The sequence below is a fragment of the Nipponia nippon genome, unplaced genomic scaffold, assembly GCF_047370975.1.
Source record: "Nipponia nippon isolate SJK-2023a ecotype South Korea unplaced genomic scaffold, ASM4737097v1 scaffold_6, whole genome shotgun sequence".
In the NCBI taxonomy this organism is placed as follows: Eukaryota; Metazoa; Chordata; class Aves; order Pelecaniformes; family Threskiornithidae; genus Nipponia; species Nipponia nippon.
The window spans coordinates 4,256,224-5,409,656 of record NW_028262380.1 but is presented as its reverse complement, the minus strand read 5'-3'; the positions used below and the strand labels follow the sequence as shown (position 1 = coordinate 5,409,656).

Here is a 1,153,433-nt window from a genome sequence, read left to right as displayed (position 1 = left end):
TGTCCCCATTAAAGTAACTGAATTTCATTTTTCTCTGTTTATTCGGATCTGTAAAAATTACTTTGAATTCTAAGCCTGTCCTCCAAATTATATTTCCTGTGTCTATGTCATTGGTAGATTTAACAAAAACATTGAAAAAGACTGACCTAGAAGAGGCTATTGCAGAACCTTCTTCAGTGTCTCTTTTCATGTCTCTATACCTTGGGTGCAGTTACTCAATTTTTTTTGTACCTGGAACTTTTACCTAGACCTAGTTTGTTTATGAGAGTTCCATGTCAGACCATGTCAAAAGCCATTCTAAAGCCAAGATACATGACATCCACTGCTTCTCTCTATCCACAAAGTCTGTTACCTTGTCACAGAGGGAGTTTAGATTGGTTTGACATGATTTGTTCATGACAAATCTTTCTTGGTTGCTACTCATCTCCTACTCATCACTCTGCTACAGAAGCAGAGATAATAATCTGTGTTGTTTCAGTATTGGTTTTGTCTGCGTCAAAAATAGTCTCACATTTAATGCAAAATTTCTCCATTAATCCAGTTTCCTTCATAATCAGGTGAATTAAGGTAAAGTATATAAAAATACTTTCTGAGCACTCAAATAAAACTACGTTGGGGTTTTTTTTTGGTTGGTTAGTTGGGAGGTTTTGTGTGGGTTTTTTACCGTGTCAATACAATGAGAAGGGTATGCTGGGTTTTCTTTTTCAAATACAAAAAGTGAAATTGAGAGCTAACTGTAAAATTCAACCAATTGTAATTATGGATCTCTTAAAGCTGCTTCTTTAATAAATATGCATATATACATTGTTTAAATGTCTGTGAAGCTTTTGCAAAAATATAGATTTCATCATATTTTCTGAAGTGTCTGTTACTCGGGGAAGATATTGGACATGCAAATTACATTCAAATTTAGGTAGCATAAGGGAAGATTTTCTTGCCAACATGTTTCAACCTTGTTGTGGCAGGGTGAGAGGACAGCTCAGTCTCTGCAGGCCACTCGGTCCTTGGTTTCTCTGCTGAGATTGTTAACAAAGATGCCAGTTCGCACCAGCTGTAATACAGATACCTGTTCATGAGACTCTGGATGGAGACCAATAGCCATTTCGAATAGGTCACTGGGCAGCCATCTGTCATTAGTGATCTGCAGTCACTACTGACATGTGCTGGACCTCATCCAGCCCTGGTGAGTGGAAGACTCCTTTTCCTCTTACCAAGCAACTTCTTTTTTCCATCCATGGAAAGATTTTAAAGTAGGTTTTACATCCCCTTTTCACATTGCTGTCCTTATCCTGCTGTCAGGAGCTAAAATGTGCAGTGACATTCACCATCTCTGGTGTCCCAATCTGACAGGGAGCAAGAGAGAGAGAAAAATATGTCTGAAGTGTTCAGGGTGCAATCAAAACCCACTGCTGTTGTAGCAAGTGAGGTCAGGATGTGACAGCCCTGCAGATGGGTCCTACATCAACCATATACACTCTCCATTAAGGCTTGGAGATTCTCATTCAGATAAGTTTAAATCACGGCAATTTATTACCAGAGTGGTGACAGCATTTCTCCACAACACTGTGAGGAATCTGTCCTTTGTCACACTGAGGCACACTGATATAGTCATGTTATGGTTTAACCCCAGCCAGCAACTAAGCACTACACAGCCGGTTGCTCACTCCCCCCCAGTGGGATGGGGGAGAGAATCGAAAGGGTAAAAGTGAGAAAACTCGTGGATTGCGATAAAGACAGTTTAATAGGTAAAGCAAAAGCCGCACATGCAAGCAAAGCAAAGCAAGGAGTTCCTTCACTACTTCCCATCGGCAGGCAGGTGTTCAGTCACCTCCAGGAAAGCAGGGCTCCATCATGCCTAACGATTACTTGGGAAGACAAATGCCATCACTCCGAACGTCCCCCCCTTCCTTCTTCTTCCCCCAGCCTTATATGCTGAGCATGATTTCATATGGTATGGAACAGCCCTTTGGTCAGTTGGGGTCAGCTGTCCCAGCTGTGTCCTCTCCCAGCTTCTTGTGCACCCCCAGCCTCCTCACTGGTGGGGTGAGGTAAGAAGCAGAAAAGGCCTTGGCTCTGTGTGAGCACTGCTCAGCAGTAACTAAAACACCCCTGTATCATCAACACTGTTTTCAGCACAAATCCAAAACATAGCCCCATAGTAGCTACTATGAAGAAAATTAACTCTATCCCAGCCAAAACCAGAACAATTCAATTTCCTCTTGAGTCTGTGAGCTATCAGGGAAGTCCAAAACAAGTCTGCGCCTTAGAGACCATATGTTGTCTATAATATTTCCTCCTCTTATCACAAATAACGTACAAATGGCTGTACGTGGGTCTTTATGGCTGTAATTTAATAAAGTACAGTGTACAGTCTTATCAAAGGGTGATAATAAAGGGTGAGGATGGGCATGAGAAAATATTTTAATAAAAATAATAACAATAGTGTTTTCCTATATCTCTCAAAGGCTCTCTCCTTCTCTATTTAAACGTATATGTATATATACAAAAAAGTTTATATTTCCTTCTGTTAGTAAAAAGAATAAGGCAATGCAAATACTAATGAAAGGTATATAGAAAAGTTCTAAATACAAATGAACATGCTTGTTTTTAGGGAGTAGCAATAAGCAGAGGCAGTAGCTTACTTTAAGGTGTTAACATCTTTTTAAAGCATTTCTGTGCTGGATGCCTGTGATAGCATGGGATGACTCACTCAGGAGGTCCTTTGCAGCACTATGGTACTTAGTCACTCTAGACCAGTGACAGTTCCTGGGAGCATGGCAGGAATCGTTGAGGTGCTTGGCCAGCTGGAAGGACACTGTCAGTAGAGCTAGCTGAAAAACTTCAAGAGCAGAGATATAGATATTAACCTATGTGCAAGATGTAGAATCTATTACTAAAGTCTGTGAAGTCACTGGAGTTCTGACAGTCAAAAGGTTTTAGAGGACTGTTCAGATCAGTAAATGCTACAGCTTTTAACTTCTTAGACCCTTTGGAAAGGACCTAAAAAGCATATTTCCAAACTTTTAATCTAAAAATTATCTCTTTCAATCTTTTAAATACTTTTGTTAGCCTTTTCTGCCTTCTTCTTCTCAATTTATCTTGCCTCCCTCCTCTTCTCTATGTCCTTTTGCTTCTGAGTATACTTTCATTCTATTTAATCTGGTTTTCTTTTAGATGCTTTTCATTGTGGAGGGAAAACATATTTTAGTAATAAACAACCACTCCAGGAAGTGATATTCAAATATTATTTTTTTCCATATCTTTTTATATTGTATACCTTACTTTTTGGATGGCCAGTCTGTGACATCAAAAATCTGTGACATCAGAGGTAACTGAATTTTGAGTGGACAGCATCAGTGTCAAATGATGCCAATATGCTTGCTTCCAACAGCTAGTATAAATACTTTACTAATGATGTTGTTACCTGTTTGAGACTATGATACACTAACACAAATCTGGCTAGAAAACCTCATGCTGAACTCAATCTATTCATACTCCTTAGTGGACCATTATGATTTATGAACATAACTTGCGTCTTTAAAATCTAATACAGAAGACATCAAATTTTAAGCAAAAAAATGCTGAGTTAACAACGTCAAAACTTTTCACAAATGTATCTCTATATTGCCATTTCTGCTGGGAAAAAAAAGCAAGAAAAAAAAATTCCTAAAGACCTTAAAATGTTCCAGTCTGAATTTTTCAAAATTAAATATTTTGAGTGCTCAACATTTGTATTGGAAAACTTCCTCAGTTTTTATTTTTTAAATTAATAAAAAAATAAATAAAAAGCTTTAAACATTAGTTTCATTTACAGAGAATTAAAAAAAAAAAATTCCTTGTTGCAGGTAAATCCCATATCCATGCTTCTAAATTCTCTCTGTTTGACTGAGGTGGAACAGGAATGGCAGGAACATTGACCTTGCCTGCCTTGCACTTTCTTTGCTTAACTGGAGTGTATCAGTTTGGTTTTGCTTCTGTGTCTGTCTCTGGCTTCAGTGAGGGACCTGACCCAGTTTCTCCTGAATTGTCCCTTCACCTATTAGCTCATGTTAATACTAGTTCTAGCGCCTACTTATTTCATGAACTAAAGATGTGGCTTCATTCAGTACCTTATGCCCCAAACTTGATTCATGACCAGATTTAGCATTTAGGATTTTTTTTTTTCCAGGTATGAGAATGGAAAGCAGAAAGCAAGAAAGCACTGGTACAGTTGATTAGCTACTAGCCACCAAGTAGCCCAAGACCAAAGATCACAAGTTTGGTGTCTTTTTATAAGCATTTTATTACTCATGCTAATTGTGTCACATTCTATTATTATATTCTTCCAGGTTTTTATCGTACTTGCTTAAATTCCTCTTCCACACACTAAGCATGAATATAAATGTCTGTCTCTATTAAACATCATGCACTCAATGCATATATTAGGACTTCTGTAAAGTTATAGAACATATATGGGCACTTACTAGTCTGTTCCTTCTTACTGTGCAGTTCCCTTTCCATTGCTGGCATAGGCAGGACCAAAAGCACCCAGGTTTGATTAGATCAGGTTCAGATGGCCACATGCTCAAATTATCCATCCTTCCATCACTGAGCATTAACCACACAGGCTACAAAGCTCTTTTTCCAGTAAGCTGCGCCATCACACAAAGTCATCAGTCTTGTTGATATTAGCTGACAGCTGTAATGATTTTAATTCCTTTTTTTCAAGACACCATAAGTAGCCTTGACTTTTGTCACCCTGCTTGACCTTGGCCAAGCACTGGACTACAGAGGGAGCCATCATTTAGCTGTAAGTAAACTGAAAGATGTGTAAGTGAGGCAATAGGATTTGTCACCTGTTAACTCTCTGAGGATTTTCCATGTCCCTTTCTCACTGCCAGTCTGAGAAAGTCCACATTCAAAGCATTACACGTTCATTAGGTGTCTCTGGTTTGCTATATATACAATTCTGCTGCTCAGAGAAGAGTGTGCAGTTGCATCATGCGTTGCTAATGCTGCCTTGGGAAATCTTGATTTGCACACCAGTATCTCTTCAAACAATGGCAGGATTTTTACTTGTAAATAGATAACTAAACATGCAACTCTCTTACAGTTTTCAGTGTTATGTATGTCTCTGTCTGGTGTCACATCAACCTGAAGGATCTTGTTTAATGACACTGGTTATACAGTTCCTTGGTATGACCTGCCTCCATCACAGTAAAATCTGGGAAATTCAGGTGCATCTACTGAAATGTGAAAATATTCAATTTTATTTAACAAAGTTAAACAACTTAGTTAAACTAAATAAGTTAAACGAGCTTTGTTAAACAAAGTTTAATGCTTTCTGATTGCATACAGAAAGGTTTTTATCCTGTTGTTTCTCTGTTGTATGCTGTGGCTGTAGATATGCCCAATATGCCATGTTTCAAACAGAAAACCCCGTATTAGCAAACACCGGGTTGACATTCAGGGAAAGGAAAGATATTGGAATTATAAGACAGATACAGACGATTTCTAAATGCCTTTATGAACTTCTTCCAGTAACTAGCTGATCTATGAACTTCTTCCAGTAACTAGCTTATCTCGTCTTTGGCTGTAACTGCACTGAAAACAGTGCAAATGTAAAAGATACTCATGGAGGCACAGTTGTGGAGGCAACCTCTTCATCAGACTTCTTGATTTTCCTAATTCCAACCAACAGATGCCTTCCACTGCACATCCTCTTCAGACAACATCCGTCTTCTTGTCTTTTTCCATTTCATTGACTCTCCTTCTATTTTCAGACCTCATCTGAAAAACATTCTTTTCTCCCCCACCATTTTTCTCCCTCATAGTTGTTATAATTTGAAATATAAGCTTTGTATCTTTTAATAGGGAAAAGTGTTTATGTGAGAAACTCATTCATGCAAACAATAAACATTGTGATGACACTTCCCTGAGGCCAGGAACTTGTAGATGCACTTATTTATTAAAATCCATTGTTTTGTTTAATTAACAGTTTGAAGAGAGCAAATTCCTGCTCAAGATCATGTCTTTGTGAACTCAGAAAAAAAAATGTTTTCTCCATTGCAGTAATTAAGTGCTAAACAGCTTTCCAAACTCAAGTCATTTGTAAGAAAGAAAAAAAGAACAACCAACAAAAAGTATTTGTTTTTATTTTAAGAAAAGCATTTACATTGTAGACATTAAAATGCATGGTTACAAAACTATATTGTCTAGTTAACTGACAGATGAATCCCACTGCAGCAGTAGTCGTGGCAGATTCAGTGGTAGCAGCCACCTATCAGGAGAAGTTGAAAGCGGGTAGGAGGGTTCCTTTCTTCAGAAGAGGTGTTGCGTTCTTCAGAAGAAGGGTTTTTATGCTGTCCTTCAGTACGGTGAAAAAGACTGACAGGAATCAAGGAAATCATCTCAACCTTCTGTTGATATCTTCTGAAAGACAAAGATGCTGCCCATGCCCTGCTGGGACCCTGTTTGTGCACACAATGGCAGACGGGAAGCACCATGAGAAACACTGAGGGTCCCTGTCCATATGACAGAGTCTTTGGCTTTCTCCTTGGAAAAGGAAAATTTCAGTTTCATGTAAAAGACAAGGTTGGTTTTCCTTCTACCTGTATTCAGCCTTGCCACTGATTCTTTCAACTACAAGCATTATCAAAGAAAGGAAATCATATAATTACCTCCTGTTCCTCAAAAGATTTTGTAATTGACATACACCACCGAACCTTTCAACCTTTTTTGAATGTCTGTGCAGCAAAGATGATAATATTCAACCAATTTACAAAAATGTAATGAAAAGTAGTTAGATTTTGTCTTTTTTTCAGGCTCACCTATGGCATATGCTTTTTTTATAAATTAAATCTACAAATTGGGTCAGTGGCAGATTTCAGTATCTTATCATATCATGCAGAGGGTATACATAATATTGCTTCCTACATTACCAAGCACACATCGGAACTCACATGAGACTGTTAGAAATTGTTAGAATGATGAAAAATGTTTCTCTAAACATGTAGACTGGCCAAACAATATAATTTAAAATATTTTCTCCACTGGAAAAATAAGGTCTTACTGAAATATTTGCATGGGAAACATAAAACCAAGAATTCATTTCAAGTCAATATGCAATTTTTTTCTTCTACCTGAGTTCTTCCATATTTTGTGAAAATTATAATTCTGGAGTTTTCACAATTTACACTTTGACTTCTGTTCCCCTACTTCACAACGCTTTGCCTGATAAACTGCTGTTTCTCCCTTTTATAATGTTGTTAGACCCTGGGATATAGCCAAACAATTTTTATCTTATTCTCTGAAAAGAAAAAGTTTTAAGATAAAAACAGCTGTCAAAGGAATAGAACTTCCTACAGAAGATCCATTTTTCCATTGGCTTTACTACCCACAGAAAATTCTGCAATATTCTTCCATCCCAACCTCCCCTGCCTGCTCCAGGCCACCTAATATTACATCATGCGTCAGTTCTCCTAGCACTTTGATTTTATTCCACCAGTGAAGTTAACTTTTTAAAATTGTGATGTTCTGAAAATGTCAGAAATATCTTTAATGTTTTCAAGAAAAATCATGCTCCAGAACTGAGTTTATTGTTACTAGTTTTGATTCACTTGGAAGTTGGTCTTGCTGTGTTACGCTTTTCAACATCCAAGCCTGTACTGTGTTACATGAACAGTTGCTACACCTAATGGAAAGATATGACAAAGCATATATACAGAAGAAATAAAAATTCAGTGAATGGTGGTAAGAGACCTCTATAATAAGATATGCTGATCTTTGGGGAGTGATTGATGTTCTTCTGGGTAACATCCTACAATGACTAGGAACTGGAAAATAAATTGACTTACAGTTAAGGACACTGCATGTAGATATTTGCACTACTTTATTAGAAGTTTAGGATTCGTCCTAAGGAATCAATGAAGAGACAGAGGAACATTGAGAGCGCCATGGAGTGTGCTTGGTTAGAAACCTAAACCCTGCCTGTGGACTATGAATGGCCCTTGGAAAACACCAGCACCAGGGTTAATTTGACCAAATACATTTGACAAACACATATGTATAAACTGTAGGTTTATACATCTGTACCTGCAATAGTCACTGTGTACCCTTATTACAAACTCTTGAGAGAAATAGGTACTTGATCTCACACTAAAAGAATCAGCTAGAACAGATCAGATAAATCACACTATATCATTGACTTTTTCTCTCTATGGACTATAAAGACAATAAATAGTTGCAGATATCTCCATAGGGCCAGCTTAATTACTCTCCCTTTTTCGCATTACGCCTTTTCCCATAAAAGAAGACACTGGTTGCTGACTTAATCCCCTGTTTAGTACCAAACCTTTTGTGTTGCAAAGTGGTGTAGAGCACATCAAGGTCAGTCTTCTTTATGCCACTTGCAGCCATGCAAGTAGTTGTGTTGGTGAGTACAGAGGCCATCAATATTCTACTCTACAATACAGTGTACAGATATGTTCAATGTCGTCTTGAATCAACAAGTGTCATCCTAAGAGGATGTCTTTAATTCCACTTGAAAAGACTTTTCTTGGAAATCAGGTTGAGGTGGCAGTAATATTGAACATAGTGTAGCTGCAGCATTGAAAGGGAACCTGCTGGTAGAAACAAATACAAGTATCTGTACCTTTAGTAGTAACTGAAGCTGCTTTATGGAAACAGTCAAGGTCAATAAATGAAATAAGCATTGTAATTTGTTAAACATCTATTCTTCCTCTCTTCATCTATATCTGGCTACAGTCAGTAAGAGAGGCAAACTGACGGATAGGTGCAGTTATCCTGTGCCTGCAACCTGACAAGGAGATTTAAGCTACCTCAATTCATGTAATTGCAGACCTTCGGCAATAAAGGTGAAACTGCAAAAAATATGCCATAAATGCCCTTTTCAGATGGTATTCTTACTCTTAGTTTCACTGGCATACTTTGCGTAGATGGATATTAACCCATGTCTTCTACAGTTACAGGTTCAGAACCATACAAGGTACACTAATGTTAGTTCCAAATAAGGGCAAATAGGCTCCTTAGTCAGTGCTTTCTGAATGAAACAAAGTTTTGCCATTGAATTAATAGATGCTGGACTATATCTAAATCTGCAGTGACTCTGGCCATAGAAACTCTACCGGTGTCAAAGATCTTTGGGGAAAGTTCAGAAGTCTGAAGTAGTAAATTAATCTATAACATCACCTGAACCTTAGAGTCTGCTGGAGTGGTGGCCAAGATTATTCAAACACTTATATCTTCCTAAAACTGCAGTTCTGATGAACTCAAAACTATCTTCAAATTTGAAACTGAATTTGCTAAATGGTTTAAGCCAAAAAGAGCTAAAAATCCTTAATCAAGTTCACCAAACTGGGAAGGCAAATATTTGCTACACTGTCAGAGGAAAACTAAACCAGAATGCAGGAAAGTTGTGTTTAAATCCTTTTTCAGGACAGTTTTTTTATGTACATCTTCCAAAAGAAGATTACAGTTTATTCTAGCTCATCCTAGTGAGCTCCCATAATATGCATACTGTATAAATGTTTAAGTATTAACTGGGACCAGGAAAGAACTATTAGGATGTCTCTGCAGTCTGCTCATTATCAGCCCTTTCTTGGTGACCAAAAGGGAAGATTGAGTGTGGGGAGTTGTTTTGGTTTTCTTTGTTTTTCAGGTTTTTTTTTTTTTCTGCTGCCATGAAGTGTGATAATTCCAGAAAGTTAATTCCAGAAATTCCAGATAGTTGCAGGATTGCTGCTTGGCTTAGTCAGAAGTAAAACAACAGCAGACAACACCACAAAAGAGACTATTTCTGGTTCTAGACTTCTCTAAACAGAGAAGATGGCATCGCTTTCTGCTTTTCTGAACTTGTTGACATACAGGCATTCTCTATCGTTTATTGGCAGAGACAGGATACAAGGACAGATTGGAGCTTTAACCTGAGAGGGAATGATTGGTTTTAATCATCTTCAGAGAATACATGTTGTCCCATAAACTGTCTCAAAATCCAGATTTAGTAAATAAACAGTAGCATGTATGTGCATGCACAGAAACTCACTCAGATCAACCTGGTGGCATATAAATTTGAAATTATTCTGTACTTACTGGATCTTAGACTTCTTGCTTGAAGAAAAAGGCCTAGAGCAGATCCCTATGGCTGTATAAAACAGTTTACCTTTTCACCCTTTCTTTGGAAGCTGAAATGTCCATTAGTAATTTTTTATTCTCTATGGATTCAGTGACTTAAATATTATTCTAAATTCAAGTATTAACCTTAGCACTTTTCTTCCTGTTCTGATTTCTGTGTGGCTCTGATAAAGTGTTGAAAGAACCTTCCAAAAATGTTAAAAGTTTTTTCAGGCTTTGGTGGTTACAACTATTCCTAGTTTAGAGATTTCCATTTCACCTTGAAAGTCATGGAAAAACTCTGGCTGAAATGCAGACATAACTTGCTGTCTCCCAGACAGATCATTAGCAGCAGAAAAGGGACTTTGACCACTGCATCTGAAACCATCAGTCTCCACTCTTTTGTCTTAAAAGCTTGAAGTCTGTTACCTAAAGCTCTAGCAGATTCTTCTTCAACCGCTCTCTGTGAGCAATCAACCACGAGAGGGAGATGGTGCATCACCCAGGGTAGGGGTGGTTGTGCAATCGGGCCTGGAGCTACTGCAACACTGTGGGTTTGCAAGGGGGGAAATACCAGTTTCACAGCAGGAATTCATTTGCAGCCTTCAATACTCCGTAAAAATGGCAAAGTTTTTGACAAGAAAGCTGCTTTGCAAACATCATCTCATCTAATTCTTAAAACACTCGAGACAAGGCTGTAGAGAAGTAATACTAGTAACTTAAATATTTCACTAAATAAAGTCAGCAATAAGGCCTACAAGCAGAAACTCGGTCTTAATCCTATATGTCCTTATTTTCCTTTTTGCCCCTTTTTTAGTTTTCTTTTCTTGCCACATGATATTCATTTGATGTTAGAAAAAGAAGACATTACGGAGCTGCCCATGTTTCTGAATAAAGTAATTCAGAAAGACAAGTGACTGATTACAACCGCACAGTGCCCTGAACCTTTACTGGGATTAAGACCTGAGGGAAATTCTGCCCCTCTCCACTTTGTATTGAATTCGTTGGCTGTGTTAAAAGTCTCTCATTTCCTTCTGACACAAGTGTGAGAAGCCGAGGGCAATACAGAATAGGTGATGGCATTTATTGAAAAGATGCAAGGAGTATGCAAACTACTTGCTGGTGTTCGAATTACCAGCAATTTAACACATCTTTCTAGCAAATCATCAAACAGTCTGAAATAATTCACTCGCAGCATTGGAGAAAGAAACCTTTAATCAAATGTGCTACTCAGCAAATGACTACGACCTTGTTTGTGGTTAAAGTTTGTTTAAAACATAGAGAGGAGAAGGAAATCTTTGCCATTTGTTGTGTTTTGATTGCTGCTGTGTATATAAGTACTTATGTACTGAAGTATTGTTTTTGAGAGTATTTTCTTCCCAGGGATTCATTAAAAACTCCTTGTTAAAATGTTCCCCATGTTTGACGTGTTATAGCAGCTAAATACAGTATGCAGTCACATTAAAAGCCGTACACCCTGGGAGACAACTTCAATTTTGCAAAAGGCAGGGCCAAGGAACAAAAAGGTTCAACGAAGGGTAAAAGCGAGAAGTTAACATACATAATTAATTAATTTCTGCAATCTGCTTATTATATCTACTCAAACACACTAAAGCAATTGTAGGAGGTGAAGATTTTAAAGGAAAAGGGAGAGACATTTATCACCTCCTTTGTTAGCAAAGCAGAAAGTCCTCAATTAATGTCATCTGAATAATGGAGGAGCTGCATTTTAGCACACACTCCTGGGCTAGGCTGAGAGAATGAGTCACTTCTGAGAATGGACAAACAGAAGAGAGGCTTCTGGCATTTGGCTACGGGTCTGGTTTTAATTGTGTTAGAAAAGTCTTCAGTGATACTGTAGGAAGCCACATTTAATAAGCTTTTATTATTAGGCTGTTTCTTCCAAGTTTTAAGATTCTCTGGATCAGATTTGCATCATATTTTTTCTAACGGAGAGCTAAAGTCACTTTCCAGCAGAAGCGTATTGTATAAAAACCAAAACCAAGGCAGAGATAAATGACTTCCCTTATTTCATGTATCCAGGACCAGAGATGGTAACAAGCCTGACATATTTATCTATTCAGGCAGTGTCACATTTCCATGAACCGTGTTAAATTATTTTATATAGGGAGAGACACAGTCTGACTATACACTGTTACCATAATACTACCTGGAATCAGCCATGGACTGGGAATCCAATGTTTTACACACAGCACAAATGTAAAACAAGAAGTTGATCCCTGTATCTAAGATTTCACATGCTCATTAAATACTCATCTGAATCAGCTGCATTTTACTTTGGTCAGATGTCATGTGAGAGGTCAACTGTCTTTTCTTTTTCTCCTGTCCTGAAGGGAAATATCATATATTAAAGGGCAATATATACACCAATATAAAGCATTCATGAACTTTATCTTTCATGAAAAATCAAAAATCTTTTACCTTTTCTTTCCTCCTGAAACACCTGATTTAAAAGTTCTCTCTTGCACTTTTAGCGTCTGTAGCACTGTTGCAGGCATTCATGTTCTCTGGGGAGCAAGGATGAAGGGTTGACTTGTGGGTCACAGGTGCTACTGAGCCTGCACGCAGACCCAGGCACCGTGCGCATGCGCTGGGGCAAGTACCTTTAGCCCCCTCTTCCCTGTGGATCTGGGAGGTAGAAATGATGGGAAATGTTTCCAGGTCTCCTTGCTCTTGTAAGTGTTCTGCAGAGGGATCTGGGCTGGCTGGAATACCAGGAGCAGAAACGTGCATAGCAGAGCATGGGCTAATTTATACCACCTCTCCAGTAAATGTAATCAGCTAAAATATCACTGATAAAACCCATTTGTTTGAAGCTAGCTTATTATTTTTCCATTACTCTAAAGTGTAATCATACTCTGTAGATGGAAATCATCCATCCCACACAAATGCAAGCGCCTAGCATAAGCGCCTAGTTTAAACACTGGCTGTAGTCAAAGGACAGCAACACACATTTGCAGAAGGCAGTTCATCCTAACTGAGTTGAAAGTCTAAAATAGTTGGGATGAGGACTTAAATGACTGTCTTTGAGTGGACATCTTACTTTTATATAAATTTTATTAAATGAGATTACTTCTACTCTAAGTGCCAGCCCTGAGAGATTGGTGAACTTTTGCATCAGGCAAGGCCAGTTCTAATACTGCTGACCGCAGCTGTTTCCAAGTTATCTGCTTAGCTTAAATATTGCAATACTAAAAAGAGACAGTAAAAACATGGAAGGACAACATTTATTGAAGTAGTTTATGGAAAGCAGGAAACTTCTTATATTTTCTGTGTTTTTCAAGATTTAGTGTTCATGGTTTTTACTTTTCCTAGAAGCTTCGAAATCTAGAATTCATCTAGCTTTCGAGCTATCTATTTATAGATGTAGTTACAGAAGAAAGGCAGAGAAGCTTGTATATTAACATGACTCTAGATTCCAGGGTATTAAGGAAAAATACTAGGATATCTACTGGATTTTGAGCAAGGATAATATTGCAGTATATAATGAGAGGGATGTGGAGAATGACCTCAGACATTCTTGTTTTCTGTGTTAAAACAAAACCGATCAATGACCCGCCCATAGACACAGAATATGTGTCAAGCTATTCATTCCAGCTGTGTTGTCTATTACAGAATTATTCAAAAGGTCCTGATCCTGCCAACAAACTTCCTTTCACAGATATCTGCATTCATGCAAAATTTCTGCCAAATTCAGAGGCTCTCAGCAGGCACAAAGGGAGTTGACCTTGCACATTGAACAGAACTGAAGGTTAGACGGGTGAGGAACACTGCCAGCCTATCTCCTGTCCTAGCAATGAGTTGTAAAAGATGTTTTTTACTGCATATAGTATTATTTGTTATAAAGTGAAACACTTCACTTCTTTTTTAAATGTTTTTTGCATGGAGGACATCCTGCAACAAGCACCACTGTGAAACCATTTGCAGCTATAAGCTGAATATCCAGTTTTGTGTAGGCAATAGGCATGATACTGTTAGCTGAAACAGGTAGGCTAAAGAGCCATTCTACTAAGGCCTTTACTCATTGCAGCCAAAAAACATTACAGCTATTATGACTATGTCAGGAGAAAGGGGACTATTAGGTTACCTCTCCGCCATTGCTATATTTTCCCTGAAGCTTGATATATTTTCCACCTTCGCCCAGCTTCAATTTAACTCTCCAACATGATGGGACTCATTCTACTTGCTTTCTCACCGCTGTAACAGTTTCCTTGGAAAGCCACTGCATAAGTCAAGCAGAACTTTTGCTGTCAGGTTGATGTGACCTTCAAATACAAAAATGCCAGAGTTTTATTGTACTTGACTCACGCCATTTCTTTTCTTTCCTCCAAGGATTAGGTGTTGAAGCTGCTTTTAGGAAGAAGGATTTAGGTCTTGATCTAAAGGAAAGGTGGCCATAGACTTTAACAGACACTGTATTAAGTCGTCATCTTGTACCTGTTCCTTTTTGTTGCCTGCCAGTTAAAGTTGATGTGAAATAACCTGGTGAGGCAAAGCTTGTAGGAAAGAGCAAATCAGCCTCTCTTTAGGTCTGAAACAAGAATATATATTGTAACAGAACAGGGAAAAGACAGAGGTGATGGAATTGAGATTTTCTTTACTACAAGATTGATGCTACAGAGATTCACCTAAAGGTAAATAGGACCTTGTGTGTATGCTTGCTTTCATTTTTCCACTGAACCATGAGGAACAAACAATAGGAAAAAAGTGAAGGGAAAAGCCTAAGGACTAGCAGGGAAGGGAACATATCTGTCATGAGGATAGCTGAGGCTGGGTTTCTGCTGTGTTTTGCAGTCACTGGGGCAGGTAGGTGAGGTGACAGTCCCCAGTGTTCACCTCACAGATAGCTCAACTCTGACATGATGGATAGCTGGACCATTCAGCAAGGTTAAAAGACATTTCCATAGCACAGATGGGAAAAATGCTGAGAGACTGCTTCATTGCAAAACTTTTTTTTTTTTTTAAAGCCGCACAGGGGAAAAGAATGATTTATCCAGGCGGGATGTATTTCTGCAGCATGATTTCTTATATCTGGCTTGAGCTGTGTTGCTAACCTTTCAAAGCAATAGAAAAGGAAAGGCTATGCCTGAAGCATACACTCTCTAAGGACTGGGTCCTAAACACCTTTGTGCTTGGCAATATATTACAATTGGCTGGAAGCTCACTAAAGCCAAAGGGACATCAGGACCAAGACATTAGTCGTATGTTTGACCTTTTCTGCTCATGCTGTCTTCCTCAGGCAAATTGTAGGCTTTGAGGTTCGAAGACTTTTGTCCTCATGGCATTTGGCTTGTTATAGTGCCTGAGGAGACAGATAATGGTCAGACTGCGTGGCAGAGGAGAGAATGATGGAGAGGAAAGAGAAATGGCATGGGGAAGGTTCCTACTGAATCGCTGGGTTTTAAGAAACGCTCCCTGGGCCTCTTTTCCCAAGATGAGTCCTTCACTTTCAGGTGGTTCACATACTACCGTTACACAGGTTCCTATGATGGTAGGAAGCTAGACATGGTTGCCTATCCCTTCCTATTTCCTATCTAAGAAGAAAGCTTTCCCTCCAGTCATCAAGTCAATATAGCCAGAGTAGGGGAGCTATGTCAAATTAATTGTGTGTGCAAGAAAAGAGAATACAGGATCGGTTTGGATTTATAGCTGAAACTCTCTCCTCACCCTCTGGAAGTAAGACATAAAGACACATCACTTTAAAAATGGTTAAAGAAGATCAGAATGATCACAGTCATGTAGACAACCACTCCAGGAGGCAGGAAACGCAAAATAACTTTGGGGTTTAGTTCTTCCATTGTTTCAAACAAAAGGGTGCATGGGGCAAATTATATACACAATTGCAATTATCCCTAGCCTCCTTTCCCCACTTTCCATAAAGTGTGAAAGTGTATTTTCAGCTCTCTAGTACTCTACAACAGGTAACACACGGAAGCCATAGTGAGCTATTGTTCTTCTAGGTCAGCCATGGAGCAAGCAGAAAGGAGAAGATATGAGACACACTGAAAGCATAAATAATTTATGTGTGTATGGATAAATATTAATTCCACATGATGATTTTAAGTAGGGATCCCTCTTGCAAAGAACAACAACACATAAGATCCCACAGTATTTTTGTATCATACTAAGTTATATCTCTAAGCTTATATTTAAATACCTAAATGACCACCTGACCTTCAAAAATACTCAGGACTCAGTGGCTATTAATAGTACTCACTTCTTTTGGTCTTTCTGTGGAATCTTTCAACATTAAAAAAAAAAAAAATCCCATACAAATGAACAAATGAAAAATGAAGCGTGTTACCATAGTACTACCATGATTCGCTCCTATTTTCTGAACTCTTATTCTCTCACTTGCTTCCTTCAGAGTACCTCCCAATTTCCAACATATGTTCCTGAAAGTTATTCTTAAAAAATGCTTTCAGGGTCAGAGACTGGGGTCATGCTGTGTCTGTGGTAGTTATCAAGTCAATTAAAAACAATATACTCTGTCCCACTAAAAAAGGAAGAACATAAAAAAAAAAGCCCCACATTTCTATATGAAAAAAAAGGAAGAGATTAAATAGCAGTTTGCAGACTATGGTTCCAGCTGGTCTCTGCAGTCTGTTTTTTAGTTTCAGATGTTTGCCCTAGGCCTGCGACAGTCACATCTTATTATGTACTCTCTGACCATCAGGGGCAGAGAGCACCCAAGCAATTCTGGTCGTTGGCTAATTATTGCCACAAGGAACACCCGGTTCTTGTGCCCTCTCCCACTTGTGCATGATTTAGCTTTCTGTAGATGCACACAAAAGACCTTGAGAAGGATGAGAAAAAGTTTGTTCATATTTTTCAAGAAGAAAAAGTTTTCAAAGCGTGGGGCTAGATCCCAGAAAACAATGGGTTCAGTGGGGCTCTGGCAAAGTCAGGGTATGGTTGTCAGAGGTACTGAAATATCCTGAAGTTCTTTTATTGCTAGGGGAAAACTACAAGATGGTATTTACGCCTCTACTCCCAGTTTTCCTTAGTGCTATTGCTTCTTCACCATAACAGCCACAAGAGACTGGATGTCTAGACAGTGAAAAAGGTTTACAGGATCTCTTCCGAGTTCCCATGTTGTTTTGCTGAGCAAAGTCAAGCAAGTCACAATTAACTTCCTGATTATAAAGTAGGTGTTGTCATACCAGCCCTGCAGGGGCAATGTCCAAAACAATTGGCATTAGAAAAGACCATCAGGATCCTTGGAAGAAGGCTATAATTTTTCTGCCAAGTGTTGGTGAGAATAGTAACAGAAGGGAGCCTGAATCATTGTGTGCAAAGCCACATGTATTTGACAATACAGCAAAGCAAAGTTCAGGGGAGTTCAGAGCTGGAGTTTTGGACCAGCTCACCTCTGTGTGGAACAAGACAATTACAAAATGTGTTTTCTAGGTTTCATTCATTTCCCGCCCCCCCCGTCTCTTCTCTTTCTTTCCTTCTATATCACCAGTTCATCTTCTCTTCTCCCAGTTAAGCTCTATGAACATCGCCATGTTCAGACTCATATCTGATGCTATTTAATCCATGGCTCATAAGATTCAAAAATTATAAATTTGTTGAATGAGGTGTCCACAATGATGAGGAAAGAGCTGCTGTTCTACACAGCTGGTTTTGTACATTGTTTCTGAGACTGTCTATTGTGTCAATGAAAGAATAAAAGAAAAAAAGTAGGAAAAAATTGTCCTTTTTTTTTTCCCCCTATAAACTAAGGCAGGCTCATGTAGTGAGATGAGAAGCTGACTAGCTGAAAATGAAAAAAAGGTAACAACATGGCATTTTGGTCATCCTGTGGAATTTCTTGTCATGGTGATATGAAAAAGTCACATAGACTTAAGAAGCTAATGGACCCATCAATGCAAGAAAAATCTGTTCCTGGCTGTGACAGCTCTTCTGAGTCACAAAATCCCTGATATGCAGATGCCTGAAACTTGGGAACATATTCTGGCAAAGTATTACTACACTTGTTCTGTACTTTTAGTCTATTTTCGGCATCCACTAACGGCCATGGTCACAGACAGGATGCTGAGCTCCACGGAGAGGTGAATTGATCCAATACAGCTATTCTTAGGGGAAAAATCTCACTGTTTTGAATAGGACAGATGCTTTCTAGGGAAGAAAGAAGGCATATTATAGATAGCTGTGATCTCTCTTAGACAGCTATCCACTACCATTTCCCAGGCCCAGGGTGGAACTTTTATATATGCTGTGCAAATCTCTGGGTTTGTTTTTTGCTTGCAAACACAGTGAAAACTTATTTAAGAAAAAAGTTAATTTTCCAACTATTCTTCAGGTATTTCAAGTTGTTCTAAAAAAGAAATTCTGAAATAAAATGTTATTCTGAGTTAGAAAAAAGTGGAAGTTCTTTTTATTCTGCCCAAATTTTTATTACAATATATAGATTTGAACTGGTAGGTTTGATTGGTTTTATATTCTATTCTTTTAGCTTGATTTACCACCAAGGTGGTATTAGTCAACCTCAATTTGCGGTTTTCAGTGTGACAAAGGCTAAAGCAAAATAATAATTAAAACCAAATATATCTCCAGCTGTTGTACAGATCCAAGGACTCTGCCTGAACTGCCAATAGTGATGATTGTGTTCTGTAGGGAAAAATCTCGCTTCATCAAGTGGGAATCTTGCTCCATCATTTTGCTGGTCTCTTGTCTTTCTGATGTGATGCAATAACACTGCTCTGGCCTCTGTGCTTGTTTTAAAATAATGGTGCTCCCCAAAACCATGGAAGTAACTATCCCTGAAGCCATGTAAGTCTGTCTAGATTTACTTCTGTAGCTTCAATGAGACACAACATTCCTCAATTCCTGAATAAAATAGGGGAAAAAAATCAAACCTGGTAGTGAGGCATGGCAAAAATCAGTAGGTAGCCTGTAGGTTTTACCTGCAGCTATAAAAAAGGGCCTGCTTTGTGTAGTGAATAAAACCCATAAGCCAATAATAATTCTCACCCACTTGGAACAGAGGAATGGCACGTATCAAAACCCACAGTAATCTTGGGTTTAAATTCTGTATATTCAACAGCCTCTAATATGTCCTAGTTTGCTGACACAGGACAATATGCCAAAGGCATCAGTGGATTGTAATCACACAAGGAAAGTGATGAAAGAAGAGAAAACACAGCTGGGGAGAGACATGTCCCTTTGCAAGTAAAAAGGTAGTGACAGCCATGAAAAGTAAGAACAAGAAAAAGAGAGAGAAAAGCCTATCTTGTCTAGGTACAAAAGGATATGCAAGAAAAAAAAACTAACACAAAAATCCAAGTAACTGTGGCATCGTTCCAGCTCTCAACAGGATAACAATTCAGAAAGCATCATTGTCAAGAAAAACACATGTAACTTAGAGCAATTTTTTTTAAGTGTGTATGGGTATAGTTCTAAATACAGGAATAACAGCATGCTGCTATTCATGCAAAAAGCATATCTGACTCAAGTTTGCTTCCTAACACTTTTTTTTTACAAGATGAGTTTAAAAAAGTAAAATGAAATAGATTTTAAACTACATTACAATTGAGAAAGAAGCACATAGGCAATACAAGCTTACATCTGTGGCACTCCAAGGATTGCCACCAGCTGTGGTGCTTCAAATGTAGGGATGTGAGAGGTCAAAATCTGCCAAAGGCCAGAAGCTGTGCCACCTGATGGAAAGCCAAATAGCCTCCATCTATAGGACTGAGATAAAAATCTGTTTTATTTCTATGTTTCTTGTGTCTCTAGTGGCTGGAACATCTCTTCTCTGTTTTGTTTTTCACACATAATATAGCATATAATATCTCCATGTTTCTGTGTGCTGTTTGTCATAAATTGAAATAAGTTTTCAACTTCTACTGCTCTGGTGGGACTACTACTGTCACCAAGGAACACAACGTTAGGCAAAATGGTCCTTGCCTGGAACAACACTCTACCATGACTGCTACAGGTCAGTTATCTGAGCCTGGGATTCAGGAACCTCTTATTTCTAATACTAAATCAAACAAAATAACCTCACTCCTTCAGATGCTTGGCTTTTTCTTATGCCTTATGCACCAAAGGCAGGTAAGCCAAGAAACAGAGAGAAAGTGCTTCTTTAGAGCTTGGTTGTTGGAGCGGTAAATAAACTGTGGATGTTGGACTGGTAGCACTTGCTACCAAGCTGTCATCTTCAAAATAATTTCCATGGAGAAATAATTAGATTTCTAGCATGATAAAGACAGAATTATTCTTATTTTGCAATCACATATGCCTGATAATGTCTCATTTTTGCTTTTTTTTTATTTCCATTCAAAAATGCTTTATTGAATTATCTTTCAAAAGAGACGCATTAACTTTGATATATAAGAAACTGAAAGTGTTTCCAAGGCTAGGGCAGAGAGTCCATTAGGAATGACTACAGTGTCGTCCTGAACATCGTGCAGTCTGGAGAATTTCATCCTTATCTAAACTGTTTGCAAATTGACAAGGGTATCTTGAAATTTCATGTAAGGACCTGGCCACAGACTAGATAATGACTGCTGCATTACTTTCTTTTTTAATTGAAATTTAATTGAATACTGTGCTGATAAAGCACCCAACTGATTATTTGCTTCTTGCTTTTGTGCCATGGGTACACGTGCTCTGAGATTCTCTGGATCGCTAAGCAGTTCTCCTGGCCAACAGAGCCAGTGGGACATTTTCCTTAACCCTTTTTTTATCCCTTTGAATGGCTTCTCCAGAAGCCTGTGCATGATTTATAGTCTGCTTCTTTGTGTGTGTGTGTGTGTGTGTTTGTTTATTTCTTCTTGTTTTCCAATATTGTAAGTAGGAAAAGAGTGTAGCTATGGCCACTTTGTCAGGGAGGCAGTGAGAACTTAAGGATCTGTGCTTCATTTTCTGCATGATCTGAATCAGTCATTTAGGGCCAGGAACAGAAAGGGACTCATCTACAGTGATGGACTTGTAGGCATCTAGCCCCTAAACGAAGCCACAGTCTTTAGTGAACTGGCAAAGATCCCCTACGAGAAACACAGCTAGAGAGACAGGCCTCTCAGAAGTGTTTTTCAGGAGTTCAGACAATGACACATGCATGATTTACATGTCATACATATTCACCATGGCCGAATTATTTGTTTACCCGGGTGGTCCGAATAAGATACAGAGAAAGGCAATAAAATGGCTGGAGGTATATAGTTGCTTTCCGAGATAAGAAATTAAATAGACTAGGGCACCTCAGCCTGAAAAAAGAGACTTGAAGGAGAAGTTTATAAAACTATGAACAACATGAAAGAAAGTGAATAGGGAAATATATATTCATTTACACAGATGAGTGCCCAAAGACATTAACAAGCAGCAAGTTTTAAATAAATTAACACTAAAAATGTAGAAATAATTGCCACAGAATGGTACAGAGGCCAAAAATATAGATGGAATTTTAAAAAAGAATAGCAAAATACACGGAAGGAAGGTCCTTCAGGGCCTATTAAGCATGAATATTTGGAGTCAACATCTGTCTCAGAAAAACAGAAATCTGTCTACAGATTGCCAAAATCTATGAGTCCTTACGCAGGGGGTATAGTGTGGAGAATATCCCTGGATATAAGCTTTTTTTCTTTTTAACTCCTTCCTAAATATTTTTCAGAATGGGACTTGGCTTGCAAAGTGAGACACTAAAATGTACATGCTGACATACATGTCTGCACTTCCATTATATCCAGCGCAAATGCAGTCAATACAATCACTGAAATGTGGAAGTGGATTCAGCTCCCACATCATAGACGCTTTCATTGGATGAGCTAAACAATTCCCTAAACTCTGGAGGGTGCAATTCAGTCATCTAAACATAGGTTAGTGCTGTCTTAGATGTCCTATGAGTATTGGCTGCCTTCTAGTTGATCCTTTAGGAGGGCATGGGTGTCCAACAGATCCTGTGTCATGTCCACCAATACCATGCAGATCATCTAGGACCTATAAATTGAATGTCCTTGTGTTTAGACACCTAATTGTAAGTGTCTCTGCCTTAAATTAATCTTACTGGCCATTGTGAGAAACAAGGTAGTGGAATGAATGAACCTTTGGTTTCATTCACTATGACCATTCCTATGTTTTCTTCTGTCTCCATACCTATAAAGTGGACAATAATATCATTTTTCTACGTTTTGTGTACTATGCTATTTGGGCCCAAATCTGCAATGTAAGCAATAAAGCCCTGACCCATACAAGTATTTAAGTCTTCCCAACATCAAGAGTTAATCACCTAAATGTCCTAGTAGATGTCACCCCACTTATGGCTATCAGGAATATACCCTATATCATATACTTATTTAGCAGTTTAGATGTTGAATTCCTTTCTTTGCCAGGACCCTCAGCATCAAAAGCTGGTAATCTGTCTCCTTGCAAACAACGAGATATGGGAACACAAGGCAATTCTGGTGGAGATGTTTCTTAAGATCTCAGTAGGGTGCTAGTTTCTATAATATTCCTGCTTATTATGAGAGCAAACACAAGTTAAACATACAGTTTTAAAGATGGCTCCTGGTTATTTGTTGGTTTTTATGCAAATGTATTATGAGGCTTTTTCTTTTTTGTTGCTTGTTGCTTCTGTCACATTCATCTCATAAACTCACTCTAAAACCAGAATAACTTGTCATGGGAGGATCATTTAGCATGTGGGGTCTCACAAGAATATTTTGCTGCCATCCTCTGTCCTATGAGTATCCACGTACCCACATTTCCTGGCACACTACATAAGTGGCTAGGAAACTAGTGAACACCAGCTGCAGCATAAATCCTCTGGAGGCACTGGCATTCATCAAAATCAGAGAAAGTCTTTAATTTTTCTCTAAATCAAGCTCTAACTTATTATCTGATGAGTAAAAAAAAAGATGGTTCTGAGTCACATCATTGAATCAAGTAGCATCCCACCTCCTGAGTAGCATAGAGGTAGAAATCAAAGGCTTTTATCTCAGCATATTACACAAACCAACATATAAATCCAGATCTTCTCATCCTTATTTTGTTCCTAGGTGTTTTCTACTTTTCTAATTATGTTTCTCTCCCATCCTAGTAAAGTGTACTTTATTTAACCACAGTATGAATATATATCTCTTCAATTGCTTTCCTGTATGATAGAGTGAATCTTAAAGATTTTCAGTAAAAGAAACATGGAGGAGGGCAACAACATAAGAAAAGAATGCAGCTAATAGGCCAGACCCTAATTTATTTGTAAGTCTCTGTAGTTTTGTTGACTGTAGGTAGCACTTCCCTGATTGATACCAGCTGATAATTTTGCTCTTTCCATTTAGAGATTAAAGGAGGTAATGGAAATACTGAACTCAAAGCCTGATCAGATAGTGGAACAATTTGCTTAATGAGATAATTATGGCCTTACTGTGACCTTCCTGGAAAGCTGAGCTGTGTTTACAATTAAATGAATGCACAGACCTGTTCTGATCAGTGCAATGAACTGAACTAAATAGCTCAGGAGTTCCAGCTCTGTGGTGCCTAAATGCTGCCACGTGTGCTACATGTGCATGTGTGTCTCTGTGTGTGTGTGTGTGTGTGTGTGTGTACACATATGCACGCGTGTGCTCTCCATCAGCACTGTCTCATCAGACGCCTTGTTTCTACAACCAATAGAAGTGCTGCAGTAATCTCCATCCCCATACTGCCTACGTTTCACTACATCCCTCTCTGCAAGCAGCAGGGAATAATTGGACTTAGTAGTTGCCATGAAAACAATTTTTGCTTCTTTTCAACTAGATCCAGGTTCCTGTATGGTTTCTCATTTGGATGCTTTGGCTCATTCAGGAGAGGTATGGTATTTATTCTCCACGGAAGTACTACTACATGCAGCTTATAGTTGAGGCACTCCAAAACACATCTCAGGAGTTTCCAGGTTTGTAGCTAGCCCCTGTTTAGTATTTGTGATATGTGTTGGATGTGTTGACTTCTGTACCTGTATACTTCTTGATTATTTCACTCAGTGCTTGTATGAGGAAGGAGGCTAACTTTGAAATTATTTTCCTTTCTATTGCACAGTGAATGCAAACCATGCTGCAAAGGAGAAGTGGGAAAGGATACTAAAAATGAAAAAGACATCTGGGTATATGCACTGTGGACAAACATTTTAAAAAAAAGAAATCTGACATTTTATTGGTTGCACACTCTAGTGACTTGCACTCTTTCCTGATCTGATTTTTTTGGAATTGGGTTGTTACAAAGGTTCTGAGAAGTTGAAGCCAAAGGGATCTTATTAATGCAGAGCAGTTTTATTTTAATATCAAGAGCAACCATAAACTTAGATGCAGTCTATAGTTATATTTGTGACACAGTTGTTTTCTATCATCTCATTAGTCCAGAATGACTGGGTTTTATTTCCTTTTATTTAACAGTTTGTATATACACGTCTTGTCTAAGAGTTTGTATGCAACCCTGTGAGGTAGACTGTGTGTCACAGACGCTGTATGGAGCACAGTTTGGGAACTCGTACTTTATAGAGATCTAAAAGTAAGAACCCAAGTATACCAGAATAACAGGATTCAACTCATGAAGAAGCTGAGAATATTAAGGAGAAGGAGGAAATTACTAATTTTAAAAAATGACAGCTGGCTTAAACAACAGTCTCTTTTTCAGTGTGGTTTGTTTGCTGTGTTTAGCATTTCTTATGGCTTCATGACTATAAACCATTGACTGCAAATATATGTCAGTTAGGGAAGTTCTTAGGTTCAAGTTCACTCAGGCATAATTCCTCAGAGATCTGTCCTTTTATTAAAAAAAGGGTTCATGCCTATACCAAAAGTGACTACAGCCAAAATAAATATGTTATGTTCTGATGATTGATGATGTCATGTTATATGCTTATATATGTACATATACAGATATATACACTCTTCAAAATACCTTACATATAATAAAATCAAGAAAAATTTTTTTTTCAAACTTTTTCTAAAGCAATACAATCCTGTTGATATGTGTTAAAGTTTTAAGTTTCTTTTCAATTTTTGTTCTTTTTTCTTCTGTTCTTGTCAAGGTAACATCATGTGTGACATTCAGAAGACAACTGAAATACCTTCTGGCAGTGCTCACCTCACTGAGTGTGTGACCTCAAAGGAAAATAAATCCTTAGTAAAGGACAATGCTCTTCCAGGGCTGATTCAGTGATCTGATTCAGGTCACTCAGCTATATGATTCTTGATAATCTTGACTAGTTTAACTATCAGGTTCCAACAGACCTGATAACTCCTTTGGCTTCTGTAACCAATGCAGACCTAGGGCTTGGAAGTTTTGCAGTAACACATGGTCTGATCAAGTTTGCCTGTGACACCTAAGCAGACATCTGAAGCTGGAGGAGAGCATGAAAGATGACCTTCCACAGATGGTCCCATATCACTGTAGAATAGCCAGCAACCGCCTCAGGCTGTAGTCCTTTCTCCATCCCATGGTTTAGCATTTCATGTGTGATTCAGAGTGTTGGCTTCCCCTTCTCCCCTCCATTCCGCACACAGAGCCTAAAATACTGGGTGCAAGGTCTACTCCGTTCTAAGCTCAGGGTCCCAGCATTTTACTCCTTTCAATGGACAAATATGAAATGTTCTTGAGGCAAATCTCTCAGCCCCTTTTTCCATGCTGGGAGAGCCGTTGGACTGAAGCAGAAAGTTCAGGATGGCAGGTAACAACCGGGTGACACTGCAGACTGCCACAGGCATGTTGGCGTTATGAAGTTGTGAGGCCAGCAGACAACAGCAAACCTGTCTGTCACCAGCTGTTTGGGCACACATCTAAGAGGGAGGAGAACTGCAGCTGGGACTATTCTTTTGTTTCACACCCAATAGCCAGTGGTATTCCAAGCAGGAAAGATTTAGGATTTTTGCTCCTAGTTGAATTCCCGAAACACGCATCTGTGGGGCCTGACTTCTTCCCCTATCTCTATTGCAGTTACTATTTTTATAAGATATGCCTTCCCTAAGTGTCTTCTGATTAAACAAACAAACACAAATCTGAAAAGCTTAGCTGTTCTGATCTAGGCAGCTGCTCTGAGTGGAAGCTGATGTGCTCCAGAGTTCTTCCCCCTAACCCAGGCAGCTACCTGAAATGCCCAAGTTAGGAGTCAAGTTCCCCCAAGACCTCTGTATAAGCACTGATGAGAAACAGCAGGTCTACTGGTGACTCAGCACAGACACTAGGCTGAATTGATTCTTAGTAAATACTTTCTTGACTCTTCAAGGACCCTGGACCAGCTTAGCTTTTAACTTTGTTCCTTCTGCTAAACACCTGCCGTTAGCAGGGATGAATCCAGCTTTGTATGTACAGATTTATGGCCTCAAGAGGGGTGAGAGCTCAAACACATCCTTCTGCTTGGCATTTCCCACTGCGTAGGTCGCTCCCGACTCAGTGACAGAGGCATAGCATCACACTTGAGAGGTGCTGAGCATGGATTATGTAGGGAGCCTTGGTACCTTGGTGACATACACGCCGTTCAAGTGGGGAGTTGTTTGTGGAGCTCTAATGCCTTTTTCAGGGATCTGAATTAAATGTTCTGAATCTGTCTGTGAACCTCTTCGAAAGCTGGGGGGGAACACAGACACAATGCACCTTGCGTCTTGCCAGCATGAGATTTGGTGCAAGCACAACCTGAAAAAGAAAAATCAAAGGCTGTGAAAATTACTCCATTATTATAATATAGGAGTTGCAGTTGATAAAAGTTATGTTGCCCTGTTACTATGACAACTACATTTAAACCTTCCTATTACTAGTTGGATGGTGTAAAAAAACCTGAAATATAGAAAGGAGTTCACCATTAATTCTCTCTTTTTTTAATCTATGGAAATTATGCAAAGTGTTATAAATATTTATAAGTATTTTACTTAAGCAGCAATGCCTATGAAACTAATTATTCTATTAGCAGGAGCATTCAGGTACAGGGCCTGAATGGGAAGATTCATTCTGTGAACAAGGGTGGGACAAGAAGAGTATGGAGGAAGGAGAAATACTTCTTTCACTGTTTCCACAGTGATAACTGATGTTTGGCTTAATAACTTAAAATCCAGAAGTCTTTCCTTCTACAAGTAAAGCAATTTCCCTACTGTTATTTTCCTTTTGTTGTACTGTGTAGGCGTCCTCTCTAGATTGCCTTGAAATGTTGGTGGGTTTGCTGTTAGAAAGAATGAACATAATTGGAAAAGAAGGAGAGTATTTGCAAACAATCTGCTAGGAAAAAAAGAAAAAAAGAATATGAATATGTTCTATTATATTTCAGCAAGTTTAAAAATGAAAACAGGGCATCCAAAATTCAGCATGATGTAAATGAATGAGATTTCATACCTTTGCAGAACGCCAAAGCTTAGGTAGAAGTTACGTAATGATTGTGTGCCATCCATCTGCCCAGATATGTATTTAAGACATCGTAATGTGCAAAATTTACACCATAATACCAATTCGTTACGTGGTTACACATAATCATGGTAACTACAGCCTGATCAGGACTTGACCTATGGCCATGTTAGTCAGTGGACAGACTCCCAACAAACTATGAGAGCAAAAATGGATAGTTTCACCATGTCAGATTTTCTGAAGGATGTGGGTCAAAAGCAGTGCTCACTATTGCTGTTATATATTTCCAGATTTCTTATTACTTTTTTCTTTAAATATGTAACTGAAGGCTGAATTTTTATATCTGTCAAGCCTCATCTGAGACTTGCAGTATCTCTTCTAGTCATTTGATAAATACTTGACTTATTCGATAAATACCCTAGTCATTTGATAAGTACCCTCTGGTGCTTATCCTAGCCTCAGGAACCGGCTGTTTCTATCCCTGCTCCTTTGCACAGGGTTTCATTTTATCCATGCATAAAAGACTTCTTCACCCACTTATGACAGATAACTCATTTGTTCACAGAATGCCATAAAATCTTTGCAACTTGAGTCACATCTGGGCAACAACCCAGCTTTTCCTTACATTTCCCTTTCCAGGTCACTCCGATACAGTTGTCCTATTATTTGCTGTTCCCCTTCTTAATGGAATCTGTGATCAACTCTGTCTCCAAAGCCCAGGAGGAGCAGATAGGACAGTCAGTCCTGTACCTGAAGTGCCGTAGTTTTTGGAAGGTTCCTGGACTCTCTGCAGCTCTGGAGTGTATTAAGGCCCCTATTTCAATAAAATATAATGCTGTTCAGAAGTAGTTAATTCTGTTTATGAATTTCAGCGAATTAATCTGCTAAATAAAGTATAAAAACCAAGCCAATCATGTTAAAAGGATTAATTTCAAATGAAAAATAATTTCCACATCAAAGATTTCTCTTAATACAAAACTCTATTTAAAATAGATCTAAGTGTAGCTAGTTGTTTATAGTTCATTGTACTGCAAAGACTTTATATGCAGCCTATCAAGTAGACGCTCTGGCTGCAAATATGTATATATAATTGATACTGTGCTTGAAGAGGTACAAAAATGATAAGAGAGTTTAATACATGTCATCTGCACTCTCAAGTGTATTGTCCATGTTTATTAGACGGCATATATTTTTCAGTTGACTTCCATAGTGAAATGCAGCTGTTGGTTTGTGTCAAATCAATAAAGACTTAATTACAGTAAATGTAAAAGAATTATGAATAAATGTAGTACAAAGTAAGGGTTTGTTAAAAGTGCCTAAGCTCTAGAATTGAACAAGGAAAACTCCAGGGGGATGGGGGCAGATGGGGGACAATCCAAAAATACAAATTCCTCCCAAAACATCCCAAGAAACCTTCTTTTCAAATTCTTTCTTATGATGAAAGCCCTTTGCTTGTTTACTGTTTCTCTGTAATGATCATTTTACATTTGTAGAAATAGAAGGGAGTAGATCCTCATCTGGTTTAAACTGATGCTAATCCATTGACCTTGATGGAGCTCTACCAGGTTCTGTTGTGAAACATCCCAGAATAAGCCCAGAGCATAGGAAATCCCATACAGTTCATGATGATGTTTTGCAAGGAAATTTTCTAGTATAGTTTAGTCCCCGTGTAGGAAGGCGTGGGGCTTTTTTAAATTACTTTCTTTTTTTGCCTTGTTAACATTTAACAGCCCAAAAATTTTCAAAATGAGACATTATAGAGAATGTATCTTCTTTGGCCTTCATCTTGAAATTGGATCTGAATGAGGCACTCTGTCCTCAGGTCTGTATTAGTAAAATAAGCAGCACTAAAACACAGGCTAGAACATCAGGCCGATGAGCACCCAGACTTCTTTAACTGTTGCCATTCTCCTGCAAAGAATTGTCATTTGGACCAAATGGTGCTTTCCCTTGCATACAGTTCAAAGGATAGCATCATGGATGGACTGCTCTGAACAGGAGGAGTGGGAAAGGACACCTTCATCTTGGTGGCTGCCAGTTTAGCCATACTAGCCTTTGCCCTCAGATACTAGCTTGTTTTATTTCATAGTATAGGCATCCTATTCTTAGAGAACCCCATTAACTGGCATGAATTTCAATGTGATTTTCAAGCTTAGTATAAAACTTCCCTTGTACAAAGGGGAGATGTGCCTTATACATAGCTTATAATTGTAATGTTTTATAAGAATGATTTAAAAAAGACAGCATCAACCTGGTCATCACTTCTCTTAGGGAAAAAGATGTGTCTGCTGTTGTCACTATAGAACTGAATTAACTTGCAGAGAATGAGATTCCTGTCTGCTTCCAGCTGCTTTCCTGCATGCATTTGACAGCATGCTGTGTGTAGCCATGACACTCTGTCTATACTTTCCAGAACGAGTCTGACATCCAAAGTGCTTTCCATATCTGATATTCACATATTGTTGCTGAATTCTTCAGTTGGGACCTGATACTATGCTGAGGCTGCCTAAAAGTTCATCACCCCTCATAGATGCCAGAACAACATCACAGGAATGGCTGAGGTTGGAAGGGACTTTTGGGGGTTGTCTAGTCTAAATATCCCTGCTCAAAGCAGGGACGGCTAGACCTTATTGCTCAGGGCTGTGTCCAGTTGCATTTTGAGTACCTGCAAGGATGGGGACACCACAACCACTCTGGGCAACCTACTGCAGTATTTGATGATCCTCACAGTAAAAAAGATTCTTCTTATGTCTAAATGGAATTTCCTGCATTTCAAACTGTGCCTGCCCATTGCCTCTTTTTTTGGCTCTGGGCACCACTGAGAAGAGTCTGACTCTGTCTTGTTTATTCTGCTCTCATCAGGTGCTGTTAAGATCCCTCTGAGCTCTCTCTTCTTCAGGCTGAACAGTCCCAGCTCTCTCAGTCCCTCCTCATATGAGAGATGCTCCAAGTCCTTACTCATCTTTGCAGCTCCTCAAGAAATGCAGTGTTACTTACCACATGGCATTTTCATGAGGTCAGTGTGTAGACAGAAGAGACAGGGGTGTCCACAGGGGACAACATCCACCAGCTTTGCAAGTAAGCATTACCTCGAGGCATGGGCTACCCTGAGGTTCTCCAAATCCCAAGGAAAGGAGCACGTGAGCCAACCCAGTGAGAATGCTCCAGCAGCCAAGTGCTGTGGACAGGCGATAAGTTTGGCCAAAGCCCTTTCCTAAGGATCTTCCGGTACAGCAATAAGAAGGCAGCTTTTGTCACCAATTCTTGCTCTGTCATATTCCTTATCATGCCTCAGGCTTTTCATAAAACCAATGTGTATACTTGGGAGAATCTTAGTTCTCACTTCTAAAGGGACAGAAGATAAAATCTAGCATGGCATCCTTTGAATAAGGGAATATAGTCTTTCACTTTAGGCTCATAACTCTGTGTGTGTAAAGGATGACCCTACATAGCTACAGTAGGTGCCTAAGTGCTCTTTATTGTCAAGGGAAGGTACAGAAGGTAACACCATCTGCCAAAGCCAGTCGCACTGGATCAAGGCTTCAGTTTACAGCTATAGATGCTGCGAAGTTTGCAAATACGAGAAAGTGTACCCTAGGGTACAGAATGCCTCTAAATGGCAGTATTGTGTTGGGTTTAGTTTCTCCACTGCACAGTGCACATTTCCCTGGGCTCTGCAACAGGAAAGCCAACAAAAAGCAGCAGTCATTGAAAGGACAGGTCCCAGATAGGAGTGCTTCCAGACAAAGTAGCTATGGCTGTACAGCTAATTGCCAGTGTTTCTCCCCTATGCCTAATAATGCTTTTAGTCATTAACAAGAAATTATATGCTAAATGTCTGTGTGTGTATGTATATAATGGACTCTATCTGTTATTTTGTTATTTTTAAAAAAACTGAAAGCAATTCCAGATATTCTATGGAAAAAGGACTACAGGAAAAATGAACACAGAAATATTCAGTTACAACTCACTTATGCCAATAGTGTTCTTTTTTATATCAGTGGCATGTAATAAAAGACTGAAAAGATAATCACATGCCTGGATTTCAGATGCAAAGGAATACATAAGAAAACAGCAAAATCACGTGATTGGTCTTAAGCAGAGATACAGTTCTGGGTAGATTCAGCCATTTCCTCTTCTTTTTTCCTTTGATGTGGAAGACGTTTCTCCTTACTGAAGTTCAGGTAGATCACTAAACCACAAATGACACACATGGATGCCAGAGGCATGGATTTCAGTGAGACTATGCATATGCATACAGTTAAAAGCACAGGTCAGCTCTGATTTGACCGAAGGGTTACAAGCTAGAAGGGGAAAGCAAAAGGAGCTCTTTCATACGATATTTCTTAAGGTCAGCTTCTTGCACATTCTTAACATCCACTTTTGATAACTGCTTTTCCTTTAAATATGCACATCTAAATTCTTACCTATGATCCTTTCACACAAGCACTTTGATCCTCCCTGCCCTCCCTGGAAAACAGACCATCTTCCCTCTCCTGTTACTTGGCAACGTGAGGTAGCAGCTTTAAGGACCAGATCCTGCATTTATTCTCCCCCATGTAGCCACATAGTTTTCAAATAATAGGCAACATTCATGTAAAGAAAAGCTCGGGGAACAAAGACACAGAGTATGAGGTTTAAAGCTAACAGAGAAACAACAGGAGGAATTGTACAGCCATGTATTAAAAAGCTTCAGAAACTTGCAGGTTTGAGGAGGTGGCACCACCCCCATGATTCTCTTATCAGCTCTCCTTTTAAGTGAGAGCTGCAAATCTCCTGAGTACATTGTTTTCTTTTGGGTATGTTGGATTTCTTTTCACGTGTTTAGCTTATCAGCTGGCCTTCTTCTGGCAAGCAGCTAACAAATAAATGCATGATCAATAAACAGACAGGAGAAACAGTAAGTCTTAGCTGGTGGCTGGAATGTAGGACAACGGGGTTTTCTCCCCGGCTCTGTCAGAATTGTTGTATGTCTTTGAACAAGGAGCTTAACTTCTTTTCAGTTAATACTGCTTTACAAAGGGTGGTTAGTCCAGGAAGTGACTTAGGGGTCACGTACACGAAAGACAATTTTGATGCCTGAAGTGTGCGATTGCACCTTTTAGGTACCTGGCATGGACTCCAAATCCCTGAAGGACTGTCTGAGCATGCACCCTCTGAACGGGGAGACATATAAAACCCGCAAATACAAATGTTAAACACAGATGAAAACATGCTTTCCTCCACCTCTTAGGCACCAGTCAAGATTTAAGGGGGATGCCTCGCTCATGCAAAGCCAGGAATCCCCTCTGAGGACAGGCAAACATGACCGCTTGTTCTGTTTTGTTTGACAGTCTTCAGCAGAGCTGTGATACTGGAGGTGGTGTCACTAGCTAGCTTTGATGGAACAGAAAGTTCAACCAGCATGCTGAAGGCACACTCCTTTCCTTAGCCTCAGGGAATTGCCAGGAAAGTACTGTAAATATCAGGCTGGCAGCCACGATAAGAGGATGAAGAACTTACTTTTTTGCTTAATAGTTTCAACAGAGATAAAAATCTTATGATTTTTTTTTCTTTTAGGTCCAATAGTCCGATCTTTATATTATGTAGAAAGGAAGAACCCTGGAAAGAAGTCATCCAAAGCCTCCCCATCCAACCAGGCAAAGACTCTGTGCATAAGGCAACAAAGCTGTGTTAATTTTTTTTCATACTGTATCTCTCCCTTCTCCTGAAAAATGTTTTGTAGAAAACAGTGCAGCTTCACTAGGAAACATGGATCATGTTTCCAGCCCAGGCCCTAGACCTTAAGATCACACACTGAAAAAGTATTTTCTCAAGAGCAGTTATTTCACCTCAGGAAAAAAAAAAAAAAAAGCAACAAAAAAAAGGTCCTTTGAATTGAATATTTCCAACTACTGTGGATACCTCTACCCTTTAATTAGGCTGCTTTTGTGGAACAACTTACAAAAGTATCTCTTCATTCCTTCTAATAAAAACAGAGCAGATGAGAGACACATCTGGTTTGCTTAAATCTTCTTTGAATGATGGATGTTGAGTAAAGGTCTCATCTAGAACAAACTTCCAAATGAGCACTGCACTATCTAAAAGCATTACTTCAGAGCAACATTTTTTAACTAAAGGCATAGCTTCAGAATGATAATTACAACCACATATTTAAACATATTCAGCACTGGAACACAATGTTTGACATTTTTATACACCTAGGTATACACATAGCTCTTTTTAAAGATAGAAATAGTTCTCTCATCTGTTTTTTCCTTCAACATCTTTCATTTTGAAATCATATTGTGAGGCATCCCCATAATATCAGAAAGATATTTGAAAAAAAAAAAAAAACCAAACATGAAAGGACTGTGTAATTGTGCTGTTCAGTCAACAGCAGTGGTTTATGAAGTTTGGAAGTATTTTAACTTTGCAGCAGAAAGGAAGGTCCTTCATCTCCATTGCTTATATTACAGAGAAACACTGTTCTAAGCACAGGAAAAATACATCGAGAAGCAGCCCCTACAGCAGAAAATACTACAATCTACTTATTCAAGAGAAAGAAACAAGGGGCAAGAAAGATAATATGCCCATATTAAGCTGAGACATGGGAAAATGAAATGATATGGCTGAGGTCTCAAGAGGAATCCCTTTGTAGTCTATGGAGAGAAACCACATATTTCATATCATGTCACCCTAACACAAACATTTAAAATAGGGCAGAAGTGCCCATTTCTCCTAAATACCTATAAAGAGTCAAGGTGACTCATCTGTTGATATTCACATTATAGCAAAATAAAACTAGGTGAAATGTTTCTTAATCCTGAAGCCAGCTTGATGGCCTGTGTCTCAAGGTGCCCTCTTCCTGAAAACTACTGCTTCTTCTGCTGCATTTAAGGAGAGTCTGAGCCAGGAAAGAGAGGTTTTCCTGTACTGCAACTGTGTCAAAAGACCTGCATTTCAAAATTCTGCATTCATCCTGAAAAAGCAGAAGAGAAGTCTCAAGTTACATTATTCTAGACTTTTTTTTCAAAATTATTTTAAGGACTGCCAAGCATTCTCACAGACACCAACATCAATGTGAACTCTCAAGCCACAGCAGCAGCAGCTCATATCATTTAACTTACCTAAGATGTCTTAACTGAAAACCTAGACTTTCTACATCATCATTGGGGCACATAGAGAATAACTGGGCACACCTAAATTAAGTATTAATAATTCTTCACTGCCCACATAAGGGCTGTAGTTTCCTAATTTCTAACTGAGGTTTAGCAGTTAGATGCCTGTAAGTACACTGTGTCAATACCCCACCTCATTTCTACTGGGAGAAAAGAAGCAGAATTCTGAAAAAGACAACTCTGTTTCCTCTTCCCTTATTAAATCTTTGGTGCTGCTGAAATGAGAACAAAGTTCAATTCTAAAATTTCAAGATGGAATTGGAAGGAAGGAAAAAATCTTTGATTAAGAAAAGTACCTGTCCTGATCCAATGTCGAGGGAGGTTTCGATACAATCCCAAGGACGAGATTAAGACACTGAAATCGGTCAGATGTCGTACAACCTTTTACTTTTATTTGAGGGGGGGAAGAGAATGGAGGGATGAGGGAGGGCAAGGGAAGAGAGGACAGGGAGAAGGGCAGAGGGGGAAGAGAGAAGAGGGAGTCTTTCGCCACCTTCCCAAGTCCAAGGATCTTCCACTGGTTCTTCGGTGGCCTCAGGCTTCGTCGGGGACCAAGCGGGAGCCTGAAGGCAGAGGAATGGAAGGAGTGGTCGCACACACTGCTGCGGGCCACGTGTGCTCCTTACATAGGGGCTCTCGCGCATGCGCAGATGGCAAATGTGTACATGCGGTTTGTCAGGGCCGTGCTGCCCCCGCCTCGGCTCTTTTCGCGCCTTTAGTCCCTGCGCAGGCGCACGAGGTTGTTTTCCTCAAAACTGTGGAGAAGAGGGTTTTCTCGAAGCGTGACGTTGGATGGCGCTACAGCGGCAATGTCGAGACAAAACCACATTTTCTATCGGTCCTTTACAGTACCAAAGAACTACAAAGTACATCATCAATTTTACTTCTTCTATAGAAGCTAAATATTTCCAAGGGCACAATGTTGTTCCTTCTCCTTTGCCAAGTGAAAGGGTATAATGGCAGTCAAAGGAGTTACTCTATTCATCACTCCCCTTTACTAAATGTTCCAGTTTTCATGTGAATGTATAGCATTTGTGCCATGCCAAAACAAATGAAGAATGAATACATATTATCAAGAGGCAGTTGCATAGTAAGAAAGAAAGTGGAGATAGTGGAGAAAGTATTCAAGAAAACAAACCAAGTCATGTGGGCATCCAGCCTCCTCATTTAGACCATGGCTTTCATAATCTTGATGTTGTGTGGAGTGTTTAGAAGAATTGATTCCTTGTAACCTGTTGTGGTTTAACCCAGTAGGCAGAGAAGCACCTCACAGCCCTTGCTCGCTTCCCCCAGTAGAATAGGAGAGAGAATCAGAAGGGTAAAAGGGAGAAAACACATGGGATGAGATAAAGACAGTTTAATAAGTAAAAGAAACAAATAAACAAACAAACAAACAAACAAACAAACAAACAAAACTTGCTGAGCATGACATCATATGGTATGGAATAGCCCTTTGGTCAGTTGGGGTCAGCTGTCCCAGCCATGTCCCCTCCCACCTTCTTGTGCACCCCCCAGCCTCCTTGCTGGTGGGGTGGGGTGAAGAGCAGAAAAGGCCTTGACTCTGTGAAAGTTCTGCTAAACAATAACTACTATATCCCTACATTATCCACACTATTTTGGTCACGTATCCAAACCACAGCACCATACGGGTTACCATGAAGAAAATTAACTCCGTCCCAGCCAAAACCAGTACCCCTGTGCACAGAGCTCCTGTGGACTGCATTCTTCAAAGAAGCGGGCTTTGATTAAGGGCAAATAGCCAACTCACTGTTTCTTCTTCCCAAACAATATGATATCCCCCTTGACAAGGAGTATGAAGATAATACTTTTCATGATCTCTATGAAAAATAAGATATATAAATGGTACATTAACTAGTCTATCCAAACCAGCCACCCCTCTCCTGAAACAGGAATTTCCTCTCTATTTTCCTTTCCAAATAAGGGGGAAAGCTCCTTCAGTTTGAAGGTAATGATAAGACATTTGGAACATTTTCACTTGAAGTTTAAATGTGATTTTGAAGAAAATGTTTAAGATAAATGATTCTTTAGAGCACAGCTATTTAAACAGCAGTTTGTTTAGGCACAATACAGTAAGGCTGTAATCATAACGAAAATATTCAGCCATTTGAATATACTTATATTATAAAGGGAATTATTTATAGAGAGCTGATTATAAAACTTAACAAGGAATCCCAAAGAAACAAATGATCTCTTCAAGAATTGGTAAGCAAGAAGGTCAATGCTTTAAAAAACAATATCTAAGCTACTCACAATTAAGCTTAAAAGTATGCTTTAAAACTAATATATATATATAAAAAGGCAAGCACACTTGGACATCTAAGAAACAGTCTTAACTCCTGCCAGTTTGTTATACTTAAAGAAATCTCAGAACATGTTCATAACACAAGAAAGAGTAAAATCTCTGAATTTTAAAGATGTTCCAGGGCTTCCTTTCACAAGAATAAAGATGGCTATCGCATAGTGGCACTTGCATTAATAAATTTCTTAAGCTAATGAGGCTACCAACACCACCTGTAAAGGAGTTATGCCAGTTAAAAGATGAAAACAGGTAATACTTTTTTCTTCTTTTCAGACTCGAAAGGAAAGTTCCATCTCCAAACTTCAGTATTATTCTCATCATTTCTTAGTCTATTCATGCCCTCGGCTTTTTTAAGGAAGGAAGCAGTGACCAGGATACAAAGAATGAAGGATCCTCAAAGTGGCACCAAAAAGAAAGACCCAAAGAGCAGACTGCCATTTTTTCCAATATTTTGTCATCACTAAAACTTCAGTATCAAAGACAAGTGAGGCAAAGGTATGAGGATTTTCCCCCTCAAAAAAGCTTCCCAAATTAATTCAATTTTGTTTGATTTTAATGGGATCCTGAGAAGATATTTCTAGCCTTAAACAGAAACAGCTTCTCTTGTTAAATACCAAACTGGTTTTGAATATATATTCCCACAGAAAAAAAATATATTAAACCTGGTTAAATGAGAAATGTTTACATTCTTATTATTCAATATAATATGTGTCTCAAGGTAGCTTTTTTCAAGACTTCTCTGTAGCAAATGAATTTATACGCTTTGTTTGATTTCATGATACTTATCTAAATACGTACTTTTTCCCCATTTTTAACTGTTTAGGTCATCTCTGATTAAAAACCAGGACATATCTAGACATGATCCATCTAGCTATTTCCACAAATGTATGCAGTATGAATTATCTGTGATGGCCCAAAATTGAATTTTTTTCACTTTGAATATGACATCTTTAGCTTTAATTAGAAAACAGTATTCATACTAGTAGGGAACTAAATATGAAGAGTGTGTGTGTTTGAGAGAGAAGGACATGAAAATATGGCAACTGATGAAAACCACTTTCATATTTAGCTTCAGTTTTGTTTTCTCATTTTATTTTGTCCTTACTAAGACAAGGATTTAGTAGTGTTGTGATTGTTCTGCTTCCCCTTCATTATACTGCTGTTTGTCATAGGGTGAAGAACCCATATTGAAAGAACAGTCTCTTAGGCAACATCAAACACTGCTTCTTGCATGTTTTCCAGTCATGTAGTTGCCTCATGAAAAGGCCCTGCTTTATCAAATTTTCAAGGTAATATCCATGGTTTCTTTGATTTGACCTTTAAAGCGTCGTTCTGTCCTTTAGTTCCATCATTTATTTACATCAAGGCTGACTCAGTCAACCAAGCCATTGCAGAAGTGACCTTGCTTTCACAGCTCAAAGTACCTGGCAATGCAAATTAACCACAAAAGTAAAAAAAAAAAACAATGCTATTCTCTTAAAACCACATTGAACTGCATACCAGGAGTAATGATCTTACTTGGGATTTTGCCTGTAAAAATTTTTATTATTCAAAAGCTCTTACTTCTGCTTTTGCAATCCCTCCTGAGAAAATGGAATATAAAAAAAGAAAAGAAGTCTGGGAAGATTTGTTACTGATTATCTGAATAGTCCTTTCCCTGTGTGGGTATCATAAATAATAGACTTTGAAGTAAGGCTCAAGCTAGTTCCTCTGAAGGGGTCTAACAGTCATCACATATTGGCCTTACCAATTACTACTGGAAATTTTCTTCCAAGCTCAGTGCTTTGCTAAAAAACCAGGAGCTCACACAGGACATCATTATACTGCACTGCTGTCGGGTTCAGAGATGCTGAAAAGACTGCAGGAAGCCAGGCAGTGCAGTGGGCCTGGAAAGCAAAATGAGCTCGGGTGGAGGTTAGGGCAGCCAACGAGGCAGCTGGAGAAAAGCTTAGCCTGAGTGCTGCCCTTAAAAACAGGGTGCAAAATCTCTGAGACTTTACACTGACATGAGCCTTCAAAACTGAAGAACTTAGCCAAAGTGGAACAGCAAAGGAGTACTAAGAATATGTACTCCCTGGAGAGTCTTTGCCTGAACCTGCCCTCTTTTTGATGGAGTTTTGTCCAAGTCACCCAGTTGCATTATTACGCTAATACCAAGCCACGCAATCTCAAATTACAGCTCGCTGCAGTTCTGCAATATCTTTGATTGTTAAGGATCCTGACTGACAAAGCTTTTCTTACAAAGTTTATATAGAAATGACATCAATCCCCTTTGAAATGCAAAAGGCTAAGTTTGAAACGTGTTTCTGAAAACAACATGCAAAACCTTTAATCTACCTAAAAACCCAAAAAAATTCCTACCAAAGACTGTCCTCTCTTATATACTTATTCTGTTGGTATCTAATGATAATTTTTAATTCATAAAATAATATTTAATTCATACACTTACATTTAACTGAAGACTGTTTATGTGGAACAAAGTGTCTGGGATCTATTATACCATCAGAATGATAATGTAGAAGAGAGAGTTCATAGTCCACAACTAAGTCTAATATCTCATGTGCTTTTAAATGACTGAGAGACAACTCTTCATGCGGTAATAGTGACTGCAGTGGAAAGAGTCCTTTAGCAGTTCAATCTGTTCTCTCCAAAAAGCTTAGCTGTTGCATCTTTCAGAACGAGACAGGTTTTTTTCTTGAAATAGCAAAGATAGCAATTATTTCTGTAAAACCTCCTGTACTTTATGCACACACATTTTTTCAGTTACTCGAAATGGACTGTCAGACGTAACAAAGTACACAAATGGAATGGATCATAAAATGATTCTAGTATTTCTAAGAACAAAACTCCCTGTTTCTGTTGCTAAGCAAATTAAAAAAAAGAACAGGGTGGCTGTTGCAAAAGCAATAAGAAGTTACTATCGTACTGTTCATAGTCATGCTTGTACATCACTTGATAATTACAAAAAATGTAAGCAGTATTTTTTCCCTAGATTAACCTGTTGTTAAAATGGTGCATTTTGTAAATAGAAAAAAGCTTTGTATAATTCCTCTATTTTAACTTCTCTTTCAGCTGTGAAAACATTGAAAGTTTTCCTTTACAGATACATTTCTGATGTCTCAAATTACAGAAATATCAAAATATTCCCCGTAGTTTTTCACTTCTACACACTTAAGGTGGGAATAATCTACTTTCTGCTTCATTATTTTTAAGACAGCAGTGAGCTTACACAAGGAAATTTTGGAAAATAGGAAAAAAAAACAACTGTTGTCAATATATCAACATTCATAGCTAGTAAAAATAAAAAGCTGGTGGCTAATAAAAAAAAAAAGCTAATAAACCCCAAACTTTAAGACACCCTTCTGGCTACAAAATTTTTAAAAAGTGGAATAAAACAAAGATACAAAAGCAACATAAATAATTATCATTTTATCTTGAAGGTAACATAAATTTTTCATTCTTTGTATTTGCTAAAATAGTAATAGAATTCATAAAGCTTGAATAATGCAAACATTGAGGTGTGCCATTACAAACTGTTTATTTTGACAGCTTAAGCACTAAGGAACATAACTGTTCAGGTGCTAAAAATTATTTTGTGCAGTAGGATTTTCCTGTTGTTCTTTTTAAAGCTGACAAAATTTACAGGCTGCGATTGGTATTGTGTGTCTTTCACAGTATACTGAAACTTAGTAATATAATCTTAATATTAGAACAATTTCACTTACATTGGCTGAAGAAGTCAAGGTACCTTCGTTTAAGAGTAAGGTCATAAATGGCCGGAGATGCAAATCTTATCTAAAAAGAGATCATCTCACAGGAGGAAAATGGAAGGGACTGGGAGGAGACTTAAGTACTCTCAAGTAGATGACTTGACAAGTTTTGTAAAGTATGTGACTGTTTACAAATTAGATTATAGTAAACTGAGTCACCACTTTCAAGAAAAGTAAATTGCCTTTACAGGACAGGATTAATTTATTGAGCAGTCTAACATGACCAAACGCTTGAATATACACCGGTAGCGCGAGAGACTGAGATTTAATACTTACAGAATTTACTGTGCCATTGCAATTTCAAATGCAACAGTAGAAAAAATATGCTTATGCTATAAAAAAACCAAACCAGATTGTAGAATGATGCTACATACTGATAGTCCCTAGGCTGAAACCCAAAATAAAGTTAATTCTTCCTGTGCCTTTGAAAGGTTTTATGAAATTGCTAAGAAAAAGTGTAATGAAACACATTACAGTGGACAACCATTACCATTTAAACAATGTGTTAAAGGTTGTAACAATGCTGATACAGTAAGAAAAATGTTATGTCTCTGCAATGACTCTCAAAATAAGATGTTATCCTTTTTTTTTCCTATGGTTGCCTTCTTATTCACCCAAAAGACAGAGAGAACTGCCAGTGATCTCAGATGCTGGGATGCTCCTCCTAACAAGGCTTAACATATTGTAAAGAACATGCTCTATCTTCTTCTCAGGCATCTCTGCACTCCTGCAACATGGAAAAAAAAAAGTGAGAGACCTTCAAGATGGCCTAAAATAGAGAAAATTATGTCCCTGAAAGGACATTACATTAAACGAAATGAATTATTTTCTGTTCATCTAAACATTTTTTGTTTACTTTTGTGTAAGGCTACCTGAATTCAATATGTAACAGATCTTATGAAGTACTATTTCTATAGTTATAAACAAAAACATGGTTAGGAAGGCTTTCAGTCACTAATGCCATCTGACAAGGAGCAGTCTGCACAATAATAATGTAAATTTAAGTGCTGCATCCAAACTGCCTACTGAAAATGGTCTTCATTCCATGCTGAGGGATGAGATGACCATCAGCGGTGTTTTCTGTGAACTTCTCTATTCTGCCTCAAAAGTCCCTGAAACTTCAGTCTAGCCTTGCTTCCCTTTAAACACGCTCTGTAACTTAAAAATGGATGTTGTTTTTCCTCTCAAACAAATAATATTTAAACATTCTAGAAAACTACATGTTTTTGCATGGCAGTGACAACTCCCTCTTCCATCCCTGGCTCAGCTTTTTGAATAGAAAATAGGTTTGCAAAAATCATGGTCTTCATGTGAAATCTGTAATTCCAGCCTTGCATTGCTTACCTACAGCGGGTGGTCATTCATGGTTAGAAAACATTAGAATGGAAACTGCATGCCTGGAGTTTTGAACAAAATAGGTGGCTGTCTCTTGGATTTGGTGCTTACACACATTTTTTACAGATATACACTCCTGCACGCAGGCAGATACTTTGATCCATCAGGCTTCAGTCTTTGATTAAAAGCTTTGGGAATTTGCAGGTGTTCAATTAGTCACCAGAGGGAGCCCATATTATTTCACAAACACAGTAACAACACTAAAAAGTAGAAGAGGGAAGATAACTTTTAGGGTGATAGAGTGAGAGAATCACTGTGTTTCACACAAACACCCATGTTCCCCCCCACTCCTTGACAATCAGACATCAATAGTTTGCTATACAGTGCAGGGTGAATTTTTCAGCAACAAAAATATAAAGTAAATTTTGAGGAGGATGAGTGCAAGCCCTCTTCTTAGGCTATAAATGATCTTTTTGTTTGATGATGTATTAAAGGATGCTGGCAAGGGATCCAAGTTACTAATATACAATAATAAAGTTCAGATGCTGGTACAGCAAAATCCCAATTATCACAGAGCCACTTGGGTGACACCAAATATGTCTGGATAATAAAAGACAATAGAAAGGAATATGAGATTAGACAGCTTGCCTATTAATCTGTTATAAGAGGATGTTGGGATAGTGCAGGATTTTATAAAAGGGGTTTTCGCTGGGATTTTTCTCATGGCAATACCCCCTGTCATCTGGGAAACCTAGCCTTCTGTGAATTGTAAGTAGGCTTTTGTTTCTTTCTATACTAACCATTAACTCTCTCACCCCCCAGCTTCTGATTTCCTTCCTCACCTTATCAGCAAAAAAAATATTTTAGTAAAAGTGGTATTTTTTGTGAGTGTGCTATATCTCTAACGACTCACTGATTCTATTTGGATATCTTCCTTAGTTATTTCCGAGGGAAATGGCCTCAAATGTATCACATTTCACTTAGCAGTATTTGCTGTTAGTATTCTCTGTGGAGAATTCTCTGTTTTGCCAATAAAGTGAAGGGAAAAAAAGAAAGCTAATTTAGTAGATTTCTAAGTCTCATTTATAGAATTGCAATGGTAAAATAACTACGCTTTGGAATTCACTGGAAATTTTTATATTAAGACCTTGTCTGCTTCGTATGGTATGGTAGACATTCAAGTCAGCCTTTGAGGGAATGCTGTCATTGTTATAGCCTATATGAATTTTCCTGTTTTCACATATTAATTCTCCTGCAGACATCTACAAATGATCACAGCATTTCAGAAGTCTTTGTTTTTTAAGAGTGAATCATTGGTAGTGGAGCTGTCTTCCTGCCGAATAGAAGCTATCACCCTATCTGTGCCTTCACCCTTTAATTGCAAGGCAATTAAATTCCCTATCATTTGCAATATCTGTGTCCAGAATGAGTCATCTCATCACATCACCCTTTTTTTTCCTTGCTTTTGCTATGTGCTTAGCAAGCTGTAGCTTAATATTTCTCTGTCCCCATGGAGCTGGAGCTTTCTTCCTTAATTGTTATTTTTCTAAGCTTTACACCTTAGCTGCTCAGAGCTTTCTTGCATCATTGCATGAAAAATAATAAAATAACATGTTTGTTTCTCAGCACAACACTATAATTTTGGGATGTATCCAATGACACCACATGTAAAGGATAAAGTATGCCTGTGACTGATAAGCACAGATTTTAAGAAAAAATATTCCATCTCCCACAAGGCTGGTACAGAATATCCAGCATTTAATTTTAGATAGGATCTTAAGCATTTGAAGAAACATTATTGCATACCAAGAAGGAAATGGTCTGAAATGATTTGGGTGTGATATATAACCAGATATATACAGATGCCGTCACAATGACTATAAACTGACTTTATCAAAGTGGGCTTTATAGTACAGCTACGGTGAAGCTCCATGCTTTATTTGCCAGCATGAACTTTGTTTATGGTACTGATGATGTCTTTGCAATTTGATCAGTTTCTACTGTGCTTTGACACCAGTGTTTGCTGATAGACCTGATGCCAGAAGTATCAGCAGGATGACCAAGCGAACAAACAGGTTTCCTCTTGTGCTCTGCACTCTGTGTCCTTACATTAGAGATGCGGCACAAATATGTAGCAACTTGCGTTGCCCTTATCCAAGCCAGGGTCTTTCCTTAGCGTTCAGTGAAAAGACAATTCCCTTTTCTCAGACTGAAGTGGCTGGATTCAAATATAAAAGTATCAAAGTGGGGCAGGGGGAGAAAAGGAGCTTCTCTTTTTCAGACCAGCCATTTGCCAACAGCAAGCTTACCAGGTTAGGACAATGTAGAGAAAGCAGATTGCAGGACAGTTCTGTATTCCCCCTCTTTCAGACTTTGGGAAGGTTTGACATTAACTATGTCAAGCGTAATATTTACAGCTTTAGTAACTTGCACATAGTTTCTCTGGCTTCTGGGCCACCAAGTTTACTTCACTTTGAAAACCCATTTCCCAAATCCCCACATTGTACAGTCTATTGTGTTAGGATGAAGAGTTTTTCTGGTGAGTCTCCTGCCCAATTTCCTCTGCAATGAGATGCTCAGTGCAGAATTAGATGTACTTTCTTCAAATCTTCTGGCTTACTAGAGTTTGTGACCTACCTGTGATATCTCCTTTTTTCTTCCGTTTTCCTGCAACTATGATGCACAGGCTTATTGTTGTTAAAAGAATAAGTCCTGTACAGGGGCCTTCACGTTTGCTTCAGTTTTATATAACCTTTGTGTTAAAGTATTTGTTTGAAAGCTAAACATTCCTGGCCACCATGTTTGTAGATGTATGTGAATATTTTGTTGTTGTTTTCCTTTTTCTTTAAAGTATCTCATTAAACCTCCACACTTCTTTGGAAGGGTAATGTTGACTTAAGAGGCATATAATTAATCTGGGAGTTAAACAAACTTATTCTTATTATAGACACATAGTAGATCAGATACTGATAACTTTATTAATAACAAACAACAATCAGCTATGTTGATAGAGCCACTGTGTTAGGAGGACCACTTGCAGTGTACGGTATTACTCAAAATAAGTTATCAGCATCATTTATCACACAGTGTATTCTAGTATGACAGGTTTTGTTATGGTTAATAATATATCAGTCACTACAACAATAATAATAATGGTGTTATAATGAACGGTTGGTCTCATGCAGTTTGAAAATGTTTCAGAAGGTGTAAAATCACAGGCAATACCCAGAACTTCCACTATATACTGCAAATATATTTTGAGAAGAGCTGTTTGCGAAAGCAGTCAGACAAAGTGACATGTTAATAGTGATATGGAAGTTCAGTGGCAGAGGCAAAAACAAAATCTAGATTTCCTTTTCTTGATTGTCTCTGCATTGGGTCATATCACCTTTTCTGAGAGATCTCTGACCCCTGAAATGTTTGCTTTTCCTAAGCTTTTCTTATATTTCTCTCTCTAAATTTTGCAAAAATAAAGACATATTGATTTCTCTGAAAACAGTTCAAAAAAATTATCAAGCCTCTTTTTGATTCCTACTCCAATGTATCACCAGATCCTAAGCGGTCCCCTCCTCCCACTAAAGCTAAGGAGGGGTGTGGGGGGAGAGAGAGAGAGAGAGAGAGGGAATTGTTGAATACATTATTTTTTCTTCAATCTCATAATTAATAGAGTTTGTATATTAAAAACTCAGCCAGGCTTACACTCCACAATCCCATCAGTTAACGTAGTTTATGTATCTCCATTAGCATGCTTGCTCACTCAGCAACCTTCTACCATATTTCCCTTAGTATCAAGTATATTGCTAACCTTTGCCAGGATACTACTGAATTAAGGTTATTAGCTGCCCTTGCTGTTTTTTCTAAAGTTCTTTGGCTTTAGAGTCTCCTAATCAAATGTTTAAAAGTTATTTCATTGCAGTCTTCTGTAATGATATTTGCTTCTTTTAAATACACTTTTTCTTTCCTGAATAGTCAGCACATCTCCATCTCATGGCAATATATACTCTAAAGAGTGCTAGTGGCCAAACTTTGCAACACTTTTGAGGGCTCCACGAGACGATAAATTGAATATAACAGAGTATGTGAACTCCTGCAACTCCTGGCTATATATATTATAATGAAGTGAGAGATGTGCTGATTATCACATAATACAGATGCATTATGTACAAAATAGGCATCAAGAGGAAAGAACGTGCTTTGGTTTTATCACCCACTATAATGAGAACGAAAGGACCCAGGTATGCATAATTGTAAACTGCAAATGTCATGCCTCCTCCCCCTCCTTCCATCATTCAGAAAAAACAGTACATTAAGAAAAGAAGCAATGCCCTGGGTCTTGCTTATTAGCCACATAAAATCAGAGAACAAAAAGCTCACAAATACTGTCAGCAGTAAAAGAGCTTTTATATCTGAGGAGTTAAATTCTGATTTTAGTTCTCATGGGACTCAAGAAAAGAAGAAACATAATTAGCTAGTAAAGGATGAATATCCACTAGTGGTCAACAGCAGCTGCTTCAAAAGGAAATGCAAGAAATGCAAAACAAAGTTTAAGAGACTGAATCAAGCAAAGCATCTTTCTTGACATTGATAAGAAATCCTCAGATTTCAATTAAACCACCTCTAACTAGCCCCAAAAGCTATAAACCTCATAATTTTCCATCCCATTTCTGTTTCCTTCCTTTAGCATCTCTTTCCACATCTCTAAAATAAAGAAATGGTGATTTCCAGAGATGATGACCATACAGAGAGATCACTGACTTAGTCTGAGAAAAATCTCCAAACACTGTACTCTGAGCTCACTCTCCAGCCCTGAATGCCGTCTTTTACAGACAGGATCCTTGTGAGGTGTGTGCTTTTCTTATTCTACTGCTCTATTTATTTCTGTTGGTTTCCAAAAGCAGGTGGAAATCCAGTGTCTGCGCAGCTGTCTTGATGATAATCTCCTAGTAAAGATGTTGTTCACTTGCTTACTCATTTTCAGCTACTTACACTGCCATGCTTTGTTTTCTCCTTCAATTTCTGAATATTTTCTTTCCTATTTTTGTTTTCTAACATATTTAAAGAACCCCTTATGTTTATCTTAATATTCTTCAGCAGTACTGCTTCATTATTCCCATTTGTACTTTCAATGCCGTCTTTATAGTCCCTCTGTTTCTTTACATAAAATTCTAACAATACTGCAGATCTTTTCTTTCCTATAATTTTTAAAACTCTGTTTTGCTTTCACTTAAGTTAAAAGACATATCAGTCATCCGCACTGAAGTTTAATGCTTGGTTTTACATAATGGCATATTCTCCTTCTAGGCTTGCTCTACCACCTCCTAAAACTTTAGTTAATTTTGTCAACATTATCTATTTCTAATAAGCACTGCCTGTTTATATCACTTATTACATGGTTAATGGTATTAAATGTAACTGTTTAAAAGTTTAATTAACCTGAATTTCTATTCAGAATGCCATCCAACAAATGAAATTTGAAACTGTATTCAATAACAACAAGAACAAAACAACAACAACAAAAATAATAATAAATAATAATAATAATAATTTTTTCTTAAATAATCTCTAAGAGTCACTTCCTTTATCACAGCTTGTTTATTTGACATTACAGATGTTATCTACTTTTTGGTATCCCTTGAACATAGTGGCTTTCCTCCTTTTATCCCTTGATCCTTAGATGTAACAATTCATTTGCAGTAAATTTAAGTCCTCAATTGTTACTGTGATTTTAGATCTTTGAGAACACCTTGCCACCCTGGATTGAAGGACGATGAATATTTTCTGTGATGTTACTCAATATCCAATAAATCAGCTCAAACCCTCTCTTAAAATTCTCTAACAGAGCTCCAGAAACTATGCTTCATTTACCTTTCTCTTTTCCTTCTCCTTATTGCCCTAGAGAATGTAAGGAAAATTGAATGTTGATTAAGGTACAACAAACCCAACAAAACAGGTATTTCTAACAGAAATTATCAAAGACCTCAGATCTCAACAGGCAAAAATCAGCATAATTTCACAGAAGCAGTATTGATAAATAGATTTACACTGGCTGAGGATGCAGTTCCAAGTTTGTAGTGTGGTCTGTAAGCAATGAAACAAATTGCATTGCAGACATGCATTTCTGCGTGTCTGGCTTATTTCTTCAGTCACTTTTGAACCTGTTGACCAATTCCACCCAAATTTAACAGACAGGGTAGAGTTTGCAAATAAAATGACATACTATAAATTCTTTTTTTTTTTTTTTTTGGAGTAGAACTACCCTATTGATTCCTTCAGTAAGGATGAAGTTGAGCTCAATCCTTATTAGACAACAGAGCATGGACTTTCACATGTGACATTATGCCCAGCAAAAGGAAGCTTTAGCTGGAATTTGAAGCTTACTGGGCAGCACAGACACAAAGCAATATGAAACCAGGCTTTATTAGTCTCATGCTCCGGATACAATTTGCATAATTTAAGTGTCATGTAATTGTAGTACCCCCTCTCTTTGAGTATGCAATGATTAAAATTCTTAAATGTATATTTCCTGGGCTTCACACAGCTACAGCTGCCAATGAATCTGTGAGTGCTCAGGTTCCCTGAATTCAGGCCCCAAGGACCTTGAATTGGGTGCTCACAAAATGAGCATAAATAATTACAAGGTGCATTTTTGTCCTATTTTGACTGGAAAATTATTTGCATATTTCATAACACATTTTCAACCAAGCTCTTCTGTAGCAATGTACAAAATTATTTTTCCACACTTAGGGCGTTTACAGTACTAATAAAGAAGAAAGTGTATTTGATGACAGAGCTTTGCAAAGAGTCATTGAGCACTCATCTCCAATTTGTGTTTTTGATGCTTTCTCACAGTGTTAGCAGAGGCCCTTGACCAAACTCTCAGAAAAAATAAATTATTATAACTTCATTCAACTGAAATATGACAACTCACACAAGCTCCCTTCTGCGCAGTATACATGCCAGTGAAAGAAGAACAGGAATAGAATTGGAGCTCCAAGAACACCAGCAGAGGGGAAATGATACATACATTGCAAACGTGGTGGTTTTTTTTCAAGAGACATTAATTAAAACCTGTAAAACTTAGACTTTCGTGTCATGGGAAAAGTTGTTGTGTGGAAAATCTCTGTTCTAAATTAGGATGAAATGTTTTGTAGGACTTCTGCTTATTTTATACTATTTCATGCGATACAGTTCTAATCACATATCCTTTGCTATGATGTAGCATGACAAGGTATTTTGCAGCAGTATGACATCGCGTTAGGGTATGTTAATCATGTAACGTTGACTCCAAGCTAAAATAGTGATAGTTTTCCTCTCAGTAGTACATTGTTAATCAGAACACTTAAGGGAGGAGGGGTTGTTTTTCATAAAGCTTTGGCAGAGAGAGCAGGACAAGGAAAATGAGTATTTGTCCTGACTACAGGGTGCCCAACGTCTTGTGTGAGTAACTCATCTGGGATAATAAACATAACAGTAACAGCAATGGCAAGAGAAAGCAGGAGGATGCAGATAGTACCATTTCACAATGCCTTGAGTCCAGAGCCTTCACTATGTGGTAGTTCCCCTTAATCACTGTAAAGGTTCTACGAAACCATATGAAGTAAAACAAAAAATCATAAACAGACCTTTTTCAATAATTACATTAAGACTAGCAACTACATTAAGACTAGAAAATGAGGATAGGTATATAAATATTCTCTCAGAATTATTTAGTTCAACTTAGCACACATGTTCGTTGTTCTGCCAATACTTCCACTTTTGGTGGTATATTACTGTTTTCAGCAGTAAAATACTGCCTTAGCACAAGAGGTGACGTTTTCCATCTTTTTCAGACATCCAACAGCTTGTGGTCGTGGATTTTTGGGAAAATGCTTCCTTCAAGTGTTCACATTTACCACCTGAAGAATCTGATATCAGACCTGCTAATGTTGGATGAACCCTGTATAATTGCAGGATTCTGGGCTCAGCAATACAGACAATAGGAGGTAATGCAGTCACACAGATGAGGGACCAGACTGTTGTACTGGAATTAGCTCTTTTGTATTAGCACAGGTGGTAGAAAAAGGTCCCAGACTTAGGTGTTTCATTGCTATCTGGCTGGTAATTCCAGATTTACTTTCTTCCATATGCTATGTAGTGCACAAAATGGTATAGAGTGCACCTAGAGATTGTCTTGTTGCATTCAGTGCAACAGCTTGCACCAGTACTGAGTAGCTAAACTTTCTGTAGCTCCCTACTTAAGGGGGCTGGGGAGGGAGAAAAGCAAAACAAAGCATTACAGCTCACTGTATTTTCTGGTGTAATGGTGCTTGAAAAAATATCTTGACTTCTATTTTTTTTTTCTTTTTTGGTATTACATTCTGGACGTTTCATTTGTATCTTGCCTAGTAAACAGAATTATTACTATATAAGTGCAAGGTATTATTACTACTCATGCAGCAGCCTGTACACAGTGTGTTGGTTTCATTAAAATTCAGGCCTAGATGGCTGCTGAGTGTTGGAAAGTACATTACCAATATAACTGAATTGATTTTGTTGAACCCATTGAAGGTGAAAGCATTGGGCATAATTTGTCTAGATTTGAGAAAAAAAAAATTGATACTTTACCACACAACAGATCCATTTATAAAGCCAGACAGTGTAATACAGACAGAGTAAACAATGTCCTGAAAAATAGACACAAAGGTTAGGTAAAGGAAAACACGCAGAACCAAATCTGATTACATGCAGGTTGCTGTAAAATGCAGTATTAGAGTCATTCCTAGTTTTGTCTTTTTAAGGACTATTCCAAAGCTTATTAATCTCAGTATGGCATGCTTAGTTCTCCCCACTTTACCAAAGATCAGATGATGGATCTATACCCTAACTTTTCAAGGTTGGTTCTGGGAGTGTACTTCCTAGAAAATATGAAAGATGCATTATTTTGACCCACTACGTACATTCATCAGGATTACCAGAACACAGTTTATTCCATCTTGTCATTACTTGGCACAGAGAAAAGAGAATGGATGAAATAAAATCTTTCCCCAGAATTTTTCAGAATCGCATAGTAAACCAGTATCTGTTGGTGAGGTGCAAACCCAATGGGGTAGCTACCCAACAGATATCCACAAAACACATCTCTGTGCATTTTTGGATCAGCTGCAAGCAGAACTGCTCAAGGTACAGATGACTGGTAGGAATATTTTCTGCCTAGTTTCATGACTATCTAGAGTAATTTGTGAACACACTAATGATGTCTTATTAAGAAAGATTGTTGGAGACAAAATATATGTTAACTATTAAAAAAAATTAATATCTTAGGAAGTAGGTAAAAAAGTGTTATTTCATATTTTTGGGTTGTGAACTGTGAATAAAGATCAGCCATGCTTGACCTACATGGCTGATGAAAAACTAAGTGAGAGGATGAATTCTGATAGAAAGATAAGATGCTGAGAAAAGAAAGGAATAGATTGAATTAATGTGTCTGGGATTGTAACTAATTCAGAAATAAGACATGGACTGAAGTGTAACCAAGGACTAGAATATAAATAGTTTGAACAGAACCACGGGAGTCTGGAGTGAAAGCAAAGTGACAGGGTCAGTAATGGAAGGAAATGCAAATGAACTCCGAAGCAGGATAAATGGATGGATAAGAGGTAATTTCAGGGGTATTACAGATCTGTGGAAATATAATAATGAGAAATACAGCATCAACACTAGGAAAATGCAATTGTTCTGGCCAACATTTTGTTGTGACCAGAAATTACTTTAAAGTCAGATTTTGATCCATCCATACAGGATCTTATGGACAACTTGAGTGCCTTATGGCAAGGGATTATATTAACTATTTGTTTCATCTCTATATTCATCTATTTTTCATCTCCTTCTGACCTTCTTATTTTCCAGTTTTTTAAATGCTGGACTGTTGTGACACATCCTAAAGAGACTTTTGGTCCTGTTGTTCCGTTAGAACAATTTGGACTTGAGGTGACGCAGCAGAAAGCTCTGCAGACATGATCTAGAAGTCTTCATCATGATGTGGGGGTTATATGCTTATATAAGCATACCTTTAGTCAGCCCAGCTACTTCTTTCCAATCTGTTTTTAAAAATTTCTAAGCCACCTTTGATGACACTGTAAAGCACATCAGTGGGTATATGATTGTGTCAGATGATGCTCTGACACACCGTGAGGATATCAGGACTGAGGTCTACATTTCAGCTGCCTGTACCTTCATTAAAAACCCAGACTATGACGTGTTCTCATTCTGTCAGAATAGTTTTCTGGCAAATGTAGGAAACTGAGGCACAAAAGGGCAAAATAATTTATTCTGTGTTTTTCAAGTACTCTGTATTAGGAGCTGGATCCAGAATGCATGGCCCTTGGATCTCAGCCAAGTGTGGAATACTTTCAGGGAAAAAGCACCATGAAATCTATTATATGTCCTGCCATTACATTAATAATCTCCTTTCATTATGCAGAAAGACTCAATGAAATTTGTTATGAAATGTGTAATTTAACTTTAGAAAATTAAATAAAGTTCAGAATAAAATTCTGAATGGCACAAGCAAGTTTCTTGTCTACTTGGAATATTCTGTTCTCACCAAATTTTTTCTACCTTTCTATTCCCTAAAACCTGACAGGTTGGAGGTCTTCAAGAAGAAATAACAAGCTGCTGTACTCTCAAGTTTACATATGCCTTGCATAGAAAATCACATTCTTTTGCAAAGAATAAAGCAATTAGGATAATATCTTAAATCTTTCCCCTTGAGTGCCAGCACTGTCTTTACCTTTCGTTTTGTAACATTTATGAAGAGCTTTGTAAGTTCACTCCACATTACAAACGGTATGTCCATATCCCATATGTGCTAATCACACACTGCGATATGTCCATACCACAACAAAGCATCTCCCCTTAGTCCCAGGATGTGGGGAGAAAGTCAGATACTTTCACTTTTGGAATGCTTTAAAAGCACACCAGGCTTAAGAGTGGAGAGAAATGGTGTGGTTCATAGTGTGGTTCAGAGTAGCATGACTTTTATTAGTCAAGCTCCACAGCAGTTTGTAGTGCTCCTTAAACAAAACCTTCAGGTTCAGACTGGGATGCTCAGGAGAGATGGGGACTGGAAAGATCCCACACATTGTAAGGTTTGTATCATGACACACTAGGAAAAGACAAAGGAAATAAAAGATCTCTCTTCTCCTTGGAGAGGTAGGAGACTGGACATGTTATGAAATGTCATCAATGAAATGGAACCAGACAGGATGGGCAAAGGGGAGTCTTAGGTTGCAGGAATACATACAAAACAGAAAGAGTTGTCAGACTTTCGAACTTTACTACACTTTCCCTTACCCCTCCAGGTTTTGTTACACCACCTGATGTTTCAGCCTTCACAGAAAAGCTGTTTTAACAAGATGTATGTATTTGTCATCTGTTTTAGTGAAGACTGATAACCTAGTTTAAATGCCCAGTGAAGGTGAGTTTAAGCTAACCTGCTTGACTTTGTGCTGAATCACACATGCAGGCTGTTCTGACACCTCTGCTGGGAGGCAACAGCCTGCAGCAAGAGAGGAGCAGGCAGTCAGGGAAGCCAATCTCTTCAGAGGCTCCAAGCAGATCTCTCAGAGCTTCCCTGACCATACTCCTACCCACTTCAGGGAACACAACTGAAATAAGGATCAAGGGCAAAACAAGAAGAAAAACAATAACAGTTTGATAACATTTGTTCTCATTTTATAGATTGCTCATGATCCATAGATCTAGCACATCAAATCTGGAATGGATTTGTGTTTGTAAACCTGTTAACCAAATTAATAATAATTAAAAAAAGATATATATAGCCTTTTGAAGATTTTCTCTTTAACATGGGATAGACTTTTAAGCCCTGAAGTAGCAAGCGCACCACCCTTATTTTTATAAGGGTAAGAAGCTTCACATAGTTGATTCACACAGATGATGTACATTGTTGTAAAGCAATCTTCTATGGACCCCATTGGCAATATTGCCCACCAAATATTACTGTCTTTCTCAGAACTTTCTGGAAATTCATCAAGTGTGGGAAACTGCTGCTTTTCAGAAGAATAATCCCTTGGCAACATGACTTAGAGTGGAGGTTTTTCACTGTGTGAAAGTTTTTCCCCGAGGCTTTTTGAGTGTTTATCTGAACAAGCATACAAATAGAATGAAGATGTTACTGGAACAGTATCTTAATTCGTGATCCCTACCTCCCTCATTTTCTAGGACTGTATAGATACAGCACCATCCACCTTCCACATACATTAAAAAGAAGAATTCAGTTTGCAGTCAATATGTGTGAATAAATAAAAATGTTTATTACTGTGATCAGGCAGGTGTTCAAGAGATTTCACAAAAATTACCAAGAGATGGAAGCCCAGTTCCTAAAGTGAAGAATCAGAGAAGCACTTCTGTAACCATTCTACCGTAACCTTCCTATGTGCTTGTCTCAATGTTTTACCTTGTAGCAGGGATTTTTATTGCAGAATTAGCATGATTTTAATTAATTTTTGCAGCCATATGCAAGCTCCTAATTAAAGGCATTACCTCCTATCCATATGCTCTTAGTTTTTATTATGTTTGTTTTGCACATTGCCAAGAGAGAGGAAGGTTAAACTATGCTCTGAGAAGAAGCAAGTGCAGTCAACTTTCTGTTAGCCACGGGTGGGTTATCCAGCTGGCACTAAGAGTACACTGCAAACACATGGAAGCCAGCTGAAGTCTGGCAAAGCTTATTAGCTCTGATGTAGACATGGCCTAACTGGTTCCAGACCTAACTTGAATGTCTCTATACCATGCTCTCAGGAATGGAAGGGATTTGTTAACCTCATCTAATGCTGACCCTGACAGACCTGAGCCGGCTTCGCACAGATCCGCGAGTTTTTTTCTTCATACTGAATACCCAGCTCTTGGTACGCTAAAGATTTATTACTGCTGCATTAATGTGACTGAGCTATTTCTTGACCTGAGCTGTCACTATGAGTTATGGGACCCAAGCGGCGGGAGATTTATTCCTTGTGTTTTATTGGATGTTTGATGTTTTGGAAAGGGAGGATTTCCGCTGCCCCACTCTGAAGGGACTTTATGTTCACTTGCCTGGAGCCAACTGTTGTAATTTGATGTAGTTTCATTGAAGTCAGTGGAGTTATGTCAGGAAATCAGGTTACAAGGGAGAAGATTAAATGCCGAATACTTATTTCATATTACTCTTGATCTTTTGTTAACATCTTATATGCTATGTCTACATTTGCTTTTCTAAGAAGACATATTCCAACCATTTCTTTGGACGAAAAAATGAAGAAAAGAGTGATACCTACAAATATATATGAAATCATTTATTTTATACGATTTCATTTTGAATAAACTGTAACAAAGAATAAAACAAATGGCACGGAATTCAATTATTGTTACATGGGTTTCCTCCCTTATTTCTTTTAAAACTCAAACATCTGTTTTAATAAAATGTTCCTGCTAAACAAAATACTAAACATAGTATTTTTAATTTGGTAAGGTATTGACTTATAGAGACTGTTAGTTTTCCAAGGAAATAATCCATTTATATTTTTGGCATAATATGCCTGTCCTATACTGCTTTTTTAAAGCTGCAATACTAAATTAATACGTTTTTAGTAAAATGGTTTTGATCCACTATACACTTCAGCTGAGGGAAAAATGAACAAACATTGAACCAATAAACTAAAATAAACTTTTAAAATTCCTCTTGTAATTACCACTGTTAGCCACAGAAAAGAAATATACTGAAGCATGCAATTTGGCAGTTCTCCTTCCACACTAACCATTAAGAAAAAATTGTTTCAAAAAGTCAATGTAAACATAAAACAAAGGAAAGAATTTTCTGTTGAAAACATTGGATTTCTCTGTGGTCTACAAAAGCCCAACCCATCAGTAGTGTAAAAGACCAATTTACACACTACATATAATACTGAGGTGTAAGATATAAATAAATAAGCAATTACTCTGTTATCCCTAAAACAAGTGATTGAGAACAGGGCAAGGAAAGAGGAAACAAATGGACGAGGCATTTGATATTAGCTTGACCTTCCATTCTGTTGTGCAGTGTAAATTAACTGAAAGATAGGCTCATCTTTTAATGCTGTCATTCTCAAAGTTGTATGTTTTGTGCACACACAGAGCTGAGACAGAGGAAGCAATGTCTGACAGTGTGCTGCTAATAGAGACTTAGTGACAAGCTCCTGTTCAGAGTAGCAATGGTGGATCTATGAAATAACTGTCTGAAGCACCGTGGTTCTTAGGGAGATATTGTCTGAACACATTGGTGTTTCATAAAATGCATGTTCAAGCAGTCAACCAAGAGAAATAACAATTGGAGAAGACAAAAAGCAGACATTTCTGGTATATCACCATATTAATGGGTACAGGAGTGATGTCTCCTTCAGGCTGAACTTAGGGTAGACAGAAGCAAGCATCAGTACAAAGAAGAGATGATTATTAATTTTGAACTTCTCCAAAAGAAAAGGGAACACAATACTGACCTGCAATGAAGACTAACTCACAGATGTAACAGTTACACATTAATATTCTTAATATGTTTTAAACATCATTCAGCCTTCTATTCATCAATGCTCAAAAGTAATAAAGATTGCAACTCATCCAACGCTTTAATATCATGTAGACAATCTGACTATAACAAGGACTTCAGCACCAAAGGACCTAAAAGATGGATAAAAATCGAGTGCTGCTACCAGTATACACCAGAAGGTTAACTTTATAATGCTTAATAGCATCCCCAATTGGAATTGTGTCAGAGAGAAGGGAGAGCAAGAAGAACCGAACCTCTGGGAATTCATGAACTGATTGCCCCTTGTAGTTGAGGGAAATCTATTTGCAGAAACAAATTGACCTTGCCAGCTAGATAGAGACACAGATGCTAAATGATGTAACCAGGCTCCAAAACTGCTGAATCACATGTAGCTCTTGCAGCAGTGAAGAAAATGGTGAAGGCTATTTTTACTAGGGAAAGGACATTTTTGATGAAATAGAAGTGTCTCTATTGAATCCTGAACAGATATCTGATGTAAATAATGGGCATATTAAAAGTCTATTGTTTAGTCCCATTATATTTTATAACTTTATTAGCTTATCTGTTCCCAATGTCATGTTGACATGTTTGTATTAAAATATATACATCTTCACTTCTCAAGGTATCGAAAGAACAATTACAGCTGTTGACCCTTACAAGTTAAAAAGTAGCAGAAAAAGCAGAAATAGCCCCACCTGTAGAAAGCATGTAACATGCAAAACACAGACCTAATCTATTTTTCAGCTTTTCATGTTTTTAGAGGACTTTTTTCCAAAATGAATAATTCTATATAAAACCTCAAATTTCCCCACAGTTGCAACAAAACCCATTTTGCAGGAGAAATTAGCTCAAATTACCTAATGAATGTCTAATATTTTTAGTGAACTAAGGCTGCTGTGGATTGTAAAGGTTTAGATGAGCTCAAGGCAAGTCTGGACCAGTTCATGGAAGAGAAATCCATTGACAATTGTTAAATGCAAAGCCAGTGGTGATTTCTATGCAAGTACCTGGGGTTGGAAGGATATTCATAGAAAGCTTAGTATAAACTGGTCCTGTTCTATCACTCTTCCCTAGGCATCTGGTTTTAGCCATTACTGCAAACAGGGTTCTGGTTTAGATGGGCTTTTGGTCTGGGCCAAGAGAAATTCATGTGGTTTTGTGACATCCAGACTCAGGAAATATCAGTTTTCACACAGTGGTTTATGCTGATCTAGAGAAAAGGGTATTCCATTAATGTGATGCATTTTAAAAGTCAAACCTAGAGTTTAATATTCCACGTATCCAAAGCATTAATATGTATATCTTGTTCACTGCTGCAGTGTGTCCTAGAACTTTGCAAATAAGGACTTGCTCAATATATTCCTTGTCTGAAGGTACCTTTATTCAATATTTCTTTCTGTTTCAGTACCAGAGACTGGCTTTGACTAAATGTAGAAGGGCAAAGCAAAACTCAACTGAATCACACATCTGGCTGCCTGCTACAGCATCCCAGTTTCTCACTGATTTTATGGAAGGTCCAAAATTAGGTCAGAAAAACAGCTTGGTTTAGGTAGAGTCTGAAGAAGAAAGTAACAGCTATGTCCACTTGGATCATCTTCCACTGATTAAGCCTTAAGGTTTATAAACTGCATTAGTGTTTGCATTCTGATATTGGTTGAAGGAATTACTTTAAGTTCCAAGTTATTAATACCATCAAGAAACATAATAATTCCATATACCTGAAGACACAAACCAAATGTCATTGCTGGTAATACAGTCACAGCGATGCCTTCAAAGCAAACTCCCCGCAAATTAGCTAGCTTGGGTACAGATATCAGCGTAGCTTGAGCTGTATGCAAATCAATTTTGATTTCAAAACCCACCCAAGAAACTTCATAAACATGCAGAGGGTTGTTTTATCTTGGCCTACACTCGTATCTTACCTACACTGTTACCCTCATCCAAACTAGCTAGTTTAAGCGGCTGCAGAGCAGATGTAACCTAAGACAGAATTGGATAAAACAGACAAACAACACAAGAAAACAATCAAACAGTCCTTATTAGTGCCAAATAATGAAATCAGGACAGACACTATTTAACTACTGCTGCATATCTTTGAGGACTTTGTTGAAAAGTGTTCAAGTGGATTTGAAAGACAACTATGTGTAGGTAAATATTGGTACAACCTCTGATAAGCTTCTACCGAATTCTCTAGATATCGTAAAAATCAAAAGTGACCAAATCTCAGGCAGATTTCTCTCTTTCTGGGAAGCCAATTAAATAGATGCAACCCCCCATTCTCCTTACAACTCATTGCCTCAAATATTTTAATATTACATTTCTAAAAGGAAAATGGAAAATTACAAAAGCATGTCAATAATATAATGAGTTATATTTATAAGCCTCCTTTTTGCCAAGTGACTCAGGGCACTATACAGACAATTAAAGTCAAATTATAATCACACAAATTGTTATGAATGCATGTTATTAGCTAATTAGAGAAAAAAATCTAAGCACCAAAATTAGACTAAAAATAAACAAATGTGGCATTATTAAAAGCAAACAGTAGAGCAAAACAACAAGTTGTTTGTCTTAGTGCTGTTTCAGGGAGTTTAAAGATATTTTTAATAATTTTTGTGATTTGTTTAACTTGCATTTTGTTGGAATTTTTACCTTAAAACACATGAGGCAGGATTTTCAGACATCTCAAATTCTCATGAAATATTTATATGCCTGAAATTTATCCATGGATGGAATAGAGAACACTGACCCTAGGCAGCTGGGCTTTCTGCAACATGTGCCAAAGAATAGCTTGAAAAATCCCTCCTGTTCACTAGGTAACAACTTAAAGTTACCAACAAGAAGGACACATTCCCTTCCAGAATTTGTGTGTGAAAATCAGGGCTGCCAGCAGTTACCTCTCTCCCTTCAAGACTGACATCCTGAAATTTTCTCCTCCATTCGTTTTCCAAAAAAATGCAGTCAGACTTCATTGCTGCAATGTGCAGACTCTGTAAATATTGAAATTTTTGCTATGGAGGTAATTTACTCTGCTTTCTGGTGAGTTCTCTTCTGCAAAAAGATTGATCTATGTTTGGACCTTTTCCAGAAAAAGGCAAGAATCCAACCAAATCTTCTGTTCATTTTTACAGATGGCCACGCTATTCAAGTGATGTTATTTGAAAAGAAAATGTCTAGCATTTCATATTGGGAAGAGCTTTGCATTTCTGATTTGTGTTAGATAGATTCTGAGAATGTTTACTGAAGTCAGGCCTCAGGGATTTAGGCAGGGTGGGAGATGCATTTCAGCTAAATTTAGACATTGACAGCATCAATATCTAACTCTAAGCTAGTCACCTGGGATCTTTCCATTGTCAGGGGGAAGAAGTAAGAACTTTGAGTGCTCATTTCATCTGATCTACTTAAGTTTCAGGTGCTTCTCTTCATTGAAAAAAACGAACCTACTTCAGTTCCTTTCTGAAAGGGACACCCTGTTTATAAGGTGGTTTACCAGGCCCAATAAAACCTAATTCATTCATGAAATCCGTGGTCACTTGTAGAGTATTAAGCAATAAATATAAAAATAACAATGAAGGCAGCATCAGGTGGTTATCTACTATGTCTTTGACTCAAACCCAAGTCAACTAAACATTTACTATTTCTAACCAATATTTTTCTACCCTGGCCTTAAAGGTTTACAGTGATGGAAATTATGTAATTGTTTCAGGTGATCTATTAACCATTTCATTATCCTTACCACGAGCCACTAGAACAGTTTTCCACTAGTTCAACATAAATCTTCACAGATGGAATTTAAATGTATTGGTTTTTAACTTATCTATGGTCAAGGAGAAGAGTTAATTTCCTGGTCTGCAGCAACCCTTCTGTATATTTTAATACTGCTACCATGTCTTCATTTGATCTTGTTTGTCACTTTATAACTGGAGACTTTCTTGTTAGCAACCACAATTCAAAATATTTTGACTTTGTTAAAAACATGAAAAGGAAGGAGAATATACTTGAAATGCTTTCACTGCCTTTAAATACTGAGGCTTTCAAAAGTTTTGTCTGTTTTTTTTTCCCTTCAGCTGAACAGATTTTATTAATGTCAGTTTGACAGTCTTCAAATACTTTACCTGTTCTTATTTGAGAGAATAAAGAGTCAGTTTAGATGGTCTGTAGAACAGTTGTTCATAGCAAAGTTTTATTTTGTTTTCTTTAAATTAAAGCAGAAACACACAAACATGTGGGGCAGCAATAAAGAAGAAAGATTTTAAAGACATTTCTATCATCTGTGGTATTGTCTTTCACATGAATGCGACAGTTTGGGTAAAGTGGGTTTTTTTGTCTTTTTTTATGGCTGCTGCACATTGAAAGTTCTCAGAAATTATTGTTCAGCAGTGATACCATAATTTTCAAATACCAGATCCCAAATATCCCCATGAGATGGGAAGAGGAAGAGAATCAGCCATATATTGCCTGATGACTCTCAAACCGTACTGGTTTTGGCTGGGACAGAATTAATTTTCTTCACAGTAGTTCCTATAGCACTATGTATGAGCAGTGCTTACACAGCGTCAAGGCATTTTCTGCTTCTCACATTGCTCTGCCAGCAAGTAGGCTGGGGATCCACAAGAGGCTGGGAGGGGACACAGCTGGGACAGCTGACCCCAACTGACCAAAGGGATATTCCCTACCATATTACATCATGCTCCGCAATAAAAGCTGGGGGAAGAAGAAGGAATGGGGGGGATGTTTGGAGTGATAGCATCTTCCCAAGTAACCATTACGGGTGATGAAGCTCTGCTTTCCTGGAACAGGAAACTAAACACCTGCCTGATGATGGAAATTGGTCAATGAATTCCTTATTTTGCTTTGCTTGTGCATGCAACTTTTGCTTTACCTATTAAACTGTCTTTATCTCAACCCACGATTTTTTGCACTTTTACCCTTCTCATTATCTCCCCCACCCCATGAGGGGGAGTGAGTGAGCAGCTGGGTAGGGCTAAGCTGCCTATTGGGGTTAACCCCCAACACAAACACAAAGTAACTACTGAGGGGTGACAGTATCATTGCACTACAGGCAGAAGACAGTGCACTGACTGCAGTGATGCACATTTGATCCCATGGTCAGGAACAATGTCATTTCAAATTGACCTTTGCTAGGAATCATGAAGATTCTCCATCATATTTTTATGTATCCCTACCTTAATGAATACAGCTCTAGATGAAAAAAAAAAAAAAATATATCAGTGTCTGTTTGGTAATGTGGCTTAAGTTAATGTTTTCTTTCACAACTGGGGCAGCCTAAGAGCATGCACAGGATCAATAACAGTGGTCAAAGTAACAACTTGAGTGCTTTTGAAAGTGTGCCCATTCCTTGGTAATCTTTCAAAATACATTTGTTTAATGCCATTTACCACCATTAGAATCACCATTAATGTAAATCTGTTTCTAGCATATAATTTCTTCCATCTGATTTATCCTGGGGTTCAAAAGAATGTATGAAGACATGAAGATAAGGGGGAGGAAAGATGACAGCTCCCTTTTAAATGCAACTCATTTCAGGTAAACTACTTGTGCTTTCACCATTTCAACGTTAAACATATACTTCCCTTTAACAAGCAATCAGGCCCGAACAGGGAGAAGTAACTAAAGCTAAAAGAGACAGAAAGAAAACATTTCAGTAGTAGTTCTTTTTCTTTTCCATTTTTTCTGCCTTTCTGCCTGGATGAAACCAATTTCATTTTCTGAGCCTGAAATTACATTGTAATCTCAAAGCCATTTCTATTCTTTGTGCTGGAACACAGAGATTGCTGGTTACACCTGTTCTATTTTTTTCACCTTCTGTAAAACAGAAGGCTTGCAGGAGTACTCTTTTGACAAAGACTAAAAAGAAAGCAAGAGACAGAGTCAGTATACAAGTGCTTTAAAATCTTGTGTGTGGTGTATGAAAATTGTATTACAGCATAGTCATCTGACTGGAAAGAAAACATGAGTACTGTCTCTGTGTTAAGCTTCCCTTCAAAATAAGGAGTCAAACTAACTGCAGTAGAGCCTTGAAGCACAAAGGATTTGAGTCTGAATTTTGGGGGGAATGAAAAACATTTTCACAAACATGATACAAAGATGGCGGCATGAAGACCTTGGTCTCAGGAATTACTTTCGAGGCAGCTGTCATGGGTTGCGTAAACGAGATCACTACTGTATATCAGTCAGATTCAAAATTAAGCATAGGTGAAAATGGAAAACAAATCAAAGGTATTTAGTTGTCCATTAAGAACCCTAAAGTAAATGCCAATGGTGAACTTCACAGTAAAGTCAGTGGTAGGGAGGGCCATAGACTAAGACTTAGTACTGGAAAAAAACACAATCTCTCTGTTTTTCCTTTTGCGTAGTTCATTATTTTATTGTAGGTCCTGAATAGTGAGGACCATCTAGTCTTCTTGTCCCATCATTATGAACAGAAATGGTTTTGGCTGTGCCTGCCCTTACCTACTGGCATGAGACAGAGCCCTAGTCTAACAACCATTCACACTTGCATGGGGTGAGAGAAGGTCCTGTTTGGAGGAATACCTCTTCTATTGTGTATCTAAATTTCACCTGATAAACTCTCAGACATGACTATGATACAAATCTGGACAGCAATTCTTAGCATCTTTCCATAATATAGATGTAACCTGCAGGTATGCCTCTGTGCTCAAAACAGGCTTGCTGTCCCAGAGAGAAATAGGCACCTTCAGAAGACGAGTCAGCTTTTCCTAAAAAGAGACAGACTTTTCAAAAGTTGACCTAGACAACTACTTTTAGGAAGAATAAAAAAATATCATGAATCATCACACTGAGCTCTCTCTCTTTTTCCATCTCTTCACCCACTCTTTATCACAGAGGGCACTAAGAAAACTGGCTTAGATCAACCCTCCTCCTTTTATACAATTGCATATGAACACAGAGAATCCCAATACTTGGCTGGAAAGCTCCCTCTGTAGCATTTTGGAGTCTACAATTATGAATATACCCAGCAGTTTAGAGAACAAGTGGACATGTGGAGGCGTGCCCAGGGTGACATACTGCTTCCTGGGACTCTTTTTTGTTCCACTGGTGAAATAATTTGGTCAGCTCTAAACCCATTTCCTTAATTCTGGACATGAACTCATCTGTCCAGGCTAGTGTGGTAACCATCCATCAAATCAATCTATAGATTCTGCCCTAGGAATATCAAAATCTGCAGTATGAATGACCGGCACTATAAAGACAATGTTTTATATTAGATAACTTTCCTATAATGTGGCATGATGTATGGCATACATTTTGCATTTTCTGAACAAATCCACTGATGTCAATGAATCCAATCATGTGAGAAAGACTGCAGAGTTGGGATCACCCCTTTGAAACTGAATAGAGAATTAGAGACTCTCAGAGCCTCCTTAAAGAGTTTAATAGAGAATGATATGCTCATTTTAACAATTTATAGGATGGTTAAAAAAGCAATTTTAGAAAGTATCTCATTCTCTATTAAATTCTATAGGTTTTTTAGAGTCATTTCTATGGAACTTGGTATTTCCATTTCTATAATTTATGTACCGTTCTGTAAAAGTTCCTTGTTTTATTCTTACTAAATCCACCAGGCTTCTCCAGAAGGATCTGTAGCTTCCTATTTTCAATGCATTTAATTTTGGAAGAGCTGGTGGTTTTGTTTGTTTGTTTTAAAAACGCACCCAAAAAAATCTGCTGTCATAAAATTCAAAACGATCAGTAAAGAGTTAAAAATTATTCATAGGCTTACTCACTCCCACATTGCTGGCAAGCAGCTTCTGATTCAGCTGTTGGTAGACTTTCAGCAGCAATGTATACACAGAAATTAATAGTACTACTTATAAAATAAGAAGAAAAAAGAATAGGTCTCCATTATACTTGATACACCTGGGACAGCACAAGGTAAGCTGTGCATAGGACATTGTGCATCATGCCTCTTATCCTAGATGAATAGCCAAAGCCTCTGGAAAGCATATGGCTTAAGCAAATTAAGAGAGTCTGGAGCTGCTTACTAATGAGGAAAAACCAAGCAAACAAAAACAAATGTATTAGTCCATCACTAAGTAAAGGGCACTGTATGACAGCAACAAAATAAACAGATAAATCAGTAAAATCCAGTAATCCTGCCAGATAAATCATAGGCTCAGTGACAATTAAATGTAGCCTACTTTGACTCATAAATAGCATCACGTCCTTCCAGGCTAAAAAAAGACTTGTAAAATCTTCCATGCAATCATGTTAGTTTAAATCACCTGAATTAGCAAACAATAGATGGCATTTAATGTGAGAGGGAGAAGCAACTTGGCAGAAAGATCAAGGATTGTTAAGGTTTGTTGCTTTCTCATACTTTTTTAAAAGACTAAGGCCAGGAAAGACCGTTGTAAGCATGTGGTCAAGGGTCCTCATAGATTATTAAGCCCAGGAGTGAAGTAAGCATCTGTACAAGGAGCAGACTGACATTTCTTCAACACAGCCAGGCATTGGTCTGAGCTCTTCAGTGGATTCCTGTCAACATCTCCACAATAAATCACCTCTTATTTAGACTGTCCACCAAGTTCTAACACTAAGACTTATGGTGAGGAACATGAAAGTGTTATGTTTTAGGAATAAAAGTTTCATAATAGTACTAAAAGTAAATTGGGAGTCAAACCAAGCTCTGATGCCCTAAGGTAGTCAAACAGATATGTTTGACATTATGTTACATCATCTTCTGTCTGCAGGGCAGCATATGGGTTTATGCAAGCTAAGTACATTTCTTCAAAAGCCTTCTGGTTAATAAAACACTTGATTTTCTTGGACCAAGTGTCATAAGAAAATTTAAATCTTCAGAATATACCTTATTCTCATATTCAAAGTGGAGCCATCCAATCCAGTCAGAGTTCAGAAAACCAGTAAAAATATTATACCTCCATGTTTTGCCTAAGACAGCTTTTTACTATAGATGTGACTGAAAGCATATTGTGAATGTGCTATTAATACATTTTTCTGGTATATGCTCTAATGTTTGCGGGGGGAAAAAAAGACTGATATTACTATGCATAAGCTTGGAAATATGTCTTTATTGTCTGAGGTGCTTACTTGTTTACCTTCAGCTACCAGCTTTGAACTGTGTAGTAGCAAGGCGAGAGAAGAGTGCAGCTTTGTTTTCATTAAAGTACAGAAATTTCTGTCAGTTTGGAACACAGCAGTCTTACTGGCTTATCCCATCCACCACAATATATTTCACATAGATTCTTTCAGAAATGAAAGTATGCCAGATTATAGCTATCCTTCTACAGCACTGAAGTTGTTTCCTGAGATATGAGGTAGCAGATTTAGAAAGTACTATTGTTTTGATTTTTCAAAAAGTTGAAAAAAATAATTGATCAGAAATTGTGGCATTAATTTCTGAAGGGCTATCTTGTTGGACATAGCTCTATGGAACAATAATAAGGTCAGATTTCTTGCCAAGACTTCATTCCCAACTGAGATAAACATGGTGAAGACATTCTGGGAGGAAAGGAAGAGTGCTTAAGAAAAATGAATTGATGGATACTTCTAGAATGCAGTTCTATTTCTAAATAAACATGCTAAGTCTGTGTCAAATAATACACCTTCAGAGTCCTAAGCAGACTCTGATATTTTTAATTGATTTAGTGAGATGTTAGAAAGACATGGACTTCTTTGCTGTAGTAAACCTTTTGTAACCACAAGCAGTGGGAAATGAAATCTGAAGTCGTGTTTAACCCGAGAGCCACAGAGTCCCTACCCTACATTAAAATTACTGTACTGGTAATACTGCCCATTAAAAAGAGAGAAAAATAAAAACGAAACAAACTAATGAAAAGCACACAGAAATTCTTCTTTCCTTACAGAAAAAAGTGGTATGGGTGAATTTTTATGAGGGAGTGAGTTCAAAAGAAAATTAGCTAGAATTACTCATGCATGGAGATGCTGACACAGAAAAAGGAAATCTAGGAAGCAGATGATCGACCCTAAACTAAAGTTTAACACCAAATTTAGAAAAAACTGTTGGTTATGAATGATGTCTTCTCATCTAGAGTGTGGGATTTCCAGCAACGCTTCAGTTCAAAAAGCAGAAACTAATGTTCTGATTTCTGATAGCTTAGGAGTTAGTGCCAGGTCTCAATACGTGACTCCAAAGTTTTTCAAAGAGTTGGGAGCCTGGGTTAGCAATCTCCCTCTTTTGTGTTGCACCCAGACCCTACTTAGCTTGTGAGACCTAGTGGGAGAACGACATAAGATTTCAGACTGCATCTTTACGTAATGCCTTTCTGGGAAAAGAAGTTTACTGTTGCTTTTAGCTATTGTTCTACTGCCTCAGAACTCTAAAGAGAGATAATTATTTGGACACTGCTGAATTACTCAGAATGCATACATTGCTGAGCAAAACCCAACTTGACTCTTTCCTTTTGGAAAGCTTGGTGAGAATAATTATCTAATTTACAGACACTGCAGAAAATGACTATAATAAATGATGGTCCCTGTTCAGAACAGAATGCATCATACAGCTAGATTAAAATACAGTTAATTGTACAGAATGAGGAGGGTGTAGGGGGACAGAAATAGGATGCAATTTACAAAAGAGAAAACATGCTTTAGAGAGGCATCTCTAAAATACATCTCTAAATATAGAGTGATGATAGACAAGAAAACTAAACCCACAGATTTGAACATCTTTGTGGCTTGAAATCCATGTCCAAACTATACAGCTGGTGCTCATCTCTAACAGGAAATGTCATCTGTAAACTTTTAGGACCATCTGATTTTAAGGGCCAACTCATCACAACTGAATTATAATGAAGTTTGTAACATTTATTTCACTATCTTTTATTAAGATTACTAGTTCAGGATAATAAAGGGTAGAAAAATAGGGGGAAATAAAGAAGTAGTCAAACAGGAACCTCATACTTATAGAAAATGGATTGTACAGAATACAAACATTTGATCTTCACGAGACTTCCATACTCTATACCTAGGACAAATATCCATCTGTCTGAATATTCTTCAGACTTACTGTCAATTAGTATTTTGCCCAGGTTCTGCAAAACTGAAAGATGTAATAAAGTGTCTAAAGCTGTGAACTATTTCAATACCAGTGTCAGGCTTCCTAAGTGATAATGTTCTTGTGATTCTGGTCATGAGAATAATAACATAACATAACATAACATAACATAACATAACATAACATAACATAACATAACATAACATAAATTCACAACATCGAAAGTTTCAATCTGCTGTCAGCAGAAATTTAAGATTCCTAGAGTAACTATACAAGGATTTTAAATATAAAAAGTAAACAGCTGCTTCAGGCCCCCAAGATAATACAGCATATTTTCATTAAGGCCATCACAGAAACACCACTGTCCTGGATAATGAGGTGAAAACTTATCTGGAGCGATCAGAGGTAAAGGTCAGCTAATGCAACAAGAAATCAAAGGATTTAGCCACAGCTCTGAATACAACTCTCAGTGAACCGGAGGACTGCTCATAAGATCACCAATTTTTTAATAATAAACCAAGAGTACCAAATGACCAACTCAGTGCAGTATCGACTTTGGAAAGGGATTCTATACGTAGAAGGAAATTTCACATCCAACTTTCACACACCTTCTCTGTAATCTGGCTTCAGAGTCTGTGAGCACTAGCACAATTACAGTCTGCACACTTCACAACTATTCCTGAATGAAGCTTGAAAGACAAAAAACGAAAAGACAGTGCATCTTCTAAGGACAAGTACCCTCACATTACTTGACTTATACTTAATTTCACACCATTTAAATATCTTTCTTATGAATTAGGATTGGTGACAAACAAAATGAGGGGGGAGAACAGGAGGAGAGAAGAATTGGTTGGATTTTCAAGGAAGTGTTCCAAGAGTTCATGGTTCTGACCAAAATAATTTAAAAAAGGATGCTTCAGCTTACTCTATACTATTCTTCTTGCTGAAGTATAACTAAACAATGCAATCAGATTCTTTACCATTCCTCCTGTAAGTCAGATGCTATCTGAACTTTGCAGCTGCCCATCAACTGATATGGGTTTGAACAGAAGTCTTCAAAACAAATGTCTGGAATAAAAAGTAGATTAATGCTACTGCTAACATTGGCTGTACTGTGTTGGAGTGTAGAATAACCAAATGCATGTATATATTTGGTACATCATAGCTAGTCTTCACATAGCTGAATATGCACTTGGAAAAAACATGCACAAGGAGAGACGGAAGTCACAGTTCCCAGTGATGGAAACAGGAAAGCTATCAAGCTCCCAAAGGGCCAGTGGGAAGTAGATGAATGCATTCTGATTGCACTAAGTGAAAAACTTGGACATGTCTTGAAATGAGGCCTATGTTGTTGACAGACATCTTGTGCTAGAAGTAGCACAGGACAAATACGATGAAGACTTGGTACTGAAGAGAGACCAGAATTTAAAGACTCAGGCAACAGAAAAGTTACAAGAAGGGAAATTCTAATTGGACATAAGGGAAAAAAGTCTTTGTTGTGATGGTGGTTAAGGATTAAATTATCCCAAGAGGCTGTGGAATCTCTATCCTTGAAGATTTTCAGAATTTGACTGGATAAGGCCCTGAGCAAATTGATATAACTTCGTTAGCCCTTCTCTGAAAAGGTAGTTCACTGGAAGTCTCTTTTACTTACATCTTTCTATGATTCTATTCTATTAGCCCCCCCAGATTGGAATAGGCATGCTGACCCCAAAAAACACAGGCTCCTTTTGTGTGTTTGCCTGCACAGAAGGCAAATTCTCTGAAAATAGACTGATTTTCTAATACAGGGAATATTTTTCCTGAAGAGAAAAACACCTGAAATTATTGCCATAAAGTGTCTATTTCTCTCCATTGACTATAGAAGTTACTAGCTTTCTTGCAGACATCTCATTCTGGATGTGTAAAATCAGATGAAATAAATCCCACTCCCTGTACATCCATGAACTCAGCACTTATTTCTGCAAATTGCCACTTGCAAAGGATCATACTATACTCTTTCATCCTGTAAGATCAGTATTTTTCAAGTGCTTTTCTCTTCAATTCTGTCATAAAAATGAGAGGAAAACAGCAGTTCACTTTAATGACCAGCATAACATTATACTGTTTTGAATCCAAAAGCACGTCTTTCATTTAATCATCATCCATAAAGATATTTTTTCTTACTTCATCTAGAAGAGTTAGGGAATTTTTAGGTTTTACTGTAAGTCCCCCTGCACCACATTTCCTAAGAATAACATTCATTCCGGCACTTTTATTTGGATTAAGCAAAGATATTCTGATAAAACCTCTAAGGATGTGTCATAGCTGTCCTAATTTGGGCCGTATTTAAGTTCCTCCATGTTCAAATACCACTTTCTGAAAGTGAAACATCACAAATTAATGCACATCTATGGATCTTACTTTGCCATACGTCTTATGGTATGATTACAATTGTTTTTCTTCTCCTCTAAATTTGAAACAAATGAAAATGCAGAGTAAATATAGCTATTTTTGTAGTCGGGAAGACAAACTACATTGTGAATGAATGATATTGCAAGTTCTGCAAACACAACAGCCGCGATACAACATATCTTGAAGAGAAGAAGTGGACAAGGACTTTGTGCGATGCCCACACACCTCATAGACACAGAAAATTACAGAATATTAATTCTTGGAATGCTGATGGAGAGAGATCAACTACAGACACATTGAATTATGAGCCTCTCACTTCTCAAAGAAGTCATAGAGAAGACTGTTTAAACAGTGCAAACTGCAATTTCCTTAGACTTGAATTTACATCATCAGTGATGCTCACTACACATTCGCTAAACTGAAAACTCTTCAATGAGTAGACAATGAATAGTTAAATAGAAAGATTGCAAGTCACCACTTTTCATTTGTGCTGTGGTTTCTCTCACAGATTCAGGTGGGGTGTATTATGCTCCTTAGTCATCTTTTTTGCTAACTCTTCTTTGCTCCAAGTTGTCCAGATATTCTGATTCCCAATCTTTTATCTCTTTAGCTAAATGCTTATCCAGCTACTTTTTGATATTAGGGAGAATAGGGAAACATACTTTCAGACAGACTGCTGCATCTCCAGCCTTTCCGAAGATACTAAAGCATAAGTGGTAAGATCTTGCTTTTGTAGAAGAAGGAGCTGTCATCTTCTCTCATTTTTTTAGATCAAAATATTTGAGAGGTGATCTGAGTATTCTTCTGATACAATAGCAACAGTGACTATCTCATCCCTTCCGTTTCACAGTTTTAGTAAAGAACAGTAAAGATTCATTTTATTTCCAACACTAACCATCAGATATGTTCAAAGAGAACAGAGATGAACATTCAAACAATGAACATTCAAAAGAATTACCACAGATTTTACTGATTTTCAGGAGTGCTATGCTGATGGGTCAACAATGTGGGCACAGTCAAACACTAAGGCCAGAAGTTGAGATGGACATGATTTTTATTCCTTGTAGGAAGATATACCAATAATGACCCATAGTCTTCTGCAAATGTTAAATAACAGTAGTAAAGTATCTGAATTATGTTTATAGTTGCTAACCACTGGTAGAAAGAACATGTATGTTACCTTACATTTTCCAAAACTAAAGGACAGAAAAAAAGCATATGATCAGGGCACAGAAGTAAGCTATAGGTGCTAATAGTCCTTCTGGGTAAGAATTTTGGTGTAGTCTACAATCACAATTTTTTGGTTAAAACAACAATCTCCATTTTCCTTTTTTGTGTGATAACCCTCAGAAACATGAATTTACTATAGCAGGTGTAGATATGAGATTCTCTGGGAGGGATAAGCTACTCCATTTAGCTCAAGAACATTTTCCTGAGGTATTTCATGCTAATAACTTAAGTATCAGTATTTGAATGACTGCAATATGAGAAAAAGGTCACATATGAGCATTTCCTGAGAGCATTATTTCCTTCTAACGCTAAAGTTTAGTAGCATATAAGAGTTGCTATTGCATTTTATCCACAGCCAGAACAAAACTTAGCCCTTTGAAGCCTTTTAGCATCCTTGGTCACACCATAAATCAGATGGACTATATCATCATGTCAAGAACATCTGCATAATTCTTCTACTAGCCTGCATTTAATTTGTTGATTTTTAAAGATACAGATTGATGAAGCGTGCTACTGCCTTCTGAACTGTCTCAGCTGGCCTTGTGCATGGTCCATATGTTTATACTGAGTTATTTTTTAAAGTTTCAGAAAGACAAGCAACATGAACTGGATAGTCACAGAGAAGGTGTAGTGAATGTTTGGTTTGTTTTTTTTTTTTTTTTCTTAAATTATGTATCTTTGATACAATAGTCAGGCAAAGAAAACAAGATATATTAGTTCTTCAGCTTGATCCACTGATTTTACTCCAAAGGACAGATTAATTGTCCTTAACACAGTTTATAATCCCTTACAATATTACTTGCTTGAGTTTAAATAAATGTAAGCAAGAGCAAAAGAATATCTAGAAAATATAGCATATGTAATACATATCTAATGCAAAGGTTCAGGGAAGGAAGCTTTCTGAAGAGAAACGGATCACTTCAGAATCTCCTTTATGATCAGCACAAGGTATCATAATGCTCGTACTGCCATCTAGTCCAAGAACTCCATAGACACCAGGACTCACCTGGCTATATATCTTCACCACACAGACATCTACACCTGAGCTAATCCGTGTTAAACGGCTAACCTTGACACCCTCCAGAAGCCTCCTGAATTGCTTGCATCCCTCCACACAACTCTTTCAGAAAGTGGCAGGACAGAATCTCCAGTCCGATAGGAACAAAATGATCTGGAGATTTCATCCAGTACTTTACCCTGACCAGGTAGTTTGTAACATCCCCTGCACATTGTCACCCTCGCTGGCCTCTCCTCTGATCCTGACCTAAAAGCACTCAATCAGTGTGTTGTCTACTCTATAGAAAAGCTCCACACATCTGAGCAGCTCTTTCTCGTAGAGGGTAACACCCTGCTTTTTGTCTTCCTTGCCTGTCTTTCCTGAAGAGCTTGTATCTATCCATCCTCACAGAGCTCCAGTCATACAAGCCATCCTGCTCTATCCTGACAATTCTAATGGCACTGCAGTTCTGCATCCAGACACAGGAGATCTAGCACCTCCTTCTTATTTCCCAGGGTGTATGCATTTCTGTACAGACATTGTTGTGCCCTCTTTTGACCAGTTTTAGCCTTCAAAAGACTTTTATTACTCTGCCTCATGCAATTATCACCCCTGCCGTTGTTTGTTTCATCTTGTCATAAGATGTTAATGCCAACCCCGAACATACATATTTTAAAATTTCATCTGTTTGACAACTCTGTTGGTGAAAGTACTCTTATATAGTTTGTGGATGGAATCTGTCTCTTGCTCTGTTTTTCAAAGAAGGACCCATGGTTACAAAAGCCAAGAGGCTGCCTGCAACACCAGCCACACAGCCAGTTACTAACTCACACAATGCATCCATTTCTACTGGAGTTTGTCCCTTATAGCAAGTCCAACTCAGGACTACAGAGAACCCACCGGGGCTCCTGCAGTATCTTTTGATTTGCTCCAGGCCTCCCTTGGTACCGGTGCTAATGCAGACAGTACTGGTGCAGATGAACAAAGCGCAGTACTACTGCAAGGATTGGACAAGACTCAGCTGTCCCTCTGCAGTTTCCCAGATCCAGACCCCTAGCAAGCAACAAACCTTCTGTGACAGCATGTTCCTTCCCTCAGGGACAATATTGTAAAAGTAGCATCACATAATACCAGCAGAAAGAAACGGGGGGAAAATATACATTTACTCAAATATATGTAATATAAAATACCTATATTTGTGTGTATCAGAAATTACCTGATGATGAGATCCCATTCTCAGTTTGCAAGTAGCTAATGAAATATATTCTTAGATGTGGGAGGCAAAGACTATCCTGCAGCATGGTCAAAAAGCTAAGGTGCTGAGTAACAAACTGCATACTATCTGCTAACAACACAGAATAGGAAAAGAAAAATAAATAAAGAAAGGTAAAATAAGCAACTCTTCTGCTTGTGAGGGACTTCCTCTATAAGCTTGTGTTTCCTGGGAGAAAAGAAGTTTTCAGGTTCTTTTTTTCTCCAGTGTTCAATATGATTCCAGAACATTCATAAACTTAGGGCAGAAGACATTAGCAAGTTGAGGGGTAATCAGTTGCCCAAGTTAATGCTATAACAGTAAAAGGCCAAAAAAAAAAAAAAAAAAAAAAAAAGTGATACCTAGGAAGTGGGGCATTTTTGTCCCTGGGAAGAACAGTAATCGAATAGATGTTAGGAAATAGAGTGTTATTTCACCTGGCAAAGTTCTGAGTCAAATTTATCCTTCACAGCTGCAGTGTTTCCAAAATTTTCTAGAAAAATAAAGATATATATCAGTTATAGTGAATCTATAAGGCCAGAATAGAATATATACTGTCACAGAGTAACACTGGAAACAATATAAATTGAGAGAGGAGAGGCTGCAGAGCAGCCCTGCAGTAAGAGATCTGGGGGTGCTGGTCAACAGTGGGCTTCTTATGAGTCAGCAGTGTGCCCTGGCAGCCAGGAGGGCAAACTGCATCCTGGGGTGCACCAAACACAGCATAACCAGCTGGTCAAAAGAGGGGATTATCCTGCTGTATTCAGTGTTGGTGCGGCCTCACCTCAAGCACTGTGTGCAGTTCTGTGCCTCACAATTTAAGAAGGATGCTAAGGTCCTTGAATGTATCTAGAGGAGGGCAAAAAAGCTGGTGAAAGGGCTGGAAGGAATGTCCTATGAGGAGCCGCTAAGGACTTTGGGTTTGTCTAGTTTGGAGAAAAGGAGGCTGAGGAGTGACTTCATTGCTATTTACAGCTTCCTGAGGAGGGGAAGTGGAGAGGGAGGTGCTGATCTCTTCTCCCTGGGATCCACTGACAGGACACATGGGAATGGTTCAAAGCTGCGTCAGGGGAGGTTTAGACTGGACATTAGGAAACATTTCTTTACCAAGAGGATGGTCAGACACTGGAACAGGCTTCCTAGAGAGGTGGTCGATGCCCCATGCCTGTCAGTATTTAAGAGGCATTTGGACAATGCCCTTAAAAATATGCTTTCAATTTGGTCATCCCTGAAGTGGTCAGGCAGTTAGACTAGATGATTGTTGCAGGTCCCTCCCAACTGAAATAGTCTATTCTATTCTATTAGATCCTAGGACTGCCAGGTCTTTGATGCAAGACTGACTAGAACCTTTCTTCTTAAAAGGTACATAAAAATCCCCACGAGCAGACTTTTTTTTAAAGAAAAAAAAAAAAGAAGCAGATTTTGAGAGCAAAAACAAGTATAAGACATTCTGAAGTGGAAGAAACTCAAGAAGAAGCAGAACAGAAATAAAACCCATTAATTCTGCCTGCACACTGTCTTTGCAGGTGCAAATTTTTTTCATTTAAGCTTGGCTCTCAGTCCAAACTCTTTTCAGTGGAATCTTGAATTGCAATAAAAGTCACCTCTGGTCACTAGGAAAAAATATTTTTTATTACACAAGGCCTGGTTATGTGTCAGTTCCACCTTTCTCAGAGTTTTCTGGTCTCTTCTGTGCTATAGGTTATGTATCTCCTGCTGTTCTCCTCTGCACTCCACAAACCTCCTTCATGTGTAGCTCGTTGCTTCCTGGGAAGAGGCAGTCTCAGCCTTCCTCCAGAGGGTTCCCCCCACTGGGAAGCACTCTAACAAGCAGAATGGAAATGGTCAAACTGTCACCCTGGCACTCAGCCATACCCATTTAAGAGGGCACGGTATGCATACAGTAACTGCGAACAAGAAAAGAATCAGAATTTTATTATGTTATACCTTTCCCTGTCACACTTAGTAAGCATATATGTCTGTGTGGAGGACTCCCAAAAATCCCTTATCCATTACAGTATCATTGCAAAGCTTCTTGCTTTTAATGGGATTCCAACTGTGTAAGCCTGAGGCTTACCCTGCCACTAACATGGATTTACACTATTACAATGGATAAGAATTTGCCTTGAGAATCTATTTAAAAGAATAAATGCATTTAATTCTATATTTAATAAAAAGAATATGTTGATTTGACAGAAATAGAGCAATAGTGAAGGAGTGGAAAAAAGCAGCAGCAAGGACCTCCTAGATCAATTAGTCCTTTTTTAAAAAATAATAAAAATACATAGCTAAGTTCATAGCTTAGTTCCTGGCTAAGCAATACAGCATCCTATTTCTCTTCAAAACCCTAAGGTCCTGGCCTGAAAAACTTTGAGGATTGTACCCTGAACAGTACAGATAAGCCCTTAGCAGATAAGTACTTATCATCTAAAATCATCGGAACGTATGGATAGTCTCTCTTTCTAGAGGAGAAAGTTGCAACTTCACATGGAAACTGTATACAACTAAACCCGATTTAAATATACATCCCAAGAAAATAATGCTGATGGAGACACCTGTGTACCTTCAGCATAGCCATAACCACATGGAGGTAGATGCACCTTTCAGGGGAATTACTCTCCAATTCCACTTTCTGGTGTTTTCAGATCTGACACATAGGATGCTCATCTTGTTCCTTAGACAAGTATTTTGAGATACAGATCTTCACTGAGCTGTTTCTACTGCAAGTAGAAAGTTCTAAAGGTAGTATGTGTCTTGTCAAGGATATATCACTAACCTTTCCACTACAACCACCTGTCTGCAACCATCTTTTCCTGCATCTCTTCTGTTTCTCACTTTTTCCTCTGTGATGTCCAGAAATAGTTATTCAGGATAGATGAGGTATTTGAATAAGGTTCTTGAGCATTTCCTCCGTGAAACTGAATCAGAAATAAGGACAACTTATGGAAATATCAGCTAAATCAATGCAACGTATTTTTCCACAGCATTCTTGAATGGTGTTTTTATTTAAATCACAACTGTCCCAGGAAGTATGGAGGCATTTAAAGCAGGTCCATTCTAGCACCCCATTCTGCCTGTCAGTCACAACTACACTAAGTTTTATCAGACAGACCCCATTCTGATAAGATTTCTTGCTATTTTTCACGTAAGTCTGAGTAGTTTCAGAAATGTTACACCAATATACACAGACCAGATTCACTGAAGCAACACCTGTGTTAAGAAACTACCAAAGCAAGATAACCAATAGCAACGCAATAAAATCCTATAATTTAGAAATATTCACCAAGCTCCCTTGGTGAAAGGAACACCATTTTAGGCAAGCAGATGCAAGAAAAAAAGGAAGAGCTGCACACACTGATGCATAATTTCAAATCTTTCAGAAAGAGCAACGAACACTTAGAATTCAACTGTTTCACACAGCCAGGGATCTGTTTCTACACATCTCTTGCCATAGTCATTCATATAGCAGCTGTTACAAAACTTTCCTAATAAGCCTCATGGCTTCACCCAAAACTACTCACAGTTCAGAACCATCTTTTCATAATTAAGCTCATACTTCAGATTTTCCCCAGCTAACTAGGCTATCATTTTAAAAGCCAAACACACTTAAGACTAGAAGCTCTTAGGAAAAAACAGCGGCTATTAAAAAAACTATAGGAAAGGTGAGACAATATACTGCTACCTGAATTCCACTCCCATCAAAAAATACATCATCTTTCAAAAAATCTACCAGCATTATTTCCTATATCACTAGTCTAAAAATGCTTCATCAACCAAGGACAACAAAACCTAAAAAGCCTATCTTATTTCATCAGTCCTTCCTAAAGGATGAAATCTGTAACACTGATGTCTTTAAACAGTGCTGCCAGAGCCCTGAGTACCCCAACAGGCTCTAATTGCCCTGAGCAGCCTCAGCGGGGACCTCCACCCATCCACAAGTTCTCTTTGGCCGGGCACTGCATTTAAGCTCAGGCACTTGATTTCAGTGTTTGCTTGAGCTGTACTGTATGTGTGTTATGCTTGATTCTGTGCTGATTTTAGCTTACTTGCCTTACTGATTTGATCTCAGATCTGCATTATGACTGGGAACTTACTTTTTGATCACTAGCTTGTTGGCAAGCCCTGATTGTTGTCAGTGGATCTGCTCCTCTTGTTCAGGAACTCAAGTGATATATAAATTTGGCTTTTGATAGGATAGATATGCACAGTACATAGAAAGAACATCATTGATATCTCCTATCTGGTGCTGTTTTAGATATTCCAGATTCTCTGTGCTATGCATCTCTTCCACAGAGTTGTTGCAGAACTGTGATCACCTGCATTGTAAAGCGTTTTGTGTTGCTGAATTCCTGCAAGACCTACTGGATAGAAAAAAAAGTGTGGAAACCTATTATTTGGCTCATTTTTTACAACTGATACGAGGAATCTGGAGGAGATAAACCAGGCTCTCTTGTTGTAAATTTCAGTGTTATAATTGTTTTTTTCTATACTTATTCCTAAATGAGGATGCAGATGCTCAAGATCCTCTGACCTTACTTTCATAGAGCCATAAGTGCTATTAGGCCTACAAGTTCCAAGCAGTTTACTGCAGTAAAGTACAGATGCTTAAATAAAAGTTAAAATACATCTGCTTAAATACATATTTGAAGAGTGAAGCTTGTGTGTGAAGAGTGAAGCAGTGTAGTGCTGAAACCATTTAGAGTTCCATAATCTATAGTTACATTAAGCTAGCCAAAGGTTAAAGGTAAATATACTTGAACATGTCTTTAATTCAAACATCTCAAAACACTAATCATTGGTGTTATAGTTCATTAAAATCACACAGAACCAAAGCATATTTTTAACTACAAAAGCATCTGCTAGGTAAAAACAGCTAAAAAAAGGCTCAGTAAACAAAGCTCTGTATTGTGTTTTTCCTTCCAGGTTTACTCTCTGTTCAGTAGCTTGCTTTGGAGGGGTAGAGGAGGGGTCAGGGGGAAGGAGGCAACAAATTGTTCACAGTTCCTTTTGGGACCTAGAAAAGTTTTTTTTACTTTTCATTGTTTATTAGACTCTAATGTGAATCTGAGGTTTGCTGGTCTCAGTCTCTGCTGTGTTAGTAGTGGGTAGACAATAGCATCCCAATTTGACACCACTTTTTTTGACAAAATGTGCTCCAACTTGGAGACTGAGACTGTTCTGAACAAATGAGCTTTGGTTACACTTGGAAACTTTGCTCCTAGGTTTATAAACTGAAAATATTGATGGACGGTGAGCGGAAAGTTATGAAAATATTCTGCATAAACTTTAACTTAACTGTAAGAGTGAGAAAGAAGGAAAAAAAAGAGCTCTCAGTGAAAACTGATTGAGGAAAAAAATAAGGTCTTTCTTTGGATTTCAAATCTGTGCTTTTAAGAACTTTGTTTTTCAATTGTGCTTAATAAATTTTGAGTTCATGTTCTTGCAAAATGCACCAAGGTATGGTCTTCAGGCTGAACTATAATCTCCAGTGTGTATAAGTAATTACAACTCCCAGTCACTTTTCATTTAAAAAAAAAAAAATGGGGTGAATACTATCTAAATGACAGATGATTAAGGACAGACTTTAGATGTCCTGGCTCCTATCCTGTGGTAACCGATCACATGCCAAACAACCTAAAGGTTTTTTCTAGTTCCATACTTGACTCCTCTGTTGGCTCGGATCATATGGGGTTTGGGCTCATGATCCATGCACAAACTATTAATGGTATCTGTCATTTATCTGTCTTGCAATAAGCCAGTCTCAATATCATAGCTCTGAGTCTCAGCTTAATGGAACCCAAATCAAATGGACTGCAAGGCATGTAAAAACATTACAATTTCATTACAATTTCACTACAATGGACAATAATGGCTTTTTCTTATCTTTCTGATGCTTCCTTCTGTGTTATTATTTCTTCATCTATTATCTTGCTGTCCTAATGAAAACAGTCCTCAGAGCCGTGAGGGATGCCCCTGTAACACCAAGAAAGAAAAACTAGTTATCAATGTGGCAGTAATTCACCCTGGATCAAGTAGAAATAGCTAAATAGGTAAAAGATGCAACAATACCAGAAGGGTTTTCTTCCACTATACCTGTTTATAACTTATACAGCTGTTATGTAACAGCTTGATAAAATATATAAATCAGCTTTAAAAGGGGCAAACATGATGAATTTTGTACTAATACACTTACAGATTTGAGACACTGGATATCAGGGCAGGAATATACCTTATAGCAAATGATGTATTTGTTTCTCCAGAGAAATGAGCAATGTCCATCATAATAATAAAATATCAAAAGAGTGTGGGCTATAGATATTCTTCCCCTTGGAGCAGGGCATGGCAAACTCGGATGACTAGGAGCATAAAATAAGAAAATGCATATTTGTTGGATAAAGACACTGAATCCTAAAAACTCAAGTCAGGAATTGCATAAATTCCTGCTTTGACTGAGTATCACTTTAAGCATCTTTTGTGGTCGTTTCTGTGATGCAATTAATTGTTCACTGTTGTCAGTAGCCTGTTATGAAGGTGCTTAAATGTCTACTAAATTGTGTGGAGGGTGGGGGTGGGTGATGGTGGTGGAATCCCGGTATGGATCAGAATATTCAAATCAATCTATTTACTTATTTTCTGAATTCCTCATATTTGAATGCTGTGTTCACTAAGAAGGAGTGGAAAATAAATACTTATGAAAAAGCAAGGCTTTCAAGAAAGCTATTTTCTTGAGAAATTAGTTTTGCTTCTTGTGCAAAAGTTTTGATTCTTTTAATGATTCATTCAGCAGGAACTCAATACAGACTATTGCATCCAAGCTTACACAATGGTATTTGGTACACAGAAATAATTGGCTATGAGAGTTATTTCAGTACCCATGATCTAATTATCGGTGCTTCTGTGACTTCCTTTGTCCCTAAGTGTCTTTACACTCACAGCATTTTACTTTAATTTTGCTCTTCCTTGAATCTTTTGATATCATGCTAACAATTGTGTTAGTGCTGTTCCATGTAACTGAACTAAGGATAATGTCTGAACATTTATATGTGATCACCTGAAATTTCTCAAGCAACTGCTGAGACAACTCTTCCATGAGGTTGCATTTCTGGTGTACAAGTTAAGTGATATCCAAGAAGTGGATTAAAGCTTCTTAAAGAAGTGGGATTGAGTTCTTTCTCTATTAAAAGTATAAGCGAGGGCTTATTGCCAGAGTTCTGGATGTCTTCAAACATTTAGTATGAGATTGTGACTATCCCCTCCCAGGTCCCCATTTCCACAAGACTACTCTGCTCCCTTAACAAAGAAGGGAAATGATGACCTATGATATCATAATTATGGAGTGATTGGCTACCAACAAACCTAACAAAAGCAACAAGTGTTCAGCTGGGACTTGTCAAACAATCAGTCAAGAAAATCACTGTTAGTGCTCCTCTCAATTTAACACCTTATCAGGTCTTTGGTAACCCAAAAAAAGGAAAGGCTACAAAATGACAGCTAATTGCAGTGCAGTAAAATAGAAAATGAGCTTTTGATCCCCTCTGTGCTGTACCTCATTTCTTACAGTCCATCTGTCAACACAAATAACATATTTAAGAAAAGACGTCTGATATCTGTTTATATCTCCTGTAGGAGTACCTTCCAACATTGACAGCACCTTTAGTAAGAGGGTTCATTTATTTGGGAGGGTTTTGGTAATCATGTGTTTCCTCTTTTGCACGCACTCTTTGTAGCAGTTCACACAAATCCAGTTTCCAGGTCTATAGTTTTTTAGGTGTTCAGGGGTAATCTTCTCATTGTTTGGCAGGTTTCATGTGCTTTTAGTAGCACATCCATCTTGAACTTTTATTTCCAGTAATATGTCATTTACCAAATGACAAGCGAAATAGAAAACACATCAAATTAAGAGTTGATGACAAATTGGGAGTACTATATTCCACCTGTTAAAAAAAAAAATGTAAAAGAGAAAATTACTTGTCCATCTATTGTACAGGTCATGGTGATTCAGTTGCTCTCTGGAGTACTTATAAATTTTTGTAGCTAAAAACCAGAATTGGACAAAGCTCCATCCAGACACATTTTCCTGTTCTTCTCTCCAAGACCCAGTTCTAGAATTCAGAAGTTTCTTCGGCTAAAGTTCCCAATTGCTAGGCAACTTACACAGGGTACAGGGCCACATGACTGATAGACTTTATGTTTGAGATAGATAAACTCAGAAAATCTCATATAAAGCAGTGCAGAAATTTTTTAACAGCCTAGTCAGTTCATTGAGGAAGAAGACTCAGAAGTGACACCAAGCTGCTGGTAGCGCTACCAGGAAACTCAGGACAAGTTGAACAAAGGTACCTACTTGTCTGCAATGTCAGGGGAAGACTCAGAAGTCATGACAGTAATAGAAATCTTATGTGAGAAAATAGTAAGATGCACATAAATGATACAGGTTATAGAATGACTCAAGAGTGGCTCTGAATGTAATAATGGGTGCTAAGGACAAGCCATAAGGATCCATGATTGCTGTAGGAAGATCCTTGAGCAGCAGCTATGACAATCAGAGACGAGTTTAAAAAACATGCTCTCACCTGCCAGTAAAAACCTTTCCCATTGGACTCAGGAATAAGCGATCACAGGACAGGCAGAGATAACAGAGGAAATGAATGAATTTGTCCTGGAATTGTGAGACTTATTCTATCAAAGAAGGGGTAAACTTGACAGTAATGACCTTTCCATTCAGGCTTAGATGAGCTTGGAGGTGCAATCCATAACATCTGTAACAGTTTTCTCACTGGTTTCTTGAAGAAATCTATTGTTCTTGACAATGGGGCACAAAGCAATTACTCCTTTATGAATAAGGTTTCTCTTTACCATATCAAAAAATAGTAGAGCCAACACTTGACCATTCCATCTCTGTCAATGTCAGTGGGAAATCACCAGTGGCACAGCTCTTCTGTGGAAAATTAATTCATTCTCTTTTTAGCTATTATGAATGTTTTTCGCCTAATGATCCCGGTTCAGATTTGTCATTGTCTTTTGTCATCAGATTATTCTCTATAACTGCATCCTACCCTTGCAGGAAAGGATCAGAAATAAATATTACTTGCTAATTACAGTTCCAAGTACTTTTGTCTTGAATTGAGTGATTGCTAGACTTTAGGTAAACTCTTCAGATTATTTCTGATTTACTTGGTACACATTTGCTTTCTTCATTTACTAAGCAAGCTGGTACCTATGTTCTGTAGACCAAACCTTCTGCAGTACCTTCTGAGCAAGCATGTGGACAATAGGATTTTTGTCTTAGTCCTCTCCCTCAGCTAAGCTTGTTGGGCTGCAGGGAATGGCATTCATGATATAGAAAGTATTTAAAGAAAATGGGAAGAGATAGGTGGATGAATAGCATTGGCTTTAATTTTAAGACTATTAACATGGGAGGCTATTCAACTAGTCAATGACTTCCAGAGTATCATCTGTATATAATGGACAGCTCCTATTCAAAGTAGATTCATTCAAAGTTAATACTAATGTATGCATTAGACCTGACAAATGAAAAACCTCCACATCTTCTTTCAGGGATATGAGTGGGTTTATACACTCACCAACAAATGATTTTTGAGTATTTCTCAGCTGCCTGTCCTTCAATTCTCAAGAATCCTCTTGAATTCTCAAGTCTAAAAAAAAAAAAAAAAAAAAAAAAAGAGAAAAAAAGTTCTGCCTCAGTTGCTGTGGCTGTCATGACAGGTCAGAACAGGACTATTTCACACTAAAATTAGAATTCTTCAAAGCTATTGGCTTCTACTTCAAAATGGAAGGAGGATACACTTTGCAAGTGATTACCTATGGTAAATAGTATATCCCAATTCAACTGAAGATGGGGACAGAGTACCATTAGCCAAGCTAGCAGAAAAGGGATTTCATAGCCTCTGAGATGGTTCTAAGAATTTGTGAAAATCAAAGTCAGTCAAGCCCTAAACAGAACAGCTTGGGCTTATACTGCCAAGCACACATACATGCAGGGTTTATGCAGATTAATGTGTCATTTCTAGAATCCATGTTCCATGGGTGCTATAATGCTTCTCTACTCAGTAAGCACTGTGCAGTTTTTAATCAAGTTTGTAATCAATTCAACACCAAAAAAATGATTGGTTAAGATCTGTGATTTTAAAATCCTTCCTCATAAAATAAGTTGTGTTGTATAATGTAGATCTAATCCATTTCAGCTTTACTGAAGATATTTGCTTAAGCCAGGAAGAGCCATGATTAAACTTCAGGAGTCCCTGTTGTCTAATGACTGACTGGAACCAACACCAGAACACATGTAATCTCTACAGGAACAGCACTGGCCTTAGAAAAAGAAGCTGCAGATAGCTGCGTCCAGTATTACTATAGGACACAAATATTGAAAGTGAAGATAAAGGTTTTCTCTTCCTAAATTGTCTTGTCTGTCACAGCTTCAAGGGGATTGAGAAAGATACATTCCATCTCCCATTTGGATTACTCTCACACATTTGATTTCTCGTCATTTATAATCCGAGATATAATTTAATGCATTGAATAGGTGTCTGGTAATATAAATCCATTATGGCTGGCCATCATGAGCTATGGTCCAGTATATAGTACTGAACACCTGAAGAAGTGAAAGAAAGAAATGGATTTCACAACTTATGTTCTATTTTGTGTTCCTTACTGCATTTTTCTTCTCCAGCTTTTTAAGAAATAGAATTTATTACCAAAGAAGAATGAGATCTTTTTCATTAGATTCCTGCATAGTCAGCCATCTTGGGTACTTTAGGAGAAGATTAGCTAACTCAAGATGACTTATTTTTTCCTCCTGTACTTCATAGAATTTCAACTTTTTGTAGGTATCAGCTGGAAGTGAAAATTCTGAAAAACTCAAAGGAAGCATTATTCATGATTTCATCTTTTGCCAAGTCAATCACTGTGGGGAGGAGGACCAACAACTTGGTGACTGTGAGGTTTTAGTGAAGCTGGGCATCTAGATGGTTTCTCTAAGACATCTGTGGATATGTCTTACACATCCAGAGCATAGGCTTGATGAGGTGGCATGTATGTTTGACATGTACATGAAAAGATTTGAATCAGGAAACTAATTAAAGCTCAATGAACTTGTGTGGGAAACCTTTCCCTAGGTTTTTATCCCTTTTATCTCCTTTTTATTGGAGGGACAGTGTCTGCAGCATACTGAAGTTAGTGAGACTTCCATCACCCATTAATACGAAGTTACTACTGAGTTATTCATAGCACAACTGACAATTTGTGATAATAACAGGTATGATTTCCCTGGTTTTCCCCTAAACTCTTTTGCAGCTAGTCTACCATCTCCAGCAAAGTTTTTCTTACACAGCCAAACACCATTTCTGTAAATTCAGAAACATGACAATTATTATCTTTCTTGGATGTAGCCTCCTCTTCCCAAAGTTTAAAATAGTCAGGAAAGGTATTTCTCATTGGAAACCTTGGCTAGTAGAAGTCTTTGATTGAGTTCCTTTATCAAGGTCTGTAAAGCTGATTGATAGAATCATTTGTGGGACTTTGTAGGAAAGTTTGTGAGAATTTTACTGTTCATCAGCAAATAAATAGATTACAGCAATAAAAATTCTAATTTGTTATGTCAGAGTCCATCTTAAAAAAAGCATTTTGTGAATATATTCTGGCTTTTCAGAGGTCAAAAATATCAGGTTTTGATTACTTCTTATCAATTTCTTACATTGTCTGCTATAAAAAACATGGATTAAAAAAACCCCTTGAGATCTTAAAACAGGTATTCTCACAGATTATGTTTGACTTAAAAATAAGAAATGAAAATCTTTTCTCTAACACTGGTATTAAGAATGAAGAATGTCTGGAGAAGCATATACCATTTCTATGGTGTCATCTCAAAGATATCTCAAGTCCATCTGAAAATATAGCCCTACTGTGTGAAATCTGAGCATAAGATTATATAATTAAATCATTACTTGACTTAAAAGGTTTAAAGACTGTGGAAAATGACAGTCACATTTCACAGAACCATTCTTTCAGGTAACCTGTAGACAGCAGCACACATTTTTCATGGCTCTTTTTGCTTATTCACTTTCCTCTTCAACTTACATGGGCTGGAAAAAGAAATACTTTTTCTTTAAAAAAGCAGACTATGAATGGATCCCTTTTTTCATAATCTTGTTCTTCCTCTGAAGGTGTTTTTGTGACCTCTCATAGTGGAGAAACACAACTGAAAGACAAGATGAAAGTCCATGCCATGCTTATCTGAGGTAAGAAATATGGAGCAGACATGTTGAGATTTTCCATCAGTGAAAATTCAGGTTGTGTAATGAGCTTTCCAGATGGTCACTACATTTATTAATAATGGGGATAAACAGCCTCTGCCATGGACTTCAGTGCACTGGCTTTGTTAAGCCTGGCCACATATGTTTATATGCACTGACTCAGTGTCAAATTTCCCCTATACAAGAATTATTCATGTCATGGAATGGGTAGAACACACATTTGAGAAACTGTGGTACTTGTGCCATCTGTACTTTTTGCTCTTCTGTTTGATAACATCCAGAGTTACACAGGTTACAGGCATCACAAAATCAAAGAGGAAATAGAGAAGGTACTCCCTCCACATTTTATAATCCTCATGGAATGTGAGTTTTCTTGATATCTTCCAAACAGCAGTTTGTTGCATTGAGTTACTTCAGGGATGCAATAAATTTTTACACAAGAGAAAAATTAAGTGCTAATTTTTGCAAAGTGCAGAACATTGCTCCAGGATGTTTTTAAGCTGTTTATGAAGCATGTCACCAAGGGAATTCTGATCTGATGGCAGAGATCTCGAACAAAGGGCAGAACTGTGTGGACAAACACACAAATAAATACTGAAGTGTTCAGCACTTGGATGTCTTCTGTGACATTTCATCCTGAGGGCTGGTCTATAGCTCAGATGAGTCCCCTCATACTGATGTGGGAAAAGGTTGGATATAGTTCACAAATGCAATTTAGATAATGTGGAACAACTTCTGGGCTGTTGTGCATGAGCCAAATCCCAGACGAAAATTTCTTATTGAGAGCCCTGCTTCCAAACGTTCCACAGAAATCACTCTCATTTCAGCATCTTCACTGAATGTTTAGACTTCCCACCCATCTGCCCAGAGCTTCCTAGAAAAAGTGTATAACATTATGCTATTTTTTTGCCATAAAACCTTATTTTGAAATCTTTGCTTTTTCGTGTCAGGAACCATTTACTGAAATAAGGACAATCATTTTCCTTTCAAGAAGAGCCAAAGTCCTACAAATTCAAGAAAAAATGTTTATATGATTTACATATAAGCAAGGGCATGCAGCAGTAATACTGGCATTGAATATGCAATGATATTGTCCTAAAACTAGCCTTTTCTGGCATGATGTGTAGTGTATAGAGACTCTGATTTCTCCTTTATGTTGGGGTTAAACTTCCCTTCTCTAAGGAAAAAAAAAGGAAAAAAAAAAAAGAGAATGTGCAATTTTGACTTTGCACAGCTAAAGTTCATCTGACCTGTTAATAATATATCAAATCAGGAAGATGATCTTCTAGAAGTGTTTCGGTGAAGGCACAGTTAAATGTAACTAAAAGGCCTTCATGAAAAATTAGGAGCTGAGAACAAACTGAAGAAATCGAGGAGAGTAAGCAGACATGAGGAAAGGAAAAAGTTATTAGTATGGGCCTGAGTTTATAGCTATCCACAGTAAAAGGAAGTTTATGAAGGTGGTATCATCTTTCATAGGCCTAGTTTAATAAATTAAGTGGTAAGAAGATGGGTAAGATTTGGAGATTATGATTTCTTAGTGATATGGTTTGTAGTATTGCTTCATACTGTATTTTTTTGGATAGTGAATTCTGAAGCACTTGTGTAATCAGCCCCTGTAAAATGCAAGACAGACATACGAAGAACAAATCTTATGAGCTGTTACGTACTTCCCCTTTTCATACTTGCTGCATGGGCAAAGCAAGATGAATACACTGTTTTTTCTTTATATTAAGATACTGTTGTTCAGAATGTTTACTTTATGACGATGCACAGCAAACACTGATGTCTATCCGCTACCATCTGAAACCATCATGTTCATCAAGAAACTCTGAAAAGACTTCCCTTGCCCTCACTTTAAAGTTCCTACTCTGCTGATATTGATGTATTCATTAGCAGTAGAGTTAGTTTGCATTTTCCAGAATCATGTGAAGTTCTACTTTCTCTTCTACCATGTCTATAGAAAATGGGTAGAAGAAAGGACAGAAATGTGCTGTAAATGTTCCTGACAGGAATATCTATATTGTATTCTTAATACCCAAAGGGGTGTACAGGCATTTCTTTTTTTTTTTTTCCACTAAGAAAGCATCATTAAGAATCTTACTGAACTCTGAAGACCCGAAATAGAAAGAGCTTTCTTTCCTTTCCTAAAAAAAGTTTTCAGTGGTTACTTTTCAAGTAGTTTGCAGAGTTGATTGAGGAGGAGATTATTCTGCACTAACAATGATATAAAGTCTAATTTCCCCATGAGCTGTCTGATTGCATCCTAAAGTCACAGCATATGTCAAGTTTTATTAAAGCCATAGGAACACTAGCAAGTGCAACTTCATAGTATCTTGCCTAGAAGAATTCAGTCATCTAGAAATTTGCTGTGAAAAGACTGAGAATAGGGAGGAAGGTTGGCAGGTTGGACCTCAAACAGCTCCTTATTGCAGGCGTACAGTCCCCTGTAGTACTGTCTAGCATGCTAGCCTTCCAGAAAGATGTCTCACCTTATTTCTGTCATCCTTGACAGACAGTGCTTGCACATGGGCACCAGTATCTTTCAGTTACACATTGGAAAGAGTCCTCTACTTTTAATGGAGTTAATAAAAATAAAGTCTCTCCAGCACAATTAAAGTGGGAGTTTTATTATTGCTTTACCCTTAGAAAACCATCAGTTCAGAAGACCTGTAAGTGTTCAAAAGCCATCCTTGAATGGCTTTGAGGAAAAAGGAGGCATATCTTCAGCTGGTATGAGAATGTAACTCCACTGAAGACTGACTAGGAATTCACCACAATGTGATCCAAGAAATACACCAGAAGCAACTGAGGAAAAATAAAACTCTGCTTTCAGAATATTGATCTATTTTGAAAAGGATTAGCTGGGCATTTTCTGAAGCTCTCTTCTGCCGTAACATGTGGTTTTCATAGGTGAGATGTTGACTGATTTTTGGTCCTTTGTACATAATGACAATACCTATTTTACTGTGATGGCTCTGGAGCTAAAGAGAGAAAAACATATTTATTTGCTTTAAATAATCTAATCGCCAAGACTGATGTGTTTTCAGAAAAGCTAATAATAATATAAGAAATTTATTCCATATGGTCAAAATGAATGGTATTTCTGTATGAATAACAAAATACTGAACCTAAAGCAGAGAACAGTCTTACGACATGGAAGACGGAACATAGTAGCAGATTTGTGCAAGATCATTCAGCAAGCCAGTGTAGAAACTCAAAATTTTGTGACTGTTCTTCACATGCAGCCAAGATCCAGTATTTACAATATCTACCTGAGTGGTCTGCTTTCATTGACAACCTAATCTACTCAGTTGAATTGAGTGAATCTTAATTAATGATGTTCTAGGATCTAAATAAAGCAAACTACTATACAGTCAGTCAATTTAGATAGTACACAATATTTGTAATTTTCAAAGCACAGTACAGATGATAAAGGCTAGACTGGGACACTCACGTCAAACTGAAAAGTGAACGTGGAGTCACAATAAAAGTCTGTGCCTCAAGCAGTCATAACGCTTTTTCATGGAGATCCCAAGAGAGGAATGGAGTATGTAGGCTCCATTCTTTGGTTCATTTTTTAAATATCACTGGGTTCTGTGGCTTTAATGAGAATCATTGCATATTTGTACAAGCAACTCAGCCATGCCACTCAATAAATCTTTTTTAATTCCTTAATGTATGGTCCTGGTTATTTAGCTCTTCAGTTCACTTTTCTTCCACTTTTATTTCCATTTTGTGACTACTTCAAATCATTGCTATCTATAACATAGATGTGAAGTGTCTCCACTCTGCTAAGAGATGCTATAAAAAATGATTTATCTATGGAAATATCCCTGTCTTCCTCTGAAGATCTCTTTGCTACATGTACATTCATCAGAGCCATGTTTTTAATTCTGATTTATGGTGAGTGCAAAAGGATCTCACAGCACTAGGACTGCACAAGAGACAAATCAGTCTGGTTTGGTCATAGGGGTGCTAGGATCGTATTCAGTTCTCATATTGTCTCTCAGAATCTACCTGGTTTTTTGCTTCTCATCACTGCTGCTCCCTGTCCCAGAGGCCTGCTTTGCTGAACTTGCAGTTCTTTCTGGCTCCCTGCCCCAAACTTCATCTTCTGTTTCTCAGGTGCTTCCTTTCTCTTCTTACTCTTTAAGCTTAGTAGACCCAGAAATCCTCACCCTTAAGCCTCTCTGGGAGGTGTGACAACTCCAGACTTTGGAATACCTCTATTCCTGCAATTCATAAACCTAAAAATAGTTACTGCTCAAAGAACAACTGTATCATATCAATAGAAAATATCTAGTCTAACCTTTTGCATGGTATCATCCCGAAAATTCTACTTATGGATTCCTGAACATACCACAAGCACTGAAATTTGAAATATAGGGCATCGTTTATGAAGCTAGTGAAAGCTAAACACAATTAGGTAAAATTATTAACATAGGCCTTGGGTTTGTTGTCAAGTAAACTCCTTATTTAATAAATAAATAAATACATTTCTATTTTGAACTTGTCTACCAAATATATTAATATATTTATTTTTTGATTGTATCTCTTGCTAAAATGACAACTAAAGGATATTTTTGGTCCAAAATTTCAAGCCAGCATAGAATAATTTAGCAATTAGGTTTAAGTGAAAAATTACAGGACACAAAGAAGCTTATTTTCCTCTACTCCAAACTATGGGAAAACAGGAAAGCCAAGACTGGCAATAAAACTGTCCTACAATACTGAATCCTAATCCTTTTCCTGTTTCATTCTGCAGATCTTTTTTCCCACTGGATTAAAAAGGAAAGACAATCAATTCAAACAAATCTCAGAATGGTTGGCCATATTTAACTTTCACACATTATTTTCAATGCATTAATTTCACGGATGTTACTAAACCAAAGTGTCTCTTTTTTTTCTTTTTTTTTTTTTTAATAGACAAGAAAACAGAAAGGGCAGGAAACAGAATTATTTGCTCAAAGTCATACATACTATTAGTGATAGATCCAGGAATAAAATCCAGGTCTCCCAACTGTTATTCTAATGTACTAGTGATTGGATTATGCCATTTCATCTCTTCTTAGTGGAGATGCTGTTCTGCAGACTGACCTCTGGAGCCAATACAGGCACAAGTGTGACATTTGTTAATCCAAAGACTCTCAAGAGAGTAAGAAAATGTGAGGGCAGGTATTAGATAGAGGGTAGGCAAACACACCACAAATAAGGATCCAGGCTTTATGTGGAGTTACAGTAGCTATTTTTAAGTGAATCTGGCTGGTCATTAACTTCATTAGTCACACAAAAAAGTCCAAACTTCAAACTGAAAGAATTTGGAGAATATGCCTCCCTTGAGGAGGTGTTCCTTCAGATCTCCCATGTTCTCTAATATACATTTTATTTACCGTAAACAGGGAAGACTAGTGCAGCAAAAGCAGAGGACTGTGACACTTACAAATTAAAAATACACTAATCAGGATACAACAAATGTTAGCTTGCCTTGAACCCAAATATATGCATACTAAAATAATGTAACCAACAACACAGAACTTTTTTGTAACACTGTTAGAGCATCAGAGCAATGTAATGACTAAAGGTGGAAAAACTGAAGACACCCAAATGATAAAAAAGGTGCCAAACAAAGAACAAGATAAGCACAAGGTACTGCAAATGGCCAGGACATCCTGCCTAATGCACCTGAAAGAACGACTGGCAAAATCAAAAGTAAGGGAAGCACTATGAGGAGCAGATGAGATCCCCCTTTTCTGGCTCAGTAGATTGGGAGGGGCAAGTAGCATAAAACAAGAAATATGGAAAGGAAACACAAAATATCTACCACAGAAAAAAAACCTCTAAATATAACCCAACAGGAAATGGTTCGATTATGATCCAAAAAGTTTTAGGCAGCATAAAATGTGAACACAGATTTCTTTGCCACATGAGGTCTCAAAAAATCTGTTGAAACTATGCTTTATTTGGATGCCCAACTATGAAATACAATGATGTCCTTCATTAAGCCAGGTGATGTTTTCAGATGTGTCTTGCTGAGCTTCTGTTTTATAAATCCTTCTGATCATTAATGCAAACGTTACCAGGCAGTCACTCCAAGAGTGTATGACTCAGCATCAGATTTCCCGCTGAGTCGATCTAGAGGATACTGCTTAACTGTCCATATAGCTGAATCTCATAAATAATGTATTTTTCTTTTTCTTTAGAAGAGCTAAAAGAATTGTGCTAAGTGGGTTTGTATATATGTAGTCATCATATAAGATTTCTAGAAGTCTTCAAGTGATGAATGAGAGGTTCACAACAGGTTTATTAGCTGGGAACATCAATCTTATCACCAGCACATGTGCTTATTTCAGTAAGCTGTTCCTTGTTGTATAGGGACTGTCTGCAAATCCCTGTGCTGCACTTATCTCTTTCTAGTCATTTTATGATCCTGTGGTCTGAGTTACTAGTGTTTGAAGATGCATTTCTGCTCAAAGAGATGAGGGAGTTCTGTTACAAAATTAGTAGTGACTGGTAAAGTACTAGACCAAGCTTAAGGTACATTTTTTCTATGCATTTTAGGTTTCTTTCCCCTCTCTATATAGTAAACAGTATAATATCATTTTATCTGTGGATCTTTTTCAAAGTTAGCTGAAGCCAATCAAAATCTTCTCTTTTGAATTCCACAGCCTTAGGGTCAATCTTTATACAGGAATAAATCCATGCCACCTTACAAGGGAGGGTAAAAATTATTTGGATCATGAAAATGGATGAGCCTTTTGACTTTGTACCTGATGGGAAAGTATATTTTCTTTATTTAAAATTTCCAGTTTCATTGTTTCTTGTTTCTTTTGTTCATTCTCCACACAGACAAAACACGTACTCATCACCTGTGGTTATCAACTGGCAAAACTGTACTTTCTTTTAGTGCATTAATCATGGTCTCTGAGGCCAAGTACTTTTATGAATATACATTAACACAAGTGTTTATCATCTGCTTTATGCACCGTTTACTTATCTGTAAAGATACTGTTCCTTTAATAATATCTGCAACCTATGTTTTATTTTAAAATATATAACAAAAGTCTGAAATTAACATACCAGTGCAATAGAAAAGACATCCATTTATCTTTGGGTCATTGTCCATCTTTCAATTTGACCAGCTAATTTGATCAGTGATACCTCTTTTTCATATTCTTATCTTGGACTCACCGTGCAATTTCTCTTTGTAGAAGTCTGCTCCAGACTCCAGAGGAGTTTTAATGGTTTAGAAGCTCAATGTCTTGATTTACAAAGAAGGCTTAAGGTTTCCACTGAGTAGCCAGCAGAATTTACAGAAGTGGCTTAATAAATTGTATGTTAAACTCGTACTGAGAATCAGCAAACTTCCTGGAGAGACAATGCTGATCACGTGAAATCTGGGGGAAAAAAACCTGAAATCCATCCATTCAGAAATGGGACAAGTCAGTGCAATTTTTGTCGTTATTGCAAGTGCTCATTCTACCTGTCCATGTCCCCAGTGATGTGCAATTGACATGCATTTGCACACATTGATGGAAGCAGCTTATGGCTACATGTTCTTGTTTTATTAAATTTCTTTATGAGGGAATGATATTATGTATTGTATGCAATGTTTCTGAGTATATAAAGGGGAAAACATAATGTATTTTCCTTGGAGAACAGGATTTATGCGCTGCAAATGTCTGATATGAAGTAATGGTTTTGTGAGGGATTACTGTCAATACTGCCTGTTTATGAATCAAAACCTATTCAGCAATCATAAGCAGCTGGAAGCTGAACATCTGGGGCAAGAGTCAGCAGAAAATTTTGCTACCTCTAGATATTGTCTTTGTAGGGGACCAGTTTATCTAGGTTGAAATATGGGCTGGCTGTGAAAAGCCCAATTGAGAAATAAACCTCACTCAATGGAGCGAGGACAGCAAAGCTGACACAAATGTAAGTGTAGAATCTGCTCCTCAAGAACTATTCCCTTTCCTTAAATAATATGCATAGGTAGACAGAGAGAAAAGAATTTTGCATACACCCTCTATGGCATACACCAGTGCACTATGGGCAAGAAGAAATAAGGGAGAAATGGAAAATAATCTTCTCAGGCAATAGTCTATAGCTATGGGTTTAGATCCTTCCCTAGTGCAGATTCAAAACTGGGATTTTAGGAAACTGTAACTCACGTCACTGATACCCTTGAGGAGACATCCAGCTTTGCTTGCTAAATGGGTATGTGACTAAATGGGATTGGTCAGGAGAAGATATTTTAGCAGAAATACAAAGTAATTTCTCCCCTAATTGTTAATGTCTGCTAAGGAGTTCAGTGTTCTCTCCAGGCTGTACAGGGACATGCCTCTCTTCTTTCTCTAAAAATGTGCAACAAAGTAATTTCAAGCTTTTCTGTTGAATTTGATGTGCTTTCAATTAGAGCTTTTAAAAAGTGTGTAACAGAGCTCTTAGCCAGTAATTAATTCTTCTTTTCACCATTAACAAATGAATGCTACAAAAGGCTACAATTTTAATGACTACTGAACACTCTGTAGGGAAATGAGATTTCTCCAGGTCCATTACTAACTTCTGCAATCTGACCTGTTCCCCACTATCATAACCATGGTATTATCAAGGTTACCTACTAAACCCAAGATCTTAATTTTGGACACATGGAACTTCGGTTGACAAACCTAAAACACTCAAACTGATGTTTTTGCATGCTAAATGTCCACATAGGGCTAAAAGCATTTTGGAAGTTTTCAGCCAAAACGGTCCTGTGTTTCTAAAGATGACACAAGGGGAAAATACATTTCTTTTGTTAAGAAAGGAATCATAGCTGGGGAGTTTTAAATCACAACTAGGGATTTCCTTTAAATCCTAGTTGCAGAAAAATTCAGAAATTATCTCATCTTACCACTAATAATTTGAAAGCTAAATATCTGGTCTAAAATTTTTTTAAGGTTTCTTAGCTCAATGAAGAGAGAGAAACACTACCAAAGCATACTTCATCCTGAGGATATTGGGCAGAGAATAACTAACTCTATGGAAACTTATAGTAGATGGAGATCAACAGGCCACTTTATAATAGACGCTTAAATTTAACAGGGCTACACTTAGATAAGATGAATCCTACACTGTCTGAGAATTGGGGGACACTCAGAAAGACTGCTTCAGAAGAAAGGGGCTTGGAGGAAATAGGAAAATTGAACTGATTGGGTGAAAAAGATAGTATTGGATTTTCATGTTCTTGTCATTCAGGAAGAAGGGAAGTCAGTGAGCTAAATGGTTTGAGAGTGGGAGGAGAAAAGATTTTTCTTTTCTCTGCCAAAGATTCCAGAAGTTGGCGGTGGAAACAGACACAGGTGAGCAAGGAGTTTGAGACAGTCACTGGGCAAAAGCAATACTTATCTAAGTCAAGGAACTGATAGACATAAAGAAACAGTAGAGGTTGATTATGAATTAAGGCTGTATGAAGGTTAAGTACTTAAAGGCAAAGGTAAGAAAGAGAGTTAGAAGAAGCAATGAAGACAATTGATCAAAGTGACTGGAAACTAGATCATGGGATGTGTGAAGGAGAAAGAAGGATGACATATTTAGAGAGAGCATTAGTGGCCCTGGGTAGGGAATCTGAAGGAAAGGAGAAGCTAGGACTTTTTGAGCTAAATGACTAACTGGCCAAAGGAATAGCAAAGACTTGGTTATTCAGTGTAAAGAGTGAGCCTAAAATGAGCAGTTGCTCATGAGAAAGAGGCAACCCTGTATCAGGGACTAGTCTGAAGGTTCAGGCTTGAGATAGGATACAGCATGCTCTAGAAAACACTCCTTCAAGGCTCAATGATGGCCCTAGGCACGTTGCTCTACACAGTGGAGGTAAAGCTTCTAGCCCTACTGACTACTCCTGAGGGCATTAGTGTTTCTCCACACAATGCAATTTTTATTTTCAGTTTACTTAGTGGAAAACAGCTCTAGGAAAAATACAGGAACAAAACTTGAGACTATGTTAATTCTAATATTCCCTAGCTTTCGTGCACTCAGCTTTGCAACCTTATTTCAGGAAATTAATGGAATTGTTCTTCAATGTAATTATTTATTTGTAATAAGGTTGTGTAAGAGTTTATAAATTATAAAGTTAGTAAACAAAACTTACGTTCCCTGGCCTGGGAAAAACAGGCTTTTATATTAACAGCTAGCGTTGCAACTTTTTGTTATGTCTTCATGTTCATTAAGTCATTTTTCTTTACAGCTACTGCAACAGCAAATGGTTCTGTCATTAAGCTCTTCATAGAAATTTACTATGATTTTATTGAAATGGAAAAGAGGCAATGCTTTGAGACTTTAAAGAATTTCTTAAAGCACTTCACTAATTTCTGCTTTATTTGAAAACTGCTCTTCATTATTAACGCAGCTTCCCCTGCCTAAAATAATTCCTGTTATTGCCATCTCCATATTCCCAGCCATATAATGGGTCTGCTGGCTTGTCAGATTTGATTTCTAAAAAGCAGCGAAGTTATCAAAATCTGTCAAAAACATATGTGCATTAACATCTGATTTAGCCCACGAAGGGAAGGAATGGAGTGTGAAGAGTATGGCTGAATAGACTAATGAAATTTTAATGGAACTTCAGTTCTATTTATTGGATCTGTATTTGTCACAAAGTTTATTTCTTTTGTTGTTTCAAAAATTGTCAGTGTTTAACAGAATTCTGACTGTCTGCCATACTACCTAGAGCAGTTCAACTAAATAACCCACAGCCTCTGCAATTTTGACATTCTCCAAAGGAAAAAAAAAAGCCTGCCACATAATATGTGATGAGAGGAAAAACACAGAATTGTAAAGCCTACTAATACTGGAATTGTATGTTCTGGGAGGAGACTGGGAAGACCACAGTGAAGGTAACAAATTTGTTAATGTGGTTAATCTCTTTTTGTTACCCTGACTCATTTCTATTTGTATTTCAGTTACATAGAAGGTTTCCAGCCATGGCTTACTATCTTATCCCAGGCCTGGAATTTTCTGCCTCAACTAACTTCCAGTCTAAGACAATGAGGAGCTGATAAGAAAGGGAATAAAAATTATAAGCAGAAGGCACAGAATATCAGCAGGTAACAATCAAAAGAGTCTAGATTAGGTTATGTACCAGACCACAGGAGGAAAACATTCCTGTACCAAGAAGCTAACAAAGCTCTGAGTTCAGTGCCTTGAATAAGATAGATGAGATCAACATCAATGCCTATACTGAATCATTAAGAATTGTTCTAGATATGTGTTTTCTCAAAACTAGAGCCTAAATAGTCACCTGCTTTGTTTCATAGTTTACAGCATCTTTACAATGCAATAACCTCATCTCTGTGTTTAAATTCACAAATAAAGAGCAGAAAGACTGAGATTTTGCATCATTTCATGTAAGCAGAAACAGAAACTAATACCTTTTTGTATTGACCCAAATTCTTGAAATTGAAAATTTGGCTTTAGTATTTTCTTGAAAACAGGAAAAAGAACAAAACCTGAAGATTTCTTAGCATCTTGCCACCTATGTCTACCTAGAAATATCAATATTGAAATATTATAATGCTTCTGACCCTAGTCCTGATTTGGAGTACGTTTTCAAATGTATTTCTAAATGACTCTACAAACTCTGTGACACACACTTGCATACACACAGTCACGTCCTACGTATCTTTGTATTTCAGGGCCTTCTGCCATCCTCTGATCTTAGTTTAGTGAAGAAAAAAAAAAGAAAAAGAAAAAAAAGAAAGATTATTTGGATGCTTTGTTCTTACAACTTCTGTCCCATATTCCACTTTCCTTTTAGTTGTTTTTATTCTCTCTTATAAAAGCAAACAATTTAAAAGAAAATAAAAAAAAGGTTCAAAGAACAGAGATTCAAATAAAAAAAAAAATACAATTTTCACACTGCCCAGAATCTATTCCAAGTGAACAGAAGTTGAAAGAAGGGATGACGTCATCAGGTGTGAAAGAGAGGAGAGATTCAGGTGTCTCTTCACTGAAATGGGTTTTGGATCAGACCACTGTAATTAGTACTCTTACCGCCTGAGTAATTGCTTAGTTCTTAGTACAGAAAAAAAATCATAGAAGTTCAATAATCAATGCCAAAAAATAGCAATTAAATAAATAGAAAGAGAGTAATGACAATGGTTAAAGAAAGCTTCTGTGACAAAAATTACATAGGATTTCCCTCCTGTTGCTGAACCTGGAGGGTTGCATCGGTTGTTTCAAGAAAGCATTTTCTGCTGGCACTCCCTGAAATATACATCAGCAGCTTCCATGTCCATGGGATAATTATGACTGTTTGGAGACGGAAAAATAATTGTTGTTGCTCCAACCACACTTGTGCATGATTTTCATCCATGACTGGAGGAATCTGAGGTGCTTTTTCTAAAGACAAGGGCACATCCAGATGGGACAGACCAGAGTTCTTAACACGATTTATTTTCTGAGAATAGGAATGTATATCCAACAAATAGCTGAGCCATAGGACCTCTAAAATTCTTTGACTTCCAGTGACAGTGCTTCCCTCAGCTTTCTGGCCCTGGCCTCACCTTGGTACCCCACTTCTAACACTGCTAAGTATGAAGAACAAAGTACAAATTGGCTTGCTTGAAGTTTCATTTCCTCTTAGGCAGTCTCAGAAATAACACATGAAAATGTGTGCAGAGGTTTCAGGAACACATAATATATAAAACTATGTTACATGAAAAACCAGCAGATTTGAGGGAAGCCAAGGTTTGCTCTGCTATTTCCTTGATTTCCTCACACAACTGGGTTGGGTAAGCAAATAACCCAAGATTGCCCAATTCTATTCTACCCTCTCACAAACCCTGTAGATTCATTTGAGCAGCTATAAGGGAGAGAGGCTGAGTGACTTTTCTTAAACCTCCAAAAGAAATTACTTCAAGCTTTTATAAAATAAGAGCTGTCTTCCAGTCTCAGAAGAATCAGGGTTCCACCCCTCCTGTCTGGAATCAGATGAGTTCAAGGAGATGCAGTATTTTGGCATGATTTATGTATTCAGCACAGACATACATCCGAGAAAGACTTTTCCAAATCATCTTTGGACATTCTCCAAAGCCAGCTCCAGCAGAGGGCAAGGTCTGATGAATCCCAGAGCTTGTGGCTTAGAGACAATTATTAGAAAAGCATGGGGTCCAGGGACAAATAGGTAAGGAGTGTGCTCATGGTCAGTGCCCTTTATTGCTTTCACCAGGCCAGCTGCCTCAGTCCTTGGGCAGACAGCAATGCCAAAATTGGACAAAAAACTGGGTAGGATTCTTTCTTGACTAAGGACAAGTATTGAGAGGGGCACAGTAATTTGGAAGTTAAGAAAAAAGATTTCTTTTGGCACTGCCTGTCTTTCAGACAGTATTTTGTCTCAGGGTGCTGGCAGCCTACTTGTGGCTCCTTGCTAACTATTCTGCAAAGCAGCAGGGGACAAGAGTCCTTTCTGTAAAGACTTTTAGATGACCACAGACCGCTGAGCCCAGCATGCTCGTCTTTATCGGTGGATTGAGACAGGCTTTTTCTTTGCCTATAAGGTTTGTGGGAAAGGCCAGTAAACCAATATTTTTCTTTATATCAATAAAACATCAGGACTCCTTCCAGTTAGATCAGTGCCTGCCACCTGGTGATTTGAGCCTTGTTTCCTGACTCATTGCTCTCTGTCCTGGTTTCCATACTCTTCCCCAGCTCCAAATAAGATGCTGAGACAACTTGCAGTTCTGGGTGCTGGGGAAAAAATGATCGTTTTGGGCACACTTACATGTTCATTACAGGACAAAAACACCTGGATCCAGTCATTTTCTAGGGAAATGATGAAAGACATTAAATTGCTCTGTTCTGCTCTATGGAGGAGGCTGAGCCAGGGGAATCAGGTTCTCACTGCCCTTCCTTAAACAAGCTACGAGGTACGGACACTGATGATTTGATGTAGAAGTCTGTTCCTGGGGGACTTCAAATCTGCCTCAGTTTTCACATGCTTTCCCCATTGCTTTTACTGTGCAGCACTAGCAGATAATGAACTAACCCAGGCCTCTTTGGAGGGTTACTGCTGCAGGCAGAATGATCTCAAGTCATGGAATTTTACTTAATTTATTGCTAATCAACACAAACATCTGATCACTGATGCTGGTATTGAGAAAAAGAAGGACACACGCTTTTAAAGAAAAACTAAGATTGACACATATCCTTGCAACTCCTGAATTTCAGATTTCCTTAGTTTTGCTGCAAGTTACACTCAGTTCATCCAAATTCCTCCAGTGAGGCGAGTGATACATGAAGCGGAGGACATGTATGACCCTCTCTTTGAGCCACTCTGTGCCACTTACCGGTTTTCTACCATGCACTGCTTACTGGTTTTCCCCTTCCACTGCTCCTTAGCATCCACGCCCCAGCGCATGACACCCACGTCCGCAGCCCCTCAGATGCTGTCCCTGCGTGGATCACCCACAGCTGCTGTCCATCAGGGATGTTCCTGCCCCAGCAGTTGTGACCAGCACAAGGCAGTTCATGGCTTTCTCCCACACAGAGCACCACTGCAGCCCCCATAAAATTAACCTTGTCACTTGTGCCCATGGCAGACACGTCACCTGGAGAAAGCTGAGGTGTTTGTCCATAATGGCTGACAGCAGAGATGCCCTGACTGAATAGGTCCCGCTTTTATGACCCTCAGATACAGGAATTAATCAGACCTACAGGACTTCCACAAAATTACAAAAAGGGCTCATAACAGACAAACTCACATTTTCCAAGTCCAGCATTAGTCCCATATTTTTCTCACATTATACATCTGCTCCCTGCAGAGAAGTCTAAGCAAACATTTTTGCTCTGTTTGATTTTGCCCCTCTTATTTATTAATAAGATCAAACTTAACTTCTGAGGAGGTGGCATTTAAATATCATGTAATTTCAGTACGTTTTCTGCTCTCAAGTTGTGATGCAGTGGTATCGCTGTTGTGAATATTAACCCCCATATATATTATTATAGTTATATGTTTTAATAGTCCAGACAACAGAAGCACAGAAAGCTATCTAGGTGCTATAAATTGAACAGATTAGCTGTAATGTTTTGTTATATTTAGTATTGCATAAAATAGATGTGCTTTATAGATTTAAACACAAATAGCTACTTCACTGATGCAAGGAACATTTTCTCTGTTTACTGGATAACAAATCATCAGCTTAGCAGTGTGCTTTGTGTTCCTAAAGTCTTTTTTTGTTTGTTTTGGGGGTTTTTTTTGGTTTTTTTGTAACTAGTTCTTCTGTTATGGACTCCTCTTGTTGCAGATATCACATGTTCTCTTGTGGCAAGCTAACCACGGTTAAGGGCCAAATTCCCATCCAGCTGCTCACTTATGCCCCCCTCCTCAGCAGGACAGGGGAGAAAATAAGATGAGAAAGCTCATGGGTTGAGATAAATAGAGGGACATCACTTATCACTTAGTGTCATGGGCGATACAGGCTCAACTTGGGGAAAGTTAATTTAATTTCTTGCCAGTTAAACTAGATTTGGGTAGAGAGAAACAAAACCAAATATTAAACCATCACCTTTCCTCTCCCAAGCTCAACTTCACTCCAGTCAGTCCATAACAGCTCCTCTCGTCCTTTCACACTTTTCTCCTGCTCCAGCACAGACTATCCCCAGACTGCAGTCTTGCAGGAAAAGATCTGGTCCAGCACAGGCTCTCCATGGGCAGCAGTTCCTTCAGGAAGTATCCATCTGCTCCAGCATGGGCTCTCCCACAGGCTGCAGGGGAAATATCTGCTCCACCATGGAGCACCTCTTCCACCTTCCCCGACCTTGGTTCCTTCTGTTATTCCTCAGTCTTTTCCCTCCTCCTCTGCCTGTCCAGCATTTTCTGCCCTTTCTTAGGTGTGTTTTCCCAGAGGCATGACCACCTTCGCTGACAGACTCAGCAGTGTCCTGTTGTGGATCCACTGTGGAACTAACTGTGTCTAGCATGAGGCAGCCCCTGAGCTCCCCTCATAGAGGCTTCCCTGCAAAACACCCTCCTCCCCCCCAAAAAAAAAAAACCCAAACCAACCAAACAAACCAAAAAACCAAACAAACAACCCTGCCACAGCCACCCAATACAGGTACCCAACCATCTGCTGCTGTTGTTCAAACGATAGCTGCATAACTTATTACATCTACCTCAGCATCTTTAGAGTGCTGCAGTCACATCCATACAGCATTTTAGTATAGCAGGACAAGCTGCTCTACTTCTCCCTGTGCTTCACCATTGCCTGCCTTTGTAGACCACATGCTTTGTGGGTGGGAGGTTGCTTCACACCTGGTGACCGCCTCAGTGTAATCACTGAAAGGAGCCCACCTGCAGAAATGCTGCAGTGTCAGTTCAGAGGTTGCTGCATAATCATGTTGCTTGCTGCTGCCTCCAACCCTAGTGTTTTGTTTATTAATTAGTGGTTTGGGAGAGCACTGGGACTCTGGCAGCTCTAAAGAAGCCATTTTGCAACCAGCTACTATTTCTGGAATTTCTTGTTCTCTGCCTGGTAAGTGATAACATTTATTCATTTTATTGAGTGTCCCAAATAACATTATGTTACATATGAAAAATATCACACTGGATTGTATGAAAGCGGCTTGGGCATAAATGGCAGTGGTTTGGTAGGAGGGACCTGCGAGTGCCTGGTGTGGGAGGAGGCCACGAACTGCCCTCTGTGCCAGTCACAGCTGGTTCCAGCCACCTCTGAGAGAGATGGCAACACCCACTCTCACTCCAAAACTGTACAGGAGTGTATGGTGTTGCTGCTCAGGTGTACGTAAGAAAGGGAAGTAATTGCTACAGGGAGGAGATGTGTGAAAAGTCATGGGTTTGGGGGGTGTGCTCCATACCAGAGGAGGGGCCTCCCTCTGAGAGGACTGTGGCCTGCAGGTGGCTTACCTCAGGGTAGGGATCCTGTGAGGGACTGTGGCCCTGGGGGACCTCCAGCCTTGAGGTAGGGGTGTCCCTGAGGGACTGTGGCCTGCAGGGGACTGACTCAGGCTGGGTGAGGGACACTGAGGCACTGTGGCCTGTGCTGGAGGAGGAAGAGGCAAGGAACATGGTGGCAAGGAGTAAGAAGCAAGGAGCAGCAAGTAGAAGTGGTTATTTGCTGACCCCAATGTCCTGCGGCGCCTGTTGCCTCACAGAAGAGATGGACTGAGTGCAACTCCCAGTGAAAACAAGGCAAGTTAAGGGTAGAAGTGGGGAGGAGAGGTGTTGGACTGGGATTGAGCCTGGGGAAGGGGGAGGAAGGGTTTTTCCTTAGGTGTTTGTTTGGTTTTTTTTCCCTTAAAAAAAATAAGTAAGTAAGTTAAGTGAAATGCCCTGAGTCGAGACTGTGTTGCCCACTGATGGAGTGTATGGGCAGCACTGGGACCAGGCACGGCCTGGGGCTGGAGTTTGCTGGTTTGCTAGGTGCAAACTGTGTAAACAGGTGACAAACAGTTTTCCTGTGTTTATATTAAGGTTGTGATGATATTGAAAGTAGAGCTTGTAATGGTTGTATATTCAAACAGTTCTTAAATATATGCTCATGGAGGCAAGGGGTGGAATGTTTTGGGCGTAAATTTCAGGGTTTCAGTAGCAGGGGGAGGTGGGCTGACCTGTGTGGGAGAAGGCCATGAACTGCCCTGTGCTGCCCACAGCCACTTCCAGCACTCCCCATGGGGTGCCAAAGCACACAGCAGGATGAACCCTCTTCATCAAACGTAGAGAGCTAGTGGAATTCTCTATATGAGATACCACAGGCAGGGCTGACCATAAATTCTAATTTCTGAGATGTATCCATGGAGTCTGGTGTGGTTTATTTGTTTTTGTGGGGTTTGTAGTATGTGCAGTGTGTTGTGTTCTGTGGGTTTTGGTTTGTTGTTTGTTTCAGGGGGTTTTTGTGGATTTTTTTTGTTTGTTTTGTTTTTGTTTTTTTAAATCTGTTTGCACAGTTGCTGCCACTGACCAATTTACGAGGGGCCTCTATTGTAAAAGTGGACAGCTGACTCGCTATCCCTATACTTCTTCAGCAGTGGCTTAGATGAGATAATTTTGGACTGATAAGTGGAACCCTGAAAATTGGTGGATGTCACACCAGCTGACCTGACTGTTCTCTCCTTATTTAGGATCTTTGCTGTTACACGAAACGGAAAAAGTTATTTTGGTTGTGAAGTCTGACATGGTCATTTGTGACGTGGGGCTGTATTAGCATGATTTGATTATTCAGTCTGACATGGTCATTTGAGATTAAACACTGAATTAGTGTTGGGTTTTTAAAACTGGGGAGAAACATTGCTAGACTGTTAAATTTAACATACTGATAGCCTTATTCTTAAAGCCTTCTTATTGGGTAGCCTGCATTAAATTATTATTTCTTCCTTCAAGACTTTTCATACCTTATTGAGTGAATTATTTTCCAGGTGCGAAAGTAACCAGTGTGGGATATAATAAAGCTCCCAGATTGTCATTCTGATCAGTGCAAAAGTCATTTATAATTTACACTAGACAGAAGAGGTTCAAAGAGGTTATTAGTAATACATTGGAACTTGCTATATGTCATGCTAAATCCTTGTCCCCTCCTGTGTAATACCTAAAACAATTTGGCCCTTGAGGTTCTGTGCTTAGGGACTGTATCTGTGCTGGGTCATGTAGCAATTTGTGCATTTGCAAAATTTTGTACAGTGTTATCTTTCTATCATTGTATGAAAGCCATTTTCCACCAACAAGGTAATGAAATCTCTTGCCTGGTATATAGAGTCAGATGGTAGCCAGGGAAAAAAATTTTCTCTCATAATTCTGAATATAAAATATGGAAGTTAAGTTGTGTGTTATTTTATAAAGTCTGTATTTACTGAAAGGCACAAGGATGACTTTTAATTTTTTCTTTTTGCTTTCTTTTTCTCTTTCAATTTCATATATATACATATACTGGAAGTAATTCTTAATTTTTTGAAAGCTAAAGACTGTTAGGAGATGAGGAAAAAGTAGTAGTATAAAAGAAACAACCTTAGTGCAACAACTTTTACATCTGGCTCAAATGGAAATAAAAGAACTTGACAGCTTACATGAAAAACTAAGGGTTTTGTTGCCACTCAGTTTCACGGAAATACAGCATGGCAGTAGTCTTTGGCCTCACAACTCCATTGATTTGTTAGAAAATACATTATTGTTCAGCTCTGGATTCCAGAACAGATCCAGACTACGAGTAGTTATGTACCATTATAAAACTTGTTTTGTAACATTTTCATCCTTGGCTTGGGACAGGGAGAGGATAACTGGAAAAAACTTTTCTTGTAAAATGCAGAATCCTTTTCAAACTTACTAGGTTCATGTCCTGGCAAGACATTCAACTAGTAGAAAACTGAACCAAACCTGTTGTGTGCCTTGTTAGAGTTTCATAACAGTTACTACCTGATACTTACCTTTATGGCTTCAAAAGCAATGAGGGGTTTGTTAGCTGACTGAGTAACCAGTAATCTGAATTTTGAGAAATAATGCAACAGAAAGGGCAGATTTCTTGAGCTGACTTCCAAAACCTCTGGAGGATGAGGAAAATAATGCATATATGTCAAATCTTCTGCTGTGGTAGTTAAAACTAAGGATGGATCAAATGCATTGTCTTTCTTGTGACAAATGTTTATTACAATGCTATTTAGGGTAAAGAGCCTTTTGCTTGTGGAAATCTATGGAAAAGAAAGGGTACGCATAGTTTTCCCTGAAGTAGGACATTTTAAATATTTTTAACTTAAATATTTTTAATTTAAACAGATGTATGAAATATGTATTATCCATCTGTAATCATAAATATGCTCTATAACTATACTTAACACAAAAGTTCCACTACTTACTGTTACTATCTATATGGGACAAATGTTGCAAAGAGATCTCTGATTTCTACACCCACTGCCTCGATTTTATTTTTATGGATACTTGGAACCTGATGTTTTAACATAGCTTAATAGACTGGCATCTTTGCATACACTCTGAATAAATGTCTTCCTCATCACCAAAAATGATGTACAGCAGGCATGTTTATTCAACAAACATTCTTATTGCAGAAGATTAAATCCTGCTACAAATCTCTTCTCTGAATGCTGTCAAACAGCTGTGCAGTTTTGCATATCCTTCACCTTTGTTCTATGTCCATATAAAAACTATTGTGGATTGATTAGAGAAGTTTTGGGGTTTTGTTTAAAATCTGGAATATGGTCAGGACATTGTGGAGGCTATCTTTGAAAATTTAAGCAAACATTCTGCCTAAATGGTGTAGGAGATGCTGGCCTTCTGCTCATTCTGAAGTCGTGCTTAGCTGCAGAGTCAGTTGGGGTTTTTTGTGCGTGTATACATGCAAGGATGCAGAGTACGTATTCCTGGAGGGAAAGGAAAGGAGTTTTTTTTGCTCTGACCTGCAGTAGTTCCCACTGCCTTGCTGTGCTGCTGTCACCTGCATAGTCTTAAACTCAACCCCACAGTGAGTCTCCAGTTATGACAAGTCCCTGTGCGAGATTTAGGTTGCTGACTGATGTCCTGTACTACGAACAGGGGAGGTGGTTGGTGGTGTGGCAGAAGCATGGGGGTAGGAGGTGATAAGAAACTAAAAGATCTGCTTTGGTAGTTCAGAGGTCCTACAACTGTCTTCTCATCTAATGTGTTCCCTAGCATGTGACTCGACATGCAGGTGCAGTCTATAAGATTACCTATATGAAGGGGCAAGGGGAAGTCTGAGCCATTCTCATTCAGATCAGTCCTGTGCTATCTCTGTGAGTACCTGCAAAACACAGAAATATTAAGGTTATACTTTGATTCATTAACAGTGATTTAGATTCAAGCAGAAGAGTTACTCGTAAGTCTCATTGTTAGCCAATAATCAGGATGATATTTTTGTAGTTGTTTCACAGCTTGCTCTGTTCAACCTCTTGCTTCTGTTGGAGTTGGGGAGCTGGATAGTTCTGATTCATCTGTGGCTTTGTTAGGGTGGTATTTTTTTTTTTTGATACAACCTCATTCCTTCAAAACTACCGCATTTCATAAGCAGCCAAAACCTGCCATGTATTTGGATATTCAAATCCCATTTCCAAAGCTAGTGTGTTGTGGTTTGAGGCATTCTTTGCTCTCAGAGATGATATATTGTCAGCATAGTTACTAGAGTGACTGAAAGCTACAGCGCAATGATATGAATATAATGTTTCTACAGGCATGAAACTTAATAGAGTGCTAACTGGAAAAAGCATTAGCATAAAGTTGAAGAGCAGCAGTTACGAGTTGAAAGTTTGAGGTTCAGATTCAGCTACATGCTTCATGAGCTAAAGTTTCTGCTTTAGGCTTTTATACAAGATAATGCAGTATTGTTGAATTGCTTATGTTCAAAATGTATATGTGGAGGGGCTTATAATTTGTCCTCTATACTTCTGACTGATAAAAATCTCTCAAGGGGAAAAAAATTGGAGCTGAAGATTTCAGTGAGGAAACCTAAATACAATAAGACTTTGGACTTAGTATCCATTGAAGTTAATATTGTCTTTATTAGTGGGTGTGGAATTACTGGTGTACACTCTTACCTCAGCAAATTTAGCATTGATGTTATGCATCAGTATGTATGGGTCAGATTTAGCCCAGATTTAATAAGTTGCAGTTCTTTGTGGTGGAAAACAGTGGTTCATATGTACCACAGCTGGTTTCTTAAACAAACATTGGTCATTTCACCTACTTGTTGATTTAAATTTTTTTTTTAATCCTGCAGAAGACTGTATTTCTGTACAGATTTCAGATTTTTTTATTTTTTTTTTTACTAATGTTGCTATAATCCTAAGGTCATGAAGTCGATAAATGCTTGTTTTCCTAGTAAGGAGCAGCTCAGCATTACGTTTTTCTGAATGTTAAATCTTTTTTACTTTTTTTCTGATAATTTTTTTATTTTATTTTTCAATACAAGACTCCGTCTTGTTTGTACAGGGCAGATTGGGGGCGAGAGATGGGGAAGCAGCTTGAGCCAAGCAGTTACTGGAACGTTTTGGCAAGACAGAATGTATTTTTCTCTGATAATATTGTGGTCTTCTTTCTAGAACTGACAAAGCAAAAAATGCGTATGTATGTTCTACCTGTTAAAATATAAATAGGAGAAGGGAATCTTCTTAAACTGTTGTATTGTTTTTTTAATACTAAATTGTGGCACTCATAAACGTCAGGCCTTGTATCTATTCCTGGCTGTGGTAGAGGGACTGTCTTATTGTCTAACTTTATTAGACCATTTCACTACTACTTTTTTTTTATTTTGCCTTGGGGAAAAACTCAGTCTTCCACCTTTTAGATAGGTTATCAGAGCAGAAAATGTCTGTTTGCTATTTTATGTGTGCAATTGATATATCTAAGAGAACTGGGCTAAAATCTCAGATGAAGTCTTGGATCCCAGCTAATCCCCTGGGTTTTTTAGAACGCATGTGCTTTTCATAAAGGCCTTGGATTTTTTTTCAGAATTCTTCAGATTCTTTCCATCTGTTTTTGGCAGGTATGGGTATAAAATCTTGTTCTGCATTAGCATATGTTTTACTTCTTGGATGTTTGTTTATAGAAAACATTAATGTGCCATGTAACTTGGAATAGAATTTTACGCTACTATTGCGGTGGTTTTTGTAAAATACTACTTCTACTAAAATATGAATGCTTGTCTCGTAATAATGCTGTTTGTCACATAAAAATATGGCATACTCTGTCACTGAAGCATCTTGCTCTGCTGATGGGCAGGTTGCAGTGAAACCTAGTTTGAAACTTGCCAACAGGGCAAGCTTTAGAGTTATATTGCTGTTCAAGAATGTGCACGGATCAGCATGGGCACTCTTAGAAGCCTTCGACTATGGTAAGCTCTATTAAATGCTTCATGACATCATCTCAATTATTGACTTGCTATTTCTTGTCACCTAACTTTTGGTGCCTAGGAGTTTTATTAGATCTACTAGTTTACTCTCCAGGGAGTCATAAACAGCAAATTCCTTTTGGAATGAGTGCTGTGTGCCCAAGACTACTGACCGGTGCCATCAGGAGCGTCAGCAGACCTATAACCAGGGAGTTTATTTAACTTGTGAATGAATATAAAGGTACTCAGACCTCCAGTTCTCCTGTATACAGCATATAGTTAACTTACCCTGTTGCTATGAGGATGACCAGCAAACGTTTACGCTGATCTAGAGATGATCACTGATCTAGCAACCATGTTTATAGAATGGAAAACTAGCAGTAATTCTGGCCAGCATGAAGTGCCAGCCTCAAGATGCCTGCAATCCAATACAACACAAGCAAGCAGATCAAGACCAACGCTGAGCTCTGGGAAGGAGGGACAGAAAAGCCGAAGTCCTGACTTCACCTTACCAGTGTGTGCTGTAATTACTTATTTTCTTAACAATAGCTCTGTCATGGCTGATGGATTAGGATTGACAGGCTCTCAAACAATCTGTGCACCTTTATGCCCTTAATACTAGAGTGTCTGAGCCTAGTCCATTAAAAAAGCAATGTCCATGTTCTCTCTCCCTCACTCCTTACTGTATCCAAAGAAACAGGCTGGGGGATTGCTCTGCTCTTTCTAAATGAAAGGATTTGAGGGAAATGCTGAACTTGCAGGAAATCTTGATCAGGCTTTTCATTTGGCTCTTAATGATGTGAGCTCAGTGGTTGCTTTTATTCCTTCTGGCTCAGAAATTCTTGTTTGATCCATTTACTACAGAAATTCTCACTCCCGCCATCATGACCTGCCCTACACCAGGCAGCAATACCATAATTTCAGGAAAGCCCAGCTTCCCAGCAAAGTAGGCAGAATTGTTTGGTTTTTTTTTAAAAAAGTTCTGAAAATCAGACCAGGATTCTGGCCAAGGTTCAATAAGGAAGTAGCCGCACAGAACAGCATCACGTACACCTGGTTGTCTGTGTTCCAAACTTTTGTCTAGATAGATAACGTGGAGCTACTGAAAGGATTTGAAAGTGGCTACAGTGGTCTTTGCTCTACATGGAGAGGAATGACATCTGGGTATAAGAGCTGTCTGGTAAAGAGACAGAAGAGCACTAAGCTTAGTGTTAGAAATAAGGCATTTATAACCAAATTAGAGAAAGATGAGCTAAAGGATAGATGGAGGTGACAAAAGTCAGCAGAACTGTGCAATGGGGAGATACCTTGACCTGACATAATAACTTGTGGAGGATTCAGAACACATATGTCGCTGTGGTTCGTGGAGATGTTATGAGTTCAGATTTCTGAAAGATTTTGGGACAGAATGTAAATTACGGAGGCCTAAAAGGGGTTACACTAACCTGTTTTACTTCCACATACTTAAATTATGAGAACCAAAAGGAACGCATGAAGTCCCTAGAATAAACTGAAGGTAGTTGAATTCTTAGAGTTTGAAGGTACATTTCTATTCTTAAAGTGAACTTTATTGTAGTTAAATAGTTCTTAACATTCCTTCTTGTAAAATGCCTTCTGTCACTGGTGAATGACAGTTAAACCAAAAATGGATGGTGCGATCAAAGACGAACCACAGTAGTGAAGCAGTGCTTTTCTTGCCTGTCTGGGCCTTGTCTGGGTGTTTGAGGTTCAGCCACAGCTCTTAAACAATTAGAAGAAAAGCAAAGACAATACCAGTATAGCAACTAAAGTCTTCAGAAATTATCTGATGCACTGCAAAATGAGCAGAAAAACTTAATATTGCATTCAGCTATATGTCTGAAGTGTCACTGTAATAACTAAATATAAAAAAATGATAAAAAATAAAAACCTAAGAATCTTTAGCTGCAAGGATTTACTGTTCCTGATGTTCAGCGTAAGCAGTTGGCATTGCTGCCTGTCATCAGTCAACCTTTTGATGGGCTAAACGTGGGTAACAAATTAGTTGCTCATTGCTTATTTGGCTGATGTTTTCCTGCTGTGTCAGACTTTACTTGGATATTTAAACTACAGTCTTTTTCCAGGTTACTAGATCTTTCTCTCTGGATAATGCTGTTAATAGAACGCTCCTTTTGTTATGTGCCATTTTCATAATTGCCGCAAGCTCATAGTATATAGTTATACTTGCCTCATTTGGGTTTTGCCTTGTCTGGCTGGAACATCTTTAATATGGAATTTGTGGTTCAGTGCAAGCACAAACCGAATTATCAAGTTACCTAGAGAACACCAGCATCTTAATCTCTTAGAATTTGATATAAAATGAGGTATAGACCATGCACTTAGGAGTGTGAAATCTAAAGAGACAAGATGAGACATGGATGCTCAGAGCAGTAGTGACTGGACTGAGAATAGAACAGAGATAGTACAGTTACTGACCTTTCTGTAAAAGGAGAAAGTAGATGAAAGCTGCCTCTATGAGACCTGTTTTTCTTTTTAAAAAAAAAAAAAAAGTGCTGTAAGTGAGGGGTACTTGCATGTATGTGAATGGACAGGGTGTCATTGGGTGGCTCTAAGGAATATAGTTTTCTTAGTGGGTTTTTAGCACCAATAATTCTTACACCATGTTTTATTCATGAAATGACAAAGGCACTCAAGGAATAGGCTTTTGCTACTGTAGGTATCAGCAAGGGGTTTACTCCTCTCTTCCTTCATTCTCTGAATGCAGAAAGTTTTAGTGTTGTGTGTACGTGTCTCCTGGATACATTAAAGGGTTGTGTTTGGTTTTTGTTTTTTTGTTTTGTTTTGTTTTGTTTTTTTCGAAAGGGCCTGCAAAATACTTCATTTCAGCACATACATTCTAGTAGCTACATAAAAATCTGAGGAAAGTTATGATAAGAAAGACGGGAATACATTGTGCAATATAACAGACTGACCTCTTTCAATTCATCTAGATCCATCTCCAGGGCCAAATCACTTCTTCCAGGTGCAAAGTTCTCCCACTGGCACTTTACAAGTGACAGGAATGCATTTGCTCAGGGAGGAAATCTGTGTTTTTGGAGACTAAAAATGGAAAATATCCATACAAGCCTAGTGTCTCCCACCGTGTTTCTCTTCTTCTCCACCCCTGCCCCTTTAAAAGTCTTTATTTAAAGTAACTTCTGGGTTAGTTTTGGTTTTTTAGGTGGTCAGATCTTTGGAACTCAGCCCTGTATTCAGGATATTCAGCATCAGTATTGTGTTGCTGGCATTGGTGTATAGTTATGGAGTAGGTTAGTAATGAATTTGCAATGGATCACATATGTGATAAAGCCGTGAGCTGAGCTGCAAAGGAGGGAAGAGTAGCATGCATAGCTGACTGAAAGGCAGCCCTGTATTTGAGGGCTACAGAGTTTCCCAGTAGCTCGGTTAGTTGTGCAGCAGAAAGAATTCCACGTTGTGACAGACTTCAGGGTTTGAAAGCTTGTCTGCATACCTATTAGAAGTAATCTGCCAGCATGAAGTCTGTATGAGAGTGTCTTTTTTTTTTCAGATGGGGAAAAAGAAATTATTTGGGATTGATCGGAACATTATGGTAGGGGTAGGTGGGGGGGAATCTAAGTATCCCTCTTTATACTGTAATCCTAACAATCAGAAATAAAAGAAATAAATAAAATCAAAACAAAAATTGAGGTGTTTCACTTCTGGGAATTTGAAATGGTCCATTCCAATGCATTTAAATGTTACCTGGTTTTATTTTAAAACAAACTTTTGCTGAAATTGGCACTGATTTGCGAAGTCCATGTTTTTCAGAGCTTTATGACAAAAAAGTGATTCACTCATTTCTTTTTTTTTTTTTCTTAACCAGCTTTACATGGAAATTTATTGATGTTGGATGAGGTCTAAATAACCTTTTAGAGAGTTTACAGAATATATGAAAACTGTGATAACACCTAATGGCTGTATTTCAACTGTAATGTAGTAGAAGATATATAAGTGAAACAGAACAAGGGCGGGACTATCCCAAGAGCTTGCATTCAAGAGAATGTAAGAGTCGTGAGCATGGTGAAATGATGTCTGATACCAGAATAGTCACAGCTACTGACTTGTGAACCTTGCTCATGTATACTGTTTGCAGAAGTAAGCTGGGGTTGGTTTGTTTGTTTGTTTGTTTGTTTGTTTGTTTGTTTGTTTGTTTGTTTGTTTGTTTTGTGGTTTTGTTGGGTTTTTTCAGTAGAGCAAGATCAGAACAGAAAGAAAATCCATCCAAATTGCATGGTTCTACAGCCTCCAATCCCCCTTTAAAAAAATCAACCAAACAACAAAAAAAAACTTTAGGTGACTTCTGACTTTCCTTTTGTTAAAAAAGCCACAGCTGTGACCATGTGCAATTTGTAGAATTATTTAAATGGCAGCTCAACTTCATGAAATGAACATAGATGTAAATACCATTATTTAATTATACTAAATGTTAAAGATGCCTTTTGTGTTTAAAAAAACCATGTTACTTTCAACCTATTGAAAAGGAAAGGTTGACCACTAACTTTCAGCAATAGAAGTCCCTGGTTTATGTAAGCAAGACCTAGTAAAGCAATGCTGAACATTACTATATCTAACTTTTATTCACCTGTCTCTCAAGTGAGATTTACAATGCATATTCACTTCAGTGGGAAATTCTTGCGTACCATAAATGAGCTTTACAACACCACAGCAAAATGAGTAGAACTGGAAATAGAGCAGTGTAATTTCTTCAGTGAGAGATAGAAGACAGTGTGTTAAATATTAAAAACATGAGTAAGTATGAAATTGTACATGAGGTATATGTGTGTTTAAAAAAAACCAAACCAAACAAACCAAAGAGACTTAGGTGCTTCCCAAAGCTAGAAATTTAAATAATCCTGTTTGTTAGTTGCATCTAACTGGTACAGCTCTTTAAGGTGCCCGTGTGGAGCAGAAAATATTAGTTGTCCTGCTCATCTCTTGAATAGTAGTTGGCTAGTTTAAATAGCTGACAGGGAGGTGGGAGAGTAGCATGTTAGAGAACACATTGGTTGGAAATACTCTCCACAGTGGATCACTGTGCAGCCAACAGTGCAAGGATCATGGTGCCATAAAACTACCAAAAAGTAGGACAATGATCCTGTGGTATAGGAGTTAAATTGTTCACTTGTGAGTGTGACAGTGTGCTATCTAGCATCTGTTCTAGTGTAATCTAAAGGCTGTCTAACATAACTGTTGAATGCCCTGGGGAAGGAAAACCTGAGATTTGAAACCTGTTACATTTTTCTTCTAAGGGAAATATATGAACCAAAGAGAAGCACAGAACTGCTGAGGTTGGCAGACACCTCTTGAGATTGCATAGTCCCACCCTCCTGCTCAATGCAAGGTCATGTAGAGCAAGTTGCTCAGGGTCATGTCAAGCTGCACTTTGAGTATCTCAAAGGATGGAGACTCTACGGAGTCTCTGAACAAGAATGTTCCAGTGTTTAGTCACCCTCACAGCAGAAAGTGTGTTGTGGGGTTTTTTTTTTCTTGTTTGAACCCTCAACCAACTAAGTCTTCCAGTGAAGGATACAGAAACTGTATTTTGCATTGACATTAAAAGCCAAAAATCTTCCTTGTGACAATACTCAGAAATGAGTATTCCTTCCTCTTGTACACCATGTTATACAGACCTGTATAACCCTGTACCAACTGTACTGTGGATATATTAGTAAGATTGTCTACTCATTACAGTGACTAATGCAAACTGAGCAATTAGTCAAGATGTGAGTCAGGCCTTTCTCATTGCTAAATTAATCAATCACTACATCTGGGCTGAACTTTTCAGCTGAAAATGCTATGCAGAAAACACAAATTCAAATTGATGAAGAAATAACACAGCTTCAATGTCAGTGCTGACAAGTAATTTCAATTAGAAAATATGACCTTAAGAAAATCTGAGATAAATTGAAGTTTTTAATTTAATCTCATATCAACTGCAAGTTTTTCAGCTTTATTCATCTAACTTTTTAATGATATAAAGCCTCTCATTTGGTCATCAAAGTTCTAATAAATATTAGCACAATGGAATAATCAGGTATTTTTGCAACTACATGAACTATTTTTTACTTTCATTGTAAAAGATCTATGTTATTTGCCTTAAGGTCCTGTTATAATACTGGTCAATTTGAAGAATTAATTGGTATTTTTGGCGAAGTAGTCAATATCATTGGTCAGTATTGTGGCAATGTCTGTTAGTCCCCAGTAATGGAATTGGACTCTGTTATGCTAGACATTGTTCGTTCACAGAAAAATAAAAGAACAGAGCCTGTTGCACCAAAGATCTGACAGTCTGTAACAGTGTTCTTTGATAGGATGATAGAAATGTCTGTAATGACATTAAAAAAAAAAAAAAGCAAGCATGGCCTTCACTGAATGTTGCAATCTAATGAATAATAATTTTAGATAGTAGGGATATTAAGATGTTCTGTGCAAAAATGATTTGGCTTATTTCAATATTTTGTAGGTATTTGCTAAGATTATGGCCAGAGCTAAAGATTAGGAAGCTGGGGCACTCGGCAGTAACTACAGAGAGTAAAGCAGGCCTTCAAAAATAGTGATTGTTTTCTTGTGAATAAAACAAAAATATGGAAGGAATGGGGCTAGGTTTTAGGACCATGGCTTGGAAGTTAAGTTGATTAAATGCAACTAAAGGGAAAGTAAAATCTCTTTTATGTTTCTACATTTGTGTTATTGCTTCCCCAAACGACTGTGGTCATTATGAGTAAATAGCTGGTGCTTACCCTTGGCACTGGAGTTACGTAAAGGGACTTAGTTGAAGTGCCTCGTAATAGACCTCATTTTGATGCACAGAAAACCGAAATAAAGAAGGGGTCTGGTTCTCTACTTATGTTATGCAGAGGCATTATATTTCATAGGAGAAGCCCAGAAACACAAATGTGATGTGAACTTTGTGCCTGACTAGTTGAATCAAAAGAAGTTTTAGTGGCTGCTGTACACTTTATACATCCTTACTGTCCTGCACAATGAGATCTGTATCTAAATCGACTCTCTTGCTAACATCAGTAGCAAGCATTAGTGTCATGGAAAAATTATTAGAGGCAGTTTAGCTACCAAGGGATAAACTTACTGATTTTAGTTCTGGCACTGCTACATTGTTCTCACTACGGTCTAAATACTGTCCCATCATGGCTTTTTTGACCTGTGGTAAGTTGCCTGTTTTTGCATCTATACTGTTGCTGTCTCCTGGAGTAGCTATTTAAAAGCTATGTCTTGGTTGTGACTGAAGCACAACTTCACATGTACTTAACTGTATTGAGAGTGTATATTGTGTATGTAGGGTATAGCTGGTGAATTTCTGTTTATTAAACCATGGCCTTGATCCTTTAGATTTAAATGGAAACCCCACTGTGCATTGAAACAAGAACATTTAAATGACCAGGAAATTTCCCTGGAAAAGTGTCTATCCGGTAATGTAGCCAGAATGCAAGGACTGTTAATCAAACTAACTGACAGCTTTCTCTCCTGGCTCTTTTTTGAAACTGATTGCTGTGTTTCCATCCCCGTCTATTGTTTGAGCTGTCATCCTTCCTCTGAGGTGATCTTATCTCCACTGGTGGCTGACCTGGCTTTCTTGCAAGTGCCAATGTGCTTGCCTGAAGAAAAAGCCCCGGGGGGGGGGGGGTGTGTGTGTGGTGTGTGGGTGTAAGCTGACCAAGAGAGTTTTGAGATATGTGGCTGAGCCTCTGATGCGCTCTTGCTGTCAGACTGCCTGCTGGGATGCCCTCCTTTCTGAAGGAGTGTGCATGAGGTAGCAGAATCAAAATCAGCAGGACTGAGGTAGAAAGAAAAATGTGCAGCTAACCTGGACTTTCCATCTTCCTTGCAGTCATCTCCTCTGCATCTGTCCATGCAGTTCAATCCTGTTTTAGCTATTTGTGGATTAGCCAGAAGCTGCAATTACCAGAATTTCTGAACAAATGGAATTAGTTTGTTTACCCTGCTTAGACTACCTTAATTTCCTGATCAATTTTTGTGACTCAGGACTCATCCTTTCTTTGGCACCTGGCTCATTAGCAAAACATAGCATCTCACTGTAGGCTTAAAAGAAATATTACAATCCCTATTGCTAACTGCAACTTTCACCGCCCAAGCTATTTCTCCCATGTTGGTTCCTGCAGGTATCTTTTAACAACCTGTACTCCTGTAGAAAAATTCTAAATGGATATTACCCAGGATCTTCACTTTCTGTCTGTACAGGCATTCCCTGCTTATGGTCTGCTGTTAAGTGACCCCTGACATCTGATATAGCCATCGGCATTCTGCTTTTTGATACACAAAACTTGCCATTTGGTAATAAAATCAGAAAGTCTCCTATGAAATAGCTGTCCCTGAGATAGATGAGTATAAGCTGCTTTCACAAGGAGGTACAAGAAAACCTTTGGGAAGATACTATCAAATGACCTGTTCACAGAGGGGTTTTCTGCTAAATCCCCATTAAAATTAGCTTAAGCCCAAAAGCGTGTCAGTTTATAATCTTCTTAGAACTCCTGTCATCTCTTTTCAATATTTATAACTCTGGGCATTTAAATGGATAACAGGAATACTCAATCGTTTTTTAATCCAGTTAAACCTAACAATATCTTGTGGCAAAGAGTTCCACAGCTGAGCATTCTAGTACAAACTATTCACTTTTAATTGATTCTGAAATTGCCCATATGAGAGCTTTGCTTTTTGTTTGCAAAGGTTTGGACTAAAGATGAACCTAGAGAAAAGCCTGACATCAGAAAAAAAATGAGCAAGTTGAGTCCTGAATCAAGACCTGGAATGCTGTGGCTACTCTTTTTTGCATAAACATTTGGTCTTTTTGAATGCTTGCTTCAGCTGATGTTTTCAGTCTCTCTTAGCTCATTCATCACCAAGAAAAACCTTCCAAGAGCAAAAAAGAAGGGCGGGGGGTGAGGGGAATGCTCAAAGGGAACTTACAAATGGGCAAGAGGCGAGAGAGGTTAAAAGGCATCCACCCATTTCTTGCTATGAAAAGAAAAGGTTGAACAGAAGAAGATATCTTGTTTTGTCTGTTTATACCTGTCTTGTTCCTCAGGGTGTTGCTATCTTGTAATGCTCTCTCCTCTGAGCTACAAAAGCAGTAGGTAACCATAGTTAATGTGCTAAACTCTAGCTGAAGATTATGAAAGAAGCTGCACATTTCAATAGTGTCAGGAATCTTTGGAAAATGCAGAAGGGAGCAAGAGCAGTAGAGGCAGTGCATCCTGTTTTGTTAGTGTTGAGCATAATCCTGCAGAGGAAAAGCAGTGTCAGAACAAAGACCACTGGGTTCTCCACAGAGATAGGAGTGTGTGCTATTTTCCTTAGGCCAGTGTTACACTTGCTTCAGTATTTCAGTGAGGATATACTGGGTGTGATACCTTTCTTGCTGGTACTACATTATTGCATACTTGAATGCAAATACTTAATTTTTTAATTTAAAGCTGTATTGGGTTTGCATGGCAAGGTTTTGGTAGTGGGGGGGGGGGGCTACAGGGGTGGCTTCTGTCAGAAGCTGCTAGAAGCTTCCCCTATGTCTGATAGAGCCAATGCCAGCTGACTCCAAGACGGGTCTGCCACTGGCCAAGGCTGAGCCCATCAGCGACGGCGGTAGCACCTCTGGGATGATGTATTTAAAGGGGGGGGGGGGGGGGGGGGGGGGAACCCTGTGCAACTGCAGCCGGAGAGAGGAGTGAGAATATATGAGATGAACAACTCTTCAGACACCAAGGGTCAGTGAAGAACGAGGGGGAAGAGGTGCTTCAGGTGCCAGAGCAGAGATTCCCCTGCAGCCCATGGTGAAGACCGTGGTGAGGCAGGCTGTCCCTCTGTAGCCCATGGAGGTAACGGTGGAGCAGATATCTACCTGCAGCCCGGGGAGGACCCCACGCCAGAGCAGGTGGATGCCTGGAAGGAGGCTGTGACCCTGTGGGAAGCCCATGCTGGAGCAGGCTCCTGGCAGGACCTGTGGACCTGGGGAGAGAGGAGCCCATGCTGGGGCAGGTTTGCTGGCAGGACTTGTGACCCCATGGGGGACCCACGCTGGAGCAGTCTGTTCCTGAAGGACTGCGCCCTGTGGAAGGGACCCACGCTGGAGCAGTTCGTGGAGGACTGTCTCCCGTGGGAGGGACCCCAGGCTGGAGCCGGGGAAGAGTGTGAGGAGTCCTCCTCTGAGGAGGAAGGAGCAGCAGAAACAACGTGTGGTGAACTGACTGCAATCCCTGTTCCCTGTCCCCCTGCTTTGCTCGGGGGGAAGAGGTAGAGAAAGTCAGGAGTGAAGTTAAGCCTGGGAAGAAGGGAGGGGTGGGGGGAAGGTGTCTTAAGATTTAGTTTTATTTCTCATTATCCTACTCTGATTTGATTGGTAATAAATTAAACTAATTTCCCCAAGTCGAGTCTGTTTTGCCTATGACAGTCATTGGTGAATGAACTCTCCCTGTCTTTATCTTGACCCATGAGCCTTTTATTATATTTCCTCTCCTCTGTCCAGTTGAGGAGAGGAGTGATAGAGAGGCTTTGGTGGGCACCTGGCATCCAGCCAGAGTCAACCCACCACAAAAGCTACGTCTCTGCCTGTTGTTCTGTGTATCCACACTTCTTAGAGTCCACATTTTGATTGGCTCTTCTGTTAGCTTTCATCTAATGTCCATAGGATGTATTTCCTAAATATGGAGTTAATTGACCTTGTTTGATTGAGTTCCTGACGAAGATGCTCTGATATATAGATGCCTTCCCTGGAGGAAGGGTGTCGCAGAGGGATGGGTGGGTGTGATGTGTATAGGTAGATATGTAAAATATGTATGAATAGGGTGAATTTTTTAGGTATGCTATAATGCCATCCCTATTTGAAATGAAGTCATGACATAGTTACTGGATGATTGTGTAAAGTCTAGTTCTTCATGTGTGAAAGGATAATAGGAACTTTGAAGGCATTTTCTGCTGCATAACTAAGAGTAATGGGTGAAAATCATGAGTTTTAAGCTTGAGTTTTCTTTGTGTAAGTTCCCCTAGTATGCTGATACCTCTTGTATCGAAGTCCTTTATCATAGCTTAAGCAATGTAATTGACATTGTACACCTGTTTTCGTTCCTTCTCTTATGAAGAAAAGTACTTGAAATGGAGTATCATGTTTTGCTATAGTTTTAAGTATGCAGTTTTAATTATATACATCTGTACCTGGAGCAGAAAGTGGTGAGAACTGAGTGATTATTGGATGTCTGCAGACTGGCTTGGGATAATACGTGTTCTGTTGGTTTAAGTTGACATGGGAAATGGTCCTAGGAGCACTAGGTAGTAATTGTAAGGTGTTTTGGCCTTGCGAAATAGGTGGAACAGTGACTACAGATGACAAGTAAAAAAATCTATCAATCAAAATGGTTAAAGCAGTGTGAATTATTTCCCTTGAGTAATGCAAAATAAATGGAGAGAGGTAAAAAAAACTATAGGCTACAACCACTTACACAGAAACTACAAGTTATCAGAGAATGTCCCTGTGTGCGTTTTGAACAAGTGACATTAACAACCAAGCACAAAGACTTCCAATCCTTCATGCCTGGTGCACGTTGTACAAACATATCGCTGTTTCCCAGGCTGGAAGGAGTCATAGGTCTATGTCCCTGCAACCTCACGTTTGTTCAGTGTTCATGTGTTTTTACAAGTCTTCTGCTGATCTCTCTGCACTGATATGATTAGTTTCATCCTTCTAAGGGCTACCCTTTTACTTTGCTTCTGTCTTCCTTTGGCAAACCAGTTATTAATTCTTACCGTTTTCATCGTGTCGCTAATTAATTCTTTTCCTCAAAGACCATTCAAGCATACTGTAGTATGGTATAGCACTTTCATATCTGCTTTTTCTGGATTGCCTCTTCCCTGGGGTATGTATCCTATTTATTTTTTTTTAAATATCCAAACTACTCCATTTTATGAATCTGTTTATGATGAGATAGTTTTGCATTTGTGTGTGTTATGAATATTGAAAGAATATAAAACCAAAATGAAAAGAATTTTTTTTTTTAATCCTGTGTTTTCCCCACTCTACTGTTATCAGTGTAAATAAACAGTGAGTGAAATAATAGTAGTCCTGTACCCATGAAGGAATTCAGGTTAGGGAAGAGCAGAGTAGCACAGAAATAGTTGTCCTTAAGACCTTCCAAGATATGTTTACTTAAGTCTGTCATATAAGCAGAATACGTGATTGTGGTAGGCAAATTGAAAAGTAGGGTAGCTAGATTGCATTATGAGAGCAAGAGGTGGAAGCAATTTTAAATTAGTACTCCTAAGTTCTGGAAATTACTTACTTGATTATATTCTATTGCTGGTTATGGTACAATCTGTTTATTAAATACTATAAAGTGCAAAGGGTTCTGCCATTATCCAGGTGTTTTCAGAACTCAAGGTGGTTAGTATTCAAGTTTGCTCATTGATTTCCAGGGTCAAGTCTAAAAACCCTCTGGGCTATTTTCAATGTCTGTTTGTATTTTAATGTTCAGTTAATAGAACCTATTTTAAGGTTTACAGCAGAATTTATATCTGGCTTGTTCCCAGTTCCAGATCTTTAAAGATTGTCCTAAGCAACAGTCGTTGTATTCATCAAGAGCAGAATGAAGGGAACCTGGTTTATACTCAGTTGTTCATGAAGACTTTTGCTTTTGTTCTCTGTAAAGGCATGTGCTCATACCTCTTTTTCTATGAGAGCATTAATAAGGTCTCTTTCTTACACCATCTCTTCCAGAAACTTCTACAACTTTTTTCTTTTGAGAATTAACCCCTTTGATAAATATAGGTGAAAATGAGCAACATGATAAGAATTTACTAAGGAGATGGAGTTAATGGTGACAAGCTTTTTCTTGGAGAAGACATGGAAGGAGACATTGTGGGGTATGCAGCTGGAGACACAGTCTTGGAAGGAGACACTCCATGCTGGAGCAGGGATACCTTGGATGGCAACTGTGGACTATGGAGGACCCATGCTGTAGCAATAAGAACCCTGAGGGACTATGGCCTGCGGGTGACTTACACTAGAGTAGAAGAAAATAATTGAAAGAGCAGTGGAGGAAAACAAGTCAGAAGCAAGGAGCAGCAGAAAGCAACCATTATGCACTGACCCCAACCGCCTGAACTGCCCTGTGCCACGCTGAAGGGATTAGGGCAGGACTGAGTGTAACACACGGGAAAAACAATGAGGCGCAGACTGAGAAGGGAGGAGTAGAAGTGGTGGTGTGGAGTCTGAGGGGAAGGTCTTTTCCTACGTCTCTGTAATTGTAGGTTTTGGGGTTTTTTCCCCTCGATACCAGACTCAGTAATCAAAAGTCTGTGTTGGTTGGCAATAAATCAAGTTAAGTAAAACTCCCTAGTCGAGACTGTCTTGCTTGTGACAAATGTGTAAGGAGTGTCTGCACCTTCCTTTAGATTTAACTATTAACTCCAGGCTTTTTGTGTAATTGCGGGACAAGCTTGAATCCCAAAGCACTGATATCTTGCAGACATTTCTCTTTCTTCACTGTGTCCAGGGATGTCTTTTGGAGATAAGTTACACATATCTCTGTATTTTCCTGTTTCTTATTTGTGATACAACAGGAAAACTTCCAATGGATCCAGTTTTTGAATCCTGTTTCCAAAAAGTTACAGTTAGGAATAGATGGATTAGTCCTCTTCACAGTTTTCCAGGCCTAGAAAATAGCATTTGAAGTTAATATCACCTTGCCGTCAGCCAGATAATAATAACCCTTCTGAGATGGAATAAAAGAAGCTCTTTTTCCCTTCAGTGTAGGAGGATAGGTGTGGATATAGGAGGGTGTGTGGACTTCTAAAGGGATACTTCAGTTGCACAGGAATCTGAAAGAATTTCACTGTGCTATGGGATGGCTCTCTTCCCCTTAAACTATTGATTGGTTTGTTTGCTTGCCTTGAATGCCAAAAGGGAGAACTCAGAACTGATGCAGAATTGCGGAGTTTTTATCATGAAACACTGCAAGCTAAATAAATAACAACCTTGTGTATTTGCTAGCTGCTTCTGCAGTAAAACCCCATAACCTACATCTAGTTAGCGATGTTGACCTTGGGCCTGCAATAGCACCTAATAACTTTCAGTTGACTAGTGAAAAATGCAAGACTGGAATGTTTGGTCTTGGACTTTGAGAAATGATATTTCTTGAAACAAATAACACTTCTAAGCTTTTGAATCTTTGCCATATTCCATTGTACTTTCTTCTGTGTAGCCCTGATTCTAAGTGTGGCTTTAAATATCTGGTCTGCAGTCTTTTGTTGCATATACCTCCTATACAGTTGGCATGAAGAAATTTTTTAAAAGCTGACTTTAATTTACTGACGCTGCATTGCCCAGATCAATGTTATTGCATTTGGAAAGGCTATCCTGCCATTAGATTTACCAGCCAGAAAATGGGGACCACTAAAAGGCTTGACTTCAGTTCATATTTCTAATAAATCTTCTACAAATGTAGATTATGATGCAGCATTTTTTTGTTGTTTTGAAGTAGTAAAGAGACTCTTCAGTTTTTCACAAAGGCCACTGTATCATTTCTGTATATGATCTTAACAGGGTGGGATTAAGTAATTGTGTGTGTGTGTGTTGCACTGGTTTAGAGCCAAATGCTTTCTGCTTTACTCATGCAACCAAATCTAAGAGGTGTAATGGAACTGCTCAGGAATGAAGCAAGCAGAACCTGGCCTGTAACATCTATTTACATAGTTTGCTTTCTTCTCTGTTTTATACTTCATTGTCTGAATACCATTAGCCAGTAAATATGTTAAGGAAATGGCCATACTCTATTTATATGTTCAAATCCGTCACTTCAGTCACAGAGGGTAAATTCCCTGTTATTACTCAATATTACTGATTGAATTCAAATGAGCAGTTGCCAGAACTGCCTCTGATTTTCATTTCCATTAAGCCAGGATAACTATTTTTCTTTACCTGCTTTCTCAGGTCACGTTCCCCTTTGGGATGTCCTCTTTTGTTAGTTTCCTTTGACTGTAAACTCACTAAACTTAACTCAATGAAAGAGGACTGAGAGGAGAAAACTATGCAAGCTTTGATATGTTGCACCTCTGTTACCATAGTGATAACTTTGACTACTCTTCACTATAAAGATTTGTATATGATGAACAAGCAGATTGTGCTGCTGTATAACAAAGTGATGGAGTCATTTCTCCCCTTAATAAAAACACTTTTGTCTTGAAGTTACACTAGCCAGCAAATGTTTTAAAGTTACATGAAAGCTTTTCACAATAATTTTGTGGATACATCTCGTAACAAGCAGAAATTGATTTTTATGCTGGTAGCTAGCAATTTGCTATGCTTAATATACTTGTATTTGTAATGAATACCTTGAGTCCTATTTTTTCCTTTTATTGGCTTCTAAATATGGGGGGTTTTTTTGATGGAGGAGGCAGATAATACTTAATGATCAATTTCTAAGTATCAAAGCATGACTGTGAAATGCTAACTTCTAATGCATATTCCACATCTGCAGAACTAAAAGGAATTAGCAAGCTATAAAGAGCAAATCTTTGCTGCCTTCTAATCCAGCTACCATCTATCTGGTGGTGCCTTTAAATCTATACCCTGGAGTTTCCCAATAAATCTGTAAATGTCTATATACATTCAGCAAACATAAATACATAGCTCTGAGGTCAAGGGAATATCATTCTTAATGATGCCCTTTAGAGCAGTTATCACTTCCTTCCAAGAATTATTGGACTCCAGGTCTTTCTATGCCATATGGATATATATGTTCCCTTCATTTAGGGACATGGTTTAGTGGTGGACTTGACAGTGCTAGGTTAATGGTTGAACTTGATGATCTTAAAGGTCTCTTCCAACCTAAACGATTCTATGATTCATTATGAAAATTCCAATATAAATACCACCGCCTTCTTTTCTTTGGACCTTTTGGCCTGGAAGTTTTAGATACTCTGTAAGATATTAAATTGCATATCAATAAAATGGCTTGCAAACTTTCTCATTGCATGAATGGGTTAATTCTGCTGCTAGGCCTGCTTTCCATTTAACTGGAACTGTTTTTCAAATTTATGAATTATTCCAGTGACATAGTAGAATATTAATCTCATTAAAATGATTAATACTTTATTTTGTGTAGTTTTTTTGTTGTTTGTTTGTTTTGTTTTGTTTTTTTACCTGGAATCTCAGTCTATAAAAGTTCAGTAATGACAAACTTCAGCTGGCTCAGAAAAGGTGGTGCTTGGGACTTGCGATGTTCCCTTCTTTGCAGTCAGTATTTCGCTACCTGCCATGGAGATTCACAAATTGCAGCGATTGATAGAAGGGATAAATTACAGGTTCTTTACCACTATACTACATAAATTTGTTTTCATAGTTTTTGGCAGACGTGCATCTAGAACTTTTAACTCTATCTAGAAAAGATACCGGAAAAGATGGTATCATTCATGTAAAATACTTGCTTCTAATTAGGAAGGTGTTCAGTGTAGCAGCATGAAGACTGACGTCTTGGCTTCTCGTTCTTAGGATGGTTATTCAAAATACAAGGTCTGCTACAGACTCCTCTTGGTTCCTTCCGCTTCTCCGTTTTGCCTGTCTGTCTAGACCTGCTGCAGATCACTCCACAGTCTTGCATCTAAATCACAGAATCATAGAATGCTTTGGGATGGAAGGGACCTTTAAAGCTTATCTAGTCCATCCCCCCTGCAATTGGCAGGGACATCTACAACTTGATCAGGTTGCTCAGAGCCCCGTCCAACCTGACCTTGAATGTTTCCAGGGATGGGGCATCTACCATCTCTCTGGGCAACCTGTGCCAGTGTTTCACCACCCTCATTGTAAAAAAATTTCTTCCTTATACCCAGTCTGAATCTACCCTCTTTTAGTTTAAAACCATTACCCCTTGTCCTATCGCTACTGGCCCTGTTAAAAAGTCTGTCCCCATCTTTCTTATAAGCCCCCTTTAAGTACTGAAAGGCCGCGATAAGGTCTCCCCAGAGCCTTCTTTCTCCAGGCTGAACAACCCCAGCTTTCTCAGCCTTTCCTCATAGCAGAGGTGCTCCATCCCTCTGATCACTTTTGTGGCCCTTCTCTGGACCCTCTCCAACAAGTCCATGTCCTTCTTGTACTGAGGACCCCAGAGCTGGACGCATTGCTCCAGGTAGGGTCTCACCAGAGCAGAGTAGAGGGGCAGAATCACATCCCTCAACCTGCTGACATAGACTTATATACATTCAGGTTCCTTAGGTGGTCACGAACCTGATCTTGTCTTACAGTGGGAGGACCTCTGCCCTCCCAGTCCCCATCAAATGGCCTGTTAACTCGGGAGGTGTGAAGAGAGAGGTTGCCAGTGAAGACTGAGGCAAAAAAGTTGTTGAGTACCTCAGCCTTCTCCTCGTCTGTTGTTATCAGCTCGCCACTGCTGCTCATCAGAGGGGGTACGCTTTCCTTAACCTTTTTCTGGTTATTGTACCTGTGGAAGCCCTTCTTATTATTCTTCTTATCCCTTGCTAGGTTCAGCTCCAGCTGAGCCTTAGCCTTCCTGATCACATCCTTACACAACGGGGCAGCGTCCCTGTACTCTTCCCAGGATACCAGTCCCTCCTTCCACTGCCTGTGCAATCTCTTCTTGGCCTTTAGTTTGACGCCCAGGTCATGGCTCAGCCGTGCCAGCCTCTTCCTTTCCTTGCCTGATTTCCTGCACCTGGGGATCGAGAGCTCTTGTACCCTATGGAAAGCATCCTTGAAGGCCTGCCAGCTCTGTTCTGCTCCCTTGTCCCTGAGGGCCATTTCCCAGGGAGTGCTGTTCAATAACTCCTTGAAGAGCTGGAATTTTGCTTTCCTAAACTTCAGGGTCCTGACTGTACTCTTCACTCAGACCCTTACCTCTCTGGACTGAACTCTACCAGTGTGTGATCGCTGCAGCTGAGGCTGCCTCCAATCCTGACATGACCAATGAGCTCGCTTACATTGGTGACCACCAGATCCAGTACTGTGTCCCCCTCTGGCAGGGCTATCTATTACCTGGCTTAGGAAGTTGTCATCTGTGCACTCCAGGAGTCTCCTAGATTGCCTACCGCCTGCTGTGCTACTTTCCCAGCAGATAATGTACCGTCACTTTCTATAAAGTCATCTGAGCATGAGTGGTGGAATGCATCTCATGGAGTAGCCTGTCTGGAAGATAATTATCAGTTTCCATGTTAGTTATTTAGCCTCCCTCTTTAGTCATCAGCTCTCACTGAGATGTGTGTGAACAGGTGAGTGTGTAGCTCATTTCAAAGTCATGTTAGTTATACAGCCAAGTCCTGAAAGTTCTGGGACCAGCCAGAGTTAAAAATATATGTAGCCAAGCAAGCCAAATGATTGCTTGGGTCCTCATGCTCCTGGGGCTCCTGTCAAGAATAGCTCTCTTCTCCAACAAATTACCTTGCATCAGCTGATTTGTGGTAACTGATGCTTGCATATTCTTACCTGCTGTGTGTAATTTAGGACCTTTCGCTTAATCTTTCTTGGAGTGCTATAATACAGAGTACTGACTTTGCTTTACATTTGATTGGTACAAGAAGCCTAGGGAGCCACTCTGTCAGATACCAGTTCTTCCTGAACGCTAGCAAAAGTGATTAAACACTGAACTATTCTTTGCCTGTATATGATCTATGTGTTTCATGCTTGATACTTTTTTAATTCAGTCCTGATGAATTAGGTTTGATCTTTTTTATTGTCCTTTTTATTTATTTGTTTCTGAAAGATGGTCTACTTGTTGTGTCTGGTTTAAAATGAGGACATAAAACTCCTTTAACTTTATTGTAAAATTCCATTATAGGAACATCTAGATTTTTTTAATACATACCACTGTTCTCTTTTGAATTGTTTAAATGTGTGTTATTGGTCCACTAATAAAGGGTTGTGGCTTTGTCCATAAAGAGGATCTCTGTCAGCAGAAGTCATAGAGACAGTGGAAGCAATGGACTGTGGCTTTTGCCTTTTTAAGACTTAAAATGTAGTGATGGTCAGGATGATAACCACTCGCTCCTAGGTTAGACAGCAAGTACTATTTCTATTTTTGTTTACTTCTCAGTCCCTAGTAACTTTTATCTGTGTTTCTTTTTTTCTTGTCTAGCAAGTTTTCAAGATTCCCATCCATAAGTCACTGCAGGAAGGGCATGCTGATTGAAAATTTGATAAATTATTTCTTCTAATATGATTTAGCTTTCCAAATGTTCTTCGTTCCACAAGCATTTTTCTCCTCACTTGCTCCATATGTTCACTTTCTGTCATCAACAGCTGTAAGAAATGTTTTTGGCTCTTGACTCCAAGATATGTCCACTTACAAGCACTGTCTTCTAGGCTGCACGTTTGTTAAAATACAATCTTCATTTTTACTTTTTCTTTGCCAGTCTTGCTGTTCCTTTACCTGTGTGGCTCTGTAGCTGAATGTTCCACTCTGCTGTTTCTGAGATAGGAATAAAGTCTTCAATAATCTCAGACTTGATTTAGAAAGGGCACGTTTGCTTTAGTAAATCTTTTTCCTATCTCTGTTTTTTTTTTTTTTTTGGGGGGGGGGGCGGGGTGGTTTGCTGGTGTGTTGGGGTTTTTTGGTGTGGGTTTTTTGTTGGTTTTTGTTGTTTGGTGTTTTTTTTTTCAATCTTGCCTTCCTTCTGGTCTTGGACACTACCAAGGAAAGACTCTAAGAGAGCTCAGCTTACTGTTGTGTAGCTTAGTCTGGTGATATGCCACTAGTTAGGATACGTACATGTCAAAGGATTTGGAAAGCTCCTAGTGACTATGAAAGAACGGAGTAATTAATGGCAGTAATTAATGTACTTCAAACAACTAATGTCATGGTTCTCAGGGCTGGATGAAGTTATATGCCTTTTCTTGGCCTCTACTTTCTTAACATACTGACTCGGTCCACTTGATACCTGAAACAGAGAAGATAAAAAGGAAATCTAACAGTTAACACTCACATTAAACACTAAAAATCATTCCACTTCTCTATAATAATTTCTGATCCCTGTTAAGTCCAGTATATACTTTTCTCTGATGAGCAGATATCCTGCTAATGTGAATTACTGTTTTAGAACTGAGTATCGTCCTAACCTCAGAATTAAACTTAAAACACAGATTCTAAAATGTCCAGATTTGAGTAGAAGTTCTTTCTTCCTCCTGTTGGGAATCATTCAAGCACCAAAATGTTAACTGCTCTGGAGTCTTTGGAAAAAGCTAAGTAAGAGAAACAAGGTTCCTCTCCATCTAGGAAATAATATCTCAATGACACTTCTCTGTATAAAAATGAGTGTTTCCTCAAAGTACTTGGCTTCTTAAGACTCTTGCCCTGTGCTCTCTCATCTCTATTGCAGAGGTGGGTGCATTCCAATGTTATCATATAACTGGTTTGACAAATGCTTTGAGCTGAACAGAATGGCAGAATTACCACACAATTAATCTGCATGTTGTGAATGAAGACTCCTATCAATTTCAATCAGTGTTCCTCCTATGAAACAAATGCAGGGTATGGAACAGCATCCAGCACTGAGCATTAGTAACGTTCAAGAGGGCTGGGTTTTTTGTCACTATCAGCTTATCTTAGAAATAATACAGGGCTTGCTTATATGAAGAGATTATCACATAAGTGCTGAGACTACATGGGTTTATATTTTGTCCAAGTTTGAGAGCGCCTTGTTGGAGACACTTCTACATGGTTCAATAACACATATGTATGTGTTATTGCAACTTATGTCTAAGAATCTGAAACAGGCTTTTGGATTCCTCTGCATAAAGAGGAGAGTTTTTTTCTCTGGGTACACTGCAAGCAAAGGGAATAATGATAAACAATAGAAAGAGGCTGCCTATGAGAATGGCAAAAGAGAGGGGACTGAAAAGGAAAGGAAGAAATAAAACAAAGCTATTCAAAAAGTACTGATGGACTAAAAAAAGGTGGTGGCAAGGAAAAGAGAAATAAGTTTTAATTTTTAGATGCTCATGGAATAAAAGTCAACTCTTCAGTAGAAATTTTTGAATCCTGAAGACTTAAGGCAGTTAGTCACCCACAAGTGCTTTTGTCATTTTTTTGTTATTAAAAAAAAAAGCCTATACGTTTATTTCCTTTTTTCCCAATATGCTGTAAATACTTCATCTGATGTTATTATGAAAAAATGTGTAAAGTAACTATTACCTTTTAAATCATTTTTTTTGGCAAATGGAAGGAAATTAGATCTTTCTTTTGTCACGGTACTGCAACAGGTGAGTGATGAACCACTGGTTCTTCAGTGTCTCTTGCTTAACATTACCTTACAGGGATTTTCCAGATCCCAGCCTAAAGGTATCATAAAGTAGGTTCTTGGCTCTCTTACTACTATATAGTTCCTAGCAGTTCAAATGTTACTAGCTTGTGTATGCTCTTGTGAGCACAATTCTAGGCAGGAAAACATGGAGAAGTTGTGTAATTCAAGTATTACAGCTATGAGGTTTTTTTAATATACGCTGTCAAGATGATTTGATGCAGAGCAAGAGGCAAAGAAACGTATTTCATCTTTGGAAATCAAAGAAATGGACTAGTACCATCTCTTCAGAGTGGAGAGGCACGCTTCTCTATCCATCAGCTATTCAGTAGATGCTGCCATCGTAGCCAAGCGGCTATGGGCATTTTATCTGTATGTGTCTTTATGTATCTACATATATTTGAAAATCTTGCAGTGAATTGTATTTTTTCCAAAAACTGAGGGGTGGAGAGGTGGAGCAAACTGCAAGATTATTCAGATGAAGGAAAAGAGGGATATTAAGTATTGGAATAAAAAGCTGGTTTGAAATGCAGATATTTGCTTAGACTGGGGAGAGATAGGCTGAAGACCCTTCTGTAGCTGATTTGGACCAGAGACTATATATTCAATTTTGAAAACCCAATGAGTGTCCTTATCACTAAGCTATTGAGTGCTCTGAAATATAAGCCATAAATGGAACAAGTGTAAATGTTCCTTCAGACAGCTTCAGATAAATAGCTGAATTGAACGACTTTCTTCTTGTTTTGACAAGAAATTCCACTCTCAAATACTTCCCATCTCTGCTATTAAGGGTATTCTGTACATGCCATGAAAGATTTGCTGGTGTGCCAGTGGTTACAGCACTCACCTGGGATAGGGGAGGCTAGTTCAAGCCTCTGCAGTAAATGAGGACAAGAATGGGCATTAATGTCCCCCACATTGTGGAAAATGCTTTAAGTGCCTCTTCTGAAATAGGCATTTATTTCAACCTTAGAAGACATTAAATTTATCTCTCTGAAGTCTTAAGAAAATGTTCACAGCCTAGGAAAATGATTCATCACCTGACTAGACATCTGAACAGTCTGCCTCTCTGTTCTGACTAGAAAAATATGATCTGAATAGTTGCTGTGGGTTGGAATTTCCAAGCACGGTGAACAAGGTTAATCCAAATGCCTTAACCTTTCAGTTTAGGAACTTACTACTCTTTGTCTGGCGGGAGTCCAGCTAACCCTGCTCCTTTTGAATATATTGTGTTAGTATTATTGATTCAGCTGAGTATGGTTTGTGTCACAGGTGCCATCTTGCTTCTCATAAGTGAACTTGGAACACACAAATTCAAGGGAGTGAGTTCTTCTGCTAGAAAGAATAATTACTTACTGTTGAATTTATACCCGTTCATAAGAGAAATTTTCCAGAAGTAGGATCAAAACAGGAAAGGATTTTCAGGTTGGCAAGAAGCAAACAACTAAATAGCAAGCTAATTCTTTTAGCCATTTCTGCAAAGTTTATTTTTCTTCAGTGCTGACTATGTCAAGTGGCAGGCTCTCTCCAGCTTCCATTAACTGGTTTTAAATGGTGTCATTAGCAGAAGGGGAGGTCAAGAAAAAAAAACACAAGTGAAAGATATCTTAGCTCAAAGCTCTAGGTAAAAGCATGTTGCAGGTGAGAAACTCTCTATATAGTATCCCCAGATTACTGAGCAAAGCAGTAAGCCGGGACAGAAGGGAACAGCCTGGCTGTTCTGTTAAGCAAAGTTCAGTTTTAGTAACCAAATCTCCTTTCTTCATGTCTGTGTCTAATGGCTGAGTACACTGCCATTGTTAAAATGTCAGAAGGATGATAAACCCAGTTTTTTAAGGGAGAATCAAATTTGTTAAACACTGGCAAGGATGCTGACATTCTTTTAATTACAGCAAGTAGGCAAAGAGTCAGGTAACTAGGGGAAGAAAAAACTGTTGGCTTCTAAGGAACATTCACTAAAGCTGTGTGGCATTTTCTGAAAATAACTCATAACGATGAACATCTTGTGGTACTGGATAGCTGGAACTTTCCGAAGAGATGTGCCAATTTCAATGGAAGCCTCCCTAGATAACCTCTCATTTCAGATTCATACTAGAACAACCCATTTTGCAGTTGTTACGGCACTCACCAGGGATTTAGCAGATGCAGATTTGCCAAGAGTTAAGTGTAAGGACAGATAAATTCCAAAGATTATAAACTTGTCCAAACTAAATGAATTGGAGGGAACTGGAGTCCAAAACAATTGTGTAAATATAGTCATATATAATAATATTTTAAGGTATAGAAATATCTTTAAGAGCATGACCTAATCTGCAAACTATCAGGATGATGTATATTGAAATAAATAATTAAAGAAATGTATTTGTTCATGCATGTACTAGAGTACTGTGTAGTAGCCAACGTCTGATTGTTCAAGGCATAATGAGAATGTTTCTCGTGCCAAAAATAATATTAACGAAGTTGAAAAATTAAGTCTTGCAAACAAATTTGTTTTCATTTTACACATGGGAAATGAGTTGGGGATTAAATTACTTCCCCAAAATTATGCAAGAGTAGCATTGATGCTAATTGAACTAAAATGTGAAAGCACCAACTCTGAAGCAGGATCACCCTTGGATCAGTAGCTTTCTAAACCAGCAAGTGATAAGAAACAGTGCTCCCATCCCATGCTTGTTTGTTTAATGTATTTCTTGGGGGGCGGGGGGGGGAAATCTGTTTCACACCTTTGCAAGTCAGCAAATTGGGGGGGGGGGGGAAGTATTTCAGATTAACCTTTCCTATAAAAAGTTTCAAAAAGCATTCAGTATTGATCTCCATTTCTTAGCGTTATTTCAAAACTGCAAACTGAAAATACTTCCTTTTCATCCCTCTTTGAAAATAGCTGAAATGGAAAATACTCAGCAGGTTTGGGACTCTTTTTTTTTTTTTTTTTAGTCAATTTCTTAAATGAATTAGTCAATACTGACATCCAATAATTTCAGTTCTGCTGAGAATTTTTGGGGGAATGGGCGCAGAAGGAAATAGCGTTTATCAAGCTGTTGGTATGCATGTCCTGTTCAAACAATTTGTAATAATAAATCTTAGTCTGAGAGAAAATTTTTCCTCATCCTGTATAGTCAACTGATGTATTGTAACCTTCCCAGTTTTATATACAACCAGCAAAATCAAAGCTTTACTATTATATATCCTTTATTTCAGGAGTAAGGGTAAAAGATGTTCAGCATGATCCCATTAATCTCTTGGTAAGTGTTGAGCTCTAGAAGTTTAAGACTGAAAGTCTTAAGCACTAAAAATCAGAAACAACCATATAATAAATATGTATTTAAGACAATCTAAAATCCTTAAATCTCTTCCAGACACTGTTAAAGCTACTAGAATTTTTTCCAGTGAGAGGCATCCAGATGGTAACCTAAAGAAAGACTAGTTTAGATTCCAGAACTTTACTTCAAGATGTCAGAATTTAATACATAAAACATAGAGTAGGAACTGAAAAGCTTCATTTATGAATGCACTTTGTAAGCATCTCTATCAAAATGGTTTTCTGGAATTTTGCGAGGGGAGTAAGCGTTAGCCATGCTCCAGTTGAAGTAATTGAGTTAGTTGAATTACTTACTGACAAAAGAGATGCAGGATGGAAACTGTCTTATTAATTGGATGGATTAGAACGTAAAAGTACTAGTCTTCAAAGGACAGAACAAATAAAACCTAAAACCAATGGGGACTTAAATTAAAAGTGCTTTCATACTTGTCATGTTATTCAGTTGAAATCCGGCAAAATCAGGCCCTTAATGATGTAATAAGAAGTAAATATTAATGTATGTTTTCTAGATCAAAACATTTTAAAATGGAAGATCAGTAGACAACTAAGTCAAAGCTGCTTTTTAAATCAATCTAAATCCAATTAAGTTTGACTGGATTAGTGAGGGGAAAAAGAAATCCCTATTGATGTATTGCTAAGTGAATGCAGATATGTTACTTTCTAGTTCAGTGTTTTTAAACCAGAAAAGATTTTTGACAATAACTTAATGTTCTGACATGTTCCAGAGTTGCTGGCTTGCATTTTACATTAGATTATTGGTTCTGCTTTTGTGTGTTGTGTGTGTGAATGTACTGTCTGCCTGTATACCCAGCTTCCTTCTCCTTGTCTATTGCTTCTGAGCTTGTTGGCTTATTTCTGCCAACGGTGGGAGTGTGAGAATTAACAAAATAAATACTAATAAAAAAATCTATATACCCTCTTAAAAGTAAAAAAAAAAAAAAAAAAATTCTGAATAAATAGTGGGGATCACTCAGATCTATATTACGGTACCTGACACTTTCCCCTTTCTATTAGTAAAGAACCTACACTGCGGGGAGGGGGGGAAGGGGAGTGAGGAAAGGATCTGGACAGAGATATGGTGAGCGTACCAACAGCATGCAGAATTGCCATCAGGTCTTGCACAGGGATAATTCACTAATGACTCATTCACGGGCAAAGGAAGAAAGGCTTAATCATTTTCACAGGTTGTGAACTTTCTTCTGTGGTGACATGAGGTGGAAGTGTGTTATCTTCAGAAGGCATCTTCCCTCATTTCTATGCTCTCCACTTAGCTTAATCCCAATCATTTGAGAGTTAGAGCTTCTACAAAGCATTTCTTCTGGGGTTCAGTTCAAGGGATGCTACAATGAATGCCTTAAAATATTTTCCCATTGTTTATTTAGCACTTACCTGCCACTGCATGCTGGGCAGTAATTAATCGTGTATTTTCCCAATGATTTTCATGTGTGTCATTGCAACATAGCTGTGTATATGGCATAAATTCTGGTTCTTAATGAGCAATAAATGGGGAGATAACCTAGAGAGAGAGAGAGCAGGAAGAGAAGAATTTTCTCTTTTTAGAGCTAATGTGCAGTTTATCCTTACTATTTTTATACACTGCTTATGTAAATAGGAAATGTCTATTAAGATTGCAAAGACAAGAATTAAAGGTTGTGACAATATGGGTAGAATAAAGCCCTGCTGTTTAAGATGGGCCTGTGGCTTTCTTGCTGTGCAAGAAAAGCTGCGCCATCTGATGTATATTTTGAAGCCCTATCCCTAATAATCTGCTCCACTGCAGTTACCACAGGAAAAAAAAAATCCACCACCAAATCAACACCTCTTTATCTATTAGTTTGCACTGCAGCAAGTTAGTAGAAGAGCTTGCCGTGTGGGTTTTGGTGGGGGAGTGTTTAAAAGAGCAAGGATTCTTTTTTGTTCTTTTTGTGGATGTGAGGAGACATGAAAAGTGAATGAGATGTTTTAATTATTCTCATCATAAACATGTTCCTGTAAAAGTTAGGAGCCTGTTGGGTAGAAAATTTGTGTTTGCACTGTATTTTAAAGTGCAGTGAATTTTCTCATTGTATCAGTCCAACTTGAGATGTAAAGTTTCTGAAAATGCTTGAGACGTGGGAAGAAAATTATTTTTATTGATTTTAGTGTTCCTGTTCTATCAGGACAAGAATGGGAATTCGGAGAAAAAGGAAGTTATGCAGGAACTGCTTGCTTATTGACACAACAGTATATGTATTTCAATAATGAGAAAAGTTATTAAATAATAAATAAAATAATTCCATAGTAAAACTTTCACTTAGCACACAGAATGTTCTGCCTGGGTATTTTTATGAAACAAGCATAAAGTCTTCCCATCTTATGGTTAACCAGTTACCCGGCACTGAAGATGATCTTTGCTATATACTGCAGCTAATTCACGTGGGGTGTTTTGTTTGATTTCCTGAAGGAACAAGACATACCTATATGCTTCCTGTAATAATAACTTTGGATTCTACCTATTTTGACCAAATTTAGTAGAGGTGTTAAAGACAACATGTTCCTACAGGCTTTATGTAACTAGGCAACCATGCAGCAGACAGAGACCATTCTCATGGCCTTCACTTCACTACAAGAAAGGTTTTATGATGATCTTAATTACTTTATTAGAAATCAGGAAATATGCTGGTGAAAAAGAAGTTATTACTGTCCCAATCATGAGAAGATCTTAAATTAGATCTTACAGATTATTAATCATATGAAAATCCAATGCTGGAATACAAAATTAGGAAAACAAGCTTCACAAATACTCCTTGATGTTAATGTATTTGAAAGAATGGGAAAAGTATTGAAAATAGTGTCAACATTGGTGGCTTAAAAAGAAGGTTATCGCATGGAGCCAAGAAGTGATCTGCAAGAGATTAAGTGTTATAGTGTAGGTGCTTAAAAAAGCTGTGTTTTCAGAGGAAAAGAGAAGCTTGAAAGATGTGTGGTATTTGGATACCTACCTCAGCATCATGTTTCAGCCAAAAATAGGTGTTTCAGGAAAAGTGAAGGAATAATGCTATCATATATAGTGCTCCCAAATGCTGTCCCTGCTTGCAGCCATTTTTAAAGTCAAGTTTTTCCAAGGACATAGTGGTTTCTGTGTTTGTAGCAATCCTCACCAAACTTTTTGTTTAAAACCTTGTACAGTCTCTGTTGGAGCCTTTGTAATCTGCTAATATCTATAGCCGACTTTAGAAGGGATTCCCCAGCTCAGGTAAATACACAAAAGGCATCCTTCTGTTTGTTTTTTTTCTTCTTCCTGTTAACTTTGGTTAATCTGTGGCCATTAGTTTTTCCATGGAAGGAGCCAACTTCAGTCTTTCCCTATTCATCTTCTCCGTGTCACTCATGATTTTATACCTTTTTTTCATTTACTTCCTCAGTTATCTTTTTCCAATATAAGATGGTGTAACACCATACCTCTCATACATCCTCACTGTTATTCTTTGCCCCTTTCCCAATCATCTGGTATTGTTCCTGGGATGGCAGACCATACCCATGTAGTTTTTGAGATAAAAGTAAGCTCTGGATTTGCATAATGGCATAATGCTGTTCCCTAGTCCTTTTCTGATTATTCTGTACTTAATTTTTTGTGGACACTAATAACACTCTAAGCTTAAGTCCAACAGTTCATTCTTCACCTAGAAAAAATATTTTTGTATCAAAGTTAATTTTGATTTTCACTAAAATTTACTTTATTTCAATACTATTTGAAGCTATGGGAGGGAGAGAGGAAGGGATGGGGAATATTTTTGGCCTCCAAAGGGACATTTACTACCAATGTAGTAACTGTGGCTTAAAAAAACCCAAAACTAAATAAACCAATTGTTCTGACGATGTCAAGATTTTTTAAAGATTCTAATAGAATATTAAATGTCTAAGTTCTATATCTCATTCTGTAGAAGAAACCTGGGAATAGAATCAAAATGAATTTAAAGAGTAAGGTCTGAAAATTATTTCCCCCACCTCAAGGTATCAGAATTTAAAAAAGAAAAAAAAAAATCTGTTTTAGCTTTTATTTTCAAACTGAAATATCAAAAACTTGTTTTTATTTTGATTTTTTTTTTTAATTTTGCAAAGCAATTTCTGGCTAGATATGTGATCTTACTCTGTAGAACTGGGCACAAAGAAATCTGTAACAAATACGCCAGTATATTGCATGTATACGTGCACAGTCATCTTGGAGAAGTGGCAGGAGAAGGCATAAAAATTTGTTCAATACCTGATGAGAAAAGGCAAAGCACAAAAAGAGACACGGTCACCAAGGGATATCAAGAGTAACAAGTAGATGAGTGCTAATAGAAAGCCCAGTAAAATATCTAGCTAATATTCAGAAGAGGGGCAAGAGAGCAGATTGATATGCTGGTATGGCTGCAGTATTTTCCCCTTTTTTCTTCATTCATCTTAAGTCTAGGAGCCAAAAAACCCCAACACATCATTGGGCTGTTATACATAGCCAGCCACTGAGAAACACACAAGCCCTCAGCACAGAATACATTAAGACTTTCTAATGGTAATTTTAAACATCTGTGCCCAGTAAATTCATTCTAGGTACTTGAGCAGTGACAGTGATCTTTGAAGCAGTTAAGGTTTGGGGCATAGATGATGTACCAGAGCATTGGTAAAAGGAGAATTTGGTGTTGATCTTTAAAAAGAGAGGGGGAGGGGAGGAAATCTTGGGAGTTGCAGATTGATCAACTTCAGGTTACTTCTCAAAAAAAAAAACCAGTAGAAAAATAAGCTATTCATATCGCTAACAGGAAAACAAGGAGATGAATAACAGTTACAGATTTAGGTCAATTAATCCAGTTTCCTTCTACAACACACTAACAAGTGCTGTAGACAAAGGAGAGTTTCTGAAACAGCAGTTATATTAGCAGCAGTTTTCACCTTTTAGTAAGTAATGATAACAATTTTAGCAAGTCTTTTCACCTGACACTCTCATAAGCAGCTCAGGCATCCATATCCATAATTTGAAATATGCCAAGATGGATACAAAACTGTCTTGAAAAAACATATGGAGAGTAGTTATCAGAGATTTATTATCAAACCAGAAGAATATATTAACAGAAGTTCCCTGGAGTTCTTGGGTTTGATATCAGTCAATACTGTAGTCAATTTTTTAGAAAGATAGATCATAGCCTATGGTATTAGATTTTCATAGCTGCAGGTACATTAAAAGAAAGAACACAAGTCCAAATGATTTTTGCCAATTTTAAGATCCAGTCTGAAAAAGTTTAAGGATGCCATTCACTACAGAAAAATGCAAGGTTTTACTTTGACACACAAATAATGAGTCAAAAAATCTGAGAGAGGGAACAGCCAGCAAACCGGTAAGACTTAATCCTGTGCGACAGCAGTCTGGTTTGCGGTGTTGTATTTTCTTGCCTAGAAAGGTTGAACCAGGTGATCCGTGAGGTCTCTCCCAACCTGGTATTCTATGATTCTATGGTTGTATTTCAAGAAGGACATAGAACACTTGAGTCTGGGGAAGACTAGGGGTCTGGAAACCATTAACTATGAGGAAGGACAGAGTGACCTGAGGTGGTTGTAATTAAAACGTGATAGACAATATAAAATCATTAGTAGTACAGAAAAGGTGATTATGGGATGATTATTCAACTTTCTCTTTCCATGTAATAAATAACTAAACTGCAGAACTTTCACAGGGTGTTGTGCAAGCCAAAAGCATGAACAGTTTTTTTAAAAAAAATAAAAATCATGAAAGTAATGTCAGGAAGCTCTGGACTGTGGTTGCTGAAATTCTGGGGAATAACACAAGGAAGATGTCTGAAATGAAAGCATTATCCAGTTTTTACAGGATTTTCTAACCCATGTGTCACTGACTGCTATTGGAAAGAAAATATGGTAGTTGGCTGTTCGGTCTGATGCAGTCTGGTCATGTAGATGTTTCTATGCTCTAAAAAGAGGTAATGGAGTGGAGTGCAATAAGTATAATATCTTCTATATATGGCCGTATAGAAGAATGTTTTCCCTGTTCATCAGGTGTTGATTGCAAAGCAGTGACTTAACTTGGTGACTAGGAAAACTCATATTAGGCAATTGCAGGGAGAGGAACTGCTAAAAATGAAGGGCTAATATAATGAACTGCTAGGAAATATGCAGCCTTGCCACCAACTTTGGAGACTTTTGAGAAAAGGTCAGAAAAATATCTGTCATGAAGAATTGCAGGTAGAGCTGATTCTGCTTTGCAGGAGGATAAACAGCAAGATTTCTTGAGTCCCTTCAATCCCATCAATCGATGATGAATCTCTCAGTCTCGGAGAGAACAGATCACGGATAGTGTAATCAAGACCTCAATATTTAGGGGATTTTCAGTGATATGATAACTGAGTGATGACTCTTGTCAAATCTGTCTCTGGTCAGCGTGCCAGTTGGCAATAGTATTGGCAAAGAGCTCAGTTCCCCTTTTGACACCAAAATGGATAGCTGGATTTTTCCAAAGTGTGGAGTTGTTTGATACATAGCGCTGATTAGTTTCAGGATTAGAAGTGTTTGGGACTAGGCAATTTTACAGTCGGATGTGAAGTAGTATAACTAGCTGATGTATAATATCTTTCTATTCTCCTTGAAATGTAAAAAGGAGTGTTAAGTTCTGTGTTCTCTCTCTTATATTGGAGTAATACAGGTAGTAAGATTCTGCTCATAAATTCCCATTTTCTTCCAAAATGTGCATTACATAGAGATTAAATATTTAAAAAGAACCCCAATTAAATTTCTCTCCCTTTTCCTGAGGATTTCCTTTCTGCCTATACTTACACTTCAACTGAGCCAAAGGCAAATGATAAGTCGAGGATGGATGTCAGCGGTACATACCTGTGTTAACAGCTAGAGTACAAAAATATGCACTTTAGTGCATTATAGAATCTCACAGCATAGGAGTGTCAGCAGGAGAATACTTCAGATTAGTTCTGTAGGTTCTTAATGGTGCAAATGTGAGTTTGGTGTTTGCTTTGAATTTTAATAGCCTGGAAAGATTAAATAATATTTTTACCTTTTGGAAGGCAGAGGTTTTATTATAAAACCTGCAGGGGAAATAAACTTAGAAATATTCACCTGGGGCCTGGTCTAATTCACGTGACAGTTGAGACAAAAGCGTTTGTCTCTGCTAAAAGTTGGCTTATTGCATATAGTTTAGTAATTTTCTTAGTCAATTAGAGTTGGACTACTATGACCCCAAGGGGGGCTCATCATAAAGATGCAGTTCAGGAAAATGTCTCCCTGTTGGATTTCCACTCGCTCTGCAGAGTTTGGCTGTGTGGAACAGCTACTGATGTAGCCACCTTCATTTTTCTCATGTCGTGTTTTACATCTGTCCTAAATCATGCTTTATCATTTGCTTGCATTTATTTAAAATTTTATGAACGTGAATCTTGCCTACTACTTATAATACCAGCATAGACTAGAAGGATATCAAGGTTGCTTAGTTTGTTGCAAGACATCTATTGCTGGATCTGTGATTAAAACAAACAAACCAACCCACAAAAAAACCCACAAAACCAAACAAGACCCCACCCCCCAAACAAACAAATAAAACCCCACCATTGTGTGCATCTCTCTATACTACTTGCAAATATTTAGATATCTCATGCTTGATCCACCTATGTATCTGAAGTTTTGGAATGAATGTACTCATACAACAAATCCAGCATGTCCTCCTCTTTCTGCCACTACATGTTAAGGAATTCTTAAGCAAAAAGTAGTAGTGACTTTGGAAAACTTTGTAGTGGGGATAATCCTGTATGTACTACATAATTAGTTTGATATTTGGAAAGCATGCTTATTCCATTATTATAATGTATTATCTTAAGTGGTATATTTATCCCACAGGTTACTCAGTACCAGATCACAGTCATATCTCAGGTAATAGTTACACTACGTGATCGCTGCCTCATTCTCTAACAGACTGCACCGTGCTTTGTAGCGCAGTGTAACAGAAAGTGCTGTTTCATTTAGGATCAAAGCTGACAATCACATCTCTGTACTACACAGGTGTAGTTACCAAGTACAGGCCCTTATTGCTGACCAGAGTAATTAGGACTGGCCACTTTATTGTGAACACTGTAAAAAGTAATGTTTCAAGGAGGTATGTAGGTGTATAGCAAACTCAGCAGAAAGTATCCTGATGTTGAAATTGAAATACAGATGTAATCTGTAAAATTATATGACAGGAAAAATATTTGAGTAGAAAATGTTGTAACACTACAGAAAGTTAATAGCTGACCTACCTCTCAGTAGAAAATTTCATAAGTTTCTGAATTTCTCACATCTTCAAACAGCTAGATTGAAATGTTCCTCTGCTAAAAAGATCTTTCTGTACAATATTAAAAATACTTGGGTAAAGTTTTGCAAAAGCAGAGAATGGATTTCAAGAAATACCTGCATTTCTTTTGTTTCCTCAAAAAATTGAATTCTGCAGGGCTTCAAATCTTCATATGCCCTTGTCTGATGAGAGGGGCAAGCATGTTTAGCTCACTAATGTGAATTACACTGCATATGGAGGTTGTAGGTGGTTTTCTGTTACTAAGTTAACCTGAAGTAATAAAATGCATGCTAGATTGCCCACAGGTGCTCGCTGTTTCCTTATCTGAGCCTTGTAAATGTCAGCTCTTCAGTGGCCAAGGAGAGAGACAAGGACACTTAGCATACAATTACCAAGGGAATTTATTCTTCTATATTTTAGCTATGCACATAGCGGTGCCCCAGCCTAATGCATGGAGGACCCGGATACAGAGGAAAGCAGGGTTTATATATGTTACAATACAGTTTTGTAGACCAATCAAATTACTCATGTTAAGGGGTGGGCTAATCAGTTACGATTGCTCATGCAATCTGTATATACTTATCCTATGCAGGATCAGTACAGCTTGTCCTGTGCAGGTTGTATGGATGTATGGCCAGTGGTGTGTTAATCTTCATGGTTCTAAATCCATGTCCTGTGAAAGTGGGGGGGTTTATCCTGGATTCTGGTTGTTTGTGGTTCTGGCTGTGGTTCTATGCCTGGTTTCATTAAAGGGTAAATCTTCTGTTGTTTTGCCATTTGTATGGGCTGTTCTCAGCTGGTAAGAACTGGCTTAGTATGGGTCTTCGGGTTGTATTGACACCAAGGTAAAAACTCATAGTCTCGGGTAGCATTTGTTTTTCTAAGCAAGTAGTATTGCAGTTGAGCTTCTAGCTGAAGACCACACCACCATGACCCACCCCACATTCCCCCCCCCCCCCCCAAAAAAAAAACCCAAAACCCAAAACAAAATCCAAAAATCAAAACAAACCAAGCCCACCACCAAAAAACATTCCAGTGCATAGGCCCTGTTTGGGAGCGATGATGGGCAAGAACCCTTCAGGTAGTCTACAAATCTAATTTTTCTACTAGCCTTGATAAATACATAAGAAAATAGTAAAAATCTTCAAATTTTTCAAAGGGCTTTTGGAGAGTCTTGCCTACCAGACAGAAGATGCATGATAAACATCCTCTGAGTAGAGTTCAGAAACAATCCTGACAGAATATAGGCTTAAGCTTTTTTTTCACGTTTTATCGAAACTACAAATAAAATTTTAGAAGCCTGTGAGGAATGTTGGAATAAATCTTTGCACATCAAAATCTGAGTTTTCTAGTCTGAAAAGGCCTGAGTTCATCTAAAATCTGTTCCCGTGTATGACAGAGACACTGTCCCTGTAACAGGCGACAACTAGCTTTCAAGTTAGTGAATGCTTCACTACAAGAGGAACACACCAACCATTCCTCTCTTATTTCAAAACCTTTGCCAAGGTTTTTAGTTTAATAGTATTCTGAGGTTTAACTCCTGCAGGAACTTTTGGTGAAATGGCCACATTTGCCTGGGATGTATGAGAATTGGATTCTTACAGCTTTATTCTTTCTGACATACAGAGGTAAAGTCGTATTTTAAACTAAAAATGTAAGTGGTGACTTGATCCTGGGTCTCCTGTTTCTCTGCTGTCACCTCATCCACTAAACTTGAGGTGGGTACAATTCTCAGCTAGTGTCAGACACTCTGTAGAAATCTACATTGGAGTAGTGCCTATAAGTGCCATTTACATTAAATGACAGAAATGGGCCTTCCTATGCTCTTGTAAGACAGAGTGACTTGTACCCCTAAAGTACCTCTTTTTCCCCTTGAATAAAAGGAGAACCAAGAAAGGTTACCTCAAAGTAAACCAACTACTTGGGTCAAATTAATCCTACTAAATTTGTCTGCTAAAAATACATTTCTACCTCTACTTCTGGCATGACCTCCAGTGAATGTAGCTGTACAATGAATGGTGCTGAAGCCATATAGAATTTCTCACTTTCAGCATCAGATGCTGGTGGCACTTGTCTACCGTTTAACCAATACCCACACTACCTATAATATGTATAATTATCTTAAATGTTGTCAGAAAGCCCAAGCTAATGAATGTTTGTATGCTATGGCCATGGCAGTTTGTGCCAAATACCTAATGAATCTTTTGTTTCTCCTGCAGTATATATTCTCCAAGGTATTTGGGTGACAATCTCAAAGGTGTGTATCAAATGTACGTTTATCTTAGTTCCTTGCATGTACAGCTCTGGTAACTGGGTAAACATTTGCACTGAAAGAAGATACATAGTACCAGAGTTCTTAACAGGAAAAGTAACCAATTTGTTGACTTGAACCTGAGGCTAGAAAAGTCAAGTGAGAAAAAGAGACTTTTTAAGATAGTTTTACATTTAAAGAAAACCAATGACAAAGTAATATTGCAGTATTTTACCAAATGTTTGTCTAGCTCACTGCAACTGACCAATAAACCCCTACAATGGAAGAAGGCTCCGAGGAGAGATGGGCAAGGGTGATGTGCCTGTGAAGCTCAGGGAATAATGCAGGATGGGACTGACCACAGCTGTTGCAAATAAGCTGACTTTATCTCAACACAAAGGGGTCTGGAGGGTGGCCTTTAGTTTAGATAAACAGCTATTAACAGCTGAGTGGATCAACTGGTGGTATAAATATTTCTCCTGGATCTCATTAAGAGTATGAATGTCTCCCTGAGTTAGCCAGACCAGCATGCAGGGAATGAATATGTGGCTCAGCCCAACATAAAGTATAAAAACTGAACAACTAACAAAAGAATTTTGAAGAGAGCGCTGTGCTTGCGGTGACTTCAACCCACATATTCCGTCCCACTGATTAGGGATGCCCAGCATTGTGATGGTGAGCATATTCTAGAGATCACTGATAGGAACCACCTTGGTATCATGATTGAACTGTGTATTACACTTAGCAATATATAGCAATTGCAACTTAATTTTTGTTGTGGTTTTGGTATGTTTTGTATCAATGTGCTAAATCAGATATCTCATGTAACATCAACTGTTTTCAAATAAGTAAATTTTATATTAAACATTACATCCTCCACATGTGGAATATCTAAAAGAACCTGGTCAGAGTATTGGACTCTTAACCTTGCTAACAGTGAGAGTTATCAGGAGAGTCTAGTTTGTTTCCACAAAATGCATGCTCTCAGTTAACCATAGGTAATTTAGCTTTATGTAAGGATTATATTGTTGAGTTCCTGTGGCTTGTGTTGGAGGTCATAGATTAAATAAGAAAGGACTTTTTTTTTTTTTTTAAAAACAGTCACCAGTAGTCTTTGTAAATAGGTCTTCTTAAAAATAAAGGTTATATAGTCTATGTATGCTTATGTCTCCACTATTACTCGCTGAATACTTTAGAGTTGTTTTTTGTTTGTCCTTGCAGTATCATTCATCTAAAGAAAAAAAATAATTCTTTGTATGTATTAGCATCTTAAGCACAGAGTGGCTATGTCCAAATGTGTAGGATATACCTGAGCTTCTTCAGGTGTTAGAAGCAGTATAACCTCATTAACAAGGTACTCTGATCTGTCACTACTCTGCTACGATACAGGGTTTGAATTGTCAGTGTACAGCAATATGTTTTATCATATCTGAGCTAGTTCAGTATTTTTGCAAAATGCTGCAGAGGGTCATGTTGGCATTCATCATATGACTTGCCAGAGATACCAGTGGATACCTGTAGTGCGGGAGAAATCTGAATACAGGTCCCTCCAGCCCTAAGCTCTCCTTCCTCTTCCACCAGACATTCTGCTGTCATTTAATAGACAGTAATTTGAGGTGCAAACACTTTTTTCTTTTCAGAGCATTTTCTTGAAGGAACCAAGTTTCTGATGGGAATGAGTAATGATGGCAATTTGGAGGCAGTTATATAATTGCTTTTTTTGAAATATTTTCACATTGGTTTTTGTGAGCCTAGAATTACTATTGGCATATTTTCTGCTTAATAAGTAATTCTTCAAGACATTGCCTAACCAATTAGACAACCAGTTATGCATCTCCTGAGAGCAATAACAGTATAAGTAATGGAAACCACCAGGTATGATGCTGAAAATGGATTGCTAACCATTCCTTACTGCTCCTTCAAAATTGCTCGAGGTGGTGGAATGGATGTCTTTTTCCTTGCTAACAGAAGGACAAAATTATTTGGTTTATTATTATTCTTCTCTAAGCATAACTAGTGAGCATTCTTGTGCAGGAACATAATGGTTTAGAGACATTATTGTGGTATTGTAACCACCTATTGTGTTCATCTCCACCTGTTTTATACAGCTCTAACAATTTATTTCTGGTTTGTGTGCAAAATTTTCTTATTTTTAAGTTTCAGTCTAATGCAAAAGGCTAACTGGATATACAATTTCCTTTGGTAATATAAAATAAGGACAGAAAGTTTGCCTCGTGATGTCAGATTGGAATTTTGACCTTAAATATTCATGAAAATGGGTACCTGCTTGCCTGGTTCCAGTCCCTACTGCCATATGTGGGGATATTATGTGAATGGACAAAGGAAAGTCAGAGAACTAATCATTGTCTAGGGTAGTTAAAAAGAACAGTTGATGTGTTTCTAGAATACCACAGAGTCTAGAAAGCATTCATCTGTGCAACTGCTGAATCAGTGGTTTACATCTGCTGGCAATAATTATTGTAGACGCTAACACCACTTTGCCAGAAGAATGACTACCGGCCGGAGAGATTCAGAACCTAAATTCATAATGTTATAAAGGGGTTATGTTAGTCTGTGGGAGCTTTTTCTTATGAATGATCACCTCTTAAACCCTCCCTAATTATGACCCATCAAAATCGGTCCTCATTTGAATGAGGAGTTGGACCAGATGGCCTCCAGAGGTCCCTTTAAACCAACACTTTTTTAATCTTTTATGATTTCTACATGTATGTGTATGCATAAAATACTTGCAGATTTTACAAGTAAAGAGTAAGTCGATTTCTGGGCTGAAAGTTTACAGGAGGAGAAAATACCTACAGTACCTTATGTGAGACAACGTGGAGGGGGTTTACTGGTGAGGAACAAGTTCGATAGTGGTTTCTGTCAGAAAGGCACTTGACAAAATAATTACAGGTGAGGATCTGGAAAGTGCTTGAAGAAGAGGAAGGTATGAATAGATAATGCATAGGTACAAGGCAACTTTCTATTCTAAGGACAGAAGTAATCTTGCCACACAATAGAGTAGCTTTCTAAAGGTTAAAATACTAAGTTTGTTTTCTGGACTCCCTCTTCAGTCAATGGACAGATAATATTTTAGAGGACAAATTGTCCTGTGTTAAAACGGGGATAAGTTGGGATAGTCACTGATAATAAGATTTGTTAGCATCACAGTAATATTTTCAGTTACAAACTTTTTTCTTCACGGTGATATCCATGCCAAGTGTTGCATTTAATTTAAAATATTTTATAATGTTAACCTGATTTCAGTTTAAATGCATTTAAGAATCCCATTAATCTAAGTTGTAGAAACAACTTATCATTTAATGACAGATTTAAAGCTGGAAACTTTTGGAAGAATTCTAATAGATAAGCAAGTCTAATGTTTCTTAGTTTATCTCTTGTTCAGATAATATTTGGAAGAGAAGAGAAATTCAAGTACAGTAGTACATTATGTAAAATAAATCACAGAGCAGTTGAGGTTGGAAGGGACCTCTGGAGGTCATCTGGTCCAACCCTCCAGCTCGAGCAGGGCCGCTCAGAGCCAGTTGCCCAGGACCGTGTCCAGATGGCTTTTGAGCAACTCTAATGAGGGGCACTGCACAACCTGCCTGGGCAAGCTGTGCCAGTGCTTGGTCACCCTCACAGTCAAGAAGTGTTTCCTGATGTTCAGAGGGACCCTCCTGTGTTTCAGTTTGTCCCCATTGCCACTGGTCCCGTCACTGGGCACCCCTAGAAAGAGCCTGGCTCTGTCCTCTTTGCTCCCTGCCTTCAGATATTTATGTACATTAATAAGACACACATACACACCCACCCCGAGCCTTCTCTTCTCTAGACTGAACAGTCCCAGCTCTCTCAGCCTTTCCTCATAGGAGAGATGCTTCAGTCCCTTCATTATCTTTGTGGCCCATCGTTGGACTCTTTCCAGTATGTCCATCTCTCTCTTGTACTGGGGAGCCCAGAAGTGGACACAGTGCTCCAGGTATGACCTCGCCAGTGCTGAGTAGAGGGGAAAGGATGACCTCCCTCAACCTGCTGACAAATGTGATGGAAGCTTTCGGTATTGCTAGCGACATTCTAACCTTTGTCAAAGGTTGTTTTCCATGAGCAACACATTGTTTAGTCATTCACCAGCAGCACAATGTGTGCAAATATGTTTTTGTTTACACAGAAGTAATCAATCTTAGGGGAGCAATTGGTTTGATCTGGTCACTTTTTGTGCATAGTTCCTCTCTTCTGTAAAAGAAAAAAAAAATGCATTAGCAATATTAAGGGTGAAAGTAATATTTTAGTTCTATGAAAAATGTGTTAAGGTTTCAAAACTTTTGCATTTCAGTGAAACCGTTGCTGTTCATGTTTTCATGGCCAGATGGTGACTAGGGGAGCAGCCTTGCTTGTGTGAGAATCGGATTCAGTTCTTTGTGATGGTTGATTCAGAGAAGAGGCTTTTACCTGGCTCCTTAGCATAACACCTGAATCTGATAACGTGGGGTTAATGACTATCCTATTCCTGACCATTTCCGTCTTAGAACAGAAATTTTGTGGGCTAAAAACATTCTCCAATCAAAAGGGTTTTTTTATAGCTCTTGTTATATGAACTAAATCCCGATGGAAGCTTTAATCTTTTTTTCCCAATGACCTGAACAATGGTAAGAAAGGAACTGAAGCTAAACCTTAACCATCAAGCACTGACTCATCTTCCTTCTACAAATGGCTCTTGTTTGCTTCATAAGCGTGTAAGTTCTGTTGAAGTGTGAGAAGCTGATCAAAGTTACAGGTAGTGCCATGAGGAATGGATGGATCTCTTAATTAAGGGAGAGTTTCGAGAGAAACAGCCAAACTTTAGGCAGTTAAATGGGAATTGTAAGGGACTGGTACCAAGATAACTATATCTGTAATACCATTTAATGCCAAGATCACCTAGGTAAACACATCAGAAATTTGAGTATGGATGTAACAAAACTAGGACTGATGGGAGAGAACTGATTACGGCAGACTGGCTTATTTGGGAGGACAGAGGGGCAGAGAAGGCTGGATAGAAGTACGGGCATGGGAAAATGGAGAGTGGTCAGGTAGAAGGTGTTGGTTGCATGTAAGCAAGCTGCTGGTCACTATGCTTTTCTGGCTGAGACCTATGCCTGGTCACCACAGTCTGCCCTATCTGCTTATTAAAGTAATAATTATTCCTAAGTATTCTTGGTGCGAGTATGGCTTTAATTTTTTTTGTGTCTTTTATGTGCCTGATGTGCTAAGTCAACTTCAGGTTGGACTAACCAGGGAGTAGGGTGAGATCTGGATGCCCAGCAACTGAGTGCACTGTGGTCTGAGTGCCACTGTACAGATCACACGTGAGACTGGCTGCTGGAGAGACCTGGGGCGGGTGTGTGTGTTTATGTTCCGATACCAAACTTCAAGCTGGTCTAGCCGTTGAGGAGACCTCACTGGAAAGACCTGAGGTCTGAGATGGTAACTGGGAAAGGGGCCTGGATCCATGCCTCCCTGGTCCGTGGGATTGTGGATAGACTTAAACGTCCATGCTGGTGTTCTGGGCACCCATGAACATGAGTGTGTATGCTCTGCTAGCAAGCTGCAGTCTTGGTCAGCTGGAGAGGAGGAACAGGGTCAGGCTGTGTTGCTCATGTGTGTGTGACAGTGCCCTGTGGTAAAGTGAGTGCCAGTAAAAGCACTGTTCTTGGTCTGTGTTAATCTGTGCCGTTGGCCATGTGTATTTTATGCGCGTGGTTTAGCATCTTTGGAGCATGGGCTCGGCTTTGCTCGCTAGACCTGAAAATGCAAACCACAGGAGCCTCATCCGCCAGATGGATGGGAGGAATCCCCTGGCCTTCAAGCTCCACCAGTCTGGCTCTAGCAGCCTGGGAAGGACACCTCTCCTGAGTCAGATTTGTCTATCCACAACAAAGACTGATAGGTTTGTGGTCATTTTAATTACACATAAAAACTCTTCAGTGGCACTTACATCTTCTCTCTTGGAAGGCAGACATAAAAACAATGGGGCAGTGAATAGAAACTGAATGAAAACAAACTCGGCAAATAATCTATTAATTACGAACAAGACAATTAGTCTGAAAGTTAGTTATGTGAATTTCAACTTCATAGTATTTCTTAAATTCAAGTTTTATAGTTTCTAAACATGCTTGTATTCTACTCTGGATGCAAGTATGCAATAATGTGCTTTTGTTAATGGATTAGAAAAGCTGAATGTGGTAGTTTTTCTGGATATGTAATATAGCTATATTATTTACATGTAAAAAGAAGTATTTTCCTTTTTCAGTATGAATTGTATGCCACTTGAAGAAAACTGTATTATTACAAAATATTGTCTAAAATATTCAAATTTCATTCATTTGTTAAGTAAAATGTGTAATTTGTTTTCATTTAAAGTTGAATCATTTTGACTTGCACAGCTTTCATTAAAACACATCTGATGATTATCTTGCAGCTAAAGATTCTGATGATGGACAAACTATTAAATCCACGAAGTAATGAGTGCTGAACGTTAAAACAGGTGCATTACAGATACTACCATATGCTTTGAACTGAACTTTGCTGGGAATTCCTGTAAATTTCTTCTGGTATTAAAAAGTAAACTGTCTCTCATCTGTAACAATCTGACATGTACAGATAACAGATGGCTTGGAAGGCCTTACAGGTTCTTTTTCCTCCATAAAGAAGTGTTAAAAATGAAGCATATCATCTATTATTTTCCTGTGCCCTTTTTATCACTTTCTGACTAAACAGAAAAGTGATATATTACAGGGCAGTTGCCCACACTGTGACATTTCAGATGTGATTATCAAAATGCAGCACATGGGTTGTTGAGGTTTTTTAAATGAATGTGACAGGAGTTAGCATTTCACAAGTGCACACTCTGTAATCTCAACACTGCGGTAATTCATTGGGTTGTCCTGCATGCCACAGTGGGAGTTCCCACAATGCTGTGGCACAAATTTTAAATTTCTTCATCTATACCAGTTTACAGGCTGCTATTGGGGATTTTTCTCAAATTATTCTTGGAAAGTATCTTTTAAAGGTAGCATACTTGGCAGACTGAAACTTTGATCTAAGCTGAAGTTCAACCAGTTTGCCATATCTAGTGTCTCCCAGCAGCTGCTCTGTCCCTCAAGGACAGTGTCTTTAAATTATCCAAACTGCACAGAAGAAAGCACATTAGTAATCAAAAGCTGGATAACTTTTATTAATCTCCATTTTGGTATTGATGAGACACAGCGACATGGCAAAGGAAATTGTGTTGACTATCAAGAGAAAAGACTGGAGAGAGCAGAAAGTAATAGGGTCACTGAAAATCGCTCCGACTCGTACCCCAGGAAGTAGAAAAAGTCACTAGTTCAGAGCACTGCTCAGAAGAAACTTCCAATACTGTCACTTCCTATCACTTTCATCTTTCTTCAGGAAAGTTAAGACCAAAAACTTCAGGGGGAGAAAATTCCTTGCTTCTCGGATTATTCCTCTGTATATTGGTATCTGACTGCCAGGTTATACAAACATTCCTAATGCAGATACCATGCATCAGTAATAAAAAATAAAAGGAGTATCTTGTGTGCTTATACAAGTTAGCTGCTTACAAGGCACGCCCACAAACCATAGACTGTCTGTATGCATTCTTCCACAGCATCGGTATGAATCATGTATTGACCTGCATGCAGAGACCTGTATCTCTGTGATTTTGCCAATGATAGAAGCGTCACGTCTATGACTCTGTTGGAGCTATTACTGATCTCTCCCCCCTCCCCCCCCCTCATTTTTAAGGTTTTTTTTTCTCAAACTCTATATGTTGCTTGGCCTTCCCAAGTAACTATTTTACAGCTGCTTTGTATCAGAGGCATGGGGGTAGAGGGAGGTGACCAGCAAACTTCTGTGCAGGTTTTCAGCGTTCTAGTTTATATCTCTTTATAATCCTTTTATACACAGGTTTTTTTGTATTCACTGGGGAGCGCTATTCAAACACAAATCTTTTTGCATGAACTTACTCAGTTTGAGGTTTTTTGCATCCTCAAAGATGGATTTTATTCTATTTTACTATATTCAAGGAAGCTTTTTCAGGCATATTATGGGATGGAGTATTTAGTGCTGTTTAATGTAATGGAGGTATTAGAACACACAGGTGATGGAAGTACCAAAAAACTACCGAAGATCAGCTGTGACAGTAAGTTACAGTCATCTGTAGGCTATTTAAATCTTTTGTTTGTCTTCATTTGTTTCTTACTGGATGAAGGCTTTTGCACTGCACTAACAATGATTTTTTTTTTTTTTTTAATTGGTTTTGTCAGCAGAGTAGCTCATTCTAAGGAGAGTCAGACACGAGTTGGTGCCAATTTCTTGTCAAACTAAGTAGCACTTTTTATGCTTTGATTAAAATATGAAAGTATATAAGTTGTTCCACCATTTTAAGTTAGATATGAGTGAAGACATATCTAAAGGCTGTCCATCGCTTCCAGGTGTCTTCAGTATTATTCCATTTTTAAAAAGTGATTTCAGATCTCTTCTGCTGTTTGGGTTGTTTACTTCTAGGAATAAACCAAACTTTCTGATATCCAAAGAAGTCAGAGAAACACATTTTGTTATTACTAAACTAGCTGTAGAAAAAGTAATGCTATAGATTTATATTTAAATGGGAATATCTTCCCCCCCCCCCCCCCAGTGGTGCATAAAATCTGTAAATAATGCATGAAAAGACCACAATAGAACCATTCAAAGTCACATGAAAACGTGGTTGTAAAACATGGAGGAGGGGAAACCGGTGATCTGAGTCCTCTGTGAATATTCAGCTGTATTACACGTAACAGAGTTTTCTATTAATGTTGCAAGCCAACAAGAGTTTTATGGGATCACTAAAGCTTTCTGATAATGATTTAGACAAACTAATCTGTGACATTGAGGAAATCCTGAGAATAACCAAAATATTTGAGGAAGATGTTGATCTGCTGAAAGCATAAAATAAGGGTAAGACAAGACAAATTGGTCACGTGTCCTCCCTTACCTTGTAGGAACAACTGAGGCACCTAATCCATTTTCTGTTTTTTAACAGCCTGAGGAAATATCGTCTTTAACCTTATATTTTATTCTTGATGCACTCTGTACTCTGCAGCTACTTTGACAATAAAATTATAGTTCTGCATAGATGATGAAGTCTTATGGAAATAGAAATTTTTTCAACTCTTCAACATAAACGTTACCTCCGGAAAGGGAATTATGGAGGGTGTATATGCTGTTGAAAGGTTTGAAAGGAATTGAGACTTTTACTGAGAGAGAGAGGGGCATTAAGGGATCTTTCCTGCCCCACCTCCTTTTCTCCTTCCATAATACTTTCAGTTCACTATATCCCAAACATCTGTGAAATGTCTTTTCCAAAACCAGTAGTTTAAAAAGAATTTGTGGGGTTTTTTTGTTTGGTGGTGGTGGTTGTTGTTGTTGTTTTTTAAGAAAAGTGTTGTGGTAAAGAATTCAACATTTTGCAGCATTTAGAAAAAAATCTTTAACAACCTTAGTATTTAGATATAATAGCATAATGTATTATTTAACTCTACTAAAATGTAATAAGATTCTGCAGTACCCATAAAAATCCAAATTTTGATATCTCTGATTTTTCATACACACATCATAATCTATTTGATTTCACAGTTCAGCAAACTGAGAACATCCCTTCTACCCCACTGCAAGAAACACATAAGCAGCTAGGGAATCCAGAATCAAAACATGGAGTGGTGTAAATTATTAAAGGAGGGTTGTTTGTCCTGCTAACCCATTGATTGTGCATAGCGATGGGTTGGCATGGTGCGCTTGAACCCATGCGTCAGCAAGTACTGTCAAAATGAGTTATTCATGAATAGTAGGCTGATATCTGCCTGGAATCCTTATTTCCTCTGGAATCCTATGGTAAGCAAAATTATTTCCACTGTCACTATACCATTAAACTATGGATTTTAGACTGCATCATATTTTCTGTGTGTGTGAAAATTAATTTCTCTAGTAGACAATCTTTCCTTTACATGTTATAATAGTTCTGCACCAACATGGAAAACAGATAATCATTAATTTCGTGTTGGTTCATGAGGATTTTTGTACCTCTTGTGTTGATTCCCAGTTTCACATTTTGATTTGAATGATGACAGTATGCATGCCATCAACTGATAACTTAGCTTCTGTTCTTATGTTATTATTCAGATGGATGCTTCGGTATTTCCAACATCAGGCTGTGCATTTACAATGCACTGCTTTACAGTGTCCCATTGCAGGCACCAGTGTCATCCTAGTAATTGGGTACACTTATATGATTTTATGTGCTTTGACATTTTTACAATTTTTTTAAAAAAATTATGATCTTTCTTAGTAATGGAAAGGGCATGAGATGTATTTATTGCAGTTTTTCCATTTTTTTTCAGTTCTCTTATTGGACCTCTATGTCATAAACATCTTTTTGCAAAATCTTTACTGTTGTATGGAGGGCAAAAAAAAAACCTGAAAATGCAATGTTACGTAGCTTTCTGGTTTTTAGTATACCTTCAGAAGAAAGTACAATCACTGCGATCATAACTAGTGTTGGTGCTGTTCACTGCATTGCAACAGGGTAAAGGCACTAAGTGACAATGCTATATGTGCAGCATATGAATTGGAACTGAGGCACGGATCAGAATTTGCTTTGCAGATTGACATCTAATAGTAAGCATCTACAATGTGGTATCAAAGCTTACATTATAGCCACCAGAGGTCAAGTCAACGATGTCAGTAAGCATAATTCAGAGTACAAAACCTAAAGTGATCAATTGACCCATAGCTGGTTGAGTATCTCACTAAACTATGATAGCCCTGCTCACTCACAAGATCTGATGATAATGGCAGCTTTGACACTGCATTGTATATTACTGAATTTAAGTGAATTTCATCGATAGTCTATAACAAGGGGAATAAAGTCTTACTCTGCATCCACCTGAAAGCTGGTGCCTCTCGTTATGCCACCTTTTTTGTTGGGTTTTGGTGGACGGGGAAAGGGAGAGGAGTTATGGGGAAAACTCATGCCAAAGGGAAGAGCCAGACTGAAGGACCATGTGGCAAGGTGAGTAAACAAAACCCTTTAAAAGGTAAAAATTATCCAGTGCCCCGATGGCATTTCCTTTCATCTTGTGCAAAATTTAAGTCCTAGGGGACAACCTGCAGTGCAGAATACACAGAAGTTATACTGAAGGCTCGGGAGGTGAGATAGAATTTGCACTAATATAATGTTTGTTTTGTCTGTCCTTATTCTTTTGTTATATGGCATTCCCTCACTATAATTCTCTCACATCATTCAGTGAAATGATCCATTGTAGTGGGAACTGAAAAATGCACATTAGAGAAGTGAACATGCAAGCAGGTTACTTTATGCAGTTAATTATTCAAGGGAATGTGAGGCAGAAAACCCAACCTAGTAAAACAATCAGGTAGATAAGCAATTTGTTTCCTGAGAGAAGAAGATTTAAAGTTTGTGTCTAAGCAAGTAAGCAGCTCTTCTCACAGCAGCAGAGAGTAAGGAATGTTGTGCCTTCTGCTAATAAGTCTGTGAATAAAAAAGCAGAAGTTAATGCATGGAAGCTAGTGTACATCATAGAGTGGTTTATTATATGCTTCTTTATTGCTGTAAATTAATATTAAAATATGAATGGGGTAGAGGGAAGAGGAACTGAAATGTAGATGTGACCTGTCATTTTCATCTCTGCAAGAAGGGGAATTTCTTCTGTAATGCTTTTGCCCTCATTAGAAAACACAGTTTTAAGTGCATAAATACATATATATATATGTGTATGATTTTCTCTTGTGAAACTGTTTATAAATGACCAAAGCCGTGCACTGTGGGGGAAGAGTCATAAACATTAGTAATGGAGAATACAAATGCCTACTGGTACAATTGCGTGTTCCTTCCCACGCTGCAGAACTGTTCCCTGCAGTGGAGCTGTCAGTGGTTTGCTGGCAATGTTCTTGTTCCCTCTCAACATGCAGAAGCACAAGCCCATTGTCAGCACAGCTTCCAGAGAGGATCGGTTGCCAAAATTACCCCTTTCTTTTGTTTTTGATAGACAGCTGAACATAGGTTGAGCTTCCTCTTTACTTGTGGAGTTCAGCATTTTTGTATGAATGGTATCCTCCTCTGGCAAAGGCTATGAAAAATCCTTTAAAGTGTGGATTACAGAGTTTTCCTGCCTCTGCTGTAGAAAGAACTAGCAGGATTCAGTCCCGAAGGGCATGTTATCTATAACTGTCATGTATTAAGATGAAAGAAGGAAAGAAGCTTCTGGATAACACTGCGAGGGAAACTGGTCTCTTCACCCTAATGCTGGCTTAAATCAGGTGAAGTTTGATGTTATGAAATAGTTGTTTCGGGTTACTAGTATTGCTCTATTTCAAAGGATTTAAACTTAGTCATATTACTCACAAACCTAAGCTGTGTTACCTGTGAAAGTCTTGTTTCAGAGTTAACATTGTGTAGGCAACAAGCAGCACAGAAGTCCCATGAGTCCAAACCCTAAGGCCCATAGAATCTTTTTCTCTCACTTTCCCACTTCTGTGTCTAGGATAACTAAACTGTGAAGTCCAGCTTAATGCTAAAATCGTCTTTTGTGCCCAGTAGCAGGGAATTAGCCCTGTGATCATGACAGCTGAACCCAAATCTCTGGACAGTGCAGCAACAGTCTCTTGCGTTGTATGACACTAGATTGAAAAGTGCCAAAGCAAATGTGAGACAATGTCAAATCCTGTTAGGTCAAATTGTGATGAAGGTTTTGCTGGATGGTGTCATGTTCTGTTTGACAAAATGGTATCTAGCTGAACAGCTACCTCAATTACTTTGTGAGTCGTCCTGCTTAGCCTACGTCAGGCCCTTAGCTAAGCAGTATAAACAGCAATGTCAGACATTGTTGTTACTCCCAAAAAAGCTGCTGGTAACTTGGATGAACTCAGAATAAGTTCCATTTTTAGTTTTGTTCTGAAGGAACCTGGATTCTTTTTATATAGTTATTTGTGCCTTATGTGACGTTCAGCAATCCTACTCTAACTGGAAGACTGGATTTGCTGACGCTGCAAATACATCCTCTTCCCATCTTAAAAGAGCTGCCAAATGTCTGAATGCCTAGTCTGTGTGCTATTCCTTGCTATTTTTGTGGCAAAATAAATAAATAAAAATAAATTCAATGAAATGCCTAAACTTCTTTTCAATTATATTTACTAGCATCACTTTCTGTCTCATGTCTGGCTACCAAACTTAGAATAATAGCTTCAGACTGATGTCTTGTTGTCCAGACCCATCCAAGAAAAGGCATCAGGAACAAGGCAAACCAAGCAGGTTTGGCAACCAGAGCTTGCTATTGGGTCTCTGAAACATGATATTTTGCATGTGGGATGATTTAAAGTAATAAATATGTTCTGGGGAGAGGCAGAAGCTAGCAGCTTACAGTGCTTTCTGGGAGGTTAACATTACATTGCAACTAGCACTGGGATGGTTCAGCTGCAGAAGTGATCCTTCTCAAAGGGAGAATCTGTAGACTTCATTAGAATTATCACATTACTTTACAGATGTCTTCCAACCCTGATGCAATGGAATATCAAGTGTGTGTGGAAAAGGAAGTGGAAAACTGATGACATAATATTTGGAGTGTTCCAAAGTTACATGAAAGGACAGACAAATAGAGGTCAACTCCTGGGAGTAGTCTCTGGCCTTAAACTTGAAAAAGACTAATATTTTCATATTTCAAAGGAATTAAAAAGCGGGGAGGGGGTTGAACGGCTCAAGGTTACCCCTTAGTTAAATTTGTTCCATCTCACTGGGATCACATAAGTGAAAATTCATAGCAGATACTGCCTTTTTCATTGTAATGCTAGGGCTGTATTGATTAGCTCCTCACAGTTTAATAGCTGACCTGACATTGAGCCAACAGCTGCAAAGAATATTTTGTCACTGTGTATTTTCTGTTCACCTGTTGTGAACATTTTAATAAATGTGAATTGAATCCCACATAAAAAGCCACAATTTGAAGAGGAAAAATGAGAAAACAGTGTTTGAAGACTTGCCCTCCTGGATCAGATCAGAGTTACCAGCAACCTTAACAGTGTAATCTCCTGTTTCTCACAATGGTCAACATTCCTACTCAGGGAGGGAACATGAGAAAAAGCACAAGCATGGTATAACCACAACATGCTGTTCAGCAGTGAGTAAGGTAGGGATTTCTAAGTTGGAGACTGTCTGGATTCTTATGCTTCTTATCTACAGGTAGCAATTTCTTCAATCCACTTATTTTATTAGCTACAGGAGTTGCTTCTTTAGCTTGATTGGTAGGCATCTCCCAGAGAGCATTGAGGTGCTTGAGTGTGTCCAAAGAAGAGCAATGAAGCTGGTGAAGGATCTAGAGCACAAGTCTTAGGAGGAGCAGCTGAGGGACCTGGGGTGGTTTAGTTTGGAGAAGAGGAGGCTGAGGGGAGACCTTGTTGCTCTCTACAACTACCTGAAAGGAGGCTGTAGCCAGGTGGGAGTCGGTCTCTTCTCAAAAAAAACCAAGCAATCGGACAAGAGGAAATGGCCTCAAGTTGTGCTGGGGCAGGTTTAGGTTGGATATTATGAAAAACTTATTTGCTGAAAGGCTAGTCAGGCACTGGCACAGGCTGCCCAGGGAAGTGGTTGAGTCCCCATCCCTGGAAGTATTTAAAAGACAGATAGACGTGGTGCTTAGGGACATGGTTTAGTGGTGGACTTGGCAATGTTGGGTTTACAGTTGGACTCGATGATCTTAAGGGTCTTTTCTAACCTAAATGGTTCTGTGATTCTATTCAGTGTTCGTTGACAATGCCTGAAGGAAGTCTTAGTGCCTGCAAATCTGGGGATTACCCCGACTTCGTCTGGGGTTTTGCTTGTGAAGTGATTGTTCATTCTTTCAGTTGCCACCAGTAAGAAATCTCAATAACAATCTTGTCTGCAAACCCACTTTTTTTCCTTTACTTTATTTTTCCCTCTTCCCACCACCCACCAGTAAAAAATAAGGCTTGACTACCCCTGACTAACAAAATTAAGAAAGTGACTGCTACTTAATGCTTTTATAAATGATTGCCTACCACTGTCATAAGTAATTATCACTTTTGTGCTTTAATGCAATTGATTATATATGTCAACTTAAACAAGTGCACTTCCACAGCTATGAGTTGAAAAGCAGTAGCAGTTAGAAGGGCAGGGGTGCCAGGTCCTTTTCCTATCACTTATGGATTGCATGTGCAAATTTGAATACATTGATGGTACACACCTCTGTTTTCCTGAAACAGCTTTCTCCTTATATGTGTCTGAATGTAAAAAAAATCCTCTTCACAACATCTAGAGCCACTTAATATAAAAAAACCTCAATGCTGACAATGTTACTTACCTGAAGTGTTTGCAAATCCTCCTTTTTTCTTTTTTTTTTTTTTTTTTTTTTTTTTCCCCTCCTGTCAAAATCAGAAGTCTAAATGCACTGTGTGAACAGACTAGCCCTGGCTCTCTGGTTTAGGAAAGTAAGGTTAGTAATTGCAGTCATTGGGAAACTGGACTATTTTTGTGGTTCCTAGGTTCCTAGGGAGTATTTTGCTTCTACTAGTGGAGAAAACCTATAAAATATGGCCAGGTTCTACATGAATAGTGGGTGATTTAGATACCTTCAAAATCATGAGATAATCACATAGAAGGACATGGTATTGTCAATGTTTAGGGTATTTAACATCAAATGCTCATAAACCTAGTAAAATTTAAACTGCATCCCTAATTACCAAATACATCTCATCAGTTTCTGTCACTCACTGCACAAACGTGAAAAGTTGCAGAGTTAGATCACCTTACTACTCTGTTTACTGAAGGGCAATCTTTATGAATTTACCTCTGGAGGGTAAGACTTTTGACTTTTTCAGTGCTACATCAGCTTCTCTGTCTTCTCTTGCATGCAAACACTTTTCCTGATGCTTCATTATGAAGTGAACTGCTTTAGAAGCTGCCATCACTTTTATATGGGTAACAGTGCTGAATGATTAAATCCTATTGTCTGCACTTTCTATAAAAGTCATTAAAGTGGAAAAGAGCTACCTCTAAATTGAAATTCTGCCTTCAAGGTCATTATCATTTTACCTCTTCTGCCTTGTCTGACACATACTGGTGTATACTCTAAGAGCAGAAAAATATACCCAATTTCCAATTAAAAAAACAAAGCAATACAGTTTCTGTCAAGTCAGAAAATGGGAAAATATGCATCAGCACATTGCTCTCACAGCCTTTAGTTTTCATGTCAATGACCCATAAAGCTATTCTCAAAGCTGTCCATTCCCCTCTCTTTTTCCCTACATTATTGCTTGTTCATCATCTGATTCTTATAGCTGTCATGGTGAAGATCAGTATGATTCTGTGTCATTCAACAAAATAACCCCAAAAACATAATTTGAAATGCAGGGAGGCATATGTACCTTAAGCTGTAATTGTTCACCTGTTCCTTACACTCATTGCTAATCCCAAATGCTGATTATAGTGATATCAGTGAGATTTCAATAGTTTTGCTGGGTAATATCTGATTCAACAACTCAAATAGGAATGATCCTGTGTATTAGCTGGCATGCACCAGCAGCTGGGATTTTCTAGTATTAAATATGGGTTTAAAAAAGTGAAGAAAAACAAAGTATACCAATGCTCTCATACACAAACTCTGTTTCTGCAGAAAATTACTGGAGCATGTTCAGTGGAATAGGTCTGTCTGAAGGTTAGAAATACCCTTTGTCAGTCTATCGAAGTAGTCAGTCAAGAACTGTAGTAGCCTGTGCAGATTCTCCATACCACAGCACTAGCTAAATGTAATTGGATAAAACATAGCCAGTTTGCTCATACCTAAAGGAACAACCTGAGGGAACTCACTGTTACAAAACCCTTATCATCTTATCCTAACTCTATAAAATCAAAGAAATGTCACAAGGAGAAGCTGAATTATCCAGCTGGTAGGGCATTGGATTAGGACCCTGGGAAGCTGGGGCTAAATTAATCTTTTGCAAAGGGGAATCTAAACATTAGATGTCTCTGAAGTAATTGCCCTAAGTACTTCAAAGGGACAGTTCATTTGACCAAAGACATCTACTTCAGATGTGATTTGCTTCTCTCTACCTATTGATTATAAAGGTAGTAGCTTTGAATTTAAACTGTATTTTTAGGTAGTAAAGTGAAAGTGGGGAAGTCCCGCTTATCTGCTCTCACCAGCATTTTGCAAATCTCCACGTTTCCTCTCCACCTTTTACTTGTCTTCATTTAGATTTGAAGCTCATCCAGGGCAGAGGAGATTGACTTTCTTTAAAAAGGCCTGTTGCAATGGGATTGGAATCTCTTTATGGATGCTTAGTGGCTACTGTAATACAAATTGCAATAAAAGCCTGTCTTTATCTCAAGAGTTAGTGTGTATATGTGCACTCATTCACACACCTGTATATTTGTTTAATGGAATAACATCCTTTATACTAGCTAAGGTCAATGTTTGCTGCAAAGTAAAAGTCTGACCTTTAGTATCTCAACCTGCATGCAAGAAGGCATAACTCTTGGAGTGAATTACAACTGTTGTAAAAGATAATTGGTGAACAGCAAACAGTGCCAGAGTGCATGGGAGACATACCTAAGATCTCTGAACATTTGAGAAAATAAAAAACAGAATTACTGCTGGTGTAACTCTCCTGCCTTAGTGTGACTCCCTTTATTCTTCAAATCACTGGCTACAGGTGATCAAGCTCTTCCTGTAAATGACAAAATGTTCTTACCTGCATGGTTATATGATTAAACAATGATCCACAAAATGATAAAAAGCTTAGTAAAGTATTTTTAGTAGGGGTACTTTCAAACATGCACAGTGTTTGACCTACCTTTCCTCTATCAAAATTATTTGGAATTTTGCTGTGATTTCAGTGGCAAAGATCTTATACTTGTTGTTAAAAGGAAGGAGAAACAGAACAGTACTGATAACTCAGAAATACTCCACTCCTGAATTCATGTGCATTTCTACGCAACCAAATTTCTAAATCAGTATATGGAAGTCATGGCCCGTATTGGCCAGTGTATGGAAGCCATGGTCCACGGTAATTGTTGCAGCCTATGCCCATGTCCTCTCCGCCTTTCTGAGCACCCTTGGGTGTGATCAGGTCATGAACAGTGGAACAGGTGAATTTTTCCTGAAATCCAGTCCTTTCTGCTTTGCATATCAGGGCCACAGTAAGGAAATATGTGGCTTGCCTTAGTAAAAGAGGTTTCTAATTTCTTCTCCAGCCATAGTTTATCTTTCACTATCAGTCTTTGTGAATTTAATCATCTGGAATGGACTTAGTGTTAGGAAGAATGCTTGAATTTAAATCACTCCACTCTCATCTCTATGAATAGTTTGACAGCAGGAAGGATAATTTCACCTCTGGCTGTATGTGTTGGTTCCCCTAATCTACCCAAAAAAACAGTAATGCTAATGCATCCCTCAGAGACATTGGTTGGCTTACAAGAATAAGTTTTTAGGAGGTTTATTCAGCGCAGATTTCATGAGACAGTAGCTACAGTGGTAGTTGAGGGTTTTATTTATTCTTGAATTTGAATCTTGGGTGACATGCATATGTGAGAAGATGAAACTTGACTTTATAAGACAACTTCCTAAACTTCAGTGTTTGATTCAGATTTACGTGACTGTTTCTAATGGGTTGTATTGTTTTTTGTTTTTTTGTTTGTTTGTTTTTTCTCTCGGAAGCGATTCGTTCATCTCTCTTATGAGCAGGATTCAACATTTTTTTGTTGGAATGTGGAGATGGTTGGGTTGTGACAGTTTTTTATTTGGATTTCTTCTGTAAGGTATGTTACTTTTAATATTCTATGAAAAAATTGTACACAGCAAATTTGCTGCAATATTCAAAATATAGTAAGGACTTACAACAGTTTTAACCAGCTGGTCTTATAGCATGTAATTTTATATTCAGCTACCATGGTCAAACCAGAAAATGAACAGGGTTAGATCTGGGGTGGCTGCGGAGCAGCTGAGATCACACCTGGCCCAATCTGCAAAGAAGTCTTAATATTCCCAGATACCAGCCACCTGTGGCTTCTTTCTGGCATTATGGCTTCTCACAGAGACACTGCTCATAGCAGGACCTGTTTCTGTTTAAATCAAGACCTGGCTTACCTGTTTACGGTGTTGAATTTGAACCATTGTAATTTTCACGAGATACTTAAGTTCTTTGAAGTCTGTGCATATGCAAAGATTTTTTCCTTCCTTTTCTTTCCAGTCGAGTATATTGGTACTTGTTTATTATCAGATTTATCTTTAGATTTTTACAGTCTCCTTTCCCAATTGCATGCTATTATCACCTCTTTATGCTAATGCTCTCCCTAGCTGCCTGTATTATCACCCCTCCATTTATCTTCTTATCGTGTGTGATCTACAGTACTCATTAGGTTCCTATTCTCAGATCACTTTTTGCCTTCTCAGCATGCCAGATGACCCTTTTATCACTCAGCCATGTTTCACAATCAGCCCAGATAATGCTTCATACTTCCTTACTGTTCCCTTAGCTTTTTATTTTTGTGCTGCTTATTACTTCTTGCCATTCTTTTCTCTCCAATAAGGCTTGTTTTAATGCTTAATCAATTAGACCAGGTTTTCACTAGTACTCTATCAGTTGTCTTCATTGCCAGGGTAGTAATCAAATTATTGATTTCCATGGTTCAATATATCAGAGTATATAATTCCTAGCAAATTTCTTTCTCCATCAAGTTTATTTAATCCACCCTCTTCCCGGTCTCCTCTTCAGAGCAGACTTCATGTTCATGAGGCCAACAGTACATTAACTGCTTAACTTATTGATTCTTACACCTTACAAAGTGCTTCATCCATAATCTTACACATTCTGCCTGAATTCAGCCAAGTTGCAATTCTTGCTCTGGATATGGCTACTTAAAGCACTTGTTTAATGTGTATTATAGACAATTTATATGCCTGAGTTGATACTTTTGCGGCCACTGCATAAAATGTTTTCAGCTCATTGGCTCCAAGGTACTTGTATTTCCCAAAGCTCCCCTCAAGTTTTACGATTGCTCATGTTAAGTGATGAACTTTAAAAAAAAAAAAAAAAAAGAGTAGGGTGGTTGTTGTTGTTGTTTCTTTATCCCAAAGATCTTTTCATTAACAGCATGACTTTTGGGGGGCTGGGAAATTTATAGACTTTTATATGTGAATCCTTTTCAAAAAGAAGGTTTCCTTGGTCTTATGTAAAACCCCCTCAGTCTCACAGAGGTTTTGATAAGGTAACTACTCAGGTATCCATAAATCTAATCTTCCTTATAAAGGTCCAATTGCCATGTGCAAAAAAATCTGGATATTGCATAAAATGCCATAAACTATGTAATATGATGACAGAACAAAATGGAAAAGAAGATAAATTAAAGACATTTGTGGATAAGCAAATCAATTATTGAGCCTAGACCAAGATTTACATACTTCATGGGTTGTAGGGCTATAAGGAGCAATCCCAGGAATGGATAGTGTGGCTTTAATTTTCCTGTTATTTTAGAAGATTCCCAAAGTAGTGGAACTTTTCCCAGTTCTGAATTGTGCAAGAATGTAATAATTAGCACAGACTTCTGAAGTGTCGGGACCTTATATTTGGATAGCTATCCTAAAATGTACTTTGAATCTTTCTGTTTTAAGAGTTTTCTCAGGTTTGATCAACCTCCTGGATTTAGCAAAAAACTGTGACTATAGAAATGACATGGTTGAGCCAATTCAGAATTTTGCTGAGTTCTGCAGCAAAAGAAAGTCCAACAGTGGAAAAAGTATTGACTAAATGGCTCAACGTTGAAGATAATTTCTTTCCATTTCAAACTTATGACTCTATGCACATACAAAACAGTCCAGCCACAAATCAATATGTCTCATTCCTCTCAGAATACAATCGGAATAGATGTAAAGTTTTTTGCTACAAAGCATATATGAGGCTAAATCCTGCATAGTTATGATTGGACTATCTGATTAGAGATATTTTTATAGTGTCCTATATTCTATACTGTGCTTTATGCAGAAGCAGACTGACAGGGGACAAGAGGGTGGTGTGTGAGTTTAATAGTCATTCGTTCATCATCTCTTCCTGTCAGACAGGCAACACATGGGGTTTTCTGGTCATCTTCATCGTTAATCACCTAGAATATGTTCCAGTGGTAAGCAGAGAAGTATTTAATTCTCTGATTATGATGTTAGGAGGAGAGGTTGTAAAAAGCTTAATTCATCAAAAGGGAAAAATAGTTTGAGAGCCTTGCTTTGCTGTCAATAAGGAAGCCTAGCCAAGATGACTGCAGACCACAGTTGCAATCGAGAGATATATTACCATTGGGGAAACAGCATCTTTCAAAATTCTTTAAATATTGTATTGACTTTGTGCTTAGAAGCACTCTATTGGCACTCTTACAGGAGGTATCTACAGGCTACCCTCAGACACAAGTGGTAGAGGCTAGAGACCAGTCTAATCTTGAGGCTATTCTAGTTCCAAGTTAGATTCTTGTTCTAGGGACTCCTACTTCAGGGTAACAAGGAGGTAAATTAAACCTGCTTTTGAAATTGGCAGTATTTTTAGCATCCAAGGAGGCAACCCCCTACATCTGAAGGAGACAGCTAAATCATATTAGTCATTAGGCTTCTTACTGCCATTATAGCTGAGGTGATCTTCAAACCATCGCAGATGACCTCATGACTATGCTGTCCAAAGGAAGGATAGAAACCAAGGTCATGTTCTTCAGGTGGCGGCTGCTTTCCCTATCAGAGATGTCAAGAAAGGTCTGTGGTGGTATGCCAGAACCTTACTGATTTTCTTCCCAGAAGGACGAACATCTGCAGAGAAGATGCATTCACATACGCATCACACTGTATTCTAGTGGAAACTTATGGTATTTCCTTCCTTTATCCATCTGGTGATGAGTAGCAGCAGTACAGTCTATTTGGTCAGGAAGTTAACTGCACAACTTAAAATCTAACATAGATCTGTTATCAATTTCTCATTGCTTTCCCTATGCCATAGAAAATGTAAAAGAGGACATCTGCTATTTTTTCGAGAATTATATTGCAGTTTTCTTTTTCTTTAATGTAAATCTGTGATTTTCCCATCAGCCATAGTCTTTCTGAAAGAAAAAGTGAAAGCTGCAGAAGGGAGGTGCTTTGCATAAATTGGGTTTTCCTTCCCCCCATGAAATAAATGCAGGGAGTGGCTAATGAAGTGCCTATTTGTATATGGCTGAAAATCACTGTAAATTCCCATTTCACTCATACAAATTATTTGATTTCTTAAATTTTTCATGGATAAGTAAGTTCCAGGGGGGCTGCTCTAGTAGACAAAGGTTCATAAATCAAATCAGAAATTCAAATGTGTTTTGGTCTCTATTGTTTCTCCCAGTACATACATATATTTCCTTCAGAAGGTGACACATGTACAACAGCATTAAAGAATTTCAGGTGACATTACATATTTGAACACCAAATGTGTGAATAACAGGTCTACTTCTTATCACCATGTAAAATATATAAAGGATCAGATGGAAATCATTGGAAATTGATCGTAAGAGAAACTTTTATTTTTTATACAGTTAATTGTAATGAAGACAACTTTTTACCTGAAGGGATCTATGGAATAATTCACAGGCTAATGTAGTAGTAGAACCTGCTCCAGCTTTGCTGTCAAGAAAGGAGTTAAATATTGTTTTTCTTAGATACTGAGATTCCCAGCTCAGTTAAAGGACTTGTATTATATAGGTTTCCCCATACAGCTCTGACAACATATATTAAGGGAGTGGGAAAAAAATAGCTCATTCTATATGTCCCATTCAGCCCTTGACCTCTTTTGAACTTTCTAACTTAAAGTTCATCACTTCATACCTGTTGCCATGCTGTTCTTATTGATAGGAATCAATCCTCTTGGTGTAGATGTAGGCCACAACTAGCGTTTTGTGGAGAACTCGATGGGGTGAGACGAGGCAGCATTTTGTCCTCCTCTGTCATCCGTTACTGTGTTCTCTGCTTGCCCTGTTCCTTGATGCTAATTGTACTGGTAGAGATGCACAGAGAGATGCTGGAGCTCATTGTCTCACCTATGAGCAGTGCTCAGACATGGAGGCAAATGAGCAGTTATGTGCCGTATCAGTGCCACTATCAAAAGCAGATAAAATGAAACTATTTGCTTCCAAACACATTGGTATGAAGATGAATTACCACTATACAAAAAGCTTCTCAAAATGGTGTTGCAACACTAGCCTACCTGTATGATTTGAATCTTTTTCCTGTCTTTTTTTTCTGCAGACTTGCCTAGACCTTTTTTTCCCTCAGGTTATATGACTGGTGACCCTGTTGTACGTGGAGGTTATATAATGCATGCTGTACACCTGTACACAAGATAAATTCATTTGGTATGTGACAAAGATTGTAGAACAGCCCCTAACTGGAGTGGAATTTTTCCAGTGTGCTCTTCTGTATTTTAACTCTGCTTGTGGAAGCGTGGGGAAGGTTTGCCTTTAGCATTAGAGAGGCTAGAAGAGTTAACAGCAAGTGAGTTGTTTTAATAATTAAGCAGCTGATTTTTCCACATGTTCTAAATTCAGTTTAGACTGCTATGTGGAGGTCAAGAGAAAATGTATGAACAACGATTAGCCTTAAAGAAGGGTACTGATTAAGAAAATCACAAGCTAAGTGTGCATGAATACATCTTTCAAGCTAAGTTTTTAAAGTAGAACATTGTGTAATGGTGCAACATGTGAATAAAATCAAACCACTTCATTACACCCACGTTTTTTTCATTAAATAAATCAGTGCTCTATTTGAAAAGTCGATATATCACAACTAAGCACACACAAATTAGGTTCTTTTATGCCATATAATACCTCTTATTTAGGCCTTTGCACAAGAGGTAATTCATACAACATCCCAGGGACGCAGAGAAATATTCTTATACCTTTCCTACAGAAAACCGGCTGAGGTGTGGAACAGGCAGGGGTGAACTCTGAAGTGCTCTAACAGAAAGTCCAGACCTGCAAACTGGGTGTGTTGGCTGTTTAGCTTCAAGGACGTTTACCATTTCCTAGGACTGAAAATTCAAATAACAAGTAAAGGTTTTCTATTTGTTTCCAAAACTGCCTGTCCTGAGCAGTTAGTTGACAATTCTCACTAGATTTCTAAGTGAGACGACACCTAAGTCCTATGAGGTATCGGCACAGCTTTACACACCATCATGGCAAACTCTCTTATAAAAGGGAGGGCTGTCCTGGCAGCCATCACTGAGACATATAAAAGCAAAAAAGGGTCCCACTGTGCTCAGCTTTTCCTGTTGGTTATTTCTGGCAGACTTCTTGCAACTGTTAGAATATTGTTTAATTTTTATTTCTGAAGGGACTGATTCTTCTCACACAATTTTGAGAGTGTTGTGGCCCTGAAGTCTGCTTGCTTGGTTATCTCTTTCATCTGGAAGCAAATTCCTGAAATGTAGATGTTAATACACATAACAGATGTAAAATGTATCTAGCCCTATGAGACTCCCCATGATGTACACAAGAAATCTGTGGCAAAGGAGGAAGGTGAGCTTTAGTCATTTCTCCCTGACTATCCTGTTTCTTCTCTTCTCCATACCAGGGAGGCCTCCGAACATACTTCCTCCAAGTGACCAGGAAGCGCCTTCAATGCCCCATATTAAATAAATGCCCTTCAGCTTACCATGAAGAGAAGCACAGTAGAGCTATGTCGGATGTAAATAGATTTAGAGAGTATGGCTGTGTTTCACAGAAGTACAGCAGGTGCAAGCATGTTTTGCTACCTTTAAGTTTTCCAAGTACCCCTGTGCTCTGGGCAGTTGACCGCATATAGCTCTTTAAAATAAACCTCCTTGCCCTTCCTCTGATAAGCTTGATTTGTGTTTCAGAAAGAGTATTCACCTGTTGTTATTTCATTCACACCATCTGGCAGCCGTCAGGTGATAAAGGACTTCTGACTACTATTGACCCAGACATCCTTTGAACTGACAGCTAGAGGTTAAAGGTTTCTTATCCTACTAGCAGTCCCTCTCCATTAGCATGATTGATTGTAATACAATCAGCAGGGATTAACTAATACCAGTGCCTCTGTTGAGGCCTGGGCACACACACACAGAACAATAAGAATTTAGTAGTGAGTGCATACAGGGGTGAAAATAACTGAAATCCTGTTGACACTGCTCACTTATTTGACCCTTTAAGCTAACAGGCATTTAGTTTCACTGGGACTTCAAAATTGGCATTGAATGGGATTCCCAGTGAGTTTTACATTCCTTGGCAGGTAACCAGATGATACACTATATGTCTAGTAAACCCATTTCCACACTACATTAGGAATTTATCAAAGCAAGTCGAATCACTTCTCTACAAAAATGAAGGAATCTTGAGAGAATTTTGTGTCTGCGCCTTTAGTTCTTCGTCTGTCGCTGGTTATGATTTATAATTTGGCAGTGTATTTCCTTGAGCTGATATTGAATTCACAGTGTGACTTTCTTCCATAGTAAAAAAAAATGTTTCCTTTTTTTTGTGAAACAATGACTGTAGAATCACTGTACCATATAGCTCAACTAAATTGAAGCACTAAATTGCCATATATGTAATTCAAAGCTGTATGCCATATCTCTGAAAACTAATCTGAAACTACTTCCAGATCATTGTTTGTCAGAAACAGTACTTTATGTCTTTACATTTTCTTCTGAAAGCAGTGCTATTCTGTATTACAAGAAATGGTGACAAAGTAAGATTTATTATTCATATCTTAATAGATTTTATGATTTTTCAAAGTCAAGTAAATTATATTACTTTAACATAGTAATGTACAAAAGAAAGGAAAAAAGAGATAACCTACACAGGAGTTAGTGAATGAGCTTTTAAAATGCTGGGTTTGCTAGTATTCCTTGCAATTTCAAGTATTTAACTTGACCGTTTCCATAGTATTTTGCTGACTAGAGAATTCATACATTCATTTTATTGAGAAGTATGTCTTGAAATCTTGCTTGAAAAAGGTGTTTCTGCCTTACCATTTGTTAAGTTTCAGAATTCTCCAGAGAATGAGCAAATATTTCAAGTAGTGTTTTTTTTCTTTTTTTCTTTTTTTTACTCTGTGTGTGTGTATGAGCATATGTTTGTGTGTGAAGCTGTATGTTTTGTTGTATTTTTGAGAGAAACAGTCTTGTGAGACTAGACAAGGAGGAATTTGATCTTTGAGTCACTCATAGTAAAATTATCAAAACCAGTGCAAGTGTCCTCTAAATCTCCAGTAGAGTAGCAATATTTTCTTATTTCTTATTGCTGTGGGAAGGGAGAAGGGGAATGAAAGGGTAAATGAAGGACTGGAAAGGGAACGGGGAGAGAGTTAGAAGATAGAACTTGTAGATCCCAGCGTTGCCAGGAATCCTTCAGATTTGTGATTGCCTCACCCCATCCTGCCCTGCCCGAGTAGTAACTCCCAATCCACACATTCCCACCTTTCCTTAGTGGTTTAGGTTTTTTTAAGGTTCAGAAATAGCTACATAGATGTGCCGTGTTTGCATTGCTACCCTAAGAAATTGCTTATTTTATGTAATGCTTGATAATGTTTTATAAGGAGTTTCTAAACAGTTAATACATAATGAAAAGATTAGAAAAGTTTGCTAAATGAATTATTACAATCTCAGCAGGAAGACGCATGCACTCTGGATTGTGCTCCATAGCAATTAATGGATGTAATTTATTAGAGGAGACTATTCCCTAATTAACCTCATATCAATTATATGAAATTATAAAATATGTATGAATATATGAAAAAGTGTATATTACACTGTGGTTTGAACTATAGTGGTGTACATATCACGAAGTAGAGGGTACTGACAAAACCACTTTGTGGTAAGGAAACGATCAGCAGTGCTTTGAAATGTACTGAAACTTAGAGCATTAATTCTTCCATCTTTTTACACCTTTTTTTTCTGGCTTTGACAATCTGTCCCATACTTCAGGCAAAGATCAGATTCATGGTAGAATCAAATGCTCTATTATGAACTGCTGGAGGATTTGCCTTTTCTGTCTTAAAGTATCAAATCAGGCTCTTTTGGTTTTTCTAAATCTTTACAGTTCCAAAGTCTGTTCTGTTTTACTTTGTTCTGGAGGCAGGTTTTTGCTGCCTTTATTCAGCTTTAAGCTGGGTTTTACCTATTTTCTTCTTTTGAGCTGTACCTCTTTTTTTTTTTTTTTTTTTTCTTTTTCATTCTCTAGCTTGTCTTCTTGCCTTAGTGGCTCTGTTCTGTGGCTTAAACCTTCTTAGTGACATTGCTTTGTAACTCAGATTTCTCTGAAAAGGCTGATTGGTCAATGGCAGACCTAAAACATGTTCAGTCCTCAGCTTTAAAAAAACAAATCGTGGGCTTCCGAGAAGACAACCATGATTTTGAGTCAGTAATGCTGACAAGTACTTCTTCTATGCGCGCTTTTTCAATTGACAACTCTTACCCTGATGCAAGTGATTTAAAAGTAAAAATTACACTGCACAGCGCAATTCTTTGCTTCTTTCAACATTACTTGGACAGATACGAGACCTTAAAAACTATGGAAGCTTCAGAGGCTATTGCAGTGGAATCTACCTCCTTGTTATGATCATCTCTAAGGAAGGAGACTCCACAACCTCCATCATATAGTTGGATATTTCATATAATATGGATCCTTACTTAATGACTACCACATGAGATCTTTTAAATATGTATACATTTCGAGTATATCACAAAACAAACAATAAATCTTTTTATTAAACATTACTGATTTGAAATATTTCTCCAGTGTTTTCTTCTTAGTACTCTGTAGAGGAGTCCTTCAAATTCATATACTTCAAGTGCAGCATTTGTTATTGTAAGCACATTTTTCAGATTTTAATTTAGTTCTGATTTATCCTGTCTGTTGTTTGTTTTCTCTGTTGCCCAGGATATTGCCTGTACAAGTAAATGTCTTCAGTATACTTCATCATTGCTGAGAATCTGTGATGAGATACTAAAAACGTCCTTTCCAGACTGACTGCTAGACGGATTAGGTATTGAATATATTGTGACTTATTCTTTCAAAACTAATGAGCAAGCTATTCTTCCTTTTGTATGTAATGTAGATCATAGAATCATAAAACAGTTTGGGTTGGGAGCGACCTTAAAGATCATCTGGTTCCAACCCCCCTGCCATGGGCAGGGACACCTTCCAATAGATCAGGTTGCTCAAAGCCCCATCCAACCTGGCCTTGGACACTTCCAGGGAGGGGGCATCCACAACTTCTCCAGGCAACCTGGTCCAGTACATCACCACCCTCGTGGTGAATAATTTCTTCCTTATATCTAATCTAAATGTACTCTCTTTCATTTTAAAGCCAATAATTTAAAGCTAATTAATAGGGTACTTTTTATTAACCTTTGTTTCCTGTGGAAAAGTATCTATATGTTCTTTTAATTTGGAAAAAATCCTGCCTTTCGAAAGCTGCTTTGACTCTCTGTTCTGCTTGGCAGCACAGGTTCTCAAAAGGCCTCCATTTTAACCCTCGTCTCTGCAAAACAGGTTAAGATTTTCTTTTTACATCAAGATACTCCAGATTCCTAGAGGAGACCAGGCATTGTTGTGTATTACCTCAGCTAGTTAGCTGACATCAGCGCTGTCACCTTTCTTGATCTCCTGCCTTTAAATTCATCAGGGTTAAGAAATGTCTTACCTCCTTTAAGGATTTACCTCAGAGTAGGTATCACAGTGGAGGCAAACGTTTTTAGAAAGCAGTTTTATTGTGAAGAACAGGGCAGGGTTCTTAAGTTTTGTCATTTATTATCTTTTCTTGTTTCTTATATGCTCCTTCAACCTGAAGCTTTTTACACTCATACTCTTTCAGTAAACATTTAGTTCTCTTCTGCCTCTCTTTACATAACTCTTTCTTCCATTCTTAATTATTACTTACTAGCTCTCAAAAGCTGCATCCCAAACTGGAGATCTGATGTTTGAGATGAGGAAAATAAAGTCTTATTTCATAGGAAGTAAGTTTTCTTTCCCTTTTTTCCTAGTTTAAACCCATCTGGATAGTACAGACTGAAGATTTAACTCAGTCTTTAATGCTGGGTTTCTGCTCTGTAGAACAGAGCTATAAATAATGGAGCAACCAAGAAGGAAGGAGAGAAAAAAAAATCCTTCCAACATTTTTGCAGATATATCACTATAGTATCTTTTGTCTAAATGAAGAAGTATTATTAATACTATATTAACAAAGAGAAATCCAAGAGAGATCAAGAATTCATTGAATTGAGTTCTGTGCCAGGGAGAAAAGAAGGGAAGGAAAAGAAAAAGAGGGGAAGGAAAGAGAACGTACCCCCTTATCACTGAATCCACCTAGCCTGTACGTCCTCCAGCAAAACTTCCAGACCTGGGGGCTCGAAGTCTGCAAATTTTGCTGCTGTCATCAAGTCCTTTTAAGCAAAGGAAGTCTGCCAGCACCAGTCCCTACTGCTGGTCCTCCAGCCTTTTGCTCCTCTAGAGTGCTTACAGCATCAGAGAAGCCTAGAAAGAAATCATTTCCAGACTGTTTCCTTCGAGGACTCTCCATCACAAAGAGGCAGTTTTCATAGCTTTATCAAGTGTTTTAAAGCCAAATATAAAAGGGGATGAACTGCATTACAGATTCCAACTTATTCAAAGGGACCTTAAAGTCACTCCTAAGTCACTTTATGCACATGTTTGAACTTGAATCCCTCTTAACAGACCGTTAATGTCAACAGTTTCTACTAATTAATTACAGAAAAACGTTACCTTTCAGCACCATTGTCTTAAAAGATCGTTTCACTCTAGATTAAAAAAAAAAATTAGCACTTAAAAAAAAAAAAATCTAAGGTAGCAGATTGTGATTAAATATTGAGCCCACAAGAGCAACCTTCCTCTTGAGCCTACAAGAACAACAACAATCCTTCCTCTTCTTTGTACTGCCCTGCTCAAGCATTTGCCTTTCCAAGCAGGGCAGAATCAGGCAAAGATGTAACTTCTGTACTTAGACTTACTAACACTGTTATTCCTATAGTTTGTGGGAGTAAAATGTGTGTGCATATAACTTAGAAAATAATCTCACATTGTCTTTTTTTTTAAATGTGGTCTGGTGATGTTATAGTTCTAGAAAAAGCAGTGTTTTCACACAGTATTTCTTCTAATTTACCAGCCAGGATATCTTCCAAGAAGAGTGTTTGGAGGACTTTGCTTTTAGATCATTTGCTAGCTTTCTAGTTTACTAAGGAGAAGCCACTTGAACAGTTTGTCAGGCGAAGAAAGCAGCAGTCGGAAGTCTGTGCCTGTAGAGGCATACTAATGAAAGGTGAACAGCTGTCAATTAATTTTGTATTTTGTAGTTCATTTCACTTGGAGTAAATAGTGTCCTGCTCATTTGGGGCTGTTGCCTTCAGGATCTCAGAAGGCACTGTAGTGATTCTCCACTCAGTCCAGAATTCAAAACTATTAGCAAGCTTAGCAAAACCTTAACGACATAAGTGCTCTAACTGAAAATAACATGGTGGTTTGCACAATCTCATCCTAAAGCATTTTTGTTTCTGTCCACTGAAGCATGTGGAGTTCAGATGGAACTGGATTGGACTATAACATCTGTTTTGAAACCACCTATTATTGCTGCTACCCTCATACTGTCATCTCTGAGAAGATAAAAACATATTGCACTGTCCAGACTTTCTTGCATTACTTCCTCTGCATACAAGTCTTAAATGTCCAGTTGTGTTTTATGAAATCTTACTTAAGGGCTTCATTTTGTATTCCTGAAAAGAACTTAATTTTATCACCTGTTTAAGAGGACCAGTGAAGAGATGACAGAGAATAACATTTTATTCTCTCCTTTCCTGCAAAGTTGCTCCCTAGTCATGGCCTTCTCATTTGTGTTGCTCATAACTATCTGAAACTGGTCATCTGAATATGAGTCAGTTTTTAATGCTTTTTTTTCCCTCCTACTAGAATGGCAATAAAGGGATATGGAGCAGGCTAAAAAGTACTGGGTATTGACTCTTTTAAATATGAATATCCATAGAAGACTGTGTATTTATTTAATAGTACTGTTGCTGCTATCGCAGTAATAAAGGCTATGCAAGATGTTTCTAGGAGGTCATTTGGTTTGTTCATCCTTTTACATTGCTTCAGAATGACACAGATTTTCCTCCCCAACCCATTTTGCAAGAGGTATTTAAATGGCTTCAAGCATATTCCAGTAGAATCACTGATGCTTTAATTTTTATGTCCTTGATTTATCCTTTAGAATTCCCTGTGACCACTGGGATGTGACAATTTGTATTTTTCTTTTTAGCCCTGATAATGAGCTTCTGTTATTCAGTAGAACTAATGGTAAATTTTTGCCCTTTATCGTCATCTTCCATCAAGTCTACCTTCTGTGCTGTATGTGATGCTGTGTTATGAATTTAATCATGTGACAAGAGAAACAAAGATATATATGTGTGTGTGTGTGTATAAAAATATATACGAAAAAACTAAACAGACTCATCTGATTCTGTTCCTACATGTCTCGATTCAGGTCAGAAGTGACTTTTTTGCCATCTAGATACAAAAGCATGGATCCTCATTACTCTGGAATCAGGGTGCTTTCAAAATTCAGCTCTGAGTTGTATGGTTTGGACCTATCAGTTGTTTATCTCAGGTTTTAGCCTTTTTTCTTCCTTTGCAGACACACAATTGAAATAAATCACAGGCTTCAAAGACAGAGTAAAAGGTGTAGTGCTGTTACACTATTTCTCATTTATAGAAGCTGACCAATTGCTTGCCAGTACTTGCGTTTGTTTGGATTTCCTGTGATTAAATTTATTTTTAATTTTACAGACCTATGTAATTCATTGCTTGCCAGTACTTGGATCTGTTTGGACTTCTTGTGATGAAATTTATTTTTAATTTTAAAGTCACATTCTTCTACAGGAAGGGCAAAAAGGGGCACTGTGTGTAACTCCATGATGTCTTATACCTCCATGCATCTTTTATAGAGATGCAAAACAAGGTAGGATACTTCTGTTCTCAACTTTTGTGGTTTCACTCCCTCTGTAAAGATGCAGAATCACCTTCAGAATAAAAGTCATCTGGCAGCTCAGACCCATACTGAGTTAACCAGAAAATATATATCATTCCTTGCAAAGCTCAGAAGTTTGTGTTTGGCTCCACAAGGACAAGTTTTATCAAAACAAAAGCCATATTGTTGTAGCTTGAAGTGAATATTCCATTAACAATAAATGTATTCTGCCTTCTTAAGTTCCCTGCATAATAAATGGAGATGCACTTACCCTGTTTAACATGATTTGTGTTTGCAAGCAGTTCAAATATTCATCGTGCTTTGGTTTGCTAGCACTTGTGATATGAATAGCCAGTATCAAAATTGACAGTGAGCTTTTCATGCCGTTCTTCCATTGTCTGTGAGACACCCCTTTAACTGCCACTGCAGATGGAACTGAAATGTGTTATTCAATAATAAAACCTTGGCTCTTCTTTACATCTTGAATTAAATCAGCTCTAAAAAGTAATGCTGAGATCTAACTAAAATCGTTGCTCAAGTGCAGAGGAAATAGCTTTCTGCTGTACATTATTTATCTCACTTAGGGTGAAAGTCACTCTGCAGAGAAGCAGCAGAGTGGATCTGGGCTGACTATAGCCCCTAGAAGAAGGCCACAGATGGGCTAAAATAATTTCTTACTCTTGTTTTGGCCGCTAGCACACAGATGGATGTAATTGTTGTCCTGTGTAACAACTGCGTAAACAGGTACACTGCAGTCCTTTGACATGTCTTCTCAGGTCTTTTTTATCCCTCCTATTTTTCATCATTACTGTCTCACTATCCTTTTGCAAGCAGTAGGCATAAGAAAAAGTGGAATGTCTTTCTCTAAGAGAAATGAGATAGTCATGTAAGAGGTCTTAAAGGAATGAAGTGAAACTTCGTGAGATAAAGAAGTCCACTGAACAGGTCTTAGGAACCCAAATCTTCAGTCTGATTTCTATATACCTGTGCAAAGATTTAAAATGAAAATATCAATTCACTTAATCTCAGTTTTTTCTTGGAAGGCGCCATGCACAAATAAAATTAGTGGGAATTCACCTTTTATTTCAGTGAATGCTGGAGTAGGTTTCATAAGTATAAACAGTTTGCTGTTTGAAGTACCCAGTGACTCAAATTCCTTTAGGGCTGGACTTTATCTTTCCTCTCTTCTACTTTTGTATGGACCAGCTGCACTTAAACTAATCAAGGCAAATTGGCCTTTGGTCTGTGCTGTAGATACCTCTGTCCTTTAGGGAAGGAAGTGGCAGATGGGGATGAATACAACTCTTTGTCTAATGTATGGTTTCTTGTTTCGCTCAGGCATGTAGCCCCATATCTGCAAACTAGAGAATAAATCAAGTAATTCTTTAAATATGTCAAAAAGCTGCATGAAAGGAGAGAAACTGTTCTGAGTACTTTCATTGTTCTTGCTTCCATTTGCAATCTAAAGCCTAGTACTTAAATCTGTCTTAATTAAGGATGTTTCCACTGAGGTGGAGAATGCATTTCATCTGTATATCCATTAATCACATCCTCATTAACTTAACTGTTACAAGGATGTTTGCCTCAAACACATTACTGGAATTTTTATCCTACTGTCTGCAATCATTAAAAGGGGATTGTTTCCCCTACCCATAGTGGGTAAACCACTAAGTGTGGAAGCATTAACGAATAGAAAGGGTATATGGGATAAGCTGTTACCTCTTTAGAAATTTTTAAAGCATTTTACATGCTGTCAGAGACCAAGGGCCAGGAAGCAGTTTGATAAATGAACATGACGAATGGAAAAGGCAAATAAACAAAATAAAAAATAATAAATAGAATTAATAGATTATTAAACCAGTTAGAGCCATTGTGACATCCTGCATAACACAGGCCATAGGACTTCTCCTGAAATAATTCCTTTGTCTTGGCAATTAGGTACAACTGAAATTGGCTATTATTTTATATTTCCCGTGTTCAGTCTTATTTTAAAAATTGTTTAAAATGGATGGAGAATCAACCATAGCACTGATCAAGTGTTTCAGTTGTTCACTGCTTAATTATCTTCCCTATTAAAAATACAAATTTTATTGCCTAAATGAAATTAGCCACAACTTTCATTCATTAAACCTTATCACAGGAAATGCCTGGAAAGAGATTTGAAGAGATTGTCTCGTCCATCCTTCTGCTTTTTGGCAGAATCAAATACAAGTTTCCTTTGCCTCAGGGCAGGATCAACTCTGTCTAAACAATTCTTAACTAGAGGTTGTCTAAACTGTTCTTGAAACAGTCAAATGATTCTATGATTCATAATCTCTTCATAATCTAATTCATAAATCTATTGCAGTACTTAACTGTACTTACCTTTAGAAAGCTTTTTCCTGAGGTCTAACTTAAATCTCTATTTCAGAAATATAAGCCTCTTATTACTTGTTCTATCCATTGTGAAGAAGGAAAACAGATTAGTTCTTTTTTCTTCCAGCAATCTCATATAGTTGAAGACTATGCACCTGCTCTTCCCCCTACAATGATCAGTTCTTATGTGGTAGAGTTACATTTCCTGCACTATAAACTTTTTGTCAACTTCTTAATTCTGTAATCATGATTCTGGTCGTCTTTGGAATCTCTCCATATTTCCAATGTTAGTGGTAAGTCAGCAGACTTGATCCTATTATCTGTAAATGAATATGGCTCTCATTCTTACTTTTTTTTTTAACATATTCAGTGCTAACATTAGCCTTTTGAATTATAGTACAGTGCTTAAATTGACTTTGTTAGCCAAAGAGACAAAGTCCCCTGTCCTATAAATATTATTTGTGTTCATTGGATGGAGATAAAATCTAGTTTTCAAAAGACTGAATTCAGTTTTACTTCCTTTAAGAGAGGGACGTACTCTACTGTTTTGTCTTAGGGCACTTATGGAAAGAAGCAAGATTCAGGTTCTCAGGGAACTATTTTGCTGATGATCTTGCAGGTCTGAAACTTACTTCTTCCCCTACAGTATAAGAAAAGCTTATACCAAGTTGCCATCAACTTTTTAGAAACGAGTGCTACATTCTTCACTAAAAGCAACATGCAGGTAGGCTTATAGTGGCTTAGAAGTGCCATAGATAATTATCTGATACTTTAAATAGTGCTGTAAGAGGTGAAGGAGGGGCAGAGAAAGCTTTGGAAGTTCCTTCTTTAGAACAGTCGCAATTTGTGAAGGTGTCTTCAGATGTTCTTGCAAGATTGTGGTCACGATCAAGGCTTAGATTGAAGGTAGGGTCATAGAAGGAGCAGGAATAGCAGGAAAAAAGAGTGTCTGAAGCCATTTGAATAAGGTAGAAGTATTTTTAAGGAGGTATTCCAGTGAAGCAAGATATGAAGCTTAGGAAGGAAAATGAAGTGTCTGTTACATGAAGTGTCTGCATCAAGAACAAGGATAGATGTGATATTTGGAAGTTGCTATGGAAAAGAGCACTCATATCATCCACAAAAGTTGGTATCTATGTAACACCTCCAGAAAGAGCTATACAAATGTTTCTTCTACCTTCCCCATTCTACCTCAAAGAGATACGCTTATCTCAGGCCGTCAAATGTCTTTCCCTTCCCATATAACCTATGACAAACTTAAAACCAGTAGCACAGTATGCTAAAGTCTCAGAAACTTAAATGCTACCTGAGAGGAGATCAAGAGAAATCAAGGGCAGCTCAGGCTCCTGTGGTAGCAGGAAATTTGTTAGACGAAAATGCACAAGTGAAACGTGTCTATTGGTGGGAACACCCCATTTCAGGGGCAGGACCTCCAATGCCATGTTTTCAGTCTGCTCATTGTTTCATCTCCTCCTACATCTAAAAACTTTTACCTAAACTTCTTCCACTTAGCTGCAGGCCTTTTCTTCCAGTACTCAGTTTGAGACTGAATAATTCCCTCCTTTCATTTATATCCTTACCTTGAAGATATTTATAGACTGAGATCATGTTGCCCCTGAGCTTTTGCTCTTCCAGACTCCATAAATTTAGCTTCCTTACTCTCTCACCTCATGTCTTATGATCTTCTAGTTCTTATATCAGTTTTGTTTCCTCATTTTCTGTTTCCCCACATTTATTCTGTTCTTCCCAAACAGTGGGGAAATATGTTCCCAAACTATTGTTCTGATGTTTTTTCTGTTATTATGGTTTTTTTCATTCTTTAATCCAAATTATTATAAGTAATTAATATGCTCTTCCTCTTTAAAAATCAGTAAATAGCTAATGACAAATTTATCAAAGCTGTCTTATAATTGTACAAGAGGACAACATATTTTAATGTGTATGAAACAAAACTCTTCAAAGCTCCTTTTTTTTTCCATCTGGTCACCTATAATGAAGTTCTCAGTTATGAAGTCTCTTGAAATCTCTGTGGCGATAGCTGCTTCCAGCAAAACAACTCTACAGCTCCTTTCCAGTTCATGTTTCTGTATTCATGTCACGAAGACTTCTGAAAAGGTAGATAAATACAAGTTATTAGGATCTTTGCAAGGGTAATCAGATACAAATGTTTCATCTTTATTACACAGAAAACTACATCCATTTATTTAATGGTCTCTTCTGGCTTTAAATTCAGTGAATGGTATCAAATCCCTTGTATGGACACTCCCATAGTGAATTTAACAGTTTAGGCATAATTTTTCAGCTTCAAAGGTTATGATAGAAAGGGTTGGTCTTCCTCTCGCTTGTTTAGTGGCTAGTGAGAAATTGATGAGTCTCTGGCAGCTACCACTTCGAGGTCTTAAACATTTAGCTCAAACAGTAATATTTCATTTTTATAATATTGTTTACCTGTGACTGAAATCTTACCGTCAGCCCAAGAAAAATCAACTTGCTACAAGAATTGGGAGGTTTTTCAATCAAATAAAGAAAGAAAACCTTGATTAAAAGAAATGTAATATCGAGAATGCATATTATTAGCATTACTGTTAAAAGCTTTGGTTTTAAAAATATTCTTTGGAAACAATAAATTTGGAAAAGAAAGTTTGTAAATTCTTATTTATGAGATACAATGGGATTCCAACCTGAGATTAAAACTCTTTTGATTAGACTACAATTTCATGTTTCTTTTACTTTCTGTGACTTCTGGCTGGCCGTGAACAACCCAAGTGTTTACATTAAAGGATTGTCTTCCCTGCTGGTAAAGATGATTGCTTAGTGATAAATGTTGTTAGGCTGAGATCTAAAATATACGAAACACCACCTCATAAGGGCTACATAAGGGTAATGCATAATGCCATGAGAAATGTCCCACCCTATGTAAGGAACACTCCAGCAGGTCCCACAGTCCTCTAATACTGATAAAATCAATTTGGAGACTCTTTCTGTGCATTAACAGATTAAAATGAAGACGATTTTAAAGCATAATGCAAAGAGTAGAGTGGATAGGTGAAAAAGTAGTGCATGGGAGACTTGGGTTCTCTTGTTACCACTTTGTGTCAGGAATCTTTGGGAGATGTCTGTGTCATTTTAACTCAGTTTACTGTAAGCTAAAAGACTCATGTTGACCTTTACAAAACCCTTAACAGTTTATTAGAGCTGGGAGTTAATTTATTAGAGCCGGGAAGCACCATTATCACTATTTGTTCATGTAGAACTGAGATTGTTTAACTAGAACAAATAATAGCCAAGAAGTTCACTTATACTTTTCTTTCAGGAAGTGCTTTAAGTCTGGTAGATAGACTTAAACAGAAAAAACAGTTGAGGTCATTGCCCAGGAACTTAATACCATGCTTTGGGGTCGATCTTAGACCTCTTTGGCCCTGCAAGGAATATCCAATATTAGTATTGATGGGAGCAACACAGCAATGTGGAATAAGGAGTATAAAGAAAACACTGAGTGTCTGGTTGAATACAGAACACTGCCAATAGGATTAAACCAGTCATTTGTTTATGGGATTTAGTTTTATTTGTATGGTAAATTCTGACAGATGGCCTGTCACGTTGGTAAGGTTATTTTTGTAACTTTATTTTACCCATAGTGTATTCCAGCAGTTTGGAATATGATTGAGAACCTCAAAGTGTAAACCCCTTGGAAGACAGTGAAAGCACCTGGAAAGGTGTAAGTTGTTTCATGGGTGAAACCCAGGCTGGGGACTCAAGAGACCTGATGCACTTCTGATTCTGCTACAGTTCTCCTTCATGACTCTCAGAATGACACTTCAGTTATCTGTGCTTCAAGTATCCATTTGCAAATGGAAATAATAATCCTCAAATCAGTCAAATCCGTCTCCCTTTCCTTTTCATATTACAAAAACATTAGAGCAGGACTATGTTTCAAGGAGTGTTTGTACCTCACCTATCACAGAGAGTCCTTCAAACACTTCTGTAATGCAAGTACAAATTAATAAATACATCCACCACAGTTTTCTGGAAGTTATCTTAATTACAACATTTTTCAGAAACCTCAGTATTTTTCATTGGTGTGAGTATAATAAAGCCTTTAGAGCAGGAAAAGAGAAAGAAAACATGGACGCTTTAGAAAAAGACGTTGAAAACCGTAAGTGGTGTTAGATGAAGGCAGCTTTACACGGGAAACTCGAGTGAAAAGAAGCTTTGTGACAAGAAAAGGACTTTAACAGGATACTTTGATTTCTTTTTCCTTATTTGGTAGCACTTTTTCTTGAGAGTTTAATTACCAGGTTGATTAGAAGGAAGGAATTTGTGTTCATAAATGGCACTTATAAAAATCATCTTTTCCTTCTTGGTCTCTGAATGAGAGATGGTCGCTGATGTCAACTATGAATAATTGAATAAAAGAGCGAAGTATGCTACCTGGAAATGGAATCATTATAGTCTACAGAACACATGAAAAATTAGCTTAAATGTATTTCTTATGCTCAGCAGAACCAAAGTTTTTATAAATTATAACTTTGTACATACACAGTTAGAAAACTTTCTATTAATTATGAAAATGGCATATTTATACTTTGTATAGCAGTGTTATAGTCAACGCTCAGGAGTCAACAACAGTGTGCAGTTACTCTTTAGTAATATGCAGTCTTCTGTAAGGGACTCTCTAGGGGAGTTTCATTCTTAAGAAGCAGCTTTCAATATGCAAATAGATAAAGTTCCCTCTACATCAGATGGGATGCGCTTACTGCTGATAGTTACATACAATTTTTTCCTGCATTAAACCAAGGCAGACAGATCAGGAAACAGCTGGGCTACTGAGGTAGGGAGCAGAGATGCCTCCTTACCCAGGACACTTACAATATGGTCAGCAGTCTTGGAACAAACTCTGGGGTTTTGAGATAACAGTGACTCAGCCAGAGCAGCCCAGGTCATTGAAAATTCCTAAAAGTGAGGAAAACAGAATCATGTAGCCTTTTCTATATTATCTCTACACTCAGCTTAAGGGACTAAGGAGAACACATTCCTTTTCCTCTCTGCTATGCAACTCACAGCTACTTTTTCTTTAAAAGACTAAGTGATCATTGACCAGAGGAGACAGTCATGACAATTTCAGAGAAATCTATGAAAATCACAAAATCCGAGTCCAAAGTATAGTTTGGATTGGTAGACTGACTTTTATTTTGCTTTATGGTTCATGCTTTCTCATTACCTTACTGTTTTCTTCCACTGAATGAGTTTGGTGAGTCAGTGGTTTTCCCTGTTTGGCACAATGAGGTTTTGTTAGAGCCTTTGATCTCTTTTGTCTTCAGCCTCTCATTTCTCTGCTTTCTGATTGCCTCTTCTTCGTATACACTGCTGATTTTTCTCCCTTTTCTCTCTTCATTGTCTTTGCCTTGGATATTGTCTTTTTCTGCATATTTCCTCATCTTTCTCTTGCCCCTTCTCATCTTTAAACTGTGTCTGTAATGCTCTTCAGTTGTTACCCTGTTCCCCACTGTGCCAAAATTTCCACTTCTTAAGAAAACAATGGCCCCCTTCTGCAGGCAACAATTGATTTCATGTACGCAGAAGAGAAACTCCACTTTCTGCACAGTACAGAAGCTGTCTTTCTACCACTGTGGGACAGCTGCTGTAATATTATGTTAGATAGCACAATGCTGCCTGAGTCTGCCCAGTGGTGGGCACCGAACAGAAGTTTTTATTTCATTCTTTGGAGGAGTCCCCAGGCAACTCTACCAGCTAAAGCAGGACAAGAATAAGAATGTGGACTGCCCAGGGAGCGTTCCTCCTCTGCTTTCACTTATGAGGAAGTGTCGTGTCTCTTGCCCGGTCTTGTTTCTGAGTCTGCAGGTTGGTGAGATGAAGACTCGCAGTAGTGGTTCACTGACAGTAACAGTTCAGGGAAAATATGAGTCCCTTGATGGGTGGGAGAGACAATCCTGTGATTCACAATGTGGGAAAGCCAGAAATTAAATACTTTTTTGGCTTGGTTCTTACTGGCAAAGCCTGCTCCAAGATGTCTCTGCATACCAACAAGATTTGGAAAAGGAAAAGGGCAGCCAGCAGCGAGAGAGCAGATTAGAGACTGACGGGAAGGTTGGCCAATGTCATTGAGAGAAAGCTGTCCCGCATTTATGAAAAAACATAGCAGTCAGAGAAGGAGAAAATGTTAATGTTGCACCCATTTTATTTAAAAAGTCAAGAATGAAACGTGAAAGAGAAGAAGCTAACTGAAAACAGTAACATTTTCCAAGGACAGCTCAGGCTTGGCTAACCTGATCTTCTGTGATGAAATGACTGGCTATATGGACAAGGATCTTCATGTCGTATTTATGTGCATGCATGTGCATGTGTTTTATCACTGTATTTGTAGTCCTGTACAGCTTAGATGAGATGACTGTGAAGTCACATGCTGGAAAAAAGGTTTTATTTAGGTTACCTTTGAAGGCTTATTTGCTTTGGTATATTTATTTTGCTTGTTGTTGCCATAGGCCTATCTGGAGCTTTGATTAGTAAGTTTACTTCTATAAAGGCTTTGCTAAAACATTAATCGAAGTATACCTCATGGAAATAGTGACCAACAGTTGAACAGGTTGAGTATATTAATGAAGCAAGGAGAGCGGTATCACAGCTAGAGGGAGAGAATAAGGGATATATATTCATGGGACATCAGGTGCTGCTGTGTCCATGAGAAGGATCTTTGTGAACTTTCCAGCTCAATTACAGGTGTAATATTAATACAGAATTGTACTGATCACTCTATATAAGTGAATTCAGAAATTTCATATATTCCAAATTGACCTAGCAGGCATAGTTTTCTGCCAGTGAGTTCTTACACGTGTGTACAGGTACATTAACATTTTGTAAATCACTGAAACACATCAGTTAATACAGAATGAGTTCAGAATTTGTTTCTTTGGCAACAAGCATAATGAAATTCCCTTTAAGTTTATAAAAAAAAAAGTATTCAAAAGTGAGTAGAATAGCATTCACCTGCGGGATCCCTTATTACAGCGTAGCCAGGTGTTCTCAGTTGTGTCCCCTAAGCCATGCCCTTGTCAAATCCTTTAAAAGCAGAATGTCACATTGTTGTCATGGTACTACAGGGTAATATCCAGAAGCATGACTGAATGAAGAAATGCAAATCTGGTTGTTCATGCAAGACTGAGTTACACGTTGCTGCAGCTTGTTACTGAGTTAAATCAGTTGCTAATTTAGCAAGGGAAGTGCTATAGGTGGTGGTTCTGCTCGGTGTGTTACGAATTATGGATTGACATTTCTTACAAAGTCTCATCCTTGACCATGTTTTTATTTAACTGGAATTACCCATAGGTGTGACTGCAGTCAGTGTAGCCTGTGGGACCATGCTGAAGTGCAAAATTTAATCAGTACTTAATGTGACCGTGTTACAAGTTTCTACATCTGTCAAACAGCTTGTTTCCTTCCTTATGGCTTCTGTGATTTTAAGCTTTCTATATGGCTTTTGCTTTGCTGCAGAATATATTCAAGATTTCTATATCCTTAGCAAAGAAAATAGGTAACATTTCATTGACATCAGCAGCAAAACTGGCCTATATGATGCAGTGGCACTTAGTATTTACATAATAATTTCTTTAAGAGACCTTGCTGTACTTTGTGTAGGAAATAAGTATCATAATCCTTAATTAATGGCTGGTGAAAATGAGGTTCCCAAAGTCTGGTAGCATTTGTTCATAGTAAAAAAATAAAACCCACCTCATTTCTCTTGAACCTTGATACCTGCTCTACTGGGATGTACTGCATATACTGTAATTATTTTAAACCATGCTATATAGTGCAGGGTACTAATACACTAGAGCCGTATGCATTAATAAACATATTTTTATTCTCTGTTTATCATGTCCCCGTTCATTACAAATACAGTCATGGGAGTTTTCTTTACACAGATGTCTAACTGGTTACATTATTGTATAGGCGCCCTATAGTATTGGGACATTATAGTAAGACAGTGCAAAGTATCATCTGGCGATAAGGGTTCTTCTATTTCTGTCTCATCACAATCCTCTATAACAGATGTTATATCGTCATTAATTTTACACAAGTTTTTGATGTACAAGTTAGATATCTAATTCGTAAGAAAGCAGTCAGGGCTCTTTTTATAGCTGTCTCTAGAGATGGGATTATTTGGATTGATAGGGTGAATTAATTCCATTCTAAATATATAAAGTAGGTAGCTAGATCATTTGATGGCTGAAGCTTGTTGACTTTGATATTATAATCATGTATATATGGACCTGATCACTAGCATAGACAACATACCTAACTTATAGAGGGTAAAAGCCCATAGAGAAGAATCCTATCCTCATATTAAACTGGGGTGAATTTCCCACTGGAAGAGCATGTATTTTTCTCTGGATTGTAGAATGAGCCTGAGAATGTAGATAAAATCAAATATTTAAAATGGTCAGACGTGAACACCACCCTGAATATCTACTATGAAAAGGAAGACTCTGGAGTAAGGAGATCATATGAAATATTTTCTCACTGTCTTTATGTGTATGATTTATTGCATCCTGAGGGTCATATTAAATCTTTTTACACAGGTCTCATCTCACTTTCACTCTTACTTAGAATTTCCTCAGATATATTCTGTTTTACCTTCACAGTTCTGGCCAAGGCAGAATTTATGGGTTTTGTACATATTCTGGGATTTCTGGACAATAACACCATCAGACACTGTGATCAGGCTGCAGGAACTCTGGAAAGCATTGATCTAGCTGCTGCATATGTAGCAATCAACCCAAAAGACAGAGCGAATCTCCAAACGTTCCATATCAAAGGTTAGCTCAACTGGAAGTGCTGTAGGATTTTGAACTACCCTTGTTCTTTCTGCAGAAAGGTGGGAACTGGCTAAAAGCAGGTCTGTTGTAGATCCAGTCTAACATGCACTTACTTTTTGCTGCTCCTGCAGGAGGCAAGCTGGGGGCATGTCAGAGCAAACCTGTTCCTTTGTTTCTTTCAGCTATACAACAGAGACTACCTCCCCAATCACCTCCTCCATCATTAAAAAATCTCCCTCCATACAAGCTTATTAATACCCAGATTAATACTCTAGGTGCCCATGAAAACTGCCTACCCTGATCCTCCCACCATAGGTCTTTGAGAGTCCTCTGCCGTAAGAAGATCCTTGGATACTCAGAGCTGTTTATGCCTGTAGTTCTGATTGGGGATATCTGATCAGAAGTGCGATATCCCCACCTGCCTTGCTAACATCATTTACTATTTCACAAATTTCTTCTTTTATTTTTTTTTCCTGTGTTTCTTTTGCTTCCTCTTTATCTGTCTGTTCATTATTACAGCTATTGGATTTGATTCTATCTCCTGTGCTTGACTGAACAGAAGCAGTTTGTGAGGTATTCCCCGGGGGTCAATCTGCATGTTGTTCTTCAAAGTTTGCATTGTCAGAGCCCTCTTCACCTTCTGTTTCTGAGTTGTCAGAGTTTCTGTTGGGAATTTTGGGTCACAGTGACAACACGGCAGCTGCCTTCAGAGTCTGTGAAAAGATTCCTAGCCAAAATGTTTGAGGCAATCACATTGCTTCCAGGCAGATGATGCATCACAGGCAAACAGTCCCCATTTTTGTTGGCTTTATCTTTTGTGGGCTATTCACAGAGATAAAATAACAACAAGCAATATATAGATGGAAAGAGAAAAATGGAAGTGTCATCTTATATGAATGCATCTCCTCTTGGGTTTTGTCTGTCAGTAGTTACAATACCAGTGATCAATGTAGGTAAACTAGCGCTGGCCTAAGGCTATGTAATGTATATCTGGTTAAGCCTGTATGATTGCTTTTATCTCAGAAGCAGCCTTACCTGAACAAAGTTTAGAATATAGGGCTCTTCTCTTTCTATTCACATACTGGATTATTTGATTAATGTAGAATTTAGCCAAGAACGGCTTCTCTGTGGCCTAGAGCCAATTTCCCAGGTTCTTCATTCCTAAAACTTGTTCCTTCTTGAAGGATTATCACAGCTACATTGAGGAAGCTTACTCTATACAATGGGAGCAGAGACATTCAAATCCCTAATCGTATGTTAACCTAAGACTAGGTGGCATCAGCAGGCACAATGTGGATATGTCTAAGCTTCTGTGAAATCTCTGTATTTGCAACATTATACCAGATTCAACAGAGACACTAAGTGCCAAATACAGTATCATGTTAATGTGGCTAATAGATGCCAGACCTAAATTGCCTGTCGCAGCTGCATACTTGGTGAAAATACCAGATTCAGCATTTGGAAGCTTGGGATTTTCTCTATCGTGCAATGTAGAAATGCCTTTCGATACTTAGCATTTCACTTGACATGAATATTGCATCTTCTGAATGCATGGGGGTTCCTTTAGAAGCTGCCTTCTTGCATGATGTGTGACATTCTACCAGGAGTCTAAGATTAGGCTTTTGTGAGAGAAATTTTCTGGTCCAAGTGGTAGTTTTAACTTATAATACAGGTCCAAAACAGTCTTGCTTAGGGAATCTGTTGGATGGAGGAATGAATGTGTTTTTTCACTTACCTGGCCAAAACCTTCTTGGCCAATATTTAGAGGGCAATTCTACCCGATTCCAATTCCTCTCCCTCTTTATATGCAACATTACATAGCACCACTGTATCTACTTTTTCAGAAGTCTTTATGGTTCTGCAGATCCACTGGAGACCCCAAGTAACAAATGAATAACAACACATAGAGCATAAGTAGATTGAAATACTCTTTGCATTTACGTGAATGATGGAAAAATATCAGTGATGGTGAAGTAACATGCTGCTTTTTCTTTTATGTTGTGGTATCTCTTGTTGTATTTCAAGTTGCAACCATAAAAGCAAATGATACCATGATATCATCACTTTAATATCCGAAGTTAAATTGTTAATTGTAGAAATAGCCACTTTTACTGGCATCATATTCATATAAATATGGAGTGGAGCATCCTAAGAAACATTGGTTCTCAACTAGTTGAAAACACTAATGCAAAGTGCTGTCAGCGAATTCAAGTGGGCTGTGGTACTGAATTCTGCTCAATGAAATATGTTTGAATATGTATTCCTTTCTCAGTACTAAGTCCAAAGTCTTTTGTAAAATGAAGCAGTGCTCCAGAGAGAGTTTCTTGGCTAAATTCCAGTTTTTCATGGCATATTCTTGCTCTCCAGATCTAACTGTGGATGGTTAAAACTGATGAACACTTAGTGTCCTCAGTCTCTTCATGGTTGCTTTGATGTGCAGAGTGCTGAAAAAAACCTGACTGCACCAGCAGCAACCTCTCTGTGCAGCTTCTAACAAAGGTGAAAGGAGGAAGACAAGGAAAAAAAAAACCAACCAACCAACCAAAAAAACGCAGAAAGCCAACTGTCCTATGTCATTTCATGCTTACTTATCTTAGCAATATGAAAAGGTACAGCTTGAGTCATGCAGGAAACTGAAGATGTCAAGAAAATTTCTGAATCTTCAATATCTGTTAATACAGAAAAAGCCCCACAGTTTTCCTTAAATGGTTCCAGAGGTAGGAAAGACATTGATTTTATAGGAATAGCAGAAGAAGCAATGCCATGAAATAAGCCAGTTTTCTATGCACAAAGTCTCATGGCCAAAACAGTGAGTGAACAAAAACCTCAATGACTGCTGAAGTTGGTACTGTGAAGTCCCTTTATTTTCCTTGTTACATACAGCAACAGCAGCAGGACTAGAAACCTTGTACTACATTTGAAATTGAGATTAATTTTTCAAGAGAAAGTCTGTTGATTATAGTTTTTCCTACTGTGAAAAAATGTTGTTCTGTTGGTAAGTTGTCTTTGCTTGTTGAGATTTTTGGTATATCAGTCACCTTTATTATTAATGACGTTACTTTTCTGTCATTGTATCTGATAGATAGAATGAAAATTTTAAATGGAAAGTATATTCAGGTTAAAAGTGAAGATGTTTAAATCTTGGAAGAAGCTACCAAGTTAAACAGCAGATTCTCTATGTGCTGATAGTCTTTCTATTCAAATTTCATTGCATTCAGGGATACATTTTAGACACACCCAAGCAATGTTTCTTCATTGAGTTCAATACAGGCACAAGGGTGAAGCACAGGTGTTTGTAACATATAAGTAATCAAAATGAATTATAAAATTATTTCCTATGGCCTGTGTATTCCTGGAGGCACAAAAACTACTAACAGTATCTGTATGCCTGTTCCAAATACTTTCATACAGAATAAATTCCATCTATTTGTGGTTATAAATTTGTAAGTAAAACATTCTGCTCTCTTGTTGGTTTCTTTTCCATAATTCAACTTCATGCTCTGATTCTTTGTCATTCTCCACAGAACTTCCTTTCGTAATAAACAAAGTATTAAAAGCTTAATTCTGAAGTATAAGATATTTTAAATGTATTTTAATATTTATTTCATCACATACTCCTGTTAGTATTTGTCACACATAGTAACACATTTCCACATTTCATCAGTGTACTCAAGAATGTGTTGAACATTAAACTCTCAAAGAGACCCAAAATGGATGAGCATGAACTTGAATTTCACGCAGAATCAGGGTCATAATCATGTTTACATTAAATGAAATTATGCTCTCACCTTTTCTGCTGTATAGGCATTAATCGTCCGTGAAATCTTTCCATTTTCCTCAGAATATACTTCCATATACTTCCATTCTTGCATCAATTCATAGGATGTTGTTTGCACTGCTTACTCATAAATTCAAGGTAATTTCTTTGATCAGTAATAGCTTCTTTATACAGTTTCTGTCTTCGATTTAACCAAGATTGATTGTATTTGCAAAGGGTCTGCTTGACTGACCAATTTCTTTTCATACCATTTACAGTCTTTTCATGTTTTTAAACTTGATGGGTTCATCCTTATCACTCATCTGAATTTACAAATTTTCATCTGATGTATGCTATATAATTTCTGGCTGGAAAATGGCACCACAACAATTCCAGCTTGTATGCATAAAGCATAAATATGTGTTAATATTTAAAATTTTTCCACATATTTGATAACTAAGGGATTATAACTTGGTTTTTAGAAATTTCTCTAGTCTAAAATGTCTTCTTTGGTGGTTCACACGAGAAGCATATTGTTTTGGGGAAGCAGTTGAACAGTGCTTCTCTGGACATCTGTCTCTCAAGTATTAATTCCTACACACGTCATCAAGAGAAGGCATTTAGACAAATGCATAAATTGGGTGGAATATTCCTTTTCCATAAGTATCATAACTCCCAAGTGCCTCCTTGATAGAGTTATTTATAGAGAGCTCCCTACCACTTCTACTTCTGCGTGAACAGAAGAAAAAATAGAAATTAGTAATCACCCTCTTTAACGTGAGGTTAAGAGTTAGCTCAGAGAACATGATTTCTAACAAAATCTCTTTGACTGTAAGTCAAAAGGAATAGAATTTGATGTTATAGTTTAAAAATTACTACAAGCCTTCTTACTTTCTGTTTCTCATACAAGATGCCCTCATTAACTTCACTGTCACAAAGATACATAGCATACAATTCATATCTCTGTAGCTATATGAAAGAAATAAATGTCATCTTCTCTTCCTCCCCTATTTTAGTTTAAGGTACTTAGCTAATCACCTATGTATCTGTGCGTATGTGTCTATCACAGTGCTCCTCCTAGCACAGTTTTGAGGAGGTTTGAAACTGAAAGGATGGCTCCAGTCCTATTCCAGTAGTTGTGATCAGCCAGTAATGTGGCTATAGCACCCTCAGCACATCTTTCCTGGTGCCTGATAACTGACTTCTTTCTCTGTCTCCCATTTCCCTCCTGAGGCAGCTCTCAGGAAGATCACTGTAAAATATTCAGTGCCATGTATGAGCAACACAGGATTTATTCTAACCACAGTGCTAAGACACAGAAATCACTCACATACCACACTGATAACTGAAGCATCCAAAAGATTGCAGAGAAATATAAAAAGTTGACAAAGCTGGATATACTAGGGCTCTAATCTCTTCTAGATTATAGGTATCAAATATAAAAGCTGTCTTTGAACACAAAAATGGAAATTCAGTTCACAAAAACACCACCTAGCATCCCTACAAAGATTCAACATCAAAGTTCAGCTTTGAAAGTTTAACTCCAGTCACAGAGCCCAAGACTCCTAGTATGTCCATAGTCTAATTCCAAATATGATGATTTCAAACAGGCTAAACCTTTAACAAAAGAGGTCCAGCCAGGAGTGCAGCTGAAACAGAAGTGTTAGAGTCTCTTACCAGACATGGCAGGCAAGTGGACCTGTCTGACCTTACGTTTGCCATTACTAAAAGAGCAGAGATGTTAAATGGTTACGTTTTAGTATTTTGTCACACATGGCGTGACCACAACTCATTAAGCTGAACATATTTACGGAATTCTAAAGAGGATGAAAGTACTGATTGACGTAGGATAAGAAAATGCTAACGTGCTGTATTCAATCAGTGTTTGGGAAAATGAGGACTGGATGTGTGCCAGGGCACTACACTGATCCTGTTGCCTTGGGTAATAGCAAGGTAATTAACTATTTGGTTTCCGTTATCTATGGTTTGTATTCATTTCCTGATATTTTAATGAAATCCCTCATTTTAATTTACTGTTACATTATTCATTGTTTGAAACTTTATTCCCTGAAAGAAGTAGAACTGAATGGCGTTGATTTCAATCAATTTTACTGAATAGTTTGATGCTTGAACCTGTGTTTGCATACAATAGAGGATTAAGTCAGGACTGGCTTCCATGATGGTCTCTAGAACTATTGAGGCAACAAACAGCCATTTGGCATATTTAGAGATTCCTACATCTTTTCTTTATGTGATATTTCTCTGCTTTGTATTAAAATTTGTCATTTGTTGCTGTTTTTATTTTGACTGACTTGTATGAGCTCCATGGCCACTTTTCACTTGACTCAAGGACTGGCAGCATATTTTTCTTATTATGATAAAGGATATATATCCAGATAGTTACTGCTGTGAGGTTCCCTATATACTGAAATTGTGTCTTTCCGGATTTTATAGATTCATTTATTCAGTACTACTACTGTGACCACCTCAGTGAGCTAATGAGTCCTCTTCACACCACTTGCAGACATGGATTGTGATACGTCAGCAATGTAAACAACAGGCACAGTAAGAAACGGTACAGTCTGTTTTCCTTAACTCTACTGAACTACTTTAAAGTAAATTGAGAGACAGTCTAACCATGGAGCTGAAAGTCAGAAACTATTAATACTGTTCTAAGTGTTTCTATTATTGATTACTCATTGCATAGCCTCAGACAAATTCATTTGACCTGTTTGCGTCTCAGTTTGTCTTTCTGCATAACTGTTAACAAAATTTAACTAATACATAGGAGTGTTAAAAAATAGTTACTGGTTATTTCCCAAGATTTGTGAAAATATACAGAACTATGAAAATGAAAACTAGCCATCTTCATAATAAATCAAAACAGCAAAAATTATTGTGTAAGGTTTCACCCAAGAAACAGGAAAAGATGAGAACAGTGATGAGAAACCAAGCGAAAGATAAATGAATGGCCAAAAAGATAGCCATCGCATATATCATGAGAAAACTTCACCAAGCAGAAACAGTAACGATTACAGATCTTTCTGGGAAACTCTGTATCTGGAGGCACACCATATACACATCTGAAATATGAAGTTATAGGGTGTTTAAAATCAGGCTTATAGTAATTATTAATATCTCGCTGTCTGGTGTCTTATTATAGAAACACTGACCTATGTGTGGATTTTTGGTGGTCTAACAACAAACTGTCCTGTAATTGTAATTAGTGTGTTGGATCCACTCCACACATTTAGGTATAATTTTTATTTGCATTTTAACTTTCAGTTGGGAACAGAATTTGGGTGACATTAATGGATGTTTTCAGAGACACTTACATATTCATGTTTCTTTTGAAACCCTTGGGATTGGAGAGACACTTTTAGATACTTTTTAACTTGAGTTGAAACAATAACAAGCACAAAAAAGAGTGGAGGGTGGTTTTGAGGTTGTTAAGTTCAGTGAATTTTTACTAGAAACCAAGTTCTTCCTTTGGCAGAAAGCAGCATTGGTTTAAATAGGGGTTCAGGAGTTCTTAAGTCAGCTCATACTTTTCATACAGATGTCTGCAATTTCCTTAGTAAATTTAACTATTCTGTGCCTAAATATCCCTCTATAAAATGTATTTTGGTTATACTCTATGCATGTATGCATGTACTATTTACAAACATAAATGGAATATATATATTTATGTATACAAATGCATATGCACCTATGTGCAAATCACAAGTTGCAGCACAAGCATGGGAATTCAGTGACTGAATGCATGTTGCTGTGTATTTTTGCAACATGTTGCATGTTTCTGTGTGTTGCAAAACACATGCTGGAACAAGGGAAATTCTTGTTTGACAGGGAGGAAAAAATTCTTCACCTTGAAGAATTAACAATGGCAAAGGGCCCCAGAAACTCACAGCTTACAGTTTTTGGATTCGAACTCAGACATTTCTTCTCCAACTGTATAATTGGTTCCACTTTGGTGTAGAACTAGTGTTGTACCTGCGTTTAAAATAATCTTGTTCTGATTAATGAAAATTCTCTGGTTCACAATCCTTAAAGTAAGCTTACTCTTCCATGGACACAGGACAGTACAAAGGAGAGAGAGTTAGTGAACCACAAATTCAGGATCAGAGGTCTTGGAGATTTACAGTATACTGCACCAAAATGTCTATGTAGCAAAGATTAAATAGGGGTGCTCAAGCTAATGCAAACAAACACTGTGGACAATGGAAATGTGACATTTTATTCAATGAAGTATTTTAATTTGGTTTGAAAAGGTAGATTACATTTTAACATGTACTTATATTTTAAAAGGTGGGGGAAAACAAACTTTAAGAGTGTGCATGTGATGGAAGGAGCTAAAAAAACCCATCCCATTTGTTTGATACCGTATAAGAGTTTGTATTAGTCTAAGTATATAAATGATGTTTCGGTTCAACAACATTTTTTTTTTAAATACGTTTGGTCAATAAACTGAAAAATGAGTCCCCATCCACACTGTCTAATCTGATGTCTTCACCATGCAAGGACTATTTCTACAGTACATCACTGCAATTTTTAGCTCTTTGCTGTGTTGTAACTAGATCATCACCTGGTAGTGATTGTTACAGGTTTGCATGTCACAGGCATTTAAAATCTTGGCTCACATTCTAGAAGTTGAACGAGCTGCCTGTGCTAATCAATAGTGAAACATTTCAAATACTTGTTTCTGCTCAATGTAATAGCCATGGTAGTTGTAGGAAGAAAGTCAGTCCTGACCTTTTTAATAGATTACTCACAGTAACAGAAGGAATAAGACAACCTGTAAGTGAGTGACCATAGATTTCACATTTACACAATTTCACTAAAATATATGGATTCATTAACTGAAGGGGAAAATGTGGGGATTTAAAAGCAATAACATATATTTAAAGAACTTTTCAATTTCATCTAAATCCTGGCCAAATTACTTTGGAAGTCTGGTCTTTCATAGTAAAAATTTCATATGCTGCTACCCAAATGCAAAATGTGATGGTAAGGTAAAAATTAAGTGAACTCATACAAGACTGTAATACTAAATAATGTGCACTATAATATTTAAATCTGTAAGTCTTCATGCTTGCATACTATTTGTGCTGGAGATGGTTTGATACTCTCATGGTGGAAATAAAGTAGTACAAAACATAAGCATTTTGAATATAATTGCTAACAAGGCAACAGCAGAACTTTAGGAGAAATATTTTGGAGTGTAACATCTGGGGAAACACATATTCAGAAAGATGTAGATATAAATGCAAGTTTCAATATCATACTCGCTGCATCTTGGAGAAAATCATGCTGATAATACTGGAGATAGTGGATTATGTGGGAGAATTACTCCAGGATGAGATACTAAACAAATTGGAACAACATATTTAAGCAGAAATATTCTAATTGCTTACTGCCATTTTATGTTATTGGAAAGAGTCTGGTCATTTTAGCACCAGACCTAACACATAAAATTTTATTACAGCTGGTGTTAAAAAGGGAGAGAATTTATTGAAACCAATGAAGTATACTCCTCTGGATGTTTGGGGTTTTTTTACCTCATACACACCAGTTTTACATCATCGCAATTCCACATATGTCAGTGGGGTTACTCTTGATTTCCACTAGGATAAAAGAAGGAAGAATCATGCCCCTTTCCTTCCTGTCTGTATTTTTATATAGCTACAGAAGTTTTGCTATTTAAAAGCCACAATGGAGAAGAACAGTGCAAGGATTTTTGTTTATTTCTTTATCTTTTTATTCTCACATTAAAAAAAAAAAAAAGCAATTACTGGGTTTTTTTTGGGGGGTGGGGGGGTAAAATCTAAACCAGCCAATCTTCCTGTTTGGCTTCTGGGGTTTTGTCCCATTTTAGCCCTGAACAGAAAAGAGGCCTTCCTAGAGTAAGAAAAAATTTTAATGTACATGTCTTAGCACAGTGCTAAAAATGCAGGACATGTCTCCCAAGCTGCAGATGGTTTAGTCACTTGGAAATAACTGTTATATATTTAACTGATTTAATTTACTTGTGTCTTAGTATCAAGCTGTGATATGGATGTAATACTTAACAAGCAGCATTTAGAAGCTTTGTTGGATGCCCTCTGTTAAACACCTTTATATCCTCACGTTACCCATTGATTGTTGAATATTCTCCAAGAATAGGATAAAACAAGACTGCAAGATTACAAGAACATCTGAACTATCCTAGCCAAGTCAGCATCCATGCTGCTTGCACCAGTTCTGGTAAATGTCTAAATCTTGAAAGCATCAAAGGACAGAGGTTCCACACCTTTTTGACTATCGTACCAGTGCTTCACTCTACTTACCAGTGGATTTAAGTAAAGATGAAAAGTGTATGACATCTTGTTCTATCCACAGTGGATACGGGGAATAATTTTATTCCTTTCATCTTTGCAGCTCTTCTTTGCATGTTTGTTGTATCTGAAAACCAATGGTATGTGTCCTGAAAGTCTTCTTTTCTTTAGGGATTCCATAAAAGCTTTCCTAGGTCATGTTTTCTAGTTCTTCAGTTGTTCTTGTTGAGGCTCTGAATTGTCCGCCATTCTGGAAGTACAGTCAGTCAGCAGAACTGAACATCTTACCCCTTGAGAGATTTTAGCAGTTCTTGAAGTCCGGAAGGGACATTCACCTTTCATGCAAATATTCGTGATCGTAAAACCGAAGACAATGTTTCTCTTTCTAGCAGCAGACTCACACCATTGTTTTATATTCAGTTTCTAATCAACTAGAATGCCCACTTCCTAACGTGCTATTCTCTATCTTCTATTTCTCGCAGATACCTATCTTTTTGTACCCATCCCAATGAAAGTCTGAGGAGTATACTTGCTGGTTAGACTAGTGGTAAGAATTCATGACTTTTTTCTTGAGTTATGGCAACTACTTTCTTGATTTTTAGAACTCCTGATTTAGTTGTTTTTTCCCAAGATGTTGTCAAAAGTGCATGCAATATATTACTGCTACTGATAGAGCATACTACATCTTGCTCATGTGAGAATATATAAGTGCACTTTCATCTGGGACAGTTTGCAGAGACAGTGCATATGGAGGACCCCAGAGATAAATAAAGAGAAAACATTGAAAAAATAAATTGGTTTGTTACAGTATTTGTTACCATGGGGTTTTTTTGGGGTGGGTCCAGAAATGGTCACAACCTTTTCCACTTTTTTTTCCTATCAGTATTTACAAATAGTCATTCAACTATAACCATCACTAATAAAACAGCACAAACGCACCATAACATCATTTCATTCAAAGTGTTTTACAGACATTAATTCCTTTACTGATGAGTTGGGTTTTTTTTTTCAAAAGTTGTCCACATTAAAGGAATAGGGACTTTTTGTGTATTCGTTTTTTCAAAGAGTTCAGGATTTATTTTGGCAGATTTTGTAGAGGAAAACTGATTGAGTGATTAAACTTCTATACAAGTGTCATAATTTATCTGCAGATAATGGCTATACAAGTGTCATAATTTATCTGCAGATAATGGCTAAATAGGTGGGTTGGAATCAAGGTAACAGCACGTGTCGGGCAATTGCTTGGCTCTGTTCCACTGATCTTGAAACTGTCACTGTTGTCCAGTAAAGGGACTGTCTAGCTCCAGTGAAGAAAGGGAAATGGTAGAATGTGCTGAGGTCTTTCTTCTCCTTGCCCTCCCCGCTCCACCCCCCAGTTCTTCAGGATTCATTGTATTTGGGCCAGGAACAGGGACAATGTTCCAGCCAATATACTGCTGGCCAAGGTCTTGTCCCTTATACCCTTTTCCTCTGCTCTTCCAACACACTTTTCTAGCCACTAGACTAGAAACTATTATGGGAAAGGAATTACTTTGTCCCCCATGTCTCTGATGCTTTATCACTGAACAAGAAGAGCTATATGGCCAGAAACAACGTATATAATGCCTGAAAGAAAAAATGCCTGATCAGCTGCAATCATCTGTGACTCCCCTTCCCCTTCCCCTACCCCTTCCCTTCCCTTTTCCACAAGTAGAAAAATGTTCTCATTGATTTTAGGTACTTTAGGTGCAGAATTTACATGGGATCCATTATGAAGAGATGTGCCTTTTGCTGAGAAGGTAGAGCCAAGCAGTTAGGGGACTTGGTTTCAAGTCCAGACTGTTCCACAGCCTGTGCGAGGTAATTTTCTCTGTGTTCCCCAGCAACGTTTGAAGAGGGGTAGTTCTGAACTAAATTTTTGAATCTGTAGCTCCCTGCTCAACCATTGTATTCCCTACTGCTTCTCCTACCCAAACATCTGATGGAGGTGAAAAGTCCTCTCATCCTGCTCTGAACTAAAAACTGAAGGATGACTGACATAGAAAGAATTATCACTGCCCTGAGTGACTGCTTCCCTATCAAGCATCTTCCCGTGTCAGCGTCTTACCAAGAAGATGTTCTGTGCTGAATTCGATATGTACAATTATTCTTCATAGATGGCCACACTAGTATTTCTTCAGATAGATGAAATTTCTTAAAACATCTGTGTTTATTTTGACCCCACATTCCTGTGGCACTGATTTCCCTGCAATGACTGGCAAAAATGACGTTCGCATTCCAGCCCTGCAAAGGACAAACAAATGTCTTTTTGCTGTGCTCCTTGTGCAATACAGCCTCCCCACCATTTCCTGAATAATAGGTGAAGCTGTGCAAATTCAGTGAGACTGCAAAGAAGCAATGACTGGTGTGTTGTACATCAAAACTACAACTAGGACTAGCTTCCCTGTCTGAATGTGGCTCCAGACTTTATCTCCACTTTGTTTATAGTTATGAAAGACCCAGCATTCAAATGCTGAATTCTCAGTACCCAGGCAAAGACAACATTTATTTCATTTTTCTCCCCTCTGCTCACACAATGTCATGCAAAAGAATAGTGGTATCAATTTGCATTTATACACACTTCTGCAATAGCAAATTATCACATTCGTCAGATTAATGTTCCATATTTATAGATCTATCAAGGAAACTTCTTAATCAACAGTGGGGAAGCCCAAACCTCACAATACTGCGGGCTGCATTAGCATTTTGCCAGAGCCTAAGGCCTGCACAAAATTTGCATATCATATTTACATAATATGTTCAATCAAAATGAACATGCATAACTATGATATTTGCTTCTACTTTCTCCTTACCTGACAGCTGAATGGTAACTATTAGGGTTTCCCAGTTTTTCTCCTCCCCTCCCCTGCTTTGCATGTACAAGCTCTCAAAACCAAAGGTACAGTTTGAAAGATGGGAGCAGGCAAATGCTGATGTTCAGAGCACTGGCTGAGACAGAAACCTTAGGTCCTATTTCTCAGTGTAAACCTCATTTCATGACTTTGACAATTCACCTGACCTACCTGTAAGAATGTGAAGGACATTTCTTTCACGTGGCTATCTTGAGCCAAATTGACCCAACAATGCGCGTAGTTTTCAAATGAGATGTACTGATTAAAATGGCAAATTGTGGTGAGTTTGCTACTACTAGATTTTGTGTCTCCTCATGTTGTCTAATTAATTTCTGCCTTTAATTTTCCTGCTATCCTCAATGAATTTGCCACCCTTCAAGATGTAATATGACACTGAAATGGAGCTTTAAGTAACAATGTTTGAAAGGAGGAAAAGTGGAATCCAAGAGCAATTAATCTTATCTACTCTGGACACCCACGTTCAGAGTGGATAAATCGTTCTCTGGAGATGTCTGTCTTTCTTCACCATAGATATAAAGCTGGTTTAGAATATTAGATTAGACAGATGGTTTAGATTTACTAGTGCATAGAAACCACTTCTGACTCAGGAAGTCTCTGAGCTAGAAGCGGTTGGCACCTGACAGGACACAGCAAATTGGTATATTTTCTTACAGTGATTCTTACTAGGAATCCATTTTTGGCCATTGACGAGAGACAAGTTGCTGAGCTAGGCAGACCATCTCGAGTCCTTATTAAGTTGTAGATGGCAGAAATTTGCTGATATAATTTGGACATTTAGCTGGAAATACCACAGAAATGAACTGAAGCTTCAGCCAAACTAGTTCTACCAGGAACCTGTCCTTTTTCTTGATCAATGTGAGTTTCACTGGAATGGTTTGGATATGAATAGAAAAATAACATTTAAGACTTGTCTGCCAAAAGGCTTGTACTCGCTAGGTTCGAGTCTACTTGGAAGTGATCTGCATCTCAATCAAATTTTTCTTATGTACTGAGTGTGAAGGAAATATAGTAAGTGTACTATGTATAAGAACTCTTGTGTGACTGCATTTGTATTGGACATTGAAATGGCAATCCCCAACTGCTATTCTATAAAATTTCCATGTTTTCCAGGGAAATTTCCATCTTTAACCAGTCTTTTTTTTACTCAAGTGACTTTCCTTACTCTCACATTTAAATAACCAGAAACCATCTTGCTAATTACAAGCTGCTACATGTCCAAAAGTCATCTGTTTATGATGACATAATTCACAAGCCAGCATCACTGCACTACATTGTGGTGCTGCTTGTTATGATGTTGCACTGCACTTTGAACACCTACCTACATCATGCCTGTCTTCTATGAAGAGGAAAATATTTCATGAGATGTGCTCCTGATCATGTTGCCTGACCAAATTTAATCACAGCCATGACCCCATGGTCCTCCTCCTGCCTCCCATTAGCATGTCCTCATTTCAGACTGCCGGGACCTATTCTCAGTAATGACCTTCCTTGAAAGGTGTATGGTATGCAACATTATTATCTCAACAATAATATCGTGTTTTTTCTGTAACATGGCCAACTGCATGCAAGTATTTGCCCATTTATTTCTCTTCATCACTATGTCTACCATTAGCAACAACCTTTCTTCTTCCATGGGCTTAGGATAGTGAGTACTTCCCCCTGCCCTCCATTACATAGTATTAATCCCTGCTGGCATGGCAATGAATGCTTAAAATTTAACTTTTGAATGCTTTGTGTGTAAATATATCCATATTCTCTGTTGCTCTGCCTACAAAACATCAGCTTCCACTCCTTCATCCCAGTGTCCTGCAGTCACGAGCAGTAAACAGAACAAAAATGCAAATGTGGCTTCTGCGGTGCATTTGTATTTGTACACTGCACTGGTCTGCGGAGCTGGGAGCTGATGGAAAAATCTGGCTGGCTGGGTCTGAACAAAACTCTCAGCTGTGGTCAATACCTGTGGATTTTCATGAACTAGTTACCTATGCTAGTCAAGGGCATTTTTAGAGGAGTTTGTGGGGGAAAAAGAAGAGTTTCACACAATGGGTAAGATCAGAAGTGCAGTTAGTTACCATTGCAGTGTATTGAGGCCTGAGGATCTCAGCAATAATAGCAGGAAGGAGGCTATTGAACAATCCTGTTTTTTTCTCCTCACATGCAAATATACTTAAAAGGAGATACCTTTTAAGATGTATAGATTATAGTGTCATCTTTGTCAAGCACAGCACAAGCAGGAATGCTACATGAGAGGGGACAAGCCAAGAGTGACCACATCCCAGGCAGTGCTTTCACCAACCAAGGTGCAGTCCCACAGCATCTGAACGCAGCCGGCAGGGCAGGGTGCTGATAGCAAGGTCTGCTGACAGTCTCAGAAAGACGAGCTGAGTAACCAGGTTGCAGGTCCATCTGGGGATTACCCCACTCAGGAGCAGCAGGAGATGGGGCCAAAGACAGAACTGGACATAGGGCTACAACATAGATCTGAGCGGTCCATATAGGAGGCAGTGTCAGAGACATGACTGGAGACGGATACACTTAACAAGATACAGCCCAGGTCCATCCAGGAGACAGAAACAAGAGTGATTACACTTACAATACAGATCAGACAAGGGTTGAAGGCCCAGGATGGAGCTTAAATGTAGCTCCTGAGCCCATGGGCAAAGGGTGGGGGTAGGGGCACCAGGTGGGGCTGGTCAGGAAAATTAAGACCCAATTTATGTCACTGATACAGTTACTGCTAACTCCCTGGAACATAGAAATGCAAAGAACAGACCTCAACCAATTTGCTTTTCATCATTTTGCTCTCTTCTGGCCTTAGGACATCTAAGTCAACTCCTTAGTTTTTATACTCTGGAAGATGTAGCTAATCTAGACACTAGATTGCTCCCACCGCTGTAATGCTCCATTAGCATAACACTGTTGTCTTCAGGTTTCTGATTCTCTGTAAGACCGTGATAAGGACTCCAGTACATGTGACACTGTTCTCCTCTTCACCTCAATGAGCGTTATATAAGCAGATTGCTTTTGGCAACATGTTAGCCTGTTTTCTAGTGCAAAACTAATAACAGCTTTTCACATAAATCTAGGGAAACCTTTTCTTTCTTTGACCCATATTTAGTATTTTGTGTCAGAGTCATTCCCTATTCTAAAACATTGGTGATGGATGTAGGTATTAAAGAGTTCTCCCTCTTTTTTTGCCTATTCCCTTTAACTGTCAACATGTAGGAGATGAGAATAAACGATTTCAGCCATTGGTATGTTTGTATTAGAGCAAAGCACTTGTGTAGACAAGGCAAACCAAATTCTGTCTTAATGGAACTTGTTCTTGCTTAAAAATATTAGGTCTATCAGCCTGAATCATCTCAAAGGCTAACCAAGCTGCAAACACACTGGTAGCTGAAATGCAAATGAGATCAAAGCCTAAGAACTGTGTCCATTATCAACTGCTGTTTTGTCATCTTAATTTCAGCGAGGTGTACTGAATAATTTGTCTTGCCTCTTTCTTTGTTTACTACTACAGAACAGTGTATGTTCTGTGTTGTCTCCTTCACTTCTGGTCCCTGAGGGCATACTTTGCCTGTTCTGATACTTTGCTGAGACAAGACCAGATTATCGACCATTTTACAAGGCAGCTTAATTTATTTCGGAAGGAATTGCAGTTATACAGTCAAGAAGGGAATTTCTGTATTGTCCCTGTGTGGACTATTAGGGCACTGGAACTCTTGTGATACCCAAAAAAACTCAACACCCGAGTATAGATTTGATCTTTTCCTTCCCAAAGCAAAAGAAGAATTCTCTTGCAATTGATTGGTGTATTTTTTCTGTTTTACATCTATGATGCTATATTTGATCAAAGGTACAATCAGAGAAGCCTGTCCTGCATAAGAACTGGGAAAAAAGTAAAGTTTAATGGAGTGTGGAAGCTGTAACCCTTAATTTTAAAAGTCACATATATGCCTGCAAAACTGCATTTTCAGAAAACAAGCTTCATTTCATTGATGTACAACTCCATTGTGGCTGAGGTCAGGAGCTCCTGACTGTTGTCTTTTGGCACCAGCTAAAGTTTAATTTTGTTCTAAGTTTATCTGAAGTTCTCACTAATGAATGTCTCTTGGACAGTTCCTTGCTACACACGGAATACTTACTTATGTTTTATTTCCTTACTTCAACAGCAAATCTAGTTTGTTAATAGGACCGCAAAACAATTATCAAGGCATTGTCTTCATTGTCGAATCATTGTCAATCATTTTGCAGTAGCTGAGAATCAAGTTCTGGTGAATTCACCTTCCGTTTCTCTATCAACATTAAACAAATCTACAAACCAAGTAAGTTTTTTATAACCTTTCTGAAGGAGAAATATTCCAAGACACATACTCATATTTTCCTCATCTTTTAAAATACTATCTCACAGTGAAGTTTAAATGTCTGTAACTTGTTTATGGACAAAAGTAATATATACTCAATGCATAAAGTGGGATAAATTTGCTATTCAAATGGCTGCTGCAATCAATATATCTCCCTGGATATCAAGCCTGACACATCAGCCTGATCTGAATTTTATGTCAGACTCGCTATTAGTAATTGAGTAACTTAGTTTATGAAAAATTAAAACGTTGGAAAGACAGAAGGTATTCTTCTGTGGTTTTTATAAAAAGTCAGATTTGTCATGTCATTGCATTGTGTCTTTTGTCGTGTTTTTCACATGTGTAAAAGGAAAACAGGTTAAGCAGCAGTAGTTTGTCATACTTTTAAAAATGACAAAAACGGTGCAATGCAATAGACAGTCAACTTCCAAATGCACATTGAAGTAACCTGGTGATGTATCCCTGGGATCATGCAGGCAAATTAGATGCTAGTAGTTTTACTACTTGAAATAGTCATCAGTTTCTGTCCTTAGCCCCCCTAGGTCTTCCCTTTCCCACTTTTCTAAGCTTAGTGTCTCCCCCTCCCTTTCACCCCTCTCTTTAACACGTGCAGCTTCTGTAAAGCCTTTTAGCATTTCTGCCAGCCCTGGAGCTATGCTGGAGCCAGGTCAATTTATACCAGCTGGGGATTTGTTCTAGTGGCCCTTTTGGGACTTTCCTCACCCTTACTACCAGACCTCATACTCAGGGCTATGACTGACTGCCTGGCTATGTTCTTGAGTTGTTGCAGTGAGCTCAGCTGTCTTTGTTCCACCACATTAACCATTCAGTCAATTTGACTGGGATAAAATTGCTTAACACTGAGTGTTAGCTATCTTCTTGCCTTCAAATGCCCAGATCCTCTTTCATTCCCTGATAGTGCCAGGGGACACTCCATTGTATTCAGAGAGAAAGTCAAGCCAACAGGACTAAAATGCTGTAACCAGATGAAGAGCCACAATTCTGGTGGGTTAAAAGCAAAATGCGCAATGTTCTGCTTTCCTCAGGGGCAAACACCATGGATATGAAGAACTCACGTTGCTAGAAGATGGACTCTCAATAAATATCAAACACCTAGTTCTGCTGCTGTCCCTGGCATAGCACAATAAACTGACTTATCCAGTCCTAACCAGGAGAAGCCAGTGAAAACCCAGAGAATCCACAAGATAAAACCTCAGGATGCAGGAATTTTAAAAGAATCCAAGAAACAACAACAAAAACTTTTGTGAAGTTCTAAATATCAATGGTGCATACGGTAGATACTTCAAGTGCACTCAATTATAACACATCCGTGAATTGGCAATGGAAAAATCCGATTCCAGCAACAGAGATGACTTGCAGCTGCAGCTAATAGAGTGAGGGATGTGAATACAGAGAGCACTTATATGATGAAGGCAAGACCGGCAATCAGTTGTATGCTTCAGAGCAATAAACGACAATCAATCTGACAACAGGGCCACATTGTTAACTGTGGTTTTCTGTTGAAAGGAGTTGCACAATGGAAGGGCCCTGTAAAAGAGCAGCCTTGCCCCCAAGCCCTATCACATTCTTCTCTACGTTGCTTTTTTTTCCTTTACCCTTTTTTCGCCTTCACTTTGTAGCTGAGATTTCCTCATTAGGGGGCAATTCTTCAGCGTGGTTAAAATGTTGTAAGTTTCTTTACCTTGCTTATATTTTGTTCTGCCTTCATATCAGTAGTTCAGGTCACAGAAATGTCTCACTGCAAGCTATGGCTGGTAGCCAATAATGCAGGTGCAACTCAATAACATGCAACAGCATAATGCTGTTTGGGGACACTATGTAGTGGCCAGACCAGCATGCAATGAAGCAGAAGACGCAAGTGTACTTTTCGTAGGTTTTGGTATGTATGAGTTGAACAATGCAAAGATCACTGTTCAGTTATATTAAGAAGAAAATGTTCTTTTTTTCTTCCCCCAGCAGCAATTTTTCCATCAAAACTCTCATTCCTCCTCGCCCCCTCGTGGACAAACTAATGTTAACATTCCTGGGGACACCTAGCTCTTTTCAGCTGAGCTAGCTCTTCAGAACAGTACAATCGTTTCCCTAATCATTCTATAATTCTCAGTTTCTAAAGCCTTTGAAATGTACCTTTTCTTTTTCAGAAAGACCCATCATTTGGAAGTTTCTTAGAGCTACACTGGCTTTTAAGTAGTCTCCTGTCCCGAGCAACAATGGCTACCTGACTGATACCAGCCTTCTTTTATGAAAAGCCTTGACAGTTTTCCATTAGTCCTGATTCCATTTTTGCAGCACATAGAGGCATCCCAAACATTTACAGAGAAATAATAATTAACTGCTAGCCCCTGAACTGAGCATGTCACTGTAAAATTTAAACATGGATAGCAATACAAAGAAAGACTTGACAGGGAAAGAAAGAGCACCTAACAACCAGGGAAGTGGTTACAAGAAGTTGAAATCACGAAGACACGATCATGGTCCTTATTACATGGTCCGTGCAGTAACTTAAATTGTGGTTCTGCGCTCACTGAAATCAATGGCAAAAATCCACAGTCTTTAATTGCAGCAGGGTGCAATGTGAAAAAAAGAGGGTATATGAAAAAGGCAGTGCACCTGTGAAAAAAAAGGATATATGAAAAAGGCAGGTACTACCATTCTGATTTGATAAACTTTGACATCTGCTTTAGACTCAGTCATCTTGTGGTGTCACCGGTAGCTACACTGAATGCAAAGTAAGTGAGAATTAGCTATTCACTGTTACAGCAAGAACCTGAAGGCGTATGTCTCTCTGGAGATGAGAAAGGGGGATTCAGTTTCGCTTTGCATTTCAGGAGCCTACAGAATTCTAAAAGTCTTCATGCACCTGCCATGAAAATCCATCCTTTAATAAGCAAGAAAAGTGAGGTGCAGCTAGCTGTAGAGGTACCCTGTTTGTTGTAAAATGCCCCACAAGCTCTGAAGCAGAAAGTTGCTTTGTTCGATGCATTGTGGTAATCAAGCAGCTTATTTTCTGACCTTCAGAGATCTGGCTTCATATGAAAATGAAATTAAAAGCAATATAAATCTGTGTAAGGAGGTGGTTTCACTGAATTCTGTATGTCATGGTGCAGAAGTACTAGAAGTCATGCAGGCCCAAAGGAAGGATGGATCAAAAATAGCAGTGTTCATACCCATATATGTATCCATGTATATCTCAAAACTCATCCAACTGGGCACAAAACGGTGTCCTAAATTAAAGCAACAGATGACTGATAATCTCTCTTTAGAATGAATAGTAAAAAATGTAAAGCAAAATTAAATCTTTTTATTAAAACGTTAGATTAAAAGCAAAATCTGGGAGGATACACAAGGAGATATCTCTGTATGTGTCCTGTTTTATACTCTGTCCCTAGACATCTGCTATTTGTCACTGGATACGAGGGAAACGGACATTTGTTTTGACCTGGTACAACCATCCTCAGTTCCATATTTAGATTTATATCAGAATTGTTTGTTTGTATCATAACTGAAAATTAGGAATTTCAATTACAGTGATTTCAATCACTCTGTTCTGTGTGCCATTACAAGGACCAGACTTCAGAAATCTCTATTTATTGGCTGAACATAGAAGGACTTTGATGCATTCATATTGAACAGAAGAATTGCGTTGGGCATAAAAGGAGAAAAAAAAAAAAAAGTCTTTTCAGTTAGAAATGTTTTACTCTAACCTTTAATCCATATATTAATATTTCGTCTTTTTTTTCTTGCAAACCATATCTAATTTTTTTTTTTCCTTGCAATTACTATTTTGAACTGTCAGAGAAAACTTGAATCTCTTTTGTTCAACTAAGTGGGATTATGCTAAGTAAAATCACGGAATCCTCAAAGTAAATACCATATGCCTTTGGTATCTTGCATACATTATTTCACCAACTGGGCAGTTTGCATTACTCTTCTTGTAATGTGAACCTGAACATGGTTTGTATGGATTGAAAGAAAATTGAAATTCTGCAGGAATGATTGGTGCACCATAGATCAGTTAGAGGTCATCATGTTATTTAGTATTTTATGGTGAATAAATCAGATGCTCACTTCAAAATCCCTCTTTTATATGAGCTGTAATACATCGAGTTCTTTATGGCAAAGGAGTGAATTTTTATGAACTGAAACTGAACCACATTATCCAGTAAAATAATGGGGCAGCTATACATATAATGAGTAGGACATCGCTCACTTTTTTTGTATTTTCTACATCATGCTGGGAGTACAAAAAGTCTGAACCAAGTAGATTGCTTCTCCCTGTGTACAAACAACAAGGCACTTGAGGCAGTGAGGGTGGGAGTCTTCGTATCTAGTTTAAACATCTAGTTTAAGACAATTGTTTAGGTTCTCCATAAAAGAAGTATCTCCACAACCTTCTGTAGAAAAACCGATCTAGTAATAAAGCAAGATACCACCAAAAATGTACACTGAGCCATCTTTCCAAAGAGACAGGAAGGTGAAATAGCTATTTAGAGGTGCTCAGGCAAGTTTCTTATGAATGAGTATTGAGATGGTGAAATCTTGGTCTTCAGAGCACATGAACAAGAACCTTTGAACCTGGCACTTGATTTACAGCTCAAGCTTTCGTGTTACATTGTGAACCTAATACCCTTTGCTTTTGATTGGTGCAACTGTAAAAATATTCTATGAATGTAATATATTCCAGACCAATTATAAATGACTCACAAAAGCAAAGGAGTCACATCATACAGCTTGATTCATCATACACTTCAGCTACTACAGGTATGCATCCACAACCATTAGCTAAATGCAGAGCAGCCTGTGGATTATAAAAAGTTTGTGTAAAATTATTTACTTGTTTCTTAGAATTTATCTCATAATTTTCCAGCTGAAATAGGTAAGAAATGTGAGAAGAATTTTCTTAATAACTGAGGATAGCTTCTTACCCCAGTTTTTTTTTATTTTTGCTTTTGCTTTATGATAAGAGGAAAAATTATTAATGAATAGATTTAATTTTTATGAGTAAAATAACATCACATAGGGCCAGGGATCATTTGTTCTCTATTGCCTGAGATTTAGAGCTTTTTTTTTTTACTGATTCTTAAATAATTTTTGGTACGTGTTTTAAGGAGCTTCTAAATGACTTGATTAATTTTCATGTGCCCATTCCAGCCTCTTATCCTTGAAGAGAATGAACATGCAATTACCTTCATTAGCAATATAACAGCTGATTGTTGCTTCAAACATGCATTTTGTTGACATTTCTTTTCCCTGAATTTGCAGATCTGAAGTGACATGAAATCCATGGTACAAATTGTTCTGATGAAAAACTTTCATTTTCTAGGTTGGTCAGAAAATTTTCCAGCCCTGCTCCTTTCACAATCAAAGAAGGAAGATCTAAGGCATGATCTTTTTCATAGCTTAGTGTAACAGCAGCTAAGGGTGCAGACTAAGGGGGTGATTCATTTATCTTAAAATTCAGGTATCTGAAATTTAGGTGTCTCATCTAAAGTAACTGTCTAGGTATCCTGTCAAGGGAATGGAAACAGATAAACAACTCCAGAAGGCAATACATCTTATCTGTGCTGAATAACATCTTAGAATGGGCCTATTTCTCACTCCACTCACTCAAGGTGCCAAGGCATCCAGTTAGACTTTGTGTTTAACTGGTCTTCAAAGAAAGTTACATTATTTTAGAAACCTGTAAATCTTTCAGTTTCAAGCATTTAGCAGGTAATACCTAAGGAACCATGTCGGGGAAAAAAATGTGGCTGCTGCGAGATTTATCACTTAGCTTTTCAACTTTAATACTATGTCAATGCTGGGGTTTAAAACTAACTAAAAAAAAGATATTTTATAGATCAAATATTACTTTCATGATAGGCCTTAACTTGAGGTACTGCGAAAAGCAGATGAGAAACAAACGTTTTGGTCTTCTTTTATTACCTAAATTTAAAATAAGGTGTTAATGTTATTTCAGCTTTGAATAGACTTAAATACTATCAGTGTAGAGAAGGCATTGCATGGGACCTTTAAATGAAAGTTTTTAGATTTAAAAAGTCTTACTTGTTTTTTCCATTGCTCTTTTTATTGTCCCGCTGGCTGTGTTTTAAGAAACCATCTATTAATAATGTCTGTTCTTCCTTTCCACCCTATGGGAGATAGCAGGAAATAATCACATTTTGTCAGAATCTTAGAGAAAATAGAAGCATCAAAGGGCTAAAGATTTATTTCAGAGGAACAGTACACTCAATATAAATTCATTGCTGTGTTTTTTTTTTAAAAAAAATAGTGATTTGTGTTTTTATTATTAGGACTCCTGCACCTGTTCTGCTTGTAACTGTTTATGAGCTAATGTTTCAGATGTCATCTCTGCTCATTCCCAAATCAATCAAAAACCTGAGCATAAAAAAACTCAATCAATGAATATAAATATTATAAAAGCAAATCAGTCAAAACAAGAAAGCCACAAATATATTTTTCTTAACTGGTTACTAGTATTTTTCCGTAGTGGATTTTCCTTGTTTTCTTATTTGAGGGCATCAGTCATGTGGCTCAGCATAAATATTGAGTCCTGATTTACAGGTCTTAGTGTCTTTTAATCTCTTCAGTCTAGGTATAAGTATAGACTGTAGGATATAGGTATTGATACAGCTTCCTACCTTAGAAATACCTGTACAAAACAGGTGGGAAGCATTGCCATTCAGATAGTATTCATGACCTCCCCAAGATACAATTACAAGAAAGGAACTAATGAGCAGCTGGCCCTGTAACAGAGAATATATTTGAACCTGATTTACCAATAGCATAAACTATTTTAAAAAATGTCTGAAGACTACCACAAAGAGAGGTCATCGACTGTCTCTGGCAGATATGTTGAAGTCCCTGAAAAGGCATAAAAAAATATTTTCGACTAACAGGAGCTTAAAAAAGGGTGACTCATGGGCTGGTGAGCAGGGGAGAGAAGACTGGAAAATAATTTTCAGCCTAACATGAGTAAAGACAGCACAAATACACAAGGACCACCAGAACCCGAACTCTCCTATGGAGATCCATAAGATCGGATTAAAACTCTCTTAACTGTAACTTAGCTCATTTGTAAAAGGTGTAGAGATAATTTGACATATCCTGTAGGCTTTGATAATAAAGTCACACCTTAGATGATACAATCTGTCACAGTATTTGTGCTTTGAAGTGGTGTGGTAATCTGTAATAGTCCCTATAAAAGAGATTCTCCTGCCTACCTCCTTTGAGGACCAGATGGTAAGTGGACTAAATGTTTTCCCTTCACTAACTGAGCCCAACTTGTGAATGTTACTGGCCCTCAGCTGGTTGCAATGTAGACACCAATCACACTTTGCAGTCATTTTCGGTATATTTTCTTGGTCACCTCTATCTATGACCGTTCAACTGGGTCACCTCTACAGCAGCTACAAGTGCTTAACCCGCCAAGCTCCAGCTACTTCAGCAGCCTGACTTTTGCTGTAGTTCAACTCTGCCAAGGCAGATTTGCTAAAGGATTACATGTAATTGACAGAATCTATGGTAAACAAGAACAGAATGTGGTCCTTTTTCCAGTAGCACAAGAAAGAGCATTTTTAAAACCTGACTGCAATGGGTTTCACTATTTGGTGAACACTGTTATGGGAGTCCCTGCTAAAATCTGTTAGAGCCAAATCAGGTCCCCATCAAATTCATTGACTTGAGATAGTGAGGATAGGTGATGAAAAACATAAAAATCAATTTTCAGTCAGGTCCCTAAAAGGATCAAAGATACTTAGTAAATTATTTCATAGTCAGAGTACGAGCTGCTTATGAAAAAAATTAACTCTCTTCCAGCCAAAACCAATCCTCCCCTGTTTTGACAAACCTTTCTGCCTAAGTGAGTAACAAGCCCTTGGTTTAAGATTCTGTGTTTGGTTTTAAGATTTTGTTTGTGTTTTAGAGGATCATTCTGATTTAACAAACCTCATCTGTCAGTCTTCATGCAACCTTGAAAATTTCAGTCTAACAGAACATCTGAGAAGAAACAGAGCTATACATTGAAAATAGTGTTGGCAGATTGATAGAGGCACATACAGAGAGATCTTTATTTCATGAGTAGCCTAAGGGAGCACAAGTTGGTATAACTTCTGTTTTAATGGGGCCTGGAGGAAGTGCAAATGGCAGCAACTTAGATCCCTCTGATGTTACCCGCTGTGTCTAGATATAGTTCCAGCCCTTGAATATAGTGATGCGTGTTTCATGCAGCGTTGTGAGTGCTAATTGTCTGACACAATATCCAAAGATAACACTGAGCAAACATCTGTGGTGCTGTAACAGTGCTCTGATACACACTGCCAGGCTGGTTTTCTGTGTTCACAGGTAGACAGCTACTGACCTCAGCAGCTGTAATGAAGGATCGTATCTGAAGCATGAATGTTTGAAATGGAAGTGTAGCAAATCTTGGATCACTGTGGTTTATATAATTTAGAGTCCTGGGATACAATTTCATAGGTAGCTTTGTCTTTCTAATAGTTGCTTCTACGATACGAGAGGGATGTCTCCCGTTCCGTTGATTTCCATAGTTCTGCTTCTCTCTAACTCACTGCAGTCCTCCCAGTCCTATCTCCTGCCTTGCTTCAACTCCAGTGCTTGTTGGATCCTTCCACGAAGTCACTAGCATGCAAGAAAACAATACAGCTTTTTTTTCCTGGATTTCGTTTCTGCTAAATTAGTGACATAAAGCGGCTTATAGAAGGGTTCAATGTGTACCAATACCTGCTGGGAGCAGGAGGGGCTGGGGAGAGGGATGGACAAGAAGTAACTTCCAGTTATGGTGACGGAGTTACTACGTTGGCTCGCCATGTTGCATGGAATGACATTCTTAATGCCATCCACCTTTTGCAGTATATATTACTCAAGCTGTAAGTTGTGGTTTATAGCATGCTTTTTCTAGGAAGGACAGACTCTTTCCAGCTTCTGGCTGAGGATGACAGCTAGTGCTGATAACCACTCCAGGCAACAAAATGCAAACACAAGCCAGAACCCACAGAACTGTTGGCCCTGGAGGAGTGAAACACCTGAGCTCGATGCTACCTGGGTAGGTTAAATTTATCAATTTAGTTACAGCAGCACAGGTTTTAGTTCAGTTTACAAAACACTTCTGAAGTCCAGGGTGGCTTAGTAGAGGCTGATCACCAAATAACACCCACACTGTTATGTGGGTGTGAGCTACTTGTTAGAACCTGGATTGGTTGTCTCTGCTTTTCACTGCAGGGCTTTCTCTGAACATGTTAAAGACATCTCCTTTGAAATGTTAGGCCAAAACTCAAGAAAAGACTTAGAATTTAAACTGCATTTCACTTTAGGTACCTTACTCAAGGTTATGAATCCTGCTTTTAAACCAGTGCTTAACTTTCATACACTTTACGACTCATAACCCAGCCAGGAACCTTGAGCTCAGCTTTTGGGATAGGTATTTTGCCCTGCTACTCTTAAAAGATGGATTTTTTTTTTTTTTTTTTAAAGGGATAAGCTCTAGAAACAATGCTTAAATTTAATAGCTAGAGTTGGAAATAATTGCATATTTTGGCTTTCAAACACCTGCCAACAGAGAATTGCTCTCTATGGTATATTATATTTTTAACTGTCAACATCAGACTCAGTGTCAGTGCCAGACAAACTGTGACACTAACTAGTCTCTAAGTATGAACTGGAATCCAACCTAGGAAATTCTAAGATGAGGCTTCAAACTCACATCATAGCTCTATCCATTCATTTATTATTTAGAAAAAACAGTCTGTAATGTTTTATTTCAGTAAATGGAACTGATAGCTTTCAGCACTTCTGGAATAAATCCATACAGGGCTCAGTTCCCAGTCAGGCACAAAAGGTTTGTTTGATTAACATTTCCAAAGTTCTTGGTCCACCTCTTGTATTATTTAAGAACCATTCTTAAGCTAATGATGTTGGGAGAAGCTTTTAAGCAGGCTGCTCCTGCAGGTTGATGGACATATTCACTTTCTTCTTACATTGTCATGCCTTGAGGAATCTGGCAACATAACTATAGTAAGAAAAGATGAAGAACAGCTTGTAAACTAGTGAGGAGTGCTTTCATTAGGGAAACCAGGGTGCATCTTTCACTCTTCTTTACACATTTTGAGCTGCTTTTATCCCCATCTTTATCTATTCGCACAGGCAACAGTCAAGCCAGATAAAGTATATGGGAGGATCTTGGTTACTTTACTTACACTTTACTGCAAAAGAAGTTTCAAAACTTCTAGATAACTCTTTCAAAACAGGAAGACAAAATAAAATCCTGCTTTTTCAAGCCTTGAAAAAATGACACCTCTGTCTAGTTCTTAATACTGTTCTTGGTAATACACCACATTTCATTGGCTTCTTTAGCTGCCTTTGCACACTGATCCACTTGTTTTAGAAAACTTCAGTTTGGTATCATGTACGTATGGTTTACATTATTGTTCTGTAGATGCATTACTTTACCTCTGCATAAAAGCAATTCTGCCACTTTTTCCTGATTCACTCAGTTTTATGAGGCCTTTTTGTAGTTTCTGACCCTCAGTGTGGCTTTTGGGTACCAGAAAGAGATTAGAAGCATCTACAGATGTAAATATTTCATTTTCTATACAATCCTCTTGATCAGCGAGTTTGTTTAGTTGAACAAAACTAGCTTCAGCACTGTTTCCTGTGGGACACCTTCTGTGCCTTTTGGCTTTCCCTCATTCCTAGTTTAAATATTTTTCTATCACCTTGCATGGGTCCATTTGGATCGAACATAACTCTTCCTTCTGGTACAGGTTCTTAAAATCCCAGAAAGTTCCCCAGTTCATAGTAAATTTAAGTGTTTTCTACACCACCATCTCATTGCTGCATTGAGACTCTGGATCTCTGCCTGCCTTTGAGGCTTCGTGTTTGACAGCATTGTGGCGAATTCTAGCGTGGAGGTCATAGCAGCTTGAATATAGCTCCAAGAACTGCCCTCATCTGCTTTCCTGCTATTGGTGTGAACACAGACCTCAGACACTGGCTCCTACAGTGCATATCTGTACAATGTCTCTTGTGAGGTCTGAGATTCCACCTTTTCCATCCAACGGCAGGTAAATTACTATGCAGTCCTCTCACGTGCCACAAATGCAGCTATCTCTGCACCTAATAACTGAATCTCATTCTTACTGCCTGCTGCTTCCTATCCCTGAAAATCCACAGCAGCAACATCCTAGGTGCAAGAGGGCACTCTGACATCAGCATGTCTCTTCTCAGATACTACATCCCCCTTTTTCAGCTGAATGCCCTCATTCCCTGAGACGTAATGGGCTGTTGCTTTCAAGTTTCACCGGGTAATAGCTATGGGACAAATTTTACAACAGCACACCTTTTTCTTCAGCAGATAATGTTTCAATTATCAGTTGCCTGTGATGTGCTGCTAATACTGTATAAGTGATATCTTGCAAGATCAATTCATCTTTCTCCGACAGATTGCATAGATTGCAGAAGAGATTTTTGTCTGTCTCTATTTTAGGAAGTGTACAGCTTGCTTTAGGTACTACCCCAAAATAGTATTTGCTCATATGCATATGTTTACCTGTCTACCTAGTGTTTTCCATTTCTATGCGGGCTGTATGTGTTGTGCCGGAGCTATGGTACTTAAAATAATGCAGGTAAAGCTGATGTCTGGGGGATTAACTAATTCTTCACATAATTGCTTTCATAGATATAAGGTGAAAAAAATTTCAGCGCTAAGCAGCAAGAATTACAATTAGCTCTATTGGTGGAAAGCTCGTTATATGAACTTCTGTAGCATCCAGTGTACTCTTTGGTTTTGTGTTATTTTTCTGACCAATTGTAAGGAATAATAAAAGAGCTTTGAAGATTTCCGAACTGAGAAAATAAGTCTTACATATGAAAAAACAGATTTTATTTTCAGTGTATCAGTTCTAAATCTATTGCTTATGCATAGATTTCATATCACTTGTGAGTTTTGTGTGTTAGGTACTGGGTATACGCAAGACAAAGAGATGATCACTTAGTGTACAATTTGAATATGATGTCAAGAGTCCAAGAGAGTCTGACCTGATCCATTTGCACGATATACTTGTAGCCTCTTCTATAGCTGACGGAGAGAAATAGGCATGTATATGATGTAATTAATCCTCCTGCTCCCATCCAGACATGGAATTGCACCACCTAGATATAAAGCATAGGTAGAAATCACATGCTAAAATAATACTAGCAGGATCATATGTTATTTTGTATATGCGGTAAACGTGGTATGTACTTGATTCATGTACGTTCATGTACGTAGTTTTCATTTGGATTGTTGGATGATTTTTGCTAAGTTAATTTCCACTGGTTATAATTAGCTTTTTACTACAAATGATACAGTGGGATCAAATATACCGTGCAGTCTTGTCCTACAGATAAAAATTTAAGCTCCTAGTGAGTTCTATAATATTGACTTTGGATGTGGTGTAATGTAAAAGAAAAGTAATTTGCATAGTCAACAGGTTTGGATGTAAAAGATGTGTTCCTCATCCCAGCATAGTTACAGTAAGAGTAACTAACTTTGTCATTGTATCTCACACCTCTCCTAGTGCCAAAAAACCCTCCAAACCACGCCACAAAACTGTATGGACTGTTGAGTTCAGATCTCTGTGCTCTCACATAGAGGAGGGTCCAAAAGAAACTGTGAACATAGCTTTGTAATCCTGAACCGCACTGTTTATGAAGACTGGGAAGAACCCAAAGTGATGTAAAAGCCCGTTAGTAACCAAGAGCAAGGTTATGCTACCTACAGTGGGCAAGGGCATATAGAGAGCTGTGACTTAGTTCCAGATTATTTAGTATTTCCACATGGCAGTGCAGGACCAAGTAGGGACAAAAGAGATCTGTGAAGACCCATATTAATATACTTCTTATAGTTTTAAACTGGATTGATTGCTGGTCCAGTCCATGTTATCAATATACAATGATAGTGATATGCCCCGTGACCATTCACTGTTAAGGGTAGGTATTACTGATAAAGCTGATTGTTGAAAAAAAGGTTTTAGAATAATTTCTAAGTAAATTTCCACCTCTTGGAAGTCTGAGGTTCTTCACTTTGTAGCAGGACAGAGTAACCTTCAAACTCATTAGTAGCAAGAAAATCTCCCAATATAAAAATATCCCCTGTTGTGCTGGGTAGGTTTTCCATACATGCACAGTATGCTTTCATATGGAGAAACAATTATAGATTAAGAGAATGAAAATACAGAAAAGAACAAAAGTTAAATGCTCAGACACAGGGTACACCTAAATTCAAACAAAATGGCAATGGAAATGGTCCTTATAAAAACTAATCAAACAATTATACTTACTGGAAGTCTTAATTGTCTCTGTGCGTCTTTTAAAATTATAAACCTTATCTCTTATGCTGTCTTCCTCTATTTAAATTTTTGTAGTGGGTGACTGAGGAAAAATGTTATGCATGGCATTTACTCTCTATTCAATTTTTAAAGCCATGTTTTACTAAAAAGATTATTTTGATTTCTCTTTGAAAAAGGGAAAAAAGCAACAAAATTACCATCCTGAGTTGGAACAAATCATAATTAATACTGTGTGGATGAAATCAGGCTTTGCTAATCCAATGAAAGGTTTCTTTAATGGAGATTTAAAACAGAAGAAAGAAAAGCCACTCTCTCCTTCTTAATATGTCCTCTGAAAAAATATTTAAGCCCTTTATACAAGGTTAAACTTTTAAGAATCTGGACTCCTTCAGGCTTATAAATATCTTTATATGAAAATACATTCTAGTGGAAAATGTGTGGAACCTGATTGGAAGAAGTGTCAAAATACAAATCTAGTAATTCCCATTCTGTCACTACTAGTTGTCAGTCCAAGACAGTTCACCATCGAAGATATGGATATTATCAAATCCTGTGCTCTGATTGTTTTTTCCTTAGTCAAAGCCTTAAAATACAGATGAACACAAACCATTTACAGCCCTGACATTGGCTTTTGCTCTCTGATCACAGTACATCCGTCTTCCTATCTCATCCTGGGGGATCCAAAGAGGGTACAGCAAAGAACTTTCCTTCTCTGAGGGAAGAAACCGTATCAATTCCTATGTTTTGGGAATGTTCATTGTCATTAGAAATACCTTTAATAGGAATGGAAATACACTATCAAACTGTGGCTACATCATATCCTCTGCTAAGCAGCCAGTGCATCTGTATGTAGAAGAAGAACCATTCGGTACCTATTTCAGAAAAGCCTACTGCACTTGCAAGAAACTAATTCAGGCCTTGAGGACCAGTAGGCCAATTGGATGGCATGGACAAAAGCACATGAACATATGTACTGTAGTACAGGTACAAGAAGCCCTACACTTTCTATGTGGATGTGATTAGAGATAACTGATGTGTGTGCTATAGATGACACAGCAATTTTGTCAGATCTCACTGGACAAAATTTCCAACTCCTGTGGACACGTATTTTTGGAAGTGAAAGAAGACATGTATTGGAAAAGCTTGAGTTCGAACTAGCCTTACCAATTGCTCTTTTTCTACAGTTGTTCCGGTCATACACAGGAGGATCATCATGGATTGGATTCAGTCTGTAGATTAAAACACATACAGTTAGGTGTCTATATGTAGGTGTCTACATGTGATGTAGACTTCTAAGTTCCCATTGCAGTCAAATGGAGTTAAGTCACTAGATCCTTAGAGTCCCTTGATCACATCTCCTCTGACTCTAATGGGAGCATAGACAAGTATTTCACATGTAGCCACTTAGATGAAAATGCCTAATTTGAGATGGTTTAATCTTTAAACAATATCACCCACCATACTGAGACTTAGATTCCTCATTCCAGATGAAAATATGATAAATATGCATTCCTGTTGACTGATGATCAATACTTCTAAATATCAGGCTATTTTGTTAATGTTCAGGAACACAGTTCTTAATGAATTCAGTGAATTCCACATCCATAATTTTGTAAAGGGCTCCTGTGCATATGCAAATGAGTATCTACAGGCAAATAGATGAAAGTGATATCTCTTGAATATTTAATAGCTGTGTCTGTACTAGTGTCTAAACTGGCCAGTGTGTGGTTTTAAACATTGACATGTTGTACAAACTGTTTAATTATTAATAATCTCTCTGACATAGTTTTGGCTTATTCTCAGTCTCCCAAACTGCACATAGTCACAGTCTGGTGGGTAGCACGGACCTGCTGTCAAGTAGCCAATGTAGCTGAAGCAACCTGTTCTGGAGGGAAAGATTGTTCAGCTATGCGAATGCCATGACTCTTCTGTTAGGGCCAGAGAAAGGGTAGAAAAGCCACTGTCGTGTTTTAGTTACTAATATAGATGTAGCTAATAAATATTGGACCTCACTTTTTCTCCCCCTTTTCACCCAAGATCTTTCAGACTAGGTGTAGTGTTCATAGCGGGTCTAAATTTCTATGGTGTCAGAGAAAGCAAGCAATCGGCTATAGACCGCCTATATTCTATGTGTTAAATGTTTAAAGAACAATGCTATGTACCTTAAGTCATTAAAGCTACAGTATATGTTGGTTCTGAGACTGAACAGTGTCTGAAGCAACTTTAGAACAAGAGGCAGATCACCACTATCCCCAAACGAGTGCATTATCTATTGTGGAGCCCATCTGCATGTCAGATGTCCCCAGCTGCACCATGCTGATAAGCCTGAAGAAGTCCAAAAAAAATGAGGGAGCCTGCTGCTGTTGTCTTTGCTTTTTAATACAGTTAATTTAGAGACCATTTTTGACAGTTTTTGATCAGAAGTATAAACCCTTGATGATATGACGTTTATCAATATGAATATACTTCTCTCTACAATGTCAGCGTCTTTTAGAGGGGAAAAGTACATGGTTAATGCATTCAGGGTACGCTTCATTTTTACACAAATGTGAAGACATACAGAGCACGCATGGAAATTGTTTAGCCTCTATATCAAAAACTTACTAAATATAGACATACTGGAGTTGTTCTTAACCCAAGCTAATGGAGAAAAATGTATTTAGAATGATTCCTATTAAATATAAGTTAAATACTTAACCTTAAGCATGCTTGATATTGCATTAATGTTTTAAAGATTGGCATTTTCAGACTGTCAGTCAAGAAGCAGAGGAGAAGGTGGATAATCTCTGTGGTTGAAAAGGTTAAGGAGAGAAATGCTTGCAAATCTTTTCCTGTGTATATTCTTTATTTCTGCTTTAAAATAGCACAAATGAATAAATAAACACAAAGCCACTAAAAAGTAAATTTCTGAGGAACAGGCTTCCAGGCTATGTTATTAAGGCCAAAAGATTAGCAGTGTCCTAGAAAAGTAACCGTTATAGCTGTCAGCAAAAAGATATTTCAGGGGTATGAAAGCCTCATTCTTTCTGGTGTAAACTGACCACCAAGAGCTAGGAGGAAGAGGAGTTATGCCTTTATATACTTATTCCATAATAATTAATAGTAATTAAAAAATTTTTCTGAACTTATCTTTGGATTTGAACTTGATGGGCCAAATCTGAGTTCAGAGTGCTAGTCTTATATACTATCACCTCTAAAGGTATCTGGTATAACTTTTGATTTGGTTATCACCGTGTATTAAGATAGACCATCATCCTCAGCACTGTAAGAAATATCAATTTGAAAAGGATTCCTTTTTTTGAAGGGTATGTTCTACAAATAATGTATATTATCCTAGTCTTCTTATCCAAGCAGTCCATGAGCCTTCTCCCAGTGACTGGAAAGGACCATGCACATCAAAATGATCAGGCATGCCAGTGTTAATCTTTGCATATTCAGAAGATTCATGCCTTCAGGAAGCATGAGATTAACTGTACATGCTCAGACTGTCTGATCATAATCATGGTAGGTCTATACACACCCCTGTCTGCGCAAAAAGTTTCCAGGAATGATAACAAGCAAGGGAGACTGCTGCTAGCAGAGCTGGTCGCTCAACCCACTCTCAGTCCCCCCTTTTCTGGATGTTTCTCAGACTGAGGGAACCAGATGATTCTGACTGCACCAGCCTTCTCCTGATTGCTCGCTCTCCCAAAAGCTTTTCTGTCCTCTGTACCTGACGATGTGAAGTAATATTTTTTTTATCCTCTTTTATCCTTTGCAAAACAGTGGCAGCTATTGCCCTGCCACCAAGATGTTATGTTAGAGGCTGACTCTTGAGGATTCCAAGGAGGAATGGCCACTTGGATTGTGCCATGGGTCAGTTGATCTACTTTCAGGCCTCTCATGGACCTCAGGCTGTAAGTTAAGGAAGGTCCCTGCACTACTGGTGTCTCTTTGGCTTACTGACACTTTAGGGACTACTAGTATTTTAAATATCCTGGCTCTCTACTTAACACTGCAGTATTTATTTGCTCACCTACACTTCTACTCACAGAACTGGACTGTTGATATTGTAAAATTGTCAATTTTATTTTTTGGCTCTGGCCAGTGAGTATTTTTCCAAACGCTTTCTGGTAGAGTTTGGTCGTTAGAAGGGGCCAGAGATTGCTTTCAGTGGGCAGCTGGGATGCAGGCACTTTGTTTTGGAGTCCAAAGAGTTCACTAACACAGACATGAACCATACCATGACTGTTGCTCTGAATAACCAAAGAACGGTCCCAAGGATGTTTAATGTTCTGTTACAGATGTAGCCATTGTGCATCACTGATCAAACAGAACAGAACAGGAAAAATTGCCTACCAGCTTGAAGCTAAATTATCAAAGCCATGACTCTTTTTTTTAATATGTTTTAATCACTGCCTTATGCAATGTATCATGCATCTTCTAATGGTTTTCATCTTCTATCGCACAGTTTTTAAGCAGTTAATTATTCTACCTATATAATCAGCATGCACACAAATTCCAGGCTGTAGTATCCATATCTATACAGTTCATGGTTTTTTAATGGCTGGACTCAATGATCTCAGAGGTCCTTTCCAACCTTAATGATTCTATGATTCTATATTTTAGTGACATATTTGGGCTTTTTCCAGTTTGTGTGTCCTTTTCTACTGAATGCCACATATATCTTTTCTATCCAGTACCTTGTACATCTTACAAAGACCTTCACAAGTTCTTTGATGCATTACAGACATCCACCTTGTCAGTCTAATATGCAGCTCCTTCCCAGTTACTGTGTTAAGCTCATTATTTCAGTTGCACAGCTATGACAATTAAACTTCTCATCTGTTAAGTTTGCATGGTACTTATTTCTCCTATGTGCCTTTCCTGTTCTCTGTCTCCATCATCTACTTAAAAAAGTTGGAGTGATTTTTAGTCTGCTTTTGCACTGTGCCTTGTTGACTGGAGCTCTCTTTCTGTTTGAGCTGTATACCATATTGTAAACTATACCCACAAAATAGCTGAGAGTGATGTTTTATAATTATAACATTTCAAACAAAACAGAATTTACCAGTATTCAGGTCTTAATTGTTCTCTGTACATTAACACTGCCCACTGTCATTTATACTGCCCCAAAGACTTCACTGCTAATACTATTATCCATTTCTTCTGGACCATGGACCAAAGAACTGCACATCCCAGCTATACAAAGAATTATGTGTTTAAATTTTCTTGTATCAGAAGCTATGCAGTTGACTTATTTTACAGCACTGAGTTGTAAGACAGACAAGCAAATGACAAGGGAACAATGTACAAGAAACTCATGTTCGGTTTAGTCCTCAAGCGTGAGATTATCCTACAGACATTACCAAAGAGAAATTGTGTAATGAATGTCCTGAAACAAACTTCCTGTGTCTCTGTACCCACTCACATATAACGTTACTACATAATCTTGTTAATAAGTACATGAAGCTTCCTTTTAAAATATTTACATTTTTCAATCAAATACTTCTGCTGTGGGACTTTTCTGGAAACTCATAGCTTCAATGACTAGAGAGGTTTTTGTTTCAAAGTAAATGCAGTCATGGTAAGTTTATTAATTTCTGTGCCAACACTGTTGTTTAACTTCTTTCCATAGTTTTTACAGTTTGTGGTTTTGTGAACTGAGTTTTACAGAAAGACTGTGTTTTACTAAAGTAAAGAAAGCAAATTCTGGTTATATCTCAGACTCTATTCCATGATCATTCTAGCTGTTCTTGTCTGCATTTGTCTCAGTGGACAGATCTATGATGTCAAGTAATAGGTGGGGGAAAATTTTGCAATAATCAAGATAGGAGCTGCTATTAAACTGGTTGAGAACAATAGAAAATTATAAGTGGAGTTGATAAGGGGATAATAACACCCAGAGTACAGGCCCGATGATAAAATGATTGTGATGATATAGGGGGAGAATACAAAAGCTAATAGGATAATATTTCAGTTGTTTTAGCAAATACAGGAAGTCAGTGTCAAGGAAGAAAAAGAGGGAGACATAGCCAAAATCCTGCAAATACTGAAAATAGGAGAAAGAAGAAATAGAGGATCTACTGACAGAAGAGAGCTATGCTGAGGGAACTAGAGCAAAAATCGTAGTACAAGCAGTAATATCAAAAGAAGCAGGAAGAAGAGTATGTATTGTCAGTATAAGTCAGATAAAAATTTATATTATTATTCACATAAATTTTCCATATCTGTATATGAGGGATTAAGAAATGGCTCTCTGAGATTTTATGGGGAGAAGAGTATAAAAGCCTGTGCAAGGTAGTGCAGAATCAAAGTAAATTCCCTCCCCCCAGCTCTGAAATAAAACACTAGCAAAGTAAATACATTCAATAGCAAATACAGGTGTCTGGCTCTGTGCAAACTGCACTTTGCACTAGACAGTAAATTAGTTCCCAACCAGCACAAGACCAGAGCTAATACAAAATAAACACAGCAACATCCTTTTTTTTTTTTTTTTAACTCTGAGCAAAGCACTAAAAATTCAGAGCAACGCTGAGTGATAAACATCACTCCCTCTATAAATGACGGGCCCGTTGCTAATGGCAACAGCTCTGTTCCTAAAGTTAGCTGAGCTCTTACAGTGGCAAATTCAGTGTCCTCACGTAGCTTGCAGGATTTAACTCATCAGTTTTGCCAGCTCCTGCAGCCATACAACTGCATTTAAGCATAAACTTTTCCTTTCTCTTTGCATGATATTTATCAAAGAAAAATACAGTTAAAGCTAGAGCCTGATTTATAGTATCCTGAATAGGTAAATGAATTCAATATTTAGTCTTGCCATTGTGTGATGCCATTTTATCCCAAATGAACGCTTCTTCTGTTTTAAATAATTTCCTACAATACTGTAGGACAGATCCTTTAATTCCAGATACAGATGGATGGATATAATTCATCCAAGTTATGGGACACCACTAAAAGGGGACTTAGGACTAAACCATGTGTTGCTTAGGGTTTCAAACTGTGGTAAGCAAGTGTTTGCTGGGATGATGTGATGTGAGAGGCAAACATTGCATTAGTTTATGGCTGCAGTTTTGCAACTAGATACACACTATATCCAGTCTCTGGGGTAAATGAGATGATAAAAATAATCCCTTGTACTGATTTCATGAGCCTTCCTTTTGGTTTCAGAGACGCTTTCATCAAAGTCAATTAGGAGAACAAAAGTGTTTACAAAAGAACCTTTTGTGGTCAATTTGGAATCAGTTTTGGAAATGTCTTATATTGTTTGGACTTTGGTTTTGAATTTGAATTTGAATTTAGAAAATTGTGAGTTATAAATGGGATGTCTAAATTGTTGTATTAAACAATGCTTAATATTTCCTTTAAAAATTTCATTTCAAATTTCATTTTGATTTTTTTAAAAAATAAAAAAATGCATTTCAAACAAGAATTTTTCCCTCATAATTACAAAATTGTGAAAACAATTCATTTTCAGCCATGTGTTGGTGACAAAAAAGATAGATGGGGAAAATGTCTAAGTATCAGTTCAAAACCTTTACATTATTGCACTTGGAACTTCAGAAAGGAAAGAGAGAAAATACAAATTATTATTTTTCCTCTTTTATAGCTTTTCAAAGGAAGGCATAATTATCTAAAGTCAACACTGACTGTCCCACAATTAAAATTACTACAGTCACAACCTGAAGCCCCAAAGAAAATCAGGAGCTGGTAGCATAATGCACTGTAAAAACACAGTACATTAGGGGTATCTACTCAGAGCTGCGTATCACCGAAACGGATTTCAGGAAAAAAACAAATCAATGAGCTTGATAACTTTAGGTTGGACCCGTCTATTCCATTCTGTGCAGTTTTATATCATAGTCATTGCAACAGTGTCTGGGACTCAGTTTTGTAATGATATTTAGGCACCCACTTCCAGTTGCTTTTTCTGAGTGTTAGACACATAGATGAGGGCTGGGAGGAAGGTGAAAAAAAAAGGACATACTTTTTTTCACTGATTTGCTGTTAACAAGGGATGATGAGTTTTCATGCTGCTTTTACACAGGCTGAGATGTCAGCACCAAGAGCCAAAAGGGCTGATGAATCAAGTCATGGATGCTACCAAAAATATCTTTAAGCTTCACAAACTTTATGGCTCTTTTCTCTGAAACACTTTGTGGTTGTTACTGCATGTGCAGCACACTTCCCTGCCAGGTAAATAGAAATCTGCTTCCTGTAATGCTTTACAAGCATTATTTGCTGCCATAAAATATAAATAAAACCATAAAATATTGAGGAAGATATAATTCTATAGTACATTAAAAATAAAAAAAACCCAAAATTAGCAAGCATGACAGGTTAACATTTTACAAGCATCAAAGCAGTAGGTGAATTATGGCATTATCGGCAGCAGAACAAGCTATCTCGCGATTAGCCCTGGCGTACTTTATTTTTCCAGGCCGTTTCTAATTAGAGTCTTGAAATGAGATCCTGTTAGCAAAGCCCTAAATTACAGGCAGCAAAATGGGGATTCAATCCAAATATTTCTGGTGTAGTACATGACTGTGAGCCCCACACGCTATGTTCTGCATACAAAGCATTGAAGCTGTACATGTACAGAATGATTATATGGAAAACTTGGGGAGGGGGGAGAATTAAAAAAAGCAAAAGAGAAAGTAACAACTCCCCATGCAGGTGGCCTTTGTGGGTACATTTGCCAATGGAGAAATTGCCATGTTGTTTAAAGGGCCAAGAATACTCAAAGGTATTTTGCAGAAAAAATGGTGAATTTCCACATCAGCATACTTAAGAACTTAGGTGTTCAAGATCAAGAACAGAAAAATCACAGTCTGAAGTAGGAAAGGGAAAGGGAAAGGAAAAGAGAAAGGGAAAAGGGAAAGGGGAAAGGGAAAGGGGAAAGACTGACTAAGACGGAAAAAAAGCCAAAAACTTTCATGTGTCTACAAGCATGCAGTAAAAGCCATGAAGCCTCCCTTTGATAAAATATAATATGGAGCAATGTACCATTGCAAGCAAAAGGCAGTATATCTTGGATGAATCTTTCTTTTTACTGACATATCACACAGGGTGTAAAGGTGTATATGTATGCATATGAGGAAAAAAGAAAACGTCTTTAGATTATGTTAAAGTAAACATTACTACAGATTCATGATACCTATTAGATATATATGACTGAACTATATGCTTTTTGAGTTTAAAATAATCTAAAAATCTAAAATTAATTATATAAATAATCTAAAATATAAAATGAACTAATTATATAAAAAATCTAAAATATAAAATGAACTAAGAGATCAAAGTAGGCTTCTAGTTAGGCTGTGGCCTAAGGTTTGTTTTAGCATTTTTATTCTCCAGCCAAAAACATCCAAAGTGTGTGTGTTTCTCCTTGAAGTTAAACCAGTCTCTTGAGTTGTCACTGAATGAACAGTAAAGGAATCACTGAGTGAACAGTAGAGGTAAAGGAATCGATTAGACACTTCCTGAAACTATATCCTTTGCGGACAGTAAATGTATAAATAAACAAACAGAGGCTCTGATCCAGGGTAATTACTTTAGGAACCTAAGGTAGATATGGACGTGATTAAATATTAGTTTCTTAGTAGAGGACACAGGAAGGAAACCAGTCATCTGAAATCAGCAGCACAGGTTGCCGTGTGGTTAGTGAAGTGAGGTAGGTGCTTCTGTAGGTTTCCAGGGGTTTCTTTGCTTTAACTAATGACCTAATATCTTTACAGTCAATGAAATTACTGGTGCCTGTAAGAATATGTAGTGTGAGTAGTACTGGAAAGAAATGGTGACTTTCAAGATAATTTTTTTGAAATGTTAGAGATATTTTTCTACTATGAAAAAAATTAAAGAGGACAAGAAATTTTGGAGAAAAAAAAAGGAAAAGGAAAATATGTTATTGAAAAGCTAGAGTATATCAAATGGGGATGATATAATAGGTATGGAGCTCATGAAGGACAAGTCAAGGACCATGCCTTTTGCCTTACACCATCAGAGAAACAAAATAAATAATAGACCCTAAGAGCAACCAGAAACATGAGAATATAAATCAAGGGAAAACTGAGGGGAAAGTTCCATTAAAATTTTGTTAACAAAGTGGTCATTTCAGTAATGGAACAGAGATGGGAAATGGCTCTTGGAGCAATTTGATTTTGATATTTCAGGCATCTGGCCTTGCTGAATCCAGACAGAAGGTAGAGTAAGGTTTCTACATTAAGAGGGAACAGCCCAATAATAGCAGATTTTGCTGTTTGTCAGAATTGTTCTTACAGTGATAAGCTATATGCTCTGAAACTGCCAGAGACAGAAACAAATTGCAGCAAAGAAAAGCTTTTGATGTTCATTTCATAGGCAGAAATGATAAAATGTATGAAAGGGTCAAATATAAAAGGAGGTACCAGGACCAAGAGGAAGCAGCTTTTATTACCCTGGTCAGTCTAACTGAACATTGCAAATGTGAAATGCTAAAAGGAGACCTAGTAAGGAGGAGGGTAATTGCTGGTATCAGAGACCCTGGTCTATTAGCACAATGTCAGTTACATCTAGATCTCACTCTGGTAGAAGCTCCAGCATAAAAAAATCAAAAAGTAGTGATATGACTCCTTTTTTTAGTGGCAGAAAGGGAGATCATCTCAGACAATATTGATTGAATAAAGAATGAAGACACAAATAAGAAGGTTGTATTGAACTTACTACACTAAGAATTGAAAGGCCAAAAAATTTCAGTAGGGAAGGGAGATGGATAATCTGTGGAAGATGTAGTAAAGCAGAAACTACAGCTGACAACTGTGTTTAGCAGAAGAAAGAGGATTTAATTCACACCAGAAGGCGGAGCATTGTACAGCAACATGTCAGTTTCCCAGAATAATAAAAATCATCCAAGGAATTTTAGCTTTAGGTAGCAGTGAATCCATATTTCTGTTATAACAGAAAAAAAATGCATGAACCTAAAATGCTGAAATTGTTAACCAAATTTGGTCATGATAATTTCAATAATAATAATTTAGAGTTGATCTAATAATGGATATCTGTAAAGGCAAATGAAAACATATACCGGATTAGTTGCATGGGATGCAACATAGGATGTTTGTAGTCAGTATTCAGGTGGACTGGAGAAAAATACAGTTCTTGGAAAAATATAATGCAAAGACTGATGCTTACCTACTAGGTGGTCAGCAAAACAAGGTCAAGGATGCATCAGTATCAAAAAGACAAATTACTGAAGAGATGTAGCCACATGTATTTATGGGAATAGAAGAGTTGCCAAGAGAATATAAAATCAAACTTGTGACATCAGCAGTTCTAACAACAGTCTCTGATCTCTGTATTTCTTGCTTGAGGAAGTAAGAAAAGAATAAAAGAGAATGAAAGGTATGGAAGAGAAGGCTCCGGAGACACCTTATTGTAGCCTTTCAGTACTTAAAGGGGGCTTATAAGAAAGATGGGGACAGACTTTTTAGCAGGGCCAGTAGCGATAGGACAAGGGGTAATGGTTTTAAACTAAAAGAGGGGAGATTCAGACTAGATATAAGGACAAAATTTTTTACAGTGAGGGTGGTGAAACACTGGCACAGTTTGCCCAGAGCAGTGGTAGAAGCCCCATCCCTGGAAACATTCAAGGTCAGGTTGGACGGGGCTCTGAGCAACCTGATCAAGTTGTAGATGTCCCTGCCAATTGCAGGGGGGTTGGACTAAGTGACCTTTAAAGGTTCCTTCCATCCCAAAGCATTCTATGATTCTATATGAGAGGCATTTGGCAAACATAAGTACTTAAGGACTCGTATGCAATGAAAGTCCCAAAGCTCAGCAAAAAATTAGCATACATATGTGGAGAAAAAAAACAAGCTTCTTATATTAGCTTGTTTACCATAAGCCAAATATTCTCAAAGTTATATACTTTGAAAGTCCTCTTGGCCTTTCTCCTCCATGGCTTTTTCATGAAAGAATCTAAGCATTAACAGTATTCATCATTATATTTGGAAGGTACTGTGTCAGCTGGCTTCCAGTCAGCATCACTCTAGCAACAGAAAATTTCTGAAAAAGAAATCTCAGATGGTGCCAGGGTTGCTTGGCATCCTTTACCATGCAGAAGATGTGCTGGTTTATGACAGAAATAAAACCGAGCATGATGAATTTTGAGATACTTTCAACAAGCTGGCCTTGCTCTGAACGAGGCTACTACCTGTGAAAAGGAGCACATAAAATGTGTGCTGTTTAATATTAAGAAATAGGAAGTGCTGGTGAACCGTCATATTTCTGCAGTTCCAGAAAAAGCCCAGCAAAGTCTGTGAATGCAGCAATGTTGCAATGGTCAGAAAGACCAGATTTTGGAAAGCAAGTAACAAAGCCATTTAACAAAATTAAAGAAGTATTGATACATCCACCTCTTCGGCACAATATTCGGTATTGTGCCTGTCAACCAGAGGTCAAGACAAGGGATGCATAGTTGTTTGGTACATATATATCTCTCTCCACCAAAGAAAACCTGTCTGGAGACAAAAAAACATGCGCTGTTGTATTCATATCAAAGAGTTACAGAGAAGTCAAAAAATTGTATGCTCCAGTGTATAGGCTGCTCAGAAAGCCACAGGCACTTGCAAAAGGCCCAGTCTTTACATATTTGGCTAGTCTGATAACACCAAAACAGATCGTAGCATCTCAGCCATTATTGGATCCATATTCAACAAATGACCTTTCCTTTTAGATTCAAAGACTCTGATTGGAAATGGTGCTTTCTTTTAATCTTTGATAGCGGCAAATATTCTTATGGAAAGTCGTCTTTGTTAGGCAGAAACTCATGTAAAAGAACAGACTTTTGAGGAAGATGCCCAAGTAGATACATTGGTAATATTGACCTGACAGTAATGGTACTCTGACAATTAATAGAAATAAAATTTATTAATTTTTAATTCATTATTTATTCAGTATAAATCAAATGTATTTTTTGCTGCCAGAGGAAAGAGTCAAAGGGATGAAATTCCAACAAGACCAGTTGCCACAGTAGTAAACACAAGCTGACTTTCAGATATCTGACATTGGGATTATGGAAGGAAAGTATTTTTAGTCCTCTGAGACTTCAGAATAGCTTCTCCAAAATCCTGGAGAGGCAAGAGTACAAACAAGGGCATAGCATGAGTACAGCAGTTTGTAGGTTTTGACTAGGACAGTTCAAACCTAAGTAACAGCTGTAAAGAATATAAAATGGGAGGGAAAATAAGCAAACAAGAATATCCAGACAACCCCCCCCTAGGAAGGAGTTGCTAATATCATTAATCTCCACAAAGCTGCCTGACAGACCTGGGCAGCAGACAGCAACAGCTTTTTTCTCTTTTTTTTTGGAGAGGACACACGTACATTCTTGTAGTTGATTACTTCTCCATATATACCAACCTGGCTGTACTTTCACAGATGTGAGCTGCACATGTCATCCAAAGACTAAAGCCAGTACTTGCAAGATGTGAAATTCCTAAGCTCTTCATAGAAGGCTGTGGGATTAACACCTCTGATGCACGTCTTGTATTTGCTGAATATGTTGATTTGTTTTTTAACAGTCATATCAGAAGTCATGTTACCTCCTCAGCAAAGAGGAGGTAGACTGGTGCAAACTTAAAAAAATAAGGGTAAAAGTCATAAGAAAATGTGTGTGTACGACAATTATGACATATTGATCACTTGCGGCTGGATTCTCTCCAGTAGAACTGTTGATGGGAAGCATATTAACAATGACTCTACCTGGAGCACTCATTAATCTTAAACCTCAGAAGCCCAACCAGAAGGAACTGCTAGAGCAAAATCCTAACATTTAAACTTGGCAACCATAATGATCCAGTGTACAAAAAAGGGGAAACCACTCCTAGAACAAAAGGATCATTTTTTTTGCCTTAAAAATCTTCTGGTGCTCTTTGTCAGAGCTCCTGCTTGTGATAATTGCAAAAGCATTTCTTCAAAGGAATGAAGTGCTACATTAATATTTCTACTGCAGTAAAGAGAAAACAGGTAACTTATAATGGTGACATGAGTTAAAAGCAAAGAGGAATGTCATCCTCCCAGTCCCTCTCCCAGGCGCAAGGAGCTGCACGTAAAAGCATCAGGAGAACTGATCCAACCTAATCCGAATTCAGAATTCAGAATTCAGAATTCAGAATTCAGAATTCAGTTCAGATTTAATTCTGTGGACTGGGTGAGAAGATATATCAGTGGAGACAGCTTTGAGTCGTTTGAAAATGCTTCAAAGTCTTGATTTAAAGAGACAGGACACATTTTAACATGGTGGGAAAAAAATTTCTCAATTTACCTCATGAGTGTGTCAGTTAATATTATCAGTGAGTTGTACCAGCCATTAACTCATTTATAAATGAAATTGCTTAAGCTTTTTCTTTTAATGATGAGATATAAAATAACTGTTCAAAAAACCTGTCGTCTTCTGAAGTAAATAGAACAGTATGCATTTGAATTTAGAACAGCATACAAATTGTCAATCATTGAAATTAGAGATACGTCGCATTCAAAATTTTATGCATGAAAAGAAACAGTTCTGAAGCTGTGGATGATATAAAATCTTCCCCTGCATAGTCATACAGAAAGATTTTTGTGATTTAAATATAGTGTTTCATCTTTGTCTCTATATTTTGTTTAAGTATCATATTCAGACTCATTCTTATGTATTCAAATGTTTAGTTCTGCACTGGTTTATTAATATCGCTGTTCTGCTTCTTGGGAATTTCCTCACAAAAGCTGATACAAAATATACCTGCTCTCTGAATATACTCATTTCTATTCTTTTTTATACAAGAAATTTTATTTTATATTGTTTCCTTTAGCTTTTAGAGTGTGTAGGCGTAACTTTGCACTGCTCCAGGGAATTGAAGTGTATTTCCTTTGTAAATTTTGTAACTGTTGGTTTTGTCTCTTTGGGAGCAAGAAGAAGCTAGAGATTTTTTCCAGAGAAGAAAGTTCTATTATAAATGTTTGACACAGAGAGAGATTGATTTGCGAAACCATTTGCTTGTTTGTTAAAAAGATGCATATCTCTGTATTTTTTACTTGCATTCCACTAGCACCTGCAAATCCCAGTCCTGAAACAAGACCCAGCTATGTTTGGCAGTAGGGAGGATCCTTTTTGCTGTCTTTTGGGGAACTGGTGTGAAGCATATTTAGTTATCATGCTCCATGACAATTCTGACATTTGCCAACTAACATTTTGCCAGCGAGTGCCCTCTCATGGCTTGTGTAATAGCCTGCCCTTAGCACCTGTTATGGGTGAAGCCACCAAGAAGAAGAAAATATAGCTATATACATCCATCCATCCTGTGTTACTTTCCCTGAAGGCCAAAGCAGGGACCTTGGCTCCTGCTCTTCACTGTACAGACAGACCCTGAGATCCCGCAGTTCTTGGGCAATTGCATATTTTAGCTGAGTGTAGAGCCAGCTTTATTCTCCACTGAGCTCTCATTGCAGCTCCCTACCTCAAATACACAAAATCTGGCTGAGACCGGTACTTCAGACCGTAAAGAAGAGTAAATTGGGCTAACGTGGCACAGGACAGAGGCTCATACTCTGACACGGCGTGTAGCTGATGCATTTCAGAGAAAAGCGGAGCTTGGGTGGCCTGGCTGTCCCCCAGCACACCAGAGATCACCTGTACACAACCTGGTGCTTCACATGTCCTTTGGTCAAATGTTTGCTTTATGCATAGTCACTGTATCATATTTACTTTTCATAATCTTAAGCTTTTATGTATTTTGAAGCGCTCAGCCGAGGGTTACTCTGCTTAGCTGGATTTTTTTACACCTAATGAACACTTCTGCTATTTCTGTCTCCCTTTATAAAGCCAGGGGCTAAAGTGCTGCTGCCCCTGAATTTTCAACAAGCTGACCATCCTCCTGGTCTGAGTGCATTATATGCCTGCTGGTATCAATTCAGGGTACTCACAGTATCAGGTCTTGCAGTTTTTCTCTCTAAAGTAGTGATAGACTAAGTGAAACTGGGTAGGTACTACTCAAAACTGCAAATGCCAGGTTGCTGAAGAAAAAATTCTCTAGCTTCCTAAAGCTCCTCTATTTTGCTGTAATTTGGTTTCTATGTTTTGCTATTTGCATAAGTATGTTCTCTATGCTTTCAACATTCGGTGTCTCATAGGTAGTGTTAGGGAGGAATGAGTGTGAGTTGTTTTCCTAATATGGAAGGGGAAGGATTTTTTTTTTCTTGACCTTGTTAGTTTAAAAGATTTATAACCAGAAGACTAGATGAATAATTCCTCTGAACAATGTCCTATAACTCTGGGGAAAAAAAAAATTCTTACTTAAATTAATTACATTTTGGAGCTCAACTTTTTTTTTTTAAATTTTATTTTACCTGAAGCAATCCAATTGAAATTTAATTGGAGCATTGTTTAATTAAAAGTGGAGAAATGGAACAACCACAGAAATTGTTCCATTCTCAAAAAATATATAAATATATTCATTTTGTCCCGACAAAGCCAGTGAGAGGGAGTTTCAAAAAACATCCATCTCACATGGCTATTTCCTCTGTGCAACTAAATGGAATAATTCACAATCAGAATTTATTCATGTCTTTGAAACTGCATCTCATTTTTCACATCAGGTGTCTGTGTCAGAAAGGAGTGCCAACAACAAGACACCAACAGCTGCACAATGTTATCACACATGAAACCTGATTTTCACATGCCTGCCCATTAAATACAGGCTGCCACCTATATTGGTTGGCAGGTATAAATGGGGACACTGGAATGTATAAACTTCTGGGGACTCACAATTCCTTTTATAAGTACATATGCATTTGCTATAAGAGGCAGCTTATGACACAGTTCTTGCCATTTTAAAGTGCAGTTAAACCTTATCCTCAGAAATTTGGGTTCTCCTGGCAGGATCCACAGCTTTGGACCTTTATTTTCTTTAGAACTTATTAGGCCTCTGCTGTTGTAACATTGAAGCACATAATGGTTTTAATGCAGTTTTCCTCATCACACCCTGTAAAGCAGTGTAATACTAATGGCCTCAATTTATGGTTCTAACCTATGGTGGGAGAGTAGTTTTGTGTTTATCTTCCAGTGAAATTTATCTAGGCACCACAGCTTGAACTTACTACGAGTAAACGCTTCAGACATCTCCTATGGAAGCTGTGCAGGTGTGTGTCACTCTTCAAAAAGTCAACTACAGAAGGAGGGAACAGCATCAGATATTAATCCCTTTTCCTCAGGAAGACCAAAACTAGAGGTGTTCTAGGTTTGAGTCCTCCCATTGGAGATCATTTGAATCCTTTCATCGTTCAAGCACATTCATTGGCAGAAGTGGAAGGAATAACCTCTTTCCTTTCTGGTGAATTTGTTCCACTTTTTTAGGAAGTAATTTAAAATTAATTTTAAAGAAAAAAAACCAAACACCATCATAGAAAATTAGTATTTGATGCGGAAGGCATGTGTGGATTAGATGGGACACCTGAGTACAAGTCTCCACTACCCATAATTCTTAAGGACAAATGGAGCCATTGGACATTTTCATCTTTCTGGCAAATATCTTTTAATTATTCTTTTCTTCTTTCCTACTTATTTACTTTGTCATGCTTTGCTGTCACCTTTGCAGCTTCTGCAGTGATTTGTCAAAAAGGTCTCATCTGCTAGTCCACACAGAATACTGATTGTGCGTTTAACTTGCTGGGTGAATCGTGCAGGGCAGAAGTTTGTGTGCCTCTTGCATGATAACTGACCTTATGCTGAGCTTATGATTCCTGCTGAACAGCCCTCAGGGGACAGATTGCTGAGGGACATAAAATCCTGAAAAGGGAAAAAAGAGATTGATGTTGCTATATTGTATAAAGAAGAAACTAATTAGAAAACAGGAGGCTATGAAGAGGTACTGAGAGGGGAGATTAGCATAGAAGTCATGGAGGAAGCACTTTGACTTCAAAAGAAGTAGGGCAATTGGGGAATTATTTGAATCCTATATAGAAAACAATGACATTGAGGGTGCTTATCTTTGTGGTGGTCAGAGGATCCAAGGGTTATCTGGAGGAAGAGGACAGCTCAATTTTCTTCTTCCAAGAGAAAATTAAACTTTCACAAAAAAGAAAGTCTTAGTGGCATATGCTACAGAGATTTGTTGCCTCTTTTAGGTTTGCCATAGATAGATGCTTTTGATGCTTTTGGAAGCCAGAGAATGTCTCGTCATCAGATGCTGAGATTATTTTATACCTAAAATAATAGGTATGAAAATAGCACCTGATACAGTACAGACATCTTTTTCACTCCAAAAAGGTGGGGAAGAAGCAATATCATGACTCCAGCCATAATGTGACTGCTCCCAAAAGCTCAAACACATTCAGCCTGCACTGCAGAGCTACTCAGCTCCATCAGTGTGACTCAGATTTTAAATTATAAGGGCTGCAATTTGCACTTGCAATGTTCAAGTGGGCATTTTAAAGTCAAACCAAGCTTGTAAAATGTCCAAATTTGTATATTTAGAGCTGTCTTGTATCATGTACTTTCTGCTATCTTCAATTACACTAATAAAATTTTCATTTAAGGAAAGATGTTGGATAAAAACTGGATAAATTCTTTGAGTTCTTTTTTCTTTTTAGATTATTTATTAGCGATAACAACTAATGTACTGCTTAAGGGTAATGAATCTTATTAAATGCACTTTCGATTATCTCCTAAATTAATACAAGAGTGCAGTTCCAGTGCTAAAGACCCACAGAATAAAACTGGCAGAAGAACTAATATTTGCTTCTTATGAAAGACTCCGTATTGCCTCCAGCTAAGTGATGTATATCCAATCAAGTTCTTGTCCCTAATAAAGATGCAACATATGTAAGCAGATTAAAACATTATGTGCTACTTACAGGAGATATCTATAGATTTCATTCAGAGAGTATGCCCACTTCATGCAAAGGCTATATGGTAACTTATTCATTGTTTCTGCCTATTTCTCAGCACATTTAGCAGATGTTCTTGGTAAACTCAACAATTACCTAGTCCATGATATAGCTCAGTGTCATCATGCTACATCAGTACGAGTGAAGGGATTTTGTCTTCAGGGATAGAATTACTCCCTTAAGATGCAAGATTATTTTGGAGGTGAAAGTCAGCTTTCTAAAATGCAAGGAGTGTGCACACAGAGCTGCCTCAAGAAAATGCGACTTTGTGTATTCCCCAACTTCTGCAGCCAGTTCAGCGTGGTACCTGGCTAATTGTCAGCTCCTGCTACCTTACCTTCTTTTCTCCTACCCCTGCTCTCATGAGCTTGGCTTTGGCTCTAGGGAAATATTAAATGTGACTGTAATAAGAGAATACTCGATGGGAATGGTTATTTGCATTCCTTTCAGCCTGGATAGCCTATTAATATTCTGTCTCTCAAACACAATGCCAAGTTTGAATTTAAATGTATCTCTGTGGCTCCTGTGCACTATCAGAGATGAGCTACTACAAAAAGTCAATCTTATTTTGGCTCCTGAACACGAGAGAGAGAGATTTAAGGAAGGATTATTAGTAAAGAACACTGAGGAAAAAGTCTGGAATAGGATGAGATTAGCTGTCGGTATTTATAGTCAGGAAATTCTTCCTTTCCATAATTCTGGAGTGAATAATTTCCTTGATCTCATCTCCCACCACATGCAGCTGACATGTTTGACCACTGGAAGCAATGGCTGCTAAATGAAAATTTTTAGCCAGCATCCCAGCAGCATGGAGGTTTCCCATTCCTCCTCTGACCAGAGTCAGGATATGCCTGCTGCCCATGCATGCTGCTTGGTCTCTGACACTGAAAAAAATTATCAGGTACTGCAAAGAAAAGGCCAACAAAATTGTTGAACACAAACAAAGCTAACAAAAACTACATCAGCTGCAAAAAGATCCTAGAATTTTCATTTCTTCAGAGACCAGAATGGTCCAAAACTTTGGCATAATATGAAATTTTTATACCAACTTCAAAAATAAACTGGTATCTTAGCCATAAAATGCACATGTTAGCAATTCACTGAACCCATTTCAGTATTGGAATCATTTGTTTATTTCTTATTAACTCCCTGGAAAATGAATTGACTACATCTTCGAAAAGAAAGTTGGTTTTGTTTTCTTCAGCTGCTTTGCATAGAGTTAAAGCTAAATTCTGAATTTGACTGTTACTTCATTTTTAATTTCATGTTCTTGACCTTCTGTATCATTTGTATTCTTTTTTGACGATTTAAACAAATTTTTCCCTTGAAGATTTCAGAAATGGGCTATTACCAACATTTCTTGGAAATAGATTTAGGTTTTTTGAACAATAATAAAGCTTGCTTTCTTTTCTTTAAAGTTTTCTTTAAATATTCTTTAACATTTTCACCTTCTTGTTTTCAGGTGATGTCATATTCAAACCTGTCTCTCTTCTGAACATCACCGGCATCAGCAGCCAATGTATTGGCCTGTTGTTTTTTTCCCTGTCATAATTAGTGCACATGGAAATATATATGTATCTCGAGCTGTATAGCAGTATTTATTTAGAACACACTATTTAGAAATACATATGCAAAGTGACTGGTAACCAGAGCTGTTACCAGCTGATTCCTTACCTGAGAACTCCTGTTTTCCCTTTGTATGATATATTTTGTACCAAATTAACAAGCCTGTGAGCACTTACTGTAACTACTCTGGCGCACTGCTTCTTCAGCTGTCACATCTGGTCAGACACAACTATACCTCTCAATTTTCATGGATTCTTGGTATTCTTGACTGCCTGCCATATACAATTTTGTCACATAGCTGCCTACTGTTAAAGGCTGTTACAGAAGAACAGTGACTAAGGCCAGAGAAGATCATTAGATGATCTAGAATGGCCTTTCTATAATAGAGAACAGAGTTATACCCAGCAATTCCACTGCAGGGCTCAGCTCTTCAGAGCTCCCTCTCACACTTCTGCAGAACCTGAACTAATAAACAAGTAAACAAGGACTCACTCAGTGATTTGTGGAGATGACGGCAATCTCGTTTCTGCTGATTTCCAGCCGGAGTTGTCCATGTTCTGCTGTTCTGAGAATCCGGTGTTATTTAATAGAATTACTCTCATGCAGAAGTAGATTTCCATGCACAAAGAAATCATCAAAAGTCTGTGAAAAGAGATAGATGGTTTTTATAAAACATTTTTTGTGTAAAGCAAGATAACATCTATCCACACAAAAAGTGCCAAATGAATTTGATGTCAGCATCATCAGGATATAAGAAGTTCTTTCATTTGTTACCTGCATACCCTTGCACTGATGGGTGCATAGATGATTTTGTTTTATATTAGTGTTATGATGCAGTTGGAGTAATACTGATTTATTAAGAGTATCCCTTAACTAATCTAATATGTATTAGAAAAGAAAAAGATATCCCAGATAAAGATGTGTAAACATGTACCATAGGATTCCCCCCCTCTTAATGGTACAAAGGCCATGACCTCTCATAATGATTTTATCAATAATATATCAATTAATAATTAAAGCTACATAAATTATAAACTGGAGACTCAATTAGGTCTTTCTACAGAGTATAATGACACCTTGGCAATGAAAGGAATTCTAGATGAGAATAATGCTTAATCAAATTGCTGAAATTGTGGAAGTGGATTAGAACAAGAAAACAAGACATGGCATGATTGCAAGGGACTCGTCTTGTAAACTGTCACCTAGCCTTTATGTCTTGAGCTGGAAATAGTAAGAATAATTGATGTGGTTTTAGTTCTTCCTCAATAAGGAGGTTTCTGATAAAAAAACCACTTGACACTTTTTTTCTATGCCATAGTTTTTAACTCCCTTGCTACTGTGGACCCAATATTTACAATATGCTTTTATTGCAAATTTGCATATGAAATGCCAAGTGATGACTGGGAGGTTTTTAGTGCGGACAATCAAATGAATTTATTTTGATTAAATAGTAGAAGGGTTATCTTTAAATACCAAGTTTGGGAATATAAAATGATTACCAACAGATAGCAGTAAAAAAGCAGGTAGGCAGGCAGGCAGGTAGGTAGGTAGACAGATAGACAGACAGATAGACAGACAGATAGACAGACAGGCAGACTGATTTATTTCTTACCAGGGATAGCATCCCACATACCATATTATCAAGTTGTTTACCTGTGTCTAATTCATCAGAGGCAATGTTGCATTGCATGAACCACTGTTAACTTCCACTAAGGCAATTCATAGACTCCTCTAGCAAACATCACTGATTTTATGGATGTTTACTAATCAGAGTTTGGAGAGCGGGTAAGATGATGCAGAGGAAAACTGAATTATATCTCTCCATGTAAGTTTTATATAGCAGTTGTTTACACTTGTGGATCTTAAGCAGGATTGCAGTGAGACACAAAGATAATTCTGAGTCAAGATGCCTCATCTGACTGAAATAGATAATGCCATGCAAGTTTTTGTATTCAAGGAGTAAGTAGCTGTCTGGAGGATCAGATGCCCTTTTGTAGCTTCATCAGCTGGAGTAGTGCTCAGTGGTCAGCAACAAGGGCTGAACTTTTGTCTGGACAAATACATTGGCTGAACATAATTTTGCACTGGTAGATCAGCTAGCCACTTGTGATAATGAATTATTACTGTATTAGCTCTGCACGCAGCATATTTCTCACTCTTTGTGGACCGTGGAGAGAGCCTCAACCATTAGCTGAGACTAGATGTCTAATGCTAATGGTGATGGATAAAGAGATGAAACCCTTATGGAGCACCACTGGTTGAGGAGGTTTTAGTTTTTCTTTGCTATGGCTCACACTGGACTTAAGCAAAAGAGGGTCTCCAGTTCAGTGAATAGTTTTCAAAATCCTAGCCTTTCTTAGAAATGGGTAGATAACAGTATTTGCCAAACTTATAGGAATGCTTTGAGCATCTTGCAGAAGACTTTAAACACAGAATATAAGGCTGTAAGTATATTCTAAGGCTCCACTACCTCTGTATTTACAAGCGATAACAGCATTGTACATATACAGTGCCCTACAGGTTTTTCTCCCTTTATGAATTTAGGCAGTTTTTCAAACAAAGCATGTATTATGTATGCAGCAAGGGAAATGTCTGCTTCAGAGAAGCTGGTGTCTCAAAGGTAAACATGTATAAATGTTTATACATTTTTTAACACATATTATTTACCCAGAAGAGCACAACAGCTGCTTCAGAGTTGTTCTGGTCTCGGTGGTAAATAGGTATTTTGGCAGTTGCTTGAAACAGAAATGACTCTTTGGTTCCATTCCATTCTAGCCTCTCCACTTGTTATTATAATGATTATTCCAAAGGAATCAGGTGTCAGAGTAGATTGATTTCACTTCACATGAGGATTCTCACAGATTAGACTGGTACCTCTACGAAAAGCCCTGAGTAGAGGGCATCTTTTATTTTTCATTCTCTGAGTCATAATTTAGTCTCTACTCCTCCCTTGACCTTGTGATTTGCATGGCCTTCAAATAGAGATGAATTCTTTCCTATTCAGTGTCACCTAGGAGTATGTGTACACTTTAATGTGTGTAGGTGTTCACTGACTAACCTCATCCCAGCTAGCAGTAGCAATCCAATTGCAATGGCATGGTACTGTCAAGGTCTGATTACTTGCCCTAGTCACTATCCAGAACACCAGATGAGCTTGAAAGACATCTCGTTGCTACTGTCAACACTGAGAGAGAGAGCAAATGCTCTCGCACATGCTGCAGTGACTTTACTGATGGCTGGATAGACAAAAGTTGGCTAGACACATAGGAGACATAACTAGATACTTCTGCAGCCTACAAGAAAGCAGGAACTTGCCCCCTCCAACCTGCCTCTCCCAGTATTGGTATCCACAGCTCTAGCAGTCTCCCCAGTGGGTAGTTCACAGGTTTATTTTCACATTCAGGCCTGCAGCCAGTCACTAATTAAGCCCCAAGTGCACATATCATGTGCATCACTAATGCTTCTATGTGTTATATTTTGTAATTCTCCTGGCTATGCTAATTTGTTATAATATCAGCTCACTCTCTTAACTAAAATCCTCTGCAGTACTAGAGATGGTTGTTAGCTATGATTAGTCCTGTTGTCATGTATGCCCTGAAGTTTATCACCGCGATCTCTCTGGTCTGTGGTAGCTGTTCCAGTTGTTTTCCCACATCCTTGTGGCTCTAAATGAACCGTTTGAACTAATGGGAAGGAAGAGATCATGCTACCTCTGTTGCCCTGTGTGTTTATCTGTGCCAAATACATTTTTTATTTTTTTTAATAGAAGAGTGGTTATCTGACAGTTTGCTCCACTTCACAGAGCACCACATCAGTGCAAACTCATTTTCACTGTGATTATAAGTTCAGCTACTGAACAATTAAATGCAGCAGCACATACATTGAGATGTATTCTCTTAGACTATGCTAAGGGTGTGATAAACTCCAATAGACAGGTGCACAGGGAGCTGAGGACTCTTACGTGTTTAGCTGCCACAGAAGATTCTCCAGAGCTCATCTGGAGAGCTCATCTCTGAGAATAAACATGATTCATTAAATCAAACACCAGAGTAAATGTTATGAGATGATCTATTACAGTAAAGTTGCTTTCTTACATATCAGGACATAGAAGAAACAGAAATGTGACTGAATATATTAGAAAAGCACTTTATTGCTATTTATTCATGAGACATCTCAACGTTCAGTGCAGATTTGAATTCTGTTAGAATTTTTTTTGAGTATCATACTGGATATGGCAAATAATTCTTGCAAAAACATTCATAACGTTAAAAGATTAGATGGCTCACAGAGTTGGTGATGGGATGAAGGAGTAATCACTGAAATTACAGATTGAACAGGAAGTCATTAAGGATATGCTTAAGCCAACTACAGTTTCAGTATATAGTTTATGTTAGTTCTGTAGATTTTCACGGGAGTCAATGAAGAGCACTAGTCACCTCCAGAAAGTATTTCATCTCACCCATCATAGATATTGGGAATGGATGAATTTTGTCCCAGGAGGTGAATGCCACCCTGAAATTAGTTTTCCTATCTTACGGTTATTCAGTAGTCAACTGATATGAATTTAGTGTCTTCAATGTGAGTTCATGCAGTATTCTGTATTCACAAACCAACACAACATTTGCTGACAGCCTAAGATTAGACGAAAAGACAGGGCAAAGTGAACAAATGAAATATTTCACCTCTGCTAGAAGATATAGGCCAGGAGAGATTAGTTCCTCTTGCTCTTAAAAGAAAGCTGTAGTCCTGTATGCAGTTCTTGACAGGGTAACGTAGGTAGTTCAATCAACGTTCATGTTAGCTGGAGAGATGAATTTATTAGTGTTGTAATTTCCCCTGCACCAGCATCACATTTACCCACAAAACAAAGTCTGAAGGACTTTATTTAACAGAGTAGTTATTGGAAGTTGGCAAACAAGGGCAATGCTCATCCAATGTAAAAGTGCATGTGGATACCTAATGACTAAACTGCATTTGAGAGAGGAATATGCACTTTACAAATACTGTATGTATCTGGAGTCAAGTGATAAAAATCCATCTAGGTGATGATTTTTAGACAGGAGGTGAAGGAGTTGAGGATGTTTAGGTGGGAGATGCAGTAAAGTATCTGCACTATATTGTCAGCATCAGTCATATAGAGATGTTGTTTATCCTGCTTATGAGCATCTTTAATTGAGATTTTATTGCCTTTACTGTCTTGTCTTAGCTTTAAATGTCTTCAGAAACTTTCTGATACATTCAGATGTTTTAAATTGGAGTTCTCTTGATGCTGTCTGTGCGTCTTAGTTTCTTATGAAACCCTAAAACCCATTTATTTTATGGATTTCCATCCACATCCAAAAGAAAACTCCAACTATTGCAGCCTCGGTCTACTCAAGCTTGCCACACCTGACTCCTGCAGGTCTCCTATCTCGATACATTTCTGTTCTTGTCTACGTCAAATATCTATGCTTCCTATGGCTATGAGGGGATCACAACTTCCTCACCAAACCCCAATCTTTTTTACAATTTTCTTTTTGTATATCAGATCAGCAAAATGGTTGGACCTAATGCAGCATATTAGCTTATGTGTCTTCAGTCATTAATTTTCAGCTATGATTCTTTTCTTCCATGTCTGTACAGTTGGGATTACCAGGTGTTTTCCTAGGCAAACACTGGGTGGGACCAGTACTCTCTTTTCAGGAGCAGGCACCATTAGGTACATTCAGTCTCCAGCACTTAAAAACCTTTTCACTTTACCTGACTCCAGTATGTTACAGACAACTGATCCTTTTTCCTAATAACTTCTGGTCAGCTACCTTGTACCGGTTTTATTTATCAGCCTCTCCGTGAATTCATTAATCCTAAAGCTCCCTCAAAATATCTAATCTCTTCTTCTGAATTGCTTTCTAATGTTCTGGGATCATGCTCACTGAAAGATTTACTATGGACCTCTGACTTCTGAGTTCTTCATCCCTTCCCACACAGCCCTTTTTCTCATGTGTCACCCATTTCAGCCCATTCTGACTCCAAGTCCCATCTTCTTTGGACCTTCTGGCATGGCATTAAAAATGTTTTCATTCTTTAAATATTCCATTTCCTCATTTTTCCATAAAAGATAGAAAGCAATCAAACCTTTCCTCTTTTAGAAAATTTCAAAGGAAAAAATTGGTAGTCTGTAGCTCAAGCCTAATATCTGACTGCTGATCATTGCAAATTAGTTGAATTGTGAGTTTGTGGGCAAATTTCCCAGTAGTGGAAGAGAAGGATGGGGTATGGATCTCTCTAGACTTTATCTTAATTCATCCCATTCATTTAATACTTAGTACTTGAATCTGGCTTTTATCCTCATAGACTTTTATAAACGTTCATCACACAACTTCCCTGAAATAGAACTAGACTATTTCTGCTTCACAGGAAAGGATTCATCAGAGAAGTTAAATGAATGGACCAAGATAAGATCAAGATGAAAAAATCAGGTTGACCATGATTTCCAGTCTCTCTCATTATCTAGCTATTTCTATTCTAGCTTTATGGCCAGGACAGACACTCCTCTGAATCCTATCATGCATCTGGTAGCTGCATTGGAAGAAAATTTAGATCTTAGCACACCTACTGTTTCATAGTGGCTTCTGCTACTTATGTCATCGAAGAGTTGCTTTTGAACCTTTTCCTGACACAATGTTCATTTTATTACTTCTGTCGCTGTGCACAAAGGTCTTCCTCTGCATGCTGAGAACCTGAGCAATGATCGAGGCTGAGTAGACCAAGTCCATGGTAACTGACTGTGTTGACACATGATCACCTCATAGAAGAGTCAGATCTATCAAAATGCGTCATCCTACTCGGAAATCTGGCCTTTCTCATGGTCTTACTGCACCTTCTCTTTTTCCTCCAGACTGAGTGAGTGAAAGAAGTGATGGACCTAAATGGAAGAGAAGGCACTTCACATGCTGAGGGGTAGCAAGCAAGGAATTGCTTATGGATTGAAGAAATTATATCAACTTCTGTATGATAGGCTTCTGTTATTTGCAACAGCTTGACACGACATGCCATGGCACTAGATTTCAGTCTTAGAACAATAATTTTCTAAAGTTGGAGAAGACTATTTTGGTCCTCACTATTAACCTTCTGTATAATATTGATCTTCCTCTGCTCCGCTTCAACAACATGCTATCAAATGTCTGGCTTCCATTTTATGTGTGTAAGTTGCTTGACTTAAGCCTGGTCTTTGTTGGAGTATCCTACTTGACCCAGTGTTGTCTATGATAAATGCAGCTAAACTGCAGTAGTAAGTAAGGTATCACACTGGGATCTCCAGGGACTATTTTATATGTGGAGAAGAATCAATAACTTTTGAGTTTAAGACTTGCTTTTGCTCACGTGTTCTTGAACAAATCAGTTCGCCTTTGGGGAAGCATACTTCAAAGTTACAGAGCTAGCGGTACAGTTAGGGCTTTTGTAGGAGTTAAGCATGGCTGTGAGCAAAAATACCAGGTTTATTTCCTTTCCTTTGTTTCCTTGGTATGAGTTTCTCATTGGTTGATTGGGCTTTAAACTGTCATTCCTTCTTTTATCATTCACTCTTCTTTGGTCTTTCCAAACATACAGGAAGCTACAGAGGACCCTGCCTAGGGGCCTAGAAAAGGACAGTTGGAGATGAGTGTCAAAAATGCTGATTCTTTTTGACTCCTACCTCCCCTCAGCCCACACACCTCCCTAGTTACTTCTTTGGAAAGAACCAGTCAGAAAATATTTTTGTTTTATGGTCTCGTTAAGACCTTGTACAACTTACTTTTTTCATTCAATCTTTTATATCTAGCAAGTCTCTTTTTTAAGGAACGTGCTGTTGCTACGCAACTGTGAGTGAACCATATAGAGAAAGGGAGCAGGGAAAGATGAAGGCGAGAGGGAGGTAAAAAAAGAAAGATGTTCTTCGGAAAAAAGAGGGAAGTCATAGACTATGATTTGAAAATCAAAGGTGGGAAAAGCTTTAGGTGTCTGAAGGCAAGAGGCAGAAATGGAGGAAATCTCCTCCCTTGCCCTCCACTCCTTTTCTTCACCTCTAGCTTGTAGTGCATGGCCAGATGATTGAACAAGTTGAGAAACAGGGGTCTGACTGGGATTCAGGAGGTCTGTCAGGTGTTCCCCGCTCACCAGTTGTTTTTCTGGGTCACCTAAGGCAAACTGTTTAATCTTCTGTCCAAATTTCATTCCTCTAAAATAGAGATAATGCCTCTGATTTCTGCCTTGTCAGTTTAGACTACAAAAGCTTCTTAATAAGCACTGACTCAACATCCCAGTGAGGTCTCAGGGTCTCTTTGCTTTAATGATAGCATAGAAAATAGTGGTAAAATAAGGATCACCACACCTTGCTCACCTTCCTACTCTGATGGTCCAAAGCATCTTACAGCTCTTGATGCTGAGCTATAGCACATTCCCATTCTGTCTCATCCCTCACACTTTAGGGCTATGCTTCAAATGCAGGAGGACCTAACTTCACCCCGTCTAACTCCAGGCCTGCACAACGAAGTATTTATGTTCCTTGAAACCCAGGCCCCTTCTGTATTCAGTGGATGTACCTCTAGATCCAATTCACACTTCAGAAATGCCCATTTTGCTTTCTTTTCAACATCTTCTAGCAAAAGTCTAGGGTAAATAGGTGCCAAACATGAGTGCCTGAGTTAATTCTCTAAAGTTGAATAAGATGTATTCAGGCCAATGTGTTTTTCATCTCCTTTTTGTATGTGTTTTACTGTGTGGTGTTTTCACACAGTGGAAATCTTCTTTTCTCTCCTGAAAGGAAATTTCCAAATGGAGTAAGAAAAACAGCAGAAGGTAGAACTGAGCCCTGAGAGAGAACTGGCAGGACGATGCTGCCTCATTTAGAATTAATTTGTTTGTGCAGTCTTGTTAAAGTAAAAGTGGCGTTTTACTTGCTCTGATGAAGACAGAATTAATTTCGCTATGATTAGCATTTCTGCTTCTTAGAGATATTCACTGGTGTTCAGCTTTTTTGCCTGTGATAGAGGACCATTTAAAAACACAATTAAGAGTAAAAGCCCCACTATTTGTACTCACATGACAGCGCTTCCAAATATTGAGTTCTTATCTGCTGCTTTGAATTTTTTTTTGCGTTTTGTTTTAATAACTGGTGTGGCTGATGTGCTAGTCGCTGTCCTTTCAAAATGAGGAGCAGTCATCATTGGCCATGAAGGAAGCTATGGATAGTGTCGGTGAAGATTTCTCCTCACTGTACCTTGCAGTGTATCTTCATGGGGCAAGTCAACTCTTTCTTGCATACCTTCAATATCCTTTGTCTATCTTATCTATTCAAATACCAAAATCTTTCGTGGAAGAGCTCAGCCCTTGGGCAAAGGATTTAATAGTGGAACATCTAAGGCATCTTAGAGCAGGGGTTTAAGATTTGTTTCACATTATCCATCTATAAGTGGGTCCTGGCTAGGATGCTGGTAAACCTTAATCATGCTAGCTAGTGAAACACTTCAGCTCTGGACAGATTTTTGATTAAATTGATCTTCACTGTGTGTTTTCACTTCCTCTGTCTTAATGGAGGAGTTTCACTTCCTCAGTCATAACTATTGCTGAGCAGCTATGATCAGTGACAGCTGTGGAGCTGTTTCAGTGGCCCACTCAGCTAATCCAATCAACTAGCAAAACCCTGTAACTTTCAGCCACCACTGATGTAGATGAACTTTATTCTACTATAGCTTAAGAAAATGCTCTGTAGCCTCTCAACATTGCCAGGCGCCAGAATTAAATTGGAAATGTGGTATTTGCACATGTGTACTGACTATTTTCTAAAATTGTTGATGCGTTCCTTTTATTTTGTTTGTTTGTTTGTTTATTTTAGTAATACCAGCAATGAACTTCTCTTAATCTTAGCTGTTCCTACAGTTTTTCACTGTAACCTTTCCTGTACCCATGACTGTAGTCCTCAGGTCTTGGACCAGGACTTTTGGGTCTGTCCAGTGCAATGAGTCAGTAGCACAGAAGTGCTTCTCCATGCTGAGTTCTGATACTGATTCCAAAGCAGTCATGTTTGTTGAGTAATACACATTGCTGAATGCCTGGTGGAGCGGGAGTTTGATCTGATTAAACATGCCTTCCTTCTGACCTTCTAATGGCCAGTGTGAAACAAATAGGAAGGTTCCTCAGTTTAACTTGTAAGGAGATATAATTAATTTTAAAGTAGTAAATAATTTTGCGTCTAGAAAGCCTGATTCTTTTAGGTCATTAGCAGAGGTGGAGCATCAGCAATAAGCAAGTCATTTTAATGCAAGCTTCAGGTAGCTGACGTTAAATTTTGTATTAACTTTCAGCAATAATTAAGTGTGGTCAACAGCCTTTGACTAAACAGTGTGAGTCTCTGGAGACTATAGAACCGTGATTCCCAGTTTACATACTGTATTTTCTGCATCATGATGAGATTTTAACAAAAATTCAAGATTAGCTGTCAAATGTACCTTGTACCTTGAAAGCACGTGATACCTCATGGGATAAGAAAAGAGAATAAAAACCCAAACTCTTTGTCCTAAATTTGAATTTCCAGTTGCTTCTGTTGGGCAGTGGCATGACCATAGAATGCATTTTTTAGATATACATTATATGTTTTTTAAAGATATACATGTTTTTTTAAAGAAACTGAAACCCTTCTCATAAGCACAGTGAAGTGTTTCATGTATCTTATGTGATGGAAGGAAGATTGACTTGCTGCCACACTGTTGTTTAAATAGCTGCCACCAGCCATGTCTGATGAATGTATTGCTATAAATGTTCTCTACTTTTCACATCCTTCTGCAAAGACCTTGTTAGACAAAGAGTTAGCTAGTCCCCAATACTGCAAAGATTTTAGCGATATCCTAGTCACATATTATACTGAATCATAAAAAAAAAAGTTCAATACACTATATATTTAGCTTTTACAAAGTGAGGGACTAAGAAAATTCCGCAGTAGGTAAAATAATGTCTACTTTTGATATGAAAAAGTAACTTTGATATTTAAAAAAAAAAGACTTAAAACTCGGCCTGTATGCCAACTATACATTTATACTGTTGGATGAAGAAGGAAAGATCGCAAGCAAAAAATCACTGATATCACTGTTGTTTTTAAATCTGGACTGCTAAAAATTAAAATGCTCTTTGTTACTAACTGGATATTCTGAGAGCAATTTTAAGCAAGATGATTGTCTAAAGTTCTTTGCAAACTGACGTTCAGACTGTAGGGGAGAACTCGGTTTACATACATCAGAGCTGCAATAGTCCTGGCATAAGCAAGTGCTTAACAGTGCAAAGTTGTACTTCTTATGAAGTTAGAGAATTGTGGTGGTGTCTCTTCTGTTAGTTGTTTTAATCCTTCATTGGAGAAGAACTTCTAGTTTATAATTTGTTGGGTGTTTAAAGTTAAATTTATCTCCTGTTTTGTGAGGCGTTTTCAAAGCCATTTATAGATATTTATTTTTATGCAGAATTAATGTGAATATTACTTTCAAAGTTCTGGCATTAAAATTAAACAGTGCCTGCAAGATACCTCATTATTCAAAGTAAATATTTGAAACATTTTTAAGACTGATGTTAGATGAAGACCTCAATAGTGATGCAAACAAAACAAAACAAAAGATCTTGTGAGAAAGTGTAATAAGTTACCTCCTTATATCATTGCAGACTTCAGTAAATTCAACAGATCCTGCAAAAATGGGACTGCAGATGTAGACAATTATTGGGTCAATAGTCAAATAGGCAGCAAAACTGTGTTATCCAAAACCAGTACTTCTTCTATGAGACACTGGTTTGGTGTGAATATCAAGAGTTGCTGGATATATATGTTCTTCCAAAAGAAATAAAAATAGTAAAAATGAAGAAAGGGGACTTGCAGAGGTTGCTGTAAAACCTGCCAAGTAATAAGCAGGGCTTTCTTGAATTTTCACAAATAAAAGTTTCTACCTTCAACCCCATCAAAATATACAAGTGACATTATTATTGAAAGTACTTTCCTTTACAGTCCAAATATTGGTCCCTACCATCATGTCTGATATAATATATACTTCCCTGCTAATAATGTGAGTCTGCATGTGGGAATATTCATCTCACCTGTTATGGTGAGGACTGCGTCTGTAACTCTATAAACACCCAAAAGTCTTGGAAGTTCAACTTACTGATTCAGAAGTTCCACACAAGAATGTTACCAGACTCACATTTTCTCTGTAGTGTACAGTGTCTGGTGTTTCTTGAACATTTGAGTTTAAAAACTTTTTTTTTATATAAAATTTAATCACAATTACATACTTATATCATTATACAATAATAATATCTTCCCAACACTTTCTTATGTGAAAAGTGATCTGGCTTATGCACTGTCCAGGAAGGTCACTTGAACAATAATATAATATAAAAAGCTCTCTAAGTATTTAAGGTATGACTATTAATTGAAGAAATGTGTCTGGAAGCACATTATCACTAACTTCATCAGAGTCAGAGGCTGTGTCTATACTAGTAAATTAAACAGTGACAGAGAATATTTCTGTGCACTGGGATTTGAATCTTTCTACCCTTAAAATTTTAGGACATGTCTACTAGAACTTTTCCAAAGAGAAAAAATTCTGCAGTTAGAGCAAAGGAAAGAGACCTTTCCCTTACAATATGCCATTTGGATATATATATATCTGCTTTGGTCTAAAGACAAGGAGTTTTATTTTTTTTTTTCCTCTCCTTAGTTTAAAGACTTTAAGAAGTGAATGTTGGGGAAAAAAACCACTATTTAAGGGGCAAAAGGTTTTTTATAAAAAAGAAAGGTTGTTTGGAATTCTTTGAAAGGGATTTGAACCCAGTAGACACTGATGAAACCAGAATTTTGTTTCATCCATGGAAATGAATGCAAGAATAATTTGAAAGAGGATATAGTAGCCTAGAAGAGTGGTGGAGTTTCCAAAGGAGCACCTTGGAACTGATTTTATTTAGTTACTAATCCAAAGGACAGGTGAGCAATAAGTGAAATAAAATTAAAAAGAACAAAGTGCAATGTCTTGCTTTTGGGACAGAATTAACGTCGTATAACTTTTGCCATCCAGGAGCGAGGGGTGGGATTCAGATGCACTGCAGTGTAGTGACTAGCTTGTACAAAGACATCTGGATCATACCGCTAATGCGTTTTATCATCCTGAGGGAGGTGGGTAAAATAGGTCAGATGAGTCACTCCTCCAAACTTCATGTTCCTCATGGGAATGGGGATAGCTGCTAAAAGCAGGTATTAACACCATTGCTCAAAGGACCAGTGAGGCCTCATTTAGAGTCTTGTCTTCTCCCTGCCCTGAAGAATTCAGACTAGAAGTGATCCAGAGGCTGGCCACTAAGCTTCTGGAAGGGATGGCAAGACAGTTTACTAGAGGAAATTGTATAGCTGCCTTGCTTAGCCCCACAAAAATAAGCTGATCAATGATGGCATGTCTAGAAACAGCACTGGCATAAATTCCTATGAATAGGAAAAAACTATTTAGGCTGAAAGACAAGGCTGATACAAGAAAACAACACATGAGAGAAGACTGCTTTTAACCATCAGGGTGGTTAGAGTCTGGAGCAGCTTTCCAACAAGAGTAGCAGAAGTAAAAAGTTTAACTACTTTAAGGAAGAAATAGATCTGGTTACCGCACTTGAGGATGAGATTGTCCATGTTAGAAAGAACCTGATGACCCAAGAGATTTCTTCTATTCGTAGCTTCCTTAAAACACAACCTTTAAAAATACACTCAAAATTTCCTGCCCTGAGAACAAGGGTAATCTGCATATACATTAAACAAGCTACATATTCATGAGCAGAAAGTGTTACAAATATTGAGAAGGTAGAGAGACAGTAAAAAGTTATTAAGATATCATTTCAAACCCAGTCAAGAATGCCTCAGGTGGCCTTGTCTGTTTCCATAAGGTTATAGAAGGAAGGGAGTAGAAATCATGGGAATTAAGCAAAAGGCATTTTTGCTTAGCAGCTATATGTCTTTGGTATGTTTTACTGCCATTATCTTGGCTGCATCTGCCACTTCTGTCAAGCATGGAAGAGAGAATTTGCCTCCTACCTCTTCTTCTTTGATCCATGCCTTCAAGTTGTAGCCTTTCATTCTGATTTTCTTATGAAAGACAGCTATTTCTCTTCATGAAATTTTCTCCCCTTGATATGAGCAACTGGCATGGATTAGCATATACCTTCTGCATCTAATGTTCAGCAAATGACCTTTCACGGCACTATAATGCGTTCTGATGCTGATAGCTTTTGAATGCTTCAATATATTGCCTGTCTAGCAGGTGCAGCATATGCAGCACTGTACTTAAGGGGAATGTAGGGCAATGGTAATTTCCCAAGCCTCAGTTCACAAATCTTCATAAAGTCTTAGACCTCTAAAAGCCTGTAGTATGTGAGCCAATGTGAGAGAAAGGTGAGTATTGTGTGGCACAGGCTCATGTAGATGGTTGAGAGAACAGACATACCTTTTTCAACGTGATGGCCCTCTGAGATGGACTCCTCTCCTTGAAAATCATTCTCCAAGACTAATAATTTAACCCATTTGTATGTGCTGTGTAATTTATAGTTTATATATTTTGCTGCAGGGATCTAACGTAAATGCGAATGAGGATCTGGGCCGTAGTTCCACATTTTTTAACTAAATAATTAAGAAAGTTGCTTCAGTGCATGCTTAATCACCTAAATAACTGTTAAAAGTTTCAGAGATTGTGAACACTTACCTCTTCCATTAATTAAACAGCACATGTTCTTGAACAGGCCTTCTGAAAATCAGAACACTCAAGTGTATAAATTTGGAAACCAAATATGACTGATATGTTGTAAGCTATTTATGTCTTAACTCATCTCTTAATTTATAATAAATAAATAAAAATAAATGTAGTCACTAATCTGTTATGATGCCTTCATGACAGATATGACTAACCATGTGATTTTACTCCTGTCCTTCCTTAGCAAAACTTGCCACTGTCCTATTTATTTGCTCAGTTCATTATGTTATGCCTGATATTAACCTGAAAATTATTTAGTACAAGCAAGTCCAAGCATACATTTGGGTCCTGTGAAATACTAGTAATTGCTAATGCAGTGCTAATAACAGAAGTAGGGTGCTGTGAAGCTCAGTGAATTACTTAATGTTTATAAATTATTTTTGAATACTGAAATGAAATAATAATAATAATAATAATGTTTCTTGCAGTTATGCTATTTTTAGATACCAGTGCTCTCAAAACAATGTGATAAACTAGGAGAGGAAACTCTTATTTCTTTAAAGGCAACTGAGTGAGATTACTCTTGTCAGTTACATAACATTGAGGGTCAAAAAGATCCACAGAATATGGTATTCAAGAAGAAGGAACCCTATTTCAGATGCAGCTGTTGTACTCAAAGACAGATCCTGCCTCCAAAAGATGGTAGACATGTATAGCACCAGTCAAACTCACCATTGGCCTTATGGTGCAGACACTGAAACATTACCAACTCACATTCCTGTTTCAGGTTTGTTCAAAATTTTTGAAAAGGTAAATTTGATCTAGATGACATTATGTGAGACTGTGTTTCTCTTCCCTACTGGTCTACCTTTACACCAAATACAGCTGTCTGCCCATGGTCAGCATAAAAGTCATATTGTGTGCCCTGGATAGAAATGCAATCATGTGGATCATCAGTTCAGATCAGATCTGTGCTGTGGATAATCCAATATAGCACTACAGCTTTAGTAAGACATAATTATGAGCATAAAAAGTATGTTTTTTAATTTGTGGATGATTTAGCTAAATGCAGTGGGACACAAATTATAAGCTGACTGACTTTACGAGCTAATCAGGATTAATATAGCATCATCTGTGAGCTCAGTGAAGTTCCTCACGTTTTTGATGAGTATAAAACTTTGTCCATCTTTTAGAACTACTAATTTGAGCATGGTGTAATTTCTTTTGCATCACCTATTATGTAGAAAGAAAGACTCCATTCCAGGTATTGTAGCATAATATACGTCATTCACTTTACTCTGTGAAACAGTGACTGGAAGCATTGAGCTGCAAAATGTGTATTGTTAATCATTGGGTCATTAACCTTAACAATGTCAATGCATTCCCCTATCTGATTCAACTAAATGACTGCCTGAGGTAATAGTTAAGAGAACATTTCACACAGATGAACATATTAATGCTTTATTTGGTTCTAAATGCAGTGTGAAGGATTTAGGTAGGAGCTAATATATGTGAAGAGGAAAAAGAAAGATGAAGTACAATGGAAAAAAGAAAGTTAAAACTTCCCAAAAGAAAGCGAGTAGTCCCCAGTTTTCTGCAGCTGAGAACTGCATACCTATCTGACTTTATTTTTAGTTGTAATCATTCAGATAAAAAAAACCTATGCTATTTTGAGGAGAACTTAAATCAAAGGCCTGAGGTTTCATTAGAAGCCAGAGACTTTTTTAACATCTCATCTCCAATTTCTATAACTCATGTGAGTTCTCTGATCTGGTGTTTCCACAGTAAAAAGCGGATGATAAGATTTTCTTTATTTGGCTACAACCTGAACTGTGCTCTGCCTACATCTGGCAAAGCAGGTCTCATACATCCCTCTGATGTGAGAAGATGCCACTACTAACCACAAAATTGTTTCTATTGCACACGTCCAGTACAGTTTACCATACATGCATAAATCAAACACTGCACAAAACCTGTGTTCACTGTTCTCTTTGTATCAGGGAAGAGCCTGAAAAGATGTCATCCAGCAACAGACTTCTGCCAGAGTGACTTATTTTGCAAGCTGGCCTTTGGAAACCTCTGTCCAAGGCACATTCCTCAGACCTAGGCTAGAACTGGGTGTCAGGCTAGATTAATTTTCCTGGTTCTGCTCCTGGATACCATCTTTTCCAGGGACCTGGAGGAAGCCTTTAGTCATTTCCTCTGGGTCATTTCCACATGAACATCTATCATCTTGTGGGGCAGCTCAGAAAGGCGGTGGCACAGAATAGCCTGTTGCCATTGCCTGAAAAATTCACATAATCAGCAGCCATCTCCCATGTTGCACTCAGGAAAAAGGCTATAATAATGCGCTGGAAATTGGATGATTGATCCTTCTGGTCTGCAAATGGCCTGGAGGATGTATAGAAAGACATTCAAATTGGAGGCCTTTTAAAACAACTGCACCAAGCTTTTTCGCTGTGAGTCCTTTCAAAAAGCCTCAGTTTTGGGGCTTTCACACTTCACTTGGAATGTTAAATACACAGAATGACATATTTCAAAGTCAGTTCCTATCTGTTAGATAGCCTAATAACTTGCTTCTGTAAACATGTAGTACTGAGCCACATTTGCTATTGAAACTAGTCCATTAACATTGCTTCACTTAGCAATGAACAAGGAAGAGATGGTGCTCTATAAATATCTGACGAGTGTTATCAAAAAACAGAGATAGGAATTAATTAGGGGCTCTCAAAATAGGAAGTGTGATATCGGCTAGTGGGTGTTTAGAGGATCAGGCCACTGATTATTCTAGTTTTAACTTCATTCCCTTACTTTCAGTTATTCTCCCCAGAAGGACCTAAAATTTCACTCTCCTGTTATAATACCCTTTGCAGACTGTTACCATGTTCTCTTAGTCGCCGCTTAGCAAAATTACACTATTTGAAATGGCTACTGAAGTTGAAAAGTGGTAAAGATTATTACACAAAGGATTCTTTATTGTTAATATTATGCAAAAGTTCACCTGGTAGTTTTGTTGTTTCTCTTACATGCATGAATATAAATCAATTGTAATTCCTAGTGAACAAACATGGATAATTCTGCAATAGTTGGGCCTTTCTGGTTGTGTGGGCTTGGAAGGAAAAATTTGGTAGTGTGTTAATTCTAAGGAAGCATTTTAATGTCCTGTTCCTTTTTTGGGATTAAGGATTTGGATGTTGATGAGGGGGAGTGAGCTTTTGTCGTCAATTTTAGTGAGACATTTATAATCGCTCGTGATTGTATTTAGGTTTTTTTATTGTTGCTATTTTTTTTTATTTCACTCATTCAAGCAGTCACTCTATGAAAGCTTTTTTTTAAGTACTCCAAATCTATTCTGGTAATGAAGAAATGAAATGTCAAGCAAAGCAATTTTTTCTAAATTTACAACTAATTCTCTTAGACAAGATCAAAACTGACACAAAGAAAATATCCTTTACATCTAAAAAAAAGACCAAGCTGAAGCTCCTGTTACATTCAATGGCATTCTTAGCCATTAACAATTTCCACAACTAATCCCAGTTATTGCATGTCGCATTTGTTTACCTAAAAATGAGAAAGCATCAGTAATAATATTTTATAGGAATGAAGCTTCTGCAGCTGTTGTTAGGACCAACAAGATTTGAGTTCTATTTCTGTACATGTTCTTAGCCTCCCATCCCACTCTCCCTCTCCAGGTAACTGGAATTTGGCCCAATGAAGCTAAAAGAAATGAAAAACAACTAAGATAGTAAGATGCAAGCCAAGAGTCTGAAAGGATAAAGATATTGCAACAGAACTAGCTGGGTATCAAACTGGTATTGTATTCTTAATATTGATGTGGACCACTGACATAAGATTTGTCCTATCTGGGACAAACTCTACATTCTCTTCTCTTTCAGCATAGTTTTGATTTTTCATTGTCATTTTATTTTCCAGAATAGTTCTGACTTTTGTCAGCCTGACAGCATTGTCGAAACAGTGTAACCTAGCTTTTATAGTAGACTTGAACAAACACTAGGGTATGCAAGGCAAATCTTTGCCCTGCTAGACACATTTTCCTCTCTTTTTGCAAGAAGGTACTCAAAGTGCCTATAAATTCCACTTGCATTCTGGAAGCTATCATGCTCTAGAAGTGTAGTAATAACCAGGACTGACTGTTTTGGGATGAGAGCAGCCTGATCTGGGAGTACTTCGTTTTTCTTCTGTGCTGCTGTTTATCCCACAGTGGAAACAAGCAAGCTGTTGCAGTAGATTTAAGCTTGCAATCCTACTTAGTCTTATGGATAAATCATTAGAGCCTTATTCCAAATCTGGTTTTGCTGCTGAAAATCATCTGTCTGCATGCATGGCAAGTCTAACTCTTAAAGATGTTCTCAGATGTGCTCCACATGGAGTATAGACACACTCAAGCAGCATAATAAATTAGGTTGTGCCTGGCAAACAAGTATGTGATGCTGAGTAAAACAAGCAGCTATAGCTATATCTACACCATGCTACAGAAAATGAGCCAGATATAGCCAAGATAATGCTTATAGGCTGATGTAGAAATATAGCTGCATCTGCATACTGTTGGCATTATTTTAATGGATGCTGAGAAACAGAGGTTTTACCTCAGACACAGGTTGGCCTTTAGTGCTTTGGGATGTTGATTAGTATCTCCTCATGATACTGTGTTGTACTGTGTCAGCCAACCATCTTAAGTCATCCATAGCTTCAGGGTCCTTACATTTTAACTTATTCTGTAGCATAAGCATGTCCTGCATATTCATAACTGGGAAAATCGAAATGCCTACAATTGTGTCCTCATACAGACATTGCTTTCCCCATGGTGAAAGTATAAAATAGATTTTAACTATGTGGTAGTTAAGCCATTAAAATGTCTGTCTAAAATGCAAAGATTTTCATCAGCATTTACATAACTTGTGCATACAGCAAGTTGGGCGGGAGTGTTGATCTGCTGCAGGGTAGGAAGGCTCTACAGAGGGATCTGGACAGGCTGGATCGATGGGCTGAGGACAACTGTATGAGGTTCAACAAGGCTGAGTGCTGGGTCCTACACTTGGGTCACAACAACCCCAGGCAATGCTACAGGCTTGGGGAGGAGTGGCTGGAGCCAGCAGTGTGCTTAGGTGGCCAAGAAAGCCAATAGCATCCTGGCTTGTATCAGGAATAGTGTGGCCAGCAGGACCAGGGAGGTGATGGTGCCCCTGTACTGGGAACTGGTGAGGCCACACCTCGAGTCCTGTGTTCAGGGTTGGGCCCCTCACTACAAGAAGGACATGGAGGTGCTGGAGCGTGGCCAGAGGAGGGCAACGAAGCTGGTGAAGGGCCTAGAGCAGCTGAGGGAGCTGGGGTTGTTTAGTTTGGAGAAGAAGAGGCTGAGGGGAGACCTTATCACTCTCTACAACTGCCTGAAAGGAGGCTGTAGCGAGGTGGGGATTGGTCTCTTCTCCCAAGTAACAAGCGATAGGACAAGAGGAAACAGCCTCAAGCTGCGCCAGGGCAGGTTTAGGTTGGATATTAGGAAAATCTTCTTCACCAAAAGGGTAGTCAGGCCCTGGCACAGGCTGCCCGGGGGAGTGGTTGAGTCCCCATCCCTGGAGGTATTTAAAAGATGTGTAGATGTGGTGCTTGAGGACATGGTTTAGTGGTGGGCTTGGCAGTGCTGGGTTAACAGTTGGACTCGATGATCTTAAGGGTCTTTTCCAACCTAAATGATTCTATCATTCTGTGATTCTATACTTACAACTATCCTTTTTCATTGATGACACTTTGTCCCTATTTTTTCTAGTAATCAAACAATTCTGATTATACAGTTTTGCTTTCTCTGTATGAATATTTATATAGATAATGCTCGAGGAATTACACTGTAATACTTAGCTGTTAATCTGATGTGCTGTTGATTAGTTCCAACTGCTTGAGAATATCTGGGCTGACAAATTCATACTCTAGATAGGTAGTTATTTTATTAATTTCCTTAACCTTAATTATACATTATTCAACCTTCTTTCTAAACAACGAGTACAGCATCCAGGAAAATAAGTTGGTAAATCAAGAAATACTATTCCAGTGTTTCTATAATTATGAAAGAAACAACAAAGTTCTATGCCACACAACCAGGGTGAAAGTGTCCATGCTGTTTTTTTCAAAATATTCCTTCTATATATACTTACTTTCCTCTTGCAATAACGCTCCAAAAATACAGGCATTTCATTTTCTTTTGCTTAAGTTAGCACTTTTCTCATTGAAGGCCCTCAAGGGAAGTGGAAACTCTGAAATATGAAATGCGATTTATGCTTGCCTTGTAAAATGCCAAGGAAACTGCTTTAAGACCATAATAACCCTTGCTGCTCATTCCATGAACATGCCTATAGAAAATGTTAATTTAATCAACAAATTATAGCTTAACACAAAGCAAGAAGTGTGGAAATACTGGCAGAGGAGGAGGAAAGGTCTCTCATCATTTTTATGATTAATCATGAATTTGAGACTCTCTATTATTCTTGCATAAATGAAGAACTTCTCCTAAATGGATTATGTTGCACTTCCCATTCATTTTATTTCCTGATTCACATCTACATACATGTGACATCAAAATTTACAAGAACCCACTTATGCTGACATGAATGCATTTTAGTGAAACTGTTGATTGGGTTGGGTTTTTTTTTTGCTTGTCAGAGATGTTGTTTGAGAGGGAGATCAAACAGAGAGCTAGTACTTTCAGAGGGAACCGTGCAGTTTTCACACTGGTTTCTACCAGCATTTTTAGCCCATGGATACTGATCACGGGATGCTTCACACAGTCTAAGTATTCCCTGCTAAATGTTGAAGCAATGAAGTTAGAAATAGGAATATTGGAATAAAAAGGAACGGAAATAGATTTCTACAAGTCAGCTTAAATATCCATTTAAAGTAGGGCAATATTACATTTTTCAAAGGCATATATTAACTGATTAGATCACCTACAAATGGAGTGTTAATTAATAATATTCATAATACAATGCAATACAATTACATTAGCAGGAAAAGCTGTCAGATCTATTGTAGCTATGTCATTCAGGCATTAATCCTAAAGATAATGGACAAAATTCTGCTCTGTTTTTTTTTTTTTCAACTTATATATGGAGTAACTCCAATGCCACAGCCTGGCTGTACCTTGATGTGGCTGAATAGAGAATTTGTCCCGTTATGCTTTAAGGAAAAGCTTTCTCAAAATACCTGTCAGTGAGGCATACTTGGCAAGCAATCTTTTTGGTTGGTAATAACTCAAAAGACAAAATACTGCGTCTCAGCTCTGCAGTTTGAGATGTACATGGAGGAAGGCCATGGAGGGAAAGATGGTGACTTAAAGTCAGTTTTATATGCCCCTAATGCTAAACTCAAGTAATGCTTACTTCGCTCTAACTAATGTCCACCTACAGAAAATCTCAAGGTAATAAATTTGCACCTGCAGTAGGTGTAATTCCAAGGACCAAAAGCACAAAGTTTAAATCTTACAGATTAAATCAGTTTAGGAATCCTTAAGTATCAAAACAGCTTGTGCTTTAGCTGGACTCTCTCTCCAGCACAGCAAAAAGAATTGTATGAAATGTTGTTCTGGCCCTTTGCTTTTATATTTACACCTTTTCCTCTTCCTATCAAGCTGTCTGAAGAAATGCCTTTGATTGTTGTGTTTGCACATCCTGTGATCTGGGTATCTTACCACTTCATGCAATGGACATTGCTGACTCACTATGAAAATAATAACAGTTGAAAAAGTAATTGGCGTCATTATCATCCTGCCTTTAAAACGTATGGATTTTAACTTAGCAGCTGGAGGGGAAAAAAAAAAAAGCATCGTTTCTAATAATTAATTTAATTTTCAAAAATGCATTAAGAAATTATCAGCCAAACTAGACAATTATTGAGATGAGATGAAACTGAAAAATTGATATTCTGATTGCAAACAAACCGTTTTCCCTGTTCAGGGATGTACTGTCTACAGTCAGCAGAGAATTATCTAGTTCTTGTGGAAAAGGAATTTCAATTCATATACTAAAGCTGGTCAGGTCAAAGTCCATCTGCCTCCTTTGATACGTGAGCTGCCACCTTGATTGACAAAATGAGAATATAACTAGGCATATTTTGAATAAAAAACATGATTTACTGCAACTGGAGTTTTTTGTTGGGATTGTAAAGAACTTGTGCTCTCTATAATTGGTATAGCAATAGTTCCAATATAAGAAGAGGATCCTGTTGCAAAGTCCATGTCTGTTATACAAAAGGATACAGAACCAGATGCTCAAACTTCTACTATGCTTAGCATTTAGGCTAAAGGGCTGGGAGAAAAGGGAAGATGAAATAAATCAATAAATACAGTTAGGTTCCAAAAAGAAATGTGTTTAGATGAAAATAGATATATACCCTGCCTCACTCAAGAAAAGGAACCTGCAACACTGTCGGAAGGGTAGGAAAGGGTCAGAGGAGCAATGGGGCCAAGCGTGAGGAGGCAAGTGATAAAGTGACTGAGGGAGCAATGTCTAGTGGGCATAAATGTATAGCTTTGCACAGTCAATAGAAGATATTGATTTAGTGTACTCCGGAGGCTGTTGATGGCAGAAACACTCTAGTGCAAGACAGCATTACACACTGGAAATTCTTGGTCATCAAATATTTATTCAAATACTGTTCAAGGTGTATAGCCAACAGCACTAGTAATTAGTAGTTTTCCTATTTCTAAATTTTCATTACAGCCAATGCTAATTCATTTTTGTAATGCATATTGAGATTAATTGTCTGTCTTATGAATCCTCTTTATTAGCATCATGCTGAAGGGACAGAACGGACCTGTGCTTTGCAATGCAAAGTTAGACTCTCTCTCCTCAACAGTTTACAGACAGAGGCCAGACTGGCTTGGGATGATAAAGCAAGTAAAGTAAAGTAAACAGTCTCCTGTCGGCCAACGTCCTATTTGGTGACAAAAGAGGATGGAGAAATGGGAATAGAAGAGAGAGGGAATAGGAGTGGAAATTACGTGAAGGGTACAAAGGCAGGACATGGAGAACTGGAAAGGAACGATCCCAAGGTGAAAATACTGGGAAGGACAGAGCAGGAAGGATCAGGAAAAACAGCTGTTCGGCACAGAACACGGAAAATCTCAAATGTAGGCAGTTCTATGAAGAGTCGGAGGTCCCAGCTTTGTCTGTTACCCTCCTGCTCTCTGCTGGGCTACACTCACATTAAATTTTCTGTGTAGCTCCTCCCCAACAAAGAACGGTGTGGAATATCTCGTGTTATCTGTGAAAATATTTAATTGGGAAAAAATTATAGTTCTTTATCCTGAAAGAAATGCAAACGAATGCATTCGCCACTCTAATTTAGCTAATTAAAATGTGCTGTAATCTGATGGCTGTTGTAAGCAACCTGATCTAGTTGTAGATGTCCCTGCCAGTTGCAGGGGGGATGGACTAGATGCCCTTTAAAGGTCCCTTCCATCCCAAAGCATTGTATGGTTCTATGATTTTCTTATGACAAAGCAGTTTCACTACTTGTAATACAAGCCTTGAGTGCACACACAGTATTTCTGTGTAGGACAAACATTTATGAATTATGTATTTCAGGTGTTCATATCCAAAAAGGTGTGAGAATACAGAATGGGATAGTTTGCTTTGGTTTTCAGGGGACTTTGTAGCTCCAGGTGTCCTTGGTGCTACAGTTAACTTGTGACCAATATTAATTTAAAGGTAACTCAGGTGCACCTATAGTGTACTGAAGACACAGTCAGCATTGTGTTTTAGACATATCCTTAGTTTCTTTAAATAACAAGCTCTGTGGTGAACTACTAGAATTACTCTAATAATTTCCATATCAATACCATTAGTTTGGGAATTCTCTTTCTTCAGCGATCTTTTACTCCTGCTTCTCATCCCATTTTTGCTCCATGGAGTATGTAGTTGATGAAAGGTGTAGGGGAAATGTGATTTTGTTTACTCTATGCTGAATTTTTTAATTTAAGCAGGCAGGTTGGAAGTGCCCTGAAGCAGCTCAAGATAAGCCTAAGAAAGTGAGTACTGCATTGTGCTAACAATGCCTGTATTGAACAGGCACTTTTTAACCCTTTTGCTGTCTAAAGAGATTTATCTGTGTTCCTCCCTCTTTTTTCCCCCAGAAAGAAGGAAATTTTTCCATCTCAAAAAGGAAAATAAAACAAATAAGTAAGATAAAAGTATGTACTTTTCCTATAGAACAATTAAAGAAACTCAGTAACCACATATATGCTCCGACACTAATAACTGGGATGTAACATGAGGTATTTGCCTGAGGAATTTGCATGAATCCCGAATGACCAGCTGGCAGTTGTCTCTGGTCTGGCTTCAGTTGCCTGGAATCTGCAATTGTTTTGCATTTGCTTAACTTATGGAAGGAAACATATATTTTCCCTCACATGAAAGGAACAGCAATCTTTTGTTATTTGACAAACACGTCCCACGGATCTGAATGTGACTCTGCTTCTGAAGTAATTTTTGATCCACACATCTTCAGAAAGCTTCCCCAGTGCTTTTCCTTATGTACCTATCTATTTCTTTATTTATTGTCTCAAGCAAATAACCCAAACCTTTCTGTTATATGTCCCCCAGCTTCACCAGGGGATTCCATGACAGTTCCCATTACTACCAGGATGCTTTTCAACGACAGTTCTCAGCTTGCTTTAGTCCATTTCTTCTTTTCTTCTTTCACTTGCCATTTTTTGTCATACCCTGCTGATCACATCACAGGTTCCCATGACAATTCTTAGCAGTGCAGCTATACAAGTAGAGGTTGCTAGACTGAAACTCAAGAACACAGTTGTCTTTGCAGCAAGGCATTTGCATTGCCGGACCCTCCAGAGGATAGATGCCAGTACTCATACTGAAACTCAGGCTTTATATTCAAACAGTTGTGGAGCTGTAAGGAGTGGTGCTATGGTTTCGCAGATCATAGAAAGGAATAAAAGTGTATCTAGCAAGTGACTTAGTCTATTCATCAACAGCTGCGTTATTCCCTGGGGTAGCTATTCCACTCCTTGAAGCAGCTGAGGTTTAAATATCTAAGGTAACAGTTCTTCTACCAAAACAATTGGGAATTTCGGTTAAACAATCACTATACCAATGTTGTTATTAATATTAGTCTTAATTGCATTGCACAAGCCTTGATTGCTCGTGTAGCCTTAAGACCTCTAATCAAAGATCAGTGCGTAGGAAGGAGCTGTACAAGGGAGAAAAAGCATATTCTCTGCATATGGTGTTTGTAGTCTTCAGATCAACAAGGAGTAGCTGGTGTGTTGTCCCAGCATAAAGACACACATGCCGAATTTAAAATGAAATTGAGGAAGAAGCTGTGTAAAAAATGCTTTCCCTGTAGCCAGTACAAAACTGGAGGGATGGGTAGTCTGAGACAAGGCAGGTTTTAAGGGAGGATTTAAAACGGGTAATAGAATTCCTTCACAAATGTTTAGAGTGACTTTTTCAGCAGAGGATGTAAAGAGTAGAAGTGTTGATAGGAGGAGCAAATGATCGATAATAGTGCAAAGTTGAGGGCTGGTATCATGTTCAAATCACAAGTCTTACAGGGATAGGGTAAAGTAAATGACTTTTTAAAGGCTAGCACAGAAAGCTTGCTTCGTGTATGCAAAGAATCAAGCCACACATCATGGAGAGAATGATGCAATCAAAGCAAGGTGCCAAACCCAAAAACTTGAATAGTGATGTCTGCATGGATTGACATCCCAGGTGGGTGGGGCAGTTGATTAGTATCAAGGTGAAGAGGCAACCACACTTCATGTATATTTATTTTTAACTCTCAGTGATGATATAGTAGTCAGATACCAGCAAAATTTCTCAAAGTCTGACATAGGAATGACAACCTGATGACTAGAAAATGTGTGAATTTTCTAAATCCTAAGTTATTCCCTTATTTATAAATACGTGTTTCTTCACAGGGCACTGTCATGATTCTGAGTCTAGCTAGTTTTGCAGGATTTAAGATTCAAAGCTCTCAATTTTCACAGCATCTGCGTATGACAAAAAATTTTGTAATGGTTAGGCAGTGTGAGGTCCAAAAGGAAGACCATCTAAGCCATGAAATACAGGGCACTACAATAACCAGGGTAATTAACTTATACAGAAATTGTATTATGTTTGATTCCATTTAGTAGTGGTGAAAATAGGCTCAATCGACTGTGTCATCAAAATATGGACTTTTCTGAAGCAGCACAATACATGATGCATTAGGAAGAATTGGAATATTGAGTAAACACTGAAGCAACAGCTTGATAATTTTTAGGGTTTGTGAACTGCTGAAGCAACTGCTTTAGCTATGCTAATTCAATAGGTTCATTTCCATCAACAGAAAAGGGAAACTAGTGAGAGTAATGACACTACTGGATTATAATTCAAACTAATGAATATAGAGAACACTGAGGTCGACTTCTGCATTTCATCTGGAAACTGCTGGACTCAAAAAAGATTTACAGAACCCAGTTCAACTTTTGCATGAGAGCTCCAGGCCTCTTCCTCATCTTTCATCAATAACCATCCAAAATGCTAAATGAATAAGGCTGATTTCCTACAGTGAGAAAAAAAAATCATACATAATTAAAGGCTGTATGGAGGCACAGAGGAGCAAAAAGATAGGGTTTAGATTGCATAGACCACCTTAATTTTGGCCCAAGAAACATCTGCATATGCAACTTCAGAAGAGTTAGGTAGTGTATGTTACTGATATGGATATTCCAAATGGGAATTTTTAAACATAAGAACAAACTAAAAGACCCCCAGTGCTTGATAAGCAGAACTATTTACGGGTAGCAAGTGATTACTGTCCTTTATTTATGTGTGCATGATAGGATGATTTGAAAGAAGTACTATTCTGTTACTCAGAGAGATGTTGATAAATGAATGACTAAATGAAAGCAGAACTTAGTAATATGTTGAAAGGAATTGCTTTTCCATAGGCACAACAAGAAAAAATTTCAGTGATTTATAAATTATATGTAAGTTTTCTCTATTATTTAACTTTCTTGCAGAAAAAAAACTATAAACTTCTTGGCTGTAATAAATGGTCTCCTACATCCATCACAACTGTTACGGGAAAAATTGGTCTTAGGCATTTTCAGAATTTTTTAGCAGTTTTCAGGTTTCAGGGTTTCAGTTATAGATTTTTTCCCCATCATGGACGTGCCCCATTAATCAACTACACATTGTAATTTTGGCTCAAAAGTGGTCCCAATAATCTTTCATTTGATAAGAGGTAACTCTTTCAATACCATTTCCAAACTAGATCTGAACTTCCACGCTGTGCATGTGGACGAAACTTCAGCTTCTTGTACAGAGCATATCTCAAGGACTGTAGACCATGCATTGCTTTGTGAACTAAGCTGTATTGCAATTCAGTTTTTTTAGAATTGCTTTAATGAGCAATTAGTGGTAATATAATTTTGCCACCACTGAAACCTACTATGGTATCTATACTGATAAACTGATTCACTCCCTGTTTACCTCCAGGGTTCTAGCTTCTAGATTATTGTACTACAAGCACGTAATTTAATTCCCAGGGTCTAGCATGGAGGAAGCCAGATAGTTTCCCTTGCTAGGAAACTCAGGAATAGGACAAATGAGAGGCATATTCAAAACGAAAAAAAAAAAGAAAAAAAGTAAATTATAAGGAAAAAAAAAGGAAAAAAAGAAAAAAGACCCCTTCCCATTAAAAAAAACAGTTTGGCTTTTTATTAGGTAAGTATTAAGTTCATGTCACCATTTGGTCTAAGGAAGAGAAGATTTAGGAATGAGAGATCCTCACGTACATCTGAATCCTGCAGTCTGGCACTGTTTGGTCAGTGGGATTCTGCATGGGCCCAGGGTGTCTGGGTCATGGCGAACACGAATGTGCATCAGAAAAGAAAGCACGGGGTTAAGCAGCATCAGCCCCAAAAGTCTCAGTGAGGACTGATGACCATGCAAATAGCATCTCTTCTATTTTAGTCCATATTTTATGAAAGAAATGTGGCCCCACTGTACTCTGTGAAGGACACTCAAATCATTTCAGGAGTGCCAGGATTTCAGTCATTTTTTTTGAGACGGGTGCTTAAACCCAGTGTGACAACCTGCAAGTGCTTCTCAATATGATAGCACCTCTGTGTTATTTGGGATGGTTGTGTAGAAACAGAGGATGGGGCTGTCACATCTGTACTTTACTGTACAGAATAATGAGGTTTGCCTTTTTATCACTCCTTACTCCAGCCGTCATTGTAGTTACAAGAAAGCAAGTAGCCACTTTTAAAATATTCCCTGTTGTAGAAAGGGAGGTTTTATGAGAGGTGGGAGTAGGACATAGGCCTCATGATTCACCAGCCAGACTAGCTGAGGTAAGATTTTTTTTTTAAAAGGCTAAGTAATTTACTTCTCACTCTGAAAAAGGAAAGGTGTTGCACAGGCAGCATTCTTGCTAAGCAATAATTAAATCCTTCTTTCCTTCCTGGGATGATGGCTTCTTGGGAAATAGCTCCTATGAAGGTAATAGCTCCTTTGCCACTAACTAGTGCTGCCCACCTAACTCCCATCTTGCCCAGTGCTAGACTGCTTTGGCAATAAACAGAGACAGATCTCGACTTGTCTCAACTTCAGTGGGAGCTGAGGGTTCGTACGGGATGCTGTCAGCACCTCACTTTCAGATCCTGTGGCATTTTTACTGCCATCCAGCAGTCTCCACAGCAACCCTCACTGCAGCAAACTCTTTTACACGTTGCATATGCGCGGCACGTGTTTTCTTTACCTCCTGCTTTTAAACACCTTATTTGTTTTTTTGGCATTTTTTGGTGTTTTTTTTTCTACAGAAATAACAACTTTAATACAGATAATGAGCCTGCTGTGTTGCCAGATGAACACTTGGGTAGCTTTCCAGTAGTCCTTTCTTGATCTAAATCATGCACTAATGATCAGGTGTCTTTTTCCTACGCTGTTTCCCGAGGTTAGTTCATAAATGCATGTTGGGAGTGCTGATGGTACAGCACTGGTGTTTGCACTTGTAAATCTACACACAAATGAAGGACAATTAGGATGTATGCAGTCATGCATGATCATTTGTGGAGTCATTGTGCCATATTTATGCTTCTTTATGCTTCATCTGTTCTGAATTACGTCTCGTTCAGCTGGAGCCCTGTTGAAAGCCTTGCGCACAGGGTAAGGCTATTATTGTGCAGTTTATTCAGGAATGCATGCATTTTTGCGATATTGTTACCAACTTCAAATCTTCACGAACTGTATCTACATGAATACAGTTTATCCAGTACCCATGATACACTGCCAAGGATTAAAAGAATATCATAGGGCAGCCTGAAACAACCAACATCTTCTTTTGGACATCTCATATTAGCAGTGACATTGCCCACAGGAAATCACTTCTTTTCTACTGGTGGAACTTTCTCTCTCTGGTTCCTAAGAAGTGCTTTTGCAAGAGCAGAAAAGAAAAAAGAAGAAGTAGAAGAAAAAGAAGAAAAAGGAGAAGAAAAAAAAAAAGAAGAAAAAGAAGAAGAGAAAGAAAGAGAGAAAGAAAAAGAAAAACACGAAAAAAGAAAAAGGAAAAATACTTCAGATGGATAAAAAGCCAATTGACAAATGACTAATGCAGAGTCCTTGGAAAGCAAATAAAAAGTTACATCGATGTTACCAGACTGCTTCCAATAGCACATTTAAAGGAACTCAATCAAAGTGTGTAGACCAAGCATTTAACCTAGCCTGACCTTCTTGAAACCAGTCCATCTCTTCCCTTTTCTGATCTCTTGATCCTGTCTGAGTGTTGAGAATATTGTTTCCAGGAACACATAAAGGGGAAGGATCCGCGAGTGGACAGTGACATTCAAGGACTTAAAAGAACTGGATATTTCCAAGCTCACTTTGTTTGTGATATCAGGTAAAATATTTAGTCCGTCTCATGTAGTGCCCCAATGGAAAGATTAGTTTTGAGTGTTTTACATCACAAAAATCGTGCAAGGATAAACTTCATGGAAGCTCATGGAGCATTCAGCTAATAGAGTCATCAGTAGAACAGCTTAGAAATAGTCTTACATTACAAAATGGCATTATAATTTATTAATATTTTTAAATCATATAGGTTTTTTGGTGAAAGTTCCCAAGAGAGAAAAATTCTTTCCGGTTAATTCAAAGTGAACAGTGAAAGTAGCACAAGTCTTCCCATGAGAGTGCTTCTGTGGAGAGAGGAAGCTGGAAATCTGAAAACTCTGCAGCTGAAAAAAGGCTGGAGCAAATCTCTCCTGTTCCCAGATTCATAATCCAGTCTCTAAATGATACCAAATGATATATCCGTATGTTAAAAAAAATCCTAAATGAGTCAGTTTTGTCTAAAAGGATGTCTTAGAAGCTTATATATGACAGGAAATTTTACAGACATGAGTTCCTACCTGATCCTGAAACTTAGGGTTATAGATAAATGCAAAGAGTCTGGCAAGAGACAATGTCACAGAACCACCCCATCTTCCAGTGTTCCTATAGCCTAAATTAGGCACCCATATAGCTTGAGTGCAGTGGGTATTGCTAAACCCATTCTTACACAAAGGAACTTAATTCTCCTGAGGTACAGGATAAAGAACATAACTAACTCAGGTATTTCAATCACACCCTAGGTCTGAAATAGCTTGCCCAATAATACCCAAGAAAACTTGCCAGAAAAGGAGATTGAGCCCAGATCTCTCACACCAACTGAGCAGTCACCTTCTGTTTGTACACTGTGCACAGAAAACACACATTCATCCTGAAGCTACATCAAGTGACACTGGCTGCAACATTTACTGAAGTGTTTTCCATAGGAAGCTTTTGCCAAGTAAGTAAATGAAACAATAGTATAGAAAGATGCTTTTGCTTTTAATGGAGAGCATGAGATGAAACAGTGCCTGCCAAAGAAAGATGAAAAAGAACAGAACGTTCCTTCAATTCTCATTGTTTAGGAAGACAGGATACTTTGCAGAAAGGCCATATTCAGGAATTCAGTGTACTTTTTGTAAGAAATGAAGCAGCAACAACAGCAAAAATCTTGAAAAGGAAAATTTACTCTTTTTGATTCTGTCTTTAAAGATAAAAGATATTTGTACGAATTATGTATTAGTGAACATGGTATGGCAAAAAGTAAACTGTAGATACAGAAGAATAAAGCCAGAAGACAGATAAAGCAAAATAATTCATAGAAATATGCCTAACAATTTTTCCTTTTGTTTGTTCTCCTGAAAAGTCATTGTGTGCCTTACCACAGTCAAGTAACATAAGCGTCTGGTTCACTGCTAAGTCCCCTGACTGTCCACACAAAATCTATTTTATTTTGTTACTGGAATTTCTTTTACAATGAGCCAACCGGTTTTTTATGAAATGAAAGCTGAGTGCAGTTCTCAGGTAGAGCACTCGGGAGCTCTGCTGTGCTGAAAAAAAATTACATTACTGTCCTAAAAGGTCTTGCATCCTCAATTTGGTAGACTGTGGCACAGCCCTCGCATTATTCCATGTATTTGCACTGGGAAAACAACTAAAACTCTGTTTTTAGCAGAAAAGTCAAATGAGATCTAGGCAATATAGTGAATGGAATCTGGAGGGTAACTCAGCTGATTGGATTCAGGTAACCAGCTCAGGGTGAGCTGAATAGATTTCAAGATGCTACTGACTCTATTGATCAGATCTCCACAGAATATAAACGGGAACTGAGACAGCTACAGTGCCTGAAGACATCGGCATGCAGGTATTTAAATTTTGGAATCATTAATTTGGAGCTGAATTCCACCTAGGCACTCTACTCTGCAGAGCAGTAGACCTCAACCATACACTCGCAAACCACTCTGCACCTCTTAGTGGGAGGCCTTGGGTGATCTCTGGGCATATATATGCCTTTACCTCTGCTGCACGGTCACTGCTTATCGAGCAGTTTTGTCATAAACACTTTGAACAGCTACAAGCTGTAAGTGTGCTTTACCCCCGCAACATTTAAAGTTTCATAATGAGAAAATTTGCTTCTTTTTCTGTTCTTCAGGGATTTCCTGTGAAAAATCAAGAAGTATTATTTTGGCATGAGTGGGTTAGATCTACAAAACCAAAATGAGCACCTAAAGCTATAGAAGGAGATCTGTGATCTTTAACTTTGTTCTTAAAATGAAAACAAATTTTCTCTCACACCAGTAACCTTTGTTTAGGCAGGAGACAGAGCTGTCTCTGCAAACTAAGGGTCATCAAAGTCCTTATCACCTTGTGCTGTATATCAAGTGAACACCTTGGACTGCTTTCACCAACACAGCAGACTAATTTTTTTCTAAAAGCAAAGAAAATAAAGAAGAAAAGAAATGGAAAGAAATGTCTTCAAACTGAACCTTAGGAAACAAAGCATTCCATAACGCACACACAATTTTCCTAGGGAGAAAGAAGAATAAAAATGAATTGCAAATGATGCATTTTATTCATGTTGCTAATTCTTGAGTCTTAATCCAAGGGTTCACGTAGACCAATGCTACTGCAGAAAGCAGAAAAAAAAAGAAAGAGTGGTAAAGAAAGTTTATCACCTCATTTAAGTAGGCTTGCTCCTACTGAATGATTTGCTACACCCTTTAAGGCTTCCTCTCTAATCAAAGAACAGAGAAATGCTTTTTAGGTGCATGATTCAAAGCACTTGCAGTAGATTTTGCTTTGAACTGCTGTGTAAAAGAGCCTGTCTCAATGGGAGAAGCACAAGGAACTGGTCCCCAAACATGAGCTGGGTGTCACTGGATAGTACAACGATGTCCAAGTGACAGCATGAAATAAAACTTCCGCACCGATGAATGACACAAACTATTATCCAATTATCCTGAGGTGAGTGGCTAATGTATTAAATTATAACACTGTTGGATATCTGCCCTGTGTGGTGCCATATACTTATTCTTTTGTTTTAAGTCAGATAGTGTAGTTATCGCAGATGAGTGAGAAGTCTTTGAGTTTAAGTGCCAGAGGCTAAAGAGATTTTGCCTCTGGGTAAAATACAGGAATTATTTAAGAACTGAAAAGTATTGTAAATTTAATAACAATCATGAATAAATTAAAACACCCTAATTAAAAAATAATAAAATGATAGGTTCTGTAAGAAAAGCCTGAACGTGGAAAGTGTTCTGGTCATATGGAATCATTTAACTTTTCCCATCTGAGATAGATAGATATAGATATATCTATCTATATATCTAGATAGATATAGATATATCTATATCACTTTTCTTGGTTGTGCTAACATGGTGACTTTGTTTTGCATCTTCTTCTCTCATGAAATGCCACAGTTATCTAGTTCAGTTTGAATTATGTACGTATTATACTCCATTGCCTCACCTTTCGCTGTATGGTAGTCAACTACAATCACAAACAAGGAGTAACAAACAAAAACCCCAGAATTGTCTTCCATTCTTCAGGATGGAACAGCCACAGATGCCAGTGCAGGAATTTGCTCTTGTTGTCTCATGCAACTATTTCACCATTAATCATAATTATCTGCTCCAAACTCTGTTTCTGACTTCATCTCTTCTAGGTGCTTACTTACTCTGTCTTGCTGAGACATAGAGCTTCACTCTGTGTTGGTTTCGTTACTCAGAACTTGTTACTACTCTGGCAATAAGTGTAAAATGATGTATTGTGGATCACGTAGCATAATAAAGTCCAGCTGTTTGGTAGCTGAAATCCAGAGTGAGTTGTGGTTCTCTCTATACCGATGTATGTGGCCATTACCTATAAATTGCATCTCACATTATCCTACAATTTATTTGCCTTCTATCATGTATTTCTTATGTATCTACCATTTACTTACATTCTGCCATCACACTTATTACATATTGTTGCCCAGTTGTTAAACTCTCATCCTTGGAAGCACCCACATACCATCTGTGAATCAGCTGAATTTGGTGCTCCTTTCATAATAACAGTGTGCACCCAGCAGCAGTTAAGCCATAACCTTCCTGCTTTCTTGTACTTGGCCCAATGTTAGAAGCAGAATCATCTTGTCTTTCACATGCAAATAGATTTTACCTATCCACAGTTGCAACTTAAGTGGCTCATTTCAGACTCAAGTTAACCTAAAAACAATATTTATAAAGACAGAGCAGAAATGCGATATTTTAACCTGTAACTAAAATGTTACTGCTGGTGGTCAAGGTTTTAGAATTCCAGCATGCAAGTGGTTGCACAAGTTTAAAACTTAATGGCTTTTTGTTTGTTCATTTATTTTTGTGTGCTGACATGTTATGTGTTTTTCTTGAATTTTTTTCCTCTACTTCTGTCTCATTCTGGAATTCCCAGCAGCCTCCACTGGAAAGAAATACATATCCACATGCATGTATCTCTCTATCTGTATTTATATGTATACCAATAAGTATTTTCTATGGAGGATCATTCCTGAAGAAAACAGAAAACAGCAAATAAACAAAACCAAGAAAAGGAGAACACATATTAAAAGATTAAATAAAAGAAACTGGTATTTTTAAAAGATGAGATGTGATCTCTACTTAGCTAAAAAGCTGAAAGAAAGAAACACATGTACTTCACACAATGAAAACTGAATAATTCCAAATACATAAATGTCAGCAGATTTAAAATATACTGAAATCTCACATTCTGTACAAATCCACAGCGGGAAAGAAGATACGAAAGTGAGGGAATGATCTTTCAGTTGTCTCAAGGACAAGAGACTGTCTTCAACACAAGTCTCCGCTTCTCATGCAGATGAGCCTGGGCCCTCTATAGCAAAAGCCTGCTTTCCTGAAGGACTCTCATTTGCACCAGCTTTCCATGAGACGAACACATACAAGTGGACAAGACTGTTCAAGAGATTACTAAGAAATACATTTACCGTAAGATAATGATGTCCTCCATGGTAATTACAACTCTGTCTTTTAGGAAGAAACTAGATATACCTGCTGGCAAAAGTGTACATAGACTCATAAAAGTTTATTTCACTGATGACTAATTCTCTCCTACGATACCTACGCCTTCAAATTAAAAGTAAACATTTTATGCTAAGGAACAGAATATTCTTAAGCTGATCATTTTGCTTATATACTGAGTATTCTGCTCCTTGGGGCTGCTTTTTATATTATTATTTGTTATTGGCTTCATAGTTGGTATTTTTAAAAGTCATATGTTAGCATATGTGCTGTTAAATAACTCCATATATACACACAATATATAGTTATTTAAGTAATGTAATGTATATAGTACTTAGTACAGGCACTAACTTCTCCATCTAGAGTTCATTCTACCTTTACTGGAAAAAAAAACTACAAAAAGATATAATGTTTTAACTCTTTAACCCCTTGTTGATATGTATTTAATCCCGTTATAATACGTTTTTACTGGAAAAAATACAGTGATTAATATTATTCTACAATAGCTCCCTAATGTCATATTCCCTAACAAAATTCTTAGTTCATCATTTCTCTGAAACAATCACAGTCTTCCAATATGTAGGTGTACTACCCAACTGGGGCATGGGTTTTGGCTGGATTTCTTTTTTTTCTTTCTTTAATTTCTTACAGGCAGAGAGACGGAAGGCTGACAGGGACCCACCTATAAATCATTCATTTTCAAAGTTATGTTTTCACCAGTCTCTGCAACTGAGGAAATGATTATTGCAGGCTTTGGATGTGACCTAAATTACGCCATGGGCTATGGTTCCCTCAGTGACCATGCAACACCTGAAAACTGCACATTCCTGCCATTATTTTCTTATTACTCTGATAATCCCATCTTTTCTAGTAGTCCCAGGTGGAAGGTGATAGCCTGAAGGGCAGAAAGGGCAGGAGATAAGATCAGAATTTTAGACTTTGAGTTTACAGGAATTATTAGGTTCTGTCTTTTCCCCAGTCCTGTTAATAAAGCCACAGAAATCTCTACGTCATTTCTAACATCTCCACAACAGGAGGTTTCACTGTTTTTTTTCCAAGTCCATTCAGTAGATATTTTTCCAGCATAGCTGGAAGAACTTGTCAATGGTGATTCCTTCTCCCCCTTCTCTTGGCACAAGTTGCTCTGGGACAGGATTGCCTTCAACAACAGCAGTCAGGCAGGGATGCCCTAAGGAAAGCAGTGACTTGTGCTGTTATTGACCTTTGGAAAATTGCTCCTCTGGAAAGCCAGTGCCAAAGCCTATAGCAGCAAAATTTAGACTGCACAAGGAGCTTTAAAAAACTTAGCGAGCTGAATCTTAGCACATCCAGGAGGAAGAGATAAGTGTTGTTTGAGCCACGGAGGTACCTCCGACAGTAAGACAGGAACTTATGGGATAAGGGAAAATTATTCCCACCGGTGACCCAGGCTAGTCCAAATGGGCCCTCTGGTTGTGAGAAGTTGATTTGTTTTCTGTTTTTTCATTAGATATTAACCCCCTTTTTTTCAGGTAGTGACAATGGCTGTGCTGAAATGCCTGCCTGAGCCTGTTAAACATATGTGAACTAGCTTTATTTATAAAGTAGATGCCAGGTTTTGCCAGGTGCGGAGGCACCAGCTGCCTCCTCAGGCAGACCCCCCTCTACTCCTCCCAGCTCCTGTTAACTAGTCTTAGCCTGAGTTAGTCCAAGTTTAATTTCCAGCTGCTGGATTTTGTTATGCCTATGCTTTTCATACTGTGGAAACATTTAGTAAAACAGGTCTTTCCCTGCATAAGTACTTACAGATAATCATAAATTGTCTTCCTGTCTTTTCCTGAAGCAGATTAAGTAGACTGAGCTCGTGTGATCTCTGTCCGTGAGGCACATGTTTAAGAATACAAGACAGCTTTATACAATTTCTCAGAAATGTCTCCGATTTCTTAAAAGGTTAGACACCAGAACAGGGCATGGTATTTCAGTAATGGCTAACTGATGTTTTCTGCAGACACATCCCACTTCCTTCCCCACTCCTGTGGGTGCCCGTTCAAGTCTTGCACTCACATCACACATAGCGCTCCCATTCAGCTAGGCTGCTTTAGCTGAGATGTGACAAAATATTAGTAAGTGTATTGAACAGATTGCATCTGTACTGCGAAGACCTGAATGGAATTTCTGGTTTACTAATGAGTTTTATACTAATGCATTTATTCACAAGCAGTAAAGCCATGATAGTACAGAGGTACTGAAGTCCTTCCCTCCTCCCTCATGCACACTACATGCTAACATTGGTGCTGCTCTATGGAATTCAGGCAATGTATGGAGATGGGTATGCTGCACTTGGTGCCTGTCATGCATTTGCATTTTTCTTGCTGTATGAGTGATTTAAACCACTGTTTGAATCCTGGCTACCTAAAAGTGGTAGTAATTGGGGTTGGAAGACAAAAGGTTGTGGTTGGAAGCTCTCTGCTCTAAAGTAGAAGCAAGCATTTCTCTTGCAAACGAATAGGCTAAGTGAACTGCTTACGTTCCTTTCATCTAACTCATCAAACTCTGCTGCTCACCACTTCTTGTGAGATATGTAATTACTTTGGTTCTTGCTTCAGGCCACTACTGCTCTTTCAGTGCTACTCTGCAGCTGTTGAACTCCTACTGCACTTGCCTTATTATAATTCTTTTTTTTTTTTTTTTTTAAATACCAGCAATAACTAGATTATTATGTTAACACTGATTTCATCTGATGGGCAACTCAATCTGAAACACAGAAGCTCTGTAAGTCGTGCAGCCACATTTCAGCAGAGACATGGATATATGTGTAATGACTTAGGTTTGTCTTATATTTACGATCCGTCAAAATGCAGGTGACAGAGACAGGAAAGACTATTATCTTTCCTATAACTCTCAAGTTTGGGAAGTTTTATACAGGATTTCTATAAATTATCCACAAACTGATAATGCCACATGCAGAAAAGTCCAATATTTATCTTTATAATGTATTCTGAAATTTAATATTGCTTGCAAGGATATGTGAAGCCAACAAGGCAACCTGAATTAAGGGAAAGAAATTTTAGGTTGCATATCACAAACCCACACTTAATTGTGAAAATTACTAGCTTGCTTTAAACTTCAGTGCCTCTTATAATCAAGATGATCAATGATACAAAATATCCCCTGGAATTTTGCATACACTGTCCTTTACAACTTAGCAAAGGGAGCAGTTTTACCTACAGGATTCATGCGTATAGACACAGCTATCCGTTTCCATGGACAAACCAGTTCTGCATGCAAATATTATTCTCTATATGCTCATGTTTATATTCCTTATGGGTTGAGGTCAGGCAGAATTATTCATGAAAGCTGTTTTAGGTGTTTTTAAGCTTATCTCTTTCCATTAACTATTCAAGGAACTTGGGTCTTCTGAAAGACACTTAAATTAACTTTCAAAAGTAGCTTAAAGTAGATAAAACAAACATCCTGGCTGTCAAATTTAGTTATGAATACATAGTTTTCCAGTGACATGCAGATTTTTTTTTAGATCTGGATCTGTGTTCTGGAAGTTAAACTACCTACACAACTCCAAATTTCAGGATAATCAGTATCAGTTTTATGGTTTTAATGAACTTTTCCTATGTTAATTGTGATTACATGCAGGTGAAAATGATGCAAGTACTTCAGAACATCTTGTTCGATATATTCTGGCTACTCCACAAAAACACAATTAACACGAAGCAATCTATAACGAAGGTAAATGTTTAATTCACTTATCATAACTGAAAGAATGCAAAGCAGCCAGTGCTTCTTAAAAAAAACCCTCAACACAGAGACATGAAAATAGACAGGCCCAGTTGCTATAAATCAAACATAACCTCAGGAAGGCAGACAGCAACATTGCCTAGAGGCAGGACACTTCTGTTCTGTTCCAATCTTTTACTTAGCCTGAGGCAAGTCACTTCATTTGCTTTGCTTCATTTCCCATATGCAAATCAGTGTAAACACGGGCTGTCTATTTTGTTGGGAGTTAAGTCCTAAGCATGCACCATAGGTGTACAAGTTAGAAGGGGACTTGTGTGTACTGTTATGAGCCTTCTGCCCTGGACTAAGACTTTAACGAGTGTGCCTGCTCTTACAGTATAGACATGAACATAGGGATCTTCACTGAGAGTGTTTCAAGGTCACTATATGAGATGTGCTATATGAAAGCTACATACAATTACCCTTAACCCCTACATTCTGGAAAAAGTGGATTAAGCCTTCTATTTCCAATGCAACAGTCATGGGTTAGCTCTACTGGCAAAACATCTGACACATTTTAAACAATTTTTCAACACTCAGCTAAGTTATCACCTCCTTAACTGACTCGCAAATAACTGACCAGGTAAACTTTTCATTTGGTCCCTTTTGGTGCAAAAGAAAATAAATTCTTTGAAATTTGGTTGAGTGTCCTCCAGGAGCAACTGAATATGGGGTATTGCCAAACAACTGAGTAGGAATGGCTTCCTAAAATGTAGCTGATGTTTCATACATGATGTTTATTGCTTTAACTTAGTTATAGTCTCATTCTCACTTTTTATATTCTTTTTTTTTATTAAAAAAAATAGAAAGTAAAGGATTTTTATTTATTGAAAGTACACTGGTGATGTGAAGTAATCAGTAGACACCACAGTCATGTTTATAAAAGTAGCTGTCTAATCATCTTTGCTTCCCAGTGTATTTACTGTAAAGAAATATATTTCATTTAAAAAGAGCAATGAACTTGTGCAATCACTATATACAGTAAGGCATTGATTCTGCTCAGTACTACATTGCTATTAGACCCTAGGTGAATGCAATAACTAACCCAAGGCTGACATATAACAGAGGAAGAAAATGTTTTTATTTCAGAGGAATCTGAACAACTGCCAATTTCCAAATGATTAGATCAAAGATGCTCACTGTAAGGAATTGACACCATTAGTCATACATTTTATTTGATTGCTTTTCTTAATAAGTCTCTTCGTAGTGCTTGGATTTCCTTTTTCTAGTGAAAGTAGAGATAATTTAGGCTCAGACATGACTCGACGTGGTTGCTGTTCACGAACATACCAATATTAATCCACCAAAGTCTTATTTATTGTAGCTGACAAATCAGGCAGAAGAAATCTGTAATGAAAAACAGTGTTAAATTTTATGACTGAGAAATCCTCTCATAAAAATTCAAAGGCCAAAAAATACAAGGGTCAATGGGTGTCATTAATTTTATCTTCATCTGCTGCATTGTATTAGTTAGTATTAGTAAGAAGGTCTAGCAGGTACTGACCAGAAAGGAGCAGAATGAGTAGGCAATATAAATCTTTACCTATCTATATCTGTGAACTATAAGCTCTCTCTCCCTTTTATATAGATATACACACATATACACATAGGCATATACAAGTGTCACAAAGTTTTCTCACTTGGAAATCTCCAACTCTGTCACTTCAGCAAATTCAGTGCCAAAAAAAGCATCTTTTTCATTCCTTCCAAAATCATGTTCAGGATTTCTTGGATGTTTGAGACCAACAGTCACAACCTTCACCCAAAACGTAGCTTCTGCATTTGTCACAAAAGAGACCTGTTGGGCAACATTCACCCACTACTTAGTCATCAGATCTGTAGATTCTAATGATTCTAATGGTGAGAGGACAAGGAACGTTTCAAACCATTTGTGGTCTAGGAGGACTGCATCCTGCCTGCCTAGATGTCAAAGTTCCTACAATGAATAAGTTGGTATATTACCTACAGCAGCCACCAGCTCAGTTATCCTGGCTGCTTCTCCTCACAGAGTTTGCAGAAAGCCAAGGTCTGACAGTCCTGGGGAGGAGAGGGTGAGGGTGAATTGCTTTTTTGCATCTCTTGACTTCAGACTTTGTGGTTATTGAAGCATTTGTGTTGGGCATGTATGGGGGGTGATGTGAAAGCCAACCCCATGGGTTTAGCCTCAGCCTACCCTGTTTCTTAGGCACCTCAAGCAGTAGTGTCCAATGTCTGCAGATTTTTTACGATGAAAAAACGATTTGATTGCTTCTCTGTTGAGCTGGAAAGAAAGTGTTTGGATTTTCTTTTTGTTTTAGTAATGTCTCTGATTACTGCTGGAAAGCTTTTTGCAAAGACAAACTGTTCATTCAAAAAATGAAATGCAACAATCTATCTTCTGTTTCTTTTAATAATTATTAGGAGGAAAATTATTTTTATCTTTGCATTTAAATGTGAAGTTCTTCCCAGTCTTAAGATCCACCGGTTTTACAGACTTTTTAACTTCACCCAAATTCCATTCTAAGAATTGAAATGGTTCTTAGTTGCTGGGACAGGTTCAGGCACATCTTTTGAAAAGAAGTGGGACGAAAAGAAAGAGTGGCTAAGAGAAAACTTGCCAGGTGTTGTGGAGTACTATGCTATAACATGGCATCTAGGTTTATGAATTCTACACATTTCTTGGGACAATAAGCATACAACAGAGAGGTTTGCTGAAATCTGAAACAACAAAACAGTTAAGTCACTTTATGACTTCAAGCTGCAGCAAGTTACACAAACAATCTCGTCATTTCTTGGTGGTCCAGCAAAGAAAGACCAATGCATCGTGCCTCTGCTACCTTCTTGATTGCCAGATTACCACATCCCACTCAGATGTCACAGCTTGCATTGCTTATGATTAAATTGCCTGACATGTATGAGTTAGAGTCTTTACAAGTCATTTGTTTCTAAGCATATGCGTTTTATTGGTTCCTCATCATTTGCTGCCAATCATTATGCAATTGATTAAATGCATAATCAGTTGGGTTTCAACAATTTGCAATGGCCAATCAATCATGTCTGTGAAAAGTTAAAAATTCTGTTTAAATCTTAGTAGGGTTTGGATTTTAATATCTTTTATGCAGCAAAAGATCGTTCAGATTCTATTTGGGGCTGAAAAAAAATACAGCACAGCCAATATACACCTCCTCACTTATGATAGCTTTTTATTATGCCATGTGCACTTATATTAAACAATGAAAAATGTGGGTCACAGCTTCTTGCTACTCTATGAGTGTCACACTTTTGACTCACAGTAAGATCAGACAGCAGCGTTTGAAGAACATGTCTGGACAAATGTTCAAAAATGAGCCAAAGCATTCAAAGAATATTGTTATCCACTTTTGGAAGATTGCTGGGCAATTTACAGATTCATATTATTATGTTTTTGCCAAGTTTGGATAAAATTTGAACATGTAAGCTTTCAGTTGAATTTGATTTTGTTTAGAGTTAATTGAGAACTATAGCCTGTTGTGAAACCTAGTGGATCCAAAGCAATATAGATGAAAGAAAATCACTTTGCTATAATTATCAAATCTACCTCTAGGTTTGATTGATAAACTCTTGAGAACAAAAATCATTTTTTGTCTTTCTATTTATATGTAACGCAGCCCGGGTTCATAACTAGACTTGTAGATACAACTGCAACAGAAATAAAAGAGATATTACTGAAGCCAAGATGAATAAATACGATACAGTAGAAAGACCAAATACAAGGTAGTACATCCATCCTGAACCAAGCTGAGCAGGGGTTGTGTTTTTCCCCCAGTTTTTGTTGTATCGCACCTCTTGACACCACATTGTTAATCCAATAGCTTTTGTCATAAGCAGAATGATAGAGAACCTTCTAATTAATTTTCAAAGTGGGGACGTTACACAGTCCCATGCTACATATGACTTCCCTTAAATTCCTGCTCAAGGATAGACAGTGGGGTATTGCTGATTTTTTTCCTTCAAACCCCCCTCCTTTTCACTTCAGCTTGCCATCATAATGTGATTGTCACTGACATCTTCAGTATCAAATCTTCCACCAGCATTTGCTTCACAGCAACTTCCATTAGAATGGGTTGCAAGGTACTGATGGGTTGACTGGGAAAAACTGATCTGTCTGAAAAGTAACATTTTTGTGGAAAATTTCAATTTTCTAACTTTTACGGGACAAGTAAACACAAGTAACACAACTATGGTGATTTCTTTCTTTCAGTACTTGGAAAAAAATAGGAAAAATATTTAATCTCAGGAAAATTGAATTTCTGAGCACTTTATTTCCCTTCACTTTTCTTGGGATATCCAGCAGAGCTGTAATTAAACTTTCCACTCAAACTTGGAGCAGTGAATGTTCAGAAATTCAGGGTGTGAACTTGGCATCAGTATGCTTAGCCAGATTTTCTCACTTCGAGCTAGCATGACCATACAAAGGCTTCAGAGCCTTTCAAAGAGCTCAAGTCTTTCTTCCCCAACATGGCCACATCATGCAACTTGTTGACATGTTGTTCTGGCACAGTGGCTACAAGATAATTGAACCCCAGCTGTAAAATGAAACAATCCAGACTACTGAAACTGATATTAGTGAGGTCCGGTCTTGGTGCCTAACCTGGGGCCAAAGTCCAAGATCTTGTCATTCCCTCAGTTCCCTGAGGAACAAGGTTTGTGTCTCATGACCTTCAGTCATGAAGATTTTGTTGTAGGATGAGGAAATGCAGCCACCCCTGCATTATGGCCTGCCCATGCCTCGTTGTTTCACCTGCTGTGAGTAGTAAAGTGTGAAGTATATGGGGTCAAACTGGGCTTTGTGGAGAAGCATAAAGAGAAATTCCCCCTGTCCTGTCAAAAGCCATGTATCCACATGCATCCATAAACATGTTGGAGTATTGATTTTGATCAAATCAGCAAAGCTGGCAACTAGTGCTGTATACATTCAGAGTACAGGCTGATGTTTCCAAGTTAGCATACTGGAGTACAGCTGTGGTGGGTTAGCATTGGCCACCAACTAAACTCCCACCCAGCCGCTCAGTCACTCCCTCTCCCTAGTGGGACAGGGAAAGAAACTAAGATGAGAAACAGGAACAAGAAAGACTGTGGGTCAAGATAAAGAGAGGGAACCAGTTATTGTTGTAGGCAAAACAGACTCAACTTGGGGAAAATCAATTTAATTTATTGCCAATTAAAATAGATTCGGTAGTAAGAAACAAGAAGACATACATGTCTGCTTGGGCTGCAGGGAATTACCTGCTCCACCACTGTCTCCTCCACAGGCGGCAGGGGAGTCTCTGCTCCAGCGGCTGGAGCACCTCCTCCCCCGTCTCCATCTCTGACCCTGGTGTCTGCAGGGTTGTTTATTACTTTTTCCCCTCTCCTCCTCTGCCTGACCAGTGTTTTCTGCTCTTTCTTAAATACATTTTCCCATTGGTGCCATCGGCTTGGCTGATGGGCTCGGCTGTGTCCTGCAGTGAGGCTGGTGTGGAACCAGCAGGAACTGGCTGGAACCGGCTGGAACTGGTTGTGTCCAGCATGGGGCAGCCCTGGAGCTCTCCTCACAGAGGCTTCCCTGCAGCCCCACCCCGCCAACACCTTGCCATGGACATCCAGTTAATTAATTTCTCCTGATTATTGCTAACTGCCAGTGGGTGATGGGTTCATGGAACTTGCCAGATCCCTCTTTAAAGATTTCATCCTTAGCCATATATACAAAGTTGCTCGACGTGATCCAAATATTATTTGCAGTGCCGAGAAAGAAATCCTACAGCTCTTGTGCAGAAATCAGAAATAAGCAGTCATGGTTCTAGACCAAAAAATGTATATATTTCTCCTAAGTTGAGTTTGTGATGAAACACAGACTTTTTTTCTGAGGCCTGGGGGAAAAGGGCTATTGTTTCTAGTGTCGTCAGTTCATACCTTCTTGTTAACATAGTCATGCCTGCAAATATTTTTCTCCGTCTCCTGGGGAGAACATGAGGGAAAATACTGCTGTGTTTTCTGAAAGACGAATCTGTAGCTCGTGTGCTCCGGAGAGGAAATACTCCACTCGCTCTGCTTGTTCATTAATCTACCAGGTGTCATTACAACTGCATGGAGTCCCAACTAGAGTTTATTGGCTCTGCTCTGTTTGTCAACTTGGTGAATATTTTACATGAAAATTCCTAGCCACTGTATTCACAAAAGACAAGTCCTCCTAAAAACCCTTTGTCTGTACAGTGAACAGAACCTAAATCACATTATCCCTTAAAAAAGCATGATATGACTCATTGCAACCTTCAAATAGGATTTCTGGAGGCTGCTTTCATGGTTGCGTGGAAGATAAATAGTTTCTTTGATGTATAGGAGATGACTGCTTTCACTAGATTTATTAAAGAGCAGGATGTAAAAAGTTGACTGCAAACAATAACTTAAGTTTCTGGTGTGAGCAAAATGTGTCATTTGGTCTGCCTGAAAACTCTGAAGAGATGCACAGGCATCAAAGCATTTGAATGGTTTATCGACAAGGAAGCAAACAGGAATCAGTTCTGTTGAGGTTGCTTGAACATAGTGTATCAATTACAATGTATCGTTTGCATTCCTTAGAGATGGATATTGCAGGAAAAAAAACCTACACAAGTGGTTGTTATGGGGTTCCTTGGTGAGAACAGCTAAACAATGTAGCTTAATACTTTCACTTGTAAGACTTTAAAACAGGCTTATAATTTTCTAAAGCTTAATCTATTCAGGATAAGGTATCCTCTGTCAGATGTCTGCTTCACAGGACATGTGATTTTGAAAGTTTCAAATAATACAGTTCAACCTTCTCCAATAACAAGATTGAGAAGAGTGGAAGTTTTTTTTTTTAAAAAAAGATTTTACAGTCCAACCACATCGAAATACTAGTGCTTCCAATCTTTGAAACAGGACCAGGAGCTTGAAAGTTGTCCAGTTGTCAAGGGCAGTGGTAAAGATCTTTATAATTTTGTAAATACTTATAAACACATGTTTGAAAATTAAAGATTGTACATGTTTGGAGTAAGGTTTTGGGAGTTTGGTAATATATACAAACCATTCTTTCTACTCTGGATAACATCTTATATCATGTAGATACTGCTGAGCCGCAATTCATTGTATCTACCACCTTATTACAAAGCTGAGAGGCTCTGTCAGTCCAAGGATTACTTTGGTTGCAACTACCCTTCATCACAAGCATCACTGAAATTCGGAATTAGTAGTCTGTTTGCAACATAAATACTCAAGAAGCATGGAGGGGAAAAAACCAACAAAAATATTGACTGGCTTACTAAGAAGTCAGGAACAGAAGGCTGAACAGGGTTGTACGGAGGTATACAGAAAATAAGAGTGAAGCAAAACCAGAAACCAATGAGAATGATAACCAAAAAAAAAAAAAAGGAATTATAATAAGAATAGGTGTAGCCAAAAAAAGGTATTGAAAAGAGTGGGAATGGAAGAAGAGAGATAAGTTGTCATGAGCAGGAAAAAGTATAAACACAGACAGTGATAGAAACTGATGCGTTGGGAGAAACTCCAGATTTCTTTTTCTTATCCTTCATTTTTCTGTCAGCCAACATCAGTAAATCCCACCATCAAGCTATATTTTTCTTCTTTTTCTAATCATTGGCTATGTGATGGAAAACGACCTCCTACAGCTGTCTGTCACTGAGGCAGTTGAAGTGACAGATGTTTGTTCTGTGGATCTGAGGTCTCCAGTCTGTCCAGTGACCCAAATTGGAACCATTCTGATGCCATGTGATGCAATAACACACACAAATAAGCCTTCAGATATTTTATGATGAAAAACTATTCCAGAAGACATTCTCCAAGGCTGCAAATCCAGGCACTTAAAGCTTACTGAACGCCAAAACTGACAGCTGCCCTTGCATCTAACCCACTGGAGTGCTCACATTATGGTAGTCGCCCAACAAAGTTCCATGACATTTTTCCCACAAGACATTTTCTTCTCCTAGCTCATAAACTGGAAGGAAATCATTACATAGATTGTTAGTACATATTTTTTTAACTCATCATTACTGTGTGGTACTCTAGGACTTACTTCCAGAACAGCAACAAGAACAGTATATGAGCTTCCCAACAATCATCTTTAAGACATTTATTTTCATTAAGATTGATTCACTTTTTTTGTACCCTCCCTTTCCTCCCTTTTTGCTCTACTGTCTCTTCTTCAAGTTTCTCACAGGTCTTTCAGTATGGATAAGGAGAATAATTGCAAGTGGTTGAGTTACTGTGGCCTGATCAGTTACTCAAGTCACCTAAATGACGTTAACTGAGCCAACAGCCTTTTCTAGTTTATTGAATACATTTAGAAAAAAAAAAAATCTGTATTCTCAGAGTGGCTCATGAAGCCAATATAAGCTAATACACTGCTTGTGGTTGAGATGAACTTGGTTTACACAGTTTTGTTGCTCAGTTGGACATGACTCCTAACTCATTTAGAAAGCAGAATTCAGTTGCTTTAGAGCATCTGTCTGTCTCTTCTCACATTTCAATCTATGATGAAGAACATATTAAGGGACACAAGATCTCTGCAGTTGTTGCTCTCTTCCCTAAATTCTTCAAAATTTTGTAGCTGTTATACAAACAAAAGATCTGCCAAATTGTATGTTCTGAGCTGTATTTTTTTTTAAATCAGTTAATTACAATGACAATATTACATTTTTTAAAATTAAAATAGCACAGACTTTCTGTAAAAGCAAAAAGTATCACGTGGTCAGCTGTTGGTTCACACATGTTTTGTCACAGATGTGGGTTTTTTGGTTTGTTTTGGTTTGGTTTTTTTAACAGGTTCAGGCATTTGCTCTTTCATCTAAACTTTGTATGACTCTTGTTTTTGCCACACATGATCTCTCCATCTCCCTCCTGCTGCTGCTGTTGCTGCTCTAATAGCTCTGGTTCTCTGTGCTGCTGAGAAGTGAACCCAAAGCAAATGCAGAGCCTAAGTCCCTCATCAGGGGGATCAAACAAGCAGCCCTGAGCAGACCCACTGGAGTTTGACCCTCTCTGCCTCCAAGTTACCTTTCTTTCCTTTGGGCAGTGAAACTCAGCTTGACTTCCATATCTGGCCTCTCTCTGGGTGCCTGGTGCCTAACTGATATTAATTACCTTGTTAAAGGATAGACAGAATGGAAATGAGAGGGAGTTATGCTCTGTGCAGAATAATAGATTGTTATATCCTATCAACTGAAAGTGTTTAAGGTGTGCAAGAGGGGAGACGTGATAACCTGCATCTTGGAATAAAAAAAAGAAAATGAAAATGCAAGTCTGCTGGCAAGAATTGTTCTAATTAAGAAGGGATACTTCTATATAAATGAAGACAGGAACATGTAGTGCCTATAAAAACATGAGAAAAAGAACTTATTCTTTACTAGCCTGTTAATGTGGTCTCAGTAGCATGGCTGTTGTTTGGAAATAACCTGGAAGTCCAGACGTTTGACCAAAATCTGCTTCATTCAGTAATATTGTTCTAACACTCTTAGCAGCATATCTGCCCATTTGGAAGTTTTTAGTACAAAGTTTAATTGTGTCAAATGAATCAATCTAACAGAAAAAAATTCAACCTTACATACTGACAATAAACCATGTTATATTAAGTGTCTGTGTTCAGTATCTGATACTTTATACCTCTTTATACCTTTATCCCTCTGCTTAGGGACAGGGTTTAGAGGTGGACCAGGCAGTTAGGTTAACGGTTGGACTCAATGATCTCAGAGGTCCTTTCCAACCTTAATGATTCTATGATTCTATGATTATAAAAAAAAGAAAGTACATCTAACCTTCCAAAAGAACTAACGTTACCAAAAAAATGCTAGTTCTCTTACTAACTTCGTCAGATCAAGAGCTAGAGCTTTGTTTGAAGAAATCCAGCCTACAAGCCCAACTCAGAACCCAAATCATTGAGCAGGATGTACAGCACTATGCCCAGTCAGGCAGTATTGGCAGAACATAAACTTGCTATAAATACTTTAGACTACTACCAGAAATGCTTCTAACTATCAACAGAGTCTCTAGCTTTTACTGAGGTATATAAAAGGCAAACACCATAACTCATTTTAACATAAAATTTGGTAAGTTTAGGATAGAAATCACATAGTATGGTTGTCTCTGATAAAAACAAAAAGTGCCAGATTTGATGGAGCCAGAAATCTCTTTTGGTCCTGCAACTTTTTTCTTATGATGGCAGGTGAACTGCTACAGGTCTGAATTTTGATTTCTGTAAGGTAAGGTTAAAAATTCTAATGTTTTTCCAGTGGTTAACCAAGGTGTCCCAGAATGTATCTCCACAGTAATGTTTTCCTTCTTCTTTTTTTTGCTTGGTAGTGTCTTCAAAATCATTGGAAATTGACTAAAAAAGTAGATGTGCAATGGGAATGGAATGTTGGTTTTTATGCTACTAATCAAGATTTTTTTTTTTTTTTGCCTTAATCAAGAAATTATTTTTCTCCCTAACGCGTTGTGGTTTTGCTCTTAAAAACCAACTCATTTTTGCTGGTAGAGTAGATGTGTACCAGTTCATCTTTGCATGATCTCTCTCTAAAACAACCTGTCTCCAATAAGCACAAAGCCTCACCAGCTGTAAGAATTGAGTACCGTGCTGTAGCACGTGATATTATTCAACAAAGCCTTGTTTACCCTGAGCAAGGAAATCTTTAAGGAATAGAAGATCCTCTTACAAGGACAAACAGTTAAGCTTATTTACATTGGCCTCACAGAAATAGTGCATGGGTTTGTTCAAATTACAAGCTGGGGTCTCTTCTAATCATTTTTAGCTACTATGTCCTTTGTGCACTTACCAAAATTTCAGTGCCTTTTTCGGGTCCCAGAAGCAGTGAGAGGGATTTTCAAAGCAAACAATGCCCTACAGATAAACAGATAAGGCAGGATGCAAGCAATTTCTTTTTTTGTTTGCGATACCATTGAATTTAAAGCAGTTCAAGGCTTTTACTTGTATGAAAAACTTTTGAACTGTAGGGTAAATTCATTCTTATTTTGTAGATCTTGAGCAGTTTTGTGTAGGGACTTAAACAATGAGATTTGCGTCACCTGCTTTAGCCATCTAAATGTATTGGTGTCTTAGTGCAACCTAATCTGTTAGGCTTTGAAATGTCCAATTTAAGAACCTGAAGAAGACAATTTCATTCCAAATATCTTAAGATGTCTCTTTCTTGACACTAGAAGAAGCCTAGATGACTAAATTATAGTAGATTCTAAATTTTATCCACCTAAAGTCAGAGGAATTCCAGAGGTCAGCCAAGGCAGACTAGTCATTTCAATTCACCTATTTTTTAGAAGAAATCAATGTTTTTTACTTTGTCACCCATGAACACTGGAGCTTTTTCAGGGTCTATAACAGGTTAAGAAGAAAATCAAGCCTAATGTCTGTAAACTCATACAAGGAACTACAACTTCCTTGGGAAATGTTTGAGAGTTCAAAATCTGAAAAATTGTAATGCCATCTATATTACGAAGACACCAAGCCTTAGTGTCATTAATCTGACAAATGAGTCAGCCATTTAGTAGTTGCTTTCCAGTTTCTGTGTTTTTAAAATACCACAGAAAGACTTGACAGGAATCCAAAATATTTGACAGCAGGAAGCGTAAATACATGTTCTCATTGGTGTTCTTTAAAGCCTTTTTCACATTTTAAAATTCAAAACTCCCTAATATTATGCCCCATCTAAAATAGCTAGTGATCTGTCAGAGTTCTTTGCTCTTAATTAATTTTCTGAAAGGTATTGTCATTGATTTGCTCTTTGTGACACAAGTATAAAATTATTTAATTTGACTGGTGGCTGAGAAGAGAACATGGAGGCGTTTCACAAGTCAAAGCTTTTCTGTTTGATTCAGAAGATACTCTTACCTTGAAACAACAAAATACTTAAAATTCAAAACTCATGTGCTTCAGAATGGGTTTGGGAATTCATTTTGTTATCTTCTTCGATTCTTGTTGTTAAAGCAATCTCGGAATTGAGAAACGCATTAGCTTAACCTTAGGGAAATGCCTATATATGCTAAAAGCTGAAAGAAAGCAGAAGGCTAGGGAGATAATGAATTCACTAAAGGGCATATTTTTTCAACTATATCTCAAAGTTATTTGGTACTTTGAGATAGTAACCCTTGCCATTGGTCCAGCTCACAGATTAAACTGGCCAACAGACCAGTTTATTTTATGTGCAAACCTATCAGTCATCCACTTTCTGGTACATGCTTTGTAACAGAACAAAAGGAGACTCAAAACAACTGTTTAATACTGTTTTCTCTATGCTAGTTGTCATATAGCTGGGAATACGGGAAAAGTAAGGCACTGATAGTCTACATTATTTTTTGAAGACTTATGTTTGTGACACCAAGAACTTGATCATTAATTTTTAACACCGTACAGGAGTGGGAATAATACTACAATTTTCATTCAAAGTGCCTAATAATACACGTTAGATTCAGTGTTGAAAACTGGTCATGGCCCTTCTTTTTATCTGTTGGATATCACTGAAGCCACGAAAATGAGAAAAAAAAAGCCAACAAAACCACCTTCAATTTGGTTGTGTAAGGTGCCAATTTTAAATTTCTTTGGGATTTTGTGTCCTTTCAGATTTTCAGTATGTATATGACTTGGTTATTTGTCTGTAATGACAACGCCAGTAAAATTTTTGTCTGTAATAGTCAACTTTTACTATATATAATGAACCAGAAGTTCAGATTATACTGGTGTGAATCTTTTATACTTTTTGATCTGGAAACACAGAATGCAGTGGCACCATAGTAAACAAAACTTTGACAACAATTAAAGCCCTATCATAACCTGATATGAAATGGCCCATATTTAGGGAGCGTTTCTTCTGAATCAAAAGATAAATCTTTGATTTCAGGTCAGCTCTAGGCATCCCAAAATTGTGGTCAAACAGCACCTGTAGTGAACTGTTAAACCATTCTTTATAAATTCCTACTCACACGTTCAGTCTAAATATCTACACACACTGAAAAAAAGGGGAATTATGTCCTAAAAAAGGTGTTTCCTCCATATGATTAAAAAGCATTGGGTTCTGGCATTAGGCTTACATAATCTAATGGAGTCATATTTGAGGCAAATTAACTAACTAAGCTTTATAATACATGTTCTACCCAACATTAGTTTAGACATCTGGGTTTCTTTTTAATTCCCTTTAATTTAATAAACCATCACCTCAAATCAATAAATATAAAGATGATGTGAATTTTCAGGAAACATGAAATAGCATTGGCTTGACATGCATTCAAATAGCCTTTTTTTCTTAATAAAACTGCAACGTTTTATTTAATACCTATGTAAGACCTGTTAACGGAACAAATATCTTTCTGCATTGTGGTTCATTCAGATTTAGGTGGCTCTCTTCTGGCATGTTTTACAGATAATCTCTCTTTCTCACTCTGTGACTTTCCTTCCAATCTCTGTTACTAAGCACTGTTTACTTCAAAGCTCTCTTGAATAAGCATTCAACAGTAAAGTCATTTGCTTTGGTGAGGACATGATTTCCTTTATTTTCATCATCAGTTTCTACCTGTGATAAAAATCAGCCCAGCATTTTCAGGAATAAAGTTTTGTAGATATCTGGTGAAATCCTGGCCTAAGAGAAGTCAAAGGAAAATTCACTTTAACTTAAACCAAATGAGAATTTCACCTTTTGAGTTTCAGACTAAGAACATCCATGCCACAGCCATAACCTAGTCATACCTCAAATAGACCATGCAATTTTAGCAAGTGATTCCACACTAGTTGTGTATGGACTTAAAGCATATATTTTAAAAAGATGTCCAGTCTTGATGTGAAGACTTCAAGTGACAGAATCACATCCCTTGGTAAACTGTTCCAATGGTTAGTTACTGTCATTGTTAAAAATACATGCATTTGCTTGAATTTGGCAAGCTTCAGTTTTCACCCACTGAATCCTGATATCCCTTTATCTAGTGGATTAAAAAGCAATGTAGGAACAGGCAAGTGGTCCAGTGCATTAGTTTCCTTCCCTCTACTTTACAGGCATTGATTATTGCCCGTTAGTAGTGGCAGGATATATTGTAACAGATCTAGTTTAAAGTTTCTTCTGTCAGATACTTCCTATAAGGTTGTGTGAGGTCCTAATCTAAAGGAGGCTTGTGCTACAAACTTCTTTTAGCCTGTATGCCGTAGTTAAAGGCAGAGATGCTCAAAGGCTGCGGTTTCTTTTTTCACGAAGGAATTTTTCTACTGTACTTTCACTAACCTTGGATGGTCCTGCCACTACAGCAATCTCCCACTACAAAAGACTGTCTGTGTCTTTCTGCCTCCTCTCTAGAGGTCCCTGTGGTGCCTTTAAATTTTTTTCCTTTTTAAAATCCTTCTTTAAACCCTTAAACTCTTCACTTATCACCTCAATCCCCCTGTCCCACTTGAAGTATTTCTGGATCTCCAGTCCCTTCTTTTCAGGCAGGTAAGAAAAATTTAGTATTCCTGGCTTGTTTCAGCTGCAATAAATGACCAGTTAAGATTTAGTGACCAGCTATTGCCACTAGTTTGACAATAACGTAGCACAGCCATTATCAGCAGTATTTGGCACGTACTCGCATAGATGTATCCAAGATTATAATAGGCCCATATTAGCAGTTTCAGAAGACTGACCAAAATTCATTAATGTGCAGTCAGAACTCTCAATTCATCATGGTGGGGCAGAAATAGGAATTTTCTCCCCTGTTCTATGACACATGGTTGGGTGAATATATCTGAGATTCTTCCAGAACAACAGCCATTCTAATTCTCTTGCAAAACTTGTCCCCACTTTATAGCTGCAGTGACTTGGAGATGTAAATCCTATAACCCTGTAAAAAAATATACTCTGCACTTTGCTTTGGAGGACATACTACAAGCGATTGAGAGAATTGGATTTGTTTTGCCTTAAGAATGTAAGACTAGAAAGAGATCATATTGCTGTCTACCTGATGGGAGAATATAGAGGTGACAGGGCCAGACTCCTCTTGGATGAGCATAGGGAAAAGACAAGGGACAAGAGACACAAATTGAAATCCAGGAAATTCCAATTAAATATGAGGAAAAGTTTTTTCTCCATGACAGGCTGTCAAATCTCCATCCTTTGAGATATTCAAAGCTCGATTGGACAAGGTCATGTGCAGCATTTGGACTTGCTTTCAGGGGACTTGAAGCGGACACCTTCACAGGCCCCTTACAAACCAAATTAGTCTGTGATGCTGTGATAATCTTTTTCTGAATTCATTTTCCTATGTCATTATTTCTTTTGCATGGTCTTTCTGTATTCAAGAGTAGATACTGTGTGACTGTTGGTGGTGTGAAAATTGCTCAGTGAACAGCACAAGGAACTGCTGTTCTGTTTACCTACAGATGGGCTTTCATCGGTCCCAGTTCCCATGCCTACCTCACCTTTAGTAGACCACCATGTAAAGTGCTGTATACTTACTTCAGGCTGAATATTAATTAGAAATCTAAATGTAAAAGGTAATCTATTTATATTGTCCATTAATACATGATTTAGTTAATATGTATTAATCTATTGATGGCAAAGCAGCCTTATAGAATTTTGATTTCCCTCCAACACTCTCTATGGAAAGACTCCTAATTTTAACTTATTGAACCAACCAGTAAAATGTTTTTCTTGACCTTTTCATTCTCTTGTTTAGTGTTGTGCTAAAGCATTTTACAGAATGTTTTAATCAAATACAGAAGTTTGTATAACTCTTAAGATTAGTAGTTTGCATTTTCCAGTACTGTAAGTGCCATTGTGGTAACAAACATTGAAATGTTAATTACAAGAATACATGATGTGAAACAGACCTTAAATATATATTTCACGAAAAAAAAAAAAAGTAGGTTTTTTTCCAGAATTATGAAGGAAGGAACAAAAAGAGTGGACAATAAATCATAGAATGTCCTGAGTTGGAAGGGATCCACAAGGATCATTGAGTCCAACTCCTGTCCCTGCATAGGACCACCCCAAAAATCATACCATATGTCTGAGGGCATTTTCCAATTGCTTCTTGAATGTTGTCAGGCTTGGCGCCATGACTGCCTCCTGGGGGAGACTGTTACAATGCTCCACTACCCTTTGTGTGAAGAACCTTTTCCTAATGTCCAACCTAAACCTCCCCTGGCATATCTTCCGGCTCTTCCCTTGGGAACCAAACATAATAATCACAAAGCAGCATTTTTCATAGATTTTAGGCACAAAAGGGACCAATATCATCATCTCAGCTGCCCTGCACCTTAAGAGGCTTCAAATTTGACCTGCTGACTCACATAGAACCAGCAACTAGTTGCTCAAATAAGATATATATATGTTCAAATAAGATAAGATTCTTTCTTCAAAGAATATCTGGGCATTATTTCAAAACTTCACATGATAGAAAATCGGCCATATCCCTAGGTAAATTCTTCCAGTGGTTAATTATTTTCACAATAAGAATGTAGAGGGTTGTTTCACGCTTGGGTGTTTGTACCTCTCCAGCAAAACAATGAAGGGCTTGTCATAGGCACTTGTCCCAAAATGGAAAATGAATACTGTCTAACTATCTTTTACTGCATAGCCCAATCATTCAGGCTCTCACCTGGGAATGGGAGATCAAGGTTTAATATTCTCATCTTGCTGAGAGTGCTGTGTTCATACAGTGAAGCATATTTTACTACAGAGCACTTGTAGTCTTTCCAGTTGGTGCTGTTTATTAAGCCAGTGTGAGAGAACAAGGGAAAATAGCTCCATAAATTAGGAATTAGGAACTAATCTAGAATGCCAGGATTTGAATCCTAATTTCAATTACTAGGTAGGCACCACGATAGCAAGTGGAGCACTGTCAGTGGGATACCTTCAGAGAAAGGCATAGCATAATCGCATATTGCAAGTTAGCTGGGATACACTTGTGAGTAATGAGAGGTCTAGGATTGAATCTCCACAGGTAGAGAAAAAAATTGAATTACCTCCTCTACCTCTTGTTCAAGCACCTGAAACAGTGGATTACTGGGTAAAAGACAGGTGATGTTCCTTCTTTACATGTGTCCAATTGGTGCCCCCAGAATTTAAACCAGGTACAGATTGCAAATTTCACTCAAAACTAGTTGGCTGCTTCTTGCAGGTAGTGAAAGTAAGAGCTGTTTTTCATCTTGCTGTACTGAAATGTGGAAGCTTTCAACATGAAAGCTTTCAACATGAAGCAGCAATTAGAGTAAATGCATCTATTCAGCTGAAATTTAGACCAAGTTTGGTAAAGAGTATTAAAAAGTCGTGTAAAGCAGATAGATAAAACTGATGATAACATGGTCTGAGAATGATTCTTTGGTGTAGTGCGACATAATAGATTTCAGTGTGACTCCATGCTTTTCCCTTTTCTCTCACTGATTTAATTTTAGCACAGTCCATTCAGTTTCAATTTCATACATGTATGAGGCAAAGGCTTTCTTTGCCCACAGTCTTGAGAGTGCAGATGTATTAACTGTTTCTGGATTGATACAGATCTCAAAGCTCGTATACAAATTGTGCTAATCATCTAAGAGAAACCCCATATAAATTGAGTGTATAGTTCTTATTTTTATATATATGAGAGAAGAAGAAGGACACCTCTGTCTTTCATAAATTTGTCTATTTTCAACATGTATTGTATCTGTAAAACAGAGGGCTGAGCTGCACTGTTTCTATTTACCAATCTCTCTTTTCTAATTAACATGAATGTACATTAAAATTTCAATATACATTCTTGTATTTGAAAATAAAATATGTTTTCAACAGAATTCATATGTCCTATGGGACTAGAGGAGTATATGTTTAATGGGCTGGAACGACAATAAATAGTAAGAATAAATAACACAATCTGCTTTGCCTTACTGTTGTTAACAGAAGTATTCTGGACTGAATAAGCTTTCAGCAGTGCAGTGTGCATAGACTTCATAAACAAGAAGGATTTCAAAGCTGTGTAGAAACAAAGTAAAATATCTGTGATCCGTGAAGATATGTTAGATATTGAAGTAACCCAAAATTTGACCTAACATAGATAGATGCACCCCTCCCATATATATGCATATATATACCATAGATATACAGTGAAGTCCAACTGAATGTAATGAGACTGCTTATCTTTCTTACCCTAACCATGCTATGGAATATGCTAATGGAAATCGTAGCTCTCCTCTAGAATTCTGAAAGGTTTTCTTAAAGAAAGACATTATACTTGAGGTTTTCAGAGTACATTTTCCATAGCCTTAGTACATTTTGAAAGGGGCCAATTATTTTTTTCCACAATAAGATCCTGATGTCGTCAGAAAAAGGAAAAGACAGACGATGGGCCACAGATTAGTTTAGACTGAAAAAACTAAAATGTGGACTTCTTTTAATAAAACATCAAAGAAAATATATTCTTTGTTTTTCATGTAACTTAAAACACTTACAGTGTTCTCTCTTCTAATGCCAAATATAATACCAGTTGTAATTATTTATTTCCTCTGACCTTTTCACTAGTATTTAGTGACATTATCATTTTGACACACAGGGTAGGATAATTACAAAATTATTTGTTATCTTACAAACAAGAACAAACTTAAATTAATTTAGCCAAAGCAAGAGAGCTGTGTTTAGAACTGCAGCGACAGAGACCGACAAGCAAGTATCTTGCCTTGAGTGAAGACCCAAGCATAACAAGTAGGCATGTTTTCACATGAAAGCAGCTAGGTAATTAGTTTCAATGGTTCTAAATTACTATACAGCCGTGAGGGAAGTGGGACAAATACATAGGGATTTGTTCTCTTAAATTGTAAGGTTGTTAAGTCTATCATATATTCTCTTCCTAGCTGTTTGCAAACCAGTGACTATATTCCTCTACACCGATGGCAGTGTATATCTGATGCATCATCAAAAAACACAGCATGATCAGGACTTCCACCCCAAAGTTTACTCTAAAAGCTTCAGTGAACTTTAATCAGTATATCCATTTTGGTTAAACTTCCACTATGAAGGATTTCACATTATGGAGGACTGAGCAGTTCTATCACCTTGCACAAGAAGGTATTATCTACTGAAAAAACATCCAGAGGTTGAGTGAAATACACCCCCTACCTCCTATTGTGTCCTTGGTTTTGGCAGGGGGATGCTTAGTGCAAATAAGTACAGTGGTGAACTTTACAGGGGTTAAACTTATTTAAAGCAAGTTGATATCAAAGCAGTGTTGACATTCCCTCCTATGTAACTGGGAGATATTTGCAGATAGAGATTTGAAACCACAAGTGGATTAATTTCCTACCCTTTCACTTCATAATTCTTTTTTCCTGAAATAATATGCGTTGCTCCAAGTTAGTCCAGTCAACCTACATCTGATTTACATTTGGTAAAGTTTATTGTGAGTAATTATTTCTGTGTAGACTCCATCAAGCATATTTTATTTCAATATACCCTCAATTACTTTTTCACAGTCTTGTGCAATTTATATACAAATGCTAAAATAAATATATTTTAAAATAAAAATACCGTGTCAGTAAATTAAACCTAACTTCAACTCAAAAAAACCTGTCTGATCAACTGATAACATTATTACTGCACAAAGACCCCAATTAATTTCTCTACAGTCTCTCATTGTAGATTGCTGGGATAAATCATTTCTTTGAAAAATTAAACAGCACACAACACTAGATTGTCATAAGCAAAGAAAGCTGTGATGGTCATTACCTGTTACAACATTTAAGATTTAAAAAAAATAGCAAAAAAACACAGTGTTTTTTTCTTTTTTTGCTTAATTCAAAACTTGATGGCTGTTTCATTTTTTTTAATTTGAAATATGTGTTTAAATATTACTGAAACTGAGTTTCTTACTACATTACATCTTACTATACCTAATAATAGTTTTATAATTTAAAAATCTGTAATAATTTTAGTGAAAAAAATCATGTCCAAATAAAGGTTATTTTTCATTCCCAGATTTTCAGCTGGTACTATTAGCTGTCACTTACTTTTGGGTCAAACACACCTCAGCAATGCAAACCCTCAAATCTTTACATGCATGTTATAGTCATGTGCATTCAACTTTTATATGTGGGCTCTTTATGAGAACATGGGTTAATTTAAGTCACAATCAGGTAATTATCTTCAGCTGTGCATAGTTTGCAGCAAGTCCTACTCTCTTTTCAGTCCTCAGTCTATTGAATCTGTCCTTCTCATGCTTTTTCACATTATGTAAAATACAAAAACCAATTATTAGAATGGCTGTATTACAATGGCTAAGCATATAGCTCAGATGTCTCCACATATCTCCATATACCTCTATCCTACAAAGTACTTAATGATTCACATTTTATGTGAGTTGAGACAGAAATTACCTTTTCTTGGGCTGTGTCTAGTCATATTAAAGCTATATCACTATGAAAATAAGTATCACCCTACTGATAGATATGCTATTTATATTTAGGTCAGAGACCTCTGGGAAAAAAAAAAAAGTTTTTAAAACTCCTGGAATAATTAATCTTGCTGGTCCATCATCCTGAAATGTTGAAGAGCTGAATTATTTGATCCAGTAACACTTGCATCAATGTCAAATGGAAACCTTTTCTGTTCATCTTCTCCTGGGCTTCAGAACGGGCACACAGTTTTCATCACAAGCTGCCTCATAAATAAGGAATCTCAGTTATCAAAATCTCTCAGGCATGTCACACCATCTGCTTCATCTTGTTGAAACGTCCCATACCATGGTATGCTCAAAGAACACCAGCACCCATTCAAAACTTCAAAATGTTGCACAGCTTTGTAGTATGTCATTCTTAAAGGTATCCAGAATTTATTGTCCTATCACTGCTTCATTTTTCCGAAGAAGAGTTTTATTATTCTCATGATTTGGCACAACCATTTAAGAGACACCCCCCCCCCCCCCCCCAAAGGTTCATAACAGCCTTCTTTTTTCATTCGAATCATGCAGCAACTGCTTTTCCCTTTTCACAAACAGCTGGATCCTGTATCCTGTGATCAGGGCCCAAACAAAACAGCCTGGGCATCACTGATTACCTTCTTGGAGCACAGAAGTAACCACTCCTGGTGCACGGAGCAATTATATTTGCTGGGCTTGTTCAGCAGCATGTTACATCGTGATCATACCACAAACTCCTCCACTTGCTTTTCTTACCTGACTGAAAGGCTTGGCAATTTAAGGCAATTGGGACTACTGCTTTAGAAATTACAGAACCTTGCAGTCATTTGATTCCTTCAAACACCAATCCCAAATGTAATGATAATTCAATGGTGGAGCAGGCCACCAATCTGCATACATTGCATGAATATGAAAATTTCGGTCAACCTTGGTGTACTTCCATTGGTATCACCTTGTTTGAAAATGCCTTTGTGTAGCCAGTTGCTGCAGGCCAAGAACAATTTGCCAATTAAGTCGTTAACCCACACATCATCTGGAAGGAGAGAGACGAACACAGGACTCAGCTATATTACCTGTGTGAACAGCTTTTGAACAAGACTGCTGTCTTCACCAATAGTCCTTAGCAGTAAAGCGCAAACTGGATATTATAGAGTTATGGTGGGAAAGTTGCACAAAACCTAAAGGCAACATAAAGCTGGAGAAAATGGCTTGGCTGAAGTGACTGAGACTTGAGGCAGAAACTGTTCAGCAAATTGGAAATTGTGAGTCATTAATGATGCATATTGTTCAATTTACAAATTAAATTAATTGTGTTAAAAGTTCATGGTTGTGAGTCAAGTAATTTTTCAGAGTACGCATCATATTTAGAACCATTAAGGAATTTCTATGGATGGAAAGTGAGCTGTTATTTGATGATTATGTCTCTTTCCTAAGAACCCTAAATTAAATTTCTAAAATGTCAGGCCAATTACCCGTGTGTGCATTTCTGAGGCACAAAAACCTTTTAAGGATGTTATTTCTTCATCTGGTAAGACCTGCTATGCCTGAATATACACAGAACGGTACAGCATCTGGCCTTTTAAGCATTAAAAGCTTCTGAAACTTCTCAGAGGATAAAGTCATTATGAGGTGCATTTTAAAATTAATCCAATAAATTAAGCAAGAGCTTATTCAATTCAATATACATTTACTTTTTTTTCTGGTCCATAACTATGAAAGGAAAAAAAAAAAGCATTGCTTTTGTTCCCTGTTCACTAACTACTGCACCGCAAATGCCTAGATGGCAAGTACGTAACTTATTCTCTTAACAGCTTTATTTCTTTCCAGGCAGTAATTTGTTGGTTTGGTTTTGAGGGCTTTTTTTATAGCTATTTATTTTTTGCGTACCAGTACAAAGGGAATATATTCTTTGAACGTTTTAGTGCTTTACTCATATATTTACATTTTCTGCATGCAGAAAATGTAATACATGATAAAAGATCTTACTTAAGAGAAATGCATATTTGTGTGTTCTTGTTTTGTATTACATTTCACTCTGTAGTCCTGGTTGTATCAGGTCCTTTTAGGTGATGCGATGGTTTCAGTTTAGAAGGCAGGTTTTCATCTGGAAGCTGAAGAAAGCTTTCTCTCAAAGTTCATTATCTTATTTCTGCTTAAGCAGTGAAATTAGCTGCCAGAGGAGTTTGTGAAATTGCTTTCACTGGATGTATTCAGAACAAAACTCAACATTAAACTGGGGAAGTTTGCAGAGAATGAAATCAGTTATATGATTAAGTGGCAGACACCAAGGGAGATGCAGGAAGATTTCTCACAAAGTTACAGCACATAGTTCACCTCAGCTGGTGTTTCTTTATAATCCCCAAGTCACGGTCTCTATGGAAATATTCTGGTACAGAAAGGCAGTGCTGCCTTTTCTGATTTGAAATCTGATTCTATTCTAACTTAACTGCTAGCATGCCGATGGTTCCTCACTATTCCCTGGCCCTCTAAACAGGAGACAGAGTGTAGGTTTTTATAAGTAGCAGGAGTAAAATCAAGTTTCCAAGATAAAAAGAGATACTGCAAGCATCCCAGTGTGAAGAGTCCTAAGGCAACTGCCAGAGGAGCAAGGTGGAACAGAATGGACCTTTATGATGAGTTTTAAACACAGTCAGGATGAATTGCCTTTGAAACCCATTAAAACCTTTTCAAATATGGACACTTCCACAAAGACAGTCAAGTTTCCTGAGCCTGCAGGAAACCTTCTGCCAATGGTACCCAACATTCATGGGCCTATGGGCACTGATGTTTAGCAAAAACTGCCCTGCAAGAAACACTATACTTTAATGCCCCTCAGTGGCTTATTTTGAATAAAAACCTCTTTGACTGTCCTGTGACTATGAGCAGCATTGGCCCACAAGCCATGAGATGATAACATCTGATTATTCACTTACAAACCTGACATTTTCTGTCTATGTGCTAAGTGACTGTTATTCCAAAGCGAAGATTTCTGTTTTGCAGGAGTGACTCGCAGAAAACAGTTGGGTGGAAGACTATAAATATTCATTCTGAAAATGTCAGAATATGTCTGTCTCACCAGCCTGTTTCAAAATTAAAGCGTACTGCTTGTATTGAAGAGTAGAGTCCAGGACAGTGGATAATGAAAGCTGCCCTCCCCTTTACTTGGAGAGTAACAGAGCTGAGAAGTTACTGTTGTCATGCCATTCTGATGTGGAAATTTAAAACTAAGGTGCTTCACCGTAAACACATCTTAGGAATCTTTTATGTCAAAAATCACACTAGCATGTGCTAAAATATGGTGGTATTAGCTGTCACTGCATGAATAGGGTGCTATTTTTGATTCAGTCTGGCAAGCGAAAAAGACAGATACTGAGTTAATAATCAGTTCCAGGGTTAAACACACCTCTTTCTTAGCTTCATGCTGGATGGCGCATTCATGTTTTATAAATTCCTACTGTCTAGATGTGAGGAGGTGTGGGGTTTTTTTATTTTCACCCATGTCTGTTGTGAGTAACTTAAGGGGAAAACAAAAACATTTATTTTTCTTATTTTACTTCAAGAAATGACTGATTCATTCAAAAAGCAATAGCTATAGGCACATTTTAACTGTAACTACTTCAAAAATTGAAATAACAATTAAAATGTTTAGCTTGGTGTATGTATTCTGGGTGGTTTGTGCTTTTAATGCATCCACAGATACATTTTTACAAGTATTCTTACAGATGATAATCTTTCCCACAGAAATTAGTATTATATTAGTATTGATTGGTAGCAAATGGAATACCATATGCAAGCAGCGTGCAGACTGCTGCCAAACAGATAACCTCTCTCTCCTCTACAGGATAATAATGAAAAGATAAATTTCTACAGAGTAGTGCATGACTGTTGGTGCTCCCAGGCTTTGTTGGTGTCATTTGGATAGAAATAAAGCAGAGGAGGGTCTGGATATGTGGCAACTCACTGGAGTTCCCTACTCTGCAACATATTACCTGGTTGACCTTGGCAGATCATGGAGCATCTTTGGTCTCACCTGTACGGTATAGTGGGAGCAGCCTTGAGGCCAGCTGTGCAGTAACCCAGATCATACAGTTACCTTCTGTCTTTATTAATATTATCTGGAGGGAAAACAAATACTACAAAGGTGCATTACAATATTTTTCCTGTTGCTCTACACACACTCTCAATACCTTGTTTTCCCAGGATCAGGATAAAATTTTCAGAAATCAGGATTTGGGAGCCTACCCATGTTTTAAAATTAAACATGTGTATAAAAAGAAAAGTGTCACAGTAGTTCAGTGATCAGGAGTTTAAGTGAAAGTGCTTGGTGGCATTTGGGATGCCCTCAAGTACCCTGTCTGATCTCCAGCTGCCGCTCCAGAAAGACAGAGGAATCATGTCAGCTCACATCAGTCAGGTCCACCTGGAAATCTCAGATTCCCTACAAAGTCTTCTGTGGCCCTGCCAGCTATTAAGTGGGCAACTGAATTTAACCCTAAGATTTCTCTTTTAACTTCAGGAACTCAAGCCAGTAGCTGAGAAAAGTCCTTTAAAATGCCAGTGTCATATTTGTCAGCTCCACTTAGATGGACATAGGGTAACTTAATTGGAATTAAATATCTGTTTAGGCAGCTGAGTTGCATGACAGCTTTATAAAATTTAGTAGTGGGATTTAGCTTGCTGTTTTAAATGTCTGAATATAGGAAAATACATGTGGGAGCAATATGTGGGTTGGGTGATTACTACACACAGTGTATCCTTGTAGTACACTCAGAGGGGGTTAGAATGCTATTCAGCTCACCCTGAAGCAGACTCCTATATTCATTCAGTCAGACAAATTGCTGTCTGCATGTCAGTGGGTAAATCAACCAGGGGCTTGATAACATTGCTAAAACATCAGCTTCCACTGTCACGTCAGATTTCCTAGGGTTCCTGAGGTGTTTTGTCAGGCTGGTAGATGTGATACCAAAAGTTGTTAATGAAAACAACTTCATTGCCTTCAGAAATAAGACTTTGTTAGAGTCCTGGCAAAGAAGAAAAATGCAATTTGTGTTTCTTCGTTACACCTTCATATGGGTGGATATATGGAAATAGTGGTTCTCAAAGTTGATGGGATGAGAACTTAGCTACACTGACTTCAGCTAAAAATCTATTTTATACCAAGTAAACCTACAAAAACATGACATTCTCTTTTTTTCTGTCTCAGAAAATGTGAAACTCAGTGGAACTGAAAGACTAAAGTACAAACTAATATTTAGAATTTTTAGGACTATGCTGCGGGTACCAGTAGCACCTGGATACAATGCAAAGAACTACGTGTAAAAGTGTATGGACACAAAAAAAGCAAGTCTGCTAATGATACTGATCTCCCTGGTACAGGCTGAGGCCAACTTCCTTTGAACTCTCCCTGAGGACAAATTATTCTCTAGCTTCAAGACGCTGCCTTCAACTCTCACTGAGGGTATAGGTACCAGACGCTGTTGGATACAGGATACTAATTTAGGGGTAGATTTCTCAAAGGTATCTAAAATCAACTATTTTGTGATTCTGTAAATGGTGTAGACTTTAAAGCTCTTACTTCTACAGCACTGTTTGATTCCCTCTCATTCATTCATACTGACCTTATTTATCACTGTCTGAAACACTGATATGAAATAATGTTCTAGGTTAAATTCGTTGCTCCAACCACAGCTAGCTATATTTCCACCTGAGTGCATTAAGTAGACTTCTCATTGAGTTATGCAGGTTAAGGTTTTGTGTAGATGCATCTCTACTTTGCATTAATTTGATTTTCCTCTACCTGACATTTTAGACTGACTGTACCTGCATGTCACTAACCAATCTATACACTACTCTGCCTTATATTGCTCTTAAATCTGCATCTAAAGGCTTGCCTGCAGTTCAGTGGTGTTATTCCATGCATTGGAAACAATAATGTGAAGAGGTCCTTGCTTCCTGGGGAGAGGTGAAATACAGGAAACTCTAGGAAAGAAACGTTGGAATATAACAACATATAAATCCATTACTAAAGGAGCAGGTGAGGAGTCAGGCCTGGAAAACAGAGCACTTCTGCATCAAGGAGCTGAAAGTGGATTATAGGACAGTCAATGACCGAAGTTTAAAAAATTGCATTTCTGGCAGTGCATCTGCCAACTATTCTCATAATAAAGAATTTAACGAGATTCCTTCAATAATCTGATTCAAGCTGCATTTCACTGAAGATAATGTCAAAGGCCATGAAGATGTGAGATTTCTATGATTCTCATTCGGAGGAGGATGTATCTCTTGTTACGGTCTCTTTGAAGCACAACGGAGTGGGAGACAGCTGGAGACACCAACTTGAAGACACCAGTTTGCTACCCACCCTAGAAGTCCTGTGGAGGGCACTTAAAAAAGAAAGGATTTCTTATATGGCTATTAAATAGAATTTATTTGGGGTATTTTTTTAAATTTAAAGGCATAGATAAGGTTAGTTCCGTTGTAGTGGCTTCAGCCTTTGGGGATAATACAAACAGAAAAGTTACTTCCCTGGGTAACCTGTCCAAAGTTTTTGTCCCATTCTTGCCCACGTGCTCAAAGCAAACATGTTAGGTGTCTCGGCTGCAAAAATATTACTGCTTTGCGAATAAGCAGTTCAGTGGCCCCTCACGAGTCCTTCCTGCTAATCCGCTCCATAGCACATACCTCCAACTTTCAGTCTCCTGTCCTACTATCCAGTCCCCCACTGTTACTGCAAATTCTAGTGATAAAAACTGAAGAGGAAACACATTTACCAAGTACTGCAAAAACTAGACACCATCCAAATAAATTTGCCTTTTCAATTGGTTAGTGTTTTGCTTGAGGTAACAGGTTTCATAGAATTTCTTTTTGAGATGCTGTTCAAAGCATCATATCACAGAAGTGTGTGAGATGTAATCCACAGTATTTTATCTTTGCATGTGATAACATACGTTTCAGACTACTGCATCATATCACAATGTGGGGTATATTTTATAGCATTTTATCATTTTATCATTCAACATATGTACTTTAAAGCCATTTATGTAGGCATTTCATCCAATACAAAGTGTAGCTTCTTAGCAGCAGGTAAACTCTTTGGGGGAAATATTTCAGAGAGTAAGCTTGAACACATGTGAAAGTACAGAAATACAGTACAGCACAAATGAGGAAGGAGTCTGAGAACAGTGCTAACCCATCTGCTTCTGACAATATGTATTTCACACGCTTGTCTACAGGAAATATGAAGTACAATAAAAGCTATGGCAGTTCTTTACAGTGGGTGTTCCATTACAAAGCACAAATGTCTTGGCTGTTTTTCTAGCATAGACAAGCTATATCCTGGGAGCATCTCATAAGGGACCGTTTTAGTTACTGGCAGCCCGGGTAACTTTAAGTCATCTCTTTAGCTTCCTACAAGAAAAAAAAAAAATGTGGTTTTTTGGTCCCACTAATAAGGGATTTGCTCTGCCACTTTGAGAAAGGCCTACAAAGCTTTACTTTTCTTCTGCAAGTCCCAGCTGCCATAGCCCCAGAAGGCCAATTTAGCTCACAGTATGTAAAGCATCTTCTCAGCTCTATTCTGCCTAATTCCTGGTGAAAAAAAGCTATAAAAGTGGCATTTCAGAACCAATGGAGAAAAATGTTCACATTTTTATTCTCTAATTTTCTTGATAATCAGTGCCATCTTTCACCTCTGAAACACAAAATCTCTAGGCAACATCTGGCAGCAGAGCTGCCAGGAACTCAGTCAAAGGGAAGACAAGGTTTGCTTTCCGGAAACCTATCCATAGGTGTCTACTCTTCATCCCTGGATAGAACCCAGGCCAGCATCATAAGCAGATAAGGAAGCTTAGAAATCATGCTCAGGTTGGTTCTCAAGTTTAAGGAGGAACCTTCTCCTGCAGTGTTTCAGGAACTTACCAGAAGATAAACTGTGCTGAAAACCTAGAGCTGCACAGATGAAAATATGAGTGGTTTTGCAATTTTGTTGAATTGTTTGCTTAGCTGCAGTATACATTAAAACTTAATGGAAAGATAAATCAAGTAGAGATAAAGATAGAACTAGAGATAGAAAGTAATTTACATTAAATATTTGTATATTACCACTTAAAAATAAATAGTGGTTATGCTGAAATGTGATCAGTTATGCTTTTATAAATGCTTCAAATAAAGTGTCTTATACAGGCATATTTCCAAAAACAGAAGTGGATTTTCATAGGGTAAAAAAAAAACAGCTCATAAAAATAATTATGAAATAGTTCATGAAATACTCAGGAAATATCTTCTTAAATTTTGATGGAATATTACATAAGGATTAAAGAAAGGATTCCAACCAAAAGTTTAATAAAATATAAGATTAAGATCACAAAAATGGTCCCCATGATATTAGCTTGAAATACATCATGAACTATTTCATTATATTGCATAGAATATTAATGAAATTTTATTCCTCAAACATTAAAATATTCATGAAGTTTCATAGAAATATTATCAAAATGTCAAACAAAGCATAAAGAAGTAATCACAGCCACAAAAAAAAAAATCCTAGACATGAAAGTCACTTTTCCATACATAAAAAAAATGTTCTTTAAGAGCACGCTTCTTAAACTTATATATAAATACTATACTTGGATTTTCAAAGAGCTTTTGAAAACACTTCTCTTCAAAGGAAACTAAATTGTCATGGGATAAAAAGAAAAGTCCTCCCATGGATTAACTACTGATTAATGAATAGGAACCAAAGGCAGGCAATAATTACAGTTTTCACAGTGAAGGGAAGTTGCCAACATAATCCCAAAGGATCTATGCTAAAACCTGTGCCTTTTAATGTGTTCACAGGTAATCTAGAAAAGGATATGGATAGTGAGCTGACAAATGTTACTGATGATTCTAACTTAGCCGAAGGAGTAAAAGGGAAAGTTGACTAAGAACGGCAGAAGGAGGTCACGGTTTTGAATGACTGGAAAATAAAAAATGAAATTAGATGTTGATAAATGAAAAGCATTGTAGGAAAAAAACAGCCCAAAGTATGCAAATCAGAGTTTTATTAACACTCAAAACAGATATCTTAGAGTTATTTGAGATAACTCTGAGAAAAGACCACTTAATATGCAGTAGTAATCCAAAAAGCCAAACAATGCCAGGTTATTGGGAAAGAAATAGAAAATAAAAGAGAAAATGTCATTAAGCCACTGTGTGGCTTCTTAGGAGTGGTCACATCTTGAATACTACTTCTCCTTGCATCAAAAACCATGAAGAAAAACTGGAAAAGGTACAGAAAAGAAAGAAGCAAATGGCCAAATGCATACGGCATACAGCAGTGTCTATATGAGAGATCAGCATTAACTAGGAGTTTAAACTTCAAAATCGAGCAATGGAAAGTTCTATGGAGAGGGATCCTACAAATGCAGGATTTCATGTTGGTCCATTAATTGAATTATGTCCATCAGGTAAGGATTTAAACTTAGCTGAAAATAAGGACAAACTGCTTTGCAAATTGATACTTAGGAATTTCTCTGCTTCTCTGTATCAGTGATCCTCATCATTGACTCTCATGATTATGCTCGTTTTTGCGGTTGTTAAACTGCTATCATCAGTGAAAATTTCTACATCACTTGGTCAAATTAGTTGTTTTATTTTTACCTGCAGAAAAAATAGATTTTAAGTATTGCAACAAAAGCTATAGATCCAACATCTGGTCTTTATGGAGCGAGTCTGCAGAGCTGTAACTTCTGCAATGTCTCTCCTACATAATATTCACACAATGTTATAATAAATGGATCACCTTGAGAAAAATCTCTGCACACCACTGTTTAGAATTCTTTGAACCTAGAGAAGGCAAAAGAAAAGGTAATTGCTTAGCTGATGCAAAACGAGGCTCAAGGCTACAATTATTTAAACAGTGATGCCTGCTAGCCATGCCTTCAGCTACTAAATGGAGCTGCTTTCCTTCCTTATATCAAGTAAACTTGCAAAGGACTGAATATATTAGGTACAAAAATGTGTTTTTTTTCATTCCAAACAAAGTTGTAGTTACTTAACTGATGAAAGAGTGAGTTTATTCAGAAATACTGCATACACAGTAGAACATTTACTCATTACAAATAAACCTGACAGCAATATTTCAATCTTTCAAATTACTCTCCTATGAATTGCTTTTTTTGGTAGATTTTCCCGTGTGGTGAGACTAACATTCCTTTAATCATCTTTGTGGAACTTCACTGGACTCACTCCAGTATGTATGTGTCTCTCTTGTACTGGGAAGCCCAGCACTGGACCCAGGAATCCAAGTGTATCTCACTAGTGCTTAGTAGAGGGGAAGGATCACCTCCCATCACCTGCTGGCAAAGCTCTGTCGAAAGTGAATTTATCAATTTTTTTAAAATGTTTTGTGTTATTTGTCAGGATTCTTAAGAATATAGAATTTATAAACGGTTCTGGATCATTATCTAGATGCACACCAGCAAAAAAAACCCCACTGTTTTCTTTAAAAGAAAGCTTCTTGTCAGGTGTCTACGCTCCCAAGAAACAGGTTAGAACCTAGATCTCCTGAAAATTTATTCTGAAGTTTCTTAATTTGTTACTTTCTCTTCCTCCATTCTCTTCCCAATGAGTCTAACGTATTTTTGAAAAATGTATATTTTCAGAAATTTAAAAGCACAATTTTCCTTCTTTGGTATTAAGGAAGATAAATAGCACAGTACTATACGAGACAGTGGGAACAGTACGAAATGAAATAGCAGAGTAAGAGTCAACATGGTAACATTTGATTTACATATCTGAATTGAAAGGAATGCTGACAGACAAAAACAAAAGGCTGAAAAATTCATACTGTTCATATGCTATCATCTGTACTTATTTTGTGTTCTGGTACACCTAGGATTCTCATTGTGCAAGGTACAGCCCAAATGTAAGACAAAAGAGTATTCTGTGCTCTCAGATAACATAGATCATGTTCATTTGCAATTTATTTGAAGGCTTCACTATTTTCCAGAGGTAATTAAAATCTGTATTTATTAGGGGATTTCTTGTAATACTTGTGGAATACATAAAATCTTAATGTATGCAAAATAACTTTGATGACAAAGTCCATAAATTCTCTTTACTGTGATGTCTTTTATAATTACAGCCAGTGACTCAATGGCTATTTTGAGACAAAGGGCAGGTACTTCCGAATCTTCATAAAATTTAAAGCTAAAGAAGGTAAAGGTACTATCATGATCATCTAGACTGACCTTTCTGTGTTGGCCAAATCATTTTTCCCAGTGAGAGAATCTTGCACTGATTCCAAAGACTTGAGGTTAAATGAGAACATCTGTAAAAAGATACTCTGTACCATAAAAATTATCTCAAAGGCCTGGATCCTAACTTAAGCTGTCAAAAGGGCATCTAATATAAGCTACAAAAATACAGGCTCCCTCTTACAATCAGTGAAGTTCAGTCATTTGAAAATAACTGTCTAGGCTAGGTGGAACAAATCATCCCAGAAGTATCCATTTTTCTAGATAACTAAATTGTTGAAGTCTAATATTAGGTGAAATGCATCCCTCCAAATATGAATTCTTAGGTTTTTGTCCTCTGCATCCATGGGAAGATAATTGATTATCCCCCTCCACTGACTGAAATGGATAAAGAATTCCCAAAGGTAACTTGGCTCCTAAGAAAGGCTAGGTGGAAAGGTTCTCCCATCTCTTCTCACTTAAATGCTTTCCCAGGTGGCGTACTGGGATGCAGTTGTAACGTTCTCAATGGTTGGCCAGACACACAGAAAAGTCAAGTTACTGCTTCATAGCCAGACAAGCATTTTTTGCAACCCAATGACTACCAGTAATTACACTTTACAAGGCAGTCTCTCTCCCAGCTTCCTTTCTATTTGCAGGGCAGAAACTGGAGCCATAATATGATCCCACCATTAAAAGTCTCTCCCCTCCCAGCCCCAAGACTCCCAGATAATATGTTATTCACAATCATCCTACAATAATTTGAAGACTTCATACTGTCATGCACCAAAACAAACCACTACCTATAATCAACTAGCACATGATACAACATATATGTGAGGGAATGCATTCAATATATGAGGTTAAAAATTGAGTAAGGAAGTAGCTATCTAAGAAACGCATTCATACAGCCAGCTAAGCGATAAAAGCTACAAGTAAAGAAGTATCCACAGAACAGTTTGGGATTGCTTGGATAGTTGTAAGAGTGGAGTGGCAGGAAAGGGACTCCAGCATCTGCAGTCACTCTGGCACAGGCTGGCTATCAGAAAGCTATCATATGGCAGGAGAATCTTTTGAATTACTGTGATATTGTCTGACCAAATTCCAGAGTTGTTTTGTTAAATACAGGCTCTGCTTTCATAGTGAGTCTTCAAGCTGAATACATAATATGAGATTTTTTAAATTTTAAGATTTGTGGGGTAGAGCAGCAGGAGGTATGGGGCAGTTTGCAGATATGTTTTAATTAACCCCAAACTGTATCTGGAAGCATTTCTTCCTTTTGTACAACTTCAGACTTTAGTCCCTGGGATTTTTTAATTTTTTTTTAAAGGCATGAAACCTAAATAGCAGTAAAAATGTTAAGGAAGCCTAAAGAGAAAAGTGGTTTTTTGTTATAATCATTCCACTGAACACCTGTGAACTGTTGAGTTTAATTGGGTTACAGCTGGTGCTGACTCTGTGCTTGGAGAGAGGGAGAAATGTGTGTGAGTAGGTGTTTAATGACTTCTTTGCCATGTATTTACAGTGCAATGCCTTGATTGTTTCTAGCCATGCCCTCTGTTCCCAGCTTCCACTTTCATGGCAGCAGATTAGAGCAGCCTGGACAGCAGAGTAACAGTAACTTAGCTTGCTTAAACATTCCCCAGTCTTTGCAAAATGAGGAGCTTACTGTAATAGCGACACTCATTTGTAGCTTGGAAGCTCAGGTGGGTTGGGTAACAATCCTATACAAGTGCCTCTAGTGGGATAAGAACAGGACTTGAAATGCTGTGTTAATTTTCCCTACCCTGAGGACCACTTCAGATTGTAGCCTTCAATAATAGTAATTAAGGTAAAGGGTAACACATTTCAGTTATTCCCATGGGACTGGACAGCCCCTATACGGTTCAGGTCATACAATCGGTACGCAATAGGGAATTAGCATAACTTCAAGGCCTGCCTGGTACTGCACACTTCCAGAGCTATACATTGAGTGCAGCCCTATCACACTTACTAACTTCGAACTCTTTACTCAGCTAGTGATTTCCCACTACGTGGAAATGGGTTTTATATGTGCCTATATGCATAGCTCTCTAGATCTGTAACAGATGATGGTCCTGAGAAAGTGCAGTCCAAAATCAGATAAATTTATTAATGCGTTTCTGAAACTGGTATGTTCTATACCTATTCGTAGCTTACTTAAATTTGCAAGTATTTCTATATATAATCTTAACACTAGAATAATTGTGTGCAGAAATCAGTGCTACACAGATGTCAGCTTAGATAATAATCAGGGACCTTCCTGATCTTAATGGAATACTAACAAAATGTCTGCCAGAGGCTTTCAGTACATTAGCTATATCAAAAAGTCAAGGCAATTTACACAGAAAGTCAGTAAGAAAGGACCATCCTGAAAGGATACTGAGAGGATACACCTTATTGTAACCATACACCATAGCTTTCAAAAGCCAAACCCATCATGTTCCTTGGCCAAAAATCTGAGTAATAATATGATGAAATAAGAGCTATTGGATTGCAGCAGAGATGTACAAAATATCTCACCATTTAACTCCTTTTATTCATAACCATAAGAGATTTCATAATGATCTGCTTTGCTAATTATACTATGACACAGCGAAAAGGATTTTCTGAAATAGGTAGACCCCATGAGACATTTAGGAAGAAAGCTGACATGCAGTCTGGTGTAGTTTCTGTTTCTAAAATCATTTCAGGTCTGAGCCATTGTATGCAGAACACACTACAGCGGAGTATCTTTCAAGTACAAGAACATTGTCACAATCTGCCAGTTTTAAAATGAAAAATAAAAAGTCCCTCCTGGTAACTAGATGAACATCTAACATAGATGGAATTTCAATACATACAGGAGATAATACTTATTCCTGTTTTTGTTCAGAAATAGATTAAATCCTCACTTTGTCTTTGATTGTTCCTTCTGGTTTGCTGCATTATTTCCACTTTCTCTTTCTAAAGTTTTAACTGCCACTCAATTCAGTCTACACCATGTACCGAGATGAAATAGATCAGATTCTGATTAAATTCTCAAGCTTAATCATCATGAGTTAAAATTATCTGTTCATAGATTTACATACCATCTTAATCAGAAACTCAACACATCCAGCAGACAGATCTTGAATAAACCAATAGAGAGGCAGTTGGCTATGTCTTAAGCCATGTATGTTCCTGAAAACTCACTTACCCAAATGAAAATCTAGCACCTTGGAAGACAGTGTGCCTATTTTACAAGTCTCTTTGGATAGCCTTGAGAACATTTGCATTCAGTTGCAGAATACATACAGCAATGAAGCCACATGTGTTGAAACACTGACATGTCTTCTCATTGAAAACAAAATCTGTGTCTTTCTCCTGACACTTAGCAATCTCTAACTCCTTGGCCTTCAGTACAGCATCATAGGACGATTCAGGTTAGAAGGAACCTCAAGAGGTCTTTAGTCCAACCTCTTCCTCCAGTCTGAGCCTTTGTTGTTTCATCTTAGTTCTGTTGTCTCCCATCCTCCCACTGTACCTCCTCAATAAACTATCCACTGGTACTGGAAGGCTGATATTAGGTCTCCCTGGAGTCTTATCTTCTCCAGGCTGAACAGGCCAGTTCCCTCAGTCTCTCTTCATAGGTTTTTCTTATTAATTCTAAAGCTACCACATGGGTAGCTGCCAAAGCTACTTCATCCTCACCTAGTTTTTCTTTCACAGTTAATAGCAAATCCAGCTATGCATCCCTCCTGGCTGGCCCATTCGGTACCTATGTTAGGAAGTTATCCCTAACTTTCCCCAGAAATCTTCTTGACTGCTTGTGTCCTGCTGTGTTGTCCTTCCAGCAGATATCAGGGAGGTTCAGGTCTCCCATGAGAGCAAGGTTTTGTGATCTAGAGCATTTCTTGAGTTGTTTAAAGAAGGCTTTTGATCCTGATCTACCAATTCTCAACCAAACTGTCATCTGTCCCAAAGAAAAGCTCCATAGAGGCACCATTCACACCTTCCTTGCCTGTCCTTGAAGAGCTCGTATTCACCCACCAAAACATTTGTGTAAGACATCCCACTGCATCTCAGTCATTTGAACATTATCATAGCTCAGAGACCAAAGGTGGAGCTCAAGATCCCCCTGCTTGTTTCTGAGGCCATGTGTCTTTGTGTACATACACTTGTGGAGGATCTCCTTATGCCCTATTTTGTCATTCCTGAGGTATCTCTTGTTCCAACCCTCCTGCTTCCTCTGGTTTCCACCTCAGCCTCTGCTACCTCACTTGAGTATAGTCATTGTCTGCCTGCCCCATTGTTCCTAGTTTCAGTGTCCCCTCATTAGGCTGGGCAGCCAGTTGGCAAAGATCCTCTTGCCCCACTTTGTTAGGTGTATCCTCTCTCATCAACCATCCTCAATCCTCAAAGAGGGTGCTGTATAGCCGATCACCTCTGTTCCAACACAGCCACAGTTTCTTGCAAGATATAACTTCTGCAGTGCAATTGCTCTTCCATGAAAAAGAGTGGATGAGCATAAGCTTTCAAACTCAGTCCTACGAGGGTAAAGGAAAGATCATGAAATTAGTCTCTCTCAGAACTTGATAATTAAGGTTTTCATCTGTACTTTTCATAGAGTCATAGAATCATAGAACCATAGAATGGTTTGGGTTGGAAGGGACCTTAAAGATTGTCTAGTTCCAACCCCTGTGCCATGGTCAGGGACACCTTCCGCTAGATCAGGTTTGTCAAAGCCTCATCCAACCTGGTCTTGAACACTTCCAGGAATGGGGCATCCACAGCTTCTCTGAGCAACCTGTTCTGGTGTCTCACCACCCTCACAGTAAAGAATTTCTTCCTAATATCTAATCTAAATCTACCCTCTTTCAGTTTAAAACCATTACTGCTTGTCCTATCACTACGCTCCCTGATGAAGAGTCCTTTTTCACCTTTCCTGTAGGCCCCCTTTAAGTGCTGGAACGCTGCTATAAGGTCTCCCCTGGAGCCTTGCCGCCTTCTCTCTCTTTCCCTTTCCCTTTCCCTTTCCCTTTCCCTTTCCCTTTCCCTTTCCCTTTCCCTTTCCCTTTCCCTTTCCCTTTCCCTTTCCCTTTCCCTTTCCCTTTCCCTTTCCCTTTCCCTTTCCCTTTCCCTTTCCCTTTCCCTTTCCCTTTCCCTTTCCCTTTCCTTTTCCCTTTCCCTTTCCCTTTCCCTTTCCCTTTCCCTTTCCCTTTCCCTTTCCCTTTCCCTTTCTCCTTCTCCTTCTCCTTCTCCTTCTCCTTCTCCTTCTCCTTCTCTTCTCTTCTCCAGGCTAAACAACCCCAACTCTCTCAGCCTGTCCTTACAGGGGAGGTGCTCCAGTCCTCTGATCATCTTTGTCGCCCTCCTCTGGACCCGCTCAAGCAGGTCCATGTCTTTCTTATGCTGGGGGCTCCAGAGCTGAACACAGTACTCCAGGTGGGGTCTCATGAGAGCAGAGTAGAGGGGGAGAATCACCTCCCTCGACCTGCTAGCCACACTTCTTCTGATGCAGCCCAGGATACAATTGGCTTTCTGGGCTGTGAGCGCACACTGCCAGCTCATACTCAGTTTTTCATCCACCAATGCCCCCAGGTCCTTCTCCGCGGGGCTGCTCTCAATCCATTCTCTGCCCAGCTTGTATCCATGTTTTGGATTGCCCCGACCCAGGTACAGGACCTTGCTCTTGGCCTTGTTGAACTTCATGAGGCTTGCATGGGCCCACCTATCTAGCCCGTCAGGGTCCCTCTGGATGACATCCTTTCCCTCTAAAGTGTCAACAACACCACTCAGCTTGGTGTCATCTGCAAACTTGCTGAGGGCGCACTCCATTCCACCATCCATGTCCCTGACAAAGATGTTAAATAATACTGGTCCCAGTACGGACACCTGAGGGACACCACTTGTCACTGGTCTCCACCTGGACATCTTGCCATTGAACGCAACTCTTTTGAGTGCGACTGTCAAGCCAATTCCTTACCCACTGAGTGGTCCAGCCATCAAATCCATGTCTTTCCATTTTAGACACAAGAATGTTCTGTGGGACTGTATCAAATGCTTTGCACAAGTCCAGGTAGATGACATCAGTTGCTCTTCCCTTATCCACCAGTGCTGCCACCAGGTTTGTCAGGCATGATTTGCCCTTAGTGAAGCCACGTTGCCTGTCACAAATCACCTCTTTATTTTCCACGTGCCTTAGTATGGTTTCCAGGAGGATCTGTTCTGTGATCTTGCCAGGCACAGGGGTGAGACTGACCAGCCTGTAGTTCCCTCGGTCTTCCTTTTTTACCTTTTTAAAAATGGAGGTTATGTTTCCCCTTTTCCAGTCACTGTGAACTTCACCAGTCTGCCACGACTTCTCAAACAGGATGGACAGTGGCTTAGCAACTTCATCTGCCAGTTCCTTCAGGACCCTTGGATGCATCTCATCAGGTCCCATGGACTTGTGCACATTCAAGTTCCTTAGATGGTCACGTTACCAGTGAGTCATTAGAACATATGTCCTTTTTGAAGCATGAAGAAAAAGCAAGGAGGGACAAAATAGTAAGGAGCTATTTTTAAATCTTAAAACTGCAAACTGTCTCATTGAGTGCAGTGCACCCTGTACCTTTGCACATGATGACTGCTTAGCTGAGCTGTACCTTTTCTTCACATAGCAAGGCATTCCATAAACAAATAAAAATCACATTCAAATGATAGAATAGAATGACAAAGTTTCTATTTATTTTGTCGGGAAGAGGGAAAAAAAGTATCTTTGCATTTGGAGATGCATATTGATAGTAGAGACAGCTTAGAGAAAGAAACTAGAGTACACTTCAGACAACTAATTTAAGCTAGGTGAATATGACCCTTGTCAGAACATCTCATGCCTTTTTAATAAAGGGTACCAGTTTCATTTACATGCACAGCTCTAGTTCTAAGTGAACCTGTGATGAAAGCATCTTGGTGCGCAATTCTTTTCTTACAAGATGCAGGACACATTCATGACATTTCTTAACACTCAAAGGAATTGAATTGAACTTTATCCCAGTGGAAAGGGATTTAGGTATCACTGAAGTAGCTTAGTGCAAAGCAGGGACTATTTGAAGAAAACAACACACCATTTACAAAGAAAATAACAGTAACATTAATTGCTAGGCTCTGTTCTGCCCATTAAAAGTTGAATGAGGCAGCTTGACATGATTTTATAATGATGCACATGGGATTTTTTGGTGGTGGTTTCATTTCTAATATACTCAGGATCTCGTTGGCCTCATTTGGTTTGAACCTTTGTAATGTGCAACATGGTATCCCAGATCAGATAACGAGACCCACCACAGTAACTTCTTATCAGTTGCCAATACCTAACAGTTCAAAAGAATATAAAACCTAATGTTAACAGTGACGTAATAGTCAGCCCGATCATATCACAGACAAAGGCAAAATAGTTTCTACCTACTGTGGCTGGAGCATTAGAAATAATTTGCTGTGGTAACTATAATGAAAAAAGATTACTAATATGCTGATGTTGTGCTGACATAACAGTCAATTATCCTGAGGAGCATCCTCTGGTTGTTTATCTTTGGTCTTCATCTTTCTGTTCTTCCATTTCTTTTCTCTTGTCCCGTACTTTGAATACAATGTCTCTAGAGACATGGAATATTATAGGAAAGGATTGTATTTAATAACCCAGGGAATCTTTCTCAGTCCCATGTTCCTTCTTTAATGGTACACAGGGCAATTTTGAGCTTTGTTTTACAGAACTTTTCTCTTGTAGCTTGCTGATTTAAGCCTTCTGAGAAACAGCAAGTTTTACTATTAACATGTCCATAAGAAGATTTTTCCTCTGCCAAGTCATCTACAGTATGAAAAAGCTAGATGCCAAGAAGGGGGGGGGGGGGGGGCACATGCAGGGTAATGAACTTAAAAATTCAAATTTTAGTAGGATTATAATGATTTCATAAAGTCTCTGTGCCCAGAGTTTCTTTTAGGGCTTGACCAAAATCCCATTCAGGTCGGTTGTAATCAGCATAAAAACTGAACTTGAAATAGTAACCTTTACTTTAAAATAGTGAGAGCTTCCACTGAAGGGAACAGAGCTCACATCAGCCTAATGCACAGATTGCCCCACTCTTCATCAGAAGCCATCAGAAAGATTTCAGTGAAAAGCTTGCGTTTAAAATACCCTGAAGCCCTTAAAGGAAAAAAATAACATAGAGGACAAACACATAGGAAGACTGTATTTAAAATAACAAACCTAAAAGATTTTCTGTATGGGATGTAATTAAATTATTTAGATGATAAAAGAGTTCTGACACTGACAGTATTCCATATGAAGCTATTTTGATACTAAAATATGGTAACACAAATGTTGTTTATCAGGAAGAGTTTTTAAGTAATGATATGAGGAGGTGTTTGCTGCGCATTTTTGTTTCCTGTCTAAAATGCTTCTAAAGATATGGGGTTTGAATTTAATGGGTTGTGGGGGAGTGAAGAAAAACAATTATTCTGGAATTCAATTTGTAAAATATTTATATTTGTTCACTTTTTTCCTAATTTTATGTTATCCCTGTTTAAGTCTGTCTTTCACAACGGGAGCTCTTTACACTGCAGAAACATGGAGCTTAAAATGATCCCATAGCCAAATTAAGAATTTTCAGGCTTATCCACTTGCTTGCGCTCTTGCTCCCCCAAAACATATGGTAAAAGACATGTCCTTCACACAGGAAGGATTATATGCCAAAAAATAATTTCTTCAGATTACAGTTCATTTAATTAGAAAACAAACAAACAAAAACAGCACAAAAGAAAGCCTAACCTAGGACTAGGACAGAGACCTCAAAGTTTTCCACCAAGTATCCAGCTTCTTGTCTGCACAGTCTCAGCAGTCACAGAGACCCCTCTTTCTGAGTCTCTTGCAACTATGTTCTACTAACTTTACTTAAAGACATGGATCTAAGTAATAGATATCAAAGAAATGTATCTAAAACTTGAGCAGGGATGACTCACGTAGAAGAAAATAACTTTATCAGAGTTCCTGACATCATGAGGGCTCTCCTGCATGTGCCCTTAGTGCAGAAGCTTCAAAAACAGGCACAATGAAATTGTTCTTGGATAAAAGAGACACAGTACTCAAAACGTATACTGCTTTCTGCCTGCAGTGTTTTTTATCTTAGTGAAATTACCTGGATAGAGAATATTATACTTGAAGGTCATTCCTATGTACACAATAGTACATGACACTGAACTAATGAAAACTGTAAATTTGTCTCAGGTCTCCTGCATAGAAAAGATTCACTGAGGGAAAAAATAGTGTGAATTCAGTTTTGATATCTTATCCCCAGCAAGTTCATAAGTGCAATCCCTCAGACAAACTGTGCTGTCTGCTTCCCCCAGAGCAATATATCCCAGCAGGTAGTCCCAATGTGTTTCTGCCCATTTGTCCCTCATCTTCATCTTCCCAGTGCCAGTTCCCCGTATTCCCTTGTTGACTCTGAGAAATTCCTCACTAGAATCTCCATGTGAACAGTGCTGCACAATAATGTGGAGGGAGAAATCCAGGTATCTTGGTTCTCCCACAGCTCCTCTGCCGTATCGCCAGCCAGATCCATGCAGATTTCTTGTCCACAGAGACCTTTGAAATGGCACCAGACCTCTAGATTTAGGCACCTGCGCCACTCTGAATCTCCTCCTTTGGCAGTCACTCATGGCAAGTGTATCCCAACCATGGAAGTGGAAACACTGGACAAGTACAGTTCAGATGATCTTGAGTGAGGTTTACAAATCTCTCTGAAAAATGACTGGGTAGTTATCTCCAGTTCAAGGACTGAAATATGTGTTCAAGAAAAATCTGATGACAAAATATTTTGAGTTCAACATTTAATCGTCACATTTAGCAATTTATGAATTAACTACACATAACATTGTCGGAAACATGGACTTCCATTTCAATTGCCTTCAGTGCTCACTAGATTTCTGCACTAATAGCACTAAGTATAATTAGTTCTGTTACCACCTGTAGTGTACTAATTTAATTTTGGTCCCATCCCAGCACCCATCTGCTCATAAACATCAGTTACAACAGCCTGAAGGCTTCTCTGTAGTGTGCCAAGTTCAGGTGTATACATGAGTGTATTACAGTAAATGTAAAATAACTGATAGGGAGTATTTGTCCTGGGATGACACGGCCACAGTTCTACGCTCTGAATGAATGAAACCTTGCAAATGGATAGCATGTGGTTAAGTGGCAAGTATAATCATGTATAAGGTTCTATTAAATCAAAAGACAAAATGTTGCATGTCAGCAAAAATTCTTAGCAAGTAGGGTGTGCAAAACTGACTTGTTTGAACAAAAAAGCTTATGCTGAATTACAGTGTAAAAGTACAAGTCAACTTCTTATTTTGAAAGAAGAGTGAAATGAAGTGTACAAGAATAAGTTCTTTAAGGTCTCTCTCTACTTCTGTAACAGATTCACTTCCAGATGAGTTCTAACGTTTTCATTTATTATTCTTTTAGACACTGTACAACAACAACAAAAAAGAAATTCACAATAAGAAAGGTCCATGATATTAATAGAAAAATGAGAGACATGCTCTTAAATTTAATTTAAGCTTGACAGCAGACAAGATAAAAGTAAAAATATGAAACAAAACCCAGGGATGGAAATTCAGAGATTGAAAATTACCCTGAAAAACACTGCTTTTTTTATTTAGTAGTAAAGCCCTACCAAGCAGGAGCTTTAACTTCTTGCTAGACACCACAGAAAAAATCTAAAAGCACAGCTATAAGCAGACTACCATATCAGTATGCACACAATATTTGGTTTTATGTGTTTCTTATGTAAATGTGTTTCCAGCTTTATAAACAAAACTGTAATCTTTCCCATTTTTTCAATAAAACCATTTACTTTGTACTTTAAGCTTACACAATGTCTAAAGTGGAGTCAGGTGCATTTCATACACACAGCACAGCACTTCTGTGAAAGCAAAGATTTCAAATAAGTCAGCATAGAGAGACAATCACTCCCTGGCTTATCTTCATATCTTAAGAACAGAGGTATTTTTCTCATTAAAGTGAAAGAATCAGTTTGCTTGTGACTAGTGGCAAGCATGAAAAGAAAGACAGAGATACTGCCAGGCGTGATCTATGTCATTCTGGCAAGGGGCAAACCCGTAATGCTTGGGCATGCCTGTAGTGTCTCAGGGAAGATACTCAAGGGAGAATGGAGTAGGAATGTGAAGGATTCATCCTGGCCAAAAAAAGTGCCATCAGTGTTTAAGTATTAAGTGAATTGTCACTTTTTGATACATGCAGACTGAGTTTTCACAGATACCTAGAGAACTTAGGCTTTTAAGTTTTGAATTTTGAGATCCAAGCATCCTCAACCTCCTACAAAGCGGTGCACATTTCAGAATCAATTTCCCAAATAATAACATTGGTTTATGACTGTTTAATAGGTTTAAATTAAAGTTACCCATGTTTTATCTGTCAGCTTCCATTGATGTGAATTCCAGCATTACCATTCGCTGTCCAACCCTCCCTGCGAGCAGTACTGAGTAGCTATTTAACATGTATCATTTCTTCCTCTTCAGCAAAGCTGAGCGCACACACACACACACACACACACACACACACACACACTTCCCTTGACACCATTAAAATGTCTAAATGCTGAAAAGATTAGGCTCTGTTAGTTTTGTATTTTCTGAGTAGAAGGTGAGATCATTTTCTGGGTTTGTTTGTTTATTTAAAGAAGCACTCTGTGTTCGAAGGAGTGGATCATGAAATCCCAGGAAGATAAAATAGGATTTGTGTCTCAGCTTTAAAAGTTGACCCCATCATCTCCATTGAATTATGGAAAGTTTCCAGACTTAGCATGTGGAAACAGTGAAATTGCAAACCCTTGGTATATAATAAGCTGTTCACCTTCAAGGTTCTCTTCATGATCAATAGCACCCTTAAGTTGTTGTTCAGATCCTTTCCCTGTATGATGGACGACTTGATCTCACCAAACCTCATATGCCATAATGCGTTTAATCCAATTAATATTTATGTTCCATAATAGGTACGGTTAGCAGTTCACTAGATGGGATTCAATAGGAATCAATATGAATTCTCAGTCTAACACAATATTATGTGCAGGGGTACAGCCTTGTTAGAAGAAATTTGTTCATCACAGATTTCAATAATTTACTCCTAATTTACACCTGAGTAAATGATATATAAATCTGCATTTCCAAAAAGTTATTGAATATTAGAGACCTTTCAAGGCTAACATAAATCTACATTTTAAACTCCTGGAACTTTCAATTTTTGGCGCTGCTTAGTTAAGATTTTGGTGGTTTCGTTTGCCACTAGCATGTGATTCCTGAATTCAGTCCAAAAAGGTATAATTTTGGTCAGCCTCAGAATGCAAGGCTCTGTTAGGCTGCATAGTTATGCTTCCTATTGATGACTTAAATAATGGTCAGTGTATCTTATTTCCACAGATATTCCTTTCCTAGCCTCTAATTCCTGAATACATCTAAAATAAGTATTATACAGTACCCCTTGCTGGAGATGCAGGACATAGCGATCTCAGTGTCTGGACGACGCTCTTAGTCATATGGTTTAGTTTTAGGTAGTCCTGCGAGGAGCAGGGAGTTGGACTCAATGACCCTTATGGGTCCCTTCCAACGTGAGATATTCCATGATTCTATGATCCTATGATTTTATGATCTTAGCCAAGTGTTTCAAATGACACATGATTTTTGGGAGCACAAATTAAAAAGCTTTTAAGTATCTAATTCAAAATACCAAACCTTCTGAAAAGTTAAATTTCTTGATTAAAGTTTTCTGAAGTTATTCACTGAAAAAAATTAAGTGTCCAACAAGCACTGGTTACTTTTGAGTACTGTGTCTTCTTACTGTCTGGTGCTCACTGCTGTCATCTTTTCAGATTCCTGCAGGAATCTCACTGAAAGAGGAATTAAGGCACTTGGTGGGTCTGTGCCACAGATTCAATACAAACTGAATTGTTTGAGCCAAACACAACTGCTAAGAGCCAGGCTTCCTTGCGTGACACTCAGACCCGAGTGCTGCATTAACTGTGGGAAGTACAGAGACAGGGATACTGCAGTCTGCCAGGAGAAATCATGGAAAGGCACAGAATAGCACATGGAAATTTTAAAAATAATTTCTGAAAGTGATCAGGGATGTACTTAGGAAGCAATTTTTCAGGGTCCAGAGGAAAGAATAAATAGTTTTTACTTTTCTCATATCTGTGATTGTCTGATCTTCTGCCATTCAGAGAAACATGTATGATTTTTTTCTGTAGTAAAGTTGTTAATGTTGTATACAGATCCTCACTCAGATTTTGTTTTGTTTCCTTTATTGTTTGCATTCCCAACAGGGAAACCCAGAATCATATATACAAAGACACAAAACATCTGGGCAAACAACATGTATCACTTTTCTTTGTAATTTACTTCTTACATATCCTGTTCCCTATCATACATGACTTTCTTTTTCCACTCTCCTCCTCTAAAAAAGAGGTAGTTTCATTTTAAATAGCATTAATTTACCCTAGAAGTAGGAAATGAAAATATGAAAATTAACTTTTCTTCAGGACTGGACAATTATTGTTATTATTGTACTAATTCTCAGTGGTCCAGTGATAACTCTGAGAAATGGCATCTGTTATGAAAAGAACTCTGATTTACAGTATACATTATTCATATGTGTCCCCCTTTAAAATTATCTGACACAGAGCCAGGAAGGCTAAGGGCACTAAAGAGACATGCTTTAAGATGGTATGTCATCATAGCCCTTTGCTAGCTTTGTAATAAATGTTTTAATTAAAGGGTAACATCAGACAGTCCAATATCTGGATCAGATTTAATTGTAATTCCTAATTTTCACAATTCGGTATCTTCAGCTCCAAGAGAGTTGAAACACCCTCAGCTAATTATCTCTTGCTATTCAGTATTCTGCAAATGCATTATAAATAGAACTTAAATTTTTAAGGTGCAATGTTATAGAAAAGGCAAGAGGCTGGTACTGTTAAGATTATACAGCTAACACTGTCCTTTAAAATGGAAAAATGCCAGATCTGTTAAAATAAAGCATGAAATAGCAAAGTAGAACACCATCTCATAAAGACCTGTCTTCAGTGACATCTTCCAGTCATTTGTCTGCTAAAGTGCAGATAGATATTTATTGTAGAAAGGACAATGCCTGCTCCAAAATTTAAGGCAAATTTGTTCTGATGCTTGAAGTATTTTGGATCCATTTTGGCCTTTTCTTTTGTGTGTTTCTGAATTATGTGGAACAATAGGATAGCTGAAGCATTCATGATCTGTCTCAATAAATTAACCATAATAATATTAATAATAATTAGAGTAAGTATGTCTTCTGATACTTACTCATAACTTTGTAAAACTTTACTCTTTCGCACTAACTTTCCATAAATATTATCAAGGAATCTTTTGGGAAACCTGGAGCATAAAGGTCTCACTTTGAGTAGGTTTTGCTGATTTTTTAAGCCAGATGTACATTAAGAAATGTAAAAACCTCAACACCAATAAACCCCACATTCTTACTTAATTTTATATAAAACACAGTCAACTGTATGCATTGATATCTGACATAGAATGGTCATTTTGGGAAGAAAGTAGTGAGAATTTCTCAGTGAAATTTGGCTTTCATGTCATTGGTGGTGCTTTTGTAAAGCTTTTTGGGTTTTCATCTAGGAAAGATATGTATGTGTATGTTCTATTACATTATGCTGAATTACAGAGGGACTTATCTACATATAATGCAATGAACCGAAATGCAACTTACTCAGGAGACTGAGTGTCTTCTGTGTGCTTTTTGGTGACCTTCAGTAGTCACAATATGTCAATACAAGGACAGGTCTCCCGATTACTTGTACATTAATACCATGGAATGAAATTATTGTAATGAACTGGACATATGCCTTTCACCCCAACAAACTAGATCCCAGATAGATCTTGTTAATCACTACCATCACTACCCCAGTTTTACACCTCGTACAGAAGATTACACTTCCAGTGGCATTTTAGGGCTGCACCATAGAGCAGAGGATGTGGTTCAGTAAACCGAAACTGATTCAATACCTAAAAAGGCATGAAGGCACAATTAAAAATTGGGAAAAAATGCCACAGAAACATTTTATCCTACCACAACAGTCACATGATAATGATCTGACCCTCTCACCTGCCTTGTGTATCAGGAAAAAGGCGATGTTATCTGTTGCTCTGTGGTCCCCTTGACTCAACTCTCTCTTGCTTTGTTTTAGGCAGCAAGTATGTTTCCCACTAAGAAAGTAGGTCACTTCTAGTTTTATAATGAAACGGCAGTACTTGTTTCAGGGCAGTTACATAAATGACAGACAACCATTGGTCTAGCAGCAGTATAGGGGTAAATTTTTGTGACAACACCTTTTATTAATTGGAAATTGTTAATTTGCAAAATAGTTTAGAGAGTGGAAAGGGAGAAGAAACTGAGTCTGATAGAAAATCTAAACATTTCTAATATTTTGTTTTAACATCTTGTTTTCATTGTGAAATGACATGTCATTCAGAAATATGCAGAACTTGATTAAAAATACTTAAACAGAAAACAATAACCTGAAGACCTACAGAAAATTGTGGTGTGTATAAGATAAATCATAGAGTCCAGAGATTTTAATGCAGAAGATTTTACACAAGAAAACTATCATACCAGAATTATCTAGATCTCCTTGTTGGCAGAACCAACTGATATGCCATCTACTTGCTACTGGCTACTAATTCTTATGGAAGGCTTTCTCAGAATAAATGGAACTGTTTTTGTTGATATAACTTCTTATTTTCTAGTTACCTTACAGACTAAGCAAGGACTTTTCTCCAGAATTGTCAATCCTACAGCCTTCTCCAGGACTAAAACATGACTTGACATTTTAAGGCTAAAGGAAGGGGTAAGGGGGCTGAGAGAAATTGTATTATTATTTTTTTGAAAGTTTTCCTTTTGTATATGTTTTTCAGTCTCTTCTTCCAAAGGACTGCGGCACTCACAACCTGCAGATATCTAAAAGAATGTAATTAGTTTCTTTACTCTAATTTCTTTCCTTGCTCTCATCCTTTTTATAATTAGAATCATAGAATCATAGAATCATTAAGGTTGGAAAAGACCCTTAAGATCATCGAGTCCAGCTGTTAACCTATCACTGCCAAGTCCATCTATACCATGTCCTCGAGCACCACATCTATCCGTTCTTTAAATACCCCCAGGGATGGAGACTCAACCACTTCCCTGGGCAGCCTGTTCCAATGCTTGACCACCCTTTCGGTGAAGAAGTTTTTCCTAATGTCTAACCTAGACTTCCCCTGGCGCAGCTTGAGGCCGTTTCCTCTTGTCCTCTCACTCGTTACTAGGGAGAAGAGACCGACCCCCACCTCGCTACAACCTCCTTTCAGGGAGTTGTAGAGAGCAATAAGGTCTCCCCTCAGCCTCCTCTTCTCCAGACTAAACAACCCCAGCTCCCTCAGCCCCTCCTCATAAGACTTGTGCTCTAGACCCTTCACCAACTTCGTTGCCCTCCTCTGGACACGCTCCAGCACCTCAACGTCCTTCTTGTAGTGCGGGGCCCAAAACTGAACACAGTACTTGAGGTGCGGCATGAATAAGTACATGCTCTTTTTGCCCCTCTGTTCCTCCTGCAATTGATTTTAAATGTATGCACCCTGCCACCAGTGTAGATGGAGCTACTCCTTTTCCACTGTCATCTCTTCTGAGTATACAATGAGCTTCATTTCACAAGCAGACTCTAATATTTATTGATTTTTATGGTAACGTCAATGTATATCATTATATCTGTCTTAATGGATATCAGTAACTTCCAAAAGGAGATCCGTAAGAAGCAGTGCACCTCAGGGGTCTGTATTGGGACTGGTACTGTTCAATGTCTTTATTAATGACATAGACAGTGGGATCGAGTGCACCCTTAGCAAATTTGTGGATGACACCAAGCTGAATGGTGTCGTTGATACTCTATAGGGATGGGATGCCACCCAGAGGGACCTTGACAGGCTGGAGAAGTGGGCCCATGTGAACCTCATGAAGTTCAACAAGGCCAAGTGCAAGGTCCAGCACCTGGTTGGGCAATGCCCAGTATCAGTACAGACTCGGGGATGAATGGATTGAGAGCAGCCCTGCGGAGGAGGACTTGGGGGTACTGGTAGATGAAAAATCAGGTTGGACAGGGCTTTCAGGAACCTGATCTAGTGAAAGATATTTCTGCCCATGGCAGGGGGATTGGACTAGATGATCTTTAAAGGTCCCTTCCAACCCAAACCATTCTAGGATTCTAGGATCTACCATCTGATACCTTTGGAAGAGGTTCTGTATGATATTCTAGTTAGTCCAAGAGAAAAAGGAAAAGGCTTTGGCACTTTTAGTAAATCATACTAAAGCTGGTAAAAAAATGGCTTTTATTGCTATCACAAAAAACAATAAGGTTGTTCTTCCCCTCGCTTCATGGGCTTCCTTTACATAGTTTAAAAGTCTTTGAATATTTTTAAAAAGTGGAAGGGATAGAAAGAAAGCAATATGAAGTCCCGATGTTTCAAATCAAAACCTAACCAATTGTTATCTGATTTAGACCAACATGACATAGAAATAATTTTACTGAAAGTTATGAGAAGAGGTTTACATCCTTAGAAGACACATTGTGTTTAACAGCTAAATTCAAGAATGTAATGTAGTGTACTACATCCAGTAAGTTCATATCTGCATGCTTTACAAAAGCAAAAACAATTTTAGATTTATGTCCTACATTCATCAGCTCACCTTGAAGTCCCTGGAGCCTGTCAGTTTAACCCCTAAGAAATTCAAGCTTTCTCTGGCATTTCCAAATAAGAAGCAACAAGGCTTGTTAGTAATGTAGGCTAAAACGATGTTCAAAGAGATGCAAAAGAGATAGAAATGCTTTATCCTTTTTAACAGGCAAAAAAAAAAATCTGAAAAATCCACTTCCCTGCCCTATCACTTCATGTTTTTCTACCATGATTCCTCATAGAGCTCAGGAAAACTGGTTGATGATTGGTGAAAGAAAGCATACCAGAAAAGTAAAATGTGAGCAGATGAGAGGGGAAGACTTCCCTGTTATACTATATGGCTATAGAGTATGCGACTTTTTGCTCTGTGTTTAAGTTAGAATGAGAAGAAGAATAACAATGAGAAGACAAGATGAAATAGATAATAATATAACTTTAGGATTTGTGCTTTTTCCATATTGTGTGAATTTTGAACAATTACATGGGAAAGGTTTAGATATATGCCTGGTGTTCTTGCTATATTCCAGTTTATGGAATTAGGTGGCAAATTCTTCCTATCCAGCTTTTACATGATGAATTTGTTACTAATTTCTGATGAATGTTTATTCCAGAAGTAGCTGCATTTTATATTATCATTAAAAACTCATTGGAAAACATCTCAGGAGACTTTGGGACAGAACAGGAGATATAAACAGAATATCCTATTAATATTCCATTAAGTTAATAATATCTGTCCAACTGAATCACAGTTATATTTCCTACTAGCTTTTAAATACAGTTTATTTTATTTTGGTGTTTAAATTCCCATTGTGTAGAGCTGTGCTAGTTTCTATGTGCTAGTTTTGGCTATTTATCTTGTGTTCTTCTAAATGTGTGATGGATAAATTATTGAGCTGGAGGCAGAGGTATAAGAAACAGAAGAGTCTAAGGCAAAATAATGATTTTGACATTGTGTCCAAAGCATAACCACATCTCTTAGTGAATTCTAGACTCTATCTGATTACACATTCACACACTGCTGGATGGTTGTTTATCTGCTTTGACAGTGGGTCCAGAAGAGTGTTCAATAAGCCTTAATTGTATTAATTTATATAGATTGGGGGGCTTTTCTGGGATCACATTTCTCATCAGGTTCCAGCCAGACCTCTTCATGCTGGTCACTTCACATTTGTATAGAATATGTGCCGCTTCATCAAGTACTCCACCAGGTTTGAAGAGGGGAATAATGCAAAGACTAGTAAGAGGGGATTCAATTGCTTCCACCTGTAAATAAAATAGAAATAACCATAGCTGTGGTAGAAACCTGGAGAAGGTTAAGCAATTAATGTTATCTGGTTTTCTTGGGGGTTTTAATGAGTATTTTCATTATTGTTGTTATTATTAAATGCAGATACTTTCACTCTAAAAATTCACTCTAAAATTGGAAGAGTAGTCTTGGTACCTTCATTTTGGATCAGCTTTACTACCCTTCTTACCATGATTTCAGTGTTACCCAGGAATTTTCCTGATATCAATAACTGAATGTACCTAAGTAAGATCAAAATTAAATCTGGATAGATTAAAAAAAACAGCCTAGAAAAGGAACAACAGAAATGATAATAAAAGCTCATTGTATGAGGTGACACTGAAAGTAATGCTATTAAGCTATTGTATAAAGCAACACAGTAGAAGAAACATAAAATGAAAAGCCAGAAACCCTGCAGGAAAGGGGAAAGTAGGTATCAATTGCTTCAGAAAGAAAGAGATTCAAGAACATATTAGACAGGTAGACAAATTGGGAATGCTAGCAGAACAGAAGTGTTTGAGCAAAGTAGTGGTTCCTCTTTTTTCCCAAGTATCTCATCAGTTCTTTGCCGTGGTTGTTCTTATAAATCAGTCATGTATATATTATCCACATATACTACCACTTTTTTTATTACTTCAGTCAACGATCTCCAGCTGGAAACCTTAATGTTAAAAATACAGAGTATTGTGTAGTTATGAGTCACTGAAAGCAGTAAAAGCAGATGGAGCTTCCAAAGGAAACCTGGTACTAACCTACAGATGGTAAGCACTGTGCAGACAGCAGGATTTCAGCTCCTGAGCAGTACTTCCTAGCGAAAGCACTTTGCTCTGGTGTCTCTGCTAAGTTTCCAGGGAAACTAATGGCTAAACTGAGTATGTACAGACTGTTCTCTGAGGTAGAGACATTATTTTCATAGATTCACAGCTCCAGCTAAAATTTCCCAGAGGACAAGTGAGCCAGAACAGAAGACCTTAGATGCTTACACTGGGATTTCAGTGGCTCATGTTAGTGTAATTTCCAGCTTTGCCAGCTCACCTGTCTCACAGTAGGATAATCTAAAGCATTTGATGCTACGCTGTATTATCTGGGATCTCTAATACGAGAGATCTTAAAACATTTAAATAAAAAAAAGTTATGCATGAGTTTAAAAGGCACTTTAGCATTGTAGAGGACAGAGGAAAGTATTGAAGGACAGCATTACTGCCACCTATTCTTCAATTTTGATGTCAAGCAACATAAGCTCCAAAGGCCCATGTCTCTGCAAAAATGAACAGACGTCATTCTCTTCTTCTTGACATTTTAATTCTTATTTTCATAACTGATATTTTAAAAAGATCGTGGAGATCTTGTTCAGGATCTTTTGTTGGTGTTCAAGAATATATAGATGATACCTCAGTCAATAGATTCTTTCCAGTTAGAATATTAGTCCTAAAGAGTCACCTTAATCACACCAAAAGATTTGAAAAGTTTGTGTTATAGCAGATCTGCCACTATATATTAGATAAAATAATTTAGAGGGCACTGAAACACCATGCATCCCTTAATCTTCCTTTCCAAGCTAGATACCTCAACCATTAGGCTATACTGTCATGCTAATGCTGTTTGCTTGATAACTTAAAGAAACCTCAGTTATTCTGCACAAGGTCAAAGTAGTTCATTAAAGGAAATTCAAAGATATTCGCCTCCTGACACACAGGAATAGCTCATTTGCTGATGATCAGAAGAAACCTGAAGGTGGTAGGAGTTACAGCATTGAATTCCCTGGGCAGTCAAAAATCAATAAATCCACATCCTGCATGAGATTTCGTTGCCGTCACTCCTGGCACTAATGACAGGCATAACAAATCTCAGTTTGTTATTCTGAGAGGGATTAGGCATCCGACAGATGCAAAAGATCAGTTTTATCAAGAATAAGATGGTTTTGGAAATACTCCAGAGGAAATCTTAGACTTCTAGGGAACCTCTGCATCACAAGTCATGTTGCCTGCAGATCTTCAGTTTAGGAAACACAGGAGAGGAATGTCATAGGGAGGTGTGGATATCTCAGTTTGGGGTTTATGTCATGAATGCAAGAGTCAGACTTGACAGTTTAATTTCCTTTATGGATTCAACCCTAAATAATCCCCTTTTATGATTAAGCTCATAGGAATCTAGGTGCAAAGCGGTGAATTTAACATAGCATGCAGGTAGTAATGTACAGATGGGGCTATCTCTCCTTGTCAAAGATGCTGAATACATTAAAAAAAAAGAGAGAGAGAAAAAATGTTCACTTATAATGAAAAAGCCAATTTAGCTTCCTGCCAGAAAGGCTATAACATATGACATGAAATTAATGCAAGCAGTGAAGCAACCTAGGGCTAGTTTATTACTGATTTAGAATTAACACTGTCCTTCAGAATTTAAAAAAAAAAAAAAGGAAGAAACCCCAGTACATAAATAGCTGCCTGAGCCAAAATTCTCCCCTCTCTGCATTTCTCCCATCCTCCAGTCCTGTATTTGTGATTTTTTTATATTTGGGAGAGACATGGATATTTTTATGAGACCTGTGTTTTGTCATGCACTTTTTTTGTGGCTGCAATTTACTCTAATGATATTCCAATATCACTGACCTTGAGTCTGTAGGCCAGAATGCAGATCAGATCAGCAACTCTGTGTTCAGAATAACAAAATTATTAAGGTTAAGAACAGACTTTTATACCATGGAAGCCAAGCTAGAATCAGAACGTAAATTGCCAGTAGATGTACTATACTTGGCAACTTGCTTAAGAAATAAATTAATACATTAACCTGCTTAGAGTATAAAATTATGATCAGCAATTGTTACTGCTAAAAAGCATTACTCTGGAAATGGGAATTTAAACCAAAGTGACTGAAGTCTAGTTCAAAAGCGTGACAGAAAGAGAGAGGAGACGGATATAATTTAATCACACTGTAAAGTCAATACCTACCTGCAGGAACATTTGCTGTTTACTGTAATTTCCACAGGCCTCTTACAGATTTTGCATTTTTAAATGGAGATTTGCATAGATTTTTCTTATGCATAAAGTTTGTGAAATAAATGCTGTAAAGCAGCATAGAAGCTAACAGGATGGCTAAATATAAGAATATACATATGGAGAGAAAGTATGAGAATTTATGTTGCCATTCTTAAAATTATACAGGGTAGCTAAGATTTTTGAATAGACACACACAAACTTTACCACAAGAGAAAGCAATAAAATAGGAAGATAAGTTTTTGGACTTATTACTTTCCAAATTTATTGCCCATGAAATGTATTAAAGAGCTCAAGCCATATCTTCAGGTGATTTAAATTGATAAAGTTCTAGGAAAAGGAAGAAATCTATGCTGAATTCTACCATCTCAGGATCCGCTTCACACAGAGATGACAAGTTTCCTTCTTCACATTGCTGTCATAGGTCACATAAAGGGAGAGAAGCTGACTTTCCCGCAAAAATCAGATTATACAAGGAAGCTGATGTGAGTTGACATGATTTGATTTGGGTTAGGAGATTAATCCAGACTTCAGCTGCCACAGGCTTTTAGATAAATAGCACTTAGCCCACTTACACTGAATGGATTTTTTTTTTTTTTAAAGGAAGGATTATTAATTAGAACAGCGGTAACTGGAAGTGTAAGAAATCTGCAAAGACTTAGGATTCATGTGACAAAGGCTATGAAATACTCCTGTCTTCATAGATTATTGTATTGATGTTAAAATGGGATATGTGTTTATCTGATCTGGTTAGCGACTGTACTTGTGGCTCATCTGATGAGAAAAAAAAAAAGGAGTATCTAAAAGCACTGAGGACACAAAACAGTCTAGCCTGCTTTGAAAGGACTATGAAGACAAAGGTTTTGAAACTATTTCACATGCCAGTCCTGACCTGAGGCTCAGTAAAGCCTTAATCCAAGATAGGACAAGCATTGTGACAACTTAACATTTCAGTGCACTGGATGGGTGACATAAGTTTCATGTTGCCAGCAGTCAGATGTGCTCCTTCTACATACATTTCCTTCCGATATATCCTCTCTGAAATATTTTTGTTTTGAACATATCATTACCCAAGTCTTTTGTTAAAGCTGGTTGTTCCCTAGATAGCAGAATCTTCTACTACGTTTCTCCTAAATTAAAACTAGCAGACCAAAAAAAGATAATTTATCGTAATTTGGAGAAGTCTGCAGTTTAACATCCTTGGTTTGGAGGGGCAGAGGGTGGGATTTTACTCCTAGAAAAATGACAAAATAAAACTTTAATTTGGAGAAGGATAGCTCCAAATATTGGCCACAAAAATGATCAGAGGGCTGGAACACCTCTTCAGTGAGGAAAGGCTGAGAGAGTTGGGGTTGTTCAGCCTGGAGAAGAGAAGAAAGACTTGCAGTCTTCCAGTACTTAAAGGGGGCTTATAAGAAAGATGGGGACAGACTTTTTAGTAGGACCTGTAGCGATAGGACAAGGGGTAATGGTTTTAAACTACAGGAAGGTAGATTCAGACTAGATATAAGGAAGACATTTTTTATGATGAGGGTGGTGAAACACGGGCACAGGTTGCCCAGAGAGGTGGTAGATGCCCCACCCTGGAAACATTCAAGGTCAGGTTGGACGGGGCTCTGAGCAACCTGATCAAGTTGAAGATGTCCCTGCTTATTGCAGGGCGGTTGGACTAGATGACCTTTAAAGGTCCCTTCCAACCCAAACTATTCTAAGAAGGTCTCAGAGGAGGTCAGAGGAAAAGAACAGAGATACAGCTGAAACAGCTTGTGACACAACCCCAAAGAGTGAATGGGAATGCACAGTTAATTGGTAACACCACATGAATGCTTTAAAGCTGTGATGACTGTCAAAATCAACTGTGTTAAACTTTGAACAAACACAATTCCATTCATATATTCTAAAAAGACACAACACAGCCAAGAGCAACGTAGGGCCTTTATTCCTATTGATAACAGAAATTAATTGCATTTTCTAGTGTCATGCAACAAATCTGTGGCAGAACAAGAATTTTGGTTTTCTAAAGCTCATTTAACAGCCTATCTATAAAATATTGAATGACTAATTACTGTTCTTTGGCATTTCCAAATGAGATTATATTAAAACACTGTTCAAAAAGATAAAATTACTGGCAATTTCTCTAAAACTGACACCTAGCTTCATTTTGCCCAAATGTCAAGAGTTTAGTCTAAGGTAATACTGAGAGCTCCCTGTGGAAAATCACTGGAGACAGGTGAGTCAGGGACTTGCACCCATCCTAAATGTGTATGATAGGTAGTCAGATGTGGGTGTATGAAAAATGTCTAATAGAACTGTCGAACTTCTTTCTAGATATTTCTAAATGCTACCTAATATCTGAAACTGAACTTGGACACTGAAGCTGAATCACCCACACTGAAATTATGCCATTTAGCCAGGTTGAGGTAATGCTATACACTTATACATAAGCTGACACCATGGTTGAACAATATTAATTTGAGTGGTGGTGTAATTGGATGGAAGTTCCATTGACTTCAAAGAGCTTTGCATAATCCACTAGTCAGGATTAATTACATATATCCTCTCAGGCCCTCCACCATCCGGTGGAGAAAATCTGCAATTTGTAGTTAGAAACTCAGTCTTTAGAAATTTAAATTTTAAACTCTGCACGATATTTTATTGATTCACTATCTGTCAGCCAAGAAAACTAGACATCTAATAAAGAGAAAATCCTTTTGGAATAAAAACTACTGGAAGCCATGTCTAGGCAAATGAAGAATCCCTTCTAACACAAATTATTCTGTGAGCCTAAGAGCTGAGTCTTATGCTTTACTATCCAGGCCTTATATTAAATTTACATGAACAAGTGTTGTCCAGCTCTTAGGACATCTGGTTCATTTTGGGAATTTGGATAGGTCCTATCTCACTTGTTTGTGTTGTCTCACTCTTTTTATGCAATGGTCATGAACAAACAATTTACTTCAGTAAATTCAAGTTTTGTAACTGCATATACTCCTTTCCATCTTATACTTGCTCAATATTTAATTACTCCTACCACTTCCTGTGGGATGGAAGGGAAGATTTTGATCTCTTTTGAATTACCAAGTGGCATAATTCTAGCAACCAGTTCCTAAAATACAGGCTTATTTCATCTCAGCATTTATTTATATCATTAAAGTAGAGGTCTTTCCATCAATTCATTGTTCTGTTGAAGACTAAAAACTCATTAGCTACTGCAAAGGCAGAAATATATAGCTTACACGCTATTTTTTATTAATATCAAAGAAACTGTAATATCAGTAGCACTTTCATGAGATGCGTAAGCACAAAAATCCCCCCTTTGCAAAAAGTAACTCTGGGGACTTAATGGCAAAACTAAGAATACAAAGAAAGTTTCTTCACTCATAGTCTGATACCTCTTGAATTCATTTCAAATATAGCTCAGATAAGACTGAGTCCTGGGTATGGCTGCAGCTATTTTGGACCAAAAGTCAGCCAGGAAAAGGTCAGAAAATAATGGAAGCATAAGTGACAACATACTCATGAATAAAATCTGGAACATCGAGGAGATATGGTTTCTCAACTAAAAGTTTTCTGAAAACGCAACTCCTTGCCCAATGAGTTAATCCCTTCTAGAGAGAACAAATTATTTTGTAATAATAAGCTTGTGATGCTGAAATGAGTTTTACCTGCATTATGATGGCATATTATGGGTTCCTCAAAGCTGCCATGGAAGAATTAATCTTTTTCATACCTTTCAAGTTAGTCTAATTTTTTAGATACAGCTCTGTCTATCTAAATATGCACACATTTGAGAGAGAGAGATGATACACACATACACATATGTCCAGATATACGAGTGTGTGATTGTGTGTGTCTGTGTGTATATATATATATATATATAAAAATATAGGTAATATATTTTTATTATCTATTGATAAAAAGATCTTGGATAAGAAATATATAATAGCATTTCCTGTCCATAATCTTATTTTCAGTAAATGATAATGCCATTCATACTCATTCTCCTTACAGAATAAAATTTCAGCCATAACATCCCATGCTTTATTGCTCAAGTAAATTGCAGTTAGGTAGTTTTTCATTAGAATTTGCATATGAAAGAAATATTAAAAGTTTATCTCTTTTTTTTTTTTTAATTTTTTCTGAAGAAGAAGTTTATTACAGAAAGCATATACTATGCTTTTTTTCCCCCTCAAGAACACGAATGTGGAACTAATAGTTACATTTTAAGGTACAACTATCTTTAAGGGTAACAAAATTAAGTTTTTGGAAATTACTTTTGGAATGGCTGTTGAGTTACAACAAGCTCTTTCTGAAAGCTCTGGCAGACAGCCTCACACAATTTCTTTTTAAGATGGTTTATGATTAGAGCCCTGTGTATAAATCAAGGAAAAAAGGTGACAATTTTCATGGGCTAGAGACGGTGAATATAATCAAGGTTCTCTGTGGTCTGCCAAGATAAATACATAGGTAAGAAAACTATTAAACTGCACATTTTCACTATTAACAGTGATTTGACATTTTCAAGCAATAGAGCATAAATGAAAACAGAAATCTCTGGTGTTCTTCACCATAAGAATAAGTCAGGAAATAATAATAAAAGTTTTTCAGATCTCCTGTCTGATGTGTTTATAATAATATTCAGCTACTACCTAGTGTGCTTTTCATCAGTAAACTTCAAAGTATTTTTCAAAGCAGGTAATCTTTAGAAAGGTTTGGAAAAATTCCAGCTAAAACATGTTTTCATCAGGTTTTGCATAAGAAGGAAAAATAAAACAATTTGATTTCCACCAATTTTCCCGGACATCAGGTAGGTTTTTCATAGAAAGTACAAACTGCATCACAGTTTGTATACGTTGTGACACTTTGTGTTGGCACAGACATCGCAATTGCCTGAAACAGTGTTTGAGAAGGAATTTGCAATTTGTTTATTACTTCTTTAAAATTGCTATTCATCCAACAAATTATATGGAAATAACTTGGTTTTGAAGTAATCAATATATAGTTGTAATTAGGGGCTTTAAATTTATAAGTATACTCTGAATACAGATCACAGTGATAACGCAGGGAAATGTAAGAGGGACATGCCCAGGTCACGAAACTGCTTAGAGAGGATAAAGGTCGGTCACTATCAGGTCCCACGGGTAAGAGGGAAATAAAGTTTTAAAAAGTAAGCTCTTGAAGAGGCAAAATCACCTCAGTCCTTAGATGCTCGTGTGTCTCCCAATGCACGGACAGTTCTAGTGGCAGGGTTACCCTGCAATTTGTGAAATACTGTTTCTTTATTTAAAGTCTGAATATTTTATTATTCCATGTCAGGGAGCTGAAACGTAAAAAGACCAAACTAAAGCCATTCACTAAGGTCCTGGCAGAAGCTTTTTCACTGACCAATCTGATAGCTGAAGAGGATTGTTGTCAAGCAAGAAGGCACAAAAAAACGCCTCTTTAAGAGAAAGATTTTCAATGCACAAAAGAGATTTTTTTTGTGTGATATGGATGCAGAATTCAGTGTTTGATGACCCCCGAGACGCGCTCTCCTCCTAAGATATATGACACTGTCTCTTACACTTGTCCTAATGGAGTAAAGGACTATATTTCTGCAGAGCTCTTGCACTGCAGAGAGGAGATATATTAATGATGGTGGCTTCAGTGCTGACAATGTGCTGCAAATAGGAACTGAGCTGAAATCTCCATATTCATTTCACAAAGGTCAGTGAACAGATATCATTGCAATACATCTTTTAAGCCTGAGGGATCTGATTCAATGTTGTATCATTTTAAGTTTATGTCAGTTTAACTCCTCTGAAATCAGGCTGACACTGAAATCAGTGGAGTTAGAAATGGCGTAAGGCTGGAAGAAAGTAGGGGTGAGTCATGCCTTTTTGTTTTCAAATATAAGAGTTGAGTGTTTATTGTGGTTTCAGCATGAAGCCAGAATAAATGGGCAGATCTGGAGGGGGTTTTGATGACTTGGCTGAACCTGTAGCTCAGAAGGCATGAATCCATGCAAACCAAAATACAGTGCATGCACACATCCCATTGAACAAAACCTGCTGACTTTCACATAGCTTTAGCTGCAAAGTCACATTTATTTGACATTTTTTCCCTGATGAAAAATCTGGAAGTAGTCAGATAGACAGTGTCTGCAGGGAAGAATGGCTTCATAGAAAGAATGCGATCAGAACAGATTTTCTGGTATATAAAGCAGGTTAAAAAAAAAAAACAAAAAAACAAATCAATCCAAACAAAATACCCTGAAAACAAAAGTAGTATTCTCTTCACCTATTTGTGATTTTACAAATTGATCAGGCAATGGCTCACCTTCAAGCCTGAACTCCTTCTGTAGATTGTTGTCTTTCTGAATTAGTGGTAAAATCTCCAGACTCTATGCACTGAATTCATACGTTTAGCGATGTGCAGTCAAGCATGCCATTTCTTTGCAATACAGCCCACAGGTATTGTTCCCTTATCAGTCATACAGGTAGTGATTTAGGGCTGAATACCAGTAAGTACGGAGTCAATATCCCCCCTATGAGTATTGCAGTACTACCGTATTACTTGGAGAGTGATGAAATTACAAGCCTTTTTTTACTCCTCTGAAATATAGCTAGGTCCTGGCCTTAAAGCGCTGCAGTAAAAGAGTGTAAGTGTTGGCATGATATACCATACACTCAGCCAATTTGTGAACACTAAGTGTGTTTTAAAGTTTGTGCACTACTTCTAACCATTGCAGTAAATCTGTATCAATAAAGGTAGAAGCCCTCAATGTTTTGGGGGAGAAATAACCCTTTTTTTTGATATTTCTGGATGGAAACGCTCTTCTTTCCTTCTCCCCTCATACACCCAATGCACAGAGTGAATTTCAATAAAAACTACTTACATGAAATTAGTCTTTGCCTTCTAGCTTATCTATAATTAGTGACTTCGACATGATCTAGTCTCTGCCATCCTAAGACTGGGAAATATTTTATACGTGTATTTTTACCATAGAACTGTTCTACATCAATACTATTGTCACAATTGTATAAAGGCAGAAACTGAGAAGCAAATCTTGCCTGAAGCCGTAGAAAAAACACTGGAACAGGCTGCCCAGGGAAGTGGTTGAGTCTTCATCCCTGGAGGTATTTAAAAGACAGGTAGACATGGTGCTTAAGGACATAGTTTGGTGGTGGACTTGGCAGTGATAGGTTAACAGTTGGACTTGATGATCTTAAGGGTCTTTTCCAACCTTAACAATTCTATGATTCTATGATTCTAAGAAGACTGGGGCAGAGATGGTTAGAGAATCCAGAACTGCCAAATCACAGCCCCACTCTGTTTCCCCTTGAAAACATGCAATTCAAATAGTGAAGACCAGCAATACCGCCAAGAGAATAATTTGAAAGCTGTGAAGGCTGCAGGTATGGCTGAATACCATCTAGGACACAGAACTTGCTCATGTGAGAAATTTTTAGGTATTCAGGTAGTCCCATGGAAGACTACCAAACAAGGAGTGTTTTGGGGAGCATAAGCATATTGAGCTGGCAAATATAGAACTGCATGTCCAATAGTTATTTTTTAAAGTACTTGCTTACACAGTGGTGGCTTAAATCAACAGCTAAAACCCTTAAAAAAAGCCCCCCAAACTATGTCAAGTGCTGATTCTCTAATATAAACTTATCCAGACTGGTGATCACACCTTATACTATAGATCATTAATTTAAATATATTGCAAAGTACAAAAGTTTAGATCCTACATTCCCTATGCAGTTAATCAAGAGAGAGAGGCTATGAGGAGAATACTGCAATGCAGAGCACCTAAGATTTTCTAATGTGGATGAGTAAAGTGACCAAGATTCAAAAACTACCTTGGAGAGAGGAATCTACTCTCATATACAGAAAAAATGAAGATACGACACTAAAGGAAAATGGTTAGTAAATGAACTCATGTTACAGGGGCTAGATCTTTCAAATTTTGAACAGGAACTAAAAACAAATAATGACATACCTCTACACTAAGTAAAAGAGAATTGGCAAAAAGCCAAGACAGTAGGAAGATGCCAGAAGCTTCATAGTTGCATGGATTGTGTGTTGCTTTTGTAGGAACACTTGAGAACAGATCTTCTCTTTTAATGTTTTCCTCCTCAGCATGAAATGAGGCAGAGAGGCTCTTTATGGAGATGGACTGCTAAAGGAGATGGTCCTGGACTGTGAAGGAGTTTGGCTGGCAGCAGAGGATAAATACAAGACACGGGGAAGGAAAGTACTTGAGAATAAATTATGTCGCTCTTGCTGGCGTTTTTGTGGTTGTTTTTTTTTTTTAAATTCTCAGATGGCTTCCTATTTTATCCCAGAGCACCCAGAAATATAGAACTACATGGCTGGAAAGGCCAAAAATCATACAGTTTTTCTGCCTGCTTTAAAGTAGGTTCAGTTGTTCCTGTCATTCCTAAGAGATGTTTGTATAACCTCTTCATAATGATCTCCCATGCTGGCAACTCCATGGCTTGCCTAGTCAATATATCCCTGTGTATCACAGCCCTGACAGTCTTTTTGCTGCTAATATTTAACCTGAATTTTCCTTGCTATAAATTAAGCACACTAGTCTTGTACTACCTTTCAAGGAGACAGAAGAGAGATAATTTCTTTTCTCTTCGCTGAATTAGCCTCAGGGAGGGTTCTATGATGGCTGTGGTCTATAAGCAATGCTGGACTATGAATGGGTACTGTAAATATCTAAAAGGTGGCTTCAGACAGACCAGAGCCCAGGCAATTCTCTCTTTTTTTGTGCATCTTTGAGGAATGCTTTTATTGACATCTTTGGCATGTAGATGTCAAAAATGCCACTGTAAGATAGGCCTCTTAGTCAACGTGAAAAAACATTGTGTGTGATTCTTAGCTGTCTGCTCTCTTGGTTTTTATGACATTACTACAACCCTTAATTTATTTCTCCATCTGAGTTTATTTTTTTTTCCGTCTTGTCATATGCCAAATCTCTTCTTCATGGCTGCTGCTAGTTCCCAAAGTACTGTGAGATCTCAGAGTGTCTGCAACACTTTCTATGTGAATACAGAATAAGACACCAATTTGTGCATTCATTCCTAATGCTTAGGTTTTCCTTTTTTTTTTTTTTCAGGTAAAAGTTTGTTTGCTTACAGTCCCTGTAAAAGCAAGTAGAGTTGAAAATGTTCACAGAATGAATCTTCCAGTTTTGTTCCAGTTCTTCTGTTGAGCGTTTTTTTCTGGCTTTATTTACCTTTCCAACTCCTCATCTACAGTGCTGCACAGAATTTGTTGTGGCACAACAAATTCCTCCATGTAACTCAAGTCACACGAGCTCTGTAATGCAAGATGTTACATGTGGGGTTGCATTAGAAATAGAATTGCCTGCCTTACCCTGAAACTCGCTGGCATACACTAAAACCTGTCTCACTTCTTTCCCTCATTATGAGGTTAATGAAATTGGATGAGAGAACCGCGGAAATAGGCCAGAGAGAAAAAAGAATTCTTGAGCCTGTGGTCATGACCTTGCAAAAAACGCTGCGTGTCCTCATCTCTGGAAAACCGAAGGTTCAGCAAGAGGAAATTGTCACAAATGCAAGATCATGATGGAGAAAGAAGTTTTATCTCTTGATTTTCGGGGTTTAGGATGACATGGTCATGACACCTCACACTGGTACATGTATAAATCATTCCTCCGCAGCACAGAAGAAGCTGCAAGTTCCCCACGGCAAGAGGCATACAGCTGTGTATCACAGGATAGAAATGACATTTCACCCCATCTTTAGGAACGATTTCACCAAGAAGCTTCTCTCAGTAGCACAATACCAATTTAGCAACAAACCACTAAGATGCTTGGCAGCACAATACACACTGAAATTCCACTGCAAGATTTTGAAAAACTGCTAGATTTTTTCCTCCTTCCTTTTCCAATAGGAAAAAATGTACATTTTTGACTGTGCAAGTAGTTCCAGTGCAGCTGAGATTTTTCCTGTACCAAAGCACACGATACTGCCAACAAATCTTTATGACTGTATTATAAACTAATTGTTCTCTGTGGCTGTGAGAAGGATGAGAAGACTATACTTTAGATGGAAATACTTTTAGCATAGCTCTCTCTCATTTGCCTGTAGTCACAGTGAATCAGTCATATCTTGTTAAACTACATCCAGATAGCATGATTATGTTTACTACATCCCTGCGTAGACAGGTACTCCTTTTTCAAGGCAGGTGTTATACTACTCATCACAAAGGAGACAGCACTTGTCAACAAAGATTGCGTAACTGAATCAGAAATATTAATTTATACATTCTTAGTTAAAATGGGTGGGTACTGCAGTAAGTCATCTTTGCTGACAGATATCTATCTCCTGCTCTCTGTAGCAACTGAATTAACAGACTCACTCGTACTGTAATAGGAAGATCTACCTAAAGAAGGACCTATGATTAGGGTTTAAAGAATACAAGCTTCTGGTTTCAGTCAGTCATATTACTAACTGCAAAATCAAGCTGTGTTTTCATCTAGGTATTGGTGTGAGCTCCTCTCTGCTTATATCACCAGGAACATATGAAGCACAGCAGTTTCTTGATGACAAGAAGATTACAGAGAAGAATAATGACAATTCCAGGAAAGCAACACCCCTCCTGTGCTGCATAAGGCAGGGACCACAGTACTGACCCGTGACTGCGATAGTACAATGAATATTGACTGTGCAAATGAATATCGATCATACAAATAGCAATCATAATATTTAGATTCTGTCATGATTTAGCTGCAACACAGTGAGGAAAAGTGATCAGAAAAGACAAAGAGCTATACTAAACAGATTATGTTATTGCTTGATAAAACATAGACATTTGTGACGATGCAAAGATCAAGACATAAGTCTCAAAGAGTTTAATACAGAGCTGCGTATTTATGCAGAACACTAAGGGTCAACATTGTTTAGTCCAGTGTCAGGCATAGGTTGTGTAAACAGCTACAGAGAAAAAAGCTAGGAGCAGCAAAAGAGAGTAACTATCAGTCAGTCCAGCCCAATGCTAGCTATTCATCAGTCACTCATTCGCCACCTCCTAGGGCGGGAGGATGCATTGCAGCAAAGACAGCAACAATTCAGTGCAACGCTGAGCAGCCCAACACTGCTAAGTTTCTCATCTCCTGTTTCACTGGCCTCTAGCAGAGGGGCAAAGGGGTTGCAAAAGGTGATACTTTCGATTTCCACAGCTCTGCCAACCACTATAATTAGTCAGATCCTTGTGAGCCCATTAGCTGTAGATGAAAGATATCTTATGCTCTTAGGAGGAAAGAGAGCTCTGCTTTGTCCCAGTGGGGAAATATGGACAGACTTTAATGGAGAGAAGTGGACCACTAAATGGACAGCCTTTCCCAGAAGTCATTTTTCTTCCTTCAACCAAGAGTAACATCTTTTTTTTCTCCTGTGTTGCTGTGAAGCACTGAACAAATTCAAGTTAGTTTAGTTCATTGTTGAATCATAAGGCTTCTATCGAATAAGGAGATGTTTCCTTGCAAATTACGCACCGGGGGAGTGGAGTGAGAATCTTTCCTGGGGGATATATAACACATTGTATGGTTTGTGGAAGGAAAAGTAAACTATTGGAGGAGAATATGAAAGTCCAGATGAGTTGGAGTAGCTTAAATTGCAGATCAGTGTATCTTCACATATGATCCAACAATTGTGAAGAAGGCAAAAATGCAAAATGTTTCACTCTTGCTTTGATATAATTGCTAATGCACAAAAAAATAAGCAAAATATGAAAATAAGTAAAACATAAGAAAATATGTGAAATAATACTTAATATTTGACTGCAGAATACAGTCTGCTTGTTCTTACAGCTCTTTTAAGAGATGTGGATCTAAAATGCCTCCCAACATGCCTTGAATTGTCTAGGTAAATGATCTGATTTTTGAATTTTTTTAAATGCACAAGAACAGATATTGCTGACAGAGCTCTAAGATCTGTCTCTCTCTCTAGCTGGAACTGAAGTTTAAGCACAGATTTTATTGTTTTGTTCAGCAGTGTCCTCTTTTGACTTTGAGTAGTGCCAAGAAACAAGAAGACAGACAAAAGCAAGAGAATTAACTAGACTTTCTGAAATCTAAGACTAAATAAAAGGACAGAAATAAAGACTGTAAAGTGAAAAGAGTCTTATTTACTTATTTAATGTATTTCTTTCTGTAGACAAAATCAGAAATTATTTAAATAAATTTGTTCTATATTGAAACATAGACTCAAGATTTCTAAAAAAAACCAAAAACCAAACAAAAAATAAAAATTGCTTTAGAAAAGTAAAATAAATTCAGGGTTTTGTTATTTTCAGGAAAAGAAACAGATGCAGGCTGCCTCATGCATGGAGACTCTATAACTAGCTTAAATAGGGTCCTCTGGAGTTAGAGACTTTCCCTGCCTAATAGAAATAACCTAGAACAACCCTGCATTTGAATCATTTTCCTGCATTATAGTTCAGAAACCAATGACAGCTTGAAATACTAGGGTACCTGGAACGACCTTTGAAAATTCTTTCCTTACAAGTTAAACAGATGAGTGTAGAAAACTTGCTATTTTGGAAAACATTAGTTTAAATCAGTGCTTCAATAAAACATTGCCTTTATAGAAAAATCCTCATTTTCCAACGAATGTACACAGCATAATGTTCCAGAAAAGCTCTCTGGCTGTAACAGAAACCGCTCTGTTTTCTCCCATGTTTTTAAATCCCAAAATAAGATACAGAAAAGAGAAAAAATTACCTAAAGTATGATGAAAGCTATTTAAGAGTCTGCTAGGAGAACAGACATCTGTAGTTAGGAGAGAAAATACAAGCTGTGTTGGTTTAAAAATTAGCACAACTCTCATGATAACACATACAAAAGGTCTACATGAAAATGGAGTTGGCATTTCTGGGCTATTTCTATGTTTATACATGGTACCTACAGGCATATTCATGCGTGACACTTTCTTGAGGTGAAGCCTTAGCAAATATGTTATTTGCCCAATTTAGAACTAAAGATCTGTAAAAAAGATCTGTACAGAATCAGAATTTCCAGTGTATTGCTTCATCCCCAAGACTATGCTTTGCTTCTCTCCCTTCTCAAACACTCCCTTACATGTGTTGTGCAAAAGGCGGAGGGAGGCCTTACTAATCAACTGCAAAGTACATTAAAGAAAACTGTCTAAGCACCTAAATAACTTGTTTATACAAATGATCTGCTCCACTGTAAGTGATGAGGTCAAGAGTCCCATTTGTTGTGGTGTACCATTTTATTGATGCGGCAGGATGCATCGGCAACTGTAATTTTGTCACGGTCTGCTTTCCATTCCTCTAAAGAATAATCACTCTTGGGCTGTCAGATGCATCGAATATCCCAGTGCATGTTGCATGTTTGATGGAGTGCTACCTTGATCATTAATCATGCATGGAGCTAAATTTCCTCTGTCAATACAGTAATTCTGCAAGGACAAGAACGTGTTATCAATTTTTGTTGAAGAAATGACAACAAAAAAGTGGGTCAGTGTGAGGTTACTTTAAAGCAGTTTCTTAAAATTAAAATTATACTGACTGGAAAAATTTCATAATATGATTTAGCTTTAAAATATTTTCCATATCCTCTTACATACCATGTCTCGAGGATTGGCTTTTCTTTTTTTTCCCAAAGTGCATCCCTCTGAGAGAGTGTAGTATCACTTCAGGCAGAAAAAAGATGATTTTAAACATTATCCCATGACAAGATCTTTGGCTATGTCAGTAAAAAAAATGTCTCTAGGGTCTTGCAGGTTTTGGAAAACATTTTAGAAAAACAGCTATTCTGACAAGGACACTTAAAGTCCCCCAAATTTTCAATAGTCATTCAGATTGTCAAACAGATGCAAAGACTAAAATAAAGCAATATGAAATATGTCCAGCATTTCAACTTTACATTCCTGTATTCATTTAGTGTAAGAGTCAAGAAGGTTATGAAAAATCAAATCAACTTCAATAACATCAAAATTCAACTTATAGAATTATGGATGATTAGTATTAACACAAAAAGATTTCTGAGGGAAGAGACCTCTTTGATCCAGCAAACAAAAGTATAATGCGACGCTATGGCTAGAAGCTGAAGATAGACATGTTCAGAACAGAAATAAGGGAAACATTTTTAACAATGAATGTAATTAACCATTGGAACATTACACTTAGGAACACAGTGGATTTTTCATCACTTGACATTTTGGAATCAGTCATTTTGTAAAAGAAATGCATTAGTACACTTCAAAATTGTTATGAGCTTGATACAGGAATCACCCTGGTGGGGAGCGAAAAAAAATAGGCAGATGCAGAGTATCTGTTAGAGGTCTGTTCATGGATACAGTGTCCTGTTACTAATCACATGCATTTATTTTTTTTCCTTGTATATTCTGCTTATTATAGTGATGAGAACTACTGCCCATTTTTTTTTCCTTACTCCCTGTAATTAACAGAGCAACAGAAGAAGGGTTAATTCTATTGAAGATATTTCATCATCAGTAGTTAAATTAAGGAACTGTGGTGAGAGGTAGCTATCTGTAGGAGCACTGTTCTGTGACATCAAAAATAGCAACTGACATTTAGTACTGGTGATGATGATACACAAACCTTACAAGATGTATTTTTTGTTTCCAGGAGAGAATAACTAGCTTGTAGGATAGGTTTGGGAGGTAGGGACATTAGAAAATATGGTAAGCGTCATCTGCAGTAATTAAAATTAAGGAATGTGGATATCGTTCCAGCAGAATCACTTTGAAAAATTGGATTTTTTTTCTCAAAGAATGGTTAACTGGTGAAATTCTTTGACTCTGAAGACCCTCTGCTCATCTTGTGGAACATTTGAATAATCTCAGCATGCAACATTTTCATTTTCTGTGAAGTTATGCACAGAAGAAAATTCATGTGAAACATATAAAATATTTATTTTTATGTTTATTCTTTCTTACATTCTCTCTACTTTTGCACTGAGATACTGGCCAATGCTAAAGAAATCCCACAGTTTCCATCAAAAAAAGGACAATTTAACCCTACCTGCAGTAGATGTAGTAGACAAACAATACATTATGCTTTATTTAGTTACATCCCTAAGAGTTTCATGTGTCACAGAGAAATAGAAGTTTTCAATACTGCCTACACATGACAAGACAAGAAACAGATTAGGATCAAATGTGAAACTGCTTATTTGGGGAAAGATTTTTTTTGTTTTGCTTTGTTTCTTAATTGCCCCTATAAACTATTATTGAACTAGAAGTACGTGAGAGGGTCACAGGCTTGAACATATTTCAGTTATTGTTTCTTTGAGTGGGAAAAAACTGAGTCTGCCAGTCCCAGGGCTGAGCAGGATTAGATCGATGCCTCTATTCTTTGCTCCAGCAAGTGACCTTAATTTACATATTCTATTTATTTTAATAAATTGTATTATTTACTTCACTGACTCAGTATAGTGCTTTTTAAATATTTATGAAAGAAGCCTTTACATACATACCACTGATGTTTATTCTCGGACTGTTGCTAGAGAATGAGCAGTATATGGCTTGAACAATGAGTTTGGATTATGCAGTACTTATTGCTTTTCTATTTTATCTCTTTCATACAATAGACAGAAGCTTTCGTCTGTTATAAAGTACAATACCGTTTTCTCCACATGATAGTATTACTGCCTTACTAGATTTTTTCCTAACCCACGCTGTCATTTCTGGTTTTGAATCTTCCTTTATGCATCTACACATCTTTTTGTGTTAATAAAACACAAATATTTTACTATTTTCTTGACGTTCCATGTTCTACTAATATTTTAAGAATGTCACACTCCATTCAAGTGTCAGGATGAAGACATCTAGTGTAATCTCTTCTTCCTGTAAGTGCTTCTGACTTCTTTTTTGCCTGTATAATTCTGTCTTGCAAGGAGCCTTTTGCAAACTAATGTTCTTAAGAACACTGTAGATGAAAACAGCTCACCTATGGCATTACAAAGAAATGAAACTGGCAGTGGGTGAATAGCTGGGGAAGCGAGATATTAGAAAGAAAAAGAAGTAATCTAACTACAGTGAAGCAGTCTAAAAGCTCATCGCTGAAATGTAGGATAATGAATTAAAAATGAGTAATATGTATTTCTTCTAAAAGTGAGCTAAATTCTCTTTAGAGCTACCAGACTGACAGTTCTGAAGAAGTTGTCTGTGATAAGGATGCTAAGACTGAAAACGTGCAAGTTTTTCTCCATCACTGGGCATTCGATCTGGCCTAGGAAGGTCTTAGGAAGGGCAAAGTATGCAGTTAGTTTTCTGCATGCATTCAGTCTTTCTCTTGGTGGTTTGGATCTATCAGACATTGATCAGGAATGATCAATTAATTTTGTCTAAAGTCACCTTCAAGTTATAATTGGTGATGGTTATTTGCTTCCTACTGCACAGATTTGTCTCGCCTATGGAATGCTAAACCTTTGTGCAGGTACACAGAAAGAGGAACAAAGTGAACAACAACAACAATAGTAATAATATATGACTTTATCTAAGAGGACCTTTGGGGAACAGCTTCTCAGTGTGATAAAGATGTGTGGGGATTATGTTAGAAAACCACAGTTTTAACTTTACTTATTAATTTTATTTACCAGGCTTGTGTAAGACATTTCAAAGGAAACTATTGATGATAACATCTCAAGTTTTAACATTTCACCATAAAAATGAAAAAATGCCTCATACACTAAAATAACTTTCTGCCCATGAAAAACAGGAGCATAGAAAAGTAGTGATAATAATCACATGAGGGTACCTATATTTTTACAATTTGAAACTGTGAGTAACTACTTCATTAAATTTGCAAAACTGTGAGTGTTATTATTTAACAAGGCAAAATTTGCCACTGTGAAAATTGCATGCAAAAACTACACATATATTTTACAAAATTTCCTGGAAATAACATTCAATCTTGTTGGAATGTCTTTGTATTTTCACAGTCCCATCAGGATTGAAGTTGATAGAAATACTATTTTGGGAACAGTATTATTCATACACTTCCTTTCCAAAGAAAATGGAACAGGAGATAGTAAAGGGTTGATAGAAATAAGCTGAACATTTTCAGGAAGACGCTGAACAAAACAGGCTTTAAAGAGTGGAATTAAGAGAAATTCTGTGCATGTTTAGAGACTGCAGACAGAAATTATCAATGAGTTCATCCCTTGATAAATAGATAAGATTTTAAATTATTGAAAGAGTAGTAAAAATAATTAGATTTTCACGGGTATCTTGGGAGTGACTGTGATTTTTGGTGCCAAACTAAGATGCTCTCACGGTTGAGGAGAGACAGGTCCTTTTATCTCTCTGGTACACTGATCTTTTTCAGTGTAATTTAAACCATCTTAATGTTGACAATCTGAGTATGCATATTGGAAACATTTCAATCAGCAATGGATAGGCCAATAATTTCTTACATAAGACCTCCTGGACCACAGCTCTGTACAATTGATTATATTGCCAAAAGCATAAACGAGAGAAACATATATAAAGCTAAAATCTTGCCCCTACCTCCAGGGAACTAGATTGTCTCCAGCAATATATTTGCTATTGTTTTTTCTAGAACACTGACCCTGACTGATACTGATATTCAACCTGTATAGTAGATGTTATCCTATTCCTTCTATCCACAGCTTTCTGCTTTTCACCCTTCTGACCCTGGGAGCAGATGAACTGACATCCAGTATGAACTGAGATAAAAGTATTTTTTTCTTTAAATTTTCCCCATCTCTTCCCTCAGAAAATGAAAATGATTCCTTAAATATTTTCTGATTATTACAAGCCGATAAGTAACAAAGTCCAGATAGCTAACAAAGTCTTTGCTACGTGAAAGAAAAGTGATTCCGTAAGGATGCAATAAACACATGTAATAAATTATGAAGCAAAAGACCAGAACCAAAATTCATGGCTTAGACATTAGTAGGATACTTATTTTATAAAGCTTAAAGCAAATGGATTCTTTACTTTTCTTTGAATTATAAAAATAACAATAATCTTTCAGTGAGAAATGGCATAACCCTGCAGTTTGTAAATAATCATTAATGAAATTATAAGCTATTGTTCATTTTTATGTATTCTGTTTTACTCCTTCCTTCTGTTTTGGAGGGAAAGGAATCAACTTAACAATGCAATTGATTCTACCTTTACCTAAAATCATTCACCAACATGATTTTTAATCCTAGAATTAAATATATCTCGCAGTTAGGAACTGCAAGAAGTATATTTCTGTGTGTAAATAGGTACTGCATAAATTATTTACTACTTTATGAGTCAAAATAATCAAAAGAAACAAATTGACACTAAAAGGTCTACACAGAAGAAATATTTGATACCTCCTACCCTTGTATAACTTCCATCACCATGCAGTGGTTCAAGACAATTGCTCTTCATTCTACAACAGGAGTCACTTACTGCAGCTAGAACAGAGACATCTAGAAAAAAATATAATTTCCATCATCCCAAATAAAACAAAGTCAAGGTTTCCCCTTTTGACTTATTCACTTTATGGCTTCTTCATAGCCATTAAGTGTTTTTTGTTGCCAATAGTCCACAGACTTTATCACAGAGGCCGCTTTCTCCCTGTTAGCCATTGGGAAGAGAGGAGTGGTGACAGTGCATCCCTGCATGTCATCCTGGGATGACATACTTAGGAAATGGCAAGGGGTGATCTGGCCAGGCAACTGGAAGCTGAGAAACACTTCTTGGTTTCCAGTGTAGATATGCCCAATAAGAGGAGCAACTGGGTCAAAGTGTACATTTTAAGATTATAGGCAAATCAAGGAGAATAAGAAACTGAACAAAATATGTCTTCTCAGTGATATTTCTGAAGGAAAACTAAAAACAAAAATCTAGTCCACTGTACAGATAGTGTTAGGTTAGTTCAGTGTAGAAACAAGGAGAAAGTCTTTTAAAAAATGTGTATAATGAATTGTTTTGTGTTAACCCTGGTAGGCAGCTAAATTGAAATTAGTCTTAGAGTTTGTGGAATTTATCATTTGAAATGTTTCTATTTAGAAACAACTCATGTTTTAGATAATCTAAAACCAATTCAAAGGCTACAGGCATGGGCTGTGCTGAGTTGGACATGCTTTACCTTGTGGCATCCACAAACTTAACCATAAAGTTTTCTTCTGACCTGAAGTCTTTCTTTCTTTGATTTTTTTGTTTGTTTGTTTGTTTAGTTCCTCTAATAATTAAAATAATGTAGTGGAACCATAAGCAAAAATCCTTCTTATTTCAAATTGTATATTGCAGGCCTACTTGTCTTTGCTCATATAAACACACATGTGTAACATTAACAAGTTCAGAAGTATGTTTATTCATACACCTGTACTCACATTGGTGTAAATGCGCAAGAGTCAGGACTACCACTTTACCTTCAGGAAGGACAGGAGGAAATGTTCTCACCCCATCACACGTGCTCAACCAAAACATGTCTCATTGACATGAGAATGTCTTAGAGTACGACTAACTTTGAACATTTTACCTAACAATTAAGAATGTGTTTGCCAAAAAGTATTAAGAATGTTAAGATAGGAAGACCTCAGCTTCTAGTACCCAAATCCTATTCCATATATCGCTATGGTTTATTGACTAGTGGCATGACACTAATAGATTTTGAGCTTTCTGGTGGTATTGTGGAATGAATCTGAAAAAAAGAATATAGCCTGGGTTAATTAGAAAAGTAGAGGGGCATTGGAATATGATACCGTACTCAAGGCAATATCTACTTCAGACAACTTTACTCTCAAATGTAATGACAAGGGAAAGGAACAGTTAAAGCCTGGAAGTTGAGGTCTTTTCTCTTTTTCTGTTTATGGTTGATAAGAAATGCCATCAACTGTACAGGAAAGCTTACGAAGCAAGGGATTTTTAAGCAAAATTTTCATCGTAAGAAATCATCATTACCTCAGCTACCATAGTGAACAGTATTGCTGCAAAAGCAACTATGTAAAAAAAGAGTATGTTGCCCTAAAGACAAGAACCAAGCCTTACAATTCCCCCGTCATATGCAGGATTACCATCTCCACATAAATATCCTACAGGGAAGAACTGAGTGATCTCAGTCTGATCACGTTTTATGGATATGCACCATATGGATGAAGGGGAAATGTCTACATTGACAATAGAAACCACTGAGCAAACAAAATTTTATCTCTGGGGCCCAAAGACAGACAAATTTACATAAGAAATGACTTGCACATTTTAAGAAGAAGGTTAATTAACCATTTCAAAAGTTTATCTAAGAACATGATCAGTTCCATCACCTAAAGTCTCCAAATCAAGATTAGAAGCCTTTTAAAGTGATATTAGCTAGTTTAACCAGAAGTTTTTAGGGAATTAATATAGACATCACTGCATAAAATGTTATGAGCAGAGTATTCTGGCTTTAGAGTCTATAAACATAAGAAAAAAGGCTTAACGACAGTGAATGACTTGTCAAACGAGACTCCCACTGATACGGAAAATGACCCCAAAAGCTAATTGAAAGCATAAAATATTACATAGCTTTTGCCAAATATCTGCCTAAGTGGTGTCTTTGCTTTGGAAAGACTGCATCAACATCTCCTCACTCTGCTGTCTTTTACAATTCATAAGTAAGTACTCATAAGCTATAGAAATAAGGATAAATTAACTAAAAATTAATCTGAATGTATATCTGACTACACTCAGACAGAATGAGTGGGCTGTAGCTTTTCATGTTTGCCTATCCCTAACTATGATTAATGATATAAGTGAATCCGAGAAGGTTTGAAGGTTTACTGATGTAAGCATGCAAAAACATTTGAGCCTAGTTGAACCTATCCATAACTATCAGATCCATAAACTGGGTTGGAAACACGATAAACAAGCTATCCCACAAGAGCTTCAGATTTTGGTTTCCTTTTTTGCCATGCCCTATTTAATATAATTTTCATGCTTAATATTCAAAATCTTTTTTATTAATTTTCTTTTTGAACTTAGTACTTTATAGAGTATTTTTTTCTGATATATATTAACAGACTAGTGTATTTGGATATGGAAACTGTATTATTCCCCTTGGTATTATTACAGATGCATGATATAAAGCTATATAAATGTCACCTAAGTCTCAGAAGACCATCTACTCTGGTTTCTTGAGCCTATCTTTGTTCCTGAAAGAAAGTCAAAATAAGATTGCTAGAAGTGATGTATACAAAGAAAACAAAGAAACTATCAAGGTCAATAGTCTTAGCCATAAAATGTGTGTGAGCATTCAGCAACACTTTCTAATACTCATATAGCAGCACTTTGGCTTTGGGATCAAGTTCAAAGCTGCTTTTGTGTTCTTAGGGATCTACATGCTTGTTTCAGCCTGCCTCAAACTTTGGTTATGCTACCAATTTTCTCTGTGATCTATCCTGATGTCTTCCATATTTCTCAGCACAAGATGCCTCCTTGTTCAGACTTCCTGATTCCTCTACTTCATAGTATCCTGGAAGAGCCTACCCAAACTCTTTTTGTAGCTTTAAAAGTTTCAAGTTATTAGATCACCCAGTCAGATTCCTATATAGCACACGCCACTTAATGTCATTCAATTAACTTTTGACTGACAGCAATCACTTTTTACTCCATACACTTGCCCAATTTTGAGGATTTCAGGAGACTGAGAAGCTATCACTGGTTTTGTAGTTTGCCGCAATTATTTTCCATGTTAAGGATTTGTGCTCTGCTTTGAAATTGCATTAATCTATTTCTAAATTCCAAACATTATACCTGATTAGAGTAAAGGTCCTTTAATACTTGGCATTTTCTTCAGTGAGGGTATTTATGTGCTCTAATGAAGTCACCTCTCAATCTCCTTGTGAAAAAACAAACAGACTGAACTTAATATATTTATCACTCTATGGCTTTTCTCAAGCCTTCGAAACCCTTTCTTTGTGCCTCCTGACTGTGCATTTTTCATCTTTTTAATATCCTACTAAAATCACTGGGCACTCACTGAGTACACGTTATTCTAATACTGGGCTCACAGATGCCACATGCAAAGCTACTGTTAACTTTCATTTTTAACAAACTACTCCCTGCTTTATATGTCAGGAATCACAGTCACATCATTGCACAAAAAGCTTGATTTTCTTGACTACTGTAACTCTTAAATCCTTATAACTCCTTACAAATTTCCAGTACGCAGTCTCCCATTCTGCATGACTGGCATTCATTGTTCTAACATCTCTAATGCATTATTCAGCTGTGCTGACACATGCTTTGTTTCAGAGATCCAAAGTACTAGGTAAAACAAACTTCTTTGTGTGATTGGTGCACCCCCTTTTTATTTAATATAACACAAATCTTTGGGTCATGTCCAAGTTCTATGAGGAGTAATTTCAGATCTGTCTCCGGATGATCGATCAACTTATTCCATATCATGTAAGAGTATTCACTGTGAACATCTCCATCTCAGTATTTCCTTTCACCTCAATCTTTTTGACTGTGAATTTAACCTAGAAGACCTTCGGGAGTTCCTCTTTACTCTGACAGGAGAATTGCACAAGGGATTAAACATTTGTTGAGGTCTCTAGATAGCACCACAATGATTGATAACTTCACATTTGCATTTTTATAAAGACTAAGAAGAATTTGGTCCTTTCCACATGGCACTCATCTCACAAACAAAAACAATCAAGATCCCTCCTGGATGAATAAAGCTGGAAGTTACACATCAGATCAATAAATACACATAAGCACATTTGCTTCACAATTGCAACCTTTGAAAGCTTGGGAGAGAAAACTGCATTATCAGCAGCTGACAACAGGTAGAATCACGACACAAGTCTGCTTCTTCTGGATTAAATTTAGTCACATTAAAAGTTGATCTAATGCTGTATCATTGCAGTCATGAGACAACTTTCAGGCCTGATATGGATATTTTTTGTTGTTCCATAATTTTATCATTTACACCTCAGCCATCAGAATGCACAAATGACCTACAAATATGCAAGTCACAGAGAGCATCTGGCAGCTTTGTGCTCAACCACCCTTCACAGCATGCATCATTCGCAAAATAATATAGGCATACCTTAGGGCACTGCTGTTTGCATCAGCAGCTGCATCAATGTTTCTATAAGGAATACAGATTTGCATGGATTTTAGTTGGCTATAAAATTTGCTTTCATACTGATGCTGACTGACTGGCATGAAGGGTTTTTAAAGTTTATTTTAAAAAGAAAATAAAATTGACAGATTTCAAAGAACAAGAGCACCAGCTGTATGTAAGTATTGATATCAGACAAGTTTTTAAATGCAGTACACATTACAAAGCCTGAGTTACAGGGCATTTTATTGGTTTGTTTTCAAGACACAGTGATTTATTCTTGTTTTGTTATCAGCTGTTCTACAATCACAGAGCAATTCTAAATTTGCTACAGCAGAGTGGTTCTCTTGACTGCCATAACACTGGTTTATCCAGTAAAAGTAGGGTCTAGCACTCAGAATAGGACACCTGAGTTCACCTCTGTATATGCAGGTAATTACAATACTGATTAGATCTGCCCTGGCTGTGAACTTAACAGACCTTTAAGAGCTATTCAGTGAAGGTGTCTACTGAACAGTTCTTTATCTGAGCTCCATTGGCTACCATGGGAGCTTAGGGTTCAATTTATTTTCCAGAAGCATCTGGTGTCATTTGAGACACACTAGGACATCCTACATGGCCTGTAACCGCCAGTCCAGAGGACGTGTGCTTTTCACCAGTCATGTGTCACACCTTCCAAACTTGCGGAAATGCCACAAATCTAATAAATGAAATGTCTCCAGATAGCTGGTTTTCAGCAACTGACTCAAGACTTTCACTTGTAGGCATCTACATTTAGATGTATCAGAATCTGCAAAGTGACTCCCACCCCAAATATTCATGTTTCTCCTAAACCAGGAGAAGTACTAAAACATACAATGATAAAAATAGCAGGAACTTTTGGCCTAATTCTGGCTACAGCCTGATTTTGAAGTCAGGAAATGGTTTAGTGTTCACTTTTCCCCACTGAATATTTGGAACAGGGGATATGCCAAATACAGACTTCTATTTGTTGCTTAATCTTAATTAAGAAGCTCCACTTCACAGAGGCTATGTGTCTGTACATTTTGTTCTCTTTGAAGTAACTAAAAAAATAGTCACCAGTAGATAGAAAAAAAAATATATTTGGTTTCCTTAGATGAACCATCTTCCTGGAACATTTCTGAATAACCAAGTAGTCACAGACTGTTATTGTGGCTAGTAAGAAAGCTGAAAAGAACTTTCATTTAAAAATGCCAGAGTTGTGATTAGCAGCTTAATGTGCAAACCTTTTTTCTGGACTGCTGCACGGCTAGGATCTTCCCCAGAAATTCTTGATACAAATGACCTGCAAAGTCACATGTGAATAAAAAGATGAGAGACAAGGTTATTTTGGAGACCTAAAAGCAGTTGAAAGCAGTGCATTGCTCTTCCCTGTATAAAATCACAGTTCAGCAAATCAGACTATTGGGGTCTGCAAGAAAAGGTTTTCTTTCCTTTCTCCCTATTCTCTTCTCACTTGCCTTTCTATAAAAATCCTCCAAAACTTCACTGAAGTTAATGAAATGTCACCAAAGTAAAAGGAATCAATTTCAGGCCATTTATGTTGTCTCACATTTGATCTTCTTCTTGATGTTTTACTTGTCTTTGTCTTCCTTTCTTATTTCCCAAGAGAGCAAAATAAGCAGGATCAGAGCCCAGTTCATCACTGGAGTTTTATGCCAGTAGAAAGCCATTTATTTCAGTGCTTTATGCAGGTATGAAATTTGATTTATAATGTTTGGATGTGCACATCCACGAAATGCTAAGTTACAAAGGAAGCACGTTAGAAAAAAGTTAATGAGTTGAGATTCATGATGTTATTTTTCAACTTAAAGTTTGTTAAGGATTTGTTTTTATTAAATGTCTGAGAGGTAAGGTATCAAATTTAAGATTTCAGAATTGAAATATGGAAAGATCTTTAACTGTTATGACAACAGCACATAAAGTATCAATAGCTTCTGTATTGAATACAATGTGAAATTTAGTTTCTTTCATTCTATGACAAAGTTGATAACAAGGCAAAAGGAAACATTCCAATAATGTACATTCCATATTTCTGAGAATAAATGTGATTGATGAACAACTTGGAAATTGGCACATTTCATGTATGGAGACATTAAAGTACTAAAGTAAGCAATGATTTGCAATCAGAGAAGACTACAACTTCAAATTAAAATTACAATATTAATATGGTCCATTTCCTCTGCCTGTTCCTTATATTATTACCTACAAAGTTCCATTTTTCTATTGGTTTTGTATATGCAGTTTTTGTTCAGGTTTAGGTAATTTAAAACATAGGTTCGGGAATGTATTCCAGACACAACGTAGCTTTGATATTCCTCAGATTCAAAACTCCTCTGAAATGTTTTTGAATAGTCTGTCTCCCTAAAGTATGTTCAAACAACATCACAGCCACTGATGTCAGCTGTGCCAGTAGTTACACTTAGCGTTACTAGAATCATATTCAGAGTAAACTCATATTTAACCTAAGGAGGACAGCAAAATTTATCTACAGCCATAATACATAGCTCTGATTAACTTACGGAAACAAAACTGTCAGATCTGGTTAATATTTTAATAAAAATGTTTTAAAGAAAAACACAAGGCTTTGGGAAAAAAAAAAGCTTGGACAATGTATTCTGAATAGGTTTTACCTTCAGAATCCAGCGTGGAGCATGGAGTTATGCAATATGAAGCTTTTAAGTATACTTGTTTGGGTCGACTTTTGTTGAAGTGCTTTACTCTGTATTTCTAAGGGGAAAGAGTTAAAGCAAGGATTATAATTCTCACCTTTTCACAAAAGCATGCTCGAGTAATAGAGAACAATCATTTGCAAAATAACCAAAGGCTTCTGAGAAATTATCTGATGGCATCTAGTATTCTGCCACTTCAAAAAGGTGAATGATTTACCATTCTGCCAATGAAAACTCTGTAGAAAACTTTCTTTGAATATCTCTGTTAAACTGAAGGATATGTTTTGTTAAACATTTAAAATGTATTGAGCAAATTTAACCTTTTTCCAGAGGACAAGTTACAGTTTCCTTAATTTAATTTATTCTGGCCCCAAAGCAACTTGGCATTTAAACATGTGCATAACTTTAAATACATGCTTAGTCTCCTTAAAGACAATAAGACTTCTCACCTGCTTGAGTACCTTACTAGACTGGGACCTATAGACCTAGTCCAGTTTCAAACTGTCTTTTCATTTATTTTAATGAGTATTAGATTGGTTGCTGTATGAATTTATTTCACCATTGTCATCTTCCAGTATTTTACCCTGGGGACGGAGTGCAAATATTTGAGATTCAACATGTGTTGCTCATCACTTTCGATTAGAAAATATGCCATGTTTCCTATCTTCCTATTCTTTGAATGGATGAACACAGAAGGACTTCCCACAGGATGCCTTCCTGGGCAGATTTAAATCTCCCCTTCTTCAGATGCTCGTATGAGGCTTTGAGTTTCATTTGCTGCGAACATTTGTGCCAGTAAAAGTTTATTGTCTAAATGTGTGCAGAAAGTGAGCACAACAGACGTGTGAGCGTATGAAACCCCTTACTGCTAAGTGTTTTTTACATCTTTCACTGTGGCTGATGAACAGATGAGAGCTGGCTACAGGAACCATCCAGAGAATTTAATTTTGTCAGTCACATTTTTCAATGGATTATTTGAAATTTCTCTAAATACTAGAGTGCTGAAAGCTGTATGAAGGCCAATATAGAATAAAATCTTTCAAGAAGATACCAGGGTTCAGTTCAGAGTGACAACAGAGATGGCAGTCAGTGCCTCACACAAAGGAATTTATGAAGCTAAATGACAGCTGATGGAAAATGTTTGAATATGCATTAAAGTTGGGAAAGTAGTAAGGCCATTTTCTGTTTAAACTCTCACGTTGCACAGATAAGAATTGTTAAATAGCTGCCACATTCAACTTCAGTGGTTCAATTTCAGTGGTGAGAAAAGTGCTTGTGAAGTGTTATAAGCATGCATGAGTCGTATGCTGAATGATTATATTTGATGATAAAACTTGTGAGTAAATACATTAAATGTTTACAGGGGAAAAAATCTCTCTCCAAGACAGGATTATATCAGATAGAGTTTATATTTATCCTTACATGCAAACCTAATGTATTATAAAATTCCATAGAAATACTTACAAGCCAAAATAATAAGTTCACTTTACAGACGACCTCATAAATAGTGTGGTGAAGATGTCTACAAACAAAGGAAATTCCCTTCACACTTGAATAATTAGAAGCTGGAGAGCAAGGGCATAGATGAGGAGAAAAGATGAAGATCTGTTTCCTGTGGAAATAATATCCTAAAATCTGGGTTATCAATCCAACAGGACAGATTCCCTAATACAATAGCTACCTTTTAAATTAGATCCTGTAAATTAACCAGCTCAACTAAACATTGGCAGAATCTTATCACCGTAATGCACAATAAAGTCTACATTATTAAAATTCCACTAAAGAAAACTTAGTGTGAGATAAGGCAGACATGAATGATCATTTAACATTAATCCTGATGACAACCATTTCCACTTTGCTATTGAAATTCCCTCCTTCCTACATTTTCATTTCCAAATACAATACAAACAACATGCTCTAATCAATCACATATACATCCACCATAATTTTTATACAAGGCCCTGTATCTTAGATATATAAGCCATTGAAGATAATTTATCTTCCCTCTTGCTTTGCAGTCTCACTAAATGAAAGGAAAGGTAGAGAAAGGTAAGGTGGTACAGAGAAGTAGCAGGAAACATGTAGAGTTTTAGGGACCATAGGTAGTTTCAACACTAACTTTTGCATTCATAATACATTTAATGATGAATCACAGATGTTGATAACAGTCAAACATAGTCCAGTCCAAAAGAGAGCTATGTTTGTCTGGCACAGTATCACCTGAACGTGATTATATTGCTTCCAGACTAAGTCTAAATCAGAATAAGCCATCTTGATCATCTCTGCAAAATGATTCCAAGTCCTGGTTTGTCTCATATGGTGTCAGCTTCATGCTTATGGTCCTGAATTCCCCTCCACCCCTAAGTGTAAGGACTAAGTTAGGATCTTAGTCAGCACAGGCTATTTGTACATGTTGGATATTGGAGAAGTGGTGCCTGTATGGCACAGTTCAGATCATTTATGATGTGACTGATCTGCTGACCATGTTTGAGTTTGGTGTTTCTAGAGACAGACTAGGATAGTAATGCTCCTAGTTTATAAATTACGTTCAGGTGGGATGGTATAAAGACCTGTTCATAAATACCCAGCGTTTTCTCTGAATGGGCATCACAATCTGCAATTATATTTGCATTAAGCACTTGCACACATGGCCTAGTTTTCATACGGGAATTATCTGTAAGAGTAGTTAGCACTTAACAACTCTAGGAGTAAAAATACATCCGATCACATTGGCAAGTTGCCAAGACATGTTTTAGTTTAGTTATCTGAGGTTGGAATGGTGATTTTACTACCCACCAAAAAAAAACCCACCACCTTCATTCTTCTACCATAAAACAAGCATATGTATGCATGTGGGTGAAAAGACCTAAGTGTCTTCTCCCACTTCACTCTTAAACCTTCTAGTCACTCTTATTTCAACAAGTCAACACAGTAAAATCTCCAGTTTATAAAGGAAAATATAGATGAGAAATACTTCATGAAAATATGAGTTATTCCCAAAATGTATCTATTTAAATAATTTCACTGATCTCTAAGGAGGCTGGCAAAGTGGAGAACAGAAAATGGCTCTTTTACTAAAAATGAGGTCCCTTTTTTCTGAAATCTCCCAGACAGATCGGTGTAAAGGTACCATTGAAAATTTTGCTTAGAACACGATTTGATTTTGATTTTTTTCTTTTTTTTCCTGGAAAAAACAACTTGACATAGATACTGCGTGGAATAATTGTCTAAATGAAGACAGCATTTCATTCAGTCTCCATCAGAAGATGCAACTGGAGATTTCAAAAGGTGAGCAGAGTATAACTGAGAAGGAAAAAAATACAGCCAAAATTTTTATCACAACTCACAGTGACAATAGAAAAAGATGCTATGGAAAATATATGTAAAATGATTTGAAAATTAAACACATATAACAATGGGTCTGAGAAAAACATGAACTAAGAACTAAAATGAAAAAAGGGAGGATAAAATGCAATCATTATGCATGCAAACAAGAACAAGGGTTCAATCAACTCATGCAAATGCAAATCAAGACATTTAATATTTGGAAGATGAGCAATACAATGCAGCAGGAAGAATTTGTAGACAAGAACGCATTCTGGGGGCCTGATGAACTCTACCTGTAAAGCAATGCACTTTTGTTAACCTCAAAAGAAATACTTAGAATGAGTCATGGCTTGATCTGACTTCTCTGCATACAGAGCAGGTATTGGTAATCAAGAACTTTTAAACTTACAATATTAAGAGAAAAAAATCCCTGTCAAAGCTATTCTGAGTATACCCACAACAAGAAAACTGTGTTGCTAACAAAGCACGTGCTTTTCCTACTTACAAGCGTGCCCCAGGAGTTTAGGTCCCAGGAGTTTAAGTCTTACAAAGTTCTGTGGTGCCAGAATAAAACCAGAATCAAAAGTTTCTTATTGCTAAGAAGAAGAAATTGGATAGGGCTTTTATGTCTATATTGTAGCCAAACATTAGGAATAAGACTAGGGAAAAAAGTGGCTGATTAAAACAAATCCCCAGGACCTTTCAAATATTTACCTTTCAGTAATATGCTAGTTATTGATAAACCAACACACAGCTAGGGAATTTTCACGTCAGAGTTCATACTGAGCTGCTTTGTGACACAAGATGAGATGATAAACTCTCTTATTAGATAAAATGCCTTTAATACCAAAACAGGATTTGATGCATTTTATACATTTGAATAAACAACTATTATTATCTCCTCACACTCTCCAAAATGAACAATGCTGTAAATTTCTTATCTTGTTCTCTGGGCTGATGAAGGCACATGCAGAAGGTAGACTGAATGTGAGACCTGGGGGCAAGAAAATGCTTTCAGGAGAAAGAACAGATGAAATAAATTAAGAAAGATAGTTTCCAACAGCACATAGGATAGCCAAAAAAAAAACCCACCTACCCAGGCCAGAAGTATCCAAACCTTCTTCAGTGAACAGGTAAGATCTTATGTCCACATTGACTGTCTTTGAGGTATTCAAGCTGTGTCAATATATTATCATTGTGGACGGTATATATGCCTTAAATGACAAAAATCTGAATGCCACACTTGAATATATCCCTGTCTGCCAACAGTCTCTATGATATATGCTTTCAGTGGCAGATATGTCAGACCACTGGGATTTTGTTCCTGATGAGCCTCTCACTAAGCTGTCTTCTTCTGTAACACCATAAGGCACCCGATCAGTCAGTTATAAATATTACAAGGCTTTTAATGTAAATATTATAAAGTTTTTCTTCCAGGAAAAGCATGTGCTTTTCAATTCCATGTCATTAGATCATTGCAAATACAAGCTTCTTGGTACTGAGTATTCTTCACATTTCGTTTGGTTTTAAGATCTCACATATTGAGACCTCTTCTGTTACGGCATGTCCTCATTCAGCAGATGATGTCTCACTAAATTATTTGCATAAGAACAGATTACAATTGCAGTTGGAAGGCACAGTGACTTAACCCTTGTAAGATATCTGGTTACCAACTAGATTTTTTTTTTCTTTCTAATTGCTTATTGCTCATTAGTAGGTCTGTGTAGACACGGTAAAGTTCTGCCTTATTTCTCATGTACTTATGCCTCCTGCTTATGTATTCTTCTAATTTCTATGACGTTAGGTCATGTCTTTCAGATAAGTTTGGTAAAAAAACTCATTTGCATTTATTTGCAATTCTTTTAAGAAGAAGAAAATGTTTCACAAGAAAATAGCAGTTTCCATGGAATTTTATTTAAGAAAAGCATTTCAGGCTGAGATAAAATTTTTTTGTAAAAATGTTCATTGCTTATATAAGTATATTAATGCATAGAAACATATATTATATACATACCAGTGCATTTATTTCTTATCTATATACATAGATATAAATGTGTGAACTGTATTCACACAAATATATACAGAGAAAAAGAAACAAAGAAACAACTAATCAGTAATTTGGTATTTTGCGTACTAACATCACGGGCTATGAAAACTGCCTTTCAAAACTTGTTCTAAATCAGACCTCTCTATTTCAGGACAAATATCCAGGATAGAGACAAGTTCATCTTGGATGGTACATATTTTTTCTTATTTCTTCATGTTAAACCATTAAAGTTCTTGTTTTCATCTCAATACAGAAAGGACTTTTGTTTTTAAGATATCACTAATTTTCATGGAAAAGAAAAATATTTTTCCTTTCTCTACTATTGAGTAACATGCCTACATGCAGTGATGTTAATGGCAGCATGGCAAACTTTGATCCCTTCCTCCTACATTTCTACCCTTTATTCTCACCTTGCTATTTTGCATTATTATTTTCCAGTTTCAGTCAACAGTGAGGAGTGTTACTTAAGGTACATACTATTTTGACAGTAAATTTAGTTCACCGTGTCACTCTGTGAAATAAAAGGGAAATAGGTCATGAAAAACAAAACAAGGAAAACAAGGATCATTTAACTAGAAATAAAACCAATAACTCTCTAAATGGAAAAAAAAAAAAACTATAATTTTGAGTTAATCTAAAATTTGGCAAAACGGAGTTGCAGATATAACTGCAAACTATGCAAAAACATCACAGGATTTTTTTTCTGTGAGAGAAATTCCTGCACTGTCAGACAGTGGACCTATATTGTTGCTACCAATGTGAACGTTCAGTCTTACAGGATGCACAGCAGTGTGCAAAAATGTCAAAGTACTTCAGTGGGAGTAAACTAAACTAATCACTGCATGTTAAATTTTCCCATGCTTTGATTTTTTATTAAGATCCATTAAACAGCAGTTAAGCTACACACTCAGAGAGGTCTCCAAGTGAGTGAACCTAGCACCTTGTCATCAAAACTCAGTAGAGTGGGAACGTGACATACAAATGTGACTCGGGGGGACCTTACCCCAGCCAGGCATCTCAGTAGCATCATAATACATTACAAATATTTAAAGTTAATCCATCATCTGGAGGAATGCAAACTGAACTGGGAGAAGACATGAAGAAAGTCAAAACTGTATACAGACTACAGAATCATTTGATCAGCTTATAAATTAATGCACATGATTTGAGGAAAGTTAGAGATCCAGAGGTATTTTCTTTACCTGCTCCATACTACTGGAGAATAGTGAGGTTTAAAATACAGGCAGTCTGAAATCTTCATTTAAACAGCATTAAATACATGCAACTAAGTGCTATACTTAAGTATTACAGAAATAATTTTAGCTTCCAGCATCTCTTAGGGCTAGTAAAATCTGTATCTGCAAAACCACTAAGAACATTCAATCAATTAAAGGCAGAAATACAACCTCCATCAATAACAGTTTCCGCTCCTTATTTTTCAATTTTAGAAATTAAGGTTTCCCCAATGGAAAAAAAAGTACATCAGCCTCTTGATGAATAGGTATCTTCTCCACCCATTTTATGCTACTTATTTCTCCCATCAAACAGTGTTGAAACATATTTTCACATTGTTTTGAAATCAGCATGCAGACATGGAATTAAAAAAACCCCACATGCTGTGGTCTCTGTTCTTCTTTGATCACCTCTCCATGGGTATTTTTCTAGGGTCATGAAAAAGGTCTGACTTGGTGAGGGAAAAAAGAAAACATAAAAAGGCTGCTATTGTGGCTAAGAGCACAGGAAGCAACTGAGAGATCCAACTTCAGTTTCCCCTTTATTAAAAGCTGGTCACATTCCTGTAGGCAAATCCTTTAAATGAGACTTTCTAAAAGTGCTTTATTACCAACAACTGGGGACAGACACTTAAAAGTGCTTTGTACATGGAAGGCTATAAACACTTGAAAAAAATCCAGCCTAGAGGTGTTTTGTAACTTTGGTTCTTTAAGCTCAATTCTGCAGTCTTCCTCCTTGAAATCAGTGGGAGTTAAGGATACTTGGCTTATTGCAAAATCAAATTCTGTCCCTTTGTTTTCCCTATTTTTAAAATCAAGATAAGAAAATATACTCCCTTCAGCACTGTGCAAGGAAAGACATCATTAATGCTAGGAAAGCTTTTTAAGATTTCTGGACTGAAGGTTCCTGTAACTATTCTTAATTCAGGTACATATCCAAAACCAGCTGAATTCTCTAAGCCTTCCAGCTGTCTAAATGTCTCAGGGTGCTTATTTGAAATCTCTCTGAGCCTCTTTCAAGCCCTTTGACATGGTCCCACACAACGTCCTTGTTGCTAAGTTGGAGAGATATGGATTTGGTGGATGGACTGTTCGATGGATAAGGAATTAGCTGAATGGCTGCATCCAAAGAATTGCAGTCAACAGCTACATGAGATCAGTAACAAGTGGTGTCTCTCAGGGGTCTGTATTGGGACCAGTACAGTTCAATATCTCTATTAACGACATACATAGACAGTGGAATTGAGTGCACCCTTACCAAGTTTGCAGATGACACCAAGCTGAGTGGTGCAGTTGATTTGATAGAGGGAAGGGATGCCATCCAGAGGGACCTTGACAGGCTGGAGAAGTAGGCCCACATGAATCTCATGAAGTTCAACAAGGCCAAGTGCAAGGTCCTGCATCTGGGTCAAGGCAATCCCCAGTATCAGTACAGACTGGGGGTTGAATGGATTGAGAGCAGCCTTGCGGAGAAGGACTTGGGAGTACTGGTAGATGAAAAATTGGACATGAGCCAGCAATGTGTGCTTGCAGCCCAGAAAGCCAATCGTACCCTGGGCTTTATAAAAAAAAGCATGGCCATCAGGTCGAGGGAGGTGTTTTCTTGAAGAAAATATTGCCTCTTCATCTAGAAAGTTAATTCTAGATGTTTTGGCTTAGAACATTCATTTTTATTAAATACTTAGAGGAAGGAGGGTTTTTCAAGATGGAGGAGATTCTGCTTGTTTCAAATGTCAGCTATCTTATATGTAGGGAATGTAAACACTGCCAGAAAAAATAATATTAGGACTCTGTTCTACAGTCATATTATTTGCATTATTGTTTAAATACCACAATCATAAATATAAGGGAAAAAAATTGTCCTATAAAAAATGAATCCCTATATTTCAGTGTTTAGACCTGCTAAAATTTTGTGGTACAATGCTCTAAAGCAGGGAGTTCCATAACTTATTTGTTACCCTTCTCTCTGCTTTTATGACCTCATTTCTTGCACTGAAGCATGAACAAAACCACAACAAATTCATGATTATGAAAGCTTTTAGTTCTGTCATTCCACTTCACATTACAGCTATTTGATATATGAATGTAATAATCAAGGATAGGACCCCAAGTGAGTCTATGGCAAATAACAGCTAATAGAGATATGAAATGAGCATTTTACAGCACAAAGGACTATTATGCATTTCTTGTCCATAAGGGATCAGAGGTGATATGTGAAAAGACTTTAAAAGCTAACATGAACAGATTCAACTAACATGAACAGATGTTGACAGAGGATCAGAAGCATTTGGCTTTTCATGGTTCTAGGCATATTTGAGATCCTCTAAAATTTTCCTTGCTGTCTTAAATCCTCTCTGTGCAGCCCAGCTGAGATTTGTGGTAGTTCACTAGCCCTTTCCTAAGCAGTAAGCAACCCTTTGATTAAAGAGAGCTTGATAAATGTCAGCATTACATCTGCACTGTACAATCAGATGTTTCTGATGCTCTCTATTACAAAAAACAAAATAATTCAGAAGTAAACCACCCTTCATGTTGCAATACATTTCTGCAAATCCTATAGGTTATTTTAGGTCATTGAACACGTGACATATTTCTTATGAGAAAACTGTGATTTTATCTATCTAACAGACTGCTTGGTAAAGTTTAGAAGTTCAATGTCTATCTGACTATCCTTATCCAGTCAGGTTTAAAAAAATAACTTAGTGGTGGAACAGTTGATTCCCTGCTGTGAAAAAGGCTCTTAAAGTAGTCTTCTGTGGTAGAACTGAATTCCTTCAAATCGGCAATGCAAATGGAAATATTCTGTTATTCACTGAACCCAAACATAATGCAAGGAAGGGAAAACATTCTGTTAAGCAAACTTTCGGATGTATACTTGAATGGGAAAGATCTCCTTCTTTGTGCTTGCTGATCTATAAACATAAGGCATTAGGATTTCTGTGTTGTCTGCTGCTGGGTCTGACACTCAGAAAAAGTGGATTATTCCCAGATCTGCACTGCATCATTCAAATGATTAAAAAAACCCATTATATTCTCCAAACCAGTACAGCACAGTAATACTAGGCTTAAAATTTGGAAAGTTATTCTAATAAAATTTATCCATTCCTTCACTGTTTGAATCAAAAGTGGCTAAATCGAGTGCCTTGACATAACTGAATTTGTCTTTTTGTTTGTCATATTGCAAGGCACATATTCTCTTCAGTGCATGAGACAAAGGAGAGATCTGGGCTGTTTCCCCTTTCACCAGCTTCACCCAACAATTCCAAGGGAAGGAGGTGAACCTGAGCAATAAAGAGGCATGTTTTCCCAGACTTATATGAGCTATTACTCTGTCTAGCTGAATTATCTGAGATCATTTCTCTTCTCTTTTTTTTATGTAAAGATCTGTTAAATAAGGGTAAACCCCTAATATTTCACAAGCTGCTTGTAAACATTATGCAGTTAACTTATATGTTTACTGTACATATAGCACAACAGGCGTTTGTGATCACATTGTTTTCTTCCTTGAATAACTGACCAAATTTTTCTATGCTTATGAAATAACACTGTCTATAATACACTCCCTTACTAGATAATATCTTTAAAGGAAGAAAGTATAGTTCAGTTGGGGGCCAGGAGGAGGAGGAGGCATTTACTTTACCTGCAATGATTTAAAAAGAACCCAACAAATAAAAAACAAACAAAACCACAACTTTAGTAACCTCAGTAAGTTTATGCTATAAAAGATCAAAGTCAATAAGTAATATATGATTGTAGTATCCATTATTAATTTATCATTAATTAATGCATCATTAATTAATGCATTCAACCAGTGCTAAACAATGATAGAGCTTCTTCTGCCACCACCCTTACATACCACAAATTTCAGCCTGTTAATTAAAAGCACAAAAGGGCTTTTCTATAACTTTATTTCTTTTTTTTTTTTTAAATACTTTATTTGAGAAGCTGCAACTCTGCCCTGATCACAAAGCATTTTGCATTGTGCAGTGGTATGAGTCTCAGCATGCTATTTACTTTCTTCAGAGAGAATTTATTAAGATGCAGTGTATTTTTGTTTGCTGGACATTGTTTCACAGAAACACAGCAAGCAGCAATAAACCACATACTGTAAAGCTATGAGCAGATTACAATGCACCAAACTATGGCCATTCAATCAAATTGTAACAAGATTTGTATGGTCCTTAAGAGAGTTATTGAAATAGCAATTCCAATATGAAAAGACTTTAGTTTGTTTGTTTCTCTGATTTTTTTTTTTTTTAAATGTGAAAGCCTTAGATATGTTGCGGTGATAAAACAAAAATATCAGCATTGTTTTGGGTGCTTTCTGATATTCCCTATCCATTTTTCTATTCTGCACCAATTTTGCTGATAAAAATGGATGTTACTGTTTTTCAACAATTGAATCTTGTTCAACATATTTTGCTCTGCCTTAGGGAAGACACAGCTCCATTCATATAGAAGCAAAACAGGTAGGTCTTATACAGCACTGTACATGAGATTTTCAGTTCCTTTCATCCAGCTGCAAAGAATTATCCACTAAGTCCCATGAAATTAAAGGAAAATACACTTGTCGAAAAATAATGATGGAGCGAGGCCACAAAAAAACATAGACTTGGGGAATGATTTATAGAACTAGTTTTTAAATAAGTGTCCTCCATCTAGAACTAGATACTAATCTGTCTGTCAGGGTGGGATACAGCCTCCTCTGTGCTGCCACAGTTTAGCAACCACTAAGATGATAATTAAAACAGACTGAAACAGTAACCTTTATAAATAAAAGTGAAACATCATCTAAGCTGATTATATTTCCTCATTTTATTGTGATTTTGACACAAATGAAGCCAAGATATATTTTATTCATTTTGTGTTTTCTGTTCATGTTTTGGTTTATGGCCCTTAGGGATACAGGAGTATGGATTTAAAGAAGTCTATAAATTAAAACAAAACCATGTTTTATGGTAAATACTACCACATCTTTATAATGCGTTAGCTTAATGTGAGCAAACAACAGTTTTCATAGTAGTTCATTTGCATTTCCTTCCCTGCAGGTTGCCAGGTATTTTGAGGTATCAGTACATAGCTTGTGAAAGCTATTATGGTGAGGGGAAAATTAAAAAAAGGCGGAACACCATCCTCTAAGTTTTCTGATAAGTCATTTTATACCATTTAGATATAGTTCTTCCCGTCCAACAGGTGGAGATGGAGTGTCTGAATCTATCTGAAACCTGCTGCTCATTTGTTATCAAGACAGTTGGAATATGAAGAATATGTCTAAAAAAAAGTCCTAGTTTTGGGTGCTTATTCATAAAGTTACAATGTTTTGAACTTCAGATGTTAGAAGTTACAATTTCACATCCTTAACAACATGTAGTGCTCTCAATGGATTATTATAGACAGTCTTCAAAGAGCGAAATCATCTGATAAGAAAAATTATACTTTTTTCCCCTCTCTAGAACTGTTCTTAGCATCATCTCTCTGCATCAAGGATCGGGACAGAAAGCTTTTCTTTTTGGGTTTTGTTTTTTTTGTTTGTTTGATTTAATGAGTGACTAAGACCAGCACTTCACACTTTAATAGATACCAATCTGTCTCTCTAGGTCTTTATTCTGCACCTTGCTTTGCTCTCCTTAGCGTCTGAGCACTTCTTTGCCAAAATAGATACATGCAGATGACAAAAGTCTTACCAGAACTTATTCAATAAAAGATGCCAGAGATATCCCTGCACCTTCAAAAATGTGTAATGACATCCAAATGTCTATAAGTAATGCTCTAAACATAACAAAATTAATGGTTAAACTATCACTGATGTCAAAGGGAGAAGGAACTATCACTGATGTGAAAGAAAAAAGGATATCATTCTGTACCTTCTGCTGCTAGAAGTCACGCCCAGCTACCTAGTGGAGTACCCGAAAATGTAATATATACTGTCATAAAGAGCTTCTATTGGACAGCCAAATCTGCGCTTTGTAAGGCAGATTTCACTTCACCCAAGGAGAATGTGCACATCATAGATGGTATACATGACACATGATTATTTAGTGTATATGCTTATACATCATTGTATAATTTCTTGCAACACTCAGTAAGATTTAAACAACAAATGTAGTCTTATTTATATTGTTGGACAGAAGACCAGGATACAGCACAACACTGAGTGGTTTAACAATCTTTCATAATTCATTCTCACATGTTTTCCTTCTTTTCCTGAAAACAACTACAAGTATGTCTGTCTGTACATACACACACACACACACATTGTCCGCACACACACGCACACAAAGATATATATATATATATATATATATATATGCGCATATGTAGTAAGTCCTACACAAGAAAAACTGGAAAGAAAATGAAAAAAATTACTAACACTTTACTGTATCTTTCATAGGTACATATTTATTTCCTGAAATACTCCCAAATTTTCATACACATATTTTTGTGCCAAAAATGTTGTTGTTATGCCTCACTCCTCCTATAGAGATGATGGGAAGAAAAGCAAATGTTTCATCTCCATATTATGCAGAAATTAATTGAGTAGAAGAAAGTTCTATTGATTCTAGCTAAAAATACCCTGCTTTCAGTTGTCATCCTCAAGTCATATGCTTTTTAGGTTCTCATGCAACTGCATGAGATTAGTATACACCCCATTTAATCTGATCATGATTGCCTGCTATTTTAATTAACCTTTATTGGCATACCTATATTGCCAAGAAAATATATTTTGAGAAGCCCCATTAATAACAATATTATTTGCCAGGGTTTTGGGTTTTTTTTCAGTTTCACCCATCAGATTCTTTAGACAGATAATAAATCTGTACAGCCTAGGGTTATTGGTAGGCTGTTTGTTGTGTTATGGTTTTTATTAACACATTTAAAAGTTAATTTTCTGAGAAAAGGATGCTTAAGAAAATAATTTCACTCTTACCTTACAGAGAGGAAAACTGAGGCAGAGATTATATGGCATGCCCCTGCCTGTACAGTGTGACTAGCTGATACTGGATTCAGTCTGTGTTATACGAGAGAGAACCCGGATAATTCAAATGTTTAATTTCAATATTTAATGATCATACCCTCCCCACTTTACATCCTTCCTTGCCTCCCACTGATACATCCCTACCTGACTATGAGTCATCTTGCCTGGGGGCAGGGAGATGATCCAGTTCACTGTTCAGTTTCAACTCAATCCTTTTCTCTGACTATGAGGTCTGTATCTCAATACCCTTATTAGTCAAATCTCTGAATCTTTCTGCTAAAGTCAGAGGCTGTCTGTCCATGAAAGCACCTTCTGAAGCTTCCAAGTCACAGGTCCCCTCACTATAATGGAGTAAACTAAGACATGATATTTTATGCTGGCCCAGAAACATGATACAATTTGATGCAGCCATTGAGGCACCATGTTGGCAATGGAGCATTTATTTCCTTGAATGGCATCTTTACATTTAATTACCACTGACCTGAAGACTTGTCACCAGGAAAAAGCTAAGGCTGAACAGAAGCTCAGGTGATCAGTTAATCTTTCTTTCTGTCCTAAGGCAGGATCCTGTACCTGCCTGTGTTTTCTAACTCACAACAGGAGTTCCTGAAGGCTGTATTTTGGTAGATTTTCTAAGCTCTTCAAGACATCAGAGTTTTTCTTCTTTTCTGCTATTTTTCTTCTTTGGCAATAGACTCTAATTCCATGTGTTGCTTCCTTCTACTATAAAGTTATTAAAGAAAACTCAGCAGAGCCTCTCCCGCTCTTAATTGGATCCCTTCCACTTTCACTGGGAAGACAGAGTACTTTTTAGCTGGTATGTAACTGGTTGTTCTCAGTGGAGTTTAATGAACCTTCTTAACTATCACCTTGCTCTGTATAAACACAGACATATCTCAGCAAGAGTAACATCTGCTGCTCTGCATCCAGCATGGGTTGCACACTTTAAAAAATTAGCCTGGTCTTACTTCCTCTTTTTTTTTTTTTTTTTTTTTTTTTTTAATAGACCTAGTAAAATACATGTGTTGAAGTGGGATTTTCCAGTTGCTGCCATTTGAATTGTAAACACAACCCTCCATGCAAGTAACAAATTGCAGCTCTAGTCTTATGGGCTACTCCTGAAACAGCCTTGTGAATGAGAAATCACAGCACATCATAAGTCCTATCCAATATTGAAACACATGCAGAGATAACAAGGAGAGGATGGGTCCTGTTTATTCTCAGTTATGCTATCACATTTTTGGCTGGTTACCCCTTGACAAACAAGTAAAATATTTTGTGTTTCAACCATGATCTGTAAGCAGAAAAAGAAGGCATAATTTAAGAAACAGAAATACCACAGTTACCTCTTTAGATTTTCATGTTTTTTTGATTAATGTTACTTACGAGCCTTCGTATTGACATTTACCATTAGACAAGACATGAGACAAAGTAGTTGGTAGTAAAATATCAAATGTGAGAGACAGCCATGTTTTCCCTAACTGCAAATGTGGGGAGAATTGGAGATAGGATGATGGGAACTGAAGAGAAGGAGGAAGAAGTGACAGTTAATTTTGGACATTTAGTGTTCTAAATCTACTTTGTCAAAATTATTTCTCAGTTTCAGTGTTGGAGCTATGAGAAAAATCCAGTTAATACTAATGGAAAGGTATCACTTGGTTCAAAAGAAATTTGAATACCAAATCAGCACAAGCCCACTGACAAAGCACTGAATAACCCTAAATGTTTTCCCCATACAAATCAAGTGCTATATGCCATAAGAGGAAAAGCAACTTTCTCCTAATGCTAAACTGTACATTTATTAGAATAAACTAAGAAATTCTATTCCCCAAAGTAGCTTTTCTTTCCTCTGCTCACTGTAATGCTTATGGCTAAAACCATTCTCAGCTCTTTTCTGCCTGGACTCTAGCTAGAGCTTTAAAGAAGCCATACATGTTTTATTTCATGTGCTTCTCTTTGCTACAATTAAATATACAGGAAAGGAAACCAGCCATTTTAGATCATTCTCCTTCAGAGGGAATTAATTCACAGGAGTCTCATTAGGTATCTTCTGCCCCTTAATGCTGAGGTTTTCCAAGTACAGCCTGCCCCTACCAAAGGGGGATTTTAGGAAAATTCAATGGGACCTGTGCAGTACACTCAATATGCTACTGCTCTAGTGATATGGAAGTAGCTGTCTGGTAGTAAAGACTCCTTCTGTCTTCTCCTCTAGAAACTGTGACTAAGACTTCTAATGTCTATGATCATAAATTATTACTAGACAAGGTGCCACAAGGTGGCTCAAGTGTATGTGGGTAGTTAATGAATTCTGTAGCACCAAATAAAAGTAACTGTGTGCTTTAAACAGCAGCTTTTGTGGAGCTTATAGTATCATATTTCTCATTTTACAGACAGAGAAAATGGGATACAGACAGTGAATGATTTATGCAACATCAAATAATGTATAGAAAGTTAAACCAGGAACAGAATCCAGAATGTCTCATTCCCGTATCTGAGTTTTTTGACCACCAGAATAAGCATTTGTTATTTGCATATTTTAGTGGGAAGGTTATCAAGGCCACAGAATACCCCAGAAGCTCACAAATTGGGTCAGGCACCAATTCTCATTTTCTTTGAAAATGTGCCTCTGCAGTCTTCCAGTGGTAGGAGACCACCATTATGTGTATGACACTGGATCGGAACCTCTGTAGCCGGGCACTGTATGAAACTGAGGTAATTAACCATACTGCAGTGCTGAGTAAATAGCTTGTTGTTGAACTTCTTTCTACATGCTTAATTCCAGAAGAGAAAACATTTTTCATTGGACAAGGCCAGCAGGACCATTTCTTAATAGCAAGGACTGTTGAAGAAGTTCCTGGATGGACCATTACTCAATTAAAGGGTCGTCATTCGCTTGCTCAATTCTCTCTTCTTTCTCCTGCCATTAATTGTTTAATTTTCTGCCAAATACAGATTAACTTTTATGCGTCTGATGAGAGACAGATGGTGACTTCCAGAGAAAAACAGTTTCAGAAAATCTTGCTCACAATGCACAGTGTCCTATCTCATGAATAATTATTGCCCTCTTACCAGTAGGCTCACATATAGCAGCCTGCAGAACTTCTTTTTAGTCTGTTCTGACGATGGCTTTAACAAAGATTTACTGAAGGATTGTTTTAGTTCTGTGCATGAATCTCTCTAATTTATTGTTTACATAGATAAATAGAGAAAAGGTCTGAAAACAACCCATTTTTTTAGTAATTACAAGTGGAAGAAAAGGGTAGCTACAGTCTACAAAGAATCATTTCCCTTGTACTAAACAAAAAAACAAAATAACCATATTTAATCAACATTCAGTAACATTATACAAAATGAGAATCAGAATAATCAGAAATTTGGGTAGATTTTCTTCTTTCTTCCTGGTACCTCATTTTTACCTGCTATAGCAGCTCTCCATAAAAGGAAGACAACTTCCTTAGGAGATATTTTTTAACAGCAGTCCAGTCCAAAAATGTTATACACAATAGGATAGTTACTGAAGGGAAGCACAAGGCTGGCAGGTATATAGTGAAATCTTTACCCAAGGTCTTTTCTCAGAAAAAAAATAAATGTCTATACATATATATATGTATAAAAAAACAACACAAAACAGCCAGGAGGAATTCAAGCAGAGACTAGAAGAGATCTCAACAGCTAAGCAAGGCCAGCTCCCACAAATAATTAGGCTGAGCACAAAACTAAAGTTGTGTAGCCTTGGGCAAGGCATGATTGCAGCTTTCATTGAATTGACCACTGGAAACCCATTGTTATGTTGATTTTCACAGCAGATGCTTGGCAGAAGCATTAAGGTGGGACAAAAATATTCCATAGTTCTGTCACTGTGTGTCACTTGTAAGAAGATACCGACATACTGAACCTGTGGTTTCACTCCCATTAGTGATCCTCTACGGTTGATAGATGGTGCTTTTGCCTGGCAGCAGAAGCCAAGCAGGTATTCCTCCTTACTGGGAGCCACCACTTGTGTGGTGCTGAGAAGAAACTTGCCCACAGCTATGTTGTGAGTCACTGCCCAGGCTGGGATGGGAGCCTAGTGCTGATTTCACTCTAAAGGTCTGTGTGAGACCTTTTGTGAATTCCGCAGTGCAGCATTCAATTCAGATTAGGATTATTCAAAGAACTGATTTTAGTTCAAATACCAGAAGAGAAGGGCAGGAGTGACACAGAAGGAAATTACTGTTTTTCGTATTTTCCATCCATACTTATATATTATTTTCACGAAATCCAGATAAAGGTCCAAACACAAGTGTTGTGTCTCAAAACCTTTAATTTCAGAAGTGGTGACATAAACCCCTTGATTTCCTCATCTCCAACCCTTCCCCTGCTACCAAACTGAGACAATTTGTTTAATTTACTGGGAAATTGTGATTAGTTTCACTTATTCTGAAACTACATTTCATTTCTTTTGGCAAATAGTTTTTTCAGCTATTCACCACATTCCACTGCAGAGCTATGGGATGGTAAGACAGACCACATAGGTGCACAATTTATTATGAAATGCTGGATCAGCAAGACAAGAAACAACATAATAGACCAACATACTGGCCTGGATAGGCATGAATTGTAAAAGCAGTACCTGGTCATTGAAGCGCTGCACCCACAGTCAACTTGGCCACGGCTGATCTTGAGGACTTAGGGCACCATTTTAACCTTATCAAAGGTGGCTGCAAGGTAACAACTTCACATAAGTATCATATTGTCTACATGTAATAACAATGTGAAATGTTTCTTTGTGAGGAACATAGTGGTATTCTTGATATAACGTAGAAGTCTGTATCGCTTTAATTGGTCTCAAGTTGATACCAATTTCTGAAAAATCTTCAGTTATACCAAAGACACCTTGGTTACCATATCAGGATATGTAGTCTACAACAAAATCATCCCTCCCCTAGCCCACAAGATCCAGTGGTCTGATAAAATATTTTCTAGGACCTCCATTCTTCATACTTCAGAAAACAGTCAATCAAAAGACAATGGCCTCCAGACAATGAGAGAGGGATGCACATGTCAACATTATTCATATCTTCCACTTTCCCACCAAAAAATTTAATCCCCTGGCCATATCATCAATTTAAAATAGAACAAATACAGATTCTCATCCTCAAACATTAAGACTTTTATCAGATGACAGTCTTCTACAGATTTCATGAAAAGCTCCCTTTTCTCTAGAGTCCACCATTATTTAATATTTGGAATAAGTCTCTGGGACTCTTCTGTATTCTGTAGCACCTGTGAAGCTGCTGTGGACAAGTGCAAAAGCAAGTCATCCTTGTGCTGTGGAGGAGCAGAGCAAGACAACTATCTGTGTTGTGGGATCACACAAACAAAGTTTATAATAATGAAGAAAAGAAGGGAAGGGACTGATCCACACCTTGGAACCAAAAGGTGTAGATTTCTTTATTCTTCTTAGAGCTATCTCAATCTGTAACGGATTGATCCTAGAGAGCAACTAGGGGAATCGAGAATTGGGGAAGTGAGCTGTTAATGCTGCAGCATGAACAATCACAGACTGAACGTTCAAATTCCCCTTCTATTTAGCAATAGAAGCTATTTAGCCTTCAGTGGCTGAGAATTACAGTGATAGCTGAAGATCATTGCAGAAACTATTTCTGACCACAGCAAGCAGGGCAAGTTTGGCTAAGAGTATGAAATTCTGGACTGGTATTGCAAAAACAAAGACTCCTCTTACTTGAAAGCAGATGCCAAAACCATGTATGCTTTTAGGGTAAGCTCTCTCCCAGCAGGAAATCACTTCCCACCCAGCCCTAAGAAGTTTTTGAGATTTGGTTCACATATATAAACTGAACTCTTCTGGACCCGGCAGCTAAGACAGCAAGGGTTCCTTGCCCTCTGCTTGCAGAAGATGGAGGTAAAGTAATAAAAAAACCAGTAAGTTCATATGGAACAGCTCTTGTCAAATATCGGGCAGTTCTTTCAACCCCTAAAATGTATGCAGAAAAGATTGTAGGAATGGAAAAATTTCCAATCACTTTTTCCCAAAGAACCTAGAGGATTTATCTAGGGCCACAAAGAATTGCATGAGTGGAGCTCTCCAGCTCTGCTAATGTTGACCCTTTATTGTGTCTGAAGCTAAAGAGGTTGGCTCCATTTCACCTGGCTGTGAAATAATTTAGCACTTAATCCTAGCTGCTTTCTAGTAGTGCTGATTCTGAATCTGGCAGTGCACCAAGGTATAAAGACAGGATAAGGAGACAAATGATAACCTGAAGGGACTCTGGACATAAAAAGCTATGTTCTATATAACATGCTATTGTTATTACTGTTAATATTTGTGGCTATCACAGTGCCTGCAAATCCTAGTCCTAGGCCATGATCACACTCTGCTAAATACAACAGTTTCAACAGTAAAAAAGTAAAAGACAGTCACTAACAACTCTTCAGGGAGAATACATGCTATTTTATTCCTTAGGGAGCATTTTCTTTCTGTTAATAAAGTCTACCAATAAAGATAAACCCACAGCATCTTAATTTGGGATGGATGGACTGCTATGCCTTGTTTCCCTTGACAGGAACCCTGGGGAATCCAATTTCATGTCAATGCAATGACACCCTAAGTCCTAGTTGATTCCTCTGTGTTCCTGCTGCCTGGGAGATTTCAGCTTTACAGATCAGGAAACTGAAATATAGAAAGGAATTATTTGTCCAAGGTCACAGGGCAGGTTCTGGCAGAAACATGAATAGAAACTGTGGATGGCAAGTCACACCACCTATTCTAAAGAACAGACCAAAGTGTCTTTTCATTCTCCAGTTTTCTCTAATGCATTTAGGCAATTACAGGGCAAATTCAAGGTACAAGGCCTTTTTTATTTAAGTTCTTTGTTTTCTTTTTCTGAATTAAAAAAAAAAAAGACAACTTTGTTTAGATGTCATTGTTAGTTATAGAAAATACTTTGGAACTCTTTTGTGCAAAAGTTAAGGAGAAATCAAAACAATTATATTTAACTACTGTCGTAATTTTGCTTGCTTAGCGCAGAAAAAACTGTTTATCAAGTTGACAGGGAAGGAATTTATAAACCTAATTGTTGTACTTGGAATAAAAAAACATATCACTTAACAATTAAACAGAAAGAAAAGTTCTGAATTCTTAAAATAGTCCAAAAGCTTGAAATATAATGGAAAATAATGAATTGCTCCTAGTTTCCAATAATGGTGTTCCTCCTTTACCATGTTAATGACCTCTGAAAGAAAAATATGTCGTCAAAATGTAATCAAAGCTAGCTTGTTTTGTAAATCATTGGTAGGGACAGAAGAAGAACTTGGATTTTTTTCAATCTCACACTAATAACTCAGCAAGACACTGAAGTGCATTGTATTAACAAAGCCAATACTTCCCCAGAAATTTTACAAATGCAAATATACAATATGTCTCTCATTTCATTATATTAGTATAAGCTCAATACATCAGCATAGAAATAAGAGAGAGATTGTAAACTGAAATGGACTGTCCCAAACTAACACAGTAGCATATGAAATACAAATTACATAATGTATTTCTGCCACTTGAATAGTGTTTTACACTCCATTGGTAGGGGATGATTGACTGAACAGAGATGTAAGAAATACACTGGCTAATCAGAACTCTCATTAGTTGTAAACTGAAGTAGAATTGTGAAGGAAATCAATACCTCCTCAGCATTAGGATAATGACAGTGAACGTTCATCTGTGAATACTCATTCATGGCAATTGAGGTTTCTTATGCTGCTGGTCCCTATTCAAGTAAAAGGGACTAACAGGGACTAACATCACAGTAAAGATTTATAGGGTGAGATCCACAATGAAGTTTTCATTCTGGTTTTGCCCAGAATGAAGAGTATTGGGTCTCAAGAAATCATTAAAGCAGGTTATACCATAAGGACAGCTCATTTTCCTTCATTAAATGGAAAGAATGGGATGTGACAAGGACCAAAAGATTTAAGGAACAGGAGTGGTCAATCAGTTGATGTGATCTCGGCTGGGCAGGTCTAAATGGGAAGCAGTAACATGAAAAGATGAAGAAATTTTCATGGAGGCATCTTGCTCTACTAGTACATACAACTGGGATTTCTGAAGTTATTACAGACTGACATCTGTAAAATTGTCAAGGACAAAAACACCTAAGTATTTCACAAAAAATACTTCACGCTGATGTTAGGGGAATCCAATGTATAACTGCTGTCTGTATTCTTGAACTATTAGCAGTGAAATATATCTATAGTGAATTAAATTATTTATTCTAGATCCTGGGGTAGGTGGGGAGAGAGTTTCACCTTGAGGACTGTACATGTTGTGTTCGTATTTATCAAGATTTCATCACAATTTTGGGCCTGTGATAACTCTGAAATAAAAACAGGCTCCTTTTGAGAATGAGAGTGAAAGTTTACTTTTTTGGTTAATACCTAGCAAAGAAAGGGTATTCCTCCTTTCTACATCTCAAAGGTAGCGTTTGATACATAACTCTGCCTCTTTTGTTTCATTTAGAAACAAAGCAACCAACACCTTCATCTTTTCTATAAGTTGTAACTCCTTTATTAGTCACCTCAGAAATATATACCTGGAAAACAAACTGATCTGGATTTTAATTTTGATCCTTCAAAAGAATAAAGTATTTTGGAAAAGGATAACCTTATCTAACATTTTTTTTTCTTTCTCCATCTGCTACAGAAGTTTATAATGGATGGGAGGGAATACCACAAAACGATATAGTAAATTTTGTATAGCCACCTCCTTCAGTTTTCATCTTCAAGAAACAGCCTTTGACTAGAAAAAAAGACTTGTGATAGAAATTAATGCCAACCCTAATTGTGCTGCTTTGATGCATAGAGAGTTCTTCACTAGAACTTGTATTAAATTCTAAGCCTCTGTATGGAAAACTACAGAACAGTCAAAATATATTTTGACTTATCACTGACCCAAAGTAGGTAAGAATTAGAATTACAGAATTAGAAGTAAAATGACCTAACATCTGTTTGAAATGCCTTGTACTTCAGAGGCCAATGCTTGTCCTGTATTGTATTTTTACTCTGGGTTAGAGACTCTATTGGTTGTATTAGTCACTATTTCTTCTTAATCACACTGTGCTATTTAAATAGCAGACAACAGAGCAGCTAGTCCTCACTGGAAAACCAGACCATGATATTACGAAGATTAATTCTTTCCTCATCATGCATAATTAAAAGATGGCCAATCGATAGTTACCTCCATTTTATTTTAAATAACTTTTTTATTAACTACCTTTGATTTCAAAGCTGGGTTGATTATAATAATTATGTTGGCTTAATATTAATGAACTGATTAGTCCTAGTTTAACTCATTTCTCACAGGCCATTTCTGAAGGGAAATGCAGATATGTCATTGGAAGTTCTGTGTCTAACAACTTAATTCAAAATCAATCAGTTTTTAGTTCTATCATTTTTTATTTCACTTAGAAGATTCAGAAGACAATATATCCAATATTTAAGTTAGACACTATCTTCCTCCTACCTTACACTAATAAGTTCTCTTTTTTGGGGCATCCTAAAAGAGATGAGGTGTTTCAAGTAGTGAGAAAATAAGAGACTCCATGACATGTCAGACCAAAGGTACAAATAAATTATTATGCTGTTTGCAATGGTGTGCAACAGTGGATGCTTAGGGAGTGAGTAGAAGAAATTCGGCACCCTTAGTATGAATATTCAGTATTATAACACCTAAATTCTAGTCCATGTAGAGGAATCAATGATAGCTAGCTTTCTTTTACAAGGAAAGGACATGAAGGACCATCAGAAAACCTTTCTAAGATAGCAAACAGGGAAGCAAAAGCTGAAGAGAAAAAAGTGCTGGCAAAAAGCAATATTTGAGGCAGAACCTAATCTGCCATTTCCATTCACTGAAGATTCAAAACCCTATCAGCTTTTCTGAAAGATGCCTACAATGCTTATGTCCAAATCCAAGTGTGGGAAACAGATGTCCCCTTCCTTTCCAAGGAATCACAGAATAGATGAGGTTGAAAGGGACCTCTGAAGGTCATCTTGTCCTCAGTGCTGGAGACCATCAATGTCCAGAGACTGCTCTCTGGTCATGACCATAGCATGAGTCTAGAGCTGCATCCTGTTTCTTCGACTGACTTTTGGAGACTCAGAACTGCAGCTCTCACCCCCTGGGAGATGACTCCAATTACCAGCTCAGAGGTGATTGGCACTGGAGATGGAATAATCTATCTTGAATAGGACAGCTACTATCGCTCAGCCAAAAAGGAGTAAAGAAAGAAGGGAGAAGAGAGGGAAAATCCAACAGTTTGCAAATGAGATCCAGATTCTTAAACTCCATGATTGTAAACCTGCCTTTGGACAGGGGATTTCCATGTTGCAGTTCACACTCCATAAGCTATCTGTGCATTTGTCCTGGTTTCATCTGGGATAGAGTTAATTTTCTTCTTAGTAGCTGGTATAGCGCTGTGTTTTGGATTTAGTATGAGAATAATGTTGATAACACACTGATGTTTTGGTTGTTGCTAAGTAGTCAAGGTCAAGGACTTTTCAGCTTCCCATGCTCTGCCATATGCACAAGAAGCTGGGAGGGGGCACAGCCAGGACAGCTGACCCAGACTGGCCAAAGGGCTATTCCATACCATACAACATCATGCTCAGTATATAAACTGGCAGAGCTGGTCAGGGGGCAGCAACTGCTGCTTGGGGATGTGCTGGGCATCGGTCGGCGGGTGGTGAGCAATTATACAGTTATCACTTGCTTTGTATATTATTATTGTATTATTAGATTATTATATTATTATTACTGCTACTACTACTACTATTACTACTATTCTGTTTTATTTTACTTCGGTTATTAAAGTGTTCTTATCTTAACCCAAGAGTTTTCTGCCTTTTACCCTTCCGATTCTCTCCCCCATCCCACTGGTGGTGGGGAGTGAGCGAGTGGCTGTGTGGTGCTTAGTTGCTGGCTGGGGTTAAGCCACAACAGCATTTTAGACATCAATCACCCATTCTAACTATGTGCAAACCCTCACGACACAGCCTCAAACTCCTGTATACTCATCCTACACTAACCACTAAGCTATGGAGACACATTACGATGTGCTCTTTTTCCCCCCTTCCTTGCCAAATGTATACAAATGCTATATAAAACAATAAATACTCAACAAAGTGCAAAATTTTAAGCTGTTCCTCCATTTGCTTTCAGTGGGAATAAAGCATAATAATTTCTTGTGACACTTGATCACACATTGAAGTTCCTACTTATATATTGCTTAAATATATATATTTATACATTAAGATACCTGACTTCCTCGGAGAATCTACCCTTCCTGCTTTTTGTGAGATCAAGGTCTGTAAGAATGTCAGAAGAACAGATGAAAAATCACATGCCTTGCTAAAATAAATATTATACTACATTATATTATACTATACTATACTAATTCATCATAAACTGCCAGAAAAGTGACAGTTTCAGATTGCAGAAACAATATCTTTGTCCTCTAATTTTTTAAACTCAAGAACAGCTTGATATATAACTGGAAGCTGGAAGACAGAGATTTAATGCAACTTCTGTGTTAGTTTTGTATGGGATGGAAATGTTCTGGCAAAAATAACAATGTCTGATACTGTAACCTAATAGTAAATTTCTCATTTTGAATACTTTTGGCAATACTTGTAATTTCTAATAGGAAAACGTTTGGTAGAAATCTTAGCATCCCATCAGAATATTTGTCAGTGTGAAGTCAAGAGTGATTATTTTTGACTCCATGATTTTTGTGTCATAGAGAGCTGTGTAAAAAAAAAGGTACACTCATGTTACTTAGACATAGGTGATCTGAGGGTTCCTCCTTTCCCTTTACAGATGCTTTGAAAGAGAGGCAATAGAATATTTACTTGTATATTGAGGAAAATCACTCAAGAAAATTTAGTTACTAGCCTCATGTAATACACAATTTAGTGTTAAGGTCAGCCCTGCATAAAGATACTAAGAAGTCTCCTTTAGTTAGGTTCTGGTTTTCCAGAATGACTGAAATTGGTCATTAGAATTTATCTTGCTATGCCACCATTCCATTGGCTCAATCAAACTACTTAAATAAGAGTACTGGTAGAAATTTGTAGGATTGTTTAACTCGCTGGTATTACAGATTTTCTCTTCTATGCAGCCTATATAAGATTTACTGCCGTTGATCTGCTAATCCCCCTTTTAATTTCTGGAATTTTCTTGCCCAAATAGCACTGTTACATTTGCAAAAAGTGATTTCTCTTCCTTTAACTACAAAGATGCTTTCTTTGTAACATAACCTGTTTTGCTTTGGAAGCCTGTATCCTCTCTAGACCAATCAAAGGATAAAATTAAAAAACAAAGAGAAATATCTGATGAAGTTGGGTATAAATTACTGGTCAAGGCTTTAATGAGAAAATTGAAGTTTGGATTAATTGAAATCTTATGAATTACTAATGAACTGCTTAGTTAAATCATCTTTTCATTGCCTTTCAGAAGTTGAATTCTGACTTTTTAACCCAACAGTGCCATTTCTCTATCTCCACATATTTTTGTCTGTTTTTATCTGAATACAAAGTATTAGTTTTTTGTTAAAATGAAAAAGTAAAATGAATTTTTCAAATGACCTAAGAAAATGTTTATTTAAAGCTTAATATTCTGCTTAAATAGGTTAATCTAAAATAATAAAAAAACCTCATTAGTCAATTAAATTAACATTAGAAAAATCTGTTACCAACACAGTTCCAGCTGCTATTCAGTAATAAGTACATTTTTAACTATCAGTTAGTTATGAAAAAAGAGAGTTTCCAAATGAAACATTTTTTTGCAGAAAAGAAGAAAAATCAGAGAGATCAAGATACTATTTTCTTAATTTAGACACTTTAAAATACATAAAGATTAAATGATTTCACAAAAACCTTGCAAGGAAATGATTGTGACTTTAAGTACAAAAAAAACCCCAAAACCTGTCTTAGATTTTCACTTTAATAGATACAATGTAAAATGTCAGATTCAAGAAAGTATGTATGCATAATGCAAATTCATTAAAGCATGTACATGCTCAAGTTCATTCCAAATGCTGGTAACATTTATTCTCAAATTTTAAATTATATTTATTCAAGGATTTCTGTAAATCCCTTTATTAATCCCACAGCTTCATGGAATGGGTAGATTGAGATTATGGGCACAAAATATATGAAGTTCAGTTTTTCTCTAGTGACTTGTTTGTATCTATTGCGTTTTCACCTACTTCAGCAATATTCCTACTGATTTTGACCACTTTATCCGCACGGAGGATCCAACCAAAGGTCTATAATTTCAAGGCCTTTCACTCTGCGGAGATGTGTGAGAATATATGTTTACATTCTCTGCATTTCAGTTTTCCTGTGAGCTGTTACAGACTCAGTTGAGATCTATAGGTCACAACCACACTCTCTAATGTGTTCTCAAACACAGAAAGCTTTTTTTGGTACAATGGTCACAGGAAGACATATCCACCTTCAGCTAAGTCTCTTTCTAACCAGCATGGGTTTGGTGGGCGTACACTGGGCAACATCTAGAAGGGGGCCAGGGTGCTGAACTTTTCATGAAAGAGGAGACCCACCCCTTTCCTGACCATAAAAATCTCCATTTATGACCCACCTGGAGCCATTTTTAGTGAAAAAATTAAAATTTACCTCCAGCATCAAACCAATAACACAGCAACAAAGGTTTATGAAGACCTGGGTAGGAGATATGGTGGGGAGGGGGAAGAAGACAATTAAAAGAACTAAGAATTCTTAATCTAATTATCCTAAGATCAAATCCAGAAGCTCTCTCTTTCCCTCTTTGTGTCTATCTGACATATTGTTGACGTTTGCTTTACTCCCATGGCCAGCAACATGTTCTCTTGACCATTCTGTGTGCTCAGGTTGCTATAACAGGAAACAGGCTTTTCTTGGTAAAATGTGCTAGTTTTTATGTTCAATCCTTTTCTTAAATCTCCCCGGGGTTCCATTTAGATTAAAATCCTCCTTCCTCCTACCAAACATTATTGATCCTTAATTTATTTAGGAGGCAGTTTCAGCACTCCTTCTTCCAGGTATTGACTGCCCTTACTGCCGTGGAAATGATAATGGCCCTTCAGAAAAATAGGTGTTATCCCTTGGACTTGAGTAGACATTAGAAAAATATTAACAGCTCTCCCCTACTTGGACAGACAATGAGTAAATCTCTTTGTGATGTTTTTTTCTATACAGTGAACCTTGTATTTCATATTACCGTGTAAACTCCTAATCATACATCAATGGAATTGATGCTTGTAGCTCATTAGTGGGTGTTGGTTGAGATAGAAGTGAAAGTAAAATGATAAAAGTAGGTCTTAGTAAAGTTGACTAAACAGTTTGCTAAAGGAAAAAACAAACCAGGTCTCTCAGTCCTTTACATCAGGACCTGTACAAAACCTATGTACAATTGCAACATTAGCATTAGTTGTCTGAGGTATCTCCTTATCAGACTCTACCTCCTGAAGTTACAAGGCACAAATCCATTAGCCTAAAAAAGACTTCATGAGTTAACTGCAGCACCTGCAGGCTTTGCATGTCCTGTCAGAGATCATAATTACCATCCTGCCATGGGTATGAAAGACTCTCTCTCGTGTATCACCTGGTATATTATTAGTCACCTGTTTAATAGCACTTCTAAACCCAGAAATACTCCTTAAAACAACCTCAAAGAATGCTCAGAAAACTTCTGTTGCATAACAGTTGTCAGCAACTGACTGCCTAGGTTTATTATGCTGAAAACATTTAAAGCAGAGGAAATGTGTGTTCATCAGCTGTTGGACAGAGGAAAATTTGCACTTGAAAAATAACAGCTCTGCAGAATGGTCTGTCCACATTCTTATATGCCCCTTGTTTCACATCGGTGTCTGAGATCTCATAATGGGTGTTAATGAACTAAACCTCATGCTATGTCAGTGATATAGGAAAGTGCCCACGTTCCCCAGCTTTACGGATGAAGAAATAATTGAGACAAAGAGAAGCCAGAAGCACCCTCACTCCATGACATAGAGCAAGAATCTGGGTGTCCCTGAGCACTAACACAATGTATTGGCCATCCATCCCCGTCTGGCTTCTCTGTATTTACACACATGGCTGGGAGAACAGACACTCTGACCTTTAAAAAATCCATCATGAAAATTTCCTTGGTGTTTTCACTTTGCCTTAAATGAAAGGCAACTACTCTTGGTGACAAACTCTGCTGGGTAATTACATTTGCTACAAAAAATGTTTGTTCTCAGCTATTGTTCCATGTGTTTATTAAAATAAATCAGGGCTAATGCAGTCACCTCCCAGAGTGAATTCGTCCGCTGGCAAAGGATTTCATTTCCAGCCCAAACTATCACTAAACAAAGACGTGGACTTCAGCCCATAAAAGCAGTATGGATGGACTCTCTGACACTAAAACTCATTATTAAGGTAATAGGTATCATGCCCCATTACTTTTAATTGATTGATTAATAACAATTATTGCAGCCTTTTCATAATAATTTTGGAAAGTAATAAATGTGCTAATATTTGGCTTGCAAAAGTAAAGCATTCATTTCTAATTGTTACTGTTTCCTGATCAAGTACTTGGCAGAAACAACTGTCCTCCTTTAACCCGCACATCCTTTGACTGGAATCCAGTGATTAGCTAGATTAGACCATCACTTTCCTGAATCAGCCATCTTGTGACTGCCCCTGCATGAAAGGAAAAGGGAGCCTGCATGCTTAAGCAACATAAAATTGGAAGGCTAAAGTCTCCAAACTTCTGTGCTACTGAGTCCAGCTGTCTTCCCCACAAACTGCCCTCTAGGAGGAAGAAGCTGAATTATTTGTTATATATATGGTGCCACCTTCTTCTCTACATACCTCTGAAGAAATGTCTTATTCTCCAGCAGAAAGAAAACTGGACATAAACAAGAAAACTTGGTCCTTTTTTTTTTCTATGGCATTGTGTATTTATTGCAGATATAGGCCAATACCTAAAATATCTCGTTACTGATTTCAGATCACCCATGTTTGATTCAGTTGCCCCATTAAAAAATGAGTGCTGACCCACCCATCTCAATGACTGAGAAAGTTAGGGCCTATAGTTATATTCCAAATTTGCTAAGTCAAATATGAAAGCAGCAGACAGAATTTCCACACATCTGTGCAATAAATGTACAAGAAGAAAAAACCTACCTGTCCTGCAGCTTCTGGTCAATCTAGCTCATCTTCCTAATTAACAACCAATATTATATATACAGAAAAAAAAAATAACAACAAAGAAACCAAATCCCTATAGTCTGATATTTTGCCATTAGATAAGAAAAGGTACTCGATCCAAAGAGCTTTAAGTCATGTTCAGCACCATTTTGAGGTAGAGCAGGAACAGGATTCAAAACCATGCAAAATAGGCAAGAAAGGGTATTGACAGTGCTTTTCAGCCCTGGCATTAGAGCCTTTCAATCAATACTCAGTTTTTTTCACCATTGCGATTTAACAGTTGTTGGTTGTAGCTTTTTCAAGGGAATAAAGGTGCTGAGCTCATGCTCTGTCTGAAGAAACAGTACATTGCTCCCCACTCCAAACCCCAGCCGTCAAGCTGTCTGGGCTGGGAGATGTGCTGCCAGTGAAGCTGTGACTAGCATATCTCCCAGGATCATAAAATATCCTTGCACTTCCACTAAATCAAAAGTGCTCTGGGAGCCGAAATGATAGAGGAACAGTACTGAGCAAAACCAGAATGCTCCAGATGTGATTTATTGTTTAGAAAGGAAAAAGTCATAACCTTGAAAGAAAGGAGTGAGTGCAAGTAGAAGGAGCAAACTGCAAAATTCTACCATGCTCAGACCCAGGCAGGAGCAGTCTCTTGTGAATATCCCCAGTCATGGCATCACAAAGGGAATAACATGTCTGAAGGTATGATAGACTAGCGCCCAGGGCCTGCAGAATAATATAGAAATCTCACCATGGAATGATTAGTCACAGTTTGAGCCCCAGGACACATAAGTATAAGACAAGATGAGCAACAAGAGAGGGAAGTGCCAAGCTGTGCCAACTCCAGAAGTGATTACACAGAGAAGGAGAATGAGAAAGGGAGATGCTGCAGGGGCTTAGGCAAAATGATAGTACTGCAAAGGAACAAAGTAGCCTTCCCGTAGCCTCTGTTCCCAGATTCCTTACTTCTAACACTAAAAAGCATTTCAACAATAACAGGGTGAGACCCAACATATGTGAGAAAATTTAGGAGTGTAATGACATAAATGATTTTAAGGTAAAATTTTTAAAAACTATCTGTTCTGTCGAAATGCAGCTTTAAGACACTGACAAAGTAGAAAACTCAAAGTAGGACTTGTTAGCTATAGCTTTAAACTTATAGCTACAGGCTACTATTTTGCCCTTGAACATATAATTTAATCCCAGATTTAAAAGATTAAAGCTAAGTGGGCTTTCCCACTGGAATTAGATGCTTGTGTAACTTTGAAGATATAGGACTTTTTTTTTTTTTTGACCGTAAATTGGAGAATAAAGGTGATGTCCTATGTCACATAAATTCTGAGGATAACTGCAATAAAGATTATAAATAAAGTCATGTAGTACAACAGTGGATTCCAAGTAAGAACTGTGAAAAATATATTTTACAAACTCTCTGTTGGATTTCCAGTAGAAGCAGACATTATTCTTCAGACTCCAGGTAAGATACTGAATTTTGAAAATGAAAACACAGTATGCAGTACCATGCTGAGCAAAGAGCCTATCTGGACTGCAGCGTGCTGAAGTGACTTAGAAGAACATACAGTACAGTCGATGATAAAATGTTTGTTGTTACCTCCCTGGAAGTTGTAGAAAATCAATATACCCATCAGTACCAGGCCCACTAGTTCTAAGAGGCTCAGCCTTGCTGTAGGCTTTGATTTCTTCTGTTCTGTCTGCATCCTGAGTAAGAAGGGAAGTGCTGTGCGTGGCCGGTGCCTCTGTGTGTGTGCATGTGAGTGAGAGAGATGTGCAGTGAGCTGGAAACCAATCAAACTGTAGTGTTAGATAGGTGACAAAAAGGGCTCTATAAAAGCAGGATGGTGCCAGAAGCTAGAGTTAATATAGCACCTGGCATACAGAGAATAATAACAACAACATTAAAAATGTTCTGAACTAATTTATTTGTAGGGAGAATTGGAGTAAAAAAAGCAAAGTTCAAACAAAATGTCAAGTTCAGGCAACAAACCTGGAGGGAAAGATGAAGGAATGTCACATCTGATGCTTAAAAAAATGCCCAATAGTATAGAAGAGCAGTTAACAATTAAAAGCTTGTGGACTACCAAATATTGACTGCCAAACCTCCATTAAAAATAACCCTAAAATGTTAAGTGATTGTGATAAAGACTCTTATTAGGTGTGGTGGGGGTAGCATGAGACACTACAACCACTTTGCCAAATCTCTTGAATTTATCATCAGTATCCTCAAAGGATACTGATCCTCAAAAGGCACTGATCCTCAAAAGACACTGATCCTCACAAGCCAGTGTGGCTTTTGGGCAACTGCAGATGGAAATGTGGTACTATTTGCCTCGACTTCAGCTGACCCCACCATGCTCTTTGAGCAGCGGCACCATCATTTCACTTCCCCTCATTCAGGGAGAGAAGAGCTGCAATTCCTGCTGCCACCTAGTTAACGATGTGGAAGGCAATAGAGGCATTAGGAGAGAGTTTCAGCTAGAAAGTCTAATGGCCACGGTCTGTCTGCTGAGGCAACAGCTTGAACTGTCTAACCTGGAAGCTTGGTCATCAATGTAGATATGTCAATGGAGACATAAATGGAAAGTCGCCTCCAGAGGTTGACTGAGGTTATAGGAAAACCAATTCATCTTGCTTTTCATATTCTCTCTCTGTCCTTTATGCACCTTCTACTCTCTTAGTTTGCTGTAATCTTCATCTCCCTTTCCCCAGTGGTAGCCCAGTCTAACTGACACCAGGAGAGTTGCAGCACCATTGTCAGAGAGCATCTTTACCTCTCAGACTACCACACCCATCAGCTGGATCAGGCACATCCACCACTTAATTTTCTAAAGGATAAATAAAACAATGCTCTCGCTATTGCCCCAGCCTTACAGGATGGGGAGAAGGGAGGAAGAAAGCTTTCCTCAGCGTGTTCAGTCCTCACACTTACCTGTGGCTGTTGAAAACAGACAGGATGCTCATGGAAAGCATTCAGAAACAGCTTCCAGCCCTGAGCTGCTTCTGGCAAGAAGCTGAACAAAAAACTGAACCAGCATGGTATCCCTAAACAAGATAATTTCAGGTCCTTTAAAAAAAAAAAAAAAAAAAAAAAAAAGGCAAAAAGCTAAAAATCCCCAAGCTAAACATCCCCTTAAATGTATGTACAGCCACACAGCCACACTCACATGCTTAGTTAGTACATACAGAGCTGTGTACACTAGGGAATGGAAATAATCTTCTCTGGGAATTACTGGACTGAACATTTCTGCCATTACAACAATTATTTGGAAGCAAAACCATACATACGCACAGGTACACGCTAAAAACTAGGCAAGAAGAGGATCTTTGAATAGGGAATAAATGGATCTGCAACTAAACTTGTTAGACACTTATTTTTATATAGCCAGACTAACTAGCACTGTTTTGAATGTCTGCATAAAGAAATAGTTAAGAAAAGATAAGTCAGCATCCTTAATTAGCATTCTGCATTGAGTAGCAAAGACATTTGCAGTAAGTTGACCCTGGTCATTTTGCAAAATGGGAAGAGGATAAAAACTGATTGCTCTGTGCCTGCAATTTTACCTGTTGCAATCTCATTTTCTACGGGATTGCACTGTCAAAGAAATAGAGTTAAATACTGAATTAAGCTCAAAGATATTGGCAAAATCAATATTGTACACAATATTGAAGCTTCCCCCTCTTCAGTTTCTTTCATAAACATCAACAAACATTTAAGGTTTTTTAGCAACTTTCTTTCTTTCCTTCTTCTTTTAATGAGTGTGTTATAGCTTCTCTGTTCACAGACCTGACAGTATCAGTGCCTGATGCTAGTCTGAAATCAAAACTCGACTGATTTTTATTGATTCTGTTCTAGTATTGATACATGTACCTACTGTACAAGGTAAATCACCATCACTGAAATCAACCAGAAAAAAAAGAAATCCCTCAAACCCAGAGAATTTAAAATGAGAATCTGGCCTGTATTGTTCTAGTGTTAGTGAAATGAGAACTGGTTGTCCAAGTTTAAATTTGGAGCACTTACAATCAATAAAGGTGCTTCAAATTTGTGCCCGCATGAGAGCAGCATTGCTTTATTAGATGATTTGAGCAAATGCACAGGCTTAAAGAATAGCCATATTCATAGGTTTTGATGTGGTTTCACTGGACAAGCTTCAGCATAAGACTGAACAGAAGCAATTAAAAGTGGCACTGGCAGGTTATAACTGTAAAACACAGTTCTTGACTTTTCAGGATATCTTAGTAATAATGTTTCCATTGGGATATCCATTTAGATATCCTAAAAAGACAAATCTTTAAAAGCATAAATGATCCCATTTCACCCCCACAGGTTTTCAAGCTGAATAGCTAACTGTCATATTCTTTTGAATCTCTCAGCCTTAATGGACAAATATAGGAAGACAGAAAAAACCCATTCCTTCTAACTATAATAGAGATCCAGCTGGTAACTCACCATTCAGCAATAACTATTCCATTCTGTATATCTCAGCAAGAAAGATGGGACATAATAGGATTTCACCAAATTTATTGTAATGGTACAATAATCGGAATAAGTCTACCAGAACACCTGAAGGGACTGATGGAGTATAAACACCATTTCCATTAGGAAGTAGATATGAGTCAAGCTCAGCTGCCAGCCAAAAAGCTCTCACATCTGCCTAGGATTTAGCTATGCTTGGTATCTCCTGTTTGATTTTTCTGACAGTCAGTATTATTTATCCTTGCATGACATACAGGCTTTCTTTTTCTTTTCTTTTCTTTTTTTTTTTTTAATTGAATTAAATGAGTATGTAGGTTATTATTTATGCATGGTAGGGAACAATGCAGTCACCTGTCTGTGGAAAGAAAAGCACAATTCATGCAATTTGACTGGTCATTATTTCAATATGGTTCATATAGACTGCTATAACAGGCTGCCAAATTGCTGTTCCTTCATCAGCCCCATTTTGCATAAAGAGTAACACAGGAAAATAATTCAGTGGGGCTTCTCTTAGGCTGTAAAACATTTTCAGGCCAGCTTTCCTTTCCTCTCTCTTACACACAAATAACTAATTTAATAAAATACTGCAGAGCACAACAGAATAGAATGGGGGAGAACTAATTTTGAAAAGAAGTTCCTTTTGAGAAATTTTCAATGGTAAGACACTGTAAAAATCCATTGCACAAAAGCTGTTTAAAATGTTGTCTGAATAGTTAGATACAAACCCCAAGGTCTCAAGAACTCATTGACGACTGAAAATTTCTCCTGAGTAACAAAACAAATAAAACAAAACAAAACAGAAAAGGAGAGCTGTTTCAGTCTGTTGTCGAAACATCAGTGAATGAAAATTGAGATGACTGTTTGTGATAACTCTTAAATCTTCTCTAGGTCCCTGCACTCCAGGAGACTCCCCTATCCTGCAAGAAAAACTAAGTTCTGTGTTCCCAAACGTATCACTGTATCCCAAATATATCAGAATATATTTTGGTGAATTGTGACCATTTTCCCAGGCATCTCAGATCACGCCAACATTATTTATATCTCAGCAATCTGTCTGCTGTACTCATGATTTGACAAGATAAAGGTCATTGGATATAGGACTGGAACCCATAAGAAACAATTTCATTAATGACATCTCCCCATTAAGAACTTAATTTGAGATCTGTCTGTTATAAAGTTATTAATCCACCTAATGTTCTTTGTTCATTCTATGTATGGAAAGTTTCTTTTATTCAAATGTCAGACAGCCATATGTCAAATGCTTTAGAGAAAACCAAAGTTTCTCTATCACAAACAGACCTTTTCAGCTAGACCTGAAATTCTGTCAAATAAAACATGCTCTTGTTTTACTAAAGCTTCTTTCTTTGAAGCTATGCTGACATTAATCTCATGTTGGTTTTTTTTTTTTCTAGCCCTTTGCTGCTGGAGTCTGCTTCCGTATTTTACTAGGTTCGTTACTTTATCTGGAATAAATCAACTGATTGATGCAATGTATTTTCCTACTTAATTCATTTTAGCCCTTTTCAATATTGAAATTAGTAATCTTAAAAACTTTGGAATCCAGACTTGGTTACTAACAAACATTCATGATTCAGAGGGTCCTTTGGCTAACTCCTTTAATACTTATGATATAAGCTACCTTGGTTTGCTAATTTATTAGGGTTCGCAAGTTTTCTACTCCATCTACAAGACCAGAGAAAGCTCCATCATCTTTTGCAGCAGGGATAAACAGCTTGCAGCTCACACATAACAAGGGAACAGCAGCCTATGTTTCTTTCTCACACTATTTAGGGTGGTATCAGTATATGCCTCCGTCATTAATAAGCAGCTATCCACTCTACCTACATAAGCAATGACATCTGTTTTCCCACTTCTACCTCTCAAGCTATGCCTGGACACATAGACTACCCCTTCGCAAACAGAGCAACAGCCTGTCTCTGCACTTACCATCATCGTTTGCAGTACATTTGCATTTGACATAAGCTGCTGCCTCACCTTCTGCATCAGCAGTTATCTCCTCTTTACTTGCTAAACAAGCACAAGCAGTCCTCCCCTTCCTATTATCCCCAGACTTGGGGCAAGGCAAATCTGTTTCTAAGATGTCCTGTTTCATAGTTTTTTAATACTAATGCCTGTTGTAGTTCACCACTTCCTTTGATTTCATTTGTAGCATTCCCACATTTTGTTGTTGGCCACAAATTCTTTGCACAAAACAAGCCTGACCAGGCAATAATCATAGGTTAGTTGCAGAGTTGCTGTATTTTAAATTAGAGATTAACATTTCACTGAGAATATAAAAATTATCCCTTGCTACAGGACTGCGCTGTATTTCTGATGTTTTGAGAATTAAGTCGGTTTTGTTGCAATGTCTAATTAACATTCCTCTGCTAAAATTGCTCAGTGTAACACAATTTTTGATGTAGTTTAGGTCATTCTTTAGAGAGATTAGGTAGTCTATAATAAATTCCTGCCCAGCAATTTCATTACATACAGCTTTAATGAATTAGTATTTAGAGTCCTGTAATTCTCAGTGGTCTCCAATTATGAGCATCTGATATTGACCCCAGCAATTCTCCTTGCATTCTGATTCTTGAGAATCACCAGGTCCATCACATTTCCTTTCTGAGTACAGTGTTGCCAACAGTGCATACATACTTGTTCTTAATAGGCAATTTGGGGTTTGACTTTGTCAGATGTAAAGGATTTCCAGCTCAGATTTCATGCCGGAGTATTCAGACATGACTGGTCCATTTTTGGCCTTCTCTCTCTTGTTCATTTAAAGGTCTCTTAGCTATGAAAAGATTTAGATGAAGGCCACCACATTCGTACAACCTACTCTCGCTATACTTGACCCCATATTCCTTGGTCAAAACTATCAGTCTGGTGCCATTTAAACACTTCATTTCAGTATTGCCTGGATCCTTTCCTCCCTATACTGCAGAATAGTAGGTTTTCTGGGAAATTCATGGATAGCCTGGATATTTTTAACTTTCAGCTTTCTACCCTGATCATTCAAGCTTTCCAGACTCTGAGGCACAGCGCCAGATGCTGTGTCACTGAGTCTAATACAGATGGAGCCAAAGGTAGCCTCAGTTTTCAGTCCTACAGTCTTGCTGATCCCTGAGTCATGGTGCTTGCCTTCATTCCCAAAAGGGAACAAATTGACTTGATATCCTCCCAACTTTACACCAAATACTGTCCACTTCTCTTAGCCTTCTCTCCTTTGTGACAATTGCCAGTTATGGGTACTCTGTTAGTCATATCTGCACTTTATTCTGTTTTGAGTTGTGCTGTTTTGCCTATGTCAACCATTAAAGACCCCTCTGCCAAGAGCACTCTCTGCATATCCTTCATTAACACAACTGTGCCTTTGGAGGGAGAACAGGCTGTGACTCACTTCAGCATCTGCTGACACCATAAGGAGATCTGAATGGATGGATGGGTGGGTGGATGGATGGATGGACGGAGCTTTCCAAATTCACCTGCCAAACAGACAGAGGAGTCTTTCGGTTCCAGTGACAACTTCTGAACATGCCGTCTCCCAGCTTTCATACCCTCTGTTGGCAGCTGAGTTGAGGACCTGACCCATCAATATGTTACATTCACACTGAAGTTTAAGGACAGAAGAAGAACAAGATTTTGGGGCTTCTGGCATTCGTAATTCTTTTGCTTCTAACATCTTCCTGGCACTGCTCAATGGGAAGATAGAAGAAAATACACTCCTTGACTGAAAGAAAGACTGGACACCAGTAAGACTACAAAAAATATGTAGAGCTATAGTAATTAATGCTAATAAGTTCTGAAAGGTTATTAAGCACCATCCTTCATTTTTAATACAGACTTTGAATATCAGAAATTAGCAGAAGACATAAGGTAAATAACAGATTGTTACACTTCCACCTAATGTGAAATTCTTGTGTCTTTTTCTGGGATATCTAGTACTATGCACTGTAGGACACTGGATTCTGTACTGGACATCTCAGGTTTGATCCTATATTTCCTTGCTAATTCGATAGCAAATATTCCCAGCTGCCTAAGAAACAGCACTGACAGGCTTTAAAAGGGAACTTCTGTATAGTATGTTTGTGTCTAGAAGATGCTGCTTTTTGAAGGACCAGGACCCAAACCAAGAAGGGTAGGGGTCAAATCACAGTTTTTTTCAGAACACCACAGGATAACTGTAAAAGTTGACAGATCTACAAGTGGGAGGCAATAGAAAAGGTTTAGAGACATGAGGGGAAAATTTCTCAAAGGTTAATAATTTTAACTTGTATAGACACCCTTCTCGAAGCTATTTACAAATATTGTCTAGACAACCGAGACTGTTGTGTCACATATATCCCTGGGACTTTAAAAGCAAGAGCTGTATAGGATTCAGCTAAGACCTTTTCATTCCTGAAAATTTCAGTGAACCTGAGCCAATCATCCCTGCAAGTGGAATAATTATTAACTTATTGTTATAGACTTGGAGACTGAGGCAGAGAAAAGGAGTTATTTTCCCCAAAACTGCATATGAAGTTTATTCCACCCTGCTTTCTTGAAGGTCTTTATTTATTTAACCATGCCACCATTTTTCTTGCTTCTTCACATGAATCCTATGAGCATGGAATATTCACTCTTATATTGAAACAAGTACAGTCTATTAAGAAATTCTTTAACAGAAAGCAGTAACCTAAATGACAAACAATGATCACGTTTTCCGCACCCTAACTCTTAGCACTCTCTTGGGGTTTGCTCTTTCCTCCTAAAATTTGGTGGTAATTGGATGATTGACATCAACAGTGGTAGCCTAAAAACCTTACATCTATGTTCAAAGATCCAGTGTTTCTAACTTAGCTGGATTGTACAGACAGAATGGTGAAAACCATGGATAAACAGGCTCCACATCTTCTGCTTACATTTCAAATTAGTCAGAAAGTTGCATCTTTCCTTAGTGAATTTGAAAAAGTTTGGTAAAATGAACAAATTTTAATTTTAACCCAAACAAGAGTAATTGTTTTCAGTTGCGTTAACAAATCTGTCTTGTATATTCTTTGCATCTGCTGAAGTGTTATTTTTTAATATAAAATAACTGCTTGGTCAGAGCTGGATTTCATTTCCCTTGAGTATAGGCTGCAGGAAACCAGTCATGGGCTCTGGTGAAAGCTTTTTACATTACTTGCAGATTTTTTTTCTTTTTAAGAAACCCACAACATCCATAAGAAGTGAAAGAAATAGTGTTGGGTGGAAAACATTTTGAAACTTCTGCATTCATTTTGAGCAGCAAAGAAAAATGTCTTTAACAGTTGATACACTGGGCACGTAATTCAAACTGTCCCTCATTACAGACCTAAATTTATCTTCCATCCCACACAGATTTCTACTCTATCACACGTTTTCTACTCAAAATTATTCACATCAGAAATGTAGGCTCATGAAATGCAGGGTAGCAAAAGTGTTATTTATGTTAAAGAAACCAATCCCACTTCTTGTTTAAGCTTTCTGACTGTGAGTTTATTGTGTCCTCCCTCTTGGGGCTAAGTCCCATATGGTATCTCACATTTGCACCCAAGCAGATTGAGAATATGGTGTCTTTGCCTCTGAGAGCTTGAATTAATATACTAGGACTCAGTCATAAAGTACTATAAAGAGCTAGAGGCTTTATTGACTTTAAGCTCTCTGGATGCATTTTTGCCATGTGAATTATTTAAAGTCCTTTGCGAGCTTCCCTGGGGCCTTTTGAAAAGAAACTCACAATCGCCTTCAAATGTGCTGTGGCCAGCCCTCCCTTAAAAAATCTGCTTTCTCTAAACGCCTGAATTCTGGCAGCATCTACCCACCTCTGTGAGGGAAGTGGAGTCCAATAATCAAAATTTTCAGACCACTATACAGTTAGAAGTAATTATACTCTAAATGACTGGCAATTTTTTTCCAAGATAATGGATAAAAAATTCTGCTAATAATTACAGTTGTTCTGATGGCCTGTCTTACTCCTATACACAAGATTTATCTTCATAGGGAATATGACAAGCAATGTTATTTGAGAATTGCGCATACATGGCATTATGCAGTCATACAAGTTCAAAAATACTTGGGTTTAGTTAATTTGCATTAAATCTATTTTAAAAAGTCACCATCATTCAGAAATTATTTCAGAATAATAATCAGATTTTCATTTCACAGTCTTTTTCAAGAATAATTTCTCCATGAAAATCAACTCAAAATTATACGGGGCACAGGAATTCATTATGAAAGAGTTCTGATAATAGAGTCTGATGATTACCCCAAACAATGCTTCTGGGGAACTTTGTTCCCAAAAGCTTTCAGCTGAATCCAAGAGTTCAGTCTTAATATTATCTGTAGGAAATACAGCAATAAAAAAAGCTAAATCACCACAATATGCAGATGAATTATGGCTCTAATTCTTTTTTCCATCAGACACCAGTGGAAGTTGGGGGTTTTTTTTTCGGTTCCTACAAACTGAAGCAGCACTTTTTTTTATTTACAGCTAATGAAGAAATCATGTTGTAACACATCAGCCAATTCAGGACACAGTGGAGAAGCATCACTACCTTGCTTTATCTTCTTTGTTCCTTCCTCTCTCCTCTTCATCACCTCTGATGATATCAGCCCTCATTCAGGCCCAGATATAACTTCTTCACCTGCCCATATATGCTAATTAGACTTTGAATAAAAAATTTTATAGCCTATGCCTTCCCTCTCTTTTTCCATTTTCCTTTCTCTTTTTGAATTTCTGGCTCAGGCAGAATTTGTCTAATGAGTTCATCCAAGTCTTACCAGGGAAAACCTGCCTTGACTTACATTTGTTATGCACTACTTGCAGTGACAGTCTCAATAAATAATAAGTATTGATAATAAGAACACCACCATCACCCCAGAACTTTGCTTGAGTTGACAACTGTGACACAAGCTGCTAAAAACACAAGAAACCACTTTATTCACCAAACAATCTTGACATTAACTTCTCCAGCAATAAATAATTACCTAAATTATTTGTAAAATTGTCAAGTAGCAACCTACATTTTCCTTTGCAAATCCCACTTACATGATGAAATTTCCATTTGCAGCACATTACGGTATTTAAATTGAAGTGTCTTGGATGCTTAGAAGATACTACTCTTACCCTGAAGAAAGATCCTTACCTGATGCAATTTAAGATTTCTTTCTCCTTTGAAGTTAATACTAGATAGCACTAGGTGAGGATCTAGCCTACAGTTTTAGTAGGGCTCAAACCAAACTTAATGAGAAACCTACCTATTGTGTCAGAATCAATACATTTCTTTCTTCCCTGCAGAGAATTCTTGGTACAGGAAAGTATACTACCTCAAGCAACTGTAGGATAATGATAATATAATCTCATAAGGAAGGTGAACTTCCCAGAAGGAGATTCCCAGATTTCATGCAGTTCTATTCTACGGCTAAAGTTAAATTGCAAAAGCATAATCAGAAATTCCAAAGGGAGATCTAATTTCTTACTAAATTGAGACAATCTGGGACTGCTGTCTCCAGAGAACAAATTCAATTAAATCTGTCGTGAGGAATTTGTTTCCTACTATACCTTTGCAGTAATTTACTTACTCCTCTTGAATTCAAGTTCTGATTCAGGAAAATAGATAAGCCTGATTCTAACATTAATGTCTGAATTTTTGTCGAAGGAAAAAAAAACCCTGTTATGTTGCAGATCTATGTTTACATAAAAAACAATCATTTATGGATTGTCAGAATATTTCTAATAATGTATTCATTCTCAAAACAGCCTTTTCAATGTTCTGAAAATAATTTCTAACTGTGAAGGAAAAACAATTTATTCTTTATACATTAAAACCAATCAGTAAGTAGAAGATTTTGAAATCTTCCAATATTTTCATTTATTGGACCACTAAGATTGTTAGACACTGACTGAACAGGTATTAGGACAAAACAAATCAGTGGAAAGACATTTCTAGGTCTTACCTCCTTCTGGCAGTTGAAATCTACATGCATCTGCTAGAATATACTGATTATTTTGCTAATAGTATGTCTGTATCTGGGAAAACTGTCAGAGAAAATTTCTCATTGAAAGTAAAAACAAATATAAAAATCAAAATAAAAAATTGCACTGGAAGGAGTGGTTCAGAGGTTATAAAAGTCATAATACTAAAGTCTGCATGGGGACTCATCAGCCAGGAAAAAACAAACAAACAAAAAAAACAAACCACCATTTCCTACTCATGTCCTCAAGATCTACCTCTTTTCCAAAAATACCCAGCCTCAGACAAACACAAATCAGCACTTCAGCGTTTTCAACTGAGGTCTTCTTGAAGAACAGGTCTTTTTAATCAGAAGTTTTCTACTTCTTTCTGTATCCCCTACTCCAAGGACCTGCCTAAGTAGGAACCCAGAAACCTTTTACAAACTCTTTGTTTCCCTGAAATAACCAGAATGAGATTTACTTCTTACACTCAGAGGTGGATGATCTATCAAAAAATTATTTGCACCTGAGTTAGAAAGCAACTTTGGCTCCTCAATGGCAGTAAGGGTAATATGCATTTCAGACTTGTGGGAAAGGAAAAGTAACGTTGCTTCCCAACTTACAGATGGAAAAAAAACTAATTATAATTTTTCTTTGCTGTTGCATTCTCACCACTTCATGCCTAAACAAGACACAGGAACAATCTGATCCCTTCTTGTGCCTGAAGAGTCATATCATTTTCTAACAGTAGATACAATAGATTCTGCAGCTACTTTAGTTTGTGTTTGCTTAAATTGAGGAAAAAACCTCCGGATATTTCAATAAATAATCATGTAAGTTCAGTTTTTAAGTAAATAGTAAATCAGTTAATAAATTAAATTAATCTTTCTTCATCATAGCACCTTAAAGAAATCAAGGTATTAAAAATCCTTTAAGGTTACAGAAGTCTGATTTAAGAAACAATACATTCTGTAACTCAGGATCATTTACACATTGAGTTCCTGTCCCAGCAGTGCAAGTGGTGGTCTCTCATTCCCCTCCCTTTTATGGCATATAATTCACCTGTTTAACTCTTAAATAAAACCCATATTTTGCAAACTCTCTGCCTTCATTTAACTGTTCAATGAGCTTTCACTGGACCTGCACAGCTTAATATTCTCATAAGTGATGCAGTATGACTGAACCTGATGATAAATTTGCATATTAAACTGTGAATGTGACTTTAAATTGGAAAGGTACAAAAATAAGTGATCAGAAATTAAGAAACCATACTGATAAAGCTAAGGCCTGGATCTCTCAGTAAGAATTCACTATCAAATCACACTGAAAATACCTATTGAACAGCATATAATCTCATTAACTAAAAGAGAAAATTACACATAATTCTTATTCTCTGAAGGTACGAGTTATAATAAATCCTACTGACATATGAGTGTGTGGGCCCAGGAGCTGGGATCTATTATAATCTACTTACCCTCTGAGAACCTAATTTTGAATTGAAATAATAATTAAAAAAACCCCTTAAATACATTTACCTCTAATACATTCAAAATGTTGGAATAAATCAAGTAGCAGAGTTAATAATTGACTCTTTACTAATGCGCTCTTATGAAAGAAAAGAATTCAATATGCTTAGTGCTATCCCTAATTTGAAGCTCTGTCTAATAGTCCATTCTTCATATTATTCATCCTGCCAATTTCCAAGGTAAACCTTTTTAAGCATTTGCAAGAGGGAACAAAGGTGAAATAAGAGTATAGTAGTAGCTACAGTACGGTGGTTTGAAAGTGTACATAATTCATTATTTTATGCCATATTTCCCACAGCAGATAAACAATATTTGTCATTTACCTTGCAATAGAAACCAACACTGGAGCTTCATTGCGTCAGATGTTATAACAAGACTTCACATTTTAAATAGGCAAGACATAAAAAGAGTGAAAGAAATCAAGCCACGCTCTTCCCATTTTAGAGGATGAAGTATGGCATGCACAGACAGAAGAAACTGTACAGAAGTCACACTAAAAACTTCAGACAAAGCAGAAAGTGGAGGCAATATGTTCCTGCTGTAAATCAAGTAGGCTAACTAAATAAGCATCCTCCTTCCCTCATCGGTTCAGTGGATGATTATCTGCACACCAAATGTAAAATGTGCATCCACGCAACCATTCTCATTCTAAAGTTACAAGAGCCATTGATAAAAAAAAAAAAAAAGAATCAATCTCATCTATAAAGGAGGGAATTTTCAGCATAAATAATAAACAGTAAGAAATTAAATGTTATATCATACTTATTTTATTACTAGTATCAAGGTGAATAGGACAGAACATTTTGGGGGGGGAAACTAACTTTTTATTAAATACGTTATCAGGATTTTGCCCAAGATATTTAAGAAGGGAAGGGGTCATCTACATTGGTTCTGCAACTGAGTTTAATGCCAAAGTATATTGAGAGGCAGTATCTATGATATCTTTGTGAAATGTAGCATTGTAACAAGCTATTTGGGCTGCTAACTTTGACAAGAAAAACATTTTTAACATATAGATGTCAATAGAGGTTTTCACTGCAATATTTTTTGGCTGAATAGGAACACAACATATGCAAAAACCAATAATGATAAGTTCCAACATAGGTATTTTTATATTCCTTCTTTCCTTCTCTTTTTTTCATTTACATTTATTGTGTAGATGAAACAGATGGAAAAAATACCTTTTCCTTTGGAAATTGAGATATTTAAGAAATTATTTACATTCAAAATTCTTCAAATTCAGAAACCACTGCATGACATGAAAAATCTCTCCTAAGTATCTGAGACACTATCCAACAGCTTCCATTTTAATAATTTGTGCATTCATTAAAGGCAGACATTGGTAAAATTCTTACCTGTGATCTTCCCAGTTATGATCTTCATTGATTGTATAGTTAGATCAAAAAACTTTATTATATTTGCAAAGGCATAGAAAGTCAAGAACAGGGGAAATGCTGAGTGACTGTCACTGACTATCTGTGTACATGTATTATGATTTTATCGTATGATTAATTAAAAGGTTCTGGAAAGTATATTTCAGCCATATGTATGAAAGTATATATGCACCACCTTGTCTTTAGCTTTTTGTCAAATTAATTGTCATATAATTCTGTATAATGTAGCTCTTTTTGACTCTTACCAGGCATGTATAATACAAGCTCCTTGCTTAAGGTCTATAAGTAAGGGGGAAAAAAATGTTTATCTTTAGAACTCTGTTTCTCATTATCTTTCACAGTAATTACATGCCTGTTGATCTGGTCAAAAGCTCTTCCATGGAGGTTAATTTGTTCAGCTTTGTTCAATTTGATCAGCCTCCTTCGATTTGCTTGCCCACAATCAGATTGTGTGGTCCAACAGACCCAACATGCAAATTTGAATGCTCAAATTATCAGACCCATCTAAATTACTTTAGAGCTTTGGCAACTTCAAAGCTAAGTGTTTTGATCCCTAAATCACAGAAATGCTTTTAAAAATTGTGATAGCAGAGCTTGGGTTCTCAGTTTCTGGCAAAATATTACGTTATTGAGACCAGTGCCTATAGCTACAATAATCACTTTATGCTATTAGTATTTAAGTAACTGAAGCATTCTACCTTCAAGTTTGATTTTAACCTCTTTAAAGTCAATGCTTTCAGAGAATAAACAAACTGTGTCATGAATTAAAGTATTTATATTTCTAACCTAATCTAGGTATTATTTCGTAGATAAGGAGTTGCTCAGGCATGTGCTGCATTGTTCTCTTCACAATATCCACTTGTCACTCTGAATTAAGCATACCTGAAGACATATCAAATTGCTAATAGATTCATGATCTATGACAAAGGATCACAACATATTTTATACCATCTGTGTAAACCTGCAACTCTGATTCACTTGAAGTTCATTAGTTATGTCTTTCCCTGGCATGTGCTGATATTGAAATCCCTGTCTTTGGTGCTAATATTACAGGAGGACTTGTCACATCAATGTGCTTTCAGATCTAAGTCTCCCTCCACTGAACAAAAATGTGCACTGGTGCATGGACATGCCGACAGTGCTGGGAAGGTCTGGAGTGAGCATTGCCTAGGGAAAGCATGGAAGTGTGAGACAGACCTGTGGTCTTTTCTTTTGCAAGAGCATTGACAGGCATCGGCACTCAAGCCCAGATGCCAAACAGCCAGAAGTCAGATGAAAAGATTGACCATGAAACAGAGCCATACTCAAGCAGGACCTGACCTGATGATACCACCGAGTATAACCTTCAGGATGCACAAAGTGATCAGGTTCGTGAGTTTGTGGGCTTCATATTCGTGACTATTGGTGTCCTCTAATAGGTTAACATGAAGGGACAGGAGAGAGTGGAGAACAAGGTGACAGTGTTTGTCTTCCTGCAACTGCTGTGTAATCTTGCAGACATTTCTGCAAAATGTGGTAACCTTATACATTTAGCAGTAGGAGAAGGGAAGGGAGGAGTAGGTCTCCAACCATGCCTTTGCTGCTCTGAGTAGCTGGCTAGCTGGGCAGGCTATGTTAAAGTGGATCCCCAGAAACCCAATATGAAAGAGTAGGTAAATACTTTCTTCATATTTTCAAAAGCTTTGGTTTCCTGGAGCTTCTTCTGGAAAATAAAGGTTGTCCCAAAACTGCTCTTCGAGTCATGAGTTAGCCTTCAGTTGCTCGTTCATGTGAAGTACTGTTCCCCAATACAGTTCTTTGCACCCAGATATTAGTTCCCATTGCCAAGCTGAGAATGTCTGTTCCTAATTAAATTAAATCTATCGCTGTGAAATAAGGTCTTTATTTTTTTTGCCTCCCTGCTGTCTCTGAGGACTGATAGATAAACTTGACTTTGATTTAATACTAATCACAACTTCCTAGAAGTTTCATTAAAATTCTTTTCTTTGTCTTCTTTTTTTTTTATTATTATTTTAATGCTTTATAGGATTCAATTTCTTTTGGTAAAGCCTGCGACCTCCAAAAATTACAGTGGTGAAAAGGGATATTCAAAAAGGCATTAATTTCAGGTGATTTCACATTCATTTCACTATTTCAACTTGGAAGCTAGCAAAGATGAATGTAGATTCAAGTTTGTTAGAATGTTTAACACATTGCACACAGCGCTTTGCATTGTACCTGCCTTTTGAAACATTTTACTTCTTCCTGCTACATGTCCTAAATCTCTGTTGTGATTTTAGCCAGCAACTAAGCACCACACAGCTGCTTGCTCTCTCCCCATCAGCGTGATGGGGGAGAGAATCAGAAGGGTAAAAGGTCAGTTACAACAGTTACAACACATTGGTATCTTTCAAGGAAAGACTGATGTTTGGAAACATAAAGTGTCAGAAGTATAAATTCAGTTATCTAGAAACAGTTTGCTAATTACTTATACATAGGAAATCAAGTCAGTCTTCATAAATCAGCAGCAACTGTGGCTCTTCAGGGGACTGAAATTCAGAAGACAATCAGTTACATGCTCTGTTTAGACGGACAACACAACACTTTATTAAATGCTACCACAGACCTATGAGTATTGGTAAATATTTGAAAGCTACTTCAGCTTGTATTTAGAGCCATAGCCACGCTCTTCTGCTATTAGTGTGCGCATAATATGCTACAGCTACTATTTCACACTTATCCTTGCAGTACAGCAGTAAACTTTTATTATTACGTATGTCATTATTTTGTAATTCATATGCAGACTCATATCCTGTTACTTTTTAGTTTTCATAATGAAACCCATTTGTTCTGCCTGGTTTAATATATATGTCAGCATGGTCATACATGTCATAGATTTTTCTCCCAGAATCATTCAGAAGCTGCCTATCCAAGGGAGACCAGCCCAACCATGCTGAGCAAACTGAGCAGGCTGGAGCCAATTTTTTTCTCCCCTTTGGACTTTCTATTGCTCTGATGATGCTCTTCCAAACCAACAGGACTGGTTCTGAAAGCAGCAACTGAACTGCTCAAGGTTTAGAGGACAGCACTCCTTCCTTCCCTCTTGAAAAGACCTCCAAAGTAGTCTCTTTGTAACTGCAGGATATCAGAATTGCTGCAATGAGCAGAGAAGTGCTAAAATGATACTTTTCTGATATAAGGTACATTCAGGGCCTTACAGAAAAGAGAGTAGACTCTCTGCCCTAAAAGCTCTCCTAAAAAGACTCTGCTGTAAACAGCTAGATTTTAAAGACTTGCAAGCTGGAGTTTGAAGTTAATACAAAATAGACAGGCAACGGAAGACAAAAAGTGAAAATGCATGCATTCTACACCACACATGAGTTATCTGTAAAAATTATTGTAGATGGCATTCCTCAAAAGTATTTGAAATGCTCTTTCTGTAATGAGTGGGAGGAGTCTTTGTCATTCAGATAGTTTACGGGCCCCAAACAAGCCCAGGCAGAGAGCCACCAAGCAAGGACATGATGAGAAGATGACTTTGTAATGAAGAATGTGTTAGCTGCATTTAAGTAACTCAGTGATAACATAAGCTATATTGAAGGCTGCAGCAAGTGGAAGAAATATAAAACAAGAGCTAACACTCCATGGAGGATGTGATAAAGTCTCTGGATGAAATTAGCTCTGCTCGTTATTGATATATCTATTAAAAATGGCTGATGAGGTATAGGAGACGTGAAGAAAGCAGAAGACAGACTTTTCTAACTTAAAAAAACATAAGAAATAGCACAAATGACAGCACTAGGATACAAGAACATGAGAACTAAGACTCCCTTACAACAAAACACAAATCCTAAGACTCCTCTTAATGTGGCACTAAGGCACAAATGGGGTGCATCTAAGTCCAAAATCCAGGAAAATCTTTTGGGTCTCAGCTTAGGTAAGAGCTGCAACGATCAGCTTAAGAATTAAGTGAACTTGTTTGCTTTTGTTCTCTGGTATTGGGCATAATTTACAGAAGAGTAAAACTCTGGAACTTTTGTGATGGACAATACAACACAAGGACCAAGCCGCTATTTACGTGGAAGGAATACCATTCTGCTTTAGATGCTTTAACTCAGTCAAATAATGCAAATCAGCCATAAGCTTGATTTAACTGTTATTGCTGCTTTTTACCATCACAGTAAAACAGCTGGAGTATATTGATCAATCTAGCCCATTTCTGTACATATTTTATAACCATCATCTAGTCCATCTGCTTTCATAGACAAAGATTTTTTTTATATATATACAGGATACTTTCTAGGTCTTTATTTGATTTTTAGACTGCTTTCACAGCCCAATAAGCATCCAGCCCAGGAGATGCATTTTTCCCTTCCCTGCATATATATTTCAATGTGTTTACATTTGTCATTTGCTAAATGCATTATGACACACCACGGCTTCCATTTCCTGAAGAATTCCTCATATGATACAGTGATTTGGAAAGCAGCTGCTGAAGGCACTAGGCTTATTAAGTTCCTAGTAACAGCTAAATCCATACGCTTCAGCAAGGTAACAGCAGATGTTAAAAAGTGTTATGGCCACTGGATAAGTACAGTTTGCAAAAATAATTTCCAGTAACAGGCTTCCAGTTTTCAATTGCCAGCACATTTATTCTGGTTATAAAAGATATGCAGAATGCTTTGTAGAAATACGTTCCTTAACTATGCAGCCATTCCAGAGTAGTTTGATCACTGTTTTACCATCAGGATGAATTTCTGCTTAGTCCAGCTGCCAGACCCTCTTGAGACTATCTGAAGAACAATGAGGCATATCTTCATCTTAAATGAATCTGGTTTTAAATGAGGAGAGACCAGTGGGAACAATTCTGTTCCATGACCTAATTGCACTTTCCCATTCATAACTCCTATGGTTAAGCCTATGCTACTGGCAATCAAATTCTGCTGTCAAGTATGACTCCAGGGTGTACCCACAGTGACTCCAAAATTAGTACACAACTACTGCAAACTGCTTTTTGTCTTGGAGAACGAAATCTCAAATGCAGACAAGAATTTATGTGTCATCATAAGCAATATTAGAGCACCTAATTTTAAGGGACTTCACCTTCATTAGCTATGTAAGGAATCTACCTGGGCTGCCAACTGAGAGATGACTTTTGATATGTTCACCAAGGACAGCTTAGAGAAAAGCAAACGGGGCATTCTCAACAACGCATGCAAATACCTGTTCCAGCTTACTGTGAGACTCTAAAGGACAAACAGAGTAGCATGCCGTTTCACCAGTATTTCATTATCAAAGACTACAGGATACAGTACATTTATTTAGCAACTACTATAAATTAGCAGAGCTATAATTAAGTGAGATACTTCAAATGTTATGCATCACCACAGGGGGCTGTGGGTCCTTGTGTTGTTTCTTGATCTTATTAGGTCAGAACCTGCTTCCTTCTGCTTCCTTCTTCATTTTCTTCTCTAATTATTAATTTGTTAGAGACTCCTAGCTGTAACTGTGGAACAAATTTCTCTGTTGGAATAGAGGCACTTTCAACTTCACCTTTAGCAATTTTTATTTCTCACTTCTTGTGTTTTTGACTGTCATATCACCTGCTCCTTTTTCTTGGGTTGTTTTTTTTTCCCTTTCGATTTCCAAAGAGCCATGCTCTGGTCTACGTAAAGCCAGACAATACAAGATATACTTTATTACAGTGTAAGCTTTTCTGCCTGGTTCCTTGCCTGCCAACTCTATGACTAGGTTACTTTAGGTCCTGCACTGGAAATAATGTGTCTTTTACATCTAACCACTCTCCAGGACTTATGTATTCAAATAGAAAAAAATTTTTATCACTAGGCACCCACAGCACAAACCTTTTACTAAAAGGTAGGCCTTTGTGATCTTTCTTTCAATATCACAGCAGCAGATGTGCCTTTCTTTTATAGAAAAAAAATAGAAGGATATGGTGAGAAAAACTCATTTAAAATAAAAGATTAGTGAGTAGCTTGCAGCTGTTCTATAGGGAATGGGAGGACTTCCCACCCCTCTTGTTGAAGCTATTCCACTCCTCATGGAATAAGTAAAGTTTGAGTGAATAGCAGCTTTCCTCTTCAATCTGCTAAGATACTCACCTGTGGGGTTAAGATATCCACCCACTATGCTCCAGAGTAGCAAGAGCTCTCACCCTTAGGTGATGAGTGTGTACTTTCTCTGTTGGCCACTGACTCGGCCAACTAACCCCTGTAGTGACATGAATGAACGTCTAATTTGTGGTTCCTGATAAGGCTTATATACATCCTGTTGAGTGAGATGCCCAACAAAAACAAAAGGTGAGAAGGAAGATAGTATCAGGTATAGGTTTAGCAAAGAGAGACTATATTCTCTGCAGCCAGTACTGAAACAGATTCATGATCATTACCCCAATGTTCCTCTTTAAGCCACACTCAAACACAAAAGGCAAAATAATGCCAGCATTTTCTAAATGAGGACAGCATCCCAGAAGTGTGATGTATGCACCTAGGTCATTGATGACATGAAAACTTTGGGGGTGTGGTCATGCCAAGAAGCAGAACTTCAGGTGCTTGCGAAAATAACATTGAGAACCAGAGTTTAAGAGCATCTGGGGTAAAATGGCAACTGAATGGAGGGGTTTTAAAGATTGCAGTTTTGGTTTCAGATAGCCAAAGCTGGAGGTGGGCTGGACCTAATGAATGAAGGAAAGATAGCAGGAGGGAAAATAAATATATACTATTTATATATGCCTGTGACATTTAATAATTGCAAGAAATATAGTAAGTGAATTCCATCCATCTGTCCCACAAACCACCATTAGTCAGTAGATTTCTTATAAGTCTCATCTCAGAAGAGCATGTTGAAACTTTTTTCCCTCTTTTTTTACTTTCCCTTATGGATCACACTAATGAATCACTATTTTTCCAGCTATTCTCATTTGTTCTCCAAAGTGGCATTTCATACTTCTTAATTCCTCTTTTAATTATCTCTTAAGTAAGAGGCTTCACTATATGTGATTTATTGTACACAGGAATTAAAAAATAGACAAAAAGTCCATTACTTAGTTCTTTCCTTCTTGCATTTTTCCTACACTGAATTACAAAGTGGAAGGTGAAAATTGATAAGAATAGTCTTCCAGTACACACAAATTTGGTACCAGTCTTACAATTTCTTAATGTACAAATTGACCGTGGCTTTATGAAACAATAAGTTAAAATAGTAAATTAGCTGTTGTAATTGCTAATAACCAAAGTAATACCTTGGTAGTCAATGTACATATGAATATGCAAATAACAAAAATACTATGTTTTAGCAAGTCTCTCCCTCTCCTACTTTTAACCCAAAATTATTTCAAAGCCAGAAATATGTATAATTATTGACTATACATGCAATTCCAGGTCTGATAAGTGTGGAAGTCACTGCTTATGTTTTGTTCTCAATTACCTTTAAACTGAAATACTGAATGGCTGTTCTACCAATTAGATTTTTTTCTAAGCAAATTCAAATTCTATGTAGAAGATGGACATTTTGATTACAAAAATAGTAAAAAACTCCAAAGTCAGGAAAACAAGGAAAGGATAGATCTTGGCAGTAAGTAAAATCTTATCTAGTTCTTAAAACCATAGTAAATGCATTTTTCTGTCATGTGATGATCCAGGCAGAGGAGATCATATGACTGACAATAAAAGTATCTTTTCTCACCATTTTAATCTGTAAATTATGGCAGTGTAGCCACTTCATTAACTCAATGTTTTGAATATTTTACCAGAAATATTCTCCAAGCTATTCCTACATCAAAATTAAAAACTTGTACTTGACCTAGAATGTCCTTTAGAAAGTCATTAATTTTCAATTCAAAGAAGATAAATGATAGAGGAGTTGTTGTAATGACTAATGATACTAATTGTTAAAATTGTGCATTTTACAGCTTCTTATGGGTTTTTGTTGTTGTTGTTGTTGTTTTGTTTTTTTCTGATGGACTAAAGTGCCCTTTACTTTCAGAAGTCTGGTCTCCATGTGGATGAGTTTACACAGAACATCAATAGGTCCTCTCTTAACCTTCATTTGCTAAGTTAAATGCTTGAATGTTTTACATATTTATTCATTTATTACTGCTAGGCTGATTTTCCAGAACAACTATAGTTTGGGGTTTTTTTCTGAACCTTTTGAAGTCAGCAATGTTCATACATTAATACTTTATCTATAAGCAATAATACTTCCGTATTGCTAGTCAATATTGCCTTGATTTTACACACAGCAATGTACTTGCTAATTTAATGATAACCTCTCCTCTAAACCTTATTGCTTATCTTATACAAAGACAAGAAATGTTTTGTAAAAATATACATCTTTCCTTTAACCCACTCCTTCCTGTATCGTATCATAATTTGAAATATGTTTTCTGAAGTTTCAAAGTTGCCTAATGTAGAGCAATAGAAAGATATACATAAACACTGAATTAAGGAAATAAAAGGTGAGATTTATGACTAATGTGCCCAAAATTTAGCTTTGCAATGAAGTTGGCAGATAAGATGCAGGGTCTGGAAAAGACTCATGTCCCTTTGGACCAATAATTGCAGATCAGGCTGGACATCTTAGGGTATTTCTAGTGACACTAGGAACCTATGTGTGGACAACTGAATTAAGCCCTTAGCCAATACAGTCAGTGGAATCTAGAAAGCTACAGAGCTCACCAAATGTATATCTATTGTGGGAGACCTGAATACCTGCACTGATTGTGTTGATTAGATCTCCTCCTACTATAATATGAGCTTAAGCAGCTTAAACTGGTAGATGTGCCCACATTGGCAACTAGTTTAGGTGTCTAAATCTTGAAGCTGAACCCCATCTGAAGCTGCTAAATTGTGATGATTTACAAAAGACAAGATAGAAAAAAGAGCTATTTCCCTGCTGCTTTGCAATGGAAAATAACTAACGAAAATGGTATTTGAAGTACTAGACATTAATGCAGCAATTTTTTTTCCTGCCTTGTAGTGTATGCTATATTGTAACTTGAGGACCACGCTGTCCTTATTTTCCCTTTTGAAGCTACACAAAGCTTCTTAGGTAGCACTGCCTTATGCCTGTTTCAAGGAACTACTGTTTCAGATTTAGATATAATCTACTAAAAAATTTTTTATGGTCCAAGCTAAAACTTGCATGTGAACTTTCCTTTTTAAGTTTACTTTCTACATTTGGTGCACACAACTGGAACAGTTCCGTGTGAAGCAACACTGTTTTCCTTTGAATGTTAGACCTACTGTTATGAGAGTGAACTGAGAAAAGCTGAAACTATTTTGTATTTTTAAACTACGTTTTAAGGAAGAAAATGTTAAAATTATGAAAATCGGGGGGGTGGGGGGGGCGGTGTAAGATTGGATTTTACCATAGTTAACCAGCTAAGCTCAGCTTGAAATCTTATATTTTGCACTGTGGTATTTTTGTACCTGTTTGTCTCTCTAACGATAGGAAAATAACCTTCAAATGTTTTCTTTAGATTTCTCAGAAATCTCTCGGAGTCCATGATCTGATAGACATCTGTTTCATTCAAACTCTGAGCATTAAGTGACCAGAAATGTGTAACCTGACCTTCTGTGACTCAACCTTACTGACTCGTAGCAGGACTGCACCTGATAGTAGCTCATCAGGTTCAAACTTTCATGGAATAGCATAAGCCTCAGTGAGCAAAACATTGATTTGGTGATAATCAGAAAGTTGTAATGGTAAAATGTGTCAAGGCACAGAGCTCCTGACAGTTTATTTCCAAGCCTACTGGTTTCAACCAGGTGTGTAATTACCCATAGACCACAAAACCAGTTTAAAAAAATTAGTATCACCCACCCTGTTCAGCTCCATTTATCATCCCAATAGTTTTAAAACACTGAAATCCTGAATGATATTTAGCACCAGGACAGAAAGAAAAGTAGTGTTTTAACAAAATTACGGATCATGGGTGGAGAAGTAAAATCATGTAGGAAACATATGCAAGACGTTTGTTCTACGGGAACAGTGGAGTGTGATCCTGTGTGAAGGACAGACGGTTTTGGCATTTTCCTCAGTCCTCCCACAAATCCAGAGGGAAAGCAGGATTGTAAAATGTGCCTAAGTTTCTGCAAATCTGGGAGAGTCTTTGAAAACAATACAGACATCCAAACACGGTTGTGCTCCAGACACTTGGTAGGGTTCCATAAAATAATGAAATGTCGTGCAGATGAAAGATCATAAGAATCACAGTGCTCACAAACGTCATCCATCTAGAATGAGTCACCATCATGATCACCAAACTGTAACAGATAGCTACTTTTAAGTACAAGCGCTGCACTTCATACCTGAAGGTGGTTCATTAATGGAATATGCAAAAACTAAGTTCTACTATATGTTACGAAATCTTTCGTGAAGAATGAAAACACCTTTTTTTTGTGCTGGGTTGCATTACATTGCTGGTACAACTGTTATTTTAAAGTTTGGTACCAGCTTCAACAAACAAACAAAAGAATCGTTGTTACATGCTTTGAAACTACATAATATGGATGTTCCTGTCATGAATTGAAAAAGTTTCCAATAGGCAAGGTTTCATATTGAAATTGGTTAAAATAAGAAAAGTAGTAATTTAAGTCTTGAAGCATGTCAAATCTGTGTATAATCTTTGAAGAAGGTATGTTGATATAAACCTATTAAAAATCAGATTGATTTGTTTTATGAACACACTAGATAATAATCTATTTGGTCTTCTTTTTGTGTAGGAGTTCCAAGTAGACAATCAGTAGTTAATAACTCTGAGTAGTACAGGCTTCAGTCTATTCAATTTCAGCACCAACAAGGTAGAGGTGAATGGTGGAATCTCTTTTAAGAAAGTCACTTGGTCTTGATTCAGAATGAACATAGACCAAGAGCATATTATTTTTTTCTCGGACTGTTCAAAAGCTGCCCTGTGGCTTGTCCAGCTTCTGCCTTTGAACTACTGGGTATTAAGATGCTTCTGTTAGTTCAAAGACCCCTCCAGTATCAGATACTTTTTCACTTGTGCCATGTCTTATACAGCTAATTATACTAATTTCATAAAACTCTCCAAACTTTTGAGTAATTTCTGTATCTCCTTCATGAAATCTCCAAATCTGCATTTATATTATGCCTGGATACCACAAAATTTACAATTTCAGGTTATATTATCATAAACGATATGGATAGAACTGGATTTATAACTAGTCATTGGAGGACTGCAATGGATAGACAATCACTAATACATAGTAATACATCACTTTCTTTAAAATTACTTTTTGAGGTCCAATGTCAAGCCAACTTTTAACACGCCTTATGCCATGCTAAACTGAATGGTCCTAGCTATGCCATCAACTTACCAAAAATTAAGAATTGTGCTATTCTCTGAAAAAGAACTATACAGCTGTGTAAAACGAGAAAGAAACTGCAGAGTATCTTATGGGGTGGGATCAGAAAAAGCTAGTAGCCTTCAAAAAATATTTAATCTAATACAGCTCATCAGTCTTGAAATTTTAAACCCTCGGAAAGAGAATCTCAGGTTATAAACGTGAAGCACCTCCTTTGAGAGGAAAACAGCTTTAAATTATCAGTTCACAGTCACACTTCAAACAGAAATATCACTGGACGTGTATCTTACCTTTAAATGCTAAGAGCAACCTATTATTCACAATTTCACTTTTAGTGACATAACCACTCTAACTGCATTTCTCAGGTCTGTCATTCAGAGTGTTTAAATATCATACTCTTAGCATTCAAGAATAAATTTACCTGGAGCTAAAGATAAATTATATTACAAAGTTGGCATCAAGTTAAACTATTCAAGCAGGGAAAAGAGGTTAAAAAAAAAAAAAAAAAAAAAAAGGCCAGGGAGAGAGCATATGCAAGAACTCCAAAGCAGAACACCCACAAATCTGCAGGCAGATGTATCAACACACAGATGTTGGCACTACCTTCTCAGGTAGGTTCCTTATGTTCATAGGACTGTAAATACCTAGACAGAAAAATTGAGACAATACACCTGAACCCTCCAGGCATTACAAATTAAACTGCTGTGAACATTAATGTAAATACATGTATATACAAAATTTGGAACATAACTCAGGAAAAAAGGAAATTTGCCAGGTTAACAGACACATTTTTCGTACTGCCTGGCTTGATTAAGTAACACTTTTCCACAGTTGTTATGATGGAATCAGGAAAAACAAGAACTTTTCTGTCTTGAGGCACCATCCCGATGTACCCAAGACAACCACTGCTTCATCAGGAAAAACACCATTCAGGAAGAATATAAAATTTGGACATCTAAATATACAAAACCCACAAACCAAGCCAAACAAACCAAACAAAAAACTCCAACAAAGCTTAGTGGAATCTTATCTCCATTTAATGTAAGAGGAATTAAAAGGCAGAACCATGAAGTATATTCCCAAGCCTATGCAGGTTAGACACTAGTAAACGTAGTGATCTATGTAGTAAACACAAGTAAAGGAGCCTAGTTTCCTGTGTCCTAGCTCACTCCAGGCACTAGTGGACTGGCATGGAGTAACTTCTAAGCACCTTATTTGAGGTGGTGGACATGAGGGTCAAGACAAGGAAATGCAATTCACAACTTCTGCTATGGAATACTTAACAGATATTCATTTTTCCTGTACACCAAACAAGAGAATTTACAATTTTTCTATTTACCACAGTAGGGCAAGTAACTGACATCCAGCTTCCAAAATCTGCAGGCTGAACTTGTCTTCTAGTCCAGAACTATTCATAGCAGATAAGTCTTTCAACTTTTACTTATTAACAGTGTTCATTTCCCACCTGTTCACATTGTTCCCCCTATTCCTTGGTCATGCAAGGATTCTGCTCATAAACAAGAAAATGTTATTTCTATACACAGTCTGCATTATCTTGGAAAGGGAAGCACAGAGGCACTTGACAGTAAACTGAAGTGGGTATTTTAGTTGCTGTGAGTTTCAGTACACAAACGAGGCAGAATACTGGATAAACTAAGCTAAACAGCAGTCAAAAAACCAGACATCACCAACGAAGCGCACTTGAACTCTGTACATTTTTTTGTTTTTACTTTATCACACACTTCATCCAAGGATCTCAAAACTCTTAAAAATATTTATGAAATCTTACAGCACTCCTGAGAGGCAAATTATCATGAGTTGCCACTTTAAAGAGTGGTACACAGAAATTAAAAGCCAACTCAGCACTAGAGCTAGGAAAAGAATTTCATGCATCTAACACTTTCCCTTCAGTTCTGAATAAAAATGTCCTAAGTTGCATATAACAGCAAGTACTCAGAGACACCCTGGCAACTCTGAGAAGACACATTTCTATTGTCTATTAAATTACAAAAATAGATGTTTTGAGTGAATTGATTTTCTTTCTTGCTATCCCCCCTCTATTCTAAACAGTCAGTTAAGTGTTACAGTTTTCATCTGAACAGGTATATACCCCATCCCATCAAACGTCTCATCTTAAATATGATTTTTCAATACAGATTCACAGAAACAATGAGTTTGCTGTGAAGTTAAATTCAGATAATCCTGAGAATCTTGCTGAAAAACACGTATCCAGAACCATTTATGTCCCAATACATACTAATCTGCACTTGCAAATCCGATTGTTTTCAACTCTCATTTCAGTGTGGAGGTTGACTGAATGTTCAGTGTCGCAGGATGGTATTTTCTTTATCAAGGAGTCTCCCAAACAAAATATGTAAATGAAATTATTAAGTTCACTGAAATGGAATGAAACTAGGATAACTTTACAATATTTCCACTGATTTGGTTGAAGTTCCTTTGTATTATCTCAGTGTAATGGAGCAGAATTTGGCCAAAAACCTTGCATTAGCTTTGAGGTACTGAAAAGTGAAACCCAAGAAGGAAAAATTCCCCTGAAAAAGATGGCATATGCTACACTGTGGACAATAGTAAGTTAAACATGGCTTTGTGGTGGCTGACTGCAAATGTGATGGAAACACGAGTAAATCTTAGAACTTTTTTTTCCATCTGTATTGGCCTGTTTTGTTTGTTGAGACAGTAACTGTTTAGGAAAGGGACAGCCTCTTTGTGCATTTTGCAGATACATGGTCTGATACCCATGTCTATAACCAGAACTGTAACATTAACAACAGGACTCAGCCTCAATCATGGTTAAAATACTAAAAACATTTTCAAGCATGCAATATCCATAGTCCTAAAAGGGAATTTTTCATTGGTCAGCAATGGTGTGGGGTTTTTTTGTTTTGACATTTTTTTTTCTCTAAGCTGTTCTGTGGACAGATAAATTAATTCAACAAAGAGTACATGTTCATGAACTGAACCAAAGTGAAGAAAAATGTGGATGTTTTGATGTAGTGCTTCTTGCTTCCTTGTGCTATTTTAGGTGTGAAGAGTGCATAACTCAGAACCAGCTAAGGCTAACTGTAAATTATATGGCTGTGTTTTAATCTATTCTTCAGTTTCAGGGAGTGAAAAATGAGGGATGGGTTTCTTGAGAAGTAAATACTTTTGGGGGGTTGTTTGTTTTGTCTTTGTTTGTTTGTTGTTTGGGCTTGGTTTTTTCCTTTTTCCAAATGAGATCCATACTTTATTATTTGGTACCAGAAATGCACACACTTTGTCATGCTTTAGCATGGACTGGGAATCAGTGAGATGTGTAAAATGGCTGGATACAGATTACCCATTCTGCAGCTTTGTGATTTAAGTTATAGTGAAAGCTAAGATCTAAAGGTTGTGAAGGGAAGGTAGAATGTGCTGTCATTTTTTTTTTTTTTTTTTAGGATTTCTTTCCCTATATCTCACATTTAATACTTACAAGGGAATTCTTTCCCTATTGTGATAGATGTACCTCATGAACACAATTATGTATTCTGTCCTTGAGGCTGAAAGTGTTCTCAAAGACCTGTTCTTATTACTAAGGCGGGGGGGGGGGGGGGGGGGGCGGGGAGAAGGGGATCCTTAGAGAGTGCAACACTTTTTACGGTTTATCAATCCCAATCAGTGGGGCTAACTGTCCATTGATTTACTGACAACACCAAATAATTTTTTAAGAAATGACTGCATGTCCTGAAAAAAAAAAAATTACTGTTCAGAATTTTTCGGTCCTGAAGGGCATAATTTTTAATACTTTAGACTCTGGTGTACTCCTCCCTGTCAGCATTAAGGCTCTGTCTTAAATCAGAACTGCAGACCTGCGGATATTTTCTCTTGTATCAGTAAATGTGATTGCAAGGTAGCCAATTAGTTTGCAGCTCTGCTACTAGTCTGATTTCATTGGAGTCACAAGTTAAACAAGTCAGTACCTGTTAATACTTAGATAGAAGACTTCCAGCTTATTAACATACACACATCTACACAAGTTGCCTGCAACATAGCTGTTCTAATAATTATTTCAGTTCTGAGGCAAGGGATTCCTCTGTCAAGAGTTGTACTAGAGTATATCCTCTTCTTAATTGCTCCTTATCATCCATTCTTCTCCTGCTCTTTCTCAGCTGGTGATAAGATCTGAATATCACATATTCACTGCCAGCTGAACCTCGTACCCTTTGAGAAGGAAGGTCTTCTCTTTTTGCAAAGAAATGAGGTGACTTGTCCTCGATTGCTTAGACAAAAAGTAGACTGTACAAGTGACTCCAGAGCTCCTTAATCTGACGCAAAGCCACAAGCATCCATGGCTAAACCTCCTTCCCACATGCCTGACAAATGCTTCTCCTCACATGTTGACCCACGCTGTACAGATCATTTCATTCCCTCCCTTTCCATCTTTTCCTTTTTTTTTTCTGTTCTGTCTCTAAATTTCTCTTCCTCTGTGCCCACTTACCATATGTTGTGTTCTTCCTGATCCTAACCATCAAACCGAAATCCAGACTCCCATGATCAGCACATACACTTTGCTGTGTCAGCACAGATGGGGCCTACAGGATCTCAAAGATTGGCTAGACCATCAGTACACAGCCCAAATGAGTGTCCTGCACATCTAGTACATCTTCCCAACAAAGGTGGAATAGCTTTCTCAGTTGTGGACTCCACTTGTTGAAATGGAAGGAACTGACACCATGATTGGCCCTTCATTAGCTTTCTCTGTTATGCAGGATTATTGCCTTTCCCATTATGGTGCACTGGCACTTCATATAGCATGGCTTCTGCAAAAAAGTGGTACAGGGACTTCTTCAGCCCTCTGAAACATATGCCAGACCACCCACAGTGATCCATGGTACAGAGCTCATGACCATCTGTTGCAGAGATACAGATACTTGTCACTTAAATTAAGGAGACATTTGTTAGCTACAGCAATATTAAGCTGCAGCTACTTGAGGATGACATGCCTAATGGGCTATTTAGAGAGGTGCAGACATACACAACCCAGGCATAAAATGGCGATCATTAAACATTCTTGGGTAAGCCCCAGAAAGTGGTGGAGGCATACAGCTTCACATGTCATCACTGAATTGGGAGGAAATAAGGGAAAAGAACCATCTGGCACCCTTTTTCTTTGCCCCTGTGAACCTTTAAAAAGACAATGTTGTCATATTAATAAGGAGGAATTGTTTAATTTATTGATTCATCTTTAAAAATGATGGGTGATGTTGTGTACCTAGTCATGACATCTTTTCTTAATTTGATGCATTAAGCAATGTTATATTCAGCTTCATTAAATGATCTCCCTTAATTATGACAATGGGTAACGATGGTCATTAAAGTAATGACATTTGTCACCATCAGCAGTGGCAAGGATAATGAATAATGAACAAGGCAAAATTTCTGCAGAGACTTTATAGTCCTATGTTCTACTTAGCAGCAGGCTAGAAAAACAGAGAAACCAGATTGTTCCCTGAGGACAAAAAAGTTTGGGGAAGCCAACAGAGAAGCTGCCTCTTTAAAACACCAAAATACACTAACCAAGAAAAATATGGATTAATGACAGTAAAAAAAAAAAAAAAAAAAAAACAAAAAAAAACCCAAAACCACCAAAACATCATAACAATCTTGTGAGCAAATCCATCTTATTAGGCCTGCAATACTATCATCCTATATATTCTTTTCATAAAGAAACATGAACCAGTTTTTAATGCGACTGGGATAAGAAACAGCAATTCATTGTGTATTCTATTGTCAAAAAGATAGAAAAGAGAAATACATGTTACAGTACCTGTCCAGGTTGAAAGAGTGGGCTAGCAAAAACAGTATGAAGTTTAACAAAGACAAGCGTAAAGTCCTGCACCTGGGATTCAATAACTAGAGACACCAGTACAGGCTAGCGTCTGTGTGGCTAGGGAACAGCCTTTCTGAAAGGGACCTGAGGGTCCTGGTGGACAACAAGCTGAATATGAGTCAGCAGTGCGCCACTGCAGCAACAAAGGCAAATCAGATCCTGGGCTGCATCCACAGGAGCATTACTACCAGGGACAGAGATGTGATCATCCAACTCTACTCAGAGCTTGCCGGGCCGCATCTGGAGTACTGTGTCCAACTCTGGTCCCCACAATTCAAGAAAGATGTGGACAGATTGGAGACAGTCCAAAGGAGGGACACAAAGATGATCAAAGGGCTGGAGAACCTGTCCTATGAGGAAAGACTGATGGAGTTGGGTCTTTTCTCCCTGAAGAAGAGAAGTCTCCGGGGGACCTCATAACAGTATTCTGGTACTTAAAGGGTGGCTCTCTCTTCAGAAGGAGCCACATAGAGAAGACAAAGGGGCAACAGGCACAAGTTGTACCAGAAGAGGATTCATCCTGATATAAAAAAGAAATTTTGTACAGTGAGAACAATCAATCACTGGAACCACCTCCCCAGGAACGTGGTAGAGTCCCTGTCACCAGAGGTTTTCAAGACATGAGTGGACAGGGTGCTAGGTAATCTCATCTAGGCTCCCTTTCCCACAAAAGGTTGGACCAGATGATCTTTCAAGATTCTTTCCAGTCTGTTCTATGGGCTGTTCTGTGATTCTATGATTTTACAATGAATCCTAGAGCTTGTTTAAATCCTGATCTTGAACAAAAGAACTGAGTTAAGAATGCAGGCATGTATTTTGAGACTAAAGAGAACTATCTTTTTTTCTACCTACAAAAGTAACAGACTCAGTCTTACAGTTAACCTATCTCTGTGACACTTCCTATCTTTTTTTCTGAATATAAGTACAGTGGATTCCAAATGTAATAATCTTTTCTTTTTTACGTGAACATCCTATGTATATGCAGAAAGGTAACGCACATGTGTCTTGCAGTTACATATTAAACTCTTCCATGAAAACAGATGCAACGTTGCATAGCCTGTATTTCTGCCAAGAGGCGTGAGGAAATTCCTAAGGCAAAAGACACCCCAGGTAGTCTTAAACTTCATACCATAAGTACCACCAAACCTAGTGGTATGTTTGTTTTTTCCAAACAGAAAAGGAAAGCTAGCACCTTATTAGGATTCATTCTCTTTGCCCAGATTCTCTATCCAGTTATAGGACAAGACAGGGAGAATATCTAAACTGAATGAAAACAGTGATTCCAGCTTAACTATCATTATGCACAATTTCTTCTGTTACCTGCAGTACCTATTGCCCATTATAAAAATTGGCAAGGAGAACACTTAAGGCTGCGCTGACATGTGCTTTTCTAGGATGTGACATAGCTCTGCTGATTTAAAATGAAAGTAGACTTTATAATAAATGCCCTGATAGCTTTTCATAAAATGATGCATTATTAGCAAAGATTAAAAGAACTAATTATGTACAGCATGGCTGAATGACGGTTGGGGAGAGAGAGAAGAAAACTATCTCTGTGTATTTGAAAACTAAGCACAAAGAAAAGAAAAGATTTTTAGTTTTTAAGGCCACAGAGGGGGAACAGACCTCATTAAAAAAAAAAAAAAAAACAAACCCAAAAAAAAACCACAGCTGAAAATTCAGTACAGACAATTTTAGGCTCAATATCACATGGCTATTAGTTTGCAGACTAAACTACTCAAAGTGATTGTGAAATCTCTGTGACTTTGGCTACTAAAAACTCAACAAGAAAAAGTATTTGAGAAGAACCCAAAGGAGTATTTGCTAAGTATGGAAACCAGATTGCCTGGATACATCTTAGGCATAATGGACAGCTGTGCCAGGAGAAAGGTCAGACTCTGGGCAGTGAGAATGATAATTCCTCCTGCTACTGTCACATGGATGTGATTTAGCTGTTATCACGTGGCAGTCCACTGCCTATGATATGAACAAGATCACATTAGAAGACCATAATACCATTTTCTTGCCATAGAAATCTGTGCATCTCAGGCTTCTTCAAACACAGTTTTGACATCATTTTAGGTAAGTGGTTTAGAAATGAAAATATTTAAAGCAGAGTGTAAATAGCAGTTGTGACTACTAAGGTAGTCATATCGTCTTTCTTTTAACTGTGCTAGTGGGCTGTATAACTGTATTCTAGTATAAAAAAATGCTTTTAAACAAAATAAAAGGCATAAAAACTATGTTGACATGAAATCTAAAAGATAATAGATTTGAGCATGTAGTGAAAAGATTTCAATAATTTGACATGGCATGGATAAAAAGTTTCACTAATTTCAGAATGGAGTTTGCTAATTTTATGCTTGCCTGTGAAAGAAGGCAGCTTGGTGCAATGTCCTGGGAAATCTCTACCTGCCCTACATCCCATGAACATATCAAATGAAGAAAACTGTTCACGAATGGAGCCTCAAAAGTAATAGAAGTTGAAAACAATCAACTAACTATTTCTTCTTGGATGAAGCATATATATCCCCACGTACTGCTAGGCAGCATGGAGAAGAGCTGGAATAGTGTTTCAGTAAATGCTGTATTCTCTTTATGAAGGGCAGTAAAGCATTTTCATTCACTGTTTCTTTTTCCCATACTCAGACTATTGTTAGAGAAAGGCATGACAATGCTGTTATTTTCCCCTGCTCCCTCCCCTGCCTTGTCCCTCCAAAGAGTAGAAGTAAAGGGGAAATAGCTGATGCTATTACTCCCAAGGCAGGCTCAGTCCATCAGGAAATCAAAACCAAGTTTATGATTAATGTGATTAATTGAAAAAAAAAAAAAAAAGTCCTTTGGCTTCAAGAAAACCTTTTTTTTTTTCCTTGTTATGAATGTCTTATTCAGCTGAGGACAGTAAACAGTCTTATGTTCAGTGACAGATGTTACATTCAAATGGACTAGAAATGTGATGAACTATCCAGTTTTGTCCCACAAAGGCTACAGGAAGTACTGGAGTGAAACACTGAGAAAATGGCAACCAACCAGCCTAGATTTATGAGCAATCCAGAGGATAGGGAATATGGAACATGATCAAGAACATAAAATATCTGAACTTCTTTAAAATATTGAAGCTTTACAACATTATGTTCACTAAATAAGACTTAGTTGACAAAAAAATGAACAGGTACAAACACTATGTGGATTAGCCTGGAGATGATTTAGAGCTGAGTGAACAGTCTGGAGTACATTTTCTCTGCTCATTTGGCTTTCTGTTTACAAATTGTCTGTGTGTAAGAACTAAAAAAGAAGAAATAGGAAAATTAATTAGGCTAGAATTACTACTTCACACTATATTAAAACAATTAAGAAGCTCGATAGAAGTTAAATCAGAAAAGACCTTAAAACAAACAAACAAGTAGATTATGTTTGATGTGGAAAAGGAGGGCTCATGGACATGTGGGAAAAATGGGTAATACGATCAGAGCAATGAAGCAGGAAGACCATCTTATAGGAGCCTTTGAAGTAAATTGTAGGGGTAAGACAAACATTGTCCAGGGCATGAAAAGAGGAGGCTGTGGTAATGAAGATTCCAGACAATGACGTTTGTGAATACTACTTGCAATTTTCAATCAGCTCTAGCACAAATGCTAAATCTGTGTGGAGAACATAAGTGATTAAGTCTGGAAGCACATTCTTTTTCCTCTGCTATGGTATGACTGTATTTTTTTTCCCTTTAATATATATTGCAATAGGCTTAACAGGTAGGAGATAAGAGGCCATGTGCTTTGTTTCCTTACTGTAATGTCCTTGTTCCCAACCAGAAAACTACAAACAAAACTACATCTAACTATTTTATGGCTGAGCTCCTAAGCTGAGGAATTACCAAATCTGAAATCAGAACAATAGCACACAATTGTTTACTTTCTTATCACGGTGTTTCCAGAGTGGAGCAGAGTGAGAATCTCAGTTTAATCTGAGTCTCATTCTAAATCCCCATATCAGATACACTCTCACATCACAATTTTTGTTATACTTAACAAGAGTTCAATAATCTTTCAGAAAGTGTGCATGAAAACTAGGGGTTTGACAAAAAAAGCTTAAAAATCAAGGTTGGTCCTTAATGCAATGGGCATATTTCATCTGGGCGCCTTTTTTCTGATTTTAATAGAGAACCTTACTAAAAGCTGACTGTTAAAAGGCAATTAGAGTTTATGCTGGAAGCATAAAAAAAAAAATCCCCCCAAAAATCCAATAAACAAGGTAAATAAAATGAAATTATAAATGAAGAAACATAACCAAAACTGACAAAGGGAAAAATTCATGATTGGTGTAATTCCACTAAAGACAGGAACATTAACTAAGAGCAAGACAGTATATGTAGAAACCTCTTGTGTATTATATTCTGTGACATGGTAGAATTCAGATAATTTGTTTTTTAGTGATTAATGAAGTCAGAATCATTATCATGTGTTTTTTTCTACAAAGAATGAAGCAGATGGATCTGTCAGTGCTTTACAAAGTTCAAATTAAAGATGAGGATTTTCCTCTCTACTATCTGCCTTCATTCTATGGAAGAGGAGGGCTGTGAGAAGGAAGAGTAATTGCTATTTCTTTGATCAAACCAATTTAGGATTCTGCATGAATTCTGAATAAACCCCTAAGTGTTCTTTACTTTTTTTTCTTTTTTAAGCAGTTGGGTTTTCAAGCAGGTGAACTGTATTTTATTCATTCTCAAGGAATTTATATTCTTATTTCTTAATAAGCCATTCCCAAAAGGCTTTCAAGACAGTTGCATTGCAATGGGGGCTTATTGCTATACAGTTGTATTGTCACTAGAATTCAGTCTCTGACTCAACAAAAGGCCTATAGGCAAAACTGAATCAATTTAATCTGACTTAACATCCTCCAAGGTCTTGTAGCAGAGGTATCATTGCACAGGCATTTGGGATCTTTTTAGCTTATGAACTGTAAATCAGAGCAAAATACCCGCACTACTCCTGGGATTTCGAGAACAGAAATACTTGCTCAAGACATCATACACAGCACACATGTAGCAACCTTGTTTAACATATATGGCCAGTCTTCTTCATATGTGCACAGTGGCTTTTCTCTTCTCTATCAATCAGATTTACTAATCATGACAATTGTTCTGAACCTTCTTGGTCACACAGTGGTCACACTGCTGTAGCTCTTGCTCTGTTAAGACTATAAGACTTCCAAATATTTCAAACCAAGGCAGGAAATCCTCACATCTGTTCTAAATTTTTTTCTAAATGGAAATAAGAGCAACATAAAGGCTACATGTACATCCAGACATGCAGACTACTTACTCAGATTAATACTAGTGCAGATGCTTTGTCACACTCCCACTGCCTCCTAATTATAAATTGCCTCTCTACCGGATTTTTAATAGCTTCCATGTTGAACAGAGAGACAGATATGACAATTGATATGTATAAATTTGTCTGTCTCTGGGACTCAAGTGCCTACATGGCAAACTGGAGACCTACAATCTAGGTGATGTTCTCAGAAATGCTGTCCCACAATGATGTTCAACTTTTCCCCAGTGCAGGCTGCTGCTTCCTGGAGTTTTGGGATTTCAGTGATGGAAATGTCACAGCTCATGGAGCCAAACCTTCCTGTTTGTACAGGTAAGCTACAGAATTGCCAAAACCATCTGGGAGCCAGCAAGAGGCATCTTTGCACTAAATGACCCTACAGGAAGCCCAGTGATGACCTTTAATAAAAAATACAGGGAAATCAGTCCTGGAAGAAAAGAGTTTCAATTCAGGTTTTTTCCCTGTCCCAAGGAAGCAAGATCATGCTTTGATCCCTTTAAAGAATCTTAAAATCTCTTTTCCATAGTGACATTGCTCCGCTTTACTTGGATTTGATGACATTTTAGTCTTTGTAGTCTTTTGAAGTTGAAGGGGGCTAAGGTTTCAATATGGGGTAGGTGTGCAGTGCTTACTCCCGCAGCCTATTAGACAGGCTCAGAGGGACAAAATCAGTCCCTACAGCAGACTTAGGCAGAAGGAATATCACAGAGGCTCAAGCATTAAGATCTTCAGCCTCACCAAGAGGGATTGGTACCGGGCATACATAAGAACAGTGGAACAGCTACAGACATGGCACAATGCAAAGCTGTGTAGACTGACCCAAGTTATTTAACTCTACTCTTCAATAGTCCCATCAGACAAGGATAAGTGCTAACCTAACACACATATTGCTTCTAGTCCTGGCATTAATTCATTCACAGACAGTTCAGGCGTCTCTCTGAAATAATGCATTGAGCCACATAGACAAATCTTAATAAATTGATTACGAGTTTTGAAGATCACAATTAGACTCAGGCAGCAAAATGCACATCAAGCACTTTGGTGCTCCTGTGGATTTTCCCCTCACCCCTAATTCAAATACTTATCTGTGGTCATTTGATTTGGAGATGTTGTGTCCCTGTCTGTCACCAGTCTAGGACTTGTCATCATACAGTCACTCCAACACAAAACTGAAATATGACATCAGAGACTGAAGTAAGCTAAAATTAATTAGATTTATCTGGGATTAAAGAAATACCTTGTTATAATTAGAATGCTTTCCTGGACACTATCTATTTAATCACACATCAGTCTGCCTGATTAGTTAATTGAATCCACTTAATGAATTTTCCACTGTCCACCACACCACTTTATTCTGAAAAAAAACCTTCCCATCAGATTTCAAACAAGAACTGCATAAAATCTTTTCCAAAACTGTTCTGATGGAAATCATCTTAATGAGAACTTGCATACAAAATTTGAAGCAAAATATGAACATGAAGATATTATCCATATATCCTCTTTAAAAAATGTGCAGGTTTCAATGTCATTGCAAGCAGTTACCTAAAGAGTTAAGAAAGGCTTCGTAGATATTCCAGTCTGCAGTACTAGCCTATGTGTTCCAAGAGAAAGAGAGCCTGCTATAAGAATATAAACCTCTAATAAGATGAGAGAATTTACTAAGCCAGTCATGCTTGGAGTCTGTTGAAAGATAATCTTTGGTACAGTACTTCCAGAAAAGCAGTGAACTGAAATCAATATTCAGTAAAAAACAGATTAAGAGACAAAACTAAAGAAATCAGAAGTCACTCAGCAGAACATACATACACCTTAAAGATTATCATTTATCATGAAAGTATGGGGTCGTCTTAGCTCTTGGGAGAGAACAATTTCTAAGGACAAGACTCTGTCTTCTCTTTCACTGGAGTTACAAGCCCATATATTACAATGAATTTTAAATCTCCACATTTTAATTTAAAAATACAATGGGAAGAAAAAAGAAAGTTCAGAGATCAGCTGATCTGGGGGAGAAAACCTATTTTTGTACAAAAAAAGGAGCTTCTTTTCCCTCACACATTTGAATATGTTTTTTCTCACTGTGCAAAGAGACTATTTCTTTATTCTTGAGATGAAATATGATCTTGCAGCTGGGAAACTGGATGAACATTCAGCAAAGATGAGGTTATTGCTAACTTCTTCAGAGACATTAGGCCAATCTAATTACTCCATGACGCCCTTTCCATCCGCAAAATGTCAATAGTAATAGCGTGCATCCTTCCTACTCAGATGGGCAACTGTTTGGACCTGCCATAAACTCTTACTATGAAAGTAAGCCTATAACTTCCTAACACAAAATGATATGTATCGCAATGGTATTCTCTGATTTATCTTTCAATACATTTAAAATTAGACTCCTACTTTGTCAAAGCACAATTTTGCCTTCCTTTCCCTATCTTTTACTATATGTTAACAAAATCAGTTTGTATTTTTGCTTTCAAACTGTGAAACCTAGGAATGCACTTCAATCTTCTAATTACTGGTATTAAGATAAGAAGACACAAGACCCAAAGGTTCCTAGGCATATTTTTGCAGAATAGTCTAAAAGTAGAGAAAGGCCAAATATCTTAACACGAATTGCAGGTGGCATGTTTGATTTTATGTCTGAGTGATTAACATCAGCAAGTAAAATCAACCTATTTTAGTGGACAGCATAGTTACTTATTTCCACTGTGACGTAGTTCAAATCCTGGTCTATGCAGTACTAAAAAATTTATATAGGGAAAATAACACCAGCAAGACTTAACATAAAAATCTATTTTGCTCTTCATTAAAGTGTGTTTAATATTGAACATTCTTTTAATATTTCCAACATACATCCATAATTTTTTGAGTCCTTATTCAGCAGGGAGTAACTCACAACCCCAAAATGAGAAACTTCAAAATAAATTCAGATACTCAGTCCAACTCTACATGTTTACTGCTGTAAAAAAGAAACAGTCTTTTTAAAACATATGCCACTAAATTTGCTTGGTTTTCTTGTTCTTTGGATTTTTTTTCCTGATTTTAAAACTTTCTTCTGACACTTCCTATAAAAAAAAAAAGTTTCACATTCTTAAGTGTTTTTTCCATTATCCTTCCCTATTCTATTTTTTACCTTTAGAAGAACTAAAAGTATAAATATTTAAACACATATGAGCTCCCCAAATCTTGGCAACCTTGAAATCCTCCTTCTGCTACAAAAATAGACAATTTTCCTCTCCAGGACTGGGATTTAAATTTGCTACACTAAAGGTGAAGCTTCTCCTCCCACCATATCCTTCCTTCCATGGCTGCTTATATACAGACAATTTTTTTCTCCTTATGCTTTCAAAAGAAAAAGAAACGGCAAAACCTGAAATAAAAGATAACTGAAATTATCTTCCCAAAAATGCGGAGAGCCTGAAAACACAGCTTGGAGACAGCAATGATCAGACATTTGATCCTTTCACTCTATTCAGCACTCATGGATATACTGGAGCGAGTCCAGCAAAGGACCACGATGATGATTAAGGGATTGGAGCATCTGTCATATGAGAAAAAGCTGAGGTCACTTGGGTTGCTCAGTCTGGAGAAAAGAATGCTCAAGGGGATCTTATCAACATGTATAAATGCCTGCTGGGTGGTAATGAAGAAAAGAGAGCCCAGCTCTTCTCAGTGGTGGTCAGTGAATGCATAAGAGGCAATGAGCACTAACTGAAATACAGGAAATTTCATTTAAACATAAGAAAAAACTTGTTTGTTGCAAAAGGTGGTTGAACACTGGAATAGGTTGCCCAGAGAGGTTTTAGGGTCTTCATCTCTAGTCCCTTCCAACCTCTATGATTCTGTGATTCTACAGTTTACAGGTAAATGCTGACCTTTCAAAAAAAAAAAAAAAAAAAAAAACTTAGTGATGTAAATACCTTAATTGTTTATTTGGTCATATTTTAATAAGAGATAGTAAGCATATTGCATCCCAAGCTTGCTTCTAATATCCTTCACAAGCGAGCAATCCCAGAAGTGCCATCCCAGTTGCCAAAACCTTCAAGTTCTTAGCTTTTTAAATAATCTTCCTGGTAAATCTTGCTTCTCCATCCAAAAAAAAAGAAAAAAAAACACAGAAAAAGATAAATATTATCTACAAAACAAGGCCTATCTCAGCGCCCTTTCAACTGGTGTTAGCTTTCACTTAGCTTTCAGCCATTTTAAATGTTGTTTCCGCTGTCTTTCTGGCACAAATAGTATATTGGCTAATTCTGTATAGCGGCAGATTACATGAGACTGAGTATAAAATAGGTGTATGAAGCTACAAGGCCACAATATTCAATTCACTGCTAGACTTCTGCGAACTCCTGTGCCGACTGCACCGTCTACTTGTTTCTCACAAATTCTTCAACCTATAAGAAAGGAAACACTCATCCTGTGATCTTTTGCCTGTCCACTTTTCCTTTGTTCTTTCCCCCACCCTCCATTCCCCTGATGTGAAAGTAAAGCTGTATTTTCACTGCAGAGCTTTGTGGAGCATTTCTTGTGCGTACCTTGAGTCAAACTCTCAACTGTTCACAGGTCTCTCTCCTCCCTTGATCAAGCACAGCATTCAGCCTGAATTTGTGGTTTCATAGACTTGGCCTAGCTAGAGGCTTGAATTTGGGACAGCTTGTTACAGTTCAAAGCAATAGAATACCCACTCTGAAATGAGGGAAAATGAGTCCTTTGCATTGACAGCTCTCCAGTTGTTTTCTTCCATTTCCTCCTTGTACTCTCATGACCAGGCACATTGTCTCCTGATCCATCTCCTATCAAGGTGGGACACCCAAAAGAGTCCCTGAAAAAAGATGTATTGTCTTCAGTTAGACTTGCATAGCAGCTCTTCCCTTCCTTTTTGACCCGACAGACTGAAGATGGAGGCTCACAGCACCATTACGGCTTAATATAAGAAGAAGGGCAAATTCCTTGTGTGTAACCAAGTAAGTCAACTTCACAGTGTAGGTGCTCAATGACAGGCCAGCTTAACCTTGCAACTCAAGTCCGGATCATGATTACTTAAAGTGAGTTTGCAAGGCATACATACCCTAAAATAGAGTAAACTTTACAAAGTTCCCAGACAGTACAAACTTAGGAAATTACACCGCATCCTTATGTCTGTGTGTATCTCAACTCCTTGGTCTTTTTGCTAACTAGCTCTCAATTAAAATAGTGTACATATATTTGCTGATGTCAGAAGGCAAAGCATTTTGGAGCTTTTCTTTAGGAAAGGAGTTCTGAACGGTGTCTGAGAAGGAAAGCGGAAAGCAGAGGTATAAGACAGTTGTATCCAGGAACAATTCTGTGTAGTCACATTTTAAGTGTTTCTTCTTCAGTACATAGTCATAAATGTCAGCTGAAAGTTAACTTTGTTGTTTATTAAATGTATGTTAATAATGTCATTGGAAATCTAAGTGCTCTATTGATTGCAAATGTAAATTGGCAATGCTGTGGTCTCTATCTGCCAGTCAATCACAGCAGTATGAGTTAGTGAGGTAAAACAGAATAAGGGAGCTGATTACAGAAAGCATTGAAGGAAAAGATAGATGGCAGAGAATATTTTTGTATTTAGCAGTATCATCAGAGTCCGTACAATATAACTCTTCATGCAGCAGCTGATAAAGATCCAGTCCTTATAGCCTATTTCTTTCAACTTAAAGCTCAGATGAGACACACACACAGACTCATTACCATCTCTTTTAGAAAAGAGCAAGAAGTAATGCTGGGTTATAGGAGACAGCCCATCAGGGAGCACTATCTAGACATACAGATGCTGGATGGGATCAGGGACTCCTAGAACACCTCCTTTTTCTTCCCAACCATACGTTTACTGACAAGATTGGCATACAACTTTTCGTGCTAAAATTTCCAAAAGAGTAACCATATCCAGACCAAACAGTAGCTAGCAACTAATCACATCTCAAGAGCGTGATCAAAAATCTTCCTTTGGGAAGACAGAAGACACCCAGCCTTTTTGTAAAGATGGGGCGGAGTTTCAATCCTGCCTGTCTAACCAGGATCTACAAAGGTTTTGGCAAAATCTTTGTTAGTAAATGTGCACTCCTTAATATTGCTTGATTTTTGATACTGATAAAAATTCACTTAGTATCAACAAAGACTTACTAAGTGCTAGAGTCAACAAGCACTTAAAATCTCAGCTTTATAACTTACCCCTCTCTGCCTTAGATTCCCGGCTATCAAACAGCATAACATTATTTTGTAAATCTTCTATGAATGTCTTCCTACATTGTTTACAATAATAAGGCTTCAAATTCATTTGAGCACCTAATTACCAGTGTAGTCTGAGTAATAGTAAATCAGAACCATATTATTGTAGTATTATGCAGAAAGGGTCATAAGTGCTATTTGATTGACGCTATTTGTTTCCTGTACACAAATGAGAGTTTCCCTCTGAGCACAGCAGATACTGTCTTGAACAATATTGTTATGGAGATAAAGCACTGTAGAGACATCTTTTAGAGGAGAATTAAAATAACTCATAAGCAGCTGAACTAAAGAAGCCTGCTTTCCTGTGGGTTTAAGTCCTGTCTCCTACTGCTTTCCCTCATCATCTGTTCCCAAAACCTTTTCCCTGTTGCAATACTCAGTACAGGGCAAGCCACTGCAATGTTCCATCTGCGTTGTCATGGATCCGGACTACTCCCTGGGGAGCTGTACCTAGTTTTAAGCTACCTATTTGTCAATCAGCAAATAGTAAGCGTGTGCTGATTGATACACTGGCTGGCCAAACAACATAGACTGAGCTTATATAGTTTCTCTTCGATTGGAAGCACTAGTTTGGGTTGTTTGCCTCTTCAGACAGAATTCTCACAAAACTTTCAGGCCTTTATCTGTCTGGAGATGTTGCCATTTTTGACAAATGGAGCAATAATGGTCAACAGATTCAAAAAACATAAAGAGGAAATTAAGCATCAGATACACAAATAACTTGATCTTATCAGCCTCATTTGCAGACAAAATTATTCTAACTCACTTCTTCAAATCTTATTTTTAAAGAAATTCAAACTCAACCAAAACTGCTCAGTCAGACAAATATATAATAATCTGCTAATAATGAGTTTTTATAAACATATAATCTGTTAATTTCAGACAAATGTGCAAGATAAATCTAAGTCAATTTTCTAATACTGGAAAAAAAATCTCATATAAAGAAAAAGCAGTTTTGTTAGGTACACAATAACAATGCTGTAAAAATACCTGGAGTCTTAAAATGTCAAGTGATAAATTATTTCATAAATGTCTATTTAAGTCAAGTACTAGTTGACTTGATTTTTAAAAAAAACCTATAATTGAAGTACTTTACAATTTTTTTGCTGCCTATATAAAATAAAATAATTGCATAATTAGCACATAATTACTTTCAGGAGTGACTAATTTTGGATTCTATTAAGTATGTATTAATTACTATGCTGGCAACTGCAAAAAAAAAAAGTCAAAAAGTAAAAGCCTTCCCTTATCAAGGTCAGCATTTGCATTAGAAGACAGTCAAAATAGTGTTAAATCAATTAAATAGTCTAATATTCAATGGCTGGAAGGCACGAGCCAGTGAAATGGAAGGACAACCATAGGACTCATAAGGCATTTCTGGCAGAATTCAAGTTGACCTCAGACTCAAAGGTCTGGTGTTGCACCCCTGTGAAGTCAAATGCTTCCTATGACTTTACTGGTACAGGATTAGGTCCATTGACATGTTATCTATTGACTGATGTTCATTAGCTATCAGGAGTCCACTCTGAAACCTCTGGTTCATACTCTATCATACATAATTACTCCTATTGTTCAGTCTGAAGAGTTAGAGAATCATAGAATCATTTAGGTTGGAAAAGACCTTTAAGATCATCAAGTCCAACCGTTAACCTAATGCTGCCAAGTCCACCACTAAACCATGTCACCAAGCACCACATCTCCCCAGATTTTAAATACCTCCAGGGATAGGGACTCAACCACTTCCCTGGGCAGCCTATGCCAGTGCCTGACTACCCTTTTGGTGAAGCAGTTTTTCCTAATATCCAACCTAAACCTCCCCTGGTGCAACTTGAGGCCGTTTCCTCTTTTACTATCACTTGTTACTTGGGAAAAGAGACCGACTCCCCCCCTTGCTACAGCCTCCTTTCAGGTAGATGTAGAGAGCAATAAGGTCTCCCCTCAGCCTCCTCTTCTCCAGGCTAAATAACCCCAGTTCCCTCAGCTGCTCCTCATAAGACTTGTGCTCTAGGCCCTTCACCAGCTTTGTTGCCCTTCTCTGGACACACTCCGGCACCTCCATGTCCTTCTTGTACTGAGGGGCGCAAAACTGAACACAGGATTCGAGGTGCAGCCTCACCAGTGCTGAGTACAGGAGGATGATCTCTTCCCTAGTCCAGCTGGCCACACCGTCTCTGATACAAGCCAGTTATCTTATGTAAAGGCAATTAAATGCCCAGCTCTTGTTGAAGTTGTTTGTTTTATTTCATCTGTGAATGGGAACAGCTAATAGGGGAAGTGCAGTGCGAGTAACAAAAGAACTTGGCTCATGGTTTTATTGCCTGAAATTAGGAGGAGTCTATTCTCATTTACTGTTAACAGCCAGTTATCTTTGCTAGTAACCAGCTGCATTAACTAGCAGAATGAATCAATTGAGAAAGAGAGGAGCCAGCAACCTGATAGAACATGATAAACTGTCCCAGTAGAGACCAGAAACTAAGAACTAGATGTTCCCTCCATGCAATATCAGTGCTTTAACCTTTCTAGGTGTACTGTTCCTCATTTTAGCCACTTCATTAATGCCCAGTTTTACAGATCACAAACAATTGGTATTGGAAAAGCAGTTCCCAGGACTGTTCTTTCTTTAAGGTAACTAAGGGCTCTAGAAAAAGTTGAAGCCAGATATGACTTTGACAAAATATGCCCTTGTTGGGGCTTTCAAAAAAAGACAAAAAAAGGGCAATGTTCCTCATTCACATTTCTTTACCATCCCATTCCATTTGACATTGTAGGTAACAACTGAAGTGTAACTTTAATTTGACGATTCATTATTACAGCCAGGAAAAATGGAGTTAATCATCAGCAACTTCACAAGTAACCATTTTGAAGTTGCTGTTGTTTTTTGGTTTTGCATGTCAGATTTTCTGCTGGTCTGGATAATTGTTTTTTTCCAGTAATAATTACTCCACAATCACATTTGCAATCATTTTGGAGGAAGGAGGATCACTCCCATGGGCGACAGGCATATTAAAATCCCTCTGTCTTCCCAATATAATGCTTTGGAAAAAAGAAAAAGATACATAAACTGATTGGGCCAGGCAACAGTTTTCAAAAATAGTTATTCTTATTGAAAAGCAGAAATATGGCCTTAAACAAAAAAATACATAAGCTGAGAACAGCAGAGGGAGAGAATTGCTTTGAAGATACTTTCTCCTCATTATGAAGACTGACCTGTATATGTCCATCTTGCATTGTGAAAAAAGTGATTACTTCAGGTGCACAGAAAGTAGTACATTGAACAGAAGAGGGAAAAGATATCACTGTATTAAAAAGAAATCAATAGTCCCTCCCCTCCATGCTGATAACTTTACTAAATCATATTCTTCAGTGATGAATTCTGCCCTACATAAGAAAACCTATGTTGACTACAATTAAGAAAAGAGGTGTTATGAATAAGAAAGGATTTTTAAAAGTGTCCTCTCATCTGTCTTGATTTCAGGTGGAGTTGGATATTTAAGTTTGTTATGCAAAGTAGATTCTCTGTCATTTGCAAAACAAAGCCTGCAACATTTTTAAATTAGCTTTTAGGTCTCTACTAAAGATTTAAAAAACATGTTACATGAGGATATGAATGGATGGTAATGAGCTAGCCCCTTTTTCTGTAGGAACACCTATACCTAACTGACAAATATTTTCCTTTGGCCTAAATTAATTCATTTCAAAATGTTATGGAGGCATAAATAATTCAGTCTGATTTTTAAAGACACTGAAAAAAGCAGGACCTTTTCTCATAACTGTTGCAACCCTACTGAAAGTGCTCATTGCTGTATTTATATTTAAGAGAAAATGTCTATTTTGCATGGATGTGGAGCATGTTAAACTGTGTAATACCAGTTGAGACAGTCTGATTAGCCTTTCATACTTTTTCCTCCTTGTTTTGATTTCATTAGATCCATATTTTGGCAATTTGAAGTAGAGGGTAACTAGAAATAAGGCAAAAATTATTCTACTAGGTGCTACCTTACTAAATAATCTTACAGATGTTCATATACGGCACTGGAATTATGATTCCAGTAATATACTTGTGATATAACTAATGGTAGCTGAATAAGACAAAATGATCCTTGAGGAGAAGGTTGGGGGAACATCTAAACCAATTAATTCTAGCAAAGACAGCTAGAACCTGAAGGTGCTCTCTGAACCAACAAACTGGATTTTGGAAAGCTGATAGTGGAGCAGAAACAAGACCTTCCACAGCTTGGACACAAAATCTGATATACTGTAACTAGGGACTGGATGACAGCATGAATATTCCCTGCACTAAAGGGAAAAAAGAGTAAAGGGTGAGAGTTTTAGTTCAGTTTCTCAGTATGGCACTGTTCCAGCCAGGGTTTATAGGAACGTGGTCACTTGGCCTTAGTACTCTTCAGGAAGAGTCATGCTATGTGAGCTGACCCTGAAGAACATCTTCCCCTAAGTGAGGTGCCTTATACATTCTGCACCCTTCTCTGAATCAGCATTTCAGAGAAAAAACTCAAAACTTACAGCTGACTACAGACTGAAAGAGTAAAATTAACCTAGTTCATGGTCTATGCTAATTTTTCAGACTGTTTCCACATCAATTTTATCTGAAGATATGTTTAGCGGCTGCATATTCAATACAAGCCCATCTAAAATATAAATATGCTCAACATAAAATAGATGTCTGTCCACTATCTGTTTACACACCACCATTGAATTTTGATGTCTCTAACAAGTCCAGGCTCCCAAGCTCTAACATATATATATATATATATATACACACACATACAGACATCACACATAAACCCTATCCTGTCTTGACATCCTTCAGTTAAAATACTTTTCTGTACCTCTTAACTGTGTTTCGCCTTGATCACAAAGCAAGTTGGAGACAATCTATTACGTTTTTTAATAATCCAGTGCTCCATTCACTGAGTGTCACTGATTCGTGAATTTGTGTTGTTAAAATGCTTTTTGATTGAATAATTTTTTCAAAGAAAAAACCAAACAACCAACCCACACATGGAACAACTTCATTTACATACCCTTTTTTCTCTTTCCTAGGACATCAGGAAACTTAACGTGTTCCTACAGTCAACTAAATGTATTAGCACTGCATGTGTTTCTGACAAAACCTTCTTTAACAGGAGGCCAAACCCCATTTGGTCTTTGAAACTTGTTCATTTTTGTTTGTTACAGCTTTGATAATAACACCTCTCTCATGATCCTAAAATCACCCAAGATAGCTGAGGCACTGATAATATCAGACATCCTGCTTTAGTCACCTCTCATTACCATTTCAGTCAAAAAAGACAAAGTTACTATTTAATTTTTTAAATGTTGCAATACAGTAATCATCCTTCTGCATTTAAACCCACTTAAAATAAAACAATATGTATTTATCTGAAATATTAGAAGGTCTGCTTGCAGATTTTCAGCCTGATCCTGCTCACATTAACACCAACCTTGCAGTATCTTGCAGGCAGCTATTTTTACTTCTGCCATTCCTACATTTGCTGCTCTGAATCCCATCTGTATTTCAGGTATCTTAAAGTGATAATTAGCTGTACTGGTCAGTCTCACCTGTAGATGGACCACAAGTCATATAAATGTCTGTGGAATAATCTAAGTATCTCAAAGATCCTAAAAAACAGGTCACTGCTAAAGAAGTCCAATCTACCTTTGGACAGTAAGAATAGAAGGAAACAATATGAGTGAAAGACCTTTTTGCAAGCCTTTCATGGAGGGTGAACTTCAATGTACTCAGATTGTGTGAGAGAAGGCACCTCCTGCCAACAAGATTAAATCGTCAAAATGAATGAATTTAAAACCTCGCTTTTAACTTTCTACCTATTTACATATCACATGGAGTTTAACGATTAGCAAATTAGACACAAATGTGCAAATCAATGCAAATTGCTGGTTCACACACACAATGTAAACTTCATTTTTCATGTTGGGATGTAGCCAGTTCCTAGTTAACAAGCATATGGATTTCGGATCTGGGGTAAATGAGCTTCTCCGTCACAAGCCAAAGCTTCCCTTCTCTTCCACCCTCCTCCCCTCCTCATTCCTCCACTTGGCACAAAAACACTAGACTTCTCAATTCAATCCACATAGTTCAGTCAATACTTGCCTTATGTCAGACTTCGTGTAGGCAGGTAATAACTTCTAGAGTCATTAAATTAGGCTATGCTTTCTCTAATTTGTGCTTTTTGGTTAGAGTTTTGTGGTCACTTACACTAATTAGAAATGCTTAGCTTATTAACAGAAGATATACATATATGTTGGAAAGTCCTTTGAGATCACCAAAGTATTTGTAGATCCCTGCAACTTTTGTTTTTCTTGACTTTTGTGCTATGTGATATATAGCTACTCTGAACTGAGCTGACAAAAGCCCTTTGAGCTTGTCCTCATGGTTAAAAAACATCACATTCATTGCTTCTCCAGTGCCACTTTTTATTTCAGAGGGGATCTCCCTTTCCCCAGGAGAGATTACATACAATCAGAGTCACAGAATCAGGCGATAGTTGTGTCTGGAAGTGACCTTCGGAGATCTGTTCTGCAAACCCTTGCTCAAAGCAGGAGCAACCTCAAATATAAATCACATTCCTTGGGAAATTTTGCAGCCGAGCTTGGAAAAATCTGCATGGTCTGCAATTCTGCTCCTCCCTTGCTGGGCTCCTGTCCCTATGTGTAAACACTGTGATGGGGGAAAAAAAGAAATTCCTAATATCCAGTCGGAGTTTCCATTACTGAAACTTGTGACCTTTGCCTCTTGACCTTTCATTGTGCAACTCTAAGAAGAGTCTGCTTCTGTTTTCTCTCTATGTCCCCGTAGGCACTGGAAGGAAGGCTGCTATAATTACCCTTGCAACTTCTCTCATCCCATCCACAAGCATCCCATGCTAGCAAGCATCTCTGCTGTACTCACACCAGTTTCTCAGCTTTGGGGGACTCTGCAAGGTCCCACAGACCCTTCAGCAGCAGTTAAAATATACTACTGTCCATCAGTATGCTGCTGCCAATTATCTGTGAAGTTTGAATAATAAACTTCTTATGCAATTACCAAGCACATTTTTTCTCCCTCTCAGCAAATCTGCATAACAGAGACCTTCCTTAAAGGCCAGGTAAAGAAAAGGGCACCTGGAATCTAAGTGTTTCTCACCCTTAAACTGACTTTGAAGTGTTTCAGATAGGGAAGATCAAAACAGACTAAGCAAGGGAATGTGCCCAATCATTAAAACTCCAGCGTAACTCACAGAAAATCCCACACAATATGTACGTGCAGCAAGAGTTGAACTCTAACCATTGCTGAAGTCACAGCATCCATTTAAACTGCCTCAGGCTGGAGCATCTCACTGGTCATGAGTGATTTCAATCCCTATCAGAAGTGAATAAGATAAACAATCAAAGAAATACGTCTTCTCTGACGTGACCCTTAATCACTGAAAAAAAAAAAAAAAAAAAAAGAGATGCTGACCTTGATTAACATTGTGCTGCTGAATTTGATATGAGATCCACTGATCATGGATTCAAACAACCGGAGACATGCAGAGCCTTTATTTTCTTCCCTTCATTTAGTACCTATAGAATTTAAGGTATGATCAAAACAGAGGAGAGCATTATACAGGCTGCATCCATAATTTTCTGCTCCCTGCTGAATAGGAAGCTCTTATATTTTTTTGTATGAGAAAACAAAGAAATACTCATATAACCAGGGCTCAGGCAGAAATGCCAGTTAAGTTTCCATTGTAATGTGTGTGCAGGAAGACAGAGTTAAATTTCTGCAGGTAACTCTGCAGACTACATTTTGTTGACCATTGCCTATGTAATTTCTACAATCTAAATAAATGAAATGTGCAGAATTAAAAAAAAAAAATTAGGGGATTTTAACCTTAAGAGTCAGCCTTTAATCAGAAAGGTATTTTAGTGTTTTGCAGCAGCACTGGCACTCTTCTACAATGTATTCAAATGTATTAATTGTATGCTTTTCTTAATCGTTAAAATTAACACCTTTCCCATGACAATTTTTTTTTCAAGCTTGTTTCTTTCACAGATTATCCTTCTCCCATCTAAGTTGCTCTTTCCTTTGCTCCTTGCCTTGCTGCCCAAAGACATTAATTCTGTTATGCCCATGGTTTTGCATGTATAAAACATCAGATATCAGCAGCATTTTCTGACCTTCTGTTTCTTTCAAAAGTCTGTTCATTATTCCGTGGCTTCAAACAACCAGGTACTACTCATATTTTTCAGACTTCACGATCATCCATCTGATGTGTCAAATGTTTTAAGAGGCTTAGCCAACAAAGGTACTGCAAGCTGGAATTTGCAGAAAGCAGTTATAGTCTGAATCTCGGTCAAAAAATGTCTACAAATAATTACAGACTTGTAGTGACCTCTCTCATGAGCCCTAGACGTAGTCAAAGAGACTATGGTAATAGCTATATTCTAAATTCAGTATTCCTGCTAACACTTACAGCCCCAAAAACTAACTGCAGTGGAAAGGATATGTGGCTGTAGGGTCTGAAAAATGACAGCTGATTGCAGACTGTTGGGAATGAGCTCAGCAATGTCCTGACTCCAAAATCATGCTCTGAATTTGCTTCACAGAAAGCTTGTTAGCGAGGTAGGGTCCAGGTTCAGGTCACCATGTGGATGTAACCTATGTTCTAGGTCCTGGAGGTAGCAAAGGGGAGGCACATAATGGTTAATGATTTTAACAATAGTTAGAAAATCTTTTATAGTGCATTGGAAAGTGAATAGGGAATTACTTGCATCTTTGGGTACTTAAGTAGCTTTTGAAAGCCTGCCTTCTTGCAGATATCCACTTTCGGAAACACCTCAGTGCTTTGGGTTTAGGAATTAACCTACATGGGGACCGCAGTATTACTTCCTCAGTCAGGACAGTTCTTCATTTACAGCCCCGCACTTGAGATTTTTGCCCCGTTGCAGTATATAACAGGAACTCATTAAATGAGGTGTCTGCGAACCGCTTGTTTTGTATCTAAAAATAAGGCTTGTGCCTTATTTCCACCATGTGATCAATCCAAGAGGAAGGTGTTTTTCTTAGGAAATTAAAATGTACCTTTATGTACACTGCATGTTTTTACCTCAGAAAACCACATGGATTCATAGATAAAGCGAAAAGGTTGTGGTTTCCACCCCCTCCCCCCCCCCCGCCTTCTTTCCTTCCCTTTTGCTATTTTTTTTTTTTTTTTCTTTTTTAAAGTATTAAGCCTGGGCATTGTAAAGGAAGGTTGAGCACTAAACTGCATCCATGTAGTGCACATAGCAGTACCCAGGCCTGGCTCCAGTGCTTCTATTGAATCAAAATAAGCTGACACAAGTTGGATGATAAAATGACTGGGATTGTGCTGTCATAGCTTTTAAACTGCTGTTGAGGTTGACCTGTGATCAGACTGAAGTTTAACAAAATAAAGCAAAGAAACCGCCCTTGAAACAACTCTCTCTGGCTTTGAATGAATGCTATTTTTCACTGGAAAACTTACACATTTCTTCTATGTGTTCATTCTGTGCATTTTATCTCTTCCAGGATTGCTTCATTGTAAAGATAAAGACAAGTATGATACTGCTCTGAGCCATAGTTCCTGTGGGAGGATCTATCAGGCAAAGCCATTGCTTTCTCAGCTTTTGCAGAAAATTCATTCCAAATATATATATGTCATCTTAAACACATTTGCTTTTTTTTTTTCTTTTTAATAAGTCTTCCTCTCTCCAAGTAAATGCAGCTTCTGTTGTAGCTCAGATGTAGAGTCTTGGATCTGAAGCAGGGAGAATCATGATCAGACTTACCAGGACATGGTGACTTTGAGTGTGGCTTCCATTCCCAATTAGTTGCTTTTCCTTCATAGCTGTTCTTTTAATCTTTTCACAGGCATCACCTCCAGACATTTTTTCAACCATGTGGTTATCTGTACTGGGCATTTGAATACTGTCTTTCCCTTGATATGGTGTGCATTAACAGTCTGGTACCAATATGATATTTGGACATAAAAATTGTTTCATTTGCACCCTAAGGCTCCAGCATGTGCCTTTTGCTTGCCATTGCAGGTACAGCAATTTGATTCTTCTCACCAGTTTCCCATCTCTCCCAGGAATGGAGGAGCAGGGGGGAATTTTTATCTCATGCTCCTAGTGAACATAGGAACTCTCAGCAAGCATTAAGATGAAATAAAATTGGGGAAGAATTGTTAGAATCATAGAATTGTTTAGGTTGGAAAAGACCTTTAAGATCATCGAGTCCAACTGTTAACCCAGCACTGCCAAGTCCACCACTAAAACCATGCCCTTAAGTACCACGTCTACGCAGCTTTTAAATACCTACAGGGATGGAGACTCAACCACTTCCCTGGACACCTTGTTCCAATGCCTTGACAACCCCTTCAGTGAAGCAGTTTTTCCTAATATCCAATCTAAGCCTCCTCTGGTGCAACTTGAGGCCGTTTCCTCTTTTACTATCACTTGTTACTTGGGAAAAGAGACCGACCCCCCCCCTCGCTACAGCCTCCTTTCAGGTAGATGTAGAGAGCAATAAGGTCTCCCCTCAGCCTCCTCTTCTCCAGGCTAAATAACCCCAGTTCCCTCAGCTGCTCCTCATAAGACTTGTGCTCTAGGCCCTTCACCAGCTTTGTTGCCCTTCTCTGGACACACTCCGGCACCTCCATGTCCTTCTTGGAGTGAGGGGCCCAACACTGAACACAGTATTCGAGGTGCAGCCTCACCAGTGCCGAGTATAGGAGGATGATCTCTTCCCTAGTCCAGCTGGCCACACTGTTTCTGATACAAGCCAGGATGCTATTGGCCTTCTTGGCTAGATGGTAGGTTAAGAAGTTAGAGAAATACATTGACTGCAAAGTAGAAGACAGACAGATGATGTGAGCCTTGGACAAAGTAAACCCATGCTACAGCACAGTCTGGGGGCTGACTGACTAGAGAGTCAAAAAGGACTTGGGTATCCCAGTAGAGAAGTTGAACATGAGTCAGTGTGTGCCTTAACCACAGTAATGGTAAACTGCATAGTTGACTGCATTTGAAGGAGTTTGACCAGTCAATTAAGGGAAATTATTGTTCTGCTCTTTCCAGCATTTCTAAGAGTGTTTCTACATTACTTTGTGCAGCTTTGTGCCCCTGCCCCAGTAAAAGACAGATGAAGAAACTGGAGAGATGTACACAAAAGAATGAGGAAGCAGGGGTCGTTTAGCCTGGAAGAGAGAAAACTTTATTAAATTTTAAAGTTGTCTTTATCTAAAAGAAAGAAGATACAAGAATATAGAACACAGTAAAAGCACAAGAGGCAATAGTAAAGTTGTGCAAGGAAAAAATCTGGGCACAAGGGGAAAAAAAAAAAGGGGGGGGGGAATAAAGGTTTTGCCAGTGGGACTGGTTAAGTGCCAGACAGAGATCCAAAGGAGTGGTTTGAATCTTCATCCCTGGAGATTCTCAAGACTCAGCTGGACAAAGCTCTGAGGAACATGCTCTGACTTTAAAGTTAGTCCATTTTTGAGACGGAGGTTAGACTATGGATCTCCTAAGTCCCTCAAAACCTAATTTTTCTATGATTACAGTGCCAACCAAAGGTGGGATTAAGTATGTGCGAATTAAACCCACAAATGCATGGAACAGCTTCTTTCGACTTTTAGTTAACTCTGCAGACTCTTCTTGCTCATTGGCTTCAACAGAGAGGTGGACTGAGATACAGGCCACTGTCTGCAGGTGGTAGTATTTGATTGTGCTGTTGTTATTTAGCAGAAAGAAGGAGCTGATGTCATTGATTTAGGGTTTGTGATTTTAAATAACTGACAAGCCAGGCAGAGACCGTGGATGGGTGCTTTCTATTGCAGTCAAATCAAAACAAATAACATAGTTAAGGGGCCATACAAACTGTTTTGGTTATTGTCATATCATTACATGGTTTCTATTTCTGACAAACATTACTTACATTTCAAAGCACTTTTTTTCCCCAGCTTTCCATATGTCAGCTGCTGTCAAAATACACTAGAGTTTAGTGGAAAGAAAATTAAAATTATTGTTTTTCTAGTCTCTGATCTTTAGGTGTTCAAAGAAAATCCCAGACGCTGAAATCTGTGCTAAAAGTCCAGCTCTCCCCACAACTCTAGGACTACTCTACTGCATCCAAGGATTGTCTGAGCACTGGAGGACTGCAGCCTCAGCCCTGCAGCAAATAACAAACCCATACCTTTCCCAGGCATTGATTCAGACATTCAAAACTCATCTAAAATAGAGGGCTCAAGGCTGGGATCAAGATTCTCCCATTTCATGTAAATGCTAAATATATCAGTCTCTTTGGAAAAATAACAAGCTGTTCTATAGTGTCAATATGCAGTGTTAAAAATTTAAAAATAAGAAATCAAAAGGAACAATATATACTCTTCTAAAAAGTGGCACTGTGGGAAAATTTCGCAGAGAAGTAACCTCCTAGATGATTATTCAGGCCCTGTACCTGAAATGCTAAGTTAAGTTCAGATCAGTCATCCCATGAATCATAGAATGGTTTGGGTTGGAAGGGACCTCTAATCATCATCTAGTCCAACCCCTGTGCCATGGGCAGAAACATCTTTCACTAGATCAGGTTGCTCAAAGCCCCGTCGAGCCTGATCATGAACACTTCCAATGATGGGGCATTCACAACTTCTCGGGCAACCTGTCCCCATTGACTGTATAGGCAACCTAAAAAGCACATTTTGGGACCTAAAACAAGACAAACCCCACTTCATCTCTAATTCTTCTTGAACTAGCATCAAAAACATTTTACAAGTTGTGTAGTCATCCTAACTCAAGGTTTTGTTTACATTCTCCTTGCACAAAGATTCCCACAATACAGTTCATGCAGCAAGGTAGCCTAAAAGCACCTCATCCCAAGTCAACACTTAATGGACAATTTAAAAACCCCACAGCAGCATCCCATGAATAGGAGCAAAATTCAGTTAATCTCAAAGAAGACTTACTGTTTTCATTACAGTCATACAATACCCGACAAATTACATTTAAGAAGATATAGTATTATGTGTGCTGTGTACAGCAGCATATCCAAAGAGCCACTTTTGAAAGTGATAATACATGGTATAAATGATTAGTCTGAGAAGTTACATGAGCACCTAATCACATACGGTCTTTAAAAGTTTCATAAGAATGAGCAGGAATTGCTCCTAAATGGCTGTTTAAAGCCAATTTCAGGTCATAAGAAAGAAGTCATCCATCCAACACACTTCCGTTTCATCTAAACCCAAGCTCCAGGGAGCATGAACAAACACAAAAAGGAGAAAGTATTTTCTTTAAAACTGCAATAGTTCCAATACTTTTTGCATTAGCAGAAAGGATATTATTCTGGAGTTCTCTTGACCTATTATGGAAAATGGTTTCTGAAAATTCAGGTAAGTGGTAGGTAGTCTAGTGGGCATAGCACAAGGGAAAAGAAATCACTCTCTGTAATTAGCAATATAAATGCAGATTTCAACAGGTGAGTGACAAGCAATTGCTGAAGCTAGGTGTACTTTCAGTCTTAAATTCTGATAGTAATACAAAGCTATGAGACAGCTACAGCATGTTAATGTAAAAAGCTACTCAAAAAGTTAAGATGAAGGTTAAAGCCTACTTGGAGCATGTACACTTCAGTTTCAAATTCATTGATGGATACAAATAGAAGAACAGTTTACTCATACAATAGCTTTACAGTTCCTGATCTCATGTATAGCAAAAAGCATTAGTGCCAACCTCATGCTAATAGATTGCAGAGAAACAAAAGCAAAGCAAAAGATGATCTACTTTGCTGAGACACTTAGGGTTTGATTGGGAAATTTATTTTAGACAGGTTTACACCATGCAGTCAGTAAAGCACTGAGTTTGCAAGACTGCACATATGTGAGCTCACAATGAAAATTTGGCCAACAAATCAGTTGTAACCTTGAGTCTGCCACTAGCTTCCCATCCATTATCCTTCTCTTTCCTCTCTGCAGTAGCACTTACATTACACATTATGTCTCCTCTTTTCTACAAGAGATAACCCATATTCCTCCAGTTTTCTTCAGAGGCAACGTTTCTTGTCACTCTTACTGCTTTCTTCTGCAGTTGATCCACATTAGAGTTGATTATTTCTACCTAAGTACAGGATTTTGAACTTATCTCTGATGAATCTCAACCCATTTTTTTCAGGCCATATCTCCAATTTGTCAGGATCATTCTGAATTCTCATCCTGTCCTCCCATATACTTGCCGTTTCTTCCAGCTTGGTACAGCCTGAAACTCATTAAATAAAATTTCTATTCCATCACCTGGATCTTAATAAAAATATTTAATAGCACCACACGAGGACATATCCCTGAAGAGCCTCACTTAATTCATGCATCCATTTCTGTCTGTGACTCATTCTAAATACTCTCTGAAAATCAATCTTTAACCAGCTTTGCACCCCCAATAGTAATTTTATATACACCAGGGATTTACAAGCTTGTTTTTTTATTATCATAGAATCATAGAATAGTTTGGGTTGAAGGGACCTTTAAAGGTCATCTAGTCCAACCCCCCTGGCAACAAGCAGGGACATCTTCAACTAGATCAGGTTGCTCAGAGCCACATCCAACCTGACCTTGAAGGTTTCCAGACATGGGGCATCTACCAGCTCTCTGAGCAATCTATGCCAGTGTTTCACCACTGTCTTATAAAAAATTTCTTCATTATATTTTGTCTGAATCTACCCTCTTTTAGTTTAAAACCTTTACCCCTTGTCCTGTCGCAACAGGCCCTACTGAATTATTATTTCCCCTGGGTACAAGTATGAATCCTGGAAGACAGACTATAGGAAACAATGGTCGTGGATGGCACTGGTTCTGGTAGTGACCTGAATCAGGCTCGTTTATGAGAATGCTTTGTATGAAATATTGCAGCTTCTTCCTGCTGATACCTCCTTTAGAGGAAAAAATTTCTGAGTGAAGCATACAGCAGCCTAAGTTCAAACCCAGCCAGTTCAAATATGTATGTATTTTTTGCTTCATATCCCTCTCACAGAAAGAGAAGTTGCTGTTACAGATGCTAACTGATCTAATTGCAGTTTTCGTTCCCAGAATGACTTATGCAGAAAAGCATTAACCCCTTAAGCCTTCTCCTTCCCTATCTGTAGATAGCATTTCCTCTTTGCCAAGTTGTGGACCAACAGCTTCATTCATTTTTTCCTATTACTAGTAATGAACCTCTCTAGAAAGTTATCTTGTTTCCACACCCAAAGACGACAAAATGCGTCTCCTTTTGGCTTGGGCTTTTCCAGATCTACCCTTACAATACTTTTTGTCCTTCCACTGCTTTGGGCAGCTTGTACTTATGTTTGTAGTAAGGCCAATGCCAAGAATTGAAGAGGAAGAGTGGAAAAGTCTTCCACTAACGATCAGGATGGCAAATTTTTCACACCATTTGGTGAAAAACAGTATTAATGGACTACAAATTAACACTGTGGAACACTCCTTTTCTCTCGGAATAATCATTTTCATTTCATTATATGGAAACTGAAAAACTTAATATTTTTGAGAGGTAAGGGGCTCACAAGTTACAACTTTGCCTTAAATATAGGCATGTCTTTTTTTCCTTTTTTTTTTTTTTAAAGGCTTTGAAACAATTAAAAATGGTTTTAAATCAGCTGATTCAGTTAGTCTTTGTTCTGGACAAATTAGTATAGTGCCAATATTAGTGGTATATGTTTATTTACACATGCAACTAAATAAGCATCAACATGAAATGCCTTCTGACCTCATACTTTCTGTGGGCTAGAAATACCTGATGTTTCTGTCAAATACTACTTCTGCCCTCCCAAAATATCTCTTTAGCTGTGTAGGCTTTTATATTTACCTTTATCCTATTACACTGATTCAACCAAATGGAGGCATCTAAGCGGCCTCATATTAGAAACAAAATCTGAGAAGAAACAGGTTGCTAATTCACTGGGCTTTTGTTAGATCTACAGATTTTCAATATAGTTACAGCTGACCTTGAAACTTTCAGATTTGTGGCCTAAGAGATAATGGCAGAAGTGCTGATAGACTAACTAGTGTTTTGGGACATGAATCTTTGTTGAGTTTACTCCTAGTAGCAGTATATCTTTCTGTATCTGAAGTATTACTTATTCCAGTACTCTTACCTCTGTCAACACTATGAGTAGTTATCTCCCTCCATATCATTAAGAGCAAAAAATCCTGTAGAGTGGCAGGAAACAATTTACACTTTGGAACAAGAAAAAAAAAAAAAAAGGGAAAAAAAAAGAGAAAGATAACACAATTTCAGTGAAAGCCATAAGCTATGTTGCAGTGAGAAAGGACTGTAGTCTCAAAGACTGACTGAAAAAAGTCTGTTGTTATTTTCCTATTACAAGAGATTAAAATAATCTTCAGATGATCCAAGGGAGTATCTTTTTTACATTTCCAAATAATTCAAGAAGAATATTGATTACCTTACTCTTTTCTCAAAGACAGAAAGTAAGGCATAAAACTAATATTTTCAAGCTTTACCGTATGAAATCAGGTTATTTTAGTGGCAAGTGATGTGTTCAACATCTTTCCAAACTATATCACTTATCCTTTAAGATTCTGATTCTCAAATTCTCATAACAAAAAACAGCACTGAAGTTCAGCTCAGTTATTGCGACCAGATCATCAAAAGAGGTATAGCAATTTACATACAGCTATGTCATCACATCAACTGATACACCATCATTTATTGAAAGAGAACAAAACAATGCATAATATCTTTTTATATCCTAGGAATCAACAGCTTGCACCAGAGCATCAAGTAGCAATGTAAAATTTCCCCCAGGTTCCGTTGGCAATTATTAAAAAAATTTGAAAAAAATTAGAAAACCCTAAAAGATCATATAGCATTTCTGGATGCTTGTAAGGTACTGAACCACGAGTTAGAGGGATCATTTCCAGACTCATGAAGTTCTTCGGTGTCCATGGCCATTCAGACCTTGACATTCCTGGTAGGAAAATGAGTGTAGACATCCACTATTATCAACAGAATCATAGAATTACTCAGGTTGGAAAAGACCTTTAAGATTGTGAAGTCCAACTGTTAACCTAGCACTGCCAAGTCCACCACTAAATCACGTCCCTAAGCACCACGTCTACCTGTCTTTTAAATACCTCCAGGGATGGGGACTCAACCACTCCCCTGGGCAGCCTGTTCCAGTGCCTGACTACCCTTTTGGTGAAGGAATTTTTCCTAATATCCAACCTAAACCTGCCCTTGAGCCCTTGCCCTTGGCAACTTGAGGCCATTTCCTCTCATCTTATCACTTGTTACTTGGCAGAAGAGACCAACACCCACCTCACTACAAACTCCTTTCAAGCAGTTGCAGAGAGTGATAAGGTCTCCCCTCAGCCTCTTCTTCTCCAAACTAAACAACCCCAGATCCCTCAGCTGCTCCTCATAATACTTGTGCTCTAGGCCCTTCACCAGCTTCGTTGCCCTTCATTGGACACGCTCCAGCACCTCCATGTCCTTCTTGTACTGAGGGGCCTAAAACTGAACACAGGATTCAAGAGGCAGCCTCACCAGTGCCGAGTACAGGGGGACAATTACTTCCCTAGTCCTGCTGGCTACGCTATTTCTGACACAAGCCAGAGTGCTATTTGCCTTCTTGACCACCTGGGCACACTACTGCCTCATATTCAGCTGGCTGTTGCCCAGCATCCCCAGGTCCTTTCCTGCCAAGCAGCTCTCCAGCCACTCTTCTCCAAGCCTGTAGCGTTGCATGGGGTTGTTGTGACCCAAGTGTAGGACCTGGCACTGAGCCTTGTTGAACCTCATACAGTTGGCCTCAGCCCATTAATCCAGCCTGTCCAGGTCCCTCTGTAGAGCCTTTCTACCCTCCAGCAGGTGAACACTCCCACCAAACTTGGTGTTGTCTGCAAACTTACTGAGGGTGCACTCGATCCCCTCGTCCAGATCATTGATAAAGATATTAAACAGAACTGGCCCCAGTATTGATCCCTGGAGAACACCACTTGTCACCAGCCACCAACTGGAATTAACTCCATTCACCACAACTCTTTGGGCCCAGCCATCCAGCCAGTTTTCACCCAGCAAAGAATATACTTGTCCAAGCTATGAGCAGCCAGTTTCTCCAGGAGAATGCTCTGGGAAACCTCGTCACAGGCCTTACTGAAGTACAGGTAGACAACATCTATGGCCTTTCCCTTATCCACTAATTCAATTCCCATAGTAGTTTGAGGTAGGTATTTGTCATTTAAAAAAACAGACCGAGATCTCTGACACTCAGCAGACAGCACTGAGAAGCAACAGCTCTGCTACAGAAAAGTTAGAAAGCTCTTTGCTTAAGTATCTTCCATAAACATGCCAAGATCTAAATAACTGCCTGCATTGATTTCCAGTGATCCGTGTCTCCTGGAAGCGAAGGAAACTTTTACTCAAATGATCTTAAATAATCCAAAGGATTTTCTAAGCAAGGGACTGATGATGCTATGAGACCTGAACAGAGACACAAAGCTTCAAAATCAAGCCTAGAGCAAACTGCAGTTGTGTCCAAATGAATAGGCTCTACTGTGAAAACTAAGCATCCAAAACTGAGAGAGAGTCCATACAACTGTTAATTTGTCATACCATGGTCATATTACCTCAGATTTAGGGATTGCATCATATAATTACAGCTGTCTCATATATTTACAACTTGACTTAGCACAGCTTAATCCCTGCATGTGCCATCCCAGCATGCTCCTAACTAAAACTACCATTTCCTTGAGTTCAGAGAGGTTCTACTTGTTCTCTTCCTCTTCACACTTCAGGATACAGTAATGGCTCTGGTCATACACCAAATTATCTCAGTTGTTCAATATTAATCTATGCTGGTATATTATGTCCGGTGCTTGTTTGAAGAAAAAAAATATTAAAACATATCTTTAAAAGAAACAGACCAGGACATAGAAAATATATTGCAAGTTGCCTGTCAAGATGGCCAGCCAGGACAATTTTAAAGCAGCCAATTTTCATCCGACCCCAGGTGAGTCAAAGGAACATGCTTTTAATCAATAAACCTGTCTGACACACTGCCAAAGATATGTTTTGGACTTACAGAAGTTCTGAGAATGATTTGTAAACATTTTGCTACCAAGGTTTATTTTAAAAAACTATAATGTAATCTAAATACAGGGATAAAAGAATCAGGAACATTTAAAATACTTCTTAAAATTAAGTATGGGAAAAGAGTTAGTTCCCTGAATTTGAGACCAAATTGGCCAAGCATATCTTCATGCTCCCTTACTTGTGAGAGCCTGCCCTGCGAACCCATGATTGAGGGCCAAATCAGCCACGCCAGATACACACATTGACTGAGAGGGAGGGAAAAGAAGAAAACACAAGGCCTCATAGTCCCCACCAGTGACTTGAGTTGTGGAAGAATCTTGAAAGTAATTGTAACTGTCGTAAACAAGTGAAACGAATATAAAATTAAGTTTCCTGTTACCAGGCACAGCCATCAGTCTGAGGAGGGGGAAGGCACTCAGGGGTACTGCAAGGGAATAGATGTTGCTGGGTAGATGCCCAGCCTAGCGTACACATCAAAGGTACTATGCAACTATCTAGGAAATTACTACTCTCAGAATACGCATAGAAGTGAAAGCAATTGCTAGCAACCATTAAATATGCTAATAATGTCATGGGGCTAACTGGAAAAGGTGACCTCTAAATGAAAGCGGGCAAAGTTACACATAATGTTAGAAAGATGATGGAGGGCATGAGGATGGAAAGCGAGGGATATACCAGCCTTCTTTCACACACTTGTTATTGTACTCACAATGTAATACGTTCTCCATTTCTTTTTCTGGTTAAATTTAGGAAAACTGAATTCTATCCTATTCCTGCACATCTATTCTGTTCCAGAAGTCAAATAAGGTTCCAAATATTTCAAAGCACAAATTGTAACTATAATGTACCATAACTAATTGGATAAGACCAGTGGAGGTAAAGCAGATAGATAATATTCTTCAATCAAAAAATAACTGCTTGACTAGTAAACAGGCGGTTGAGTCAGGACACAAGAACCTCAAAGTTTTACTTTTTGCTCTGCAAGGTGGCCTTGGGCAATTACTTTGCCTCTTCGCCCAGCTTCGCTTCCCCACCTCTGCAAAGGAAATGATCTGCTTCTAACAAGTGCTGCAAGAGATGCAGCTAGATTCTCTAACTGTAGAAGTCACGTAGCTGGGTAGTGATACCTACTTAACTGACCCTTATCTCCCAAAGCAAATATTCTTTTGCCATTAAGAAAAACAATAACCTGGAAGAGGCAACAACAAAGAGGCTTTATTAATATGGAACTAAGGCTACTCTTATGTTCTTCCAAGATCGTTGGTAGTAGTACTCTTCCAGCTAGGGAACACAAATTATATGGCAATGAGATCTTGACTCTGTGCTTACTGAGAAGCTCAAACACTTTGTGCTTGCAGATTACTCACTTTTTATGGAGAAGAGGGTCCATAATAATTTTTGCTTACCATTTAAATTCCCTCTCCCTTGAAAAGGGAGAAGTTGTCTACCTGAACCCTAATAGAGAAGGTACCTGTAATAGTCTGAGTCCCCAGCTTTCTCCTAGGATAACCTTCACACCTCTTTTGCAACCCATTCCCTATTATTCCATGCTGTGCTCTCCTGCCTATCACTGCAGCTATAGACTGCAAAAGTATCACGCCTTACAGTGTGAATGGCAATACACAGGAACCAAATTCTGAGCCACCCAATATTGACAAGCACCTTCAGTCACACAGAAACAGCAGAGCATCACCAGTAGCTGTTGGCACAGCTTTCCTCATCTCACACATCGCTGTTTGCCACTCCCTCAGCTTCCATTACAGCTACCTTGGACAAAGCAAAAGCAGTTTAGCGGCTGCATGCAGACACCAGAAATTATCACTAGCTTAGGTGTAAAAAGAGTCTCCACGGCATTAGTACTCATAATTTCAGTATTTTCTCTTTTTCAAACATTTGAGTGTCACTGCTGGTGTTCTGGAAAGGCAGATAAAGCAGAGAGCAATCTGAACTCTACCTAATGAACTTGTATTCATGAATAAAAGGACTGGTCTACGGTGTGCTCTTTTAAATTTAAGTTTTTAATTTTTTTCTGATAATTGCAACGGTATTAGAACAGTCTCTTTGTACTGAGAAAGTGGAATTCATAGTTATTATCAGAATTGTATTTTTATTGGTGAGCTAGAAAGAGAATAAAGTCTATAATATCATATTGTTGGTGTGCTTCCACATTCACTGCTTATTTATTTCCCAAGAGCCTAAGACATTTTTTACTTTCATCAGTAAAAAAAAAGCAGCAACTTCCCTTAATATCTTTCAGGTCATACAATGTCCATATTGAGGCCACCACACGTTGTTTTTTCATCTCTGGTGTTTTGGGTTTGTTTTTGGTTTTTTTTTTTTTTTTTTTGGGGGGGGGGGAAGGAGAGGGGGAGGGACGTGAAGAGGGAGAGAGAGCAGCATTTGAGAAAGAATTGAATAACTGAGACTACATCCTCTAGCTGTCAGTCAGCAACTCCCAGGCAACAAATTCTGCGTCCAAGACACTCAGTTTTAAATGAAGAGTTAATTGCTGGGTTTATTTTTAAGGGGGGGGGGGAGAGAAGAAAAACCGCAGTTATTCCAACTTTCAGTAATTACATATTGAACCATAGTATGATTTAATGTATCCTATTCCTGTTTCAGCCTGGTCACATGCTCCCTAAGAGATTTATATGAAAACTGGTATATAATCGTTAGCAATCTGTCTTTATCTGTCAAAAAACATACAAGTCTCATCCACATCAAGAGTGATCTTCCTGTGGTTCTTTCTGTATATGCAGCTGACAATTGTCACGTTCCGGAGTTTTAAACAGCATAAAGGCTTCACTGATACTGTATCTAATAGATTCACACACTTCTGCATTCACATTAATGTTTACTGCTAATTATTGTTGTCAATACAGAGCAAGTAAATGAATTGTGGGATTCATTTGGATTTCCGAGTGAGGCTAACATTCCATAGCAATATCTTAAAGCTTCAATATGTCCCATGAAGTTTTATCAGACTTGTGCCATACAGCATAATGGAAATAAATGCCAAATGCATTAAAAATATAGTCCCGTACTGTTCTTTGAAAAATTAGCTCTATGATCACATTGTAGCATAGAATGTAACTTTGTACTTCAAATATTTTTAGTTCCTGTCTGTGTGCATGAGTGCATTGATAAGATAGTGAAACATAAAAATAAGATATAACTGAACAGCTCTCCTGTATGTGCAGCTATGCAAGTTGAAAAGATCAAAATCAGCAGCAGGAGTAAAGCAGCCAAAAATCACAGTTTATGAAGGTCTTACGGGAAGACTATTGCATTAACTCTAGTACAGAAGAGATACAGATCTGTTTTAAACTGATTCCAAATCCATTTGGACTTCAGAATAGTTTGGAATGATCTGTTTTGCTCCATTTTACTGTGAGAGCTCATCTTTAAACACATATTGTAAATAATAGGGTTTCAGAGAGGCATAAAAAAATACCAACCAGCCCACCGTCATTTCCTGGGCTGAATCAGCTCTCACTCACTCACTCAGTTTTCATTAGAGCCACCTGCCATGGCAAACACACAGTGATGTAAATTGGGCAGCATCCTCCAGCAACTCCCTGTAGCACCTGGCTGTCAGGGACCACATGGGGAACGCTGCACCATAGCACGTCCTACCTGTGACTGACAACTGTGGATCATGGCCATGCCTTTAAACACAGAGCATGTCGTCTGACATGAGATGCTGTGCTGTAGTAGACTCAATAGGACCTGGATATTTATAGGAGATGATAGTGATCAAAGATATAGCTGGTCACTTAAAGGTAGCTCAAGGAAAATTAAACAAGTTAATCCAATTTTAAGAAAAACAAACAGAAAACCACAACACATCAAGATCTTAAATTGAAACATCTTGAAGCATACATGTTAGCCAGTATTTCCTGCCAAATTCAATGAAGTTTAATTACTAGCTTTCACCCAATTAGCTTTCTCTTTCATATCTCATTTTTCCTTACTTCAGTTCCCAAATCCTGCAATAGAGATCTATCAAGTGGTTAATAGCTGACATGCTTTCAGCTAGAGAAAGCTATGTCAGGTGTATGTTACTGATTCTCATACAGATTTCAACTACCAGCTCACCTTAAGAACACTTCAAGAGGAAAGTTCACTTGCATTACATTTATTAATGTAAGATTGACTGCTGAGCTGAATGCATTACTGCAGTAGAAAAACAAGTGATCAAAACAGAACAATGATTTTTCCTCTCTTCTTAAGAAACACTGCAGTCTGCTAAAACCATTCCTGCTGAAGTACTTCTTATCCTGAGAGGTTCACAAATAGCAGGTTTTATTCTCTACACTCACAAGTGGCAAGGTGGTTAGTTTTCAGATTTCATCTTTCCAGCAAGGTCCTTTTCCCTAGTGATTCAGCATTTCACTGTTTCATTTTCTCTCTAAACATTAAAAAGGAGGAAACAATGCCTAGTGGGAGCACACAAACAAATTTTTTGAGACAAGATGGAGAAGAAAAGGATCAGATGCTTTCTGTTGTGCCAAGGAAGTGACTACACTAACTGGTTGGTTTATTTAGATGTAGTGCTGGCAGCTTGCAGTTTGTCCATTAGAACTGTCTTGCTCTTAATTACATTGACTTTTGAAAGCTTTGATTAATTACGATACAGAGCAAAGGTTTTGAGCAGAGAGATGACTATGACAGACAACAGCTACTGATCCTGACCAGTTTAAGTTAGTGTTTACAGCATTTTAAGTCCCATAATAAACTAGAGACAAAGCTGTCACTAGCAGGATTGTAGATGCTAAGGAACATTTATACTGACCAAACGAGTCCATGATTGCAGAAGAGTAGCAATCTATGTATTTCTTTTTTATTTTAATTGGTGGAACAGAATGAAAGGAAAGAGACAAAACAATAGATTTTTGGTTCAGTCACTAGAATGAAAATAAATCAGATTAAATACAAGCATTTAATGTAGAGATGGCACTTTTCTCCCCCATTGAAATGAAAAAAGTGCTCATTCTTTTTTCCAATTTTGGAAAATTCATTCACCATGTGGGGATTGCTTTGGTCCCTATACTGAACTGCAAGCATTTGAGAGCCTATGTAAACTATACAGACAGTCAGATGTTTTGCGTCTCTCTACCTCATTTCCATCAAAACCCTCAGTGGCTTTCAGAGGTTGGTGCTAGCACTTTCTGCTATCTATGACACTATGATAAAAAATGATACGCTTTCCTGAGTTGCATAAGAAAAAATTTGCATTCAATTCCCCAAATAGCCATAGAAGGTTTACATGTCCTTGAAAGCATCAGTTAAAGTAGGATTCATTGAAACCTAACTGATAGTCAAGCTTTCCAATGGCAATAGGAAGCCAACAGAGGAAAATTGAATTGCCCTCTGCAAGTGTTGCTGTGTCTCCAGGAACTATAGATGGAAACTAGATGACAAGGTTAAACTAGAGGCATAAAGTTACAGGACCTGTGTCTCTCTGCCTCATTTTCTGCACCTTTAATTTGGTAATGGCAGCAATTCCCAGGGCTACTATATGAGGGTATATTCATTAACATTTCAAGTCCTGTTACTAATGACAAGTATAGGTGAAAGATTTAAGAGAGTGACACTCTGGCTTCTTGACTGATTTTGCAGTGCAGATATTTGTGGCTTCTTAAATCTCACTGTTGCAGCATTCCCATCTTCTCTGTGTATAGTGTATCAACCCCCTGATAATGTCTGGTATTGTTTTTCTCCTTTACCTATATGTCCTCTTTTGATGTCATGACAGTGATTACTTCCTATTTAAATGCCCCCTAGAAATATATATCCTCAGGTTTTTTTTTCCTAATAATCAGATATTGGTATTTTTTTATTATATTTATTTTTAGCATTACTAGTTGAGTGGTAAACTGTAACCTGCAGTGTTAGCTTCAAGACTGAAACATAAGTCTATTTGAATTAGCTTTATATGATATTTTTCTTTGTCACATACACAGTTACCCCATGAACCTCCAGACAAAAGCTTAGTGGGAATAGACTATTGTACTGTTAGCTGAGGCTTCTAAATCTCTCTGCTTGAAGTTCAAGCTCTGATTAAATCTGAACTACTCCCCAACTTTCAAACTGCTAGTGGGAAGCAGGTCAACTGGGGAAGAAAACAGCATCTCAGGAGAGCATACATCAGCAGCTTTGGGGGTCAGGCAATATAACACAAGAGACACAGAGAAAATTCAAGAGTTAGCTCATGATGTATTGCTTTCCTTACTGCCTTTGAAATGGGGCTCTATCACAAGCAGTACAGTGATATATTGATGCTGCATCTTCCTCATCCACCCCATCAACTCCCCTCTCTAGATCTGACATGATTCTTGATACAAAATAGAGCTTACACTTTTTCTAAACTAGTCTCTGGTCACTGGGATGTCCCTTTACTTTAGGGAAAGAGTTCAAGTTCAGAAATTCAGCTACTTGCCCTCACTGGATTTTAGCACCAAGTAGCCATGAGACACTGGAAAAATGAAGCATAAGTGGTGTCTTGATGAGAACCATACCTTCAAGACCTTGTAAGAAGTTGCCTTCAGAGAAGGCATCCAAACACACATTTTCTACCTGTACTGGGGCAACAAATATTAGAAGAGCACAATCAGCACATAGCCCTATGTGTTCTTCAAAGGCTGCACCTCAAACGCTAATTACAGAGAAGTAAAGGGCTCATAACAGTGTCAGTGTGGGTAATCAAACCAAGCAGCACTAAGGAAAGAAACAACTCTCTAACAACCACCACTTGAAAAATCATATTCCATACTGCAACTCATAGTCACACACATAGTTTTCCAATCTGACATTTAGCATTAAACAGAATACCTGACATTATATATACTCTCCACATACAGAAACACCTGTACAGAGAGCCAGCCACAGGGGAACACACACAGCCAGTGAGTTAGCAGAGGTAACTTGAACATATACAAGGACACTTAAGTGAAAGAAGAACTCAAACTTCTCTGCAATTAGGTCTTCCACTCACTGCACAGGATTTTATTTCTGACAATAAAGCTGTAAGCATCTTCTGAAAATTAAGAGGTCCAACCTCTCATCTACAGTCTTAGTTATAAGAACAAATTTTACAGTTTAACTACAAACACTGAATATCATTTCAACAAGCAATTCAATGAAAAAAACAAAACTATTAAAGCTTAATTATCTATATCTTTAATTTAACAGTTGAATAACAAAACCTACCTCTCTTCTGTCTTTCCTTGCATAGACCTTTCGCAGCATAACACCCACGAACTTGCCTTCTCTTCCACCTTTCTTTTACTAGGGGGACAGAATGGGCTATTTACAGGCCTGCCCATGCTGATTGCTTGAGTAGCTATTTTCTCCTGGCTACCACGTGGGTGTTACATACTGCAGTTATGTGCAATATATTGCACCTGTTGTAACAAACGAGCCAACTTTCCATCCTTTTGGCAAATTTGTACAATCTCCTCTGCCTTCTCTCCATAGGGTAACAGGTTCATAACAGAGAACAAAAATGAAAGCACTGAAGGATGCCAGGTCTTCAGGAGTAGTGAGTCAGAAATTCTCCAATGATTGTGGGGCAGAAAGGGGCAGAAAATGAGCTTTCCCTGATGGCAATGATCTTTAAATTACTGCCCTAATTAAACAGTACTCAACCTGAATCCAGAAGTTCTTAATCAGAGATGGGAGTATGTATTTCATAAGGGGCTATGCTACAGCTGTAACAGAAGAGTATCCTTTCAGTTTCCTGCGTCGTGGATAACTTCATTCCCTATCTCCTCCTAATAGTTAGAGTTTGATTTGTTTATATCTGTGTCCCCCAAAAGGCAACTCTCCCCACTCATTCTTAACCCCCTTGTCTCCATTTCTCGAGCAAGGCAAACCTATCTGTAACAATTTTTGATTCTTTTTCCTTTTCTATGAAGTTTCTGTAGTGACTTTTTGTCCTTATCTCATCTGTCTCAAGCCTCTCCTTCTCTAACGTCTATGACAGTTCTTTTCAAAAACTTATTATATTCCCATCAATACCTACCTTCAGTGTGACACTTTGTAGCCACTGTAACAAAGACAGCACAAATGACCAGGCTCCAGAGAACAAATTCACACAAAATGTTACTTGTGGTTTATTAGGAGAAGGATGTAAACAAACCAAAAACAAAACGGAGCCTTCTAGGCTGAGATTGTCAAAAACTACCTTGAAACTGCTGTCCTCCAAGTCTCACTTAAAATTAGTGAGATTCAAACATTTGGTAACACAGATTTTATTTTATACACTCCTATCATCAAGTTCAGCAAAGGCAACATCTTTTTGCTTTGGGTTTGCACAGGACTTAGCACAGTGAAGTCTAGAATTGCTCTCCCTCTGTGCTACAAATGATGATTACACTCTCTCTTCTCTAGGAGTAATTTATTTATATTTTTTCTAAATGATCATTAGTAAAACATTATTGAACTCATAAAAAAAGGAATGAAGGATAAATTATGTTCCACTAACAAAGACACAGAGAGAGATTCATGTTTTTCTATTTTGTATCTCACATCCTCATTGGAATTTACCAGAAGAAAGTTTGATGTAATACCTCATGAAATTTTATTTACAACCTACTTACTAGCATATATATCCATGCCATGTAATCTGAGAAAAGAGGGAAAATAAGAAGAATATATTAAACAGGAGTGCAGCACTAGGAGTAAAGCTTCTAACACAATACTCTAAAAACCTGGGTTACACTGGATCTTACAACTACTCAAGATTTTCAAGTGCTAATGAAATTTCACTGCTAAAAATCATTTTTTTCAATTGTCAGGAAAGAATTTGATGATACATTTGTAAAATTTTCTTCTTTGTGTTGTTTTCAGCTACTTATAAATATTTCAGATGGCTTTCAAAGAGCAGAAAGAAGAGGGGAGAGCAAACAAACATTTTTAAACTAGGTGTGATTTTCTCCTTTTTCCTTGGTCAACTCTATGAAATATCTTCGTTACATAATCTCAAAAGAAGAAAGGAAAAAAAGAAAACCCCATCTTGTTAATACTGTTGAAATATATCAAACTTAGAAGGGCTGAAAACACTGAGCAGGGCAAGAAAATACAAAAGAATTTTATAGCATTTGTGAAATGCTTAAATCCTAAATTTGCAAATTTGTTTTTATTTTTAGCTTATATCATGGTGGAAGAGGATATTTTTCCCAAAGTTCTTTTGAAGTAATTTATGTCATGACCAGTGTCTTGACTTTGAACTCATGTGACATAAAGAATGGCAGATTAAGATTTCAGTTCCTATTTTACCAGTCATATTGCACACTTTGCTTTGATCTCAACCAAATTTAGCTGACCTTTGCAACAAAACCAAGACAGAATCCATCCAATTTCAAGAAAAGTTTAGTCTTCTCAATCTAATTAAGGAAGAGGAGGAGAAAAGCAACCACTTGAAGGACTATTTGGATAACTAACACCACCAAAGACTGAAGAGAAATTATTGGGCTGTAGCCAGTCCTGTTCCTAGTTACACCTTCTTTTCAGCTAAATCAATTAAATCAAAGGGTTTTTTATATTCAGGGAAGTATATTGTCACTAGTGAGTTTCTTTTATGGCACCATCTTCTTATCTTCAGGCTAGCCACCTATGTTGGTTCCTGTAATCAAACCTTTCTCAAAAGTTCATTACTTTGCAATTGTTTCCCTTCTATCAATGCAAATTTATTTTTAAAATGCTCCTTAGCTCTTTCAGCTCTCCTTTCTATATGCTGGAAGAGACTTGTTTTCCTGTTCTGTGGTTACTTTCTTGCCTCCTGGGACTCCTTTCATAGCCTTTTCCACAAAGACGTAGGGTAGAAAGAACTCAAAGCCTTAGTCTCTTCCCACAAAACAAAATAATGCATTTACTCTGGTTTTTGGAACAACTGCTTAATCTCTCAGGTCTTTATCATAAGTCTTCTTGAAAACACAACTGGAAAATCACACAGCCTGACTATATCTTTCCCAAGATAGCCTACTGCAGATGTGACGTTAGCCCAAACAATGCAAGTCTGCTCACAAACAGACTTTATCACTATCACCAGGTTTAATTACATAAGCCATATGCATTAGTCACCCATGGGAAGTCCCATTTCACTTTTAGACCATGATCTCGAAAGAACTTAACAGCATTGGGAGATTTCATGTCAGTACTCATTCTCCTGTAAATTACCAGCTGTGGAGAGCAATGTGGGACCTTGACACTGATTCTGCTTTCCCTTCAGTTGTCAGAGATCAGTTTAACTTGGTGAAATTGCATTAGTGGAAAACCAGGTAATGGTCCTAACTCAATAAGGCACATTATTTGTTGGCTTTTTATCTGGTGCCAGTTCCATTGAAGTTAACCAGCCTTGAGTATATTCCAGAATAGCAATGCTTTTTGAGTAAGAATTGGAATATAAAACTATTCAGCCTGAATATTTCCCCCTAACCTAATATAGAACTATATGTTTATAATTTAGGAACATATGATTTAGGACAGAGAGAGAAGGGTGGAGAGAGAGAGAGAGAAAAAGAGCTGACATGAATAACTTCATTGATGTGCCTGTTATAGAGGGCTTTCTTGGGAATGGAGAACTGTTATATAAAATGGCCAAATTACCAGCCAGTGTCAAAGGAGGAAGCACTGAGAAAGTAGACTCCTAATTAGGAACATCGGTGAAAGATTTGTAATTAAGCAAACTGAATTTGTACTGTTGATCATATACTGACTGCTAAAAGAAGCTATTAGGCTATAAGAGACTCCTCGACTCTAGACCAAAGCAAATAATAAAAATATTTAGGGGTTGACTAATCTGGTATCCCAATAGAGGCAAGGCTGCTGCAGGTCCAGCCAGTGAGGCTAAACATGCATTCCCAAGAAGCACGCATGCACCCATGATACACTATATACACATGTAAACACACTTGGACACACAAATTAAGACAGAAACTCTCATGCAAACACAGATGGCACAAGCAGCCTGATGCTATTCCCCCCTCTGGCTGATCAGGATGATGATTCATTATTGGGAAATATATACATATTATATACAATACAGATCTCCGCAGTAGCTGGGCTTAAACAGTCTATTCAGTAACTGGCCCCTTGATCCTCCATCTCCCCTTGCCTCATGCACACACACAGAGCGTGTCTCTCAGTTGACTCCCAGGCCCCACAGTTCCTCCTGTATTTGGCTTTGCTTTTTCTGATCCTCCCAGTTGCCAACTTGCAGACCCTCTGGTATCTGTCCCAGACTTAGGTTTTCCTTGATATCTGGCTCCCAAGCCTCTTATTCTACTTGAAGGATAGTACAGCTTGATGTTCACTAGCGATTGTACAGTGACTTGTGCACCTATACTATATGCATGCACTCCAGTCCCTCCAGTTGCTGGCACCACAGACATACGGACCCCTCCGACCCATGGTCTGACTCCAGTTGCTGGCACTCACATCCCCATACACACACATGCACACAGAATAGGCACCCTCTTCCCCAGTAAAATAGTTAGGAATTGAGTTTAATGAGAAGACAGGCCAGACTGCACTGATCATGTGCAGGACACAGCCAGACAAGCACACTATCCAGCAATCCACTTACACATGACCAGCTCCTTTTATGGCCTTATTACATTCTTGCTCCTCCCCAAATCACCTTGATCCCTCCCTTTCTCTCTCTTTGCTTCTTTCCCCAAACATCCCATAATAAGTCTTGTGTAAACTCAAACTTTCTCATAAAGTGTCCCATATCAGCTAGGCAGTAAGCCTTCTGGGTCTGTAAGGTGATCTGGAAAACCCCTCCTGTTGACTTGTCATGATGGGTGTCATCCTGGCCAATGGGACTGACAGGTCTCTTGGGACAGCCCTGGGACACCTTAATCCTGGAAAAGGTGGAGGTGGTGCAAAAATGTATAAGCTAACTCAAACCTACCGCTGTAGCCAAAGAGTAATGTGTCATGCAGACACAACCATGCAGGTCTCAAAAGACCCTCTTGTCTTAAAACAGAGCTCTAAGCATCCAAAAAACATAGTTCATCTGGTCCTGCTGTTTTGCTATTTTTTTGCCGCAAGATTCCCTGAAGAGTTGCACTGAATGGTATGGAAATGCCCATGGGAATGCTAGTAATAAACGGAAACTTATGGTATAAAACCTTTTAACTTACGTTCTTTTAAAACAAAATAGGCCACTCAAAGTTTTAAGTGTTGTGCAGACATAAATGCATTGGCTAGATGAGACTTGGCTTACCATGAAACACTGATGAGACTAAAAGTTCTATTTGCATTTCTGTGTCTTAAGTGACTACAGCTAGAGCAGGACTTAATGTTTAGAGTTTTCTTTCCTCCAAGAAAGCCTGAATTATCTGTAACTCAAAATGGAAAAAATGCCTCCACCAAATATCTGAGAACAAATCTGACTGTCAAGAAAAAATACATAATATGTAAAAAACAGTGAAGTAAATATCACAAAGAGAATGGCAGAAAGCTGGTTGCTTTGATCACTTTTAGAAACCCTAAATTAAAGCACTGGTGCTGTAGCAAAATATTATGCATTGAAAGTAAATCTGGGCTACACAGTCTGGAGCATACTCCATCTTTCATTTAGAAAGAGTAAATTGAGCTCTCATTTGCACTAGTCCAAATCTAACCCACCGCAACTAATTCACCAGAAAAGTTAATTGTCCAGAGCAAAAATAATAATCTAAGAAAATCCTAGTCTTCATTAGGTATTCCTGATCAATTTAAAAATTCCTCTAACTTTATCCCTAAATTAACTGACAATTATTATCCAACTAGAATCCCTATGGACAGGACCTCCCTTCCATAGGTTGGTTGGCCTGTCATATAAGACAAGACTCATAGTAAGTCCATACAATCTTCAGGTCACATGAAGAACTGCATTTTAAGCCTTCTTAGACAAACACTGCCTTATCTCTGTAAGTACTAAGACTATAATAAATTCATAGTAATTTACATAGGTGTCCAAATAATGGGGTATAATGAAGAGGAGATAAGAATGATGTAAAAACTGTTACATGCTCTTTTGAATGAATACAGTCTCAAGACAGCTTGACAAATTAAAAGAAAAACATTTTGATTGTGTTCTATGTGATCAAGATTTTGTCTGCTTTAGAAATGGTGAGCAGTTAAACTGTATCAGTGGAAGGTAATTTGTGAAATAATACACATGCACAAAAATCAAAAGCCTGCAAAGGAATATGCAAGATTTTCAGGTCTGTTTTTGAAGCAGGGAAAACAGGAATACCTTTATACCAATGCTAGAAGAAGGTGTAAAGATTTAGAAGTCAAACTCACTTTTTTTCCTAACCTAAAGACTTCTTGAAGAATAGCTAATGTTAAAAAGCACAACTGAGTCTTTCCCACAGCTGTAAATTCCTTTAGGAGAGGTGGAGGATGGTTTGGACTTTTAAGACAGGTTAAGTTCTCTGCTCCTCGACAGATTTTCTCTATGACTTTAAGTCCTTATCTCTTATGCCTCAGTTTCCCATTTCTAAAATAAAGATGAAGCATTTTTCTGCCTCTCAGGAATTCTGGGTGGATCAATACATTAAGGATGCGAGGCATTCAGATATTGAGGTGATGTGGGCTGTACATCTCCTAGATGGATGGCTGCTGAGTGAAAGCCAAACCCAGAGTTTTCAGAATATCAGAGATATTTATTATTCTGGTCCTTAAACAGTGTAGAGCTGCATGAAGAAAATGTGACCTTGAGATTCTGCAACTCCTATTTTGATTGCCTCAGTGCCCAGAAAAAGACTGTAAATTAACCCAGACCCCCTCAATTTTCTGCTTCATTTGGGATTCCCATTAAATGACCATCCACCTGTACTGACCATTACCCTCTTACACTGTTAGTTAAAAGGGAAGAAAAAGTATCATCCCCTTAATATAGTCATGTACCTTGGCCTGATGTGATGACAGAGATTGTAACATCAAGCGAAATCTGGTGATACTCTGGGTCTATAAAAAACTTACAGTCCCATGCAGGAAATAAGTGTGTCACCTATGCATTAAAGTGTCATTCCTCATATACCAGTGACTCTCATATACCAGTGACTCTCATATACCTTTGCCTCTCAGTTCCCCATGAGCCACAAAACCCCACATTTTTAAAAACATTCTTTCTTTTCTTCTATCCCATCTCCCTATCCATCAAGATATTCCAGCAAAGACTATTGCAAATGTAGACAAATGGAACAAACTTGTGAAAAAATGGAGGTGGATATGGTCCTACTTGGTTTAACTTTTCCATTCCACTTCAAAACGTTAAAGCAAGTCTACCTATACGACCTACCAATACATGTCTAATTCAAGACAAAATGAACAAAAGAGTCTCTTAGAGAACTATTATAGCTGAGTAAGGATTCAGTTCAGGGTCAGAAAGCAGAATTGAGATCATTCATTGTTTCCTAAGCAGATAAAGTGGAGGTGAGGATGTAAATATCCATACCTGGAAACCCAGAAATATGGCTAGAAGCAGCAAGCAAGAACAATATCTAAGAGGCCAAGTTGCTAGAAGTTCAAGCTTTATATTCCTCATTTTAACGTGAAGGAGGATTAGGAAGTGTTATTACCTTCCTTACGTTCATTCACAGAACACTGCTAAAAGAGCAGAGAGAATTATTTTTTTTGCACTGAATGAATGGAAGCTATGAAAACCTAAGAGAAGTAGGGTACAGAGTATATTTTAATCTTAATTAAACACTTTCCCATCACATCCTCATGACAAAGTTCATCTGCTGTCACAGGAATATACTGCCAAACAAAAGAGAAAGGGAATGAGTCAAAGTGGCTGAAATCTCAGATAATACAGCATGATTGGTTACTAGATTCATCTTCTTCATACAACAGCTAATGTATTCAGTGTTTATTGATTCACTTGATCAATACTTATGCTACACACATAACAAATAAGATGTCAGGGAAAGCAGTATATCATTGTGTGCTATTTATGCATAAGCACTCCAAGAATTCTCACAAAGCCTTAATATAAGATAACTTAAGCACCAACGTAATAAATAAAATATTTTATAGTCAGGATTAGCTGGCTTGGCTACTAGAGCATTTATAAAACAAAAACATAGAAATTGCACCAAACGATTACTAAGGTCACAGAATCAAACCCACAAAAAATCAACCAACGTACTCCAGTGCACATTATAATGTATTTTCTAATTACATGAGCTCATGCTAATTCTTTTTTGTTGTTTTCCACAGAGTGGATAGTGCTCAATTTCCTCCTGAGTTCTTCAGCGTTGCTTACTACTATAGTAACCAAACGCTCCATAAACATTAATTAATTTTCAAAACATTTCTGTGGAATTAAAGCTGTCTGGACACAGTCCTGCACAACTGGCTCTAGGTGGCCCTGCTTGAGCAGGGGGATTGAACCAGATGACCTCTAGAGGTCCCTTCCAATCTCAACCATTCTCTGATTTTGTAAAAAATACCGTTGTCCTTATTTTGTTGAAAGGGAACTGCAATAGAGGGCAATTAAGACTGTTCTTTTTGGATCTCCCTCTCAAAACACCTCTGTATAATGTTTTAGGCATATTTGTCTCTTCAAAGAACAGCTCTCTCCATCTTTAGTTTAGTATTTTTGCAGATGAGTCACAGTTTTTCCTCAAGTACCAAAGAACTGACGATGTCAAAACTGAACCAGCATTCACAGAGGTGGCAACTAGTAAACTGTCCTAGCATTACCTGAGGAGCTCTTAAGATTTTTTGGGAGAGAATCTGTCTCCAAGGAGTTCCTAACCTTTTTGAATCATGAAACAATATAGTCAGCTCCATGTTTCATTTGGTAAATCCACCCAGGAACAGCTTTGGGTTAATTTTACACCTCTCACAGTGAATAAAATAATAGTCCCAAGAAGGTGCAAAGGAGAGTGTCTCCATGTCTTATATTCAGTTATTGTAATTGTGGTGCATAAATGCACAGAAGTTAATTTAGAGTTGCAGAGACAACCACTGCTCTGATAGTTTCTGACTTTTGTGTTTGAATTAAGACACAGGATACCTGTGTTAAAATAATTAATAAACTTCACGGTTTTCTAGTGTTTACAGCTAACTGTAAACAAAGAATACATCTAACCCCAGTATAAGACATTATACTGACATCCACATGGTTCACAAGTGTGCTTGATGACTCATTTCCATCACATGGGTCTCTGCTAAGTAAGCTGGCAAAGTTACTGATAACCTTAGGGGATATTCATCCTTTGCAGGAACCAATAGGAGAGCAGAATGGACACAGTACGTTTCTCAGATATTTGCTGAAAACAGGACTCTCTCCTCACATGAGGCTTGAAACCAAACTGAGGTGTAAGATGCCTTACACCCCTGGATAAAAATACATTTGTTCACAGACTTGAGTTCTTCTTCTTCTATGATCTCCCTTTTCTTAAATCTTCTTGAATGCTTCTTGATACCCTGTTCAGTAATCAGACCATCTGGTCCCATTCTCCCTATTTTCATTTTCTCTTTCACCTTCCTTGACTGATTATCTTCCCTTTCTCCAGCCAGCTCCTGCCTTCAAGTGCCCCTCTTTAGCTCTTCAGGAGACACCAGTCTCCATTCTCGGTCCAACTAGTCAGTGGCCGATCCTAATAATAATCAGTCCCAGATCTCTTATTTTTCTTGCCTGCTCTCCAGTTCTCAGGATGCTCAACTTAATCTATTGACCCCTAAACCTCAAGCTATAATCCTATTAAGGTGCTTTTACCAGATAATTTTCTCTAAATTAACATGTCTACATCTTGTATTTACTGTAGGGAAAAAAGGTGGAGATTTCCGTAAGTGTCCTTCCTTCTCCAAAACCCACCCCAAAATGTTCAGCACAGAGAAGTCAGCAAGAATAGAAAACTTCAGCTCAAAAAAAGACTAAATCTTGTAGTTATAAACAGCTGAACAACAGGGAGAGTCAGGAAATAATATTATTGAGTCACTAAAATATAAAACAATGCCTCTTTTATTAAATGCATTTCTTGATTGGTAAGTGGGTTACTCTTCTAGGTGCAAACAGTGCACTTACCAAATTTGAAGAGGGTATTATAGTGCATTCCTCATGTGACTAAGCTAATTTCTATCCTGCTCTGTCTCTGCTTTTTGTACTGAAGTTCTTGTTCAACCCGCAACATGGGGGGCCAGTGCTAGAACCATACCTTCTACAGCAAAACTAAATGGGGGAAGGGCTTGCCTTTTTTCCCCCAGACTGTTGAATCCCAGATATAGAAATGTGGCTATTACTTTCAAACCATACCAGCACCAGAATGTCAACCTATCATAGCAATCTATCACATTTGAGTTGGAGGTCATAGGCTCAGCTGCTGTGAAGGAGAAAAAGGCCAAAGGCAAACAAGTTTTAAAAGAGGAAAAAAAAATCTCAAAAACAGATATCTAAAAATTAGAGTCCAATATAGACAGAAGTTGAATTCATAAGACATTTAGCTACATAGTAACCTGTTCCCCAGTTAGGTTACAACTCCTCTAAATTGGATGGGATTTTGTACCAGCTGAGCCTCAAAGGTAAAAAGAAGCTTTTGGGTATGAGCTTTTGCCTAAAGCTTGGCTTCTCTAGGTGGAATTTTAGGGGCTAAGGTACTTTGTCTTCTCTGACATCACAGCTGAAATAAAAACAGTCAGTATTAGACCAAGTAATTCAGGGAATTTAATAGACCCCTGTCAGAGCCAGGCTTCCAGCCTGGGTCAGAGTTACAAAGCCAGCAGCCTCTGCATAAAGCAAGCTCCAGTGCTGTGCTGACTTTTTCCAGCTAGGCAAAGCTTTGCAGGTAGCTGGATCCCAGTGTCGTGCAACGCCAGCCATTTGGCAGGCATCAGACTACTCCATCAAATTAGTTCCATTGAGTCCAAATCATTAAACAAACCCTCAGAAACAGCAAGAGATTAACTATCACAAACTTCCAATTTTGTTATTTATAGCAACAACGGTAGCCAAATAATCATGTTCTTGGGAGCCCGTATCCTAACAGGCACACTTCCATGATTTTTTCAAAATTATGCTGGTGCCAGGTTGAAAGTACAGTTATAACAAGCAGAAGAAGCTTGGACTTTTCTTGTTTACATTGGTATTTTTCTTTCTAGATCTTTCCAGTAACTTCCTAGCTACTATTCAGCACCCCCCTTTGCCACCACCACGTCAGCTTCCAGTAGGCCCACATTCACAGTGGATGCTCCTAATCCCTACGAGATGCACTTTCCCATCTACCAACTTCACTGAGACATGAAGAGCAATTCTACCTACTTTAACACTTCTTTTCACATAAAGCATATATCTGGGTCAGGCAGGCAATGTCTGTGCAAACAACCTGGTAGAATTTAGCAACTGAAACAAAAACAGCTAATGAGATTCTCAATATTTTCTCAAAGTGCTGATGACACACTCACAGTTTTGAGTAATAATGCCAGCAGATTAATTAAATGTTGATGAGAGTCTAAGAAGCAGGACCAAGTAAAATAGATATTATTGCAGTTGGAGGAGACAAATACAGAGTAAAATCTTTTTCTGGTTTCTTATACCCCAAACTGTGTGGAACACATGCCTTAATGACAGTAGAGACTCCATGGCATCTTTTCTTCCTGCATTGTCATAGGCAAACAAAAACATGAAGAGGAGAAGTAAAAAGAACTTGCACCTGGTAGAAAAATGAGCATAAAAGTAGCTAAAAGGATGCAAGTATTTTATTCCTTTACAGAGTTGTACCTACAGTGTTGGCTAAATTTTCTTTCTCCCATGCTAATTGACTGTCTACAGCATTGCCTCTCAGTCCCTTTGCATTGAGGCCACTCCATGCCTGTCTTTCTTACGGTCCTCATGGGATCCTGCTCAGTTCATGTTATTTCCTTTTTCTTAAAGTTATGCCCCTAGCATAAATGCCATTGTTGCACCTTACGCCTTTACTATTTGCCATGACCAGAGCTTTAATATGCCTTTCACTCTTCCCTCTGTTCATTTAAGTGCTAGGTATCATATCCTCTGCCCATCTTGTTTATTTAGGTGACAATTCTTCAGTGCAAGTTTTGTTGGTGTCTCTGGATTTGCACAAAATTTAGCACTAGTTGCCATATTTTTAATGGCAGTTGTAAGTATAACACAACATAACAAAATACACAAGCCATAAAAAGAGTACTTCAGGACTGAAAATGAGAACAGTCCTAGAAGAAAATCCTTCAGGCTTGTTCAGAGTTGAAAAAGAAATTAAGCATGGAATTTGTAGTATTATTAAGGACAGCAATAAATGTGTGCAGTAAGACCCTATATTATTTTCATTTTTTTTACTAGCCATGATCATATAAAAATATTACTTCTTTTACTGTGCAAAGTTCGAGACTAGATAAAGCCAAGCTGAGCCTGTTTACTTTCTTGGAATCCCACAGAAATACGTGGCGATACTGCAAAAGCTTGAGTCTTTGCAGGCTTGAGGATCAAAACTTCTCTAAAAAGACAGAAAGTTTTGGAAATTACATCGAAACTGAGTGCAGTTTCCACTGCTTAAAAATTGTAATGATTAATCAGGAGCATGTGTTTATATGATGTTGATGTCATATATATATTCTATGATTGCATTTTAAAAAACCCTTTTGAGATAGACAAACTTTGTTATTCCTGTTTTATAGAGACGAATGAGATACAGAAAGAAGAGCTTATCATCATACTCAAAATCTGTAGTAGGGTCAAAAATTGAAACAGTGGTACTGTTCAAACCACAAGATTACACTTCAGATACAAATTGCTAGACAATAAATGTTTTCATGAAGTACTAATTGATTATGTAGTACTGATGGATGTTGCTTTTGATGTACTACAGATGTTTGGATACTTTACACACTAGATTTCAAATCTTTTATAAAATGAATGACCAGGTGTACAGAACCTCATAAGAATATTTAATGTCTTAGCTATTATGCTGTTTTTTTTTCTTGCAGTTTCATACAGTGAAGCTAAGGATAACAATATATTTAATTTTCTTTCTCCTCTAATGTGCCTTTATAAGTTATTTAATTGTGCAAACATATATGCAGAAATATAATATATATGCACGTGAAACAGAGCTCTGTGGTATCATAGAATAATAATGTACCCTGCAGCTTTTTTATGACTAAGCTGTGAATAGTACCTAGAGAGGCACTGAGACTACTGATGCAGAAAGCAGCATTTTCTCAAGGTAGGTCTATTTTTTTTAATAATCCAGTGTTATGCCTACTGTTTTCACCAAGTGGTAGTCATTTCATACCTTCTGCAGTGATGTTTTGTCCTTATACAAAATGTCTGCACAGCTCTGTTACAAATAACGAAACACGACTCCCATTTGGGGTTTTGTGTGGTGGCCAGAGCTATGTCCAAAGCACACAATTGGGAACCACTCACATTACTTGTTCTGGTGAGACCTCCTATGTGCCCTTTTAGTTACTTCATATATACTTAAACATTAACATTCCCAAATAAATCTCTGTATAATATCAGTTTCCCCACTACACTATTTTGGGGCAGGCAATTTCTTGAATAGTTGTGTGAACTGAAACTGGAGAGTTTGAGACAGTCATCTTGTCCTGTTGCTGTTGTGAAAAGTGACAGTAGAAGACATCAGAAGCTTCATCAACCCATATGTGTCAGATCTGCTGAAGTTTTATAATGGATTGGTCTTGGCAGAGAGCCTGTTCTTGGTTTGCACATGGAGAGGTGAAATATCAGTTCTGATGTTTGGCAGAGAACAAGACCACTCAAGGATACAGGAAGAGGAAGAAAATCTCCAGAACTGAAGGAGAGAAGACATACGTATGTAATTTCTGTATTTTGCCCTGTTTAGATGCTGCACAGAAACATGGATGAAGCAAAAGGATTACTGAGAAAACCCTCCTCCTTCAGGCTAGGGACACAGGGAAAGTATCTTTCTTGAAGTCTGCAGCTGATCAGATATTCCACAGACCTCATTTGCTACTGAAATGTAGGATGTAGGACCAACACAGCAATTCAGTACCTAAAGTCATAAGTGGATCGAAGTGCCTTCAAGAACAGAAAGCAAATATTTAAGTCTTTAGAATTAAGAGTTTTAAATAATGAATATATATAAGTATTAGGGAATATATATAAATCCTCCACATTTCCTAAGGAGCTTTCCTTGATGCCATGCATAAAATAACTGCCTACTGTACAGTATTTTGCATTATCTGCCAGCCACCAACAAGAACAAGATGCTGAAGTAAATGAAAATTCAGTTGTAGCCTGATGGCAATTCCTTTTTTTTTTCCTGTGAATGGTCTAATGGAAAGGTCTCTTCTACAAAGAGCAACCCAAATAATAACAGTTCTTGAATTTCAGTCACAGGTATTCAAGTACCCATATTTTGGCATTGTGGGTCAAACCAGATGAAGACTGAACAGAAGTGTAGAACCCACGTTTGATTTTAACATAATCTTGTTTTCTGAAGGTTGGGAGATAAAAAGAAAGATCGAGTTAAATCTTAAGATGAGAAATAATTAATGTATTCAAGTAGTCTAAATAGAAGGGTGCAATTTTAATTATTATAACAGGATGTAATTGTTGACTAAATTGAGAAGTTGATTATTCACAAAATAATTGTGCCATTCTTCTACAAATAAAATGAGACAAAATGTATTTTGTGGTTCGGAAGTTTAGTTAATACTAATGCAGTCACTATATTTACTGATGTGAATCTTATTCAATAGTCAAGTGAGTTCCAATCAATTTTCTCATATAAGCTGCATGTACAAATTTTAACTGGCAAATTAGATAGATGTCATCTGTTGGCTCTTTTGGGAAATAAGAAATCCCTCTACAAGATCATCAGATTAGTTTTCACCAATTGTATGAAATGATATTAAGTAATACTGGGCTATGTTTTATTTATTCAAAAGTCTGCATCAGGAATTGATAAATCAAACCCAGCAAAATAATCCCAAGTGTAATTTTTATGAAAATGTCTATTTCAAACCATTGAGCAAATGTGACAATTTTTAATTACTTGGGCACATGTAAGACTCACACACAACCTCTGTAACAGATTAAGAGAAAGAGCTAGAATTACATCCCAGCTGAACTACTAGAAACTCAGTGATCTGGAGGCATAATTGGGCATAATCTGCTCCTCCTTGATGGGAAGCACCAGATTGTGTAGCCATTTGAAATCATCTGATAAGGACAAGAAGGCCTCATAGATTTTGCCAGCGAATTTTTGCATCATATAGTACTGCTTCTAAAACTCTTGAATACTTGACTACAAACAGGTCAAAAACTAACATCTTCACAACCACAGCCAGAATCCTTGACTATCTGAACTAAAGAAAAGCTTTCACATCTCACAGAGAAACCTAATATAGTTTACCAAATTAAGTTACTGTAAAATATATCACCACATTTATTAAATCAAAGTGTACCTATTAAAAAAAATGTAAATTACATTAGAAGTTATTTTTGTGTAAAGGTGGAGTGCAATTTGAGATCTGAGAACTGCAGCTATCAACTATGAATGAAAAAGGAACTCCACAAATAAAGACACCTAATCTGAACTAAGTAAATAAACAATTTTCTAGTGGTGTGACTAAACCACTTGGGGACTGAATAGGATAGACTTGTTTTGTGGTCATATAACTAAAAATTATTTTCTTTTCCCACTTTCCATATTTTAAACTTCCTCTTAAAATTAACTATTAATTATTAATATTAATTTATTTTAATGCCTATGCCAATCCAATAGCTGGGGACTTTTACAGTCTTTTATAATCTTATTTTGGTTAAAACTACTCAGTTTCAGCCTGGACTCAAAAATACTTTAGTTGCTCAATGTCCATTTGTAATACTCATAAAAAGCAAACCAAACCAAATGAACTGACCAGCCAATAAACCACCCAACCATATTCCTAATAAGTTCTTGTGGATTTTCTAAAATAAGCATGGTGTGTTATCTCTCCATGCAGTCAATGGGGAGAGGTAGGTACCTCCAAAGGACAAGTCACAGCACAAGTTACAGCTGACATAGATAATATAGATCCTCTACATGGGTCAGATCAGCCAAGGATCTCCTGAGAGTATGCTCTTCCAGCCTAACCTCCATGGAAAATGGAAAACAGGAGGAATCTGTTTCTCTCATATGCTATTTTATAAATTCACTATGCATTGATCTAAGAACACACATTCAGGCTATTGTTTTCAAGGGTCTGAAAAGAATACCTATCTATATCCTTACCAACAGTGCTGATTGATAGATCATTTCAATGTCTGGCACCACTTACAACCTTTTAAGTCTTATGCAGTGCCAAAGAATAGCTAGGCTTTTTGCAGAATGCATAAAAAGACAGTATTCCCTAAGGGTTTGTAGGTGAGGAATGCACGTCTGCAATCGTGCGTCCAAGGGACCCTGAGTACAAGTACTGTCCACAGGACTGGGCTCAAAGGGGACAGGGAGGAGGGGAAGGTGTGGGAGAGCCAACTGGTGTAGGAAGAGAAACACCCAGTGGACTGTGATCCTCTTCAAAGGCTTCAGTTAAGTTGTTCTACTTCTATTTTATGCCATTCCCACACAGAAAAATGATATTCACTGTGAACATAATGAATGCATATTGAGAGCTAAGTATAAGTAAACATATAAGTGTTTTCTAAAGATACAGCAAAAATTACACAAACAGTGCAATAACGGGGAAAACGAGCTATAAGAGGAAATTCTGAAATACAGTTAATCCAAAAAAATTTTGCTATTTTTGCGAAAATGTTGGGCGTACATCACATAACCAGAGTTCCTCAAATAACTTAAATGCTGTGCTGCCAGAATATTCTAAAGGGGGATGACAAATAAACCACCTTTAAAAGAGTATTTATCTGGGACAACAGATAATAAGTAGCAGCAAATATAATCTTCCTGTTATTGAATTATATCACTGTAGCCTAAATTAGTCAAGGAGATGTGACTGGTGAAGCTACAATAGTTTGTTTTAAAACATCTAATCTTTGTGTATAGTTATGAATTCTAATATAGGAAATGAAATCCATATGCTGGACCATTTATTCAATAACCTTTGATATATAATCCATCTATACATCGTGAAATAAATCACAAAACTCCCACTAACTTCAATGAAGAGAGACAGATATATATACACACACACACATATATGTGTATAAAACACCTTGTATAGATAGCCAAAGTATTGGTTACTAAATAGAGACTTGGTTCAGAGACAGATTTGATATTTTAGTCTTATCCTCCTGCATAAGGCCTAGGAAGATAAATTTGATGCCACCTTCAGCTGGATTTAGAAAGACTCAAGGAATTGTTCTGGCATAACCCTTAAAGCTTAACTGTGTGTAACAGCTTCATATTCTTCACTTTGGCAAAAGTTACTTCTGCTTGCATGGATTTAGTGACACAGCAAAATGTCATTGAGTCTTCTGCTTGTATAAAGATCCAACATTTCAGAGTGAAAAATCTGTCTGTGCTGGAGTCAGAAGGGGTTTTGCAGCATATTTAAAGAGCCAAGCTTTCTTCTTTGCATTTGAAAGTTAGGACTGTGTAGCAAACACTACACATCAAGATTATGCCACCAGATCTCCAGCCGACCCAGGCTTTATACCCCCAGCAGTAGGCGTGTCATGTTATAAGGGGCGGAGACAAGGGAGGGTCGACCCTTAACTCTTTCCGTACAGCATGTGATCTTCCAGTCGCCAGCCCTTATCTTTACTACAGGACTGAAGGCAAATGACTAGGGCTGATGACTAAGCCCTGGCTTGAGGTTAAGAAAGACGGAGGTCCTGAGAACATTGACAACTACTTCATACCATTATACATTAGGCAGAGAAGGGAGTAGGTCAATCAGTAACAAGATTCATTTTATTAGGATACCGGTTTAAACTCATTTAAGCTCACTGAAATTTTTCTAATGATTTTAAATGATTTATCTTAAATAAGTTTTGAGTCAAATGGTACGATCTCCAAAAAATTCTGATTATGTTTGACTCCAAAGGTTTGAAAAGTTATTCCACATTTCTCAAATAATTTCAGTAGGAAAAAAATGAAGTACATTTCAGAAAGGTCAAAATATTTTTTTTTATATACTTAGAGCAAAAATTCAATTTTGCATGTTGAAACAATATTCCTTTCCACTACACCCACAATCAGCAACTCCCTCCCATGTAGGGAGTTGCTTGCAGGCATTTTGAGTGTTATCACCTAGTCGCTCATTGTGTTCATGTCTGTCTTGATCTCATCTCATTTTGCAACTAGATGGGGTTTAAGAATTGCCAGGGCGCCTCTAATCAGTGGGTTTAACATTGCAAAATCTACGTAGCAGATAGTGGGACATCATGAAGTCCTCATTCGTGCACGGCTTGTGTGCAAGTGACTTTTGTGATGGCGGTAGAGAGCTCACTCAGAGACTTAATGGGGGTTATGGAGGGTTTTCCTCGCTCCATGGTGTCTATTCCTCCAGCCCAATAGGCTACTCGGCTGGTGATAGCATGGGGTGTATTTGTTGGGTCAGGTCCCAAATTTAAGAAAACTTCTGGACCCCAATAGCCGCTTGCTTCGTCCTCACTCAACATTATTTGGTCGCCACCACTTAGATATACTCGCCACAAGTATTCCGTTTCAGTTTCACCTGGTTTTCTGCTATATCTCTCTTGCAAATATGTGAATTGCCATGGAGCCCAAGGGACAGTTCGCATAGTATGTCACGGATGACCACCCTGAGGTCCCACAGTTCTTTCTGTTTTAACAATGGGTCTGGCTTCATATTCAGGAGGATTTGTGGGGAACAAAGGGTCTTCTTCTGGCTCGCTGTCATTGGGATCACTCCAGATGTCATCCCAGTCATCAGGCGATGTTATTAGTTTCCTGATCTGTACGATGTCAGGGGGGCAGGGAGCTTTCATAAGTATCATCTCATTCTTTTCTCCCAACTTTTGTCCTTTTCCTTTTCCTCCTGTAATTGTTTCTGCAGTTGTTCAATTTTTAAAGACAGTAACAACTCAGTTGCCTTGCTACCTCCTATTTATTTCTCTAGGTCCTGCTCCTTTCTGTTTCTGTTCTCCCTTTCTTGATATGCAGCTTCTAAACAGGTACCTAGCATCTTGCAGATAACTCCTTTCCCTTTTCTGTCTTTTGTAGAGCCCCTAGTTACCTCTAGGTGCTCTTCAGTGGCTTCCCAATTATGCCAGTTGTCACGAGCCCACTCTTCTGAGAAGCTAGGACTTGGGTTCACTCCATGCCTCTGTAAATAATTGGTGGTACTACTTGCCATCCTGCCAACTACGTCAATTTGTCGCAGATGGAGTGATGCGCTTCATTTGTAAGAGAGAAGCAGCAATATGTTTATTGATATAAAACAGTGATTTAACAAAGTTTGATAGTAAATGAGACAGTGGTTTAACAAGGTTCAATGGCAAGGTACACTTGATTATTTACTGCATAGAGGACAGGGTCAGACAAAACTGTCAGGGACACCCTCCCATTGAGTCACGAGGTTCAGAGAGGACCCCCATGTGTTCTAAACTCCTTCTCTTAAAGGAGTCTAGGTGTGGCTGGATCCAAACTTAGTCCCAGACTTGGTCAAAGGTTTATATCTAAAGGATTATATGTGCACACGATCTTAGCGAAGCTTACAAGTCACTTACCGAGGATCTGTTGCAGCAAGGAATCTCTCAGTATCTAGGAGTAAGGGATCTCAGTGGCAGGCATGACCTTGAGAGGCATCCCTACTCAAGGGGAGATCCTGCTGTGCAGCCCACTGCCATGCAGGAGAACTCAAAGGGCTCTTGGGCTGCTCTTTATTTATGGGGGTAAGATGACTGACTCATAGTCATACTTGCATACTGACCACAGATTTTAGTTTCTTTCAATTTTGGCTTGAGTCGGATATTGACCAGCACTGTGGTTAGGTGAGCACATTGCTCAAATTAGCCCTTGGCTATTGTGTTGTTATCTGTCTCCTGAATCCACTTTGAGCCGGATGTAGCCTTCACAACCAGACACATCCATTACGACCGCCACTGGTGGTTATCACTTGACCAGGGTTATGGGAGATAAAGGTCAGGTTGGCGGGGGCAGGGGGAAGCACACCATCACAACCTGGCACTAGAGAGATCTAGGAAATGTGCATGGTCCCTACCATGCCTTACAGGGGGAGAGAAATATCAATAAGTTATGACATTAATTCCTTCAACAAGTGTCATAAGGAGAATATAAATCAAAGAGAAATCATAGTGTCTTCAAGGGGGAGAAGAGCCAGCTATGCTGAGGACATCTGAAAACCAAACCTATTGTAAGGTATTTCACAGAGCTCTCCATCAGTTTGTGCTTCCTGTTCCATAGCACCAGTATCATAAGATTCCTGTAATTCTTTATTTCCTTGCCTTTGAGAGGCATGGAGCTCACTGTGGCATTTTTACCAGATTTTTTTAAGATATCTGTCTAATAGGGCACATACACAGCTAAAGAGATTTTTCAGAAGTATCTGCATCTTGCTGTATGACTTGATAATATTAAAGTACTCAACAAACATGGGCACCTACCTGCTTTAGGTTATCTTTCTAAATCCCTGTTTGAATCTTCAGGCACCCAAACATGTTGACAATTCAGGTCCTTTGATTCACTCTGATTTTTAGTTCACCCAGACCAACAAGAGCATGAATTGCATGGCATAAACAATGCTGCCCTGCTTAACCTGGGATGTAGAACTTACAATTTGTATTGCTTTCTGGCTCAAAGAAAAAAAAAAAAAAACAAACCACAAACCAGAAACAACCCCCCAAAAAATTACCTTCAAAGTAGAAGACATCATTATTTTACAATTATATAATATGCCTTAATAAATGCAAGCAGTGTTAAAGATAAACTGCTTTGGAAGGAATCATTTAAGACCCATGACCTTAAGAATCAGACCTAGGAATTTTCTTGCAGGCAAGAATGCTCTCAGATTTGTCCTGGCCATCCATTTTCCAAAACAAGTAGCTGTGAAACTCTTACTTCCCCAAATTCAGTAAAAAAAACCATGTCCTAGATCAACTCAAGTGCACTTCTACTATGTGACTAAGTTGCACAGCAATTTTGCTGTGGGCCTTATGAGAATAGGTATGGGTTTCTTTCCAAGTCACTTGCACAGCAATACAGGGAAGAAAAAAAAAGCATTAGGTAGCCTTATACTGCCTGTATCTATGTCAGCAGTGGGAAGGTATTTTTTTGTTTACTGAGGGTGGACAACATAAAAATCATTTTTCTAAAAAACAACCAAGATTCCATCTTGCCAATACATCAGCTAGTGGAGCTAAGCCAACCTGAGTGAGCATGTAAGAACTAAGCCATGCCAAGTAAAGAGCTGGCACAGTTTCCTATCCTCCAGAGCAAGGGTGAAGCAAGGACCAAGTTTTTGAACTCCTGAAGTTCACAATTTGGATGCAGCTCTGCTTGCTAGGTAGCAAAACTGTGCATAACCCCTCAATAAGGTCTAAAATTACTTCCATTAGCTGCCCCTGTAGTTTGATTAGCAGTATTTAAAGGCATTTTGTACTTTTACAACCCTGTAGGCAATACCATCTTAGAGAAAGAATATATATTATATTGTCAAATCAAGATGAAATGATACATAAACACCAGAAGATTTAATGCATGTTTCCGATACTCTGTGACCTTACACTGTAAAGACTAGAGAAAATGCAATGCACTATGTTGGTAAATAATAGCTCTGAAAACTTAAACACTTCAGTCTTAGGAAAGCTCAGGTCTGATCCTAAAAAAAACTCCTCACATATACTTACACCTACATTCAGAAGGTGGGACTGAAGTTTCCCTGTACATCAAATACACCAAGTTTTGCACTAAAATGTCAAGCTCCCCAGTGAGAAGTCAGGCTACTCATGGAAGAGACTGAAAGGTTAATTACAGAGCAATAAGTACTATTATCCACAACAAGAGGAAAATAAGATCATGTGTCACCTTGCACAACACCAGCTCCTGATTCCAGAATGGCCCAATTTCATTCAGAGCTGCTAGTGATGCAAATTAATAAGGAGATGAACAAGTTGGCTAATGTAAATGAGTTGGCTTATTTGTCAGTATGAATGCCTCATAAGATTAAAAAGTGTCATCCCTACTAAAGGCAGAAACCTTGTTATAAGTTACAGAAAGTGCATGAGATCCCTTTTATTTTAATATAATACTCCTTTAATTCAAAATGAAGGATTCAGTTGATACACACATATTTCAACTATTGATGTGCTGTTGAACATTATCTTTTGCTGTTGTTCATTTATTCTTTTGTTGTGCAAAGAATAAGACCCACATATCTGCCTAACCCTGCTCACCTTTCTAGTCTTATTTCATTTTTTTCTATTCTATCACATATATTTATGGTGATTAGTCAAAAAACCCATCAGAACTATTCTTACTTTTTTTTTCCCCCCCCAAAGCTTTCACTTGCTCTCATATCACTCTGTTTCCTTTCTTGCATTAACATCAAACAGTTCATCTGTGAAGACAGTCACTCATCAAAATCACTTGGAGTAATTTCAATTTCACACTGATCACGCAGATCTGAAACCTCTCCAAGCAGAGATTTTCATCATAAGAGAAAATTTGGTCTCCTGTTGGGGTTGTTGGTATTTCAGTTCTGTGTCTTGTTAGCTCTTGGAATAGATGTGTCATGGGAGCTTACCTACAAAATTGAATTGATTGCAACAATGATTCAGGATTAAACAAGATTATTGTATTTCATTCCAAGGAGCATTTGTGCTGCATCTTTTTACTTTTTTCTTTTTTTCTTTTTTCCTCTCTTCCTTTTCATTTTGAAATATGGCCATTTTGAACAGTATAAAATCAGTTTCTGGTTTTGTACCACCTTCTTATCACTTCTTTTGATCCTCTTCTTATGTTGTTTTTATGTTATTAATTATGTTGTAGTTGCACCTGGAGTCCTCAATCAAGACCAGAGAAGCAGTGATGACAGGTACTGCACAGACTGTGAAGACTATCCCCACAGCTTTCCAGTACAAAAACAAAGGCATAGAAAATGGAGCAGAAAGACAAAATGCATTTCTTATGATCTATGAATGTGTCCCAGCTCTTCTGAATTCTCTGGCCATGCCCTGTTTATGTCTTCTGCCATATTATTGGCTATACGCAGATTTGCAACTGTCTTCTGTAGACCGTGATTGTTGATACCAATGAGACGTGGGGTTTGCATGTTTGGAAGCTGCCATATGAATGCAAATCATTAATTGACCATAGAGCACAATAACTAAGGTGACTAAATTTTATCATAGGAAAATATTTACTCCTTTTAACTAACTTTATAAAACTAGCCCAAACCAGTTAAATATGTTGATTGTGAAGGCATTCTTCACAGATTAATTCTTCGGAATAAAGGAATATTAAATATTTTAGGTATTATATTCATATACTCAATGTTTCTTCAGATTTTGCAAAGGTATATTTGCTTAACTTAAAACATTTTGGGCATGTGTTCGAAAAGGGACATGTTTGTTGGATATTATGACAATGAATGATCTGAAAAAGACACTTATGACTAAGTCACCAGAAAGATGAATTTCCAGAGCATCTCAACAATGTTACTTTAAAAAAAAAGAAGTGGATTCTGGAGAGAAAGTATGAATATTAATCCCTCTTTAAAATTTTTCCAGAAAGATTAAAGGTAAACAGTATATGAATTTACCCCACTTTTTGTGACTTTAAATCTGGCACAGGTGAAGTTCAAAAGCCTCTTTCATACAAGTTCAAGGGAATTGTTCAGCCTCTAGTATATTCCAAAGAGCTGGCTCTGGTGAGTCTCTGTTTTACTTTTTTTTTTTTTTTGCGGAGGGCAGGGAGTTGTAAGGGTGTTCTCTGGACACAGATTTACTCCAAAACAAAATTTGCATTATGTGCAAAACAAAGTTTGCATTATATTCAGTTCTTATTTGGCATCTCGATAGTACTGTCTGGAAACAGAGGAAACACTGAAAAATTCTGTAATCCTCTGGGAGGTAAACGCAGATGACATGTAAAGGTGTCTGAACTAATGTAGATAAGAATAACAGGGGATGAGGCACACTGCTGGATCCAGATGGTGTGCAACCTAGCAAGCCTTGTACTCTTGAACGAGAAATGGTCCTATGGGTAAGCATACCTTTGTTACATGACTTTTGCAGGTAATGACTGCTTATCTGTCTTCAGGTATGAATCAGATATCTCCTCATCAGATCAGAACCTCTAGGAGACTTTAGGTGTTTGGAGAATAAATTAGGAAGATTGTCACTGATCTGGTTTCTAATCTTGTAAATTAGAGATTATCCTGTGGATCAATATAAGTATATTCAAAACTACAGGCTGAAGGTGATGATCATAAATTGCAACAAGGGAAATTCTAATTAGATATTAGAGAAAACATTTTCACCATGGGGATATTCAAACATTGGAACAAGTTGTGCAGAGAAGTTGTGGAATCTCCGTCCCTGGAGAAATCCCAGGACCAGGCCCTGAATAGTTCGTCTAACTTAAAAGTTAGATGCAACTTCAATGGCCTGGTCTAAGCAGAAGTCAGATCTCAATGAGCTCCAGAGGTCCCTTCCAGGCTGCATGACTCTGAGTCTTTGATGCTGAACTTATTCTTCAGTTCTTGCTTTTACCCAGAAAAAAAAATTGTCTCCATTTTCTTTAACAGCTCAGAACTTGGTGCGCTCAGCCAGGATGTGGAATACGTGCCCAACTTACTCTTTCCCTGGGAGGATTCAAAACCACATCTTTCTCCAGGAGAATGCACTAACAACCAGACTACAACTATTCCAGGGTGAAAAGCAGGAAGGAAATCCTTGACCTCTTCCTTTTGGGTCTGTTTCATTTCATATAATGCAATTAAAGATTCATTAGGTTAGAGGGAGAGAGAGAGTTTAAGTCTCTAGCCTAGTGGTAGATGACTTCATCTGGGAAAGTTCTGGTTTGTGTTTTCTGCTCCAAGGACTTTTACTGTATTTTATACAGTAACTGTTTCATTGAGAAGACATCATCAGTCTTTGGTATTTAGGTACTGACAGGAAGAGGAAACTAAATTATAAACAATAGTGCAATTACAGGATTTTTCTGTTACTTTCACCCCCTACCCTCTCAGATGAATCACTGCTTTCTGTTGGTGGTAGACAGCAGATTATGAATTGAGTCTTGGGAGCTGGACCTTGCCTAAGGCTATCAAGGAAATCTTTGGGAAAGTTGAACCTCACTTTTTCTATACCCACATTACTACCATCACGAGTGAACTATTCCTCTACCACCTTACCTCTGAAGAATGCGGTGTATGGAGGTAAGAATAAAGAAAACAGTGAAAGATGTATATATCTAGTTTAAATCTTCATACAATTTCTCACATCTCTGTTGTATTTTTTATGACATATGGCTAATTTCAGCCTCAGACACACTACATGAATAAAGCAGAACCTTATACTTCCTGTTATCCCTCATTTAGAATATCTGCCTACCAGTAGTCTGTTACAGCATAATTTGTTAATATACGCTCTTCTTCTCTTCCTCCATATGACCAGAATAATATCCCAGTAACAATATCCGTAACAACCAATCTTCAAATGGCACCTCAGTATTATCTGACTTCTAGTTAAGAGACTGTTATACTACTGAATAGTGCGGTGAACAGGAAAATATTTTTATGTGTATTTGTTACGTATAACATGAAATATTTATCTTCCTAATCTTTAAAGGTTAAAGAAGAATAGATACAATAAGGAAGAGAGAAGCTATATCAACTTAGACTGCAGACTGAGACATATTTGTCCTATAAAAAACGCAGAAAACATACTTGGAACCATACGCTGTTTCCAAGGGGTAAAGCAGCTCTTTAAATGCTGGCATAGAGATCTTTTCTTTTTAATTTTCACACTCCTCTCATCTTTTAGAAAATATTGCACTAGGAAATGCTGGACTTACTTAAAAAACATTGCAGTCGTGCTAATCCTGGCCTCCTTAGCTGTGGAAAGGCTTGAAAAAGCTTAACTCTTCTCACAAGATGAAACATACTTTACTCATCTATGCACTCATCAAGCTTAATTTATCCTTCAGTGGAAGAGTTGATACAGAGTTCATTTTAATCTCCAAAAAACCTTGACAGTCAGGAAGAACCATAATAAAGAATTTTTTTAAATTCTCCTACTTCTTAAGATAAGGCATTTTGATTGTTTCCTTATTTTCATTAAGAAAATAGTGTTTGTCCCTCACCTGCCTGTACATTCCCTAACGCTGTCTCTTCTAGTGCGTGCAGATTAGGATTCACGTCTCCTAACTTTATATAACTCCACACCTGAATGAGGTTCCTCAGGTTCTCTTTTTTTGTAAAAGGACAAAAATAGTTATCTTAGAGCGTGATTTGCTTGACCAAATGTAGATGTCTGCTTTAAGATGCAATTAACAACACCCTAAAGCTTCTTGCTTGTTTTCTTTTACTAAGAGGAGTCTTCAGGGACTCACTGTAATAATTTAAATATCTGCACTGTAGAGGTCCGTCTTTGGTCAGACAAATCTTATCCCTGATGTCAGATCCATACAATGCATTTTTAGCCAGTTAAACTCTGAGTGTTTAATCACGTCTGATCATTTAGGCTTCCTCTGGGGACATCAAGACTCAATGTTAGACACAAATCAGACAGTTCTATGCTGTGCATTCTGTGTAATGCCTGTTGCACATGAATCCTTATATTTTTAATCACTTTGACTTAAATGCCCAGGTAATGAAAAAAAAATAGAGAATATCTGAATCTATCATAGCTTCCTTTTCCCAAAATACCACAGGACTTACCTTTGGGAAGGACAGAAGCTTTCTGCAGAATCAATCCCAGTGATGCCAACACTTGTTCATCTCTCCAAGGAACACGAGACAACGGCAGCCGCTGCATTCCCACAATACACAAGAACAGCCAAAACTTTACACCAGAGGACAAATCAACACCTTCTGCATAGTCCTGCCCATGAGCACAGCACAGTGAAGCTATTCTCTTTAAAGCCTCTTATTTTTTCCAGTATGTTATTTGCTACTCCTCACTGTACAGCCACTTTATTAAAGGATGTAGTTTCACCAAATTGCTTTACATAGGCTTATAATCTATTTCCATTTCTTTCCACAAAAACAAGCCCTCATGTGGCTCATGTCTAAAAATCCATCTGTAAGAATATGGGGTTTTCTTTCCATTTTTTTCCCTAGAGAATTCAGATTTTCTGTGTACACCTTGTCTCCAACGAAAAGGTGCGCAGAACAATCTGTTGTCCTCAAGGCTGAATCCTGTTTCATCGCTACTGACAAGTGTAAGATTTCATAATTAGGCAGAAGGGGAACAGAAAACAACAGAAAGAGGTCTTTCTGTGGTCAAAACTGTGTGTTACAAATTGCAGGAGAATTCAAGGAATGACTGTTTAATGGAAACTTAAAGCTGTAATAGCAGGTCATAAAACTTCTTTCAGCATATCTAGAATTTTGTTGTCACACAAAATTGCACAAATAATTATGACACCATCAAGGGAAGTGATGTTGTCAGAGTAGGTTTGAAAATTTAGTCCTCAGCAGTTTTTACTTTTCCACTCATGTCAGAGTGATTGATTTTTTTTTCCTCTTATCGGCTTTTCTCTAGTGACCTATTTATTAGGTAAGCAAGATTCCTACCCTTTTACTTTTTTTTTTTTTTAATTGCCTGTGATTATTAGAGAGCCAATCATTTTCAGTCACTGTTTAAGCACTCTCTCAGCTAAAGACTGTGGTTAACTCACTTTATATTACAGTAATTTTGCACACATCAGAAATGTCAATAAAATAAAAACAGGCAGTTATAAGCTTCGGTCTGTTTTATCACATGTTGTATCCATGCACTGTAAAAGGTGTTCTTCCCTGTAAGAGCTGGAAACTGATAAGTTGCTGACATTTAAAGAGGAGGCTGTGTGGTCTGGGAGAGATGTGCTTTCAAATTAGAAATGTTGGTAACAGAGACCTCTGAAGCTATGCAAGGAGATTTTTATGTGTTCACAGATTGTCAGTCGCCATTAGAAAAAAATCTGAATACATCTAAAAGTGTCTAAATTCACCAGACAATTCCATGAAAATCTCATCTAAAAGATCCATTCTGTCTTCAAGCCAGCAAAGCTATTACTAAATTTTCAAACTTAAACATCCTATCTTAGGTGATTTATACATCTTTATAAGTACCATTCCTTGAAATTAAATTTCAGATAGTTTGCATGGCCAAATGACCTGCAAAAGTCAGAGGCAGGAGTTGTGAGATGTAGAAGAGTGATCAGAAGCGTATGAAAGGCTAAGGGGAGTCAGAGGGCTTGGGGCTATTGGAGTTAAGGGGCACATTGCTGAGATCCAGGGATTTGAACGCTCTACCTTTCTCTTCACATTACCTGCCCACACGTATAATTGCAACGGTGTTGGAACAGGAGGTTTTATATTGTTTATCTTCATGAAAACACCACCTGCATAAACTGCATCTCAGAGAGATCCTTAATGCCCTCTGCAGTCCTTTACACTGGTGATGAGTTATGACCCATCATCTGGTGAATGGTGACTGGTGAAGTCTTCGTAAGTTCTCTTCAGCTAGCAAACACATCCAGATCCTGGCCGTAAACACCACTAATTTAAACTGGCACAGCCCAAAAAATAAAATAATAATAAAAAAAAACGAAATAAAAAAGAAATAAAATTGGAATTATTCTACATGGAGGTGGTTTTACCCTGAGAGCACATTGGTGTCTCTGAGCTATTCTGCTTTGGTGTTTCTGAGCTGTGACATTTTACTCCCATGATCACAAATGAATTAAGAGTCAGCACTGTACATGGGAAATTAAAAGCAGCACTACTGAAAAGAGATTCCTCTGTGAAGTTTTCCTGCCAACAGACAATTGCAACCTGAACACCGCTGGCACTGGTAGACAGCAATATCGGAGCCTGGGTAGATAAACTGGTAGATTAAATTGAAACCAGTGAGTTGTAGCTAATGGGAGTTGGAATCCCTTTTTAACTGGCAGAGGCCTTCAGCAGTTTGAAGATTCAACCACAGAACTGATATTGATTCCTTAAAATGAATACCAGTAATAAAAAATAAAAAAAAAAAGTGTACAAGCAATCAGACAGGATAGGAAGCGGGGGTGGAGCAGATGGGGGATAGGGTGGAAAGAGACCATCTTGAGCAAGAACAAGCAGTTCTGAGGAAGGGGAATGCTAAATTATACATCTTCAGCTAGTCTGTGATGTCTGATAGATGTTTCCTGGGAGTTATGTAACACAGTAATTGCTGTTATTTTTTTCATACCATGCTGATTTTATTAAACCATTCAGCAAATGCTAATTTGAGAGTAGCTTTTCCAATTAGTCATGACATTTCATGGGTATCTCTGCTAGTGAGCAGCTTCTTCAACCTTTGCTCCTACTGAGCAATGTTTTTACCCCCTCAAATAATGCCTTGTGCTTCTCAGGGTAAAGATGGTAGAATCTGCCATCAACATTTTGCCGTATATAAGTCATTTGCTTCGTCTTAGGGTCAATGGAACAAAAGATTACTCTTGTACCTGATCCTCTCCATAGTCAATAGGAAAATTATATCTCAATTTAAATTTTGATAGATGACACAAACATTTTTGTTTATAACCAGGACTTAAAAAAATAAACATGTTTATAGGAAAGGGAGATAAGAAATTAGTACTTTTCCACTTTAGCTAGTTTAGCTATGGCTATTCCCAATATGCATATTTTCTTCTGAAAGCTGAAAAAGAAACCTTGAAAATTCTCACTACCAAAAAAAGCCACCAAACCCCTTTTTGTCAGATTGCTGAAAACAAACTTTTTTTTAAAAAGAAATGTTCAATACAACATTTTCAAACAGCACTATTAAGTATGATAACTGTATGCTATTCAATCTTTTTTTGCAGGTAGATATTGCATTGAAGAATGATGACTTATCTGGCACAAGGACAATGCCTGATCTATTGTATATTTTAACAATTCCTAGTTTATTTAATTGAACAATGAACATTAATTTCTTCATTCTCCCTTTATGATGCACAATACTGTGGAAATGGCATTTGATGGTACTCCACTTTCTGTTGTCTGTAACTGACATCAATTCCTCTGTCTGTAAAACAGAGACAATGGTTGTGCTTATTTTTTTTTCTTCATCTTTTTTCCCCTTTTTTAAAAATAAAATTCCACTGATGAGAAGTGTTACATGAGAATCAAAGTTTTACCCATGAAGCATTTTCAGTACAGTTGTGTTTTAGTTAAAAAAAAAAAATCACAATTATTTACAATTATTGCAGGACATGATTATTTTCCCAAGCACATTGAAAACATGAAATGTCAGTGATTTGAAATACATCTTCCTTCAAAATAACCCTCAACGTAAGTTCCAGTAATTTATCATAAGACAAATCTCATGCCTCCATTAGTAGCTGACCCAACCTTGCTCCTTGCCACATCACAAGAATGATCTGACACAGAAACTTATATTTCTTCAGGACAGAAAGTCAGGTGGTCAGCCTTATACAGATGTTGCTAATACATAAACTATGTGTCTGCATTGATGTTCTGCTTTGAGATTTCATGGAAGTCTGCACAATAAAATACACAAAGATTTGGAGTTCGATCATTGTCTCCTTTCACTGTTCAAAAAGTCTAAAACATGTTTTCTTGGGTAAAAGGCTTTGCTCATTTTTTCCTCCTTTTCCAGTTGATAGAGGGAAATCCTGAATAATTTTCAAATTATTTTAATAAGAAAAAGTAATTTATTTTCACAGGCAACAAAATGTTCTAAAGAAAGCTTTCATGATAAAATTCCATACAAAAAGTGGTCTAGTTTTACACTTATCTAATTTCTTGGGGCTCAGGACAGACAGAAAGTTAATTGGTTTTGTTTCACACCTCATTCACAGAGCAGGAAGGACGACGCTCAATCAGCTGCTGCTTGATACTCTCATCTTTTAGTTTATTGGCCCTTCCTTTATTTACTCTGCCCTAGTCAACTCCAGCTTCAAAAACATAATAATTAATTTCTTCCTGAACCTTCTAGGGTGCTCATCACTATAGAAACCAAGTACTTCATAAATATTAATTAAGTTACCCTTGCTGGGAGGCAACAATATCTCCATTCTTCCAACGGGCAGCACAAAGAGATTAAAATCAAATATATACGCTAATTGGGAGTGTCCAGCCTGAAACACCTGGAGCGGTTTTTTTCAGGGTACTTATGCCTATATCATGTACAAGCACAGTACTCAGTGACTTTGGCTGCTACTGCAGGAGCTCAGACTCCTGCCAGTCCTCACCTAGGGTCTCAAGGTGAGAGACCAGGAAGCAGGGGATGATCAATTAATGACCATTTGTGCAAAGTTTGGTTTAAGTGACTTGCTGGATATCACATAAGTTGAAGGCAGAGGCTGAAATATAATTAACTCCCTGGAGCAGCATGCAGCTACCTCACCATGAGGCTATCTCCTCTTTCTGCAGTCCTTTGGCTTGCTCAGTACAGTTTCTGACAGAAAGTGAGGATCAAGTCTGACAGCCAGCCTCCTCTACTATGTAACCATGCGATATCCCCAGAAGTCCATCATACATGTGGAATAAGACAGGATCTTGTGCAAAAAAATTGTCCGTGCTCAAGTAATTAAAGATTGTATCATAGTCCAGACCAACCAGGGAACAGAAATTGGGCTGTGCACGTAGCAGATATTCAGACATCTTACCTTTGCGTTTTGCCTAATTTTGCAATGTTAAGGATGTGCTGTTAGCTATGTGTTGTATGCATACATCTGTGCAGTGTGATTTCCTCCTTGGCAGTCACTAATCACACTACATTTCCCTAAGAAACATTGCTCAGCTGACAGCCTTTGGTTTTCTTCCATTGTCCTATTTACTTTCTTTGAACAATATTTAATTTGAGAAGTTGACAGTGTGGACACCTATGAGCAAATCATCCTAAACTGCCTTCATAACCAACAGTGAGAAACAGGCATTTTTGAGGGCTCAGTTAATCTCACATATTTCATGATTATATGTTAGGACGTGATGAACTGGAGCTCAGCTGTACCTAGTAGTGTCATCTTTGACTGTAAGATTTACAGATCCACATTAGGCCAGATGAATGTGTGTGATTTCCAATCTTTGAAAAAATAAATCTGAAAACACAGCAATCCTGTATGCCCTGCATCCACGTTCTTCAAATGGAGATTGTGTTAGTATTTAGATAAACCAAGTAATTACAGGCACATCAGCCTGACACTGGTTCTGAGGAAAATAATGGCTGACACAGAATACAGCAGATAAAGACCTAAAGGAAGGCACTATAATTTGCATTTTCTTCTGAAAGCAGATCCTATCAAGCTAATTTGATACCTTCTTTCACGAAACCGCACATTTGGTTGATTGTAAAAGTTTCTGATGTCAGTTTTGCATACCGAGATTTCTGCAAGGCATTTTTCATGGGATCACATACCATTTGGGTTAAAAAAAATAAATCAGAATAATCTCTAACTCACAGGAAGAATATTTAACATGTTGAAAACCAATAGCCAATAGCCTGCCTCCGTACTGAAATGCAACTGTACATGAAGAATCATCACTGCAAGGATGTGCTCTAGTATAAAGCCGTTCTTGCTTCTATTACCCATACTTATTTCCTCAGAGCCAATGTGAGCATCGCTACAAAAGCTATGCTATGTAAACCTGCTCTAGAAGCCATTTGAGTGAATGACACCAGTGGCATATTGCAATGCTGCATTCACACGGTGAAGGGAACGCGGCTCATGCTGGGCAGTGGTCCTCAGAGAAACCTGCTGGTCACAGGCAAAGCAGGACCAAGGGTGGAGGGTTTGGCTCCAGGCAGTGGAGAGAAAACTCACTCTGCAGGGAGATTGACACTGTTTGTGTTTACCCAGAGCAAAGCAATGCATTTTTTTTCCTATGTGCCTCCTCATATGGGACAAAATTCATCCAGATGATTTTTTTTTTCAGATAGTTTGTAAAGACACAATGTAGAAAATGTCAGTCCTAAAGGTTATACTTTGGCAAAGTGGCCAGCATCCAAAAAGCGGCTCTTTTAAAGGCATATATTGGGTAACTGTTCCAGTATGCAGACCCTGGTGAATCCTGACTATAATACTGCAAGTGAAGAATGCAGTAAGCCATCATGTTGTTAAAATCCTACCAGGTAATAACTTATAAGACCTTAGAGACCTTAGAGAGATTAACTTCTGATCTCAGTGCGGCTATTCTGGCTTAAATCAGATGAGGATCTGCTTTGCGGCAAAGTCACTGACTCTCTTCAAAACAGATCTAGTTGGAAATATATTGTTAAATTTCTCTTCCACAGGAAAAAAAAATTCTTTTTTTTTTCCATAGAAAACTTTGTTTGACTTAAAATTTGACAGCAGGTAGATCGGTGGCTCACTGTAATCCTTCAATGCCTCAGTATAGATTTTTCTTACTGAGAGTGGAAATAGATTTGGTATTTTGGGAAACTATAGTTATTGGATTTCTTTCCCTAAATGAAATGCTCAGAAAATATTTATGAAATAATGTAATAAATATTTTTTCCCCCTCAAAGTAAATACTAACAGTTTCCTAGCCAGGTCTGCTTGGAAAGGATGCAATTCAAAGCAAGTAATTTTTTTTAAATGTCTGTCTTTTCTTACATTTCTTTTTAAGGTGGAACTTAAAGGAGAGAGGGAGAATTTTGCATAAGGATACAGTATCAAAATAAAGAGGTTTACTCTCAGTTGTAGTACTGCCCTCCCTACTAGGAAGATATGGAGCACAAAAAACCTTCAAGCCTTGGATATATTCTATAAACTAAAACCTTCACCAGTACCTCTTAGAATCTTATTGCAAGAATCTTATTTTTCCTTTCTACGGCACAGGTGTTGATATGGCACATCATTTGAATAATATCTTATTTCTTTTCCTCCTCCAGAAAAATGAATATCCAGGCCATGCCCAATATGGGCCAGAGATTGTTAGCTACAGACCAGAACTGTCAGTGGCTGTTTCTTGCACGGAGCATCACAAGTCCTCTCTAACTTTCCTGGAAACAAAGAGTGGCAAGAGGCTCCTCAATTTGCTCTGAAATGTTATGACACACAGAAAACAGATTGTTTCCAGACTTCATTTTCTCTACCTATCTGTAGATTTTCCCTACCTGACATTTAACTCTGCTGATGTCAAGGTGCTCTGTGTTTCAGGAGTTATTCTTAAATACTCCAACTTTAACATGGACACATACTCATTAGTAACACGGTTCTCCTATTCCTTTTTAGTTTTATGATCAAACAGAGGCAGTGCTGTGCCTTGTACTCGTGGTATGCTTGTGAGAGTAGGTTTAAATGCCTGCAGCAAGGCCTGTTTGAATAAAACCAGAAATCTTGGTGAAGTCACAGTGCAATAATAAAAAGAGAACAGCTGTAGTCAACATTAAACCCTCAGCCATCGACTATTGATGAAATGTTCTCCTTGTGCTTGCATAAGATTGTTTGTTAGGATCTTGTTATTTAGAATTCTTGGTGAGACTTCATCAAATAAATACAGTTTCCTGCAGTTTGAATACCTTAGAAGGTCACCAGAAACTTTAGGTTGTTTAATGTTGGGTTTGTTTTTTTGTTTTTTTTTAGCTTATCTGAACTCACTGACTCCAATAGCCTGCTCCTAAAACCAAAACTGTCTAAATATGGGACATATTAGACATAATATTCTGCTCCTACTACTATCAAGAGAAATCTCACAAATCTGTATAGATGTACAAGTTTACAAGTTGTAAAAACAATGTGCACAAAACTGTATAGATGGATCTGGGTCTGATGCAGCATTAGTCTAGTTAAATATCAGTAGTTAGCCCTTTCCCCTGGAGAGGGGCTCAACAACAGGGCTAAGTCATTCCTCAAGTTGTTTTACATATGGAGAATTCAAAAGGCATAAGACTCATGGAGTTGGTGATCTCTTTAAAGATAGCCATTGAATATGTTGCTAGAAAAAAAGGCAGGACAAGCATTTTGAACATGCTCTGCATGCCAGGGATCCATGCCATGGTGCAAAACAGCCCTTCAGCTACTCCTACCCAACAGCTTCCCACCTCCTTGCTCTGGTGCCTCTTTGGCTTCTTGCATAATATGGATTAGTCACTAGGTTACTTAAACTTATAGCACTGTTCTCTGCCCAGTAAGAGCAAGCAGCCAAGCTCCAGTGGCCAAACATTCCCAAACCTGCCTGTGAAAGATGCTAAAGTAAAACCTGGGCTAGCATTTTAAATTTTATACACAAAAAAAATCCATTAAAACTGCAACAAGATTCCAAAAAGCTGCCATTGATTGATACTAAATTGATTAAGTAAAGAAATAAACATTCCCTTCTTTAAAATAAAAGAAAACAAAAAAACCCTCGTGGAAAAGATGTCCTTGCTAGTGCAAATTTAAATCTGGGTCAAATCACTATTGTTAGGGAAAACAGATGTATAAGAACAAGGTCTTTGTTCAGTATCAGCATATTTGAAGCTAAGCTAATTTATGACTGAAGTGTCATTATGACAAAATAATTATAAGCAATTTATGCTAAAGAGAGGGTATTTTGAACTTTCTTCTGTTTAATTTGTATACATAAGGGATATAAAGTCACTTTAATGTTACTGCACAGGACAAGAATCCACAGTTATGAAGCATTTATATTACAAAATGATACACGGTTTCTTAACAGAACCTCAGGCAAAGATAATTAGAATAAAGGATGTTTGTGACAATTTCAAATAAGATTAATATAATCTCCTGATAAAATTCTTCACAAGGGACTGCAGCATTGGTGATATGACTCATTGCTTTAGTATCAGCCATTCTTTACTGGTGCCTAATCTGCCAATGTATGGATTTTAATATAGAATTAATTGTGGATAGCAGATTTTACATAGCCTATTTCTGAAGTTCCTATTCATTTTGTGATTTTTTTTTTACCTTGATATATATGTATGACTTCAGAAGTGAGTCTTTTGCAATTTCTTGATCACTTATTGTCAAATTTAAATTGGTTTCTGAAGCTTCCTCAGGCAGAGAGCTTCTGTGCTCAAGTGGCCTCATACAGACATACAGTCACATCATGCAGGTTAATGAGACAGGCAGACAGAAGTGAGAATAAAAGCAAAGCAAACAGGTTAAACAAACCTTCATCAAGATTCATGCTATTACACACAGGCTGCTTCTGGTACCCAACCTGCTCAGCCAGCTCTAACGCTCTGTGCACTGCAGTCATGGATTTATTCTGAACACACTGATCAGGCAGCATGAAAAACTTCAGCACCAAACTTGATCACAAAAGGCAACCCATCACACCTCCATTTAGAATAGAAGTTCTGAGCATTTTGAAGAGATCAGATAAACTTATCTCCCACCCCTACTTTTCAATGATGGTCTGGTTTTCTTCACCACCTCCACCACTAGTTCCTACGTCTGTCAGACTTCTGTTTATTTTCTTAAGCAATCTGACATTTTAGGAAAGCATCTAAAAGCTTAGTTGCCCCTCCAAATCCAGCCTAACCCAAATAATTACGTTAGACACCCCAATACTGTCTTTTATGCCCTACTTGCAGAAAACAACCCAACAGTTTATTGTTATTCAGCATACACGTTTCTATACTGCAGACTGCAAGCAAGTTTTGTGAGTCTTACAAAGGCACTAGCCTAGAAATAGAGCCAATCAAGTGACTATAACAAATATGCCAGCATTTCAGGGTCTGTCTGTCCTTATGAGAGAATAAAAGCCTAGAAAAAAGGATTCACAGGCAAAGGAAGCTTCTGCTAAGAGGGCCAGTGCTGAGTAGTTGGTTCCCACAGTAAGAGTTGTGCCATGGAAGGTACAATTTCAGTTCAGTAGAACACACACGTCCCTGTCACATAAAACATAGAAACTAATCTCTCTCATCAAAGCCCACTTAGAGAAATTGCACTTTGACAGGACATTAATCGTGAAAAAAAAAAAAAAAACAAACCCCAAAAAACCCAACAGAGCCAAAGCGAGGGCAAACACAGTCCAGTTTCAAGCTTGAAATAGCTGGGAAATGAAGGGTGTCTCAAAAGCGTATGGAATTGTGGCAGAGAAACAGTAGGCTCCTGTCTTCTGACTTTATGCTGCTGGCCCACAATGGGGAGCCCCTCAGGTACTTTCTCGGGATATCCCAACCAAGTTAGTCTCAGGTACCCGAGCAACAAGGTTGTTTAGCAAAGAGGGTCTCAAGGTCACTGCTGAGTGCATTATAACAAGATAATACAGAGAAAGCTATTAGCCCTTTGCTCAATGTAATCACCATAGAGTATATAATCCGGAAGGAACATTTTGCTTCTGACAAATAACACTTTGAAGATGGTCCGGGATAGCCCTGCTTTGGACAATCATAATTCACATATCTGCAACAGAGAGCACATCTTCACCCTACAACAGAGCATGGGGCAGAGACTCTCAAGCCAGTTTTGAGTAGACAGAGAAATGCTGGGAAAAGTGGTGGGGAGTAGATACTCCCTGGAGAAAGGGGGAAATCAGGCTCCAGAATGGGGCCAGAAGAAAGGGGAAAGACAAGGGAGCAGGGAACATGTAGTTCAGAGAAGGGCATCTGTGTGATGCAGGTAGCAGATGTGCAGTCCAGGCATTGAAGGAGATGGGAAGGGAGATTCTTTGAGGACTGTGTTTGCTGGCAGTCAGAAACCCAATGACTGAGGGAAACTAAGCCTGAATGCAAGGAACCAGCTGCAATAATACAGTGGACAACAGTAAAGTTGTTTATATTGCCTTTTTTATGACTATCCTTTTTGCTCAAGACATTTGTGCATTTTAGTTATGTTAATAAAGGTTATGGCATATGTTTTAATGAATCTTGACTTTTATGGTTGTTTTGATCTCCTTTGGAATGATTAATATAGAGAAAAGATGTCATTTATATGTTGAAACCCTGAATAACTTGGGCTTCTTTCAGCTGGTGTAATAGTGCTGCTTATCAGGGTTTTACTTGCTTAAAATACGGCTGTGATGCAGTTACACTGCTTCTGCTTTCTGATGCAACTCAGGCACAACCAGTTTGGTTATCTCCAAGTCATGCTCTGTGGCACAAGATAGACACAATCTTGGAAAACAACCCAGACAAGAAAGAGAAACTAGGCTAGAGCCTAGACTCACCTGACCGGTGCAAGATGAAGATCCATGAGAATTTCCTGTGTCATTGAAATCTTTGTGCTACACGGCCACTTGATCCAAGCTTTCTTTTGCAGAAACCTGGGATAAAGGATAAAGATGTTTAACAACAACCTTTCCTGCATCCCAGGTCATGGAAAAAGCTTCCTGGTGCTATCATAGGGAGGTATTATAAGGTGTCCACCCAATTAGGTTAATGTAAATAATGATGCTTCCTCCTGAACACAAAATGCTGGGGGGGGGGGGGGGGGGGGGGGGAGAGAAAAAAGAAGTCATAGTGGCTATACTTGAGACACAATGCTAGAGAGTTTTAAACCCATAAAATCATCAGTAATGAAATATTTATTTAAGCAAGAACAGAGCTTTCAGTAGCTTGACTGCAAACCTAAAATCCCCTGGCTTTGGCTAGAGTGAGAAGAATCTGAAAGCAAAAAATTAAAAAGCAAGGTGCTCTGCATGATTGAATTAATAATGTAGAAAAGACTTCCCAAATAAGAAACATTAATCCTGAAAAGAAAAATAAAACTTCTCTGCAATCTAAAATAGTTCATCAATAATAAATGAAATTCACTTTTGAATGAGTTCTGTTAGCTCATTGTTTCCTGTAGAAATGCTATGAATACAGGTTACCTACAACGAGTAACCTTTGTCGTATCACAAAAGATGCATTCTGCTTTCCAGCTCAGCTCTACCTAACAATGTGGCTACGAGCCTTTGAAGCCCCCACCGTCACCTTTGCAGCAAGCAAGTTCACATACCAGATGATTAATGTGAAAGTCTCCCTTGCCAATAGCCATACCTTTGCCACATACTCTCAGACAGGAAGCACCTTTCATTCAACTAAGTAGGCTTTTACCAGGAGAGCCTCAGGGGAAGCAATTAAATTTAATGGGAGGCGTAACTCCTAAATAAATCCATCTCTTAGCCAAGACATCAGGAAGCAAAGACCAGCATACCCTCTGCAGCATGCAAGATACTCTGAGACATTCCCACATCAACTTCAGCATTTCCATTTCCCTTTTCAAGTTTAATTTATGTCCTCGTTTCCTAATGAGCTGCACTAAAGCAATAAGCCTTGATGAGGAGGGCATTATCATAACACAACTTAGTATGCCCAACACATGATGCTCTACAGGTCAATTATAAGGTCAATTAACAAACCATATTCTCAGTCAGACAATTTTGGTAGTAAGAACAGTATAAATTAACAGGCTTTGGAACTGCCCTAGTAATTTTCTTTTTCTTTAAGTCTGAAAACCATTTGAGAAGGAGATTAAGGAAAAAAAAAGTCATTTAAGGAGTGATTTCTTCACATCTTCATTAAACCAAGGCAGCAGCTTCTGAAATGGAGACAAATGTCAGTCTTTTACAGTTATATTTGAGTCTGGAAGTAGCTTTCTGCTTTATCTTTCTGTAGCTGAAGGAAAGAACTTAAAAATCATTGTGACTAGCTATACACAACTACATGACACAGCAACATGAGTCAGGCCATTTTTTCTCAGTCATCTAATTTATATTTTCACCTAGATTCATCCTGGCCAATACAACTCCTAATGTGAAAATCTTTATCCATTAAGTCAGTTTACATGTATCGTGGAATTTCAGACCTAGACTTGAAAATTTCCCATAATCTACAAAATTCATATCTAGAAAATTTAAAATAGTTTGACTTTGAAAGATGGTGACCACAGAGTGTAGCCCTTTAAGGAGGTGAGTTGCAGGTGTTGTGTGTTTGGTTTATGGTATAATACTGGTAGATCTGATATCTGGAAGAATCAAGAGACAACTAAATATGTATCAGAGTGTTCTTTCTTGTTTTATTTTGCTTTTTTTTTTATTTTGAGCATTTTTTATTGACTTGTGCTTGACAGGAAAAAAACAAACCCACTAATTTTTTAAAAGATTCTTAGAAATTGCACTAGAAAAATAAAAATTAGCTGAGGAAATCGATAGTGATAAAGTAGGAAGTAGTAACAACATGTGTCTGCAAATCCAACCCACGACAGTGCAAAAAAATGTTGTTTTCACTGAAGAAATATGTTTAACAAATTAACACAGATTACTGGTTTACATATGAGACACTAGCCATGGTGGTTTAGGACTTTTTTAGTCTGAGAATTTATAGAAAAACTTTGACACTTTTTTTTTGTTTTACTTTTGTTTGCTTCTTGAATATATGGTAAAACATATTTGCCCTGTCTGTGGATCACAGACAGAGCGATGCTGTGCCCACTAGAGCCCAGGGCTCTGCAGGGGTTACAGCCCTTGGCCTGCCTTGTCCTGACCCTGCACAGACGCGTGCCAGCTACAGGAGTCAAGGCTGTTGATGTCTATATTGAACAAGGTTGGTCCAGCTCTCAACTCCTATGGACAACTCTTGTGGCAGCGATGCTGGCACCTGTCCAAGCGCTGTTCTGTGGACCCATGGTACTTACACAAAGTTCGATGGGAAACATTGCATCTGCCTGGGCAAGCATGGTGTGCTCGTCTGAATGCTGATACCGCCATAACAAGTCCTTAGGACAATGAAAAGGGGTGGAGAGAGGCACTGAAGATTCATCAAAACCTTGTGTTTTCTACCTTCTTCCTTAAGGTTTATTAAATTTTAAATTCTAAAGCCTCCATACACTTACACTTCTCTTTAAAATTTAACATCAAATAATCTGCATCCAAATAAATACTTCTTTAAAGTTATTTAACTTTTTTCCTCACTTATTTCCAAGGAAACAGGCATTTTTTACATGACCCTGACGCAGCTTTGAGATGACTATACCTGCCCATTTCCTATTTTATCTCAGAATTTGTTTTTTCAGGCTTCATTCCAGAGTGTCTGCTCAGAGAAGTTTTTCAGGGAAAACTGGAGGCGCTTTTCTTCACAGGGCAAATAAGTGGCTCACTGAAATACCATTGAGCTTCTCTGAGCTCTTAACTGTGCATACTGGAGATTTAAAACCCTGTCTTAAGGGACAAATGAAACTGAGAAGCACGTAGACTTCACATAGCTCTATGACAAAGTCTAGTGATCCTAATTTATTCCACAATTATGGCCCAAATAATGGATCTTCCTTACAGTCTCAGTTGTAGGCCAGGGCCTAATTAATAATGAAAATTGTATATGACAACTAACAGGGTCTCTGTTAGCTCCTGCAGCTTCCAGACACTGGGCTGCATAACACTGACTAATGCTGGGCAGTAACGCTGCTGGCAAGCTAATGAAAACAAGGAGCTGATGGTCTAACTGAACCAGGCTTGACTTCCATATAGCCAAATATATATATATATACACATATATATACAAACACATATATACATATATACATAGACATATATATTTGAAAAGTCATGCATTGGGATCGTCAGAGATCTTAAAAACTCAATACATCCCATACAGAAGCTCTTGTGACATCCTTATGATATTCCAGCTAACTAAAGGCAACCCTTGCTTCCTGGGGAGCAGATTGCTACTTGGTAGATTTTTGGCCATCTAAATCTCTGTGCATCCTGGGAATTTTTGTGCATGCATGCACACGCACACAGAGTACACATAAATAAAAAGAGACACAGTTAAAAAAAAAATCATCAAATAGATTAAAATAAATTGAGATTTAAAAAATGGATTTTTTTTCCCATTTATCCTGTTAGCAGCAAAATCTATGGTTCAGTGAGAAGACAGAGCCATTAAGAAAATTTAATATGATCTCCTGGAAATGCAGGCCAAAGAACGTTTTTTTTCATAATTTTTGCATGAAATGGTTCAGAAAAAAAAAAATAGATCAAATACATCCTTCTAGCAAAGTCATTACCTCTGAAGATTATAGGAGGCTTTGGAAACATTACTTTAGTTCTCTTTCAGCCTTGTATTTAACTTTTAGCAAGCTGGGATAAAGCAGGTAAGTATAAACATTTCATATTCTGCAAAGATGCATCTCTTTTCAAGTCCATTATTATGCAGGAATTACCAAACAACACTGGAACTTTGAAATTTTACCCAAAGGGAGAAGCTAATATTGGGTAGCAGCTACTCACCTATAACACCTCACCTGACATTATCAAAAGAAGGAAACATTGCTCAAGTAATTAAATATTTTTTCCTTTAAAAGTATAACTAGAGCACAAAAATACATTTCTACCTCCCACAGCTTTTATCAAGCTGTCAAGTTCTCCATAGCTTGGTGTTAACTGAGTCATAAAGGGAAAAATATCAAAAGCAGGAGAAATGTGTGAACCCTTGCTTGAGGATGCACTTGGTCATTCAGTGAGAAACCAAAAAAATTCTTGACTATTCCTGATCTCTGCAAATACAAGTCAGCAGCAAGCTCACTATGTGCTTAACTTCCAAATAAATTGAATTCACTGTTAAGATGACATGGGATAATCTGTCTGTCCTTGGACACAACCTCAGCGGGTGACCTTTCTCTTCTGGACAAGCTGCTGATGAGGTTCAAACCAAAAAAACTTCTCTTTCTCTATTCCAGCTTCTTTCCTTCTCCACACACATATTCATCCTCTGCCTTGCAAAAATAACTGAACAACCAAGTCTGATGTCACAGGTATTACAGAATGGTTGGGGTTGGAAGGGACCCCTGGAGATCATCTAGTCCAAGCCCCCTGCTAAAGCAGGTTCACTTAGAGAAGGTGGCACAGAGTCGCATCCAGGTGGGTTTTGAATATCTCCGGAGAAGGAGACTCTACAACCTCTCTGGGCAGCCTGCTCCAGTGCTCTGTCACCCTCAAAGTAATGAAGTTTTTCCTCATATTCAGATGGAACGTCCTGTGTTTCCGTTTGTGCCCGTTGCCCCTTATCCTGTCACTGAGCACCACTGAAAAGAGCCTGGCCCCATCTTCCTGACACTCGTCCTTAAGATATTTGTAAGCATTGATAAGATCCCCTCTCAGTCTCCTCCAGGCTAAACAGGCCCAGCTCTCTCAACCTTTCCTCATAAGAGAGATGCTCCAGTCCCCTGATCATCTTCATAGCCCTCCACTGGACTCTCTCCAGTGGTTCCTTGTCTTTCTTGAACTGGGGAGCCTAGAACTGGACACAGTTCTCCTGATGTGGCCTCACCAGGGCAGAGTAGAGGGGGAGGATAACCTCCCTTGACCTCCTGGCCACACTCTTCCTAATGCACCCCAGGATACCTTTGGCCTTCTTGGCTACATTGCTGGCTCATGGTTAACCTGTTCTGCACCAGACCTCCCAGGTCCTTCCCCGCAGAGCTGCTTTCCAGCAGGTCAACCCCTAACCTGTACTGGTGCATGGGGTTATTCCTCCCTAGGTGCAGGACCCTACAAAGCCAAATGCCTTTGCTGAACTTCGGTAGGTTCCTCTCCATCCAGCAATGTAGCCTGTCCAGGTCTCGCTGAATGGCAGCACAGCCTTCTGGTGTATCAGCCACTCCTCCCAGTTTTGTATCATCAGCAAACTGGCTGAGGGTACCCTCTGTCCCTTCATCCAGGTCATTGATGAATAAGTTGAACAAGACTGGGCCCAGTACTGGCCCCCGGGGAACACCGCTAGCTACAGGCCTCCAACTAGACTCTGCGCCGCTGATCACGGCCCTCCGAGCTCCGCCATTCAGCCAGTTCTCAATCCCTCTCACTGTGCATTCATGTAACCCACACTTCCTGAGCTTACCTATGAGGATGTTATGCGAGACAGTGTCAAAAGCTTTGCTGAAGTCAAAGTAGACAACATCCACTGCTCTCCCCTCATCTACCCGGCCAGTCATGCCATCATAGAGGGCTATCAGATTGGTCAAGCATGATTTCCCCTTGGTGAATCCATGTTGACTACTGCTGATAACCTTCTTTTCCTCCATCTGAAAGGTTGTTTGAAGGCATATTTATAAATAAAGTGAAAAGAGATGCATTGCCTTATTTCCATTATAAGCCTTTAATTTAGATTCATACTGGGGGGTTCATTTGAAAAAAAAAAAACAACAAAACAAAGCCTCACTTGGTTTTTGCTTGAAAATCCCATTGAAATCTACATTTTTATATACAGAGATGTCATTTTAAGCCTATAAATATACATTCTCTTTATTAAACTCAAGTTTCATAGAGACATGGGAAATTTGTTTTGGCCAACTTTCACGTGGAGATATAAAACAATGTGCTAGTGTGTTAGATATAAAAATATCCAGCCAGTATTTTTGTCTTTGTGGGATTGTTTCCCACTGCATTTCTACACCTTGGTCCACCTCTTTTTAAAATGTGAAAGAACTGAACTATTGATCGGTATTTCACACTCTAAGGACAGAGTAGCAAGGAAATCTGGATCAAAGTGAATATGTGCTGAGCTTTATCCCCTGCTTCCTTATTATCAAAGCATTTGTTCAACTTCAAGCATATGAATACTATCATTTACATGCAGCCAAGCACTTAAACTCATGTATAAATTTAATGATGTCATTGAGATCACTGGGGATTAAGGATAAAAAAGTGCTATGTATGAGTAATGTACTAGGTTATTTTACTACACTCAGATTTCATTTCTTTGCCGTATCCAAAACATCTATTCCTTTGTAGTAATATGCCTTGCTCAGTAGTTCCTTGACTACTAGCTCCTTGACCTAGAATACATATTTAGCTATTTTAACTCTTCTCACTTTCAAATTCTTAATTTAATAAATAAACCAATAAGGAATCTTCGGAAAATTATTTTGAAAGTTATCTAAAATTTCCCAGGCTTTCTGTTTTCTCTGACTTCTTAATTCAGAAATTGGCTGCTGTTCTTGCTGAAGAAGTATATTATAAAATGAAATATTCAACTAGCCCTTTTTCCATATTTCATTACGGTGGGAAGTAAGACAGACCCCTTTACTCTTCGCTGGATAAAAAAACTGGCTAGATGGCTGGGCCCAAAGAGTTGTGGTGAATGGAGTTAAACCCAGTGGTTGAGTCCCCATCCCTGGAGGTATTTAAAAGATGTGGTGCTTAGGGACATGGTTTAGCGGTGGACTTGGCAGTGCTGGGTTAACGGTTGGAGTTGATGACCCCAAAGGTCTTTTCCAACCTAAACAATTCTATGATTCTGTGATTCTAACCATCTCCTCATGGCTGCAGGTCAAAAGATACAGCCATTTCTGGAAGAGGCATATAACTCACTCTTGTAACTTGGGGTTCTGGTTTCTCGTAGACAAGAAACAGTTCCTGGCATGTGAATAACAAGAGTGACCACAGCATGAAAGACCACACTAGGACAGAAACTGCCCCTAGCTCAGGGATGCCTGCCTGATCTCCATGCTGATCTTCAAACCAGTCATTTGCTGTACATTCATCTGCTGGAAGCAAATAATTATCTAAGAATAACTAAATTCTTGTCATCAAGAAACATATAATTGTAATTTCTAGAAACAACAACGTAATTGCTTCTCTTGCATTGTAGGTACAATTTGAAGAGAAAATTTTCAAGGTTGTATGTATACAGGAATATGTATGGTAGCCATATATCTGGCTTGTGAACCAAGGTGATAGCCACGAGAAACAGATGCGGCTGCCTGATTGAAGGTTGTGGAGGTCCAGCAGTTCTCCATTACGCTATGCTGGGGGTATGAGTTCCCTTAGGACAGTGGAGGACTGGTTGTAGTGAACATTTCCAAAATCCACACACATTATTTTATGCTTACACTATATATTAGACTTAAATCTAGATCTTTAAGACCTGCAAGATTTCAAGATGGAAAGTCTGTGGGATGAATTCTTGGGTGGTGTAGTCAATGGAATTATATCATTGTGGCAACTGTGATATTGTGAAAGCGAATTCCACAATTTACTTATAAAAAAAATATTTTTTAAATATTGAACTTGCTGTTTGATAAGTCATTGTGTCACCCCTAATTTTTGAGTTATAAGGACCAGTGATTACTTGTTCCTTATCTATTCATCTCACAGCCTCACTATTGATAACCCTGAAGAAATTGGAGACTTACCTTATTTAGTCTTTCCTTATAGGAAAGCAGTTCCAGACTTAGTGATCCTTCTCATGTATCCATGTATGTTTCCATCCTACATCATTTCTTCTTTCAGATCAGTTGATAAAAACTGCATGAAGGATTCAAACATAGGCACATCCCTGACGTATAGTATCATCCAATATTTTCCTCTTTGTCTATTAAACCTCATTAATCTTAACATTCTATAGGCCTTACTAGACAAGCCAAGCACTGAACTGGTATGTTCTGGTTGTTTTCTGGTTCCTGTTTTCATGTGCATTCCTTTTCATTTATCAACATTCAATTTTATCATGCTACCATAAAGATATTTAGAGCATAGATAGGCCCCTTCAAAAGGCAAATAATCCATCCTAAAGTAGGACTCTAATTCGGGCCAACTAAGTTGCCCAATATCGTTCTGGGTTTTACCTTCAAAGACTCATTTTCCTTAGCATTTTGATAACTGACACTGTCACTATTTTGACTGAGTGACTGGTAATGGATTCCTTGTATCCCAGTCTTCCTCTTTTAGGCATGGAGCCTTAATCAGGGGAGACTCTACAAGACACATTCATAGATCTCATTGTCTATATGCTCGCTAAGTTTGAGATGCCTCTTATAGCAACAACGTAATTTTAAAGCAATCATTCAGTTAATCCACCACAGCGTTAGACCAAAACACTTCTGAAGAAGTGCTATGACTTTTACTTGTGGCCAATTGCCTGTTTTCTTTTTTCATGCACCATACTGGGACATTTTTATTTGTCTGTTATTTTCTATTTTTGCTTAAACTTAGTATCCATCTTTCGTCTCCGTAATTTCATTTGTAAAGATCCCAATTACTTTTAGGTAGCTTATTGGTACCACAATTAATGTCAGTCTGTGTCGGGCTACAGGGCATAATAGGGAAAGCTCTTCAAGGACTTCCCCACATCTTCTAATTTATTTTGGTCATGTGTACAGTCTCCAGTTCTGATTGGGGAACCTTTTTATTATACAGTACAACTAAACAAAGCAAAAATAGTAATTTCCTAAAAAGCCTCTGAGAGTACATTTCCCTATAAAGATTGTGTAGGAGGGTAATAGAACAAAATTTGGTATGTTGCTATTCTGAGGAATAATCAGCATATTTGAGACAAGCATCAAACATCTCTCAAAAACACAGTAAGGGATGTACATGTCACTTAGGGCATACCTCACTGTTTATCACAGTGTTTCAAATCCCTTACAAGGCCATGAATGTTCTCTTAAGTTGTTAGTATTTAATTATGCAAAAAGTAAATACATGCTCATTGTTTTATTTTTGTATACACCAAGACCTTTTCATAACACTTTTCATAACAGTCTCTGCAGTTGAGCCAACTGTTGGGACTAAAAGTAGATACGGCATTTCTTTGTGCAGTGGTCTTTATACAGGTCTGTACAGTGTGCCACAATAGATGATTTCTAAGGTTCTGAGAGGTCAATCTTATAAGCTTAATAAATTGAACTATCTTTATGCTGTTTCTGAGGTGGTGTATATAAACAAATAATTTCATCCCACACTTGACATGTATGTATCATACGTATTGAGGTTTAAATCTGTCTCAGATTTAAACTGCTTTTGACCCACTGACCATGTTTGGCTATCCTGGTTATAAAAAATGAGAGAATGAATGTAATGTTGTCTTTCCTTCACAAAGAAAAAAAGAAAAAAAGGAATCATGAGGCAAAGTGAATCACTGTCTACATCAACTATGATGCAGGAGATACCTGTGCATTAAAAGAGATGAGCCATATTGAGGATTCCAAGGTTAAATGAGTTTATTGAGTTAGTGGTTACAATGGTATGTCAGATACCTGTAATCCAAGCTACACCTACATATTTGCCTCTAAATTCTCACACTGTCAGTTTCTGTGTCTCTAAACATTCCACCACCAGGTCTTCTATTACTAATATTATAATAATAATCATAATAATAATCATAATATAAAAGGCAATGTCAATCACCATATTGTGCTTCATACTCCACCATAAGGAATTCAATTGGCAAAAGTAAACCTCTGGTCATATTAATGGGATTAATTGAAATGTGAGCAATCATAACACTACTAGAATATAAAGAACAGAATATGGTTTAAAAGAAGCATTTTTAAGATGAATTAGTTTGTATCTGTTTTAAAAATTCACATACTATAATGAAGATGACTTAAAAGTTATATCATTTAATTATTGGGCCACACATTTAAGCATATTGGCTAGTACATTTTTGCACTGGAACAGAAGCAATACAAGCTTTATGGTCTACCATTACAATTCCATTTTTTTCACTTAATATACCTGCCAACCTAATGTTTCTTGCATGCATAAAAATTTCTGGGTTTAGACTTGAATTTACTATTTAACCCACACGTACCCCTGTGACACAAATTCTTTGGCCAATTTAATGCTATAGTTTAGTTTAAAAAGTAAGCTTGGAATAAGTCCATTTAACATCAGAAGAGAGAATGCCCTAAATTTTGGCATTGCAGAAAGTTAGTTACTTCGATAGAGTTTCAGGTTGCATGCAAATTGACACTGCTTCCCCCCACCCCATGCCAGACGCATACAAGTCAGCAGGTATGCATACAAAAAGAATATAAAACCCTCCTGGTAAAGCTTAGTGTTTTAGAATGAATCCATAGCTTTAAATTCACTTAAGGCCTGTACAGGGGAAATATGTTTCTTCTGGGACCCTCTTCTCACTCTTGTCTGATATTCTTCTGGTTTTTCTCTCTTTACTAGAGGTTTCTTCTCAGGTGCCTTCATCTTCCAAGATACAACTGGTGAGTTCACTGCAGCAGTACCATAGACCTTCTGATATTTAGTAGAAGCCACATACGATGCTTTCACTGTAAGGACCACAGCGTTCATCAGATTTTTAGCTGCCTGGATGAGAGAAGTGGCACTGTCCAGCTACAAATAGAAAAGAAAATTAAATACAGCAAGGTTAGCCCATGACTGGATCACCAGACCATTTCCTGACTGAAGTCTGGATACTCTCAGATCTCATTAAAGATGAAATGAATCCTCTCCCTCAGGATTAATCAAGTAGCTTGTAGTAACAAGCACCAGCAACAACATGCACCGAACTGTAAAGGTAAGACTGTGGTACCTCACATTAAATTTTTTAATAATTCAAAGGAAAAGCTTGTGTTGGCCACTTTTTTGTTGTTGATTCTTTTTCTATGGGTAAGAAGTTGCCTCTTTTTTCACAAAAAACATGACTTCTCACTTAAACCTTGAAAACTTTACTTTTACATGTCAGAAACTGAAAAGCAGGTCAACAGGGATTTTTCCAAGTGTTCAGGTTTGTTCTAATTATTCCTATTAAGCCCAGGATAACACCCCCGATGATGTCTACAGGAACAGTGTGAGGCCAGTGCTGAGCTTGTTAGAGAATCCCATCTGAAAAGATGAAAGGAGATTTTGAACCCCCTAAAGAAATAAAAAGATGAAACAGTTAACTGCAGGTTTTTGTAGCTACTGTAATATTTGAGCTACATATGTTCACAAGGAATTTTACTTTATGATTAGCAGGCTTTTTGTACATATATCCTTGTGTTTCTCCCATGCACGAGTCTGCCTGAGGTTCCTGGGTCCTCTGGATGTAAGAGGCCTTAAGAACTTGTTGAACTTCAAACCATTGGGTCTTCCAGTCAATAAGCTTCCATCATACACTGAAATCAAGTACATATCCCTGGCCAAATTTTTCAAAAGGATTTGAGCATATAAAGGGACTTCCAAAGCAATGTCTCAATGTTCCAAAATGCGAATTAGGCACTTGCCAAATCCAACTTGACATCCTCAAATTAGTAGGTGCTAAAAATATGCTCTTAAGTACTGTAGCAAACCAGGCTACTATTTAGGATGTTCAGTTATCCCTTTCCCAAAATATTAAAAAAGTGGGATATACTCTTTGTGATAAAGCCTTTCTACCATGGAAGCTGCCTCATTTTTTTGTAAGTCTTTCGCAGTTTGTAGGAACAATTTTGGATGTAATATTATTTTAACTCTTTAATTCCACCCCACTTGCTCAGTAACTTCTTAGCTGTTTTTAATTAGTATAAAAGGCCTGTCTCCCTCCAAACCTTTCCTCATCCATATTTTGGGACCATATGATTCCTTAACATGAATTCTAAGCAAGGTAACCAGGATAAATACACATAAGGCAATAACAAAAACCATATTATACTTCACCTCAAGTATATTGAATCATTAACAGAAGACAAGTTCAGGAGAAACCTCTTTCTGAAGTATCCATGACTGATGTGAACAATAGACATTACAGAAAGCCTGGGTCTGGAACCACGTTAATCTATAGACTTACCTATTATTTTTGATTTCCTCAGCTGTGGCCTTATACTCATTATGATTCATTAAATACATAAACAGCTCCATACAGTGAGGCAAAAAAACAAAAAGCATTTTAATGATTTTCACGTACTTGGTGCCATTCCCTGAAATGCATAGTTAATTGCCTGCCCCCAGTAAATATTTTTTCTCAGGACTAATTTGTATTTTCTGTTAGTAAAAGAAACTAAGTTAAAAGATGGAAAATTACATTATATGGCAGAAACATGACTGTTCAATAGGGAGTAATGAAATATAATTCAGTATAGTGTTATCCTATAACTACACTACTGCATGATTTATAAGGCAATCTGTATGTTTGTTGGCAAATAGCAGATCATACTCTATTAAATTAGGATATTCTAATTTACTGCAGAGATCTACAATCAAGCATTATTCATTGTTAAATGATTCTTTTTGAAACACTGGTGGATTGGTATTGAATATAATGTGATACCGTCAAATAGTATTTACTTCATTATCAATGTGGATAAACTGACTGGATCAAGCCTATATTGCACATACCTGGATGAATTCTGTTTGTTGAAGGTTTCTAATAGCCTCACATTTTCCAGCGTTTCTTTATGAAAAGAGTTCTGGTAGCTATTTTACGTGGGGCATATATTAAGGAACACAATGATTAAAGGAAACATTTGAAATGAGGAGGCACCTGAATTAGACGCTTAAAACCATACAAAGGATGCAATCTACATCTTTAAACACATTAGTAATTCTATGGAGTATATCGATAAAGGTGTGCAGAAGCAAGTACTTCTGCAAGACTTGATGCAGATTGCAACGATGTCTTTTAGAAAACCAAGTTACATATTTTGATGCCATTTTAATTACCTCTAATTTCAATCTGCTGTTATAGTAGATAAGAGCTCCTTATTTTCACCATTATTAATCACATTTTAATATGCAGATACTTAGTCCTTGCCCTTAATATCCATTCATATTGTAAAACGCTTTCAAATCTTGGAAACAGAAGAGAGACATAAAAACCCCATAATAGTATTAGGCTATGAGTGTTCTCCAAAACCTGCTGGTAGCCATCCCATGTATCCAATTTGGCTACCTAAGCACTTGCAGTGATTTCCTTATTGCCTCCAGCTCCTTGCTTGTATTATGGCTCAGTAAAGAATTATTAAACTGAATGAACATCATTTCAATTAACATTTAGATCTTACTACACCACTGTGTTACTTCAGCTTTAAGCTGTGCTTTGTAATCAGCAGAACTACAGTGGCATAAAACTGGAACGAGGCAGCAGTGAATCAAGCCCTTAGTGCGTTAATTCCTTACAAAATCTGGGCACAGAAACATACGCACGTTTCCAAACAGATAATGTTAATAATAAAAAAAATAAGAAGGAAAATTAACATTTCAAATAAAAGTACCACTACGAAATTATTGCAGAGTACAGAAGGCAAACTTCACTCCCTAGCAATGTTTAGGGAATTATGAATATAACGATAGCTTTTTGTGCTAACAGCGCTTTTGACTTGCTACACAAAGTAATAGTGTTCTGCTACTTAGATCTCTTTACAAATACATTTGCCTCCATTTAAGAAAAAAAGCCCTCTTAAACATAAGAGATAAATTTAGGTTATTGGCCCATAAAACTGCAAGAACAGAGAATGGTGGGGAAAATTCAAAATCCATAAAGAACCTAAGAATCACTGCACTGGAGCCGGTCACTTATCCAGGTTAAAACTGCCATCTACCCAGGGAAGGCATAAATCATTTAGAAAAAAAATAAAAAAAGATTTTGCTACAAGCTAACTTTGTAATTAGTGAATGCAAGTGTAGAACACTGGAGCAGCAGAGCCTATTATCTGCCAAGAAGATAATTTCAGGGTTTTTTTCCCCCAAAAATCCATAAGGCTTTGAGGAGTTTTTGATCTGCTTATAAGCTGTGCTGCATTTTCCCTGCACTATATGCAGAATTTTCCAGAATCTTGTGACAATCAAGATTTATTGCTTCTTTTACATATACACATAATCTAAGCAAAATAACCAGCAATTACAATACCAAAATAGCTGAAGAAGCGGGAGAGAATAAAGCTGGAAAATTTTCTCCTTAACAGTACAGCAAATGAAAAGAGATGTTCTCCCTGCATTGTCACACTGCTGTAATGGGGAAGAATTATCCCACAGTTTTTAGAAAGGAGAACATTTAATTTCCAGAGATTTCTTCATATTTATTATCAGAAATATACTACAAAAAGGAAGGGAAATACAGAAAAAAAATCTGCATTTTCAGTGAGCAAGGATATAGTATAGGTACTTTTAAAAGAGCTGGCTGTTTAAGAACGCTCTATATCATTATTGTTGATTTTAATAAACCTTGAAAAGTGGGGGAAGACATCAAAAGAATTGTAGATAGTTCCTAGTCTGGAAATATTTGAGCAGTGCAAATAGAATGACCTGTGAAATTATAGGCCAGTTCAGCTGACAGCGCTCCCAAATAAAATAATGTAATGTCTATGACAGACTCCATAAATAAAGGGAGGACAAAAATACAGTTAATGGTAACCAAATGGTTTTGTGGGTAAAAATATTTTCAAAGTAACCTACATCATATTTTGATATGATTAAACTTTGGATTGCTTAAAATAATGCTGTTGATATAATTGGACCTCTGAAAGGTGTTTTGCTTTGCACTGCATGACAGTGATTAAAAACTCACCTGATGATACAAAATTCACAAGGCACATACAGAATGATTCCAAATTCTCTAATAGTTAAGTTTTCAAAAGTATGCATACACAAAAAAATCATTGCTAAACAGTGACTTTCGCAGTGTGCTCTTGGAGAAACCATTTGTCAGCTTTACAATATTAATATTTCTGTTAAAAACTTGGAAAAAATTCACTTAACTGATGAAATTTGCAGATAACATAATAATTGGGAAAATGGCAAGTCATACAGAGGGCAAGTGATTGATATCTAATGAGCTGGTAAAAGTCAGAAATGTAGATTTCAGTTTGGCTAGCTTTATAGTAGATGATACCTACTTATACAATAAGGAACGTTATCCTATGCAGGATCCTAGGCAATCACTCCTTGAGTATACGAAAAGGAGGACACTGGTAAAACAGGTTAAATTATCATATTCAGTCTATCGTGTGTCCGCAGTTATGGAATACTGAGTCCTCTTCTCAATGCAAGAACAACACTGAGGAACTGGAAAGAATTTAAAGAACCTCAAGAACAAAAAAACCCATCTTTTATGGGAAAGATTCAGTCAGCTCTTTTTTTTCCATTAGTAAAGTGCATGATTAAAAAATGAGTTGATCGAAATCAGCAAGTACATAGTCATAGAAAGCTGATAATATTTCAAGTTCAACACATTAGACAAAAATATAACAGAACTTAATGGCTGAAATGTGAAGCAGGTCATTTTAGTTATTAATTAGCTGAAAATTTTTAGCAGTGATATTAATTAACCACAAGAACTCAGGAAAGATAGTGATTCTATTGCTAGAAATTGTGAAATCAATATTGGATGTTTTTGCTTAATGTGTACACTCTAGTTTAAGCAGAACTATTGGACATTCTTCATGGACATTAATTCAGGGAGCCTATGCATCAATTGGTCAGGAAGACAGCTTAGATGATAACAATGGCCCATATTGACCTTAAAATGTGTGAATGCAAAAAATTAGTATTAGCAATTATTGATAAATAGAGTTTAGTCTGGTTTACTTTGTACAGATCAGGAGGACAAATTGCCATTTATTTAACATGTTGAAAAAGAATGTGTAACCTTTTGAAGACTCTGGGCTAAGACTTGGTTTATATGCCTTTAATTTATGCATTGCCAAGCCCTTAAGGTTATCTGTGAATTCTGGGTGCATTCCCTGCTTCTCCTCCTTTTCAAAGCAAGTTCATGCTTTCGTGGACAGGTACAGTTGCTGTTACCACAAGCCAAAAGTCAACTCACAGCCTCTAGAGCAACTAAAGTTACTTGAAGCAATTATGAATCTGGAGGGTGACTCAGGAATACCATTTTCCCAGATTACATTCTTATGCAACAGAACATTTTCCTCTCAGCTGTGCTTAATAGTAAATCCAGCCCTACATATGTATGTAAGATATATGTAAGAAAGATCTTATTCATAAAACTTATGCCTTACATTTCTGTGGCACATTTCATGCATAAAACATGATACTATTAGTGACAGCCAATGCAAGAATGGCCTATTTGCTATTCAGATGCGCTCATCCCTATGGTAGGAGACATCTGCTATTTATCAGCACTACTACGCAATGGCTGAAGCCAGATTTCTGTCAGTCACTTGAAAGCGCACGTAATGTTTTTGTTAGATATGGATCCATTGTGAGAAAACTATCCTATATATTTGAAATTCTATAACAAACAAAGTGTCATTATTTGGATGTAATATGGTCACAATGGTGTTAAAAACAGATCTGTGGCTGGGTAGAGAAAATAGTATTATATGCCCCTTCTCTTAGCTATTTTTGTTTTCATATTTTATTGCTATTAACTTACTCCTTTATACATGTTGAATATGTAATTCATTCTGGGGATAGTTGTGTTTTATAGGTGGCCAATCCACTGAATAACTGTCCTCATCTGCATTTTTTCAGTTACAGGTAAGAAACCTATAGGGATTCCCAAGCCCATAACAAAGGCTGCCGCCTCTTAGGACAACAGAAAGCACGCAAGGATACCAAGAACTATGGGTATCTTCTGTCTTCTATCGACCATTGCCATTTTAAAACACACATTTAATTTACAAGGTCAAAAGGTTGCTAACTGCTTTATGCCAGTTTGAAAAGGCATAAGCATATAAAAATGCTCCCAATACTGGCATTCCTAATAAAAGATGACGAACAGACACAATACAGAAAATTTGAAGAGATGCATTTATAGACTTGATTTACTTATCCCAGGCTATTTTAAAAGAAAAAGGATAAAAGAAAAAATTATATCCCAATTCATTTGCTTTGAGGAGAATACTTAATATGAAACTAAAAACAGTACGTACATATAAATATAACCATAAAATACAATTCATCAGTAGATACCACTAAAACTGGGGGGGGGGGGTTATACTTTATTCACTAAATGAAGAGATTTGAAGTAGTAATCTCTTTATGATAAAATAAGAATACTAATGTCGCCAATTTAAGGAATACCACCTAAATGCCCTTAAATGTATCCAGCAGTCCTACAAGAAAACTTTAGGTTTTTTTGTAGCAAGACATAAAGGCTACTTAGTGAAACACCAGGAGCCCTGCATATCTTTTGTTTCTCAATCAGCATCCGAAATAGTAAGCCATGCACCAACTCAGAAATGCTCAGCTAGTGGAGACTGTACTTAAATTTCAAGCTTACAGAAAGCTTACAAATATTTCTTTTTTTGAGGAAAAAAAAATCTTCTGGCCTTCTCAGTTGAGAGACAAACATGGGCTTCAGTATCATGGTCATGATCATTTGCGTATTTACTCATCTCATCTTGCTTTGTCGTCTTTCCTCCCCTCATAAATAGCTACAAGCGGATGGATATTTAACAAGAAGCCTTGCAAAAAGCCTCACTCACAGGTTATAGTCTGAAGGATACTGAATCCATCTGTCTTTGGCCCAAGAGGATGGTACACCACTAGAGATATTAGGCATCTCCAACTCTGCTGTCCAGTGAGCCCTACTAAGTTATGTATGCACTGAAATTCCTTACTGGGTCATCTAGTAACATAGCAAAGCACCCAGTTGTAAATCTTGCCAAAGTTTAGGTTTTTGCTAAGTGTGGTAACACACCAAGAACGGTTCTAACATACTAGTGTGCATATTCTGGAGCAAAACACACACATGGGGAATATTAGTGTTGGAAATGCAGATGCTTTCTGAGGCTGGAGTTTGAGGATCACAGCTCAGGGATGAGATAGCTAATATGAGTTTTAGGCAGGACTCAGACACTTATTTTCTTATGAGGAGCGGCTGAGGGAGCTGGGGTTCTTTAGTCTGGAGAAGAGGAGGCTGAAGGGAGACCTTATTGCTCTCTACAACTACCTGAAAGGAGGTTGTAGTGAGGTGGGGGTCGGTCTCTTCTCCCCAGTAACAAGTGATACGACGAGAGGAAACGGCCTCAAGCTGTGCCAGGGAAGTTTAGGTTGGATATTAGGAAAAACTTCTTCACTGAAAGGGCTGTCAGGCCCTGGCACAGGCTGCCCAGGGAAGTGGTGGAGTCTCCACCCCTGGAGGTATTTAAAATCTGGGGAGATGTGGTGCTTGGTGACATGGTTTAGTGGTGGACTTGGCAGCGCTGGGTTAACGGTTGGACCCGATGATCTTAAGGGGCTTTTTCAACCTTAACGATTCTATGATTCTATGATCTAGTTTTACATATGATTTTCTGTACTTGTGGAAATCACTAAATGACTTTCTGATTTAGACATTATCAAAATGTTATTTTTATATCATTTGTTGATGTTCCATATTGTCAGTGTTTGTCGTAATGAGCTAGCATGAAACTCATATTTTCACAATTGAAATGGTGAAATCAAAAATAAGACAATTGGAAACAACTAAAAGTTAATGTTATCCAATTCTTTTTGTGAAATATAATTGTTACTGACTTCTCTTCAGCCTGGCAGATCCCAAAGATGAAAAATATATTTTGGAATTTTTGATAGATATTAAAGTTTTTCTATTAATCAACTATATTTACAGTCAATAATTTATCCAATATGATATTACTTCTATAACACAAAATTTACAATTTTTCTTGTAGATACCAAACATAATGTAGGTTATGTCCTCAGTATTTAATATTTAATTAATATATTGTTGCACTCTTTTCAGAATTTAATAGGAGAAAATATTTTGATCCATAAAGAAAAGTTTCTCAGAACCAGTTCTTTTTCTTCTGCTCTCTATTTGCCACTGCACAGCAGGAAAAAGATGCCAAAACAGCACAGTTCATATCATATACAAGAAACGGGGTAAGGACAAGCAATCATATATAGCATTGAATTTTTTACATAAGCTTGATTTACCAGTCATTTTCATGCTACAACACTGCCTCAAAACTGTCAATCTGTTACTGAATTAGGATATTTGACATCAGTCTGAATGCCCAAACATCCGGAACAACTCCACAGACCAAGGAAGAAAACCTCAGTCAATGAAGTCAGAGTTTGGTAGATGGGAACAGAATTTCAGCCCGCAACTTTGCCAGCACTATGGTTGCGTGTACTACCCGTTTTCTTTGCTAAAGTTGAACGTAGAGGAAGAAACACTTTCTACATCAACCTACAATTGACAAACATGGGAATGAGTCTTCTGCCATGATGGCTCAAGGTTTTCTTCTTCTAACTCTGCCTCATTCTGCAGAGAACTAATGCCTGGAGAATGATGCCTATGATGGAATGTCATGGACAAAAAAATATGATTCTCTAATGGCCATTGCAGTTGCATTACTAACTGTAGCAAAATTAGGACAACCACATTTGCCACTTTAAAATCATCCTGTCCCATGGAATGGTTTGATCTGACTTCTTGGATGATTAACAGGAAACAGACTTTCATATGACTGATTTGAAGATAGGCTCCTACCTAATCTTCAAAGAGAAGATAAAATGTCTGAAACAAAGATGAAGTCTGAACTATACTTGACAGGATACGATAACTCAAACTATAACTATGATTTTGTTATATTGCCAGGACACTTACTAAAGAAAATTAGAGTAAGAAGTCTGTGGAAGCTCAGTATCAGTCCCAATTATAAAAAGTAATTAATGCAAAACTTTATGTAAGTGGTCTGTGTATTGCCAGGATTGTATACACCATTTTATACAGGGATTCGTGTGCTAGAAATCTACACAAGATATGACATTGTCTGAACCTGATGGCACAGATGGAAAAGCACAGACAGGACTCTGTCAAAAGCATCTCAGTACAAATTTCCACTTTCCTATCCAATTGCAGTTAAATCTAAAAGAGGAAATACAGGTTATCTAACTAGTCTGTGCTACTGATCTCCCTCCTGCTGACTTGAGTTCTGACTTCTATGCAATTTGAAGACAGATATCATTTTTAAAAGCACAAAATAATTTAGTGCTCTTTCAAATTGAGTTTTGGAAGCAAACCTTTTGTTCTTTATCTAGAGAACAGGTATAATAACAAGAAAAGCACGTCTTTCTTACAGTCTTACCTGAAGGGAGTCCACATCATGTCTGGTTGGCTGGAAATTGTACTCTCAGTGATAAAATGCAGGAGACTTTGGATAAAAAAAAATCAATAAAGCATAGAAACACTATATTCTTTACATAAGAATGTGTTATCTCCTGCTATTCCTCCTGATATTGTCACAATGAAAACAAAAAGAAAAGCAGCATAATGCAGGATTTCAGACTGCAATGCTGAAAAATGTGGTATTTTCCCAACTTGTTTTTTAATTTGCAAGTGTCAGAATGGTATCTGTATGTGAGTTATCTCCGTGTCTTCAAATGTGAGGACCTGTCACATTTTGAGGCAAATTTGCTCCTTCAGCTAGCTTCATATCTCTAAAGTTACTCTTGGCCAGGTCAGCACAGAGACACTTTGAAGATAGCTGCTCTACAGGCATAGCTGGCTTTTCTCAGGAAAGGGCTTGGAAACAATGCATCAAAGAGTCAAAATGAATAAAACAAAATCCTCTTGTAGAATGGAAGATAGTACCAGGACAATTGTTCCTTGCTTCCTAATGTTTGACTGCTGTTGTTCATGTATATTTTATGTCTCATAGAAGCAGATAAAGGGCTCGATCATTCAAGATATTGATCACTTCTGAGGTGCTAAAATGCTTTTACTGCCTTGGAGTTGAGGGTCCTTGCAGTGTTTCTCAATTCAGTCAGTGGAAACATTCCTTTTTCTGTTCGATTCCTTGAGCACTTTTCAGGACTTTACAACAGTATGCAACGAAATAAAGAAACAAAATTGAATCTCCGCAGTACTCTTCAAGAGAGAGCCCCATTTCAGCTTTTCAGAAAAGTCCCAGCACTGACAGAGATAGCTTAATGATATGGCAAATGATTTCTAAAGGAAATTCTAACATTTTATTCCAAATACAATATTCAAAATTAACTGTTCTATTTGTTTGACCAACTTAATCAATGATTAAATAACGTTCAGTAAGTGTTCCTTACTAGAAGGTTTTTTCCCTGGTCCGTTACTGAATATACAATTTGTGAATGCATTTGTTCGTTACATTTTTAACTTTAGCTAACACTAAATATTATTAAAAAACAGCAAAACAGGTAAGGATTACTAGCGACTGCAAACAAACGAAACCAGAAGAAAACAGAAACAACTGTAAAAGCTGTTGCAGTTCACAAGGAAAGAACAAGCAAAGATGACAGCAAATTAAGAATAAACTGGAATGAGTAAAATCTTGCTCTGAATTGTAAAGGCTTGTTTTTATTACTCAGATTTTATTATGCAAATATTCATATAATCATAGAATACTTTAGGATGAAAATAACCTTTTGAGGTCATCTAGTCCAATGCACTCTTCAAAACAAATTGAATTAGATGAGGTTGTTCAGGCTTTTGCTCAAAGCCAGAGTATCTCCAAGGATGGATAGTCTCCTGTACCTCTGGACTAGAGACCTCCACCCTGCACTTGAATTTGACTACCCTCGAGGTAAAACTTTTTTTCCTTATGTCTAATTGGAATTTCCCATCCTTAAACTTGTGTTTGTTGCCCCTTTTCCTGTCACTATGCACCTCGGACAAGTCTGGATCTGGCTGTTCTAGATCCTCCTGTTAGGTAGCTGTAGAGAACAACATCTCCCCTTAGCCTTTTCTTCTGTATACATGCAAATGTATCTAAAAGAGTAGTGTAGATGATGTTGGCGATCTCATTTTCACTGTTACAAGAGTAAGTGTTTTATCCAAAGGGAAAAACTGAGTAACTGTAGAAAGGAGGAAAAAATATCACCAATTATTGACAAATATTTAATAGCTCACTCAAGTTGATTAAGTCCTGTACTACTCTTTTCTGAAAATATTCGTATTAGGAAATCCTGATTTACTTGGTCTCTGTTTTCTTTTCAGATTCCGTACTTTAGATAGCATTTTCCCTGAACAACAAATGCAGAAGTACTTATAGCCTCAATGATTCACATAACCCAAATGGTTTCTGTGCTTTTCACCTCAGGACAGTCTTCCCTACACAAAAACAAATTAATTCACCCACATCTCCAAATCTTCCCTCTAATCCAGAATTTATGTAAAGGAGAAGAGGTATAAATTCAGCTGTTATTTAGAAGAATGGTGAAATGAAAAAGCATTTGCACTGTCTCTTTTCTTATTAAACTCCTACTTAACTTAAAAATTGTACATTAGCCATGATTATGGACTCATCTGCACTTAGAATCATAGAATGGTTTGGGTTGGAAGGGACCTTAAAGATCATTGGTTTCCAACCCCCCTGCCATGGGCAGAGACACCTTTCACTAGACCAGGTTGCTCAAAGCCCCATCCAACCTAGCCTTGAACACTTGCCACTTACTTGGTATCAGAAGAATTGTGACTGAATGTCTTTTAATATTAGTCAGGATCCAAAAGCTGTTCATAGCTGGTGGCAATAGAACCCCCAGAAGCATTTTTTCAGATGTCTGTAATTGAACAATTTCACTAGGAATGAAAAATAGGGCTGCTCATAAAAACCATTGAGACAATGTGTTCGATGACCTAGGAAAGGTTTTCGAAGTTTCCATTTCTATAAATGAAGTCTTATCCTGCACTCATCCTACCTAACTCCAGGCGCTGGATCAAGGCATTCCAGACTCCTTCGGTGCTTGGTGGAGAAGGCCAGGAACCATGGAGCACTTGAGATCTTTCACAGGTTCAGTTTCAATGGAGATGGGCCAGAGTACCTCACCTTTTTATTTATATGTAGAGATCCTAAACTGCATTAGAATCATAAAGACAGTATAGTGAATCTGGGCATAGATAATGAACATCTGCAAAAAATTGTCCTTGGATTTGACCCAGTAGTTCAAGAATTCAATCAAACTTAATGATATTTTTGAGATTGTTTTCCTTAATTCTTCTCTTTTGATCACCAAAAGTATCAAATGGGGGGAAACCACATATTACAAAATAAATCAATCCCTCCAGCCTACAGAAACTAATGAGATTGGGACCCCAAGAGAGCTACTTTATATAGATAGATGCTCCTTACAAAACTATTTAAATATTTATGTTCAGAAAAAATTAGGCAGTTTCCTTTCTCCAGCAGCTAAGTGCACAGGAAGTTTACATCACTTACATATGAATATATACCCTCAAAAGACCCCCAAGGCTAAACCCCTTGGCTCTATGCTTGTCTTAATACATGGTTCAATTCACCTGCCCATGCCTCTGTCATTTTTTTAAGATGTTACTAATCTAACCGGTTGTTAGTGTCTACCTGAAACAGCAATATCTGCTCTCTAGAAATGGCTATTGGTCTCCACTAATTATAAAGGAAGCCTGGAGTGCACATCTCAGATGCAGATGTTTACACTTGGCTAGATGAATCACTCTCCACATAACAATGGAGATAATAGTCAAAAACTCTTCATAATTCAAGGAAAATCTTTCTGAATAATAACTCAGTTTTCATTACACCACAGACCTACTCTCACCTTTTGCACAACTTGAGTGGGGTAGCCTCCCCCTCTTACTGCAAGATTTCTTTCCAGCTCCATCATTTTCAAACTGTACTTCCTAACTACAGTGAACTCTTTCTCCTGTGTTTATTTTTTTTAATTTTTATTTGGCCATCCAGAGTGGAAGCTGGAATATATAACGGAAGACAGAGAAATGCTGGTCTTGAAAATTATCTGAGTCTTGGAGAAGGATGTAGTGTTTGAAATTCATCATGATTCTAAAGATCTTTTCTGCCTTGAGCATGGCTCAGTATTCTCATTTGCAGAAGGGAAATAATGACAATATTTGCTTCTGTTTTCAGTTTTACGAGGGTACACCATCGTGTTTGCTTTGAGACACTCAGAAGGGACTGATAAAAATCCAAAGGGTTACGATTGACCAGAATGATGTTTAATGTCTTTGAGATGCAACTGTCCTAGAAACAGAAAGTCCAGGGTGTTAAGGCAGTCCTAGTTTCCTCCAACCACTGTACTCAGTCCAAGTGCTATTGAGCATTTTTGTTGACAATTCAAATGAGCTGAGGTCGAAGTTTAAAAGGATTGCAATTTAAATCAACACAGAGAGTCCTCTAGAATGCTGTGCACTATCATTGTGACTTCTTTTGCTTCAACAAGATTAAATCAAAAGTAATTCCTTTCAAGTCAATGGTGTTATACCAGCCTAAAACTGCAGTAAGAGAGGGCAGGGTGATGAGCATCTATCTGCCAGCTGACACGGTTTGCGAACAGATGGTGCATTTCATAGCTCTCCCTCACTTTTCATATAGAAAAAGAAGAAGATAAGAACCAACCCACAAAGTTTTAATTCAACTTGGAAGAGAAATCAGCCTGGCAAATACAGAAAAACTGGGAATTTTACATAGCTATCTTAATCATACTGAAAAAACGTTTGATCCCTCTATGTGATCTTACATCATTAAAGTATTGCTCACACCTTGCCAGCATGACTGAGGAACAAATCTGTAATTTAAATGCTGACCTGCTTAAATATATCAGTATAAATATACTAGTTACTGGTTTTGCTTTGAGTCAGTAAAACACAATGTGCTTGCAACTGTAAAACAACACAATTTTTAAGATTGCCTTATTGTAAAGTAACTTTCAGTTTGCAAAACACTTATGAAGATTTAACTCATTTAAATTAGCATATATTGGAACAAGTTGCTCAGATATTTGCTTTCAAGAGTTTTCATATACATACTAAATAAAATCAGCTGAAATCTAGGCCTTATTATATTTTACTTTAATTTATGTACATGTAAATAACATACAGTTAAAACAAACATCGCAATTGACTGAATACACATTCAAGCCAAAGTTGTAAAATACAGGAATCTGTGCACTTTAGATGTATTAATTTTTTTTTTTTAATCATAGCTGCCAGTAAAATAATTTAACAGGGGAATTAGCTCAGTAAATGTAAAATTAGGCTATTTATTCTCCCAATGTTAGGTTACTCAGGCAAACTCACATCCTGGGGTTGCATGGACAAAAATATTAGATTTGGCACAGGCAGATTCCAAGTTAATTATTGCAACAGTTTATGTCATTTTGAATATCATTCCCTCTACAAACTCCTCCCTATGCATAAGTCAGTCAACTGATGATTTGCTCATCTTACAAGATAAATTCAGAGAGCAAATTTCTCTGGATTTAAAGTAATCCACTGACATCTCTGTTCCATAATATCCCCTCAGTGCGGATCAGTATCTCTAATTCACCTTAATTACTGAATGATACCAATTCTGATTTCCTGTTCCCAATCCTTATATCACTTTAAAAAGAATTTCCCTCTCTTTGCCACCAAAATGCTTTCGTATCATTCGAGTGAGATTAGGGGCACTGTACAGTTGGTCCTCATGTTTTACTTATTCCGTGCAAAAATTAAAGTTTCCTGCATTATGCAAGGATAATTATGTGCAAAAACAATTTTGTAAATTCATCAGCAAAGAATGTGCTTGGGATCTAAATTAAATTTTACCTCAAAGCATTTGCCTCTGAAAAGAACAAACCTCAAACCGCCTTTAACAACAGCAATTCCTATAAAGTTTTCCCAATGAAACATTAGAGATTGACTAACCTGCTTTTCCTTTCCTACTTAAAAGATCAAAGTTTTCTAGGGAAGCTGAATTTGCTAGACAAGTTCTTGGCTTTGCAAAGGAAGATTTGGAGACTTCAATGTTTGGTTCACTAAAGGAATACGCACTAGTAATAAAACTCCTTGGACACATCAGTCAAAGCTAGAAAAGCTACTACCTGTCAGGGAGCCAATTTTTATATTCTTTGTCCTTATTTTTCTCTCTGACAGGAAGGGAAACAGTCATTAGTGAAAGTTTTGGTAGCTTTGTAAACAAGACTTTCATCCTCCCAGAATTGCATTCAGATCTCCTATGCATTGATACAAAGAGCATCACTGAGCCATCAGGGAGGAGTATCTATCCATCACTACTGACCAATACCCAATACATGCCGGTGACCAGAAGATGGAAGGCTCTGGATCCTATACCCAATTCCTCAAAGCCACCTAGTCACCTGAAAATAGAAGTACTTCATCAGTCAGACTATGGACCACGTCTGCTGAAAAGGCTGTGATTGCACTCTCTTTGCCTTTGATTTATAGCATATGCATTCCTGCCTTTCTGTGCCTTTCACCGAGATATGACAAGACCCCACACTGAGCTGGTAAAGAGCTTTAAATGAAGAAGAACAGCAAGATTTGCAGCATCCCTAGGGGTCAAAATCTTCATATGATCCTTCTTCTGCCCTTTAGTGTGAGAGCTCTGACATCTTGACAGTTTTAATAGATACCCAAGAGGCAGAACAAGAAAGGAAGATCTTCGTGGTCCATCTTGTCTTTTTTAAAATGCTGAGGGATATTAAAACAGTAAAGCAGTAATACTTGGGGCCAAGGGAAACAGGGAACAAGACAGTGCTTTAATGTAAAATAGTAATGTATAGGTAGTGACACAAGAAAAACACCAAGAAATTCAGTTAGCAATATTCCTGCCCATCTCAAGTTCTTATCACAGAAAAAAACAAATGCTTTGATTTATAATTTCAAAGGTTAAATCTCAGTTACATCTCCTGGGATTTGATTTCCTACTTAATTTCACATCTTCCACAATTTACTTTTGAATTTCATTTCATCTATAAAATAGGTATTATAATCAGCCTATTGTCAATACAGAGCTTCATAAACATTCTGGATAAAGCAAATAAAAACAGTAACAGAGAATATAGAAAATAAAAATCCTGTCCTGTAAAAACAGGAATTACCCACAGTTAATGATAAATATATAAATAACACCATTCTATCTTTAATTATAAAGTACTTTAGAAAAATGATGGCCCAGCACTACTATAATTAAATGAATGGAATTTCAGCAATTGAGTTCAAGGGGACCAGAGTCTGCCTTTTCACAATGCAAGATAAACATTGAAGGATCAGTTTAACCACCTGTAAATGAAGCACCTCTGCAAAGAAACATGATCATGGCTTTACAGATGACATTAAGTCTAGGACTTCAGAACAGGAAGGAACAGATTTTTCGCAGGTGACTAAAACGACACATGCAATTCATTCTGTGAGCCCTATGGTTAATTAAAAAAAAAGGAAGCTAACAAAAATATTCCCCATTCGCATGTTTTTCCCCTCCACCCCCAGATCTCTAGAGAGAGTTAAAGATATAGATGAGACAGGAGGTTACTCACCGTCGAGGAGTCACTGCTTCCGGTCTCAAGTGTAGCTCCCTCAGCACAGGTGGGTGGGTGGGTAGAAAGTTGACTAGCCCTGCCCCCATCTATGACATCACACTCTACCTCATAAAAGGTAGTGAAAGTGCTCTGAACTCCAGTCTGATTTCCGAGAGATACAGAAAAGAGATAGTGAGAGAGAGAGCAAGAGAAATATTGTGCCGTAGCGTAGAGGTGAGGAGAGAGGAAAACGTGTGCTGAAGGAGCTATGCTTGGTCAAGGAAACAGGGACTCTTCCACGATGAGTAACCCCGCTGTCTGGTGGTTCCTCTCACTTGCTCCCATAGCACAGGTTAAGCATGCAAGCCCTACAGGGTTTGCTGATTGGGAAAGGGGATAAATTTTGGCACCTTTTGATGAAAACCAGAGAGGATAGAAAGCTCTATCCCTATTAAAAGCTGACTGACATCAGATCGGGCATGAGTTTGGTTGATAGACATCTGAGTAGCATTATTTTGCGTATGGTTTTGAACAGCTGAACTGTACAAAAACATAAACACTGATGCAGGCAGCTGAAATTCCAGTGACCACAACTGGAATTACACTGGTGTCCACCGGTGCTGAATAAACATTACACAATCCAGCCCTCTGGGCTGACCCCTGAATACAGGAAGCCAGAGGGTAGGCCACCTACACCACTATGTGAAGGAGGTCAGGAAAGAATTATGTTTTTCTCGCATTGAAAATTAGAACTGACAAACTGTGCTGAAAGAACAAGTGAGGGAAGTATAAAAATTCTGGGCGTACATTTATTTACAGAGCACACTTTAAAATTCCAGGAAATATCAACAAAATTGCAAAAAGGAGATGTTTTTAAAGATCGTACATTTTTAGACAATGGCAACCTTATAGGCTGAAGCACATTTTTTCAAAAAACTTCCCAAGAACTGAAACTGGAGGGCTTAAAATGGGATATTCATTCTAATTTATTGTAAATGGAATTTTTATCATCCAAATTCTGGAAAAGCAGGTTTGAGAGTAAACATAATTGCTTATATTATCCACTGGGATTTTCTTAATAACCTAGCTGTATACTAAAATTGAAAAAAAAGAATATACTGCTAAACCTAACTCCATTAAATAAAACTGCTCAGAGAATAGGGGACTATTCAGTGCCAGTAAAGAGTGCTAGCATAAGATCCTGCCTTTTGGAAGATGAAAAATGAATGCTCCTTAAATCTCTTTTAAGAGTATGTATTATAAGCACACAGAGTTAATACTGACGTTTTCCCTTAGGCTTTTTGTTGCTACAAGGATCATGTAAGTTGTAATCTAATCATGATTATTTTTTCAGTCTTAGTAATGATTAATGTGTATTCCCTGCTCTGTTTGTTTGCTCTTTGTTTTTCTCTCTTTTCATTCTATTGAAAAAAGAAAGTGTGTGACTCATGTCTACTACCAGTCACTTCACCTAACAGAAGTGTTTTTCTTCTTAACCTTCAAAATTTATATCATAATCTAATCCTGCAGTATCTGCAGATGCTACTTTAAACCAGCATATTTGTGGGTTTAAAAACTCAACAAATTGGCTAGTCCAGTTGACTAAATGAAGAGCTATTGTGACTGTTAGAGACGATGCATAACTTCAGGAACACAATGCAAAACTAGGCTGCATCTGAGTAATGAAAAGTGATGATAGTGCTGTGAATTTCAGTTCATAATTGAATTAAACATATCTCTGTCTGATTTCTCATTACATCATCTTGATTTCATGCTATTTGCACGTATGAAGATAGAGAGGAGGAAAAACACCTCTGGTACCCTGTATTGCATCTACTCCTTATTAACATGTCTGTCTGCTAGTCTGCCAAAGAGAAAAGATAAATTGAACTTTTAAAGGCTTTTATGGTAAAAAGTACCAAGTAGAATCCAGTTATTTCATAACACAGGTAACGTATGACTTGACTATTGCACCACAGTTGTTTTTGCCAAATAAAGTAGGAATATATTTCAAACTCCCGTGACCGCCAGACCTTATGAAGCCTAAGCAAGCTTGCTCATTCTGACAAAGAGAAGGATGTTCAGAGGATATGTCCTTAAATATGAGAAATATTACACTTGTAGAAGCAGTTCTAAGATCTCCTAAAAATAAATAAATTGTCTTTTACTGGAATAGAAATATATGGAAGTAGCACAATTAAATTCTGGAAGACTGAGTATGGCCAAGAATATTCTCCAGTAACAACACAAGATGAGAAATATGGTAGATTCCATCATGATAATGTGATACAAACAGTTCAATAGATTAGGTAGCAGATAATACCCCAGATGGTATTTTGGGGCTAGCACTGCTCAAATCTGAAATCTTGTTTTGACCTGCTTAGTATGATATCTGCAGTTGATAAAAAGAAAATTAAGGGAAGAGCAAAAAAGATAAGACTGATTTGTGAACATACACTAGAACACATTACTTGCCTAAACAGTGGACAAAAGCAGAGAAGGAATATACCTAACTGAAAACATTGTAAAAAAGTACATGCATTCAAGAAAGGAGGGAAATATTCGAAGTGTTCCAAGGAATACAACTAAGATTAATTAAATGAATGCATGGAAATGCAAAGAGACAGTAAATGAAGACTTTAATACTCTAAAATATTTTCTTAAGGGACATAATTTAAACCTGAGAGCATAAGAAAACTATGTGAATGCAGATCAAGTCGTTGACTGAATCACTTGCACCCAGGCACTAGAAATCAAGTTAAAAAAAGGGCCCATATTCATTTTGACATCAAAGATCTCTTGGAAAAAAACACCAGAGTGCTTGCTTTCTTGCTTAAAAAGATGGACAGATGATGGGGAACGGGCAGGCACCACTAAGGTACCAGTGGCTGCCATCTATAAAGTTTGAGTACAGCAAGACTGTGAAAAGCTGAGGAGTATCAACCACACAGAAACATTATATGTACTACTGGTATACTTACAGAAGGTAAAAATGGATATATTTTGAGGAATTGAAACAACAGCTTGGAAAGGCCACGAAAAATGCCAAGCTAACACATATCATAAAAGTTTGAGACCTTAACACAGTCACACCTCTGACCCAAAGATGTCCTGTTGCTGTAGTGGATCAGCTTGATGGATAAATGGAAAATTCTTTTTTGTTCATTATCTGTCATAGCTAAGGAATGATGAAATATGTAACATCCCATCTGAGACTGAGTAAAGCTGTAACTTCTCTAGTTTTTTGACAAAGGGAACGTTGAATCTAGTTTCAGGAATGAAAAAGGATGAAAATGTTTCTGCAGTCTTTTGGATTGGTTATTGATGCTCTAAGCCAGTTTTACAGGGTTCTAATTTGGTCTTTGATGAGATTTAGGACAAATCACTTCTATGTTTCGTCTCATTTTCTAGTGATACTGTTACCTACCTGGTAACCTAGTTCACAAGGTATTTTGATGATATGTTAGTCAAAATTAGAAAGAATTGCTGTTAAAAGAAAGCATTTGAGAATATCTAACAGTAACAGGTTAGGATTGATTTTTCTGATACTGGATAGTTTTCTACTTTGACTCCATACCAATGTCTTGAATACATTATACAAAACAAACCCTTTTTGTTGATGCAGCTTCTTATCAGTTATGTAAGGTTAATGATGTGATGTGAGAACAGACCTATTCTTCCTTTGCTCCTATGAGGTTCATAAATAATAATAGTAATAATAATATGTTCCAAGTGTGGAAGAAAATATTTCAGAGGTTAAAGATATGAGGCAACTTTTAACCTGCCTCACTCAGTTTGAGCTCTTCCTAAAGGCTATTTTGACCTCCTACATTTAATGGAAATACATTCCTTTTGTGAGTTTTAATAAATACTTTGTTGTAAGCTGTTTTGTTCAGTATTTCCAATTGAATCTGCTCAGGCTGGGAAAACCTGTAATGTTTTCCCTTGAGGGTATGTCTTCCTGTCTGTGAGTTTCTATGGGTGTGTTACTCATCTGCAACTCAGGTTGTCAAGAACTATAATTAAAGTGAAAGAAATTGATGTGTCTGAACCGAAGTCGTTATTCTTTTAATATCTGCAAAAGCAACATGTGATAGTACTTTTAGAAGTGAGATTAAGTCTCACCACTATCCAAATCAGGAAGTTAAATAATTGCAAGAGCTAAAAGATGTACTTCTGTATAAGAAACACAGTCCAAAATCTCCTCTTGTGTATTAAATCTGTCATTATGTAATTTCAGTTCTCCATAATTCCATGTGCAAGAAACAAACCTGATTTTTATTTAAAGCCTCAGGATGTGCCTAAGAACGCCCCAGAGGCAAGGAATTCTTATTTAATACAAAATGGTGAAGCTTCATCCCAAACCACCTCCTTTAAAGGCAGTAAGACAGAAAAAGAAGTGAACATGAGATACCACTGAAGTCCTCTCTTTCTTTACAGTGATTTTTATAGGAATAGTCCTTTAGGACCATACCTTAGGGTATGTTAGAATAGTCTCTAGGCCTTGCTAATTATTGCAGGGCTGGTGCAGTTTGTATATCACAAAGCCATAATCCCATTTTCTTCCCATCTCATTCAGCAAGGCCTGGAATAGGAAGACATGCTGGACTGAAGCCATAACTGCTATAGCAAGCAAGCTTTGGATTTTAGAGTGGTTACTATTTTTAAAACAAATGCAGTATGTAATGAAGCATATATATCAATATTTCCTTCAATTCTCTAATCTTTTTCTATGATCATATTTGTTTCAAGCCTCAATCTTGAATCCGTAACATGTTGCTTGGTTCTCATGGAATTAAATGGCTTAACATTATTTGGTATCAGAAATGCTTTTCTTTGCAGAAAACTCTTCTAATGAGAAATTTCAATAAATGTAATCTTCAGAAATTCATGAATATTTGTTACCTGATAAAGCACAAGAGCATGTTCCCTGTAGCCAAAATGCTTCTTAATAAGGATAAAAGTCTGACCTGACTAAATTTTAACCTACTAAATGTAAACATATGGATGGTGTGCATGCTTCTTGTCTCCACGAATATATTCTAATGAAGACAAGGGCAGTGTGATTTTGCTTTGCAAATGAAATTCTAGATAACATCTTTCCATTTATGCAGGATATATTGTTTCATTTTTATGTGTATGTGTGTTTACATGTGCATTTATATACAGTGAGATATTTTCTTAGTCCTGAAAACAGCCTTATATCAAAACACTGTAGCTTCAAAAGAACTGAGAGTATTTAATAAAAAATATTTTCTTGTTGAACTTTTCAGTTATGTCTTCAGCTTCGTTTGTCTGCTTTTCTTTACACAATATAAACTCTGCCCACCACCAATCCACCTTCACTCAGCTGTTTTGAAGAAATAACCATAGCACTAATAAAAATAAATCAACCTTTCCAAAGTCTTCTGCTTTATTCTTTACATGGATCATCCTTATGATCCCCCAGATGCCCAAAGTTCAGGGTATATACTATTGTACAATCCAGCAACAGTTATAAAGGCAAAACCAAGTGAACTCACAAACGTAGAAATAAGACCCTATGGGATCTTTCACTTAGCTGAATCAAAACACTGCACAGATGTCACTTGAAAGAGACCTCTGGAGGACTCTTGTACAACTTTCAACTTGAAATGAGTTGATTACCAACATTAGATCTGCTCCGCTGCTGCATTGTCTGCCTGGGGCTTGAACCCCTCCAAGGATGCCAACTGCATAAACTATTTGGGCTCCTGGTCCGCAGTACCGTTACTGGGAAGCAATAGGTAAGCTTCATCTAATGAACTAAATCTTTATTAATGTTACAAATTTGGAAGAATTATTGTAAATGGCTTTAAAGCCACCTATTTATGTCTTCTTTTTTTTCTATTTGTCTTTGAGTTGTTTCTTAGGATAATTAGGAATTTTTCACTGTTTTAACTTTCAGAAAGCCCTAAGACAGTGTTTCCATAAAATACATCATATATAATGAATATATGACATGAGGGATTTTATCAGAACTCATTTTGATTAACCTGCATAACTCACTGATGCTTTTATCCTTTAGGAGTAGTAAATTGACTCAGTGTCAGGATGATACATTTTTTATGTTACCACATAGAATCATAGAATAGTTTGGGTTGGAAGGTACCTTTAAAGGTCATCTAGTCCAACCCCTCTTCAACGAGCAGGGACATCTTCAACTAGATCACGGTGCTCAGAGCCCCGTCCAACCTGGCCTTGAATGTTTCCAGGGATGGGGCATCTACCACCTCTCTGGGCAACCTGTGCCAGTGTTTCACCACCTCAACTGTAAAAAATTTCTTCCTTGTATCTAGTCTGAATCTACCCTCTTTTAGTTTAAAACCATTATCCCTTGTGCTATCGCTACACGCCCTGCTAAAAAGTCTGTCCCCATCTTTCTTATAAGCCCCCTCTAAGTGCTGAAAGGCCGCAATAAGGTCTCCCCGCAGCTTTCTCTTCCCCACACTGAACAATCCCAACTCTCTCAGCCTTTTCTCACAGGAGAGGTGCTCCATCCCTCTGATCATTTTTGTGGCCCTCCTCTGGACCCACTCCATATCTTTCCTGTGCTGAGGACCCCAGAGCTGGACGCAGTGCTCCAGCTGGGGTCTCACCAGAGCAGAGTAGAGGGGCAGAATCACTTCCCTCGACCTGCACGACATGCTTCTTGTGATGCAGCCCAGGATATGGTTGGCTTTCTGGGCTGGGGGCGCACATTGCTGGCTTACAGATAATTTTTCATCCACCAGTACCCCCAAGTCCTTCTCGGCAGGGCTACACTCCATCCCTTCATCCCCCAGCCTGTATTGATACAGGGGTTGCCCCAACCCAGGTGCAGGACCCTGCACTTGTCCTTGTTGAACCTCATGAGGTTCACACGGGCCTTCTCAAACTTGTCCAGGTCCCTCCGGATCGCATCCCGTCCCTCAGGCGTGTCAACCGCACCGCTCAGCTTGGTGTCATCTGCAAACTAGAGATTATTGTGGAGTCCCACCAACTTTATGGTCCTGACTTTATCTCAGTCCTTTACCACCATGGCAATTCTTTGATTTCATATTCCTATATTGCTTTTGGGTTGGCTTTTTCTTCCCCTGACCCTTTCATATCTCATATTTCAAGTTCCTTGGCTTACTTCTTTATTATTTCCAAAGTCCTCTCCTTTACCCATTGTTTTCATTCCAAGTCTCAAAACAGAACTCCTTTCCACCAACGCCATCCTAAACAAATATCTTTCCATGAGTCCTGTCTCATTATTTTCACGGCATTGGTACATACAATACACCGTTCATATTTGCAAATCCCCTTTTTTGACATTCTAACTTATTCCTACAATCTTGTGGGTGAAACAGTAGGTAAACATGAAAAGCAACTTGCAAAAATAAAGCCTAAATCAAAAAAGAAAATTACAAAAGTCAAATTATATTCTTAAGCAATTTAGTAATTATCTATAGGGTCTTTGGGTCCATTATTCACTTTCCTTTACCAATCTGAGTATATCCACTTGTGTTATAACCACTTGTCAGATATTACCATAACCCAAACCCTAGTCTTGCAATGGTGTCAGCTTAGACATAGGACTATAGCTCTTCTCTGTGGTGTGTAACTCTTTGAGCACCCTCTGTCCGACAAACATGAACACAACAGTTATTTAGGAATAACTGCTCTTATCCTCAGCTCCAAGTAAATTGAATCACTAGCAAACAAACCACAAAATTTCTATTAGTGATATTTATTAATCATTAAGTACAGCTTGGTCTTAGCTCAGCTGTTTTCTACTGAAAACACTGACAGCTTGCTAGTCCAAGCAACCCAGCCCAGAAATATCTACAAACCATGGTTTGACAGACTGTTTCTGTGAATATGCTTCATGTATCATTCATCCATTTCTGTTATAAATTAATAGTAAAACTTATTTTGTTGCTAGCTAAATAACAGGAGTAACCTTTTTGCACTTCTGAGAATCTTGAGGAAAAGAAACAGTTTTGCAGTTTTGTCAATTTGCCAGCTCTCCCTTCAGCAAACTTTCTTTTACCTAATGCTAAATTGCCTGATTCAGGAGGAATTAAATTACTTTATTTACCAAACTCCAAAACAACATCTTCTCCATACTCTTAAGCATTGTAAATGCAAAGGTTCTCTCTGCCTACTTGAAAACAAACAAAAGAAAAACCCCAGAAAGGCTTTCTGAGGCAGGGGAATGAAATACCAAATCAGTGGCTCCTAAGCAACTGCTTATGCACAGGCTCTTAATCCAAATTCAATGAAAAATGGCCTTACCCGCTTTTAATAGCAGGTGAACCTCAAATTACCTGACTTTTCTTTGAGTCTACAGAATTCATAAGTAGCAACTTGATACTCCACTGCCCATACGCATACCAACTTGCTTTTACAGCACAAGGTAGTTTAGGGTGATTCAGCCTTAAATGAAAGAAAAATATGACCTTTAAACCATTTTGTTTTACTAGATGCAAGATCCATAGGCAGAATTGATAGGGAAACTGTTTGCCAGCTCACCTGAAGTAACTGCTGGATGCACAGCGTTATTCTGTGATAAAGAATGAGGCTCACTCTTTTTTGATGAGGACTAGCTATTTCCAGTTACCTTACTACTGATCAAGAATAAACATACAGACAGTTATTTTGCAGTATATCCCATATCTGTTAATATTTTAAGTATCCAACCTCCCAGTCCAGGTGTTATGGGAATTTTCATAATGTCCTACCCAAAGTTAATGGGGTGACTCCAGCCCTTTTACCTTCCTTTCTTCCCCAAAGTCCTCACTTAAATTCACCAAGCAAGAGCTCCTAGATAAAGTCACAATCTTAACTAAACTGCCTTATATCTTCAAAATATTATAATAATCGTTCTCTTAGTATCATAGCTGAGCCTATTATGGTAAGATAAATGGGCCTTTGAAAATAATTGGAAATTGGATCCAGCTACAGCATGTTTGGAGTGTGCTTTGGCTATTGATTCAATATTTTTGGATAGCGTTCAAAGCTACATGGCTGTTTGTATGACGCTGTGTATCTATCTGGCTCAGAAGTTTAAGACTCTTTGGGCAAATTTTCTGATAATACAGCTGATTATATCTGTAGAGTTCTGAAACAAACCTGAAAAGGATAGGGGGCTGCCTTGAATAAGGGATTTTCTTAGATTCTGTTCAATATAATCCTTCAGGAAAAACTGTAGCAAAGCCACTAACATGAACAAGAATTTTAAAAAATGCAAGCTCATAGCCTAAATGGAGAGTAGGTAAATGAGCTGATCAGCTTCAGAGCAGCAGTAAACAAAACAAGTGAATATTTATCCTAGGGTAAGAAATGAATATATAGATCTGTTTTATTGTAATGGTCTAGCTAACAGGAGTCCGACAGGAATACTAAAAAAATAAAGCAGCCCTAGAGTTAGAAAAAGTCTGATTTTTTTATCCAAATAACAAACATTATGGTTTAAACTGACTCTATCCAACAAAAGTAGCTATCACAAAAAGGCTATCTATCAGCATGCGCTAAGTATATCTAAATGGTATTTACTTCACTGAGAGTAGCATATGTTCAGCACCTCAGAGGATTCATTCCAATACAATGGTGCAACTGATTATGAAGCAAATATACATTACATTAAATAAACTAAGGCAAGAGACAAAGAAAATTATTTTGAAGTGCTTTTAGTCTGTGATTTTATTAAAGGAGGTTGTTCATTTTTAGAGGGGAATTAGAAATTGAATATTCAAATTTAAAATTACAGAAACATATATCTGTTTAGGGACCAAGTCAAAGAGAGTTTTATTAGGAACAAGGATACCAACTATACAGATTGGAAATATTTTTGAAATATTTTGCATTTTTTTAATATTAATTCCTTTTTGCTTTTATCTGACTTCCTCCTCACCCCTTTTCTTCGCTTTCTTCCCTATAATCTCCTTCAAGTTTACAAGGCTCCTCACTGAAGAACAGGTATCACATAGTTTTTCCGTATTTTACTTTTCAAAACTCAGCTGGAGTCAGGAATTGAGAGTCTCACCTTGCAACACAAATGGCCAAGTCAACCGATAGTCTAAATTGGCCTTGCTCCACTGATATTAATGAGGTTAGGCTGATGTATGCTAACTCTCAATTGCCAAATCTTGCTTATCTGGTGAAAATAATTTTGCTATCTGCATATGGGGAATTTAATGGGAAAGATCAAAGGAGACAAAGAGCTGGGGGAAAAGGAATGAAAGAAAGAAAGGGAAAAACAACAGTGGGTTCTTTACTGAAATAATTTACACTTCAGGAGCATGACATTTTCTTACTTTTTGATCTGTTTTTCTATTTGCAGAAAAGTCAATGACACCAAAAAGAACCCCTTCATATGCTATGCTAATATCATATTAATCTATAGAGGAAAAAGCAAACAAGATCAGCTTTATGCTTATTTTCAGAGATAAACCACACTGAACTACTGAATCTTGTGGGGGAAAAAGAGAAATAGAAGTTTCACCAAAAAGATATATAGCACATTATATGTTAGGTACACAGTATTTTTGAAGTTGTTGCACCACATTTTTCTCTAACAGAACTGTAAGAATTGTGGGGTTTTAATTGGTTTTGTGTCTCTTTCCTTTTTACATAAATATACATATGCCCACACATAGATTCATACATACATACGTATACATTCATTTAATTTGTAAATATTGATTAATATTCTTAATAATGTAAAAATTCACGCAGAATTGTACTCCCCATAATAATTCTGAATCATAACTCATCTTTTGGATCAATCTGAACTATATTGCTGTTCTTTGTAAACACAGTAGTAAATTACAACATTGTAATAATCATCCTGGTGCTTGATATTTACATGAAAACACTTAAATATAGTGCATTCACATAAACTTACTTCTGTAGTCATAGATTGGGAAGCTTGAATTCTGGATTTCTATTGTACTTCTAAGATTGTACTGTATGCAAGTTGCCAAATAATGGTATTTCATTTTAATGTAAATAAAATACTGTTTATTTGTAATTGGCTATCCAAGAGAAAATGAAGAAGAAGATGGAAGCAGAAGCAGCAAGTAGACAAGCAGATGTAGATGTGCACTTGGATACCAGATCTCTGGATAGCAAAGGAGCATACAGTACCCAGCACCTTGAAGACAAACAGCTTGGGAAACACTATCAGGAAAGCACTGTACTAACTGTGTTATACCAGGTAACAAGATAATGCTCTCAAAAAAGGGATGTACAGGAGTTCAACTCTCTCTATCACCTCCTGTTCAGAGCAACAGCAGAAGAAGCAACCTAGGCAATCTTAAAATTTTTTGTATGTCCGTACTACTGAGTCTTTGGAACAGACACAAATAATTTCTGTGGTTGAAGCTGGCTTTGCCTTTGTCTGCAACTGACTGTAAAAACCCAACCAAACAGAAACACAATGGTGATGATGCCTGGTAAGCAGCAGATGCTAACAATGCCAGACTAGAAATGATGAAGTCAAGCGGTTCGGCCACTTAAATTTCACAACGGATGGTGATGTTCCAGTAACGAATAGATGCTAGAGATTCACAATGGCTTATTCAGCATCCACATACACTGAATAAAGAGACTTGAAAAAGAAACACACACAACCACAAAAGCCAAGCTGGTAGAAGCACTGATTTGGGTAATTGCTATAGATAGATGAATATGACAACTCAATGGGTATGAAAGCTGGACCCAGATGGCAGTAGGGAAGAAAAGATCATAGCATTTACTATGCAGCATAGCTGTCAGCGATACAAGGACAGATCACTCCATTAATATCAGGAAAATGGAAGAGGATCTTTTCATTGCTGTGGGAAGATCAAGGTATTAAAATTACATATGTACATACGTCAAGAAGTGAAGACCAATTGCAGGACAGACACAGGAACATTTAAGCAGCTCCTTTTAGGATTGCATATATGACTTCAGAATGTTTGATCCAAGAAAGCCTGGCAAATGTTTAAGACCTTCTATAGTGCTTTGCAAAAATTCAAAACGTTATGTAGTTGAGAACATTTGCTCTGACTTCTGATATGTTTGAGGAAGGCCAGTGATTTCACTGGGGAATCTTATGGATGAAATGAAAGGCACAAGTTAGTTGTCCTAACAATCTTCGTACTTGATTGGGCTTAAACAATGAAAGGGTGCTTTTTCAAAACCGCATTTGAAAACAATCTTGTTTCAAGTATCTTGGGTCTCACAAATCACCGTCATTTTGAACACACACTCAGGAGAGTGAAACATATTATACATTTACATACATATGGTCTGTATTTGAGTTAGAAGACAACAAAGGTGTCATAGGGCTAATACTAGGGTGATTAGTTAAAAGAAAAAAATAAGAAAATCATGAAGAGCAGCAATTGCTACTGCTTGGTTGTAGTAATTGCCAGAGGCACAGAGTCCAACATTAGGAGAAGGAAAGAAAAAATAGTTTAAAAATGTAGAAAATTCATTGTTTATAATATTACTGCTGCTGCACATTCTTGTCTTTACTTCTAAAAAAGATTGTGTGTAAAAAGTTTGTAGTGTTCATTGAAAATAACTGAAATAACTGGACGGGAATTAGAGTATATAATCATTATGCTTGCCAATAGTATTTGAAAACAGCACGTGCATCAAAAATTAAAATATTTTGCCGGCTTTCCAGAGTTTTTGCTAAACCTAGTGTGCATTGGAACCTGAGTGAATGAAATCCCATTAGTCATCACTATCTTAACAATATGCACTTCATACAGAGCTGGCTTTTGCACAGAGGAAGGAAATTACCAGTACTAACAAAGGAAAGAATATTTATATGAGCAAATATACAAAAAGCTCCAAATAATTATAATATTCACAGTTTGGCAATGACTTTCTAGGCTATAAAATTACTTTTCTTTTGGAAGAATGAAGATTTTACAGGGTTAGTATAAACAAAGGGTACTTGGAAAATCAAATTGCTCTACGCAAGTTATTGTAAGGTCTGGAATAATGGCAATAACATTTAAAAAGCTTGCTTATGAATCACTATGTTTTTGTTTTGTACATTATTGCCATCAAAAACGCTCCCTTTCAAGTGCTACATGGGAAACATAAATGGCTAAATACAAATACCAGCTTACCCCTGATACAATAAGTTCTCCTCCCAGGTTCTGAACTTCTGCCTTCACTTTGCTGCAGATATTGAGTTGGTGGCAGTAGAGGGCAATGCGCTGCAGGTAGGCTAGCAGATCCTGTTTGCAGGCTGAGTCTGGGCACTAGAGACAAAAGAAACATTTGATTAGATGTAGCTGAATGTATATTATTATAGAGAGGTAATCAGAGGAGATAGTGGCAATGTGTGTGTATTAGGTGGATCCATTTCACTTCATCTTTACATAAGATACTTGATGAAATGTGAAAATTCAAACTCTACCTTTCATTTAACTCAAGACTTATGAATTGTAACCTGAAGATGCATTATATCTTTTTGTAAAAAGAAGAAACTTCTCTGTCAGCCACTAATGAAAGACAACGAAAATAGTATGATTGCTATGTAGGGGGGTGTGTGTGTGTGTGTGTGTCACTTATCATAACAGTTTATACAGAACAGAAGAATCTATTGAGCAGCGAAAAGACCAAGTTTGACCTGAAACTCCAGGTTGCCTGCTGGGTGTCCAGGTTAAGATACAACATGGACCAGTTAAAGTCCAGATAAATCCAGTTCTTACTGATTACATCCACTCTAATGCCAACTCTTGACTGTCTTGCCAGCTTCCCTGGCGTTTGTGCAGACCTTCAGAGGACACAGCTCTGCTTCAGACTTGGCAAAAGCCAGGCCCCTTACTGACACACGAAGGACTCAAGAGGCAGAGGTGAAGCTGCTGGGGTTTGGTATCGACAGATTTGGCAAGCTTATTGTTAATGCATAAATACCTTAATCTGTGCCAGAAGGAAATTATTTCCTAAAGTGTGACATACTACAGAGTCCCTCAGCAGATGACATCAGTATTGCAGCTCTTCTCAAGAACACAAGGAGATAAGCTGGTCACTCTGCATGTCTAAGGGATACTTCTTCATACTAGAGGGAAGTCTATCTACAGTCCTGTACCATTTTGGATGCTGTGCATCTCAAATGTGTTTTGATACAAATTATATTAGGTCAAACGTGGTAGACTCAGTGAAGGTTTTATAATCAGTAGAACTAGAAAGGGCCCAAGTACAATTTATTCATAGTATTTGGGACTCTGAATAGAAACTGCATCATCCCCCGCAATATCAACAGCATAATAAACAACACTCTTGTAGTTAATATTCAAAGTCTTGCCTCAAAAGAACAGAGCTCAGTAATTCACTCTGATGAAACATTGCTAAAAGAGTCCATTGCTAACAGCACGTCTCCAATAAATACTCTTTGGGGCTACCCAACAAAGTCTGACTGACAATGTTCTTTGAAAGTATAGCTTGGGGAACAAAGATTCCAAGTATGTCTTTTTAGCATCTTACAAAGTTTATGCTCAATTTTTGTAAAATATTATCAGAGCGCTTCAACAAAAACTGATAAAATTAAACACACATGAGTCAACAGCATCACAACCTCTGACTTGAGAAGACTGCTCTAGCCCCAACAGCTAATGCTGACAGGGAACGTTTGTGGTGAAGTAGTTGCATATACTGTCGTCTATAACACTGAAAGCAGTCACTTTGTTTTTTTCTCTCCTTTTAAAACTGACAATAAACAAAGCTGGAGGTTCATTGTGGCTGTTAGGTTTAATCTGCTTTATACTTATGGCAATGCTATAATGCCTCTCTTGCTCAGACAGTTGCCACATCTTTCAGGCATGAATCCCTAAGAGACCTCTTCTCCCTACCGGTGACAACTTAATACAGAAATATTTACCCTACTCTTGAAGTCTATGAACTGAAAGAAATGAACTTTAATGCAATACTTCTAGAGAGCTGACAAAGCTTTAAATACAAGTACCTCGGAGCGAATGAAAACGTAAGATCTCTCTCATTGGAACAGTAATTAAAAATGCAACTGTGCATAAAAAGTTTATATTGCATGAGTGCCTCCAAAGTTCTGTAAAGTATCATTAAAGTGCAAGCATTAAAACAAACACTTCATTCTCATAGTGATTTTACTGTTTATTATTAAAGTGTGCACGTTAAAGTCTTCTGAAATTTAAAATGTGAGTCAAGCCAATGCACTCTAAGCATAACAAGTCTCTTTGTGTTTCTTTCTTTAAAATATTCCACCTCTGCAAATAGTGTAGACTGGGAATTTCATCAGCTGACAGATGGATTTCTTCTTTCTTATGCTAAAATGAACAAATGCTACATTTGAAGGACTGGAATGGGTTAACTACAGGAAAAATGCTAGCTGATAATGAAGAAAACCTAAAGCCATCATTTCTGAGGTTATAGGAAAAGGGACAGCTTCAGGTTTCTTGCCACTCTGGCCCATATTCCCTGGCAGGACATGTTACACATTCTTACATGCTTACTTAAAGAAGAAAAAGAAATACTTATTTTGAAGGGAAAGACTAGAGGCAAGGAAGTTATCGCTTCCCACTTCCAGCAAAATCTCTCCTGACGACAATGAAAGAAAAGAAACTATAGGAAGTTTGCAAGGGAAAAAATAGTCAAATTTAATTCGTCTAAATCTAAAATTAGCTACCTAGAACCTGGATTTGAAATTTGGCTCCTGACTTTTAATATGATGCTTCCTCTTGCTCTCCAGATGGATAAATAATCCAGTCTGAAAGGGGCTGAATATAGCAAGTTAATTTTTCCAGTTGTGGCATGAATTTGGTAATGGGACTGAGAACACGAACACTAGAACATGGAGCAGGGCACTGTAAGGTGAAAGCACGATACTCTGATGCAAAGCAGAAGAAAGGGAGTCAGGGAATCTTGAAAAAGAAAAATGCCATATCAAGGGAAATTGCTGGAAGAATGAGCTGAAAAGAATATAAGGATTCCTAGGCATATGGCAAGGGTAATGGAGCATCCAAGTCTCTACTGCTCTCATGACAGCAAATATATCAGTCTAATTCTAATATAATCACCTGGGTCCAGAAGTGAGTCTGTGGAATAATTCAGGCATTTCTGAGATTTAGAGAGACTCATTTATGACTTTCCTGTACTGCAAAACCCAAGCTGACTGGTACGGAACTTATATTCAATGGGTAGATTAGTATCCAGGCAGTGCCTTTCAACAGGTAATTTTCTGCCAAGTAGACATAACCTTTTTGTGCAGAAGCCAACTCATTGATAGAGGTTACATTATGTTTCTGCCCATTTTTGTTGTTACCTGATCAGCTACCGCCCGTGCCAATTTGTCCATCCTTGATCCTGCCTCTGCAATCTTCTTGGCTGCATTAATGACATCTGATGTATTCTTCAGGGGGCCTTTACCTCTGTGAAATACAATACAGTTATGCACAATCTAAATAAATCATGAAAGGCAACAGGTTTAGTGACCCTGTTTAGTGTTCGATTTTAAAATAGTAACACAAATGACTTCTTAATTTATTAGTATTTCACCTTTTAACTACTTTATAGTACAGCTCGATTAAGAAGTTGGTCTGCTATATTTCCTCTCTCTTACAAAATGCCTCACTAGCAATTTAGTCTGATGGCGCCTTCAAGCACATGAGCTAATTTACTAGTATATGCATTTTTAAGTGCTCATTGAGCCAACATTCTTTCGGAATACACAACTACTTCAAAATTATGTTATTCCCAAGCCAGTGCTAAATGTTAAACCTGTCATGTCTAGAGCAAGAATGTCACATTTTAGAAAACCTTTTTTAGTAGATTTTTGTCAGCAGAGATACGTGAAGCATAATCCTTATGTTACAATTAAATGTTACACTTAAAACATGTATAATTAGCTTTAAGACTGATCTTTCACTATACTTTTAAGAGGATGCACAAAACTCTGATTTTAGTCATTAAAGTTACAAAAATGTATATAGACAAAAAGTAAAAAGTCACTGCAGACTTTTCTGAGTTTGCTTCAGACTCAAAACTTTAATCCTGTTTGTAATAATAAATTTGCTGCTGCTCCTGAGAATGGCTCAGTTGGAAGTGAGCTGATTTTCTTTTTTTTTTTTTTTTTTCTTGTTATACTATGTGGAGAAATATAGCTTCAGACAAGACTGATGGAAAATCATAATATGATCAAACTTAGGTTTTTTTAAACTAAAATTGAAGGCATTTTTTCTAAGCACAACATAGTAGTATGTTTTCATTTTTTTCACCTATAATGCCAAGAATAACATACCGAAATGTATTTCCATTTTTATCTTCTTTCCATACTTTCATTTTCACCTTAAACAGATAGGGAAATACAACAAGTATCCCACTCTCATTAAACTTAAACTGTAGCAAAAATCCTTCAGTGACCTCATATGCCTCTACTTTAATTACATCAGCAGATCTGACTGTCACAAACTCCAGGCATTTGAAAAATTATTCTATTTTAACACTGCTGAGGTTACAGTCAACCAAAAAGGTGTGAAAGGCTTTGTTCTGTTTTAATGGAATATATTAAACAAGTTTTTATTGAATCTGATGTAAACAGAGGTGCACTTTGATGATTTTTTTTTAATTTACTTCAAATATGACAGTAGTTTTCTCTCATTCTCATATTAGTTCTGTCCTTTTGATGGTAGAAAATGTAATTACAAAACTTTCAATTTGATGTTCAACGTATCAAAGGTTGACTGGGAGGCTGCAGAAAGTGTTCGTATTCTGGGCTGTTGCTTTAGAACATTATTTCTTCCTTCCATGAAATGATGGTACTGTTTGGACAGTTTTTCACTCTGTTTTTGGGCAGAAGGATCAGAGACCCAAAGACAATACAAATATAAAATTAAGATTCTTTTAAAACATCACCCTTCATAGGAGGTTCTACACTGCCATTTAATATACAGGAGTGGTGAGTCTACTGCAAAAAGAACAGTTGTAAAAGCACAAACTGAGAAAAAGCAAATAAGCTGAGAGAATAATTACTTGGAAAGAAGTATAGTAGTAATCTATTAAAGTAAGCAAACTTGCTATATGCATAATTAAATTAAAAATGAATAAAAATGTTTGCTGTTGCCTATTACCAATTAACTAGCCATGTGAGTGCAAATAGTTATTTGCAAATTAATGGTATTTATACACACCCCCTATCTATCTATCTATCTATCAAAAGGTATGTGCGAACGCTATATTGTCAATGCAGAGACTGTCGCCTCTGAAATGGGTCGAAGGCTCCAGACACAAGGCATGTGATCAGCTGGTGATTAAGAAATCTATTTGAGCACCTCAGTAAGATGAATAAATGGATGTCTTATTTTAATTCTGAATAAAAACATGAAGATTTTTGTCCGGTTTTGTCTAATCACATTTTGATAAATACCATTTAAACTTTTGAACTCCCTTTAAAAATAAACACTGAAAAACCTTTAATTTATTATGGTGATCTGTAATTCAAAGAATCTTGTAACATGTTCTCCCTGGTGTGATTAACAATATGACTATATTTCAACAAAATAATTCTGTTTATATGATATCATTAATGAATGGCTTTTTGATGCTTTGTAATTAGAAAAGAACAAGACATCAATAGAAAAAAAGAAATGAAAGCAAAAAAAAACCATTACTGACAGGCTCCAATAAATTATTAGATCAAAACAGTTTCATTTCATTAGGGATTTTTTTGGAAAGAAGTTCAGTGTTCAAAATGATATAAATAGTTTTGCCATTATTTTTGATTGACACAAATTGTGTTGAAATGTTGAAAGTTCAGAGAGGCACATGCATTTAGATGGGTACTAAAGGAAATGTCAGTTGAGCGTCTGTAAGGTCACAGACAATCTTTGCTGCTGAAATTCAAGATGATCTGCAAATAAAACAGATTCATAAATAGGACAAAAACTTCATGTGATTAATCCCATTTGGAGAAATATCCAGAGCAGTCATGTATAGACTGTAGAACCCATCCCGTTACGTATGATGTGTGTTACCTGGCTTTGCATCCCCCAAACCACAGCACATCATCTTAACAGGCTATAAATTGCAACAAAAAGGACAGATGTGGGATGTCTGAAGAAGTACTCAGCACAGGTTATTTTGTCCTTACCTAGTAAAGTCTGTCATTTCCATCATAATCATGCACATCTGCTTTGCCAACACAATGATGTCATTACCACTGTCATCCCACTTGGCCACTTCTGCATCCAGTTTGCTCTTTTCTTGGTGGAATATCTCTACCTGCTCGGCAATCTTAGCCTTCTCCTCCTGGGGAAGCTGAGCCATGATAGCCTGGAGAAAAAATGGGAGAAGTTGGCCATGAAAAAAGGAAGCTAGAAACTATAAATTTCCAGCAGTCCAAATGGCATGCCCAACTTCTAGTTTCTTTTTATGGGAGTTGAAGATGCCACGAAAAATCCAGTAGACATTTGATTTCTGTTAGGAAAGGCAAAACCAAATTCACAGCATGTTTATAGCTCTTCTTATACCTTCAAGAATTTAAGATCATATATGTGATGTCATGATATACAGATTATTTACCAGTTGATACAGGAAGATTAATGAAAATCCCTGTTAAACCTTAACTTTTAGGAAGAACAAAATGAATGACATCTATGGGAAAAGGCAGACTGAATTGCCAGTATCTCCCCCAGTTTCATTCTCTGTCAGAAACAGAGGTTTTCTGCTTAACCCAATGCTAAAAATAAGCTATGACATGCAAGATAATACATTTGAAGTGAATTGTAATGAATGTACCTTTCAATAGTATTTAGTGGTCTAATTGTCTCTTGGAAGACACGCAAAAAGGCACTACACAGGTTGACACTAATCTGCCTCGGCATTACCAACAAAGCAGAAAGTTCCCTGCCCCCGCCAAAAAAAAGAAAAAAGAAAACCCTACAAAATTATTATAATTACTTTTGAAGATCAAATGGACACTTCCAATAATGATTTCCAAGCTGAGCTACTATTTGGCTTTAGGGGTTCTGAAGACCATATTATGCATTTAATGGGGTATGACACATATTTAAGTGCCATTACATTTTTTCTTGTTTATGTCACTTTCAATCAGCTGAAGTCTTTCTCTACATATTCTTAAAATGCTCTTGGCTTTTAAAAATTCATAATTGACCTTTTCCAAAACTGAAATTAAAAAAGGTTATAAACAGTAGATCAGAAAATGGGAAATTTGCAAGTTAATCAAATTAAAATGCAACACATGAGTTTTAATTAGGCCTTATCAATGTAACTCAGCAGTTTCAAATGGTAGCATATTAGTCTTCCCACAGAAAAATGCAGTGTAAGTCAAGCTAATAAATAAATATATAAAATACACATAAAAGACCAGAACAGATGAATTGACTGAAATTAAGAGAATGTGACAGGAGTATTAAAATTTGGAAAGCTGATTTGTATGTCTTGCATGTGGTTTCTTTCTGTGGGCAGCTTCACCTGCACAGCCTTTAAACCGGTATACAGTGTTTTAACATTTCTATTCCAGCTGCTGATGTGTTTTCAAGGAAGCTATATCCTATAGCAAATGCAGCTCATATATTCAAGTTTTATTTCCATTGAAGACCAACACAAATTTTTCTACTGAAATACTAATAGCTCCATGGAGTAAGCATATTAAACAAATCCATTATGTTCCACAAATAAAAATCCAGCTTTTCTACAGAAAAGGTTGAAATAAGATACTATTCTGCTTAGCAGCCTCATTTCAATGAGTCACTCAAGACTGTGGACAGGGCAGCTTCTGCTTAGCATGTTTTCATTTTAGGTTTTCGTCGTTTGTTGCTTCTTGTGACATATTGCATTCTACGTTATTCAGGAACAGGACTGTCTTTATAATATATTATGTTTATACAGTGTGAGCTGATCAAAGCAGAAGGTTTTAAGTGCAGCAGTGATAATAACCGCAATAAATGTAATAGAATTTAAGACTCCTAAGTCCCTAGGTGAACTAGATTCTTCATAAAAACATTACTGCAGTCTTGGTTTTCAGATCAAGAAAGGATGATATGCTACCCAATCCTAGATGTAACAAAAAAAAAAGGACTGTGAAATAACTATTGTATCTCAGTACTTTGTACCTGAGACTTACTTTAGTAGTCAATTCTTTGAATATATCAAACAGGACTTTCTGCTCTTTAAAATATAAAAATCCCTCAAAGATAGTCAGCTGCATCCAGAACACAGCTCTGTCATCGTTCTCAGGGTAAGGTATCCAGGCATCATTCTGCAATTCTCCTGACTGCATGGTTTTCAATGCCAGTTCCTGGTCACCCACCTCTCTGGGATGGGACCTACAATCCATCTGCTCTTCGCATTCTTCCCATACCTCTAAGTAAGTTTCATTTAGGTTTGCATTACTCTACTATTTCTTTTCAGGGTATAAAACGTTTGTGTCAAGCCCTAACATACTGCGGGTCTTCCGACAGCAGCTGAAAACTCCTCTTTCCTGGTCCTCTGAATTGATTTGAAAGCAAAGCATTGTTGCCTTTTGGTCTTCAGGTTCGCAGCCCTACAATTCAAGAAGTCACCATTCCAGTTACCAGTTTTTGCTACAGTGTTTGAATGTGTGTGTGGAGGATGCTTCTCTTTTAGTCCATTATTTCACTTTTAGCACTTATCCAAAGAAACTGCAGACCTGTGCAAAACACCCATGAAAATCATTCAGGTAATTCCCAGTTCTCCACTGGTTCTCTGCTGGAAAATTTTAAGGCTTTTTTTTAAACTCTCTTTCCAGTCAAATATATTTTCATTATGTCATTTGCCCCCAAAATTATATGCTGATTTTATTTGTTTAAATAATCTGAGCTGAGCAGCCTATTTAGCAAAAGGTAAACATTCATCAGAGGGTGGGTGGCATAATCCGAGTGTTAACAAACTTCACTTCTCCAGCACCTGTGACCCCCGAAGCACTCATCAGCTTAATTTGCTATCCCCATGCACAAGCTGAGGTCGCAAATCACAATGACTCGAGTTTATCATGATGTAATTACCCTGGTAAAATTACATTGACTCAGTAACAAATGTCTTCAATTACAATTAAATTACAGGGACTCCTCGGTAGCTTAAACAGATCTTCTTGACAGGTTTGCACACTGGGAAACATGACTAATGTAGGATTTCTCTGGATACAGCACATGGTGCCCTGATGGTTTGTTTTTTGATTTTTTTTTTTTTTAATTTACTGACTACTCCCATGGTTTCAACACATTTGCAAGGCCTTCAAGGCCTTCTCCTACAGCACTAGCTGGGGCAAACGGCTGATACAAGGCATCACATAAGCCTAGGGAAGATCATTCAACAAAGTCAGTGCTTTTCAAATAGGTGCGACATGAAAAATCTGTAAACACCTAGGTCAACTTACTCCCATTGTTTCTTAAATGACCCTGAAGATTTGAAATCGCTGCATTTGCTTGCTGAGGTATGGGTTTTTATTTGTAGCTTTACAGAGACTTAATGTAGTATGTGGGTTTTATACTCACCCTTGCACTCTGGCCAGCAATAAGCTGGTCATCTTCAGTCTGAACACTTGTTCGACTGCGAACGTCATAGTCTTCCTGCTCAAAGTCTGAATCATCCTCTAGCTCTTCAGGGGTCTAGAAAGAGAGACAGGGAGAAAAAGCAAAAGAGAGGAGATGACAAGCTTATAAAGGATACAGACAAAGTCCTATGTACAGTAAGTTCTTATTTCATCGACTACCTGCCCAGGAAATGCTGTTTCTCTTTCCTTTTAAATTAACTTGTCTGCCCAAGCAGTCAAGAACTGAAATTGAATTGTCTTAAAAATTAAGTTGGTTCAACTCTAGTTTTCTTTATAAATGGCATTTATCATTACCTTGCCCCAACTTTTCTTAACTCTGTTAACATGATAAATGCCATTCCAAGAACAAATGGACTTTGGAAACACTAACAACTGAAATGCAGTATCTCAAAATAATGTTATTTCATATATAAATGGACACTAATACTATTATAGTACTGGAATTGCCACGTAATCTTCAAAAGAGAAAATAAATACCTGGGAAAAAGGAACTAACATCCTGGAGGAAAATGTTATCAAAGCAAATAAGAGACTTCCCCTTGAAAAAAAAATGTAAATGATGTCAACTGGTTTTGAAACAATGTAAAGTTTATAATCTGCTTTATCTTATGGGTTCACATGGTTCTCTTCAGATACACAGCTTTGGAATTTGCCTCATCCCCTAAACTGAAACCACGTTATCTCCATTGCTGGTGCTAGAAATGGTGTGAGGGTCTCCAGGCAGATTGCTTAAATCTAGTTACGTATATGCTGGCTTCAGGTTGTGTAAAACGTTGGAAGGAGGGAGAAGAAAGACACCTGATGGATCTGATGTTTTTTTCACCTTCTAACAAAAAATTATGAGCAAAAAAAATTTCCTTATGTATATAGAGAGACAGCCTACTTTAAATCACTATTTAGTACTATATTTAATATAGATGGTGAAAAACCATAAACAGTCTTTAGAAGGAAGAGTATATTCCATTTTGTGTTTGAATAGCATCTAGTAGAACAATCTGGCCATAAGTAACTTCTGTAGGTACAATATAGTGGTACAATATTTTCTTCAAAGAAGATCACAGTATCTGTGCAGAGAAACCCTCACCTTACTGGATACCCATATGCCTCAGTGTTAACCTGGAGGGCCAACCATTACAGAAGAAATCATCCATGCTGGCATTTCATGCTTGGAGGCAACATCAAGTTTGCTAGCAGAGGTGCTAATCATTGCCAGTTGTCATTACAGCTCTGTCTTGAAGATGCTCAGTCACTAGGAATTGGTCCAAACCCTCTAACATAATGTAGAGAAGTCTTTTGGCGATATTTATATTACAGCCTGGTTTCCAACATGAAGTGCACATCACTGTTTGTAACAGAAAATCAGCTGCTTTGCTAGCTACATGGTGAAGTGCACATGATGGGGAGAGTAAAACACAGCCATCGTCATTTTGGCTTAAAGAGTATGAATTAAATACATGCTTTGATGCTGAGTGCTGGAGGAAGAAATAACCAAGTATGACAGTATGGTAATGAAACTCAGGCTGCATCTCCGAAGAGGTGCATGTACAAATAGCGTATATAACAGGATAGACAGGAGATGAAGTTTAGGTGAAAAAATGAATTTGTCTTTTCTCTTCTGCCACAGGACAAAAAAGAAAGATTGGTACCCATCATTATGATGTCCAATGGTCTTGCTTTCCAATCACTTTTAATCACTTAATTCTCTCTGCTCAGCTGCTTGAGGGAAGGATGGGACTTTAAAACCTGTCATAAGCAAACCGGCTGCTAAGAGAATCATACAATGCCCTGAGCAAAGAAGAGTATTTCCTATCTTTACTTTGCTTTACTGTGACAAACAGGAACAGAGTGGAGAGTTTCAACCCCTTCTTCATAAACCAGCTGGCTCTTCCCCATCCTCCAAGTCCATTCAACTAGCCAGTTCAACTGGTGGTTGTAAAAGCAGTAGTCTTTCCCACTCCAAGTTTACTCTTCTTAGTTTCTTCTGTCTCTGCTTTTATAAATAAGACTATAAAAGACAATGTGCAGCCCTTTCCCAGGCTTTCATAGTCAGAGTTGCAGTAAAGTAAGGGTGTAATATTCAAAATATTACATCTCAACACTGTAATCAGTAAGGACATGAGGATGCCTCTTAAAAAGCTAAAATATTCTGAAAATTCTGTTTCAGGGATGTATTCTTAAATAAACATTCAGAAAAAATGTATTGCTGTTACTGCCTGACATTCATAATCCTAAAATTTGTGGTCTTTAAAAAATTGAAACTTAATGGGTATAGATGTTGAACTTGGAGAAAATGTAGTGCAAACCAAAAGGACAAGTTAATGCAACTGTTAATAATATACTACAAGCACAAGTAATCTCAGTATCTCTGCTCTGTACAAGTGAGATCTAATTCAAAACTAACTTTCAGATTCACTCTCTGAAGGTTTTCAAGTGTGGTGAATTTAACACCCTCATTTTCTTCCAAAAATAGCTACATTTTTCACTAAGATGAAGAACAGTAGTTAACTGTTATCTGTATGCTGCCATTTCAAACATGTTGCATGCTTTTCACTCTTGCACTGTTGCTTTGTTTTATCTGATCTCTTGAAGATGCAGCCCATATATAACAAGGCCTCCTATTTGTTTAGACACAAAGGTATAAAAAAGAAATATTATACTGAAGTATCTTGACTTGATTTTTACCCTTAGCAGGGCCTTCTAAACATACCATGAGAACTTTAATTTTTGTGCACAACTACACAGGACCCTGGTATTTAAAACCTAGTTTCCAAGACAACAAAGTCTGGAACTTAATTTATCTGAATTGGAAGCCAGAAGGACTGAATCAGTCTTGCAGACACCTGAACCTATGGTCACACAGACATAGAAAACATGGATTTGAGATTGGAGACAGCTTCCAAACAAAACTCTGACAACCACCAGTGGCAGGAAGAGCTAGAGTAATTTTCAAAACTAATAGATTTTATGAACTCATTGATTTCAGCAGGAAAATGGACTGTTTTCATAATTTTTAGTCTGTCTGTTCTGTAGCCCAGGCCATAAGACTTCCCAGGATGAATTTTTTTCAAATACAGTCTCTCTTCTACACATAGAGCATACTCTTCACTTCATTCATCTAATTCAGATGAATTCTCCCAGTGTAGAATAATCTTTCACAATCCCAGACAAATCACCCAGCGAATACATACTTTCTCTTTTAAGATGCATGCTTTATTTCTAATATGAATTTGGTGACTTTCATCTTCCAGTCATTGGAATCTTTTTTTTTTGTTTGTTTGTTTTTTTAATATCTCTCTGGCTGCTAGACTGAAGATCTTGTGGTAAACAAAATATCTTCCATCAGTATAATTTTGTTTTATCTTTTGTAACTGCAGTATAAAAATGTGAATTATGCATGTGTAAGTCATAAAATGGCATATATATGCAGATTTATAAATGCTATTTGTTTAATACTTTACCAATTCAAATATACTTGATGAAGATAGAAACCTCAGTATGCTATAGTGCTGTGTGCACTTAAAAATTGTAAGATGCAATTATAAGAATTTCAGCACTGTAAACACCAAGTCAATCTAACCTTGTAACAAGAGGAAAGACAGACTGAAAAATACTTCTCCATTTTTTACCAGGAAAATACCCTCTAATTCTAAAAGCTAAGGAGAAAAAAAAGCCTTTATAATGTGCTTTTCTATTCAACTCCACGCTATTCTGTACATTTGTTTTTGCACAAAGGCAGTTGCAGTCTGAATGACTCAGGTGCTGCAAGCAGCATCTGACTGGCAAGGACACAGAACTGCTCTCATGGCAGGTCTTCACCTCTTTAATGATTTACAGTAAAATCTAACACTCTAAATTCAACCTGAGAAGCAACAGGCAGTCAATGTAGACAAGGGACCTCCACAGCACCCTTTGGAGATAGGCGATTTAAAAAGATGATGGGATTCTGCACCAAGTCTAGTTTTCCAGAGGATCTGAGATGTAGCAGCACTTTGGATTTCACTGCAGCAGGTACCCCAGAGGTGATCAAGGCTAAGCCTACATTGACAAGTGTAGAAAAGTAGAAGATTCGTACATCCACACAGTTGGTGCTAAGGACCCCATCATTTGCACTACCCTCATTTCATTTTTATTCAGGCTCGCTGTAGTCTGCTCCCAGGGACTAAAAGTGCCTTAATGATAGAAGTATCTTTAAGACACTCCTAGAGCACATCTTTCAAAGAATCAAGTTTATATGCTCTAAGACTACTCTGTATATGAACTAAAACACAGCAAGAGGGAACAACTGGAGATTGCTTCCAAAAGTGCACCCGTGATCCGACCAAATGTAACCATAACGCTAACGTAGATGCAACTAACAGCGAGGTTGCCAATAGCAAAGGCCATGTATGAAAAGAGAAGTCTGGCCTTGAAGACACCTAAGAATGAGAAAAGGTGCCATTGTGATTCTTCCTAACTGTACAGAGGGTTTCTGTCTAATAACTGAGGGAATTTCATAAGTAGCTATGAAAAAAACAAAGTGTAATTTGATCTCGATGCAGTAATATAAAAGATGTTGGAACAAAGTTGTTATTTTCTATCTTCTTTTTAGGTTCTATAATTATACTCCTAAATTTATTTATTCTACTTCTTAAGTTGTGAAAGAGATTTTTTTCTTCTGTATAAATCATAATAATAGTCCCCAATGCAAAAATGAGTCTCTTTTCTCCTCCAAAGGGACAATAAAATCTCCTTTTCTCAAGGGTAAAAAGAAGAACAGAGATTATCCCCCTTTCCTTCAGCTTACTAAAAGTAATTATAGCAACAAAAATTAATTTAAACAGTGGCTTTATTTCCTTCATGGAATGAGGGAATCATCTCAGATAAATTCAATCTTTCATGGTATGCACATGAACAATTACTTCCTGACAATAACTGTTTGTGTCAGATGCTCTAAAAAGTTTTCAAGGTTTGGTTTGTTTTTCTTTTTAAAATTCTGCAAGAAGTTTTACAGCCTGAATTAAAGGTGTGCATGAGATTTAATAGATTATTAGATAAAAATATTCTAAAGATTGTCTTTTATAGCTTAAAGCTCACCCTTTAATTATACATTCCATTTCAATGTGAGATGTCTGGATGGGAATGCTAAGGAGTGTCTCAAACTGAAACTAATTTTGTTTTCTACAAAATAAGGTTCTGATTCAGCAAACTCTGGTCTGTGTAAGTTTATATATGTGACTTTCCCAGTTAACTCACAAGGATAATGAGTCCATTTATGTCCTTTACTTCTCTGCCTGGGTAAGGAGCACTACATTTAGCTCCATAAATAAGTAAATTGTCCGAATGCAAAAATACATCTTCCTAATCTGGGTAAACAGAGTTCACTAACTCATATCATACAGGGAGCAGAAAGTAGTAGTGATACAATTGCAAAAGTAACCTGGGTTATTTCTAAGACGGCTGCAAAGCCTGCATGCTGATCAGCTTTCCAAGCTGGTGGTTAATATAACAGTAAAACAGCAATAAAATAAGTGAATGTGCCTCCAGAATTTAAAATGGTGTTTTGTGCTTAGCAGAAACATCTCACCCAGTATGGACAGTCCCATGGAAACCTCTCTGGGACAGCTCTGATGTACAGGGCGGTGCTGGAAGCCAGAGCTCTGCGTAGGGGATGGGAAAGCGTGGGTCTATAGCAGATCGCACCTGATGATTGCGTCTCATGAAGCCATTTAAAATGACTCATGAGAGACTATAAAAGATGAAAATGTGCAAAGTGGTTCTTGTCCTATGAGAAGTTTGGAAACTGCTGTTACAGACTAAAGAACTGGATAATCAAAGGAAAAATGGAGATCTTTTACTACGGAGATCTTTCCTTTCCATCCCAGTCCAGAAGAGCTGCAAATACCCCAATGCTGCAAACCCAGAAAACCGGGCAGGTTTGCCCCCAGCATCAATCACGACTATAATTCAGGCTACCTGAGATTAGCACTGGGTAGGGAATGGAATTTATTTTTCGCAGTTATAAAATTAAGCCTGTCAAAAGCTTTTTGTGTAAATGTTAATACATAGCGACAGATGACTAAAATGAAGCTATTTTGGAGTGCTCCAACTGCCTGAAGTCTTACATCAGAGCCATACTATACTCACAGTGACAAGTGTATGTTACCTGTTTGCTCAAAGGGATGATTTGTTCTTTTAGCACTGTTATTTGCTTCATAAGTTTTCTCTGTGATTTTCACTGTAGCTTTATTTGTACATGGCTTTCACTGGGGCAGATTTAAGGCAATTTGGGTTTCAAGTAAGAGTTTCAGTTTCTGAAGAGATGCCCAAACCAGGTGTGGTTTATTGGGGTTTGTTTTGTTTGTTTTTTGTTTTTTTAAATCTTTGACCGTGGACTACACTGAAAAGCAAGACACACATCTACTCTAACAATAATTATGTTGTTCTGTGGGTTTTTTTTTTTATTTATTTATTTGTAAAAGATGCCTAAGCAAATTGAATCAACTGGCTAGTCAATGCTGAAATGACACATTCTTTACCTCAGTAAACATTCAAAACCATCCCTGCAGAGGCTCACTAGAGCAGCAAGATAATTTATTTATTCACTTAGATTTTAACCAGACTTACCTCATATCCTAGGCAGCACACATACATTAGGAAAAAAAAACAACAACAAAATTCTACATAAACTTTGAAGGTCTTAGCAAATTAATGCTATTACTACAGAAACAGTAATGAAGTTTGCATCTATTGGCAGTTGTGATCAAATCTTCTCCTAGGTGATTAACAAATTAATTGTGGTTCATCCCCTAAAATACCCTCTTCTCTTTACTTACAAATTCTTTTTTGCTGCACATATTTTTGTTTCATGCTTGTTTCAATGTCACGCTTTTCTGGCTTATTATGAAACAAAGTTGATTCTAAGACGCTTTTATATTCCTCTCATCCAATGTAATACTTTCCTCTAAGTCCCAACTTTTATTTCCCAGGTGCCTTACATACCCTTATCATCAGAACAGCTTTCCTGATGTCACGAACTCCATCATAAACCAAGCGGGAAGCGTCTATGAACTCATTCTCTTCAAATGGCTGTGGGACATTTGCGCTCAAAGCTTCAATGGCAACCTCAACTTGTTCAGCAAAACGTGGCATAACTAGATTAAACAAAATGAAAGGCAGTAAGATTAGACACTTTCTTTCATGAACATTTTCCCCCTGCCCTTGGGCATAAATACTTTCCAGTAGACATGGTACATACTGTTGCTACAATTTCAAGACCCAGGAAGGCTCATGGTGTGGGTTTGTAGCGACTCCACACATGCAGAGCTCTGGCACATTTTCTGACAGCATGAAAACAGCCATCTTCATATTCTCTCCTCCAATTGCACAACAAAGAATGTAAAATGTCCTTTAAAAAGTGTGATTTACAAACTTTCAAAAGACTGCAAGCTATCTGAGCTATCAGCAAAGTACATTTAAAACCTTTACAACTTGGAATGAATACAGTACATATTTATACCAAATGATCAAAGCAAAATGTAGCCATTATGCCTACTAATTTAGATAACTAACTGCAGTCTAGCTCATATTGAATAATAATACTCGTATATCATGCATAATAATTGCACATGTTTAGAATGCAAAATCTAGCAAGTGACTTTTGTGAAGGCACGTAAATGGACATTTTGTTTCTTCACTATCATCGTATATATAACACAAAAAGTAGCCACAGATGTTAGCTAATGGTATTATAAACTGCGGTACGAGCTTTTTGAATACATATCTTAAAGCAATTATTTACTTAAATAAATAGTTTAAAGGCATTCCTTGAAGTAGCCAGAGGCTTTTCTTCAAATTTTATACAGGATTCCTTTGAAGCTATGATTACTTTCTGCATATCACACATGCAGAAAGATAAATGTTCCCCAAATCAGGTCTCTAACAACTTAAAACCAAATCCTACAAACAGGAACATCAGGTGTCACTAATTATAATGCACCTATACTCCTGTATTTAGTTACTCCTATTCTTCAATGTTTTAACATTAATATTGGAGGACAGGGCTCTTGTATACTACAGAACAAACAGAATCAACGCTTCATGAGAAACCTGGACACAAAATCTATTGGGATTAATTCTTACAAGTTTAAGGAACTTGGGTCAAGCTTAGGATTTATAGATAGCCATCTTTTCATTATATTCACATCATTTTTATTATTTGCCTTCTTCTAGCATCTCAGTATCCAAATCATGTACCATTGGCTTTATTATTTTGGCACTATAATTGGAAGGAGAGGAAAAGATGATTCCTAACTCAGACAGCTGCCTTTTTTGTTATAATATTAGCTATCTTTACCATTTTTTCCCTAGACCCTATTTTTAATACACTTTTTGGTAGTATATTCATGCCAGCTGATGAACACAAAGGAGAATTTCCAGTGTGATTTTCATCAAGAGCAGTGACAATCTTTCCTAGGAAGTAAACTTTCACTGTGGCAGGAAACCACATTTTCTTCTTGACTGAATGTCCTTAAATATATTTTACTCATAATGAAAACTATGTTTTATGCATCTTTCTTACTATCTGATTTAAAGTAAAAAACGCAGAAAAACATGATTCAAGACTAGTTTACATTTTGAAGAACAACTGGCAGCAACTATGAGCTCAATCTTTGTGTTTCTGGCATTTAAGTATTACTCACTGGATGCTAAAGGGGAACCCTTTAAAGGGATATATCTATTTAAATCTTGTTCATTCTGCCTATGTATATATATATATACACAAATATGTATATGTATATGTTTGTTCATGTACACAGATGAAAGAACAGAATTGTATCTTTCATGCAGATAATGTTCAATAAGTGTAGTAAGTGCTTGGGATGTACTGGAGAAAACAGGAAAAAGTGACAGCAACAATAGAGTTAAAAAAGTAAACATTAAAACATTGCTAGGTAGAGGGGAAACATTTTAAGTAGAAAAGGAGTTCGAGAGAGCTGGAAGTTTTGGAAAGAGTATTAATAAATGCATATATCAAATTATCTTAATTAATGGAACACTTGAAAGTGTAGTAGGAGACTAGTATGATTGCATAAGGAAGTCTTTAGCCTGAAAATCAAAAAGCAATAATTAAAAATACAATGAAAACAAGTAAACATAAAGAAGAAAAAATATTTAGGGTCTTAGGGATAAAACAAGTAAAATTAGAGATGCAAAAATGGCAACAGAAAAGGACGAAAAGAACGCTAATTTTTACGGTCCTTAAATTTCTGTCTAGAATTTCCTAAATAGCAGAGGTAGTCAGGTATTTAACATAATTAATAGTAAGTGCAATAGACCTGAATTAGGAAAGGGCAGTCTGGAGAACATCTACATAAACATAAAGAAATGTATCTGTTAAAAATGTCTTCAAGTTAACAAAGCATAATAAAATTTACCCTGCAGTTCTTAAGAAAATCATCAAAGCAATTTTTGAACCATCTTTGAGAACTCAAGAAAAACAATAACAATGAAAGTTCCAGGGATTTAGAGAAAGAAGAAAAAACACATATCGATTTATATAAAGGTAGAGAAGAAAAGAAGGAAGAATTATAGGATATTCAGCCTAATTTCAGTACCCAGAAAGAAAATGAAACACGATGTAAAGCCATTAATGTTTAATTATCTTGTAAATAATGAGCAGATGTTGGAAAGGCAACAGATTTGTCAAAATAGGTTGCATCAAGCTATTACAATATTTTCCTTGACAGGGCAGCTAACTAGTGGGTTGGGAGAAGCAGTAGATGTGATACAGCTTGACTTTGGTAAGATTTTTGACATGGCCACACATGACATTCTTAGAAGCAAAATAAGGGAAACGTAAATTAAATTACTATAAGGTGGACATGGAACTCATGAGAAAAAGCATTTCAAGGAATTATTACCCATGGTACATTGTCAAACCACAAAGATAAGTCAAACGGACTTTTGCAACGTGTCTAACAATGTGATGCTATTATAAAAAACAGCAAACGTCAATCTAGAATTATTACAATATATATAAAAAGGCTTGAGAGAAGATACTGTGAAGTTACACAGTGAGGCCCTAGTTGGAGTACTATGCTCATTTTTGCACTGAACAGAAATTTTTGTAGCATGTGTATGTGAAAGATGTGATTTTTTTTTTTTTTTAAAAACAAACATATTTTGTGGTTGTATCCAGACATATATTTCTATGTTTTGATAACATAATTTAGTCCAAATAACATAAATGCTTCTATACTCTTTATCTAGAAGCTATTTCTAAATCATGTTTAAAATACTCAAATGAAGAAACTTCCACCGACTCCTGAAGGAAATTGCTCATAGCCTGCTAGAGTTCACTGCTGAGATTTTTTCCCCAAAAAAAGAAGATGCTTGTTTTAGTTGACTGTTGACCATTGTAATCAATTTCTCTTCTTGCAATATATATTGTACTTTACACCTTTAACGTCTAAACATTATATTTGGGCTACAATTATTGTTTTCCAATTGTTTTTTTACTTGACCGATGAATATGAAAACACACAGAAAAAGTAGGCAAGGACACATGCTGTATTTGTTTTGCTAGTCTGGTCACAAGTAGACCCTCTGAAGTTGTAAGTCTTAGGCACAGAGATCTACAAGGGAGACATAGAAGTGAAATATTTTAAGAGGTTATTTACTTGGTAAATCAGAACTTCCCCCCAGTATCATGGAAATTGTTGCTGAAGTATTTAATAGGCGGCTACAGGGTCTCTGTTCAGCACCAGATTCTGCAGAATGTGCTACAATAAGAAACACTCCTTGTCAGAAATAAATATTTAATTTCTGAGAGACATTTTATACTCATACATTACTAAAGCAATGTTATTGGACTTACAACGACCCTTTGCTTGAAATGGATGTATAAGAGGAACAAATAGGTGGAGGCCAAAGCAGAGCTCAGTTGTCAAAGGATGACAGGCTCTTCCATATTTTCCCATAGTCTCTCTGTATGGGATTTTCTCCCCTTCTACCTAAATTTTAAGTCCTTCAGCTCAGCCAATGAAGCCTTACACGAATAATCTTCCAGAATGAAGCCCCAGAGGTCATTTTCCTCACTGGTAAGCTGCCAACAGTCATGACTCCATGCGTTCATTCAAGCAGCAGAAGTTGTAGATTCATAAGCATCAGGCCATGGGAAGGAGATGGAAAGATACATTTTGCTCCTTTCGGTGAACATGAGGAACTCATTTTTGTCCGCCTGTATTACCATGGGGACAAGCGTCTTTCAACAATTTTGACCTTGCAGACCTGGCTACAGTTTAGTCCTTAATTTACATTTTTACAAGTGAACATTATCTACTGTTTCAAAATGGAAATAGCTATTAAACCATATTATGAATTGCTTGCTTGTATTTTTACATCAGTTCTCATTTTTTATTAGACAAGCAAGAAAAAACATCTTAAACTAATAAGATGCTATTACTTATAGTTTCTCTAAGCATGTATTGTCAGTCAAGTTTTTGGAAATTGAGTTAAGACTCTATTATTCTCCAGTTAAGGTTATTGGGCCATACTTGAGGAGCTCCATGACAGTGATGTATGGGGAAATACCTAACTCAGTTGCACCCACAAAACCTCCAGTCTTTCTTATCTGTCATTTACTGTACAAAGAAAGATATTCTTATGCGGACAGTGAAATAGCTACAAGCAAAATCCAAGCAAAGGCATCAAATCTCTGTCTGGAGTTGAAACTTGTAAATGCATCAGATAGAGGACGGTTCATTTATTATGCACAGAGAGATTGGCTATGAATTTCAGATTCATAAGCAAGTCAGTACTTTGGGGGAAAAATTAAATATTGGTTTCTTAGTTCGAGCTGTGGTCTCAAAAACAGTTATGCATACACTTAGACTGAAAAACGTGATCCATTAACATCTCTCAGTCTAACTACACAACTTAATTAGGCACCTGCATAAATGTTGACAGAATCAGGGCCCAAGTTAATAGCAACACTTCTAATTTATTGACTTTGTCTTTCTAACAAATGAAGATTTTAAAGCCTTTCTGTAGATGAGTTTTCAATCGTGTTGAAAGTAAAATCACTGCCAACAAAACCTAGGTTGAATGGCTGGTGGAGAAAAATTGGGAAACAACAACGTTAAAATTACTTCCATTTCATCTATTGATTGAGGGTTTTTTTTTGTGTTTTTTTGGTTTTTTTGTTTTTTACTATCAGCATGATAGAAAACTAGCACATCACCACGGGTGAATTCATGCCTTGATACACCCTGTATTTTCTTGAACCACACTGCTCCACACAGAAAATATTTTATCTAAAGCTTTTCTTGTTTTTCTCCCACCCCACCCATATCTCCTGCATATTAAAATTATTAAGTAATTACCTAGAAATACATTTCTAGAAAATAATATATAAATATGTAAATACATTTATATACATATATTTATATATATAAAAATATATGTATTTATATATATATTTATATAAATATATAAAATACATTTCTAGAAATACATTCTCTATTGACTTTTTCCTCCTATGGCAATCAGTTTGTACTGCAACGTTTGTACTTAAAAACATAGCTGCAAATTTTGTTTAGTGATATGGGAACAATAAGATCACTGACAGGGAAAAGTTAGGTTACATAATAAAATTACTGAGATAAAAAAATTAAAAATGTTTGGGAGTTATTGTTCATAGCATTAAAATATTAAGTTTCATTAATACGCAAGATTGAATGCCTAGCTAATTTAATGCACTTTTATGGCCTCATTATTTAGGAACTTAAATTCCTCACAATCTTAAGTAGAAGTGAATGTTCAGAAATCTAGAAAGGGATAATTCAGACACAAAGAAAGCAATAAAGGTCAAGGTCCCTCCAGGCGCGTGGGTTTCTAATTCTTAGTGCTATCAATGGAAGTTAGGAAACTTGGCCTGGTTTCATCCCACTTCATACATCGCAAACTTAGAAATCTATGTTTCCCTATACCAAATGGATAGCAATAGATGTTTCCATTAGACAATTCATCACACCTACTTTAAGAAAGTTCAAGTTCAGCTGGATCAAGTTCTGATATTCCTCTGCCCGTTGAATAGAGAGGGAGGACAGATGACTGGCTTAGACCAGATATCTGCTCTGGACAAACAAGTTCAGGCATAAATAAACCCCATTCTTGCACCTAATCCCAGAACACTTTTGGCTCTAAATCAGAAGGGTGCCCAGGAGGGCACTGGCTGAGCGAGAAGTGGCTACTTTCCATCCAAATCTCACTGGAACTGAAGGGTTCCCAAAGGTCTTAACTTTGCAGCATTTTTTCTAGCCAGAAGACTGTTTTTGAATGGCATCAGCAGAGCTACTTTGTAGAGTTTAATTTTAAAGAGACAAGCACCTACTCAACTCTTTCTAGTATCCAGGGGTTTGGATCCAAGGGAATCACCCTTCTCAAAGACCAGAGGTTTTTCTCTGGAGCCAGACTGTCCTCGGACAAACCAGATGCTCAAGCTCCAGAGAAATGACTGATCTGATATACCCTGGTATATTCAGCTTTGCCCTCTGGCTAGCTCTTGGTAACTCTGCATTCATTTAAGCATTTGTAGTTGCCCTTCAGAAATTTGATTTTCCCTATGCCACATTCATAGAGACTAGACATGTAATTTTAGGTGTCAATCACTTGGTCGAAATAAGTGGCTGTAAAAATCTAGTCTGATTTGGGTAAGACTGTTCAAGACTGACACGGCAGTCTAAAGGTTTGGACTCCTCACTGCTAAAAGTTGAAGGAAGGATCCCTGAAAATCTCACACAGAGAATCTGCGCTTCTACTAAACATTATAGTTGTATATGTCACACAAATCAACAAAACTATCCGGGATGACTGGCGGATTTGTGAGCTAAGGGTTATCAGCGGAGACTAATAAAGCAAAACACCATGAATGACCCACTACATTAAAAAAAATGATGCTCCGTTAGGAAAAAAGCCCAACAATTATCCAGATTTAAGAAGTTTCAGTAGTGGAAATTCACAAAGTTTAAAATTTCAGAGTTTTGAATGAAATTTCTTCTAGGTTTTTGTTTTGGTTTGGGTTTTTTTATTTTTTTTTTTAATTTATTAACCTGTTATTTTATTTAATTGAGGAAAGAATACAGTCTACTACTGGGAAGTTTAAGTGTTTTTAACAGGTATTGAAAAAATAATTCCTATGGGATATCTGACATACTCTGTTGACGACAGGACAGTTTCTCAATTTAATTTGAAGGATGAATAAAGAATTGAACATAACACCTTATTTAGCTTGAAGTGTTGGTCAAAGTCTGTGCTAGAAGAACTGTAAATTCCTTATAAGAATATTCTAAATATTTCATTAAATGTTTATTAAACTCTGGTCTCATATCATATAATAATTTACAACATTTCAGTCATTATTTTATATTGCTAATTAAAAAGAAAAAGCTTTATAAAGCTCTACTGAAATAATATGCAATATATAACAGTATTAGACCAACTGTTTTTCAGAGAAGCAGATTTGATTTAAATATTTTGTTGCTTGGGCCTCCATCTACGTATCTTTGTAGCACATGTTGTGCAAAGACATATCATGCATATACATACATATATTAATAATATTTTGGTTGTCACGGATGAAGACATGCCCATATAAAATTATGTCTGTGTTTTACGTCACTGGATTGGGTTTTCAGAGTGTTTACCGTTCTGTGCTCAGAGAAGCGGTCACAGACTTCCATTACAGCTAAATACTCATAAGTAAAAATGTGAATCCTCATCAGTTCTGGATATCAAACCCTACACGTCTCACATCGGTCACTCAGGAAAGAGGAAAAGCAAAACTCAGGCAAAATTTGCAGCATGCTGGTTTAAGTGCTATGGCATAGAAAAGGATGAAACATCACTATCTGAAGCACAAGACCACCTTTTCTCTTCTTGCTCTGTACCGATTAGCTTTTCCCCCAGTGAAATGGTTAAAGGATAGATGCAAAATGATGAACACGCATACCCTATAGCATTTTGCAGTAAACACAAGACTTTCAGGAAGAATCAGCCTACGCTGCCAATACCCTGCATCACCAGTTTAGCCACTGACTGTAAAACCAATGTTCTCTGGATGCCTTGAATTTATGGCAAAGTGCTGACCCGTTGGCCCGTATGTGTTAAGTGAGTCTTCTGGCACTTCACAGAAGGCTCCTTCTTTATCCGTGGGTATACGTAACTATGCAGTATAGACATGGCAATGCAATGTTTTCAGGAAATGTTGGATTTGCTCATGTGCAGTACAGCTGAGCTGTACATTGCAGAAATTAATGGGATGTATGGAGTTACATTACCAAGTATTTTGAGATATGGACACACACACATAAAAGAAAAAAAAAAACCCAAACCTTCAAACTTTGTCCTGGTTGAATTGTCATTTGCAGAAAGACAAAATGTCAGGGGACAACCAAGGTAAGCGGTATCTGCAGGGAGGTGCCTCGTGTCCAGCATCGCAGGCAATCATGTAGTGAAAGGGTACATCACAAAGCGTACAAAGAAGGATAACAAATGATGGCTGCAGGGACAGATGTGTCTCACCAATTTCAGATGTTTCACTCATCCTCCTGCCTACTTGTGTAAAGAAAGACTACATACAGCGAGTACCCCCAAAATATTATTACTAATAAATGGAGCTCCCTTCAAGTTAATATTTCAAATAAAAGCTAGCTGCAGCTCTTCAAAAAATCTCCTCAAGAAGAGAGTTCCATGCTGTTGGACACGAAATGGTTTATATAACACAAGCAAAGCACCCTTCTGGCTTTAGTTATGAGTTTGTGCGTATCTGTACGTAGGTGTGTGTAGTCAAGGGGATGCAAGGAATGCCAGTGCTTTTATTTTAAAAGATTGTTGTACAATTCACACTTATATTAACAAAACATTCTGTTGGAGCTAGTCAATATTCACTGCATTTTTCTGCCTATGTTTTCTAGACTTGGTATAATTTTTTTTCTACCTCCACAATCATCCTCCTTACTTTAACAAATGGCTCTTAACAACACAAGATGTTTTTGAGAAAAGATTTGAGCAGCGACTAAGTAATAATGGTTTATGAAAACGGGCACCTCTATTATACTAACCTACTATCTGTTTTCTAAGGTGTCTGGCACATCCAAAATAGATAATCCTAGTCTTTTAAAACTCTCCTGGAGTTAATTTGCCTCCAAATCCCCACAGCCTCAAGCTGAGCCAGGGGAGGTTTAGGTTGGATATTAGGAAAAACTTCTTCACCGAAAGGGTGGTCAAGCATTGGAACAGGCTGCCCAGGGAAGTGGTTGAGTCCCCATCCCTGGAGGTGTTTAAAGAATGGATAGATGTGGTGCTCGAGGACATGGTATAGATGGAATTGGCAGTGATAGGTTAACGGTTGGACTCGATGATCTTAAGGGTCCTTTCCAACCTTGACGATTCTATGATTTTTTAATTTTGTCATCCCTATCTTGACCTTCTTCCATTTCTGGAAGATCTTTAGGTTGTGGAGACCAAAGCTGAAACAACAATTTGGGGCATTTGGTGAATATCCTCCTTAAAGTACAGGCTAACATCTTAAATGCTGATAGGACGGCTGTTGTGCATGGAGAAGGGATCTTTGTCCAGCTGCCTGTAATGAAGCCATATTTTTTCTGAGAGGATGAATTAGCTCAGAGCCTTCCTGTCAGTGTAGATAATATAGTTTAAATTGTTCCATTTACCTAGAGAAATTAAATAAAATTATCTTTTAGTGCTGTCTTTCTGATAAGGAAACTCCCCTACTCCCACCAGCCAAACCAGCATTTTCCTTTTGGCAAATTTTGCTTCTGTCTATTCACCTGTTAATTAATACATTATACACCAACCACAGCGCTGACCCCTGAAGCATCACAGGATTTATCTTTCTGCCTGCTGAGAAATGGTCATTTATGCTTTGCTTGTGCCTTGTAACCAGCTCTTAATCCATCAAAGGCCTTAACATTCACTCCATGGTTACCCATTTTCCAAACAGCTGTGTATACAGGACTTTTTGAAAAGCCTTTGAAAATCTAAATCAGTTACGTTATATTCTCCTTTAGTACTATATTCTATTTTTAAACTCTAAAAGTGGAGAGAAAAAGAAATAGTATTTAAGCTCTTAGACACCGTGGTGATTTATTAATCTCTTATGTGTCTCATTTAATTGTTTTATCATATATTTTACATGATGTCTTACTGTATTCCTGTACATATTGAACACAGTCTCTCTGGTTAAAAATTCTTTGTATCAAACCAAGCACTAGTGGAAAATAATGTTGGGTATTCTCTGGTCCTTTTGTAAAATAACTTTCTTTTAATAATGCATTAAATGTTTTTTGTTGGTGATACCTTGACCTTTGGATTTCAGTTTAGCAAAACTTTAAAGAAAATGCTACAGTGCTTTGCAGAATAAAAGCCATAATTTCATCAAAACCCCTGGATAAATGATCTCATGTTCTCAGGATGATGGTACCTCTAAGTTGTGCTATAACTACCTGAAACTCCCATAAAAACATGAATTTAACGTAATTTACTTTTTAAATAGGCTCCATTTTGCAATTTTCAGCTCTCCCTCAGATTCAATATGGGGTTTTTTGATTACACCTATGCTTAAATTAATCTTCTTGCTTCTACATTTTGTTTCCCTTCATATCACTGCTGAAAAATACATCTTTACCACATTTTAGTATTAGCTTTGATAATATCATTGAGCTGCCTTTTCCTAGTGATAAATATCTTTAAAGTTTGTCCTACTGACACTGATAAAACTCTCACAGGCTTATTGCTGAATTGCCAGTAGTGTTGATTTTCAACTTTAGTCTATTCTGATAAAGACAAAATAAAAAATTTGAGTCAAAACAGAAGTCCGAGCGCGGCCTACTTAAAACCAGCTAGTTACAAAATTACTAGGATATTTTTAAAACATGCTAAAAGCCAAAACTCAAATTCCTGCTTTGAATCAGACGAATTCAGATTTCCAATGTCCTTCACAGAAGTGAGTAACCCAAGTACTACAGTATGTGCTCTTCCAGGATGGTTTCCAGACAATCTAATGCAAACTGAAGGGAAAAAAAAAATTATCGGAAAGTTTTCACAGCCCTTCCTAGGCAGTTCTGGTCCCATTCGCTCTGCTTTTTCTCCTTTATTTCCCATTCATTCCCTTTCATTACAACCCTGCAAAGTCTACTCTAGTTTTCTCAATTTAAATTCAACCCTCTGACCTTTAAAGAATGTCACAGCTTTTTCTCTTCCCTGCATCTCAGAAATCTTGAAAAATAATATTCAACCTCGTTGCCTGTTACTTGATTTCTTTCTATGGACAATTCTTTTTACTCATTTAGAAACTCATGCTTCTTCCCTTCACTTGTTACAGCTTCTCAAGCAATTGTTGAGGAGACTTCAGTCTCCTCCTTATTAAAGGCAGCTGGCCTCAGTCACTGCCGGTGCTGAGCAGTATAAGTGATCTCAATATTCAAGCAGAAATTGAGCGCTCTGTTTCTCATACTCCCTTCTCTTGCTTTTTGCCTTTTTCCTTGCTTTTAACCTTTCCTTTCTCCTCTCTTTTCCTTTCCAACCTTCTCTCCTTCCTTTTTTTTCATGGACCATCTGTAGCAGGATAATTTCACAGTTCTCTACAAATGCTGAAAACCAATATAACATTTAGCAGGAGCCATCAGCATGGCCTTGCCTACTAGACCCTGGGCTGTGTCTGACCCTGCTTCTCCTCACTGGGCCTGATCCTGACTCCCACCAGTGGGCTGAGATCCCAGCCTGGCCTCCAGCCACCCCTGGCCCCATGGCGGTGCCTGATGCCCAGGGCTGGGGATGCCCCCAGGGAGCCACTGCGCCTTGCTTTTTAGGAAACCAAGCTAAAGATATTAGTAAAACTTCACTGTGCCCAAAAAAGCAGGCAAAAAAACCTCCCTGAAGCTCTCATTTACTCCTGCACACAATTAACATCCACTAAAATCTATGAGTTTTGTGTTTGTTCCCAGCAAGCCCCATAGACTCTGTAGTTTTATAGTTTTCATCTTGGATTTATAAGAAAGTCAGCAAGTGAGAGTCAAGTTTTTATTTTGGTCTTAAAGGAAAATAGAAGTACCCAATTTTAAAAAGACATTAAGCAATACGTCACTCCCTAATACTGCTGTCAGAGATAAGAATCTAGCCTCTACCAAGTACTTAGCTATAACGGCAATGGGTTAGTCAAGCACAAGCAAAAAAGCACTAAAACACTAAAAAAACCCACCCCATATATTCCAAAGGCTGTAAATTAAAACAAAAAACAAATACAACTTTAAGGTGAAAACAGTTATTAAAGTAAGGTTTGCATAGTTTCAATTTCCCAGAACCACCCAATATTGCTTTCAGTAAAGATTAATTTTTCTCGCCCCCCCAAAAAGCCATTAGCAAGGTGTTTCTCTTTCGAAAACAGTGTATGCATACTTGTGCATCAAACCCAGTACTCATAGCAACATGAAATCGCTGGCAAAGGAGGCTTAACAGAGGCTTTCCTTTCCTGAGCTGATAGTTAAAAGTAAATAATAATTCTAAGAGAAATGTAATGTGCTTATTTCCCTTCCAATGTCATTTAACTAAATTTTTGTCAGCCTTCAAAAGCACTTCATTTGAAAATAAATAAAGATTCAGTTAAAAATAAGGAGGAACAAAGATGAAAACGATAAGGTGTTCCTCACTGAGTTTCTCCCAGACATTTTGATATGTTCATTTGTGGGTGGAGCCTGACTCTAAATAAATCACTCTCATCGTTCTTGAGTGTTTGAAAAAATCTGCACAGGATCTCAAGGTGATGATAGAATGAATATATAAACATATGTATGTATTCATAGATACCCATTTCTCTATATCCATAGCTACACGGATGGATGTGTAGACAGAGACCAGTTCTGGGGGAGAAGGCAGGGTATAAAAGGGCAGGGCACAGAATGGCGTAGGATGGTCTAAATACCATTTTCACAACTTTATTCTAGCGTGACAGAATGAGTCAGTAAATTCTACCTGTTTTAATCAACAATCAGAGAAATAATAATCAATGCCTTTGTAAATGGCCCGAAAAGCTGCAGAAAGAAATTGTGCAGTAATATTAATGATCCACATTTGTGTTTGGCAGAAATCGTTTTAGCTTCAGTGGCTTCATTGAATTTGGCCCATCCCGTCCTCTGAAATTCTGTTGCACAATTTGTACATATGATTTTTTATTTGTACATTTTTTTTTTAATTTTTCTTTATCACTCACAAGTTTACTTACATTTTACAAAATAAAGAATAACTTTGAGGAAAAGTGACTCATTCTTAAGTAATGAATTCCAGCATTAACAAGTTGATGGTGTCAAGATGCCCTTAGTCCAGAGCTTCTAGCACTAAGTCATAATTCAAATTATATAAACAAGTGCATTAAATATGGAATGTAAGTATTTACTGTGCCTCCTGCTGATCTATATAACTGTGCTTTATACCTTCATGCTTATATGCTTCAAAAGAGTAAGTTACTCCTTTGAAAAATTAATAATAAAAATTTTACAGAACCTTAGGTCAGAAATTTTAGCTGAATAAAAAGCCTGAAAATATGCTTTGTTTTTCTTAGTAAATAAAGCTTAGTGATAGGAAGAATGCTTCAAAATCTCTCCTTTAACAAAAGGAGACTTTAACATAAGAGTGCAACAAAACATTTAACCACCTAAACTGAATAGATTATTTTCTTGTTGTGAATTAGACTTTTCATAGACATTTGCCACTAAGTTAAATTTACAGTACTCATTCCACTGATCTTGTTGGGTAGTAACAAAAAGGGGAATAATAAAAACAATTTTCAGACCCACTTTTGCTTCTCCCACCTAAAAAACACAGGACATTTAAACAGAATCACTAAACTTCAAGGAAAAAAAAAAAAGCAGCAAGCCTTATTGCATTATCTTCAAGCTGTACAGGGCCAAAACCCGATCCTTCGGGTTCAGGCAGATGTAAAGTAAACATGAATGTTGCACAGGAGATAGCTGTGTAGAGCTGAATGGAGCGCGTACTGTAGGGTGAAGATTATATTGCTGATTCCCAACCTTACCCCAAAAATGTCTCTCTGCAGCTCGCAGGAAAGTGCCTGGGAAAGTTTGTGAAAAAATCCAATTTCTATGGATTGGTGTGAATCTATAAGCATTGTGGGTGTTCAAGGCACAACTTTCTAGTCATAATCACAATCACAAGAATCCACGATTCAGCTATAATTGCTAAGAAATCATAATGAAAGATCAGAAAAATATGAAATTCTTGATTTTGGTCACTGGGATTTATCTGTGCACGTAGGGCTTGGGTTCCCCTATTAGGGCTAAAAGATAATAAACTGGGGACAACAATAACCCAACAAGTAGTATCAAATCATTCCATTCATTTTTAGCTCATTTTGCTGATTGTGCTCCATTCCATTCATTTTTAGCTCATTTTGCTGATTGTGCTCAAAGCTAACACAGAGGCTGCCAGAGCTCCAGTTTTTGCTTTTCTATCTCATAAGGAGATGTCCGTTGTTTTGACTGAATGTTATATTTGCCATGTTCTGAACTGGTGCATTCTCATTTGTTCCCTCTAAAATAATCTTGATTTTAAAGCCCAGATGAGCAAGTGCAGTGAGATAAGGGAGGATCAGCTCAGACATTTTCAGACATCTATACTACGTGCATCTATATCATTGCTGGTCACTTGTACACAGTAAGTGGAGACCCAGTCCGTAAAGTCAATGAAATTCAAAGCATGATTCATCCGAACAAAAGTAGACCACTGCTTAAGATGAGAGCACTTGATAGTACTGCCTGCACTGAGCAATTCAGACAGACATAGCAACAGATAATACTGAGTATAAGGGAGTCTGAAATGACCAGCTTGGACATAATTACCTACACTTAGATGAATCCAACCCCTGCTCTGTGAAGGCAAAAACAAGCTAAAAAAAAAAAAAAAATCAGTGTTTTTTCCCAGTCTACCCCTGTAGCAGACTTTTATATTTTTATATCATCTATTTATTTTATATAACCTATATATTTTATATAACCTAGCAGACTTTTATATTTTTTCAATCAGGTAATATATTTTCAGTTGCTCAAATGTATTTTCAATGAAAAATTGTTTTGTTTAGAAACACAACTTCAGTTACCAACAAGTACATTCACCTGCACAGACCACAGAGTAACGTTTGTAATGATTTTCTAGAGACACATAATACATAATCAACCAACTCAGAAAGAACTTGAAGAAAAGGCTGTGTATTATTTACTCAAATCATCAAAACTTTGATGAAGTAGACTAGCCTTGATGGATTACTGAATCTCTTCTCTTATACGGCTCTTATCAATATGACTTCTGCAGTAGCATTGAGTAGAGAATAAAAAAAAAAAACAACATTATTATTAATTTGTTTGTTTATATCTTGTTTTCAAGCACAGGTTCCCCTCTGCGTTACAGATTTCAGAGAACTAACTGAAAGTTTTAAGTGACTTAATATTGAACAATATTTCAAGTAAGCTTACCGGTTTCAGAGAGCAGCTTGGTAGCTTCCAGTACTTTCTCAGTATAAACTCCAGTTTCATAGTTTTCCATCTCTGCATTAATGATGTGAATAACTCTGGCTGCACGGCCTCGGATGGCACCCGCAGTTCTGTCCAGCGTATCGACATCCCCCTCTTGGAGAGCAATCACACACTTATTCACATCTTCCAGAATATGGTTTTCTGGAACGTAGGAAAAAAATAAGACTCATTTCATTTCGTTCTTCCTCATAGCAAAGCTTACTGATTTGGGTAAACGGCAAATGTCAGCATATTAAAAAATTAGTATCTATCTTTATCCAGGTTGGCAAACCAAATACCATTCTGTGATACTATGCCACATCACAGTAAAAATCCCAAGTGTGATATTTCTCTTTAAAAGGGACTGGGCTATGTCCTCTCACCTATACTGCGAGTATCAACTTGTAATTCTTTGAAAAACACCCACATTAATTTCAAACATCACACTGAATTTTATTATAATGAAAGTGTAATAAAAATCAATGCAAAAAGGAAAGCGGTCAAATATTATGCAGACGCTCTAATAAACAGTTGGGCATTTTCTGAAGATGAATTTACACATTTCTATAAATGTTTAATATATTTGGTTCATTTGTGCCTAAATAAGTTAGAAAAGAAAATAAACCATTTGGAAAAGACAACAGCAAATGGTCTTTGCATACAGTAGGAGCCTGTGCACGAGCAGTTCACCTCCTTTACTCCATCTATGCCTGAGATTAAGGTGTGAATTTTTCATGACACACAATATGATCATATGTGACTGTGCATATTCTGAAATAAGAGTTGCCAACAGAGGGTCTGCTCAGATGATGTAATATCAAGTAGTTTTATTGAAATCTTGGGAGCTGCATTGTTTTTTCTTGGCTCAGAATCAGGCCATCCACTCTCATGTGCTGCAGTATCACAGTTTACGTAGTATTCTCACATGCAGATAATGTGAAAGGACGAAGCAGATTTTGACTAGGTCAGACATTATTTCCCTGCAGCCACTACAGTTAAAAATCATTTCAATAATAAAACTATGACCGAATTTCATATTTGAGCAATTTCACTCTGAGAAACTCAGCAACTTTAAACAGCAACCTACTTTTCTGCCAGAGACACCACTAAACTGAAAATGAAATGCTGTTCTTTGTAGTATTAATAAATAAAATGGAATCAATCGGTTCACTAACTGCTTTTTATTAATTATCCTTGGCCACAAAAATAGAATGACACACTAATCTTCCCTGTTAAAAATCCCAAGTTTTAATCATTTGAGGGTTTCAGGAATGCTTTACATGATGTCAAATTCTAAACTGTAACAACTCTGAATGAAAACTGAAAGTCCCTTGAGCTGTGAATCAGAGTAACTTGCAAGGCAAAATTCTTTGTTTAAAAAACCCTCTATACACATTTAAAAAAATATTGCTTTGGTAAAATATTTCTTCACTGTTTCCTCCTCACTATTGTCAATTTTTTTACCATGGCATAGCCAAATTTTGCCCAACAAGAAGTGCTATATGGATTTGAACAGACAGTGCATTTGAAATATAAAGTAACTGATTAAAATTATGGTCAGACTTCTTTTGGTAGCCACTGTATTAATAAAACATGCCATCAAATGTGACACTCAATATGAAGAGGAGGAGGTGTAATTTCATGAGGTATGTTTAACCAGACACTAGCCCATTTTGAATGCTTCACTGGTTTAACATCCAAAAATAAAACTACCCTATGTAAGCTGAGGCTTCCAAGCTTACAGCTAGCAGCAACAGGCTTTCTGAATACATAGCATGTTTTCTCATTTTCAATAGAGATGCTATGGACAGTATTAGAGAAAAAACTAAACTAAACACAACAGAAATACTACTTCTCAACTGCCTTGGAAAGTTTGGATCTAAGTCAAGAGTATGTTAGAAGAAAATATGACTTGAGAAAAACAAAAAATAAAAATGTCATCAGTTCAAATAACTTCTGGTTTTATGGATAGAAGTGCTTGGAGTGAACAAAGTCTTCAAGCAAATAACGCAATGGCCATTTAAGCAAGTTTGCCATCTCTTTGGCTTGTGGACTGGATCTGCAGTTTACAGCTTGGCCTGCTCTTTTGTTGTAGAACTAGGTCTATTGAGAAGTGCTTGCCAGCTTCAAATATCAAATAAAAATCTATGTGCTACCAGATTCTGAAGTACCCTTTTATTCTGAGAGTTCATTTTCATTTTCTTGTCCTGGCTTGCAGTAAACACTCTAGCAGTGGTGCTGAACAGTGGAGTGTAATTATACTAAACCAAACCATTTCCCTGTTACTAATAATAGAGGGATACAACCAAATAAAATAAAGGGGACGGCAAAAAAGAAAATTAAGGGGTTTTTTAAAGGGCAATTTTTTTTTCTCCAAACATCTTAAACTCTTATTAGGAAATTCAGGAAACATCAAGGAAAAGAATGGAGAATGAAACATAAAATTAAAGCCAAGCTACCTCTTGAAGTTGGGTTCTTCTGTGACATTAGAGTAAGCTAAGCACACTTGGCACACTCTGTGTCCTTATTCACAACAATGAAATTCACCTCTTTCAAACCGTAATAGAAAAATGAGTTTTCTGCAGTAGATAACCCAAGACATGCAGCACTTTGAAATTCTAGTATTCTTTGTGCACGACTATATTATAACAATACATTCTGCCACAAGTTGTAGCACTTTACGAGGAGGATGGAGAAAGACTGTGACCTAAAGAATGAATGTTGTTCTCTTCTCCATCCCTTCTTTATGTAAGAACTAAGATACTTTGTTTTCATAGAAGAGCTTGTTTTGCATTGTAATCCTTCCCAGTGAGGTCAGAGAAGTGCAAAGGTTTGCTATTTCTTATGCTACTTTACTACTTCTCTCTGTTTGGTTGCATTGCTACACCAATAACTCTGGGACCCAGAAGTGCTTCCCAGCTCTCTGGAAACGTACACACTGGTCATGTCCTGACAACATACCTAGATGGGGCTCACATGCAGCATCTGCCTATTTCCCACCTTCCTATCCCCTCTTCAGGGCCTGGTAATCTGGTACAGATGATCGGGGGCCAGGACTGCACGGTCCATCTGCCCCACTGTTTATAGACACAGCTGATCAGAGCAAAGCTACAAAATAAAGTATGGAAAGTTCATCTTTCCTTCTCTTGCCTACAATTGCACGAGGTCTCTAATAATTTTTACAAATACTGTCAGCCTGTCACAGGTCTGTAATACATTTTTAAAGGTGGCTAAAAGCCTACTTTGTGGCTGAGTTGAAACAAAACTGCTTTAGAAATAGAAGCACAAATTAGATGCTATTTTCTGGGAGATGAAAAGCTAACCATTGCTACCAGGGATTAACGAGCACGGCTTAGAATCAAAGAATCATTAAGGTTGGAAAAGACCCTTAAGATCATCGAGTCCAACCATTAACCCAGCGCTGCCAAGTCCACCACTAAATCACGTCCTCAAGCACCACGTCTACCCGGCTTTTAAATACTTCCAGGGATGGAGACTCAACCACTGCCCTGGGCAGCCTGTGCCAGTGCCTGACTACTCTTTCAGTGAAGAAGTTTTTCCTAATATCCAACCTAAACTTCCCCTGGTGCAGCTTGAGGCTGTTTCCTCTCGTCCTGTCACCTGTTACTAGGGAGAAGAGACCGACCCCCACCTCGCTACAACCTCCTTTCAGGCAGTTGTAGAGAGCAATAAGGTCTCCCCTCAGCCTCCTCTTCTCCAGACTAAACAACCCCAGCTCCCTCAGCTGCTCCTCATAAGACTTGTGCTCTAGACCCTTCACCAGCTTCGTTGCCCTCCTCTGGACATGCTCTAGTACCTCGATGTCCTTCTTGTAGTGAGGGGCCTAAAACTGAACACAGGCTTGGTTGCTCCTACTGAGCGTAGAAGATCAGCATTCCAATAGAGACGGATTAATGGACTAATGATGCTTTAGTAATTATAGATTTTCTCTGCTCCAACCCATTACTTTAGGAGTATATTTTTAGAAGAGTCCCTCGATCTCAGTACCTGAAACAGAGAGGAAATCATCCACCGAAGTGATGTCATCAACAGCTTCGGTGAGAACTCGCACTTGTTTCTCCCACTGATCTTTAAAGACGTCCATGTTGTCCTGTGCTACTTTGCTCTGGGGTCTGGCAGCCAATGTGAGCGCAGCATTTATTACCTGTTATTCAAAATCATTTGTTACAAGGAGTGGCAAAATTTTTTCACAAGGGAAAAAACAAATAGATTATGAACTATGTTAAAAATACAGCATTACACCCCATTCGATACGCAGGCCTCAAGATATGAACGTATTTTTCACAGTTTGTGGAAAGCAGGCAACAATGTAATAACAAAAGCAAGGCTATAATCTTCATCTCGGCTGTTTTCCCTGTCTCAGCTAACTGATGCTTTTTAATGCCAAAAGAGTTCTCAAGTACTTTTTAGCAGGAATCTTACTTACCTGTGGGCACAGACTATCAATCTGTGTTGCTGCCATACGGACTAATTTCACACCTTCTTCATTATTTGAGATTGAACAGGCCAGATTTGCAACCTGCAATGAAATCAGCAGAATAAGACTTAAGTTTCAGGGAAGCGGGCCACTTTCCACCTTTCCCTCTTCTTATTGAGCCTTGCCTAGAATGAAAGAATTGTATACAAGAAGAATGAAACACCGTCTTCTGTACTGGTGAACAGAAACCCATGTAGATATTTCCTTACTAGCAAATTGAACTAGCCATCTTCATTAGATTGTTCTCAAAATCTTATCTCACTGTCAAGTGTTTCACATCCTCTTCTATAGCTTGAAAATAATCTCCTGAGAAGTCATATGGAGAATGTAGATCATCCAGATAATTATCTATACATTTCCTTTCCACAGTTTCTTTTTCCTTTTATTAACCATGTCCATTATGAATACTAGTAATCAGGCTCATCCATATACTCTGAGCTTTGCAAAATGAAGAATCTTTGATCTCCTAACACATGGAATTGTGCTTTTCCACCCATAACAAATCTCTGATACCTTCACTGATACTGGGAAGTTGCATGTTTCTCAAGTATCTTCATTGTTTCAGATCCTGACGGTTTTAGGCATGTCAAAATTGTTTTAAGTCTCAGGTGGACCTCTTTATTTCTACGTGATTATTTGCCCTAGAGTAAAATGTCCGTTAGCGAGAGTATCATAACTTGGTCATGTGAAATGTCTCTGTTGAAAGCCTCCTTCTGTAATGTATGCCTGAAGACGTCATTCAAAGGTGTAGGTATTTACATGTGCTTGGTCTGGCACAGCCTTGGGAAGCCTGAACCTCACAAGACTGTTTGGATAAGATAAAGACAGAGGAGACTTAGAGAGACACCTGAATGAGATCTAGAAATCAGACCATGCCTCCAGACACTGCAGAGCTGCCTCCCTGTGGCTTGGATGCAAGTGGCAGAGCATGTTCTCCCAGCTCATACAGCGCTTCTTGCAAAAAAATCCATTCCCAAAAGCTTTGGTCCAAGTCCATGAATCTGCCGTAGGTTTTCCAAACAGCGATTCATGTCACAGTGCACATAATTAAGCTCATCGGTGATATTTAAATCACAAAGGTACATTCTTGGAGGGGGGAATACAAGAGATTTTTTTTTAATCATCCGAAAGTATGGCTCTTAATTCTAATCCACATTAAAACAAACTTATAAAATTTTAAATATGCTTCCTTGATATTATTCACTGTGCCTGAAGGCATACCTATCAGTTGGAAATGATTCATGAATTAGTTCAAATACTCCCATCTTTCCAATTTTCCTCCAGTCTCTCCTTGTGGTATTAATCTGTTCCCGTCTCCAGTGCACATCGCCACGTTAGCCCTGGTCCATCTGTTCTGCATAGAACCTATTTCACTTCACAGTTATGTAGAACGTGGTTTGCATATATCACGGTGCCAAAGCCCAGGGAAGAAAAGAACCTAAGGCTTCAAAGAGTCTTGCAGGCATTTCCTAGTCAAGATTTTATCATAATGTTGTGATTTTTATTTTCATTTCATGGTGAGACAAATGAGTTAGTCTGTTTGTTAACAGCCTTACAGCGCTCATGTCAAAAACGTTCTCCTAAGCTGACATCTTCCAATTAATTTACCATTTTCTGTAGTCGCTTCTTTGCACACATCAAACAAACCACTTTAATCTTCATGAGAAACAAAAGCTAAGCAGGATAATAATTAGAATGCAGTAACATGAGTGGAAATTACAGACCTTAAAAACCAGCAAATGGTATTAAGTTCAGCAATAGCTATCTTCTGTATTTTAAATAAGTGGGTTTTTAGATTGCCCTTTCATTTTGTGATTATCATGATGAAAATCTGTCCTAAGGCTCCAGATGCACCATATATCTTTTTCTCAGATAGCAGTAAGATATGTGACTGAAAGGGGCTGGGTGTCATGGAATGGCAATCAAACTATTAAGCAGGTCTTGGAGTTCTCTTGGAAGAGATCTTCGTAGAAAAAATCAGTGAAAATAAAACTTATTTCTTCTCTGTGTCTGTTAATTACTCTTTCAATAGAATCTGATGAGATACTATTTGGATATCGCAAAGTGTCCTAGTTTTCCAAGGAAGGCTACAGAGATAACCAGAGAAAATTTTTTCTACTTTTTTGTAAAATAATTTATAGTTCAGTACATTGTTTTGGATGTTACTATCAACACAGAAGGAGTACAAATGTAATCTGTGGCTACATTAAATATACATCAAAAGAGCATTACTGTTATCTGTTTAAAAAAAAAAAAGTTACATATTATGTATAATATCCTAATCTAAATAGTTTCTGTGATATATTTCAAGTCCTGTGTCATCAGCAGTCAGAAAGCAATACTACTTCCACAATTCAGCAGAGAGCACGCCAGCCTGTACCATGGGAAGCTCTGATTATGTCAAATAAGCAGAGAGATAAGCAAATCCTACAAAGGTAGATGCAATCTGGATAAAATTGAATTTAGCAGTACAAATCAGAAATACTATGACTTTACCCAAAACTTATTTTTAAAACATCGCAAGAAATAGACATTACTTGCAAAAGCCTGCATTTCAGTGCTGTCATGTAAGCACGGATCTGTGAAACAGTACAAGTTTTAACTGCACTCAATCACCAGATACAACACTATTTAATTATTTTGATTGACTTTGTTATCAAATACAAAATCAAGTTACCATCTATTAAGATTCTTGGCACAGCAAGGTCCATCTACATGCTCTCAGTCAATAAAAACTGTCAGGTAATTCAACATGCTTTAGCCTACTATAAATTCAGCAACTTCAGATATTTTTCCTACCTAAAACTATGACCAAAAAGCTTAGTCCCAATTCCTTAGTCACTTAGCTGAGACACTTTGGTTAAGTACCAAACTAATCTCTTTGGATAAAAAGAGAAAGGCACTTCCAGAGACTGTTTCAGGTCTTTGGTTGACTATCTCATCTGCTAGATGTATCTAGTTTATTATTTAAACTTAGATTACAGCTAGCCCTGATGATTGTTGAAAAAGGTATTACTGAAATAAAAGAGGTTCTAATGGTACATTATAACTTGTTTGGCACGTGCATATGTAGTACAACATGTATTGTGAAGAACCCAGGCTCTTCAAGGTTGGGAATTCATTTAATACACCACTCCTGAGTTGGATGGAGCAGATAGCTTGGAAAGGAAAATAAAAAGGCTGTACGTTATTGTAGCTGCCAATTTGCCAAAACTGATTTGACAGCCTTTACCTTTATGCTTCAAGTGCTCTGTCTCCACCAAAGCATTGAAGAGGAGATTTCATGAGAGGCTGTGGAAGTAACCAGGTAATTAATTCTTCCTTTTTCTGTTTACTAAGTTCCTTGAGCATACTGAATTCACTGATTGTCTAAACAGAACTTAAGTGTGTATTAACATCAATGTGAAATGTCTGAAGAGTATTTATATGAATGAATACATTTTAAATACCAAAATCAATGAACTGTGAATCATCCCCCAAATACATGGGGAACTTAATAACAGTGAAACTGTTGTGTAGATAAACATTATTATCCCGAATTTCAGGTCTGCTAAGCTACTCTTATATCATCAAAACAATTGCTAAACACCTTAAACCTGTCCTGCAAGAGCATGGAAAAGTAATGAGCAAGAAAATAAACACTCCAGCTCCAGTGATGCTGTGTTTTTCTGCAATCACCAAAGCCACTGAACCAATCCTAGAATTGGGGAGGTGAAAAAGTGTGCACCAACTCCTTCATATTAATTTCCTATCACTAGCACTGATAGCCCAAGATGCAATTCTGCAGCTTGCTAGGTATCTATCTTTAATCATGCAGAGTTCCCTTAGTTTCAATTATTCAAAAGTTATACAGGATCAGTCCCAATAAAATGTATTTGCATGTATTTGGTTGCATTTCAGCTTCAAGCAGTTTTCTGCTGTATAGCAGATGGGGATAGGAAGGATTTTGTTTCTAATGCATCTTTTTATTACTGTTGTTGAAAGGACGTACCAAGGCCAGATTTATTCTAAAGATATACTTATATGTCAGCTGGAAGTGTAAGTAAGTACTGTATGGATAGGCAATGCCTACACCAGTTTTTCGCTAGCTAGCAACTGAAGTGTGGATTAACATTTTTTCATTGCTTTTGCCACGCATACTACCTGGGACAGAAAAACTTTATTTCTCCCTTGAAATTGCACTCCAAGTTGCGAAAGTAATCAAGGATCTTTCATACCAATTTATTCTATTTTTACACTGACGAAAATCAGGTGTAGTTACCTTGCGTTGTGTTTTTAAACTAGACTATTTCCAATTTTGACTTGAGCTGTTTGTATTATTAAAGGTAATTATGACAATCAAAATGTATTGTCCTTTGGTTCAAATTTAAATTCAAAGATTTAACATGGCCACTCTAAATTTAATGTATGTGAAAAGGTCCAAAAAAGAAATCCATCGCTTAGAGCAGAAATGTAAAAAAAGGGAGCAGGATACGCTATAGCAAAGGAGCAATATCAACACAAAGGCTGCAGAATATTGCAGCTAATGTATGTATTCTATTTTTTAATTTTTTTTTTTCATTCTTTTTTTCCCACCATAGATTGCTTAGAAGAAATGATACAAAAAAGCTCTATTCAGCTTCCCCAACCATTTAACCATTCTAAGGTAAAGAATGCAATCTATTTATATCTTAGTTTTGCGTATTCTTTGTAAATAAGGTTTTTTTTAACTTTTGTTATACATGTCTTTCCTATTTATGTAATTTATTTTTTCACTGTAATTAACTGATGGAAATATTAGGAAGCAGAAAATTTACAGCAAGTTATTCTTTTTTTTTAGGGAAATATAGAATAACTTAAACAAACCCAAGACACCATCAAACTTATCTGTCTACACCACACAATTGAGAACGTGAAACTTTCTGAGTTTTTCAGCTTGAGTTGAAGGTGGTTTAAGAATTTTCAGTAACATTCACAGTGGACTAAAGCCAAGCAAATAATCAGTTACCTTGTTTCAGCTGATGAGTAGTAACTTGCTGAACTGTAGCATCTTGACTATTTGCAATTATTTATCCATCCACTTAGTAATCTATCCAGATATTGTAACAATCTCCGAATCCTTCAAAATTTTGACATATATTAATGTTGGTACTGCTGTAGGCAGCCCAGTGATATTCATGGAGCCACGACTACGAGATTTTTTCTAAAGGAGAGCAGAGCTGAAGCTAAGTTACCCAAGATCCTCAATTTATTTATCCTCCCTATATTCACTCAAGCATTATATTATGAGCAAAACTCTATTTATCACTAGACAGGATGTTTTTGCACATACACAAACAAGTGCCAAAAATCAAAATGTCACTGAGAGTACATATTGCAGCAGATTCCTCTTCCCCTTCATGCACTGCAGTGCCAATTTGTACTACCATGAATATATTAGACTGTGGTCCCTTTCTCAGTACCTATTCCATATGGCATGGGGGGAACCTCATACTGGCTAACATTGCCAATTCTCCCTCATTTATATTTCCAGTCATATAGTCTTATCTATATAAGAGATGTATTTTTAAGTTGTTCACATTTACGTACATTCACATGTATTAAAAAACCTAATTGCATGCACAGCAGTAAAAAAGGCATTTCTTTTGTAAATTACTAATGATTTAATCTACCGAGTTTGATGCTTGCTCTGAAAATTTTTTAATACCAAACCCTGAACATATTTAATATAAACTGCTCAAACATTTACAATACTCTGTACATATGTAAGCAGGTCGGTAACAGCAGAACATTAGAAAGCTACAGAGAATTTTAAGCCCAACAGTTGAATGTTTTATTTCATGCCCTATATGCTTCCCACTGAACTTATGAAAAACTCTTTTCACTTCTCAAAAGGTCAACAGCATATTCACTCGTATTTACTACAGGAATAAGGCTTTTCCACTCATTCAAACTCCCTTGAGACTTCCTCCATATCAGATTTAGTTGAAAGAGCCTTAAGAGATTTCTGCTTTTGGTAAAGTTCAAAGTTACTCTGACTTGAATAAATAAAGTGGGTCTTGGATTGAGATTTTTGAAAGAAATTTAAGTGTTAGAAGCCTCATGTACTGAAAGCTTAATTCAAAATGCAAAAATCCTAGCTTTGGACAGTTTCAGTAAAGTTGTTAATGCCATCTGAACGTCCATTTCTAGGACCATTCTGGCACATGCCATGGTTATTGCCTATAGGATGGAACAGAAGTGAGATCAAAAATGAAACACCTTGAAAAATCCTTCTACTTCATTATATTCATAACTGAAAAAAAAATACATTGGTTCATATTCAATTATAGAGCTGCCAGTAAAGAATGCAAGAAAAGGGTATTGTATTATGTCTGATCCTTTGCTTTTAAGATTAGATCATAATAATGATTTTAGATATGAATAAAAAAGATATTCACCAGGAGTAAATACTGACTCTTTTTTTTTTTTTTTTTTCTTTCTCTTTTTACATGGAATTTGACCACACAACTGTTTCTTCCTGAAACAGGTCAAGTTTCTACACCACACCAATGAGCCCCAACTGTGATAAATATGCCTGATGGCAAGCACAAGAAACCCCTACTGCGGTCCAAAGACCTACTAAAACAAGAGGGGTATGATGCTAATGTGCATCTGTGATTTTAGACAAACTTTCCAGGTCATTGTGATTTCTCAACAGCGTCAGCCCAAGCATTCATAATGGAAAACAGGGGAAAGCAAATTGATTATAGAAAAAGCAGGTGATTGTTTCAGATCATTTTTCCGATTTACATCTGAGACAAATAATTCTGGAAACCTCTTAAGTTTCATCTGTAAAATTATTCAAGCAATGCTATTGGGCACTTAGTGTGGAGCACTGCCCAGAGCTATCAGCTTGCGTCCCCAGCTAGAGCAAGCAGGCTCAGAGCTGTTCCAGTTACCACACACAAAGATCCGATCCCACAATTAAAAGTCTAGGCATACATCTGTGAGGGGTTCTGTGTTCCACCATATCTCTAAATAGCTTGAAATTCAAGCACTTCAGAAAAGTGGGTGCGGATGTTAATTCCCAGAGCTGAAATCAACAGAAATGTTTTCTGCTTCGACAGAAAACTCCCTTAGGAATTACAGATGATCCTCCTTCGTTTTCCTAAGAGTGTTTCTGAGGCATTCAGCTGGAATACAATTAATTGATAGTCAGTATTAGTGGGGAACACATATACCTCCCAGCCGGCCAGCAAGGAGGGAGACGAGGACAGCAGAAAAGGGCTTCTCTCCTGAGGTTCACTCCCACAGGAGTTGGGATGTGCAGTGGGGCACTCAGCTTCAGGTACATGGCATCTCTCCCTTCAACAATTTGCTCACTATATTGACATAATTTCTGAATTTTCTCTGTATACATGGTCATCCATTGCTGAAGAAATAAACAACAAACAGCTGTAGTAAACCAAGAAGAAGAGCAGGGCGTAATCTCAAGAACACAGTTAAGACTAGATTCCTCTTTTAATTTTAACTGGTCTTGAGCAATATAGCATTGCACTGATGAAATGCAGCAAGTCTTTCTCCTACAAGAAAGCAGCTTATAAAGCTGTAGGGGATCTGTTCTCTATTCTCCACCTATTCAGGTGGACCATGAAGCAGATATCCTGTTCTAAACCACATAGCTAACACGACTGCTGAGTCTAGGTAGTATAGCTAGAATCGATTAATTTGATTTACTGATTTTCTGAGTTACAGGTACAAATGCATTTTAAATTGCAATAGTATACATTTGTTTTCTTCCTTTCACAGAAAGCAAATGTAAAATGTCCAGCTACAAGAATTCCTTCTGCGTAGGTCAGAGACCAGCAACCCATCTCAGTGCTCTTTTACCTCTGTTAGCAGGATCAGGTTCTTTTCTATTTAATTTGACAATAGTAAAGGCTTTCTTACATCATTCTTTCATACCTGTTCATACTGAAAACCTACAGCAACATCTCTGAAATGTCAGACAGCAGAACCTTTAACCAACAGTAATTTTATGCTCCAAAGCATGCAAAAAAGCCAAAAGAATTTATTGGTTTTTGGTATACCAACAAACAAGGACGAAATTCAGGGTGTTTGTGTATTAATCCTTTCTGGTCAATCTGCAATCAAGCCCACTGCCATTAAAACTCATGATGAATTATGAACAGTGTATGCTGAAATACTCAAGGGGCGAGAGGGCAGTTGGTGTCCTAGGGAAGCAAGATTTACAAGACTGCGATATGTATGAGCTGATCCCATAAAGCAATTTTGACAACATACCCCTGGCAGTGCTACAATTAATAGTTATTAATAGCAAGTAGTTACCAAAACAATCCATCTATCTAATAACAGTCCACTATTTTGGCAAACTATTCAGTGACCCTAGAACAGGGCTGCATGCCTGACTAGGCTGTGATAATTAAACATTAGTTATATTATCAGGAAGCTATATTTGACAGTTGTTGAAGAAAAATGGAGGATTGTGGTAGGAACTCAAAAAAGTTCAGGATACTAACAGAAGCTTTGAAGATATTAACACAGTGTGATATCAGACACCCCAGGGTATAAACAAATCACAAATTATAATTACTGATCCCTAAAGAAACGTAACTTGCAACTTAGATGGAACCAATTTTAGGGCTGAAGTTGAGCAGATAAAGAAAGAATTGTATAACAATCTATTACAGCTGCTAGGGATTGATAGCACAGGTGGGGACATCTTTAAATTCTAGATAAGCATCCAACAACAGCAACTTGTTCACATGAAAACCTGAAAATTGGGTATGCAGTCACTAGTCGCTCTGCTATCCTGCATTGCTATCTATGTAAATATGACTTTATTATCATTAAGGGGAAATGCACCTCTAGCTCTTGTGCTTAATCCATGACCCTGCCTTTGAGGTAAGGTCAAGATTTGTGACCAGTGTGCTGGTCATTCCCTAACTTACATGAAAGCCCACATCTGTGTCAAGATGAGTGTCCCACTGAGGGAGAATTCAGCTTTTTGCTTTATTTGGCCTACTTGACAGCCTGGAAGCACTGGTCAGCACCAACATTTATTCAGCCACAGCTCAGGCTGCATTTGTCCAGCCATCAAAGGAAACAAAGATAGGAAACATGGAAGGAGGCTTTGAAGATAAGATGAGGAAGTTAATGGGGAAGAAAGAATATGGGCATAGATGGAAACTGGAGACATTGCAAAAGCAGAAGTGGTGATACACCATCATAAGAACTGGAGAAAAAGCATGGGTATTGCATCAGAAGGAAGATTGCTAGTGTGAAAGAAATCTGAGATTCTCATGGCATGTAGAATGCAAATTTATTTTTAAGAAAGCAAGACTTACTAGTTCCCTCGCTCACAGACAAAACCTTGTAAAATACTATGATTGCCTTCCTAGGGGTGAGTGAAGAGATTTTTATTGAGAGCAGTATTTTGAAGGCTTACAAACTTACATTCAGAGAAAGATTGATTTTACATGTACCTAATTTTTGTGCAATAATAGCCTATAAAATGTTTTTACAATAATTTAGTAACAGTTCAAGAGTAATGCAGAATGATATCATCTGCCCAGAACCAGACTGCGTAGACAAGGCAACAGAACTAGATGTTCCCTTTTCTATTCCTCCTGTCAGTATGCTTTAACCCTGGCATGGAGAGAGCTCATATTGGCTCGAAACATCATTTAGTTTACTCATCTGCTTAGTAGCCCTTTTTTCTGCCAATACATCCCCTTTCCTTTTCGAAAAGACATATTTATGGTAATGATTTTTACAATACAAGTGTCTGACACCAAAAAACAAAGACCCAGAGTATTTAACAGAAAAACAATATGTGGATATAAGAGGTATCTTCCCATTTCTGTATTATAAAAACCTCAGTCAATCACTCCTCCCTTTTTGTCCTGTCACTGTATATCCATACTTTTCATACGATCAGAAACCGAGGTGACTTACATGCAGTTGTTTAACAGCAGCTGCATGGGTACCAGTAAGCAAACCACAGCCAAGACACAGACCTGAGGACTTGTGCACACTCATCCACCTTTTTTAACTGTAAACATAATCCTTAGCAGAATTTTAGCCTAAATTACCTCATCTATATAACACATGGTCTCTCTTATACCTATTAAAAAGACGTGGGCAAAAGAGATGTCATTGAGAAACCTTACATCTCAATTTGTTCTTACAGGTAAGTAAAGGAGAATGAGGTGAGAAAAACTGCATTTATATTTAGTTCTATCTCCTCTTCTGAAAGAGGAATACATTAAAAAAATGCAGTATTAATTAAAAAAAAAGGCAGTATTAATTATTCAATGAGCTGGAATTCATATCCTCAAATTACATTTTCCCTTAATTTAAGACTGCATTATATTTTTTTTCGTATAATTTTGTTTTTGTTATAGTACTAGATAAAAATGTGGAAATTTTCATCTTAGTTGCAAACTCAATCATATGGTTTATTTGATTAAAAACTGTTACGTTCTGACTCAGTCTTACATTTTATCCCAGTTTTCATACATTTGCAGTTCTATGCAAGAAAGCTGATTACCTTTTCAAAGGATCATCGTTAGCTCATAAATATCCAAAACCATTTGAATAAAAACAGGTTTATTTCTTCTGTATTAGAGTGCTGTTTCTGGCTTTTTCTTTGACTCTTCAAAAAAAAAAATTGTCATATGAATGCAGCTCACACGCAAGTAATTTTTAATAATGAGGTTTTAAATCAAGAGCTCTTCATGTGACGTTTAGTATTAAACATAAAATGGGAACAAACATATATCTAAGAAATCAAAACTGACATAAACATTCTAAAGACGACCGCAGACAGATTAACCGTGCTCTGATTTATGGTCCTCTTGGCGTGCAGATATCAGTATAAGAAGCCCATTGTCTCTGCTATTAGATGTAAGGGCAATATCAGTATGTATTTGGACTCCTTTGTAAACTGCTAGTTCAAAGTCTGTGGCCAGTGGGTCCATGATAAAGCTGCAGAAAGTCTCTCCACCAGTCCATCTTAATAATTTTTTAAACTTTTGATGAGTTTAATTCGAAGTAACATAAGTTTGTGTCTCAGTGAAAATTAAATGCCTAAAATCTCAATGAAAACAGGCAACGGTTTTGAGGACACAAATCTTATTAGCCTCTTAATGCCTCACCAGGGAATGAGTTTACCTGGTAGCCCACACTGAGGAATTTGAGTAGGTGAGAAATTTCATAAATTCTGTGGGAAAAGCTGCAGCTGGATCACAAAATACAAATCTCTAAGAAACCAGGATTCATAACATCTAGTGTTTACAGAGCTGCTTGTCTAATAAAAGATACTATTTCTTCCTACAAAACTACAGCGAGTTGCACATCCAAAAAACCTTCAACTAGGACGCAGGAGAGTTACTGGGTTTCTGTGGGGTTCCACGTTGGTTACAAGAAGACAGATTTGTAGTAAGAAGATGTTTTAGCATGCTTTTATAGGGACTCCTGACCTTTGTGATATGTTTAAGCCAACACTGTTAATATCACTGCGGACACGTGAAACCCTAGGTTGAACTGAGGAGTTGCTCTGCACTTTGGTTTCTTGTTTCTGTAAGAACTTTTCAGTAAATCACCTTTAAAATTAGCCACAGGCGAATGAATGAATTATTAGAGTAGATTTTTTCCCCTGTGTTGATTAGGAAGCTATTCTTCATCAAATTACAGGTCAACATTCAGTTTTCCAAGATCCGTCTTTATATTAAATGATTCCTGAGATATCATCCTGCAACAGGAAAAAACTGAAAAACATAGGAAATGAAAGGACACATACAATAAAATGGAGCATTGCTGAGTCTCCTCTCAGGCCCATTCCATGCTGTTTTGAGAAGGAGTAATTGCACCCATGAATATATCTAGATAAGGCGATGGATGCTAACAGTATTTCTTTTTAACCCATAGATTGCTTATCTGTGCAGCAGGTGAGGAACAACACCTCCCTATGTTCTTCTTTAGGAGTAGGCAAATCAAGTTTCTTTTAATGTTGGGAACGTTCTGGCCAAGTTTGATAAGTTTCAATAGGAGACAAGATACCACAGAAGCATTCATTTCACTACACCAATATTCATATAATATTACTACAAGTCGTGGAAATGGGAGCCAAAAGGAAACTTGACAGATGATGCCCCTGTCTGAAGGCAGGATCAGCTGTAGCTAAACCATTCCTGGCAGATGTTTGTTTCACTTAGTCTCACGAGTCTGCATTGATACCGGTTGTATGGATTTCTATTCCTGTACATGAAACGCTTAATTAAGGAAAACAAATAGCAATAGTGTGTGACGAGGTCAGATTTACTAGACCAACTGCAATGAGTGTGCACTAATCTGCACTCAGGGCCCATTCAAATACCTATTAAGAGGTTGACTAATGACAGCAACTAGAAACAAAAAAAAAAAAAAGGAACAACAAAACCCCATTTTTCTTTCCTCTGCATATTCCTCCTTTGCAGACTCACCGTTAGCTACAATCTGGATCTGAGCTATGAGACTTCGTGAGTGAAGAGAACAAGGAAAAAAACTTTTATCTACTGCACAGCAGTAAGGCTATTTGCATCCATTAGGACTATATTTACATGCTTATGATAAATTCACAGAACTTTAGTACCTTAAAAAAATACAAACAAAAATCCCCGTAAAATGGGATCTACCGAGAAGCTTCATACATCAGTGTAGGAGACATTTTTAGCTAAAAGAAATTTTGACATCCCTTCATGCTGTCTTCTTTGCATGTGCATTTCTGTGCTTGAAACACCACCACAGAAGATTATTGGTTGAGTCTAAATTATTTCTGTAAATTAAATTTCCCCATATTACCCAGGTTCTAGACCAAAGGAAAAAATACTAAAACCTATCTTTGAAGGATTTTTCTTTCTCTGACAAGTTACCATCAGAGCAGGTGACATGCTGGTCCCGCTGATCTGTTTCACGCATTCTTATTGCTGTCTCTACTCAGATGTCTGTAGTATCTCAGACTCCCCAAATAATGCAAATATAATGATAACATTTTTGATCACTACTTATGTTATTTAAAATGTACCATGGTCAACTCAATTCTATTTATTTGAAAACCAATCCCCGTTCTCACAGTGAGAAACACCAGCAAGAGCCCTGAACATGAACACGCTAGCAAATTTTAAATAGAAATTCTTTGTGTGTGTGAGAGTAAGAGACAGAGGGGGTTCAAGTGCAGCTATAAACAACACCAATTAAGCACTTGCACAGTAAAGAACTGCAGATCACATTCAATATTTCACTCAATGACATAATTCTAAAGCAGAAATACAAAACTCACCACCTCTAACATAAAATGACCAAGCCTCTTCATTCAATCCACCCAATGAGACAAAGCTGAACATCCCCAACTGATGTACCGCAGCTTTGTTCCACTTCAGCAAATCTTCAGTGATTTACAGCAGCCTTGGCTCTTACAACACACTCTTTGGTCAATACATTTTAGGTTTGACAAACCAAGGTAGAAATGAATTCCACAATCAATCCACCAATGATACACAAATGGTAGTAAATGTGGCTCTGTTTTCACTTCTCTATATGTACAATGGCATTCCAGAAATGTTTATGGGACTCTATGCAGAAGTGTCTCTGCAGTGCCAGTGCATGTATAGAAACAGGTAAATAAAAAAGCATTTTCTAAGTGTGGCAATTGATCACAAAAGCTTCTCTTTCATTGGCATGAAAAAGACACAATTGGTTGACCTAAGAATGTGTTGTAGTCTATATAAAAAAAATGTATATATATCATTGCTACCAGAAATAATGAGTAACGTATTACAAAAATACACTGTTCCTATATCCTTTTATTCTTCTAACCTGCATCTTTTTAATTGTTAATTTATTATGAATTCGCTGAACAACTATCAGCATATATTTGCACTACTACAAGCTGGAATTTATTCATCTAGCTGCACACTGGGATTTGTTTAGTTACCAGGGGTCAGTGAACATGTAACACAGTTTTACAAACTGATATTGAACAGGAAGAAACTGCATTAGAATGAAGCTAGAATAACAATAAGCCAAGGAGTCAGGTGAGTATTTCTTGCTTCAGCTGTTATACAGAAATTTTTTTTTCACTGTCAGGAAGCTGACGCTTTTTTTTTAAATTATTATTTTTTTTAAATCCTTCCTTTCTTTCCATTACAATTTTTTTTAGCTCTTTAAACCCCTTGGCAGCTACTATGGTGACAGCCTCCTGCCAGCTAAAACGGCAGGGGAAGGAACGGCACGAGTGGTCTGCCAGTGTGTGGCTGAACCAAGCATACAACGGGGTTTTGTCCCAGAGACAGTGATTCCCAAATGGCAACACAATGTGTTGCAACATTTCGGTGCTAAAAGCTTTTAATACTACTTTTTACTCTGTCTTTCTTCAAGAATTACAGTTTGCTATCAAATCACTGATTCTCATCTTTCCATATATTTAGCATTATACGGTCATCAGCTTCAGTAGAATTAATCCTGATGTACATCAGTGTGACAGGAGAAATGAGCTCAGCAGTTTGAGCATAACAGCTGGTGAAAGTGTTTATTTGCATAAACATAAGGAAACCAATTCCATTTCTGAGTCAATGGAAATATAACCTACCCTAGACTGGTCCCATCTGAGAAACTACCTTTTCAGAGACCATGACAGTCAATAGTCTGCGAGCTATTACCTGTTACTTATTATACTAACATTACGCTGTAGTCTTAAGAAACACATCAAGAAACACTGTAAAATCATACAGAACTGTGCAGTAACACAAGATTGCCATTTGAATTAAGTTGTGAATATGTTGCTGCGATGCATGTTCACCTGTTCGGTTAAAATGAAAAAAAAAAAAAAAACCACCACACACAGACACAGATACTCAGGCAGCTGTCCAGGATTCTTTGACTATGAAAAATTTGAAAAAAAAAAAAAAACCAAAACCCCAAAAAACTGTTCAGTTTTATCAATCGGGGCCAAAATTCCTAAATTTTCTTTTCCTAGCTGTCAAAACCCAATATAAATAATGGTAAATGGACTTGTGCTGAGGATATTTGAATAGAACATATGTTGAGAAAACACTGGTGTACTTAAGATCAGCTTTACTTATTTTAGAAGTTTACAGAAGAACAGCTGATTTTCATGTTGTGCTATTCCCAGTGTAGGCAAGCATTCAATTTCAGAAGGGAGCACAGAGGTGATTTACATTGAATATCTCGATCTAATTTCAAGAGAGTGGTTTAAAAACGCAAACACAGTCAAGTTGAAAGTCTTAATGTTCTACTTGAATTCACATGATTTATGGGAGGGAAAAAAAACCTACACTGTTTCAAGAGGCTGAGAAATGCTAGTTTCATCTACATGGACTAAAGGAACGCAAATTCAAACAACAGACACTCAAACTAACATTTAGCACTCCAGCTGACATTCGACACTGACTTTCCAACTAACATTCCAGCTAAGAATAAATCCTCTTTTGAAAAATCCTAAATAAAAAATAGGGCAGATACTGCATTCATCTACACTGGTATAATTAGACATACTGGACTGAATTCATGTTCTTACTCTGGATTTATGCAGTGTAATTGAAGCCTACCCTTCAGTCTTCAGACAAATGCCAAATATGCCAATGAGTGTGCTCAAGTGACAGTTCTTTCTCCTCAGAAACATTGTTCAAATTGGAATTAAGAAAAGATGCCCAAATACACCACTGCAAGCTTGCAGTATTATCATGAAAGATTCCAAAGTATTTTGAAGCATTTTTATCCATTTTCAGAATCACTCGTTGGCTTTAGTGAGCTGTTCTTCACATTTGAACTGCACTCATATTCCCAAATGGCCTACAGAGAAGTACCGCTATTCTTTTTTTGTTAATAAACGTCTGTTTTTCAAAGGATGGCAGTCTCTGCTTTCCAGTTCTCTAGATATCCATCTCAATATATGCAAGGTGATCATGTAATGGTAAAACTTGATAATCCTTACTTGCACTTCTGTGCTCCCACCTCCACGAAAGTCTTATAGTCCCTTGGCTGTCCAGGTCAGACAGTGAGCAGGAGGAGTTAGTCCCTGCCACACTGGTACCAAAGTAGAGAAAAGCAAAGCTAATGACTCACAAAACCAACCTAATGAGCATACACAGAGTGACGAGCTTGCTTTCCAGACAAAAGCTGGAAAGACCTATCAGACCATAGGCTTCCCACAAAGCTCCCTGAATGTGGGTGAAGAACAAATACTAACACCACAAGATTCAAGCAGCTCCCCAAGAGTCTGCCTTTTATAAGTTGTCTGCGATTACTTGGCAGAATTGAAGCTTTTTACGTATTAAATAACTACAGAAACTATCCTGTTTTTTCCACTCTAATTCCAAGGGAAACTCTTTCCTTTATACAGTGGATAAAGCCAATTAAAAAAGAATTCGTACCCAACCCAAATAATAACTATTCTATCAAACTTGAGAATAATTTGTAAGGATTTGTGGGACTACAGGTTTCTTCTCTAGATTGCTGGCACACAGGCTGTTTTCAAATTAACTAAGATAATCATCTTTCTTAATATTCACTGATAGCACAGCTGCTGCTATCAAGCAGTTTTCTTCTTTAACGAGCTAAAACCTCAAGTCCACTGTAAAAAGGTAGATAACGTATAATTAACTGGTCTAAATTTGGAGAGCATTTTAACTCATCGGTGATGTCTCAGCTCTGCTTTACAGGGAATTTATCTTTTGTCTGTAATAAAAAAAAAAAAGTACTGACAAAGATGAACCAGAGACAATAAGTATCATAGTTTTTTGCTGCTACATTATTTTTGCCAAGCTAGTTCAACAGGTCATGGTGGTTATGAAGGGCTGTGCAAGTTTGGAAGGGAAGAGCAGGGAGGGCTCAGCTTCTGTCTGTAACATTACAAATTTGAAACTTAGTTGCTATAGCTGATCAAAAACTTGTGTACCTAAGACATTAATTTTTCTCCAGCTTTATCAATTTATTTAACAAAATCTAGAAAGCTATTCTTACTCAGGCTCTCAGATCTCAGCTAGGCTACTATTGCTTTCTGTGGCCAAAGGAGCACTTAGGTTTTTCATTCAGCATTAGCAGTGAAAACTAGCTTCAAGATCTCAGAGCAATTTGTAAGAAACCAACTTTACAGAATCTCAAGCTGGTTTTGCTCTCACAGCGCAGATGAGTGAACCAAGGCAAAAACCTCTGTACCAAAGACTCACAGCTGATAACATTTTCCAGGAGGTGAGAACGTATATCCTCTCCCATTCTACCTCCCAACTGCAGTGGTGTCTCCTTGATTTTGAAATATGTTGGGAAGAAGAGTTAATATATTCCCTTGTTTGTACAACAACTTAATAACAACTATTTCCATTCTTTGCCTGGAGGTGCTCAAACCCACAGCTTTAACCTCTGTAGACAATGCCCAACTACCAAGCTACAAAGCAGGTATACTTGCCGCCTTCGTAGCAAAGTTTTAACACTATACAGAAAAACCTTTAAGATTCAGTGAAAATCAAGAGAAGGTTTTGTTCTGAACCCAAATACACGCAATTACACATAATTCAGAACCTCCTTCAAAAGGAGTTTTAAATAAAAACACAGTCATCCTTTGGCAAAACTCAGACTCAAGCAGTTAAAAGTGCTAATGCAAGAAAATTCTAGTTCTTGAAAATCGAAGCAATCCTACCCATTCATTTATGCCTCAAAAAGGAAAAATATCAGCATTTGTTTATTGGTGTATTTCTCCAACAGTTAGCAAAACTGAGTTTAATTAAACACCGTAATTGCACATAATACTTTGTGTCTAGGGTATATAATCGTGCATTAAACTGCTACAGGGTTCAGAAATACATATATGCTTTTTCTGATCACTGTAACAGTAGATTACTTTTTTAAATAAAAATAATCCATTCCTTCAATATAAGTAAAATACATCTTTACAGGATTTCCTTTCTATCTCAAATTATAGATCATGTACGTCAGTCCACTGACTTCCAATAAAAAGACAAACACAGAAAAGGAAACATTATAATTGTTTCCTTGTAACGGTTTCTTTTGTCTTGTCCAACTGTGGCTCATTGACATCCTTAAAAAAAATAAGGTTACATCAAGAAATAACCAAGATCATATTATCCTGCTAAAGTAATTTTTTCCCCCTAATGCATGCATTAAATACAGTGTTGAGATCAATTCTATTTTCTTTAATATCTATATGCTTTTTTTCATTACACAGCTAATCATTTTTTGTCGTTCCAGAAAAGTCTGGTGGCTTTTATAACAGAGTATATCAGCTGTTTACAAAAGATATTTTGGCAATTTCACTTTTCAGCTTAAGGAATGAAATTAAGAATATATTAACTAAACAAAAATGAGGGGGATTGAGTAGAATAGTTCCAACAGTAATTAGTCAAGGCATTATGTTTGATATTACACACTACTGCAGGAAACACGACCAAGTTTCTAAAATATGTGAGAAATCCCACACAATTTCAAAAGATATTATTAATACATTAATTTATCCTTGTATCTTTCCTCCAGATCATTATTGTTAGTTAAGTAGAATATATACATGGGTGAGGGTTGAGATTTATTATAAACATATATGACAGATTCAGGAAAATTCTTTCATAATAAGAGAATAAAAATACAGAAACTGTGCCAGACAGACTATCTGTATGTGAAATGCGTGCCAAAACCCAGCGCTGTTTAAATAATATTTTTTCTGTTCAGCGGCTGCAATGAACATTAATCACAAAAAATTGTCTCAGGTTGACACCAAGTATATTTCTATTGGCCAAATTCAGTAAACTTTCACAAATAGTTTATGTTGACATAAAACTGCATTTCTTACCAGGAAAGCATTCATATGAGAAATTTCCCACAGTTTCTCTCTAGTTCCAGGTTTTCCCAGAATAACTCAAACCCGTAATTATACAGTATGCATTTCTGTACTTAACATCCCTGACGTGTATTTGTTTAGAGGGCTGGGAAGAGTTTGTGTTCAGCTCTATAGATTCATTGCATCAGCTTCAGAATGGTTCCACCTGTTACCATGCAAATGAAACCACTACTTTTACCTGCCACCTACAAACTTTACCCTTTGTTACCAAGGCTATTCTCTTAGAGTTTAGATTAGCATCTGACATGGCCAATGAAATTTAATGAGCTAACTTATTTTTCATCAGGGAGCCATTTTCATTGAAAATTTCATAGAATCACAGAACACCAGGTTGGAAGGGACCTCGAGGATCATCTGGTCCAACATTTCTAGCACAATCCAGACAAGATGGCCCAGCACCATGTCCAGCTCAGTCTCAAACGTGTTCAGCGTAGCGGAGTCAACCACTTCGCTGGGGAGATTATTCCAATGATTGGCTGTTCTCACTGTGAGAAATTTACCTCTCGTGCCCAATCGGAATCTCCCTGGGAGTCACTTGTACCTGTTGTCCCTTGTTCTCACCATGGGACTCCTTGTAAAAAGGAAGTCTCCATCTTCTTTGTAGCTCCCCTTTAAGTACTGGTATATGGTGATGAGATCACCTCTAAGCCTCCTCTTCTCAAGGCTGAACAAACCCAGCTCTCTCAGCCTATCCTCATGGCAATTTCTACCGATTTTTCATGGAACTGACATTTTGCTGCACCATCCTGCCATTTTTCAGCCTTATGTAGTCACACACTGTAGATAGAAGTATATTTATCAAACAATTATCATCTATTACCTGAGAGTTTGAGCTTCACAGACATTTTAGGAATTCCTGAGATTCAGGAATGTCAGGGTACTGACATGAGAAAATACATGTCAGTATGTTGTGAAATAGTTGAAGCCACATAGCCAAAAGAAAAAGTGTGTGTGGGGGGGGAAGTTCAGATTAAGTACCGCTTGCTGCTGCACAAATCATTATCTTTCTGCCTGTGTGGGCTTCAACAAATAGTATTCTGGGAAGGAGCCTTTCTTTTCAAGACGGACAGTCTCACAAGAGTCTCCAGGCACAAAGTCATTTCCAAAAATGATTAAACATTGTCTCTCTGTCCCTTTAGATTATACGTGTGTTCCCGATAGATCCTTCTCACATGTAACTCACATGTAAGAGGGGATGCAAATGATTGCTTTTAAGAAAGAGATGTTATGCTATGTCTATATTGTTAAATAAGAGAATTCCACTGAATGATCTCAGCTCTTGCATTAGCTCTTTGATCTTTTATTCAGAATTATAGATGTATGTACGAGGCCAAAAGGCTTGGACTTAATTCTCTGAGGAACTGCCAAAGGAACATGGATTGCCTCAGTGTCCATCAGACCAAGAAACTGCAGAGCACGGAAAAGATTAAGCAGAAATAGAAATTATATTGCCTGATCAATCATAAGGAATTATAACAACTCTGACAGGTTACAAGCACAGATGATAATCTATCATAAGAACCATACTTGTGTAATCAATTTGAAAGACTAAACAGACCAGATCAGAGATAAAGCACAGGACACAGTAGCAGATAAAGATGTTGAAGAAAAAAAAAAAAATCAATAACGAAAATTTGAGAAAATATATTAAATTGTTAGTACAAAACATTGCAAACCTTCACTTAGAACAGTCACATGCATGAAGAGAGCAGTGTGAACCAACGCAAGTACAGAGTTTCTAAGAAGGCTGGGGAAATAGGGCATTAGAGGAAGCTACAACAGCGTTTTACAAATGCATTTGAGGTAAGTGCTTGGGAGGAAAAATAAGTAGAACTTCACATTCTGGTAAGATTTTCAAAATGAAATTTAGGAGATTTGTGATATGGGAATGAAATTCTGGGATCACCTTCCAAATAGCTCTTTGACATAGAACTTGAAAGTTTCTGGAATTTACAGATTAGAAATCGGACTGGAATTAGAAAACAGATTATGGAAGATTTAGAGAACTTGATTTCATGCTTTACCATTCTTGAGGGTGTTTCTTGCACTTCATTTCTATAGCATTCAATGTGTAAGCAGGATTTTCAATGCCACCTGTTAAGACTTTTTTTTTTTTTTTTTTTTTTAAGGAAAAAAAACCAAACCCAAACACTGTTTGACTTTACAGGCAGGCTCCTGCACCTTCATAGCAGTATTGACTAAAATAGTCTGCTCTCCTGGTAAGTGCAGGATCTCATACATCCTATGAGAAGAATTTAAGAAAATGCTGCCCTAAATGTCTTCTAACAAAGTGAAAGGCTCCTTTAAATAGACTTCGAGTTGAAAAAATAATAATTATAATTATCATGTAAGTATGGCAGAGTTGCAGAATGAGGTACAAACATGAAACTTAACTTGATCACAAGAACTTCTTGAAGGTGATTATATAAAATACATATATATTCTTAACTTTATTACAAAGTTTCTTATAAAATGAAGAGAGTTTCAAATCACAATACTCTTCCTTTATTTCTCTCTCTTGCAAGCCTTCTACAAATCATCTCAATAAAGATTAAATAACTCTCTCTTGTAAGATTCAGATTTCCATTACTTTATGCACAGAAATACAGATGGGCTTTTTTTTTTTCAAATCAATATTACAACAAAAATGCCATAATTACAGTATCGGATATGAAGAAGAACACACAAAAGCTTGTTTTTATTTATTATATTACTGAAGAAAAAGGCAAGCAAGAAGAATGAAAACAAGCAGAAAAACCTGTGCAGAAAAAGCCACAGAGAACAGGATCAGTAAGTAAAAATACAGACTTCTGCCTCCCCACTATAATAACTGCTGTGAAAGACACCTCTATTATTTAATTGTATAAAGTTGTTTTGTCTTTTTTCTTTGAATACACTAAAAAAAGCCATCTAGAACTAGACTTAAAAGCGTATTCATATTTGGTAAAGGAAGATCAGTTTTACCGTGTCTATGTCATTAGATCATAGTACAGCTACGGTTATATCTGTAACTATGCGGCATAACACAACATCTGTATTTGGTGTAATTGAAAAAAATCAGACACAAAGGCCCTTCTACAAAGCTCGTGCTATACTCACAGCAGCCCAAAGGGAGCAAGTATTCAAATACGTTGCTGTGTTATGAGTCATTCAGATTTTTTTAAAAAACAAGTATTCCATAAATATTGCATATTCGTAAAGAATGTGTCAAACATTTTAATGTGTGCCCATTGATTTATGTCATTTCTTTGTAATATTTGAAACCCAAATCAGCATTTGCCAAAGTGTGAGTTGATTCAAAGGCATCTGCATTTCAGCCCGACCAATGGGATAGGAGCTGCAAGGATGGAGCCTACATTCATGTTTGAAAAATGAATCCCAGACATAAGAAGCTGTAAGAATAATCAGATCTAAAAAAAAAAAAAGAAAGCATTGACAAAGGGCAAAAATTGCTAACGAGACCATTATCCTTCTGTCAGAGGCCAAGGTGTATGGGGTGAGTGTCCTTTTTAACCACTTTTTAATAACTACTGTCTTCTGATCTTCACATTGTAATAGATGTATAAACTTATAGTGTTTATTTTTGAGGGGATGGTATTCTTGAGTTCCTCCAGGAAGTCTCTGGCAGAAAATAAAACCTGACCTGTTAAAAATTTAGAGCTGGTAGCCAATGATGTTACAGTCCCGTCTAAAAGGAGGGTAAACAATTGGAGAAAAGGGTGCATCAGGAACTGAAAACAACAGAAAACTGATACGAGAAAGAAAACCTCCTCAAGAAAGTGATAGTCTTGAGATTAAGTATGTTGAGCACTATTAGCACAATTTTTCAGTTCCCAATGTTGCAAGCCCTGTTTGTCTTCCATCTCGTTTCAACGATACTGAAAAATAAGAGCATGACTTTGGCAACATACACTAATGAAGCCTGCGTGCACTACTGCCAATGTTACTTTGGCTTCCTGTCTTAGTCAGAGGAACACATAAGTTTTCTAGGCATTTCATCCCTCTGGTTCTCATTAAAGTCAATGGAAGTATCTTTCAATCCCATGAAACCGTTATAAAAACTGACCTCTTCATCTATTGCAATTACAGGATTGCAACTGGCACTTGTTAGCTATTCAGCTTGGTCTACATTGTAAGAAGTTCTTGGAAGTTTATTTTATGGTAATGAAATCAGTTTAGCTATTTAAATGCTGAAAGTAGAGGTCAGCCAAGTTGCACTGTGTCCCATCTGCTGTGTTAAAGTTACATGCCAAGATAGCTTTCAACGCACATAAGATGGAAACGGGAGCATCTTTGACAGACACTGCAGACTAAAATAAGCTCAGAGAGCTCAAACAGGTTAAGATGCAACCGACCACAGGCAGTGGCTGCAGGATATTATTCTTTTGTTGCAGCTTAAAAGAAAATATTAGAGAAACATATCTTTAGCCTGCTTGAGGTGGGAAATGTTGATGCTCCCCTTAGACATGTGTGCCACTGGTTGTCCTACTTTCAAAGAGACTTGATATTATGGCATTATTACACGGGAAGAATTTGATGCAAATAAAGCATTCTGGGCTTTCACAAGAAGGTAATTACAAGAACTTAATGTCCTCACTGCAGGTAACTGAGGGCAGAATTAGAAGTACACCACAGGCAACGGCAGCAACCTCTGCAGCAAAAGTCTTTTACCACAGATGTGACTTCTGCCATTACAGACAGATGTTCACCATACGTAACTCAACACTGGCTGTCTAAAAGGCATTTATTGCCACCTAATTGTCTAGGGTCCCCACAAAGTTGCACAAGAGAGAACAGTATCTTCAGAGTCAATGTATCCCACGTATTTTGCCGGATAGCCCTGCTTTGGGATGGTAAGAAACACCTTTTCTAAGTACATTTCTCTACAGCGATGACCCAGAGGGTGTAGACAACAGCCATCTAAGAGGCTAAAAGACTAGTCTGAGGCAAGAGTTAGGCAAAATGAATTTCATCTTGTACGTTAGAAAGGTTCTAGCTATTTAAAATTAATCTTGGAAGTATACTATGTTTACTTTTACTGGCTTATATATAGTAAAGCGTAGGCTGTATCTAATGGCTTCTAAACACTCAAAGCTTTTTGCTCACTTGTATCTAGTTTACTATTTTAAGTGATGTGTAAATAACAAGTCAACCAAAATCCAAAAGATAGTACGGTTAAAATCTAGAAATTGGAACAAGGAGTGTGAAAGCCTTAGTGATAAACAACTGATAGAAATCAGTGATCAGATTCTTTTTCTAGATCTGCCACAGGTCCACTAACACACTCTGGGCAAATAATTTCACCTTCTAGGATGCCATCTACAAAGTGGAAATAATATTAATGATTAAATTTAAAAAGCATTTTGAGGTCAACAAAAACAAAAAAGCTGATGTAAGACAGACTTCGGTGCTCTTGAGCACTAAAAGGTGTTTGAGGCAAGAAGCATCACCCAAATCCTAAGATAACCTGAGCTGTTGTAGTTCTAAGTTCAGTCAAGGTAGAAGCCTTGATTTACACCTAGTTGATGGAGACTGACATTGAGCCTGTGACGATGGAGACATACTTATTTTACACCAGCCAAGCATCTGGTTTTACATGCTTACTTACGGCTTGCAAAACATCAAACATTTTTCTCTTAAACATTACAAAGTGAGAAAGAATAAAAGTTGCTGTTCTCCTGCTTCAAAGATGTGGGAAATAATTCTGTTTTAAAAGCGAAAAGTCTTTATGAAGGTAAAACAGGCAGGTAAAGACAAGGCGTGGGATTGTATTCAGCAAAAGTATTGGGGAAGAAGTTTTTGTAGTTGTAACTCTAATGTGTAAAAATGATGAATCATTCTAATAATTGCTACCAAATTTGGGTATATTTAGATAACACCTCATTCATTTGCAAATCAGCAAATTCAAAAATGGGGAAAGAGATGCAAGTTTCTCAGCAGAATTCCGAGTTTTACTAAAAATAAAACTAAAGTAGAAGATGATTTTTGGCCATGATATGAACGAGAAAAAAGGTAACTTCTCCAGAAAATGGCAAAGACAGAAAGATGTAAGGTAAGACTTAAGGTAAAACTGTACTTGCACATTGCACTCCAGAGCTCCTACTGCTTTCTGGCTTTTTGCCATCTCATTCTGTGTACATCATTTCAGATGGGAAAACTGCTATCAGCGACTTTCAGAAATGAAAATATATGGTGTGACTCAGAAGTTCCTCTCTAATCCAAAAAGGGATGGAGAGAAGAAAAAAAGATAGACTTTTACCTGGGGCAGAGGGGTGTGGAAATAATGAATTCTAGAATATTATAGTACATTTGAAAGATTCATTAACCTCAGTTTTTAATTGAGCAGACAGTAAATAAAAGAATGACTGAAAATAATCAGATTAAATTAATGATTTATGGCCATAATGCTTTTATCTGTTAGACATTTGAAAATCACGTGTCACAAATTAGTATAATTAATATTTTGCACTGATGCAGAACCTTTTGTATAAGGTTGCCAGTGATATATTCATGCTATCTAGAGTTACCATTATTCAATGAAACAGGCACAGATCATGGTAATACTGAGATATTGGTGTGCAACATGAGGTATGGAATTCAATCTCCTCTTGCTTTCTCTTATACAGACTGTGAATGTGAAATGTTACAGCTTCCTACTTGTGTTATTTAAGAATTTGACTTTCTTTAAACCAGTGGATGCCAAGGTAACCCAGTGATTAGTTCCAATACTATGTATGATTGGCGGTTTAATATTACACAATATTGAAAGTATGGTGGTCAGTAGCAGCAACTGCTACCATTTCTGGCGTACACTTCAATTTTTGTAACTTAAACCAACAAAATTACCAAACTTTCTTTTGTTAAAATGGATGTCCTTTGATATTGTTATTATCTGAGAGGGATAACACAAAGTCTCAGCTCTTTTCCTCTCCCACATAAACTCTACTCAGCTCTGTAGGCATCCCAGCAAGAATAATTATCCCACTAAGAAAGTTACACTCAGCCAAATAAGGCATCATCATTGCTTCTTTCTCATTTCCCCTCACCTACCTAAAAAATTCTGTAGGCTCATTTCCTTGTTCTTGTGTTAATATACCTTGCTAAGTGCCTTCATCTTCCTTCTGATATTACGGCAATAGCATCTTTTCAACACACATCCATGGGACTTTTCAGTCACGTCACAAACAGCAACTCTTAAACTGTTTCCTTGGGCATGATAAAATTTACAAATTCCTTTAAACTATAGAACAGTACGCATTGGGTGTTGGCAAGGTAACAGCTGATCTGCTACACGTTTTGCATATCTATGGGTAAAAATTGTACTTATTTTCATTACAAGTAAAAAACCCAAAAAACAAAAACAAAACCCAACAAAAAACTTGAGTCATTTAATTGGTACCTTAAAGGGTACGACTATGGAATAACACACTACAGGGAGACACGCAACACCACCATTTTTGACTCTATGATAACAGGTTCTCATTATAAAGCAATGACTTGACTTTCTCACCTAGGTATAATGACCCAGACATTAGGGTGAAATCACTAGCCTGTAAGTCACTCATTTTTTAGAAGCAGGACCTCTATTCCACAATCCTTTTGACTGCAAGAACTATGGACGTTGATAAAATCTTGACTTTTCCTCCCTTCTGTATCTTGTGCTTTCAAGCATAATGTATTGTAAAGAGATTAAGGCTTACAGAACCTCTTTTCCTAAACTTTTGAAGTCTTGGAACCAATTCAGGATCATCAAAACACAATTTTACCTGCAGTTTTATAACCTGTGTACTGTGAAACTAAACTTATTGTTGAGATTACACTTTCATGCTAAAATCCTCTTCTTGGCTACTTATAAGTTTCCTAAGAAGTTGTCCTCAAGCTGAAGTTCCTCATGCTTGCTCTGAAGCCATAGGAAAAAATTTTTGGAACTTCGAAGAAAATCCACTTAATTGTTTTATTGGATACTCAGAACTCTGAACTTGGAAATAAACCAGTAAAACCAATGACTTTTCATGCTAAGCCATGAAGTCAGTCTTCATTTGTTATCGTCAATATCTCAAAGTATTTTCTACAGAAATGTGATCCACATGTTTGTTGTGTTATTCTAACAGAATAGTGAGGTGGTGGGTTTTTTGTTTGGAAATTTATCTCCAAATTAAGGTATAAAAACCATTTTCAAACACTAAGGAAACTTATTATTAGGATTATAGTACTTTAATCAGGAATATCTAGTTATTTTCTGAATGAGTTTAGTATTATTTTTAACTAATGAGGTATAGCAGGGTTGCAGCACTACAGGTTTTCCAGTGTCTCTTTTTCTTTCATCACTGAGCTCAGGTTTTTACCTAGGAAGATTATGACCAAGAATACTTACTTTTTGGATCCATAGCTACATGAAATGTTGAATTTTCTTGTTGAATACACAGGTTGTCAATAAGTAAAAAAAAAAAATCGTGAGTCAAGTCTTAAAAAAAAAAATCTAGTCCCATACATACTTGACATTCAGCAGCAGCGTTACAAGCACATATAACTAACTTCACTGAACATTCACCCTAAACCTTTCTCTTTCCCCAACAGCCCTCCCAGACTCCTATTTCTCACAGCCTGCTCTGTGTCCATTCATAGCATCACCATGATTTCTGTTACTATTTCCCTCATGCAATTCTGTAACAAAAGCTTCCAGCAGAGATGTAAATTTTGTCCAAATAACAGCTATCCTGGGGGAAACAAAGACATGGTTTATCTGACTCTGCTGGTAATCTTGAGGATGTATTTTGACAGAAAAATATTTTAAAGCCACACAGGCCATCCAAGGCTTAGACTATAGGCATGTAAACACAATAACAACAGTTATTGGACTTATCTAAAATGGCAAAAGGTGCATTTCATTACTGAAAACACATGGAATTCCAAGAAAAGACAAAAAAAATATTGATGTGACAAGATGTTTTCATTCAAGTAAAGCCACAAAACACTATGCCTACAGCTATTACTTCCATCTAGTAAATGCTAAGAAAAAGTACGACATTTTTTGTTTGTGCAGAGACATACTAGTGAAACTGCTGAAAAAACAGGTGGCATAGAGATGAGTCACACAGGTAATTAAACTTTTTGGGGAAAAAAAAGCTTATAGGAAGAGACCAAAGGACCTCATTTAATAGCCTAAAGTTTGGGAGCTGTTGGATCAAAATTTGCAAGAATGTACGTGGAGAACGGATTTATTATAAGAAAGGTCCTTCTTAACAAAGGTGCAGATAAGATGTGGAACAAGCTGTAAGGGCAAAAAAATATGAAATACCCATCTTTAGATTACAGATAAAGTAATAAACTTTAGTACTGAGAGGAATTCACTGTTGAAATTACACGGCGTGAATTATTATGGATTCAGTATCAATGAAAGGTTTCTAATCAAAACTTGGGATGGAGGAGTTTTGGTTTTCCTAAGTAGTAAATATAGGGGGGTACTCTAAATATACCAAGGGAAATGGATGTGGGTGCCACTATGAACACTCAAACACAGTTTGTTGCAAAGTTCCCAGTGTACCCCTCAGCCACAGGAACTTCGAAAAGCCAACACAGCCAGCGTCCCTGACCCAGAACATTTAGGCAATAAGGATTATTTTGACATTCGTGCCCTACCAACAGCTACAGTCTTGGCACAGTAGTAGACGCATTAGGATATACCTATGATGGGTGCATCTTCATAACCTCTGTGCTTGTTAGAATCTAATAGGATACAGGAAAAAAAAAAAACAAAACAGGATTGAGTATGCTATGACCCACACATCGCCTAAGCTAAAGTAACGCAGACACTCCTCTACAACTCTAGTGTACCTACGATACTAGCATTTGCGGATGATGAATTTTGCATTTGCATACTTTGTTCTGGATTAATAAACTGTATTCGTCAAGGGTCTAGATTTGAAATTTTGCTACATGTATCTCGATGGCAATCTTTTTTAAAATTAAAGCTGCTATGACTTTTGTTCAAAATCATGAGGTTTCTTGATTACAATTTCTTCTTTTACATCAGTTCAAAACTCCGTCATTAACTATGCCATTCTGTCCTCAAATCTTTGACATGGCTTTTCCTTGTGCATCTTCTGCTGATTTTTTGAGCGTGTCTGAATTCTCGCCTTTATTTCTGACTCATTTTCTTGTACATACTCTTTTCAGTTTTCTCAGAATTACTTACTGCTTGTACTGAACTTTTTGGCTTCTTAAATAGTTTAGTCCCTCTATCTCTGCCCTGCATGCTGGGAATGGCTCAGTCATGGACGACAAATTGCCTTTCTCTATAGTAATATAAGCTGTTTGTTTTATTTCCTACTTTGTCATGAGTGTGGAATACCAGCATAGCTTCTTGTATTTAATTCTTTCTCTTATTCCCCACCATTCCCCTTATTTCTCTTAAATTTCATGCTCTAAGACAGGTTGATTAAACTCTTCCTTTTCGCAGTGAAATCTAAGATGCATATGTAAAAGCACAGTTCTTAATATTCACTGATTGAAGTATAATCATGCTAATACATCACAGAACAAAGGCCAAGATGCTAAACATTTTACATAGTAATAAAATGTTAACCTGTCTTGAGTAGCAAAAATTAATGCAAACATATAGCTTCTAGAGTACAGATTGAAGTACCCTTTTTAAAGAAACACTGGGAAAAGCATCAGTTATAGTTAGGGCTTGTTGCCAAAGACACAAATAAAACACATTATAAAATAGGATATGAAAGTAAAAATAAAGAATGGGGGGAGCTAGGTGGGGCTGTCTAGAAAACATCACCTTTGAATAACTAACATGCCACGTATCTCATTGTCCCTGTCTTCAAAAGCACATATTCCGCTTGGATCCTCACAGCTGGCAACTGGAAGTAGGAAAGACGTCTGCATTGCACAAGACATTGAGGATAGTCACATGAAATGAAGAAATTAAGAAATTAAAGGATGGAAGCCATTCTGAACATTAAAAACACAAGTCCTGAAGTCAACACAGTAATAAAAGAGCCTTGCTCTGGGTTCATCTTGAAAACTTATCCAGTGCCCTTACTACATCTGAAATGGGTTGAAAAATGAGAAAGCTAGTAGAAGTCAGCTGTGGCACTAGCTGTATTTCTACCTGATATACCATAAGGCTATCTCTACCTGATATTTTCTACCTGATATCCTAAGCAAAGGATACCCTGTTAGTCCAAAAAGATAGGTTTGCTGAAATTAATCTTTGGCTCTTTTAGCCCAAGTGTGTATCTTACTGCAGACCTCCCTACCTGCCCTAGCAAACCCTTCTTCCAGTTGCTAGAAAGAACAGTCAATGGGAGAGGAAAGGGTAGTCTCATAAGTGACGCCCTGCTGACACATGAATAAAGCAAGTCAAGTCATATGACTATCAGAAGGACAGACAGTTACCATCATCTTTTATAAACCTCTCTCAAAGGTTAATACCACTTGATGAACTTCCAATTGCAACACATTTTTTGGGGTAAGAGATGACTTTCTTCCATGTTGCCAAAAAACTAATAGGTTGGTCAGTGCAAATTGCTAGTAATAAATTTTATCTGCTAAGTGAAGAGACTTTCATATTTGCTGCCTCGTGAAAAGAAATATAAAAAACCACCCCAAACCTAACAGAAACTGAAGGTAGGTAAACTACACACCTGCCAGTATTGATTCCTAGCTGCTAAACAGAGTGGGCTGAGCAGTCATTTAGCTGGGAATTTTACACCATGTCACCACACAGATGCCATGGATTCATCCTGAGAGATTTGAGAACAATGCCTCTGACAACACCTAGCTTTACTTCTGTCATTGATGAGGGAGTAATTAAGGAAGGCTTGTATCTGTCTCAGGAGCTTCCACTTACTTTTAACTCTTCCCTGATGGAAGAGATGATATGTTTGTAAACAAAAATCATGTGTATCAGAAGTGTTTAAGTACAAAGTAAAAGGACATTTAGGTTCCAGAGGGCCCCTTCTACTAACAGGCTTACATATTCACTCCCTTCAAAGCAGTCCTTCCTATGGAAGAGTTAAGGGATGACTTCCAGCCTTGACGCTGTACAGCATCTTAGTACACTAACGTTACAAACTCAAACAACCGGTGAGGAGGAGCTAAACCCATAATTTATGTAATCAATTAATTAAAATGCTACCAAGAGCTCTTGCTTGTATTAAGTTTTAAACTACACAGACTGCTATGCAATTGGATTGTATGAGATAGTAGACATAAATGGATACTAGTTTGTAGGAGTCATTTTATTTTGGGAAAATGTACCACATGAATCACACAGCACTGTAGCGTGATCAGACTAGAGAAATGAGTCCCTAGCTAAGCAGGTGTTATTCACTAGAAAAATATTTTTAAAAAATTACTCAGTGATTAAAAAAGGAGCAATTGGACTTCGTCTCTTTTATAGAGGCAGTAAATAAGCATTGTTAAAAGTTAATTATCTTAAAAAAAATCAGATAACTGGAAAATATTGGGAAATTACTAGGAATATATTTTTCTGCAAGAAGAAACCCAGATATTCCTCATGAAAATAATTAATAGAGTATATAAAGAAAAAATATGTTAAAGAAGTACAGTGAAAAAAAGTGAAATGGCCAAAGTACATTTTCATTTGTAGAAAATCCTCTAGCATTTTTTTTTATGCAATGAGGAAAAACACATAATACAGTCATTTGCTAATGAATGGCGATCTATAGGAATTTGGATAACAGAACCAGCACAGCACTGGCTTTATGTCTACAGTCCCAAAGCTAGAGATGCATTCAAGTTGACACGGAGATTCTGCAGCAATTTACCACTCACTTTTTTTTTTTTTTAATTATTTTTTAATCTTATACTCTCCTGGGAAAGGAAAAAAATCCCACCCCATCATTACCCACAGGTTGCTAACTTTATGTAGCATTTGCTTATTATGTTCAGACATCTTTCTGTAATGTACAAAGACAATGATCCTTCAACCCTTCTGGTGTTGCTATGAGATGCAGAAGTGTAGCAATGTAAGAATAAAGGAAAGGGACAAATGAATAGAAAATGATTACTCAAGATAATGTTAATAGTCTCTCAGATTCTGGCATGCTTGTTTACCAGGGCGTTTATTAGTGGAAAGAAATTTTGGAAACAAGACTATATTGCCAAAGAAGCCATCAGATAAGGAAGTTCCTCCCCTTTCAGCCACCTGGGATTCCTGGGTTTCATCAGAAACTTGCTAAGGGCAGGTGTTGAGGGACCAGCATCCAGGGCCTTCAGCATCTGCTGTAGCCAAGTTCTCTATTGCCAAATAGTTTAATTTCACCCACGTTTCCATGTTAATGACACAGTCTGCAGATCACAAGCAGGTTCTGCAACTGCTGCCTCCTACAGCTGCCTTTGTAAGCCTCAAAGCTGGATCCATATTGCCTGAAGGCAGAAATGGTTTTGGGATGAAGGTAATCTTGAAAATGTAGACATTGATTATTTAACTCCTTTAATAACCTATCTTCTTCAGGGACAGGTACATAAGAAACTCAAAGTCACAAAGCAGCAGTTATTTCTGTGCCTCACCTTTTCTATAAGGCAATTTAATTTCATTTCAGTGTTAATCTAGAAACCAGAAGATGAAACTGGCATAGATCCCAGTGGACTACCAATATCCAGTGGCTGATGGAAGTAAAAAAGCCAGTGTAAAGAGTTCACCAATGACATGGCACCACCAGAAAGTTTTATCCTGAAAGACTGAGTTCATTTTGCCTCAAAGACATATCCACCTCCAAGGTGAAGAGATGGACTAACTAGATCCGGCTGCAGCAGGGACTCAGAAGAAATAAATGCAAGAAGTTCAAGCTTTTCATGATCTCATTGCAGATAATTGGACTTGTGGTTTTAGCTATCATCAATGTACTCATGATGTTTACTAGGAATTAAGAACATCTGTTGCCCACGCAGGGAAGAAAGGCCTGAAATGGAAATTAAAACTAAAATGAGCAGATGAAACACTAGGACACAGAGGTAGCCCACAGCTTTAATTTCCAATAAAATCTCTCAACTTGAAGGGCTTGAATTAAACTAATCTATGACTTTCTTAACACTCCTTGATTAGAACCAAGGATTACTAGCTTCTAAATATTATTTCTTAATTAGCTTAATGTCAACTAAAAGAAAAATAGAAGAATAAAAGCTGATCAGCCTGTAAGAAGAAACTCAGATATGTATACCTTTTTCATGACAGAAGTTGGATACAGAAGCTATGAAAGAATATTGACACTTTTTCTTCATTACCAGAAGCAAACAGCTAGTTGTACACTCTGATAATGCATTGATGTGCACTTAATAAAAAAGAATAAAATGTTTCAAATATGGACAGTGTTTATGAAATATATCAGTAGGACCACTCTTTTTCCTTGAACTAAAGTTGCAGAAATAAACGAGCCAAATGGTTTCCTCTTAGGCTTGTTACGCTGGGTTTTGTCCATCTTAAATGAAAATCCAACTCAGTTCATGAACTTATACAATATTTACAAAAGCACAAACAAAATATTGTTATATATTCCCTATGGAGATCACTAGTACCTCCTGGAAGTGAGCTAGAGTGCCACACTGTAAACTGCCAGAGCTCCATCGATCTCGAGTGCATTGCAGATTTACACAGATCTTCACTCCCTAAGAGAAAGTCTAGCTTTGTGTTCCTTTAGGGACCAAACACTCTGTATGCTTTTCTGAGAGATATTTCTGGAATGAAAAAATACTGGGTTGGATATTAGTTCTCTTCCTGCTAATGTAAATCTAGATCAAATTCACGGCCGACCACCATAGTAAAATTTTCTCTCACATTTTTTCCTCTCCCCCCTCATTACCAAATCAAGCACACAGGGGTCACTGAGCCGGTCCAGTTGTTTGTTCTGTGTGCTGCGCACGTTAGCCATGGTTTTTTCAGCTCCTGTCTTCAGTGTGCAAGCCTGCTTCCACATTTATGATGGGAAAACATACAATCAGTCTGAATTAGGGAGCTACAAATAATATAGTTCTTGGAAAATGAAGGGTAGCCTGCATCATGCCTTATAAAGAAGTTCAAACACTAACTTTTTTTTTCTATTGACATTGTAAAAGTAAAAAACCAAACCCCTATGCTCCCAAAAGTAACCCCAGTATCCTCTTCAAAGTGGCAATTACATGGTCAGGAGAAAGTTAATAAAGACACCTGCAAGCCTAATAGGCAAGGAGACCATAAAACAGAAACGGAAATGCTGCTGTTCAGTTTCATCTGCTACAAATTGCTGTCCAACCTTGTGATACTATTGATTTGCTTTCACTGTATCAAATTTTAATCACCATAAACCATTGCCTAACACAGTTCTTCCACTAGCCAAGTGTTCTTAGAAGATAACTGATTATTTTGAGTTTCTCCAGAAATCTTTAAGCTTGTATGAGATGAAACTGAGATATACATGTAGGCTCCACAAAATTCTTTATAAAATTGGTAAGGTACTGTCTAATCAAAAGATTATTTTTAGCTGTTTCAAATTTGGTGCTGCATCAGTTCGTGCTAAAGAACAAAAATCCCCTTCATTCCAATTTTGATGGAAATAAATTTCAAGAAAGAATAATGCAACTAGATTTAGCTCTTGTAAATGTTCACTGATCACCAAATGGTGAATTCTTTCCACAAAAATATTAAAAACCCCCAAAACTTAAATCATTAGCAGACCTCTCTTGGACTTTTCTCCATCCCTGTGAGGATGGAAAGCCTGATCCAATCCACTAATTTCACTAGAAGACCCTATAATCTGAATTTTCACAGTTCTTAATTAAACTTCAAACATGTTGATGTTTCCTATTGAAAACAACTAAACAGCTTGCTATCATGGCTCTTAAGAGTTTACTGGATGATGAATTTCATCTCCCAGGAAAACTGGTTGTATTTAATAATTTAACTTTGCAAAAAACAGTCCAGAGGACTAACAGTTAAACCAAGGAAGTTTTACTAAACAGAATAATAAAAATTAATTAATTAGCTGCCATATAGCACTTTGATAGATGCATTGAATAAATCTGAGCTGATTTATCAGTCAAGTGCCTTTGTGTGGTAGGTATTAGAATTATCTGTCATTAACCTTATGCTACAAATGAAGGTGCCTGGATACAGACGTTAAATGACTTCCCAAGGTCACATTTGAAGCTGGCAATACAACTCTGACTTTCAATCATTAGAGATAATTTTTTTAAAAACATTAAGGGATTCATGAGGTAAAGATCATGACCTGGAATGGCACCATCACTTCTCTAACTTCAGTTTCAGAAGGCAGAAATTCGAGAGATGACTGCTGAAATATGATTTGAAGAAAAGCAGCTAGCCGTAGAAACCTGGAATGGTACCATCGAAATTCTGTTTTATTTTACAATTTTTTTTTTTTACCCCAAATATCTGTATGACAATTTGAGTCATTTTGGATGATTCACATCATACTTAAGCTGGGTCTCATTACTGAGGTGCTCTGCCTTCTTGGACTCTGGAGGGAGCCTGAGACAAGAAGGGTTCTAAACATAGGTATCACAGATAAAGTGCCTCAAGTTTCATGGGATGACACCTTACTCCAGGTTTCCAACATAACCCACAGACAAAGCTGATTGTCAGTGAATGTCTAGAAAAATGAGAATTCATCTTTGTGGTTATTATTCTCAAACGAGGCATATCATAGCAAGTCAAGTGAAAAGCAAAAGACAAAATGTTATGATAAGAGGCGGTGAAGGGAAAACACATCAATAATGAAAGCAGCCCTTAAGAGAAGATTTAAGTATTCTGCAATGTGGACTGCAAAAGAAAGTTAACTTCCATAAGCCTCATTCTTACAGCACATATTTTTGAAAACTTATTGACTGTGCAAAGAAAATTTTGCCATTTGTATTCATCAAACATCAAGAAATGCATTTTCTTTTCTCAGAATGGTAAAATGTAGCTTTTACACAAAGAAGTATTAAAACACGGGTTATTTTTCCTGACCTTTTGATAGACTTTCTATTGAGCTTGGTAAGACATCCAAGAAATTCAGATTCTGATTTTAAGATTAATGATTAATATTATAGGGTTTTCACAGTATTGGATTTACAGTGCCAAATTCCTCTAACATAAGCAAGTGCAACTCCACATACTTCAGTGGAACTGTGTTTGCATATATTACCAAGCAATTCTGGCCCTGTGCCTGGGAAAGGATCTTGCATTCCATAGTCACTTGATTATGTCTCATCTTTAAACCACATTTTACTATTTGCAAAATACTTGACCCACAAAACCATAGAAGCCCATCTGCTAAGATACCATTGTGAATCATTAAGTAAAAATGCTGAAACTATTTTAAGTGCAAAATCTAGTGTACAAAGGATGTAAATCTATCCCAAATATTTATTTTCTTGTGCAGTCTGATGAACCCGAAACTTAGGTTTCAAAATTCCACTTGCACTAGAAATTAATTTCTTCAAGACATTTTATTACCCCAAACAGAAAGAATCCTTACAAATAAAAGAGTAAGATCCATCTAAAAGAACCCATCCTTGGAAAAGAGTAAGGATGGACCCACAGGCTAGTACCAAATGTGAGAGATGTGCGAGAATCAAATAAGGATCTGCTTGTCTGGAACAATCAAAATGGAATAAAATATTAAATACTAGGGCCAAGACATCTATTGTTCCTATAATCATTTTATTGGTGGGGTACCTAAAGATGACCACATAATGTTCAAAATCAGTAACCAAACTCTAGTTTGGTCTAAAGTATATGACTAACATAATGTTAGGCTTGTAAAATGAAAGCTAGATAATCATAATCACTCTTGTTGGGTTTCTTCCAGTTGAAGGTTTTTGGGTTTGTTTGGTTTTTTTTTTTTTTAGGTATTGCCTTTAAAAGATTTTTCCTCCTTTTATGTCACTACCTCTTATTATCTTTTTAAAAAGATCTACTTAGTTACTTTTAAATTTTTAATAATGCTATTAGACCTGTAATTGCAACACTTTGTTGCAATCTGTGGAGGAGGGGAGTGCTATAATACTAACCACATATGTTCACTGCATACTCTGTACAAGGCTATAACTCTGACTGCCACTGCAATATAACTGTGAATATTGTGGAGGGGTTTTCTCTTTCTTTTTTCTCTCTTTATATACCTACTGGCTATTTCCTTTTTCATTGCCACAGCTCCAGTCACCAGGCGGCAGTAACAAACCTTTGCATAATTCAGAGGAGTCAGGAGTGAAAGCTGCTGACAGTCCTGTGCTCCTTTTGCAGATAACTGTACTAAACCTTACTGTATTCAGCATTATACAGAATCGAGACAGAGCTTTTAAACCCTGGGACCTACCCTTAGGTGCCCACAAGTTAAGTACTATAGCAAACACCCAACTCCCACATCCTGAAGGAGGTACCTCAACTCTCTCTTTTGTACATGAGAAGAGCGAGGTGCTCTAGAACAGCACCTTATTCCCACTAAAAATACCCCCGCACAAACATATGTTTTGTCAGGGAACTCTAGCTTTAGTAAATAGGAACCAAGAAACCCTTACTCCTTGCTTCAGGTACTAGAGAATTAGGATGATGCCTGTTTTAAGAACAGAAGTCATTCAAAGGTATAGTTCAATACCTGTCAAATCAGTAGTTCCCGAATAGCATTTTCCTCTGCTAAAGAACACATGGCATGAGAGAAAGGATGTTGCAAAGGGGCTACATATTCTTCAAAATAATGCTAGTACAGACAAGTAAATAATGCCACATAACAACATCAAGCAAATCACTGAGTTATATTTGTCTTCAATAAATACAAGCATTTTTCATAGTTCTTGATCTGTTAACGGGCAAGCTGAGATGAACGTTATCATTATTTTATTAAAAGTCCATTCAATGAGCATCCAGGTTTCAATCATTATATTTTATACTCCTCATGGTAGGACAGAGATATTTCAACATCATCCCTGAAGACTTGAAATTATCATTGGACTTTATACAGTAGATCTTTTCAGAAACAGAACATACTATATATATAATTTGGAATTTAGACCTTCCAAGAGCAAATATGGTCTTAAGGCTATGCCTTCTTTATATGTCCTTTTCCCTATTTTAGTTCAGCATGACAAGCTCTTAAGTCTAGAGCAGCCTTTGGCCAGTACCACACACTATTGTGAAGCACCTATTTGGCTTTTCACTTATATAGAAATTAAGATCTATTGTTTTGTTAGTAAAGCTGAAATGAAATTTACTTCTTGTTGCTCATGGTTTTTGACAGCTTACCAGAAATACCGTTTTTAACATGCTCAATTTCTTTAATGAACTATTAAAGTACAGCACACGCTCCTCCCTGCCAGTCATCCAGACATTTGCTGCGCAATCACCAGGATAAAGTTGACCAAAACTCCTGAAACCTGTATTACAGAAATGCTACCTCTAACATTGCAGCCAGTACGTAATTTCTCTTGGCTGTCCTAGAGAGGCAAGATAGAAACCCAGCTGTGTCAATAAGGTCACTTACCTCCACTAACTTGTTGGCGTGTTCACGGAAGACCTGAGCGTACTCCTTCACTTCTTTCTCATTACCACTTTTTGCAGCCTCGATGAGAACCAGTAATGGGACATTGGTCTCCAGGAATGAATCCGATATATGATCCATTACTGCCTTCCGTAGCTGTGACAAAAGACAGCAGACCAGTAAATAAAAGGAGAATTATCAATATACATTCCCACTGTATTCATTGGTTACTTATATTTAAGCATTGACCTGTCACATCTCACAGCACTGTACGGGAGTTTGGGTTTTTCTTCCTTTCTTCCAAGTTATATATTTGGAGCAAGCACACAAATATCCAACACTTAAGGGCCTAGCTCTGCAAAACCCTCCTGAGGTTCATGCTGACTCACACATCTAATCCTACTGGACTGAACGGATCTATATAGGACGATGGTGATTACCCACATAATACATTGCAAATTGATGAGAAATGAAAGCTGCACACTACTTTAAAAAACAGTTCAGCTCACTTAAAAGCCAAATATGGATTAAGGAGCTCAACTTCAAGCAACCATTAAAGTATTAACCTGAATATTTCTAAGCCTTCTCTAATTCCTGCTCTGAATAGTATTCTACCCAATAATGAGCATTTCATTTAGCACATGCCTTGTACTTCACATTCTCTTTCAAATACCTCCAACAGGTACAAACAGAAAACCCTTCTAAGCATTTTCCAGGCAGATTAGAAAACATACTACAATTTATTCCTAAGGAAAAAAAACCACCCTACAAGTTACTGAAGATTAAACACCTGTTATTTCATAAAAACATCCGTTTGAAACAATATTACTGTACGAATGATGTCACTAACTTCTTCTTCACCTTGCTAATAACCACTAATTAACGTCAAACTTCACTAAAATTTGAAAGACAGCCAGAAAGATGACTGAAATCTTAAGTAATTCTTCCTGGAAGCTTAATTGCTTTAAAGGAGTATGGATCAGAAACATTTTTAGCATGTTTTCTCCAGCTTTTTGGTTTTTAAGGAAGAAAAACTGTGGACTCGAACACAAGCTGGGAGCTATTCAGCCTGGAGGTTTGCCTAGCCATTAGTCTCCTTAAATCATGCATTTTTAGTTAGATGAAACATCAGGAAAGGTAATTTTCTCTATTTTGCAGTCCGGACAAGAAAGCTCTAGCTAGACAAGGTGTCATCAAAACACCCAATCATACTGAAAACTGGTATATTGTTAGGCACTGTAAATACAAGATCCAAGATGCAGTTGCTGTTTGACAGCAGCAATTGTCAGCTTGAATAAGGAGAAAGGTAGCTTTGAATATTTCCATTCAATCCCTTAATGGTGCAGCAAAAACAAGCAAAGCAAAATAGCATGTATGTGTTTGCATGAGGTATTCCTTTTCTTTCTGTTACAACTAAAGCAGCCAATGTATTAAGAAAAGCAATTCTTAATTCCCCTTAAAAATTCATTCTACTCAGATCCTACTTGGAAAGTATTTTTCTACTTCCAAAATGATTAAAGGCACTCAGAATAGCTAACACAGTAGTACATACAAATAGGGGGGGCGGGAGGGAAAGACAAAAAAAAAAAAAAAAAAAAAAAGAGAAGAATATATCAGAGAGACCTGCCAACAGTTAGGAAGCTGGTGTGGGGTTGCTGCTACCTACCAGATTGTCACCTTGTACTCTTTCTTTTTTTCTCTCATCAATCTGCAGATATCCACTTGCTGACTCTTATTTTATTCTTATATTGAAAGCTCTTTCAGACCGTCCTTTGGGTCTGTTTGCACAGCATCTCATACAATGAGATCCTGATCCACAAACAGTTTTCGTAGGTGCCATCTCAATACAAAGATAAACACTAATATTGCTCCAAATATATCAAAGCATTGCAAAAAAAGAAAAAAAACACACGAAGATGTTAAGTGTCAGAGACTAGTGCATAGCAGAGCACTCTGCATTACATGGCTGATAGATTTCTGATCGCTATGTACATCAATCCTTCCCCACCAAATGAAGGGTTTCATCTACAGCCAGCAGTAAGGGAGAGATGCTGCCAGAGAGGGCTCATCTCTCTCTGCAGATGTCCGTCTCCCAACACTTGCTGGGAAACTCTGCTCCCAAGTTAGATATCCCACTTTTGTACCTAGACTTAGACCTTTTGAAGTCCCTTGGACTGACATATGCCAAATGGTGGCATTTCCAAAGAAACACACAAAGATTTTAAAAATCCCACGTGGTTTCCAATTCGTTCTCAGGGAAAATCCTTAATAAAAATGTTCAATGCTGTTATCAATAAAACATACGGCCCGCTGCACTGAAAAAATTATTTTAAATATTAAATGAACATCAACATTTTTCTGTTTATATCATTCCATAAGGAGGTATCTGTTTCAAAGTGCTGTGTTCAATGAACAAGCAATTCAATTTCACATCAAGGTTAACGTGGTATTATAGACCCAATTATAAGAATATGCCCCATGGAACTGTAAGAAAAGTCTCATGATGTTTAAGTACGCAGCTTATTTTCATCGGTATTAATCATAGAATCGTCAAGGTTGGAAAGGACCCTTAAGATCATCGAGTCCAACAGTTAACCCAACACTGCCAAGTCCCTCTATACCATGTCCTCAAGCACCACATCTATCCATTCTTTAAATACCTCCAGGGATGGAGACTCAACCACTGCCCTGGGCAGCCTGTTCCAATGCCCGACAGCCCTTTCGGTGAAGAAGTTTTTCCTAATATCCAACCTAAACCTCCCCTGGAACAGCTTGAGGCTGTTTCCTCTTGTCCTATCACTTGTTACTAGGGAGAAGAGACCGACCCCCGCCTCACTACAACCTCCTTTCAGGCAGTTGTAGAGAGCAATAAGGTCTCCCTTCAGCCTCCTCTTCTCCAGACTAAACAACCCCAGCTCCCTCAGCTGCTCCTCATAAGACTTGTGCTCTAGACCCTTCACCAGCTTCGTTGCCCTTCTTTGGACACGCTCCAGCACTTCCATGTCCTTCTTGCAGTGAGGGGCCCAACACTGAACACAGCACTCGAGGTGCAGCCTCACGAGTGCTGAGTACAGGGGCACTATCACCTCCCTGGTCCTGCTGGCCACACTATTCCTGATACAAGCCAGGATGCCATTGGCCCTCTTGGCCACATGGGCACACTGCTGGCTCATGTTCATCTGGCTGTCAACCAACACCCCCAGGTCCTTTTCCTCCAGGCAGCTCTCCAGCCACTCCTCCCCACGCCTGTAGCGTTGCATGGGGTTGTTGTGACCCAAGTGCAGGACTCGGCACTGAGCCTTGTTGAACCTCATACAGTTGGCCCCGGCCCAACAATCCAGCCTGTTTAAATACCTTCCGTCTACAACCACATACTAGAAATCCATAAAAAGGAGAGCAAGAGCATCAGATAACCAGGAATTTGGGGTTTCCCACTGTAAATATACAGTAGAGTTATATATGAATAAAAATGAATTAATAAAATGGATATCTTGTTTCTAGTGGTAACTGTATGTTGCCTTCTGCAGTTCAGAGTTGCAGCAGCTGGAAAAAAACCCTGAATTCTGACTGTCACAGGTTTCATAAATATAAAATTAATAAATTCTGTTTTCCTATGCTGTGTTAATCATAGATATCAGCAGCACATTTCTGACCCCTCATGTAAACATGCATTATAATTTCTTTAGAAATTGGTTATCTGAGTTTTTGGATGCCCTTGCATTGAAGTTGAAAGGTATAGTTAACAGTTTTTATATACGCAGGAGACCACAAATTTTGCTATCCATCACCACAGGCTATAAAGAATGACTTGACAAAATCATTTGTTAAATGTGACAGGAGTATGAACATAAGACATTCATCCAATAGCTGAAATGGATACATGACAAGGTAATATTAATTGCACAAGACAAGACATTTAAAAGTATTAGCTCAGCATTGCCAGTCTATTTGATCCAATTAGGGCTATTCATCAAGGTAAATAACTACTGGAAAACTAATCTTGTGCGTTCCTCTGCATACTGGAACAGAGTCACACCAAAGTGATGGCTTACGCATCCAGAGATTTTACTGTGTCATAGCAGCAACATCAGTTCAGAAGGGAATGGGAGAAGTCTGTGACTTGAATTTAAATGGTCATAAAACATGCGGTAAACACATGTCAAGTTTTATTCTAAAACCAGCATGAGATCTTACGCTCATATGGACCTTAAAAATGGTCTTTGCAGTGCCTTAATTTACCCTCCATTCTGATGTAAATATGACACAAACTATTACAAAACAATGCTTTAGGGTTCCCCCCCACCCCCCTGAATTTTTAAGTTAGAAGTGACTTCAAAGTCTGGGTAGTTTCCACGACATGAAACTCTATTTGTTAGAGGAGAAAGCACATTAAATAAAGCTCTTGCTTAATTCATTTTGCCATGGAGAAAAGTTCATTAATTAACATATAGCTAAAAGAATAATAAGTTTGCCAGTCCAGCACAAAGATATGAAAAGAAAACATCAAGAGCTGCAAATATTTTTAAAGTATGAATGGTGTACCGCAAGGCAGATTTTATGTCTTTCCAGTTCAGTCAATTTAGTCGGTTTATGGGGCAGAGTCAGTTGCTGATTTTGATAGCATCATGTTCTACTGTTCTAAGCACTGTTTAGGGCTGTTTTATCATTGTCGGTTCACAGCTATAATTGAGCTCAAAGAGGTTAAACTGCCCACTGAAATGATGTTTTCTGTGGCTATATAACAATTTTAGAACCAAAATGTCTCAGTGCTACTTACAGTCTAGTAGAGAATTAAATGTCTAATCCTGACACGGGAAGGTAAAGTCACAGCAGGAGATTAATGACTCTAACAGATTGTTAAACTTTATAAAGACTGGCAGTATAAAGCTATCTGTAACAAGAATTTACCAAGGAGCACCTTATTCACCATTTTCTATTTAACGTGCATTACAAGCTGAACCCAACTCCAGTTTGCAGCTGCAGAGCATGCCCAGACAGGTATTAATTTAATTGAAAGAGATGAAAATAAAGCCTTCTCCACTGCAGTTAAAGTGTCTCCTCCAATATATTGTGAAATTGAGTTATGGAGAATAAGACAGTGAACATCACAGAGCCAGCAGTGTGCCCAGGTGGCCAAGAGGGCCAATAGCATCCTGGCTTGTATCAGGAATAGTGTGGCCAGCAGGACCAGGGAGGTGATGGTGCCCCTGTACTCGGCATTGGTGAGGCCGCACCTCAAGTACTGTGTTCAGCGTTGGGCCCCTCACTGCAAGAAGGACATGGAAGTGCTGGAGCGTGGCCAGAGAAGGGCAACGAAGCTGGTGAAGTGTCTGGAGCACAAGTCTTATGAGGAGCAGCTGAGGGAGCTGGGGTTGTTTGGTCTGGAGAAGAGGAGGTTGAGGGGAGACCTTATTGCTCTCTGCAACTGCCTGAAAGGAGGCTGGAGCCGGCGGGGGGGGGAGTCGGTCTCTTCTCCCCAGTAAGAAGTGATAGGACAAGAGGAAACAGCCTCAAGCTGTTCCAGGGGAGGTTTAGGTTGGATATTAGGAAAAACTTCTTCACCGAAAGGGCTGTCAGGCATTGGAACAGGCTGCCCAGGGCAGTGGTTGAGTCCCCATCCTTGGAGGTATTTAAAAGACACGTAGACCTGATGCTTCAGGACATGGTTTAGTGGTGGACATGGCAGTGATAGGTTAATGGTTGCACTCTGATCTTAAGGGTCTTTTCCAACCTTAATGATTCTATGATTAGAAGCTACTGCAATAGAGTGCTAAAGAGAAAGGGTCAGTCGATTCCGTACGCTACAACCCATGGCGGTGTGATCAAAAAGTGACTGGGGGATGTGAATGCTAATGCCATTAAATATGTCTTGATAGATTGAACAGCAAAAAGATTAACATTTAAAGCATGTATCACACTTGGACACCCAAACTACAGATTTCTGGAATATACTACATAAAAATATTTAAGATTTGAGCCTAAGATAAAAACTCAGGAAGAGATGCTCTCACAAAGACTAATCATACTTCATATATTTTTCTGTGTGTGAACTTTCTTCTTTCTGTCTAAAGAGAAATTCCCCATGTCAGCCAGAGACCGGGGATGAATTTACTAACAGAAAGCAACTTGAAGTGACAAGTTTTGACCAGAAATTTGAAAAATAAGACACACACACACAAAAAATCCCTCCTAGTCATAGGTCACTACAAATGTTTCCTCAAAATGGTATATGGCCAGAAGCACAGAAGAACTTAGTTACCAGGTACTTAGGTACTTAATCCTCATTGACTTTTTTTTTTTGAGGGAGGAGTGTTTTATCAATTTTTGTGACTTCGAAATTTTATAGTACCTTTTCAAAAAATAATTTTTGGCAAGAGCAAGCCTCGGGCTTGTTAACAATATTAGGGCAGTTACATAAAAGCAGAGAAAAATGTATAAGCTCAGGAGACAGACATCCACATACCCCCCAAATACATGAGTATTATCAGGGCAAGAACTCTGTTTTGTTTCATATCTGGATAGAACAACAAAATCCTAATGCCATTTGGAGTGTTTGGATAGTACCAAATATTTATTATTTCTAACAATAAAGAATGATACAGGGCTTTAAAAAGGTAGATGACAGTACAGAGATTACCATTGAAAAATGCTGGAAAAACAGGAGGACAGAAATACAGGCAGGGACTGAACAGTCAGTGAAGTCAAATAATCCAGAAGTGAAAGACAGTGATTAATTTTCGTATTCTGTATGACCTGGGAGGGCAGAGTTGTGACAAGAAGAATAGGGATGGATGAAGTTGCAGAACAGAACATTACACGTAGGAACAAAGAAGGGAAACATTGTAGGAGGTTACCCCAACAGAGAAGCAGCAGCATAAAACTTTGAAAGATATCCTTGTGAAAACTGAGGAGGATTGTAAAGTGTCAAAAATGTCACCAAGACTGCAAGCAAGGGTCTGATGCAAAAGAGGAGAGAGATGTGACAAAGAGGAAGGTAATGAAGAATAAAAAACATGGATTAAACATCCGCAGATTAAACAGAGAAACACAACATATTGTGTATCTTCATGTATTGTCTTAGGCTCTGTTGAAATTATATTTAAATCAAGTAGAGCTGCTTTGGAGCTTTACATTTATTTATAAATTCAGTAAATTAAAAAAAAAAATTGGAGACAAAACTGTTTTAAGGAGGTTAAATAGCTAAATGTCACAAGTGGGAAGGAAGTTGTCTTTGAAAAGCCTTCATGAAGTTATCCTCAAAATGATAGGTGTGCATAATAACTTCGCTTAAAAGCAGTTAGATCCAATAAGCTTTAAAGGGTTAATAGAGTAAGTGCTAAATGCACCACACTTGCATTTCTGCCTACCTCAGCTGCATGAACAGGCTGACATATTATCGTCAGCTTCTCTAAAGCCCAGAGATTTAACCCCAATGAAAGCCGATGACAGTGGTCTTTGGTAGACCCATCTATTGGAGTTCCAGACAATGGCTGAAACAAGATTAAAAACTGGTTGTGTCCTGCAAAAATGGATTTCTCATCATCCTTTCCAAGAGTCACTGAAAGTCACAGACTGATCCTGCCCCATGGACCAAGATGGTTGATATCTCATACTATCAATTATCATCTGTACCTTTCAAAAAAGCCCTTACTGCAGTAAGATCCCAGCCTGTTTTTTTTTTGTTTTTTTTTTTCCCCTTGGGTTTGTTTTGTTTTGTTGGAGTTTTTGTTGGTTTTAGTCTTGTTTTGTTTTCTTCTCCTTTGCAGTAATTTCTATAAAACAAAAAACTAAACCCCAAACTTTTTATATTTCTGGTTGTTTAATAACAAGTGACATTAAAGGCATTTTGTAGTACTTTAGAAATAGCGTTACTGAACAAAATTAATGTCAATTAAGAAACAAATGCAATGTTGAAATCCCATTTGGAAATCAAATTCTACGTACTTTGCCATTGCTCATAAATCCATTAGGACAGAATTACAGAAGTCTTTGGAAAAGGACTATGTTTTCCTCTACATTTATAGCGCTCCCTGCCTCATGCTACAGCACTACTGATAATGAACATCAAAATTTGAAGCTCTCTATGAATCCAAGCTTCTATAAGTTTCTTTGGCTGATGTGACTACAGGTCATTCTCTGGTTGACACTACAGAACAGAGAGAGCTTCTTTACGCAAAGCTACCATCAACAGAAGTTTCCTGGAATAGGTTTTGGTTTTTTTTTTTTTGGTTGGTTGGTTTGGGTTTTTTTGAGTAGCAACATTATACACTTCCTTTGAAGTTCTCCCACATTTACTGTGTCTCTCATTAAAAAGAGTTTTAAAAACTAGATACTTGTTTCTCTGCAGTGATAGAGAGCTAGGCATCTTCTAAAGTTCTTGGAGTGAGTACAAAGATTTGTTGAAATACATGAGCTTTTACAAAGACTTGTTATTTGAGGAATAATAGACAAACTATGTGCAGTAATCTACTCTAATGCAATAGAGCTGTCTCTGAGTTTTGCCTCATAATTCCTCACAAGCCACTTTGAAAGGCCAGCCTTCTGTGCTCAGAACTTCATTTAGTTAAAAAACAAAACAAAAAACCCCAAAAAATCTCTCTTTCAAAAAGCAAAAGCAGCTATAGCTACTACACTCTATGGATTTTGCCAGACAAAAATAATCCATCATTACTATTATGTTGCAGATCAAACTTTCCTTCATTTGATGAAAATGTTACACACTGTAGCCTTACACAAAACTACCTGATATGGGTATACTTTCCTGAAATATGGCACCATATGTGCATCAGTAAATATTATGTGTAGAGTAAATTAAAGTGAGCCTTATAATTAGGCAGTAAGGAAATTACTGCAGACCTGAAGAGTAAATCAGCAGTATTAAAACACTCCCTATTTCCTCTGAAGCACTTCAGAGCACCATAAAAACCTCAATGTCACAGTGATAAACATCTAGAAGAAATGCATTTTGAGGGAGACAAAGACACAGGCATTCAAATAAGTTCAAGTCAAAATCACGATTAAGTGCAATTTAAATAACAGTTCATTGCCTCTAACTTTTTGGATCAGATTTTTAGACATTTTTCTAAAACTCCTTTCCTAAAGTAAATATACCCGTTAGTCTATCCCATGGGAGCAGACAAAAAGTGGATGCAGTGTTGAAGAGCATGCCAGGGGCTTACAGTTGTTTCAGCCCAAGCCAGTGAAATTCAGAGTTTGCCTACTTCTGTTGCTTTAAGGAGTGGCTATAAATTCAGCGGGAGCTGAAAGAGCAGAGGGCTTGATAAAGCAGAGATAGTAATGCTCCACTTTATAACCCAGTATCACACAAGACTCCGGTCCAGTACCTTCGTACAAGCTGCTAGAGAGACCCAGTAAAGTAGTACTGACGTACACGCAATGCAGTGCGCCCACATTAAATGAACACAAGAAATAAACATGTAGTGCTGGCACAGAAGTAAATCTGTATTAGCATTTAATAGACTGCTTTCAGAAAGCCAGCTTCCAGATTTTCATAGCCAGCTTCCAAGAGCACTAGAGCCACTGCAGGTGAAAACATAACCTACTAAGCAACAAGAAAAACGTGATGAGTTTCTAATGATCAAGAGCTGATGCCGCAGGTAGCCTTAGGTTCAAAGACATTTAGATTGATTTATGACTGGCTCCCTTTAAAAAAATGCCAACATTTTGTCAAAAAGCATTTTCATGCAACAGAATGAAGCGATATCACCAATCACACTGCGCTTTCCCTTGGGAACAACTGATACCTGATCTTTGGTACTACAGCACAACCTTAGCAAGACTCCTGTGGATCATCTATTTAAGTGTGACCTTGCTTCAACTTTGCCTTCACAAAATAAGTTTTTAGTAAACATTCACGCAAGACTTAATTTTGAAGTTACAATCTGTTTGGATATTCTGCTACTACTTAACACTTGCATGAAGTTTTGCATCTTCAAAATGCTGTATCAACTCTCTTACAAATTCTCACAGTGTTATGTGAGCTAGGTAAGGTCCATGACCCTCTTTCTCTGTGTTTTTAGCCCTCCTTAAATTACACAGATCTTGAATTAAAAAAAGCCACCTTCAGGATTTATAACCTTAACCAGGGCCCTCTTGTCAGCAACAAAGGCCACGCCAGAACCTACTTTTATAACGAGAGGCAGAGCCTGCTTCCCCAGCCCTCCTAGAAATGCACCCACTGCTGCAGTATTGCCTGGCTCTTAAGCTTGAAAGGAAAAAGATTATTCACACAAACCTACCTTTAGGCTCCTATCTTTTGGGTGTCTAAATTAGGAACCTGTTCATGACTCCCTATAGACAAAGAAAGATGAGCTTTTCCAAAATACATCCTTGAAACCCCAAACCACCCTCTGCAAGTGAACTCTCTATTGATTGTATAGAAAACTGAAGGAAAACCAGCTTGCTTATATTATCACCCAATTTCCATACTTGACATCAGCTGGAGAGAATTCTCAGGGTTCTCTTTTTTTCTCTTCCCCTGCCCCCTCAATACAAATCTTTATTTCTTTGGGTGTGCTGTTCAGCTTCTCAAAGGAGCCGAAAGGAATTGGTTATCTAATAAGTTTGATTAGAATTGGGTTCACTCTTTTCTTCTGAAGATCTTTTAGTTTTCTTTTGCTTTCTGAGCACTCATACTTCCCTTGGGCTTATATCTTAATGTACAGATGCTGTGTACCTCTTAAGGCTGGTACAACACAGAATACCTAAGCTGAGACAGCTTCACCTTCAGAAGAAACTTTACTTTTCTGTGTTTCAGATTATTCTTGTAAAACTGGACAGTAACTCTTGCTTGTCTTCATAGAGCATTTTAGAAGGGAGAGAGGATAAACAAATCATAAGTCACACGTCAGTAAATCATGATTGAGGGCAGCAAGATTTAATTTCTAGGTGCTGCTGGCCCTCCTTACAGCATTTGACAAGTCATCTGGTCTGTAGATGAGACAGTAGCTCGGCTGCAAAATGATGATGATAATATTTCCTCTTTTAGAGGGGGGTCCTGTGTTTCCTTCAAAGCATTTACATACTGTAAAGAAGCAAGCTATTCACATACTTGCAGAGACAGAGATTTAAGTCCACAGACCGAAAACATTATATAAGTGTCTATCCATCACATAATTTGCATTATATCGGTTAGATGTGACAAAATCTGTTCCAACGGAACACATTTTTTTAGTTTTAGGTGTCCCTTTAGTCTAATTATATGAGCTAATATTAATGTTTTTTTATTCTGAGAGTCTCTCTAGAGTCTACAACAATTTTTGGCAGGTTTCAAAGTGCTAAACAATTTTTTTTTAACCGCAAATAGCATTCATAAACAGCAGCGATACAACTTAATCTAAGTGGAAGTGACTGACATAAAGAGCAAATGGAGATAGTCTGCCTCTCAAGAGCTAGGAAAGAAAAAGATATGACAAATAAGCCTAAGAACATTATGAAGCCTGTTATCTAATTCAAACTGTTGTAACCCATATTAAAGAAAGTACACTGAATTGCGAGTACTTTCAGAGACCTAGGAAGGAGGTAAAAACTGAGCATGATCAAGAAGTTCTCCCCAAGATCTTTGTTTTACCAAATTTGCATGAATAAGTTACAGGAGGTATTTGTCTCATCAACACTTAACCTTTTAAAAGTTTGACTTGTAGCCTAATAGAGCTACTGAAACAGTACTATCAAGGACTAAAAGATAAAGGGTATAATAACTGTAGCCGTGCAATTGAAGGGAGGCATGTTAGAGAATATGGCTGATAACAGACTAATAAATACCATGCCTGTAGTCCACCAAGTCTCTTACAAAGGTATTTGTGAGAGCACAGCTTAGCACAAGGACAATGTAAAAGAGCAATCAAAAATACATGAGGGTCATGTGAAAGGATGTGTTAACTACATAGAATCATAGAATGCTTTGGGATGGAAGGGACCTTTAAAGGTCACTTAGTCCATCCCCCCTGCAATTGGCAGGGACATCTACAACTCCATCAGGTTGCTCAGAGCCCCGTCCAACCTGGCCTTGAATGTTTCCAGGGATGGGGCATCTACCACCTCTCTGGGCAACCTGTGCCAGTGTTTCACCACCCTCATCGTGAAAAATTTTTTTCTTGTGTTCAGTCTAAATTTACCCTCCTTTAGTTTAAAAACATTACCCCTTGTCCTATCACAACAGGCCCTGCTAAAACAGGCCCTACATGATATGATACATAAAGAATTGATTAGAGGTATAGAAAGGGCAAACATGACTTGGAGATAGAGGTATATATATATATATATATAAATATATATATATATATAATTTAGGGTGCTGCAAACTATGTAACTGAACAAGTTTGAGTGTGTGGCTGATAGAAGACACCATAGGACAGTCATTATTAATATTAGTTTATACCTAAACAGCTAAACCTGATCCTGAGTACCTAAAAGTGTGTCACCGTTGCTAGGGTGCTAGTAGTGGCTACTTGGAAAAAGCAGACACAGAAGAAACAATTGATATCCTAACCTCCATTAATATTCATAAGAAAGAGGGATACAACTCATCCAACCCAATACGGAAACCATAGAAGTGCCTGTCTTTCACCTTTGAGCCTACAAAGTAGCTGAGATTAAATAATCAACTTTTAAATGACAAACCACAGCTACACGTGAAACCCATTCTTGGAAAATCATGTGGGAAAACAAGCTACATGTCACTGTAGAAATCATAGTGAAGGGTTTATTTATGGATAATAACATGCTATAGTTATACAGTACCAATATAACTAGCAAAGTAGCACAGTAGGCGGTCCTAAAATTAAATATACCATTGAAAATTTGGAGTGTTGTTGCAGATAACAGAGTAAAACAGAGCAGGACCATAGTCTTGACCATAAAGGCTTTTGTTTCTAGACTGGTTTTCTGAGAGAATCAGGTTCATTACAGTAACTCTGTCCATTTTTTCAAATACATTTTAATCTGTTAGCCAATTTTAAAACCACCTGACAGACAGAAAAGGTCTTGAGGATGCTAAATAGCTGAAGTTTGATGAAAAATTGTCTGGGTAGGAGAACAGTGACCTGAATTAGAGTCCTATAGAGGGAAATTTGTAATGTGAAGTAGGAGCTGGCTGGCCAGCGTACCAACACAGGTACCAGCTGGCCGACCACCATGCGGGTACCAGCTGGCCATTTGGCAGAGGAGGTGCCAAAACCAGCCTCACATCTTCCTGCACTTCACCGACCAGCCTGGGGTAAGAAGTGAGTGACAGCAGAAGAGGTAGCAGCAGAGAGGAGAAGGATGGATGTGAGAAAATGAGAAGAAATATGAAAATCAGAGACCACGAAAACAAGCACAGGTATTTCAAGTCCAGAAATGATGACAGCTTTCCATATTCAAAATCACCATCCTAGCTACGAACTGTATGTGGCTACTAATAGGACGGTGATGTTATGTTGCTTTTTGTGGTACCTGCCCAACAGGTTCAACTGGATTACACCCAACAACACGTAGCCTAATGTCACTAAACAATAATCAGATGACAAAAACCACCTTTTGATACTGCACACATAGACTTAAGATATCTAACGATAACATTAATCTCTATTAGACATCTGCTCCATTAAAACAAAAGCCCAGGACATCAGTCTAAACGTTCAAAGTATTTATCGAAATGCAACTGGTAACGTTGGGACTTTCCGCTTCACATTTCCTATTAATACATTTTATAATAAAGTTTTGTTGCCTAAAACTGCAAGGAGAACCAGAAATCCTACTTTAAGAAAAACATGGTACTTCTTAATTTTTGCTTTATTCTACTTTGGAATGAAACCTGGAAATTTCAAAATTATCGAAACACCTTAAAATGATGGAAAACATTATTGACAATTCTATAAATATATTTCTAATTTTCAATATTTATTTATATGTATATATTTATATTTGAAATGCAAAGCTGAAATAAACTACTAACTTTCAAAATTAAAATTTGAAACTACTGAAAAAAATCCAAATGTGACTTACCAACACTGCCAGGCTTTTTTTTTTTATTTTCAAAATTAAGTTTCTGGCTAATTTCTGATGCTTTTCAGTTTTAAAGAAAGTGAAAAATTTTCTGCTGAGTACTTATTTCATATTGTATTTCTAACCAGCTTTAGTAATGACATAAACCTAAGTCTGCAGGAGGTGGATGAATTGGCCTTAACAGCTACATGAAAGCATTATTTCCAGTATAAACTGAGAATTGCTGGTAAAAAATCTTCCTATTTCTTTACAGTTCCTTCCACTTGGAGGCATACAAAGTATTAGTCTGGCTTGAATGGACAAAAATTAAGAACTGTTTTATTTCAATCTCCTGTATAGAATACTGCAGACAGGCTGCTCTGTTAAAATTTATAGCAGTACAGATATCTGCTCTTTAAGAGAAAACTAATGGTTTTGGTTATTATACCTTGCAGGGACACCGACTGCCTCATACAGATTGAACAAGCTCAGCTGATCAACTGGAACAGGACACCAGGCAAAGAGGCGGTGGCAGCGGGGCAGGAGGCAGCGGCGCTAGCAGGTGGGACACCAGTGGTGGTGACAGCGGAGCAGCTGCCGCCCTGCTCATGCAACTCCGAATGATCTATAGACCGTGTTGGTCCTTGCTAGGCATCCAGCTTGTGCGCTAGCCAAATTCTTTGGTGTGTCCTTCCTGCTTATCTGTGTTTCAATGTCACCGCAGAGTTGCAATGCTTGAAATACTGTGTGTGCTTGCTGCTTTACGATTAGCTGTAGTATTTAAACTATAGGGTTAGTATTTTTTTTTTCACTATGGAGGTAAAACAAACAAACAAAATAACTAGCATCAACAAGCACCCTGCTGCTGGTCTAGCTTGCTGTACTACACAGTGAAAGATGCTCTTGTTTAGCTTTTAGGTTTTGTTTTTTCTATGTTTTTTTTTTTTTTAACGACAGACTTGCATACTGCGGGTAAATAAAGACCCCGAATCCCAATTGTGCCAACTGGCACAACTTGTTATCAGACACAGAACTCTGTGCTTTTCCCAAATTGTTCAAAATAAAGTAAGAAATGGCAGCAGTAAGCTATGGGCTGGTGAGACCTGTCTGCTTCCAAGAACTTGTTTGGTCTGACTTAGGTTGATGTTCTTACTGGCAGTTTAGATTAAGACATATAATTAGATCTCCCTAATAGTTTTCCAATGCCCAGGAGAGTTTAAACGGTGAGTATAAAAGATGTAATTCCATCAGAATAGGAAATATTGATGTGACTGTAAATTGTGAGATGGAATTTTAGCACCGTGTATCCCAACCACAATCATTTCACATATCTGCGTGTTCTGTAGATAATGAAATATTATCTCAGAAATAAAGAGCTAAGTAACCTGGGGAGAGAGGGAAAAATCAGTCTTAGATGGTTGAATAGTGAAGCCTTGCAAGGGAGCCTGACTACCAAATGAAATATATATACCTTCTTCATTACCAAAGCATCTTTTGTAGATTGTCCAGTTTTATGGTGATAACATTAAGCTTCATAAATCTGACAAGCAAAGCTGCTTTAAAAGGGATTAATTAAAAACAAAAGGCATTATGGTATTCAAAGTTGGTTGTCTCTCCCATGATTTAGCCCAAAATAGAAAAACTGAAATAGTATTATACTGCAGTCTCAGCTGTGGTTCATTTCTTCTTAATCTTCAAGCCCCTCTCCCAGCCATTAAACTAAGCCCCCAGTGACATCCTCATATTCTGAAATTTAGCAGGGGGTGTATAGGCAGGTCTGTCTGGGCAGACACGCACATGTATACTGTTGATTATGCATGTGATGAAGCAGAACATTGATTATGATTCTAAAGGATAATGATTTATAGTCAGAATACACATTGTTGAAAGCAGAGACTCCATCTTCCTCTCCGCTTGTGCAAAACCTAGCACAATCATGATCTAATCTTGATTAGTTTACTAGCAACTGCCACAATTTAATAAACATTATACCTACATGATTAACTTTCATAAATATCAGAAACTACATTAAAAGCTCCATCTCCAATCAGGAAAATATTATATGTGTGCTTCACTTTACCCACATACAGAGTTCCAACCTTTCTGAGATTGAATTCAACACCCATGGGGCTGAATATACACAAGAAGCAGACAGTTTATTAAGAAAGGTGCCAGTTTTGTATCACGTTTCAGAGTAAATTTGGCTTTAGAGATGAGTAATTCAGGCAACTGCTGAGAGCCTCACACAGAACAGCAACTCATGTGTTAGTCTGCTACTTCCTTCAAGCAATAAGAACAGAGGTGGGAGGCAACACATGGTACAAGCTCCACTGCAGAACCTAGGATCCCACAAATTTGGAGGTCAGAACAGCAGAGATCTTTCTTCTGTCATTAGCTGAGCAACAGATGTGATGCTAGGCTTTATACAGGAGAGTCAGTGATTCATATTGTCTGTAAGTCCCTTGCAATATTTTTATTATTTGGAGAAATAAGCTCTGAGAATACGATCCTCAAACACGTTTGCTGAAAGTTAAGGAAGAGGTGAAATGAGCTGAGTTTTAGCAGTGCAAAGCACTGATTTCAAAATGCCTATAGGGGCCACACTTTCTGAAACTATCATGTTGCAAATAGGTATCTGAAGATACATTTAAGTCCTTACTTGGTCTTGCAGATTTATGGATTTTGGATCATTTGCACAGAGGCAACTTTTGATTGGCCAGGTAGAATTTCTTTTTTTTTTTTTTTTATTTTTACAGAAAATGAAGAATTGGGATCATCTCGAAAGGAGAAAAAAGAGGTAAAAAGAGGCAAGCCCTCCTGCTTTAACTTTAAAAGTGTAAAGAGAAACCTACAGGGAGTTTCTCCCTTTGGTTTGCCAATCTCCCTTCTATTCTTTTCAATCTCAAGCTTTTTGAATAAATCTTTCAGTCTTATTACCAATCACAATGATAAATGTAATACAAAAAAGTCAACCTTTATGGTTTAAACTATGTTTTACAGTTATAGAATCATAGAATCATAGAATGGTTTGGGTAGGAAGGGACCTTTAAAGGTCATCTAGTCCATCCCCCCTGCAATGAGCAGGGACATCTTCAACTCGATCAGGTTGCTCAGAGCCCCGTCCAGCCTGACCTGGAATGTTTCTGGGATTGGGGCATCTACCACCTCTCTGGGCAACCTTTATTTTATTATTACTAGCCTTCTCTGTATCTTTATAGGATCTTTATTTAATATGGTACCTCAGAAGTTCCCTTTGAAAATATTCTGCTCTTACAAACCTTTTCGTATTCTGCTGATCGTTCCTGTTATTTCAATGAGAGTATTCAAATAAATACAAATAAGCACATATGCCACTGTTTTTATGACTGGGGTTGCTGTGTTGCAAAGGCAGTGAAGGTCTGGCCAATCTGCCTACCCTCCCACATATTAAGACCATTGGGAGTTACACTTGGAATATGTTTCAATCTCCCTTTTTTCCTCAGGAAATACTACTCTTTTGCTTAATGTCACCTGTAATGTAGTGTCATATCTAAATAAGGACACAAATTCTTTATACCTCTACAGGTGGCAAAACCAGTCTGAAGTTGAAAAGCAATGACTTCCTTGGAAAATCAAGAAGCATTATAAAAAGCATAGATTACCTGTCTTCGAAGGTCTCGTGTTTTCTTGGTCATCTTGTCAATAGCAATGTTGAGTGGGTCCCCCTTCTCCTTCCTTCCAGTCTGTTAAAAATGAAATTTTAGAGTTAGAGAAAAATACTCCAGAAAATATACACTTTAAAAAAAGTAGTACAGATTTATCAAAGGAAATCTGTGCATCTCTTTTTGTTTGCTTCCATCAAGTTGTTATTTCCAATGTAATGTTGTTAACATGTTTACGTGCGGGGGGCATAGCAGATTATTTTAAAACAATCCTAAAATGATAAGAAGAAAGATTAAGGTGACTCACTGGAGAGTTCAGAACTTTTCCACCAATAAATTATGTGCATATATTATAGCCTATACTCCAAAAATCTGGCAAGACCTTTCACTATAAAACGAATATTAAGAGTTTCTAATCTCCACCCTGCCAGGCACTGGGAATGTTAAACATGATAATAAGCAGCAACACAGCTTGAGGACAGAAGGAAAATGGTCCCTATGCCTGTAACAAGAATCATATTGGCAGACATTAGGTGCAGTATAAAGAAGAATTCCACTTAAAACACTTTCCTGCAGGAAGTCTCAAAGCAAAAATCCTCACGAAGATTAAAAAGGGGGGAAAAAGCTTTTTGTGGCTCATAACCAATGAAAAAAAATACTTTTTTAGATTCAGTGGTACAAAAAGCATTAAGAGACTTTGTCAGCTGTATTACCTTTCTCTTACGAGAAAACTGCTTCTCTAAAGATTTGTCACATCTCTTATCACATTGAACTCTGTTTGATAGCTTTTCATCAAGAATCAAAATGATCTTCCATTCTTTCTGGCAGTACTCTTTCCTTCCCAATGCTGTTTTCAAATACTCCTATTTAGAATTGTTCCTTGCATATGATTAAGACTGATTTTCTATTTCCAGCTGAGCCTAATAGCATACATTTCTGGGAACTATTGAGAAGTCACTTCTGGGGTGGGATGGGGATTAAACATACCCTTTCAATAACGATCTCTCAAATGTGCAGCACTGTTATCAGCTCTACGTGGCCACATTGGCAAGTGGCCTGTGTTCCAGTCTTCTGCTTTAAGCATTCATTCTAGGGAACGCCTGCTTTCTATTATTGTCTGTAATTCTAATTATGATACGAGGCCAATGTATTTATGATCATTTAGATATCTGTAAAACCCATCCCCTTTTTTTATTTAGAAATTCAAACACAAAAATATCAAGTGCCACCAGAATTTAATATAAAACATAAATTTACCTCTTAGGTTTTTAAAAAGAATCCATTACAAATTCTGGAGTTAATCATACAAATTGACGCTAGAAAATAGAGAGAGAAAGTGTTCGCTATGGTACAAGAGGAGGCATCTGTGTAACCCGCTGATATTTTTATCTCACTTTTCTTGTGTTCGTCCTTTTTCTGAGTTCTTCTGGTCCCCAGCTAAAGAACCACGGCTCTTTAGCCTAAGCTATTGCAGCACATGCTTTTAGTTTTAGATGCCCTGAATTCAGTCCCTGGTATTTTGTCCAAGACAGCAGCTGTCATATGTGCACATAATCTATAGTTTTTCAAGCTGAAATTCCACAATAAAAACGAGGCAGACCTGAGCAGATAAGTTTGGGATAGGAAGCCTCTCCTAACTGTCGAAATGGTACAATGGGGACTGCCAGATGAGCTAGTCTCAGCCAGGTTCCCAGTCTCTTAGACGACAAAGCCATATTCTAAGAAAATTTTCAATTACTCCAGCTGTGTGCTGTGTACTAGCTGAACTGAGTATCCTTGGTGACATTAGTGTTCTGGGATGCTTTATTTTCCCAGTCAAATAATTCAATTTCTGTAATATTGTTTAAGTTGTTCTCTTCCTTCTCATTGTTTAAGCTTTAATGCATTGGCTTAGAAAGATACATAACCACACAAAATGTTTTAAGACATTTTTTGCTGGGGTAAAGATAACCTTTTTTTCCCCATAAAATCAGGGAATAATTCGCTACACTGCGCATATTGTAGTGAATATTAACACAACGTGAATAATCAAAAAGTAAACACCATGACACTTAAGCCTACACTGGCACAGTATTTTACAGCTCTCAAACAAAACACCCAGTTAACAATTCTTCTTCACTGATCCCATGCAGGGCAGATGTATTTTGTGTTCACCACTGACATGCAATGCCAAGCACTTAATGCTTGGAACCCATTTAGGAGGTCAGAAAATTGTCCTGAACAGGAACTTGAGACTTCTTCCAGGGCAGTCAGCTACAGGATACGGTGACACTGAATGACTTAGGCATCCGATAAACTGCACTGTTTAGGAGCAAAGGCTCCTGACATTCCCTAAATGGTCACTGAAAAAAAGTAGAAATTTTGAGATTGACTTAAAAGTTTGTAATTTACGTTCCTAACCTGGGTGTTTTGTATTGCTCATTGAAGGAAACCATCACTGACAGTAGGCTCATGGTAGCCTACATCTAACACCCCTCCTAAGCCTCTCTTCAAATTTATCCTGTAACTTGCACCAAGGGCAAGTCCTTCCTGACCAACCTAGTGGCCTTCTATGATGGAGTAACTACATCAGTGGACAAGGGAAGAGCTACGGATGTCATCCATCTGGACTTCTGTAAGGCCTTTGACATGATCCCCCACAATATCCTCCTCTCTAAATTGGAAGGACATGGATTTGATGGGTGGACTGTTCGGTGGATAAGGAATTGGCTGGATGGTCACATCCAGAGGGCAGTGGTCAATGGCTCGATGTCCAGATGGAGAATGGTGACGAGTGGTGTCCCTCAGGGGTCCGTACTGGGGCCAGTGCTGTTCAATATCTTCATCAACGACATAGACAGCGGGATCGAGTGCACCCTCAGCAAGTCTGCAGATGACACCAAGCTGAGTGGTGCAGTTGACACGCCTGAGGGACGGGGGACCTTGACAAGCTTGAGAAGTCGGCCCATGTGAACCTCATGAGGTTCAACAAGGACAAGTGCAAGGTCCTGCACCTGGGTTGGGGCAATCCCCGGTATCAGTACAGGCTGGGGGATGAAGGGATTGTGTGCACCCCTGAGGAGAAGGATTTGGGTGTACTGATAGACGAAAAGCTGGACATGAGCCGGCAATGTACTCTTGCAGCCCAGAAAGCCAACCGTATCCTGGACTGCATCAAAAGAAGCATGGCCAGCAGGTCGAGGGAGGTGATTCTGCCCCTCTACTGTGCTCTGGTGAGACCCCACCCAGAGTACTGTGTTCAGCTCTGAGGTCCTCAATACAAGAAGGACATAGACCTGAGAGGGTCCAGAGGAGGGCCACAAAAATGATCAGAGGGATGGAACACCTCTGCTATGAGGAAAGGCTGAGAGAGTTGGGGTTGTTCAGCCTGGAGAAGAGAAGGCTCTAGGGAGACCTTATCGCAGCCTTTCAGTACTTAAAGGGGGCTCATAAGAAAGATGGGGACAGACTTTTTAGCAGGGCCAGTAGTGATAGGACAAGGGGTAATGGTTTTAAACTAAAAGAGGATAGATTCAGACTAGATATAAAGAAGAAATTTTTTACAGTGAGGGTAGTGAAATACTGGCACAGGTTGCCCAGAGAGGTGGTAGATGCCCCATCCCTGGAAACCTTCAAGGTCAGGTTGGACGGGGCTCTGAGCACCCTGATCGAGTTGTAGATGTCCCTGCCAATTGCAGGAGGGACGGACTAGACGGCCTTTAAAGGTCCCTTCCATCCCAAAGCATTCTATGATTCTATGATTTTTTAAATCATAGTTTTAAATTACATAAACAGTGTCCCTTAAGGTACATCCTATTGTGAAGCACACGACAACTGGGAATCCTTCTGTGACCCTTAGGCCACACAACACAAACTGTCAATATCCATCTGGCCAGCCCCTTCTCCCTCCCAAATAGAGAAAAGCCCGTTCTATATTGCTTACCAAAAACGTCCCTGCTCTCTGCAATTGCCCAAATCACGCCTACATGCTGAGATGCTAAATGGCATGAACCAGTCTGTGCTGGAAAACAGGCTACCAGCCCAAGTGGACAGAGATCCAGTTGAGCTCTCTCAGTGGTAATACTTTATTAACACATATGAATATGGATGAAGTCATAGAGACACTTCTCATGTCCTGCACAGTTTTTACTTATCTGGGAATTTTAAGTGTCCTTCACCTATTATAAAATGGCTACCGCCTTTTAATCTGGATACAAAACTCTTCTTCTCTTTGTGATTTCAAAGGAGAAATTTGTTTAGTAAATCACATTATTGAAAAATAAATAGCATGGCATGTGATGTTACATAGCTTCAGGCAGGTCTGTCAAACACCATCTGCTCTGTGCTGAAAATATAAGTTTATTAAAGTTTATTTATTTAAGTCCTTAAATACTCTTATATTAATGTTGCTCTGTGATAAATTTTTGGCCTTCATTCCTAGAAGGCATAGAAAGGAATTTAGTGGTTTCCTGTGTTTCTGAAAAAAAATATAAAGCTTGGTATTGAGCCTTATAGCATTTCTCTGTTAATCTTTTTCTGCAAAGGGAAGAAAGATACTTTGGAGGTGGGATAAAAAGGAAGCAAAAATTGCTGCTGGCATTGGGTTAAAAGGAGAAGGAGAAATGCACAGAATTCCTTGAATGCCAAAATACTGGTATTCAGAGTTCCTGTGGACAGAATTACATCTATTCATGGTGTAACAAGGAGAACTCTGTTACAGTAGAATATATTAATCAGGTTCCTGATTTCTAGGGACGATTAACAGCATGTGCATATTGTTTTTATTCAAGATATTTTCAAATGATTCTCTCAATCTGTGTTACTCCCATCCTAGTTTCGTTAGAGATTTGATTTTCCCTGCCTGTTTGATTTCTTCTCAGTTGATCAGGATGAGCTAATTTCCACGGGCTCCTGAGCAGGGGCTGTGCTGTCTGCAGAGTCCTCCGGGTCAGGAGTGGGTCTTCCATTGCACTTCTACCCCAAGGCTGCAGTATCCCTCCCAGATCATGCAACAAAAGATCCAGCTCCCTGGATATATTTTTCAAACATTTTGAAGACTGATTGGCCACCTGGCATGAGAAGTTGAGTAGTTTTTCAACACATCCATGTCTGGTTAGTGGAAGAAATCTACGTACTGTCCTTTTACTCTAGAAAATACCTACGGTTGCAACCACTGTCAACAATATTACTTGAACAATAAAACATACAGAACACGATGACTGCCTTCCTTATATTAAGCAAAGCCTATGAAGCTTCACAGTTAAAACTGCATAATATTAAGGCAAGCACTTAGTTAAACAGGGAACTTCAACTTCATTTAGTTAGGAAGGGAAATAATAACAAAAAGCACTTAAGGATGGTAAGAAATTTCAGCATTTGTTAGAATGACCTCTGCTAAGATATAGCACTGTTTTTCCTTTTGAAAAAAGACCTTTTTCTCTCCCTCTTTTTCTTCTTTTCAGGAGCTGTTCACAGTTTATACTGGTGGAGTAAAATAAAATTCTCCTAAAATATTTTTCACAACTATGAAGGCTATTTATATCCCATGACTTGCTCATTACAGAATTCTGTTGATCAGCATGAGGTGCTTAATAGGACACTCCTTTCTAACCCTGGAGAATATCACAGAATCAAGACACGAATGGTCAGGCCAATCAGCCTGGAGACATAGCGCATTTTGGATGAGACAGAGTCAGCCTTGGAAGAGCATGCTCCAGACTGGAACTGTGTTGTTCGTTTTGAGTAATTCCAAATACTACCAATATGGAAACGATAAAGCTGAAATTTCAGCACATGAAACAGATAAAATTGCTACTACCAAAATTATTATTATAAAGAGGGCTTAGATATTATGGTAATGAATATCATTATATTGAAAATTTAGGATTACTTACAGTTGTGTGAGATGCAAACCCATTATTTTGAGCATATTTTAAAAAAAATTATAATCAATGACAGACGAACATGGCTGACAATAGTGACCTATTAAAGAAGGGGATGGCATGCCAAGAAACACACAAAAAGTGCAGCAACTGCAGACCTACAACATAATGTCACATACAAAAAACCAATGTGTATGACAATTAATTGAGAGATGTTAGAGAGCGCTATTGTCCTTTTTCTTTAGAATTCATAATTTAGAAGCCCAGTGGTTCAATTTACCAATAATGATAACAACAACAATAGTAATAATAGTAGTAGTAGTAGTAATAATAATAATAATAGCCTAAAAATGTGTAAGAAAATTTGGGACCACTGTTTTCACACATTCCTCTGTCTTCTCTGCTGCTTTAGCTATAAGCCAAAATACCTGGGAGAGCTGTCTCCTAACAAATTACATGTTGCATGTCCAAGACTTCCTCACTGCCATTAATCGAGTAATTTAGCCTCCAGGAGACAGGTGGAAAGATTATCTATTGATCCAAAAGCTACCAAACCTTGATATACCTTTATATTTTCATCATCCCCTAGGTAGATGGTTCCATTATTTACAGTTTATTCAGAACTTCAATATCACAATGTTTTATTAAGGCGTAAATTGCTGCTCAAAAATATATCTGTCCTAATATTTTATTTTAAATGTTGAACAACATCACTCTTTAAAAACTATGCTCATGTTCAATAGCCCTTTTAAAAGTGATGAAGAGAAGCTTAGTACTGAGAGGGAAAACATTTTGAACAACAGACATAAGCTGCATCAGTGCTTTTAAGCAGAAAGCTAGGTTTAAACATACCAATACATACTCTCCTTCTGACAGGTTAAGAAGACTAATTTTGGGTCAGGAAAAGGCTAAACTATATATCCTAGCAGAAGTGAGTAGAGACTCAATTTCACTGGAAGTTGAAAATCCTAGCTATTCGCTGGGGAGATGGGTCAGGAAAACACATTTTAGAAAATCTGTATGGTTCCTCTATGGATGAGCTGAGAAGACTTCTCAGGATAAATAAATTAAAAAATGAATGGTGTGAACATGAATTACTGTTCTACTCATCTCAGTGATTTCATCCAAACTTTATGTTTATTCCTATAAATTATTTTAGTTTTTACCATTTATTCTAAGTAATTACATTGGAGGTTCTGCAATCACCTGTTTTCCATCTTCAATTTTGCTAGAGAATCACCTCACATGGAATGAAAATTTGTACGTTCCCTTTTCCTCTTAATCATTCATTTTTTTCTTGAGGGGAAAAAAAAGAGAATTCTTCATAAATGGGGGAAAAAAAGGTTGCTCAGATATCCTTTTTCTACTCAGGCCTTTGTTTACGCAGTCGCAAAGGAGAAAGGTTCAGCCACCACAGAGAAAGGACAAGACAAAAAGATCCCCGTATGTATTCTATCTTGCCGCTTTGCAATAAAACACTGAATTACAGGCTTTCTTCACGGTGCTTCCACAATACTACTCAGATCTAGAATGCCATTCACTAAATAACCTGCTCATAAATGTATGTTACGGACAAGAAGTTCTCCTAAAATAAAACAATTGCTTTCAGCAGTTTTTAATTACCTTACAAAATTGTGACCAGACCACAGTGAGTGTAATTGGTTCCAGTGTAGGATAAATAATCACAACCATGCAGAAAACTGGGTAAGCCACATCCCTGCAATCCCAGATAGGAAATAAAGTCAATAAAATAGAAATGAACCATGAGCTGGACACGATATCAGTACCTGAGGTGCGCAAATCTTGGCCTTGGCTTGGATCCAAGCAAGTTTTATCTAGTTCTGTAGGCAATTAAAACTAAGTATGTAATGAAATAAAGGGATTATGAAAACTGAATATGTAAGTGGTTGAAGAAGACTCTCTTTTTCTATTTTATGTATGTTTTTATGTGGTCCACATCATCACAATATCTGGATGCCTTCGAGTAGGGAACTGGTGAATTAAGTGGTATGTTTAATGTCAGACGTGTGGTTTCTTCTTTTATCTTCTCACAAGAGGGAGAGCTTGTGTGTAGGGGAGTATTTTACTTTGGTTGGTTTGTGGCTGTTGCTTTTCTTGTTTTGCATAATTCACTGTTGCAACTACTTCTTGTCTTTTGCCAATAACCAAGGACTTTCAGAAACATTATCAATGACAGCAGTTTGACTTGAAAGCCCAGTTAGGATCAGAGCTTGATCTCACCAGTTTCCAAGTGGCAGCTGCTACTGTTAATTGATAGTTACCCATAATCACGTACTGGCATCTCAGCTTCCCTAAAAAAGAACTGCCTGAAGAATTTACATTTATAATGACATTAGAGGTTGCCTAAAATGGAGAACTTTTTCATTCTTGAGAATGAAGGCAGCAATATGTTGGTTTTGGTGGTCTTTTTTTCATTTGTAGATATACATTGAATATGTCTGTATTTCTGTGTATTTTTGAACTAGAGTTTCCAACATCACCGTGGTGAGGATACAGTCCTTCTCTTCCAGCTGTTAGTGAAGACTGGTTTTTACAGCATACTGAGGTACCAAAAATGCAGAAAAGGCAACTGGTGGCACTTTCCTAAGTTACAAGGCAAGTGTAACAAACAAATCTCATTGATTTTCATCAGGTAAAACATATGCATTGGTTCTTTTTTTTTTTTGGGGGGGGGGGGGAGGGAAGCCGTGCATCTATTAGAAGTTCTTCCCCATGGCAAGAATATCCTGCCCTCATTTAAGAGTTGTGTCATTTAATTGAATTCAGATCATAATGTAGCGCACTGCCATTTGAGAAAGTAGTGATAGTTTTCAGGGTAGGACCATCTCATTTAATTTTACCATCTAGAAATACTGAATAAAATCTAGTTATTTTAGCTCCTTCTATATTCAGCATATAGTGACAGCCATTTTTAGAGCACCCATCTGTCTTACATATTTATTTTAATATGGGATACATATCCCCACATGGGGTTGCTTCTCTCCATTTGACAATGAAGGGGGTTTTGTGGTCCTAGATGGTTAATTCTTAAACAACTAAGTTTCATGAGATAAAATCCCATCTTAATAACTACAAAGACTGACCAGCCCTCCTAAGGATCAGGCTAGAGACTGCATCTTGGACAAATTATGTGTGTTTTGGATTATTTCCTTCCATAGAATTTAAAAATATTAGCACTGTAAGGGCACCTATATTTACAAGTTTCCCCAAAAGACATTCCTGTACTTCCAGGCTGTGGTATTTTAAAGTCCTGTAAATAATTCACTTTCTTCCCACTTCCTAAAAGAAACACACTTCATACATTTTAGATTCGGCATTGGATCTTATCAATCTTGCTTGTTTCTCCGTGCTCATTTTCACCCTTCAAAACCCCTTAACATATAAACATATACAGACATACTTTAATATTTTAGTCATCACTACTGACGGCCTTAGGACAACGCTATGTAAAAACTGTTTCTTATCTTGGTAATTATAGGTGTGATTGCAAGAGACGGACAGTTGCTGGTCACAGAAACATTGCAATCTAATGAGGAAAACAAAAAAAAAAACCCACATTTATAGCTGGATTTCTCTAATCTGAGCTTTCTCAGATAAAGACATATGCCAGCATTCCCCTAATTTGGAACTGAAGTTTGCTGATAATGGGGGAAAACAAGGAAATGCGGTTGGAGGACCCAGACTGATAACCTGAGACAGGTTTTCTGATATGTCCTCAAGAAATCTCTCCAATATGTGTGTGATGTGATCTGTATCGCTGCAAATGCAGGTGATATGAGTGTTAGCATGCAAGTGTACTTCTGATCTAGGTTTCTGTCCTAATGTCCTTGAGAACTGATGTCTCTGAAGCTTCCCCTCAGTCCTTTCTGTTCGAGGGGGGTGACTTTGTAACAATATGTATTAGAATATTGAGCTGCAGAATATTTCTTGTAGTTAAAGAGCATCTTTTCCTTTGCAATGCTTACTCAGAGGACTCAAAGAGGAAAACGTAAGGGTTTTCATCGAATAAACTGCATATTTCTATTCAGAAGATTGATGCTGTTACACTTAAATGCATACAAAAAAATAGAATTTCTGAGGAAAGAAATGTGGACGGTGTAAACTGTTATAAAACCATCAGCTTCACTGAAGCCATGCTAATTTACACCAGCTGAGAATCTCCCCACTCATCAGTTAAATGAAATCTTGCAGATGCTTCCATTTAGAAGGTCAGAAATGTTTACTCCAGAATTCAAAATTATTCTAATTTCTTCACAGACATCTACTTGCAAAGGGTCCACTACAAACTCCTCATTTAACCAACAACTGCTTTCCAGCTGTAAATTGCAATCTGCTTTTAAATCACTTCTGGATGGCTTCTCTTAATCTAAAGTAACTGGAAGAAAAGGACATAGTGCACATTTTTTCTTTCCCTTCAGATATGGAAGCCCATAGTGAAAGACTATGTAAATAAAAAGTGTTAAAATTTACCCATTTTATTACAAGCTCTTGAGAAAAGTATCTTCTATTATTATAAGCATAATAATTAATGTTACTAAGCAATGAAACAGTTATTAATAAAGCCTTCTATCATATTTTCTATTAAAATTTTATCTGTTAAAAAGCTGAAGCAATACCAGGCAACCAAGAAAAGAGGAGCGGCAGAGAAGTTCAGGACGTCTTACAACATGTAACGAACAATACCACAGGAATCTAAAGTCAGAAAATGTATTGAGTAAATCTTTGTTATGTCCCTGTTACAGATTAGTGGAAATACTTGTTAGAACTCTTAATGGAAGTGATATTGATGTCTGTCTGGTATGGCCACTGGCCTTGGTTTTATGTCCCATTCACTGGAAAGCACATGTAGCCAATCTCTTCCTAGCTGGTTTGAGACTAAAGGTTATATTATGAGTCATAGGGATGAGCGTTATTCACTGAATTAAATGCAAGACTTCCTGAGACATCTCAGCATCCCTTGAAAACATACTTTTAGTATTTTCCAGGTCTCCTTCTTGAAGGAATAGGAGAACCACATAATGCGATTTGGTTGCAAGCAAAGATCTTTTTTGTTTGTTTATGTATTTAAGAAAAACGGCTCCATTTGATGGCAATATTTGACTATAACGTTGGCTTCTGTAGTGTGGACTTTTATGCACTTTTTTCAGCAAAGGACCTTTTTAAACAAATAGACATCTCTGACAAATGAAGTGACCATTGGAAATACATCAAAGAGTTCACAACGTTTACAGGTATTAAATGAACATTTCTAATGAACATACCAAAATTCCAACTATGCCATTCTATTTAGATGCAGAATTGTTCATGGCATAGACAGGTATTCTATAGCCTTAGAGTTCAACCCCCCAAATCTCGCCTGTCTGTAGGAGGCACAGAATTGTCTTGACTGTGCTTACAGTGCTTTGATTATCAAATATCACTGAAAAATAGGATTTCAACTAGTCGGTTGCATCGGTCACTATCTAATAGATCTCTTTATGAGATATGTATCAAGTATTACATCTGCATTTCCTTCTTTTTAATTGCACCATGCTTATATTCCTTGGATGGAGATGAGGTCTTGTTTATTGCCTATCAAAAATGTGTTCATCAATGTACGCAGCTGAAAGTCAATGCTAACTCAATATTTGTACTTATAACAGAGAATTAAATGCTATTTCAAATTCATTGCTACTTTCTTTTACCTTATCTTGCCAGTTCCCTCCAGACCACCTAGGTGGGTTTTTTGTTTGGTTTTTTTTTGGTTTTCTCTTTATCCTCCAACCTGATCTGAACACTTTCAATTACAGTCTACACGGAAACAATATTTGAAATTATTTCAGTTGATGTTTCTTGCAGCCAGTGAAACCACTGCTACTTTCCAGCTCTGACGCCCTACTTGGCAGCATACCGTGCAGCCTACACAATATCAGGTTAGTGCATGTGTCAAACTTTCTGAGGGCAGTGACATGTGTCTGGCAACAAGGCTTTTCAGCCTGGCACATCTCCAGTGCAAACCCCACCTGCAAGCAAACAATGCGCCTGAGATGTAATTGGGCACATACTGTAACTTTAGCTACCGTTTTGAATGAATGGAGATAGAGGAAAGCCGGGAAAAGAAAATAACTCAATCCTCATTACAGTAATTAATCATTCACTTTGAGTACTGGCTTCTTTGTGTCCACGTGTTCCTTTGTAGGACATCACAACCATGAGGCATTAGTGATGGAATAAAACAAAACAAAATCAAAATAAAAGAACTATTTAAACTCCAACCAGACAGTCAAAAGAATGCAAGAGCAAAAGACCAGCTCCTTCTATTTTTACAGAGCAAAGTCATGGTCTATTCCTGTCACCACCTCAGATCGATGTGCTAAGTGATACCCATTCAAATTACTTGTCAGTTTAATCAGAGGAAGTGAAACACAATTACAGGGCATTAGCGTAAAAGCCAGCACAAAATAGCAGAATGTCCATGTGGGATATCTGAAGCAAAAGCCTGTTGAAAATAACTCTGTGACATTTCCATCAACAATCTTTTTGCAGAAAAAAACCAAAACAAAACCTTTGTAAATGCTATTACAAACTAATTAGGCATAAAATAATGCTTTAAATCTATAAAGTGATTAGAGTCATTATTTCTCCTTATAGATATCAGAATTTTTTTTGGCTTTTGTTCTGTTCTTAGAAAAACCTAAATGCATAAAGAACTTTACTGAAATGATAACTGGTGCATTTACAAAGCCTCTCTGTGCTCCCTCTCAAGTCAGCAGGAGTTTTACCATTATTTCCATTGAATGATTGGAACATTCACTTTTCACGGACACTCCAAATTTCCACTGAATATAAGCTATATTTTCAGAATCATCAAACAGATGACTTGGATTAAGTGGATAAAATGGGAGCAGGGAAGGGAAGTAACTCCTCCTTCTCCCCCTGAAGGCAGGGATGCAAGACTGGTGGATTCAAAAGGCCAAAGAAATGCAAACCTGCCCCCGAAGCCTTGCCTGGAGTCCCCGGGTGGGATATGCTGGCTTAGGCTCTGCTGCCTGGAGTCCCTCTGAGCCTTCCAGCCCAAGCTGTACCACAGCTCAGTTTCAGGGGGATAGGTAAAAATATACACCCAGTCTGGAGGTATAAAGGAAATAAGGATTTCTGAATCCCCACAACAGAAAATCAGACTGAGGCTTCTCATGTCCTGAGTGATACTCAACTATTAAAAAAATATATAGGAGGCAGAATAACCTCTATGTGATTTAGAACCTCACTTAGTATTTTCAAAAAATTAACTATCAATACATGTCTTCGGGATAGAGCATAAGCTGGAAAAAGCCTTCTCCTTCCAGCCCTAACCTGCTTTTTAAGATCCAGAAGGCATGGGGGCTTGGACTGCACTCAGCACAGTTAATCTCCTGAATTGAGGTGACTTCATTTTTTTCAATAGTCACACTGCATAGCCCAGGTCCTGGTACCCCTGTGGTAAAAAAATCACTTAAAATGTTCATGTTGTAATTCCGGGCTCATAGACTCTGAGGTCCTTAATTGGATTTGGCCCTTTATCTTCTATATTCATGAGACAGTAATTAATTTGATCATCCCTGCCTGGTCCACAGGGTAATTGAATGAATAGCTCTGCACATTCACATAAATGCCTCCAAAAAGAGTTATTACTATGAATGTGCAATATGACAAGTTAACTCTGCTACGTTGATAATGATGGCATTGAAACTGTTAAGGTAAGTGCCATTGGAGCCCATTTATAGCTAATGGAAATGGAAGAAAGTATATGAATATGCAACATGCAAAACCACTGGACAGTTTACACTCTGCCTAGCCTTTTAAAATCAAAAAAGATAAAGTTAATCCTATTTTTCAAATTTCCTTGATGCACCTTCATCTTCTGGCACGACTAAAATCCCCAAAATATTGCAAAAGGGGTTAAAAGCAAGATAGTTCTTTTGGTACATTGCCACAAAGACTTCTTGTAGGAAATGAAGTGTAAAAAAATTTAAAAAATGTTAAATGAAACCACAGCAGACTGAAACCTGTGGTTCCACTGCAAAACCTGAAATAACTTTGAAACAGATGCTAATTGGCACCACCTTCATTCTGATGTTCATAAATGAAACTGAACGAGCCTTCAAAGGTGCCAAAGGAAGACTAGCCGTCCAAAGAGCATTAAAATGTGCTTGGATTTGGTTTGTCAGCTCCAAAGTTATTTATATCCTGCTAAGTTATTTAGATGCTTTTCCAAATTCATCCAATGAGACAAGTGTGTACATTTTCAAAAGGCTTGAAAGTCTGTGGAATTTAAATTCTTACATTATCCTGGATGTGCCTTCCATTATCAATTAGCATTGGCTTTGGAAGTGAACTACCGATCTGGAGCTGTACCGAGTTATTCACTGCAGGAGATCTTTTACTGGGGAACAGTGCGTGGTTTGTACCAAGGAAAACGTGGTAGTTTGCAAGTCTCAGTACAAATTGTGCACTACTGAAAGTTTCCCCCAGACATCCACAGCTGTTTAGAATACCTTTTCATGACAGAGGAATATAGAAACTAATCGCAAGTGGTAAAAGCGCTGACTGACCTCAGCATCTGGTTTTCTTCTTTCCTTTCTAAATAACAAACTTTGATGTTCCAAATTAAGCCTATTTTTAATATATAAGGTTATCAACTATTTTAAATAGCATTACTCTAATAATTCACTAATTTGGCTCTGCACTGACTTCAATAGCAATTTCAGTAGTAATACAATGTAGCGTTCCACACTTCCTATTTATTATCTATTCTTGTATGCCATACCCTATAATTTCATTGGCATTATCTACAAAATTATAATTGAATAAAAGTTACCTTTAAAAATCAATGATTTCAGTAAAACAGCAACAATTGTAGAGATTCTGCATGTTACACGTGGTTATGATGTACACCAACAAGACAGCAACTGAATCCACAGTCTACGGGAACTAGACTCTACTTCCAATTCCCAGTCCCGTTCTGTTTCTAACAGACTGTATTTTCGCGGAGTTTTCTTTAGTATGGCAATTAGCGTTAAGGGTGAGTCAATTCCATGATGATCAAACGCCTAAAGAAATTTTAAAAAATAAACTAAAGCGCGGCAGGAGAAGCTCTGTGGCTTTCCACACCGCATGATGCTTTTCACTTCAAAACTACTAAGTAAATTACTGAGAAAAAGTTACTGTGAATAAAATGGGCTGCGCTGTGTTAAGTAATTATTTCTAAAGTGTGAAATGGGTAGGAAGTATCTCATCTTAAAGTAGTGCCATGATGCATGTTACCTCTCTAGTATAAAGTGAACAGTCTTTTTTTTTTTTTTTTTTCTTTATCTTGCAGGAGCAAGCCCAGGAATGAAAACTTTATTTTTCTAATGATCTTTTATGTGGGAGAGAAGTGGAAAGACTCAACCTGTGAAACTATGCTGTACTCTGCTATTTGTATCGCACTACTCTTTCTGGAAGAATCTTTGAGAGTTTCACGAGCTCGCAGCAAATGCCCAGTAAATCACAAATATATCGGGTTAATACTCCCCATTTAAGGAATGCATGATGGAGAGATGATCTCCTATGTTAAAGACCAGCATTTCTGGGAGTGTTAAGGGATAAACCTCAGTTAAGATTTAATTTGTGAAACAATGCAGAACACAGCTTGCCTTTAAGTATGTCTTGCAAGTTTCTTACTCTGCACACCCATTCTGTTCCTCAGTCTGGAAAACCAGTGGTAAAAAAAGGTCATTTTAATAGAAGAGTTATGATCACAGCATGGGTTACAAAAATACCTTTATGATGCTTCTGAGAGAACAGAGGGGATTCTTGCAATTAATTAATACCTAGACGCATAACAACAGGCCATTTCAACAAGAAGAAAAGGTTATTTTTTCTGCTGTTTTTCTGTTGTTGGTTTTTTGTTTTTTTTTTGACAGCTGTTATTAAAAGTTGCAGGGACCGAGGGCAAGAAAGAAGAAAACCACATAAGAATCAAAAGAGCTTTCTCTAAGACAAAAGGTGACACAAATTGGTAGCAATGACTTGTGTATACTAGTTGGCTAAAATATGCTGTTCATTTAAAGGCTAATTACACATACATCATAGAATCATAGAATCGTTTAGGTTGGAAAAGACCTTTAAGATCATCGAATCCAACCGCTAACCTAGCGCTGCCGAGTCCACCACTAAACCATGTCCCTAGAATATTAATAATGGAAATATTGCATAAATACGCATGTGAAATTCACTCCCAGATCAAAACCAAGAGGCAGCAGAGATTAAATAAGAGAGTACTAGTCTGGACATAATGGCTGACAAGCACAATTTAGAGAAAATATTTTTCCTTAATAAACCCTTTCAACAACATGCAATACAGGCTTTTGTTTTGTTTTGTTCATATACATCAGAGATTCATTCAAAAAAGACCAGAAAGGGTTACTTCCTCAGATTAAATATCACATGGATATCAGAATTACACTTTGTGAGGGCATGACTTCTGAACACCCGCAGAGCCATTTAGTGACCTGCTCAGGAGAAAGAGCAAAAGTGTATCTACAAAGTGTAAACTCATTTTGGCCTCGGTCCTGAAACTATCTTGGAGGTCTGACCTTCAGAAGAACTTCACATAGCACAGATGGGTTGACTAGGGTTGGCCACAGGAAAGCGTTTAACAAGTCAGCGTTGCAAAGCACTCTGTAACGATGCAGAACAAGCCTCTGAATATATCAAGTGCGCTCTCCTCTGCTGAAATATCGCTGTGGTAATAGCTTGTTCTCCGGGATCAGGAAGCGTTACCTCCAGGAGGGGAATGGATAGAACACAATGATTTGAATACAGAGCTTTGAAATTATATTTTATATTTTCAAATTTTTAATACTTTAACATTTAATTAATTTAGTAATTTAGTAATACTTTAATTTAGTATTGTAAACAAATTTGTAAATTTGTATACTCTCAACTACAGTAATTGTAAGGTGGGGTTAGTCTGGACTTAGAGGTAAGCAATGGCCAACGCCAAGTGATTTTGGAAGCTTCCCCATCGCGTAGAAAAATTAGGTAAAAGCAACAATACTACAGCAGTAGTACAGGTTGCTCTGGCCATCGTGTACACCCGCTGGTGGCTGTAGCCCTGATGTGCCTGGACAAGACGGGGAGTGGGCAACCTCAACTCCATGACCACATCAGGCGAGGTACCTATAAATGTTTCTGGTGAGCCTGTTTTTCTAATATCACACACTCACACGAAACAAAAGGAACTGTATTTAAGAAATCAATATTTCATGGGCTTCTTTTCAGACAGAGATATATTCTTTTTTTACAAAATTGCCTTAAATGCACAACCGTGTGCACACATTTACAGATATTTGTATACTCAAGGATGAAATTTAATTTCTTAGATAACTTCCTAAATCTAGATAAGAACGTCCATTAATCATCTAATATAGCTAAAGAGTAGAAATTTTGGGTAAGAGCGCTTTTTCAAAAAAAAAAAATGAGGCTAGCAGAATGACTGCCTATGCTAGCATTCATTTTGACTGATGAATCCCGGAGCAGTTTATTACAACAAATAGCATCTCCTAGTAAAATTCTCTACTTCTAATATCATTCTGCTCTCCAAAAACATATATTTTTTACATCAGAAACAAATTGCAACAACATGCAGAAGAATGAGCTGTTGCCTCAGAAAGTTATTTCCAATATTCCGCATAACTTCAAATTTTATCAAGAGAAAAACAAATCTGGATGACACATATTTATGTATTTGTATGTGTGTATATAATGCTTTTATCATTCAAATCCACTATGTTTTACCTTTATACAATCAAAATAAATCAAAATTCAAGATAGCCATGATTTCTTGACTGACATATTTAATATTTTCAGCGCTAAAAAGGGCAATGCACAGTATTAGGCATTATGCTAAATATGTTATTTCAACTACTACTTCTTTTTTTATGCCAAAATTTGTTCAAATTGCAGAACCACACACTTGAAAATAAAATACTAGTATTATAGCTGCCTGCTCAGCTAGAATTTCCCCTGGTTTTATCCACACATGTTATTGTACAATCCTCAATTATATGATCAAATCTTAATTTTTCCACAGGAACTCTGCTAATGTGCACAGGATAGATGAGCCTCATTGTTGCTCAGTTTTTTATATAGCTAAAATATGTTGTTTGCAAAATTAACGTAGATTAATATAGTAGTCTAAAAATGTTGCTGCATGTTTCAACAGTTTCTTACAAAACCAAAACCACAATTTAGCTGCAAGAAAACATAGTATTTAAGATTGTAGGCATGGCAGAGCAGAATAACTTTTTCTTTTGAGATTTCAGAGAGAATGTTTCTGTAAGCAAACTGGTATTGATCAAGTTGGCATTGATATAGGATTTACAAAGTAATGGGAAGTGTCATGGGGATGTTCAGTCATCACGTCTGCTCAGACCTGTTTGCACTTCATAGAATAGAATCGAATCGAATTGTTAAGGTTGGAAAAGACCCTTAAGATCAGAACAAAAAGAAACTCCCCAGGAGTGATGGGGAGAGAGTTGAGCTATAGTGATGATGGAGTGAATGGTATCAGGGAAGTATTTAAAACTCATGAAATTATGAAATTAATTCACCATTTAAAAGTCATGAAATACTGAAATTAATTAATTATTAAGTAAATATCTGCAGAGAAATGCTGTAGCACAGAAAAAAATGGTGTGGAAAAATATTTTCTTCTGAATACAGAATATCACAAAAGGTTTTGGTTTGGTATCCTCATGATTGCGACTTAAATTGACTTTTGATTTATACTGACTTAACTGGTTTTGCTATCACTTCTGATATTTTTTCTTATAAGAAGAGACAAGCATTATTATAATTGGTTATTTTTGTAAACCTTGAATCTAGCGTATTAAATGTGACCATGATTCTTCCCTTCCGAAATAAATCCTAATAGCCCAACTGGATTTATATCAGCCTACTATATACCACATTCATGAGTACAGACCAATTTTCAGTTTCTTGGACTAGAAGCCATGATCATGTCTAATTTCCCGTGCCTGCCAATAAGTTTATGATGGTGAGTGGAAAAGCTCACTGACTTCAGAGGTTATTGAATGAGATTACAAACTATTTTATACAGCACAGTTGTTTGTTAGTAAAAAAATAAATAAAAAAAAATACAGTAGTAAGAACAACAGACAAATACTCCTATTCCCATTTGTGTTGCTCTGCTCTACGTGGATTTTATAGGTTGTATTATTCCCCAGACGACACGCTGAAATAAATACAGAAACTCAGAGCAAATGGAGATTTTAATTTTTTTTTTTTTTTTCACGGGTATTTTAGGAATTTCAAAGTTCAAATTTTGAAGTTGGATGCCCCATCCCTGGAAGTCTTCAAGGTCAGGTTGGATGGAGCTTTGGCAACCTGATCTAGTGAAAGATGTCCCTGCCCATGGCAGAGGGGTTGGACCAGATGATCTTTAAAGGTCCCTTCTGACGATATTCTATGATTCATTGGGATTTTGGTATGGATTTCTGATTCAATATATTTTTTCCTAATCAGAATAATTGAAACTAATCAAATTCTGCCCTCTGTATTACTGGAATGAGAATTAATCCACTAGTCTAAGGAACAAAGTTTATATATTCTGGAAATGTCCTAAGTTTCTTCTCTGCATTCTCCCACACTATGTGGAGTATTTGTGTAGTAGCTGTGAGATCCCGGCTGTGCTCTGCTGGGAAACAGTGCACAACTGTGGCAGGATCAACTGGGTAATTCAGTGAATTGGAATGAGAAGCTGGGCACATATTGTATCTCTCACCACTAGATGAGACGCATGTCTCCACCTAAACTGCAAGTAAAAAGAAAAGCCATTTTGTGATTTCCTGCACATATAAAAACCTTAAAAAATAATAATTTTGAAAGTAATGCATTTTATTTAATTGAATGCTGTAAAATCAGAATTTAGATACAACAATCTTTGTTTAAAGAATGCACTGAAAATGAGCAGATCTGTTTACTGCTTCATAAACAGAGGGTGAAATACTCTGTTTTCTAAATATGATCTGCGAGTATTTATTTTAAAAAGTCAATAACCTAAACATTCTTCTACTCAAGCTTTTTTTTAAAACGTCAATTACCATAGCATCAGAGAGCAATCATACAGCTAAATGATGCTTTAACCAGCTTGCTATGATAAATGTCCTATGACTACAACAGAGTATCTATAAAATGTTTTCCTTTTGATCCAGTTGTAGGACTTGCATTGAGCTAGCAAACCAGGGAAAGTGGAATAAACTCCTCTACTGATTCCTAGAACACACATTATAAATATCGTAGGAAAATTTTAACAAATTTTGATATTTAATATCTTTCCAAAATTCTTTTTTGAGCACTGTTGTGGAGTGACTCCCCTCTTTATATCCCTTGCAGACAGCATTAGCATACTGTACTGAACATAATAAAAACGTGATCCCTAGGCATAATAACAGCAGTCTGAAGAGTTTAAAATCATAACATAGACTATGGAAACAAAAGAATGCTGCTTAAAATACACAAGCTTTTAAAAAAATAAGACTTTTTTGTGTTACGCTTAATTGACTTTTGTCTTTATGTCTTAAGGAACTGTGTTTCAAATATTTGTATGCATGCCCATTGGTTAGAAGTTTCCTTTATTAAAACAAAATTGAGAACGTTTTCCATGAAACAAAGATATGGAAATTTAGAGAAAACAAATATTTGGAGATACAGAAACAGAAGAGTTAGCTACAATAACTACAAAACATAAATAATATTTGCAATCTTATTTGTCCTCCTACTCTCTCATATCATCAAACCCCTTCCATGTTCTAGGGCAGTAACCACCTACTCCCTCTAAATCACTTCAGCGAAGCCTTCGCATGCTTTCTAACAATTATTTTGTGTTACACAAACATATGCAAATGCTTATCCATATGTATAAGCACATAGACACACCTCCAGAATAAAACTCAAATCCCTCCATCAAGGTCAGTGTCCTTAGACTCGTAGCTCCCATCCCGAACAGCCTAATTGAGATGTGCATTACAGCGAGTGGGAAAGGGCAGGGTGAAGGCACATCAGTAATAATAATATTGCCATAGAGGCTAGTTACAGGCATGATAGCTTGGCGGTTTAGTCATTTGTCTCTTCAGTCCTAGATTCTTATGTCTCTTCTACTTTTCCTTGCCCACATAACAAGTGTGATTCAAGGTTTGCTCCTGTTGGTGGCATTTCTATTGTTTAATTTCTTTCCGTAGCAACAATCTCAAATTGACCACCTAGCTAGTGTTATGAGTAATTTGTCTTACAACAGAATCAAAATTATCTTCATGGTCCTTTTCATAAGTTCATTTCCCTCTTTCCATGCATCCGCTCAATAAGCTGGGTTTTGTCTGTTAGACACTCAATATTCTGCAGAACACCTACATGTGCTCAAGAATTTGCTTCAGTTCCACAACAGTGTGTTTTTGTTCCCTGAGCTGAGATGCTACCATGGTTCAGTATGCTTTCTTATGCCTCCACGCTCATCCAAGTTGTTCTCTTTCACCCATGAAATAGTTTCTGGACTTGTGACCTGCCAATACCTAAAGAGCTCACGAGGCTTCAATGGAGACACCTCCTGGTTTGTTAATCCACTGAAAATGCAGTCCCTCACAATATCTCAGTTAAAACCTCTCCTCTGCCTTGTTGCTTCCATTTCTTTACTTCAGTAGTGCCCCAAATTTTTGGACCAATTGACTATTCAGCCTTCAGTCTCTCCTGCCGTACAGGATAAAGACAAAAGCTTATTTTGAACAGTGGGCTTGAATATTGTCCAATGACTAGGATGACCGCCCTCGTAGATAGACATGAATATCAATTAAATCTGGGAAGGAAACAAAAAATGTATGGGAACATTTCACAAGCCTAGGAAAATATTATTTAAATAATTGAAATTCTATATATTCTTTTTCCAGTGATTTAGTACAGTGATTAGTATTACAGCTATTTGTACTTGTGCAAACATAATAAAAAGAACTGAAACACAAAACGTTACAAATGAAACAAAGTAATAGCATCAGTCATCTCTGAAATCATTATCACACTTGAGAAACATAATAAAATTCAAGTGTATGGGACCTTTCTGGAAATTTCCCACACACTTTTTTAAGACATCTGTTCAAAGCAGAAATGTAGGGTAAATTTCTGGAGGGAGGAAAAACAAAAAACCCTGTACTTTTCTTATTCCTCCTATAGATTACACAATTTAGAGCAATTTCTTTGGGGCATTATATGACCTTTTCCGCTTGTATGAATTTCTCCTAGGCTCTGGGGCACTCACAGAGAAGCCCTGAATCAGCTCTGTGAAGCTTTTCCATGAGGAACAAAAACGGACTTTTAGCTTGGCTTTCTGTGTCTACAGACACGGGCTCATATTTAACTCATTTGTCCCACTTAAATCAAGTGCTTGTTATGACGGGACATTCCCCACCACCCACAAGAACCTGACACTGACTGCACCGAGAACAAATTGCGTTTCTATGCTGATATAAGGATAGCATATTGCACTGATCAAAACCGCATTAAACACTGCCACATTTACAAACAGAGGCAAAAATTTAATTTAAATGTCATTTTAAATTTCCACTATGAGACTTCCCCACTATTACTACCCTCTTTTTCTTTCCTTATTCCAAAGCTACTCAGTATCTTTATTCCAAAGCTACTGAGTATCTTTATATTCACAGATTTTAATTTTAATTGCATACTCAACTCTTCCAAATTATTAGGCAACATACCGAGGTAGCAGAAAATTGGTATTATACTGCTTTCTCCATATGCTAAGCAGGTCAAACTATATCACCCATATGCTATATTCCTCTCTGCTGTGAGTAAACCCAATGAATACCGTCTTTGTATCTCTATAACAGACTGCAGAATCACTTCAGGAGATCTTGAGGTACCAGCACCCGTTCATAAATCAGTTGTATTGGACACACTTTTCTCCTAAGATTGCAAACACCACATCACTAGACATGTATATTCATATAACTTTTGTCTCCAAAATTAAACTGTTTCTACCAGTCCTATCAAATTCCTGCAACTTTCTCACAATATCGGTACCTGTAAATTTATGGGGTTTTTCCTGCCTTTGTCTAATATTGTATTTCTCCAAATCAATAACTTTCTGCTTTAAATCCTTCTGAATCAATTCTGCCTCTATTTTCTCTCTTCTCTCATTACTCACAATCTTGACCTCACAAATTCGCAGCCTCTACTTTCCTGCCTTTCAAAGCCAGCTGTAATTTCTGACTCTCCATTTATAAGCCATGCTTTAACCCAGCTCCTCACAAAGAGCTTGGGCTTATTCTGGCCATATAAATGTCTGAGATTCACAGGAAAGGAGAAAGGGTTACAAGTGTTGTCAGTGATGCCTGCCTTAAAATTGCCAATTTACAGGTGTTTTGTTCAGTTCCAGCTCTGAGATTCCATTTTGGGCAGAACCAGGAATGTCTCTGGGGTTGCCTGATTTAGGAACAAAAGTACAGGACACAGAAAAGGGAGCTCAGAGAAAGTAGTGAGGGGGAACATGTAATCCATAAATGAGGAAGTTCATGCCCAAAATACATACTCATCTGCAGGGCAAAATGGTACTTCTAGAGGCAGTGGTGGCAAAACTCCTCTCAGCCAAGCTTTCCCCATGTCTGTGACACAGGTAGGTCCAAGGAAACAAAATACAGTGCAGAGATTTGCTCCTTTATCTGTAATCCGTGACAGTGAGTGAGTACAAGACATGATGCATCTCAAAATATTCAACTGCCACCCAGGAGTTGGCCTACCTCCCTTTCCTAGGCCAGTCAAGCAAGGCATGGTGCAACACGAGACACACTCTGCATTATCTGTTTCAAGGTATATACAGGCTTAAAGGGCACTGGAATTGCCTTTAGGATCTGCCTTTGGGATTGCTCCTGCAAATGCTCCTGCATAGGTGATGCTCAGGTGCAGACAAAACACCACCTCAAACCTGTGTGGCCGTTGGCATGTGGCCATCTCCTGCTGCAACCCCCTAAACCGAAGCAGTAGGATTGGCTCATGTCCTACAGGAAGGAGTAGCAGCAACTTTAAATGAGAAGAAAATCCAAATTAGTATTAGAGATGATAGATTTTACCACATTGGGAAAAAAAATCCCCTAAGCATTTATTAAGGGACATGAGGTTTGAAGCTGCACTAGGGGAAATTTCATATCATACAGAGTATTTAAAAACTGTAACATGATTCAGCAAAATACTTCTGCAGAGATTTTAAGCCTCTGATGCCAAAATGACTGAGCAGAATCGCTCTGAGTCCACCTGCTGCCAGGCCTTTGCAGACCCCATGGTGGAAAAGTATGCCTAGAAGACAGCATGACTTATCTCGTCTACCAAGGGATGATGAGATGGGGCATGTGAGCGCCTGCGTGTTGGGACAGTCATCAAAATAGCCCATATGGGACAGTCAACCTCTCCTGAGAGGCAGGTTACAACGAAACAAAACTGGAGATTAAAATAAAAGAATGAGAAATACAAAAGAATAAGCCAGGTCTGGACAAGCTGGTTTTTTTCTTTACATGCCTCATTAAGGTATTACAACCTTGTAGGCATGAAAACCAAATCGCTACGCGGGGATGAGCTGAGAACGATGTGCTTTATGCAACAAGCTACAGAAGAAAAGGCCTGGATGCCCGCGGTGCCAGTTTATGGCTTCTGAAGCACAAATTCTCTGCTTCAGCATAGGATTCCTGTGTGGTGTTTGTCATGTTAGTTTAGTCTCTCTCTACCTTCTCTATCTATTTATAAGCAGGAATATTTTACACAGGTATTTTGAAGATAAACAACATAAAAATATTGGAAGTGCAAAAATACTATTGTATTGGAAGCTACAGAAGTACTTTAGATAGCTAGAAGTGTCTAGAGTATTGGACAGGTGTCAAATAAATTGAAAGTAATAATATAATAGATTATTTCACATGAGCCAAAGTTTCATGGAAATGCTGTTTAGATAACAAAAAACATATCAGCTTGTCATTTACTGTGTGTGTGTGGGCTTGTAAATAACCATCCCAACAAACCAAAGCAAAACTCTTTTAGTATATTCCCAGGAGAACAATGCTATGGAAAAAATAACAGAAGCTTTGTGTCAACTCAGCAAACCAAAGGTGTAAAAGTGTCTCCTAGTCGAATACATTCCGCATATATGATGGTCACTGACTAACTGGGATGACATTGAGGTGTTACAGTTTAAGGCGGGCAAATATACATGCAACTTAATGGAGATAATATATTCCAGGACTTCACTGAAATAGTTAATGCCTTTGAGAGTCCTCAGGGGCATAGCTGTCCAGCTCCATTAATTTTTACACATAATGCAAGTAATCAGTAATTCAAATGTTATGTCGAGCTCATAGAGACAGGATATACGAATGTAGTATGGCTTCTCACAGAAACTTTACAGCTAGAAATGAGGAGATGTATCTATTTCCATAGTAGAACATGGAAAATATTTTTTTGAATCTTATTTCATATTAAAATAAAAGTTAAGAAAATACATAATTCAGCACAAAGCGATTTGTGCATTTAAGTGAACGCTTAGCACTATTGAGCTCTCAGGGAAAGGCTGTTACACAAGTGAAATGGTGAAGATGGGGGCTGCAGTTGTGTGAGCATCCACGTGACCAGAGCAAATAGGAAGAAAACCCCTTTTATTCTCAGTCCTTGTAGGTTTCCTCATTTAAATTACAGAGTTTATTCATACTCTACAGATTTTCTGGGCAGGCAGAGGAATGAAGAATGTCTGAAACTGCTTGTGATTGTTACCTAAACACTCTCTCTTTCTTATTACAGGACTCTAAATGCCCAGCTCAGCCTGAGAGTGAGAAGGAGAAAATCTGTTTTGCTATGCCTGTGTCCTGCCTGTGAGCCTTAGACGGTAACGAAGCAAGGTCGGATAACCAGCTCAGGCAAAAACTGAGAGGAGAAAAGGAAATCTTGGTGTAGGTGAGTTCTTCTTCCATCATCATTGTTAGATGTGGCTACTTCCTTATGTTACACAGTTTCATTAATATAATATAATTATCCATGCCATATAATGAGTTTGCTACCTAAAAGCAATTCTTTGGCTCACTTAGAAATGACACAGAAAGGTCTTTTCTGGGTCCATCAATGTTTCATATTGTCATTAATGACCTAGGTGATAGAACACAGAATACTCTTATTAAATTTGGAGGTGACACCAAGCTGAGAAGTACTGAAAGTACTCTGGAGGGCAGAATAAAAATTCAAAATGATTCTGACAAATTGCACTTATGTCCTCAAAAGGAAAAAAAAAAAAAAAGAGACGTTATCCAACAGGGTCACGTGCAAGATGTTCACTCCATCAGGAATAACCAGCTATAAAACACAGAACAAGTAGTAGCTATGTAGAAAATCTGTAGAAAAGGTTCCAGGGGCTTTTGTGAATCACAGACGGAACAGGAGTCATCAATGTCACCCAGCTGCGGAAAAGGCAAGCACCGTTCTCCGACAGAAAAACCCAAGGGCAGCCAGGGAGACGCTGTTCGCCGAACTAGCAAGGTCTCAGCTCGAATACCGTGGGATTTTTTTGGCAACGGGGATCAAGAAAATGTGGACCATTTAAAATGGATCCAAAAAAGACCAAAAGCAGCTACCAAAGATCAGCAAAAATCTCCACCAACAGTAAAAGCTTGGACACACCGAGCTTGTTAATCTCTCAGAATTTGAAAAGTGAAGCACTGGAATAGATTTCCTTGAGAAATCTTCAGTTCTGGAGTTTACAGGAGGAGCCAATGTGTCAAGAATGACAAAACTAATGCTGCCTTAGAGCAAAAAGATGGACTGGGTGATTTCTTAAATCCATTGCACGTCTATGAACTAAGGTTTATGTCACAATGACTTGCCCAGCTATAACCAACAGAAGGAATCACATTAAGCAGAGCAGAGGGGAGGGGTTTAACTCTTATTCATAGTGGTTTATATTTCTTTAAGAAGACTGGGTTAGATGGGAACCTCCAAGTAAAAGATTATTTATAAGGGGGCTCCAAAATACTGTTGGAGCTGAGACTCAAAGCTTTAAATGTACTGCAGACATTCACATCCCATGATTTTGGTGAGAATCCATTTCAGCTCCAGAGGATTTTTAGAAGATCACTACACATGTTCTTAAATTCTGTCTGTTTTCTATATTCTAAAACTGAAGTCTAACTTATTTTAGATTTAAAGTAAACAAAACAAAAAGAAAAGATTTGAAAAGATAAAAATAAAATAAGCACCTATAATAAGCTCCACTATTGTATTGGACCACTACAGTTTAAAGCTGAAACTAAATGGAGAAAACTCAGGCAAAAGCTGATGTCTCATACCTTGACCAAAACTCTGCATTTTCTTTTCCTAGGGATTAAATGCAACGTAAGAGAAATGGATCATAAGGGCATGGTTTAGTGGTGGACTTGGCAGTGTTAGGTTTACAGTTGGACTCGATGATCTTAGAGGTCTTTTCCAACCTAAATGATTCCATGACTTTATATATACTGTGCCTATACAGATTTTTTCTATTTCTTGATATTTTGATTTAGCTGACTGCATTGCAAATTTCATATGAAGATCTTCTTTTCTTCCTACTATGTGAAATGTTGTTTCAACCTTACAAACTGTCAAGAAAAACTTACCTATACACAGAATTTACTCAATTAGCCTTGCCATGATGTTGTCTAAAATGGTATTCTAAAATTCCCATACAGAATAAGCACATTGCAAGAAAGCAAATATATTTTTACAGTCTGCTGTAGTTGCTAAACCATTCTATTCTGTTTTGTAGAGAAACATCTGGAAAATCTACTTTGGAATGAAAAGTAAGGAGTGTGGTATATAGTATATAGCAAGAGGAGAAGAATATTTTTCAATTCCTGCAGTTGTTAGGCTAGAAATAAACCGTGGAAATGGTTATAGGGAAAACTTCACTGTATATATGAAAATAATTATTTATATTTAATATTGGGCTGCAGACATAGCAGTTAAAGTGCAATATCCGTCATAACATTCACCGTTTGATTCAGATTTTAATGGCACTTTTTAGGTAATGTTGCATTTGAAATCTCTGAACATAGCACTTGGGGAAAATCCAGTCAGCAAGAAAAAATAAGATGAGAATGTGAATGTGCTTGTGAGCTATCCAAGTAACGCGCTGGAAGACTTTGTCCTTGACAAGCACAAAGAAAAGCCTAACACCTGTCTGCCTATTATCCACTACCGATCTCTTTTTAATATCAAACACCTCTGCATTTCAACGGATACTTCAGTCTGTTAAAACACTGAAAGAGAACAAACACCTCTATACTACTATATTTTGTAAACTTCACACGATCATTTTTAAAAACCAGACCAGTAATAGGAAAGCTAGCAATTTGGTTTTGGGATCATAAATCCAAAGTCTTCTCTAAGTCAATATTTTATCTTACTATCAACGTGAGCAGATTTTCCAAACTAGAAAAAAGAAACCACAGTTGTTTTTAGTTATTGAGGAAACGACGTGTTTTAGAACTACTTGCTCACATGAGTAGGATAGAAATTTTAAGGAAGAAATTTTTCACGATGAGGGTGGTGAAACACTGGCACAGGTTGCCCAGAGAAGTTGTGGATGCCCCATCCCTGGAAACATTCCAGGTCAGGTTGGATGGGGCTCTGAGCAACCTGATCCAGTTGAAGATGTCCCTGCCCATTGCAGGAGGGTCAGACTAGATGACCTTTAAAGGTCCCTTCCAACCCAAACCATTCTGTGATTCTATGATTCTGCGATACGATCACAGGAGAAGAAATCCTGGTCTTGATTGGAGTACTTCTGAGCAAGGACTAGCAGAAGGAAATGGTATTTCCACACTACCCCTCTCGTAAATATGGTGCTCACATCAGGAAAATAAGCTGTAGGGTTTAATGGCTTTTACCAGTAGGAGCACCACAGAAGCTTTGGTTTTGCACCATATTTTAATCGGAAATAACTGGTAACCATCTCCCCGATACATGAAATCTTGGGGATACGTTTCTAAACTGCATTCTTCACTGATGCATGTGGCAATTCTTAGCGAAGAAAAATATATAGTTGTATATAGTTGGGTGTGGGGGAAGATCTTCAAATGTATGCTCTGCACTTACTAATAGGAACACAAGGTCTTTTCAATACTGGAATAGAATTTTTGATGAAGTGCCTGGTGGCAAATTTGAAATACTAGCCTGGGGGCTCCAACGAGACATACTTCATTCCAGTAGCAAGAACAAATCTAGCTTGTACATCCATTCCTCTAAAGTCATTATTGACCCAAGGGAAAATGCTAGCCTTAAGCAAGTTTTAATAAAGACTCTGGTGGAGTAGTTTCTGTAGCACTAAATGTGATAATGAGAAACAAGCCACTTAGCTGCAATAGACCCAGGACCTGTATATAACCCGCAAGTCAGTTTTCTGAGGTTCTTGGGATTCTTTCCAGAGATGAAACAGGCATCCAAAAGGGATTTAATTACCTTGCTCACTAATTTGTTACATAAAAATCAGTCAGGCTTAAATGGACCAATATTCTGCTTGTCCTATATGAGCATAATTTATTTTAACACTGTTTCTGTGAAGTAAAAATGTCCGCAGACTAATCAACTCTGGGTTGAAAACCAAGGTTTTTACTAAACCAATAAAAGTGTGAACATCTAAATCTGGCCTTAAACATTGCTCTGCTTCAGAACTTTTTGCAGTTTATTTTAAACAATAAATCTTTGTATCTGTCTGTGACCATAAGACCTAGCATCAAACAGCATCACTGATGCTACAGACTGCGGTAGTTTGAAAGTTTCTTATGCAATTACTGAAAACTTTCTATGGATGAAGTAGGTAAACAACAACAACAAAACCTGATAAGTAGCATGTATTCTTCTGAAGTTAAATCTGTATTTATTAAAAAAAAAAACCAAAACCAAAAAACCCCCCAAACTATCCCTCACTCTGCCCTGTTTTAACCATCAACCACAAAATAAAACCTTGCTAGACACAGTGGAAGTCATCTGAAAACGAAACTAGAGTCTTGATAGAGAGAGGTAGAGAAAGGCTCCTTTGTGTGACTGTTATGATCATTAGTCTCCATCCCAGGCAGAGCAATCACAATCTTTTGTGCCTGCTGTTGATGTCTGGCATTCATTCACAGAGAGATGCTTTGTTTTAGGTCTTCAAATTCTACAGGCAAGTATTTAAGTTGTGAAAGTCAGCGGAGGAAAACAGAGAAATAGACTCCTCTGCGTTGATGCTTTGGCAATACAATTGATGGGATGGTATAAAAGCACAAAGAAGATGGGCTGGATATATCAGCGCTTTGAGCAAGAGGGGGAATCGAAGAATAGTCTCATGTCTAATACAACGCAGTAAACCCCTGGTCCTACTCTTGCCCTCACCCAAGACAGGCCGCATCTAGGTACATCATTATCAAATTCACAAAGAAATATCATTTGCAGCTTTTTAAAAGTCTGATCAAGTATTTACTGCGCATAGCAAAAATAAATACCTTAACACTTACGATGGGGAGGTATGGACTATATGCTTTACAGTCAAACGATCAAACTTAAAGCCAGTATGCTGTATTCGCAGCAACCCATTCATTTATTTCACATAAAAAGAAGTTTTGGGTACTAATCCTTTTTATGAAAACTCCTAAAATATTTTTAAAAGTTACAGGGGAATCAGTGTGTGCTTTATGATCCAGGAGGACTGGTGCTTACGGCCCCCTTTTTTTTTTCTTTTTGGTACCATTTCAGTTCAAATCAGATACTACGTGGTGATTTCAATAAAAGTAAAATTGAATCACGTTTCTGTGAAACTCTTAGCCATTTATATAGATGAGATGTGGGGGGGTGGGCACAGAAAATATTTCTAGCGTGAATGGAGATTAAATGTCAAGAAGACTGGAGTTGCCATCTACTGGAGTGTGCAAAGAATGACAACTGACATGCAAAAATCCTGAACGGAAAGCGTTAGTCACAATAACAGCCCAGGTACATCGTACATTGCTCCATAACGACAACAACAAAAAAAAAATCAAAGAAATCTCCAAAGACAGGAAATTATTCCCCACTCTTAGCTTTTGAGAAGTCGGAAGATGCACGAGGAGGCTGTGTTAGAACAATCTCATTTGCCTATGCCTTTTATCCACATTCAGCAAAAGATCCTATTTATCACTTCTCATCAGAACACAGATAATTCCACTTTCCAGCTTCAAAAGCACAAAACAATGTCAGAATCTGAAAACGAGAGAATGGTAAATTATTCAAATATGAACTTCTAATCACCGCTGCATTTTTAAACCACCACTTTTTAACACAAGATAATATTACGGAATATCTTCAGTTGATGAAACACTGACAAACATAACAAAAATCTTCTTAGAGTTGCTTATCATCAAAGACAGCTATTCAATATTCAGTGTGCAATTCCAATAATGTGTAATAAGTTCATGTGCAAGAAAAAAAGTATTCACTCTTATGTCTGTAGATGATCTAAAGTAGAATTTTTATTTCCTACATACAGGTCTTGCAAAAGACCAATTATTTACATAAGCAAATTAATAAAATAAGTGTTTGCAACTGCACAGACTGACAAACCAGACCTCTCCAGTGCAGTTCAGAGGAGAAAAGAAAGCAAGAATGTCCTTAAAGTGCTGTGAATGAAATGACACAAAATTAGCAGGAGACGTGATGCTGATGACAGCTACAGCCTGGAAATTCAGTGTATTTGTAGACATGGGCACAACATGTCCCACCTCACAAGACCAAAACCTAGTTAAAAACTATACACATGCACTGGGATTTTTTGAAAGCAGTTTAATATTTTCCTATATTTAGTGAAGATGTTTATTAGTCTCTTATGAAATGTAGAGTATGAAGTGACTGGACAGAAGTATCTGACATGTGAACTATGTTATTATGATTAATGGAGTTCATACATAAAGGGTTATTTCTCTGGAAAACGTCAGATTGAATAATTACTGGAATTAATCCCAAAGGGCTTTAGAAAATTTTCTGCCCAGTTTCAAGTCACATTTTTATCACATTTTTCTTTTGACTAGAGGGCGATCTTTAATTGCAGTTTTAAGTTAAACAAGTACTGTAAGCAATTCATCAAACATTATGAAAAATGATGTATTTCTCTAACAGTCCTTGAAAGTAGCTAATTCACTTTTTACCCTCCTCTCTAGGCAATATAGCAAAATCCAATCAATAAATAAACTGGTTTTGTTCTGCCTCTGAAACAAAAAACATACTGTCCCTATTTTTCACGTATCAGGTTAGGTATAGAATATCCTAGAATTGATATATTGGAATATTACTGACAATATTATTAAGATAAGTAGGGAACAGACGATAGCATTATTTGGTCTCTTGGATTTCTGAAATCTAATCAGTATTTAATGGATAGAGCGGTGCCAGCAAATGCAGAAAGTCAGAGAACACATCTCAAAAGACTCAGAGCTGAATGCGTTTCAGGGAAGTATCCCAAGGTCAGCATTACTTCACAGTGCCGCAGATGCATGCATGCAACAGGCTCCACGGTCCAGCAGACTGAGGACCAAGAAAAAGCAGCATGAATCAAAGGTGTTTTGCTGTTGTTGCTGTTTTTTGGGTTTTTTTTGTTTTTTGTTTTTTGCTTTTTTTTTGTCAGAAATGCTTTTGTAACTGCTGTCAATATGATTTTCTTTGGGCAGAAGGTAAAGAAGCAAATACCTCCCAACTTCATCCCTCTGGCATGGAAGCTTCTTCCCACTACATTTTCAATGTCTTCTAACGCTCATTGCCTTCACAGCCCTCATGGCCATGAAAACAGCCAGAAGTGACTTCTGCTGACCTCATGTCAGTGCATGGTCCAAGCTCAGCTAGCAAAATAGGCTGCAGAAAGACAACGTGACCAAAACTCAATCGCACAGATTACATATCTGGGAGCACTGTAATTCACTAATTCTTGTCCAACAATTATTGCCTCGAACGCCTAAGCTGTGTTGATTATTATCATATTCATTAGGACATGGCAAAAAACAGTCCATGCTGGGCATTATGTAGGGACACAGGAAGAGACAATCCCTGAAATTAAGAGCCAGAAACAGAAAAAAAACCTAGATCTAAGAAGAATAAGGACATAGAACAAGCAAAAAAATGATCTCCAATTAGAAGAAGTAAAGTGAGGATCATGACTGCTTCCAGGATTCTTTTTTTTTTTTTTTTTTTTTTTTAAGCTAGGTATCTTTAATGCCTCTCTGCTCAGACACTGCTAGTTTCAGTTTTTTAAGTACAGAAATTATGCCCATTTCACAGAATCATATAATCATAGAATGTCCTGAGTTGGGAGGGACCCACAAGGATCATTGAGTCCAACTCCTGTCCCTGCATAGGACAACCCCAAAATTCACACTGTGTCTGATGGCGTTGTCCAAATGCTTCTTAAACGTTGTCAGGCTGGACACCGTGCCATTCTCGCTCCCCTTCTGATCTCTGTTGGCATATTTGGCAATCACTATCGTAGCTTGCTTAATCACCTTTTGTCCCCTACCTGCCTATTCCTCAAATGGGCCCCCATTGAGCAACATACAAGATGATGCCAGTACAGCTTCTGGGGGCCGAAGGATGATGCTGGGGGAGAGCTGGGAGTAGCTTTTCTGTCCATCATCCACAGGGCTGAGGGGAGAAGGGGAATCGCTGGGTACCACATGCTGTGGGACAGGAACCCTCAGCCAGTGTTTCTGGGCCACAGCAAAGAGATGCATAGTTCAGGAGTTTCACACCAATGATTTCCCACATCTTTAGGATTGCTGTTAGGAACATTACCGATGTAATAATGAAAAATGGTTATTCTTCCACAGCCATGCATGCAACATACAGCATCCACTTAAATACATAAACAACTTTTCATAGACAAAAATCTCTGAATAATGGGGAAAGAACTACAATATATCTTGAGCCACAGGCATTTCACTGATACTGACCTTTGATTTTGATTTAGAGGCTCTAACTAATAAAGCTTGGCTCTACACCAAATCTGAAGAAGAAAATCAAGCACTCTCTTGTCAAATTATAATTAATTTGCACTACAAAAAAAGAGCAGAAGTAAGCCAAGTGTTCTTTAAAAATGGTCTCTAGAATTCAAAACACACAGTAAAATGTCCTATATCTTGAAAAACAGGCTGATCTTTTCCTGTCTTTTCAAGTTGATTACGCATCTTTCCACTCATTTAAAATATAAATTGAGTCTTAAGAAACAATAAGCTCTTCATTTTACATGAATATTAAAGATTCAAAATTACAGCAGTAGGAGAGGAAATATGATTCTGAAGTAAACCCTACAGCTTTGTTACTATTTGCCCCCCAAACCTGCTGTTTCACCTTTAAAAAAATATATAATGTGAGGGTAATTTACATTCATATTATTGTATGTATGTTGAGAATGTGGTTCGCATATGCTTTCTACAGCTTTGCAGGTAAATTCAGGATCTTTGGGTATGTTATTAGAATTTACTGTACCTTTCTATACATTTATTGAGAGTAAAGGAGCAACACAAAGTTTTGATTACACTGTATGTTTCTTCCTTATAAGACATAAAAAGCCTTTAGCACAGACACATAAATACATTGAAATAAAACCAAGCAGGAGTCAGGAAGGCACATTTCAAAGACTGCCATTGGATCTCACAAAATTAAATTAGCTGTTGAGCAAAGCTGGGTTTCTAAGATTACACATACACCACACACAAACCACCCCCACCATATGAAACTGTTTAGTATTGCCTCAGTATTTTTAAGTCGTTTTAAAAGAAAAAGGTCAGGTTATTCTCTTTTTTTAGAAGGCATGACTATCTTTTGTTATGCCTTTAAATATGTCCTTCTGAGACTCCTGACCCGTGATTATTGCTCTTAGACATTACATCAGTTGCAAATAATACGTAATGAAGCCATAAATATTTCAGGTAGTCAACAAACCGTCTTCTTTAAGTTTGCAAAAATCACAATGACTTCTATCTGAAATGCGAGTCTTCAACCTGGTTTCTGCATTATTACTTCTACGTATGAGCTAATGATTCAGATCCCCTCTAATCCCCCAGTAAGATGCAACACACAAACAACCAGGATTTCAACCAAATTTACCCTGCGTTCTCCCTTCAGATTATGGATATCATCAGAGCAGAAGGATGGAAACATGAAAATCCTGCCTTCTCCATCTGCCAAAATATACCAAGAAGCACACATAACTGAGAATAATACAGTCTGCCAAAGATCCGATTGCCTGTTTGCTATAGGCACTCTGCTACAGCCCAACATCTATTTCCATGACTACATGATCTAGCTCATATTGTTCAGGTCTTCAGTAAATCCAAGAGTCAGATCTAAGAACATTTCAAATCATATTATTTCCAGGTAACGTTATCCAAAAGCAGAGTTTCCCTGCAATTCTCCCTTCGGAGTCAATTCAAATGGTACCCTCTGTGATGGAAGAGAATTCAATAGAAGTCTTTATTTGATTTCAAAATACTAGTTTAGCACCAACTTTACCACCAACCTATATTTCTTGCAATAATGTATCTACAAAGGCCAGCATAAAGTTTGTTATCTTTTCTGATTGTGCTTTAAAATACATTTGGAAAGGAGCAAAAGAAACGGATTAAGAACAACCGATTGTCTAATACTGAGAAGAACAGATTTTCTGCTCTGGGAAAATTTTCCAAGAGCAGTTCATCCATTTGTAAAAAGACTTTCCAGAAGACTGCCAGGAACAGCTTTTAGCTTGTTCATCCTAGCTTTTAATAATTGATTTCATAAATTCATCTCAATTCTCTCTACTTCCTGCACCTTGAAAGTCTGAAAAGTGTTTACTGCCACTAAAGTTATGTTGTTGATAAAAAGAGTGAGCTGTTTTACATCAAGAAGGCTATCCCAACATAACATGAATGACTTCTCTACAGCAGGAGTTTGTTGGTGTGGTCCTGCCTGCATCCCCAGGTGGAACTTACCAGTTCCCTGAGCAACAAGTTATTCTGGAGATGGACACAAAATGCCAGTAAGTCATGGACACACGAGGGGTTTAGGGACATAACCGATTTGACTACAGGGGAGATTTTTCACAGTCATAAGCAACCCTGCTATTCTGTCACTTTGTGGTGTATTCATGGTTGCACCATCATCCAGCCTCTTACAGGCTTGACGAATCTGAGTAAATCCACCAAATAAACCAACCGAGCAATCAACCAACCAACACGAGATGCAATGGCATCAATAGCCATCTTGGATTAGCTGCATTCGTGTAAGAACACAATCCTTTCAGTAAAAAAGAGTCTTGAAACACAAATAAAAGACCATTTAGCATTATAGTTTATTCAAAAATAATCCTTACAGATGAACTATCAACAGTAGAACAGGGCAAAGTAGATATATTCAAGTGTATGGATAAGCTGTGGCTCTCTGCCCTTAAGCTAATTGGAAATCAGTTACAGTTCATACGCTGGCACCTCCAGAAATGCTTGGGAAGATCTTGAGATGAACCTTTCTGGAGCGTCTAGCTCAGCATTTCTGAAGGTGGAACTAATTGATTTCCAATTAAATATAACTAACTAAAACCTTTACAATTGCTACTCATTGCACTCTACACATGCTTCCTCCAAGACTTCCCAAGACATTTTTAGAGATAGAAATTAGCAAGAGTTAATTGAAAAGCAAGGTTTAAATTTCCACTTTCCCTATAAACCAGTTCCAACAACCCGGTAACTTGACTGTAAAGCACCAGTCTTTGCTTAACCAGGACACTACATGATCTTCAGCAATGCGCTGATTAATCACAGAAGGATAGTTTTTACTTGTCGTTTCTCCATTATACCTGGACATTCACAACCAATAACACCGTCTAGAACTTTGACAGCACATCCAGAAATCCATAGGCAATTTCACAGCTACTTAGAGAGTCAGTAACTCTTTAGCTTATTCAAGTAGTCTATCAGTAATGAATGGAGGAGAAAGACACTTCATCTTACCACTGATATATTTTCCTAAAAATTGACATTTCCGCATTGCATTGACAATTCTGCACAGAGGTCTTTACAGAGCTGTACATGACTGCCTGCTATTGAGTGTGGCTGATGATGGGAGTGGAGTGACTAATGAGAGAGAAAAGTGTTTATCACATTGTCAAAAACAATAAGATGATTTACATAAGAATATCTATTATTTAAAGGTAGTAACAAATTCAGTGTGTCTGTTCTGCACTGCAATAATTTAATGGTAGTTATCATTATTACTTTGACATCTTGAATCGCTAGAAGTATTTTGGTCAAAAGTTTGGGTAATATAGTGCGTTCTTATATTTACTAGAAGAGACGTTATATAGGTGATGGACTTCTTATCAGCTGAAACCCTGAATTCTGTATAGAAGGGAGAGCCAGCCAAATGCCAGGGATGACCGAGATATAAATACTGGAGAAATAACAGATTTCATTTGCTTTACCTGAAGTCACGTCTTTTTCTTCCCTTTTCTGTTTTTAAATGTTTCCTTTATACAAAATGCCATGGTTCAGTGCACTTGAAAATTAAAGACTACCATGTGAGATCAAGGTTTGAGTCTGTCCATTCATGAAAGGAAATTAAAATCACCACTACAAGTCCCACTTTTTATTATACTGATAGAAACCGCTCAGAAAATACCAGAAGGAAGAAATATACTCAGTATTTAATATACTGTTTTGTCTTTTCATATTTTTTTGGTTAATATATTAAAACATGTGTCTATGCACAGTTAGACACTAGTGGCCAGATTCTCCTCTTATTCATGCTGTCTTAACCCCTGGATTGCAAACCCAGGCAGGTTAAGTATTGGGTACAAACAGTAATGCCATGCAAAACAAGGAATTAGTAAGTATGAACTGATTCTGAGGCTAGCTAAATGATATGTGACATTAATCTGAACACAATATTAAAAATGTGTAGGCTAAATACATTGAAAAATGTTTCCCTTTTTCGACCTGAACAATTTTGACAATCACTGCAGGGTGTTGCCAGTCAATTACATTTATGACTCCAAGAAATAGCTTCCCAACTAAACTTTCTAAAACTTTACTCATGTTGTTATTCTGTAACCTACTTTACATTGATTTAATCAATCACCTCCCTTAAACACGTAAAAACTTAGTTTGTGCTTCTTAAAATGTTTTGTAATAGCACATTTAATAAAGCTAATTTAAATCCGCTAATTTATAGAGATTTGCCTGAGGCTTTGAAACTTCAGAAAATGTGTAAACTTAACAGTTTGGCTGTGATAACAGCTCAGACAGTAGAAATTAAGCCCTTTGCATTACAATCATGTTCAAAGTGGATTGCTAGTTTTATTGCAAAAAAAAGTACATTTCAAAAATATAGAAGAAAACCAAACATACAGAAGATATTTCAGGGCTAAGATATATATTCACGCAAGTTTGTCTTTGCTGATCCGCATGCCACAGTTCTCGAATTTGGTCACTACTCTGCCTCAACATCACAGCCCCAAACATATGTTGAGGTCTCTCATTTTAAGACTACCTGGATTCCTTTTTATGAACACATTTTGGACAAATAAGAGCAGAGTTTCTCATGCAATAAACCTCTGACAGAGCTGTGAGATAGTGTGCTTAGGGCCATTAATTCTGGGTCCCTAATTCTAGTTGTCAGTCTTTCAGCTGATGCTATATAGGTTTGGTACTGTCTGCTCTAATTTCTACGTCTGGAAACCAAATGATAATAGATTATGTGCCAGTGTGGGAATAGGCAGATTGGTTAGGATCCAGGCTGTATCCCCAGTGCTAGCAAGAAGCAGCAGAGAAAAAATAGTATTCAGCTCTTCACAGGGATGTATCAAGGAGTTTCATCGCTACTAGAAGAATTCGTTACTTTTTACATAGCATTTAGATGGTAACTAAGTGATCATTATCATCATCTGATTTGCAGAAAATGTCAGCTTTGCTTGAAGACGTAGTTGAAATTTTTAGGGCTACTGTTGCAGATCTCTCCCCAAATTGTTATATGGGAGAGGGCAGTAAGCCCTACCCCATGAAGACTCATAGGGTGGCTGTCTTTTAAGGCATAAAACCATATCACTTTGAACCTTTTTTCATGTCTGTGAAGTTCAAGTCATCTTTTTAATTTTTTTTCCTGCTAATTGCAGCAAAATATTCAGAAACGTAATCCGGAATGCATTCTTGGACAAGGTTTTTTTAGTGTCTTCTCCTGCTTCAATGCTCTTTCTCTTGGTTCTGTCATTGCTTTCCCTCCCGCTTCTGTGTACTGAGAAACAGAATTAAGGTGTACTGCAACCAGTGGGCACTTGCATAAACAGCCTGCTTTGAATAAAACAGCATGATCTGGGGAGAGGAAGAACATGTTCAGCTTTCCTGCCCAAATGCTAAAACATATAAGAGGTTCATATACTATTAAAGCATCACATTTTTGCTTTGAGACCACTGAAATGCAAAGGCTGTGAATAGCAGAAAAATGTGAATAAACTGAACTGGGAGCATAAAAGCACATTGATTCCCAGGTTCTGAAACCGCAGTCAAAGTGTTTTATATTTGTCATTTATTTAAGACATTTTTTGGCAAATACATTTGTAATGAATATCCTTCACACATTTTTATGCACGAGAGCTTAAGTTTTCCAGGACTTCTGTAAAACAACTTTTACTGCATCAAATTGCTGCATTCCTTGATCTCTACCAGCACACACTCACAGCAGCCAGCCCCACTCAAACACAACGAGCAGCTCTAGGATTTCGTAGCTCTCCAACAGATACTTCAAAAAGAAGATTTTTTTAAAATTAATACGGTTGTGAAAAAGAAAGCAAATGCAACGGTTTTGCCCTGCCTCCAGCATTTCACAACCGATGTTGACTTAAAATTAGCATGGTCTTCTGCAATACTTGTATTTCCATGCGAAACTTCTTCATAGAGAATTCAGGCAGAATCGTGAGCTGTCAGCTCCGATTGCGTTCACCAGCACACAGGCTTTAGACTCTATTTCATAATAGGAAAAGATGGCCAGCGTTTTCCTGACAGAAGTATCATATATTTTTCAGTCAGTAAAAATTACAGAGAGAGCTCATTGTCGATGCATTTCCCATAGATAATGAGGACTGCAAATTATCAGGCAAGGATTTTTTTGGTACACGGAACAAAAACCAGCACAATCTGCAGAACTTATTAACTAATCGGGTTTTAAACCCCTTCTTTGCATGCTGCTGACACAGTCAGAGTAACCTATACATTAATCTTATTCCAAAAGCACAGTAATCTTTATGCTGCAAGAATTATAGTTTTGTGTGCCATAGCGTACAGTGCAAAAAAAAAAAAAAAAGGCTTTAGGAAAGGCATGTGCTGAACACACACAAAATATGCAGGATGGAAAAAGACCAAATGTAATTAAAGCTTATATGAAACCAGACATTCCTATTTGCAGAGCTCTGGCTGCATTTCTATGAGAAAGAATGCACAGAATTTCAAATCATGCTCTATTTAGACAATGTCAGAATAAAACCACATTCCCCCCCCACTCCCCCACCCCAAGACTCCAAAAGGCAAATCTCATCATCAGAATTAGAGAGAAAAAGCAATCCAAAGATACTGGTTTACATATTCCTTCCCAAACCAAGAAATCAAGTATCTCCCTCTCCCGGCTAATAGCTTATAAATTCAGACTTTAAACAAAAGCAAAAAAAAAGAATCCTAATTCTCAAGCTTCCTACTTAGCACTGCCTCGCTGTTGATGATTTGTGCGGCTGTGTGTGCGTGCGTGTTTGAGAAATGGCGAGATAGGCTTAAAGTATTTTCCATTTCATCAAAGAGCATATATTACTTTCCTGGTTCGCTCAAATGTTGGTTTTATGCCCACCCCTTTTCAATCTGCCCATGTCTGAGATGCACAGTGCAGGCGTACAATCATGAGCAGCTTACGACACTCAGTGAACACTAGGTGCCTCTGCATGCTCTAGCAACATACTGCTCAGCTGAAGGGAAGGGATTCTTGCTGTCTCTCTCTGCTCTAAGCATCACCTAACAAGCAAAGCGAACAAAGAATGGGAAATAAAGCTACCCTTAGCCGGTCAGTGAATGAATGGTAATCTCTCTATGGAGTAAAGGTTGTGCCGGTCAATGGTCGTTGCAAATGATGGACATTAAACAGATTGACAAATCCTGTGGAGTCGTTAGTAAAGAGTTTGGAGTTTTTTTCACGCCACAGTGTTAACTGCAGAGAAAAGGACAGAGGGAGAAGGAGAAGATCAAGCTCATGTACATAGTTCTGAAACTTGCAGGTCCTAGGAGTCAGCTAAAAAGCTAGCTGGACAAGCCTTTCGCTCTTTGAGCAGAAGCGAAGTGAGACATTGTGAGCTTGCCAGCCTTGCACAAAATTGAAAGGGACTGAATTTGTAGCACAGAGGGGTCTTTTTTAGCTCTGCATATAATTAGTCCAAACACAAAGGAAGCAACTGAATGGAGGTTGTCACTCTCTGGAAAAGGGTGGGTAAGACACTTTTTAATTAAATTCTTTCATGAAGAAAGATTTTTTTTTTCTTTGCTGCAGCATTTAACATGAACAAAATCACTATCATTTTACCTTTGAATGTCTGTGAACTTTAATGCTGCACAGCTCCTGCATGCTGTAAAGTGAAATATTTGCCTCTGTGTTTGTTCTGTTTGCTGTTTTGCTTTGGTTTTCTGGCTTTGTTTTGTTTTTTGTTTTTTTTTTTTCCCTTAAATAAAATATGATGTAGAATTTGAAAAGATTCAATGGACATTCTCAAGCATATTTGGAAATATTCTTGCTAATGGATTTCCTTCTTATTGGTCTCTGTTTAAACTGGCTGCTGAGGAAGCCCCCGGGGTTGATATTGTGTACGCTGGGTATCTTTTCTAAAATGCTTCCAGCCGTGAATAGTGGGTGTCCACAGCTATGTCGGTGTGAGGGCAGGCTTTTGTACTGTGAATCACTGAATCTTACAGAGATGCCTCGCAACCTGTCGGGCATGATGGGCTTGTCTCTGCGGTACAACAGCCTTTCAGAGCTGCATGATGGACAGTTCACAGGGTTAATGCAGCTCACGTGGCTCTATCTGGATCACAATCACATTTGCTCAGTGGAGGGGAATGCCTTTCAAAAATTGCGGCGAGTTAAAGAGCTCACCCTGAGTTCCAACAAAATAACCCAACTGCCCAACACCACTTTCCGACCCATGCCAAACTTGCGCAGTGTGGATTTATCATACAACAACCTACAGTCTTTGGAGCCTGACCTGTTTCACGGGCTGAGAAAACTAACAACTTTGCACATGCGGTCGAACGCCATCAAGTTTGTGCCAGTGAGAATTTTTCAGGACTGTCGCAGCCTGAAGTTTCTAGACATAGGATACAATCAGTTAAAGAGCCTGGCTCGAAACTCTTTTGCAGGCTTGTTAAAACTCACTGAGCTGCACCTTGAGCACAATGACTTGGTGAAGGTGAATTTAGCCCATTTTCCCAGGCTCATCTCCCTGCATTCTCTCTGCTTGCGAAGGAATAAAGTTACCATCGTAGTAAACACTTTGGACTGGATATGGCAACTTGAAAAAATGGATCTCTCCGGCAACGAAATCGAATACATCGAACCTCACGTTTTCGAAAGTGTACCTCACCTCAAATCCCTGCAGCTGGACTCCAACCGGCTGACCTACATCGACTCCCGAGTCCTCGACTCCTGGAAGTCCCTCACTAGCATCAGCCTTTCTGCAAACTCCTGGGATTGCAGCCGTAACGTTTGCGCCCTGGCCTCCTGGCTGAGCAACTTCAAGGGTCGCTACGACAGCAATCTGCTCTGTGCCACCCCTGAGTACGCACAGGGCGAGGATGTTTTGGACGCGGTGTACGCTTTTCACTTGTGCGAAGACGTGGCAGACCCCACGAGCGTTAACACCCTCTCCCCGGTAACGAACAACAGCGACCAAACGTTCAGCTACGGCTCTGCCACCGCCACGTATGACGTGCAGGACAGCGAAGGGGACCGCACGACATATGCCATAACCGTGACCATGCCCGGCGAGAACTCGGAGAACGCTGTTCAGATTCACAAGGTGGTGACGGGGACCATGGCATTGATTTTTTCCTTCCTCATCGTGGTTTTAGTGTTGTACGTCTCCTGGAAGTGCTTTCCAGCCAGCTTAAGGCAACTAAGACAGTGCTTTGTAACACAGCGCAGAAAGCAGAAGCAAAAACAGACCATGCATCAAATGGCTGCCATGTCAGCCCAGGAGTATTACGTTGATTACAAACCCAACCACATTGAGGGAGCCCTGGTGATCATTAATGAGTACGGATCTTGTTCCTGTCACCAGCAGCCAGCGAGGGAATGCGAGGTGTGATTTTCCTTGGGGATTTAAACAGTGTGCAACCAAATAACAGCGTGCAGGCAGACAGTGGCACGGGGGGGGGTTGCTGTGCTTTGCTGGTGATTTCTGACACGCTCCTCTGCCGAAATTGTTAAGAGGGGCTGTCTAAAAGACTTGATATTTTAGCTTTATCGTGTCTTAAAAATCTTCAGGACAGTCAATCTTAAGATTTCATATGCTAATACTCCCTTTGAAGATCTGTCAATATTCAGGAATCTGAGAGTGTAAAAAGGTACCAATTATTGATCTTTTGTAAACTAAGAAAACTGTTTAAAATAAAAAAAAATAGCATTTACAGTTTTTACAGACTGGTGTATATTACATGAATTGTTCCCTGTATACAAAATGCAACAGTTTAACCTCTTTCTCTCTTCATACTGAGTGTTGAAATGAAAGTCTAGGAGCAAAGAAGCCACATAAAATAGCAAGCTTAAAATTAAGCAGATGGCTTCACATTGTAATTAGTACGCATTCACTTACATCATGTTACTGAAGATATGAAGCATGACACTGGAATTATATTTTTGTTAATGTGCTACCTGTAACTGGATGTCAGTACAACAAGGAGCCAGTGCACCTCAGAAAGGCTAAAGTTTTGACCATGTCCCTGGGACAGGATTTCTGAGGATTTTTAAGTACAGTGCACTTGTCAGTTGCTGTAAAGTCCATAAAAACTGCATCATAACCCCTAAAAGTATTTTGTATCAAAACTGATCATATTACAAAGTCTCACTAAAAAGAAAAAACAACAAACAACAAAACTCAAGCAACCGAAACACTGCCAAAAAAAGTGCTCGTCATCATTTTCTTTAAAACAAAAAAGACAAAACCACCTCAATGTAAGGGCTTTTACTAGTGTTTCCCACTTCTATGCTTGTTTTGAGACATGCTAAGAGCAAAGAAACCCTTGCTTTGTGCAGTGTGGTGCCATGGTGAATGGAGAAGAGCAAAAGCTATTCGGTTCTCAGTGGTGAAACCTGTGTGTGTTTCACGAGTAAAACCTCGGCTGTACCACTGCCAGAGTAAGACAGAGAGTTATTAAAGCATACTTCTGGGTCCTATAGTAAACTGCTAGCAAAGCCTGTCTCATGTCCCTCACTTTCACCGCCAGCCTTCACTAACAAAACAACTCTAAAATCTCTGCAAAGGCTGAAATTATATGAACCCTCCTTACTAATGACTGATAAATGGAATTGATGGTTATAAGCAGTGATTTAATAATGTAGAATCACACAGCTGTTTTATTTGACTGCCCTTAAATAAAGGCTTCCTTTCCTTGTATTTTGGATTTTTCATTCCAGTATGTGAACAAACTACTGAATGATCTTTTCAACAGCTCCTCTCATATTAATGAAGATGAGGTAGTTTTATAACATCAGGCAGAGCATCTTGAAATTTTCTTCATGCAGCATTACATGCTAATAAAATGGTACGGATAATGAATTGGGTAACATTTCTACGCTTTGTACATATTTCTCTATCCTAAGGTTGCCACCAATAGAGGAAAAATTCAGAAATCTAACATATATTTTAATTTAACACAGGTTTTTTCTTTTTTATAGCATCGAAGTGCCACCTACCCTTAAAAAGCGACAGTAGACTTATAAAGTAGAGAATAGGCACAGAAGAAACCAAATTTTTTCCTGCACGGCAGGTTTTAGCCATTAATTTTAAACATAAAGAGTGAATTTTATATTTTTTTCTGACTGACACTATTTTTACGGAGTCAGAACTTATTTTCCTCTATTTGGTACATCTCAACCTGTTTAATATTAAATATGACGATAACCTCTTAACCAAAATTTTTATTTAGTGAGACTATAATGTCATGTGTGAAAGCAATGAGACTATGTATTGGGCGAGGACTTTTTTGATTAAAAAAATATTGAAAATCAACTGCTTTTATATTAAAGCCACTGAAAATTCACCCATGGCTTTGAAACAAGCTAGCACTGTTAAAACTAGGCTTTTCTCTCTTTAAACAAACGCACATTTCTGTTTCTACACCTCAAACCCACAAGGGCCTGATCCATCCTGAAACTCCCAAGTGACCTGAGGGGTTAAGTGTCTAGATATGAACCTAGCGGTGAGGGCAGAGAGTAGGTAAGGAGCCCCTTGTCTCTTTGGGTGCCTGATCATATTTTAAGAAAAATACTTTAAGCCATGCTAACTGAGGGCCAAACTGTATGTATTTTCCCCATTAAACCCTTCTCTGAAATCAATAGGGAATTTAACCGTGAAAAATTGTCTCTCTAACTTTGGACTACGTTATATGTTCCTCAAAGCAACATGCAGCACTGCAGTCAGAAGGACTGATTACAGCTAGTTGCCAGGAAGCTTCCAAAACCAACCAAGATTGTTAAAATGTTGTCTGCGTATGGTAAAAAAAAATACGAATTAGCTTTATTTCTATAGTGACCCCCTGTTGCTATAAGGAGTATTAGTTCAGTCATGGTTTTGCCCCTGTAAATCTGATGCAAGACTGATACCAACAAACAATCATCCCATGGTTGTATTTCTATGTATTTTTAGCATATTTGTGGGTTGTATTTTAAACACACTAGTGATTGCACCCCTCTGGAATTATTCCTGCTGTTTATTGGTGTTAGCAACCTCAAGCTACGTTTGCAAAGACGTGAGCAATTCCGCCTTTGGAATTTCTTCACCTCTCTGCTTCATGCATCGTGCATTGACAGCTCAAGTAAACTGAACAGAATATTTTTCTTTAAAGGTGCAGTGATTTCCTAAGTGAGAGCTGATTTCGGTATTGCCTGTTGCCATTTCTCCTGAAGAGAGATAATGACTACCAATGACTTGCCACCTTAGCAGGATGATGGATGGATCTTCCATATAGAGCACAGCAGTTATTAAACTTCAGAAAATGATCTATTTCAAAATCTTCATGCAGAAATCTTTTCTAAGGGTAATATCGTCTAGACACAACCTCCTAATGATCTCCAGAGAATATCTGGAGATCTGGATACCCTCTGAATATCACCTGGTGGAAAGAGGGGTGTCACTGCTATTACATGGCATGAAGGTACTCCACAGGGGGCCCGCATCTAGTCTGAAAGTTTACATGAAAAATATATGGATTGTAAAGAAATAAAGGAGCAAGTATTTCATTTCAATCCAGCTATTGCAAACCCAGTTATTCATCCTGCTCCAGGCTGCTTGCATTGGTATATATCAGAGTTATTATATGTGTACTGCATTTATAGCAACTGCAGGGACAAATTTTCCTGAACTCTTTCTTCCAAATTTCATGTTCACCAACTGTCCAGAGATATGTCATTCCCTCTCTGGTGATGCCCACAGTCTGGCTTATGAAATGGCTCCAAAAAAAAAAGGGAAGAAGAAACAAAAAAAGATGCTTTTGTGGTTAGTTGTACAGTTTGGGGTTCAGGAGATGCTTGGGGAATATCGAAGGAATGAAAATATTTTAAATATTCCCCTTTTAATGTTCCACTTAATAGGACTAATCTCCCTTTTATAATTAGGTAATTAACATTACTTGCTTTTTATTTAAGTGTCTTTTAACATACAAGACAGGGTGAAAGGCAAGCAAAAGAACTACCTTTTTTGAGAATGGTTAACACTACCAGTGTTATAGATCTCTAATATGCAATCTCTTGCTGCTAACATCAATACACACTCACAGTGCACCCAGTGATGAAGGAACTGTTGCTGTGTATGCTTTGAATGTATATAAAGGATGATTTATTTTCCTTTCTGTCTTTTTTCCTTCCTTTCTGTACTACTTAAAAAAAAAATGATATGAAACCACAGAATCAATGCTAATGTACCACATTCTGTTTCTGGCCTGAATATATAAAATACAAAGAAATTCTGTGTTTAAGCTGCAAATTCCCTCCTTTACCACGCTGTTTGAGTGCTGCAGGGGGTTAGACAAGGGGGTGATCTCTTCCTCCATGTGCACAGCAACAGCCAGATGCTCTGTACCAGTCTGAAGATGCAGTCCCATGCCTGGTTCATAACTGCCTTGCATACGTGTGCCAGAGAGAGATCATGAAAGACACCTAAGGATGTTTTTGTATGCTTTAATATATTCTGTATGTTTTTATGGGTAAGGCATTGAGGGGCACTTGAAATGAGCCTATTTGATCATTTTTCTTTGGTTCTGATAAAAAGCCCCTCATTTGCTTTTGAGATGGACTAAATTTGTTTCTTGTATGTGTCTCATTCCGCATTGACAGCAAAAGGACACTCTGAATACCCCTCCCCTTCCCCCCAGCTTCTCCAATGGTATTCAGAATGGCAAATAAGAAGGAGTATTTAATTAGGAAGCTTATTTCTAGTGCTATAATAATAATAATAATAACAGTAATAATAATAAAAGAAATGAAGAAGACACAAAAGATGAAAGGAAAGACTGAAGTAATGACAACTAAATTAGGTTGTTGCTGGCTCCCTTTGCCTTTTCTTTTTTAAAGACCGTAAATCTAAAGGACTAGCACAGATGAAAAATCAAGACTGAAGGTGGGTGGAGAAAGCAGTTTTAAAAACTGAGCAAGCAGGGATGAAACAGCTTCTGGCAAGGAGGGTACAACACTAAATAGCTTCATTGAGCAAGAAAGAGAAAAGGAAAGGGTGAAGGGACAGGATGAAAGGGAAGATGAGAACAGGTGAGAAGGCAAGGGGACCACTGTGCACGCAAGGAAAACAAGATTTTTCAGTGCCTTCACCTCCCACGTTAAGACTGTGGCAAGGACAACAGCAGAGATTTAAGAAAGATACCCAGCATCTCTCTCTGTCTCTCTTTTTCTCCCTCTTTTCAAACTCTCAGCACACACTCTCACTGACAGAGGCTCAGGCGGACATGCTTTCCCAAACACGCACGCACGCAACCCCGTCATTTCCTCTGCCACCTCCTGGTTCCCTGGGAGCACAATGTCCCCCTCATCCATCATCTTGTTCAGTGAACTCCAGCACTGTGCCTCTTCCACTAATTTTTTTGGCTGGACTTCTTAGCTATCCTTGTCACAGTTCAGCACAGACTTTCTAGAAAATCAGACTCTTCTACCCAAAATATCTACTTTTTTTCCCCATCCATAAGAAACCTTCATCTAGAGAGATGGGTGATCTTGAGCTACAGCAGATTCTCCTGCTAATTATATCCACATTCAGTCTCCCTCGTATTCAGCTTTAGTATTCACAGCTATTATGACAAACAGATCTGAGATATTTTTTGCTGTGCTCAATTTATCATTATGCACCAAGGTTATACTTTTCCTTGACCTGCTCAATCCAGTCTAATATTAACAAATTGAACATTTATACGGGTTCCTTTGCGAGCATGAAGTTGATTAGGAATTTAGGAAATGCTGGTGATTTAAAGATTAACCTTTCATATAATTACTGACATAAACCAGAGCTATTAAGGTATTAGAAACAACTATTCAGAGTATCTTCTATGTAAAAAAAATATCGCATTTAGCGCCATGCAAAAGACTTTCCGTACCAGCCATTTTTTTTTTTTATCAGCAGAGAAACCTGGTGAAAGGAAAGGAGTAAGCGCAGTCTACCTCTAAAGTTATGTAGAGGAAAGCAAAAATATTACAGAAACCAAGCAACAATCTTCTGCTGGCAAGACACAGCCTGTAATTGGGTGGGTGGCTGTGAAGATCTGAGATGAATGCTGCAGAGCACTGTAATTTTATTGCAGTGTGTCTGCTTTAAAGTGAACATATTTGCAATGAAATCTGTATTTCTGTGAGAACAGGGCAATTGTTTTTGTTATAAAGATAACGTCACTTGTTGGCATTCAGACACAATTATTCAGCCTTTAAACCAATTAGTGTTCTTATTCGCTTTTGCTGGTGTGACAGTTTGGTGAGACAGTCAAATGTAACAGGCTGCATTGAAAGGAGTTTGAGCTCAAAGTACGCAGATTTGCATTACAAGAGAAGAAATTCAGTTTAAAATAAACATCAGCTTTTCACCTTTTCCTCCACTTCTCCTCTTCCCGAACATCCAAATATGTACATTGCTTATAGAAATTAGAGATAATTGGCAGTGGCTAAAGGATAACATTATGTGCGCCTGTGCTTGGCAAACAGCACCTCCTATTCTGCTAAGGCACTTTTTATTTTAAACCATTTCACCGCTCTCATGTTCTTCACATCCTCACCAGACACAGTAACTACCGCCAGAAAGATGTCTTTCAATACGGGTGCTATGGGAACATACTCAATTCGGTTCCATTTCTGAGCTAACAAAGACTAATCCAAGATTTCAAAGGTAATAGGTAAGTATAAAAATCTACTTCATCACTGAATTACCATTTTTAGCACAGCAGATTTCTCTGACTGCCATGGTTAGACACTGAGCCTGGTCGTTCATTTTTTACAAACTTTGTTGTGGCCTTTTTCAAGACGTACCTTTCTCCTAATAGCAAAGCAGAGCACGACACCCGAGAGAGGACTAAAAATTGTATTTTCAGTAAAATCTGAGATAAAAAAAATATGCACGGACATACAAAATTGATTTACGAGCTTATCCAATGAAGGCGATACAGCTTCTCTGTACCAGCTCTCCCTGAAGCAGCACACCTCTGTACCCTAGTGGTGACAACAAGGTATGAGCAAACATCCTCCTCACAGCTGGGGGACTCAAACTGAAATCAGATTTCTGAATATCTTTAAAAATATATACTTTCCCTCTAATTTTTATCCCTTCTCACCTACTCTCCCATTTTTCATTCCCAGAACCTCACAGGTGGAGTGAAGCAAAAGAGGGGGGAGGGAAGAGGGAAACCCCGAAAATCCCAAACTAAACTGCAAGAACAGTCCACAGCTACTGAATTCCAGAGGTTTTCATTCTTTTAACAACTGCCAGCCCTTTGAAACACATCTGCCATCAACCCGCTTTGCAAGACGAGAGGTAAAGTGAGCTCCCGGGAGTAAACCTGAATCTGCCTCTGTAGTTCAGTGCCTCTACTGACAGTCTGGCTTGCTAAGAGAGCCTGGTAAATATTAAATAATGTTAATAATAATGAGATAAACCACCTAGGGATTTCTGCCCCCCCTTTTTTTTTAAACCTGGCTCCGTACTAAAGTTTATCTTGACAGAAAATTTACTTCTCTGATCCCAATTATTTCCCAAAGCAATTTTTTCAACAGCAAACAGAAATTCGTGGCTGCTGCTAAAAGGTTTGCAATCCCCATGCTAAAGAGGCCACCACATGTCAAATGTTTACCTTAATTTCATGTAAATGTCACTCCATATTGGACATTCTGTATTTCTTTACCGGCATATGCAGCCGCCTCCATCTTCACGAACCTTCCCCTCGTGCCGTAACTACCTTTACAAACAGCCCAGAACCCACTGCTGCTGTCAGATCAAATTCCCAAACAACAACTGGATGTAATGAATTTATTATGTAATTGCTGTAGTCTAATAAAATTGAATGTGAATCCTATGGCCTGAAAGACAAAGAAATAATGGAGACAATAAATGAGTGGAAGAAATGCATCTGACATACTCTCTATGGGGAAAAAAGCCCACAAAACAAAAAACATTGCATGGGGCAATGCTTAGACTTGCAGAAGGTGGAGGGCATCAAGCATCAACTGCAAAAAGGTGAATTACATGGGACAGAGAAAATCACTGCTAAAAAAGAAAGGGGACAGTGCCCATAGCAGATTAATCAGAAAGAGAATGAGGTGATAACCAACACAGGAGAAACTCATCAAGGGATAACAAAGCTCTGTGGTGATATTTGATGACAAAATGAGTATACACAAACAGGTAGTTGCAGTGGGGGAAACAGCAATCCGTGAAGGCCCATGAAGCTGAACCCGGAGCTTATTTCTCTGTCCATCTTTGCTCTGTCACAATGGGCTTTTTGGTACATTTTTTAAAATCTTAACTATTTTATTGCTGTTATGCACAGAACAGGACCCTTGGAGATTGTGCTTTTACTTTATGTGAAATGTGCTAAAACAATAGCTGTTTTTTTGATGGGTGACACTTGTAGCCTGAAGTAAATCCTGTTGTATTGGGTTTGTGTATGTATTTCCTTGATTCCAGCAACTGTTAGGGATTGCATTAGGTTATTCTAGCTGGTGGAATGATGATTGTCCCAAAAAGTTCCCCCAAGTAGTTTTATGAAGTTACACTGTGTGTCTTTCACAAAAAAGGGAGTTGAAAACTTTTCTCTTTTTTTCCTGGTTATGTTTTCCCCTTATGTAGAATAATCTAACCCCAATCTGTCATTTTTCATTAGCAAAGGAGTCAAGCTATGGCTATTAATGATCACTTTTAATGAGGATTTGATGAGTAAGTCCTGGAAAATCAAATTTGAAACAAACACTAAAATCTATCTCTGATCTATTGTTTCCAAGTAATAGAGATGTTAACAATTAGGAAATAAAAGTGAGAGTGTTCAAAGCAAACTAGGGCATTTAAAACAACAAATCAGTAGGTCCAAGTAGTGTTTATCAAGAAATTAAAAAAAAAAAAAAAAAAAGACACATAAAAATGAAGTAGAGGAGCTGGTAAAAAAAAAAAAAAAAAAGCAGATTTCTACTAAAAGTCGCTGTTGCACAAAAACCTGAATAACTAAAATACACTGCAGTTCCCCTAATTTAGAGCTGATTAGAGATGATCACAATGGACTGGGAAGTCTTACCTCAGTAGCTCTTAAGTTTGTTTTAAGATCTATTAAGGTCTGTAATACCATACAATAGGGATAAATTGACTGGTTGTCTGTGGAGTAACATCATGCTTCTGTAATAACCTGCAATCCTGAACTACCATAATAATATTAAAAAAGTGGCATACAAAAAAGACAATTTTGTATTTGGACTTTTAAAGAGCTTTTGACAAAACTCCTTTAAAAGATATTCAGTTTCTCATAAATAAGACAAGCTCTATGGTCATAGAAAAGCAGCTAGGCACCCAAAAATACAGTGGCCTTTTACTCAATCCAGTGATAAAGTGGAGCACGGTATGGTCCCAAGGCCAGGGCTGCTGAATCATCACAGCTACAATCAGGCAATGTATGGCATTTTTCAAATGACAGATTATTTATATCGCAAAAAGTGATGAAAATCATGAGGACGTGTAAAGGGACTTCCAAAAGCTGACAATTATATAAGCTTTGATGGATGAAATTCTGAATTGTCAAATACAAAGCAAAAGGCAAGATATAAGGAAAACTGTTCATGCATGCCTTGGAGGTGTAAGTTATATGCAACAATTGGACAACTGTCTTTCTGGATATTGCATTAAATATCTCTGCTTAGTGTGCAGAGAAAAAAAAAAGGAGGAAAAAAGAAAACAAACCTAAAATGTATATGCAACAAAACAGCTTTCAAGAAATTAAATAGCTTGATATAGATCACTACTCTGCCTTCAGTTAGAAAACAGTCCCCGGTTCTGTTAAGCATACGTTAGGAAAGGACAGAACTGCTAGATAAGGCTAAGCTACCGGTAACTAAAAGGATGAATGATTTGGGAAAGTTTGCACGTAAGGAGAGAGGCAAAGAAACTGGACCTAAAACTGCAGCGCAACGGCAAAACGTGTATCCATCCCCCCTCTAGCGGCCAGTCCACAAAGGGCTATTGCAAAAATAAAATCACGACGGCGAAAGGCAATGCACTGGCAGATGATTTTAAAACAAGCACACACACCTTCTTTTTTATTCCCCTCACAATTTTATGTTGCTTCACTTTATATTATTATTATTTCCTATTCCTGATTAAACTGCCTGGTGTATTCCTTTGCTGTTCTCGTCATTACTTAGTGCAGAAGCTGTTTTACAGCAGAGGTAATTTTTTTTTTTTGCGATATGCTTGTACCTACCTGTAAGAAGAATATATGGAGTGTGACAGGGGCCCATGCACACTCTAGCATCAGAAATAATCATAAATTAAAAAATAAACTTTGGAACACATTGTACAAGACATCACTGATGAAAAAATAGGCATTTAAAAAAAAGGAACAGTGGTACAGAAATGGAAACATTGAACTGATTGTGTATATATACGCCTAAAAACCTTTCAGATTAAAAAAGGTGCGTTTTTAGTAACAGCATCTGGGACAAGGTACACCGTGGGGTGGAAACGGTCCTTTTAATTTCCTGCTCATGGGCCAGTCACTGAATTTCCGAGTTCCCAACCTGCACAGTTACAGTCACCTGGAGAAACTGAGGCCAGATGGACCTTACACATCCCCATGTTTCAAATACACGCAGGTTCTTCTTGGTCAGTTACTCCTTCTGCCTTCTGTAGGACGCTTGCTAAAAGTGGAAGAATCCCCATTTTTACCAATCTCTCTGAATAATGCAATATAACAGACCATTTTCTGTTCATATCTTTTAACAATCCTGCCCTAGAACATTTTGTGGTCCAAGGAGCTGAGATGTTAAGCTGGATGCACTGGAACTGCTGAGGACTGAAAGGGAGCTGTGCTCTCTTTCCAAACACTGTGTTGGGACTGTATGGTTTGTTTAAGTTCTTGTTGTCCACCAAAAAAAAAAAAAAAAAAGAAAAGAAGAAACCTGGTGGCTTGGAGCAGAAGTGACCACCCTTTGGTTGCACTTTCAGGGAGCCTCCTCAAGCTAATAAACTCCACTGTAACAGGCTGTGGTTATAGGGGAGATGAGAAGGGGCAAGGGATTATGTTTTTCTCTTGTGAAATCTTTCCATTGCTTCAGTTTTCTCAATCTCTGCTTCAAATGCCATCCTGACTAGTGTTTTTTTAGCTATAGGTTAATTTATGTGTCAGACGGACAGACAAATGAAGTAACCCTTTCTACAAGTGATTTGCTAAGAAGTTGCCCAAGAATGTGTTCCTAATTAAGGCCTGTAACACACTATGCACACTTGCATACATTTTAACGATTAAAGCAAGGTTACTGCCCTTCTATAGGTTATTCTGAAACTACCTGTTAACCGGCTAAGACCGTGCCTTGCTGTATCTTACGGTGGCTTTTGGCAAAGACTGAATATTAGTTGAGATAGAGTTCAGACCTAGCACTTTTATGTTAATATGTTATTAATTTGTTCAACTGAAACTAAAGAATAACACAACAAACAAGGCACAGTTTGACTTCTCATGTCTTAAATTAAAAAAATGAACCCATTTCCCATGTGTCTTAATAATTTTACCTAATTAAAAGTATTTAGAAAACAGATTATTTAAATGATTTGTATATAACAATGTAAGCAGTTTGCTCTTCCAGCATAAAATTAATTCATTACTATCCACAGTCAGAGCAAGTTTGATAGTCTATCCCTTACTGATGCAATTTCAGACAACTCTTGTATTCATAATGCCTGCTGTCAAGAAAGTTCAAGAATAAGAATATAAGGAACTGTACAGAAAATGAAAAAAAAAAAAAGAAAAGGCACTTGAGTACTATGGGGATGGGTGCAAGTAGAGTAGAAGGAAAAGCTGACAGGGAAACCTAAAAATCCTGATTCTCTGCTCAATAAGTAAAGAAGATATCCAGACTGATCCACTAAGGTCATCTATTTCTCCACCAGTACTTACAGAGAGGCATATATATATCTCTGGCAATTACAGAAGTGATTGCAAGTGAGTGACTTACAGGACTTACAGTATTTGGCTGAGCACCTCATCCTGGGTGGGAATTCTTTACCCGTTGTTTCAGTGCAACAATATTCGTATTTTCAAACATAGAACTTATTCTACTCAACCTTCCTCTGCCAAATAATAAATATTTTTTTCCTAGATTTCTCCTCTTAGCAGACAAAAGGCAAACCCTGATTTTTAGCTGAAAAGCCATAACTTTCTACAAATTGACGAAAGGGGGCTTCTACAGAATGACAGGCTAGCGTAATCTATGATTTCCTTTGAATGCCATTACTGGGGTAAATTAAGTGTCAGGTTCCAGACCAATTTAGCACTTATTAATTAGCAATATCAACGATTCTTTTTTCATTATAGATAACACGTTTTACAGACTACCAGAAGCAGTTTTTATTACTAGTTATCTCAAAGGCTCTTCCCCAATATTTGCCACAATTAAAAAAAAAAAAAAACAACATTCAATCATCATTTTAATGATATACCATTTTGCCCTTCACTAAAATTAAATCTTAAAAGCCATTTTATTAAACTGAATGATAACTGAATGACTTTAACCATGCAAAGAATTAAAATTAAGGATGCCCTCTCCCCAGACCCTGAAGTATGTCATGCCAATGTTTTACCACAAGGAAGCAAACCTTAACAAAGCAAACTATTCTGAGCAAGTGCTTCTTATTCATCAATAAGACCCCTCTTCAGTAACCTTATTTCTTTGCATTTTCAATTGCAAATTTTTACCTGTGTCTTTCTGTAACATGCAGTACAACAGGTTGTTCAGGTCTGACGATGCGCTGTGAACGGTAGCAAACAGTAAAACTTCAAAACAAGGTCCAGGTTCTGTTTGATATCTCACTAATTTTAGTAAAAAAGGACTAACTTTTATGCTAAATACCTGCTTAAGTCTCCTGGTGTGCCTTACAAGCACTACTCTCCTTACGTTATTAAATCAGCCTTGCCCCAGCTGCAGCTTTACAATATATGTGTGTGTATATATATATATATATATATATATGAACACTTTTTTGTGCAACTTCTGCATGATGTTCAACTCCATCCTTAAAGGCTGTTTGCAACCAGCAGTAAACACTTAGTTGGAGCAACTTCTTTAACTTTTTTAAATGGCATATCTATTTGCTCCTACTTCAGAAGTTTTATCTAACCTATAGCTAACCTTGTATGAGTTTGTTTTCCCCTTTCAAGTTTCTTTATATTTCAAATATAATTTGCTAAGTCTCTTATGTGTGTACTCTGTGCTTCCAGAGGATTAAAGAAGAAATTTTATCACCGAAAGAATATGAAAATAGATTTGCAGATGTAGCAATCTTGTAAAACCCAGAGTTCAGAAAAACATTTGTATTACCATCAAGAAGGAAAAATCATTTCCCAAATTGTCCCAGGTCTCTTCCTACAGAGATTAAAAGGACAATGATGCAACTCCTACGTGACTCCTTTCAACTGCTTATAACAACAGACCAGCTTCAATTCCATTCCTGTGATTATGCTCTCAGGATTATTTCACGCCTGTCTCTGGGTTCCTATATTCGTCGATGTTCGGCATTTTTTGCAAGGTGAACACAAGTTATTTTATTCAGAGGTGTGAAAAAAAGAACTGGTCCTTGATGCATTAGTCAGGTTTCCATCACTACGAAGTAAAGCATCAATCGGGATTAAAACTCTAGAAATCACATTTTTTTGAAACTCTTGCTAGCTACATAATTATGGCCTGAATGATTTTGTGCCAGGTGGTTTGGCTAACAGATGGAATGGTATATTTGTTCACTCTTCATAAACCAAACTCCATTCCAAAAACTGTGAGCCAGAAGTATCTACATTATTGATTGACAGTTACATATGCCTAATAATTAATTAAACTCTGGCTACAAATTGCAGTGAGTCCTGTGAGCACTTAAGAAAAAAAAAATCATATAGAAAATGTGTGATAGTGTCTTTACAGTAACATTTTTAAATCATGGCAGCTAAAAATAATGGTATGCAATGATGCACTACAGACAAAAGAGCTTTGGTAGGAAGAGTCTTAGAAATGCTTAAAGCAGGATATGTTATATAACATTAAAAATTGTTCCTGTAAGATTATTTTTTGCAATCCCAGACTTCACTAAATGCTTACTAAAACCAACTGGGAGTTGTGACCAGACCTAACAAATGCAGTCAGGTTCAGAAGACTCTTCCCAGACAACATATACACTATATAATCGCCATTAATGCTCTGGAGGGAGAAATCAAACTGAGATCAAACCATGAGACAGCCGTTGCTTTATACGTCCTGAACTAGGAGTTCTCTGAGGCTCATGTATTTCTTGCCTGTAAATCCCAGATGGAAATATGGACACCTTTGTCATCCAGTGTATGACCAGAGAGCCCATTTCATCTGAATGTGTCAAAATGATTGTGTATGTGCTCAAAAAGTAATGAAGGCAAAGACAGTAAATCCAGCGTGGTCTGAAGGTGTTGGACTTCCAGCATACATGCAGATTAATTGTGCTGAGGATGCATGGCAGACATTTCAGAGTGATGAATGGCACATGTCATCAGGCATTTCCAAGCTGGAAACAGGCTAGATTTTCTGTTCCTGTGCAGATCAGCTGGGCCACAAAGGTACAAGGAGTCTACAGCAGAGCTGTCCCTGTCCCATTAAACATTTCCCTAATGTCTGCAAACATCACTGATCTTCCAGCCCATGCAGAGGCCCTCATCAAAATCCCATGAAGGTGAGGGTAACAATGGATATATTTCCCACTCAGCCCCCCACCATGGGAAAACTGCAATTCATTTAAAAAACAGAAAATGAGAAAAGCTTTTTGTCATAGTGTATTAATATCCCTACTTCTGCTATCACAAAGCTGTGCCAGAAACACTGATTTAATAGGCACTGCAAAGCAATTACCATGCAAATAATATTAGCCAGCAATTTATTATTTTTTTAGTAAAGTCCTTGTTTTGGCTAGCAGACCACAGTAACAGATTCCAATAAAACTGGGTAATTGAAAGAAATTTCAAGTGTCTAAATAGCTGTGACACCAAACATATGAAGCAGCAGTTCTCAGACTGGCCTGTTGGTCTGCTTGTGATTTCAAGTACGGACAACCTGGGGAGCCCACAGAGGAACAACTTACACAGCAAAAAGAGAGCATTGAAGCAATGGGAGAGAAAGACATTCAGGAAAGCTCTCTTTTACTAGCGACATTAGCAAGGAGAATAATGTAGAGGCTTTTAAGCCACTTAGGAAATAGCATTCCTGCTGTAACTCCTTCCTTTGCCCCTGGTCTTCAGAAGAAACTTTTTATTTGGAGTAAGAAAGTCTATCATTTTAAGTAACATATACTCATCTATTTATAGCACAGGATTGGAAACTTGCTTAGGTTCACTGAAGTGCTAAGCTCCATGTTCAGCTTTAGAAGTTGCCCAGCAATCTTCTTGTCCTGGATTGGAGCTGTATGACTTCACCTAAATCACTGAATTCCTCTGCTTTTCATTTCACTACCAGAAAATGAACAAAGTTGCTCACCTCACACCCCAGTGCTGTGACACTCACTGTGAACATTTATGCTATGGTGAATGGTCAAAATACGATGGTTCTTGTTCCTTCAGTCCAACTTGGTTTTGTCTCATCAAATCAGTGAAAGAACAGATTTGATTGTGTGTTATCTCTGCAACTAAAGATGAGTTCATTAAGATTCAACTTCCAGATACAAGGTAGGAGTCAATATTTTTTCCGATTCCCCCCTTGTAGGATGCTGATTATATAGCATATAAAAATACCGTATAAGAACACGTACCTTTGCTATGTTTCCCTTCCCGCTTTAAAATTCAGATGTGTCTTTTAATTAACAATCTAAATACTCCATATATAGAAACATATTTCTGTGTATCTTATAAAGAGAAAAAGAAAATCAACACTAGCATGTGTCCTAAAACTTCTAAATATTTCGGGGAGGAACAAAAGAAAACTACTTTCTAGTTAAACTAATGAATATACAAATATTGACATTGTTGTGCTCAAGATCAAGTACAAATTGAATCTGTGATTTCATTTATGGAAGTAGGTAAGCTGGGAAATGCAATTACTATCTATAAATCATTTTGCTATAACCTTCTACTTCAATATCCTTAAATAGCAAAATGCAACTGAAACTATTTTAGTTAAAGCCTGAACAAAATAAATCCTTGTGGCAACACTCATCTGTCAGGGGATTTGATGTTCTCCAAAGTACTTGTTGGTATTAAGCAAGCAATCTTTCACTTCTAACAGACTTTCTTATTGATATGTATGAGCTAAGTAGTTTATTATTTATAGTTGTGTGAAGTGATATGTCAAAGAAAAACACAAAATTAAGGAAACTGCATATTACAAGTTCTAAAATATTTAATTCCCATACAAAACAGCTACTGACGGCTGTGTACATGGAGACATAATAACGTGGCTAACAATTAAATGATACCTCCTAGGAAATCTGGGACAAGAAAATACGCCGTGGTCAAGTCTGTCATCCCTGGAAAGACCTATGAAGATCATCATATATACGCACGCACTTTTAAGCAGACCCAGCGGAAGCCAGAAAGATCACTGGCAAGCTAGTAAAAATGCCAGTAGTAAAACAGATAAACAATTTTTACACAAAACTTTCAGACTATTTGAGACGGTGCAAACCTCATCAAATTTCTAGCACTTAATTTACTACAAGACTGAATCAAGAAGTAAGGTACGGTAATGGGAAGATCCTACGTTGTGTAAAGCACGTCATGAACAAGCTCAGTGCCTTTTACTGAATCCATCTTAATATAAGTAAACAAAAATAAATGTATATAAAAGGATATGCCTTGTTTGAAATAAATATCAGTCATCTTAATTTCTTTATATCTCTATTAATCTTATCTTAACCTTATCTTACGAGGATACCTCTGCTGGCATGATAATTGAATTAATACTTCAGTATTTTGCAATCGAAATCTGCCTCATTTCCTCAACAGTTCTTCAGGCAGAATGGCAGCTGACATGACAAAATAAGGCAGGAACACATTTGGCATTTGCCACCAACCTATATCAAGATACATAGTCTTGACTCTCTAGCTTTGCCAAGCAGTAGGAGTATTCACAGGCAAAGATCCCACTTTTAGACACAAGATTTTAAATACAATATTGGTGTTTAATAAAGCACTAACTGTCTATACCTGAATGTAATGCACAACGTCAAAGCTTGTGTGTATTTTCAAAAAACTGGTGGATCATATTGCTGGACTGATTCTGTCACTGTTATTTCAGACAGGATTTTTTCTGGTATAACACAAACCGAGGGTCATTGATGAGAAGCTGCCATTAGCACTGCTGTTTCTATCTAATGTGAACAGTAGGATGTCCCCTATCCAAACACGGATCAAGTGCTGTGTTTTCCCAGGGAATGGAAGTTGGCCTAGATATGCTGTGCTGTTAACATGTGAAATCACAGTGTCTGTAGGTGAGTTGATTACACTCCTCACCACAGGAGCCTTGTAGGAAGCCAAGCTAATTGTGCATAACGGGAGCTCGATTGCAGTCTTCCTATTTGAGGTAGGATTTCATAGCCAACAAGTTATTTCTAGACCTGTCCTGAGAAGTTGGTAGCTCAGCTCAGTTAATTTCAAAGTCTGATTTTATCACAGGAATTTAAAAGATTGACAATTACACCGGTATCACGGAGAAACCAGAACCTCTTTAGTTACGAAGCTTTTTCCCTTCGCCTCTCTGGTGGGAGTACGCCTCACTTCTACAGATGGGAGCTTTGCGTTGATGATGCTGATTAAACTGGAGCACGTCCGGATGGGTCTGGAGAAAGATTATTTTTTTTCTTAGACACATCACTCCATCAAGGGCTTGGTTAAATCTCATACCAATCTTTAATTCTCACCTATCCATACAGTGCTCCTAAATAACCTTGATGTTGTCTCGTTTCACTGTCAGTGCCTATCTTTGTTAGACAGTGCTTGACAGCTAATAAAATATAAGCCTGGACGATTAGACCATTCTTTTAGAACTCTGTGAAAGAGGTTGCTTGTAGCATAAAACTATTTTAAAGGAATTTTAGAGAGATTTTATCAGGGACACCAAAGAAGCAAAAAAAATTTTTTTTTTCTCTTTTACTTCTGCCATGGTAACTAAAAGGCTTGATTCTCAGATCACAGGTAGTCTGGTTAATCCAGAAGGTTTCCACTTCTCTACTGATGTTACAGGCTTCATTTTACTGGAAGTTTCTGCTAAATTTGTGTATTCAGCTGGCTGGCTTCAGATTTTTCAAAGATGAGTGAAGTTTCTCCAGAATTATGCTGGCAAGGGAGTATCAGCTCATCCCAGAGATCTGGAGGATCCTTGGGAGTCTGAAGCCAGGGCTATGGACACAACATTTCCTTACACAGATACAAAATGCATGGACTCCTATTTTGGAGCTGAGGAGGAGCCATCTCCAAGCCACTGAAGGACACATATGTCCCACCAGAGAGGACAGCAGCTTGCTGAAAGTGACTTTGAACAGCTACTTCCATAAGCAGACATAATTTCGGCAGCAAATTCCACTAAAATAACTGAAATCACCTCCAGCAAGGTCCTTTATCTCTGACTGACTGTGTAATACAAGTTTCCCCATCAGGGCTCAGGAATTGTTGCACTCTAAATTCACACCCTTCTTCAGAGCAATTTCTTCAAGTGGTAAGTAATGTCATTTGAAAATACAGATTTGCTTAATGTCAGAAAAAAGAATTCCTTCTAATAAGGTACTGCCACTGGCATATCAAATGGTTGGATTAAAGCTAATTGAATACTTGTAATTTAGGCTAGTCTAAACAGCCAGTAGAATAGCATCAGATGATATTCACAGGATAAGAAACTCTATTCTAGACAAAAGTGGCTCTGAAAAAAGAGACAGGGTTTTCAAATCTTTTGTAAGGGAAACTGTGTTCAATCGTCCTCTATGTCTACGCAGGGTAAGATAAGAAGTAATCAGCTCAATTTGCAACAAAAGAGATTTGCGTTACACATTAGAAAGCATTTTCTAACTGTAAATACAGCTCAGCACAGAACATGAAATAACTTCTATTTGTGCCAAGAATTTTGGCATTTTAATCCTTTATTGCAACTGAATTGTATTAGGACTCTTCCAAATAACTGTCCTTATTATATTGCTTTTTAGAAAAAACAGGAACACTTTGTATTTTACTTTGCAAAATGAAGGCCTTTTTCACTTACTGTCATCTCATCAATTTTTTTAATGAAACTTACCTCTACACACAAATATTTAAGTGCAAGATACATGTGCATGCATCTGTATTCCTAAGGTTTTGACAGTGTGCAAACTGACGTGTAATGAATCATTAAATCGTATTAAGGTAATTGGCAGGGAACAACCAACCTTTACCTTAAAGCTAGTGTGTAGAAATCCATCCACTTGGATTGGTACATGTATCTGCACCATTTTTTAATTGCGAAATTCCTGAGTGGCCATCAGCTTTCCATCAGGTAACGAGGCAGCTGTGGTAAGAAACTCACGGCAAGGTTTGATCTAAAAGGTGCTATCACTCATACAAGCACAAACTCACGCTTTTCCTTGCAAGTGCATCTATATACTGTCACTAATACAATACAGATTATTTTTTTTTAGATATTAAGGATAGACTTAACAGTACTTATCTTCAGGTTAATGGAAATTCCTGTTGATTTGACAGCACAGGCAGACCACTGCTTAGTGATTTCGAAAATAAAGTGCAAGTTTGAGAAACAAGGACATACGATGTTAGCTTTATTCTATTTGCTTATTTTATGCATAACATAAAGGCAGAGTACGACAGAGGTATAAATCTCTGGTTTTATTTTATTAAGCTACTATTTATAAATTGGACTAGTTTTGATCCCTGCATTTTTCATTTGCCTTTTGTTCCAAGAATTTTTGTTCTTTTGCAGTAGTTTAAAGAAGAAAGACTGCCAGGAGAAAGCATGGCTATCATTAACTCAGATTTTTCATATTCAGAACAGGACTAAAATTTTAACAATTCCAGATGGGTTTGACAACACGGATATGGTACAATTTAATTCAAAGATGTCTTTATACATCTATTTTCTAAAATATTGTATGTAAGTGTATTAAATATTGTTATTTAGCTGCTAAAATGATAGAAAAAATAATTGAAAGCATTTTCAGAAGCTATTTAGCTCACTTTCCTGCAACAGGGCAAAATCAATTGTATCAGTCCCGACAAATGTTTGGCTATTATCAAAACCCTCCACTGATAAGGATTCTGCAGCAGCCTCAGGCAATGTTCTTCCGTGCAGAACTCTCTTACTCCCAATACCTTTTCCTTAATTCTAATCTGAACCTTCCCTGGTGCAATGTTATTCCAGAACTATTTCTCCTGTCCAGCAAGAAAATGAAACCTGTTTATTCTATTTCACTTTGCAGCAGCGTTTTACATAGTTCAGGACCTAGAGGAAAAATGGTAGCAATTTTCACTTCTCCAGACGAAACACCACCAGTTCACTCAATCTTCTCTCATCAGTCATATTTTTCTAGGTCTTTGATCATTATTTTTACCTTCTTTTTCAATCAGACTTCAGCTGTCTTGCAGTCTGTACCCCAAATTGACACAGCACTTCAGCAAAGGTCTTAAAAATGCAGCCAGATAATGTATCCTGCGCACGCATGGCTGGCGTCTGAACAGATGACGATGTACTGTAACTCACCTACCTCCTTTTCTACAGCATCTCTGCTTCCTTAATTAGTCGTTTCTCTTTCTAAGATGAATATTTTGCTATGCGAAGATATTTAGGGATAAGTAGAAGATCAAGGAAACATATAAGATTTCGCTTTCTTATGTATAAATGTTGAAACGATGCGTATCCATGCTTACAAATAATTTTTAAAAATCTTTTTTTTTTCTCACTATAGTCTGTGTTTTGTTCCATTACTATCTCAGTTGCATTCATAAAGTTCAGTTCTCTCAATACTGTGTATACACCAAACTACATTCTTTTAAGTAACCACTTTTCTTTTCATGAAGCAGCTCATTCGCCTAAATGGACTACGCATAAATACATTTGCACAAGCAGGGCTGTTAATCTATCTGCCTATTTCAGCCAGGCATTTAACCATATCCTTAACTGGAGACATACTTTACAGTGAGCTAAAACTGGGAATAAGCCAGTCATTCAATATAAAATAATAAATCCTGCCTCTCATAAGCTACAGTCTGGAAACACATTGTATCAGAAAGCACTTTTAAAAATTATTTTAAGACAACAATTTTGTTTCAGAAAATAATTTAGGCATTGGAATGATGATATGTTGGACAAGACACTACTAAACAATATTATTTTTTAAAGTATAGTGAGAATTTTTTTTTGCCATATGAAGACAGGGGTTTCATTTTCTTATCCCTTCCAGAGACCGGCAGCTCTCCTGACAGCACTGCAGTGCTTCTGCTGGATGGGGCCCAAGTAAGCTGACATTTGAGAGACATTACAGAGCTGAGAGGAACTGTATTAATTATTATGAAAAGTCAAAGCTGTCTTCAGAATATCTCAAACAACATCGTGTAATTCAGTATTGTGTAAAACATCTTGGGGTTAAATTACACCCCAAATATTATTTTAAGCTCAGATCTTTGTTGTACGTACATTTTTAATTAAACAAAATAAACCACACAACAGGAATAATGCTTTCATGAGAATATGGATATTCGGAGGGGAGATGTGAATCAGTTTAACTGGTGAGTATGCTAACGTGCTTGAATGCCCTGATGCAAAGCCTACTGAAACAAATGGAAAGGCTTTCCATATTCATCAGCCCAGGATCAGCCTCAATGGGCAATACTCACAAAGGTGCCTCACACAAACTTCTGATTTTTGTCACAAATTCTCTATGTTTTTCTGTTCCCCCTGCCTTGAAATAGCTGTGTGCACACACAAATCTGCCCTTTTCTCTCTGACAGTGATGACTTCGGGCTGTTCACCATTCTTATGCACCTTCCCATTTAAACAACTTTCATTGCACCACATTTTTCTTGGCTGAATTTTTTTTCACCCCGTCTTGTCTGTTTTCACACCTGGCACCAGCATCTCTTCCTCGACTCTCTCTTATGTCCAACTCTTTCCTCTTCCACATTATTACTAGCATGACCACCTTCACATGAGCTCTCAAGAAAGGGTCTCTCACTATGTATCTCCCTTGCCTACAGACCTGATTTTTAAGACTAATTTCTCATATCTAGCCACATCCCCATCTTTTCATTTTTCCCTACTACAGCTCTTCCTCTTTCTTCTCTTTTTGCTAATTATCTGACGTATACATTTCCTGCAAATGCACCGCATCCTCAAGGCTCACTGTTACTCAATGCATATATTAAGCTAGAATTACTTCCAAATATATCATCTTTCCAAGTATAGCTGTGATATCAGGTTTTCAGGCATTTTATCCAGTTTCTGTTTGGGTTGTAATCTCTTTGGGACATACTTTGTGTCTTCACTTGCATTCTGCACATAGCATTTGATAAATTATTTTTAAAAAATGTGGGGTTTTTTTGTTGTCACTTGTGGCTTCAGCATTAAAGCTACATCATAGCTAGTATCTGGAAAAGTTCAGTCTTTACAAAGTTTCTATTCTGTCCTAATTCAGGCAACATTTGACTGGATTTAATGAAATCACTGACTAAATCCAGACTGACGTAATACTTAGATCTGTGAACACTGCCAGTTTTCCATTACGTAAATGAATCCAGAGAAAAAATCTAGAGACACATTATGAATGAGAATACTTATATATATATATATAATTTAATGCTAAAAACTATCTGAATGGATCTACTTTTTTTGTACAGGCGTGTATGAGTAACCATAGCCTGCTACTTTCTGAGTTTTGCTGCTTTTTCATTACAGTGATTCCTGAAAATGATTACTGTGTGGAAGCAGACAGAAATGCTGATTACCACACATTGGAAATTTTATTTTGTATATACAGGACTAAATATATTTTTTATGAACATTATTTTTTAACTACCTCATTTTCAGATTTCAGAGCAAGGACTGCCAAGAGTTTGAATTCAATCAATTTATTTGGGAGGTCACATGAGTAATTTGTATCAACCATTCTTATATTTCACATAGACACTCCAAGACTGTTAAAAGCAGCAGTTCATCTCTTAGCTCCAATGCAATCACCACCTGAATTAATGAATTCACAGCCTGGCCTTGATACTTTACTATTTGGTTTAGCATAGGCAGGGTAAGTATCATATATAATCTCTCCCTGCCACCTCGCTCTCCCCATATATAAGCATATATATAAGCTTATATATACTATATATATATACGGAGAGAAAAAGATGGATATATATATTCATGCTGACCTATATTTCTGTTTCAGCCATGCTATTCATGCTATTCAGTCACGATAATCTTGAAGAATCTTATGAATTACCTGTATTGCCTTACAATTTAATATTATCAAGGAGTTAATAATTATCAGCTTTCTTTGGAGCTCTTAGAATTAATTTTACCAGGAAAGTTAAAAGTCTGACCACCCTGCTAAAAATACAGAGGCAGTGAAGAGAGTGAGTCTTTGGGAGAAAATGAGTCTCTGGTACAAGGACGGAGACAATACTTCCTTTAGTTCCTCATTACTTAGCTATTTTTATTTAACTGATGCTATTGTTTTGCCTTTTCCAAACATATAACCTTAGTGAAGGCCTACCAGTGATTCCTAGTCAAAATTTGGTAAAGATCCCAAAGAGATTTGCAATCTTATCGGATAATAATCCTGCTGCTAAAAGCAAGCATCCGCTCCTTTACTGGGATCTTTATACGGCTTTGCTAAAACATTTTTCTTTCTGACTTGTCAGCAGCCAAACTAACAAGACTTCAGTGACAAATGATCTACTTAACCCTCCAGAAAGGAATCCCGACTTGGTTTTTAGGACAGTCTTCATTTTTATGTCTGAAAGATCAGACAAAGACACATTACCTTTCAAGGAAAGTGATGATGCAACCGCAACGTTTGGAAAAGAATCTCATTCCACCTGAGTGGTTTTGTCTTTTTGTTTGATTGCTTTTGGGGAAGGAAGGAGATATATGGAGAATGTAATAAAAATCTGATCTACAATGGTGAGATTGTCCTAAATTTCTGAGATGGTATTTCCTTAATTCAGTAGGACAAACACATTATCTATATTTTTAAGAGGTAAAGCCTGGAACTACCACATATCTCCACAGATTTTAAGTGTCATTAATGAGTTGATGCAATGACAGACTCAAAGAGAATAGATGTAGGTGAGACCTTTGGAGGCAATTTAGTGTCTCCCTTTCTGCTTGGCCCTTGTTTCATGAACTTATGCCAGCTGGAGGATTTTTTTTTTTCTGAATCTCAGACTTTTAAACAAAGTGAGTTTCCTTCAGTTACTAGGTTTATATTCAAAGAAAGGCAGAGAAAAAGATTTGGTAAAGACTTACTTGGTAACAGATTTCTTTCTGTAAGGGAGATTTGACTAAAGCAGTTAACTCTCACAAATGCATAAAAAATGAACCAGGAGATATCTGCAAAGTCATCTAGTCCTCATACAACTCTCAGAGAAGGCAACAGTATGTTCTTATTGACTTCGGCAGAAGGTGTATTAATTCAATTACCAGAAAATTATTTTCACCTATAAGTAAACTTGTCAAGGGACTTTTACTCATTATGTTTACTAAGCCTGGAGTAATTCCATATTTGTCTTGACTTTCTTAATCAAGCCATTGTTGATCTTCAGCCTTAATCCTTCCTGGATTCACCTCACTCTTCTCACCACGTTACACACCACTGGAACTAACAGTTACATAATCAGCCTCAACAATTTATCTTTTTTTTTTTTCATATCCATGCTTTTCAAACACCTACATACATATCACATCCTCCTTAGTTGCTCTAGATCCAATGTTTTAACTAATTCTTCATGACAGGATGTCAATGTCAAGTATTATTGAGCCTTAAACAGAGTCAGGGATTGCCAAATGTAATATTCAAGCATCTTCCCAACTATTATATAGCAAACTGTTGAGGGCTGATTGTAGGGAAAGCTTGATTCAGCTGCACTTACCTATGTTTCTCAGAATAGCTCTTTAACCTCTTTTTTCTGTAAGGTTTGTTTCTACTTCTTTGTTCTGAAGGGTGCAATAGTCTATTGCAGTAAGGGCTTACATGAAAATTATGTTCAATTTTCATCATTGGAGCAGAAGAGGCTATGAAGCCAAGGCACAGCAAAGAAGCTCTTGACAAATAATGCGTGGTCTACTTTCCTTTTCCTTCACAAACATAATGGAAATGATATGATGGTGCAGTTCACAGGAATTTTTCATGGGCTCTTGAAAAATAAATATGATGCTTAAAATTGTCTTTAAATTTTGAATTAAATGCACTTTAACAACCATTGTTAAGGTGGATGATTCATAAATGCATGCTCTTACAGAAGCAGGAAAACAAAATTGTGAAAATAAAGCAGATTTATTTTTAAAATTGTTGCAATATATCGCCAAACCATTTTTATCTGTACATCTTAAGAAAATAATACCAAAAAATCAAGCCAGGCCACACAAGTGGAAATCTGGCATAATTATTACTCTTTTGACAACTGTGAAACTACTCTTTTCAATTTGTAATTCAGCTGAGCTGATGACAGATTTCTCTTCATCATCATTGATTTATGAGCTCATCTTGTCAACTTTTTCCCCCTTCCCACATTATTTACACAAGTTAAGGCAGTTTTTTTCTCCCAGAACAAATAGAAACATTTCAAGAAACACTATCAAATTGTGTAAATCCATAACTGGCTTTTGAAACTAAACAGATTTTGTCTGGATGCTATAGCTCAAGTACTATAACACTAGGACATAATCAGAAAGCAAAACTCACACACTAACACAGCACCATATGATGAGAGTCCAAATGTCTCCAATGTCTTTCTCTTGTTTTTTTAGTTTTATTTTTCTCATTCCAAAGACTGTGTCTCCTACCATGAGCAACTTCACTAGGACTGTTCATTACGACCAAATAGATCATGACAGGTATGAAAAGTATATCTGAATCCAAAAACCCAGGCTTTCATGATATGCAAGTTTTGGGTTTTAGTTTCCGTTAGTAGTTTTGGGGTTTGTTTGTTTTGTTGTTTGTTTGTTTTTTTTTTCCCAGACAGAATCTGATAATTTATTTCTATTCTATTTAAATAAAAGGATTTTTATGAAAAGTAAACGAGTAATCAGATTATTAATTAATACGCCACTACTGACCGTAAGTGTAATAAAATGAGCAATAATTCATCTATTATGTTATCAATATCAATTCAAAGAGCAGTGTTCAGTAGGTATCTAGCTTCTGTATTTAAAAAAAGTCAGCTGATAACGAAATATTTCACATTCCACAGTAACAAGGAAGATATGAAATGGGAACTCCAATGGTAGTTGCAGATTTTAAATCAACATGTTTGTTTAACTGATTTGCATTAAAGAGTCTTAAAAGAGCCAGACGGGCAGTGCTCTGGGACGTAAGGGGAATAGGTACACAAAGAGTGGCCCTATAAAACAAACTTCAAAAGTCGAACCAAACCCAAAGGGAATGGGGAATTCTGTAACACCGTTATTTTCAGGCTGGAATTTTTAGAACTCTACTTTTTAGGCAGTGAAATCTCACTCAGTTACTGAACTTCTTTCCAAACTTTTCAAAATCCTAGCATTTAATTTCTCAAAATAAAACATATCACCCAGTTCTTCTTGTTTGTCCTTCTGTTATCTCCTAAAATTTATATAATGTTTGACGTCACACCTCCAATATGAAGGATAAGAGTTGGAAGATAGAGTGTAGACATGTAATTATGATACTTTTATTAGTAGGTAGTATATATCCTTGTATGAAGTTGGGAAGCGATAGCAGGTAAAAGTGCTTTCCTGATTCTTTTGATTAGCTGAATAATCAAGCTGTTGTTTCTTCGAATGACCTTTCCTGTTATCATATAGCTTATTATCAGCTTCCCTACATTGCCTGTCCTCTAAATACTGTTCTCTCTCTCGTAATTTCTTTCTTGACTCAGAAGAATATATTTTCTCCTTTACCTTTCTGCTATTGAAATTGTCGGCGTCTCCCACAGTGCTAACTCTTTGACCTATTAGATCAAAGTAATTGAATGCTTATCTCATATTCAAATGATACTATTTAAAGTCTCATTTTAATATCAGTCTTATTTCTTACTACGTATAATATACGCAAGCTTCTATAACCCTGTCAGTATATGAAATTTCTTCAGAAATACCAGGGCCGGCTAATGCTTTCAATTCACTTTTCAAGCATCGTATTACTTCATTTAGCCTGAAATACATACAGGAATTTGTTAATTCTATTCAGACGTCAAGCTTTACAAAAACCTTGTAAGAAAGATATTGTGTAAGAATTTCTTGGATACATCGTCCAGTAAAAGTGGAGTGGAAAAGTCCAGTGTCTTTAAGGAACAGTACTTGCAAGAACAAGGTTATTTATTATGAGTGACTACTGGAGGGCCAGGTCCATCATTTGTATGTGATTCTTTTCGGTCTCCGTCCTCCAGAGACAATTTAGTTTACCTGTCTCAAATTCTGGAAAAAATAAGAAGGTGTAAATAGGTTTTGTTGATGTAATTTATGGAGCTAGTTTAGAAAAAAACACATAATGTCAGCAAAGGGAACTATTTTTATCACAGTATATTGTTTAACAACCCTTCATGGTCATCAAATTTAGTGCACCTATAAAATGCAAGGCAGCTGCAAGGATGAAGCAGCAGTTTAAAAATACTAAAGAGACAAAAATTATCCAGTTCCCCATCTCCCCGATCCACTGATATTGTTAGTTCTGCACAGAAGTGATGTGTATATACAGTAGTTACAAAAAGTTGACAGAGTTTTAAAATTGGACAATTTTAGGATGCAATTATTAGAATTAGGAGAGTGAGTGACTGTCCAGAGTTACAAGCTTGAGTTAATGTCCTCAGAAAGACTTTCTTTTGAATTAAGCAGTGAAGTTCTTATAAGCCTGAGGTAGGATTAACACCACTGAAGTCCACAGAAGTATGCTGGTGTCAAGCCATACGCAGATCAGATCTAGAGGGCCAAATTCACCCTTAATGTGAGCTGCTGAATATCATTAACTTCTGAGGAGCTGTGCTAATTTCCATGATAGTAACACAGAAACCTGATGCATAACTGAAAGCTGTTAATGGCCCGAACCCCCATAAACCAATACTTTATAAAAATAATATTGTGGGGTTTTTGATCTTGGTTTTGCTTTGATCTGCATCCTGATGGCATGTGTAACAATTAATCATTGTGCTCACTCTCCAATTTACCAGGGAAAAAAAGCATTGCTCGAAAAAGCCTTGCTTTTTTTTTTGCCTGTTTTACTAGCTTTCATCTACCCTCCACATATTTGGCTCTGTGTTAACTATTCTTGTCTTTCAGCTTCTATTTCTGCTGTTGTCAAGCCCACATCCATTCTTTCCCCCACTGAAATCTCCGTCATCAGTTCTGCCCTTCAACCTCCCTACCTGCTCCTCTCCCCGTCACTCTTTCAAGATTTCATCTCTTCTCTTGGAGTCAAAGCTACAGCTCAAACATTCAGGCAGCAAAATACTGCTGTGAAAAGCTAGCTAAAATCCTAAGGAAAAGATATATCACAAGTTGGAAGCCTGTTCCAAGGGGCAATGAAGGAGAATCCTTCCATACCTGGCTGAAAACCTCCAAGCCAGCACTGGGTATGGCACTGGGGCAGTGACCGTATTAATGCTTCGCTGAGTAGTAGTTTGTTTAGAAATCTGTTGCGTGTAGTAGCCAATAAATATTTGCTCTGCACTCTTAAATTGTGTGTATAGTGCTTGCAGAGGCTCCCTGTACACAGCACAAGATGCCCAAACAAAAGTGGTGCAGAGAGGAAGGGATACCTAGGCAGCCAACCAGGATTTTTCTCATCTTGGCAGGGCTAAATTTTCTAATGATTTCACTAGTGATAGAGCTGGTGACCCATGATCTTATGTCACTGCAAGGATAATCCAATCCCAGCCAAAATCCCACCATTCCGGAGAAAAATCACAGCCACTGTCAACATTTTGCAGCAGCTTGATAAGTACTTACTGTATTTATGCAGACTAACAATTCAATTTTATTTTATGAATGCTATTTTACCTTCCATTTTGTGCTAAAACCTTCAAAAGAGTAACAAACATCCCTGCATGGACCACAGCACTAGACATGGAGAACAATAAGAGTCTGTAAGGAGGCTGATTTTTCATTCAAATGGAAACAGCGTGGCACAAACAGCTGGCCACTACCCCAAAGAAACAGTCCTGCCAGGTTGCTTTATAATCCTTCACTTAAAGATGGATCAGCTGGTCTGTGTTCCCTGCTTTTTGCGAGTCATCTTCAACTAACGTTCCCTTATTGCAAGGACTCAGGACCAATTTTTAATAGTCTATCGTACTTGGAGCTTTTGGTCTTTCCCTAATGAATTCAAATTTCTTAAAGGGTGTTCAGAAGCACTTCTTTGAGTAGGTGGCCTAGGAATTCTCCTCCCATGGATGATTTTGAACTCAGCTAAGAGAAAGTGGTTTTTGTTGTGGGGTTTTTTTTGAGGATAGATGAAAATCAGGAAAAAAAAATTATCAGCAAGAGAAGCAAAAAAAGAATATCTTGGTTCCTGAATGACCTGCCAGAGCATGATTTTGCTGATTTTCCTACAGAAGTCTAATGCTAGTTAGTAATATACTCCACTTTTTTTTTTTTTTCTTTTTTTTTTCTTTTTGGAAAAGCATATCAAAGTGACAAAACCTATTCAAATCTGACAAAAATACAGCAGACATAAAGCGCTATTGTACAATCGCGTACAGTTAACCCTTCTCCTCACATCTTCCCTTGGGCTGCAAGTGGGATTTCTACATACTGGTACTTATTATTGCTGCCTTTCAGAGGCCTTAGATGTCTCTTTTCACATTTTGCAAAGAGAAATTTGTTTTCAGTTCTGAAGGTCACTCTTAAGATCAAAAAGCCACTGTTGATAATCAAAAGCCTGAAGATTTTTGTGACTGTGGATCTTTGACTTCAAAACACCTACATGAAAATCAGCGCAAAAGGAACAGCATGGAATTTCACTGGAATTCCTCAGGTAATTCATCCAGACAACCTTGGCCAGTTACGGTATAGATAGAGACAGTGTTAATTGGAAATATTACCAGTTAACGAGTGCCAAATTTACACACACATAAGCTTTGGGCTTAACATCCCTGAATTATGAAGTCATCCAGATCTTTCAAAAACATTGCCTTTCTCCCTGTCTTCCATGCCACAAGACAAGGAGGTCTTTGCTGTTAAGGAAAAGTTTTCCATATATATCAAAATATTTCAGTTAATAGTACGTATCAACAAGTGGACATAACAAATGAAAAGAAATATCCTAGCATGAGGGATTGGAATATAGGACTTTCAAGATGAAACCTGGTCTATTTAGGAAAGGGTCAATGTAAGCTGGTAGCTGATGTTAGAATGGGAAGGGTTTCTGTAAATCAGGGAGCCCTTTCCTGCTCCCTCCTTTCTAATCCTGGAGTCTTATAATGGTTTAAAAAAGAATATTTTATCCAAGCATATAATAATATGCTTACCAATATTGTAGATGCGGATGCTCGACAGCAAATACTTTATGTGAGACTGCAGAACAGTATCTGCTACAGTCCTATTGCCCTGTGCTCATAACTTATGCAAACCTTCACACTCCTCATTTTTGTTTCTGTCAAAAAGATATTTCCACTTCTTTGTATGGAAGAAATAGTTCCAATAAGAGCGTGAAAAATAGAGACAAAACAAATGAAAACAAGCCCAGAAAATAAGCATAATGCAGCTTAGCGTTTATAGCTGAAATCAGCCTGCCTGTGAGAACCACAGGGGACACAACGTGGAAGTCCTGGGAATATAACGACCATAGCTTCGAAGATAAATTGAAATCATGACTGTGAGGAAAAAGAGGTGGCTCCTTCACATTTTTGCTGTGCTTTGAAATATTCTGGAGATTCAAAGCTTTCCTGAGCTAATTTCAGAGTTAGCCCTGCAAAGCCATGTGCAGGGAATACCCATCAGAAATTCAAATACATGAATTACTTTAAGCCACTCATTAAAATGGGAAGGATAGTTATGGCATAAACCCGTTATTCGCAGCTTACTCCCTAGCCTTGTTATTTACTTTTTCTAGACCCGTCCATGCTACTCCATCTCTCAAGCTAACAGGTGACAACAGAGCTCCTCTAGGAAGATAAACTGATGGGCAGACACACGGTTTTTCCATGCTCATCTCCTCCCTCAAAAAGACACATAAAGAGCGCCGAGAACTCCCACATAAATCACACAGCTCAATAACTTTTCCACCTGTGTATTTTCCTAATGTTATCTTAAAAGATGCTGTGTTCTTCCTTAACAGAAAAAAGAAGTTCTTTGTCTCTGTAAATGATTTGCAAACAGAAAATAAACACCATAGATAGTCTAAAGTAAATGTTTGGGATTTTTTTTTTTTTTTAAATTAAAGAATCCTGATTCAACAGCATTTGACAATTTTGTCAAGACTTTTCCTCGCTCTCCTGAACGCACTCTTTGGAAGGAGGAAGAAGCCCGACATAAAATCATTCAGACAGACAAAGGGCAGAATAAATAATTCCTCTCTATGTAGACCAATGAACCTTTAATTGTGTATACAAACCGAAAGCTGCAATGGGAGACACTAATTCCACACTCTTATGGTCCTGGTAATTGTTCTGATTGCCAGGCTCAAATTCCTGTATCAATTCTGGTACAGCAAAGTCTGCCTTTCCCATGTCCCTCAGTTATGCTGTGTTAAAAGAGTAGTATGGGTTCATGTTTCAAAACACCTTTTGCATTCCATGGCATAAGATACGGCTTTTTATCCTCATTTTTAGCAATTTGTTCTGGTATATAGATACACAAACATACACCCGTATGTGTATATACACGTAGATAAAGCAACAAAGGCACCATGCAAATGAAAGGCATAACTGGAAACCACAAAGAGCAACGTATGAAATTATGATTTGATTAAAAAATATTATTTTCATTATTAGAAATAATACTCTATTAATATTAATTTAAGCCTAAATAACTGCAACACTTAATTATTAGATTAATCAGGCAGCCAGCTCTTCTTGGATCCTTTTAATAAATTATTCCAGACCATCAAGGCTGAGATCTCTGGTGGCTGAGATGTTGGGACAGTAAATCATGCAGAGAGCTGGGTTTTTCTTCTCCTATATTCTTTCCTCAAGGCTGAAAATATGCATTTTGGGAAGATGGGGAGAAGAGCACAGTGGGAGGAAATTCTGGGAAAAGCAGACTAGAGAACTGTACAAGTACAATACTATACCGTAATGAATAAAACTTCCTTTTTTTCTTTTTTTTCTTTTTTTTAGTAAGGTGTATGCATTTTGCAATCTAGACATTTTAATGTTAAAAACAAACATTAAAAGAAAAAGCTTTCAGATGGTACCTGAGCTGAGATTATGTGTAACCAAGACAGAATCTGATTTAATTGATTTGAAAGACTCTTAACGGTCCTCCAACCTACACATCTCTTTTCCATTTAACTCTGCTTGGTGCCAGGTACCAAAGGGATTACAGTTTTGCACCTGTTAGAAATGATTGATTTAGGATAAGCGAAAGTCTAATTCTAAGCAGAGCAGTGATAACCAGATGTGGATGCAATCCTCAGAGAAATATGTATCCTCTCTATGAATAAGCAGTGATTTAGGGAAAATTAAACCTGGATGCTGATTCTGAAGGCTGCTGAGAAAGATGCCCGGCCATGGAAGTGATGCATCAATGATATCAATGTCATTCTTAAAAGGAACTGTAAAAATCTAAGGATTGAACTGAAGGTTATAGAGGGAAGTCCTCTGTCCATCCTCAGAAGGCTTTCCAAATTGTTTAACTAAGCCCTAATAAAGCAGAGAGACTAGTAGCCATGTGTAGGCTAAGCAGCACAATAAACAATTACAGTTACTTGCTCTCATCCTCCCTCTGCCTATGCTCAGGTTTTCTTTTCGATTCTCACTACTCCTGAGTCTTTAATGGCTCTTTTCTCACCCCTTAATTCCAGATAAATATTTTCCAGCGTCTGCTTCAAATGTGCAAAAAAAAGGAATAATTGAAAATCAAGCAAGCTAACCAATGTAAACACTCATTTTAGCCATTTTATTTGCAAGGAAGACATGTTTTGCCCACACTGATTTACCTCGTGTAACTGTTAAATGCTTCATGGTAGAGGCTGTCTCACACCCTGACTCTGTCTATTGCTTGCTGCAAAATGAAGCTTCATCTCAAACTGTCTCCTGGTGGTTTTGTTTTATTAGCAAATAAGTAATAATAATAGCTGAAAATAAATTAACCTATTAGCATTGATTGAATGGAGAGGCATATAATTGAATTAAGAAGAGAGCTAATACCTCCTAGTCAGTCAGAAGAATCAAAAAGAAAATTCATTAGTAAAATTTCTGCAAAGATTCACAGGGGTTTTTGAAGAAGTTTGATATATCTTCTCACTTCAGAAGCCTCATAACAAAGATATATTCTACAATGCTATTTTAGTAATGATTAGGTATCCAAAGTGATTGTGATTTTTTTTTTGTTGTTGTTTAGAGGAAACTATTTATATATTAAATAATCTGAGATTACTAATCTAAGAAACTGATTTGACCACTTATTTCAAATAAACTCAATTTTAAAGGCAAAATTGAGCTTCCTACTGTAAAGTTATACACTGGTATGAACTCTATGAAAAAAAATGTATTTTTCTGGTATCCTATATAATTTCTATCATCATTAAAAAGTGATGACATTCAGTCCATAAGCTACAAAGACCATTCTGAAAATTGAAAGGAAAAAAGATTTTGAAACAAATGACATGATCTGCAGTTCTTTACCACTGAACAGAAGTTAAAGTGAAATTATGTGCTCCTAATATCCAGCTAACATTAACATTTCAAAAAAAAATACATACTGAAAGCATTTAAAAGAACTCCAGAAGAATCTGATCCCCTAAATTTTTGGAACTCTAAAAGTTTGGATGATAATATAGCATGCTTATCAGAATCATATATATTAAGCCAACATACTTTTAAAAACTCATTAAAATCTATAACATAACTGCAGAAAAAACCCAACTTTTGGGTATCTGTGACCTTTAGTAACTCAATCGATAAAACATCATAAACACACACAAAAATTGCCCACCTATTACCAGTAAGAAACAATGGTAAACACCAGGTATGGTAATTTACAGCCTTCATGCTGCCTGAGGATAGATTGCAACCTGTCACCCTATCAAGATCATTGCCTGCTGAAGTATTGGTGCATCAAGGCTTGAAATCAAATCCCGGTCCCGTGGTCAACACACCATTTTTCTTTCTAGCATATCATTTGGTCAGGCTGGAGAAATGTGATCTTGAAAATTGGAAAACGCTGAGTCATAGATTATTCCACACCTTTGCCAACTGGGTAGGTACTAGAGCAGCTGGAACGCTTAACTATTTAATCCAGTTTAATGCGACAATGAAAGCCTGTTGACATCCCTGAGCCATATATAGGGGCTTCGCCTGAACTGGGTGACTTTACAACCACGTTTTCTCAATATATGCAACAGTAACAAAATGCAATAAAAATGTTAATGAGGTAAATTAAGTGCAAGAAGTTAAATGATGCTGATAATATCATAACTCTGTGTCAGCTGTCTTGTGTATAACATTCACACTAAGTTAAAGGAAGGAGGTGGTGTAAGCTATTTGTATCGAGCATGACAGCTTTTGAAGCCTAAGCAATCTTCTCAGATAATGAATTCACAACAGAAAGTCAGGAAGAAAATATTTTTCGACATCAGTGGTGTGGAATATCTTTTGTTCAGATTTTAATTTTCCATTAGTTTTAGTCCTATTAAAATAAAGGAAAAAAAAAAAAAAAAAGAAAGAAAAACTTGTAATATAGCCAAATACATGCCAAATAGAAAATAGATTGGGAATGTACTGGTGCTAGTAATCTGGTTTCTTTCTTACTCCGTGCTTCTCATGTATTTTCACAGGAGCTGGAGTATGCTTGAATTGTCATGTACCTAAATTGTAGGATGCAGCGAGACTCCTCTCATTGACATAATTCTCCTTTCGGTAAAATCCTAGAGGAGCAAAATGACAGGCAGAAACTCCACATCCCGCTGCCGACTCCTCTGCGCCTTTGCCCAAGCTCACACAGGCCCACAGGAATATATGAATAGAAAAATGCTTCAAACTCTGATTGTAAAGTTTAAGGTAAGCTGCCTCTGATTTCTAGAAATGTGGAGCACCTCAATGGTCCCAAATGACTTGACTGAAGTTGTCTGAAATAAGAAACTCAAAAAAAAAAAAAGAAGAAAAAAGAAAAAAAAATAAAAAGAAAGGCACTGAAAACATTCGCTCCTACTGAAAATGCCGGCCATGAACACCGGGTTGCTTCAATATACTGTAGGCATTTTTGCCATTTCACAACAAGCATCAGCTTCACTGGACAGAAGCAAAATTTACATTTTATAGCAATAAACTGCAAATTCCTTCTTTCCACCTTTACCCTAAAATATGTATTAGTGATAATTTAAGCGCTATACACCTTGCACTGGATAATTTCTTGATTGTACAGCTGGACTGGTTCATAACCAACTTAAATACTGGCATACATGCTGTAAGTATATAATGCAGCATATACTGAAATGCTGTGTGTACAGCTAAATTGCAATTATATGCGTCCCAGTGCATATATATATTTTTTTTTCTTGTCTCTTTTTCATATCCTAATCACTTGCAACCCATGTTCCTTCCTCTTAGCTCTAAGCATGCCACTGCACCCTATTTTATCTGTATGCGCTGTTAATATTCCTTCCACGCACACATTTCCTGACCTGCGGGGGCACAGGGTTATCGGTACAGACTTCAGCACAAAGACATGGTATTGACTGCCATCATATTTTAATTTATTTGCTTTCAAGTGCACTCAAGTGGTTCTCAAATAAGAATTAATTCTGGTTTATTTTTTCATGGTTGGATGAGACTTGACTTCACATTGATGATTTTTCTCCACCAGACAGCGGCCTAGTAGGTCTTTCAATTTCTTATGTCTAGTTTTATTTGACTTTCTTGCACCAAGTTTTTCTATACGTCCCTTCTCTAACACTGGCCCCTCTTTTACTACCATAGTACTATACTTCTATAGTTCTCTACAATCCTTACATCTGCTCTGCTGTCCTAGGTCTCTAGCTGCCACTTATGGTTTCTGGCTCATCACAGCCTCAGCTGCTGTCTTTCCCAATGTATGTGACTTTTTGAGGGCTGAACCATCAACTCATTGCCCACCTCAGTTTCTTGTTTTCTTTGCTGTATTAGCCTGCCAACACAACCTCATTATCTCTTAGTAGGTTCTGTCTCCCTTTTTTTACTTCTATTTTCTAAATTTCTGTTATTCTGGAATTCCCATCCTTGAAGCAATTCAAAACCTGCCCAGATAAGACCTTGAGCAACCTGATCTGAGATGTCAGTGGCTCAGACTAGAGACCTTCATGGGTTCCTTCCAGCCTAATTATTCTGTGGTTGCACGTCTCACTAGGCAATGGACAACTCAATGGGAAGCAGAATCTGGGTTGTCCAGTCTGTCTCGATGCTGGGTATTAGCCATCAAAGCTGTACAGCACTTCCTAACTTTGCTCTGTATTTTCTTGACTTGCTTTCTTTCGTAGTGAAGTCTTGCTTACTTTTTTTCATTTGCCACCAACGCCTTTTGTTACTTTGTGGATATCGAGATGAAGTCATCCTGTACTCAAATTCCATGTATAGCTCTCTGTCCTTGCTATTTGGAGGCATTTCATTTGCTCAGATCTGCTTTTCTCAGCAAATGATTCACAATTCCCATGAACACTCCTGCTTCTAATTAGAGATCCGTTAACATTTTCAAGGCTATTCCCAGATATCACAGTTCTAACACTGCAGTGTCTACTCTTTTGCTTTTTTTTCCACGCAAGAGAAAATGTAGAGAGCTCGTGAACAATGATCCCAACCCATTGAGGGCAAGAGTCATCAAAACACATCTAATTCCTTACCTTAGTGCCTCTTATCCTATTTTCTCCCCAAAATAGCGTAGAAAATTCTTAATTCTGAACTTGTCATTTTTGTTGCCTCTACACACTCAGTGCTTTTATGCTGGTGGCATGCCCAGTGCCCTGGTAGCAATATCTATGGAATTTTCTTCCACATTTTGGGATTCACCAGACTGACAGCGATCACTCAGTTTAGCTTGTTTCAGGCAATAGCATTTAAGAAACTCTGTACCAGTACAGTGAAACTCTTGCTCCATAACAGGGCACTGGCAGAAATCTGCAACTGAAGGTTGCCTTCAACACTCACTTTCCTTTGTCTCCTGTAGGAAATATTTATTTCTAATGCCTAATTTTTATTTTATTGTGTAGGAAATATTTATTTCCTACACTTGGCCATTTCTCCAGCTTTAAGATAGACCATTGTAAATGCATAATTTAAAAGACGTAAAAAGTTTGCACAGGGAACATTGGGGAGCAGAGATTCACAAATAGGTTTAGCTTTAGTAGTATTTGGATTAAGGAAAAAATCTCTCTTTTGGGGAGAACCCTTATTTTTTTAATTTGGCTGTCTTCATTGATCGAGGTTTTAATGCAGTCCCATAAATAATTTCATTGAGAAGCACAACTGGAGGGCAGCTTTGTGCAGCATGATAGTGAAAATGAGCAACGAGGATAACTGAAATTCTTGAATCCCATTTTTTTTTACCAGAGAAAGAGCAATGTGAAGCTCTCCCCTAAAGGAAATTCTTACGTAAACCAGAGTGGATTACCAGCATGGCCCCAGCTGCTCTTTTATTAAAACATGGATCTGCAGTTGCAGAAATCATAATCAGCCAGAACTCTCCTGAAATCGATGTCATTAGTACGACACTATAAAGGACGCAATCTCAGAACCGCATGGTCTGATCAAAGCCCTACCTACATCTGAGAAGGATCATACTGATTTTTATAGGACTTGATCTATTTCTATATAATAGTAGTTTTTAAGAGTAATAGTAGTTTTTTTGCTGGAGGAATATACGCTAAATTGTTCTGCAATTCATAAGATAAAAGCATGTCTTAAATACTTCCTTTAAAAAAAATATTCAATTACAACTTTCTGCTGATTTATCCCAGTTTTATTTCATATAGATCATTCAGCAGTAAATCTGATTAACTGCATTGGACTTTTTTCCCCGACATTTCCCTAGTGCCCCAAAATGATCAAGAAGGCAAACTCTGTAATGGAGTTGGCTACTTTCACTAGCTGACTATCAAGCTGTAGCTTTATACTTAGGGTTCACGTTACAAGTAGCAAGTGAAATAATATTTCTTTTCAACAATATTTGACAGTGGCAAAGGAAAAATCCAAACTGAACACCTTAGTTTTCCTCGCATCAACAAGAAAATAAAACAAAAAATCAGAGCAATAAAAGTGGAGCTCAGCCACATGGTAAGGTAGTTTTAAGAAGAATATTTCTGGAGTAGTCAAGTGAAGTTAAATTTTCCCTACTGAAATTAAACAATGAAAACTGTGATTGCAAAACATTCCTGACTAAATGCATTCCTGAGGATACTTCAGCTTTAAGTAAGACTCTCAAGACAAAACCATAATTTTAGCTATAAAAAAATCTCATTTTGTGTTTCCAGTTATGATGAAAGATGGAGAAAGCAAAAATGTAAAAAAATATAGATTAAAGAAAAATTTAAATATACTTGGGGCTTAAAAATAAGATCCAACAGAGGTTTTGATATTGTTTTTCTGTAGTACTATTGCACATCTCCCATGCAGGTTTTCTCCTTTTTGCTTTTTTAAAATTGTCTTTGTCAAGTCTGTTCTTTGCTTCTTCACAGATTCCATTTTTCAGTCTTCTATGTCTTGTTCCATTCTTTCCTCTCTCTTTTCTTTTCCCTGGCCGATCATCATGTGGTTTTGCCCTTATGGCCCAGCCTATACATCACTGCTGCTACCCTGCTCCAGCTAGCGGGATACCTGCAGCATGTGCTCCAAACCCCGTGTTGCACTGGCGAAGAGATGAAAAGCACAGAAACCAGCCTGGCCACTGAAAACAGCCAGCTTCCAAAGACTGCAGCTTATTACGTGGCTAGATTGAACTCTAAAGGCCACGGTTTATTTTACAAAATGTGGAGCACGTGCCAAAATCACTACTTGTATTACCTGAACGCCACAGCAAGCGTTGCACTTCTGAACACCTAGGGATTCTACAGAACATCGCAACCAGGTTTTTCTCTCACTTGTATCAAACAAAAGGAAATGCAGATCAGCAGCTTAATGTTAATGCCCGAAGAGCCAGCCGTGCCTAAAGATGTATGGCTGAAAGGATATTACAAGGGAAAGATAAAGTGATGCAAGCCTTTCCTAGTTTTCACAGCAGACTCTGAACACCAATTTGGTCAATAAAGTATTTAAGCCTTCAGTGCCATGTGGGATGTTGTAAGATTAATTTTTGAAAGTCTTTTGCACTGTAAAAAGGTCTATAATTTATTTTCACTCTAAGCATCGTGGCCAGTATCAGTGCAGGAAACTTGCTTTCCAGTTATTCTTTTAATATCAAGGCTCTTGTGATCTGGTGGACAAGGCAGAACTCACGCTTATACCTTTCAGCTTCTACGTATATTCACTGTGCATTGAGCCCTGAAGCGCTGACTCGAGGAAAGTCTGTCCTTAGCGCACACTAAATAAATACCGATCTCACCGTCAGGCTCAGATTTACTTGCGGTGGTGACAGCTGAGTCAGCACGTCAGGTGAATTTGGAATTTAAGTTGTTTGGGTTTTAGGGCCAGCGGAGTGAGCTCGCCTGCCTCTGTGCCCAGCCAGGAGAGGGGCTGCAAATGGGTTTGCAGAGCCACGTCTCGGAAATTCTAACGGCAGTGTCTCCTACCAAGTAATGTGACATTCAGACTGCATAAAAACCTCAAGAATATGACCCTGATGTTACTGAAGTTGGGAAGACTTGTGAGGATTGAATGCAAACCCCTGATTTAAGATTTCACCTTATGGACCCAGCTCCTGGGACAACAAGGCTGCCTTCTCCATCTGATGTCAAACACCAAACTCACTCGTGCTTCAGCTGGGTGCATGGCACACACACATACACCCACTCAAATGCAAAATGGCACAGAAATCAAGACATTTATACACCAGTGCAGTATATGCAACTGCTTTAAGTATGTGGCAACTTCCAAGTCAGACACGCCATAATGAATACAACATTCATGGCTGCCTCTTCTGCAGGAGAGATGGGGTAAGGAAACAGTTCCAGAAATGATTCACCAGGAGGACTTTGAAAGTGCTGGCATCTTTTATCAGTGGTTGGTACTACCAAACCCTCACATGGAACATATAAATGGGTATTTGCCAACTAACTTCAGGCATATAATCATAGAACCATAGAATCGTTAAGGTTGGAAAAGACCCTTAAGATCATCGAGTCCAACCGTTAACGCAGCACTGCCAAGTCCACCACTAAACCATGTCCCTAAGCACCACATCTACCCGTCTTTTAAATACCTCCAGGGATGGAGACTCAACCACTTCCCTGGGCAGCCTGGTCCAATGCCCAGCTACCCTTTGGTGAAGAAGTTTTTCCTAATATCCAACCTAAACTTCGCCTGGCGCAGCTTGAGGCCGTTTCCTCTTGTCCTGTCGCTTGTTACTGGGGAGAAGAGACCGACCCCCACCTCGCTACAGCCCCCTTTCAGGGAGTTGTAGAGAGCAATAAGGTCTCCCCTCAGCCTCCTCTTCTCCAGACTAAACAACCCCAGCTTGGTTGTTTAGCTTGGGTAATAATGTAGCTTGGGTTTCTCCTATGGAAAGGTAGGTGCTATCAGAAGGCCATTCAGAGCAGAAATCGAATTATTGTCTGCCACAGACGCTCCAGGTCTTCCCAGGTTAGTGCCAAATGTAACGTAACTGCACCTTGATGCTTTCCATGAATGCTTTTGTGTAATGCAACTTCTGTGCCTCTGAATGTAAAAGCAGCTGCCTCCGTGAGTGTCCAAGTGTGTTATTATCCCAGAGTAGCCCATCTGCTCTGCATTCACACCCAGCAGTGTATTAATTTGGAGTCCGAACAACTTACGTCTGTGATGTGGCCGTGTGTCACGGATCCAAACCAAGTACAAGCCCGGTTCTGTGGTGTAGCAGCAGAGCCCCCCACGTTCTTCAGGAGCAGACATCGCATGTGGCCATGAGTGCATTGCGTGGCACAAGTACGTGATGTACAGGGATCGGCACCAAGGGGGACAGCGGCTGTAGTCACCACGGCTGCCTTGGGATACACTCTGTCTGTACGTTCAATGGCGTTTGCTCTTGGGTATGCAAGAATTTGTGGTTTGCATTTTGATTAAATAACAAAAGTTCCTATAGAGTAAATTAAGCACACTATAATGAATGCAAATCAGTGGATCTATTAAATTCTTTCCCCTCTACTGCATCAGAGTTACTTTTTTTATTTTCCGAGCATGCATTTTAAATCAACCCGTTCAAGAAACCTGAGTGTAAGATACAGATGTGCAAACACCACCACCTTCCAACTGCCACATTTACAGTTTGCAAAAAGTGATCCAATATTCTCGTTAAAATTCATTATCTCACAGTTGCAGCACACCTATAATCACCCCATAATCAGAAGATAAAGCACGGCAACTTGGACTGCTCTCGAGTTGCCTACTGATCTAAGTGGTTTTAAGAAGTTTTGGAAGCTCATGCTTGTACTGAGCATAGTACCTAGAAGGATATATCGTGAGACCATAGCAAAGCAGAGACTACTGTAGTCATCTTTTGCTGTGGTGCATGTGTGTGTGTTTATTCAATAATTCGAAGAGTTATTCTGACTTCAGCACCCTGCAGTCCTGACCCAATATGCCACTCCACTGGATATAAAAGCCACATGCTCAGGCACAGATTGGTTTGCAGATCCTGTTAGTAGGAAGCAGAACTGCTTTGCCAGTCCCATCTGCTGGGAGGTCAAGACTTCATTATCAGAACCAGTAAACGAGAGATTAAAATGGACTCTGGCCAATTTAGCACATCTGCCATGGAGGAACATCAACCACCAGTGCTTTCAGGGGAGATGGGTTATTAAATGAAGTTTCTCTAGAGATATGAAAGGTATGAAAGACACAATAATAAGTCAGCTGCCTCTCACTGGGACAAATCTTCTTCCTGATCCACCATCCTCACAAGCATCCTTGGATGTATTATAACTTCGTATGTTCACTGAGGTGACTGTGCTCCCACGTTTATCCTGTTAAGAAGTAGAGACGTAACAAAATCAACCAAAACTTCCTGGGACATACCTGCTTACTTAATGATCAGACCCAAACCATATGTTTTTGACAAGTTCTTCAATGTGGCCCGTGAACAAGTGAGGACAAGAGACATGAGTTAGACCTATACGAAATAAAGAAAATTGGAATGACATCCCGAAAGTGTATAATTTCCAACATGAACCCAAATCATCTTGTAAACAGAAACCAACATGTATCCACTAAGCTGTAGGCCAACTACACGCATGCTGGTGAGCATCTGGTGCCACAAATGGTGGTTCTAGTAAGTTATTACTTTCATTTTCTTCAATAAGATTAAGAACTGAACTGTTTTTTCATTAGGGATCCAAGTTTGACTATAAGACATTTGTTTCCTTAACCCTGACCTATCTACAGAAAGAAAAAACACGTTTCATATTTTTCTTTGCAGGTGTTTTGATGCACCAGTAAAACAACACTTAAGGTTCCCAATAAATTCATGACTCAAAAGAGCCCCTAAAAACATCTTTTCAGACTGAAGAATAACTGAGTTGTCTGGTGAGGTGAAGCACAATATAATTAACTTGCTATCATTTTGAGTAATGACACCACACCTTGAGAAAGACCATGATAACAGCCAAATACAACAGATACTCTGTTCTTTGTCAGGAAAAAATGCTTTTCTTTTTTTCCATAGTATAGTTTGGTATAATAATTCTCACATAAAGATAAACCTAGTTTTCTAGCATTAAGAGTAGCCAAAAATAGTGTATTTATAATTCTAAATCCTGCAACCTCAAGGAGTATAAAATAAATATCGAGTGGAAAAGTGCAGAGGCTGAAAAAGGCTTTTTGCTGACTCTTGTTACAGTCCCATCGTGACTATCATTATTTTTAACAGGGAGAATAATTCCGTAATGATACAAAATTTTCATATCTATGACTAGGACAAGAGGAACGGTAGAGTTCAACAGCTCCAGGAATAGTTTTTCCTTTCGACTCCAATCATGAACAGTTTTGCAGGCTTACGTGCATTGCTGTAGTTAATGCCAAACTCCACTAGGTGTCATCTACCACTGCATTTCTACAGGGAATATGAAAACGCTGGTTCTTAAGACGTCTCGCATTAATATTTCTATATATTAGTCATCCCTTGTGTTAAGTTCTTGGGATGTATGTATAAATTCCCATTCTATATATTACTTATGAACATATCTTACTAAAACCACCGCTGCTACTCTTAATTAAGCTTATTTTGTAAGAAAATGTACCTTCTTGAAGGTATGGAAAGCTTCCATGTTCTCAGGAAAAACATATCCAGACTAACTCCAAAGGAAAACAAAACCTGTTCCATGCCTTTTTATACGACGTTCCTTATGCCTGAACAGTGCTATTTCTGGATGAACACACCATTTCTGAGATTCAGCTAGAAATTTTTTCAGTCTTGTAATACTACTACCCTGGATGGTGCTGAGAGGTTATAATTCAATGTATATTTCTGCATATTCTGACAGCACCATTAAAACTGCGCTGCTGAGAGGCTGATATTCATCGGATAAATACCTGGAGCAGGCTAGCCAGTGCAAAAACTGCATTAGTCCAGACAGACTAAACTATTTACCTTCAGTGTTCTGACTTTCTACATGTTAAGACAATCTTTACAAACCCCCTATGTAATTTGAATCTACGTCTGGTCACAATTAATGCAAATAAAATGTTAGGCTGAGATTTGAAATCAGCAAATAGCAAGATAAGTATGGTATTCAGATGTATGATGGAGTTCATGTACAAGCCAGTATAGAAAGGTATCATTACTGCTGTGTGAGGCATTGATATTGAAACACGATAAAAAATTCCATCCTTCCTGTTCAAGACCTATAAACCCCAAATATAAGTACTGCAAGAAAATTGCTGTCAGAGCACTCAGAAGCACAGGGCTGTCGAGGCAAGGAATGGGGCCCCAAGGAACTTGCTGTTTTTAGAAGAGCAAATAAAACCAGAAGGACATAATATAATGAACAGCCAATACCTGGATAAGAAAGGAGCAGCAAAGACTGAGTCAAGGTAGAGGGCAATTCTAGCCCAAGAACAACTAGATATGATAATCAATTAATTTAGGTTAATTCAGAAAAGATAAATAACCATTACAATGTTAAGGTTTCTGAAATGACTTCTCAGTGGGGAGTAGTAGCTGGCCAACTATTTTTAAGGTGGACATTTCTCTGTTTATCAAAGTTATACGATACAATTCCTGTTGGAAGAGGTTAGGAATAAAAAAAATCAATGGTTTTCTGAAGCAACTGAGCTAATATTAATTTTTTATTCACATGGTTGACATAAGCCACGAAAATGAATGCATATCACAAATTTAATTTGATTTTACTTTTTAGTTTAGTATGCTGAAACATTTTACTATCTCAAAGTATTTCATGTATTCTATACCTAAATGAAACAACACACTATAATGTAGTAATCATTTATCTGTGATAAGGAACCAGATGGTACTAGTCCAGAATAATTTTCATTCCTTCTTATTGCATTATTTGTTAAGAACTGATGTGTGAGCAGCTACCAGTGGGGTTCTAATACATTTTAATGAATTTCTTTATATTTGTATATACAACACTATATTATAACTTATATTTAAATGTACTATGTTACTAACTAGATGTCATAGCAATGTCATAACATATTTATAATCCTAGGCCCGTAGGCTACGGTTTTTAAAATGTTGATTTTAAATACTGCAAAATTAATATTTATCTTCTTTTGCACAGACTTCATGCTACACACTGGACCCTGGATTTGCAGGATTTATGAGTCAGTATACCTCTTTTGTGATTAATTTACTCCTCTAGCTTATGTATTGCTTTAATGCTTGGCACACACTGTATGATTAAGCTAGGAGGTACCTTGATCTGTGCTTTACACAGCTGTAGGCATTTAAAAAGAGAAAAAAAATAAAGTAAATAAAATCCAAAATTAAAAAAAAAAAAAGTATTGTGGGCAAAATGCAAACATGAAATCTTCAGGTTGAAATTTGAGTATTGGTAAAGAATGAAGAAGTCCAGATAATAAAGATTGAAAACATTCTACAAAATTAAGCAGGATTTGCCCCCCACTGTACGAGAGGGACCAGCTGTGTTGATGGGAATGGAGTAAATACAAGTACTGTCACATCAGGTGCTTTAACACATACGCTCCCCACCTGGTCGTGTGGCAAGACCCCTCTCTGCTGCCGTTACACGAGCACATCTCTGTCACAGTCTTGGATCACAACAATTTATTATGACCACATAATCTGCAGCTATATTTTTCTGTCATGTTTCACAAAAAAGACAAAATGGAAACTTTTCCAAAGTTTCCAACTTCAAGGTGACTTTTGGGAATCATATTTAGCAAACTAACTCAAAGTAACGGGGATGGGGAGGTGGGGGGGAGAAAAAAGCTAACTCTGTAAAGATTTCATTTCTTATTTTTTGTAACTTCATCCATGCAATCAGACAATGTTTAACTCAATGGAAAATGTTTCCTTTATTACTAACAAAGATGGTGCTGCCTGGGTCGCTTCGTATACGGGTCTCTATTGTATCTCTATTCCTATAGTTTCTCTTTACCTTTTTCTAGCAACAACTTCCTTCGTTTCAGTCTTTGTATTAAAAATGCCTGTAAAATATTGGTGTGTTGAACAAATAATGCAGTGTCACACCATATATTTGTACTTCAAATTTCATATGCTAAATTCACAAAAGAGTTTTCAAATGGCTCCTCTCAATAGTCACTTAGTGAAAAGCTTTATATAGCCCATGGATACCTTAGGATCTGAATAAGCTTAAATTCCCAGTATTATGGAAAGCCTTTCCCCCTCACCTCCCATGTATATTTATTTGTATTATTTCCATATAAGTAGTGCTTTACAAAAGATGCAGTAGTTGGGTTGTTGAAAGCACTTGCCTTTCAACAAGATAACAGTTACCTGTGATTGCAGTAGCAACAGCTAGGTCAGTCGTAAAAGCCACATTTTTTTTTTTTTTTCTCACAATAGCCCCACACAAACCCCTCAGGCTGGGGAACCCATATCCTAATTAACAGCTGGTCTTGTACCATTCCCCCTTTTTCCACTCAATCAACTCACTATTAGCATCAACAAGAAACATCCCAACTTCCTAAATATCTTGCCATTTCCCAGGCAAAACCCACAAAATACAAGTGCTTCCTTCTGATCTTCGAGAGACATTTGGAAATTTGAGGTGTGAAGACCACAGTCTCCAAAGAGGAGAATCTGTAACAAATTCAAGTAAACTGGTGAAAATTCAAATTATGAGATAAATCTAATGCTCCCAGATGAAAGCGGAAGGGAAGATTTATTCTTTTTGCAGCTTGGTTTTTCAAGCCCTGCCCCTCAAATACAGAAGGATTCACATCATTTCCGTGATTGAGACCATGTATTTTTGGTATGAAGTTGTATGCCCAGAAAAAGCATGTCTAGCACTATATACTATGGATTGGTTGTAAAATGGAAGAGAAAATGAACTTGAAAAATAGTTCTAATGAAGACATGTTTCCACAAACCCTCCTGTGAACCAGATTTTATGATATTTTAACAAGGAACACCAAGGCCACAAACTGGGTGACGGGTTTTTCTAATACGGAGCATAAAAGATGGAGCTTTACCAGAACAGAATATTATATCAGGGTAAGACATTAATCTTGCATGGTGAAGACCTGCCTGTGGTTGATTTTCCAGACACATCGTACACTGTCTACCAATGTTATTATCAAGCTGTAAGAATTATTTACACCCCCTTCCTCTTTGAATCCAAGTCCTTCATTGATAAGGGCGAGACTGGAGCAGACACCTAGAACCAACAGGCTAACAAAAAGAGAAAAAGAAGAGTAATAGTCATTTTTGTAATTTAAAAATATGTGTGTCTTTAAAAGGTTAAACCCCAGGTGTGTCATTACAGGGGGAATCTAATGGAGCTTCTGATTTCTCATTAACACTTTCCATATACAACAGCAGGGGCAAAATTGCAAAATTTCTGCCTTGCACTGAAGAGATCACGCTGTCAGAATTGCAACTGTCCCCCTCAAAGTCCTGCCAGCTTTGGGCAGATAAATAGTTCAAACAGTCATTATTTCTGGGGTTTAGTCTGTATAACAACAGCTAGATAATGGCAGATTTGGTCCAGGAAAGGTTACACGTTACACAAAGAGATTCCAGACGACCATACTCCCACAAACATGAAAATGGCCAGTTTATCTCTGTATATAAATACACAGCAATGTTTGCAAAGTTTCCAAATTATTTCATTTTCCTGGGAGAGAGAGACTGTAATTGGGTAGGCTGTGCAAGCTCATTCTTCCTTCTGCTAGTTAACTCACGGACATTCATCTTTCCACAAAGAGCCCAAATTGTTCCCGTCTGCGCCATATGTTTTGTTGTCTCATTTTAAGTGACCTATCAGACCATAAAGAGCGGAACAAGGCCTTCACTTCTCTTAATTGGTGTCATTAGGAGTCCTTTCTCATTTACTGCTAAAAGGACTAACATCTCCTAGAGAAGAACTGAAAGCCTTATGTGTAACCTCTCAGATTTGAAGTTAGAGGTGATGCTGTTTAAATATAATTCTTCATTAAAAGATATGAAGTAGCTGGGACTGGCTTTTTGAGTATACAGACATTTCTTCTTAAAGTTCAAACAAATAAATGAAGTTTCTCTTGCGGTTTTCTTTCTCTCATATTATTCCTCTCTCAGCACAGGCTGCCAGCTCACTGTGAAGGAGAGCAGCAGAATTATATTCACGTGACTCTCAAGTTTCACCTACGTCTCTTGAATAAAATACGTTATTTCCAATATACCCACTGCCAGAAAACATATATCAGCTGAATGCTTTGAAACTTCAATTAACAAATGACCTGTAGGCAGCATTGCCATTTCCAGTATACCCGCTGCCAGAAAACATGTATCAGCTGAACGCTTTGAAACTTCAATTAACAAATGACCTGTAGGCAGCGTTGCCTCGCCTTGCTCTGTGAACACACATAAAGCAGCACATTAAACCACTGTTACATTAAACAGCTTCACAGAGCACTGAACACCCGAAGACACCCTGTTCTCTTGCTACCTTCACAAAAGACTTTGTTCCTTTACCAATACCGCACGATACAAACTGTCCTTTGCAAAATACTCTGATTGCAAGACACAGCGCTGACGTGAACTGAGGGACGACACAGGACGACATTAATAAAGCTGTGATCCTGTCCTTTGTGAGATCCGTCGCTATCTATATATTTAATAAGGATATTATATGGCGTGAATATCCAGTAATAAGGTCATTGCTACTTGTCTGGCCTTATTAATAAGATAAACTCATGCTGGCTGAATCGAGGCAGTTCAAAGGATACAGCAGGAATGTGCGGGAGGGCTGAAAGGTGGCCGAAGCCCTGACTGCTACGGCCAGAGCCTGCCGGCTGCAGGCAGGCAGCAAAGCAGTGGCCAAGCTGTGCCGCTGAAGGGGATACAGAGCAAAGAACAGACTTTGAGATATTTGGTGGCAGCACTGAAAAGGCCTAAATGTAAGATAAATTGCCTACTGCTAGGCACATTTTTAAACATTCTGGCTTAGACTTGCGTTACCAATTTTAGCATTTACACTGGGGAACAAAACAGCAACTAGAAAATCCTGTAATGTATTTTAGTACCTGATTAAATTATACCATGTAATGATTCTGTTGGACTTTCTGGGGCCGATATCTGTTAATCAGGCAGTTTATGGAGCTCTTTGGTAGAAACATATCATAGCTCAACAACTATTCAGTAATTCTCATTCCATAGGTGATGGGATCTCTCTCTAATGCCTTTAAGAAGCGCATCAGGAGCCTGCTTCTTGACTATCTTACTAGTTTTTCTAATTTAAAACAGGCAGCAACATCATTTTTGGCAACATTTGGAAAAGGAAAGCTTTCTCTTGACTGCTAATGATGCAAATAATAAAAACAATCTAGGGTTTAATTTGCCCTCCACACAAAACTCTTGAAGTCACAGAAATTGTATATACTCAGTTAACAGCAGAATTTCCCTCCCAGTTAATAAATAAAAGCACTTGTATAATATAATCAATGAAATAAACAAGTTGTAGCACTTCTGTACCTCTTTTCACGCAGGGCTGTATTTTAACAGCTCTCCAGGTAAGACTGCCAGGCTGTGCCTTGCTAAGGGGTTTTTTTGTTTCAATAAGCATCTGATGGACCACAGACACAGTGAAATCCTATGTATCAAGGTTATTTCTGTTCTGTCTGGTCTTGTCAACTTTCATACCCCTTCATTGCCCTGCAAACTTCCCAGGAATAGATGAGTAGCTGGGTCACCCGGTCAGCTAGCTCCCTTCAGCATCCAGATCCTACGCTCTGAAATATCCGAGAGTAAAGGCACACGAGGGGTCATCCAGCTCAGGGGCTGCTTCTGCAGGAAGACTAAAAAGAGAACAGATCTCAAAAATGCCTGTTTTTTCTAATAGGCACCTTTAGTGGATTCACTATCCCTTATCAGAGCTATTTAAGATAATAAAAAGGACAGTCCTTTCCATTGACCAGCCTGGAGTTAGCCATTATCATAGGAACATGCCTAGATTTATAAGGTTGAGGCCAGTTGGAGTAAATGTCATCCATTACAGAAAATTTAACATCGAGATACACTGGAAGAAAAAAACCAAGATAAATATATTCATTTTAAAATACTTTTTTCGGATTTATTGATTAAAAATGCCTTGATATAGAAGGATCCATTATTATACCAGCAGCAATCAGTAATTAAGAAAAATTTACCAGTCTTATCCCTGTCATAATAGGTGCTCTGAAGATGTTTTCAGCATCTCTTATGTAGGAAAACTGCACTTATGGACTGTTTGCTGCCAAAAGTTGCAGTCCTGCTCCTATTTATGCAACATGATTTGGAAAAAAAACAATTCTACACCAACATTTAATCCCCCAAGAAGAGAGAAAGCAATAACTCTGTAACAATTTTTGTGGATTTGTTTTAATGACACTTGGAAATTAATCTCTGGAGGGAGGCAGGTTAACATTAACAGGGTTCATACATCCAGATACGGACAAAAAAAAAATGGCTCCACTGAATAGCTATAAGTAGAATTGAGGCACTGATAACCCAAGTGCTTTCCCTGAGACATTCTATAATATTCAGCTGGAATATTTTGTATATTTATTTTGATGAAATGGCTAAAAAGCAAAAGCCTGCATATGGACAGACTCATCCCAGACAGACTAATCCCACATATCTTGCAGACTTCAGATGAAATGCAAAGAGTGTGTCCTTCTAAACCAGTTTCATCTTCAGTTTTACCCCTCTCTATAGCAGAAAAAGATTCTGACTCTACCTGTGATGGCTGATAGAGATGTGTTTACAAGATTCAATATTTGGCTATTGGAGCTAAACAAATTCAGAATACCAATAAACTCTTAAGCGAGAATAATAAACCCAGAGGAAAACTGATCAAGGCTCAGTGAAATCTGAAGATCAGAGCTGCACGGGAGGGATTCATATCAACTAATTTGAGCTAGTTAAAGTACAAGGCCAGTCTAAACCAGAGTATAGGCAGTGGGGATAGACAAGACCCCTGGCGGGCAGCTCAATTTATTACGTTTTAAGTAACTGAACACGTGGGATGAATCTTTCTTAAAAGGTGCCTCTCTTTTCTCCACTTAAGAAAGCTGAGACTATATTTTTTTGAGAGATGAAGTTAGGCGAGATACATTATTCATCACCTTTCAAAGAAGCATGGGCTTAATCATCAGACCTAATGCAGGTGGAAATTTATGTCATATGTTATGCCAAAGGTCAGATTACACATAATCAGAATGGCCCTTTTGACTTTAAAATCTATAATGGTTATAGATTAGGAACAGCTCCCTTGAAGGCAACGCAGTTACATGGATGGGGAATTGATGTGAGATGAAAGTCATTCATGACAACTCTGTTATATTTCTTTTTAATAATGGATGTCCATAAAGAACAGCTCAGTTCATTTTTAAATGACTGAACTTTTTGAAGCGATCTGCTAATGGCTCCAATGACATTGACAGAAGCTGCACAACATTTATCAGGTACATAAAGCTGAGAACACGGTCTGTACCTTGCATCAGAGAAATTTATCCTAAGCTGTCCCATACTTGCTGACATCTTTAAAAAAATAGCTTTTTTACCCAATAAATATTAATACTGTCTCAAGAGACAGATGATATAAAATTCTTCCATTTCCCAACAAACCAATATATTTTATCTGCATAAAATATTGTTTTTTGACTTGTGTCTTGAAATAATGCAAACAAGCACTTTAATAAACATAATAACTCAGTTGAGTGTGTGGGGGAAAAGCTGAATAACCTCAGATTTACATCCTTTTTAAATAAAGATTGTCTGACAAGGTTGTAATATTTTACCGTGTTCAGTTTGGATGTTTTCACTGGGATTTGCCAGCTGCATGCACCTAAATAAGCAGGAATGAGATATAACTGTGTACAGGACTGGAATTTACTGGTAAAATAGACACATCACAAGAGAATCAGAAAACATATTTTTCTTAAAACATGTACTATAAACCCTTCATATTTTGGCATCTTCATGATTCATATTTAAATAAGATTATTTTCCCCAGTCAGAACAATAGAACAGACTCTCTCTATATTATTATTTTTTTAAATGGCAGGTGTTCTCCATTGACAAAATAGAATGATGTACTTTAGTCATATACTGACATTTTTATTAATACACTGACATAACAGAAACAAAATAATAAACCACAAGAGAAATGATTATTTGGCATGTCAGTGAAGGGTAGAGATGTTCAGTGGATAGTAGAAGCCAGATCTTATAGCTACAATTTCCTCTGAAGTATTGTTAATATAATTTCATTTCTCAGTAATTTACTTATCTATTAAAAAATTACTACAAAAACAATTTGGACTCTCAGAAGAACTTCAAAACTTAGAATTGAACTGGACCACTAGGCAGCCTGCAACAGTTCCTTCAGGGATTATAAAACACTTTAAACCCTTACAATTAAGTTAAAGCCTAAATTCTGAGTGCAAAAGTTACAAGTAAACCTGACAGCAAGAAAAGAACATGGCAGCTTACAACCATCACTCTTGTCCTGGCTCCAGACAACTCAGTCCCAAAAATCCCTCTTAATTTGTTGTTACAGAGAAAAACTTCTTACTGACCTGATGACTGATCTGGTGACTTTAACATCCTTAAGCTGAGGAACTTAAAGCCAGTAGGAGCATCCTGCCTGTAACACATCTCCAGGTGAGATTCTCCAATAGCTTAGAGCAAGCCAAATAGAGTCAGGGAAATGATGAAACCAGAGTAGGAACAGAAGTAAAGTCTTCATGATCACGAAAAGCCTTATTATGAGATGAATATAATATAAACACACTCCAAGCCTCAGATATATCAAAAGAGTGGCTTTTCAAGAGAAATGTTCTCTGGAAATAAAAAGTCTTATTCTTATCATCATAATCACTGCTAGGAAAATGGGTAAATAAAGTACTTCTGTATAGTTGTCTTCAAACTTTGATTAAATTTACCCAGATTTAGGTCTTGTTTCTCCTTCACTTCCTATCAAAATTTTCTTACTCAATTGTACAAATAAGTTTCTTAGTCTGTTCATCTCTCCATACTTAGTGTATCAGGTTAAAGCTTTTAAGATCCATCTACTGCATACAAACACATCACCATGCAAGGGCAGCTGAGGAAGGTATAATTAAGCTTTTTAAGGCAGCTGAACAGCACCACCACATCAGTAGGGTTTTGTGATTGATTCCTTAACAAAGCTCTACAAGGAACTATTCCGTACAAGGGAAAACTCCCTCATAGATTTGTATCCTGTTAAAAGATCAAAGTCGGTCAATTTTCCCAATGAGGGGAAGTTATTAGCAGAATCCCACGGGGTTCTACTTTGGGTCTTAGCTCATCTTTATGTCCATAATTGATCTAGAGCTGGTGAGGTAGTGAAATCTGCTTATGATACCAAAATATTCAGTAGAGTCAAAACTAATCAACAGTGTGCAATGCTGCAAGGAGCTCAGAAACAAAAAAAAAACCAGGTGAAATTCTGTATTGAAGTCTTGCGGCACCCCAACAGTATATTTACAACAATATTTCCTACTTTAGCAATTCACTCAGGAAGGAAATCTTGTGTCAGTTTGGGCTGTTCTGTAAAAGCACAGCTATAATGCTCTTGGATGATCAAGAACACACATGGAAGGAACTATTTTGAAGGGTTAGAGAACACCACAGAGACCATCGCCATGAAACCATACAGATCAGGGGTCTGCCTGTGCCACAGGTGAACCAAAGAACAGAAAATACAGACAAGAGTAATAAAGGTATAAAAATCCTTCCATTTAAAATGAGCTTTGTGGAGAAAGAAGGAAAAAAAAAAAAAAGGCAGACCTATGCATTTATAAACCTAATGGAAAAGGTGAGTAGAAGGTAATTATTCATTGCTCTCATTATGCAGGACCTTGGGGACAACTGCACTGAGTGATTAGACAGAAGAAAATAAATACTTTCTCGCATACAAACATTTGTCATAGATATCTTGGAGCCATATATAAAAGGACTCAAAAAGCAGTAGAACAAATTCAAGAATTATTACACAAGATGTCCCAGATGCAACTTTTATCTCAAAAATTCCTTGAATCCAAAAGAGAAGGCTCACTCAGTACTTGTCCTGCTTTATTGTTTGCTTAAGCAGCTGTTAACAGCTACTCTCAGAAACAGGTTAAGCCTAGGGATCTTTGGTCTGTCTACCTCTGCACATACAACTACGTTCCTACTCTGTTGCACACACCCTAACTTCTCTCCGCTCTAACATACCTTACTCCCCAACACATCCCAACATCTCAAATTGCTCTCCACAAAGAACCCATCACTCCATGCCTTCCCCAAATCCTCTCTCTGTCATTCATAACACCTCTTCCCACCCAATCTTCTCAGCCTGCGATGGAGCCCATCCATCCCAAACCTTTCCAGACAACCCTGAGCTCTTCCCATGCTCCTGCCTCACATCCCTTAAGGCAGAGAGCCCTTCCTGGCTGCTGTAGCTCCTCCTGCTCTGTCCGACGAGGTCCTGAATTGTCCACCAACAGCCACCGCTGTTGGCTACTTTCTGATGCTGAGTTCTCCTACAAGTGTCACTATCACTGGAGAAGTAAAGCCCTTGCACTTGCTCTCACAAAGATCAAAACCCAACAAAAACCCTCAGGCAGAAAGTTGTTATAAAAAAATGACATGACTCTGAAAGCCAAAAAGGAGGACATGAAGGAGAAAAACAGGTATAGCTTGTTTCCAGGCAGAACAGGCTAGGGTGACTAATTTTCAGAACATTTGCTTCTCTTTTCAGTGCTCCGTTTGGGGGAAAAACATCCTGCATCATTTACTAACACAAAATGCTCTTCTGAAGTGCGAATGCTTAGTATCTTTAACAATCAGGGAATTTATTCAAATGTCTAAAAATGGATATAATAGAAAATGATTTCCTTTCTGTCAGCCTTAAAAAAAAAATAGTACACTGAGATTCAATGGTTTCTGTACTGTTGTATCTTATCTTAGAAAGGCTTAAAAAAACCCTTGAGAACTCCGCAACAAGCCTGTAGATGGGTTAGACTTTTGTATTAAAAATGCTTCTTCTTCAGACGGCATAAATAATTGCTGGGAGAACGATCGTAAGTCTCATCCAAAGTCAGTAGGAAGACTCCTACTGCCATCATCATACCTGGATCAAGCCCAAGGTTTGTATTATAGCTTAATGTATTTTTATACTGGCACTGCAATGAATTCCAACAAAAATAAAGTTTTAAAATGTTAAAGGGGAAAGAATAGGTTACACTGCTAAATCCAGGCAAATTTTGAAATGGATGTGCTTCCTACACGCAGAGCATCAATTCTGCTCTTCTATTCCTGTCTACAACAACATAAAAGTCCCAGTAGGTGTAAAAATCTTCTCATAATGCTGTCTCCTTTTCAATACATACAAGACAAAATGCACTCCCTAAACATATTTCCCTTCAGAAACTGGTAGTTAAGTAACAATTTCATCTCCTCTCCTCCTCCTTATTTAACTCCCGTATCCTCTTTCTCTAGCTCTAAACATTTAAAGAGCTTTATACCGTTGCCGATCCCTGTTTGATTACATTTGCAAGGCTGTTTATTTCTTGCAGTGATTTGAGAAATAATCTATCATCAATGGAGTGCTCAGCTTCTCAATAGAATATACTTGGGAACACGTGCTCCTTTCTTTAGGGGATAAATCAGTTTTTCAGATGCCACTGCTTAGCTCAGGCTGAGAGGCACCCAAATCAACAGTACTGAAATTCTTTGAGAAAGTTTCTTAGCGCAGGTAAGAAAAACATTTTGTAGTAGTAGTGCTTTAAGGTGGAAACCATTACCTACAAACACAAACTATCACCAGACTAAAAAAACTAATCCAAAATGAAGAATGTTCCTCTAGGGATTATTAGGGATTTTGTATTTTGCACTTTCAGAACATGCCAGGACAGAACTGGTGAGCACGTTTACAATACTTGACACTATACACCTATAGAGGTGTTATGACAGAAAACATAGGAATATTTTCATCAGAGAAGAAACAGCGGTGAAATCTCGTTCCCTCACAAATGTCTGGTCAGCTAGGATCATGAATCTTGAATCTGAGCATCGTTTTTTCTTACTGCACGTCAGACGCAGCTGCTGGAACTGGGATGCAGTAGTTGGTTTGTGATCCAGTGCTGGACATCATGAATTTCAGAGTGGAGTGTTGTCTGAGAGATGAAAGACTGCAGGAATAAAAGATTAAGGGCAAGAGGGTGTGAACTCATCAATATTTGCACTTCTAGAGGACCTGAACCTTGGCCACGTACTCCTGCAGCATCACTGTGTGGTCCTTAATGTAAACAGCACTTTTTTTTTTTCCCCCTTGCTCGGTGAAAAATGGTGGTAATTATATAAAACTGCACAGCTACCAAGAATTTAATTTTGTGCTTTAACAATACAGAAATTAGGCACCAGCACAGCTTCTCTAAATGAGATTCGCTTCATTTCCCTGTCTCCTAGGCGGAATGCTCCCTCCTTCCAGAATGAAATACTCAGAAAACTACAATAGCCCAAGGGAATCCCCTCGACGACGGACCCCCTCCAGAACATGGGCTCATGGAAAGAGAAATGTTGGAAGGCTCCAGATAGCAGCCTGAAGGAAACCCAAGGCATATGCCTGTCCCCAACCACCTTTCTTTCCCTTTCCTCAAATGTAAATAGAATAAATTTTCAGCTTACCCTAGGTCTACTAATTCCTCGTAGGCTGAATATTAAGTTTCTTCAGATGTAGGTTACATATTTTTCAGCTGGTGAGCTAATGTACAACTGAAAATCGCAGTAGGATCTGTATCTTTGCTGGTAAATGCAGCAAACTGAGCCCTGTGGAAAGACTCGGTGGGTAACAGCGTTCTGAGAGCAGCCCATAGCTTGATCAGTGATGTCAGCGTGCCAGATTATGCCAGATTTCATTGAGAGACAGAAGTTGAAATATTTCAGTGGAACAGGATTTGTAAATATGGATTTAAGCATCAGAATTTGGGCTGGTTTGGGAGGGGGGGCTGTTGTTTTGTTTTTTAACTTGACCAAAGTTATTACATTTTAAGTGTGAAAAATTTACTGAAAAAATACTGATTGTATTACTGAACAAATCAAATAAAGGGGAGCATACTTTAATGTCAATATTGCACTGTATTTTAATTTCTGCTGTCTCAATAAAATCATGTGAAATGCCTACCCTTCCTCCAATAATTTATCTTGCAGGATTTTTTTGCAATGAATATTAATGCCCTTTGCTGATCTGATGTCACTGATATCAGTATTTATTGCAGTTTTTTATTTGCTCTGCTATTATAATTCACAGAAAACAAGGCACAGCACAAATAAGAAATGCTGTAAGTCGCTATAGAAAGCAGAAGCAATCAAGCTCCTAGCAAGGCATGCATTTTAGGCCCAGTTCTAATAAAGCACTTTATTGTGCACATAGACTAAGCCCATCTATATGTTTTAGGCAGCTACAAAATTTTATGTGCTTTATCACATCAAAACCAAACTTCCAGATATGTGAATGGAAGAAAGGGTGGTCATTATTAAAAAGCGACTTAGTCCTACAATCAGCACTAAGTTGCATGGGAGATATGCAACCCTCCGTGGAGCCCTGCATCCAGCTCTGGGGTCCTCAGCACTGGAAGGACATGGACCTGTTGGAGCGGGGCCAGAGGAGGCCACAGAAATGCTCAGAGGGCTGGAGCACCTCTCCTATGAAGAAAGGCTGAGAGAGCTGGGGTTGTTCAGCCTGGAGAAGTGAAGGCTTCAGGGACATCGTATTGCGGCCTTTCAGTGCTTAAAGGGGGCTTATAAGAAAGATGGGAACAGACTTTTTAATACGGCCTGTGGCAATAGGACAAGAGGTGATGGTTTTAACCTACAAGAGGGTAGATTCAGACTGGATATAAGGAAGAAATTGTTTACAATGAGGGTGGTGAAACACTGGCACAGGTTTCCCAGAGAGATGGTAGATGCCCCATCCCTGGAAACCTTCAAGGTCAGGTTGGACAGGGCTCTGAGCAACCTGATCGAGTTGAAGATGTCCCTGCTTGTTGAAGAGGGGTTGGACCAGATGGCCTTTAAAGGTCCGTTCCAACCCAAACCATTCTATGATTCTGGGATTCTATATCAAAGTATTTCCCTTTAAGTTATTTGGAGCAGTCTAGGATTATGATATCTCTTGGAGATTGTTCACATTTCAGTGGCCAAAGGACACCCACTCCTTGAGAGAAGTCTGAATAATAGATATCTGAAAGTACAGTAGCAACGTAAACTGATAAATCTCCTGTCAAATCTAACAGAAAAAGAAACCAAAATCTTGCAGGTTTTGGCAGAGCACCTGATTCTATAAAATAAAAAAATAATCATGAAATAACACATACCGAAGCTTCAACCTTTTTAAATAGAGTGAGTTTGTGATGTGTTTAAACCTTTCTTGAAGACTGGCATTTGTCCCAAGCTGTGTCAATGTGAGTGCTGGAAGCAATCTTAAAAGCATAGCTACTGCTTCTCCACCCACGTGGAAGTTTATGAGGTTTTTCAGACAGTCATGCCTGCCTCAGATGCCAAACTCATTTGGTTTTTCCGTCATCGAGCTTAGTATGATGCTTTAATTATTCCTTAGGTGGCAGGCATAAAAATATAGGGGTGCTTAACTTAGTGACAGAATTATAATGCAAGTTATGTAAAATTTACTCCTCCTTTAAAATACATGACTGCAAATTATCAAGTAATTCTATGGATGACTTAATTTCATGGATTTATTTACTTATTTCCTATAGGCAGAAAAGAGGGGTGACTGGTAAATTTATAAAATTATAAAAACAAAAATTAACCTGACATTATTGCCATGTAAATATTGAACAAGAAGTTCTACAGAAGTTTAAAGAGAGATTTAAAGAGCCCCCAACCTGGGCTGTTTCCACATCTAACATTGGCAATATCTGGGACACTGATTTCTGGAAAATGTAACTTAGTGTTAGGGAGATTTGACTTAAACAAAACTCTGTTATGAAGAGCTTGCTTTATAATGAACCAGACATAAATTGTAGGGAAGAAAAGGCCAGAAGCCAATATGTGAGGCTGATTAAACATTCTGCAGAAGTCAGGTTTATATCATAATGGAGAATCTGCAAGCAAATTTCCATTGCAAAGGTCATTTATCTATAAATATTAATGCATAAATATTAGCTACAACTATTTTGTACAGCTACATTAATACAACTTGCATATCCACGATATAAATAAAATAGTTTACTATTTATAATTTTATTACTTGTAAAACAAGATTTCTGGACACGTTTTATATAACTAAATTATATAATTAACAAAATAAAATTATAACGCCATGTGTGCAGGATGGAACATGAGAGTCATCACCACAGGTAGACTTAGACTCTGTAGGAAAAAATTGTGACCACATTAAAGATAATAGTAAAACATAAACTTCAATGGCAATATTATATTGCCTCTTAAGATACACAATTAAGAATGCTCCATAGATACCTATAATACTGTAACACCAGTTATTACTATAACCATACTCCTTGAAGCCCGTTCAAAAAGCAGCCTAAAACTTTCTAAGCGCTGCCAAGTGAAGTATGTTGGAGGTGGAATATACTCCCAGGGTAAGTGGCAGAAGATCTTTACTTGGCAAATTTTAAAACACTACAGTAGAAGAAAAATCCTGATTTTGTGCGAAAGTGGAATGAATGACTTAAAATGGCATTTCATTCATCCTCTGAGAACGCTGTCGAGAGATGGAGCAAAATTATTGCCCAAATTGGTAATGCTCCCCTGTAAGCGAGTAAGAATGAATAAAGGAGCTCTCTTATCAATTTGGGACGGACATTCCCACAGAAGAGAACACCAAAAACGGGACATCCAGCATGATCATGAAGGCAGAGAAAGGGCAGGAGCACAAAATTTATTTTGCCTGATGTGAGCCACCCTAAAGTTGAGCCTATAAACTACATTAGACAGGAAAAAGAAATGCGTGTTCAGAGCCTGATTCCTCCCATCCTAAGACAGGCACCTAAGGCAGTGGGTAAAATTATCCTGTTGCCTTTTTGCTGACAGAAATCCCCATACGGAAAACATATAGATGCTTAATTTTAATTGTCTGAAGAGAAGGTGAAGTGCAGAAAGGACAGAGCCCTGGCTGTGTACCTGCAACAGCCCAGCCCAGCCGAATCAGCACAGGGTAGAAATTAAGAAGAATGGTTTATAAGCAATATTTTGATTAATTTTCCTCATGCATATAATGAACAACATAGATAAATTTCATCCCTACCTCATTCCTGAAATAGCACAATCGCAGCCTGCTCCTTTTTCAGGGTGAAATACCCGAGTTTGCCCCAAACATATGTTGTTGTCATCCTTTTGATCATGCATAACAGAAAACAAATATAGGAAAGAACCGTGGCAGGTTTTCTAACTCTGTGTGGTATGAACTGAACTCTACTGTCACGCTTTGAAAGTTGGTCTTCGCTTCGTGTTAACTAAATTACGAAAAATATGTTAGGCGATCACTCAGCATTGATTTGTGTTTGATCCAGTCTGTTAAAGGAAAAAATATATTAACTGCACTCTAGGTATGGCATAAAATTAAGGAATACATTTTTACCTGCTTTTCACTATAGACTGTGTTTGTCAAAACCAGACCACTGTACCAGCGAAAAATAATGTACCGCTATTGTAAAAGCAAAGTCCAGGTGTTAACGTAGTCTCTGCAAATAGTTTGACAGATAGGAATTGCATATAAAGGACCAACTCATTCCATGCATACTTAGAAAACCCTTGAAAGGAAAGCTACAGGGACAGCAGTGATGAAAAATTGAAATAATTCCAGATGAGAACAATTCCTTCAAGCTGAACCAATCAGTTCCTTTCCAAATCATAACCGCAGCATGCTGTTCTCTAGATTCACCGTTTACTTTTACATTGTACGTGGAGACCACAACCTGGGTGAACCACATGCTGGTAGGCATTTTATAAAGTCCTATTAACTTCCATATTCTAAGAACACACAGAGATATTTTCGAGATGACTGCAGGGGCTGGTGTCAAATATAATTTAATATTTTTCCTGTCATTTATTAACTTTTATTTTCTTAATTGTGGACAGCGAAACAATGAGGGGAATTTTCTATGACATACTCAAGCTTATGCATATTGAACTATCCACAAACCAACATAGCTTGGGTCTGCCTAAAGATAGAGTATATTGCTCCTGAAAAACTAATAAAATATCAAATAGTGAACTCTGCACTGGTAACGCATAGGGTGGACCCAGTGTTAATACCTGCCAACGTCTTCATTCCCATCCCTTGGAGCTGATACAGACAGTTGAAACATCTTACCCTGCAAATCCCCTACAAAACATTGACAAAGAGGAGTGAAAGATAAATTGATTTTGTTTAGTGTTTATTCAGCTTTTTCCTGCCATAACTGCCTGTTTCACTAACCAGAGATATGGGATACAAACAGTGTGTTCTGAGAAAAGCTGGAACTATCCGCACTTATGACTGGGGTTAGCATTTTTATATGCACTGTGCCTGCTACTGGTACCATGCTTCCACAAGTGGCCACTAATAAAGAATTTCCCATTGCCTACACAGGTAATCACTTCCACGATGCAAGAAACTTTAAGTCACAGTCTTAGCCATCTTATGATAACTTTCTGTAATTCAAATAATTCTACTGCATAAATAACTGTGAAATAAATACCAGTGTTTGATGAAAAAGTAAAAAATGCAACAGCGGCAAATTGCATCCAATATTCTATTTAGGAAAATACATAAATGAAGCTATTGCTTTAGGGCAGGAAATGTAATTTTCTTTCAGTATAGAGCATTTAGCGTCATGGGATCCAAATCTGGCTGATAAACATGTCTAGCCAACTAAAACAGTCTTTTCCAGCAAATATGAATACTTTTAATCAACTTGTTTATCACAACTAAATATTTATTTACCAATTAAAATCTTAAACACAGAGCTTTTAAACTTAAGGGAATTAAGCACAGTAGGTCTGTATTTGTTGAATATGAGTCCTATGCTGTTTGTAGTCTGCAGTCTCAAGGAACTGAGGTTTGTGCACTCATCTGCAGGCTTTCGTGTATGTACATGGACTTAAACGTTGTCACAGAATCATAGCATGGTTTTGGTTGGAAGGGACCTTTAAAGGTCACCTAGTCCAATCCCCTCCAATGCGCAGGGACATCTACAACCAGATCAGGTTGCTCAGAGCCCCATCCAACCTGGCCTTGAATGTTTCCAGGGATGGGGCATCTACCACCTCTCTGGGCAACCTGTGCCAGTGTTTCACCACCCTCACCATAAAAAATTTCTTCCTTATATCTAGTCCGAATCTACCCTCCTTTAGTTTATAACCATTACCCCTTGTCCTATCGCCACAGGCCCTATTAAAAAGTCGGTCCCCATCTTTCTTATAAGCCCCCTTCAAGTATTGAAAGGCCTCTCCAGAGCCTTCTCTTTTCCAGGAATTCTCTAAATGAACACACGAACCTCCCCCCTTCAGCTTCGTTGTAACTTGATAGAAGGGTAACAGCAACTCTGAAGATGATAATTGACTTCTGAAAATACATATTTAGGAAGGTAGAGGACAGACATCCTATTTGTTCTGCCCTTTATAAAATGGCTGTAAGGTAAACTCAACCTTTTCTATTCGCCAGGGCACCCAACCACAAGCCCCACACCCCTAAGAGACAACTTCAGTAGTTCTGTTAGCCACAGAAGTGTTTCTTTTTCCTTCAGTCTAGGCTAGATTATTTAAGAGTAGACAACCTATGTTCTAGTTTACTTACGCTGAGATGGCAAAAGTCTTTTAAATTCAACTTAGCTAATGAATTTTCCATTTGGAGATGAAATTTTGTCTGTACAGTGATGCTAATAGTTACCTGAAAAACTGAGCTTTTACTACTGGGTTTGGTCCAAATCCCATTAACATCAACTGAAATGTTGCAATTTAGGTTCCTTTATGGAGAATCAAATCTCACTTCATTGGCTTTACACTAACAACCGTATTTTTCAATAACTTATTTTCCTCTCGTACTTTGTCACGGCAGATATTGCAAAAAATGGTTAAATACTGAAATACTACCGAAAGAATAAAAATTCTAATACTAAAGTATCTTCAGTGGTTTTTTTCCTCTCTCTTCCCAGTTTTGCAGGACTAGGCAGAACTTGATCCTACTCATAACTCTGACTGGCTCTGGCAATTGCTGCTTTTATTTGATAAGTTTTTTTTAGAGTAAGAAGAAGTTCTTAAATTAATTCCTCAATTTATTTGGGATCTGTTTTCTTGGATGACTTCAGTTGATCCGAAGCTTGTTGGGCACATTTAGAATCAGTCTGAAGTGAACTTAAGTTCTGCTGCTGTTTTTCGCTGTCAAAAGGTTATTGCTCAAGCCATTCAGTTAGGCAAAGAACAAGGCCAAAATTCATGTTGCTTGATTTACAGCCAGGGTGACAAGCAGTAAACCAACAAATTATATTACAAAAAACCAACTGACACGTGATCCTAGCTTAAATTTTTTTGCTAGAACCTCCCTAGCTAAACAATTAGGAACTGGTTTATCTTTGATTTTTTGCTCAATCTGCTAAATCCTGCCGCTTTCCAACATTTTCACCTGCTACTGCAGTACAGGATTATCAGATTTGAGATACCAGAGTATTATCTTATGAATGGTACAAACCACACTCAACACTTCACAGACAAAGGAGGCATGAGTGACTCTGATACAGTGGCATTCTCCATGCTGTGTGGAATTCTCTCCTCACCATTCCCCCCTTTTTCCCCAAATACCCTCTATTAAACCCATTACTGCATATTCCAAAAAGAAGAAAATGCGAATGAGAAAAGGATCATCTCCTGAAAAGCATATTTATTAGCCAGGGTAAAAGTCATCTTATGCAGGGTTGATTCACAAATATACATAGAGGAGGATCTACATAAGAGCAGGGAGGTCGTTCTATAATATTTTGCTTAATTCTGAAAACATATATAGATATACAGAGAGAGAGAGAGATACATGTGTGTATATCACACACAATCACTTAGCTCTCAGCACACTTCAAGGTCTTAATAGCACCAGATGCTTTTGTTTCCTGAAGTAAGGTAGTTGTTAGTAGCAAGGTAGATGTGAAGAGTGAATAGTCCACTGGAATGAACAGCATTACTCATAAGTTTAAAGACAGGTGTACATTAAACACCTTTATGGTAAGAAACCTGAACGGTAAGAAACTAAAAATGCTTCTGGCACAGCATTCTTGTGACACGGTTTACATTGTCTACCACGCAACAATATATACAGTCATGGCCCTGTGTCTCTCTATATTTTTAAATGACATATACATTTATAAGTTTGATACTAAACTATGCATTGAACGTGCAATTCAAATGTAACCTAACGTCTCTTGCTTTTGCTTAAAGTTTCCTTCCTGTGCTTTTGATTCATTCCCTCATATCTCTTTTCCTTGTAAAAAACACCCTCATGCTTGCACTCTATCTGACTTAGCAGATTGTACAGTGGGGAGATCTCATCTTTACTGTCGTGAAAATATTGAATGTAACAGCAATATATTCAGGGAAGCATCCCCAGGACAAACCAGTTCTCCTTTACTCCTCCTGGAATGGGCTTCTCACAGCAACTTAACAGTTCTTTGCAAAGGAAACATTACTAGTGGGGCTCAGGGAATACACTGCTACCGAAAACAAGTTGAAGCACCGTATCTTGCCAGATCACATACAAAATCACTCACACAAACAACATTTTTATTAAAAAAAAGACAAAATTAGACTGCCAGAATTCCAAATTCAGAAATGTAATTAATGCTGCAGGCTTGAAGAAAATCACCCACCCATGGAAATCCAGTTTCCTCTGGGACCCACTAATGCAGATGTAGAAAATAAAGAATGCTACCAATAAAAAGCCCTCAAACCTCTGCTAGTTGGGAAGGCAATGTACGTTCAGAGCTACTGTCCATTTTGTATACCTGAAATGGCTGACATTTTTATATTCATGGAAGCTGCAGCATAATGCAACTCAGAACAGATAGCTTCCTAAACACAGCCCAAACAAGTAGCACCAAAATCCCTCCTTATGAGGGGGAATAAAATTTATCATACAGAAAATGGTTCTTACCGTTTTAATACCCATAATATAAATATTCAAAAAAAGCTATAATTTTAAGCCGGCAATTGAAAGAAGGGGTAAAAACCCCAACGCTTTTCAGAATGTCAATTGAAATAAATTTATCTCCATGTTAAAATGGAAATTTATTAAGTTTCTCAGGTGTTTTAATGAGACCTTCTTCTTAGAGCTAAGAGAGAATCGATGTCTGAAGGGAAGGCCAGCTCTCAGCCTGCACCAGCAATACTTGTTGACGTATTCTCCCTTTACTAATGGATTATCTTGACTTATACTTTATATGACTTGTCTTTTCTTCATAACAGTAAATACAGCCACAAAGCAATGAGAAATACCAGCAGGATGATGACACTAATTGTACTGTCTTGACTTGAATTAAAATTGCTGAACAGTAAATGAGATTACTAGCCTAAAGATAATCTTAATTTAAATGTGCAGTTGCATTTATCTCATCTCAGATGCAATTTTCCAAAGTGCTTAAAAAAAATAATACCAGGCAGCCATCTAATAGAAGCCTTTATTTCTGAAGGTTTTAAAGATAATTAAAAGTGCCTTCTTCTGTTTTGTTCTATTGCCATATTTTATAACAAAAAGTAATTTGATGTCAGAATAGAAAAATCAGGTAATTTATTAAATTGTCATAAGTTTTCCTGCCTTTGATATTGTCTTCTATTTTTTCTTGGATGGTTTCAACATGGAACATGTTTGAAGAATAGAAGAAGATGAAACAGTTAAAATAGATTAAATTTGACATACTCGTGACTTATGGATAGTCTATCCTGGATCATACGATTTTCTTGTAAGCACTGTAAAGTGTTAGAAAAGCTTTGTGACAATAATTTTAAAATATTACTTAGCCTATCAATTCTAAATATCAGCTAATGTGCCGTTTTTTTTCTATTAAAAGATTATGCTGACAAGCTTAATGAGAAGATTCACAAACTGAAATTGTGCTTTCATTGTATTTGCATATACATCTCTCCCGAGAATATATGACTTCTCTGAAAACATCTTTTTTTCTTTTTTTTTTAATTAACACTAGACAATATATTGAATCTATGCAATCAGTAAGGGCTTCTACACTCTGCCACATATTTGCAATCCCAGTTGGTTTGCAGATACTTGGGCAAGAGGGAGGCTGCTGACTAGCACACTGCAAAGCCTCAACATTAAAAAAAATAAAACCCAAACAAACCTCAAAGCCATCTGAGAGAAATACTTCTGAATGGATTGAAATCTTGTTTTAACATTTTAAAATGCAGTATTTCACCAGACAGGAGAGTCAGCATCTTTCTGAAAATCTCATGCTTTCTTCATGGTCTTGCAAATTTCCTAAACCCTTATCACTCTGAAGTAATATTTATTATTATTAATGTTACTTCACAGTGGTTAGGAAGTATTTTCTATACCCTAAAAGTCTTCAAGAACCTGTCTTTCCAGTGTAAATTGGATCAGTGCTGCATGCAGCTCCATTTGGAGTGGAAAATATGCTTTTCAACGGCAAAGACTCTTGGACCTAACATGACCTGGAGCACAGATGGTATATTAAAAGTTTTAAGGGGTGTGCAGGCTACCATCACTGAGGTCTCTTTTTTCCACAAATAAATTCACACCTGAATTGTATGTCTGTTAATGCGATAATTTTTTCTCACATTAAACATCAGTTTGAAGAGCAATAAACTAGGAATGCTATAAGAAAATAAAACAGTGGGGGAACGTAGCAATTATTAACCAAAAAGAAAGGCATTTTAATTTGAGCATAGAAATACATTTACAATATAGATCTCTACTCTGATAGATATCTAAAGTCCCTATACTTACATATAATAGGGCCAGGGCACTATAAGCTCGTCTTCAGATAGATGTGTAAAACACATTAGCTGAACCATCCGCTGAAATTTCCTGGTTTTTCTATTAACAACTGGAGCGTTATAACCAGCTCAGATGTAGGCTTCCACACCATGGAAGTTGGAAGTACAGTGAGATGACTCTTACTGCTCTTGCAGAGGACTGGTGTCTGGCTTTTTTGGAAGACTATAGGAACCAGTATCTGCTTTGGCACCAAGCATGCTACTATGCATCCACTAACCCTCGATATGTGAACTTCACTGGTATAGTTGCAGAAAACCCTCAAAAGATGGCTTATGTCATCATCATATCCCAATATCCCTTTCGTGCTTGCACAGCTAGGAACTACAAGTATTCTGTTGATTGTTGGCCTTTCTATAAGCTATCTGTCTCCCCACAGGTTGCAGCGCTCTTCATGCAGACTTACACACAGTAGAAAGTGGCCTCCTTCACCCTGCCATTGCTCGTGCTGTCAGAACAGAAATAGTTCCCTACGTTCCCGCATCGAATGCTTTTGTGTGTAGCTCTGTTTGTCTCAATATGAGGATTTGTATTGATCTTCATTTGAAAGGCAATCCCTTTTTATAACTGATAATTTTTCATGCCTCCATAACTCCAGGCTGGCATTTAACAACAGACTCCAGCAGACTGTGGAAGTGCTGAAATGTAAAGGTCAAGGACAAAACAGCAGCTTTCATGAACTGCAGCTCTCACGCCATGTACCTTACTGTGTTGGTTTTGTCTGGGACAGAGTTAATTTTCTTCATAGTAGCTACTATGGGGCTATGTTTTGCAGTTGGGCTGGAAACAGTGCTGATAACACAGGGCTGTTGTAGTTACTGCTGAGCAGTGCTCACACAGAGCCAAGGCCTTTTCCGCTCCTCACCCCACCCCACCAGCGAGGAGGCTGGGGGTGCACAAAGAGCTGGGAGGGGACACGGCTGGGACAGCTGACCCCAACTGACCAAAGGGCTGTTCCATACCATATGACATCGTGCTCAGCATATAAAGCTGGGGGAAGAAGAAGGAAGGGGGGGGATGTTCAGAGTGATGGCGTTTGTCTTTCCAAGTAACTGTTACGCGTGACGGAGCCCTGCTTTCCTGAGGATGGCTGAACACCTGCCTGCCCATGGGAAGCGGTGAATGAATTCCTTGTTTTGCTTTGCTTGCGTGCGCGGCTTTTGCTTTACCCATTAAACTGTCTTTATCTCAACCCATGAGTTTTCTCACTTTTACTCTTCCAATTCTCTCCCCCATCCCACCGGGGGGGAGTGAGCGAGCGGCTGGGTGAGGCTTAGATGCCAGCTGGGGTTGAACCACGACAGTCCTTTTTGGTGCCCAACATGGGGCATGAGGAATTCGGGATAAGGATAGTAATCAGGAGAGGTAATGGGCAAAACATAGACTGAACACAGCTAGAGAGTGAAAAGTGGAATCATCATGGGGAATTTCTGTTGTAATTGTGGTAAAGGATGAGTGGTGGATTGTGTGTAAATTGTCCACTTTTGCTCGGTATTGTGATGATGTTATTTTGATTTTGGTGTGGGGAATTATTTTATTGTTGATGTGAGTGAAGCTTGTGAAGACTGTGAAGATTGTGTGATAAATGTGGATTTTAATAATTCTTAAATATGTGATTCACAGAGGCAAGGGGTGGAATGTATTCGGTTTGCATGGCAAGGTTTTGGTAGCGAGGGGGCTATAGGGATGGCTTCAGTGAGAAGCTGTCAGAAGCTTCCCCTGTGTCCAATAGAGCCAATGCCAGCTGGCTCCAAGACGGACCCAGCACTGGCCAAGGCCGAGCCCATCAGCGATGGTGGTAGCGCCTCTGGGATAACATATTTAAGAATGGGGGAAAGAAACTGTGCAACTGCAGCTGGAGAAAGGACTGAGAATATGTGAGAGGAACAACCCTGCAGACACCCAGGTCAGTGACGAAGAAGGGGGAGGAGGTGCTCCAGGCACCGGAGCAGAGATTCCTCTGCAGCCCATGGTGAAGACCAAGGTGAGGCAGGCTGTCCCCCTGCAGCCCATAGAGGTAACGGTGGAGCAGAGATCCACCTGCAGCCCATGGAGGACGTCACCCCAGAGAAGGTGGATTCCTGAAGAAGGCTGTGGCCCTGTGGGAAGCCCATGCTGGAGCAGGCTTCTGGCAGGACCTGTGGCCCTGTGGAGAGAGGAGCCCACACTGGAGCAGGTTTGCTGGCAGGACTTGTGACCCCACGGGGGACCCACGCTGGAGCAGTCTGTTCCTGAAGGACTGCGCCCGTGGAAGGGCCCCACGCTGGAGCAGTCCATGAAGAACTGCAGCCCGTGGGAAGGACCCACGTTGGAGAAGTTCGTGGAGGAGTGTCTCCCGTGGGAGGGACCCCAGGCTGGAGCCGGAGAAGAGTGTGAGGAGTCCTCCCCTGAGGAGGAAGGAGCGGCAGAGACAACGTGTGATGAACTGACTGCAACCCCCATTCCCCGTCCGCCTGTGCTGCTCGTGGGGAGGAGGCAGAGAAAATCAGAAGTAAAGTTAAGGCTGGGAAGACGGGAGGGGTGGGGGGAAAGTGTTCTTTAAGATTTGGTTTTATTTCTCATTATCCTACTCTGATTTGGTTGGTAATAAATTAAGCTAATTTCCCCAAGTCGAATCTGTTTTGCCCGTGACGGGAATTGGTGAGTGATCTCTCCCTGCCCTTCTCTCGACCCACGAGCTTTTTGTTATATTTTCTCTCCCCTGTCCAGATGAGGAGGTGAGTGATAGAGCGGCTTTGGGGGGCACCTGGCATCCAGCCAGGGTCAACCCACCGCACTTACAAACATGCTTTTTGAATTAGCAAGATCTGTTGATGCTGAGCAGATAAGAAAATGGACCTGGTTTGTCATCTGAGTTACATTACATAAAACATCTCATTCCACCTAGCTCAGGATGCTTTCTGTGCTGTCCATCCACACTGCTGGCCTTGACTTCGCCGCCCCTCATACAACATGCACGCCAGTTCTGAAACACTTAGTTCTCACGAGTCGTAAAAAGCAAATGCCAACTATATTTCACATTGTGATAAAATGTCCCAAGATGGATGAATCAAGGTCTGTAGAAAAAAATTCTGTTCCTTTCTCTGCCTTTGATGGTAAAAGTGGCTGGAGGTTTAATCAATGAAATCCCCTTCTCTTCTCCAAATGTACACAAACATTGAGACTTATCCCTTCCTCAGTTACAACCCCCCACCCCTTAAAAAGTAATAAATCCATCTCTGTCTCCCCTCCGAGAAGGATCCAGGTTCTATCCACAAGGATCCATCAATGTACAGTCTAGATTTACTTTTTTTTTAAAAACCTCTTCCCTCTGTGTAGATGCAATTGTATATTGGTAAAAGCAAAAAGAACTCAGATTTTTCCAGTGTAATATTCACTTGTTAATATCCACTTATTAATACTCTTTGCTCCCCTTTTTTTTCCCACCAAAACATACATTTATAAAGTATAATCATTATTCTTTAATTCTCCTACTAATATTATGATATCCAATGCTATGCTCTAAGTAAAACCAAACAGTGTCTTAATTCAGCATAACTGCACAATATCCTATGATTTATTAATGCTGGTGACTTTACATTTCTCCACTTTCTATAATGATTCCATGAAAGTTGTTCTATTAATTTTAAAAATTGAATTGTTTGAAAGTTCTGATAGATATTATGAATTATGTAACTGATGTAACAGTGATGTTATTCCTTTATGTGTACTACATAACAGATGATTCATCATAGCATCTATGGAAGTTGATATAGGAAAGCTTGCATGCTTTCGTATTTTTTCTTTTCTTATATTTCCATTGTCATTATCCATTTCTAAAGCCTATTCTTTCTTGCTCTTTACTTAACTGTGGGTGGGGTTTTTTGGTTGGTTGGTTGATTGCGTTGGGTTGTTTTTTAACAATTCCTAGCATTTTTGCATTATGTATTTAGAAGACTGCTTCCATTTAGAGATCTAGCTTGTGGTCTTTGAGTCATTCTTTCATGACTATTTGTAAAGAAAAACTCTATGGTGAATCAAATATATGACTCATCTAATTAATAGGCATAAAGTGTCATAATAAATAGCTTAATGCAAAACATAGAGCCTTTCAAACTGACCTTCTTCTGTACTAGCAACATCCACAGTAATGTTAACATGAGGCAGCTGGGAGTTGCTAGAAAGAAGATTAAAAAACGGAAGCGTGGAGGAGGAGATGTAAAACACAAACACAAATCTGAAAGTCTTTCCATTTCTTTGAAAAAAAAAATTACAATACTGGATAGTCTGTTATTATTTTCATTTACGAAATGATGGAGGTTATACTGAATACTTTTGGTCATTACAATTTCTAAAGAGTAAGATGTAAAATATGGTTATACATATCAGTTTTTGCCTTCTGTGCCACTAATCACCTATTCTGTTTCTCTTCTTTATGACTCCTGAAGCACTGTGTACTTTTATGTTGCAACACAATCAGCTCTCTGTCATATCTAATTATTGTTTCTATGGGAAAAGGATGAAAATGAAACATTAATACATTAATTTGCATATGACAAATCCGCAGACACCTTAAGGGTTGGTTTAATTTAATCTAACCATAAACATGTGAAATTGAGGCATCCAGGCTAAGCTAGTTATCTAGGCTCTCTTCAGAAACATGGACGAGAGGAAGGCTTTGTCAGAACATGTAGTCCAGCCACCATGGGCAACTGTTCTAGATTAGGAAGAATCCCCTTCTGAAGATAATTTTGCTGAATGCAGAGGGATCATAAACAGCAAGATTAGATTTGACCCTTGCATTTGAGATGGTTAGAGTTTGGAGACAAATTCTACTCTCCGTGATTCTCCTAAGACTATATAGCATGGCTAAGGCAGAATCAAAAGATTATTGGTCTCTTAACCACGAGAACCTTTCCTGGGCAGCTGTATGACTCAAATGTTTTCTGTACCAGACACAGCTGATGCATCACACAGAAAAAACTGATAGTAAATTCAGTTCCCAAAAATGGCAATTCCAAGCTCTAATTTGGCCAAGTGGACGACACAGTTGATCCACATGGATATTTCACAGAACATGGTTGATCTGCCCAGAGAAATAAAGTCCCCAGAGGTCATCCACTCACAGGCCATCGTGCTTTGAGCATATAGACCTGTATGTAGCTGGTAGCACCCCACATTTCATGCTTTTTTGAGACTGGGTAGAAAATGTGAATGAAAAGTTCCAGCTCCGTATATACTGTGGCCAAATTTTTGGAAAAGTTTGGAAAAATGTGGAACTTAGAAAGAAACTTTTTTTTTTTTTTTTTTCATTTTGGGACTATGCTTACATATCATTTTTCAAGAACAGCAGAAAAATGGAATGTAAGTTTTTATCCTTTCTGTTTTCTTAGAATTCCCTCCACACTTGTTCTTTCTTCACTGACCTTATCTATGTCTGCAACAAAATTCTGGATTCAAGAACTTCTTCCTCTCTTTACTCTAAAGCCGCCTAAGTATCATGGTTGAAGTCTCCCGTATCCACTGACTAAAGTACCCCCAAATCGTTTTTTACAATACTACTTTTTATAAAAAACCTATTTTAAAGTACTTTTAAAAGTATGCTTTATAAGAAAAAAAGGTGCTACTTGTTTAAGAAGGTCCATTATTCCATTTCAAGACCTAAACATCCTTCTCATGGTATGCGATAAAAAAGCACCATGTCTTAGTAGATGTGTAGTAGGAATTATAGATGAATCTTTCAAGAATATCTTCTGTTGCAGAAGAAAATGTTCAAAACCTGCTGATTTTGATTATATTAACTCATGGAATTTCATCCACTAACACGCAACCATAAAGTAGGATGTGTTATAGAAATAACACAGAAATAATCATGTCCAAGCCAGTGAGTTACTGAAGTGAAGCAGAGGTAGGCTAGGCTCAAGAGAAAAAAGGATTCTATCTGTTCTTGCACTTCCGCCATATCCTCTTGGATACTTTAAATTATATGACACATATGCTTTGATCCTGAAAAATCAAGGGATGGTCTCTGGACAGTAAAGCAAACCTGAAGAAAGAGCGTCAAAAAAAATATTACATGGACTTTGTTTCCTTTCTTGCTTGAGGAAAAAGCCTCCATCAAACACAGTGTTCACAGCATCTATAAAAACACATGCTTCCCTGGGGCTACAAAAGGCAAGTTCTATTTTACCTCTCCCTTTACATCAATTTTCTAGCACTATTCTGCCTTTTTTTTTTTCTTTCTTGCTTTTCTTCTTTTCTCCAAGCTCAATCTACTGGCTGCCTTTCTTTTCCCTGGGTTTCTTAATCTTGAACTAATGTAACAGTCTTTCCTTTATATTTTATTTTACAGTCTTCTTCTGTGACTTCAGAACAGCTCACTGTTCTGCACGCTAGACTCACCTGTCTTTTCTTCTGCTGGGAGCAAAACAGCTTAACTAATTGCCATGAGCAAATTCCTCACCACCTGCAACACTTAGTGAAGACAGTAACCATCTTAGTAATGGCTGCAGTCTCTATTCTATAGAGAGTGATATGATTCATTTTAGAAAAGTGTGTTTATGAAGAAAGTGCCCCAACCTTCTTGGCAATAAGCAGATTTTTAAAAGAAAAAAAAAAGCAAAATTAGAAACACGGGACTTACAATGGCATAACACAGCTGAGAATACTGTTTCAAGACTATCTCAGAGTTCTATGTGATTTTCCAGATTGCTGCTGCACTCAGGAACTTTGCCTGAGCTCAGCTCTTTGCTCACTTCTCATATTGCAGCAACGTTAAACACAAGCTCCCCAGCACATCCACACTTTCTCAGTCGGCACAAAATGGCACCTCTATGTTATTTAAATGCTTGAGCGTACGGGAAGAAACATATTGACTGCCATGCCTTCAACTGCTGCCTACAACAAAGGTACCAGTGGTACTTTGTGCGTGCGTGGAGTAGCCTAGCAGCGGTCAGTACTTACACAGAAAGCCTCCAAGAGCAATCAGGGTGTTGCAGGAAGTGGTGGCGTTGATGCGAGATTGCAGCTGGCCTGCTTCTCTCCATGCCAATAGCAAAATAAAGACTTAGCACAAACTGAGACAGTGGTGACCTATTACACATACTACTATCCAATGACATAAAATGAGTGAGGCTGCACCTCGAGTACTGTGTTCAGTGTTGGGCCCCTCACCCCAAGAAGGACATCAAGGTGCTGGAGCGTGTCCAAAGAAGGGCAGTGAAGTTGGTGAAGGATCTAGAGCACAAGGCTTATGAGGAGCGGCTGAGGGAGCTGGGGTTGTTTAGCCTGGAGAAGAGAAGGTTGAGGGGAGACCTTATTGCTCTCTACAACTGCCTGAAAGGAGGCTGTAGGGAGGCAGGGGTCGGTCTCTTCTCCCCAGTAACAAGCAATGGGATGAGAGGAAACGGCCTCAAGCTGCGCCAGGGGAAGTTTAGGTTGGATATTAGGAAAAACGTCTTCCCCGAAAGGGCTGCCAGGCCCTGGCACAGGCTGCCCAGGGAAGTGGTGGAGTCCCCATCCCCGGAGGTATTTAAAAGAAGGGTGCTCGAGGACATGGTTTAGTGGTGGGCTTGGCAGTAATAGGTTAACAGTTGGACTCAATGATCTTAAGGGTCTTTTCCAACTTTAATGATTCTATGATTCTAAAATCAAATAAAGCCCAAACAGCTTGAGGTCAATGAAGATGGCAAGGTAAGCGTTGCAAGAGAAAAAGACAGAAATCGCGGTGCTGTAACTAAGACACTCTGCTGACGAACAGACGTCTTGTGTGACTCGGGATATGCCATTAGATTTCTGAAACAAAGACAGTGCTGTTCCAGTTAAATGCGATTCTGCCTGATGGGACTACTTGTCTGGTAGGAAGTTATTTAATAGGACTATCAGCAGAAAGTCTTCTTTCTTGTAGCCCAGCTCTTCATAATCAAAGTTAGACTGATAAAATACGCTTTACTCATTGCCTACTTAGAGCATATGTTCTTTAGAGCAGAAATCTTTCATTAGAATGGGCCTCCAAAGTGCTTCTGGTAATTTCAGTAAAAATCCCTATTTTCACCACATTCCAATTTGTTTACTTATTTCTCTATATCCGTACTTTTGCCCTAATATAATACATATTCTTCTATACTTCCATATTTTCCAAATGCTGTTGTATCTTTTTGAAACTGCTACAGCCTTTTAAAGGACGGTTATATTGTGGCAATAACTACAAAATCAGTGCAAGTGAAATGTTTTGTATGCTTTGAAGGAAAAAGGGATCTATACAACTCATCATTATTAAAAAAAAAGTACATCTTAGGAGGCACATGGAGATATTCTTCTGCTGCTTTTTTAAACCTAAGAAGAAGAAAAGAGAGAGGGAAAGACACAAAAAAGGGGGGAAAGGAGAAGAAGACAATAACAAAGAGAAAGAGAAAGTTAAGTGAAATAAATACCATGAAGATGAAATACCACTGAAAGTGGAAGGAAAATACATGAATCTCCAAACACCACTTCTAAAAGCAATATAATCTTCACTCACTTTTTGCTAGACTACCTTCTCTCAGTTTGTTTTTTCCTTTTTTTGGGAAAAAAATCTTAAGCTTTTCTTGTTTTGGAATATAACTCCTTACAACTTAATATTCCAACCTCAGTTTTGCATGATGGTGACTAATTTCCTTCCCAGGTCCTCTTGAGAATTGTCAGAAGATATGAGGAAACAGTATCAATCCCTTTAGTAAGGTCATTTAACAATCCTCATGATATTCATTTCCCCAGCTGTTTTCTTAACAACCCTAATACTTTTATAATTTGCAATGGTACTTTGAAATTTATTCAGGAGTTAGCAGCCATCAAGGAGATGTCCTCAAGCTAACCTGCTTGTACTTGGCCAAATTATAAGTTTCAGAAAACCATTATTTGCACTCTTTGCTGTAAGAGCTTGCCAGAAGCATGCCGCTAAAATCTTTCAAGTTTATCATAAGGTCCATAATTTTCTGCTAACTTGATTTGATTAGACTTTGTTTGTCAGAATACTTATTGGTGGACCAATCCCCTCAAACTCCACAAACTCGAAACAGAACTGTATTTCTAATATATGAGCAGTGTCTCATGCAACCCCCTGATGCTCTAAGTGTTGTATGGAAACTGGAATTCCAATTTCAGAAAAAAAAGCCCTGGAGATGCAGAAGAGAGCATTTTTGAACCGATATCACATCTGTCATCATGTGGAAATACCACAGTTTTTTAAGAGAACTCAAGCTACCATTTAATTATTGAGTATTTTCAGTCTCCCAGAGCCACCTGGAGTACCCTCACCATGAGCAAACACTGAAAAAGTGAACAGGAATCTTGGACAGCTGACGTAATCAGAATTTAGCCCAGACTGAGACTTTTGGTCTCAATATTTCCCATGGGAAAAAAATGTTTTACTGGGAAATTTCCAATAAACTTGGGTTATCCTCTTTTCAGAGGGCTCGGCCACACTGCAAATCAAAGGGGAGACAGATCTTTAAGTCCTATTTCCTTCAGATCATGCGTCGACATTGGAGGCAACTCACATTGACATATATTAACATTTTAAAGGCATTTGTCAGGACTGAAGGAGCTCAGTCTGGGTACTAAGAAAAGACTGCACACCTTGACAAGTACCACACAAAAAATTTTTAAGCAAATTATTTGGCATCAAAACTAAAGGCAGGACCCTGAGGCTTACCCACAAGATTTCTTATCATTTTCTTTTGACTTCTTGCTGACTATTCCTGTTTCCATCTATTCAGCTCGTACAGTTAATGAAGTAAGGAGCCTACAGAAGCAGCCTCATTCATTATATAACACAGATTTATCTCAAAACGTAAGTCACTGATCAGTAGTTATGATCAAAGGCTTAAATATTTAAGTTTTAGTTAAAGACAAGTTATGCTGAGGCCAGTCCCTGTCAAACTTGCCCTCTATATTCAGCCATTTACTTTGGGAGTTTTCTGGGTTTAATTTTTGGGATCCCTCCCCCCACTTAATCTTTTGTCATATATATTTTTCACAACCAGGTCTTTGTATCGGAACTTTGGTAGGGTGGAAGAGTAAGATCTTGAGATCTTTCCAGATTATATTTTATCGTGATTATGTTAATGTTATCTATTGTTAATGTTATCTACTTAACAAAATCTTGTTAAAAAACATGGCACTGGTTTGAAATCATAAAAGCAGAACTATTTGATTATTGAAAATTAAAGATTTTTGGTTTAATGTCTTTAGTATAAATTCTTTAAGCTTAACTAGGCAGCTTGTAAGAGCAGAAAACTAAATGCAATTGCAAGCACTGTAAAGCAGAAGAGAGAACTTAGACGACAGCCATTTAACTACTAACCTCACCTAAAATACAAAATAGACAGACATAATCATTATTTTAGGTCAAAGGCAAAGACATGATGTGTAAAATACAGTATTAAAAAGGGAAAATGGGACATTATAGTTTTGCATTGATTTATCTTAGGAGGAATCTATACCAGCTGAATAGTTGCACCCTTTCTGTTAGGAAAAGAATTAAAAATACAACAAAACCCAACAAAATCCCAACAGTCCATTTCTGTACAGGACTTACATGGAGAAGAGATGGATGATTTATAAACTCAAAATTCAAAACAGTGGAGGGAGTTTTTATATAGCAAGTGTAAAACTTTACAAATTATTGTTTAGTCAATTCTTTCTCCTACAGTGTACACTTTTCAGCACCATATCTTTTTTTCACTTCCTTCCTCCCACATAATAAATCAGCAATATTTTCTGGCATTTTCCAGGGACAACAGACGCAATATTTACACTGCTTTCTGATAATGCTGAAAAGTACCTTAAGCAGTAAATATTCAGCTTTGCTGCCAACCACTCTGGTTTTCTATTTTTTTATATATATATTTGTACTTTATGTATATATATTTATATAAGCTATAAATTTCCTTAGAGGCACACACACACACATATTTAGATAAATCCATGTTTAAACATCTATTGAAAGACAACAATATGACTTTTAAGTGCTTATTTGCTCTTGTTATAAAATGCAGACACTTAAGAAAATATTACTATTTTATTAAAATATCAAAGGATCTTCATTTCTGGCATGATGTCACCACCTGTGTAAATCTATGGATGAGAAAACTTTTCATAGTCCCTCAATCAGCTTGATCTGGGCTGGAGATTTCCACAGACTGCCACCCCGCTCTGCAGTCCATTACGCAAAATGAAACAAAATTACACGTGTTTCAGCTGGTGCTTCTCAGATGCAGCTCTGATCCAGTTCGCACTATAACTAAGACAGGTGAGTTGTGAAATCTAACCTATGAGCCACATTAGCCTGTAAAAATTGTTATTTTTGCTAGCAACTGGAGAACTTTTGTTTTCTTTTCTTTTTCCATAAACTGTAGCTATTGGTATTTTAAAACTATTGAATGTCTAAAAAGTTTGAATTCCATGGATGTATCCCAGTTACTAACAATTCACAAAGCGCTGGACAACTGTTGTGACTGGGGAACATGAAAAATCTTCATGCATAAGGATTTTTCCGTAAGATAAAAGACACTATAACTTCATAGCAAGGCTTGGTTAAGTGATACATATGAATACACAGGCATGTTGTGAGAGGAATACTAAAGAAGAATACTAAATTTTGTAAGAAGGGTTAAGAGTCTCTAGTGGTCACAGTAAAGATTCTTATGTTGTAAAAGCTGGAAGATTTGGGGGCATGGGGAAGAACAAAATGGGGTAAAAGCATGATAATTTCTGTGATAAGTATCAAAGCATGAAGAAATGCTATGAGGACTGCAACAAATACTAACCATTAATATGACTACAAATGTATCTTTTGTTTTCTTTCTGTTTTAGAAGTGCCTTCTCATTTTACTATCAAAATGCCTTTGTAAAATATTTTCTAGGATGTTCTGCTTAATGCAGCATTTGCCCTTCAGTTGCAGAGTAACAGAAGAAAGAGAAAGAGGTAAGAGAAAGAATTAAATGCAGAAGATATTTACTTAAAGAAAAGATAAAAAGAGGAAAAAAATCTACAGCTATTACACAAAGCACTTTTAGTCGTGATGAAGTACCAGTATCAATTTTACTTATTAAAGAAATATGAGTAAACCCTTCTCCTCAATCAGCAACAGGCCAAGTATTCTTGGCAAGAGGAGAGGGTGCTAAATGCTGATTCCTTCTTTCTTTCCCTGAAAAAAAGCAAGAAATGGTAATTCTGAAAAGCGTCAATTTGAACGTGACACTGTGCCTGAGAAAGCCATTTAGGGTTTATGACTTTTTTTTAAACAGCGCTATAGATTTTATATGTGGTTCAACCCAAAGTTATGAGTGATAATGGAAATCCAATTGGGGTTGAAAACGTATTGGAAGCAGCATGTTCCAATGGACAGGGCATTAGACATGGTAAAATAACTTGGGATATTACTGTCGTCTTCTGTGACTTTGAGTAAAATAACAGACAGTACTTAGTTTCCCTGTCTTCAAAATTCAATAGTGATACTCCTTATCCTTTGTCATGTATTTTGACATCTCTAGATAAAAGGCATAAAGGCAGAGAAGTAATATTAAATTCTTTATTTGTGATGAATGTAATTATCTTCATCCACACAACTTTCTATGACTTTTTTTTTTTAATCTGAGTAGTTAGCTACAGGCAGTTTCAAAATCCAACTTTATATTATGCTAAGTGATATTATTTTAGAAAAAGAAAGAATAAAAGATCATTACACTTGACAGTTGCAGGGGATAATTCATCCCATCACAAATAGGTGTCTTAAATAGCCTAGGATTTTTTTCCCCCTCTATGTATCTCTCCATTGACTACAGAAGGAGGATTATCATACATTAGGTGCATAACTTTTACACAGCTGCATAGAGCTAAGAAGAACCCTATAAACACAGAAAATCAGGATTTGGGGTGTAAACTCACAGCTTTTGGGTTGTAAACTACAAAAGTGCACAGTGTTTATGGTATGCAGTTTTGAAGCCAAACACATTAAAAAATGGAAGTCTGAATCTTCTTTACTTTTCCAATATCATTAATGTGATGATATGGGGAGCTGAATTTTACTGCTGGTGTGTTACAAAATCATATTTGTAACTGGAGGGGGATAAAAGCATGCTAGAGATTATGATGTAGAGTCTTGATCTGCGTATTTTAAGAGTTCATTGCCAATATTTTATTTTGGTTATGGATTATTCCTCTCTCTTAGTTGTCTACAGGAGCTATTGATCTCTGAGGCACTGCTCAAGGGAATGCTGTGGAATCAGTGCAGCAGACACTTTCTTATCAGGGCGACAGAAGTGAGCTTGATATCATTATTTGTGAGTGAATCTTAAACTGTCTTAAAAAATGCCATAGCTTTATGTTTTTTAATTAAGTTTTAAAAAAACCACAAAACCCTACATATTCCATTTTTATGTTTTTACGTCTAGCATTATGACTTCTCTTTAACCCTTTAAAATTGTAAAGAATACATCTGCATACAGGTAGGTACTTAGGTTCTTATATGAAGTCCCTCACTTTAGTATCAACTCACTTCAGAAAAAGAAAATAACAACAAGTGTTCAAGTGAACTATCTGTATATTAAACCTGCATACTAATATATACATATATATTCCTTTATAAATAAACCATACTTTTTCACTTGTTTACAAATATACATAATTGTCCATGTCTTCCCTTTCAAGCTGAAAAGCTGATATAAATAGTTCTCTCTATACAGTTCAGTTACTCAAAATAACAAAGACATTATAATATTGCTAATCTGGCTAAAGCCAATATTTGTTCTGTAGCAATAGCATATGTTGTTTTCTTCTCTACAATATTTTGAACTGTTATAGAGACATCTTTATATTAAAACCAATGGATTTAAAATTAATTCAACATTTATATTCTGATCACATTTTCTATCATATATATGAAAGCATGCATTCTCCTGATGATGAAGGGCTACAGGAAACAATACTGATTATTTTGAATTAGAATGGCTAAGTTGAAGCTATTTTAGGCCGAAAGGAGCCTATTGATGCTTTTATTTGCCAGCTGCAGTCAAGTCACTGGTACAAGGACCAAGCAGGTGATGGCTCAAGGTGTAAGTGCAGCAGGGGTGGGTGTTTGACCTTTCCAGTGCTCAGCAAGGGGACACACCACTCCTCATGCCTCTCACTGCTCCCCGGGGCTGCGCTGCCCACGGGGTTAAAGCAATTGCTGCTACAGTTGCAAACCTGCTCCCGCACCATTACCACGGTGCGATGGTCCTGACGTCCTCGTCCCTTTCCCGGCCACCTTTGCAGAGCAGCCGGGAAACCTCTGGAAACTTTGTTCTCCTGTTTTTAATTATACCACTGCCAAGACAGTAACAGTAAATAGCCATATCTCAGAGCTGCCGGGTAACTCAGTCTCATATGTACTGACCCTATCCATTGGCAATCAATAAATTGTAAGGGGACACACTCGTACACAGGAGGCCTAAATGTTGAAATCACACGATATAGGCACTAAATGTCATATAACAATGTTGCAGATATCTCTTCATGTGTATGTAATGCAATGATACGTAATATTATATGCCTATGCAGAAATAATTTTTGCATAGTACCTCAGGTGTGGCCTAACAAGTGCTGAGTACAGTGCAGTAAGCATCCCTTGGTTTCCTGGCTCCTCTCTTGCTGATGCTGCCCAGGACACAGTTTTAGCTTTTTGGCTGCAAGAGCAGCAATGCTGACTCTTGTTATGTCTTTTCCTGGGGCTGCCTGAACTTAAGGTATAGGGAGGCAATATTGCTGCTGCCACTAATGGCAGTGCTACTCAAACAGAGTAAGTTTATGAGCCCTTGTTCTTCATCATCATCACCAACATCATCAGAAAGGTATCTACATGTTTGTGAGAGGTCTTTTCTGACTGGAAGGAGACTGGGAGGGGACTGGGAGGTCTTTTCATAAGAAAAGGTAGATGTAGCTGCACTACTCAGTGTATTTAGCTATATTACACCAAAGCACATAACAAAGACAACTGCCAAGGGAAAACAGTGCAAGTCCCTACAGCGGAATCCTTCTGTGCACTAACACAATTATCAGTAATTGGCATGACTCCATTTTAAGGTCAGAAAGAGGTTTTGACATCACTTGCCCTGGCAACCATTATCTGCCCACTAGATAGTTTGAACAGAAAAAAAACCCAGCTGAATCACAGTACTAGCAAACCCAGCCAGTACTACTAAAAAGTCAGAAGTTTGCACTTTTATAGTTTTTTTAATATATTTTAATTGCTTGGCGCTCCACATTATCTGCATTTGGCCAATTATCTGTACTTGTTTGCAACGCTGCCTGTTTTTGTACTTCTAATATACTGCTGGACATCTTCAACAGGTAAAAGGCTATGTATCTACATAAAAGAAAATATTAAAATCCAAAAATGTTAAGCTTATTAAAATAAAACTATTTAAAATTATGCTTTAGACATAAAACTGTCTTGGACATTTCCATGGCCTTTTTTCTCCCTGAAGACTACATTTTGACAATTCTTTTCCAGAAGTATAAAAGAGGATTTGAGAGTTTCCACTTCAGGAATTGTAATGTCCTCCTATTGCTTCTGGGTTTTGCTCCACCACAAAAGATTTGTAGTCTTTTACATTGCTGAAGGTCATGGATGGTTTTATCATCCAGCCAAGCAAATAACCAGAATTTGGCCGGGCAGCAGAAAGTCATTTTTCAAGTTCTGCAGCTGCCTGCCACAGAGAGATGATCGAGCCTGGAGACTTCATTTTAATTAGCCTCTCTTCTCCTTCAAGCTGATCTTCCCTTGATTCAAAAAGGGTCAAAAACTGACCACATCCATGACTGCAGAGATTGTTTGGAAATTTTAGTAATAATTCACCTGAAGGTAGGATTAACTGCCTCAAATCTCCTCAAATGTCAACCAGATACTTTGTATTGAGTTAAGGAAAAAACAAAAAATCACATTAACTTTACTTTTTAAGCTATTCTTGCTCCATGACAGAAATCTTCTCTTACCTGACACAAGATGCTACATATACATGCCTTCAAGTAAATGTTTGTGTGACAGTGAAAGTCACTAATATAGTATTTCGATTTGAAACACACATCTGGTTTACAAAATCACCTCCCTCAGTTCATTTCCATCATCTGATTATGATCCTTAGCACACATGCTTTACTTTACGATTAATAATGTTTACAGCTTCCCACTGAGACTCATCTAACAACGGCAAATAGTCCACAATGACTATGGACTGGCCTTTTGCCAGGTGCAAGCAATGGTCCTCTACCAGAATAAGACTTTTCTAGGTCAAAATAAAACAAAGTAATGTGTAATTCATCCCTATGCCCATGCTAACCAACTGAAACACCTCAAACTGTTATCAGCTCTTCCCCACCATCCAACAAGGTTTGAATTTCGGTAATCGCCTACAATTGTAATTGAATCAAGACAAGGATCTTAAAGCAATAACAAAGAAGTCTATCTAATTAAACATAAATAGAACTAATTTTCCAGTGAGTTATACAGCCTAAAACTCATGGATACATATTAGTTCAGGAACTTAAAAGTTATTTTTCCTTTGTAAAACCTGTAACCGACTTTCTCCCTTCCTGCTGGGCAAGAAGCCACCACCCTACTGGAAGCTCTAGCTAGAAGAGCGTGGCGTAGTGAACAGCACTGATTTCTCAGCCACGCAAGCTGCAGCGAGAACAGCAAACCTGTCCTTCACTCCTTTGACAAAGGTAAAACTCTTCGCTGCAGGAGACAGCTTTTTATTGCTCAGCTTGAAACTATAGGGGAAAAAAATAACCACAGAAAATAACACAAATGTCTATGTTCAATAAAAATATAGAGAAGGCTAAAGAATATATAAAGGTACAGATACATAGAGACAAAAATAAAGCTATAGATCTAGGCAGATGAGGAAGCAGATATGGAGAAGAATCTCATGAAAATTAAACATTAATAATGCAAGGCCTATCTGACAGACAGAAGTATTTTTACTCTGAAAAGGATTAGAGGAAGGATAAATAGTTCACAGCACCTGTTTAACATATCACTAAGTATACATTACTGGAAAATACTCCACTACAATGGCAGTGAGACGGAAGAAGCAGATGCTGATAAGCATGAGAGCAAGAAAATCTAGGGATTTCAACAGTTGAACCTTTTACAAATAATTGATATTTCAAATTTGACTGCATGAGTATAATTTACACTAAAAAAATGTATTCATTAGGACAATGGTTGCAAAATGCTCAAATCCATCAGAGCTATAAGGAATTATTATTTTGAAAAAAACCACAACCAACAAACACACCTGATTTTCAATAAGGTATTACAAATGCCAACAGTAAAAGAAACTGGTTGGAAAAAATATGCCTATGCCATGCATTACATGATAAAGAAAATTCAGTTTACAAATATGAAGGAAAAAAGAATCTGAATCTGGAGCAAATCACAGCAATTGGAATGAAGCATTGACATCTCCCAGCAGTCACTTCACCTTCCTCAACATCACTTTGATTTTTTTTTTAAACACCTTACTGAAAAAAAAACAAAAATCAGTGGATGACTCCAGCTGACTTTAGGTGTAAGCCGAGCTGTGAACCTGCTGGATCTGCACTTCTCACTGCCTTTGGGCTGGTTTTCTGTACCAACCTTTCTACCTACACCCAGGAGTTCAACGGCATAGCTGTGCATCAGACAAGACTGCTGCTCTCCCACTTCTCTTTGGCACACAAGCCTACCTTTCATACCGACCCCCAAACCAGAATCCGGACTAACTTTTCTGAAGTAAATAGCTTATTCTACCTGCCTATCAAGGATTTTCTTTATGCTGGCAGTTTAGCCATTGGTGACTGGGAGTAAAGGACTAGACTCGTGTTTCAGTTTTCCTAGAAGTTGTTTAAATTATGATGAAGCTTTTTTCCAAACCATACTCTTTCATCATTCAGCATAATAAAATCTCATTCAAAAAGAGATTATTTTTGTTGTTGTTCTTAATCCGGACTCCTAAATGAAGTCCTCCTGCAGTTAACTCTATTTCAAATTATCTTTCTAATGTGTCATAGGATTTATCTACGTGAGAACACTGTTTCAATTTCACTGTTCACAATTTGATTTAGTTGAATGCAACCTTGCTTTATTTCAATTTATCTTGTTATAGTTTAAGTTAATGGGGAATTGACTGAAGTTCTGGCTCAGCTGCACAGAAGCAAACAGCTGTAGCGATTTAAGATGTTCCTGTTCTCCAGCTGCTCCCTCTGTCCCTCTGCCAGCTATTACCATCTCTAGAAATTCAGCAACAGTAAGCCTGGGCTTGAGCCCCGGCTACCATAGCTGGCATTTCTGCATATTGATGTCCATGCATCTTCACGTGTTTTCTCTGTTGAATCTACTAAAGGTGCAATAACCTTCAGAGAAGGGACACAACAGAGCATGGACACTGTCATATTTGAAGACGGCTTTCTGCTGCTTACCTCTTACAAGAAAACACTGTTTAACACCCTACACAGGGGACAATAGAAATTGTCCTTCCACAGACATGAGAAAAGTACCCTCCATTGCTAAGTCTCCAAAATATGTCAAATATTTCACATAATTAATAGATTTATCTACATGCACCGGTCTGGTTGAATTCCTTGCTCTCAGGGAAACTCTATGTCTTATATCTGCCAGGCTCATTTCAGCTGTTTTCAACACCAAAAGAGTTAATTGATTAAAAGAATGGTGAGAGATTAAATTCTTGATTCCAAACATGGAAAACAGAGTTACAGAAGATAAATATTTCACACAATATCATGAAACCATCTCCCTTCCAAGATGGCAAACAGGATTTCTTTGTGAGCTCTCCTGAGAGGGGAAGGCAAGGGCACGGAGCAGCCCTCCATCCCTGAGCAGCTGCCTTTCAAAACAGACCTTTAAAATAGAGGAAAAGAAGAGGGTTCCTCTCTACTCAACATTTCAAGTCCAGAGCTAGTTTGTTTTGAGAAGTTTTGTGTATCTGTATCCTTCCTTGTTTCCTTGCTCAAGACAGAGGCCCAGAAACACATTGGCAGAGGGATTATTTTTTGAATAGTCTTCCTGCCCTTCACAACATTTTCACGTTTGGTGAAGTATTTTTATAAAACGAATGTGTATCTTTCCCAAGTTATCATTTTGCTGTCAGATCTCCCAAAAGACTACTCATGGCGTAGTACAGGTGACAGCTTATGCATGCCAAGTATTTTCTCCAAAATCATCCTCCCACCACCATCCCAGGGCTCATGATGTCACAGCAACTCCCTAAACTTCCGCACAGCCAGATCTGCCTTAGAGCCCATCTGTCACAACTCCGGCTAAAATTATATTAGTGATTCTTCAGAGAAAACAAGACTGAATGTGAGAGGTTGTATCATTTAACAATTTCATTTTTTTAATAGATATATGGAAACTGTTTGGGCAAAGTCGTAGGGAAGGTGGCACAGAAGATCTAAAATGCCTAAAGATTTTTATATTGGTTCTACCAACAGGTGACACTTGTGAAATGCAACTAATCATCATGGTTAAACATGCTGCTAACCACTACCCACCAAAACCTCCTGAATCTACCGTAGACTTTGTGTTTTGTTTGTTTCTTTTCCCATGTATTTATCTTTTTCCCTTAGAACTCAAAAGGTTATTTCATATACTACAAAACACTTTCAAGTAATTATAGGCATCTAACTGCATTTGGGCTCCAGCATCACTTCACATTGTAGTCTTGAAAACACTTGCTCTTTGAGGGCTATTATTCTTTAGGTTTTACAGAATTATTTATTGCCTGGAGTTTATTTTCTTAACTGATCAGCTCACAAAACTATATTGTGCAGAAAAAAAAAATCCTACTTCTGCTTTCATCTATTTGTTTTTAAAACAAAAGTTATTAAACTTTAATAAAGGTGTTTATTACTATAATTCTTCCCTTAGAAGTCCAAAAGCTAAACCAGAAATCCTTTAAAAGAATCTCAGAATCTCTAACATTGTCTCTTCCAGACATGAAGATTTGCTTATGTTAGATCAGGAGTCCTTTTTTAAAAAATAAAATAAAATAAAATAAAATAAAATAAAATAAAATAAAATAAAATAAAATAAAATAAAATAAAATAAAATAAAATAAAATAAAATAAAATAAAATAAAAGTCTAATTTCTTTTTTTAAAGAAAGATATTTAGGACAGCAGCCTTTTGTGAGGCTAAGAGGGAGGAAGTTTTATCTTGCGTCTCCCCGCTCCAGGAATAAATAATGCTATCCCAAGGACTTCTTCCAGCCTTTCTCTCATTGCATGGTTTATTAACTGATATACAATAAATCAAGAGCTACCTCTATCTGGTACTTTTCTGCTGACCACACTAGACTCAGAGCCACAGGAGACTTTGTTTTCTTGCTTTTATCCACCATCTTGACAAGAAAGACTTTGCCTGAGGTACTAGCCAAATTATCTAACAGAAAGTTCTTCACTCCCTTGGTGACGGCACCTCAGCATAAGGTAAAATATCACACACTGTATAGTTGCATTGAATAAAAGCACAGTACAACAACATCTGAGCTAGTGTGGAACAAAGCTGGAACATTTAGATAGTGAAATACAGTATGATACAAAGGTGTAGCTGTTTTTGCTTGGGTGAATAAGTCCTGCTCCTTAAACTGACTGACCCCTATTCAACAAAGAACCCCTTGGTAAGGTCCATCTGCATAATCCCAAATTATATAGATAGGAGCTTTGATGAGAAAGAAGACAAATAAAACTTTTGCAATGTAAGAGGAACCAGGGCCATTCTTGCATTAAATCACAAGGGCAGTCTTTGTATTATGATGTGTGAATTATTTAACAATATAGGTAAACACGGTAAAATGTTAAGGATGTTATATAGTGCATGTGTCTGAATACATATATATATATGTGTACAAAAGCATGAATTCATGCTGAAAATTCAGGTTTCCAAACAATGTTTCAAAATTATTCCATCCATTCCTCCTGTAATGTCAAAAAAACCTATAGAAATGCTAGGAACAATTGGAATTTAATATCACAAAAAGTTGAAGAAATCAACTGCTTTCTTCAACACATCCATGCCTACAGATTCACCCTGCAAGACCACCATTCCACCCTTCCTCCAGCCCATGTATTCAGTTTTCTGGTGCTTTACTCCACTTGTTGCAAGCAGAACTGAAGACGGATTGCCAGCGCTCACAAAGAGGGAGGCTGCCCATGTCCTTCTACCGCGACATGCTAACCGGACCCTTAGGTAAAATGAAAATGGAAACTGTTTATGAACATCAGCACAGTATACCACTGAGAAAAGCAAGTTCTGTTAAGCTTTATATAAAATAGAAGAGTGAACCGAAAATTTAACATCAAAGGCAATTTACCAAGAAAACTGATACAATTTCATGAGTGGCTAGAGAAAGGAAACAGTCTGGTTAGTGGATTAAAAGACTGACAAATGTTTCTTAGGAATCTGAAGATGGACAGCACTAGATATATGCTTAATACTGTTCAAAGGAGTCAATTATTTCCAAACCAGTAAATACGACATAAGGTATTAGGTTACATACATGTATTTGCCTTAGAACTACTTCAAGTATTTTCATAATAACTTTTTCTGCAGCACACAGGTGCTCAGATATTGAAGACCAAACCTCATCCGAATTCCCCAGAAGAGTATTAAGTCCTTATGTCCCCACCAGCCGTCACTGAGCTTCATTGCACTTCATCCAGCTCTGCAACTGGATGTACAGAAGAGGAGGAAAGAAGCAACAAGGAAGGAGGACGGTCTCCTTAGATCTCCCCAAAACTCATCTTCCCACCTGCACTCCTGAACTGCTTCCCTAGAATGGTGGAAACTTATTCCGTAGTACAGAGTTAATGAATCTTTTCTTCCTTTTGTCAAAGGAGGAAGAATCTGATCTGCAAAGCATTTAATTATGGCATTTAGTAACTTGGTTTTCCTGAATGCAGAGAGAAAACAGATTAGACACCAATAATTTTTTAACCTTGATTTTGAAAGGGAGGGAGGGGGAAGTGAAATCCATTTAAAATGAGAAATTGTGATTGAGGGGAAAATAAACACTACAAATCATCTAATGTTTTGATGCAGCATTTCAGCCATCTGCAAACCACCTTATAGCCTCCCACTAATCTGACTTTTCTAACACTCTGCAGGTTGACATCTACTGGCATCAGACTTCAAAAATGCTTCAATCAAGATCTGTATAATCCTCATAACTAAAATGTCTTTGTTCTGTTTTATGATCAAACATTTCTGAAAACACAGCCACCAGTCACAGCAAGCATTCAAGATGCTCACAGGTGAGTTAAAGCACAATAAAAAGCACAGTAATCTAGCAAATCTCCTTGGAGAATGCGTTGTTTATCACCATGCCTGCAGACTCTTGCACTACAAACGTATTGGCAACCATTTCTAGCAGATCATATACAAAGACATGAATGTAATTTGGAAAGTTTCGAGATGGAGAGAAAAAGCAATCAACAGCCTCATAGGAAATTTCAGGAAAAAGTAAAATGATTTGGTAAACATTGTTAAGTCCTTCAATGGAAAAAAAGGGGGAATTGAAGAAGCAATGACCTTTCATACCCATCCTTCAAGTAGCAGTTTTTAGAAACTTTTGTATTGTCCATAAAATTAGCTAGAAGATAAATCTCACTATGGTGATTTGCTCTTTATAAGTCCAAAGCCAGTGTTCTGAGTTCTCACTGTATAATTACTTCAATATAGATAAAGCATGAGTCATCTGTTCTACTCTAACCTTTGCATTTAAATTTGAATTTTATTCTCGCTTATCTTTTTTCCTAAATTGATATTACTGTCTACTATGTTTATTAAAAACAACTTAAAGCCACAGTGCATGTCAGACTGCACTGAAGCACCATTTGTTGTGTTATTTTAATTGACGTGTCTCAGGGAGATTGCAATTCTAATAATTTCTATTAACTATGTCAAAGTTTTTATTTCTTAAATGTCAGATTTTGTTTCCCATTTCATTTATGCCTTAATACCCAAGAGGCTTTTAGTAATTGCTCTGCACACCCAGGTATGAAACTCAGATGCACTGTCTTGTTTTCCTGCAGTGTATGTAGCAGGTTCCCAAATTTGCCCCCTCTGGATCTCTTCCTCCTCTCCCATTCTTAGTGAGACAAAATTTCCATGATACAGAATTCAGAAAAAAATATAGGTGGGAAATAAAACACTGAATGGTAACTATAGTACCTCCTAAAACCCAGGAAATATATTCCTTGACCCAGAACGAGACCACCTGGTGCCTTCCCTTCTCTCATTAATAAGCTCAGCCTAGAGCAGGACTGTACTCAAAGGGAAATTAAAAAGAAAGTCCCCTACATCTAGGCTACAGTGACAGCAGATTTTAAGGTTAGATACTTGGTTATCTCTGTACATTTTTGCCCACAACTTACCACAGTCTTTCAAACACACTCAGGTAGTAAACTGGATCTCAATGTACTGAAATGGCTGCAGGACGAGCTGCTACACACAGAGGAAAGATTCAGTTAATACCTTGTTGTGCTGGTTTTGGCTGGGATAGAGTTAATTTTCTTCCTAATAGCTAGCATTGAGTTATGTTTTGTGTTTGTGCTGGAAACAGTCTTGATAATAGAGGGGTGCTTTAGGTACTGCTGAGCAGTGCTCACACAGAGCCAAGGCCTTTTCTGCTCCTCACCTCACCCCACCAGCGAGGAGGCTGGGGGTGCACAAGGAGCTGGGAGGGGACACGGCTGGGACAGCTGACCCCAGCTGACCAAAGGGCTGTTCCATACCATATGACATCGTGCTCAGCATATAAAGCTGGGGGAAGAAGAAGGAAGGGGGGGGATGTTCAGAGTGATGGCGTTTGTCTTCCCAAGTAACCGTTACGTGTGATGGAGCCCTGCTTTTCTGGAGATGGCTGAACACCTGCCTGCCCATGGGAAGTAGGGAACGAATTCCTTGTTTTGCTTTGCGTGCGTGCGTGGCTTTTGCTTTACCTATTAAACTGTCTTTATCTCAGCCCACGAATTTTCTCACTTTTACTCTTTCAATTCTCCCCCCCATCCCACCGGGGGGGAGTGAGCGAGCGGCTGGGTGGGGCTTAGATGCCAGCTGGGGTTAAACCATGACACTTTAAGTGAATTTCTTACAAAGCTTGGCCCCAGATATCTCACATTGGCTCTAAGCCATTGAAAGAAGAAAAAACCCACTTTACTAGATTTTAGGGGGTTGTGGTTATTTTTAAAGGTTCCCTTTTTGACCCCTTCCCCTCCTTTTCAGCGACCCAACCATGGTATCTATTATTTTTCCCCAGCCATTCTGGAACTGCAGAGTAATGCTTTCTGCTAATCTGAATAAATGAAACCACAGCACTTATTCAGCATTTGAACGGGACTCCCTTACTTCATTAAATACCCTTTTCCCTGACCGATGGATATGACCGATGGATATGAGCTGATTGGAAGAAGCACTACGACGCAGGGAGGGCTCGGTGCTCATCACAGCTGTCAGGCTTCCCTGCAGGGAGCTCAATCTGGAGAAGGTTTTGCAAATCACTAGCAGAGAATGCAGACAAAGGCACGTCACTCGCAAAGCCTCCCACACACCACACGAAGACACTACATGAATAACATTTTTTAATGTCCCTTTTTTTTTAATTAAAGGATGAGTGGTCTATTTACTGCCATCAAGATTGTTTCACAGTCTGAAAGACTACGAGAGTCTTTAAGCTCTTAGGTTTTGAGACAGTGGGATGTACCGACACGTGCAACCTCACTACTGCTAATTAAATTCAACACTGCTGTCTACCTGTTCCTTTGGAAATCCAAGCAAAATTAATTGACTCTAGATTGATGTTTTCCTTGGTTTCCAAGAAAAAAAAAAAAGTAGATAGAGATTTGGTACTAAAGTCAATCAAGATATATTGTTTAACTAATGTGCAAATATGCAAGAGTAGACTTTTCTCTGTAAATTTTTGTTAGGGTCTTGTTTACAAGTAGAGGTCAGTATCTTTGAATGGAAGAGATTGAAGCGTTACCTATGAAAAAAATTTCCTGAAGCCTTTACAGAAAGCTAGAGTGCTTTGCCTCCCGTTTTGTTGTGTAATACAAGAGAGACTACAAGAAAAAGCCCATTATCGTGCCTGTAGCTGTATCCTTCAGATATTTTTAAAACCAAACAAACTCCTTTAGTTCTACCCATCTCATCTTTTCATTTTTACTTAAAAGCGTGGTATACTTTCCATTTTTTTTCTATTGTTCTCTCAATTTGCTGAAATATGTTGATCCAAATAACCAGAGCTCTACCATTTTTAGCAGGATTCTAGACAGGCTTTCACAATTATTTGCAGTGCTGTAACTCTTTGCATAGCTTTCTATATCATAGCAGGTATAACCTGCTGAAATCAGCAGCATAACACTCTCTGAGTTTCACCTGAGCAGGGTATCACGTTATTTTGCACTTTAGAACATACCCATGGATTTTTCCCACTCATTTTCTCTAAACTGTTTTTTGTTTTTCTTGACATTTGAATGTGGTTTTCTCACTTTCCCTCTTCTGGTGAAAAAATGTGGTTTGGATCTGAGAGTCCCTCAGCACATCTTCAGAAAGCACATTTTGAAAATACAGCACACCTAGGAACAAGGAGATGCAAGAGCTCTTTTAGTCTAAAAACTTACAAGTAGACACACAAAAAAATCAGCTCAAATCCATCAGCCTTTCTAGCAGTTCTTAACAGGTGCCGCAGTAACATTTACATTTTTTCACCCACCACTTCAGTCCCTGAGCAAGATATTTTCAAGCACTACTCAAACTGGGAAGGACGGAGGTTGCTTCCCAAGTGCAAGGCTGTGTTTCACCTTCTCTGCTTAAACCCCCCCGAGACCAACGTGAAAAAAAGGAAAAAAGAGGTTCCTATGTGGTTACACATAGTGTAGATCAACACCAGTCTTTTTAGCAATTGCAGTCCTTTCTGGCTCAGCGTGTATAAAGAGTGAGAGTAATTGCTGGGCACAAATATTTCCCATCCCTCAGCTGAGCTGCTGCGGTTTCCTATGAATGCGTTGGAAGAGTACAGCCTGTTCTAACCCTCCTGTGTTAAAGAGCAGAACTGACACCACACTGGGGTGCAGTAAGGACTTCACCCTGCTCTCCGACTCTGCTATAGCCCTAAGGAGACCATGACCCAAAGTCTCAGCCATCCTGAAGCCAGCTGATGTTGGCAAGATTTCAGAGGGCACTTGAAACGATGCCTCAAGCACAAGATTTCAGGCCAGCTGAGACGCACTTCTTTGCCATCCTTGTTTGCCTGAAGTCCCATTGGACTGAAGTAGCCAAGCAGAAATGACAACAACCATAAAACCAGACAAAATAGTTTTATTGTCTGAAATTCAAAGGCAAGGCTGCCTCGCGTTTGTCTACCTGGCAGACAGTCTGGCAGAGGAGGGCAGTGGAGCAAGAGGAAAGGGAAGCAGATAAATTTGGACAGCGGGACGTGCTCTGCGATCTGTCCTCCCGGGAACTGTGTTGTATAAACATCATTTCAGAATTCCTAACATCCCTTTCAGAGCCTTGTGGGGGAGTATTTAATAGGTGAAGGACTCTCCTCTCACTAAGTTAGACTCTGGATTTAGAAACACACCTGTACCGCCTATCTCACTGCAGGAACCTTGGCCATAAGCCTGCACAGCGACTTAGTGAAGTAGTATTTAAAGCCCTTCATACAATTTGAGAGATTTCCCAGAATAACCTCTTCACTAATTGGGGAGACAGAGAATTATTTTTTCTAAGACCTAGACTCTCCCAGTTTTAGCCCAGACTTTGCTAAAACACAGTGTAAGGAAATTCTTCATTCGCATCTGACCTACAACTAAATCTTGAACTTCAGAAGAGGTTAAGTTAAAAAAAAGAAGAGAAAATAAAAAGGAAAAAAAAAAAAAAGCAGCTTTTAATTCTAAGCATTCAAGACAGATAACAAAGGAGACATAAAGCAAATACTGTAAAGGATCTTGTTTCAAACCAGTTTCCAGAAGAAGATTTGAATTAGAACAGCGGAGAGGGAGAAGCCGAGGAAGAATTCATCTAGGCAAATTATTTTCTGTCCATATCCCTCAGTTTAGCCTTCGGTGCATTTGTCCATGTAAGTCTTTACTAAAGCTTGGAACGTGATGGGACTGTAACACAGTGGGACTAATAAATAAGTAAAATGTTTTGATTTTTTTTTATGTCACTGCTGATCCTGAAGCAATTTCCAGATTGATGGCACCGACCTGCACCTACAAGGTACATATAGATTTTGGCACCATTTCAATACCAAGCAAAGTCTTGCAAAGGAGAGTTAAAACACTTGCTAGAAGTTGCAGAGTTTGGCAGAGCTATATAATTAACGTCTTGCTGCTTTTCCCTATTTAATCAAAGTATTCAAAATAACGTGATATGAAATGAATTATTTTTGTTTGTTTTGCAGCTATCCAGCATTTAAATAGCAGCTGGCTGCTGTGCTCAGGGTTGAATTGTCCCAGCACATTATATTTGTACAATTTCATCTCTGTAGTACACAAGCAGGCAAGGGAATAACACGAAGTTTTTTAATATTCTGTCTTTACAACAAGCAAACAACCTGGAAGAGTGGATTTCAAATTTTGGCTGGGGATTAACATACAAATGTTCTGAAAATTAGGGATATAATTACGTGAAGTCAATTACAATTTTCAATTACATATTTCCTAAGGCTTTACATTAAGCAATGTCAGGCATCCTGGGCTTCTAACTCCTCTCAGTCCTTTGCATCATTTGTCAACAAAGAAACACCATAACCTAGTGACTCAAAAAAAAGGTGTTAAGAATTTTGCAGGTAAGCGAAAGTGAAAAGAGAGATGTGTGTCTCGGCTTCAAAAAGTAGGTGGGGTAGTCTTGGGGCTCTGGGCCACTAAAAGTTTTTGCTATGCTGGTGATAGCAATAGGAAGCTGAGGACGCAGATGTATTTTTTCGTTCCTGGATCTGTTTATTTTAGGGTTTAACTGCTATACAAAATAAAGTTACTAATTAATAAGTGTGTGTGTGTGCCCTTTCAAATTTTATTCACAGTTTATAAGTAATAAAGAAGTGGGAGTCAATTAACTGTATCAGAAGCCCATACATTCTTTTTACTGTATTGAGTTACGGCTTTGCATACTAATGGCTCATATTCATTTCATTTTTTTTTTCCCTAGAAGTTTTCTGTGCAATATGGTAATTACATAAATTGCAGTATTCTTTTTTAGTGGCTATTGGAAAAAAGTAGTTATGAACTTTAAAAGAATCATTGTTTCCTTGCTTTTAAGAGCGTCCCACATCTGTACACCCATGCAAGTGAAGGGAGCACTGTAGGGAAATATCAGCCATTTTCATGACTGGAGAATTTAATTCAAATATTTTCTGGAATTAGAGAACAACAATAAAGACAGACAATGACAAAGGGAAGGTGACAGTGGCTGAGGAAGAGATCCTCAGATAAAGCACTGAGTCCATTTAGGGCATCATATTTTAAGATAACTGCAAATTTCTTGGAGAACATACAAAGGGAAACTGCAAGCACCTTGAAGAGATACAGGAAACATCCTATGAGAGAAGAATCTTTGTTTACTCAGAAGAAGAAAAAAAAGGATGGATAGTTACACATTAGTCAAGTACAGTGTGAGTAATGTCAATCTCAAGAGGACCTTAGCAGGCTAAAAGACCATCTTTTGGAGAGGAACTCTACTTTATCCTGCCATTAAATGAGAAGAAGGGACAGGGTGATTTCTTTAAGTGTCTTGTAGGCAATTCTATGACTCCTTAAAAAGAAGATGAAAAGGCAAATCTGAAAACGAAAGAAGCCTTAGACTGTTGCATCTGTTTTTTTAAGGGCTACAAAAGCTAATCAATTTTCATTTCTAGGATACATAAACCATAATTCCCTATATATTTGTTACAGGACTACAAATAGCAAAAAAGTATTTAAATTATGCATGGCTACAAGAATTGCCATGTTTCTCAAGCAAGTTACTGAATACCCTTAGCACACCTCATAAATGTCTCTATACACTAATGACCAAACTCATTGTTGGCATTATTTCTGCTATTCACTCATTACAGTCCCGTTTCGGAATATAAAATGTGCTTGATAAAATAAGAGTTTTCATCAGTTACGTGCTGCCAGCTAGCAAAGCAGAAAATAGAGAAAATGGCCTTTTCTATTTCATATTGCTTAATATCCATCACTTTAATGGAAATGAGATAAAGTAGACAATGGTAATAAGAATAGTATTAGCAGCACATACATATATTACATATTTCTCAGAGGTACCATTGTTGTACCATTTACATTGTTAATATTAAAATGTCTCAAGCAGCACAACCCAATGTAACCAATACTATAAATATTACCTTTAATACAAAAGAGTTGAATGAGCTTTTAACCTTGAATTTGATACAATGTTGAAAATAACTTTTATACTTATATGACCTAGCTCATGTGAATAGCTAAGTACTTTTTCCCTCAAATAAATCTTTCTCCAAAGTAAAACTTCCTTGGACTATTCTTAGCTGTCATAACTATTACACATTAAGTGATCATAGACCTTTTCTGTACTTCTTGTAAGTGTAACTCAGAGGCAGAAATGTCAATTTAGATGAAGCCTTTGTAGGTAATATTAAATACAAAGAAACACTTTAAGAAATGTTCCATTTTAAGGTTATTTCATTAAAGGAAAGTGTTCAGGAAGGTTATCCACATGTTCAAATATCCTAAGTCCAAGTAGAAATGTGATTTAAAATGGGGTTTGAATCCGAACACTTTACCAAAAAAAGAAAAAAAAAAAAAGGGAGGGGGGAAGACAAAAAGAGAGAGTTTGGATTCTTCAAAACAAGCAGCACCTGGATCATAGAAACATTCAGGCTGGAGCCCCCAGGAGGTCGCTAGTCCAACCTCCTGCTCAAATAAGGGTCAGCTATCAGACCCAGAGATCAGATCCGTGTTCTCAGGGCTTCCTCCAGTTCATCCCATGTATTTGTACGCTGTTGGGATAAACACCGAGGACAGGAACTAGAGAAGTGGAAATGCATATTGCACTTGGAGTGTAGTTTTGTGCAAAGGAGCCTGTGAGGAAGCACATCTTCGCTTTGCTCATCCCAAGGTGACAGGGTAAGGAACAAGGCAAAAATGGAAGTCTGAGCACAAAACACTAGCGGCAGGGTTAGGAAGAAGGTGCTCATTGGATCCTATGCTGCAATGTGACCAAGCAAGAAATGGCAGGGCCGAGCTTGGGTAAGGGAGAAATAGAAAAATCAGCACAGGAGAGCAATGAACTCATTGCCCAATGCTATGAGCAGTAGATGGGCATACAGAGTATCTGCCATCATCTGATCCAGACTGTTGGCATGACTGTTTTTATAAAAAGATGGTTGACGTAGTATTTCAAATTTCCATTTACCTAAAGAACTATGGACAAAACCCTTTTTTTTTTTTTTTTTAGCATAATATACATCAGTTTAATGCAGATGATATAGAGCATATAGAACCCTCAGATATACATGCTGGCAGTCATTAAATTTGATTATGCAGAAAAAATGGAAGGAATCTTCTATATTGATTTGAATGACTGACTATCACTGTGAAGAACTGGATAACCATGAGGTTGAAATATAAGACATAGGTTAGAAATGAAGAGTTTGAAGCTCAAATTCTTACACTAGGGACTATTGATAAGAATTTGTTGTAAGTCAGATAATCAGCAGGTGCAAATGGTAATGGAGGGAAGAGCTGTTACTCTAAATAAGTATAATCTAGCAGTATAATGTGCCTGTGAACAAGGCAAATGCAATACTAGGAGTGTTGGGCAAGCAGAGATGGGAAATATTAATGGTACCGTGTAAGGCAGTGGTGAGTTTTCACCTGGAACACTGTGCACCTGCAGTCATTTACGTTCAAGAAAGAGGAATTTAAATGAGCAAAGCAGAAAAAAGGAGTTAGGAGGATGTGCTAAGATCCTGTTGCTGGAAAAAGCTGAAAAAGTTGGGATTGTGTAGTTTTAGCAAAAGGAAGGCTGCAAAGGGACACTGTAGGACTGCTCTGCTGAAAGATATCATGAAATGAAACTGTATGGAGTAAGATTTATTTAAGATGAAGGACACTGTTGGCAGAAAATTAATCAGGTATGAATTGGCTAGGAATAAATACAATCCAAACCCTACAAAGTTTCTGAAAATAACAAGACTGGGGTTCTGAAACAGCCCTTCGGGAAGTGCTGGGGCAAAAATAACCTTTAATTTCTGTGAGAATCTTCATGGATTCAAAAGCAGTATTGAAAGACATATCTGCAATAGTGGGGGTCTGGTCAGAAGAAATGTAAGAGGCTTCTTTTTGGCTTGTATTTCTTCTCTCACAAATCCATATATAGGTATGCATCAATTGTTTATCAGTGTGGTGCTTTCACTCTATATGCTGAGACACAAACTCCTGTCTCTGTGGTGCAAAAGGAAGAATAGAAAGTCCGCTGCTAAGAACACAGGTACTGTTTTATTTTTCATAAAATGCTATGATGGAGTGATACAGCAACTAGGAAAAAAAAATATTCAACTTCAGATCTGCCAAGAATGACATTAAAAAGTTAAGCAGCACTTAGTCTTCTTTAAGATGTCATTTCTGTTCAGTGTAACTGTTAGACGCTTAATGCAGATAGATGGGCTAAGCAGACTCTGCGAAGACAAAATTTCCTCCTTTACATCCACTCTAAAAGCTTTTAAAATCTCTCTGTCAGGAACAATTTGACTGCATATCAATTGCATTCCTTTACTACTGCAAAACTTATAATAAGGGAATATCACGGGGAAGAAAAAAAACACATTTTGATAACTCTGACAGCAAAATGAAACACTGTCAATCTAATCGGCTGGAAAGCTGGGACTGTACATTAACCTCACTTTGCTTATCAAAGTTCTTATTCAATTAAAATAGCAGCTGGGTTACGTCTGAGTGATGCCACACTGTCCTGCTGCCAACAAGTTCATTTCTGGTGTTTCTCTGCTGGCCTCTGGGACTTCAAAGTTTTTCAGGGTATCCACAGGGTTTGTAACAGAGATCAACTATCAAAATATAAACTGCTTACCTATATCCTTGGCACAAAGGATATGCAGTGCCTATATGTAAGAAATGATTCAGACATTTTCCTGTTATTTTCAACATACAGTCTGATACACCTCTTCTTTTAGTATAGGATTTATATAGAAAAAAACACTTTGCTTTGAAAATGAAAGATCTAGAATAGGTCTTACTTCACATTCTTCTATTTTTTCTCTGTTGGTTTTCTTTCACACATTAGAGAAGAAGAAATATGAAGTTCGTAATTTAGCCTGGAGTTCTCAAAAGAACAAAAAAAATCTGTTTTAACCACAACAATATATATTTATCAACATACTAAAAGGAATATAATTGAATCATCTTCCATATATAATCTATAAGAACAATCAAACTGATCCCCAGGGTAAGAGGCACCATTTTCCAAATGCCTATATTCTATGTAGCAGTAAAATTATAATCCTCCTCACATAGTCTCCATTTAGCTCATAGTTTTCATAATGCCTCTAATAAACAGCGATAATGGTAGATATTTCCAAAGGACAAACTGGTGGCTTTATTCTCAATTCACAATACTGCCTAAGCAAAAGCAAAAATAAAATAAATGCTAGACATGCAGGGAAGACTGGGAGCAGCTCCATTAAAGTCAATAGTTATACATAAAAATACATAAAACCTGGGAAAGAAGAATAACAAATGTCTTTAGATAATGTATGAGAATCACAGTATGAACCCTCAGCAGAAGTACACCTACAAAGAGAAGATAGGCAGGAGATCCAATTTTTAACTTGCCATTTCAAGCTAAAGAGGGAAAAAATGAAAATTTCATAGCATTGGCATTGTCTGAAGAAATCTTTTGTGCTTAAATAGTATGTCCTGAACAATTTTAAAGCTCAAAGTATGGAAATCAGCATCGCAATCCATTCCATCTACTGCTTTCACTTGTGAATGGAAGCTGTTATTTAGCAGGACTGTCAATTTGGCATCTTCAGTGACAAATACATTGCTTAAAAAAAATAGGTCTTATTAGCCAAAGGCAAAGTATTTGCATTATTTTCAAAAGCTTTAAAAAGTGATATTTTTTTCATGGTTTAACAAAGTTGCAAGCATCTCCAATTTTCACCCCTGGACCAGCTGATTTGGTAAGATGGAGGAAAAAAATAAAGTCTTCTTTTGTTAGGACTTCATAGCAAGTTTTATTTTAAAGAGATGTTTTATGGAAATAATATAAACTTGTAAACAATCAGGATTAGCAATAACAGTGCTGATCTGAACTGCAAGTGTACTGACAAAAAAGACATCGGTGACATTTCTAAAACATGTATTTTGACGTACCCTTCCACTTTCCTAGGAATACGCGAGAGGCTGCATGGAGTTTATTCAACAGAAAATCCCTGTAAAGCCCTGGACAGGAAAGCTGGGCTGGAGGAAGGGATCTACAATGACAGAGCAAACAGGGAGACTGATTTCCAGACTTCAGTAAATGCTGCACTACGACTTTTGAGTCTTCTCTACTTGTATGTTTAAAGAAGTATAATATTCTAGCCTACTATTTTGTGTTCTTAAGAAAAAAAGAAAAAAAAAAAAAGAAAAAAACCCCAAAGCTTGGTAGATTAGAAAGCTCCTGGTACATCTCGACAGGCTTCCACCCAACAAGAGGTAGCTATCATACAGCTCTCGACAGCTCAGCATCTTCTTAATTTTACACCCTTATCTTGACAGAGAGTGGGACTTCTCTAACCAAACAGACATGTCTCCAACAGAGACACGAGATGTCTATATTAAAGTTAGCTGTCTAAGACCTCTTTATAGTCAATAAGAGGAAAATAAAACTTTCAGGTTACAATACTTGGCTCTCTAAAGTATCTCTAAGAGAAGTAACGAGACTATTTATCTCCTTAAGAAAACTTAGTTTCTTCTTTGCCTAGACAGTGAGCCTAAGGTGAGAAGCATTTCAGGGGAGATGGATCTCAGCCAGAATGGCTTGTAGAGGCACACCTTCATGAAAATACAGGGAGTGTCCTTTCTGTTCCATTTTTCTTGCCAAAGACAGGGCATAGCACTGATGAAAACTGCTCTGCCAAAGTATGACTGTATGTGATTCCTGGATGCGTTTGTTCATGTGGCTCTAGCAGTAGTCTGCTAACAAGGTGCTTTCTCCAAGACAGGAGGGGAGAACATTGGTATTGCCAGTGACCATCTCCACTGCTCTTCCATGATGTGCTTGGGTTTCAGTGCTAGGACAGCCTCATGAGAAGCATATTCTTCACCAGTATTAGTGAAGGGCTTCAGACATTAGGGAGAAGATGAACAGATTTTTACCACCATGACAGAATTGCCAGATACCACAAGGAAAAAATATCATGATAAAATGAGTTTAAAAAAACAAAACTAATTTTAATGGAAATGTTTTTTAGGTACCAAAAGGTTTTTAATCTCCAAATTCTAATCTTCTGTCTCCTTAAGAAGACAAGAGCTACACAAAACATGTTTTAACGTAACATCACTCTTCCCTGTTTTGTTCCACGTACATGATTTGACCTAATACTTGGACATCTCTCTTTTTTTTTTTTTTTTTTTTTTGTTTCCAAGGTCTTTCCCTTGGTGACTAGTACCTGCATTCATAACAGCTCCTCACTGTTTGTCAGGCAGTGCCAATGAAATGCTGAAAATGTCAGACGCCATAAACCCAAAGTCTTAGAACAATACAAATTCTTTTTGCTGGAGAAAAGCCAGTTTAGCAAAGGAACTGTGTGCTGCATTGTCTCTTCTCTCCAATTGCAACGTAACTACCCTGTGTATAAGCCTCAGTTTCTTCTCTCTCCCATCCATCTGCTCCACCTTTTCCCTTCACCAAATCAGTTAGCATTGCGTTGACCAATTAAAGGGACATTCTCCACTGGTAAATCACTGCTGCAGTGGATGGGTTACACCAGATTAACCCATGCAGCGTTCATGGGAGTGCAACTCAAGGTACAGGGACCCTATTCCCAGTTCTGCCATTTGCCTTTGAATGATACTGTACCAGTTGTACCACCTTTCTGTCCTCCAGTTTTCCATCTCAAATGGAGTTATTAATATTCAACGTTTTATAAAGTAATTTGAAGTCTACAGCTGAGATAAGATACTTTTTTTTTTTTTTCCCATCATTGACCCCTCTGATTTTCTAATTTATTTTAGTCCCACTCTTCAATCAAAGTTTGTTGGTGGAGCAGGAAGGGAGTTAAACAGGTTTGGTAGTATGTCGAGTTATTGTATTTCTCTCTGGACCTTTAAGATGTATACTCAAGCTCCAGGATCCAGGAAACTCAAGGAATAGTTACGTGGTAAACCCAGTTGGTTTAACTTTAACAAAACATTCAAGCTTTATGGTGGTAGAGATGCTCATCAAATAGTTGTTTGCTTTTAAGCAAGATTTTTTTTTTTAAATAATACATATACTGAATCAATAAAATGCCATCACTTGCTGCATATTTTATGCAGCTCTCACTTAGCAGTTCAAAATATTCAATAGATTTATAATGAACTTCATTGTCCCCAGCTGCACTTGGTTTTTACATTCTTTCACACCTAATCCTCACCATCTGCACATTCAAGATTAGACATGATCCCTGGTGGACCTTGCAGCGTACGAGCCTCCAGCTCAGTGGTTCCGACAAATTTCTTTCATCAGTCAAACCACATCCCATGCACCTACAATTACTTCATTGCATTAGAGAGAGAGAGAGAGACTCAGTTGAGTCAGAGAAATACATTAATATTACTTTGCAATTATTCAGTACCTGGGAGAATTATACTTTTAACCTACTCAGAAATTGTTAGCAGATAGATGTTACAGGTTTTCAGGCATTTTAAAATTTTGTAACTAAATTTAACGTCTGTTTATCACCATATTAACACATGGCCTGCCTTCTTATTATACTAGATTTAGAATTTAAAATAGAAGTTTGATTGTTCAAAACAATCCGTGTACAAAGTGTATAGAAATACCTTTTAAAGGTCTGTTCTAAAATGGTCATTATGGTTTGGGCATTTTAGATTTTTTGCAATTATTTGAAATCTTAGTCTTAGAGCTATTTGTACAGAAAAAAAGGCAATGCAGTTAGACAACTCTAAATACTTAAGACAGTAGGCGCTGTATAATTCACCTTTCACATCATTCAAAGATTCTTCTACAGCTTTCATTAATATTGCAAAGTTAGCAACAATATTCTTGGCTACAATGCCTTTGAAGCTGTTATTATCTCTGGCTGCAAAATCAAACAATAAGCTGACATATCGGCCAGCTCATTAAATGCCGTCTCCTTTGTTGTTGTTTTGTGGGTATTTTTAAATTATTTTTCTAAGGAACAGATTCTGTAGTCCTTTTTCATGTGAGAATTAAAGCCTGAAGGATGCAGTCCAGCATTAGAATAATGTGGCCAGCAGGACCAGGGAGGTGATGGTGCCCCTGTACTGGGCACTAGTGAGGCCGTACTTTGAGTACTGTGTTCAGTGTTGGGTCCCTGACCACAAGGACATCGAGGTGCTGGAGCGTGTCCAAAGAAGGGCAGCAAAGTTGGTGAAGGATCTAGAGCACAAGGCTTATGAGGAGCGGCTGAGGGAGCTGGGGTTGTTTAGTCTGGAGCAGAGGAGGCTGAGGGGAGACCTTATTGCTCTCTATAACTGCCTGAAAGGAGGCTGTAGGGAGGCAGGGGTCGGTCTCTTCTCCCCAGTAACAAGTGATAGGATGAGAGGAAACAGCCTCAAGCTGCGCCAGGGAAGTTTAGGTTGGATATTAGGAAAAAATTCTTCCCCGAAAGGGCTGTCAGGCATTGGACCAGGCTGCCCAGGGAAGTGGTTGAGTCTCCATCCCTGGAGGTATTTAAAAGGCAGGTAGACGTGGTGCTTGAGGACATGGTTTCGTGGTGGACTTGGCAGTGTTGGGTTAACTGTTGGACTCGATGATCTTAAGGGTCTTTTCCAACCTGAACGATTCTATGATTCTATGATTATTGCCCATGTGATCTACGTGACAGTCCAATTATGTAGCTATTTTTGTATGTAGCAATTTAAGAAACAGACACCTGGAGTTACCAAATCAGTGTGTTTGTTTTGCTTATTGAACATGTATAATTCAACTGAAGAGTCCAGGAAGTAATGGTGATGCTGCTCCAAACCAAAGGAGCGACATAAATTTAGATTACCAGCACAGAGCCACTGGAACTGAACATGACAGCATCCTTTTAACTCTACAGCATCAGTAGATCCCCTGCATTTCATGGGATGCTGCACATCCCAGATGCTTTGGGCTGGGAGAATGGTTTTACATGCTGGTCTGCACACAGGACCAAACTCATTCAAGTGGTCACACGAAGCCAGGGCAGAAAGTGCTTGGACCTAGTCCTGATACACAGTTACTGCACAGCTATAAGTGCATGTGGATCTGAGGGCAGAAAACACTGCTCCATCCTTCTGTTTAGATATATCTTTAAGTCTTCTGGGTCTTTTCTGTCATTTACTACCACTTCACTAGAGTCCTAGGTGCACCTTGAATGGGGAGTTAAAACACAGGCTTTATCTTAAGAACAAGCTGCTATTTAAATAAGAAATAAAATAATGATAAAAAAAGCCTACAGGAATTGGTCTCCACCACGATGCAAAACTGGCAATTTTTTCCATTTAATGTAACAGCTCTCTGCCTTTCTAAAAATTCTGGCTCTCAGAGAAGTTTGAATCTATGGGAAATAACAATTTTGTCCTACTGTATTTTCCTTGTTACTTTCAAAATAATGAATAGTTTTAAAGAGGAGACAAAAGAAAGTTGTAATTTCGGTCCTGGAAAAACACCTCTATTTTCTGAAAAGCAATGAGCACAGTTATCTTCTGTTGAAGTACAAGAATAATAGGTATTAATGATGGTACTTCTGCTAATTTCATAACCCTTTCTCCCAGCTGAGTGAAACAAGCTTTATTCAATGAACCTCAATGTATTCAAACATTTGAACACCATACGGCAGTGCCACTGCAACAGCATCATACAGCATAACTAAGCAGTGCAAATACATATATTTTAGTTAGCTGCAGTAGATAGTAGATTAGCTATATTTGCACTCCTCAATAGAAAATGCTCTTTAAAACAAAATTAGCCTTTAGAAAGAATATTTCAAAGGAGTCAGTGAACCCATATAGCTTGGGGAAATGCAATGCAAAGTCTGCAATAATATATCCTGTAATTCCATTTTATTACCTTCAGTGATTTTTCCATAGATTTCCTCATCCCTAATTTTAGAAAACAATTGTCTCGCTCATCAGTTCCTTGAATATGAAAGAGCCTTTCCTAGGAACATGAAATATGGATGTCAAAACCTGCCATGTACTAGACAGAGTTATTCTCTCTTAGAAGTAACCATAAGAAACCAATGAGCATTGGCACAAAATTCCTGGTTCATAGATCTGAAATTTAATAGCAATTGTTGTAACAAATTGGAGTCTTGTAATTCTTTGACCTACACAAAATGGGTCATTTTACGATCTTTCCAAAGTCAATGTGCATCTCTTCGATACTCGTATTAGAACATTCAGGTTAAGGTACCTGAAGCTGTACTGCACCACTCACATCCCAACTGAGCAAAACTTTCTCTCAACTTCAGTCCTGGATTTCTGCAAGTCAGGTTGGAAATTGGTTCATGAAATATATCTGTAATCAGGAAGACAGTGCCACTGTTTTCACACAAGCATCGGTCTGTTGAACACCAAGGAATTGTTCTTGAGACGTCAAGAAAAACCACCTTGGCATAACTATTTCTTCAGGAACTTCCCAAAGATGTTAGGGAGATGGGGAAGGGGAAGGGACCTGGAAATAGATCAGAAAGGAGAAAGAAGGACAATTGGATGGTGAAACTGAGTGGTACCAGAAAGGGTTGGCTAAAAGAGGTGGAAGTTTGCAGTTGATGTGAAGTGAATGAGACAGGCTTTCTGCTGGGATGGCAGCATATGATAGCATAATTAAATATTTACCATACTGAGTAGTCACAAGGGAGCGTCCATATGCAAAACCTGTATTTCCTTCTGACTGCTTGGCCTTGCAACCCTAACAGTGCTCTTTTAACATGGAGGGGGTGTATTAAATGTAATCATACACGCACTTCACAGCACACACCAGTTTTCATATGGGGATATCAACATTCCTTACACATTAATTAAGCCTAACAAGACACCCATAATTAGACTGCTAAGGTTTATGATTTCTGTTTTGCTATTGGGAAACAGACCCAGTGAGATTAAGTGCCTTATTTAAGTAAATGAATCTCTAAATTATGGTGGGAACACAATCCAAGGGCCCAGATTCCCAACCAAATGACTATTTAAACTTTGAAGGCTCTGTGCATGGGCATAAAACAAATTTCTCTCCATTTAGTTTTGAATGTGTCCTTTTCCAGCTGAAATATGACTTCTATAATTGGATATGGTCGTGGTTTAACCCCAGCTGGCAACTAAGCCCCACCCAGCCGCTCACTCACTCCCCTCACAGTGGGATGGGGGGAGAATCGGAAGAGTAAAACTGAGAAAACTCCTGGGTTGAGACAAAGACAGTTTAATGGGTAAAGCAAAAGCCACGCATGCAAGCAAAGCAAACGAAGGAATCCATTCCCTGCTTCCCATGGGCAGGCAGGTGTTCAGCCATCCCCAGGAAAGCAGGGCTCCATCACGCCTAACAGTTACTTGGGAAGACGAACGCCATCACGCCAAATGTCCCCCCCTTCCTTCTTCTTCCCTCACTTTATATACTGAGCATGACGTCGTATGGTATGGAATAGCCCTTGGGCCAGTCTCGGTCAGCTGTCCTGGCTGTGCCCCCTCCCAGCAGAACACGGGAAGCTGAAAAGTCCTTGACCAGTGTAAGCACTACTTAGCAACAACCAAAACATCAGTGTGTTATCAACATTATTCTCATACTAAATCCAAAACACAGTGCTGTACCAGCTACTAAGAAGAAAATTAACTCTATCCCCTGAAAGCAGGGCAGATATTAAAGGTAATAGCTGCGAATCTTTCCTTAAAAAATTAAATCAATTCAACACTTTTCTGAACTTCCTCTCATGCTCTTAATCTTGTGTGTTTGCTTTCAGATGACTTCCAGCAACACATTGTCCATTTACATTCATCTCTGTGAGAGGCAGGAACAGCGCCTTTACTAAGCCACTGCTCTAATTAATTGAAATGTTTTTGCAGATTGACAAAGACATTAGATAAATTACAGTTTCTTCCATCTAGCTGTCTGATCAATTTAGACAGGAGCACATACAGATATTGAGGCATCATCTGGTTATTTTTTAACCTTCAGCTATACAGGACTTGGTAAAAAGCAGTGAGATTCTAGGGAATGTTTCTTCTTTTAGATAACAAATAAACACTAATTAAAGCACTGAAACACGACCTTGAGGTGACCATCATTTTCATAGGCCACTTCTAACAACTGCAGATTAAAATATGGATAAAAACATATATTTTTTTATAGGCAATGCAAGTTGCAAGAGTACAGAGGAACTGAAAGACCATTAGCCTAATCCAGTGTGGCAGTTCCTATATTCCTGATGAAAAGAAGCCATATAACATCCTACAGTCAAATCCAATAGTAAAAGTAATGACCTACTGACCTCAAATCACATTTTCTTACTCTCTGTTTAATTGCAAGATCACTGAACAACTGCGATTTCAGATCATCTGCATCTAGCTCCTTATCAAACTTCAAACATGTCACGGAACATGTCAACTTACCTTTGCATACCATTCAAGAACTTGAAAGAAAACCAGACAGTTGTCTTTTTAGGCTTGAAATCCCTCATTACTGATCCACAGAACATTAACACATTTCATGGTTTCTTTCTTCCATATAAAACGTAACTAGATTGTGTTAAAGTGCGACTTTTTAAAGAAACGACAAAACACAAAACAAAGTCAGACAAGCCTCAGTGGGCAATTAGGTTCTGCTGATGCTCTTGGAAAAGGTCGACACTGCCAACTTCCACTTTAGAAAAGCCAAAGTAAGTGATTCCTCAACAGACCCACAACACCGATGTATTTGTCTCAGCTCTTGGCCAGTCCTGGGCCCCACACAGACTCTTCAAAGGGTATAGAAATATCCTCTGCTTCGTAGGAATCTCTTGTGTTATCTTAAAGCTGCAATTTGACTGAGTTCTGTTTTTTCTCTCCCCCGCCTCTACAATCTTCCCAGTGCACAAACTTGCCCTGGCACTTCATGTTGCTTCTTTAGCTTCCCCTGCCTTCTGCCAGAGAGGTGATGTCTCAGTGACTCTTTGCCCAATATCAGTATTTCTTGCACAGAGACCAAATATGATAAACCGTACAACCAACGCCTGTATCAATCATTCCAGAAAGAGAAACCTGAATTTGTACACTAAGCAGCTATATCAGTAAAACTTTTTTTTTTTTCCCCCATTTGGTATAACTAGCCTTGTTTTTTCCTGCTGCCAAAGCAGCAGGTACTCCATAACCACTCCATTGCTCTCTTCTTGCCAATATATCTTCCGTTGTGACTTACTGCTCTGCTGCAAGTACTCTGAAAACAGCTTGGCTGGAGATGCAAACACAGAGAAACTCAAGAACGACCTCCACCAGCAGTGCCGGGAAACAGAATAATTTTGACAAAGTGCAAGTACAGCATCACCTTGTCAAACACAACAGACAATGAGCTTGGAATCAGCCTCCAAGCTACTTGAACCAAAAAAGATGAAAGCTGGCCAAACACTGGTTAGTTATTACAAAGTGTTCAAAATCTGTCAGTCACATAGGAACCTTTTGACAGAAAACACCTTATCCCACTCCTAAAAATGACAGATACAAAGAAAATATCAAGAAAGACGGCCTTTGTTTACTCAGCTCTCTCTGTGAGTTGAAAAGGAATGCCTGGAAGTCCTCTGGTTTCTCTCCTGATCTATAGAGCCCCTCGGAAAGGCTCCAAAATCATCTGCAGACATGGAGAGCTATCAAGCACTTCAGCTACCTTCTCCTAGACTTCTGCTCTGTGTCTGGCCCCAGAAGAGGGAAGTGGGCTAGATGGCAGACGAAAATATGAGAATAAAAAATTACTGAATGTTGAAACTATCCAATTGAGACAAGAAATAAGTATACTTTTTAAACAATGAGAATAAGTAATCATTAGAGAAGTCTGCTAATGGTTATGCTAGATTCTTCATGATGGGCCACTTTAAAATGAAGAAAGGATTTATTTCTGGAAGATATGCTCTACTTTGAATGGGAATTTAATAAGGGAAATTCTTTGCTCTGTGTTATGCAGAGGTCAAAACAGATGATCAAAATGATCCTTCCTGGATTCACCATCTGTAAATCTATGTCTGTCTTTCACTAGAAATTGTATTTATGTGCTTTTGAAAGGGGATGAGAATGAAAGATACTTCAGTAAGGCAGAATGAATTAAAATCTTGGGAAATTTTACTTGTGCTGCACTGCAGTCTATACCAATGACAGCAAAGTGACATTTTTTTGTTAAGGAAACATATTGTGCAAAGACTACGATGCTTTCACTATTATTCAGTGCCAATTAAAGTAAAAGTAGCCTAAATTTGGAAAAATCATTTCAAACTATTCATAAATCCTTAACTGTTGAAATAGCGAAACATAAAGTGATCTTTAACTTAATGTGATATGTAGCTGCATACTAAATAACACAGTTATGAGACATAAAGAAAAATACAAAATTAGGGTAACCAAATTATAGACTTAATATATGGTAATCTATCTGATAATTATAAGATGTACAATATCTTAATGATGTCCACTGAACTTGCGCACAGGATAATACAGACTCCTAACTCTGCTGCGTGCACACTCCCAAAATACACAAAAATGCATTTCTTTTGGAAGTTAAATGGAAGTATTTCTTCATAGTAATATGTTGCTGGTACTGTCTTGAAGCTTTTTTCCCACCTATGGTACCTGGGGGGTACTACTGTTTTCAGGGTTGTTTTCATTTGTGCAGTTCTCAGTGCTGGTTTCTCTTACATATGGAGATTATATTGGACTTAGCCCTCAAAAATATTTTCATAGCTTTATGCACTCTTATTCTGGAAAAGCAGGACCCAACATTATCTTTCTTCTCTGCTTGCTAATAAGCTTAGTTCTGAGCAATATACTTGACATTGATTTTTCCCGCCATACTTGAAACAAAAAGCTGTCACAGCTTAAGATTTAAAATGTGCATGACATTCTTCGCACCTATTCCCCCTCCTTTTATTCTCCTTCCTCGCTTCCCTTTTTCTAACTTACTTTATTTAACTGCACCATCTACATTTCTTTAATCTGTCCATGCTCCTTTCCTTCTCCCTGCCTTGTCTCACTTTCTCTAGCAATCCCTTTTCACCCAGCAGGCAGGTGCTTGTTCTGTGCAGATGGAGGGGCCAAACCTCTTGGTCTGTTTATCGAAAAGATGGAGAGAATGAGGAAAAAGAAAGGTAAGAGAAAGAACATAACTACACTTTAGATAAGAAAGAGAAATACAGTGGGTTTTGAGCTGAATAATGATGCTTACACCAAGAACAAATGCACTATGAGTCACAGAACTGAAGAACCTCCTTTGGAAGAATTAATGTTAGAAATGAAAACTTTGAATTTCCAAAACAAATAAACAAACAAAAGACCCCACAAGATGAATTTTTGATTGTGGACTGAAATAGTGTAGGAAAATACAATGTGGAGGGAGGATGTAAATTCTGTAAGGTTTTCAAAGCAACCTTTCATTTCATGATCTACAGCTTTGACGCTCCCTGTCTGAAAATTCAACTTATATTGGCATTTTCCTCTTTCTCTCCTGGTTTAGTTTAGCTGTGAAGCACCTGTTCTGCTGCTCCTGGGTACAAGATGCTGCTAACAATTTGACATTCCTCCCGCTGTGCATTAACCATATTCCAGCTCTTGCTCCTACTGATTGCAAACGGGGCATAGGGATCTCTCAGATAAACACATTTATTATAGTATCACAACGCATGGTTACACTTATGCCTTGGTGGCAGCAGTACCTATCCAGCAATAAAAATCTTAGGAATAAGCAACTCTGCATCAAATCTGGGATGGACAATTCGTATCTCCTAAAATACAGAATTGTCTCCCAGTGGATCCATATTTCTTGTACATTAAATGCCCATGTTGACGAGGATAGTAACATAGCTTTATCCTACAGTGCTTAAAGCCTGAAAGACAAGAGACATGAACACGCACAGTGTGATGGAGAATGATGACACCATCAACGTGTGATCAAATTACAATTGCAAATACAAATGGAAAATGAAATTATATTCATGCCGGTTAATCTTCATGTCTTCTATCAAAAACCTGGCATCCTGAACAAGAGACCAGATCCACCAAGTAATTTCAGTATATTCAATTCTTATTTACTTATCTACTTCTACCTGCTTGAGTTTTTAAATAACTTTGTGGACATGTATCCCAATTCCTGTATTATGCGTTACTTAAATAAATTCACATGAAGCCTTTGCCTTGGTTTCCCTAGGATATTCAACTGCAGCAACAAACAGCTCATTTCCACTGCACGGCTGCGTTCATCCTCCAGTTACCGCTAATGACCACCTTGCTTTATAAAAGATCAAGGGTGGTGAAGGTACATGAAATAAACATACCTGGAGGTGTAAAAAAGCTGGCTGAGAGATACTGAAAAGCAGATGGAAAAAGAAAAACTGTCTTGGAGGGGAGGGGAAGTGAAGACAATAAAGAGAATACTAAATCTTTTATATGAAAAAAAAGGAAATATACATGTGAAATATGGAGTTAACAGTGGCTGATTTTCCCTTCTTATATTTACAAATAATTTAACACTTGGGGGACATTTGGGTGTGATTTCCCCTCCGCCCAATCTCTAATTAAAAGACAGACTAAAAAAACCTCATTCACCAACAAATACATGGAAACTTTAATAGTTACCAGAATAAGTGTGCTAAGTATTGATACTAAATTAAATGCTAAAGCATAAAATAGAGACATTTTTCATCCTGCTTTTACTTTCCCCTTCACACATCCTATATACATACATACTTTTTTTGGAGGGGGGTTATACTTCTGAATTCTAACTCCCATCCTAACAAACACGTTTGTTTCCATGTACAGCTCTGTGCTAAAGAGCAGAAATGTTACACTCAAATCTTTCACTCCACAAGCTGATTCAGCAAGCACCATGCCATTTAAGACAACAACAAAAATCGTGACCTAGGAAAGAAGTCTGTCTAAAAAAAAAAGATCACAGTATGGTGCTGAAGCCAGAGCAATCGCATTGCAGATACCACACTAATACCGCAGCTTCAGATTTTGACATTAATGGGTTTTCTTTAACCTATGATGGAGAAAATGCCCAATTTCTCCCCTTCTCTCAAAAGGATTTTAAGTTTCTTTAGTCAGCCATGATGACGCCACCACATATGACACCATTCTTACAATTTTGAAGGGAATTGGAAAAATGTCCATAGTGTGGAGAAAGCAACAGCTTGTTGTATGCAAGGAAAAGAAACCTCCAACTAATAAGCAAAACGCTGTTACTTATTTTCACAGGGAGGAAACTGAGGATCAGACGTGACTTCAGCAAAGTCATGAGAGAGATCAAAAAGCAACGCAAGCGGTAAGTTCAATCATCGCTGCTTCAAGTCCTACACAACAGTCACCGCCTGTCTTCTCTCAGTGTTGCAGGGACATAACAGCTGCTTGTTCTACAGAGACCTGGAAATAACCACCTATAAGAAGATGTTATGACCCATGGCGTGCTGGACGTCGTAATCCATCCCATTCCTGCCATTACAGTTGGCTGACAGCACCCCGAGGGCTGCAGGAGATGCCGCGGCTGCTGGCCCAGGCACAGTGGGCTTTGCCAATCTACGCTGCCAGCAGGCACAAGCCTGGCAAATGGAAATTAAAAGCTGATACCAACATGAAATCAGAATCCCCTCATAATAATTAGGGGATTATAATAATAATAATTACTGATTAGAGGAGAGGACCCTGCCTTGGCACCTACTCCTCCTACTCAGTCCGTGATGCCCCCTTTCCTCCTCATGCACCACAGTCACAGAGTTCAGCAGAAAGACCTTCAAATTACAAACTTTGGAAGAAGAGATTTACCTATTACATAAGGGACATGGTGGCTTCTTTTATTCATTTAAACCCATTAAAATAAAGATATTATTTACCTATGGTCTGTTATCTCACAAGTAGAAAGTGCATAAGCGCTATGGCTGCAGCTCTTTCTCACATTCCTTGTGGTTTTTAGTTAAGAAATTTGCATGAAACTTTAAGAAGATACCCGATACATATGTACAGACACTTACTTTTTTTTTTTACCCCATTCGTGCCGTTGTTTAGTGAAATGATGGCATCTATCACAAAAGCAGCAATAGAAGAGACTGTTACAACTCTACTACTAAGAGAAAAAACGTGAATAAATGATCCTGAATGCAGAAAATTGTAGCAGAGATTTTTTAACTGCTGTTTGTATTGTGGCATGTGCTTCAGGCTACACCAAAACCAAAGGGCAGATCCCTACCTGTTATTCATTAAGCCAATTTTCTTATGCACAATAAGCTATTAAGGTAATAATGAATATCCTATAAAAGCAATTTAAGAAAACGGAAGAGATAACACACCATAGTCAAGCCCTTTACTGTAGTACACAAAACTTGTTCTCTACTGCATGGGGCACCCACAATTTTAAGTTTTTCTTCCACACTGCGCTTTTATAAGCAAGCCAGAGGATTTATCCTGACTCCACTCTCCACACTAAGACAGACAGAAAACTAAGAGCATGTGCTGCTGCACATTTTCTTCTTGCAAAACAAATTTCTGGCAACTTCAGCAAGAACACAGATACTAGCAGCATGCAGTTAACCTCTTGGGCAAAACAGTATTTCTAAGTATATCTCCATGAATTTGGAGACAAGAAACGGGCAGTATAATTTTGTGTTGGCTTTGAAATACACAAAAATATTTTATTGGGCCGACATAGCTTTCAGCACTGACTCTCTGAGTACCTAGTAATGCAGAAAGAAGAGAGACAAAGCTAGAATTAATTTACTGTAGCACCATAGATGGGCTTCAGCCCTTTACATGAAGTACAGAGTTCAGTTTCATCCAATTCACACACATAATTATGTTTCATTTTTGTTAGACAGACTCTGCAGGAAGGGTTTTGTTGGTGGGCGCTTTTGTCCTTTTTTCTTTACATTTCTCTTGACTCACAGGAAGACAGAGGTCATTATGAGAGACAGCAATAAGGATTTTTTTTTCCTAAACAAACCTTTACCACATAAAAATATCATGCAGCTTTTGTTTATAAGCCTTAACATGTGGCGGCATGAGATACCGTTACAAGCTAAACATTCAACACGTCTTGCAGGATATAAAGAAGCCAAGCTAAAACATTCAGGCTTCAGATAGTATTTTAGAAACACACATTTCTGCCTCAGAGAGCTTTACCTCCTGTTGGCATCCACAGAATCCTAGAATCATAGGAAGGTCTGGGTTGGAAGGGACCTTTAAAGGTCACTTAGTCCAACCCCCTCCAATGAGCAGGGACATCTTCAACTCGATCAGGTTGCTCAGAGCCCCGTCCAACCTGACCTTGAATGTTTCCAGGGATGGGGCAGCTACCACCTCTCTGGGAAACCTGTGCCAGTGTTTCACCACCCTCATTGTAAACAATTTCTTCCTTATATCCAGTCTGAATCTACCCTCTTTTAGTTTAAAACCATTACCCCTTGTCCTATTGCTAAGCCCCCTTTAAGTACTGGAAGGCTGCAATAAGGTCTCCCCGCAGCCTTCTCTTCTCCAGGCTGAACAATCCCAGCTCTCTCAGCCTGTCCTCGTAGGGGAGGTGCTCCATCCCTCTGATCATTTCTGTGGCCTCTTCTGGCCCCGCTCCAACAGGTCCATGTCCTTCTTATACTGAGGACCCCAGAGCTGGACGCAGGGCTCCGGGGGAGATTTATAACACCCCAATTCTGTCATTAAATGAGAACAGAAAGGCCAGCATATTTCTGTATTTTCCTAGTGTGGTTGTTCGGTGGTGTCATCGTTTCACGGCATTTGGCGTGATAGCATTGCCTTGTGCAGTTGCACTGAGGACAGTGTGACTCCCCAGAAACACAAATCTTACTGCAGGTAGGGGTTACAGATACGATCATGGCTTCATCTCTTGCTTGCTGACTCTCTCACATGATTTTTTTTTTTTTTTTTAAGAAGGGAACACACTGTAAAATCTACCCATCTGGAGTAGGTCAAGCAGATGCAAAGACATTCATATGCAAAGCTGATCAATTCCTAAATAGCTGCAATATAGGATTGAAGCCCTAGCATTTCTTTGACACTGCCTGGATGAATCCCCATCTCTGCAGTGACTCTTTACTGTACTTCCATTTTCTGATGGCAATAATAATTTAACCTATGCTAATAGGTGACTGTCAATTGAAATTACAGTTTATGGCTGCTCTAAGTTTGTTCCTCAAAGGCAAAATCCTCAATATACTTATAGCAATACAGTATACCAGTCCATGGGATCTACCCTACTTTTAAAGCCAGGTAATTTCAAAATATCCCCTCCCTTTCTCTTTTAAAACCAAGTAATTTTTAAAAATTCTAATTTTCAAAAGTCAGCTAAGAGAAGCAGGGGAAGGGTTAGCCATTCAATGTTAAAGACAAGTGAAGACTTCTTGTGTGACCAGATATCAGTAATCAGTAATTTTCACTGACTTCATCAAATCATGCATTTTTATCATTTATTTTGTTCAAACTCAACATCTGATGCATGGTTGCCTTTGATTCAAGACATTCAGAGTGACAAGAAAAAAGTTTACTGTTAAAGATTAATCATGTTCTTCTGTTCCCACTCTCCTTCTGCTCTTAGATTTAGGAGGATGCACTCAACTGTAGCTTTATTTTCACGTTATGAAAAAATCTGGTTTAGATTCCATTTATTTGTAATTTATTCTTCCACATTTCTTACTCAATAGACACAAGCATACATTCTGCATGTAAAAAACATTCATTTCATTCATTGTTTTTGTACCTGACTAATAAATAGTAACTACTTTCACAAAGTCCTTCTGTTTATCCATGATTCTAAAATGTGTAGTTTGTCTTGTTCTTCTTTGTCCTTCTCACCTTTAGGAAGTCATTACGGTCATTAACTCTCAATTTACTATCACTTGGCAAAATTCTTACTCCTGCCTTCCTGCTTTTGGTACAGCAAGCATTGCTACTTACCCTTTCTCAACTGTTTTAAGGCACAGCTCCAGTCCTCATCATACCATAAGAAATGCACATGTTGTGCACCCTACTCACCATCCACAGGTTTTAACACCCAGCGATGACATTTTCCTCTTTAGCATACCTGATTTTCTCCTTTACTCTTGACATTAAGCTTCTTTCTGTATAAAGCCTACTATATCAGGAGCAAAGGACCTGCCATTCCAAAACTGACCATATGTCTATCAAATCATATTCATTAATAACAAAAAAGGAAAGAAACCCCATTTTTTCTGTTCAAAATATCTCATCCATTTCGTATCCTAAGACTAACAAAGCCATATTTTCATGGTAAGTAGCAATACTTCCCACATGATTCCCATCAATGTCTACAAAATTCTAGCTTTTACTTTAAATTATATTAAAAAGAGGTTCTGTCATTTATAGTTGCAAAGACAACTGCTGAAACATGAAAGCAAGAATATCAATGCCATAGCTGCCTCCTATGCCTGACAGCTGCAATGCTTCTGCTGCTGCTCAGAATGAGATGCCGAGCAGCCATGGTGAAATAAAAAAAAAAAAAACAAAAAAACCTACAAAAGCAACTTTTCTCACTTTTTCAGACTGCCTCCTCCCCGCTTGCTGTTGCTCCTAACAAACTTGCAAGCAAACTCCTTTCTTTTCTGCTTGTCTAGTATGCCAGTTTCTGATGATAAAAAGACAATTAGAAAGAACAAGAATTGAAAAGCGTTCCTCTTTCTAAAGGAAAATATGGTGCTCTGCACAAAGGAAAAGAGAGAAAAAGATGGGATCAGAGGGGAGGAAGGGGCAGGACAGTGGATTGCCTAGGTCCACCTTTATGTTCACTCTGCTATTGCAATGCTTTTTATCCTTTCTGGACTTTCACCACCAGGAGCCCATTGCCCCACGCGTAGCTTTCAGCTGCAGGCGGTTAGCAGACCTGAAGGATGCAAACACTTTTCTGCAACCTCTACATACGGCACTGCAGTCATCTCTTGTACCGGTGAAGGATGTAATGGCTGGGACACCAAATGGTAGATTTCTCTTTGATAACACAATCTGCCCCACTCAGAAAATGGTAACTCATCTGAATCGAAGACTTAAAATCCAATTCTACAAACATTTATTTCAACAAAATAAAAAAATTCTCTTTTAGCATACAGGTAATCAAATACTTGGGCTATCTTGCTGCTGATGGGTTTTACCTGATTAAATTACTATTAATTTAATCAGACAGATAAATACATTTAATCAGGACAGATAAATACATCGGTGAGCTGAGAATGTTGAAACAGTGCAATACGGTAAAAATACCATGCATCATGTATCAGCAAAATCACAACAGTCAAGGGGTTAACTGCAGTACTAGAATGAAGCATATAAAAATGATCACTTTTTATTGTCAATGATTTGCAAATGTGTACATACGCAAAGTAAATGAATGTGGCATTTTTCTTTCAATAAACTAAATACTGGATACCACATGTCACCAGTAATTAGACAATTTAGCTGTATATTAAACGAATGAAGTAAATATAGTAGTATAAAATATAGTACCTCTTTAAAGAATGAAGAAACTTTATTTCTTACTAAAGGAACAGGAGACAGTGGAATTAAAACTGGGTAGACCTCAGTTATACAATTACATTAGCAATTACAGCAGCCCTACAGATGTAGTTATTGCCCTATGATTGACTAAATCTTTCCGTGGTAATGGGCATTGCATTCAGAACTGAAGGATAATATTTCATGGACTGCTGGAGGCTTTTAATTTCTTTATAGCACATTAAAATATAGTCAGTCTTTTAGCCATTTTAACCTTGTTTAGCACAAATGGTTGAACTTGAAATTCATCGACTTATGTGGTCCATGGAAGATATCATTAAGAATTGCTGTACCGGATTTTTTTTTTTTTTTCTAAACTTGTAATGCATTTAATTATTTATGTCCCTCTATCATTTGTGGCCCATTGTTTTTCAGATTTTCCACATCTTTCACCTTACCTCTTCAAAGAGTTACAGAAGCCATAACATAATATTCCAGATATAGACAGAGACATTTGCTGTTATCACTAGACCCTGTATTAGTCAAAAGTGTCTATACATTGAGTCTTGGTGATTGTACAGATAGCCAAGGTTAAGCTGAATAATGACCTGAGGGCAAAGCTATCATATACACAAGACAGTTTTGAGACACTATATGCTCATACATAGAATATATTTTTCATGCATATACATATGCATTATTTTAGCTGTTCTTCCTTTAGGATAAGATGACCTCTGAAAGTAATTGTATTTATGTTTCTGTGATCTACACTACAAATTCAGGAATACAGGTTAACTATCTGATTTTCAGTAACAAGAGGGCCTGTAACCTTCACAGGTTATTAATTTTCATAAGTACGCCTTCGACAACTCCAGTGTTGTTAGATTTTAATCTGTGATCTGCAAAAGCTGATCTCCTTTCTGCAAAATTCAAGAGCGGAGTGACAAGCAGGACATGCCTTTGAAATAGAAAAGGAAAAAAAAATCCCATACAGACTAGCCCCATTCATCTACCCAATATTTTTCTTTTATTCCTATATATTCTAAAACAATCATTTCTTTTGTAACATTGCTGAAGGAGTCAAGGATGGTCTCTTTTTTTTTTCTGTACAAGAAGAAAACTGTATGAATAAAACACTGAACACTGAGTTATTTGTCTTTCTTTGCATCATTAGCTATTGGTCACTGTTTTGTAAATAAAACTGGACCAGGTCTTACAACAAACATCTTCCCTCTGGTTGGTATTTCCCAGCTGCACACCCAAAACTAAAATACTTGTCTCTTGGCTCAGTATAACGTACCCCAGGCCCAAGAGAGCAGTCCCAAATCAAGGCCAGTGCTCTGAGCCTCACCACCATCATCTGCCACCATCCAAAGGGAACACTCGGAGCCTGTAAGTGGATCTGGAGGGAGTGAAATCACTGTAGAAGGAAGCAACTGAGCTGAAGGAGCAGCCAGATTTAAAATATATGTGTTGAAGTTCTCAAAGTGACTGATGGCCAGGGAAGTCCAGGTTAAAAGGGCTATTGCAGAGGTGCCCACAATTTTTTCAACCTTCTGTCAATGCTACATAAATCAATACAGCCCCAAATACTATCCCTTTGGGAAACAAAACAACAAACCAAAACCAGAAAGATTATATTGGAGGAAAAGAAGGGAATAGTAGAGATAGGAGCCCAAAGCTCTGCATACTTTGTAAGTAAAAGCATTTATATAAATACATATTACATATCTCGAGCAGAAAAAATTTATGGGTTCATTTCATGCAATATGGGCCCATTAATACTATCAAGACAAAATAAAATTTGTCTATGACTTGAGCATAGTTTTCTGTTGAAAGTGCTAATTTATATAGATTTAAATAGCCTGTGAGATTGTGTTAACATCACTGATACACTGACTGGGTCCCATCTCACCTGCTTTCTTTCCTGATCTCTGAGGAAAATTATTTGACAAGATAAGGCCTTGTGCGGTGAGGCTGCACCTCGAATCCTGTGCTCAGTGCTGGGCCCCTCACCCCAAGAAGGCCATGGAGGGGCTGGAGCGTGGCCAGAGCAGGGCAGCGAGGCTGGGGCAGGGGCTGGAGCCCAAGGCTGGGGAGGAGCGGCTGGGGGAGCTGGGGGGGCTCAGCCTGGAGAAGAGGAGGCTGAGGGGAGCCCTCGTCGCTCTCTGCAACTGCCTGAAAGGAGGCTGGAGCCGGGGGGGTCGGTCTCTTCTCCCTAGTAACAAGCGATGGGACGAGAGGGAACGGCCTCAAGCTGCACCAGGGCAGGTTTGGGTTGGATATTAGGAAAAATTCCTTCACAGAGAGTGGTTAGACATTGGAACCGGCTGCCTAGGGAAGTGGTGCAATCACAGTCCCTGTAAGTATTCAAAAAACGTGTGGATGTGGTGCTTAGGGGCATGGTTTAGAGGTGGACCACGCAGTTAGGGTAACAGGCTTGACTCGATGATCTCAGAGGTCCTTTCCAACCTTAACAATTCTATGATATCAGGAAGCCCAGAGCTCCCAGACTGCAGTAACTGGTGGGATTCATATGCTCCCCAATTTTTTGGGAGTCAAGAAGTTGAGGACATGCAGGCGATGAGAACATCTTTTTTGAAAATGTAGTTCTAAAAATACATCTAGAAAATACAGAACATGTGGCACCGATCACTGATGGGAAGCCCTCCATTTTCTGCTGTGGACACAATAAAGGCTAGCATACTCTGTTTTGGTATCTGGATATTTTTCAGCTTCACCAGCAAGTGCAAATGGCTTAGCTTCAGCAGCTAAGAATTTTTTCTTTCCTTTCCTGGGCATGCTCCCACACAACCCTAATTACTACATGAGATCAATTTAGCACCTTCCAGTGGAGCATTAAGTGGCACAGCTCACATCAGCTTTAATACCAAAAAGCAACAATACAATAGCAAAACAGAAAGTTCACTATCGTAAACTTATAACCTTGAACACACATCTCTCTACGTAATGCAAGATCAGACACATAAAAAAAAATCTGGCTTTTTTCCCTTTCATTTTTGCTTTTAATTTTTAAAGTTCTTTAGAACTTGTTTGTGATGCGGCTTGATAACCCAATGGAACAAAAGAATCCATTGACTCTTGCAGAAGAAAAAAATCATGTGAATATGTTACAAGCAACAAAGGAGTAAAGATATTCAAAAACACTTCTCATTGCACAGCTCTGGATTTTTATGGCCTATGCCTTTCAAAAAAGGCATATTTTCTATTGAAAAAAAAAGCTAACAGTAAACTTTAAACTTCAGGAAAAAACAAATCTAAATCTGCTTAAACTTTCCAAGTATAACATAGCACAAATCTATGTCTCCATTTTGAAAAACACATGCATGGAACCACCTTAGAAATAAAGTACTGAAACATTGTGTTATGCATCCTGATACAAATTTGGATTTCCTTATAAAAACAAAAAAAAAAAAAAAAAGGAAGAATAACAGTAGCCAGTTAACACAACAGTTCAGAACTGTGCCATGTTTTTAATATCTGCACAAGGAAGTGCTGGAAATAAAACTTTTCCACTAACTTTTTAACAAATGTATTTTCATTTTCAGTCTCATCTTACTTTACAAGCTGTGATTTAGCACAGGCTGGGAAAGCATTCTAGGGAACCATCACTCCACGCCTGTTCTATGGATATATTTTTTTCCTAGGCACCTCCTGTTGCCTATGCTGTTCTATGTTTTCACAAAGTCGTAGGAATCTTATTAGAAAATGTTTTCCAAAGAAGCTATGCCATTCATTCGGCATATTGAATTATGGCGGAGGGGGGAAGCAAATGCATGAGTCTAGTCCTACAGGCTTCTTTCAGAGCTGGGAATACAGAGGCATGTGCAAAGGCTGCAAAATATATATACACACACACACATATATATATATATATATATATATTTAGGTCTGGTAATTCAGTACAAGCAGAACAGAATGTATTTTCTATACAGGAAGTAAAAAATCAAAACAAAAGTAAAACCTGCTCAGTATGGCCATGGAACAGCAAAATATAGTCCTAAAATTTCTGCATAGTAACGAAGAGAAACCAAAGCTTTCAAAGTAAAACAAGAACAACTTTAACAGAGTACTTCTTATATATTCAGTGCCACATTTTACAGCCATATAGCATTACAATAATAATAATAATAATACCAAATCAATAACTAGGTCTGCTAAGACCATCTATTACAATTTCATAAGAAAATAGAGCTCTAATCCTTCCTGTCCTCAGTGAAGAGCAGGTAAACTCTCCATCTTATTGCTGGGATTTCTTCAATAAATAATCCATATTGAATAACCAACACAGGATGACAGTAAGCGATCTAGACTACAGACAGAGCATTTCCTTCAATTTTTCATTTCTGAAGTTTCATTGGTTTGGGTCATAATCGCTCTGTTACCTCTATTATCTTTCCTGCTTATATGAAGTAGTAAAAATATAATTGCCAAGATATCTATATTTAGATTATGATATATATATCTAAAATGTCTGCTTATTCATTACTTTACCTAAATGAACTATTACGTCACAAAGAGACTAATCTATGACAATCTATTCCCAAGGGTTTTTACATGTTCCTGCACAATATTCATTATAAATGGAAAACTAATGAGAAAACTTGTTTAAAAATTGTCTCCAGTTCCCCAGGGGCTTAAGATTAACATTTTAAAAGTGCAAGCAAGCTCATTTTGATATGGTATGGTCCTTAGCAATAAGTAAGTTATATCGTTTCTCAAAATTACTATTAAATTAATCTTCCGGTGTTTTTGTCATTTTGAATATTACTATAGCATCTCAGCAGGCTGCGCAATACAGTAAACACTTACTCAAACTATAACACCCTTTCAAAATAATCCTTTCAAATTCTGTTATTCAAGTTAATAGGCCTAGGAATGGTTAGCCATATTGCTCATGAGTATGTGCATGGATAGTATGGAAACTCTAAATTTAGACAGGCCCAATATGAACTGTGACATCAATATACATATACGAATAAAAAAAAAAGAATGAATTAATAAATCAATGAAAGAGTAAATGCCTGGTCCAATTTTCCTTTGTATTTCCAGAGGGATAATAGGCAGAACAGCTGCCACATCACTTGTACTGCCAATCATTTATAGTCCAAAAGTAATTTCAGGTACACTTACTTTCTCATTCTACTTGGAATATACCACAAGCAAGAAAGCCAGGCTACAAGACCGCTAGCACTCCCTCTCCCATGGAAATTTCTCAATTTCTTTCAGTTTCTCACCTAAATTTTCTTGTTGCTGCTGAAATGTGTTGCTGGGGGAGAGATCACATGATACGTCACATCCTCTGGTGAAAATGTGAGATAGAGATTTTCACTAATGTCAGTGAGATTACTTGTGGATACAGAAATAGTGTATTTTTTGCTTCAGTCATCCAAAACACTAACTGATTGGCAAAACAATGATGAAAAATACAAAGTTTCGTGTTTCCTCCACAAGAAACTACAGCTCAAATTATATAGCACATGGACCTTCTCAATTTCGTATTACTTAAGAATCTCAGAAAATAATAGAATTTTGGAAACGCAATTTTTCCTCTTTCATTAATACTAACACGAGTTCTTTAAAGCATTACAGAGCTTGCACTGAACATTTCCTTTCTCTTGATTCAACTCTTAATCCAAAGTGAACTATTAGTTTTTGTGCATTGTCATCCAATGAAGGTGTTATAATCCAGCTCATTGTGTGTGTGTGGGAGGGGGAATGAGGAATGTGTTTGGTTCTGAGTATATTTAAAGGAAAGCTGAGAAGTTTTTCTAGTGAAAGGCTCTGTTCATAAATGGTGGTTAGGAGAAGAAAATTGATTATTCAATGAACAAAGTGGTGTGTAATTTATTTTACTTCATTAGATGCTGAATTCTTCAAACACTGCTAGGAATTAGAATGCTTTGAAACTAATTATTGTAAGTATGTTTAATCATAGCTTTGAAGTTACTTTCAACATAGCATGCTCTTTTAGATTAAATTATATCTTTCTGCCATTCCACTGCAACTACCCAGTTCAAGGGCAGAAAAGGAGCAACAAAAAAACCTGTTAAATATTATAAGCAAACATAAAAATAGTTTTGCCCTGGTTTTTTTCAGAAATATTTCCATAGCCTCCTATTGCTACAAGTGTACCAGTTCCCACAGAAATTTGAATACAATTTTGAATACATAAACATTATCATAAAATTAAACAATTATGTTATTATATATAGTACAAATAATTGCAAGCAGAGAAGTAAAATAGCAGAGGGCACAAAGATGAACAAAAATGTGCTTGCAAGTTGCATGGATTTGCTGGAGCAAAGATTAAAGGAGTTTAATATACTCTCTCTCTTACCCTTGCTTCCTTGTGCATATCGCACTGGTAATTCAAGCACTCAGTTACACGGTATTTCTCTTTATCATGACTAATGATTGCTGAAAGGAGCAATTCTGGTTTGGGCCTGCTTCCTGCTTGAAAGAAAATTTTGGTTCAGTGATTTGAGCAAGGCAGAGCACCATGAATCTCCTCCCCAGTCATGAGCTTGACTTTGACGTTATCTGCAGATCGAACTAGCTGTTTGTGTGGACACAAGCAACTTGAAATTTTATCAGTCTGATGAAAGAATGCAAATGTAGTTTCAAGTAGCTTTGCTGATCTTGCCGATTTCCAATTACCTTTCCTATTTTTAAATGTGCATGTTGTACTTCAGTGATTTAACTGGATTTTAATTCATTCTGATAAAGCCCTAAGTGAAGAGAAAGAGTGGTTATATACTCTTCTCTCTGACTATTTTTTCTCTTTTTTCTCGTGGTATGAAAAGCACCAATCCAGTAGTGCAGGTGTATGTATTATATTAGATAAGCCCCATCATCTCACAGACAACTAACATGCTGAAGGAGAGAACAGCACTTTTCCTTCTGTTCTTTCTTAGGTTTATTAACTGTCTGCATAGCTTGTAACAATAAAAGGTAAAACTGCCTTATGGTAGAAATTCGTATATTTCATAGTCTAGTGTTACATTACACATTTTCTAGTATTTCCATCTCTACAACACAGGCATTTTATTGCACTTGGCTGAAGGGTTGGGAAGGCTAACTGCATAAGATTTATTTTGTATCTCTTTGCAGAGAAACCCAGACAGCCTTGAATAACTAAAAAAGTCCCATAGACGTAGAAAGACATAAGTAAATATCTATTGGTTAACTTGTCTTAGTTTCATAATAGGAAATAGGAAAAAAGCTGTTTTTGAGAATCAACAGAACTAAAATATTTCCAAAAGGAAGAAAATGGAAAATGGCAAAGTGTGGCCTGGAGACACGGGCTTGTGAGGGCAGTTAAGAAACACCCAGAGAAAAAGTAGGTTAAAGAGGTAAAATAAGAAGAAATGGCTTAGTTGACCAAACTAAGTCACCCACCTGCTCCTCCACCTGGATGCCCACAAGTCTATGGGGCCAGACGGGATCCACCCGAGGATGCTGAGGGAGCTGGCAGAGGAGTTTGCCAAGCCACTTTCCATCATTTATCAGCAGTCCTGGTCAACCGGGGAGGTCCCAGATGACTGGAAGTTAGCAAATGTAACACCCCTCTACAAGAAGGGTCAGAAGGAGGGTCTGGGGAACTACAGGCCTGTCAGCCTGACCTTGGTGCCGGGAAAGGTCATGGAGCAGATCACCTTGAGTGCCATTACATGGCACGTGCGGGACAACCGGGGGATCAGGCTCAGCCAGCATGGGTTTATGAAAGGCAGGTCCTGCTTCACTAACCTGGTCTCCTTCTATGACAAGGTGACCCGCTTAGTGGATGAGGGGAAGGCTGTGGATGTTGTCTACCTGGACTTTAGCAAAGCCTTTGACACTGTCTCCCACAGCATTCTCCGGGAGAAGCTGGCTGCTCATGGCTTGGATAAGTGCGATCTGTGCTGGGTTAAAAACTGTCTGGACAGCCGAGCCCAGAGAGTGGTGGTGAATGGAGTCAAATCCAGTTGGCTGCCGGTCACAAGTGGTGTTCCCCAGGGCTCAGTACTGGGACCGGTCCTGTTCGATATCTTCATTGATGATCTGGATGAGGGGATTGAGTGCACCCTCAGTAAGTTTGCAGATTACACCAAACTGGGTGGAAGTGTCGATCTGCTGGAGGGTAGGAAGGCCCTGCAGAGGGACCTGGCCAGGCTGGATCGTTGGGCCGGGGCCAACTGTGTGAGGTTCAACAAGGCTCAGTACTGGGTCCTGCACTTGGGTCACAACAACCCCAGGCAATGCTACAGGCTTGGGGAGGAGTGGCTGGAGAGCTGTCTGGTGGAAAAGGACCTGGGGGTGTTGGCTGACAGCCGCCTGAACATGAGCCAGCAGTGTGCTCAGGTGGCCAAGAGGGCCAACAGCATCCTGGCTTGTATCAGGAATAGTGTGGCCAGCAGGACCAGGGAGGTGATAGTGCCCCTATACTCAGCACTGGTGAGGCTGCACCCCGAATCCTGTGTTCAGTGTTGGGCCCCTCACCACAAGAAAGACATCGAGATACTAGAGTGTGTCCAAAGAAGGGCAGCGAAGTTGGTGAAGGATCTAGAGCACAAGGCTTATGAGGAGCGGCTGAGGGAGCTGGGGTTGTTTAGTCTGGAGAAGAGGAGGCTGAGGGGCGACCTTATTGCTCTCTACAACACCTGAAAGGAGGTTGTAGTGAGGTGGGGGTCGGTCTCTTCTCCCTAGTAACAAGTGATAGGACGAGAGGAAATGGTCTCAAGCTGCGCCAGGGGAAGTTTAGGTTGGATATTAGGAAAAACTTCTTCACCGAAAGGGTAGTCAGGCATTGGACCAGGCTGTCCAGGGAAGTGGTTGAGTCGGAGGTATTTAAAAGAAGAGTAGATGTCGTGCTTGAGGACATGGTTTAGTGGTGGATTTGGCAGTGCTGGGTTAACGGTTGGACTTGATGACCTTAAGGGTCTTTTCCAACCTTAATGATTCTATGAAATACAGGGTCTTCTTAATAGGGATGTAGTGGTATACAAATAATGAGATATAAAAGGGAAGCAAAGGAACCGGTACCAAATATTATCATCAGCGAAGAAAAAGAGATGGAAAAAAGAGAAAATGAGAGAACACGTCTTCCTCCTTCAACTCAAAAGCACTGTATTCAACAAACAATTGCAGCCTATCCCCAAAATGTCACCCAACTAAAAAAAAAAATCCTTAACGGCACAAAGCAGTAGTACTGCTTGTTCTTTTTACCTTTCTTTCTTTCTTAATGGCATATTCCCTCAGTTCTGAATTTGTCAGAAACAGTGATTAGAGGAGGAAAAAAAAAAAAATCGCTTTTGTTATCCTCTATCTAAAACTTCAAATCAGCAATGACAGAGTGAAACACAACCTTACCAAAGTGAGCATTTTTCATTTTGTAAGATTGATATTTATAAATCTACAAGGCTTTCCTAATCACACTTCCCAGAACTATCACAAAAGCAGCACATCACAGAAACTGCAAATATTCGGAGGCATCTGGATCTATTTTGCCACGATCCAAGGGTTTCAGTGCATACACACTGTCTCAAGAGTTGGAGGAAAATAAAAAAACAAAAACAAAACACCATTTTACCTGCCTGCATCAACAGAGAAAGAGTCATGAAATGTTATTAAGTACCATTCGTTTCACACATGCTTGGTGATGTTCATTAACTTCAAGCATTGGTTAGCTCTACTTGTTCTACAAGGAATTTTCTTTAGAAAGATCATAGAATCATAGCATGGTTTGGGTTGGATGGGACCTTTAAAGGCCATCTAGCCCAACCCCCTCCAATGAGCAGGGACATCTTCAACTCGATCAGGTTGCTCAGAGCCCCGTCCAACCTGACCTTGAAGGTTTCCAGGGATGGGGCATCTACCACCTCTCTGGGCAACCTGTGCCAGTGTTTCACCACCCTCAGCATAAAAAATTTCTTCCTTATATCTTGTCTAATCCCACATCCCGTCCTGGCATTCCCTGGTGACTCTAAATGTGTTATTCTCTACCATCATGTTCAGCCTATCATTGAACAACCAGATCACTAGCAACTGAAATGATGTCTTAATCTGTTTTGCACAGGATACTGATAAACCATTATGGGCTTCCCAATGAACAAAGAAATTCCCATTATATAATTTAAATTAACTACTGGATAATTTGAGGGTGATAATGAGGGTGGTGAGGCACTGGACCAGGTTGCCCAGAGAAGTTGTGGATGCCCCCTCCCTGGAAGTGTTCAAGGCCAGGTTGGATGGGGCTTTGAGCACCTAGTGGAAGGTGTCCCTGCCCATGGCAGGGGGGTTGGAACCAGATGATCTTTAAGGTCCCTTCCAACCCAAACCATTCTATGATTCTATGAATTTCTAGCTAAACTGAAAGACTCTCTAACATTTGAGCACCCTGAAGCTGAAGAAGAGGCAATTCTAGACAATATCCTGAACGCACAACATGCAGAATGTCTCCTTTGACAGAGTAAGGAAAAAATTTAGTAAAGGTTCTTCCATAGACATTTGCAGTTGCATAAGATTCGGAAAAGAGCAACCTAATGTTTTCTTTAAGTTCTATATGAAATTTAGCCTGTGTTGTAATAAATGAGTCTAAGTTTGGTATTGGAACCACATTTTTGACTGAAAATCAGTAAATCTTGCAACTTCTTAAGGACATTTTCAAATAATTTCAATCATAAAAAGCTCTCTCTATATAACTTTATCGGGCGAAAGAAGGTGCCACAGTGTTTTAATTAACTTTTATCACACACATTTGGTGCAAGCATCCATTCTGAATGTATGTAAATTAGTTTTGGAGTAAGACGTGAACACTGAGAAGAACAGAAGTATGTAAACCAAAAGAATATATTTGAATTATTTGAATTATTCCAGTATTTCCATGTATCTTATAACAAGATACAGCAATAAAAACTTTCCAAAGGGGAAAAAAAAAAAAGAGAAAATATTTATACACTTTTTCAGCATTTTGAATTCCCTGAAATCAAAGTTTAATAGCCATTAGTTTATGAGATGCTACAAACTGATATATTTATTACCCAGTCCTTACTAACTCACAGAATAAAATGCAACAGGAAACATCTCTGCCACAAATACCAAACCAAATTACTAAATAAAAAGTAATTTGTAGTCTGTTTGTTGTGGGTCATATAATTAGGAATATCATTTCAGTAAGACTAATTCTAAAGCCTCTGATACTGCTAAGTTCTAAAATAGTAATATACCACTTTTATTGCTTCCATGCTCTGTTTTTAAAGTAGCAATATTCATGTAAAATATGCCACACTATACATATCTGCATTATATGGGTTTCTGATTTATCCTATTTATTTTTTAGTTAACTGCACCTTCTTTACATTTTACAAAGTCAACTTCTCGACTGTATCAGTTTTAGATAGCCAATCGTAGCAATTGTATATTTCTAAATCACAGTCGGGTTTAAAACAAAACATAAATTTAGAGAATTTATGGCTATACATGGTCATTTTTTTTAAAGCCTCTAGAAATGTATTCTCTTCCCTTTGCTTTGGTTCCCTTGTAGTATTGTGTGGTAAAGCAGGATGAGCTTTCTGGACAGACTTACTGGAGTCTCGCTATCAAAGAGCTCGCAAACTTGTAACTTCAAAATTTCTACACTAGATAATGAAAAACTGCGTATAACACTGTAATCATGTTCCCTATTGGAAACGCGTAAACTCAATGACAATGAACTACAAGGGTCCAAAAACAACTCCAGAGACAAACAGGAATAGAACAGTAGTAAGCTGCAGTCATTCTGGGTTTTCATGTACAGCCAAATAGATGACAATATATAAACAATGCAATAAGGATTTTAACAGTTGGGGTAATTTTCAATGTACGTATATTAATGTGTGTAAAAATGAAAAAAACCCTTGTGATTCTCTTAAAGGCATTTGTAGCGCTCCCTGTAATTATGATCAGTATTAATCATCATCATCATCATCCAACCTGCTTTCACACATTCAAAATTTTCTAAATTATTCTGATCTGGGTTGTATTTTTAATTCATTATTATTTTAAGGCATTCTTCAATATTTTGCAGATTCCAAGTTTTCATATTTCATATAGCAATCAGTACCGTTATATCTAGAGGTTTAATTTCTCATCATAATTACAATGGACTGCTAGTCTTCTAAACCTGTCTTGCAGAGAATTGTCAACAGCCAAATAAAAGAAGTCAAAGAGATTTTGACCTCCTAAGAGGTCAAAAGTCTAAGAGCTCTACAAGATGGCATCCTGTAGAGCTGCCTAGGAAAAACTCACCATGTTAGGAAGCTTGACAATCAGTCTTTTACTCACATTGGAAAGAGAACAATCTTTAAAATATTATAAACAGGTGTGGGCTTTAATCCCATACTAACTTCAGGACTGTGACCTTCATACAAAGACTTGGCAATCTCACAGTCAGTACAACTCCTCCAGGATACCAAGGAGACCCATTGGTGGTCAGCACTGAATTCCTCTGATTAAATTCAAAATACAAAATCAGATTTTCACTCTGCATTTTCTTGTTCTTTCCAGGGATCATAATCTAAATTTTCTTTGGTAATTAAAGAATACAAAAAACATTTTAACAGACACATTATTGTACAGTAACCACGCCAGGTAGTTTACAATCTGGCTTAATTTATACCAATGATGTTCTGACTATTACTGTAATGACAAGAGTAAGGATGAAAAGAACAACGAGCAAAAATGAATAAACACGGCAGTGTTAAAGGAAGGCTTAATAATAACAATATTGTATGTGATGAAATGTTAATGCTATAAATTCAACTATTATCTTTACAAAAACACAGTACCAAGAAACTTGAAAACATATAGCAGAAAAGTACCATTAAGAACAGTGGCATAATGTTGTAACAAATCTATGATGTCTATGTGAAATAACCACATTTTAAAAACTCCCTCTCTGATGTGGCAGTTTTTAGAGGAAGTCAACAAAACCAAGAAGAATATAGTCTTATCTGAAAATAATAAAACCCTGAGAAACATACTATTAAAGGTTTATTAAAGAAAATAGGCATGAAAAAGATTGACTTAGTGTCAGATATTCCCTTATACTACTGTGTAAAAAAAAAAAAGGAATAAAACTATTCATCCTGCTCCTGATTTATCATCTGAGGGATGCCAAACTGACCATGCTCAGGCTCCTACAACAAACTGTTTTTTTGTGGGATGTTTTGCTTTTTGATTGAAAAAAAAAGAGATCTGTGAGAAATCAGAAGAAACACAAATATTTAGAATTTATATTTGCGTTACAGCTTTACAAAATCTTATCTTACTTCAGTAGTACCAAAGAAGGGATTGTGGGTATGAAGCAGTGTTCAAGCCTACAAATGTGTCCAACCTCCATCCTCTGTGCTTTCACGGAAGCTGCATTCACAGCAATCTAAAGAATCAAGATCCTCAATGGGACCGAGCCCATGTGTAACCCCACTACTGCAAACTGGATGAACCATGCAAAAGCCATCACTTAATTCAGCCTCAAGTATCCTCTGTCTGTTGCCAGTTACTCATACCGATGGCTCTCCCTACTGGGCACCAAGGACTCAGCGTAAACTTTGCTTGTCAACCAGCAATCTTGTGGTTAAATCCAAAAAAACCTAAACATTGTAAAACATAAACTCATAAAACATTCACTCGTGTAACTAACATTTTAAATTATTATGGTCAAATATGATAGTATAGTTCTACAACAAGTACCATCATTTATAAAGAGTAATGAGATGTTTTCATTCTAATATCTAATTGTACCTCTGTAATGAAAGTATCGGTTATCTAAGGTGAGACTGTAATGCAGACACTCAGCCAACAAGAAAAATCCAATTTGTCTGCCATGCTCATCAAAAAGAAATCAAACTGAAAAAGATCAAGATCACCTGGCAACAGCAGGTGGTTTATGATAGTTTGTCATAGGTTTTGCAGTATTTTTCCAAAAACGGGAAAAACAGAAATAAGCCAATCGCTACTGTTCATTCTCGTTAACATTATTTATACTGATCATATTTTTTCAGCTCTCACATGTAGAAAAAATAAAATAAATACCCCTCACTGCAGAGAATCAGTACATTGCAGATTTATGACGGCCTTATATTTCTACAGAAAACATAAAAAATACTCCACATACCAGAAGTTAAAATGCTGTCTACAATCTACTCACTGTAACAGATGGGCTGTTTGTAGTACAGAAGAAGGGAAGGAAGGAAATGAATTACATCAAAGCACAAACCACAACGTTCGTGTGACCAGCAATGCACAGAGCCCCAGATAACATCCACATCACTCCTTCACAGGTTCTGGAATATTCAGTATTTTTCAGAACAAATTTGCCATTGTTTCTGGGAAATTATTCTATGAGGAAAAGAATCCCAAGAAACTTCTGCTCTTCTGTTGTCAACAAAGAAGAACATATAGCCCTGCACTTTCAGTCCCTAACTGACCTAGTAACTAATATCTAATATCTAATTGTAATTATTTTTTTAACGCACAACTTCTAATAATTCATATATTAAAGACCAGTGATTTAAAGTAACTAGTTTACTTACTGCTCATTTTTAGGAGTAAGGTGAAAAAAAAAATTAAAATGTGAGTGTGTAATTTTTTAGACTCTGCAGTTTAGACGCAAAATACATCTTAGCTGCTGGTGGTTCTACTGCTTCCAAGAGCCGCATCCACAGCGGCACCCAAGCTGCGTGCACACTAAAACCCATTTGTGCACCATAAAAATGACGTCCATGATTCCAACACACTCTTTCACACAGAGGTAGCTTCAGGAATGCCACCTTTTCTATAAGCTTTTGTTCCATCCCCTGCAAAGTCCTGTCACTAACAATACACCCCACTTAACAATACACCCCACTTTTATGGGATTCAGATTCACCATATTTGGGTGAGTCTGTCTCAGAGCTCTCCTTACCACCGCTGCCTCGGCCTCCTGGCCCATCTCATGGGCTATGTGTGCATACACATCCCAGTTTTCCCAAGGTGGCATAGGAAGAGAAAAGGCTCAGAAACACCTAAAAGGACTACAAGTCAAATGTCTTCCAAAAGGGGAAATTCAGAGGTGCCTAGTATCTGGAACAAGTGTCATTTGTGGAAGAAAAATAAGTTTTGTGACATTGTAAGCGGGGATAGAGAATGCAGGTGTCTAGGGCATAAAAACTTTATTCTTGGCAAACACAAATCACCTTGGGAATGCTCCATAAATAATCTCAGGCAAGAGACAGGCCAGCACAGTTCTACTAAAAATAACATTTCCAGAGCCCTGACACCCTTTGACAATTTAGGAACTATCCAATTTCATTTCTGAGGCTGCCTTAGAGTACTCTAAAACTTACTTGTTAAAGGAAATGTAACAGCCTGCAACATACCTCTGCAAATCTCAGTAAGCCACCACTTGACATAGCACCACCTGAACTAGGTGTTAGCCTTGATGAGCATTGAGAAACAGTCCAAAATAAAGCTTCGGAGTTTGCTGCTTCTGCTAACATTCATGTCTCTTGCATGGGTCTAACTTCTTTGTCATAGTTTCAAAAGTTCATTTTAAAGCAGATCATTAACCAAGAACTTCAGAAACACTGTGATATTTCTTTAGCTACTTAACATCTCACCACACAAGCTGGTAAATCATTCAAAGCCACAATAATATAAGTAACTATGATTTAAAATTAAATGTCCAAGAACTTTGTGTCATATCTACTATAAACACAAAAGCAGATCTGTTTGTCCAAAACTGGTTTGTTTTTTTTTCAAAGCACAGCCTCAAAGTACAAAATAGCATTGGGTCACTCTCCAGGCTTTTGTACCATGCTGCATGCTGCTGTCAGACTATCAATAAACTGTATGGGAAGAAAATTATAATGCTTTTAAAACGTAGTTTAAGGAATAGCCTAGGATGCTGTCTGTTTTATGCAGACCCTGTTCCAGAACAAACAGCCCATGACAGCTCTTTTCCCAGGTTTTAACTTACCTCATTAATGAGAAAAGTTTGACTAATTGGAAAGTCAAACTTCCCACTTACCTTGCTTTACCTGTTGCCTTTCTAATTAATTTCTAGATTTTCACAGTATTTCTATTTGCATTACTTGTAATGGCAAAATGATGTCTTGTGATTGGACAACTGTCTTTCCTAATATACCGTATGACGTGATATCTCATAGTTTGACAATATTTAATAAGAAAAGATCTCATTTCTGCAAATCCCCCGTTGTCCAAGACCTTGATTAGACAAAACGTTTCTGTGAAATTCAGCGATCTAGTTAGCCTGTTTGATTATTTGAAATAAAAGGAAGTCTCCAAAATTATTAAATCACCATGTACTTTTCCATCACATTAATTTGCTGTAAGTAGAGAAAACCTGAATATTTCTCAGTGCGTAAAAAGAATGACAAACGTATAGATCTACACCCGTGTGCCCAAGCTAAAACACCATTGACAACTTGCAATGAGCAGTCCATACCCTATTTAAGGCAGCGGGTAAAAGGAGATCCCTGTCACATGAGGATTAAGGACAGATTGAAGCCTGGGACACCTCTACCCTCAGCTCTTTAGTCCTCCACCTCACAGACGGCCAGCAAAAGCATCTTGTACATGGAAAGCCTCCAGTAGTACCTGCAGTCCTTCCTATTTACCTCTCATTCCTGCCTGCTCTTCTCATAACAGTCTTTCTCTGTTGGAGATACCATCATCTTGTTAAGACTTGAATTTATCATTTTTTTAAAGCATAGCCTGAGTCTTTACTATGTTCAGAATGCATCGCGTGTGTGGCGTGCCTCTAAGTGTTTATTGCCTATGAACGCTCTTCATTGATTCTGTAGCTTCATGATGCATGGAAGTCAAGGCACTGCACCATGCAGTCACTCACAGGGAGGTTTTATCCCTTGACCTCATCTGCTTAGCACTCATCTGCTGCCCTAGGAAAATCCATTCACATAACGGAATATTTCCTTTTTTTCAGAAGGGGGATAAAAGGTGGTATGTTCCAAATAATCCCATTTTGCTCTTCCATATTAAAATTCAGTTGGACTCCCTCCTACTCACGATTAATCTCATTACTCTTCAATTAATTTGGGAAGACCAGGAACTCATTTTACACTACCATAATTATTTCTAGAATGCTAGCAAAAGCAAATTACCTTAATACATTACAAATTAACATATGATGGCCTACATTAAAGTTTTTTCCTCTAAAAAAGTACACATGGATTAAGGAAATCTAAGGAATGTCTCTAACACTGCAAATGAATCTAGGCAAAATGGAGAGAATGCATGTCAAATCTGAAAACTTATTTTCCCCATCACATCCCATTAAGCAGCTAGCTGTAACTTCATTACTCTTTCTCATTTTTTTTTCCCAAGCATCCACTTCTTATTTTGATCCCTTGTTTGTTGTTAAAATGGCAGTAATGTTTTACAGAAATAGCCTAAAATTAAGGCATTGTGCTTATTGCTGCAAGTTTTCAATTCCTTCCTCGATATCCTTTTTCAACATTACAACGAAACCTCCTGAAAATCTAATTTCAAGAGTAATTAGCAAATTGTATTAAAACCAAATTAAACTGATGCACCCTGATTTGTCAATATTTTTCAGCTGTAGCTAACTGTCAGCCAAAGGTCACTCAAAGATAATAAACTGTGTAACATCAGCATAGACTTGTCAAGTTGTATTTCAGTGCTGCTGTTGGCGGCTGTGAATACCGAAGCAGATACCCTCTCTGGACACTCACCACTCCAGTCTAGTACCATTTTCTTACTAACAACATAGCCTTTTCTAAGAAAAAAAATTACCAAAACCACTTGGCTGAAAACGAGATCTGTATAGATTTGGATTTGACCTCGTACTTTTCAATTCTGTGAAGATGCAAAGCAATTCTCTAACTGTCCACCTAAGGTTAATAAGTTGTACTGCATGACTTATCACCACATCTTTCTTCGAAGGTATTATTCACTTGAATATGAGCACTGCCTCCACATATTTTAAATCAACTCATTAAATAGCACCAAGTTACTAAACATTATATGAAAAAGGATAGGTTAAAAAGATAATCATATACACATTGCAAGACCAGACTATTCTTTCTTTAAGAATATAATGACAAAGCAAAATATATATTTGAGGGCTTGGCATCTCTTGAGAGACTGGTAGATGCAGCAGTTGAGGTTCTAAACAAAGAATATGGTCATTAAGTCAGCAAAAGAGGGAAAGGGAGAGACCATTATTTTGTAACTTGGCCACTAATCAATAAATTAGGAGATCTAAAATAGGATAATCAGGTAGGACATTTAAAATGAACAACAATAATTACTATTTCATCCAATATCTAATTAATTTCAGAAACTCATTGTTGCAGGGAAGCTCAAACATATGAGTGGGTTCAATAAGTCTTTAGAAAAATGAGTGGATTATAGGTCCATTGCTGGCTATTAAAACAGTGATTCAGATGCTAATTTCAGCTCAGGAAGTTTCTAAATCACAGCTGCGTGGAAGCCTCGAGGATACAGCAGTGAAAAACTCGCTCCATGCTTTCCTTGCTCCTTGCACTCTTTGCTAGAGCATCCGCTACTGGCAAATACCAACACCAGGACAGCAAGCTAAAGGTCTGCTGGTCTGACCCACCATGACAGTTGTGTCCTGGCCTTATTTTTTCTTCTTTTCCAAAATCCCATTTCTCTCTTTGTAATTTTTTTTCCCATTATGTATTTTTTTCCTTTTGAAAATAAAAGAAAAATATTGATCTCTTTATCTATTAATAGCTATCAAGAAATGAAAACAACACTTTGTATGTTTACCTCTTTTAAAAAAAAAAAAACAAACCTAAATCTTCTTGTTTGGACATGTGAGTACGCTCTTAAGTATTTTCCACAAATTGTCAATTTTCAAGCATAGCCTTGCTTACCTCTGTGGGACACTCCTGGCTCACTTGGTGGTGTAGGCAAGTAGACAGACTTTACCATTTTCCAAATGTAACTCTTATGTTCTTCCTAAGTAGGAACCAAGGTTTCAACAGTAGAGCTCACAGACACACAATACAAAGTTACCGACAATAAAGTCTGTTCTTGGGAGTGAGGTGGGCTTTTTGCACATTCCTCCAATGAATAAAAGTGAAAACTAAATCTAAGCCCAAAAATTCCTCTGACCTTTTCCACTCTTACTCTCCTTTTCAAAGCTACCTTGAGCCTATGTTATTTTACCAACTTTGACATTAAGCTCACAGTGATTCTGACAATTTCTATCACTTTTACGTTCTTTGTGCAGTAGTATAATGCTGACTAAATTATAAAAGTATGTTAAAAAAAATTCGATCACCACCACCATTTCAGTCTATAAATAAATACTGACGTATCAAATATAAGTGGTAATAATGCCTTTTCAGTCTGTGTGAGAGAATTCTATTACCCTCCAATTATATCCCAACTCATTTTCATTTTATTTATATACTGATTGTTGGGTAGCCTATAGTCATAAGTGAACCCTAAATTCACTCCAGTTTAATTAAACTTTGCAGTAAACAAGAATGACACACAAGCTCTTGATTATAATATGTGAGATGGCAATTTCTTTTTGCATGTTTGAATTAATACAGACAATATCTGCTGGTGGTGCTGGTAAAAATTCTCACAAAATCACATTCATTTAATGAATGAAACTACTATACGACCTAAACACTTTTTTTCAAGAGAATACAACGATCAAAACGCAAAGCACTACAAGTAAATTTTTAATATCTTAGAATTTCAGTACTTTGTTCATGCAATTAAATTCTCTGGTTAAGACAGAAAAATAATTATCCATCAATCCCAGGAAAGTGGTTTTTTTCTGCATGCATACTCCCATGACAAAGTAGAATATTTAATTTAATTTTGGAGAAGATCACCACCTACCAGCAAAGGGATATAAAATGCAGTAAATCAAATTATGAGCAATAACACTGACTTTTCTTTTTTTTTTTGGTATTTTCATTTTTTATTTGAATTTTGTAGTGACAGCTTTTTTAAATGTAATCGTGTTATTTGAACATATAAGAAACAACACCTGGCACTTAGAATTCCATATTATTTGTGAATTCTTTTGAAAATAACAATGATTTGATTCATGGGCATCAAGTGGAAACTACTAGTCATAACATGACAGCGAAGAGAACAATGTTTAACCAGAGGAACAGAGTTATAATACTTGACTCCAAAGCTGGGTGGGGTGGAAATTCATCCGCCCAGTTGTCTCTTTATAGGTAAAACTCCATAGAGAAACCATTTGGGAACCAAGTGACTCTACATCTGCACTTTAGGATTGTGCCTCTCTTGGTTCTCCTTTACCACAGTTTGGTTCATACCATGGCGTGGTCTTCAGCTATATGGACTGGACTCATTCCAGATAAAACTAAACCAGGTGGTGTGATTCAGGAGCTCCAGCTGCCAGCTGTTCATGCCATGAGTCCAGACCAGACCTAGGTCATCACAAACCCTTCTGAAATGGGTATGATGCAGTCGTCAAGTCCTCAGCACTAACTCCTTTGTCCTACAGATGCACTCCTCTTTCTACAGGTCTACTCCTATCACACAGCTTTCCACGAAGTTTTTCTCAGCTCTGACACCAGAGTCTCGCTTTACCCTAGAGTAACATGAATTTTATTTTGCGATCAGTTTGGTAAGGTAAAATTGTTGCCAAGGGAAGCCTGTTCTATCACTTTTTTGGTGCTGTGACTTTGTCACTTCAAAGGCACAAGGAAATTCTTTGGGTTTGATACAATCTTACCGGTGCTTTTTTCAGATTAAATCTTGAGATTGGCAAGATAGCACTTTGAGACCTTACACTTTCAGTAAGGTTGAAGTTGATTTGTACTAGTAAAACTACACAGTTAACCTCTGTTAACCCTCATTCTATATATAAAGAATTTAGCTGATGAAAATTCAAAAATATGAGTAACAGATTTACTGAAATGTGTTAAATTATTACCCCAATTCTCACAAATAAATGTATGCTGCTTAGTACTAACAAAACACACACACTGCTTCAAAAATTTTACAGTATTAGAAAGTGGAGACAAACAAATAAGGTAATAGTACAGACAAAAATTATATTGTTTTACCATTATGGAAGTTCTGCACCATTCTACTGTTTGCTTGCTGACAGCTCAGTTTACCTTCCATGCCCTCATTCCCTTTCCATGATGTCTTAATTTTTGATTACCCTTAAGGTTCAATTCAACACGTCCTTCTCTTTTCCATTGATTCTTTCTCCAACTTTTGGGGACTTTAGACATAATAAAGGAAAACAGACAACCTGTAGCACTGAAGGAAGCAGAGGAATCAAACTGGCTAAAGAGAGAAAAGTCTCCCTTAGACCTTTAACTCAGAAGAAAGGCACTTTCAAAGAATGTACCTTTAGTGATATCAGTATGGATGCTTTCTATACTGGGGAGAAGTAAACTGAGGGAAACCGAAGAATGAAAGAGTCCCAGTGGAAGAGATGAAAAATGGGAGATTTAAAAGAAAAAAAAAAAATGACAAAGCAAAAAAATAAGTAATATACATCAGGTTTTGAAAACAAGTGAGGAAAGAAAAGAAGCAGGAAGCAAACAAAACAAGATGTTTCAGAGAAGAAAAGAACTCAGCTAAGTATTTCATTTAAAATGTGAAGTACGTACAAATAATAAAGCATGTATCCTGATCTTTGCACAGTTTCAAAAATAACTATTAAAACAACCTTGAACGAGTTACAAGTTGCACTTGTGAAATCTGAAGCTTCATTTTGAAGACTAAGCAAAGACAAAAGCAAAATTTGTTGAAATGCATTACTTGTCGACTACTTCTGAAACACTGTAATTGTGCTTACTCTGTATTCCTGCATGCAACATTGAATTCATCAGTCTGCTGCCAGGTTTTCATTCCATATTGTATATTATTGAAGTGTAAAACTGCTGAATGTGTTCCAGTGCGATTTTAATCATATTATAGAAAATGTTCCAAGCTGATGTAATCAAATGCCTTTAATTACGGCAATCAAATGTATTATCAGTTTACAATTGCTAACCCATAGTCGGTACACAAAACCCACCCTGAACTACGCATGGAATAGCAGGGTCCGCTATTTATACAGGACTTAGTTCAACCTCATGGCAAAATGCCTCTTTCAGTTTAGGTACAAATATTTAAGTCTCTCTTTACTGACTACCTTAGAAAAAATTACGTTAATGGAAATGTACACTTTATATATATTTTTTCATCAAAAAAAAAAAGACAGATCATTTCATGGAAAATTCACAAAATAAAGTTATTTATTGCAGATTCCCATTACAGACAGGGGGAAAGCACCCCTGGAGAGGACCGTGCCAAAACTTTTAAGCACATGCAGAGCCAGGCACCTCCTCACACTCTGGGCAAACCTCCAGTAGCTAAATCCACCCTGTCAGCTCAAACTGAGTTCGACTGATCTCCATGTAAACTCTAAGATATTGCTAAACTAGGGATGCCCAAAGAGACTGTGGAGTGTCCACCCTTGGACACAGTGTGAGAGGACGAGGCTCTGAGCAACCTAATCTAACATGAAGGTAGCTTTGCTTTGAGCAGATTTGAACCAGATAATATCCACTGGTTCCTTTCATCCAGAATTATTCTCTGATTCTATATTGATGCAGTAATGGTTGTTCATAAACCTCAATTCTATGTGCTAATGTTGAAGGAAAAAAACCTAATGTTATTATGCTATTGAGAAGATAATTCACAGTGAGAACTTCTAAGAGAGCATTAAGTTTCCTTGTTAAGTACATTGAGTTTGATTATTTAAATAAATCATAATTTCTTACTAATCAGACAATCTTTGCAGCACAATACAACAAGAAGCTGCCATAGTTACACGAGTGAATCAGTTTGAGGGGGCTGTGCGAGTTGTCATGATATTAGGAATTCTATTTAGGGAAATAATTATCCACACACGATAAAAATGATCAATCACCTTAAAGTTAGTAACAAATGTGCAGTGTTATATGGCTCATTAGTATCCATGATGCAGATACACAAAACAGAAAGTTTCTTTGTCACGGACAGTTACAAGTACTGCAATATGTTTTTGCTTGACTGAAACAGATAGGAGTTGTGCAGAAGAAGAAAACAGCCTCCTTTTATCCCAAAATAGTGTCAGGAGTCAGGATTCTTGGACTGTTTCAAAGCTATAACAGGAAAAGCCTCATCACCGGTGACACACAGAATATCTGGCAGTACTGCGAAGGTAACTGCCCCCACTGCTAGCATGAAATAAGACATGTCTGGCAGAACAACTCAAAAGGTACAGGTGACATAGGCACTGGAATATTCACAACAGGATAAGATCAGCAAGCTCTTCTAAGGACCTAATGTTGAGTAATTTTAGCATTTCAAAGACAGGAATGGGATTCATTGACAATACCGACATGAAAGACTGAGTCACTGACAGGACCTCACTCATTGACAAAGATTTTTAAATACTTTTCCCAACTGCATTATGCTCTGAAGTTGCACTGTTTGGAAAATCATGGGTCAAGAAGAGAACTGAATTTAAACAGATTAGGACAAATCTTGGGATACTGGCACCTGAATATAGAAATAGCATGGTTACTGGTGGCAGGAGTGGCATTTGTTTCTCTTCTTAGCACAGCCAAACTCTTGTCTTTAAGAAATTATCTTGTTTACTGTTAAAGTAGTTTCCTAATTACAAAGACAGCTCTGTTTCTCTGTAATGGCCCTGATTCATGAAGTGAATTGACCTCAGTCCACAACCCATTTTTTTAATTACTATTTCTTTAAGGTGTGGGAATGGCTATTCAAATGCCGCTATGGAACATACAGTACCTCTTCCAGATCCAGAACCAGTTTCTCCATCAGACATTAGATTCATGTTTTCCTTGAGTGGGATGGTTTTCTGGTGATTTTTGTCCATTACTGGCTCTGTCTACACTAGTAAGTAGCGTCGTGTAATAGCAACAGGAGAAACTGAGACAAACGCAAGATTTTAGAAGGCTTGTGAAATCCTGAATTGAGCTGAGAAGAACTGTCAAAATCAGAATAGTAGGAATTTTAAAACAGGATATTTGAAATCCTAACTTCTTTTTTTCTGAGCAATGAAATTTTGTGAAACAAAAGCAAATCTAACAGGAAGTTTTGGACAGGAAAAAAATGCTCTAGTGGACTGGTTAATAAGACCAAACCCTGCTGATACGTAAGTTTTGTAGGTTTTGTTAACGTCATCATAAACACAGCCTCCTTATTACTTACAAGTTGGACACCGGCAAACTTTACTAGAAAGTGGAGCAGAGGCTAGAACTGTCCGTGTAAACATCCTTAAAAAAAAAACAACAACCAAGAAATTCACCTCTCAAAGCCCTGAAAAAACAAACAAAATCCCACTACAGATCCATGCTCCAAAGCTGGATTTGGATTTGTATACTGGGAAAAGTTAGGTATCGACTCTGGACTTTTATTCTTACCTCCAAGAAGAAGCATTGCTACCACTGCTGCTGAAGATGTTATCTGATGTGTGCTTGTTAGAAAATTACAAAAGCAATAATGAAAGATAATAGCCAAACATACAATTTTATGAGCTCAATTGCTTATGAAATAATGTGCATTTAAACATACTACCTCAAGCCATGATTATCATACTTTTGTGCCAAAAGGTCAACCATTGCAATTCAGATGTATGGCATTTCTAAATTTACCAATTGGCATTACTTAATTTCTGGGTGACACTCTGGATCTCAAAATGTTGTCTGCTGAAATGTGTTTAATGAAAAGCTTAGGACCAGAGTATGACCACGTACTCCACAAAGTTAAAAACAGGAGTGTCACAATTTTTTTATAAATATCATGAGCAAAATGAAAGAGGAAATGCAGTTTAATAAAGGATCACGTAAATTAAAGCCTCTGCAACCACAAGACTATCTGCAACCGAGTAGGTGCAGTCCAAACTTCCAACTCATGAAACAATAGACCTGAGAAGAGAGAGCAAACCAGAGATCAGCAGTGGAAAGAAATGAGCACCATCCGGACTTGTTATCTTGAGCTGCTTTGACGAGAAAGCATCTTTGACTTTTAAACACAGAAAAACAAGTCAGATAATATCTGAAGAACATAATAGCTTATTACTCAGCATATTATTTCTCTTTTAGTAGGAGAAAGCACAAGGCAACTGCCCTTTGAGGCACACTGCATTGAAATGTAACACAGAATAACCCAAATATATTTTGGTTGAGAAGATGTATATTTAACACATATTTTAGACTTTCAAATATTTTCCTCACAAGCTCTTTCCCCTAATGTTCGTTAACTTGCTATTCGTTGAAGAGTTTCAGTATTTGCAGACTGTCTCAGAAAACTCATTAATCACCTCCTAAAAGCACTATGCCAATTAGTATGTATGGCACCTACCATAACAGAGCTCTGAACTACGGTGGTGTTACCTACTTCCTTCTGTAATAAACTCTGCTGTCATCATCATTACTTGTAATGGCGACCCAGTGTAGACGTTTTACAACACACTGGTAAAACACCAGGTTCTAAAACTGTCATCTCTTTAGGAAATGATTTCTTCAAGATCCAATTAGAAGAAAAAAAAAAAAAAGATACAGGTTCACTAAGTTAATAAACGAGTTCCACAAATTTAAAACTCAGTGCTGTTTTTCTCTCCTTAATAGAACTAGCTAATATAAAGAGGAACTCATGTATACCCAACAAGATATCTCTTTAAATCTTGCTTTAACAAGATGCATTGACATGCAGGAGATTCATATGCAGCATCTTGAAGTAAGAATTTCTCTGTTTTGCTATTAGTGTGAGTTTGATTTTAACAATTAAGGAAAAAAAAAACAAACCGAAAGACTTAAAGAGGATGATTTACTGCAAAGATTTAAATCATTTAAAGGAAAAGACTACAATGCCTTTGAAATAAAAGCAAAATACTAATACCCACATCTTCGCTCTAGAGAGAAATACAACCTATGCAACACACAGACAGCTAAAATATCCATAGGTTACCTATATTATTCACAATTAGTAGCAGCCTACGTTGCCATCACAAATTGCAACAAAGCCTTTCTTTATGAGAGTATCGTCTTTCATTTCCAACTAAGGATGTAAAAATATACTACCTTAACTAAAATATGAATTGCATCACCTCTAAAAATATATCGGTTTCTATATGTGTTCCTTCACTGAAGCGAATCTTAGCGATATAACCAGGCAGTATCCCAACAGCTCTTTCAAGAATTAACAGGAAGAAGAAAGGGGCAAAAATATCTATTTCACTTAGGTCAGGCAGCCTCATGTAGCATCATATGATTTCTACAGGCTGCCAGGCAACAACACGCTGTCTGGCAATTCTCATCTCCGCTTCCTAAATTTCTCAAATTTAAGGAGCAGAACAGTAGGAAACGTGCATTAATGAGCAGAGTATTCCCATTTGTGTACCTTCCTCCCCAGTTGCCCCCACCGGTCCTCTCCTCTAACTCACTCGTTCCAATTCTTGCAGGTTTTTTTACTTTTGAAGGTTAAATTCTTGGAATCAACAAAACAACACAAACACAACAGCAACAAAAAGGGAAGAACAGAGAAAAATGCAGGAATACAGTTCAGTAGTAAATCAACTAGTATAGGCCAAAGGCCTGTTAACAGGTATTCACTGCTTTCAAAATATCTTTAAATGATTTGAATATTGCTTAGCAACACCAACACTATTTAAAGGGCTGTGACAATAACATATGTTTGAGTAGGTCCAGAAAATAACAGCTTCATGACATTCATACCAGTGCTTTATCCAGAAAGCTGGGTTCTTCTGTCTTATGTCCTTGCTCTCTCGAAGGAGCAGGTTGTCATCCCAGAACCCAAATAAGATTTATAAGATCAGTATGTAGAAGACTAAAATAACTGCACAGACCATACACTTCTGGCTTTAAAATGCTTAAGAACACAGTTCTAATAAATAGGTTATCACTAAACTAAACTTCTTGTTTCTCCATTGGAAGGAGAAATTACTACATTACCAGGTTCTGTCCTGTGCTTAGGAAACCCCAGAACATCATTAAAAATGGATAAAGTGAAGGTTTGCTTAATAGAGGAAAAAAATAGGAAAAATAAACGCAGTGGAAGTCCTGTTACTGTATCAGATTATGAAGAGGGGACTGGAGAGGTGATACAGAGATGTTCATGCCAGCCTAACTTCTCACAACAGCCTGCTTCAGTCCCACACAGCACTGGACTATGCAAACAAGATATCAATTCCCCAAAACAAAGTGGTGGCAACAAGTCACGTAACATCCATTTATTAAAAATAAAACAGAGAATGGGTCTTTGTACACAGTATGGCTTTACCAGTGTAATGCAATGTAACTGCTGCATGTGTTTTAGAGTTAGCCCACAATATGGGATTAAAGAACAGATTCCAGCAACAACAACAACAACAAAAAAACAGATATACATTTTACTATGGAATATAATAGCAGACATCATCATAGGACAAAATACATATAGAATGGAGATTTGGGGACATTATTCTCTCCAACTGATAAATCATAGGCATGAAAGGGATGAGAACTTCAGAATTATTGCAAAGGGTTTGCAAAAGAAGCCATTTGCAATGCACTGTAAGTTTTACGCATCCTGCAAAATCCACCAACAATGCTGCAGGGCTGCCACCTACTGGAACTTGATAACATACAAATATAAAGACAGGACTGATAAATTAACGACTGCTGGATGGAGAAAAAGAAGAGGGAGCGGATGGTTACAAGGGAAATTGTGATATTTATAGTAAGTGCATCCAGATAAAATTGGATTAGATTCACACATCTGAGAAAAGAACTATGATACACTCTCTAAGTCCTTCAGACCAAATTACATTTAAGGATCCAGACTTCAGCAACTGCTCCACACTTATCAGGAAGGTCTTTTTTCCAAAGGCTTTGGGCAACGGTCCAAGACATGCAAAAAAGTTAGAAGAGCAAACAGAATGCACATCCTAAAGCCCAGAAGCATTCATCCTAGGGAATGCAACTCAGCCATAAATCTCTACCATTATCAGAGTCATAATACTATGAAAACATCAGAAAAGACATGAATTGAAGTGTTTCTTTTAGTATTTCTACTGAACGGGAAAATTATTCTTATTTTTATACAGATTGGTCAAACTAACCTGTATTTTAGGTCTAAAAAGTATAGCTTTTCCAAATGTGACAGAATTTCTGAACCAAAATGATATCTAAATATTGATTGTCTTAAAACTTAATGCATTGCCACATGCCTTCCTTTTTTTCTTTACTGTTCTGTATCTCCTTCTTTGTCTCTACCTTTTCATCTTCTTCCTACAGTTCCCCTTACTTTTAATGTTTCCATGGCAATGCCAGCAAAAGAAAAGATTAAATATCCTTTGTGTATTTCTTTCTTTTTTACATAAAATCTTGAAAGATGCTGAAGAAAAAAAAAATACTATCACATATCCCTCAGAGAATGATGCAAGAGTCAGGACAATAACTCATTATGCAATCACGAAGATTTAATAGCTAACAGCTATTTGTAAGCTCATCTTCATAAACATTTAAACTGAGAATAACAGTTCTAAAGATACCATGCTAAAAAAACAGAGGAAGAGAAAGTAAGAAAGTATAAGCCAATGGAGAGCAAAAGTTAAACTATTTAACTAGAGCTCTTAAGTGTTAGTGCTTATTGTATGCCTTCAGCATCACCTCCAAAGTGCCTTCTGCTTTTTTTTTTTTTCATCAAAGTCTTTATATTATGGCAAAAATTTGCAGACCTGCAGTTCAGAATAAGTGGAGTTTTGCATCTGAAGTTAAAAATCAAGAAATCCACTTGGAGGAGCCTGTCCAACATCTTCATTTTTTTATCCCTTCTCAAAGCACAGAGGTCTCCTTTCATAGCTCATCAGTTTGAAGAGGAATTCTGCAACCAGGCTGCAGTTGCCACTGCTCAAGAACCTGACAGATGCACTAAGAAGTTAACTGACACTGCTTATGTTACAAATAATTTAGAATTTAAGAAGAATGAATTCATTCTTTTTAAAAAAAAACTTCTCCTGAAGCACCCATGGATCAACAGCAGACATTCCCAGCTCTTTCATGTTAGCAAAGACATACTTTATGTATTCAGTACAGCTCTTAAAAATACATACAGCTGTGTATGCCACTTAAGAAGAGAACATACCATCTGGGGAACCCAAACTATGATACCTTTGTTTTTGCAACTGTGAGACTTCAGTAAATCTGAGTTTTCCTTCCCCTGCCCCACAGCCCCTCCATTTTGGTGACTGTATTTCCTCTGAAAATGGAAGCTGGGAGACATCCAAACTATTTGTCAAATTAGGTAAAAGTGAATGAACAGCTATTTTTTGCCGACTATTTTTTTTTTTTTAGTGAAAATGGTGAGACAAAAAATTCCCAACTCAAGACTCTGAATGTAAAATGGTTGCAATGTTTTGTTTCAGGGTTATGTTTCACTTGAAAAGATTTCAGAGTGGTAATTCGGTTTTCCTTTAGAGAATTTATATGAGAATACTTAACCTCTAAACATAATCCAGCTTTTAGTGTTACAATGGACAAAAACATCCAAATCACCACACTGCTGCCTTTTTAGTTTTATTTAAAAATGGTTTAGATGAAAGCTAATTCAACTCTCCCTCAAGTTTTCTTCTAGGTATCCACTTTAAAGTTCTTTGGTCCCTTTTTTAGACAGAGGAATTTGCTGCGAGCCTTCTCTATTCATTTCTTGCTTCAGTATTCAAACCCTGGTAAATGTTAGTACACTGATATTTAGAGAACTGGTCTATTTTCAGAGGAAAAAAAAATATTAACACTTCTCAGTGAGTTCAGGTACCAAATATATGTACCCACATACAAGGCTGTAAACCCTAGAAATTCCAGTTCCACTATTTCCAGGAAATATTTCCCTTAAGCATTTTTCAAGTTAAAATTGTAGGAAAATGATCCTTAATCTTAATTTAATCATATAGAAAAATACTGTAAGGAAACAGAATATATACCATCTTCCAAAAATTCAGATGGGTTTAAAATTATAAGGAAAACTGGTTGTTTCCTGCTTACGCAGAATATGTCTTAAGTTGAAAGGTTCAGGTATCTTTTGGGCTATTTCTTTCTCTCTACCTCTAGACCATAAAAGATCCACCACCACCTTAATCAATATGAAATGCTCCAGTGTTTTGCTCTTGTAAATTATATTGACCAAACAGGTTTGGGTGTGAATTTTTTAAGTTTTTCAAGATGCCCACAAAATTAACATCATTCTTGTATATATTTGGGTCTCTGTGTACAATGGAGAACACTGATTAACCCTTAAAACATATTTTGATCCACAGGGAGTTTATATAAACAAGCACAGAAAACCAAGTTTTCCAATACTAAAGTTCTGATGAGATGTTTAAAGCCGCCCTTTACAAGAAAATGATAAATGTTAGACAAGTGGACATTACTTGTGACTGATTTCCATCCCATGTCTACAACTGCTTACGCAATTAACCTATTGACATGAAGATTTCTTATTAATAAGAAATCTGGAATTTGTGTGCCAAGAAGTTTAAAAGCTAATACAATATATTACTTGATTTGTCTCCAGAAAAATAAGCATACTGGCTTGTTATTGCATACCTAACCACCTATTTAATGTTCATAATAGAGTTCTTATAATTTGAGCAATCCATCTTTATAGACTTTTTTGTGACTATTTTCATTTTTTTCCCCCAGTAAATACTCAGCCAAGTGACAATAGGTACTTTTATACAGAAAAAATGATGATATAAGGATATACTGAATTATATTTGAGAATGTAATATATGACCTCATATATTTTTCTTAATCAGTAAAGTACATCTGTGTTTCTTTTCAGGTTTAGTGGGGTTTTTTCTTCACTTTGACTGTTTGTGAACGTTATTGCAATTTATGGAGCAAGCTTAATTTTGAAACCTTTCAGGCCTCTGCCCTCTGATGAGAGTTTTCTGTAGATGGAACTACACAGTTCTATCACTCTTACTTGGAAATCTTCACAGTTACAAGTCACATTAAGGAGTTTGGATTGAAGCCTGTAAACTCTTTTCCTCTAGAAACCTGTGACAGAATAAATTTCCACTAAACAAAACTGTTCTCTTCCAGAAGCAGTTCTTTCCAAAAATAAAGCAGAATTTAATTGCAAGGCAAGCACACCATTTCAGAAGACGAATATTTCTTTCTTTCTAACGTGCACACGTATTGTCTCCACTGTTTATTAACTTAACTTGTCTAAGTACAATTCAGCTTAGTTTCAAAAATATCCTTTTTGCACCCAAGTCTGTATTACGCAGATCCACTCCCTATTTTTGTATTGATCCGTGCGTCATTCCGCTCAGGCAGTTGATGGTCCTTTCTCCAGATCCCATCCCTTATTTGCAAGATGAATCTCTTAACTGTCCACCGGTTTTTGATTGCTTTCTTTGCTGCTTTTCCAATGCTGTCACCTAAAGTGCTGTACACTTAATCAGTATCTTCCTCATAACTAATTACTCCGGCAACTGAAGTTTAAGTGTTTGCTTGTCTAGATCACTATTTTGACGTTTACCCATTTTGATCTGACGTAACACAGACTAGATCACCATAAACAGGCAGCCATAATGGACAGAGAGAAAATATTAATGAAATAATGATACAAATATGTTCACACATGCATGGAGCTGGTCTCTGCTGGTTGGTCTGTCTTTTTTGGACAAGACAGCATATAGGTCTTCTTAAAATGACAGTTCTGAAGCTTTTTAGATGTAAATAACTGGAACAAATAATTATTCTGGAGTCAGAACAATCTCAAGCCCCTTCCCTCATCCTTCTGGTTACTCAATAGTTTCTGATATTCATTTCTCTCTATTCTCTTGGCACTCAGTCTTTCACTTATGCAGGTCCATCACTTGTCTGCTCATTTATTTAAACATTAATTTTAAAACACTATTTTCCAACACAATGCAATACTATTCCTCACTTGCCAACACATCATTGTACTGTCTTCCAAAGAGACAAATAGCACACACGTCTTTTAGGGCTGGGAATAGAGACTCCAACAGTGTGATGTAGCTGCTAGGATCATTTCTCAAATAAGCTGGAGGCTAAAGAAACCCATACTCCTACGAGAAAAGAAGTAAACAGCGTGGAGTGAGAGAAGGCCAAATACTTATTAACAGCAAGAACAGTATGGCTCAGCCCTAGACACCCAGCAGCTGAGTACAAGCAGCTTTAAGTGATATAATTCCTACCCGACACCTTATAATGCCATCATGGTGGTATCAGTGATGAGGATGGATGTGTCCACTGGTGAAGATAATCATGTTGGATTATTTTAACCCAGAAAGGCTGACAAACTGGTAAGAGGAAACTGGGTGAGTGGAAAGTATCAATTTGGTCTATCATGTTCTTAGGTTATTATGAGTCTGAATGATTTCCCACAGAATTTCTCAAACAGGGAAATAACCTCTTGCAATAAAAATGTGTTTAATATCAGGGCACTTGCAAATACAGTGTCCAGAACTGTACACTCTCATACTCTTACATTTAATTGAGCTTAAAAATGGAAAATGATAAAAATCAGAGCTGAGAATATATAACAAAAACTAAGTACAAAGAAAAGCAGGGAAAACCAACATTTAGAGAAGATCGTTATCATTCCAAAAGGAATTTATAAAGGAAAAGTACACACAGGGAGGTTTAAACTGCTAATCTCAAAACCATGTGAAGGTTGTCTATTAGAAATTATTCTTAATGGTATTTGTGACAGCTTAATTTGCCTATTTAAAATAAATATACTCCAATTCCTTTTTCAAATGTTCTTCTCCCACTCTTAAATGCTACAAGCTCATTTAACAACTGGTAGTCAAACATGTTCCAACAATAGCAAAGCAAACTGCTGAGGATTATTACAGGCAAAAATAATTCTGCCATTCTAAAAAAAGTGGCTGGCAATTAGTGATTTCAGTTGGCCTTTTCCCCACAGTGTTTAGCAGAATGTTATATTTAAGCCTTATTAAAATGTACAGAGATTCTAAAATCTGAAATATAGATTTCCTTGCTAATTCTCTTCCAAAGTCAAATAGATAGAACAGAAATATGAAAACAATCTTAGACAAAAGAAATGGAAAGGCCATATTGGGTTATAAAAGACATCCTTCTATTAATATACCTACATTGTCTGTATCACCTCTTGATATTCCAGAGGAGTACTTTCCTGAACACTGAGGTTAAACCCTATTTCTACATAAGAGCATCTTGAATCCTAACAGGTCAAGAGAAAATGAAAATAACCACTTTTTGAGTACATTTATATGTATTAAAGTTAAGCTGTTGGCTTTTCCCCCCTCTGAGTTTAAACTCACAACTACTCATGCATCTTTTTTACACACTAGAAAATTCACTGCTTCCATAGTCAGAAATAGTCTACTTATAATTGATGGCCTGGAGAAAACATGGATCAACTAGAAGACTACCTGAGATTCTTTAAATTATATTCCCAATTCATTTCTACATTAATCCCAGCACTTATTTGTATAATACTATGGCATTAAAAATAAAGTTTACTTGTTGTGCTTTTTCATCAAAATGAAACGTAGCATCTGATTCTGATTTTGTTACTCAGTCATATCAAGGTGCAAACGCACCACACATTGCCATGTTTTTTGTTTGTTTTTATCAAAAAAAAAAAAAAAGATAGCGAGCTAGGCTATAGTCTTAGAAATGACTAGCACAGATTGTCTTCAAAGGTTTTCACTTTTGCAAGAGGAATCAGGGAAGGGCATAAAACCTCAGAGCAACTTCATAATCACCTTTCTACTAAGTTTCCCGAGGAAGAAAGTTTATACGGGAGGAAGAAAAAAAAAGTCATAGCAATGACCCACAACTGTATTCCTTGGGGCCATGCATAGGCAGTTAAAAGCTAGATACACATTCTGGCCTGTCTCTTGCTTGCCCTTACTGCATAAACAAAGATGATTTAAAGCACTTTTTGTGGTAAAGTTCCTTTAGATCCTACAAGCTATACAGCCCATATGGAATAAGGAAACAAAGACTGGATCCAATTAAAGACTCATACTATATTTTTCTTTCTGATACAGCAGACAAGCTGCGAAAGGGGGGAAATATCTAGCTATCTTGCATCACTTCTTCCAGTATTATATTTGAAGAGTTTTATTACTTTTCAGCTCAGTCTCTGCAGGCCACTGCAGCCAGTGCTCTGCCTTCCCCCCCTGCGGGTCCTTCACCCCCAGCCCCCTTGGCATACAGATAGTGAATATCTTGTCTCTGTTCCGTTCTCTCGACCCACAGTGCGGGAACAGACCCAGCCTTCGCTTGTCTTCACTACTTCTGTCTTTGCTAATAGTGACCGCTTCAACCGATGGATGGGTCTCTCATTCCCTTCCCCCTCATCGCCTCCCCCGCCACTATGTCAAAGTGTAGCATAAATATTAATGTAGAGAAAAGTATAGATCAGAGAGAAAGTCTATGTCATTAACCAGTCAAGAACAGATGGCCTTCTGGAATATGTCACTTCAGTGGCACACCAATACAAAGATGCAATGCAATCTCTGGCAAATGCTTATAAAGGAACATTTTGAAAAAGGTTTTCATTTCCTCCTTTGACTTAACCAAAATTGAACCACGAAACCTACTTATATTGCTGACTGACTATATATCTCACTGACTATAGAGCAAACACAAAAAGATTAAAAACATTCCAATCATGAAGAGTGGAATAATAACATTAAAAATTAATGTCATTAACTACATACTCCTGACTATCCAGCACAAGCATAATCATTTGCCTTCTGTATCTGTGGAGCTTAAAAGTTAGAATAATGTACTTTTTGATGAAAATTTCATTGAGCAAAGACATTCTTTGCCCCTTAGATAAGAAGTTAGGATAGGTATACTAAGAAATTAACACAGGAGGCAAGCCTGCAAGTTAGTGTGACGAAAACATTTGCAGAATAAAGATAATATTATTTACTGCCTTTCCATATTTTTACACCATGCATAAAACTTTCCCAGTATTATAAAGAGTATTTCAGAGACAGGTGACAGAACAAAGTTACTCCAATGTCTATGCTTCCATTTTGCGAATGTGTACATATTGTACATATTAACAAATATCAGTGAGATTAAGGCACAATAACGTATATGGGCAATTGAGCGAGAAGTTTCTGAATCACTGGGATTGCTAGTATATTTATTTATAGGAGCACTAAACAAATCTGTGATTATATTAAAATACAGGTGAAGCCTACGTTAACGCAGAGGAGGTATAATGAAGACTAAAGAGACAATACACCCATACTATTCTTACAATAAGCAGACAGAAAAAAATTACCATTTCTCATTGAACAGGGAAAAAAATGTCAGTTGCTCTGTTCATTAAGAAGAATGAAGTGAAAAACAAGTTTTGCACATATTAGAAATTCTTCATAGGTTTAAAGATGTAACAGTAGAAGGTGCAATTCTGATCACATTTTTAGGCCTTTAAGCCTAAAAAAATAGGTACGAAATTCCACTCTGTTTTGACACAAGGTTATAATCTCTGATACAGGAAATGAGGAAAAATAAAAATAGGTATATGTCTGTTTCTATTTATTTATACATTGTTTCAGATAGTCAAATGTACTTAGAAACAAGTGACAATTATCTTTAAATAAAGGCATTCAATACATTTTTGTGCTGCATAAATGCCAAAGCAGGTTTGCCATCATGTAATCTTCCCTGAGACCCCGGTGATGGTTCATCAGGAGGTTTGCTTATGGTTCCGTTTTGGATAGGTGTCTTCGTGTGTGTGTGAGAGATGCTTCACCAAAAGCAGTGGGACACCTACTTATGTGCATCTTCTGAATCAAGACCACAGGGTATGGGCTGATGAAATATGTAACAGCTCATCATACTCTAATTAACCAATATGGAGGTCCTTCTCTAAAGCCAGTGCAGTTTCTGGGCTCTTTACTGTAGATGGATATGCACAGGATCTTCACTACATAGAATTGTCAGCAATGAACAAACTGCTTCAGTCTTTTCATCCTTCTCCTTCAACATACTTCTCCTTAGTGAACCTTGAACTTTCTGGACACTTTAAGCCCCTGTGGATCTCATTTTCCACACACGCAACCACAACAGATACACTGCCTATCCTGTCCTGCTGAAGATGGAAAAACATAACTTTTTCTCAGCTTCCTTGCGGTTATGGCTATGTTCTTTTTCTTTCTAGCAACCTCATTTTCCCAACTCCCAACACTTGAAGGAACATTTTCCTTTTTCTCTTGCAGTCCAGAGAACCCGTTTCCAAGATTGCTAAGCTGGAAAGCATTATATTTTAGCTTCTACGATACATATTTTGAAGGCAACAACTGCATGGTTTTATATCTGATGAAATATTACACCTTCTGCCCTTTTCTCTTGAACAGATTTAAATCAGACAGACTTAAATACAATACAAAACACTTCATTTTGAAAAGCACAGGCAGAATTTATATAGAAGCCTCTCGTTACCGTCAGGGCACCTGTCCTCAAAAGACGTCTAGGTTGACACTACTCAAAGCCGGTGAGACATCTCACGTTTCTTCCCGTTTCTTGTAATCTCAGTGGAAGATGGGGCATGTAACAGGCAGTTTGGTATGTTTTGAGAACTGACCTTTCTCTAATAAAGAGAACCACCGTTGCTGTTTTAAAGCAAACTTCTCCATCTGGAGCCAGGTGAAAAAAATTTCAGTGAGCCATTGCCTGCAAGAAGGACCTAATTAAACAGAATTGATTTCCTCCTGAATGTTTGTTCCTGCTTATGGTTTAGGAACTTCACTAAACTTCACTGCACAGGAGACAGGTGAAGCAAGAAGGAATAGCAAAAAAATGATATATTTGAATGGCAATTATTTTCTGTCCCCCAGCCGGGGGCTAGAACAGGTTCTAGCAGTTAATTCAAAATGTCAGAGAATTCATTGCATTTTGATGAAGGCACTTGTTATTTCTTAGTTGTGAACAAGACAGTCCAGGGCACAAAGTTCAAAATACAGCATTCACAGAAGGCAATAATTAGGACTACTCAACAATACTAAGGCACTACTGCAATTGAACAGCTCTGTCTGCTAGTAGTAGGGTCAGAAATTTAATGTTGCGCCGTTTGGTGTAATGGCTATGATAACTGCTCACTTATTTTCGTGCCTATAGTGTAAGGTAATTAAAGTAATATTCTTTTATTTGTAATTAGATGGCAGTACTCATTTAAACTGAATACAAAAAATCAGAAAAGTAAAGGATCAGAAAAATGAAGAAAGTAGCAGATTTTAGGAGAAAGGATCAGAATTAGCAGGTCAGTACCTTCCCTAGCCTGAACTTACGTCAGAAAATGTGGTTTAACCCCAGCTGGCAACTAAGCCCCACCCAGCCGCTCGCTCACTCCCCCCCGGTGGGACGGGAGAGAGAATCGGAAGAGTAAAAGTGAGAAAACTCCTGGGTTGAGACAAAGACAGTTTAATGGGTAAAGCAAAAGCCACACGTGCAAGCAAAGCAAAGCAAGGAATTCATTCACTACTTCCCATCGGCAGGCAGGTGTTCAGCCATCCCCAGGAAAGCAGGGCTCCATCACACGTAACGGTTACTTGGGAAGACGAACGCCATCACGCCCAATGTCCCCCCCCTTCCTTCTTCTTCCCCCAGCTTATATACCGAGCATGACGTCATATGGTATGGAATAGCCCTTGGGCCAGTCTGGGTCAGCTGTCCTGGCTGTGCCCCCTCCCAGCTTCTTGTGCACCTGGCAGAGCAGGGGAAGCTGAAAAGTCCTTGACTAGTGTAAACTCTGCTCAGCAAGAACCAAAACATCAGTGTGTTATCAACATCATTCTCATCCTAAATCCAAAACACAGCACTCTACCAGCTACTAAGAAGAAAACTAACTCTATCCCAGCTGAAACCAGGACAGAAAACAAAATTATTTAGTAAAGGCCTGAGAATTAAATGCCTCTGGACTTTATTCTTTTTTTCTGCAAAATGTCAAAATACTAGAGAAAAAATGTTGTGTGATTTATATACTTTTTAAATAGAGCTTTTATATTTTATTCTTAGGAAGCAACTGCATTAAAAAGAAAGTAGAAAAAAATTGTTTTATTATTTGGTACCACTTAATATTTTGATTCCACCCCCTCCCCTTGGGATAATGGGTAAATCCTGCAGCATGCATAGAATAAAACCAGGATCTGAACCACAGATGCTTTTCTGTATTTGCAAGAAGTTTCCTTTAACTGTTGAATTTGATTTCATAACCTTCCTGGACCTCTGATGAGGTGAGAGCTTGCACTGAGATTAGAAAGGGAATCAGCATGATTTGACAAGCCATTTGATGTATTTGCCTGTAATAACTTTGGCATTGCAGCCTTCAAGGGGACAGAAAGCTGACAGTCAAAGAGAGGAGACAAAGAATGTAGTTCTGTGACTACAAACCAGTCTCTAATAAAAGGCTCTGGGGTTTTTATAAGGGGAAAAAAATAGATATATTTGTTAAGCGTTTTCTGTACGAAAAGCCTGATTCCCTGTCTTGAACCGTTTCTCAACTAAAGTCATAGGCTTCCCTAAACCTGCTTGCATGGGTAAAAGTCACGTTAGAGACAGGAGTCAAAACATTACACAAGGCAAAAAAATAGTTTCAGAAACTATTAATCAAGTTCCTGTTTTCTCTCTTAAGTTTTTAAAACTGCAGTCCCCTCCCTCAGATATAGGTATGGCTGTGTTGCTGAGAAACAACAAGGAATCTACTTCATAAAATATTACTAAATAATACTGTTACAAAAATCTGTTTCAGTAACATTAAATATCAAGCCCAGGAATAGTAAATGTCAAAGCTCTTGCAGTCTTACAGCCAGCAGTAGTTTCTGCAAACATGATTTATTGCTTCTACTTACCATGCTCTCATTTCTTACCTGATTTTGGCTAAGGAAAGGGATTCACAAACTCTAGTATCAACTGCAATTACTCTCAATACGCAGGAAAATGATTGCAAAAGTAGGGCACTGAAATGATGATGAAGTAAAAAGGCAGGACAGAACAACTCTATAAAAGACTCAGAGTCAAGCAGAACAGGAATAAAAGAGTATATATAACCCACCAGTGTTAACTTAGTCTCGCATAGAAATAACGATCTGTACATAATTGCAGTAGGATTGTACAACAATATATTTAGAAGGAAACATTTTCGGAATTATTGGAGATATGCAAAACCCTACTAGCCATGGACCTGGGAAACCTGGACTAGTTGGTCCTGCTCTGAGCAAAGGGGTTGGACCAGAGCATCTCCAAAGGCGCCTTCCAACCTCAACAATTTTGTGACATCAGTGAAGAATGAAGAATGAATCAAACTTATCCTATAAAACTAACTTTGATGGTTTGGTTGGGTTTTTTTGTTTGTTTTTCATTTTTGTTTTTTTTGAGTTGATGTGGGATATACTGAAGTCCAAAATGAGTTCTTCGGAACTGAGAACGTTGGTAATAACATATAGAGTCTAAAATTCTCAAAAAACAGGTTACAGTAGATATCCTCCACCTTTATGCTGTTGAGATGACACTGTTGAGATCTACTTCGGCATTCATGGTGGATTCCTCCCCTATACATGAAAAGAAGCCACTAGCACTGAATTTTCTGAAGAGCCCTTGGTTTCCAAAGCTAGCCTCTGACCTTGCTGCATAGCCCTGTGTTCTCCTGCTTCTCTAAGGTTTCCCTAAAGATACTTTGTTCAGAGTAGGCTGATATATTTAGAAGCAATCTTCTGTTCTTTCATGACATTTCTGTCATAGAAGTGCTTACATAGGTGTTTATCCTTGCATTGTCAAAATTTTGAAGGAAATGAAAATAAAACATTAGATTATTTCGAGCTCTGGTTATCTTTTTTCCTAAGACATTTAATGAATTAATTAGGAAAAGAAAAAAAACCCAAACACAACAACAAAGCACCAGGAATGTATAGATTTTAGTAGGCCACAGAAGAAGAAAGACATTCTTTGTAACTATTATTCCTCCTTACTGAATAAATGGTCTCAGTAACATTTATCATTTATTAAAAATGATTCATCTCCCTTGGCCTTTATTCACTGCTTAATGTTTCTAATGAACTTAATGTAGCAAGTGATGTAATCATACAAAAGCATGGTAAGAGCTCTTTCTGCCACTATAGGCACAATCATATTTAATTAAGAATTTCGTGTTAACTGAAGGTATTAGTTAACTATTACAGACCCAATATATTGTCTACCTTAGAGAAGCAGTTTCCTCATGAACAAACAAGAGCTAGGATCTAATTGTTGCCTCTTTAATCTGCTAGGTGCGTTAGTATCTCATTAAATGTGCCTCACAGAACAAAATGATTTCTTTGGTATTATTGGAAAGGATTAACAAAACCATAATAAGTTCTTGGACGCTTTATCCAGGATCCATTTACAAAGGAATAGGTATAAATACCCATTAATTAGTGCTTACCTGAAAACAGAAGTAAAATTACGTTTCAACCAATGAAGCATGGATAAAAGTTTCAATCTGGAACCAGTATTCATTAGTGAACTGTACATTTTCCTCTGCAGAGAGCTGTTAAAACAGCTCAGGGACTACAGAATAACAGCTAGCATCTACTCCTTTCTTCTCTATGCATTCCACTATGGAATGAAATAAAAGTATAACAACTTTAGTTTTGTATTTCTTTGGGTTTTTTTTTCCTTTTTTTTTTTTCTTTTTGTTTAATTTTGCAAGAAGTCAATGAACATTCTGGATCCTGTTGTTTTGTTCCCTTCATTTCATAAACATCCCTTCCATAATTTCACAGATCAGCATCCTTGCGATTACCATGGATACAGGATATCTGTTAGAAGACATATGTCTGTCTGTCTGGTTTTAAATGGGCACTACCATCTCTTAAGAAGAGGGTCCCTAAAATTTTTATTTTTCCATAGCTAGAAAACAAATACCACCGATTATTAAACAAGCATGGTAAGGCATCAAGGAGATGTTTACTGTGCTCTCATTATATGAGTCTGATTATCAGAGGGTGGCCAAGAAAAAATTTCCAATGGCGCCTCTGGTAGATCCTTCAAGCAATTTTGACTTAGGGATTCAGCAAGCCAGAGTTTGCATCTTTTTTTACCGAAAATTATTAAGTCCTACAGTTTGGCAACAGAGATAACAGAGAGATGTAAATTAATCCCATACTGGGTTTTGGCCAATTTTCAATAAGTAAATTGTGCAAGACAATGCTGTGGGGGAAAAAAAAAAAAGCAAGCTGAATGCATGTATGCTATAAAAGCATTTTTTCTGAACAACAATACTTAAAAAAATAAGTCTCAACGCTATCAGTATTTTTTCAGAGATGCACTGATTTTTCACGGAAGAATGTTAACAGGTCAGAAATGCAAATAACATAAATTATTATTTCAGTTTTTTCTGACACTCTGTAATGAGTAATTTCATCCACTACTGCAGTCTTGAAAAAGTGAATCACAATAGTTCATATTTAATGGAAATGCTTATAAGTAGTTTCCTTTTTTTTTTTTTTTTAATTAAGTAGAGACAGGCTCATTTTCCTTTTCACCTTCAAGAGATAATTATTCCTATGTGAAGGAGACTTACTTTAAATTCTTAAATCTGATAAAAATTGTAGAAATTTTAGATTTACTTGCAAAAGCAGTCTTTTGTTTGCAGTTTAGGTTCATATAGTCCCTGCCATAAAGATGGAATTCAAGCTATTTATAAGATAAAAGAAACAAGACAGCCCTCAGCATGATGTAAAATTCAAGAAAATATTCAACTGTAATAAAAGATGTCAAAGGTCTACCAATGAAGATCATAGGAGCATTTACTTTAATTATAATATATCCACATTATCACTGCAATGTATGCACTACCACTACATAGGGTGCAATAAACTGCAGATTCATCATGATGAAATGGCTGTGCGTAGTTATATGTAAACCAGTTACAGAAAGTGAAATCTTTGCCTCACTGAGTACCATGAATGTTTGATATTGACTTAAAGAGATCAGTATTCTCTCACCCCACATCAAATCCTCCAGGATCCTGAAGAGTGTTTTCTACTGTCGTTTGGCAATCACCTTAATTATCTATATTCAATATCTGTAGATGGCTCAACTGAAGGCAAATTCTTTTTCTTCCCCCTTTTTCCCTTTTCTTTTTTGGATGGTGTATTCTGCATCAGGGCAGTACCTGTTCATCCTGCGTGCTGACTTCTGCAAATATCAGAAAGGTTCCCATTCTCCCCTCCAAGAAAGATTTTCATATTCTTGTTAAATGCATTACTCCATAATGAATACGTAAATAAAACATCCTCTTCATATTTATTTATGTAGATCCCCTATGACACCAACAAGAAACTACACCACAAATAGTGATTAAAACTGAAGAATTTCTGGGGTAGTCACGGGAATCTGACAGTAGAAATTTTACAAAGGAATTCAATGATGTCAAAATATCACACCTTATAAAACAACAACAAAATAGATACACCAAATAAGGTTGTGTATTCATTGTCTCATTTCTGTGCCCCCTACATATACAATTTACTTTTTATAGAAGAAAGAAAAAGTAGGTTCACACACTAACATGCTAAAAAAATTAGGTGTTCAAAATTTTTGCAAGATTTAAGTGTTTAATTTTGCATTAGCCATTAAAAAATCGTTTACAAAAACCCCACCAAACAAACAAAACAAAACCAAAACAAAATAAAAAAAAAGAGTGCCTTGAATCATTGAAGGTAAGAGACATTATTAGATAAGCAAAGTCTCTTCATTCAGATTTTGAGAAGTACCACTTATAAAATCAGCCACCTTCTCCAAAAATTTGTTTTCTAATATATTAGATTAGTGGGGCCTATGCAGGTTTCTGTGAAATCGTCCTTACTGAGGGTGTATTATTTTCATACTTTCAGCAGGATTGCCAGTATCTTTAGTTAAAGTGATCTAAACTGTTGCTACTCTCCATATACAAGCACTAACAGTCAGTGATGTCCTGTAATAAAATTAGGAATAAATAGATCCCATCTATACTACACTAAAAACTGTCCCACCTTGGAACATCTATTGCGTTCCCAAATATAATACATCATTAAAAACAATTTTGTAAATTTATGTTGCAAATAGAATAGCTATATGTATTCTTAACAAATATACATTTTCTTTCAACTAGCTCCTGCTACTCAGATTAGGTCACGCTTCATCCACTGTAGTTGTCTTCCTTACCACCCCCTTTCTGTGTGTTACATTTCGTGATTTTACATATCTTAACTACCACAAGAGAAATTTGGTCAAATTAATATGACTTTTTCATACTACAGCTATGACCTGTGTCATTGCTAGGCGTAGTCTATTTTGGGTAAAAAGCCACAGAAACTCTGATATCGCACTGCTGGTGAAGGCCAGTATTAAACAGGCCAGTTAGGACCATTATGGCTTGAAACTGTCAAAAGGCTTACATGTATTATTTATAATAAAAACAAAACTTGACAACAGACCAATATTTTCACAGACATTTTTCTGGCTTGCCTAGTATTATTAAGTTACTTATAAATTATTAAGAAAATTATAAATCACACAGAACATTAATAATAAAGTTCTACCACATGGCTGTGACTTACTAAAATTCAGATTCTTTAAGACTGACTTTCAGTCTGTTCCTCCGGCAATTTTGCTACGAAATAAGGCCCAATCATATTTAAAAAAAGGATATTTCCTATGTTTAGGTAACTCATTCTTTCAAGAAAAGATTTTTGGTATGTTGTTAAAAATGCCCCAACATTTAACACTAAAAGCATCCTTTAAATGCCTTTTTGGTATCGTTATAACAATTTTTAAAAGCTGGAATAAAAATCCACCTTTTGCAAGACTGATTGAAAATTCCGAGACCTAAAATATTTTAATGGATAAATTGCAATTTTCAGCCTTTTCTCTGACCCTTATCCTCTCAATCCCCCACTATTGTGTGTATCTTTAATAGAAAAGAGTTTTCAAGAATGAGAATTCAGTTATGGTTAGAACAAATCTAAGGAAACAGCACAGCCAAAAATTAGCACCTTAATGAGTTAAGGGTTTTGTTTCTATTTAAGAAAAAGGGTCAAGAGATAAGTATTTACAGCACTGTAACCAAAAGATGGGTAAAAATAAGAGGATTTGCTATCCGTGTGGAGAAAATAATTAATTTCCTGCTCTGAATAGGTAACATCTCATACCATGCTTGTGCTTTGTTATGGACTCCAACATTTAATGTAACATGTTATAACTGATTTAATAAATGGAGAGAACTATTAGGTTCAGATATAGCAAAGGCCTATGTCAGCACCTTGCCCATCTCCTGCCTGTTCACATTAATTCATTTGAGTATTTAATAGGCTTTTGTTCAGGGTAGTTCTTGCGTCATGTCTGAAGTGCCCACGGAAAGAAACAGAGGACAGGAGGCAAAATTAAATATCAATAGTGCTTGAGTACAGCTGAAGGTAAGACACTTAAGGGGTTAGATTCAGGTTTCAGACTTGTGAATTCATCTAAGGAGAAGCCTTCCTGTTAGAACAAGAGGACCGAAGCAACAGATAAAAGTAGTCCTGCAGCATAGTGTCAGGGACTTAACTCTCAGTATTATGACAGGTTATTCTACTTTGCAATACCCCAAGAAAGCTAAAAGAAGATTTTAAATACAATGCAAGAGAAGGAAAATGAGAAATAAATATTAAGATGAAATAGGAAAAAACTCTATATTACAAACTAACTTTCAAATCCACACAAATATTCTTTCAATAAACTCATAATTTAAAGACCATTAACTGCATCACTGATCAAAATAAGTCTGTCAAATGTATATCAAAATATGCAAAAACATACTCAGCCGAATAGAATAAATAGAAAAAGAATACATGTGCATATCTAAGGATTCTCACCCGCCAATTCCCACAAAAAGATATAGCTCCACCCCTTTGGAAATGCCTTAAATAGATTCTCACTGATAAAAGCAGTTTTGATTTACACTCACAATTAATTAACTAGCTTTGCGGCTGTTGCAGTCTATACAACATTTCCTATTTATAAATTTCCCCTTATATTTGGGACATTTGAGCTGAATTCAATAAACTCTCCGAACAAAATAAACTAAATTCTTATAGTGCAACAAAGGGTGATTTATTAAAGACAAAACCCCAAGCATTTGAAAATTTGACCAAACTTCCACACAAGGCTAAGTTCTCTCACGTGACAGAACATCTCTGTATATCAGCTCTACATGCCTAAATATCTTCCCTTCCTCTCCTTAGAGCACCCGTGGTCATATAACATTCCTCCCTCATGCTCTTAATCCCCAAGTTCTGGTTCCCTTGTTGCCAATTGTAGGGATTTGCAAGAGCTTGGTTTCTGGGTCATTTTTGCTGGACTCGAGAAGAACAACTTCTCTTCCTTAATCTTGAAGTCAAGAGCTCAGGATTTAACAGGAAGCTATTCTGTGCAACTTTCCATGTATTTAAAAGATAAAGAACACAACATGTATTTATAATTAAAGCTATGAAATTAAACCACAGATGTTCTTCATTAACAATGTCGTAGTTCGTGCCTCTTATTAAAAAAAAAAAGGACATTCAGGTAAGTGCTGAACTATTGTTCTGACTGCAATCAGAGTTTGATGCCTTCTTCCATGTTGCATAAACTCTTGAATTTCCCTTCCTTTTCATCTGTCACACTGCCTTCCTCTCTTTTTTCCAAAATCCTCTCTAATCTCAACTTTTTTGCAGTTTAAGCAGTGCTTTACCAGGTGTGATTATTTTTCTTATTTAACAACTATGGAACCATTACCTTGTGTATATCTTTATAACAATGATCTCTGCCTGTCTGACTATTGGCACTTAAAGCTATGACACTGTTGTTTATTGATTTGCAGGTTTCAGTGGATATTGTCATCAAATACAATTTACATGAACTATCAGACTTTTAAAACTATGCACAGTGAAGCCAGCACTTTACGTCTTGTGCTCTAAAAGATGTTTTGCTATGCTTCCGTGTTTACTTGGTTTTATAATATTTTTTGCAGTGTTCCCCCTGCAAAATATGTGCAAACCAGCATATAATAAAATCTATCATTTTGACACTAGTAAATGACAAAAAAAAAAAAAAAAATCTCAGAATCTTCCCGTTGTTGTCTCCTAAACAAGACATATCAGTTACAGAATCTTCTAATGAGTTAAACCTAACACAAGGAATCTAAAAAGTTCAGAAGATAGCCTAAATAATGTGTATGCAATGTTTTGAAGATGGAAAAAGATTAAGCCAGTGAGGCACTGTGAATAACTAGCAAAATGGGCAATGAATTACATGCCCAGCTTATGCTCAGAGTTGCTCTTTCAATCTACGTCAGCTTTATTTTTCAGTAACTACTGCTGGTTACAGTGACACACACACAAAAAAAAAGTGTACAGAAATGGGGCTTTTACTTAATTTTCTTTTCATGAGAACATGCAAATGTTTGATTATTTATTTCTTTTATCTATGGCTAGCAGTGGGAAATCCTTGTCAGTATACAACAGTGCCCAAATTACAGTGTGTGTTGCCTTTTCCACGGTTAGATTCAAAGTCCGTGAACTCAAAAGGTTTTTTATTACTGATTGTAAAAGGTCAAGATATCACCTACAGCACAATTCTAAAAAACTTGCAGGTTAAGATGGTAAGTAACAGACAAGGCATTTTTCAAAGATATATAATAAAAATATTAATTCAAAATAAATATGTATTTATAGTAGAAAACAGAGATCTTATTTGGGACAGGACTCATGCAAATGACATTTTCCCTACATTTTTTTCAATCTTTTTGCAATCTAAGGGTATGCCGGGGCAGAGTTACATAGAAGAAAAATAGGATGCAACCCTCTTACCAGCTTCATTAGACAATGGTACAATAAACATATACCATACATGCACACACTTTAAAACAATAACGATGCACTGATTTTCTCAGTGCCTTAGAATACTCATGAAATTCAGATGATGACCACTGGATACAGAAGTGGAAGAAATGTAAGACCTATCGAGGAAACGGTATAATTCCTCCTTAGTCTGCTTTCGCGCAGTCTGCAGGTTAGATATTCTTCAGGTTATTATAGAGGACCATCAGAATTAGACACCACCAAACGTTCTACTGTCCTTAGATTTATATAATCCTCCTTTGAAATCATTTAAACTTCTGCACTCAAAACATCTAAAGGCAAAGAATTCTACAAATACAATATGCAAAAGCAATTACTTATGTCTTGTTCGCTTTAAATCTGATTTCTTAAACTTTTCTCTATTTCTTTATGGCACAACAAAGTGAAAAATCATTCCCAATTTACTTTTGCCATAACATTCTTGGTTTTATCAGATCTCCTACAATGTCTCCCTTCAATCATCCCTTCAGCAAGATGAAGAATAATTTATCTTTCTTTTTCATAAGCATCTCCCTATTTCTAATCATCATTGTCAATCTTCCTTGAACCTTCTCTGTTCTGCTTAGTATGTAAATAGAACTACATTTATTATTCCAAATACAGGTGTAATGAATTTATACAGTGGCAACAAGACATTTGCCATGTTGCTGTCTCTTCCTTCACCAATAATTCCTAGTACTCCGTTTGCCTTTTGAGGTCACTGAGCAGATGTTTTCACAGAAGCACCCTCAATGACTCCAAGCCTTCTCCCCTTCCTCTCTGCTACCCCAGCCCGAGGGATAACAGCTAATGTAGAGTTTGGGACTGGCAATGCATATTTGGTAATTTTCTCTTTACAGCGCCATCCCGACTGTTCTAAGCAATGCTGTACCACCTGCAAATTTCATTGCTTTATTACTTACACCTTTTCTAACTAATGTATATACATACGCATTTAGCCTGTTAGATAGTCAGACTTGCTAGTCCTAGGTTCTGCCACCTACTCCTTAGGTTTTTCTTTAAGCTGAGTCATATTTGCCATCTTCCTTTCCTCTAACACCAATGTCAAATTAGGCAAGAGATAAAAAAATCACAGGTAATAATTCAACAATTTCACAAGTAGGCTCCTTTTAGACATTTCCGAGCTTACGGCTTACCTTGGTGCATTATTGCTTAATATATTAAGCAATATATTGTGCAGATGACACCAAGTTGGGCAGGAGTGTCGATCTGCTGGAGGGTAGGAAGGCCCTGCAGAGGGACCTGGACAGGTTGGACCATTGGGTGGGAACCAACTGTATGAGATTCAACAAGGCTCAGTACTGGGTCCTGCACTTGGGTCACAACAACCCCAGGCAATGCTACAGGCTTGGGGAGGAGTGGCTGGAGAGCTGTCTGGTGGAAAAGGACCTGGAGGTGTTGGTTGACAGCCGCCTGAACATGAGCAGTGTGCCCAGGTGACCAAGAGGTACAATGGCATCCTGGCTTGTATCAGGAATAGTGTGGCCAGCAGGACCAGGGAGGTGATGGTGCCCCTGTACCCAGCACTGGTGAGGCTGCACCTCGAGTACTGTGTTCAGTGTTGGGCCCCTCACCACAAGAAAGACATCGAGATACTAGAGTGTGTCCAAAGAAGGGCAACGAAGCTGGTGAAGGGTCTGGAGCGCAAGTCTTATGAGGAGCGGCTGAGGGAGCTGGGGTTGTTTAGTCTGGAGAAGAGGAGGCTGAGGGGAGACCTTATTGCTCTCTACAACTCCCTGAAAGGAGGCTGTAGTGAGGTGGGGGTCAGTCTCTTCTCCCTAGTAACAAGCGATGGGACGAGAGGAAATGGCCTCAAGCTGCGCCAGGGGAGGTTTAGGTTGGATATTAGGAAAAACTTCTTCACTGAAAGGGTAGTCAGGCACTGGCACAGGCTGCCCAGGGAAGTGGTTGAGTCTCCATCCCTAGAGGTGTTTCAAAGACATGTAGATGTGGTGCTTAGGGACGTGGTTTAGTGATGGACTTGGCAGTGACAGGTTACCGGTTGGACTCAATGATCTTAAGGGTCTTTTCCAACCTTAACGATTCTATCATTCTATCATTCTATATTAATTTGCTCTACAATCTCTTCTACTGACATTTCAACTTGAGAAAATTTCATCAGTTTATCCACTGCAAAGAATAGTTCAGGTATGGGAACCTCCCTGAGCTCCTACATAAGTAACATTAGAAATTAGTCTAAATGACTCAGGACTTCTTTTATACCAGAACTCATTTAGTGTCTCAAAGAGATTTCTTTCTTCTGGTATATTTGAAATCAACTGGCCCTCAGCAACCTGTTTCTCAAATATTACTTTGGTTTATCTCTTGTCGTGCTTTTACATTCAATTTACCTTTCAGTTATCCATTCTCCTTATTAGCATCTGACTCCTACTTTTTAAAGAATGTCCTTTTATTTATGGGATACCTTTTCTTTGCTATGGAATCATGCAGGTGTGTGTTCATTAAGACTGTTTCTTGGGAGTTTTCTGATTCACACTTAGCTGCATGTCTCTCAGTATATTTAAAAGTTCTCCATACCGTTTCTAAATGTGTTACCCAATTGACTGTTCTTGTAACTAACAACCGAATTTTTTTAAATGAAAATTTCAAGGTGGGGGTGGGGAGGGGCTTTCCATCCTTTTTAATACATTTTGCAACCATTACAAATCAATTGTCCAGTAGCAATATCTTGAACCAGGTCCAGTCCCTAAGAATGACCAGGTAAGCTGTTCTCTTTCTTCTTGCTGATTTCTTAACTAGTTGCTCCAAGAACTAATGATTTTGGTGTCTAACACCTCCACATGATGTCCAGCCTACACAGAAATAGATAAGGTCATTTCAGAGGCTCTAATTGCCTTTTCCGATCACAGACACTTTCATCAAAGTGGCTGGGAATCCAGCAAAATAGGTCTAACACTGACAGTAGTTCTGTACCCTAAAATTCCCCTTTTGGCACTAAATTTCATTCCAGAGGTTCTATGGCAAATTTTTGTACCATAACTCCTTTACCTGATTTGACTCAAATGTTTCGTTTCTAAGGCAAAGTGCATGGCAAGACTGAGCCTGTTATTCCTATATAATTTCTACCTTTGCATTACAGAGTTCATTGTAAACTGTAAGCCCTATTGACAATACTAGAAATTGTTTTCTGGGTGAGGAAACAGGCTAATACTCAGACAAGTAAATACATACTGTTTTGCTATTGATCCACGGATCAATAGAAAGCAAAGCCAAAGAGGACCGTTAGATCATCTAGTGTGATACCTAGTATAGCTCACATGATTACATTTCATCCAAATATGCCACGTAAAGAAGACTTCAGTTAGGTTAAATATTTCAAACCCTCCCTCTCTTATCCTCCCAAACAAACAAAGAAAGCACACCACAGTAAGAAAATAAAAAAGGCATAGGCAACTGCAGTGGCAGAGAACTAATTACTAGAGCTATGCAAAAGCGATGTTAGCAAAAGGGTGTCAGAGAAAGGCAAAAGCAAATAAATAAAGCAAGAATAGAAAGTTTCCCTGCCCACCTAAGCTGGGAGAAGATTCAATTATATTTTCATCTCTAGAAGTTATCCCCATAAATGATTTGGGAGATACATCACAGGAGTCAGGTTCAAAAGGTACGTTATTACTCGAAGACCCAATCAAAATGTTTTAAGCCTTTAGGAAAAAAAGCTGGTTTCTGCCAGTAAACTTAAAAGTAAATCTAAAATTTGTGACTATTAAGATACTGTACATGATACCATCCCCCAAGTGGATAGCCCAGCTACCTATCCCCAGGAATCAGTCCTGACTCCCCAGTCCTCCCCTGCAGCCACCACCTGTACTCACGCATTTCCCAGAATCCCACCAAAGACAGGGACCTCGTGGGTTTCAGCCTAATCCTCCAGGGCAAACACAACGGAACAAGCAAGCACATGGGAATATATGGAAATGTTTTACATCGTTCTGAACAGATCATCGCTTTTAGTCATTGAATAACACTCAAGCTGTTACAGATGAGTAGAAAAAGCTGAATACATCCTAGCCCTCTTGTGGGTTCCCTAATTCCCTTTGGTGCTCTGAGCGTCTGTATGCACTGAGGAAAGGCAGGAGCCTCCTCCAGCTTCTGATACAAGCACCTTACCATCATCTTGTACAGCAGAAGAGGACCAAAAAGAGAGGAAATGGCTCAGAGATCCCTTTTATCATTCTCTTGCTCAGCCAAATCACTGATTAGCTTCTTTCAGACAATAATAGAAGATTTTGTTGCCAAGGTGACCTCATTTCTGAGAACCCAGATCTCTTCCAGGGTGATTACATTTCCATTCTATAGCCCTGAAGGAAAAAAAAAATCCTCAATGCTTGTATTTATTTTAATCTCTTCACTGATCTATAATTTTTTAAAGAGAAATTAGTTGCACATTAAAAAATTGAGTTAGTGGCTCATTAAAGACATGTGGAATCTTAATGTCCTACTACATTTATAATGGACAGGCAGATTTTTCCAAACTCGTATAGTACAAAGACAAGACTGTGAGCAACAGATCAGTCACATACTGTTGAATGTCACTTACCTTCACCTTGGTAAAGGGAGAGAACAAAGGAACAATTCCTCTGCCTTCCCCACATTTCAATTTACCCACTGAATAACATAATCCTTACGCCTTAAACACTCACCTGAAGTGCCTGCCTTAGAAGACTGGATAACAATTATTGTCTTAAAGTAGAGTGAAAAGTATTGTCAGCATGTTGAGATCCATTAAAGAAAACTTGTTTCTCCACAACATCCAGGGAAAAAAGAAGCGAACAAAGAATTTGTCATTTCTCTTACCACACTGAACATGGATGTAAACAATTGTTCCAGAAGCTAAAGCATATTATTTATTTTATTATTCTGAGCCTTTAAAAGTCTGTAAAAACACCATTGTTTCTTTTTTCTTTTTTCTTTTTTTAAATAAAAATTAAGAACACGACACATACAGAAAAAGAAAATATAAGAACAAAAGATGTAAACAAACAAGCACATTGTGCTGGAAACAATCCCCTGCCCCAAATACACACAAAATTTCTACTGAAATAAACTAGTTTCAATATAAAAGTGAAAGGTACTTTCAATCCCCCCAAAACAGCCAGGATCCTGGTTAGCATGCTGAACTATAAGTAGGAAGGCTGGGATTCAGAGCCTCTCCAAGCGGAGGATGTAACTAACTTTTCCCCCTCCTGGCCAAACGTTCAAATGGTGAAGAGGCAGAGAGGCAGAGAGGAGCAATGAAATGACATTCCTAATCATCAGTCACATCATCACCCTCACAAAAAAAGAAAAATGAAAGGAATAGCGGAGCATAGGAGCCTCCGCTTAGAGCCTGGACTGGCAAAAAAATGCCTTTTGGAATGAAAACAGAATTTATGAACACAGAATTAGAAAGTTCTTATTCCTGACCATTATTTGAAAATCAAATGTTCTATTCAACATCATGGCTCCAGTCAAATCTTATCAGCGTGGCTTGTTACACAGAACAAAAGCAGGCACAACTGTATTATTTCTATTATACATCTTTGAATGTATTTTAAAATGTGTTAATTCTTCTCATCCTTGCATGGAACATGCAGACCTCTCGTAATCTCCAACACATGATCAACATCTAAAGAATGTTTCGGGACTTTTCTGTTCCTAAATGAACCTCTACACTATTAATATTTAAATGATCAATTACTTATAGTATCTCTTTTACTAATTCAATACATACTGTTAGTAAAGAAGTTAAGTATGTAAATACTAACACTATGATTTCAAGTTATGTTACTGTGGCTTTTATATGAAGTTAAAACTGGTGACAGCCTAATGACATGCTGATTCCATAGCAAACTATCATTAAATTAGTTTTGGTAATATCTTTAAAATAATCAAATGTGAACTGGTTTCTTAACAAGTTAAAATTATACTTAACCAGTCTTAAATTACACTCTCTTTAAATTTCTTAACCAGTCTTAAAATTACCCTCTTTTCCAATGCCACCTAAGTTCACTTTTATTTCAAATACCCGAGTCCTTTAGAAAATACCTTTGGAAAAACAAATAGGATATTATTGGAGAGAACTCTTTAAAAAGTCCATTAATTTTAAATTGGAATTCTTTTTTGCATGGGATCAGAACACTCCTTTCATTTGTTTTTCTTTATATGTTAACTTTGGGGACTTAGTTATCTTTTTTAAAATATTTTAATCTTTTTTTAAAGGCCTACATCACAAAAAATGAGTAGGTAAAGCCTATATTCTCAGAAATCACATTTTAAAAGCCTGCTTCCTATAGCAGGAAGTTCTACATTCATAGTTTGAACATAGTTTATGTGACAGCCAGTGTGTTTTAATTAACTGAAAACACAACTCACAAGGTATTCTCACAGAATTCAAAGAACATTAGTGAAAAACTAGCAATAGAAACTTACTTTAAAGGTGAATTCTTGACTTATAAATTAGCATGACCCAGCAGAATCTAATGCAAATCACTGTTTCAGCAGATTGCCTATACAAACACAGACACCCTGAGAAATCTGAAGCATTCACAAGGAATCTCAATCTATTCTCTAAAACAAAGATGGCCCTCATTAGTCTTCTTTTACTTCATGAAAGATGGGGTTTGCAGAAAATCATTTTCCCTAGAATATGCATAAATCCCTCTATTGGAAATAACTAGCAAAGAACTTACCTGGCAAGTTTCCTTATGTTGTAATGACATAGGTAACATAAGTTAATAACTTGTTACTTTCTTGGCTTGTAGCCTTCAAGCTTCAAATTTCGCTAATCTATTTGCAAATTGCGATCATATATTTGGAGGGGGGAGGGCAGCATTCAACATCCTTGGCAGGAACATAAATCTGTTGATAACTTTTAAAAGTAACTACATATTGACATAGTGAAAGTTTGCAAATGTGCCTGGGCCTCATTTACACATATTATTTTCTCTCATAACATGCAAAAGCAAAATTATACTGAAAAGCAATGACAGAATAAATGTAACTCTCAGGGAAAACAACAATAATCTCCTCTATTTTTTTTTAATAATTTATTACTGCATATTTCCACAATTTTTGTTCTTTTTTTCCCTAAATCATTTTGAATAGAAAAAAAAATTCCCAGGTAGATAATGAATGCAAGTGTATGTGAACATAAGACCATTAAGCCCCGATGTAAATTGTACTTAAGTTAAACATAATACATTGTGCTGGTTTTAGCTGGGATAAAGTTAATTTTCTTCATAGTAGCTACTGTGGGGCTATGTTTTGCAGTTGGGCTGGAAACAGTGCTGATAACACAGGGATGCTTTAGTTACTGCTGAGCAGTGCTCACACAGAGCCAAGGCCTTTTCTGCTCCTCACCCCACCCCACCAGCGAGGAGGCTGGGGGTGCACAAGGAGCTGGGAGGGGACACGGCTGGGACAGCTGACCCCAGCTGACCAAAGGGCTGTTCCATACCATATGACATCGTGCTCAGCATATAAAGCTGGGGGAAGAAGAAGGAAGGGGAGGACGTTCGGAGTGATGGTGTTTGTCTTCCCGAGTAACTGCTACGCGTGATGGAGCCCTGCTTTCCTGGGGATGGCTGAACACCTGCCTGCCCATGGGAAGTAGGGAATGAATTCCTTCATTTGCTTTGCTTGCATGCACGGCTTTTGCTTTACCTATTAAACTGTCTTTATCTCAAACCACGAGTTTTCTCACTTTTACTCTTCCGATTCTCCCCCTCATTCCACCAGGGGAAGTGAGCAAGTGGCTGGGTGGGGCTTAGTTGCCAGCTGGGGCTAAACCATGACACAAATATATACTATTTTTGCAAAACCATTCATCTTGAACTTCAAATAATGTCATAAACATCCATCCCCAATTTCTCAACAGTAGATTTTAATTATTGGTGCCTTACAAAAAGATTCAAATAAATTTTTGAGGAGTAGAGAATACGATGACAAGAACTAGCATATGTAGTTCTGCTTGTAAATTCCTGATTAACTTAAGCAACTTAAGTCTCTCGTTGATGAAATGTACGCAGCCATAAAATGAAAAAAAAAAAAAATACAGAGAGTCATTCAGTTTGGCAAAGTGATTCAAGATTTTCAAGTAAAAACATCAAAAGAGGATAGTTTTTGTTGATTGTTTTTTAATCATATGTATATTATTCTGAAATATACTTTTCTTGTAGAATTCAGGGTTCATACAAAGAACCAATACACATTTCTTCTATACCAAATTTACTTCACAAAGCTGTAAGACATTGGTTACAGCTAGTGTAGTAAAGACCTTTTCTAGTTTTCCTAATTGGTGAAAAAACCCAAGATACTACCACTATGACCCTTCTCCATTGTACTAATCAGCAAAAGAGAAGCAAATGTCACAAAAGAACCCAACGTCTGCTTTTCGCTTAAAAGTTGGCAGAAGCATATGGGGAATCAACTCGGAGTTAAGTGTACCTTCTATAAGAAATCAGTATCCATTTTTAATTAATATCCTAGTTTTGTGCTGCTTCGTGAGCTGACGGGAATATCAGTTCTACCACACTCTGCAAAATGCCAGAAATACAAACTGCTGTCAGCTGGAAACATACAAGAACTCTGAACGTCAAATGGGCTGTCGCCGTGTCCAAACTCTCTTAACTATCGTGGCGTCATAAAATAATTTGGTCTGGAAGGGACTTCAGAGGTCGCCTAGTCCAACCTCCTGCTCCAAGTAGGGTCAGGTTGCTCAGAACTTTACCCAGTCTGGTCTTGAAAAGCTCCATGGATAGAGACTGAAGAATCTTTCTGGGCAACCTGTTCCAATGCTTGCTTGGCTGCGCTCTTGGTGGAAAACTGGTAGTCTTGTTAAATGCCAAGTCCCTTCACTTCAGGGAAGTTTGCCATATTTCCTTAGAGTTCCCTACTAGAAATTACAGGTGCTAGCTAGCAACTCAGTAAGGAAACCACCAATTGGAATATCAGCCGTTCTTATAGATGTAGACTTCCTTGGGGACTGTCCTGCTTCCCCTTCTTCAATTTCATTAGTTAAGTCCAAGACACTTTTAGCTACAAAAGTTCGTTTTACCAGGCCAACAAAGCATGCAATGTTTATGGGCAAGTAAACTCACACATATGTCTCTTAGCCACTCTGGTACAATAACAATAATGATGAAAACCAGATACTGATTTCCACCCCCCCCACCACCACTCTCTATCCACAGAACAGTATTTTAAAAGAGCTCATTGAAAATTATTTTAAGGTTTAAAAAGGAAAGGAAGAAATCAGATTTTCCCAGCAGCCATGACCTGCTTCTGCCCCTTTACTTATTTAAGAAAATAAATATACCAGGATAGGAAGAAATACTATTTCTAGAACCTGAAGGAAATTTTAAAACATTTATATGTCCCCCAAAACCACAGATTTTCGGATATGAGAAAAATAAAAAAAAAATAAGACCGTTATAAAGCAAAACCACATCAGTTTATAACTTCTCTCAACTACACTTTTTACCATCCCCCTCAAATGTGTTCACAGGTGCCAGACACACTTTAATATCATAAAGTGACAGGCGAAGGTTGCATTTCATATCCCAGTGTCAGGCTCCTTCTGCTCCCTTTCAGCTGGGGTCTTCATGCGTTATGTTCCAGGTAGATCTTGTCAGTTATACGTCAGGAAATTTGGAAAGGAGACAGGGAAATGAAAATGACTCTACTAAGAGTAATACAGACATCAAGATCAAGATGAAAATGGTAAGAATTGTTCTGAATTCTTAATAACTCTTTCAAAAGGTCATTTTGCAACTCTGAGTTTAGGTCCTTCTTCCACAACGGAGAACTGAATGAACTAAAAAAGACAAATCTTAGTACTTTGTTTTCCCAAAACTTACTAAATTAGCTAAATATGCCCTTTTGCATCATGTGCTATATATGGCACAACATGCATACAGTATATAATTTCTTTTGCAATAACATATCACAAAATGAAAAAATCTCTTGCCTCTTAATAAAGGTTTGCAGTTCACAGAAAGCTATGCAAAAAAATGCTGAGAATGTGAACTGAAGAACCAGGCACTATAACCACCCACATATTTGTTGTGAAGTTCAATCCTTTAGTAGTCCAGTAGTACTCTTTTTGCATTAGGCTATGACGATCCCACAAAAGATGCAAGTTTCTCCCTTCTTAGGCTTCACAAAATCAACTTACAGCAAGCCTTAGCAGAATGCCATGAATCAGATGAGCCATAATAAATACCTTTCAAAGGCCTTTGGTATCCAGCAAAACAATGAAAGCAAAATTTGCATCTCAAGTGACGATTTGGATGTCCAGAATCAAATAATAAACTTCTTTCACCTGGTATTCAGATAAAAGGTCAATAAAAAAGCCAAGGGGTTCTCCTCCCCATGTTGGTGACCTGTTAGTCAAGGGTAAATACTGTGTTTAAAGAAGAGTGATGAGGAATCCAAGAGAAGATAGTCATTTTTTATATTCTTTCAGAAAACAATTAAACAAAACAAGAAATATCTCTAGGTCAAGGATCTTGTTGCCATTACCGGGAGATTTACTTTGGATTGGCGATGTGGGGGCATTGTACAATGCACATTAACACCGGAGCTTATTTCAGCCTTTCACCATAGAGCTTGTCATAAAAGCCTGTGCAAGTACTAAAACCCAGGTACTTCAGCTTAATGTTTTCAGAGGCTTCATCTAGTACCTCCATCTCTGCCCACTCCCTGTCTGTCCAGGCTCTGAATCAGATAAAACACACACACACATTTTTATATATATATTTTTTATATATATATATATATATATATCAGGACGTATGTTAATTTCAAGCTGCTGCCTTAAGTTTGAGCTTTAAAAGAGTTATCATACTTCTTTCACAACCCTCTGTTATCTGTTTTTTCCACAGTTATGACAGTTACAGTGGGGAAATAGCACTCCCTTACAAGAGCACAAGCTCTTTGGTTTAGGAGGAGAGCTGTAAACTAAATGCAGGTAGGGTTTTTTTTTCTTTTTTTTTGTTTGTGGGGTTGTTTGGGGTTTGTTTGTTTGGTTGGTTGTTTTTAAGTTCATTATCTAAAAAAATAATATCCTCAAGACAATGAAAAAATGGCATTCCTCTTAAAAGGCCTCATTGCTAACCAACTCAACAAGTGACGTAAATCCTTCCTGTTCTTTACAAAAATTTTCTTGTGCCAGATTTCCAGCCCTCACTAATGTTAATTGACTTTTGTCTCCAAGTAAAATATATTTGTTATTTTTCTTTATACTTCCCCACCTTTCTAGCTTCAAACCCCTTTTCAAGTTATACTTCTCCCATTCTCATTATTGGGCCTCTTATACCAGCCAAAATGTGCATGGGGATCTGAAAACGTGATCCTACTATCTGTCCATATAGTAACAGGGTATTAGAGACACCTCCAAATACTAAAATAGAAGCTGGAAAAAGTCAAGGTAATATATGCAAGGACAACATATAAATTATGAATGCTTTAAGAGCGAAATATATTTGTGTAGGCAGTAACATTTCAACCCTATGACTGCAAATCTAGAGACTGTATATTCCTTTTTCGGTCAGGGGTTTGTTTTATTTATTAATTTTAAATACACTTACTATCACTCAGTGACTGAAATACACAGGATGGATTTCCTATCCAAAGTAATTCTTGATGTTGCTTAAATGTTTAGTACTTCAAGGTCTTGAAAATTCCAGATATACTGTATTTGTGTAAGCATCACAGTTGGGGTTTTTTTGTATGTCTGTCACCACAAATGTGAAGATATTTAAGAAACTTTGTTAAATATTTTGTAGAATACAAATTTCAAAATAGTGTGGTTGGAGATGTATTTATTTTAGGAACTTTTTGTTGATAATCAAAGAGAAATTATGTTATCTGATTGTTAGCTGATATACAAGAAGTATTGCTACAACAAATATCTACTTTTTATTTATAGCTTGTTGTAATTGAACATTATAAAACTAGAAAACTGGTTTGTATTCTATTCTTTGTGGACATCACTTCTTTATTACTGAAGATAGATTTAATTTCATTTCCATCAGCTGGTGTTGCACTTCAGTTATTATAGTTCCAATGGGTGTAATGAAATGTCACTGCACTGCAATACTAGAGTCAGGAACAACGTTATAAAATCAATATGATGGCTAGGCTATTCTTGGCATTCATAACACTTATGGTTTATTTTATAAAAATAGTGAGTGCTAAGTGTATTAAGGTTTCTTCCCCTTATATCTTCTGGTTTTCAATTTCCTACGATACTGAAAAACTTCAACTCTTCAACAGAAATTCTTCACATTTGGCTAACCCAGTGTTAGTTTCTTTCAGAAAATCTGATAGCTATTGCCTTTTTGAATATGCGAGACAAAAGATGCAGAAAACAACAAGTTTAACTCAATTTAACCCTATACTATGCATTGCTGAAAGCTCCCTCTCTTTCTTTCATCAGGTTCTTATTTGGGTTCAATACCGACAATCAGTCAGGGACTCAACCAAGGCTTGAGTGGTCATGAAAATGATCCAGCCTACACAAGGCTCCATCTGAAATCAAACCTTAATGTCTCCTTCAGCAAGCTCCCCGTGCCTTGTTTCTGCCGAAAGCTGGAAATTTACATTAGCTCAGCTCTGCTGCTGATCGCACAGTACAGTCAGGGACATGGCTGGCAAGAGATGCTGCATGGCTCAAGCACTGCAGCTGGGCACCGAAAAGGTTACTATTTACTACAGATGAACTGTTTTGCTCCTTAACTTCCTAACTTGAGGAGGGTCAAACACTGGGACAGGCTTCCTAGAGAGGTGGTCGATGCCCCAAGCCTGTCAGTGTTTAAGAGGCATTTGGACAATGCCCTTAGTAACATGCTTTAACTTGGTCAGCCCTGAATTGGTCTGGCAGCTGAACTAGATGATCGTTGTAGGTCCTTTCCAACTGAAATATTCTATTCTAGTCTATTCTATTCCCAAATATTCAAACTGGCAGATTCTTTCCCGCCAAGGCAAAAATTATTCAGGATTGATTTCCCTGAAAAATTTGATAAAGATGATGTACATCATTGAAGTTACATACTCATTATCTAATGGCATCATGAATACTGCATATGTATTTGTTACTTTTATTAATATGGATTTTAGCGAAATGTATTTCATTAAAGAGTTGGGGAGAATTGGACACTCTCTTCCAGACGTATCAGTTAACAAAAGTAACAGTGATGGTAAACTGACTTCAGGCTGGAATAAAACAAACTGCCATGATCTGTGACTCTGTGTGTGTTTGCCTGTGTGTGTCAGGGACAACTGCAAAAATATGACACAACTCGCTACTGGAATGCACGGACAGCCAAGCAAATGCAACCCAAAGAGCTCCTGCCAGCTGATCTGAACACTAGTCGCAGGATATTAGTCTGATTGTTTCTCTCTAATTCTCAAATACCAAGATTAACATTGTGTCTACTATATTTTAAAGATGTTGCCATAGCAAAAAGATTGGAGTGTCTCAGAATGAATTTGGATGGAAGAGGCAGAGGCCATGTTTTGACATCATAGACATGAACAGGAGAAAAACCTCGTATTCTAATTGCCATGTTTTCTTCCTCCTTGTTTTCTTAGATTCACCCTGTAATGAACATACAATTATATCAAAGCATTAAAGAAACATTCTTCCTTTTCTCCCCTGATCAAAATTAAAAAATGACACCACGCAGTGAGAAATTATTTTAACGACTGCAGTACTAAGGGTCTTCTAAATATATTTTAGCACATTCTGAACAGATCCTCCTTTTTTAGGCATAGTCAGTGAGATTATAATGCTGCACTTCACACAGTCACTGTGGTCTCCTTCGATCAGACCATGCAGATCACTACCCAAACACCTGTATGCATTGGCTAAATGTTAATGTATTCTGTCAAAACCAGATTACCTTCCACACTAAATTATTCAACGTCATTATCCGTATCGGCCATCTGCAAGCCTAATGCCCTTGTGTTCTAAAATTCCAAGTGCCGGCTGTATTATTTTTGTTTTACATTCCTGCATAAATCCGTTAAACTCAATATGTTGCAGCAAATTCACAAAATCAAATGCAATCTGCTGGCCTATAAAACACCAGTTACTGAAAATCGAAGGATTTAATATAGTAACAATTCAAGAAGTCAGTAAGCAGTCTTTGTGGGCTGAAGGTCAAACCACATGCTAAGTAACAAGTTAGATAATCCATGCTGTAAAACAAGGTATGTATTTGCTATACATAGCGTGGCCTTGAACCCATTTGTGTATTTCATATCTAATAAAAATCTGAACAGTTGGTCTGATTGGATTTTAAGTGATGCAAATTTGGAAATCAAATAGGCAGACTCCCTTTAGACTTGGTCTATTTAAACTATAATTGTAAAGAACTGCAGATTACATTTACAGTGCTACTGAATTCTCAAAAGATTCAGTAAGAATTTTACAGAAGGAAAAGTATTTATCGTTTTAAATTTGTTATTAACAAATAAAAATGTACACAGCATATGATGCTCTATCATTTTGTTATTACAATTTTGCTTACATGGCAGTAAAAAGTGTAACCGCTCTTCAGTGAATGGAATGCTCTTTAGTTTTCATAGCCATTTAATTATATGGTTTGACAAAAAACAGTTATATTATTGTCATTCTGTTAGTCTGGCAACACTAAGTAAAGAGAAAAAAATACCACTTACATTTCCCAGACTGCAAATTAAGGTATGATTTGGAGACCAGAGTCACATTCTCAATTAGAAAGTAGAAGTTTCATCTTCACAAATAAACCTTAAAAGCAGCGATGGACTTGAATATAACTTCCTTCCTAACACTTAATATTCAGTGAGAGATTTAATTTGTCTTTGGTTAAGAGAGACAGAAGCTAAAAATGTGAGATACACACACGTCAGTACATGGCGAAATATGAACTCAGAAATATGAGCTCAAATCAGGATAAAAGAGAAAAACACCTCTTCATTTTCCCTGTGATTAGTATCTCCATCAGAAAATGACCTGTGTCCTAGTTCTTGAAGACAGATTTATGTGCCTTGGCAAATCACAACAGTGTTAAGATTCTCTTGCACTTTTACATCTAAAATTCATTTATTTTTCTCATATTTTGCCACTGTTTTTACTCCTCCTCTCTGGAGAAAGTTATCTTGTGCATTTTTAGCCCTGATTCTGACTTTTACTGCTTAGAGGAGAACCCTTTTACTGAAGCAAAGATTTACTAAACATTGCATACCATTTTCTGACAAAGAAAACGCATTGGCCTTCTGCATTTTGATCACACAACGCAGCTACCCTGAAGACGCTGTACTTTCTATCAGGACTTCTTTTAACACGGCTTGTTTAGGAAGCACACAGCAAGACTACAGGGTTCCTGACCAGCTCCCACTCCGTATCTTCACAGCTAATTTTAGGCAGATTTCCCATAGTAGGAAATCACACTGCTTTGCAAGTTACTGGTGCTAGTGAGAGCGAGGTATAGCAGGAAAACAGTAGCAGGTGGAAATTAAGCAAGCAAATCTCAATGTGTTAGGCTTGATACATCTAAAAGATACGATGCAGGATGTTCAGTTTTGTTTCAGTATTCAAAATGGAAACGACTGCAGGTTCAAGTTGATCACGTCTACAAGACGTGGTTCAAAAATGTTTTAAAATATCTACAAATAGAACTACCAAAATGTCATAGTTTTCCTCTCTCTCCTTCACTTACTGACTCAATTTCTCCCCTTCCTAATTCACCCTAGACTAAGTACCTTGCAAAACTGAAGAGGGGAGAAAAAGGGTTAAAAAAACCCAAAAGGGTCATAATGATGCAAAATAGCTATTCTGGAGACCTGTGTAAATCCCTTAAAATCTTAATGCTCTACAGGCTATGTAAGTAAGGATCCTAGATTATTCATTTCTAAACAATAAATATCACCTTTGGTTCAGGAACTACCTGAACCATAAATTGCTGGAGGCTAAAATAATAAATTTTGCAAAGAAGAATCACAATCACAGTATGTTTGTCAGGTTCTTATACTCTTCTTTAGTCATCCCCCGTGACCATTATCAGAGATAAGATACTAGGCCAGATAAAGCTTTATTCTGAGCCATTTGATGTTCTTATTTCCCCAAATGTAGCCACCTTCTTTGAAGATAAGACCAATACTCAGTGCTATGAACCCATGTACAATTACCTAACATCATTGCAACAAACTCCCGTAAGATAGGAGCAAATCACCATATGAAGTTATTCACAGTAACAGACACTAACAATTTGCTACATCAAAATTGCGTTCAAATGTGGGATGGCTGAAAGGACCATGGGTGTTCATTTGCCCAATATGTTTGAAACACACTTTCAAACCAACTTGCTGAAGTTGTCCTTCATAAACTGCCCTCCTTTGAAGTGCTCTTCTCTTTAGGACTGTTCTCTACATAGATTTTTATGTCATTTCCAAACTTGCCTTGTGTATGGTTTAGTCAATGGTGAGAGAAAGGCATTCCCAGAAAATAATCCAGGTTACTTAAAATACAGTGTGCTTTGAAGGCATCAATCTCTTTCAACTGGCTTGGGGGAATCCACAATGACCTGGTTTCTCACCTACGTGCCTGAAAAAGGTTTCTCAAGCAATATGAATCCATGCCCAAATGAGCAACCATTCCTCATCCTGAACACCTGTAATATCTTAAATTCATAAAGACAAGAAAAAATTCTATAAGAAAACATACATTAAAAAAATATATTATTCTTGCACTGTCATCTGTGTGGAGTCATTCTTCTTTTCTATTTTACCCGTAAGTATTTTCGTATGCACTCAGATATGAGGCAATCAGAATGGGATTGATTAATTATCTATCGAAACAAAATCCAATATAGATAAAGACAGTCAAAATAACTTTCTACCCAAAACAGTTTCCAGAGAAGATAGTATCAAACAGACTCTCATCACTACAAACCAGCAAAAATATTAGAAATTGATATAAACCCCTAAGAAGCAGAGTCACCTTAGCCATTTATCTTTTAAGGCAAAATACTTTGTTTTACACAGTTCTAGAAAAAGCTGTCCCTCTAGCTCCTGTTTGAAAAAAAAAAATAAGACGAGAAAAGAAAAGCAATTTGCCTAAAAATCTAAATCACACTAATGCAGTTAGACTACTGTGGGGTTAGCCATCTGGCTTAGTGGCTCATTAGTAAAGAAATGACCCCTATGCATAAAACACAGTTGGGTCATTCCAAGCTAATGAGCCTTCAAGTTTTATTGTTTGGTACATACAAATGGTTGAATGTAGATCTACTTTGTAAGTCTCCTCTTACACACAATCAGGCATACCTTTTATTTATTTATTCACCTATTTACATTGAAAGGAGAGAAAACCATTGCTTGAGGAGAGACAAAATTTATGTTCATCAAAAGTATGGGCAGATTTCTTTAAACAAACTTCCTCAATAGCTTCTGACAAAAAAAAAAAAAAGAAAAAAAAAGCCTCTGTATTTCTGCTTCAAAATGTTAAACCATGATATGAAATTGCAAAACATTAACATTAACTTCTTTATGCTTTGGTTTTTTAAACATCTGATTTCATAACTTTCATTTAAGTTCACACTGACAAAATGCTTCCAATTGAACATTTGGATTAATCATGTGATGGCTATCCATGCAGAACACATCACAACGAACCAGCTCCCATAAAACCCAAGACCCAAATCTAACAATGTATATAATTAAGTTTTAAATCTTGAGTTAGCGTTACTGGCTTTCCTGGGGATATCTATTTAGTGGAAGTCAGGCATTTTATATTCCTGAGTGAATCCCTTACGTATTTGTGTAACGATGAATGACTCTTCACTGACATCCGTGGGATCTGGCTCTATAGTCCTCATCCTATATGCAGAAATCAAAAGTACTGCACGAGGCATAAGGGTTTGTGCTCACCTACCCAGTAAGAAGAATAAGACATAATTTTGTAATGAACTAATGTATTTATGACTGACATCAACAACAAAAAATTCCTCCTCTCACTTTCTTGCTCTTCTTCCTCTTTTTCTTTCCTTTTTTTTTTTCTTATTTATGTAAGAAAATTTTAAAAAAATTAAAACTGACTCTTTCTGGATACTTACTGTGACTGTGGAGTCTTACGCATGACAGACCCCTGTTTTTACTTATGTAATAAATTATTCACGTTAAAGTTTGCATTACAAGGCCTTTAGTCATTAAACATATTGTTCTGCTTTACATGATAAAAAATGTGTTTAAAGATAAAATGAGGGAATAACAAATGAGTTCAAGTGCTTGAATTTTGTAACTTTTTAAATATTTTAATCATCTGAATGTGCCTATACGGAAGACAAAAGGAAGTTAGCAGTAAAAAGTTCATGCATCCAATAAAAATAAAAATTCCACTGAGCAAAACCATCATAAGGTAGTTCATAGAGAAAAGAAATACACCAGCAAGTGTTCTGGCCATTTCACATAGCAGCAGCTTCTCTTCTGCTCTATAAGAAACAAAAAAACACACCATTCAACAGCCTCAGTAAATACCCTGCGTGAATGGTCCCACCAGCTTGGGAAAACTCAGTTTTGGACTTTTTATTTGTTTTCTTTCCCTTCAAAACACTATAATAAAATACAACTAATGCAATTTTCTCCAGTTTCTTGGGTTTACGGTGCTGCAGATAATGTGGTTATGTTATTATGTGTTTATGTGATTATGTTAGATACCACCATTCATCTTACCTATCACTGTCAATCTCTTTCTACTCTACCGTGACGTCTCTTTTCAAGAAGAGACTGTACGGTCTTTAATGCAATAGCTTTAAGAGATCCAAAGGTTTCATTACGTTAATATGTCTCTGGTTAATTCTACCTTATCTACTTATTCAGCTTACCCTTAAAACCCAATTAAAATCTAATTTATCTGATCCCAGGATTCAAATACTATCTGGCAATGCATTTGACAGCCTTATAGTAACTACATTACTACACATCATGCCCCAAGGTATTTTAGATCATGTCAGAAAGAGCTCAGTCATTGTCCACTTAAAGCTACAGAATTTTATTTTGAGGATCTCGGATTTTACATCGAAATGTATAAATTTCTTTGCAATGTTAATGCATAATTACAATTATAATGCATCCATCTGGGTTGTCACTCCCCTAGTGTTGTTTTGTTTTTTGTTTTTAAATAATTGCTTATTTAATTGTTAAATAAACAAATGAAAGAATTGGTCAAGGTAGCAGTTAATTAATGTGACAAACATACAAAAAACCTACATAACATATGCATTGTGAAAACATGTGGTCAATATTTTACCCTAGACTTCATCGTAGCTTACTTTATAAAGCAGATAAGCTTAAAGCTTTATTATAGACAAATGAATTTCACAAAAAGTTTCATTTCATTCTGTTGAAGACAAATGTATGCTAAAATATTTTAAAGCAGTTGCAATATCTGTTAAAAGAAAGCGTTCTGACAAAGTTTCCAAATGCTATTAAATGTTATGAAAATTGGATCAATACTTGAAATTACAAAAAGAATCCAAACAAAAATGAAAATTACTTATTCCTCTAGCTCAGTCATCTTAAAAGAAATGAAACAATCCTCTTTCCCTCCTACTATTTCACTAAGGGAGTTTCAGGGAACTGATTACAGTACGGATGATTTTTCTGTCTTCCATTTTTCAAGTACAAATATAAAAATAAACCACATGTGTTCCCAATGTCTGGCTAATAAACAATTCTGGAAAAAGTGACAAGTTTCTGTGTCACAAGACATGATGTCCTTGCAGTTCTACTGTATTTAGGAAGTCATAAGAGAATTTCCCAGGTCAGATATCAAATCACACTGAATACTGATATATCTCATTTCATATTACCATATATTTGACTGTTTATTAGCTTGTATTACAATGCATAGGTTCTTAAGCTCTGCATCATACGTGTGCATCTGAAATAATTTCAAAAGGGTAGGAGAGGCTCTTACCCCTCGCCTGCCAAATTCCTTATTGAAATCAAAACATCCATTCAAAAATGCAAGTAGAAATTAACACCTGATTTCTATTTGATAGTTCATATTAATTTGATTAATATATATATTTTTTCCCCAAATAACCTTTTCAATCTATTTTTTTCTACAGATCCCAGAACTGCTAACAAGGTAACCTCTTCTTTTTCTATATTATTACATTTTCTTTGATTACAGCTGTACCACATCGGCATGCAGATCTCTAGTGATGCCGAAAACATTTCTCGTGTGCAAGTGTGCCCTCTTCTGGACATCTAATACCATCATTTCAGATGACAATTCTGTAAATTATATCGAATTTTGCTATCACTAACCTACGGTGCCTTGTTCTCATGTGTAAAAACACTCCTTGTGTAAACAAAAAACAAATTATGCAAACTAATGCAGGATACATAAACCAGAGGTTTACACACACTAATGTAATTTTCTAGTTTTGTTGTTTTGATTGCTAATCAAGGTATAAATATTGTAAGGACATTACTAATATGAAGAGTTTTGACCTTTGCCTGTGGAAAAGTGTATCCTTGACTATCAAAATGATGATCTAATGTACTAAACGGGACAAATTTCACTTCACATCCTCTATCCTTCCCCTGTTTTGACGTGACTTCCTACCAGCTTTTAATGAATCATAGCATGGTTTGGGTTGGACGGGACCTCTAAAGGCCATCTAGCCCAACCCCCTCCAATGAGCAAGGACATCTTCAACTCGATCAGGTTGCTCAGAGCCCCGTCCAACCTGACCTTGAAGGTTTCCAGGGATGGGGCATCTACCATCTCTCTGGGCAACCTGTGCCAGTGTTTCACCACCCTCGTTGTGAAAAAATTCTTCTTTATACCTAGTCTGAATCTACCCTCTTGTAGGTTAAAACCATCACCTCTTGTCCTATCGCAACAGGCCCTACTAAAAAGTCTGTCCCCATCTTTCTTACAAGCCCCTTTAAGTATTGAAAGGCCACGATAAGGTCTCCCCGGAGCCTTCTCTTCTCCAGGCTGAACAACCCCAGCTCTCTCAGCCTTTCCTCACAGGAGAGGTGCTCCAGCCCTCTGATGGTAATGAGGTTCAAAAAAGACTACTACAAAGTGCTCATAGCTGATTCAATGTATATTGTGATGTTAACACATTTGGCTACGTCAGATTTTGAAAATGCTCAAGAGGAGTTATAGGCTTATTTCCTAAACAAGGGCAAACGTGCACTTAACAATACACCGCTGACAGGCACTTGCACCCTTATGGAGCCCACGCCTGTTTACACCTTCTCCCTCCTCTGCTCACCTGCAGAATACTAATACCTCCGAGAAACAAATGCGCATAGCTAATTTACTCTTTATGTTTCCATTGCTGCCTTCAGGTTTTCCACATGATTACCAGAATTTGGACACATTATGCATACCAAAAAATCATCCAATGTTAAATGGACAGAAAATGTGACGTAGCCTCCAGGAGAGACAGATTTTTGACATGGGTTTCTGAAAGCTCACTACTTTCAGTCAGTTCATTCTTATTTTATTTTGATGCATTCCCAATAACTCTATAAGTATTGGGAATATTTTGCTTTGCATCCAAAAGAATACAATGCACAACAACGTTCATCTGGACTGTGCAAATATTGAAAGTAAGACACCAAAAAGCAAATACACTCCGTATACCAAAAGCAGGTATACATAGAGCTAATAATCATATTGCTATTGGTGTAGTATAAAGTGCATGAAAAACTTCTCTTATACTGATATTGACCTGCAGACATGGAAAAACAACAAATTAATGACCCATAAATGCTAACTTCAGTGCAAAGAAAAATTATAGAAGTTATGAATCACACTATATACACAAGATTGATAAAGGACTTTTCTACAGGTGAACGAATAGCTTGAACAACATTATTTTCAGATAGCCTAAGTCTTGCAAACATTAAGGCAATGCTTTCCAGCACATTAAAAGCACTGATGCAGAAGTCATTATTTCTGTAAGAACACAGTTTAGAAAAAACAAAACTAATTAATGCAAAATAAAATGAGCTAAAAAATGAAAATCACCAGAAGAAAATGCAATGCCTTTTTTTAAAAAACAAAACAAAACAAAACATTTTTTATCTGAATACACGGAGTTTAAAATGAGCACATACTCTGATAAGGTATCAGAAGTATAGCCAGACATTTTGAATGCATACATCCGTATACAATGTAGAAGAAAGAAGAATAATAAATACACCTGTCAAAAAAGGCAAGTTTTCTGGAGCCAAAGTATTGATGAACTTGGGGTCCACTTAATAAATCATTTATTCCAAACTATGGCATGTAGGAAATTAGTATCACATTTTTTAGGAAAGCAGTCTGGGTTATTGGTCAGAAACAAAAAAAAATCATCAGAATTAAATCCCATGTAATCGTCCCCATGACTGCTGTGCCCACTCCATTCTGTCCCATGTCATTCTTCTCTCAGTTTTCAGTTCAATAGGCAAACCAAAGAAATTCATTATTTGCCCAGTTATAGCAAAAATTCAGTATACCTGTTAAGGAGATCCAGATAGTCTTTAAAGAGGAAGAAATGAAATTGAGAGAAATTCTGTGTCTTTGAAGAGACAGACATTATGCACACCCTCCAACAGTCAAACACTACAATTATACAAATATTGCAATATTATTACAGATTTTTTTTTTTTTAATGTGGAAACTTCAAGGCACTTAAACTTTAATGAATTAAGACTGACATGACCTCAATTTCAATGCTGGAGTAACAGAGGCCCAAAAAGACTAAGCATTATATGAACATACAAAATCAGTGATAAAGGGCAAATAACTTTACTTCCAGGTCTGGCACTTAAAGAACAGCCATTCCTTCCTACTAAGATAAATAGCAAAGAAAGGAGCAAATATAATTTATAGAATTCTTCTGTATATTTAAATTCTTTATGAGACTGAAACATTTGAATTTACATGTGGAAAAAACAGTGTTTCCTGTTTACAGGGAAGTTCACCTTCACTCCTCAAGTTATGGAAATACTAAATGCATGGTTTCCAGTAATAAGCATGTCTAGATTTAAACAGTTCCTTTAAAAATGCAGTTTACTTGACAATGGAATAACAATAAAGTGATAATAAGACAGAAAATTCAGCGAGGCATGGGAATGTAACATGATTTAGAGCCTTTTTTTCCAACCCTTCAGGTCAATCACTGGGCTTCATTAATTGTATAGAGACATAAAAGAAAGTGAGAAAATAAGTCCTCATATGCAGGCACTTGGTTGGATTTACTGGCAGTCTAGAAAATTTCCACCCTAACTTGGAGGGAAATATCTTGTCAGAAACATCACTCAACCTAAAACAGCAATTCAGCCTTAGATTCGAAAACCTCATGTGCTTTATTTATATTTTAACAAGAGATATAAAACTTTCCTCATGACATATTGTCGTCTGGCTTTAAACACAAAGAGCACATAGGAGGCACCTATAAAACATTCTCCAGTAGACACCACCAAGGAAAAGCTATCAGCACTGTGGTTCAGAAACAGCATTTCTTCCCATATGTATTAATTCAGTAAATTTAAAAATCTACTGGTCCAAATGGATGAAACACTACAGCACTGTGTAAATTTACAACAACCAGAACCTGAAGTCAAGACAAATTGTTAGCGTATTTGTCATTTCCAAGCCATAAAGTCCAACTTTCTCACAGGGCTTTTCTATTTGTTTCTAATGGAAAACATCAGCATGGTTCTCTGAATCTGCTAGGAAAAACAAAACAAACACTGAATATGTACTTGCAAAACCAGAAAATACAGGAATGAATAAATTAATCAAAATTCACTTGTGCAGCTGTAAGCAGTGCAGCATTTCTGTAAAATGATCAAAAAATACTGGGCAACCCCTGCGAGGCCCTGATGTTATCATCGAAAAAGAAGAGTCACAAGGTTCCTTAAAAGGTGGCTCAAGTTACACTGTAGGTAGCATACTTAGACAGCGATTTATGTACAGCCACGACAAGTCGAGGCACTCAGGAGGGATGCATAAATGCAAAGAAACCTAAACTGACTGAGAAGCAATGCTGTGACACATCATAAAATATTTGCCCATTTGGGAACACATCCTATTCCTCCAGTAATAACTACTGTGTTTCTACTTCTTTCTTCCAAGTTAGGAAAGACAAAACTGCTCATATAGCCTCTAAAAGAGAAAAGGGAATAGTAAAATAGCTTATCTCCAGCTTGAAATAGTGGGAAGCTGTAAACAAGCCATTGTCCTCTAAAAAATATTTGGAAAGCTAGGAACTCAACAATGGTGCCAATGGAAAAATTGTCCTGCTGAGCCAGTCATGCCTAAATCAGTCGATCCTGACGACCCAGCGCTCAATCTCTTGTCACTCATCCCTGACTACTCATCGCAGGACAGCTACAGACATTTCTCTGTCTCATAACTGTAATTTACTGCTCACTGTCACCCAGATTAACCTTACGCAAGTCAGCACCAGAACTGAAACGTACACAAGAATTATTACTTTTCTCTTAAATATGAATTCAGATGGAGCTGTTAAATATGGAAGCTGACAATATCTCGAGAGTTTATAGATTTTCATTTGCTATCATGTTTTTCGTTCTCCAATCAAGTACAATAACTTCAGCTGTCCGTTAAGGACGTTTCATTTTCATGTACTGCAGCACCATAATTTTACTTTGAGCTATTCAAATTTTTCACTGATGTATTTGTGAAGAAAAACTGCATGTAGACTTCTGTTTTCTCATTCATTCTTCTTGTATTTTGCATTTTCAAGATATGTCATTCTCTGTAGGAAACAGGAATTAGAGCCTATAGCATCTCGGTTATAGTGAACAGACATCAGGAATGGGTAGCAACTTTAGAGAACAAGATTACAAAGAGCAAATGCTAAGCAACGTTATTCCTATGGTAATATCAGTAAAATATCAACAACAAAAAAAAAGCCTAGCCTATAGTGCTCTGGTCCTCACATCTATATGTTAAATCATCAGTAGCCATACAAGGACTTCATAAAGGACTGTTCATTCCACTTGGATAAATAGAAATATTCCCTATCCCCAAACCCAATTCCAATCAAAACAAACGCCAAGCTCTTCTGAAATGTTGGGAGTGGCCAGGAACGGGAGCGCTGTGTGAGAGGAAAAGGAAGGCATGAGAATGAAGGTTGGCTTAATAACGAGCCCAAAGGTTTAAGAAGATAACCTTGTATTTGAACCAGATAGGAAATGCCTTTTCAAATGTGGACTTGAATTAATGCCAAGACAGTATTCAAGTGATTACAGGGGTCATGCCTTACTCACTTGTCAACTGCTTTCTGAATTTCTCTTTGATACACCCCAGGAACCCAAAATTCAGTCTTTCTCCTGATTGGCACAGAAACTGATGATGTCAGAGGGAATTCAAAACATCCTTTTTTAAGCATATTTTTTCTAAAGATATAATTTTCTTCCTTTCATATCCTAATCAGACATCAACAGAGCAGCACCCTGATGCTTGCTAGAAAGGGTGCCCAGCATTGGCTTATATGAGTTGGGCAGTGTACTTCTAATCCAGGAGACTGAGTTTAAGAGCTGGAACTCCCAGGATTCTAGGATTTTTGCTCCCTGACAGCCTGCAATACACATCATGAAGGATCCAGGAGAGTAATCCAGCAGGAAACTAGACCACAATCAGAACTAACCATCTGTTAAATCATTTGTTCATTTACACAAATGGAAAACAATTGTATTAAGAACTTCCATGGAGCTGTATTTAGTTCTTCTCTGTAGAAGTCTAGAAATGTAATTTTACTTTGAAATAAATGATGGGATTTATCACACATACATAAGAATCTGAAAAAAACCCTATCAATTTTCTGTGGGAGATGGAAAAAAAAGTCGTATGACCCAGCAGACTGAGATTCTTCCCGCATCCGCTTCCCAGAAATAAAAGATTTTAAAGTTCAGCTGACTTCAGCATAGAAATAATAGATGCCATGCTGGGAAAATATTTTGACAGCGTTACCAGGAAGACAAATGAAACTAACACATATTACCAGATACGCAAATAATAATGAAACAGTTTATATCTCATCTCCATGTAAGTTCTTGCAGAAGACTTATGCACTGTGAGACTCCAGTCAATGCAATATGCTATACAAATGCATAATTATTCATAGAACTGGTAAAGATCCTAGGGACTAAGTTTCCTGCAGCAATAATAATTCAAAAACCTCCCACAACAATAATTGCTTAAATAACCTCTGAATTGGGACCAGAACATCTGAATATTTGTGAAGACAGCTTGGGAAAAAAAAATAATCATATTTGACATGTAGGAAATGGAACAAACCAACACTTATCTGAGGATAAGGGAAGGAGGAACCAAAACAGACCTCTCCAACCATGTCTTTTCACAGTCCTCTAAATACATTTCTGCCACTTACCCCAAAACCTTTGTAACAGAAAACAACACAACTGCAAAACCACCATTATTTTCACTCATCTGCATTGAAATTTGCCCTATCCTCCTCTTTACAGAATTTCTTTTCATATTTTTCTTTTGTTGCCAACATTTTGAAAGTGGGTATCTGCAATTTTTTTAAACTCATATCTCTATGCCTCACATCTTGAATCTTTGTTTCACCAACCTTGTCCCCGCCTCACCAAATGATAAGATGACCTGTGGCATCTGTCTGTCTAGTTTTCTGAATTGCAAAACAGCTTTAACTTTCTTCGGTAAAACTCTGGATAATACACAGAGAGATTTTACGCCTGGCATATAACCAATTGCAAGAACATCGTTATCTACTTGTTAGTCTGTGATGGATCCATAAAAACTGGGTAGATGAATGGGGAAAACAATATTGTTATGTGTGTTAAATTTTCCCTTCCCATGTAGCAGAGCATATTGATCCACTGAGGTCTGGTAAAGCAACAGTGACACAACAGATCTCAGGTGCAGGGAATATACCGGGAGACGCGATGGATGTACTTAAAAAGCCCCGCAGGAGCACAGAAGATAAGACGCATGCCTCTCTACAGGGAACTTTCTAAGAAAGAGGTGGTTTGGAGGTGGAGGAGGTTTTCTTATACATTTTACACTACTTAAAAGGCAGAAGTTCCTACATTGTTCAGTTGGAAGCTATTTCCTTTTCTTGCACACAAAACCTTGGAAACCCCTTTTTTCTCCTTGCATTGCCTTCAGCATTCATCATTTGAAATGCTAGAAAGTATGCAGCATCACATAGCCAACTTTATATTTCATACAGCTGCCTGTAAACCTTCCAGTTTCTGATTCATGCCTGCAATACCATACACTGGTGCAAAAGCAAAAGATCAGTGAAGCTTCAGGAACGATGACTCCATTCTGAGTAGGTTCTTTTGCACTTGATATTTTACTTAGCTTCTATGAAAATTTAATAGGAGACAGAACATAAACCACAACCAATTTATAATGAGACTCTGCAGTCTAAATATCCAGCAGGTAAAAGGGAATATGGAATCTATTTAACAACCAAAAAATAGAAATGTTGTTGTATACCAAAAGAAACACCCCTCTGAACCCAAATCATAGAAGTAGATAACTCAAAAGAAATAATTCTAAGCTGGAGAAGGATTGATCTAACATTGACTGTACAGCGCATTGCCAATACCCTGCAATTCATTTTCTGTATCCTTTAAATATGACATCCAAATATTTAATTTTTTCTATGTTCTCTGAATCTCATGGCAAGCATCAAAAGCAGTATGCACATTTGATCAACAATCATCAGCAAAAAATGATCTGTTATTTTTCAGATATCATCAAATAGCAAAAAAAGCAACGCATCAATGCCTTATTAAATTTCACAGGCTTTACAGCAAGAGCAGGATTGCAATGGTTTAAGCTTATGTGGGCAGATGTTAAAGAAAGATGTCCATCTTCACCAAATCACCTCAAAGCTAACGTGCTCTAACAGTCTAGCCACCTCTTGATCAGACTTATAACTGTGTCATGTTATGATGTTTGGTGTATGCCTTTCAGTTTTACTCTTTTGAAACTCATGCAAGCTTTTAAAAAACTTTCCAAGTGGAATATTATGTCATAATGAACATGCTTAGCATTATTGTGAACTTGCAAAAAATCTATCCTCACAGTTCAAACAACAGGTTAAATACTAAAGCAAATTCTGACAGGGTTGACAATGGGTGAAATTCAGTCTCTAGACAGATACCTAAACTGAAGCTGCCTATAAGCTAGGTATCTAATCTTCTATCCTCGTTAATGGGGATTTAATTAATATAGTCAGAGGAGTCTAGAGTTATTTAGCTTATCCCTTATTAGATTATAACACTTAGTCATCTGAATGGCTTTTCAGGTTCCCTTCGCAGTAGTGATCTGATCTCCAGTAGTGATCTTCCCTCCATCAATTACAACAGGAGCTGAAGCAACTGAGGCTCAAATGATTTGCTAAAGGTAGGAGTCGGGCAGTTTGTTCTTCCCTAGAGCATACATGACATGGAAGTGGGGCTGGCAGGTACGACACAAGATCCGTTGTAGATCCAAATGTCTCTGAGTGGCAGATTGAGGGGCCTCTGTTCAAATGAACACTGAACCATTTAAACTGGTAGTTTAAAATGGCACTAGGCATCTATCTTTAAACAACTGAATTGAGGCCCCTAGTTTACCTGTTTGTATCTATGTACAGGAACGTAAATTTAGGTATATTAATCTGTAAACTGAATCCCATCCCTTGTATCTGCTAAGATCAGCTTGGAAGACAATGTTTAATGCAATATTGTTCTCAAAATCTACCATCCCAGATGTGTTTAAATCAGAAGAATTTCACTTCATGTAACTTAAGTATATATTAAGTTCTTACAATGGTTACTCAATAGCTATAAAAAATAGCTTAAATTGATTACATTCCAATATAAAGAAGGAAAATACAAAATTATAGGAATTGTGCAGCTCACACTAATTAGAACAGAAAAAAAGCAAAAAAAGAAAAAAGGAGGAAAACAAATTAAAAAAACATACAGTGGTAACCATAAAAGCAGATGCTCACACCATTATGTGTTTAAGTAAACACGATGAAACTATATTAGCCACCTCCAGTGTGGTCATAAATGCCTACAGTCATTTAAAACTCTCCTTCCTTTGTAAATGTGGTCAGAAATAAAATAAGAATGTTTCTGGTCCAAGGGCAAATTGCATTGTTACCAAAAACCTGTGTACTTAAAAAGAGGCACCACAATAAAATAGGAAGCCACAATCCATCAGTTCTCAAAGTTTTTTTGAAAGAACTTTAAAGACTTCACCTAACAGCAACGGTTCTACAAAGCAAGATTCTGTAGGAAGCAATCCAGCAAGTCCTCTTCCACCACAGTCTCATCACCTGTTATTTAATGGTCTCTTTACAATTTCTGTCCTGTCACAAAACAGCATAGACTTTGCTTTCATTCGCAGTACAAGAACCTTTCAGCTATCACTTCATAAAAACCAAAAAGCAAATAATATATGCTTTTAAATTCTGCGCCATCAGAAACAGCTATTCCTTGAGGTGATTCTATTATATGGAATAATACCTTAAAAAAGTCATAACTAATTTTGAGCAGTACAATAAAACGACTAAGGGACCAAAGTTTGCGCTATTGATACTGCTTTGTATCACTCCACCAACTAACTGTAACAGTACCAATGAAAATAACAACGTTAAAGGTTCATCCTTGCACAGTCTCTTCAATGTTATTTTGATGATTCTAGCAAAATAGGATCAAAATGTGCCAACGGATACCCTGGTACCAAAGACAGACAAAAAATGGCAAAGTATGGGATGCTCAGTTTGATATCTGCAAACACTTCCATTTTGAAAAAGGTTGTCGATTTTGCTTAGGAGTTTTTCACACATCCTCCAAAGGCCACAGTGGTAGTACTCATGAGTTTTAATACGCGGTGTTAGGCGGAGAGAATTTTCTGGGATAAATTACACAGAACAAAGGTTATGCACTACAGGTTAACACCATGTTGAACAATTTAACACCTCTTGAAACCCTACACAGATGGCTGTATTTAAGATACAGCAGATGCATTTCTTTGTGTGAACAGTAATAGTACTAAACTCACTACTTTCACAGCAACTGAATATTTAATAGGTCCAACAGCAAGCGAAGAACTTCAATAGTTTAACCCACTGAGCAAACAGACAACCACACATGAGTATCTGCAGGTAACATCCTAATAAACAAACACAATAACAACCATCGCACAGTGGAAATCACGTTAAAAATTAACTGTATTTATTTTAATTAAGAAAATAATTCTCAGGCCATTTCCCGCTTATGTTTCTTGCGCTTAGTTTTCATTAAAAAAGTATTTTACCTCAAAAGGAATACTTGTTGGCTATTTATTACATAAGAAGAAACTTTAATGCTAAAGCTATGGGGAGCACAGAGTTCCTTTGCAGGCCAAAATTAATTCCTGTGAACTTCTAATTGTACCAAACTTCTGTCAAACGTTTGCAATATATTAAAAAGTTAAATAATTCAAATAGCATTACCATTAAAAAGTTAAATAATTCAAATAGCTTTACCTTTACTCCTGGTATAAAAATGCATTATTTTTGTTAATTATTAAAGTCATAGCATTAGCTGCAGAAAGGTTTAATCATCTACTGAAAAAGCAGCCAGTAGGAAGAGCGTATAACTTACATTATTCATATACTCGCTGAGCAGATCCTGCAGGGCCTGCCGCACGGCATTGCACTCGGCTACGATTCGTTCCCGGCGGTCGTCTCGCGTGCACGAGGAGTCTGCCATTAGTGCTGCTCCGCTGATGATGCTCTCCAGCCTTTCTTCAAGAGATGGTCTGAAGCGGGCCTCACTGAAAGTCATTGGGTCTAAAATAATTTTGTTCTAAAAAACAAAATATGAGTGGGAAAATTAGGAACGTGCATGGGTCTTCAGGATTTCTTAAACGTCTCTTATTTCATTGGTTTCACAGTGTTCCTAGTCTTTCATATCAATAAATTGTCTACCAAATTCCCGAAAAATCAATATTACAGAAATATCTGGTAGCCCTGAAACCTCAATATATAAATAAAATAAAAAATAATTATATCTAAAAATAATTCACAACATATAGTTACAAAACACTACTGTCAAAAGCAGCACAACTGCTCCAAATATGTATTTGGGAAGCCCATAGCATAAAACAAATCAACACAAACTACTGTAGTATGCATGCAATATGCGTATGTGTCTCTTTAACTCTCTATATGATATATGTATATATTTCATCTTGAAGTAAACTGACATTATTCTTTCCTGAATCTTCTGAAAATTTCTTGCATATTCAGGAAATTCATATGAAAGTTCCAAGTTATTTATGACTGAAGAGAAAGTGGAATATTCTCTGGTAACTAATTCCTTCATTTTGATTATCTTTATTAGTAGACTACACTGCTGAAATGCTACTAGATTACCTCAGTATTAAATGGAAAAAAAAAAAAAAAAAACTGAAGAAATTGTCACAACACTGCAAGAAAACCATTATTAGATAATCACACTTAGATAAAAATGTGAAATACCTCTGATTCCCATTCTGTAGCACATCTTTTAAAAGCCTTTTTCCAAAGGCTTTTGCAAGTTTTTGTTTTGTTTTTAAATCAGAAAAAAGTGCTGGATTACTTAACTAAAAAGACAGCACTACAGGAAGACATCTTTAATTTGTCAAATAGCTTACTGGTTAGCAAAATATCTTTATTCCATTAAAAAAAATTATTTTCAGAGACTGTTTTCTATTAAAGTCATTTTAATTCTTAAATTATGATCACTGCTAAGCACATGTGTACTTTATATATCAAACTTATTACCAAATATCAAATAGGGCTAAAACGCATAGATTTTACCCCTATCCATGTACAACCTTATGCAATATTATGAGTTTTGAGTCACCGCTAGATTTTACTCTGACTTGCTCTTCTCCTTTTGTAGTTCAAGGTAACAAATAGAAAAGCAATAATTGCCTGCTCCCACTTACAGGCACATTAACAACACCGTGTAATTCAGTAACCCTTTGCTGCAATCATGCAAAGAAGCTTCATAATTGCATATTGTCTAAAAATGCTCTGTAAGCTGTGCACTTCTTATTTGAGCTTTAAAAGCCAATAAATCATGAAATAGGAATGAAAAAGTTAAAAGTATTCTGCTTTCTAATAATCACACCTATTTTAAAGCACATAGGATTTTTGCTAATGAACCATTTTAATTTTCACAACATTTTGATAACTTTATGATTAGTCTATTTCCTTTAATAACCAAGAGCAATCAACAAGCACAAGTCAAATGACACAGTTAATTTGAAAAAACAGAACACTGTATTAAAATGTAAATCAGGATTTAGGGACATGATACATAGCCAATATCTGCCTTTAATGTTGAAAACTATATCTGTTTATTACGAATCAGAACATGATCAAATGAACTTATTCTAGGCTAAATTCTGATTCCAAGCAAATAGTTTTCTTTAATTCAGTGGGACAAGGCTTTTACAAAAGATCTGCTTATTTCTCAATAAAACTTCCAATTAACTCCACGCACAAAAAATGTAACTTTCATTATTATACAGAGAAAGAGGATCAAGCCCTGAGAAATCTATAACTTAACTGAATGCATAGCAGTTAAATAGTAATAAACACAAGGATGTCAGGAAATTTATGAAGATTCATTATTTAATAAAAAGGACAAATAGAAGAATTTTAACTAGATAGCATATTGTTCCAGCTCTGGGAACTGATGACTTAGCAGCATTACCCAGAATGTGAAATAATGTCTCACATGTATCTTCTGGGGTCTATGCTTCACAGCAGTAAGCAGAGCAGTTTTACAAGCATCTAAATTAGAAATGACTTCTCTAAGAGTTAGGCCTATGCATATTTACGTAGCTGTGCTTTTCAGTCAAATGATAATACTTGGGATTTTCAGAAATCAACTATATAAATGCATCTTCACCACAGCATATTTAATTTAGTAGTAGCAAGACTGAAGTTGAATCAAATGAACTATCTTAGCAATTTATGCCATTAGAAAGAAAAAATTATAAAAAATATTAGCTGCATGTTTCAGATTATTTTCAGTGTTTCCTTATCCAAATCTGGTTGTGTTATTAAATGACCATAAAATGGTCATGTTAATAGTCATGTGGTGGTTTGGTTTGTTGTTGTTTTTTTTTTTTTTTTTTTAAAATGACCATAAAAATGGCCATTAACAAAGACAGGAAGTAGTCTTTACTAGAGACTAGAGGATTTCCAATAGCCAACATACATTCGACTTGTAGCAAAGCTCTTTCTCAATCCATAAACTCAATCAAAGCAACACCCATACAGCACTGTTGCAATTTTCATGTTTAACTTATAGCAACATAACCAGTCCTTCCAGAAATGCCTCACTTTTCCTCTTCTTCCTTAAAGACATAGGCGTAAGGTTCTCTACCTACACAGCAAATTTCAAACAGCAGATCCTGCACCTCTCAGCGAATCATGAATCACATTCTTCCTTCTTAGAGGTTTTTCAAGACCCTGTCTTTTTGAAGACCTCAGTCTTCTCTGAGATCCAAGGACCTACCAAGAATGTATTCCTGGAATATTTCCCTCCTTTTTGAGCCTTGAGGATGAACAATCTGCAGATCAATGAAACCCAACTCAATATTTTCACAAGCAGTTATGTCATACTCCATGAATACATTCAGGGAATTCCATACAGGCTACATGCAAATACCATCTACATTTTAAATAATGTGTGTATCCTTGAGGGTGTATAATTAATCCAAGCCAGCTTTCCTCACTGTAAAACATAGAAAAGGAATATTTTTGTGGGTTTTTTTCTAAATAAGAAGAGATCTTTATGACAATCAAACTTTAGCTCATGAAGAATAAAAGCCACTGGTTACTGCACTCAGTAATTTTTTATCCATATCCCACAAAACCTTTTGTTTATAATTAATTTCTAGGCTTAAGAAGTCAGTTAAATACTTGTTTGGGATTTTCTATTAATGACAATTCAGAATCACAGAATAATTTAGGTTGGAATGTACTTCTCGAGGTTATCTGCTTTAAACACATCCTTAAAGCAGAGTCAGCTTTGACATCAGACCAGGTTGCTCAAGGCTTCATCCAGTCAAGATGAGATCTCCATCTTTGGAGATTTTCCAAATCTCTCTGCCCCCTTTTTCAGTGTTTGATCACCTTCATGGTGTGTTGTTGTTGTTTTTTTTTTTTTCTCCCCAATATCCAAGCAGAATTTTCCTTCAATCAGCTTGTGCCAGTTGCCTCTCATCCCAATACCAGGAACCTCAAAGTACCCTCCATTTTCTCTACACCCTCTGTCACGTCCCACCTGGAGGAAGCGGGGGTGACTAAGATGCGCAAATCCTCTCGGTGTGGATTAAGGTGAGCCAACGTTCAAGGTCCGTACACAAACACCAGCTTTAATAGAAACCTTCTATAGAGACAAATATTGAGTACAAATATTCGATACCCGCCAGCCCTCTCACGATTATACCTACTCCAGCTATGTGGCTAAGCTATGCAGTTTTATGGAAGATCAAGGTAGGCCGTGCAGTACTTAACTACAATTTAACAACTTGAACAACTTAATAACCTAGGAGAAGTGAAAGAGAGAGAGGGGGGGAGAGAGAGAGGGAAGAAGAGGAGAATCACCCGTCCTGGATCCAGTGCTGGACCTCCCAAAAGTCCCTATTTATAGATTTCAGTCTCTGGACTTCTGGAACCTTCTGGCATCCCAGTTCCAGGTCGCCATTGGGCGACCAATCAAAGCAAGAGGAGTGATGCCAGGACCCTCCCCCAGGCAGTCGTGTGGGGGACTAAGAGGCTTCACAGCCCGCGGGCGTGGGGCCGAGGCCCGGCCGGCCTGTGGCCTGTCCCCTCAGGGCTCCCTCCGTCACCCTGGCTCCAGCCACAGTCCGGTCCTGGGTCCTAGGTCCTAGTGACCATTACTCTGCACCGTGGTTTTACCACCAAGGCCGTTTGAGACATCTCGTTATTTTGCACTGGCGGTTCTCTACACCATCCTACTAGGCAGCTGAAGACACCGATATAATCCCACCTCAAAGCCTCTTATTCTGCAGTCCGAAAAATTCCCAGCTCTGCCAGCCCCTCCTGATTTGTCCCGTCCTGCAGCCCCCTCATCATCTTGCGGTCTCTGCCAGATCTGCTCAAGTATGGTAAAGTCTTCCTTGCACTGGGAAGCCCCAAACTGGATCTGGAAGGCCTGATGCAGTTTCATACATACCAAATATAGGGGCAAAAATCACTCTCCTTTGCCTTAAGGCCTACGGTCTTACTAACGCAGCCTCGGAGGTGGCCGATCTGCATGGCCGTAAGGGTGCGCTGCTGACTCAGCTTGAACTTGCTGTCCACCAGGAGAATTAAATCCTTTTTTTACCCCACTGCTTTCTTAACCCTAACGTCACACAAAATGACCAGAACTAACTTTTGGGCCTCTCTTAATTCACTTTTATAACAAGAAACACTGCTGGGAAAGAAAGCCTTAGAGATTCTAAGGAAAGAAACAGAACAACTGTGCTTTGTTTAAAATATAATAAATAACGATGTAGTTACTTTCTGACAAGTGGTTATAAATAAATGTTATTTTAGATGTTTATTTTAAACTCTAAACCTTTCTCAATATCTCACAAGGACAACAGGTTTTTGAGCTTTGGGAAAAAGAGAACGGGGACGAGAACCTGCTACATGACAGCTCTCGACATTCAGTTCCCAAAGAGACACTATTTTTTGCTTATGAAAGGTTTTACTCTTTTTCAAAGAAAGCTTGGTATCTATATGCAACTTCAGACTATGTTATTGACACGTCCAAAGTTCTTACACATATATTAACATTATGTTAAAAAGGAAATAATGTCTTCTTGGAAGGAAGAAAAAAATAGTTGCCAGGAAATGTGGCTAAATAAATTCCTTCAAAAGTCTCAAGTTCCCATCACTTCTTGATAGCTAGTTAACGAACGCTGAATGTAAATGAACTGGAACATTTTACATTTGTAATTAGTTAACTAACATTAGAGCCATAAATCAAGGACTGACACCATAATTCAGGCCTTATAATGAAATGTTTCAAGCCTCTTTACAACTGCAGACAGATCAGTGTAAACTGGATCTTTGCTATGAACGTACCTGAAACGTTGAAGTCCAAGAAAATTTATTTAAATATAATTGGAGACTTATTTGAAAACTGTTACACTTGTGATAATATCTTCTTTAAGCATATTATAGTTAACTATTTTCTCTTGTACTCTCCATTTTACTTAAATTATATAAAGGTCTGTTTATAGAGTGGTTGCAATGTTTCCATAAAGAATAAAAACTTTCAGAAAATGGACCTCTTCATACTAACTAGTAATATAAGCCATCTTTATCTTGCTCAAACAGGAATAAACTATCAGGAACACTAATAAGCTACATGGCACCACTTCTGGAATATAAAATATCAGACAAATTATTCATACATCAACTACAATACTGAAAATAACCACATACTGTACATAAATGCATTGTATTATCAGAGAGCACATAATCATTGAAACTTGGTGAAATTTATCTGGATTAGAATATATTTTTCAACAATACAAAAAAAAAACCCAGTTTTAATTAGAAACATAAAGTAAAACAAAACAAAAAAAAATCAAATTAATCTTTTAAAACAATTTTACAACTCCAAAAGAACTATGATTACTGTATCATTGTCTGTGTTTTCCAGATTAAGTGTGTGCTCTTGCAAAAACTTACTTATTCTGTGCATTGCCTTATTGCTCATGAAAAATGTGCTCATCTACTGGTTTCCGAAAGTAGAAAGTCTTAAGGAAATTTCAGCTGCTTCTTCAGAACCACAGCTTTGCTTACTTTTCAAACACATAAGTAATGTTAATGATTTGGGAGGCTGGAGGGAGGGAGTAAGTTCCAGTCCTGAAAAAGCTGAAAATCAGCCAACATAAAATACATCTAAATGCGTTCCTAAGTCAATGGACAGACTCCTAAACTTTGACAGTGCTCAGCATTTTGGCAAGCTTGAAAAGAAGCACATGGAAAGCATCATTTTTTCAAAGTTCTAAATAGCATTAATGAAACCACAGCACCTTAGAGCTGGTAACAAAGAGATTCTTAGGTTATAGCTCAGCTATACCTCACAATGAAAATTCAGAGAGGAAAAAGCTTAGATACCACTTTTTTGAGGAAAAAAAACGAAACAACAAAACACCCCAACAAACATGTCTATGCAGTTTTCCTGTTTATACAGTTGTGTGTATGTGTGTAACAGGGCAGGTCAGATTCTTACCTTCATACAGATACGTCTTTCTAGAATTCCCCACTCAATTACCTCCCATTCAACCACTGACTGAGAGAACAAGAAGGAATTCAATATGTCCTTGTGCTTCTTTAATTTTTCTACTGTGTAAAAGGATTACAAAAGTAATGATGGCCTTTTTTGGGCCCTTTAAGCAATTTACTGTGCTCTGTTCTTTAAAACACAGAAACCCCCCAATTAACCAAAAGTTATTTCCTCTTGTACTTGAGTATAAGTGAATTTTAAAAGAAACTATGAAATCATATAAAAGAAGTCCAATATCAGCTTGTTCTGTTCTAATGGGAAACAACCTTCTTATTTAAGAAAAGGAAAATTTTAAAAGCACTGATTAGAAAAAAATAACACACACAGACACACAAAAAAACCCAAACCAAAACTAAAAAAACAACAAACACTTCATGCTCTTCTCTATGGCTGTGGAAGGATGGAAAATTGAATTGATTTTTCAGACTTATATTCTCAAAGACAGGAAAGGCATCTTTGAGGGCATAATAATACAGTTGTGAATCTAATATGAAATGCTATAAGAAAAAAAAAACCAAAATGTAAAGTTTGAAAAGTATTTGTACAAGACAATGTAGTAGCATAAAACTGATAAAGCAGCAGCTGCAATCATATCGCTGTCTAGCTGCAGCTCTGCAGGTGGAGGAATTATCCTAGGTAGAACAGAAATATCTTTCCAGTAAGAAACTTCCGTATAACGCAGTTTTACAAAAGTTTACATCTAAGGCAAGCCCAGTAAACTCAAGTGATGTATGATGTACCACGGTAAGCAGCACAGTAGAGGAGACACTTAATTGGGATTTAGGGCTTTGCGGTGCCTTTATTGACTCTTGTATTAATCTTGTATTAAAAGGTTGGACCAGATGAGCCTTGAGGTCCCTTCCAACCTGGCATGCTATGATTCTATGAATCTGTTGTGTGGCTCTGGACAAACGATACCTTCTTTCCTCTGTTTTTCTTTTTACACTTTATTAATTCCTCTATTTAGAATTTAAAACCTTCGGGGCAGAGACCATTTCCTAACATGCTTCTCAGTGATTTAGCACAATGAAAATACAATTTTTAAGGCAAATGCCAGTGCAAAGCGAACAACATGTCAGAAGAAGGAACCAAAACCACAGCGACAAATGCCATTAAAATGTCAAATGGATAGATAGCGTAGATAAACAATGTCACAACCACAAGACAGTATGAAAAACTGCCTTTGTGTAAAAAGAAGCACATAATATACTGAGGGACCCAGTTTTTCGGCACAACCTGGGAGACGAGACTGTATAAATACGAGTGTTCAATGTATTTCCTTGTCAGAAGTGCCTGCACCGCCGTGAAAACAGATGCAGTGTGCTTGCAGGCTGGGTTGATGTAGGTATGTCAGTGTCCCCCAAAGTGCTAACAAGGCTATTCGGTTCCTGTTTAGCAATAAATCAAATGTTTCTACCTGTCACTAGGCTGCGTTTCACAGACATGCCGTACAGGTGTAATTTGGAGAAATATGAACAGTGTGAGAGTGCAGTGCCCCGGGGGGAGGAGGGTCCCCTTCCTCTGCCTTTTCCAGCTCCCCAAAACGCACTCCTGCTCGCACCGCTCCAGCACTGCAGCTTTCGATGAGCCGGTTTGGTAAAAGAACGGAGAACTAACTCAGAGAAATAAGTGAATACCTTTCCTTCTGGGACAGTGGGATGACTAAATTCATAGCAGTTTGATGAATATCACGCTCAGGTAGCAGCGCACAGCCAAGAGCAGACGGAGGAGCAACAGCCCCCCCCTTCACAGCCCCCAGCAGTCCTCTCCTGACTCTCTTCTCTACACGTAAACGGAGATATCGTTTCCCTAAAATATTGGTGGTGTTCACTTATCACATACTTGAGTTATATAAGCATCTCAGAGGTGCTAAATAAACACACTCAAAATAGTACCAAGTGTATTTGTGAGGGGTGCGCTCGACCCCTTGAACAGACCGGTAGTGGCTTGGTGCAGGCTCCGAAAGAGATAGAGGCCCGAGCTGTAGACAGGCCATGAATTCCTCTATTTTTAATCTGTTTTCTGCAAACCCACAAAGGAACAGAGAGACTCTTTTATCAAGGAAGCAACAAAGAAAGTTGTGGGTACAAGGAATCTCCTGCATACCTTTTCTATCTCTCGTATTTTGACTACAAGTCAAGGACTTTATCCCATAAATACGACAGCCTAAGTGAGCATCTTTTGGAGCTTCCCCTGCTAGGCAGCGTGGCTGCATGGTGGTGATCTCCCCCCTCCCCAGGCACCTCTCAAGGCTGCTCCTCAAGGCGGACAGATCTTTTTCTGACGACAGATCTTTGGTCAGCGACGGATACCATGCATAACTTTTTTTTTTTTCCTTGGTAATTTTGATTGCATGCTGAATTGATGCTAATGAAACATATACGCTTTGCATATATAATCCTTTAGATATAAACCATTGACCAAGTCTGAGACTAGGACTGGATCCAGCCGCGCTTAAACTCCTCTCTGAGAAGGAGTTTGGAAAGCAAGGGAGTCCTTTCTGAACCTCGTGACTCAACGGGAGGGTATTCCTTACTCTTTGCATCTCCGGTCTCTCTGTGCATCATTCTAACTCGAGTGTAACTCAATTTTCCTTTGTATGATTCTTCCATGCAGTAATCAATAGGGAGAACCTTGCCATCGAACTTCGTGAAGTCGTACTTTCACATCATATTAAAACCACTTTCGCTAATACCTCTGTCAGTGATTCCTTCAGCGTGATAAATCACCCCTCACCCATTTGTGACAGTAGTCTAATTGGAAAATTTCACTTAGTGCTATTTTTGAGCTGTTATATGTAACCTGACAAAATTTTAATATATTTTTGATTTAACAGTTCAGATATTCATTATTATTAATGATGAAAGAAGCAATCTGTAATAAATTGAATAATTATGGAATAATTGTATTGCTACAGAAAACTTATTTCTTTATAGAAACATCGATTAGGTTTTTTTAAAGAGTGTTTCCTTTGTGTGTTTCTACGATCTCTATCAAATTTGTTTGGATGCTGGTTCACTAAAAAAACTCGTTTGCAAATAAACTGGCCACTGTTCCACTACAAACAGGTTAAATGGGTTTGACAGGAAAACACACAAAGCACCTGGCCTGCTGGCATACTGCTTTTTCTGCCACCAAAAAAGTGGTAGGAATGCGGTATGATTAAACTTAGAAATAGTATTTTTGATTGCTAAATCTTTCCACAATACTAATTTAGTACACAGGAGCATTTTAGGGGAAAAAAAATAAAATAAGTATAATAATAATAAAAAAAAAAATCAAGAAACCCACTAGATGGTGCTCTTGTACAGAAAATACAGATCAGCAGCACCATTCTCACTGCTAAAGGTGAATGAAGGTAACAAGATCCTAACTGCTAGTAAGCAAGGGTGCTTCCCTTTACAGAGGTCACGTTTCTGCTATGCATGCGATACCAAAATCCTGTCATTTCCAGAGCTGTCCCTTGTACTCTGGAGCTGACATTTCCACAATAATATATATATGTATATATAAAATATATATATATTAATATATATAATATAATATAATATAATATAATATAATATAATATAATATAATAATTACATGTTATATATGTATATATATGTATATATAATATATATACATTCCCATATATACACAAGCACAGATAAAACATTAACCATCATATGTCATAAAGCTAACTACTAAGATTACAAGTAGGATGAACTTCTGAAACAGGTGATGAAAGCAATTTAGAATCATAGAATCTTAGCATGGTCACCTAGTCCAACCCCCATGCCACGAGCAGGGACATCTTTAACTGGATTGCTCAGAGCCCCGTCCAATCTGACCTGGAATGTTTCCAGGGATGGGGCATCTCCCACCTCTCTGGGCAACCTGTGCCAGTGTTTCACCACCCTCAGCATAAAACATTTCTTCCCTATACGTAGTCTGAATCTACCCTCAATGTAAACTCAATTTGAGTTTGTTGCTGCTAAACTACTCCCGTTCTGCATGAAAAAAAAAAAAAAAACAAAAGGAGCACACAGAAGGGGTTGTAGTGGGCAGGAAAGTGCAGCAATAACATGGAAGAAAAATCCTGTTCAGCCCCTTAGCATCATCAGGACCCTGAAAATTCACTCTGCTTATTCCTCTCTTGAAAAGTCAGTTCAGCATCCTCAAACATATTTTTCTGCAAACAGGTGAAGTTTTTAGGTATACTGTAAAACACAACATTGTGCTATTCGTTGTTTCCTTAATATGCGAAGGATGACCAGTCTGCGATTCTTCCCCACCCAGGGGAGATCCCAGGACTGCAGAAAGTGCCAAAGGTTCTCACTACTGAATAGAAGCTTTTGAACCTTCAGGATTGCAGCCCTGCTGCCTTCACACGTGAAACGATCGACTTGACACCAGTCCAGTTTAAAAGCCACTTCAGCTGCACAAGGGAAAACAAAAAAACAACTGAATTTCATTCAAAGTCATCATGAGGTTATCTGAATTTGCAACACACCTTCTCCAGTGCACAGTAACACTGGCATTCCTATTTAAATTCAATATATACCTGCTACTATACAGAAATAGCCATTTAGCTGTGCTTCCCTAGACACTAGAGCTCAACAAGTCTAGTTTCAAATTGCTGTGTGGGATGTGCAGTAATATTTTTGCAATTGTTTCTTATGATTTCAATACTGAAACAAACACGTTTCAATTCTTATTTTGAAGCTCACATTTTGTCCTTTTTATCTCCAGCATCACAAATCACTTCTCTGAAGAACATATTTACAAGTAAATTGAGATTCCATAAATATTCTGCGGAATCCATTCTCAGGCTGAACATCTAGTACAGTTATTTGTCCAAAAACCAACATTTTAAAGGTAGTCACTTAATGATACAGCATCTCTTCTATCGGCTACCTTTATGTCACATTTTGACCGTTTTTAATTCTATTACAAAAAAAGCACCCTTTGCTATTGCTGTACCCGAGTTCCGTGCCTTTTCACTTTCTATGTTGTTTTTTTTTCATTACACGCTTATTAGATCTTTCACTCCATTGAAGGAGCACTGCATTCACTAGCCCTGAAAAATATTCCTAAATGATTATTAATATCTTTGAGAAATACGTTATGGTAGTCCATGTATTAAGTATAAACTTCATTTTACAGCCTGGAGGACAGTGACTAGTGTCATCAAACGCTTTGTTTCTCATCAAAAGTAGTCATCTCCCAAATGGTAGACTTGCAGTGTTCAAAAATTTATTAAAGTTTGAGTTACTCTGCCTGGAGTTTTTCTGTTCAAATCCTTCTCATAACAAAAATTAGTACCTCGGGACCTATCTCAAATATAGAAATACCTCACGTACCAAAAATAATTTTAACCACCTCTTTCAGTTCTCAACCAGATCAATTCCTTTATAAACCAAATTATTTTCATATTAACTCAAGCCTCAATGCGATTTTGGAATCGGAGAGTAAAGGGGTGATGCACAGCAGAGCAGTTCCAGATGTAACACGGATCAATGTTGCTGGTAAGTCACTTTAAAGACAAATGGATGTGTGCACACAGAAAGAAACCATCACTGGAGCATTAAGATAACATCAGGTACAGGGTGCGTCTGTTTGGATCAACATGTGTTCAAAAGTGAGCACTATATATACATTTTAACAAATGCAAAATCATTTCATTCCATCGATAGATACAGAACTTGCCAATTTATTATATGCACACACGCAAACACAAAACTCAAGGAGAAAGTCAGCTAAGCAGCCGCATCAGTTCTGATGTTTTCTTTCTGGAGCAATACAAAAGATGACAGATATTTGCTTTTAGCATCAATGGAAAGCAGGTTTTTTGGTCCTTTGTTCCTTTAGATATCTCTTCTCCCCCTTTCTAAGTCACAGGCTTTATTCATTTATTTTATCCATGACTCATAATTTATTGTAGACAATCCAAGCCTTGCTCCAAACATAGAAATACTCCTTTTTATGGGTGCATGCATAGTAAACATTTTTATATTTACAAAACTGTTACACTAACCCTCACAGTACAGTACAAGAATGCTTACCCTCATTTGTCATATCAAAATCTAAAGCAAAATATTTGGAATTGTTTAAAATGTTAAGTAATTTAGGGTGCCCTGTTCGAAACCCCTAGAATCTGAATTTCCGCAGTGGTTAGCACGTCTAAACTGTTATCAGCACATCCCACTGACACAGCTACGCTTCTAGAAACTAAGAAATCGCAGTCTCAATCCATATTCTGAATGGATGCGCTCTCCTACGAATCGGAGCTCCCTCTCCGTTCTGTCATGCAGAATGCATCCCCCTCCTATTTGTCTCCAGTCCTTGCTGGGGTTTACACCCATCACTCACTCTACATCTATTTATCCAGTTGCCAAGCCCACATCGGAGCGTAGATGCCATCTATCTTCACCTCGGATTTCATTTAGCACAGATTTCCTGGTGTTTCTCACTTCATTTCTTTGCATTTAATAATTTTACTATCTTTTTATCTACCTCCCCGCTGCACTCCAGTTTGATGGGTAGGTCCTGGCTCTGGTACACGTCACGATGGCTATGGGGAATGGGGACAGCACGGAGCGTGCAAGATGACTCAATCCCGCAGTACTCAGCATGGGACAACACAGCAGTCTCTTCATAACCAGAAAGGCTGAGACCTATGCAGGCTTAGCCAACCAAAACTACCATTTCCTCGGTGCAAACAGAATATTTATAATAAGAATTTTTATAATAAGAATATTTATAATAAGATCTTAACAAACCTTTCTATGTAACTTGCATAAATTTGGGCAAATTTCATGAGAGGAGTAAAAGGTGCGTCCTTAGTTGCTATAAGAATCCAGAAATATACCAAATTTTAACTAATAAATTACTTTACTAATAAATACAGGAATATCTGGATTTAAGTGATCTAAAATTAAAGCAGGAATATTTAAGTTAAAGGACAAAAAATGAGGCATTAAACACGTACTTCTGTAATCAATCAACTTCAAACAGTGCTTTAAAGTAGAAAATCTGATAAGAAAGAGATTCGTGAACTCTCTTCATTTCTACATAAACTATCTCCAAGAAGTAATAAATGACAACTCTCTCCAAAACTTTGCAGCTAATAACTCACAGGTGAATTTATACCACAAGTCACCATTGTATAGAGCATGAAAATTAACATGGCGCCTATTTAAACACAATAGCTGAAGTGTTTGAAATAGGTAGAATAATTATTTATGTTACATGTGGTGACAGTTTGATTGAGAAAGTGTTCAGATGATTTACACTGCAGTTATTTGAAGCATCAAGCCACAGAACGCTGATTCTGAAATTTGAAATAATGAGGCTGAGAAGTGTTAAATATTATAGAAAACTGTAAACTTATTTTAATATAAAAGAATGATCTTGACATATAATACAAGGTTTAGTATGCAATTCATACCAAACACAAATTGATCTCAATCAATATGACTGATACTGTAAAATAAATATACTGTAAAGTTATTTTCACTAGAAAATATAAACTTCTTTTCTCTTGCTGAAGTAATATATTGCCAGCATAAAAATCAAACCTTTTTCTCCACCATCTTTTTACCCATGACAAAGTTTCACTAGTCTGGTAATTTTTCTTGCTTGTAAAACATAAGGGTAAGTTCACAATCATCCCACTATCACAGCTATAAATTCTGTCTTTCCCTGAACTTTAGGGAATGTTGGCTCTGGTGCAAAATTAGGCGTGGATAAATCTCGTTCAACAGCTAAGCAGTGAGGCAAAACAGGAAATATAGTTAGCAGATAAAACAATACTTTCAATCTTCATATCCTCAGTAAGTCAGAGAAGAAAATTTTCATTTAGTTTCTTAAAATTAGAGAAACTTCTCAAAAAAGACAGGCTGTTTTTCCACAAGTAATTGTGAACAGAACATGATACTATGGCTATACGTCTCACATACGCATCATGATGCCTGCAACATCACGTAAAGCTGAAAAGACTTTACCTGAGGAGAAAAATGATGAACAGATATTCTCACAAAGAGGCAGGGGACAGCATCAAATGCCTCGCATAGCCTTCACTGAATTTACTTTCGGTAAGCACGACTCTCTTTGCATTGAGCAGCAGCCTTTTCCAGAGAGCAGCAGCAGCAGCAGTTTGTCACGTGTTTTCTGTTACTGTTTGTCAAACCTCTGCTGTCCATAACATGCAAAGTCCCCCACAAAAGCCAGAGCACAATCAGACCAAACAGGCATATTATTCTCAGGATCTTACCAATAAGGCACCTGTGACCTGAGAAGGTCCTTAAAACTACGCAGAATTCCTTAAATCCTGACCCACAATAACATTACAGGAAAAACTATACATCTAGAAATATAGATATTAAAGAAAAAATATCAGTATAGTTGACGTAGGCGGTACTGTTTCTAGAAGGGTCTAGAGCACAAGTCTTATGAGGAGCAGCTGAGGGAGCTGGGGTTGTTTAGTCTGGAGAAGAGGAGGCTGAGGGGAGACCTTATTGCTCTCTGCAACTACCTGAAAGGAGGCTGGAGCCGGGGGGGGTCGGTCTCTTCTCCCCAGGAACAAGCAATGGGACGAGAGGAAACGGCCTCAAGCTGCGCCAGGGGAAGTTTAGGTTGGATATTAGGAAAAACTTCTTCACTGAAAGGGCTGTCAGGCACTGGCACAGGCTGCCCAGGGCAGTGGTTGAGTCTCCATCCCTGGAGGTATTTAAAGAACGGATAGATGTGGTGCTCGAGGACATGGTTTAGTGGTGGACTTGGCAGTGCTGGGTTAACGGTTGGACTCGATGATCTTAAGGGTATTTTCCAACCTGAACGATTCTATGATTCTATGACTTACTTGAAAAGCATGCTGGAACTGGAGTCAACCTCTGGGTCCTGCAGGAGTTCTGAGTGGTTTTACCCTCTCTGCTTGTCTCTTCCCACACCTATCCACACATTTTCTGCTGTCATGTTCCCACCTCTGTCACCTCCACCCCATTTCCCTTTTGCTATTATTTGTATACTCATTCACTGCCTTTTTTCAATATCTTACTCAATCCTGGAGCTTCCCTTGATCCTATAATATTTACTGTTTCCACTACCGTATCCAAAACAGACCCGATAACAGTAAGCCATCGATGCAGAAGACAGGCCCAGTCCAACACACCATAAGATGAACCACCTGCACCACACCTCTACTGGCAGCCCTAAATACAGCAGGAATGAGCAGCTCCTGCAGGTCTATGTCAGGTACTTGTATTGCAACGTTAGGTATTAATCAAAGTGAAAAGGACACCATCCCCTAATTATAATTTTAACAAACCCTTACCTAAAGTCAGAATGAAAGAGAAAAAACATATTTTCAGATACTGTCTGCAATTAATGGGTTTTTTCACTTTCTAAAGAACAGTCCTCAACTGTAAAATAGGGAAATATCAGAATATAAGACTGGCAATGAAATTAAAAGTTAAACCGTTAGCTGCCAGGAAAGTTGCTTAAGCAAAACTGTAGCTATTTCTGGAACAGAGGCTGCAGCACATTGCCTGCAGCTGAAGTGACTGGTATCAACTGTGTTTCAAAGATGCTTTTTCCACATCTTTGATTAACATAATTCATGACTGAAGCTGAATGCTACTGTTTCCAGGATGCTCAGCTCCATCACCATCTTTATTTTATTGTCTTGACTTCCTGACTTGCCAGACAAATATGATTTTACCATTCAACAAATCACAGATCTTAGTCACAGAACTAAAATGTCAGATTAATCAGACTTTTTATTATTTAGAACTATGTCGCTAGATTTTTCAAGGACACTAGGGCAAAAGAGGACTTCTTTCTATCACAGCCGCTGCATATGAGCACAAATAACTCATAATTCAAGTCCATTAGCAGCAAACAACTATTCCTCATTAAAAATAACACCAATCAATGTCTGCACTTTGCCTCCGCAGTCTGGGCGATGGACCTGAATGAAAAGGGAAAGTTGAGATCTGGTCAAGACCCACTTAGTTAAAAGCACTGTAGATTTCATGGAGAAACACTTCACTTCCCCTACGCTTCCGATACTTACATCAAATTCATTTAGTGCAGCAGCAAGCTCTCCTATGCCAGTGTGCCCCTTGTTCTCATCAGTGGGTGAGGTGGCCTGGGCAGCATTGGAGATGCCAGCAATTGCTTCTTGTACTTGCTTGAAGACATAGTCTCTGTTGGCCCTAGTGGCTGCCACGTCAGGGTGGCGGAGAAATGCTTGGGATGCAGTATACAACATAGTGGCATTCTTCTTCAGAGCACCTCGAGCTGCAGCCATTTCATCCCTGCAGTGAGGATCTTTCAGTTCCTATACAAAAACACACAATTTTTATAGTTGTAAATGAGTTTTCATGTTAGAGTGTATCGTCTATACAGCTTAAGTGTCTCTGCATAAATACTGTCCAGTGATTTTGCACAGGTGGAATCAAAGACAGAATCTACCGTAAATCACAGAAAGAAATCTCCCTCCTGCCTAAGAAAGTCCATTCCTTCTGTGTAGCTACAGCTGTTACATTCTGCTAACCGTATCTTCTTATCAAAGAGTCTGTATTTAAAAGACCCGCCGAAAATTTGTATAAAACATTCCAAGTTACTCTTCCTGATGGACTGCATTCAGTCTGCTGATTCCATAAAGGCAATGCAAGTGCAACAGTCCTGTTGCAGCAAGTGCCATAATTTTGCACGCACAATACCTATGTCCTTTACAAAACCATCATAAGGTAGACTTTTAAAAAATTCCAAACCTAAAAATATTACGTTGATGAATATGTATTTAAAGACCTAAAAAATACGCCCCTCATTATTTTTAGCCTTTCCTTCATATTTTGATCTATTCTTCATATCATTTAGTGTTTGTTTTAATAACATCTACTTTCTTTTGTTTCCTCTGACAACAAGCATCAGACACTGTACAATATGTTACCAGAATAAGATGACACTGTATTATTGTTATTTAATCCATGAATTTATGTATTTATAGGATATATCACACTGTCCATGAGAGCCTTTCAAACATTAGGTAAGGTAGTCCTAACAACATTCACAAGGAGTAACAAAACATTATTACTTCTATTTTAAAATTATGGACAAAGAAGTCTGGAGAGCTCCATGCTTTACTTACGTTCACACATAGAATCCATGGCAAAAATTAAAAAAGAACCCAGATATTCTGGATTTAAAGGTTCTACCCATTGACTCATTTCCACCACACGACTGACAGGTAACAGTTTTCAGAGAGAATTAAGTTCCTAAAAAATTTATCAGGCTACCAAACAGAAGAGATGAAAGGAAAATGTACGAACATCTAAGTAGTAAGTTCTAATGCTGTCAAGATTTTCCAGAGTTATATGGAAAACCTTACTGGCATTATAAAAATGGGCCTTAAGAAGAAAATTTTGAAAGGTTTATAACTAAGATTTTCTGTTATCTTTTCATACCTCCAATAAGAACTTAAGAGACGTATACCTTCATTAACTTTCACATTTTTCTCTTTTTCCCATATTTGTAGCTATACTTCCACAGGGGAAGTATCTGAACATATAGAATAGTGCTGTTCATATTGTGAATAGATTTTGCATTTTTAATTTATTTAATTTCAATATAACTCTGAAAATGTTATATTTCATAAAAATACAATAGTAATACAGAAGTAAATCGTGATTACTGTAATGCAGAAAATAAATGGATGAATATGGAAAGCCAGCTTTCTAAATCTGGTATGCTGGAGAAACTGCTGTGTTATGGCCTGGACAAGTGATCTGTGCAGTGGGTGAGGAATTGGCTGATGGGCTGCACCCAAAGGGTGGTGGTAAATGGCTCTCTTTCAAACTGGCAACCTGTCACAAGCAGGGTCCCCCAGGGATTGATATTGGGCCCAACTCTATTCAATATCTTCATAAGTGATCCGGATAACAGGATCAAGTGTAGCCTGATGAAGCTCGCAGGTGACACCAAATTGATGGGGAAGTAGACACTCTGGAAGGGAGAGCCACCCTGCTGCAGGAAGATCTGGACAGGCTGGAAGAGTGGGCTAACAGAAACCTTATGAAGTTTAACCAAGACTAGTGTAAGGACTTGCACCTGGGAAAACATAATCCAGGAGTGCAGCTCAGACTGGGATCCACCTGGCTAGAGAGCAGCTCCATGGAAAGGGACCTGGGGGTCCTGGTGGACAGGAAGCTCAACATGCATGAACAGTGTGCTGCTGCGGCCAAGGCGGCCAATAGGATGCTGGGTTGCATCAAAAAGGGCATCACCAGCAGAGATAAAGAAGTCATTATCCCTCTCTACTTGGCACTTGTCAGGCCACACCTGGAATACTGCGTACAGTTCTGGTCCCCGTTATAAAAAAAAGATGTGGACAGGCTGGAGGGGGTCCAGAGAAGGGCCACCAAGATGATCAAGGGTCTGGGAAGCCTGCCGTATGAGGATAGGCTGAGAGAGCTGGGTTTGTTCAGCCTTGAGAAAAGGAGGCTTCGAGGTGATCTCATCACCATGTACCAGTACTTAAAGGGGAGCTACAAAGAAGATGGAGACTCCCTTTTTACAAGGAGTCCCATGGTGAGGACAAGGGGTAACGGGTACAAGTTACTCCCAGGGAGATTCCAATTGGACGCGAGAGGTAGATTTTTCACAATGAGAACAGTCAATCATTGGAATAATCTCCCCAGGGAAGTGGTTGACTCCGCTACGCTGAACACGTTTAAGACTGAGCTGGACATGGTGCTGGGCCACCTCGTCTGGACTGTGCTAGAAAGGTTGGACCAGATGATCCTTGAGGTCCCTTCCAACCTGGTGTTCTGCGATTCTATGATTCTATGCAATACAAAGACTACACCCCTGAATGACTGGTGGCATTCAAAAACAATCGAAGCTGGAGAGACCTTGTACAACTCCACAGCAACAGCACTGTCTGGACTCTTAAAGAGAACAGTGTTCAGGAGAAAGTTATCTTTATTGCAAAGTTGTAAAATTGCAGGCATTGAATAAATGTTATCGTGACTTTCTGGTCTTTTTTCCATCTGCCTTAGTAACGAATGAATTGAGTACTTGGGGTTTTTAAGTATCTGAAAATTAATAATGATGGTTTTAAACACAAAGTAGATTTCTGTTCTTCCTGAATTTGAATTATACGAGACTACCAAAGAGCTTGTGCTTTACCAGCTGTCAGAGTGACCTCAAATCAGCACAGGTTAGAATTAAATCGGAATAATCATCAAATTAAAACTATCCTTAACCTCCTGAATCACTTGCCTTTTCATCCTTCATTCTGCTATTAATTAAAGCCACTTGGAAAATATTCTTAAAGAAACTGCATTTATTAAAGACTTCATCACACTCAAAAAAATCAATGGGAATAAATTATAGGCCATGACACAGCAATTACTTATTGTACATTTTAAACCAGACTCGGACGTAAAATACGATCTGCAGAACCAAGACTTTCTCAACCACTGCTTTAAAATATACTCACCTGTTGTCGTCTAGCAGCTACATAGTTCAGTTTTACCATCTCTTTTCCAAATTCTTTAAAGCGATTCGCTAAATCTTGCTCATTTGTTGCATTTTTCACTGCTTCTAGTGCTTCCTCTACCTAGAACATAATATATCAACTGTGTCAGCATTTTAATCCGGGTGCACTCTTTGACAAAGTCTGTAACTATTCTACCCAATACTCTCCATTATATGGACCCAATTTAGCTTTCACGCCCATCACTGTACAGCGGCTTTATGACAGTCCCACTAACTTTAATTAGGTTTCTTAATAGAGGAGCTGTCTGCTTGTCATTCTGCATTACTTTCCATTTACTGTACTTTGGTATCATGTAAAACTAATGTAAAGGGCATAAGTATATTAATTTCACCACTCGCACTTATCAGATGAAATGTTTAATATCCGCAGGTTTTAAAACAAAATAGATGAATACGTTCTTCATGTGTGGTACAGGGTTTCTGGGAAAACAAAGGGAAGTTATTAATTCTGCACAAGAAATAACGTTTAAAAAGGAAACTCAAACTTACCATTAAGATTTAAATTTACCCTGATATATCCAAAACACTGTATCTTTGTGAAATAAATGAAACAACAATAGATTCAACCCAGAATATATTTATTTCTTTTTTTCTTGACTCTCAGCTTTCCTTTTTCAGCTACTTCAAAACTGAGAAAAGAATCTACCAAAGGAAATGTACCTGCAGTTACGCAGTCATCCTGTAGCTAACAGGCAAAGATTTAAAAACCCAGGTACAGCAACAAGTTAATCTACCAAATCTATTGTGAAACCTTACCTTATGTATAGTAAGAAAAAATATCTGAAGGGATAGCATGCTCTTTTCATACAATAAGTAAAGGAAATTTTCCTGTGACTAGATGAAAATTCAAAGTTGTATTTCTCTCCCTCACAAGATAAAAATGCAATTCGAAGCAAAAAGATTGAGAACTGAAAAGCTTCTATTCATCCTTCTTTCTAAAACCTCTTGCTTCAATTCACGACAACGTGCATAAGCTTTCAACAACAGACAACTTTTCCCCTCGAAGAGAAACAGCTAATTCTGAAAGGGACATGCTCCTATGCAAGAGCAGAGGTTTGCAGCTTACTCTCCACAGGCCGCTGGGAATCCCTAAATTCAGCAGTAGCTGGCGTCTAATGAATTCAGAAAGGCACAATTACGTGCAGAACCTGCTTTTTTATCATGTGTTGCTCCAATTGTGTTTTCCTACCAGCGGGAGAGGATGTTTTTATTTTGAGCTTTTACCTACTTACTGCGGATTTACAAATTACAGGGCAGTAGAGTAGCAAACCCATACATTTCTATGGGAAAATGTATAATTTACGCAGATAAATCCATAGCTCTTATGTTGGAAATTTTATACTAAGTCTGAGAGTTGCAAGGTACATCTTCTTCAGAATCTAATTACCTCTTCTTTTACTCTTAAAAAGAACAGCAGTTTTAAAGCTGAACTATCTGACTGCCTTAACCGTTAACACAAATTATAAAAGCATCATCAATTTAACTAATTTGTCCTTGCAGGATTCCTCGCAAACTATGAACAACTTCCTTTCATATCAAAAAGCATGTATATTAAACTACCTGAAACATTCATCTTTAGCCTGTTTGTAATGACCAGCACAAGCAGGACAAACTGATTTTTGTAAGGCATTTTTGTAAGTCCTGCCAGCTCCCCATTAAATAAAATTGCTACAGAATTTGTTACAGATTCCACTCTGATAATCAGATTTTGAAAGATGTTGATCATACTCTGTTGTGTCAGTCTGGGCTCAAGCCCATGAAATTTCAAAATGAAGAAACTGGTTATAAGAAGTATTTGAAAGGATATGAGCACAAACCCCTTTTTTGTTATAATTTCTTTTACAAATTCATGTTAGAGCAAGTTCTCTGTCCTCAGAAAAACACGACTTCCCTCAACTGTACAGATGTGTTCCTCTGATTAACTAGCATGTAATTAATTACGATAGACTCAGAATTCTATATGTGTATGATCACATACTATATTAGTATATGCTATTTTATGAGGGTTCCACAAGCTTCACTGCAATTAGCACTATTACTAATTTCAGAAATGCAAAAGACAATCTGAAAGAAATGACCAAGTGTCCTTCCAGAAAGCATCTGCATATATTCACTCAAAAACATTAATTAAAATGCACTATTTCCCATGAAGTCTGAAGCGTAACTCACTCCTTTGACATGCTTTCAGTGAAAACTGATTACAGTGCATTTCAGTATAAATCAGGCTTCATAACTTTGACACGCAGAATGATTTTAGTTTATTAATTTTATGGTTAGCTTACACCAGTCTTTGAATGTTACCTTTGAGTCAAAACAAGAGCTGCCCCTTCAGCAATTTTGTAAACTACAAACACTTTTTTTTCCTAATATTTTAATTTTTATTCATCTAAAATTAGTTTGCATTACAAAATGGCAAGATAAAAATATTTACACTGTCAATCCTCAGAAATAAATTACCCTTTTTAACCTGGAAAAAAAAATCAAATTTAAGGTTCATAAATTGAATTTTGCTAGAAACAACCAGAGATGTCTGGCTTCTTGGAAACAGGATTCATAATAACATCTGATAAAGGCAGAGATTACAAGCCACATTGCCATACACTGCCCTTGCAAATCTAGGGTGCGAACTGTGTAAGTAAATACACCCACTTACCAAACAGTATTGGACATTTGTGTTTTAAATAACAGAGTACCCTGCTGTAACCGAAGGAAGAAATCTCAGAGGTGAGAACAATATTTCCCATCGCCTATGAAAGACTTTGAATCTGAATTTTAATCATAATGTTTAGAAAAATCTGTTGTTTATAATACTAAAGTGTTAGTCTCACTAGCAAAGGATTATTTGAATTACAGTTTCATGGAGTATTATAGTGGGGAAAAATTAAAAGCATATTCGAGCAAGACAATGCTTACACTGCAGATAATCAGAGCCTCACGCTGACAACTGCGAGAACAGCATTCTGGTCATTAGAGCAGGGCTCATGAGAAGCTCTGCAGAAAAATCTGCCTTTTTCATTAGGAAAACTGGTTTCAAACTATTTAGCTTATCTGCACAGTTGGCAAGTTGAAGGGTTCTCGTCGTTTTTCCAGAACATAAATGTTGTTGTACAGTTACACTGTTAAAAAGACAAATAAAACAAAAGGAAGTACTTTTTGGACAGTTATGAAAAAGAAGTAACTCTCCATCTCCTCTGCTAAACTCAAACATGCACTCTCTGCAGGTTTTAAATATTCTGTATATGAGTTTCTGCATTTTTTTTTTGTTTCAGAAGTTTTTGTTTATTTGTTTATGCAATAAAAGTGAAGTAGTCCAATAACTAGCAAAAAAAAACCAAAACAAAACAAAACCCCCCACATTTCCCAGTTTCAACTGCAACATCTTTTAATACTCCTGATAAAAACATGAATGGTGGCAGCCAAAGCGAATACAAATTCATACCAATCTATCTGGCAATCTTTAATTCCTCTTTATTCTATTTTTCCGCTTTGATGACTGATTAGACACTCGTACTATTGTCTCACTCCAAATTAAAGATTCAATCTCTTGATACATCCAGAAGTCAGGCAGAGAAAAAAAAAAAAAATAGCACAACTGTAGTACCTAAGCTCTGCCACAAGATAGCAATACAAGTCCTGAGTTAGTGAACCACCCGGCTAACAGGCAAGGTGAGTTAAGTACGTGCCTCTGCTCAGTTCAGAGAGCTGCGTAACAGCAGTACCAGCCTAGGCATTGAAGATCTCTGATAATTTTTACTTTAAGTCTCAAAGATTAATGTCTGCAAAATTAGAAAATGAATAGGACTAATGTAGCAATGTGTCATCTCCTACTTCTTGTTCAGCACTTTAAGAAAAAATCGTGAAATAGAGTAAGAAATGTGAACAGTGACATCCATTACTGATTTGTTCCCTATTTTTCTACACAAAACATGCAAAAAGAATACAGAATATTAAAAATGCATACAATTTTCAGATGTGATAGAAGCCTCATGACATCGGCCATATCAGCCAGGATGAGTAAGCGAGTGACAGCAGAAAGCAAGGCACGAGCAGCCCGCACCATGGTGCCCCGTTTCACTGAGGAGCACGGGTCGTCAGCGAACTCCGAAGAGGCGATTCTCATTGTTTCTCCTAGAATTGAAGAAAAATGGTAATTAAAGATAAGTTTTACACTTGTACTTTTTTCCAGGAAGTATAAACAGCTCACTAAATAAACTAACTGCTGTTAGGAAAAAAAATAATGGCTTAGTTACTGAATATTGAGTTGCTCAGGAGAAATATTTTTTAAAACATGTGCAGCAACTGCCTCGATAGTCTCTGCCTTTTTTTCTTTATTCCCAAAGTATTTTTCTTCTAGAGCAGCCACCTGCAACAACTAAAAAGGAAACCAAAACACCAAGACAGACCGCTGAGCGCAACCAGCATAACGTAAGAAAACCAGCAGCGTGTGTTATAGAAATAGAGAACTCGGCGGTGCTGGTAGGCAGGATGGGACAGAGCAGCCCAGCAGCGTCATCCCAACTGCATTTCTCTACAGTTCTGCCTTCAAACTACATCCCCCTCCTTCACTCCTGCTCCTCGGTCCTAACCCTTCTTGCTCAGACACTTACTCTGCTCTCTTCCACCTCGAAGAGCTATCACTCCTATTAAAGATTTTTTTTTTCCCCAATCATAGAATCATTAAGGTTGGAAAAGACCTTTAAGATAATCAAGTCCAACCATTAACCCATGACCCTACGCACCACATCTGCATATCTCCTAAACACCTCCAGGGATGGGGACTCAACCACTTCCCTGGGCAGCCTGTGCCAGGGCCTGACAGCCCTTTTGGGGAAGAAATTTTTCCTAATATCCCACCCAAACCTCCCCTGGCGCAGCTTGAGGCCGTTTCCTCTCGTCCCATTGCTTGTTCCTGGGGAGAAGAGATCGACCCCCCCCGGCTCCAGCCTCCTTTCAGGCAGTTGCAGAGAGCGATGAGGGCTCCCCTCAGCCTCCTCTTCTCCAGGCCGAGCCCCCCAGCTCCCCCAGCCGCTCCTCCCCAGCCTTGTGCTCCAGCCCCTGCCCCAGCCTCGCTGCCCTGCTCTGGCCATGCTCCAGCACCTCAATGTTCTTCTCGTAGTGAGGGGCCCAACACTGAACACAGTACTTGAGGTGAGGCCTCACCAGTGCCAAGTACAGGAGGGCAATCACCTCCCTGGTCCTGCTGGCCACACTATTCCTGATACAAGCCAGGATGCCATTGGCCCTCTTGGCCACCTGGGCACACTGCTGGCTCATGTTCAGGAGGCTGTCATCCAACACCCTCAGGTCCTTTTCCACCAGACAGCTCTCCAGCCACTCCTCCCCAAGCCTGTAGCGTTGCATGGGGTTGTTGTGACCCAAGTGCAGGACCCGGTACTGAGCCTTGTTGAATCTCATACAGTTGGCCCCGGCCCAACGATCCAGCCTGTCCAGGTCCCTCTGTAGGGCCTTCCTACCCTCCAGCAGATCAACACTCCCACCCAACTTGGTGTTGCCTGCAAACTTACTGAGGGTACGCTCAATCCTCTTGTCCAGATCATTGATAAAGACATTAAACAGAACTAAACCCAAACCCTAGGCACTCGCTGCCTCTGTGGTCAGAAGCAACTTAGCTCTGTCTGCACGCTGTCACCTACCTGCCGATGAGCCTTGCTCAGAGCCCGTTCCCCTTAGGTTAGATTGCGCCATGCTGATGACTCAATATCCCAGTTAATGTGGCTGCGTCGGGCTGCCCTGCTGTTATGCGGCTTTCCTAACTTCAGACCAGCTTGGGTATCTCCAAAATATGTTGCGTTCTGCTGTGTAGACTTGTTAAAAGTATTTAAAATAAGCTAGCCCAGCTATGGAATACAATCCCATCGATCTATTACCTGGAATTATATTGTGGCTATGCCAAAGAAAAACTGATTTTCAAGATGATCATAGAATCATAGAATCATCAAGGTTGGAAAAGACCCTTAAGATCATTGAGTCCAACCGTCAACCTATCACTGCCAAGTCCATCACTATACCATGTCCTCGAGCACCACATCTATCCGTTCTTTAAATCCCTCCAGGGATGGAGACTCAACCACTGCCCTGGGCAGCCTGTGCCAGGGCCTGACAGTCCTGTCAGTGAAGAAGTTTTTCCTAATATCCAACCTAAACCTCCCCTGGTGCAGCTTGAGGCCATTTCCTCTCGTCCTATCACTCGTTACTAGGGAGAAGAGACTGACCCCCACCTCGCCACAACCTCCTTTCAGGCAGTTGTAGAGAGCAATAAGGTCTCCCCTCAGCCTCCTCTGCTCCAGACTAAACAACCCCAGCTCCCTCAGCCGCTCCTCATAAGACTTGTGCTCTAGACCTTTCACCAGCTTCGTTGCCCTCCTCTGGACACGCTCCAGCACCTTGATGTCCTCCTTGTAGTGAGGGGCCCAACACTGAACACAGTACTTGAGGGGCGGCCTCACCAGTGCCAAGTACAAGGGCACGATCACCTCCCTCGTCCTGCTGGCCACACTATTCCTGATACAAGCCAGGATGTCATTGGCCCTCTTGGTCACCTGAGCACACTGCTGGCTCATGTTCAGGCGGCTGTCAACCAACAGCCCCGGATCCTTTTCCACCAGACAGCTCTCCAGCCACTCCTCCCCAAGCCTGCAGCGTTGCCTGGGGTTGTTGTGACCCAAGTGCAGGACCCAGTACTGAGCCTTGTTGAACCTCATACAGTTGGCCCCGGCCCATGGATCCAGCCTGTCCAGGTCCCTCTGTAGGGCCTTCCTACCCTCCAGCAGATCGACACTTCCACCCAACTTGGTGGAAGTGATCTACTGACTTAGCTTTCTTTATGCTGTTATCCTTCGCTGGAAGAAAGCTCAGTATGCAAGCTGGTTTTTTTGTTTAAATTCAGCATTCTCTAAATGCATCGTAAACTTCAGCAGTTTCGATATTTAAGTCTGGTTGTTATGACCTTCTTTTCAAATCACAATTTTATTCATTCATATAATAAAAGTTTATGCCTGCACATTTGAATTAATAGCTTTATGTTAATTTTCACCTATCGTGCTACTATACTGCCTGAAAACCCACTCCATCGTATTTTCTCCGTGACACTTTCAATCGGAGAGAAAGAGCATCTGCTCTGCCTTGCCAGGACTACGCCTGCGCTGCCCAACAGCCCTGCAGCCAGCGGCAAAGACAAGGTCGAATTGCACCGACCTCACTCTTGGTGTGAACACAAGTCTGAGGTTTTATTTTTTTTCTTCTCTCTCCAGTTGCTGATTTTTGTTTAATTTCTTTTTTAATCATGTTTACATTCTTTTGCATAGGTTGAAACTGGACAACAGTTTAAATATATTAGGAGTTACCAAAAGATCAATAATTATGCAAGCATCATTTCCCTACGAAATCAGGTTGAAAGAGGAGCAAACACCATTGCAAATGAGATTTTATATTAACCCGAACTTTGCTATTATTAAAAAAATAAATTAAAAAAAAAAAAACTGTTAGTCTCCAGTGTAGAAGCTCAGAAAGAAAGTACTTCTAATGTGAAATCGAAGCATATTTATATTGCTTTTAAGACCATTATAACAACATTCAAAAAAATCCCAGATGGCATAACTTCCCATAAGACGATGCAAATATTGGAGGAGTGACTTAAGGCAGCCACAGTAAATAATTCCCATCAGAACTCTTTTCCTTATTATATTATCATTAGGACCACGTGTTCTTATGATAATTTCTGTGCAGTGGATGTTGGATGATAAGCTGATAATATACAACTTCAATAGAAAAATTCAAATGGTTCATTTCTAAGGCTGCGTACTTTTCTGAGGTTTCCATAAGGCTGCCAAAACTCTCAAAAGATTTCTTAAAAGAAAAGGTACGAACAATCGCTGTCAGATAAAGAGAAAACAAAACAAAATTCTGAACATGCTTAAATGCTGAGCATTGCAGTCAAAGTTCTAGGTACCTGGTCTCCACAGAGAAACGACAAGGTGTCTGTGGAGCAGGACCACAGTTTGCTGTACCTGCGTTCCCACGCATTTTAGCTTTGCGCCAAAAATCACCAAAACTAGGAGCAAGGAACTCTGAGATCACAAAGATTTTTCTGACACATACTTTAAATGAAACAGTTATTGGAAAAATTTATCAACAACTCTTGGCTGAGAATGTGCTATAAAAAACTGGGAACAAAATTCCATGTAAAAGGAGAGGCTGAGGGGCATCACAGAATAGGTTAGAGTCTAGCATGTGGGCAAGGGTTACATTTGAATTTCCTCACCTGGGAATTTGATCCAAAATGTGGATGACTGGATTCATCTAAGCAGCATAACAGTTGGGAAGGCATCATCTTCCCTTCGGTTATTTATTAAAGGCAACTGACTATGCAGCTTTATGTAGAAAGCTTGATCCAATATGCACTCTTGGAGCATATCTAGCTGATGGAACCCAAGGGGATACATGCAACGGTATGAAAAGCCCAGCAAGGCTTTCCCTTATTTAAGCTCTAAGTTGGATTCAGATGAGATGGGAGTGATTCTGAGCATCCAGCAACAAAACTTTTGCAGGTGAAAGTACGTGAACTTTAGGCATATCCAAGATGAGATGAAAGGCAGCCAAAGCAAGCCTTGGATTTCAGAATCAGATGCCTACAAATTGTTTAACTTTCATTTTGGTACTGAAGAGATTTTACATTTTTCTGCCAAATTACCAGTCTGTGGCTTCAGATAAATATTAATATTGAATTATGGAAGAAGGAACTAATATTTGGTAATTGGCCAGTGGCACTAGGAAAGCAAGCAGGAAAACTATCTTCTTAGGCTTGACTATCCAAGAAGATACAACTAGCAAATATATTTGGAAATCAACACTGGTGGACAGAGGGAAAATACATGGAGGGTCAAAACAACAGCTTAAAAAGTTTGGATTAGTTATTTAACCTTAGGAAGCTAAATTTAGGTGAAATAAATCTCCAAAATAATTAAGCAGAAAGTTTTAAATAGACATAAATAAGAAAATCAAAATGTATTAATATAAAAGTTCATCGCAGGTCATAGTAGGTTCATAGCAGGTTGTTTAAGTCTTATAAAGAACTAGTAGTTCACAATTTAAAATATAATAACCTAGAAAGCCAGCTGTTACTGGGGAGGAAGGACTGTCTATCTCAGTGCCAATTAACGTATTTTTATCCTTGTACAGCAATAGTACCAAACTGCTCTCAGGCCAAAGGTAATGTTGGAGCTACAGCTAGGCAAATTATTTTTCAGAGAAACCTTTTTATCTGGAAAAAGCCAACCCTACTTTTATCGACCCCTTTCTTTTTCAAATTCATTTCAAGTTATTCTGTCATCTATATTAAATTACTTTCAATGAAAATTAGGTCAGTGCAAGAAACACAGACATCTTGAGTCATCAGGTCTGCTTCCTTCCCACTGCAGACAGTCATGTCATAATATAATTAATAATAATCTTAATATGATAATAACTACACTCATAAACTTATCAAGCTTCCATCTTAGAAACAGCTCAGATATTTAACCCCAATTAATCCTACTGGAAGTAGGAAACTTATTCCAAAATGAACTCCAGAATCTGACAGGTTTTTTTTTTCATTAGAGACACTTTAATTCCATGCTGACTGTACTTGTAGATAATTTATATTCATTTCTTCTCATGCCCCATTTGTCCTTCAATTTAAGTAAGTATTCTTCTTCCACTGTGTTCCCTATTGGCCCTTTTTCGCTTCATGCATTTTTGCGATGAGCCATGACAGATTAAAGGCAATACTTCAGTCTCCTCTTATTGCATAGAATATCCATTCCTATAATCATTTCAGCAGCCCTATGAAACAATTATGTTCCTGGAATACATATGATAAGAACTGCAGTTTTCTAGGAGATATCATTTGCAACTATGAGAAATCCTTCACCTGATACCTTGCAGCATTCATATACCCTTTTTTGTTAGCCACATAGTGTCAGCCATTTTCTCTCTAAGACCCACATACTAAATTCTTTGTCACCTTGCTTTGAGAAAAAAGCGTGCATTTAATTTACATTTTGTAAACGAAGAGTCTTAGTTGGGTTAGAAAGTGATTTCAAAATCCTAGAACGTTTGGAGTGGAGAAAGACTCTATTAGCCACATTAAGAAATCTTCACCATAAAAAGAAAATAAAACAAAACAAAACAAACCACCCACCCCCCAAAAAAAACCCTCAACACTGAAATCCAGCTTAATTCCTGAATTCTAATGATTACAAGTCACCTAGTAATCTGTGTAAGGTAATTCACGTACTACAAGCTTAACTTCTGCAAAAAGATGATGCCAGATTGCCAGATGATTGCAAAGGTCACCAAAATTCTGAATGATTCAGTATAGCCCAAAAACGAAACTTTCCACACAACAAAAGGGCAAAAGGAACGTACAGCCCACTGTTCAGCTCATGCTGAATCCTCTTCAAATTTCTACGTCTCATCATTGAAGTCTTAAAATGGAATAAGACCCCAAACAACTGGAAAGGGGTTACGCGAGTATTACGTATCAAAAGTGAAACTCAGCTTGAGGGGAAAAAAAAAAAAATCAGAAAAACAGATGAAGTCAACAAATATATACATTTTTCCTATACTTTTATGTACGTATATATACATATTCGAAAGCTATATATATACACATCTGTTCAGAATTTTTTTTTTATTTTCTGAATGTATTTCCAGAAACTATTAGGCTGATTGTGCTTCTTATTTTTACTGAAAAAAAATAAAAATTTATTATGGCAGTAGCTAGGGAAAGTGTTAATAAACAACAGAAATGCATAAGTATTCCGTGATGATGTTAGATGGATACACACAAAAAAATATATGTACATATCTATGCATATAGATCAAAGAGAAATTAAAGGATGATGACAGGATTTTTTTCAAAAAATAAACAACCTGCAAGTGTAACTAACAAAAGCAACCATGCTTTTTCATAAATGCGGGCGTTCATAGGATTTAATTTACAAACAAATATTCTGATAAAAACCTTTTAAAAATATCAGTGTGGCCATATTAACTGGAATAACAGATTACTAATATTTACAAAAATAATAACCAGGCTAAATAACCAACCTTTACTGATAAGACTTGTCTTTGCGAATCCCAGGCCCCTGAGAGCAGTGGGGAAGAAGGCAGGCAGGCTTAACCTTGGTTAGGGAACATTTAAATAGCCTGGACATGCCTAGGTCCATGAGCCCTGGTGGAGTGCTCCCACAGATGCCAAGGGAGCTGCCCCAGTTCTCTCTCAATTGTCTGAAAGACCATGGTGATGTATTGGGGTAGCTTCCTGAAGACTGGAAGAAAGCAAATGTCATCCCTTCTTTGAGAAGGGAAAGAAAAGCGGATCTGGAGAGCTACAGGCCAGTCAGCCTACCTTGATCCCTGTAAAAGAGATGGAGCAAATACTTCTGGAAGCTGTTTCCAAATTATGAAGGAAAGGAAGGTGACTGGGAATAGTCAGCATTAATTGATGAAGGGAAAACCATGCCCAATCAGTCTGATAGCCTTCTACAACGAGATGACAAGGGGAACCACAGCATGGTTTGGGTTGCAAGGGACCTTTAAAGATCACCTAGTCCATCTCCCCTGCCATGGGCAGGGACATTTTTCACTATATCAGGCTGCTCAAAGCCCTGTCCAACCTGACCTTGAACACAAGGAGAGCAGGGGAGTTGCTTATCTCGACTTTAGTAAGACTTTTCACACAATCTCCTGGAGCATCCTCACAGAGAAACTGATGAAGTGTGAGCTTGCTAAGTGGACAGTCAGATGCACTGAAAATTGGCTGAACTGCTGGTCTCACAGGGTCGTAATCAGTGGCCTGAAGTCCAACTGGAGGCAGGTCACTAGTGGAGTATTCCATGGGTCAGTACTGGAGCCAAGACTGTTTAACCTCTTCATTAATGACCTAGATGATGGGAGAGAGAGCAAGTTTGCCAGTGATACAAAACTGGGAATGGAGGTTGATACCAGATGGTTGTGCTGCCGTTCAGAGGGGTCTCAACACCCCAGAGAAATGGGCAAAGAGAAACTTAAAGAGGGTCCATAAAAGGAAATGCGAAGTGACTGGGCAGGAGTAACCCCAGGCATCAGCACATGCTGAGGGCCAACAAGCTGGAAGACAGCTCTGCAGAGGAGGACCCGAGGATCCTGCTGGATAACAACATGAACATGAACCAGCAATGCACCCTTGCAGCAAAGGTCAACAGCATCCTGGGCTGCATTAGGAACCGTGTTGCCAGCAAGGCTCAGGAGATGATCCTTCTCTATTCAGAACAGGTGAGACCACTCCTGGAGTGCTGTGTCCAGTACAAGACAGACATGGGCATACTGGGGTAAAAACCAACAAAGGGCTACTAGAGGACTAAGGGATTGGAGTAACTATCATATGAGGACAGGCTGAGAGAGATAGATGGCTCAGGGAGATCTTATCCATGCATACAAACATCTGATAGGAGGGCATGAAAAACAAGGCTCTTCTCAGTGGTATCTAATAAAAGGACAAGATGCAATGGGCATAAATTGAAATGGATTTTCCATTTTTTTGATTATTATTTTTTATTTTTATTGTGAGAGTGATTGAAAACCAGAATAGGCTTCCCAAAGAGGTTGTGGAGTCTCCATCAGTGGAGATATCCAAAACTTGATCGGGCACGGTTCTGGGCAACCTGCTGTAGCTGACACTGCTTTAAGTAGGGGTATTGAACTAGACTATCTCCAGAGGTCCCTCCCAGCCTCTGTGATTCAGTGAAATCTCTCCTTCCTCCAGATACCAAACAACTTCAAGAGCCTGCACGACGGCTAGTACCACAACAGTGCTGGGACAAGATGCAAAACGTACAATTTCTTAACACTGGAAGTCAAGATGATCTACTCTCTGGATCTTACCAACTCTTTTCTTCAGATGCAACCACGTAATGTTTAACAGTAGTGACAAAAGCAAACCAAATACATTGATCATGGCTTCTTTAGGGCTAACATGTAATTTGCAGTATCTTGAAAAACAAAGGCACAACCACTTTGCTTTATGGATACAGAATGGGAATCCTGTTTAAAAGAAGTTACTCTCTTCAACCAATCTTCTTATGCTACATGACTAAGTTGGCGTGGCAATAATTGTGTTTCCTTTGCCCAACACACACATACACACTCCTGCTGCCTTCACCGCACCAAGTCTGGCAGGCATTTCCCACTGTGGTAAACTTGTTTTCTATAAGGTGGCAAAAACCTAACCAGACCAAAAAAACCAAAAAACAAACAAAAAAAAACCAAACCACATTTTCTACTTGCTCATCAAACTGAACTGTCTTCTCTTATGTCAAGCAAGATGCCAAAGCCAACACGACAGGTTGAAAACACATTGAAAAATAATTGTAAAATGTACAGTATTTAAGTAACAAACGATGATTTTGATTTCATGCAGTTTACAAAAAAAGGCCCTGTAGAGCGAGATGCATCTCACATACACACGTGAAAAGCTGTTAATTTTTATATACCATTTGCTATGGAAATCACTGATTGGACTTACAGTGGGTAAAGAAGATATATTCTGATCCATGTCTTCAAAAAGCCATTCCTATTGAAATAGTGCCTTGTGCAAGTTGCTGGGGATGGCATACAGGAAAAAAGAGTAAAGGGATGGCTGAGAGGTACCAACGTTGACTACTGGCACATTTCTTAGTAGAGGTGCATAAACATGCTGTGTTGATCTGCTAGAACTTTTAGAATCATTAACAGACTTAAAGGTAGGCATCTCGGTATTAAGAAAGGAAGCTCTTAATGGTTAATACACTGAGGAACCGGCATTTTTCCAAAGCCTTGAAGTGTTTATTAAGAACTAGAAGATGGTGGGCACAAAGCAGCAATCTAGAGAACAGCTATGATCAGCAGAGGATGCTGACAATACTTTAAGCACTTGGAAATAATTAAGGAAACAATGACAGCTTGAGTGTATGTACCGTTCCTGAGCAATTCTCAAATGGAAGAAATTAATAAAGCTATGGGCTAAATTAATCCATCTCTTTTAGATTTTGTCTTTTGTTCTACATGTCCAAGATTAAAAAGACTGTGACAACTGATCCATGACCTAATTAAAGTATTTTAGAGTGCTCTCCTTGTAATTAGAGCAAAAGCACTGTTATGAAGCTATTCTAAATTTTAAAAATGTAGAGACCCAACCTGAGTTGCAGATTCCATACGGAACAGTGTTTATGATACTAAATGATAATATGATAGATTTAAATAACCCATAATTGCTAATAGGGTACACTTTAATAATGTAAGCAGGTTTATAATCCTTTCCTCATGGATGCTGTCTTGTTATTAAAACAAACAAAACAAAACCCTTCAGGATGCAAAGATCTTTTTCGCAAAGATGTAATTTTATCGCCTTTGGACTTGTCTAGAAACTCACCAAATAGAGTAGGACCACTTACCGCCCATTCCAGTATATTGCCAACTCTACAGTTTCCAGTTCAGGAATAATGGACTAAATCTGGACTTTGATGGTTGGTTTCTCACTGTCTATATTCCTCCTACCTTAATAATCATATTGATTATTTACCCCACATCTTAAAATATCATATTTTGATTACAGTACTTTAAAATCCATTCTCCATAACGGAAAATAGTTCATTTCAGTAGTAATCTCTATTTGACATTGTATAATCATTTGTTAAAATATGGTAAGTAATTTACGGAGTATTTTCATACTGAAGAATGCTGTATACTTAATATATACTGTATACTATAAATATAAATATGCGTTAAAGATGCTATTCAGAATTCCCAAAGCTTCACACGAATGGCTGTTAAATCTTCATCTCCCCTTCCCTAATACTTTTCTTCTAAATCTTTACAACTATGTCCCCTAAACTCATTTCCCCTTTCACTTGCAGCTGGGATTTTGTTCTCTGTCTGTGGAAGAAGGACCACTGTTATCATCATATTAATAGATTTCAAGGCCAGAAAAGGCCATATATGATCTAGCCTGATCTTTTCCCATTATATTTCTGCTACTGGAGCTGTGTCTCTCTGGAATTGATTATACAGACAATCTAGTTCACTTAAATTTGACTCACTTTACGTTTGACATTTAGATAAAGTGATGGAAGATGAATCACTATGTATTTTAAAGCACAATGGATATCCTTAAAGCTGGTATGTATTTTAGATTCAATATTCACATTTAGATCCAATAGCACACCACCTCATTCACTTCATAGACCATTAAAATGTATAATTTTAATTAACCCAACTACTTCTTTCCTAAGGGACAGTAAAATACCAAGAATACAGTACTTTAAGATATTTAGCCACATATCTATGACGATCTAAAACAATTATTTCACAAATGTTACATTTTAGAAAGAATTTTTCTAATTAATAGTCAGATTAATAGCACATTTGAAACATCAGTGATACATTTAAGTACAATAAAATGTTAATTAAATTTCAATTCAAGAGTAAATTGTTTTGGATGTGAGAATACATTACCATTTCTAATCCCTCTTTGTCTGCAGCTCTCAGCTACTCCGCAGTTAAACATCCTACAGGGATAAACTAAACAACTGATTAGCTTTCACTAAGCTGGAGAGTTCATGAACATCAACATGAGCATTTTAGGTGTTCAAGACTGTGGTTGGTGCTAGGGAACATGAAAATGCACTGGACCTCTTAAAATATCAATAAACACAGAAGCAAATTTAAAAATTCAAACTCAACTGAATTATAATGTGGTCTTATTTGTATCCTGGCAAAAATCATGCAACTGAACTTCAACGTTTTACAGAAGACAAGGAAAATGTTTCTTTTTATCTCAAAGTAGCATCTGTGTTGCCAAATTGGTGCTCTCCTTGCTTTGTTCCAGTGGCCTGATAAACCTGCTTGTCCAAGGCTATACACAGCTAGTTTGCTCTCACACTCCAGCGGGAGGGAACCCAACAATATCTTTTCCAAGGAAAGCTGGTGGTGCTTGTTTGGGTAGTCGAGACACTGAAAGCAGCAGGACTGTTTCAACAATCAGCACGAAGCAGAACAGATTTCTGCCACGCAGCAAGATACCGGGGTGCGTGGTTCAGCACTGCAGGAAGCCTGTTGTTTCTTTGTTCAGCTAGTAGTTCTTCACAACTTCTATGTACTCTAAAAATTTGAGATTTCTAACTAAAAATAAGAAGTGTTTCCTTCTTTACCAGATAGCTGCGGAACTGAGACAAGAAGCACATTCAAAATGAGTAGAATATTTCATCACATAAACAAGACAAAACTATTCAAATAACTACAGTGGCAATTGCTAGGAAAAGTTGCCATCTTTTTGGTGAACTGTGCATAGTAAATTTATTAAAATAATTATTGTAAAAAGGGACTAAAATGAACATAACTGACAAATAAAAATCTTTGTCTTTGAGTCCTAGCAATTAAAGCCTTGAATTTAATCATTTAATGAGTTTCTGCATAACCATTTATGAATTGTAAAGAGAATTGTGATTAATAAATGAGTGAAATGTATCATGTATAGAAGGGAACAACATTTGAAAAGCACACACAACATTCTAACAGACATAGAAAAGGAAGCGCTCTAAGAAAACTACTGTGGCATTCTCCATTAGGCAGACAGATTCCATCATTCTGGATATTACTTTCATTCTGGGGCTTGAAAAGGCTTACAAATACTGTATAGCCAAGCAAGTTAGTGGGTAGATTGTATCTATGCCCTAGGCACCGTGAACTAAGTTCAAAAACATAAATCAGCTCCATCATTCTTTATTATCACATAAAAAAAAATTGCCCAATGAAAAGTTTAGTTGAAATTGATATTTTTTGAGATAAGCTTCAGTTTCAAAAGGTTGATATTTTCCAGCAAGCCATGTTTTCTTAACAAAATTTATCAAAAATTCCCAACGAGCTCTGAGAATGGAAGGAGCAGCAAGTTACTAATGCCAGCTCATGGGAAGCACTGTGAGGAGGTGGGTGGGACTGATGGTGAGATTGATCAGTCTAGTGGATCGATCAGCTCACTAGATGTTTTAAAGGGTCAGTTAATCCCTGCTAATTTATGCTTTTTCTTCTACTTAGTTCCTATCTGTGAATGACTTGACAGAAGCAGTAAGAGAAGCAGGAACCACCTGGCTCCGAACAGAGCACCTTTCCAAGCACACTATAGCCTGGGGATTAATATAGCAAGAGGTATTGTTGCCTGCTGATCACCCAGGTTTCTCATTATGAAAATGATGGAGGCATACGGCATATTCATAACACCATTATTAAAAACCTGGGGAATAAATGTGGCTAAAACTAAAAAAAAAAACCTTTCCGCAACACCCTGACTGGGATTAAGAGAACAGGCATGTTAATGTTGGACAATTTAGGGTTTTGTGGTCAACACAGAAAAATAACAGGAAAAATTTAAATACAAAAATTGAAAAAGGTACTCCGGTATGAGATAGGATGAGAAAGGAGAAAAGCAGACCAAGGAGAGTCACCAGCGCAGGGAAGGCCTATGGTATAGGCTTACAATAAGAAAAGATAAGAGAAAAAAGGCAACAAAGAATACAAAGGAGAGCACTTGCAGGTTTACACAGAGCAAGAGACAGAAGGCACAATAGCACTTTTAAAGAATTAAGCTATTTCATTTGTACTATCTGTTCACATAATCTGCACACATTATTTATGGTAACCTATATTTGAGACCCAATGCAGTTATTTTTACACCATAAAAGAACTTCTCAAGGATTTCTGAAATCATGCCCAAAGCATCAATCTAGATGAAAACAAAGCCTATCTTTCCAAAACTAGGAATTACATTAAAAAAATAACTTTTACAGACTATAGTGATCTTTCATCTAAACTTGACTTGAAAGCATTTTAATACCCTCACACTTCATTGCCAGTTTCAATCAGAATTCATATATCATACAGGAGTTAATATAACATAGCCCCTTATATAACTACACACGAGGCATGAATGTTTCAAAACGGCAAGAGCTTCTGTGCAGAGAGATAAAGAGATACCTGAACTTCATTCTGTGAAATTACACTCTGAGGCAGGGATCAAAACACAAAGCCAATTTAGGAACCACCACCACCACATAACAAGGCAGATCAGTATGTTTCGTATAATAGAAGATTCATAAACAATATGTTATTGTTGTTAGATTTTCAGTGGAAGCAGAAAAAAAGCAATCATTAGCGAGAGCTGCAAGTATAGATGTCACTGTGGAAGCATATTAAGAAACATGAGAGGGGTAAAAACTGTGCTTAACTATCAGGAATAGTCATCAGCTGCATCTATTCAATGCACTCGTCAGCAGGCATATTAGTCCATATAGATTTCTACACTAGCCTAGCTAGGGCATCTCTGCTCCTTAAACTAGCATATTTAGAGCTAATTGAGTATTTCCACCTCACATTGAATTGGAAAAAAACAAACAAACAAACAAACAAACAAAAAAAACCAAAAAAAACACCTTGCACGTCTTCAGTTTTCACTGAGGCAAAGGCAGAAAAAAGAGATGGGAGTAGTCAGGAAAATCATAGAATCATAGAATACCAGGTTGGAAGGGACCTCAAGGATCATCTGGTCCAACCTTTCTAGGCAAGAAAATCATAGCCAAAGTACAGGAAAAAAAAGGGAAATGGGGAAAGGAAAGTAGAAATCAAGACAAATGAAGAAAGAAAATAAAAAGTTTGTCCTACCATGCAACTTCAAGTTATTCTTTGGATAGAATTAAAGATGAGCCAAAATGATTTTCTACTTAGAAATGTATGATCCTTGTGCATGACCCTTGCTCTCAATCAGATCGTGTTGTACGCAGGAACACAGGACCAGAAGGATTCCTAGATCACCATGTCTAGCTACTTGCTTCTACCTGCAATCATACTATACAGGCTTCCAGTATTCACCATAAACAGACAGATTTATTCTACAGCTCCCTCGCCACCTTTTGCCTCTGTTGTTGCTATGTCTGGGTTATTCCAGAACCTCATCCCTCCGACTTTGAAACTTTCTTTTAATTTCCCAGCATATAGTGTTCATGAGGATTTTATACCTATTTCTTTTTGTTTCACTGTTATACTAGAAATTCAGCAGAATTTCTGCCATGCCCAGGTATCTATAAAGGACAGCCCTAATGCTCGAACAGTAATTTTATCTATTAGCTCTACAGACTCAGAACAAATAGAAAGAGGGCTTTTCTGCATGGAAAGCATTCTCGGATGTAGAAGCAATAGGGAAGGAGCACAACGAAGAAAACAGAAACCGCTTCAGCCAGTGGGAAATGTATTAGGATTAAGGATTAACTGAACAGTAGCTTAATTCAGGCACATGTTTGTGGACAATCATATCTATCAAGTTAGCCATAAAATAACAGCGTGATCGAAGGAATAAAATTAAGAGTGATTTAAAACAGTAAGGTCCAGAAGAAACAGGTGAAAGGAAGATAGGGTTGATATATTTTTGTGAAGAAAAGCAACATATGTTTTGTCAAATACTGTAGAGATCATGTAATAATATAAACAGAGTATATAAACTGAATTATCTGCAATTAAAACAAACACGGAAAAAAGCCAAGCACAGCTCTGAAAGTCAAATTTGGAGCAATTATGGATGAATGAGATTTGCAAACATCACAAATCAAAATCAGTGGAGAGTCTAGACTTTTATTTTTAGTAGTTATAAAAATAATTCTAAATTCCATAGGCACTCTAGAACGGTCTCCTTTTCCAGTTTTCATATATAAGCAGCAGCCATAAGAACTTGCAGACCTCAAGTTTAAACACTATTTGTCTCTGATAAAAACTGAGAGAAAACGAGATAGCTGGCGATCAGAATACCATAATCTGACACTTCTCAGAGGAAAGCAGCGTGTGTTATTTGATTATAATATTTTATATTCCCTCACTCTGTAAAGTATTACTCAGATTACGGGCCTTTGTAATATGTGAAAAGTGTGCTCCAGATGTGTTCAAAATGGTAAATGGAAAGACAATTAATTAAAGTCTTTTATGTATTGACTAAACACCTTTTAAGATTCAGACATTAGAAAGTGTGTTTCAAATTTTTGTGCTGTCATTTTTATTACTTCTCTCATCTACCACTTTTTGAAACCATATCCAAAATTAAAGCCTAATCTGTATGGGAGAATGAAGCTTCTTCACAGTTGCTTTTAAAGTTGGATGACTGCCATGGAAAATGTAGTCAAAAATAAAGACACAGAAGGAAACACACTTTTGGCAAGGGCGAGGACCAAGGAGGGTACAAGGAAGACTCCCAGATAAAGTTTATTACTCCAAGGACTGCTTATATCTTTCTCATTAAATGTGACTGGGTAAGTAGCAGAAATAATCCTGGTAACATGGATCAGAACCCAGGATTGCCACTTTTTAGGTGAATTACAGCAGTATTTACAATTACATTCTGAACACAGAAAACCTTGCTTTTTTAAATTGTAAATATATTCTACCACCTCATTTACAACACTTATTCAACAGAACAAAAATCTTTCATGTAAGTTTGTTAGTAACTTTGTTTCTGCGTAATCATTACTAAATCACTCCTGAAATTTTCCAGTTACGGGTTTTGAAAGATAGGAAATAATCCTGTTTTCATCATTCAGCACAGGGAAGGGAGCAGGACTGGAGAGGCGAAGGGAACAGGGAGGGTAATGGTGGCAGCGCAGAAGGAAACCTGTCTTTCCCTTTGAGTGAAGGTTGGCTTTGTAACCCATCCCATATTGTCCACCCGCTCCTCGTTCGAAGCAATGCTACTGAAGCATGAAGTAATGACCAAATCTCAAGCTTATCTTGACTTTCTCCCTTGGATGGATGACTTCCCAATTTCCCTTTCCAAGACAATGTCTCTGCACTGCTCCCGGTCACTCTCCCACCCAAGTTTCCCTAACCCTATCCATCGCTATATTAGGCAGCTGGTGAAACTCGTATTACCTTTGCTCCGTTAAAAACTTCCATCACTGGTGATGGAGGTTTTAGAGGGCACCTACACACAGTCATCTGAGGTCACTCCGTTGCCAAGCTGAAAGGAATTCCTTCCAAATACTTTCAAATCTGACTGAGGCTGTAAAATAACTGATTTTCTAGTTAAAAGGGCGAATCAAACTTTTCTTTTTTTTTAACGTTGGGTTGAACAAAAAGAAATTCAGTTTAGAATTTCTGCCCAATGAATCGATAGTGATTTCAAGCACACAGCTGTGATCCAGATTAGAACAGCTTCAAACGGAGAGGCTGAGATGCTCATCCCACGTTGCTCTATAGCTTTACAGTAACAGCGTTCTTCTGAGGGGTCAGAGACTTCAATTCAAATCTCTATATTGAATTGCGCACAGAGAGGACTTAAATACAGATTTCATGCATGCCAGAAAATCTTCTTGCGGAACATTGTTCACAGTTATCTCAAAACTTAATTGAAAAGGCTGTACATTTAATACTGCTGGGGATTACCCACTGTGGACTAAGCCTACCCAGTTTGGGAATTACTGCTGGAAGACAGAACAGGCAATGATGACTGCCTATGGTACCTCTTCCAGTTTGTAACACCCTACTTTTTTTTTTCTCAATCTTAGTGAAACTATTTTCCAAATTTGACCTGAATTCAGAAATTTCATGCATACTAATACTACACTGTGATGGGTAGTGGAGTAAAATATTTACTGAAAAATATGCTCTAGTTACAATCTCTTGATAGATTTTTTTTTTTTTTTATAACTATGGTGTATTTCTGCAATCCTTTCTCAAATAAAACCTTTCTTAACAGAAATATTGCTTCTAAATGAACAAGTAGTAATTTTAGGATCTGATTTTAGAATTCAAGTCAAATATTTCTGTAAGAAACACTACTCACAAATTGAAAGTATAGAAATATAATTTAATTTTTGACAACTGTCAGAAGTCGACACTCCAAAGCAATTTCATTCTTCCCTGCAATAGAGTCACGATAGTAATAAAATCTTCAAGAAAGGCAATATAAATAAATATAGTATGAAAAAGGAAAAATCATCTAATATATTCATTTATATTATTTTTCAAACATATATCTCTGTGCTTTTGTAAAATCTGTCTCGAACTGTCATATTTGGGCAATATATCAAATGCCAACCACCCTTTAAAACAAACATTTCTCAGAGATGTAAGCTGCTTCCATAAATTTAAACTAACATGAGCTTAAACAAAATACTGAAAAGTGAAATGAATACTAGAAAAGCTCCAAGGCTGTAACAGAAAGAAATCTTTTGAAAATGGTGCAGAGAATAAGTCCAGGCTCTCAGTCCTCAGCTGGCTTTACCAAGAACCAGTATAACCATCAGTCATGAGCTCCGCAGCTGCCTGAACCATTAAGGATGTGTATAGAAAATCACCTGCATGCATTTCGTTTTTCTCTATTTTTAGCTTCCTGCTCAAGGGTACGGGACTCACGACGGGATGTAGGGGAAGAACGTTTTAGGACTGCACGAGAGTTGTAATGGGATGTTTAGGGGAGGAACCAGAGGTGGGGAAAAGCAAGGACCGAGACGATTTGGGGAGGAAGATGAATAAGCATGGGAAAACAGAGGGATAAGAGGATAAAAGGGGCTAGCCACATGTAAACAAATTGCTGGTCAATGCACTTGTCTGGCCGTGCCTTGGGCCAGATTTTCTGACTTCCAGCTGCTGGAGAGACCACAGGGTCTGGACGTCAACTGAGACATCTGCTTCCATGTGTTTGTGTCTGTGTGTGTCCTTGGGAGTGGGGCAACTGCGGAGACCAGGGCCAGCCATGGTATAGACTGAGCAGCTAAACCTAGCTATGGAAGGGATCTACATTATGCATATAAATATACGTATTTCCCACTAATGGACCTTCAATCCTAATCAGCCAAAGTGGGGAAAAGGATAACACTTGGTGCTGTTGGGTTTGTTTCATAGAATCATAGAATAGTTTGGGTTGGAAGGGACCTTTAAAAGTCATCCAGTCCAAGCCCCTGCAATGAGCAGGGACATCTTCAACTCGATCAGGTTGCTCAGAGCCCCGTCCAACCTGACCTTGAATGTTTCCAGGGATGGGGCATCTACCACCTCTCTGGGCAACCTGTGCCAGTGTTTCATAGAATCACAGAATAGCGAGTGCCGAGCGTCTGATGTGTGTGGTCAGCCATGTATATATATGTATATATGAGCTGTATATGCGTGTTTGTGTGCATGTGCCTACTGGGAATATATGCTCAGCCTCGCTACTGCTTGGACCTGGGGCCATGAAGCTGCAGCAGCCTCGCTACTGGATTTGGGAACCCCTGACACCACTTACTGTATAACAACTCTTTGAGATTCTGTACAATGTCTGCTCTTTCATGAGAGGTGTTTTAAATCATTTTAGAAAAGGAACTTTAATGTCTCTCAGAAGCTAAATTCTCTGGGAGCTGAAAGATAATTAATGGATTTGAAAAGGGTCTGAAAGAGTATTTGCATAGAATGACATTTAGCACGCCATATTTCTTTGGATGAGCACTGCAAAGATGAATAACACTTGAAGGTGCTTCCAAATGTAACAAGCAATTCAAAATAGATATGAATATTTTTGAATAACAAGATAGAGTTTTCAGACCATAGCTTCAGTGACTTGCTGAATATAAGACTTCAGATCTCCAAAGCTTCCTGTTGGACAGGCGTGAGCCATCAGAGAGACTGGAAAAAAGCAAGTTGCCAATAGCATAGACGCTATTGACAAAATAGAGAATATGCTTATTATACACACAGGTTCTTTCAAAAGTGTAGACCAAGAATCATACTCCCATTAAGCAGGACTGACCACAAGCCTCATTTCATCTTTCAGAAATGGATAGGAAGCCTAGCATGTCTAAAATAACTGCATTTCAGTAATTTCTTTCTACACACACACACACAAGTACTTTTTCCTCTATCTAGAAATAGTGGTCACTAACTCTGTAAGAGAAAAAAACCCAAAGGTTCTAATACACTTCAGTGAAAAGTATTCTAAATAAATGTAGGGAGAACATTGGTTTAACTGAAAAGACCAGATAATTTTTTTTCTAAAAATATTTCTCTAGCCCCTAACCCAGGAAAGAAACAATAGCTCAGGTTATGCAGACAAATTCTAAGTGATAACATATTAGTATAGGGGTTCAGGTTTTTTTTGAAAAAGAATCCATTATTCCTCCTTCATACTTGCCAGATTCAGACCCAACATCCCACAGTTCGTTCATTCAACTCAGACTTTAGGAATAACAATCAGCCAGAAAGACTCAGAAAAATGCCAGAAAAGCCACGAAGTACTCGGTGCTTAGTTGTTACAGTAAGAGATACCTGGAAGTACCTTCAGTTGCAGATCAGCCCTTCGTTTTGAATTCTGTCGCTGGGCCTCAGAGTTGAAAACGGATGCAGAAATCAGACAACGCTTCATCATTTGCTTTCTCTATAAAACGAATTTCCTCCTTTCCCACATCAAGCGATAGTTATATTGTGACAGGACTTTTAATGGCTTCTACAGAAACACCCTTATGAAGTAATTCCATTTCCATATATTTTATGAACTAGGAAAAATGCTGAAGAACTAGCAGAGAGACAGAGAGAGCAAGCCTATATCCATTAGCTGGATTTTATTAATCAAATGAACTAAAGTCTAATGTATTCAGCTAAGGTGTTTTTTTATACTTTAAATGTAACTTTAAGTCTTAAACCCAAACTATTCCAGGAAAGCTTTTACATAGTAATGGATACAAACATTTTTTTTTCCTTTTTTTTTCCCCCTTCTATTTTTGTTTTGTTTGGTGTTTTTGTTTTTTTTTTTTTTTTCTTTTTTTAAATCAGGACAGCAGAGAGAGTAGATTGGGTAAATCAGGATGCCTGGAAAATCTGTTGCAGATGACTCTGCTAAGCGAGTACATTTGAGGCATCAGTGTAACATGCTATATAAGAAGGTGTTCACACCCTGGACTCAAATGTAAATAAGATAGGCTTACTAGGAATGCTTTCAGTGTGAGATAGGAAGGAAATTTAGGGGAAGAAGGGACAGAATGGATAAAAATAAGTACAATCGGAAGGATGGGCTAACAGAACAGTGTGAAGCAGGTGGCCAGGGTCAGAGAAGGATTCAGAGAGGAGTGTAATTTAGTGACAGAGAAAACAAGGACAAAAAACAAGGTACATTAAGTTTGCAAAGTAAAAGGGAAAAAAAGAGATCAAGAAAAAGACATTTGATTTTTATGGTTTTTTCTACTTCACGTTACAAAACCACGACTGAACATGAGAGACAAGGAGAAGGGCCAGAATTAGGGTATGAGAAGGAGATGGAAGTAAGAAGGGTTAACAGGGAATGGGAGATATAAAGAGACCATGAGACAGAAGAAATTTCAGGCCCTGAATTGCAAGGAAGACAAAATAAGCGTATGACCATGTGAAGGTAGCAAAGAAAAAGAGAGGGAAACAGAGGAGGAATATAGAGAGCAGCACAGACTCCATGGGAAACACAGATGGCTGCTAAGAGTTCTCTTTAATGCAGCTAAAAAAGAAAACTGATTTGATTAGAGGGCAGAAAACAAAAATCTAAAGAGAGTGGAAAAGTTTTAAGGAAGGCAAAATCTGAGCAGGGATTTTCTGCTTCAGTCAGGAAAGTCAAGACCTCCAGGCAGCAGGTCTTAAAGACTTGGGTTAACATGGCACTGGGAGGACTGCGTTTTAGGAAGGAACTGTTGGTCTAACAAGGTCTAAGTGAAAAAAAATTGTACAATCGGGAGAGGTCTCCTAAAGTACAAATTACCAGCTGAACTGGGGTATTGTTTTAAGAGTCAAAGAATGCTGTGCATTTGGCTAAGAGTTCAGCAGTCTCCAGAAACACAAAACTGAGACAGTTGTGACGGTGTATGTGACATTACAAATATCAAGACAGAATCTGTCTCTCTCCATGTCATACTGCTGCCACTGAAATCAGAAGAGCTTAAATGAGCTTAAGTAGCATTACAAATTATTATAAAAACAACCAGCATCTCGTCTACGTTCTATGGGTTTGGAGTTTGCTCTCACCACCTAAGATATACGCAGATTCCCTGCTTTTCTCCCCAGGTAACTGAAGACAGAAGGGAACAGTAAGGAAGAAGACCTTTCACAGGGTTTAGTGAAAAATCTTCATTTTAAAAGTTTTAAAAACTAGGTAGTTAAAAGCATTAAAGTAAAGCATTAAAAATATTACTTTTTAGTATATTCCATCACAGAGAAAAAAAGTTTACCAAGAAAGTTAAAGTCATTTTTGTGTGTTAGACATTGATACATACTTTCATGCATACTGACAGTCATGGAATACATGCATCATATCATATTTGTTTTATGCAATGTGCATAAATCTGTATGAACAAATAATAAAGTCTACCTCAAGTTTACCCTGTCTTCAAACACAAAAAACAGCATCAGCTGTTTTCTAACCCTTTATTGAAGTATAAATTTCAGATTATGGCGTGAAGTTGTATCTACCCTGCTTGAAAAGAAAAAAATTAAAACACAACCCCCATACAATCATAGAATCATTTAGGTTGGAAAAGACCTTTAAGATCATTGACTCCAACCATTAACCCAGCACTGCCAAGTCCATCACTAAACCATGTCCCTAAGCACCACATCCACACATTTTTAAATACCTCCAGGGATGAAGACTCAACCACTTCCCTGGGCAGCCTGTGCCAAGGCCTGACAGCCCTGTCAGTGAAGAAGTTTTTCCTAATATCCAACCTAAACCTCCCCTGGCGCAGCTTGAGGCCATTTCCTCTCGTCCTATCACTCATTACTAGGGAGAAGAGACCGACCCCCCCCGGCTCCAGCCTCCTTTCAGGCAGTTGCAGAGAGCGATGAGGGCTCCCCTCAGCCTCCTCTTCTCCAGGCTGAGCACCCCCAGCTCCCCCAGCCGCTCCTCCCCAGCCTTGTGCTCCAGCCCCTGCCCCAGCCTCGCTGCCCTGCTCTGGCCACGCTCCAGCCCCTCCGTGGCCGCCTTGGGGTGAGGGGCCCAGCGCTGAGCACAGGACTCGAGGTGAGGCCTCACCAGTGCCAAGTACAGGAGGGCAATCACCTCCCTGCTCCTGCTGGCCGCAGTATTCCTGATACAAGCCAGGATGCCATTGGACCTCTTGGCCACCTGGGCACACTGCTGGCTCATGTTCAGGCGGCTGTCAACCAACACCCTCAGGTCCTTTTCCACCAGACAGCTCTCCAGCCACTCCTCCCCAAGCCTGTAGCGTTGCATGGGGTTGTTGTGACCCAAGTGCAGGACCCGGCACTGAATCTTGTTGACCGTCATACAATTGGCCTCAGCCCATCGATCCAACCTGGCCAGGTCCCTCTGTAGGGCCTTCCTACCCTCCAGCAGATCAACACTCCCACCCAACTTGGTGTTGCCTGCAAACTGACTGAGGGTACGCTCAATCCTCTCGTCCAGATCATTGATAAAGACATTAAACAGAACTGGCTCCAGTACTGAGCCCTGGGGAACACCACTTGTGACCGGCCACCAACTGGATTTGACTCCATTCACCACAACTCTTTGGGCCCAGCCACCCAGCCAGGTTTTTACCCAGCAAAGCATATACCCATTCAAGCCATGAGCAGTCAGTTTCTCCAGGAGAATACTGTGGGAAACAGTGTCAAAGGCTTTAGTAAAGTCCAGGTAGACAACATCCACAGCCTTCCCCTCATCCACTAAGTGGGTCACCTTGTCACCAGCTTCTAGACTAAATCGTGTTTGTCATGGAAGTTTTAGCTATATGCCAGAAAACTTCTAGGAAAATTGTTTTAAAATCAGGCAGTCACTAGCACATACTTACAAGATAGACATTGCTGAAGTCGTTTAATAGATAGAATAATTTTACATAAATATAATCTATTTCCTTGTCTTGCTTTCCTTGGCACCCCAGACTGTTTCTTAATAAATTTAATCAGACCTGAGCCCAATGGACCAGCAGTTCTTTGTAGATTTTTGTTCGAATCACAACCTGGATGTCCTGTCCACAGGGAATTTCCTTCTTCTCTAATGATCAATAAAAACCAGTTGCATTTAGACACCTATGCTATGACAACATATGCCTCTGTACCCCTCCCCAGACCGTATTTCTTACTTCTGTGAGTTCTTCTTCACTTTCCTGCACTTGTCAGGCTTTGTAGTTTTCTTAGGGTTACTATAGCCAAAAAAATACACAAAAATCTCACTCCTCCCAAAACTTCAATAAGCAGAAGGCTGTCTGCTTTCCCTCACCTCCAATGTAAGATGCCATGAACGACAAACATCAGCATTTCCCAGGTCTCATCTGTCCCCGATCTGGGAGATCTTTTACACAGCTCTGACAACATGGGAATAAATACCCATACAGCAAAGTATTCAATGGCACACCAATTGGATAATTTCACTTAGATGGTTTTGAACTAAAGCTTATTTTCACTATTTTGATATTTTTAAGACCTATGAGGCTAAAGTATTCCTATTATGGAATTATTATGGGATACATAGATACACTCATAGATACACAGTTATGAGCTTTATGCATAAAATAGTTACTCTTTTTCATAAAATTACATGAAATAAAAAAAAACACATGAAAAATCTATCTTCTTGCTCTTGGTTGTTTTTTTAGAACTCAACTTTGTAAATCGAAACTGTTGATCATCAGAGTTTCATACAGCTATCCAAATACATCTTACCCTTCCACATTATCAAATTAAAGCTGAAATTATCATCTTAAAGCTATATATTCTTTGCATTCATGTTCATTCCAAAGTATTTTGCAAATGATACAGTACATTCGTTTCATACCTATCAATGGAAAGCAACTCTCTCCGGGATGAATTGCAACAACTGTCTATAGTAGCATATAATAGTACACAGCAATATAGGGCAAGAAATGAGGAGCACACCAGAGCCAGCTGTAACTGCAGGAGACGTTTTTAGGTTGACGGTGTAATTATGCAAGCTGGAATTTTGCCAGAAAATCAACTAGCAATACTCCGGCAAAACACAGCCTCAGTTCATTAATCCAGCTCTTCATGTCACTGAGCTAAACATATCATTTCACATTGCACCAAGGCTGGTCTAGTTTACACGGCTCGTGTGTGCCAATAATGCTGTTTGGTGTCTCCTGCTCTCCTAATTAAGGGCTCATGTTGTACAGACCCAAAAAAGCTGCTCCACTTTTCTGACAGACTTTCTCTAGCCTGCAATGTTGACAAAAGATGAATGCTTGTATCATTCTGCGTAATACTGTTTAAGACCTTTTTTTCTCTCTGCTTCCTGCATCATTTTTTAATAGAGATTAAAAAAAAGAATAAAAGGCTTATCATCAGTTAAAAAGTCAGAAATTCAATCAAGAAGAAAACCAAAATTCTCCACAGCAAATCCTCTCAGATGCCTCTAGCTTTACAAAGCAAAAATCTACAAAGAAATCACTGTTAACTAATACAAAGCTCTAATGATAAAGATAAGAAGAAGCTCTGATACCATGCTAATGAATGTGGCATATTTCCCTAGATCAGAGAGCATGCAACTGTTTAGGCTGATGACTCTAACTCAGGAGAAGGCTCCTTGGGAGAAGTTAGCAAAACTGAGTCAGCATCGCAGCCCCAAAGGGAGGGAGCTATAAATTCAGAGGGAACAAGGGCACTCGTGTCAGCGCTGAAGATGCTGAATTTGACATAACACAAAATAAGTCATGTAAGCAACGGGAAACTGAAGTAGTTGACAAATGAAACTGCATGCTAGAACAACCAGGCAGCAGCATCAAAATTCTAAATAAAAACAACAACAACAACAAAAGCACCCAGCCCCACCTCCCCCACCAGAATACTGGCATAACACTCGATGACTTATGATGTACTGGAAATTCAATATTAAAAAAAACAACACATAGGAACAGGAAAACAGTGAAACTAAATATATATGTCGTGGATAGGAGGAAGAAATAGCCTCAGGATAGAACAGACTGGAATATTCACAAATCAGTGTTTATGCATACAGAATTTTAACTCTGTCTGCTCCTATGATCATTTGAGTCCAATTTTCGTGAACTGAAAAAAATATCATATGAGTGCTGGGGGCCTAACTCACTGAAAATCAGTACTTTATACCTAAGTCCTTTAAACTCCTTTCGGAAGATCAGTTGGAGATCTGCCAGTCTTGTTCTAAAACCCAGGACCTATGATACTGGCAGATGGTATCTTTAGATTATAGGATTTACAATGGAAAAAACCTGAAAGGTACTTAATTCTGCTGCAATAAAGATAATTGCAATCAAAGTCAATAAAATGGATAAGTTTTTTTTATGAGCACATATTGAAAATATATTTTTCCCACACATGTAAATTTGAAAGCATCTGACATACATTTTACCATTTGAAGGAAAAATGTTCAGATGATATCAATATACTTCTAAAATTTCAAAGCCTTATTTGAAAGCAGTTTTCTTAGAATACCAATTTAAACTTCAAATATTAAATCATGCAAAACCAGGATTATTTCTGCCAGTAAAGAAAATGTTATTATCCCGCGTCTGAGTCCCACGCCCAACTAGGCAATTTTTTGTAACATTGCATATCTTGAAACTTGCAGTGTAAGCTATGCAGTATGCAAACTAATGTTAATATTTATCTTGTTATCACCAACACCCAGAAAAAATTGTGGTTTTAGTATTGCTATTATCTGTATATTTTCAGACTTTGATAAGCTTTGTATATATTTTAATATATACTTGAAACCACAAGTAATTCTATATTGCTGTACTATTTGATTGATAATGTTTAGATTGTTCAGAAATGTATGCACCATAATCCGAACTGTACATTTGCATCCATAGGCTTTAAACCACTGCTCAAATTTAGTAAAGAGAAAAATCATGTCATTTTGTGACACAGCAGAATAAAAAGCAAGCTGAAAATTAAACAATAAGCTTTGGCACTGGGCAGCATGCCTTCTAAGTAATATTTGAGTTTACTATTTGCTGATAGAACCGCTAAAAGGAAAGAAAAAAACACATTTTTGTACCAAAATTAGAAGGTTCTTTGTACACATTGCCATTCACAAAGCTATAGGTATTCTTATACTGATATGCCATATTACAGATATACTGCAATATAGGACATAGTTTTAATTACATTATCACAGCAGCTGATACACTTGTTTTGGAAGAAATCTTGAAAAGCATCAAATCAAACCGTTACCCCGTTCAGCATTTTGTTCCACATACCTTGTTTGCGTACATCCTCTACAGCAGCAACCAGTTCCTCCTTCAGATCCTGGCTCTCTTTAGCAATTTGATCTCCTTTTTCTAAAAAGTTTTGAGTGGCCTGCTCCACTGAAGCAGCCAACACGTGAGCCTTCTTAGAGCGCCCTTTCTTTTTGCCAGATGGTCCTTTATTGCTTGTGTTAACAAGCGTTGTTACCTTTGGGAAAGAAAACCAAGTTTTTATCAGTTTGAAAGATTCTTCAACTATTCATAGCACAATAGATGGCCACCTAACTCAATACCCCCACTATTTTCTTTACCCTGGAAATGATGTAATGGTCACATGTACTGAATAAATAAAATTTAAAGTTTAAAATCCAATGCACGGCAGCACATACCTCAAAAAAGGGTTTTCCTTTTAACCTCTATTTAGTCTGGGCTAAGCAAATCACAGTCAAGCAGTGAAGGAGAAAAAGATAATAAACAGGTATGGAAGGGCATTGGTGCTAAAGCATCATTTTTGCCATTGTTTTTCATTTAAAAAAAAAATGAATACACTGATAAAATGAAAACCTAACACGTATGGGTCAGAAACCATTCAAAAAGTAATCATCCCTTGAGATAAGTACTGTCAGTCACATCCGACCGATGACAAAAACATTGCGGATGTTTTCCAGACATTAAGGAATGAATAGCTCCTGCTGCAAAGATTATACAGGTTAAAACTATTCCGTTCAGTATTGCTCCAGTATATTTAAAATATACTGGCATAAGACAAAGGCAGATAGTGAAATGATCCCACTTTCTCCCCAGTATTTAAAAACAAAGAAAATCTGCTTCCACGTTTGTAGAATCTCCTCAAGGAATTCCTTAGTGAGCTGTGAACAAACTGATTAGCAACTTTAACCAACAAAGCTTAACAATACAGCACAGTGTATACCACAGCTTTTTGCTGGACCAAAAAAATCTTATATCAGTCCACCAGTAAAAGGCTGCCTTTCTGTAAAACAGGAATACTGAATCAAGTATCATCAGGTATTAAATGCATGAAATAATAGCAGTGGATCCATAACGCTCAGGGATGCAATTCACCCCATACCAGGATACAAACCAGGGCAGTTGAAGCAACGTATCGGGGTGTGCCCACCCAGAAATTTCATGTAAGAAAATAAAAACCTTTGCAATAAAGACAGTACACTACAAAGCACAACATTTCAAAATGAAGTATAAAAATTCACTGTCATCCCAGCCCTGTTACAAGGAGCGTGACAAGGTGTTTGGTAGAGCTGTGACCAAAAAGCCTTGTGTCGTGCTGTTTGTGCTACATTTTTTTTGCTCTTTGAGCTAGGTTTTTTTTTTTTTTCAAATCACATCTAAAAACTATAGACTATCGAAGAAGTAAAAAAAAAAAAAAAAAAAAAAAAAAAAAAGGCGATTACCAGGGCTTGAAAACACCATATGCATATGGATGTAGTGGGTGATAAAATTGTATTCCAGAGCCTTCTTTCAGGAAGGAGTCTGCTTGGCTACAGAAAAATAATAATCTTCAATCATCTGGTTTTTTCCTCTATTTATATTTAGAAATAATATTTTCTTTATTAGTTTTCCCTTGAAATTATCCTTCATGAAATTTCCTGAAGATCCTTTTGTGGTTGATCATTGTCTATTTAAGGGTTTTAGAATTTTATAAGTAAACAAACTAGGCTACCTCTGTAACCTAACTCAGGTTTAGCAAATTGAATGGATTTGTCCAGCACATCATCACGATGACTACGAAAAGCTTTCACATACAGCAGGCAATACAATTGCTTAAGCAGTTGATGAAATTCACATAGGAGACCTGAAGATGAAGGGAATAATGTCGGAACGTAATCTTAATTATTTATTGAACAAACTAGAACTAGGCTGCCAGAATAGTTCAGATACTATAGAGAAGAAAAAGATCTGAAGTAAAGAAAAGGTGGTCAATCAAATTAAATCAAATCAGCCTATTTCATAGATGTCTATTAGATAGATGCACAGGTCAATAGCTAAAAAAAAAAATGCTCAAAATAGCACAAACACAAAGCAGTTGTAGCTGGCAGAAGAACTGCTGAAGTCCTGTGAGGACACAGAAATTAGTTGGATTGCAGACTTCTTTTGGTACCCTAAAATTTTAGTTTCCCTTTAAAAACCATCAAAATCAGTGTTACTGGATTGTAAGTCTGCAAGTCTGCTCCTTCTGTGCACCATTCAACTACCAGGGAGGATGCTTGTCACCTAACTTTACCTAAAAAAAGTTACACATCTATTGTAAGATCATCTACAAGTACTGAACTAATGCAGTCACTGAATGGGAACAGGGACCACAGCTGTCGCAGAATACGATAAAGTTGTGCCTACAGATAGAAGTCAATTGACAAGGAAAGGAACCTAGAAAATCAGACTGAGAACAAGCACATAGGTATTAGACTGCTAAATTATGTTAAATAAATCCTGAATAAATATTTTACCATGATAACCTCCAAAGTGTTTTGGCGGTGTATATAAATATGTATTTATATAAATATGTATTTATATGTAAATATGTATTTATATATAGATAGATATAGAGTGAGCGTATGCGTGTGTGTTCTTTAACAAAATGTTGCTACATGTTGGAGTTACTAGTACAACATTGTTTCAGCAGAACCAACAAACCGTTTTACGTACAGCCCTCATAACACAACATTTATCTCCAGGCAACTTTGAATAAAAAGTACTTAGATAGAAAAGTAAATATCCTGATTTAATTTACACCAACTGGGTTGAGTGACAAGAGAGGCCTTCCTCCTAAAACTGGTAAGTATGAGGCAAGTCCTGCAAAAATCCATTTCTTGAATGGGTAAGCATGTAATATGCAAAGGAAAAATAGTAATTGGTTGAACATATGTTGATTTTAATTACGTGTGTTTTGTTTAATGGGAGCTGGTTGGTCATCAGGTATCACTGTTCTTTTTCTTCAAGAAGGCATAAGGACAAACACAAAATTCAGAATTTTTTACACAGTCAGAGTGAACTGCGGGTGTCTGTAAGCCAGACTATGGAGAGTGGTTTTCCGAATTCCCAAGTTAGGAGACGGGCACCTTAGGCAGCAAGCTCTGAGGTGGCTGCATAAATTTTAACTGCATCCATATTAAAAGGGAAAAAAAAAAAAAAAAAGAAAAAAAAAGAAAAAGGAAAAAGACAAAGCAAGAACATAGCTCAGTTCTCTGTCAGGGCTTTAAAGCTAACTGGTTTATTTTAAATATCTTATCCCACCTATACTGGTACAAAGGAAAGCACGTCTCTATCAGCTTCTGTTACTAATTAATGCAGACCTCACCCAAAATTCTGTACAATTATCAAATATATCACTTGATAATTACCATAAGCTCATTTGGCAACCCTATAATGATCCTGGCTTTGGGATCACACTAGGGAACCTTGCTCTCGTATTTTATTAAAGAAGCTTCACACAGCTCTAGCACAGATCTCTGTTGGAAAAACAGAACTTCACTAATTAATAGTTCAGTCCCATCCCGAATTAAGTCTTCTTTACACAGCTCCAGCAGCACAAAAGAAAGGTGAGGATGTCTTTGCTAAAAGCAGAAAATTCTATTAGCATGGATTTCCCTGTTGCAGAGGTCACGTGCGGGCAGGGATGCCAGAAGTGAAAGGGGATAGAGCTAGATCACATACTCATCAAATTAATCCCAAGTCAGCAGCTACAGCTCATAGAAACACATTCCTGGCTCTGTGAATGAAACTTTTTTCCCTACAGATTTCTGAAATGCAAGGGCCAAAAGTTGAAGAATTGTAATACTTCCCCCCCTCTCTTCCCTCAATATCTGCTTGAATTGCATTAGATACTCAAGATTTTCCATTATCACATTACAAAATATACTTATATTGACAATTTTTGAGGAAAATATTGATACGCTTTTTTTTAATTATACTACTAATCCTTGGGATTTGCCACTGATCACTCACCTAGGACTGAAGTCTTGTTATTATTTTTTCAGTGCAGACTGGGTGATGAAAGAACCATAGAATCGTAGAACCACAGAATGTCCTGAGTTGGAAGGGACTCACAAGGATCGAGTCCAACTCCTGTCCCTGCATAGGACAACCCCAAAATTCACACCATGTGTCTGAGGGTGTTGCCCAAATGCTTCTTGAATCTTGTCAGGCTTGGTGCTGTGACCACCTCCTGGGGGAGCCTGTTCCAGTGCTCCACCACCCTCCGGGTGAAGAACCTTTTCCTAATGTCCAACCTAAACCTCCCTCCTGGCATAGCTTCCTGCCATTCCCTCGGGTTCTAAGGATTGAAAGGATTGAGAGCAGCCCTGCAGAGAAGGACTTGGGGATACTGGTAGATGAAAAATTAGCTATGAGCCAGCAATGTGCGCTTGCAACCTAGAAAGCCAGTCTTATCCTGGGTTGCATCAAAAGTGCAGCCAGGAGGTCAAGGAAGGTGATCCTACTTTGCTCTTGTAAGACCCCGCTTGGAGTACTGCATCCAGCTCTGCGGTCCCCAGCAAAAGACAGACATGGACCTGTTAGAGCTGGTCCAATGGAGAACCATGAAGATGATCAGAGAGCTGGAACATCTCTCCTATGAAGACAGGTTGAGAGAGTTGGGGTTGTTCAGCCTGGAGAAGAGAAGGCTCCAGGGAGACCTTATTGCAGCCTTTCAGTACTTAAAGGGGGTTTGTAAGAAAGAAAGAGACTTCTTACCAGGGCCTGTAGTGAGAAGACAAGGGGTAATGGTTTTCAACTAAAAGAGGGTAGATTTAGATTAGATATAAGGAAGAATTTTCTTTACGATGAGGGTGGTGAGACACTGAAACAGGTTGACCAGAGAAGCTGTGGATGTCCCATCACTGGATGTATTCAACATCAGGTTGTATGGGGCTTTGAGCAACCTGATCCTAGTGGAAGATGTCTCTACATCTGGCAAGGGGACTGGAGCAGGTGATCTTTAAAGTTCCCTTCCAACCCAAACCATCCTATGATTCTGTGATTTTATGATTTTAAAATATCAATGACAGAGGCTGTTGGGGTTTTTCAGAAGGTGGACAGCATTTGTCTGTTTGCTTGTTTTTAATAAGCCAAAGCAGGTAAATCAAACATGGCTATGCAAACATTTATGTTATGAAAACCATTCACGCAAATACTTTGGTTTGGCTGCACAAGTGAAATCAATGCAAAAGGGTTTCTCTGAAAGATCATTAATTATTTGCAAGAAATTTTCCTATGTCCTCTCTATTTGCAAGTAAATAGTACTTGTTCTTCCCACTGGCATTTCTTGAATGTGAACAGCTACAAGTTATTCCTCTCTTCTCCTACACTCATATATCACCAAGCTGCTGGAAACACTCAATGACCTGAAAAAAAGACAGCCCTGACATTTTAGTGTAAGGGCCCTTTTGCTTCTAGATATAAGGCTACCCTTCCACTCGAATGCACTACCTTATTGCCTCACTGGTTATACTAATGGTATCCCCTTCAGCGTTGTTTTTCAAAATCCTCCTGTTTCCGAAAGAAGTTCGTTTCATCAAAGAAAAAAAAAAATCACTACAGCTGTCTGGAAAACAAGAATTTTGTTTTCCAAACTGTCTCAGGTTTGGGTTTTCTTTTTTTGTTTCCTTTGGCAGCAGGATGAAACACAGACCTTTCAAAATACTTTGTGAGAGAAACAGATTGTGTTATGGATTAAAGCACTGGCATGGCTGTAGGAAGATCAGATTAAATTCCTTGCTCAAAATGAAGTAGAGAACAGACCTGAACACCGTGTTCGTAAACTTCTTCACTTTGATCATTCAGAAACAGAGCAAAAACACATGGGACTTCGCCTTATATATTCCGACTCTACATCATAAACTTACTTTATGATATGGCTCTCAGAAGTCGCTCATTAAGTAATCCTAGTCCAACTACAAGATATTATTGAGCAAAACACAGTTGAAAATACTTTCAACAAACTCCTCCTTCTCCGTTCACGTACAAAACAGAGAAGCAGCTACTTGTTGGGTTTTTTCATACTTGTGCTTATTCTCTAGTACTACGTAAAAAACTGAGTCTTTTTGCTTATTACACCAATATAATTGTGAACAAAGATGTTCTGTTGAGCACAATTCGGTCTTTAACACAACTCCTTTTTTTGATAATAATCGTTCTTCAATTTTCTCTATCAACTTAAGGAATTTGCCACTGTCCTTAGCCCATAAATTGTAACAGTTAGTTTTCTTCTAACGGCTTACATAATTAACTCTTGTAATTATCTCTGCACAATTAGCACCAGCTGTCTACCTAATTCATAACACTGAAATTCTTTTTCTATTACATGTAGATATGTGAATTTTCACTGACAAATGTAACTTTCACTATCCACACCAAATTCCAGTGTTTTAACCCAGTCTTTCTGCACTCATTCCAGGTTCCTTCAGTATTTGCAAACACTTGCTGGTTAGAAGAATCAATAAATAAGCAGACTGTTCTCTCTAATGTATAAATTATTGCCTAGGATGTTAAAAAATGCCAGTGACACACCTACCTTTTGGATGTAAAGTGCATAGATAAGTCAGGCAACACTGATTAGAGCCAGTATATTTTCATCCAATCTAGCTTGAGGACAGCTAGCTGCTCTGATTCACGTTTCCGCTGCCAAATACAAATTCCTGAACAAATTTGCATATTTCTATTCTGTCTACATGATGTACCTTTAGGATGCAATTTAGAGATAGCAACACCGTTACTGTTAATTTATATTCTTCTTATCAGTGTTCACACCATGGGAAGATGCTTATATTCTAGCCAACGTGAATGAATATTATATAAGGCACTTTAAAAGTTCTTCAGCAAGTATTTTAAAGTTCTTCAGCAAGTATTAATTCTCTGTGGAATTTCCCACTACTTGTTCTGTTAACAAAAAGAAGAAAAAAAAAACAATTTAAAAAAAAAATCGTGCTTATTTTCCACCTACAAATCTTCCTGAAAAATTATCTTTTATAGAACAGACATAAAAACCTGCAATATGCTTTCACTGACTCTCCCACAACTGAAACAGGAATCAATATAAGTTAAGCTAATAAAATATCTCCACTAATATATTTTGCCTCTCATTTACAATAAATTAGGAGCAAAAATTTTTAAATTCTCCTTTTGTGACAAAGTTCTATTGTTAATTGGCACTAAATTACTGTGATGCTATTTAGAAAGCCAATATGAATTCCAGCTTCTTTTCTTATAACTCCATCATATAAGGAGTTACCTGGTAGACAGGAAAAAGAGATTATGTTCATATTCCACTCACAAAAGACAGCAGATTTATGTTCCTCAAGTTTCCTATGGATTCACTTGCTCACGTATATGACTCAAGCTTCCCCACACCACCCAGACAACTTGCCTCAACTGTAGTCCCAAGAAAAGCCCTAAAGATAGAGAAACAGTTGTTCAATTGCTACGTCTCATTCAACCTCCGTGCAAAGCCTGACAAGAAGAATGCCAATTAATGCCATTTATGGCGGTGCTGCACTGTGGTGTGGACACTTGTCAACTGGTAACAGCACTGGGACCAAGACCACCTCATGGAACGGGCAGTACAAACAGCAACATTAATTACAAGATACCCTCTCTGTCTCTGTGCTGTTAGGATTGCAAAACCTCTCGTTTAAGAACTAAATAATCCCCTTCCTGAATACAGGTTTCTAGTGTCCTGTTAGAAATTTTGATAATTCCAGCTTTTGCCAAACTAGAAAAGCTTAAGCAGGTGTTTAACTGGACCAATCACACAATGGGTTCCTAACGCTTTTGAGTTATCAGTCTTCCACAAAAGCGTTGACTTAATCTGACTCCTAAAAAATCTGCTCAATGCCTTTAATGCAAGCAAAATAGAAAAGTCAAATTGTAAGATGTTCCTCTCTATTTCTAATTCACTGTGAATCTTAACTGCGCAAAAGGGCTTGCTCCCAGCCAATTGCAACTGCCAAAGACAATACGAAATACACAGATACCCATTACTTCAGTTTTTTAGGTTACATCAAGCAAGTTAGGTTGTACCATTTCATATATTCAAGTTTATGATTAAGTGTTAAACACGCATTTTCTGTCATCTGTTTCTTCATTATGGGTCAGAATAGCTAACGAGTATACTAAGATGGATAGATGAACAAGAATTCTTCCCCCATAACGGCATAATTTTAGCAGGATGACTACCTTACGTAGCTTAGAGACCAGGCTATTAACTGGTGGGTACAGCATTGTCTTGCGGGAGTAAGAAATGTTCGTTTGAAGTACATCTCAGGCGAGAAGTGAACCAAGTCTTCTTCCTTCATGGGTGAATATCTTAACATCTAAAATATTATATAAGAAGATGGGCTGCAACACTAGTGCGGTTGGGTTTGAAAAGAGAAGGATGAGCCATTTTTTCACCCTAAATGAGGATTTAGACTAACTCCAAGCAAATCTGCTATTAATCACCATATGACATAAGCTCCCCTCTGTGGGCTCAGAGTTGAGCACATAAGTTTCAGAAAGGGTCGGAATTTCAAAAAGTCTACTTTCTTTGACATGTTTCCCACTTGCCATCTTATAAATATCACTCCTAAGCATCTCTCTTCTCCATGTGTTGAACAAGGAGCCTTATCATATAACTTCAGTTTATGAATTATACTCCAGGAGCTGGGTGCCTAAAAGGAATCGGCATCTCCCTACCTTTGAGTCTTCCAAAGCTCTAAATCAAGTATGCTTACGGGTTTCATATAGCATAGACTGAATATTAATTGAAGCAACATTTGGAGATACCAGTCCTTCCTGCTTGAGATCTTGTGACCATCTTCCTTTTGTTTACCATTGTCCTAGCGAGACAACATCACGTATCCATGTGGGAACTTAAAATGTTCAAACCAGTAAAGGCAAGTTAGTTAGCTCCGAATGATCATCTCTCTGCAACTCACCAGTGATTAACAGGCTAGAATTCAAAAAAATGTTCCCTTAAACAGTAAAACATGAGGTTGTTCTTACCTCAGCTAAAAATAATCAGAAAGCTAAAGTCTACCTGATAATCAGTAAATACACACTAAGTGGTAGTGACCTCAAAGCAGACAGAAATGTTAACTTTCAGTTGTGTCGAATGGTCTTAGCAACAACTGAGCAGTAATTGAGGACGAAGTTAATTTTTTTCCATTCAATAACTTTCATTTATTTAACTTCTCACAGTTAATAAGTTATTGCTAGTGCAACCCCCCTACTGACATCTGTTGTTTTCCTTTTTAATGAAAACAGTATATGTCACTGATGCCATAAATGCATTTTCCTGTTTTTCTCCAGTTTTACCAATTTTTAATTTGGGGCAAAAATTTGTTACACTACTTTCATAAGTGCAAGAAAAGTCATTATCATATGCCATTTGCTGTAAGAATATGAAGCCCTCAAGAAAAGCTGCTAACAATCTACATGAATTATGAGAAATAAAAAAAATAAAAAATAACACCTCACTGACTCTAATTCCTTCCAAAACTGAATACAGAACTAATAGTCAAGCTTACAAATGCATAACATGCATGATGTGAGATACATAGAGTAACTAGCTACGTATTATTAACACAAATTAAGTCTTGTGGTAACCAAATGGTGTCAAGGTAAAAGACTAGCGGTATTATATATTATGTGGGAGAAAAACAACAAACAAGTTTCCATTTCCATACTTAGAGTTATCAGTATTAACCAATCAGAAATGAAGCCGCTTTGCCCTAAATATTGGTAAGCGGATCCTCAAAGACAAGCAAAATGCACACATCTGTTGTTGAATCAGAACCAAAAGCTAGCATATCTGTACCCATCTCCAAGTCCCAAATCATTTGAGAGCTGTACAACAAAAAAAATACCAAAAATCTACTAAGCGTCAAACTGTCTCCCATTTAGCTAAGCCTATTTCTCCCAGTTCTTTCGACAATAAATTCAAAGGGTGTCTGACCCATTGAAGGAAGATATTTCATTTAACCACATGAGGGCACACCACACTAGAGTAACAGTAGAAGACATTTGTGAAATCCCTGGCTTTAGTGTACTTTGTGCTGTATTACTGGATTTGTATGAGACTTGTCACTATAAACAGCACATACTTTACAAAGTTAAATTCTTAGTTGATGTTTAACGTACCATTTTCTTGACAGTTCTTTTTGGTATAAGAATCTGTTAACAACCTTAAAGGCAGCATTACTTAAGATTTAGTTCTCAAAGGAACTCAACCACAAAGCAGGCAACAGTTGTATTGGCTAGGAGAAAAGAAAAAAAAAAAAAGGCAAGAGAGATGGCAATTTCCTTAGTAAGGTTCTACAGCTTTTTCTAACTAATTTTGGGGTTATTTATGTTGAAGGGGCAGGGGGGGAAGTTTTATTTCCTACCTTAATAGATATTGCATCTAGAACAGAAGTTTTAATATTACCTTTGGTTTTTTTCAATCTCTAAAACACTGTATTAGAGGAAATAACATAAGCGGATTTAAATAATCCTTACCTGGATACTAAACAAAGACAGCAGCAACTATAAAGGCAGGTAGCACTCTGTTTAAGTTTATCATAGGCAGGCTGATCTCCCCAGGCTTCCACTAGCCAAAGAAGAGAAGCTGGCACTCCTGGGAGTGCCATCCATCAGCTGGCGATGGAGCCTCGAAGGCTACCTCCCCTAGGCTAACGTTACTGTTTGTGAACTCTCCTAAACAGCATTTAAAACAATCTTATACATCACTAAAAACCTAAGGAAAAAGATTCCCAGAAGTTTCAGTTTCAGCTAATGTAAAGTACTGGAAGTGAAGGAAGCAAACCACTCCAGACATATGCAGAAAGTTAGTACTCTAGTTTCTCTGTAACAAGTAATATATCTTTTTTTAATGAAAACCTTTCCCATAAAGAACAGCAGAAAACAGGAGCAAACAATCTTCCTCTCTATTTATACAACAGATTAAATCAAAATCCCCCCAAAATGGATGTTATTTAATTTTCTGGGAGTTCTATTTCTAATAGTATAAAGAATAATGAAATTAACTTATTCTTCATGTCCATTTTTTTTTTTTAAATAACAAACAACTGGGGAAAATGAAGAAAATTATTTAAAATGACTACCAAGAAAATGAAGAAAAATTGTTTTCCAAGAAGACTGTACAAACTTCTTTAAGGCAAAATGTGGACAGGTTAAAGCCAATATTATTACCATGTTATTTTAATCCTTACCCAAAACAAATTTATTTAAATGAAATAACAACTCTACAAAATAGTATGATCTGAGACAGACCAGATGAGACCAGACTATTATACTTTTTCTTTTCCCACCATTTTTTACCCTTAAGCAACCAATAAGCACACACTCAGGTATCCAGTTTGGAGAAAGAACGACTTGAATTACAGAGTTTGAACAACATAACATTTCTGATCGTGAATTTTCAGATGCTGGCACATTTCACATTCAGCCACCCATTCCGTGGTGATGAAAACCTCCAGAATAGGTGCAAGTACAGAGGCAGAAAGAAATAACTGTTTCAGTCTTTCCATTTTAGTTTGCCAATTGTTTCAGTTCTGAAATAATTTGAAACATAGTCTTGAAAGAATGGCACAACAGCATCAATAGCCACACCTCCACCATTCAATTGCAGTCACGCTAACATTATGAACAGCGAAGAAAACACTGCAGACATTATAAATATAGAGCACCTATAAATTCTCACTCAGAAAGACAGAAGAGAGCATTCCCTGAACAGTGCTTTTTTAGGCTGCTTATTTTGCACATTTCACACACTGTATAACATCTCCTTTGCCAACTTAAAATTCAAAAATCAGGTTGTTATATATACCATCATAAGTTAATTTTGGCTGGAAGGGACTTCTGGAGGTCTCTAGCCCAGCCCCTCATCAAAGCAGGGCCAAAGGACTCATTCCAGTATGGCAATGTCTTGTTTAGTCGTGAGCCCCGAACAGGAGTCAGTACTGCAGATGTGGTCTTACAACTACTGACTAGAGGGGAACAATCTCTTCCCATGGCCCTCTCTGTTTATGCTTATGCTAAGCTCAGCAAAACAGCTCAGTATGAGTTTAGCCTTCTTTCCCACAATGTTGCTCTCCACTCTCACGTTCAATTTGTTGTCCACTAGGACTCTCACGTCCTTTTCTGCAGAGCAGTGCCCAGACAGCCCAGCCCCGGCCTGGAGCATGACATCAGATTGCTCCATCCCACAGCAGGACTTTGCATTGGCTTTTGCTGAGCTTGGTTAGGTTTCTGTCAGCCCACTTCCTCAGCCTGTTGAGATACTCCTCATGGCAGCCCCCGCTTTCAGCGTATCGATCTCCCGCCCAAATTGGTGTTCTCTGGAAATTTATTGAGGGTGCATTTCACCCTGTGGCCAAACCAATGACAAGACATTAAATAATATCAGCTTGACACCGAGCCCTGTAGAATGCCCCTGGCAGTTGGTGGCCATCAATCTTTGACCACTACTCTGGAAGTCCAGAAGTCTGGCCAGTTTTTGACCTGCTTTGTAGTCCACCTATCCTCTATACATTGTACAGAGGCTGAGAAGGCAAAGCCTGTATTTCATCTACAGTCAAGATCTGTTCCCTTGACAAAGCACTCGGTGTCTCTATTGCACACCTTTTGCACAGCGATATAGGAAAGCAAGCTATCCTAAAAAACAGAAGAAAAATACAATTGCGTTATTACAAATTGTGTGAGAGACTTGAAAGGTTGCTTCGTTTCTTTTTGTTTGTTTGTTTTTAAATCAACTGACCGAGCTTTCAACTTACTACTATTCAACTAAACTGAGATTCAATGCTGTCTTTTGATGGTCATATATATGATGTATCTGCCACTAGAAAGCAACCGCCTCATCCATTTGGGCTGGGGGGAGGATATTACTCTTCAGTAGAGCATATTCCATGCATTAAAAGGGTACCATGCTATGCTGGCACACAATCATATTTAATTTTATTTTATTTTCAAATTTCATCACTGGGGACCTGCCATGGCAGTACAGCTTGCTAATTTAAATAGCCTATTCGGAGACAGAATTCTAGACATGGCAAAAGAGAACCTTTTCAGAAACCACCTTTGGTCAAACGAGAAGCAAGTACTGGCTTTCTCCCAGGATCTGCTAGGAACAGAAACCATCTCTGTATTCCTTCTGCTGATCTTAATTTTTTGTGAGAACAGAGAGCAGCAACATCATCCCACACAGACCTAACAGCTACTTCTGTCCCACACATTCCGCAGATAGAGCTAGTTGAGTAGACATCAACAATTTTTTCATTGTTTGTTTCAACAAAACCATGAGTAATACATCTAATTATCCCGCTGCATATGGTACCTAAACCTTTCTAATCACCACAGTACTAGGCATTTGTCTGCCTACCTGATAACTGAATTTGGGTTTGCGTTTTTTCCCCCCATGGTAAAGAGATCCAACTGTTTTCCCCTCCTACTGCAAATGAAATAGTCCTTCCTAACCCACTGCCTCTTACCATTACCACCACTGGCATCAATTTTCTGAATAGTAACGCAGTGACAATAACTTTGGATTAAACTTAACCATATGGAGAAGGAAAGGACAAAATTACAAATTTGAGGAGAAATAACCCCAACTGGCAGTGACAGCCAATAAAAATCTTAGAGATGTAAAAGAAAAGAATCTGATATATATTCCCAGCAGTAAGTGGCAATTGGCAGAACAGAACAGCAGGTGCCAAGGAGAAGGTGTTATGTCTGAAACACAGAAAGTGACACTAAGTTGGTTTTCAACTCATTCCGGCACAAGCAAAGGCACAAAAAAAAAAGCTTTTTATTAGAGCACAAATGTATTAATTAACATTAAAGTATATAGACTTCAGGCTGTATTTTCAACAATAAGCTATTTAACAAGGATGTCATCCTTAACAATATATAATTCCATATTACATTTTTACACCAATTATCTCAGTAGGCTATTACTGCTAAAAATTAAAAAAAGTAGGTTTTTTTCCCAGTCAGCTTCCTAACAAGCACCTCTTAACTGTGTTTTCTTTAATTATAAAAAGAAAAGCCTTTGCAAAATGCCAAAATTCTCTAACATAACTGTTACAGAAAAGAACGCAACTGTTCTGTAACATAACTTTCTTCTGCCACTAACTACTGCTCAAGAAAAGAATGGTAGTTCTTCACAAACACTACTAGACATGTTGAAAACCACCCAACACAGTCTTTGAGGATGCAGTTTGATTTCTTTGTCTTCAGAGCAATGCATAGAGTCAATAGGAATTTGTACATCTCTAACTAGAAAAAAAAAAAGGAAGGAGTGACTCACAAAAGACCAAAAATTTGTAAATAAGTATATTCAGATGTATAATATGGAAAAGTTCAGGCAGTTATCGTCACGTGTAACAGCTTGTAAAAATATTATCTGCAGTATAACCTAGGAGACTAGAGGTTGGGAACAGAAATATTAAGATTAGTATCTACCAGTGGAAATGTTTAAGCACCACAGTGAAAGCAGAGCAAAGGATTAAAAGACCAATCATTTAGTCAAACTAAACGAAAATTCTTCCACTCTGCCACTTGAAAGATTGCACATTAGGCTAAGTACTACTCTAACTGCTGTTTCAAGGAGCGTATTTATACTTGGGTGGGTATTGTTTGTGTACTTTTATCTTAGCTACAATGAAATACATTTAATTCCTTTTTTTTTATCAATCATGTTAACTGATTAAAGTCACATTTAAATATGAATGCATCTCCTGCACTGTTTCAAGGTAATTTCTCATTTTTGCTACTTGCTGTAAACTATATGATCTTCATTACCAAGGAACAAAACTAATTTTCCCTCTGTTTTTTTACGAAGCACACGGTTCTGAGTTGGTACAGAAAACATTCTCTTATAGATGGAAAGGAAATTACATTTATGTAGTGTAATATATAGATTAACCTAGGTACATTCTCAAAGGAGCTAACAAAAGGCAATTTTGCTGTTGAATCACTATGCAACATAATGCTACATCACTGAACACCAGTTTCACTAGGATTTATGTATCAATGCAAATTCTATTAATTTATATTTATGGGAATTATCCACAAAGATGACAGAATGATGTGTTCAGCCTGTGACTGAAACCAAAACGTTTCTTTATTGTTAATGTATGAAGTTTTGGAGGTGTCACCAGAGGTTCTTGAAAAAGAAGGGATAAAAGATATAAAAGCCTGGTGTAAACCAACCCTGGTTATTTTGGATTGTTCTAAAACTGTACTTGAGGCCAGATCTGTACTAGAAAGATTCTCTGCCAGAACTGTTGCTGATTGCTGAATCTCCTCTTCCATGAGCATGCCGCTTTGTGCTCTGCAGCCTCAACAGGGATTTCTTTAGGCAACGGCACTGGCCCATCCTGAACAAGAGCCTCTGACTCGCAGCTGCTGGTCCTGCTACACCAGCAGACCATAACCATACTGGATTTTTGCTTAGCTCAAATAAATTGGCTTACTCACAAATTGGTTGAGTTAAACTAGTGCAAAGCCTGCTATGGCCAATTACTGTGAATTTAAAATCAAGCATATTTTGCCTTATAGTTTTGCTTGACTACAAATAGCTTAACGTACATAATAATATAATCTTAGTCAGCAGAATTAAGAGCTCTTATGCAAAGACTGATTGTATTACTTCAATGTTTAGATACTGCTTAGGATTTAGCTATCAAAAATTACAATCTTGCACTGTTTCCAATTAATATGTAAATCTCGGACTTCTTCAAGGCAATTTTCTTTGTTCAACTTGACATTTAAAATACAATAACGGTAGGAGGAGCAAATGAACTTCCTTACATTTAGCGCAGGTCAACACATTCAGACTCTATTTTTATCCATTATAACACTACACTGAAAAGTTTGAGCAGGATTCTACTGCAAGCTGGTTTTGCTCCTTTATTCAGGTTTGGGGTTTTTTTTTAATTTTTCTTACTACTTTTGGCCTCAAGTTCTCTAGAAGACAAATTTTCATGATAGAGCACTAACTAAAAGGTGTTTCCTGAGTACTAGCATTAAGGATTGACGATTGTCAGTCTTACGAATTAGACTTATTTGGTATCATTTATTAAGTAAAACATTTAGTATTAAAAATGGTTATTTTTAAGTCTAAGGCCTTTGTTAAGTGAACTAGTTTTTCCACTAAATTTTAGGCCAAATAAATGTGATTCATGGTGTTGACAAACTGCCAGAAAGGTGGAAAGAGGTTTTAGAAGTACACATGGGAGTATGATATACAAAAGCACGCACCTAACAAATGTTTGTTGGAGTTTGGGAGGGGTTGTTTGGGTTTTTTAATATCTAAGCTGGAAGAAAAAATATGGAACACGTACTGGGGAATACCCTTTTGGAAAGTTTGATCACTTCTACATTATACAGTGCCAGTTACCTGTATTCCTTTGAAAGCTAAATGCAGGTTAGATTTAATTAGGTCATTAGACTATATTTGACATAATTTCATTTGAATTCTCAGTTTCGTCTTATCTCAAATCATGACTCCCAAGAAAGAAGAAAGGGACTGTTCAGTGCATATATTCCAGCTAAATAAAACTATTATCATAGAATCATAGAACCACAGAATCGTTAAGGTTGGAAAAGACCTTTAAGACCATCGAGTCCAACCGTTAACCCAGCACTGCCAAGGCCGCCACTAAACCATGTCCCTAAGCACCACATCTCCCCGGCTTTTAAATCCCTCCAGGGATGGAGACTCAACCACTTCCCTGGGCAGCCTGTGCCAGGGCCTGACAGCCCTGTCAGTGAAGAATTTTTTCCTAATATCCAACCTAAACCTCCCCTGGCGCAGCTTGAGGCCGTTTCCTCTTGTCCTATCACTTGTTACTTGGGAGAAGAGACCAACCCCCACCTCTCTACAGCCCCCTTTCAGGTGTTGTAGAGAGCAATAACGTCGCCCCTCAGCCTCCTCTTCTCCAGGCTAAACAACCCCAGCTCCCTCAGCCACTCCTCATAAGACTTGTGCTCTAGATCCTTCACCAGCTTCGTTGCCCTTCTCTGGACACGCTCCAGCACCTCGATGTCCTCCTTGTAGTGAGGGGCCCAACACTGAACACAGTACTTGAGGGGCGGCCTCACCAGTGCCGAGTACAGGGGCACCCTGGTCCTGCTGGCCACACTATTCCTGACACAAGCCAGGATGTCATTGGCCCTCTTGGCCACCTAAGCACACTGCTGGCTCCAGCCACTCCTCCCCAAGCCTGTAGCGTTGCCTGGGGTTGTCGTGACCCAAGTGCAGGACCCAGTACTGAGCATTGTTGCATCTCACACAGCTGGCCCCAGCCCAACGATCCAGCCTGGCCAGGTCCCTCTGCAGGGCCTTCCTACCCTCCAGCAGATCAACACTTCCACCCAGCTTGGTGTAATCTGCAAACTTACTGAGGGTGCACTCAATCCCCTCATCCAGATCATCAATGAAGATATTGAACAGGACCGGTCCCAGTACTGAGCCCTGGAGAACACCACTTGTGACCGGCAGCCAACTGGATTTGACTCCATTCACCACCACTCTCTGGGCTTGGCCGTCCAGCCAGTTTTTAACCCAGTGCAGAGTGCGCTTATCCAAGCCGTGAGCAGCCAGCTTCTCCGGAGAATGCTGTGGGAGACAGTGTCAAAGGCTTTGCTAAAGTCCAGGTAGACAACATCCACAGCCTTCCCCTCATCCACCAAGCGGGTCACCTTGTCATAGAAGGAGACCAGGTTAGTGAAGCAGGACCTGCCTTTCATAAACCCATGCTGGCTGAGCCTGATCCCCCGGTTGTCCCGCATGTGCCACGTAATGGCACTCAAGATGACCTGCTCCACTATGTGCTCTGTTAGCACTATGAAAACCCAGAAATTATGAGATTCCATGAAAACAAAGAACCTGCATTTCAATACAAATCAGTTCAAGCCCACTGAGTAATTTTTTTCAGCTGGTTGGTCAGATTGTCTCTAAAAGTAGGAAAACACCATCTCCAGAAACAAAAAAATATTAATTTATGCTGAGTTGTTGATGGCTAATCCACAACTTCAGGAGAAACTTGGAAGATGATTTCACTGCACTCATCCCAGCTGATAGTCACAGAGGTCTGCAACAGAGTGATTATGTTCAGAAATATATTAACAGAATTATTAAAGTTATTAATTTGTGGGGAACGAGTAGGAGAATTTTGCCTCAACTCTTTATTTGTTACTTAACAAGAAACTCTGTAAAGCTTGCTGAACATCTTAACAAACATCTTGACAACATAAGCAATTAAGAAGTTTAAAGAGAACAAACGTCTGTCTTGGAAGTATTTATATGAAATTAAGAAAGGGATTATACACATTGAATAGCAGGAAATGTTTCTTTTCAGGAAGATAAACAGATCGGTGTGCCATTTAAGAATAATTAGGAAGATTTACATTTCCTTAGTGTCATCCTCTCTTATCTAATATTCCTCTGTGCATTCAAAGTTTTTTGCTGTTGTTGTTTTTAACAATTTGAAAAATTTTCACCCATGACTGTGAATACAAACAGCGTGGAAACTGATTAATCAATATACAATCAGCAGGAAAGGTTCCATTCTTAAGTAACAAAGTCAACCTAAGTTAACATCCAAAGATATCCTCCAGTATCAGACACAGAAACCATTTCTATTAATACATTCAGATTTTCAGAAGAGCTAGAAGCTGCTCAGTACTGGAACAGATATTGGTATGTTTATTGTCTCACAAAGGCTTGTTTGGGAATTCAAAATTCACAGAAAGTTTTGTGGTTTTTTTTTTAAATTATATTGATTACAAAGTAGATAAGTAAGATAGAGTTAAATTACATATAAAATAAAAATTGGTAGTATAGCATGAAAAGAAGTGGCAAACAACAAACCTTGCCTCTAACTGAGGCGGGATTTGCCTCATAATGACAGATTTTGTTTGTTTTTTGGGGTTTTTTTGTTTGTTTGTTTGGGTTTTTTTTACAAACAGAATTTACACACAGATCTTCAATATTTCCAGTATCTGGCACCAACAAGCAAACTTGAAGCCTAAATCTAAATAACCTGATGGTTTTCTACATAGGCAAATGCAGGTGGAAGTAAGGTATTCAAGACGCTTAAATATTCGCTTTTATTTCATAAATGAAACTGAAGTCACAGAAAGGACATCAAGTTAGACAACCTTAGAAAATTACCATAGAAATCCACTTTACATTTGCTAAATATTTTTGGCCAGAATATGAATTCAAGTAGTTAAGTATTTATGCTCTCTTTAATATAATCAGATATGAATGGAAAATTGATTAATTTTAATGTTTGATTGCACAAGCAAAGCTTTCACACCTATTAACTTTTCAAAACCAAAATATTTCCTATTTAACTATAGATGATCTGAAGGATGTTTTCCCCCTTCTATATCAATGTTTTTGAAAAAATTGGTAGCTTCAGTAGCAGCCTTGCCTTTTGTTTCAAACAATCCACTCTTAAAACAGCTATATAAAAAATCCCTCTGCTGAATTTAAAAGACATGCACAAAGAACTAACAAAACAGGAAAGTAGCACAGACTAAGGGCGCAAAAAGCTCTTGAAAGTACGAACAGTCACTTTGTTGTGAGTTTGTACAGCTCATGGCACAACAGATCCGATCCACAGCAGCACAGGCTAGAAGATACTCAAGTCCAAATACGTGACATTATTCATTAGGCATATGATGCTAATGCCTGAGCATTTTGTAATGAATCACAACTTCGCTTCACTATGACTCGGGGGCACAGCTTGCACTCAAAGATAAAGTCCCCATTTAAAATCTTGTTACCACAGGAAGAATGTCTGCTGATTTATCTCCGGCTGATAAATCTCCCAATTTTTAAGGCGGCATTAGGTCGCTTATTAGTCTCAAAGTTGAGCACCAGCAGGGGGGAAAGCCAGAACTTCCTTACCACGAATATTAGGCTCTTTCAGACTAAGTGGAAGGGAATAATTTGTTACCAGAATAAGAAGCCTCAGTGCTGACCTGAAACTATGCAGTCTCTAAAAATAATAAAAATGCAAACCTACACATACACACACACACTCTCCAGAAGCACATTCCGTTTGTTTTTAATACAGAGAAAAGAATCGGTCTTTCAAGAGAGAGCAGAGAATTTTCACAGAAAAAGGCAAAACACCATGAAGACTCCCCCAATATTTAGTTAAAATTTGATTGCTCGTTATTTCTGATTATCAGTCTCTGAGTGAGAACAAACTTTGTTGTTGTTTAGTCTTGACCCAATCCTTGATCCCGGCCCCAACACTTAATAAAAATCTTACAGCTTTCTTAGAATAGTAGAATCTGCCAATCTTTTTCTTCTTAAAGAAAAGTGTCTTGAGAATCGAAATGAGAGAAAGGTCAGAAAAAAAGCATTGTGACCTTTCCTGCTTTTTCCATGACAAAAACCTTAATATTATGCCTCGTGTTTGTTCACATCCTCTTTTTTTTCAGGAAATTGCTCAGATTGCAGTCATAACCTTTCACAAACCCCAGAATAATATAACTCAATAATAAAAGTAATTAAAATGTAACAGCTAAGTTCCCCAGACCCAAGATCTTACATGCAGAGTATCTCTGATCAAAGGTCTCCATCAGTTTTCTTACTTCCTCTTGGGCCTGCGATAGAGATTTTTAACTGAAATACTTCAGCCTTCAAATTTAGCAAAGGACACAGAAAAGATACTGAAGATTTCAAGAACAATTCTGGTGTTTGATATATGAATAAAGTGGAAAAGAAACAGATGACACAGTATGCATGAAATACAATAGTATGTTACTGAACTTAATCAAAATTAAAGCTGACCACATAGAAGCACAGAGGACACTTGCTGCATTTAGTGATAAAATGACAGATAAACTTAAATCCTGAAAATATAAAGGTATGCACAGTAAGGAAAAAAACAAGGATATATACAAAGCTATCACTATTCAGAAGAGATCAGAGAGATGCTGTGAATGCCACTACTCACTGATGGTCAAAAAGGCAAAGACTTAACAGGAAAGAAATTCAGAAAAACAAACAAACAAAAAATCATTCTGGCACCATATGCGTGGAAAAGGTGTAAAAAAAAAAATTCTGAGCTATGTCACCCCGAAACAGAATCAGCTCTACCTCTGCCATTCCCAACAGTGGTACAGCAGAACCGTTATCTGCTCCAGTTTTAAGGACCTTGAATACCATCCACTGCAGGACTTCCTTGGGAAACCTATTTCAATGCTTCACTAGTCTTACTATGAGAAAGCTGTTTTCTGGTATCTATCTGGAATCTTCTCCATTTCACCTTAAGTCCATTATTTCTCATTCTATCCACTACTGGCATGGAGAACAAATTGTCCCATTCCCTCTTCATGTATTTGAGAACTGTTATATTCTGCTTCAGTCTTCTTTCCTTAGAATAACAGCTCCAATTTGTCCACTCTTTCACAGAATGTCGTTTTCTACACTTCTGATCTTTGTTATTGCTCTTATCTAGACTCCTTTTAACTGCTCAAATCTTTCCTGAAGTGCGGTGCTTAAACTGGACAGCATATTGCATCTTACTTGCCAGCACAGCCCTCCCCAATGCTGAAAAGCATGGGAGGATTATTTTTCAGAAAGGTGTATTTCTGTTCTACAGCTGAATTTAGTGCATGACTGTTTAGTAAATCATGACACTCTCGACATGCTCAGCTATGATCCACTGCCATTCCTTGCCTGCTCTACTATGGCAGGTCACTGATGCGTATTTATGCAATTAATTATGCCAAGTGCAGAGCTTTCTAATTGCCTGTACATTCTATATTTTCAGATTATCATCTGCAATTTGCCAAGGTTATGTTGACTCCTAATTCTGTCTACCAGCATGCTTACAGTCCCAACTCTGCTTCGTGTTCCCTGCAAAGATAGTAGGCATCTCCCCATTCCATCACTTGGACCATTAGTTAAAACACTGAAAGAATCAGAATACCATTTGGTTGACTCACCTATATTGACAGTGAAACCTGGAAGTAAATCTCATTTCATAGCAGTTTCACCTAAATGATAGCTTCCTCCTGAGAATGCCATTTCAAGCAGTATTAAAAGTCTTCGTGAAGTCAAGATACATGGCATCAAGTTCTCCTTACTCGGTCAAGTCTAGTCCCTGTTACAGGAGGTAATTGCAAGAATCCACATTTCCTATACCCTGTACAAACTCAACAAAAAATGTTGCTGAAAACTAGCTGAGATTCAAATCACTCCCTCAAAAAAGATGCAATGGAACAAACAACTGAGGAAGAAGGGTGACCAGAGAGCGCAGATCTTCCTCCCTGCACGCACACCTTCATGATACCTGTGAAACCTCCAGGAACTCCATGTTCTCCTCCTTTGTCTCTGCCCCCAAGTCTGAGGCTCAGGAAGCCCTGGCTCCTGCCAATCGGTGGTTCAAAGACAGCAATCTCTACACATTTACTGAGCTTTACAATCTCCCATAACTATCTGCTGTTGGACACTGGTGAAGACAGGAGATGTGGCAAACCAGAGCTCAGCCTGACAGCCCTTACAAGCATCAGGTGCTTATCAAAGCATGTGTCCTTGAGGTTTTTTGCTGATTTTTAACAGGACTTTGCCTCTGAAAGCAGCTGCCTGGACTTGGCAGCTATCTCACAGCACTGATAATTCCTGTGTCAGTGTGTTATAATGTTAGAGGGTTTGAAGAAAATTTCAATAGAACCAATTAGATTTTTTGCCACCGAAAAATTATTTCTTGGCTACCAGAGTACTACAAAACATATTGAGTCCCACCTGAAAAATCTGTTTAAAAATTGCCTAGCAACTGGGTCATTCAACTCTACTGATATGTTAACGAAAGGTACAAAATCTGCCCAGGTCTACTATTGCATTTGCTAGTGATGAAAGCAAAGATGGGTTAGAGTAGCTGAATGAGTAATGCAAAACATTAATCATATGTGCAGTGGCAGGGTCTGGCAACAAACACCTCTTCTGCAGCATCATTTTTTAATTACCTTTTTGGAGTCTCTGCATGGTTATGGACATACCGTATAATTTTTATTCTAACAGCTAGGAAAATAGAATTTTAAAGCTTGAATATCTCTTTTAGTAAAATACACAATTAACAAAAAAAGACTTCTAGCTATAAAGCTAGTCCTTCGCAAGAGAAAGCACTTCCATTTACTCAGTCTTTTAATAACTTAATTTTACATTTATCTGTAGGAATCAATTTCTAAAAGCATATGTGATCTAAAATACCTCTAGGGATACCTGCAGAACCTACACGCTAAAACTTTTATTAGTCTTTTTTTTTTTTTTTATTTTATACAGAATTTACTGTCAGATGTTAACAACAAAGTTAATGTAAATCTTCCAAATCTTGTCACACAACTATAAAAAGAATTAAGATTATATCGCTTAAGAAAAATGTCTATTCATTTAGTACAGGTACAAAAATCAATCCAGGACAGCCTTATTGATTTCCACTGTCACAAGCTAAAAGGAATTGGATCCTGTCCTTTTTTTACTAAACAAGAGCTAAAAAGAAACATGGGACTGAAAGTTACAGCTGTGATCAGGAAGCCATGTCAAGGAATACCTGTAGTCAGGATGGCACTTCAGTATATACTTAGCATTAAAGAAGTTCTTACAGTAGAATTAACAGGAGTTTCAATTGTTTTCATAAGTCAAGTGAATAAGAATGAACCAGTGCACTGCACACAGTAAATCCCAGAGTCATGCAACAGAACTATAAGAAACTGTGTTGTAAAGAAAGATAGCTCCTTAGTCACAATATTTCTAACAATACAAACTTGTAAGAACTAGAAAATAGACATTTGGTTTACTCTCATAAACAAACAAACAGGTAGTGAGTATTAGACTTGAGACAATCTAATACTCTGATTTCAGGGATTTATAAGTCTTCCCACTTGCTCCAGTTTCCCACTCTGGATGTACATATCATACTACATTTTTGTGAATAGGATCATCAACAACAGTTTTACCATTTCCAGACCAATATTACTCAAAAAGCATTCTTTTGCCACTATCCCACAGCCCTTTTGTTAAGGAGACCCAGTGTCCCCATCTCTTGCATTGCAGACATACAATTTATGAAAGCACAAGAGGGAGAAAAGGCTGCCCAACAAGAATGTGGAGACGGCTGGTTTTGCTTTTACTGCCTATTTGAAAATTTTCAAAAACATGGCCAAGTGATTTCTGCACCTCTCTGCTGCAGAAAACTCAAAATAAACAATAAGCAGGAACAATTCAAAAGCTCATAGCACCTTTTCCTTACTTCTTAGTTTTTCACTCATACTTAAAAAATAGTAATTTCACTCTCTTATATCAGACTATAACAAATCATTGTTTGAAGTAATGCAGATCTTAAACTAGCATGTTTTGCATAACTCAGTAATAAAAATGTAACACCTGCAAAGTATTCTGATTTTGGATTAGCTGATCAACGTTGGACGAAAAGAATGTATTATAATTGTATCCCACAGCTGGGCAACCACTCCAGAAAAAAACAAGTACTAGTAAAAGCCTGCAGTACCACAGCCCCTCAAACCACGCCTCACAAAACAGCAAGCTCTTTTAGAGCTGTAAAAATTTCAAATGGTCTATGGCATTCTCCAAACACTTTGGGTTTTGTTAGGTTTTTTTCTTCTTTCAAGAAGTAAGAAGACTGCTCATCTGTCTCATCTTGGAATGTTTTGGTTTTTTTTTCCCCTTCAGCCATTTAGGAAGTGAGGCAATCGCAGGTCAGATTTTCATTATAACTAGATTATGCTAATTTTTTACACAAGTCTGGTAAGAGACTCAGGGACAACACTGTTATCATACCAAAATTTGCCTTGGGAGGATGAATATTAAAGTAGTTTCTTTGTTTTGGATGAAGTGCTCAGAATAAGTAAGACAAGTCTGTTCTGTGAGCACCTGTTCTATGAGCATCTTAGTCTCTAACGTGTTTTGTTTTCCCAGCTCGCCATCACTTGCTTCCCAGTACGCCCAATCCACGTCCCTCCAGCTGCAGATGGGCTGACTGGCTCACTACCACTTGCAGGGGAATTGATCAGCTGGCTTATGTTTCCCTGTGTGGAATGACTTGTAAAAATAAAGTGTATGTTAAATGAATAAACATGACATGGCAAACAGAAATACCTGATAAATAATGAACTATCATATGCACTTCATCTCTAAGTAGAACCAATTTTAGAATATAAACTGTGCTGGGGAATACAATATAATATAAAGTCTTACATGGGGGAAAAAAATAGACAAAATATATTTTCCAAATTCATTTAGACTCATAGAATCGTTAAGGTTGGACCAGAATTAAACAATCTGATAAAGTAAAACAGTAAAACTTTTCTTTTTTTTTTTCATTCTTTGTTTGTTCATTGAGGGGGGGGGGGGGGAGGGGAAATGACGATGATGGACAACATCCCTCTAAAAAGCCTCCAATAAAAGGAAAAATATTTGAGTAATGTGTCACTCTTGCCATAAAAGTAACTGAATATTCAGGGCTAAGGTGGTTAATCAGAATTGATCAATATGGTCAACAGAACATGTTGACTTGATCAATATGGAGACGTAACGTAAAATGTAATGTAATGTAAAATGCTAGTATTTTTTCATATGTGTACCTTATATCAACACAGAACGCTTACTAAATCCAGGATCTATTACACCTAGATCTCTACTAAGTCACAGAAACATTTGAAATATATAGATTTAGTTACTTAAAAAGAAAATGTGTCAAACAAGAATAAAACTCAATAAAAAAGCCTCTGATCATGTTATTTACATAAAGTTCTTCAGTATCTTGTACGAGATTTACTAAATTAAGACCACAGAAAATAAATTTACAAGGACAAACAACATCATAAAAATCTCATGAAAAGTAAAAATGAGTTCTGCAGTAGTATAAAATGTAATTATAAATGTTAATAAAGCTTTTATGAATATCAAGTTGCCCACACATTCTCAGTGGACAAAAGTGGAAGTTAATGAATCCAGCATAAGGCGCATTTTGAGGAAAGAATTAGCTTTTTGATAGTTCCACCCTACATAAATGGAAATGCAGGAACCCAGCATAAGCTTCCCTGTTGGACTTCTGTGAATTTAGATGCTGATTACACATATTCATTTTCTGGTTAAATAAGCTTCTTGCAGAGCATTCAGATACCGCAGTGGCAAATATATCATCTCATATAGAGAGAGCACAGTGACAGTATCACATACCTACACAGCAAACCATATAACCTCAACGTATACATCATATAAGCTTACAGCAACCACTGACAAGGAAATCAATGAAGATAATGTTCTATACAGTACTGGGTAGTGTGACAGAGGAAGGAGATATCATAAAAAAAGGTTATATTACACTCCAATATATATCTTCTTAACATGTGGCCTTTGAAGCCTTAGCTCTCCGATGGGCACATCAGTGAAAGACATACACATTAGAAGAGCAGCTGACTCACTGCAACTGAGTTGACTCATAAAAAGTATACATTACCTAAGTATTTGCCAGCAGTTCAACGGAAAACTTGTAATTACATTCGCAGTTCAGACTGCCAAGTATACAGAACATTTGTAACATGACTGATTGTCCAATGAATGAATGAAGTTTCTTTAAATGAGACTTATGAAACTCAAAATATAACCAGCTGATGAATTCAGACCCAACAGCCTGTTAACCTAAAATAACTTTCTCTAAACCAGGAAATTCTAAACCAAAAAATGCAACCCTGCCGATTCCTGCCCTTTTCTGCAATAAAAGCACACTAGACCAAAAGCTGTGTCAGAGAGAAGAGCACAGAAGTACCGAGGAACCAGATGTTACCATGGAAGCCTTAAGGAACAGGAGTTCCTCATTGTGTTCCTATTGTAAAAGCAAGGACCTACTAAGAGTCTGGCAGAGAAAAACATGGACCACCCAGAGTGTGGCCTGAAGAAAAGCACAAGAATTTCTGGGTTAAAAGGAGCAGGATTTTTTTTTAATGCAGTGATTTTAAAAGAATCTAGAGTACCCAGATATTTTAACCAGGAAGAACAGGGAGGAAGGAAAAAAGAGAAGAAATTATCACAGGACATAGACTGATGATGTAAGAACTAGAAATTTTTTGGCCAAGGGAAATATTTGAAGGAGTAGACACAAATGACCTGGTCAAATGGGAGTAGTAAAACAATCCTGCATAAAATTACTATAGGAAGCTAAAAACTGAAATTAAACTTCTAAAACCATCACCTCCAAAGTTCTAAAACTGCTTCTGTCTACTAAATTTCCACTCCATAAAGAATGAAAGCTTAAAATATTTTCAGTAGTTTTCCTTCCAGTTCAAAAGCATTTAATTACACTTTCTTGACATGCAATTCATAAGTTTTATTGGTATTTTGGAACAGAATGGTGCCTCGGGACAAAACCAAGCAATTAGCAAAAGCAAAGGATTGGAGGGGAGGCCAAGAGGACAAGGAGATGAGAGGACTACATTACATAAACTTGAAGATCCTTTGGCTTCCCTGTCATGGCTCAACATTTGGTATCAAGACCAGTGGAAGCCACAAGCTGTAGGTCAGCAGAAGCAGTAGCAGATAATCATTTCAGTTCAAGGTTTTGTCCTTCATAGCAGCTCTGCAGTCGCACCTGATTCTAACATGGGATGGAGAAATACTCTCTCTAAAATGACTTCTTCTCTGCTATCAGAATACAGAATCCAGAGAAGCACCAAGGTTTTTGCATTTTTTAAAGCATTTTAGCAAGCCAAATGCTTCTTCAGAATTGAGATTTAGGAAGAAAATACTATCCAAAAAGGAAAGGGTTTGTTTGTTTTTCTAAGGATGTTCAAAAAACATGTTGTGGGTATGGCCATTGACTATCCTAGTGGCATTTCTTTACATGGCTTTATACTGGCTAAATCCATAATCCTCAATCGGATGTGGCTGTAAGAGGTACCTACTAATAAGTAACTCAACATCATGCAAGATTTTAGAACAGAAATAAAAGGTGAAGCACCAGAGAACAGTACTCCAGATAAAAGTGCAAGTTCTGCAGTCATGGAAGTCCTCAGCCTCGAATAGCAGTGAGACTGTAGTGAATAAGGTATTAATGGAGCAATGGATTAACAAATACGTGTGAACAGCACATTAGCATGCACCTTCTTCAACTGATGATTTTTAGATGCACAAGACCAAAAAGCTCTCAACCAGCACTCAGGGCTATGCCACTCATAGCAACTTGCACTTTGATTCCTCACAGGAGCAGTGATCCCATTTCCAAAAGAGTTAAGCACCAAATTATTGGCTACTTAATAGGACTTCTGTGGGCGTCCGCTCACAAGACCACTGACAGAAACATCTGCAGATCTGATCGCAGCTCCCCTGCTAAGTGGTGCCTTATATTTACTTCCCCAGAGAGAAAAATGTCAGTCTTGCTTTCCTTGCTTCCCAGCAGACTTGGAGGAAAGGCTGCAGACAGAAGACCTCTGAAGGATGCATCCTGCTTCAAGGCAAATCAGCATTAGGAGCATCACTGTTAACGAACAGGGAAGCATCATATAAGCGTCTGAATTTTTTCTGACTTATTTTCTGACATAATTGTTTTAGAATTTCTCTGCTGACAAAAGTATGTATAAAAATACACCATTCCAACTGTTTGAATATACACAAACCTCACACTGCTCAGTACAAACTGATACTCTGGGCTTCCTCTCATTTCCACGAGAGATGTAAAAATAAATGATCTATGGATGTTTAATGTCCTTGCTGGCTCATCCAGCCTAAACGGCTATTGCTGGGTTGTAAAAGCAAAACAGTCACAAAACAAAAAGAAAAACAAAACAAAACAAACAAAACAAACTCCACACAAAAACCACAACCAGAAAAGGCAAAAATCCCTCACATTAATTGAGGATACTCTCCTAAGTCTAAAGAGAAAACTGCAGGGCCAATCACTTGAAAAGAGAACACAATTGTGTAACTTAATTATACCAATTTTACTCTTCAACATTTTTAGTTCAATGAAAAAGGCTGAGAGGTGTGAAGAACATATGCATTACTAAGCTCTCATTAAAGATGTATAAAATATTATGCAGTGACTACTACATTGAGCTCAAAATTTCAGTCTTCAGTTTCAATGTGCTTAGTAATTTTTGTTCAGTAAAATTTAAACACCTGCAAAAGCTCTAGGATGATGACTGCAATAACAATTTCCACTCTTGCAGTTCGTCTACTGCAAGAAAAAAGTCAATTTTTATAGGAGACTAAAGATCTTAAAGCAGTACAATTGCTGCAATTTTGTTAGTGTCACAAAGTACCCACCCCACCTTTTTCTTTAACAAAAATCTCTTTCTACATAATATTCAAAACAAATTAAAACATAAATAAAGAGAAGCACTCGCAATATGCCTTTTGAGAGAGAAAAAGAAATAGCTTTGAGCTGCATCAGTCCATTCTGTATATTATACTACTGGTACGTATCTATCAACAAAGTTGACAGGCACTAATGGGAATATGTACAACTTCAATCATTCTGCCCAAAGAATTTATAATACTTGTGTAACAAGGTATATTAATAACGAAAATATATGGCCTGTCATGTTAGCAGGTATGCATACTTCAAAAACAGGTCGGGCCTTTTCAGTTTCAAGTAGTGGTCCACACTAAGAATGACTGAGGAATGACGATAAAGTACATTTGATAAAGTGCTGAGGCTCCTAAATTTTACCTTGATTGAGAACAGAGGACCAACTTTTCACTCTCCATGATATGGCACTGCAGCTTTCTACCCAGCTTTACTGCAGGTGATGAACCCAGGAAAACCTGACACAGGCAACCAGGCTGAGAACACAGGAAAGTTCATAACGAAGAGACTTCTAGCAACGAGATGCCAACCAACATATGAAAATAGAAAACAACGTTCCTAACTCCTTCTTACTTGACCAAGCAAGCTAGCAAGGAAGTAGAAACTTCTCTTTCCAGCTACGTCTGCCGCATGGGGAAGCAGACAGCTGGAGCTCGCTAACTCGTCATAACCAGCACTACACCGAGAATACACCCACATGTTTTCAGTTACTCTAACAAGTACTTCAGTTATGTCAGGCAGAAACTGCTCAAATAAAGCCCATTTCCTTTTCTATGAAGGACAAAAACATGACCACGAACTTTTTTATTCCATCACATTCCAATACTCAACAATATCATATTTCACATATGTGAAAGCACGGAGTCCCTCAGTTTAAGAAGAAATAAAAAATATAAATGTTACATGTTCGTGGAAGCATTCAAAGATCTCTTATGTGGTGGAACATATGAAGGAAGCAGATTAAAAGAATATGGACTGAGTAGAAGACCGGAAAGAAAAAATAAATTATATATATATACACATATGTATGTGTGTGTATATATATGTGTATATATATGCGTGTGTATATACACACACATATATATGAGTGTGTGTGTGTACATATATATATATATATGCGCAGTGTCTCATCCATTCATTTTTGTCAGGTTTTTTGAGCCAATTGCTTCTTCAGAAAAGTGAAAAACTACCTGGCAATTAAAAGATTTCCAGTAGAGTAGTAAAAGCTTAATCTTTCTGCACTACAAAGTGCAGATATGTATAATTCGCTGGGAAAAACTGAATAGGTTAATACGTATCTCCCCTGGAAACAACTCAATATTCAGTAGCCATTCAGTACACTGGATTCATTATGCTTCTATATGAATACTTTCTAATAAAGGAACTTACTATTAGCATAAGCAGATACAATACATTTTCATTACTATAGAGCAAAATGCAATCAATCAGGAAAATTAATTCCTGTTGCAAATCTCATTTCTCCAAAATCCTTCTCTGAAAACTTACAGTTTAACTGTTTGTACAAGCAGATAAGGTTTTAGAACAAGAAAGCGCACGTGTCTAATAATGACGATGCTCACAAGCACAGGGCTAGCTTGTGATTTCACAACCTGAAAGGTCAGTATATTGTTATATCCTCTAAGGATCATGAACTAATTTTGAAAGGTTGACTGACTCCCAGTCTGATTGCTGCTTTGAGAAGGGAATTACACTAGACCTGGACCTGGTGCAACAAGTGCTCCCTAGAAAGTACATGACGAGGTCTGTCAGGAAAACAAAGTCAAAGGTTCACCTGTTCCCCACTCCTTCCATCCCAAATGCATGCTGACAGGCAAGATAAAGTTTGGGGGGTAAAAGCAAAAAAATAGAAAAACTAAACCCAGGCTGAATGTGCCATATCTTGTCAAGAGTTTTCCAGGTGGGCAAAAGGTGGAAAAATCTTCAAATGTCGGATCATTTAATGCATATATGCATGCAGGATAAGAGGTCAGGTCACACGAAAGCTGTGTAAAATCCCAGGTCAAGAACCAGGTGTCTGTGGCTGTATGACAGAGCGAGGGCTACACCAGGTTGCTGCCAAGTAATGGGCAAGTAGGAGGCACCAACCTGGCTTGGGTGCAGGGCAGAGCTCTGCCACAGCTCTTCTGCTCCAGGACCCACCACGTCAGGCACAGCCCAGAGCAAGGGACACGGCACAGGACACTGCTAAGCCACACATACCAAATATCAGTGCTGTGGCAGGTGATTTGGAAAAGGAGAACAGATTGACTGCAATCTGAAGAGCCATGTCTGCAGTAACTTTTAGCAGGTGAGGAATTATTTTTGGTTTATCCTCTTCCACACTAACAGTTTCTCAAGCTAAAATTAAGCTGTATTTCTTGGTTTAAAAGGGTATGCATAATCAATTCCATCTATTTTCATCTTTAAAAATAATATCTAAAGAAAAATACTCACATAAAATAAGGTGTCAGGGCTACTTTGTTAGGATTATGCACATTTTTTTTTGCTAAATACTCTTGCATTTATGAGCTAGCTATCAGCCAAGAGTGAAAATTTGAGCAACTAGTCCCTTGCTCCACACTGACCCAACAAACTAAATGAGAATGAAAATTCTAGTACTGACTTCATTTAGGGTTTAAAAAAACTTATTCTAAAAAACCAGATATCTACAAAAAGAAAAATTTCCACTCAGCAGAGCAATATTGCTTGTGTATTCTTCAAAGGTCATCTGCACAATATTGAACACAGCTGCGCTGAACACCCTAAGCATGAGTTACATGTGCTTAATAACCCCATTATACAGTAGTAAAAGGTTTGAGAAGTCTCATCAATGAGTACTCAATGACTACAGTAGTATGTAGAAATATACTAAATAAGAGAGAAACTTCAATACATCAAGGGGAAAATATCATCCCATTGAAAGAGACAAGTAGAAAAGGACATTTCTTCCCAATCTGAGCATTTGCTGCTCAGAGACATAATATTCAAGAACACCAGCCACTTAGGAGGTTGTGGGACGAGATACTAAACATTAATTTACCAAACAGGAAACCAAATATGGTAATTTGACCATGCTTAAGGCAAAACTGCAATGCATTTCTAAATTTCTCTGGCTGAAAATCAATGTCTTGTTTAAAATACACCAAAAGCTCAGATCTCTCTCTAGTTCCATACTATTGCATCTTATAAAACATTCAAAGATCGCTAAAAAATGTACTTGGATCCATTAAAAGGTGCACACCCAATGGAATCAATATTCCAAAGAAATTAACATAGGAAGGGGAAAAAAAAAAAAAAGAAAAAAAAAAGATCCACGTATCCATGCCCTGAATTCTTTGAACTGCAAATAAATCAGTCAATCTTCAGAAATACGTAATGAAGGGAAATGGAACAAAAATTGCCACTGCTTTTCAGAACGTGGATCTATTATAATTAGGTTAATTAACACCTCAAAGCAAAATCTTGTAATTAGCGTATTCTTTTTGTAATCAGGATTATTTTGTAGCCTTTTTAACTTTTGCGGATTGATGACATACAGCAAATTAAGTTAATGAAAAATAAGAAAGCGAAAAAGATTTTTACCTCACTCTCAAGAATGAAGCTAAGATGGATTACAGACTTTAATATCCAAACTGCTTCCGAAGTCATTAGAAGCATACATATTTAATCACATAGGCTGTGTATCTATTTTCTCTTTTTCCTGGCAAATCTGATCTATGACAGAAAACAAGCAATTCTGCTCCCGCTTCCTCCCTGATTCATAAAGTGAGAAGTCCCAGTATCGCAGTTTTTTGTTCTTCCAGTAATTCTTTTCCCAGTTTTATAACTCCTGCTAGACCTAAATCATGTCCTTCAGAAATACATCCAGTTTTTAATCACAGATTCTGGTAACACTGAGTTGCCCACCATTCTAGGAGACCTATGCCAGCTTGTATGTTATTTATAGTTTATCTATAGTTCATATTTACTTATCTTTTCAGTTTCCAGCCAGAGGATTTTGTCAGATTAAAAAAATCCTTCCCTACAAGAAAACTTTTTGCTCATACATAAATGTATACTGGTTAAGATCATAATACCTCTTAACTTACTACAGCCTACTCCTGTAAGTTCTTACTCCAAAATTCCTACTGAATATCAGTTTAATGTTGGGATGTTTTAGTTTCAGGGTGTGAATCCCATATTTGAATTTAGTTTAAATTAATTCTAGAATATTATTTACACTGTAAGTGCTACCAGAAATAGTCTTGAAATCTACACTGACAGTTAATTTAAGACAATTTCTTTTTATTGATAAGCCTGCATGTAAATTAAATACATCCAAAGTCTTTAGTCTGCCATTAAAAGCCAAAACTCAAATCATTCACATAATTCTTCTCTGATCTTCCTCCAGTTTATCAACATCTTTTTTGAGAATGGGGAATCCTTCCAATAATAATCTCATTAATGCTATGTTATAACAATATTACTGTCTCACTAAATTTACTTTATACCCACCAGCTGATCCACTTAAGGATCATATTATCTTTTGCTACTATGAGCTCATGTTCAGCTGGATATTATAACAGCTATTTTGAAGCTGCAGTTTAACAAACCATACCAACACCCTGCTCATACAGTACGTGACTGACATTGTTTATTTTTAATACATTTGATTCACATTTGGTGATATTAAAACCATTTTTTTCAAGTTAACCCCCTGTTAAAGCACTCAATTACAGTACAAATATATCCTAGACTTGGAACTATTACAGTTATATAAACTATTATATTAGCAGTTATATCTGCTGCAATAATTTTGAAGTCTTTTATTTTAACCACTGGAAAAAATGTGTCAAACACTTCTAGTAAGTATAAGTTTATGATAGCAAGAAGAATTTGCTTATCAGTCAAAATGAAAATCCATTACTTCTTTTGTAACAAGGCCATCGGCTGTTAACTATGCAATCATCTTTTAAAACATAAGCTGATATAGCTATCCTGCTTTAATTAGCATTTTTCACATAAAAGAAAAAGACTGTAATTTGCTAATACATTTGTTGACTGCGAGAATTTTTGGAAGTGACACGTAGCTCACAAGATATTAAGAAAAAATAAAACATATAACTGCTTTTCAAACAAACTGAAAAGAATCAATTACAAATGCAACCAAAGCCAATTCTCCCTCAAAACCTTTAGATGTTCCCCTTCTACAGCGATGACCCAGATTAAATCAACAGGATTGTTAAGAACCTGCTGAGCTGTATGTCTGAGGACAGAAAAAGGCTCATCTCTGCTTCACTGCATCTTGCTATGCATCTTCAAGGACACAAGTAGAAGAAAGATATTACAATAATTATTCATATTTGGTTCATCTTCTTGCTTAGAGTTTGGAAATCCCAGGCAAGAACACCATTTTCTGAAAACTCTTCCGTGAAACAGTTGCAAGAAAACCATATGCAAGAAAAGACTATGGTTTCAAAAGTTCCAAAACTGCAGGCTGTACTATTTCAGTATACAGGATGAAGACACTATCAGGGACTTTCCCAGGCTTCAGCTATGCAATTCCTTGCACTAATTCTTCCCCGATGAATGCCTTGCAGGAAAGACTCATCCAGCTCCTCCCTGCCCCGGCCTCTCCACTGCAATTCATTCATTCTTGCAATGGAGCCGCAATTGGAAATACCAGCAAAACTTCTCAACGTTTACTCTAGCTTGATATTCAGCTATCTGTCTTTTCTTGTTTATGTATTATATTTCTTTTCAGTCAAGACACTGTCCCCATTACGATTACACTCGAATCAGCTACAATGGGGGAAACTTTACACCAGTTCTCTCTCCTGAAGTTACAACTCTGGTTCTTTGCAAGGACAACTGGTATCCCTGCTAGCCAAGCGATGAGGTTTGTGGTTGGAGAATTATATTAATGTGCACACCGTCTACACAAAGCTGTGTTTCTACATGGTGTATGTCTTCTTGTCATTAGATACATATTTATTCCCTGTGCCTCTTGGTTTGGCTTTGATGAGATGTCAGAAGCCTGGACCCAAAAAGAGAGTCTAACTTCAAGAATACAGATGGATCTCAATTTGTGAGGAGAGATCAGCTCTGTAAGTGGGAAAGAGCACTTCTGCTCATATAATAGTCAAGGCCATGACACAACCTAGACAGCTGCATCAAGTCTGATAGTTTATTTATTCACTGTATTTACAAAGACGTCCAGCAAATTCCGTCTCAGAACTCACTTATTGCACTTGGATATATTCATGTCATACACAGAAAACCTGCTTCATAAGGTTAGACTGCTTGTGAGAGTGAAGAGTCAAAGCAGTAAATGCTTTTTTCAAGTTAAACTGTGATGAAAATGGTTTTGTCCGTAACCCTGAACCACTAATAATTTGCTAATGATGAACAAGATCGAAGAGTTTCTCAATGGATGGAAAGTCCAGCATTTAAGAATACAAAGAGTTACTCAGTAGAGTAGGTCCATTTTAGCCATACGCTTTTTCAGTCACCATTTACTGCACACCTACGACGCTCCCAGCATAACTTGCATTTCCAGCTGTGATACACCAATAACAAATTTTCTCACCATGTCTCCATATTGGCTTGTGTGGCAGAAGAGAAGAAAAAAGTAGCCATCATGTTTCATTGCTCTGAGTTTAAGCATCATTATTCCATAAAAACAGAACATGGGAGTAATGGATGGGAGCTAAAGCCCTCTGAGTCTTCATTCTCCCCCCAGCAAATGCTAACCTGCATATACCTAAGCTCAGAAGTACAAACACATACATAAACACCTTCAAACACTGAATCTAATCACTGGAAGGCATAGACTGACAAGGTCCAGATCTTACAGGAAACTACATCTATAAATAGCATAGAGTTTTCCAGCAAGGGAGAATACAAATAGAAAAGATCAAATTTAGTTAAAGGTTCTTTTAGCCAGCACAAAAAGTCTCCATACTGAGAAGATTCCAACTAGGGTTTACAGAGAGGCACAGATGTAACTGAATCCAATGGCAAAGAAGTAACAGTGATGGCCAGAATGCAGCAGATGTTACTTGCAGAATAGAATCTAATAGATGAAAAAAACACCCTAAAGTAAATGGGCACCTGCTAGTTTTTAGTTCAGAAATTATTTTAAGCAATACGCAGCGTAATGTTGGAGAAAGTAAGGTGGATTCTGTTCCCATTCAACAAAATAAGTTCATAAATAAATAATGTTTAAAGTTCAGCTTCAATTAGAAAATAAAAATTCCAAATTAATTTTTTGATAGGTTTTGGCTTTGAGTCCCTGACATGAATGGCCATCACCTAATCAGCCCGTGCCAGAGCATACCGACGTGCAGTCCGTCCTCCTGCGCTCCCAGAAATGCCACAGATCTGGGAGCGTGCCGATACAAACAGAGCTTACACAGAACCTAACTTCACAACTGGGAAAATAGTCCCATTCAAGTAAAAAAAATAAAATAATACTGACCTTATTGCACAGCTGAATTGAGCTCAAATGATCAAAAAATAAGCCTTTATAATTAATTTTCCTTTAGGTCTCTCTTGAAGATGATTTCAGCTGAATCCAGCTATCAAATAGAGAAATAGCTCAAAAATTCTGCACAATTACTAACACAAGTGGAACAAGTGTATCAGGCAGAGAGTGCTCCGTTACCAGTTACTCAACTTTTCTCAAAATTGTTTGAAACATGTGTACATATTCACAAACCCTCCAAAAGGAAACCCGTCGGTGTTCGTGCGTAGGTGTGGTTCAGATGCAGCTCCTTGACAATAGCAATCAATACCATATTTCCCGTGGAAAACACCAGATTTAGCGTTCAAATGCAATAAAAGCAAGGTTCACTGAATATAAATAATATCTGATTAACTGGAATGGTTGGGAATATATTTATGTTCCTCATAGCAGCACAGAAATCAGTCCATTTTCCAAATACACTGCACAAAGGATTAGACTAGGCACAAGTTCTTTGAGAAGAAAACATGAAGTATAACAACAGCCGTAATTATTATGATTTTCTAAATAAGTTGCACTAATTAAAACTATTTGGAATTTTATCTAGTGACTTGTTTATTTTATAGATATATCGTATAGATATATACTGAGTGATAAAATATATTAAAAAATGCATAATAATTAGTCAATGATTTTTGTCTGCCTTACAACATACTATTGTTTCATTCTAAGCTACTATAACAAGCATCTTAAATTTACTGGGAAAAAAAGCCAAAACATGCAGTGCAAGTCAGAATTGTCTCTTCACAGCAACTCCAGCAGGACAAAAATGTGTCATACTGAAGGAAAACACAGGCATGAAAAATCTGCAACAGGAACACTCACTATTATTTGTGTTATTGTTACAATTCTGAAATAACACATAATAGTCCAAAAATTTAAAGATCCTAAAAAGCCCAACTGCTGCATGGCTCAGGTAATAAAGGCACACTGGTAAAACAGCCTCACAGCTATTTAAAATACCTAGGAAAAACTACAGAAAAGAACCACAGGGTGACAGCAGAAATCTGAAATCTCATCAAAAGAGCAAATCTTATCTTCAAAAATTACACACAGCTCCTTCATCTTTTCATCCATATGCTCACACATGAGTATTTGGGGTGTTTTTCCAAAAAACAATTGCATTAGTGTTGCTGGTTTATGCTTGGTTTTTTGTTTTGCTTTGTTTTGGTTTTTTTTTTTTCCTCTCCTTAACATACATAACTTCTATTCATATTTGTATTTAATTATTACGCAAAGCCACCAGAAACCAAAAAAAAAAAAAAAAAAATCCCCTGAGTCCATATGGGCAACCTCCACAAGCACTATTTTCCAGCTACATATAAAACATCAGGTAAGGGCAGTTAAGCCCTTCCTAAAAATGTAATTCTTTTTTCTTATGAAAACCATGCATAGTCTGACAAATAGAATTGTAATTCATTTTGGTTACTATGCATGAAGGTGAGAATAAGAAGCAGTATCCCTTGAGAATATATTTTAGTTATACATTTCCTTATTAAAATTTCATAGAATTAAAAATTATAGGAGTTATAATAAAAAAGATTAACTGTTAAACTCTCAGAAAACAAAACTAGCAATAAATAAAATTACCTTCTACTTTTAGCTAATTGTGACATTGAAGCCAGAGCAAAGAAACATATTTAAATTATTAAATTCAATATTGTTGAGAACAGAAATTCTAATAAATTTTTCAATCACACATTTCTTACAAAATCTCAATTATAGTAATGTGATAAAAGACATGTGGCAGGGCATATCTGTTACTCTTTAAACATGACAACAAGCACTGGGAAAATGGGTACCCCAGCAAGCTCCAATACTCTTACATCTCTGACAGCCAGGGAAAGTTTTAATTAGTTTGCTAGTTCAGGGCTTCCTAGAATAAATGCAATTCTGTCATTTCTAATGCGTTCTCATGATCAGTTAATGGATTTTTTTTTTTTTTTTTTGCCTCCAGCTCAGACAACCTTCCTATCTTATAAATTCTTCTAAATCAATTCATAGGTTATCCATATTTTCTCATCTGGAACACTAATGAACTTGTCTAAAATACAGTTTTAATGCACTATTCTCCTGGCACACTGAGGTGTTCTTTTTCAAATCCACATCACATTTCTTTATTACTCCCAATATTTCAGTAGAAGTCAGTAGATGCGCCACCATTTGAAAATCTGTCACTCATGTGCCTATAAATACACTGAGTTCAGAGCCTAAATCCCACACACACACACAGAGACACAAAAGGCTTGATCAGCATTTTTGGAGCCCAAAGTCTTGTGTACAACTGTTTCTGGTTTTTCAAGCATTCTCCAAAACCATACACAGCTTGGAGAACAAAAGGATGCTCTAAATATTCAAGTGTGAATGCCAAAATAAGACATGGATTGGTCTTGGTAGTGCTAAAAACCACAGAATCAGACAAATTTTGGCTGCATGGGACTTGAGGATGTCATCTACTCCAAACTCCTGGTCAAAGTAGGGCTGCCTTCAAAGTCAGGTCAGGTTGCTGAGGAACTTGTGCAGCACAGTTCTGTTACATTTTGCGGACATTAAAACTCTCTCTTCTATCCCATGATCTGTTTTTAATGACTTATGGAAGGACTTCACATCTCGACGATTTCTGTGTTAAGAAGTTCTTTTGAATCTACAGTGGACATCAGAGTTCAAACTGGACAGGGATTAAATATTTATGTACTTATTTACTTGCCAAGATAAACTTTCAAATTAGATGTTCTCTTTAGGAAGGAAAGCGCTTTGAAACTTTTTAAGGAGATCCAAATCTGTGCATGTGGAACGTGCACACAGTATCTTGTGGAGGTTGTCACTGCATAGGCAGATTGCAATCTAAGCCCAAACAGAGGTAACCGAGATACTATTCTTGACTTGACCAGACTGTATATGCAATTTCAAGCAGAAAAAAGAAAAGCCTTTAAACTGGGATGATCGTTAACTTATCTGAGAAAAACAGAAAGAGCAGCTGAATAGCTTAAGCTAAAAATGCAACAGATAAACACAATCTGAAGGTAGCACATTTCTCATCACTTGAAGCTTTGTGATAGTGTTTGTGTGGCTCACAAAAACTTGCTTTAATCAAACATAGTTTATTGGATTCAAAGTAGAAGAAAATAAGTAAAACTACTTATTTCTCTAATACAAGAAATTAAATTACATGTTCAAAAATGGTTATTTGTATGTCCATACTATCTAGAAACCTATGAAATGAAGAAATCAGAATGGAAATATTCATAAATGTTGAATAAAGCAATAGCTCAACATTTCTCTATCCCCTCTGGACTGCACTTTTTTTCTTTAGTCTTCTTGAAAGACTGCTAAAGTAGAAATACATTGTTGCTCATCAAAATACAAAGGTAAGTATGATCTTGGACACCTTAGTTTCCACCACTGAAGAAATTCATGTCCTGTAGTTCAGCCTGTAATTTCTTTATTTACATTTGTTGAGGCTGCTATCAAACTTTTGATTTAGCTAGATATAAATATATATATAAAATAGAAATATAGGAATATATAGGTATAAATATATAGATATACAGATATAGATATATAGTTAAGCAACTTGAGAAACTACAGTGGTACTTTCACTTCTTGGACGAAGTATTCTCTTTTCTGGGCAGGGTGTTGGAAAATAAAGTGAAAGGAAACCAGGAAATTCACTCACAGAAGACTCAATAATTTGCTCTTTTCACAACAGATCATGGTTCACAGCGGCTTCACTTCCTATGCCGACACCAGGATCAGAATAACAGAGAGCTCATAACCTACTTTTCAGTTGGTATCACAATGAATTTGGGATTTTAGTCTGCCTTCCATATCAGCTACAAAATTATCAAGGTTTACAATAAAGTTAAATACCATGTTATCAACAGCTATGTGAAATGAAACATATCTCTTTGCCTTTGAGTCTGCAAAGTTGCGTACATTGTTATAGACTTTCACGTCCAGAACAATTTGTAGAAAGACAGTGTACTTTTTTTCAAAAATAAAGAATAGGTATAATTTTCTTTGGAAAGTGACTCACTTTAAAAAGCATAGGAACCATACAGAGACATCATTTCGGGGGAATTAAAGAAGTAGCGATTTATATTTTACCTCTGTTTTATTCTGAAAACAAAAGCATCAGGTCTGGTCTCACATTCAAAAGAAGGCCTACATTTCTATTCAGCAGACCGATCTCAAGACCCACAATGTCTATGAGAAAATTGTTAGTAACAGGTGGATGGACAGATGGGGTTAGCTGGCATTCATTTTTAATATAAGGAGCATTCCTAGAAGAAAAATGACTTGTGTGTGTATTTTAAATAATGGAGCTACCCATCCTGAAGCTTACTAGAATAAAATTATGTAACCAGCTTCCCATTATTAATGGCAACTCGGGAACAGAAAGGCACCAGGCCACGGACTCAGCCAACTGTGCTGACGGTGACAGAAGTTTGATGTCTACTGCCATATTTCACTGGGCCGCACAGCTCCTGCCCCTGTGCGTGCACTCGCAGGACATGTAAATTTGTACAGACACAGGAAACGTGATATGCATAGACATACAAAGATTTTCCCTGTCAATAAAAAAACTGGTCTACCTGATTAAAAGCTGAACACCGCTAATATGTACATTATACACGTTATGTAGCACCACTTTCATCTTGCTCTTTTTAGACCATTGGACAAATGTTTTAGCTTCTATTAGCAAATTTTAGTCAGTTGAAAGATAACTGGTTGAGCACACACTCCTAACTGATCGCACCATGAAATGAAACAGGTTTTAATAGTTTCTTTAATTTGGTTGGTTGGTTTTGGGTTTTTTTAATGTGAACCTGTCTTCCGTGGCATAGGAACAAACCAAGAGTATGGACCTAGTCAGATCCCTGTCTTAAACTGACATTTCATAAATTTCTAAACTGTTTTTAAAAGACAAACATATGTAAATAGTTGTTGCTACTGTATTCCTGCTCATACTTTGAGGCTATAAATTATTTAGAACAAGAACTTCTAAACATGTTTGAACAGAGCTTTCCACTAGAGATCACAGACGAAAACTGTTCAAGTTTTTATTGTCAAAGATTATTAAGATAATTACATAAAATGAGTAAATATAGCATCAAGCTAAAGGAAGAAGCGAAACGAATTCAAGATACTTGCCTGGGTAACAAGTGGCTCCAATAGCCTCTCTACTGTGAGAGTCCTGATTTCCAAACTTTTGGGATCCCATTTCAAAATGATAGGTGACGTTGCAGAAGTCATACTCCCTAGAACAGACAAAATTACACAACATCCATGAAAATTATTATTGTAATATACAAATACTGCATATAATTTATTTAGAGAATAGCATATATGCTATTCCCGTTCACATATAAAATACTTATTCATAATCTTGCTAGTGTTCCTCTACTCCCGAGAACTCCCAGGTGCACCTCTGCCACATCCACTGAGCGCTTAAACATTTATATTCAGAAATTTTTTCTCTCCTATACCCCTTAAGAATAAATACCCTATCCTGCTGCATACATGTTGTATTGGGTGTACGTGGCAAGGTTTTGGTAGTGGGGGGGGCTGCAAGGTGGGCTCTGTGAGAAGAGGCCAAGGGCTGCCCCATGCTAGACACAGCATGGACCCACCACAGGACATAGCTGAGCCCCTCAGCGATGCTGGTGACACCTCTGGGAAAACACATTTAAGAAAGGACAAAACACTGCCTGGCAGTGTGAGAAGTGATGTAAAGAAAGTGTGAGAAACAATCCCACAAATCCCAAGGTCAGAGAAGGAGAAGAGGGAGGAGGTGCTCCAGGCACTGGAGCAGAGATTCCCATGCAGCCCATGGAGCAGACCATGGTGAAGCAGCTATTTCCCTGCAGCCCACAGAGGATCACATCAGAGCAGATATAACTGCAGGCCATGGAGGACCCAACACCACAGCATATGGATATGTCCTGAAGGAACTGCATCCCATGGAGAGTGCATGCAGGAGCAGGTTTATCCTGAAGGACTGCAGCCCACAGAGAGGACCCACACTGGAGCAGGGGAAAAGTGTGAGGAAGGAGTGGCAGAGACGAAGCCTTATGAACCGACTGCAACCCCCATTCCCCATCCCCGCTGTGCCGCTCGGGGCAGGAGAGGCAAGCAAGTAGAAGAGTCAGGAGTGAAGGAGTGAAGTTGAGACTGGGAAAAAAGTGAGGGTGGGGGAGGGTAGGTCAGACTTTCTCTTTTTTTTCTCACGATCCAACTCTATTTTAATTAGCAATAAATTAAATTAATTTTCCCTGGGTCAAGTCTGTTTTGCCCATGATGGTAATTGGTAAGTGATCGCCCTGTCTTTATCTCTACCTACGAGGTTTTCATCCTATTTTCTCCCTTGTCCTGTTGAGGATGCGGAGTAAGAGAGTGGCTTGGTGGGCACTTGGCAGTCAGCCAAGGTCAATCCACCAACACATGGAATACAACTTCAACAAGCCTGTTCAGCTGTTGGAGTAAAGCTTCCCCACAGTACTCAGGATTTCTTAATTTTTCCAAAAATGGAAGTACTCATTTAAAAACAAAAAGGACTCTCCAGACCATCTTAGGCTTAAACGCTTAAACAAGGCCTAAAACAAAGGCAACAGCAAGTTGCTGTCATTTTATTTGCCATTTCAGGTTTTCATGAAATTTTCAAGACAGTTCACTTTATTTTTGAAATTCCAAATACAGAAAAATCCATCTGTCAGTTTGTAAGAGACATACAAAGCACCTCCTAGAGCTGGAAAGTGATATAAGTATTTGGTGAAAAGCAATGTTGGTTTTAAATAATTCTGGTTTAAATATTTCCCTTTATTTTCAAAATTAAAATAAAAAATTAAAAGTCCCATATACCTAGAACACCATGAGAACTCTAGCAGGGAAAGACAAACCGATAATATCATATTGTACATGGCGTAAGTGAGATCCAAATCAAGCCCTCTCTATATAATATCCCAAACGTTTAAAATTGTTTTTCCAGAAAAAGATGTTTAACTGACAACCTAATTTCAGTAATACATAAAAAAACCCCACAACAAAAAAAAAAAAACAATTCAGTGAACAAAATCAAAAGAAGTTCAGCTATTGCTCTTTGAATAACAACCCACTTTATAAAGCTTAATTCAATAAGGTACGTATTCACTACTCTAGCGACATTATCTAGTATATACAAAAATAAGTTCTACTGCTTTATTCAGGAGAATGTCTTGACTAATTACTATCACTCAAAATTAACAGGCTAGTAAGTCTCTCCAAAATTCATTCACAGTCTGCAAAAGATTTGCACTATGTTACTAGCAGACAACTTAACATACTTGTTCAAAAAGAGAGGCGTATCAGAACTCCCTAATCAATGTATTTATAAATGACATATAAAAACAGCCCTCAGCCTCCTCTCATTTGCAAACATTTGGTAGCAGAATTATCTGATAATATCTAGTGTGTGGTAAAGTGCTATTATTCAGTTTCCACTCTTCTGCAAAAAAATCATTAGACTTCATGTTTTACAATGCTGAAAACACCCATATATGTGATTAAAGAAAACCATGAGACAGTTTCTAAGTTGCTGTAAACAGAGTTACTGTGGGAGCTATTCTCATTTTTCTAACAGACAATGTTTAACTGTCTTTCAAAATCTGTTTCTTTTTTATATAAAGATGGCTGCTACTCCAGTTGGCCTCTGTATTCAAAAAGTAAGTTTTAAGTAGATAATTATTCTAGTCAATAATTTATGAGTTATGTTACTTTTAAATGTGTCAAATACAGTTTCTTTTTAATAGGCATGCTTTTTCTCACTAACTGTTAACATGGGTACTCAAACATACACCTCTCATTATACAAAAATATACTCAAAGCTGTAACATAGTCCAAAGCTGTAACATAGTCCAAAGCCTACAAAAGCCAACTAATTTCAGCAGATGGCAATCACACAGATGACACAAAAGATAACCTGGATGATCAGTTGTTTCAATCAGAATATTGCCTCAGTTTCAACCTTTACTAAGAAATAGAAAAACTATCCTTCAAAATTCAATATGAAAGGGTGAGCAATGCTTTCAACTATAAAAAGGATACGTACAAGAAAAAGCCTCAATAAAAACCTAAGAAATTTTTTCATTTGCGGTAAAGTCTACCCCACAAAAGCAAATGAGTAAAATTAAAAAGTCAAATGAGTGCATTTTCCTCAACGTTCTCCAGCTGCTGTCACAACAGCAATTTTAAATGACAAAAGACTTTTAAAAGACTAAAAAGAAGCTACCTGCCCAAGTGTATGTATACAAAAAGACGGAATATTTCTTCCTTGCCATTTCTGCAACAGTCTTCCTAGACTGAACAGATAAGCGGGAACTGCTGGGCTGGATAAAGGAAAGGATGTTAACCGTATCTTATGACTATTTGACCAAATATTCCCCAAACAATTAGCTTTAAGTAATACTTCACTGAAAACATAAGTTGCTTCATAGCTTATACATGGCTTGTGGTTGTGCAGTACCTGTGAGGAAGACAACCTGTGCGAGCAGAGGATAATGGCATTCCAGAACATTTTTCATATAAACATAAAAGGGTATTATGATAGAAGAAAAAAGTTGTAGCCATAAGTAGAAGAGATCTCCTTTCCTATTACCTCCTAGACTAGACTGATATCCGCTATTTTCTTAAGTAGCTTAATTTTTTTACTTTCCCCCGGAGTTTCCAGCTTACTGTCGTTTTTTAAATACTCAGTAACATACTCGGACAACAATCCATTCTTTCTTCAAAATGTGGAATTAGGTTTCTTGTCTAAGTTCCAACCTCTGTAATTTAGAAACATGTACTGGTTGTTCTCTGGGGTAAATCTCATTGAATTATAATCCACATGCTGTTTTTATGATCGCAGAGTTAAGAAAACATTTTTAGCAGAAAGTTTCAGTGACACTTATTCTCTGCTGTTCACATATATTATCAACTGGCAACGTGATTATTAAGTTAGAATTTGACATTTGTTATTATCAAATAAGGAAAGTAACTTAATAGCTCTGTTAGTGATACTTCTAAAGAAGTATACTGGTGATTGCAGTCCTAATCCTGAAACTAGCTCCACACTTTTTCAAGAATATATTTAATGAATTCTATTGTCTAACTGTGCTTTTTCTTCCTAGAACATGTGCCAAAATATGTCCATCACTTGTTTTAAGCTTTTAGCTTTTCCTAAATACAGCAAAACAGAAATGTCTCTACCCAGCCTGGTAACTATTGTTCAATGTGAACATTTGTTGAGGAAGTCTGTCTTCAAAGCCTATCTGTAAGGAAAATAAGTATTTCCCTTAGTCAACAATTCATTAGAGTGGATTCCTATATTATAGCCAAAATCTAACTTTGTGACTGGAATTCTTCATTAACATAACAGTCGCCAAAAATCTAAACCCCACAACCGCTCTTATCATCAACCTTTTCAAACAGCAAAATTTTATTGTTTGGAACCTTCTACAAAAACAAAATATTCTGCATGTGAAATTAGTTGTTTGTCTCTCGCACTATAACATCGTTTTCCTCCACAATAGTCCCGCTTTCCTTGCGACTTACAGAAATGTACATTCTGATGGTCATAAACTGCTCGCGAGTGACAGTGCATCTCATTTCTATGATGCAACTTAAATGTAACTGTAAAAATGTTTAACTCTACATGAGCAAAAGCAATGCTTGCTGAAGCAAACTGATAATTTTTCAGAAATATAAGCATTGCCAGCCAAGAACAGGGCTCCAGTTAATCCAGTTCACATCTGCAATGCAGAACACTGCAGACAGTAAAGACAGATGCTAAACATTTCATACTGAATAAAGTAAAAACGCATTCTACCTGATTCATGGCAAATCCATAGGATTAATCTGGTGGCAATACTAGATTGACAATACTGGCAGCACAAGTCTGTACTTCCAACAGTACACTTGCTATTGGAAGGCAGAAAATTATCTTCATTGGTGAGAAAGAAAGATGTCCAGCAAGGTAGAAAGTCAGTAAGTTGAGAGCAGGCAAAAGGCAAAATAATTTAGCCCTCATTTCCAAATATTAAATTTATAGTAGCCCTAACACTTCAAGAGATTTACATGGACTATTAAAAAAAAAAAAAAGTATGCTTTACAAATGATTCTCCCACATCAATTATCATCTTGGCTTACAGTCCGCATGTCCAGACTAATGGGGCACTTCCACATGCTTTAAGCCAATCTAATCTTCCACAGCTGAGAGGCCAGTTCAGCTCTTTCTGCATGTTTCTATCCTTTGCACTTTGTAACAGTGCTGTAAATTCCATCAAGATCATAACCTGGTTGGGCACTAATTAATCCTACAGAAGAAGAAGAAGTTCTCAGTTCCCTGCCTGACTCCAGAGCCACGTGAGCGACAGCACCAGCACAGGCACAGCTCCGAACACAGCAGCAGAGGCGAAGGGGAGGACAGGACTGCATTTTCAGCAGCAGCACGGACACAAAGTGGTTTAAGATGACTGAGAAACTGAACGACAGACAGCCTGTGCTTTCTTGATTTGCATCCTTAGATTGAGAACCATGTCAAAACAAACACCTCTCTATGTGGAGACAGGCTTATGTGAAGGGTATGGAATTCCTTACAGCAGGATACACAATCTCTTGAGACAGACACAGAAAAATTCTGACTGACTTCACAGATGCATTTATGTGCTTCATCGGGAGCTAGAAATCTAAATACTTGAATGGTTATACCCTTGAGTATGCCTACAGAGTACAACAGTGACATTAGAGGTGGGCAAGCTGGCTCTGAATTACCTCATGCGGGTACAGGGTAGGCTGGAGCACAGGACAAACCAGCTCAGACGTTAGAAACACTAGCAACGCACGCAGTCCTAGAAACCCCACCTCTTGGCTGATCTGGCTGGCAGAGGACTGCAGTGATACCTGGTGGTATATATAGCTGAGATTCTGCTGGTACCGTACGTTTATCTGCAGTATTGAGCAATGCAGCCGTACATTGTGATCTGACCCGAGCAGCGTAAAGTGCTGTTGCAAGAGCTCTGATGTTCAAGGCAGCCTGTTTTCCAACACTATTCTCAATTCATTTGCCCATTCTGTCTCTACTAATAGAATACAAGTAGAGACAGAAGGACACAGAGAAAAATGAGTACATAACAATTGCAAAGAAGGGGAATAAAGGGAAAATGCTAAGAGGATAGAGACTAACAATGAGGAGTAAAAGAGCAATGGATAAGGGAATAAAGAACATCCCTTTCTACAGATAAAAGCATCTATCATTAGTCAATGACAGCCCAGTACAGCCTCCAGCAGATCTGGCTGAAACGATCAGAGTTGACATGGGCAGTTCCCATCACCTTACTTAAAAAAAGGGAGAAAGACGGAAAGACGGAACAGGATGGTTTGGAGGAATATCTGTTTCCGCATGTTTGAACAAGTTTTTTTACATACTTGTTTATTTTGTTTCATAAATGTGACTCCTCTCTTCTTTCCTAAAACTTAGGCAGGAAAAAACAAGCCAAAACAAACCTTTAAGCCCCACTCTCAAGCTTAACCACACAGAGCTTTAATTTGAGCTTTTCTGAGCTCTCAACTTCCTCTTGGCTTCACAGCCTCCTCCCCTTCTGCTAACCCTCCACCTCCATGTTGGGTTGAGATCCTGGTCTGGCCCCAACAAAACAAAGTTCTTAAATGGAAGCAGCCCATTACGCAAACCCAGACTTCTAGCCAATAAACCATCAAGTAAGGAGGAAAAAGGCCTTGACAAGGGGAGGATTACCTTGGTAACAAAGCCAGTGGGACGGTGACCGTGGAGTCCCCTAACACAGAAACAGGAAAGCTATAAAAAGTCAGTGGCTGAGTCATTCACACTTTTCAGTCACATTAACCAGCTCGGTCTTGGAGGCAACTGCCTACACCAAGACCTGACTGAGCCGGGAGGGAAAATTGCCTTCAGGAATCAAAGAGGCCACGAAGAACTCACAGGGAAGGTGCAAACCTGCAGCGTATGGGTCAGCATATCAGAAAGGTTCCACCTACACCCACCCGCACGACCTGCTTCCTCTTCTGCTTTAATTAAAAACAGTGACAACATGCCTCACAATTCTGTGCAAAGCCTAGCTCTGTGCAATGTCCAAATTGTTTTTATCTACTATGTGGCTTAGAAAAAGAATTCTACTTTAAAGGCTCACACATCTACAGCTACAGGTTGACTATCTGTTTGGGCTCTCACATCAGCATTGCCCGAGATGGCCCTGAGGAACGTGGTACCACAATGCGGCAGCAGTTGTACAAACCTACGTCCCCTTTGGTCCAGCACACCTTTGAGCTGCATCCAGTCCCTCGGGGGCCATTTCAGAAGGTTTAGACAGCTATAATATGAATCCGAGGACAATCTGTGGACACTGGAACAAGAAGCTGGACTATGAATTCAACTCTCAGGTGGAGTTTACTACGCAGAAGATCCTCAATCTAGGAGGATGTTAGATACAATACTCAATTCTTAAAACACATGAAAATCTATTGGTTGGTTCTCCATGAGTAACCTGGTGATTTTGGGAGGGCTATCAGTAGAAGGATGAAAAATAGGAGGAGATTCACATTTGTTTGCTCTAACAAACATTAGGAGTAGAATTGCTTGATGTGAAAGGTAATTTACTCCAGGATGAGTAAGCAATGAAAATGCTTGAAAGCTGTATTAAGCAGCCATACATAAAATTCTTATATTCAAATAATTTATCTTGTATTATTCATAAGAACATGCTTTTGTCCACTAAATAACTTTTACTGTCAAGGTGTGGGAGTTCCTTAAAATGTTTAGTGAAATTGAAGATTTTAAGGAACCTATACCAAAAGGCAGCCCAAGCCCCAGCAAAAGATTGCCAAGTCACTTCTGTACAACTGAAGATTTTTCCACAAATCACTCTGTATTCACACAGCTCTTCAGTGCCTCCTAATAAAAGTCTTCTCACAGAGTTCTGGACGTGATCAAAGTCTCTGAGCTCACGGCTGCTGGGATGCTGGTTCACGTAGGGTCATCCTGCAAGCCCAGGAAAACCAAACGATTTTAATTCAGGTCCTTGGTGCAGATCCTATGCTGTGCATTCTCTCTCCATCATAATTCCCCCAAAGTGATGGCAAATTTCTACATATAGCAAAGTAATACCTTTATAAGACATTTAGATTACTGTAGATATGATCACTTTACATAAATGACCCTCCTTTTCAGTAATAAAACCACAACTTTTTAAAATTTTTTTCAAGTTCTGTTCCTTCTTAAGAAAGCATTAACCTCACGTCTTGCAGAAAAAAAACCCTAAACTTTTATTCACTAAATCTATTTACCACCTTGTTATTTTTATTCACTGTATTAAACCGGCATTAGTAATACCAGTTTACATTTTACAAGAGCAGAGAAGTATTAAGCATCTTTAGTCTAAACTAATGCATGGTTGCTCCCCATGCAACACAGTATTTATATCTCAAATTCCAACAGTTCTTCAAAAAAAGTTCTTGTACTTGGCTCTAACCATGACTTTGCAAAGCTTCTGCATGTAGGGGTCATTCTCTGACTGAAAGTATCCTCTTTACAATTCCTCAGACTTGGAAGCTACAATTAACCTTCCCTCTGTATTTCCCTGCAGCTTCTCTTCATTTCTCTGAAAGAGAACTCTTTATTCCGCAAGATCAACCGTTGCTACCTTCAAATGCACAATTTACATTTTTTTCCTATGGAGACTCAAAGCTTTAGGGTTTTTTGGGCTTTTTTGGTTTGGTTGGCTTCTTATGAAGACTATTTCCCTACTAGTTTCAGTACAGTAGCAATGCTGCTAGTATCATCTCTACAAGTCTTCCTCCTTCATTAAGCTTTAAATTATCTAACTATTAATTATTTTAATTAAGAGGTTTTTGCTCTTGTTACTACAGATGCAACACTATTTTCCTTCACCAAACAGAATCTTTTAACTGTCTGAACTACAGATAAAACCAGCCCAAAGCTTGCACAATTTCACTGTGACGTACTGGATGACAACAGTCTCCCCTTGCCCTTGTAAAGGCTACAAGCTTCCACACTACGGAGAAGGAGCTGTTCCATTTTCCAACTCCATAATTACCACATTAAACAGGATTGTTTTCAAACAAAGCCCTGTGGGAGCACAGTTGACATTTTCCTTAGCAATTAATATTAAGGGCCATTAATAACCTTCCTGAACATTCCCATCAACTTCCAGATGCACACATTGTCTTGTTGCTGGTATCTGCATTTGTCAATCTGTTCAACTGCCTCTGAGAAATTCCTAAAAATATTAGAGAAATTTATCACCTAACTTTGTGTTCATTAAATCTGTTCTTTCTTTAAACATGTTAAAGAAAGTTCCTCTATCCCTAGGAAGCCTATTCAGAATAGGCCTCATATTCTGATAGAAGCCACATGTACCATTCTATAATTATTTACCACTGTTCCACTAATCCAAAGAAAGGACAAAGTAAAAATCTGCAATGATGGAAACAAGTTTTAAGAAAAAGAACTAAATTGCTTAATTCTGCATGATCTCTTATTACTGAAACTTTTCCTGATGTTATTCTTATGCTGATGGATGTTTTAAATAAAGCACAATGCATAGATAGCCATCCATGATGATATCCAAAAACCTTTCTCTTCCCCAGCTGGGTGTTTGCAGGATTTGCTGTAGTTTTCTTAGTCCAGAAATACTTAAATACAATGTGGCGTAAGAATCACATCGCCATTATATTCTCAAACAAATTAATTTACTTAAAGATAATAAAGGTCTGCATTTCCTATTCGGAACAGTCCTTTATTCAAAAGGAAATAAATAGTGTAGACAATCAGAGAACACATACAATTCCTAATGTAAAAGATTACATCCAAAGCCATAACAGTGCAGATGACATGCTTAATGAAAACAACTTTTTCAAAAAGTAGCTGCTTCTCTAAAAACCTACACATAATTCTGGAAAAAATCTAAGTTAAAGAGAGAGACCAGAGCTCCTAACAGCTGTCCTCTCTCTTTAATATATTATATTGTTGGACTAATTTTGATTTTTCCTTATTTTTCCTTAAAATATGGAGTACTGAAGACATTCCAGAAAAGCAGAAAAAATATCTTGTGCCTTTGTTTAAAATTTGAAGACGGAACAACCTCAGAGTAAGGCTGTTAATCCAACATCAACCTCTCACAAAACAGTGGGAAAAGTAGGCACTCGAATCTGTTAACAAGAATTACACAGGAGTTACACAATTACTGTTGGTATCATAGGTTTAAAGATTTTTAATTAATTTTAGATATCATAAAAAGAAAAAAAAAATATTGTAACAGGCTCCCCAATCCAGGCCAAGCTATACTGAAACCCAGTAAGTGAAAGCTGAAATTAAACAAGTTCTTAATGGAAATAAACAGCTTTCAAAATATTTTTAAATTGGGAAAACATTTACAGGGAACAATTTACAAGGACCTGAGATGGACTTTCCATCACTGCTTATTTTAAATTCAGAACTTTGCTGCCTCAGAGGTAAGGATTACTTTAAACAGGGCTGACTTCATTAAAAGATACGGTGCATGTTATGCAGGTGATTACACTAATCGCATCTCTTCCTTCCAGCATGCCGTTCTGTGAATGTGTGAAAACACACTGCTTAAGGTTTTGTAGAGGGAATGCTTGGTTCAATCGAAATATAAAACTATTACTGCATTGCACCTGGAGAATCTTGCTACTTAACCTCAAATGCATCACAAGACATAAAAAAAACTCGACAAAACAAAAGCAAAGGATGGGATCTGGCTTCATTTCAGAAAATTCTGTACAGCCATGTGAAGACTTTGAAGGTCATTTCATGGTACCCAACAAATAAACAGGTTTCCAGAGAAGCCGATTCACACGCTCCCACAATAACTAAATTCAGCTTTTATCGAGCGGAATTCCAGAACCCTTGAACTCTAGCAGTGAACACTGTATACAATCTACAACACTACTTTCCATTAAGATAAGAAGCATACAGATTTAAGAGTTCCCGCTAATTACAAATGTGCCAGTACGAGTCAGGCAGGCCAGTGACATCTAAAGATTTATGCTCCATGGCAACATAATTCATATGGCTGGAAAACCACTGGCACTGACTGGTATAATCCACTATTTCTTTAAAACTACCCATAAAATACAAAAAAAATGTTTGATGTGAAGAATGAACACATTGCCGCTTGTTTGTTTTAAGCAATGTTTCTCCAGCTTTAGCTAAAGGGATTACTTGCAGAAGCGAGAGATGGAGAGATAACAACCTAGTGACAGCTGATATTTACAGTATACATACAGAGCAGTAGCATAAGAAGTTACCATCATTGTAGCTAATTTCCTAACCATACCACTATTTTAAAGTTTCCTCCTTTATAGCTTACTATGAAAAAAGCCAGTTTTCAAGACAGCAAATTTATTTTATTTGGCTCACATCCATGTCTTTAATAACTTCAGTGCATGTTGCCAGCCATCACAACGATGCATGAGTGTTCTTGGGTTTTATGAGGGTCCTCATAGTAGAATTAAAGAAAATGAAGATCGTTCAATAGCGGCACGTGTCATCATCGTTTGTCTTCATTGCACAGGCATGTAAAGTATCTAATATCATCAATTGTCCCTGATCGTGGTATGTTCATTCTTTAAGCCTGAGTAGTTTTGGGGTTTTTATACTGTATTCAAATTTCTAGTCAATAGGTGATTCTCCTACTCTTGCTGATCCGTAGCATCCTATCACTTGTTCTGCTGCCATGTACAAAGCACTGTAAGCTTGTCCCTTGTGGCTATTTTGTTGTTGTTGTTCAGTTGGGTTTTACTACATTTTTACATCCCACTCTTTAAATTCCTTATTTGTCTTCACCTAATTCCACTGTGCCATACTATTTTTTTAAAATAATTCTTATCACTGCAGCTCCAGCTTTCTCATGTCTGAGAGCAGACTAGATGTGGCTGCTTCTAGTCTACTTAGCAATTCTATTAACACTCTACTTTGAACACAATATCTAATGTATTATCATCAGTCCATATTTTTTGCTTTCTGTGTAGTTCTCATAGCCAAACATTTTTTTCCCCACCTCATCCATGAAGGAACTGTAGGAGGAAGAAAACAACCATCCCAAGGACAAATGAGAGTCTACTACTCAGATTATTTCTCTATTCATACATTTCATGACTTATTCATTCCTTTTTGTCTGAGATATAATTGTGTTTTCCTCTTAGCATTAATTTAGAGTCCAAGCCAACAATACCTGTAACACCTGCAGAACGTAAATGGCCCTTCAATAGTATTGTGCTTTTCAAAGGCCCAAAAATCACATTTTTAAAAACAATAATTTCCTCAGATTTGTGTTATTAACCAATACCTGAAATATGGGGGAAAAATAAAAAAGAAAAAAACCATAGTGGCAAACCAAATTTGCAATTTTCTAGTTTTTGTCAGTCACTTGTCATACATATGGACACATTACCTATACCAGCTAAAACTTCTACAGTCATTGTTCTAGAAATTTTTAGAAAAATCTTTTTTTTTTTTAAATTAGCTAGCTCCTCATATCTATGATATGACCACAAATTAGCACAAGACAGTTCCAATAAAATTAGTGGCCAGTCTAGACTACATCTGCAATTGCTAACAGTTAGGAGACTTTCTCAGATTCATCAGTGTGACTGTAATTCAGCCCTACATCAACCACTACTTTGAGCCGGATCTACTTGTAGCTTTTCTTTCAATTAAGCGAACCAAAAATACTACAAGGGCTTTGAATTAGTAAAACTAGATTTTATTAGAACACAGCTTGGCCATTACAATAAAAAATTCAGAAAGACAGAATCAAAATGAAAAGGGCTGATGAACAATCGTATCTCCTTTCTACTGTGTCCTTCCAGGGTAGATCTTTTCCATTGGTCTTGCTCTGAGATCTAGCACTTTGTGGAGGCTTGTTGGGTAGCCACACATTTTACTATGTCTTTGATAGCCTGAAAAAGTCCATTTCCAACACTGCTATAACACATCTTCTTGGGTGTCTATTCATTACTTCTTAAGAAGGCATCAGGTTTTTGGTAATGCCACAGGTTCCAGACTTGCTCCTGTGTTTCCTGCGGCCTCCCTGATCTACCATGCTCTTATAATTCAAGCACACTACAGATGGCCCAAGTTTTATTATTTCCTTTTACTTTCATGTTCTTTCCCCCTCCTCTTCTGTTTCTGAGAAACTTTCAGAGAATAAATTAACTGATCTCAGGACTGAATACAACATCTACTGATGTCCAAAACGTCAACCCACGTAATCCAATTGTTTAGCTGTTTCTCCTTTTCCTTCCTTCCAATGAAACAAGAACCATGGAACCGAACTGCTTTGAAGTTTTTAAAATGGCTATGAAAAAGATAGATGAAATTTAACTTTGATAAATGTAAAGTGATAAAAAAATAGGAAAAAGGACCAGGATCCTGACTGCATACATAGCAATGGACTCTCAAATTGGTTATTAATACCCAGGAATGCAATCTGTGAATTATAATAGCTTTATGTAAATGCCAGCTTAACACAGAGTAGCAACCAAAAATAAAGTAACGAATTATTCTGAAAGGGAAAGAGAACAAAACAGAAAACACCATTATGCCATTATAAATCCATATCATGAATACTATTTGGCCATCACTTCTCTACAAAGGATATTGCAGAACTGAGAAATACACAGTGGCAACAAGGATGATCAAGGACTTCAAGGAACAACTAAATAGATTAAAAACCTTCATTATGCAGAAGAAAAAACTGAGGAGGAATACAATACAGCCAACAAAACCTGAAGAGTCATGGATAAAGTGAAACAATCTTTTGCTTTTGTCTTTTTCAATAAAAAAAAAAAGAAAGAAAGAAAGTGTCAAATAAAAAACTTGAATGTTAAGTTACAACAAAGTCTTGGAACTCCTTGTCATAGGGTACTGCAGATGCTAGAAGTTTACATCAGCTCATGAATTAACTCAATACATTCATGAAAGGGAAGGGAAAAAAAAACACAAACCAAACAAAAACCTAACAGATTGACCTGAAGCCCCTGAGCTGCAGGCTGTCCGAGGCTCGGAGGGTACTCCAGCAAAGTATCTGGGTGCTTTTTTCTACACTTCTACTCTGAGGAATCAACTATTTCATCTCCTCATTAAATGGAGCCTAAAACTGTTGACACTCTGGGCTACTGTCTACCCTGGTAAAAAGAGAAAGACAAATCACTTGGAGACAATCTCCAGGAAGATAAGGAAACCTCAAGGGATAAAAGATTGGGCCAACTTTTTGGAGTGAGATTAATCTACTCCCTTTCCTATTCTTGTGTGACAAAATAACCGGGGCACAGGGTGCCAAGCTATTACAGCAGGAATAGCTTTGCCCTGACAAGGCAGATCAGGAATCGAGTACGCCAGTAGATAGTGCGGGTAAACACAGAGATGACAGCTCCAATTTGCCTTTCAAGCATGAGCAGCCTCATTTACTAAAAGAGGCACATTGAGGAATCATTCAGCTTAGCACACAGGCGCTCAAGAAAATGACTTCATATCATAGATCTACAATGTTCCTGGAAGTGAGGAATCAGTACTGAGAATGACAGGCACAGAGAATAACTCAAGTGTTGAACTGGTGGTGACACTTACAGTGGTAAGTTACACACGATACGCTGTTACTGCTTTCAATGCCTCTCACACCACTAGAAGTCAAGAGAGAGGTACAGACAACACTCTATGGGCTGTTGGTGCCAAAAGAGATAGAAAACGCAGCAGAGACAACGTATATGTAGACCATGTAGATGTGTACATGACCTATTTATTAATCAAGACAAGGACCCTTTTCTTTGTCTTGTCCATACAGGTAACACACGTGCCCCTCTCTCCCCTGTGCCTCATTTCAGCAACAAAATATAAAGACCCCTTCTTAGTCCATTTCAGGTTAATCAGCTCCTTACTATCATTTTAGTTTGACAGGAAAATGTCATATTCAATCAAATATTCATGTTATTTTCTGCACTTCTTCCCTTCTCTAGTCCCAGCTTTTAAAGGACCCTCAATAGTTCATGAATTCTCAAAAGCAGCAATATAGGTTTAAATCCTCTACACTACTTTTAATCCATGATGATCTTGCACAATTACTTAATGGTAAGATAGTAGCTAATGAGAAAATTCAAAAGAAAGTGAACTCATTTCAAGAAATAGGATTCTATTTAACAGCATTTAATTACTTCCTTAGATCACAGAAAGGAATTCAAACATTCATACCAGCAATTAAATTTTTTTAACGTAATAAGGGCAAACTCTTTTGAAACCAGATATTATTAAGAAAATACTTTGCTTTTGAAACTTTTTTTTTTCTAATTATTTCTGTGTGTCATGGATAGAGAAGTATCCCACTAGAATATTTGATAATAATATAATCTGACAAATCAAATAGATGCCTTAGCAATAAATATTCCACCTCATTTCTGGATGACTCTTGCAGTTGTTTTTCAGTTGTCATCTACTATAATGTTAGAGTAAAAGACATTGCTTTTCTCCAAATACAAAATTATTACCAAATCAATCCCCCTGAGTTCTTTTTAATAAAGTGTTTCAAAAGTATATGCCATTTTTTTCCTACAATTTAACTCTAAAACACTCCCAACATAAAAAATACACTGTAATTAAAAAGATAACAATAAACTACTACTGTTCTAATTTTTCCAGCACAAAAGAAAAAACCCACATTCTTAAACGCTCACAGTGAGGGAAAAATTAATAATCTATGAGGTCATATTATGAAAACATATCAAATTATCCCCAGCTTCCTGTTTCTGTTGTCTTTCATTCTGTTAAAGTGCTTACATGTTTAATTGCTACTAAGAAAAAATAGCTTGTGCAATGCCCAGATAACTCACCAACTCCAGCTTTGTGGCAAAAACGACTGTAGTGTAAAAGCCAGAAAAACTGCAACAAAAGAAATCCTTCCTTCCATTTCTTTTTATTTATCTCTTTTGTTATCTCTCATTCAAGTTACCTCTAGTGACAGCATCTATGACATTAAAACTTTCCAAGAGCAGTAGCATCAGAAATTTACTGCTTCTTAACCCATTTTGTTCTTTACATTGTTCCATTAGAACCACTTCTTCAGCTTCCCCTAGATGTTCATTGTGAATTTGAAATCTTGAACCTTCCACAACTTTGAAATTCCTTGTTGTATGAGAGCTAGATATGAATTTGGGAACATCATCACACAGTTGGCATCATAAGGAAACTTTTGAGCAAGGACTGGTAACCACTGATGCAATTTTGGGAGAGAAAATTAGTTCTACAAAATTTCACTAGCTTATTGCAAGTAAGCAAAGTAAATTAAAATATTCACTGAAGATAAATCTTAGCTATGTAAGCCTTGCAACAATCTAATGCATCATAACAAAGAGCACATTTAATCAAATCCATAAATGAATCTAATCTATTAACATATGCAAAATTCAAGTCATTCTTATACATTATATTACTGAATCATACAAAATGCTAATCCCAGAAATCTGTTATTTTGCCTACCTCTACACAGCAAAATTTGTTTACAGAAAGACAGGTTTAAAATATGTAACTACATGGGGTAATTCAAGGTAGTGTTTGCTAAAAATTAGAATAGTGGAAATAAAATTTATGGGCCAGAGGCTTTTGTCAGGACTATTGCAGAAAACATACGTGTGCTTTATTTTAAATTGAGTTAGGCAGGATTTCAACTTACTTATTCTTTTCCCTACCAAAATAATAATAAAAAGTAAAAATCGCAAAGAGGAAAAGCTTAACATTTTATTGTTATTGCCACTGAAAGATCACATTCAAAGCCTGAGTTCGAGAAGATCAAATAATGCCGTTATGGTAAATATCTCACATTATCAGACATCTTGAAAGCACTTATTTGGGAAGGCTGGCATAATTTATGACATGTCCTAGTCTTTCCTCTCACTTGTACTCATCTCAGGACAAAAGGAGCATTGCCTCTGAGAGCATGATGACCTAAAGGGAACAGACCTTCAGTATTCATCTTCACTTTTACAGTTACAATGTCACCTTTTACAATGTGTATACAATTCTCTTCAGATTGGGAGCCAACTTATCTCTTTTCATTAATATTTTTGATGCTACGTATTTTGTTTAGATAGACAGTATTCATGCCTGAGAAGAAAGCATGAAGTCAAAAGAGATTATTTTGTGGAATTAATTTTGATCCTGTCATAAGGAGACAAGAGCCTGAGGGAAAAAATGACAATTTCTTAAATGTTCTTGATACAATCAATGTCCTAATCACCACTGCTGTGTCTTACTTTCATTCAGACTTATCTAGCCATCATCCATAGTTCCATTCTCTTAGAATGCCTTAAGATAATCTGTTTCATTTTACCAGCAAGTAACAGAGGAATGAGAAGTAGCTCGGCTTATCCTGGCCAGATAAAAGCCACACCCTGTCAGGACCCAGCTACTTCTAGTTCCATTAAAATAAACTTAATTAATTTAAATCCAACATTTGCAGAATAGGCTTTGTACACAGTTGACCTTGCTCTCTGAAAGAACCTTTTACACCGTCCTGCTTGCATCACAAATTGTCTCCTCTGTCACTTCAGTTCCCTATGGCTATGATTCCTCCCTTTCATATCCTGTCCTTATCAGCTGCCTAACTACAAATACATCTCATAAACTATACTGTCTCAAAGGACCACAGCATAATTTTCTACTGTTGTTAGTTAACTACAGGTTAAAATTACAACTAAAAAATGTATGGAAATCTAGGTATATACTAAATATTTAATTCACCTTCTTGTGAGATAATATGAACATATTTCTATGACTGAAAGATTGTTGTTCTTTCAGGAATTATTTCCTCTTTTTTCTTTATTCATACTCACACCCCCACCACCCCCAAAATACGAAACAAACAAAGAAAAAAATAGGTGAAAATAACCTAGGAAATTCAAGTTATTATTTCCAGGAAAAAGAAAAAGAAAAGCATGTATAATTGTTCCTGAAATTATACAGATCAATTTGACAAGTTAAGAGTAACTTCCACATTCACCACAGAAGAGCATAATATATGGATAAATTTTATTAGGAATAAAAAAACTGTACAAAGCCAACTTTCTACTATAAGAGACAATTCAACATTTTTTTGCCTTTCGCTGTTAAACAAGAAGGAGCACTGACTTATTTAGCAAGCATTTACACGTTCTCTAACTCCTTCTCAAATGTGGCAATTACCAAGGTGTTTAAACATAAAATTACACATAACAGCTTTAAAATTTTATATAAATCTTTTCACTCATGGTTCTATTTTTGCATTCAAAATCAGAATTTCCCTATGACTGCCGGTCAACAAAATTTCACAGTAATTTCAATTCTAATAAAGTGATGTGGTTTTGGAGGTTACACGCATTATCTGCCTTTCCCACTGTCTACTTTCAGCCTTCCAGTGTTTACTGGTTTTCCAGCCAGAACCGATAGCACCAGAGTCCATTTCTAATCTCACCTCTTACAGAGGCCTGACTCACTCAGACTTGCTAAGCCACACAATTCAAGCTGAAATGGGATTTGTTACACAGGGTTTCTTCGTGTAGTACACAGAAAGCTTAACACTGCACATTGCTGATCCAACAGAACATTGTGGCATCTAACTATACAGAAGCCGGAATCCAAAAAATCTGAATCCTGGCTCCTGTTTACAAGCCTCTGATGAGTTCTTCATGCATTTGCTTATAAGTTACTGTTTCCTACTATGCACCATTAGGCACGAGTGGTTAATTAGTTCTTCCCATATGCCAGCGCATACATAAATTCCAATTATTAGCAGTGTTAGATCATCAGTTTACACAAATTACCTTTAAATCCAATATTTGCATATCTTCTGGTCTGCATATCCTCCTCCAGACAACAGCATATATGTTTTGGAGGACTTTGTTAGTTCTTTGAAGAGATATATTCTTCCTGATATTTAACCAAGTATTTAAATTCTCATCACTTGCATCAGCAAGGTCTTCATTACTTCAGCTGAAAAACTACGTAATTTGTCCTGGCTCACATACAGTAATTGAAGGGCACAATAATGCTCTTTCACATGTAACATTATTTCTGCTCAATGCAATACTAGAACTCATGAACCTGAGAGCGCTGGACGGAATTTCTAGATAAGGCTGAATGGCACTTCTAGTTTCACTAAAACAAAGTAAAAGGCATAGCATTCTTCCACTTCAAATCATTGAAATCTCCATTTAATGAACTCTTATTCTTCCCTTGTGGTGTAAAACAGAAAAGGAAAAAAACATACTTCCACAAAAAAAAAAACCAAAACACCTAGTCGAAGGAGAGAGAGAGAAGGCAGAAACCAACCTTTTGTACAAATTCTAGCAAGTACTAAATATTGAACAGTTATGGCATGGTTTATATTTCAGTCCAGCAGAATAGGATCTATGCCTGGTCCCAACGCTGTTTAGAAACACTAGCACCTGACTGCATGGTCATACCACAACCATAGGTTCAGCTTGTTGGATGAATATGTTTGCCCAAGCCCAGTCCCAAGTTATGACAATTTCTACCACTTTCAGACCAAAAGTGTATCACCATTTCCTGTCCCAAAACAAGGAGTGCCATCTGCCAGCCGGGTGATTACCTCTTACCCCTTGAATCTCATCTTGAAACGTGTTCTGGCTTACTGTCACGGTTTGGCACAATCAATGTGAAAGAGCATGTAAACACAGAACCTACAAAGAATATTTGAAAATGTCATACTTCAGACAGACATATTACCTTAACAGTTTCATCTTTATCAAGAAAATAAGGAATTATATTTCATTAATGACTCCACCAGCCATGGTGGAATCCTCCAGGCACAGAACACACGCTTGCCTTCAGACTGGTGCCATAGCTTGATTTTGTAGGTAGCTACTTTTTTTATAACCTGGGTATTGATTCCACGGGTAATTCAGGTAGTTCATACAGGATAAAGCGCTCCAAATCAGATTATAAGTAAAATACAGAGTCAGGTTTTCTAATGACTATTTACTTTAGAAGGTATAATGGGAAGGGAAAGCTGGTTAAAATATGCCAGCAACTCTAGAAAAGCTAAATGAAAAGCTAAGTTCCCATTGACAGCCACGTTATGATTTTTCATGAAAGGTCTTAGGGGAGGAAAAAAAGCTAAGCTTCATAAAATAATAAGCAGAACAAACCAAGGTAAAATATATATATATATTTCACTTAGGACTCTAGTATTATAAACCTCTTCAGCTTTGCCTTATGCTGTGTAACTCCTACAGAAACTACCGAGTCATTTTCTTGTACTGCAGAAAAATGCATTCATTTTTCCCAACAGATTTACTGGTTTATTTGCTCTCCTTTGCTAACTACGGAAGCCAAAGACTTAGGTATCACGGAGACATCCGAGCAAGGTTTTGGGTGGAAAGAATTTCGGTATCAACCATGGATACACATATGCTTAGTCATGCCAAAATGTTATAATGGCATTCACTATGTAACACAAAAGAAGCAATCATCTGAAATAAGGACCACACAGAAGACAATCTTGTACCCAAGGAAACAGAACAGCAAAGTATCTCATTTTTCACACCAGATTACACAAGGAGATACAAATTCTAAAGGAAGTATGCTAAAAGGGCTATTTTCCACTGAAAGAGAAAGGATATGATGTTACAAGCCCAATATTATATTTTCATTCATCAGTCCGGGAACCTGGGCCAGATCTGACTGCATACATTCAATCTGACCTTTCAGGAACATTTATTTCGCTGCAGAAACTCCACACTAATGCATAGCTTTGAATTATACCACTAATGCCAGTCACAAATATCACTTCCCAGTGAAGTAGCAGTTATTCATAAAATCCTTCTGGGACCATCACTCATAAAGTATCCGTCCTACAGATTACACCAGTGAGCCTGGTTGTCTAAAGAAAGTGGCAGGTTTGGATGCTAGCAATGCAATTCACTAAATTGTGTTGATTAACACAGAATCTTGCAATAATAGTAGTGACTGTGTCCAAGAAAATAACTCCACTTTTCTATGACTGCTCAGTTCAATGGTGCCCAAACTTTCCAGCCAGGAGAATATTAGCTTACCCTATTAACAAGAGGTGGCTGCAACTACAGCAAGATCAAGCCAACCTTCTCGTAGATTAGAAGTCACTGTAGATAGAAGTAAAATAAATCGTGGTGATTACCTGTACCGCATGCAACTCTACAGTGCCCTCGTGGAAAGATGCATCCCAGACCGGGATCCCTCATCCTGACCGAAGCCAGAAGCTTGCAGTGAGCTGTTACTAGCAGAACAACACAGACACCTCACACTTACTTTCTCATTTCCTCAGAGACCTTCTGAAAGCAATCTCTAGCACGGATAATTTTCCTTGTGGGCATATGTTAGATACTTTCGGGTGTAACTGACACAGAATTGGATTAGAAGATACCAAATTCTGTTTCAAATCCTTCCTCAGCTTTAGACTTTTTTAGTAACTTCAAGATGTCACCTCATCTGCGCCACTCTCTTTCCTAGCAATAAACAAATACAGTGTTTCCTCCAGTTCACCAAAGTACTGAAAAAATAATTCTGTCATTGTGAGATGTTCGACGTTATGATGTCAGAACCATACTAGCTATACAGGTATTGTATTACGCAAGAAAACAGAATACATACAATTTAGAATGAAACTTTGGTGTACTCAAAGTAAGTGGACTTGGTCACTTGAAGCAACCAGCATCTCATTCATCCGGAAACGAAAGGAGGGCTGTGTTAGGATTACTTTTCATCATATTTCAGACTTTCTAAGCATCTAAACCTTTGTATACCTCAACTTCTCTAATATTCAGTATTTTTTTCATAGCAAAGAAATCTAGCACCAATTACTTTTCTGATAACATTCCACTAGTAAAATCAAAGTACCAGATAATTGGAAACTGTATTTGTTCTGGGACACTCTCTTATTCTTTTAAATGTATCACTTTTTAATAAATTACCAATTTACTGGCAATAACTGAAATAATGCATACAATTTATTAATCTACTGAGCCATGCCATCTCTGTAGATTCATTAAAAACCTTGGCAAAATAAAATTCAAAAGAATCTGATCACTTACACAGTATACAAACGCCTAAGAGTAATCAGACTTTAACTGGATATTTTTCAGACTTTTTATCATGAGCCTAATGACAAACTTGAGACTCAAGTCTTAAACGATACCTTATCATTCTTCAGATTATTCAAAATACTTTTAGTTTTCTTTTTAGGCTATACTTGCTGGTACTGCAGTCAATCCACCACATTTAAGTCATAATTATGACCGTGAATGCTGCAGATTAAGATAGCATTCACAAAGGAATCTTAGAAGAGTGGGGATTTTTTTCTCCCCTTACAGACCATGATATGGGCTCCAACCCTGTTTTATTGGAACCATTAGCAATTTTCTCTATTGCTTTCAACGGGAAAAAGTTTCAAGTTCCTATTATGTAAGACTGAGGATGACTACATGGTGAGTAAAGCACCAAAAATTCTCAAGAGCAATTTCCCCCTTAGTCTTTTTGAAGAGGATTTCTTTCTTTTTTTTTTTCTTCCCCCCCCCCCCCCCCCTTTCCCATTCCCTTTCTTTTATACGAACATCTCATTGCTTTATTAATAACCTTTGGAGACTATTTCTAAATTTGGTTTTTCAGATGACTTGTCCCAATTCTTTCTTCTCTTAGTAGCTCACCAAGGCTTTTCTAAAACCACCTTTTCCCATCAACACAGTATTTAAAAGATGTAAGTTACTTTCTGTTGACAGTTTCTGATTATCATCATTGCTATTTTCGTTTCTTTTAAAGTCGAGTATACACTGAACATGGTGCATTCAAGTGTTTGAAAATAATTCTGTACATACCAAAAACCAAAGAAATGGGAGGGCAGATTTTGATTCAATCTTGTACCCTTTTGTAATATTAAGTTGATGCTGTGTGATAGACTTGGCAGAACTGAATTATGGATTTCACATAATCCTTCACAAGAATCAGAAGAAATTTCTTCCTAGTCACAACATCACCGATTTTAGAATCAGCAATATGAACAATAATCACTGTTAAATTACAGTGTCAGATCTTTGTTTACTAACTTTGGTCCAGAAAGCTCATAATGCTTTAAGATCTGATTCAGGGAAAGAAAACAATCTATTTATGAAGAAATACACATAACTGAGGACACTTGGCCTAGATCCATTCATTTTAAAGGCCAAGGAAGAAACTGCTGTGCTACTGAGCTTGAGGGGAGACCTGGACCTCAAAGCCTACTCCTTGTGTTGGGTCAATAACAGCTTTATTTTTCCTAGCTTTGGAGAGGAAGATATAAAAACACGAGCTATAAAGCTAATATCTAATATGGCCTGTTTATTCTGTTTTGCCAAATTTTCCTGGAAAATAACCTATTGTACCACTAACACTGAAGTGTATAGTCCATTTGTGAACAGAAGAGATAAAGCAAAAAGGAACGGACAGTGCTAGGCAACCTAGAATTCAATGATTATTCTGAATACACCCACTAAAAGTTGTTTTAGTTCAATTTTTCAAACTTTCTCTGTAATTTCTTCTGTTATTTAAATGCCTCATTGTATACATAACAAAAACCCAGCAAAAAAAGAATTTCCATAGCAACTATTCCAAGGAATACAGTTCAGCAATTCATATCGTAAAATTTTATGTACTTTGACCAATGTTTTTCTTTACCTAGACAGATTTCTTTATCTATGTTCAACTGGAAATATTAATACTGTTCATGAAGACTTTTATGTTAAGACATTATTAAAAACTAAGTTTTACTTAGAAGAATGTTCTATGATCCTGAGAGAAACTGTGATGTTAACCTTGCAAACTTTAGCATTTCCAAAACTCTACGGTGATTCTAAAGACATTTCAAGTAAGAATTTGCTTTAGGATTTGAAATGTCCACAGTGGCGTCACATAAAAATACAAACAGAATTTATACAGATTTTTACATTAAACAAGAATTTTCCACAGTAAAAAGACACAGAAGCAAAGCTTCTGATTAAGAAGCCTGAATCTATATTTAGACTAATTGAACGCAAAGTTTCTGATTTTTTTTTTTCTATTTAGAATTTTCTTTTTTTAAGGTTTAGAGTATATTAGTTTTGCAAATCCTTTTGGGATCTATACACTACCCTTTGCTCTCTCATGGTAACATATTACTGCCAATGTACTACCTAGTGTCTAATCATTCTTTTAGATAAACAAATGTAAAGAATTATTAAACTATCAGCCTCAAGCACCTCTAGAATGGATTCCGATTGTACTGTGAGCAGAAAAATCTTTAGTATAATCTTAGTCTCAAAATAGGGGATTTTTAGGCTCATAACACCAGAGCTGACAACATGCACGATATTCCAAAATAAGCTTATTTAAGTGAGATTATTTACTTAAGATACACTTAGCTGTATTCTTCCCCATTACAAAATATATTTATATTGGTTTTCTTGGGGGGGCGGGGGGGGGGGGGGGGATAGTTCTTATCAGAAGAAAATTCCTATCCAACAGTGCAAAATATCACTGCCTTTTCCTAATAGGGGAATCCCCTAATTTAGGGATGAAGGCACATTCCAACAATAATTTTACCTTCTCTTTCACAAGTGAATTCATGCTAAGTTGGTAAACCAAACTGGAGATCAGAAACAGAGGACTGTAGACACCTCACATGCAATTTTTTGTTTGTTTGTTTTCACATGACCTGCATGCTCCCCTGTTGAAGCCACCAGATTCATGTGAGAACCTGTCAAAACCTTCCTTATTACTGAGAAAAGTCTCCTGTCATTCTTTGTTGCAATACTGAACTTTTCTGAAGGAACCTACCAGCGGAGTCCAGTATTTAAACTGCCTCTGCGATAAACAGAGCCTCAAAGAGCTTCCAATTACCCACACTCAGAGCAGAATGCCACCTGAAACAGCTGTTTGGAAGAGAAAAGAGTTTATCTTAAGCACACTTTCTCTTCAAGGCTTTAGGACTTGGCTCCAGGTGACAGTGCTGCACAGCAGCATTCAGAAGGGGCAGCCCCCTCCTCCAGGAATCCATCCCATTCAAACAGGAGGAACGGTCACAATTTGGAGACATAAGAAGCCGTCACGGTGCCTCATCACCCAGCTCACAGTTACAAGTCTTCATACAGACTGGGAGAAAGCTGCTTTTGACACTTTCCTCAGCCCCGAGTCCTTATTCCCTAGGAAAATATCCTAAGCAGCAGACGACAGCCGTTCCTTTACGCCCCCCAGTATTTTTGCCCTTACAGCAGTAGCACTCCCCAACTCTCCTTTTACAGGTGTGCTACTTAGAACAAAATGCCATGAAAAAAAATGATTAAAATATCCTAATCTGAAAAAATAATTACAATTAAGGATGCGTAAACAATGTGATCAAAGCTACCTCAAAATTCATAATAGTCAGGCTGAGAAATTTCTGGTTTTATGACACTGAAGAGTTGTGGTGGGCAGGGATTTTTATTACGCTCATTAATGGACAATGACACTTAAATGCAAGGATATCAAAGCATCTATGTTCCAGCAACATCTGAAGAAACAATTAGTTAATGCTGAAAGTGAGGCGGTCAATCAAAGCCAAGATGAAGAATATTCTTATAACTGAATGACCACAGAAACGGTTAACTGTTTTATTTAAAGGACCCACACAAATGTGGTTACAGCTTCATAAATAATACTCACTGGTAATTAACTTACGTACTGGTAGGGATAGAGAAGTGACTACAGATATCTCAACCTTTGCTTTCGGCTGCCTCATCATTATGAAACAGTTTTACCGCATTTAAATGGAACGTGTTAAACACGGCAGAAATTCATGTAAACTTCAAGAGAAAGATCAAATAAAGAAGTCATGGTAAAAAGGAGAAAAGGAGAGTTTGCAACATGTCTATCTGTCTATCTAGAAGGATCACAAAGCCATAGAAAAAAGAAAATTACTGATTGAAGGATGCACAGAAGCTTTACAAAGAGCAGAGAACAAACCAGGGAACCTGAGAAGAGGATGCTCCAAGGTGCCCATCTCCTGCTTTAACCATTGATTTTCAAAAAAAAAAAATCACAGAACCAGAAAACCCAAACATATCCCAAGGTATTAAAGTCCACAGGCTTTGAACTGTAAATTATTCACACTAAAAAGTCTATAAATAATTGTGATGTACAGAAAAGAAGAAAAAAGGAAAAAAAGGAAAAGTTAGTACGTGAAAAGGCTAAGTATAGAAAGCGCAACTTATATTCTCTTTAATCACATCAACCTTTCAAAAAGAACCAGTTACAGCAATGCATGAATGCCTGTCAAAATTAAACAAAATCCTACTAGCCCTGACTTCCATAAACAGAAAATACCTGGACCATCAGCAGCAACACTGAGGTCTCCACAAATGCAAAAATTAAAGCAAGAACAGCCAAAAAGCTCATTTGATTATGTAAAACATCTCACTTTAATCAAGCAATCAGTTGATTGCTCTAGAGTGAGAGGTCACTTAAAAATAAAACAAAACAGAAATAAACATCAACTTATTAAAGGAGTGGGGAGGAGAGGCAGGACCAAAGAAAAACTTTTCCAACCTTACCCAAAAAATGTTTTTCAAACTTGCTGTTCTCCAGCTTCCCGGTATGTTTTCAATACCAGAATGCATACTTTAACCTAATGCGGACGTTTATATGCTTCAGAACCCATGGATACACACGTTGTGGATGGTCTGAATTACGAACTTTCAATTGTGTTTCCACTTCTTTTATTCTGCCTTGCTCTTGTTGCAAGGAAGAGCAGGTTTGGAAAAGCTTTTCCCCAGAACCTGCTACAGTGAGCTCCGACAGAAGAAACCGAACAGACGGGTTCTTGTCAGCAGGCAGTTTGTAACGGAGGATTTGCAGGTAAGAGCAGAAAAACATTTTTCCACTGATACATACCCCTCCCCCCAAAATACAGTATCAGGATTTGTGATCAAGCTTTCCAGTGTATGGATTTTACATTTATCACCTTTTGGGAGGACATAGGGGTTTTTTTTTTTTCTATATTCTGCATAGGAGAAGCTGTTTATGGTCATAAGGGCAGCTACGGTAAGGAAAAAAAATACCACACTTCTCCAGAGGCAACTGAAATATGACTGGTTATACCTTTTTCACTCAAAGTCAGATACCTAAAAAAAATTATACAAATATATATATACAATATACAAAATATACAAATGTACATATACAAAAAAAAAATCTGCCTGTAGGCAACTGCCAGATGCAACTGCATTTGCTCCATCTTTCTTGGTTTTGCATAACACAGTTCTGGAGTGAAACCTGACTTCACGTTCCTGAGAGATGATTTTAAAATAATATAAAAGGGAGTATTGGTGAGCAAGCTATTAATATTATATTAAAGTGAGCCTCAAAAATTAAGATTAGTAAGATATGATGTGTCACTCAATGTCCTTGATACCTATTCTATAACATGAATTATTAAGTCTGCATAGATCTCATCCATCTGAGCAAATTAACAAGATTCTATTGTATTTTGAAACAGAAATCACATCAGAGATCAACACCGGTTTGTGTTGTCACATAGTAGTTACGGGTTTTAATCACATATGTTTTAGAACTTCTGAACAACACAATGCACTTCTAGCCGCTAAGATGAAAACTAATGAGCAAAACTAACTTAAAATTGCAGTTCATCAATTTATAATGAAGCTGAAGATGAATTTTTTCTTTTTTTTTTTTAATTGCACGTCTTTGGAAACTAAATTTTGCTTTCAGACAATTTATAATGACTATCTGGTACAACTTAGCTAGAGGGAGTGAGAGAATACATCGTTCTAAAAAATTCAGTCAAGTTTGGTAAAGGGACAGAAACCCGTCAGACTCGTGAAGTGAAAGAGTGGGAGGAAAAAAGGTAGATTGAGAAGAATTATTTACTGGAAAAGATTTTTCTATATTTCCTTGTTTTATCCAGGAATACTTTTCAAAATCATATTTTATTGGTTTTTTGCCATAAATACAATATTAAATTTGAAGGTAATCCTCAGTATACTTATTACCCCCATACAAAATAAACAGAGAGCGAGGCAGAGTAGAAAACCGCCCTATACTCTCTGCAGGAGTTAGCAAGGGCGGAACTGAAGTTCCAGCTGCATTTTTTAGTGCTATGCATATACTCTAAATCACAGTTGGTTTTATGTTTCTACTTTAAAAGATACTTCATATATAATTTACACACACTACACAAACCAGCGTTATAAAATTGGTATTTAAAGAAAACTATCAAGGAAAAAAAGTTGTCATAAAGGAGTGAAGGAATGTAAACAAATTAATATCTAAATATAACACATTCACTACATGCACCCTAATGAAAGCCAAACTGTTAAAGTGGAGGAATTCACCGCCAAGTAGCTGGAAGAAAATTCTAATTGTGAGGCCAACCTTTTCAGGTGGTGCAGCGAGAAACCTGTTTTTGTCTCAGTCTATCTATTTAGCATAATTCCACATCTTTTCATTCAAAGTTCAGAAGCTAACTGGTATTTGAAAATGCCAGAAAGCTTTGTTTCTTCTATTCATTTGAGCATTTATGGAAAAAAAGAGAGAAAAAAAATTAATATAATAACCAGAAATCTACCATTCCTAAAACTTAAGGGATCTGGTGAACATACACACACACACAAAAAAAAAGTCATTCTACATAACTATCATAACTACAGATAACATTTGTTACACTGATTTAAATGGTAAGAAAAATGTATTCATCCTGCATATACATTTTATTAAAATAAGAACCATTTAAATGCCAATTTTCTGCATTTTAATTAAAATTTCCATTCAGAAGTTCAACAAAAATATCAGTCTATCAAATACCATTATCCAGCACTCTTTAAATGTAAATTATTAAAAATTTAAAAATTAAGCAAAAGAATTTAAAAAGCTCATAAGCAGCCAGCCAAAGCGAAAGACCACAAAGGAAATTTAGAAGATAAGTACATTGCGTCAGTTTGTCAAGTCTGTCCTCTGCGTGAAAAATGTCTCATTAAAATTAGATTTCAGTTCTAATGGTAGTATTTTCCATAGCTATAATGTTTAGAATAGATTATTTTTACAGTGATAGACAAAACCTAATGTTTAAATATGAATATTGTGGAGCTTCCTGGCTTTATTTTTGTTAGGAATGTAAATGACGGATTGTACTTAAATGTAAATCAACTAGTTTTAAAGGTCACCGATCAAGAAGAACGATTTGCCTCTTAGAAAAGTAACTGATGAGGATAAAAACAGAACAACCTCCAAATTATTTTTTTTTAATGACAATTCTTTAACATGAAGGAGAAGTAAGACAAGGAAACCGCAGAACTGGAGATATCTGATGCCTTTCCAATGGTGAACTGTATTTAGAGACTGTGGAAAAGACTCTTGGAAAGAGCATCTGTGATTAGGACAGGCACACATATTTGAAATCGTTGTTTAAGGGAAAAAAAATACTGCATTGTCAAGAAAATAATCTGTACTAACTTGACAGGTCTTTTCCCACTCTAATGGCTTGGATTTCGGGACTTGCAGCTCATACATTACTCCACAGCAAAACAGAGTAAAAAGTGTTTAAGACATAGCTCTACTGCCTAAAACAGCAGCAATAAAATACCAGAAAAGAGATGATCTCCTTGCAAATTTAATTGTGTCTGCCAGCAGTGCGTGCTTACAGTACACAGGTTCACTTGTAGCGTTCTCGTGCCCTTTTGAACTATCTAATAAACAAAAGCACATAGATATCTATCCGTTACATACTTACCTTTTCACACAAATGTGCCTAATGCCATTGTGTTCCATATCAAATATGGAACAACACTTCCATAGTTATAAGAATACTACTAATCAAAACAAAGTGAAATTAAAAAGCTTTATCTACTGTATACACTCTATATAGAAATATATGTAGAGAGAGAAATATATACAGTGAAATAATAATGATGCTATAACCATTTTGAGATAGGGTAAGACTTCTTTATTATTCTTTAACAACCTACCTAAGAATATCTCTACTAAATAAAACTTTGAGAATTTCAAGTAAAAGAATTGTGTTCATGATTTATATCTGTTATTTCCAAACATTATTCTATAGGCCAGACTAGTGTTTTAGGCTATTTTCAACCTTTACCTCCTTCAAAAAAAGAAAGAAATGTTTTATGGCATTGTAAATGTAGTTTTAGAGCAGTCATTTGAAGCCATTCTGGATTTAAATAAGGTTAAGTGTAACAGAACTTCTTGGAAAACATATTTGAGACAAAGATGAGCAATAATTCAAATTAAGCGGTTAAGCATCTTTCTCATGTATAGTACCTCCAAAGCAAAGGTGCAATAAACTATCTCACTGCTGGCCTTTAATTTCAGGTCCTTATAAATTTGAGTTTGGCCACTTAGAATGCCATCGGCTCTCTGCCTTGTGTTGATTGTGGTTGTTTTGCATCGTTGTTTCAGAGAGTAAGAAGCAGACAGACTTTTAACAGGAATGATTCAGTGAATTCCTAAAGCAGAATCTGGGGGAAGGAGAGAGAGACCTATCAATCTAACTTCCAATAATAAGAGATTCAAGAACTCCAAGGCTGAAGCAGAAAAATCCGTATGTCCAAAAATGCTGGGGGTGGGGAAGATGTCCTTTGGGCAGATTTTTCACAGGCCAGTAGATTCAGTTAGGGTGTAAGCAGTTTCTCGGATCTGAAAACTGAGCTCCACATGAGGTACAAATGTAACCTCTGACTTTGCTTCAAAGAAAGATTCTCCTACCAACTCTCAGCCTATTTAAGCTCTTTCACTTACTGGAATAAGGATGGTAAACTTGGCATCTCTTACTACGCAAAAAGGTACATATGATTTCTCCAAATCCTCACCCCCATTTTCCACCCCTCCCTATTTAATAAAGCAGGTCTCAAAGTTATGTTTCTACACAGCAGAAATGACAAATCCATGTAAACAAACGTATGTTTGAAAAGAGTCTGTGTTTCTGGAGCACGTTCTTCTGCCATGCCAGGTTGCGCCATGCCAGGTTGCGCTCCAGAGCACCTACACCCAGCATGCAACAACCACATACCAAACAGTAACATAAACCATGGAAATTCTCCCCAGTATGTCCAGAGAGGATGGTGCAGCAAGAGGATAACAACCGAAACACCTGCTCTCTCCTGCTTTTCTGACCTCAAAAGGTGTAACTCTGTATCATAGAATCATAGAATGTCCTGAGTTGGAAGGGACCCACAAGGATCATTGAGTCCGACTCCTGTCCCTGCATAGGACAACCCCAAAATTCACACTATGTGTCTGAGGGTGTTGTCCAAATGCTTCTGAAATGCTGTCAGGCTTGGTGCCGTGACCACCTCCCGGGGGAGCTTGTTGCAGTGCTCCACCACCCTCTGGGTGAAGAACCTTTTCCTGATGTCCCACCTAAACCTCCCCGGCATATCTTCCCGCCGTTCCCTCGGGTCCTATCGTTGGTTGTCAGGGAGAAGAGATCAGCGCCTGCCCCTCCTCCTTCCCTCGTGAGGAAGCTGTAGACCGCGATGAGGTCTCCCCTCAGTCTCCTCTTCTCCAGGCTGAACAGACCAAGGGACTTCAGCCGCTCCTCGTACGGCTTCCCCTCTAAACCCCTCACCATCTTCGTGGCTCTCCTCTGGACACGCTCTAGTAGCTTCGTATCCTTTTTGTACTGTGGGGCCCAAAACTGCACACAGTGCTCCTGTACAAAGGACCGTAACATCGCTGGTGCTGCCTGGCCTGCATAAAGACCAAAACCCATTCACATGAGCTATTCTTTTGCTTTTCATTTTGATCTTTATGGGGCCCAAGTCACTGGATTTTATTTTAACTTGTTTTACCTTTTTTAAAATATTTTTACAGCAATTTCAGACACTCAGAGATCAAGAAGTTGCAGTATTGAAACTAAATTCAATCCCAAAATTTCCATTTCTGAAACTCTGGAATAATACAGAAATAATAAGAACTGAACGAGTGATGACTAATTTTTTCTTAATATATGAAAATCACTATGTGTCTATAAACTCCATATTCTAAGGAACTGCCGATTTTTTCAATAAACACACCAAATGAAGAAAGAGAAAGCTGTCAGAGGAGAAATTGGTTAAAATGCCTCACAGAAAACCAAGGCTTTTCATTTTAATACTGATAATTACAGAAATGAAATAATGCTGGCAATGGTATGATAATAATTATACACAGAAAAAGAGCAAATTAAGGGGAATAAAATAATTTTAACATTACTTAGAGAAGCTGCTTCATGAAAATACGTACTTTTAATTTTTTTCTGTTTTAGGCAGGAAATAGCAATATCACCTTTTTTTTTTTTAATATATGTGATTATTGTCCATTTCTTTTAGAAAAACAATTTGTGACACGACTGACAGATTTCTGATCTACATTTTCCAAACCCACCATCTTCATATCCATAGTAAAATAGCAAAATTTAACACAACTAAAAAAATCTAGAAGTTAACAAAATTGCCATAGTCCAAAACTTGACGCCAATCAAAAAAACCCCAAACGTTTGAAGCCATTTCTTTCTCTTGAAGCAGAACTACCTTGATGTGCTGCATAGAAATCTAAATAGAGCTCTAAGCGAAATATTTTTTTTTTATTCCAGTTGCTAGTTCAAATTTACTGACATCTCAGCAAGAACCAGTTCAGCATAGCCTGTCTGCACATGGTAGTGCTGACAGAGCAACATCACGGTGCAGGAGCTCCCTTGTCTTGCCTTCTCTTTCCACATTTCATTCCATCCCAGCTCTTTCGCCATATGACCCACCAACATTTCTTTATGCACTGTGATGCTGGGCTACTTGAACATCCCAGTTTTCTGCATCTGTGTAAGCCATGCTCAAAAAAAGCGTTATGCTGTTTTGCAGATGCTAGTGGGAAGAGGTTTACTGAGGGGTAATCTTGATTTCTTGCTCCTGCATGCTAGAGGCGCACATGCTACTGCTATGGGTGCTCTGACCGTGCTCACAACCCGCTCAACCAAACCCCTCACCAATGAGTTGTTCCTCATCGAGCAGAAACACATGTGTGAGTTTCTTATATGTCTCTGATGTGGGTTTACTGAAAAGGGAAACCAAAGGGCGGATCCTGAACATCGCTTTCATCCTCAAGGTAGCGCAAACGGCTGCATGTCCCGAGCTGCTCCCATTGCACACACCATGGACAACTGCACGTGAACTACAAATGGTGCCTGAATTATAGCAGCAAAATATGGGGACTAAACTCTCCCCAGGTGAAACTGCACATTGCAACTTCCACTCTTTTATTTTATACTTTCTGGTGTGTGCAAATTAACAAACTGTTACTAACCCGAGTCAAAACTAAACTAGTTAGTTAGACTAACTAGTTTGTTAGTCAATAAAAATATCTTCACTGCTACAAAAAACAAAAGTGTCATTTAAGAATATCTGCACATCAAAGTTTCAAGTGGAGCAACTAGCAAACTTACATCAACATTCAGGTGACCAATATAAATATCCCCTCAAAAGGATGCTTTACTGCTTTACCTTCCTTTTACCATGATTAATGAGCACTGATCAAATCAAAGGCTTTAACTACCTGCTACGAGTCTTTTCCAGCACAAATATCTTCCTGCCATAATCAATTTATCCACCTGCCTCAAGAGAATCAGTTTAGATGTTGGTATGATTTCTCAGGTAGAAGAAAATTTTTCAGCCTTTTCAGGCTGGCAATCCATTACTTGAAATATTTTCCCAAGCACTTTATATTTGCTACAGAAGAAAGAATAAAAAAAGAAAAAAAAAACCACCGAAAAACAGGTAAAGTGATAAAAACTGCAAACACTGCGAAGATAAACAGACAACAATGAAAACAGATCAGCCACAAAATCTGAGTTATTTGGTAAATTGGGATCATTCAAGAAAACTTGCCATATAACAAAAATGCAAAAGGATAAAGCAAGAAAAAAAAAACCTACTAGCTACTTCTGAAGAGCGTGGGAATAGTGTGAAAAGTAATGACTAGAAGGTTTTAAAGGTCATATGGAAAGCAACATAACTGCCATACCGCATTCAGTCCTGATATTCAGATGTTAGAGCAGTTACCAAGACACTAGAGCGGTACAGAAGAAAGTCATGTGGCTTCTATACCTTGTGTCTGCATAATCATATCCACAAGTCAAAAATGAAATTACTATGCCTCTGTCCTGTTATATAGGTATTGTTTTTGGATTTCCTTTTATGTCATCCAATTCAAGCTACTTCTAAATCTTCCAGGTATTATATATTTACGACATCCTGATTCATCCATATACCTGAAGATAAGCTTTCTCCCCTCGTCTTCTTGGTATTATCATCCTGCATCTCTCTTTCTGTACTTTCTGTTAACGGCAATCTTATTCCATCATATGCAATCAGGAAACTATTACAAAGATACTTTAGTTTTTTGTAAAGTCAGTGCTTTCTCAAACTTCTTCCACTAACTAAATCACCTTTCTGCATCATATTGCTCACCTTCACTTTTAAAGCTGTTCAAAACTTTACTACAGACACGTACTGGCCTGTAGTTTAATGAGCCTTTCCTTCTGCAGCAGTGATGGTTTCAGCAGTGTCCACCTATTCTTCACCACTTCTTCCTATCCCCATGCTCTGCTCTGAGTTCTGCTCATACAAGTACTTGCTCAGGTGCATAATGAACCAGGTGAAACCAAGAAAAGAAATCCAGATTTAAAATAAGCATTTTTTTACAAAGAAAGTTAATTTAGCGCAGATCAGCTGTGCACAAATATTACAGCATAGCTCAGGAGGTGGCACAGAATGAGAATCATCAATAGCAGCTGCTTAAGTTAGCCCTGGAGCTAAAGAATTACTGAAAATAAGCCTTCTGCAATAGGAAGATGACTTCAGCTATAAACATCCCATAAAGCAGCTGACTAAATCGTTAAACAGGTAACTCTGAACCTTCTCAAAAGCTGCGCTTTACACCTGGCAAGGAAACTCTTCCAAAGACCTGTCTCCTCATTGCTTGCTTTCAACCTCCTCCCAGTACTTTTCTCAGCTGCACCACGTAAAGAAACTCAGCGGCAGCTGGGCTGGGATAGGTTGTTGTCAACAATCCTTACCTTGCTGATCAATTCTAACGCAGTCTGTGTTTGCACTCCATCTGTCTAAATCCAGCTGTTGTCTCATTTTGAACAGAGAGACCAAGTCCGGTTTTGCCGGGTATTTACATAGCACTTAGCACAAACAGAATGGGATCTTTGTCCAAGACTCAAAATCAAAGGTACTAAAATATATGAAAACCAGCCTCCCCTTCCCTCACAAAGAATTGTAAAAACCATGGCTACCCACATGTGTATGACAGCTACAAGGTGAAGTTCTCTTACTTCCCCCCTTCCCCTCATTTTTTGAAACAGGAATTAAACCTGGAAGCGCTGTCATAATGTTATGCATTATGGATCAAGTTCTTCCCATATAGATACAGATATAGGAAGCAAAATAAGTAAATGGACAATAATGAAAAATAGAGAAAAAGAATCTTTTCAGGGATTACTAAATAGATGTTATTATTTAACTCAGATTGAACTTTTAAAAAAATAAAAATCAAGAAATATACGTATATCACTACCTACTGAACTTGGAGCATACGGATAGAATTAAAAGAAAAATAATTACTGAAAAAATATTTTTTAGTCCATAAGCTAAAGTAATTTATTCTCATCATACAGAGAACCCTAATCTGACATTTCCTTCCCTCTGGACAAAAGGGTCTGGGATTTTTTAGTACAATTTTTGCAAACTGCATGTCTTCCTGAACAGGTGGAAAGGCTGTTGGAGAGCATTTTTCTGCAAATAAAATTTGATTGGTTCAACATGGACTTTCCATGCAATGTTATTATAATGAGTAAATTAGTAGGTGATATAAAACTCTGAAAATGGAAAGACTGTAATGAAAACCTTAATATGCTTTTTACAGTAATGCTGAAAAAAGTGATGCCATGTTTAAATTGATCATGTTTTTATTCACACCCCCAGGCAACCCAGCAAAAACTCAATGAGCAGTGTGATTTTATTAAATATATTTATAATGAAAAATTTTCTTCTCCTTTGAAAACAACTGACTTGAAGGAACACTGTAGCATAGTGATTGCCAACTGACGTCTGGGTACTAGAGGCTTTTCAGCTTGCACAGGTTTTCCTATTACTGACTGAAGGTGAAAGAATCATGAACACAGAGAGAGAAGAGAAAAAGCAGTCTTAAGAATCCAGGAGCACATGAATTTTAAACAGATGAGAAAAGTACAGCAACTTCGTAGGAGTTGGTGGGAAGCCTGCTACACTTCGAAAGCTGTTCAAACATCCCCTCTGCTGAGCCTGTAAGAGGATGCTCAGGACACCCATTGACTTCAAAGAAATCTACAATCATCAGGGATTAGAAACTGCCTTGATTGCATCCATTTGTCCCAGAAGCCGGACAGCGCTTGTCTTGTGAAAGCACACTATGAAATGGTAGACAGAATATACTTAGCTTTCCAGATATAAAACTCTGCTCTTGAGAAGGATAGAGCAAAGGGATATCAGACAAATATACAAAAGTGACTCACTCACTTGGTTTTCTCCTAACTCCACAGAGGTCAAAAAATCTGGTTGACCTTCTTGAAAATTCAGAAAAATCCATATGCCAAAAAACACGTATCATTTAAATATGGGATCTTTCTCTATCTCTTATATAAAGAGGTCTGAAGAACAGTGCTTGATCCTTAAAATATCCATCACTCTACAACTGTACTTTTTGAACCAGCAGACATATATAAACACACATGGATACAGACTGTACAGTTCCAGTGAGAGATACATTGTCAGATATGTAGCTGAGAATCTTCAAAATTCATTCATCTGGAAAAGTAACAGCCATATCCATATGGTCAGATTACCTAAACCTGAGATACTTTTGGTTCTGCACTACCAAGTTCTGTAAGTAGCCATTTCAAAATTAATATGAAAATTTAAAAGAAATTATTATAAAAAAATTGGAATTTCAAACATAAAAAAATCAAACTTTATTACATGAGGTTCTGTGCAAGGACATTTTAAAGAATTAAAAGCATTTTTTCACTGGTGCTATGGTGTTATTCTCAGAAGGAAACTGATTTCATCACTAATGGATCTCAGAAGAATCTGGAGAAGCAATACAGAAAGGAATAATATCAGCTCAGAAAAAAAGAATATAGCTCAGAAAAAAAGAATATATAGAGATATATAGATACTTAACAGCAATAAGTATTTCCATGCCTTCAAATCCAGGACAAAAATGTACTGTAATTGCAGGGTTGCATTTTGAATTGTTTGCAACCTGTCCAAGAGATTACCATTACTGTGTGTCCTGACCACAGAGGAAATCAACTTATCTAACCTGTTTCTTTTTCAGCCTTCAAAACACCTTTCCAGTCTGACTACAAGATGACTCCTACTGGAAATGAAAATCCCCTAAGTTGAGGGGAAAGAAAGAAAAAAAATGCATTTTCTTCTTTACCAACATTAAAACATGAAGTAACTTCTTGCATAAATACATAAAAACCTGCAAATTATGATGTAATTAATTAACAAATGACTAGTATTTGCAGGCTAAAGGAAATGCAAGAAGTAAACAGGTGACAATGAAGTGCTAGTTCTTCAAAAAAAGCAATTTAGCTAACGTCAGATTAATTTTTCCACAGAAGAACTTTTCTTTTCATACACAGTTTCCATCTCGATAGTGCATCTTTGATCAGTGTGTCTGAAAAAATAATCTCCATGAAGATTAAGAGAACAAAGGAACCCAGATAAACTCAAAAATGGCAATGAAACTTTTCAGGTTATCCGGTGAATACTATAGGCACCTCAATGGAATACAAATAGTTTTCATATAGGATTATAATGGAAAGTGAAGTGGTTTAAAAAAAAAAAACAACCAAACAATCCAAGGTGAAGCTGTCACCTTCTCAAACAAAATAATACATTAAGCATTAACAAAAACTGGCAAAAATCAGACAATGTCAAGCCAGGAATTATAAAAGACTAAACTAATCAATGTTCACTGTGGTATGAAACCTAGCACTTAAACCAGTCATTGTGTCTTAGACACAGAAAGCAGCAAGTGTGAGACCAATCATTAAAAAAAACGAATACATTGTGATCTAAAAAAAAAAATACAATTTTAGTGACCTGATACTATTCATTGTATCTATTTCCTCTAAAACACCTTTAATTAACATTTCAGCCTCAGACACCTTTCCTGTAAGCTCCTCTGTGAAAATCCTTCATAAGCTCTTCCACAGTTAACAAGGATGCACAGAACCTCCCTGGCTTTTCCGCTGGGCCTCCAGCTCCTTGGCTCTACCTTTTCCACCTCGCTTCTCTACTGGCTGCCAACTCGCTGGAACACTTCTTGCTTCCAAAGGATTTGAAAAAGATTCATAATTGGTTTTCATGTCTTGAACATTTTTGCAGAATTATTTTTGGCCTCCCTTATAATATTTTGGGCACTGAATACTTGCACATTATGATGCCTTTTAAATAATATTTACTTATCTAAAAATAGCTTTCTCTACTGTCCTGATTCCTCGTTGTCTTTTCTTCATTTTCTATTTTAATGAATATTATTTATTTTCCTTACTGCCTTGAAATTTCTTAAGAACAAAAACCCACAAGATATTAATGTTTTAGTGTTCTTTTCAATTTCCTTTTCAGCATGTCTCCCTGTATGTATAGTTCCTTTTGGAGCTTAAACACTACTATAGTGAATTTGGCTTTTTTCCCACCTCTTACAAGGCTTTGAACCAAAAAGTGTAGGATCATTGTTTCAGATGTCTTCAACAGTAACGTGTTTTGTCCTATGCTTATTCAAAACCAAGGGTCTTCCTCTTCTGTGATCCCTGAGTACAGCTCAGTAAAGCTGTCTTCAGACAGACAGCTTCTGCCTCATCGTCGGTGAGCTTTTCCTACTTCATCGCACAACTTCAGTCCATAATAATATAACTATATCGCCTATTAAAACAGTTAACTTGTTTATCTAACTGGATTCTAAGCTTTCTGGAAGGTAAAGCACAACCTCACATCTTCCCTATATAACTTGTATAGTATCACTACTCCACAGACTGAATTCCTGACACCACTTGGAAAAAAGGAGGTGAAGAGTGAAGTGACTATTTGCTAATTATAAAAAATAATAATAATAATAATAAAAGCAGAATACTCCAGTATAAATCTCAATACACAGAATTGCAGATCTTATCAAGCTCAGTGACCAGGGGCAAAGATGGCAGATGAAAATGCATTTTCCACCTGAGATTTCTGTTTTTCTCAAATGCACTCAGACAAAGACCTATGATTTTACCTCTTCCTGGGAAGAAATAGATGCTACAATTCCCTTAAATCAGGCCATAGGCTACAGTCTATAGTATCAATCATAACTATTACTCAAATCTAACTGATTCCAACATCCACAGGCCTTCTCTTCAGGCACTGAAGCAGTAAAAGCAGTAAGACCATTTTTCAAACTGAAATACTATTTCACAGTAGCAGATGAGAGAGAGCAAATTAAAAATAAACAAGTAAAATGAACAATACACTTCTGCAGGTCCTACCATCCTGTGGTAACTGATGAGGCTACTCTTGTTCCTCCCAAAGCTTCAATGAACTGGAAGTTTACTTCTGCTGGCTAACAGACTTGGTAAAAACAACTCATAAATGGGAGAAAGGAATTAACGTGGTGAAATTCAAGCTTTTTCTATAAGTAACCTCCACCATATTTTCTTGAAGGCTGCTTTTCTAGAGCTACTTGGACTATAATGGGAGACAGATTCCAGCTGACTCTTCCCCGCTTCTTAGCATATGAATTTATAATCATATTCCATTCCAATGTCCTTTTTCTCCAAGTTCTGTGTCTCCCCAGCTCAAAAGCAGTCTCAGCTAAGGCAAGACATGTTAGCTCAGCTGCAAGGTAGAGAACTTGACATTTACAAATATTGTAAGTTCTAATTACTTGATCTCCACAGCCCCCAGGTTAACATTCTTTTAAAAGAAACCAAAACAAACAAACAATCCCTCTAAAAATTGTTTTTCCATACTTCATCTTATATGGATCTTTGGCTAAAAGAAAATGATTGCGATTTTCAAATAACATCTGTTTAAAATTGATCACGAGAGCTTACAATGTCCAGTGAGATTACTCTCTTCCCTTTTTTCCCCATTTACCTCTATATTACCATGGAAAAGGTTAACTCTCTTTCTTGGGTAGTTGTTACTGTTTGGCCTCTAGATGCAAATTATTCAACAGGGCTTAATGCAGGTAAGCCTCAGAAAACTGGTCACTTGAGCTGCAGGCTCCCAGGTAATAAAAATCTGATCACAAAGGGCTCTCGTTTTCATTGCCTCTGAATTACCCCAGTCTTTGAGACAGATGCCACACAATCCTTGATGAAGAAAGAAACCTGCTGTGCTGCAGGGAAAACTCAGTTTTTGCCTTAAAACCAGTTCAAACCATGTAATTAAAAAAAGAAAAAATTATTTAGCTGTTTCTGGTTTGTCACCTCTTGCATTTAAATGGAAGTAGAAATACAGGTTCTTTGATCATTATAGAATATTTATGAAACTGCACAGAAATAATTCACAGTGCTGGACTGCAACAGCAAAGCTGTTGGGAAACCAACAATAAAGGAGACAGTGATTTAATTTCAAACACACCTCAGATAACCGTAGGTGGTTCCTACTAGAAAAAAGGAGAGCTATCATTGCTGACAAGACTGCTTCAACCTCCCCCTAATCTAGGGCGCCGATTTGGGCAGAAGGGCTATAAAACCCAGGAGTCATGGATAAAAAGTGACATTCTTTCTAGAGGACAGGCAGCTGTTGCTTAGAAACTGTTTACAGACAGATCCTGCTGGTGCATCTAAAAAAAAAAGAAAAAAAATTAGGTCATTCTTGGCTCTAGGTAGGAGAGATCTTTACTGATATAAAATCCTCTGCATCTTCTCTTTATGTTTACTGTCAATAATTAACAATGTGTTAGGAAGGCTGCTTGGATGCTCTTTTTACTAATGACTGCACCTTGAAACAATCTGGTGGCTAACCAGAGTGGATTCACATCACGGTTCCCTCCGGGGGCTGAGCCCAGGCTCCAGGCATAGACTGGACCGTCTTAGGAGAGGACTGCCATCAGAAGTGAAATCAAAAGAGGGGAGGCAAAAGTGCAGTTAATCTTCTCATCCATCGCTCAATTGTTGTAGGTGAAAAAAAAAAAAAAACAACAAAAATTAAGAACAGAACATGCCAATACCACTAGACCACAGAAAATCTCAGTTCTACTTTTTAAATGCATGATGAAACCAGGTCTGCAAAAAATGAAAGGGGAAAGGGCATAACACTTCTTTGAAGCCATGAGGGAACAAAGTTTGCCTTGAAGAACAGAAGGCGAGGTTTGAATCGGATCACGTTATCAAGGGAAATGGTAAAAGGAGCTCCTAAGTGTCTAAAACAAAGTTGCAAGCATATTGAGCACTCACTGCACAGAGAAAACAAATTAGTTCATAGAAGATGGGAAAGAAAAATTATATCAATCCAGAGCCAGTTTTCTCTCCTGCATAAATAATCTATGCTTGAACAGTTTTTCCTCATATAAATAACTACATTTATAAGAAGCTTCAAGTAAGAAGGCTCTTATATCATTATTCACTTAAAAACCACTCCAAAAATTCAGACAAATCACTGCTTTCTAACTAAAAGAAAATAAAATGCACAGCTTGTGGTAACAAACAGCTCATTGTCATCATTCCAGAGAAAGTAATTTTTTTCTCTTCACTTAAAAATAAATGTAGTACGGGCTTGTTTTCTTATATTAAGCAAACAAACACAAGGAGAGTAAGTAACACCACATGGGACCTAAGGTCGCAAAGGTCCAGATGTGATAGTGATAACCCCCAAAACGAAAACTGGTGGTTTAGAACAAGTGCCTCTGGTTTAAACTTCGGGGGCAGATCTCGAATGCAGTTAACAAAGCCCACATTCTCTATAGTGTCAACATAAGGTCACCATACCATTCTTTAGGCAGGAAAAATAAGGATCACGAAAGCATGTGTAATTTAATCACTGTTGCTTAATTCAAAGGACAAACACAACCCTGTGTTCTGACGCTGTGAGTGGCAAAGAAGCTCTCTTAAGATGACTTGTGGAAAGTATAGGTGGAGTTAACATACAAGATACACGTTTGGGTTTCAAGGGTTATCACAACATAAAACAAGTTCAAAGTCTGTGAAAACTGTTGAAACTCCCTCATTCAATGCATGGCTTCCCACAGAACGAAGGTGCCTAACGGGGTAAGATCCTACTCTCCTATGCCAGAAATATAGACAAAAACAATAAAAAAAGAAAAGCCTCTTAAGAACTACAACTATTACTATCTGCAAATGAATCTAGAAATACAGTCTTGATAAAAATAACCACACAGAGAATGTTAATTATTTACAAAATTGAAGATAACATGGCCCATTTCCCAAAGGTTTAAAAAGGCAGGCAGGAGACTTCTGAAGCGTGGAGAAGAGGCTACCCTGATTTTTATTCATGTATTTCTGTGCTTATCTACATGGAAAACAGAACTATTTTCTATTTAGCCCTCTGACAGGTTTTCAGGGTTTAAAATAACTGTTAACAAAATCACAAGCCATCATCACAAAAAGCAGCAACAAAAATAGCAATAGGACAGCAAATATTGGACTGTAGCAACTCTGAGCAAGTGTGTAGCAAAAAAGCATCTCCTTACATACAGTTGTCTTGAAATAAAACACAAGAAACTATAGATTACACTTTACTGAGGCCTCACTACAATGATAAGCATTCGCTAACAGTTTTCACAGAAATACAGCTCTTAAACTATTTTTTTCCTTTGATAAGGAAAGCATAAAATAGTTCAGCAGTGGAACTGTTCATTACTTTAACACATAAGATATCCAGAAATCACCTGAAGCATACATAATTTATTATAATAAAAAATAAGTGGTCTCTTTTTTGTCTTTTCCACAGTATTCTGCAAAACTCCATATTAACACATTCAGATGTTTTTAATGTTAAAAATACTACCAATAAATAATTTTCATTAAATTATTTAGAACTACATAGACATACACTTTCTGGACTGAAGTTTGGACTAAGGTTTAGGATTAACAATAGACAAATACTTTCTTTAACGGAAGTAAAATGTGGTGGGTTTTTTGTTTTGGTTTTGCACGTTCAAATGAGATGACCTTAATAAATATGGCTGAAAAACCAACACTTTATTTAACGGCAATTAAACATGTGCAAGGACTGCACATAATAGTGTCACAATTCCGACACAAGAAACCTAAGTGATTACAAACCTTTGTCTAATTCATCTATCTTATTTACCTGGATCCAAAAATGAAAACGCAATAGTTGTTCTTCAGACGCCAAAATTTCCTTGGAGACCCAAAAAATGAAACCTTTCTAACATATTGAGTATGATCACCATCTTTGACATATCTTGCATCTCACCTTGTGATATTTTCCATAGTACTCTCTGTATTTAGAAACAGAGACCCATAACGAATTTAGATTCCTCATACAGGATATTCTGCATGAGACACATACACCTATAATACACGTAATTTTAAGACAATATGCATAATTCTCTCTATTTCCACTTACCCAAGGGACCTCTGAAATGGCAGTGCTCCCACCAAATTTCATAATTATTTAATGTACCGTGCCACACTAAAGACTAACCAAGCATTGTGGTTCCGTCCGTGGCACTCTTCCCCCCACATTAGCACCATTTGAGAGAAACACAATGAAACTCATCAAGTAACTCAATGCTCTGATACGTCTGGGGTTTTTTTCGTCACTGAGATGAGCTATAATCCAAGACATTGTACAGAAGCAAGACAGCAGTGACAGATACAACACAGGACCTGCATGAGACCCATGAGCTAACTGAAGAGCAAGCTGAATACTGTAAGGTGTCTGCAACGGTGTGCTACGAGCTCACGTTCAGGTAACTGAGTCCATCTGTAAGGTTTTGTTCAACTGGCCCAACATGACAGAACACGTTTCTCACTTCAGAAGAAAAGCTATCATTAGATCAAAACAGGAACAGAAAATGTCATTAAAATAAAAGTTTGAGCAGTGTGTATTGTATATTTGCAGCAGATGAAAAATCAGATGCAAAGAAGAGCTGACATACTGGACAGTTATTGTTACCTTCTTTTTTTCTTTTTAACTGTTGAAATGTTAAAAAAAAATCCTGCTCGCTTAAATCATTTGCCTTCTAGAGCATGTAACAGATACAATTAGTACTCACAACAGGTCTATAAGGTAACACAGATAAGCATTTGAATTTTCCAGAGATTTAAGCAACTTATTATGTATCATTTTAATACCACACAGGACTGGCTCCTGCTACACTTAGAAGATATAGACACAGCCCACAGCTAAAGGCAGAGCCAGCTCCAGAAGTGCTGGGTAAGAGCTTTCCAACATTAATGGAAATTCTGTAATTAATTTTAAAGGATCAAGGATTTAATCTTGCATAATCTGAATACCCAAACTTAGCTAAAACCCTTAGCTAAAATACTCAGAAACCCATCTGCAATGCTGGAAGAAGCCCCCGGTGAAATAAATCGCTCTACTTGGTCACTGTGAAGTCTTTCTCATGTTTTGTACCTTTCTTGAGATCGGAGAAACATATTTCAGATTCGGGGCACTTAATTTCCTACAAAAGGGGTATTATGTGAACACCAGAGCTAAGATTCAATACGGGTGCTCTTTTTTTTTTATTTTTTTAATGTATAAAGGAAGTTCATCTACTCAACACACAGTATTTTTTTTGTATTTACATACTTTCCTCTTATTTAAAGGACCTCTACGTACTTGAAGCTGTTGAAAGTCTTCCTGCAACATACCTTTCCCACAGCAGCTGTGCTTTGCTTGTATTTCCTATACCCTAGCTGTAGTGGCCAAGAGGTGAATTCAATTCTAAGCATTTTTCAGTCATTTCTAATTAAAGCTAGGTGAAAATGATTAAAAATACATTTTTGAAAGAAAGATTTTGAAATTCTTTCCTCGCTTACATGATCTTGGTTTTGGCAATGAAAAAAACTTCTTAATGAACAACAGCAATGAAAGAGAAACATCCAAACCAGCGCAGCCAAGAGCCCAGCGGACAAGGTCACTCAAAATCTTGGAGATCGAGGTTCAAACTGCCCAATTCAGACCACTAATTTCAAGCACACCTGACGTGTTTAAACTCCAAAATCTTTGTTTGGGGAGTGTGGATTTCAGTCCTGCCTTACAAGCCGTTCCTTTTGCGTTACCAAATACTAACTGCTCTGATCCACCCATGTCCTAACCATTACAGAGTCCGTCTCACTCATGCTCTGTTACAAGAAATAATTACTGTGGATTAGTTCCCAAGGGCCGATCAGGAAAGGCTTTAGCCATCACAAGTCCTGCAACATCCTTAGGGTACAACAAATCTTTCTTCTGGATATCATGGCAACAGAATGGACCTCACACCATCTCCAACACTTTTATGGTGCAGAGAGCGCAAAAATAAGAGATCCCAATTTTACATTATGATGATAAACTGATTAAAAAAATAAATAAAAAAAAATAGTCCTCTCTAGTGTTTCTCCTTCCTCCTGACTGATCTTTTCATGGAAAACCAGCCAAGAAGCTGTTCTTGGGCTATGTAAATTTTTTTGTTTCTTTTGGCTGGCTGTCAACCACCCAGCAAAAATAAACTCATTAAGCTGACAGGAGACCTGAACACACTCATGTTGTCAGTGCATCTCAGCATCAGTCTTGTGAACCCAAAAGCCATAAAACAATTAAAATAAAGTTAATCTGACTCCACCCTTAGGATGCAACCAAGTTTGGGAGGATCTGTCACTCCAAAGTCAGTCTCTCGCAGCATCTGAGCTAAAGGGTACAACTTCAGCACCTGTCAAGCCACAACAGTTCTAACACTAGTAGCAAACAAGGAGAACATGGAGTGCGGAGCCTCAAAAAAGCGTTTGTGTCATCATTACAGCTCTCAACCTAATTTTGTTTGCAAGCCTGCTATTTTTGCATCCAAACCACACTGCTTTTCATGTGTTGAATCTGTCCACACAGCCATGATTTTTCTTTTGCTGCCACTAAATTTGTAGCTTGTGGATACCCAGCTTAAGGCTCGCATGAAGGCTAGTAATCAGTGATGTTTCTACTTAAAAGCAAAAAAAAAAAAAAAAAAAAAGTCACCATGGCTACTACAGTCACTCAGCTTTCTCAACTACTTCAAAACATTAATTCTGAAGGCTTTTTGGCTATGTGTGCACAAAATGTATGCTTCCATATTACTCTGTCATGTAAATTAGGTTATGCTGCAGCGTTTGAGATCACCTGGGACCATATAATACCTCTGGCTGGCATTCCAAGAAGACTCCACAAGAAGCAAGGTGATAGTTTCTCTGATCCCATTAAGGAAATTATAATTAAATGTATTAAATAAAAATTAATAATAAAATACTATTTCTTACCCTGCCAACTGAAGGTAAATATTGAACATAGATAGCCCATATATTTTCTGGTTCTTAGGCTGAATTTGTAAACAAAAATATTGTTGGTAGTAAATACAGAATTAGAACAAGGCAAGCCAAAACGTATTCGTAAGGCTGTAGAAAACACTCTAGAAATGCACTTAAGTTATTCAGAAGATGAGGAAAGCATGCAGAGGAATGATAAAATTTATATAAGGTTTGCTGCTGGTTTTCACACAAACGGAGCATGAGTAGAAGACAATCCTGCTCAGGACTCGTGCCCTGACTGCTCTTTAGCACCTGGAAAGCACCTGTACAGTGCCATTACTCTGGCCTGCACTGACCCACTATTCCCTGGGCTCAGGCCTGAATGCAAGGGCTTGAATTCGAAGGAGGGCAAATTAAAGGATCCGGGATTCAGTATGCTGGCTGTCTTAGCCACGCACTGAATTCTCCCTAAGCCATGCAAGTAAAATTAAATCATAAGATAGCAACAGTTTCTCTCTTCTTTTTTTTTTTAAATGTTCCTTTTCTTGCTAGATATCAGATGTGACCCAGAAATAATATTTAGCAAGTCCAAAAGTCCAAAACATTTTGTCAGCTGAATGAAATAGGCTTGAATTTTACAGAAAGCATGGGCAGCCCACCCAAGTACAAGTGACAGCTTTGCATACTGCTGAGGCCTCTGACTTCTTGCTGGGGCAAAGTGCTCCCAGCCAACGAGAATCTATTTATTCCTCTTCTACCCCTACACAGCCTCATCCTCCTTCATTCATGGACTTCCTGACAATTTATTTTTCTTAGAAGTATTTCTGCGTAGCATCTAAGCACTGGAAATGTAGATTACAGAGATAATGGATACGTTTAAAATTAGACTAAGCAGCTGTAATTCTGAATTTGCATTTCTGACTTGATTATAGTAAGCACTCAAGACTATTTGTATAAGAACTAGAAATGAGTTCATATGCTGCAATAAAAATACATGAATCTCTCTCACTTTGACCCCAATCAAAAAAAAAAAAAAAACCTCAGTAACAAATGGCACTTGTTTCTTTCTAACTGGTAACAAATGGTAGCTGTTTCCTTGCAATTCTGTAACTTCATTTTAAAGACGCACCTGTGGATTTTAATTGCAAGAATTAAATTAACTGGCTTTCCTATATTTTACAAACGGAAGAACTATTCTCCTACTTCCAGATTCAATCTGCTAAATTATTTCAAACAGGACTGCTAATGCTGATAAGCAATAGTCTAATCTTAATCAACAACAGGAAAAATAAATGACATTTAAAGCCAAGCTTGGCCATGTGCAAGCACTGCTGGCCCTAAAAGACAGAAGCATTTTTTTTGATCATCTCTAAACAAGCAGAAAACAGCTACTTAAAACATGCATCCTTCCTTCTCTGGATGTTTCTGACTTGAAATTTTAGTTGTTATCTATTTTATACCTTTCCTTGAAAGGCTGAACAGTCTTTTGTTATCTAAATGGTCAACATTTGTAACCATCGGATAACCATTTATGAAGAGGTTTGATAAATTTTCTATCAAAATCAAGAATAGATAATACAATTTATTTTACTGAAATATTCTGGCACAATTTTAAAAAGTTATAATCAATCCTTTTCTACTTTGGTAAAAACTGAAATAGCCATTTTCATCATATGATTTTTTACAGAGATGCAGAAAAAAAAAAAAGTCATTGGGTTCTATATTCAAAGTTTCTCAATAAGTATAGTGGCACACGTCAAAGCAACCACAGCTTTTGCTTCCAGGAGTTTAAGCATGAGATCTAGTCATCTTAATAGGAAATCTGTATTATCGTTCTTTTATCTAACAAAATAATCAGATGTTGTATTACACAACACTGGCCATAAACAAATTTCACCTGCGTGCATTAGCCCCATCTTGCTTACAGATGCAATATTGCATCCAGTGGGGGATATGTAACGCGTCAGATACGAACTCACATGAAGAATTAACCACGGGTAACTTATCACAGCTGATCATATTTTATATCAGAAAGACAGACCATTCAATAAACATTCAAGGAAGATAATATTTAACGACAGAGAACATCACACCTATTCTCTATTTATTTATATTCATTCATTTACTTGCTACTATTATTTATTTACAGAAATCTCTAAATTGACTCAAAAGTTACAGAACAACTTTAAAGAGGACATCTTATTAGACCAAGAAGCAAAAAACTAAATGTTTTTCCAGAGGCAGTGAAGGAGCAAAAAAAAATCTCATCAGATAAATATCACAGAATCATAGAATCGTTAAGGTTGGAAAAGACCCTTAAGATCATCGGGTCCAACCGTTAACCCAGCACTGCCAAGTCCATCACTAAACCATGTCCTCGAGCACCACATCTACCCATCTATTACTTATTTCAGCAAGTTAAAACTGAAAATATTTTTACGCCGCTTTTCAAGAGGCTTTATTCATGTTTGTTAACATGGTTCCTTTGAAAAGGACACAACTATTGCTACTAACATTATGATACTACAACAGAAATAAAACCAGTGCTTACTAAAATTTTGTAGTAGTACTTCTACTCCGTAATCTAACTTGAAAGTTAAATCTTTAGGAAGAGGTCTTTTGGAGTTTCTTTTGATGTTTCAAAAGATTTAGAGAACTGATAAAAGTAGTTTTCTCAGCTCTGCACAGGAAGGACACAGTTTCTGTATCTAAAATATAAGGAATAAAATATTTCCAATTGATCCATATCTTGTAAGTAAAACTTAGAGACCTGAGAGATTTAGCTGCCCCTGCTGTGCTGAATGGGCTTTAATGGAGAATTTCCATAAAGACAGATTCAATGGAATACAGAGGGGTGGTTTTGTTAGTAAATAATAGAGTATTAAAAATTAAAGTTGATTAGTTGTAGGAAAGGACACACTGATTAATCCATTTACAAGAAGCCTGAAGTAACTTAAAAGCTTAAGTCCCATTTGCAGAAGTCACCTGGGCAACTGGGAGCCTAGCCTGACCGAAACCATTTCTACTTTCTGCTTATAAAAGTGTATTCAGAACTTAAGTTCCACTTATAGTCAAATTGCCTTCTGTTCTTGTCTACTTTAAGCATAATGTGACATATACTTGTTTTTAAAATACATAGCTTCAAAGAAAAGGACAAGTATACAGGAGAGAAAAATGTCACATAATAATTACCATAACACCAGTGATCACAACAGATTGGAATATCTACAAAAATAGCTTTAAAATACTCTAAATAGAGAGATTCTTTTGTATAACTGCAAAATCTACTATTTTTCTTACCTCTCAAATTAAAACCCTGTGAGATGTCCTTACTGTTACAGGACTCAGCTTCACTTAACCGAATAATTCTCATTGCTTAAGAAGCCTGAAAACTTGGACAGTCTCTGCAGCAATGTTGAAAATGTTTCTCTACTGTTCTCAATACTAGAATACTAATGCAAGGGGTGATGTGACTGAAAAGTGTAGCTAGCCAAAAAATATTCCAAAGGAAAAAGAAAAAAAAAAACAACTCGTTGCCAGAAATGCTGATTCAGCAAAGTACTTCAAAGAAAGGTGTGCTTTGTCAACACATCCAATGAAAAACTATTGAAAAGCTTTCCTCCTGCTCCCCATAAAGTCGAAATGCTTTGTCTGATGACAGCATATGAAATTTGAAACAAAATATGTATATCAGGGGTTGGGGGGGAGCGGGGTTGGCATTCCTACTTGGGGAAATAATTTTCATTTTGATGGAAATTTTAAACTTCACCACCTTGTTCCAACCCAAAGAAAACACTATTCCCAAAGACGAGGATTTTCCATAACATGAAAACCAGCTGTACTGGTAAGTGATGCTCACAGCAAGTTAATTTCCTAGAGCAGCTGATGTTGTGTTACGTAAATATGACTTCAACCTATCTTACTGTTTGAAAACATTCAAGAATGCCTTCTCCTACACAACCATTGTTTGGAAACAGGTATCTTGCCACTCTCTCAATGGCCCATGAATGATGTTGAGGAAACAATTTAGAAAACTGAGACGTACAGCTTTTATCCAGAAATCCAAGACAAAATTCATTTACATCCATAGAGTGCTGAGCCCGCCCAACTGAAGACTCACTACAATAGTTATCACTCTCTGTGATATATTTAGATGTATTATGAATTCCCATAAGACAACAAGAAGCTGGAATACAAGAATAAATGAGTTATTAACCACTACTTTTAACAGGTCAAAACCTGGTTTCTGTTCCTTGTTGTCACGTCTTCAACTTATTTGTTACAGCAGTCTTAAACGGTTTTGTCTCTTTAGTTTCCAACAAGCTTAAGGCATGCTACACTTAGAAGCAGTTTGATCACAGTCAAGTTCACGGTGCTGTTGATACAGCTGGAGGACCTTACCCATCAATAATGGAGCTCCGCAGAGGAACCAGAGTCGCGGCCACTTCTGCTTCCTGCAGAAGCCTGCTGGGTTGGAAGCCGTGCCTTGGGAAAGTTCTCGCTGGTCAACTGATACACTGTATTGTTTATCTAATTCCTCAGGAAAGTTTATCCTAACAAATGTAATGTTTATACAAAATCAACAAGTTTATTTTAGTTGAGAAGCAGCTCTTAGCTAGCCTCGAAAATACAACTTTCTTTGTGTCACTTTCATCTTCCCCTCCAACTCTCTTCTTTTTATATCTTCTTCTTGCATCTTACCTCAAATTAGCTTTAGGGGAACAATTTCTACAGACCTGAGCCACAAAAACTCCAATCAAGTTATGACCTAAGTATGCTACTGTACTTACTATTAAGCTAATGTTATTATTCTTTATTTCTGTATGCCTGCCCTTCATATTTCCACATATATATTGTGTTATTTATTTCTGTGTACTTGCCCTTCATGTTTCCAATACCATTTGGTATTATCTCTAAAACCAAAGTATGTCCCATGCTTTGTACTGCCTATGAACAAAATATGGAAAAAATAAATAAAATGCTTAGCTTTCTTAAGCCAAGCCTTGAAACATGCTATATTAAAACCAAAAGCCTACTCTGCTCTGAAATGCAATAATTGTATGGCTGTGTCATTGTACACAGAAAAAAAAAAAAAATCTCATACTCACATGTTCAGACAGCATGTAATACCTAGAAGGCATTGTCATAACTACTACAATTTGGCAACAAAACAGATTTCAATAAATACTGCTATTAGAAGTAAAAAGCCATACATAACAAGGGAAAAAAAACTATTAGAGGGATAAAAAATTACACACTTTTTGAATCAGTAAGTGTAAAAAATTGATAGGTGAGGATGTAGACATTTCTTGGCAACAGGGGAAAAAAAGGGGGGGGCAGGCTTTGTAAGAACAAAAGAAATCTTAGCCCTCACACGGGTGTGCCACTAAACAGGGACTCTGATCTACACTAATAGTGCAAAAGGGCAGATACTTTCAATGAGTAACTGCATTTGTAAAGAAGTGAGATGATTTGCTGGTATCTCATGAGAACGATGAATTACTTCTTCAGTCCATTGCAAGTACAACATTAAAACCATTAGTTTGCAATAAACATTTTTGATCTGCAGGACCAAAGATCACCATAGAAGAGGGTTCTCACAGAATGTCCAAGGAGGTGTCTATCCCACCGACATGAATTTTCAGCAATTCTGAAAATACCAGGAATATTTCAGAAGTCTGAATGAACACTAATGTTACAACCATACTCTAAAAGAGCCAGTGAGACAATGTTTATAGCTATAGGAAGGTTAGAATGATGGCAATCCTGAGCAAAACAATAATTTTTAAAAAATTATATGAGATGCAACTGATATATCAGAGCTATATAACAAATAATAGGAAGCAAAATCAATGAAAATAGATCTTCTTAAATGAATCTGGTTTTATTGTTTGATACAATTGATACTTCCAACTGGTAAAAATATCCATATGCATGTATAAACTTCTATGGCACTTGGTGTAGTATTCTATGATGGGGATGACAAAATAGCAGCAATTAAAACAGGTCAAGAACTGGTTAAAGTGACATCTCAAAAAGAAAAAAAACAGCTTTCGAGAAGCACACGTCACAACATAACGCGGATTAACATGGAGTTCCCCAAAGGTGGAGCCACTATCATGAAACACTTCTTCAATTATTTGTAAGTCTACACAATCAATCATGACAACATTTGCACAAGTTATAAAGTGATAGAATGCTACGTAACTGAGATAAATCAGTTACAAAAAGCAATGAGGAGTGTTTGGTATATTCAACCTATGCTAGAAACAAAACATTCTTAAAAAAAAGCCATGTACAAGGTGATAAAGCTACAATCAAGAACCACATGCCAGTCTATAAAATGATGAACTCTTGTGGAAAGAGAGAATCCTGCAAAGGGTTTGCCACAGCGAGCGTACCCAGTGAAAAGGAGATCAACATGCAGTGCTGCAGATGAAGGGTTAATATGTAAATGCGATGTAGAAACAGAAGAGTAACACTAGAGTGGTAATATTTAAACTCACAAAACACTCCTGAGACAAGGCATTGGCATGCTGTAGCCAGCTTACATTTTCACAAAATGCTGAAAAAGTAGGTTTGGAAAAAAAGCCACAGAAACTGAGTTGTGAGGAAAATGGACGCAGTGACAAATTTTAAGTATTTTAGGCCACTTGTTTTTTTCAAATAGCAAAGAGAGGGATTACTAGGTTACAGCAGATGAATACCTTTGTGGTAAGAAAATACTTTGAGTTCTTCTGCATAGTAGAGAAAGGCACGTCAGTAACCAGTGCCTGGAAGCTGAAGCCAAATAACTAAATAAACAGCAGATTCTCCACCTCTTACTGTCTTCTGATCAAAACTCCAATTTTTCTCAAAACTATGTTTCAGCCAAATGCAACTTATTGCACTCAAAAGTAACTGGATAAAATCCAACTGACCATAATAGTCAAGGGGTCAGAGCAGAAGATCTAATTGCTTCCTTTGGCTGTAAAGTCTCAGTCAATGAATACTGTTGGGTTTCAGTGGTTCAAAGGCATTTCAGTAGTACCACACATGCTCAACATTAATATTAAAAAAAAAAAAAAAAAAAAGCTTTCAGAAATCTGCATAAATTAGGGTTGCATTTCCATGTAAGGGCTCAAGTGACACTGGAGCTTTCCTGTTGAGGCTTTTGTCATCAACAGGGCCCATTAATGGAATTACAGCTATCTTGTACCCAGCTGAAGTGGTATTTCTGTAAACGATGATTTACACAATTGAGTGCAAAAGTTCACCCTTCAGGTCAGTACTTTTTCTCCTCTAGAAAGAATTCTGTTTGACTTGGAGTATAAAAAGCCCAATACAATACGTAATATCAATCATAGACACTATAGGTGAAAAGGAAAACCAGCAGCATTGTACTAGCCACAAAGCCAGTAAGATCTGTTGTTCACATCAGCAACATCATTTAAGATTACTCCTATTTATGCTACTTATCTACCTGGTACTCCAAAACACACAGCATTCGCTGCAATCCTGACAAGTTAACAGAATCGACATTTCTTAGGGAATACATGCCAAGATAGTGTATAACATGCATGTTTTAATATTATCCAGGCTGATAGAGTTTTGCTGTAGTATCGGCTGCTGTGGTATCCACAGATTTCTAAAATAACAGGGGTTTTGAAACATATCTATCTTGATGAAGTATAAACAAACTTCTAATACAGCAAACGGAAGCTTAAAAACGCTGAAATTGTCTGAAGCACGCTAACAATCCAATAAATGTTCTGTCACTACACAACTGATGAAGAGAGAAATAAAACCACCAACTGATCATTTCAACTGACGGAGCATCGCCTTAAAAAGAAAACAGGCAACGCACACAACCGGCGAGACACGAGGGAGTACGTTCTCCCCTCCAATCTATGGAGAAGCAGGTGCGTGCTACCTACTCCTCATGTTACACCCCACCGTAAATATGTAAAAGTTACCTTCCCGACCCCTTGGCGTACTGACGCTCCCCTAAGCACGCGCATCCACGACGCCAACTCCCAACCGGGCAAGGCAGCCAGGGAAGTCTCGCAGCAGCGACGCCGCTCCCCACCACCACCACCACCATGTCTAAGCAAAACTTCTTCCACTCCAGAAGCCACGCAACCAGACACTTTGGCCGTCGCCTTGCAGCCGCCATCCACACAGCTTTTCGCCATCCCCAGCGCGCTCACCGCATTTTAAACTTTCGCTCTTTGCCACCGGAGCAAATCCTTTGACGGGAGCTGGCACCTTTTGGGCTGGATTCCGGATGGGATATGAAGCGGGTGGTTTGAAAGGTCTCAGACCCTGGAAGAGGCCTAGAGGGAAGGGATGGAGGAAGGGGCTTTCTGCCGTCACCCCCTCCCCACCGCACAGCACCGCTCCCCGCGCCCCTTCCCCGCCGGCTCCTGGCTGAGACAATCAGAGCAGCAGCAGCAAGCGACTGTAAATTACAGAGACGCACAGTGGATGGATAAAAGGGAGGAAGAAACCTCTGATGCCTGAAGAAAGGAGAATAATTTTTAAAAAGACTTAAAATAATACAGAGCTAGGTTTCACCTCAAAGTGATGCTAGGTAAATAGATGAATAAGTGAAACAACACGTCTTTGACCCTTTCTGTTCTTCCCTAAATATAATCCCCCTCTTCCCATAACACACACACTACAAAATGACCATTAATTCAAATCCATTCTTTAAAGGAGGGGGGATTATCTCTGTCTGTGACCGACTCTGTCTCTTTCTCTCTCCCTCTTTCACTGGGCGAGAATTAAAATTGCATTTAAAAAAGGAAAAGGGGGAAAAAAATAAAAAAGAAGGCATGATTATTATTTCTGGTGGGTGTGAAATGTGGGCACGGGGAGAAGGAGTCTGGGGGATGGGGAGGAGTGGAGAAAGGTGGCTAAGGAGAGAAGAAAGGAAAGGAGGACCAGGAAGCACAAGGAAGGATGAGGGGAAGGCGAGATAAGGGGGAAGGAGGATAAGGAAAGAAGGATGAAAGGAAGGAGCTCAGGGAAGGGGGGGGAAGAATGAAAGGGAGGAAGGGATGAGGGGAAGAAAGGAGGATGCTTTGCCCTGGCCTCACCTCAGCTCGGTGGGTGGGGGTGGGAGAATCTCTCGCCGCCGCCGCCTCCTCCGCCTCCTCCTCCCCAGCAGCGACGGTTACTGACGGGCTGGGTGTGCGGCGCGGCTCCCTCACACAGCGCCCGGCCCCGGCCCCCGGCCCCCGCCTCCCGCCCTGGCCGCCCGCCTCCCGCTGCCGGCCCGAGCCGCGCTCGCTCGGCTCTGAGGGGACCCGGGAGCTGCCGCCGCGGCCGCCAGCCTCCCCGCGGCAGCCACTAGGGGAGGAGGCAGCGCGCCTGCGCCGCCGCCGCCGCCGGGCGCGGGGAGCTGCCCGCCGAGGGGGTGACGGGGCGGGGGGAGGCCTTGCCGCCGCTACCGGTCCCGACTACGCGGGTCTTCAGGCCGGCTGCGGGCCGCCTCAGTGCGCAGTTGCTGTGAGTATGGAAACGGCGTTGCCAAGCGGCCGGGTGAGGGAGAGAGGGGGCGGCGCGGCGGAGGAGGCATGGGGCTGGGGGTGTGAGGGGAGGGGAGCGGGGCTTGCGGGAGGCTCCCGGGAGGGAGAGGGCGGCGGCTGCTGCTGTGTGGGCCGGGAGAGGGCTCGGCGGGAGGCCCAGGGTGGCGGCGGGCAGCCGCGGCAGGTGGGGAGCTGAGGTGAAGGCTCCCCGGCCGGACGGGCGCTGTGGGGCCCGGCGGCGAGGCGGGGGGGAACCGGGCTGCGCTGGCCGCAGTCCGGCGGCCTGGAAAGCGGCGCCGGGAGGGGATGGCGCGTCCCGGCGCGGCGGCGGGGCGAGGTGCGGTTCAGTGGCCGTGGCGTGTCCATCTTGTGCGGGTGGTAAGGCAGAGGAGGCCGAGGGGCAGCTGCAGAAGGGCTGTGCCTGGCAGCGGGGGCGTCGCAAGCGCAGCCCGGTCGCCGAGGGACAGGGCTGGGAGCTGTGACAGGAGAGGCCGGCGAACAAAGAGCTGGGAGGGAGTTGATGTGGATTTATTCGCGTAGTGATCTCTTGTGCTGCTTCAGATACTACGCAGGGGGAAGATGATTGCTTTTGAGTGTACTATCAGGACCGATTGCAAGAACTTCGGTTCTCCTGTTCTCTTAAACTACAAAAACTTTGATTACCTCTTTCTGTTACTTGGGTGTTGTACAGCCCTACATTTGCTGCACCAAATGTCAGCTTTTGTCCCTCTCTGCAAAGCCTCGCACTTATCTTTTTTTCTGTTACTTCACTTGTATTGCTAATCTTACCAAGCTGAAGGGTTTTTTTGCTATGCTGCAGCACCTTCTTCTGCTGTTTCTTTTGGATGGAACATGCTGCCACCATCCTGCTCCAAAATCGCTGAGCCTGAAGTCCCGTCAGCCCCGGTGGCGGAGGATCCCTGCGGAGTAGGTGTCGTTGAAGGGACTTTGCCGTTTTGAGGCAGTGTGAATCCCCTTGACGTGCCGTTGTTCCGTGCATCCTTTGCACTTCTTGTGGCATCCATCTGCTTCCCCAGCCTCTGCGTAAACTCACAGGCAACAAGGAGGGGAGGGGGATGAGTCCTTCCATGCTTTTTACCTTTTCTTGCCTGTTTTAGGCTTGGAGGGAGCTTGCCAAAACAATTTCCCTGCCTCAGCCTGTAAGGGGATGATGTTAGTAGTACAGGTATCTATTAGGCCTCAAGTAGAGGCCGTAGTTGCCAGTCTTTTTCTTCTCTCTTCCCCAGCCTGAGAAAAATATAGTCAGGATCTCTATTCATTTTTACAATGAATAAATGAGGAAGGAAGCTGAATTGGAACCTGAGTTCCCTTTATCGAGGTGCAACAACAGTCCAGGGGAGAGTTTGAAGCAGGGAAAAAAATTTCATAGGCAAGAACTCATTTAAATATGAATTTAAATATGATCAGACTCATCATGGCACATACTGGGTAGAGCTATATAACAGATGTAAGTAGTCAGAGTCAGTAGCATGCAGAAGTACTTTGAATTATTTTAACCTCACAGTATCATTTAGGACTGAAACATGACCTATTCTGTATGTGGAAACAGAGCTCATGCTAGGCTGGCCTGCCCTTTACAATGATGTGTAAATTATTGCTGTAAGGCAAACTAGGCATTAAGTTTGTGTCTTTAATAGGCTTTCAGGTTGCATCAAATTGCTTTTCTAGGTACTGGTATTGTCTTTCCCATCCTATTGAATGGAACCATGTGATGTTAGGAAAGCTTTACCTACAAGGTAAAGAAGCAAGACCTCTGTTTCTTGCCTTCGTTTCTGTACTCCATATCTTTTGGATTGCTCGTAATTCTAGGTAGGGGCAGTACCTTACTTTGTTGTAACTGGCAAGCCTGTTGTAAATATTAGTGGAAAGAAGCAAGGTTCCCAAATAGAACATAGTAAATTACCCACTCCTTTATCACAGTGCATTACATCACTAATTGAATGTCAGCTAAATGTTTCTCCAGGCATTTGACTAAAATGAGCATGAGCTATAGTGTACATACAAGAACCACAAATGGTAAATAAGTATGATTATGAAAAATGATATAACTTCTTCCCTTCACCAGCAACTAAACTGCAAATACATCTCTTGTAAATTCGAACCAAAGGACTCATTCAACTATCTGTGCATGTTTCTTTTTAACGTGTGTCAATTTAAGAAACAAATCAGATTACTTACCTAGTTCAGATTACTTTTATCTAAGACAGAAGACATGGACTGCTGGACTGTTGCTAAGAGGTCTGCCAGAATGCGATAAAGAAATCAGAAAATCTGGTAGAGCTGTATGAACTTAGTCTTCTTATGGTCCTGAAAGACAGCTCTGTCCGCTGTTTAGACATTTCTTTCTTTCCTTTAAGTTATTAACATATTTTTGAACTTACCTTTATTTTTTATCACTGTAAGCTGTCTCAAAGAAAAGGAAGAAAACTGAATTTGTTACCACTGTTTACTAAAAACTGAGATAAGCTGCTAAGCTGCTCTGTAAATGAATGTAGCTCTTACCACCCAGGGGAGGCCAGCTGACAGCTCCTAACAAATGCAACTGCCACGGGATCTCCCACTGCCAACTTTCAGCTACGTATAGAAAAGAGACATCACCAAAGCATCAGAAATATTGGGCACTTTGATTAGCAAGACAGACAAAAAGACTGTTCTGCTTAAGTGAAATGTGCGTCGATGCTGTTTATAAATACATCTTGTTGGTTTTTTAGTTCTGTGCCAACTGTGGAACTGTCTGTCACAATATAGAACCCAAATATTAAGCATATACATGGAAAATAAGAATGATTGGAATAAAAACTACAGAAAAATACAAACAGGGTATGCTTCACATGTGTCAGTGAGCCTGGTTCCTGTTGGTCATTTAATCTTTACCTTGCCTTTAGTTAAGATTTTTCGTGTTGAGTTCTGCAATACATAATTAGTCAAAGGTGTAACTAGTCAGATACAAGTTGCATTCACTGCAGCTTTTACTGGGAGCAGCTGATTGAAGTAGAAAGGAGATGTAGAAATTCGGGGGAGAACACACACTTGGAGGGACATAAATATGCCTGGGCAAAAGGTCCTGGGAGAGCTGGGGTTCTTGAAGCAGCATCCCCCACCCTCAACCCACCATGTGCCATACGAACCCTCTGATTGTGCCCAGTCACCTCACATCGCTGTAGCAGTCCTTATCTATATAAAAAGCCATCAGGAAATGAGTGGGATCATTGTCGAAAGACATTAATGCAGGACCTAAATCTGTAATGGTGGTGTGATTAACCAGAAGGTAGATGTACGGGAGAAACCACGGTTTCTTATGAGTTCTGTAGACAATTTACAGGATTTATGTTGTGGAGACTGCGTGGCAGAAAGGCCGTTTAGATTCTGTAAGTGCAGTGCTCTTTGCTGCTTTTGAAGAACTCAAAGCTGCGTGATCCCTAGAATAAAAAGTGAAGGAAATCAAGGGCGTTGTAAGTTTCTCTGCTTAAGGAGCTATATGTTGGCATTTGTGGTTATATAGGCAGATTGTTGATTGCAAGGGTATCGCATAGCAAATTTCAGCACATAGGAGTCCTGGTTTTCAAATACTGACCTATAGTTTACTGATGGCCAGACAGATCTGAACTTGACTTTCTGTAAGTGAATGTAGCTCTTACCACCCAAGGAAGGCCAGCTCTATTGAGTATTTTTGTATCTTTTTTTTTTTTTTTTTTTTTATGACAACATTAGATAGCAGGTACCTTGACATGACATAATGTACTGGAAATCATTTTCTTCTGCATACCATTTAAATCTGTAGCAATAAAGCCATAGTCTGTTACCTATTACTACACTAGCTATGACATGATATCCAGCAAATACAGGTTTTCTCCATAATATTACATGTGTTCTCTGACAAAGTTATTTTTGGATAGTGGGGATAATAATCTAGAATTTTTATATTCTCCAGCATACAAAAAGAATTTACACTGAGGGTAGATCTAAAATTATTCTGAGCATATTTATAAATATAATCACAATATTATACCTTAATGCTAATTCCAGCTTTTTTCTTTTTTTTCTTTTTTTTTTTTTTAACATAGCAATCAATTTATCTTATCAGTTTATTTTTTTCCCACATTTGTCTTAACTACTGGGCATTTAGCTTTTGCTATAATATATCTGTCGTGTCATTTAGCTCTTTTGCTCTACTTTCTTCTGTTTTTCTAGCATCCAAATACTGTACAATATCAACTTCTTCAGTAAGACCTAATATTTGACATGTTTTCAGTCTTAAAATAGGTTAGTCCACTTCTTGAAATATTACAAAGCATGGTTTTATCTTTACATCTAGCTCTCATGAAAATACCACAGCAGGAATTATCCCCCTTACCCCAGCAACAAGTCTCAGCATTGTGTCTGCATACACAAAAAAAAACCCTCCGCACCTTTTGCTCATCTTTTCCCTTGTAGAACATTCTTCTACATGAAGAGAGATTCTTGCTAAAAACAGTCTTGATTGTTTGCTTCAAGAACATGAACTTTTTTGAGCTCTTATTTCCTCTGTTATGATCTCAATACCTCTTTGTGTCTGGATGGGCTTTGTTTCTTTCGCCACCTAATCCTGAACCCCTGTTCCTATTTGGACAACATTTGTGCTTTATTGAAAAAGAAAATTTCTGGGAATGGGAAAGCAAAGACTAGCAGGGTTTTTAACGGAAAGAATCAGTTAACTAAAATCGAAGAGAAATGGAGGAGGATCTGTATCTCTTAGGCAACTCAAGCAGACTTTGAAAGCTGCAGGTGGAACTTAGAGTGCTTTAAGCTTCTTTTAGGCTCAGTTATCTTTAAAGACAAACCAAGTAACAGGTTGTTGTTTAAAGCAGATTGTTGCCTGCCTATACTGCAGGGAGATTGTCAGCAGCTCTGAAAGATATTTTAGTGTCTTGTATTAGTAAGACATCACCTTTCGGACTTAATTGTCTGTGTGCCCATAAATATCCAGGGATTGACTAAAATCATTCACCATCCCTGAGCACAAGTGGGTACCTTTTGGACAGGTATTTGAGTGGCGTATATTTTGGTTTAGGTATGTCATTTTTGGCACATTTGCTTGAGCACTGCGTTGCAAATATTTCTTGCTTTTCCTCTGCAGTGAGACATTTCTGTACTAGATATTAGCATGAGCAGCACAGTAAGCCACAATAAAGTCTTCACACCCTGCAGGTCATTTAAATTGGATATTGTATAAAGAGTCATATGCAAGGTGGGTTCTGACACTAAGACTCTCCTGCCTGCCATGCCCTCTGCCACCCCTTTTGAGTGTTTTCTCTGGCTCAAAAGAATCTGCCAGTCAGAGCATCCAGGGACTTACCCTGACTTGTACCTCTGAAGTAACTAGAAGGCAAGGAGCAGATGCAGTTTGTTTTGAAAAAACCACAGGGGGTATGTCTGTCCACTTTTTTGTGCTGGAGAGGATGGGGCAACTACCTTCGCTTCTTTCAGAAAGCTGGCTTTAAACATTCAAAAGAAACGCAAAAGAGACACCAGCTCTTTGCTTTTGTCGGACTAACATTGACTAGATTAAAGACCACCATAGCAGACTGTTAGGAGGCCTTTTCCTTAAATGGTTACTTCTCAAAACCACAGGAACAGATTTTAAATTTTGTTAAAATTTTATTTTGAACGTCAGTTGATGCCACCTCTTAGCAGGGTGGGGGGCGTGTGTGTGGAGGTCATCCCTCATCCTTAATTGCAAGAAGGGCAATGTGTGGTAGATTTATTGCACCTCCATTTCTTGAAGGGGGGGTGGAGAAAGAAGGATTTAGAGATCTTGCATGTATTCAGAGAATGTGCTATAAACTTTGGAATATTCGATTCAAATGCCATAAAATCTCTCTCTCACATTTATAAAGCAAATCGTGTTCTATCCGGACAGGGGTAGCAGCTAGGGAAAAGATTGAGGCTCAGGAAAATGTAACTTCTCAGCTCTTCCTCAAGCCTCCTTGAATAACTGACTTGACTTAATTATACATATATCAGAAAAATTATTTTTTTTATCTTTCCTTAAAGCTCTTCTCCTCCAAAAACCTTGATCAGATAAGGAGTTCTTAAGCGGAGAGCGCTGCTTTTCATGTTGACCACCACCTTCTAGCTGTTTCCCATCTGTTGTTTGTAAACACTTCATGTCTTGTGCTGCTGATGTTGTTAGCTCCTTGGAAAACAAGCTCTATTTTCTTATGTTTGCACACCGCATCAAAACAACAGGAAATCTGTCCAGGACTCTGAATCCTACGCAATGCCAGAATATAGTTTTTTTCTTGCTAGGGATCTCACTTAGTGAAACTTATCAGAGGTAAACAATGCTGTTGCAAACTGTAAGACAATGTAGTTCAGCTGTACACAGAGTATGGGTTCGGGTAGTCTGGTCTATGGGGGAGAACAAGACAAGCGTGAGAGAGACCAGAGGAGGGAGCTGGGCTGAGCGTGTGAGAGAAGGGACAGGAGGTGGGAGAGGAGCTAGGCAGAAGGTGCACAGCTTAAAAACTGCAGTAGGTATTTTTGGCTCAAGCCTTCACAAAACTAGTTGAAGTTGTCTTCTGGAACTGCTCTGTCCCTAGAATTCCTTTCTTTTGCTAACTAAAGAAAGGCTTGGGAAGAAAGATTAATATCCGGATCCTAATAACTGTCACAGTAAGAATGACTCTCTTCAAAATTTTCAGTCTGAGAAACCAAAGGGTTTTCTGTGCTGCCATGGCTCCAAATGCAGTTCATTAAGTATTCCTCTGTTGAAGAAAACAGCCAATGGATTTGCTTCACTTCAGGGAAATTACTGTCCTCGACCTTCTGCCTTTTCGATTATTACATCCTGTGTGCTTTCTGTACATATGAGGTGGGATGGGAAGCTGTCTGGTACTTGCTCATCCATGTGAAAATTGCTGGATTCCTCTACTGACTCATAGTACTTTTCTGCAATGTCATTTGTGAGTATTGGGCTAAATGTTGATCCTTTCTCAGGCCGTATTATACAAACACCTGTTGTCTTTATGAGACTTTTAGTAGACAAAACATGACAGGGAATATCCATATCTGACATTGCATCTTGGTAATCTAGAGGTAACTAGCTGTAGAAATTTTGGTCTACGAGAAAAAGAAACTTGCTTTTCTTTTTATTAACCTTTCTTTTGGTTTGTAATTTCTGGTTTGCACTACATTAAAGATTCTCTGTACTTAATTAAGGGTTAAAACAGATACTTATGTTACGTTACTTGCTAAATATTTTTTATTAGAAGAAATGCAATCACTTAAATATATTTTCTATATTGTGGGCGCAAAGCAGTGGCGAGAGAGAATCAAGATTTGTTTTAGACGCAATAATGTTTGCAGAAATTATCTCCCACATCTTGGAAGTATGTAAAATTTCTAATTTCTTTTTTTTTTCTATTGACAGAAGCCCAAGATGATGCATCTTTCCATTAACATCTGTAAAAATGCACAAAAGACTTGTAACTAAAACATGGCCTGAAGAAAGTTAATGAAGTTGTTAGTAGTCTGCGTCACAAATGAAAAGACTATGGATGACTCTGGTCTTTTCCTTCAGGCCTTGATGAATCATGAAAATGACAGAAAGTTGATTTTTCTAAAGGAGCAGCAGCTGTAAGTAAAAAAGAGGAGACAAATCAAGAACGAAATTAAATAACAGAAAGCTGATGACAAGAGCTGCTACTGGTGGTGACCAATCTATTGTAAGCTGAAATTTTCTTGCATCTTAATGGACTTTTTGACCTAATTTACAGAGTCTTTCTTGTTAATTAACTTTTTTATGAAGGTCAAACCTTGTTTTCTGCTAAAGATCATGTACTTCAACTAGGAAATCTTTTATCATCTATAGTAGCAATACAGCAACATAAAATTCAGGTTTTTTGATTATGAACAAATTAATATATCATGAGCAATAAGCCTGGAGTATTTCACGCCCCTTTACCCTCTTCTCACTTTTCCTTGACAGTTAAAGAATGATATAAAAAATTCCTTTTTGTGTTTGTCTGTCTGTCATGACCAGTGACAATAATCACATAGGCTTATGAAGGCAGACAGTTATATAGCAGCAAGCTCATCCACTTCCAGTTTGGAGACAGATGTAGTTTCAAACAGAAAGAAAATGACATCCCAAAAATCCGCATGGACCTGTTAATTGTGAGAGAAATATGAGAAGTGTGAGAAGAATGCTCCATGTAAAATGAGCATGCCACATTTAGATAAAAACCTTGACTTTAGTATCAAAAATGCTATGCACATTCAAATTGAATCATGCAGCTTATTACTTCTGAAAGTGGTTGCACCTCTTGATCGATCAGGTCAAGAGTTACATAAGGCCTTACATGCCTTACATAAAGCACATCTCAAATGGGAATGACACTGCAGGAATATTTACATTTTCAAAGCATTCTTCATATTTGAATGACAGCTGAATGAACCGTCCCATAAAAAAGAAAGAAAGAAAACAGAGAATGCTTTTTCATTACATTAATGAACCTGCTCAGAAATATTGAAGGAACATATAGCAAACTATAGTGATCATAGGACTTGCAATAATGTGTTGAGGGGGGAGGGGAAACTACCACTATCCTATTTTGGAAATTTCTCTGACAGGGTACTAGGATCCATTCCATTTCATGATTTCTTCGTGCAAACTACATTTGTAAAAACTACTTCGTAAAAACTGAGTAATTTTCATAACAGAATTTTGGCATATTAAATCAAAACAGGTTGCTATGACAGTTCCTACAAATATTTCTATTTTAGCTTTGTTTTGTATTATAAATATGTCAAGATGAAGCCATTTCTGTCAAAACAGAAATTTTTCCTCTTGGGAAAATTTTCCAGGCATTTTTTCAATGCCCTAATTCTCAGTATTCGTCGAAGTCAAGATGAAGGCTAATTTCAAATGCTCTAACTTACATCTGCATACTCGTAAGCCCACGAGAACATAGTTTTAGTCTTGTAAATGAGTAATGTCTTTAGATACAGTATTGTTAGTTGAATTGACTTTGTTTACTGCTCTGTACAAGAAGTTACTGAAAAATAAATGACACTTAACATTGGCTAAACCGTTTCTAGTGGTTTCTGAAATGGAGGTCAATGGTATAGATACAAGCCATTGCCAGAACATGTTAACAGTTCTGGGTTTTGTTCCAGTAGCACAATGCCAAGAGAAATCTAAGTGGATACAAGGAATTGCATCTAGTCCTTTGTAAATAAGAAACAGGTGAACTCTCAAAGGTACAGACATAAAAATAGCACAGATTTATCATACAGACTTCATTGATGAAATCTTACATAAGGAACTCATTTAATTTTGGTGCCGGCGGACCACTGTAAGTGTTAGGCAATAGCGCAAGTAAAAAAAAAAAAAAAAAGTGTCTTTCTGTGTCAGTGTATTTACAACAGGATAAAGTTGACTCAAAGTTTTTATGGGGGATAGTATTTACCAAATTGGTAGTTGAGTCTTCGCATTCAGAGGCGTAGAAAGGACTGGGTATTTTCAGGTTTTAGATTTTTTGACGTCAGAACTTAAGAACTATAGCTTGGAGAAGGAGTTGCCAAAGACAGAGTTCACTTGTGTGGGCAATAAAGTTGATAAATTACGGTTTAAGGTGTTTCTTTAATTAAAATTCATAGATATGCCTCCCTGAAATTAACCCAGATGTGTTCTATACACGTGGGTTAATCATGGCTTTTATTGCAAATGGGTTTGGGTTTTTTTTGATTATTGATTGATTATATCTCCTAAGACTGGCTGACATCTATGTTGGTTTATACCACAGTCTCTCAAAATGTGGTCCAGGAACTACAACATGGAGCAATATATGCTTGAGTTCTGTCAGAAAATCGGAAATTATTTGATTAATGGCAGTTTATTTCTGGTGCTCTGAAGTTGCTAAGAAAGGAAAAGGGCATGTCCCGAAGCAAGGAACAAGATAACCAGACAACATATTCAAAAAGAAGGCAGAGACAGGCAGAGGGTGTAATATTCTGAAAAAGCAGATAGAAAAGAGCTGATTAAAGATCAATAAGCTGAGGAACTGCAGGAGCCAGTGTTACCTGCATTTTTTCAGCACATGTTGAAAGGCATTTTGCTTGAAAATACAGAACACAGACTTTTCTCTTGTTCTTTTCTCTCCTAAACCGTGGAGTTGTCTCAGAGATGTTAAGCAGTTGGGAATGGAAGAGAAAGGTGGTCCATATAACTGTATATGAGATGTTATGTAGTCCTATGAAAAATTATTCTTATGAAATGTTAGAGAAACTCCTGATTTCTCTTTTTTATATTTAAACTGTAGCTAACTTCACTCTTTCCTCCCCCTGCATACGCTGGCATTAATAGGACTTTGGCAGTTGACTTGCAAGATACAAGATACACTTATTTTATGCTCTTATTTTAACATTTCAATGTTTTTGTCCTGTTAGCAGGTTATAAATGCATATGGTTTGGGAGAGCTTAGAGTAATAGGGAGTAAAACGGAAAGTGCTCCTGGGAAATTGGTTATTTGTATAAAGCTGATAAGAAAACAAGTGCTTTATGTGAGGGCTCTGACTCTGTTAAAGGACATTTGGCTTGAGGACAGCATACTTCTTGGCACACACGTTTAGATGCGTCTGTTATTACACTACTTTGTACTATGAACAGAAAAACAGTGTGTATCAAATGCTTTCTATTATGTATCTTTGCTATATATGTGTCAGCATGTATTGGGAATATACAGACAAATTGATTCTGTGAATGTGTATGTCCAAATCACAGAATCATAGAATGGTTTGAGTTGGAAGGGACCTTAAAGATCATCTGGTTCCAACCCCTTGCCATGGGCATGGACACCTTCCACCAGACCAGGTTGCTCAAAGCCCCATCCAACCTGGCCTTGGACACTTCCAGGGAGGGGGCATCCACAACTTCTCTGGGCAACCTGGTCCAGTGCCTCACCACCCTCATGGTGAAGAAATTCTTCCTAAGATGTAATCTAAATCTACCCTCTTTCGGTATAAAGCCATTACCCCTTGTCCTATCGCTACATGCCTTTGCAAAAAGTCCCTCTCCAGCTTTCTTACAGGCCCCCTTCAGGTACTGGAAGGCTGCTATAAGGTCTCCAGGCTGAACAACCCCAGCTTTCTCAGCCTGTCCTCATAGGAGAGGTACTCCAGCCCACTGATCATCTTCATGGCCCTCCTCTGGACGCACTCCCACAGGTCCATGTTGGGGGCCCCAGAGCTGAATGTAGTACTCCAGGTGGGGTCTCACAAGAGCCGAGTAGAGGAGAATCACCTCCCTGGACCTGCTGGCCACGCTTCTTTTGATGCAGCCTAGGATACGGTTGGCTTTCTGGGCTGCAGGCACACATTGCCGCGTCATGTTGAGCTTCTTATCAACCAACACCCCCAAGTCCTTCTCCTCGGGGCTGCTCTCAATCCATTCTCTGCCCAGCCTGTATTTGTGCTTGAGATTGCCCTGACCCAGGTGCAGAACCTTGCACCTGGCCTCACTGAACTTCATGAGGTTCTCACAGACCCACCTCTCCAGCCTGCCAAGGTCCCTCTGGATGGCATCCCTTCCCTCCAGCGTGTCGACCGCACCACAGAACTTGCTGTCATCAGCAAACTTGCTGAGGGTGCACTCAATCGGACTGTCCATGTTGCCAACAAAAATATTAAACAGCACTGGTCCCAGTACCAGCCCCTGAGGAACGCCCCTTGTCCCTGGTCTCCGCTTGGACATCGAGCCATTGACGGCAACTCTTTGAGTGTGACCATCCAGCCAATTCCTTATCCACCGAGTGGTCCATCTGTCAAATCCATTTCTCTCCAATTTAGAGACAAGGATGTTGTGCAGGACGGTGGCAAATGCTTTGCACAAGTCCAGGTAGATGACATCAGTTGCTCTTCCCTTATCCACCAATGCTGTAACCCCATCATAGAAGGCCACCAAATTTGTCAGGCACAATTTGCCCTCAGTGAAGTCCTGTTGGCTGTCGCCAGTCACCTCCTTATTTTCCATGTGCCTTAGCATAGTTTCCAGGAGGATCTGCTCCATGATCTTGCCGGGCACAGAGGTGAGATTAAGTGGCCTGTAGTCCCCTGGGTCTTCCTTTTTACCCTTTTTTAAAATGGGGATTATGTTTCCCCTTTTCCAGTCAGTGGAAACTTTACTGAACTGCCACAACTTCTCCAATATGATGGATAGTGGCTTAGCAACTTCATCCGCCAGTTCCCTCAGGACCCACAGATGTATCTTCATCAGGTCCCATGGATTTGTGCACCTTCAGGTTCAATGGTCTCGAACCTGATCTTTTCCTTCAGTGAGCGGTTCTTCATTCTCCCAGTCTCTGCCTTTGCCTTCTGCGACTTGGGCGGTGTGACCTGAGAAGACTTCTGCTGTCACTCAGAGCTGTCATGCCTTCAGTCAGGTTCTGTACATGGAGAAACCGTGTAAAACTGGGAGTCAGCGTGTATAACACAACTTGTTTAAAGCTCAACAGGTGTAAATTTATGTAGAAGTAAAAAGGATGTGCGTACTAAGAATACCTGTAATTGCTACACTAGCTGAACACATTTGAGGGAGGACAATCGTAGAAATATACTCATCATAAGAGCGAATGACAAAATAAAGATGTTCAAGATGATGTGGAAAGGAAAAAAAAAAAGAAAGCTTACCATTCAGTATCTGATTTTTTGAAAGTCAATGGCCGATACACGCCATCCCATGGAGGGTGCTCAAGCCGTATGTTACTGATACTTTCTCAACTTTCCTAACAGTAAAAAGCTGTCTGAGTAGTTCAGATCTGTGATTTATTTGACTCTATAAATGTTTTAAAAATCTTACTAATGACTTAAGAAAAAGACATGCAAACAGTCATAAAAGATGAGCATTATTTAAAAGTAAATGTGGGTGTGGTGCCTTGACGCATTTAGAATATGAAGAAGTATGCTGCGTTAAAGTATTGAATATGTATTTTCATTATTTATTCAGTGGCCAAAAATACCTTAAGAGCCTTTTAGGTAGTGTGTCATAACATCCCTTTCCCAAAAGTGGGTCAAGGCGTACGTAGCCTGTGTTTACAACATGGGTCTCTCTTAAAAAAAAAATCCCAACTGTACAGAAGGAGCTAACACAACAAAGGGTCCAAATCCTGTACGTTTTAAGTGAGTATCATCTCCTTTGACCTCGATATGCCTCAACCTGGAGCAATAGCCAGAGGATGTGGTCTAGTATTATATTAACGACAAATTATCTTGAACTCTTTTTGTCTTCAGTGCTGCAAAAGCGCAATGATGATGTATACTGGCTCCTCAGTCTGCCGCCAGATGAAACTCCCTCTTTCACAGAACAAGAACAACGGGGAGCCTCCGATGATAGGAGGCAGGCTGCCAGGTTACTGCCCACAACGCAAGATTGTGCAAGAACAGAGGAGCAGCACAATCGGAATTTGACATAATGAAGCACCTAATGCTAATAACAGTGGTGAAAAGGGAAGGAGGGAGCAAAGGTTGTTATCACAAGGTCCTCCATTTGTTCAGCTAAGACCTTAATTGTTGTACCTTTTATTAGTTGCAGGGAATTATAAAGATGTAAATTACAAGGTAGTTGGATGAGTTATAGCTGCGCGGATGTCTAATCTAAGCTGAAACTGTAAAAGTAAGATATTGAGCAAATAAGCTTTAATACTATTGTATTACGCATCTCACCTCTCCCTCCCAGAGTTTTTTGTAATGTTATTTCCAAACAGTATGTTTCAGGAAGAATGTTTTCTTAGTAAGCAAACATTTAGGTATTCCAATACATTCTAATACGCTGAGGACTTTTACTTTATAAGAATCTTTCTTTTTCTTTATACGGTGACAGCGGATATCTCTTGAAAAATTGCCTAATCTCTCTCTGTTTTATCTCCAGATTCTCTCTCCAAACTCTATCATTATAAATTGTAATGAAACTCAAAAAGTGACCAGAATAGTAATTGAAAGAACATTTGGCATCTTCAAAATGAGACTCAGATGCTTAGATAAATGGGATGGAACAGAACTAAACTACCCTTCACGGAAGTTCAGGGTAGTCCTGGTAGGTGTGTGTTATGGAATACAGCCATTAAATATGGGTCATCTGTAAAGATGAAAAGGAAGCAATTTAACGAGTCAGTCCAAATTACTGAAGTAAATTACCATAATGATGTACACTTGGAAAACTGTGTCATGATAGGACAGAGGAAATTAAAAATAAGGCGCTAGCTATCTGGAACCAAAGCGTAAGCTGAAGTCAAACTGATGCCTTCATTTGGAAGCAGTGCGATAGGAATGGAGCGCTTGGACGTGGGACTGCAGCACGGTAGGGGAGGTGCTGTTTCTGGCTGTTAGGCAGACCTCCCATGTGTTGGCTCATATGCGCCTTCTGAGCCTCCTGTGGCTTTACATTTCATCCTAGAACCATTTCAGTGTCAGTAAAATGGAAATTAGAAATACCGTCTTCCCAATACTAAAGGAAAAGTGGACTGCAGATGAGTAGGCTACAGTTTCTGGCAATAAATGGATTCCAAGTTCTTTACTTCTCATGCCAAACAGCAGGACTGGGGACTGCTTCCCTTCCCCTCACCTCCTGTAGTCTACTCAGTGAACAAGAAGCCTCTAGCAAATGCTACATAATTAGGTTCCTGGGGTTTTGGGGGTTGTTGTTTGGTTTTTTGTCGGGGTTTTTTTGTCTGCAAAAGTCCCCAAATTATGCATTTCTGTCTGTATATGCCCAGGTTCAGCTACAGCAGGCCAGGCAGTTCCAACAGCACTTCCAGCTTTGTGCCTGCTCCTTGGAAGTGGGAACCGTGGGTTTGAAATCCCTCAGACAGGCTGGCCTCTGATCCACATCTTCTTCCCAGGCTCTTAAACGACAGGTTGGCTTGGCTCTGCCCCTTTCCTGGGCTTACCAAGGAAAATGGCTGTTACTGATTGCTGCTTTTTGTCCTACCCGTCCTGTGCTGGAACATACGCATCAGCTCAGGTTCCTCCAGTGATCCGAAGGTACGTTTCTGAACTGCATGTAGCCTTGGGCTGCAAATAGCCACTGATGCAATCAAGGTAATCATGCTTTGTGCAGTGTAGGAGAAATTTAGGTGGTTTAGTAAGTTCTCTGGGGGGAGGATGTATGTACTACAGCTTCTTAGGAACCAAAGTTGTTAGGCTATAGCAATATCCCTCTTTAGGAACTGGGTCTTACAATCAAGTAAACACCTCAGGCACCCAAATTCTTTATCACCGCTTCTCTTGCCAAATTCTTCGTGGTCCTATAGGGGCAAACACCCTTTCCCAGACAAAAGCTTGCACTAATGTGAATGGGGGACATCATATTTTGTGCTGCAAATTTAAATAGAGCGAAGAAAAAGTTTTCAGCCGTAGACTTCTGTATTTATAAAAATCAACTCAAAATTATTTAATTATGAGAGACTCTAAGAGAGGCAAGGTATTGCAGCTTCTCTAGGAAAGTTCATGTTAAAAGGACCCCAATACTCAGTTACTTATGCATAAGGTGCAATAAGCTCTTCCATGAATGGCATTAAGAGACTTATCTTTCTGTAGATTTCTGTCCTATATTTTCTATATATGCTCCTCAAAATCTTAAAAGTATTCCCAGATTTTATTGTGTCCAGGTTTTTGACCCCCTCATTGCAAGAAACGGCACGTGCTACATAAACCTTTGCTTATGCCAGTTGTCCTGCTGATACACATATGCTGTCAGACCAGCTGGCTGTTGGCAAACAGCAGAGGTAAATGTCAAGTTCTTGCCTGTCCCCCTACTATGAGGGCACCACAAAACTATTTCTCTGTAAACAGCACAGTATAACTATAGACCAGATTCAGTTTTGTTCAGATAATTTACAATATTGCAGAAAGTGAACAGCAGTGAGAGAGTCAGACACATTTACAGAAAGAAGGAAGCACAGTGCACTCAATTTCTCATGAGAAATTTAAATTTTTTCATTTTAATTAAGTTTTCCCAACTTAATCCAAGTGGTGTTACACAAGAACTGATGAGCAGTCTTCATAGCTAATGTTTTTTTTTCTCTGTCTATAAAAATGTATTTGTTTCTCAGTAATGAGAAACGAAGGGCCAAGTCATCAGATGGGAGAAATCTGTGTTACTCCATCCAACTAAAAAGAGATCAATTTGTACCAGATTTATATCTAGTTAGTTCTGGTCTGCTTATATGCCTCCGGATTTGCAAGGAAAAGAAATCCTCCTACATAATTTTGTCAGAACTGTCTTGTTAGGGATCAATTTGACCTCCTCCTCCACCATTCTCATTTGGAGTTTTTAGCCAAATCAGCAAAGTGTGAGCATTATGGAATAGTGGGGGAGTTGTGCTCTGACATTTTGGGGGGGTTGTGTACAGCTGCGGGATGAGCAAGGACAGATGTTACTGCAGGATTAATTGTGGTTCAAAAACCTGGGATAGAAAATACGTTGAAAATGTTTGTTGTAGGAAAAAAGAGTGAGGAACGTTCTTGCTCCCATGGACTGGATGGGCTGTACAAGACATTCAGAATAAATGTGGCTGTTGAGCAGCTAGTGACATTCCATGAAAAGAGCTTTAGCAGGGAAACTAAGCGATACTGTTTTATCTTTATTGCTAATTAAAGTCTGTAAGTACTGTATCTACAAAATTATGCACATTTTAAACAAAAATCTGCAAGATGTCACAAGCAAGAAAAACAAGTCACAGGGTGCAAGGCAAAGCTTTCCTCCAAGGCATTGATGTTTAATCAGTCCGCTGTTACTGTCCCTCTCTCACAGAGACTGCAGTGTCATCTGAGTTGTGGGCTTACTGCCTTGTGCCGAACAGTTGCCGTAATACAGCTGTTTAACACTTTCCTATGCTCAGCTGAGCACAATAAATACAAAGTGTGGAGCAGACAGAAGGTTTTTTAACTGATACTACCTTCCAATGAAAGATAAGTTCATCCTGAAATAACTCACCATACCCAACATCCCCTCCAAATAGGAAAAAAAAAAAAAAAAAAAAAACAAACAGAAGACCAGACATAAAAAAATTGAAAACAGAATGCTGTAGGAAAAATAATCAATGACACACTGTTAAAGAAAGTCACTCTGTGGAAAGGATTTAGTATAGCAAAAATCAGTCATAGTTTTAAAGAGCGTAGTACATAACAGATAAGGAGATCTGGAAAAACTCTGGAGAGAGGTTTACTCGGTGTTAAATGATGATGAAACATCTGTACATTCCAGCCATCACTGATTACGTGAAAGAACATTTGATTCAGGAAATTATAGAGAGGCCTAACCCTCCAGCTTTTACAGAGGAAAAAAAAAAAAAAAACCAAAAAAAACGAACAGGTTATACAACCTTGAAATATCCAATTTTTCTTTTGTGTACACAGAAGCAAAATGATGTGCAGTTTTTTTCTGTACTAGGCTGTTTCTGAACAGCTAGTCATTAAAGATATCAGCTGTTTTCTCTTAGAATGAACTGTTTTCAAATATACCAAGAAAATATCATTTATTTTTAAAAAGTTAATTAAAGATAACACTGCAGATTCAGATTCCTACATATAAAGGCCTTCCAATCTACGTTGCCAAACTTGAACCTGTTCTTACAGTTGTAGTCCCAAGTTCTATCCCAAACTATCTATTTTTCCTTCCTAATGTTCATGCAGAACCATCCATAACACTGACCCTCAGTGAAGTCTTTTCTATCCTTATCCACTTCATATTGCTCTGTTCATGTTTATTAATTTTTTTTAATTAAGACGTTTTCAAAAAGCATCTTTCTTTACTAATTTTCCACCAAAACAATTAGATTATGACATCTGGCAACAGAACCCCCACTAGAACAGGCAACTACAAAGTACCACCTAATTTTGTAAGTTTTCAGTCTCGTTCACAAAATAGCAATGATCCTGAATTTTAAATTATCCCACAGCCAAATCTTTGAACATTAGCCAAAAGCTAGCCTTAGCCCAAGTATTGCTTTCCTCGGTCCAACCTGTAACGTAGTGTTCAGATCCAAGAGGAAAGTACTGAGTCTTACAAGTTACGGCATGACATTTCTTCATGTGTGTGCCCTTGCCCTGTGACAGAAGTAATCCAACGCAGATAAGTTTGATTCTTTTTCATTCTAGGATGGCTTAAGTCAAATTAACTTGTATTTCCTATGGATGGACACAGGGACAGTAAACCACAATTCTGTCATACGTGGGTACATGCTAAGAAGTTGGTAACTTCACCACGAAGCTTTACTAGATGGTTAAGAAATGGGAAGCTAATCAGCAGACTCTGTACTAAATGTGTCTGTATAACATGCATCCCTAAAGAGCATCTTCAAGATTGAAAGTCTGATTAGTCCTTGCTCAATCTGACATGAAGCTGGGTTGCTTGAAATTGCTTTTTGATCTGAATAAAGGCTATGAGACAAGAGTAACGTTGTAGCAAAGGCATTTTGAGGGAGCGTCAGAAGAGCGTCACCTCAAAGGAATTGCCAATTATTTTTTCCACTTCTACAGTGTACAAAGTTCAAGACAAAACTTACTTTGAGAACTTAAATCAGGTTGTAACATTTCCAAAATGCACGGCTAAGCAAGAAATGTCATTCACTCAAGCCATCGTCGAAGTGTTTCTAATTACATCCCTGACTAATTACATTACCGTATACCTTTTAAGTAGTGTTTTTAAAATTACAACACTTGGCTCAAAATTGATTCCTTATTTTTAGGCAATTCTTCCTATCAGCTTGAACCAACAGTGCTTAATCAGATAAGTTTTCACATAGAATTGCTGATTATAGTCCCAAACTTGCAAAGGGCTGTAAGATCAGAGGAGGATCAGAGGGGGAGGGAAAAAAAAAAAAAGAACAAAAAAAAAAGAACAGGATCGTTTCATTCTATAATTCAGCTAGGAATAATTAGTGCAGTTATTTTATATGATATCCTAAGGATATACTGAAACTCTGTGTCCTTTGTGTGATATCGGAAGAGGACACTGCAGATCTTAATTGAAAATAGGCCAGAAATTTGAGATCATTGCTCCCCACCAGCATTTCTGCCACTGAATGGGACATTCCCATAGAGCTGGGAAGTCCTGAGTCTGCAGAACATGTCATATATTTCAGACGGAGAGCATAGGAGACAAATCTAATGCCGTGCCATTATCTTTTGTTTCTTAAATAGTCAATTTGGCTATGATGGCATGGAGAAGCTAACCATCATTCCAGAAGCCTACAACAGCTTTACAGTGTTCAGTTCCCACGTACAGCCCAGGAGTGAGTGTGGAGCACCAGCATGACCTGCGAGAGCAATTCCTGACTCAATGGGAATATTGTCTTTCCAAATGCCAATTGAGAAAAAAAAAAAATATATATATATGTACTCTACCCATTTTTTGTCCAACTGCACTAGATAGATAGATAGTCTTGCTAAAGGTTTACACTAATGGGTATAGATAAATCTTTCAAGGAACGCATCATCTCTTGCCAACATTCTTGGCAAAATTTATGTTCTTGTTAATAGTTTTGTACTTACACATTAAACAACCCTTAAGTGCTTCCACTTGGCTATATAAATATGATTAGTTTATTCATGTGAATATCTCTGTTCAGCATATTTGTTGTGAGATACCTGATCTAAGCTTAAATCTGGAAAGGACAAGAAAGGTAGGCGATTTCCATCCCTTACTGGCATTTGGTTTGGACTACAAATAAAAAGTCAAAATAAAATAAAATAAAATAAAATATAAAATAAAATAAAATAAAATAAAATATAAAATAAAATAAAATAAAATAAAATAAAATATCCAAACTTTTTGTGGCAGGTGTTGCACAAACACTAAATGGAGCCATCGTTGCCCAGCAAACTTTACAGATTAAGACATGAACACATGAAACAGGACATCAAGGCTGAATTTGCACATAAAGGACCACAGCAAAGAAGTATTACAACGTTTTCTATTCCATTAATGTTTCTGAGTATGGGAAATTTTTCCTACCGATTCTTTTTGATGAAAACAAGAAGCAGCTGAATCATGTCAACCAAAATACGTGCATACTGTTTGAAAAAATAAAAAAGCTAGAAAAAATTATTTGTAAATAAAAATAATGTTTCAAAAAATCAATTCCTTTATAATAAAAAAATGGAGCTCAAGAAACAATTTGAATTACTTTGTTTGGGGTCAAGCAAATACTTTTTCAATCCAAAATAATTTCATCTTTCTTTTCATTTTTGCCAGACTGACTAGAAATGAAAATGAAATGAATTCTCAAAAGAAAATATTGATTTTTTTTTTTTTTTCATTTCAGTCAGCAGACAATAACAAAAATGAAATCAGGTATTCGTGCATTTCTGGTATTTTTGTTGTTGCCAATGCAAGGGTAGAGGTTGGAAGTAAACAAGTAGCAAAAAAGGAAGACGTGAGTAGGTTGCATATGAGGTATAAATCAGGATTTGAAGGAAGATAAGGTAACGGATGTTTGGATTTTAGTATGGATCTTTTCCTGTGTTTGAAGAGGAGTACAAGGGAAAGTGTGGATATACAGGATAAGTTGACAGCTGGACAGTAAAGTCTGCGAATATTGGGAAAGGTCAGCATCCAACAGGTTAATGGGTCAAATAGGCTGGAGCTGGGTAACGAAGGGCTTTGACTTTAAAGACAAGAGGCTATTATTTGATATAGACATGCAAATGAAGTTTGCATTTGTGTTATTCTAATATTTGGCAAGCTGCCCCATATAAGAAATGAAAATACAAAGTGTCGTGGATTTAAATATACCCCATTTGTTTTCCTCACTTACTCCAGTTTTGCTGTCCAAACACCCCAGTGGCATTAGGCTACCCAGGTTGGTATATAAGGCGTACAGTTTCAACTGGCTTTTCAAAGCAGTTCTTATTTGCCAGAGGGGAGAAACTTTTTAAAAAAAACATATTTCCAGGACTGTTTCTATGGTACTAGAAATGAACAGTGTAATCTGTCTGTTATTTCCCTTTGCCACCAAGGTCACACCTATCTGGCAAAAAGCCTAGATCAGAGGCTATTTTACCTCACATATTTTAGCTGTTCAGAGGTAAACATTGTTTTGCTATTGTGTGGACAAAGATTATAGTGTTTAAAAACCATGTTCACCCGCAGATAATTTATTTGTCTTTATTACGGTAAATTTATATATTGATCTTTACAACAGTAGCATCTAACATTACATTTAGCGTCCATACTCTATCATGCAGGGCTCTGCACAGCTATGAGAGAAGAATGCAGTCTAGGTAATATAGCATATAGGGAACAATATATGATTACATACATATAATTTAGAATTATATATAATATAAAATTATATATGTGTAAAGAAGGATTTTCTTTCCTGGGATCCCATTGACTGTAACACTTAGAAAATATTTGCTTGGGGGTTTTTTAATTCCCCTTTCATGAGGATTTTTTTCCCCTTAAATTAATTTTTTGGCAAATTTCTCAGAAATTTTCTACCTATTATATGTCTCTACTTTTTTTTTTTTTTTTTTTTAATATTCTCACACTTCTTTGCATTTGGAACGATATCAAAATACTAGAGCAGCCATGCTACTTTCATTGGCCCTTTCAATGAAGAAAAATATAGTCAGACATAATAAATAGACATAGAAGAAAAATTAAGTACTATTTCTCAGAAGAACATAGAAAAAGTGAGCCTATATGTATAGGCTCAAGTCATATATAAATGACTTGATGCATATTTTTATTTTAGTATTTGCAGGAAGGTGGATCCCAGCCCATTAAAACTAAAATTTCCAGAAAGACAGGCACTCTGATGTGTCATCTGTCAAGGTAAGGGCACTAAGAGCCACAAGCTGACTGATATGATGGATTTTCACTTTCTTTCTTCCTTTTAGAAGGAAGAAAGTGTGGAGCTGAACAGCTGGTAACATTTGCTAAAAGATTATGGTGCTGAGATTCTGATTTAAATTTGACTTTTTGGCCGTAAACACATGAACAACACATGAAATGTTCCTATTCCTTAACATATTTTCACTTGAGAAGAATTACTTCAACTGCTTCCTGTATAAAAACCATATAGGATTAAAGAGCAAAGTGGTCTCCAACTGAAAAAAACCCATGTATTATTTCCTGTAAAAGGAAGTCATCGAAGAGGCACAAAGCTTTCTTGAGGGTAGCTGCTACCACCTTCTGTAAGACTGTTGAAACACATGTAAATGAGAAGAAAGGTTAAAAAAAATATTTGGCAATATAAGATTCTTCCCTAAATTGTCTCCTTGAGGCTTAGAGCTACAAAAGCCTTTCCTCCTGTACGTGGCAGAGTAACCAAGTCAAAATATCTCTGACTACTCCGCTGTATGATGTAGCTGGGAAATACTGTAGAAATGATGTGAAACTAGCCCATATGCTGTCACAAATACTGTTAACACCTCTCATACGTGCAAGTAAAGAAAGTAGTCTGTGGTGTTTGCAGCCTTTGACCAATCGGTATGTAAACTCTACTAGCTATTTTGGCAAATTTTAGAGGAAGATATTTGCTCACTAAAACTAGACCAAGAGCGCCAAACCTGTTTAATTAAAAGCAAATAAATAAGCAGATCAAGTCATAGTGTTTTGCAAGCTTTGTCATCAGAAGCTGCCTATGGAACAGCCATCCAGAAGTGAAGAGCTGAACCAGTATGTGAAACTGAGATAGAAATATGTACAAGGAAGAGTACTTTTGTGTTTTTCTGAGAGGAGTCTTCACAAACATAATGTGAACATACTCTCTCAGAAATCTCTAAAAACCTAAATAAAATGTGGATCATAACTGTACTGCACTGTAGATCTGGGGTAAGCGATCAGACAGCATCCCTACGCTAATTATCAATAAGAGCTTTGAGTTATAAGAAATAATTGCAATGAAGGGCTGATTTCACAGAGCATTCTGAATCATTTGATGAGGTGGCCTGATTTAAGCTACAGAAATTTCAATAAAACCAGGAAAAGTCATAAAAATAGAAGGAGAAAATATTTCAGATATGAAACCACATCTTGCAAAGCAGAAAGTCTAGGGGAGTGTTTGGATTTATAGAAGTCTGGAAAGCCTTCTTCACAGTCAAAGACTAAACAAGATCGATTTATTTAGTTTATCTGAGGAAAGATTATGATTAAGTCACCTTCTAATCTATAAGTAGGAACATGGAGAGAAGACTTCTGATAATGGAAAGCTCTTTAATCTAGCTGACAGAAGCATGGCAAAAGCCAATGGACAAAATCATTTAAATCATTTTGGAAATAAAACACACATTTTTAAACCATGGGGGTTCTGTGTAACAAATTAGTAAAGCACGTTATTGATTCCCCATCATTTTAAGTCTATGTTGGGATGTTTTTCTAGAAGAGTCCTAACGCTGCCAAGAGTTTTAGCCTTGATTCAAGAAGTGCTCAGTGAAAGTATATATTATGAACTGCACTAAAGGTCAGACTAGGTGAACATAATGGTGTCTTCTGAGTTTATAATCTATAAATCTTCAATATTAGGCCACAGTTCATGCACCTCTGTAGCTTCTGTGATAAGTTGCATTGTCCTTTGGGGAAAATTAAAGTAGATAATTCTATTGTTTTGTTTTCCTTTTCATTTCATGGCATCTTCTGATCTAGCTGGCTTGCTTGTGCCTGCTGAAAATTAGAATTGGTATCATTTAGTGCTTCACGAACACGTGGCATATGTTCCTGGGCTTCATTTTGTACACTACAGCTCACTGACTAAGAATTAATATCTTGTGTCCTTCATTCTCCCACGCACCTCACTTTTTTTGTTGTTGTTGTCCCTGATGTTTTTAAGAAATCCAGAAAACTTCCTGCAGAGCAACTGCACTTAAATAATCTTATAAACTTCATTTCTGTGATACGTTGGGTTGTCTCTGCATCTATTGCCTGCAGCTGAAGTTGTGGATGCATTTTAAAAGTCTCGAGCGGGAGCAATCTGTGTGGGAATATTAGAGGATGTTGCTAAGAAGAAATATATTCACAGATCAGTTTATTGAGCAGCAGGCAAGAATTTAGCAGAGTTTGCGAATATCAGTAGTTTATAATTGTGTTGTTTAGTAAAAAAAAAATTAAGATAGGCTATTTCCATACAGCAAAGCAAATACAGATATTCAGCCGTAACAGAGTGTGTGGAGGGTGTCTTAAATGAAGTTGTGCTCACCAAACACTGAAAGACTTTACTGAGCAGAGGCTTGGTAGCAGAAAGCTTCAGAGAGGGTACATCAGTGCTAGTAAATAGAATTGGTGAGAAGTGATTTTTAACAAATAATGCAGGAACTGGCAGTAATTTTAACAAAGAGTTCTGCTGGCAGGGACTGACTCACTCCGACACAGTAAAGACTTTGTTGTTAGAAGTATTTTCGCTCACATTAGGATCCTGACTACCTGAAACCATCCCAGATGTAATGGCCCACTTTGAAAGAGCAGGAAGCATTAAACAGATTGGCCAATCCAGGGCAAATAACCATACTAAAATTTATTGAAAGCCTATTCACCAAATAACATATCCTGCAGTTAAATTCAGTGGCTTTTTGTCTCTACGTACCTAGACTCCAGCCTGTGATTTCAACGCAATAGCATGATTCTGTAAAATACGTCTTTGGAAGACCATAAAACTAGTAGACATTTTGGGGCAAGTGCTACATAAAGACAGCAGCAACAACAAATTCTTGTTCTATAAAGAGAAGGGAGACCAGTACACTAACAGTATGATTCATCCTCCTTAACTTCAGCCATCCAAAAGGTAGGTGTTGACTCAAAGTTAGTCATCCCTTTTTTGTCACTTGTGGAGGAAGATGTATCCTGCCTCTTTTAGATAGCTACTTTGGGAATTGCTCTTTAGAAAGACTTCCCTGTCTCCGTTGCCAGTGGAAGACACCCAGGGAGCAGCCACTGGAAAGCTACACCTTCCAAGCTAAACCTAGACGAGAAGTCTCTTAAGGCCCACTCTGTGCTGAAACCAAGGATGTGGGGTGCAATCTGTTCAAGGTATACATACAACGGTATGCTGGTTTCAGTGCATGCATAAGTTTCGATTAAAATAACTAAATAGAAGTGAAAGCAAGGGAGAGCAGAGGCAAAGTAAAATTAAGTTAACCACAAGACCTCAAGAATCACACTTGCCTTTTCAGCCTATAGCAAAAACAAGAACATGATCCTAATCTCGATGACTTTAGACAAGGAGAAAAATTGTGTCCAAATGAGGTGATTCAGCCAATATAGTGATATAGTGTTGTTAGGCGTTCATAAAAAAATAAAAATGGCAAAGAAAGCATAATAAAGCAGTGAAAGAGAAGTTTGGATTGGCATTTCACTTTTTCACAGCTCTCTGCTTCAGAATGATTTACTCCAGGGTTTGTATTGATTTACAGTTATTAGACAGTTATTGTAATTTATGTTCATAAAGCAATAAAAGAGTACTGAAAATATTTATTAAATATGAGAAACTCTGTAGCACTTGGGTATTAATCAAAGTTGATTGTCTACAATATATGTGCTAATAAACCATTAGTGAATATTTAACCCGCAAACACAATACAACAAGCTGATAGATCACCTTCTTCAGGAACAGAGAGACTTCATGGGAATTTAGAATTATTTAGCTTGTGACACAACACTGGATTTAAGAGTGGGAAGCAATTTTACTGTGTGATTTTCTTTTTTAGTGTCTGAGAGTTCCTCAAGAAAAGAGTGCTGGAAGTAATTTTGTTTCTTGTTGATTTTAGTATCAGCAATCCTGGGGTTTGCAAAAACCTTAAAGATATTTATAAAGGTGAGTCAGATACTCTATTGTATAATGTAATCAGATGGCCTTCTTTCTTTCATTTTAATTCAGAAAGCGTAATAAAACTTGGGTATGAGAACAACTGCGTGAGAAAAGCCCAAAGCACTTTGTTGCAGGTGTCCGGGAAAGAAGTAGTAGAGGTCGGTTTAGCACTTGCAGAAGTGTCCTGATTAATTGGAGATTAAATGATCATTTGTTTAGCAAATGGTGCAAAAGACTGGGCACGCTTTTCTGACCAGCTGAGCTAGTCTCTTGCCAGGCAGATCTCCAGGTTAGGGGACAGTTTTCATGCTCACCCTGTCCTTGAAAAGGTAGAGGGGTGCTGGAAGGGATGCTGCCAGGAAAGGAGTTAATCCATTAGCGCCTCCTGGTTGATTAATTTTCTGCTTCAACTCATTTTAATTCTCATTCTGCTGATTATTTCCTCTCAGGAAGGGCATTTGTAGAAAGGTTATCAGCTTCTTGGAAGGACATCCCAAAGCCACCCAGCACAAACCTAGGCCACTTTTCCAAATGAAATGAGGTAGAAACAGCTGCAGACAAATCCTGGCTTCATTGATGTGAATGGGAGTTTTCCCATCAATGAAGACCAGAATTTGGCCCTAAACAAAATGTTTCAGCTCTGAGTGACATGCATATTACAAGCCTTAAAAAACAGTTGTTTTTAAAATAGGAACAGGGAAAGAAGGAAATGGGCTATTACAAGCCATATTCAGTAATGGTGGGCCATATAACGAAAAGCCAACGGTAGCAGCAAACTGCTGTTAGCAGGGGAGCGTAATAGGGGATGTGAAACATTAAGCTTTATAGATATGGAGACTCACTACACAGAAGTTAGAGTTATAATTACCAGAGGAAATGATAACATTATGGCAGATACTGAGGACATGTATGATGCTTTTACGAGAAAGAAATTAGTATGAATTGCAAAGGCTTCCTTTAAACTATCTTAACTAAAGGTCTTTCAAAACTTCCATTAACACCTTTTTTAGATAGGCTGCAAAAGTTCACCATGCACTAAAAATTTCTTCTGCAAAGTTTCAATCTGTGACCCATTAATATTTCCTTTAATTTAGCTTGTGTGCTATTTACAAATTAGAATTGAATACCTATATAAACAGAGCTGTTGCAGGTAGTTATCCATTATAAGGAATAATTGTTTTTGTTATTCCTCACCTTCCCCCCCAGTTAAAACTGTCAGACTATGCTGCTTACTCACAGGAATGACTCTTCACGAAGGTTTTTATTTCCCAACCACAATATTGATACAAAATATATTCAATTCTTAGTAGGTATTCATGGCATACACTGTAATGGTCCATCTGTTACTAACACCCTGCTATGCATAATGTTTAAACTGTGTGGCTTAGGGGTAAGAATGGTTAGGATTTTTTTTTTTTTTTGAACCAAACCTGTCATTTGCTTAGCATAGTGGGCATGGGAGGAAGCAGAAGCTAGCCTGGCTGGTGTGTAGGTGCTGCTGAAGTGTGTACTTTAATATTATCAACATGAGGTGCCATAGCAGTACATGGAATAATAATATAATCAAGCATAGCTATAGATTAGTGGGACTCTTAGCAGAGATCTGGTCTTAAAAATGCTTAAAATACAGAGATGTTCTGCTATAGTTTCTCTGAGGATGCTGCTCACAGACGTAACTGATGATAGAGGTATAACCTGTCTGTTTTATTACATACCATGTCTAGTAACAGCAGCACCAACGGGTCCCAAGCCTTTTCCCACACCGTGTTTGTGTCCATGATTCCTCTTACTATCTCACTTGGACATTCACAGATCTACTTCTGTTGTTTAATGTAAAGATGTCAATACCTGAACAGGGATGAAAACAACTTTTGCTTTATGCTGTTTAGTAAATAAATTTATAAACCAATGCAAAGCTGCAAAAGATTTTCTTTTTTCCCCCCAGAAGAATGGCATATCCAGAGCTTCCATTTATGTCTCTGGATACGCCGCAGGCTGGTGGTGCCATGTAGGCACATCTGGTGATTGCCATGGCGGCATTTAAAAAAGGAAACAAAAAGTTAATCCAATACATGCTTCAACATGGTAAATTTTAGACAGAAATGCTGCTTGCCCCCAATGTTTTTACGAGTTCCAGGTGGAAGTTCTATGGCCTCAACGATTCAGCAGTATCTGGAGATAGCACAAGCCCATCAAAGGTGCAGGAATTATCCCAGTCCTTCCTTTCTGTTGCCACTAGAATATGCAGCTAGCAATTCCCAAAGCCTCCCTCCAGCATTTCTCTGTTGGAATCACATAACATGTCAAAGAAATGATTTTTCTCTTTGATTACTGCAGTAAAATAAAAAGCACTGGAAAAGCAACATCTCAAAAACTTACATCGCAGTTACATGAAAAACCCAGCTCCCTGTGAAAAGGCATAATAACTAGGGAGCCACAGTTGTTACTCCTTGTTACAGCACTTTGTTATTACAATGCCATTTTGAGACCCTTACAGTATGAAAGTGAGAAAGTCAGCAATCAACTTCATAGGCCAATAGACCAAGATTCATCAACTCCAACTTTAATGCATTTGGACTCTGCAGTTCTTTATTGGCTGAACTGCAGAGGCTGGAGGAGAACAACATTTTTTTATCCTCTTGGCTTTTTCTACCTCTTTCCATCTGACAGCGGCACTTAAAGGAGAAAGCGAAGTCTGGCTTTAAAGGTCTAAGATTTAGTTATTGTACTTAAGTAATCATAGACAAATACATACATACAGCTTTGAGTGTATTTAGGTGCTTAAGTTTTACTAAAGCAATTTGGAATTAGGCAGCTAAATACCTTTCAGAAGCTTACAGATCCCCTTCAAGTTCTGGTGCTGCCTTTTTTCCCCTCCTTTTAACTTTCTAAGACGAGAAACATCTGTGTTAGTGGCTTTGTTTTCAGCACTGCCAATTATGTGCTGTTCTAATTAGAGTCAATGACAGGTGTGGGCTTTTACTTCCCCTGTAAAAACATTATCAAATGAAACAAGGCATTTTATTCCAGCCTTCTCACTTGATTCAGCACATCACAGGTGCAGGGTGGTGAAGATGTGAACACACTTTTTGAAGACCTGAGAATGAGGAAAGCAGGGGAAGCTGATCTTGGGCATTAAGAGTGGTGCTCCAGCCATTTGATTACTCTGGTTTTACAGCAGGGCTAAGGTAAAGGTGGAACAAGCACATACTAAGCCAGAGAGCACGCTGACCTCCCAAACAGTGCAGGCTTGGCTATACCGTAACTACAAACAAAGGCCCTTAAAGGACTCAAGATAACCTCAAGCCCAAGAACTTTGCAATTAGCAACAACTTTGTAATTAGTGTGACATTTTCAATACAGAAGGACATCTGAGATCAAGATCTCGGTATCCCCTCTTCAACACTTACTGTTTCCCTTTCTCCCCCCAGCTACCGTTGCTGCTACTAGACTCGGCTGGCTCCACACCACACCGAATTAGCAATTTTTTCTCTTTGCACTGAACAACAAATTCAAAAAACAGCCATGTGTATCATGGATAAAAGGGCGAGGGGGGGGATTTAAATCAGCTGGGAAATTCAGAGATTGGAAATGCTTGTTTGTAGCAAAGAGAAACTAATGGGTCTTACTGAGTAGAACAATGTTCACCTCTTCTTTCTCACCCCTATTACCCATCAAATACGTAACTGCAGTTACATATTTATCTGGGGAAAGATAATGCAAAAACTGTGAGTAGAAAACAAAGAACTTGTTAAAAGTCAAAGATTAGCCCAGGTTGTAGCTAGACATCTCCCTGCAAGCAATATAGTCAGCAGAGCATAAAACTATGTTTTACTGTTCAAGGTGCATTCAAATACTGTAGGAATAGCAGAAAAATACACAGCTTTTAACAAGACAGCAGAATAACTTGTTTCCTTATTTGGCTGGGGCATTAATTTACCCACAGCCACGCTTGCCAGATATTCAATAGGAAAGCAGATTCTTCCACAGAGTTGATTTTCCCATCCAAACCCAACGGATTGAATTGTCTTTGGGAGGCAATCCTCATTCACCCAGATGAGGGGTTTATATACCAGATGCCTAGTTTGCAGATTGCTGATGAACTTAAGAAAGTACAGCATGTTTTTTCTGAAACAATAGTGAAGTTACCGATGGAGGAAGATCTGAGTTGTGTTATACCCTGCAAAATGCCATAAATGTAAGCCACCAGTAGTGCACGCCATTAAGATTTGTCATAGAGTGTCAGTAGAAGAGAGTATGTGATAAAATATCGTTCAGGATATGAGAGAATTACAGTATTATTGATTCTTTATGGCTTTGGGATGGTTTCTAATTAATTATTCAGAAAAAAAGAAGAATAAAACTGCTGGTTCCCCTTGGAAATACAGAACAAAGTTACTTAATGAGCCACCATAAAACATAAACAAGTTCACTTGGCATTATGCAGATAAACTCAAAGAACTTTTTCAAGATAATAGTTTAAAGAAAAAGGACATACTTTAGAAGTTATAACAACATTACCTCACAGTCCAGCTGTTTACATTGTACTTTCAACTTCTTTGAAATGATGCCAACATAAAGTAAATTTGAATATTATCTGCAGAGAAGTTCTCTGTGGAATAATCACCAGAATGCTTTTCATTAAAACACAATTATATCATCAGCTTCTAATGATCAGAATGCAGAGCAGCTGATTATTTTCATAATGCAATTACTTCATAACATTTTAGAAAACTCAGCTGCATGCAAACAGTTCTCTCCAAATACCTCATTTGTCTGATTAATCATATGATGGGAACTCCTCTCTCTTGCCCCCTTCTAAAGGTTCACCTGCTTTTACTGTGCTTCCCAGCTAACTTGGTCATTACAATAATAAACGCTCAGGAGGAAGGAGGAAGATGGGTTGTTTCTCAAAATACACAGGCTGATCCTAACGGGCAGGTTTTCAAAGTGAGGCAAATGCAATTGTTCACAGGTATTTGCCCTTGCCATTTTTTATGTGTGCAAACCCCCAGGTATGCATATAAATCAGGTATTTGTGCATGGGTTTTATTAGCTTACAAATGCAGATAGCTGACGTGATGCTCCATTGTATGCACACCCAAGTACTTGATGTGTCTAGTGGGTATTTTTGTATACAGACATTTCCGAATAGCTGACTTTAACCCTCTGGTCCTCACTGTCAATATGAATCTCCAAGGCTTTTGCTAATAGCTGCTGTCTTTCATGTATATTTTAAAACAACCGTAATCCTAGTGGAACTACCCACATAAGAAAATATAAAAGGCTGCAGTATTTGATTGTTCAGCAAGATCATTTATACATAGATGTTGGAATAAAAATAATTAGCACTTCTAGGGACTTTCAGCAGAAGATCTGAAACCTTATTTGTAAAAAATGAGTTAGTCTTATGTTTAGTCCATTCCTTTTGCAAAACTCACTGACTTCAATAGAAAAGATACATGTGGGCCATTAGCCTGTTTCGCTATTGAGGCTTTCTTTTTTTATAAGGTGCTTTGCTAAAGTTCACAAATCTTAAATGAGAGGGCCAAGAATAGGACTACATCTCCAGACTCCTAATCCCTCTCCCAGATAGAGAACGGCGTTACCTCTAAGGATCAATAACGTTCTCAGAAGGCGAGAACTTATGAAAGAAAAGATTTCAGGCAAGTCTGCTGAAGCCTAGACATACTACGGATGATATTTACTTGAAAGGGCATCTGAATTAAATGCACATATGAGAAACAGACTTATGAGATTTTAAAAAGAAAATTATTGTAACAATTATAATGGTAATAGCAATGCTATTAGAGAGAAGACTCCTATTGTAAATGCCCATGTCATTTTGGGTGAATAATTTCTTAATTTTAATTTCCTTAGACTGAAAGTATGCACATTACCAGCTTTACTCAAAAGAGTTTCTTTGCAATTTGGAAGGGGGAGAAATTTGTAAAACTGCAGCTACTTAAGCTTAAAATCTAATTACAGTTAGAGAATCCCCTCTGCCTAACATTTTATTTCATATTGGTCCAAGTCACATATTCAACACCTGGATTTCTCTACAGCTATTAGCACCTGCATTTTAATTCTGCTAGGTAAGTGATGAATGGCAAGTCTAGGCTAGGTTTCTAAATAGAACCTTACACTGAATGCGTTTTTACCATTTCCTATTTAAGAAAAAAAGAATCCAGTGATAAATATTCCTGCCTATGCTTTATTCTGAGAAGTACGGACCTCACTTAGGGAAAATGACTTGTTTTAAAACAGCTTCCACCTCCTCCCTGAACATTTCTGAAAAAAACTACTCGTCAATATCTAGTATGGATTTTCCCTGCATCCCACAAAATCCCCTTCAATAGGCGACACATGGTTCTGCCCAGTGGGGGACATCACATCAGGAGCATAAAACCAAATAAACAGCATGTTTTATCTGCTGCTAGGATTCCAATCCAATGCATTAAATGAGTTGAACTGGCTCTTTACACAATTCAGTTATAGATTTGAAGAACTTCTGTAAAAGGGTTTACCTAAAGCCAATGTAATTGGGAAAAAAATGCCAAAAGAGAAAAAAAACCTGGAAGCCAAATAGAGTTCGGAGGGAGCTTTTGTCTGTGCTGTAGGAGGATATGTACATCCTTGCTGGGTGGCTTTTAATGGGTTATTAGGATGCAGGAAAGCATTTTAGGGAGCTTTAACTAAAGCTGGGGATGCTCCTGACTTGGGCCGTGGAAGCTACGATCCTTTTGTCCTCAGTGCGTCTGCTGCCGGGTTTCAGGCTTATGTCGGGAGCCTTGCCTATGGAAAACACGTCCTGATGAATCGCTAGGACACAAACGTCTTCCTAAACCTGGAGCCAGGCTGCCTCTGACCAAGCAGCAGGCAAGATGCTGCCTTTTCCCTCCACGTACTGGCAAGCAGATTTGGTAAATATAGAAATAAATTCTTCAGGATTCTCCTTCTTGGGATTCTCCTTTTCCACTGCTCTTATATTCCTAGCAGCTCTGGGAGGTTGTTAGTTGAATGCCTTCCCATTTTCTTCAGCACTTTAAATCAAGCCACTTTCAGTTAGTCATTTTTTACACTGTTTTTTAAACACATTGTCACCAAAAGATTAGCTGAATTTGTAACAGAAAACCTACATTTGTGGCAAATAAAGCATTTAGACAATCATTTTGGAAACATTTAAATAAAAAATACCTATTTATAAATAGTTTGAAGGACACAAACTTTTCATAACATTTAAAGGAATGAAAAAGTCTTTTGGATCTTCCCAAAATAGCGTGGGAAACATTTTGACGTAATGTGGTAACTTTACATCCTACACGACAGGCCAACATACAGTAACAAAAAAATATCTGTGGCCTTCATTAGGTGCTGGATGTGCATGTTGTTTAATGAAGCGTGTCACTGCTAGTGTACAGGGGAAACAGTACCCTGCGCAAATCTCTCTTTTCACTCAACTGGACTTTTGCCACTGGTTTCAAAGACAGCATGTTACCTCGTAATTAGAGAAAGCCCAGCAAAAACAGAAAAATAGGTCATCATGTTCAAAACAACTATGATTCGATGCTTCTGGCCAGTTATTTTCGTACACTGTGATTAATTTAAATTAATTTAATTTAGCTTGTTTTAATAATTGCGTAACTTTTATCCGGATGCCCATGCCAGATGGCTCAACCAGCCTGAAAACGGGAAAGATGCTGTAATTGTGGCAGCGTAATAACATTTATTTACTACAAGTCTGACTGTCTCTGATGCTCATCAGAGCTCTGCAATATTGTGCTTTGCAGTATATTGCTTCAGTGCATTTCACTTTTATTCCACACAACCTTTTTCTTCTTCAAAATTATTTGAGTAAATTTGGCTTTTTAATGCACTTTTCCATTTTGTGCCTCTTGTGAGAACTCCACCAGGTCTCCCAGTTCTGGGTTCTGCCTCCACACCACTGCAAATCGTCGGCGTTACTTCAGGGTTAAACTGCTGTCAGGCTCAATTCCTGGACTAATCATTGCCTGGATGACTTCTATGCTTCAGGAAATCTCTCGTAACATTTGTATGATTAATACATCTCCAGGTTGTTAATTCCCTGATTGAGAACCAGGGAGATATTCTACCTCTAAGTTCTTACACGAAATCTTTAATTTTTAGAGCTGGAAAATCAGGAACTTTCTGCTTCCGATCAAGCATCATTTCCTTTGGCTTGTTTCTGCTTATTGAATTTGCATTTGCACACAGCAGGAAACAAAAGTCATTTTTAACCTCAGATTTAACATTAGTGATTTCTGATGTTCCTCCTCTCACACCTGCAAATGTCTCATTTGCCATGTGCACCCCAAAACTCATGCCAAAACTCTTGTATGATTTTTCAGAGACTGAGAGTGATGTAAGAAAGATGGAAATGTAACTGAATTAGCTTGTTTGAAGGGAAACATCTGAATTTTGAAGCAATTTTGGTGCATTCAGGTTAGTTTCTCTTCATTACTACTTCTTTGCAATTACTATAATGCAGATCATCTGCCCTGGTGCTTTGCTAACCCACCTGGATGCTCTTAGGCAGAGAGAGGATGGGCAACAGCCAAGTGCCTGCCTCTGCCATTAGGGACATGGTTTAGTGGTGGACTTGGCAGTGCTGGGTTAACGGTTGGACTCGATGATCTTAAGGGTCTTTTCCAACCTTAACGATTCTATGATTCTATGCCTAACTTACATGTTTGTGCAAATTGCCAGTGGCTCTGGTCTTGAAGGAATTCATATATCCATTCTTTGCAAGCAACGTAGACATACCTGCTATTCCTGCCCTCAAAGAAGTCATGAGCGAAACTCTTGACAGCTTCAGCTGGGACAGGACCAGGAGCCCAGTCCTCTGAACAAAATGCTGACTCTATCAAGCCACGTACAAAAATTATAGATTTTCTAGAAAAATCAAATGCTGCTGCTGGTTTGGTATACTAATGGAGTAAGAGATAGTTATAAATACACATCTTTGAGTGTGTTGATGCAAAACTTTTGTTTAAATAAAATAAACCTGTCAATATGCACTTATTTGGGGCATTTGATGCTGTCATGCCCATCTGTGTTGTGCTACCAGAGATCCAAGTACTTTTGTCAAACACACATCAACAGGTCCTGTAGAACCATCTTTTTTTCTCACTTCTTCTGTATGTGACAATTTCTTACTGAAATAACGGATATTTTTTATGAAGCTTTTTAGGTAATGGGGACAGTTTTTATTGCTGAAATGAACCAAATGCTTTCCTTAGGAGAACTGAAATCCAGTGATTTCAGGAGAGAATTCATTAGCATGGACTAAAACCTATTTTCACTGAAATCACATCAGTGGGAAATTTCCTATGCATGATCAGGGGCCACATTCTAATTACAATTAATCAGTTATCCAGTGGATTTGGCTACTCTTTTTTCTGTTCACAAATAATTTGCAAATCACACTGATTTTCTTGTATACTTATTTCTTGTTTGTAGTTGTTCAATGACTAATTTAAGCAAACACATTTTGGCTCACAATGTGTTCGTGCACTATTTATTTAAATTTCAGGGTGGGTTTTGCTGTTTCTGAATGAGACACGCTACTCTTCTCCCTTTGAATAGATGTCTGAAAATTTCAAAGTGGGGATGATTCAATAACAAATGATCATAATTCATTTGGAACTCTCCATCTTGTTTTGTTGATTGGCCAAAAAAAATGTATTTGTGTTTTCATCTTCCTTCCCTATTATCTATTAAAAGTCATGGGGAAAAGAAAGATAGCGAAAAATAAAGAAGACAACAGCCAAAAATACTGGTGTGTCTTTTTTTTTTTTCTATTTGAAAAACCAAGGACTGCAAAATACCAGGCAAAGTGAAAAATAAGACTCCTCAAGAAATGATGGTTTTGTAAAAAAAGAAAAAAATCAGTGATGTCTCATAGGAGGATAACGAATAATGAATGGCAAATAACAATAATATAATATTGTGCACATAAGAATATAGGTGCAGAACAGTTGCCAGTTGGGCAAATACCTGATTATACAGCTTTCAGTGACAAAAAAGGGCAGAGGCTTGGCTGAATTGAACTATTCAGAGTCTAAACAAATGCGAATGCTGATTTTACAGCAGTTAGGCAGCTCTAGACTTGCTTTCTTGGGAATGGATAAATTCCATTGATATGAATGGACTTTGGGTCAAGAAAGGAAATTATGAAATATAAAATGAAAAGAATCAGTAGTATGGGAAGCAACTGTTGGGGCAAGTAAAGCTAGTCCATAGATGGGCTCTTATTTATATAGGCATAAGCTCCGACTTGGTAAACCCGGCTCTGAACAGGTGTCAGTGCTGGGGGACTGGCATCCTGTGAACACTTCGCAGGGTACGAAGCAAAGACCTTTAGGCTTTACATTTTAACAGGGCTATATTCTCTAACCGCCTCCAGTTGACTATATGTAGCATGTCATTTAATATATCACCTTCATGCTCGGCATTTTGACAGTTTCTATTTAAGTCATTCAGGAAAATTTACAAATGAACTTTCCGAACATGTTATATCAGATACCCCATTTAATTTGTCTTTATGGTGTCCCAGGCTGATTAATTACCTTCTGTAAGTGCTACGTGTATCTCAGACTTCTATTTTACTGAATTTTTAGTGTTACCACTTTGTTGCTTGAGAGTGCACCTGCTTCTAATTATATGCAGATGATATACAATTACATCTTTAGAGGGATTCAAATGACAATGTTTCCCTGACTTCTAGTGCTGCCTTTCTGACATAAAGCTCTAGTTTAGTACAGGTATTAACAAAGCTAAAATCAAATCAACCATACACCTTGAAATACCTTAGCTTAAGGATTGCAAATAAAAAACCTGAAAGCTGGGACCTCTTAATTACGTTGGGCAAGTATCAGGGCAAGATCGCATGAATATTTTAAGTGCTTTTAAATCACTATGGTATTTTCTTTTCAATAATTCCCATTCTCACAGACAACTGTACCAGCAGGATTTTGGAAATCAACTTATAAATTAGTAATAGCCTCATTAGAAACCTAATTCTATGATTTACAGTCATCAAAAAAGTGATTTTAAGCATATAAAATGATGTCTTTGAGCATCGCTGAGTCTTTGAATACAGAATCATTACAATCAAATGTTGACTAATGAGCCATAGAAAATATTCAGCTACGGATACAAATAATGTTTTCCAAAGAAATCCTAAAATGGATAATTCAAGAAACAGAAATAGGTAGAATTTAGAAAATACATTTTTTTTTTTACTTATTTACTTAGCATCATTTTAGTAGATATCTACATATTTTCTGCATGGTGGTGGCATGTATAGAACTAGGACATGTCAAAATACATGTGTGTACAGAAGCATTTACTCATTGCATAGTGTGTTACCACTGCTACTTTCAAAGCAGGAATGCATCAATCCTAAAAATACCTTGTAGTTTTCTCCTGCTGCCAGGTGTCTTCATCTACATGCTGCCAGATCTGCCGGCATGTTGCCAGGATGATATGTCATGCCAGGAAATACTGCATTTCCACTAGCCGTCTCAAGCTCGACAAGTAGAGATTAACGGATGCTTCAAGTCAATTTTTGATTTACATAAACCATTTTGGAGTGACATGATTAAAGATGGCAGTTCAGCCAAAACTGCAGATAAGTGTTTGTTATTTAATAGCTCTGCAGTATCCTTAGTAACAATAAAAAAAAATAATGTTAAGAGCATACGTAGATTGGCAAAAGGCATCCATTCCTGGTACAGAACAACAAATTTACTGACAAACGAAAAATACCTGCTGCATCTACAAGGTCTCATTGCTCACACAGACACTACAGGATTGATCCAAAAATTGTGGGTGAACATCTTGTCTTCAAGTGGAGGGTGGCTGATGAAATCAGGTACAACAGCCATAGCTTAGTGGAGCACTGGTAGCTAATTTTGTACTGTGTGCTACATTAATACTTATGATTTATTCTATTTAGCCAGGAAAGACATGCACAGACCTGTGCTTTAAGAGGGTCTGGCTCAAATGGAGAGGGAAATAGTTGTTTCATTACACACTGGCTTCCATCATTTCATGCCCGTTGTTAAAAATGCTTGCAAACCCCTGGGCTGAGTGATTACTAAATGATACTTTCCACATCTGCCCTTCCGTTACACTCTCTGTCCATCTTGTCCACTTATCACAGAGTGTAACTGAGGCTTTGGAGCTATTTATTATCATTTTCAGTGGAACACGATTGACCTTCTGTTTGCAGAAAACTTCTTTTGACCCATCCACTTTAAAGAAAAAAACACCTCCAATCAGTTTATAATGGTGAAACAGAGGGAGAAATATAATGGTATTGATGAAATGGATATAAGAATACTTAGGCTGCATTTTAATTCAGTCGTGGTGCGGTTTGCATCTGATAAAATTCCTGTCAGGAAATTTTTTAAGCTGACCTCTTCAAAGTAAATCACAGCATGATTCACTGTATGCCACACAGCCAGTTTTCATAATCACAGTGTGTGAGATGATAAAGTAAATTTGCGGTGAGGCGTGCAACTAGAGGACAATTGCAAACTATGATCCCACTAAGAATGCGCGGAGAAATTCAATTAATGTTGCACTTTTTAAGAAGAATCAGTGAGGACGCATTGTATTTGTTCAGAATAGAAAATGGCATTCAGGATTTCAGCGTTCAGGTCCTAGCACTGCTACCATCCCTCTGGAGGTGATTTTGCTAATGGAAAGACCATGGTTCCTCTCCAGCTGTGGCTTTCTGTGATGGTCTGTGGCCATTGCTGCATTGCCAAATAATGTGTTACTATAAGAACAGCTCTATAGGGTGAAATATTTGGTGCTGAACACCCAGTGACCATGCTGTATATGTTTTAAGTGTTTTCATGCTGGAGTAACACTAGTCCTCCAAACATAATGTGCAGCAGCTGCTCCAAAACCGGTCCATGATGCGAACTAACGTGTGCTAAGTGGACACAGTTCAACTCCAGATCAAGTGGTTATCCAAACTAGGCATACAACCTCTTTGGGCCCGGCCTGAGAGGATAAACTGAAACTGTCCACGGATTATGAAACATCCCGTCACGTGGCAATACTTAAGTGATGTACAAAGTCCGCTTTTTGATTCTGTAAACTGTGGGTGAATTCCATACTGGTGACCTGAGAAGAAGACATGAGTTTTAATGCTGAGTTTTAACACTGTAAGGCAATTTGCAATAAAACCACTTCAAAGAAGAAACAGCTTTAAAATCCTTCTTAACTTAAGCTCTTCTTCCTTCTCTCCAGACTTAATGCAGTTTTATTTACTTTTTAGATAGAGATCCACTTATAGGATGGTACTGGATGGTTGGCTCAGACAGGCTCTGTTGAAACTATATTTGCTTACTGCATATGACATGTTATGAGGCTTAAGACAACTTTTAAAAGAAGAAAAATCAACTGCAGTTGCTGATATTTTCAACCGTATGGTCCTAATTTCCTCAGATTTAGGGATCAAAACACAGAGGGAGAGAATGCTGAAATAGCAGACTCATTTATAAATTTTATAACAGCAAATATAAGATAGAAAACAGACCCTTCCCTGCTAGTGGTTTGGGTGCAGGCAAGGCAAATAAACAGAAGTTGAATACAATTTTTTTGTCTAGTGAAATTGCATAGACAAAAGGAAACGAGAAGACACAGATCCTTCTCTTCCATGCCTCATTCAGTCCCTACCCAGGCATGACTCCTCACCTTGATGGGAATGGCTGAATCCTGTTTCTTGCAAGGAAAGGGACATCACTGTCTCCTTATTGGGTAGCTTGAATTGATTGCAACTGGGGCTGCTGGCATATGCCAGTTTTCTTCACATTAAAATCACTTTTTTCCACTGAGACACTGTGGGAAATACGCATAGGGGCCTGTGGGAGTACAGTCAAGCTCCAGAAAAAGAAATGAAAACAACATCATAGTTATTTATAGGGAAGATCCCGATGAGTCTGGAGTCATGAGTTGGACTGAATCACTTTCTTGTATTTTTTTCACATCTTTGCTTAAGTTCCTACTGCCTCATGTCCAGTTATCTACATCTGTGAGAGGTGATAAAGATGTTTGATTTGTCCTTGTACAATTTACTCTATTAGCACATGTACATTTTACAGTCTGTTTAAACACTGAGGGAGTGGGCAGTGGAGAAGAGGGCTGCTATTCCTTTCCTGATGGGAGCTGAACATGTCCAGGCTGGAGAAATAGGATGGAGCTGTGACAGAGACTAAGCTGTGGTTTATGGGCAAACTGAAAGACCTCTGGGAAGTATAACCTTTTTGGAAAGGACACAAAGTTAACCTTTGCAGGTGATGGGAGAAGGAAGACTCCCAGGAGGCCAGTTTTCCAAAGCAAGTAAAAAAGCAAAGCTGGAAATCGCTACTGGGGGAAGGGACCTATCCTGCAAGGACATAAGGAGCAAGCAGTTTTACAGTCTTCAGTGTCATCTGTCTCACCTGGCATATTTAAGATTTCCGTATCTATAGAGTTCTCTTGTTCTAGTTTAGTGGTTTTGTGTTACAATAAACATAATGGTAACACTTATAAACTTTTAGAGTCTCTTCTTGTAAATGAGCATGATGAAAGTGTGTCCATGTATTTGTGTAAGTGAGTGAGAGAGGAGACGAATTTCAGCTCAGAAGCTTTGTAGATAGCCCTCACAACCGTCTTGGAAAGGAGGACAACATCCTTCCAATTTGCTTGAGGTTCCTTCTCCTCTCTACTCCTTTCAAGGTAACAACTGCAAAAGACACACAACAAGGGAGAATCAATATCCTTTGCCATTTTTTCTTACTCATTTTGCTTGTAGTTTGGTTGCCTTCCTGTCTTTTCAGCTTGGCTTCAATGTACTTTTTCAGAATGATTCCAGAAAATGAAGCTCTGGTCTTAAGTTATTAGATTTCTGCTGACTTCAGAGGAGCCTTAATTTTGCAAGTGTCATATCTGGTCTTCTGGTGGTAAACTCTGTTAACACTATGTGAGAAGGAGATAGGATTTGTACTATTGTCAGACTCCTGAATCCTGAGAATACAAACCACAGAGCTACGGGAAGATCAGCCACCATGTACCTATCTGGTCAAAAGGCATTTTATCCCCAGATGAGTTTTAACGACGATATCAGTTAATGTCCAGGGACATTGTAGCATTTCCATAGCAGCCAGTGACATGAGAGAGAAGAATTTAGAAGACAAACAGAATGGGAAACACAAGACTGCAGAAAATACCCTGTTAGAGGAGGAAATCCTGATCTGCACAGGTGACTCATCATAACACAAAAATTCTCCCATGGGAAAATCAGGGGATGCAAAATGGTGGAAGGAAAATCCACAAACACACCTGCACACATACACTTGCAGATATGCTGGCCCACAGTCCTAATTTTCTTGAAATATATATTCGTTTACTGTTGTGCCATGTATGGGTAAAATGTTAGCAAACCAGGATGGCTCCGAGTCACCCCTGCAAAGGTGCCTAATTTGACTGTCCCCATATTCTATCGACTTCCCTCTCTTATTCATCCCCTCTTGCCGTGGAAGACATTCACAACATTGTGGATACCTCGCAAAATTGTAACAATGCCAAGGCTGCCCCAGAACCAACAGCTGGAAAAAATGGGCTTGTTGCTTTAAGGTGAGTTTTTATATTAAAATAATTCTTCACAGGGAAAAGAAAAATCATGAGGAATAGAAGAAGCCACTGTAATTTCCAACACTTTTATATTGCAATCTGTAGTACTACAAACTCATAGGGACCCTTAAACATTTCAGATTGTTGGCCTTATGCTTATTCTTGTCAAAGTGGTTGTGCACAAGTCAGCTTTCATTAAAAGCAGAATATCTTTCATCATGAGCTTTTTAACACTTTGACTTTGGAAATCTTGAAATGCAATCAGCAGAGAACCCATTTTTACCAAGGCTTTCTTATCACTAATTCTTCTTTGTATTCTTCTTTGTTGTGATGGTTATGTATCTCAAAAGAATAGTGTGGTGAATGCTCGTCTACCACTCGCTGTGATTGTGTTTTAGGCAGGAATGGTTAGCATGAAGAACTTCATTCAGTGTAGAAAATAAATAAATTCCCACATGCATTTCAGTGCCTGTCAGAAATCATCTTGCTATTTACAACCAAATGACCTGAATTACCTTTTTACGTATATAAATGAACCAAGACTCTGTAGGTAATCAAAAGACCATTGCACAATTTTAGATGCTGATCTCTGAAGTACAACGGCAAGAAGGCCAGAATGGTGTTTAGTGGAAAATTCAGGTTTTAAAATGTATTTTCCAGTCTGATGCAGAACAGAACTGAAGTTTTGCAAATGTGTTTTCAGTTACATATACAAAACAACGCCTTGCCTTCCCTAGAACACACTGACAGTCTGGTGTCTAGAGCCCTACTCTGAGGTGTGGGATGACTGGATTCAAGTTCCTCATCTGCTCAGATGGATAGAAAGAAGTGATCCTGGGCACTCACCTTTCTCACAGTCTCCTGGATTATTCTGTTATTATCCTATATTGGGCATTTTCTTGGGGAATACTAAGAAAAATTGTGTTTGGGTGGGGTAATTTTTTCACTACAGTAAATGCACTCCTTGGAAAGTTTTCATTTGGACAAATGATTTCAAGTCTTGTGTGCACGTGTGTGTGAAGGTGCCCTTTTTCTCTTCTCCTTTGTGCACGCTCCGTTCTGTGCTAACCCGCTGTGAGTATCGCTTTGGGCTTCTGCTGGCACAGTGGCACATCCTTCTTCAGAGAGAGGCAGCAGCGGGGCAAACCGCTCACACGCTCCCCAGCAAGGCTCACTAATAACTACAGCCCCTGTGCCTTCATGAGATGTGCCTCTGAGCTTGAGAAACCCTCATTAAAATTCCAGGTATCCACCACTTAACTGTTATTATCTGCAAATTCCCCAGCCAGCTCCATTCTGACAACATTCGATATCATGTAATGCAAAATGCATATTTACCCTTTTTTAAAAAATTTTATTATGGCATATTGACTCCCATCATCAGGCCACCATCATACTCTGGAACTGATGAGATTGCAGCTGTTTGTAGCATGCATCACCTAAATTTTATAGAGTGCCTTCCCACCAAAGATGGGTTCACAGCTAGGGGCTCTAAGTCACAGGAGTTAAAGTGCTTATTGGAAGAGTAAATTGGTTTTTTTACTTTAAATTGAAGGAAAGTGATAGTTGGGGTAGAGAAGAAATAATAAATCTGCTTTCTGGAACAAATAGCAGCTCTCATGGCTTCCAGCAATAAAATCAGGAAGAAAGGCCTAAAGACATGAACATTTAAACAAACAAGTTGAAGATCTTAAAGAAGAAATGACAGTGGGAGCTCAGAAAACCGGTGCCAACTTTCCAAGAAAGCCTCCTTTGTTTGTTTGGGTTGTTTTTGTACAGGAAGGAGGTAGGGGGAGAGAAAGCGTTTTAAATAAGGGCTTCCTAACCACATGGCTTGAGGTAGGAAACTATGCTTTCATATTGGCTGCATGCAGAGAAATAATTATTTTAAAATTTTAAAGGGGAAGCTGTTAAAAAATAAACAAGGGGCAGAAAAACAGAGAGTAATAACAACCTAACAGCAGAACCTTTGAAATTTGAAGCTTTGGGGAAGTGTAAACAACCAAAACCATGTCACTGGTAGATGTTTCCCTACCATGAGAAAAGTTCAGGAAGAGGACATTGCCCACATCTCTTATTCATGCCTTCTGTACTCCTTGGTGTCCAGAGGCTCAACTATATCCACAGATGGATCTGCATTTCTCTTCTGGGCAATGTGAGCTTTGGTTCCTGGCGTCTGCGCTTTATAACCTGCAGTGTATCTCCTTCCTCCATACTCCTGTGATAGCCAAAAACCCACACATAACCTTCTGTCTTGGATGTAGATCTGCCTTCCTAAGTTAAATGCTTGAGGAAGGAAAGTATAACTATATTGCAGGTTCTTTTTTGCCTCTCTTTCTTTCTTTGTTTCATTTATGACCCTTTTACAAGTCTATGCCAAACCTTAATCCAACAGAGGTTCAACAGAGACATCTCTGTTAGGGACAGGGCCTGCCACAAGACTGAAAACACTCCATAAATATGTTACTTATTTTTCACATCTAATGTATTCTCTTAAAGTCTCGGCACTTTATTTGGAAGCTCAGCAAAATGGACCAGACTCCACTGTAATATTTCATTAACTTTGGTGGAGTGACACCACTCCTTTGGTGTGCTATGTTATTTAATACTTAGCCACAGACTCCACTGTCAAATGCCAGCATTCTTTCTAGAAAAACCACTATTCATGTTAAGAATTTACATCGCCATTTAATTATTAATTGTGTTTTAATTGGCTGTCATAAATTCATTTGCCCTTTTGTCTGCAACAATGATTCTTTGGACTTGTTATGACTGCCTGCAAGTATGAGTAATGGGTTTGACTTCAATGCAAAGATGTTAGAACAGCGTTGCTGTTACAGCCGAGGTGACTGAAGGAAGTCAAGTTGTGGTGGTAGAGGGAGGATGGAGAAGTAGCAGCCTTCCAGCATTTCAAGGCATGATTATTTCACACCAGAGAAGAGTTAGGTGTAGACCAGCCAGCCAGAATAGTGACTGCAGTCTACACAAGCATCTGTTGGTGTAAATGAAAATTAATAGAAAATAAAGGAAAAAAATTAACAAAGGAACTAAAAGGTGCTGCCTGTAAAAAAGATGGGTCAAGTTAACTGACAAGTCAGGTAAACTGGGGGGTTGCTGTGCATAGCTGAACTCTCAGGTTGAGCCATAAATCTGAGATGGCTTAATGCAATGTGATACCAATGCACAATATAAATGTCAGGTAATGCTTCATAAAAGCTGCATATTTTCTGAGTTCATGGCCACAGCAGACTGGAGTTAACGGGAAGAGCTCTTCAGAAAGCAGTCCTGGAAGAGACGCTCTGTGCTCAGAGTCCAGTCCCCTCAGCGCGGGCGGTCTGGCAACATTCTTAAGCCCAGCAAAGCCTCACATCCCTTCCTGTCACTCCCGCACATCACAAGACACAAACTCCTCCACGAAACACCCTATAACAAACACAGATACTTGCACAAAATGCCAAAAGCCACAAAACTATACGGAGGCGCATAAAAATAAATCTTTTTAGCTCTAACGTATAGCTATATATATATAAAATCTGCAAAAGAATATATTATTCTCTGATTTCTCTAATAAGTTTTCCACTGGAAAATGCATGCAATGAACAATATATGTGTCCCAGGCCAGTACTAGAACCAGCTGCTGACTTCTGTATGAGCAAGTTGGCAGCAGGTTTGATCCAGGTCAGTAGTTAGAGCGAGAACATCCAATTGAATTATATAACTTGGCAAACTCCTTCCTTTTCCAATCTCCTGCATATTCAATGTACCTTACTCTTAGCAACTTGAAAGTACAGGCTTTGGGGGAAGATTTAACTTTAACTTTAGATTTTCTACATCCTGCTCTGAAATAACCTCACCTCCTATCACCATGTCCTACACATTCACTTAAAAGAAGCTCCTTTTGTACACTGCAGACTTTTTGCTCACATGGATCCAACCAAGCTGAGGGCCAGATGATACCTGGCTCCATTTGCAAGAAGTCAACTTCCCGTCACGCTTGCTACTACAGACGGTGCTCTCCATCTCCAAGGAAACAGGCAGGGAGAGATGCTTTCATTCCCCAGCCACTTTCCAGAGATGCCGGGGAAGGATGGGGGTCCTCTCTCTAGGGCAACGAACTAGGATTTTCACATTCTTTCACCGCTGTTGCTCCCAAGCTGTTGTGTGACCTTGGGGTGAGTCATTTCCCCCTCTCACTTTTTAGCATTTCTAATTTTTAACTCACTCAGGAGACCTGCTTTCTGCTCTTTTTTTTTTCTTTTTTTTCTTTTTTTTTCCTTTTTTTTTTCTTATATTATATTTTAAAAAAATTCAAAATGCTGAGATTTTATGGCATTCTGAAGTTCTTCTGCTACTGCTTCTCGCAAAGTGAAAAGTAAGGCAAAACAATAAACTCTCTAATGTCTGTCATGGGCATCTTCAAAAAGCATCCCTGGTGTCCTAAGGGAATGAATAGATCTAAATGCCAGAGGAATTCAAAGAAAGAATGAAACTCCATCTTGCTACAGGATTTCTCTTTCTTGCAACAAAGAGTAGTGAAAAAGTTCTCAATGTCTTTATGCATCTGTGTGTGTTGTGGGTGGGAGAGGATTGTTTTTAATTTCGTCTTTAAACAAGAGGGTCAGCCCTACACAGGAAAGATTCAGAGTTTTTCTTCCCAAGACATCTTATCCCATGTGTTAGGCAGCTTCTGTCTCCAGCCCACCCACCCACCTGCCTGGCACCCTGCCATGCACTCAAATAAACAGCACTCACCACCTTCACACCTCAAAGTGTTGAGAGGCTTCTCTCTTGGCAATGGCAGAGCAAGGAATTTATGCCTGAACACTGCTGAATGATAGGAAGATAGAAAAACCCCACAGAAGCACAAATAAAGAAGCAGCAAGGAATCCCCCTCTGATGCTAATCTATTGTTCCAGTCCCATGAGGAAAGCAAGAGATGTCAGACAGCTCAAATCTCCTGTTTCTGGCTTGCGGTCTCACCTTTTAAAACCTTGATTCTCCACACGGAAGATGGAGATGATCCTCAGGATGCAAAGAGAATTAATAAGTGCTTGAAAGGTGCTTGCAAGAGTACCAAATATTTGGAGTAATGAACAAATAAATGCAATATTGCCAACATTTTGAGAGGATACTGAATTAATCAGGTGAAATTGTCAACTTCTGTTGGGGTAGCTCTTCTGGTTCACTCCTTTCCCCTTTATACTTCTACTTGACATTGCATTGCATGCGTGGGAATCCATTTGCACCTGTCCCCACTAATTATAACTGCCTCAATTTTGGGGCACCCATTGCCTTTACTGGGTTGTGAATATCTGCAGGCTTCACTGATTTCAACCAAATTTGTTGGCATTGAGTACCTTTGGAAACTGGCAGCCTTGTCAGTGTTTCATGGCATCCAGGACCAAGAGCTTTTTCCCTAGATTTTTACAGATTTAATGATTTGGTCAAGGAAACACAGAAGTGATGTTATTATAAAGCAGAAAAAAGAATCCGGAGTCCAAACTCCCTGATTTAAACTCAGAAAAGTATTGTTCTGAAGTATTTCTAGTGAAATGGCACATTTTCTATTTTATTTAAAGGAGAGAGATTTTCATTACCAGTTGTAAAACTTTCCAAATGAAAAAAGACATGAATGCACATCCTTCTTTCCTCAAAACTCCCTTCATTTAATGCAAGTTTTACATAACCTAACTTTCCTATACCACTGATATCAGACTTTATTATTTAGTAATTACTGGAAGTGCACACAGTCATTAAGCATTAGTGCTTTTTCATCTCTCTGAAGGATTGAAATTTTCATGTCTAGGATAAGCGGTATTCTTTGCCTTTGATTCATTTAAACTCAAAGCGTTTTGCACTCAGAGCAAGTGCAATAATTTAAACAAAGTGCTTTTTCTCAGCAAAGTCTTAGACACACTAGTTAAGAGAGCCTCAGAAATGTGCACCGTCTCAAGCACTTGCAATAACAGCGGCTCACATTAGCATCCTGTGGTCAGTCACATTTGCTTGCATTATCCTCTCTTCAATTTAGCCTTACATCACCTCCTCATGGGAGCTTGTGGGTGAGCTCGGCTGCAAGTCGCCCACCAGCAGCTGAAAGCTGTTCATCTCCATCAAAACCTCCACCCTACTTAACCTTTGTGTGTTTGAAGAGGTGGAGAATGGGAAACGATGATTCACATCATGAAAAATGGGGTTTCATGTAGTTGTGCAAATGAATTTCAGTTTACATTGATTTATTTGCGGTTTGTCTTTACATTGTGTCAAGCTTCCTTCAGGTGCAATATGTAATCTTTGTCACTTCTCTTCAGGCCAGATTTAGCTGCCCTCATTCCCATCAAGATGATTTGTGGCTGATTTTAGGGGATCGATTTCCAGAATAAAGCACTACTCGGTGTGAGGAAGAGGGGCTGAATGACACCTGCACACGTTCACTCACTTAAACCCCGCATTGTTCCATCAGTAGATGGAAAGCCTCAGGGGCAGCACCGTAAGCCTCAGCGCTGTCTCTGCCAGCTGCAGATTTTCCACCCTTAAACAAATTTGTAGCAATCAGCAGATCCCAGTTTCCAGAGGGACACAGCTACATGTTCCTGGATCGTTGCTAGTTTTTTTTCATCTGAAAGCTCTTTCCCACAAAAAAATATGCCAGGGCAAAACCTCACACACTTCAAGAGCTGCCTCTTTTCTCAGGTTCCCTTGAGCCTGCCCAGTGTCCATCAGCCTGTTATCACAGCTGCCCAGCATGATGAGCCCTCTCTGAAAAGTAAGACCAAAACCAGAAGAAATAAAGCATAGGGGAAAAAAAAAAAAAAACAAGAGAGAATGGACTGACTCTCCCTTCCAAAAAGTGATGTTCCAGAATTTTGATGCAAGAGAAGCTTAGATATTCCAAAAGCTTTAAACCAGACTTGGTTTGTGTTCTTTTATATTTCTTTGTGGATCTAACATCTTTGTTGAAAAATGGTTGGTTTAAAAAAAACTCTTCTGAAAAAAAAACGCCCTTTGAAATTATTGACTTTTACAATGTGGCCTATACCTTTAGTGCAAATATTTTTAGTGCAAATACAAGGACAATTTATTAGAGCAAAATACATGGCACTGCAAGCACATAAGGATGTGAGAAGAAAAAAGAAGTATGTGTTTATTCCACACAACAAAATGGAAATAATTTCAATTTTCAGGAAAATAATTTCCCTGTGGTTTTACCTGTTACACTTAGATGTGTCGAACAATTGTAACATGTAAGTCCTGACACATTTTTGGAATTACAAAGCCTAATCAGAAGCCTGATCTGCCAGTTTATGTAATGCAGGAATGAGAGCAATCGAGGTCAGGCAAAATCTGATACTTGTACGGTATTAAGATCATCCAAATAAAAACAACACTTCTGAATTGCTAACTTTTAATAGTCCTGAGGTATACATGGTGAGAGAACAAGTGTATTCAAGAAGAAATGATAAACCCCCTAATGTAGCTGACAGGATATAAAAGGCAAAAGAAAATACTCTCTCTTACAGGTAGTAAGAGCGTCAGAAGGTAATTCAGAAGCATTAGTTGGAGCATGATGTGACTTAGAGATAACCAGAAAATCTGCGAGTCTTAAATATGCGTAGATATACACAGGAGAAAAAAAATCACAGATACGCTGCAGGAATGTCATTAAAGCCCTTTCCACTTCAGGCATTTCAATTAATTGGTCACTACTGCCTTTTGGCAACACCCACATCCAATATGCAGCGACTGGCACAGGAGCTGGGAGACCCTGGTGTTGATAACTGCTATGTACACAGTGGAGGGGATAACTCCTTATGTAGATGGCGGAGGGTAGGTCCCAATAAAGGACAGAAATGCAGAGAAGAATTTGTGTAAAATTAAACAACATAGCTCACAATCCCCAGCTCTGTTTGTAACTGGGCCTAAAAGCATCTCAAACAGGCATGTCCTCATACACATCCACCTGTCCTGCAGCAAGAATTTTAACATCTGTCTCTGACTTAAGCTGGAATAGAGTCAAGGAATGTTGAGGATCCCCAGCTAACAAACACTTTCATAGGATACCCAAGGATAGATATGATTGTGATCTTTGCCTTAAAATATAGTAATTTACTGAACAGTATGTTCATCCAAGAGGTGTTGGTCCTGAGCTAAAATCCATCCTGAGCCTGAGAGCTTTCAATCTCATCTGTTCCACCTTGCAGAAGAAGACAACAATCAACAGCTGACATATATGGATCATATATGGGGTTGTGCAGGAGTATGACAGGTGAGGTACTTGCCAGCATGCTATCTTGAGGCTGCTACTTTTTGCAGCCAAGAATGCAGAAGTCAGGGGGCCAGGAAAGATAATCGTGTAAAAAGGAGGTGACTGCAAATTTTTGCTGACAGATCAGAGAAAAACAGTAATTCTGGGTTCTCTCCATCTTCTCTGCACAGTTTAAGCATGTTATATGATGACTGTTAAATTACAGAAACTGTCCCAGGAAGTAACTGCAAACCAGACCTTCCCGTGCCAAATGAAGCGCCAGGCTAGAGAGAGACACGTGTATGCCACTTTCCTCTCCTGTACACAAGTATTGAGTAATAGCATTAAGAAGTGAAGTACAAAGTACTTAGCCTAAAGTTGGAAAAGATTAAACTTCTGTTCTACAAGGTGAAAGACAAGGGCTGAAACCCTTTCTGAATGAAAGGGGCAGTGAACTAAGTCTTCTGCTTTCATGCTGAGTTCTTCAGCCACCACGAACAATGTGTAGGGTGGGTAGTGCCACAGCGTGGTTTTAAAAGACAGCAGTGAACTCCAACCATATTTTTCAAAGAGAGGGAAGCTATTTCAGTAGACTCCTTTTTTGCAAGGACAGGTTAAATATTTGTACATTCTTAATGTGAGGACTTGGCATATGCATCTAGCTCTGGCATTTATACAGGGAAGAATCCTTCAATGCATCAGGTTTGCTCTGTCTCCTTACAACTCTGTACAAACTGAGGCACCGTGCTAGTTGAAGAGTACTGACTCCCTAAGGCTGAACTGGTCAGAGATGTCAGAATATGAAGAAGACAGTGAAAGGACCAAGGGAATAGGTTTTAGAGAGAACCAACCCACATTTAAAATGTAGCAGAAATACTATAGAAACTATGGACTAGCCCATCATTCATGAAGCAGCTTTGAAGACAAACAGACAAGTAAAGCATTAAGCTTAGCGCTGACAAATAACTGGATCGGTGGGGGCAGTCATCTCTCTGTGGTCCTTCCTTCCCCTGGACTGCAGGGAACTTGCACAAGACTGAGGTGACTTGCAAGACCAGAAAGTTGCCAAATGCTAGAAAACAGGGTCTGGAACAAGCGGAAGCTGAGCTCTGGGATCCTTGGTGCTGCTGAATAGCAACAGCTGGAGCATGGACACCCAAGCTTGGGCACTTCTACAGCTGCATCAACTCTTCAACACCTCGTCTACCCCCAACGGTGTATGTAACACCTCTAATGTGGTCTTGCTTCAGCTCTGATGCAAACCTCACAGGTGGGACCCAGAGCTTTCCAGAGTTTTAAGGACTGTGGGAGACTTCTGTGAATATCCCATCCCTAAGAGAGTTTCATGGTCCACTGGCTCATTTTTGTCAAAGATGCTCCGTATTTAAGGGTACTTAGATTTAATCTCAGCGAGTTTAATTTTGTTTTGATACTTGTGGAGTAACTCCCAAATTATTTTCAAAAGGCATGTTTATTTTTTATTTTGTGTTATCCCTCTTCTTCTGTGAGTGTGTGTAGCATAATTACTTTGCCCATTTGCCATGCTCAAGTGATTAGTACAATTTTGCTGGCTCTCAGTGTGTCCATTTCTTTACATTTCTTATGCTGAAAGAAAGTAATATTGCATTAGATGCAATTCTGTGGCAGGTTCACCAGGTCAGTGGTGGGACATTATTATATCAGATTACAATATAACACTAAACTGCTTTTGTCTAATCATGTTCTATCTTCCAAGGGACAAATGCTCCCATTTTCTCCATTTTTTTCCAACTGTAACAGGCTCAAAAAATGTCAACTTAACACTGCTCTGAAAATACAAATAAACATAATGCCCCATTTCAGAACTACAAGGTAACAAATCAGATTTTCGCCCCAGAGAAATGGCTCCAAAGAATACACAGAATAAATGAAGCCAATGACTGTACACATTTATTTCTAAAGCAGTTTCATTGGAGTACTTTGGTATGAGCATCCTTAATTGTAGCGTTGTGCAACAGAGTGGGACAAAAGTATTTTGAACATTTATGCAAATAAAAGGCTGACCAGTTTGTTGCTGAGATCTTTGTAACTCGGTTTTGTTCAAGAACATTCAGGTGGATGCACTGATATTTATCACAATGTGGGCAGGAGACAAAAGCTTCCCAGATACTGTAAGCGTGCCAGAATAGTCTCAATGGGACTGCTCTCACAAACATTTTGGAAAGCTCTCTTTTCAAAAAAATCACTTTGCTAGTGGATTATATCGTGTTGTGGCCATCTCTCATCCTTGCATGTGATTAGATTTAGTGGGTCAATGAAAATGATTTTGGGAGACACAGAAGTTGTGCCCTGTCTGCATCATGGGGAACAGAGGGAAATATACTGGTAGTCTGAGAATGATTACACAGGATCACTCATTTATATTCCTAATGCTATAGGCTGGGAACCTTCAAAGCCTGGAGGCTTGATTCAGTTTGTGAAAAATGGCTGATTCATAACTTATAAGGAAATCTGGGGAAAACAAACAAACAAACAAGCAAGCAATTTTCTTACTTTAGAAATATGCCATACAAGGATGGTGATATATCCTACACAGTTAGGCCATGGATAATCTGCTATGTTGTCCTCAAGAAGATAAGTCTAGAAGTAGAAAAATCTTCCTACTAAAGATAGTTTGGTATCAGAGCAGAGAAGAAGATGGATTCTTCATCACTATATAGTTTAAAGAAATGGTTAAATGAGTCCTTGTCAGGGACAGTTAAAACACATTCAATTTGTCCTGAAAACATTGGTTTTACCTCTGTGACTGGATTCTATAGCAAGATCCATATAACATTTTCCAAGTCGGATTTTAATATATAGGAGGTGCAAGTGGATTCAGAAGGGAATGGGAGCATGGCTTTCAAGCTGAACCAAGACAGACAGTGTAACATAATTCTCTTTTTGATTATGCAGTGCTTGTGCCAACTCTGAATGCCTCATGGAGCAGATATTGCACGGAAAGCTTCTCTCATCCAGTTTATTATAGCTGCATGGCAGCTTGGTGGATATCACATCTTAAGAGCAGGAACTGAGGCATTTACAAATGCATGACTATAAGCACAAGTTTGTCAATTCGAAATTAAAGCCAAAGGTGTAAAGGTTATTTTCAAAACCAATGTGATTTCTCTTGATCACAGGAAGGAAGATATGCCTGCTGATAAAAAGGGATATATTTAAGACTTTAAGGAACTTACTCAACAAGCTAGCAGGACTATTGCATACTGGTTAGTGAATAAAAGTAAATCATTGTCTCCACCCACAAATATCATAGCTGGATAGGACAATACATGTGGGTATCATTCAACTGTTTAATTTATTTAAGTACTTACAGTAATATTCATGATTCATAATGTTTTAGGAAAAAAAGTAATTGCAATCAAGAAAGCTCAAGCTCTAAAATGATTAGTAACCTCCTTATTGCCTTCCTTCTTTCCTCCCTCTCCCTTTTGTATGGCAAAAGGCAATAGAAAATGAATCCCGCAAAGTCAGCATGAAGAGGTGCTATGTGCGTAATTAATGGCAATTGTCTGTCTTGTCACACTAATGCTTTGTCACACTAATAAGCCAGAGGGCAAGAAACATCTCCAGGATGCTAGAGATCAGGAGGAGAAAGAAAGGGTGCAAAGGTTAATATACTCATATGTTGTTTTGCTCATATATTATCAGAATAGGAGGAGGAGAGCAGTTTTCCAGCCATCTAAGTTTGAAAGTGTCCTTACAGAGCAAAACCTCTACTTCCTGTTTAATGGTGCTCTTCAATGCATTTTACATATTGACTCATTGTATGTAGTGATGAGGTCACTACTGCTGTCAATAGCTGCTGCTGGCTTGGGGTGCAGGATGCCCTCGTGGTGACTGCTTCACTCTCACACCGACCTTGAGCTGAAAGATGACACAAATGATGGATGGAAGTTGGACAAAAGAAATATGCAAAATTTCAGAGGAAAAAATCTGAAAAACTCATCTTTTTTCCATTTTTAGATACCACCAACTGCAAACTGCTGTGTTCTTTACACTGCATGCTGACAGGTGAGCACCAAACCCACTGCCATAGGGTAACTGTGTCTTATTAAGCCTCTTGGAAATTAGTGCTTTGACCGCGATGCAACTAAGTTTGTTTGAAGCAGTCAACTTCTTGAACTGTCTGGGCAAACGTTCACTCTTGAGACAGTCAATATGTATCAGTTTTCAGTGACGCATAATAAAATTACCCAAAAAATCAAACTCAAGGTATAGGTAAACAACAACCTGTAGCTGTTTTACCATGAGTTATAGACCATTCTCTCAGCAACAGTCACTGCCTGTAAAATCACCCTGGTTGGGGGAGACCTCAGGAGATCTCTAGCCCAACCTCCTGCTCAGAGCAAGGTCACCTGAGAGACTGGACCAGATTGCTCAAGGCTTTGTCCATCCAGCTCTTCAAGGACAGTGTGTACCCATATTCAGGCTCTATATTTGTTGCGCATATGAAATAAAATATGTTAATTTCAACTAAGATGGTTTTGGTTAGCTTGTTTTACCTTACAATGGGATAAGAGAATGCAAAAGACCAGCGAGTGTAGTTTAGCTGATCAATGGCACTGCATTAACCACAGTAATGTCAATGCTTGCAGTATTTCTAGAGGGACCTACCTGTACAAACAATATTTAACTAAAGAGACTGTTGACCCAGCTTACAGCTTCTAGATGCTACTAGATGCTACTGGAAAAGTAGGAAATGAACACTACAATAATTGAAGTAAATAATCAAGCATCCTATGGGCTAGAATCAGTTCTTACATAGTAGCCTTTATAAATTTAGTTCCGTCTTACTTTAAGTATGGTTGCAGAGTAGCTTTAATTTTTAACACTACATATTTAGTACAAAATAAATTATATTGGTAAGGGCAGTCCCTTTTTGCAGGGAGGTGGTCTTATAACTATTGAATGCACCAAAATATGACTCTACTACTTACCTATATATACAGGAGTAGCTACCATGTGGACATGGAGAGATTATGTGTCTGAAAGAAGAGCTGGCTAGCAGTGTATTTCTATAGTGTGTATATTTTTGAGGCAAGGCAGGTCTCTCTAAAGAAAGAAAACAGAGTATTATCCAGGGCTGTTTGGGACATTTTAAGAAATTGCTTTTTCTTTGATAAAATGCAGTTTCATCAAAACCTTTCCTTTTTTTCCTTGAAGCAAACTAGATATCAGTTTTCTCAGAAAAGGCATTTGGGTGCAGGCAGAATTTCTTGTCAAACTGAAGAAGAATGGGGCTAAGGGGCAGAGAGACACCGTCATCTATTCCAAAGAGCCATTAGTTCAGAGATACCAGGCACTGCATCTTGTATTCATAATACAAGTAGGTAAATTTGTGTGGTCTAGGTGCTATAAAGTAACAACATGTGATAGCAAGTGATTTCCTCTGTCTACATTTTTTTGTTTGTACCAGTTTGTAAAGGGAGTTCAAGAGGAACCTGAGCTGCATCCATTTCCCCTCAAGACGGTGTCTGAACCACTCAGGCATCAATATCATGAAATCTTTCGTAAACCTTTTGGATTTTACTTTACATAAAATTGAATGATTGTTTGTTAGACCATATTAGGACTTACCTTTTAATCTGTTCCTTTCCAATCTTCTAACCAGCAGACTTGCCTGGGAGATAAGTCTGTCTGTCTTCCTTCTTTTCTTTCTTCTCTTTCTTTCTTCTTTCTTTCTTTCTTTCTTTCTTTCTTTCTTTCTTTCTTTCTTTCTTTCTTTCTTTCTTTCTTTCTTTCTTTCTTTCTTTCTTTCTTTCTTTTTCTTTCTTTCTTTCTTTCTTTCTTTCTTTCTTTCTTTCTTTCTTTCTTCCTTCCTTCCTTCCTTCCTTCCTTCCTTCCTTCCTTCCTTCCTTCCTTTCCTTTCTTTCTTTCTTTCTTTTTCTTTCTTTCTTTCTTTCTTTCTTTCTTTCTTCCTTCCTTCCCTTCTTCCTTTCTTCCTTCTTTCCTTCCTTCCTTTCTTCCTTTTTTTCTTTTTCTTTCTTCTTTCTTTCTTTCTTTCTTTCTTTCTTTCTTTCTTTCTTTCTTTCTTTCTTTCTTTCCTTCTTTTTCTTTCTTTCTTTCTTTCCTTCTTTCCTTCTTTCCTTCTTTCCTTCTTTCCTTCTTTCCTTCTTTCTCTCTCTCTCATTTTTCAGAATTAATGTTGTTCTGAAGTTCATCTCTATACACACAGGTACTGTTCTTCAAATTGCATGCATTTTTGCAAAGACAGAAAAACTGCTTCCTGCCCTGCTCAGATATTAACTGGCTGGTACCTCAGTTTTGATCCCATTGTTGCTTTCTGCACATAAATCTTGTTTAGTCAATAGGATTTGCCTGCCTGAAGGAATGCATGATCAACTGCATAGAGAAGCATAAAATAGATTTTTGTGCTTCAGATCCTTAAAATGTTTTTGGCAAGAAATAATTCCCCAAGCTATATTTGCTTAATATTTCTTTTCTTTCACTGAACTTTTTTCTTATACATTTTGCTTGCTGAAGAATATGAACTTTAGTCTCATTTATAAAGTCTTTTGGTCTAAATTTTACCTTTCCTTCTATTTTCTGAGTTTGCTGTATTTTGTATATTTATTTTGACATCTTTATTTTAACATTTTGCAGTTAGGTTAACAGGTTGGACTCGATGATCTGAGAGGTCTTTTCCAACCTTAACGATTCTATGATTCTATGATTCTATGATTTTGGCATGATGCATTCTCTCACAAGAAGTTTGTATAGAGTAATGCTAATTCACCAATCATTGATTCAGGTAGGTTATTCTAAAGCAATCCAGCACAAAAACATAACATTGCATATTGAAGCAATCTGGCAATATTTCAAAAAACTGAATAGTAATGGAATATAGTAATAAAGTATAATAGCTAATAGTGCAAAATTTTGGTCGCATGCTCTGCCAGTGATGTACTTCTACATGTGTTAGGTATGATACAAGTGCATGTGTGTTACATCCATTGCAAATGGCATGAAATTCTCTAGGATATAGTAGGCAAATTGGAGAACCTGCAGTGTAAAAACCAGAGAGGTCTTTAATGAATATGAAATATATTCAATAACCTGGCCAGAGGGGATGCTTCCTCCAAATGTCCTTATCTGTCATTTTCGTTGGTTATGTCCCTTCTTAATGATACCTACCTCTAAGTTTGAATCTTATTGGCAGTTATTTTTGAAAGTGGTTAAGCTCTTGAAGTGAGTTTTTGTAGGGATACGTTGCACATGTTAATTATAAAAAAGTTCTCAAAAAATTACTTCTATCAGTTTCTTTTAGACAGTGGCTAACCCCATAATATGTACTGCAGGACAGGGGAAACTGAGTTTTTCAATTCATATGTTTGTGTTGCTTGTTTTAATGTTACCCTCACATCTTTTTTTCTGAATCCTTTCCTTTCCAATAAATTACTTCTGAAGGGGGGTGACCACAACTGGTGACAATGTTCAAGGTGCCTGCACACAGTTGACTTAGGCCATAGCATTATAACACTTGCAGCCTTAAATCCTAACCCTCTCTTAATACATCTTGACATTTTGTTTGCTTCTTGATCGCTGCTGTGCACTGAGCAGATGTTTTCATGGAGTTGTCTACAGTGACAGCAAGATCTTTTTCTTGAATGCTTACAGTTAATTTATAACTCAGCTATGCATATGAGCGGTTGAATTGTCCTTTCCAGCATGTATCACCTTGAATTTATCTGAAGTGAATTTCATCTGTCATGAATGTTGTGCAGACAGTTTAGTCTGGCCATCTAGAATTCTCCAAAGTCTTATTTAGTCTTGGATGATCTAAATTATGTCACATAAAATACACTTTTCCTGGCAAAAAAAAAAAAGTTTTGCTGCTAAAGGCCTTGTTCCAGATTATTAACAATATTTATTGCTATTTGTCTCAGCTACTGCCCGGACTATGCAAGATATTTTCCAAGTCAAAAAGAAAGCAAGAGCTGTCCTCCGAGGAGTTCAGCTATTAAACACAGTTTTGAGGCAAGGGATCCACAACATAACTGGAATATTCAGGATGATCATTAGCTACGCCATGCTAAAAAAAAAAAAAAAAAAAAAAAAGCAAGCTATAATTTTTAATAACTTTTGGGAAAAAAAACAACTGTTCCCAGATACAATTCAGGCTACTCAGTGTACATAGCTACTATCCCCATAGGCAACATTACAGAGTTTTGTTCCTGTTGTGGGTTCCTGTGACAATCGTCCTTCTGTGATGAAATGTGACTATCAAGTCTGACCCTTTTTTAACTTTTTACCAGTTTTTAACGCCAGGCAGAACTTTAGGCCATGATAGATTAGTTTCTTAAGCAGTTTTTTTGTAAGGAATGCTGTTAAACGCTTTTTAATAAATAATGTTAACTGCATCTCCTCTAACCACTATTTTAACAACATCCTCAGGCTCAGATTCAACAGTCAATCCATATTTAGCTGAACACTTCATCACAAGCTAAAAACTAAACACATGCGATAGCGCTTTGCTGAAGAGAGTTGAACTTAAGCATGTTTTCAACTTTGCTGAGCAGGTGACTTACAGAGTAGATTAAGCAGAAGCTGAGCAGAGACTTTCACGTTTAAAGTACTCTTTATATTGTTATCTTAATCTCTCAGCCTTTGTTTTTGTTTTTGTTTTTGTTTTTTCATCATGGCCACCTTCTTTGTATGTAATATATTGATTGTAATCCTCCTGGGACATTGACTGCTTTGCTTTGCTACCTGCCTGCCTGACCCCTAGTTCAAGGAAACACACTTGGGTTTTCTAGATGAAATATTGTAGATATCTATAGTAGTGCTGCTAGTAACCTGGTAGCTAGTAGCCTTTCCAGTAATTTGGAAAGGCAGAGAACCCACCTGTGCTTTTGATTAGTATTTGTAAGTGTAAAATCTTCATGGAGCTGAGATTGCCACATTCCACTCTTGTATAGCCTCTGTGGAGAAGTGGCTATCCATTTTGCCTGAAAGCAAGATGAAAAGTGTTCATTCTTCTGTAGCTAATTCCCAGTGAGGGAAAGTTTCAATATGTCACTTGTGCCTGCAGAAGTCTAACATCCATGGTAGCCCACAGATCACCCAAACAGCTTTCAGATGTAGTTCTGTTTCTTCCTTCCTTCCTTCCCCAATTTATGCCATACCAATATTCTGCAAATCATTTCAATGTCTGGCAACACAGAATATTGATGTAGATCAGGGTTCTCAATTTCCCCCATCACCAACTTGGCAATGATAGCCAAACAGAAGAGCCTTTTACAGCACTGAATGAAGAATAAATCTATAAAAATTTAATTAACCTCTGCAGAGCTTATTGAATCCTAACCAAGTTTAATCACAGTTTTTGTAAGCTGGAAATGCTTGGCATATTTTTGACTCTTGTACAATAGTTGGAATTGGCTCTATATACAAACAAAATTTGTAAAATTAAATTAATAGATGCTGTTGTTAGGATTTACTGGTGTAGGAATTGCCACCTACATGTACAAGCAAAAAAACATTTCTGCTATAAATACAGCTTTTATTTATTTTCCTAAAATACAGATAACTAAAAAAGAAGAAAAACAAAATCAAAAATGGTGACTTGAATCAATGCATGGAAACAAAATAGCAACATATTTTATTTTCTACTGACTGGGCTTAACGTGGCCTGTGCTCTTTTGGTCCCATAGATGTCATTGTGAGTTATGTCAGTTCATGCTGAAAGGGTGGATTGAAAATGAGTTGGTCTGGATTGACCCATCCCCTCCTCTGTTTCAAGAAGATTACATTAAAAACTTTTGCTCCAGAACTAAAGGCCTATCAAAGCTACCTTTGTTATTTATAGTTGTTTAAGGCTGTCATATCTCCATCTCAAGGTCATTGACCAAGACTCCATTGAGTAAGGTATTGTGTACAAAAGTCGGGTGGGATGTTTTGGCATTGAGACATTAGCTCTGAGAATTGAAGGAGAAAATTAAATCAGAGGGAAGTATGAGGAAGGAACGAAACAGTGCTGGTCAGTCTGGCGGAGTAGGCAGCACGGCTCTACTGAGCTGCTGGAAAGGAATTAGGAGGCAATTCCTTGCTGTGGGGACAGACACAAATAGGCATAGATAGGCAAAACCTCATTTTCTATGTGATTTTTTTCCCCTTTACCCGAGCTGTAAGTGAAATACAACTACTTCTGATGTATTGGTACCTCTTTTTAACAAAGTGGAAAGAAGTTCTTGGACCTGCTTTTCTTCCTTTACAATTAAATCCTTGTCCAAGTGTTTTTCTCCTTTTCTAGAAGCCCACAGGAAGAATCCTAGCCTGCCCCACACTGCTGACATAAGATCTTAAAATCAGACAGCAAAGTCTCGTGCTTTAAAGAAGTCTCACGAAGAAGCCATGTGTGACAATCAAAGAACCATAGGTTTAAAAGGGATCTCGGGTGGCTGCTTAGTCTGTTTCCTTTCTTGGTACGAGCCAAAGGCCTGGCTTTCTGCAAGAAAGGTTTCCATAGAATGACCACAGAACAGCAGTACAAGAACCAGAGAGAATCAGTCAGTCATTGCCCATTCAGTGTTGTCATCCCAAGAAAAAAGGAAGGCATTTTTTCATTAAAAAATATTGGGCAATATAATTGTCCCTCCCCTCCTCAGGGATTTGAGGGAGCAAAGTATTTATACTTTTGAAGGTGCTCTGAGGGGTCCAACCCCTGAATGAAAATCTGGCCCAGAGGCTCTCATGCACAGTTTCTGGATCTGATACCCACCTTTCTTATATCTCTCTTTCTGGCTTTCTCTCTTAGGATGGTTTTCTCTCTTTATCATTTTGCTTTTCTGCAGACATTTTAGCTTCCCCTCCTGATTTCTTTGAGTAGGATTTGAAGAGTAAAATAAAGATATATGAAAGCTGTCATTTTTTCCCCATTTTCACCATTAAAAAGACTACACTTTTTGTCTTTTTAAATGAACTCCACTTTTTGACTAAAATAGATTCATCATAAATTTTCTATTTGTTTAAAGAAAAAATAAGACATATTTGTTTTCCATTCATGAACTCACTTGTTATCTTCAAGACTTAGGATGTAGGCTCAGAATATCTAAAAGACCATGTAAATCTCCAGAGTAAATATCATGGCCAAAAAGTTCATTTCTTTGCCACACTATGACTTTCTTCAATATAGCAAAAGGTCAGTTGTGCAGTAAATTCACTGAGGCCAGGACATTATTCTTATAAATCTTACCATCTTCATGTCAAAGTGCCAGATACTTGGGTTTTTTTGCTATTTTTTCACCCCTCCATAAAAATATATCAATATACTAAAAGACACCCAGCCTCCACATACCCTAATTAATAACATTCTAAAAAATAAAACCAAAACCAACCCCACAACTCTTTGAAAGAGAGGCACTTCACTGCACATGCTTGTCTTGCTACAGAGACAGGAGAAGAACAAATGTGACAAATGATATTATGTTGCTCAGTGTAGTATTGGAAAGCGTTCAGATGTTATGAAGGTGATCTCAGCCTCTATATAAAAGACTCCAATAGGGAAGAAAAGTGTTCTTGGACTAGTCCTGAAATTTCAAGTCTACTCGTGAAACACAGATAACATTTTTCCCCATTCTAACATCAAAATACTTATTTCAAGAGCTGCTGTTCACATCATGCAGTGTTTCTCTTCTCTGTCTAATCAGAAATGGAAGATTTTCAATGCTGAAATATCTTATTTCAGATCATCAGCTGGCAAAAATCATCCAGTCTCCATTACATACCTATTTGCACCAGCTGAGGTTCTGACCACAGAAGTTTTCCTGCCAGTGAGTAGAAAACAAGCATTCACGTGAAGCAATAAGAGTAACTTGAAAGCTGGAGAGCCCTCTATAAACTCTTCACGACTAGAAGAAAAGAAATGCTATAGGTTCCTGTGCGCAGAAGTTCTTAACTTTTGGATGACTCTATAACATGGGGAAGAGGTAAGCAGGACTGTCCACACTTGCAGTGCTGTTACTCGTGATTAGGGAAAACAGATTAAATATGGCTCAGAGCTTCTAGTGACTCATTTTTCATTCCATATGTGCAGTCATGTGCTTTAGTCACCATTAGTCCAGCTAGAAAGGATGAAGAGATAGGATAAATCTAAGCTAATGTTTGAAAATCTTGTAATGTAAAATAAGCTAAAACAGTGTTTTCTGTAATTAAAGGAGAACATACATTATATATCGTAGTTTGGGATCTAGGGGCAAATGCTGGTCCTGTTATGGAGCCAGAGATCTTTATTTTGCAACGAAAAAATTCCTCTATTTGCTTATAGGTTCTGTGTATTATAAGATACTTGATTTTCAACTTGCATAGAAACATGATTGTTCATTCTGCATCCAAGTGAGAGCCTGCTAATCTCAGGCAAGAAAGATTCCACGTTTCGGCAAAATGGAGAAAAAGCCCCAGAAGCTTTACATGGTTATGTTTAAAATAATATAGTGGCTCCTTGAAGCCATTCAGAGATTTTGAAAGTTGGAAGGAACTCAGGGAGAGGAATAGACTAAAGAGTACAGTGCAGGTGAGGAAGGCATAAAAATGCAATTTATCACTTGCTTATGAAGTTTATTATATGAATATCAACACCAGGTGGGTTTTTAAATGAGATGTGCATATATTCCTCAGCCTTTCCAGCAAAACATCATCAACCTTCACAGTAGTTTAGCGCTGGATGCATGTGCATTAGAATACAGGATACTGGCACTTCTCAGTATATCAAATATATATACTCACATTTTGCAATAATGGTCATTACCATGGGCTATAGGACAAATAGGTTTCAATGGGTCTTTTAAAATTCCATTTTAAATACTGCCAGGAAATGATGAATGTGCTATCTAGTTGCAGGGAGAGCTTGGGAAAGGAAAATGTATTATCCAAATGTGCATTTAGCTCAGAAAGGGCACTGAATACTCCTAACACTTGTGAGCAATACCATGAGATTAGCTCACTACAGGCTGTCAAGGACTTGTCAATTTATAATGTTTAATTATATATATCTTATGTTATAATTACACCTCATTAGTAGCTTTGGTTGTTCTATTGTCAAGGCATTTTAATGATTCCCATTTCCAGATAAACCGTAACCAAATAAAAATTACCTATTAAGATGATTATCTTTGCTAGTAGAAATCAATTTAGCCCAAATTATTTTTTTAAAAGCCTGCTAATTTTTTTATTCTTTGCTGCCTACTTTAACACGACTTTTTTGCTGAGAGTAAACATATTTTCTATCCTGGCTCTTAGCCAAAGAAAGGAAAAAACTTGAGGGTAAAAGGAGAGAGAACCTTGGTCATCGATCTGTAGCCTTCATGAGCATAAAGGCATAATAGTTATCTATCACTTTGTTCTGCATTCCCCAGGTAGGAAAAATGGCCATTACTAAGAACAAGGATTGCCATACCTGGTGATACATATCAAGTATAACCATTGCTGTCAGTTGGCTCCCATTACTAAGAACAGGTTTCCTTTCCAAGCCAAATTTAATTTCATTTTCCGTATGTTGGCATTTTTCCCAATTTCCTTTTGTTACTCAAAGTACCATAAGTTGGGATTCATAGGTTGCCTTCTATTGCTTCTTAGTCACTTTTTATGGAGAAAGGCACTTTTACTATTAGATGCTTTATTTAGGAATTAAATGTTTAGTCTTCATTCCATATGTAAGTGATGGAGAGGCAGATATTTAGCTTGGATGCTTTGCCCTTTGGAATCCCCATGGGCTGTAAACTATGCATTAGTACATAAGTTAAGAGGAGTAAATGTCTCAAATAAATAAATAAAATAAATAAAAAAGTAAATAAAAGTCCCATTTAAGATCAAGTCTTGCTAAGCTAAGTATGGTATAAACACACAGGAAGGGATGGGTCTTGCTTACCCAAAGAAGAAACAGAGGTACAGAAATCTGAAATGGCATTGCTAGTTTCTGACAATATCTTTTGCTTGGATGTTAAGACTGTCCTCTTTCTGCCCCCCTTGGCTTTTCTTTACAAGTCGTTGTAGGGAAAACAAGAATAGAGTTGATAAGCATAACCATTGGCACCAAGAGGAGACTCCAAATCCTGCTCTATGACCTCTAGAAACAAACTTAGTAGAAAAGTAAAATAAAATTTCCATCAAAAATAGGAAATTATTAATCAGCACTCTTTGTTTATATTATGGTGGTCCTTTAGATGTGTTAGGCCCTATGCAAATGCACAGAGACTTAGATCAGGTCCTCAGATAGTGGAAGTTATTATAGCTTTCAATTGTTCTTGGGTTTTTACTTCATAGGAATTACACTGGTTGACACCAGATGTAGACGTGATCCTTTTTCTAGCTGGTGTTCTCGTCAGGAAGTATCTCATACCTGTTCAGATACTACTGAGGGCCTAAAATAGATGCACTGAGGTCACATCTGCTCTGGACGCATAAAGGATGGGGTGGAAACTTCAAGACAATGTGAATAAAAAGGGATTTGTCAGTATTGTGGTGGCTATCAGTGGGAACTCTGCCTGTCAGCATAGCATCACAGTCAAAAAAACCTTCACTATATGAGAGATTAGCATTGGTTTAGCTAACCTAGGTTCTTACAGAGGAGTCATGAATAAAGAAGTGGAACTGAAGAAAGGCGGCATTTTGTCTACATCATTTGAGTTTTTGGGAGGCTTTGCTGCGTTATTTTTAAAGGTAGTAACGTGCAGCTCCTCTAGTTGACTGGAGCTTTTCCACTGGTAAGATGGTGACTGGGAGCCAGCAGTGCTGAGTGACTGGGGGCCAGAAGTTCAAGACTGTCATGGGGAGGAGGGAGAATTTGAAGTGAAGCCTCAGGTGAGGTCATTGTATGGCTCTTGTGTGGGATTTAAATATAAATAATATAACTGGGAACTAGGCCATAGCACGCTTAAGGTGGGACAGAAGAAGACGGAATAGTGCTTGAGGTTTATTTTAATTGTACCCTCCCTGCTTGCTTATGTAGCAGAATTTTGGACATGAAGAAATAAACTCAGTCTCTGTAGAGATGTTGAGAGACCCAACTGAGGCTAGTAGAAGAGAGAGTGATCTCTATCTCTGTACAAATTGATCCCTATTGCACTACTCCCTTCCTTTGCACATTTTAAGAGCATGGTCAGGTCTTCCTCAGGATAAATTCCTTTAATTTAGGCCCCAAAGTCACAGAAATTAAGATGCAACTGTGATTTGTAACCACAGTGGGGCATGTGTATGTTCTTAGTTAAGTTGAGCTCCAGCGTGTTCCCAAGGCCAGACAATGTTTTCAGGAGCAGGGATGTGGCACAGGTCATAATTTCTTTTGGGGAAGGCTGTACATGTTAGAGTGCACACAGGCTCTCATCCATGTGCTCTGGATGCCCTTCAGCTCACCAGCAACTAGTGCTTAACGGGGCCCTGGGCATAAGGTGTTTTTTCTGAACGCACGTTACAACAGGGTAGCTCTTGTGTCTCATCTTAGTGTGTCTTTGCTGTCCTCCCCTTAGCTCATGTAACACCAGGGGTCCAGAGCAAGAGCCTTATTTACCAGGAGGCAAAATATCATGGGATGTGATAGAGCAGGACAAGCCCTCAGAAAGCTAGAGAGCAGCAGAGAACAGCAGGATAAAATTGGGGGCAGCATGGGCCTGCTTTGCCAACAAGCAGCCACTCCTTATGATTCAGTCTCCTATTAAATAATGATGACTCACTCTCCAGACAGTAATTTATTTATATGCCTTCTTTAATGTTTTGCAAATCACTGCTTTAGAAAATGCCCAGCTGGAAGACAGGAAGGCTTGGGAGACAGAGAGTCAGCTTGATAAAAAATCAGATTAAATAAAAATGACATGGAATCTGACAGCGAGTGCATGTGGTTGGAAATAAAAACATAACCATCCCCCAAGCAGAAATGCAGCCTCATTGCTGGGACTGGTTGCTATAGCTTGAGAGACCAAGTTTTTACTCTATCTAGTGAAACAAAAAATTGAAAAAGATAGGAAGAAGAAAAGAGACATTGGCTTATATTTAGTGACAGCATTTCTTCCAGTCTGAAACACTGATGAGCTTACATTTTTTCAAGCCAGAAGGGACTACTTTGATACCATAGTCTGAATTTTGAAAAATACAGCTATGCCTTGTAAGGAACCAGTAAGAGACAGAATAAACTTTTAAAGTGTAATTAATGTCACAGAAATGTGTATAGCTCACAGATAGAAAATTAGCATATGGACCGCAGGGGAGGTTTCAGTGCATGTTGTAGCAGGTGCGACAGTCTGGGTTTGCTGTCTGGATTGGCGACAAGGTAAGGACAAGTGGATGAGACAAGGCTAAAATTCCTGTGTGATTTCTAATTCTGCCAAAGAGGATTTCCCATGCCTATGTGCATTCCCTTGATGCCTATGACTTGCTGGAAGTTACTCCAGTAGCTGTGCAGCCTGGAACAGCTCAGCTCCTCTTGGCATTTTTCATTGTGATGATTATCAGTTTTAATATATCCTGCTTTTATTGACACTACTTCCATATCTATCCACCTGCCTTTACCCATGCCTGGATGCACAACCCTCAATCTGAACCCACAGCCCTCACTGTTCAGAGCTGGTGCTTAAAACCCAGATGGGGATTTTATTGTTTGCTGGATGGCAAGAACTTGGCCAACTCTCTTTATAACCTAAATTACAGTTGCTCCGACAACATGGCCAGACAACAGGACTGTCTGTTGTCCCTCTTTAAAAGAGGTCAGACGCTTCATTGAGGATTTAAATGTAACCAAGGTCATGCCTGCATGGGTGGCGCGGGCAGTCCCAGCCTTCTCTGCCCAAGCTCTTTGCTGGCTGGATATGAGCCAGCTCCTGTCAGGAAACCATAAAGCTCCTAAGTCGTACACGGTTAATCTTCTCCAGAAGTACTAATGCACTAATGTGGTTATGCAACTTCTGGATGGGAGCGCAATGAGAGAAACTCAGGCCTTGGTGCATGTTGATATAGTAGCGCTTTCTCCTCAAATGTTCACATACTGATGCTTCACTTAGTTTGTGCTTTCCAGAAAGCTACTGAGAAAGTCTGAACCCCTATATTTTATCCTGCACTCCCAGCCACTGGCATTGAGATTGCTGTTGCCTTGCTTCACATTCTCTGTACATACTTTTTTTTAGGGGTATCCTGAGCTCCTCTGAAGATTCAGAGGTCCTTTGGTTGGAGGCCATATGCAAGTGGAAAGAATGACTCATTATCATCAGAATTCTCTTAATTCCAGGATAATAAAGGAGCATAGAATCGTGTATTTTCATGTTAAATTAATATTTTCCATGTTGTTTTAGTTATCAGGAGGGCAGAGTAACATATCAGTTAAAAACCATTTTTGGATAATTCCAGAGCTGCGAAATCAAATGATGCTCTGGATTTGTACTGCAGCCTGTTCTCAGGTGACCTGCTTGTCCATGGGTAAGTGGTTGCCCTAGATGGAAATCTCATTGCCTACCTTCAGCTTTTGCAAAATTTGTCACCTTATCTTAGGAAGGCATGTGTTTTTAAGGATAAAATGAATGCTCCTCTGGAATTTCCTAATGCTCTCCATTGCCTATAGAAGGGGCACAGGTACTTGTCTTTCACTAAACACCTAACAAATATCTATGAAGTGACTTTGAGCTTTAGACTTTGGCAGGTATTGGTAACATTAGCTGCTGGACACTGATATGACCTGGGCGTCTTGAATTCAGACTTGTTTTACCGTTGACATTTATTTAAGCACTGTTGTTTGAAAAGATAATTAACCACAAAATTAGGAGGGAAACACACCAGTTGCCAATGATCTTCTCACATCAGTTCTTTGCTTCTGTGACTCTAAGCTTATTTGTGCTGAGCTTTTGCTCAGTGACCTTCAGTGACGGAGAAGCATTCACTGCGGTAACTGCTACGCAAAACCTGTAGCTGCTTTTACACATTCGGATAAGTCAGACCTCTGCCAGGTCTGTGCTTTTTGTATGCAGTGATCTATCCCAGACTACAGTGTAATTCGATTAATGCTGCATTTCTGTTTAATGTGTTCACCAGCAATTCATATCAAACTCATTCCATCAGTTGGTTGCGAAGTGCTCATCAATAAATCCTAGCCTAGTGGCTGCTTTGAAAAGTAGAAAAACATCTGGATTTGGGGCTCATATGTATGTTTAAGCCACCGCCTATGGAAGTGGCAGAATGTGGAAGCACAGCACCATAAGGGAAGGCTGTGTGCGCTGTAGCTGATAGTGAGGTTCCCCCAGGAGGTCTGGGATAACATAGGTAACAGCGCCCTTGGGAACTGCAAGCATGGATAGAGATGGGGGGGGGGGTGTACGGAGGGGGTGGGTCCTGCCATCTGGCTTTTTGTACAAATACACACATCCAGGACCTGCATGGGATCCAAGTAAACGTGACCTTTCAAGGTGCAATTCAATTGCTCTCATGATTATTGCATCGGGTGCTGTTATCCTCAATTTGTCTGGTTTTCTGCTTGTTACTGTCTTTCCCCGCCCCGCCCCGTTCTTCTCTTTGGCTAGATGGCTTTTGAGAGCATTCAGTTCCACTTAGTTTTGATTTCAGTGAAACACATTTTGACATACAGAAAAAGCTAGGTTGGGGATTTTTTTCTCTGTCCTTTCTCTGAGGTATGTGCATTTGCTCGTGTACTACTGCGCGGACTATATACAGGCTTTGCTCCTTAAGACAGAGGGAGGAATATTGTTTTGATCTCCAGACATTTTGGAATGTTATAACTTCTTTGTGCAACACATTCAAAACTTAACATTAAGAAAAATTAAGATATGTGTAGGATGGACTATACATCACATCAGCAAGTCCTTGTAATTTTTTGTCTTAAATGTGACCTTCAATATGACTTAATTTTTCTTTTTGTTTTCCTTTCCCTTTGCTCTAGAATTCATATCAACATTACAGCACTGTTCAATTCCTGCTTGCCGAGCCTGCTTTCATTTGGGCCTAGACTCAGGATCCTGAATTCAGTGGAATTGCCCCTGTGTAAGACCGCAGTGAAGAGGGAATTGCAGCTCTTCAGCCTTGGCTCTTTCTCCTAGGCTCCCATCTAGATGGTTTCTCAAGAAACGTACACTTGAGGACTCTTTGGTGGATATCTCCTAATATGTTCATGGTCTATGTCTGAAAATTTGGCACAAAATATGACGTAGATTAAAAAAAATGGCTTTTCGACAAATTAGCTTGTCTCTGGTGTCCTACCATTGGAATGAGCTGTTTTTAAAAAGGCAAAAATTAAAATGTGGAACGTCTCGCAATGAAATATGGTGAAGGAAAGACCTGAGTTATAAAAAGCACAGCATATCAGCACAGACTGCTTCTGTTGGAAAGGTATTCTTGACCTGATATCTATAAGTACCGCAACAATCAGTAGAAACTTACCTTCTCTCATCTCCCTCCAAGCAAATTAAAAGTATTATTTCCATCTACACCTATGCTAGAGCTGTTGGGTTTTTTTTTCACTTTGATAGATATTTTTTTCTGTTCACTGGTCTTGGCCCTGTTTAAATGCAGTCTGATAAAACCCAGAATGTCCAGGTAGATTCTTCTTAAATTTATCAAAATCCCACCTGGCAAGCTTTAGGACAGGTCACTTACTTGCTTTCAGTCCCTTTCTTAATCTTCAGCTTCCTCAATATCTACCTGGAGTCTTCTGTGTATAAAACTTGATTTTAAGAATATGCAATTCCAGCCACAAGGATTATGTCACTTTTATCACCTGTTCTACCAGTCCAACCCTCATCTTGAGCACAGTGACACCACCAGCAACTTAGAACAGGTCTTTTTCCTGATCATTTTGTATTCTCAGTTATCCTTTACCCAGAAAGGACAGAAAACACTATGGGAAAATGGAAAAGAAACTCATTTCCAAGATTTCACAGACCATCTTGTCTTGTTAGGAAAAAGGTATAACTTGTGTTAACTTGGGAATAAGACACAAGTTTCCGTGGGGTATGTGGTTTTGATAATCTGAGGGTATTCGGCATTGTGGGATGTGTCTCCTTTAGCCTACCAATATGCTTTTGGCAAATGGCACATTAGTTGACAGCCAATCAGGAGAAATTATTTTCTGTTCACTGTTTGACTGGCCCCACACTGGCTCTTAAAGGCTAGCTGGAAACATGGTTCAGCTTCTTGCATCCCCAGCATGTGCCAGGTTGCAAACCCCATGGTTTTGGTGGTGAATCGGGTTCATTTGAACCTATTGCTGCTGAGGAAAGAATATGTCCATGCTTGTCATACTGACCTGAGCTCTCTCTTCTTTCCCAGGGAAGTGGTTGAGTCTCCATCCCTAGAGGTATTTAAAAGAAGGGTAGATGTGGTGCTCAAGGACATGGTTTAGTGGTGGACTTGGCAGTGACAGGTTAACAGTTGGACTCGATGATCTTAAGGGCCTTTTCCAACCTTAATGATTCTATGATTAACATCAGATGAACTTAAAGAAAAAAAAAAACATTTTATTCTAAGAAAACAAAGTTTTGTTTTTCCATTAGAATATTGGTTGCATACCTAACATTTATACGTTAAATGTTAAAGAAGGAAGTACCAATGAAGTGCAATTTTAGAACATGCTTTCTTAGCTGCTCTAATACATCAGAAATTTGAAGCCTGGGTGTCTGCTTCCCTGTAGTACCAATCTTCTTTAGTCTCACACTATACCATGAGTCAAGTGGAATCTCTCTTTCTCCCTTGCTTTTCATTTCAATTTCCTTCTTCTACCAAACAAGAATGTAATATTAAATGTTTAATATCTTTATTAGTCAGGAGTGACCAGAACAGTATGCACAGCTGCAGATGAGAAAAGACTGATGCTTTGGAAAGCACAATTAATACTTCCTTGTATCTCTTTGAAGTATCCAACCTGATACCCCTTAGATTCACATATATCTTTTCCATGGCCATACTATGTTAGTGGCTCACAGCCATACTCTGATTGACTAATATACCATGTTATATTTTCCTATCAGCTGTTTGCACTGTAAAGCTTGAAGCTTTACTAGATAAACTGTTCCTAGTCTCCAAGTGTGTGACCTTATAACTTCAAAGTATTAAATCTCATCCCGTTTCTGCTATTTCAGTTCCATTCAATTGTTTCAGTAGATTGCACTCCTCTGTGTCAGTGGTGTCTCCCAGTTTTTGTCATCAGTTTAATTAGCATACTCCTAATTTTGCCAGGTTTATTAGTGAAAGCATGAAACAAGGTCTTTGCCAGCACCCAATATTTGAAAGTCTCATCAGAAAACCTCTTTCCTTCTCCTTCAGCCCAGTCCACTGACATCCTCTAATTGCCTCTCATCCTCTTACTTACCTTGTAGCTCCTATTCTTCCCTTGTTCTTCCACTGAATGAAATACTTTCTTTGGAACATCTTACTAAAAATTTCACTTATGTGTAAATGAGCTAACCTAACATCTAAATCAGCAGTTTCCAGAGAATGAATGTATGTGACAACAAAGAACTCTTTTCCATATCAGTGACAAAGGAGAAAATGTTTTTCCCTTTGTGGTATCAAGGTTCATAACTAACGACATATGCCATGCAGTGCTCTATCTCCTTGGAAAGACAACATATGCTTTGAGTACGAGGTTGGACTACATAAATCCCTGAGGTCCCCTTCAAAAGGAACTGTTTCAGTGATAAAAATTCAGACTTGAGAGACAGGGAAAGGAGAATAGCTCTACTGCTTGGCCATGAGAACAGGCTTCCCAGATGGGCTGCACAGTCTCCAGCCTTTCTCCAGGCTGGACAAAGCCCTGTGTGACTTGGTCTGACCTCAGAGCTGACCCTGCTTTGAGCAGAGACTCGTGGTGGTCCTTCCAACCTGAATTTTCTTATGATCCTATGAACCCACATCTTACTTTACTTCATCTTTCCAAAAATTATATACGTAGGCTCCAGGTTACCCACATCATTGACAGAGGGAAAGACATTTCTCCAAAGGCAAAGCTTACTATATATACATTCTCAGTTGGAATGAACTATCACTCTTCACTAACTCCATAGAGGAAGCTTACAAGAGCCCAGCTTAGATTAGCTGTGACTTTACATGGTTAAGTTTGGTCAAATGCATCCTGCCTCAGTGTAGTCCACTATACCAGATATTTCACAAGTTGCTAAGTTAAACACAATGCAAAAGACTGAGTTTGGATTACAATCACATCCATGTAAACCTTCACTAGGGTGCCTTGACTGGCTTTTTTTGGACAGATATATTTTTTTACTTCCAGAACCGAGAATGTGAACCAAGGGAAAGGTCTCTGAATACCTTCTGTTACTTTTTTTGGGGGGGTTGTTTGGTGTTTTTTCCTTTTTTTCCCCAATATCATTTGATATGAGAAACTCCTCTTTCACCACTCTGTCTAGAATTGTTATGAAAAAACTTTCTGCATGTACACGTTCAGAGAACATCAAATAAAGCTGCCTGAATTGTTAGGAACAAACCTCATGTTCCTCATACACACAAAACAAACCACCACATGTATTTAGCATACCACAGTGTCTGCACTCTCTCAGCCTATAAATAGTGACTGTGGAGAGAAAACATGGTAAAATATTGCCTAGGGATAGAGGGTTACTGAGATTATGATGCAATGCCTGGAGCTAAAGGCTGAAATTTTCTCATGTATCACTGAGGCAGTTTTTTTTTTTTTATCCTGAGGGTAATATTTCACTCTGCAGTTGCTCAAAACAAAAGGCCAAAGAAATATTACAAAGATTTCTCTCGCAATTTTTTGCCACACAATCATGTATAGCCCACATGGTTTTATTCCATTTCCTTTTAAACACCAGCTACTAATGAATAATGTGCAGGTTGAATGTGTTTCATATATGTAATGGAAAATAACTAGAAGAACAAAAAGCTCAGGCTGTAAATTCAAATATGTAAAACTCAGGAAATGCCACAGTTAAGGTTGTTCATGCAACTTGACCTTGACTCTCCTGTGACTCTGCCTTGGGTTGCGGTTATTGCATGTTATTTTCCAAAGGCACATGTAATTATTCTATTTCAATCTGCTTCTTTGTGTCCCCACTAAAAAGTATCACATTTCCAAAAAGCTCCTACTCCACAGTCTGCTTACTTTCACTTTGAGTCTTCAAGCCTTCTGTGCCTCTTGTCCTCAACTTCTGTCCTTCCTGAAAAATAGTATAAAACAAAATAAATGAATAAACCAACCAATGAAAGTAGGGCTGAAGTATGCCTTGCAAAATTTTTTACTGTGAAATTAGGAGAGCCAGGGGTATTGGTTACTTTAGCATTATTTTGGCCCTCATGTGAGAAAGCTATGTTTAAAATTAAGTGGAAGGTGGCAGTAGAAATCTTTATGTCCTTCCATAGGTCCCCTTGAAAAGAGTTTTCCATTGGATTACTGGGGGCTGGTGCTGCTCTGAGGTATTCAGAGCTCCAGTAATGAGTGCTGTTTCTATAGTCTATAGAAAAGTAACTCCCAAGGTTACAAAGGGTTTTGTAGAGATAGGAAGGGAAAAAGGCATTGAATCACAGCTCAGCACCTTAATTGCAGGACCATTCTACCAATTTTCCCATACTCTTTTTAATTCCTACATCAAACACTAGTATTACCCTAGGGATGAACATGGTACAAATGCCCTGACAAAACATCTTATACTGCTTGTAAGATAGTTTATGAATCTCTTGTGAAGCTACCTCTCATAGATTTTTGAAAACTACGTTTCTCTCTCTATTAGTTTTCTTTCTTAGCCTTGTAAACACATATGGAGTGAATTAATTTTACACAGTTATTGTCTGTCAGTTATTACTTTATGCGTCATGAGGTTTATTTGGAAAAGAAAATTAGGGTGCTGCTCCTTCAAGCATTAAGCAGATGTTCAATGCTAGCAGTGAAAGCAGCCCCCCTGAAATCAATTAAATTATGTGTATGTAGGAGGCTAAACAAACCTGCCTGCATTTGCAGGAATGGGGACCTCTTAGTTAAAAATAATACATGTATTGGGTAATTGTCCAAGATTTCCAGTTAAGACAACTGGTCCAGAACTAGTCATAGAGATACTGCTTGCTCTGTTTTTTTTCCCCACTGACCTCCTTATTAAATGCATATTGGAAAAAGGGCAGCAGATAGACCTAGACACAGAAATAGTAATGTTTTATTGTATTTCTCTGTGTATCTTCAGATATCACCAGCATATGGTGGCTCCCCCTCCACAGCCAACCTTCTCCTCCCTCAGTCTAATTACAATTGACTGAGAAGGGAGCTATGAACCTTTCTCTTTTTTTTGGCATCACATATTAAAAGGTGACAGCTCTATCATATCGTAGCAGCGAACCTTTGCCTGATGCCTGAGTCATACTACATTTCTCCAAGCAGAGAGACCTGTTATTATTCTTACACTTTTGAACACATGTGGCCACATTGTATAGCACATTATTGCTCTAACATGTTTAGGAATTTGTGTTGCCTGTACTTTGTTTATGTAATTTTAGAGCTATTTCAATATTAAGTTCCTTAGAATGGGCTGTAGACCCATTTCAACTGTTCATATTAATGCCTACCAGTAATTTTCAGATACCTAAAACATATAAATATATGCAATTTTTTATTAATTCTTTGAATAACCAAAGAAAGAAAAATTATGCTTTTTAAAAGATCATATTTAGTTCTCTGTTCTTTTAAACAACAGTTAATATAGCCTTTATTTTCTTTCTGGTAGGAAATAGGGGCGGAAATGGAGCAGACTCCAAATATTGTCCCATGACGAGAATCAGACCATATCACTTAAGTGCTTTGTGCCTCAGTTTCCTCATTTGCAAAGCAGAAATACTAATGATATTGGTTTGGAGACACGACCCATATTAAAGTGATGCCCAAATTTCTATTAATACAAGAGAGGAGACTTGCTTAACTCCAGCTCCGACCAAATATCCTGAGGGGAGCGGTGAAGACAGCGCCTAGCCTTCCCTCCCCAGTTTAGGAAGGGCACAGCACACTGAACAAAGTGCACTCCTACACTACCAATTTTGCACTTGATTTTACCCAGACCATTTCTAATTTCCTTGATCAGTGCAGGCAAAGTCCGTCCGGGAACCCCTTCTCCTCCCCTCATGCCATGCCATGCCTGAAGTCTCTGATGGTAGGATTTTTTTTCTAGCCTACTAGTCCTCATTGAAATCGCCCCTTGACTCATGGCAGCAACAAGAGCTTTGCAAATCCCTCTGCCTTTGTAGTAGGGAGCCAGACAGCACACACTTCCTTAAACCTTTGTATTTATAACCAGGACAGAAAAAGCTGTGGGCACACACCCACGCAAATCACAGAACCTGAGATCTTCACATCTCTCTGCAAATTTCAGCTCCTTCGACAACAAGCTGCACATTCTAATATTTCATGAACAGCAAGTTTCCGGCCCTGAACTGCAATTGTGGATGTAGAAACAATTGTAACAACAACAACAAAAACCAAACCAAACAAAACAAAAAACAAAAAGGAAAAAGAAAGACCATTGTCTTTTTCATGCAGGCTAATAGATCTCTACCCAAGGTAAAAAATTATAGCATAAGTGAGAATTCTTAAATCGACATAATTGTCCTTGGGTATTCATTGCATGAGACAGCAGTAAGAAACTCATGGTATAATTTGACTATTTAGGCTAAATTTTGTTTAATGCCTTTAAAATGAAGGAGGTAGGGAAAGAAGGATTTTGGAAGGGAAGGGGTGAGAAAACAATGGAAAAAACTGATTAATATTGTCATGAATACATAGCTCCCTTCAGGGGACAACAAACTGGGCTGATGTACTGTGCATACCAGAAGCTGAAAAGATTTTCAGAGCTTGGGAATTCATTTGCTGCTTTTTCTAGAGTAATTTTTATTTCCTTCCTCTCTCCCAGCCCTAGTCAGAAAAACAAGCTAGTTCAGGGGTTTGGAAATTGAGATGCTACCTGCTGAAGTAATTCATGCAGTAATATCCGTTAAATTTTTGACATGGAGAAAAAAACCTTGCCTGAAATGCTAAGTGCATCTCTGCGTATTTATATTTATCTTAATCTGTTTCTTCACAGCTAGTCTACCAAAACTCAGGGGCCTGATTCTGTACAACATACAAACCAAGTAAATAACATACAGTTATGCAAAGCATCACAGATTAGGTGGCAAGGCCTAAACATGAGGCTCAGTCATTATATGATCCTGCTTTGGAGACATCTGAACTCCTCCATCAGAGGTCTCAGCGTACAAGCCTGTACAGAATCAGGCCCAGATAGCTGAAGTAAAATGTTAAGGATAGGATAGCACCCTTAATTTCTTTGGCTTCTTGACCTTGTTGTCTCGTTTCTTCCTTGACATATTGTCATCGGTTTTTATTGAAGGATTCAGGCAATATCAGACCAGACTTCTTCCTTCTCTGCAATGACAAAACTCACAGCAGTGAAAAATGAAACACTTTCCTGCTTACACTTTATTTCTCTTTTTGTATTTCCCTCTAAGTGATGAAGAGGGAAGCTTTGAAATGAAACAAACTTCTGCCAAACCAGGACATTGTAGAAGCTGATACACATCCTTAAGCAGATTAATGAACCAGTGGATCAGATTTTAAGCCTACTCTATTAGGTGGTGACCTTTCCAGGGTCTCCACCTTGCTGTCTCATCCCAGACATGCTTTCTGCAACCAGCTTGTCCTCCTTGTACCTAAAGATTTTTATTCAAACCGTTGCCCATTAAAGATAAAATGAAAAGGGAAAATCAAAGTGAAATGGAAATGAAAGTTTTATTCTTGTGAAGTGGCTAATGTGATTAGCTTTATTGTAAAGAGCTGGTGAAGCTGCAGGTTTGATCTCTCTCTAGCTTGGGAACTGTAGCCATGTTGTACAGCATGCTTCAAGATCTCAGTGCTCTGGGCAAGGGGACCTGCCTTTTGAAGTGACTTTTTTTTTTCTCTCCCTCTCCTTTTTTTCTTGGGTGGACAAGAAAACTAGAGAATATATTTAAACAGCCTAGATTTTTTCACAGTCTATAACTGATCTCGGGGTAGGGATAGTCCTTGTGGCTTGCGTTGTTTGTTTTGAGCTGTTGGCTTTGCGCTGAATACAGTGATAATAGTCCCTTAAGTCCTGAAGTGCTTTATAGAGGTAAAAGGACAAGCCCCACTTCACAAATGGGATATTTGAGGTACAGGGAGGTTAAGAGACCTCTTCATTTACTGCAGCAAGTCAGTAATGCAGCTAGGAATATTCACCACGTCTCCAGGCTCCCATCCACTTATTTTGGAAATGAAGTACAAAAGTAGAAAGTACACAAAGAAAACAATAGAATCATAAAATAGCCCTGCCACCACCATCTCCATCGCCAATATGTTAATCAAAGTACGTGGGTTTTTTTAGGAGCTGGAGCAACTTACACTGGTCCTACTCCGTGCAGAAGAAAAACATTTTTTTTTATTGTTCCCTGGAGTGCTGTTCGTCATCAGCTTTCCTGAACTTTTCTTTCTGTTTTGCTCAGTGTAATCACAATAGTTGTTGCTTTAAACTGGGTTTGAAGGACTAAAGTCTGTGCTTTGCCAGGAGGTTTGTGCATACAGCATTTGCTCAAAGTCCATGAAATTCTTACAAAGAAAGTTGATAAATGCAGCTTGTTTTTAACTAATTAGTCAAGACTTCAGTTATTAGTCAAGAAATCTGCCTTCATCAAGGTCAGTGCAGGATAGAGTCAGCATCATGTCCTGTTCATGTACTCTGTGTGGGGAAAGGAAATGAAGGACAGAGCCAGCTCACCTGACTTGAGGCATTTACAAAGCAGGTAGTTTACCTCTAACCTAGCTGTTGAGCATCCCTTTACAGTCAGCAGAGAGAAGGAAATGCTCCTACAGCATATAATTTATTTCACCACAAGTAGATACCTAAAATATGTACTGTGATGGTCTGTACTCTGAACTCCTGTGAGAGCCATTTAAATGACCAACTCAGATGTGAACATCAACACTACCTAAAGTCAAAACTTAGAACAAAAGTGAATCTCAACCAAAATTCCTTTATCTACACAACTTTTTTTCCTAACTTTATTTCTTGGCTTGTTATAAATATTTTATTTTACCTGAGTTTATGTATATTCTATAGATGTCTATAGGTTTGGATGGAGAAATAATTACAAGAAAACAAAGTCCGGGGAGAGCAAATGTATGTGCTGAGAAGGTAGTGGATGAAATTTCCAAAGGAATAGTAAGCTCTGGAGACTAGTATGATCTGCAAGAGCTGATAAATTCAGGAACCAAGAGGACTGTGGTAAAACTGGAAAATTATTTAGATGAGAAAATAAGCATGTGCAGGCAGGTAGCTTATAGGAGATCTCACCACTGAGGGGACATGAAGGTGCTGGGAAAGCTGGTGGGTAATGGTGCAGAATAGTGAATAAATCAGATGGGTAATCCATGGGTGGTGTGATATGATATACCTGTGCCCTTGACCTCTATAAGGCAGAAGGCCAGATGCTATGAGATAATGGACCTTACCTTTAACTCAAATTACATTTTGATGTGAAAGGTCCCAAGCGTTGTGTGAGCTGTTTACAAGGAAATCAATAAGGCAGTATTACACAGTAGACCTGATAACTGCAAACTCGTATTACTACTAACTCTCAAGGAAAAAATGACCAATGCAATTACTAATTATTTGCATGACAGTTACCTCCTAGAGATCCTACACAGTGTCCACCAGGGCAGGCCCTGTCCATATTGACAGTAAGAAAGTCTGTACCTTGAAGATCTTATTCAGCCTTATACTAGAATGAGAAATGGGTGCAGAAACCACTTGTTCAACAGAAGACTAGAAACTGTCCTTCCGCACAAAGAGTTTAGTGGCCTTTTTGCTGTTTATTATTGTAAATGATGTCCCTCTGTTGAAGATAAGAGCTTGGTGGTATGTGCTTCCTTCTGTATGTTTTATTTTGCTAACATGGTTTTCTCCTTGAGTCTAACAAACTGCAAAATATCAAAGTCATAGTTTTATAAAGGCAAAGTTTCATGCAGAGTTTCCACACTGGGATACAAGGTAAATTCACCTTACAGAGCCTCTCCGCAGATTAAAACTTAAAAAGAAGGCTGTAAGAGTATGTCCTATTGGTGTCCGCAGCTCACTGTTTCCACCATCAACCTCCCTGTTTTATAGGATTTATAAATCAGCTATGAAAATTTTCTCCAGGCTAAATTTTGGCATAGAAGGTCACAGCCAAGACTTGGTTTCACTAAAACTCATTAAAAATGGTTTGATGTTTTAAATTATACTGAAGCAAGAGAGGAAACATTCTATTTCTGTGTCTTTCAACATTTCCTCCCCCACAGTCCCATCCAATTTGAATTAAAATGCATCTGAATAACTGTGTTGTGGTACCACTTTCTTTTTTTGTGGTGTTGCCATCCAGCCTTTCTGTGGGCAAGACAGCCCCTTTCTAATCTCCAGAATATGCAGCTCAGCTGCTGAACATGGTCGGAAAACATTTCTATGTCAGAAGTGGTTTTCCGTTTTGAAAATGTTGTAAAATCTATGGCAACCTAATACCATCTGGATTCAATGGAAAGTCCACCTAATTCTCTCTACAGACCTCAGTGGACATTGGAAGAAGCAGTGTAAGAACTAAATGCCACTTCTTTAGAAAATTTTTTATTTAAATTATGATATGGGTGGCTGGAAGAGAGAATGGCAGATGAAATTAAGCATTGCTAAACACAAAGCAACCCAAGTAGAAAGAAGCAACTGTAAATTTCCATTCTCAGTGAAAGGCTCTACATTAATTATTGCCACTCAGAGCGGGGATCTTGGAAACCCTGCAGACTGGTGCAGCACTTAGAAGGTGTTTAGAGGCAGAAGGGATCTTAGGGATCGTTAGGATGGGAATGGAGATCCAAATCATCACCACCACAACTCTGTGTAAATCCACATCTGTCATGTCTCCTGAGAATTATGTTATCTCAGAATGGATAATTCCCCGCAGAAGCAGGGGAGAAAAAAACACACAAATATGGCAAAGATGGCCAGAGGTGTGTAACAACTTCTGTAATAAGGACGAACCCTATGAAATAGTCTCTTTAGCTTGACAATGACTGGGATGAATGTGATCAGAAACATAGAAAAAAAAGAATGACATTGAAAAAGTGAGCAGAGAATCATTATTCTTTGTTTCTTGAAATACACACAATTCAAAACAAAAAACCTACTTTTTCATATGGAGTATAATTAAATTGCCCCAGAAAGTTGTGGAAATTTGAATGAATGTGCTCAAAAACCTGAATAGACTTTTTCAATGAGAATATATCAGTTAGGAGCTATTAGCTGCTGTGGCAAGTCCTTATACCACTGACTGCCTAAAGGTTTTGCCAGGGGAAAGATTTCACTATAAAAGTCGTCTTAATTATACACTTTCCCTAAGGATCTGCCACTGGCCGTTATCAGAGATAAGGAATTAGCCTAGATGAGTTTTATATACGGCTCTATACAGCTGTTTTTAAGTTCTCTTCTTATTTTATTTTTGGGTTTATAAATTCTAGCACTGGAAAAATGTGTTTGATTAATTAAGGTTTATAGCCTATGGGAAGGGAAGTCTGTTTCAAAAAGCTTAAAAACACATTAAATCTATCAAGGAATGTTCAGCTTGGAGAGACTATAGAGATGAGGAGGGTCAATTTTGAGCAATAATTGTAATTAGATGCATCCAGTTATTCATTCACGTAGCCCTCATCCTGCGTCTTTGCAGGCAGCTTCTACATCCACACTGAAATCTGCAACCATCCTTGCCATTGGATGGTCAGGATAATGAATGTGAACAACTGGTGTATTCCTGTTACAAAGTAAAGCAATATATACATTTATGCCAACTTTGGAAGCAGGATGGGACCCAGGGTCACACATTTCGTAACTGATTATTGGTCCTGAAATACATAACCAGTTTATTTATCAGGTATGACAAGGTACTAAACTGGTTTTGCCAGCTTTTGAGATGTTGTTATCATTCTTAATGCCAGATCTCCAAAAGTCATGTCATTATGGGGGAATCTCAGTTTGCACTTAAGAAAAAGAAACTTAAGGATGAGATTCATCCTGCCTATTGCTGAACAGCTAGAAATGGGATGCTCAGTCTAGGTTTCCTCAACAGTCAATGAAATCGTGAAGTCAGTGAGTCCTTACAGACTCTACCTTGTGAGGCTGTTGGAGGTGCTTTCTTTCTATGCAGAATGACTAAGCTGGATTTCAGCTAGACCCCTAACTTTCAGAAAGTTGGAGACAGCAGAGATAAAGCCTACCTTAAACTCTAGTTTTTTCCAAAAAATGCTGCTAAAAATTAGCCAGAAAGGACAAAAATACACTTGAAATCACCAGGTGGAATAACAAGACATAGAACTCCTCATAAGTCTTTATTTTTTTAAAGGGTTGAGCTGTTTAGCTTTGCCAAACATACATGACTAGCTTTGGGAAGGCATAGCACGAAAAAGGAAGTCCCTATAAAAAGAGAAGCTCAGAAGTGGTGTGAGTTCTGCAAGCATGATAGCTATGACTACACAGCTTATTATTGCTCTGTGAGGTACACATTAACTCTAGTCAACTCAAAGCTGAAAAGATGACAGGTAAAGAAAAGTAATTGTTTGCAGCAGTTTGCCTGGATTTCACAATGTGTTAACAAAAGATTCTTGTCCCATAGCACAGGCTTCTCAAGAGCTTCTTCACTGGAGCAAAAGCCTTACGGAGACCAGGTTATGAGATATTTCATGAGTCCCATCACATGTTTTATGACATCAGGCTATTGTTTTTTCTTAGAGCATCAAATTGTGTAATATAATGAAGTTTTTGAAAAATCTCTGCTTTTACCTAGAAAGGAACTGCTATTCTTATAGTAACTGAAGAAAAGCCTGAAGAGACAACCTTGCAATAACAGTTCATGTTATTGCTCAGAAAATAAATAAAAAGAATATCGAACTTAACTGTTCTAGAAACTTCATGCAGCAGGGGCCAAGCTTTGGGTTTGTACTACCTTTAGAAAATGTTTGTTTTTCTAAACATTCCTTATTTATTCTTTTAAAATCTTTTTAATAGTTATGATGTATAACAACAGTTTCTGAAGATTTGGATTAAGTGTGGCATCAAATAAGGGAACATCAAAATGCCCGCTGTGATTCAGGAGGTCTGAGTTTGTTAAGATGCCCCTCTACAATCTATCATGCTTGAGAGGACTGAAGTAGATGTACTACATCAATACAGTACTTTATCTGTGAGAAATTATCACCTGCTTAACTTAATGCACTAAGAGTAGCCAGGTTCATGAATTTAATCTTCAGAGATAGTGAATTGTCATTCTGAAGATTCTACTTTTTCTTAAAATGAAGAATTGTCTTCAAGAATATCAATTTCCTGTTAAGGTTTGAAGGTTGTTTTTTTGGTTTTGTTTTGTTTTGTTTTTTAATTTTAATTCCCTTTGAGGAGCAATAGCCACCAAACCTCCTTTAAGATCCCCACTGCAAATGTGTCACATTTTGAAACTGGTCACTGTAATCGAAATCAGCAGTTGAATACAGCCTTAAAACAAAAAAGGAGCTGTATAACCCATCTGAAATACTTTATTCTTCTGAGAAATTATATTTTACTTCATGGGATTCATTTTTGTGATAAATATCCAGAGAGTATATCTAAAACTCAAGAAACCTATTTTTCATCAGAAATTCTCATTAGTTGAAAATTGGTTTAGACCAGTTCTACGAAACACATTCCTAAAGATGAACACTTGTACAAGCTTGTTGCCATGGACTTGGTTTCTTATTTAAGACCACAAACTCATGTTGGTTTTGAAAAAAAAGAGCCCTTCAACACATCAGCATTTCTAAAGCTCTCTGTGAGAGTTTTAGGTAGATATTGTCAGGTACTATGCTGGTTGCATTTAGTCACAGCATAGTGAAGAGATTTTACATGGTGGTGACAACAACAGTTTAAGTCTATTTTTTTGTTGTTCTAAATACTACTGGGCTTTTTTGCCCTAAACCATAGCAAAGTCAAAGTAATGAACTGCTAGACATGAGCATTTTATGTCCTTTTGTTATTGCAGAGGAGAAAAAAAAAACCTGGCTGTATTGTGTTTAACAGTTGCTGTGCACCCAACCAATAATTGTTAAAAGATGCAGTCAAATACCAATATGACCTGAAATACTTCATTGCATTCTGCTACAGTACCTTCAGCTTGTGCTTTATAAACCATATTCACAAGGATTTAAGCGCTGAACCCAGGTAATATTTGTGAGACTGTTCCCCAAGGAAAACTCAGACACTGCAGTAAGTGATGTTATCAGACAGCAGCACTATTGATCACACCTAGTCAGGATAAACCACTCTCGCTACACACTGTAAAGGGATGCCACCGCAAAATTGTTCTGCAAGTGGAGGGAATGACTAAGAGTGTGACTGGGTGAATGAAGAGTGTGTCATACAACAGGAAACTAAAATAGCTTCATATCAGCAAAATGATTGCATACTTTAAACAGTGGGGTGTGGAAACAGCTATTTGAGCTGTAACACAAGTTAATGCTTGACACAGGAATTAACAATTTTCATTCTTTATGTTATTGATAGGCACTTAAAGGTTTCCCAGTGGAGCTGTGAATCCTGTGAAGTTAATACACATCTATTGAGTCTGTGCTGGCCGAGAGGCCTCTGGAAGCTCTCTGTAGACTACCCAGTGCCTGCAGATCACGAGCTGAAAATCACAGTTAATTACCCAAACCTGAATAAATTCAAGATGGAAATCAAAATGAAGTTTCTAACTGCAAGAAGACTGTGGTTGTATGTCAGAGCCTTCCAAGAGAAGAAAGGGCAGCATGAATCCTAATTGGCTTCCAAGCTTGACTGATTTATGAATGAGATGATAAAAGCCCTAAGAATTTAATTTTAGGACTACTTTATAGCTATGTTTTCTTGCATGTGTCCTTGAAATCTTGCCATAAAAAAAAAAAAAAAAAGAAATTGGTCAACATGGGAAGCCTTTTAAAATTTAGCTGGAATTTTTGAACACTTAGCAGTCCTAGAAATTATTTTTCAGGCTGCTGAGCATTTCCCTGGGGCAAATTTTAGAAAAAAATAGAGAATATGTGCATGGTCACACATTTAGTGCTGCTTCATAGTTAAGATTTGTGGATATATGGCAGCAGGCCAGATCTCTTATACCTCCATGCTGAACATATGAGCATATGCAATAATTCTGATGAATTTGGAAAGCATCAGTCACTGCACAGATTCTGCATGCTTTTATGGACCTACATGAGCGCACGGGTTGCCCATTTTTTTCCATAGAGGTCTTCAGTATATCCAATACTATTGTTTCTGTTTCTAGGTAACATTTACTAGTTTTATACCCTGAGACAGATGAATATCGGCCAAAATACATCTGGTTTAAATTATAAACTACTGACTTGAACAAAAGCAAGATACGTTTGGAAGATTAAAAGCAATAGAACTAATGTTCATTGTGAAATCTCCACCTACTCCATGAGATAGAGTAGCTGAACACGGTCTGATTTTAGTATCACTTCTATTTTGAGGTAAAACCAGTTTATCTTAAATAATCCTAAGTGTGATTTACCTAACCCATTTTATTGCACAAATAAAGCGACTTGAGCGTGGCATGGCCAGGGTTACCCTCCCTGGCCATGTCACAACTGTAACTTCGTTTAGATCCATTAAGAAAAAACGTAAATTTGTTCATGTAGATTTGCAATATGATTTCAGCACGTTAGTTGTTGAAGCAATTGTTGAAGGACAATTTAGTTAGACAAGCACATTTTTAACATATGTAATACATTCTTTCAAGGCCATCCTTCTGCTGACTTGAGCCCTGCTGCATTTTTAAATTCAAACAGCCTGGGATGAGGCTTTTTGCCTGAATCCTTATTCTAATGAAGGCAATGGCAAAAGTCCACTCACTTCAAAGGGAAAAAGATCTGGCACTAGCAAAGAATCTTGGCTAAAGTGCCTTTGCCTCAAAATCACTTGCCTGGGCTGTGATCCCTGTTTTGCAGACAGTTTGGGTCACCTCTCAAGGATCTGTCTGCTTAAGTACAATGTACAAACTTTATACTTATGTGACTAAATTGTTGATGATGACAGTTAAACTAAGCTCCTGTTTTACAGAGCTACCTTATCTTATTCTTTACTGACTAAGCTAGAGTTGAGGGATGCAGAAATATCACGAGGCCTGAGCTCCTGGAAAACATTTGTTACCTTTGAGGCAGATTGGTGCAGCGCAGCGCATTGGCTCAGTTTTAATATTGAGCCAGAAAGGGTGACTCGTTTTTTTAATATCATATGTTCCTGTTTGGCCTCTAGGATATATTTCTGCTTCACCAGAGTCAGGTAATTCAACCAGCTGCTTCTTCTTCCATTCTTCCACCTGTCCTAAGCAATAGGCAAAAAGGTTTTTCTTCAGATTAAAGCGTCTCTCTTCATCCTTGTGGCATTAACACTAAGAGGAAGGGGGAACTTTCTTCCTTGCAAAATATCCTATAAACTGGTGCTTAAAGCCTGGCTGTGGAAAGACACAGCTTTTTATTTCCTTGGACTGAGGTGGAAATTGAAGTTAGGTTAGCTGTCTCCTGGCATATTGATCTAAACACTGCTGCTGTTTGAAAGCTGCTGATGTGCATTTTTTGCATAGATGACCTTAGTGATAAGTGTACTCAACCAGAGCCCCCTTGCAGCCAGCAAGGCTTGCTTGATTCCCATGGACAGGAGCTGTGGAGGGGTAAGGAAAGCAGGTTTGGTTCCTTTGATCTCCTTCTGCTTTTCCTTTCTGTTTCTTTAACCCAATAATTATCTAAGGTAAAGTATGTAATCAGTTGTTGGAGAAAATAGTGACTTTGTGAAGGAAATAGTGACCAAAATGGTTTCCTGCTCTTTAGGTCTAAATTACAATAATGCACAGCTCTGTAGCTGCAACCCTTGGAGACATGTCCTCAGCCAAGAGACAGGTTGAAATGCAGACAAAATCCCTCCTGTTGATATTTCTTCTTGGCTTGTCATGTTAATGCCATAACTCTCAATCAGGATGTTAGTGCTCCCCTGGAGCTCATGTAGCTGCATAGGTGCTTTGCTCTGTTGTGTGATATTTAGTCCCTGAGATGGTTATCTAACTTTAAACAGTAGTCAGTGCTGATAGTTGCAGTACCAAATTCCTGTTGTAATTCAGTGTGTACTCTCTAACAGGGGAAGGTATTGTTTTGTTCCCATGACATCTTGTGAGGCTGATGGCATCTTGTGAGGAGCTGACCAAATTAGATGAGGTTGCTCAGGGCCTTGCCCAGTTGAACTTTGAGTATCTTCAAGGAACTTACTCCACCTCTCTGGGCCCTGTGCCAATGCTTGTCAATCTTCATGGTGGGAAAAGTTCCCTTCTATCTAATTGGATAACAACTTGTGTCTGTTGCCTTTTGTCCTTGCACTGTGCACCCCTGAGAAACACCTGGCTCTGTCTTACCTAAATCCTCCCACTGTGTAGTTGTGGACAACATAATATCTACCCTAAGACTTTTCTTCTGAAAACTGAGCAAACCCAATTCCCTCATTCTCTCCTTGACTATCATATATGGTAGATGCTCACCAGGCTATAAGATGCCACATAAATATATAAAAAGAGAGGGATTGCTGGAAGGGCTCTAAACAGAAGGGCTTATCCCTTCCTCTTTCCCCAGACCAGGACAACTATTCCTGTACCATTTCTGACAGATTTGATCTACCTCGTTCTAAAAAAGTATCCTGCAGTTGCGGTTTCACTGTCTCCCTAAATGCTGGTGTCCTATGATCACTCGGTCTCAGCCTCCTCTTCCTTCAGCTTACCATTTCAGTCAACAACTTGATCACTCTCAGTTCTCCTGTCTGGATTCCCTCCAGCTGGACCATATTTTTGCTCAGCTATGGTGTCCATAACAGGACACAGTGTTCAGTGGAGCAGAACGGCCTGTTTATGCCTCCCAGAGGGTGTTTGTGTCTGCAAGTGCCTTTCTCATTTCTAAGTCCTTCATTAATCCTGGGGTTCCAGCCAACAGGCAAAGTGTTTGCTTAGGAAACAGCAGGATGCAAATGTGTGGCAAATCCTTGCTTTGGATATAGAAAAATGTGTATCTTAAGGTTTTGCAATTTTTGATGAATAGGGATGTCCAGGACCACTGCATAGAGGGGTCACTTAAGCTAGTATGAATCAGAGTAGACTCCCCTGTCCACTCAGCCACTGAAAACCCGGCTCCATCTCTGCCTTCTTTCTTCTGGTAGGTACAAGGATGTGTTATCCTCCCTTGATGTAAGGAGCTTTAACATGCTGAGCTGCGAAATGCGAGGCTGCCACTTGGACATGGGCTCCTCACGTCAGAAGATCATAAGGTTCTGTTTGTACCGATAACTTTAGGAGCCGTTGGAGGATTTGGTTTGAAGCAGTTCCTCGCAGCTGGTCAACAGCAGCCTGACAGAGGTTTATGAATGGTTTTCTATCCATCCTCAGCTCTTCTTTTACTTGGTTGCTTATTTGCCATTCACAGTAACAAAGTTTCATAATCATAAGCTCTGACCAGAATTCAGTCTTGCTAAAAAAATACTGTAGTTAGTCATCATTTTAAGAGTTAATGCCTAAATGGAGAAAAAAAACCCAAACAGAGTAAAAGAGAGAAAAAAAAAAAAAAGAGGGTTTTAGAGAAAAATTAATAGTCTTTTGTGGTTTTTTTCTTGAATTTTCCTGCAGTATTTGAAATACAGTCTCTTTGTGACAGACACTTATCTTGCATCTCTAGAGTGTATAGTAGGCTGCAGGCTCTAAGCTGAATCATGTCTAATAGTTTCAGTTTCTTTATAGGATATGTGTGCTCACAACTGACGTAATCAAAGACAGTTCATAAGAGGCAAACAGCTGTTTACAGATAAAACTTCTTAACTTTACATGACCAAGATTTTCTAATCTGGGAGTTTCAAGTTAGGCAATTACATGAAAGCATTTAAGGAAATGTCCTTGATTTCAAGAACAGTGACTCACATGGGGACTGTTTTTCTAGAAATGCTCTACAAACCCCTCACTCATGAATTACGGATTCGTGGGCAGTTAATATCAGGTATATACATATGAATAAGTTGTCTACAATTAAATCCTGTGTTTGAAAACTGGGGATGATTTTACGTAAACCTTGAATTTAAATCTGGGTTTGATAATACTGTCCATATCAGATATACCATGTCCAGATCAGCTGCCCCTATCTTGAAAAAGGACAGTTTCTTGTCAAGTGAAGAATTTAAAGGTCCTAAATCAGGAAAGCTTATGAGTTTGTATAACATTTTGGGAAGCTTGCCAAAGCAGTAATGCAAGCCTAGCCTTTTTAAAGCTCACTGAATTGCATTATTAACCTTGGAATAAAAAAATATAGGACCATTTGCAAATCTTATTTTAATAATTAACATGCACAAGTGATAGAAAGCAAACAACAACCTTTCCCTGGACACCTACTGCTCATTTGCACATGCTAATTACTTACATTTACATACACATATGAAAACAGAACGCTTTCCCCATTAGTACTGATCACATTCCTCATTAAGTTAAGTAAATACCCCCAAAATACAAACACAGTTGTAGCTAAATTTAACGTTATTTTACATAGACTAACAGCCAATGCATTCTTCAAGCTTTTTGGCTATCCTGGATAGTAACTTTAAAGGCAAAAAAACAACTGCATGCTTTGATACTGCATGATTTGTATCAGAAATAGTGTGGCCAGTGGGACCAAGGAGGTGATAGTGCCCCTGTACTGGGCACTGGTGAGGCTGCACCTCGAGTACTGTGTTCAGTTTTGGGCCCCTCACTACAAGAAGGACATTGAGGTGCTGGAGCGTGGCCAGAGAAGGGCCACAAAGCTGGTAAAGGGTCTAGAGCGCAAGTCTTATAAGGAGCAGCTGAGGGAGCTGGGGTTGTTTAGTTTGGAGAAAAGGAGGCTGAGGGGAGACCTTATTGCTTCCTACAACTACCTGTTGTAGCAAGGTTGTAGCCAGGTGGGAGTCGGTCTCTTTTCCCAAGTAAGAAGCGCTAGGACGAGAGGAAACGGCCTCAGGTTGCACCAGGGGATGTTTAGATTGAATATTAGGAAAAATTTCTTCACTGAAAGAGTAGTCAGGCCCTGGTACAGGCTGCCCAGGGCAGGGGTTGAGTCCCCATCCCTGGAGGGATTTAAAAGACAGGTAGATGTGATGCTCAGGGACATGGTTTAGTGGTGGCCTTGGCAGTGCTGGGTTAATGGTTGGACTCAATGACCTTAACATCTTTTCCAACCTAAATGATTCTATAATTCTATACTGGAAACAAATCAAACTCTGGTCTGGTCACCTCCTGACACTGTTGTGGTTTTGATCTGCAGTTGTCAGATGTTGGAAAGCTGAGCAGCTGCTGGCACAGGCTGCTCATCTGCGTGCAGCTAATATAACATTTCCTCTGTATGAATTGTGAATACAACTCTGTTCAGCCCTTGCATCACTTCTGAATCAGCATGGGCTCCGCAGACCCCTCCGTTCTAAACATCAGGGGAGTTTGGAGGGGAGGGTGAGGAGAAAGATATTATATTTTTGCCTGGAAGTTAGAAGGCACATTGCATTACTATAGGCGCTAGTTTGTGGGTGGGGTTTTGGTGGGTGTGGTTAAGAAGCATGGAGATCAGTTTAAAAAAAGTGCTGTGCAGTCATTCAGACTATTACTCAAATCTCTTGCTGATATGAAAATTCAGCTCAGGAGATCATAGATGAATAGGTCTTCACACCAGGATGAATTTTTAGCTTAAGCCCACAGTTTACATTAGAAAAGTAATACCTAAATTGTGTAGCATATACTCTGAAAAGAGCTCAGTGCTGGTCTCTTCTGGATTTTCCAAGGACGTGGACTCTGCAGCAATCTCATTGCTCTCCTACCCTGACTTGAGCTAGCCAGCCAGCTGAGCTGGGTTTACACCTGCCTTGCACCACCAGAGCAATGCAAAGCAGTCACAGAATAGCAATGTACCTGTCCTGTTCTGCGAACATATTGCTGCTTCCAGGTATACTGCCGCAAGTAGAAGCATTGGCATAAAGATGGCAATTTGCTGAAACCTTCCAGTATTTCATTAAGGAGTAGGGACACACTCATTTACCTTATGGCAAGAAGCTATCAGTGGGGAAGCTGAAAGATGCACCTCCAAAAATGGTGGTGTTTAAAGAATGTTTTAATAATCTACAAGAGATGATGAGCAGGGAAAGAGGAGAATTTGCAGGTAACAACTACTATGGTTTCCAAGGTAGGAGAAATCCAGGCAGAAGGAGCCTACTAAGCTGGATAAACAGCAGAGGAAATTCAGTGTTGAGATACAAAAATAATGGACAATATCTTGAAATACTCACATGTTTATTTTATGCAGCTGGCTGTGGAAATTCTACATGAACTGTTTCAGCTCTAGTAGAAGATCTGTGAATTGTTATAAATAACTTAATGAAAATACTTATTGTGGACACAAGGTCAATTGAACAAAATTCTCCATAATGGAGAATAATACAGAAAATTATACAAACCTGTATGAATCAAAATACCCTTTCACCTTGAATGCCACGTGCAGTTCCAGGCACCTAAACTCAAAAGTGGACACAGCAGAAATGGAAATGATTCTGTAATTTGTAGCAACAACTATTAAAAAGTGAGATCATTCACCTTAGAGAGGAAAAAAAAAATAGGCAGACCATGATAAATGTGTGTAAATAAATAAGCTATATAAATAAGAACTCTGGTTAGCACTTCCTTAAAATGTTAGAAAAAACAGTATTGCCTGAAACTGAAAGGCAACAAATTTTAAACTGGAAAGCAAAATATTTTTTTTCGGTAAAGTCATGATTATCTTTTGGAAGGTGTTGCTACATGATATCGTGGTGATCATAAAGTTAATAAGCTTAAAGATGTTGTTTAGTAGAGCTAACAAACCTGGGATTCCTACAGATTTGTATCCTAAATCCTTCCTCTTCCCTTGTCTCATTTCCACCTCTTCTACCTGCTGGATTAAGAAGTGGCCTGTGTCCTGAGCAGGACACAGATACCGATTAGTTAATAGGTATTTCCGCAAGGGATGCGATTAACATGTTAACAAAACCTTGCCTCTTTCTTCTTTCTTTTTAAAAGGCTGGTGGAGCTTGACAGCTTGGAGACTTCTCTGGTTGAAACTGAGCAAGAAGTTCAAAAGAGAAACAGACAGATAGGTTATCAGATTGAAAGAAATGAGGATGAAAGAGTCCTGCTTGTCCCTAGAGAAATATAATTTGCTCTGGGCTGTAGTTCAGTTTTCATCCTGGAGTAGCTTCTAAGGAGACTGATCCCAGAATGCCACCAGGTCTGGGATATTGCAAAAGATTTTGTGAGCATTTCAAGTGTTGGCTGAGCATTGAAGTCAAACAGTGCTGCAGCATCGGCTGGATGGGGAGCCAGGAATATGCCACTGATGAGGATGGCTCTGCTCTTGCCCCCTGCCCGGCTTCAAAGCCAGCTGGAGGGGCACTGTGAGAGGTGGAGAGCCATGCCTGACTGAATGCAGAGGCAGAAGATCAGTAGGTTTGCTGGGGGAAAGCCAGGGCTGAAGCCCAAATTTGACATATGAGAACTTGAAAAAGTTGCAGAGCAGCTAGATTAGGAAATTTTGCCAATGTATTTCTGTTTGTTGGAAAGATCATGTGTCAAGCTAAGCTTGCTAATTCCTTCCTAACGGCAAGAGTTATATTCTCCAGTAGATGTGGATATTTACTTTATATTCAGATAAGCTTTTTATTTTCTCTGACCTTTTCTCTGAGAAATAAGGATGCTTTGTTTCTGATACTCCTTTTTCAGCTTGCAATACCAAAAGAGCATATGCTGTTTCAAGAGAGCGAAGAGCATGTACTTTCAGTCCAACATCACTCACTTGGGATGAAACAAAACTATATGCAAGTGCAAGAGACATTTTATTGTCTCTACACATCTCTTCTGTACAACGTGGAGCAGTTTGGAAAATAAAGTGTCTTCTGCCATCACACACAGATCGAGATTCTTCAAATCAGAAAGTGCAATAAAAAGCAAACAAAGTTATCTGAGCTGTGGAGCATCTTGTGCTAATAACCTGGTTTTTATCTTCACCCTACTACTGTGTTTAATAAATTTAAAGGTATCTGTACTCTTACTGAGCATCTATAAAATATCTGTAAACCTACTGAAACAGTCCTTTTGTGGGATTTACATGGGAAAAAAGCATAGAAATGAATGAGTTTTACTAAGAGGTCAGACATTTTTGCAGCTTATTCAAGGGAGATTAAGTAGCAAGACTTTGAAGTGGGAGGTATAGAAATGCATCCTTGAAATTCTCATTTTTCTGTCATTTTAGGAAATGTATGTGTGTGCCAAAGTATCTCGTTGTTCTTCTGATGTTTTTATCAGATCCATGCAAAATGCAGTTGGTTCCAGCCTTGAAATGCAAATATGTCTTACACTGCTCTTGCTGCCAGTAGAAAGACTAAAAATACATATGTAATGATGTTCCTGGAACGCTTGCAAATGCCTTTAGATGATGATTCCAGGTTTTTTGCTGCTATCCAAAATAGTGTTAATTTCACAGACTCATCTTGGCCAAAATGTATGGACTTGTATTTAAATTAAAAATTCCTCTGAGGATAAAATGAGTTAACTATTAGAAGAACTTTGCCAAGTAGGTAGGCCACCAGAACGGAGCCTGAAAAAAAAAAAAAAAAAAAAAGAATTAGGTTTTGCTAATTTATTATGCTTACATCTGGTTTCATTATTTTCTTGTTACTTTAAACAATCTTTGCAGCATTAGAATCCCAAAACAACCCACAAGCCTGGTAATTCAGAAAGGCTTATAATTGAGGCAGGTCTATTTAATTTTGGTGAACAGAGAAAAATGAGAAAAGTAATGAAAAAGTTAGAACAAGAAGCATAATCATCATAACTAAAGGCAGTTGTTACAAAAGCTTCTGGCTAATGCCAACAGAGATTTTTGGAAGTGGGTACATTTTAAGGCTGGTGCCTAAAAATATGGATTTAGGAAAGAATACAGAAGTGACTATTTAAAGCTTGGAGTCAGGAAAATTTTTCTGTTAAAATCATATTTAAAAACTGGCCTGAGTGGAGATTGATTTCAAGATCCAAGATACTGTTTTTCAAGGAGACTATATGTCCCTGTGTTTATTTTGATGGGAACCAGGAGCACTCAGACCTTCTGAAAAACAGGCATTTTAAAGATTTTAATCACATAAACCTAGAAGCACAAGAAGGGACACGTTTGGGTTGAGCTCCATGTCATATTTTTAAATACAGCTGTAATTGTGAAATTAATCTTGCCCAACTTCAAATATACAGTGTGGATGTTTCTGTTTGACTTGGTTGTCCACTGTGCCTTCAGCCAATGGAGAGAAGAGGCATGACAGAGAATTAATCATCTCATCTTTGAGTAGGTATCTAAAGTTGGTCACATGAATCTTCCCCTACAAGGGCACATTTCTCTCCATGCCTCTAAACGGAGTGTAGGATGGGTGTCAACACCACAGATGTCTGAAATTTGAAGAGATACATCTTGTCCTGGATACTAAAATCCAAGCACCAACCTGTGAACATTTTACTTCAGTCTTTATTCTTCCTTTCACCACTTTTAATGTGTGATATAATGATGCCCCTTTAATGTTTTCTTTTCCATGGTGTGCACAGGTGGAAGACATTTATGCTACTTGGTAAATTAACTTCATACTTGGTGCAATAAAGAAAGTGAAAGTGCACTTAAGAGTTATAAAAAATCTTGGCTGTCAAACCATAAAATTTTTGCAGTGTGGGTATTTCAGGTGTCTTATTGCTGAAGGTGCTTAAACTAGCCTAAATGGTCATTGATGATAGGAAATCAGCATCAGTAGTACAGTAAATCTATGTGTTGTCTGGATAGCAGTGAGAGGTTAAATACCATAAGCAATGATATCAGCTAATGGTACATAGAGACTTGTGAGAAATACCACATACGAAACTCTGGAGAAAGAGGCTTTAAGATAAAGCTAATAAACCAGATAACGTGGCTAACCTGGAATGATTCAAGGTGAAATTCAATTCCTAGAAAATTCTTGGTCCTTCGACAAGAGCACACTTTACTATTGTAACTTCAGCTGCTAAAAATGCATGGCAGTACCACTCAGACTTAAAACTAAATATAGTTTGATAATTAGCTGCAGAAAAGGATTTGAAATTATATACAGTATCAACAAAGAAAATAAGTGACTGAAATGCTCAGCAAAATTACAGGTTTTTAATGAGAATCAACTCAGCTTCATTTTAAATTACTATAGCGACTGAAGGTCATTTCAGTCATCAGACAGTCATGATTTATTCCCTAGAAACTAATAGGCACACTCGAAACCTAAACAGCAATGAAGGATTTGCAGCATATTACAGTATTACATATTGGCACTTAGGAAGAAGGCTTCTTGTGTGAAGGCAAATGACTTTTTTTAGCTGTAGCATGGTAATTGTTTGAAGAATAACAAAAAAAAAAAAACCAACAAAAAAGCAGCAGTTATTTCTGAAATAAAATGCACCAACAAAATAAGAAATGGAATTGAGCGAGACAAATACATTTGCCAAGGACAGAATCAGACAGGAGGAAGAATTTATAGCCCTGTGCTAATTTTGTAATCCCAGATCCTGAGCTGGATGGAAGAATGACAGAAAAGAACCTTATCTAATAGATGTGACAGAAGTGATGAGATTGAAAGATGATAGTCTTCATCCAAACTGCTACCAAAGATTCATATTCATAGAGTTAAATGTTAAACTTTCTCATAAAAGTGAAGCATTTGCACTTAATATATTTAGAAATTAGAACCAGGAAGAGCTTCTCCTTCCATCTAGTCCTCTATAGATTTTTGGCATAAGCTAAATGTCTTAAATATGCTAGAGAAATCAGGTAAGTGCATGCTGAGCCTGTTTGCTCATTCGCTCACATTACCAAATTGAAAGAGTTGTAAATGTGTTTGTAAACAGTAAGTTATGGGCTTGTGAATTTGCTGTGCTTTAGAATTATGCAAGTCACATAGCCTTGTACATTTCCTCCTGCAGTGTTTTCAAACCAAACAAGATCAGGCAAGGTTTCTAGGGGAACGGGAGCCCCACTTGCTGAAAAAAATGTTAGGGTCAGTGTTTCAGTAGCTGGCAGTCTGGCCTTTAAAATAGTAGAGCAACAGGGAATGAATCAGCTTTACCAGTACTTAACCTCGGCCTTTTACTTAATTGTGTAAGTGTAATTTGGTCTGTGTTGCTTAAGCTTCTGAAAAGCTCAAGAAATCTACTAGGATGCCTGAAGTGCAGTATGGCTTGGGGGTCTCTTTTGCCTTCAACTCTTTGACCCTCTCTCTCTCGTTGTAAGATCAGCCTAGCCAGAAGCAGCTCATCTTCAATATTTCCTAGCTTGATCTGTGGTGGTGTCCACCTGAAAGTTCCTAGTGGACCTAAAGTGATATAGTCAAACCTGAAATTTTATTCCTTCCCCTACCAAACATCCACTCTGTTTCTTCAGCCATGGGTTACTTGTGTGTTCTACTCTGTTGCTCTGCTGGATAGGTTTGGCTTGACTCTGACTCACCTCTGAGCCCCCCCAGCACAGCCAGATCTAAGCTATACCATTTTGGGGGGTGCAGTGTCTTTAGGGTTGGGCTTGTCTGCAGGGGAAATCTCTTGTTCAGGTCATTCTCACCTCACACCCTCATTTCTTCCTCTTACCCCTGACAACCTCTTCATACGTGTATATCCTTTTAGAATAGAGGTGAGGTGACTGTTCCTGTAGCTTGTCATTTAAGGGAATAAGGCACCTTCTCCATTTTTTGCATGCCTTCACTGGAAATCTGCACAGTGCTCAGCACAAAGCACTCGGGCACTTTCACAGACCCCCACAGCCTTTCCCAACCCTGCTGATGGTCTCCTGCACCTACTGAGGTGTTGCCACACAGGCACAGTCTGCAGACTTCATGAATGTTTGTTTGTTAAAAATATTAGCTACTGGTTTTCTTCCTTTCTTCTCAATCCCTGAACTAGAGAAGGTGGAGTAGACTAGATGACCTTCTCAATTCCTTTCTAATCCTATTTTCTGTAATTCTGTAGGTTAACTCCTACAATGTATTCATAGAGCCAATTCACTACTCACCTTCACATTTTGCTTGAAAACCATTTGTGGTGCTGCCAATGAGAAAGGTGCCAACCTTGGCAATGATTAGGCAGATAGTTTAATGAGGCTGCTGCTTTTCAGGCTGATCAGATTGTCCAATGGTTCTTGCTACGTCTCCTACCTTCTACAAAGTCTCATGCTTGAACTCTCTGTGTCAGTGACTCCCCCTTGGTCAGATATTTGCACAGTACCCAATGCAATGATGCTCTGGCTCCCTTATGTTGCTAGGTAAAGATAAAAAGTAAAGATAATAGTTCTGAGTGGACACAGTTTGAGGCTTCACACCGATTAGGAGCAAAAGTAAAAGATTCTGTCCTTTCCAACACTGAGAAGTTCCCACTTACTGAACTGTAGCTTTTGTGGTTTATAATGAGTCACTAAACCAATCAAAGACTGTGCGTGTATTGCATAAAGTAACAGAAATGACATAGGTTAACAAAATGAATCTGGGAACTAAGTTTCTCCATTAAATACTAATAGTCAAGACTGCAGAAAAAAGTATCTACTGCCGCTCTTGGGTGTGTTTGTGGTGTTTGGTAAGCCCATGTAACACTGAAATATTTACTGTATAAAAAGAAAACCCTGTAGCAATGTCTGAATGCGAGAACTGGACATTAACATATTAGTTTTGGTAGGTAAAGACTTATAAATACAGCCACAAACAAACATAAGCCTGGAGTCTGGGCCTTATGCAAGCCTGTTCGGGTTGATTATTAGTGTTAATTCCCATCACCATATCTTATATATTAGGGCACAAAGAACTTCAGCTAAGGACTGAGCATAAGACCTGGGAGCAGAATTAATCTTCCTGCTCTCATTCACATAAATATAAGTGCTGATATCAATTATACGATATCCAGACTCTTTACTGGCTCATTTCTCTCCTAGCAAGGAATCACACTCTCCAGAAGTTCAGTTCTTCTTAAACTTCTCAGAAGCTGGGACAAGACATTATCTAATGGAGATTGCATACCTTCGGCATGTCTGAAACCACGAATAAAATGAATTCAGCCACGCAAGATGTGTGATTACTTCTGCATAGCCATATTGCTTGAGGCATCCTTCTGTCTTTATTGCAAACCAATCCTCACACTTATAAGGATATCACACATTTATTTTGCAATGTGAATGTGACTAAGTTTTTTTTTTTTTTCCTGATTTGGAAGCAAAAAAATACCAAATAAGTGGCTGTTTCACCTCTGATCGGCTGATTTCATGATGGTGAGCAAAGGTATGAAACGGAGAAAAAAAATGTTGGCTCCAGGTAAGGTAAAGGCTCAGAGTGGTGTGACCTGTTTAGCCATTGACTGATGAGAAGAAAGGAGTGCAGAGACTCCTGGCAAGGCAATGAAACAGATGGACAACTTTGCCCGAACTAGAACTTTTTCCTCTCGAAGAGAGAAATACTAGAGAATCTGTGATGAAGAAGGTATAAATGAATATTCTAGGAAACCAATAAGATTTGGGCTGTAACTTTAGCTGGTGCAAACTGGAAGCTAATGGAACAGTGAATTGGGGATTGGACTTACTGAGCTCTTCCTATCTCTCCTTTGAGTGAAGTGGTTGAGAAAAAAGCAGTGTTGCCCCTGCCGAGGTCTGTGAATAGTAATGTATCTGCACGGTTATTGAATAAGTCAGTGGTAGAGCAAAGAAAACATATTCCAAGATATATGTAGCATATGTGGCAAGACAAATCGGGACACTACATTATACTTTGCAAATGTATTCCTAGCCTTAAATAAAACATTTGCTACTAAAAGAACCATTTTAAGAAGGTAACCCAGATCCAGACTGTGGCTGCGAATCAGGGAGATAATCACATGGCAGGGTTGCCCATTTGGGTCCAAAATCAGCCCTTGTGCAGGCTAGGGCAACTCTTTTGTACTCCTACACTGGGAATGCATCTCACAGACAGTTTTTGTGCTTCCACTGCATCCACGGCATGCAGGAACATTAATTCCCATGCCACAAGACATTTTATTGCTCATGGGCTGCTAAAGGATTATTGGTAATTCAGGTGATTTGCAGAGAACTCCAATAACAGTCTTTCACTGAGCCCTGTACATGAGATAATGATGAAAATGTATTTCAGTCTGGAAATATGCCTCCTATCTCTTACCCAGTCAAAAGCAATTCTATAGCAGTGAGGTACTGTACTCTGAGATGGATTTTAATCTCCCTTACACCATTGGAAATTAGAGAAAGTTCAGGTAGAATCAGTAGAGTTGCAGCAACATAAATCAATTCCTTTTTCAGCTGTGCATGTAGGGAGAGAGACTTTTTTTTCCAAATAAAGAAGGACTGAAAGGCAGAATTCTCTCTCCTTATATCTTCGTCCCTGTATATACTGATGAATTTCAGGTAGAATGAATCAAGACAGGGTGAAGCACAAAGGATATCAAGTAATGTTGACAAGAAGTAGTTGGTGACAACAGCAGTTAATGCCAAGGAGGCTGAGAGAGGATTTAGTGGTTATGGCACTAGTACATGGAAGGAGATAAGGCAGAGAAAGTCAGCAAAGAAGCAGCAGGAACAGAGTCAACAAAAGACAAAAGGAATGAAAGGAGCAGCTCAATGAGAGTAAAAAACACTTAGAGGTATTTGTTCCCATCACTGCACGTGCTCAGCTGCCATCGCAGTACAAGAGGACTGTGTCTTGACAGGAGAATTGAGCCCTTTTAGCGGGAAGGATATTTGCTGTGATCTGTATAGTCAGGTAGTTACAAGGCCCTCATCGCCATTATTTTTGACAGCAGAGGCAGTGCTAAAATTCAAATTACTGTATGCAGCTGAGGTTACCTATTTTGCATGGCAACCTCACCGTGTTGGTGAATCAACAGAGGGAAGGTTTCACCCCACGACCCTACGGTGGGCTGATATGGGGGCTGGTGAGCTGAGAGGCTGGCCTTGTGACTCTGTCATTTGGTTTCTACTACTAATATCATACATGAACTTTGTACTATAACTTACTCCTTTAGCCTGTGTCAGTAAGATTGTTTTTCATAAGATCAGTGGCATTTTTCAAAGGGCAAACCAGTAATATTTTCAGGACACTGCTGCCACATCCTGAGCAGATATTTAGATGCTATCCCCAGCCAAGCGACGGGGTGTTCAGAGCATTTCTATACAAAAATGCAGGGAAAAAAAAATAGAAAAGAATTTCTGTGTGCCTTTGAACAACTTGTAGCATTCCTTCGGCCAAAAGATTCAAAGCAGTGGAGACAACATGCACAAAACTGTGCTGAATAGGGATAAAAGAAACACAGATTCAATGCTTTCGCCCAATTGAGTGCATCCTGCTGCAGCTTTCTGACAATGTCCTGGTGTTATCACTTAGTGACTGTATAAAAAAGGTCTCTAAAGCACTAGCCCTGCTGACCAACACACGCTTGCAGAGAGAACAAGCTGCCAGCCCCAAGCATGTGTTCAGCCGAGAGGACGGATAATTATCGTTTCTCTCTTGAAGCACCCAGAGGCCGTGATCACGGTCCAAGACCCCCCCAGACTTAGGTGTTGCTCCACCCCAAAGAGTAAAATTTTGCTTTTTAATAAGACAAAGCAGGTGGAAGCTGGCAAATTTCGGCTCTTTTACCTAGCAGAACATCTTTTTTAGTACTACGTGTTTGCTTAAATGCGAGCATTTATAGAGTACCATAAGAGAGGCACTCACCCATGTGTACTCAGCTGTCCTTTGGGCAAAGAATGATTTGAAAGATTTCACCTTGCAAGACCAAATCCTCACCTCCTGTACCCAAATGAGGGTCTTTTTTTCCTCCATTACAAGTAAATAGTTTTCAGCATGGAAATTTCAAATATACAATATCAAGAGTAACACCAAAAGAGGTTAAAAAGAGTGGACAATACCCCGGTTTAGCAGAGAGAGCGAAAAACAACCTTCTTCTGTTTTTTTGTTCCTGCTTTTAACTTATGCCAACTGCCCCAAAATCTGTTCTGGCAGCTGTGTAACAGCAAGCCAAATCTGGACACGTGCGTTTCCAGCAACAGGCCTTGATGATCAGCCACATTGCTTGTCCTAGTCAGGGTGAAACCATTACTCTGGCCGTGCAGATTTTTAGGATTGTGGCTGCAGTCCTCCTGTGATCACAGTGACCTTGGGGCTATTTTGTACTGCCAACATGCTGCAAAACAGCTACAGTACAGCTGAGGATGAGGCCCATGGAGTTGGTCAGTGTAATGATTTACATTTGGTATGAGCATCACCCAGCTCCAAGCAAAGCTGTGCCAGAACAGTGGTGAGAGCTGAGTTGCATTTAAATGAGAGCTTGAAAAATGTTTTGAGCTGTTCAGATGGTAGACATCTGCATCAACATCCTTAGTCTGTGTATTTAAAAGGCACGTATCTCTAAGTATCAGTGCACAATTTTAAGTTCACCAATGGCATGCAAAAATTAAGACAATACAGTGTTGGCCACTGATCTGTTGAATCTATTACCAAAAAGAACCAAAAAACCACCCTACGAAACCATTCAGCACAGATGACTTCAATGAGACTTGCCCCGTCTCCTGCAGCAAGTTAATTTCCCACAGAAAATAATTGACAGAGAATGATAGTTGCAACCCTTGTGTGAGGGAGAGACTGTCTCTGTATCTCAAAGCATATTTTTATGAGATTCCGGAATGGAAGTGGCCTGGGATAATTGTTGCTGGCGACACTGAGAGGCACTGAAAGCACCAGCAGGCATTTTTGACTAAACCCAAGAAACTCTTAAAATGTAAAACTCAGTGTGAAAGCAAAAAAAAAAAAAAAAGAGAGAAGAGAAAAAACCCACTAACCTTCCCCAACTCAAACCCTGCAGTTGTGAAGCAAAAGGAGCCCTCTGAAGACAGGCAGTAAAGTCAACTCCCTGCAACTGCGAGTTCTTGCAATCAGAGAAGACACACGTGTGAATTTTCTTTCTTCATGCCCTGGAAAAAAGACTTTGATATCTGGGAGGGAATTAGAAAAAAAACATTGAAAGCAAGTGAACTTCGCCAACAGCCTTCTCCCCTTGCCTGCCCCTTGGCAAAAGCATTGGTATTAATTTATGCAGTTGCTGCGTAAAACTGGTCAGATATTTTCTCACAGAATGCTTTCCCATTTCAAAATGCTGTTTTGCCCAATATTAATTATTTTTCTGGAAGATTCTCTTCTCCTTTCTGAAGCCTGATCTGTCTGATTTATTCATATTTTTTAGTGTCCGAAGTTTTACCTCATAAGTACCACCCAGATTAATTGTTCAGCTGTGAAAGGGGCCTAGAGATGTGTGATGCTCGGGTGGGAGTGCCAATGCATGCAGAAGACCTGTAGCCACCTTTTAAAAGTAGCAGCAGAGATCAGTAATGCACTCACCTCAGTTGCCTCAGGTAGTTTATTACTTAGCTAGAAAATTCAGGAGTATGTTAAAACCCGAGTAATTCACTTGCCCAGTGTACACTTCAGTTATCCCATGTTTTTCCCTGCCTCTGAAAGCTATCAGAAAGAAGATATCCTATCTTTTAAATCCTTTCTCTTATCATATACAAGTAGATTTTAAGGCTTTCCTCTACAGCACTTAGCAAATGAGCCGTATATGCAGTGTGCAGAGCACAGCAGCTCTTTTCCTATGTGGGTAAACGTATTGAATAGCATACAGGAATTTTTCTTCTCTTTTTAGTTATTCCTCCCATTTAGTTGTTTTTGAGGTCCCCTTTCAATCCCTGGCTGGGTATAAGACACCCCGAGAGTGGGAACACCTTCCTCCCCAGCTCTGCTCTCCTCACAGCTGATTTTTAGATCACACATTGAAACAATTAAAATTGACATCAGCTGCAAAAATGGCTACAGTTTCCCATCAAAAGTGATTGTTTTTCATCTCCATTAAAAAAAAAAAAAAAAAACAAACAGTATAAAGGATTTTGCATCTTTGGTCTGTACAGTTAAGACTCTTTTATGCACCTGTCAGTAGCATAATGTTGCTTCAAGAATGAGGTTTCCTCTAAGCATCTGTTTCAGCTGATTGAATATTCTCTTACTGTATAAGAGTAGTCCATTGTCTGATGAATACATGTTATTTAATTTTTGAACAACATGTCAGGGACTCCTATGGCTTGTGTATGCAAATTCTTCACAGCTATAAAAGAGCCATCATTTTTGCATCTTGATGGATCACTTTTAAGGGATAAGGCAGATAATTAATTTATTATATATTTTTTTTAAAATATAAAAGCGTGATTTAACACAGACAACAATTAAGTAGATGTGTAAAGTTTGCAGAATTAAGAGTACTGGCAATGCAGATCAGGCCAACTCACAAAGAGCCTTTGTGGTGGACACATTGATATTCTGGATAAGTCCAGACACTTCTAGTTTTTTTGTTGTGGCTTTTTATTCCTGGTTTGCTTTAGGGTTTTTTTTCTTTCTTCCTTTCTCTTTTTTTTTTGGAGGGTTGTCTGAGGTTTTACAGTAGCAGCTCTGAGATGTACAAATTACAGTGCTAAACACAAAATGAAGTGGAAATGGGAAATTAGTGTACTGCACAGTAAAGTCTGGCTGATAGATTGCTGCAGTTCACTTTAAGCTTGCTTTGAAAACAATGCTACTTTAAAAGTCATCTTTGTGATCTGACTTTCCTTTTCACTTAGGAAAGAAAGAAAGAAAAAAAAAAGAGACTTGTTCTTAACCTGAATTAATTTGACATCATTACTTTGAGATAAAACCCTAGCAAAGACAAGGCAGTTTGGCACTTCTGCACAGGTTACCAATTTAAATTAAAGCCTTTCTGAGGAGACAGCCCCCGGCTGGTGTAAATCAGGAGCAGGCAGCCCAGGGGCTGGGGGAGCATACTCTGATCCAGATGGCATATGCCATTCTCATGACTATCAGAGCGCAGGAGGTTGCTGTGGCTACAGAGGAAAAAAATGTGAGTTTTCCAGGACCTTTCCCACAAATCAGCAATGTCCAGCACTGGTGGATTTAGCAAGTGTGCTTCAAGCTGACATATAAATATGAATGACTGGGCAGGAGACATGCTATTAAAAAGCCCTAACAAGCCCAGTTTATCTTGGATGCAGCATGTTTGCCTGCCTACCATCCAATCCTTTAGTGGCAGTGGAGTTGAAATGATGGTTATGATAGTCCTGAAATGGCTAGAGGCAAAGTTTCTCCATCACAGGTGAACAATTCATGGACTGGACTCACTGCTTACAGTAAATGTTCAGTATTACTGTAAACCTGATACAGCCCTGCCCCCAGCGAGCCCCTTCCCAACTGGATAAGTAGTTGTCTCTGTCAAGGCTGTTTGATAATGCTATAGGCCTATCCTGCATGTCTATGAGGTGACACATTTTCAGTGATATTAAAGAATAACTCTAGCTGCAGTAAAAACAGCTAATGACAGTCCCTTGGGACCCTCCAAAGACAGATTTTTTTTTTTTTTAAATGCCACTCTCAGCATTCCTACATCGACCTCTTGCAATGTGAAATAATGCAAAGATTTTCTTTCTCATATGAGATTTAAGTACTGTGGACAGGTTATGCACTTTTGTTTTATTAGAACAATAGTGATTTTTCTTCATATGCTGATTTATTCAGTCTTCTTTCTGGTACACAGAAGAGCTAAAATGCTAGAAACAATTTTGGACCAGTTGCTTAGAGTACTCAGAGCAGGTTGTGGTTGTTATGAGGGGTGCAGAGGGCTTTTTAGCCACATGTTGAATAATCTTGTATGCAACTGGAATGCAATCTGGAAAATGAGAAATGTGGAGTCTCCTTAGTCTGGGTAGATCCCCTCATGCAAAGCAAGAACCTCAGGAAAGCATTAAAATAATGCAGTAAACACTCACTATTTCTTATTTATGGTATGAAAACAGATATGTTTTGCAGTCATTAAAAGGAATGGTCACACTGTGTCTTTTCTGACCTGCTCATTATAACAGTAAAAATTTCAACAAGACTCTTTTTTCTCATGATTTAATTTATGTAAGGTGTAAGTTACTGACTGGGCACTGACAGATTCTGCCAAAAGTCACTGCTTCATCAGCCAGGTCAGTGGTCGTTCTGATGTGCATGATCCAGCTATGAGGGGATAGGTACCTACTCCTGAGTCACTGCTATATGTCCCCAACCTCTCCAGGGCACATGTGGCCTATATATATGTGTGTATATATATATATATATACAAACACACACAGAGTCTTCTCCTTCCTTTGTAGTCCTTGTTCATTTGCTGAATGTCTGTTTTCTCTATTTATGCTTAAATCAAAACTTTTCAGGGTGATGCAATTGCTTGACAAGCTTATGTCATGTCTATGCCCCTTTCTACCTGATAACAACAGTGACACCAGCAAAAACTGCTACACCAATAACTTTATAGAGAAGGAATGGAATTAAGGGCCAAGCCAACACTATCTGAGATGACCCTGAGTATATGAGATACCCAGTAGGACTGGCAGATATTATCACAGTGTCCTACAGATGGCTGGAAGCCAAATGCCTCTCTCCAGGCTGTCTAAAGTAGCCCTGGACACCTATATGTCTTTAGACAGCTGAATGCCAACGTGAGTGACTTACGTGAAGTCATAGATTACAACCTGCTTATCCAAACCCATTGCCTTAACCGCATGATTCAGCCTACATCTCAAATCCCCACTTGTCAAAGATGAAAAGGATGTTGAGGTCTCTGCTGCTAAATTGCCTCTTCTAGAAATATGTGCTGCCTCTCACTAGTGGTAGCCTGGAAGGTTACAACCAAGCTCCTGTAACTGGGAAATGTAACTGGGAAACAAAGGAATGGCAGCAGATTGTTCTCACAAGTGGTAGTTTATCATCGGATTTGACAAGGAGACAGTTAGCAGGGATTGTGTATCCACATGGGAGGTGAGGTAATGCAGGCAGAAGCATTAAGTTTCTGTGGGTCACATTTTCATAGCTGATGGCACAAAATGCAATTAGAGAGGAAAAAAATTAGATTTAGTGACTTCCCATCCATAAACACATGCGCTCCAGCTGCATTTTATGCCAGCTGCACAGTCAAATGCAAAGTATTGAGTAACTGCTTAATTTGAGAGACCAGCTCCTCAAGTCTTAGGCCAAGATAAGAAATCAAGGCCAGTTATCTCAATGTGGAGGAGATTAAAGATTAGAGATCTCTTTTGAAATATTCATAGAGCGCTTGAAGTGCTGTGTGGATATCAATGCAAAAAAAGAGAAAAAAAATCCAAACAAAAAAAAACCCCTCAGTAGTCCTTGAATAAGATTTCATTCTGAACTACAGACACATTGAAGATTTTATATTCTGACTTAGTCAGGACCAGGGAGGGAAGAGGGTTCTTCTATTGTAGGCAAACCATTTTCCATCTGAAATGGATGGTTTTTCTGTAAACTTGTTACATCATCCACTTCCTTAAACACACTAGGACCTACTTAACCTTTTTAATGTCCAGTAACCAAGCGGCATCTGACTTTATTCTTCGATTTTAAAAAGAAATGAATTGTTTAGGTTTCTTACATTGGTCTAAGATTTTGAGGATTTGGGGTCTCCAAGTCGGCAGATTATTTTACAAAATGAGGCTCTAATTTCTTCTTGAGCTTCTAGGAATTACAATTACTGTTTGATAACTGTTTGACTGCACTCTTTTTGATAATGATGAGAAAAAGGTTTATTTTTGTCTAAAATCATGTTCAAGGAAAGAGTAATTGGATTGTCCTGATGCAATATTTATTTTTAGATAGCTCTATTTTAAAGTATTTGCACCCATCAAAATTTTTAAAATGCAGAAATTAAGAACATAAAAGTACAACCCCACTAATTTTTTTTTGTTTGCTTGTTCTTTAATGTAACAGAAGAATCTGTCAGTCCTTTATCAGTCCTCTGGTTGGCTGCCACTGAGAAATGAAATGCTATAAGGTATTTCTAACATAGTTTAAGTTATGTCTAGAATAATAGTTGTGAGTGCAATTGTGTTATCTGAAAATGTGGGGGGGAAAGAGATTTCTTTAACCCTTGGTTGAAACCATTACACTGAGGATTTCTAACTGAACTTTAGCCATGTAAGAGTTAAGTGTTTGATCCAAGTTAGTTGTCTGTAGGAACAGTAAAGTGAAGGATATTTTTACAAGGCTATTCATCTTGCATTGAGATAGATAACCAAACCAGTAGCCTGAATCCCATCAGGAGAGTCTACCTGTTTCCAGTGAAGGAGTTACTTAACGAGGTATGACTTAAATAGTTTGTATTTGATGTCTGGCTGTTGGATAAATCCTACCAAAGTGAACATTTTGAAAAGACAGACTAAAACAACATCACAAAGAATGTTCACACAGACAGGAAGACATATATAAATCAGAATACTTCTCCTCCTTCACAGACATCATCACTCACAAATCATCTTCTATGTGTGTTATAAAAATAATTAATGGCCCAATTATAACTTATTTTTTCCCACAGCATTTCAGACACCTAATGTGTGTAGGCATGCTCAGAAAAATCCCAGAAAGTGTCTGTTTGCATCTGTAGGAGCCTGGAGATCTTTGAAAATCTGGTCCTAAGGGGATTTAAAAATGCTGCCCTGTGTTTTAGCCTTTATTATGTGAACTTTTCTGCTGTTATGTTCATCCCTTACACTAATGAAATGTAATGTGGTAGAAAGAGTGAGTGTTTTTCTGCAAATATGTTTGGAAGCTACACAGCAGCATTTACAAACTACTTTTTGACTGGAATGATTCAAAGACAGTGATTTGTTAACTCCTGTAATATATGTACAAATCTGGTTTGTTAAACACTAGCTTTGCCAAACAAATCACGAGCTTCAAAAGCTTGTAGTAACCTACTCAGCACGTATGTGTTGCAGGGATGCTAAAGCTTGGACTATTTATGCAACAAGAAAAGGATGTTGGTAAATCCCATAATATTGCTTTTGTCTTTAAATAAAATACAGTGTGAACTCAACGTAAAAACAGACATCAAGCATGCTGCCTGATAATTTGGCTTGGATTCTAATCAACAGCGTGTTTACTCAAGTGAAACATGCTGATAAATACACTGAATCAGAGCCACATTGTGATTCACTGCAAAATCCTCAGTGCTAAATTGGCTTTTTTTTTTCCCCTAATTGAAGATCTTTCATTACTTGAACAGAGACAACAGAAAGCAATTTCTTCAAGGAACCTTGTCAGTCAAACCCTGGATTTATCAAACTCTACCCAATGAGCCTGAAGCTTCTATAACATTACTTGTAGAAAGAATTCTTTAAAGATGACGTGCATTGAAAATCCTGGAGGTTTTTGCTTTTTCATTGTTTTTTTTTTCCTTAAAAAAGTGAATTTTTCTTAAATGAATTTTTCTTAAAAAAAAAAAAAATTGTCTTCAACAAAACCTCTTCCTTATAATTTTCCTTAATTTCATTTACATGACTGAGAGTCAGGAATGACACTGTGGAGTCATGAAGAAGTATGAAGGGAAGAAATCTTCATATGAGACTTGTTTAGACTTATTTTGACAGTTGCAGTGAAGATTTAGAAGACTTATTTCAGAGCTGTTGCATTTTATTGCTTGATTCCTTTCCTTTCCTTTCCTTTCCTTTCCTTTCCTTTCCTTTCCTTTCCTTTCCTTTCCTTTCCTTTCCTTTCCTTTCCTTTCCTTTCCTTTCCTTTCCTTTCCTTTCCTTTCCTTTCCTTTCCTTTCCTTTCCTTTCCTTTCCTTTCCTTTCCTTTCCTTTCCTTTCCTTTCCTTTCCTTTCCTTTCCTTTCCTTTCCTTTCCTTTCCTTTCCTTTCCTTTCCTTTCCTTTCCTTTCCTTTCCCTTCCTTCCTTCCTTCCTTCCTTCCTTCCTTCCTTCCTTCCTTCCTTCCTTCCTTCCTTCCTTCCCACCTTCCTTCCCACCTTCCTTCCCACCTTCCTTCCCACCTTCCTTCTCCCACCTTCCTTTCCTCCCTCCCCATTCACTTCAAATCATATAAATACGTAAGGAACAAACACTTCTCACAGCAAAACAACAAAAATACATATCCTGCTGAACAGGCTTCCCAAACAAGCACTGACTTTCTAATCAACCGAGGATCAGAAAGAAAGATGAGCCCCTGATGAAAGCACCCAGCGAGTCGCTGGGGCTGCTGTTCTGCTTTGCTCTGCAAGCAGTAAGCCACAAATTCAGAAGTGCTCAATTCTTTCTGTGACATTTATGACCAGATTTTCCAGCTTAGTTCACTTCCTCATGTCCAACATCCCGAGGAAATTCTAGCCTTTAAAGTCATTCTTCTTGCATGACTTTCACTCAGGTCCATATGTTAGTGGTCTCTGAAGGCCGAGAGCCAGCCCAAAGGACATATCAGGCTGAGGGATGAAGACAAAAGCTAGACCAGAGGAATTTGGGCTTATTTTCCTTCCTAAATGGTAGGGGAGTTCTTTGGAAAACTTTGGAAATCTCAGTTCTCCATCTGTATGAAGCAGATAGCAGTCCCACCTTTCTTCTACTGTTTATACATCCTGCTTGCTTAGAGTATAAACTATTTAAGGCAAGGATGGTCCTTCTTGAAGCACAATGGGACCTTGATCCCTGTAAAGTTCATAGATGCTTCAATAATACAGATAGTGCAGAGTCACCTCAGTTCCCACAAATGAGCGTCATGCATATAATGTATTGATTTTTTCCCTCTTAGTAAGTTCCCCTTTTCTTTTCTCCTTTTTTCTCTCTTCTTTTTGATGAATAAAGAAGATATAGGTTTACGAGGTCAGAGGCCTAACAGAGAAAGAGCAATTTAACTGTGCAACAGTAAGAAGAAATCTGAGCAAAATATCAATCTGCAAAGGAAAAAAAAATATTCAAAAGATAAATAAGAGGCTGAAGAAAAACCACATTTGAAAGAAAACTCCACTCTAAAGGAGATGGAAGATGAAAGGCAAATGATCTTTAAGATTAAAAAGAACTACCCAAACAGAAGTCCAACATGATTTTGTTCTAAAGTAGTAAAGGGGAGAAACAATTAAATGGACTTAATAAGAAACAGAGAGAGAGACATGGAGGGAATTATAAGTCAACAGAAAAAAATGATAGCAAAGAGAAAAGTAGGGTGAGTAAGAATTAACAGAAAAGGAAGAGTCTTTGTAGGCTAAGAAGCCCCCACAGCAGAATATTATTTTAAAGTGACAGATCTCTACTTCCTTGAAGCTTGATGGAAAAACTTGGTATGAAAGTCTCAGCTGTTTTCTTATGTATCTGCTCTGTGATTTTAACTGACAGCCCTCTTTCCCAGGACAGTTCTGTCCCTACTTCCCCCCCTGCAGTCTTCTCTTATTTATAGGGCAAGAATTTGGGGTAAGTGAATATCCATCACCACTGCTTTGTGTCCATCAAGGGTCTGCTGATACCCACCTGCCTCCTACAGCACAATAAGGGTGTCAGGACAAGCTGTAGAAACCATAAACTCTGATAAACTTTCACTTTATTAAGCTTCTCATTTTGTCTCAATGTCAGAAGTAAAGTAGGGAAACTGCGCTCTGTAACATTTGTGGAAATTTTAAAAACTCTTAATGGTTGCACTTGAAAACCGTGATCAAGTAGCTTACTACTGCAAGGTAAGGATGAACTTTTTGATGTTAAGTTTTTCCCTAGCTAAAAAGTGACCTTTGCAGTTGTACTTTCCATTACACTGTCAAACCTTATATGTCGGACTCTGAAGAAAGAACACAATTTTCGTTATAATGCCAGGGAAGGCTCACGTGTGCTAGCATTCATTTCCAAACTGATGAAAAGAGGCTCTTGGTCCATTTCTTACCAAAGGAAATCTAGACAGCAAAGACGGTGCAGAAAATGCATTTTCACGGCAGAGTTCATTTTAGTGGTCACCCTATGTGTGAGCAGGTGCTTGGCAATACGCTAAAATCCATTTAAAAATGCCATCTTGAAACATCAGATGAAGGAAAGCTGGGCATATATTCCTGAAAATGTAGGCCAAAGATAGCTGCGTAATTTTACTTCTTTGAATTTGAAATGAGGAATCATACTCACTGACCTTCTAAACTAAACCTGTGTATGGCAGAACACATATAAACCTAGCTGCAAAACAAATGTATTGCAGCCACTCTCCCCTACACACACACAAATGTAGGATTTTTGTATACGTATAATTCAAAGCAATTTTCAAGGCAATTTTCTATCTTTTCTATCATTTGCAGTATAAGTAAGTGTCCCAGCAGTGGGTAAATCATAATCTTTACCTTTCTATGGCAAAAAAAGTCCCATTTTCTTTTGCAAAATGCTTGCTAAAGACCTTGATTTATTCTCATATAGACATAGAAAGTGAAGACCTGTCTGTAACCTGTGAAGCGCAAAAAATGAATGTTAAAGAATGCATGATGGGTCCCAGTTAGCATAAAATATTAATAAGGCTGTGTGGATATTGCAAGCCTGCTGCCATCTAATTAGAGCACATTGTCTCCTAGCAAAGTTATAATACAAATGTTTCTTCTGCATATTCCCAAGCTCTCTGCTCCCCCACCCCCAAAATGCCTGTGAAAATTTAGCGTCTTTTGTTGTTGTTTTTTTTTTTTTAAAAAAAAAAAAAAAAAAAGAGTAAGTCCTTTTGTCATTAAGTACCAGCTAGAAGAGAATGCTGGAGGTCAGCCCTCCTGGGAATTCAAAATACAACCCTCAGAGAGTTTCTTTTTTTTTCTGCTATAACCTAAGGTGAATGAAAATAAGTCTTGAAATGCAGAAGAAAAACAGGGTGCTTTTTAGAATTGGTGTCTTTCTAAGCATCCTACTTACTGAAAGCAAAACCACTGGACGTGCTAGCATATAGGTTACTAGCAAATCTGTCCCAGGACCTTAGTCCTTCAGGATGCTCCAAATGGCAGAAAAAAGTTTGGAATTTGTACTGATGTCTTGTCAGGTTCAAAACCATCTCAAGTTTCACTTGACTCAAGTCCTCTCATGGTTATTTATTGGCATATTATAACAATTTTAGATCTTTAGATACATTTCCTTGGAAGGGAGATTTAAGGTTCTCTAGTTGGATTAGTCCACACTGTTCAAGTACCTCTTGATGGACAGATAAAACACAATCAGTGGGCAAACAAAAGATAGTCAGTCTTTCAACATTGCTCCTACATCCTCAACTGTCACTGATTAAAGGAAATACCCAGTATGTCGTAGTCTCATCACATTGACCTGTTGGTGTCTAAAGCAGCAGACGAGCTTGGGAACACAGACCCTTCCAAAATCTGAGCTGTCATCAGAAAATGCCCATTTCTCTCCTGAATAGGAGTGTACAGAGGAGAAGACTTTTTTTCTGAACTTCTCAATTACAATTAAAAAGATAGGTAGGATCCGTGGCCTTTCTTCCCAGGCTAAAGAACAGAATGCCCTGAACTAACCCTAGGGTATGGGACCATCTATAAAAAGAGTGTTTGTGAAAAGAGAAGGATCTAAGCACTTGAAATCAAAGCTCGCACTTTCAATATTGGCAACAATTGGTGTTTGAAAGTCATGAGCCAGTCTCAAAGATACAGCAAACTTGGCTTATAAATAATCTATAAAAACTAGACATTTTGTTTCTAGCCCTGCCATTGCACTTGGGTTACATTTGCAAGCTTTCTTTCTCATCACAGTATTTTCCTGTTTCCTCAAAGCCACATTTAACATGCCTTGATTTAGCCTGCTGGTATCCTACTATCAAAAGTGTCAACACCTCAACAGTGTGATCCTAAAGACGGCACTGTGGGACCCAGGATGAGAAATGCTTTATCAATGTAAAATCATAATTACTGTAGTCAAAGGTTCATGCACATCTGTCAGTGCAAATCTTGCATCAGAATTTTTTTCAGAAGGTCATTTTCTTTTCATCACATCACATGAGCATTTCACACAAGACTGCCTTCTTCACAAGGTACGGCAGGGAATGTTTCAGGTCTTGCCAGATGGCCACTACTATAGAACTGGGAATACTTAGATGATAGTTTCTCAGCTAATTCTGTGTTTACATCAGCTCTTTTCAACCACCACAGTCAGTGAATTACTTTCTCCCTCTCTGATAGTAGTATTCAATTACTTTGAAACACCTGACGAGACCCTAGCTTCACTACAAAGTCTGAGTGTATGTAATAATAAATCACAAGCATATTTTTGTTTGCATCTTCTATCTAAGGACTGCAAAGAATTTCACAAGAAATCTTGTGTTTGAAGCAATGCTCATGAAAGTGTTAACTTGAAAAAGGCAATCTTAAAAAAGAAGCTGCTGGGAATTTGCCTATAATGAATGTAGGGCAAGATCAGCCATTGAGATTTTACAGTATTTCTCACATGGTCTATTAAATGTGGTTGTCATATCCCATCTGATATGATCTCATTTCTAACTTAGATTTTGTCAGTGATAGTTAGGGTTTTTCATGTAAGTGAAGACAGTCTCAGCCCCTGGCACTGATTGTACCTTCTAGGAAAGCATCCGGCATTTTGACTGAAGATCCTATGTGAATCAGACTGTACGCTCATCTGTGAAGAATTTTGTTGTATGAATGAGCAAGAATGTCCTGTTAACATACGCAGATTATTAGATTAAAATTTTTGTAAGTAATAAAACAAAACACTCACAAATGATCAGTTGTGTGGCATGAAGCACTCAGAGCCCAGACCTTGCCCAGAGTGTCCCAAACCTTTTTGCACTTACAGATAAGGAAAACACCCAAATATCTAGTGTTCACAGTTTTCATTTCTTGTGATCGGGGAATCTGATTCCTATGGTGACAAGTAACAGTTCAGCTCACTTGTTATCCGTGCTAGTTCGGGAACAATTTACAACAAAAATGTGTGACTTTGCTCATTAGCATCTCAGTCATAAAAGTCATTTTTCTAATTATCATCCTGACAAGGATATTTGAACAGGTGTCTTCTCTGGGGGTACATGACGAATCTCCATCCCTTATAGATACAATATTCATCAGACATTTCTTTTTCATTCAGTATTGCATTTACCTTCTGTCATGGACCAGTGGTTTTTAATTCTTGGCTTCTAACAGCTCTTTAGCTTCTTAGAGTATGTCGACATCACACATTGGCATGGAGTACATGTCTCCCTGATCTATCAGAAGCTGGTCTGTCAAGTGAACTGGTAGAAATATGGCTAAATCAGAATTCAGCTGAAAAACAGGACTTTCTATAGCTATTGCACCACTCCACTAATTTTTTGTATTGTTGGGAAGACCTAAGATGGTATTTCAGTTTGGTGCTGCATTGTTTTGTATAAGACAAACCAGGTAATTTTTTCTTTGCTACCTCTGCTTTCAGCTCAGATGTTGTCTGTGCACCATACATCAAAAGTGTCTTTCCTCTTCCTAGAAGGTGTCAAAATAACTAAAGGTCTCAGTAGTCTACTAGGATTGTGAATTTTCAAGGACATAAGCTGCTCCAGAAGATGACCCATGTTTTTGGCAGAAGTCCTTCTTTCTCTTGACTCTTGGTGATGAAGTTCCTAATGTGGATGCTTTTGCAAGTCCCCACAGTTAAATGGCCTGAGCCATGGTTGTTGGGGAACCCTCCTTGCCTACTTTGGGCTATTCTAGCCATTTATCTTAAGTGTGGTTCAGGGGACCAAAGATCAGAGCCTGAGTTCCCATGTGTACAGACATGTCAGGTCAGTCTCTCAATCTGTGTGTGAGACTGAGTTACCAATAGTGAAACCCATCCAAAGCAGTTTAAAGGATATAACAGGGGGTGTAGAAAGTAATCTGAAGTACCTGATCTGAATGCTCAGTCCTGCTTTCTTCTAAGATATTGTTCCACCCCAAAGAGCAGATTTGTAACTTCAGTTAGAAATTAAATGTACTTTTAAGTTCATAAATACTTTTAAAATACTGAGAATCTGAATAGACAGTGTATTGGGTTTGCATAGCAAAGTTTTGGTAGTGGGGGGGCTACACGGGTGGCTCCTCTGAGAAGCTGCTAGAAGCTTCACCTATGTCTGATAGAGCCAATGCCAGCCGGCTCCGAGGCAGACCCACTGCTGGCCAAGGCCAAGCCCATCAGCAATGGTGGTAGCGCCTCTGGGATAACACATTTAAGAAGGGAAAAAAAACCCAAACCTGTGCAACTGCAACCAGAGAGAGGAGTGAGAATATGTGAGAGGAACAACTCTGCAGAAACCAAGGTCAGTGAAGAAGGAGGGGGAGGAGGTGCTTCAGGTGCTGTAGCAGAGATTCCCCTGCAGCTCATGATGAAGACTGTGGTGAGGCAGGCTGTTCCCCTGCAGCCCATGGAGGTTAACAGTGGAGCAGATATCGACCTGCAGCCCAGGGAGGACCTCATGCTGGAGCAGGTGGATACCTGAAGAAGGTCGTGAACCCATGGGAAGCCCATGGTAGAGCAGGCTCCTGGTAAGACCTGTGGACCCATAGAGAGAGGAGCCCACACTGGGGCAGGTTTGCTGGCAGGACTTGTGACCCCGTGGAAGACACACACTGGACAAGTCTGTTCCTGAAAGACTGCACCCCATGGAAGAGACACACATTGGAGAAGTTCATGGAAGACTGTCTCCTGTTGGAGGGACCCCACGCTGGAGCAGGGAAAGAGTGTGAGGAGGAAGGAGCTGCAGAGATAATGCATGATGAACTGACTGCAACCCCCATTCCCCTGTGCCATTTGGTGGGAGGAGGTAGAGAAAATCGGGAGTGAAGTTAAGCCCAGGATGAAGGGAGGGGTGGGAACAAGGTGTTTTAAGATTTAGTTTTTATTTTCTCATTACCTTACTCTGGTTTGATTGGCAATAAACTAAACTAATTTCCCTAAGTCGAGTCTGTTTTGCTTGTGACGGTAATTGGCGAGTGATCTCTCCCTGTTCTTATCCTGACCCGTGAGCCTTTTGTTATATTTTCTCTTCCCTGTCCAGTTGAGAAGGGGGAGTGATAGAGTGGCTTTGCAGGGCACCTTGCATCCAGCCAAGGTCAACCTGTCACAGACAGACAAAATATTGGAGTAAGATGCTAAAGCTCTAAAAGAGACATTCAAATCACATTAGAGACCAAGGCAGAAAGGCAGCCTGGGTTTCTTCTTCTTCTTCATTACCTGCTTTCAGCAGGTAGCAAGAAAGTTCAGGCTACAGGTTCACTTATGTCTCTTCCTTTCCCCGCAGTCTCAGAAAAGCATGTGCTCCTTGACTATCTTGTGTGTGTGTGTGTGTGTCCATTTAACACCAGACTTTTTTTTTTTTTCTTTAATTTCCCTTTTTAAATTCTGTGTTTTCACTTATGAAGATGAAAAACTACTACCCCTGTGGAAGTAGCCTCTTGCAGAGGCCAGTGTCACCAAGATGGAAGAAGTTACACCTCAAGTACATATTTTATGATTACCAAAAAAAAAAAAAAAAAAGCTGAACTTGCTAAGCCATGTGGGAGAAATAGACTTTAATAAGGGCATAGATTCAAGTCTGCCAATTCCCTGCCTGAATTTCTTTCAATGTCAGCAGAGCACACCTGTGTTGAACTTTTTCAATTGCCTTGAGTTGAGTACAAGATTAGTCTTGCACTAATCTTTGAAATTGGGAGTGACCTTAACATTTACTGCTAGATGAACTCAGACACAAATACAGGAATCATTTGAATGTCATATAATTACCTCCACTCTCCTGCGTATGTGCGTACATATAAGTAAAAGAACAAGACCTTACATTTTGTCCTGTTAAAGAGCCTGTGGAAGCTTTTTTCAGTGCTAGGCTGACAAATTGAGTGCTTGCTTTCCTATAGATGCAATCAAGGTTTGTCTGCTTTTAATCTTCCTCCTCATTTGCAGCTTCCTCTCCCTCACTTCACATTGTCTCCAAGTGAACAACATATTTCTGTCTCCTGCATTCAATTATGTATATGATGCATATTGAAGCAGGAGAATGTAAAGTATATGAAGACTGAACAAAGAATTCAGTAAGGCTTTCCATTGTCTCACACAAACCAACCAACTTGTTACTCTATATCACAACAATGCTTTGACCTTGTGTTAGCCAATAAACTGGTTCCCAAAAGTGGGGAACCCATTAATGAAGAAAAAACTCAGTAAAATTTATGACCCTTATCCTAACTCTTTCAGCTTTCAGATCTAGCACTACTAGGCCTGCTTCAGGGCTCTGCAAAAATTTCAGGATCTATCTGCACTGATCACATTACAAACCCAACACCTTTCCTTGTTAGGTATTCCTAGTGCCAGTATGCCATTGAGTAGTTCCAAAAGCGGCAGGAATATACATGGTAAGTCCAATAACCTGAAAATCAGTCTCAAATTCCACTGGGCATATAAGAATATGCTTAATTTCTAGTTCTGCCGCAAAGCATTTAATCATATGCTAACTTGGAGTCCCATCAAAGGCAATTACTGTTAAGTGCGTGCTTGGATACTCAGCTGAAGACTCATGACCTTCAGAAAAGAAACCTAAGTTTTCATTTAAGATTTTTTTTTCTTTTTTGGGGTGAGAAGTGATTTTTTGACATGCAAGTTAATGTCAACTCCTATAAATTATTTAACTATAGGTGAATAAAGATAACTCATGCTGTAAAGTGAACATTTATTGAATCAGCACCTCCAGTCCCTTCTTTTTTAAGCATGTGTTTGAGTGGTTGTAAGTGTACAGTAGGATACTTACCCTATTTCCTTCTTTTGAGGTATCTGAGCTGTTCTCTCTTACAAGTCTTGAGAAAATTTCCTTTCAATAAGGTTAATTATTACCCCTCCATAAGTCTAAAAAAGAATGACCAAATACTGACATTGAAGGGTCAAATGTTTGTTTCTTAAAACACCAAGAACATAGCATCCTGGCTTACTCAGGGATGAATAATGAATATTGCTGGAAATTAAGTGAATTTTAAAACACATAATAAAGAAAGAGAAATTTCAGAGGTGTGGAGATACAGTACAGAAATTACAGTAGCCTCTGCTTGTTCCCTTGAGACTTGATTGTGGCAACAATAGATTGATGCAGGTTCCAGATTTGCAATACTTTTCAATACCTCTTAGCCTTAAGCTTGAGTCATCTTTTCTTTTTTTCTTTTCAAACGTATTAGGTTTGCCTGGCAAGGTTTTTGGTAGTGGGGGGGCTACAGGGGTGGCTCCTCTGAAAAGCTGCTAGAAGCTTCACCTATGTCTGATAGAGTGAATACCAGCCAGCTCCAAGACAGACCCACCGCAGGCCAAGGACGAGCCCATCAGCGACGGTGGTAATGCCTCTGGGATAACATATTTAAGAATGGGGGAAAAAAAAAAAACAAAACACAAACCTGGACAACTTCAGCTGGAGAGAGGATTGAGAATATGTGAGAGAAACAACTCTGCAGACACCAAGGTCAGTGAAGGAGGGAGAGGAGCTGCTCCAGGTGCCAGAGCAGAGATTCTCCTGCAGCTCATGATGAAGACCATGGTGAGGCAGGCTGTCCCACTGCAGCCCATGGAGGTAAAGAGTGGAGTATGCTGTGACCCCGTGGGAAGCCCATGCTGGAGCAGGCTCCTGGCAGGACCTGTGGAGAGAGGAGCCCACACTGGAGCAGGTTTGCTGGCAGGACTTGTGACCCCGCAGGGGACCCATGCTGGAGCAGTCTGTTCCTGAAGGACTGCACCCCATGGAAGGGACCCACGCTGGAGCAGTTCATGAAGAACTGCAGCCTGTGGGAAGGACCCATGTTGGAGAAGTTCATGGAGGAGTGTCTCCCATGGGATGGGCCCCACGCTGGAGCAGGGGAAGAATGTGAGGACTCCTCCCCCTGAGGAGGAAGGAGCAGCAGAAACAACATGTAATGAACTGACCGCAACCCCCATTCCCCATCCCCCTGTGCCGTTGGAGGGGAAGAGGTAGAGAAATTGGGAGTGAAGTTAAGCCCAGGAAGAAGGGAGGGGTGGGGGGAAGGTGTCTTAAGATTTAGTTTTATTTCTCATTATCCTACTCTGATTTGATTGGTAATAAATTAAACTAATTTCCTTAAGTCGAGTCTGTTTTGCCTGTGACGGTAACTAGTGAATGATCTCTCCCTGTCCTTATCTCGACCCCCGAGCCTTTTGTTATATTTTCTCTCCCCCATCCAATTGAAGAAGGGGGGTGACAGAGTAGCTTTGGTGGGTACCTGGCATCCAGCCAGGGTCAACCCACCATATCAATGAGGGAGAACAATCACATATTAAAACCTAACTATGAAATCTTGGCCATATAGAGTGCCCTTCTATGAGCTGAGGAGACCATTTCCTATTTCTGCATGCAGCTAGTCTACAGTCTTGATATTAAGAGCAGTCCTTGTACAACATTTTCAGGAACACTCAAATATCAACAAATTCTGGGTGCAAATCTATTTGATGGATACAGAGAGATATAGCTTTCTCAGTTACAAACTGGTGAGACAAAGCAGTCCACATGAACTTGCACTGAAATATATTAATGTATTTTAAGGTCTCCATAACAAACTGCAATCATTTATTAGATGTCACTTTAGTCAAAGCAACCACCAAATCAGCTGCGGGCAGCAAACTATAAGGAAAATGATGGAACAAGTGACTGTAGAAGTTTAATACATCTATATGGGTTTATATTCAATGTAATAATGTTGCTTAATAGGTCTTTTTATAATCTATTACAACAAAATGTCCTGTTGATTAAAATACTGTTTAATTCAAAAAGAAAAAATATTGCCACAGTTGTTTCTTAATGTGAAAGAAACTGTATTACTGCTTTGTAATATCTCGGTCAGTAACAACCTTGGCTGCAGTGATCACAATATTGTGGAGTTTGGCATCCAGCTGAGCATGCTGGAGGTTAGCACCAAGACAAGGGTTCTAGATTTTAGAAGAGCAAACTTCAGCTCACTCAGAGCTCAGCTGGGAGGGATTCCATGGGAAGCTTTCACTGAGGACAAAGGAGCCAGTGAGTACTGGGAGTTCTTCAAGAATGCTCTCTTGGAAGCACATAAACCAGTTTATCCCCTATAAAAGAAAAGGAAGTAAGCGGAGTAAAAGGCCCCCTTGGCTCAACCACGAGCTCCTGGGTCTGCTTAAAACCAAGACAGATGCGTACCAGAGATGGAGAAGTGGAAGACTGTCTGCTGAGAACTACAATGCAACTGCCAGAGTGTGCAGAGATGCAGTTAGAAAGGCAAAAGCTCAACTTGAATTGGAACGGGCCAGAGACGTCAAAAACAACAAGAAAGGGTTCTTCCAGTATGTAAGTTGCAAGCACAAACAGAAGGAAACCATAGGCCCACTGTTAAACAGTAGAGGTGAATCAGTCACCAACAATGCTGAAAAGGCAGAGGTTCTCAACACTTTCTTCACCTCTGTCTTTACCAACACTGTTGGATCCCAGGCATTGGGAATAAAAATCCAGGAGGATCCAAACATAGACCGACCATCAGTGAAGGAGTTAGTATGTGAATTATTACAGGAGCTTGACCCCTACAAATCAATGGGCCCTGACACCATCCACCTAAGGGTGTTGAGAGAGCTGGCTGATGTCATTGCGGAGCCACTCTCTATAAGAATCGTCGAGAAGTCGTGGAGACTGGGGGATGTCCCAGAGGACTGGAGGAAGGCAAATGTTACCCCTATCTACAAGAAAGGCTCAAGGGAGGATCCAGGTAATTATAGGCCCATCAGTCTTACTTCAATCCCTGGGAAAGTCATGGAACAGATCCTCCTGCAGGCCATCATGAGTCAAATGAAGCACGTGATTGGGAAAAGCCAACACTGCTTCACAAAAGGCAGATTGTGCCTGACAAATCTGGTGGCTTTCTATGATAAAGTGACCTGCTCGGCTGACATAGGGTGAGCAGTCAACGTTGTCTACTTGGACTTCTCCAAGGCCTTCAATACAGTTCCCCATGGCTTCCTCCTGGAGAAACTGATGCATTATGGCCTGGACAAGTGATCTGTGCAGTGGGTGAGGAATTGGCTGATGGGCTGCACCCAAAGGGTGGTGGTAAATGGCTCTTTTTCAAACTGGCAACCTGTCACAAGCAGGGTCCCCCAGGGATTGATATTGGGCCCAACTCTATTCAATATCTTCATAAGTGATCCGGATAACAGGATCAAGTGTAGCCTGATGAAGCTCGCAGGTGACACCAAATTGATGGGGAAGTAGACACTCTGGAAGGGAGAGCCACCCTGCTGCAGGAAGATCTGGACAGGCTGGAAGAGTGGGCTAACAGAAACCTTATGAAGTTTAACCAAGACTAGTGTAAGGACTTGCACCTGGGAAAACATAATCCAGGAGTGCAGCTCAGACTGGGATCCACCTGGCTAGAGAGCAGCTCCATGGAAAGGGACCTGGGGGTCCTGGTGGACAGGAAGCTCAACATGCATGAACAGTGTGCTGCTGCGGCCAAGGCGGCCAATAGGATGCTGGGTTGCATCAAAAAGGGCATCACCAGCAGAGATAAAGAAGTCATTATCCCTCTCTACTTGGCACTTGTCAGGCCACACCTGGAATACTGTGCACAGTTCTTGTCCCCGTTATAAAAAAAAGATGTGGACAGGCTGGAGGGGGTCCAGAGAAGGGCCACCAAGATGATCAAGGGTCTGGGAAGCCTGCCGTATGAGGATAGGCTGAGAGAGCTGGGTTTGTTCAGCCTTGAGAAAAGGAGGCTTCAAGGTGATCTCATCACCATGTACCAGTACTTAAAGGGGAGCTACAAAGAAGATGGAGACTCCCTTTTTACAAGGAGTCCCATGGTGAGGACAAGGGGTAACGGGTACAAGTTACTCCCAGGGAGATTCCAATTGGACGCGAGAGGTAGATTTTTCACAATGAGAACAGTCAATCATTGGAATAATCTCCCCAGGGAAGTGGTTGACTCCGCTATGCTGAACACGTTTAAGACTGAGCTGGACATGGTGCTGGGCCATCTCATCTGGATTGTGCTAGAAAGGTTGGACCAGATGATCCTTGAAGTCCCTTCCAACCCGGTATTCTGTGATTCTATGAAAAAAATAACAATGTCTGATAGTCCAAAGAGGACTAAAAAAAAATTGAGTGCTAGGAAGGAGTCAGAAGCTAGATTCATCCTTGGCTGCACATTGAGGCTAATAACTTCCCAAGGAAAGTTTCTTACATGGACTTGTGTGTGCTTGATCCTACTCCTATACCTAATTCATTATTACCTCTCTTGTCATAGTACCATGAAGCTGCAGTGCCACAGCAGGATTTTCTGGTGTTAGGTACTGTGGAAATACACACTGAAAAGGCCCATCTTCCCTAAAAAATGTAAACGTAAAAAGAGACCAAAGAGAAATTAATGCAATTACCCAGGGAACTAGAGGAAAAGAAAGGGATAGTACTGTTCAGTATAACAGGACACAGTCTCCTCTGAATTTTCAGAGGAAAGAAACACACCTAGGAATACATTTACTCATCACAGCTACATTTACCTAACAACATCCTGTCTTCCTATCTAAAGGGTAGGAAAACATAACCTGTGGAGGATTCCTGTAACTATTTACCAACTGCTCATGGAGCTTAGGTCATGAGCTTAAACTAGATGCTGGGCATGCCTAAACATACCTAACACAGTTAAAGCTAGAGAAGATGAATTCCAAGTAATGGGAATTTGAATGAGAATTTTGCCTTGAAGTCAAGGAAAGGCTAGGGGGTTTTGTTTGGTTTTATTTTAAGGTATGTTAAGATAACTCCTCCCCACCCCCAACAAAGATTCCTTGCCTGAAGGATGATACAAGCAGAAAATGCTGTCTGAATTCATGGATGAGAACAAGAACGGCTATAGAGAATGAAGATAGCCCAGAGGGACCCCAGGAAAGGATTATAAGCTCTGTTCTAACCTTGCTGAGCTTGAACTGGTACATAATCATACACAGGATGATGTTAGCTTGCCTGGAGGGAGATTCTGGAGTAGAGCGCTCAATCTCTGAGCTTCCTGCTTAGAAATGATGAACATTTGTTTGAGATTTACCTATAAGTGAGTAGCAGATCAAGATCAAGAAGGACTGAAGCAAACAGCCTTATGGGAGAAGACTGCAGGGTGGAAACTAGAGTCAGAACTTATTGTCTAATTCTGAGCTTGCTTGACGACACCATGGCTACAGCTAAACTTACTCTGGCATAAGTTGTTGTTTTTGTCTTTGTAGAGGAGCTCAGAGGTGCCATAATGCAACTTCCAGCAGACAGATATTGGGAGTTCTTCCTGGGAATTCAGGTCGTTTCCAAAGGTTATTCTTCTCCTTGCCCACTGGAAGTAGGAGAAGATACTCTGATTCAGAACTGATTCGTCTGTTGAAAGCATTTGCTTTCATTCTTAGAGGTTGTGTCTCTACTGCTAAATCAAATGAGGAAAAGAAAATTTCTGCAGACTGAGGTGCCTTCATGAGATGTGATATGAGGTCATGTAAGAGTGTTTTACAATACAAAACCTGATGGGGTGCAAAGACAAAGTTCTCACACCACACTCTCCACACAACCTCCTGAGATCAGTCCTGTTTCCCAAACTACACCTGGGCACTGCCTGGGAGACCACCAGCTGACACAAAGGCAAAACTACACCAAAGAGCATGTTAATAATTAAAGAGCTTGGGCAGTCATGGGTTAGTACTTTAGCCAAACGCCCTGTTGCATTTGGTGCCATATTCTTTGAGAAACTGGAGTAACTTCACTACCTGGCTTTCCTTGTTGCACTGACTTAGTGCTCCTATGCAGCCTCAACAGTAGGTTGAGGTCACTTTGGCTACAGGTGGGATCCATATATGCTTGTTTTCCTGTGCTTTATAAAGTGTCACATCCTTACTACATTACTCTGGTTATAGCATTTTTTTTCTCCAATAAACATGAGGAACAGCAAGTGCAAAATGCTCTCATGTAGAAAACCTGAAAGAAATTTGAAAGAGGAAAAAAAAAAACCTACCCAGAACTAGTGTAAATCAAATTCTTTAGCAAGAGTCACATCTTTGCTCTGATCCACCCTACCCATTTAAAGGCATCTAACTGAGAGGACTATAATAAGACCTCAGTGATCTTAGGTTTCCTCTGTGGTCAAAAAAAGAAAGGCAGAGAAATTCATTGTTTAGGAAGTTTAAACTCACCCTTCCAGAAGTGCCTTTTCTATCAAACATTTTGACATATTTAAGTGTTTAATCAAAGCATAATACAATCTATCATATCAAAACAAAGACTTTTTTGCTTATTTCACCAGTGATTACTATTTTCCAATGATTAATCAACATCAGTTACAAAGTATTGATTGTCAAATGATTCAGAATTTGGGATAAAAATAAGCAACTCATGAGGCAAAACTTAATGGTTTTCAGAAGCAGGGAATGCAAGTTGTTTTAGACATTCACAGCCACAGCTATCTTAAAAAAAAACACAAAGGAAAGAGGGTATGTATTACATGGGAAATGTAGGGTAAAAGCTGGAAAAGTGAGTAAATATCTTCAGCAGAAAGAGGACAAAATGTTCATTTAGCTGTGGTCATGAAGCAAGAGTAAAAAATTAAATAATGGCAATAACAGCACAACTAATGCATTTGTAATAAAGGCTAAATCAATATTAGCAGAGGAATAGAATTGTACTGTTGTGGAAAATATTAGAAAGGAAAAAATCACAACCAATACAGAGAACAAAGGGGAACGCAAATGAATAATGAGAGAAAGGAACTACCTGGTAAGGTGATCAAACTGCTGCTTTACTCTTGGAGGAACCACTGCTACTATAACCAGGTGGAAGGAGGTGGTTTGCCTTTCACTGTCCAGAAGTGAAGACATCTTCTCCACATAGCAGCAAGAGGTATCAAGCCTTGTCTCTCCTACATCAGCATAAAGGTTGGACCCACCCAGACTTAGTATGGTAGTATCCCAGTTGCCACTGCATCCATTGAAAGGCCTTGTGTACTTGCAGTCTACAGCCACATAACCCAGCCATGAGCTATGTGGCTGCTGTCAACCATAGAGTGGCTGCAGGCACTACCAGCAACAGTAGCAGAACTGCAGATAGCAGCAATAGCTACAGAGTAGCAACTCCCACATCTGGGTTTAGAAAAAATGCAAACAGAAATGAAAGAAAATCTCTATCCATTGTCCTCTGCCCTTGTAGGCTAGGATGCTAGCCAGATCTAGCACATCTATCTAGCACATCCCTCCACCATTTCACACCAAGATCCCTGTTGCACATCCTTCATCTTCCCCTCTGCTTATCACATAAAGTCTCATCTCTCCATTACCCTAGTTTTGTTCTCCACCTGAAAAAAATACAGCCTAGCCTCATCACCATCCCTTTATGTACTCGCTGGAGACCCTGTCCCTACACCCTCATCAGGAAACACAGGTGATGGCACCACTTGTGCCCATCCCACCAGTAACAGAATGGACTGGAAAGCTGTGGCAGTTACAGCTCGTTACTCCTGATGAGCCGAGCAGTGTTAATCACTGACTGACTGATGAGTGTGTTGAGGTATTCACCCAACAGCACCTCCAGCGAGGTCAGGATTAGTACCAGATTGCTGCCTGCCTTCCTGGGAAATGTCACCTTGCAGCTCCTGTAAAAGCCTCCCAATGGGATCTTTCAAACTTTTCGTTAGGTTTTTTATACCCCCAGTGCTATGTGTAACAGTGTAGAAACACCTGATCTATAGATTTTGGTTAATGTGTACCTAGAAATAAACATCCACAAACACATGCATGCACCCACACGTGCAGAGGAGAAGCACCGGGGAACTTTAAGCCACTCTAAATCTGCTTTGCTGTCATACTGCCCTCAATCCCATCCTTTTCCACACGGTATCATTCCCTGACTTGTATTATCAGTACAGGATAATCACATAGCTCAGGAGAATGGTCTGGCCAAAAACTAGCCTGCCTGGTTTTTAACTGCATCACCTCCCTGCATGATATTGCACAAAATATCAACCTTTATGAAAAATCTGCCAGGGCCAGCTTGAAGATGAAGGTAGGAAGGTGAGGCTGGGGGTGAAGGAGAGAAAACAACTGCAGTAGTTCTGGTTTAGATTAGCTAAAGCACTGTGGAATTACACTCTTAGAGTGTAGTTAGGGTTGCACGGTGATTTATGGGCATCTTAACACACACACACGCTCGGGAGCGTGTGTGATAATAAATGTGGCAGAAAATCTTGGGCAGAAAGAAAAAGTACTGTTAATAAAAGCTTTAGGGAACGATGGTACCTACTCTGTCTGCAAAGTATCTAGCACACAATAGCAGTAAGAAAAATAAAATAAAAAAAATGACCAGGCCTCTAGAACTGAGGAGGTTGGCAAAGGAAATGTTTACAGCCTCAGAAAGTTCATAGGCTCTGTGTGTGGAAATGAGGTGTGAGCCCTGCCATCAATTTGAACTGTAGCACAGTTGATCGAATACAGAGAACGTGCTCATGTTAAGGCAGCAGAGACAGAACCAGATGATTCACAGCCACATGGTTTTCATCCTATTAAATGGAAATGAAGCATCCCCAGCTGAGGCGCCAGCTCAGGGGACGATTGCGGTTGTGGCCATAAAATAGTAATGGATGAATGATTTTCCAATTATTCAAACAATGGTGAATGAGAAGAGCTGCCCACCCGCTCAGAGACACCATGCATGCTGTGGCCACAATCACACTTCCAGAGGAGTTATTTACAAACCTTTATAAGCTCCCTCAGTTCAATGCATGTTTAATCTGGAACTTTAGGGCTATGCGATATATGAACTTGTCTGGATCCATAACAACCTTTCTTCTCCCCAGAGAAAAAGTTTGATCATACCCACACTGGGGGCTTCCTGATCAATGTCCAGTCTTTCAGAACCAGTGAAAGGTTCATCAAGATCAAGGGAAATTCTTCTATCATCTTCAATCATCTTTGGAGCAGGCTTTTAATGAAACCATCTGTTCCTATCCATCTTCGCAACAGAAAGCACAATTTCAGAGGAAATTTGAGGCCATTGCTCTTCTTTGCCTTTTGTTTTTCATCCTTCACCGTATGCCCTCCCTTCCTCAGGCAAGTAATGAGAAGTCCTTAAGTGCCACAAAGAGATGACCAGTGAGGTACGACCTGGAAGGTATGAATGATGCTCCATCTTCTGGCTCTTGGCACCTCCATGAATAGGTCTGCATTAAATGCTGTGAGGATCCTGCAGGTTTGTGAACACAGGCAGGAGCTAAAGCCGTCATACCTGGACAAAGGTGACCAAACAATAGAGCCTGCAGCTCCTGTTGGTGGTCCTACCACATGTTACAAACTCTGTCTGCAATTCTGCAAGTGCCAAGGTATCTCCAGGTTACCACGTTTGGAGGGAAAGGTGACGCACTCTTCACACCTGTTATTGGAGGAAGAATTCTCTCCACTAGTGGGGGCACGCAATTCTTTGGCAGACGCTGCTGTCATCAATTAGGCAGTCTTTACAGAGGTCCAAGGCTCTAGAAGGAATCTGCTCTGCACTAATAGCTCCAACAAAGAGCCAAAAATCACCTCCTTACTCAGGTGGCGTTCCTGGAATTAGTATTGATGCTCCTTCCTGATATGAAAGACACACTTCATGGGATGTGGAGTTTACTGAGGCAGGAAAGACCCTGGATAGAAGTATCAGATTTGAACCCTTTGAGGTAACCAATGGCATGATGAAGTAGAGAAAGCAAACATCACATCTCATCTCACCTCAAGGCAAACTGTAGGGCGGGGCAAGGAGAGATGAACAGAAGTGACAAAGTAGAAAAACGGTTAATGCACAAAGCAATACTATGACCTAAGCTGGGCATTAGGAGAAACTGTGGATACGGAGCATGCACCAGCCCTGCTGGGATGGGTAAATATGTGATGGCATAGGGAGCAATAAATGTGTCCTAAAGCTATTGCTGAGATGATAAATTCTTAGCAGGAGTGTAGGTACAACACACAACGGGAAATGCAGGTATCATAAACCTACCTCTTCAGTTACGTCACCTCACCAGATGCAGGGCAGTGCTGAGTCAGTTTTCTATGAATTTTTATGTCTCTTCCTTAGGAAGATCGTGCCAAAGCACACGCACCTTCAATCAACAGAAACAAGCTGGCATTTTGTACTGAAATAGAAGAGCTAAACAGAATCAAATCAAATGAGATCAAAACTATATAGAAACAAAACACCTCCCACAAAGCTTGACCATCCTCAACTCAAGATTCATATAAGCAGGAGAAATATTGTGACTTCTTTTTCACAGCTCATTCTACCCTTCTGTCTAGGTGTGGCAAACATAACTGCTGAAGACTTGTTGCTGTTGTTTCCTTCTGTGTATATTCTCCCATCTTTGCTGATTGGATGACACATCAGATTTCCTTTTGCAAATGAAAACATTTCAATTTACCTAGCTGAAGGCTTGACTCAAAGCCAACAGGAGTCATTCAGTAGGTGAAAAGGTTTTCAGCCTTTTCTTTTAGTCCACCTTCACAGACCATATAGGACTGCTCTGCTAGGCCAACAATGACCTGTTATCCGTGAAGGTACTGCATAGATACTCAAATATTTATACCGAAATAGTATTATTGTAGATTTTTGCATACATATCATCTGCAGTCAATGAGAGAGACAACATCCCACCTATTTGAAATCAATGTCTAAGGATGGGATGAATTGTACTTCTGGAGGTGCCAAAATTCTTTTCCATTGACTACTGAGAGAACCTAGACAATGACCACAGATCAGGCACTGAGATTTTAGATGCATCTGCATAAATGAGTGGTCTTTTCTGTAAAGTCTCAAGGCTTTCTGTCACTATCAGTAGTCAAAGGAGAGCTTTCCCTTCCTCTGATACTCTCTGCAGGATAGCCTGTGAATTAAGCCACATGCTGCTTTACAGACGTAAAGTGATAATGTGATTTTTTTCTGCATTCCTGGAGCAGGAGGGGCTGTAAATGCTGTCCTCTTTGCTTTTTTCCTTAAGCTGCAGTAGGTAAGGCTGTGAGATTTTAGCAGATAGGAAATGAAGTTCAAGAACACTCAGCAGAATGTGTTTGTCCAGTCATGTCTTGTGGGAGTGATGCAAAGTTAAACTCTCCCCTGCGGTGGCGATAAAAACTTGTCAAGTTGCAGCATGGACGTACATCCCTGTTGTCAGGGGCATCATTTCCAAATAATGTGTTGCTCTAGGTCATTCTTAAATCACGCTGGCTGTTGAAATTACTGGGGTGTATAATGTGAACTGAGAGACTCATGGATATCCTTACCGACAGCAAGAATATTACCTTATTTTTTTTCTGCATTAGTGGTCAAAAAAATGTTAGGATTGTGATATGAAAATGTGAATTGTGAGTTGGATTTTACTTCTGACTCTTTTACATTTATCTGGAGTAGTGCCTAAAGTGTCAGTTGAGCTTTATTATTTCCACAGTTCCTCTTGACATGGCTAAAACACAGACAAACCATGCAAGCTCATCACAGAAAAAAAACAATTTGGGGTCCCACTGAAGCGAACAGGAGTCTTATCCACTGCCTTAGAAGGTTGTAAGAAAGCCCTTGAGTACTTAATTGCAGAAGTAGTCAGATCCTTTTCAGGATCCTAGGTGAAGAAGGAAATATTTTTGCAGCCTGGTTGGTTAGAAAAGTGGATGAAAGATTCTTAATGTGTTTTTACTGTATACTTAAATTTGGCTCAAATCTGCACAAATCACATCTGAGACTCTCCTTTCAGCCAGTACATTTTTGTTTTCTGTTTACTGTCATCCTCTATTAGGTCTGCCAACGTGCTTTCCACTGCTGTGCATTGAAGTAACCTTTCTTTAAAGTTAATAATAAAATAAACATGAGTGTAACAATGCAAAGAATATGGTATTAAAACCCAAAATTTCTCATTGTTGACCTTTTGCAGTTAACTTGAAAAGCGTAACAAAGTTAATGTGCTGTCAACAGTTAGCTTTGAAAATCCAACGGGGCTCTAAAGATAACAGATCAAAAACTGTCACTGAAATCAGTGGCACAATACTGCTGGCAAACAAGCTGACCTAGTATTTACAGGTCATTTTAAAAAATAATGATGACCTGATTCTCCCCCCAATAGGATCCCTTTGCACCTAGGTTGCATTGCAAATATCCGGGATATTAGCCACATGTATCCATTTGATATAAACCTTCGGCTAGTGTCTAGCTGGCATAATTGGATGATATATTGCCTTCAACTGCTGGATGTGGCAGAAAGATACATGAAGACATGTGAGATAAGAGGGTCACAGGCAGAACTCACTGGATAAATGAATGTTTCCTTGAGGACCTTTGCTAGCTGGTATAAGTCAGTCAGTTGTCCCAGGGGAGGAACAGCATTTACAAAAGTCACAAACATAAGTACCTTCAGAATAAAATAGCACGCATAAAGGCTTTGATATGAAAGTGTTTACATCCCATGACTGGAATCTGGGCTTTTAATTTACTGGGCTTGGTCAGGCGAAGCAGAGCTGCTGGAGGTCTGCATGCTTGCAAAGAGTCCCTGGACCTTCCCTCAAGTAAAATATCCAAACATATTTATTGTGGCTTGTATCTACTAATATGAGCTTTGCTAATGATATTTTAACTACAGCTAATAGCAAATGTACAGATACTGGGTCATATAAGTCCCTAGGTGCATAAAGACATCAGAAAAGTAGAAGTGCCTTTTATCTATTTGCAATTCATGGCAAAGAAAACTTAACAAAATTAAAACCGAAAGGCACAACTGGTAAATTTTTTGTGTGCTGAAGCAAAAAATGCCACATTAGGGCAAGTAAGTGTGCTGTGCTGTACTGTACCTATCTTGAGCATCATGACAGCAGAGAGGGGATTTGGACTGATTTTTTTTTTTTTAAAGTGTCTCAGAAGTTTATTCTTTGCAATAAGGACTATACTCAAGAGCCTAAGCAGATGTGAACATCACTGCAATTTACTTCTGTGGTTTAGCTGTTGTCAAGATGTCAAAAGCAGGCGGAATGGGGTAAGCTACTTTGAAATGGATGACCCAAAAGCTCCAAAATTTTAAGAAAATAGGGCACCTTGACAAATATATACATTTGTGTCAAATATAACCATGACTCACTGGAAAGATTTAATTCATTGCTTAAGTAAGAATGGACATCCTTAGAGGACATTTTGGGAGTGTACTTCAACAATCCATGACATACATTCAGGAACACAGCTGCAGTGGAGGAATAAAGCATTGGCAATTGTACTGAGGCTTGAAAAAGATACAAACTGGGTATATTGTATGAATGTAATTTTCATCAATTTATTCACTATGCCCTAGCAAAATATTTTAAAAATAAAGAGAAATCATTTAAAATGAGTGTTGGTATGGATTTAGGCAACAGAAATGAGGTACCTTAGCCCATCTATCTAAACATTGCATGAATTTTGGTTGCAATGAGCATATGGAGATCCCAGAAAACAGCACTAGCATTTAAGGGTGTTCAACACCTCTGAAAACCAGATCATTTTAACTGTGTGCTAAATATAGGAATGGGTGCCTAGCTTTGCGCATCACTGTTAAAGTTTAGCCTTGGGTCATAATTGCTTATGCAAAATACATTTCAAGATTAAAAACACCCAACACAATGGGTTTTAATGACAAAGATAACTAACTGACTTGATTTAAACTCACAGGGGCTCATCATTTCTAAAATGCACTGACTTGGACACTTAACTATGAAAGAAGGTGCAATTAGGTCTGCATATTTTAAAATCCTAATCTTAATGAATGTAGGAGTTAATATGTAACTACCTACAAATGAAGGGAAAAGAGGGCAACAGTTCTCAAGTGTTAAGCAACAGTTTTCCCTCTACTTTTTGAGATTAGAAGGTGGTGATAAAAGTTGGGGCCAGAGTGGAATGAAAAGAGAAAGTAGCAAGGATTTATTAAATAAAAACATTGAAAGCACAAATACATCTTGTTGGTCACCATCTGAAGCACAGAATGAAGTGTAGGGCAACACTTGCTTTGAAAGATAAAACACATGCTAAGAATTATGTTAAACTTTACCCTTTGATAATGTTATCTGACATCCAGAATCTGTGCTGCATCACTCTGCCTTTCCCAGACATTGCCCTTTATGTTGTAGAGTGTCAAATCTCTTTGACTATGTCATCATAAGGATTTTCCCCTGACTGCAGCCAACAGCGGGACTGAGTCTTGCAGTAAAAAGAGAATAAAAGGAAATCTAGATAAAAAGCAGGAAGAGCCAGGGTACACAGTGGGAAGAACAGGTGAAAAAAAAGTAGAGAAGGACTTAGGTGAGGAGTGACCTTTTCCACATTTCCAGGGCTGCAGCACTGAAAGGTAGCAGCTAGATCCTAAACTGTTGTCAGGCTGACAGAGAGAGACCCAGATTCAGCCTCTCATACTTCACAAGGATCCCCAAAGGTAGGATCCCTCTATAATTGGTGGAGACCTTCCCACAACCAGAATAACATGGAGATGCCTATAGAAGACGAAGTGCTTCTCTTCCTTTGCTAGTTTTGAGAACAGAGGTGTATTCATGTGGCAGAGTTCAGCACTGATTTTTGAGGCATGGATCATGACTTTTTGAATATAAGCAGTTGTCAATACTGAGACAGCCTGAAAAGATTAAGAGGCTTCCAAGGCAGGCTGAGGGTCTCTTTTCTCATTGTCATTTTGTGTACTGAGGGCTAACGTGTCACAAGTAGCTACCAGAAGGTGACAGTCATCTGTTCAGTGAGAGGAGGAAAAATACTCTTGTCTTGCAATGACTGGCAGACTCATTCCAACTAAAAAGTATAAGACAAGCACAATCTAATACAGAGCTTAATACCTACTTAGCTGGGAGGAAGAGACACTTTCAGGTGGTGATTCAGCATTGAAGAAGTTGCTGTGTACTGGAGATGTCTGTCTCACTCTGTGGCAGGAGAGGATCCCAGAGTGAGTGGCCTTCAGAATGATGTGCCACACAAAGTTAGATGGGAGCAGTCCTGTATGCACTATGTGGGGTTGCACGTGGTCAGCTCATCACTACTATAGAGGCACAGAAATACAGAAAAAATCCAGCAAAGTAATGTTTGAGACAATACTTGCTGTAAATTCAAATAATCTAAATAAAGAACACAGACAAAGGGGCTTTTTAACTCTTAGGTGATCTTACCCCAAGGGAGCTGAAAGCAGGAGACAGATAGATGCTCAGTGGGCAGCAGAGACTGAGCTCCACGTTGCCATGACTACGCTGCTACCCGAGGGAGATGCCTGTATCCACACAAGGTGGATTTTTACTGCCGGTCACAGCATGGACAGACTTCACAGTCTCACAAGAACCTACACCTGGAAATGACCCAGAACTTCCCTTTCGTAGAACTTGTCTTCTCCAACATGTTCCCAGCTTGACATCCAAGGTGGTAACTATCCCAGCTGAGTTTCAAGCAACATTTTTTGAAAATAATTAATTAAAGATGTGTAAATTTGCCCTACTACCCCAGGTTGGCTGAGATCCTTAAGGGAATATCAGATAGTTCTGTGGATAACACTAGTGCTAAAGCAGATACAAAGCACAGATCCCTGAGGGATCAGGAGCACCAAGAGAAGAAATCCAGACAAGTACAATCCTGTGGGACCACACACTCCCACCCTGAGTCCCCACAAAATCCCACATCTCTTTGGCGAGAGCTTTGATATTGCACTGTTTCCAGTTATGATATTTTGGGAAAAACACTCCATGCACAATGTGCTGCTGGTAGAAAAATTGAAACAGAGAAAACTAAGGGAGAAAATAAAATTTTCTTTAAGGTTTGAATTTTTGCTGGTTGACATGTAGAACAAGACACACCAATGGCAACTAGGACCCACATTGCAACCAAGTGGGGTAACATTCTGCAGTAAAAATACATTTAGAAAGACCCTGAGAAAAAGCTAAGCTCATCATTTTCCCATTGTTTTTCTCATACATATAATAGTTCCATAAATTGACAACTTTATGTACAGATATAACATCTTTATGTGCATCCTATTTGAATGGTGTGAGGGACATAGAAATCAATCCAAGAAGTTAATTTTAGACTTAAAAGTCCAAGTTCATTTTCTAGAAATTCCCAAGTGGATTCCTCTTTCTTACTGTCAGGAAGTAATGACAAATGATACAAGAAGGTAAGCTTAGTATCAGGACAAAATGTAGGCAGTTATAAGTCTTTCAAAATTATGGTGAGATTTTAATAAATCTTGGGTCAGACTTTTTTCAGAGCACTGTGCTTAGGAGAAAAAGCTCATACCGTGCATCTTGAAAGGGTACAGCAGAGTGTAATTAGGCTTATCTGAAATAAAAGGCATATGTATAAAAAATGTCAGTAGTCAAACAAATATATTATGTAGCAGTGCATTATTTGATGATTGAGTGGTTATTTCTATAGGATAAATACAATTCTGATGCCAACGTGGGAATTACACAGATCCACCCTGCTGGAACAGGTCACAGATCTGTCAGAGATGGTTTTCTTTGACTGGAAAATGGATGGTTTAAAGGGAAAGTGAACACATTTAAATGCCTATCAAGGGAACAGAGTGACATTTGCATTTCAGCTTTTATTTTAACCAAAATGATCCATGTTTGAATGTTGTAAATATTACTATTCAGTAGAATAAATGCTTAAAACAAAACATATAATATAGCCTTTTAGGAATGACCTTTCAGCCCTGGTCTCTATAAAAACTCAACCCAAACAATAGCAGTCCAACAAATAAATAAAACCCAAATGGCTGATAAAATAAGTCCATCCATGAGAATTTAAGATTCAGTCCTCGTCAGAGAGCACCAGGAAAGCCAAGATATTTGAAAGCCACTAATTATATTCAGAGCATAGCACATTCTGAAATTCAACCTTCTTCAAGGTGTCTCTAGCTGAGCACCTAATACCTGAGGCACCTGAAATAATTAATTGCTTTTCCAAAACCTGGACTAGGACTCAGATTCCAGTATTTGCTCAAAGTCAGGACAGCAATATCTGGTCCTTTAATGAGATTTCTTTCTCATGCAACACTTTTCTGAGATACACGAAGGGATGTAATGTACACTTTTCAGAGTGGTACTGGAACTTATACTGAGTTTGGAAAGCTTCCAGCAGTATTTTAGATGCTATCACAGTACAAACAAATCCAACAGTAACAAACCTTGTTTGCTATTAGATGTATTTTTTAAAATAAATGTGGAGGAAAAATTGTCAGCAAATTGGACCATCTGAGGCTTTTTACTTTCCTCCTGATTTATAGCTATAACGCCCCTGCAAATTTTAAGCTAGTATCAAATCCCTGCAGAATCTTTATCCGTCTTAAACCAAATAATTGTCTTCTGCAGTAATACCAATTTTCCTGTGCCTCTAGGCTTGTGGGCTTTGATAGAAAGTTCTTTTGGATGCTAATTTATTTGGTTATATTATAGTGAAATAAATCTGTTTGCAGCCAGTTTCTGGTAGGGCAAAGGAATACAAAACCACACCACCAGTGTATATTCCAGAAATATTATGAAAACTAGGAACAGAAGGAGGTGCAAAATGGTCCTCCTGAGGATACGAGATCCCCCAAGTAACAGGATTATTCACTCTGTATGGCCATGCTAAGGGCTACGAAGGACAGTGAAGATTAAAGGGTAGGCCAGGGAGGCTCAGGGGATCAGATTTATTCTTGAGCGGCTGCAACTCTCCAAAAATTTGGCACCTCCCAAAGGTGGTTACCTGGACTCTCAATAGCTGATGTAGAGAAATGAGCACCTCTGGAGGATTTACTTCTCATCCTAAGGCAGAGGTTTGTGATAGGTAGATAATTTTTCTTCAGAAAAATAGATCCAGCGAACACTGTTCCTCTCATTTCCAGCTTCTTTTTCATTCAGCTTTAGTTTACACATAATTTAAATATTCCTTTCCACAAAGAAGCTAGCAGTGGGCCAAAAACCCACTTGTAAGCTCATCTGTCATGCATGTGGGCTGGAATCAGAAGGACACCAGCCCCCCGCTGTTTCAAGACTTTTGTCTTCCCCCTGGCTCCTCAGGTACCTCTGCAGCTTTCAAGGCTGAAATAGCAGCAACATTCTTCTTTCTTTTTCTTTTACAATCTGTTAGAGAAATAGCTTCATTGGTAGGGTTATGAGTTTTACAGCTTTAGTTGGCTTCTTTATGTTTATATGTATGGAAGTAAACTTGCCTGCTCTTTGCATAAACAAAGATGATCAGTACAAAAGAAGGATATTAATTAGCACGGCTCTAATTTTTTCCTCTATATAACACTTTTGCATGACTAACAAATTGCAGATTGATAGAGCCATCCTTACATTGATTAGTAAACTTGATTTTTTAAGCTCAGATATTTGCCCACAGATATAGGCAGCTTCCTACTTTTAAAAATCTGTCTTCAAACAACCTAAATTCCACTGACACAGGGACTTAAACTCCAAATTCCCATGAACCTGCCAGCAAAGGATAATTAAATCATTCAAGTTAACACTGTGAATTCAGACCAGGGCAGTGACACTGACATCCTTGTTCCTTCCTGAGTGGAAAATGGGTTTGTCTGGCATAAAAAAAAAAAAAAAAAAAAGGAAATCACTCCCATATTGGGATACAGCTAAACTAGTATAAGCAGTAAAATATCCATATCAGGAAGACTTAGGAGCCAAATCCTTAAAACTAACTGGGTGTCTGACTCAATATACTCCATTTAGGGATTAGCTTTTTGTTCCCTTGGGAAATAACCTTATATTTTAAAACATGTGGATATTTCTTTTTTTTAAAAAAAAAAACTTATCTGGTATTTATGCACCTTGTTCTGAGTAAACAAAGGAGGGCCAGACTGTAAGTCTTCAGTGTACTGATTTTTTTGTGTTGCTTTTTTACAAGCCTTTGGACATAATTGCAGCAACTTCATTGTTCATCTGCAGACATTTAGGAAACAAGTCATTGTTCCTGGAACTCTGCAGGCTGTGGGAAATCATATTTTTGAAGCTCTATTAGTCTCAAGAAACCAGTATTTCAAAATATTTATTAACCATAGGTAGCTGCTGCTCCAGTAACCCTATTGAGTTCTCCTCTTTTGCTAAGCAACAAGACAATTAACTTGACCTATGTCTTCGTAAATTTAAGTCAGATCCTCAGCAGTTAATTACAGCAAAATGATAACAACATTACACTTAAGGCTGTGCAGTTTTCATTTCAGTAGGGGTGATAATGTTTTCTGAAAACCTGTATGCACTGAATTATAGCATTAATTTGAAATGGTTATTGTAATCTGTGCAATGATTAAAGTTTTTTGGACAATTTGAAGGTAAAAGAGAAACCTCAGCTGTATTAAGACAGAAAACTATTTAAATGAATAGTCTAGGTGACAGAGAGTTAGGTAGACAGATTCTGGGCCATATTCTGTGATAATTTGCCTCCTTCAAAATCAGGGGAAATTTTCCCACAGTAACTTCAGTTATAAGCAGTACCCTTTCAGATACAATGTGACATGACACTCAAGGCATGTTGTTTAAAATTCTCCAGCACTTTAAAATTAAAAATCATGTGATTTCATAGTTTCTCCCTTTTATGAATAAGTCATAAAGCAAGTTTTTGTCTTTGGGATTTTTCCTCTCAGTGCACATTTTACAATGTGGCATTTGCTGTTGTTCTGATTTTGCAGCATGCCTACTTGAAAAATCCCACATCATTTGTGAACTGAAAGCGGGAAGCAGGTTTTTTTCTGTAAAACCAGTTCTCAGCTGAGAACTCAGGTATATATTCTCACTCATTTAAAAAGGAAATCAATAATTCGGACTGGTGGCATATTAAGTCATATATTGCATAGTTGGCTTGCTATAAAAAAATATTAATAAAAAATGAAATGACTGTTTCTTTTTGGTTAGTACCTGTAAACAGATCTATGCAGTGATGTGCTGCTGCGGTTA

General features: G+C 37.9%; 3 protein-coding genes across 6 annotated transcripts; 2 read left to right on the top strand and 1 right to left on the bottom strand.

Moving 5' to 3' along the window:
- Positions 1-505,785: 505,785 nt before the first annotated feature.
- CTNNA2 (catenin alpha 2) lies at positions 505,786-1,016,428 on the bottom strand. 4 transcript variants are annotated; one of them, XM_087736026.1, is made up of 19 exons: positions 1,016,290-1,016,428; positions 960,753-960,859; positions 918,744-918,939; positions 891,455-891,621; positions 887,435-887,554; positions 884,003-884,269; positions 867,235-867,438; positions 628,579-628,659; positions 610,955-611,107; positions 572,522-572,614; positions 572,083-572,239; positions 568,036-568,236; positions 552,473-552,624; positions 545,436-545,549; positions 542,051-542,232; positions 539,228-539,333; positions 536,055-536,189; positions 522,955-523,098; positions 505,786-506,139 (listed from the first exon to the last, which is right to left on the bottom strand). In XM_087736026.1, exons 2-19 carry the CDS (start codon positions 960,852-960,854, stop codon positions 505,852-505,854), a joined length of 2,862 nt encoding a protein of 953 aa, XP_087592152.1. In that variant the 5' UTR covers positions 960,855-960,859; positions 1,016,290-1,016,428; the 3' UTR covers positions 505,786-505,851. The 4 variants fall into 4 exon arrangements, with proteins under 4 accessions (XP_087592152.1, XP_087592148.1, XP_087592149.1 ...); XM_087736022.1 differs by lacking the exon at positions 522,955-523,098; XM_087736023.1 differs by lacking the exons at positions 522,955-523,098; positions 1,016,290-1,016,428 and adding an exon at positions 1,015,399-1,015,417.
- On the top strand, positions 669,459-675,662 carry LRRTM1 (leucine rich repeat transmembrane neuronal 1). The gene has a single exon (XM_009471678.2). It carries the CDS (start codon positions 670,342-670,344, stop codon positions 671,905-671,907), a length of 1,566 nt encoding a protein of 521 aa, XP_009469953.1. The 5' UTR covers positions 669,459-670,341; the 3' UTR covers positions 671,908-675,662.
- LOC148051327 (uncharacterized) lies at positions 1,016,270-1,085,873 on the top strand. Its single transcript, XM_087736428.1, has 5 exons — positions 1,016,270-1,016,701; positions 1,030,649-1,030,813; positions 1,031,619-1,031,760; positions 1,078,148-1,078,388; positions 1,085,330-1,085,873. The coding sequence occupies exons 1-3, from the start codon at positions 1,016,270-1,016,272 to the stop codon at positions 1,031,751-1,031,753; spliced, it is 732 nt and encodes a 243-aa protein (XP_087592554.1). The 3' UTR covers positions 1,031,754-1,031,760; positions 1,078,148-1,078,388; positions 1,085,330-1,085,873.
- Positions 1,085,874-1,153,433: the final 67,560 nt, after the last annotated feature.

Bases quoted from the DNA above. Each gene is read 5' to 3' on its own strand.
- LRRTM1 (XM_009471678.2), top strand. From the start codon at position 670,342: ATGGATTTCCTTCTTATTGGTCTCTGTTTAAACTGGCTGCTGAGGAAG.
- CTNNA2 (XM_087736026.1), bottom strand. From the start codon at position 960,854: ATGACTTCTGCAACGTCACCTATCATTTTGAAATGGGATCCCAAAAGT. The intron at 918,940-960,752 runs GCAAGTATCTTG...TCTTTCCCAAAG, and splicing joins TGGAGCCACTTGTTACCCAG to GTAACAACGCTTGTTAACAC. The intron at 887,555-891,454 runs GTATGCATTTTT...ATTATGTTCTAG, and splicing joins TTCTATCACATCTGAAAATT to GTAGAGGAAGCACTAGAAGC.
- LOC148051327 (XM_087736428.1), top strand. From the start codon at position 1,016,270: ATGCTTTGCCCTGGCCTCACCTCAGCTCGGTGGGTGGGGGTGGGAGAA. The intron at 1,016,702-1,030,648 runs GTGAGTATGGAA...TTTTATCTCCAG, and splicing joins CGCCTCAGTGCGCAGTTGCT to ATTCTCTCTCCAAACTCTAT. The intron at 1,030,814-1,031,618 runs GTAGGTGTGTGT...TCTTCTTCCCAG, and splicing joins GGAAGTTCAGGGTAGTCCTG to GCTCTTAAACGACAGGTTGG.